The following is a 1,002,736-nucleotide window of genomic DNA, read 5'->3' as shown; positions in this document are numbered from 1 at the left end:
TTCTCGACAGCACTGTATTAACTTGACGAGTAATCTCCAATCTCAACTATGGGCACGGCACCTACTTGGCTAAATTCTTTTTGTTTCAGAGACATTAATCAGCAATTTATTTTGATGTTATTCAGCTGTTAGCAAATCATATTAAAAACAGAAAATGCTGGAACCATTCAGCAGGCCAGGCAGAATCTGTGGAGAGAGAAACAGAGTTAACGTTTCAGGTCATTGACCCACTGAGTGTTTCTAGCATTTGGCGTTTTTATTTCAGATTTCCAGTATCCGCAGTATTTTGCTTTTGTTTTAGCACATAATTACATTGTTGCTTCTTATTGGGGCAAGTGATTTGTCATTGCTCATATCTGGTCAGAGACAGGCATTTCCACTGGCTCCAGGCCCTTTTATATAAAGTTGCAGTACTTGGGCAGAAAACTGCACAATTTAGAAATTTGTGGAATTTATTGTGGGGTGCCATATCCCACCAAATCACTTGCCCTAGTTATTATAATATTGATAAAATACATATATATATCAGCCCTGAAATAGTTTTACTAGAATTTGACAGATATAATTGGTAGCAAGGAAAAGTATTACAACCGTTTTAGTAAACCTTCCAGGAAACTAACAATGTATATTTTGTCAAAAGAAATTCCATCCAATTACCGTGCCTTACATTGTCCGTCATTTGTGCCAATTCATAGTCCTCATCTTTCAATGCATAGTATTACATAGAATTTTACAGCACAGTATCAGGCCATTTGGCCCAACTGGTTATGCCGGTGTTTTTGCTCCGCACGAGCCTCCTCCCACCCTACTTCTTCTAACCTTATTAACATATCCTTCGAGTACTTTCTCCCTCATGTATTTATCTAGCTTCCCCTTAAATGCGATTCACCTCAACCACTCCATGTGGAAGCAAGTTCCACACTCTCACTACTCTCCAATACAAATGGGATTTTAAGGATATGTAAAAATGTATCTGTTTATGAAGGCTTGCTTTAAATGTTCTCATCTGAAGGTAGATTTTGCAAGGCGAGGGGAGGCTCCAGATGCAGAGTCTCACTCAGCAGAAGGCGAGGTCAGTGTGCCCGATTTTCCTGTGATTGATTACTGGAAAATCAGAAGGAGCCCGAAGCTGGCCCTGAACTTCATTACCGCTTCTTCAATCCGCACTTCTGTTGAGTGCTGGGAGAGGAGCCTCTTAAAATATACCCTCACGTGTTTCAGTAATTTCAACTACATGTGGAGTCATCACTGCAAAGTTTTTCTGAAGAGAGTTAACAAGATTTTATCTACTGGTTTCAGGTTTGGTCTTTCATTCCTGACAACTGGTAAATAGTATTACAGGCTAATTTTGTGACAAACATTTGTGTAATTGCAATTAAGCTTTGATTGTAACCAGAGTGATTAATGGAAGCAGCCAATTGCATTTCACCAGGAGGTAAAAATGAACATAAATGATCAGGTTCTTTCAAAATATTTTTACATCAATCTTTTCACTGCTAAATTACTACTTGCCAAATAATATTGCTGAGGATGAGGGTTTTCTCCCTGTATAAACACGATATGCAGTGCCGTGATTTACATCATAAACATATTATGGAGCATCTGCGAGGCTTTACTGTAACAAAGTTATTATTTAAATGGTGATGGCTTGTGAAGTGTCGATGCACAGAGGGACCTGGGTGTCCTTGTACACCAGTCATTGAAAGCAAACATGCAGGTACAGCAAGCAGTTAGGAAGGCAAATGGTATGTTGGCCTTCATTGCAAGAGGATTTGAGCACAGGAGCAAGGATATCTTACTAGTTATATAGGGCCTTGGTGAGACCGCACCTGGAGTATTGTGTGCAGTTTTGGTCTCCTTACCTAAGAAAGGATATACTTGCCATAGAGGGAGTGCAGCGAAGGTTCATCAGACTGATTCCTGGGATGGCAGGACTGTCGTATGAGGAGAGATTGGGTTGACTAGGCCTGTATTCACTAGAGTTTAGAATAATGAGAGGGAATCTCATTGAAATGTACAAAATTCTGACTGGGTTGGATAGACTGGATGCGGGGAGGATGTTTCCCCTGGCAGGGAAGTCTAGAACAGGGAGTCACAGTCTCAGGATAGGGGGTAGGAAATCTAGGACCGAAATGAGGAGAAATATTTTCACTCAGTAGATGGTGAACCTGTGGAATTCTCTACCACAGATGGCTGTGGAGGCCAATTCACTGAATATATTTAAGAGGGAGATGGATAGATTTCTGGAAACAAAAGGCATCAAGGGATATGGGGAAAAAGCGGGAATATGGTGTTGAGATAGAGGATCAGCCATGATCATATTGAATGGCGGTGTAGATTCGAAGGGCCGAATGGCCTACTACTGCTCCTATTTTCTATGTTTCTATGTTATACAGAACATTTCTAGGCCGTTCTTCAATCCTCATTTAATAATACAGATTTCTAAAACACTCCCGATCTTGGAGAAAGGCAATACAAATCTCAGTTATGATCTTTAGCGCTAACAACCCGAAAAGCCAGTGTGTGTGGTTGTGGAATATAAATGTAGTGCAGAAATGTATTTGGTAATGTAATGTTTATCTAGCAATAGTGTTATTAACCTCTTCCAGAAAAACATAACATTTTACTATGAGCCATTTTTACTTTCAGCTGCGAGTCTGTTAACAATAAGCATTAATTACGGGCTATGTCTGTTAATAGAAATCAGAGACAAATTCTTAGGCTGTGATGCATCGCAATAAAACTAGATCTTGGGTATGAAGGCAATGAACAAGTAAATTTCTATGTTTTGAATGGCTCAGCTTTCTGTTCCACATTGCCAGAAATGCCACAGGCTAATATTGAAAGAATGTGCCATCACCAGTGCCATAGTTCCTAGGTGTCAGGGTACAGTGCATTGGGATCTGGAAATATGCCTGCTAAGCTGTGGCTAATTTCCTCATTTTCTTTTTTTTACATTAATGCTAACATCTGTAGTATTATGAAGCAAACATGCATTACATGGCGTCAAGGAGACTGTAGAGGCAATCTTAGACTTCTGCTTGAAAGGGACATAAAAAATGGGTGAAGCATTGAGAGACCTGAATCGTTTTTAGGTTCATGACCTCATTCAAATGCCACCAGCGAGCTGCATTCAGGCTATTGCTAAATCTGCCAGGCCCCTTTTTTAGGTGGTGGTGATGGCCGCCTGAAATATTTGATAATTCTTTAAGACTAGTCAGACTGCACTAGCTGTGACCATTTTTTCCGGATCTACAGTGGCCTGACCAACAGTCCTTAAAGGGATTACTGGAGGCCACCGAAGAAACCGAGAATTACCCCAGAGGCCATTGTCAATGAGGCAAATTTGGAGCGCAGAAAATCAGCGAGCTGCTCCTAGAGGCAGTGGCAGCTTCCAGCAATTATTAAATTGAGGTTCCAGACCCAATTTCTGTTGAGCTTCGGGGCTCCCGGTTTGGCTGCATGCTGTCAGTTATGATTTCAAAAACAGGCCATAATTAATTTCTAGCCCAATGGTTTAAAAATTCATTCACCCAGTAATCTCTTTTGCATATACCTTAAACAACAACTATTTGCTTTCATATCCATATATGTCCTGTGCTGAAACTTAACAATAATATTCATACTTCACAGTGTTCTTTAAATTGTGCAGCTTTTTCAGGGCTTTCCATCAGATCCTCTCAGTAGTTGACGCCATGTTGACGTTATGTATGACATCCTGCCAGTTGTTGCCTTCTTTGCATACTTGAGGGCCATTCTCCTCTATATAAATGCGCTCATGTTTCTCCACAACTGAGCTTATTTGTTGGTTGGTAAAGTTGAATATTTTCAAACTTCACTGAACCATTTTTCGTCAAAATTCATAAAATTATTTTGTTTAAGTAGTTTGTTAGCTGCCCGACAAGCAGGTGCATTGTGACCGGCTACTATTCATTTGTGCTTACTTATGAAATTACATACATGAAATGCCCAGCAGAAAACTATGTCTTAGAAAGGAAAATAGACAGTTCTCATTTTACTTTTCCCAGACAAAATTTGAACCCTAGCAAATTTATGCAATAAAATGTTATTAATTCTCAATTCTGTAGTTATACCCAGGTATGTGTTTTGCTTTTGTAAATTATTTTAATTTTGACGCAGTGTGATTTCTTGTGTTTCCATATGTAAACTGTCTGCTAAAGGCTTAAGATGACTGATGAAGCTATACACTTCTGCTCTGCGTGACCTTGGTTCTCTTAGAGTTTGAATATTCTTTAAAGGAATAATTTTATGAATTTGCATCCCTGGCGCAGAGTTGGGAACACATATAGGGACTTCGAAAATGGATGGAACACTTGTAGGGCCTGCTGATCTTCATCCCCAAATTCCTCACATGATCTTGGCAACCGAAGCTGTGTCTGGAGTACAAATTCATAAAAGCACCGTAATATGCCAGCTCATTTCACGTAAAAATGTGTGGAATATGAATCACCTCACATAGAATAAAAGACTAGTGAATTACGACAGGTATCTATTTACATGACCAGAGCTGCATTATAAACTCTACAGCACAAATGCTCCTCTTGCTATAGATAGGTTAAATTGTAATAAAGGTTCTGATGAATGAGCCTAAATTTACTGAACTAGTGTCATAAGTTAAAAGAATGATTACAGAGGCTGAATTTACTTGGACCGGTAATGTGATTGAAAAATCATGAGTAGTGCATGCCAGAATTTCTGATACAACCCTCCAGTGGGAGCGGGGGGGGGGGGAGGCTTACCGCTAGAATTATCCTTTTAGTATTAGCACCTGTAGGAATCACAAATACTCAGTTTCTAGGTGATCGCAGCTTTTGAGTGACTGGCTTCTTTTCAGTACAATTCTCTTGGGATTTTAGCAGGATGCATAAAATACTATCAACACAGATAGCAAATTTTACATTAGTACAGTTTGAATTTCATATGCCTCAGTGAATACATTGACTATATCCTGGAGTTCAGCCTCTGAATGTGCACATACGCAGGCGTCATCCGCATACTGCAGCTCAACGAGAGGTTGGGGTGATCTTGGACCTGGCCTGGAGGCGGCTTCGGTTAAACAGCTTCCCACTGGTTCTGTAGTTTAGTTCCACTCCAGCAGGGAGCTTGTTGATTGTGAGGTGGAGCATGGCAGCGAGGAAGATTGAGAAGAGGGTTGGATAGAAGGCACCGCAAGTCACTGAAGATATATCACCAACGATGTCTCCACAAGATCCTGCAAATCCCTGGGAGGACAGGTGCATCAACATTAGTGTCCTCGACCAGGCTAGCATCCCCAGTATTGAAGCACTGACCACACTTGATCAGCTTCACTGGGCAGGCCACATAGTACGCATGCCAGATACGAGACTCCCTAAGCAAATGCTTTAGGTGGAGCTCCTTCATGGTAAACGAGTCAAAGGAGGACAGCGGAAACGTTATAAGGACACCCTCAAAGCCTCCATGGTAAAGTGCGACATCACCACTGACACCTGGCAGACGGCCCGAGGTGGAGAAAGTCCATCTGGGAGGGCGTTGAGCTCTTCGAGTCTCAACGCAAAGAGCATGAAGAGGCCAAGCACAGGCAGCAGAAGGAGCGCGCGGCAAACCAGTCTCCCACCTGTAACAGGTTCTGTGGCTCTCGTATCGGACTGTTCAGCCATCAAAGAACTCACTTTGGGAGTGGAAGCAAGTCTTCCTCGATTCCGAGGGACTGCCTATGATGATGATGACAGTTTGAATATAGAGTACTTACCCTACAGCCTGAACCTGCATCATTGAAACGCAGTGGGGCCCAGATTCCTTGGACCTTTTAGGTGCAATAATCCTATATTCGGGACAGGTGAGGCGGAACTTGACTACACTGGGTTTCTGCCCATCACAATTTCTGATATGTTTTGAGGCAAGTGCATGCAGATGCAAGCATGACATCATATGATGTCCTTCCCAAGTTTGCAGCTCCCCAGCACCCATGCTTCCCTGGTGTCCAGTTTTGCTGGAGCAGCAAAGACATTTACATTTTAAGTGTTTGAGGTTTCTCTGTTGTCATTATCACTCTGCAGTATGAATACAGACTTCTCAAAAGAAAAAAAGGCCAATTTGCTTCTTATAAATTTCCTTGAGCTGGAACCATTGTGGGTCTGCAGCCAGACCCCCTGCAAATTTCCTGAGGTGGGAGTCCCAGTTGAGCCATTAATGGTGTGTGCGCTTGCTCGATGTCTGCAAATGCCTTTGACTCCAGAAAGTGGGATGGGTTCAGGGACATAGCTAATGGATGGCAGATATTCTGCACCTCCCAAGGACATTTGGCCCCAGTATTGTTTATTTCGAAAACGGCAAATGCAAATTTGTGCAGAATTATCCCTCCCTCTCAGAGAATGTTTTTCTTTTGAAACCAGTGCTTGCACTTCAAGAAGTACTATTACGATTAAGTCAGAGTTTTTGATTTAAATTTTTGCATCCACTGGATAAAGGTATTTGCCAGGGTGCCACTGAGCCAAACAGATCAGGAGGAATCCAACAACATTTATGGGGGCTGCGAAGTTTGCTGGTCTTGATTGTCCTTTACATTCGAGTTAGGCAGAGGGAATCCTGCGACTTGTTACTATCCAGTGAACTCTGGAAAGTGCACATATGAACACATAGGGTGTGAACAAGATTGTGACCAACTTTTCTGCCCCACAATCAGATTGCCAGCCAATACTTGAGTTTAGGTGCCCACGTATAGACTGCCACTTCTTTATCACACCACAGGGCACTCACAGGACTTTACTACATCATATGCCAGCACTGTCAATAAAACAGAGTGGGGGGGATAGTTTAAAATTAAAATAATTGAAGTTAATCTTTATGAGAAAACTGAGGCATGAAAGAGAGAATGTGAATTTAATCTGAGATACTGCCTACCACCTCAGAGCTTAATTCATTTCTCATATTCTCCAGCCCTGATTTAGCCTGGTACTTAGGAATGGAATGGAATTTTATATGTCAAATCTCATTTCTTTCTTGCTGTGACTAAATATCATGTATTTAAGACCCTTTATTATAGTCTTAAACTATGCTGATGACACATGTATGTCAACTCAGAGGTTATGCTAACGCAGCTTCACTGTGATGTAAATACTGCATCTGTTTTATCTGTAGGAATAGCCAAATTCTGGACTGTAACCTTACTGATTTTTGTTTTTAAATAAATTAAGTGACAATAACAGACATCTTGTATAAACCAAGCTTGTAAATGATACACGATTATTTCTGCACCTTAGTGTTTTGTTACTTTTATCTGTAAGCTGTTAATGTTTTTGTGTATTATTAGTCAAAATCATACGAGTTTCTTAATGCAATACAAAAATACATTGTATATTAAAATAAAGTGAATTAAAAATAAATTTGGATTCTTGTGATTCCCTCCCCCCCCCCCGCACACACACAATGAGAATCCTTACTAATGAGGACTGTTGGATGTGATGTGCACAACTAAGTTTGTTTCAAGCATGCCCACACATTATGTCATGCTCACAGACTCCGACAGCTACTGATTGACACTGCTGATGATTTTAGGTTTGTTCTTGTAAGAGAAAAATTTGGCATTAGGGGTACCAGCGAGACAAGGGTTAAAGTGCTGGTTCCTGCACTGACCCATAAGGAGGTAAATGGCCTTTCTTCTCTGGCCTTGTACATTCCAACACCAAGGCTCCAGAAGGTACTGTTATGGGTTGGGATACCAGATAGTATTCCAACAAGAAATGTCAATATGAGAGAACCTAAGCTGACCGCTGATAAGGCCTTGAGAAGAGGCCCGAGATAGACTTCATGGCACCAAAGGAAATGTATAAAAAATTCTAACCTAATGATACCATTCTGGGTACGGTCTAAGATGGTCACGAGATCATGGCCTGTCAATCAGAGCTCATGACCTGTCAATCCGAAGTAGTACCAATAAGGTAGTCCAATTAGAGAAGTAGCACTGATAAGGTAGTCCAATTAGAAATCTAGGGAGGTCTTGCCTGGGAACAGAGGGGTTTTTGAAATGTATAAAAGTTGTATGATTGTGCTGTTCGGGGAGCATCTCCACTCAGGCGGCTGTGATGAGAAGTGTTCCCGGACGTTTGTAATAAAAGATCGTTACCATCCGTCTCTGTCTGCTAACTTTGAGAATTGCTACATGGGCTGGGGTGAGCGTCGACCCTCTATATTAGTGGGCCCGCTCGTGAGAAAAGAAGCCTTCCCTCTTTCCCCTCAACCGTTCTGGATAAGAAATCTACTGTGGCTTTTAACTGGAAACAAAATGCACCAAATTTTCAGTAATTTTTACAATAATTTCTCAGTGTTAAAATCACAAAATACATCTTTTTCACCTTATTAAAATATAAAATCCTCGTGTTGCCCTTAAGCCACGCATTGACAGGCAGGCACGCATCCACACTCTGAATATTCCGTCCTCAGGTGCTCCATATATTTCGCTGGTTGGATCATCTCACAGTACAGCAGCTGGCAGAGTGCTTCTTCTCCCACCGAGACTTGATATTCAGGCTCAAAGGTTAACTGATGTACAATACTGCCACTCCTAATATAACACGATACAAAAAGAGGTTGATTTCTTAGCTAAGAGACATTTTCAAATCAATGTTGCTGGAACTTTGGGGGTGAAATTGCCTTGAGCCCCGATTGGGGGCGGTAAACCTCTGAGACCGGAACTTTTAGTGCCCTGTGCAGAAGTCCCGCCCCAGCCGCAGAATTGCCCTCACAGCCTCTCAAAGGAAGCGGATGCTCTGTGTAGCGCTGATGTGCTTCAACGCCCCACCTCTTCGATTAAAGGGGAGGGCCGCTGCGCACTCTGCCAAGGTCTCTGATGGCCTCTACTAAGCCACCAGGGCAGCCAACGACCGGGTCTGCAGCACGGCACCCAAGACGGAGTGCTGGGCTGCATGATGGCGAACCGGACCATGCGAAGGTCGCCATCGTTGAGCAGACCCGAGAGTCAGCCGACAAAAAAAGTTGCCGGTCTGGGGTACTCACTGGTTGAAATGGTTAATCCTCCCCTTTAAGGAGCGCCCTGAAGCTGGCGTTGACATCCACTCATGCCATCCTCTAAGCTGGCGGGGCAATTTTCCTCACGCCAGTCCAGGCCGCTAACCATGGGGCGCAGTGCTGCCGTGGCAGTTTCCCGGGTGGAAGTGGTGCCCACCTCTCCCGAGTGAAAAGTGTCTACGTAGCGCCTGATATTAATGCAATTGAATATCAGGCGCTTCCTATAGCGGGTGGCAAATCTGATACCGCCTGTTTTGCGCCACCGCCAAAGACAAATTTCTAGCCCTGAAACTTATGAACTTCACTGTCCATCTATTGAAACAAGACGTACACCAAGACTAGAATGCCTAATTGGTACATCATTTGAGAATAGACTCTTTTGTTTTACAGAAACCATGGTCAAGTGCACCTGATAGCCTAGAAATGGCCATTCTTTTCTCAAAAGCTTTTTGTCCTCGACAAAACTAACAATCATCTCAAGAGTACTGCATTTAGATATATGTTAGCCTCTGAATTTTTGAGATTGCCAGCTGAAAGTTTTAATGATGCAAAAGGTAAGTCTTTGAAGGGGTTCATACTTCCAGGTTTTATGTCATAATTTTAACACCTCAGTTCTATATACAACTATACATAATCCACAAATTATAAAGAATTCAGCAAAATAATGCCATAAGATACATTTTATTTTACAGGTTGTAGTGGAGTGTTTAAAATAAACACTCATCTCAGGTCTGGGTTCGAAGATTCAAGTAGTCTTTATTTTGCATTGGTGGGGAGCTTGCCTGTTGGTTGTCTGCAGCCAGGCCTCTCCAATGATTCAAAGTTCCAAGCAACCTTTTACACACTTAATGATGCATGTCAGCCTCGTGCACGCCCCCCCCCCCCATGTCGTTTAATTGGCCCAAAGCCCGCGTGCACAATTGTTGATTAACTATTTCCATTTTGCATCACACAATGATTCACCTAAGTCTCATATCAAATGGAGTTTTTCCAACGTGTCACTTTTGACCCCTTGCCCTGTTTAACTGCCCCTCTGTGCCTCCTGTGTTTCAACAGTTTGGCTATTTGAAATTATCCTTAGGTTACACAGCTTGTAACATTTAATCTTTCCGACATGTTATTTCGCTTTAAACGCCTTTAGAAAGTTGACCACTATAAAAGCCTATTTCAACTCATTTTCGTTCCAAGATCCATTCTTAACCTTTTAATTATAACAGAGCTCGGAAGCCCCACTTCCGTCCCCCTTTTTGATACTTGGCTACCCAGCCCAAGATTACCAACCTAATTCTATTTCATCCTGTGTCCCCTGCTCCGTTCTGTGGTGATTAGCCACGCGGTTTGGAGGACTCGGGACATGACCTACATCTCAAAGTATTTCAGGGTACTCAGCTAACAACTTTCGCTGTTCGATAATTAAAGCTTTTGCTTTCCTTCTCCATTGCCTCTTTTTGCATGCCACGCATAACCCCATTCCCCATCCGACAGCTAGCCCTAACTGTATGACCACCAATACGAGAGGCTATATTAGTCCACGGATGGATATTAACATTCATTCCCCAATTCCATATATGTTCCCACCATTGAGTGTCCTTCAGGGTTTCTTCAATGTCCATTTGAATGCTGTACGGAATCTTCCAAAATTTCCTGATAATGACGTATGCTTTTCTCGGTGTCCTTTTTCAATTGCATCAAATGTTCTTTGAGACGGGGAATGAATTGCCAACTCGGTATGTCATATTGTTCCAGTTCATCATCCCAGCTCAGGTTGTTTAAAGTGCTGTCCACTCTTTGTGGGAATAGCTTTCGATGGCCTTGTTTGACCACAGTTTTAGGCATAAAACAGAAATAAGGCTGTGGGATCGCACATATGACATTACCATGCTTGTATTCATTTTCCTTGTTATATATGCAGTACGCCCCATCATCATGGGCTGCAACATCAGTCCCACCCTGACTAAGGGGACTGATTTCCAACGTGCGATTAACCGTGCGTGAACCCACACACTATACGTTGCCCTCCTTCTACGGGGTGTGAGCACACTATCACAACCAAATATTGCGTGCAGCCGTCGATGTACACCCCTTGGAATGGGCCACTTAGTTTCACCGCATGGGGGGGCATACCATGGAACAAAACCCAGGATTGACCTTATATCTTGCCGACATTCTGTACAGTCCACAGAGTTTCGGCCTCCACGCCCTCTATCTGTGGGATAGCTAGGACCATACCTATCACTTTCACTTCTCTGGTAATACAATTACTTGGGGACAAGAACACTTGTGTTGTCTTGTGAACATCGCAGAGGGTAGTACCGTCCTTAGTCCATTTAGATAACTGCTCATTACTTATCCAATCGGGTATTTTTCCCTGTTTCATCTGATTTACATTGTATTGGATATTCCCTAGTAACCACATGCCATACATTGCACATACTAGTTATTTATGCATTTCTTGAGTTAAAGTATGTAGTCGTGCTCTAATCTTATTGATAGTCTGGGCATGAGGCTCTAGGATCTCCTCGACATGCAGCATTTGTCTGGCGACCTCGTCTTCTATTTCTGACAACTGAGAAGTCAGACCGGTTCCCCTTAGTACGAGGGTTCTTAAGCATTGGGCTAAGTCTTGGATCTCTTGGTCTATACTGGCTATGTCAAATGTGTTATGTAAGTAATAACTCGATAGACTGAATACTGTAAACTAACACAGTTACAAACCTGGCTCTGCTTTCTTAGGGCCCAAAGTGATTACATGATGGCTTGCCTTTTATACCTGGGGTGCACACACATGCATACAGCCCAATGACCTCCGACAGTGGCGCCACCTGGTGCTAGTAACCCCAAGCATACATACATGACAATATCCCCCTTTAAAATATTAGTAACGGTCTTTTTACAAATTGAGACGGTCCGGGGCTTTCCGCTCCCGAGTTGATCGTCCCAGTTCAACTGCAGCCTTCGGTGAACGTTCTGAGTCTGTTATGACTGGGGGCTGGGTAGCCGATCTGATGGGAGTGGCAATGACCATGTCAGGGATTGAAAGTCCAGATTCATTGATGACAGCGGAGTCCTCTGATGACTGAGGGTAGGTTGGTTGGTCACTGATTGTGACTTCCTCAGACTGTTCCGGTTCATCCGTGTGCTGCAGCTTTATCTGATCAACATGTTTCCTGCATGTTTGCCCATTCTTGAGCTTGACAATAAACACTCTGTTACTCTCCTTGGCCGTAATAGTACCGGCAATCCACTTGGGATCTTGACCATAATTTAGTACATACACAGGATCTTTAACAGAAATGTCGCGTGACACAGCAGCACGATCATGATACCACTGCTGACTTTGACGTCTGTATTCAACATGATCGTTCAAGTCAGGTGGACAAGAGAGAGCTTAGTCTTGAGACCTCTCTTCATCAATAGTTCAAAAGGGGGAGATCCAGTAAGGATGTGAGGTCTCGTACTGTAACTAAGCAATATGCATGACAAGCGAGTCTGCAGTGAACCTTGAGTTACACGTTTCATACTCTGATGGTTTGGACAGCACGCTCTGCTTGACCATTAGATGCGGGTTTGAATGGTGCTGACCACACATGAACTCTTGAAACTCCACATTAGTGAAGCAAGGTCCGTTGTCGCTTACAACGATGTCGGGCAGACCATGAGTGGCAAACATGACACAAAGGCTCTCAATGGTAGCTGTGGATGTACTGGATGACATGATTATACACTCTATCCACTTGGAATATGCATCCACCACAACTAAAAACATCTTTCCCAGGAAGGGACCTGCAAAGTCGATGTGGATCCTGGACTATGGTTTAGATGGCCACGACCACAGATTCAGCAGCGATTCCGCTGATGCTTTACTTAGCTGCATGCAAGTGTTACACTGATGCACACATGATTCCAGATCAGAGTCAATTCCAGGCCACCATACATGAGACCTGACAATGGCTTTAATCATGACAATACCGGGATGAATGCTATGTAAATCATGTACAAATTTCTCTCTGTCTTTCTTAAGCATAACAACACGATTACACCACAGTAAACAATCTGACTGAATGGATAGTTCGTCTTTGCGACGGTTGTAAGGTTTGGTCCCATCACCTTTTTGCTTGGGGATGGCAGACCAATCACCACTAAGGACACAACGTTTCACAACCGATAATATCAGGTCCTGGCTGGTCCAGGTCTTAACTTGTTGAGCCGTGACAGGAGTTCCTTCACTTTCAAAAGCATCTATAACTAACAGTAGGTCTGCAGGTTGTGACATCTCCACCTCCGATGTGGGCAACAGCAGATGGCTCAGTGCATTGGCACAATTCTCGGTGCCAGGTCTATGGCGAATGACAATCATAGGCAGATAATGTCAGTGCCACCTCTGGATGCGGGACGATACATTGGTATTGATTTCATTGTTTACGGAAAACAAAGGTACGAGTGGCTTGTAATCTGTTTCCAGTTCAAACCAAAGACCAAACAGGTACTAATGCATCTTTTTAACACCATTCACACAGGCTAATGCTTCTTTTTCTACCATGCTATAGGCTCTTTCCACCTTTGACAAACTTTTAGAAGTATATGCAACAGGTTGTAATTTACCCGACTCATGGCACCGGAGCACACAACCAACTCCATATTACAAAACATCATAGGCCAATACTAGACACTTACGCGGATCATAATATACCAGCAGTTTGTTAGAGCAAAGCAGATTAGTAGCTTTCTCAAAAGCTCTATCTTGAGACGTACCCTAAACCCAGTTGTCGCCTTTTCTTAGCAGCATGTGCAGTGGCTCTAATGAAGTGCTCAATCTAGGTAGGAAATTACCGAAGTAGTTGAGTAGACCAAGGAATGAATACAGCTCTGTCACATTCTGAGGCTTGGGTGCATTTTTGATGGCCTTGGTTTTCGAGTCCATAGGCCTGCTGCCATCAGCAGCAATTTTCCTCCCTAGGAATTTGATTTCCGGTGCCATGAAGACGCACTTCGAACATTTCAGTCCGAGTCCCACTTTGTCCAGAACTCAACGGTTCTAGGGATGGATTTCAGTAGACTCTCCATGTTCCTCTGAAATATGGCTGCAGCCGAGCGAATTCCGAAAGGACACCTGTTGTAGATAAGCAGTCCTTTGTGAGTATTGATGTATGTAAGTTTCTTCAACGTAACGACCAGCTCCTGTGTCATGTAGGCCGACGCCGTCAGATCCAGTTTAGTGAATGACTTCACTTCCCCCCCCACCACTAGCATTGCAAACAGGTCATCAGCCTTCGGTAACGGGTATTGATCGTGTTTCGAAACTCGGTTGATCATAACCTTGTAGTCTCCACAAATCCTGACAGTGCCATCACTCTTCAACACAGGAATAATGGGGCTGGCCCATTTGTTAAATTCGACCAGTGATATGACCCCTTCAAGCTGGAGTCTGTCCACTTCTCCCTCATCATGTACGGAACCACCCGAGCTTTATGATGGACGGGTCTTGCATCCGAGTCCACGTGGATCTGCATCTTGGTACCCGTGAATTGCTGATGCCTGGTTCAAACAGCGAGGGGAACTTGCTCTGCACTTGAGCACATGGAATATCATCCTCCGACGACACTTTGATATTGTTCCAATTCCATTTAGAAACATAGAAACATAGAAAATAGGTGCAGGAGCAGGCCATTCAGCCCTTCTAGCCTGCACCGCCATTCAATGAGTTCATGGCTGAACATGAAACTTCAGTACCCCCTTCCTGCTTTCTCGCCATAACCCTTGATCCCCCGAGTAGTAAGGACTTCATCTAACTCCCTTTTGAATATATTTAGTGAATTGGCCTCAACTACTTTCTGTGGTAGAGAATTCCACAGGTTCACCACTCTCTGGGTGAAGAAGTTTCTCCTCATCTCGGTCCTAAATGGCTTACCCCTTATCCTCAGACTGTGACCCCTGGTTCTGGACTTCCCCAACATTGGGAACATTCTTTCTGCATCTAACCTGTCTAAACCCGTCAGAATTTTAAACGTTTCTATGAGGTCCCCTCTCATTCTTCTGAACTCCAGTGAATACAAGCCCAATTGATCCAATCTTTCTTGATAGGTCAGTCCCGCCATCCCGGGAATCAGTCTGGTGAACCTTCGCTGCACTCCCTCAATAGCAAGAATGTCCTTCCTCAAGTTAGGAGACCAAAACTGTACACAATACTCCAGGTGTGGCCTCACCAAGGCCCTGTACAACTGTAGCAACACCTCCCTGCCCCTGTATTCAAATCCCCTCGCTATGAAGGCCAACATGCCATTTGCTTTCTTAACCGCCTGCTGTACCTGCATGCCAACCTTCAATGACTGATGTACCATGACACCCAGGTCTCGTTGCACCTTCCCTTTTCCTAATCTGTCACCATTCAGATAATAGTCTGTCTCTCTGTTTTTACCACCAAAGTGGATAACCTCACATTTATCCACATTATACTTCATCTGCCATGCATTTGCCCACTCACCTAACCTATCCAAGTCACTCTGCAGCCTAATAGCATCCTCCTCGCAGCTCACACTGCCACCCAACTTAGTATCATCCGCAAATTTGGAGATACTGCATTTAATCCCCTCGTCTAAATCATTAATGTACAATGTAAACAGCTGGGGCCCCAGCACAGAACCTTGCGGCACTCCACTAGTCACTGCCTGCCATTCTGAAAAGTACCCGTTTACTCCTACTCTTTGCTTCCTGTCTGACAACCAGTTCTCAATCCACGTCAGCACACTACCCCCAATCCCATGTGCTTTAACTTTGCACATTAATCTCTTGTGTGGGACCTTGTCGAAAGCCTTCTGAAAGTCCAAATATACCACATCAACTGGTTCTCCTTTGTCCACTTTACTGGAAACATCCTCAAAAAATTCCAGAAGATTTGTCAAGCATGATTTCCCTTTCACAAATCCATGCTGACTTGGACCTATCATGTCACCATTTTCCAGATGCACTGCTATGACATCCTTAATAATTGATTCCATCATTTTACCCACTACTGAGGTCAGGCTGACCGGTCTATAATTCCCTGTTTTCTCTCTCCCTCCTTTTTTAAAAAGTGGGGTTACATTGGCTACCCTCCACTCCATAGGAACTGATCCAGAGTCAATGGAATGTTGGAAAATGACTGTCAATGCATCCGCTATTTCCAAGGCCACCTCCTTAAGTACTCTAGGATGCAGGCCATCAGGCCCTGGGGATTTATCTGCCTTCAATCCCATCAATTTCCCCAACACAATTTCCCGACTAATAAAGATTTCCCTCAGTTCCTCTTCCTTACTAGACCCTCTGACCCCTTTTATATCCGGAAGGTTGTTTGTATCCTCCTTAGTGAATACCGAACCAAAGTACTTGTTCAATTGATCCGCCATTTCTTTGTTCCCCGTTATGACTTCCCCTGATTCTGACTGCAGGGGACCTACGTTTGTCTTCACCAACCTTTTTCTCTTTACATACCTATAGAAACTTTTGCAATCCGCCTTAATGTTCCCTGCAAGCTTCTTCTCGTACTCCATTTTCCCTGTCCTAATCAAACCCTTTGTCCTCCTCTGCTGAGTTCTAAATTTCTCCCAGTCCCCAGGTTCGCTGCTATTTCTGGCCAATTTGTATGCCACTTCCTTGGCTTTAATACTATCCCTGATTTCCCTAGATAGCCACGGTTGAGCCACCTTCCCCTTTTTATTTTTACGCCAGACAGGAATGTACAATTGTTGTACTTCATCCATGCGGTCTCTAAATGTCTGCCATTGCCCATCCACAGTCAACCCCCTAAGTATCATTCGCCAATCTATCCTAGCCAATTCTCGCCTCATACCTTCAAAGTTACCCTTCTTTAAGTTCTGGACCATGGTCTCTGAATTTACTGTTTCATTCTCCATCCTAATGCAGAATTCCACCATATTATGGTCACTCTTCCCCAAGGGGCCTCGCACAATGAGATTGCTAATTAATCCTCTCTCATTACACAACACCCAGTCTAAGATGGCCTCCCCCCTAGTTGGTTCCTCAACATATTGGTCTAGAAAACCATCCCTTATGCACTCCAGGAAATCCTCCTCCACCGTATTGCTTCCAGTTTGGCTAGCCCAATCTATGTGCATATTAAAGTCACCCATTATAACTGCTACACCTTTATTGCATGCACCCCTAATTTCCTGTTTGATGCCCTCCCCAACATCCCTATTACTGTTTGGAGGTCTGTACACAACTCCTACTAACGTTTTTTGCCCTTTGGTGTTCTGCAGCTCTACCCATATAGATTCCACATCATCCAAGCTAATGTCTTTCCTAACTATTGCATTAATCTCCTCTTTAACCAGCAATGCTACCCCACCTCCTTTTCCTTTTATTCTATCCTTCCTGAATGTTGAATACCCCTGAATGTTGAGTTCCCAGCCCTGATCATCCTGGAGCCACGTCTCCGTAATCCCAATCACATCATATTTGTTAACATCTATTTGCACAATTAATTCATCCACCTTATTGCGGATACTCCTTGCATTAAGACACAAAGCCTTCAGGCTTGTTTTATTAACACCCTTTGTCCTTTTAGAATTTTGCTGTACAGTGGCCCTTTTTGTTCTTTGCCTTGGGTTTCTCTGCCCTACACTTTTCCTCATCTCCTTTCTGTCTTTTGCTTTTGGCTCCTTTTTGTTTCCCTCTGTCTCCCTGCATTGGTTCCCATCCCCCTGCCATATTAGTTTAAATCCTCCCCAACAGCACTAGCAAACACTCCCCCGAGGACATTGGTTCCAGTCCTGCCCAGGTGCAGACCGTCCGGTTTGTACTGGTCCCACCTCCCCCAGAACCGGTCCCAATGCCCCAGGAATTTGAATCCCTCCCTGCTGCACCACTGCTCAAGCCACGTATTCATCTGCGCTATCCTGCGATTCCTACTCTGACTATCACGTGGCACTGGTAGCAATCCCGAGATTACTACTTTTGAGGTCCTACTTTTTAATTTAGCTCCTAGCTCCTTAAATTCGTTTCGTAGGACCTCATCCCTTTTTTTGCCTATGTCGTTGGTACCAATGTGCACCACGACAACTGGCTGTTCTCCCTCCCATTTCAGAATGTCCTGCACCCGCTCCGAGACATCCTTGACCCTTGCACCAGGGAGGCAACATACCATCCTGGAGTCTCGGTTGCGGCCGCAGAAACGCCTATCTATTCCCCTCACAATTGAATCCCCTATCACTATCGCTCTCCCACTCTTTTTCTTGCCCTCCTGTGCAGCAGAGCCAGCCACGGTGCCATGAACTTGGCTGCTGCTGCCCTCCCCTGATGAGTCATTCCCCTCAACAGTACCCAAAGCGGTGTATCTGTTTTGCAGGGGGATGACCGCAGGGGACCCCTGCACTACCTTCCTTGCTCTACTCTTCCTGCTGGTCTTCCATTCCCTATCTGGCTGTGGACCCTTTCCCTGCGGTAAGACCAACTCACTACACGTGATACTCACGTCATTCTCAGCATCGTGGATGCTCCAGAGTGAATCCACCTTCAGCTCCAATTCCGTAACGCGGACCGTCAGGAGCTGGAGGCGGATACACTTCCCGCACACATAGTCGTCAGGGACACCGGAAGTGTCCCTGAGTTCCCACATGGTACAGGAGGAGCATAACACCCGACCGAGCTCTCCTGCCATGTCTTAACCCTTAGATACACTTAAACTGGTAATAACAATGTTAAAAGTTACTGACCAATATAAGAAGAAAAAGAAAAACTACTCACCAATCACCAGCCAATCACTTACCCCCTAGGCTGTGACGTCTGTGATTTTTTCCAGCCAATTCCTGCCGAACAGCGTTGGACCATTGCCTGGAACAATCCATAATGGTAAACCATGAACCGCACCATCATACGACACCTTGACTACTGCACTGCCAATCACTGTTATGAGTTCTTTAGTGTATGTATGCAACTTGGCATTGACTGGACTCAGCTTAGGCCTCACAGCCTTAGTATTCCACAGCTTGTCGAATGTCGTCTGGTTCATTATTGATTGACTCGTATCCGTGTCCAATTCCATCGGCACTGGCACACCGTTAAGTTTCACATGAATCATTATCAGTTCGGAATGAATACAGTCCATACACTTCCTCTTCTGGTATCTCGGGTTGCACATCCGGATCTGCGCTAGACTGGTCATCATCCTCCACGTGATGTGTCGCAGCACGCTTGCTCAGTTGCGGACACATGCGCTGGAGATGCCCCAGTCTCGAACAGCATTTACAAATGTACTGTTTAAACCAACACGGATGAGGTCGATGATTGTCCCCACAATGCCAACACGGTAAAATCGGATTCATTCCCATTGGCAGACTTTGGGCAGCAACAGGTTTCGCATACGTGGTCGAATAAGCCCTGCCATATGCAGCTCTGCCAAACGACGATACAATCTTGTTTACAGTACTTGCCGAGTTCCGATTTTTCAATGATATCTGCTTTAAGTTTTTGTCCGTCATCATGCATGTCTGGAAAATCGTGATGGCCTTGCTCAAATCCAGTGTCTCCGCCGCCAGTAGCTTACGCAGGATCACCTCATGGTTGATGCTGATTACAAAGAAGTCACACAACATGTCTCCCAATGCGTTTTGGAACTTACACGGACCAGCTAGATGTCTTAGGTCGACAACGAATTCCGACACATTCTGGCCCTCAGAACGAACGTGCGAGTAGAATCGATATCATGAGATGATGATGCCTTCTTCTGATTTGAGATGGTCACGTACCAGAGCACACAATTCCTCATAGTCCTTGTCCGTTGGACTTGCAGGTGAGAGAAGATTCTTTATAAGTCCATAGATTTTCAGACCGCAAACTGTGAGGAAGACCGCCCTGCGCCTAACTGCGTCAGTGGGTTTCTCCATTTTGTTTGCCATGAAGTACTAGTCCAGGCGAGCTACAAAATCTGCCCAATCCTCTCCCTTCACGAATCTCTCCAGAATTCCAATTGTGCTCATTTTTGCATGCGAAGGTTCATAAGTTATCTCGTCGCCAAATGTTACGTATGTAATAACGCGATAGACTAAATACTGTAAACTAAACAGTTACAAACCTGGCTCTGCTTTATTAGGGCCCAAAGTGATTACATTACATGATGGCTTGCCTTTTATATCTGGGCCGCACACACGTGCGCACAGCCCAATGATCTCCGACAGTGGCGCCACCTGGTGGCTAGTAACCCCAAGCATACATACATGACGAAATGTGTTGACGGTTGCCATCCCTACTGCATACCCTGCTCCTGCCATCTGTAGTACTCCCCTCCTTTTCCTGTTCAACTGCCCTTGGGGCCCCTGTAATTGTTTCTCCAACAAATGTTCCCATAAACTCATGGTGTGTCTATCACATTGCTAAGGTAAAGTTATCCCGCTAATATTGAGGACAATTTTAACACTTCATCACCAGGCCTCCCTGAGCTCCTTCTGTTACTTCAGGACAAGGCAGAAGAGCTGGTGGGACTGGTCCCTGTCCTCTTTTTATCCGGTACTTTCCATTTCTTTGCTCACATACACCGCTATCATCATACACATCCCGGCGTTGCCGTCGAGGCATCAAGTCAAGGCATTTAAAGGTCACCGTATCTACTCGTAGTGGTGTCTTATTTTGGACGAGCCGAGGTGCGTAGCCTCCATCAAAATATCAATAGACATATCCTGTGGAATCCCATTTTAGTACCACCCTGAATCCTATATTCCCCGCCTCCACTGGTGGTTGGAATAGAATCTCTGTTCTATCTTCAAAGCTTTCTCCGTCCACGCATCGCACTTGGAGGTCAATCCCGTCATTCACTTACAGGTGCCCATCATGGTCACGCCCCTCCAGATGGCTTGGCATATAATATAGGGACCTATCCCTGCTGGTGAGAGTGAGGGTTGAGAGAATTATCCATTGGGTAATTGCCATATCAATTAACCTGTCGATTAAAGCATACTCTGGTCATCACCAGTTGTTATTATTTCTTCTTATCCTATCTAACCCTTTCTAACAGTCCTGCTGTGATGGATCAGTGATCCAGCAGACCCATATCCTGCTGTCATCCATGACTATATCTGCCAGTGCTCCATGGGTACCTCTGAAACAAAATAGTTAAGACAACATCTAATCATCTATCTACGTTTTGATTTAACTTCGATTATCTCCTCGGCCTTATACAATTTTAATTGGGTCCAGTGTTTCCTTCTATCCTTACCTTTCCTGTCCACACAGGCACATGTATCACTGGTCAGGATTACCTCATATGGTCCGGTCCATCTGGGGGCGAAACCCGCTCGCCCAGGTCCTACATGAATGAACACTCGTTCGTCCACCCCTGGTACAGATCCTACTGGTCCCTTACTCTGAGCTTCCGGGTCCTTCATAGTCTGCTGTTCCTTCACCTCCCAAGGCCAGAAGTAATAAGTCTCGTAACTGCTCATCTGAGAGTCGCACATAGTTTCGAATGCGATCCCTTATTGGACCTAATCCTCACTACCGGTAGATACTCATTCCGGTAGATGCATGTCCCGTCCAGTCATTTCCCCACGTCCTTTGGCGGCTGCTGCAATCATAGTAACTGGTTCCTTGCCTGCAACTTCTTAGGCAGCCTCATCTGCTAACTTATTGCCTCATACTGGGCATCTTCTACTTTCCTGTGGGCTTTTATCTTTGTCACTAGTGCTTCCGCGGGTACCTGGGCAGCTTCTACTAATCGTCTAACAATATTTTCGTATTTTATGTGACCTCCTCCCGAGGTTACATACCCCCTCCTACTCCATGCTGTCATATAGTCATGGGTACTACTACAATCGTGTACCGGCTATTGGTATAAATATTAACCCTTTTTCCCTTAGCTAATTTTAATGCCTCGGTGAGGGCCACCAATTCTGCAACTTGTGCTGATAAGATTCCCTCCAATCCTTCTTTTGCTACAATTTTTCTGTCTTGATTAACTACAGCCAAACCTGTATGGGGTTGTCCATTTATATAACTGCGTAATCCATCTACATATAAGATTTGGTCTGGGTTCTTCATGAGTTCATCTAACATGTTTCCCTGTATGTCCTCATCTATTGTCAGTTGACATTCATAAGAACATAAGAAATAGGAATAGGAGTAGGCCATACGGCCCCTCGAGCCTGCTCCACCAGTCAATAAGATCATGGCTGATCTGATCATGGACTCAGTTCCACTTCCCCGCCCGCTCCCCATTACCCCTTATCTTTTAAGAAACTGCCTATTTCTGCCTTAAATTTATTCAATGTCCCAGCTTCCACAGCTCTCTGAGGCAGTGAATTCCAGAGATTTACAACCTTCTGAAAGAAGAAATTTCTCCTCATCTCAGTTTTAAATGAGCAACCCCTTATTCTAAGATCGTACCCTCTAGTTCTAGTCTCCCCCATCAGTGGAAACATCCTCTCTGCATCCACCTTGTCCAGCCCCCTCATAATCTTATACGTTTCGATAAGATCACCTCTCATTCTTCTGAATTCCAATGAGTGGAGGCCCAACCTACTCAACCTTGCCTCATAAGTCAACCCCCTCATCCCCAGAATCAATCTAGTGAACCTTCTCTGAACTGCCTCCATAGCAAGTATATCCTTTCCTAAATATGGAAACCAAAACTGCATGCAGTATTCCAGGTGTGCCCTCACCAATACCCTGTATAGCTGTAGTAATACTTCTCTGCTTTTATACTCCATCCCCTTTGCAATAAAGGCCAAGTTTCCATTGGCCTTCCTGATCACTTGCTGTACCTGCATACTATCCTTTTGAGTTTCATGCACAAGTATCCCCAGGTCCCGCTGTACTGCGGCACTTTGCAATCTTTCTTCATTTAAATAATAACTTGCTCTTTGATTTTTTCTGCCAAAGTGCATGACCTCACACTTTCCAACATTATACTCCATCTGCCAAATTTTTGCCCACTCACTTAGCCTGTCTATGTCCTTTTACAGATTTTTTGTGTTCTCCTCACACATTGCTTTTCCTCCCATCTTTGTATCGTCAGCAAACTTGCCTACGTTACACTCAGCCAAGTGTACTTCTCCCTTGGATAGTATACCATCTATTGGATTCACTTGGCCATCCCTCACTATCTGTACTGACCAGTCTTTAGGTATGAGGACCGTTTCCCACGCAGTTCTTCGGCTGTCTGAAACGGACCGTAATTTACCAGTATTCAATAACTCCACTAAAATGTGTTGCGTGTGTAGCACTATCTGTCTGGACATTACCACTGGTTCACAAACCCTGACTGCCCAGGCTGCACAGTCTAATGCAGCCACACACCGAGCCATTCCACTGACCACTGGTATTTGTTGCGTGGAGTAATATGCTATTGGTCCTATATTTCCCCCATGCTCCTGTGCCACCACCGCATTATAGAAGTTGCCTTCTAAGCTGCAATGTACGTGGAAAGGTCGGGTTATATTTGGGCGTCCCAAGGCCAGTGCTGATACTAAAGCAGATTTTAGTTCGGTATGTGCTATATCTTGCTCCGTTCCCCATTCTATTTTATCTGTGGAGGCCTTCCCTCCCTTCACCAGCTTTTGGATGGGTTCTGCAATGGTTGTGAAATGGGGTATAAAGTTCCGGCAATAATTAAACAGTCCGAGTACTTTTCGCACTCCCCTCACCATAAGTGGTTTTGACATGCTATTTATGGCTGCCTTTCGGTCCTCAGGTAGGGCTTTGGAACCTTGACTTCATGTCCTAAATATCGCACCTGGGTGAGTCCTATCTGAGATTTCTTGGGGTTCACTTTAAAACCAGCTTGTTCCAAAGCCTGTAGGATACTGCACCAGGGTGCTTCCATACTGTGCCAAATCTACGTCTTCCAGTGCCTGACTCATTACCCGGTGAAATATATTGGGACTGTTGTGGAATCCCTGTGGGACTCTTGTCCAGGTGCCAGGTGTATTGCCAATCCCCCACCGCATAGGCGAATTTATTCTGGGACTCACATGCCAGGGGGATTGACCAGAACCCATTGGCTATACCTAGGACCGTAAAGATACTGTGTTCGGGTTTCAAGCTGTTGAATATGGTTGACGGGCTGGCTACTATGGGATGTTCTCTCGGGGTTATTTAGAGCCGTATAATCGATAGCCAAACGGTATGATCCGACCGGCTCTGGACCGGCCATAGCAGGGAATTGGTAGTGGAAGTGGCTTCTCTCAACACACCCTGTTCTACCAACTCTTGTACTATCTCCTGCACCGCCATCCTTGCTTCAGGTTTTATAGGATGCGTTTTACCTGTCTTCATTTCTGTTTTTTACCCACCCACACTCCGTTAACAGCTTTGCACAGTATTCACCATTTCTCCTCTTTAGTCCAGTCTCTCCCCAAGGGTTTCACACTTCCTAGTTTTGTTGCATACGGAGCTAGAACCTTATTTCTCCCACCCTTTGCTTTCATCCACTGGAGTTGACCCATATCAACTGTCTATTCCTTGGGTCAATTAGTATGTTTAATTAATTCAGAATATCTACTCCTAAAATAGTTCCCTCCGAGTTTTTGCATACCCATAGCTGAACTGGTAATATTCCTTCTACCTCTAATAGCTGTGTTTCACTTTTATATGCTCTTTTTGGTTTCATCCCACTCCTTGGATAATTATGGAGTGGTTGGTAAGGGGGAGGTTTACATTAGTTATTGATACTGACGCCCCTGTATCTACTAACATATCACAGTCTGTCCCCTAACAGCGCGGTTATGTACATGCAGGGGGCCCTGTCCCTTTCCGGGGGCCGATGCTACCTACGCTTTTGTCTGTGCCAGGGACTTTATGATCTCAATCAGCTGGTCTCTAATCATGTTGTCCATATTGGACACTTGCTCATTTGGGGGTAGGCTTCGCTGTCCTGTGGGTCCCTGCCCCTCGCTACCTCCTCCCTTTGCCCAACAATCCCCGGCCTCATGTCCGGGCTTGTCGCAATTCTAACATTGTCTTGCTATCTTCCTTGAGGCTCTACACTCATTACGTCGGTGTCCGGGTTTGTAACAAACTTTGAGTTTCCTGTCCGCCCCCACTGCCCCTAATTCTTCTGCAGCGGCCACCTTTATTTTCTGTTGGTTGTCCAGTTCGGTTGTCCATCGTACCAGGTCATCATACATTTGCATTGTGACCAGTGGGTGCTGCTCAATTCATCTTTGTACATCTTTTGAAAAACTAGATTGTCCCCGTTAAGTTGTGGTATGCCTGAATGGGCCAGAAAACTGGTATATTTTCGTTCTCCATATTCATACGATGTTTCTCCTTTATTTTGTGTGACCCCCATTTATTATTCCCCAGTTTACGGGTACTACTCCCATGACCCGTGTAACATCAGCTTTAAACAGATCGTACTCCGCCGCTTGTTGGGCAGCTTGGGTGCCACTTCGGCTCACCACGTCCTGTCCCTGAAATTTTGGGCCAGTCATTGCCACATATCTTCACTCATTTTTGCTCTGACTAACCCTCCCACATCACGATGATGAAAACTATGACATATTCGCATTTCCCTCATTTTTTGCCAAAACGCCTCGTTACTTTGTCTGGGTTTTAAATCTGGCAGTATCTGTAGTAGTTTTCATTTGTCACCCGGGGAGAATGACACAAATAGTTTGGACCTGGTCTGCTATTGCTGTGAGAACTACTGCCTGTCCCTGGGCCGGGACTGCGGGAACTCCTTGTATGAACTCTATCTAAATGGGGGCCGCTGGCAGTTGTTTCTCAAAGAGGGGTGATCCGACCCACGATGTCTTAATTGTATTCAGCTGCCTTTCTGCCCAAGAGCCCCCAGTCTATATCGTCATCCTTTTCGTGTGTTCTGACGGGTGCTGTCGCCATCACATCTACTGTCGGTTTATTGCTATTTCTGCGCTTTTCAGTCAATAGTCTAGTCCATCTCCTTAATTCATAATACGCGCGAATGACTAAAATGAGGGCTTTCTCCTCTTTTTTTCCCAATTCCCACCATTTTCTTTGTTCAACGGGTGGGTCGTCTGGTTTCCAATTTTGTTTAATCATTATTTTAATTAATTTTTGATTTTTGTCTTCTAGGTACCGTGCCAGAGACCCCTCTGGTCACCACTCGAGTATCTCACTTCCCATGGCTATTGGTTGTCAACGGTACATTGCTTACTTACTCGCCCTGAATGAGACCAATACTTGCAACATATTGGTTGTCAATGGTACGTCCCTTACTTACTCCTCACGAGTGAGATCGTCACTTGCAACCTTTATCAATTATCAATTGCAATGTTACACAGACACACTTCTATGTAACCAATCGTAATTGTTTCACCTGGGATCTTCCACTGGCTACTTGAAGTCTCGGCCAGACCTGCAGGTTCGGATCTCACAGGCAGCTGACACCAGACAGATTTCTGCCCTTGTCCTAACTGTGTATGGTAATTAAAACGTACTCACGCCTTTGATAGGGCTTCCATCTGCTGGTGTCCACTGTCCGTTTGAGATCCTGCCAACTACGCCAATTGTAGTGGAGTATTTAAAATAAACACTCAACACCAGGTCTGGGTTTGAAGATTCAAGTAGTCTTTATTTTGCACCAGTGGGGAGCTTGCATGCTGGTTGTCTGTAGCCAGGCTTCTCCAATGATACAAAATTCCAAGCAACCTTTTATACACTTAATGATGCATATCAGCCTCGTGCATGGTCTACCCATGCCGTTAAATTGGCCCAAAGCCCACGTGTACAATTGTTGATTAACTAATTCCCTTTCGCGTTACACAATCATTCGCCTAAGTCTCATACCAAATCGAGTTTTTCCAATGTGTCACTTTTGACCCCTTGTCCTGTTTCACTGCTCCTCTGGGCCTCCTGTGGTTCAACAATTTGGCTATTTGTAATTGTCCTCAGGGTACACAGCTTGTAGCAATTAATCATTCCAACATGTTATTTCCCTTTAAACACCTTTAGAAAGTTGACCACTACAAAGCCTATTTCAGCTCATTTTAGTTCCGAGATCCATTCTTAACCCTTCAATTATAACAGAGCTTGGAAGCCCCATTTCATGGGGTCTTATTGTAGCATCTATTTTCTAGATTTTGCAAATTTCCATCCAGCTGCAATGCATTTCCTCTCTTTCGTCTCTTAATCAGCAAACCAAACAGAACTGTCCCGGTGTCACTTTATGTGCTGATACACTGATTGTTAAGTTTCTCTATGCTCTATGATTAATAATTGATATTTACAAACTAATCAAATAACACACCACACAAACACAGTCTTGCATCAAAAACAGATTTCTTCAGGTATAATTTCTTGAAGACTATGAGCATCTCAGATCATAGTGTTCATGCAATGGTGTAAATATTCAATGTTGCTTTAAAATGTAATAAATAAATACACCTTTGAACTAAAACCTTGCAAGTAGCTGTAGCAACATTGAATATATTTACCATTGTATGAACACTATGATCATAGATTTCAAGAAATTAACTGAAGATTATTACCTTCTGATTGCTTACCTCTGACTTCCGATATCAAAAGTGCTCAAACAACTAAATCTCAAAGTGTATATTTATTTTATTGTCGAACATCGAGTGTTATCTGCACACTTATGGGTCAATTATGTAACCCTCAAAGGAATATTTTAGTCACATGAATCATCAACCAATATGTGTACAATGCAGTAATAGGTCTTTTGGTTTCTGTATTAAATGTTATTAAAAGGAAAACCACAATACATTATACAATACTATGAAATACAGTAAGGAACCAACCTAGAGTGCAGTTTGGATCCATGTGTTTATTAAACAAAATTTCAAGTGCATTCACATTCACATAAAGGCATACCTTGGAATGCGATCGAATACACAGCACATTACTTAGCTCGACAGCTTGTAAAAATTAATTCTGCACAGTGCATTAATCAAAATATAAAGATTGAAAAGATCCCGTTAAACAAAATAAGTATCGCATTCAGGCATTTACGTGCACATAACCTCTGTGCACTGAAATTAGACAGACACAAACAATTAAAAGATGACTGATTACACTGTTCAATCAGATTGTGTTAACAATTATAAGTAGCATCTCCAAACAAATAAATATACAGAGTTCATCTTTTTGTTGCAACAAGTAGGTCTAGCAGTCTACAAACATTACTATAACTACCAAAAATAATTGTGACCTGGGAAATTATATACAAAAGCAATGTACAAATACTCAAGTTTACCAATTGTACAATTCATGTGGGCATATCTGTGTTGTGTGCAGTATCACCACTCGTACTGCAGAGTGCATATGAACAGGTTTTCTTGACCTACAGGTAACCAAAATGTCTTCAGTTAACTGCCTCTCCCGGCACCAACAGTGAGGCAGAGCTCTTATTTAATAATGAAAAAGGCATTCCTTCTGTTTGAAATCCAATGGCGACTTAGCCATGTTTATAGAGACCACCCAGTGTGCATGAGTTTATGTGTTTATCAATAAAAGTGTTTTTAAATTTTTTTAATATAATTAACTTTTTAAATTAAAACCTTGGGGTCGAAATTTGGTACCGCCATTTTTGAGATGTTGTCACTGCATGAGAGAAATTTTTAACGCCTCACATCAGACGCGGTCCTCAAACGTGAAATTTAGTGTTGACATCTAAAGAATTGATAGCAGTGTAAAATCATGGCATTGCACACTTACCTGGAGGCGTTATGCTGCGCTAAGTGGGCTGTTAAGCGTGGGTTCAACATCCGGAATTAAGGCATCATTTGGAGCTGCGCCACAGACATAGTGGCACCACCTGGATTCCATTGAGGCGTTAATTGAGCGCCTCAACGCCTCGTGGGTATATTGGCTTCCTACGCGCTCAGACAGTGAGCCTGGCAGACCTTGCAGCAACTCGTCAGTGTGCCTACCGGTTTACGGACGCCGCAATGGATGCACTCCTTGATGCCCTGGAGAGGCATTGGCAAGTGCTGAGGACAGAGGCTGGGAGGAGACCCCAACTCCAAACATACAGAAGGCATTTGGAGGGAAATAGGAGAATGAGTGCCTGCGAGTGACACGGTGCCAAGGACAGCGATGCAATGTCGAAAAAAGTGGAACGACTTGATACGGATAATGAGGGTGACTATCTTTAATTTCAAACTTCAACATGCTATGCTCTGACCTCAATGTGCACTCTCTGCTCAATGTAGTGTTTCCGAATCCATGCTCTAAGTGGGTGAGGCCACAGTCAAGGTTCCCATTTGCAGCCTCTCCCACTGCAAGGGCCTACATGTGCTGTTAACCTTGCTACTCGGTTCTGCAGAGCCACCCTTCATTTTGTTTACTCCTCAGTCTTCATATGTGTGTCCAAGATGGTAGGCTTCCCATTATTGTTAGGTCCTGTCACCCTAATTCAAGCATTGCCACAGCAAGTTGACGTCGCAATTGGTAGTTACATCAAGCTGTAAAGACTGTCATAGAGTAAAATGTACTAAACATCGAGCTGTGAAGACTCTCCTAGAGTAGCATGTACTAAAGTATGAAAGGCACTTGGGACACACTGATAGAAGGACTCTAACTCTGACTTTATGTTAAATGTTACAGGCAAAGCTCGCCCACAACCGACGGGAGCAAATGCAGATTGGTGGAGAGGAGCCAGACCTCCAAGTACTCACTTCGTTGGAGGAACAGATAGCTGCCCCGATGGGCGTGCAAGTTGATGCGATGGCGGTGGGTGCGGCCAACCCTCCTCAGGACAGTGATGGTATGTTGAGTTCCTTTGCAGCGACCTGCAGGACACTTGGTCCTCACACCATCAAAGTGCAGCTACTTCCATGAGACTGGCTTTCACAAATGTCTTTCCTGCTCCTGACCCCCTCCCCTGCAGGTAACCGCTGTTTTGTGTTTGTGCTTTCAGATGACCAGCCAGGTCCACCGGGGCCTTCTCGGGAGCCTTCCACGGGTCCAGATGGTGACGACAACCAAGAGGATGCGGAGGAGCAGGAGGATGATACCTCCTTCGACCTCATGCAAAAGACTGCGCAGTGTGAGAATGGGGCCAGCAGCACTGCTGACCAAGGGGTGTTGGGGGAGGCGGAGGTGGATGATGCTCCGGGACCCAGTGGCCTCCAGCAATGCCACGGGGGAGGGGTAGTCCGAGGGCCAGCTCCCTGGAAGGTGAGTGCACACCTGAGTGATGCTCAGCAGCACTCTGACAGTGAGCCCAACCTAGAGGTTGTCGCAAGACAATCCCTGCAATTGTACAATGATCTGCTGGGTGCACTAGCAAGGATGCAGAGTCTTGATGCACTAGCTGTAAGGATGGAGGAGTCCGCCTCAACTGTTGCTCATGCCTCTTGGCAGCCCATCGAGCCCATCCTTGCAAACAGTGACCTTGGGGTCCCAGACATGGTGGTATGGGTTATGGCTGACGTTGCCGTAGCCATTGTGCACCAGGTCAATGCTATTGTAGGTCTCCATACTCAAATGTCATCAGTGCATTGTGTCCTAAGTCAGCTCTCTGGTGTACTGCAGTCACAGACACTCTTGATGCAGAGGCAAAAAGATTCAATGGATGCACTGACCATTGCCATCCGGTCTGGGGCCCCATCAGTTGGACGGGGACCTAACCTGCAGATGATGCTGCTCTGCCCCGGGGGCCAATTGGACCATGATGTCCTTTCTCAGGACAACATCATTCCGCCTTCGCAACTGCCGCTCTCCGCATCCCATCCGAGTGCTTCCAGCCATGCTGAGGTTATGCAGTCCGCAGCCGGATCTTCCAGGGCCCGAGCTGGTCAGGGTCAACCTGCTAGGCCATCATATGTGGCTGTGTGTCCAAGTCAGCAATCGACTACCAGCTTTGCTAAAGGCCCTGAGACCCCATTGCGGAGGAGCATTGGCGTGGTAGGGGGGAGAAGGGAAGGGGTGGTAAAGCCCTCTTTAAGACAAAGATCTTTGGGAAAGTGGATATGTTGACCTTGTGCAGATATGGGGCCAGAGCGCCCCTCAATGCCCGATTGCCCGCCCAGAAAAACCGCTAACGTTTTGCAAGTAACGCTGGTGAGAATTACCATAATTAAGTTAAAAATAATTGCCCGGTGAGAAAATGAATCTTGCACCAGTATTCTCGGCAGTTAAAGGCAAAACTAAGTGAAACGGGCGGTTCTTAAAATGTTTTTAAAAATTTACTCTGAGGCTGCAGTTGGGCCTAGGGAGGGGGGTAAACTTTTAAGATAAATTTTCACAAAAAAAAGTTACAAAACATTCCCAAGAGTTTTAAAGCTAATTGCTGTTTTATAATTAAAAACAAATAAAGAACCTTTAACTTACCTTTCTTTGCAGAGTACTCACCTACCACCTTGTTTAAGCAGCTTTTACAGAGCGGTTCCCTTGGCGATATGGATGGGCTTCCATTGAGGCCAAACTTACGCCGTGGCGATTTTCTCGGCGGTGCACGTCGCTGATTTGCTCCCGGCGGGCGTTTGGAGATTTGGACGGTACCATTCAAAAAGTAAGGGTGAAACTTTCGCCGGGTGGTTTCTCTCCCAAAAACAGCTATATCGCTGAGAAAAATGCTGAAAATTAAGGTGAAAGTCTAGCCCATGAGCTTTTAAAATTAGTTGCGCTTGTATGACGCACAAAACACTTGATAGTCAACAGAGATGGCTAGGTTCTTGCAATGTGAGGTCATGTAAATTATTGCACTTGGATGAATGATGCCACAATTGTTTGGTACTCACCAGAGATGACTACCTTGTTACAAAATGAACTGATAGGTCAATAGGTCCATTTGGATGTCTGAGAATGTTTGAAGGGGTTTTGTGAGTATATTGATGTGTTGGGGATGAAGTTGCTGTTTCGTGCTTGTTTTCAGCACACATTATTTGTGTTTGCAATAAAGCAAGTTTGGATTGTTCACATGATGAAGGACTGATTATTTAAGACAGAGGGCTGCAGGATGTGTAGCGATGTGTTGAGTTGATGTCCACGTGTATAGGCTGGCCATTCAGCACGTCAAGACTCATTCATTGGAATCGATGAGCGATGAGTCTCTGACGAGCAGCCCTTCCAGCCGCAGCAGTGTCATGCTGCCTCCTCCTTGGCTGAGGCTCCTCGTCCCCCTCCTGAGGTGGATCATCCAATTCTGGTGGTAATGGCTGGCCCTTCATAATGGCCAGGTTGTGCAGCATGCAGCAGACAACGATCATGGAGACTCTATCAGGTGAGTACTGCAATGCCAGACTGGCCAATGGAGCGGAAACGCTGCTTCAGAACCCCGATAGTTTGCTCGATAATGGCCTGGGTTGTGGTATGGCTGGTGTTGTAGTGCTGCTCGGCGGGGATTGCAGAGGGCTGTTATCAGCCAGGGGGGCATACCATATCCTTTGTCGCCCAGGAGCCAGCCACAGCCTTCTTGCGTTGGCTTGAAGAGTCATGGCACAGTGATCTCCCACAGGATGAAGGCATCGTGGCAGCTGCCAGGATAGCGGGCGTTGACAGCAAGGATCATCTGCCTGTGATCACAGACCAGCTGAACGTTGAGGGAGTGGAAACCCTTGCAATTCTGAAAGATCGCTCCATTGTGGGGCGGGACCCTCAGTGCCACATGCGTACATCAATGGCTCCTTGAACTCTGGGGAAGCCCGCTATCCTGGCAAAGCCATGGTCTGCACTCATCCTTGTCTTCCCTTGACATGCTGAACTTGATGTAGCATAGAAGTTCAGTGCCACTGGCACTTTCACTGCCACTGACAGTGAGGTCCTAGTGCTGACGTCAGCTGCCAGGTATGTCCGCAGAAGGTTGCAAAGGTCCGTGACCATCTCCTTGTGGAACCTCAGCCTTCTTATGCACTGCTCCTCGGACATTTCAAGAGTGATGCGCACGATAAACTCTGTGTGTGCGGCCTCCTGCCCCGGTGCCTGGGTCCTATGGGGAGGATTCACATTTGCCATAAGCTGTCTCTGCAACCGCCGCACTGTCCCCATCACAGGTCACAGTGAAATTGAGAGTTCAAAGTTATCCGAAATGGCAGCCAATGTGTCCCAGATACTAGTAGTCAATCTGATGAGGCAACAACAGTGCGACGCCAACACCCTACTCTCTGTGCGAGCATCAAATGCAGCACTGACCGAGATCTCTGAGCCCCGGCTGCAACTCTGTTTAAATAACGCCCCCGATTAGTTTCTCCGCCTTGTGCAGTCCAACTTTTTCAGCATCATGGATGCCAGCTGTTAAGTGAGGCGACAAAAGTGAATGTGGCAAGAAGGATGCCAAGAAGCTGTTGCATGCATACTAATGTCATGATTTCCATGGTGTTAGCCGGTGGTACGTTACGTTTTTAAAAAATTACAGCCGAATTTCGTGTCAGGCGTGAACAGCCCTAAGTGCCACTCCCAGTCGCCTAACTCCCAATTAACACACAACACCGGCATTATCAGCATGCGTTAGCAACCGAATTTCGATCCCCTAATAATTTGAATTACATAAAAGCGCCCTTTCAAAAAGTACTATAGAAAGAGCTATAATTGTCAATTTGAAAATAAAACGCACTGTATGCATTTGGTATCTGGTAAATTGGAGTGCGGTTGCAAGTACATATGGTTATAAAAAGATAAGACACTGAATTGTTCAGATACCATCAGAGGCAGCACATTAGCCTAGTAGTAAGGGCATCAATCCCAAGTTGTGTCAAATAACTACTTACTGTCACACAACCTGGAACTCTGTGCTGGTTGTTACAGAACCCCACATAATTGATGTTGCGACAGTACTGGGTTCCTGGGTGCAGTGGTTTTTTTTTTAAAGCTTAATTGAGAATGTTTTACATTAGTACACCATATAGAATAAGCTTTGTTGACCTGTACATTTTTATATCCTATTAGATTTCCATGGCTACCATCCTCTCTCGTCAGGAGGGCAATGGCAGTCTGGGTTGTACCACTCCTTGACAGCTCTTGCTGCCAGACTGTGATTGGCTAATAGAGAGTACACTTGTGCAGAGTGTAATTGGACCCACTGCTTTCCTTTTTCTCCTTGCATACCAAGGTATAGAGCTCGCTACCATCAACAGAGCTCGGGAAACTCCCCAACTGAATGGAATCAAGTTCTAATTACAGCACAGGTTGTGCCTAGGGACCTGGGGGTGGGTGATCGTCCTCTGAGTCTCTCCTGCTCAGCCACCCATTTACACACGTAAACAGGGATTTCATTGAAGTTTTGGTGACGGAGCGGGAGAGGCTTCTCGGATGTTTAACCCCAGGCCTTTTCAATGAGAGTTTCACTTTGCTACCTTTATTGCTGATGATTAGGATCAACATGGCACCAATTCCTGAGGTTCTGAAAGGGCCTGGTGGGAATAGGTTTCCAAAGGCTGGGCTGCTGGGTGAAGCACCTGGTAGAGGAGAGCAATCCAACAGAGCCTTATCAACCAATCACAGAGTCAGCCACATTAATGGTCACTATGAAGAAGTCCATGGCTTGCAACTACTGACCCTCCCAGCTGAAAGAGGTGACAGGGGGACAAGAGGCCTTGTAGGGACAGCAGAAATTGAGGAGAAAATCATGCAAGGCCAAGACTAAGTCAAAGATGGCCTAAAACTGATACAGCAGAGCTTTTTGTTCCAAAATGATCACAAAATAATTTTGCCAGAATAATATCTGACTTACTCTCAGCTATACATTCGGAAGACATGTCTCTGATTCATTCATTCTCAGGAACAACTTTATCAACAATGGTTTACCAGTCCTGAAGTGTGTAGCTCCTCACTGATGTCAGTTCAGTCTCCATTATATAGAATTTTACAGAACAGAAACAGGACATTCGGCCCAGCATGTCTATACCGGTGTTTATGCTCTACACGAGCTTCCTCCCACCTTATTTCAACTCACCCTATCAACATACCATTATGGCACTTGACAGTGCTGTGATAAGTGAATGATTTGTATGGCATAGGATGTAGCAATGGCCATTACAAACAGCATCAACTAGAAACAGTAGATCAAATGGGATCTTCAGTACAGCAATGAGACCAGAATACTAGTGACAGCGATTTGGTATCAGATTGTACTGATCCCATGAGAGAGAGAGGGCGGGGGGGGGGGGGAAGAGATAGGAATACAGGAACAATTACAATTTAACTCAAACACAGGTGGTTAGGTTAACCATGTTAACACAAGGGAAGTTACCAGTGACTTGTACTTCTATCACAGCTATAGGGAATTTTACCATAATATTAATCGAATTTCCAAGTACAACAACCATATTCGAAAAGAATGAACAATAATTTTCACTTGTTTCAGTTAACTGATCTTCAGTCAGCAGAGGTCACAAAAAGAATGCAAAGAAACAATGGTTAGCGCACCTAGAGCCACTGTGCAGTGAAAAGGTAACAGAGGATCGCACTGCCTCCCTCGCACTGCCAGCCACTTCAGCCCAAATAAACATGAACAACCACTATGTTTATATAGTGGTGCCGATTGTACCATTAACAGGCATGTGCATAAATATGATAGTGATGACGGTGCTTAGCGAAGCCATCACCATGTCAGACTCTTCATTGTCAATTTTCTGACTTTAGAAGCAGTTAATTTAACGCCACATGAATCGGTCTGTGCACTGGAAAATGACTGTTGCCCTCAGAGTACAATGCACAAATACTAACAGCCGCAATCTGCAGAAGGTGAACATGCCTTTGGATTACACATGTAATGTATAAAATATATGAGAATATATACTCTGCCTTAAGTGTTAAAACAATGTAACATTCCTCAGGGGACCCCTTCAACCCTTATGTTAGATTTTAATACTATTGTTCTCAGTAACAGTTAGCATTTGTACATTGCATTCCGTTTGCATTTTTGAAAAGTGGCAATCTGAAAAACGTTGCAACAAAATGTTAATACAACTAATAATGGAGGAAGCCCAGTAACTGTGCCACTGATGATTCTCAGTCTCAGCATAGGAAAATTAGGAACAGGAGAAGGCCATTCAACCCAGTGAGCCTGCTCCGCCATTCAATTAGATCGTGGTTGATTGGTACCTCAACTCCATGTTCCCACCTTTGCTCCAGATCACTTGGTACCCTTACCCAACAAAAAGCTATCAATCTCAGTAACTGAAAGTTCCAATTGTCTTGTAGGGGAGAGAATGCCAGATTTCCACTAGCCTTTGTGTGAAAAAGTGCTTCCTAATTTTGCTCCTAAATGGCCTAACTCCAATTGTGTCGCCTTGTTCTGGATGAACCCATCAGCAGAAATAGTTTCTCTGTATCTACACTATTCAATCCTTTCAACATTTTAAATACTTCGCTCAGTTTTAAATACTGCGATCGAATCATCCTCAAACAAGGGTTCCATCCAAAATGTTAATTCCTCCTAATTTCAGAAGCAGGTTAAGTTTTTTTTTAATTTCTGGCATTTGTGGATTTCCTTTTTTCTCAGCTATAAACAAACTTTGATGATGAACTGAAAAAGAACTCTGCACTGGCTAACATCTCGGAAAGGATGGAGTGGACAAAGTCTGGGGACATTTGTAAAGTGGAAACATACAGCACAGAAAGATACCATTCTGTCCATCGGGCCTGTGCCAACTCTTTGAAAAAGAAATCCAACTTGTCCCAGTCACCTGCTCTTTCCCCATAGCCATACAATGTTTTCCTTTTCAAGTATATATTAGTTACTATTGAATCTACTTTCACCGCCCTTTCAGGCAGTGCATTCCAGATTATAACTCGCTGCGTAAAACAAATTTTCATCTCCCCTCTGGTTCTTTTGCCATTTACCTTAAAAAAAATGTGTTCAGGATGTGTGCATCGCAGGAAAAGCCAGCATTTATTGCCTATCCCTAATTGCCTTTGAGAAGGTGGTAGTGAACCGCCTTCTTGAACTGCTGCAGTCTGCGTGCTGAAGGTACTCCCATAGTGCCGTTAGGGAGGTAATTCCAGGATTTTGACGCAGCGACGATGAAGGAATGGCGTATATTTCCAAGTCAGGATGGTTTGTGACTTGGAGGGGAACTTGCAGGTGATGGTGTTCCCATGCACCTGCTGCCCTTGTCCTTCTAGGTGGTAGAGTTCGCGGGTTTGGGAGGTGCTGCTGAAGAAGCCTTGGCGAGTTGCTGCAGTACATCTTGTAGATGGTACGCACTGCAGCCACAGTGCACCGGTGGTGGAGGGAGTGAATGTTTAAGGTGGTGGATGGGGTGCCAATCAAGCGGGCTGCTTTGTCCTGGATGGTGTTGAGCTTCTTGAATGCTGTTGGAGCTGCACTCATTCAGGCAAGTGGAGAGTATTCCATCATATTCCTAATTTGTGCCTTGTAGATGGTGGAAAGGCTTGGTGGGAGGGAAGGAGGTGAGACACTCACCGCAGAATACCCAGCTGGTTCAGTTAAGTTTCTGGTCAATGGTGACCCCCAGGATGTTGATGGTGGGAGATTTGGCGATGGAAATGCCGTTGAATGTCAAGGGGAGCTGGTTAGACTCTCGCTTGTTGGAGATGGTCATTGCCTGGCACTTGTGTTGCGGTAATGTTATTTGCCACTTATCAGCCCAAGCCTGAATGTCGTCCAGGTCTTGCTGCATGCAGGGATGGACTGCTTCATTATCTGAGGAGTTGTGAATGGAACTGAACACTGTGCAATCATCAGCAAACATCCCCACTTCTGACCTTATGATGGAGAGAAGGTCATTGATGAAGCAGCTGAAGATGGTTGGGTCTATAACACTGCCCTGAGGAACTCTTGCAGCGATGTCCTGGGGCTGAGATGATTGAACTCCAACAATTACAATCACCTTCCTTTGTGCTAGGTATGACTCCAGCCAGTGCAGAATTTTCCCCTGACTCTCTGTGTCATCTGATTACCGACCCTCTTGCCAGTGGAAATAGTTCCTCCCTATCTACCCTATTAAAACCCTTCTTAATTTTGAATACCGCTATTAAATTTCCCCTGAATCTTCTCTGCTCTAAAGGGAAACAACCCCACCTTCTCCAGTCTCTCTACATAATTGAAGTCCCTCATCCCTGGTACTATCCTAGTAAATCTCCTCTGTACCCTCTCCAATGCATTGACATTCTTCCTAAAGTGTGGTGGCCAGAACTGAATATAATACTCCCAGCTGAGGCCTAACTACTTGGAGTAACTGAGTTGGTTTAGTTCCATTAGGAGATAAATCACAGAAAATTGTCAGTTCAACTCAACAAACGGGTTTCCAATTTTGACGCACAAAATTTACAACTGTTGCTTTAAATTGAATCTGCACATAGGTACTTTTACTCTGTCTCTGAAGGATGAGAAAATGGCAATTAATTTATAGCCTGTACAGTTTCTCATTAGACTATCAGCTAAAATGGATGGTCAAATCATGTAATTAGCTTGCCAGTAGGATCACAGGCACAAGAGAATATCAAAACGTTACATTATACTTTAAGAAAGAATAAGTCCCAAATATTAGAAATTAATTGGAGAAACAGAATGAAAATTCATGAAAAATGACACCAGGATAGGAATGCCATAGGAATGAGCTGGAACACGGGGTAATTTATTGTTTTCCCTGCCATGGGAGGGGTCACCTGGCGGAGTAATCCCCCATCCTTTACAGAACCTGGTCAATTTTCATCCCATTGATTGGCAGGTTCTAGAACATGTGCTGAAGACAAAAATGTACTCTTGTATGTTTAATCAAACTAGATCATTTGACAACCAAAGTGGGGGTTGACAACTTATTTATCGTTTTACAGATGTGAAAAAATTCACTTATTGGAATGGAAATAATGTGACTGTCTATATGGGAAAGTAGCAAATGATGTGCAATGCAATTTTCTTTTCTCAAACAGGATGCAAGAAGGGAAAGAGAGAGCTTCACATAATAACATATTGAAGGCAGCTTGTTCCCCTTCCCAGTCGAGCTCATTTATAGAAGATGCTGTGTTTGGCATGGCAGAGATAGCTTCAGGGTTCCGTACTGTGATGCCACTCTCTCTGTAAGGGTGCTTCTAATACACTGATGCTTGATTGAAGACTTAGTAACTATTGGAGGCAAGATTACCCACAGTCCCATCACCACAATGGAGTTTGTCTCATTGCCTCACTTCCCCCCCCATCCCCAGGAACAACAAAATAAAATGGAGGTGAGTCTTAACATTTCATCCAGAGCAAACATCAGCTACTCAAGTAATTGTGCGTTTCCCGGGAGTTTATGCTGAGAACCACAGCGGAGTGACCACCTGTATCAAAGAATAAAAGACAAAAAACAAACACTGATTATGATTTGTGCATTTTTGTATACTGATTTCCACAGATGTCCAGCGTCTCTATACTTCGGTATCAATAGAAGACAATGGCCAGCAAATAGGTCTTGCGTGAAGTAGGCCATGCATCTGCAAACACGCACCTGAAGATGAAGGCCCGATGCAGCTCGCCAGCCCACAGGTAAGTCCTGGGAGAAGGGAGGTGAACGTGAAGTGGGGTTGGGCGAGGTGGGGGGTGCGCAGGCAGGCAGTGGACTACAGTAACGCTGGAGTCAGGGAGATCACTCCTGCTCCTCTTGGCTCCACATTAGGGTAAGTTAAAAAAAAAAATCAAACTTTCTAATTCTTCGGGGGCCTACAGTGATCCCTCTAAGGACTGCCATAGGCACGGAAAAGTGTAAGTGAAGCATGCATGACACATGCTCAGCCCAATTTTCTTCTGAATTTGGCATCGGGCTTCCTAAACCGGCCCCATGAAAATCAAGGCCTTAACGTCTATTTTAGGCAGCGCCCTGCACATTCAGAAGTCATTGACAGTCAGTTTGGCAGCCAGTGCACTTGCGAGGGGGGAGGATCATTCGTAGGAGATTGCGCCAGGAAATTGGTTCTCTTAACTCCCATTTTTTGCCCAGAAATTAGGTGCGATGATTAAAGTGCCCAATCAGTTTTCAGAGCCTCAACCTGAATTTGGAAACTCTGTAATCTTCCCTGCTTCACTGATCATAGCAGATGGATAATGTAGCCCGGAGTAGGAGTCAGACTTTTGGCTTCTGACTTCAGTGTGTTTAACCTATTTTCCAAGGTGCCCAGTTTTAAGTCTATTGCCTGTACTATAAAGTCAGACGTGAAGCCTTTTGTCATACAGTGCTAGACTGCAATATTTTTGTACAGTGCCAAAACACACCGATTCTGTACACGGCACTATCTCAATGCAACATTGGAATGTACCAGTTGGACCTCCCTTATGCGGGATTCCCTTATCCGGCACCACCCCGCATGATTCTGGTGGCTGGGGGCACATGCACAGAACACGGCCGACCTCCACCCCGATGTTGAGGCCCCGCCGACACTCAGATTGCCGGGGGCTGCGCCGCCACTCGGCCGCCAAACTCGGCCCGCCGACACTCGGCTCGCCGGGAGCCGCACCGACACTCGGCTCGCCGGGAGCCGCACCGACACTCGGCTCGCCGACATTCGGCTCGCCGGGAGCCGCACCGACACTCGGCTCGCCGGGAGCCGCACCGACACTCGGCTCGCCGGGAGCAGCACCGACACGCGGCTCGTCGGGAGCCGCACCGACACTCGGCTCGCCGACACTCGGCTCGCCAGGAGCCGCACCGACACTCGGCTCGCCGGGAGCCGCACCGACACTCGGCTCGCCGGGAGCAGCACCGACACGCGGCTCGTCGGGAGCCGCACCGACACTCGGCTCGCCGACACTCGGCTCGCCAGGAGCCGCACCGACACTCGGCTCGCCAGGAGCAGCACCGACACTCGGCTCGCCGGGAGCCGCACCGACACTCGGCTCGCCGGGAGCCACACCGACACTCGGCTCGCCAGGAGCAGCACCGACACGCGGCTCGCCAGGAGCCGCACCGACACTCGGCTCGCCAGGAGCCGCACCGACACTCGGCTCGCCGACACTTGGCTCGCCGGGAGCCGCACCGACACTCGGCTCGCCGACACTCGGCTTGCCGGGAGCCGCACCGACACTCGGCTCGCCGACACCCGCACCGACACTCGGCTCGCCAGGAGCCGCACCGACACTCGGCTCGCCAGGAGCCGCACCGACACTCGGCTCGCCAGGAGCCGCACCGACACTCGGCTCGCCAGGAGCCGCACCGACACTCGGCTCGCCGACACTCGGCTCGCCAGGAGCCACACCGACACTCGGCTCGCCAGGAGCCGCACCGACACTCGGCTCGCCAGGAGCCGCACCGACACTCGGCTCGCCGACACTCGGCTCGCCAGGAGCCGCACAGACACTCGGCTCGCCGGGAGCCGCACTGACACTCGGCTCGCCAGGAGCCGCACCGACACTCGGCTCGCCAGGAGCCGCACCGACACTCGGCTCGCCAGGAGCCGCACCGACACTCGGCTCGCCGACACTCAGCTCGCCAGGAGCCGCACCGACACTCGGCTCGCCGACACTCGGCTCGCCAGGAGCCGCACCGACACTCGGCTCGCCGGGAGCCGCACTGACACTCGGCTGGCTGACACTCAGCTCGCCAGGAGCCGCACCGACACTCGGCTCGCCAGGAGCCGCACCGACACTCGGCTCGCCGACACTCGGCTCGCCAGGAGCCGCACCGACACTCGGCTCGCCGACACTCGGCTCGCCGGGAGCCGCACCGACACTCGGCTCGCCGACACTCGGCTCGCCAGGAGCCGCACCGACACTCGGCTCGCCGGGAGCCGCACCGACACTCGGCTCGCTGACACTCAGCTCGCCAGGAGCCGCACCGACACTCAGCTCGCCAGGAGCCGCACCGACACTCGGTCTGCTGGGACCACACTGACACTCGGCCCGCCGAGGGCCCGCCGACACTTCGCGGCCTGCTAACCCTAACCTCCTCCCCCCCTCCCTGACCTTGGGCCGCCTTCCCCCCCATCCCCTTCGGGCTGACCTCCCTTTATCCGGCAAAATCCCTTATTCGGCACAGGCCCAGGTCCCGAGGTTAGCAGATAAGGGAGGTTCAACCTCTACGTCTGTATTAGCTTAGTAATGCTGTCCGGAAAAATACAAAACAGTATTACTTTTTCTACCCATTTATCAGGTTAGCTGGAAGTCAGAAAATATTAGCGCAAAGAAGGTTTTGCATACAGCAATGCTACTAGCACTTGTGCACAAAATTAATTTTGGTGAGAAACATCAGTTGCAATTGGAGTATATTTTAATTTGAGGCAAAATAAATTTTGAATATAGCAAAATGCATTTGAAAGTGAAAACTTTCCGATTTACTGTATTTTTTTTTAAAAAGTCAGCAACGGTCTTCTTATTGCCATTTGGAACAATTCAAAATAATCAAGCTAAAGATTATTGAAGGCAAAATCGTGTTTCGAACCCAGCTGGCAATATGCATTGAGAATGGGCACAAAAGGTATCATTTAAGTTAAGAAATGGGTAAAATAGCAACATCATCAATGAGTGGTTAGCAGTTACGCTTGAGTTTAAAAAAATAATTGTGCAGTTCAGTATAATCTAATAAATTTCCCTAACTACTCACAGATAGTGACGCCAAATTTCACCTGGTGTTAACGGGGCGGTAACAGTCTCAAAATGGGGTCAGTAAATTTACTATCCCGGTGATGCCACCATTTTCAAAGGGTACTTTCAGTTGGTAGGCCTTTTGATTATGCAAATTGAGGTTCTGTTACATATCATCATCATCATAGGCAGTCCCTCGGAGTCGAGGATGACTTGCTTCCACTCTAAAAGTGAGTTCTCAGGTGACTGAGGAGTTCAATGCCAGACCTACAGTCTCTGTCACAGGTGGGACAGACAATGGTTGAAGGAAATGGTGGTTGGGGAGCCTGGGTTGATGCATGCTCTTCCGCTGTCTACGCTTGGTTTCTGCTTGTTCTCAGCGACGGGACTTGAAGTGCTCAGCGCCCTCCCGGATGCTCTTCCTCCATTTTTGGCGGTCATGGGCCAGGGATTCCCAGGAGCCAGAGGGGATGTTAGACTTTGTCAAGGAGGCTTTGAGAGTGTCCTTGAAGCGTTTACTCTGCCCACCTGTGGCTCACTTGCTTGCCGTGTTGAAGCTCCGAGTAGAGCACTTGCTTCGGGAGTCTCGTGTCGGGCATGCGGACGATGTGGCCCACCAACGGAGCTGATCGAGCGTGGTCAATGCTTCGACGCTGGGGATGTTGGCCTGAGCGAGAACACTGACGTTGGTGCGTCTATCCTGCCAATGGAATTTCAGGATCTTACGGAAACAGCGCTGGTGGTCCTTCTCCAGCGTTTTGAGGTGTCTGCTGTATATAGTCCACGACCCTGACTGCACTTGTTAGGGACACGTGGGCAGAGTATGTGCCATATCCTGGTGTTGAGCGGCCTAGCCAACAGTCCGTAAAGGAACCGCTGCTGTCTGATCCACAAACAGCCTTGAAAAGAGTCAGGGGGAGTACACCACAAAAATACTGCTGGTCACTGCCAGCCCAAAATTACTTAAAAAATAAACAAATAGAAATATTGTTAGGACTCAGCTGGAGTATTGTATTCACTTCTGGGCACTACCCTTTCGGAAGGAAGTCAAGGTGTTGGAGAGGGTACAGTAGAGACTTACTAGAATGGTACCCAGGATGAGGGACTTCAGCTATGGAGCGAATGGAAAAGCTGGGGCTGTTCTCTTTCGAGCAGAGAAGGATAAGAGGAGATTTGATACAGGTGTTCAAAATTATGAATGGTTTTGATAGAGTAAATAAGGAGAAACAGTTTCTAGTGGTAGAAGGGTCAGTAACCAGAAGACACAGTTTTAAGATGATTTAACAGAACCAGAGGCGACATGAGGAAAAACTTTTTTACACAGTGAGTTGTCGTGATCTGGAATGCACTGCCTGAAAGGGTGGTAGAAGCAGATTCAATAGTAACTTTCAAAAGAGAAGTGGATAATTACTTGAAGATAAAAAATGACAGGGCTATGGGGAAAGAGCAGGGGAGTGGGACTAATTGAATAGCTCCACCAAAGAGCTGGCACAGGCACGATGGGCCGAATAGCCTCCTTCTGTGTTGTATCATTCTATGATTTTAATTACGCAAGTTCGATTCCAAATATCATTGTTTAAGTAAGGAAAGAAACTGAAAAAACAGGCTACCTCTTCCGTTACCTAGCGTCTGGGAGTCCAAATCATCATCAATATACTCTTCCCCTTGTATGATGTTCTGTGTGTCTTCACTGTGATTGACAGGGCTGGTCATTTCCTGCTCCTTCTCATTATGCATCTGAGCATAAACATTCCGCCCAGGTATCTTCCTGCAACACAAAGGGAGAATATACCTACTGTCAGTGTATAAGATCCCCATGGCTACAGTTTTGTTTTGTTTAAAATAGAATTATAAGGGCTAATGTTTTGATTTTGTACTCCCAGAGGGGAACCTCACACATTGGGAGCTCATATTGTAATTGGGGTATGCTGCTCATGATTTTCCTACTATTTAAATGAAAGGTAGGAAAATCATGCGAAATGCAGTTTTGGAAGTTACTCCTATAGAGTAATGTTAGGTACTAAGGGAGCGAAATTGGCCTCTTTTGTGCCTCCCGTTAGCGTCTCTGGGGGGGGCGATAACGGTGCGCTACCAGCTCTGTGACCGGGCGCAGCGAGAGTACCGACACCCGCAAACTTGCCGTGGAGGTTTGCAGCGGCAGTAACCCCTTGTGCCACGATCTCGTGACATCATCGGGCTACGCAACACCCCGGATCAGTACCCTGCAGCATCACTGGGCATCAACACTGGCAGCTGCAGGAGGCGTTGGAAGGGAGGCCGTTGCTTGGGGAGAAGTATTGAAAGGTAATGCCACTTGGGTTAGTTTTGAGCCCTTAGGTAATTTTTTTGGTTTTGCCGCGATTGATCAGCCTTGCACTCTGTTAAGAGTGATTAGGGCTGATCGTCACGAATTGCCTGCAGCAATGGCCCTTCCCTTTAAGGGAGGGAAGGAACCTCCAATCCCAACAGCGCCCCACTGGCCATGGCGGATCGCGAGCCCTTGGCTGGTTCCAACCCGCTCCACAAAACGACTTTATGTCAATAGAATATATTAAGCCCGCCTTGCGTGCTTCCTGGCCCAATTAAATGGTGCGGGTCTGGTGATGTCATCAATGACGTGTTTTCAGCCGGGATATTTAAAGAAGTCATTGCATTTGAAGGTTCATCTAGGAAAGTGCAGTCTCTGTACTGTATAATTTCACTGCTGTCCAGACCAGCAGAGATGACCGCACCGAGCACCCAGGTTCTTTGTTGACTCCCGCAATATGCTTGTGGAGGGAGTCAGAGCATGAAGGGAGGTCCTCTTCCCTTCTGATGGCTGGAAAAGAACTTCCCAGCAGACCTCGACAGCCTGGCTCCAAATAGCAGAGGAGGTAAACAGCAGGGATGTGTTCAGGAGGACCTGGGTGCAGTGATGCAAATGTTTCAATGATCTTGTTAAATCGGAAAGGTGAGTCTAAAACCACACTCACCTTCATCCTGCTGTGCCTCTCATTACACCCCCATCACTCTGCCTTCCCAACCCAGTCCTCCACATCATCTTTCTTTCATCCTTACTCACACCAACATTCCTTGCACGTCTACCCATCCCTCTCTCTCTATCTACATTATCACATCCCCATCTTACGACCACCCCTCATCCTAGTGCAATCATGCCAACTAACAACACACAAGGTCACTTGGAATTGCCACCCTACTCCATCATAGTGACTCTCTAAAGATCTAACTCATCCATTCCTTACACTCATTCCATCATTCTAATTCAACCTTCTCTTCTTTCCCTCCTTGCAGGAAAAGAGAGCCCACAATAAGAGGGAGAAAGAGAGAACTGGCAGTGGAACCCCATCAATGGTTATCCTCACAACAGCAGAGAAGTCTGCATTAAAGCTGTCGGGAATCGCCAAGCAGCTGGAGGTGGGAGATGGAGAGAGGGGGACATCTCAGCAACAGAATTACATATCATACAGCGACATTGCATACATTAGTCATTCATATGGGGACTGATGTCAGCAGCCAATGAATGGTCATCATGTGCATAATTGTATGTGTACTCATTCTTTACATGGCATATCTAAATCATCTCTTTACTGTCACACAGGTCTATCAAGAGCCTTCCCCCATTGTCCAGGAGCAAGAGGAAGCCGACTCCTCAGAGGAGCTTCCAGCCTCTGAGATCGCAGCAGCACCAGACCAGCACCAACGCAGAGTAGTGTTGCCACCTGGTGTATCACAAATCACAACCAAGCAAGAGTAGAGGGTGGAGACAGGGACAGTAGTGGAAATTCCTCGTTAGAGGCACAGGACTCTCCATCTCTGCTCAGCTGCATGCAGACACTGAGCCTCGGGGGCCATCGAGAAAAAGTTGATCCTGGAGTTGCAGGAAGAAGTGCAGGGGGCTCGGACAAGTTCTGCGAACGCGATGTCTGCAAATGTTCAGAGAATGAGCACCACCATCTCGCAGACGATGGTGGCTGTAGGCTCCTACATGGAAAGGATGGCCACCTGCATGGAGCAGCTAATGCACCATTCACATGAGCACATGGTCTCTCTGGAGAATAGATGGCTATCTATGGAGACTAGATGGCAGAAGCTCATAGACCTCCTCTCTAAGAGGAATGTCAGTATAGACGTGGATCCTCATGGCCCCGCTGATGTGCAGCAAGATGCTCTCCAGCTCCTTGCTAGCAGGGATGTGCGGGTGGCCCATGAAAAGGATAATAGTGAGAGGGGACATGGAAGTGGGGGCTCTTCTCAAAATGCTCACATTTCTCTCCCATTGCCACCCCCTCAGTAAGAGCCACAGATGCCTCCCCAGACAGCGATGGCCAAGTTGGTCCCTGCACAGGCGTAGGAGGAGCAGACTTTGGTGGGGCCATCACAGGCTCAAAAACCCAGAGGACGTTTGCCAAAAGTGTCTAAGCCGTCGCACCGAGGTGTGCATATCTGCGTTGGTGCTGGTCTGGTGATGCTGCGATCTCAGAGGCTGGAAGCTCCTCTGAGGAGTCGGCTTCCTCTACCTTTGCTGAAGGCACAGGGGTAGCATCACATAGAATCACGCAGAAGAGAAAGCTGCCACACAAGTAGATTCACAAGAGTAGCCACTTGGGTGTTTTATTCAATGTTAATGTGAAGTTTCAGTTAATGTCATGTGAACCATGAAGCTATTTATTTTCAAAACTTTCTGATATTGGACAAATTTGTATGCATATTTGAAAGTGGCTTAGTGAGTTGGAGTTTTAGGGTCAGACATAACGTTACCTCCAGCAATGGTGGTGACTGTGAAAGGAATGGATTGGTCATTGTAGGGATGCTTTCTGGTGTGGCTGAGGGGTGTTGCCAACCTGGCGAAGCATGTGGCTGCCATATGGGTGTACTACATAAAGTTAAGTAAATCTGGCCAACCCTGGCCTCCCAGGCAGCAATGAGCTTGAGTGCTGTAGCCATCTGCACTGCTGGTTCCTCCAGCTCCTGCTCCCCCTCGTTTTCCAGATGATGCTCTTCCCCCCTCCTTCTCTGAAGAGGATGTGCACTCCTCATGCAGTGCTAATCTTCGCACAGTGCAGCAGACCATGCAATTCTGGAGACCTTGGCTGGAGCATACTTGAAGGGCTGTCAAGGCATCTGGAGTGCATTTGAGCACGCCTATTGTCTGCTCTATGACACATCTGGTGGCTTTCATCCAATCTCTGCTCGGTCTCAGTACTTGCCCTCCTCAGTCTTCAGTGGATAGCCCTTATCTCCAAGCAGCCAGCCAGAAAGTCTCTTTAGAGGTGCGAAGAGCTGAGGGACTCTGGACTGTCGAAGGACAAAACAATCATGGCAGTTGTCAGGGAATCTGACACACATGCATGATGATCTTCCTATGGTTGCAGACCTAGTGCACATTGAGGGAGTGGAAGCAGTTATGGGGTGCCCTGATGGCCACATGTGCAGTTGATGATGCCCTGCACCCGTGGGAAGCCAGCCAACGTGACAATGCCGAGCGCCAATTCAGTAACACTGGTGTCATCAGTGACCAAGTTGATATAATTGGCAGACTTATCAAACTTGGCATCAGTGACCTTTGTGATGGATTTGTGGGCAGCTGACTGCGAGATGCCGCAAATGTCTGCTGTAGCACCCTGGTAAGAGGCTGAAGTGAACAAGTTAAAGGTGAGGTGCTGATGATTTTGACAGCCTACAGTAAAGGATATCCACCCGCTCCTCTGAGCTACAGATTTTGCTCCAGCAATGTGCAAATGTCTGCGACAACCTGAAACGAGAGCCTGAATCTCCTTTGGCACCGCTGCTCAGTCATGTTGAGGAAGCTCATCCTCTGCCTTTATATCCCGTGTTGGGGGTATTGCTTCCGGCACGGTGCAGCCCTGCGCTGATGCCCTGCGCTGCCCTCTGTCCTGTGCAGCTTCAGGGCATTGAGGAGAAGGTTGGTGGTGTTGTTGTTGGTGCTGCTGATGTTGGGGCTCATCATAGTCTAATTCTGAGGACCAAGGTGAGACAGTATAAACGCCACCCACACTGATGGAATAGAAGGCAGGGCAAGTAAAGGTGACAGAAGCAATCTGTCAATGGTGAGAGGGTTCTTCCAATAAGGTGAGACTGGATGGAAACTTTGCTGGAAAGACTTTCAGCCTGTAGAAAGCTCAATCTGTGCTGGGAATGCAGTCAGCAGCAGCTTCTACCTGAGGTCGGAGGGCAAGCATCGCGAGAGCTGACCGGGTGCGGCGCTACAAAAGGCGGCAGTAGATCGGGAGGAGCGAGCTGCAGCAGCAGCAGGATTAAGGGACAAAAAGTAAAAAGAATCAAAATCAAAGTGTGACATCACAGCCAAACAGGTAAGTGATTGGCTGGTGGATTTATGAGTATTTTTCTTTTCTTTTTTTAAAAAAAAACTTTGGGCATTGGTGTAAGTTAGGAGCTGCAATTAAATAGATAAGTGATCTTTATTATCTAAGGAAAACAAATTCATTAAATCAGCTGTTTGCTGAGTAGTTTGCTGATTGTGTTTTGCTACGGTTTAGAGTTTAGTTCTACTTGATTGTTCCGAGTCTAAGCAGAAGGATGGCAGGGCAGCTCAGTCCCGTGGATTGCGCATCCTGTGGCATGTGGGAAATCCTGGAAGCTTCGCGCAACCAGGACGACCATGTGTGCAGGAGGTGTCTCCAGCTGCACCAACTCGAGCTGTGTTTTGGAGTTTGAGTGGTGGCTGGAGTCACTGCGCTGCATCCACGTGACTGAGAGCAACGTGGATAGCACGTTTCTAGAGGCAGTCACCCCGCAGCTTAAGAGTGTGCAGGTAGAGAGGGAGTGGGTGACCGTCGGACAGAAGAGGAGGACTAGGCTGGTAGTGCAGGAGTCCCCTGAGTCCATCTCGCTCTCCAATCGGTACTCTGTTCTGAGTACCGGTGAGGGCAATGGTGGCTTTGGGGAGTGCAGCCAGACCCAAGTCCACGGCACCACGGGTGGCTCAGCTGCACAGGGAGGGAGGAAGAAGAATGGAAGAGCAATAGTGGTAGGGGATTCAATAGTCAGGAGAGCAGACAGGCGTTTCTGTGGCCGCAGACATGACTCCAGGATGGTATGTTGCCTCCCTGGTGCCAGGGTCAAGGATGTCACCGAGCGGCTGCAGGGCATTCTGGGGGGAGAGGTTGAACAGCCAGAGGTCGTGGTCCATATCGGGATCAATGACATAGGTAGAAAGAGGGATGAGGTCCTGCAGACAGAGTTTAGAGAGCTAGGAGAGAGATTAAAAAGCAGGGTCTCAAAGGTAGTAATCTCGGATTACTCCCGGTGCCACGAGCTAGTGAGTATAGAAACAGCAGGAAAGAGCAGATGAATGCGTGGCTGGAGAGATGGTGTAGGAGGGAGGGCTTTAGATTCCTGAGGCATTAGGGGGGAAGTGGGACCTGTACAAGCCGGATTGCACCTCAACAGAGCCTGGATCAATATCCTCACGAGAACTAGTGCTTTTGGGAGGGTTTAAACCAGCTTGGCAGAGGGATGGGAAGCTGAGAACAGATTCAGTAGGGAGGGGAGTAAAGCTGGAATTAGAAAGTAAAAATAAAAAAAGTGGGTTTGAAGGAGAGAGGAAACAAGCAGGAAAAAAGGGTAAAAAAACAAATTTAAAGGCTCTTTGTCTAAATGCACGTAGCATTCATAACAAAATGGATGAGCTGACGGCACAAATAGATACAAATGGGTATGATTTGATAGCCATTACAGAGATGTGGTTGCAAGGTGACCAGGACTGGGAACTAAATATTCAGGGATATTTGACAATCCGGTAAGGAAAGGAAAGGAAAGGAAAAGGAGGTGGGGTAGCTCTGTTGATAAATGATGGAATCACGGCAATAGTGAGAAACGATATTGGCTCAAATCATCAGGATGTTGAAACAGTTTGGGTGAAGATATGGAATAATAAGGGGAAAAAGTCACTGGTGGGCCTAGTCTACAGGCCCCCTAACAGTAGCAACTCTGTTGGTCGGAGTATAAACCAAGAAATAGTGGGGGCATGTAAAAAGGGAACAGCAAGAATCATGGGGGATTTTAACATCCATATTGATTGGACAAATCAAATTGGTCAGGGTAGCCTTGAGGAAGAATTCATAAGTGCATAAGGGACGGGTTCCTTGAGCAGTATGTAACAGAACCAGCCAGGGGGCAGGCTATCTTAGATCTGGCTCTGTGTAATGACACAGGATTAATAAACAATCTCCTCGTAAAGGATCTCCTTAGAATGAGTGATCATAGCATGGTTGAATTTCAAATTCAGATGGAGGGCGAGAAAGCTGGATCTCAAACAGCGTACTAAGCTTAAATAAAGGAAACTACAAAGGTATGAGGGCAGAGTTGGCTAAAGTGGACTGGGAAATTAGATTGAAGTGTAGGACGGTTGATGAACAGTGGTGTACATTTAAGGAGCTATTTCACAACTTTCAAGAAAAATATATTGCAGTGAGGAGGAAAGGGTGTAAAAGAAAATATAGCCATCTGTGGCGAAATAAAGGACGGTATCCAATTAAAAACAAGGGCATACAATGTGGCCAAAACTAGTGGGAGGACAGAAGATTGGGAAGCTTTTAAAAGCCAGCAAAGAATGACTAAAAAATGATTAAGAAAGGGAAGATAGACTATGAAAGTAAACTAGCACGAAATATAAAAACAGATAGCAAGAGTTTCTACAGGTATATAAAAAGGAAAAGAGTGGCTAAAGTAAATATTGGTCCCTTAGAGGATGAGACTGGGGCATTAGTGATGGGGAACATGGAGATGGCAGAATCTCTGAACAAATATTTTGTATCAATCTTTACGGTAGAGGACACTAAAAATATCTCAACAGTGGATAGTCAAGGGGCTATAGGGGGGAAGGAACTTAACACAATCACAATCACTAAGCAGGTGGTACTCAGTAAGATAATGAGACTTAAGGTGGATAATCCCCTGGACCTGATGGCTTGCATCCTAGGGTCTTAAGAGAAGTAGTGGCAGGGATAGTGGATGTATTGGTTGTAATTTACCAAAATTCCCTAGATTCTGGGAAGTCCCAGCAGATTGGAAAACTGAAAATGTAACGCCCCTATTTAAAAAAGGAGGCAGACACAAAGCAGGAAACTATAGACCAGATAGCCTAACATCTGTGGTTGGGAAAAGGTTGGAGTCCATTATTAAAGAAGCAGGAGCAGGACATTTCGAAGAGCATAATTCAGTCAGGCAGAGTCAGCATGGATTTATGAAGGGGAAGTCGTGTTCAACAAATTGGCTGGAATTCTTTGAGGATGTAAGGAACAGGGTGGTAAAGGGGAACTCGTGGATGTGGTGCATTTGGACTTACAGAAGGCATTTGACAAGGTGCCACATAAAAGTTTACTGCACAATATAAAAGTTGACGGGGTTGGGAGTAATATATTATCATGGACAGAGGATTGGCTAACTAACAGAAAACAGAGAGTCGGGATAAATGGTTTATTCTCAGATTGGCAATCGGTGCCGGGACCCCAACTTTTTACAATCTATATTAACAACTTGGATGAAGGGACCGAGTGTAACGTAACCAAGTTTGCTGACAATATAAAGATGGGAGGAAAAGCAATGTGTGAGGAGGACACAAAAAACCTGCAAAAGGACATAGACAGGCTAAGTGATTGGGCAAAAATTTGGCAGATGGAGTATAATGTTGTAAAGTGTGAGGTTATGCACTTTGGCAGAAAAAATTGAAGAGAAAATTATTATTTAATGGAGAAAAATTGCCAAGTGCCGCAGTACAGTGGGACCTGGGGGTCCTGGTGCATGGAACATAAAATGCCAGTACAGCAAGTGATCAGGAAGGCTGGCCTTTATTGCAAAGGGGATGGAGTATAAAAGCAGGGAAGTCTTGCTACAGTTATACAGATATTGGTGAGGCCACACCTGGAATACTGCGTACAGTTTTGGTTTCCATATTTAAGAAAGGATATACTTGCTTTGGAGGCAGTTCAGAAGTTCATTAGGTTGATTCTGGAGATGAGGGGGGGTTAACTTATGAGGAAAGGTTGAGTAAGTTGGGCCTCTACTCATTGAAATTCAGAAGAATGAGAGGTGATCTTATCGAAACGTATAAGATTATGAGGGGGCTTGACAAGATGGATGCAGAGAAGATGTTTCCACTAATTGGGGAGACTAGAACTCGGAGGCATAATCTTAGAATAAGGGGCGGCCCATTTAAAACTGAGATGAGGAGGAATTTCTTCTTTCAGCGGGTTGTAAATCTGTGGAACTCACTGTCTCAGAGAGCTGTGGAAGCTGGGGCATTGAATAAATTTAAGACAGAAATAGACAGTTTCTTAACTGATAAGGGGATAAGGGGTTATGGGGAGCAGGCAAGGAAGTGAAGCTGAGTCCATGATCAGATCAGCCATGACCTTATTGAATGGCGGAGCAGGCTCGAGGGGCCTTATGGCCTACTCCTGTTCCTATTTCTTATGTTCTTATGTTAGTTTAAGGAGGTGTTGATGTATAAACAAATGTTTAGTAATGCAAGGTTAAATATAAATTATTAGAATTAGAGATATACACATCTAGAGAAAATTTGTCATTGTTTAACATCACAGAAACATTGCTGTGAGCGGAAAATGGAGAAGTGAATACTTCATAAAGACGGACCTGTTAAACTGAATGAAGATGTAGCCTCACTGGGAAGGGATAGCATAACATGGATATAACAGCAGAAGGGAAATAGTAGAAGTGCTACAGACAGAAATGATAAATGTTAAAGACAACAATGTATCCTAATAACTGGGAACTGCTCTCAGCCACCATCTCTAAGTGAACAAACTGATAGAAAGCAATTTAACAATGTACAAGAGGCTGCATGGAATCATGTGAATTTCAATATCCCAGAGATAAGACTGGATATAGAGGGAAAAAATAATTTGTTTCAAGACTGCTTCAAGGATTTACCCATTTCCACCTGTGTAGTCTTGTCATATCTTTGGCGCATTTTAGGCTCAGCAGACTGGCAGAAAGATGAGAAAGGAATTACATTCTGATGCTAAGTAGCTTGGGATAGAGTTTCTGCTTGGGCGCAATCGTTGAACTGGCCACAAATGGTGCTAGTTTGCAGAAGTAATTTGTTTTGCTCAAGTTTCTACTCAAAACTCATTTGCATATCGCCAAACATAATGGGCCCAAGTTTCCACATGATTCGCGCCTGATTTTTAGGAGCAACTGGTGGAGAACGGACTATTTTAGAAATCGCAATTCTCCACATTTTTTTTTCTGCAGTTCTAGTCAGGTAGAACAGTTCTAGTTTAGAACAGAATTTTTTCTTCAAAAGGGAGCGTGTCCGGCCACTGACGCCTGATTTGAAAGTTTCCACAGTGAAAATGTACTCCAAACTAAAGTAGAATGGCGCCAGTGAAGATTTTTGTAGAACTGAAAAAACCTGTTCTACATTAAAAAAATCAGGCGCAGGTTACAAATTAGGCGCCCAGAACGAGGTGGGGGGGAAGGGAACTCATTAAATTTGACAATAAATCATTATTTATACTTCTACAAATATTATATAAATAAATCCAACCTGAATAAACATTTATAAGCCAAGAAAAGATTAAATAAACCATCTTCCTACCTGTGTGAAAGTGCTTCAGCCAGGGAGAATTCTGCAGCTGTTCGTGCCGCTGAGGGAGGGAGAGAGAGAGAGGGGAGGGAGAGAGAGAGAGGGGAGGGAGGGAGAGAGGGGAGAGAGAGGGAGGGGAGGGGGGTCGGGGGGCGGGTGCGGGTGTCGGGTCGGGGGGGGGGGGGGGGGAGCGGGCCTCGGGTCCGGGCGGGGGAGAGGGGGGGGGGAGAGCGGGTCTCGAGTCTCTGTCGGGGCGGGGGGGAGCGGGTCTCGGGTGTCGGGGTGGGGGAGAGCGGGTGTCAGGTCGGGGGAGCGGGTGTCGGGTCTTGGTTGGGGCGGGGGGGGAGCGGGTGTCGGGTCGGGTCTGGTCGGCGGGGGGGGGGGGGGGGGAGGGGGGAGCGAGTGTCGGATCTGGTCGGGCAGGGAGCAGGAGCTGGCCGTGGGAGGAGCCTCATTCACGCAGCCCCAGTGAGGCCATTGGGCCAGGGCTAGGGGCTGCGTGCTTCGGGCCCCTCCCACACAGTTCGGCGCCTGGAGCTACTGCCGACTGTAGCACGCATGTGCAGAGGTCCCGGCACTGTTTTCAGCACAGGGACCTGGCTCCGCCCCCCCAAAGCTCGTGCCGGCTGCGCCGAGTGCCACAGGACCTGTAAGTCGGTGGAGACTACCGAGGATTTTTTTAGGCGCCGTTTTAGGCGCGAAAACGGGCGCCCAGCTCGGAGGGGCACCCGTTTTTTTTCTTGTGGAAACTTGGGCCCAATGGGAGGAAAATTGCGGTCGGAGGCTTCCTTCGTACGAATGCCTCCGACCCGAAAAAAATCTATGAAAATACCTGGTGGTCCCGGAGGAACGTAGGATTCCGGTCGGAGGCCTAGATTCGCTGCGCAGCGCATAGGAAGATGTCTTTCAGGACATGCTTGAGTCACGTGGGCCTGGACCACCAATCACTATGCAGTATACTCATTGATAAAAATGGGAACTTCGTTTGTACGAGTTCCCATTACTATCAATGAGAATAACCCCCTAAAACACCGAAACACAGCTTAAATAAAATACCTCACATATTTAAAAATAATTGAAATCAAATGTAATTAAATGTTTTTTTTTTAAATGGCCGTGCTCTTGCTTTGGCAGATGGGAGGAAGATGGAAATCAGGCATCTCTGATAACATTTAAAGGCTTGCAGCTCTTAAAGGGGAGGTGTCCTATGACTGCAAGCAATATCAAACGCTTTATGAGTGCAAAAAGTGTCAAAAGATCTGCAGAACCAAGGGCCTCCAGGTTTTCAGATGCAGCATTAGAAGCCCTTGTCGAGAAGGTTGGCAGGAAGAGGGGGGTGCTGTTGCCCCGGGAGGCAGAAGACTCTTTAGACAAGTTCTGTGGAAACATTGGGAAGAGATGGCTGAAGAGATCAATGTCAGGAGCATTTCCCCAAGGATGGAGGTGCAATGTTGTAAGAAGTTTACTGATCTCAGCAGTGTTGTCAAGATAAGACTCTTGGGACTGGATTTTCAGCTCATTTGCGCCTCTGTTAGCGGTAAATGGTGTTTCTAAGCATAACGCCGGGCGTGCAACTTTTAGCACCCGACTGGTCAATTCAGTTCATGGTTTGTGGCGGTGCAAAAACTGACCACCCTGTCCTCCAGTTTCACTGAGATCATGACGTCCATCATTGTGCAACTCTCCACTTGTGCTCTGGTTGCAAAATTCGGCCCCAACACCTCATTAAACGCTTGCTCCAGGAATTGTCTGAAAAACCAGGCATTCCAAAGGTGCAGCAGGCGGTATTGGCAGCGTATTTAAATAGAGGGATGAGGATCCTACATCGCAGGTCACATTGACTGCAACGGGTAGGCGCAGTACACTGCGTGAAGCTCCGGCTAGCAAACGGCAGTTTTATCTGCCATTACAATGTCCTTACAAGGTCAGTGAGAGAATTTAATGGGGGCATTACAAGTTCATCAACGTATCATGCTCCATGCTATTGCCAAGCTAGAAGAAGGGCTGCTGGCCATGTCAGCCCACGGATGAGAAGAGGTCGAAGACATCTGGGGAGGAGGGCAAATCCCTCCACAGGTTTACAGACACCAACTCTCATACCTCCATCTCTCTGATGAGCAATGTGTGAGAAGGCTGCGCTTCCGAAAGGAAGTGATGACAGAAATATGTCATCTCCTTCAGGCAAACCAATGCCTGGACCGCTCTGGAGGCAGCCTTCAATACTCCCCTCAACAGGTATCCGAATTCATTATAGTGTGCTGCATGATGCATAACTTGGCCATCATGAGGGGCCAGGCATTGCAAGTGGGGATTGCAGGCCCACCCCAGGGGGAGGATGATGAAGAGGAGCCTGGCGAGGCCCCCATTGGATAGCCACACCATCCACGGGGGAGTTGGCGGGAGATGCTGCCAGACCAAGAGTCGCATGTCGCCAGCTCATAATGGACCAGTTCTCCGAAATGGAGAAAACTGAGGGATGGACCTAACACTGGACATGCTATAGAAACATAGAAAATAGGTGCAGGAGTATGCCATTCGGCTCTTCGAGCCTGCACCACCATTCAATATGATCATAGCTGATCATTTTTGCAACTTTAGTACCCCATTCCTGCTTTCTCTCCTTACCCCTTGATCCCTTTAGCCTCAAGGGCCACATCTAACTCCCTTTTGAATATATCTAACGAACTGGCCTCAACAATTTTCTGTGGTAGAGAATTCCACAGGTTCACAATTCTCTGAGTGAAGACGTTTCTCCTCATCTCGGTCCTAAATGGCTTACCCCTTATCCTTAGACTGTGACCCCTGGTTCTGGACTTCCCCAACATCAGGAACATTCTTCCTGCATCTAACCTGTCCAAACCCGTCAGCATTTTATGTGTTTCTACTTTGGTTGTCCACTTTGGTGGCAAAAGCAGGAAGGCAGAATATTCTTCTAAATTCCAGTGAATATAAGCCTAGTCGATCCAGTCTTTCTTCATATGTCAGTCCTGCCATCCCGGAAATCAGTCTGGTGAACCTTCGCTGTGCTCCCTCAATAGCAAGAATGTCCTTCCTCAGATTAGGAGAACAAAACTGTACACAATATTCAAGGTGTGGCCTCACCAAGGCCCTGTACAACTGTAGTAAGACCTCCCTGCTCCTATACTCAAATCCTCTCGCTATGAAGGCCAGAATGCCATTTGCTTTCTTCACCGCTTGCTGTACCTGCATGCCTACCTTCAGTGACTGATGTACCATGACACCCAGGTCCCGTTGCACTTCCCCTTTTTCTAATCTGTCACCATTCAGATAATATTCTGCCTTCCCGTTTTTGCCACCAAAGTGGATAACCTCACATTTATCCACATTATACTGCATCTGCCATGCATTTGCCCACTCACTTAACCTATCTAAGTCACCCTGCAGCCTCTTGGCATCCTCCTCACAGCTCACACTGCCACCCAGCTTAGTGTCATCTGCAAACTTGGAAATATTACATTCAATTCCTTCGTCTAAATCATTAATGTATATTGTAAATAGCTGGGGTCCCAGCACTGAACCATGCGGCACCCCACTAGTCACTGCCTGCCATTCTGAAAAGGACCCATTTATTCCTACTCTTTGCTTCCTGTCTGCCAACCAGTTCTCTATCCACGTTAATACATTACCCCTAATAACATGTGCCTTAATTTTGCACACTAATCTCTTGTGTGGAACCTTGTCAAAAGCCTTTTGAAAGTCCAAATGCACCACATCCACTGGTACTCCCTTATCCACTCTACTAGTTACATCCTCAAAAATCTCGAATATTTTTCAAGCATAATTTCCCTTTCGTAAATCCATGCTGACTTGGTCTGATCCTGTCACTGCTTTCCAAATGCGCTGGTATTACATCTTTAATAATTGATTCCAGCATTTTTCCCACCAGCGACGTCAGGCTAACCGGTCTATAATTCCCTGTTTTCTCTCTCCCTCCTTTTTTAAAAGGTGGGGTTACAATAGCTACCCTCCAATCCATAGGAACTGAACCAGAGTCCATGGAATGTTGGAAAATGGCCACTAAAGCATCTACTATTTCTAGGGTCACATCTGTAAGTACTCTGGGATGCAGTAATCTGGGCTGTAGACTATCAGGCCCTGGGGATTTATCAGCCTTCAGCCCCTTCAATTTCCCTAACACCATTTCCTGACTAATAAGGATTTCCCTCAGTACCCCCTTCTCGCTAGACCCTCGGTCCCCTAGTATTTTCAGGAGGTTAATTGTGTCTTCCTTAGTGAAGACAGAACCAAAGTATTTGTTCAATTGGTCTGCCATTTCTTTGTTCCTCATTATGAATTCCCCTGATTCTGACTGCAAGAGACCTACGTTTGTCTTCTCTAATCTTTTTCTCTTCACATATCTGCAGAAGCTTTTGCAGTCAGCTTTTATGTTCCCTGCAAGCTTACTCTCATTCTCTATTTTCCCCCTCCTAATTAAACCTTTATTCCTCCTCTGCTGAATTCTAAATTTCTCCCAGTCCTTAGGTTTGCTGCTTTTTCTGGCCAATTTATATGACTCTTCCTTGGATTTAACACTTTTCTTAATTTACCTTGTTAGACACGGTTGAGCCACCTTTTTTATTCCTACACACAGGGATGTACAATTGTTGTAGTTTATCCATGTGATATTTAAATGTCTGCCATTGCCAATCCACCGTCAACCCTTCAAGTATCATTCTCTGTCTATCCTAGCCAATTCACGTCTCATACCGTCAAAGTTTCCTTTCATAGAAACATAGAAAATAGGTGCAGGAGTAGGCCATTCGTTCCTTCTAGCCTGCACCGCCATTCAATGAGTTCATGGCTGAACATGCAACTTCAGTACCCCATTCCTGCTTTCTCACCATACCCCTTGATCCCCCTAGTAGTAAGGGCTTCATCTAACTCCTTTTTGAATATATTTAGTGAATTGGCCTTAACAACTTTCTGTGGTAGAGAATTCCACAGGTTCACCACTCTCTGGGTGAAGAAATTCCTCCTCATCTCGGTCCTAAATGGCTTACCCCTTATCCTTAAACTGTGTCCCCTGGTTCTGGACTTCCCCAACATTGGGAACATTCTTCCTGCATCTAACCTGTCTAACCCCGTCAGAATTTTAAACGTTTCTATGAGGTCCCCTCTCATTCTTCTGAACTCCAGTGAATACAAGTCCAGTTGATCCAGTCTTTCTTGATAGGTCAGTCCCGCCATCCCGGGAATCAGTCTGGTGAACCTTCGCTGCACTCCCTCAATAGCAAGAATGTCCTTCCTCAGGTTAGGAGACCAAAATTATTCAGGACCCTAGTCTTTGAATTAACTATGTCACTCTCCATCTTAATGAAGATTTCCACCATATTATGGTCACTCTTCTCCAAGGGGCCCCGCACGACCAGATTGCTAATTAATCCTCTCTCGTTACACAAGACCCAGTCTGGGATGGCCTGCTCCCTAGTTGGTTTCTCGACATATTGGTCTAGAAAACCATCCCTTATACGCTCCAGAAAATCCTCCTCCATAGTATTGCTACCAGTTTGGTTAGCCCAATCAATATGCAAATTAAAGTCACCCCTGATAACTGCTGTACCCTTATTGCACGTGTCCCTAATTTCCTGTTTGACGCCATCCCGAACCTCCCTGCTACTGTTTGGTGGTTTGTACACAACTCCCACTAACGTTTTCTGCCCTGTGATGTTTTGCAGCTCTACCCATATAGGGCCCAAGTTTCAAGCCACGCCTAGAACGGCGCAGTCCCGACATGGACGCGTTTTTCGCGCCACAAAGTGCGCCTAAAAAAACCCTCCAGATTCTCCAGCTCCCTGCAGGTCCTCTGGCCCTCGGCGCAGTGCAGCAGGAGCTGTAGGGTGGCGGAGCCAGGTCCCTGCGCTGAAAACAGTGCCAGGACCTCTGCACATGCGCTACAGTGGGCACGCAAGTGCAGTAGCTCCAGGCGCCCAAAACTGTGTGGGAGGGGCCGAAGCACGCAGCCCCTAGCCCTGGCCGAAAGGCCTCACTGGGGCTGCGTGAATAAGGCTCCTCCCACGGCCAGCTCCTGCTTCCTCCCGACCCGACTCGACTCCCGCTTCCTGCCTCCGGACCGGATCCGACACCTACCTGACTCCCGCTTCCCCCCCCCCCACCCCCGCCCGCCCCCGGACCGGACCCAACACTGACCTGACTCCCGCTTCATCCCCTGCCCCCCGCCGCCCCCGGACCGGACCGGACCCGACCCGACTTCCGCTCCCCCCCCCCGGACCGGACCCGACACCGACCTGACTCCTGCTTCCCCCGCCCCCCCCTGCCCCCGCCTCCGGACCGGACCCGACACCGACCCCGACCCGACTCCCGCTCCCCCCGCCCCCGGACTGGATCCGACCTGACCTCCCTCCCCCCGACCTGACCTCCCTCTCCCTCCCTCCCCCCGAACCGAACCGACCTCCCTCCCACCACCCCCCCCCCGACCCGCGCTCCCCCCGACCCGACCCAACGCCACCTACCTGTAAATCTGGTGCTGGGGACAGGCCCTGCCCGAAGTCTCGGGCCCGGCCCGTTCAGCCTTCCTCCCCCTTCTCCTTTCCCCTCCAATCTCCTTCCCCCTCCCCATCTCCTTCCTTCCCCTCATCTCCTTTCCCCCCTTCTTCCCCCCTCCCCCCTTCTCCCCCCTCTCCCTTCTCCCCATCCCTCCCTTCTCCCCATCCCTCCCCCTTCTCCCCCATCCCTCCCTCTGCTCCCCCCCTCTCTCCCTCTACCAACCTCCTCCCCCTCCCCTCGCTGTCAGAAACACAGACACTGACAGACAGAGAATGAGAGACACACACAGACAGACAGAGAGATAAAGACACTGACAGAGACACACTGGGGGGGGGCATCCCAGCACGCTGTTGGAGGGCTCCCGGTGCTGCAGTCGGTAAGTCGAAAATGTTTTATTTATTGATTTAAAAAAAACATTATTTCTTATTAATTTTTTTGGATTGATTTATTGGTTGATTTATTGATGTATTTATCATTTATTATTGATGATGGCTCTTTATTTGTAAAACTGAAGTGTTTAATGTTTGTAAACTTCCCTTTAAACCCCCCCCCCTCCACCATTCCCTACGCCTGATTTTCTAAAGTGTAGACAAGATTTTTTCGAGCGTACAAAAATCTTCACTTACTCCATTCTAAGTTAGTTTGGAGTAAGTTTTCGCTGACGAAACTTTGAAAACAGGCGTAAGTGGCCGGACACGCCCCCTTTTGAAAAAAAAATTCTGTTCCAAAGTGAAACTGTTCTAACTGACTAGAACTGGAGCAAACTAAATGACGAGAATTCCGATTTCCAAGATACTCCGTTCTACACCAGTTGCTCCTAAAAATCAGGAGCAAATCATATGCAAACTTGGGGCCATAGATTCCACATCATCTACGCTAATGTCCTTCCTTACTATTGCGTTAATCTCCTCTTTAACCAGTAATGCTATCCCACCTCCTTTTACTTCCTTCCTGAATATTGAATATCCCTGGATATTGAGTTCCCAGCCTTGGTTACCTTGGAGCCATGTCTCCATAATCCCAATTACATCATATCCGTTAACTGCTATCTGCCCAATCAATTCATCCACCTTAGTACGAATGATCCTCGCATTGAGACTCAGAGCCTTCAGGCTTTTTTTTTTAACACTCTTTGTCCTTTTAGAATTATGTTGTAATGTGGCCCTTTTTGATTTTTGCCCTTGATTTCTCTGCCCTCCACTCTTGCTTTTCTCCTTCCTACCTTTTGCCTCTGCCCACTTTTTACTTCCCTCTGCCTCCCTGCATAGATTCTCATCCCCCTGTCTTTTTAGTTTAAACCCTCCCCAACAGCACTCGCAAACACTCTGCCGAGGACATTGGTTCCGGTCCTGCCCAGGTGTAGACTGTCCGGTTTGTACTGGTCCCACCTCCCCCAGAACTGGTTCCAATGTCCCAGGAATTTGAATCCCTTCCCCTTGCACCATTCCTCAAGCCACGTATTCATCTGAGCTATCATGCAATCCCTACTCTGACCAGCACGTGGCACTGGTAGCAATCCTGAGATTACTACCTTTGAGGTCCTACTTTTTAATTGAACTCCTAGCTCCCTAAATTCAGCTTGTAGGACCTCATTCTGTTTTTTTTTAAACCTATATTGTTGGTACCTCCATGTACCACGACAGCTGGCTGTTCACCCTCCCCCTCCAGAATGTGCTGCAGCTGCTCCGAGACATCCTTGACCTTTGCACCAGGGAGGCAACATACCATCCTGGAGTCTCGTTTATGGCCGCAGAAACGCCTATCTATTCCCCTTACAATAGAATCCCTTATCACTATAGCTCACCCACTCTTTTTCCTGCCCTCCTGTGCAGCAGAGCCACCCCTGCTGCCATGGACTTGGCTGCTGCTGCCTTCCCCTGATGAGTCATCTCCCCCAACAGTACCCAAAACAGTGTATCTATTTTGGAGGAAGATGACCGCAGAGGACCCCTGCACTACCTTCCCTCCACTGCTCTGCCTGATGGTCACCCGTTCCCTATCTGGCTGTGTAATCTTTACCTGCGGTGTGACCAACTCACTAAACGTGCTATTCACGACATCCTCAGCATTGCGGATGCTCCAGAGTGAATCCATGCGCAGCTCCAGTGCCGCAATGCGGTCTGTCAGGAGCTTCAGCTGGATGCACTTCCCGCACACATAGTCGCCAGGGACGATTTCCTACATAGCACAGGAGCAGCATGACACGGGTCTGGGCTCTCCTGCCATGGCTTACCCCGTAAATTGATAACAACGTCAAAGGTTTCTTACTGATCAGAAAAGAAAAAGAAAAAGATTAAATATTCACCAATCCACTTGGCAATCACTTACCCTCTTGGCTGTGACATCAGACTTCGATTTCGTTTTACCTTCTGCCCCTGCAACTACCTCCGACTGCTGGGCCCCCTTTTATGGGCATCGCTGCTCCCGACCTCCTTCGCTCCTCCGACTCCCGCGCTTTTTAAACGGCCCGTTCCTCCGACTCTCCGATCCTCACTGAAGTGAATTCCTCGCCTACCTCCGGCTTTCCTGCTCCTTGGACTCCTGGCCTCCCGAACTTCCGCTCTCGGACTCTCGAAGCCCCCCGAGCTCTCGGAACAGCCCGAACTCTCGGAGCACCCCGAACTCTCATGGCATGGAGCATGGAGGAGTCCAGTTGCAACTTGTGTCAAGTCTTCGTGAAGGGCAATGAGACCATGCAGGCAACCAAGGAGCGAGTGGTCAGCTCCATGAACACTGCTGTGGGGCCCACAATGGTGAAGTCTCTGATGGCAGCTCTGATAACATCCATGACAGCTCACATTTTTGGCAGAGAAACTCAGACTGTTGCCATATTGACTATGGGGTTCAGGGACTTCCAGAGCATATCAGTCTTGCACTAGTTCTCGTGCAGAGCAGTGCTGCCCCAATAGTGTGGCATTGGCTCCATGGGAGAGACACCTGCTGTCCTCTGCATTATTCCCTGCCCATCATTGCAAACGAGTTGAACGTGGTGTCCCTTTCTGTTGTGAAGCCTGCAAAGTGTACAATGCCAGCTGCTTTCTTGTCCTACTTCACCGAATCCATGGGGAAGGAGATGTAGTTGCTCTTCTTGGAGTAGAGAGCATCTGTCATTTCCCTTATGCAGCAGTGGACAGCGAACTGGGAGTTGTTGCTGTTGTCACTTGTTGCAGCCTGAAAGGAGCCTGTGGCATAAAAGTTAAGGGCCACGATGACCTTGATAGCCACAGGCAGTGCCCTGGTTTGGGCTCCAATTCGAACTGCAACAGGAGATAGGAGAAATATTCCCTGAAGACCCGTGCTGGGCAAGTCCTCCTGCGTGGTGCCCTCCTTTTCTGCCAGATGCTCCTGCTCTCTCTGTGTCTCTCTCTCTCTCTCAAAACTTCTTTGGTGCTGCCACTTCCGACAGCCCCTAAAGTAGACTCAACAGAGATTCCAGGAAGAAAATAATATGGTTGCAAGGCAAATACCACTCCTGCAACTCCTAAATGTTGCTGGCAGAACTCAGAATATAGTTGTCCAACATAGAAAATTGGCAAAATTTGCTCTAGAAGTTCACCAGCAGCTTATCAGGTCAAACTATTGACTGACCTGAATGGAGGTGATGATCTCTTTAAATAGTACTTCTACTGGTTCTTTTCCAAATGTTACTACTATGATTTGCTGGGCAAGTTGAGGGAACATCGATTCAGACGTTGAAGCACACCATTTCTACAGTAGTGTTGGATCCTCATTTACATGTTACAGTATTTACATATTGATTGGGATAACCAAACTGGTTGCAATGCGGTGGAGGAGGATTTCCTGGAGTGTATACGGGATGGTTTTCTAGACCAATATGTCAAGGACCCAACCAGGGAGCTGGCCATTCTGGACTGGGTGATGTGTAATGAGAAGAGACTAATTAGCAATCTTGTTGTGCGAGACCTCTTGGGGAAGAGTGACCATAACATGGTAGAATTCTTTATTAGGATGGAGAGTGACACAATTAATTCAGAAACTAGGGTCCTGAACTTAAGGAAAGTAACTTTAATGGTTTGAGGCGTGAATTGGCTAGAATAGACTGGCAAATAATACTTAAAGAGTTGACGGTGGATAAGCAATGGCAAACATTTAATGATCACATGGATGAACTTCAGCAATTGTACATCCCTGCCTGGAGTAAAATTAAACGGGGAAGGTGGCTCAACCGTGGCTAAGAAGGGAAATTAAGGATAGTGTTAAATACAAGGAAGAGGCATATAAATTGGCCAGAAAAAGCAGCAAACCTGAGGACTGAGAGAAATTTAGAATTCAGCAAAGGAGGACAAAGGGTTGAATTAAGAGGGGAAAAATAGTGTACGAGAAGATGCTTGCCGGGAACATAAAACTGACTGCAAAAACTTCTATAGATATGTGAAGAGAAAAAGATTAGTGAAGACAAACGTAGGTCCCTTGCAGTATCGGATTCAAGTGAATTTATAATGGGGAACAAAGAAATGGCAGACCAATTGAACAAATACTTTGGTTCTGTCTTCACTAAGGAAGACACAATAACCTTCCGGAAGTACAAGGGGACCGAGGGTCTAGTGAGAAGGAGGAACTGAAGGATATCCTTATTAGGCGGGAAATTGTGTTCGGCAAATTGATGGGATTGAAGGCCGATAAATCCCCGGGGCCTGATAGTCTGTATCCCAGAGTACTTAAGGAAAAGGCCCTAGAAATAGTGGATGCATTGGTGATCATTTTCCAACAGTCTATCGACTCGGGATCAGTTCCCATGGACTGGAGGGTAGCTAATGTAACACCACTTTTTAAAAAGGGAGGGAGAGAGAAAGCGGGTAATTATCGACCGGTTAGTCTGACATCAGTGGTGGGGAAAATGTTGGAATCAATTATTAAGTATGAAATAGCAGTGCATTTGTAAAACAGTGACAGGATTGGTCCAAGTCAGCATGGATTTATGAAGGGGAAATCATGCTTGACAAATCTTCTGGAATTTTTTGAGGATGTAACTAGTAGAGTGGACAAGGGAGAACCAGTGGAGAACCAGTGGATGTGGTATATTTGGAAAGGCTTCTGACAAGGTGCCACACAAGAGATTGGTGTGCAAATTCAAAGCACATGGTATTGGGGGTAATATACTGTCGTGGATAGAGAACTGGTTGGCAGACAGGAAGCAGAGAGTCGGGATAAACGGGTCCTTTTCAGAATGGCAGGCAGTGACTAGAGGAGTGCTGCAGGGCTCACTGCTGGGACCCCAACTCTTTACAATATACATCAATGATTTGGATGAAGGAATTGAGTGTAATATCTCCAAGTTTGAAAATGACACTAAACTGGGTGGTGGTGTGAGCTGTGAGGGGGATGCTGAGGCTACAGGGTGACTTGGACAGGTTAGGTGAGTGGGCAAATGCATTGCAAATGCAGTATAATGTAGATAAGTGTGAGGTTATCCACTTTGGGGGCAAAAACGCGAAGACAGAATATTATCTGAATGGTGGCAGATTAGAAAAAGGGGAGGTGCAACGAGACCTGGGTGTCATGGTTCATCAGTCATTGAAAGTTGGCATACAGGTATAGCAGGCGGTAAAGAAGGCAAATGGTATATTGGCCTTCATAGCTAGGGGATTTGAGTATAGGAGCAGGGAGGTCTTACTGCAGTTGTGCAGGGCCTTGGTGAGGCCTCACCTGGAATATTGTGTTAGTTTTGCTCTCCTAATCTGAGGAACTACGTTCTTGCTATTGGGGGAGTGCAGCGAAGTTTCACCAGACTGATTCCCAGGATGGCTGGAATGACATATGAGGAGAGACTGGATCAACTGGGCCTTTATACATTGGAGATTACAAGGATGAGAGGGGATCTTATAGAAACATACAAGATTCTGACAGAACGGGACAGGTTAGATGCGGGTAGATTGTTCCCGATGTTGGGGAAGTCCAGAACCAGGGGACACAGTCTTAGGATAAGGGGTAAGCCATTTAGGACTGAGATGAGGAGAAACTGCTTCACTCAGAGAGTTGTTGATGCCAGTTCATTGGATACATTCAAGAGGGAGTTAGATATGGCCCTTACGGCTAAGGGGATCAAGGGGTATGGAAACATAGAAACATAGAAAATAGGTGCAGGAGTAGGCCGTTCGGCCCTTTGAGCCTGCACTGCCATTCAATGAGTTCATGGCTGAACATGCAACTTCAGAACCCCAATCCTGCTTTCTCGCCATACCCCTTTTCCTAATCTGTCACCATTCAGATAATAGTCTGTCTCTCTGTTTTTACCATCAAAGTGGATAACCTCACATTTATCCACATTATACTTCATCTGCCATGCTTTTGCCCATTCACCTAACCTATCCAAGTCACTCTGCAGCCTCACAGCATCCTCCTCACAGCTCACACTGCCACCCAACTTAGTGTCATCCGCAAATTTGGAGATACTACATTTAATCCCCTCGTCGAAACCATTAATGTACAATGTAAACAGCTGGGGCCCCAGCACAGAACCTTGCGGCACCCCACTAGTCACTGCCTGCCATTCTGAAAAGTACCCATTTATTCCTACTCTTTGCTTCCTGTCTGCCAACCAGTTCACAATCCACGTCAGCACACTACCCCCAATCTCATGTGCTTTAACTTTGCACATTAATCTCTTGTGTGGGACCTTGTCGAAAGCCTTCTGAAAGTCCAAATATACCACATCAATTGGTTCCGCCTTGTCCACTCTACTGGAAACATCCTCAAAAAATTCCAGAAGATTTGTCAAGCATGATTTCCCTTTCACAAATCCATGCTGACTTGGACCTATCATGTCACCTCTTTCCAAATGCGCTGCTATGACATCCTTAATAATTGATTCCATCATTTTACCCACTACCGATGTCAGGCTGACCGTTCTATAATTCCCTGTTTTCTCTCTCCCTCCTTTTTTAAAAAGTGGGGTTACATTGGCTACCCTCCACTCCTTAGGAACTGATCCAGAGTCTATGGAATGTTGGAAAATGACTGTCAATGCATCCGCTATTTCCAAGGCCACCTCCTTAAGTACTCTGGGATGCAGTCCATCAGGTCATGGGGATTTATCGGCCTTCAATCCCATCAATTTACCCAACACAATTTCCCGACTAATAAGGATTTCCCTCAGTTCCTCCTTCTTACTAGACCCTCTGACCCCTTTTATATCCGGAAGGTTGTTTGTGTCCTTCCTAGTGAATACCGAACCAAAGTACTTGTTCAATTGGTCTGTCATTTCTTTGTTCCCCGTTATGACTTCCCCTGATTCTGACTGCAGGGGACCTACGTTTATCTTTACTAACCTTTTTCTCTTTACATATCTATAGAAGCTTTTGCAGTCCGTCTTAATGTTCCCTGCAAGCTTCCTCTCGTACTCTATTTTCCCTGCCCTAATCAAACCCTTTGTCCTCCTCTGCTGAGTTCTAAATTTCTCCAAGTCCCCGGGTTCGCTGCTATTTCTGGCCAATTTGTATGCCACTTCCTTGGCTTTAATACTATCCCTGTTTTCCCTTGCTAGCCACGGTTGAGCCACCTTACCTTTTTCATTTTTATGCCAGACAGGAATGTACAATTGTTGTAGTTCATCCATGCGGTCTCTAAATATCTGCCATTGCCCATCCACTGTCAACTCCTTAAGTATCATTCGCCAATCTATCCTAGCCAATTCACGCCTCATACCTTCAAAGTTACCCTTCTTTAAGTTCTGGACCATGGTCTCTGAATTAACTGTTTCATTCTCCGTCCTAACGTAGAATTCCACCATATTATGGTCACTCTTCCCCAAGGGGCCTCGCACAACGAGTTTGCTAATTAATCCTCTCTCATTACACAACACCCAGTCTAAGATGGCCTCCCCCCTAGTTGGTTCCTCGACATATTGGTCTAGAAAACCATCCCTTATGCACTCCAGGAAATCCTCCTCCACCGTATTGCTTCCAGTTTGGTTAGCACAATCTATATGCATATTAAAGTCATCCATGATAACTGCTGCACCTTTATTGCATGCACCCCTAATTTCCTGTTTGAATCCCTCCCCAACATCACTACTACTGTTTGGAGGTCTGTACACAACTCCCACTAACGTTTTTTGCCCTTTGGTGTTCTGCAGCTCTACCCATATAGATTCCACATCATCCAAGCTAATGTCCTTCCTAACTATTGCATTAATCTCTTCTTTAACCAGCAATGCTTTCCACCTCCTTTTCCTTTTATTCTATCCTTCCTGAATGTTGAATACCCTTGGATGTTGAGTTCCCAGCTCTGATCATCCTGGAGCCACGTCTCTGTAATCCCAATCACATCATATGTGTTAACATCTATTTGCACAGTTAATTCATCCACCTTATTACGAATACTCCTTGCATTAAGACAAAAAGCCTTCAGGCTTTTTTTTTAAACACCCTTTGTCCTTTTAGAATTATGATGTAGTGTGGCCCTTTTTCTTTCTTGCCTTTGTTTGATTGGCCTTCCACTATTGCTTTGGAGAGAAAGCAGGAAAAGGGTACTGAGGGAATGACCAGCCATGATCTTATTGAATGGTGGTGCAGGCTTGAAGGGCTGAATGGCCTACTCCTGCACCTATTTTCTATGTTTCTATGTTACAGTGATCTCGGTGCATGTTTCTGGCAGGCACCCTGATGACTATGGGATGCCGACTCAATATGGCATTTCCGGTATGGATTTTTTATATACTTCCACCAACGATGCCTCCACAAGATTCTGCAAATCCCCTGGGAGGACAGACGCAGCAACGTCAGTGTTCTCGATCAGGCCAACATCCCCAGCATCGAAGCACTGACCACACTCAACCAGCTCCGTTCGGCGGGCCACATTGTCCGTATGCTGCACACAAGACTCCCAAAGCAAGCGCTCTACTCGGAACTCCTACACGGCAAATGAGCTCCAGCTGGGCAGAGGAAACATTTCAAGGACACCCTCAAAGCCTCCTTGATAAAGTGCAACATCCCCACTGACACCTGGGAGTCCCTGGCCAAAGACCGCCCTAAGTGGAGGAAGAGCATCTGGGAGGGCACTGAGCACCTCGAGCTTTGTTGCCGAGAGCATGCAGAAAACAAGCGCAGGCAGCGGAAGGAGCGTGCTGCAAACCAGACTCCTCACCCACCCTTTCCTCCAACAACTTCTGTCCCATCTGCGACAGAGACTGCAATTCCCAAATCGGACTGTACAGTCTCCTGAGAACTCACTTTTGGAGTGGAAGCAAGTCTTCCTTGATTTTGAGGGACTGCGTATGATGATGAGTATGGATTGATTGCAAACACGTCGCATGCCATATTGGACAAATAGCCACAAGTCCACGCCCAAAAATCTGGCACCTGGCAATTGAATTTCTAGCCCTTTGTTTCCTTTGTTTCTCCTTCATTTCATTCACAGCATTTTGCTCATTTGGGAAGGTAAGGTGGTAAATTGGACAATGTCAATGACGCTCCCTGATTACCTGCCAGGAGGCATGCTTGACTAGTGCCTACTTGGACCACTACCCTCACAGTCCTCTGGTCGGCCTGGTCATAACAGGAAAACTGCAACCTCACCCAGCAAAGACTTTTTCTAGCAATTTGGCCACCTGAGGAAAAGGCTTCTTTTGATTGGTTAGGGATGTAGATGCTCGACCAAGCTTCAACACGCTTCGGTTTCAGATCCTCCTCATAAAGCACTTACCTCTTGAACTTGTGCAAGATGAAAACTCCAACGACGAGCAGACAGATCACAAACATAACCACGACAATCAACACACCTTTCCCTCCAATGCTTTTCTGGGAAACTGAAGAAGAAAATGTTGACACGATATTGAGATCAAAAGCAGAGAGTATTTTAACAACCCAATATCAAAGTACAACACAGATTTTCAGTCCTCCAGGATGCCTCTTTGCTGAAAAAAGCATATTATTGCTTTATCTCCATATACAAAAGTAGGAACTTAATAAAAGGATTTCTCTACTTTTGCAAAAAAAACTTGCACTGACAATAACAAATTAAATGGGCTTTTCAAAAAGGGGATGAAACTAAATACAATATAAATTGATGGTAATTGGTGTTTAATATTTATTCTCCGCACAGTAACAGTCTATTGTAATTTTCTATATCCTAATTCAATTCACATAAGCACACAATAACAATGGGCCCCAAATTTGCACAGATATGAATGGAACACTCCTGGTGGAATGCCATCAGGACTGTAGTTTAAAGCCCACCAATTAGGCCCGGATACAATGGCATCCAACCTCACTGTTAAGTTTCCAGAGGGAGGGCTTGTTTGGGGCAGAACCAAAGTTCACCCAAAAGTAGCTCATCAGATCACAGTGGGTATGGCTGGGGAATGGATTCCTAGGGTGAGAATTGCCTCAGTCCGATGGTTGGTATGTGCAGATGAATGAGGCATATCAGCAGATGAAGTGGGGCACACTTGGGATTCCAGATTATTTTTTAAATTTTACTTTTTAGGCCCTTTACAAAGAGGGGCGAGGGCCACCTATAGAAAGCTTTGTGCTGGTGTCAGTGGTGCCATCCCAAAGTGGATTTGTCGCGCCGCATTTCCCGAGCCTCCCTGCTATGCCGAATGCCCTAGATGTGGCCACTGTGGCGTGGGCACCTACAACTGCAATACAAATGAGGGATCCTCTTCCTGACCCCGGCCGGTATGATGGGATCAGCAGCTGAGAATACCAGTCCTTATGCCAAGATGACAGACCTGTGGATTTTCGATGCCAACATTTCCGATGTTTTGCAGAAAACAGGAACAGACATCAACATAGTGTCAAAGGCATCTTTATTGATGAACAAGTCAAATGTGAACATTATAACGTAGCTTGTTTTTGATACTATTCAGTGGCAGATGACCAAACATTTGTTCAAAGAGGTAGGTTTTCCATACTATTCAGCCCTATTTTATAGTGATTTATATTGGGGGCTTACCCGCTCTATAATCAGCCAGTGTAACAGTCACTTCCACCCCTGGTTTCAGGGAAATTTTTACTTGGTTTTCTGTCAGAGCTTCTATTAAGGATTCAATTCCCTGGGGAAAAAACAGAGAAACAAGCTGTCAGCTGATAGTGCTGAATAAATTAACGCAGAGCTCAAGCTCCAAAAACCCTGTAAACACCTCCATTCTCAACAGCAGCAGTTCTACCTAGAATTCACTGTGATTTTCACTTACATTGTTGAGCTAATTTGGTGACAATTACCTTAGATACACGAGGGATGTGTGAAGCAGCTCAATTTGAGGCTCATTGCGGTCCGTCGAATTTGCCAAAACCCATGAAATATTGGATTAAATCAAACGTTTTACTTCTTCCCATCCCCATATTATCTACTCCCATTATCAATAATCTCCACTATTTAGTAAAGTGTTCATGACTCATTCGAACATAACACTTCAGGCTATCTAATCCTATGCCAAAGACTGCAATGCCTTGTTGATCGCACACACAGCTATTGGTCTCCTACTTAAGAATAAAACAAGCTGTTTTACTACTTGAACTATTTTCTAGTGCCATAGAAAAATATATTCACTTGTTAAAAATGGAAACTGTTTCACTAGCATAAGAATTGATGGCCTCAACAACAACTTGTTTTTATATAGTGTCTTTAACATCGTAAAACTTCCCAAGGTGCTTCACAGGAGTGTTATAAGATAATACAAATAAATTTGACACTGAGCCACATATGAAGAAATTACGGCAGATGACCAAACGTTTGGTCAAAGAGGTAGGTTTTAAGGAGCGTCTTAAAGGAGGAAAGAGAGGTAGAGAGGCGGAGAGGTTTAGGGAGGGAATTCCAGAGCTTAGGGCCAGGCAGCTGGAAGCACGGCCACCAATAGTTGAGCGATTATAATCAGGGATACTCAAGATGGCAGAATTTGGGGAGCACAGTTATCTCGGGGGGTTGTGAGGCTGAACGAGATTAGAGAGATAAGGAGGGGTGAGGCCAGGGAGGGATTTGTAAACAAGGATGAGAATTTTGAAATCGAGGCGTTGCTTAACCAGGAGCCAATGTAGATCAGTGAGCACGGGGGTGATGGGTGAGCGGGACTTGGAGCGAGTTAGGATACGGGCTGCTGAGTTTTGCATGACCTCAATTTTACATAGGGTAGAATGTGGGAGGCCAGCCAGGAGTACATTGGAGTAGTCTAGTCTAGAGGTAACAAAGGCATGGATGAGGGTTTCAGCAGCAGATGAGCTGAGGCAGGGGCGGAGATGGGCAATGTTACAGTTATGTCACAGATATGTGGCCAGAAGCTCATTTCAGGGTCAAATTTGACACCTAGGTTGTGAACAGTCTAGTTCAGCCTCAGACAGATGCTAGGGAGAGGGATGGAGTCAGTGGTTAGGGAACACAGTTTGTGACGGGGACCAAAGACAATGGCTTCGGTCTTCCCAATATTTAATTGGAGAAAATTTCTGCTCAACCAGTACTGGATGTTGGACAAGCAGTCTGAGAATTTAGAGACCAAGGAGGGATTGAGAGAAGTGGTGATGAGGTAGAGCTGGGTATCGTCAGCGTACATGTGGAAACTGATGCGGTGTTTCTGGATGATGTCGACAAGGGGCAGCATATAGATAAGAAATAGGAGGAGGCCAAGGATAGATCTTTTGGGGACACCAGAGGCAACGATGCGGGAGTGGGAACAGAAGCTATTGCAGGTGATTTTCTGGCTGCGATTAAATAAATAAGAATGGAACTAGGTGAGTGCAGTCCCACCCAGCTGGACGATGGTTGCGAGGTGTTGGAGGAGGATGGAGTGGTCAACCATGTCAAAGGCTGCAGACAGTCGAGAAGAACGTGGAGGGATAGTTTACCTTTGTCATAGTCACAAAGGATGTCATTTGTGACTTTGATGAGAGCTGTTTTGGTACTGTGGCAGGGGCGTAAACCAGATTGAAGAGATTCAAACATGGAGTTCTGGGAAAGATGGGCATGAATTTTGGAGGCGACAACACGTTCAAGCACTTTGGAGAGGAAAGGGAGGTTGGAGATGGGGCGGTAGCTCGCAAGCAAAGTGGGGTCAAGGGTTTTTTGAGAGGGGTAATGACGGCAGATTTGAAGGAGAAGGGTACAGTACCTGAGTAGAGAATGCTGTTAACAATGTCGGCTAACATGGGAGCCAGAAAAGGAAGTTGGGTGGTCAGCAGTTTAGTAGAAATAGGGTCAAGTGAGCAGGAAGTGGGTCTCGTGGACAAGATGAGCTTGGAGAGGTAAAAAGGGGAGATCAGAGAGAAACTGGAGAAAGATGAGAGTTCAGGGCTAGGGCAGGGGGGAGCCTCAGAGGAAGTTTGGCCGATGGGCTAGGGGAAGGAAGATTGCTGCCTCCCAAGAGATGCTGCTTCAGACATATTTTGATCTTGATCTTGGCATTTTTCTAGTGGAAGTTTCAATTCCAGACAATGCCTCCAGACAGCCCTCTGATCTCCTGTCTCCACCAACATAAAAGATACTGCAGACTTCTGCCTTATTACTCCATTTGACTACAATAACAACTGGGATTTATGTAGCGCCTTCGGCGTAGAATTATAATCCGACAAAAAATGGACATTGAGCCAAAGAAGGGCTTTTGAGGAGGATGACCAAAAACTCGGTTGAAGAGGTGGGTTTTAAGGAGGGTCTTATTGGAGGAAAGGGAACTGGGGAGGCAGAGGGGTTTAGGGACCTAAATGCAGGAATGCTGGATCTGTGGATGTTTTGAATTGAACATTTAATGTTGCAAAAAAAGTTTTTAAAAAAATGCATTCATTCACAGGATGTGGTTATCGCTGGTGAAGCCAGTTTTTATTGCTCATTCCTAATTGCCCTTGAGAAGATAGTGGTGAGCTATCTTTTGAACCACTGTGTGGTGAAGGTACTCCCACAGTGCTGTTAGGGAGGGAATTCCAGGATTTTGACCCAGTGGCTATGAAGGAACGGCGATATATTTCCAAGTTAGGATGGTGTGTGACTTGGAGTTGGTGGTGTTCCCAAGCTCTCCTTGTACTTCTAGGTGGTAGAGGACGTGGGCTTGGGAGGTGTGTCGAAGAAGCTTTGGAAAGCTGCTGCAGTGCATCTTGTAGATGCTACATATTGCAGTCATGGTGCCAGTGAAGGAGGGAATGAATGTTGAAGGTGGTAGATGGTAGCCAATCAAGCGGGTTGCTTTGTCCAGGATGGTGTTGAGTATCTTGAGTGTAGTCGGAGCTGCACTCATCAAGGCACACTCAGGCACACTCCGGACTTGTCCCTTGCAGATGGTGAAAAGGCTTTGGGGAGTCAGGAGCAATGTTCACTCTTATTGGGTCCAAGTTTCCACATGATTTGCGCCTGATTTTTTAGGAGCAACTGGTGGAGAACAGACTATCTTAGAAATCGCAATTCTCCACATTTTTTTTTTCTGCAGTTCTAGTCAGGTAGAACAGTTCCACTTTGGAACAGAATTTTTTCTTCAAAAGGGGGCGTGTCAGGCCACTGACACCTGATTTGAAAGTTTCCACAGTGAAAACGTACTCCAAACTAACTTAGAATGGAGCAAGTGAAGATTTTTGTAGAACTGAAAAAACCTGTTCTACACATTAAAAAATCAGGCGCAGGTTACAAATTAGGCATCCAGAACGAGGGGGGGGGGGGAAGTCATTAAATTCTACAATAAATCCTTACTTATACTTATACAAATATTATACAAATAAATCCAACCTGAATAAACATTTATAAGCCAAGAAAAGATTTAATAAACCATCTTCCTACCTGTGCGAAAGTGCTTCAGCCAGGGAGAATGCTGCAGCAAGCCTCACAAAACGAGGCAGCCATTCCCGAACGCGGGGGGGTGGGAAGAAAGCCGTTCCAGACAGCCGGCGGGCGGATGGGAGGGGACCGACCGGACGCGGGGGTGGGGGAAGGGAGAAAGCCTTTCCATACGGCGGGAGGGAGGGAGGGAGGGAACCGACCGCACCGGGGGGGCGGGGGGGGTAGGAAGCCGTTCCAGACGGCGGGAGGGAGGGAGGGAGGAAGGGAACCGACCGCCGACCGAACGCGGGGGGGCGGGGGGGGTAGGAAGCCGTTCCAGACGGCGGGAGGGAGGGAGGGAACCGACCGCTGACCGAACGCGGGGGGGGGGGGGGGAAGGAAGCCGTTCTAGATGGCGGGCGGGAGGGAGGGAAGGAGACAGAAGGCTGCAGGAAGCCTCAGAAATTGAGGAGCCATTTCCCGACGGCAAAAGGGGGAGGTCGTCGGGAAACGGCTGCCTCAACTTTCTGAGGCTTCCTGCAGCCTTCTCGGTGCTGATGTGCTGATGGCAATGTGCTGTTATTAAAAAATGTTCAAAAACTAAACAGCTACAAAGAACTACAAAAATGGCCGAATGCCAATGTTTCCTTCACACTGAGCGTGCGCGAACACTCCAACGCGCACGCGCAGCGTTGCCGGCAGGAAAAAAACTAATTTAAATAGTACCCGCCCCCTCCCACTTACAAAATCGGCGCGAGTGTAGGCTCCGCCCCCCCTGGGCGCCGCGCCAAACAGACAAGGAGCTGCAGGGCGCTCCAGAATCGCGCGTTTTTTTTCCGGCGCCGTTTTAGGCGCGAAAAACGGGCGCCCAGCTCGGAGGGGCGCCCGTTTTTTATCGTGTGGAAACTTGGGCCCATTGTTTGGGGGTGTGTGGTCCCTTTAAGTGCCTGTGCAGCGCATTCAAATTCTTGCGCGTGCGTGGTTTCTCCCATAGGAAAGCCGGTGAACGGCCTGCCTGGGACCTCCAGACCGTTGCATGGCTGTGCAGCTTAGTGGGAATGTTGGTCAAAGGTGAGTCATTCGCCGCAGGACACCCAGCTTCTGACCTGATCTTGTAGCCACAATATTTATGTGGCTGGTCCAGTTAAGTGGCTGGTCAATGGTGACCTCCAGGATGTTGATGGTGGGGGATTTGGCGATGGTAATGCCATTGAATAACCAGAGGCAGTGGTTAGACTCTCTCTTGTTGGAGATGGTCATTGCCTGGCACTTGTATGGCGCAAATGTTACTTGCCACTTATCAGCTCAAGCCTGAATGTGGTCCAGATCTTGCTGCAAGTGGGCATGTACTGCTTCGTTATCTGAGGAGTTGCGAATGGAACTGAACACTGTGCAATCATCAGCGAACATCCCAATTTCTGACCTTAATCTGGAGGGAAGGTAACTGAAAGTGGTTGGGCCTAGAACACTGCCCCGAGGAACTCCTGCAATGATGTCCTAGAGCTGAGATGATTGACCTTCAACAACCACAACCATCTTATTTTGTGCCAGCCAGTGGAGCGTGTTCCCCTGATTCCCATTTACTTCAATTTACTAGGGCTCCTTGATGCCACACTCGGTCAAATGCTGCCTTGATGTTAAGCGCAATCACTCTCACCTCACCTCTGGAATTCAGCTCTTTTGTCCATTTTTGGACCAAGGCTGTAATGAGGTCTGGAGCCAAGTGGTCTTGGCGGACCCAAACTGAGCATCAGTGAGCAGGTTATTGGTGTCTAAGTGCCTCTTCATAGCACTATTGACAACACCTTCAATCACTTTACTGATGATTGCGAGTTGGCTGATGTAGTGATAATTGGCTAGATTGAATTTGTCGTGCTTTTTGTTGACAAGACATACCTGTGTAATTTCCCACATTGTCGGGTAGATGCCAGTGTTGCAGCTGTACTGGAACAGCTTGGCTAGAGACACACCTAGTTCTGGAACACAAGTCTTCAGCACTACAACCGGAATGCTTCGGAGCCCATAGCATTTGCTGTATCCAGTGCGCTCAGCCGTTTCTTGATATCAGGTGAAGTGAATCGAATTGGCTGAAGAGTGGCATCTTCAGATGGATCATCCACTTGAGATAGATCCTGTACTCACATGCTGGGCTCCGCCATCGTTGATGATGAGGACGTTCATGGTGTCGCTTCCTCCCGTTAGTTATTTAATTGTCCACCACCATTCAGGATGTTGCAGGAATGCAGAGCTTTGATCTGACCCGCTGGTTGTGGAATCACTTTTCTCTATCCGCAGCTATCTTTTGTGCTGCTTACGCTACTGAGTATGTAGTCGTGTATTGTAGCTTCACCAGGTTGGCACCTCATTTTCAGGTATGCCTGGTGCTCTTCCTGGCATGTTTTCCTACACTCCTCATTGAATCAAGGTTGGTCCCCAAGCTTGATGGTTATGGTACAGTGAGGGATATGCCAGGCCATGTGGTTATAAATTGTGGTGAAATACAATTCTGCTGCTGCTGATGACCCACCACACCTCATGGATGCCCAGTTTTGAGCTTCTATATCTGTTCTTAATCTATCCCATTTAGCATGGTGGTAGTGCCACACAACACAATGTGTAAGTCCTCAGTAAGAAGATGGGACTTCGTCTCCACAAGGACTGGGCAGTGGTCACTGCTACCAATACTGTCATGGACAGATGGACCAACCTGATCCCGCCACACAGCACTGCCCCCTGGTCATCAAAATCCACGTCGTGGCCTTGGACAACGTGGACCATTTTCCATACCTCCGGAGCCTACTATCAGCAAGGGCAGACATCGATGACGAGGTCCAACACCGCCTCTAGTTTGCCAGCGCAGCATTCGATCGCCTGAGGAAGAGTGTTTGAAGACCAGGAACTCAAATCTGGCACCAAGCTTATGGTCGACAGGGTAGTAGTGATACCCGCCCTCCTATAGGGCTCAGAGACGTGGACCATATACAGCAGACATCTCAAAGCGCTGGAGAAGTACCACCAACATTGCCTCCGCAAGATCCTGCAAATCCACTGGGAGGATAGATGCACCAACGTCAGTGTTCTCGCTCAGGCCAACATCCACAGCATCGAAGCACTGACCACACTCAACCAGCTCCGCTGGGCAAGACACGAGACTCCCAAAGCAAGCACTCTACTCGGAACTCCTACACGGCAAGCGAGCCCCAGATGGGCAGAGGAAACTTTTCAAGGACATCCTCAAAGCCTCCTTGATAAAATGCAACATCCCCACCGGTACCTGGGAATCCCTGTCCCAAGACCGTCCAAAATGGAGGAAGAGCATCTGTGAGGGCACTGAACACTTCGAGTCTCGTCACCGAGAGCATGCAGAAATCAAGCGCAGACAGCAGAAGGAGCATGCAGCAAACCAGTCCCACCCACCCTTTCCTTCAACCACTATCTGTCCCACTTGTGATAGAGACTGTAATTCCCGCATTTGTCTGTACAGCCACCTGAGAAGTCACTTGTAGAATGGAAACAAGTCTTCCTCAATTTCGAGGTACTGCCTATGATGATGATGGACAGATGCATCTGCGACAAGTAGATTGGTGAGGACGAGATCAAGTAGCTGTTTCCCTTGTGTTGGTTCTGTCACCACCTGCTGCAAGCCCAACCTTCAGGATTTGGCCACCTCGGTCAGTAGTGGTGCGACCTAGCCACTGCCATGGTGGGATTTGAGCTCACATCGATGGATTGTTAGTCCAGGTCTCTGAGATTACTAGTCCAGTAACATAACCACTATGCTACCATGCACCCAGTGCTAAAAACTAGTGCCATTCTAGACTTGTTTGCTTGGTGAAATAAAATCACCCGTTTGTATTTTCCTATATGTGGAATACACTTAAATAACCACGAATTATGCATGGATTTTCTGAAGCCTTTTCAACCTGTAAACTCTGACTGTTAATAACTGCATTTAGACAATGTCAGTTGACAGAATCCAGTAAACAATATCTCCCATATTTAACATTTACATTAGAAGTCAATTATAAATGTCATTATAATTATCGAAGTATATTATAATTATAGGAGATCAGTATAGTATGCATGCACTTCACATCATTCGTACTAATGCTTATTGAAATTCCTGTACACGTTTACAGTACAGTTAAGATACTTATCGGAATTTTAAACTTACACAATAGGACAACTCATACTACAAGAACAAATACACCACGGATCAAGATGCACATAAACATGAACACCAATATGCGTCTCATCAGAAAATATGCACATCTACATGGGGACAATGTTTACATTGTCTCGCCACCATCACCCCTCCATGCCTAACCCTGCAATCTCCTCCAGCCCTAGATCCCAGGATGCAGCCTCCACCCTTTGAACTTTGGTGTACTGAATGTTCCCTCTCACTCTGCTCCGTCATTGGTGTCAGAACCTTCAGACATCACAGCCCTGCACTCCGTGACGGAGCAGCGGTGAAAGATTGTGGCGGAGTTGCGGTGAATGTTTGTGGCGAGGGAGCAACGAGGGATTGTGGCGGAGGTGCGGCAAATGAGCATATAGGGCCCAGATGAGCCGAGGGCCCAGGGGCAGCACGGGGCAGCCCACACTGCAGGTCTCCAGTTGTCCTGGTTAATCCTTGTCACTGATAAAGGCCGAGCTCTGTCAAGCCCGTGTGGTGGCTGATGTGCAACAGTCACCACATGTTAAAAAAATTCACACACAGGCATCTTCCACTGCTTCAATTGGAGTTCAGGATTGGAATATCGGGTCCTTCATTGAAACATCTGTGAACCCATGTGGAAGCAAGTCATCCTCGCTCGAGGGGCTGCCTATGATGATGAAGATGATGCACTCTGGAATATCTGACTTAGTTATTGACATTTGATTTGCTTTGCTACTACCATACGAAAAATCAAAGGCCCCAAATTTCCACACGCGGCGAAAAAGGTGCACCTCAGAGCTGGGCGCCTGTTTATCGCGCCGAAAACGGCGCCGGAAAAAAAGTGCGGTATTCTCGAGCTCCTTGGAGCTCGATGTCTGCTTGGCGCGGCGCACAGGGGGCGGAGTCTACCACTCGGCCGATTTTGTAAGTCGGAGGGGGCAGGTACAATTGAAATGAGGCTTCTTGGTGCCGGCAACCCTGCGTGTGCGCGTTGGAGCGTTCGCGCAGTCTGAAGTAAACATTGGCACTCGGCCATTTTTAAAAGTGCTGCAGAAAAAGTGAAGATTTGTTTCTTGGACCCCTGCAAAGGCTTGTATTTTAATTTTCTTGATATTTCTGTGTGTGAGGGAGTGCTTTTAGCAGCACTACTGAATAAATCATCTGCTGAAATCAGTGAGTTCAGCTTTTCACTGCTAAACTTGCAGAACCGGTGCCTGCAAATTAAGGACTGTGTGTTTGGAGAAATAAGAGTGCCAATTCAACTTTGCAAAGGATCAAACCATTGCATAATATGTGGTGTTGACAATGCAGCACTCATTCTGCAAAGTTAAATATAAAACTGTCTATGTGGCTGCCTCTCCCTGTCCAAATGGCCTCAGTCCCCCTCACAGCTCGAAGGCTGCTGCTGTATCTTTGGCTGCCGGCCAGCCACTGACGCCGCTGCAATCCCATGGCCGAATGGCCTCAAGTCCGTCCGGGTGCTGCATCTTCGTGGGGAATGAAGGCCTGCCTCAAGCACCGCAGCTCAGCTCGAAGGCTGCTTGCTGCCTGCCGCTGCCGTCGAGACACTGACGCCACACCGCTGCCTGAAAGGCCTGCCTGAAGCACTTTCACACAGGTAGGATCATGGTTTATTTAATCTTTTCTTTGCTTATAAATTTTTATTCAGGTTGGATTTATTTGTATAATATTTGTATAAGTATAACTAAGGATTGATTGTAGAATTTAATGACTTCCCTTCCCCCCCCTACCTCGTTCCCGACGCCTAATTTGTAACCTGCGTCTGATTTTTTAAAGTGTAGACAAGGTTTTTTCCAAGCGTACAAAAATCTTCACTTGCTCCATTCTAAGTTAGTTTGGAGTACGTTTTCACTGTGGAAACTTTCAAATCAGACGTCAGTGGCCGGACACGCCCCCTTTTGAAAAAAAAATTCTGTTCCAAAGTGAAACTGTTCTACCTGACTAGAACTGCAGAAAACTAAATGTGGAGAATTCCGATTTCTAAGATACTCCGTTCTCCACCAGTTGCTCCTAAAAATCAGGAGCAAATCATGTGGAAACTTGGGGCCATAGAATGGTTACAGCACAGAAGGAGGCCATTTGGCCGTCGAGTTCGTGCCGGCTCTCCGCAAGAGCTCTTCAACTAGTCCCACTGTCCCGCCCTTTCCTAATAGCCCTGCAATTTTTTTTCCTTCAGGTACTTATCCAATTCGCTTTTGAAAGCCACAATTGAATCTGCCATCATTACCTTTTCAGGCAGTGCATTCCAGATCCTAAAATTCCATTCGTTGCATAAAAATATTTTTACTCATGTCACCTTTGCTTCTTCTGCCAATCACCCTAAATCTGTGTCCTCTGGTTCTCGACCCTTCCGTCAATGGAAACAATTTCTCTCTATCTACTCTGTCTAGACTGCACATGATTTTGAACTCCTCTATCAAATCTCCTCTCAACCTTCTCTGCTCTAAGGAGAACAACACCAGCTTCTCTAGTCCATCCACGTAACTAAAGTCCCTCATCCCTGGAACCATTCTTGTAAATCTTTATTGCACATTCTCCAAGGCCTTCACATCCTTCCTAATGTGCGGTGCCCAGAATTGGACACGATACTCCAGATGAGTCCGAACCAGTGTTTTATAAAGGTTCATCATAACTTCCTTGCTTTTGTATTCTATGCATCTATTTATGAAGCCCAGGACCCCATATGCCTTTTAACTGCTTTCTCACTCTGCCCTGCCACTTTCAACGATTTGTGCAATATACACTCTCAGGTCTCTCTGTTTATGCATCTCCTTTAGAATTGTACCCTTCAGTTTACATTGTCTCTCCTCGTTCTTCCGACCAAAATTTATCACTTCGCACTTTTCTGCATTAAATTCATCTGCCACATGTCCGCCCATTCCACCAGCCTGTCTGTTTTTTTTTCGTTCTGGGATGTGGGCATCACTGGCATTTATTGCCCATCCCTAATTGCCCTTGAGAAGGTGGTGGTGAGCCACCTTCTTGAACCGCTGCCTGCCTTGTGGTGAAGGTACTCCCACAGTGCTGTTAGGGAGAGAGTTTCAGGACCCAGCGATGATGAAAGAATGACAATATAGTTCTAAGTCAGGATGGTGGATAACTTGGAGGGGAACTTGGAGGTGACAGTGTTCCCATGCACCTGTTGCCCTTCTCCTGCTAGGTGGTAGAGGTCGCTGGTTTGGGAGGTGCTGCTGAAGAAGCCTTGGTGAGTTGCTGCAGTGCATCTTATAGATGGTACACACAGCAGACACACTGCAATGGTAGCAGAGGGAGTGAATGTTAAAGGTTGTGGATGGGGTGCCAATTAAGCGGGCTGCTTTGTCCTGGATGGTGTTGGGCTTCTTGAGTGTTGTTGGAGCTTAAACACTGTGCTATCATCAGCGAACCTCCCCACTTCTGACATTATGATGAGGGAAGGTCATTGATGAAGCAGCTGAAGATGGTTGGGCCTAGGACACTGCCCTGAGGAACTCCTGCAGCGATGTCCTGGGGCTGGGATGATTGACCTCCAACAACCACAACCATCTTCCTTTGTGCTAGGTATGACTCCAGCCTGTGGAGACTTTTCCCCCTGGTTCCCATTGATTTCAATTTTACTAAGGCTCCTTGATGCCATACTCGGTCAAATGCCGTGATGTAAAGGGCAGTCACTCTCTCCTCACCTCTGGAATTCAGCTCTATTGTGCATGTTTGGACCAAGGCTGTAATGAGGTCTGGAGCCAAGTGGTCCTGGTGGAACGCAAACTGAGCATTGGTGAGCATGTTATTGTTGAGTAAGTGCCGTTTGATAGCACTGACAATGACACCTTTCATCACTTTGCTGACGATTGAGAGTAGACTGATGGGACAGTAATTGGCCAGATTGGATTTGTCCTTCTTTTTGTTGACAGGATATACCTGGGCAGTTTTCCGCATTGTCGGATAGATGCATGTGTTGTAGCTGTACTGGAACAGCTTGGCTAGAGGCGCGGCCAGCATGACAGCCGGGATGTTGTCAAGGCCCATAGCCATTACTGTATCCAGTGCTGTTTCTTGATATCACGTGGAGTGAATCGAATTGGCAGACGTCTGGCTTCTATGATGGTGGAGACCTCAGGAGGAGGCCGATATGGATCATCCACTCGGCACTTCTGGCTGAAGATGGTTGCAAATGCTTCAGCCTTGTCTTTTGCACTTGCATGCTGGGCTCTGCCATTATTAAGGATGGGGATATTCATGGAGTCTCCTTCTCCAGTTAGTAGTTAGAGCTACTTATGGCTAAAGGGATCAAGGGGTATGAAGAGAAAGCAGGAAAGGGGTACTGAGGTGAATGATCAGCCATGATCTTATTGAATAATGGTGCAGGCTCGAAGGGCCGAATGGCCTACTCCATCACCTATTTTCTATGTTTCTATGTTTAGTCATCCACTTCATTGCGAGAGGGATGGAATACAAAAGCAGGGAGGTCCTGCTGCAAATGTACTGGGTATTGGTGAGGCCGCACCTGGTGTACTGCGTGCAGTTTTGGTCACCTTGCTTAAGGAAGGATATACTAGCTTTGAAGGGGGTACAGAGACGATTCACTAGGCTGATTCCGGAGATGAGGGGGTTATCTTATGATGAGAGATTGAGTAGACTGGGTCTTTACTCGTTGGAGTTCAGAAGGATGAGGGGTGATCTTATAGAAACATTTAAAATAATGAAAGGGATAGACAAGATAGAGGCAGAGAGGTTGTTTCCACTGGTCGGGGAGACTAGAACTAGGGGGCACAGCCTCAAAATATGGGGGACTCAATTTAAAACCGAGTTGAAAAGGAATTTCTTCTTCCAGAGGGTTGTGGATCTGTGGAACTCTCTGCCCAGGGAAGCAGTTGAGGCTAGCTCATTGAATGTATTCAAATCACAGATAGATAGATTTTTAACCAATAAGGGGATTAAGGGTTATGGGGAGTGGGCGGGTAAGTGGAGCTGAGTCCACGGCCAGATCAGCCATGATCTTGTTGAGTGGCGGAGCAGGCTCGAGGGGCTAGATGGCCTACTCCTGTTCCTAATTCTTATGTTCTTATGTTCACCACTATTCACGACTGGATGTGGCAGGATTGGAGAGCTTTGATCTGATCCATTGATTGTGGGATCGCATAGTTCTGTTTATAGCATGCTGCTCCCGCTGTTGAGTATACATGTAGTCCTGTGTTCCAACCTCCCCAGGTTAGTACCTCATTGTTAGGTACGTCTGATGCTGCTCCTGGCATGCTGTTCTGCACTCTTCCTTGAACTAGGGTTGGTCCCCTGGCTTGATGGTAATGGTAGAGTGATGGATATGCCGTGCCATGAAGTTACAGATTGTGGTGGAATACAATTCTGCTGCGGCTGATGGCCCACAGTGCCTCATGGATGCCCAATTTTGAACTACTAGACTAGATCTGTTTTTGAATCTATCCCATTTAGCACGGTGGTAATGCCACACAACATGAGGGAGGGTGTCTTCAGTGTGAGGGTGGGACTTTGTCTGCACTAGGACTGTGCGGTAATCACGGCTACCAATGCTGTCATGGACAGATGCATCTGCAACAGGTAGATTGGTGAGGACGAGATCAAATAGGTTTTTCCCTCATGCTGGTTCTCTCACCACCTGCTGCACGCCCAGACAAGCAGTTATGTCCTTCAGAACTCGGCCAGCTCGATCAGTAATGGTGCTACCGAGCCACTGTTGGTGATAGGCATTGAGGTCCCCCACCTAGAATACATTCTGCGCCCTTGCTACTCTTCTGGTTCCACCAGGTGGTGTTCAATGTGGAGGAGTACTGATTAATCAGCTGAGGTAGGGCTGTAGGTGGTAATCAGCAGGAGGTTCCCTTGCCCATGCTTGGCCTGATGCCATGAGACTACATGGGGTCCATAGTCAATATTGAGGACTCCCAGAGCCACACCCTCCCAACTGTATAACACTGTGTTACCACCTCTGGTGAGTCTGTCCTGCTGGTGGGACAGAACATACCCAGAGATGGTTATGGAGGAATCTTGGACATTGGCAGAAAGGTATGATACTGTGAGTATGACTGTCACGCTGTTGCTTGATTAGTCTGTGGGACAGCTTTCCCAATTTTGGTACAAGTCCCCAGATGTTAGCGAGGAGGACTTTGCAGGGTCAGCTGGGTTGGGTGTGCCATTGTCGTCTCCAAAGCCGGTGCTGAGGCCGAGATCCGGTTTTATTCTTATTATTGTTACTTGTAGTAGTTTGTTACAACTGAGTGGCTTGCTAGACCATTTCAGAGGGCTGTTCAGAGTCAGCAATATTGCTGTGAGTCTGGAGTCAGACCTGGTAAGGACAGCAGATTTCCTAAAGGACATTAGTGAACCAGATAGGTTTTTATGACAATCCGGTAGTTTCATGGTCACCATTACTGACACTAGTTTCTTATTCCAGATTTAGTTAATTAACTGAATTTAAATTCCACAGCTGCCGTGGTGGGATTTGAACTCACATCTCTGGATTATTAGTCCAGGCCGCTGGATTACTTGTCCCGTAACTTAACCACTATGCTACCATTCTATCACTACCCTCCTCACTGTTCACTATACTTCTGTTTTATTTCAACTTCAAATTGTAAAATTGTGCCCTGTACTCCCAAGTCTAAGTCATTATATATCAAGAAAAGCAACAGTCCTGGAACCGACCCCTGCGGAACACCACTGTATACCTTCCTCCAGTCCGAAAAACAACCGTTCACCACTAATTGTCAATTAGCCAGTTTTGTATCCGTACTGCCATACTCCCTTTTATTCCATGAGCTTCAACTTTGCTGGCAAGCCTATTATGTGGCACTTTATCAAAAACCTTTTGGAAGTCCATGTACACCACATCAACTGCATTGCCCTCATCAACCCTCTCTGTTACCACATCAAAAAACTCAATCAAGTTAATTAAGCATGATTTGCCTTTAACAAATCCGTGCTGGCTTTCCTTAATTAATCCATACTTGTTCAAGTGACTGTTCATTTTGTCCCGGATTGTCGTTTCTAAAAGCTTCCCCACTACCGAAGATAAACTGACTGGCCTGTAGTTGCGGGGATTAGCCTTACACCCTTTCTTGACCTCTCCAGGACATGCTCTCTCTTCAGCACTGTAATATTGTCCTTAATCAATACTGCCACCCCACATCCTGATGCCCATCCCCCTGCCAAATTAGTTTAAACCATCCCGAACAGCACTTGCAACCACTCCCCCCCCCTCCCCTCCCCCCACCCCCCACCCCCCGCCCCCCCCACCTGCATCCACCCACGAGGACATTGGTCCCAGCTCTGTTGAGGTGCAACCCATCCGGCTTGTACAGGTTCCACCTCCCCAGAACTTGTCCCAATATCCCAGGAATCTAAAGCCCTCCCTCCTGCACCATCTGCTCTACCCTCCTATTTTTATACTCACTCGCTCGTGGCACCGAGAATAATCCGGAGATTACTACCTTTGAGGTCCTGCTTTTTAATCTCTTTCCTAGCTCCCTAAAATCTGCTTGCAGGACCTCATCCCTCGTTTTACTTTTGTCGTTGATACCGATATGGACCACCACCTTTGGCTGTTCACCCTCCCCCTTCAAAATGTTCTGTATCTGCTCCAGGGAGGCAACATACCATCCTGGAATAGCATCTTCCTAAACCTCACCAGCATGCTACATCTCTCCCCACTTTTAAAAGCTTTCTCAAAACCTATCTCTTCAACCATGACTACAGTCATCTCTCCAAACCCTTTGCTTAACTCCAATGAAGGCTTATACCTGAAGTGTTAACTTTTTTCCTTTCTCCACAGATGCTGCCTGACCTGCTGCAGATTTCCAGAATTTTCTGTTTTATTTCAGATTTCCAGCTTCTACAGTATTTAGCTTTTATTTGTCTTTCTCTTAACTCCACCCTCCATTTGTCCCTCCACCCCCATCCTTTCTAAAAATGCTTTGGGACATTTTGCTATGTTAAAGGCATGATGCAAACCTAAGTTGATGTTGTCTTAACGTACAACTCATGATCTGACCAATTTTATAGGTTAAGTTGTTTCCATATAGCTGAGTTGCCTTTATATTACTGACTTTCCCATAAAGGTTCAAATTTGGTACCTTGTCACTGGTTGTGCTTCTTTTCCTCTTTGGTTTCTCTGCAGCTGGAAGCAGGTACAGCTCTGCTGTGGTGGGCAGGCCCACTCTTACCACTGTCAACAGTAATTCCTCAGGTATGCCTGTTGTCTGCAAAGACAATGATTACTACATTAGGCTAAATATTTCAAAGTATTTCACTGAGATTTTTCTGAATGCTAATTAGAACATTTTCAAGTTGATGAAAGGGGTGGGTGTTACCTCCGAGTCTGTGGCCAAAAGAAAGATCATTAATGAAATAGCTTTTAAAAATAGCTACACAACTTGAATATTCTCCTAAGGGTGTGGATTCTCACACGAGGTTTGAGAGATCGTGCACAGCAGTTTCATCTCAGGAGCAGCAGTATCAGATAGGAGCCAGGAGTGCTACTGAGGGGATAAGGGTGCCAGTGTGAATTGGGGAGGGGGGAGAAAGGTCCGAGTGTGTACTGGGGAGGGGGGGAGAAAGGTCCCAGTGTGTACTGGGAGGGGGGAGAAAGGTCCGAGTGTGTACTGGGGAGGGGGGGAGAAAGGTCCCAGTGTGTACTGGGAGGGGGGAGAAAGGTCCCAGTGTGTACTGGGGAGGGGGGAGAAAGATGTCAGTGTGAATTAGAGGGTGGAGAGGAGAAAGGTGCCAGAGCAATCTGAAAAAAGTGGAGGGAGAAGGTATCACTTTGAGCTGAGATGGACATAATGTTTATATAGCTGACTCTCAACCAGGAAAAAGGTTCAGGGTCAAAGCAGAATCTTACCACTTCCGGAGGAGGACATTTCAGGCCACAATGTGAAGTTTGCAATGATATCGAGTTGTAAAGGAAACACAATTGAATGAAACACCATCTCAGTTCAAGCACTCAAAAGGAAATTCCGAATCATCATAGAGTATTGTAATGTGAGTTTTGAACAGGTAAAAAATGAGAATAGATCTTGAAACAGGAAAATTTGAAAGGTTATGGGAAGAGGGCAAGGAAATGGGATGAAGTAAATAACTCTTTCAAACAGCAGCACAGGTACAATGACCAGATAACCCCGTGCTGTAAACTTCTATGATTCTGTGACCTGGATGAACTGCATAGGCTGGAAGGCCTATTCTTATTCCTACATTGTTACATTCGCAGCCATAGTAGCCAATAAGTAAAATAGTCAATGCACTGTGAGTACTCATAGTGACAGGTGAAAATGGGCTCAAAACATGCACAATTTCGAGGCAGATATTTAACTGTTTAAATGGGCACTTAATCCTGGAAAAGCAGTCACAAAATAGCACTGTGAGATAATCTAGCATCTGATATATTGTGGTAAATTTTCAACTTGCCACCTGAGTATCAAATTGCTGGATCAGCATCCTGTTATAGAAACTGCTGGGGTTTTAATTTCCATTTTTATTTCCTGGTGAGTAAGTTGAAAATCTACCTCACAATCTTCAAGCTGGTATACAGCTTTGATTAATACCACGATAGAGTTGTTCTCAAGTATGCGATTTAGGGTAGGGTCGGTGTTAATTAGAAAATACCTCAGCTAAAATCCTCGATATAACCTGTCCAATATCTCCTCTCCATTCTGGCACATTGGGATTGTAACGGTCGATGTTCTGAGAAAATTCAAGAGGTAGGACTTCCAACTGATCTGAAACAGAAATGCATTTGTATTAGAATTGTAGTAAAGGCTGATGCCACATTTGTTTAAAGGCTGCTGTCTGATTGAAAACGATTTTGGCAAACTTTTCATTTGGTGAAGAATCAAAGAGCCATTTTGCTATGATGACATCATGCTCAAGTGGTACAATGATTCATATCAACACATATTTACATCACTTCAGGGCCAATTCTCAAAATGCACACTCCAAGCTTTTCTCACCCGCCTGTATATCAGGAATTTGTGTCTGCGCTCCCCATAGTTTCCCATCCAGTGATGCTGGGACCGTGCATTCAGAAAGATAACCCTTTGGTTTTTTGGTTTATTTGCAAACACCCAACATTGTTGCTCCTTCGAAATGCAAAATAAACTAGTTGTGGAGTAATCACCTTAAATATATGTTTACTGGGACACAACTTGTGCAAAACATAAAAACAGATAGTAAAAGCTTTTACCGATATATAAAACGGAAAAGAGTGACTAAAGTAAAGGTTAGTCCCTTAGAAGATGAGAAGGGGGATTTAATAATGGGAAATGTGGAAATGGCTGAGACCTTAAACAATTATTTTGCTTCGATCTTCACAGTGGAAGACACAAAAACCATGCCAACAATTGCTGGTCACGGGAATATGGGAAGGGAGGACCTTGAGATGATCACTATCACTAGGGGGGTAGTGCTGGACAGGCTAATGGGACTCAAGGTAGACAAGTCCCCTGGTCCTGATGAAATGCATCCCAGGGTATTAAAAGAGATGGCGGAAGTTATAGCAGATGCATTCGTTACAATCTACCAAAATTCTCTGGACTCTGGGGAGGTACCAGCGGATTGGAAAGCAGCTAATGTAACGCCTCTGTTTAAAAAATGGGGCTGACAAAAGGCAGGTAACTATAGGCCGGTTAGTTTAACATCTGTAGTGGGGAAAATGCTTGAAGCTATCATTAAGCAAGAAATAGCGGGACATCTAGATAGGGATAGTGCAATCAAGCAGACGCAACATGGATTCATGAAGGGGAAATCATGTTTAACTAATTTACTGGAATTCTTTGAGGATATAACGAGCATGGTGGATAGAGGTGTACTGATGGATGTGGTGTATTTAGATTTCCAAAAGGCATTCGATAAGGTGCCACACAAAAGGTTACTGCTGAAGATAAAGGTACGCGGAGTCAGAGGAAATGTATTAGCATGGATAGAGAATTGGCTGGCTAACAGAAAGCAGAGAGTCGGGATAAATGGGTCCTTTTCGGGTTGGAAATCGGTGGTTAGTGGTGTGCCACAGGGATTGGTGCTGGGACCACAACTGTTTACAATATACATAGATGACCTGGAAGAGGGGACAGAGTGTAGTGTAACAAAATTTGCAGATGACACAAAGATTAGTGGGAAAGCGGGTTGTGTAGAAGACACAGAGAGGCTGCAAAGAGATTTAGATAGGTTAAGCGAATGGGCTAAGGTTTGGCAGATGGAATGTCGGAAAATGTGAGGTCATCCGCCTTGGAAAAAAAAACATTAAAAGGGAATATTATTTGAATGGGGAGAAATTATAACATGCTGCTGTGCAGAGGGACCTGGGGGTCCTTGTGCATGAATCTCAAAAAGTTAGTTTGCAGGTGCAGCAGGTAATCAGGAAGGCGAATGGAATGTTGGCCTTCATTGCGAGAGGGATGGAGTACAAAAGCAGGGATGTCCTGCTGCAACTGTACAGGGTATTGGTGAGGCCACACCTGGAGTACTGCGTGCAGTTTTGGTCACCTTACTTAAGGAAGGATACACTAGCTTTGGAGGGGGTACAGAGACAATTCACTAGGCTGATTCCGGAGATGAGGGGGTTACCTTATGATGATAGATTGAGTAGGCTGGGTCTTTACTCGTTGGAGTTCAGAAGGATGAGGGGTGATCTTATCGAAACATTTAAAATAATCAAAGGAATAGACAAGATAGAGGCAGAGAGGTTGTTTCCACTGGTCGGGGAGACTAGAACGAGGGGGCACAGCCTCAAAATACGGGGGAGCCAATTTAAAACCGAGTTGAGAAGGAATTTCTTCTCCCAGAGGGTTGTGAATCTGTGGTATTCTCTGCCCAGGGAAGCAGTTGAGGCTAGCTCATTGAATGTATTCAAGTCACAGATCGATTTTTAACCAATAAGGGAATTAAGGGTTATGGGGAGTGGGCGGGTAAGTGGAGCTGAGTCCACGGCCAGATCGGCCATGATCTTGTTGAGTGGCGGAGCAGACTACTCCTGTTCCTAATTCTTATGTTCAAAATTCTAATTATGAATTTATTACATAAAATTTTAGTAGCAATTATCTGCATGGCGAATAGGATAATTATTCTACTGACAATACAGGATACATGTATTGATCCACAGGGAGCCATGCTCAAAAGGAGTGCAAGTTGGGAGTAGGCCTACAACGCTGCAATGCCGATTCTCACACTTTGAGTGCAGTTCCCCATTGGGACTCAGGGTCAGGAAATTTATGAACTAACGTGAACACATTTTTGAAATGGTTGAAATCAGCTTCCACAGCTCTTAATTCTTCCCTTTTAAAAAAGAGGCCCAAACTGACTCAAGAAGTATTACTTAGTGCAAATAGTAGCTAGGGGAAATTCCCCTCTGCAGTCCTGCATGAAATTAGGCAGGATCATGGCAGAATATGAAGGAAAATTTGGGAGCTGAGGCTTACCACCACTTCACCAGTCCAACTGGGATGTCCCTCTCTCTCTCCTCCCACCCCACCCACCCGGGACTACCATTGGCTGCTCTATCCCCACCTGTCACATGCAAATTGCAGAGGGGGAGGACCGGGCCAGGTTCCTGGAGTATTTCCCTCCTGTCCAATCCATCTACTGCCACCTCCTGGGGTCGCTATGTGCAAGATAGTGGTAGGCTCCGGATCGCAGCAGTAACTGCCTTGAAGTCTCCCTATGGAGAAGAAAGCTTTGTAGACCTCCTCTCCCTCCAGACAGCCTCAAACACTTACGTGCTCAAGGCCCCCCATCTGAACTGCAGCCTTCAGTGGGGCAGCGAGTCCGATCTTCAGGTTCTCATGCTGGGATATTCCACCCCAACACTGGTGGGATCTCTGTTGATGGTGGGAATCCTACCAGGAACCCACTCTACACAGTGAATGACCTCTGGTCCAAGAAAATTTGTCAGGTTTGGGGTCATCAGGTGGAGTGGATGGATGTCCAGCCTTGGCAGAACTCCGTCCAGAGGAGAATCCAGGCAGCTATAATCTAACTGATCCCTTTACACTATACCTTGCAAATCCCTGAAGCAGCCAGGCAATGACAAGGCCTACCTACATGTGTCACCTGATGAACGGATAGGTATTATACATTATTACAAAAGATTTTCACTCAAAGGTTTACCAATCATTCACTGTAATATATCATGTAAACAACTGGTCATACACAGATACAGTCAACACATTAAAAAAAAAACACTGGATTTCTTACCAAATATCCTCACCACCTTTGAGTCCTGAACCATGGAACTACCGCACGAGGCCTGCACTGTGACTTTAATCTGACCGTTCTCTCTAAAGCTGGTTATGAGACTGTTTTCCAGGGTAAGATGAGGCTGCAGAGAATGGTGCAAAAACATGGAAAATATTATCTTTTTATTGTTTCAAATAGTACTTCATAATTTATCAGCAGGATATGTATGAGTTGACACCCACCTCAAGGTTGTCCCCCAGCCACCACTGAAAGACTGTGAGGTTGGAGTTGCTGGGCTGCACTAATGCTGTCAGATTCACTTGCTGGTTCCTGCGAATGACTGGTAGTGCCTCTAGATGCACGACCTGCAGAGGAGCTGAGGAAACCAAGAACAATTGTGTCAGAAAATCATATGTACATAATGCTGCCCAACCAATCAGCCGCTGTACAAGATTTTACTTTAAAAAGTATTAACTCAATAATTTACACGCGTTGCTAACTCATTACATTTCACCTTAAATTTCTGAGTATTGCATTACTTTTTGAACTTTCAAACTGTGCATATCACAAAATACAAAACACAAAAATGACATTCTGAAAATTTTGCACAGGGAATGATTTTGGGCGTATTTTGGGAAATGTAACACTTTCCCATGTTGTGCATCGAGTACTCCTGACCAGTGTTCCTCCTAATTTGTTTTTGTACTGAATGGGCCATAAACTCCATTAAGTGCGACCTTTATGTCCGTGGGCAAATTTTACAACAACAACTCTGACAACAACATTTTACAACAACAACAATAACTTTTACAACAACAACTTTTACAACAACAACCACTTAAAAGCATAAATACAATAATGCCATATTGCCATGCCACCATCTCAAATCACTATTTACTACACTACCAAGTTTTGTATCACCCGCAAACTTGAAAATTGTACTTCCTACACCCAAGTCCAGGTCATTTATATATAACAAGAAAAGCAATGGTCCTAATACCAACCCCTGGGGGATCCCACTGCATACTTCTCTCCAGTAAGAAAAACATTCACTCAGCATTACTCTCTGCCTCCTATCCCGTAGCCAGTTATGTACCCAAGTTACCACTGTCCCTTTAATACCATGTGCTTCTATTTTCCAGTAAGTTTGCTATATGGTACTTCATCAAATGCCTTTTGAAAGTCCAAATGTACATCTACTACACTACCTTCATCCATCCTCTCTGTTACTTCATCAAAGAACTCAATCAGGTTTGTGAGACACAATTTGTCTTTAACAAATCCGTGCTGGCTGTCTCTTATTAATCCACCTGAATGACAGGAGCAGGTTCAACATCTCATCCTAAAAACAAATAGACTGGATATTGTCGGTGGAAGGAAAAAGCTTGATGAACCAAATTACTTAGTCTGGTAAATGTTCTTATTATTACACCAGACATTAGGAATAACTTTGTATCCAACATTTGTTTTGAAGGTAGTGAGAAACTAAAGCTGAAAGTAACGTGCACTCAGTGCAAAGATAAACCCGTACCAGACTCTATCTCACGCCTTTAATACCCTCAATTATCTCTTAGGTTATGCCAACACTTTTTCATTGAAGTGCACCCAAAGCCGCTTTCCATGAGAGCAAATGCCCTTGTAGAATTGCGGCCTGATTTAAGATTAAAAAGTTCTTCCATCTGCCTCCTGCCTGAGAACATAAGAAATAGGAGCAGGAGTAGATTATTTGACTTCTTGAGCCTGCTCCGCCATTCAATAAGATCATGGCTGATATGATCATGGACCCAGCTCCACTTCCCTGCCCGCTCCCCAAAACCCTTTATTCCCTTATCACTCAAAAGTCTGTCTATCTCCGCCTTAAATATTTTCAATGACCCAGCCTCCACAGCTCTCTGGGGCAGAGAATTCCATAGATTTACAACCCTCTAAGAGAAGACATTTCTCCTCATTTCAATTTTAAATGGGCACCCCCATATTCTAAGACTATGTCCCCTAGTTTTAGTTTTCCCTATGAGTGGAAATATCCTCTCTGCATCCACCTTGTTGAGCCCCCTCATTATTTTATACGTTTCAATACGATCACCTCTCATTCTTCTGAACTCCAATGAGTATAGGCCCAACCTACTCAACCTATCCTCATAAGTCAACCCCCTCATCTCCGGAATCAGCCTAATGAACCTTCTCTGAACAGCCTCCAATGCAAGTATATCCTTCCTTGAATATGGAGACCAAAACTGTACGCAGTACTCCAGGTGTGGCCTCACCCATACCCTGTACAATTGTAGCAGGACTTCTTTGCTTTTATACTCTATCCCCCTTGCAATAAAGGTCAACATTCCATTTACCTTCCTGATTACTTGCTGTATCTGCGTACTAATGTTTTGTGTTTCATGCACAAGGACCCTCAGGTCTCCCTACTGCAGCACTTTGCAATTTTTCTCCATTTAAATTATAATTTGCTTTTCTATTATTTCTGCCAAAGTGGATAACCTCATATTTTCCCACATTATAGTCAATTTGCCAAATTTTGACCACTCACTTAGCCTTGGTATTGTTCAGCTTTAATCAGTCACTCAACATTCACATCAACATTTCCAGTTCAGGACTTTGGGTTACACATCCACAGCTGACCTTTGCTTGCAGTACAGCGCATGAATTGAAACGTGAAACAAAAAAATATTGCCTTAAGAGGTTCACCAAGATACTCGGGGGCTGAAATTGCCTCTTAAGGCCTCATAACATCGGAAAGCGGAGTGCAATGGCCACCGACTTTTCGTGTAATGGCCGCCATTATCAAAATTCTGTTCCCGTGTTATCGCTGCGGTGCCCCGCTCTCCCCCCGTGGCCCCCCCCCCCAACCACTCTGCTGCTGCCGATTGGTGCTAAGTGCGTCATCACAGTGCGCACCACCAATCTACCCCCCCACCCCCCGCCCCAGCCCCCCCAAACCGCCCCTGACAGCGAAAATCCGCCGTGAAAATCTTCGGTCCGTCCGGCGATGCCAAAAAAAGCTTTTTCGCGTCAGTCCAGTGAGGCCGAGGCCTTCTGCAATGGCAACGTGGCTCCCCTTAAAGGGACGGGACTACTGCCACAGTCGGCATGCTTTTTTTTGTCGGTCGACTGCCATGTAGACCCAACAATTATGTCCCCGGGTTTGGTTGGGCCGCCAACAGGCAGCCTGACACTCCCTCTTGGATGCCAGGCCACTGGCCCAGTTGAAACCTTCCCTGGTGGCTCAGTGGACCGGAGTTTAAAGATTGCGCAGGCTCTCCCCTTTAAGTGAAGGGCAGAGCCGTGGTGATGATGTCATCATGGTGGCCACTCCGCACCGCCCCCAACTTCCGCCCCTCTAGTGGTGTCACCACCGCATATCCACCCACATTAAGTGCGATCTTCTGGATCCGAGTGAAAAAAAAACAAAGAGCGGAATTTCACTCAACAGGGTATCTCAACCACCGTGGTGGTAAATCCATAGAATAGGGCGCGTGCGCCCCATTTCGGGCATGGGGGTGTGGGGGGTGGTGGCAAATTCGGCTCCTCGCTATCTAGAGATCGGGATAAAAACATTTTTTTTTAAGTTAACCTAAAAATAAATATATTGCAACTCAACCCCGGTACCCAGAGATACTCCCTCACGCCAAGGTTGTGCAGCGACCCAGCCCAGGCCTGGTCGGTGCAGCATAACACTGTGTGAATTAAGATGATGCGGGTTCTAACGTTCAGGCTTTCAAAACTTTACCATGTAAATGCCTTGGCAACAGTTTCCATAAGCAGACTGCATCTCTTATGGCTGCGGGGCCTTTTGCGTCGAGTGCATTGCATTGCAGTGCGAGTCGAGAGTCCGGAGGGCAGCAGCTGGAAGTCCAGTTATCATGGGTGTGAGTGGCGAGGGGAGCAGCCCAGCCAGAGGCCTGTAGGAGCCCGAGCAGCCCAGCATGGTAAGGAGGAGGCCTGCACCAGGTCACGGGCCCACCTGTTGGCAGCTCACTTCCGGTTAACCGCACTCCACATTAGGGGTGAGCAATGTAATATCACAGTTTCAGTATTGCAAATGTTTAGCTGTGCTGTATAGTATTTTGTCTTTGCTTCTGGTCCTGTAAAGTATGAAGCAATCTGAACAGTAGGTCGGAACGGGGGGAGGGATGGTTGGAGCGGGGCGGGGGGAGGGGAGGTCGGAGTGCGGGTGTCGGAGTGGAGCGGGGGGGAGGGAGGGGAGGGGGGAGCTGAGGGAGAGCCGAGTGGGGGGAGCGGAGGTTGGAGCGTGGGGAGGGGTGGTCGGAGCGGGGGAAGGGGAGGTCGGAGCGGGAAGGTGGGAGCGGGGGGAGGTCAAAGCGGGGGGGGGAGGGGGGAGGAGCAGGGGGAGGTCGGAGCGGGGGCGGGGGGGAGGTCGGAGCGAGGGTGGGGGGAGGAGGTCGGAGCGGGGGCGGGGGGAGGTCGGGAACGGGGGCGGGGGAGGTCGGAGCAGGGGGAGGTCGGAGCGGGGGCAGGGCGAGGTTGGAGCGGGGGTGGGGGGGAGGTTGGAGTGAGGGGGGGGGGGGGCGGGAGGTTGGAACAGAGGCGGGGGAGGTCGGGAGCGGGGGCGGGGGGAGGTCGGAGCAGGGGGAGGTCGGAGCAGGGTGAGGTCGGAGCGAGGGGGGGGGGGGGAGGAGCAGGGGGAGGTCGGAGCGAGGGCGGGGGGAGGTCGGAGCGGGGGTGGGGGGAGGTCGGAGCTGGGGGGGGGAGGAGGTCGGAGCGGGGGCGGGGGGAGGTCGGGAGCGGGGGCAGAGGGAGGTCAGAGCGGGAGATCGGAGCGGGGGGTGGGGCAGTCGGAGTGGGGGGAGGAACGGGGGTCGGAGCAGGGGGAGGGAAGGTCAGAGCAGGGGCGGGGGGAGGTCGGAGCCGGGGGGGGGGGGGGGGGGGGGAGGTCGGAGCAGGGGGAGGTCGGAGCGGGGGCTGGGGGAGGTCGGAGCGGGGGGGCGGGAGGTCAGAGCAGGGGCGGGGGGAGGTCAGGAGTGGGGGCAGGGGGAGGTCGGAGCAGGGGGAGGTCGGAGCGGGGGCTGGGGGAGGTCGGAGCGAGGGGGGGGGCGGGAGGTTGGAGCAGGGGCGGGGGAGGGCGGGAGCGGGGGGAGGTCGGAGCAGGGGGAGGTCGGAGCGGGGGGGGGGGGTTGGTCGGAGCAGGGGGAGGTCGGAGCGGGGGCTGGAGGAGGTCGGAGCGAGGGAGGGGGGGCGGGAGGTCGGAGCAGGGGCAGGGGAGGTCGGGAGCGGGGGGAGGTCGGAGCGGGGGCAGGGCGAGGTCAGAGCGGGGGCAGAGGGAGGTCAGAGCGGGGGCAGAGGGAGGTCAGAGCGGGGGCAGGGGGAGGTCAGAGCGGGGGCAGGGGGAGGTCAGAGCAAGGGCAGGGGGAGGTCGGAGCGGGGGGCGGTCGGGAGTGGCAGCGGGGGGAGGTCGGAGCAGGGGGAGGTCGGAGCGGGGAGAAATGAGGTCCGAGCGGAACGAGGGGAGGTCGGTGGTTCCGAGTCAGGGTTCGGCGGCCAGGAAAAACCTACGTTGAAGACCTGCAAAAAAGGTCAGTTAAAGTTTTTATTTTTAAATTCTATTTCAGTGGTTAATTAGGTTTAAAAAAATGTCCAGATTCAGGAACATTTTCTGGATTCCGGACGACTCTGCCATGGATCGGCCCGGTGTCTGGATTCCAGAACATTGCGAATTTCGGAACTCCAGATTTCGGACTCTCAATCTGTATAGCCAAATACACTCATCTGGGGTTTTCTTATTTTAGTTTCCTCTGAAGTATTATGACAGATGTCAAAAATTGGTGCATGTTTTCACAAACAATATGGACATTGCCATGTATATACAGCAAAATATACTTTCTAATCCTGAACTTGGTTTCTACTCCTGAAGGTGTAAGATTGCAAATTCAGGAGTGAATGGGCTTGACTGCTTTTTTCTGTTAAAATGCACAGGCTCTTTAAAACCATTCTACAACATGCGAACATGCTGATGACCTCGGATATGTGGGGAAATTATCACGATTCGTACAAATATCCATCTCTAACCTTTTTTGTGAAAAATTGTCAACAAGCATTTTATGAGATGTAACAGTGCTCTTAGTATACTTTTGGGCTGCACCAACTTACAGTTAACCTGAATGTAAACCATTGCTTCGTCAGACCCAGCACTGTTTTCTGCTTTCACAGAGACACGGTATATTCCTGGTTTCTCATATCTGTGTTGAATAGGTTCATCCATCAGCGTGAGGTTGACATAAATGGCCTTAAAACCATCTCCAAGATCCACCTGATATTTTGTGTTTAATGTATCACCCTAACAACAAAACAGAAACAGCGTTACAACAAATGAGCATAAAGCATTGTTGATTAAAAAGAGATTTACTATATATTTTACGAGTCAGGCAGGCCTGATCATTCATAAGTTCCCAAGTCCCAGTTAAATTAAGTAGTTGGATCTTACTTGTTTACTGTAAGCATACTGCACTCCATGTTCCATTAAGTACATCTACCTGGACTCTCCTGATGGTTTAATGAAAAAAGGCACATCCTGATGCAGCACAAAGGCAAGCGACTGGAAGCTTCAGTTACTGATCTCTCGAGTTGGCTGATTTTAGCTGGACGTTACAATTTGCCGCAGCCAAAGGTGCTTGTTCCACGAAAACTATTCATTGATCCCCCTCCCCCCGAAAACTGTGCAAATGCGGGACGTCAAGCAACAACAGAATTGGGTTCAGTTGTGAGGCTGTCCACAGATGAATCACCTGCTCTCTAGGCTTGCAAATGAAGAATGGTCACATGAGGCAAGATATCAGGGCGATATCGATGCCTGCTGAACGGAATCCTAGCAAAAATTAGCATCTTCAGGACAGCAGGAAAAAACTTTGAGAAAAAACAGGTTTATCTGCTCATGGCACAGCTATTGTTTTATACTGATGGTTTCTGGACTATTTATCAAGGAGAATCTGTGTGGAAACAAGAAATGTTTTGAAGTGATGTCACTGGCAGGTAATGAGCTGTGTTTCTGCTATTTAATTTGTTGGCTGTATTCCTAGTTAGACGGAAAACAGCATCAGACATGATGCTCCGACTGCAGAAAGGTCTATTGTATAATATCCACTGTATAATACAGTGAAATCTGTGCAATTCAAATTCTCGCAAGCCCTGCAAACCCAACTGCCCTACAGGGTTTCTTGGTAAAGATAAAACTGACAATAATTTGTAAATGGAATTATAACCCTCCTGCATACAAAGTACATATGATGACACTGCAAAGGGTTATGTTTGAGATGATTTACATCATACAAATAACAGCTGTGTCATTACTGACACCACATACAGATGTGAGTGTAATACAAATCATACCAATATTTTCCCATTAAATTTTCTATTTTTGGTTGGTTTTGAAAACATAGTTGATGTACTTATTCTGCTTTTTCTCTGTGGCTTTTGTGCTCATGAAGTTGATGGTTATTAATCTGAGGGAAGGGAACACTTTCACACTTTTAGTGCACAATAAGCATCGAGCATTTACAGGTTAGATCTGGGTAAAACTCACTTTACTCCAACAAGGTGTCTTAGTGCCATGCCCAGAAGAGCTTTCAGAATACCCCAATGTGAATTTTATCACAACTGCTAACAATTTAGTCCCAATTGTGGACCTTTGTTTTGGGAATATACCCACTAGGAACTGGCCTGATTTTGCTCCAAATTTATTTCCTACCAGATCCTTAGGGGAAGAAATTGTCTTCCTTTGCGCCTCCCATTAGCACTTCCTGGGGGCGATAACAGGGTACTACCGGCTCTGTGACTGTGCACGGCAAGAGTACAGATGCCCGCGAACTAGCCTTGCAGGTTCGCGGTGGCAGTAACCCCTTGCGCCACGATCTCCTGCACCCCAGAAATCGTGACGTCATCTTGTGCGCAGCACCCCGGTACCGCCCCGGATGCAAACTTCGGTTCCGCCCCCTGTAGCATCACCGGCACCAACACTGGCAGCTGAAGGAGGCGGTATTTAAAAGGATTGTTGGTGAGATAGGGGAAAAGCTTTTATTTGTTAAGAGTGTTTGGGGCTGCTCGTCACGGATCGCAGGTGTCGTCGGCGAGCAGGGGATTGGATTTCTTGCAGAGCCTACAGCAATAGCCCTTCCCTTTAAGGGCGGGAAGGACCCTCCAATCCTGACAGCGCTGCATGGGACATTGTGCTGCGCTCTGCTGCTACCGCCCCTCTTGCCTGGTTTAGTGCTCCAAGGGAAGTGGGAGCGCTTGATTTAGTGCTCCACTTCCTTCCTGGATGGTTAAACTGAGGGTTTGCGTCTGCTAGAATTGGGTAGCGCACGGCGATACTTTTGCGCTCCCGCAAACAGGGCGCTGCGCAATTTCTAGCCCCTAGAGTTTAGACTATTATTTCATCAGTTTGGATTGGATTCAAAACCTAACTGTGGCGCTGAATGGCCATCATGGAAACCCACTTCATCGTTAGATCCTGTCTCCCTACTTGAGTATTAAGAGAAGGACCATATTAGTGAAATGCTGCTTTAAAATGCTTTACACCCAATATTGTCATTTGTGCAAAGACATCAAGGAGTGTGGATCAGATTGATTGCCACAGGGATCTAATACATGCATAGAGTTAGGCTCGGTGGAAATTATTTTATTTGATTTCTTGTTGACATAGTCTTGATAAGTTTTCGTTTAAAATGTATTGATTCCGACTTTGCAGGCCTGATATCTAAGTTTAATACACTTGTTCTGAATTGCCACTAAATTCATTTACACAACTCTAATTTCCCTGCTTTGAAGTAATCAGACAGTCACAGTCCCACTCTTTGAAGTACTTACTGGATTATAATCACCAGCTGATGAATAGACTGCCCCAATCTGATAGGTTAAATTGCTTGCTGTAAATTTATCATTAAAGGATTATTTTTTCCAATCAGGTTTAAATACTTGACACTCACATCCAACCACTGGCATTATAGGATTTTTTTTCACAGAGACAACATCCAAATATGGAAAGTCATTGCTGATCGGAAATCCAGAGTGAAACGGATGTGCTGTGCTTCAATGATGCCAAATTCTCACATGAAGTGCTAATCACTTTCGGATCATTTTCAGCTGTATACAGTGACAAAGCAAACTAACCATCCAGTGCTAAAATCTTTAGCTCATTCTGGGGTTATTAATAGAATGTTGTGATCATCATAAAATATATATATTTACTGACAGCGACAATCAAAGGTGGCAGCTGTGATCTTATTAACACATGCAATTGATTTTATTCCTGTAATTTACGTCAGAGCTACAGCTGATGCGAAAGGCACTCTGTAATTGATTCGATTTGCTGGCACAAATTGGAAATTTACAATTCCATATGAATATTAATGCACTCAGTCCCACACATATCTGCCAGGATTGCAATGCTGGATTTTGTTTGAATTTTCAGAGGAAAATGGCTACAACAAGCACCAGTTATTGAAAAGTCGAGTGCTCCCCCCATCCCTCCAATTGGGAAAGTTTTTCTCAAACAAAGTTTCATTTCCAGGCTACTGAGTTAGCTGATCTCTGCCAAAGTAACATTAGGGGTACTGTACTTGGCCTCAGTGTTCCTGGGCAAAAGAGGGGGGTGGGGGAGGAATTCAACTCGGGTTCCCAGTCCTAATCCTAACAATTGTTGCCGGAAAGTTAACACGTATGGATATCAGGCGCTTCTGTGATATCCATACAGCTCAATAGTTTACCAACACTCATTGTCTAGTCTCACACACTAAAAGTGAGAGAGGAGCCAGAGGGCTGTCAGCGCCCATGGAATCATGAGTCAAGTGTCTTCAAAAAACAAAGGAAGAAAACTGGAGGCGTGGAGGGCGAGAACAAAAAGCAGGAAATGGATTGGAAGTCAATATTTTATGGGCTGTTTTTGCATTTGCTATGTTAAGGAAATAAATGATTTTCTGAGACTTTATACTTGTATTGCAATTTACTTGCCCACCCCGCCCCCCCGACCCGATTACCATCATCATCATCATAGGTAGTCCCTCGGGATCAAGGAAGACTTGCTTCCACTCTTAGCATGAGTTCTTAGGTGGCTGAACAATCCAATATGAGAACCTCAGTTTCTGTCACAGGTGGGACAGATAGTCGTTGAGGAAAAGAGTGGGCAGGGAGCCTGGTTTGCCGCATGCTCCTTCCGCTGCCTGCGCTTAATTTCTGCATGCTCTCGGCGACGATACTCGAGCTCAGCGCCCTCCCAAATGCACTTCCTCCACTTAAGGCGGTCTATGGCCAAGGACTCCCAGGTGTCAGTGGGGATGTCGCACTTTATCAGGGAGGCTTTGAGGGTGTCCTTGTAACGTTTTCTCTGCCCACCTTTGGCTCGTTTGCAGTGGACGAGTTCCGAGTAGAGCGCTTGCTTTGGGAGTCTCGTGCCTGGCATGCGAACTATGTGGTCTGACCAGTGGAGCTGATCAAGGGTGGTCAGTGCTTCAGTGTTGGGGATGTTGGCCTGGACGAGGACACTAATGTTTGTGCGACTGTCCTCCCAGGGGATTTGCAGGATCTTGCGGAGACATCGCTGATGGTATTTCTCCAACGACTTGAGGTCTCTACTGTACATGGTCCACGTCTCTGAGCCATACAGGAGGGCGGGTATTACTACGGCCCTGTAGAATATGAGCTTGGTGACAGTTTTGAGGGACTGATCTTCAAACACTCTTTTCCTCAGGCGGCCGAAGGCTGCACTGGCGCATTGGAGGCGGTGTTGGATCTCGTCATCAATGCCTACTCTTGTTGATAGGAGGCTCCCGAGATAGGGGAAGTGGTCCACATTGTCCAGGGCCATGCCGTGGATCTTGATGTTTGGGGGGCAGTGCTGTGCGGCGAGGACAGGCTGGTGTAGGACCTTTGTCTTACTAACACTTATATACTCACAGGTATATATTACATATATATTTTGTAGTACAGTCTGTAATTTTCTTCACAATGAGGAGCTAGTCACTGTGATTTAGAAGGATGCCAAGCAGAAGTTAGAAAAGTTGACCAAAGGTGTAGAAAAAAAATGTTTAGTAGAGGGAACCTAATTAATCAAAGGGGACCTAATACAGTAAAGTTAAAAACCAAAAGCAAGGCTGTGAGAAAAAATACTTGCTACGAACACAGGGAAAATGATAAAATTAGAACTCTCAGGAAGATAGATCATCTTATCACAGTATAAACTAGACAGTTGGGAAAAATACACTCCAAGGCTAGGTCACATGGGGCGGTAAGAGATTACAGAAAACAAAAGACGATTGAAAAACATCTCAACTGGTTGAAAGTGGTTAGGCCAAGAGAAGAAGAGTTCATAGGAATGATGTGGTACATAACTTATCAGATAAAAGGCACACAGGGGAGGTAACGAAGCTTGCTGTCAATATAATTGTATTAACCAATTAATATAATAGTTAGGCGAAGATTTTGTGACGCGGCAGGGAAACAACAAATGGAAAACCTCCGCGCGGAACTTCATGATTTTGTATGTATTTTGACTGTATAAAAACAGTAACCCTACGATTGTTCGAAGAGAACAGTTGGTTTGGATCACCGAGTTATTGAACTCGTGTAGAAGCTGTCGCTCCCTCGATCAAGTACTTAATAAACAATTCTTTTCTCCAATACTCAAGACATGTGTTAAGTATCTTTGTAATACAGGTTGAGCGTCCGAAATCTGGAAACCTTGGGACCGAGGCCATTCCGGATTCTGGGTATTTCCGGATTTTGGAACGTCTTTGCCTGGATCAAGGTAGGTGGGGTCTGGCAGCCGAGGTAAAGGGGAGAGGGGGGAGAACGAGGGCCAGGGGGAGAAGGGGGGAACAGGGCTGGGGTGAGGTCGGGCCGCTGAGTGCAGGGCGGGTGAACTCTGCGGTGAAGTCAGGCCGGAGGTCGGGCCACCGAGGGCCGGGACGAGGTCAGCCCGCCGAGGGCCAGAGTGAGGTCAGGTTGCCGAGGGCTGGGGCGGGCAAAGTCATGGCAAAGTCAGGGCGGGCGAAATCGGGCCAGGGGTTGGGCCACTGAGGGCCGGGGTGAGGTCGGGCCGCTGAGGGCCAGAGCGAAGTAGGGGCGGGGCGAGGTCGGGCCGCCGAGGGCCAGAGTGAGGTCGGGCCGGGGCGTGGTCGGGCCACTGAAGGTTGGGGCGAGGTCGGGCCGCCGCGAGCCGGGGGAGGTCAAGCCGCTGAGGTCTAGAGCGATGTCGGGCCAGGGCGAGATCGGGCCACTGAGGGCCGGGGCAAGGTTGGGGCGGGTGAAGTCGGGCCGCCGAGGCGGGAGGAGTCCGGATTTCTGAACATTTTTCGGTTTCCAGATGACCCCACCACGGATCGGCTCGGTGTCCGGATTCTGGAACATTTCAAATTTTGGAACTCCGGATTTCAGACGCTCAACTTGTACTCCACATCAAAAGGTGTGCCAAAGAGGTAGGTTTTGAGGAGGTTTATTATGGTGGAGAAGGTATGGCAAGACAGAGTGAATGAGGAAGAGAGTTCCAGAGAATCAGGCAGTGATGGTTAAAGGCTCTTCCACCAATGATGAGAAGATGGGGCAATGCTCAGTGGATTGGTGTCAGAGGACTGGATGATGTGAGCTGAAACAGAGAGCTGGAAAAGAATGCTGAGGTAGGGTGAAGAAACATCATGAAGGGATTTACAAATGAGGTCTCAGATTTTGAAATTAATTCATTGGAGCATGGGGAAACCAATGGCGGTAACCAGACAGGGGCCTCGTATGGGACAGAATCTGGACCAGTTGGAATTTGTGTAAGATGGAGCTCAGCAAGCGAGTGAGGAGAGTGCTGGAGAAGCTAAGCCTGAAGGTGAGAAAGACATGGATGAGGGTTTCATTAGAGATGGGAGAAAAGCAGCCAGCTGATGTTACAAAAGTGGAAACAGACAATTTTTGAGATTGGTAAGGAAGAGGTTTAAAGCTCAGCTCAGCTCAGGGTTAAACAGGTACACCCGAGTCCTAGTAATTACGTACCAAACATCTGGTTATCTCCATATTTTTCAATTAAATAATTTTTTCAAAAATTGTGAAGAAGTTGTTCATGAACAACTAGCAACAAAATGTATTCAAAAATGATACAAAATATATGTGCTCCACATTAACTATGATTCAGTCCTTGAGAGACAACCATGTTCTACAGTACAAAGAGATGTGTATTGCAGTGAATGGCCAAAAACACTACATACAATCATCTTTAAAAAGACAAGAGCTGGAGTTTTATATCAAGGGTGGCGCATGCACAGTAACTGAACTGCCAGGACTTGTTACTCTTGGATCAGAATCTTCATAAACTACATTTTTATAAGTATTATTTTAATGTTGTTTTAGCCTCAGTCCATTTACAGCTAGTTAGTCTGAATTTTTTTAAAGCAAAATTACATAATTTAAGCTCCCTAATGGCTTGCTGGGTAAATGTACTGGAAGGTGTGGCATTGTGCGATGCTATAAGAAGGTTCTTGGGTCAATCTCGGTTCTGTGATGAACTAGCCAATCTCAGTGAGGGTAGTGGCTGTCAAGGGACAATAGGACTGGTGATGACTATGGTACCTCCATCACTGAATAGTCTTCTGACAGTGAATGTCTTGTCTCACACACACAGAATAAACAACTCGGTGAGATGCTTGAGGGCCACTGCCTGTTGAAGTGTATCCCAGCACAAAGCACTGCATTCAGCAGGGGTGGGGCCACAATTGCAAGGAAAATATTTTTTAAGGGGTAAGTTGCTTGCGTTGTACAAATGGCTGGCATATATTACATCACCGCAGGTCGGGGCTATAAATAGAGCTGGAGCGCCGGGCCCTGGAACATCGTGGGCGAAGGTGTGGCGAATGAGGGTACGGAGCCCAGAAGAGCAGAGGGCCCAGGGACAGTACGGGCCTGCTCACACTGCGCACGAGATCCGTGCAGCAGAGCAGGTCTCCAGTCGTCCTGGTTCAACCCTTGCCACTGGATAAAGGCCCAGCTCTGTCGAGCCTGTGTGGTGGCTGATGTGCAACGGTCACCACATGTTAAAAAAATCCACACACAGGCATCTTCCACCTCCTCAATTGGCGTTCAGGACTGGAACATCATGTCCTTCATTGAAACATCTCTGAACTCTCGTGGAAGCAAGTCATCCTCGTTCGAGGGACCGCCTATGATGATGATGATATATGCTTCAATGTAAATATTACATGAGCTAAGCTTTCAAAATGGAAATTATCACAGAACATTTGCATTAACCCTGGATCAGGAATAAGAATGCAATTGTTATGGCTGGACCAGAAATTGCACACACAGGGGCCCAAGTTTCCACATGATTTGCGCCTGATTTTTAGGAGCAATTGGTGGAGAATGGACTATCTTAGAAATCGCAATTCTCCACATTTTTTTTTCTGCAGTTCTAGTCAGGTAGAACAGTTCTACTATGGAACAGAATTTTTTCTTCAAAAGGGGGCGTGTCCGGCCACTGACGCCTGATTTGAAAGTTTCCACAGTGAAAACGTACTCCAAACTAAAGTAGAATGGAGCAAGTGAAGATTTTTGTAGAACTGAAAAAACCTGTTCTACACATTAAAAAATCAGGCGCAGGTTACAAATTAGGCGTAGGGAACGAGGGGAGGGGGAAGGGAAGTCATTAAATTCTACAATAAATCCTTATTTATACTTATACAAATAAATCCAACCTGAATAAACATTTATAAGCAAAGAAAAGATTAAATAAACCATCTTCCTACCTGTGTGAAAGTGCTTCAGCCAGCCTCACAAGTTCGCTCGTTCGTTCCCGAGGACAGGGGGGGGGAGGAGGAAGCCGTTCCCGACGGCGGGAGGGAGGGAGTGCGGGCCCGCCCACCCGAACGCAGCGGGGGGGCGGGGGGAAGACATTCCCGACGGCGGGAGAGAGGGAGTGCGGGCCCGCCCACCCGAACGCAGCGGGGGGGGGGGGGGGGGAGAGGAAGACGTTCCCGACGGCGGGAGAGAGGGAGTGCGGGCCCGCCCACCCGAACGCAGCGGGGGGGCGGGGGGAAGACATTCCCGACGGCGGGAGAGAGGGAGTGCGGGCCCGCCCACCCGAACGCAGCGGGGGGGGGGGGGGGGGAGAGGAAGACGTTCCCGACGGCGGGAGAGAGGGAGTGCGGGCCCGCCCACCCGAACGCAGCGGGGGGGCGGGGGGAAGACATTCCCGACGGCGGGAGAGAGGGAGTGCGGGCCCGCCCACCCGAACGCAGCGGGGGGGGGGGGGGGGGAGGAAGACATTCCCGACGGCAGGAGGGAGGGAGTGCGGGCCCGCCCACCCGAACGCAGCGGGGGGGGGGGGGGGGGGGGGGGGGGGGGGAGGAAGACATTCCCGACGGCAGGAGGGAGGGAGTGCGGGCCTACCCGCCCGAACGCAGCGGGGGGGGGGGGGGGGGAGGAAGACATTCCCGACGGCAGGAGGGAGGGAGTGCGGGCCTACCCGCCCGAACGCAGCGGGGGGGGGGGGGGGGGGGGGGGGGGAGGAAGACGTTCCAAATGGCGGGAGGGAGGGAGTGCTGGCCCGCCCGAGCGCAGCAGGGGCGGGGGGGGGGAAGCCGTTCCAGACGGTGGGCGGGAAGGAGACAGTGAGAAGGCTGCAGGAAGCCTCAGTGCTGATGTGCTGATGGCAATGTGCTTTTATTAAAAAATGTTCAAAAATTAAACAGCTACAAAGAACTACAAAAATGGCCGAGTGCCAATGTTTCCTTCACACTGCGCGTGCGCAAACGCTCCAACGCGCACGCGCAGGGTTGCCGGCAGGAAAAAAACTAATTTAAATAGTACCCACCCCCTACCACTTACAAAATCGGCGCGAGTGTAGGCTCCGCCCCCCTGGGCGCCGCGCCAAACAGACAAGGAGCTGCAGGGCTCTCCAGAATCGCGAGTTTTTTTTCCGGCGCCGTTTTAGGCGCGAAAAACGGGCGCCCAGCTCGGAGGGGCGCACGTTTTTTATCGTGTGGAAACTTGGGCTCACAATGTGGCCACCTGGATGTGACCTGATACATTATCATTCTATGCTCAATCAGCAAAGTACTGATCTGAAGCTAAGTATACTCTTAAGTCAGTGTATAAGTAAGGAGTCAATTAAATAATGATTGGTGATGTGTCTCTGCTGTGCAATCATGGAGGCAGGTTTTTTTTAATGATTGTTCTATCAGCTTTCTCCGTCAATCTTTCCTCCATTAGCTCCCTCTCTCTTGAAGGTACTGACTCCTCACCAGGGTACAGTTCCATGGGCAACAGCTGCAGTTCCAGCACATAGAAACATAGAAAATAGGTGCAGGAGTAGACCACTCGGCCCTTCGAGCCTGCATCACCATTCAATATGATCATGGCTGATCATGCACTTCAGTACCCCATTCCTGCTTTCTCTCCATATCCCTTCATCCCTTTAGCCGTGAGGGCCACATCTAACTCCCTTTTGAATATATCTAACAAATTGGCCCCAACAACTTTCTGTGGTAGAAAATTCCACATGCCCACAACTCTGAGTGAAGAAGTTTCTCCTCATCTCGGTCCTAAATGGCTTACCACTTATCCTGAGACTGTGACCCCTGGTTCTGGACTTCCCCAGCATCGGGAACATTCTTCCTGCATCTAACTTGTCCAATCCCGTCAGAATTTTATATGTTTCTATGAGAACCCCTCTCTTTCTTCTAAATTCCATTGAATACAAGTCTAGTCGATCCAGTCTTTCTTCATATGTCAGTCCTGTCATCCCGGGAATCAGTCTGGTGAACCTTCGCTGCACTCCCTCAATAGCAAGAATGTCCTTCCTCAGATTAGGAGACCAAAACTGTAAGTATTCAAGGTGTGGCCTTACCAAGGCCCTGTACAACTGCAGTAAGACCTCCCTGCTCCTATACTCGAATCCTCTCGCTATGAAGGCCAACATGCCATTTGCCTTCTTCATTGCCTGCTGCACCTGTATGCCAACCTTCAATGACTGATGTACCATGACACCCAGGTCTCGTTGCACCTCCCCCTTTACCAATCTGTCACCATTCAGATAATATTCTGCCTTCCTGTTTTTACCACCAAAGTGGATAACCTCACATTTATCCACATTATACCGCATCTGCCATGTATTTACCCACTCACCTAACCTGTCCAAGTCACCCTGCAGCCTCTTAGCATCCTCCTCACAGCTCATACTGCCACCCAGCTTAGTGTCATCTGCAAACTTGGAGATATTACATTCAATTCCTTCGTCTAAATCATTAATGTATATTGTAAATAGCTGGGGTCCCAGCACTGAACCTTGCGGTACCCCACTAGTCACTGCCTGCCATTCTGAAAAGGACCCATTTATTCCTACTCTCTGCTTCCTGTCTGCCAACCAGTTCTCTATCCACTTTAGTACATTACACCCAATACCATGTGCTTTAATTTTGCACACTAATCTCTTATGTGGGACCTTGTCAAAAGCCTTTTGAAAGTCTAAGTACCTTGTTCGAGTAGCCATTATTCACGTGTGAGCTTGCCAGTGAGTTTCAGCAAGCTAATTGACTGTAGATCCCAATCCTGTCCTCACCCGATCGCACATATTAACTGCACTTCCAGCAGAAATTGCTGAATAATGATCAGGAATAGAAGCTCTGGCCAATTCTTTCTCTCCTAACTCAGGGAAGCTGAGGCGCCTTTCAACACCACAGTTGCGATTGGCTAACTCGGGACAAACTGGGAATTAGATCTGGGACTATATGGATCAGCTACTCACTGGATGAACTCAATGTGGGCCCATAGCCAGAATTGCTCAGGATTTATGACCATCACTGTCATGACAGCAACAGTTCTTTTAGATGATGGGGTGGGAGAAATCACCTTACCCACTCACAATAAAATAAACTGTGTGAATTATATCACAGTAACATCACAGTATTTACCACAGTTAGGACAAAATTACAAGCATGGAGGATTAGTACTCTCCATTGTCCCTGTTTATGTTTCAGACAATTTAGAGCAAAGAAAATAGATGTGACTTACTTGACCTACCAGTAGGAAAGGCTGTACGTGTGTGTGTGTGTGTGTGTGTGTATGTATATGAGTTGGCATAAAAACAGAGCAACAACTATGGATGTCTTGACAGTTTCACCCTGCTGGTTGCTGAGAACAGAGAACTATCGAAGAAATGATACTGGCCAAGTGACATATTTCCCATGGCCTAGTACATGCTCTGGTGAGATGTGGAGATGAAGAATTATCGACAAACAGTAGTTTGATAGAATCTGATAGGTTCCTATTACCTGACTCTGCGATACCAAGAATGTAACATCATCACCAGGGTTGACTGCTAGCCTTTCTCCTTTTGAGTCTATACGCAGTCCTTTAGGAGCCATTAACGGGCATCGATACTGCATGGAGCCTTGTCGTTTGTCTGTACCGCCCTTACAAACATTCAGTGCCACCTTCCTGTAACTGTTCAACACAGACAGAGCTTTAGCATCCAGACCAGCTTATACAGATACACATATCTTATATAGTATATGTACAGAGAGAGGAAGAGAGGGGAAATATTTCATGGCACACTGCAGATTCTACGCAATATGTTTAGGTTTCTATCTTTTTCCCTTCTGCCATCAGTGTTGTGTGGAAATTATTCTGAGATGTTTCCCAGTCTGGAGAGAAAAACACTCATCAAAATGACTCTAAAATTGCAGCACTGGAAGGCTGCAAGATTACCAATTTCACAACCAGTCACAAGACTCTGAATGAAAACAAGTGTCAGCAGGCTTATCAACACCTCATAGTCACATTTTTATTGCAGAAACACCTCAGAAAGAAGCACTTCTGTCATATCCTTGGTTCCTGTGCCACGGAGTCTATCCGCTTTATAATTCAAACCAGACCAGAGCATCAGAACAACAGATAAACAGCTCCACAAATACAAGACCCAAGGTGAAGGTAATCAACATTGCCTGCCAAAGTGTTTGCTGTCACGGCACTGCTGCCTCCAGAGGAACCAGCAAAAATTTCCTTATTAGGAAGTGGGTGCCTCCAGAGTCAAGTATTTGAAATAGCTTTTGTGCTCTTTGCTGTTTTAGAACCACTGTAACTTTCATTACTAATATAAAGACAGAAACATAAGCTGATGGCCACTTCTTAGCCTTACACACTCTGTTTCCTTATAGTGTTGCTGCTGAATTGGGACAGATTAGTGCAGTGCTACAGTTCACATAGGATGTTCACCAGATATTAGCTAAACACACCACCAAGGTAATGGGCAAGAGGGACCGACCAGCAGCCCCTCCACTTGACCCTCTTGAAGACCCAGAATGCAGAGCCAAGCAAACTATGGAGAAAAGCAGAAAACTCAAGTTTTGACATTTGAGGTCTTAGGTGAAAGGGGAACACCTTGCGGAACTGTAGAATGCAACAGCATTGAAATAGACCGTTCACTCATCACATCTGCTCTGGTGTTTTACTCCATGTGCGTCACCTTGTCTAATCCCTCTCTTGTGCTCGGCTCCATACCCTTTTAATATTCATCTTTTTCAGATAACTATGTAATACTCTTTTAAAGAATTCATGGTCTCTGCTTCAATAATGGTTTGTGGCAGAAAATTCCACATTCTAACCACCATCTGCGTGAATCATTTTTTTTTACCTCCCTTTAATTCCTTTTGTGATTTGTGTCTGCCCTTCTGTTACCATCTCACAAACCAGTGGAAACTATCTATCATTTTTCACCTTTTTCACCCTTTGTAATCTTGAAGACCTTTATTTAATTGCATAATAACTACTGAAAGTTCTAACTTCTCAAGTCTTACTTATAATTGCAACCCTTCATCACTGGTAAAATCTGCTTGCACCTTTTCCATTGCTTTTATATCGTTCCCAAATTGGTGTGCCCATAACTGTACATCATGCGTGTACTGCGTTTTCTAGAAGTGCAACATTATTTCATTGTATTTTATGTCTCTCAATACACAACCAAGAATTCCATTTTCCATTTCTGTGGCCCTCATTAACTCCTGTTTCCCCAAGTGCTTTGTAATTGAATGTAATTCATGCTGAAACACATGCACAGCGTATAATTTATCCTGAGTTCTCTACTGGCATCCAGGCCCCGAATTTAACTCGGGGTGGGAATCGGGCAGGTGGGTACCGAGGCAAACCACCCAGAGCTCAGCAGCGTGAGGCCCAGGGCATTTTAATTCCCAGGCCTCACCTGTTCGCCTCCAGATAGTTTTCCATCCAAAAACTGTCAGGAAGCGGAAACTGGTGGGCAGCAGCACAATGTTTGACACCAGGGTATCCCTCCATGATCTGAAGGAATAGTCCCCATAAATCAGGCAAGTCAATTGGCAGGAGGAGGGAGCACGGACTTGGGGAGGTCTAAACTATTCTGTGGGGCCCAGAGGAGCACACCTGTTCCTCCAGGCCACACAAAAAAAATTTGAAAACGTAAAAAAAGATTTACCTATTTGGGTCTCTTCTGGCACCAACTCCTCTTCCCACTAGGTGGACCTGGCAGGAAAGCCACAACTGCTTCCCTGCTCAGGCCCACAGTTATCAGAACCAGATTGACATATTTAGAGAAGCTTGCCCCGTGACCTGCTCATAAGAGCAGCTTAAAATTGTAGCCTGCGCAATCAATGTGGAACATTGGTGTCAGCTGTGCCTCGGTGGGTAGCACACTCGCCTTTGATTCAGAAGGTTCTGGGTTCCAGACCCGCTCCAGGGACTCAGAGGTGATCTTGTTGAAGCATACAAGATACTGAGGGGGCTCGACAAGGTAGATGCAGAGAGGATGTTTCCACTTGTGGGGGAATCTAGAACTAGAGGTCATAATTTAAGAATAAGGGGTTGCCCATTTAGAAGTGAGATGAGCAGGAATTTCTTCTCTCAGAGGGTTGTAAATCTGTGGAATTCTCTGCCCCAGTGAGCTGTGGAAGCTGGGTCACTGAATATAGTTAAGGCGGAGATAGACAGATTTTGGAGCGATAAGGGAGTAAAAGGTTACAGGATAAAAACAGAAAATGCTGGCAATCTGAGCAGGTCAGGCAGCATCTGTGGAGAGGAAGCAGAGTTAACGTTTCGGGTCGATGACCCTTCATCAGGGTTATGGAGAGCGGCAGGGGAGTGGAGCTGAGTCCATAATCAGATCAGCCATGATCTTATTAAATGGTGGAACAGACTCAAGGGGCCAAATGGCTTACTGCTGCTCCTATTTCTAATGTTTTCTTATGAGTCACACGGATGATTTTAACCGTTGTCCGTCTGTTTTCTGCTGAGTGGGCAAGGATAAAATAGCCCCTTATGTTTTCGTCCATTTGAATAGTCAGCTCTTTTTAGTCAACAGAAAGTAGACAGTAGAGAAGATGAGAAGCAACAATCTATGAGATACCGGTACTTTGAAGTTTCATCATTTTTGTCAATATATACTAAATATAGAACATGCACTGGCAGCTTATCACTTTACTTCGAGTGCTGCACAATGGAAATCTTGGCATGGTACCAGCTCAATATTGCAGTGTAACAATATTACTTGTACCACTGAAAAGGACACCACTGCTCCCAACAAGAAGAAAATTGTAATCCAAATGTAATTCATTTTTATCTAATTTTATTTGAAGCAATGGTGTCCTATTAGTGTGATATATTTTCAATTTTATTAATTTGCACTTCTGTCACAGAGCATTGTACAGCATCCTGACTGGTAGAAGCAAGGGTCATAGTCACAGAATAAGGGGTCGGTCATTTAGGATTGAGATGAGGAGAAATTTCTTCACTCAATCTTTGGTGGTGAATCTTTGGAATTCTTTACCCCAGAGGACTGTGGATGCTCAGTCATTGAGTATATTCAAGACAGAGATCAATAGATTTTTGAATATTAAGGGAATCAAGGGATATGGGGATAGTGCAGGAAAGTGGAATTGAGGTAGAAGATCAGCCATGATCTTATTGAATGGCGGAGCAGGCTCAAGGGCCAAATGGCCTACTCCTGCTCCTAATTCTGATGTTGTTAATGTTATGTATTTAATCCTTGAGAACCTGTATTACACCACCACCAGAGGGCCTACCTGTTGGAGTCCCAAGGGATCCCAGCATCCTTTGGGAGCACTGTATATAAGCAGGACAGCCACGAGGTACCTGCACTCTGGAGTCTAATTAAAGGAGCTAAGGTCACACTTACTCATTGCTTACAGTACTCAGTTTCATCCTTTATTATGAGCGTAACAATTGGCGACAAGATAATGAACAACCGCGTGAAAATCCAAAGAACAGTTGGTATCCTGGAGAAGTTCTCAGAAGGGGACAATTGGGAGGCCTTCGTGGAGAGACTCGACCAATACTTCATGGCCAACGAGCTGGAAGGGGACGAGAACATTGTTAAACGAAGGGCGATCCTCCTTACCGTCTGTGGGGCAACAACCTATGGCCACATGAAGAATCCTATGGCTCCAGTAAAATGGCCACATGAAGAATCCTATGGCTCCAGTAAAACCAACAACCAAATCCTATGAAGAATTGTGTACGCTGGTCAGGAAGCATCTAAATCCTAAGGAATGCGTTTTGATGGCGAGGTATCGGTTCTACATGTGTCAACGGTCGGAGGGCCAGGAAGTGGCGAGCTACGTCGCCAAACTAAGGCGCCTCGCAGGACATTGCGAATTTGATGGATACCTAGAACACATGCTGAGAGACTTTTTTGTGCTTGGCATTGGCCATGAGGTAATCCTTCGCAAACTATTGACAGTTGAAACACCGAATTATGGCAAAGCCATAACGATAGCTCAGACATTTATGTCCACCAGCGATAACACCAAACAAATTTCACAGCATAAAGTGGTTTCGATCAGTACTGTGCACAAAGTAACGTCGTTTTCGAGCAGAAATATATATGGCAGAACGTACACGCCGGTTGCTGCACGACCTCAGATGACCCAGGGTCCGCCATCAATCGTTAATGCGAGGCAGTTAACACCTTGTTGGCGTTGTGGAAGTGATCATCGGGCCCATCAATGCCGCTTCAAACACAATGCATGCAAAGGCTGCAGAACAATGGGACACCTCCAGCGAATGTGCAGGCGAGCTGCAAACCCTGCGAACCACCACATTGCAGAGGAAGATTGATCCACGGTGGATCAGGCTGAACTAGATACTCAAACCGAGGAGGCAGAAGTGTACGGGGTACATATCTTCACCACGAAATTTCCACCAATAATGTTAAAAGTTGAATTTGAACGGAATTCCAGTATCTATGGAACTGGACACGGGTGCGAGTCAGTCCATAATGAGCAAAAAGGCCTTCAACAGGCTGTGGTGCAACAAGGCACACAGGCCCAAGCTCAGCCCCATTCACACCAAACTAAGAACTTACACCAAAGAACTGATCCCTGTAATTGGCAGTGCAGAAGTCAAAGTCTCTTATGATGGAACAGTGCACGAACTCTCACTATGGATCGTGCCAGGGGATGGCCCCACACTGTTCGGCAGAAGCTGGCTGGGAAAAATCCGCTGGAACAGGGAGGACATCAGAGCGCTTTCGTCCATCGATGATGCCTCGTGTGCCCAGGTTCTGAGAAGATTTCCATCGTTATACGAGCCAGGCATTAGAAGTTTCTCGGAGGCGAGAGTGCAGATCCATTTGGTTTACGGTGCATGACCCATCCACCACAAGGCACAGGCGGTACCGTGTATGATGTGAGAGAAAGTGGAAATTGAGTTGGACAGGCTACAGCGAGAAGGCACCATCGCACCAGTGGAATTCAATGAGTGAGCCAGTCCGATTGTCCAAGTACTTAAAGGTGACGGCACGGTCAGAATTTGTGGGGAATATAAATTACGATTAACGGTTTTTCGCTACAGGACCAATATCAGCTACCCAAGGCAGATGACCTATTTGCGATCCTGGCTGGAGGAAAGACATTCACCAAGCTGGACTTGACCTCGGCCTACATGACGCAGGAGCTGGAGGAATCTTCGAAAGGTCTCACCTGCATCAACACGCACAAAGGTCTGTTCATCTATAACAGATGCTTGTTCAGGATTTGGTCGGCCGCAGCAATTTTCCAACGGAACATGGAGAGCCTGCTAAAGTAGTTTGTGCGCCCCGTAGTTTTCCAGGACGACATACTGGTTATAGGTCGGGACACCATCGAACACTTGCAGAATCTGGAAGAGGTTCTAAGTTGGCTATACCGCATGGGACTCAGGTTGAAACACTCGAAGTGTGTTTTCCTGGCGCCAGAGGTCGAGTTCTTGGGAAGAAGAATCGCAGCAGACGGCATCAGACCCACTGACACCAAGACGGAGGCCATCAAGAACGTGCCGAGATCACAGAACGTGACGGAGCTGAGGTCGTTCCTGGAACTCCTCAACTATTTTGGTAATTTCCTACCCGGGTTAAGCACCTTGCTAGAACCCCTACATGTGCTACTGCGCAAGGGAGATGACTGGGTATGGGGGAATTCACAAGAGGTTGCCTTTGAGAAAGCCAGAAATCTGTTACGTTCAAACAAACTGCTTGTTCTGTATAACCCATGTAAAGGATTAGTGCTAGCTTGCGATGTGTCGTCATACGTGGTCGGGTGTGTGTTTCAACAGGCTAACGAATCGAGGATTTTGCATCCGGTCGTTTATGCATCCAGGAGTCTGTCTAAGGCCGAAAGGGCCTACACAGCATGATTGAAAAAGAAGCTTGGCCTGTTACAACCCGCCAGATCAGGACCTGGACCACCCAGGATCCTTTACTGTTTCTGGTAAAAAAAAACTGTCCTCCATGGGAGCTGGTCCAGCATCCCAGCGGAAATGCAGGAGGCGATTAAGCCGTTCCACAGGCGCAAAGACAAAATATTCTTGCAGGCGGACTGTCTTTTGTGGGGTAATCGCGTGGTCTTGCCCAAGAAAGGTGGAGAAAAATTCATTCGTGACCTACACAGCATCCACCCAGGCATTGTAATGATGTATGCCATAGCCAGATCCCATAGGCACAAGTTTCCCCAGGAGTTGCTCCGTTTTTTTTGGAGCAACTAGAGTTTTTTTGGAGTAACTTAAAAATCGCAATTCTCCCTATTTAAGTTGCTCCAGTGTAAGTGAGTTAGTTAGGCTTTTTTTAAGTTCACTTGTTTTTTCAAAAGAGGGCGTTACCAGCCATTTACACCTGGTTTGGCCATTTAAGCAAGTTTAGCCAGCTAAAACTTACTCCAAACTAAGTTAGGCTAAAGTGAACACTTTTGCAGGTTCTGAAAAACCCTGTGGTAAATGCAGAGATCAGCGCAGGTAGCCTCCAAATGACAGAGTTATGGGCCCAAATTTGGCCAGTACAGATTTCTGGTGCACTCACCCAGAGGTACGCCGCTTTTGTAGAATTCCAAGTCCGCCAAAAACCTTCAGACCATGTTTGGCCGCTTCCCATCCTCTCCTCTATGGTGGTGTAGCGTGGCAACTGGATTCTGAGGCGAAGCCAGGTCCCGGCGCTGAAAACAGTGCCGGGACCTCTGCACATGCGCGCTAGAGTGTGTGCGCATACGCAGTAGCTCCTAGCCTCCAGAATCTGAGAGTGTGTGATGCAGGCTGTGTGGGAGGGGCCGACGCTCGCCGTCCCTATCCCGGGCCGAGTGGCCTGCCGCACAGGCTGGCCGCTGCCTTCCCTCGCTGAGGGCTACAAGAAACAGGTTTGTGGGAGAAGAGTTTTGATGGCGGGGAGAGGGGAAGAGTTTTAATGAGGGTTTGGGAGGAGGGGGGGGAGGGAAGGGGAAGAGTTTTGATCCGGCGGGGCAGACGGGGGGTGGGGGGGGAGAGTTTTGATCCGGCGGGTGGGAGGAGAAAAGAATCTTCAAAGATTTTCCAGTACTTTAATATCTAGCTATCTTTACTAAAAATATACTCAGTTTAATCAGGCTGATAGCACCTACACCCTGTCCAGTTTCACTGCTTGGGATTTTAAAAAAAAACTAGCATTCCTATTATAACACTGCCATTTGGAGTCTATCTGCGCTGATCTCTTCACTCACCTCAGGGTTTTTCAGAACGTACAAAAGTGGCCACTTACTCTGGCCTAACTTAGTTTGGAGTAAGTTTTAACTGGCTAAACTTGCTTAAATGGCCAAAACAGGTGTAAGTGACTGGTAATGCCCCCTTTTGAAAAAAAAAACTGAACTAAAAAAAACCCTAACTAACTTACTCACTGGAGCACCTTCAATGGGGAGAATTGCGATTTTTAAGTTACTCCAAAAAAATCAAGTTGCTCCAAAAAAAACAAAGCAATTCCTGGGGAAACTTGGGCCCCATGTGTGGTGGCCCGGCATCGACTCAGATTTAGAGTCATGCGTGCGCCAGTGCAACACTTGCTCTCAACTGAGCAATGCACCCAGAGAGGCAACGCTAAGTTTGTGGTCGTGGCCCTCCAAACCGTGGTCTAGGATCCACGTTGACTATGTGGGCCCATTTCTAGGCAAAATGTTCTTGGTTGTCGTGGATGCTTATTCAAAATGGATTGAATGTGTAATAATGTCTGTAAGCACATCCACCGCCACCATCGAAAGCCTACAAGCCATGTTTGCCACACACACCTGCCTGATTTCCTAGTCAGCGACAATGGCCTGTGTTTCACCAGTGCTGAATTCAAGGAATTCATGACCCGTAATGGGATCAAGCATTTCACATCTGCCCCATTCAAGCCCGCATCCAATGGCCAGGCAGAACAGGCAGTTCAGACCATCAAGCAAAGCTTGAAACGTGTGTCGGAAGGTTCCCTGCAGACCCGACTGTCCCGAGTTCTGCTCAGCTACCACACCAGACCCAATTCGCTCACCGGGGTTCCCCCAGCCGAGCTGCTCATGAAAAGGGCGCTCAAAACCAGGCTCTCTCTTGTCCACCCTGATCTCCATGATCACGTTGAGGGCAGGCGGCATCAACAAAGTATGTATCATGATCGCGCAAATTTGTCACGCGATATTGAGGTCAATGATCCTGTGTTTGTACTCACTTATGGACATGATCCCAAATGGCTCGCTGGCACGGTCATAGCCAAAGAAGGGAGTAGGGTGTTTCAGGTCAAACTGGCCAATGGACTAACGTGCAGAAAGCATTTGGACCAAATCAAATTGCAGTTCACTAACAGCTACGAACAACCTGAAGAGGACACCTCCAACTTCGACCCTCTAACACACACACAAGTGGCAACCGACATCATGGTTGCCCATGAAGCAGAACTCACCATCCCCAGCAGCCCAGTGAAGAACTAACCAACTCACCCATACCTGCATTTGTACTGAGACAATCGACAAGGGAACGAAAAGCCCCAGATCATCTCGCCCTGTAAATAAGTGTACTATTGACTTTACTAGGGAGTGATGTTATGTATTTAACCCTTGGCAACCTGTATCACACCACCACCAGAGGACCTACCTGTTGGGAGTCCCAAGGGATCCCAGCATCCCTTGGGAGCACTGTATATAAGCAGGCCACCCACGCGGTACCTGCACTCTGGAGTCTAATTAAAGGAGCTAAGGTCACACTTACTCATTGTTTACAGTACTCAGTTTCATCCTTTATTATGAGCGTAACAGTTAACACCCACAATTAAAACGTGGATACAATAATGTGTGGGTACATTTTCACCTTCACCTTCTAGCGAAATGTACTGTCTGCCCATTGTTAAACCTGCCCAATTTTCATCAAATTGATTCATAAGGAATGAAAATTAGGCGCGTTCTACAATGGGTGAATGATCAGCTCTGCCAGATTGTGTCAGCCGTGGCTCAGTGGTAGCTCTCTCGGCTCTGCATCAGGTGGTTATAAGTTCAAGTCGCACTCCAGAGACTTGGGCACATAATCCAGACCGACACTAGTACTGAGGGAGTGCCGCACTGTTGGAGCGGCCACCTTTCAGATAAGACGTTAAACTGAGGCCCCATCTGCCCCCTCAGGCAGACACACAGATCCCTTGACACTATTTCAAAGAAGAACAGGGGAATTCTCCTCAACCAACATCACTAAAACAGTACATCTGGTCATTATCACATTGCTGTTTGTGGAACCTTGATGTGCGCAAATTGGCTGCCGCATTTCCTACATTACAACAGTGATTACATTTCAGAAGTACTTCATTCGTTGTAAAGAGCTTTGGGACATCCTGAATTCTTTACTGTCCAGGTAGTGAAGATTACATTTTATACCATGAGGTTCCCAATAAAAGGTGGCCCTTCATCTCAATGCATCTATGTATGTACCTCATTGACATGGAGAAGAGAGACAAGGAGGAGGGGACTGCTGTTCATGGTCCAAAAAAAATTCCTAGCATCAGAAGAATGCAGTTATGAACATGTCCCATGACAAGGTACACACACACCAATGAAAGGATGGGGAGAAAGGGGCAGAGGTTATGAAGCATCAGCTCTCACAATAAGCTTATTTTCTTTCCTGACATGTGAAGTACCTACCCAGAGCTTCTGGTGTACGTCTGTCCCGATTTACAGTCCTCAGAAGGTGAATCCGCATTGTACCAAAATGCTGGGACACATTTGCCATTAGCTTGCTGTTCAAATCCATAGTCACTGCAAAAATACAACAATGATCAATTGAAGACTAAACAGATAAAAGTATTCAAGCAACACAGGGGTAGATTTTCAACTTGCCATCTGTGTGTAAAACTGCAGATCAGACACCCGTTAGAGAAAGCACCCAATTTTAATTTCCAATTATTTCTATAACAGGAGACTGAACTGTGCCAGGTTCACATCTGGAAGGCAAGTTGAAAATCTACCCTACAGATTCTAAACAACTTGCACATTAAGGAACTCGACTAAGCTGGGTTATATATAGACGGGTTGAAATTCCTCATTAAGGCTCCAAATTGTTGTAAACAGGTCTTTGAATGACATCCATGGTATTCTCCTTGACAGTGTTGCTCATCCATTTGAAATGGGAGCAGCACGATGTGGATAGCCAGGCCTGTGGGAATAGGCTTCTTAAATGTGAGTATCACTTTTTAATTTTTAATTGGCACATTTGTTTTTACTGAGTATATTATCACACATGGATTATTACTGCTTTATTACATTTTGTTGCTGTTTAAGTCAGAGATTTTTCATTAAAGGCATTAATATTAAGATTTTATATATATTAGACCATGGGCAGAGTCTCAAAGAAATGCTTTTCCATAGTCCCTTCTGTGGAAGTACTTCATATTCACACCAATATTAGTTTAGGGAACACTTATCACAAACATCAATGTTCCCATCTTCAAAGTGAACATTTTTCAAAAATATTCTTTAGAAAATAAGCAGAAATCTTGTCAAAACCCAGAGTGATGACGTAATTGTGAGTTACTTAAGTGACCAATCACAATTGCTATACTTGTCAGTACAGCAAAATCAGCCAATCACGATCTCTGTACTAGATCGATTAGAGTCAGTGATTGCATGCACCGAAACAATGGCGTGCTGCATGCACGCAGTTGCGGGAGCCAAAGGCAACATAATTTATTTTTTGGACTCTAGCTGGATTACATTTTTCATGAGTGTTCATCAGTGAAAAGTTACTGGAACTAGAGAAGCTAAAATTGCAGAGAATGCCATCGAAAGTTTAGATCTGGAGCTGGTTATTGCACCAGAAAGACTCGCAACAATCCCACATTCGATTGGATGTCATCGGCAGTGCTACATGCGTTTCACTGATAAATCCAAGATCGACAGAGCCAAGAAGAAGAAAGGGAAAATCAGAACTACGAACATGAGTACATTCATATATTTATTTGTATATTATCAATACTGATCAAGTTATAGAACAGACGGCAAAGCACAACTCCAAGACAAAGGGAGGTTTGACAGGATTTACTCTCAACAAGACAGCTGTACAAAGGTGGACCTAGTCACAGCATGAGAGGGCTGCTAGAAGCAGAGAATGTCATAAGAACATAAGAAATAGGAACAGGAGTAGGCCATACGGCCCCTCAAGCCTGCTCCGCCGTTCAATAAGATCATGGCTGATCTGATCATGGACTCAGTTCCACTTCCCCGCCCGCTCTCCATAACCCCTTATCGTTTAAGAAACTGTCTATTTCTGTCTTAAATTTATTCACTGTCCCAGCTTCCACAGCTCTCTGAGGCAGCGAATTCCACAGATTCACAACCCTCAGAGAAGAAATTTCTCCTCATCTCTGTTTTAAATGGGCGGCCCCTTATTCTAAGATCATGCCCTCTTGTTCTAGTCTCCCCCATCTGTGGAAACATCCTCTCTGCATCCACCTTGTCAAGCCCCCTCATAATCTTATACATTTCGATAAGATCGCCTCTCATTCTTCTGAACTCCAATGAGTAGAAGCCCAACCTACCCAACCTTTTCTCATAAGTCAATCCCCTCATCCCCAGAATCAACCTAATGAACCTTCTCTGAATTGCCTCCAAAGCAAGTATATCCTTTCATAAATATGGAAACCAAAACTGCACGTAGTATTCCAGGTGTGGCCTCACCAAAACCTTGTATAGCTGTAGCAAGACTTCCCTGCTTTTATACTCCATCCTCTTTGCAATAAGGCCCAAGATACCCTTGGCCTTCCTGATCACTTGCTGTACCTGTATACTATCCTTTTGTTTTTAATGCACAAGTACCCCCAGGTGCCGCTGTACTGCGGCACTTTACAATCTTTCTCCATTTAAATAATAACTTGCTCTTTGATTTTTTTCTGCCAAAGTGCATGACCTCACACTTTCCAACATTATACTCCATCTGACAAATTTTTGTCCACTCACTTAGCCTGTCTATGTCCTTTTGCAGATTTTTTGTGTCCTCCTCACACATTGCTTTTCCTCCCATCTTTGTATCATCAGCAAACTTGGCTACGTTACACTCAGTCCCTTCTTCCAAGTCGTTAATACAGATTGTAAATAGTTGGAGTTCCAGCACTGATTCCTGCGGCTCCCCACTGGTTACTATCAAGAGATAACTGGTCATATAACGTTAACAAGATCTCGCACTGACTTGGACAAGACAAGAAGGGAGCATGATGAAAAGGATGTGAGGAATGTCATGGACACCATTCAGGATATGGTTAATCCTTTTGACCCTTCCTTGGAGACAGATCAGTTGTATCATATTACATTAGGCCAAGTTGCATCAACACCTGTAGTCAAAGACCTTTCAGTTGCCGAGGAAAAAGGAGAGCAAGCGTTTGTTACTTTTTGTCAGAAGTGACTACAAAACTAAGATGTCAGCTTTCATGATCCTGTCAAGATGATGAAACTGAAGACTTTCAAGGACTCAAAAAAATCTACCTTAATGAAAGTAAAGGGTAGAGAGGTTGCTCTGAAAGCAGATCGGAACTTATTTGCCAGACTAATAGTTGTTGGAACAGTGAGAAAAGTGGACATCGATGAGATGCTGGTTCATACGTTAGGACCATTGCCCTTGCTTCTAGCTAATCATGATGGATCCCTCATAAAGACAAACAAAGCCAAACTCTTGCACTTTCTCGAGGGGTCAGTCAACCCACTCCTTACCAAGTGATCCCAAATGGTTCAACATGGGTGTGGGATGCTATGGCATTGATTTAAGTCATGAAACCACAATCAACATTTGGACAGTTTGCTGACCACGTATAGAAAGTTTTTACGAGACAAGCAAAGATGGATAAGTCCAGAGTGATTCACTTTGTTCCAGACAGATACAAGACCAACAGCCTCAAAAGTGGTGAAAGGGGACAGAGGTCAGTTGGAGGAACGCATATCACCAAAATCTTCTCTCCTGACCAGAAAGTTCCAAAGCAGTGGACAAAATTTCTGTCTTGCAGTGACAACAAGGAAAATCTTCTCCAGTTCCTCTATGAAAGATGGTGCAAAGGAGATTATTGATGAATTAACACTCTTTGGAGGACATGGAAGTGAGTGTCATGCTATAAGTCAGAATGACAGCAAAACAGATCTGGAGGTGGTACCAATCCCAGCACTGTTCTCCAATCAGGAAGAACTCCTGCTTCATAGTGCATTTACTGTCAGTTCCAGTGAGAATGTCATCATAAACAGTCCTGCAACTGATGTCTTTGTACTGTGCTTGGTGTTCTGCAAGGACATTGATGACAAGCTCTACTTTCGCACAGGAAGAGGAAACAACACGTGTACAATAGATGTTCATTGCATCTTTGATCACTTTGGGAAAGATGTATGTGCTGCTCTCGTAGGGCTTCACTGTTATTCAGGGTGTGATTCAATGAGTGCTCTGTATGGAATGGGGAAGGTGAAATCAGCAAAAGCCCTGATCACCAGCAAAAAGCACTGTTCGACATTTGAGAAGTTAAGGACCTCGTTTGCTGTTTCACAATCCCATTGTGAATAACTAGAGGCATACACTTGCGAGCTTTACGGGCAGAGTGGATTTCAGAGATGTGAACCAGGCCAGATGTCAAATGTTCAAGACCGGAAGTTTTGCAGAGAAGTGCTTGCCACCAAATAAAGATTCACTGTACACGCATATACAGCGTGTCAATTACCAGTCTGCAATTCACAAGCGATGTCTTGAGAACATGTCGGAAATCCCATCTCCAAAGGACCATGGGTGGAAACTTGAAGATGACGTACTTGTCAGAAGACGAGATGACACTTCCTCCTGCACCAGCAAGTGTAATGGAGCTTGCAAATTGCTCATGCAAAAAGACCCAGTGTGCACAAGGAAGGTGCTCTTCTCTTCTCAACAATGCTACCTTGCATCGACATGTGCTCGTGTGTAGGTTGTGAGAATGTTGCATCTTTGCCTGAGTCTTCTAGGGCTGAGGAAACAGATACCCTCGATTCTGATGATGATTCATAGATGCATTCCTTTTCAGCCTCTAACTTTTTTTCAGATTTACTTGTTTTTTCAATACTTCTAGTTAAAAAAATATATCAATACTATTACTTTTATTATAATTATAATTATAATGGTTGACAAATGAGTGCGGGTATCCATCTGAAATGTCAATGTGTGCATGAAATAAATGGTAGATTTCTTTCTTAGCAACGGATATGAAAATAAAACTTAAGATTTATGTTTAACTGCACCGTATGATGCGTCCAGTCCTCAGAGATACTTCTTTTTACCAATTCTTACACTATCCATGCGTAAAATGAGAACTAGTTGGCAGACAGAAAGCAGAGGGTCGGGATAAGCGGGTCCTTTTCAGAATGGCAGGCAGTGACTAGTGGAGTGCCGCAGGGTTCAGTGCTGGGACCCCAGCTCTTTACAATATACATTAATGATTTAGATAAAGGAATTGAGTGTAATATCTCCAAGTTTGCAGATGACACTAAACTGGATGGCGGTGTGAGCTGTGAGGAGGATGCTACGAGGCTGCAGGGTGACTTGGACATGTTAGGTGAGTGGGCAAATGCATGGCAGATACAGTATAATGTGGATAAATGTGAGGTTATCCACTTTGGGGGCAAAAACACGAAGGCAGAATATTATCTGAATGGCGACAGATTAGGAAAAGGGGAGATGCAACGAGACCTGGGTGTCTTGGTTCATCAGTCATTGAAAGTTGGCATGGAGGGACAGCAGGCGGTGAAGGAGACAAATGGTACCTACGTTGGCCTTCATAGCTAGGGGATTTGAGTATAGGAGCAGGGAGGTCTTACTGCAGTTGTACAGGGCCTTCGTGAGACTTCACCTGGAATATTGTGTACAGTTTTGGTCTCTTAATCTGAGGAAAGACATTCTTGCTATTGAGGGAGTGCAGTGAAGGTTCACCAGACTGTTTCCAGGGATGGCTGAACTGATATGAGGAGAGACTGGATCAACTGGGCCTTTATACACTGGAGTTTAGAAGGATGAGAGGGGATCTCATAGAGACATGCAAGATTCTGACAGGACTGGTTAGATGCGGGAAGAATGTTCCCGATGTTGGGGAAGTCCAGAACCAGGTGATAGTCTTAGGATAAGGGATAAGCCATTTAGGACTGAGATGAGGAGAAACTTCTTCACTCAGAGAACTGTTAACCTGTGGAATTCCCTGCCACAGAGAGTTGTTGATGCCAGTTTGTTGGATATATTCAAGAGGAAGTTACGATATGGCCCTTATGGCTAAAGGGATCAAGGGGTATGGAGAGAAGCAGGAAAGGAGTACTGAGGTGAATGATCAGCCATGATCTTATTGAATGGTGGTGCAAGCTCGAAGGGCCGAATAGCCTACTCCTGCACCTATTTTCTATGTTGCTATATTTCTATGTTAGCACTAGCACTGATTATGTCACTGTTGCTAGGTAAAAAAGTCCATAGCAACCATCTTTATGTCATTCTTTGTTTTTGGCCATTTCTCGGTAACACTCAATTTTCAGACTTGGAAACATTTGGTTTTTTGCTTCAGATACATATGTTTAATATATTTAGCATGGTTCTAAGTACTTCCCACACAGAGACTACAGAACTAAAAATCTAGGCAAGAAAACAGGTTTCGGCCCACGGTCTATATATTATTGTGTTGGATACGCTGTGTGGGTGATGCATACTAGTGCACACCTACACTGACGGAACAATTGGGACACAATCACTATATGTTTATCTGGTGATAATACACTGCTGATTAGCAGTTAACATGGGGTTGATATAATAACATGGGGTTGAAACTATTATGTACAGAATGCTTTACTTTGCAAAGGCCTTGAAGCTCCACTAAGTCAACAAAGCTTGCTATATTGTATCATCATCATAGGCAGTCCCTTGGAATCGAGGAAGATTTGCTTCCACTCTTAGAATGAAGTCCTTAGGTGGCTGAATAGTCCAATACGAGAGCTATAGACCCTACCACAGGTGGGACAGACAGTCGTTGAGGGTAAGGGAGGGTGGGACAAGTTTGTTGCACATTCTTTCCGCTGCCTGCGCTTGTTTTCTGCATGCACTCGGCGATGAGAATCAAGAAGCTCAGCGCCCTCCCGAATGCACTTCCTCCACTTCGGGCGGTCTTTGGCCAGGTGTCGGTGGGGATGTTGCACTTTATCAGGGAGGCTTTGAGGGTGTCCTTGTAACATTTCCTCTGTACACCTTTGGCTCATTTGCCATGAAGGTGTTCTGAGTAGAGCGCTTGCTTTGGGAGTCTCGTGTCTGGCATGTGGACAATGTGGCCTGCCCACCAGAGCTGATCAAGTGTGTTCAGTGCTTCAATGCTGGGGATGTTGGCCTGGTCGAGGACACTAATGTTGATGCATCTGTCCTCCCAGGGGATTTGTAGGATCTTGCGGAGGCATCGTTGGTGGTATTTCTCCAGCGACTTGGCCATGTCTCTGAGCCATACAGGAGGGCGGGTATTACTGCAACCCTGTAGACCATGAGCTTGGTGGCGCACTGGAGGCAGTGTTGAATCTCATCATCAATGTCTGCTCTTGTTGACAAGAGGCTCCCATGAGCTTGGTGGCGCACTGGAGGCAGTGTTGAATCTCCTCATCAATGTCTGCTTTTGTTGACAGGAGGCTCCCAAGGTATGGGAAACGGTCCACGCTGTCCAGGGCCGCGCCGTGGATCTTGATGACTGGGGGGCAATGCTATGCGGCAAGGACAGGCTGGTGGAGGACCTTTGTCTTACGAATGTTTAGCGTAAGGCCCATGCTTTCGTACGCCTCAATAAATACGTCAACAATGTCCAGGAGTTCAGCCTCAATGTGCGCAGACACAGGCGTCGTCCGTGTACTGTAGCTCAACGATAGAGGTTGGGGTGGTCTTGGACCTGGCCTGGAGACGGCGAAGGTTGAACAGCTTCCCACTGGTTCTGTAGTTTAGTTCCAGTCCAGCGGGGAGCTTGTTGACTGTGAGGTTGAGCATGGTAGCGAGAAAGAGTGAGAAGAGGGTTGGGGCGATGATGCAGCCCTGTTTGACCCCGGTCCGGACGTGGATTGGGTCTGTGATGGATCCGTTGGTAAGGATCACGGCCTGCATTTCGTCGTGGAGCAGGCGGAGGATGTTGACGAACTTTTGGGTGCATCCGAAACGGAGGAGGACGCTCCTTAGACCATTGTGGTTGACAGTGTCAAAGGCCTTTGTAAGGTCGAAGGCAGCCATGTATAAGGGCTGGTGTTGCTCCCTGCAGTTGTCGCGCTGCAAAGATTATGTTCGTTGTGCCCCGCAGGGAACGAAATCCACACTGTGACTCCGGGAGGAGCTCCTCGGCCACAGGGAGAAGACGGTTGATGAGGACTCTAGTGACAACTTTCCCAGTGGCTGATAGCAGGGAGATTCCTCTGTAGTTGACTTGTCCCCTTTTTTAAAGATGTTCACGATCACTGCATCTCCGAGATCTCCCGGCATGCTCTCCTCCCTCCAGATGAGGGAGATAAGGTCATATATCCGCGCCAACAGTGCCTCTCCGCCATACTTTAGTGCCTCAGCAGGGATTCCATCCGTTCCCGTAGCCTTGTTGTTCTTGAGCTGTATATTGTATACATGCTCTGTAACTCCACGAAAAAAGTACTGTCCTTGATTACACACAATTTGAAGCACATTGCAAGACAGTCATCATCATCATAGGCAGTCCCTTGGAGTCGAGGAAGACTTGCTTGCACTTCTAAAATGAGTTCTTTGGTGGCTGAACAGTCCAACATGAGAGCCACAGACCCTGTCACAGGTGGGACAGATATTCGTTGGAGGAAGTGGTGGGGGTGGCACTGATTTACCACACAGTTCTTCCGCTGTCTGCGTCTGACCTCTCCACGCCTCGCAGCGTTGAGATTCAAAGAGCTCAACGCCCTCCCGGATGCACTTTCTCCACCTAGGGTGGTCTTCAGCCAAGGTCTCCCAGTTGTCAGCGGTGATGTTGCACTTCACCAGGGAGGCTTTGAGGGTGTCCTTATAATGTTTCCACTGCCCATCTTTGGCTCGTTTGCCATGAAGGAGCTCTGCATAGAGCAATTGCTTGGGGTGTCTCTTGTCTGGCATGCGAACTAAGTGGCCTGCCCAGCGAAGCTGATCGAGTGTGGTTAGTGCTTTAATGCCGGGGATGTTAGCCTGGGCGAGGCCACACAAGATAGTAACACACTGAGGAATTGACAGGATGTCACTCAACACAAATATTCAATTTAGCAAAGTCAGGGTAGGTTTTACAAATTAGCGCTCTCAACGCATAAGATAATGCTCCCAACACCCAAATTCCTGTTGCATGAGACTCTGCACCAGGACATTTATTGTTACCTCAACACTAAGCTAGATTAGTGGCTTCAAATGCACCTCAGTCTGTGTGTTAATCTATTTAATATTTACAAATCGTTTTCTGTTTTAATTCTATTGCTGGTTGTGTCAGATAGCAGACAGTGAAATTTAGTAGGTTCTGGGATTAACGCACATGATTTGACAAGCAGTGCTTTTGGGATTTATTTAATCGAATGATAGAGGAATATAGTTGTTCCTATATGTTATAACTGAGGGCTAAACAACATAAACCCTACTCCCCTAATCACTTTTTCAGTAAATACATGAGCCACTGTAGGATGAGCTTCATATAACAAAAAGTTAAATGGTTCAAGTTTTGATCTGTGCTAAGTTAGCTCATCTCAGCCACGACAGGATTTGGGGCACTGTAAATGGGTTAAGGGAGAAGGAGTAAAAAATAATCAATCAGAGGCCCTGCTCCCTAACTACATGCAGTAACCCTCTGGAAAGTGTAGGCGCAGGATGCTGGCTGAGAACTGGATCAAACATGGGAAGCACCCATCAAACCGTACCACAACATAAATCAGAACCTTCATAAAGGAAGGGAAGAAATTTGGAGGAAAATCCACACAATAAATTATGACAAAAAGTAAAATACTGCAGATACTGGAAGTCTGAAAATAAAAAATTGAAAAAGCTGGAAATACTCAGCAGGTCAGGCAGCATCTGTGGAAAAACAGTAGTCTGTGTTTCAGGCCTTTGGCCTTTCCTCAAGACTAGAAATCGTTAGCTTGTGTTCGTCACATCTTTATATTAACGTATCTCACACAGGATGATATTCACATAGAAAGCATGAACCAAATAGGGCAAGCATTGCAATAATTTTGAATTATTTAAACTCTCATCATATATCGAGCAATTTCTAATCGTGTTATTTGTAATTCTAACGTATTGTACAAACCCCTGGTTAAACTGTCAAAGGAACAGGTAATTACCACTCAAAATCAAGCTCTGTGCACTGGCAAGGTTTCGATGTAAGAGCCGATGTGAAGTTCTTTCCTTTAATACACCATGAGGATATTTTCCGCTTGCGGAATTGTCTCTCCTCTCCCATGATGCAATGCTCATCCTAAACAAAAACATATTGATGATCAGTATTACAGATTGGTACATTACAGAATCATATAATGATACAGCACATAAGGAGGCCATTTGGCCCATCATGCCTGTACCGGATCTTTGGTAGGACTATCTAATTAGTCCCACTCCCCTGCTCTTCCCCATAGCCCTGTACATTTATTCCCTTCAAGTAGTTATCCAATTGTCTTTTGAAAGTTACTATTGAATTTGCTTCCACCACTCTTTCAGGCAGTGCATTCCAGATTACAACAACTCACTGCTGGATTGAGAAAATCACACAGAATATACACCAAAACAATGAGATAAAATGGTGCCTAATGAAATGGGACTTCAGGTAAACTATGGCCTTGCCTATAATAATGTGCCATATTGACCTGGATTTTGCTCCTGGGGAAGGGGTGGAGATTTTCCTGTGCACTTTGCATCGTGAAATCATGAACCTGTGTATAAAGAATGTATGGATTTGACACACACAGCACACAAAGGGAATCTTTCCTCTTGATGGTAACTCAAACAATGTGTCTTCTTCTTCTTAGGCAATCCCCTGGAGTTAAGCATGATTTGTTTCCACACTAAAATGAGTTCTAAGATGAATAATGAGTCCTATGCGGGATCTACAGTCTCTGTCACAGGTGTGGCAGGTAGTGGTTGAAGGGACAGGTAGGTGGGGTGCTTGGTTTCTTGTACTATCCTTCCAGTGTTTGTACTTGGCTTCCACATGCTCCTGACAGAGAAACTCAAAGTGTTTGACGCCTTCACGGATGCTTCTCCTCCACTTTGACCGGTCTTGGGCCAGGAATTCCCAAAACTCGATGGGGATGTTACATTTTTTCAAGGAGGCATTGAGGGCATCGGTGAAGCGTTTTCTCTGCCCTCCTGGGGTTCGCTGGCCGTGGTGGAGCTCGGAGTAGAGTGCTTGCTTCAGGAGTTTTATATCAGGCATGCGGACAATATGGCCTGTCCATTGGAGCTGATGGAGCGTGATCAATGGTTCGATGCTGGGGATGTTGGCCTGAGAGAGAACTCTGACGTTGGTACTCCTATCCTGCCAATGGAATTGCAGGATTTTGCAGAGGCAGGGTTGGTGGTACTTCTTCAGTGCTTTGAGGTGCACACTGTATGTTGTTCATGTCTCTGAAGCATATAGGAGGGCGTGTATCACTACTGCTTGGTAGACCATGAGCTTGGTGCCGGGTTTGAGATCTTGTTTTTTTTTCCTCAAACGACCAAAGGCTGCACTGGTGCACTGAAGGCAGTGTTGGATTTCATCATCGGTGTCTGTCCTCGCTGACAGAAGGCTCGCAAGGTATAGAAAGTGGTCCATGCTGTCCAAGGTCTTATCATGGATCTTGATGCACAAATAGATACAAATGGGTATGATGTGATAACCATTACAGTGACGTGGTTGCAAGGTGACCAGGACTTGCAACCAATATTCAGGGGTATTTGACAATTCGGAATGACAGACAGAAAGGAAATGGAGGTGGGGTAGCACTGTTAATAAAGGATGAGATCAGTGCATTAGTGAGAAATGATATTTGCTCAGAAGATCAAGCTGTTAAATCAGTTTGGGTGAAGATAAGGAATAATAAGGGGAAAAAGTCATTGGTGAGCATAGTCTATAGGTCTCCTAACAGTAGCTATAATGTTGGATGGAGTATAAATCAAGAAATAATGGAGGCTTGTAATAAAGGAACGGCAATAATCATGGACAATTTTAACTTTCATATTGATTGGACAAAGCCAGGGTAGCCTTGAGAAAGAGTTCATAGAGTGTATCTGAGATAGTTTCCTCGAACAGTATGTTGCAGAATCAACCAGGGAGCAGGCTATCTTAGAACTGGTACTGTGTAATGAGACAGGATTAATAAATGATCTCGTAGGAAAGGACCATCTAGGAATGAGTGACCATACTATGGTTGAATTTCAAATTCAGTTGGAGGGTGAGAAAATTAGTTCTCAAACCAGTGTCCTAAGCTTAAATAGAAGAGATTACAAAGGTATGAGGGCAGAATTGGTTAAAATAGACTGTGAAAATAGATTAAAGTATGGGACAGCTGATGAGCAGTGGCAGACATTTAAGGAGATATTTCATAACTCGCAACAAAAATATATCCAATGACAAGGAAAGACTAAGAGAAGGGATAACCATCCGTGGCTAACTAAGGAAATAAGGGATGGTATCAAATTGAAAACAAGGGTCTATGCACTTGCCCAAGACTAGTGGGAGGCCAGAGGATTGGGAAACCTTTAAAAGCCAGCAAGGAACAACTAAAAAAATGATAAAGAGAGGGCAGATAGATTATGAAAGTAAACTAGCACGAAATATAAAAACAGATAATAAGAGTTTCTACAGGTACATAAAAAGGAAAAGACTGGCTAAAGTAAATGTTGGTCCCCTAGAGGATGAGACTGGGGAATTAATAATAGAGAACAGGGAAACGGCAGAGACATTGAACAAATATTTTGTATCGGTCTTCACAGGTTGAAGACACTAAAAACATCCCAATGGTGGATAATCAAGGGGCTATAGGGAGGGAGGAACTGAATACAACCACTATCACTAATGAAGTAGTACTCGGTAAAATAATGGGACTAAAGATGGACAAGTCCACTAGACCTGATGGCTTACATCCCAGGGTCTTAAAAGAAGTGACTGCAGAGATAGTGGATGTGTTGGTTGTAATCTACCAAAATTCCCTGGATTCTGGGGCAGTCCCAGTGGATTGGAAAACCGCAAATGTAACGCCCCTATTTAAAAAAGGAGGCAGACAAAAAGCAGGAAACTATAGATCAGTTAGCCTAACATCTGTTGTTGGGAAAATACTGGAGTCCATTATTGAGGAAGCAGTAGCGGGACATTTGGAAAAGCATAATTAAATCAAGCAGAGTCAGCATGGTTTTATGAAAGGGAAATCATGAATGACAAATTTTCTGGAGTTTTTTGAGGATGTAATGAGCAGGGTGGATAACGGGGAACCAGTGGATTTGGTGTATTTGGCTTTCCAGAACGCATTCGATAAGGTGCCACATAAAAGGTTACTGCAAAAGATAAAAGTTCACGGGGTTGGAGGTAATATATTAGCATGGATAGAAGATTGGCTAACTATTGGTTAACTAACAGAAAACAGAGAGTCGGGATAAATGGGGAAGTTTCCAGTTGGCAAACAGTGACTAGTAGGGTGCTGCAGGGATCGGTGCTGGGTCCTCAACTATTTACAATATATATCAATGACTTGGATGAAGGGACTGAGTGTAATGTAGCCAATGATGATACAAAGATGGTAAGGAAAGAAAATTGTGAGGAAGACACAAAAATTCTGCAAAGGGATATAGACAGGCTAAGTGAATGGGCAAAAATTTGGCAGATGGAGTATAATGTGGGAAAATGTGAGGTTATCCACTTTGACAGAAAAAGTAGAAAAGAAAATTGTAATTTAAATGGAGAAAAATTTCAAAATGCTGCAGTACAGAGAGACCTGGGGGTCCTTGTGCATGAAACACAAAAAGTTAGTATGCAGGTACAGCAAGTAATCAGGAAGGCAAATGGAATGTTGGCCTTTATTGCAAGGGGGATACCGTATAAAAGCAGAGAAGTCCTACTACAACTGTACAGGGTATTGGTGAGGCTACAACTAGAGTACTGCAGACAGTTTTGGTCTCCATATTTAAGGAGGGATATACTTGCATTGGAGGCTGTTCAGAGAAGGTTCACTCGGTTGATTCCGGAGATGAGGGGCTTGACTTATGAAGATTGGTTGAATAGGTTTGGGCCTATACTCATTGGAGTTCAGAAGAATGAGAGGTGATCTTTTCGCAGCATAATGAGAGGGCTTGACAAGGTGGATGCAGAGAGGATATTTCCACTCATAGGGGACATAGTCTAATAAGAGGCCGCCCATTTAAAATTGAGATGGAGGAATTTATTCTCTCAGAGGGTTGTAAATCTATGGAATTCTCTGCCCCAGAGAGTGATGGAGGCTGGGTCATTGAATATATTTAAGGTGGAGACAGACAGATTTTCGAGCGATCAGGGAATAAAGGGTTATGGGGAGCGGGCAGGGAAGTGGAGCTGAGTCCATGATCAGATCAGCCATGATCTTATTAAATGGCGGAGCAGGCTCGAGATGCCAGGTGGCCTACCCCTGCTCCTATTTCTTATGTTCTTTCCTTTGTTTGATAATCAGGGGACAGTACGGTGCGGTAGGGGAAAGTTGGTAGAGAACCTTTGTCTTACGGATGTTTAATGTAAAGCCCAGACCCTCGTACGCTTCAGTGAAGGTGTCAACGATGGATTGGCCTCCGAGTGTGCACAAACGCAAGCGTCGCCTGCGTACTGTAATTCAATGACAGAGGCTGGAACAACCTTGGTTCTGGACTGGAGGCGACAGAGATTGAACAATTTCCCATTCGTCCTGTAGATTGGGAATATGTATCTGAATATTGCCAATATGTATCCCTCAACATCACTGTAAACAGATGATCTGGGTCATTATCAAATTGCTGTTTGTGGGAGCTTGTTGTGCACAAATTGGCTGCCGTGTTTCCCACATTGCATCAGTGACAATACTTTAACAAAAAGAAGTACTGTAAAGTGCTTTGGGACGCCCTGAGGCCATGAAAGGTGCTATAGAAATGCAAGTTCTTTCTTTCTTTCTAGATTAGCTTGTTAAAGGTGAGATGAAGCACTGCAGCGAGGAAGATTGAGAAGAGCGTTGGTAAGATGACACAACCTTGCTTGACCCTGGTCTGCACTTGCATTGCCTCTGTGGTTGATCACGGCTTGCATGTCATCGTGAAGCAGGCAGAGAATGGTGCTAAATTTTTTGAGAACAGTTGAATTTGAGGAAGACACTCCATAATCCCTCTTGGTTGACAGAGTCAAAAGGCCTTTGTGAGGTCAAAGGCAGCCATGTATAGAGGTTGGTGCTGCTTCCTTAATTTTTCTTGAATTTGTCGAGCGGTGAAAATCATGTCTGTTGTGCTTCTTAGTGGGCAGAATCCGCATTGCGACTCTGGGAGGAGCTCTTCAGCCACTGGGAGGAGACGATTGAGGAGGATTCTTGCGATAGTTTTCCCTGTGGGCGACAGCAGGGAAACTCCTCTGTAATTACCGCAATCGGATAGTCTCCTTTCTTAAAGATGGTCACGATTACGGCATCTCCTGGCATGCTCTCCTCCTTCCAGATAAGAGAGATGAGGTCATGGATTCGCGCCAAGAGTACTTCTCCGCCATCCTTTATTATTTTGACGGGGATTCCATCTGCTCCGGAAGCCTTGTTGCTTTTCAGCTGTTGGATGGCCTTTTCAATCTCATGCCGGGCTGGGATTGTGCCGAGATAGTGGCAGGAATTTTTTGTGTACCATTGTATCTGTAGTTCAATGCTACTTAACGGTTTCCCCCTAACCCCACCTCTATGCCAGGATTAGGGAGTCACATAAAGGCTCAGGCTAGGGATTTGGACAGGGTGCAACAAAACTCAGCAGATTTAAGGAGCAACTGTGCCAAACATTCCAGTCATAGCTTATATCATCAGAACCTATTAACATTACAAGGAGCTTCTAGCAATGTATAGAGCTGAAACTGAGGCCTGTTTTGAAGGCACTTGAAAGCTAAAGCAACCTTCTGAAGTTAGACTCCTGTGAGCATGCTGGAGAGCAATGGTTTGCAATTACAGGATTTGTAGGAATACATTTTTAATAGTGATATTACCTTTATTTAATTTTATATAATTTACAGGGCAGGTTTCTCTGGGTAATGTGCTACTCCAAGCTTGATGCTGATAATTGTTCTTATTGTAATGCTGCGTGTCTGATCTAACGGAGATGAGAGTCCGTAGACTGTTTTGCATGGGACTGAAGAAAATAAACGACTGCTGGCAGAATGTGTAGCACACTAGTGTCTGGCAGTGCAAGTGTGAGGAGGAAAGCAATGGTTACAGCTTTTCTCTACATGTGGCTATACCCGTCAGTCCTGCTTAGTCAGAAGTAGCATCAGCACAAACATTTTATCAATCATTGACTACTTTTGAATCAGTCAAGTCTAGCTTTTTTTTTTAAACTGGGCTTTACAAAAATTGCTATAATAAAAACAAGACTCTTAAAAAAAAAAAAATCTGGGTTTGAGGTTACGCTTTGGCGCAATCGGCAATCCGGGCGCAAATTGTGCTCAAAATTGCGGCAGTTTTCAGAAGTTTTTTTTGCTCAAGTTGCCGCTCAAACTGATTTGTATATCAGTGAATGTAAACTCTTCCATGAACCAGCACAATCGGGCAATGTTTTAGAGCGCAATTAAAAAAAATAGTTCTGCATTAAAAAAATATTCCATGATGCATACGAATGCTGAAAATCGGTTTGTTACAAATAATAAGCATTTTTAGTCAGAGTGCCTAGTTCACCACTTATGTGACCTGATTTTAAATAACAGAAAATTACTTTTAAAAAAAACATTCAGAAATATTTCCTAGTTACATTGATGTACACTAGTCAGTTCCTTAGTAAGTTTTTAAAATGTATTTAAAAGCTTTTAAAAGTTGCCTATTGGTGTCCTGGCGCCCCCCCCCCCCGCAAAAGCTTAATTTTAAGAGGCTCCTCGAAGGCCTGCAAGCGGGCGCAGTTATTGGACACACGCATTGGTGATTAATTCAGGGTCGTGGCCAGTTTGTCGGGTGGGCCGGCTTCCAGCATGATATGTTTTAAACCAGTGCAAAAAGATTGCGGAAACATGATGTAATTCATCTCTTGCGCTTTTCTGGCCGACTTTGTGCAAAATTGGAAATATAAAAAATAAAGTTTATTTTTCATTAGCTTCATGATATGGAGGCATTAATTATTTAGATGATTACAATGGTTAATGATATTCATCAGCACACAGTAAATCTCAGAACTCAAACTACCATCCCACCACGTGCCACACCCACATCTAGTTGTGAACCTTAATGACTAACAGAAAAGTTTCTTAGATTATCGTTTCCAGTTAATTATTAGGTTATTCAGTACATTTTATATATTAATTTAGATTAAATATATAGGGGATAATTTTGACTTTGTGCAATAGTATAAAACAGGCAATAGTGATTCAGCCACACGTCATACATCTCTCCCGATTCTCATTGCCTTCAATGGAAATGAAGATCAAGAGAAATGTATAATGGGGAACTGATTCAAAATCACCCATTTTACACTATTGCCCAAAATCAAACTTACCCCTATAGAGGCTGTAATTCCATGGGCCGCACTCCCAGTATTTACAATGGGTTACACAGTTGGTACCTTCTAGAACTGGACCACTGGAGTTACATGAAACCAGGATTCAATGTTTCCTGTGGAGCTTGCAGCCATTCTGATAAAGATTCAGCTAAGTTATTGTAGGAGTCCATCAAAATGACTGAAGAATTTCAGTCCCATAGTTTAATGTATTCCTTGATGTTTGTCTATGTTTTATCCCTCCTATCATGGTCCCAGCCACAAGGATATGCAGACGACCTGTTATCAAGACTCTGTCAATGCCACTCAGCTGCCACAAGAAAGTAGATCACCTCGGCTCATAAAGGTAGGACTAACCACAATTGCTTAGTATAAACCTGACACTTAGCGCCTTGTAGCATGCTGCATTGATACTCCAAACTATCCATGTCCATTGTAATGTCTCTTATTCTGCCTATGGGGATATTGCAGCTTTTCTATTTGTTTAACACACGTTTAAGTATGAGCACGTTTAGTTTTGGGAGGGCATGCCTCAAAGGGACTAAAGTTTATCTATTTCTACCCAGCGTAAACCCACTGTTCTAGGACAGGGTCATGAGCAGATGGACTCACTCTACACGATAAAAATGAGAAAACTGCAAATATTAGAAATCTGAAATAAAACAAAAAATGCAGTAATTACACAGCCAGCCAGTCAGAATCTGTAACGGGAAAAGAGGAGTTCTGATATTTTCAGGTGTGTCCAGCATCAATTATGTATTTCCAGTATTTTTGTTTTTGTTATTTCACTACAGTACCTGGTTCATCAGGTCCCATGAGTCGTAGTCATCAGGCAGACACTGTCTGCGGAAGGACGGCCTGAAGTCCACTTTCACCAGTTCCCAGTCTGAGCGGAAGCTGATGTGACCAAAGATCCTGGAAACAGAAATAGCCGCCAGACATTTCAAACAGTTTACAAAAGAATAACTGTACAAAGTGGTGGACTCTTTGTCTTTCTGTAAAACTGGTTTTAAAAAGTGAGTGACTGGGCATCCAGCAATCCATATTTTCACACTACTGTGTTATGCTTTGAAATAAAAATAGAAGCATTTTGTTTACCAACACAACAGTTAACACATTGTGTGATAGACTTTCAAAGAAAAACGATGCAAATTCACAAAGCTGCTCAAGACATACAATGGTGCTGTAAACTGCCTTTTATGTCAATCCAATCTCTATAATCTGGTTTTAATACTGAAATGTTTTCAGTTGCAACAAACTTGCAATATCTTCCACCCTGAAGTGTGTGGGGAGGGGGAAGGTAAGGAAAACATCTGTCTATTTTCAAGCCACGGAAAGGCTGCAGAGTAACAACATTTCTGCTAAAAGCGTTTGTCCCAATTACATTTTTATTCATTCATTGTGATTTTTTTTTGTCACATTTTGTTTTGTAGAACTGGCAGGTGATTTTCTTAAGTGTACTGGAGTTGGACAAAAAAGATGTGGGAGAGGGTCTTGAGGGAGAACATAAGAACATAAGAAAAAGGAGCAGGAGTAGGCCATTTGGCCCCTTGAGCCTGCTCCGCCATTTAATAAGATCATGGCTGATATGATCATGGACTCAGCTCCACTTCCCTGCCTGCCCCCATAACCCCTTATTCCCTTATCGCTCAAAAATCTGTCTTTCTCTGCCTTAAATATATTCAATGACCCAACCTCCACAGCTCTCTGGGGCAGAGAATTCAATAGATTTACAACCCTCTGAGAGAAGAAATTCTTCCTCATTTCAGTTTTAAATGGGCAGCCCCTTATTCGGAAACTATGCCCCCTAGTTTTAGTTTCCCCTATGAGTGGAAATATCATCTCTGCATCCACCTTGTTGAGCCCCCTCATTATCTTGTATGTTTCAATAAGATCACCTCTCATTCTTCTCAACTCCAATGAGTATAGGCCCAACCTACTCAACCTATCTTCATAAGTCAACCCCCTCATCTCCAGAGTCAACCTAGTAAACCTTCTCTGAACAGTCTCCAATGCAAGTATATCCTTCCTTAAATACGGAGACCAAAACTGTACTCAGGTGTAGCCTCACCAATACCCTGTACAGTTGTAGCAGGACTTCTCTGCTTTTATACTTTATCCCCCTTGCAATAAAGGCCAACATTCCATTTGCCTTCCTAATTAATTGCAGTACCTGCATACTAACTTTTTGTGTTTCATGCACAAGGACCCCCAGGTCTCTCTGTACTGCAGCACTTCGCAATTTTTCTCCATTTAAATTAAAATTTGCTTTTCTATTTTTTCTGCCAAAGTGGATAACCTCACATTTTCCCACATTATACCCCATCTGCCAAACACTTAGCCTGTCTATATCCCTTTGCAGATTTTTTGTGTCCTCCTCCTCATAATTTGCTCTCCCACCCATCATCAGCAAACTTGGCTACATTACACTCGGTCCGTTCATCCAAGTCATTAATATAGATTGTAAATAGTTGCGGCCGCAGCCCCGATCCCTGCGGCACCCCACTAGTTACTGTTTGCCATCTGGAAAATAACCCATTTATCCCGACTCTCTATTTTCTGTTAGTTAGCCAATCCTCTATCCATGCTAATATATTACCCCCAACCCTGTGAACTTTTATCTTGTACAGTAACCTCTTATATGGCACCTTATCGAATGCCTTCTGGAAATCCAAATACACCACATCCACTGGTTCCTCTTTAACCACCCTGCTTGTTACATCCTCAAAGAACTCGAGCAAATTTGTCAAACATGATTTCCGTTTCATAAAAGCACGTTGACTCTGCTTGATTGAATCATGTTTTTCCAAATACCCTGCTGCTGCTTTCTTAATAATGGACTCCAGTATTTTCCCACGACAGATGTTAGGCTAACAGGTCTATGGTTTCCTGCTTTCTATCTGCCTCTTTTTTTCAATAGGGATGTTACATTTGCGGACTGGAGACAAGTCGGGGCTTTTCCATGCCATTGACATTTCACAGTACATCTCCTCCATATACTGTGGGTAACATTAACATGGAGAATGTGAGCATTCTGTAGCATTCTCAATATTGGCATGCTTTTTTTGAACTACATTAACGTTCCCTCTCACCTGCAACTCATCTGAAAACCGTTTTCAATAACATTGCAAGCTGCCCTTGCAATTTGACTTTTTGAAGGACTTTTGCAAATCGCCAAGCTCTTTCAGTTCAGATACTAATATCACCCGAGTGCACTTTTTCTAGATTCCACTTGGGGGAGGTAAAAACCCACAGGATACTATTACCTAAGTATGAGGCTCTGACATGACCGTCCGAGAATATTGATTGATGAAACAGATAATGAAACTTGTCCAAGCAGCGCACAGACGCTGTCTACATGCCGGGTGAGATAAATCTGCTAAACTAACATTTTCAATCTCACCCAGTCCTCCATGATTTCATATTAGTGAGGAACAGCCTCTATTTTCAGTTCAACTAATCCAATTGCAATCACAATCCCAGTCCGTTGTAGGAGTGAAAACTTGCTCCACCCAAGCGTGTCCTTCTTTTATGCTCGGTTCAACTGCAGACTACTTTGCTAAATGGAGAATTCCTCAATTTTATCAATACTCCAAGCCTGAATCGAAGCCTGCATCGTTCAAGCCCAACTGAACTAATTTGGATTTGCCGTGGGCTTGTGCTTCTCACTGTAATGGATGTTTCACTGGAGAAACTTTCAGGTTAAGGCTGATGAAAGTCCAGATTTGGATACACATTACAGTAGTGACTAGTCTTTATTCTTTATAAACAGAATGACAAAATAACTGTTAGCAATTTAGTTTTAACTATTACATGTGCTCCAATATCAAATACCCTTTCTAGGTTGTATACTTTCACATTATTTATTAGTTAACAGCGAGTTTCTTTTTCTCTTGAGTTTATGATAATGTACTTAACAAGGGCAATCCCACTGTGTGACTAACTATCAGCTGGTGACTGACTACAGCATGGATTGTCCCACTTCCCTTTTTCTCCATGCTGATGGAGACTTAGCTGAGAATGAGACAAACCTACATTTGCCACTCAATGACAAATCGCGCGAACACCCAAAAGTTCTGTGCCCCTGGGTTGTTTGTGGATTATTTAACCATCCATAAATATTAGTAATCCTGCTTTTACGTAGTGGGTCCTCTTATTTGAATCTCAATTTTGTTATAGCTATTGTAGTACAAATATCAGTACAGGTTACTCTGCTTAACAGCAAATATGCTTCAATTACAGATTTCCCCCCATTTGTTTTAAATCAACGAAAATCATGCTAGGAGTATGAGTTCTGTAATTGCCAATGTCTTGTGGTTAAATACACCAAGCATTATGTTGGAAACATGTACACTGAGGAGAGCTTAAATTCAATCGCTAGTCTCTGTTAACATAGCTGATTTCAACTGGAATTATATTAGGTGCATTATCTGTGGTCTCAGCATCTGTGGGCTGGAGGGGGAGGAGAGAGAATTAGCCAGAGCACCCAATGCTAACTGATCCCTGCTGAGAGGTGTATGAATTGGGCTCATGATAGGCAGAGCGTTTGGCTCAAGTAGACAAGATAGCATCAACTGTCTAGGCTCACACATGAAGAAAAGGACGGAAAGACAGAAAGAAAGACGGAAGGAAAGAAGCAAAGACAAAAAGACTTATATATAGCACCTTTCACACCCTCAGGACGTCCCAAAGTGCTTTACAGCCAACAAAGTATTTTTTGACGTGTAGTCACTGTTGTAATGTAGGGAAACGTGGCAGTCAATTTGCGTACTGCAAGCTCTCATGAACAGCAATGCGATAATGACCAGATAATCTGTTTTAGTGATGTTGATTGAAGGATAAATATTGGCCAGGACACCGGGGAGAACTCCACCGCTTGTCTTCGAAATAGCACCATGGGATCTTTTACATCCACCTGAGAGATTGGACAGGGCCTCGGTTTAATGTCTCATCCAAAAGATGGCACCTCCGACAATGCAGCACTCCCTCAATACTGCACTGGAATGTCAGCCTAGATTTTTGTGCTCAAGTTTCAAGGTCACCTGGCATTTCTGGAACTCTACCCCAGTCAAAGTCAGCACCTTCAAGAAAGGAGGGGCAAAACCTGGAAGCAAGAAATAATTAATTAATTAATTTGTTGCTGGAATGAGGGTGTCGCCAGCATTTATTGCCCATCCCTAATTTCCCTTGAGAAGGTGGTGGCGAGCCTCCTTCTTGAACTGCTGCCGTCCATGTGGTCCTGGCTGAACCCAAACTGAGCATCGGTGAGTAGGTTATTAGTGAACAAGTGCCTCTTGATATCACTGTCGATGACACCTTCCATCACTTTGCTGATGATTGAGAGTAGATTGAATTGTAATTGGCCGAATTGGATTTGTCCTGCTTTTTGTGGACATGACATACCTGGGCAGTTTTCCACATTGTTGGGTAGATGTCAGTGTTGTAGCTGTACAGGAACAGCTTGGCTAGAGGAACGGCTCGTTCTGGAGCACAATTTATTTCTCGTATAAGAAAGATTTTTACTTTGGCTGCAGTGCACTTTATTCCGCTCTAGTCCTGATAGTAAGCCCAATGTGGAAACCATCCATATACTAAAGGCAATTTTGATTTTTGTTAAGTTTACTGTGCCATGCTTTGTTGGCCAGGATTCTCATGCTTTTTTTCTATCCTACACCTTTTCCTTCTTCCTCCCAGGCCGCCGCTGCTGTCACATGACATTGGCTTCACAATGATGCTGCCTCTTCATTTTTCTCCTGCATTCAAGTTGCTCTGAAGCTGCTACGTGTATCAGATGTTCCAGAACTGACGTGGGAAATCCTCCTTTCATCTTCCCTCATGATGAGCCTGTTATTGGTAACTTGGTGTGTTAAATGAGTTGCGGGTTTGCGCCTACAATTAATATTTAACACACTAAGTTACAAATCTGTGGCAGTGCGTTGGTCTCCATGCAACCTGCCACTTTGCTGGCTGCTTCTTTTTTTAATCTATTCCTATCTTTTATTTTTTTGAAGAATAATATATAAATCTAAAAAGGTTATCTCCAAGCTACATGGCATATCTATGAGCCATTTTCCTCTCCGAATTAAATGGTCTGCATTATGGTCCTGATTTTTTTTTAAACCGAGCTATATTTCTCCGCCATAGAGAAGACTCTTATTCTGACCTCATTTCCCATTTCTATTCCACCAGAAATCATCTCTGACCTGTGAACTGCAACCTCTACAGCAGCAAGGGCTGCATCAAGTTGCTCCAGGGAGATTAAAAACAAGCAGATGTATCAACAAAGGGTTAAGGAACCATTTCCCATGTGACAACAGTGACTACACTCCAAAAGTACTTCACTGGCTGTAAAGCACTTTGAGAAGTCCGTTGGTCGTGAAAGGCGCTATATAAATGCAAGTCTTTCTTTCTTTTTATTACTTATTAAAAAGATAAGGATTAAGTATACAAGTTCAAGGAAATATTCCAGAGTGGAAATTCAAATTGAACTTAAAAGCCGTAACTAGTTATACTGACAATTCTGCGAAGTCCTCCTCATATATATGCTCCCCTTTCCTCTGAAAAAATATTGGGCCTGAATTTGTGGTCGGAGGCTTTCCGCGGGCGAATGCCTCCGAACCGCAAGAAAAGTACGAACCTACCTGATGGTGCCGGAGGTTCGTAGACTCACGCTCCTGGGCCTCGATGTGCACACATGCGTAAAGGCCCACGTATCCCAGGGGTGCATGCGGTTCACAAGCGCCCCTGGGATCATGTGGGCAAGGCCAACCAATTAGAAAGGGGATCTCATTATGCTTACCTGGATTTCATTTACCTATGGAATCCCCATAAGCTTAATAGGAACCACCTAAAAACACAAATTTCACACAACTTAAATCATTACATGTTCAAAATTAATTAAAATACAACTAAATTAAACATTTAATACAAAAATGTAGTGTTTGGAAAAATAAATTTAAACATTTTAAGGGGCTAAAAATAACCTATAACTAATCTTAAAGTTTTTTTTATCTTTAAATAATTAAAAACATTATTTTAATATTTATTTAAACTCTTACGCTGGTAAAAGAAGGCTCTATGCCAGCTTTTACCAGGCGTAAGACTTTCACGGGCATTCGATGGGCAAATATCCCAACTCTCCTCCAGCAAATGTCCATTTCCTGGAGATGCGGAGGATCTTATCGCAAGTTCCGGGTTTTCGCACATGCGGTAGCGCATGCGGAAACCTGCAATTTGCAGGGCACTTATGGCCACGTGCGCATCGCATGCTTGGTCATAGGCCCCAGAAAATCCAGGCCATTGTATGCGAAAGGGCTGATGACAGCAGTATAACTTTTTGAGCAGCAAGGAAACAATTAAATGAATGAGGGATTACACGTGTTCATCACCGGCACGTGTAAATTTTGTTTAGTTAAACTTAAATCTCCATTTAGAATAATCTGTCAGTGTGTAGAGATTCATTCTTTTTCATTGTTGAACCATTTGGAGATCATATCAAAATATGACCTGACTCAAATTAACACATGAGGCCATTCTGTCTGCCCGCTTTCCCATCTGTCTGTTAAAACCTGAAGTGATCTCCTCAAAGGTCTGAAAATAAACATTTTGAATACGCCTGTTGTTTAATGTTAAAAAAGGGCCCCGTTTTGAAACTTTCAGAGGGGATCGATTTTCAGGTAATTTCCGAGCCGGTTTTCGCTGGGGTTTGACTCTCCACTGCGAAAAATGGGGCGGTGAGCTCTTTTGCATCTGGGCGCGATCCTCGGGTCGGTTTTTGTGGCAACGCTTAGGAGCACTGCCAGGGAAAGCTGCGCCAAGTGTGTAACGGCTCTCATTGCCACACCAGCAGAAGTTTCGACAATCATTCCGACCCTTATGTCCCAAAACATAGCATGCAGCCCTGCCAGTGGCGGTGAGGTCGATAAACTGCAAAAAAGGTAAGTTCCAGTGTTTATTTTTTTTATATTTTTGCAGTGATTTATTTTGTAAGGGTGTTGGCAATGTTTTTTGATTGTTTTTGTGAATTTTGCAGGAGGGGTTCCCCTCCCAAGGTCTCTCTCAGCGCGCTCCCAGCCCCGCACTTTAGTTGGCGAGGTTCCTGTTTTTACACCGCAAAAGTAGTACAGGGACTCCCTTGGCACAGGGCACAAATGACAAAAGTTGCTCCACAAAGCGTAAATGTTAATCGGGCAGTAAATTTCCCGCCTCGAAAACGTAAAAGCCAAAAATCCAGCTCTAGGACTCAAAATGATCGCCAATAATATCTGTAGATCACAGTGATTTTTCAGGACACTTTACCAATCTAAATCTTAGGATGTTTTAAAAAATTTACTTATATATATAAGATTTAGATTGGTAAAGTGTTCTGAAAAAAATATATATCTATATGATTCAGTGTTATTCTAACAAACTAAAAAGCTATGAGATATTATTTTCAGAATAAGACCACTCCAAAAATGAAGCACAACTGAGTGGAATTAATAATTTCAAAGTATTAAAAAAAAACTTCACAGATGTATTTTTGAATATAGCCGTGGGGCATAGTTCTATAAATAGCTTTTGCAGTCAGAAAGAAAAGCCCCGATTTTAACACCTGAGGGGGCTGAGGTGGGCGCCCTGACCTCGGCAGCATGAGGCTTGGGCAATTTTTACATCCAGGCCTCATCTACATGTGTCTGGTCAATCTCCCACCTCAAACTGGTGGGAAGGTTTCCCTCTCCCTGGACAATGTCTGAGGCTGAACCAGACCATTCACAACCTTGACATTCTATTTGATCCTGAGCTGAGCTTTGACCCCATATCCTCTCCATCACCAAGACTGCCTAACTTCACCTCGAAAACATTGCCTGTCTCTACCCCTGCCTCAGATTACCTGCTGCTGAAACCAACATCCGTGCCTTTGTTACCTTTAGACTTAACTATTCCTTTCACCTTCCATCCTCTTGTAAACTTGAGCTCATCCAGAACTCTGCTGTCCGTATCCCAACTCGCAGAGTCCCGTTCACCCATCACCCCATTGTTCGTTGACCAGTTTTAAAATTATCAGCAGAGCATGTTAAAATTGTAGTCTGCGGCTTGGGAACAGTGCGGGATGTTGCCAGGCGAGTCCCACAGGTGATTGTTAACTGCCCTCTCACCCAGTGTCTGCTGTGTGGACAGGGTTAAAATTACCTCTTACGTGTGCTCCTGGCCAGAAACACACGAGAGAAATACAGGTGCTAATTGAGTTTACATTTGCTCCAATTCATGATTTAAAAAAAATGCAATATGACAGACATCTTACTACGGTTTTGTATTTTGTAAATACAGGTTGCTTTTTTTTCCCCCAAGTATGTTATTCTCCTGTGAAAGCCCTCTGTTTCCTCCCTCTCCTCGTTTTTGTCCCTGGGCTATGCACCTCTTCCATTGGAGATGGTGAAGAAGGTTCAAAGACTTCCTGATGGGGACCTGGTATCAAACTCCCTCCTTCTGTGCTGAGGTGCTGGCTTCTGCATATAGTGACTACATTCAGGAACTCAATGCCATTGATGACTGTACCTATGTCTCACCCCCACTCCATACAGCCACATGTAGGTTCTTCAACACATTGTGGCATGGAATGCAGGTTGTTCAGGAGCAGTCTCTTTGCACTTGGTTACCTAGACATTAGTTCCATGCTCGCATTAAACCCAATTTTGGCTGCTAAATTACATAAACTATTGATTCTTGACAACACGACATGAGCTCTGTACCTTGATGGACATTATGTATGTTAGCAATACACGTTAAGACAGAATGCACACTCTCACACAGGAACAGTCAAGACTCTGAAATGGGTGAGGGGGGGGGTGGGGGAATTATAACTTTTTCTTCACCAACTAAAGATTATTGCAATATCTGCTCTCCTCCCCCCAACCCTCAGTGGAAAAGTTTTCCCATTCATAAGACAAATTTTCTTCAAAGACTATACAAATGATCCTGAAAACTGTAATGTGTCACAAATAAACTTAGGCCCACGAACTAGCAGCACAACACAGACGTCAGCACAACCCGTGACCACTCAAGATCTTCAACCAATCTCACAAGAAAATAAGCTCAAAAAGCACCATCGCACTTCAAAATGTGATGTCTGGCAATTAACACACTGTAATTATAAAACTAAAAAGGGTAATTATCAGCCCCAGGGCTTCACACACAACTGAAGTATGCAAAGAGCGCACCTTGTGTAGATCAGACGACAGGCTACAGGATATTTTATCCACATCCCTACAGATGGCAGCATATGTGCAGTTTAATTTTAAAAAGAAATGGATGAGATTCGATTCAATTGGATGTTTGAACACAATGCTGACAAACAGGCAGAGAATCCAATACCAGAGATAACACAAGACATGAGTATTCAGAGATAACTGCACGGGCCAGGTCCTGCCGGACTGAGGCCGTGCAAGGTCTCGTCCTGCCACAGTCCAACCTCGAATCATTTTGACAACGATTTTAATGGAAGCCTTTCAGCCAGTCAATCTTTCACTCTGCTTAGGTCGGGCATAGCATCTTCCTTTGAAGATTACGGTTATCATTTACCTGAAACACACTGTTTATTGTTCTTTTTTTTAAAAAACAAAAATCCTTTTTGAAAACCAGAAAGGCTCATTGTGATGGTGCATTTTGCTGATGGCAGTATTTTAAGCTTTACTATCTGCTGGTTCAAGATTTGTGACTGACCGAGAAAATGCACTGTAACAGTACGTAGACCAGATAGAATAGCTTATGTAAAGGTTAGTTTATAGTAGTAGTAAGGGTTAAATAGAATTCAATCAGTCTCCAGACACAGAGATACAGGGACCAGCAGTTAGGTGTGAGATGATGAGAGCGTGGAACATTAATTATTGGACTAGTGCCAGTATGTGGAGAACCAGGAGGGAGTATCAAAGAAGAATAGGGCTCTCTGTAATAAATAACGAAGCGAGATAAGGAAGTGAAGGTCATCAAAGATAGATGCAGTCACTCAGGGTTGCAGAATGTCTGCAAATAAACAAACTGGTCCCAATATTAATGTGAGGGTGGCTTCTGAGCGGGGGAGGGGGGGGGGGCGTGGGAACGGAGTGTGGAATTGTGTGGGCGAAGTGCGGAAGTCAAGTCAGGGCGACAGATTCTCCAATTTCAGCTTGATTGAGGCAATAAATTTTGACTTCCAAGTTTCGCGTCTCCAAGCTATGCAGCGGGCATAATCACAACACTATTTAAAGGGACAATGTAGAAATGGAGTTTGGAGGAGGCAGAAGGTGTTCAGAATGGATGCACAGTGAGCAAGAGCAGAATCCAGATTTAATGATGCATCCCTGGAATTACTGCTGGATGCAGTCAGGAGCAGGAGGGACATCCATTTCTCTGTGGCCTTCACCAGAAGGAATGGTTGGAGGTGGCTGAGGAGGTAAGCAGCAGGAGCATTGTGCCCCAATCTTGGATGTAATGAAGGAAGCGGTTTAATGACCTAACCAGATCAACAAAGATGAGTACATTTGCTGATTCACCTTAATCCTGTGTTTTAAGACCCTACTTTCACTCTCACTTGCCAAGAGTACTCCATCACATCACTCCTCACACCCATTCAACTTTCAGCAGCACCCAGCCTTCACCTTCTATGCACTTCATCATTTCCCCATTTATCCATCCACCTTTGCCACTCACCCCAATCTTTATGCAATATGATGCATCTGTCTCATAGTCACCCTCACCAAATGTACTGCATCCATCGGGCGAATACGTGACCTTCAGTCACTCACAGGTCTGTCTCAATGCATAATCCTCTTCAAGCTCTGCTCAGCTGGACACAGATGCTATTGTTGGGAAGGAGAATGCTAGAGGTGCATCAGCAACTTAGCCAGGTACTGACAGATGGCCACACACACTCTCCACAATAGCAGGGCAGATGGAGGAGTCCAGCTCGATCACTAGTGGACTGATGGCACAGGGAATTACGAGAATGTCTGCCATGGAGAGATTGGTCACCTCCATGGAGCTTTAAGCACAACTCTCAAACAAGTCGATGCAAGCCTTTAGCATGGCCGTGCAGACTTTGGATACCAACAATTCTGCTGCCTTAGACAGGATTACAGATATCTCATCCGTGACCTTACAATATGTCACTGATCTTCACCAAGTTGTAGGAGTGATTTGGTCTTGGCCCAGGATAGGGATGATGGCGAAAGGGGATAGGAGAGTGGGAACTCCACTCAAATAGCTTCCGCTTTTCACCCATTGCGCCCCCCTCACCCAGGACCTGACATCCAGACACATCTCCCGATGGCCTAGTCTGCCCCTGCATAAGAGCAGGTGGAACAGTCTTTGGTGGGGCCCTCAGGGGCTCCAAAACCCAGAGGGCATAGACCAAAAACATCTTAGCAGTCAGGGCAGGGATCTAAGCAGCCTTCCTCTATCACTGCTGAAGTCACATGGGATACACCACGTAGAAGCAGTAGCAAGCGTAAGAAAAAGCTATTGTAATTCAGCAAGGCACATGGGTGTTTGACAAAATGCTATATTGTTAAGTTTCCTTTTCTTATAACATATAACATTTATTGCTTGGCACCACTTCCACGTCTTGCCCATTATTGCCTCCCAAGTGTCATCTCGCCTTGCAGTAGTTTCATGATGAATGTCAATACATGACAGAACCCATTGGGCGACTGTACAATCGCTGGATGCGTGGTTGAAAGAATTTGGTGCAAAGGGAGTGGCGGGGTTTGGGTGCTTGGGTTGCCGATGGTGGTGGGAGCGGGCCAGAGGATTTCATTTGTGATGTTTTCCTGTGTGAGCCAACATTAAGCTGAACCTTTGTTAGGGCATCCCTGGCAGCAATGTATGGAGCTGGTCTGGTTATGGGTGCCCCATCTTCATCTTCCTCCACCTCCTTCAAGTTCTCCCCATCCGAAGATGAATGATGAGCCACTTCGTCTTCCACCATCTACAATCCTCTCTGCTTGCAATATTGTGCAGGTCGCAGACCACCACTATTATCCTGGGCACCCGGGCTGACGAGTACTGAAGGGCGCCTCCAGACCTATCTAGGCACTTGCAGCACATCTTCAACATGCCGATGGCTTGCTCAATGACACACATGATGGTCATGTGGCTCTCATTGTAGCGCTCCTGCACCTCATTGGTGGGGTTCCTCACACGTGTCATGAGCCAAGTTTGAAGGAGGCATACCTTGCCTCCTGCGAGCCAGCTCTGAATTCTGTTTCCTGGAACAAAAAGGTCTGGAATGTTGGACTGCTGCATTATGAAAGCAACATGATAGCTCTCAGGGAATCTGGCACATACCTGCATGAACCTCTTTTTGTGGTTGCAAACCAGCTGTGCATTGATAGAATAATATCCCTTGCGGTTGATGAAAACTCCTGGTTGCTGTGGTGGTGCTCGGATTGTCACGTGTGCAATCAATGGCACCCCATACCTGTGGGAAACCAGCCAGAAAAGCGAAACAGAGTGCCCACTTATTTTGGCTATTGTCATCACAGGGGAAGTTTGTATAACTCCCAATCCTGGCTAATAATCCATCCGTCACCTGCCTTATGCATTTATGTGTAGCGGACTACAAAACCCTCGATTGGTCTTCGGTAGCACCCTGGAAGGAACCCGAGGCAAAAAGAATTGAGGGTGGTGTTGACTTTCACAGCTATTGGTAATGAGTGGCCGTCAGTTCCAGCAGAGAACAGGTCTTCTTCTAGAAGGTTTTAGATGGCTGTGAGTTCCTGAAATCACAACCTCAGCCTGCGGGAGCACTGCTCTTCCAAGAGGTCAAGGAAGCTGAGCATCTGTCTGTACAGCGTGTTATGCGGGTAATGCCTCCTGTGACCTCGGCCCCTCTCCAGAGCACCTCCCTCCTGTGCCCTTCCTGATCCCACCACAGCATGTCGTTGTTGCCATAGATGGTTATGTTCTTCCTCTTCAGATGTACTGTCAAAAATATTGTCAAGGTGGCCCCCATCCTGCTGGTGTCTGTTTGAAAGTCTGCAAAGTTCTCCCATCTCTGTACGGTGACAAGAACTCTCTGCTAAACATCTGCCAGCGAGAACTGACAAAGCAGCTGTAAGAACTAAGCAGTTCATTAGTTTGGGCTATCTGAAGCTGATATACCCCTATGAAGTGCAGCTGTAAATCGCCTCCTTTTTGCTGGCCAGCCTAGGAAACCCGTGCTGAAGACGTTAAATGTAAAGGTCAGTGAAATTCAATTTAAACAGACCTAATTAACATCTCATAAGGACATTAATTGCTGTGATAATTACTCGCCCACCTGCACTAATTAAAGTCCCAAATACAGAGAGCAGGTTATTCGCACACGTCCAAACACGCCTCCGTTAAACCTGGAAGTGGGCACGTTAGTACCGGGTTGCGGTCGCAATCCAAAAGTCAATTATTTTAACTGCCCATCCGCCCCCCAACCCACCCATTCTTGGGGGTTAATAGTCCCCCCATAGTAACACTAATGAGCATGTGTGTATAGGGGGAAGAAATCCATGCGTATGCTGACGCATTGACTTATTAGCAATGCACTAACCACACATACTACAAACGCAAAATGAGTGTTTATATTAATAAAAATTATCAGATGTCTCTCTCTATTTCTTGAGCCCACATGCCTATGCCTATATCATAAGGGAAGGATAGTGAGTATTCTAAACCCAACATGTATCAGTTTAAAACACAGAACTGCCCTGTTTATGAGCTCTCGATATCTCTCGAATACTTCATGAAATGGCCATGGTTCACACATTTCATGAATTTTCAAAGGATTAAGAAAAACAATTTTTTTATCAGCAGACTAAACAGAAACTAGAGGAAATTAGTTTTAGAAAATTATCACAACTGCAATATTGCATGAAAAGTTTGTATACCACTGAACTGTGCCTTGTGTTTTTTAAAATGAAATGCAATTACAATTTTTCAGTACCGAATCCAAAAGGCACTACATGCATTGTGACTGATGCTCAACATATCAGCAACAAGTGTTCCAGTTTAACAATCATTTACTATCAGTGTACATTGTTACAATCTACCATCACTATTCTCCCTGTAATGGAACAGAGCTAAGTTTGTCTCTCACACAGTTTAAGCAATGGAGCACATCAGCACACAGTATAGTGACAAATTACATTCACACCTTCAGTTGAATAATTGAAAAACTAACTTCTTACCCCAAAGGAGAAATTTTCAGGTCAGACTGCAAAACATCCATATCAGTATTAGCTTTGGAAACATAACAAGTGTCATCTATTGATATACTCACGTCATAACTAGTGTTTCGTCCCCTGGTTCACTCAGTAGCCCATCTACAAAGACAGAAGTGCTGGTGAAATTGTGCGTTGTCCAAGTATGTCCTTCATCTACACTGAACCTAGGCAGAAAACCAACAGAAAGCATTTCATCCATTCAGTTCACACTTAGGAAAGTAATATTACCAACTGCAATGCTTCACATGATCTCATAATATTTTCCAATACGTAGGCTACAATTAAAAGTCTATTCTTGCAGGTATAAAAATATTCTATGATGTTAGACTTGAAGGTATATTCAGTTCATGTTTTAAATCACTTAGTGAATAAGGGCTCAATTTTCCCCAATGCTGTTTTTTGGCGTAATGCAAGAGTTACGCCCGTTTTTTTTGGCCCCGACTACTCCAAAAAAAATAACTTGCAAGTTTCCCCATTCTATTTTTGAAAGTGGCGCCGAACAGCCTGTCCTTTAGCTTCAGGGGGTGGAGCCTAATGTCTGCGCCAAAAAACCGATGCTCCCCCTTCTACGCGGGAAAAAAAAGGACTACTGGCGAAGTCAATAGATGCCACACCCACTCATATCCAACCAATAATATATGATAGATGATTGATAAAAGTGTTCTCTAAATAATGATGGCCTCATGAGAATCATTGCAATGCAGAATTTGGTCATGGTCAGGAAATGTGATGTCTGTGATGATTTTGATTGCAGTGGTGCTTTTGTTGTGCAAATCCTGTAAGAAGCATTGGAATCACCTTGTGACCCTAGCACCTCCTTCTCCTCTAATAGCCTCATTTATGTTTTGTAGCTCAGCCGGCAGCACGGCCCCATGCAACATCACCAAGCCCAGAAGGTGGGGGTGCGGGGCCGGACTCGTCGGACGATCGTGCAGCTGGTGCTGAGGAGCTCTGATTGTCGCCCGTGGACCTGCAGGGTGCCTTCTCCATGGAAACAGTGCCGACTTTGAGGAGCGTGCATTGCCAAGCTCCATAATGCATTCAACACCGATTGCATCTAGTGCTCCTGCGGCCATGCCCTCCTCCACCGTGGAGGGAGCGGGCCCAAGCACCTTGCCGCAGGGCACCCGAGGTGTCTCCATGACGGCGCTGAGGTTGGTTCGATGCAGAAGGTCTGTTCCATGAGCAGCAGATCTGAGCGGGGACATGGCACACTTGTCCAGGAGGAGTGTTGAGATAGGTCAGCAGATCTTCCAGACAATGGGGGCCATATCCCAACAGCTGGCCAGTATGTCTGCCACCATGACCGAGTACGTGCCATGGATGGCGGAGGTCCTGGAGGTGATAGCCAGGAACACTGGAGGCAGAGGGCTCCCAGTGGTCCCGGAGCATGGCACTGCATCCCAAGGTGCCGCACCCCCATTGCCAATAACACGAGAGTTAGGAGGAAGATCTTGCTTCTGGCTCGGAGCATGTTCCCGGCTCGGAGCATGTTCCCACCTCGGGACCTCCTCTCCCATATCCGGCCAACCAGCAGTTCTGCCTTCACCCCCCCCCCCCCCCCCACAATGAAGCAGTGCCTAAGGAGCTCCTCGGCAAGGTGGCTTGGAGTAAGGAGGGGAAGGGAAAGGGGTAGAGGTGGGGAGGAGAAGCAGGGTGGGGGGGAAGGAAAGTGAGGTGCATGGCTGCAGGAGTTGTATTGGTCACAGTATTTTTATGTTGTGGTTGCTATTTTGTTGGGAGGTTTGTGGGGTGGGGGGTACCTTGTTTTTTTGCATTTGTGTTCTTTGATTATGAAGTTTTGTTTGAAATGTGAACACTTTTAAGAATGATATAAATGTCATCAATTTGTTGTGGGCTGGGATGGGGTGGGGTGTTTTTTTTACAGTTCTAATTATGATTTTATATAAATGTTCTCATTAAATGTTTTTTATTTCACATAACCTTGTTGTGCATTGTCTCAGATAAGATCGCTTCTCCCTGTAAGTGTGTGGGGTGTAAGTTCTTGTCCTCCTCCTCAGTGTGCCACCTCTTTGACTGGGTACATAATACTCTTGAATATACCTTCTGCCATCTCTAGTCTGCAGCATGTGCGTAGTCATCAAGACAGGCTGAGAAATTATAGGACCCATTACAATCACAATCAGTATTATACCTATTGTTCACAAACAATAAATTTACCTACTAAAACACCTAAAATAGATTCAAATAGTCCACAGTATGATGAGATGTTTGTTCAGATGTTCAAATCACCTTAAAAGAACTGCACAGTACATCAAAACTCTTCAGAACTTGAAGTAGCCTTTTATATGAACCGACCTCCGATTTACAACATGGCGTCCATACCGCAGGGTTTAGTTCAGGTGAGAGCAACTTTTTCTCAGAGGGTTTTTCGGCAAGTGATATGTTCGGCGATATGTGGCCGAGGTGCTGAAAGTAACACTCGGCGATATTATGGGTGTTAGTTTCGCCCATTCTGATCTTTACGGCAAAAAAAAGTGGGCGGGCGGTATTATTAATTTTCGCCGTTAACTATGTGCCGAAAGTAAAGATGGGCGATAAGTGAGCAATACATGGGCGTTAGTTTCCATTTTGTTGCTAAATGGGCAATATCTGGGCGTTAAAATGGACGTTAAATGGGCGGTATCGATGCAAAAAAAGTGGAAAGTCTAGGCCCAAATGTTAAGCATCTGGTCCATTAAAACCCATAGATCTCTTTGAACTTCACCCATAGCAACTCAACACTATTAATGGAGCATTTATGTCACCCATTTTTTCTTTCAATGCTTTTACCCTTGTCTATATTAAATTTAATCTGCAATTGTTCCATCCACTTTCTAGTTCCCAAGCTGCTTGTTCAGATTTAACTGTCCCCCAATTTTAGTATCTCAGTGAATTTTACTATTTTGCATTGAGCTTCTGAATCAAAGTTATTAACGTAAATTAGAAACAATAAAAGTCCCAATGTTGAGGACTCCACTCAATACTTCATCCCTGACATAAATTCTCTAAAAAGTAATTGCTGCTTCTTACCCTTAAGCCAGTGAATTTCTTATCCATTCCCATTTTATCTTGGATCCCCACTGCTTTAAACTTGTGTATGGAATGTTGTCAAAATGCTTTCTGGAAGTCAAGCAACACCCAATATTGTTGTAAGAATAATTGGTCTGCAGTTGCTTGGGTCTGTTTTGCTATCCTTTTTGAAATAGGCAATACGTTAGTCTGTTTTCAATTAGAATTGCCTTAGCATATACTGAATCTTAATGGTCTGATTTTAAGTCAGGCCATCTCTGAAATCATATAAAATTCTTAAGTAATTTGTTTAGAAGAGCTGTGTTTAAGAAATCAGTGACTGTGTTATTGATATTGAAATCGCCACTGTGACTCAAATTTACAATTCCTTACTTTAGTATCTTCAGAGGGATGGAGGTGTCCTTGATAGCAACAATAACACCACCATGGTCAAGGTACAGAATGTGATGCTCTTCCTCAAACACCTGAAGGAAATAACAAAAATGAATCAGTCAGAGTATTAGGATCCTTATTGAGCCTTATGCAGTTTACATTCCTAACTCTGAAAACAAAACCGTCTTCAATAAAATTGGAATTTAATCCATGGAGACAAAAATGAACTGCAGGGCTGATGCAACTCGAAATAAAATAAACTCTTATTTTTTAAATTGGTCTGTGCACCTAGGGTTAAATGGAAATATATTTCCTCACCCTTCAAAACTGTTTTATTAATATTCCTTTTTATTCGGTCCACCTCACCATGCTCCATTCTCCAACCGGGTCAGTGGGCATGTGACTGACTTTGTTAATGCAATTTTGCAACTGCCCATCATGAAGTTCCGGAAAGTGGCCCAGTTTCAATCATCCTCCAATTTTCCCTCTCTCATTGTTTTCTATGGTGAAGTACTTTGTTTGGAACAGATGGACTGCCAGAGCTGATGAGCTCACTGTGCTTGGGGAATTGTGATCATGCAACTATTCCGTGACACAGGTCATTAGTTTACCAACATGCTGCACAACCAAGCCACCATGAATTAAGAGCTAATTATTGTCTGAAAGGAAAAGCAAAATATACAGCTGACTGAAAGTAATGGTGTGTCTATAGGAAACTGAGAAAATTACATCAGTTTATCTCCTATTTACAATGGAATGACAGCAATTACTCCTGACAACTGAAGATTACATACAAAACACATCTTAAAACCACTTACATTCTGTATTTTTAATTGTTTTTTATTCCTTTCATTGTTGGAGAACTTCAAGAAAATGAATCAAAAAGCAAATGATTGAATCGTATTTGTAATTGTCATCGTGAATGTAAAATATAAGTTAAATTAGCATTTTCAGCATGAAGTAAAATCTTTTATCAGTTCTCTGCTTTATGTTAATAGCAGCCATTTTATGATGGTCACCTTGTGATTTAATTTATCTTAAAATCACTGATCTAGGTCAAACAAGAATCTGAATTTCGTCGAATCACACAAAGGCTGTTTGACATTCTTTTGTCTCCACTCTTGTCCCAAAGCCTGCACCCATTTGCACACACAATGAAAATCTGACAGTTCATCTGCACCAATCCGCCACGCACATTGGGAAATAGAAAAAAAGTTAAAAGATCGATTTCATGGTCCATAGTTTTGATTTTTCTCTTTTTTCACTTCACAGTAATGGGAGGTATAATATCTGTCAGTGGGAAGCAATCAGAAAAGGATTTTAAAAAAGCAGTTGGAATTTTCTCCTAAAATAAAAATGACTCCAAAAGCTCATGGCTACTGGAAGCAACAACAGACAGAGAAGACAAAGCAGCCGAACATGGAGGCACCGCGAGTTGGTTTAAGGGTTTTGTACATATTTTCTCAGTGCTCGTTAACAGCATTTTTTTCTTCTTCCCATCATTGAGTGTAGTAGGCGTCTTGTCGAATTGAAAACAGAGAGGAGTTCTATTCATGCGGGGTGCCACTACTGGGGCATTCATCAACGAATGAGTGCCCACCCTTAAAATTAGCCCCCTACGGGCAATTTTTAAAAAGGAGCAGCAATTGTTCTTCCTAATATGCGAATTAGCCTCGTGTTCTTTCATACTAATATGGTTGTCAGTGGCTAATGCCTAGCTGGTAGCTTCCCAAGCCAATTATATGAGTGTTAGCTATAACTTCCAAACATGGATGAAGATTTTATGATAAACATACTTTGAATGAAAAACACAAATGCAAGAATATTGAATATAAAGGAAAACAATAATTTTACACGCTTTATTGAAGCTACAGATTGGTTTGAATTATGAAACACTCTTTACACAGTGAGAACCAAAAGTCCGAATGACAGTCACAAAAAAACATTAGCATAAAGTGGTCAATGTATCAATGGCAAAAGCAGAACAGTTTAAGCCGCAGCACAAAATGCTAGGTTTAGTTTACTCGCCTGCCTCCATGTATTGCCACAGTCGGAGGTTATGTACATATCGTCCTTGTACTCAACCAGCTGGGCACCTAGGTTTCCTAAGAGACAAGAAGTCATTCTTTTATATTATATAAAGACAAAAACAGTGTTAAGCAGATGTGTACATATTGCTATTACAAGCATGCAAATGGACAGAGGGATTATTTTCAGCATCCTTTCCCACCAGCTGGAGCAACGTGCATTTTAGTGAAATCATTGTGAAAGAATGCTCACATTTTATTCATCTTCTCAGCAGTGAAATGTAATGAAATGTAAAAGGAAGAAATGTAAAATTAGAGAATTAAAGAGTGTTCTGATTTTGAGAAACTGCTGTAGATGGGGAATGGGTGGATTTGACACATCTCGGATCAGAGTTTAAATCCATCCCACATTGATGGAATGAAAGTCTCTGTCTGTTGGCTGTAAGGGTCTTATATAAAATGAGCATCGATAGCCTCAAACCAGTTGCCGGTGGGCAAGAGCTTACAGCATAAACATGTCCCTAACAAGGCACTACATTGGCAATTTCACTCAGAGAAGCCACAGGATGGCTGGTGTGGGCAACTGAACAAATGTCACAATGGTGCACTAGTGCTCTTTTGAAGTTGGACAAGGCACATTATTGGGGCAGAGTGGAGGAAGCTTGACTTCAGATATAACTGTGCTGTACATGACTGGACAGTTCTAAAACTGGGGTGAATGAAAGAGATAAATTTCCTGGGGGCTTCTCCCGACCTATCGCCGTACCTTCAATAGAAACCCCATTTACAGGGTTTCTGCCAAATTCAGATTGAAGTTAAAGTAGTGGAGCAGATGAAGCCCAAAGGAAATTCACCACTGAACTGTCCATAAATTCAAACAACTGTATTGAAACTGCTATTGAAAGCAGCTAATTTTATAAAACAAGCACTGTTAATGAATATACACTTTTTCCTTTATTAATAATATGGTCACATTTTTTTCTTGACAGATTCAAGATAAGTATCTAAACTTCGGAACCAAAATGCACAAATACTGCACAATGTTGATTGGACAGTTAAGTGCTGTGGAAATTGCTTCACGATTACGACCAATGCACTAAAAAAGGATATTTGTTACTTGCCGCATTTTTTTAAATCACTTGCCAACTTTACCGTTATTGTATATTGCTGAATAACAAAAGAATATTTCCATCAGAAGTCTGAGGGGCCAAAATTGCTCCCGTTCCTTTTCGCCCGGGGGCAGGCGACAGTCGTGCTTCAATCGAAATTGGGCGAAATTTTGCAGGTGACTTGCTAGTAGCACCGTGCCCCGTGCCAACTCGCTGGGGAATTTGCTCCATGGGTCGCGAGGCTGGTGCAGGCCGATGTCAGCACCAGCTTCACGGGGAGCTAACATACGCCTGGAGCGCTCCTTAAAAGGGATAATGCTCTGTCTCGTTTGAGGGGCGCAAAATCCAATTGTACGCCGGGGGCGGGACTTCCTTCCTGGGCGGTAAAAGTCCTGGGCCCAAAGGTTACTGCCCCCAAATGGGGCGCGGAGCAATTTCGGCCCCCAATCATTTGCACACCTTCATGGGAACAGAGAGTTACTCTCAAGGAGTAGAATAATACGCCAGATTTAGCTGGAGTGGGGTTTTAAAATCTCCTAAAGCAATTCACAACTTGAAGGATTGAGAATTCACACACATAATTGTTGACTTTATGGGGAAGAGAGGTTGATTGGCAGTCAATAATAATAATAATGTTGTTAAAAGGGTACTTATGCTGTTAATTGCATAACTTAACTTTCTATGGCGAGTTTAATGCGAGTGGCAGAAACTTCATGAAAATCACGGGGAGGTTAAGCACGAGATGCTGTTTTCACGATGCTAATGGCAGAAAGGCAAACATCAGATAGAAAACTGGTGATTTGCAATTCATGGGGTATCTCTTCCTTGCTACAAGTTGCTGCCCAATTTGCACATTGATAACAGCGTATATCATTCAGACGTTGTTATCTTTTCAGCAAAATCTGGCCCAATATCAATGTAACTCTACTCTCGTGCCATGGCTACACCTATACAGCTACATCCTTGATTGTTTATGCACTCCACTATGATGTCCAGATTCTTGAGTAAGTTGTCATGAGATTGGTCCTTGACAAACAGCAAGACTGGTCATAACACCCAGAACTTGAGTCAGATTATGAGCCAAGATATGTGTGGCCAGGTCAACATGCCTTCGGTCCATGCTTTTTGAAGATGGATGCCCAAATCTGTCAGGAAAGAATTGGTCACCATGGTGAAACACAATCAATTGCACTTGCCTCTTGAGACCAACATTTCAAGGCAATAGCTGCCTCTTGGTTGATCTTGACTTCTTGGCAGAATAGAAAGTATGAAAGCACTGATCATTAGGCAAGAAGAAGCAGTAATACTCACTACCATGGGTATTACTTGTGTTGACAAACTCCAGATCAAGATACCTAAATCTTGTTGAGGGGAAGCAGTCAAGTTACACAGGCCAGCAGTTATCAGACTATGCCAACTGCTAGACAGGGACTCAAATAGAGTATATCATAGGCATGCTGAAGAAAAGATTCCACTGCTTGAATAGAATCATAGAATGATACAGCACAGAAGGAAGCCATTCGGCCCATCAGGCCTGTGCCAGATCATTGAAAGAGCTATCCAATTAGTCTCACTCCACTGCTCTCTCCCGGAGCCCTGCAAATTTTTCCTTTTCAAGTATATAACCAATTCTATGTTGAATGTTACGATTGAATCTGTTTTCACCAACTTTTCAGGCATTCCAGATTACAACAAGTCGCATCGTAAAAAAATGTTTCCTCATTCGAGTCTGGTTCTTTTGTCAATCACTTTAAATCAGTGTCCTCTGCCATGTGTCTGCCCATTTCACCAGTCTGTCTATGTCCTCCTGATGTCTGTTACTATCCTCCTCATTTCTGAGTTTTGTGTCATCTGCAAGATTTGAAATTCTGGCCTATATACCCAAGTCCAGGTCATTAATATATATCAGAAAGAATAGCGGGCCTAATACCAACCCCTGGGGAACACCAATGTATAAACAATATCAAATGCACTACCCACATCAACACTCTCAGTTACTTTATCAAAAGGATTTGATCAAGTTAGTCAAAAATGATTTGCCTTCAATAAATCCATGCTTACTTTAATTTATTAGCCCATACTTATCCAATTGCCAATTAATTTTGTCCCAGATGATTATTTCTAAAAGTTTCCCCACCACTGGCATTCGGCTGATCAGCCTGTAATTGTCGGGTTTTCCCTCGCCCCTTTTTTTAAACAGGGTGTAACATCTGCAATCCTCCCGTCCTCTGGCACCACTCCCATATCGAAGGAGGATTGGAAGATTATGGCCAGAGCCTTCGCCCTCAGCGACCGAGTGATTTTTCTACTTCGAGGACTGCCAACTTTTTAAGTACCTCCTCTTTATTTTTATCCTATCCAATATAACTACTATCTCCCCCTTTACTGGTACATTGTCAGGATTCTCTTCACTAATGAAGATAGATACAAAGTATTCATTTAGTACCTTAGCCCTCTGCCTCCACAAGAATATCTCCTTTTTGGTCCTTAATCAACCCCATCCTTCCTTTGACTGTCTTTTTACTATTTATATGCTTATAAAAGACCTTTGGGCACTCTTTAGCCTCTAATCTCTTCTCATAGTCTCTCTTTGCCCCACTTATTCCCTTTTTTAGATCTCCCCTGTACTTTTTATATTCAGCTTGGTTCTCGACTGTATTATGATCCACACAATTGTCATAAGCCTACTTTTTCTGCCTCTATATCTTTTGTTATCCAGGAAGTTATGCTTTGGATGCCCCTCCTTTTACCCTCATGAGAATGTATGTATTCGGTACCTGAACCACCTCCTCTTTGAAGGCCTCCCATTGTTTAATTATTGTATTGCCGACCAATTTTTGATTCCAATCCATCTGGCCCAGATCCCTTTTCAACTCACTGAGGTTGGGCCTCCTCCAGTTAAGTTATTTTACACTTGATTGTTCCTTGTCCATTTCATATCTATTCTAAACCTGATGTTTTTATGATCACTCTTCCCCAAATGCTCCCCCATAGGTCTGATAGAGTTCTATTGTACAACACGAAGAAAGTATCCTAAGATAGTGGCATTCTACAGAATAAGGCTCTCAGAACATAAGTCATCAAACAGTAGGTTGAAGACGAAGCCAAGGAAAACCCTGAAGAGGATGCTGAGAATGGGTCCAAGGCTGCAGAATTCCCAGTTCCACAAGAGCTGCAGGAAGGACAACAAATCCAACAATATATAATCGACAACACGTTCATTTCAAATTCAGTCACCCTGCACAAGTATTGATGAATAACAATGTTTCATGAATTGGCACAGCAAACCTACGTACACCATTACGGCTATTTGATCCCAGCCAACATGCATGTGTATCCATTCATTGCTTGCTAAAGAGATTTGGCCCCGGACAAATTAATTCTCTGCACAAAGTCAGAATTCCATTACAGTCAATTATTTCCAGTCAGTACTTTTTTTTTACCCCAGTGTTTCCCCTTTGTGAAGGAAGTGAGGTGGCTGGCTGCTGAACAGCACTGAAGGGCCGAAATTCACCTGTTGTGTGCCTCGGAGGTGCTGATGGGGCGCAAAAGTGTTTTTGCACCGGGGGGGGGAGGGGGGGGAAGAGATGCGACCGGATCCTGCAAAATTGCGCAGGAGTTAGCGGAGGCACAAATCCATTCATTACATTAATTGGCCAGCACCCTGTGAAGCTACCATGGGTGATTCCCGTGCCTGCCTTGTGGGTTGCGAACCGGATCATGGGGCAAAATTTAAAGGGGGGCAAAATTTAAAGGGGAGGTGCGCGGCGCTGTGTGATGCCATTTTGTTTTTTCCTGACTCTGGTCGGGCCACTCTCGATCATTGTTGCGGGGTCCTGGCCACAATTGTGCAGCCCGGCACTCCGATTTGGTGCTGGGCTGTGGCCTCGGCTCCCCCTAGCACCAGTGGAGGTCATCAAAGGGCCTGCAAAGCTCGCAGCTTCTCTCCCCATTAACGGAAGGGGAGGGGCGTTGAAACGCGTCGGTGCTACGCGGAGAGGTTACATAGCACACCGCGATGCACTCGGGTAGCGCCTTCGATCCTGCCCCGAAAGGAAGTGGAGCGCGTGACATTGCGCTCCACTTTCTGTGAGGGGCGGTAACCCGAATTTCGCTTCTGGGGTACAGAGGTTACCACCCCTAACTGGGGTGATAGCCAATTTTAACCCCTGAGTATTTCCTGGATGAAGTTGATTCTTTACTAACCCACTATTGATCAAAGGATGGCCCTTCAACTGCTGGCACCACATCAGATACTATGGTGGCTGTCTGGATGTGCTCCTTCCTGACCGCACTGTCCACTGAGGTCTGTTTCATATGGTTAACCCTGTCCTGCAATCAAATAGTAATCTCTCAAATCACATAGCTTCTCATTGTATTTCTTTTTCTCCATTTATATCTGCAGGAATTCTTGCTTTCTGTTAATTGAATGAGTTGGGTGGCATAGATGTTTAATTGCCTGGAGAGAGCTTTAGGGCTTGAGATCATATTCTGCAATTCTATTTGTTTTCTAATGCAAACTGAAACCAAATGCGGTAATGTATGCACAGTTACTAATTCTCTGCTTTTGCAGTGGGCAATCAGCTTTTCCAACACCTTGTTGTGCTGTTTGCATGGAGACCTGGAATAAAAGTTCCGAATTGGGGAAAAGCCAATTTTGCTAAGTTAAGGAGTGATATGGCCATAGTGGACTGGAAACAGCTACTTGTGGGTAAATCGGTGTCGGAACAGTGGGAGGCATTCAAGGAGGAGATCCGAAAGGTTCAGGCCAAACATGTGCCCTTAAAGAAAAAAGCTGGGAAAAATAATTCTAGAGCCCCTGGATGTCCAGGGACTTACAGGGGAGGATAAAGAAAAAAAGGGACGCTTATGCCACATATCAACGACTAAATACTTTAGAATTTTTAGAGGAATATAGAAAGATAAGAGTAAAATTAAAAAGGATATTAGGAATGTTAAGAGAGAGCATGAGAAATTCTTGGGCAGTAATCTTAAGGAAAACCTAAGATGTTCTATAAATATATTAAGATTAAGAGGGTAACTAAGGAAAGGGTAGGGCCTATTAGAGACGCAAGTTTCGGCTCGAGTTGCTCCTATTTTTTTGGAGTAACTAGTTTAGAATGGAGTATCTTAGAAATTGCAATTCTTGGCATTTAGTTTGCTCCAGTTCTAGTGAGTTAGAATAGTTTTGTTTTACAACAGTTTTTTTTCAAAAGGGGGCGTTACCAGACACTTACGCCTATTTTGCAAGTTTAGGCAGCGAAAACTTACTCCAAACTAACTTAGAATGGAGTAAGTGTAGATTTTTGTACACTCAGAAAAACCTTGCCTACATTTTATAAAAAAGGCGCAGGGAACGAGAGATGGGGGGGGGGGGGGAAGGGAAGTTAGAGTGAAGTCAGGGGATTTTACAAGCCATTAAACACTTCACTTTTACAAATAAAGAGCCATCATGATTAATAAATGATAAATAAATCAAGAAATCAACCAATAAATCAATCAATAAATCAATCAAAAAAAATTTTAAAATTAAAAAAATAATTAAAAAATCAATAAATAAAAAATTTAAAGTTTCTACTCACCTACTGCAGCACCGGGAGCCCTCCAACAGCCTGCTGGGACGGAGCCCCCCAGGAGATGTCGGGCGGGTGGCCCCCGCCGCCGCTGAGGACTGCCCGCCCCCAGCAGACGACGGACCGCCAACCAGGACTTCGGGCGGGCCCTTCGGCCGATGCTGAGGACTTTGGGTGGGGCCAGCCACCAGCGAGATGCCGGGCGGGCGGGCCCTGTCGCCGACGAGGAGTTCAGGTGGGGCCTGCCCCCAGGAGATGCCGGGCGGACCACCGTGGTAAGTACTGTCAGGTCACTCAGCCCGGGATAGGGCCGATGTCCCTTCGGCCAGGGATAGGGTCGTCGCTTGGAGACAGGACATGCTGGGAGGGCCAGGAGCTACTGTGCACGTGCGCAGCTGCCGGCCCTGTTTTTGGCGCAGGGCTGCAGCTCTGCCCCCAGCAGCTCCTGCTGTGCTGCGCCGAGCTGGAAATGGCCCTACAGATATCGGAGAATCGCGAGGTAAGTATTTGGCGCTTTTTCAGTTCTACAAATTAGGCGGGCCTCGCCGATGTGCGCCGTTCTAGCGGAGGTCCGAAACTTGAGCCCCATGAGGGTAATCTTTGTGATGAGGCGGAAGATGTTGGTAGGGTTCTTAACGAATACTTTACATCTGTTTTCACAAAAGAAAGAAGTAATGCAGAAACTGCTATAGAGGAGGAATGTGATATTCTGGGTGAAATAAATATAGTGAGAGATGAAGTATTAATGGGTTTAGCTGCTTTGAAAGGCCCGGATGAAATGCATCCCAGGTTGTTGAGCAGAAGTCTTGACCATCATTTTCCAGTGCACTTTGGATATGGGCATGGGGCCGGAGGATTGGAGGACTGCTAATGTAGTACTCTTGTTTAAGAAAGGGAAAAGGGATAGGCCGAGTAATTACAGGCCTGTCACCCTAACGTCAGTGGTGGGAAAATTATTGGAAAAAATCCTGAAAGACAGGATAAATCTGCATTTGGATAGGCAAGGATTAATGAGGGACAGTCAGCACAGATTTGTTAAAGATCGTGTTTGACTAACCTGATTGAATTTTTTGAGGAGGTAACCAAGAGGGTCGATGAGGGTAGTGCGTACGCTGTAGTATATATGGACTTTAGCAAGGCTTTTGATAAGGTCCCGCATGGTAGACTGGTCATGAAGGTTAAAGCCCATGGGATCCAGGGCAAAGTTGGCTTGGAGGTAGGAAGCAAAGGGTAATGATTGATGGATGTTTTTGTGACTGGAAGGATGTTTCCAGTGGGGTTCCGCAGGCTCAGTACTGGGTCCCTTGCTTTTTGTGGTATATATCAACGATTTAGATTTGAATATAGGAAGTATAATTAAGAAGTTTGCAGACGACACCTGGCTGTGTGGTTGATAATGAAGAGGAAAGTCATGGGCTGCAGGAAGATATCAATCTACTGGTCAGGTGGGCAGAGCAGTGGCAAATGGAATTTAATTCAGAGAAGTGTGAGGTGATGCACTTTGGGAGGACTAATAAGGAAAGGGTATACACATTAAGTGGTAGGCCACTTAATAGTGTAGATGAACAAAGGGACCTTGGAGTGCTTGTCCACAGATCCCTGAAAGTAGCAGGCCAGGTGGATAAGGTGGTTAAGATGGCATACAGAATGCTTGCCTTTATTGGCCAAGGTATAGAATATAAGAGCAGGGAGATTATGCTTAAATTGTATAATACTTTGGTTAGGCCACAGCTGGAGTACTGCGTGCAGTTCTGGTCACCGTATTATAGGAAGGACGTGATTGCACTAGAGAGGATGCAGAGGAGATTTACTAGGATGTTGCCTGGAATGGAGAATCTTAGTTATGAGGACAGATTGGTAGGCTGGGTTTGTTCTCTTTGGAACAGAGGAGGTTGCGAGGAGACCTCATCGAGGTGTACAAAATATTGAGGGGCCTGGACATAGTGGATAGTAAGGGTCTATTTCCATTGGTGGAGGGGGCTATTACGAGGGGGCATAGTTTTATGGTGGTAGGTGGAAGGTTTAGAGGGGATTTGAGGGGGGGCTTCTTTATGCAGAGGGTTGTGGGAATCTTGAACTCGCTGCCTGGAAGAGTGGTGGATGCAGAAACTCTCACCACTTTTAAGAGATGGTTGGATGGGCACTTGAAGTGTCGTAACCTGCAGGGTTACTGACCTAGAGCTGGTAATCGGGATTAGACTAGATGACCTTTCGTTGGTCGGCGCAGATATAATGGTCAGTACTGCAGGGAATAGAATATGGCCAGGGTGATCTCCTGGACGAGTTTCCATCGCCTGGATGGGTCGGAGAGGAATTTTCCCAGATTTTTTCTCCCTAAATTGGCCTGGGTTTTTCATCTGGTTTTTGCCTCTCCCAGGAGATCACATGGCTCCAGCTGGGGTGGAGTGTAGATGTTTTAGTATAAGGGGTGTTGCAGCAGTGTGGGGCAGACTGGTTGGGCTGGGTGCTCTTTGCCTTTCCGTTATTGTTCATGGGTTTGTACGTAACCTTTAGGGCTGCTGACGAAGGGCCGTGCGGCTCTTTGTCGTCTGGCACAGACACGATGGGCTGAGATGGCCTCCTTCTGCGCTGTAAATTTCGATGTTTCTATGTTTCTAAAGACAGCAGTACCATGAGAAGATGCCAGACAAAACATTGTTTTCTTCACATGGGGAATACATTGTCCCTCTTTGCCAAAGGCGTCTTCAATCATTTTACCAGCACTTTTTTTTTACCTAAGAGAGGCATGGATTGCATATGACAGTACTGGTTGAATATGGTGCTGATGAACTTTCCCTGGTTTTGGTGAAAACAGTGAGAACTGCTGCTGATGACGGCAGGAAAAGAACTCCCAGAAAGAGGCTTAAATATACAGCAGGAGTGGGGAAGACAAGGCCCCAGCAATAACACAAAAAAATAAGAACATAAGAAATAGGAGCAGGATAGGCCATTTGACCCCTCGAGCCTGCTTCACCATTCAATAAGATCATGGCTGATCTGATCTTGGCCTCAACACCACTTCCTTGCCCGCTCCCCATAACCCTTGACTCCCTTATCGTTCATAAATCTGTCTATCTGCAACTTAAATATATTCAATGACCCAGCCTCCACAGTTCTCTGGCATAGAGAATTCCAAAGATTCACGACCCTCAGAGAAGAAATTCCTCCTCATCTCCATTTTAAATGGATGACCCCTTATTTTGGGCCCAAGTTTCGGCCTCAGTTGCTCCTGATTTTTTGGAGCAACTGGTGTAGAACGGAGTATCTTAGAAATTCAAATTTTCGGCATTTAGTTTGCTCCAGTTCTAGTCAGTTAGAACAGTTTCACTTTGGAACAGAATTTTTTTTTCAAAAGGGGGCGTGTCCGGCCACTTACGCCTGTTTTCAAAGTTTCGGCAGTGAAAACTTACTCCAAACTAACTTAGAATGGAGTAAGTGAAGATTTTTGTACGCTTGAAAAAACCTTGTCTACACTTTAGAAAATCAGGCGCAGGTTACAAATCAGGCGTAGGGAATGGGGGGGTTTAAAGGGAAGTTTACAAACATTAAACACTTCAATTTTACAAAAAGAGTCATCATCAATAATAAATTATAAATACATCAATAAATCAACCAATAAATCAATCAAAAAAATTAATAAAAAATAAGTTTAAAAAAATCAATAAATAAAACATTTTCTACTTACTGACTGCAGCACCAGGAATCCTCCAATAGCGTGCTGGGATGCCCCCCCCCCGCCCCCGTGTGTCTCCTTTAGTGTCTCTATCTCTCTGTCTGCCTGTGTGTGTCTCTCTCACTCTCTGTCTGTCAGTGTCTGTGTTTCTGACAGCGAGAGGTGGAGGGGAGGGGGAGGATGGGGAGGGGGGGTGGAGGGGAGGAGGAGTGGGGGAGAGGGGGTGTGGTGGGGGAAGAGGGGGTGGGGATGGGGGGTGAGAAGGGAGGGAGGGGAGGGGGGTGAGAAGGGAGGGAGGGGAGGGGGGTGAGAAGGGAGGGAGGGGAGGGGGGTGAGAAGGGAGGGAGGGGAGGGGGGTGAGAAGGGAGGGAGGGGAGGGGGGTGAGAAGGGAGGGAGGGGAGGGGGGTGAGAAGGGAGGGAGGGGAGGTGGGTGAGAAAGGGGGGGGGAAGGAGAGGTAGGAGGAGGGAGGGGGGAGGAGGGAGGGGAGGAGGAGGGAGGGGAGGGGGGAGGAGAGGTAGGAGGAGGGAGGGGAGGGGAGGGGGGGAGAGAAGGGAGGGAGGGGAAGGGAGAGGGGGAGAGAAGGGAGGGCGGGGGGGGAGAGAAGGGGGGAGAGAAGGGAGGGAGGGGAAGGGGGGAGAGAAGGGGGGAAGAGAGAGAGAGAGAAGGGAGAGAGAGAGAGAGAGAGAGAGAGAGAAAGAAAGGAGAGGGAGGCTGAACGGGCCGGGCCCAGCCGGCCCCAAGACTTCGAGCTTAGACTTACCGGATTGACAGGTAGGTGGCGTCGGGTCCGCGGTCTGGGGGGGGTCGGGAGCGCGGGTCGGGGCGGAGGGGACGGGGGTCGGTCGGTCGGGGGGGGGGGGGGGGGGGGGCGGCGGAGATCGGTCGGGTGGGGGGGCGGAGACCGGTCGGGGGGTGGGGGGGGCGGAGATCGGTCGTGAGCGGAGGTCGGTCGGGGAGGGGGGAGAAGGTCGGGAGCGGGGGAAGCGGATGTCGTGTCGGGGGGGGGCGCGGAGAGCGGGAGTCAAGTCGGGTCGGGTCCGGTCCAGAGGAAGTAGGAGCTGGGCGAGGGAGGCAGCCTTATACACGCAGCCCCAGTGAGGCCATTCGGCCAGGACTAGGGGCTGCGTGCTTCGGGCCCCTCCCACACAGTTTTGGGCGCCTGGAGCTACTGCACATGCGCGCCAACTGTAGCGCGCATGTGCAGAGGTCCTGGCACTGTTTCCAGCGCAGGGACCTGGCTCTGCCCCCTTCAGCTCATGCTGCGCTGCGCTGAGCTGCAAACGACCAGCAGGGAGCCGGAGAATCTGTAAGTTTTTTTTAGGCGCACTTTGTGGCGCGAAAAACGGGCGTCCAGGTCGGGGCTGCGCCGTTCTAGGCGCGGCCCGAAACTTGGGCCCTTTGAAACTATGCTCCCTAATTCTAGATTCCCCCACGAGGGGAAACAAGCTCTCCGCATCTACCCTGTCAAGCCCTCTCATAATCTTATACGTTTCAATAAAATCACCTCTCATTCTTCTAAACTCTAATGAGTAGAGGCTCACCTGCTCAACCTTTCTTCATAAGACAACACCTTCATCTCAGGAATCAACCTAGGGAACCTTCTCTGAACAGCCTCCAATGCATGTATATCCCTCCTTAAATAAGGAGACCAAAACTGTATGCAGTACTCCAAATGTAGTCTTACCAATAGTGATAGCAAGACTTCTCTACTTTTGTACTCCAAACCGCTTGCAATAAAGGCCAACATTCCATTTGCTTTCCTAATTAATTGCTGTACCTGCATGCTAACTTTGTGTTTCATGTACAAGAACCCCCAGATCCCTCTGTACTGCAGCAATTTAAGAACATAAGAACATAAGAATTAGAACAGGAGTAGGCCATACGGCCCTCGAGCCTGCTCCGCCATTCAATATGATCATGGACTCAGCTCCACTTCCCTGCCCGCTCCCCATAATCCCTTATCACCTTAATGTTTAAGAAACTGTCTATTTCTGTCTTAAATGTATTCAATGTCCCAGCTTCTACAGCTCACTGAGGCAGAGAATTCCACAGATTTACAACCCTCTGAGAGAAGAAATTTCTCCTCATCTCAGTTTTAAATGGGTGGCCCCTTATTCTAAGTTCGATTCTCCCCCATCAGTGGAAACATCCTCTCTGCATCCACCTTGTCAAGCCCCCTCATAATTGTTCTGTATGGAGAAAGAGTCAGATTGAATACTGTGAGCTCAAAGTAACGTGTGACCGTAGTCTTTTATTGCAGGTCTCCAGAGTGCCTCTCCAACCTGTGAAGCCTCCTTACATATCTGTGCTCCCAAGGGATTATGGGATCCCTTGGGAACCCAGGGATTGAGCCTTCTGGTGGCTGTACAGAGTAAATACAAGTCCACATATATAACAATAATCTTGTACGTTTCGATAAGATCACCTCTCATTCTTCTGAATTCCAATGAATAGAGACCCAACCTACTCAACCTTTCCTCAAAAGTCAAACCCTTCATCTCTGGAATCAACCTAGTGATCCTTCCCTGAACTGCCTCCAAAGCAAGTATATCCTTTCATAAATATGGAAACCAAAACTGTACGCAGTATTCCAGGTGTGGCCTCACCAATACCCTGTATAGCTGTAATAAAACTTCCCTGCTTTTATACTCCATCCCCTTTGCAATAAAGGCCAAGATTCCATTGGCCTTCCTGATCACTTGCTGTACCTGCATACTATCCTTTTGTGTTACATGCACAAGTACACCCAGATCCCGCTGTCCTGCAGCACTTTGTAAACTTTCTGCATTTAAATAATAAACTATTCTTTGATTTTTTTCTGCCAAAGTGCATGACCTCACACTTTTCAACATTATACTCCATCTGCCAAAATTTTGCCCACTCACTTAGCCTGTCTATGTCCTTTTGCAGATTTTGTGTGTCCTCCTCACACATTGCTTTTCCTCCCATCTTTGTATCGTCAGCAAACTTGGCTACGTTACACTCAGTCCCTTCTTCCAAGTCGTTAATATAGATTGTAAATAGTTGGGGTCCCAGCACTGATCCCTGCGGCACCCCACTAGTTACTGGTCACCAACCAGAGAATGAACCATTTATCCCAACTCTCTGTTTTCTGTTAGTTAGCCAATCCTCTATCCATGCTAATATATTACCCCCAACCCCGTGAACTTTTATCTTGTGCAGTAACCTTTTATGTGGCACCTTGTCAAATGCCTTCTGGAAGTCCAAATACACCACATCCACTGGTTCCCCTTTATCCACCCTGTTCGTTACATTCTCGAAGAACTCCAGCAAATTTGTCAAACATGACTTCCCCTTCATAAATCCATGCTGATTCTGCCTGACCAAATTTTGCTTTTCCAAATGTCCTGCAACTGCTTCTTTAATAATGGACTCCAACATTTTCCCAACCACAGATGTTAGACTAACTGGTCGACAGTTTCCTGCTTTTTGTCTGCCTCCTTTTTTAAATAGGGGCGTTACATTTGCAGTTGTCCAATCTGCTGGGATCTCCCCAGAATTCAGGGAATTTTGGTAAATTACAACCAAAGCATCCACGATCCCTGCCGCTACTTCTCTTAAGACCCTAGGATGCAAGCCATCAGGTCCAGGGGATTTATCTGCCTTTAGTCCCATTATCTTACTGAGTACCACCTCCTTTGTGATTGTGATTGTGTTAAGTTGCTCCCCCCCCATAGCCCCTTGACTATCCACTGTTGGGACATTTACTGTCCTCTACCGTAAAGACTGATACAAAATATTTGTTCAGAGTTTCTGCCATCTCCATGTTCCCCATTACTAATTCCCCGGTCTCTTCCTTTAAGGGACCAACATTTACTTTAGCCACTCTTGCTTTTTATATACCTATAGAAACTCTTGCTATCTCTTTTTATATTTTGTGCTAGTTTACTTTCATAGTCTATCTTCCCGTTCTTAATCATTTTTTGAATCATTCTATGCTGGCTTTTAAAGCTACCCAGTCTTCTGTCCTCCCACTAGTTTTGGCCACTTTGTATGCCCTCGTTTTTAATTGAATACCGTCCTTTATTTCTTTAGTTAGCCACGGATGGCTCTCTTTTCTCTTATACCTTTTCCTCCTCACTGGAGTATATTTTTCTTGAGTTGTGAAATATCTCCTTAAATGTACACCATTGTTCATCAACCCTCCTAACACTTTAATCTATTTTCCCAGTCCACTTTAGTCTCCTTTATTGAAGCTTAGTACGCTGGTTAGAGATCCAACTTTCTCACCCTCCATCTGAATTTGAAATTCAATCATAATATGATCACTCATTCCAAGGGGATCCTTTACTAGGAGATTGTTTATTAATCCTGTCTCATTACACAGGACCAGATCTAAGATAGCCTACCCCCTGGTTGGTTCTGTTACATACTGCTCAAGGAACCCGTCCCTTATGCACTCTATGAACTCCTCCTCGAGGCTACCCAGACCAATTTGATTTGTCCAATCAATATGGAGGTTAAAATCACCCGATTAATACTGTTCCCTTTTTACAAGCCCCCACTATTTCCTGGTTTATGCTCTGACCAACAGAGTTGCTACTGTTAGGGGGCTTATAGACTACACCCACCAGTGACTTTTCCCCCTTATTATTCCTTATCTCCACCCAAACTTTTTCAACATCCTGATCATTTGAGCCAATATAATTTCTCATTATTGCAGTGATTCCATCCTTTATCAATAGAGCTATCCCACCTCCTTTTCCTTTTTGTCTGTCCTTCCGGATTGTCAAATACCCCTGAATATTTAGTTCCCAGTCCTGGTCACCTTGCAACCACGTCTCTGTAATGGCTATCAGATCATACCCATTTGTCTCAATTTGTGCCGTCAGCTCATCTATTTTGTTACAAATGCTATGTGCATTTAGACAAAGTGCCTTTAAATTTGTTTTTTTTACCCTTTTTCCTGCTTGATTCCTCTCTCCTTCAAACTCACTTTCTTTATTTTTGCTTTCTAATTCCAGCTTTACTCCCCTCCCTACTGAATCTATTTTCAGGTTCCCATCCCCTTGCCAAGCTAGTTTAAACCCTCCCCAACAGTACTAGCAGCTCCCCTCACCCGCCTCATGAGGATATTATTCCCAGCTCTGTGGAGGTGCAAACTGTCTGGCTTGTACAAAGTCCCACTTCCCCCAGAAGTGGTCCCAATGCCTCAGGAAGCTAAAGTTCTACCGCCTGCACCATCTTTCCAGCCATGTATTCATCTGCTCTATCCTCCTATTTCTGTACTCACTAGCTCGTGGCACTGGGAGTAATCCGGAGATTACTATCTTTGAGGTCCTGCTTTTTAATGTCTCTCCTAGCTCCCTAAATTCTGCCTGCAGGACCTCATCCCTCTTTCTATCTATGTCGTTGGTACCGATGTGGGCCACGACCACTGGCTGTTCACCCTCTCCATTTAAATAATAATTTGTTTTTTTATTTTTCCTACCAAAGTGGATAACCTCACATTTTCACAAATTATATGCCATCTGCCAAATTTTTGCCCACTCACTTAGCCTATCTACATCCCTTTGCAGATTCTTTGTGTCCTCTTCACAACTTGCTTTCTCACCTATCTTTGTATCATCAGCAAATTTGGCTACATTACACTCGGTCCCTTCATCCATGTCATTAATATAGATTGTAAATAGTTGAGGCCTCTGCACTGATACCTGTGGCACCCCAATAGTTACAGTTTGCCAACCTGAAATTGACCCATTTATCCCAACTCTGTTTTCTGTAAGTTAGCCAATCCTCTATCCATGCTAATATATTACCCCAGCCCTGTGAGCTCTTAACTTGTGCAGTACCCTTTTATGTGGCACTTTATCGAATGCCTTCTGGAAATCCAAATAGGCTACATCTACTAGTTCCCCTTTATCCACCCTGCTCATTACATCCTCAAAGAATTCTAACATAGACAGGCTAAGTGAGTGGGCCAAAATTTGGCAGATGGAGTATAATGTTCGAAAGTGTGAGGTCATGCACTTTGACAAAAAAAATCAAAGAGCAAGTTATTATTTAAATGGAGAAAGATTGCAAAGTGCTGCAGTACAGTACAAAAGGATAGTATGCAGGTACAGCAAGTGATCAGGAAGGCCAATGGTATCTTGGCCTTTATTGCAAAAGGGATGGAGTATAAAAGCAGGGATGTCTTGCTACAGCTATATAAGGTATTGGTGAGGCCACACCTGGAATACTGCATGCAGTTTTGGTTTCCATATTTACGAAAGGATATACTTGCTTTGGAGGCAGTTCAGAGAAGGTTCACTAGGTTGATTCCGGGGATGAGAGGGTTGACTTATGAGGAAAGATTGAGTAGGTTGGGCCTCTATTCATTGGAATTCAGAAGAACGAAAAGTGATCTTATCAAAACGTATAAGATTATGAGGGGGTTTGACAAGGTGGATGCAGAGAGGATGTTTCCACTGATGGGGAGTCTAGAACTAGAGGGCATGATCTTAGAATAAGAGGCCGCCCATTTAAAACTGAGATGACGAGAAATTTCTTCTTTCAGAGGGTTGTAAATCTGTAGAATTCTCTGCCTCAGAGAGCTGTGGAAGCTGGGACATTGAATAAATTTAAGACAGAAATAGACAGTTTCTTAAACGATAAGGGGATAAGGGGACCGGGCAGGGAAGTGGAGCTGAGTCCATGATCAGATCAGCCATGATCTTATTGAATGGCGGAGCAGACTCGAGGGACCATATGGCCTACTCCTGTTCCTATTTCTTATGTTCTTATGTAAATTTGTTAAACATGATTTCTCTTTCATAAAACCATGCTGACTCTGCTTGTCTGTAATAAGATTTTCTAAATGTCCTGCTACTACTTCCTTAATAATGGACTCCAGCATTTTCCCAATGACAGATGTTAGGCTAACTGGTCTATAGTGTCCTGCTTTCTCTCCCTCCTTTCTTAAATAGGGACGTTACATTTGCGGTTTTCCAATTCGCCGGGACCTCTCCAGAATCCAGGGAATTTTGGTAGATTACAACCAATGCATCCACTATCTCTGCAGCGACTTCTTTTAAGACCCTAGGATGCAGGCCATCAGGTCCAGGGGACGTGTCCCATTAGTTTGCCTAGTACTTTTTTTCTAGTGATAATGATTGTTTAAAGCTTCTCCCTCCCAATAGCCCCTTGATGATCTATTATTGGGATGCTTTTAGTGTCTTCTACCATGAAGACCGATACAAAATATTTGTTCAATGTCTCTGCCATTTCCCTATTTCCCATTATTAATTCCCCAGTCTCATCCTCTAAGGGACCAATGTTTACTTTAGCTACACTCTTCTTTTTTATATACCTGTAGAAGCTCTTACTGTCTGTTTTTATATTTCTTGCTAGTTTACTCTCAATCTATCGTCACTCTATTTTTTTTTAGTCGTCCTTTGCTGGTTTCGAAACATTTTCAAATCCTGTGGCCTACCACTAATCTTCGCAACATTGTATGCCTTTGTTTTCAATTTGATACCATCCTTAACCTCCTTAGTTAACCACAGATGGCTCATCCTTCTCTTGGAGTGTTTCTTTCTCACTGGAATATATCTTTGAAATATCTCTTTAAATGTCTGGCAGTGCTTATCTACCGTCCTACCCTTTAATCTATGTTCCCAGTCCATTTTAGCCAACTCTGTCTTCATACCTTTGTATTTGCCTTTATTTAAGTTCAGGACACTAGTTTGAGACCCAAGTTTCTCATCCTCAAAGTGAATTTGAAATTCTAACATGCTATGATCACTCTTCCCTCGAGGATCCTTTACTATGAGATTGTTAATTAATCCCATCTCATTACACATTACCAGTTCTAAAATAACCTGCTCCCTGGTTGGTTCTGCAACGTATTGTTCTAAGAAATTATCCCGAATATACTCAATGAACTCTTCCTCAAGGCTACCTTTGCCACTTTGATTTGTCCAATCTATATGAAGATTAAACTCTCCCATGATTATTGCAGTACCTTTCTTACAAGCCTCCATTATTTCTTGATTTATACTCTGTCCTGCAGTGTTGCTGCTGTTAGGAAGCCTATAGGCTACTTCCACCAGTGACTTCTTTCCCTTATTATTTCTTATCTCCACCCAAACTGATTTTACATCTTGATCTTCTGAGCCACTATCATTTCTCACTATTGCACTGATCTCATCCTTTATTAACAGAGTTACCCCACCTCCTTTTTCTTTCTGCCTATCCTCTGAAATGTTAAATACCACTGATTATTCAGTTCCCAGTCTTGGTCACCTTGAAACCATGTCTCTGTAATGGCTATCAGATCATAACCATTTATTTGTATTTGTGCCATGAACTTGTCTATCTTGTTACAAATTCTGTGTACATTCAGATAAAGAGCTTTTAATTTTATCTTTTTACCATTTTTCCTTACTCTGATCCCACCGTCTGATGCCCTCTTACTTTTATATGCTTTGTCCATTCTTGTCACACTCTGGTTATCATTACCCCTATTGCTACCCTGCACTATTGCATTCTCCTTTCTCTTTGACTTTTTACATTTCCGCTCATGTGAATCCTTCCCCTACTATTTAGTAAAATATTTGAAGGGACAGTTCTGCTGTGGGTGACCCCTGTTTGGATGACCTCCTACACATGTGTATGTGAATCCGTTCAAGTTTTAAATCCATATTCCAAAAGACATTTTTTTCAAAAACAAAGAGATTGGACTTTTTATTAAATATAACTTATCCAAATAATCAGTTTTACCTGCTCCCATTATAAGTCCTGGTGCAGAATCTTTGGTGTGAACGGTGCCTGATACATATGGGTTGTCAGCCCAGCGCAGGTGCAGGTGAACAGAGCAGTCAGGCTACAGAAAAGACAAGCAATGTCATACTTTAGGGCCATTTGATAATTTCCATTTAATTCATTACTTTGTAAGAAACATATTCCTTTATCTATATTTCTCAAATGCTGAGCTAGTTTCCAATTGACACAACACAAACCAAGAAACAATAAGGATTGAGATGACATAACCTGTAAGGTTTTCTAATTAAGGCTAACATAATTCCGAGCATGTTTTAAACTTCTGGAGTACTGCAATCAGTTTGGGGAATTGCACCCCAGGAAGGATATGTTGGCCTTGGAGGGGGTGCAGAGCAGATTCACCAGAATGGTACCGGGGCTTAAATTATGAGGACAGGCTTATTAACTTGAGTAGTGAAGATTGAGGGGTGATCTGATCTTAGTGTTTAAAATGTTAAAAGGAATTGATATGGGAGGTAGAGAAATTATTTCCTCTGATGCGGGAATCAAGAATAAGTAGACATAAACTTAAACTTAGAGCTAGGCCATTTAGGAGGGAAATCAGGAAGGACTTTTTCACACAATTGGCACTAAAATCTGGAATTCTCTCCCCCAAAAGGCTGTAGATGCTAGGATAATTGGAGCTATCAAGGGATATGGAGCTAAGGTGGATACATGGACTTGAGGTACAAATCAGCCATGATCTAGTTGAATGTCGATAGGCCGAATGGCCTCCTTCTGTCCTGTGCTGTTCTATGATTTTATGTTCTGGTGTAAGATTTAGTTCTCAGTTCAATAGCAACAGCTTTAAAAACACCAGAGGTATCACTGGACCAATGACACATGCATTTGGTGTACAGGAAAACAGATTCATTCTTCTTTTCTGAAAGTTACTCGAAGACAACCACAACACAAATAAAAAGTCCATAATATACACTGTGCACTATCAAAACACCAGTTAAATTAACTTTGTATCGCAAAACACCCAAACCATCTGCTGTTTCTGAGACCTGCAATACAATCAGTAAGGTATCTCGACTGCTGACATTTAGTAATATGGCTTAGTATGCAGTATGTTGCAAGGACAGATACATGAATGAAGTAGTGTTCTCTTGTAAAGGTGTTTTTGTGTGAGTTACACAAAGGTAGTGAGAATGCATACATTTTTTTTTACCAGAAAATCCTTAGTTGGATTATTAACACCAAAATGGTGTGTTATTCATATGAAAATAATGCACTCAAGGAAAATACGACTGTGGCGCTGAAAGAAAAATTCAATGACCATGGAACATTCTGTTTTCTGGAACTGAAATATCCATACCAAAGAGCTCATTTGGTTAACAGAGTATTTGAGGAGTTTATTAGTTTTCTCAATCAGATTGCTACGTGAGACGCCTTGCTTCCTTAGGCGTGTTTTTTAAAAATTCATTCACGGGATTTGGGCGTTGCTGGAAAGCCCAGCATTTATGGCCCATCCTTAATTGCCCTTGAAAAAGGAGGTGGTGAGCCATCTTCTTGAGCTGCTGCAAACCGTGTGGTGAAGGTATTCCCACAGTGCTATTAGAGAGGGAGTTCCAGGATTTTGATCCAGCGACGATGAAGGAACGACAATATATTTCCAAGTCAGGATGGAGTGTGACTTGCTGGTGATGGTGTTCCCATGTGCCTGCTGCCCTTGTCCTCATTGATCTGAAAAGTTAACATTGTTTCTGTCTTCACAGATGCTGCCTGACCTGCTGAGTATTTCCAGTATTTTCTGTTTTTTATTACAGATTTCCAGCATCCAGAGTATTTTCCTTTTGTATTAGTATTCATTCACAATCCTGACTTGTGCCTTGGAGATGATGGAAAGTCTTTATGGAGTCAGGAGGTGAGAGACTCACCATAGAATACAAAGCCTCTGACCTGCTCTTGTAGCCACAGTATTTATGTGGCTGTTCCTGTTAAGTGTCTGGTGAATGGTGATGGCGAGAATGTTGATGGTGGGGGATTTGGTGATGCTAATGCCATTGAATGTCAAGGGGCGGTGGTTAGAATCTCTCTTGTTGGAGATGGTCATTGCCTGACATTTGTGTGGTGCGAATGTTACTTGCCACTTATCAGCCCAAGCCTGAATGTTGTCAAGGTCTTGCTGATTGCGGGTATGGATTGCTTCATTATCTGAGGAGATGCAAAAGGAACTGAACACTGTGCAGTCATCAGTGAACATCCCCACTTCTGACCTTATGATGGAAGGAAGGTCATTGATGAAGCAGCTGAAGATGGTTGGGCCTAGGACGCTACCCTCAGGAACTCCTGCTGCGGTGTCCTGGGGCTGAGATGATTGGCCTCCAACCAACACAACCATCTTCCCAAGTGCTAGATACAACTCTAGCCAGTGGAGAGTTTTCCCCCTGATTCCCATTGACTTCAATTTTACTACAGGCCCTTGATGCCACAATCGGTCAAATGCTGCCTTGATGTCAAAGGCAGTCACTCTTACCTCACCTCTGGAATTCAGCTCTTTTGTCCATGTTTGGACCAAGGCTATAATGAGGTCTGGAGCCGAGTGGTCCTGGTAGAACCCAAACTGAGCATTGTGAGCAGGTTTTTGGTAAGTAAGTGCAGCTTAATAGCACTGTCGACGACACCTTCTATCACTGTGATGTTGATTGAAAGTAGACTGATGGGGCGATAATTGGCCGGAGTGAATTTATCCTGTTTTTTGTGGACAGGCCATACCAGGGCAATTTTCCACTTTGTCGGGTAGATGACAGTGTTGTAACTCCGTTGGGCAGGCCACATTGTTCACATGCCCGACACGAGACTCCCTAAGCAAGCGCTCTACTCAGAACTCCTGCACGGCAAGCGAGCCTCAGGTGGGCAGAGGAAACGTTTCAAGGACACCCTCAAAGCCTCCTTGATAAAGTGCAACATCTACACTGGGACCTGGGAATCCCTGGCCCAAAATGGAGAAAGAGCAACCGGGAGGGCACTGAGCACCTCGAGTCTCGTTGCTGAGAGCATGCAGAAATCAAGCACAGACAGCGGAAGGAACATGCGGCAAACCAAGCTCCCCACCCACCCTTTCCTTCAACCACTCTCTACCTCACCTGAGTCAGAGACTGTAATTCCCACATTGGACTGTACAGCCACCTGAGAACTCACTTTTAGAGTGGAAGCAAGTCTTCCTCGATTTCGAGGGACTGCCTATATGATGATGAGCTGCACTAGAACAGCTTGGCTAGAGGTGCAGCTTGTTCAGGAGCACAAGTCTTCAGCACGACAGCTGCGATGTTGTTGGGGCCCATAGCCTTTGCTGTATCCAGTGCGCTCAGCCATTTCTTGATATCACATAGAGTGAAGGTCGGCTTCTGTGATGGTGGGGGCCTCAGGAGGAGCCCGAGATGGATCATATATAAAATAGATTTAAAATGAATAACTGATCTAGTATTAATTGCCATTTGCAGAAGAGTGTTCCAAACTTCTAACACCCTGTGTGTGTAGAAGTATTTCCTAATTTCAGGTCTGATTTTTAGACTGTACATCCTAGTCCTAGATTCTCCAACCAACAGAAATAGTTTCTCTCTATCTACCCTATCTATTCCCCTTAATATCTTGGAAACTTCGTCCAAATCACTCCTTAACCTTTATAATTCCAGGGAATACAACCCTAGTTTGTGTAGTCGCTCCTTGTAATTTAACCCCTGGAGTCTGGGTATCATTCTGATAAATCTACGCTGCACTCCCTCCAATGTCAATATATCCTTCCTAAGGTGTAGTGCTTAGAACTGCTCACACTACTCCAGGTATGATCTAACCAGGGTTTTTTTTTTACAGCTGCAGCATTACTTCTTCCCCCTTGTATTCTAGTCCTCCAACTATAAAGGCCAGCATTCCATTAGCCTTTTTGCTTATTTTCTGTACCTGTTCATGACATTTTAATGATCTATGTATCTGGACCCCCAAGTCTCGTTGGATCTCCACTGCTTCTGGCTTTTCACCATTTAGAAAGTACCCTGTTTTATCCTTTTTAGGTCCTATGTGGATGACCTCTCATTCACCTACACTGAAATCCATTTGTCACACTTTTGCCCGTTCACTTAGTCTATCAATATATTTTTGTAATTTTATGTTTTCATCTACACTGCTACAATGTCGCCTAGCTTTATAGAATTATAGAAAAATTACATGGAAACATAGAAACATAGAAAATAGATGCAGGAGTAGGCCATTCGGCCCTTCGAGCCTGCACCGCCATTCAATGAGTTCATGGCTGAACATGCAACCTCAGTACCCCATTCCTGCTTTCTCGCAATACCCCTTGATCCCCCTAGTAGTAAGGACTACATCTAACTCCTTTTTGAATATATTTAGTGAATTGGCCTCAACAACTTTCTGTGGTAGAGAATTCCACTGGTTCACCACTCTTTGGGTGAAGAAGTTTCTCCTCATCTCGGTCCTAAATGGCTTACCCCTTATCCTTAGACTGTGACCCCTGGTTCTGGACTTCCCCAACATTGGGAACATTCTTCCTGCATCTAACCTGTCTAAACCCGTCAGAATTTTAAATGTTTCTATGAGATCCCCTCTCATTCTTCTGAACTCCAGTGAATACAAGCCCAGTCTTTCTTGATATGTCAGTTCCGCCATCCCGGGAATCAGTCTGGTGAACCTTCGCTGCACTCCCTCAATAGCAAGAATGTCCTTCCTCAAGTTGGGAGACCAAAACTGTACACAATATTCCACCAAGGCTCTGTACAACTGTAGCAACACCTCCCTGCCCCTGTACTCAAATCCCCTCGCTATGAAGGCCAACATGCCATTTGCTTTCTTAACCACCTGCTGTACCTGCATGCCAACCTTCAATGACTGATGTACCATGACACCCAGGTCTCGTTGCACCTCCCCTTTTCCTAATCTGTCACCATTCAGATAATAGTCTGTCTCTCTGTTTTTACCACCAAAGTGGATAACCTCACATTTATCCACATTATACTTCATCTGCCATGCATTTGCCCACTTACCTAACCTATCCAAGTCACTCTGCAGCCTCACAGCATCCTCCTCACAGCTCACACTGCCACCCAACTTAGTGTCATCCGCAAATTTGGAGATACTACATTTAATCCCCTCGTCCAAATCATTAATGTACAATGTAAACAGCTGGGGCCCAGCACAGAACCTTGTGGTACCCCACTAGTCACTGCCTGCCATTCTGAAAAGTACCCATTTATTCCTACTCTTTGTTTCCTGTCTAACAACCAATTACGACACAGGAGGAGGCCATTCAGCCCATCATGTCCTTTCGTGTCCTCGGCAAATCTGGATATGTGGCTTTCTATCGCATCACATAAGTTATTAATAAATACAATGAATAGTTGAGGCCCCAACACAGAATCCCTGCGCGACACCACTACTCACATCCTGCCAATTCAAGTACCTGCCCAGCATCCCTAGTCTCTGTCTCCTGCCGCTCAGCCAATTTCCTAACCAGGTCAATAATTTGCCTTCAATTCCATGAGCTTCAACCTACGTTACCAGTCTCTTTTGACTGTCCCAGCATCCACGTCCCAACATCTACATATCTTGGTGCACAGCCACATATAGCAACGGTCCATGTGAGGAGGGAGGGAACTAACAGTGACCAATTCAAACTTCAGTAGGTACACCTTCCATCAGTGAATGGGAAAGGCATCAAAAATACAAATTTGGGACCCATTCACCCACTTTATGCTTTATGAAAGAAAAATAAAACTTAAGAATATTTTGAAATAAAGCGCTTTTAAAAATGTGCTCCTTTGGGGTATCTGTGAGCATCAAGATGTGGCAAGGCAGCACTGGAGAATTAATAATGGTTTTCACTTTAAACTCAGTGCCAACATCAAGCTGTTTGAGACCAGGTGAAGCTTGAATCAGACATAATTCAGAGGGCTTTCTGCATCACCCTGGCAACGGGCCTAAGCCTCAACTTCAGATCACTCCCTATTTCACCAAGGGGACTCCTTCATCTCCTATAATGTATAAGTCCAATTGCAAATAATCTTAAAATTAAAAAAACACAAAAATGCCATTTGTCTATTTGTGCAGCATTTGCACTATGAAATTTAAAATAATTTACAACCTGATTTGTGATTCCTTGGGCAGAAAGCCCAATTCAAAACATAATGAATAAAGAGAGTAATAAATTTGGGAGCATATCTATTATTGATGAATAAAGCACTTCAAAATTGTAATTATACCTTTAACATGTCAGTTTTCAAAATAAGTCCTGACATCTAATATCAATAAATGTGCAACTCCCCATTAATTATTACTTACACTTAACACCCACAGACTTCTAGCTCTACTCAAAACAACTGGAGCTCCAAATAGATCTTAAATTTCTCAGAAAAATAAATAAAACAAAAAAAAGCACAAATAGGGCAAGACTTTCCACTATGATTGCTATTGCCCCAAAATGGGCAATATTTCTGGCCTTAGTGCTTATTTTATTTTTCAGGATCGCTGGAATATCGGCCATTTTTAAAACTGCTAGTTTCGCCTTTTTAATTTGGGCGATAGCCTTAGCGATGTATTCAGTTGCGCAAGGCTGGAGTCCATAGCATGGACGTTCTGTGCATGCGCATTTTTTTTCCAGCAAAGAACTTTTCCCGCAATTCGGGAGGTCAGTGGTCATATGCACATGCTCAGAAGAGAAGGGAAGGGGAGGGAGAGAGAGGAGGAAGGTTTTGTAGGAAGTTGATTTTTGAAGAAGTGCTCAAGATGTCGCAGGAAGATTTGGGAGATAGAATACAGGAGATTTCAGGGAAAATGAGGGCGAAAGCCTTTTCAGATGAGGCTAATGAGGCCTTAGTTAACGAGGTGGAGAATTGGTGGGGCCAATTAACCCAGAGTGGGCGTGGAAAACCTCCACCCCGGATTTATTAAAAAATATGGGGCGATATCGCCGCCCTCATATCATCGGTGGCCCACAATAGGTGTGAGGCAGATCAGTGCCACAAGTGATGGAACAGTCTTGTTGCATCAGCAAGAGTAAGTATGAAATTATTACATTTAAAATTGTAATGATGCACTGACTCATTAATTAGAATGTAAATCTGCCAGATTGTAATTAAGCTGGGTAATCTTGGGTAGCTTCCCTGCTAAGATTTGGACTGGGGTCAGAACCTGCGCCCTTTAAGTCTAATTTTGCTGAGATGCCTTAAATTTAATCAACAGTATTCATTATTATTTAAAAGCTTTGATCAAAATTGTTGCCAAAGAAACGACTGGAAACAGACAGACCACAAACATTCGTCATTTCTACCACTTTAGTTTAGGAGGAGAATTATTAAATTATATCTCTGCTTGTGTGCTGTGAGCAACTCTTTGGCACCGTCTCCTTTTTGGTTACGTTGATGGATGGGGCACAACTGAGCACTGAGGGGTCCGGTCAGCTTTACCCAGACTGTGTGAGTCTCTCCGACTGCTGTCAGTCGCACAGTGACCCAGCCTGGCTCACTGTCTGCCCTGGGACACTTTGGAACATTAGCTCCGGCCACATGGAGGTCTCCGAGCACAGCCCATGGACACAGCGCCCCTTCCCATTACAGTCCTGTCATTGCCGAGCTCACCAGTGGTCCTGATTTCCCCCCAAGGGACCTCCATCGATTCAAATAAACCGCCTACCTCCCCCCTCAGGCGCCGAATGGCACGGCCCGTGGATGGGGCCTTTCCTGGAGATTGTATGCGAGATGTTTGGTGTCAAGCATTAGTTCTTAAACACGATCTTATTAAATATTTTCTCTGAACGTAGATGTTATAACCATGCATCCATTGTGGATACAAATCATATTAGCATATAACATTAACGATGAATAGCATATGTATGACTAATTGTGGATTACAATATGTTATGTTTCCGTAATAGTACCTAGTCAATTAGCTTATGCCATGCTCTTGTCACATTTGCAGAAGAAGATATCCAAGAATCATGCAGAGCAGAGGCAGACTGGAGGAGGGCCTGCTGAGCTGCACCTTCGAACCGATCTCGAGGAACGTTCCGCAGTCTTAATGGGCAGGCATAATCGTTCTGCCACCCGTGTTGTTGCGGCACAGGAGTAATGTGTAAAGCAGTGGTAAACCAGCGGTAATTTAATGGCATTTAATTTAATATATGAATGATGTAATGTTATGCATGTAGTTTCTGTACTCTTATGTTAATCATATGTAACCTGTCATTCACATTTATTGCAGTAGCATTGCTCCTCGTACATATGCCTGTGCAGCGCAAGCATTCTCATGTCTCCCCTTCTCTTCTACTAACCTCAATTATATTTTCCAGCTCCCCACATGCAACGGGAGGCCCCTGCACCAACACCGGTACCGCTGCAGGTTGCGCTTACCATGGGTGACGAACAGTAAACCGAGGAGAAGAACAATGATTCTGAGCCTGAAGTGCCATCTGTGGTACGTGCGACGATGTCATCCTCAACGGATGAAGTAGCAGGGCCATGCGGCTTGCAGCAGGGCGCTCAATCATCCAGTGCCCACGCCGACCCCTGGGAGGTTGATTTGGCGAGGTAGGCACGCGCTGCGACGGGCAGATGTCAATGAGGACATGGTGTCACTATCAAGGGCGAGAGTCGACATAGGTCGAGAGCTCGTCCAGGCGCTTGGTGGGTTGACCGGCAACATTGCCACACTATCTTCCAGAATAACAGAGGGCATGGGGCAGATAGCTGCAGCAATAGGGCGAACGACCGACTCTGTTGATGCCTTGCGGCACGTGATAGTTCGGGATACGGCACTGCACCCCAAGGTGCCGTACCACCAATGACAGATGCAAGACAGGAGGAAGAACTTCCTTCTGACTCGGAAGAAGTTTCTTTGCAAACGTCATCTCCTCGATCCACTGAGGTCATTCTGCCGAAGTCACAGCACCCCCCCCCCCCCCCCAACCCCCTCCCCCTCACTGCACAGCAGCAGCCCTCGAGGTGCTCTGCTGCAGGATGTCTTGGTCCCGTTACTCGGGAAACTAAAGGGGATTACAACAAGGAGGGGGGGTCAAGGTACAGGAGGAAAGCGTGGCCGCAGATGGGGGGGGGTGGGGGGTTGGGAGGGCTGTATATTATTGTTTTGTTGTTATTATAAAAAAATTGTTGGGATGGTGGGAGGCTGTTCTTGTTATATTGTTGTGTTAAAAATGTTGCTCATTTTGCGGTGGTTATATGTTTTTTTTAAACTTTAAAAGTAGCTGTTAAATTATTAAAAATGTTTATTTAAGTTTACAATTGTTGTGAAATGTCTTCTAATAACATAAGGTAAAACATCAATACAATGGTTGGAAGCAATGGCCATAGCCAGGCCAGGCAAGGATGAAACGTAACGCAACTAACTGTCACCAACATAACTTCACACAAAGCGGTCATTTGTGAGTTGCTGACGCAAGAGTTTTGCAGCTGCATAACTACCAAGGGGCTTTTCCAGTGGTGTGAGGGGGCATGGGGGCATGGGTTCATCGCCAGTCCGATTGTCTTCCCAGAGGTCCTCGTCCTCCTCCTCGTCCTCCTCTTCCACCTCCCCTCTCTCCTGAGGTGGACAGGCAGTCCCAGCTGGCAATTGTTATCCTCTCCTCATAGCTAGATTATGCAACATGCAGCACACCACAATGAACTCAGCGACCTGCCCAGGGTGGTATTGTAGGTTGCCTCCTGAGTGGTCCAGGTATTCAGAACTCCAATAGTCTTTGACGATATTGCATATAGCTATATGGTTTCGTTGTAGCGCTTCTCGGCTTCTGTCTGCAGGGGGGTCATGAGCCAGCTGGCAAGGCCATATCCTTTATCCCCCAGCATCCAACCGTGACCTTGTGGCTGGCTCTTACAGGTCAGAGACAGTGCTCTCATGCAAGATGTGCGCATCATGGATGTTCCCTGGAAAATTTGGATTTACTGCCATGATTATTTGCTTGTGGTCGACAACGAGCTGCACATTCAGGGAGTGGAATCCCTTTCGGTTCTGAAACACCTCTGCATCCTGTAAAGGTGCTCGCAGGGCAATGTGCGTACAGTCTATTGCTCCCTGCACCTTGGGGTAGTTTGCTATTCTCGAGAAACCCAAAGCCCTCCCTGGTCATAGGAAAGTTTATAAAGTCCATCCTGCATGCATAAAGTGTTTCAGTCACCTGTCGAATGCAGCAATGTGTGGCATGCTGAGAGATACTGCAAATGTTGCCAGCTGAGGCCTGAAAAGGAGCCCGATACATAGAAGGAAAGTGCCGCAGTAACCTTAACCTCAACGGGGAGTGCGGTCCTGATAGTGCTGGTAGGCTGCAGATCTCCCTTAATTAGCTGGCATATCTCACTGATAACCTCCTTTCGGAATCACAGCCTACTAATGCACATGTTATTGGACAAATTCAGGTATGATCGCTTATCCCTGTAAATGCGTTGGGTGTAACGTCGCCTCCTCCTCAGCAGTCTGCCACCTCTTTGATTGGGCACATATTGCTTTTCAATATACCTTTCCCATCTCTATTCTGCAGCTTGTGATTAGTCACCAATACTGGTTGAGAAATTATAGGCCCCATCATTATAAATGTCCTTAATCTCTCTTCTTAATTTATCCTCAACAAATATAAATGTGATCAGATGATTGGCAAGCTACAAAAACGTCCTTAGAATCACTCACAACTTGCTTCTCCTGTCAACCACTTCAAGCAGCCTTTTATTAAAGATCCTCCGAGTTACAAAATGGCATCCATACTGTCGAGTTAAGGTCAGGTGAGTGCAGTTTTTCTTGAGTGTCTTTTTGGGCCAGCGATCATTTGGGCGAATTATGCGCGAAATGCCAAAAGTAGCGCTCGGCGATAATCCGGGTGATAATTGGGCACTAGTTTCCATTATAAATAGTATTCTCAGCCTTGCACGAGGATGACAAAAATTTTTTTTTTTTAAATAGGCCGGGTGGTGCTGTTCATTCCGGTATGCCAAAAGTTGCGCAAGCGATAAATGGGCGATAATCGGGTGCTAGTTTCCATTTTTCAGTCAATATGGGCGATAGCATGAATATCAGCGTTTAGATGGGTGCTAAATGGGTGAAGATATGCCGAAAGTCTAGACCATAGACTTACACAAAAAACCTATCTGCTTCAATGGACAGGCAAATCAGTATAATGTTTGGCTAATCTGCTATTGCTTGTTTTGCACCCCCGCAAACTTTAACTCAGTTAGTTATAGACTTTCATGCAGTTCAAGAGGAGAAGAACATCATACAATGCCCAAAGGTGATGAGAAGTAACTGGCTATGTTTTGCCTGCTTTGTGCAAGAAGCAATATTAAGTGATCCTGATTACTTGCAGCAAAGTTGTAGACATGCCTTGTGGAAAGCTGTCTCAGCTTCCATTGGGATATATAATCAAATACTGTTTCTTGGATACTGTGGATTAGACCAACCCTGCTATATTCTCCTGGTCTCACCTTCATTTCATATACATGGTAAGCACCCGGCCTTGATTGGCAAACTCCCAGTTGGAGGCCCAAAGACGGGATGGGTAGAATATCCAGCAAATTAGCAGCTCTGTAGGAGATGCAGCTGATATGAAGGAACATGGCCACTTAAAGGTAAGTGATGTTAAGTTGGATCAACAATTTCTGACCTGTCCAAAGACCACATGAGGCAAAAGAAATGGTTCTGAAACTGATCAATTGCAAAACAAATTCTGAGGCAGGAAAAGCAGTCTGTGGGCAAGTGAGGAATCGTGAAGTACTCAAACCCCTTCCCTTAATTACCTGTAAGAAAATTCAATAAAGATATCCTCGGTGGTCTTCCCAAGGGATTCAAGTGAAGTGGAGGTGCTGCTGAATGAAATGGGAGCGAGAAGGGTAGCTCTGTTTGGCATTCAAGAGCACATAACTAAAAGGACAGTATAAATACAACAGAAGAACATAAGAAATAGGAACAGATGTAGGCCATACGGCTCCTCGAGCCTGCTCCGCCATTCAGTAAGATCATGGCTGATCTGATCATGGACACAGGTCCACTTCCCAGCCCACTCCTCATAACCCCTTATCCCCTTATCGTTTAAGAAACTGTCTATTTCTGTCTTAAATTTATTCGATGTCCCAGCTTCCACAGCTCGCTGAGGCAGTGAATTCCACAGATTTACAACCCTCAAAGAAGAAATTTCTCCTCATCTCAGTTTTAAATGGGCAGCCCCTTATTCTAAGATCATGCCTTCTAGTTCTAGTCTCCCCCATCAGTGGAAACATCCTCTCTGCATCCAACTTGTCAAGCCCCCTCATAATCTTACATGTTTCGATAAGATCACTTCTCATTCTTTTGAATTTCAATTAGTAGAGGCCCAACCTACTCAACCTTTCCTCATAAGTCAACCCCATCATCCCCGGAATCAACCTAGTGAACCTTCTCTGAACTGCCTCCAAAGCAAGTATGTCCCTTCGTAAATATGGAAACCAAAACTGCACGCAGTATTCCAGGTGTGGCCTCACCAATACCCTGTATAGCTGTAGCAAGACTTCCCTGCTTTTATACTCCATCCTCTTTGCAATAAAGGCCAAGATTCCATTGGCCTTCCTGATCACTTGCTGTACCTGCATACTATCTGTTATGTATGTAACCTTGTATATACCTTGCACAGCCACCAGAGGGCTCAACCTGTGGAGTCCCAAGGGATCCCAAAATCCCTTGGGAGCACAGGTACTTAAGGAGGCCTCACAGGCTGGAGAAAGACTTTGGAGACCTGCAATAAAAGACTAAGATCACACTTTACTTTGAGCTTATAGTATCCAGTCAGACTCTTTTTTCATATCCCTTTAGAAACATAGAAAATAGATGCAGGAATAGGCCATTCGGCCCTTCAAGCCTGCACCGCCATTCAATGATCATGGCTGATCATTCCCTCAGTACCCCTTTCCTGCTTTCTCTCCATACCCCTTGATCCCCTTAGCCGTAAGGGCCATATCTAACTCCCTCTTGAATATATCCAATGAACTGGCATCAACAACTCTCTGCGGCAGGGAATTCCACAAGTTAACAACTCTCTGAGTGAAGAAGTTTCTCCTCATCTCAGTCCTAAAAGGCCTACCCCTTATTCTAAGACTATGTCCCCAACATCGGGAACATTATTCCCGCATCTAACCTGTCCAGTTCCGTCAGAATCTTATATGTTTCTACGAGATCCCCTCTCATCCTTCTAAACTCCAGTGAATAAAGGCCCAGTTGATCCAGTCTCTCCTCATATGAAAGTCCAGCCATCCCGGGAATCAGTCTGGTGAACCTTTGCTGCACTCACTCAATAGCAAGAATGTCCTTCCTCAGATTAGGAGACCAAAACTGTACACAATATTCCAGGTGAGGCCTTACGAAGGCCCTGTAAAACTGCAGTAAGATCTCCCTGCTCCTATACTCAAATCTCCTAGCTATGAAGGCCAACATACCATTTGCCGCCTTCATCGCCTGCTGTACCTGCATGCCCACTTTCAGTGACTGATGAACCATGACACCCAGGTCTCGTTGCACCTCGCCTTTTCCTAATCTGCCGCTTTCCAGATAATATTCTGCCTTCGTATTTTTGCCCCCAAAATGGATAACCTCACATTTATCCACATTATACTGCATCTGCTATGAATTTGCCCATTTTTTTTGTGTTTCATGCACAAGTATCCCAAATCCCGCTGTACTGCGGCACTTTGCAATCTTTCTCCATTTAAATAATAACTTGCTCTTTGATTTTTTTTTGCCAAAGAGCATGACCTCACACTTTACAATATTATACTCCATCTGCCAAATTTTTGCCCACTCACTTAGCCTATCTAAGTCCTTTTGCAGATTTTTTTGTGTCCTCCTCACACATTGCTTTTCCTCCCATCTTTGTATTGTCAGCAAACTTGGCTACATTACACTCAGTCCCTTCTTCCAAGTCGTTAATATAGGTTGTAAATAGTTGGGGTCCCAGCACTGATCCCTGCGGCACCCCACTAGTTACTGATTGCCAACCAGAGAATGAACCATTTATCCCGACTCTCTGTTTTCTGTTAGTTAGCAAATCCTCTATCCTGCTAATATATTACCACCAACCCCGTGAACTTTTATCTTGTGCAGTAACCTTTTATGCGGCACCTTGTCAAATACCTTCTGGAATTCCAAATACATCACATCCACTGGTTCCCCTTTATCCACCCTGTTCGTAACATCCTCAAAGAACTCCAGCAAATTTGTCAAACATGACTTCGCCTTCATAAATCCATGCTGACTCTGCCTAACCGAATTTTGCTTTTCCAAATGTCCTGCTACTGCTTCTTTAATAATGGACTCCAACATTTTCCTAACCACAGATGTTAGGCTAACTGGTCTATGGTTTCCTGCTTTTTGTCTGCCTTCTTTTTTAAATAGGGGTGTTTTGCCAACGGCTGGGACCTCTCCAGAATCCAGGGAACTTTGGTAAACTACAACCAATGCATCCACAATCCCTACTGCTATTTCTCTTAAGACCCTAGGATGCAAGCCATCAGGTCCAGGGGATTTATCTGCCTTTAGTCCCATTATCTTACTGAGTACCACCTCCTTAGTGATTGTGATTGTGTTAAGTTCCTCCCCCCTATAGCCCCTTGACTATCCACTGTTGGAATATTGTTAGTGTCCTCTACCGTAAAGACTGATACAAAATATTTGTTCAGAGTTTCTGCCATCTCCATGTTCCCTATTACTAATTCCCCAGTCTCGTCCTCTAAGGGACCAACATTTACTTTAGCCACTCTTTTCCTTTTTATATACCTATAAAACTCTTGCTATCTGTTTTTATATTTTGTGCTAGTTTACTTTCATAGTCTATCTTCCCTTTGTTAATCATTTTTTTAGTCATTCTTTGCTGGCTTTTAAAAGCTTCCCAATCTTCTGTCCTCCCACTAGTTTTGGCCGCTTTGTATGCCCTTATTTTTAATTGGATACCGTTCTTTATTTCTTTAGGTCACCACGGATGGCTATCATTTCTCTTACACCCTTTCCTCCTCACTGGAATATATTTTTCTTGAGAGTTGTGAAATATCTCCTTAAATTTACACCACTGTTCATCAACCGTCCTACACTTTAATCTATTTTCCCAGTCCACTTTAGCCAACTCTGCCCTCATACCTCCATAAAAGTACGCTTTTATAAAAATGAATTATTTTTGTTTGAGACATTGGGAAACATTTTTCAAATGTTTTCAAATCCCTTCATGTCCTTGCCCTTCCCGATCTCTGTAATCTTCTCCAACCCCACAACCCCCGAGAGATCTGTGCTCCTCTAATTCTGCCCTCGAGTATCCCTGATTATAAATCGCTCAACCATTGGTGGCCGTGCCTTCTGTTGTCTACGTCCTAAGCTCTGGAATTCTCTGCCTAAAACTCTCAGTATTTCTTTCCTCCTTTAAGATGCTCTTTAAAACCCATCTCTTTGACCAAGCTTCTGGTCACCTGCCCTAATTTCTACTTAATTGGCTCGGAGTCAATTTTTCTTTGTCTTATAATACTCCTGTGAAATTCCTTGGAACGTTTTACTACATTAAATAAATAAACTCCCACACATGAACATCAAACACAGTGGGGCATATTTTCCTCTCTTACACTTGAGGGTTAAATAATCAGCTGGGCGAAGCCTTGGAGGAAAATTCAGTGGAGGAAGATCGCCTGATTTTTTTGTCCATCAATCTTATGCAACTCCCAATTGCAATAATTTAATTACAGGCCAGCAACTCTTTGCTAATCAAATAAAAATTCAGCAAGCTTTTATAAACAGAGTCCACATTTGAACCACTTTTCATGGCAGTCCTAAATATATGTGGTGCCTAGTGGAGTTTTTAAAATAACTGTTCACAATTAAACTAATCTTTAACAACTTTAGAGTCTCAACATGCGGCAAGAACATTACTAATAATAATCAAGCAAGTCCTCTTAAATGTCAAATTATGAATGCAACAATATTTTTTATAGATATTGCATTTATAATTTGAAAAAAGATAACAGCAGCTACTCATTATCTGCTTCAATAAAGTCTTCACAACACGTTGAACCTGATCTGACTTATTTTGAGAAATACGCATTCACCTACCAGAAGCATCACCTTTGAATTGAATGAGTTTCATCAGCAAACCCAAGAAGCCCTCGTCACTCCAAGTAAGCAACTGTTTGCACAACTGAGTCAGAATGGTTGCCATTCATATCGCTGTAACAATAGTCAGACTTGGTGTTATGTATGTAAACATTATAACTGTGTAAGGCTTGCCACTAGAGGGCACACCTGTTGGAGGCCCAAGGGTCACCTGCATACCTCATGCAAGCGAGTATAAAAGGTTGTCAGCCATGCTGCTTTGGCACTCTGGAGTTTTATTAAAGAGACTAAGGTCACATCAGTTTAAGCTCACAGTACACAGTCTTGTGGAGTTATTCCAAACATAAAAATTGGCAACGAGTAACAGATCATGAACTTTCACGCAGTTATGGCTGCCATTGGTATTCTTGAGCAATTTGTAGAGGGTGATGATTGGGAAGCCTTCGTTGAACGTCTCGATCAGTACTTCGTGGCCAATGAGCTGGATGCGGATGATAAAGCGATCAAGAGCATGGCGATTCTACTCACCATTTGTGGGTCTACAACATACGGCCTCATCAAGCATCTGCTAGCACCGAGGAAACCAACGGAAAAGACATATACAGAGTTGTGCACGCTGGTTCGGGAACACCTCAAGCCGAAGGAGAGCATCATAATGGCCAAGTATAGCTTCTAGACGCACCATCGCTCTGAGGGCCAGGACGTGGCGAGCTATGTCGCCGACCTAAGACGCCTTGTGGATCGTTGCGATTTTGCTGGATATTTGGGGGAAATGCTGCGGGACTTTTTCGTGCTTGGAATCGGCCAAAAGGTCATTCTTCGCAAGCTGCTGTCTGCCGAATCGCCAGAGCTGAACAAGGCCATCACGATAGCCCAGGCTTTCATCACCACGAACGATAATACTAAACTGGTATCTTCTCAGCATCGAAGCTCACCGGCAAGTACTGTGCATAAAATAACACCGTTAACAGGCAAAACTGTACATGGCAGGGACTACACGTCTGCAGCTGACTCAGACCTAGGATGACTCAGAGTCTGCCGTAGGGCGTGAATGCAAATCCATTAACACCATGTTGGCGCTGCGGGGGTAATCATAGAGCCCATCAATGTCTACTCAAGCACTACGTGTGCAAAGGCTGCGAAACAATGGGGCACCTCCAGCGAATGTGCAAACGTGCTGTGACTTACCACGTGGAAGAGTCGGCAGAAGATGGTCGATCTGAAGTGGATCACGCAGAACGAGTAAGAGAGGCAACTCAACCCAAGGCCGAGGAAAAAGTGTATGGGGTACATACCTTCACCACCAAGAGCCCTCCTATAATGCTGAAAGTCAAATTAAATGGCATTCCAGTTGTAGTCGGACACGGAGGCAAGTCAGTCAATTATGAGCCAGAAGGCTTTTGAGAAACTGTGGGGCAACAAGGCACAAAGGCCCAAACTGAGCCCAGTTTATACAAAGCTGCGCACTTACACCAAAGACCTCATACCAGTCATTGGCAGTGCAGCAGTGAAGGTATCGTACGATGGAGCTGTGCATGATTTATCACTGGATTGTACCAGGCGATGGCCCAACGCTGTTCGGCAGAAGCAGGCTAGGAAAGATTCGATGGAACTGGGCTGATATCAAAGCACTATCTTTGGTGGATGACGCCTCGTATGCTCATGTGCTGAGCAACTTTCCGTCGCTATTTTAATCAGGCACCGGCAACTTCACAGGCGCCAAGGTGCAGATCCATCTAGTCCCTGATGCATGGCCTGTTCATCACAGGCTCGAGCGGTTCCATATATGATGAGGGAGAAAGTCAAGATAGAATTGGATAGACTTCAATGAGAGGAAATCATATCGCCAGTTGAGTTCAACAAGTGGGCCAGCACAATTGTTCCGGTGTTGAAAAGTGATGGCACAGTCAGAATCTGCGGCGACTACAAGGTAACGATCAACCGAGTCTCGTTACGAGACCAGTATCCACTACCCAAGGCGGATGACCTGTTCGCAATGTTAGCAGGGGGGGGGAAGTCATTCACCAAATTGGATCTAACCTCCGCTTACATGACACAGGAGCTGGCGAAATCTTTGAAAAGATTGACGCGCATCAACCACAAATGCCCTTTTGGGATTCGCTCGGCTGCTGCCATTTTCCAGAAGAACATGGAGAGTCTGCTGAAATCGGTTCCGCGTACCGTTGTGTTTCACGACGACATCCTGATCACCGGTCGTGACACCATCGAACACCTGCACAATCTGGAAGAGGTTCTAAGTCGACTTGACAAAGTGGGACTCAGGCTGAAATGCTCCGCGTGTTTTCCTGGCGCCAGAGGTCGAATTTTTGGGGAGAAAGATTGCGGCAGACGGCATCAGACCCACGGACTCAAAGATGAAGGCCATCAAGAATGCACCCAGATCACAGAGTGTGACGGAGCTGCGTTCGTTCCTGGGACTTCTCAACTATTTTGGTAACTTTCTACCCAGGTTGAGCACTTTGCTGGAACCATTGCACATGTTGCTACGTAAGGGTGACGACTGGGTTTGGGGTAAATCTCAAGAGACAGCCTTTGAGAAGGCCAGAAACCTGCTATGTTCCAACAAATTAGTTGTATTGTATGACCCGTGTAAATGTTTAGTGCTAGCTTGTGATACATCTTCGTACAGGGTCAGATGTGTGTTACAGCAAACCAATGTATCAGGCAAACTGCAACCGGTTGCATATGCGTCTAGAAGTTTACCTAAGGCTGAAAGAGTCTACAGTATGGTCGAGAAAGAGGCATTTACGGGGTTAAGAAAATGCACCAATACTTATTTGAACTCCGGTTCAAGCTTGAAACCGACCGCAAACTGCTCATTTCGCTGTTTTCAGAAAGCAAAAGTATAAACACCAATGCTTCGTCCCGCATACAAAGATGGGCACTAACATTGTCCTCTTAGGAGTATGTTATCCGCCATAGGCCAGGCATGGAGAACTGTGCTGATGCCCTCAGTCAGCTACCATTGCCCATCACCCAGGGTGGAAATGGCACAACCCGCAGACTTACTTCTGGTCATGGATGTTTTTGAGAGCAAGGTGTCACCCGTCACGGCTCGCCAGATCAGGACCTGGACTAGCCAGGGCCCTGTGCTATCACTAGTAAAAAGTTGCGTCCTCAATGGGAGCTGGTCGGCTGTTCCCGGGGAAATGCAAGATGAAATTAAGCCATTTCACCGATGTAAAGATGAAATGTCCATCCAGTCGGATTGTCTCTTATGGGGTAATCGCGTGGTTTTGCTAAAAAGAGACAGGGAAATGTTTATACGCTACCTACACAATACCTACCCAGGCATAGTCATCATGAAGGCTATTGCCAGGTCGCATGCTTGGTGGCCCAGCATTGACTCGGATTTGGAGTCACGTGTACACCAATGTAACACTTGCTCACAGTTGAGTAATGCACCAAGGGAGGCTGTACTGAGTCTGTGGTCATGGCCCCCCAAACCGTGGTCCAGGATCCACGCAGATTTTACTGGCCCCCTTCTAGAAAAGATGTTCTTAGTGGTGGTGGACGCTTACTCTAAATGGATTGAATGTGTAATCATGTCATCCTGCACGTCCACTGCCACCATTGAAAGCCTCCGGGCCATGTTCGCCACCCATGGCTTGCCCGATGTCCTTGTCAGTGACAATGGACCATATTTCACCAGCTCCGAATTTAACGATGTTATGATCCACAATGGCATTAAGCATTTCAGTCCCGTTTAAGCCCGCATCCAACGGTCAAGCGGAATGGGCACTCCAAACTATCAAGCAGAGTTTGAAACACGTGACGGACGGCTCTCTGCAGACCCGTTTATCTCGAGTTCTGCTCAGCTACCGAACGCGACCCCACTCACTTATCGGGGTTCGCCCGGCGGAATATTGTTCATGAAGAGAGCATTCAAAACCAGGCTCTCCTTAGTCCACCCAGATCTTAATGATCATGTGGAAACCCAGCGTCACCGGCAAAACATGTATCACGATCGCACGGCTGTCTCGCGTGATATTGATGTAAACGATCCTGTGTTTGTCCTTAATTACGGTCATGGTCCCAAATGGGTTGCTGGCACTGTCTTGGCCAAGGAGGAGAATAGAGTGTTTATTGTCAAACTATGTAATGGACAATCGTGCAGAAAACATTTGGATCAGACCAAACTGTGATTCACTGACAACCAGGAACAACTTGAAGAGGACATCATCATCATCGATCCACCAACACACACCCAACCAGCAATTAATCTCGCCGTCAATCAAGAGGATGAACCCACCATGCCCAACAGTCCGGTCAGACCAGCTGCGCTGCAGTGCAACAATGACTCGACCAACTCACCCATTCCACGGTTTGAACTCAAGCGTTCAACCAGGGAGCGAAGGGCCCCGGACCGCCTCAACTTATAAATAACTTGTATCAAAGACTTTGGGGGGGGGGGGGCGGTGCGGGGGGAGTGATGTTATGTATGTAAACATTATAACTGTGTAAGACTTGCCACCAGAGGGCACACCTGTTGGGAAGCCCAAGGGTCACCTGCACACCCCATGCAAGCGAGTATAAAAGGTTGTCTGCCATGCTGCTTTGGCACTCTGGAGTTTTATTAAAGAGACTAAGGTCACATCAGTTTAAGCTCACAGTACTCAGTTTTGTGAAGTTATTCTAAACATAACACTTGGAAGGGGTCATTTTGTATTTGTGAGTTTGAGTAGTGGCTGCACGATCAGCTCAAAGCCAGCATCGGGAGGCCCAAAGCATTTTCACATTATTCAAATATTGCTGGCAAGCTGCAGGTGCCAAGTGGGCAGTCTGTAGCAGCTCACTGGCTGTGAGAATATGAAATCAATGGGCTGTCATATTGAGCCAGCTGGCAGGTTGAGCCTGAAGGGGAGCTGATTTCAAGGGTGTCGAGCACTGGGGTGAGGAGGAGCATTCCTACGCCATGAAGATTGCCCTATACAAATTTCTGAGCCTTTTTCTGAATGGCCACCAACGGTTCCTTTAAGTTCCAATTGTTAGGCCACTGAATGCCTGACACAAATGGGCAGAGTATGCGCATGCTGCATCAATGGTTTGGGTGCTACCCCTCCCCAAATTTTGAACTGCAAGCCGACCAATTTTCAGGTGAAAATCACCCGAGAGTCTCAACATGAATTATTCTACAATCTAGGACTGTCATTTTTCATATTTAAACAATCTTATGCCTGTTTTAGGCAGACGGGTTGCTCGCGTATTTATAGGTTCTGCCTGAATATTGCATCAGGCAGGCCGTGGTCATCAACTTTCAATTGCTGGCCACCCATTTTCACGCACCTGAAATTCTGCAATTCTGCTTGACCCATTCTTTCCCAGGACATCAAAACTGATATTCCATACCTCCTTCAGTCTTTCCTTCCTATGACATTCTACAGCAGGTAAATTTCAGAAATTCTGCTCCAAGCTCAGAGAGTCTTGTTCAATATAAATGCAGATCAGAGGTCTGCGTGAGATCAGTGCATCTGATTTTTGCCGATTTCAATTTCCCAGTCAGTTGGATCAGAAAATTGTAACCAGTACAATTCAGAGACACTGAAAATTCAACCTCAGGTTTTTAACACGAAGCAGTGTCCTGCACCATAGGCATTGGCCCTTTGTCTAGAATTCTCAATAAAAGAAAATTCCAGAACCCCATTCTGTTTGCCAAGCCTGGGGCTCCAGGAACCTCTCAGTGCCACTTGTATGTCTCAATATGTTGCTCAAATCAGCTCTGTGAGGAACAACAACAAAATCTAAATAACAGCTGCACAATTATAGTGTTTCACACAGTACTGAGAATGAAGTAAATTATTTACAACTGGACATATTTTGGTATTGTCTCCACTATAATCTCTGGCTTGAAGACAATTCTGACCAATGTCCTTTTCTCCCCTTAATTTGCCTCCAGTACCTTACCAAGATAGTCATATGTGATCCTGGATAGTGAGTGTTAACAGATTATTGATTAAAAGGCAAGAGGGCCCAGCCAAGCTAAGCCCAGTTCTGTCTTCATGGGACATCAACACACAAACATTTTTCAGCAGGGGTCACTGGACTCAATCAGCAGTGGAACTTCGGCTGAGATCTCCCCTCTCCTGACCAGTCAGACAGAGACCAATTGTAATGCCCCCATCACTGCCCTTGTTGACATCAGCTCACTCAGTACAGAAACTGTACATGTACTTCTCAGTACAATTGTGGATTTACCAACCACCAACAACTTACATTTATCTAGGTTCTTTAACAGAGAAACATCCCAAAAAATTCTGAGGAAAAATCAAAAAAAGATACTAAAGCTAAGAATATATTAAAACCAAATTATGTATTAAGAGCGGTGACCAAAGAGGTGGGTTTTAAAGAGCGGGATGTGGAAGGGTTTAGGGAGGGAATTCTAATGTGTGGCGCCTATGCAGCTGAAGGCACATCTGCCAATAGTGGGGTGAAGGGAAGGGTGAATGTGCAGGAAGCAAGAGTCAGAGGAAGGAAGAGTTTGGGTTTTGTTGGGCTGGAGAAGGTCACGGAGAGGAAGAGTTTTAAACGAGGATAAGAGTTTAAAATTGGGCAACCGAAAGCCAATGTAAGTCAGCGAGGAAAGCAATGACAGGTGTGAGACTCCTTGTGTGAGATAGAATACAAGCAGAATATTTTGGATGAGCTGAAATTTACAGAGAATGGAGGATGGGAGGGTAGCCAGAAAAACATTGGTACAGTTGAGTCTGAAAGTGACAAAAGCATGGATGAGGGTTTCTGCAGTTGATGAACTTAGGTGGAGAATGTGATGTTGGTGGACCTTGTGATGGAAGGTGTATAAGATCAGAACCTCAGCTGAGCCCAAGATAGCAGCCAGGGAATGCAGTCGAACTTTTAGCAAGGGTCCGAAGTTTAAGACCATGGCTTCGGACTTACCAATGCTTAACTGGAGGAAATTATGCCTCATCCAAGACCTCAAGCAGTCTGACAATATAGAATCAGTGGAAGGCAGTGTAGCGGTAGAGCTGGATGGCATCAATGTACATGTGGAAGCTGATCCACATCTACAGATGATGTCACTCAGGGCAGCATGTAGAGGAGGAGCCAAAGATAGATCCTTGGGGAACTCCGGAAGTGAGAGTGGAAGGAGAAGCCATTTCTCGAGATGCTCTGGCTGTGATTTGATAGGTAGCAATGGAACCAAGCAAGGGCAGTTCCACCGAGCTGTACAACAAGCAAGAAACATTGGAGGAAGATGGTGTGGTCGACTATGTCAAATGCTGCAGAGAGGTCGAGAAGAACAAAAAGGGACAATGCACCACAGTCACAGAGAATACCGCTTGTAACTTTGATTGAGGCCATTCTGGTGCTGGAGAGGGGTGAAAACCTGATCGGAGAGATTCTAACAGGAAATTGTGGGTGATTTTTGAGGTATGCATTAAAGGATTTTAGAGAGGATATGGAGATTGAAGATGGGGACTACAGTTTGCAAAGACAGAGGGGCGAAGTGTGGGCTTTTTAGGGAATTTTGAATGGGAGGGAGACAGTACCTACAGAAAGGGAAACATTTACAGTGTCAGTGAGCATGGGGGCTAGGAAGGGAAGTTGGCTATCAGTTTAGTTGGAATGGGTTCAAGGGAGCAGAAGGTGGATCTCATGGACGAGATGAGCTCAGAGAGGGCATGAGGGGAAATAGAAGTGAAACTAGAGAGAGCAGGGCTTCAGATCTATAAGCCTGACCTCAAAAACTCTACTGTTCAATATATATTTTCAGTTTTTGTTTGGATAAAAAATGAATAACAAGACATGGATATATCAAGAGTTTTAATTATATGGATAGTTTTGACAATATGTGAAGATGAGTGCTGTAATTGTTATGGTCAAACCCTTGATCTACTCTATACAGGAATTTTAAAATTATGCAAGTAGTACTGACATACTCATGGATATTAAACTGATGGGAAACAATTTACATTTTCTCTCAACGCAATGACACGCTAGTGGAATCTTAAACTGCAGTTATTCTTTAGATTAGCAGCATATTGAGGAGACACGCAAGAGAGCATAATTTGTGATTGCATAACATGAATTTAGCCATAATCCTGATTGTGCTCTATTGTAATCCAACTTATAATATTTTGAAATAAAATTTTACAAAATCTATCCATGATAGTGGTGTACATTTAAGGAGATATTTCACAACTCTCAAGAAAAATATATTGCAGTGAGGAGGAAAGGTGTAAGAGAAAAGACAGCCATCCGTGGCTAACTAAAGAAATAAAGGATGGTATCCAATTAAAAACAAGGGCATACAAAGTGGCCAAAACTAGTGGGAGGACAGAAGACTTGAAGCTTTTAAAAGCCAGCAAAGAACGACTAAAAAAAAATGATTAAGAAAGGGAAGATAGACGATGAAAGTAAACTAGCGCAAAATATAAAAACAGATAGCAAGAGTTTTTATAGGTATATAAAAAGGAAAAGCGTGGCTAAAGTAAATGTTGGTCCCTTAGAGGATGAGATCGGGGAACTAGTAATGGGGAACATGGAGATGGCAGAAACTCTGAACAAATATCTTGTATCAGTCTTTACAGTAGAGGACACTAACAATATTCCGACAATGGATAGTATAGGGGCTATAGGGGGGGCGGGGGGAGGAACTTAACACAATTACAATCACTAAGGAGGTGGTACTCAGTAAGATAATGGGACTAAAGGCAGATAAATCCCCTGGACCTGATGGATTGCATTCTAGGGTGTTAAGAGAAGTAGTGGCAGGGATTGTGGATGCATTGGTTGTAAGCTACCAAAATTCCCTGGATTCTGGGGAGGTCCGAGCAGACTGGAAAACTGCAAATGTAACACCCCTATTTAAAAAAGGAGGCAGTCAAAAAGCAGGAAATTTTAGACCAGTTAGTCTAACATCTGTGATTGGGAAAATGTTGGAGTCCATTATTAAAGAAGCAGTAGCAGGACATTTGGGAAAGCAAAATTCGGTCAGGCAGAGACAGCATGGATTTATGAAGGGAAAGTCATGTTTAACAAATTTGCTGGAGTTCTTCGAGGATGTAACGAACAGAGTGGATAAAGGGGAACCAGTGGATGTGGTGTATTTGGACTTCCAGAAGGCATTTGACAAGGTGCCACATAAAAGGTTATTATTTAAATGGAGAAAGATTGCAAAGTGCCGCAGTACAGCGGGACCTGGGGGTACTTGTGCATGAAACACAAAAGGATAGTATGCAGGTACAGCAAGTGATCAGGAAGGTCAATGGTATCTTGGCCTTTATTGCAAAGAGGATGGAGTATAAAAGCAGGGAAGTCTTGCTACAGCTATATTGGTGAGGCCACACTTGGAATACTGCGTGCAGTTTTTGTTTTCATATTTACGAAAGGATATACTTGCTTTGGAGGCAGTTCAGAGAAGGTTCACTAGGTTGATTCCGGAGATGAGGGGGTTGACTTATGAGGAAAGGTTGAGTAGGTTGGGCCTCTACTCACTGGAATTCAGAAGAATGAGAGGTGATCTTATCGAAACGTATATGAGGGGGCATGACAAGGTGGATGCAGAGAGGATGTTTCCACCAATGGGGGAACACTAGAACTAGAGGACATGATCTTAGAATAAGGGGCCGCCAATTTAAAACAGAGATGAGGAGAAATTTCTTCTCTCAGAGGATTGTAAATCTGTGGAATTCGCTGCCTCAGAGAACTGTGGAAGTTGGGATAGTGCATAAATTTAAGACAGAAATAGACAGTTTCTTAAACGATAAGGGGATAAGGGGTTATGGAGAGTGGGCGGGGACGTGGAGCTGAGTCCATGATCAGATCAGCCAAGATTTTATTGAATAGCAGTGCAGGCTCAAGGGGCCGTATTGTCTACTCCTGTTCCTATTTCTTATGTCCTTATGATACATAAGCGGCTAAAATAGATTCAGAAGCTAAAGGGTTAAAATGCACAATTTTTAAATCCAATCAATTTACTTAATTCTTTCTTCTTCACAAACAACCAGTTCTGATTTTGCATACTTGAACAGTAAATGGTAGGTACGTTTTATGCCAGTAAATATTTTTTTATAATAATAGAGTACAGCTGGACAAAACAAAAATGCAATTTAAATGAAAATAATTACAGAAAAGTAGCTTTGGGCCTAATTCTAAAAATGTTTTTTTTTTATTATTCATTTTCAGGATGTGGGTGTTTCTGAAAAGGCCAGCATTTATTGCCAAGCCCTAAATGGGCCTTCTTCTTGAACCGCAGAACGGTTTGATACACCTGAGTAGCTTGATAGGCCATTTCAGAGGGCAGTTAAGAGTCAACCACATTGGTGTGGAACTGGAGTCAGATATAGGCCGGTAAGTTTCCTTCCCTAAACACGCCATACTTTACATTTAAAAAACACAGGAATATCTGAACACAGCGCAACCTTCCTAGGAAGACACTCACCAGATTACAGTTTGTTGGTTTGCCATTCATGTCAGTGGCAGGCGGCGTCAATAATTGCCAATCACGACCCTTGTTGTAGGTGATGTAGGTCTTCACTTTACCATTCACTTTTTTATTAGCCAAGAAAACCCCTTTAACACCCTGCACCTTTAAGGCAAAAAAAAAGGAGGCGGGAAAGGAAAAAGAAAAAAAAGTTAAGTAACCGCAGGCATTAAAAAATTATCTGTTTTCCAACTTTGTGCTGAATTTGAATAATTGGCTTAAAATTTCCTCAAAGCCAAAATTTCTGATTCGTTAAGATACAGTCAGGATAATCAAACCAGCTTTTCAATTCTGTCCAAAACTGCTGATACCTCAAACAAAGCCAGATATCTCATTAAGAAATTGGATTGAGCAGACTGAGTTGTGAAAATCTATTACGAGGTGATGGATGAAAGATATACACATATCAGGCACTATTGCAGTGTAATTTGTCCCTGCATTTGGTAATAGACCTTTCAGTAACAGATTGCTTTGCTAATTGCAATATACGGCGTCATTCATCCAAGCAGGAAAACACAATCCAAAAATAAAAATTTGGTTTCCTTGGTTATTTCAAATGCTTCATTAATCTTTCAGGGCATTATATATGCATAAATATAATATTTGTATTATATATTTTATATAAATATATTTATTTGTTTATATACATACACATGCAAACATATATACATTACACACAGCAATATCATTGCTCTTTTTTTAAAAGAAAGCAATGAATTGCGGTCCCAGATCTTTATCTTTCATTTTAATTCCACTTTAATCCTTCTGCACCACAAGCCATTCGTTTGACAAGAGACCTGCCAGGTGGCATACTCAGGGGCCAACTCCAATGTTGCTCTATTTCCAGATGCAGGGAGGCGTGCAAGACTGTTTTGGATTGCTTCGCTCTCGCACTTTCCCTTTCCCTCCCCCCCACCCCATTTAAGAGAGCCTCTGTGTCCTTTCACCCTTGCCAAGACCATGATCACATCAAGTGGGGAGTCACATCCACAGACACACACCCTACCATGCAAGGTGCTCCTGGAATGCCTTGGTTCTGGGCGTTAACTGTTATTTTTCAGATTGAGTTGTTTTCCTCCTTTTAGTACAGAGTGGGCTGCAGACTTCTTCACTATCAATACCACTCTACAATTTGCCAGTAGGAGACATACTTCAAATGGAGCAAACTGCAAAACTCAGTCGTGTCCTTTTCACAAAAGAGTCAGGTAACCGTGGAAGTGAGCAATTAATACTTCAACATTCTGGATAAGTGCTGTACCACTTGCCTAGTCAGACAAGCTTTCATCCTACTTCCGTGTGATTAACATTGTGACAAAAGAAACAGTGTCTGCAAATGTGGATCATAAAAAATGTGTAGAGAGTTTGAAAATTGAAAAGGACGTTTCATTATTCAGGGCATCTTTCATACAGCAATTCAGCAGTTTCAGTGCTCGAGCACGAGGCCCTCAACTAGAAGAGACTGGAGTCTCAGACCAGCCCTGCCTGAAGTAGGGGGTACTGACATACTTCCACTCACACCCGTGTCTCCCTCTTCAATTGGGAAGGTAGGAAAGACTGGCCCACTGATGTACCTCTGCCCTCTGTCAATCCCACCGCAAGAAGAGTATGATTGCCTGAGTCTATCTAACCCCTGACAGAAAGTGTGAGTATGAACACCAAGTGAGGACAGGGTCTAACCTTGGCCCCCTGCTATTTCTCATCTACATGCTGCCCCTCGACGACATCATCTGAAAACACATCAGATTCCACATGTAGGCTGATGACACACAGCTCTACCTCACCACCTCGACTGACCCTTCAACTGCCTCTGATTTGTCACATCGCTTGTCCGACATTCAGGTTTGGATGAATTAAATATTGGGAAGACCAAAATCATTGTCTTTGGTCCCTGCCACAAACTCCTAGCCACCTACTCAATCCCTCTGCCTGGCAACCGTCTGAGGCTGAACTAGACCTTTCACAACCTTGGTGTCCTATTTGACAGTGAGCTGAGATTCCGACCCCGTATCCATGCCATCACCAAGCCGCCTATTTCCACCTCCATAACAATACTCGACTCTGCCCCTGCCTCAACTCATCTGCTGCTGAAACCCTCATCCGTATCTTTGTTACTTCTAGACTCGACGATTCCAATGCTCGCCTGCTTGGTTTTCCATTTTTCTCCCTCTAAAATTGAGCTCATCAAAAACTCTGCTGCAGGTATCCTAACTTTCACCAAATCCCGTTTACTCATCACGCCATGCTTGCTGACCTACATTGGCTTCTGGTTCACCTCCACCCAATTTTTTAATTCTTGTCCTTGTTTTCAAATCCCTCTATTGCCTCACCCCACCCTATATGATTAACCTCCCCCAGCCCTACAACCCTATCAGATCTCTGTGCTCCTCCAATTCCAGCATCTTGCGCATCCCTAATTTTCTTCATTTCACCATTGGCGACCATGCCTTCAGCTGCCTAGGCCCCAAGTTCTGGAATTCCTTCCCTCAACCTCTCCAGCTCTTGCGCCACCTTTAAAAGGTGTTCCTTAAAACCTACCTCTTTCACCAAGCTTTTGGTCATCTGTCCTAATGTCTCCTTATGTGGCTAGGTGTCAAATTTTGTTTGATAGCACTCTTGTGAAGAACCTTGGGATGGTTCACTATATAAAAAGGAGCTATATAAATGGAAGTTGTTTTTGAATCCCTGAAACATTTTAAATACCTTGATTAGATCACCCTTCATTAAAACAGTGACTACACTCCAAAAGTACTTCATTGGCTGTAAAGCGCATTGAGACGTCCAGTGGTCGTGAAAGGCGCTATATAAAAGCAAATCTTTCTTTTTCTAAACTCAAGGAAATATAAACATGGAAACATAGAAACATAGAAAATAGATGCAGGAGTAGGCCATTCGGCCCTTCGAGCCTGCACTGCCATTCAATGATCATGGCTGATCATTCCCTCAGTACCCCTTTCCTGCTTTCTCTCCATACCCCTTGATCCCCTTAGCCATAAGGGCCATATCTAATTCCCTCTTGAATATATCCAATGAACTGGCATCAACAACTCTCTGCGGCAGGCAATTCTATAGGTTAACAACTCTCTGAGTGAAAAAGTTTCTCCTCATCTCAGTCCTAAATGGCCTACCCCTTATTCTAAGACTATGTCCCCTGGTTCTGGACTTCCCCAACATTGGGAACATTCTTCCCGCATCTAACCTGTCCAGTCCCGTCAGAATCTTATACGTTTCTATGAGATCCCCTCTCATCCTTCTAAACTCCAGTGAATAAAGGCCCAGTTGATCCAGTCTCTCCTCATATGACAGTCCAGCCATCCCGGGAATCAGTCTGATGAACCTTCGCTGCACTCACTCAATAGCAAGAACGTCCTTCCTCAGATTAGGAGACCAAAACTGTACACAATATTCCAGGTGAGGCCTCACTAAGGCCCTGTACAACTGCAGTAAGACCTCCCTGCTCCTATACTCAAATCCCCTAGCTATGAAGGCCAACATACCATTTGCCTTCTTCACCGCCTGCTGTCCCTGCATGCCCACTTTCAGTGACTGATGAACCATGACACCCAGGTCTCGTTGCACCTCCCCTTTTCCTAATCTGCCGCCATTCAGATAATATTCTGCCTTTGTGTTTTTGCCCCCAAAATGGATAATCTCACATTTATCCACATTATACTGCAACTGCCATGCATTAGCCCACTCACCTAACCTGTCCAAGTCACCCTGCAGCCTCTTAGCGTCCTCCTCACAGCTCACACCGCCACCCAGTTTAGTGTCATCTGCAAACTTGGAGATATTACACTCAATTTCTTCATCTATAAATTGTTAATGTATATTGTAAAGAGCTGGGGTCCCAGCACTGAGCTCTGTGGCTCTCCACTAGTCACTGCCTGCCATTCTGAAAAGGACCTGTTTATCCCGACTCTCTGCTTCCTGTCTGCCAACCAGTTCTCGATCCATGTGTACATTACCCCCAATACCATGCACTTTGATTTTGCACACCAATCTTTTGTGTGGGACCTTGTCAAAAGAATTTTGAAAGTCCAAATAACCACATCCACTGGTTCTCCCTTGTCCATTCTGCTAGTTACATCCTCAAAAAAATCCAGAAGATTCATCAAGCATGCATAAATCCATGCTGACTTGGTCTGATCCTGTCCAAATGCGCTGCTATTTCATCCTTAATGATTGATTCCAACATTTTCCCCCCTACTGATGTCAGGCTAACCGATCTATAATTGTCCATTTTCTCTCTCCCTCCTTTTTTAAAAAGTGGTGTTACATTAGCTACCCTCCAGTCCACAGGAACTAATCCAGAATTGATAGTCTGTTGAATAATGATCACCAATGCATCCACTATTTCTAGGGCCACTTCCTTAAGTACCCTGGGATGCAGACTATCAGGCTTCGGGGATTTATCGGCCTTCAATCCCATCAATTTCCCTAACACAATTTCCTGCCTAATATGGATATCCTTCAGTTCCTCCTTCTCACTAGACCCACTGTCCTCTAGTACATTCGGAAGGTTATTTGTGTCTTCCTTCGTGAAGACAGAACCGAAGTATTTGTTCAATTGGTCTGCCATTTCTTTGTTCTCCATTATAAATTCACCTGAATCCGACTGCAAGGGACCTACGTTTGTCTTCACGAAGAAAAGTTCATGTAACCTATCATCATAATTTATCCCTTTGAGACCTGGTTTCATTCTGGTGAAACAATGCTGTAACCCTCTGAGGTCAAGGAATCTTTCCTGAGGTTCAGTGCCCAAAATTAAACGCAATACTCCAAAGTGGATGACCTCACACTTTCTCACATTGACCTTCATCTACCTTAGTTTTTCCCACTTACTTAGTCTGTATCTGTCGCTTTGTATAGATCACATCATCAGTGGATACCATTGTCAGTTTGAGAACATTATTGCCCCAAAACGTATTTGTTCAGATCACCCTCTTTCCTAGATTTGCGGTTGAGCAGTGCCTAGATGAAGGAGCACGCGATAAAGCTTAAGTTGTGCTTACACCATAATCGCCCTTCAGATCATACGATATGAGGAGGCCCAGCAGCAAACTGAAGAGGTGGCCCCAAGGTAAATTAAAAATCTTTCTGGAAATTCATATAATCATAATCGCAGACAAGATTTTGCCTATTTATTATCTACATGATGCAAATATTATGATAAAAGTTCTTGGTTAGACTCGAACATAAATGGTGATCCCACTGCTTTCAAATTATTCATAGAGCTCCCCTATGCAAAGCACTAATTTGTCAAACACTTCCCAGTGTACCCTCCATCCTCTATTAATCTGTAAACTGCACAGTTATAACCGTGACATAAAAATAATAAAATGTTTTCTTTCCAGCTCTTTCTCTGCTACATATTGCATATATTAATAATTCAGAGTGGGAAGATATATCACAATGGACAGCTAAAGATAAAGAGGAACATGATTGGATAGTTTGCATCAGCACTTTGTGCACAATGCTCAGTGGGAGTGGAGGAATGTTTAATCCAATCTTTATATTGACCCGGCTGCCAGCACCTCTAAATTGAGAATCCATATTTGTAGTTTACTCATACCCACTTGAGGGGTTCAGATGACAGCATAAACTAACAGTTTACTACCATTTTCTGAGTCGAAAGAATAGATTCAAAGTTTGAAATGACTGCAGGGTATGTGCTTCTAATAATATAGGCTGTAAAGCTTAAGGGGTGGTTTCACTTCATTTTGTGCGAGCAACACCTGTGAATGCTTTCGATGATAGTTAGTATCATCTGGTTCATTGACACAGGAAGACATTGGATTCCACGACGCCACTGAATATACACAGTATCTTTCAATCAGTGGTATTGCATCCCTACAAGTGTGAGCTAATGCAGTTGGGGAGGACTAAGGGAATACACAATAAATGGTAGGACGCTGAGAAGTGTAGAGGAACAGAAGGACCTTAGAGTGCATGTACACAGATCCCTGAAGGTAACAGGCCAGGTAGATAAGGTGGTTAAGAAGGCATACGGAGTACTTGCCTTTATTAGCCGAGGCATAGAATACAAGAGCAGGGAGGTTATGCTTGAACTGTATGAAACACTAGTTAGGCCACAACGAGAGTATTGCGTGCAGTTCTGCTCACCACATTACAGGAAAGATGATATTGCATTAGAGAGGGTACAGAGGAGATTTATGAGGATGTTGCCTGGACTGGAAAACTTTAGCTATGAGTAAAGATTGGATAGGCTGGGGTTGTTTCCTTTGGAACAGAGGAGGCTGAGGGGAGATGTATAAAATTATGAGGGGCCTGGATAGAGTGGATAGGAAGGACCTATTTCCCTTAGCAGAGGGATCAACAGCCAGGGGGCATAGATTTAAAGAAATTGGTATGAGGTTTAGAGGGAATTTGAGGGGAAATTCTTTCACCCAGAGGGTGGAAGGGGTCTAGAACTCACTGCCTGAAAGGGTGGTAGAGCCAGAAACCCTCATATAGCATTTAAAAAGTACTTGGATATGCACTTGAAGTGCCCTAACCTACAAGGCTACGGGCCAAGAGCTGGAAAGTAGGATTAGACGGGATAGCTCCCTGTTGGCCGGCAGGGACACGATGGGCCAAATGGCCTCCTTCCGTGCTGTAAATTTCTATGATTGTATGATTCTATGCTGAAGTACTGAAGCAGAATTTACCTCATGAATATCTATTACAACATTTTCTTCTGGTTGTTTGGTACTTCTGACATCCTCTAGAGTGAGAGTGAAGTAGACGCCCTTCGGGTCTGACAAGTAGAGGTTATAGGTGTCCGTCTGATGCCACTCCTCGACAGCCACAAACACTTGATTTTCATCCGTACTGATGAGTTGCATGTCCTAGAGGATAAAAAGATGATGACTTTGTGCCACATATATCAGAAAATATTACACACACCTGTTCGAAACATAGAAACATAGAAAATAGGTGCAGGAGTAGGCCATTCAGCCCTTCGAGCCTGCACCGCCATTCAATGAGTTCATGACTGAACATTCAACTTCAGTACCCCATTCCTGCTTTCTCGCCATACCCCTTGATCCCCCTAGTAGTAAGGACTACATCTAACTCCTTTTTGAATATATTTAGTGAATTGGCCTCAACAACTTTCTGTGGTAGAGAATTCCACAGGTTCACCACTCTCTGGGTGAAGAAGTTTCTCCTCATCTCGGTCCTAAATGGCTTACCCCTTATCCTTAGACTGTGACCCCTGGTTCTGGACTTCCTCAACATTGGGAACATTCTTCCTGCATCTAACCTGTCTAAACCCATCAGAATTTTAAACGTTTCTATGAGATCCCCTCTCATTCTTCTGAACTCCAGTGAATACAAGCCCAGTTGATCCAGTCTTTCTTGATATGTCAGTCCCGCCATCCCGGGAATCAGTCTGGTGAACCTTCGCTGCACTCCCTCAATAGCAAGAATGTCCTTCCTCAAGTTAGGAGACCAAAACTGTACACAATACTCCAGGTGTGGCCTCACCAAGGTCCTGTACAACTGTAGTAACACCTCCCTGCCCCTGTACTCAAATCTCCTCGCTATGAAGGCCAACATGCCATTTGCTTTCTTAACCGCCTGCTGTACCTGCATGCCAACTTTCAATGACAGATGTACCATGACACCCAGGTCTCGTTGCACCTCCCCTTTTCCTAATCTGTCAATGATTCAGTCTGGCTCAATGTTTTACTCAGGACCTGGTTATGCATAGTTGACCCTTTTATGGTCAGTTGGCTCAACTGGTAGTATGCCTCCCTTTGGCCAAAAGGTTGTGGGTTCAAGCCTTGCCTGGGGCACTGAAAATTTTATTTTAGTCCATTTTGAAGGGACAGTGACCTTCAGACGAGATTTTAAATACATTTCTTGTCTGCTAATACTCAATAGTGTGACAATGAATGGGGGTAAATCCTGATATTCTTATCAATATTTTCCCTATGAATGTCCTCTCAATAATTTGCTTCTCCCCTGCTTCCCCCAAAAAAGCCCAATACAAGTAAGACTGCAATCTCTTTGGCCGCTGTTAAACACTTTCCAATAAAAACAGAGAGGTGTTCATTTCTTTTGAGCTGCATTACAGACACTTTCACTATGTTTAACATTTTGTTCCAAAAGGGTAATGTTTTCTAATTGGTGCAGTGATACAAATATTGGCTGCATTAGTGTAAACATACTCTCAAACCCAGCACAGGCTGAGGTGCCATTTTTCCTTGCTCTGGTAATGTTTGGAGGCTACCATTTTCCCAGTTTGGGGAGAGGTGGAAAGAACATAATCATGATAGGAGCACATTGGACCTTTTTATGTTGCATTCCTAGACTTTTTTTAAGGACTAATATTAGTGAAACCCAAAAGCTTCAAAATTGAATTGAACATAAAACCTCTATGAACTCTGTCCATGCTGTCACAACTTACAACTCAGAAATAATTGGTATAGATTTTTAATCTTGCTCAATTTTCTGGGCTTGACTAACATAATATTGCTTTAAATCAGAAAACCATCACGGTTAAAATTATTTCACTTTACAGCTGGTTCTTGTGCCAACAAAACGATTTTTATTGATTTATAATGTTGCTAAACATGCATTCTGACAACTGTCACCTCATAAATTAACAGCAGTTGCCAATAACTCTGGTACTACACATTTCATTTTTTAGAAAGCTAGAAAACAGTGCTCACTAATAAAATGTCCCATTTTATTTAGGATATAGTTAAAAAAATTCCCACAAATATAAAATAATTTTACAAAAGAAGTCTTACTTTACTGTGTTTATACAAATGATGTGGCAATAATAAAAGGCTGCCCATTACACACTCCACTGGATTTTCTTATCCGTGGATCTGAACTGCCAGTTTTTCGCCCGTGCCCAAAGTGAAAATTACCCTCAATGTCTTAACATAAATACATTTCAGGAGAAGCGAGATAAGTACTTGAGGGAGAATGGAATAGAAGATTATGCTAATAGTGTTACATGAAGTAGGGTGGGGGCAGCTTTTGTGGGGTTCCATTTTCTGGACTGTTGGAAGATGCGTGGTTAAAGGTTACTGTCACAGTCTGTGCTAAGAAACAATGATGGAGTTAAGCAAAGTGTTTTTTTTAATACATTCTTGAGACATGGGTGTCACTAGCAAGACTAGCATTTATTGCCCATCACTAGTTGACATTGAGAAGGTGCTGGATCAAGGTGGTGAAGCGTCTTCCTGAACTGCTCCTCTCTGTGTGGTGAAGGTACTCCCACAATGGTATTAAGTAGGAGTTCCAGGACTTTGACTCAGCAACGATGAAGGAACAGTGATATACGTCCAAGTCAGAATGGTGTGTAAATTGGAGGAGAACTTTGAGGTGCTGGTGTTCACGTGCACCTGCTGCCCTTGTCCACCTAGGTCGTAGATGTCTAGGGTTTGGGAGGGTCTGTTGAAGAAGTCTTAGCAAGTTGCTGCAGTGCATCCTGTAGATCATACACAGTGCAATCACAGTGGATCCAGAGGACTGCGTTTTCCGGGATGGTGTTGTGCTACATGAGTGTTGTTGCAGCTGCACCCATCCAGGCAAGTGCAGAGTAGAGACCAGAAGCAGCGGGAGCAGAGCGAGAGTGGAGCGAGATAAAGAGTGCGATAGCAAAGCAGGCCCGAGACCAGAAGCAGTGGGAGCAACTCAAATACAAGCAGAATTTCAAAGAGTGACGGCGGAGGAAAAAAGCACCTAAAGTGATGTCGGCACAAGGGAAGAAGTTGATTCGTGAGCAGGTGATGTGTTTTTTTTTAAAGAGGCATTTAAAAATGATTTTTCCAGTGTTTTAGTACTGAATACAACTTAGTGTGTAGAAAAAAAAAAGAAAGTAGATAATATAGATAAATAATCTACACTAAGATATAGCGGGTTGTGTGTCTGGACTCAGTATGTGGGAGCTTGAAACCGAGAAAAACAGGTAAAAACAGGGGCTGGGGAGCCGCGAGAATCGGCGGGCGACGAGTGGGGAGAATCAGCGGGCGATGAGAAGCGACAGCATTTACATTACTCCACTGCCATCGACTCCTGATGCATAGGTCCTGTGCAGTCAAACTGATCACTAAATATAAAGTTCCCGGGGACCAGCAGAGAGGTCGGGACACGGGATCAGCAGCGAGGTCGGGACACGGGACCAGCAGCGAGGTCGGGACACGGGACCAGCAGCGAGGTCGGGACACGGGACCAGCAGCGAGGTCGGGACACGGGACCAGCAGCGAGGTCGGGACACGGGACCAGCAGCGAGGTCGGGACACGGGACCAGCAGCGAGGTCGGGACACGGGACCAGCGACCAAAGCGAGGGCAGCTGTAGAGAGAACAGGAAAAGTGCAGCAGAGCCTGCAAATAGAGAGCAGCGAGCTGGAGTCGGGGGGCCCGGAGTACGGTGGCAGTATCTTATGGACAAACCCACAAGCTCCTACACCATGGGCCCTGAAAACTAGAGAGAGAGGACCTGAGGGAGGGAGGGGGTCAGTGGGATTATGTGTAGGTGTGTGTGTGCTAGACCCATGCAGCAGAGCCTGGTCTACAATCATCTTGGGTCCCCTTGCCATTGGACCAAGACCGTGCTCTGTCAAGTTCGTGTGGTAGCCGGTGGGCAATGGCCACCCCATGTTAAAAGAATTCAGGCACAGGCAAAATGAAGTTCAGGACCTGGAATGTCAGCACCCTCATGGACAATCCCAACAGTGACAGGCCTGAACGTCGCACTGCTTTCGTTGCCCGAGAACTGAGACGCTTCAACATTGATGTCGCTGTCCTGCACGAGACACGCTGGGCAGGAGAAGGACAGCTCAAGGGTGCCACACCTTCTTCTGGAAATGCAAACCAGAAGTAAAATGCCCCCTCCATGGGGTAGGCTTCGCCATAAAAAATAAGCTAGTCTGGCATCTTAGAGACTCCCCTTGCGGAATAAACAAATGCCTCATGTCCCTCCGGCTCACCCTAACCTGGAACCAGTATACTATGGTCATCAGTGCATACGCCCCAACCCTGGAAGCTACAGACGAGACCAAAGAGGAATTCTACTCCGGCCTTGAATAATCTCTGTCCCGAGTTCCAACATGCGACAAGCTGATCCTCCTTGGCGACTTTAATGCCAGAGTTAGAAAGGACACAGATCTATGGATAGGCATGATTGGTAAGGAAGGGGTAGGGAAAGCCAACTCCAATGGCATTCTCCTCCTGACAAAATGCTTAGAACACGATCTTGTCATAATCAACACTTGGCTTTGTCAGATAGACAAGTATAAGGCCTCATGGCACCACCCTCGTTCCAGGCACTGCCATCTGATAGACGACGTCATTGTCTGAGCGAGGGACCGCAAGAATGTCTGTATCACCCGCGCCATGATAGGAGCTGACAACTACTGGACTGAACACTACCTAATCTGCTCTGTTATCTCCACCAACATTGCCTCGAAATGCCGGTGGCAACAGAAACACTGCCACAAAAAAATCAACGCTGAAGCGCTCAAAAACCCTATTCAGCCAATGCTGCACAGCCAGCCTGACGGCTCCCAATGAACCGGTACCGCGGAGTGCCCATAGTGCCTGGTCTGCCCTCAAGTCCACCATAATTAGCACCTATGAAAAGAACCTTGGTTACTCTACCAGAAAAAGGAGGCAGACAAAAAGCAGGAAACAATAGACCAGTTAGCCTAACATCTGTCGTTGGGAAAATGCTGGAGTCCATTATTAAGGAAGCAGTCGCGGGACATTTGGAAAAGCATGATTCAATCAAGCAGAGTCAGCATGGTTTTATGTAAGGGAAATCATGTTTGACAAATTTTCTGGAGTTCTTTGTGGATGTAACGAGCAGGGTGGATAAGGGGAACTAGTGGATGTGGTGTATTTGGATTTTCAGAAGGCGTTCGGTAAGGTGCCACATAAGAGGTTACTGCACAAGATAAAAGTTCACGGCGTTGGGGGTAATATATTAGCAAGGATAGAGGATTGACTAGCTAACAGAAAACAGAGAGTCGGGATAAATGGATTATTTTCTGGTTGACAAACAGTAACTAGTGGGGTGCCACAGGGATCGGTGCTGGATCCTCAAATATTTACAATCTATATTAATGACTTGGATGAAGGGACCGAGTGTAATGTAGCCAAGTTTGCTGATGCTACAAAGATGGGTGGGAAAGCAAATTTTGAGGAGGACACAAATAATCTGCAAAGAGATATAGACAGGTTAAGTGAGTGAGCAAAAATGTGGCAGATGTAGTATAATGCGGGATAATGTGAGATTATCCACTTTGGCAGAAATAACAGAAAAGCAAATTATAATATAAATGTTGAAAAGTTGCAAAGTGCTGCAGTACAGAGGGACCTCGGGGTCCTTGTGCATGAAAGGCTCGGGAGGTGCGTGGAGGAGCAGCCTATAAAAGGCCCAACGTCGCTGAGGCTAGGGAGTTCGTGAGAGGCTCGGGAGGTGCAGCTGCAGCTGGGTGAGAAGGCAAAATAGAAGCAGAAAGAAATCGAAAGATGACGTTACAGCCAAGGGGGTAAGTGATTGGCTGGTGATTGGTGAGTAGTTTTTCTTTTTCTTTTCTATATCAGTAAGTAATCTTTAGCATTGTTGTTGCCAATTTATGTTTATCTAGGGGTTAAGTCATGGCAGGAGAGCTCGGACACGTGTTATGCTCCTCCTATACTATGTGGGAAGTCAGGGACGCTTCCGGTGTCCCTGACGACTACGTGTGCGGGAAGTGTGTCCGCCTCCAGCTCCTGACGGACCGCATTGTGGAACTGGAGCTGCGGGTGGATTCACTCTGGAGCATGCACGATGCTGAGAATGAAGTGAATAGCACGTTTCGTGAGTTCGTCTTACCGCAGGTAAAGGGTCCCAGATAGGGAATGGAAGACCAACAGGAAGAGCAGTGCAAGGAAGATAGTGCAGGGATCCCCTGCGGTCATCCCACTGCAAAACAGGTACACCGCTTTGAGTACTGTTAAGGGGGATGACACATCAAGGGAGAGGAGCAGCACCGTGGGCGGCTCTGCTGCACAGGAGGGCAGGAAAAAGAGTGGGAGAGCGATAGTGATAGGGGATTCTATTGTAAGGGGAATAGATAGGCGTTTCTGCGGCTGCAACCGAGACTCCAGGATGGTATGTTGCCTCCCTGGTGCAAGGGTCAAGGATGTCTTGGAGCGGGTGCAGGACATTCTGAAAAGGGAGGGTGAACGGCCAGTTGTCGTGGTACATATAGGTACCAACGATATAGGTAAAAAACTGGATGAGGTCCTATGTGATGAATTTAAGGAGCTAGGAGTTAAATTAAAAAGTAGGACCTCAAAGGTAGTAATCTCAGGATTGCTACCAGTGCCATGTGCTAGTCAGAGTAGGAAGCACAGGATAGCTCAGAGCAGTGGTGCAGAAGGGAGGGATTCAAATTCCTGGGGCATTGGAACCGGTTCTGGGGGAGGTGGGACCAGTACAAACCGGACGGTCTGCACCTGGGCAGGACCGGAATCAATGTCCTAGGGGGAGTGTTTGCTAGTGCTGTTAGGGAGGAGTTAAACTAATATGGCAGGGGGATGGGAACCAATGCTGGGAGACAGAGGGAAACAAAATGGAGTCAGAAGCAAAAGATAGAAAGGAGAATAGTAAAAGTGGAGGGCAGAGAAACCCAAGGCAAAAAACAAAAAGGGCCACTGTACAGCAAAATTCTAAAGAGGCAAAGTGTCTTAGAAAGACAAGCATGAAGGCTCTGTGACTCAATGCGAGGAGTATTCGGAATAAAGTGGACGAATTAATTCCGCAGATAGCAGTTAACGGGTATGATGTCATTGGCATCATGGAGACATAGCTCCAGGGTGACCAAGGCTAGCAACTCAACATCCAAGGGTATTCAGCATTTAGGAAGGAAAGACAGAAAGGAAAAGGAGGTAGGGTGGCTTTGCTGGTTAAAGAGGAAATTAATGCAATAGTAAGGAGGGACATTAGCCTGGATGATGTGGAATCAGTATGGGTAGAGCTGCGGAACATCAAAGGGCAGAAAACGCTAGTGGGACTTGTGTACAGACCACCAAACAGTAGTAGTGAGGTTGGGGACAGCATCAAACAAGAAATAAGGGATGTGTGCAATCATGGGCGACTTTAATCTACATATTGATTGGGCGAACCAAACTGGTAGCAATGTGGTGGAGGAGGATTTCCTGGAGTGTATTGGGGATGGTTTTCTAGACCAATATGTCGAGGAACCAACTAGAGAGCTAGCCATCCTAGACTGGGTGATGTGTAATGAGAAGGGACTAATTAGCAATCTTGTTGTGTGAGGCCCAATGAGGAAGAGTGACCATAATATGGTATAATTCTTTATTAAGATGGAGAGTGACACAGTTAATTCGGAAACTAGGGTCCTGAACTTAAGGAAAGGTAACTTCAACGGTATGAGGCGTGAATTGGCTAGAATAGACTGGCAAAGGATACTTAAAGGGTTGACGGTGGATAAGCAATGGCAAACATTTAAAGATGACATGGATGAACTTCAGCAATTGTACATGCCGGGCTGGAGTAAAAATAAAACGGGGAAGGTGGCTCAACCGTGGCTAACAAGGGAAATTAAGGATAGTGTTAAAGCCAAGGAAGAGGCATATAATTTGGCTAGAAAAAGCAACAAACCTGAGGACTGGGAGAAATTTGAATTCAACAGAGGAAGACTAAGGGTTTAATTAAGAGGGGGAAAATAGAGTACGAGAGGAAGCTTGCAGGGAACATAAAAACTGACTGCAAAAGCTTTTATAAATATGTGAAGAGAAAAAGATTAGTGAAGACAAACATAGGTCCCTTGCAGTTGATTCAGGTGAATTTATAATGGGGAATAAAGAAATGGCAGACCAATTGAACAAATAGTTTGGTTCTGTCTTCACAAAGGAAAACACAAATAACCTTCCAATTGTACTAGGGGACAGCAGGTCTTGTGAGAAGGAGGTATTGAAGGATATCCTTGTTAGGCGGGAAATTGTGTTAGGGAAATTGATGGGATTGAAGGCCGATAAATCCCCGGGGCCTGATAGTCTGCATCCCAGAGTACTTAAGGAAGTAGCCCTAGAAATAGTGGATGCATTGGTGATCATTTTCCAACAGTCTATCGACTCTGGAGCAGTTCCTATGGACTGGAGGGTAGCTAATGTAACACCACTTTTTAAAAAAGGAAGGAGAGAGAAAATGGGTAATTATAGACCGGTTAGCCTGACATCAGTAGTGGGGAAAATGTTGGAATCAATCATTAAGGATGAAATAGCAGCACATTTGGAAAGCAGTGACAGGATTGGACCAAGTCAGCATGGATTTATGAAAGGGAAATCATGCTTGACGACTTTTCTGGAATTTTTTAAGGATGTAACTAGCAGAGGGGACAAGGGAGAACCAGTGGATGTGGTGTATTTGGACTTTCAAAAGGCTTTTGACAAAGTCCCACACAAGAGATTGGTGTGCAAAATCAAAGCGCATGGTATTGGAGGTAATGTACTGACGTGGATAGAGAGCTGGTTGGCAGACAGGAAGCAGAGAGTCGGGATAAACGGGTACTTTTTAGAATGGCAGGCAGTGACTAGTGGAGTGCCGCAGGGCTCAGTGTTGGGACCCCAGCTATTTACAATATACATTAACGATTTAGATGAAGGAATTGAGTGTAATATCTCCAAGTTTGCGGATGACACTAAACTGGGTGGCGGTGTGAGCTGTGAGGAGGACGCTAAGAGGCTGCAGGATGACTTGGACAGGTTAGGTGAGTGGGCTAATGCATGGCAGTTGCAGTATAATGTGGATAAATGTGAGGTTATCCATTTTGGGGGCAAAAACACAAAGGCAGAATATTATCTGGATGGCGACAGATTAGGAAAAGGGGAGGTGCAACAAGACCTGGTTGTCATGGTTCATCAGTCATTGAAAGTGGGCATGCAGGTACAACAGGCAGTGAAGAAGGCAAATGGTATGTTGGCCTTCATAGCTAGGGGATTTAAGTATAGGAGCAGTGAGGTCTTACTGCAGTTGTACAGGGCCTTAGTGAGGCCTCACCTGGAATATTGTGTACAGTTTTGGTCTCTTAATCTGAGGAAAGACGTTCTTGCTATTGAGGGAGTGCAGCGAAGGTTCACCAAACTGATTCCAGGAATGGGCTGGACTGTCATAAAGGAGAGACTGGATCAACTGGGCCTTAATTCACTGGAGTTTAGAAGGATGAGACTCTCATAGAAACGTATAAGATTCTGATGTGACTGGACAGGTTAGATGCGGGAAGAATGTTCCCAATGTTGGGGAAGTCCAGAACCAGGGGACATAGTCTTAGGATAAGGGGTAGGCCATTTAGGACTGAGATGAGGACAAACTTCTTCACTCAGAGAGTTGTTAACCTGTGGAATTCTCTACCGTAGAGAGTTGTTGATGCCAGTTCATTGGATATATTCAAGAGGGAGTTAGATATGGCCCTTACGGATAAGGGGATCAAGGGGTATGGAGAGAAAGTAGGAAAGGGGTACTGAGGGAATGATCAGCCATGATCTTATTGAATGGCGGTGCAGGCTCGAAGATAGGTTGAGTAGGTTGGGGCTATACAAATTGGAGTTCAGAAGAATGAGAGGTGATCATATTGAAACATTTAAGATAATGAGGGAGCTTGACAAGGTGGATCCAGAGAGGATATTTCCACTCATAGGGGAAACTAAAACTAGGGTACTTGGGGCTAGATTTTACACTTTTGTGCAGATCGCCCAAAAATGGGCGTTATTTCCGGCGTGGGCGGTAAAAATGGGTTTCAGATCACCGGCTTCTCAGCCATTCTCAAAGCACCTAGTCTCCATTTGTAAAATTCGGCGTTGCCGCGAGCGTTATGAAATGGGGGTTAACATTAAATCTCTCTGACCTTCTGCTGTAAAGTGCCACTGTCCTTAGCAATGGCATGGCAGTGCTCGATTCCCGCGATTCAGGAGGTCAAGGGTCATCATGACATGCGCAGAAGAGGTGACAGAGGGAGAAGGAGCTGAGAGGGACTGACGGCGTGTGTGAGTGTGGTGTGGCTGCTTTGGTAGGAAGGAGGGAGAGTTTAGAGCTTTAGAGCAAATAGGGAAACAAAAATGAGCTGTTACCAGTCACATATTTGCCCGACTTTGGCCTATAATGGAGGGAGAGGAGGAGGCGGCATCACAGCATGTTGTGGAGACTGACGCTGGTGAGAGCAATGAGCTGGAAGAGGAGCACATTGGAGGGCGCAAAAGAGCGAGGAGGTTCTTGGACGAGGGTAATGCCTCCCTCCTGCAGGAGGTCGAGTTAGGATGGGGTGGTTTGACACAGGGAGGGGGTGGGAAGCCCACCCCAAAGACCGACCAGAAGATATGGACCGAGATAGCAGAGGTGGTCTCGTCGGCGACCAACGAGGTGTGTGAGTGCAACCAATGCCACAAACGATGGAATGAATTTTTTTACATGTACTTATGTATTTATATCATTTGATTTGTAACAGTCATGAGTGACTATCAGCAGATGTGAAGTCTTCAGTTAATTTAGAGACTAGGGTCCTGAACTTAAAGAAAGGTAACTTTGATGGTATGAGATGTGAATTGGCTAGGATAGACTGGCGAATGATACTTAAAAGGTTGACGGTGGAGAGGCAATGGCAGACATTTAAAGATCACATGGATGAACTTCAACAATTGTTCATCTCTGTCTGGCGTAAAAATAAAACGGGGAAGGTGGCTCAACTGTGGCTAACAAGGGAAATTAGGGATAGTATTAAATCCAAGGAGGAGGCATATAAATTGGCCAGAAAAAGCAGCAAACCTGAGGACTGGGAGAAATTTAGAATTCAGCAAGGGAGGACAAAGAATTTAATTATGAGGGGGAAAATAGAGTATGAGAGTAAGCTTGCAGGAAACATAAAAACTGACTGCAAAAGCTTCTATAGATGTGTGAAGAGAAAAAGATTACTGAATTACTGTCAGAATCAGGTGAATTTATAATGAGGAACAAAGAAATGGCAGACCAATTGAACAAATACTTTGGTTCTGTCTTCACTAAGGAAGACACAAATAACCTTCCGGAAATACTAATGGACCGAGGGTCTAGCGAGAAGGAGGAACTGAAAGAAATCCTTATTAGTCAGGAAATTGTTTTCGGGAAATTGATGGGATTGAAGGCCGATAAATCCCCAGGGCCTGATAGTCTGCATCCCAGAGTACTTAAGGAAGTGGCCCGAGAAATAGTGGATGCATTGGCGGTCACTTTCCAACATTCTATAGACTCTGGATCAGTTCCTATGGACTGGAAGGTAGTTACATTGGAGGATGTAACTAGCAGAGTGGACAAGGGAGAACCAGTGGATGTGGTGTATTTGGACTTTCAAAAGGCTTTTGACAAGGTCCCACACAAGAGATTAGTGTGCAAAATTAAAGCACATGGTATTGGGGATAATGTATTGGCGTGGATAGAGAACTGATTGGCAGACAGGAAGCAAAGAGTAAGAATAAACAGGTCCTTTTCAGAATGACAGGCAGTGACTAGTGGGGTACCACAAGATTCAGTGCTGGGACCCCAGCTAATTACAATATACATTAATGATTTAGACGAAGGAACTGAATATACTATCTCCAAGTTTGCAGACGACACTAAGCTGGGTGGCAGTGTGAGCTGTGAGGAGGATGCCAAAAGGCTGCAGGGTGACTTCGACAGATTAAGTGAGTGGGCAAATGCATGACAGATGCAGTATAATGTAGATAAATGTAAGGTTATCCACTTTAGTGGCAAAAACACAAAGGCAGAAAATTATCTGAATGGTGACAGATTAAGAAAAGGGGAGGTGCAACGATACCTGGGTGTCATGGTACTTCAGTCATTGAAAGTTGGCATGCAGGTACAGCAGGCGGTGAAGAAGGCAAAGGGCATCTTGGCCTTCATAGCGAGAGGATTTGAGTATAGGAGCAGGGAGGTCTTACTGCAGTTGTACAGGGTTTGGTGAGACCATACCTTGAATATTATGTGCAGTTTTGGTCTCCTCATCTGAGGAAGGACATTATTGCTATTGAGTGAGTGCAGCGAAGGTTCACCAGACTGATTCACTTGATGGCAGGACTGACGTATGAAGAAAGACTGGATTGACTAGGCTTATATTCACTGGAATTTAGAAGAATGAGAGAGGATCTCATAGAAACATAAAATTCTGACAGGATTAGACAGGTTAGATGCAGGAAGAATGTTCCCGATGTTGGGGAAGTCCAGAACCAGGGGTCACAGTCTAAGGATAAGGGGTAAGCCATTTAGGACCGAGATGAGGAGAAACTTCTTCACTCAGAATTGTGAAGCTGTGGAATTCTCTACCACAGAAAGTTGTTGAAGCCAGTTAATTAGATATATTCAAAAGGGAGTTAGATATGGCCGTTATGACTCAAGGGATCAAGGGGTATGGAGGGAAAGCAGGAATGGAGTACTGAAGTTGCATGATCAGCCATGATCATCTTGAATGGTGATGCAGGCTCGAAGGGCCGAATGGCCTACTCCTTCACCTATTTTCGATGTTTCTGTCTTTCAGTTTTACCGGGAATGTTGTAGTCAAAGCCTGCGATCACGGTGTACATTTTTAGGTAAAGAATGATAACTATCATAAAAGTCATGCTTACATCTGTTGGTTGTGTGTTGTATCAGCCTCTGTGAAAGTACCAAGCAATGAGATCATGCAATGATCTCATGCCATGTCGTCCTGCCATCTTTTGCAGAAGAGGCTATCGATGATGAGGTCCAGGCAGAGGCGAACGGGGGGCCACCAGTCTCCAGCGACATCACTGAGATGGAGGAGCGGGTGCTTGCACTCGTGGGGAAGCACACCCGGACAGCCACGGAAGCATCTGCAGACCCTGAGGTGATGCCACGTGAGTAAAGCTTACACCAGTGCATGATCTAAAGTCAATAGATGCCACACCAACTCATATCCGAACAATCATATATGATCGATGATTTCGAAAATTGTCCTAGAAATAATGCTGGCCTAATGAAACTCATTGCAATGCAAATGTGTTGATGGTCTTGAAATGTGAAGTCTGTGATGATTTTGATAGCGGTGATGCTTTTGTTGTGCATATGCTGTGTGCAGCACTGGACTCACCTTCTCACCCTAGCACCACCTTCTCCTCTAATAACCTCATTTGTATTTTGCAGCTCAGCCAGCAGCGCAGCCCCAGGCAAGACCACAGAGGCCAGAAGGTGGGAGCACGGGGCCCGACTCGCCAGACGATCCTACATCTGGTGCTGAGCAGCTCCGATTCTCACCCGTCAATCCACTGGGTCTGTTCTCTACGGATGTGAGCGCGGACTTCAAGGAACCTGCATCGCCACGCTCCAAAGCCATTCCACCCCAAGGCCATCTAGTGCTTCTCCGGTCATTCCCACCTCCACTCTAGAGGTACCGGCCCCAAGCACCTCACCACAGGGCACCCCATTTGTCCCCAAGACGGCGCCAACACTGCGGAGGTTTCATGGACACGGAAGGTCTGGTCCACAAGCGCCACATGACAGCTGAGAGATGGTACACTTGACCAGGAGGACTGTAGACATTGGTGACCAGCTCATCGAAGCATTGGGGGACATATCCCAACAGCTGGCCACCATGACCTGAGTACGTTCCGCGGATGGCGGAGGCCCTGGATTAGATAGCCAGAAACACTGCTGGCACAAGCCTCCCAGTGGTCCTAGAGCGGGGCACTCCACCTATCGGTTCCGCACCACCACTGCGAACAACAGATGAGAGGCAGGACCAAGATCCTGCTTCTGCATCAGAGAATGTTCCCCCCTCGGCACCCCACGCTCCCGTACCCGTTCAACCACCGCCTCTGCCTTCATCCACCCCCCGCAATGAGGCACAGCCCGAGGAGCTACTCAGCCAGGAGCCGTGGAGCGAGGAGGGGAAGGGGTAGAGGTGGGGAGAAGAAGGGGAGGGGGGAAGGAAATTGAGGTGCATGCCCACAGGTGATAGTTGTGTTATATCTCCATCTGGGTGTATGCAATTTGTTGTAATGTATGGGCGAGGGGACCGCCCTCCTGCTTTGCATTTGTATTCTATGTTGCTGGACATTTGATTGATGTCAATGGTGGAAAAAGTGGGGTGTGGGCGGTGGTTGGGTGTTTTTGCCCGTGATACTTATGATTTCAGAACAATGTTGGTATAAAACATTTTTTATTGAACATAACCTTATTACGCATTATCTTAGATAGCTGGACCGTTACACACTGGCGATTCCTTAACATGAAAGGGTTAAATAAAACAACTTCAATCAACATAAACTTTAACTGGCACTATTGATGTCTGAACTGCACACACACAGCAGTCTTGCAGCTATGTAGCCACGACGGGCCCTTTCTGCGGTCTAGGGCAGGGTGTGGACATGGTTGCATAGCCAGCCTGATTGTCTGGCCCGAGGTCAGCGTCCAGCCCCTCGTCCTCCTCTTCCGCTCTCTCCTGAGGTGGAGCATCAGTCCCTTCTGGCAATTCTTGGCCCCTCCTGATAGCCAAGTTGTGCAGCATGGAGCACACGACCACGAATTTATCGACTTGCTCAGGGTTGTATTGTAGCTCCCCTCCTGAGTGGTTCGGACATCTGAAGCGTTGCTTAAGCACAGTTGTTGTTTTATGGACCACATTGCATGTGTCTCTGTGGCTCTGGTTGTATTGCTTCTCGGCCGCGGTTTGGGTGTAATGCAGGGGGGTCAGCAGCCAGGTGGCTAGGCCATATGGACAGAGAGTGGAGAGCACCAGCTCCAACTGTCACAGGAGAGAGAGTGGAGAGCACCAGTTCAAACTGTCACAGGAGCATCCAGTCGTGCCCCGGTAACTGCCCCCAAAGGAAGTGGAGTGTGGGAAATTGCACTCCGCTTCCATTGAGGGGTGGTAAGCCAATTCTGCGGTGGGAGCAGGACTTCCACGCTGGGGGCTAAAATTCCTGGCCCCAGAAGGTTACCGCCCCCAAGATGGGAGCCTGTGCGGGGAGGCAGAGGGAAGTGGTGGAGGTGGGGAGCGGAGAAACCCAGGGCGGGGGACGGGAGGGGCCACATTGCAGTGGAGGTCTGGGGGGGGGGGGCGAAGTGTGTTGGAGGGGCGGGCCTGGGGGCTCTGTGCCTTGGTGCGGGGAGTGTTCAGAGTGGGGTGGACGGGTTGACTGCGCAGATGGTGGTTGGTGGATGTGGTGTGGTTGGCGTTGCGCGGGCGTGGCTCCGGGGTGGCCGGGGCTGGGGGCTCAACATCCGGGGGTGTTCGGCATTTGGGAAGGATTCTGACGGGAAGGGGTGGGTTGGGTGAGGGGGGAGTGTTCCCGGTGTTGGGTGGGTCCAGAGCCGGGGGTGGGGGGGGGGGCAGGGGCATGGTCTTGGGATGGGGGGTGGGCTGTTTGGGGCTGGGATGGGGAGAGACTTCTTCACTCGGGAAGTTGTTGGCCTGTGGGGTTCCCTGCCGCGGAGAGTTGTTGATGCCAGTTCAATGGATGTGTTCGGGAGGGAGTTGGATGTGGTCCTTGCGGCTGGGGGGGTCAGGAGGTGTGGATGGGGATTGGGCGGGGGGGGGGTGGCGGGAGGTGGCTGCTGGGGTGGGTGATTAGCCATGATTTTGTTGAATGGCGGTGCAGGCTCGAAGGGCCGAATGGCCTACTCCTGCACCTATTTTCTATGTTTTTATGTTTCTATATCGGTTGTCACCAAGCATCCAGCATTGTCCTTGTGGCTGGCTCTTAAACCTGTCAGAGACAGCGCTCTCACGCAGAATGTGAGCCTCATCGAAGCTGACTGGACATTTGGCATTCGCTGCCATTATGATCTGGTTGTTGTCGACAACTAGTTGGACCTTCAGGGAGTGAAATCCTTTTTTGTTATGAAAAAGCTCCGGGTCCTGAGAAGGTGGCCGCATGGCGATGTGAGTGCACTGGATTGCTCTCGGCACCCTGGGGAACGTAGCAATGCGATAAAATGCTCCAGCCCTGTCAGTCTGAGCCTCCATGGTCATGGGGAAGCTGATAAAGTCCATCCTTCGCGCGTACAAGGCCTCCGTGACCTGTCTAATGCAGCGATGGGTGGCATGGTGAGACAGAGGGGAAATCTCGACCGTGGGGGCCCGAAAGTAACTGGGTGCATAGAAAGACAGTGCCGCGGTGACCTTGACCTCGACCGACACTGATGTCCTGATGGCAGGCTGCATATCTGGCCTGATGAGCTCACATATTTCATTGATCACCACCTTGTGGAAGCACAGTCTCCAAAGGCAGGTGTGGTCGGACACGTCGAGGCAAGATCTCTTTTCCCTGTACGTGCGGTGTTTGTATGGTCTGGCCCTCCTCCTCATTCTTGCACATCTTAAATTGGGCACATAATGATGTGAATCACACATTGAGCCATCTGCTCTCTGCAGCATCTGCGTATTAATCAATGCAGGCTGAGAAATGGTTGGCCCCATTGCAATGAAAGTATAATAGCGATTGATCAGTAAACCCCCAATAGTCCAGAGTCTGAAAATATGTCTGTAGAGATGGTGACTTCACCTGAGAAGAACTCCAGAGTCAATCCAAACTCCCCCGAAGTTGAAGCAGCCTTTTGAATGAAGCGACCTGCCATTTTAAAAATGGCAGCTACACCGCTGGCTTTAGTTCAGAACAGTTCCACTTTTTCTGGGTGTTTTTTTGGGCGAGCGATATTGTGGGCAATGTGTGTATAAGAACATAAGAATTAGGCACAGGAGTAGGCCATCTAGCCCCTCGAGCCTGCTCCGCCATTCAAAAAGATCATGGCTGATCTGGCTGTAGACTCAGCTCCGCTTACCCACCCTCTCCCCATAACCCTTAATTCCCTTATTGGTTAAAAATCTATCGATCTGTGACTTGAATACATTCAATGAGCTAGACTCAACTGCTTCCTTGGGCAGAGAATTCCACAGATTCACAACCCTCTGAGAGAAGAAATTCCTTCTCAACTCGGTTTTAAATTGGCGCCCCCGTATTTTGAGGCTGTGCCCCCGAGTTCTAGCCTCCCCTACCAGTGGAAACAACCTCTCTGCCTCAATCCTGCCTATCCCTTTCATTATTTTAAATGTTTCTATAAGATTACCCCTCATCCTTCTGAACTCCAACGAGTAAAGACCCAGTCTACTCAATCTATCATCATAAGGTAACCCCCTCATCTCCGGAATCAGCCTAGTGAATCATCTCTGTACCCCCTCCAAAGCCAGTATATCCTTCCTTAAGTAAGGTGACCAAAACTGCACGCAGTACTCCAGGTGCAGCCTAACCAATACCCTATACAGTTGCAGCAGGACCTCCCTGCTTTTGTACTCCATCCCTCTCGCAATGAAGGCCAACATTCCATTCACCTTCCTGATTACCTGCTGCACCTGCAAACTAACTTTTTGGGATTCATGCACAAGGACCCCCAGGACCCTCTGCATCTCAGCATGTTGTAATTTCTCCCCATTCAAATAATATTCCATTTTACTGTTTTTTTTCCCAAGGTGGATGACCTCACACTTTCTGACATTGTATTCCATCTGCCAAACCTTCGCCCATTCGCTTAACCTGTCTAAATCTCTTTGCAGCCTCTCTGTGTCCTCTACACAACCCGCTTTCCCACTAATCTTTGTGTCATCTGCAAATTTTGTTACACTACACTCTGTCCCCTCTTCCAGGTCATCTATGTATATTGTAAACAGTTGTGGTCCCAACACCGATCCCTGTGGCACACCACTAACCACCGATTTCCAATCCAAAAAGGACCCATTTATTCCGACGCTCTGCTTTCTGTTAGCCAGCCAATTCTCCATCCATGCTAATACATTTCCTCTGATTCCGCGTAGCTCTATCTTCTGCAGTAACCTTTTGTGTGGCACCTTATCAAATGCCTTTTGGAAATCTAAATACACATCCATCGGTACACCTCTATCCACCATGCTCGTTATATCCTCAAAGAATTCTAGTAAATTAGTTAAACATGATTTCCCCTTCATGAATCCATGCTGCGTCTGCTTGATTGCACTATTCCTATCTAGATGTCCCGCTATTTCTTCCTTAATGATAGTTTCAAGTATTTTCCCCACTACAGATGTTAAACTAACCGGCCTATAGTTACCTGCCTTTTGTCTGCCCCCTTTTTTAAACAGAGGCATTACATTAGCTACTTTCCAATCCGCTGGTACCTCCCCAGAGTCCAGAGAATTTTGGTACATTATAACGAATGCATCTGCTATAACTTCCGCCATCTCTTTTAATACCCCGGGATGCATTTCATCAGGACTAGGGGACTTGTCTACCTGGAGGTGGTGAAAGTGACGGTGGGCGATCTCCTGAGCGTTAGTTTCGCAAAATGTGCTCTTTATGACAAAAAAAATGGGTGGGCGGTATTATTGAATCTCGGTGTTAATTCCGTGCGGAAATTAACGCTGGGCGATATGATTTCGCCCATTCTGATGATTCCACCCAAAACAAAGGATGATGTCATCAAGAATTATCCGAAGGTGTTCTACGAAATGGGCAGTCCGATCCAAGGCTTCAAGGCAAGTGTCAGGGTACAGAAGGATGCTCGATCAGTTTACTGCAAGCCACAGCCCGTACCACATACACTCAAGGAGAAATTTGAGCAAGAACTCAAAAGACTAGAGACTGAGAACATTATTTCTAAGATAGATCGATGTAATTGGGCTACACTCATTGTTGTTGTACCTAAGTCCGATGGTAAAATAAGATTGTGTGATGATTATAAAGTAACCATAAACCAAGTAATCTCCCCAATATATTGTCAAATGTAGAAGATTTGTTCACAACACTGACAGGTGGTCAGATCTTCTCAAAGTTGGATCTTACGAATGCCTACTTACAGCTTGAACTAGATGAGGAGTCCAAGTCATGCTTGGCTATAAATACTCATCTAGGCCTATATCAATTTAATAGGCTACCATTTGGAATGTCTTCCACCCCTGCCATATTCCAAGGGGTGATGAACCAGATTTTGCAAGGTAGTGAAGGAGTAGTATGTTATTTAGATGACATACTAATTTCAGCACCAAATAGGCAAATTCATAATAACATATTGAATGAAGTCCTCAAACAGCTAGAGAAGCACAGAGTACGAGTGTCTGCTCGCAAGTGTGAATTATTTCAAAACTCCATGGAGTACTTAGGGTACAGAGTAGACAAAGATGGTTTACATCCAACCAAGGGAAAGCTGGATGCAATCAGAAATGCACCCACTCCCAAAAATGTCACTGAACTTCGTTCATTTTTGCGTCTTTTGAACTATTATGGGAAGTTCCTACCAAATTTGGCTACAGTATTACATCCACTGAATGAACTATTGAAAAAACAGGTCCATTGGAAGTGGTCAGAAAAATGCGATACAGCATTCAAGGAGTGTAAAAGCAAATTGGTAGAGAGCACCATGCTAGTTCACTATGACGTAGTTAAGGAGATCAAGCTAGCATGTGATGCCTCTCTGTATGGAGTTGGGGCAGTGATCGCTCATGTACTACATAGTGGGGAGGAGTGACCAATTGCTTTTGCTTCATGCACTCTCAGTGCCAGTGAGTGTAATTATGCGCAAATGGAAAGAGAAGCTTTGGCATTAATTTTTGGGGTCAAGAAGTTCCACAAATACTTGTACAGGTTCGACCTCACGAATCCGGCAACGTCGGGACTGAGGCCAAGCCAGTTTTCGGGTTTTTCCGGACTTCGGAACGTGTCCAACGCGCACGCGCAGGGTTGCCGGCACGAAAAAAACTCATTTAAATTGTACCCGCCCCCTCCTACTTACAAAATCGGCGCGAGTGGTAGGCTTCGCCCCCTGTGCGCCGCGCCAAGCAGACATCGAGCTGCAAAGTCCGGAAACGCCCGAGCCCAGGTTTGGATATTTCCGGATTTCAGAACGTCAGAAGCGCAAACCGAGTTCGGAAATGCCCAAGCCCATGTTGCAATATTTCCGGTTTTTGGACGTCATCTTGTAATTCTTCTCCTCACAGGCCTTGTAGTCCTCGCTTCTTCGCAACGCATGGTAAGCCTTCCTCTCATTTTTGCAACGCAGTACGCCTGTACTCTGTAACTGTACTTAATGTGAGCTTCCCGGCCTGTATCTTTTGCTACCATCCTTTGCGCCTGAAAAAAAATGCGCTATTCTCGAGCGCTTTGCAGCTCAATGTCTGCATGGCGCGGCGCACAGGGGGCGGAGCCTACCACTCGCGCCGATTTTGTAAGTAGGAGGGGGCGGGTACAATTTAAATAAGTTTTTTTCGTGCTGGCAACCCTGCGCGTGCGTGTTGGAGCGTTCGCGCACGCGCAGTGTGAAGGAAACATTGGCACTCGGCCATTTTAAAAAGTGCTGCAGAAAAAGTGAAAATTTGTTTATTGAACCCTTGCAAAGGCTTGTATTTTAATTTTCTTGATATTTCTGTGTGTGAGGGTGAGGGAGTGCATTATGTAATTAAAGATAGACTGTGATAAACGGGACACATGCACTTGTTTGAGACTATTCAAATTCTTTGTAGCTGTTCAATATTTAACATTTTTTAATAAAACCACATTGCCCTTCCATGATCAGAACTGAGGCTTCTTGCAGCTTTCTCCCCCTGCCGTCCATCGGGCCCGTCGGGAACGGCTGCCTGAACTTCTGAGGCTTCCTGCAGCCTTCTCCCTCCCTCCCCCTGCCGTCGGTCGGTCCCGACGGCAAACCGCTGCCTGAAAGGCCTGCCTGAAGCACTTTCACACAGGTAGGAACATGGTTTATTTAATCTTTTCTTTGCTTATAAATTTTTATTCAGGTTGGATTTATTTGTATAATACTTGTATAAGTATAACTAAGGATTTATTGTAGAATTTAATGACTTCCCTTCCCCCCCCCCCCTACCTCGTTCCCGACGCCTAATTTGTAACCTGCGCCTGATTTTTTAATGTGTAGACAAGGTTTTTTCAAGCCTACAAAAATCTTCACTAGCTCCATTCTAAGTTAGTTTGGAGTATGTTTTCACTGTGGAAACTTTCAAATCAGGCATCAGTGGCCGGACATGACCCCTTTTGAAAAAAAAATTCTGTTCAAAAGTGAAACTGTTCTACCTGACTAGAACTGCAGAAAACTTAAATGTGGAGAATTCCGATTTCTAAGATACTCCGTTCTCCACCAGTTGCTCCTAAAAATCAGGAGCAAATCATGTGGAAACTTGGGGCCTGTAGGTCTTGGGCCTTCTGTTGCGACCTCTTTTGAAAGATATTTAATATTGTTGATTGTTTAAATAATTTGGGCTTTTCTTTCACTAACCTTTCCCGAATTCTGTAGACCTGCAGTATTTCTTCTTCACTTATGAAGCTTCATTGCCCTAAGGCGTAAATTAATTCTTGACAAAGATTGTTTGCTTTGTCAATTGGCACTTTTTCAACTTGATCACAGGCATCATCATCCTCACTGCTTTCATCCTTTTCTTCTGGATGCAAAACCTACTGCATGACTCCTTCATCTGTCACTGCATGCACAATGGGAGCATCGTTGTCTATGTCCATGACTTCTGCGACATCGTCCTCAATCAATTCCTGCGCTGCTTCGCAAGTCAGCCCTCCTGCATAATCTAAAAGTTGAGCAATCATTGCTTTCTCCTTGGACACACAAAAGCCGAGAAAGTCCTGAGGAGCATCATCAGCATCATCGTCAGCAAACATAGTTGATGGCCAGATGTTATGCTGAGCATTGACCAAGGTGTCTGCAGTTACCAAGTTCCATGCATCCGCAGCTGCCCATATGGCGTCCTTGATAGAGAAAGCTTCTGAGGATGCTTTTATTCCCATGCTTGTGTTCACAGCATTAAGCAAACTCTTCATAAATATGTTTTTGTAGAGACACTTCATCGATTTCAAAATTCCTTGGTCTATTGGCTGTATCAGTGATGTAACGTTTGGCGTTAAGTAGATTCCATGGACATTATCCTTTACCAGAAGCTCAGCATCAGGATGTGCTGAGCAATTGTCTAACAGCAAGTATAGTTTGCAGTTTTCCTCAAGGCCAGCTTCTGTGCAATGAGCATGCGCCTGAGGAACAAAATTCTTCTCAAACCAGTTCAGAAAGATTACGCTGGTTACCCATGCTTTCTTATTGGCATAATAATGCACTGGCAATACTCTCAAACCCTTGAAACATCTTGGACGCAGGCTTCTCCCAATGACTATAAGATTACACATGTGTCCCAGCCGCATTTGCAGCAGCAAGCACAGTCAACCTATCCTTTACACCTGCTGGCTGCGTTTCTTCTGCTGCTGCTAATGTCTTTCGCGGTACGTAGCGCCAAAACAGTGCTGTCACGTCGGCATTGTACATTTGCTCAGGTGAAATGTTTTCATCAGCAATTAGTTTGATGTACTCATCAATATAATTTTCAGCTGCCTCATGATGTGCTGAGGTTTTCTCTCCACATACCTTCAGTTGCCTGATGCCATGACACCTTTTAAATTTGGCTAGCCAACCAGAAGAGTACACGCATGGAGTTTCAATCCCCAGTTGTGCATGGAATATTTTAGCTTGTTGCACCACCATTGGGCCAGACAAAGGATCCTTTTCCCTTTGCCTCTGTCGCCACCATTCCATCACTGCTCGATCCAAATCATCATATTTCGGCTTATGCATACTTTTTCTCTTACTCATTTCCTTATGAACATCACTTTCCACATAAAACCTCATGAGCTGTTCTTTCTGTTTTCTAATATCATAGATGGTGGAGAGTCCAACACCATACTCCTCACTCAATCTTCTCACTGAAACACCTCTATCTAATCTCTGGAGTAACTCAACTTTCTTGACAATTGAAAGTGAACTATGCTTCCTCTTTTCTTTATCTGAACCCATTGGGATACAGGTACCTGTATCTGTTGGCCATTTTGACATGTTTGCAATGACAACACAAATTCACAATCTTTACCTGTGCAGATCTTTAATCGGGAAAAACACCACAGCAATGGAGTCAGGTTGGGTGGGGTCTGATCATGGGGTGTCGGTGGGTCAGCTGGGGTAGCCCTATAATGTTTAATGCCACTAATTTTTCTTTTTAAATGCTGAATTTAAAACTGCATGGACAGTACAGATGCAGGTAGTATTTTTTATTACAGGTACATGTACAGGTGTGCAAACTTAAAATCACAGTGAGGTCAGGTCAGCTCGGGTGAGGTCGGGTCAACTCCACTTGGAGTGATGGGGCGTAGCGATCCGATCGCGCAATTGCTGCTTTGTGGAGCTGCAGTGTGCTGTGCAGTTGGTTCTGGCCGGGGACTTGCGCGCAGGCAGTAGGGGACTTGCGCGCAGGCGGGAGGGGACTTGCGCATGGGAGCATGGTTAATTCTGGCTGAAGGGTCTGTGTGCTGGGCAGAGTTGATTCTGGCCGAAGAGTCTGTGTGCTGTGCAATTGGTTCTGGCCAAAGGGTCTGTGTGCTGTGCAGTTGGTCTGGCCGGGGACTTGCGTGTGGGCGGGAGGGGACCTGTGCTCGGGAGCTTGGTTGATTCTGGCCGAAGGGTCTGTGTGCTGTGCAATTGATTCTGGCTGAAGGGTCTGTGTGCTGTGCAGAGCAGAGTTGATTCTGATCGAAGGGTCTGTGTGCTTTGCAAAATTTCTACGGACCCAGGAGCTGTGGTGCGGTGACTGAAGACCTGGCCTGGAACAGGTAGGATTGGCGTTTTTATTCTTGCAATGTTATTAACTGTACAGTAGCTGGATTTCATTTTTTGACTTTTCACTAGACCCGGCTGGCGGTGGAAACGGTTTGGCAGGGTGTCCGGATTCCAGAACATTTTACGGATTCCGGACGAACCTGCCACCAATCTGTCCAGAGTCCGCATTCCGTAACATTCTGGATTCCGGAACTCCGGATTTTGGAGGTCAAACCTGTATGGTCATAAGTTTATCATCATTATGGACCATAAGCCCCTGACAGTAATCCTCCATCCAAAGTCCCCAGTTCCAACATTAGCTGCAGCCCGAATGCAGAGATAGGCTTTGATTTTGTGACCATATACATATGATATTGAATACAAACGATCAGCTGATCACAGTAATGCTGATACTATGTCTAGATTGCCTTCCCTATCACAAGTTACACCCGATAGGGAAGAAGTGTTCTATTTTTCATACAACTCTTTTTGTTGGAAACAAAAATAAAACAGTTAAATCAAGTGCCCCAAACACTTATCACTGCCCTTTTTATATATTTTTTTGTATTTTTTTTGGTGATTTTTTTGTGGGTTTTTTGGGGCACTAAAACCGTAAATTTACAAGTGCCCCCTTCTATTTTTCATACATTGATGAACTGCCAGTCACAGCTGAAGAGATTGGCAGAGGAACCAAACGTGACCCAGTTATGACAAAGATGTCTGATTATATTGCAAATGGCTGACCAAACCAGGTAAAGACATTCATCCATTCTTCATTTGTAAGAATGAATTATCAGTCGATAAAGATTGTATAATGTGGGGTGCAAGAGTGGTATACCAAATAAATTCAGGTCCAAATTATTAGGAGACCTCCATGACCAGCACCTGGGAAGGTGCTTGACCAAGAGTTTTGCACGCAGTTACTTTGATAGAGGTAGAGTAAAGGAGAGAGAGTTCAACTGGAAATCAAGGGCATCCCTTGGGGGAAAACCTTCCTCAGGATCAACCTCGAATGAGTTTAAATTCAACACCATGTTTGGAAGGTTCTGTTTGAGAGTGAAGGTAGCCTCTTCAAAACAGAAAACAAGTGGTTAAGCTCGATTTGTAAAATAAGTCCATATCTTTTGTTATGTATAACCATGCAAGTTATATGATTATGTTGTTATAATTACTTCTTCATTAAGGAGGGAGAAGTGTAATATATATAGCGCCACCTGTGGACTACCGTAGCACTGCAGCCAGTGCTGTGCACAAATAAAGAGGGAACAGGTCACCTGACTAGAGTTTCGAAGTGTTCTGTCATCTTAAGGCTTGTGTGTGTTTGTGAGTTGTACTGAAGATATAACAATGTTCAAGAACCAACAAGGGGCCATGACATATTAAACTTAGTAATGAGAAATGAGCCAGATTTAGTTAACAGCCTAACTGTGCGTGAACATGTATTCAATAGTGATCATAACATGATCAAGTTCAACATAGTGTTTGAAAGGGAGAAACGCGAAACAGCTACTAATATTCTAGATTTAGGTAAGGCCAACTTCAACAGGATGAGACTGGACAGTTCTGTTAATGGGTAAAATAACAGATCAGTGGGAGATGTTCAAAAAATAATTTAACGTGATACAGAACCAGTTTTTACCTCTGAGGGACCATGGATGACTAATGAGCTAAGGGGCAGCATAAAACTAAAAGAAAAAGCATACAAAAATACAAAAAAAAGCACAGATCCTGGTGAATGGGAAAGATACAAAGAACAGCAAAGGCTGATAAAACAGAGCTACAAAAAGGGAGTAGGAAAATAAGCTTGCAAGGGATTTCAAAATCAACCGCAAGAATTTTTACAATTATACTTGGAAAGAGAGGGTGGTCAGGAGCAATGTTGGCCCCTTGTAAGCTGATATCAGTGACATTGTAATGATAATGAGGAGAAGGTGGACATATTGAATGATTACTTAGTACCAGTATTTGCAGTAGAGGAAGAGGACAGCATGCTGGAAATCCCAAGGAAGGTAATAGTGAATCAGGGACAGGGACTCAATAAAATGAACATAAGCAAAATAGCAGTAATGAAGAAAATAATGGTATAAAAGAGTGGCAAATCCCCAGGACCAGATGGTTTCCATCCAGGGTTTTAAAGGAAGTAGGTGAGCACATTGCAGATGCCCCAACTATAATCTTCCAAAGTTCTCTCGATTCAGGAACCGTCCCTTTAGATTGGAAAACTGTGCATGTCACTCCACTATTTAAGAATGGGATGAGAGAGAAACTAGGGAATTATAGACCAGTTAGCCTAACATCTGTTGTTGGGAAATTACTTAGAGTCTATAATTAAGGATAGGGTGACTGAACACCTGAAAATTTTCAGTTGAGCAGAGAGTCAGCATGGATTTGCAAAAGGTAGGTCATGTCTGACAAACCAGATTACATTTTTTGAAGAATGTGATTAAGGCAGTGCACTGGGGAATGTCTATGGATGTTATTTATTTGGACTTCCAGAAGGCATTTGATAAAGTTCCTCATAAGCGACTGTTAACTAAGGTTGAAACCCATTGAATTGAAGGCAAATTATTGACCTGGTTAGGAAGTTCATTGATCATCAGGAGAGAGAGAGTAGGGATAATGGGCAGGTATTCTAATTGGCAGGATGTGACTAATGGTGTCTCACAAAAATCTGTATTGTGGCCTCAACTATTCATAATATGTATGAACAGCTCAGATTATGGCATAGAAAGCCACATATCCAAATTTGCTGATGACACAAAGAACAACAATGTAGATAAAAGCATAAAATTACAAAGGGATATTGATAAAATAAATGAATGGGCAAAACTGTGTCAAATGGATTTCAATGTAGGCATTTTTGACCTAAAAAGAATAGAGCAGAGTACTTTCTAAATGGTGAAAAGCTAAAAACAGTGGAGGTCCAAAGAGACTTGGGGGTCCAGGTACATAGATCATTAAAATGTCATGGACAGGTACAGAAAATAATTAAAAAGGCTAATGGAATGCAAGCTTTTATATCTTGAGGACTAGAATACAAGGGAGTAGAAATTGTGCTGCAGCTATACAAAGCTCTGTTTAGACCACAGTTGGAGTACTATGAGCAGTTCAGAAGGATATATTGGCCTTGGAGGGAGTGCAGCGTAGGTTTACCAAGATAGGAGGGATTACACAAATTAGAGTTTTATTCCCTAGTTTAAAAAGTTAAAGGGTGATTTGATTGAAGTTTTCAAGATATTAAGGGGAACATAGAGTAGCTAGAGATAAACTATTTCTGCTGGTTAAGGATTCTAGGACTAGGGTGCATAGTCTAAAAATTAGAGCCAGATCTTTTAGGAGTGAAATTCGGAAGCACTTCTACACACAAAGGGTGTTAGAACTTTGGAACTCTGTTCCACAAACAGCAACTGATGCTAGATCAATTGTTAATTTAAATCTGAGATTGATAGATTTTTACTAATCAAATGTATTAAGGGATATGGGCCAAAAGCGGGTATATGAAGTTAGGTCACAGACTCGCCATGACCTCATTGAATGGCAGAAATGGCTCGAGGGGCTAAATGACCTACTTTTGTTCCTATTCCATCACACTACTGGCTTATGCCTTGTAGATGGTGGAAAGGCTTTGGGGAGTCAGGAGATGAGCTACTCAACGCAGAATACCCAGCCTCTGACCAGCCATTCATGTGGCTGCTTCAGTTGAGTTTCTGGTCAATGGTGACCCCCAGGATGCTGATGGTGGGAATTTGGCGATGGTAATGTCGTTGAATGTCAAAGGAAGGCAACTAGATTCTCTCTTGTTGGAGATGGTCATTGCCTGACACTTTTGTGGCACGAATGTTACTTTCAATTTATCAGCCCAAGCCTGCATGTTGTCCAGGTCAAGCTGCATGCAGCCATGCACTGCCTCATTAACTGAGGAAATCCTGATGGATCTGAGCATGGTGAAATCATCAGCAAACAGCCTCTGATCCCCATTAACTTCAATTTTACCAGGGCTGCTTGTTGCCACACTCAGTCAAATGCTATGTCAAAGGCAGTCACTCTCACCTCACCTTTGGAATTCAGCTCTTTTGACCATGTTTGTACCAAGGCTGCAAGAAGATCTGAAATCAACTGGTCCTTACAGACCCTAAAGTAAGCATCATTGAACAGGTAATTGGTGAGTAAATGCCGCTTGATAGCACTGTCGACAACTCCTTCCATCACTTTGCTGATGATTGCAAATTGGCTGATAGGGCAATAATTGGCTGGGTTGGATCAGTCCTGCTTCTTCTGGACAGAACATACCTGGGCAGTTTTCAACGTTGTCAGGTAGATACGAGTGTTGTAGGTGTACTGTTACAGCTTGGATAGAAGCATGGCTAGTTCTGGAGCATAGGACATCAGCAATATAGCCAAGATCTGGTCAGGATCCATAGCCTTTGCTATATCCAGTGCACTCAGTCGTTTCTTAATATCACGTGAAGTGAATCGAATTGGCAGAAGACTGGCTTCTGTGAAATTGGGGACCTCTGGTGGAGGCGGAGATGGATTTTCCACTTGGCACTTCTGGCTGAAGATGATTGTAATCGCTTCAGCCTTGTCTTTTACACTCACGTGCTGGGCTCCCCCATCGTTGAGGATGGGAATGTTCCTTGTCCCGTTAGTTTCTTAATTGTTCAGCACTATTCACGACTGAATGTGGCAGGACTGCAGACCTTTGATCTGATCCATTGGTTGCAGGATTGCTGTTTAGCATACATGCAGTCCTGTGTTGGCACTTCATTTCCGATACGCCTGGTGCTGCACCTGGCATTCTTTCTCTATACTCCTCATTGATCCAGTGTTTGTCTCCTTTCTTGATGGCAATGAGAGTTCATGGGGTATGGAGTCTGTTGAGGATTCCCAGGGCCATTTGAGGTTTAGTTGCCATTTAACATTTCTGAACTACTTGCAAGAATGTTTTTTTTTGGTGACTGTTCCTGTTTTTAAAAATAACTTGTTTTCCCTATTGTCAAATAGGTATCCCAGAGTACTGACTATCTACATTCCAGAGGACTGTTCAATCCTGCCACTGGACCTCTACTAATGCCACTATGAAACTGACTGCATCTTAAAATCCAATATTCTTCAACAGAAAGTAAAACAGATTGGTGTAAAATGGGTGGCCAATCAAAGCAGTCAGTTTCCCATTGGGTGTGCTAGGTTAAAATGACCCCTCCATCCCACAGTTGGTGGTTGTAAGATTCAAATACTCTTTGCTCCCTGAAACTGTGGTGATTGCTAATATAATTTATATAATTGCCAAGAGTTTTCTGCTTCCAACTATCAGCCGCAGAGGGCTTCAGCCAATGATCCTGTCCCCTATTCAAAAGTACTCAGAAACAGCTGTCAATCAAAGTCCCTATCCCACGCTGGGGCCTATGCTTTGATCAGTGACCAGGTGACTTGCAAGTATCCTTATACAAAATTATCAGACAACTGCTTCTCTTATCAATATAGCTATTCACCAATATTGAATGATGGGAAATCTCTGACAATAGTAAACATGTTTAGGATTCAATGGGGTAGATCTTGACTTTGCGTGACAATTTAAAATGGGTGATAGTGAATCATCAGCCTGTTTTACATCTCTCCCAATTTCTATTTCCATTGAAGGAAATAAAAATAAAAATCAAGAAAAATATTAAATGGGTAGCCATCTCGCTATTACCCATTTTATACTATTGCACAAAGTCAATGCAGTTGTGAAAGGCTGATTAAGCAATTTGCACCGTAGACCATCATTGTATGCGCCATAGATAAGTCCACCCTTGTGAAGTCATTTCCCAGGTAACTTGTCTGTTTTGAGTTGTTGGTTTGCTGGTGACAAGATGGTTGTTCACCCCTTATAGACAGTTTATAACAGTACAAACTATAGGGTACAAATTGGTTATCGTTGTTCCTCTTTCTCCGCCAAGGTCACCTGAACAAAAAAAGAGGCAGGCAGCCTAAATTGCAAATCACCAGTCTGGGAGCTGCCTGCGGAGCCACAACAAGGGTCGGCAGCTTGCCCATATTATTTAGATAAGGCCCGAGGCCCAATTAAGAGCAGGCTTGAATAGCCTGCTGACCAAGCTCACACATCAAGAGTTACCAGAGGGTGGCCTGCACCCAAAGAACTGCATCCTGGCAAGAGTCAGGAATGGAGAGAACCAAATGGGAAGAAAATAAAAGTTAAAACACCTCTCACAGGTTGCAATATAAAAAAACCATCACAGCACATTTCAAGATGGCTCGGAGATATCTGTAATCCTGGGTGGATCATTTCAAAATGGGATAGAACAGAGGCTATTCATCCCATCAAAGCACAGTCCCACATTCTGAATCTGACCTAGGATGTGGAATGTACCTAAAAGACTTGATTCATCAATGCTCTCCAAAATCAAAAACATTTACTAATCACTGATACAGTAAACAAATGGCAATTTCTCATTCTTAAATGAAGTATTTGTATCTTTATTTTAAAGTGTTGGGACTGCTTCCTTAAAATGTACTCCTTGACCAGAATAGTGATAGTTTTCTTACACAATAGGTTGACGTCAGGTTAAACTTAATACAACATTATGCAGATCTCTTTTTAATAAAAAAACAAATATAAAATCGAAGTGGTGCGCACTTTGTTGAAGTAGAATGCCTCACAAATGTATCTTCAACGGTACGCTGCAGAATCCGGGTGTGTAGAATTTATCCAATACTATTTGCCATTGGCCCTTCCAGCTAAGTGTGGCTGATGTGCCGTTACAATTCTACTTGCCCAAGCCGGTGGTTTGCCTGATTGGCTCTTAATGCAAGAGAAGCTATTCAAGCTTCGAATGGTTTTTGTCTCTCTGTCAGCGACCAAAGGGAAACAGTGATTGATGATCATACGCGATGTGTGGCAGTCAGTGCCGCCCTATTAAAGCTTAGCTATCACACTAACATTTCAAACAAATATATCCATCAATTTGTGATTTAATCTGCAAGCTCATTTCAGAACTTGGTCAATTTACAATGGAAGGAAATTCTGATCAGTACTGTGACAGTGATTTACTGCCTGTCTAAAAAACCTTTAATCGTTCAAAACACTAAGTAAGCTACTGTGCAAAAATTGCTTTTTAACGGGTTTGAGGGTCCACTGATAAAATTTCTGTTCTAACTACAACGGTTGCCTTCTTTTAAAGACTGTTGTTTGAAGTTTTCTTAATATGGATTTTAGATCACTTTCTCGTGACTCAAATGTCTTAAAGAGCTCTGAATCATTTTGATACTTCCTATTAGAGAGTTAAAAGGCAGTCTCCAGACTGATAAATGATTGTTTATTATTTAAAAGCAAATGCTTATATATTTTTTTGATTTTTAGTAGCTTTCTTTGATTAGACTCCACCATTAACTAATTGCAATTGAAATCCAATGCAGCTCAAAAGCAGTATTTGGGATATTGTGCACCCCATAACTCGGAGAGAGAGGACCACAATTATATCTAGGATTTCATTAATGATGTAATACAACTTTAATTTTACTTTCACACCCAAATTTTCTCTCCTCCTATCCTATAAATGGTAATGCATTGCCTGGAGATGATGACTCAACTATTTTAGTTGTGCACTTTAAGCAAATGCCCCCTGCAAGGGGGGGGTCACACTCCAAAATACATTGTTTTTCCAGTGCCCCTTTTTTTGGGGAGGGGGGGGGGCTTTAGGGCACTAAAAACAGAAAATATACAAGTGCCCCCTGGCTAAAAGGGGGGGGGGGCGGGGGGAGAGATGATGACTCATGCTGGGGTTCAATGCCACAGGTGATAACAACGTTCGAGATCACCATTCTTCATAAGTCTAGACAGTGAGTGTCAACACATTATTTGAGTGTGGAGAGCAATACAGCTGAGCTCAAACTTGTCTTTGTTCAATGTCCCCATACATACACATACACATACAGCCAGTTGGGGTTACAAGAAGATTTCACAAAGCTCGGGGTGAGGAATTACCTTTTTGCTTCTCAAAGTTCATTCACATCTAATTGCCTTTTAGTTAACCCCTATGTTTTACCTTGCTTGATACATTTTTGGAATACTCTATCACTCTGAATAGGAGGTACCCAACATGAAAATATGAACTTAAGCCTTCAAAGAGAGAAAAATGTGTGCATGGGGAAAAAGCATTTATTTTTAAAGCTGTGCTTATATCAAAAACATTGTTGGAACAAATAAAATTCGAACAAAGATGTTTAAAATCTACTGCGAGAAGCATTCATTACACCTTGTGCACATGAACTCCCTTCAGCAGAGGCAAGCAGGCCGTGTCAAGTGATCTCCTATCTGTTCAGATTCTTGTGATGCCAAGTGAAAAGGTAATTGAAACATTTCACTTCAATCAGACTTGAGGTGTGCAACACTGTAAATGCCAATGAAAGGCAACACCATTTTGACTGGCAGTGACATCAATGCTTGATTGACAAATTAAAGAGCAGCTTTTTCTTCAGCAAACAATAGTCATTGCTCTGCACTGTTTTCATTTTTTTTATCCCAATTTTTGTCAGAGTTTTAATACTGGTTTTCTCTTTGAATCGTTCATCTATCCCAGTTGAAGAGACCAGATGGGCAGCCCCCTTGTTCAAATCTTCACTAGTTTAGTTTTTTTTTAAATGGTAAATTAATTCACTGAAATAAAAATAGAAAATGCTGATCAGGCAGCATCTGCGGAGAGAGAAACACTCAGTCCACAGATGCTGCCTGACCTGCTGAGTGTTCCCAGCATTCCTTTGTCCCCGCTTTCCAGCCTCCAGTGTTTTCATTTTGTTATAGAAATGAATTCACTGTCCTGGCTAAATGAGCTTCTTCAACCTGCCTCAACTACAACTCTTTGGGGGGGGGAACAAAATAAACATTAAATCAAGTGCCCCCCCCCGATCTGGGGGACACTCCAGACACTTTTAACTGCCCTCTTTTTTTATATATTTTGGTTTTTTGGGTTTTTTTGTGGGGGTTTTTCTGTGATTTCTTTTGGGGCATTCAAATTATATATTTTACAAGTGCCCCCTATAAAAGGGGAGGGGTACACTAAAAACCCAGCAATTAAAACAAATTAAACTTTAAAACATGTAAAATCAAATTAAAATTTGGTTGCCGGGGGTGATAATGTACTCCAGTCCCTTCAGTGCCCACCTCTCGCAGAAGGCCGCGAGCGTACCGGTGGACACCGCGTGCTCCATCTCTAAGGACACCCTGGCCCGGATGTAAGCACGGAAGAGCGGCAGGCAGTCAGGCTGAACGACCCCCTCGACCGCCCGCTGCCTGGACCGGCTGATGGCACCCTTGGCTGTGCCCAGGAGCAGTCCTACAAGGAGGCCCTCGGACCTACCCGCTCCCCTCCTGCCTCAACTACAACTCATTAACACCTTTGCTAACACCATCAAGATAACTGTTTCACCTGTTGGCATCAATGATCACCGGGATAAAATCTCTAAAAGTTCAGAATAATACACTTAATGAAAGGCAATAAATCTAGCCATGTGTGTCAATGGAGTAACTGGAAATCTTTCCAGAATAAAAAAAGATTGGCACAGGAGAGATTGGCTACATTTAAAGCAAGCAGGACATTGAGCCAATAATAGAAAATCATTTAAAGCAAATAGGTGGTAGGGAGTGCAAAGAAGACACAGGGGCCGGAATTTTCTGTACCTGATGGGTCAGATACAGGCGGTCAGCGTGGCGGATCGCAATCCTGCCCCTCATTCCAATTCCCTCCTGAGATCGACTTTGTATTAATTGTTACACTCATAATAAATGGTTAGACTGAGTACTGTGTGACCTTAGCTCCTTTATTGCAATTCCAGAGTGCAAGTACCTCGTGGGTAGCCTGCTTATATACTGTGCTCCCAAGGGATGCTGGGATCCCTTGGGACTCCAACAGGTGGGCCCTCTGGTGGTCAGGTGTGATGCAGGTTACAAAGGGTTAAATACGTAACATTAATGGTGCCTATTAAGGCAGCCCTGTGCATTACCTGGCCCAATTAAATGGTGCAGGTCTATGATGTCACTGATGATGCGTTTTCAGCCGGGATATTTAAAGGGGCCATGGCCACATTGCATTTGAAGGTTGATCTGGGAGTGTGCAGTCACTACACAAGTGTGGCTGCACAGAGGCAGATGGCTGCACCCAGGTTCTCAGATGACTCCCTCCATATGCTTGTGGAGGGAGTGAGAGAACACAGGGAGGTCCTCTTCTCTTTGGATGGGCGGAAGAGACCTCCCCAGTAGACCAAAGGAGCCTGGCCCCAAATAGCAGAGGAGGACAACAGCAGGGATATGTTCAGGAGGTCCTGGTTGCAGTGCCGGAAAAGCTTCATGAGCTCATTAGATCAAGAAAGGTAAGTATAAAGTCACACTCAACTTCATCCTGCTGTGCCTCTCATTACACCCACATCATTATTCACACCAGCATAGCCACCCATCCCTCTCTATCTACATTATCACATCCCCATCTGACAAACCACCCCACACTCACCCTCATCCTAATGCAATCATACCAACTAACAGCATACAAGGAGGCCATTTGGCATTGGCACCCCACTCCATCAAAGTCGCTCTCTAAAAATGTTACTCATCCATCCATAATGCTCATTCCATCACTTTTAACATAGTTCTCTTCTTTCTCTCCTTACAGGAGAAGAGAGCCCACAATAAGAGGGAGAGAGAGAGAATCGGAGATGGCCCTCCATCATTGGCTACCTTAACTGCAACAGAGGTGTTCGCCCTGGAAGTATCAGGAGTTGCAGAGCAGCTGGAGGTGGTAGACAGAGAGGTTGGGACATCTCAGCAACCTGGTGACAGAATTACGTCTCATACAACCACATGGCATACAACAGTCACTCATATGGGGACTGATGTCAGCAGCGAGTGAATGTTCATCATGTGCATAACTGTATCATTACCCATTCTTGATATGGCATTTCTAAATAATTTCTTTACTCTCCCACATGTCCATCAAGAACCCAACCTAACCCCAATCTGTCCATGAAGAAGAGGAAGACTACTCCTCAGAGGAACCTCCAGCCTCTGAGGCTACACCATCACCAGGCATAAGCGTACCCAGCCCACCTCGGTGGGTCCTACGTGAAATAAAGCAGTGTTGTCACCTTGTGTGTCACAAGTCACAAGTGAGTAAGAGGAGATGGTGGAGACAGGGACAACAGTGGAGATTTCTCGCCAAAGGGCGCAGGACGCTCCCAGTTCTGCTCAGCTGCATGCAGACACTGAGCCTTGGGGGCCATGCAGAAATAGGGTGTTCCTGGAGGTGCAGGAAAAAGTGCAGGAGGCTCTGACAGGTTTTGTGACTGCGATGTCTTCAAATGTGCAGAGAATGGAGGAGTCCATCTCCAACATGAACCCCACTGTTTGGCAAGCGATGAACGAGTGTATGCTTTTCCATGGAAAGGATGGCCACCTATATGGAGCAGCTAATGCACCACTCACATGAGCATGTGCTATCAATGGAGAATAAAAGGCAGACGCTCAAACACCTCCTCTGCAGGAGGGATGTCAATATAGACTTGGGTCCTCATGGACCTACTGCTGTGCAACAAAGTGCTCTCCAGCTTCTTGCTAGTAGCGAAGTGCAGGTGGCCCATGAGAGGGATGACGGTGAGAGGGGACATGGAAGTGGGGGCTCCTCTCAAAGTGTTCATACTTCTCCCCCATTGCCTCCCCCTCAGTCAGAGCCCCAGATGCCTCCTGGGATCGCAATGGCCAAGTCTGCCCCTGCACAGCCGCAGGAGGAGCAGTCTTTGGCAGGACCTCCATAGGCTCCAAAACCCAGAGGCCGTCTGCCAAAAGTGTCTATGCAGACACAGCAGGGAAGTGAGCAGGCTGCCTCTACCTCTGCTGAAGCCACAGGGGTAGCGCTTCATAGAAGCACACGTAAGAGAAAGATGAAACACAAGTAGATGCACAAGAGGAAGCACTTGGGTGTTTTAACAACTGTTTGTGTGACGTTTACATTAATCTGATGTCATAGATAAAAATGATTATTTTCACCACTTTCACACATGGCCAATTCTGTCTGCAACTTTGGAAGTGGCTTAGTGAGTTGGAGTGACTGGTGAGATATAACGTTACCTCCAGCAATGGTGTTCAGTGTGTAAGGAATGGCTTGGTCATTGTAAGGATGCTTTATGGTGTTGCTGTGGGGTGTTGGGAGCATGGCATAGTATATGATAGCCATATGAACGTAATGCCTGATAAGTAAATCTGGCTATGATGAGGACAGCCCTGGACTCCCGGGGGCAGTGTGCTCGGGTGCTGATGGGATCTGGACCACAGGCTCCGGCTACTCCTGCTCCTTCTCCTCATCTTCCATTTGATGCTTCTCTTCCTCCTCTGAAGAGGCTGTGCACTCAGAGCCTTGCTCCTCATTCAGCACTAATCCTCGCTGCTGCGCTGGGCCATAATTTGCTGCCTCTCCGGGTAAGTATGATGTGCACACGTGCCCGAAGAGGCCCCACAAGTTCCGGGGGTAGGCGTGCGAAGTGCATGCACTGGGCTGCACATCTAGGCCTTGAAGCCGAAGTGTTCATTCCTCTGGGACCACCAGCTACTTTTGCAGATTTTTATGCGGTCGAAGGCATCCGACCGCAATCTCTGGGCCGCTATGTTGTGCAAGACGCAGCAGATCATGCAATTCTGAAGGCCCTGGCTGGTGTGTACTGAAGAGCTCCTCCAGATCTGTCAAGGCATCTGAAGCGTATTTTCAGCATGCCTATTGTCTGCTCTATGACACATCTGGTGGAAATGTGGCTTTCATTAGAAATCTCCTCGGCCTCAGTACTTGGCCTCCTCAAGGGTGTCATGAGCCACGTCTTCAATGGATAGCCCTGGTCTCTAAGCAGTCAGTCAGAAAGGCTGTTTGGAGGAGTGAAGAGCATAGGGAGGGTGGGCTGGCGCAGGACGAGTCATTGCAGCTGCCAGGAAATTTGGCGCACACATGCATGATGATCTTCCTATGGTTGGAGACGAGCTACACATTGAGGGAGTGGAAGCCCTTGTGGTTGACAAAGACTCCTGGGTGATGATGGGGTGCCTTGATCACTACATGTACAGCCGATGACCCCCTGCACCCGTGGGAAGCCAGCCAGACCGGCAAAGCCGAAGCTCCCGATCAGTAACATCAGCTTCATCAGTGGTAAAGTTGATGTATTTGGCTGACTTGTCAAACAGAGCATTGGTGACCTGTGTGATGCATCTGTGGGTGGCCGACTGTGAGATACTGCAAATGCCTGCTGCACGTCCCTGAGGAGCCTGAGGCGAAGAAGTTGAGGGCGCTGGTGACTTTGACAGCCACTGGTAAGGTTTGTCCAGCTACTCCTCTGGGCTGCAGGTTTTGCTCCAGCAATCTGAAAATGTCTACGACGACCTGGCATGATAGCCTGAGCCTCCTTTGGCACTGTTGCTCAGTCACGTTGAGGAAGCTCATCCACTGCCTGCATACCCTGTGTTCAGGGTATTGCCTCTGGTGTGGTGCAGCCCTGTGCTGATGCCCTCTGTCTTCTGCAGCATCAGGTGGTTGAGGAGTCGGTTGGTGGTGGTGTTCTTGGTGCCGCAGGTGTTGAGGCTCCTCATGGTCCGATTCTCAGGACCACGGTCAGACAGTATAAACTGAACCCATGCTTATGTAATAGATTGCGGGTCAAGTAGAGATGAGAGAAGTAAGCTGTCAATGGTGTGATAGGTTGTACCAATGAAGTGACTGTGGATCCCAACTTTGCTGAAAAGAACACCTCTAGAAAGCTAAATCTGTGCTGACAAAGCACTGAGCAACAACATCTGCTTTAGGAAAATGACGGGGTGTCAGGTGGGATTATTTATTGTACTTTCCACGCTGTGCAGTAATGAGCTGGATCAATGGCCACTGAACTTCCACCTCAGGTTGACAGACGTGGTTCCCAAGCTGCGTGATTCCCGCAGTCATCCAGGGAAATTTGAAAGGTCGGGTTATAAGTACAAGTACCTAATAATGAATCTAAATTAGATCGGCTGCCTCTGCCGTTCGGGTCGCTGCAGAACTGGCAAACGTGCCCGAGGGAAAGCCAGTGGGGAGCGGAATGGTGGCGGGTTACTGACCTGCTCCAATTTATTTCAAATTTTTCTCCCGAGCCACCTCCAATCTCGCCTGCACGGACGCCAGAAAATTGCGGCCAGGATCTCAGATAAGACAGATCATAGGACACAAGGGGCTGAATTTTCTGCTTTTGTGATTTCGGGGCGGTAATGGCGGTGGGGTGGTCCTGATACTGCCTGGAAAAAGTTTGCAACCTAATCTGCAAAATTCGGCAAAAAATGAGGTTCCATGATCAGGGCGCATAATCAGGCATTACACAAGGAAGTTTTTGTGCCCCAAGCCGAAAATTGCAGCGTTAAAATAGTTCAGTTGCATTAAGTAACTTCATTCTTGTTTAGTGTCCTGCAACATAACGTTGTGTATTGTATGGTTTTACTTTGGTGGGGTTGTTTTGGGACTTCGTTGCAGTAACATTTATGATTCATCATTTGTCATTGGTGTCTTGTGCATCATTCCAACGTTCACCGGAGATGTGCCTTTTATGGGGGCACATAGTGTGTCCAGTATTAGCTCCATCCCTCTTACGAGCTGGCAGCGTACAACTCTTGGTCCGGCAGCATCTCCATGCTTCCTCCCCCATGGATGGTGTGGCTAGCCAATGGGGGCCTTGCCAGGCTTCTCTTCATCGTTCTCCTCCTCCTCCTGAGGTGGGCATGTAATTCCCACTGGCAATGCCTGGCCCCTCATGATATACAAATTGTCATCATCATAGGCAGTCCCTCCGAATTGAGGAAGACTTGCTTCCATTTTTAAAATGAGTCCTTAGGTGGTTGAACAGTCTCCGTCACAGGTGGGACAGATAGTCGATGAGGGTAAGGGAGGGTGGGACAAATTTGCCGCATGCTCTTTCCGCTGCCTGGGCTTGATTTCTGCATGCTCTCGACGATGAGACTCAAGGTGCTTAGCATCCTCCCGGATGCTCTTCCTCCACTTAGGGCGGTCTTTGGCCAGGGACTTCCAGGTGTGGGTGGGGATGTCACACTTTATCAGGGATGCTTTGAGGCTGTCCTTGTAATGTTTTCTCTGCCCACCTGGAGCTCGTTTGCCGTGAAGGAGTTCCGAGTAGAGCTCTTGCTTTTGGAGTCTCGTGTCTGGCATGTGGACAACGTGGCTGCCCAGCGGAGCTGATCAAGTATGGTCAGTGCTTCAATGCTGGGGATGTTGGCCTGGTCAAGGACACTAATGTTGGTGCATCTGTCCTCCCAGGGGATTTGTAGGATTTTGCGGAGGCATCGTTGGTGATATTTCTCCAGCGACTTGGTCTCTACTGTACATGGTCCATGTCTCTGAACCATACAGGAGGGCGGGTATTACTACAGCCCTGTAGTCCATGAGCTTGGTGGCGCACTGGAGGCAGTGTTGAATCTCATCATCAATGTCTGCTCTTGTTGAGAAGAGGCTCGTGAGGTATGAGAAATGATCCACGTTGTCCAGGGTCGAGCCATGGATTTTGATGACTGGGGGGCAGTGCTGTGTGGCGAGGACAGGCTGGTGGAGGACCTTTGTCTTACGAATGTTTAGCGTAAGGCTCATACTTTCGTAAAAACCTCAGTAAATACGTGTACAAGTTGTGCACACCACAATGAATTCAGATACCTGTTGAGGGGATTATTGAAGTCTGCCTCCAGAGCAGTCCAACCATCGGGCTGCCTGTAAGAGATGGCATATCTCTGTCAGCACTTCCTTTCGGAAGCGCAGCTTTCTCACACACTGTTCATCAGAGAGCTGGAGGTATGAGCGTTGGTGCCTGTAAACCCGTGGGGGGGGGGCGGCGGTGGTGGGGATAAGCCCTCCTCCCCAGACGTCTTGACCTCTCCTCATCCGTGGGCTGACATGGCCAAGAGCCCTTCTTCTAACTTGACGCCGCCTGGCAATAGCATGGAGCATGATATGCTGGCAAACTAGTAATGCCCCCATTAAATTTTCTCACTCACCTTGTAAGGGCACTTTAATGGCAGATAAAAGTGCTATTTGCAAGTCGGAGCTTCATGCAGTGTGATGTGCACTACAATTGCAGTCAATGTGACCTATGATGTAGAATCCTCATCCCTCCATTTAAAAATGCCGCCAATACTGCCTGCTGCACCCTGGGAATGTCAGGTTTTTCAGATGTTCCCTGGGGCCGGCATTAAATGAGGTGTTAGACCCGAATTTTGCATCCGGGTTGCACGACAATTGACGTCATGATCTCAGTGAAACTAGAGGGCGGTGCGGTAAGTTTTTGCGACGCCGCAAACTATGACTGAATTTGCCGGCCAGGTGATAAAAGCTGGACACCTGGTGTTGTGCCGAGAAATACCATTTATTACCCCTCCGGCACGCAAACAGAGGTGCAACGAGCCGAAAATCCAGCCCATGGTATTCAACAGGTAGATATGAACACAGATACCCAGACTGTGAAATGCGAAACAGAGCAAATCTATAACAAGAGTTATCCACACGAATACTAGAAGCATTCGAAATAATTTTCCAGGACTGGAAGCTGTTGTACCAGTAGGAAATAATGAAGTGGTGGGAATATCAGAAATGTGGCTTAATCCAGAGTTTGGAAATCAATGCATTATTCAGGGGTATGAAATGTTCAAAAATGAGAGTACACGTGGAAATCAGGTACAAGTGGGAGGTAAAAGATGTTGTTCCTGTGGGAGATGGAGAGGTACGAAATAACCTACTCTGGTCAGACACCTTGGGGCCAAAATTGCTCCTTTCATTAAGGTCTGTTACCACCGCAAATCGTCAGCCATGCTGCGGAGTGGAGTGGCCGCAGCTTTTGGTTGAGTGGCCGCTGATAGCCCAATTGCCCTCCCGAGTTTTCCCAGTGGTGCCCCGATCCCCCCCTTACTGCTTGCTCCTCTGCTGCTAATCAGTGTTAAGCGCATCACCACCGAGCGCACCACTGATCTAACCCCCCAACAGCCCGCCCGGCAGTGCCAAAACAACCTTTTCCCCAGTGGTCCAGTGAGGCTGTGGCCTTCTGCAATGGTCGTGCGGCTTTCCTTAAAGGGGAGGGCTCACTGCCGCTGCCGCCATGATTTTTAAAAAATCGGCCGATTGCCAGGTCGGCCCGACAATTATGCCCCCTCTTGGGTGCCAGGTGCCACTGACCTGGCTGAAACCCTCCGTAGTGGCCCAGTGGACCGAAGTTTAAAAAGCATGGAGGCTCTCCACTTTAAGTGAAGGGGAGAGCCGTTGGTGGTGTGGGGCCGCGATGACTTCATCGCGCCGGTGAATACGCATTGGCCCCAACTTCCGTCTTTCAGTTGTTGTCAATGGCGTGTTTTTGCTCCTCAGGCGTAGTCACCACCCCCCATTATGACCGTCTTCCGGATGAAAACAAAAGAAAAACAAAGAGCGGAATTTCCCAAAAGAGTCGACCTGAACCACAGGGTGCGTGCGTCCCATTTTAGGTCAGGGGCAATTTGTACCCTCTTTAATGCAAAAGATTTCAAGCCAACACTTGGTGTGGTATAGACCACCAGGTCAGAATAAGGAGAAAAATTTGCTCTGTGCAGGAATAGGAAGGATATGTGAAAACAAGAAAGTTATTTTAATGGGAATCTTCAATCAACCCAATCTAGATTAGGAAGAGCCAAGTGGTTTACAGTCAGAATCGAAAGATGTATCACATGACTGCTTCTTGACCTAATATGTCAAGGAATTCGAGAGAGGCAATGATCATCTTGATCTGGTATTTGTTAATGATCCATAAATTGCACAGGAAATAAAAGTCACAGCAGCAATGAGGCACAGCGACCAAAAAGTTTCTCACAATTTGGAAATCAGAAATACATAAGACCAGGAACTGAGTATATAACTTTAAACAGGCTAAATTCAATGAAATCAGGACAGTTAAAACAAATAAATTTGGGGAAGTTGTTCAACAACACTTCAGGACAAGGCAAGTGTAACAGCTTTACAGAGGGATAGTTAGAAATTGACATGTGTTGCAACCGTTTTTTGGGCTAAAAATGGAGGCGAAGCAGATCAATTTAGCAGTCGCCCAATCTGTGCAAACATTGGTCCCATTGCTGAACTCGAGGCCCATTATTTAGAGGTCCTGGACAAACGCCTAAAATGGGCATTTGGCCCCTTATATTTGTTAATGAGGGGCCTCAGACCCTTTAAGGACTCCTTTACAAAATTAATTATCAAAATCATAATATGATTAGGCAAAGTCAACATGGATTTATTAATCTGTTAAGAGTTTTTAGAGGTTGTAACGAGCAGGTAGATAAGGGAGAACCAGTGGATGTGGTGTACTTGTACTTTCAAAAAGCATTAGATAAAGTGCCTTACAAGAAGTTATTACACAAAATTAACAAAATGTAACTGTGCCAGCTTAAGAAACTTCTTGCTATATTAATCACTCGTTTAATCACTGAACAGCCAAAAATGAATTTGTATCTTCTTTTCCATTAATTTTTTTTTCTTTTCTCACCTCCAAATTTCTCGTATGCCAGGCATCAATTCCCTGGCCACCATTCAAAACATTCCTACTGCAACACTATTTCTAGTTATATGCACTGACTCGGTACTGCTGGTTGAGGATGCACAACAGTGAGTCCACATCAGGCTTCTTATTCTTTACACTGTTGCAAATGGGTGACTATTAAACAGCAACATACACAATGAATAACTAGAAATCATTTGTGGCATTGCTCATGGAGATTCAGACAATAATTTTTTTTTTATAACGCTAGGGGTGTTATCAAAAAGATATGACAGACGAACGTTTTACAGGAAGGAAGTATGCTCTAAACGCAAGACTTTCAAAATATAATTGTAGACATGTGCAATGAATATTGCAATTTTCATAAAGAGCTGGATCTCCATAAAGCGGTTACCTTCGGTAGGGCGTATTTGGGTAATTTCATCTGAACAAACTCGCCTCGCCGGTAAGACACATAATACTTTGTCCGATTTCCAGAGGTTGACTGAAAAAAAAAGTTCAAGAACACCAACATCAGAATAATTAATATTGAAAGGGAGAAATGAATACAAATGTAAAGATTTATAAATTATTTGATTGGCCACTGAAGAATGAAAACAATAAATGTGAACTTTTAAACAAGCCTAGATCATTGCTAATTTTTACAATTTGAATTTATTTCTCTCTTGCTTTGGTTCTTGCCCTATTTACTTGCATAATTTCACCTCACTTGTTCGGATTCTCTGGCCAAGGGGATGGATAGAGAACTTGAACCCAGCCTTGACAGTGTCACTCAGTAACCATCCAGTAACCAGGATCCTGACACTAGTCGAAGGTTAGTCTACCCTTCGATTTTACTTCATTCTCTGTGGGGAATCTTCTATTCTCTGCTGATGATGCCTGATCCCTAACCCTGTGAATACATGACTATGGGGTATCTCAGAAAGAAACCAGATTATAGCAGAGTGTATTGTTTTGGTGATTTCTAATGAAATTTAACTGACCAGACCAGACCTGATTCTCAAACAGCCAAATATCTATTTATGGAGAAAATTTGGCAAAGCTGTAAATCCTCATGCAGCATTTATTTACACAGCACATTAAAATAGTAACTAAAAGTCATTCTTAATCAAATATCATGTAGCAACTCTCAAATGGAAGGAAGACTTGTATTTATATAGTGCCAGCGGCAATTGGAGAGGTCCATAAAAGGGCGCGGCCATTGGGGAGTGGCCACAGGAGCAGCCAGCGGGAGTTCGAGGAGCTAGCTGGTGCAGGTGCAGGGGCAGAAGGTAAACAAAGAAGTAAAAAAAGAAATCCAAGTGTGACGTCACAGCCAAGCGGATAAGTGATTGGCTGGTGGATTGGTGAGTTTATTTGATCTTTTTCTCTTTTCTTATCAGTAGGAAAACTTTGGCATTGTTACTAAATTAAGTTAATCTAAGGGTTAATTCATGGCAGGAGAACCCAGACCGGTGTCATGCTCCTCCTGTGCTATATGGGAAGTCAGGGACACTACCAGTGTCCCTGACTACTATGTGTGCAGGAAGTGTGTCCAGCTGCAGCTCCTGACAGACCGCATTGCGGCACTGGAGCTGCGCATTGACTCACTCTGAACATCCGCTGAGGATGTCGTGAATAGCACGTTTAGTGAGTTGGTCACACTGCAGGTAAAGGTTACTCAGGCAGATAGGGAATGGGTGATCATGAGGCAGAGCAGTGGAAGGAAGGTAGTGCAAGGGTCCCCCCTGCGGTCATCTCCCTCCAAAACAGATATACGGTTTTGGGTACTGTTGGGGGAGATGACTCATCAGGGGAAGGCAACAGCAGCCAAGTTCATTGCACCATGGGTGGCTCTGCTGCACAGGAGGACAGGAAAAAAAGTGGGAGAGCGATAGAGATAGGGGATTCTAATGCAAGGAGAACAGACAGGCGATTCTGCGGCCGCAAACGAGACTCCAGGATGGTATGTTGCCTCCCTGGTGCAAGGGTCAAGGATGTCTCAGAGCGGCTGCAATGCATTCTGGAGGGGGAGGGGGAACAGCCAGCTGTCGTGGTGCATATAGGTACCAACGATATAGGTAAAAAACGGGATGAGGTCCTACAAGATGAATTTAGGGAGTTAGGAGTTAAATTTTAAAATAGGACCTCAAAGGTAGTAATCTCAGGATTGCTACCAGTGCCACGTGCTCGTCAGAGTAGGAATTACAGGATAGTTCAGATGAATACGTGGCTTGAGGAATGGTGCAAGGAGGAGGGATTCAAATTCCTGGGGCATTGGAACCGGTTCTAGGGGAGGTGGGACCAGTACAAACCGGAAGGTCTACACCTGGGCAGGACCTGAACCTATGTCCTAGACGGAGTGTTTGCTAGTGCTGTTGGGGAGAGGTTAAACTAATATGGCAGGTGGATGGGAGCCTATGCAAGGAGGCAGAGGGAAATAAAAAAAGGGGGCAGAAGCAAAAGGTAGGAAGGAGAAAAACAAGAGTAGAGGGCAGAAAAATCAAGGGCAAAAATCACAAAGAGCCACATTACAACATAATTCTAAAAGGACAAAGAGTGTTAAAAAAAACAAGCCTGAAGGCTCTGAGTCTCAATGTGAGGAGCATTCGTAATAAGGTGGACGAATTAACTGCGCAGATAGCTGTTAGCGGGTATGATGTAATTGGGATTACAGAGATATGGCTCCAGGGTAACCAAGGCTGGGAACTCAACATCCAGGGGTAGTCAATATTCAAGAAGGATAGACAGGAAGAAAAAGGAGGTGGGGTAGCGTTAATGGTTAAAGAAGAGGTTAACGCAATAGTAAGGAAGGACATTAGCTTGGATGATGTGGAATCTATATGGGTAGAGCTGCAAAGGGCAGAAAACGTTAGTAGGAGTTGTGTACAGATCATCAAACAGTAGTAGCGAGCTTGGGGATGGCATCAAACAGGAAATTAGGGACGCGTGCAATAAGGGTACAGCAGTTATCATGGTTTGATTGGGCTAACCAAACTGGTACCAATAGTGTGAAGGAGGATTTCCTGGAGTATATAAGGGATGGTTTTCTAGACCAATATGTCGAGGAACCAACTCGAGATCAGGCCGTCCTAGACTGGATCTTGTGTAATGAGAGAGGATTAATTAGCAATCTGGTCATGCGTGGCCCCTTGGGGAAGATTGACCATAATATGGGAGAATGCTTCATTAAGATGGAGAGCGACACAGTTAATTCAGAGACGAGGGTCCTGAACTTAAAGAAAAGAAACTTCGATGGTATGAGGCGTGATTTGGCTAGGATAGACTGGCGAATGATACTTAAAGGGTTGACGGTGGATAAGCAATGGCAGACATTTAAAGATCATATGGATGAATTACAACTATTGTACATCCCTGTCTGGCATAAAAATAAAACAGGAAAGGTGGCTCAATTGTGGCTAACGAGGGAAATTAGGAATAGTATTAAATCCAAGGAAGAGGCATATAAATTGGCCTGAAAAAGCAGCAAACCTGAGGACTGGGAGAAATTTAGAATTCAGCAGAGGACGACTAAGGGTTTAATTAGGAGGAGGAAAATAGAGTAAGCTTGCAGGGAACATAAAAACTGACTGCAAAAGCTTCTATAGATATTTGAAGAGAAAAAGATTAGTGAAGACTAATGTAGGTCCCTTGCAGTCTGAATCAGGTGAATTCATAATGGGGAACAAGGAAATGGCAGAACAGTTAAACAAGTACTTTGGTTCTGTCTTCACTAAGGAAGACACGAATAAGCTCCCGAAAATACTAGGGGACCGAGGGTCTAGCGAGAAGGAGGAACTGAGGGACATCCTTATTAGCCAGGAAATGGTGTTAGGGAAACTGATGGGACTGAAGGCCGATAAATCCCCAGGGCCTGATAGTCTACATCCAGAGAACTTAAGGAAGTGGCCCTAGAAATAGTAGATGCATTGGTGGTCATTTTCCAAAACTCCATGGACTCTGTATCAGTACCTATGGATTGGAGGGTCACTAATGTAACCCCACTTTTTAAAAAAGGAGGGAGAGAGAAAACAGGAACATGTAGTAGCGAGCTTGGGGATGGCTTAGCGAGCCTGACATCGGTGGTGGGGAAAATGCTGGAATCAATTATTAAAGATGTAATAGCAGCGCATTTGGAAAGCATTGACAGGATCGGTCCAAGTCAGCATGGATTTATGAAAGGAAAATCATGCTCGACAAATCTTCTAGACTTTTTTGAGGATGTAACTAGTAGAGTGGATAAGGGAGAACCAGTGGATGTGGTGTATTTTGACAAGGTCCCATACAAGAGACTGTGTGCAAAATTAAGGCAAATGGTATTAGGGGTAATGTATTGACGTGGATAGAGAACTGGTTGGCAGACAGGAAGCAAAGAGTGGGAATAAACGGGTCTTTTTCAGAATGGCAGGCAGTGACTTGCGGGATACCGCAAGGTTCAGTGCTGGGACCCCAGCTATTTACAATATACATTCATGATTTGGACAAAGGAATTGAATGTAATATCTCCAAGTTTGCAGATGACACTAAGCTGGGTGGCAGTGTGAGCTGTGAGGAGAATACCAAGAGGCTGCAGGGTGTCTTGAACAGGTTAGGTAAATGGGCAAATGCATGGCAAATGCAGTATAATATGGATAAATGTGAGGTTATCCACTTTGGTGGCAAAAACAGGAAGGCAGCTTATTATCTGAATGGTAACAGATTAGTAAAAGGGGAGGTGCAACGAGACCTGGGTGTCATGATACATCAGTCACTGAAGGTAGGTATGCAGGTACAACAGGCGGTGAAGAAAGCAAATGGCATGCTGGCCGTCATAGCGAGAGTATTTGAGTATAGGAGCAGGGAGGTCTTACTACAGTTGTACAGGGCCTTGGTGAGACCACACCTTGAGTATTATGTGCAGTTATGGTCTCCTAATCTGAAGAAGGACGTGCTTGCTGTTGAGGGAGTGCAGTGAAGGTTCACCAGACTGATTCCTGTGATGGCAGGACTGACATATGAAGAAAGAGTGGATCGGCTAGGCTTATACTCACTGGAATTTAGAAGAATGAGAGGGGATCTCATAGAAACATATAAAATTCTGACGGGATTGGACAGGTTAGATGCAGTAAGAATGTTCCCAATGTTGGGGAAGTCCAGAACCAGGGGTTACAGTCTAAGGATAAGGGGCAAGCCATATAGGACCGAGATGAGGAGAAACTTTATCTATCAGAGAGTTGTGAACCTGTCGAATTCTCTACCACAGAAAGTTGTTGAGTCCAGTTTGTTGGATATATTCAAGAGGGATTTAGATGTGACCCTTATGGCTATAGAGATCAGTGGGTCTGGAAAGAAGGTGGGAGTGGGGTACTGAAGTTGCATGATCAGCCATGATCATATTGAACGGCGGTGCAGGCTCGAAAGGCCGAATGGCCTGCTCCTGCACCTATTTTCTATGTTTCTCTATGCCTTTCACAACTACCGGATGTCTCAAAGCGCTTTACAGCCAATGGAATACTTTTGGAGTGTAGTCACTGTTGTAATGTGGGAAACGCAGCAGCCAATTTGCACACAGCAAGCTCCCACAAACAGCATTGTGATAATGACCAGATAATCTGTTTTCATGATGTTGATTGAGGGACAAATATTAGCCAGGACTCCAGGGATAACTCCCCTGCTCTTCTTCAAAATAGTGCCATGGGATTGTTTACGTCCACCTGCGAGAGCAGATGGAGCCTCGGTTTAATGTCTCATCCGAAAGATGGCATCTCCGACAGTGCAGCACTTCCTCAGCACTACACTGGAATATCAACCTAGATTCTTGTGCTCATGTTCCTGGAGTGGGACTTGATTCCACAACCTGCTGACTCAGATGAGAGCGCTACCCACTGAGCCACAGATGACACTGTAAAATGTAGGACAGCCCAGGTTTCATGGGGGACCCCTTCACAATACCATCATCATCACCCCGTCGAAACATTCCCACAAGAAAACTGGATAGTTTTCTCAGCAGTAGTAGTACAGCAGTTCTCGCTGGGTATGCAGGAACAGACCCCATAGTTGGGAACAGCATAATGGACTGTATTTTACGATGAGATTTTGAACTTTATTAAAGCTTTTAAAATGGGCTGACACTATAAAATGGTGGAAAAATGAGAAGATGGAAACACTTTTAAGCACCAGTGACCGCAAGTATATAATTCTGTCACAGAATGTGATGTGAGGTAAGGAGCAAGATACAGTAAAACAAATAAATGCATATATAACAGCTTATAAAGCAGAATTTGAAGCCCCAGAGGGTTGAATTGGGAAAAATAAATTACCAACAAAAAGGAACACTTTGCAAGATACATTTAGAAGTGTGGAAATTAAGTGGATACCTCAAAGAAGTAGAAGGTTAATATTACAACGTGGACTTAAGTGGTTAAGTAGTTTAAGTTAAAGTAGCATAAAAGAAAAATACAAATGAAGGGAACACAAAGGAGGAGAAACATAGACGACAAATATATGGAAATAAATTTAAAAAAATTAAAGTGAGAACTTGGAATAAAAGCAAAAATCCAAAAAATAAATTGCAAGCATTTGTAGAAGGAATAGAATGTGTATGTCTGGGTGTTTTAACTGCACTGGTGGTACCCAAACCGTTAGAGATCAAGGTGAGGTGAGAGTGACTACCCTCAACATCAAGACAGCATTTGACCGAGTGAAGCATCAAGAAGCCCGAGTAAAACTGAAGTCAATGAGAATCAGGGGAAAACCCTCCACTGACTGGAGTCCTACCTAGCACAAGGGAAGATGGTTGTGGTGGTTGCAGGTCAATCATCTCAGCCCCAGGTCATCACTGCAGGAGTTCCTTAGGGCCTAGGCCCAACAATCTTCAGCTGCTCCATCATAAGGTCAGAAGTGGGGATATTTGCTGATGACTGCACAGTGTTCAGTGCCATTTGCAACTCCTCAGATAATGAAGCAATCCATGCCCGCATACAGCAAGACCTGGATAACATTCAGGCTTGGGCTGATAAATGGCAAGTAACATTCATGCCACACAAATGCCAGGCAATGACCATCTCCAACAACAGAGAGTCTAGCCATCTCTCCATGACATTCAGTGGGGTTACCATTGATGAATCCTCAACCATCAATATCCTGGGGGTCACCATTGACTAGAAATTTAACTGGACCAGCCACATAAATACTATGGCTACAAGAGCAGGTCATAAGGTGGGTATCCTGCAACAATGTCTCTCCTCCTGACTCCCCAAAGCATTAAGCATCAAGTGAGATAAGACAGGTGTACTGGGGAAAGACATACACATAATGGAAATTGTAGCTTTTGTCGCATAAAAGGGTATTTTTAGTAACTGGAGATAAAATTGAGCAAAACAGAATAATAATGATTTAACAAGTGGTGGACTTGAATATTCATCAGGCAACATGCCTAAGTAGACTGAATCAAGAAATGTAAAGGAGTTAGAATAAATGACTGAGTCCTGAAAGACATAGCTGCCAGACTGGGCATGTGGCAGATGGTGAGAGAAGCAACATGAGAGAAAAACCGACTTGACCTCATCCTCACTAAACTACCTGGCACAGATGCATCTGTCCATGACACATTGGTAGCAGTGACCACCGCACAGTCCTTATGGAGAAGTTGTTCCATCTTTAAACTGAGGACACCCTCCATCGTGTTGTGTGGAACTACCACTGTGCTAAATAGGATAGATTCAGAACACATCTAGCAGCTCAAAACTGGGCATCCATGAGGTGCTGTGGGACACCAGCAGCAGCAGAATTGCATTCCACCACAATCTGTAACCTCATGGCCAGGCATATTCCTCACTCTACCATTACCATCAAGCCAGGGGACCAACCTTGGTTCCATGAGGAATGTAGAAGAGCATGCCAGGAGCAGCAGCAGGCTTACCTAAAGATGAAGTGGCAACCTGGTGGAGCCACAACACAGGACTACACACATGCAAAACAGCGGAAGCAGCATGCTATAGAAAGAGCTAAGTGATCCCACAACCAGCAGATGAGATCAAAGCTCTTCACTTTGGTAGGATGAATAGAAAAACAGAATATTTTTTAAATGATGAGAAACTATTAAATGTTGGAGTTCAGAGATTTAGGTGTCCTCGCATAGGAAACAAAGAAAGTTAGCATGCAGGTAGAGCAAGTAATTAGGAAGGCAAATGGCATCTTGGTCTTTATTGCAAAGGGTTTGGAGTACAAGAGTAAGGAAGTCTTACTACAATTGTACAGGGCCTTGGTGAGACCACACCTGGAGTACTGTGCACAGTGCAGTTCTCTTTATCTGATGAAGGACATACTTGTCTTAGAGGTGGTGAAATGGAAGTTCACTAGTTTGATCGCTGCAATGAGAGAGTTGTCCTATGTGGAGAGTTTGAGTAGAATGAACTTATACTCTCTGGAGTTTAGAAGAATGAGGTGTGATCTCATTGAAACATACAAGATTCTGAGGGGGATTGACAGGGGAGATGCTGAGAGATTGTTTCCTCTGGCTGGAGAGTCTAGAACAAGGGGGCATAGTCTCAGGAAAAGGGATCGGCCATTTATGACTGAGTTGATGAGGAATTTCTTCACCCGGCGGATTGTGAATCTTTGGAATTCTCTACCCCAAAGGGCTGTGGATGTGCGGTCGTTGAGCATATTCAAGGCTGACATAAATAGATTTTTGGACTCCAAGGGAATCAAGGGATATGGGGACTGGGCGGGAAAGTGGAGTTGAGGTCGAAGATCAGCCATGATCTTATTGAATAGCGGCCTACTTCTGCTTCTAATTCTTATGTTCTCATAGTCCTGCGACATCCAGTTGTGAATGGTAGTGGACAATTAAACAACTAATGAGAGGAGGAGGCTCCATGAACATACCCATCCTCAATGATGGCGGAGCGAGCACGCGAGTGCAAAAGACAAAGCTGAAGCGTTTGCAACCATCTTCAGCCAGAAATGCCGAGATGATGATCCATCTTGGCCTCCTCCCGAGGTTCCCACCATCACAGAAGCCCTATTCGATTCACTCCACATGATATCAAGAAACGCTGAGTGCACTAGATTCAGAAAAGGCTACGGGCCCCGACAACTTCCCGGCTGTCGTGCTGAAGACGTGCTCCAAAACTAGCCGCACCTCTAGCCAAGCTATTCCAGTACAGCTACAAGACTGGCATCTACCTGACAAAGTGGAAAATTGCCCAGGTATGTCCATTCCACAAAAAGGACAAATCCAATGCAGCTAATTAGCATCCCATCAGTCCACTCTCAATCATCAGCAAATTGATGGAAGGTGTCGTTGAAGAAATCAAGAGGCACTTACTCACCAATAACCTGCTCATCGTTGCTCAGATTGGGTTCAGCCAGGACCACTCGGCTCCACACCTCATTATAGCCTTGGTCCAAACATGGACAAAAGAGCTGAATTCCAGAGATGAGGTGAGAGTGACTGCCCTTGACATCAAGGCAGCATTTGACCAAATGTGGCATCAAGGAGCCTTAGTAAAATTGAAGTCAATGGGAATTAGGGGGAAAACTCTCCACTGGCTGGAGTCATACGTAGCTCAAAGGAAGATGGTTGCGGTTGTTGGAGGCCAATCATCACTGCAGCAGTTCCTCAGAACAGTGTCCTACACCCAACCATCTTCAGCTGCTTCATCAATGACCGTCCCTCTATCATAAGGTCAGAAATGGGATGTTCGCTGATGATTGCACAGTGTTCAGTTCCGTTTGCAAGTCCTCAGATAATAAACCTGTCCCGTGTCCACATGCAGCAAGACCTGGACAACATTAAGCTTAGACTAATAAGTGGCAAGTAAGATTTGCACCAGACAAGTGCCAGGCAATGACCTTCTTCAACAAGTGAAAGGCTAACCACCTCCCCATGATATTCAATGGGACTACCATCGTCAAATCCCCCACCATCAATATCCTGAGGGGTCATCATTGACCAGAAACTTAACTGGACCAGCCACATAAATACTGTGGTTACAAGAGCAGGTCAGAGGCTGGGTATTCTGTGGCGAGTGTCTCACCTCCTGACTCTCTAAAGCCTTTCCACCATCTACAAGGCACAAGTCAGGAGTGTCATGAAATACTCTCCAGCATTTATTTCCCATCCTTGATTGCCCTTGAGAAGGTGGTGGAATACTCTCCACTTGCCTGGATGAGTGCAGCTCCAACAACACTAAAGAAGCTCAACACCATCCAGGACAAATCAGCCTGCTTAATCACCATCCCACCCACCACTTTAATCATTTTTTCCCCTCCACCATGGTTGCAGTGTGTACCATCTACAAGATGCACTGTAGCAACTCGCCAAGGCTTCTTCGGCAGCACCTCCCAAACCCGCAACCTCTACCACCTAGAAGGACAAGGGCAACAGGCGCATGGGAACACCGCCTTGCCAGCGACGCCCACATCCCATGAACTAATTAAAAAAATTTAATTACAAGAGCAACGTCGAAAATCTGCAGTTCAGTAATGTTCGGAACTCCGGATCGATCGGTCGCAGGGTCGTTCAGAATCTGTAAAATGTTTACGGAATCCAGACCCACCGACCCTGCCGACCTCGGGGTCCCACGCTGCCCGACCTCGGGCCTCACCTCACTGTCCTTCGCCTCGCCCACCGCCGCTGCCCTTACCTTGGGGCCTCCTCGCCAGCCCACCCGAACAGCTCCTCCACGACGGGGCCTGCCCAAACACCTCCTCTTCGACGGGCCCGCCCGAACACCTCCTTCTTCGGCGGGGACCGCCCTAACAGCTCCTCGACGGCAGGGCCCTCCGAACAGCTCCTCGACGGCAGGGCCCACCCGAACACCTTCGCTTCGGCAGAGCCTGCCTGAACACCTCCTCGACGGCGGGGCCCCGCCAGACGACCTCATCGACTGGGCCGGTGGCCTGAACAGTTCCTCGGCAAGGAACCCCCGCGCCCTCCCCCGCCCGCTGCCCCCCAACCCCCATCCCTTTCTGATGTTCCGAAAACCGGAAATACCCGAATCTGGGCTCGGATGTTTGCGGATTCATGATGACAGAAAGACGATCGAAAGTTCGGAAAAGCCCGGAACCCGGAACGGCCTTGGTCCCGCGGGTTCCGGATTCTTGACACTGCACATGTAGTAGAAATTGGCTGAAGGTTGTAATGGCTCATGAAATAATCTTCCAATCTTTAAAAATGGTCAGAAGCAAGATCTTCAAAATTTATCGGCCTGCTAGGTTGATGTACCAAAAATATCAATCGAGTATAAAGGAACTATTTAAAGGAAAATGGGGCTGAAATTCGGTTATGCCCTGTTTGGAGGACTTCCTGCGCCCGGGACAGGAGTCCCACCCCGGCCGCAAAATTAGAGTTACCACTCCAGAGAGGAAATGGAGCGCAATGTCGGGCCCTCCATTTCCACTTCGGGGCTGTAAGCGCATGAATTTTCCAGTGCTACATGGGGCGCCGCACAGGGGAGGAGGGCACGCTGCGAGCTCTGCAGTGGGGCGAGGGACCACCACTATGTCACCGGGGAGTCGTGGCCGCAGCCCGGCACAGAGGCACAGGGCCGGGCTGCACCATCGCGAAACGGACCCTGCAAAATCATCAGCAAAAGGCCCGACCGGTAAGTCAACAATTAAAAAAAATGGCGGCACGCACCTCCCCATTGCTTTTCGCCCTGCGAGCGGAGTGCAGCCCAGTTCACAGCCCACGAGGCGGTAGCACCCTCCCCTGTCCCCACAGCTGCCAATCAATGTGAATTTCTCCCCCAATTAATTCTAAGCCAACATGGGTTTAGGAAATGTAGGTCATGGTTAATTAATCAATTTGAATTGAGGATGCAACAGAATATGTAGTAAATAGATACCTATATACATATATTTTTAAGCCGTGTAAAAGATTTGTGACTAAAATGAAAGCACTTTGAAAAAGGAACACGATCTGAATTGTATAAAGCATTGTCTAAACAAAGAACATGGATCAATGAGACAAGTTCGAACTCGACAATTGCGAGCAGCAGAGTACTCCAGGGATCAGTCCCGGAACCCGTTCTGTTCAGAATATCTATAAATGATCCAGATAAAGGTGTTAAAGATTAGTAAATAAATTAATGCCATGTGGAGAAGCTGAGTGTTTGAAGGAAAAGCATAAAAGAAGATCTCTGGAGACTTGAGATGAATAACAAATAGATTTTAATATAAAAAAAAGCATGACAAAATATTGCTGGATTTTTGCCATTTTTTTTTCGATCATTTACCACCGAAAATACCACCAGTGTTAAATTCATTAGTCATTTATTACTGGTGTTAATACCACCGATTTTATTTTTTTCCCGTTTTTATGACATCATTAAGTGTGCAACACGCAAGTACCACCGAGAATTACCACCAGAAGTGAATTCATCAATATCACCATTTTTACCACTGGCCTAAATTACTACCGAGAAAAGTGCAGTCTTATCTGATCGAATCCAGTGCTACGGACGCCATTTTAAAAACGGAGCTGCAGTCCATTCCACATGAGAGAAGGCCGGATTTTACACAGACATCATGATGTGAGTTCAGAGTTAGATTTTAAGGTTATTTGAGGCTTTTAGTGCATTTGAGTAAATTGGAGGACATTTTAAGGATATTTAAGAAATTTGGAGGACATTTGCAGGACATTTAAAGGAATAGGACCCAAAATATCTCTGCCAATATTGCTGACTACCGATATGATGCAGAATAGAGCTGGAAGAAGGTTTATTCAAGAGCATGTCCCCACAGTGTCCCATGTCCTTACAATGTCCACACAGTGTCCCATGTCCCCACAGTGTCCCGTGTCCCCATCCCCCAAGGGATGCCGTGGACACCGCTGGGCCGGGCCGGGCCAGCTGGCCGAAGGAACCAAGTCAGCAAGGGTGCAGAGGAGCGGCCACCCAGGCAGGTGGGCTTCATAAACACCTGGTGTAGGTGCTGGGGGCGAGGGGGGGGGGGAGATTGGGGAAACTTGGGGGAGAGCACGCCGCCCCGGCCTCAGAGGGAGCACCGGAGGTGGCGGGGAGAGGAGGAGCAGGCGGCCCAAGGTAAGACCATATCGGGGAGAGGGGCGGGCGGATACTGATGACACATGTGCAAAAATACCCCCATTTTACTTTCACATTGCACGTTGAAAAATAATAAAATACAGTTAGCCCTACCACCAGTTTTATTTGATGAAAATAGCGTCTTTTGAGTGAGAGTGGTATTTCGGTGATTAAAAAAAACTTTATTTTTAAATAGCACCGAAATACCACCGGAAAACCAATGGTAGGGCTAAATGATGAAAATAACATTTTTGAAAATGCATATCATTGTGGTGAGAAAGGTGTTATGTATTTAACCCCTTGCAACCTGTATTACACTACCACCAGAGGGCCTACCTGTTGGAGTCCCAAGGGATCTCTTGGGAGCACGGTATATAAGCAGGCCACCCATGAGGTACCTGCACTCTGGAATCTTATGAAAGGAGCTAAGGTTACACTTGCTCATTGTACACTGTAATGTCTGTAAGCTTGTAATGTTTGTAGCTCCAGACTGTGGATGTGGACGTATTGTGTACTGCAAGTGCAGGATTAATAATAAACAGAGCCAGGCAGATTTCCGGAGACTTCCGAGAGAGCTGCCTGCCATGTTAGGAGCTGTGTGTGCTTGTCCTCTGTAAATATATCACATTTGGCGACTGAGATGGGATTTTCGGATGATTTAAAGCTTAAATTTTGTTGGTGAAGGATTCAGCCAGCCGACAGAGAGACTTTGGAAGCTTTTGTCTTTGGAAAAAAGCTACAAAATCCGAGATAAAATATAGCACATGGTGTGAACAGCTAGAGATTAAAATGGCAACACCCGCAGGTGTACTGGGACATTTGGGGGAATATAGACACGACCGGGAACGTTTTAAAGCATATGTGGATTGGCTAGAAATGTATTTCATTGCAAATAACATAATCGAAGTTCCAGACAATTCAGTCCAAAACCGGGCTGTGTTGGAACGTAAAAGAGCGATCTTCTTATCGGAGGCAGGTCCGGCATTATACGAGACCCTTGTAAATCTGCTTGTGCCTGACGAGCCAAAGGACACAACGCTTAAAGAGATTTTAATGAAGCTGGAGCAGAACTATAACCCCAAACCGATAGAAACTGCTGAAAGCTATCATTTCGGGATTCGGAATCAAAAGGCTGATGGAAGTATCAGTGATTACATCCTAGCATTAAAAAAGCTATCGATGCACTGTAATTTTGGAACTTTTCAAAAACGAGCATTACGGGATTGTTTTGTTTGTGGGGTGAAAAATGATGTGATCAGAAGGAAGTTATTGACGACGGATGACTTGACTTTTGAGATTGCTTGTCAGACAGCGAGGTCGATGAGCAAAGCCAAACAATATTCCCGAGAATTAAATAATGATTATGGTCATCAGTCAACCGAGGTAAATCACCTGCAGGTTCAAGGTAAAAGATGGGCATGGCCTAAAGTCTCAGAAACTGGAAATTCTAACAGTGCATCGAAGTTGTGCTATAGGTGCCTGGGACAACACATTGCTCAAAGTTGTCCATACGTGAAGGCAGAGTGTTTCTTCTGCAGAAAGACGGCATCTTGCGAAGGCATGCCAACTGAAGGGTAAATCAGCTTTCAAAGCTATGAGTCCAGCGTTCAAAGCTATGAGCAGAAATCCAAAGAGACTACGTAGCTTGGAAGAACAACAACAGGACGAGGGGATGTTAGAGTTACACGTCATCAGGAGCACGAGGTTAATGGATAGCGATTCGGAAAGCATCAAAATCCACATAGTTGTTGCAGGATTCAAGATACCAATGGAAATTGACACGGGTGCATCCATGAGTGTAGTACCGGAGTCACTACACCGCGACAAATTGCATGATTTCCAACTGGAGAAATCCAAGATAGAGCTGCGAGGCTACTCGGGAGAGAAAATTCCTGTGGTAGGTCGTATCACCGTACCGTTGAAATATAAAGATCAATTTCAGAACTTGCCTCTAATAGTAGTGAAAGGAGACAACTCTGCCTTACTAGGAAGAAATTGGTTGAGCTCACTGAAGCTAGATTGGAGTAAGATTTTCTGTGTAGAAGCGAGATTTTCATCAACGGATGAGGTTATCAAGAAGTATCCGAAGGTGTTCTGTGAAACGGGCATTCCGATCCAAGGCTTCAAGGCGAGTGTCAGGGTACAGAACGACGCTAGATCGGTTTACTACAAGCCACGTTCCGTACCATATGCACTCAAGGAGAAAGTTGAGCAAGAACACAAAAGACTAGAGATTGAGAACATTATTTCTAAGATAGATCGATGTAATTGAGCTACACCCATTATTGTACCTAGGTCCGATGGTAAGGTAAGATTGTGTTGTGATTATAAAGTAACCGTAAACCAGGTTCTAGAGGGTAATGTCCCCAATACATTTCCGAATATAGAAGATTTGTTCACAACACTGACAGGTATGCAGATCTTCTCAAAACTGGATCTTACGAATGCCTACTTACAGCTTGAACTAGATGAGGAGTCCAAGTCATGTTTGACTATAAATACTCATCTAGGCCTATATCAATTTAATAGGCTACCGTTTGGAGTGTCTTCCACCCCTGCCATATTCCAAGGGGTGACAAACCAGATTTTGCAAGGTATTGAAGGGGTAGTATGTTATTTGGATGACATACTAATTTCAGCACCAAATAGGCAAATTCATAATAACATATTGAATGAAGTCCTCAAACGACTAGAGAAGCACAGAGTACAAGTGTCTGCTTGTAAGTGTGAGTTATTTAAAAACTCAGTGGAGTACTTAGGGTACAGAGTAGACAAAGATGATTTGCATCCAACCATGGAAAAATTAGATGCAATTAGAAATGCATCCACTCCCAGGAACGTCACTGAACTTCATTCATTTTTGCGTCTTTTGAACTATTATGGGAAGTTCCTACCAAATTTGGCTACAGTATTACATCCACTGAATGAACTATTGAAAAAACAGGTCCATTGGAAGTAGTCAAAAGAATGCGAGACAGCATTCAAGGAGTGTAAAAGCAAATTGGTAGAGAGCACCATGTTGATTCACTATGACATATCTAAGGAGATTAAGCTAGCATGTGATGCCTCTCCATATGGAGCTGGGGCAGTAATCTCTCATGTATTAAGTAGTGGGGAGGAGAGACCAATTGCTTTTGCTTCACGCACTCTCAGTGCCAGTGAGAGTAATTATGCGCAAATTGAAATGGAAGCTTTGGCATTAATTTTTGGGGTCAAGAAGTTTCACAAATACTTGTATGGTCGTAAGTTTATCATCGTTACTGACCATAAGCCCCAAATAGCAATCCTCCATCCAAAGTCCCCAGTTCCAACATTAGCTGCAGCCCGAATGCAGGATGGGCTTTGATTTTGTCAGCATAAACATATGATATTGAATACAGACGATCAGCTGATCACAGTAATGCTGATGCAATGTCTAGATTGCCTTCCCCATCACAAGTTACACCCGATAGGGAAAAAGTGTTTTATTTTTCATACATTGATGAACTGCCAGTCACAGCTGAAGAGATTGGTAGAGCAACCAAACGTGACCCAGTGATGTCAAAAGTGTATGAGTATATTGCAATTGGATGGCCAAACCAGGTAACAGACAAAGATACACATCCATTCTTCATTCGTAGGAATTAATTATCAGTCAATAAAGATTGTATCATGTGGGGTGCAAGAGTTATACCAAATAAATTCAGGTCCAAATTTGTAGGAGACCTCCATGACCAGCACCTGGGAATGTGCTTGACCAAGAGTTTTGCATGCAGTTAGTTATGGTGGCCAGGTCTTGATAAAGATATAGAGTACATTGTGAGCCAGTGTACGACATGTCAATCGGTAAGCAAGCAACCACCAGCAGTATCATTACAGCCATTGAAATGGCCTCCCAGGATGTGGCAAAGGCTACATATTGATTTTGCTGAGTTAGAAGGACAACAATTGTTCACTGTGATTGATAGCCATTCGAAGTGGGTTAAGGTGTTTCCAATGTGGAAAATAACAACAAGTAAAACATTGGACATTTTACAAAAATTATTTTCTTCATTTGGCCTCCCAGAAGAAATTGTTTCGGATAATGGACCACAATTTAATTCAGAAGAATTTGCACAATTCACAAGCAAAAATGGTGTGAAACATACCAAGGTTCCATCGAATGGTGCAGCAGAGCGCACTGTACAAATTGTAAAACTTGCCCTCATAAAACAAATGTTAGATCCAAATCCAAGGAAATGACAGTTGTCATTGGATCACAAATTGGCTAACTTTTTGATTACATATCGAAATACTCCTCATACAACTACTGGTAGAACACCAGCAGAGTTGTTTCTCAAACGACAGCCTCGAACCAGATTCTCATTGTTAAAACCAAATTTGGCACCATCCGTAGAAGAGACACAATTAAGACGGAAAGAGAATCATGATAGAGGTAGAGTAAAAGAGAGAAGTGTGAAATTAAACCAGAAGGTGAGAGTGAAGAACCATCACCATAAATGGTTAAAGTGGTTACCAGGAAGAGTGGTGAAGATATGTGGTCCTTGCACATATTTGGTAAAGATGTTTGATAATGGACAGGTTAGGTTTGTTCATATTGATCATATTTTACCGACAGGCATGGAAGGAGTTGAAGGTGGGAATGATTCAATTATTTCTGACTCATCAGATAGTTTTGATATACCAGTAGCAAATCCTAAATCCAATGAATTGGAAACAAATCCAGGAGAGAATCAGAATGAAAATCTGAGTCCGAGTCAGGGAAACAAAGAGCCTGAAGTTAGAGTGACTTCAAATGAAAATCAAGGAAATTCCGTGGAGGAAAACATTCCTCAGGATGAGCCTCGAATGAGTTTAGATTCGAGACCATGTTTGGAAGGTTCTTTTGGAGAGCGAAGGTATCCACTTCGAAACAGAAAACAAGTGGTTACAATAAATTTGTAAATAAGGAAATAAAAATAAGTTTATATCCTGTGTTATGTATAAACATGAAAGTTATGTATGATGTTTGCTATGATGGCTTCTTCATTAAGGAGGGAGAAGTGTAATGTCTGTAAGCTTGTAATATTTGTAGCTCCACACTGTGGATGTGGACGTATTGTGTACTGCAAATGCAGGGTTAATAATAAACAGAGCCAGGCAGATTTCCGGCGACTTCCGAGAGAGTTGCCTGCCATGTTAGGAGCTGTGTGTGCTTGTGCTCTGTGAATATATCACATACACAGTACGCAGTTTCATCCTTTATTATGAACCCATCAAAAGGAAAAAAAGATTTGTGTGTAATAATTGATCAAACTTTGAAAGTGTTATTTTAATGCAGGGAAGCATTGTTAATAAAGTCAATGTTGAGCTGTAATATAGATCTGTATAATATAAAACATCAGTGAGATTACACATAGAATACTACGCTATGTTGTAGTCACTACTTAATAAATTAATATACAGAGGCAGTGGATAGGAATAAACATCGAAACATAGAAAATAGGTGCAGGAGTAGGCCGTTCGGCCCTTCGAGCCTGCACCGCCATTCAATAAGATCATGGCTGATCATTCCCTCAGTACCCCTTTCCTGCTTTCTCTCCATACCTCTTGATCCGTTTAGCCGTAAGGGCCATATCTAACTCCCTCTTGAATATATCCAATGAATTGGCATCAACAACACTCTGCGGCAGGGAATTCCACACATTAACAACTCTCTGAGTGAAGAAGTTTCTCCTCATCTCAGACCTAAATGGCCTACCCCTTATCCTTAGACTGTGTCTCCTGGTTCTGGACTTCCCCAACATCGGGAACAATCTTCCCGCATCTAACCTGTCCAGTCCCATCAGAATCTTATATGTTTCTATGAGATCCCCTCTCATCCTTCTAAACTCTAGTGTATAAAGGCCCAGTTGATCCAGTCTCTCCTCATACGTCAGCCCAGCCATCCCGGGAATCAGTCTGGTGAACCTTTGCTGCACTCCCTCAATAGCAAGAACGTCCTTCCTCAGATTAGGAGATCAAAACTGAACACAATACTCCATGTGAGGCCTCGCCAAGGCCCTGTTCAACTGCAGTAAGACCTCACTGCTCAAGTCCCCTAGCTATGAAGGCCAACATACCATTTGCCGCCTTCACCGCCTGTTGTACCTGCATGCCAACTTTCAATGACTGACGAACCATGACACCCAGGTCTCGTTGCACCTCTCCTTTTGCTAGTCTGCCGCCATTCAGATAATATTGTGCCCTCGTGTTAATGCCCACAAAGTGGATAACCTCACATTTATCCATATTATCTTGCATCTGCCATGCATTTGCCCACTCACCTAACCTGTCCAAATAACCCTGTAGCCTCCTAGCAACCTCCTCACAGCTCACACCACCACCCAGTTTAGTGTCATCTGCAAACGTGGAGATACTACACTCAATTCCTTCATCTAAATCATTAATGTATATAGTAAAGAGCTGGGGTCCCAGCACTGAGCCCTGTGGCACTCCACTAGTCACTGCCTGCCATTCTGAAAAGAACCCATTTGTCCCAACTCTCTGCTTCCTGTCTGCCAACCAGTTCTCTATCCACGTCAGTACATTACCCCCAATACCATGTGCTTTGATTTTGAACACCAATCTCTTGTGTGGGACCTTGTCAAAAGCCCTTTGAAAGTCCAAATACACCACATCCACTGGTTCTCCCTTGTTCACTCGACCAGTTACATCCTCAAAAAATTCCAGAAGATTTGTCAAGCAGGATTTCCCTTTCATAAATCCATGTTGACTTTGTCTGATCCGCTTTCCAAATGCGCTGCTATTTCATCCTTAATAATTGATTCCAACATTTTCTCCACTACTGATGTCAGGCTAACCGGCCTACAATTACCCGTTTTCTCTCTCCCTTCCTTTTTTAAAAGTGGTGTTACATTAGCTACCCTCAGTCCATACGAACTGATCCAGAGTCGATAGACTGTTTGAAAATGATCACCAATGCATCCACTTATTTCTAGGGCCACTTCCTTAAGTACTCTGGGATGGAAACTATCAGGCCCGGGGATTTATCGGCCTTCAATCCCATCAATTTCCCCAACACAATTTCCCGTCTAATATGGATATCCTTCAGTTCCTCCTTCTCACTAGACCCTCGGTCCCCTAGTACTTCCGGAAGGTTATTTGTGTTTTCCTTCGTGAAGACAGAACCAAAGTATTTGTTCAATTGGTCTGCCATTTCTTTGTTCCTCATTATAAATTCACCTGACTCCGACTGTAAGGGACCTACGTTTGTCTTCACTAATCTTTTTCTCTTTACATATCTATAGAAGCTTTTGCAGTCAGTTTTTATGTTCCGGCAAGCTTCCTCTCGTACTCTATTTCCCCCCTCTTAATTAAACCCTTTGTCCTCCTCTGCTGAATTCTAAATTTCTCCCAGTCCTGCTTTTTCTAGCCAATTTATATGCCTCTTCCTTGGATTTAATACTATCCTTAATTTCCCTTGTTAGCCACGGTTGAGCCACCTTCCCCGTTTTATTTTTATTCCAGACAGGGATGTACAATTGCTGAAGTTCATCCATGTGATCGGTAAATGTTTGCCATTGCCTATCCACCGTCAACCCTTTAGTTATCATTTGCCAGTCTATTCTAGACAATTCACGCCTCAAACCATCGAAGTTACCTTTCTTTAAGTTCAGCACCCTCATTTCTGAATTAACTGTGTCACTCTCCATCTTAATAAAGAAATTTACCATATTATGGTCACTCTTCCCCAAGGGGCCTCGCACAACAAGAGTGCTAATTAGTTCTTTCTCATTACACATCACCCAGTCTAGGATTGGCAGCTCTCCAGTTGGTTCCTCGACATATTGGTCTGGAAAACCATCCCTAATACACACCAGGAAATCCTCCTCCACCGCATTGCTACCAGTTTGGTGAGCCCAATCAATATGTAGATTAAAGTCACCCATGATAACTGCTGTACCTTTATTGCACGCATCCCTTATTTCTTGTTTGATGCTGTCCCCAACCTCACTACTACTGTTTGGTGGTCTGTGCACAACTCCCACTAGCGTTTTCTGCCCTTTGGTATTCCGTAGCTCCAACCATACCGATTCCATATCATCCAAACTAGTGTCCCTCCTTACTATTGCATTAACTTCCCCTTCAACCAGCAACGCCATCCCGCCTCCTTTTCCTTTCTGTCTTTCCTTCCTAAATGTTGAATACCCTTGGATGTTGAGTTCCCAGCCTTGGTCACCCTGGAGCCATGTCTCCATGATGCCAATTACATCATATCCGTTAACTGCTATCTGCGCAGTTAATTCATCCACCTTATTCCGAATATTCCTCGCACTGAGGCACAGAGCCTTCAGGCTTGTCTTTTTAACACACTTTCCCCTTTAGAATTTTGCTGTAATGTGGCCCTTTTTGGTTTTTGCCTTGGGTTTCTCTGCCCTCCACTTTTACTATTCTCCTTTCTATCTTTTGCTTCTGCCTCCATTTTATTTTCCTGTCTCCCTGCAGAGGTTCCCATCCCCCTGCCATATTAGTTTAACTCCTCCTCAACAGCACTAGCAAACACTCCCCCTAGAACAATAAGACAGCAACAAAGACTACTGCAGGTTTCAAGTTTATTATTGTTATATTTATTATTCTTATCCACTATTCCATTTAAGACTGGGATGAGGAGGAATTTCTTCACTCAGGGGGTTGTGAATCTTTGGAATTCTCTCCCCTTAAGGGCTGTGGATGCCTCTTCACTGCAGCTGCGCAGCGTGGGCAGTCGCCTCAGGGGATGGAGCCTGCGTTCTGCGCTGCGAAATGTGCCGGGACGTCTGCACATGCACAGTGGAGAATAGTGATGGCTGTGCATGCGTGGTAGTGCTGCGAGTTGACAATCAGCCATTTGCAAGTTGATGTTATTGTAAACGGGGTTTCCACTGCACTTTCGGTGAAGTTACAGGTGCGGAGCGGGAGCAGCTCCAAGGTAAGGTAACTCCTGCCTTACAGCACTTTATAAAAGTATTTTTCTTGAAGTTTCCTCTCACTTACCAAAAAAAACTAACAACTGGTCACCAGTGTAATCTCTCTTTAATTTAACTTGCAAGACAAATCAATGAAGTGGGTTTAAGTGCTTCCTATTTTTACTTCCAATGTGCATTCGTCCCCATTGAACTTTATTTGCCACAATGAGCCCAACTACAAACACCATCAAGCTTTCTTTGTAAGGTCCTAGCTGCCTCCTCATAGCCCACAGCCCCGTTAGTTTGGTGTCATCTTTGAATTTAATTACCTTGGACTGAGACTGCAATTTTACATCTACTAGGAACAGGGAAGGCCTGAACCCCCAATCACCCACCCTATTCCCTGCCCTATTTCAACCTTGCTTCCTTTTGTATCCCGATTCCGGCCTCCCGGTGCATCCTCCCACTCCTAGCCCAGGCCGAGTGGCCTCCCGCATCAGTCCGCTGCCTTCCCGGGCCAAGTGCAGAAAGATAAATTGCAGTTTGATGCTGAAAGTTGGACTTTAATTTTTTATTTCTTCTTATTTTAATTGTGCGAAGGAAGGATGGTTTTGCAAGTCTGTTCCCTAAGGCTTGGTTGGTTCAGGTCCAGGTCCACTCCGCTTCCCGCTCCTATCCCAGACCGAATGGCCTCCGATGTACTTACCTGTGCCAATTTCTTTAACTCTCCGCAAGGGTTTTCTCAAGTGGCCATATACGCTGGCCTAAGTAGAAATGGAGTAACTATTAGCTGACCAAAGTTGCCTAAATGGCCAGAACTGACGTAGGTGGCTGGTAACGCCTCCTTTTGAGAAAAAAAACTAATCTAAAAAAAAATAACTAAGTGAGTTACGCTGGTGTAAATTTATTGGGGAAACTGGGGATTTTTAAGTTAGGCCAGAAAAAGCAGCCTACTCCAAAAAAAACGGGGCAACTCATGGGGAAAATTGAGCCCTTTGTATCACTGTTATATAATGTATTTCTGAAGATCACTTCCTCATGTAAGATGTTGGAGCACGCAACGCCAAAAATAATTTTAATTTCTGTGTGTAAATTTAATTGTAGGTGCCCAGCAGGAGGCTGGGATGAGCCAAACCAGAGCAATGAGGCAGCTTGCTGGTTGGGGAGGTCGTGAATTCACTGACTCTTATGTGGAACCAGCTGGCAGTTGGAACCTGTGGCGGAGCAGCAGGGTTGGGGGCGGGGGGGGCGGGCGAGGGGAGATAGGCAATCCCATGAAGGGCCACGCCTTGGCTGGCCATCAGTGATCTCTTTGACAACTGCTAGTCAAGCTACTCAATGCTGGAACAAATGGACAGAGTGTCGGCAATGCATGCTCTGCCCATTTGTACATCAAGATTATGATTGGGTTCCTATATATGTCATAGGACCCCAATTTGTGTAATACCATCTGAAATAGGCGGGAGTTCCAGTTGCCTTTCTCAGGTGTCAAGTCCCCACCAGAGTGCCAGTGTAATCGGGGGGAGGGTAGTGACCCTATGCCATTTTCAGGCTGCCACCAACCCCCCTGCCACCCCCACCCCACCTCCATATTCAGAGAATGCACACAATCCCCTGTAAGGAAAAGGCCTCTGTAAAAGCATAGGGAGTCTTGTGTGCACTGAAGGCACAGAAGTGCCCCTTTCATGTGGTCATGTCTTAGGGCTTGTGCAGAGGAATGTGTAACAAAGAGTGTGTAAGATTACAATGTGACGTGAATCAGGGCCTCTGACCCATTCTGCACAATGTACATTCCTGGAAGGGAAGAATAAAAGGCTAAAGGAGAACATAAATGTCAGGTGTGGGGTGTAACTGCAAAAACATTTGGCTTTTTAATTGTGAATTCTTTTGTTTGACGGATTTTATTGAAAACTGGTATTTGAAGAGCTCCGCCCTGGAACCTGGTCAGGGAAACATCGAGCTGACACACATTGCTGATCTCAGCAAAGGCAATCTCAGCAGAGTGCATCTGCTGCACAGCCCTGATCTGTGAGGAGTTGGCATGTTTCCAGAACAATACACATATGTTTATTTGTTTTAACTCTGTCCCTACCAAGACAAGGAACCCACCTAAAGCTGAAAAGGAGGGAGAGAGAAAACAGGGAATTATAGACCGGTCAGCCTGACATCGGTAGTGGGTAAAATGATGGAATCAATTATTAAGGATGTCATAGCAGTGCATTTGGAAAGAGGTGACATGATAGGTCCAAGTCAGCATGGATTTGTGAAAGGGAAATCATGCTTGACAAATCTTCTGGAATTTTTTGAGGATGTTTCCAGTAGAGTGGATAAGGGAGAACCAGTTGATGTGGTATATTTGGACTTTCAGAAGGCGTTCGACAAGGTCCCACACAAGAGATTGATGTGCAAAGTTAGAGCACATGGGATTGGGGGTAGTGTACTGACATGGATTGAGAACTGGTTGTCAGACAGGAAGCAAAGAGTAGGAGTAAATGGGTACTTTTCAGAATGGCAGGCAGTGACTAGTAGGGTACCGCAAGGTTCTGTGCTGGGGCCCCAGCTGTTTACACTGTACATTAATGATTTAGATGAGGGGATTAAATGTAGTATCTCCAAATTTGCGGATGATACTAAGTTGGGTGGCAGTGTGAGCTGCGAGGAGGATGCTGTGAGGCTGCAGAGCGACTTGGTGAGTGGGCAAATGCATGGCAGATGAAGTATAATGTGGATAAATGTGAGGTTATCCACTTTGGTGGTAAAAACAGAGAGACAGACTATTATCTGAATGGTGACAGATTAGGAAAAGGGGAGGTGCAAAGAGACCTGGGTGTCATGGTACATCAGTCATTGAAGGTTGGCATGCAGGTGCAGCAGGCGGTTAAGAAAGCAAATGGCATGTTGGCCTTCATAGCAAGGGGATTTGAGTACAGGGGCAGGGAGGTGTTGCTACAGTTGTACAGGGCATTGGTGAGGCCACACCTGGAGTATTGTGTACAGTTTTGGTCTCCTAACCTGAGGAAGGACATTCTTGCTGTTGAGGGAGTGCAGCGAAGGTTCACCAGACTGATTCCCGGGATGGCGGGACTGACCTATCAAGAAAGACTGGATCAACTGGGCTTGTATTCACTGGAGTTCAGAAGAATGAGAGGGGACCTCATAGAAACATTTAAAATTCTGACGGGGTTAGACAGGTTAGATGCAGGAAGAATGTTCCCAATGTTGGGGAAGTCCAGAACCAGAGGTCACAGTCTAAGGATAAGGGGTAAGCCATTTAGGACCGAGATGCGGAGGAACTTCTTCACCCAGAGAGTGGTGAACCTGTGGAATTCTCTACCACAGAAAGTTGTTGAGGCCAATTATATTCAAAAAGGAGTTAGATGAGGTCCTTACTACTAGGGGGATCAAGGGGTATGGCGAGAAAGCAGGAATGGGGTACTGAAGTTGAATGTTCAGCCATGAACTCATTGAATGGCGGTGCAGGCTAGAAGGGCCGAATGGCCTACTCCTGCACCTATTTTCTATGTTTCTATGTTTCTATGAACGCTTTAACTTCATGGCACTTAAATTTTACTTCAGCTACAAGTTAAGGGCTTCAGTCCAAACTCTTGTAATTGCTGCACTGCTGCATATCCGTCTCCTTTATAATGAACTCTATATATTAATAAGGCACGGGTAATTTATTATTACGTGAATTAATTACCTGAATGAAAATGTAGTCATCATTGACAAGCAGCGAATCCTGATCTATGTTTCCAGAAAATGGAGCTTTTAGCACTTTTTCAGTGCAGTTTGCAATTTGGCAGGTGATATAAAGAAAGCCTGTAAAAATAAAAATGTAAAATAACACTCAATACTTCTTAAATGAATAAATAATCAACTGCAGAAAAGAGCCTGCTTACTACTTTCAAACTTTAAAATCTGCTGTGTGAGGCACTGCAAAGAACACAATATTTCAATTCTATTTCAAAGCCCATGGCTCAGATTACCTCAAAGATGTACTGCTAGCTGACTGGTTTTATTTTGAACATTATATTTATTTCTACATTTCTGGAAAACAGAGGGGTGACCTTGTACTCAGACAATGAGAACGATTCTGATTGATCACAGGTGACACTGTTGGTGGATTTTCTTTTCTTGCCGAAAACAGAGATTCAATAACCATTTCTAAATGGAAACATTTCAGTGAAAGCAATCCCATCAATAGGTGAAAAAGGGGAATGCATTTCATAGTTTGCTGTGTTATCATGTTAGCAAGCCTAATGTCCCATACACACCATTATAGAATCCTTCCTTCACAAATAAAGGGATCACTGCTTAACGGATGACAGCACAGCCTCAAAATACCTATGGTTAATGGATATTGTAGATTAATGACAGAGAAATAGTTGTGCAATATTTCATCGGCATTGCACTGTGTACCCCAAAAGAGAAGTTGTCAGCAGGCAGATTTGCTGACTGAATCTTGAAAGGTGTATTTTTGATGCAGAGTTCTAGCCTGCGTAAACTCCTAAACACCTAGCCTGCATAAACACCTAACATCAAGGTCCAGGTCAGTGATTGGAGCGTGGGCAGATACAACAGGAGCGGCGAGGTCGGGGCGAAGGAGCGGCGAGAGACTGTGGATGGACATGATCGGGACCCAGGAGAGGCGTGAGTTCAGGGCCAGGGGCCCAGGGGCAGCACGGACCAGCCCAAACTGCAATATGTGTGCGCACTAGGTCCGTGCAGCAGAGCAACTAGCTCTGTCAAGCCTGTGTGGTGGTTGGTGTGCAACGGCCACCGCACGTTAAAAAAATCCACGCACAGGCATCTTCCACCCTTCAGGATATAGCTCAGGACCTGCATCATCATCCCCGGCAACCAAATTTTAATTTGATTTAAATGTCGAAAATTTAATTTGTTTAAGTTGTCGGTTTTAGTGCCCCCCCCCCGCGCCTTTTAGCCAGGGGCACTTGTATAATTTGTGTTTCTAATGCCCTCAAAAAACCCCACAAAAAACAAGGGGGCACTTTAAAAGTTTTTGGAGTGTCCCCCCCCACCCCTTTAATCAGGGGGCACTTGATTAAAGTATACAACTAAAATAGTTGTAGCTCAGGACCTGAAATTTTAGGTCCTTTATCGGAACACTTGTGAACTTATCCTTTTTTGGCGTGGAAGAAAGTCATCCTCGGTTCGAGGGACTGCCTATGATGATGATGAAACACCTAACCATCTTGCAAAGCGAGGTTCTGCATTAATCATTCCCACTTGCCCAGGCTGATAATATTTGGTCTACATCTACACAAAATAACTTGCTTATGGCAATTATCCTAAAAAGCATCACTTGGCTTTTTTTGATAATTACAACTACAACAATATTCATCACATATGTAACCATTAATTACCAAATCCATTATTTTTCAGAAGCTGTAGTTAATAAAAATGCTAATAGTCAAATCAAAATAACTGCTAACCATAATTACCTCAAAAAGATGTTTTAACCTCAATGTAAGTTGGGTTATTTTAATTACCATGCGAGGCCACATTCCTCAATAACCAGTGCAGCTCACAGCAGCCTCCCGTGTGCAGAAAGTACCGTAGCTGATTTGTTTTAAAGCAAAGAAGTGCTTCAAACTTGACCTTACCGGTGTTAAATAACAGTTCACCAGTCAAGTATCCAAACACTAAATTATGCCTTTAGAAACTAATCCAATGCCTCCTTTATAGAATAGAATGACTTCTGGTAGGATAATGTAATAGAATGACCAATGCTGGTGGACTCCAATCCACCAGTCGCAACACAAAAAAACAACTGCACTAGATGCAATTTTGGGCACGTTCAATTGTTTAAAAGTTGTAAATCTTAACTTTCATTTTGGCCATGGAGGTTCCATGACTGTTGGGAAAAGTGTACACAGGTCAGCAAACCAGAAATGACGTTTGCTTATCTGCAGAAAAGAGGTTGCTTATCTGCAGTTACAGTGAGAAGCTGGTGTGTGCACAGAAGGGCTTAATGACAGGAGAAAAACATAATTTTAAAATGAATGGGGGAGGGGGAAATAATTATAAAAATACAGGAGTAAACAACAACAACTTGCATTTATATAGCGCCTTTAACTTAGTGAAACGTCCCAAGGCGCATCACAGGAATATTATGCGATAAAAATTTGACATCGAGCTGCTTATGTAGAATTAGCAAACTAGGAATGATGTTGCTGGCGTGGGTTGAGCACACAGCTAATGGTAACCAATATTGCCAAAGGAAGCCATTTATATTTGCGGCTAATGACACTGTTGCCTCCATTAGAGCTCAGGAAAAGCACCCACTGAGCTGGTTCTTCGATTGTCTGGAGGCAGCAACACATGACAGCACTGGAGCTGAAAATAGGCTGTCGTCAGTGGCAGTGCTGTAATATACATGGGGTTTAAGTTTTTTAAGCTAATTCTACATATGCAGCTCGGTGTCAAATTTTTATCGCATAATATTCCTGTGATGCGCCTTGGGACGTTTCACTAAGTTAAAGGTGCTATATAAATGCAAGTTGTTGTTGTTTACTCCTGTATTTTTATAATTATTTCCCACTCCCCCATTCATTTTAAAATTATGTTTTTCTCCTGTCATTAAGCCCTTCTGTGCACACACCAGCTTCTCACTGTAATTGCAGATAAGCAACCTCTTTATGAGGTACTGCTTTTTGTCCTTGAACAGGCTTGTAGAAAGTATGGGAATAGTCCTGGTTAATTTTGCCTCTGACTTTCGTTTCCTTCTTCTGTCGGCCTATACTCTGCACTATTCAGGAGGCATGGCTGAGATCAGAAACCCACTGTGTGGGGCAATTGTAAAGTAAAGATGATGAACCTGTATCCTACTTGTATTCAATGAAACCGTTCCAGAAACCTAAATTTTACAAAATATAGTGCTGAATATTGTACAATCAAATACAGGTTTTGAAATTGAGCTGTTTGAACATTAGCATACAAACACATGATGATTTAACAGTTCCATTAAAATAGCAGGGAACAGAATTGTGTATAAATACATTAAGCTAATATTCGAATGCTAATATTTGTGCTGTGTGATTTCAAGCCCATGCCCCACAATGCTCTTCAATCCAATAGAGTTTCTCAAGGAAAAACAGGTGCGGTATATAATAGCAGCCAATCTGCTACTGCCCATTTTGCACTCCCTCAAAAGTTGAATTTTAATAGATCAGTGATTCAGCTGAAGCACATAATTATAGCACATCACTTGTCGTTGTAACTATCATGTATATCTAGCATTGTACGCAGCATATCACTAGCAGAGTGTACAGGGTACAAGCAGATCACTGATATATGCAGGATATCATTTGCCAATCTTTACCTCCACTGTTGTCCTGAATTTCCATGTGAACCAAATCAGGGTCACCATCAACTCCTGTCACAGACCTGGAACAAGAAATAACCGTTAATGTTTCTTCCCTATTCTAATGAGGGATCCAAGCTCGTAAAACAGATTCTATATATCCTATTTTCTTCCCCTGCTCTCACTGTCTATCTAAATGGTTTTAAAGTAAACAAAACGCATTTTAAATAACTTTAAAATGAAATATGAAAATTTGGAAACATCTGCTCAGCTGGTGGAATTATCGATGTGATGTTTGGTAAGAAATCTAATTTACTTCTAAACCTCAATCTGTCTCCTTTAACTTCGGGACTTCGCAGCTGTATAATTGATATTCATTTTATACCCAGCAGTTTATTTCCTTATGTAGTAGTACTGTTTTAACTCAGGGAGCTGAAAATTCAGTCTGATCATATAACATTTGCAGATATTTTGCTAGGCTAAGTGGGAAAATATGTCATATGAGTTTTATAGTTAACAGTGAGCTTTAACTCAATTATGATATTGGAAAGAAATCTTTTTTTTTTTTAAAAAGGAAAGGATAAATGCTATCTTAACATATTAAGACCAATACATTCAATAGTTATTAGTCTAGCAGCTACTCACAGTGAAAGACTATGGACTAGAATTTACACTCATTGACTACGAACAGCCTGAAAATGACTAAGTGATGTTATCATTTGTATGCTCAATATGTTTGTATCGAATTCCTCTACAGTATTTTAATGGAAGCATTCCTGTTTATTTTAAACTGGTTAACACCTTTTTGTAAAAATATCTCAAGATATATTAAATAATTTATGATTGCATTTGCTTTTCAACTTTTCTAATATTGCTGTATTACTTTGGCAAATATCAGCCCTTTCAGACAGCTGGAGGCCACTGAGTTTTTTTCAAAATGAATAAAAAATTGGAATTTCAGTGTATTGCGTAGAACAAATTTCTTTCTTTCATCTTATGGAACAGTGACATTTTTACGCATCATTAGTGGAGATCGTGCATATTTTTACATTTGAAAAATATTGTTTAGCTGGTAGATGTTGTCTGTCACAACATACTTCAGTTATTTATAAACATTTGTGGTATGTATGAAACTTATATATTATTAACTGAACATCAGATGGCCTCCTGTAAGCATATTGTAGCAATTACACTCCCAAGATCGCTCTTGTATTATCTTGTTATTCTTTGACAAAATATTCTAGAAATAAAAGCAGCTCGTTATTACGACATCAATTTAAATGCTTATCCAGACATAACAATCTGGTTAAAAAAAATGATAGAAGTCAGATTTTTGCTGGATGATCTCCCCTGTATGGTAGGTTCCCAATTTTAGTGGGGCTACCAAGCAGACACAGTAGGTTTCCTTGTACTGTAGACATGGGAGAGAAAATTATAAAGTGAGAGTTAACTCATATTACATGTGTCAGAGATGGGCGCCAAAAATTGCCAATAGTCACAAATTTAGTGGAACAGTATCACAGTCATTCTCAATAGCTGGAAAGTATGCAAGCTAATAACAATGGAAATTCACTCAAAATATTTGTCTGAACTTCATTCCATTCACTCAGAGAGTTGTTAACCTGAGTTATTAACTTGTGGACTTCCCTGCCGCAGAGAGTTGTTGATGCCAGTTCATTGGATATATTCAAGAGGGAGTTAGATATGGCCCTTACGGCTAAGGGGATCAAGGGGTATGGAGAGAAAGCAGGAAAGGGGTACTGAGGGAATTGATCAGCCATGATCTTATTGAATGGCGGTGCAGGCTCGAAGGGCCGAATGGCCTACTCCTGCACCTATTTTCTATGTTTCTATGTTCATCGCTTGATCTGTCTGAGTGTCTATTTTTCTGCTGAGTCCTTCCTTAACTATCTACCTGTCCCTCTCCTGAAACTCGCCTGATCTATTTTCTGGTCATTCAGTTCTGGATGATCTTCATTCCTGTTCCTCGCTAATCTGTCCAGCAGACTGTCATTCCTGAGTCTTCCCTGCCTACCCTTCTGCCTCCCATGTCAGATTTTGAAATTTATGGGACTGGGATTAAATGAAAAGTCTATTTTCAATCTTAGGCAATTGCCCACGGGTTCTCAGCAAAAATGGGAAATGGTATATGTTATGTATGTACACATTACTAGTATGTAAGGCTTGCCACCAGAGGGCGCACCTGTTGGAGACCCAAGGGTCACCTGCACACCCCGGGCAAGCAGGTATAAAAGGCAGTCTACCACGCTGCTTCCTCACTCTGAAGTTACACTAAAGAGACCAAGGTCACAACAGTTTGAGCTTACAGCATATAGTCTTGTGGCGTTATTCTGAACATAACAATTGGCGACGAGTAACAGATCATGAACTTTCACGCAGTTATGGCTGCTGTTGGTATTCTTGAGAGATTTGTTGAGGGTGATGATTGGGAAGCCTTCGTTGAGCATCTTGACCAGTACTTTGTGGCCAACAAGCTGGATATGGAAGAGACCTTGGTCAAGCGCAGGGAGATTCTCCTCACAGTTTGTGGGTCCACGATAGATGGCCTCATCAAAAATCTGCTAGCATCGACGAAACCAATGGAGAAGACATATGCAGAGTTGTGCACGCTGGTTCAGGAACACCTCAAGCCGAAGGAGAGCATCTTAATGGCCACGTATCGTTTTACACGCACCATCGCTCCAAGGGCCGGAACGTGGTGAGCTATGTCGTCGACCCAAGACGCATTGCAGGACCGTGCGTATTTGCTGGATTTTAGGGGGAAATGTTGCTTGACGTTTTCGTGCTTGGAATCGGCCACGAGGTCATTCTTCGCAAACTGCTGTCTGCCGAATCCCTAGATCTGAGCAAGGCCACCACGATAGCCCAGGTTTTCATGTCCACGAACGATAACACTAAACAGATATCTTTGCAGCATCGAAGCTCACTGACAAGTACTGTGCATAAAATAACGCCTTCAGCAGGCAGAACTGTACATGGCAGGGCCTACACGCCTGCAGAGGCCAGATCCACGATAACTCAAATTCCGCTGTGGGGCGTGAATGCAAATCCATTCACACCATGTTGGCGTCGCGGGGGTAATCATCGGGCCCATCAATGTCGATTCAAGCACTACGTGTGCAAAGGCTGCGGAACAATGGTGCACCTCCAGCGAATGTGCAAACATGCTGCGACTCACCACGTCGCAGAGTCAGCAGAAGATCCGACGCGGATCATGCAGAACAAGTAAGAGAGGCAACTCAACCCGAGGCTGAAGAGGAAGTGTATGGGGTACACACCTTCACCACCAAAAGCCTTCCGATAATGTTGAAAGTCAAATTAAACGGCATTTCAGTTTCCATGGAATTGGACACGGGGGCGGGTCAGTCAATTATGAGCCAGAAGGCTTTTGAGAAACTGTGGGGCAACAGGGCACAAAGGACAAAACTAAGCCCGATTCACACCAAGCTGCGCACACACCAAAGAGCTCATACCAGTCTTTGGCAGTGCGACAGTGAAGGTATTGTACGATGGAACTGTGCATGATTTATCACTATGGATTGTACCAAGCTGTTCGGCAGAAGCTGGCTAGGAAAGATCCGATGGAACTGGGATGACATCAAAGCACTGGCTTCGGTGGATGATGCCTCATGCGCCCAAGAGCTAAACAAATTCCCGTCGTTATTTGAGCCAGGCATCGCATCATCACAGGCGCCAAAGTGCAGATCCATCTAGTCCCTGATGCACGACCCATTCATCACAAGGAACGAGCGGTTCCATATATGATGCGAGAAAAAGTCGAGATCGAGCTGGACAGACTTCAACGAGAGGGGATCATATCGCCAGTCAAGTTCAACGAGTGGGCCAGTCCAATTGTTCCGGTGTTGAAAAGCGATGGGACGGTCAGAATCTGCAGGGACTACAAGGTAACGATCAACCGAGTCTCATTACAGGACCAGTACCCACTACCCAAAGCGGATGACCTGTTCGCAACGCTAGCAGTGGGGAAGTCGTTCACCAAGCTGGATCTAACGACTGCTTACATGACACAGGAGCTGGCTGAACCTTCAAAAAAATTGACATGCATCAACACGCACAAAGGACTGCTCATATACCACAGATGCCCTTTTGGGATTCGCTCGGTTGCGGCTATCTTCAACAGGAACATGGAGATCCTGCTGAAATCGGTTCCGTACACCATGGTGTTTCAAGACAACATCCTGATCACGGGTCGCAACACCACCGAACACTTGCACAACCTGGAAGAGGTTCTAAAGCGACTGGACAGAGTGGGACTCAGGCTGAAATGCTCCAAATGCGTTTTCCTGGTGCCAGAGGTCGAAGTTCTGGGGAGAAAGATTGCGGCGGACGACATCAGACCCACGGACTCCAAGATGGAGGCCATCAAGAATGCACCCAGACCACAGAATGTGACGGAGCTGCGTTCATTCCTAGGACTCCTCAACTATTTTAGCAACTTTCTACCAGGGTTGAGCACTTTACTGGAACCCTTGTATTTATTGCTATGCAAGGGTGAGAACTGGGTTTGGGGTAAATCTCAAGAGACAGCTTTTAATAAGGCCAGAACCCTGCTATGTTCTAATAAGTTACTTGTATTGTATGACCTGTGTAAACGCTTAGTACTAGCTTGTGATGCATCTTCGTACGGGGTCGGTTGTGTGTTACAGCAAGCCAATGTGTCAGGCAAACTGCAACCGGTTGCATATGCGTCCAGAAGTTTATCTAAGGCTGAAAGAGCCTACAGTATGGTTGAGAAAGAAGCATTAGCATGCGTATACGGGGTTAAGAAAATGCATCAATACCTATTCAGACTCCAGTTCGAGCTCGAAACCGACCACAAACCGCTCATTTCGCTGTTCTCAGAAAGCAAAGGTATTAACACCGATGCTTCGTCCCGCATCCAAAGATGGGCACTAACATTATCTGCGTGTGACAATGTTATCCGCCACAGACCAGGCACTGAGAACTGTGCTGATGCCCTCAGTCAGCTACCATTGCCCACCACCGGGTGGAAATGGCGCAACCCGCAGACTTGCTTCTTGTAATAGATGCTTTTGAGAGTGAGGGGTCACCTGTCACGGCTCGCCAGATCAGGACTTAGACTAGCCAGGACCCTGTGCTATAACTAGTAAAAAGCAGGGTCCTTAATGGGAGCTGGTTGGCGGTTCCTGGGGAAATGCAAGACGAAATTAAGCCGTTTTACCGACGCAAGGATGAAATGTCCATTCATTCGAATTGTCTCCTTTGGGGGAATTGTGTAGTTTGCCAAAAAAAGGCAGGGAAACATTTGTACGCGACCTGCACAGTGCGCACCCAGGCATAGTCATGATGTAGGCTATCGCCAGGTCGCACATTTGGTGGCCCGGCATTGACTCGGAATTGGAGTCATGCGTACACTAATGTAACACTTGTTCACAGTTGATCAATGCACCAAGGAAGGCCTCACTGAGTTTGTGGTCAGGGCCCTTCAAACCGTGGTCAAGGGTCCACATAGATTTCGCTGGTTCCTTTCGAGGAAAGATGTTCCTACTAGCAGTGGACGCTTACTCCAAATGGATTGAATGGATAATAATATCATGTACGTCCACTGCCACCATTGAAAGCCTCTGGGCAATGTTCGCCACTCATGGTTTGTCCAACGTCTTTGTTCATGACAATGGATCAATGGACCAAAAAGTAGGAAGGAGAAAAGCAAGAGTGGAGGGCCGAGAAATCAAGGGCAAAAATCAAAAAGGGCCACATTACAACATAATTCTAAAAGGACAAAGAGTGCTAAAAAAACAAGCCTGAAGGCTCGGAGTCTCAATACGAGGAGCAATCGTAATAAGGTGGATGAATTGACTGCGCAGATAGCTGTTAACGGATATGATGTAATTGGGATTATGGAGACATGGCTCCAAGGTAACCAAGACTGGTAACTCAACATCCAGGGGTATTCAATATTCAGGAAGGACAGACAGGAAGAAAAAGGAGGTCGGGTAGCTTTACTGGTGAAAGAGGAGATTAACGCAATAGTGAGGAAGGACATTAGCTTGGGTATGGAATCTATATGAGTGGAGCTGCGAAACACCAAAGGGCAGAAAATGTTAGTGGGAGTTGTGTATAGACCACCAAACAGTAGTAGGGAGGTTGGGGATGAAATCAAACAAGAAATTAGGGGCGCGTTCAATAAGGGTACAGCAGTTATCATGGGTGAAGCATAGAAACATAGAAAATAGGTGCAGGAGGAGGCCATTCGGCCCTTCGAGCCCACACCACCATTCAATAAGATCATGGTTGATCATTCACCTCAGTACCCCTTTCCTGCTTTCTCTCCATACCCCTTGATCCCTTTAGCCGTAAGGGCCATATCTAACTCCCTCTTGAATATATCCAATGAACTGGCATCAACAACTCTCTGCGGTAGGGAATTCTACAGGTTAACAGCGCTCTGAGCGAAGAGCTTTTTCCTCATCTCAGTCCTAAATGGCTTACCCCTCATCCTTAGACTATGTCCCCTGGTTCTGGACTTCCCCAACATCAGGAACATTCTTCCTGCATCTAACCTGTCCAGTCCCATCAGAATTTGATATGTTTCTATGAGATCCCCTCTCATCCTTCTAAACTCCAGTGAATACAGGCCCAGTCGATCCAGTTTCTCCTTATATGTCCTGCCATCCCGGGAATCAGTCTGGTGAATCTTCGCCGAACTCTCTCAATAGCAAGAACGTCCTTCCTCAGATTAGGAGACTAAAATTGAACACAATATTCCAGGTGAGGCCTCACTAAGGCCCTGTACAACTGCAGTAAGATCTCCCTGCTCCTATACGCAAATCCCCTAGCTATGAAGGCCAACATACCATTTGCCTTCTTCACCGGCTGCTATACCTGCATGCCAACTTTCAATGACTCATGTACCATGACACCCAGGTCTCGTTGCACCTCCCCTTTTCCTAATCTGCCGCCATTCAGGTAATATTCTGCCCTCGTGTTTTTGTCCCCAAAGTGGATAACCTCACATTTATCCACATTATACTGCATCTGCCACTCGTTTGCCCACTCACCTAACCTGTCCAAGTCACCCTGCAGCCTCTTAGCATCCTCCTTACGGCTCACACCGCCACCCAGCTTAGTGTCATCTGCAAACTTGGAGATATTACACTCAATTCCCTCATCCAAATCATTAATGTATATTGTAAATAGCTGGGGTCCCAGCACTGACTGAGCCCTGCAGCACCCCACTAGTCACTGCCTGCCATTCTGAAAAGAACACGTTTATCCCGACTCTCTGCTTCCTGTCTGCCAACCAGTTCTCTATCCAACTCAGAACATTACCCCCAATACCATGTGCTTTAATTTTGCACACCAATCTCTTGTGTGGGACCTTGTCAAAAGCCCTTTGAAAGTCCAAATACACCACATCCACCAGTTCTCCCTTGTCCACTCTACCAGTTACATCCTCAAAGAATTCTACAAGATTTGTCAAGCAGGATTTCCCTTTCATAAATCCATGCTGACTTGGACCGAACCCGTCACTGCTTTTCAAATGTGCTGCTATTTCATCTTTAATAATTGATTCCAACATGTTCCCCACAACTGATGTCAGGCTAACTGGTCTATAATTACCCGCCTTCTCTCCCCCTCCCTTCTTAAAAAGTGGTGTTACATTAGCTACCCTCCAGTCCATAGGAACCGATCCAGAATCGATAGACTGTTGGAAAATGATCACCAATGCATCTACTATTTCTAGGGCTATTTCCTTAAATACTCAAGAATGCAGACTATCAGGCCCCGGTGATTTATCCCATCAATTTCAATCCCATCAATTTGCCGAACACAATTTCCCGCCTAATAAGGATTTCTTTCGGTTCCTCCTTCTCACTAGACCCTCGGTTCCTTAGTATTTCCGGAAGGTTATTTGTGTCAGCCTTCGTGAAGAAAGAACCAAAGTATCTGTTTAACTGGTCCACCATTTCTTTGTTCCCCATTATAAATTCACCTGATTCTGACTGCAAGGAACCTACATTTGACTTCACTAATCTTTTTCTCTTCGCATATCTATAGAAGCTTTTGCAGTCAATTTTTATGTTCCCAGCAAGCTTCCTCTCGTATTCTATTTTCCCTGTCCGAATCAAACCCTTTGTCCTCCAAGCTGAGTTCTAAATTTCTCCCAGTCCACAGGTTTGCTACTATTTTTGGCCAATTTGTATGCCACTTCCTTGGCTTTAATACTATCCCTGATTTCCCTTGATAGCCACGGTTGAGCCATCTTCCCTTTTTTATTTTTACGCCAGACAGGGATGTACAATTGTTGTAGTTCATCCATGCGGTCTCTAAATGTCTGCCATTACCCATCCACTGTCAACCCCTTAAGTATCATTCGCCAATCTATCCTAGCCAATTCACGCCTCATACCTTCAAAGTTACCCTTCTTTAAGTTCTGCACCATGGTCTCTGAATTAACTGTTTCATTCTCCATCCTAACGTAGAATTCCACCATATTATTGTCACTCTTCCCCAAGGGGCCTCGCACAACGAGACTGCTAATTAATCCTCTCTCATTATACATCACCCAATCTAGGATGGCCAGCTCCCTGGTTGGTTCCTCGACATATTGGTCTAGAAAACCATCCCTAATACACTCCAGGAAATCCTCCTCCACCGCATTGCTACCAGTTTGGTTAGCCCAACCAATATGTAGATTAAAGTCACCCATGATAACTGCTGTATCTTTATTGCATGCATCCCTTATTTCTTGTTTGATAACATAAGATAACATAAGAATTAGGAACAGGAGTCGGCCATCTAGCCCCTCGAGCCTGCTCATGGCTGATCTGGCTGTGGACTCAGCTCCACTTACCCGCCCGCTCCCCGTAACCCTCAATTCCCTTATTGGTTAAAAATCTATCTATCTGTGACTTGAATACATTCAATGAGCTAGCCTCAACTGCTTCCTTGGGCAGAGAATTCCACAGATTCACAACCCTCTGGGAGAAGAAATTCCTTCTCAACTCCGTTTGAAATTGGCTCCCCCGTATTTTGAGGCTGTGCCCCCTAGTTCTAGTCTCCCCGACCAGTAGAAACAACCTCTCTGCCTCTATCTTGTCTATCCCTTTCATTATTTTAAATGTTTCTATAAGATCACCCCTCATCCTTCTGAACTCCAACGAGTAAAGACCTAGTCTACTCAATCTATCATCATAAGGTAACCCCCTCATCTCCGGAATCAGCCTAGTGAATCGTCTCTGTACCCCCTCCAAAGCTAGTATATCCTTCCTTAAGTAAGGTGACCAAAACTGCATGCAGTACTCCAGGTGCGGCCTCACCAATACCCTATACAGTTGCAGCAGGACCTCCCTGCTTTTGTACTCCATCCCTCTCGCAATGAAGGTCAACATTCCATTCGCCTTTCTGATTACCTGCTGCACCTGCAAACTAACCTTTTGGGATTTTTGCACAAGGACCCCCAGGTCCCTTTGCACCACAGCATGTTGTAATTTCTCCCCATTCAAATAATATTCCCTATTACTGTTTTTTTTTCCCAAGGTGGATGACCTCACACTTTCTGACATTGTATTCCATCTGCCAAACCTTAGCCCATTCGCTTAACCTGTCTAAATCTCTTTGCAGCCTCTCTGTGTCATCTACACAACCCGCTTTCCCACTAATCTTTGTGTCATCTGCAAATTTTGTTACACTACACTCTGTCCCTTCTTCCAGGTCATCTATGTATATTGTAAACAGTTGTGGTCCCAGCACCGATCCCTGTGGCACACCACTAACCACCGATTTCCAAACCGAAAAGGACCCATTAATCCCGACTCTCTGCTTTCTGTTAGCCAGCCAATTCTCTATCCATGCTAATACATTTCCTCTGACTCCGCGTACCTTTATCTTCTGCAGTAACCTTTTGTGTGGCACCTTATCGAATGCCTTTTGGAAATCTAAATACACCACATCCATCGGTACACCTCTAACCACCATGCTCGTTATATCCTCAAAGAATTCCAGTAAATTAGTTAAACATGATTTCCCCTTCATGAATCCATGTTGCGTCTGCTTGATTGCACTATTCCTGTCTCGATGTCCCGCTATTTCTTCCTTAATGATAGTTTCAAGCATTTTCCCCACTACAGATGTTAAACTAACCAGCCTATAGTTACCTGCCTTTTGTCTGCCCCCCTTTTTAAACAGAGGCTTTACATTAGCTGCTTTCCAATCCGATGGTACCTCCCCAGAGTCCAGAGAATTTTGGTAGATTATAACGAATGCATCTGCTATAACTTCCGCCATCTCTTTTAATACCCTGGGATGCATTTCATCAGGACCAGGGGACTTGTCTACCTTGAGTCCCATTAGCCTGTCCAGCACTACCTCCCTAGTGATAGTGATTATCTCAAGGTCCTACCTTCCCACATTCCTGTGACCAGCAATTTTTGGCATGGTTTTTGTGTCTTCCACTGTGAAGACCGAAGCAAAATAATTGTTTAAGGTCTCAGCCATTTCCACATTTCCCATTATTAAATCCCCCTTCTCATCTTCTAAGGGACCAACATTTACTTTAGTCACTTTTTTCCGTTTTATATATCTGTAAAAGCTTTTACTATCTGTTTTTATGTTTTGCGCAAGTTTACTTTCGTAATCTATGCTCGTTATATCCTCATAGAATTCCAGTAAATTAGTTAAACATGACTTCCCCTTCATGAATCCATGTTGCGTCTGCTTGATTGCACTATTCCTATCTAGATGTCCCGCTATTTCTTCCTTAATGATAGTTTCAAGCATTTTCCCCACTACAGATGTTAAACTAACTGGCCTATAGTTACCTGCCTTTTGTCTGCCCCCTTTTTTAAACAGAGGCGTTAGATTAGCTGCTTTCCAATCCGCTGGTACCTCCCCAGAGTCCAGAGAATTTTGGTAGATTACAACGAATGCATCTGCTATAACTTCCGCCATCTCTTTTAATACCCTGGCATGCATTTCATCAGGACCAGGGGACTTGTCTACCTTGAGTCCCTTTCTTTGCTATCTTGATGCTGTCCCCAACCTTACTACTACCGTTTGGTGGTCTGTACACAACTCCCACTAGCGTTTTCTACCCTTTGGTATTCCGCAGCTCCACCCATACCGATTCCACAGCATCCAAGCTAATGTCCTTCCTTATTATTGCATTAATTTCCTCTTTAACCAGCAATGTCACCCAGCCTCCTTTTCCTTTTTGTCTATCCTTCTGAAATATTGAATACCCCTGGATGTTGAGTTCCCAGCCTTGGTCACCCTGGAGTCATGCCTCCGTGATGCCAATTACATCATACCTGTTAACTGCTATCTGCACAGTTAATTCGTCCACCTTATTACAAATACTCCTCACACTGAGGCACAGAGCCTTCAGGCTTGTCTTTTTAACACACTTTGCCCCTTTAGAATTTTGCTGTTACGTGGCCCTTTTTGCCTTGGGTTTCTCTGCCCTCCACTTTTACTTTTCTTCTTTCTATCTTTTGCTTCTGCCCCCATTCTACTTCCCTCTGTCTCCCTGCATAGGTTCCCATCCCCCTGCTGTATTAGTTTAACTCCTCCCCAACACTCCCCCTAGGACATTGGTTCCGGTCCTGCCCAGGTGCAGACCGTCCAGTTTGTACTGGTCCCACCTCCCCCAGAACCGGTTCCAATGTCCCAGGCATTTGAATCCTTCCCTGCTGCATCACTCCTCAAGCCACATATTCATCTGAGCTATCCTACGATTCCTACTCTGCCTAGCACGTGGCACTGGTAGCAATCCTGAGATTACTACTTTTGAGGTCCTACTTTTTAATTTAGCTCCTAGCTCCCTAAATTCGTCTTGTAGGACCTCATCCCTTTTTTGTAAATCTATACCGTTGGTACCTATATGCACCGCAATAACTGGCTGTTCACCCTCCCTTTTCAGAATGCCCTGCACCCGCTCCGAGACCCCCTTGACCCTTGCACCAGGGAGGCAACATACCATCCTGGAGTCTCGGTTGCGGCCGCAGAAACGTCTATCTATTCCCCTTACAATTGAATCCCCTATCACTATAGCTCTCCCACTCTTTTTCCTGCCCTCCTGTGCAGCATAGCCATCCACGGTGCCATGAACTTGGCTGCTGCTGCCATCCCCTGGTGAGTCATCCACCTCAACACTACCCAAAGTGGTGTATCTGTTTTGCAGGGGGATGACCGCAGGGGACCCCTGCACTACCTTCCTTGCACTGCTCTTCCTGTTGGTTTCCCAACCCCTATCTGACTGTGTACCCTTTTCCTGCGGTAAGACCAACTCACTAAACGTGCTGTTCACGTCATTCTCAGCATCGTGCATGCTCCAGAGTGAATCCATCCCGCAGCTCGAAGCGCCACAATGTGGTTCATCAGGAGCTGCAGCCGGATACACTTTCCGCACACGTAGTCGTCAGGGACACTGGAAGCGTCCCTGGCTTCCCACATAGTACAGGAGGAGCATAACACGTGTCCGAGCTCTCCAGCCATGACTTAACACTTAGATAAACTTAAATTGGCAACAACAATGCTCAATGTTACTTAATGATATAGAAAAGAAAAAGAAAAACTACTCACCAATCACCAGCCAAACTCTTACCCCCTTGGCTGTGATGTCACCTTTCGATTTCTTTCTACTTCTTTTTTGCCTCCCTGCTGCAGTTGCAGCGGTTGGCCTCTTGTAGGCCTCAGCGACGTCCCGCTCTGCCTCCCGACACGACACTGCTGCTCCCCGGACTGACGGGCCTCTTGTAGGCCTCAGCGACGTCCCGCTCTGCCTCCCGACATGACGATGCTGCTCCCCAGACGGGCCTCTTGTCGGCCTCAGCGACGTCCCACTCTGCCTCCTGACACGACGCTGCTGCTCCCCGGACTGACGGGCCTCTTGTAGGCCTCAGCGACCTCCCGCTCCGCCTCCTGACATGACGATGCTGCTCCCCAGACAGACGGGCCTCTTGTCGGCCTCAGCGACCTCCCTTTCCACCTCCCAACACGACGCTGCTGCTCCCCAGACAGACGAGCCTCTTGTAGGCCTCAGCGACCTCCCGCTCCACCTCCCGACACACGCTTCAGCAAGCAGCAATTAACTAACCAGTTTGGCACTGATCACCACAATCCTCCTTTTAAATAGTACTAACACTGTAATTCAGGTAAAAAGCAGCATGTTTTAAAAAATTATTTCTATTTCATTGTGGTGAAACACAGCCACTGTTTATTTTAAGTTTTACTTAAACTAGAAGGCAGGCAGCTGGAAAATCTAATAATATGGTTAATATGGAAGCCCTACTGAATTTAATGGCAATGCCTCATTTGAATTTTCTTTCTCTGTTTCCTGGCTGGCGACCAACCAGATCAAGAGATCCTGGATCGGAGGGTGGGGGGCAAGATTGTGGATCTGGTGGAGAGATCGTGGGTCCGTGGCAAGATTGTGGGTCCGTGGCGAGATTGTGGGTCGGGGGAGAGATCGTGGGTCGGGGGAGAGATCGTGGGCCGGGGGAGAGATCGTGGGCCGGGGGAGAGATCCTGGGTTGGGGCAGAGATCCTGGATCGGTGTATGGGCGGGGGGATGATCGTGGGAGAGATCGTGAGTTGGGGGATCGTGGGTCAGTGGGGACAGGGGGGAGGGGTCGGAATCGTGGATGGGGGTGGGATAATCGTGGGTCGGGGGAGATCATGGGTTGTGGGGAAATCATGGGGGAGATTGTGGGTTTGGGAGAGATTGTAGGACGACAAACAGAAACAGGTGGATTGAGGAGAGAGGTTCCTCATGCTGGATTTGGCCTAACACCTCCGCCAGCTCAGGATCTGTTCCAAGACCATCATTCTGCCTCAATGTCCATCTGTTCTGTTCCGGGACTGTACTTTGTTCTCATCTGTCATGGGTTCTATGTCTAATATGTCTTAATCGCGTGCTGTATCTGATTATGCTTAAAATTGCCGCTCCGTAAGAAAACGCCTTACAACTCCTAAGACCCTTTGGGTAATCTGTCTGTGACCTGTGATCCAACTCTTACGGGGCGGGGGGGTGGGGGGTCGGGGTGGATTCTCGGTCATCATCATAGGCAATCCCTCGAAATCGAGGAAGACTTGCTTCCACTCTAAAAATGAGTTCTTAGTTGACTGAACAGTCCAATATGGGAATTACAGTCTCTGTCACAGGTGGGACTGACAGTCGTTGAAGGAAAGGGTGGGTGGGACTGGTTTGCCATACGCTCCTTCCGCTGCTTGTGCTTATTTTCTGCATGCTCTCGGCGACAAGATTCGAGGCGCTCAGCTCTCTCCCGGATGCACTTCCTCCACTTAGGGCGGTCTTTGGCCAGGGACTCCCAGGTGTCAGTGGGGATGTTGCATTTTATCAAGGAGGCTTTGCGGATGTCCTTGAAACGTTTCCTCTGCCCACCTGGGGTTCGCTTGCTCTGTAGGAGTTCCGAGTAGAGCGCTTGCTTTGGGAGTCTTGTGTCAGGCATGTGGACAATGTGGCCTGCCCAACGGAGTTGGTCGAGTGTGGTCAGTGCTTCGATGCTGGGGTTGTTGGCCTGATCGAGGACACTAACGTTGGTGCGTCTGTCCATCCAAGGGATTTGCAGGATCTTGCAGAGACATCGTTGGTGGTATTTCTCCAACGATTTGAAGTGTCTACTGTGTATGGTCCACGTCGCTGAGCCATACAGGAGGGCGGTTATCACTGCAGTCCTGTAGCCCGGTAGCTGCAGTGTGGCGGCCACAGCCTCGGGGATCACTCCTTGTGGTCCGGGAACAGGAGTGCTTCCTCCCAGTCCCCCAAACTCCCCTATCAGCTGTCGGTCCCTCCCCGGGACTGGAGTTCAGAACCCCCGGGGATCGGAACTCAGCCACGGGGTCGGGGATCGGACAGGGAGCCCACCCATTACGTTACATGCACACTGTGGAGTTAAAACCTTTATCTCCGGGTGGGCCGGAAATGAGAAAATCTAGACCACAATGTTTAAACCCAAAGTTTGGCATTTGATCAGATGGGAGGGTAAAAACACATTGGTAGTGGTATAAATTTTCTGTTTGAGCTACTGACAGTGGCTATTGTTTGTGCTGAAGCTCCAATGTGTTTGAAAGTTTACTTCTGGTCATTGATCCTGAGAGTACCTAGGTTCTCTCACATAATGGCTAAAGAAAGGATGTTCTGTATTTCAAGCTGTGTTATAAAGCAAAACTCAAACAAAGGATGCAATCCTGTAACACGTCTTATTTTACAGTATTCAGTGTTGGGATCAACCCCATGGAGCACAATGAGCTACTTACTGCAACATGCCATGTAAGTTAGTGCTTTTTTTTTAACAATTCAAATAAGTAAAGAACGCAGGTTCTGACAGAAGTTGTAATTTTCATACCTGCAGAATTGACTCCCTCTTAGACAAGCCTACAGCTTCCCTCTGTGCCTCTCTTGACATCCTACGAAGGGTCCATCGAGGCACTCATCGCTGCCTCCTTACGAGCAGCAACCCCAACTGTCCCCTCCTACTCTCTCGCCGATCATCTCGCCCAGTGCGCCCGCTGGGGGCTAATCTTGCCAACCTCCTCCCCGTCCAACTCACCCTCCCCCCGCCCCCAACCCCAGCACTGACCCTGTGGACGCAGGCAGTGGGGCAGCCATCACCGATCCTCTCCACTTTTCCCTCCGTTCACTTGCGAACAAGGCCCTTCCCATCCATGAACTTATCGTGGATGATGGCATCGACATCATGGCTCTGACGGAAACCTGGTTGAAGGGCGATGACACCTTACCCTTAAAATGAAGCCTCCCCGGCTGGATTTACCTTGCAGCGCTTGCCCCGCTCAGACCACTATGGTGGCGGTATGGCTCTCATCACCAAATCACTCCTTGGTCTGTCCCCCTTCTCCTCCGGTACTTTTTTCCTTCTTTGAGCATCTCACCCTATTCCACCCGTCACTTAAAATTCTCGTTCTCTACCGCCTACCCAAACACCATAAAAAATTTATTAGCGATATTTCTTCACTATTCTCCTCCCTCTGCCTCTGCATCGAACGACTTCTCATCTCGGTGATTTCAACCTCCATCTAAATTCATCATGTTGTCTCTCCACTGAGTTCACTAGCCTCCTGTCTTCCCTTAATCGCTCCCTCCATGTAAACTCTCCAACCCATATTCACGGCCACCCCTTTGAACATGCCATCTCTCATGGCCTCGCTACTCCCATCGTGGCAATCACAGATAAGGCCATCTCTGACCACTTCCTCATATCGCTCTCCACCCATATACCCCTTCCATCACCCACTCCCCCTGCCCAACCTCCCGCCCCGTTACCTCCTTCTGTGTCTGCCCCTGGAAAAAAACTCGCGTCTCTCTGACAATTGCATTGATGAACTTCAAACTGTAAGCCTTTGTCCCTCCATTCACCATGTCATTTCTGCAGCTACCGATCTGCTCAATCACATCCTCACCACCACCTTTGATGCCCTGGTCCCTGTTAAAACAATTACTCTCTCTCACCCTGGCCATTTCCCCTGCTACAACCCTGATCTTCGCTCCCTTAATTCCAAGGGATGCAGACTTGAATGGATATGGCGGACAACTGTTTTAGCCATTCACCGCCAGATCTGACTGGATCACATAAAGCATTATCGAGTCCTGCTCTCATCTGCTAAAATCGCTCATTATTCCAGAATCATTCTAGAATGTAAAGATTCTCCACTGCAAACCGCCTTTTTAAACCCCTCTCCCCAGTCTCCACCCTCACCTCCGACAATAAATGTGAGGAGCTCATGGACTTCTTTGTCTCCAAGATTGAGACCATCCGTTTGGCTGCCTCTGCCTCTTCCCTACCGTCCTCTAGCCCACCGGGCCGAACTTCCTCTAACAATCCCCCCTGCCTTAGCCCTGACCTCACATCTTTCTCCTGCTTCTCTCCGATCTCCCCTCATGGCCTTTCTGAGCTCATCCTGTCTATGAGACCCACTTCCTGCTCCCTTGATCCTATTCCCACTAAACTGCTGAACACCCAACATCCTTTTCTGGCTGCCATGTTAGATGACGTTGTTAACAGTTCTCTCTCCTCCGGTACTGTACCCATCTCCCTTAAATCTGCCGTTATCACCTTTCTCCTCAAAAAAAACAATCCTCGACCCCTCCGTCCTTTCAAATTACCATCCGATCTCCAACCTCCCTTTCCTTTTTAAAGTCCTTGAATGTGTTGTCACCTCCCAAATCCACGCCCATCTTTCCCACAATTCCTTGTTCGAATCCCTCCAATCCGGATTCCGTGCCTGCCACAGTACTGAAACGGCTCTCATCAAAGTCACAAATGACATCCTTTGTGACTGCGACAAAGGCAAACTTTCCCTCCTCATCCTTCTTGACTTGTCAGCAGTCTTTGATGTGGTTGAGCACTCTATCGTTCTCCAACGCCTCTCCACTGTTATCCAGCTGGGTGGGACTGCACTTGCCTGGGTCCATTCTTACCTATCTAATCGTAGTCAGAGAATCACCTGCAATGGCTTGTCTTCCCACCCCTGCATCGTTACTTCTGGTGTCCTCCAAGGATTTATCTTTGATCCCCTCCTATTTCTGATCTACATGTTGCCCCTTGGCGACATCATCCGAAAACACAGCGTCACTTTCCACATATACGCTGATGACATCCAGCTCTACCTCAATACCACTTTTCTCGACCCCTCCATGCATGGTCTCTAAATTATCAGACTGCTTGTCCGACATCTAATTCTGGATGAGCAGAAATTTTCTCCAATTGAATATTGGGAAGACGGAAGCCATTGTTTTCGGTCCCCGCCACAAACTCCGTTCCCTAGTCACTGACTCCATTCTTCTTCCCAACTTCTGTCTGAGGCTGAAGCAGGCTGTTTGCAACCTTGGTGTTACATTTGACTCTGAAATGAACTGGCGCACCGATGATTTTTTTTAGTGGCACTTACCGCTGGGATCCTTAATGTGGTTGGAAGAGCCATTTTCAGGACTTTGAAATATTTTCAAAGTCCCAGAGGAAATGAGTCATAATGGGGGCAGGCCATAAGACTGAAAGCCAGGCTGACTGGCTGAATATAGGTTGGACAGAAAATCTGCCACTGTCAATCAGCGGTGGAGTAGTGGTGATTTCACAGCATGTGTGCGTCACCACGCTCTCTCCCCTCCATTAAAGGGGAGAGATTCTGTAATTTTTAATCTTCGGACACTAAGCCACCAGGGAAGGTTTTAGCATGGCCAGTAGCCAGGCACCCAAGAGGGGGTGCCAGGCTGCCTGTTGACGGCCCAGCCGAACCCAGGGGCACTATTTTGCCGGCCAATCGGGAAGTCGGCCGGCAAAAATGTTTACATGGCGGCCGCGGCAGTGGGCCCTCCCCTTTAAGGGCCGCCATGCTGCCGGGCCGCACTCATTCTTCAGAGGGTACACTGACAGAAAAACCTGTCATAGAATCATAGAACTCGGGGACAATGATCAGCGGGGGATCGACGAGTTCAGCTGAATTTAGGGAGGTAAGTATTTTTCTTTTATTAAAATCGGTGGTGCACTAACTGATGACTCACTTTAGGCAGTCATCAGAACCAGGCGGGATCGGGTCCAGGCCGAAAAATCCCCGACCTGAATTTAGGTTGCGTCGGCCAGTTGACCGCAAACGGGCAGTAAACCCTGAATTTTGGCCCCACTGTCTGCGCTACTTAAAGGGACACACACATCCTTTAGGTAAGTATGTATTTAAGCTTTTGGACGAGATTTTTTCTTTTTTATTGAAGTACTTGCTTGGTGCTCACAGAAGGAAGAGGAAGACACAGAAGAGGTAGAAGCAGAAGAAGAGGAAACAGAAATAAGGATGCACCCCAGACACCCCCTTTCCAGCCGGGATATCTGGGATGGAATCATTCACCTGTGATACCAGTGACTACAACCCCAATTTCCCTTTCATCATTTGTCCTACACCTTACCTTCCCTCTGTTACTGACCATCACAGCGTCCTCTTGGCCACAATGCTGAAATAAAAGCCACCACAAAGCAAACTTTCTAATCTAACTTTATCCATATATGCATCCTAAATGACATCAAGAAATATACTAATTAATCTTGTACTTTAGTGACTGTCATGTGTGTGTCTTTTCCTATCCTACTGATGTCACTCAAAGCTAGACCCCGGGTGCCCCTTCCCTGGCTTGCTGTGCCATTTGTGTTAGTGCTGAAGCACCTTTACCATTTTTTTCAGATGCGGAAGGTTTAAGAGCTGAGGACTGCCTTTTGGGAATTATTTTTAATGTTTATTTTTTTTCTGATGGCAGTTGAGCTCTAAGGGTGAAAAACTGCTTTTTTTTAAAAAAAATGATTTTTATTTGTTTCATTTTACATAAGAACATAAGAACATAAGAAATAGGAGCAGGAGTAGGCCATACGGCCCCTCGAGCCTGCTCCGCCATTTATTATGATCATGGCTGATCCAATCATGGATTCAGCTCCACTTTCCTGCTCACTCCCGATAACTCCTTATTCCCTTATCGGTTAATAAACTATCTATCTCTGTCTTAAATTTATTTAATGACCCAGCTTCCACAGCTCTCCGAGGCAGCGAATTCCACAGATTTATAACCCTCAGAGAAAAAAAATTCTCCTCATCTCAGTTTTAAATGGGCAGCCCCTTATTCTAAGATTATGCCCCCGAGTTCTAGTCTCCCCCATTAGTGGAAACATTCTCTCTGCATCCACCTTGTCAAGCCCCCTCATAATCTTATACGTTTCGATAAGATCACCTCTCAATCTTCTGAATTCCAATGGGTAGAGACCCAACCTACTCAACTTTTCCTCATAAGTCAACCCCCTCATCTCCGGAATCAACCGAGTGAACCTTCTTTGAACTGCCTCTAAAGCAAGTATATCCTTTCGTAAATATGGAAACCAAAATTGCAGACAGTATTTTCCAGGTGTGGCCTCACCAATACCCTGTATAACTGTAGCAAGACTTCCCTGCTTTTATACTCCATCCCCTTTGCAATAAAGGCCAAGATTCCATTGGCCTTCCTGATCACTTGCTGTACCTACATACTAACCTTTTTTGTTTCATGCACAAGTACCCACAGGTCCTGCTGTACTGCAGCACTTTGCAATCTTTCTTCATTTAAATAATAACTTGCTCTTTGATTTTTTTTCTACAAAAGTGCATGACCTCACACTTACCAACATTATACTCCATCTGCCACATTTTTGCCCACTCACTTAGCCTGTCTATGTCCTTTTGCAGATTTTTTGTGTCCTCCTCACACATTGCTTTTCCTCCCATCTTTATATCGTTAGCAAATTTGGCTACATTACACTCGGTCCCTTTTTCCAAGTCGTTAATCTAGATTGTAAATAGTTGGGGTCTTAGCACTGATCCCTGCGGCACCCCACTAGTTACTGATTGCCAACCCGAGAATGAACCATTTATCCCGACTCTCTGTTTTCCGTTCGTTAGCCAATCCTCTATCCATGCTAATATATTACCCCCAACCCCGTGAAATTCTATCGTGTGCAGTAATCTTTTATTTGGCAACTTGTCAAATGCATTCTGGAAGTCCAAATACACCGCATCCACTGGTTCCCCTTTATCCATCCTCTTTGTTACATCCTCAAAGAACTCCAGCAAATTTTTCAAACATGACTTTCCCTTCATAAATCCATGCTGACTCTGCCTGACCGAATTATGCTTTTCCAAATGTCCTGCTACTGCTTCTTTAATAATGGACTCCAACATTTTCCCAACCACAGATGTTAGGCCAACTGGTTATAGTTTCCTGCTTTTGTCTGCCTCCTTTTAGAAGGTAATTCCCCTTTAAGGGACTGACATTGCTTTCGAAAATGACAGTCTTGCATTAAGTGAAGGCTGCTCTTGCTCCACAGACACTACGACCACACTACATTGGACCACCTGCTGTGAATAGCGCCCGAAAACCAGCCTTACACCAAAATACCAGTGCTGCCTGTGTGATTAATTTGGGTAGCGGCCCACGATGGCACTGGCAGGTTTTCAGCGCACTCAAATATTTAACCCAAGGGGTATCTACTGAAGACGTGGCTGATGAAACCCTTGAGCAGGCGAAGCAATGAGGACGAAGAGCACTATAATCAAAGCCAAATGTAGACAAGATGTGTAATAGAGCAAGCAATCAGGATGCTGAAGATGCACTTCAGATGCCTGTACAGATCTGAAGAAGCCCTTCAATACACACCAGCCAGGGTCTCCAGCATGATCGTCGAATGTGATCCACACAACATAGCGCAGTAGCAAGGATTGGAGCAGTAGGAGGAGCAAGGCACAGAGCACAGAGCCTCTTCGGAGGAGGAGGAACTTGATGTGGACATGGCACCAGCAGCAGTTCACACTGCTGCCCGGGATGGCCTCATAATGGCAATTTAATTTGGTTGCACCAGTGCACCCATCCGGCACTCTGATGCTGAATCCACTTTCCCTCTCCCACTCCGCTGCAAACCGCAAAGCAGGCCAAACCATTGCTTTCACAGACACCCATAGCTCACAGTTAATTCATTACAAGTCTCAAGGCCACTTACCAGGCAAAAATGGGCAAGATGGGAAAGTGGTGCAAAGAAATAGTTTTATGTTCCTCAAAATTTAAACATAAACTTCACAGTGTAACTTTGCTCAACATACCCTTGTGAAACTAGAATTCTTTCACCTTCCTCTTCCTACCACTTCTACATCATGCAACCCCTGTGGCTTCAGCAGAGGTCGAGGGAGGCTGCTCACTTCCATGCTCTGACTGCTCAGATGCTCTTGGCTGACGTCCTTTGGGTTCTGGAGTTCATGAGAGCCCCGCCAAAGACGGCTCCTCCTGCCCCTGTGTAGGGGCAAACTCGGCTATCAACACACAAGTAGCAAGTGGGGCAGTGACTGATGGGAGGGGTGGGGGCAACGGGTGAGAAGTGAAAGCGCTTTGAGCAGATTCCCCACTTCTATGTCGTCTGTCACCATGATACCTCTCATGGCCCACCCGCACTGCCCTGCTAACAATGAGCTGGAGAGCACTTTGCTACACATCAGTGGGGCAATGAATGGCCAAGTTTGATCCATCCTAGTTAAGGTGGCACTCAGAGTGTGCAAGCTGTTGGTTAGGGTAAGCATGAATTCGTTTGACCATCGTGTTTGATGCTCCATGCGGGTGGCCACCCTTTCCATGATGAACACATCATAGCCATGGCCTGCAACATCATGCCAGTCATGCTTGAGATGGACTCCTCCATTCTCTCTGCAAGCGAGCACATCACGGCTGGAAATCCTGCCAGAATCTCATACATTTTTTGCTGCTCCTCCAGAATCATTCTCTTTGTCGATGGCCTCCGAGGTTCAGCATGTGCGTTCAGCTGAGCAGAGCTTGGAGCGTCCTGCACCCTCCGACAAGGAGTCTCCACTGCTGTCCCTGTCTGCACCATCTGCTCTTGCTTGCGTGTGATGTGTGAGACACCAGGAGACACCACTGCTCTCTCACTTGATGGTCGCACTGACGTGTCTGTATCTGAGCTGGTGCTTGGTGTGCATGTGTTCTGTAATGGTGCACCCTCAGAGTTAGCAACCTCCTCTGAGGAGCCTTCTTCCTCCTCTGGTTCCACTGGCTGTTGGACACTTGATGGGCCTGTAGGAGAATAAATACATGAATTAGAACCATCATGGTAAGAATGTTTTAAGTGAAAATTATGCACATCATCATCTGTCATTGTCTGCTGACATCAAGTCAACATGCTGTATGCAAATGGCTGTGTGATATTTAATTCTGTAACCAGGTAGCTGGGAGCTCCCCATCTCCCACCACCATCAATGCCATCACTCTACTTAGCTCCAGTGCCTCCGCCTCTGCAGCAGTCAGCGTGGCGATGACTGGAGGACCACCTCTGGTTCTCTGCCTCTCCCTGGAGTTCTGTACTCTTTTCTCTTGCAAGGAAGGAAACAAGAGACCTTTGAGTGATAGTCATGGAATGAGTGGAATGGATGGATGGGCAACATCTGTAGAGGGTGACTATGAGTGAGAGGTGTGACATTGCATTAAGATGAGGGTGAGTGTCAGTGGTGGATGGTCAGATGGGGATGTGAGGAAGTGCATAGACAGAGAGGGATGGGTGGATCTGCAAGGTACATTGGTATGAGGCGTGAGGTGCAGGAGTAGGCTTGGGAGTGAGGGGATGGGGTTGAGGTAACACGTACATCAGGATGTAGTTGAATGTGGCATTGTACTCACCTTTCCTGACCTCATGAGGTAATTAAATCTCTTCCTGCATTGAATCTATGACCGTGCCACCACATCTGCTGCTCACCTCCGCCGCAAAATCCAGCCATGCCGTCTTTGTCAGTGAGATTGGCTTCTTCCTCGCGTCAACAGGGAATAAAACCTTCCTGTGGGCCCTAACACATTGCAGCAGGAGGTCCAGAGAGGCATCACTGAAGCGAGGGTCTTCTTTTGTATGTTGCAATTCCATTTCTTGTCTCCAAGCAATCTTTCTGCCACCTCTACAAACCTTCAACTCTCATCTTTGCAGTGTTGCTTTAAATACCTCAGCTGAATTGGACACATGCATGACGACATTGCGCCCCCTTGCATTAATTGGTCAGGAAACCCAGAAGTCAGATGCAAATGTAGTGGCTTCGGTAAAAAACCACTGACAAACGGGCTGCTGAAACTTCCTAGTTCCAGAGCTCCCCTGCTGCCAGCACGCCCGGCAGTGAAAATTCCAACCTGGAATTCATCTCCACTACAAGATTACAATTACACTGTTACGTTTGCATTGACAAAAAGCAGTTTCAGATGCCCATTGACATAAAAGAGGTAATATGACTATGGAAACACAAAAGCAAAATACTGTGGATGCTGGAATCTAAAATAAAAATAGAAAATGCTGTAAATCTCAGCGGGTCAGTGGAGAGAAAAACAGAACTGGCGAATGTTCAAAAAGACTATGGGGCCAGATTAACTCTCAAGGGCACTATAATTGTAATGTATGAGAAAGAGTCAGACTGAACACTGTGAGCTCAAAGTAAAGTAAAGTAGTCTTTTATTGCAGGTCTCCAGAGTGCCTCTCCAACCCGTGAAACCTTCTTAAATACTTGTGCTCCCGAGGGATTATGGGATCCCCTGGGACTCCAGGGGATAAGCCCTCTGGTGGCTGTACAGAGTAAATACATAATCAAGAAGTGTGAGAATCTATTCAGAAGGTCATTTTGTCACTGGATGCAGGATAACTCAAAACTCGCGTGAAGTCAGGTTTAAAAATGAATCCAGTGATTCAATGGATCTCCTGGACACTATTAAGCTCAGAAAGAAATGTTGCCCACAGCTCTCTCCCAGTTTTTTTTAAAGCCACCAGGAAAACATGCAAAAATATATGTGCATAGCTCTCCCACAGTGGACAGAGTGCAAGTCATAGCCTGCACCATAACTCCAGTCTTGCCAACAGATACAGCAAGCTCTGTAAAACTGCAGTCATACATAACAAAGTATGGAAATGGTAGACGACCATTCAACCCATCAAGTCTAGTACTTCCACAGATGGTGGACCTCACTACCCTAGAGTCATGGACTCCATTCCATCCATTTAATCTCCTGAGGAAATATTATACATAAATGCTCCCTGATCCCAGGAAGATATTCAAGCAAAAGACGAGAATATTTATCCATTCCTAGCCTACTGTCCATCTCCCTGCTCCTCCCCACGTCCAACAGTCTGGTTGTATTTGAATGCAGGTCCCAGAAGATGAAAGTATAGCTACAATACCACCAAGTGTCCCAAAAAAATAGTTTTACTGTATCCAATCTACGGGCCTGAACTTGGTCAAAGCTAAGGCCTGTCCAAATGCCACCCAAAGGACTGTCGAGAGACCTACCGGTCTTGGTAGGGAGAGTACTCAAAAAGATCTGCAAAGACCGCCTGGCGGCAAAAAAACAACTTATGTCCTGAATGTGGACGGCAGCGAGCAGGAGCTCCCAATCTTGGCGGCAAATGCATTCCTCACCAAAGTGCCGCCGAGGATTGAGTCGGGCCCAGGAAGGGTGGGGGGGGGGGGGGGAACACATAAAAATAAAAATTTACACACAAAAAAAACCACTGCAAACCCTTCAGGGAACCCCATCCAACTGAATCGCTATAAAAAAAATTAATTAAAGAAGTTTACTAACCTTTTTTTTGCAGGCCTTCATATTTACTGTTGGGGTTAGACCTGCTTCCATGCAGCGGTCCTTCCCCCTGCTGTCGCCGACTCCCACCTGGAGGAATCTGGCAGCTCGGTGGGCAGGAGGACACTTATGCGCCTTGCGCGCTAGCGGCCGTCAGCAGGCAGTTCCCAGTGGTCCTCCCCTCCCGTCAGTGGGAGGCCTAGAGGAAACTGGCACCAAGGGGAGATCGCCCAAAAAACTCGGCGGCAGTCGGCAGTGAGTGCACCAAGTTCAGGGCCTAAGTATCAGCAGTGGTTTGCGGGTTTTTACCCTAGATATCTTCTCAGGGGCAGCTTCACTGGTCACTCCTGTAACTGGACCTCATGTTCCAATATGAAATGGAGTGAACTTTTTTTCTGCCCATTATCTAGGTAAATAATCACATAACCCAGGGATCATTACAGAACCCTTACTCTGTAAAACAGCTACTGGAATGCATCACATGCTGCCAAATGAATTCTTCTCTCTTTACGGACGATGACTAGATTAGTGCAGTTACCGAATTGAGACACAAGTTATGAACCAACAAATGATTTTAATTGCATGAAATAAATTAATGAACAGTACACAGTTTTCACAATGAGATATATTTTCTCTGCATTCCTCAATATGTAAAGTAACAAAGACGCAACTTGCTATCTCTCTGAATACAGCCATTAACCATACAACTTCAGACCAGTCTGATTTCACTTGTCAAGCTGACAGAGAACTTAAAACCCCCAGCCTTACAGCTGGTGACTGTAACTTACAAACATGCCGAATGCCTGTCTCTGAGAACTGCCATTTTAAGTCTGTCAGATGAAATCTCTATTAAGTTGTCAATCACAGAGGTCTCCAGCCAATCAAGGAACCTTCCCTTCTTTCAAAGGATTCAGAAACAGCTTTTACCACTCCCGGGATAAGGATCTGCCTTTTGATATGTGACCAAGAGACCTCCACAAGTCTGATAGACTATGTGCCCCACTGTGCGGCTTTAATAGAAGAACACCTCAACCAGCAGCTGTCACAACAGTACTCCTGTGGGACAATAGTGCTATCCCTAGCAATACCACATGATGTCAGGAATTGTAAATAATAATGCCCACCCTTGGGTTCATCGTTTAATTAACACTACACACCCACTATTGCACGGGCCAAAATGAACCTGCACTTTTGAGGAAAATCAGGCAAACAATCTCCAACTGATGGATCCCTTTTAAAAGGAATACTATTAATTCCTTACATAGTTTTAATTCTAGTATTACAAGAATGCACGGTACAAAATTCAGCACAGGCAAAAATCTATTTTGTCTCAACCACCTAAAGCTTCTCAAAATTAGTTTCACTGTTTCTGATCTAAGATTTAGCCGTTTCCATTTTATTCATTCATACTTAGCTTTGTAAATGTGTGGCTAGAGCTGTAATCTACATTTCTGTGGAGTACTGAAGCTCCTCAAATTTGAGAAAATCCTGAAATTTGCATGTATGTTTCTTAAATATCTGCATCAAATGCTTCAGTGCAAATCAGTACACTTCACAAAGCTTCGGAAATGTTGCTGTAAAATGCACTTCAAGCTGAGGATGAAGTGGTGCAGGTAATGCTGCTAACTACATCATTCACAGCTGATCCAAGCAAAGGCACATTAGCTGCAACTCCCCCCCCCCATCCACCACCATCATACAATGAAACAAGAGGAGAATTTCAAACAAAGGATGCTGAAATTGGAGGTTTGTTCGTGCTGTTGGGGCAGGTTTGAAGTAGCTTGGCAGGAGGTGGAAATTCAGAAGGGAGAGAAGCAAAGCTGGAAATGGAAGGCAGCAAATTAGTAAGTGAGTTTTGGAAGGCAGAGGAAACAATGGCGAGAAAATAGACAACAAAGGGGTTTGGCATTGCTTAATGGCATATATTTCAATGCAAGGAGTAAATAAGCAGATGAGTTGTGGGCACAGATTGACATATGGAAGTATATTATCATAGCTATTACTGAAATATGGCTGAAAGAAGGGCAGGAATGCCAGCTCAACATTCTTGGCTACAGGGTTTTCAGATGGATAGAGGGGGGGATGAAAAAGGAGGGGGGGCACGCAATATTGGTTAAATAAACCATTACAGCTGGGAGGAGGGATGATGTTAGAAGGATCATCAAATAAGGTCATATGGGTTGAACTGAAGAACAAAAAAGGGGATATCAGACTGCTGGGAGTGTACTTTAGACCCACAAACAATCAAACAGAGATAGAAGGGGGGATTGGAGTGAGAGAGAGGGGGGAGCGGAGGGAGGGTAGGGGGTGAATCGGAGGGAGAGCGAGGGGGAGAGGGGGGGATCGGAGGGAGAGGTGGGGAAAGAGAGGGGAGAAAGGGTGGAGAGACGGGGGGGGAGAGAGGGGGGGAGAGAGGGAAGAGAGAGGGGGACGAGAGAGAGGGGGACGAGAGAGAGAGGAGAGTGAGAGGTGGGATCAGAGGGAGTGAGAGGAGAGGGAGAGGGAGGGGGAGGGGGAGGGGGGATGGGAGGGGAAAAGAGGGGATCGGAGGAAGAGTGAGTGGGGAGCGGGGAGAAAGAGAGAATTGGAGGGAGGGGAGAGACGGAATCGGAGGAAGAGAGAGGGGGAATCGGGGTGGGGGTGATGAGAGTGGAAATCAGAGGTGGGGAGGGGGGAATAGAGAGGTCAAGAACTCAGTCGGGCGGGGAGAGGGTAAGAAGCACAGAGAGCACAGTGGGGATGGTGGATGAAAGTGTTCCAGGTCTAAAGGGGGGGGGGGGGGCGGCGGGGCTTTGAGATCGAGAACATGATCCAGATGATAAGGCTGGATGAAATCCGGAAGTCACGACACTTGCGATTCACTTCATAACCAATAAATCTGTTAACAATCCGTGACCCACACACAATGCCCCATCTATGGTTTTGGGGGGAGGAGGTCAGGAACTTGTTAGGGGGAGAAGATCATGAATCCATGGGGGAGAAGATCATGAATCCATGGGGGAGGAACTTGAGAGAAGGTCAGGAACTTGGGCCGTGTGGGGTAGAGGTGGGAAGGTCAGAACCGTGGGCGGAGGAGGTCAGGCACTTGGGCAGGGGAGACGGCGAGGAATCTGGGTGGGGGTGAGTAGGTCAGGAACTTGAGCAGGGGGCGGGAAGTAGATCTGGGTGGGCAGGGGAGGTCGTCAGGAACTTGTTTGGAGGCATGGGAGAAGGTCTTCAACCTGCGAGGATGAGCCCTGTCCCAAGCGAGCTCTGTTCTGTCTGGAGTAGGCAGTCAGAATGTCTCGAATTACACTTTGCAAAGTAACTGACTACGAAGGCAGGGAAGATCTAATTACACATTCCAGAGAAACTCCAAAGAGACCAATCAGCAATCAGGACCAATCAGAGCTTTAAGTGTTGCCAATGAACACATTCATTTGTTAAGGGAAGGTCGTGTCTTGACCAACTTGTTTGAACTTTTTGAGGAGGTAACAAGGACGGTCGATGAGGGTAGCGCATTTGATATAGTCTACATGGATTTTAGCAAGGCTTTTGATAAGGTCCTACACAGCATACTGGCCAGAAAAGTAAAAGCTCATGGGATCCAAATGAAAGTGGCAATTTGGTCCATAATTTGCTCAGTGGCAGGAAGCAAAGGGTAAGCTAGGGGATTTGAGTATAGGAGCAGGGAGGTCTTACTGCAGTTATATAGGGCCTTGATGAGGCCTCACCTGGAATATTGTGTTCAGTTTTGGTCTCCTAATTTGAGGAAGGGCGTTCTTGCTATTGAGGGAGTGCAGCAAAGGTTCACCAGCCTGATTCCCGGGATGACAGGACTGACATATGACAAGAGACTGGATCGACTGGGCCTGTATTCACTGGAGTTTAGAAGGGTGAGAGGGAATCTCATAGAAACATACAAAATTCTGACGGGACTAGACAGGTTAGATGCAGGAAGAATGTTCCCAATGTTGGGGAAGTCCAGAACCAGACGACACAGTCTAAGGATAAGGGGTAAGCCATTTAGGACTGAGATGAGGAGAAACTTCTTCACTCAGAGAGTTGTTAACCTGTGGAATTCCCTGCCGCAGAGAATTGTTGATGCCAGTTCATTGGATGTATTCAAGAGGGAGTTAGATATGGCCCTTACGGCTAAAGGGATCAAGGGGTATGGAGAGAAAGCAGGAAAGGGGTACTGATGTGAATGATCAGCCATGATCTTATTGAATGGTGGTGCAGGCTCAAAGGGCTGAATGGCCTACTCCTGCACCTATTTTCTATGTTTCTATGCACCTGAAGTACTGTAACCTATGAGGCCAATAACCAGGGGGCATAGATTTAAAGTGGTTGGTAGAAGGATTAGAGGGGAATTGAGGACAACTTTTTTCATACAGAGGGCGATGGAGTCTGGAACTCATGGCCTGAAAGGGTGGTAGAGGCAGAAACCCTCATCACATTTAAAAACGAGTTGGATATGCACCTGAAGTGCTGTAACCTATAAGGTTATGGACCAAGCTGGAAAGTGGGATTGGCTGGATAGCTCTTTACTGGCCGTCACAAACACAATGGGCTGAATGGCCTCCTTCTGTAGAGTAAATTTCTATGATGCTATGAAATATAATTTATATAATAAACACACTCTGGTGTTCTCCCAATCGGCTGCTGTAATTTGGACAGCAACTTGACAAAAACTCTGTTGATATGTCTATCTGGGGTTTCAGCCAATCTTCTAACATATATATATATATACTGAAGTTACAATGGCCGATTAGGAGAATCCAAAAGGAAATTCCCAACCATAGTTTCTAAATGATCACTTTCCCAAACATAAACTCCCAGAGAAAAAAACGAATCCCATCAGACAAATACATTCAACTTCATTCCAAAATAGATGCTGACATCCATTACTGTTCAATAATCCAGTTCATTCTGGCTTTATATGCCAGCACCTCTCAGTCCATTGAAGGTAGCAAAGCATATATTCAGCTTTCGGCTATTTATTTTTTGAATAAAACTTCTCAAAGTAAGTGGGCCCTTACAGTATTGCTGTGAGCAGAATTTGTACTTTACAATGAATTTGTAAGAATACCTAACAAACGTAACAAAGAACCGGCTCCTTTCTGAATTTAACTGCAAATTCAACATCTACATATCGAGCTGTAGTAGTAGGGGACTTCACCTACCCTAATATAGGGCTCAATTTTCCACAAAGCATTTTTTTGGTGTACTTGAAGACTTACGTCCGATTTTTTGGGGCCCAAGTACGTCAAGAAAAAAGTGTTGTAAGTTGCCCCGTTGCATCTCTTCATTTTGGCGTGGCCTACTCTCGCTCTCTCTCACTCTGACTTAAAAAATTCATAACTAACTGAGTTACGCTGGTGTAAATTGATTGGGGAAGTTGGGGATTATTAATTTAGGCCAGAAAAAGGAACCTGCTCCAAAAAAAAACGGTGCAAATACTGGGGAAAATTGAGCCCATAGACTGGAGGAAAAGTGTAAAGGGCAAGGAAGATGAAGAATTCCTAAAATGTGTACAGAAGAACTTCTTTAATCAGTGTGTTTCTAGCTCATCGAGGAAGGAAGCAGTGCTGGATCTAGTTCTGGAGAATGAAGTAGAGCAAGTGGAATGTGTTTCAGTGGGAGATCATCTGGGTAATACTGATCATAATATAATCAGGCTTAAAGTAGTTATGGAAAGGCACAAAGAGAAATCAAAGGGAGAAGTGTACCAAGTACCAATTTCAGTGATTCTAGCATTTGCGGTTTTCCAATCAGCTGGGACCTCCTCCATCCCCACGATCCAGAATCCAGGGAATTTTGGTAGATTACAACCAATGCATCCACTATCTCTGTAGCCACTTCTTTTAAGACCCTAGGATGCAGGCCATCAGGTCCAGGGGACTTGTCCACCTTTAGTCCCATTAGTTTGCCTAGTTCTTTTTCTCTAGTGATAGTGATTGTTTTAAGTTCCCCCCTCCCTATAGCCCCTTGATTATCTATTATTATTGGGACATTTTTAGTGTTTTCTACCATGAAGACCAATACAAAATATTTGTTCAAAGTCTCTGCCATTTTCCTGTTTCCCATTATTAATTCCCCAGTCTCATCCTCTAAGAGACCAATGTTTACTTTAGCTACTCTCTTTCTTTTTATATATCTGTAGAAGCTCTTACTGTCTGTTTTCATATATTTCTTGCTAGTTTACGCTCATAATCTATCTTCTCTCTATTATCTTTTTTAGTCGTCCTTTGCTGGTTTCTCAAAATTTCCCAATCCTCTGGCCTATCACTAATCTTCGCAACATTGTATGCCGTTGTTTTCAATTTGATACCATCCTTAACCAACCTGACATCAGCAGAATCTGTAAATTTAGTAACAATGACATGCAGCTATATTATTACACATCTCAGGCACCTTCATAAGGGTGCCAAAAAAGGGAGCAGTATTTCTTCAGGGGTCCAGGATATTAGTTAGCCCTCATGTGGATCACACTTGTGGCCCGCCGTTGGCTGGTATATCTCTTTTCACCGAACATATCTCCCGCTGCCTGGCAAATCCCAGACCAGGCTGAGGAAACTCCTGCCCTGGGAGTCCCCTCCACACAGTAACATCTCCCCCCCCACCCCCCGGCATGTAAGGGACCATATTTGGGGTAGACCCCAAACAAGCGGAGTGGAAACAGTGGATGCAGGGTCTTATCCAGAGTCTGGTCTACTTCATTGTCCTTCTGCCGCACTCTTGCACAAATTACTGCGGGAGTGCGCTGAAAAATGCATGGATTTTCGGAGCCATGGGGGGAATTTTAACCCCCAAAAATGGGTGGGCTGGGGTCGGGTGAGATGTTAAAAAGTTCAAAATCTGAGTCCTTACCCTAACCCACCCATTTCCAATTTTAACAGAGGGGGAATGGGGGCGAGCAACCAATCTGCTCGCAGAAGACAAGTTGGCAATTTAAATATTATAATGAGGCTAGGCACCTTACATTAAGGGTTTCCCAGGCCTCAGAGGGCAAACCCAGTGGCTAAAGGAAGGCGTGGACTGCTGGATCCAGGAGGTAAGTGCCTTTCCGCTTACCTGCTGAATCCAGCTTAGCTGCTTCACCCACCCCCTGCGATCAGACACCTCCCCCAACCCATCCGATCTCCCCCTAGGCCTCCGACCGCCCCCGCCCCCCAACAAGGCCTCCAATCTCCCTTGTGGCTTCAGGATTCCTGATCAACCCAGCCTCCAACCTCCACCATATTCCCCCAACTCACAACTCCCGATCTTCCTCCCCCTGCTCCGACCTCCCTGAACTCCCCCGGCTCAGCACTCCTGATCCTCCCATCCCCACCTCCACTTTGCCTACGCTCTCGCAGTCCGGCCTCCCCCAGTTCAGGACTTCCCGAGGTTCTGACAAGGTTATCGACCTAAAATGTTAAATGTGTTTCTCTCTCCACAGATGTTGCCTGACTTGCTGAATATTTCCACCATTTTCTGTTATTATTTCAGATTTCTAGCGGTATTTGGCTTTTCTGTAACTGAATCATGTGATTTAAGCAAAAGTGCTTTTGTACCACTTACTTTGAAGTTCAATGATACCAAGTTCTATTTCAGCTTCACGAAGCAACCGATGCCTTATCTATTACAATAATATACATGGAAATAAAAGCTCAAGGATTCAAGAACAAAGACACACAGATTGCTTCCATCAGAGTGTCCAGATACACAGAATAAGGTGCTATGTTTCAGGATATTCAATGTCCTCACACAAAGACATAGGAAATTGTATCTTTAGTTAAAAAATGTGATTCTCACCAATAAAATCGCTCCTTTGTCACTCGTTCCTGCAGTAACTTCCATTTTTTTCCAAGATCAATAGAAAAATATAGCTGCAAAAATGAAAAACAGATTTATTTTATCAGGCTTTCAATAACACAACTGCATAACGATACATGCTGGTACTGTACATCGCACATTGATAACTGAAACCAATACATCCTTTCATACTGAGAACTCCTCTTTGTTCTCATGTGTTATCTTTCGGCTGGAGTCTTTAATCCACTTGCATGCTCTGTACACAGACCCTTCCAATGAGCGGCAGTGAGGCTTCTTTATCACACAGGGATGAGGGGATGGTGCTATCACTAGTCGAATATGTTGGGTATTCCACAATGTCATTGGCAAAGTTCAACTCAGATCGGTGAATAGCCCACATGGTGGAAAATTAGGGCCGATTCTGTGATCCTGAATACATAGGGAGTGCACAGTGGGAAATCACAGCTGTACACCCACTATTTTTCATGATGCACACCCTATGAACATCGTTCCTCTCTGCAAGCGTGGCACTGGGGAATCGTCTTGAACGGTGTTCATTGAATTATCATTTCCAGCCCTTCTATTTAAGTGCAAACATGATATGTCCTGGATGCCATATTTTTATCCTCTGATTTGCATCTCGGAATTTAGGACGTGTTTATTTGTACTGCATAAATGGCCAACATGCTCCACCCTTTGTTTCTGATTGGTCTCCTTGGAGGATAAGCCACACCCTGAAGTTTCAGAGGAATGTGTAATTGGAACCGCCCATCCTATGGTCTCACTGACTTTGCAAATTTGTAATGCGATCCACTTTTACTTTCTGAAGCGACAGAGGATAGAGCTCCCCAGAAGACAGCAAGGGCCAGCCAAAATGCCTTACCCCAGTCCAAGTATTTGACTCCCCCAGCCAAAGAGTATAGGAGCAGGGAGGTCTTACAGGGCCTTGGTGAGGCCACATCTTGAGTATTGTGTGCAGTTTTGGTCTCCTAATCTGAGGAAGGACATTCTTGCTATTGAGGAAGTGCAGCGAAGGTTCACCAGACTGATTCCCGGGATGGCAGGACTGACATATGAAAAGAGACTGGATCGACTAGGCTTATATTCACTGGAATTTAGAAGAATGAGAAGGGATCTCATAGAAACATATAAAATTATGACAGGACTGGACAGGTTAGATGCAGGAAGAATGTTCCCGATGTTGGGGAAGTCGAGAACCAGGGGTCGCAGTCTAAGGATAAGGGGTAAGCCATATAGGACAGAGATGAGGAGAAACTTTTTCACCCAGAGAGTGGTGAACCTGTGGAATTTTCTACCTCAGAAGGTTGTTGAGGCCAGTTCGTTGGATATATTCAACAGGGAGTTAGATGTGGCCCTTATGGCTAAAGAGATCAAGGGGTATGGAGAGAAGGCGGGACTGGGGTACTGAAGTTGCATGATCAGCCATGATCATATTGAATGGTAATGCAGGCTTGAAGGGCCAAATGGCCTGCTCCTGCACCTATTTTCTATGTTTCTATGTTACCCTAGTCCAAGTACATCCCACCCCCAGCCAAAGTGGCTTACCCCAGTCCAAGTGCATCCTTCCCCCCTCTCCCCGCCACCATAGATGGGGCATTGTGTACGGATTGTTAATAGGTTTATTGGGTATGAAGTGAATAGTGACAGTGTCGTGACTTCTGGATATCATCCACTCCAACGATGTCCCTTGTAGGAACGTGATCTGTCTTCCCTGAGTTTCCTCTCTCCCCTTCGACCCCCCCATCCCCCTCCACCCATGTCTCTATCTCCCCCCAGCCTCTCTCTCTCCCTTCCCCAGCTTCTCCCTCACTCTCCCCCAGCCTCTCTTGCTCGCCCATCCTCTCTCCCTCCCCATCCTCTCTACCTCCCTCCTCGAGCCTCTCTCTCTCTCTCCCTCCCCCAGCCTCGCACTCTCCTTCCCCCAGCCCCCAGACTCTCTTTCTACCACTCCCCCCAGGCCCACCGTCATCAGGCTCCATCCCCCCCACCCTCGGCCGCCATCGTGCCCAGGTTGGCCGGGTGGGAGAGAGTCGGAGCCTCAGGTCCTGCTTCTCGGCGCCACCTGCATGGAATGATTCGGCTGGGAGGGGGTCCGAAGCTTTACAGAGGTGCAGCTTGTCACCTGTCGGTCAAAAAAGTGAAGTATGGGCAATGGGGGGGTGGAGGGCGGGGGGGAGGGGTTAAAAAGATGCCTGTCTGTCCAAAAAATGCAGTACAAATAGTTACATCATGGAATTTAACCCTTCAAATACCACAATTGGATTTTGGCACTGAGTCTCCAGTGTGTGCTTCAGATTAGATTTACTTGGAGGCCCTGTCCATTGATTGACATATAAATGTGTCAAATACCTTTACAACAACAGGTTTTTTTTTAAAGTTACTCCCCTCTCAATAATGGGCATGGTAAGGTAATGTCTCCGATGTCTCGGAGCGGCTGCAGCGCATTCTGGAGAGGGAGGGTGAACAGTTAGTTGTCGTGGTACATATAGGTACCAACGATATAGGTAAAAGACGGAATGAGGTCCTACAAGCTGAGTTTAGGGAGCTAGGAGTTAAATTACAAAGTAGGACCTCAAAGGTAGTAATCTCAGGATTGCTACCAGTGCCACGTGCTAGTCAGAGTAGGAATGGCAGGATATCTAAGATGAATATGTGGCTTGAGGAGTGGTGCAGGAGGGAGGGATTCAAATTCCTGGGACATTGGAACTGGTTCTGGGGGAGGTGGGACCAGTACACACCGGACGGTCTGCACCTGGGCAGGACCGGAGCCAAAGTCCTAAGTGGTGTATTTGCTAGTGCTGTTGGAGAGGGGTTAAACTAATATGGCAGGGGGATGGGAACCTGTGCAGGGAGACAGAGGTAAGTAGAATGGGGGCCGAAGCAAAAGATAGAAAGAAGAAAAGTAAAAGTGGAGGGCAGAGACACCTAAGGCAAAAATCAAAAAGGGCCATATTACAGCAAAATTCTAAAGGGACAAAGTGTGTTAAAAAGACAAGCCTGAAGGCTCTGGGCCTCAATGCGAGGAATATTCTTAATAAGGTGGACAAAGTAACTGCGCAGGCAGCTATTAACGAATATGATATAATTGGGATTACGGAGACATGGCTCCAGGGTGACCAAGGCTGGGAACTCAACATCCAGGGGTATTCAACACTTAGGAAGGATAGACAGAAAGGAAAAGGAGGTGGGGTAGCGTTGCTGGTTAAAGAGGAAATTAACGCAATCATAAGGAAGGCTATTAGCTTGGATGATGTAGAATCTGTATGGGTAGAGCTGCGAAATACCAAAGGGCAGAAACGCTAGTGGGAGTAGTGTATAGACCACCAAACAGTAATAGTGAGGTTGGGGACAGCATCAAACAAAATATTAGGGATGCGTGCAATAAAGGTACAGCAGTAATCATAGGTGACTTTAATCTATATATAGATTGAGCGAACCAAATTGGTAGCAATACGGTGGAGGAGGATTTCCTGGAGTGTATTAGGGATGGTTTTCTGGACCAATATGTCGAGGAACCAACTAGAGGGCTGGCTATCCTAGATTGTGTGATGTGTAATGAGAAAGGACTAATTAGCAATCTTGTTGTGCGAGGCCCCTTGGGGAAGAGTGACCATAATATGGTAGAATTCTTTATTAAGATGGAAAGTGACACAGTTAATTCAGAGACTAGGGTCCTGAACTTAAGGAAAGGTAACTTCGATGGTATGAGACGTGAATTGGCTAGATTAGATTGGCGAATGATACTTAAAGGGTTGATGGTGGATAGGCAATGGCAGACATTTAAAGATCACATGGATGAACTTCAACAATTGTACATCTCTGTCTGGAGTAAAAATAAAACGGGGCAGGTGGCTCAATCGTGGCTAAGAAGGGAAATTAAGGATAGTGTTAAATCCCAGGAAGAGGCATATAAATTGGCCAGAAAAAGCAGCAAACCTGAGGACTGGAAGAAATTTAGAATTCAGCAGAGGAGGACAAAGGGTGGGGGAAATAGAGTATGAGAGGAAGCTTGCCGGGAACATAAAAACTGACTGCAAAAGCTTCTATTGATATGTGAAGAGAAAAAGATTAGTGAAGACAAACATAGGTCCCTTGCAGTCAGAATCAGGTGAATTTATAATGGGGAACAAAGAAATGGCAGACCAATTGAATAAATACTCTGGTTCTGTCTTCTCGAAGGAAGACACAAATAACCTTCCTGAAATACAAGGGGACCAAAGGTCTAGCGAGAAGGAGGAAATCCTTATTAGTCAGGAAATTGTGTTGGGGAAATTGATGGGACTGATGGCCGATAAATCCCAGGGCCTGATAGTCAGCATGCCAGAGTACTTAAGGAAGTGGCCCTAGAAATAATGGATGCATTGGTGATCATTTTCCAACAGTCTATCGACTCTGGATCAGTTTCTATGGACTGGAGGGTAGCTAATGTAACACCACTTTTTAAAAAAGGAGGGAGAGAGAAAACAGGGAATTATAGACCAGTTAGCCTGACATCAGTAGTGGGGGAAATTTTGGAATCAATTATTAAAGATGAAATAGCAGTGCATTTGGAAAGCAGTGACAGGATCGGTCCAAGTCAGCATGGATTTATGAAAGGGAAATCATGCTTGACAAATCTTCTAGAATTTTTTGAGAATGTAACTGGTAGAGTGGACAAGGGAGAACCAGTAGATGTGGAGTATTTGGACTTTCAAAAGGCTTTTGACAAGGTCCCACACAAGAGATTAGTGTGCAAAATTAAAGCACATGGTATTGGGGGTAATGTATTGACGTGGATGATGAACTGTTTGGCAGACAGGAAGCAGAGAGTAGGGATAAACAGGTCCTACTCAGGATAGCAGGCAGTGACTAGTGGGGTGCCGCAGGGCTCAGTGCTGGGACCCCAGTTATTTACAATATACATCAATGATTTAGATGAAGGAATTGAGTGTAATATCTCCAAGTTTGCAGATGACACTAAGCTGGGTGGCGGTGTGAGCTGTGAGGAGGCTGCAGGGTGACTTGGACAGGTTAGGTGAGTGGGCAAATGCATGGCAGATGCAGTATAATGTGGATAAATATGAGGTTATCCACTTTGGGGGCAAAAACATGAAGGCAGATTATCTGAATGACGCCAGATTAGGAAAGGGGGAGGTGCAACGAGAGCTGGGTATTATGGTACATCAGTCATTGAAAGTTGGCATGCAGATACAGCATGCGGTGAAGAAGGCAAATGGCATGTTAGCCTTCATAGCTAGGGGATTGTAGTATAGAGCAAGGGAGGTCTTAATGCAGTTGTACAGGGCCTTGATGCAGCCTCACCTGGAATATTGTGCTCAGTTTTGTTTTCCTAGTCTGTGGAAGGACATGCTTGCTATTGAGTGAGTGCAGCGAAGGTTCACTAGACTGATTCCCGGGATGGTGGGACTGACAAATGAGGAGAGACTGGATCAACTGGGCCTGTATTCACTGGAGTTTAGAAGAATGAGAGGAGATCTCATAGAAACATATAAAATTCTGACGGGATTGGACAGGTTAGATGCAGGAAGAATGTTCCCGATGTTGGGGAAGTCCAGAACCAGGGGTCACAGTCTAAGGATAAGGGGTAAGCCATTTAGAGCCGAGATGAGGAGAAACTTCTTCACTCAGAGAGTCGTTAACCTCTGGAATTCTCGACCGCAGAGTTGTTGATGCCACTTTGTTAGATATATTCAAGAGGGAGTTAGATATGGCCCTTATGGCTAAAGGGATCAAGGGGTAAGAAGAGAAAGTTGAAAGGGGTACGGAGGTGAATGATCAGCCATGATCTTATTGAATGGTGGTGCAGGCTCGAAGGGCCAAATGGCCAACTTCTGCACCTATCTTCTATGTTTCTATGTAAGGAAAAGAAACAAGTTTTAAACATTTTCCTCCTTTTTTTTTAAATTGGAAAAACAAGTTAGGAATGATACGATAAGTTAAAAAAAATGTAGGCCAGATGGGAAAGACAAAAGAAAGGAAGAAACAGGCAAGCAGTCTCGGAATAAGAGGTTGGCCATTTAAGACTGAGATGAGAGATTGTGAATTTTCAAAATTCTCTACCCCAGAGGAATGTTCAGTCATTGAGTAAATTCAAAACAGGATCGATAGATATTTGGATACTAACAGAACCAAGGGATATGGCGACAGTGTGGGCATGTGGAGTTGAGTTGAATGACAGAGCAGGCTCGATGAGTTGAGTGGCCTACTCCTGCTTCTATTTCTTATGATCCCCGCGCTGGAGAACACTCAGTTTCCAGGACAGTAAAGAGGAAAAAGATGCAGTGACCCATTGGGGTCTTTGCCAGTCAGGCAAAACGGGCTCACAGCGAATCAGCAGCCCATTTCATACACGCCCAATTTCCATTGATGTCAATGTGTGTGTGCACATGTTTCTGTAAGGGAAGCGCGTGATCAGGCTCAGCTGGGATGATCCCATCAATCAGCCTAACATTCTCACTCGACTCACATGAAGAATAGCTGCCTGGATATAGCACTGGAGGACAGTTGGAGCCTGAGCAACTGATTCTGACTGTGCAATAGTCAGAAAAGTCCAAAAAAATTGGCTGTGTGAAAAAAATATTTGGAGTGAAAACAGACTCTTGCATTCAGAAAGTGGCACAAATACATGTGTATGACACTGCCGTATGACTCTTTATGAACAATGACTACCTAAATCTATCTCAGACACACACACAGCAATAGGCACAACTATTTTTTGATCCATTTTGCACACTTCAGCACCTGCATTTGTACCCTGATTTTAACTTTTACTGGGGACTAATTGCATGGTCACAGCACCCAGGTAAGTTGCCAGGAAGGGTTTTTGGGAGGGCCTCGTGATTGGGGTGGGTGGTGGGGTGGGGGCCAGCACAGGGAGGCCAAAACTTTCCTTGTGGGTCCAGGAGAAACAACTCAAGGAAAGTTAAAAAAAAATGTTTGAAAGACTTACATGTTTGGGTCTCTTCTCGCCCCGGCTCATTGTCCCACTAGATTGACCTGGCAGGAAAGTAACAATGGTTTTCCCACTCAGGCCGATGGTTAAAACAGCTGTCAAGCCTCGATGATGTCAGCAGAGCCCGATCTGCATATTTAAAGAGGGATTCTGCCAGATTCCAGCGGGTGCCATACCCGCTCGCTCAAAAGAGCAAGTTAAAATAGATGACTGCAGAAGGAGAGCGGGTCATTGGCAGATAAGTCCTCCAATCCTTTTTATTTGCTCAGACAGGGTATGCCTTATGGTACCTTATATAAATTTATATACCTGTAGCTACTACCCCCAAAACATAATGGCCTGGAATTGGCGATGATCACTGCTGACCTCAAAGAAAGATAACGATCTCTGTGACATGAATTTCAGCTCTCCTGACCTTAGATTGAATCTGGTGCCAAATCAAGCGAATCTCCAGTGTACAGCAACAATGATGTCATCAAACAAGCTAAGCAGCCAACCATATTGAAGAATTTATTCATAAAATGCACCGGTTATAATTTACTTTTTATAAATTTTACAGAGAGTGAAATAAACATTGGGACATAAAAACAAGATTAAGGTAGAAGCTGAAATATCAAATAATCTTAAAATTATTATTATATGAAAAGCCACGTAATTCTTATCATATTAATAGAAAACTGTGACATTTCACAAATCTAAAATTAGTTTTTCAAGACCAGAACCAGGTGTTCAACAATTATTACGCCATTAAAAACCCAACTACACCTCTTTCAACAAGGCTTAACTTTTTTCTGGGGGTGGAGGAGCAGGGTGCTAACAGTGATATTCAAGCATCACAGGGAGTTTTCATCAGGAACTATGGGCCCAAGTTTGCCCAGGAATTGCTCCGTTTGTTTGGAGGAACTAGATTTTTTTGGAGTACCTTAAAAATCGCAATTCTGCCCATTTAATTTGCCCCAGTGTAAGTGAGTTAGTTAGGATTTTTTTTAGTTTCTTTTTTTTTTCAAAAGGGGGCATTACCAGCCACTTACGCCTGTTTTGGTCATTTAAGCAAGTTTAGCCAGCTAAAAGTTACTCCAAACTAACTTAGGCCAGCGTATGTGGCCACTTGTGGCTGCACAGAAAAACCTTGCGGTGAGTTAAGAAATCAGCACAGGTAGCCAGAGATGCGGGGGGCGTGCGGGGGGCAGGGAAGTGAGAGGACCTTGCAAAGCACTAAACACCTTCACAACAACATTAAAGAAGCATAAGTACATTTAAAGCACCAAGCACTAAACAAAGCAGTACATTTAAAGCACCAAGCACTGACCAAAGCACAAAAATAAGCATTCAATAACAAATAAAAAATACAAGGAAGCTGAGAGGACCTGCACCTAGCACCAAGAATCAAACAAGAATTTAGGACCACATAATCAATCAATAAATAAATAAACAAATAAAAAATAGAAGTCCTACCTTCAGCAAAGCTTTACTGCAGAAAAACACTAGCAGCTGGGTACTGTTGCACAGGGTCTATACCGTCTCCTGCCCAGTTGCCGGCCAAATGGACAGTCCGGCTGGTGGGTAGAAGGGACCACCAGCAGCAGGAGACTGCAGCCTGGGGCCCTAGTCGGCGATTAGAAAGGCTGGGGGCATGCCGTCGATTGGGAGACCTGGCCCGGGGGTGGGGGGAAGCTGTGGGGAGGCAGGGAGGCTTGTGAGCGGGTGGGGTGGGGTGGGGTGGGGTGGGGGGGCTGGGGCCTCGACATCCGTGGCCATGCCGGGTTCTTTGACCGATTTTGGCCTCTGACGCACCTCCCCTGCCTGTCGGGTGGGTAGGCCTGCAACTCCAGGTCACAGCTGGCGTCCGCTATCGGGAGGGAAGCTGACATTGGGAAGGGTGGGGGGTGGCATGTCCGATCGTGGGGGGAGTCAGCTGATTACGGGGGTCGGATCACGGGTGGTTTACAGGTAAGGTGGCCATAGAAAGCCCCACGCCAGTCTCTGCCCTACTCCACTCCAGCACCATGGTGTCGCTGGCATCTTCCTATTAATTCGTTTACACCCGCTAATACAAGACAATCAACTAATCTTAACAACATGCCTCTGCCTGGGAGCCTTAACTACTCTATCTACTGCCGCATGTGTACTCACCCAAAACGACATTTTAAAAAATCGTTGCATTCTCAACATCAAGCCAACTGGTCCTAATAATAGTTACAATTGGACTAAATCAGGACCAACTTGTGTTTCTTCATATTTGCGCCCACGCTTTCTTTAAGGCAAAAATACTTTTTCTTTGCTCGGGCTCAATTATCCACAGCTTAAGTGACGAACAAGACATTCGAAAAATGGGTGAATTACATAAACCCCTGCCATTTACCTCATCCTCTTTAACCATCGGAAGCCTGGCCCGGGCATGCCTTTCCTGTCTTGATTTTTTTTCAAAAGACTCCATTATTGAGTCTATAAACACGTCCCACTTAAACGCCTGAGCCCTGATCTTAACCCTTATTGCAACCGTGTGGCTGGATAAGGCAGCTGGCCGGCGATGAGGGAGCCCATTCAGCCAGGGCTAGGCGTGCTTCGGGCCCCTTCCACATAGCCTGCTGAGCACACGCAGAGATTGTGGGGCGAGGAGCGACTGCACATGCGCGCGCACTCTAGCATGCATGTGCAGAGGTCCTGGCACTATTTTCAGCGCCAGGACCTAGCTCCGCCCCCCCACTGTCTGTGCTGCGCCACGCCATGGGCCTGCGATGTTCCAGCAGCGGGGAGAATATCGAGGTACGTTTTCGGCGCGGTTTGAGGTGCGGCGTTTTAACCGGGGGGGTGGGGGGAAACTTGGGTCCTATGATCGGAATTGATTGCCGGCACTGGGAAGATCCACAGTGCAATCTGTGGAGGAGCAGGGAAGGACTGACAGCAAATTCTGGATTTCTGCATCTTTCTGCACATGCGCTGACTCCAGAAGTTGCTGCCACTTTCAGAGATGTAATGATGGCGAATGCTGACAGCTTTCTCTTTATAAGTGGCTCAACAAGAGTGCATCCAATGCCACTTTTAAAGTCTGCTACCTCACAAATCCACCCCCAGTGATCGCTGGGAGCAGGGAGAGAGTTGGAGAATTCCACTAGATTAGTAATAGGAAACCCATAGGTTTTCAATAATGCACACGATGACAACCTTTGTTCAATAAACAGAGCATAGGTTCAAAATAATATTGCTGTTGTGAAAGGAGGAATGTGCAGTGACATGACAGTGTCATCACATCTCACTGGCATCTGCTGTTGAGAAAATATGGGGCTGGATTTTCGGTTCATTGCCACCTCTGTTTTTGCCCCAGATGGGCGGTAATTGTGGAAGAAAGCATTTCCGGGTGGGAGGCCAGCTTCCAGCGCCCCACCGGGACTTTTGGTGCCGGGTTTGTGGGAGCGCGGAGCATTACCGCCGAGGAGAGGCGAGCCAGTGTGCAATGTTGCGACACCGGCTCGAAATTTGAAGCTCGCCCGAACTGTAGTGTGCCCTAGTGGGACCGCCTGCGAAAGGTGGCAGTCCGAGCAGGACTGGCTGCAGTGATGGAAGGAATGGCTACCTGTGGTAAGTATGATTGTTTTTTATTTTTGCGATTCATGTGGATATGGTGTAGTAAAGTATTGGGAATGTTTTTGGTGCTTTTTTTCCAGAATTTTTTTTCCCACAGAAGCCTCTCTTAGTGAGCTCCGAGGCCGGCTGTTTACCTCGGGATTTTCAGTTGCGCAGTCGGCCTTGCACCCTAAAAGATGTGGAATGCCTCTCTTAGCGCTCTGCTCCACACTCGGGACCCAGCTGGTGAATTTTGCGGCTGGAGACCATTTCCCAACGCTAAATTTATCGCTCCGTCTGGATTAACGCCACAACAGAGGAGTGACTGAATTTCCAACCCCAATGATGTTTGCTTACAGCTGAAAAAGAAATTAAAGTAAATGTATGAGACTTTGCTGCAAAAGGCACCTATGGTACCTACTGCTCCAGAAACCTTCACAAGTGGCAATCATTAAGCAGAATTTGCAAAAAAGGCTTTTCACAGTGCTGGAACTAAGCTATAACTTCGTAACATAGGATACAATAGCCCCTCTGAGACAGATGCAAGTGCAGCAAGAGTGTATACAAATAAAGGTTCCAGGCAGAGGTGGAATGCACACAATACTGTAGTTCCTTCTGGTTGTGTGTTGCAGTATAAAAGTTTAATTTGTCCGTTTTTTCCCAGTCCGAGCACCCCCCCCTCCCCCGCCCCCACAGCCCATGTAATTCGGCACTGTACTTTCAGCTCCGGGGGTGAGAGTTAGAGTTAGCAACTCTTGCTGAACACATTCCTGGAGGTTTCATCACATGACCTTTTGCCTCCTTCCATGCAGCTCCCCGCACTTCCATGATTCTTGGACTGTCAAACAGCCTTTTACCCCATCTCCAATATTTTATAACTGATAAACAAAAATGTTCAAAGAAAATGGAGAAAAAAAAAACACACAATGTTTATTAATTCTTGCAGCAGTGTCCTGGAGATTAATCTTTAATTCCTGGAGATTCCAGGACCATCCTGGAGAGTTGGCAACCCTAGTAAGAGTTTGCGCTGCTTTTGTACTGGAACAGAAATTATTAATTGTATGGCCGCACTTACCCAACCCTCCTTGCTGTAAACAAGCAATTTATCTTCTTCTTTTGGGTGAAAAACCAATGTCTCCACAGAGAAGAAAATCTGCTGTTTTTGAAAGTTGGCTCCCTCGTCTGTGCTCACGAAGAGGCTCTGTTCACGATCATTCATCGATGAACTGACAAGGATTATCTTAAATAGAATAAACAGAAAATTGATTATTTTTTTGTGAATTAATAAAAATTGCGTCTTCAGTAAAGAGATAATTTTTCAACTTTGCACCATCAGTGGTGAGCCTCAGCATTCATTGGCAGTGCATATTGGAAATTGGGTATGCACTGTGCATGATTTTCCAAATGTTACTGTAAGCAAATAATTTGCAACAGACATCTGAATTTCAACTATGTGCTACCAGAGGGCAAGGCTCCATGCTGGGATCACAATGAATGAAAAACTGTCTTATGTAACACAACACATAAGAATGTTATAACAAGGTGTATTCTGTGTAGTTGAGGGCATTGTGGATTAAGAGAATATTAAGAGGCAAGGGATGTTTAAAAAAAAAACAAGTTGCATTTATATAGCACCTTTAACATAGTAAACATCCCAAAGCGCTTCACTGGATTATCAAATAAAATTTGACACCGAATGACATTAGGAGATATTAGGACAGGTGACCAAAAGCTTGGTCAAAGAGGTAGGTTTTAAGGAGTATCATAAAGGAGGAGAGAGAGGTAGAGAGGTATAGGGAGAGAATTCCAGAGCTTCGGGCCTTGGCAGCTGAAGGCAGGCCACCAATAGTGGAGCAAAGAAAATCGGGGATACTCAAGAGGTTCAGAGTTGGAGGAACGCAGAGATCACGGAAGATGGTGGGGCTGAAGGAGGTTACAGAAATAGGGAGGGGCGAGGCCATGAAAGATTTGAAAACAAGAATGAGAATTTAAAATGGAAGCGTTGCTGCACTGGAAGCCAATGTAGGTCTGCAAACATAGTGCTGATGTGTGAATGGGACTTGGTGCAAGTTAGGATTTGGGCAGCAGAGTTTTAGATGAGCTCAAGATTGGGAGACTGGCCAGGAGAGCATTGGAATAGTCGAATATAGAGGTAACAACGATAGCACTATATTGAGTTAATAATGAGGTAGGGTTTAAGTTTTGATTTAAGTTTATGACCTCACTTATCTCTTTCTTGGGTCCACTTGAGTCAAGAAATATTCAGGATAAGAGAATGGGCAGTTGACTTGTTCTTAGACTTTCATCAATGCAATTCCGAAACCAGCTGTTAAGAGAGAGATCAGAGTTGGCCTGAGTAACTCTCTCTCTTTCTCTCACACCCTGGGGCTGGAATCTTACCAGCCCTGTGAGTGTGGGTTTGGAGGCAGGCCCATTTTCAAAATGGCCCTGATTGACAGCGGATCGGGATCCCGCTCTAAACCCGCCTCCATGTGAGTTTCTGACCTGTCAGGAATGCATGCGGATCGCAGACCCAACAGCAAGCGCGGACAGGTTAACTAAGATCGTTAAAAGGTAGTTGAATGCTCGTTAAGAGGCTTAAAAGCAGGCACAATTTTATCAACCTTTTGACAGTTTGCCATCCCACGGAGAACACACCAGGTAAGTGCAGTCGGCTTCTCAGTGACTCTCCATCACTTTGACTACTGACAGCTGCAGAAGTGGTATAAAAGTTACCATTTCACAGCTGTTCATTTTCCAATGTCAGAAGCTGACGCGTTCAGGATTTGGAAGAGACTTTTAAACTTTATACAATTTGGATGTGTTTGCAGTGAACTCTCTATTCACAGTCACCTCCTTGAAGCAACCTCTCTCACCATTGACAGATCGCTTCTGTCATCTCAAACTCACCTGCCATCTATTCCAGCAGCATTAGTGCCCTTGAAAAAATCTAACCTTGGTCCTCAGAATCCCACCACGATCAGCCCCAACACCAGCATCACCAACAGCAAGACCGACCTTCTCCGCAATCACCTGGTGCTACACAGGACATAGGGCATCAGTACCTGCCCACATTGCTACCCGGGAGGCCAGTGATGGCCTCACCATGGCCACATTTACTTCACTTCACGCCGTACACCCTGACTGCCACATGAAGTGCCAGATTGGCACCACCCCACACCAGCTCCATAAGCATCCCTGCAATGCCCAAGCCATTCCTTTCACAATCATCACCATCGTGGGGGGTATGCTTATGTCTCACCATTCACTACAACTCATTGAACCACTTCCAAAGCTGCCCACAAATCTGTCCAAGAACACAAGTGCTGAAAATAAAGATTTCAATGTTTGACAACACAACAACATAAACTTCACATCAACATTGGCTAAAGGACCCAATTGCTCACACTTGTGTGTTGTTAGTTGGTTAGACTGGACAATGATGAGAGTGAGTGTGAGGGGTGACTAGTGAGATGGGAATGTGATAATGTAGGTAGAGAGAGAGGGATAGGTGGAGGTGCAAGGTAAGTTGGTGTGAGTAAGGATGTACAGGAGTAGCTTAGGGAAGGCAGAGTGATGGGGATGTGATGAGTGGCACAGCAGGATGAGGTTGAGTATGGCTTTGCAGTAACGTTTCGTGATCTACTGAGATCATTGAAAGGTTTGCGCCACTGCAGCAGCTCCTCCTGATGACATCCCTGCTTGTGCCCTCCTGTGCAATGTGCAACCAGGCTACGTGGGTGTCCTGGGGAGGTCCCTTCCATGGAATTTTCAGGTAATTTTATTTACTGCAGATTGCTCCAAGTGAAAAAATGAAAATGGCAAAGAGCTAGTATAGACATGATAACATCAGATGATTTCTTCCTAGTCTCCATTTTCCAATATCAGGGGAATAATTAAAAAAAAAACGAAATCAAATCTAAATTTGGGATGATCTGAATATATCGCAAGCCACTTTATTTTCTACAGAAGTTCTGCAGCACAGATGTTACTGAAATGAATGTCCTTCCATCTGTGCTGCAATGCCTTATGTATCTCTCTTTATTAACTAGTGTGAGACCATTTCGTTGATACTCCACCTGTATAATTTACAATTAAACAAACAGCTTGGACAGGATTCTGAAGTGTTAGTTCATGTTATTAAAAACACTCGATGTAGCCTGCACACTGAAAAAACGTTAAGTTGGCTGCTGTATTAATCTTATTGCCAAATCACTCATCTGAGACAATGCCCTTTAAACAAAAGCAAATAGAATTTGCTCTGTAAAAGCACAAGTATCCACATGGAATACTAATTCTACAAATCTACCCAGCAATTTATTGGGCATTAAGTCATGAATTGTGAAAAGTGCAATTTGCCACCAAGCTCAGTGGAATGTCTTTCACATATGAAGTCTGCACAAATCCATCAGTTCACTTACAGCAGTCTCTCTGAGGGCTTCAGTCTGTACAAAATATGAAGACTGCAAATAGTCTAGAATGTGGTTAGAAATGTAATTAATCTGAAATTAATACATTTTGGCACCTCCAGCACTCCAAACACCTATAAATTACAGGCTGTTTTGTTTAACTCTCATTGAAAGGGATTAACATCTCACTTAATATTCACAATGGTCAATAATGGTCCAAACAGAATTTACTGTCAATGGTTACAGCGGGTACCATGAATTCTTACCGAGAGTTTCCACATGGGTTCTACTTGTTACTATAATGTGACCCAGGCGAGAAGATGAGATGGCCTGTGAACTTCTTCAAAGATAACGATGCTCATCAGTATCAAAGGCGGTCCCTCGAACGAGGATACTTATTTCCACGAGTTCACAGGTGCTCCAGTCCTGAACTCCAATTGAGGGAGTGGAAGATGCCTGTGCGTGAATTTTTTTAACGTGTGGTGACCGTTGCACACCACACAGGCTTGACAGAGCTAGGCCTTTATCCACGGGCAAGGGTAAACCAAGACGACTGGAGACCTGCTCTGCTGCATGGACCTAGTGCGCACACATATCGCAGTGTGGGCTGGCCCATGCTGCCTCTGGGCCCTTGGTTCTTCTGGGCCCTGTACCCTCATCTGTCGCACCTCCACCACGATCTCTCACCGCTCCTCTGCCATAAACATTCACCGCATCAGAGCAGGCCATCGGAGCAGGCCGGGGAGTGGAAGGAGCAGCGTGGAGGCCTGGCCCAGCAGTCTGAGCGGCCCCCGGCCTGTGAGCACCATCGGAGCAGGCCGGAGAGTGGAAGGAGTAGCGTGACGGCATACCACTCCAGGGAGCAGCACATGTTGCAGCAGGAGAGCAACAGCAGTACTCGTCATCAAGTCCCAGGTCGGCGATTGGAGCGTGGGCAGGAACAGCAGGAGCGGCGAAGTTGGGGCGATGGAGTGGCGAGAGATTGTAGTGGGATGTGATCGGGGCCTAGGAGAGGCGTGAGTTCGGGGACCAGAAGTGGCGAGGGCTCAGGGGCAGCACGGGCCTGCCCACACTGTGATATCTGTGCGCACTAGGTCCGTACAGCAGAGCTGATCTCCAGTCGTCTTGGTTAATCCTTGCCACTGGACCAAGACCTAGCTCTGTCACGCCTGTGTGGTGGCTGGTGTGCAACGGCCACCACACGTTAAAAAAAATCCAGGCTCAGGCATCTTCCACACTTCAAGATTTAGTTTGGGCCTGGAATTTTAGGTCCTTCATTGAAACACCTGTGAACTTTTTAACGTGGAAGCAAGTCATCCTCGATTCGAGGGACTGCCTGTGATGATGATCTCGCCACAAACACGTGCCGCTCATCCGCCCCGACTTTCCCACTCCTCTGTACCTGGGTCCTGCCGATGTTCCTGCCCACGTTCCAAAATGGCGACCAGGGTTTTGATGACGCCACCCAGTCGCCCATCTCAAAAACGTCGCACACTTGGAGCAGCTCGCGCTGGAGGTTGAAGTGGTATGCTGCTCCAGCTCTTTTATAGCCCGACCTGTGGAGCTGTTCTCTCGCAGGTCGGGGGGCCATGATGCTACACCATAACTGACAGCGGAGGGGAGGTGTCATTCAAGCAGGTTGGAACAGCCAGTCTTTCCTTCTCCCTGACTTGATTACTCGCAGGTTGACTAACAGACAAGCAAATACACTGACCAAAGTAAGCATCCAGCAACCTGACGTAAAACCTCTCACTTTCAGCACACACTGTTGAGACTTTGCACTTGTTTCAAATATACACAATGTAATGAACACATAGCAATATATGATTATTTCCAGTGCTGATGGGAGCAGGCCAAATATGTTCAGCACAGGCTTGAGTCCATACCCACCATCATTCAGAAATCAGCCTGGGAATCGCATACCAATTTTTGACAGGGAATGTAATACAGATCGATTCTCGATGAAACAGTTATGTTTAACCACAGGGAAGTCGACAGAGACTACCCAAAGGCAGGGCATTAGTAAACTACGACCACAAAAACTAACTTTTTTCCCCATGGCAGGATATTAAAGTTACAGCATTACAAGTTTACAAAGGCAGTTTCCATTATAAATGTGGACAAAGGAATTTATAATGGCAAAAATGGGCAGGAACCGCATCCATGCGCACAACTTTTAATATATGATAGCTATTGATATAAAGGCAAGCATTTCTCCAGTTTCAATCACTCTGAACTTATCTTGGATGTTAAATTTATACTTGAGTTATTCATTTGACAGCAGAATGTACACCTGGAAAAAACTCTGATTGCTACCATGAAAACTAAATCAGTTATTTCTTGATGGTAAGTTCTATTCATTAATTTGAAGCTTTCCCATGCAAACACACTGTGAATATTCTAACAATGAAGCAATACAAACGGTGATCAGCAAATTAGCCCCAGTTGTATAGATACAGGTGTGAGATACTGACTGACATTCTAAATATCTTAATTTCAACAAAAGGGACTGAAGCAAACTAGTACTATAAGAACAAACTTAGCATGCCCGACAACAAAAATAAAGCACACCAAAAAGTTTCCTCAAAGGAAATAAAAACATTAGCAACCCCCAAAGGAGTCTTTGCTTTTGGTGCCAGTTGCAGCTTGTACGATAAGTTTTGTGAGAGTATATACTGGAAATTGGATTCAGATAGCCAATGTTAATTATTATAGAGCTAGGAAAGAAAATGGATCACTGATTGAGACCATGCATCGGAAGTCATCCTGATACGAACCTCCAATCAGATCACACCGTAAAAGTAGAACATGAAAGATTGGAAAAGAATAATTTAAAAACCGTTTGGCCAAATCAAGCTTTACACATTCCCACATGATCTACAGTCACTATTCCAGTGTTCCAGGAAATCTTTATTTTCACAACATCAACTGAAAAGAAGCAGAACAGGTAAGAGTTTAAAGGGGAACGTCAATCTGGGGCAGTGTAGAGAGTATATGATTTTGGCTTGAGTCTTGGGATTGGCAGGGTGATGTAAATCCTTGTTCAGATGAGCAGCAGCTAGCAGGTTCATTTGCAAGATACATACATTGCCTGAGTGTGCGCTTTGTCAGTCAGGAGACCAGAGCTGCCCTTGGACACCATCCCCCGGTCAACCAGGATACTTCCTCTCAGGTAGCAGTTAAATTAAATGATCCCTTCCCCATCTTTTTAATGAGTGTTTTTCACTGAAGATAAAACTGGTATCAAAATGGTCAAAAATCCTCTGGAGTAGCTGATCACTTTTGCTAAATAAATATACAAAGCATTTAACATTTGTTGTTACTTATCTCACTACAATCAAGTTCCTTGTTTGGGCCTTTAATCCTCGTGTGCACACATGCACAGTAACAAAAGATGCAAACTGTTTTTTGTAAAAATAAAATTTTACACATCAATGCACGGATTGAAAATCATAGGATTTGCTGCAAAATTTAATCAACTGCAAGGATTTCAACTACAGTTCCTGACCCAGAAACCCAGATCCCTATTAAAAGGTCTGATAAAGCCTTAGGACAGCCATACCTTAGTATACGCCATTAATTCTCCCTTATTCTGGAATGTTTACTTTATGCAAACATTTATACAACAACTTGCTTGCATTTATATGGTGCCTCTAATGTAGAAAAACACCCCAAAGCACTTCACAGAGCCAATGTCAAAAAATGTGAGGTTATCCACTTTGGGGGCAAAAACACGAAGGCAGAATATTATCTGAATGGTGGCAGATTAGGAAAAGGGGAGGTGCAGCGAGACCTGGGTGTCATGGTTCATCAATCATTGAAGGTTGGCATACAGGTACAGCAGGCGGTGAAGAAGTTAAATGGTATGTTGGCCTTCATAGCAAGGGAATTTGAGTATCGGAGCAGGGAAGTCTTACTGCAGCTGTACAGGGCCTTCGTGAATATTGTGTTCAGTTTTGGTCTTCTAATCTGAGGAAGAACATTCTTGCTATTGAGGGAGTGCAGCAAAGGTTCACTAGACTGATTCCAGGGATGGCTGGACTCACATATGAGGAGAGACTAGATCAACTGTGCCTTTATACACTGGAGTTTAGAAGAATGAGAGGGGATCTCATAGAAACATATAAGATTCTGACTGGACTGGACAGGTTAGATGCGGGAAGAATGTTTCCGATGTTGGGGAAGTCCAGAACCAGGGGACATAGTCTTAGGATAAGGGGCAGGCCATTTAGGACTGAGATGAGAAGAAACTTCTTCACTCAGAGTGTTGTGGAATTCCCTGCCGCAGAGAGTTGTTGATGCTAGTTCATTGGATATAATCAAGAGGGAGTTAGATATGGCCCTTGCGGCTAAAGGGATCAAGGGGTATGGAGAGAAAGCAGGAAAGGGATACTGAAAGAATGATCAGCCATGATCTTATTGAATGGTGGTGCAGGCTCGAAGGGTCGGATAACCTACTCCTGCACCTATTTTCTATGTTTCTATGTTTCAATGTAATCAAAAGTTATTTATCTTCTGTAGACCTGCTCAACTTGTCCAATGTGTGAAGCACATGTGAATTCTTTGTTATGGTCATCTCTAGTGCTACTGTTGACAGTTTTGCATTTCAAGTTGTCCACCCTGTGGTGGGGAATTGAAGTCCATCTTGATTGGTGTATTGCAAGTATTTCCCAGTTGTTTGTGTAAATCCCACACAGTTCCAGCTTGTTGTTCAATACGTCCTTAAAACACTTCGGTCCCGATAGGGTCAGGAGGGGTGGTTAAGAGAGTCATATCGGTCGGATAACCCGGAGGTCCGATCGAATTTAATGTAATGACCTCATTTTAATTTTTTCCCTCCATTTCCAAGCCTGCAGCCAGCCAGGTTTAGATCTTTTCTGTCCCTAATCATCTCCACCCTACCATTGACTATACTTTTACTATTTATATGTTGATAAAAGACATTTAGGTTCCCTTTTATGTTAGCTGCTAATCTATTATCTTATTCCCTTTTTCTGTCCTTTCTGTATTCAGCTTAGTTCTCTACTGTATTATGAACCTTACATTTGACATAAACCTCTTTTTTCTATTTCATTTTAATCTCTATGGGCTGGATTTTCGTTATGTTGCCTCCTCTGTTCGCACCCCGGAGGCACGGTAATGGCGGAGGAAATGCATTGCTGTGCTGTTAGTTGCCATTTTCTTTTGTCACAGAAGTCGCTCCGAGGCAAGCTCCTTAGCAGCGGATTTTCAGTTGCTCAGCCGGCCTTGCGCCCTAAAAGAGGTGTGTAACGCCTCCCTTAGCACTCCGCCCCACACTCGGGGCCCAGCTGGTGAATTTTGCTGACTGAGGCGCAAACTTTTCTTGGGCGCTATAATTACCGCCCCGCCATGATTAACACCACAAAATGATTTCAACTGAAAATCCAGCCCATCTTTAGTCATCCAGGGAGCTCTTGCTTTGGATGCTCTGCCTTTCCCCCTTGTGGGAAAATGTCTATTCTGTACCCAAACCATCTCCTCCTTGAAGGTCAAACATTGTTCAATTACTGTTTTGACTACTAATTTTTGATTTCAATTCACCTGGGCAAGATCCATTTTTAATACTGAAATTGGCCAGCCTCCAGTTGTATTTTTATGTTTGATTGTTCCTTGTCCTTTTCCATAACTATTCTAAGCCTAACGATATTATGATCACAATTCCCCAAAAGCCACCTCCCCCCCACCCCCCCCACTGCACTTAAACAAGCTTCACTTGCCCACTTCATTCCCTAGAACTAGATCCATGATTTATTATACTGAAAGAGCACTGACCATAGAAGAATTTGTCGGAAGCCATTGCATTCAACGGTACATCAGTTGTTGGAGAATGGTACTTTGTCATGAGAAGGAGTCTATATGAAAGCTTGTGGGGCATGAGCGTTCTATAAAGGGTTCACAACTTTGCTGTGGGAAGGAAAAAACCTTGTCTACTTTATACAGTACTTAGAAGCTGCAACTGGATGAAATGAAGGCAGATAGAGGTCACAGCAAATCACCAGTTGGCATTAGAAGCAAGTTGGTACAAATCCATGCGACAGCCATTTTAAGCTGAGAGATATTTTCTAATGTTTCAAGTTTTGCTTCCATGAGTCCTTGTTTACAGTGTTTGGAGAAAACTGACCAGCTTTCTAGTTGCAGATAGGAGTTTGTGTTCAGGGCTGTCATAATCCCTTCCCGCACTGGATACGGAGCTGCTATTGAAGGGGCTGACTTGGTGACAAAGGCTCTCCAACTGAGGACAAAGAATTCAATCTCCCCCACCCACCCACTTGCCCACACACGCACAAAAAACAGAAAGCCTCATTTTAAGCAATTCAACCTTTTGTGCATTTCTTTCAGAGTATTCTTGATCGCCATTCATGTTTTACTTCTGAAATATGCAGAGATTCACTTGAAAAAATTATGCATGTTTGAGAAAAACATACACATTCTAATGGATTATTGGTTACACAAGGCAGGTCATTCAAATGGATTCAGATTGTTGTAGTGAAGCTAAGGCAAAGCCCAGAAATGAACCCAGTAGGAATCAATAATCCGCAGCAATGTGCTGTAGTTTCATTGTGGCTGTAACAGTGACAGTTCCCTCTTGTACCAACAGAAAACTACTTGCATTCACTGTAGTCACTGAATAGAACATCTGATCATGAGCAAGATAGAAAGGAGATTCGTCTTGAAATACAATTTTAAAGTAGAATCATAGAATGGTTACGGCACAGAAGGAGGCCATTCGGCATGCTGGCTCTCTGCAAGAACACTTCAGCTAATCCCACTCCCCCGCACTTTCCCGTAGCCCTGCAATTTTTTGTCTTTCAGGTACTTATCCAATTCCCTTTTGAAAGTCACGATTGAATCTGCCTCCACCATCCTTTCAGGCGATCACTCGCTGTGTAAAAAAGTTTTTCCTCATGGTGCCTTTAGTTCTTTTGCCAATCACCTTGAATCTGTGTCTTCTGGTTCTCGATCCTTCCACCAATGGGAACAGTTTCTCTATCTACTCTATCTATACCCCTCATGAGTTTTAATACCTCGATTAAATCTCCTCTCAACCTTCTCTGCTCTAAGGAGAACAATCCCAGCTTCTCCAGTCAATTCAAGTAACTGAAGTCCCTCATCCTTGGAATCATTCTCGTAAATCTTTTCTGCACCCTCTTTAAGTCCTTCACATCTTTCCTAAAGTGCAATGCCCAAAATTGGACATAATACTCCAGTTGAGGCTGAACCAGTATTTTATAAAGGTTCATCATAACTTCCTTGATTTTGTACTCTATGCCTCTATTTATGCAGCCTAGGATCCCGCATGCTTTTTTAAATTGCTTTCTCAACCTACCCTGCCACCTTCAACAATTTGTGCATATATACCCCCAGGTCTCTCTGTTCATGCGCCCCCTTTAGGATTGTACCCTTTAGTTTATATTGCCTCTCCTCGTTCTTCCTACCAAAATGTATCACGTCACACTTTTCTGCATTAAATTTCATCTGCCACGTGTCTGCCCATTCCACCAGTCTGTCTATGTCTTCTTGAAGTCTATCGCTATCCTCCTCACTGTTCACTATACTTGTAAGTTTTGTGTCATCTACAAATTTTGAAATTGCATCCTGTACTCCCACATCCAAGTCATTATCATATACAAGTATCAAGAAAAGCAGTGGTCCTAGTACCGACCCCTGGGGAACACTACTGTGTACCTTCCTCCAGTCTGAAACATACCCATTCGCCACTATTCCCTGTTTCCTGTCACTTAACCAATTTCATATCCATGCTGCCACTGTCCCTTTTATTCCATGGGCTTCCACTTTGCTGGCAAGCCTATCATGTGGCACTTTATCAAACGCCTTTTAGAAGTCCATAGACACCACATCAACTGCATTGCCCTCATCAACTCTTTCTGTTACCTCATCAAAAAACTCAATCAAGTTAGTTAAACGCAACTTGCCTTTAACAAATTCATTAATCCACACTTGTCAAAGTGACTGTTAACTTTGTCCCTGATTATCATTTCTAAATGCTTCCCCACTATCGAGGTTAAACTAACTGGCCTGTAGTTGCTGGGTTTATCCTTGCACCCTTTTTTGAACAATGGTGTAACATTTGCAATTCTCCAGTCCTCTGGCACCACCCCCGTATCCAAGGAGAATTGCAAGATTATGGTGAGTATCTCCACGATTTCCTCCTTAACCTCCCTCAGCATCCTAGGATGCATCCCATCCGGTCCTGGTAACTTATCAACTTTTAGTACAGCTATCCTTTCTAGTACCTCCTCTTTATCAATTTTTATCCATTACCTCCTTTTTCACTATGACTTTGGCAACATCTCCTTCCTTGGTGAAGTCAGATGCAAAGTACTCATTTAGTACCTCAGCCATGTCCTCTGCCTCCATGCATAGATCTCCTTTTTGCTCCCTAATCAGCCCTACCCCTCCTCTTATTACCCGTTTATTATTTATATGCCTATAGAAGACTTTTGAATTCCCTTTTAATTTAGCTGCCAGTCTATTCTCATATTCACTCTTTGCCCCTCTTATTTTCTTTTTCACTTCCCCTCTTCATTTTTTATATTCAGCCTGATTCTCACTTATTCTCAACCTGATATCTATCATACACCCTCTATTTTTGCTTCTTCATACTCTCTATTTCTTTCGTTATCCAGGGAGCTCTGGCTTTAGTTGCCCTACCTTTCCCCCTCGTGGGAATATAACTCAACTGTACCCAAACTATCTCCTCTTTAAAGACAGCCCATTGTTCGATTCCAGTTTTGCCTGCCAATCTTTAGTTCCAATTTACCTGGGCCAGATCAGTTCTCAACCCATTGAAATTTGCCTTCCTCCAACTAAGTATTTCTACTCTAGATTGCGCCCTGTTCTTTTCCATATGCTTGTGTTCTTTATGAGAGCACTGTTTTTAAATGGTTATTATTCTTTAATAATTAAGGAATTTGCTTCTTTCCACTCTTTCACTGGTCAGCTGGAGTGATAGACATGACCATGAGCCTATTACATTGTACCATCCTCTGCCCGGGACAAAGTCCCAGACTACAGATAGGGTGAAAGACTGTTACAGCCTCTTGCCCAGCTTAAATGCCTCCACAATGGCTCGATTCCATTGAAATTGGATTTCCTTCTAATTAAATTGCTCAATTTTAATTTGACATCAGTGGGAGAAAGCCAGAATAAACAATCCTACCCACAAGTATACCAAACCAACGCTTACAACGCCCTGGTTGGCTGCTGATGGAAGGATGGGGTTTCCTCCCATTAGGAGCCAACTCTGGCTGCAGTCAAAAGCAGTTCCATGGTACCCGGGAAGCAGGACCAGTTGCACGGTTATCATCTGCATGACTGAGGGGAGCTGATACTCATTAGTCTGTTTTTTTTGCCTCAGCTTGTAATTTAGATCAAATGAGGGGGTGGTGATTTGCTTCAGTTAAAAGTGGTGGCATCAGAGCCCAAAAGCTTACCACACTTTTCTTAAGTGCTTCCGTCTGTTTCTAATAAAGGAAAAGTCAATAATTATTGGGTTGCTTGTCAATGTGCAGTGCAGGCAAACTGATAGCAAACTATTTAGTGACATGACATGAACAGCTGTGTCCCTGGTAAATGTTAATACTAGCCCGTAATGACAGAGAAACTCTACTGAAGTTCAGATTTGCGTCGGTTAAACTAAGTTTTTAGTGAATCCATTTCTGATATCAACTGGTATTCAGAGCGGTCAACCACAGGGGATTTTAAAAGTAGCATTGATGATCAAAAAGGGTGGCTGAGATTCCTGTTCTAATTTTGGATATAAGGAGTCATTTTGGAAATTTTCAGTTCCTGGCCTGAGCCTCGCCCGTTGTGAATGCAAATACCCCGTGGAAGTGCATTTATTTTTCAGAGTGGCAGACATTAAATTAGGTTGAATTTTTAAACTAAGGTGGGTGATTGTCGCTCTAATTGCTGGTAGGACATAGGGACATTATTGCTGTTCCACCGAGGACAGAACTCCAGCCATGCCGGATCTGAGAAAAAGACCTTGGTGTGGATCTGGTCAGACATCTGTCACTTTCAGTCCTGTCAGGTGACTATAAGATGGAGGATTTGCAGACAGCTCACCCACCACCTGAAGAACAGCTGGCCTCCTTCAGTAATTTTCTACATGTTGTCATGGGGTTGGTAATCAGAACCTTCGTTTACTGATGTTGGGTGTGGGGAAAAAAAACTTGCATTTATATAGCACCTTTCACAACTTCAGTATGTCCCAAAGCACTTTACAGCCAATGAAGTACTTTTGAAGTCTAGACATTGTTGTAATGTAGGAAACACAGCATCAAGGTTCCACAGCAATAAGGTTCCACGAACAGCAATGAGATAATGACAAGATAATCTGACTTTTAGTGAAGTTGGTTGAGCACTCCCTCAGTGCTGCACTGAAGTGTCAGTTTAGATTTTGTGCTCAGGTCTCTGGGCTGGGACTTGAATTGACACCTTTCTGACTCAAAGGCAAGAGTGCTACAAACTGAGCCACAGCTGAAAGTGATAGAACTACTGTCCTTAAGACTGGCAACAACACCTGCCTGTTTATCAAAATGAAAATCTGGTAAAGTTGCTTTGCATATCTGGTAATATTCATTTTGAATTCAGGTACAACTACCTTCTTCACACAGAAGCAGCTAATCCATTTTGATTTGTTGGGAATTGGCAGCTGTCCTTAAATCACAGTGACCATGTGCAAAGTTTCCAGCTGTACACTTGCTGCAAAATAAAGTCACGCACGCTATCAGAGGGGTGCCATTGGCTGAGGATATTGGGAATCCGTGGGCAGGATCCCCATGATTTTTCCACCCATTAAAGTTAACGGGAAGTCGTGGGCAGGTTGCCTGCGATTTCCCATTATATGTGTGCTTAGCACGACTGGCTCCCCACTGCCTCTATCCGGTTTTAATCTTGTTGCACAGTGTGTACTCTAAGCATGGAGTCAAACTGAATTGGGCTGCATGTCCCAGAATGCACTGCAGCAGCTGGGCTGTTTCCTTGTTGCAAGATATTGATTAGGAGTCTATAAATAGTCATCTTTGTAATGGATGAGCTCTCGCAATTTAATACATGACATGAACCTTAAGAATTTTAAACTTCACTTCCGTAAAGAGGAAAATGCATAAAGGAAGCTCCCCAACAGATCAGTGCAGCAGTACTCAATCTTTTCCAGTTCAGCTTCATCATCTCAAGTGTTTTCAGGTCATGCCCCAACAAGTGGTCTTGTAGCTCTGGCACACATCGAGCTAAGAATATAATTGTGTGCGTAAGTGTGTGTATGTGTGTGTTTGTTTTTTCTCATTCACTTAGTTGCTCTTTCTTTTTGCTTTTGTGCTTCTCTTTTCCGTCACTTTTTCCCTCTCTCCCTGCCCATTGACACCTTTTCTCTCTTGCCTTCACTCCAGGATTTAATCTAACCTGACACTTCAATGCAGTACTCAGACAGTGCTCCATTGTCGCTGGTGCAGTCTTTCAGATGAGATGTTAATCTGAGGTCTTCTCTGCCTGTTGGGTAGAGGCAAAAGATGACACAGCATTTTTTCCAAGGAAGAGGAGGGCGTTCTCCTGGTGTCCAGCCCAACAGTCATCCTTTAACCAACACCACCAAAGAATAGATTCGCTGGTCATTTATCTCATTTGCTGTGTGCAAGTTGTCCCCCATGTTTGCTTATAATAACAGTGACTACATTGCAAAAAAACAACTCATTGATTGGCAGTGAAGCCCTTTGGGGTGTCTGGATTATGAGGGAGGGAGAATGGGAGCAAGTAAGGAAAGGTGGAAGGAAGGAAGGAAGGTTCTGCATTATATAGTATAATATGGTCCTTATAAAACAACACATCATCTGATTTACCGCGAGCAACGTGACAGGAGATTAGCTAGTAATACATTAAAATGAGTGCAATTGCTTACGTAGACATCTCACCCACAGGTCACACTTTGTTACAGAGAAAAGCAATCTTAATATGCTGTGTGCATCTCAGCTGGAGCCTGAAATTATAGGGAACTCCAGGAATGTGTCACTCAATCACGACAATTACAGATGAGGATGGCCATTAAGCCTATCTTAATTCATCCATTTAGAGAACTCCTAATGTCCCCCCATTGTGGCAACCAATTGTTTCTTAAATGATTCCAGGCTTTTTATCGCTACTGCTCTATTGAGCACTCTTTGTATGAAGAAAAAATTCCTGATATCAGTCCTAAATTTATCTTTTTACTAGTTTGCACCTGTGTCTCAGTTCTACTTCCTCAGGTTTAATTTCAAGTAATAATCCATCCAACTTTTTCTACACCATTAACAATCTTATATACCGCTGAAAAGCCCCAGTCTATCCAGTCTTTCCTCATAACTTAGACTTCCGACACTGGCAATCAGCTTCTTGGCTCTGTGTTAGCTATGATTCAGTTGGCAGCACTCTCACCTCTGAGTCTGAAGGTTGTGAGTCCCACTCCAGAGACTTGAGCACAAAATCTAGACTGACACTCCAGTGCAGTACTGAGGGAGTGCTGCACTGTCGGAGGTGTCGACTTTCTGGTGTTAAACCGAGCCCAGTCTGCCCTCTGAGTAGAACAAAAAATCTGCCCTCTCAAGTGGGCGTAAAAATATCATGGCACTATTTGAAGAACAGCAGGGGAGTTATCTCCGGTGTCCTGGCCAATATTTATCCCTCAACCACCATCACTAAAACAGATTATCTGGTCATTGTCTCATTGCTGTTTGTGGAACCTTGCGGTATCCAAATTGGCTGCCGTGTTTCTTATATTACAACAGTGACATTTTGCTTTTGTATTAGCTGTAAAGCGCTTTGGGATATCCAGAGGTCATGAAAAGTGCTATTTTAATATAAGACTTTCTTTCTCCTCTCTGCATTGCCTCTAGTGCTGAAATGTCTCTCTTGGTAACTAGAGCTGGGTGCAGTATTCAAGGTGAGATCTGACCAGAACATTGCACAACTTGATCATTACCTCTTCTGACTTATTACCTACTGTTTTAGCTCGGTAGTTCAACATCCGTTTAGCTTTGCTAATTGGTGCTCTGCATTGGTTAGACATATTTAGCATCAAGTCAACTAAGCCTCCTCGGTCGCTTTCAGTTTCTTCCTTAGATATTTCAACTCCATTCATATCAATATTTGCAAGGTGGACCTGGGGTGTATCAATATTTGCAGAAGTTCTGGAGTCTATCAGCATTTGCAAGGGGTCCCAGAAAGAGAAAGCTTTTAAATATATCTGAGGAAGTTATCCTTGTAATAATAATATATGATAAGATTTGCTGCTGAGATCAAACTACATGGCCAGGAGACTAATGGAAGAGTCATTGATAACATTTAAAGGGATTCGGACCAATTAAATGGATGGGCTAAGGAATCGATGACAAGTTGTAATGTGAATAAATCTAAGTTTATATGCAAATTGGAACTGGAATCAAGGTTTTAGATTTTCATCTTTTAAAAAGCACTGGATAAATATTTGGTGAGTAATTATGATTGAAGGTTCAAAGAATAAGCACTGATAAAGATGACCAAATGTTGTGTGGAACATCATGATTCTTGAGCTGCTGGAACCGTGGAAGTGTCATACCGAGGGAGGCAAACAGTCAAAGAACAACAGTGTAGGATGTAGGATCAAGTGAAATGTTCTGGAGTTGTTCCCATTTTTCTTTTCTGGGAGGCAGGGGAAAAACTTTGCAGAATATTTCCTACACAGACTAAATACAATTGATTGTATATGGTGTGTGGCAGGAGTGAGCTCGATAGATCAAGGAGTCTTTTTCCTTTCTATGCTTTGTTAAATTCATAACAACATAAGAAATAGGAGCAGGAGTAGGCCATACTGCCCCTCGAGCCTGCTCCACCATTCAATAAGATCATGGCTGATCTGATCATGGACTCAGCTTCACTTCCCCGCCGCTCCCCATAACCCCTTATCGCTTAAAAAACTGTCTATTTCTGTCTTAAATTTATTCAATGTCCCCGCTTCCACAGCTCTCTGAGGCAGTGAATTCCACAGATTTACAACACTCCGAGAGAAGAAATTTCTCCTCGTCTCTGTTTTAAATGGGCAGCCCCTTATATGACCTTTCTTTTTGTTCAACTTTTATCAGTAAATTGAACAGCCACGGATTTTCCCCACTTTATCATTTTGATTGAGTTACAATTGCATGCTAACAAACTATAATTCAAAGCAGAAAATAATTGCTGTATGCACACTCATTCCCACCTGCTGTGCAAATGGACTTTATATAGAGCCGTGTGTGAACTGTAGGACTTCCTGTCTCAAAATAATAAAATTCCCCAAAAATATATTTTCCAGTCATCAGCAGAAACGCAGTCTGGGTAGCTCTGCCAAAGACTTTTGCTTAGGAGATGGGCAATAAATGCTGCCCTTGCCAGCGACGCCATGTACAAATTTTTTTTAAAGATTGAATGAATTAAATGAAATACTTAATGGAACAAATGGTGCAAGGTCTGAAAGGAACAGGCTTGATGGGCCAAATGGCCTTTTCTCATTCTGTATATTTTATGTTCCAATGGGCAGATGACCCACCATGTAGGAAAGTGGTTTGATTTTTTGTTTACTGCTTATTGGTTATTTGCTAAGATGGTGTGTAACATGGATGAAAACACCGGACTTCAGCACTATCAACATCATCATAGGCGGTCCCTCGTATCGAGGATGACTTCCTTCCACGCCAAAAAGGGATGAGGTCATAGGTGTTTCAATGAAGGACCTAATATCACAGGTCCCGAACTAGATGTTGATGGGTGGAAGATGCCTGTGCATGGATTTTTTTAACGTGTGGTGGCCGTTGCACACCAGCCACCACACGGGCTTGACAGAGCTAGGTCTTGGTCCAGTGGCAAGGATTAACCAAGACGACTGGAGACCAGCTCTGCTGCACAGACCTAGTGCACTCACATATTGCAGTGTGGGCTGGCCTGCACTGCCCCTGGGGCCTTCATCTCTTCTGGGCCCGAACTCACGGTTCTCCTGAGCCCCGATCACTCGCCGCTCCTGCGCCCCAACTTTGCCACTCCTGCTGTATCTACCCACGCTCCAATCAGCAACCTGGACCTTGGTGACGTCCAATCCTGTCGCCCTCTTCACAGCCGTCGCTCTCCTGCACGTGCTGTACCTTGAAGTGGCTCCTTTGAAGGCCCCGACCTGCTGATGGTCCTTTCAGGTCAGGACCGCTGCACCGAATCTATACCCACTGGTTGTTGACCCCTCTGCTAAGGGAAATAGGTCCTTGCTATCCACTCTATCTAGGCATACTGAAGAGTTGGTGGTGCCCATGGGTTAGTACCTCAGCAACAGTCAGTGCTTCAGGAACGAGTGAGAAAAGGGGACAAAATTGGGGGAAAAGAGAGCTTTCTTTCAGAAAATAAGATATATTCAAAAGCTAAAAACACAGCAAAGCATTCATGCTTTCATTTGAAATGCTTCGTTTGGAATCTGGAAGTTTACCTTTGTCAGCTTTGGGCTACGTATTGCTGATTTTGGGCCGTAAATTGCAGCCTCTCTGGGTGCGTACGATGTACACACGCACCCGAAGAGGCCCTGCTAGTTCCGGGTTTAGCGCAAACGCATGCGCCAAACCCGGCACTTCCGATCTGTCAAAATGCCTTTTGACAAATCCAACATATCCCAGGAAAAGAACCTTCGCAGGCATAGATTTAGGTTATTTACCCAACTCTTGGCCAGCGAATGTCCTTAAAATTCTTACGCTTGGTAAAAGCAGTTGTAATGCCTGCTTTTACCAGTGTAAGAGTTTTAAAAGATAAAAAAATTTAATTTTATCATGAATTTTTATGTTAAAAACCCTGTCCATTGAGGCAAGTTTATTTTTAACCACATTGAAACATTTTTAAAACATTTTGAAAACGTTTTTTTTCCTAAAGCATTTAATTGAATGGAAACACCAGTTACATGGTTTGGGGAGGGGAGCTGTCACCGTGGCCAGATTAACCGCTCCATGCCAACTGAAAAGATGAAAGCAAGCCCACCAATAACAAGCAGCTCCAACAGGGCACGACATCACAAAGGGGGAGCAACATCCAGCCATGTTCTGGAGGGAGAGCAGAGGCGAGTCTGGGGAATCTCGCTGTGCGAGTCAATATTCTCAACAATCACTCTGAGGAAGTCAGAGTATCACTGGTCAAAAACTCTAGAAATTGCGCCAAGGTGTGTTGTCTCTGATAAATTCATGCCAGAACTCCAAACTTTAGTGAAAGAGAAACACTGCAAAGTTTCACTCCGAATGGTGGAAGATGTTTGTGAAGTAAATATACACGTAAAGTGCATATACCTGTATTGTATGTCGGTCGCCTGAGGAAAGAGTGTTTGAAAACCAGGCCCTCAAAACTGTCACCAAGCTCATGGTCTACAGGGCTTCAGTAATACCCGCTCTCCTGTATGGCTCAGAAACATGAACCATGTACAGTAGACACCTCAAGTCGCTGGAGAAATACCACCAACAATGTCTCAGCAAGATCCTACAAGTCCCCTGGGAGGACAGACGTAGCAACGTTAGTATCCTCATCCAGGTCAACATCCCCAGCATTGAAGCACTGACCGCACTTGATCAGCTCCGCTGGGCAGGCCACATAGTTCACATGGCAGACACGAGACTCCCAAAGCAAGCGCTCTACTCGGAACTCCTTCATGGCAAACGAGCCAAAGGTGGGCAGCGGAAATGTTACAAGGACACCCTCAAAGCCTCCCTGATAAAGTGCAACATCCCCACTGACACCTGGGAGTCCCTGGCCAAAGACCACCCTAAGTGGAGGAAGCGCTGAGCACCTCGAGTCTCATCATCAAGAGCATGCAGAAATCAAGCGCAGGCAGCGGAAAAAGCGTGCGGCAAATCTGTCCCATCCACGACTATCTGTCCTACCTGTGACAGAGACTGTGGTTCTCATATTGGACTGTACAGCCACCTAAGAACTCATGCTAAGAGTGGAAGCAAGTCTTCCTCGATCCGAGGGACTGCCTATGATGATGATGATGTAAGAGGGTAGATATTCACCTCCACAAACTGGGTGCACCTACCGCTTTTTGCCGGTCATTACCGCCGCAATGGTTACGGCGGTCATTGGATCGAAATTCAGCATTTTTGCTGAAAAAATGGAGCGGAATGCTATTGGTTGGCGGGAATCAATTTGCAGCGATGTGGTTGCTGAGTGGTGTTTGGATCGCGAAATTCACCTACTGCTGATTTGCTGCTATCGAGCCAGCTGCTCCCTGGCCTTCTAAAGCAGGGAAAGCATTTGAGGGGAGGCTATGGCTAATGCACCAGTAGCAAGGAGGGCCAGCAGATTTTCCAACGTTGAACTGGAGGCCCTCTCATGGAGGCTGTCGAAGGGAAGGAGAAGAGTCCTGCATCCCGATACAGGCAGTCCAACTCGCGAAGTGTTCATGAATGCCTGGAGAGAGATCACTGAGGAGGTCTCGGGGACCTCCATTCATGACTGAACCGCCACCCAATGCCACATCATCATCTTAGGCAGTCCCTCGGAATCGAGGAAGACTTGCTTTCACTCCTAAAGTGAGTTCTTTGGTGGCTGAACAGTCCAATACGAGAGCCACAGACCCTGTTACAAGTGGGACAGGCATTCGTCGAGGGAAGGGGTGGGTGGGACTGGTTTGCCGCATGCTCCTTCCGCTGCCTGCGCTTGACCTCTTCATGCTCTCGGCGTTGAGACTCGAAGAGTTCAATGTCCTCTCGGATGCACTTTCTCCACCTCGGGCGGTCTTCGGGCAGGGTCTCCCAGGTGTCAGTGATGATGTCGCACTTTACCAGGGAGGCTTTGAGGATGTCCTTGTAACGTTTCCGCTGTCCACCTTTGGCTCATTTGCCATGAAGGAGTTCCGCATCGACCATAATGCCACTAAAGGCTGAACGACATCATTCGCCTGATGAAAGGGAATACATATTCGCCCAACTCCCGACCTTCCATCTGCAAGCCTTTACTTCATCTTCTATTATTGCCCACCATTACTATGTAGTCACTGAAGCAGCATTTGATTGTTGAGGCCTGCATATATGTGTGTGTTCTCACAATGGAGGCTCCCTTTCATGTCACAGTTACATGTCAGGGACACAAAGTCGTGCACTCATTGCTGAAGCCTCATGACACCGCTACTCAGTAAGCCACCTTTGTTTTGCAGGTAAAGGTTATTCACAACTGAGTGGAATAACAGAGGACTGGTGGTGGCGAGGCCGATATACAGCAGCTCACTCCACTGGAAAAAAGGGTCCAGACACTAGCGGGCCCACATGTTGCCTTCTCTGTGGCCGCCGGTCGTGCCGATCCCGCTGGGGGCAGCATCGGTAAGTGAAGGCCTTCCTTTAATGCCATCTACCGTGCAGTGCTTATGATAGTGTGTACGTTGCAGGCTGCCTGCGTCAATGCCCCACCTCCCCCTCACGGCAGCCCTTGTGCCATTTATGCTTGCAGATGAGAGCCCGAGTGTGAGCCAAGGCCAGGGACATAGCGGTGATGACAGCGGTGATGCGAGTGGGATGGCCAGCCAGGATGACAGCCTTGAGGGCACTGGGAGCCGAGGCCAGGGAGAGGCTCGTGATGAAATTGAGAGGCCAAGCCAGGAAGACAGCCTTGAGGGCAGTGGCAGCAGTGGCCATGAGGAGGCTGATGATATTGCGAGCCAAAGCCTGGTGAGAGCCAAGGGGTCAGTGGCAGCCATGGTCATGCCGACACCCTAGAAGCCATTGGGAGCGTGAGCCTGGATCACACCCTGGAGGCCACTCCATATGTTGGCACGATGTCCGATAAAGTGGAGGAAGAGGGGGACACTGCTGGCAGCATTGCATCACTGCTTCCTACAGTCACAGGCGCCAGCTCAGATACTGGGAGTATGCGGTCCGATCAGTTAGAGATAGCAGAGGGGTCTGCACTGAGTGTTGCTCTTGAGCCTAGCGGGTTGCATCATGGTGAGGTGCTAAGGGAACCTCTGGTGCTATCTATCCAGGGGGGGGGCGCGAGTGCGCACGCGAGTTCTTCTGAAGAGGACTCAGCTGAGCTCCTCGATGTTGGGGCTTATGAAAGAAAGGTGGAGGCCATGAATTCCAGATGTTGGGGGCAGTGGCAAGGATGCCGGAGAGGCTGTCGGAAGTGGTGAGGTGTTTGGAGGAGTCCGCCTCCCGCATTGTGGACAGCTCTGCACACATCATGGTGCCCATCATGTCAGTGTGCAGGCAATGGTGTACTCCCAGAGTGATCATGCGGATCCAGCTGTGATGCCGCGACTCATTGCGGATGTGGCAGCTGCCATTACTGCATAAGCGCAAGGGAACCAGCATATCAGTGCTGCTTTGGAGAGGATGGCCGCAGCCCTGGAAGCTCAGAATTCTCTCATGCACTCTAGGCAACAGGCCACGGAGCGTCTTACTGCTGTCCTCTCTGGTGGTTTCGAGACTGTGTCTGCTCTCATGCAGTCTCAGCTGGATGCCACGCGAGACCTGAGTGTTGCTATCACGGCTGGGTCCTCCACGGTCCACGGGGGACCGTCCGGTGTCATGCCACACCACCGACCTGTGCTCCCTCAGATTGGAGGTGATGGTGATGGTGATGTGCTGCTCCCAGGGAGAGGCGCAGGCTCCTCGGATCAGGATGATAATGATGTGCTCTCTCAGGATCACACCATTCCTGACCACACACCTGTCACTCCGCTATTGCCAAGAAGCATGGCCTCACCCAAGCCAAAGCTAACTGAACACACCGAGGAGAATGCTGACCAGTCTGCAGCCGGCACTTCCAGGGCCAGAGCTGGTCGAGGTGTCCTAAGGACATCTGTAGCTTCTAGACCTGAAAGACAGCAGCCTTCCCAGGTCCATGTGGCAGCAACAGAGGAGACACTGCAGCATAGTACCAGAAAAGGCTTGCGTAAGAGGGGTTATAAGGAGATGCACAAGGGTGAGAAATGATTATGTGTATGTTTTTTGCACCTTTCGTTATTCTGTAATAAACCTTTATTTTGTGCTCCCATATCTGTGCAGGTATATCATTTCACTGTGGGCAACGATGTATGAAAGCGCTCATTGGGTTGGCCATGGAAATGCAAAGATGAAAGGTGGACTGGCTATTAACTCATCAGAAACGAGCAGCAATGAGACGGGTCTGCATTTCCCTTACAGGGTTTGGATGGCGACGATGCCTCCTGGGTGGCCGTCGACCTGCATCCTGGTCTTCCTCCTCCTGCGCCTCCTCCTCCTCAGGTGCTACTGCTGGTTCATCCTCCAACAGCTGGCCCTTCATGATTGCCAGGTTGTGAAGCATGCAGCAGACAACCACAAATAGGGAGACCCACTGAGGCAAGTACTGCAACACTCCACCAGAGCGGTCCAGGCAACGGAACCATAATGCACCTGGCGGCTGAATGAGATTCATTGTAGGCTTGCTGCGCAGCAGTCCTGGGGTTGCGAAGGAGATTCAGCAGCCAAGTGCACAGTGGGTAGCCCTTTTACCAAGCAGCCAGCCGCAATTTTGGTTTGGCCCAGAAAACACAGCGGGCGCACCGGTCTGGTGCAGGATGAAGGCATCGTGGCTGCTGCCAGGATACCGGGCATCAACTGCCATAATCTTGCGGTGGTGGTCGTACACCAGCTGGACGTGGAGGGAATGGAATCCCTTTTGGTTGATGAACATCTTCGCATTATTTTGTGGCGCCCTCAATGCGACGTGGGTGCAGTCTATCGTGCCCTGAACTCTGGGGAAGCCCGCAATGCACAAAAATCCGGTCTGCTGCTCTATCTACTGCTCCCTGCTCATCGGGAAAGAAATGTATTCGCCCCTTCTCTTATAGAGAGTATCTGTAACTTGGCGGATGAAGCGATGGCGGAGAACTGAGAAATGTTCGATATGTCTGCAGTGGCAGATTGGAAAGAGCCAGTGGCATAGAAATTTAGTGCTATGGTCACATTAGCTGTGATGCTCAGAGCTGTCCTCAGATTTGGCCGCTGGACATTGCACAGTTCCCTGACGATGTCCTTCCTGAATCTAAGCCTGCGGAGACATTGGTCATCCATAAGTTCAAAGAAGGAAAACTGCTGCCTGTAGACCCTTGCACGATAGGGCTTTCTTCCCCCAATTTCCTATGGCAGCTGGCTCATTGCCTTCTCCCTGATCCTGTTCGTGCTCTCGGTCTCTGCAGCCTGCTGCAGGCAGGCATCTGCCTCCTGTGCATCCTGCTTTCTTTCTATCCCGCCCACTATCTGGTGCGGGGGCGTCAGCGTACCTGACCCTCCTCCTCACGCCAGGTCCTTCCTGGGCAACCTCTCTGCATTGAGGTCTGTCACCATTTGCAGACCCTTCTCGATGTTGGGCATCCATGACTGCTGCCTCCCTTGCCCACTGCCGAGGACACCGACAGGCGGCCAGTTGACTTTTAAAATTTAATTTAGCTTCCAGGGCGAAGAGGCTACGGGGCGCAGTCTGATGACGTCTTTAACAACACTACTGCAGGAGTGGAGCGGAAGTCAGGGGAGGGAGCGGGGCGGATCTCCACACCTCTGCAAAAACCTCCGAGGAGAATTTTGCAAGTGGCGGCTATTCGACCACAAATCGGCGACCACACGACACTGCCATGTGGCCACCACTTTCTGGCGGTAACAGGCCTTATCGGGAGCCTGAATTTCGGCCCCAAGGTGTTTCCCATTAAAATTATTGCATGTGGCTAAAACGGTGTCACTGTAGCCACGTCTGTACATAGTCAATGATTTCTATTGGACAACACTGATGATGGGGACAATGGTATACTAGAAAATGTAGAAAGCTCTTCAGACTAGTTGTTGACAGAATCTAGTAGTCTCAAGATTGAATCTCATGACTGCATGGGTCAAGTGCCTCATCTGCAATATACCAATTTCCTTGGCCCTTCTCCTGCTCCACTGCTATAACTTCAGTAGAAACTCGGAACGTCGCCGTTGGAATGAAGGTCCCAAGGGCGGGGGGGGAGGCTTGTGCGTGAGGGCGAAGAGTGAAGGTAAGGTCCAAACCTGTGGTTGGAGCTGGTCGGAGGCTCACTGATAATGAGATTGCCAGGGATCGGTTGGAGCAGTTGAGTCGGCCAGTGGGGAGCGAGAAGCGAGAGTCCAGTTGGAGGGACTTGGCAGCAGGGAGGACGATCTGGAAGGTAAGTCGTGGTTGGGGGATGGGCAGTGGGCCCTTATACATAGTTTTTAGGGGTAGGAAAATACTTTGGGGGGTCGAATTACCCCCACTGTTAGGGCCGGGGGGGGGGGGGCATGGGCTTAAACGGTGGGGGAGGGGGTATGGAGATTGAAGAAGAGAGAGGTGAAGGATGGCAGCAGATGGCCAGAGGAAGGTTTGTTCGGGGAGAGCTCCCTGAGGAGCTGCTATCGCATCCGCCATCTTGGACAAGGCACTAAAGTATGGCAGAGAGGCACTATTGGCGTGAATGCATGGCCTCATCTCTCTCATCTGGAAGGAGGAGAACATGCCGGGAGATCTGAGAGATGCCGTAATCACGACCACCTTTAAAAAAGGGGACAAGTCTGACTGCGGCAACTACAGAGGAATCTCCCTGTGGTCAGCCACTAGGAAAGTCATCGCAAGAATCCTGCTCAACCATCTTCTCCGTGTGGCTAAGAAGCTCCTCCCAGGGTCAGAGTGTGGATTCTGTCCACTAAGAGGTACAATGGACATGATCTTCACAGCGCGACAACTGCAAGAGAAATGCAGGGAACAACACCAACCCTTGTACATGGTCTTCTTTGATCTCATAAAGGCCTTTGGCACTGTTAACCGCAAGGGACTATGGAGCGTCCTCCTCCGTTTTGGCTGCCCCCAAACATTTGTTGCCATCCTCCGCCTGCTCCAAGACAACATGCAACCCGTGATCCTGACCAACGGATCCACCACAGACCCAATCCACGTCCGGACCGGGGACAAGCAGGGCTGCGTCATCGCGCCAACCCTCTTCTCGATCTTCCTCGCTGCAAAGCTCCATCTCACGCGCAACAAGCTCCCCGCTGGAGTGGAACTAAACGATAGAACCAGTGGGAATCTGTTCAATCTTCGGCGCCACCAGTCTAGATCCAATGTCGTCCCATCCTCTGTCATCGAACTACAGTACGTGGATGATGCTTGCATCTGTGCACGTTCAAAGGCTGAACTCCAAACCATCGTCAACATCTTCATTGAGGGGTACGAAAGCATGGGCCTTACATTAAGCATCCGTAAGACAAAGGTCCTCCACCAGCCTTAGCCCGCCACACAACACTGCACCCCAGTCATCAAAATCCACAGCACGGCCTTGGACAATGTGGACCACTTTCCATACCTCAGGAGCCTACTATCAGCAAGGGCAGACATCGACGACGAGGTCCAACACCGCCTCCAGTGCACCAGCCCAGCCTTTGGTCGCCTGAGGAAGTGTGTTCAAAGATCAGGCCCTCAAAACTGGCACCAAGCTTATGGTCTACAGGGTTGTAGTGATACCCGCCTCCTGTATGGCTCAGAGACATGGACCATATACAGTAGACACCTCAAATCTCTGGAGAAATACCACTAATGATGTCTTCACAAGATCCTACAAATCCCCTGGGAGGATAGACGCACCAATATCAGTGTTATCGATCAGGCCAACATCCCCAGCATCGAAGCACTAACCACACTTGACCAGCTCCGTTGGGCAGGCCACATTGTCCGCATGCCTGACACAAGACTCCCAAAGCAAGCGGCTATTCGGAACTCCTACATGGCAGGCGCTTCCCAGGTGGGCAGAGGAAACGTTTCAAGGACACCCTCAAAGCTTCCTTGATAAAGTGTAACATCCGCACTGACACCTGGGAATCCCTGGCCAAAGACCGCCCTAAGTGGAGGAAGAGCATCCGGGAGGGTGCTGAGCACGTCATGTCTCATCGCCGAGAGCATGCAGAAAACAAGCGCAGACAGCGAAAGGAGCATGCAGAAAGCCAGACTCCCCACCCACCCTTTCCTTCAACGACTGTCTGTCCCACCTGTGACAGAGACTGTAATTCCCATATTGGACTCTACTGTTACCTGAGAACTCACTTTTAGAGTGGAAGCAAGTCTTCCTCGATTTTGAGGGGCTGCCAATGATGATAATGAGAAACTCGGAGAGGCACCAAGATAAATTGACAAGTCAAATTTCACCCACCTTGACTTTGATGCTGCATTCATTCTGCCCCGGTCCTTGTTTCACTCCCTTCAGTCTCCATTTGAATGCGATCAAACAATCTCCAATGTAAGTAGCCCAGATTACTTTGGAGCATTCGGATGGGTAGTGAAACAGATTAAAAGGGACTGACCAGATCCCACTAAGACTGGTGACACAGGACAGTGAAGCAGTAGAGAAATGACACTGAAACATCCAAGTGCAAAGTCGCTGTTATGTCTTGGATAAAAAGTCAGACTAGATACTGCAAGCTCAAAGTAAGTGTGACCGTAGTCCTTTATACAGATCTCAGAGTGCCTCTCCAGCCTGTGAGGCCTCCTTATATACAGGTGCTCCCAAGGGATTGTGGGATCCCTTGGGACTCCAGGGGATAAGCCCTCTGGTGGTTAGACATGGTAATTACAGGTTTACATACATAACAGTCGCCATGACACAAAATCTATAGATCCTCATTTCTATTTTGCTCGGCGTTTGCTTCTCCTTCAGCCTGCTCGCACCTAAACAGATGCATGTTTTTTAAAGTGAGACAAGGCCTCTTGATTTCGATCTCGGGCTGGAGCAGGCTACTAAGCTGACTGAACACTGCATAATTGAAGCAGATCTCAGAAGTCATCACCTATCTACCGACAGTGGGGTGTTAATGGTATGCTACACTCAAGCTGCTATTCCTTCATGTTCAACCAGTACAGGCTGTCATACGCGCAGTAATCAGCACCTGCAAAGAAACTCTTGGTTACTCTACCAGAAAACATCAAGACTGGTGCGATGAGAACGACCAGGAGATGCAGGAGCTAATAAATCATAAACACAAGGCATTCTTGAATTGGAAACAGTATCACAACTTGAGAGAAAGAAAACAGATCTACAGGCAACCGGAGGCCGAGCTCCAACAAAAAACTTGTGACCTAAAGAATAGATGGTGGGTGCAAAGAGCGCAGGAGATCCAGCAACTAGCCGACAACCATGACGTGCGCGGATTTTTTAGCGCCGTCAAGATACTCTACGGCCCAAGCACGCAAGGTCTTACCCAATTGAGGGCTAGGAACGGAGAGGTACTCATCAGGGACAGAGAGAAAGTCAGTGCTCACTGGAAGGAGCACTTCAAAGATCTCCTTAACCAAGACTCTGTCTCTGATGTGAGCGTCCTCGACTCCATCCCGCAGCATGTTACCCGCTACCATCTCAGCACAACACCAGCCCAGCATGAGGTTGAAAAGGCCATCAGCAGCTAAAAAACAACAAGGCCTCAGGAGCAGATGGAATCCCCACCGAAGTACTAATGCATGGCGGAGAACTACTCTTGGAGCGAATCCGTGACCTCATCACTCTTATCTGGAAGGAGGAGAGCATGCCGGGGAATCTCAGATGCCGTAATCGTGACCATCTTCAAGAAAGGTGACAAGACTGATTGCGGTAATTACAGAGGAGTCTCCCTGCTGTCTGCCGCAAGGAAAATCATCGCAAGAATCCTCCTCAATCGTCTCCTCCAAGTGGCTGAAGAGCTACTCCCAGAATCGCAATGCGGATTCCACCCACTTAAAAGGCACAATGGACATGATTTTCACTGCGCGACAAATCCACAAAAAATGTAGGTAGCAGCATCAACCTCTGTACATGTCCTTCTTTGACCTCAAAAAGGCCTTCGACTCTGTCAACCATAAGAGATTATGGAGTGTCCTGCTCAAATTCGGCTGTCCTCAAAAATTTGTCACCATCCTCTGCCTGCTTCACGATGACATGCAAGCCCTGATCCTGACCAAGGGATCTACCACAGACCAAATACAAGTGCAGACCAGGGTCAAACAAGGCTGTATCATTGCACCAATGCTCTTCTCAATCTTTCTCACTGCAATACTTCACCTCACCTTTAACAAGCTCCCTGCTGGAGTGGAGCTAATCTACAGGACGAACGGGAAATTGTTCAACTTCCATCACCTCGAGTCGAGTACTGGGGTTGTCCCAACCTCTGTCATTGAATTACAGTATGCAGATGACGCTTGCATTTGCACACATCCAAACCATCGTTAACACCATCACTGAACCATATGAGAGTCTGAGCCTTACATTAAACATCCGTAAGGAAAAGGTTTTCTATCAACCTGCCCCTGCCTCACAGTATTGACCCCCCGATCATCAAGATCCATGACAAGACCTTGGACAGCGTGGATCACTTTCTATACCTTGGGAGCCTTCAGTCAGCGAGGGCAGACTTCGATGACAAAACCCAACACTGCCTTCAGTGTGTCAGTGCAGCCTTCGGTCACCTGAGGAAAAGAGTGTTTAAAGACCAACATCTCAAACCCGGCACCAAGCTCATGGTCAACAGAGCAGTAGTGATTCCCACCCTCCTTTATGCTTCAGAGACATGGACAATGTACAGTAGGCACCTCAAAGCACTGGAGAAATACCATCAACGCTGCCTCCACAAAATCCTGAAAATCCATTGGCAGGATAGGCGTACCGAGGTCAGTGTTCTCTCTCAGACCAACATCCCCAGCATCGAGGCATTGACCACGCTCAATCAGCTCCGATGGGTGGGCCTCGTAGTCCGCATGCCTGATACAAGACTCCCGAAACAGGCACTCTACTCCGAGCTCCATCACGGCAAACGAATCACAGGAGGGCAGAGAAAACGCTTCAAGGACACCCTCAAAGCCTTCTTAAAAAAATGTAACATCCCCACTGACTCTTGGGAATCCCTGGCCCATGGCCACTCAAAGTGGAGAAGCAGCATTCGGGAAGGTGCCGAACACTTTGAGTCTTTTCGTCGGGAGCACGTGGAAGTCAAGCACAAACAGCGGATGGAGCGTACGACAAACCAAACACCCCACCCACCCGTCTCTTCAACCACCACCTGCCCCAACTGTGACAGAATCTGCAGATCCTGCATTGGACTCATCAGCCACCTTAGAACTCATGCTAGTGTGGAAGCAAGTCATCCTCGACTCCAAGGGACTGCTTAAGGAGAACAATCACATATGAAAAACCTTTGGTAACCGAAGATCTCGAAACATAATTCTCAAGCATGGTTGATTTTTTGAGACTAAGATAAGTACGGTAATTGCAATGTAATTAATTTAGCAGTATCGTTCATTTTTAACACTTCTATTTTTGTTTTTATTTCCACATCTTCTTTATATCTACCCACATGTCTGCCAATGATGCTCTGGAATTGGCTGCTAGGAGGTAAGATGAGATCAGCCTGGGGGGGAATGTGACTCATCAACCAATTTTTCTCTTGCTCCCCATGTGGATGCTCCTCGCCTCCAATGTCACCTTCCCCCAACAGCCGGCTCAGATTGGTAACTCACCCTGTGACGAATAATGTATGCATTCCTGCATATTATCACTGCATAGTACAACTCACTAGCACATCATTGAGCGACCAGTGCAGATATTTTTTTAAAGCAAAACACAAGCCAATTTGGACCCGAATGATGTCCCACAAACTCCAGTCTTTACGGTATTTGGATTTTCTTCTTAATGCATGAATCATGCTCAGCAGATCTGTTCACAGAGCTCCATCAATGCATTTCTAATACTAATTATTGGACAGTCTGTGGATTCTGAAGCAGACTCTCACATGGTCCGTGGTTTCTGAAACCATTGTGGCAGATCTGTGGGCTCTGGTTAGCATTATTCTCCTTCCAATTTTCCTGCTCCCTTTCCGGAGAAGCACCTGCACCTGCCCTATAATTGACAGCTCCCAACAGAGATAAATCTGGTATCAGAGATAAGTCTGTGAGGGATTCAATCCAGTGTGCTGCCTCACAGTCACCTCATTATTAATCTTTACCTCCTATATAAACAGAAGTAAAAAAAATGCACAACATTGAAAAACACTGCAGCAGAACTCATTGGCAGCTGTTTTGCAGTTTTTTACAGACATTGGGCCATAATTTGCTGTAGGAGTGAATCTAACGGCATCTGTTGTTATTTAGACTTGCTCTTGCCATTTACTCCCGATGATATTTTGTACCTCAAGTTGTTGAAAGTGCAAGTTAATAATGTTGCAACGAGAGAAACCAGGCATCTGGGATCTGTATGGACAGGGCAATCAACTGTGTATCTCCTTAACCAATTGGTGTCAAGGGCTGTGAAATAAACAGGGCAAAGACCGAGAAGGAAGAGTAAATTAGAGTGGGTGAATTTAATGCCAAATCCGGTATAGAAAGATAAAGAAAGAAAGAGAAAAAAAGAGACAGAAACAAAAAGTAATAAAGAAATGTTTTCATTTTAAATTTCACTTATTTAAAGTATCTAACAATATCCGAATGTTGCCTCCCTGGTGCCAGGATAAAGTATATCACTGAACGGGTGCAGGACATTTTGAGGGGAAGGGGAACAGCCATAAGTTGTGGTCCATGTTGAACTAATGACATAGGTAGAAAAAGGGTTGAGGTCCTACAGGCAGAGTTTCAGGAACTAGGAAAAAGATTAAAGAGCAGAACCTCTGGATTACATGCTAGTGAGTACAGCAACAGAGAAATAGCACAGGTGAATGCGGGGCTGGAGAAGTGGTGCAGAAAGAAAGACTTGCAGGACATCCCAAACCGCTTTACAGCCAATGAAGTAATTTTGAAATATAGTCACTGTTGTAATGTAGCAAACACGGCAGACAATTTGCTCTCAGTAAGCTCCTACATACAGCAATGTGATCATGAGCAGATAAACTGTTTTTAGTAAAGTTGATTTAGGGATAAATATTGGACAGGATATTGGGGATAACTCCCCTGCTCTTCTTCGTATTAGTACCATGAGTTTTTTACATCCACCCGAGAGACAGAGCCTCGGTTTAATGTTTCATCCAAAAGACGACACCTCTGACTGTGCAATCTTCCCTCAGTAATGCACTGGAGTGTCAGCTTAGATTTTTGGGCTCAAGTCTCTGGAGTGGGACTTGAACCCACAACATTCTGACGCAGAGGCGAGAGTGCTACCAACTGAGCCACAGCTGACACTTCAGATTCTTGGGGCTTTGGGACCAGTTCTAAGGTAGGAGCAACCTGTACAAGTCGGACGGGGTCTGGGACCGGGGTGGGTGGCAGTACTGATCAAGGATAATATTACAGTTCTTTATTGGGACAATATACCAGAGGGTTCAAAGACTGGATCTATTTGGTTAGAGTTAAGGAACAGAAAAAGAGCCATTACATTGCTAGGTGTTTGCTATAGACCCCCAACTAGAAAAAGATAATGGAGCAAATATGTCGGCAAATGTTGGAGAAATGTAAAAAGAATAGAGCAGTATTAGTGGAGGAGTTCAATGACCCCATTATAGATTGGGGAAAAACAGAGTAAAGGACAAGGAGGGTGAAGCAGTGCTGGATCTAGTTCTGGGGAATGAAATAGGACAAGTAGAGTGTATTTCAGTGGGAGATCATCTGGGTAATACTGATCGTAATATAATTAGGTTTAAAGTAGTTATGGAAAAGGACAAAAAAAATCCAAGGTGAAAATGCCCAACTGAAGAAGAAAGCCAATTTCAGTGATTTGAGGAGGGATCTGGCAAAGGTGGACTGGAAACAAAGATTGTCCAGGAAAACAGTAAATGAGCAATAGCAGGCCCTCTGCGGGGAAATAGTTCAGGTACATACCAAGCATATTCCCATGAGGAAAGATGGGGCATCTAAAGCTAGAGATCCTTGGATGACAAAGTAAATAGAGATTAAAGTAAAATAGAAATGGAGGTTTATGGCAAAAATCAGATACAGAATATCGTCAAAAACCAAGTAGAATACAGAGTTTTCGGGTAATTAAAAAAGAATATAATGAGGGCAAAGGGAGAGTATGAGAAATGCGTATCATAAAAAGGAACCCCCAAATCTTTTATAAACATATTAAAAAAGTAAAAGGATATGTAATGTATGTATGCCTGGGTTTACCTGCCACCAGGGGGAGCGACCGTCTAAGATCATTGGGCCACAGACACACATGTGCAGCCCTTGTATATAAAGAAAGCCTCCATGTTTAATCCTCACTTTGAGAGCTAATAAAGTAGAGTCAGGTCGCACCTGATTGAGTTCACGGTACTAAGCCTATTCAGTTATTGCAATTGCAACATTTGGCGACGAGGCACAATACGAACTTTCATGCACACAAAAAAATGAGCACCGTTGGAATCCGGGAGCAATTCGTGGAGGGAGAAGAATAGGAGGATTTTACAGATCGCCTCGACCAGTACTTCATGACCAACAAGATGGACGAAGACGGTTTGTGGTCCAAAAATTTATGGCCTCATAAGGAATCTGCTCTCACCTGCGTGAGGAATTGTGTGCTCTGATTCGGGACCATCTCAAACCTAAAGAAGGCATCATTATCTCGAGATAATCGCTTTTACAAGCATGTTTGTTCTGAGGGCCAGGACGTGGCGGAATTTGTTGCCAACCTGAGACGTCTCGCTGGGCCGTGTACGTTTGGAACCACATTGGAAGACATGCTGCGCGACCTCTTTGTAATAGGCATAAACCACAAGGTGATCCTGCGAAAGCTGCTGGCTGTGGAGACGCTGGATCTGAGCAGGGCCATCACGATCGCCCAGCTTGCCTGGCCACGGTCGAAGGTACAATGCAGATATCCTCACAGAGTTGGAACTCCACGGCAAGTACTGTGCACCAGATTATGTTGTTGGTTGGCACAGCCAGTTTGCGAAACCTGTAGCTGTTCGAAATCCACTATTGGGCACGAATCCGATTTCACTCTGTTGGCGTTGTGGGGGCAATCATCGGCCTCATCAGTGCCATTTCAGACAGTATATTTGTAGAGGCTGTGCGAAAATGGGGCACCTTCAGCGGATGTGTCCGCAATTCAGCAAGCGTTCTGCGACACACCACATGGACGATGATGACCGATCCGGAGCAGATCCGGCAATGCAACCCGAGATACCTGAGGAGGGTGTATAGTGTCCATTCGTTCCTGACAAAGAACCAACTGATAATGATTGAAGTAAAACCGAACAGTGTGCCGGTATCTATGAAATTAGACACGGGTGCGAGTCAGGTCAATTATGAGCCAGAGGACTTTCGAAAAGCTGTGGGACACCAAGGACGTGAAACCCAAGCTGAGTCCAGTAAATGCAAAATTGCGTACCTACACCAAAGAGCTCATACCAGTGATTGGCAGTGGTGTCAAGGTGTCGTACAATGGGGCGGTTCATGATCTATCGCTGTGGATCGTTCCAGACATGGGTCTAACGCTGTTCGGCAGGAGTAGGCTCGAAAAAATAAAGTGGAACTGGAACGATATTAAAGCTTTGTCATCGGTGGATGACGCTTCGTGTGCTCAAGTGCTGAGCAAATTTCCCTCGCTGTTTGAACCGGGCATCGGCACTTTCACGGGAGCCAAGGTGCAGATGCACCTGGACTAGGATGCAAGACCCATCCATCACAAACCCTGGGCAGTCCCGCACATGATGAGGTAATTGAACTGAACAGACTCCAACGTGAAGGGGTCATTTCACCGGTCAAATTTAACGAATGGGCTAGTCCCATTGTTCCTGTGCTAAAGAGAGATGGCACTGTCAGGATTTGGGAGGCTACAAGGTTATGGGTAACCGAGTTTCGAAACAGGATCAGTTCCTCGTTACTAAAGGCTGTTTGCAACGCTAGCCGGGGGAAAGTCGTTCACCAAATTGGATCTGACCTCGGCCTATATGACAATGGAGCTTGCCGAATCGTCGAAGAAACTTACGTGCATCAATACGCGTAAAGGGCTGTTCATTTACAACAGGTGTCCTTTCGGAATTCGCTCAGCTGCAGCCATATTTCAGAGAAGCATGGAGAGTTTACTGAAGTCTGTCCCTAGAACCGTGGTGTTCCAAGGTGACATTCTGGTCACAGGTCGTGACACTGCCGAACATCTGCACAACCTGGAAGAGGTTCTACGTCGTCTGGACAAAGTGGGGCTCAGGCTGAAATGTTCAAAGTGCGTCTTTATGGCACTGGAAGTCGAATTCTGGGAAGGAAGATTGCTGCAGACGGCATCAGGCCTACGGACTCGAAAACAGAGGCCAGCAAAAATGCACCCAGACCGCAGAATGTGACGGAGCTGCGTTCGTTCCTTGGTCTTCTCAACTACGTCGGTAATTTCTTAATCAAATTGAGCACATTATTTGAGCCACTGCACATGCTGCTCAGAAAAGGCGACAACTGGGTTTGGAGTGTATCTCAAGACAGGGCCTTAGAGAAGGCTAGAAATCTGCTTTGTTCCAACAAATTCCTCGTACATTATGACCCATGCAAGCGTTTAGTATTGACCTGTGACGCTTCATCACATGGGGTTGGTTGCGTGCTCCAACAATCCAATGAGTCGGGCAAACTACAACCCGTTGCGTACGCATCAAGAAGCATGTCTAAAGCAGAAAGAGCCTATAGCATGGTAGAGAAAGAAGCTTTAGCCTGCGTATATGGGGTTAAAAAGATGCACCAGTATCTGTTTGGGCTTCGTTTTGAGCTTGAAACCGATAACTTGCCACTCATATCTTTGTTTTCAGAGCATATCAACGCGTCGTCCCGCATCCAGAGGTGGGTGCTGACATTATCTGCCTAGGATTATGTCATTCGCCATAGACCTGGCACTGGGAATTGTGCCGATGCATTGAGCCGTTTACCGTTGTCCACACTGGAGGTGGAAACGCCACAGCCCGCAGACTGACTGTTGGTCATGGATGCCTTTTGAGAGTGAAGCGTCGCCTGTCGCTGCTCAACAAGTTAGGACCTGGACCAGCCAGGATCCGATCTTATTGGTTGTAAAACGTTGTGTCCTTAGTGGTGATTGGTTGGCCATTTCCAGGGAAGTGTGTGATGAGACCAAACCTTACAACCATCGCAAAGATGAACTATCCATTCAATCTGATTGTTTGCTATGGGGTAATCGTGTTGTTGTGCCCAAGAAAGGCAGGGAGAGATTTGTACGGGATCTACACAGTACTCATTCCGGTATTGTGATGATGACAGCCATTGCCAGGTCTCAAGTTTGGTGGTCTGGCATTGACTCTGATTTGGAGTCATGTGTGCATCAGTGTAACACTTGCATGCAGTTAAGCAATGCACCAGTGGAATCTCCACCAAGTCTGTGGTCGTGGCCATCCAAACCATGGTCGAGGATCCACATCGACTATGCGGGGCCTTTCCTGGGCAAAATGTTTTTGGTGGTGGTGGATGCGTATTCCAAATGGATAGAATGTGTAATCATGCCATCCAGCACACAGCCACCATTGAGCTTTCATGTCATGTTCGCCACTCATGGTCTGCCCAACATCGTTGTGAGCGACAACGGATCGTGCTTCACGAGTTTATGAGACTCAATGGTATCAAGCACGTAAGGTCAGCACCATTCAAACCTGCATCCAATGGTCAAGCGGAGCGGGCTGTCCAAACCATCAAGCAGAGCCTGAAACGCGTAACTCACGGTTCTTTGCAGACTCGCTTGTCACACATACAGCTTAGTTACAGGACAAGACCCCACACGCTTACCGGGGTCCCCCCTGCTGAACTGTTGATGAAGATCGGTCTCAAGACCAGGCTCTCGCTTGTCCACACTGATCTTAACGATCACGTCGAAAACAGATGTCAACATCAGCAGTGGTATCATGATCACACTGCATGTCACGCGACATCTCTATTGATGATCCTGTGTATGTGCTACATTATGGTCAAGGCCCCAAGTGGGTCACTGGCACTGTTACGGCCAAGGAAGGTAACAGGGTGCTTATTGTCAGGCTCACTAATGGGCAAACATGCAGGAGGCACATTGATCAGACAAAATTACGGCACGCAGACGAACCGGAACAGCTTGAAGAAGACACCATCAATGACCAACCGATTCATATTCAGCCATCAGAAGACCTTGCTGTTGTCAATGAATCTGGACCTTCAATCCCCAACATGTACACTGCCACTCCCATTAGATCGGCTACCCAGTCTCAAGTCATGAATGACTCAGAGAGCTCACCCAGATCTGGAATTGAACTGAGACGATCAATTGGGGAGCGGAAAGTCCCCAATTTGTAAATAGGACTGATATCAAGATCTTGGGGGGGAATGATGTAATGTATGTATGCCTGGGTTTACCTGCCACCATGGGGAGCGACCGTCGGAGGTCATTGGGCCACAGACACACACGTGCAATCCTTGTATATAAAGAAAGCTCCATGTTTAATCCTCACTTTGAGAGCTAATAAAGTAGAGTCAGGTCGCACCTGATTGAGTCCACAGTACTAAGCCTATTGAGCTATTGCATACGCAACAGGAAAGTTAAAGAAAAGGTGGGGCCGATTAGGTACAAAAAAGGGAATCTTCTTATGGAGGCAGAGGGTATGACTGAGGTACTGAATAAGTACTTTGCACCTGTCTTCTCAAAAAGAGAATGAAGTTAATTTCACAGCAGAAGAGGATGGAGTATAAATATTAGATAGGGTAAAATAGATAGAAAGGAGGTACTAAAATATATTGACATCACTCAAAGCTGACAAGTCACCTGGCCCATATCGGATGCATCCTAGGTTGCTGAAGAAAGCTGGAGTAGAGATTGCAGAAACTCTGACCACAATGTTTCATTTCTCCTTGGATATGGAAATGGTGGCAGAGGACTGGAGGTTGCAAATATTACACCCTTGTTCATAAAAGGGAAGAGGAGATAAACCTGGTAACTGCAAATCAATCAGTCCAACATCGGGGAACAAATGAATTCTCACTTGGAAAAACATGGGTTAATAAGGGACAGTCAGCATGGATTTGTTAAAGGCAAATCATGTCTGATTAACCTGATTTCAGTTATTTGATGAAGTAACAGAGATGGTTGATGAAGGTAGTGCAGTAGATGCTATATATTTGGACTTTCAAAAGGCATTTGATAAAGTACCTTATAACAGACTTATTCGGAAAATAGAAGCATATGGTATTAAAGGGACGATGGGAACTTGGGGTACACAATTGGTTAAGGCATTAGGAGGCAAAGAGTAGTGGTGATCGGATGTTTTTCTGATTGGAGAGAAGTTTGCAGTGGGGTCCCCCAGGGGTCTGTATTAGGACCATTGTTTTTCTTGTTATATATAAATAATTTGGATTTGAGTATAGGAAGTACAATTTCGAAGTTTGCAGATGATATGAAACTTGGAAATGTAGTAAATAGTGAGCAAGATATAATAGCAGACTTCAGGAGGACATAGCCAGACTGGTGAAATGGGCAGACACATGGCAGTTGCAATTTAATGCAGATAAGCATGAAGAGATACACTTTGGGAGGAACAACATGGAGAGGCAATATAACCTAAATGATATTTTGAAGGGGTGCAAGAGCAGAGGGACTTGGGGTGCATATTCACAAATCTTTGAAAGTGGCAGGGCAAATTGATAAACATAGAAATATAGAAAATAGGTGCAGGAGTAGGCCATTCGGCCCTTCGAAGGAGGTTAAAAAAGCATATGGGATACTTGGCTTTGTAAATAGGGGCATTGAATACCAAAACAAAGAAGTGATGCTAAATCTTTACATATCACTGGTTATGCCTCAGATGGAGTATTGTGTACAATTCTGCGCACCACATTTTAGGAAGGCCTTGGAAAAGGTACTGAGGTGGTTTACCAGAATGATACCAAGAACTTCAGTTGTATGGAGAGATTTGGAGAAGTTTAGAAAGGGGAGACTGAATAGAGGTATTCAAAATTATGAGGGGCTTTGATAGAGCAAGTAGGGAAAAACTATTTCCTCTGATAGGTGGGTAAGTAACCTGATGTCATAGATTTAAAATATTTGGCAAAAGAACTAGAGGGGAAATATCACACAGATCTAGAACACACTATCTGAAATGGAGGTGGAAACAGATTCCATTGGAACTTATAAAATGAATTGGACATGTACTTGAAGTGAACTAATTTGCAGGATTATGGGGGAAAAGATGGGGTGTGGGACTAAATTGGACAGTTTTTTCAAAGATGGGCCAAATAGCCTCCTTCTATGCTGTAAGATTCTATGATTGTAACAATTAAAACCTGAAGGAATGAGTCTCCACTCTTGTAGTAGTTATTTTTTGGTCCCAGAGAGGTGCAATGGCAGTAATGAACAATTAGCACATCGTTAAAAGAAACTCTGACAGCTAATCCAAGTTTTATTGCGTAGACTTTAAATGGCCCCAAAACAGCCTCTTTGCGTCACTTCAGACCAGCACTAACTTTCTGTGGTGAGTTTAGTTTGTATCTACCGTGCAAGTACAGCAACTTCATGGCACTCAATGCATTTCAAAGGTGAGACAGACAGCGAGATGCCGCTTTCGCAAAGCTAATAATCACGGAGTGTTGTAACTCAGACAACAACTTTTGGATTTCCATGTTTCTGCCCTCGCCTGTAGTTGCTGTAGTATTTGCATATGAATATAGTGCCTGTCGTTACTTTGACAGCAAATTATGGGCCATTATTATCCATTCAGAGAGAGTTCCCTCCATAAACCTCTCCGCCTCTCTAACTTCTCCTCTTTTAAGTCACTCCTCAAAACCTACCTCTTTGACCATGCTTTTGATCACCTTTCCCAATATCTTCTTATGGGGCTCGTTGTCAAATTTTGTCTGATAACATTCCTGATATGTTTTTATTGCAATAAAGGCTCCATATAAAAATGCAAGCTGTTGATGTTGATTTGGTCTGAAACAGTCAATCCCCAAAATCTCTGAGTAAGCAGCAGCATTATCTTCCAAGAAAATATGTGGAACAGCAAATGAAATGTCCACCGGAAAAAAAACAATTAGTCTATAGTTTTTGCGGTATGGGGTCAAGTGATACAAACTAGGTCGTTGTTTTGCAATGTCATCTGCACTGTGTATATACGTCTGCCAATGTATGTATATGATCTGAATTGGAAAGTTTGCCTTGCACTCTACCATGCTTCTTTAAGACGAATTCAGGGAGTCCCTCGGATGCACGCTCAAAGCATCGATGCCCGAGTTCTGCTTTGTGACCGACAGGAATGCAGAGGCGAAGAGCAGAGGTCAGTCATGTGAGTATACAAACTGTCTGCTCCTAAAATTGCTCTCTGCTGGAAAAGATTAAATCATTTGAAAGCAGATGTCGCAAATGATTATTTATTAATTGTAATTAGAACAGCTGCATGGTAGAACAGAGCACTTATTTGGTATTATCTCTAAGGATGTAATCTTGATTAAGGACTAAAAATAAAATTCACCAGGGCCGACTCACAGACCAAATTGTATAAATTCAGTCTGATACAGACCCCTACTTAATTAGGCCAACTAGCTCTAAACATTGGTCAGGGGCTTTGTGTGTGGAACAGTGATCCTCAAGCAGGAGGGTGACAGACCACTGATTTTCCATACACAACATTGAGCCAGAAATTCCAGACATTTCTCTTGCTTTCTGTTACTAGAAAGTGAGGGAAAGCAACAAATGGTCATGGATTGGTGCTGTTGTAGCATCCATAGCACTGGAGAAAACAATCTATTAAAACTTTTACCACATTATGAATATTCGGATACCCGTACATCCAAATAGAAAGACTTGCATTCATATAGCGCCTTTCACGGCCACTGCATGTCCCAAAGCAAATGATGTACTTTTGGAGTGTGGTCACCATTGTAATGCATGAAAAGCAGCAGCCAATTTGTGTACAGCAAGCTCCCACAAACAGTAACGTGATGATGACTAGATAATCTGTTTCAGTGAGGTTGATTGAGGGATAAATATTGGCCAGGTCACCGGGGGAGAAACATTGGGTCATAATTTGCGGCCCCTACGGGCACACATACCGCCTTTTGACAGATCACACGCATCCCTGGGAAAAAGGTCTCCGCGGGCGAAGAGTTGAGCTATTTGCCCAACGAATGCCCGTGAAATTCTTACGCCTGGTAAAAGTAGGTATAAGACCTGCTTTTACCAGCGTAAGGGCTGGATTTTCGTCATTTTATTTTAATCATTTACCACCCAATTATCACTCATTTACCACCGGTGGTAAATTCATCACAGATTACCATCGATTTCATAATTTAGCACTGAAATACCATCGGTGTTAAATTCATCAGTGATTTGCCACCGGTGGTAAAAAATACCACCGATCTTATTTTTTTTCCATTTTTATGACATCATTAAGTGTGCAACACCGAAATACCACTGAAAATTACCACCAGAGGTGAATTCATCAATACCACCATTTTTACCAATGGCCTAAATTACCACCGAGAAAAGTGCAGTCTTATCTGATCTTATCTGATCGAATACAGTACTACAGACGTCATTTTAAAAGAACAGAGCTGTAGTCTATTCCAAATGAGAGAGGGCCGAATTTTACACAGACATCATTATGTGAGTTCTTCATGTATGTAACCTTCATGTAACTGTAACCTTCATAACAACACTGCATACTGTATAAACCTAAGAAATGCGCACCTTGACCACAGGGGGTGAACTTGTGGGAGACACTCCTCACCTGGTCATCCAAGTATATAAAGGGAGGTCCCACACAGGGTCAGCACTTCTTGGTCCTGTGAATAAAGGTTCAGGTCACAGAGTGACTTTGTCTGCAGAATGTGCCTCGTGTGAAATTCTAGCAGTGTGTCAGGACATACATTTGGCGACGAGAAATGGGAATCAACGACTCATGAGAATGGCCACCAGTAGCACAGAGGAACGGTACTGTGTTGGTGAGGACTGGGACGATTTCGTTGAGAGGCTCCAGCAGAGCTTTGTCACGAAGGACTGGCTTGGAGATGCAGCGGCTGACAAGCGAAGGGCGCATCTACTGACCAGCTGTGGACCTAAGACGTACGTGCTGATGAAAGACCTGCTCGCACCCGAGAAGCCAGTGGACAAAACCTTTGAAGAGCTCAGCAAACTGATCGGTGAGCACCTCAAACTGGCGAGCAGTATACACATGGCCCGACACCGATTCTATACGCACCGACGTCGGGAAGGACAGAGCATACCGGACTTCATTGCGGACCTTCAGCGCTTGGCCAGCCTCTGTAAGTTCACAGACGCAAGCAGGGGGGAGATGATAAGGGATTTCTTTATTGAGGGCATTGGTCATGACAGAATTTTCAGAAAGCTAATTGAGACCCAGGTCTTGACCTTGGAAGCGGCGGTGTTGATGGCTCAGACCTTCATGGCGGGGGAGGAGGAAACCAAGATAATATACGCGCGCAACGCTGCTTCCAACGTGGCGATGGATCAGGGAGTTAACATTGTAAACGCGACTCAGAACCCCACAGGCAGGCAAGGGCAATTTGACACCAACCAGGCAGTAACAGATTCTAGAGTGGGTCCTCAACAGAGACAATGGCAGGTCGAATGACATTTACGCCATCACGGTGCACAATGCGTCCCGGGATGGGGCCATTGACACCCATTAACAGAGTGCTCAAGAGTAATCAAAGTGACAATCAGAGAGGAATGTCTGGTAACAGCCCTTTTGTTCACAATGATCTCAGCTCGTGCTGGAGGTGCAGGGGCAGACATGCTGCAAAAACCTGTAGGTTTCAACAATTTATCTGTAGAAATTGTAACTTCAGTGGACATTTAGCCAGAATGTGCAGGAAGCCCACAGCGAGGCTAATTTACGAGGCAGATGAACCAGAAGAGGGGTCTGCAAGGCAGGTTGATGCTTGGGACAAAGCAATGGATGCTGAAGTTCAGCGGGTTCATGTGGCAAACTTCCACAGCTCATATACCAAAACGCCACCTATGATGATTAAAGTCCTATTAAAAGCATGGAGCTGGACACAGGGGCCAGCCAGTCACGTATGAGTGTCCAACAATTCGAAAAACTATGGCCACTCAGAGCTAGCAGACCCAAACGAGAACGCATTGACACGCAACTACGGACGTACACCAAAGAGATCATCCCAGTGCTAGGCAGTGCAATGTTGGTGGTCACACATAATGGATCAGAGAACCGGCTGTCACTCTGGATTGTCCCAGGAAATGGTCCCGCGCTTTTGGGGGGGAGCTGGCTAGCCGAGATGAACTGGAAATGGAGGGATGTGCACGCCATTTCATCTGTGGAGTGAAGTTCATGCTCACAGGTCCTACAGAAATTTGAGTCACTATTTCAACCTGGTGTCGGGACTTTCAAAGGTACCAAAGTAGTGATAGGCATCACCCCGGACGCCAGACCAGTGCACCATAAGGCCAGAGCTGTGTCGTATGTGATGCGGGAGAAAATTGAGAGTGAGTTGGACAGGTTGCTAAGAGAGGGCATAATTTCGCCCATTGAATTCAGCGACTGGGTAAGCCCCATCGTCCTTGTCCTAAAAATGGATGGCTCGGTCAGGATCTGTGGCGACTACAAGGCCAATACCCGCTTCCGAGAGCGGAGGATCTCTTTGCCACGCTGGCAGGCGGCAAGCTGTTCACCAAGTTGGACCTCACTTCAGCCTACATGACCCAGGAACTGGCCGACTAATCCAAGTTACTGACCACCATCACCATGCACAAGGGGCTGTTTGTCTACAACAGGTGTCATAGAAACATAGAAACATAGAAAATAGGTGCAGGAGTAGGCCATTCGGCCCTTCTAGCCTGCACCGCCATTCAATGAGTTCATGGCTGAACATTCAACTTCAGTACCCCATTCCTGCTTTCTCGCCATACCCCTTGATCCCCCTAGTAGTAAGGACCTCATCTAACTCCGTTTGGCATTCGATCAGCGGCCGCTATCTTTCAAAGGAACATGGAAAGCCTGCTCAAATCCAACTCTGGTACAATCGTATTTCAGGACGACATCCTTATCACAGGTAGAGACACCGAGGAACACCTCCACAACCTAGAGGAGGTGCTACGCTGACTGGACTGGGTAGGCCTGCGACTAAAGAAGTCCAAGTGTGTGTTTTTGGTCCCAGAGGTCGAGTTTCTGGGCAGGAGGGTTGCCGCAGACGGGATCCGGCCTACTGAATCCAAAACGGAGGCGATTCGTCGTGCGCCCATGCCCGGCAACACATCGGAGTTGCGTTCATTTCTGGGACTCTTAAACTATTCCAGGAACTTTCTGCCGAACTTAAGCACATTGTTTGAGCCACTATACGTAAGGCTCCTGCGTAAGGGTTGCGATTGCTTTTGAGGGGACTGTCAGGAACGGGCTTTCAATCGGGTGCGGAACCTGCTTTGTTTTAATAAGCTGTTGGCTTTGTACAACCCCTGAAAGAAATTGATTTTGACATGTGATGCATCATCCTATGGGGGTTGGGTGCATGTTGCAGCAGAGTAATGATGAGGGCCAACTCCAACCTGTGGCTTATGCCTCCAGGTCGCTCTCCCAAGCAGAACCGGGATATGGGATGGTTGAAAAAGGAAGTACTCGCATGTGTCTATGCACCAGTACCTTTTTGGCAGAAGGTTCGAGTTAGAAACGGACCACAAGCCGTTAACATCCCTGTTGTCAGACAGCAAAGCTGTCAATGCCAATGCGTCAGCTCGCATACAGCGATGGGCTCTCACGCTGGCTGCGTATGACTACACCATACGGCACCAGCCAGGCACCGAAAATTGCGCTGAAGCGCTCAGCAGGCTTCCACTGGCCACCACTGAGGGGGCAGCGGAGCAAAGTGCTGAGATGGTCATGGCCGTTGAAGCCTTTGACAGCGCAGGCTCCCCCATCACAGCCCGCCAGATAAAAATCTGGACCAACAGAGATCCCCTCCTATCCTTGATTAAGAAATGTGTCCTGACTGGGGATTGGGCGCCCGCACATGGAACATGCCCCGAGGAGGTCAGACCGTTTCACAGACGGATGGATGAGCTCTCCATCCAAGCCGACTGCCTGTTATGGGGCAGCCGGGTAGTCATGCCCCAGAAGGGAAGGGAAGCATGCTTCAGGGAACTCCACAGCGAGCACCCAGGCATCGTGCTAATGAAGGCCATTGCCCGGTCACATGTATGGTGGCCGGGAATTGACTCAGACCTGGAACACTGTTCGCAGGTGCACGACCTGTGCCCAGCTGGGCAATGCCCCCAGGGAGGCCCCACTCAGCCCATGGCCCTGGCCCACCAGGCCATGGTCACGTATTCACGTAGACTATGCGGACCCATTCATGGGGAAAATGTTCCTCATTGTTGTTGATGCGTACTTGAAATGGATCGAGTGCATCATTTTGAATTTGTGCACGACATCCACCACTGTGGAGAGTCTGCGGCGGTCTTTGCGACCCACGGCTTGCCAGTCATCCTGGTTAGCGACAACGGCCCGTGTTTCACTAGCTATGAATTCCGGGAGTTCATGTTGGGTAATGGCATCAAACATGTCAGGACAGCACCGTTCAAGCTGGCTTCCAATGGCCAGGTGGAACGTGCGGTCCAAATCATAAAACAGGGCATGATCCGGATTCAAGGACCCTCCCTTCAATGCCGCCTATCGCGCCTCCTGCTGGCCTATAGGTCCCGACCGCATTCACTCACGGGAGTCCCGCCCGCGGAACTACTCATGAAATGTACACTTAAAACTCGGCTGTCCTTATTCATCCTGTCCTGTCAGACATTATTGAGGGCAAGCGCCTGTCCCAAAATGAGTGCCATGACCGTAACTCAAAGGGGAGATTTATAGAAATCGATGACCCTGTATTTGTTCTTAATCATGCTTTGGGGCCCTAGTGGCTTGAGGGTACTGTAATTGGCAAAGAGGGAAATAGGGTCATCGTGGTCAGACTTAACAATGGACAGATATGCCGCAAGCATCTGGACCAAGTAAAAAAAAGGTTCAGCATGGACACTGAGGAACCTGAGGAAGATCATGAGATGTTGACCACACCACTGCCAGTGAACAAGCAACAAGAACATTTAGCAGCATGCACAGTCCCTGCAACCAGCCCGGACAAGCCGGAATCACCACAGGTGACAGAGACGCATGCCAAGGCTCAACAACCAGAGCCCCAACTGCAGCGCTCCACGAGAGAGCGTTGACCCTGAAAGACTTAATCTCTGACCCCATAAGACGTTGGGGGGGGGGGGGGGGGGGGGGGAGGTGATGTCATGTATGTAACCTTCATGCAACTGTAACCTTCATAACAACACTACATACTGTATACACCTAAGAAAATGCACACCTTGACCACAGGGGGTGAACTTGTGGGAGACACTCCTCACCTGGTCATCCAGGTATATAAAGGGAGGTCCCACGCAGGATCAGCACTTCTTGGTCCTGTGAATAAAAGTTCAGATCACAGAGTGACCTTGTCTGCAGAATGTGCCTTGTGTGAATTTATAGTAGTGTGTAAGGACATTACAAGTTCAGAGTTCGATTTTAAAGTTATTTGAGGCTTTTAGTGGATTATTTGAGTAAATTGGAGGCCATTTTAAGAAATTTGGAGGACATTTGAGGACATTTTGAGAATATTTGCAGGACATTTAAAGGAACTAGGCCTAAAATATCTCTGCCAATATTGCTGACTACTTATATAATGCAGAATAGAGCTGGAAGAAGGTTTATTCAAGAGCATGTCCCCACAGTATCCCCATGTCCCCACAGTGTCTCATGTCCTCATTCCCCTAAGGGATGCCGTGGACGCTGCTAGAGAGATTGGGGAAACTTGGGGGAGAGCACGACGCCCCGGCCTCGGAGGGAGCATCTGAGGTAGCGGGGAGAGGAGGAGCAGGCGGCCCAAGGTAAGGCCATGTCGAGGCGAGGAGGACGCATGCTCAAAAATACCTCCCATTTTACTTTCAGTGTTGCACGTTGCAAAATAAGAATGAAATACAGTTAGCCCTACCACCGGTTTTATTTGGTGAAAATAGCGTCTTTTGAGTGAGAGTGGTATTTCGGTGGTAAAACAAAACTTTATTTTTTAAATTGCACCGAAATACCACCGGAAAACCAATGGTAGGGCTAAATGATGAAAATCCAGCTCTAAGAGTTTAAAAAAACATAAAATTAAAATGTTATCAATCATTTATACATTAAAAACACTGTGCAATTAGGCAAGTTTATTTTTAGCCCTGTTAAAACTTTTTTTTTAAATGTTTTAATTACACTTGTTTTAAATGTTTAATTACATGCCATTTCAATTCATTTTAAATGTGTAATGTTCTATACATACAGAATCCACATAAACATGAATGGGGATTCCCTTCTTTGATTGGTCCGGCCAGTCCACGTGATCCCAGGGGTGCTTGCGAACTGTATGCACCCCTGGAATATGTGGACCTTTATGCAGGCCTACGCCTAGAGGCCCAGGAGCGCAAGTCTCTGTATATCTCCAGGCAGAAGGTAAGTATGTAGATTTTTTGATGGTCGGAGGCATCCACCTGTGTAGAGCCTCTGACTGCAAATTCAGCCCCAATATATTAATACCATTTCGCCACTTGCTGCTCTTAGCTGTATCTATGTTTCTGGCATGAGTGATGCCTCAGGTTTTTGGCGTGTGACTGAATGTATCACATTTAGGATATGTTAGCAGCTTTGGAGGTCAAACCCAGAACTGTGTCAAACTGTCATCCTCATTACACCACGACAAATAGAAAGCCCCATATGCTTAAACCCCACAACAGTCAATTTTAAAGATATACTGATGATAGAATAATTACTGTCTATCTCACAGTTTCTTTACAGCTGTGTCTCTTACTCTGCAATTTTTCTACTTTTTAAATCGGCTCTAATTGGCCCATTTGCACACCCAGGGATGGCATTTTTCTATCGTAAGAACCATGTCGTCGTCGTCCTCCTTTTCGCCAATTTTCGTGACAAAATATAGAGCCTTCCCAATACTAAGAATACAACTAGTAAGATGACATTTTAGCTACCCTATGGCACCAGCATAACCTAACTCAAGTGATCAGTTAATTCTAGCTAACTTTCAGACTTATTGCTGCCGCTGAGTCAGAAGATTGTGGTTTCAAGTTCCACTCCACAAAAGCTAGGCTGACACTCCAATGCAGCACTATCAAAGTGCCGTCTTCTGGATGAGACGTTAAACCGAGGCCCCGTCTGCCCTTTCAGAGGAACGTTAAAGATCCCAGGGCACTATTTCGAAAAAGAACAGGGCAGTTCTCTCAGTGTCCTGGTCAATATTTATCCCTCAACCAAGATCACTTAAAAAAAAAAGATTATCGGTCATTATTGCATTGCTGTTTATGGGAGCTTGCTGTGCACAAATTGACTGCCGTATTTCCTACATTTCAGCAGTGAATACTTCATTGGCTGTAAAGCGCTTTGGGATGTCCTCAAATTCTGCCCTCTTGAGCATCCCTGATTATAATTGCTCAACCATTGATGGTTGTGCCTTCAGCTGCTTGGGCCCTAAGCTCTGGAACTCCCTCCCTAAACCTCTTTGGCTTTCTACCTCTCTTTCCTCCGAGAAGACGCTCCTTCAAACCTACCTCTTTGACTAAGCTTTTGGTCATCTGCCATAATTTCTTCTTATGTGGCTCAGTGTCAAATTTATTTGTTTTGTCTTATAACACTCCTGTGAAGTGCCTTGGGACATTTTACTACTTTAAAGGCGGTATATAAATACAAGTTGTTGTTGTTGTCGTCTGGAGGTCATGAAAGGCACTATATAAATGCAAGTCTTTCTTTCTTTCTCGAAGCTGCTGTGGTAAAATGCATGGCAATGTTTCAGTTTACATCTTTAGTATTCAATTTCTTTTACAAGGGCACAGATCGGTTCAGTCCTTGAACAGTCAGTAGCAGCCAACGTCAGAACCTTTGTTAGCCACATGAGGAGAGTTAATGACATACAAAAAAGGTGGCAAAAGACCGCTGGCGCAGCCATGCTCATCCTATCCATTAGATGGGTGCCATCTTATGCACCACCCTCCCCGACTGCTGGAAATGCTAACTCCTGGAGCAGGCAGTTCCTTGTCGTGGCTACATTGCTACGAGGAGATATCAAGCAGAGAAAGAGTTATTATTCTTAATTTATTTCCTGAAACATTGTGATTAATGCTGGGGTACGGAGAAACTGGCACCAGCAGCCCTCCGGGACTTGTCTAAACTGTCATTAATTAGCCAGAAGCCTAGACAGTGAGTGTTGCCCGGCTATTTATTATCATTGGAGGGCACCACGACCCAAAGCTTACTTAACATCCACACACACGTTTACGCATGTATTTACCAGTAGCAGCTACTGGTTAGCAATCAGAAGCAGGACCGCTGGCTGCTTTTATTTGCTTCCCAAGCCCAGGCTCGCCGAGGCCAATTATAGCACCCCAACTGCGACCTCCGCTAACTACAGACTGAGAAAGATTAATTATTTCTCTTCCTTCTAATAAAAATGAGGTCACCAGAAGTCAAAGAGCTTTAAAAAGAGTGGATCTTTGATGCAAATAACTGTATGCTCAGGATCAGAGGTGATGAAAGATGGCAGCTTGTGATTATGAATGACTCATCTTGTCAATCAGCAAACCTTAGGGGGGTTTCTCCAGACAATACAGCCGATAATTAGCTAGCTCCTTCCAAAGCAATGTTTTCCATTAACAGCTTTCAGCTACTGGATCAAGATGAGCACTGCTGTGCAAGGTGCATATCAATCTCACAAAAAACATGTTCTAAAAAATGATTTATCCATGCCAGACTGCCACTTCCTCGGTCATTCTTATGCATCTACTTTCAGTTAGCAGCAGGACAAGAGGAGCCTGTTTCTGATTGCTGCAGCAAACTTGAAATTATAGAAAAGTAACTTTGTATATCACATCGAAGAATGGCAGTGTAGATATGGAGAGTGATACCAGGGTCAGCTTACCGTTTATTCAACAACCCAGGGGGACTTTCAATTATGTTATCTCAGTTAAGATGATGAGGTGAAGACCAATGCTCCCCCTAATTTACTTTTTTACGGCCCATTTAGTTTTGCACACACGCAAAACTTAACATTGGAAAAGCCAGTCCCAGGTTGCGACTAACGGCTGCGCAGCTTACAGGGAACCTTTGTGAAGACCTTCCCCAACAGTTGCCCAGTCTTTGCCAGTGAGCTCTCGATTATTTTACCGCGTCAGTTGTGGCTCAATGGGTAGCACTCTTGTCTCTGTGTCAGAAGATTGTGAGTTCAAGTCGCACTCCAGAGACTTGAGCACAAAAATATAGGCTGACACTCCAGTGCATTACTGAGGGAGTGCTGCACTGTCAGAGGTGCTGCCTTTCAGGTGAGTCGTTAAACCGAGGCCCCGCCTGCTCTCTCAGTTGGACGTAAAAGATGCCATGGCACTATTTCATAAAAGAGCAGGGCAGTTGTCTCAGTGTCCTGGTCAATATTTATCCCGCAGCCAACACCATTAAAAAACACTATCTTGCCATTATTGCATTGCAGTTTGTGGGAGCTTGCTGTGCGCAATTGGCTGTCGGGTTTCCTACATTAAAACAGTGACTACATTTCAATTACTTCATTGGCTGTGAAATGCTTTGGGACTTCCTGAGGCCATGAAAAGCTCTACATGAATTTATGTCTTTCCTTTTTACCAATATGGGAGGTCCTTTGAGTAGTGAAGATTATTGAACATTTTCTAAATACACATACACCTCCTGCCACAGACCATCTGCAAGACTGATCTTGAATAAATTTGTAAAATTTAGTACACTGGTCTTTTCCAAAATAAAAACTATACTGAACATTTTAAAGTTCTCAGCATATCTTAAAGATTGGAGGGAAATGGAATCAGGTCATTTATGAAAATGAAATGAAAGCAAGCTGTTTCCAAGTTTCAATACTTTATTGACATGTTCTGCACTAAGATGACTTGCTCTATACTAATCTGATTAGAAACTAATTTTGTGTCCTTCCTAACCAAGTGTGCATGACAGGATTCAATGTGATTTTGTTTTTTAAGGAGAAAATTTATTCCAGCCCACAATGGGTTTCAAGTGAATCTGATTGGATCTGGTTCTGTGTAGCTTCAAGACAACACATGTGCACAACAGCTTGTTGCAGTTTATGTATAAATACCAAAGAAAACCCTCCATCAGAACGTAGATATATATATACATACTGCAACATAATGAGAAGTGGAGGAATACATTAGGGTTATTTTGAACAATATATTAATACCATCTCATGCATGTATGAAGCTGCTTCTATAAATTTTAACTTGTTAAAGTCATTGCCATGGATATATTGGCTTCAGCAATTTGTGCTTTTAATCAACTTATTGTGAAAAATTGCATGTATGCCTGGATGAGTGCAGCTCCAACAACACTCAAGAAGCTCGACACCATCCAGGACAGAGCAGCCCAATTGATTGGCACCCCATCCACCACCTTAAACATTCATTCCCTCCACCATTGGTGCACCGTGACTGCAGTGTATACCATCTACAAGATGCACTGCAGCAATTCACCAAGGCTTCTTCAGCAGCACCTCCCAAACCCGCGATTTATACCACTTAGAAAGACAAGGGCAGCAGGTGCATGGGAGCACCATCACCTGCAAGTTCCCCTCCAAGTTACACACCATTCCGGCTTAGAAACATAGGGCCCAAGTTTCCACAAGAAAAAAAACGGGCGCCCCTCCGAGCTGGGCGCCCGTTTTTCGCGCCTAAAACGGCGCCTAAAAAAATCCTCGGTATTCTGCACCTACTTACAGGTCCTCTGGCCCTCGGCGCAACCAGCATGAGCTGTGGGGGGGCGGAGCCAGGTCCCTGCGCTGAAAACAGTGCCGGGACCTCTGCACATGCACGCTACAGTCGGCACGCAAGTGCAGTAGCTCCAGGCGCCGAACTGTGTGGGAGGGGCCCGAAGCACGCAGCCCCTAGCCCTGGCCCAATGGCCTCACTGGGGCTCCTCCCACGGCCAGCTCCTGCTCCCCGCCTGACCAGACCCGACACTCGCTCCCCCCCCCCGCCGACCCGACCCGACCCGACACCCGCTCCCCCCCCCCGGCCCGACACCCGCTCCCACCCCCCCCCGTCCCGACCCGAGACCCGCTCCCCCCCCTAACCCGAGACCCGCTCCCCCCCCCCGCCCCGAGACCCGATCCCCGCCGAGACCCGCTCCCCCCCACCGACTGACCCGACCCGCGCTCCTGTTCCCCGACCCGACGCCCCCCCCTCTCTCCCTCCCCCTCCCCCTCCCGCTCTCTCTCCCTCCCTCCCTCCCTCCCCCTCCCCCTCCCTCCCTCTCCCTCTCCCTCCCTTCCCCCCTTCCTCTCTCCCTCCCTCCCCTCTCTCTCCCTCCCCCCCTCTCTCTCCCTCCCTCCCCTCTCTCTCTCTCCCTCCCTCCCCTCTCTCTCTCTCCCTCCCTCCCCTCTCTCTCTCTCCCTCCCTCTCTCTCTCCCCCTCCCGCTCAGCAGCACGAACGGCTGCAGAATTCTCCCTGGCTGAAGCATTTTCACACAGGTAGGAAGATGGTTTATTTAATCTTTTCTTGGCTTATAAATGTTTATTCAGGTTGGATTTATTTGTATAATATTTGTAGAAGTATAAATAAGGATTTATTGTAGAATTTAATGAGTTCCCTTCCCCCCCACCTCGTTCTGGACTCCTAATTTGTAACCTGCGCCTGATTTTTTAATGTGTAGAACAGGTTTTTTCAGTTCTACAAAAATCTTCACTGGCTCCATTCTACTTTAGTTTGGAGTACATTTTCACTGTGGAAACTTTCAAATCAGGCGTCAGTGGTCGGACACGCCCTCTTTTGAAGAAAAAATTCTGTTCTAAACCAGAACTGTTCTACCTGACTAGAACTGCAGAAAAAAAAATGTGGAGAATTGCGATTTCTAAAATAGTCCGTTCTCCATCAGTTGCTCCTAAAAATCAGGCGCGAATCATGTGGAAACTTGGGCCCATAGAAACATAGAAAATAGGTGCAGGAGTAGGCCATCCGGCCCTTCGAGCCTGCACCGCCATTCAATAAGATCATGGCTGATCATTCCCTCAGCACCCCTTTCCTGCTTTCTCTCCATACCCCTTGATCCCTTTAGCCATAAGGGCCATATCTAACTCCCTCTTGAATATATCCAATGAACTGGCATCAACAACTCTCTGGGGTAGAGAATTCCACAGGTTCACAACTCTCTGAGTGAAGAAGTTTCTTCTCATCTCAATCCTAAATGGCCTACCTCTTATCCTAAGACTGTGTCCCCTGGTTCTGGACTTCCCCATCATCGGGAACATTCTTCCCGCATCTAATCTGTCCAGTCACATCAGAATCTTGTAAGTTTCTATGAGATCCCCTCTCATCCTTCTAAACTCCAGTGTATAAAGGCCCAGTTGATCCAGTCTCTCCTCATATGTTAGTCCAGCCATCCCGGAAATCAGTCTGGTGAACCTTCGCTGCACTCCCTCAATAGCAAGAACATCCTTCCTCAGATTAGGAGACCAAAACTGAACACAATATTCCAGGTGAGGCCTTACCAAGGCCCTGTACAACTGCAGTAAGACCTCCTTGCTCCTATACTCAAATGCCTTCTTCACCGCCTGCTGTACCTGCATGCCAACTTTCAATGACTGATGAACCATGACAACCAGGGTCTCGTTGCATCTCCCCCTTTCCTAATCTGCCGCCATTCAGATAATATTCTGCATTCCTGTTTTTGCCCCCAAAGTGGATAACCTCACATTTATCCATATTATACTGTATCTGCCATGCATTTGCCCACTCACCTAACCTGTCCAAGTCACCCTGCAGCCTCTTAGCATCCTCCTCACAGCTCACACCGCCACCCAGTTTAGTGTCATCTGCAAGCTTGGAGATATTACACTCAATTCCTTCATCTAAATCATTAATGTATATTGTAAAGAGCTGGGGATCCAGCACTGAGCCCTGCGGCACTCCACTAGCCACTGCCAGCCATTCTGAAAAGGACCCATTTATCCTGACTTGGAAATATATCGCCATTCCTTCATCGTCACTAGGTCAAAATCCTGGAACTCCTTCCTGGACAGCATTGTACTTTCACCTCAAGGACTGCAGCGGTTAAAGAAAGTGGCTCACCACCACCTTCTCAAGGGCAATTAGGGATGGGCAATAAATGCTGGCTATGTTAATGTCGATGATGGTTCGGATTAGGCGGTGGTCCATCCAGCAGTCGTCAGCTCATGTCATTGCGCAGGTGATGCGCACATCTTTGCGATCCCTGGCTCGGACGATGACATAGTCGAACAGGTGTTGCCACGATGCCTTGTATTTTTCCCTCTGGCGGAACAGGGTGTTGGCGATGAGATGTTCATGTTCTAGACATAGGGTATCGCTGGAGTAGGCTTTCCCTACCTCCTCTCTGCCAATCATGCTTCCCCAGAGGGCTGTGTCTGTGGCGTTGAAGTCACCTAGAAGGATCAATTTGTCGCCCGCGGAGACACAGGACAGGGATGTTTCGAGCTTGGAATAACAACCCTCTTTGGTATCATCCGTTGCAGCGAGTGTTGGGGCGTATGCACTGATGACTGTGGCGCATTGGTTCCAGGATAGTGTAAGTCGAAGAGTCATGAGGCGTTCGTTAACCTCGCAGGGGGAATCTTTGAGGCGGTCGACTAGCTCATTTTTGATGGCAAAGCCGACTCCATGAAGGCAGCGTTCTTCCTCTGGTTTTCCTTTCCAGAAAATGTGTAACCTCCACCTTGTTCCTTGAGCTGGCCTTCCCCTGCCCGCCGGGTCTCGCTTAGGGCGGCGACATCTATGTCAAAGCGTCTAAGTTCCCGGGCAACTATGGCGGTGCGGCGTTCCGGCCTGTCGCTGTTGGAGTTGTCCATGAGGGTCCTGACATTCCAGGTCCCAAACTTCATGTTAATGAAGTGGAAGATGCCTGTGCGTGAGTTCTTTTAATGTGGGGTGGCCGTTGCACACTGCAACCACACGGGCTTAGCTGAGCAAGGTCTTGGTCCAGTGGCAAGGGGGTCCAAGACAACTGGAGACCAGGCACTGCTGTATGAGCCTAATTGTCTACGGCGAGATGTTGGCCGCAAGCTCGGCGCCGAGTCGCGCCCTTGACGGTAGGTTTCCCGAGGCTTGGTTGGGGGCAGGCATTAGGAAGGACAGTTGTCCACTGGAGTTCCAAGAGATGTTTTAAAAGTTTCTTGCAAAGTTAAAAAAAAAAGTTTTCCAAAGTTATTTAAAAGTTTCTCCAGAGATTTGAAAAAATTTCTCCACGTTGTTTAAAAGTTTTCCCAAATTGTTTAAAAAGTTTCTCAAGTTGATTAGAAATTTAAAAGTCGATTAAAAGTTGATTAAAAGTTTAAAATATAAGTCAGTAGTAGGTTACTCACTTGGCACTGCTCCATGGACGCTGCCAGCCCTCTGCAGCTGCACAAAGCCCTGCCCAGACCACATCTGAAGCACTGCGGGGAAGTAGAGGCTCAATCATCACCGAAGGGGGCCCGGACGCCGACGAGGAGAGGCCTGGATGCCGCCGGGGGCCCGGACGTCTCCGGGGACCTGGGCGCAAGCTGGGTGTGTTGAGCAGTAGTTTCAGGTAGTTTCTTATGTTGTCCTGGGCTGGCCCCGGAGTCCCTTCGGCCGATTAAATACCGGTCATGGAGTCCCTTCGGCCAACTCGAAGACGGGCTTGGCAGCGACACTAGAGTCCCGACCCGACAGAGCCTCTATTAATGCTTCAGCGGCCGTGGCTCAGAAGCGGCATGCGTAATGGCAACCTTCCTGCTCCTCCATTTCCCGGTCTCCACATACCATGGTTAGACCACGAAGGCTGCACTGGCGCACTGGAGGCCGTGGAGTCAATGGCGGAGCCAGAATGCTAATATATTACCCCTAACCCCGTGAACTTTTATCTTGTGCAGTAACCTTTTATGTGGTACCTTATCGAATGCCTTCTGGAAATCCAAATACACCACATCCACTGGTTCCCCCTTATCCACCCTGTTCGTTACATCCTCTACATCCTCAAAGAACTCCAGCAAATTTGTCAAACATGATTTCCCTTTCATAAAACCATGCTGACTGTGCTTGATTGAATTATGCTTTTCCAAATGTCCTGCTACTGCTTCTTTAATAATGGACTTCAGCATTTTCCCAACGACAGATGTTAAGCTAACCGGTCTATAGTTTCTAGTTTTCTGTCTGCCTCACCGGTCTATAGTTTTCTGTTTTCTGTCTGCCTCCTTTTTTTAAGTAGGGGCGTTACATTTGCGGTTTTCCAATCCGCTAGGACCTCCCCAGAATCCAGGGAATTTTGGTAGATTACAACCAATGCATCCACTTATCTCTGCAGCCACTTCTTTTAGGACCCTAGGATGTAAGCCATCAGGTCCAGGGGACTTGTCTGCCTTTAGTCCCATTATTTTACCGATAGTGATAGTGATTGTATTAAGTTCCTCCCTCCCTATAGCCCCTTGATTATCCACTATTGGGATGTTTTTAGTGTCTTCTACCATGAAGACCAATACAAAATTTTTTGTTCAAAATCTCTACCATTTCCCTGTTCGCTATTATTAATTCCCTAGTCTCATCCTCCAGGGGACCAACATTTACTTTAGCCATTCTTTTCCTTTAGCCATTCTTTTCCTTTTTATGTACCTATAGAAACTTTTACTATCTGTTTTTATATTTCGTGCTAGTTTACTTTCATAATCTATCTTCCCTCTCTATTATTTTTTAGTCATTCTTTGCTGGCTTTTAAAAGCTTCCCAATCCTCTGGTCTTGGTCACATTGTATGCCTTTGTTTTCAATTTGATACCATCCCTTATTTCCTTAGTTAGCCACGGATGGTTATCACTTCTCTTACAGTCTTTCTTTCTCATTGGGATATATTTTTGTTGTTGTGTTTTGTTGTAATTTTCATGTATGTCAAAAATTGCACCTGTTTATGGATACAATTTAAGTTTTAATAACTGCTTATTGATTTTTGAGAAAATATTCATTTTTATGTAGTTAGGGTGTCTGCCAGAGAATATTTCAATTTTTTTTTAAATAGGCTTCTAGAAAATTCTAGTTCAGATCTCAAATCCTGTATTGATGCGACGCACACTTTCTGAGGCTTGACTGTAGTATATGTGGTTCTCCCCTGGAGCATTTTGTTAAAAGTAAGGCATTCATGGAACAACAGTGGGACTGAGTTAAGAAGCAAAGTGGTATATAGAGTGAAATCAAGTTTAATTTGCTGTGTATGCAGGTCTAGAACAGAAATTGCTCAAATGAGTGGATCAAATCAGAATTCATCACCATGAAAAAAGATGATCTGAGAGTGTAAAATGTAAGAAAAGACAAGATTGAGAAAAAGGAATTCAACCCAATGAATATTAACCTTTATTATAGCATGGGATAGCCAACATTTTGATGCTGAAGAGCGAGTAAAGATGATGTTGATAAACAGTTTTGATTTTATATATAGTAATATGCTCACTGCATTCTCATTTTGAAACCTAGCCTATTAGTAGTGTGTCTTTTAACAGGCTTTATAATCAACTATTTAATTGCAATCTGGATTGTATGCTGTGCATGTCCACAGATCCCTGAAGGTAGCATGCCAGATTGATAACGTGGTTAAGAAAGCATACGAATACTTGCCTTTATTAGCCGAGGCATAGAATACAAGAGCAGGGAGGTTATGCTTGAACTGTATAAAACACTAGTTAGGCCACAGCTACAGTACTGCGTGCAGTTCTAGTCACCACATTACAGGAAAGATGTGATTACACTAGAGAGGGTACAGAGAAGATTTACAAGGATGTTGCCTGGACTGGAGAATTTTAGCTGTGAGGAACGATTGGATAGGCTGGGGTTGTTTTCTTTGGAACAGGGGAGGCTGAAGGGAGACCTTATTAAGATGTATAACATTATGAGGGGCCTAGATAGAGTGGATAAGAAGGACCTATTTTCCTTGGCAGAGGAGTCAACAACCAGGGGGCATAGATTTAAAGAAAATTGGTAGGAGGTTTAGAGGGGATTTGAGGGGAAATTTCTTCACCCAGAGGGTGGTGGGGGTCTGAAACACATTGCCTGAAAGGGTGGTAGAGGCAGAAACCCTCACCAAATTTAAAGAGTACTTGGATGTGCACTTGAAGTGCCGTAACATACAGGGCTATGGACCAAGGGCTAGAATTTCCACATTTAAGAATAGTCACATTTTTGGCGTTATTTGCGAATAACGTCCATTTTTTTAATGCGGAAATAATGCCAAAAAAATAAGGCTTAAGTTTCATCTAAAGTTTTAAAATTTTGGCGTAGCGTTAAATACCACCGTTTTTTAGGATGGAGATAACATTTTTTGCGTTAAAAATAACGCCTGTTCTGCACATGCACAAAAAAAATCAGAAAGAGATGAACACTTTTCATATTGTCATTAACATCTGGATTGGTTCAATTCTTCCTCTGTAGTTGGACAGTTAAAAAGGCAGTGCTATCCGAAAGGGCTTATCTGTACATTGCAATCTTTAAATAATATTCAACTCTTTTAAAAAAAAAATCTGCATTAATTTTAAATTTTCCCATTTTGAATAGGCTGATTGATTTGCATTATCAACTTAGTCATTTGCGGAGGCCCTCGCTATTTTATAGTTGGGGTGGGAGGTGAATTGAATCGCGAGTGGTTTTGCAGAGTCTAGCCTTTGAAGATGTATCTTTATTAAGAGTGACCCAAGGCCGGTGCGTCTTCTCTTTAACTTCCCTCGCGGTGTTTGAGTCTTTTCGCTGTTGCCACGCGGCCCACGGAGAACTTTTCTTTGAACAACTTTTCACACAAAACCCGTATCAACACCCAACCTGCAAAGCGCCGTTTATTGGTATCTGGTGCCGATCTATACTGACTTTCTGAAGTCACAGTTGTACCTGTTCTTTTTGGAACAGCCCCGTGTTTGAAAAGAGGAACATCGCTGTTTCAAAATTGTGGACAACTAAAAATAGTTTCCAATAAAATAAAGTTAATATTTTCTTCAAAGTGGCAATTAAAAAAATACCAGGGTAATTCGGAGTGTGAGCACGCAAGTTCGCTTTAGCGGGTCCACTGTAAACAAACCAGTATTTAGTGCCTTGTTCGCTGTTGAAGAGAACTTTTTAAAAAATTCAACAGTAGCCCATGCTTTGTTGAAGTTAATATTTCGGGTAAAATAATAGCCAGAAACAGGTTGTTCTAGTGTTTAACAATAATGAGGGGAAATATGTTTCCTAAGATGGTGCCGTTAACGCCAATTTCAATCGGACTCGACCAGGTAAGGCAAACTTTTTCAAATCGGTATTTATCACTGTCCTTAAAAATGTCCTTATTGGGGAATCTCTCAAAAACGGCGTTATCATTAGTTTTGATGCCGAGTGACGTCACAAAAACGGTTCTAAAAAAAAAATCGGCCCTTATTTTTTTAACAACGGCGTTACACCACTGGCAAAACTAGCAAAATGTCCTGAAATTTATTTTAGTGCCACAAAATGGAGTTAAATCGATCGTTATGGTGGCAAATTTCTAGTGCCAAGAGCTGGAAAGTGGGATTAGGCTGGTTAGCTCTTTGCTAGTCGGCGCGGACACGATGGGCTGAAAAGGTCTCCTTCCGTGCTGTAAATTTCTATGATTCTGTGATTCTATGCTAACCTAGAAAACTAGAAAAAGGTGACTAGCAATTTCAAAAACCTGACACAGCCCCAATAAAAACAGTCCTGAATGGAAGTCTACAACGTGTGAAAACAAGTAATTACACAAAGTGCAGTGGACAGGTAATGGAAGCTGCAGATATACTCGGTATATCATCCTGAAACGTTAACTCTGTTTCTCCACAGATGTTGCCTGACCTGCTGAGTATTTCCAGCAGTTTCTGTTTTTACTGCAGATATATTCAATAGGGTAAATTAAATCCCATGCTCCCAGCGAGAAGCCGACTCAAAGGGAGTGTGGGCCAGAGAGCTGGCATTTACAGTATTGCATGCTTAACTCTGACCGTCTTCCATTTGAGTACAGCTTCCAACTGGGAACGTGGGATTGGTTAATTTATCCTCATTGTCCTTCACTCATAATGAAGGGAAAAATATTTGTGAATGAAAGCCTGAAGGGGGATACAAGTGCTGAAGCACAAGATTTATTTTCTCGGTGAAATCTGGGGGCATGCACCTCCCCAAAATCTTGATGTTTGACACTTTATTTGGTGCATTTTCCAGTATTATGGAATCTGTAATAACATTCGGTATTGCATTTGTCATATGATAAGTAAGGAATGTTTTGCTCAATGTAATTGAAAACTACTTCTATTTGCCATTCGTAATGAATTCTTTTCTTTCTAGCTTAATCTTCCTTCACATAGTAGCATTAGATAATATCTTTTTATAAGAATTTTTTTTTTAATTGATTAATAGCAAATAGGAATTTGAAATTATCTCCCTCATCAACTCAGATTGGTATTCATCTGGGTCCAGGGGCCATGACATGAATGTTTAGAATATTTGCATTAAAATTGCTCATTCTGGTTAATTTTAAACAATTATATTTTTCACAACTGATCAGCTTTTAATTCAAAAAACTTGTGGGCTATCAACAGGAGAATCTGACTGCCACTGTCCCAGAAACTGCCGCTGTCCCACTCTCCCACCTCCAAATCCTTCCTCCCAAATTCACAGAATTATATGCAGTTCACAGAGATAATGAATGACCTTTAACTCACATGTAGGTCAGAGATTCTGGGATTGATTTTCAATGATAGTGAATTATCAGGCTGGGGCTGGGTGAAGCAAACTCACTGCCCACCTGATGGTACTAGCAAAATGCCCAAACCATTACTCCCTCCACCACCGGCGCACTGTGTCTGCAATGTGTCATCATCATCATAGGCAGTCCCTCGAAATCGAGGCAGACTTGCTTCCACTCTAAAAATGAGTTCTTAGGTGACTGAACAGTCCAATACAGGAATTACAGTCCCTGTCACAGGTGGAACAGATAGTCATTGAGGGAAGGGGTGGGTGGGACTGGTTTGCCGCATGCTCTTTCCGCTGCCTGCGCTTGGTTTCTGCATGCTCTCGGCGATGAGACTCAAGGTGCTCAGCGCCCTCCCGGATGCATTTCCTCCACTTAGGACGGTCGTTGGCAAGGGTCAGGCACGTGAACAATGTGGCCCGCCCAACGGAGCTGGTCGAGTGTAGTCAGTGCTTTGATGCTGGGGATGTTGGCCTGGTCGAGGACGCTAACGTTGGTGCATCTGTCCTCCCAGGGGATTTGCAGGATCTTGCGGAGACATCGCTGGTGGTATTTCTCCAGCGATTTGAGTTGTCTAATGTATATGGTCCATGTCTCTGAGCCGTACAGGAGGACGGGTATCACTACAGCCCTGTAGACCATGAGCTTGGTGGCAGATTTGAGGGCCTGATCTTCAAACACTCTTTTCCTCAGGCGGCCGAAGTGTGTACCACGTATAAGAATCACTGCAGCAGTGATGGACCACCATCATCTGCAAGTTCTCCTACAAGTTACACACAATCCTGATTTGGAAATATATCGCTGTTCCTTCATCATCGCTGGGTCAAAATTCTGGAACTCCCTCCCTAACAGCACTGTGGAAATACCTTCACCACAGTTAGACGTGGATATCGTTCTTCTAATCTCACCCCTGTCCGGACTGCCCACAATGTCTGGGCTCTCCTCTACTTGGTTCTGGTGTTCGGTCACCTGTGGTGGAGTAAACTCTATGTCATGTTCTTCCTCTGCTTCTTCTCTGGGGTTGCTGAACATCCTTTTAGTTTGATCCACGTGTTTGTGGCAGATTTGTCAATTGGTAAGTTTAACTACCAAATTCCTGTTCTCCTCTTTGGCAATCACAGTGCCTGCAAGCCATTTGGGCCCTGCAGCATATTTAAGGACAAAAACAGGGTAATTGACATCAATACATCGTGCCCTCGCATTCCTGTCATGGTGACTGATGCCTTCTCTCAACAATTTCTTTCATAGTGAGGTGTATACGGGATAACCTGGTTTTGAGTGTCCTTTTCATTAGCAGCTCTGCGGGTGGAACCACTGTGAGCGAGTGTGGTCGGGATCTAGTGGCCAACAGGAGGCGTGATAAGCGGCTTTGTAGGGAACCCCCTTGGATTCTGAGCATCCGCTGTTTGATTATCTGCACTGCTCGTTCCGACTGGCCGTTTGAGGCCGGATTGAACGGTATCATTCTGACATGGTTGATTCCATTGCCTGCCATGAAGTCCTGGAATTCAGTGCTTGTGAAGCACGGGCCATTGTCGCTGACCAATACATCCAGTCGACCCTGGGCGGCGAACATTGCCCATAGACTTTCTACCATGGCAGAGGATGTGCTTGAATTTAAAATGGCACACTCAATCCATTTGGAGTAGGCGTCTACGACAACCAAAAACATTTTTCCCATGAAAGGACCTGCGTAGTCCACATGGATGCGTGACCATGGCTTGGCGGGCCAGGACCAGGGGCTAAGGGGAGCTTCCCTGGGCGCATTGCCCAGCTGGGCACACGTGCTGCACCTGCTAACACAAAGTTCCAGGTCTGCATCTATCCCTGGCCACCAAACGTATGACCTGGCAATTGCCTTCATCATGACAATGCCCGGGTGCTCATTGTGAAGTTCTGTGATAAACACCTCTCTGCCCATCTGGGGCATGACTACTCGGTTTCCCCACAGTAGGCAACCGGCCTGAATCGAGAGTTCATCCTTGCACCTATGAAACGGTTTAAACTCCTCAGGGCATGCCCCGTACGTGGCTGCCCAGTACCCATTCAGTACACATTTCTTAACTAAAGACAGTAGCGGGTCTTTATTTGTCCAGACTTTAATCTGACGGGCTGTCACAGGTGAGCCTTCGCTTTCGAAAGCTTCAACAGCCATGACCATCTCAGCATCATGCTCAGTTGCCCCCTCAGTGGTGGCTAGTGGGAGCCTGCTGAGTGCACCGGCGCAGTTTTCAGTGCCCGGTCTGTGCTGAATTGTGGAGTCATAGGCGGCTAACGTGAGTGCCCATTTCTGTATGCGGGCCGATGCATTCGCATTTATGGACTTGCTGTTGGCCAAAAGGGACGTTAGGGGTTTGTGATCTGTCTCCAGCTCAAATTTCCTACTAAACAGGTACTGGTGCATTTTTTTTTACTGCATATACACATGCTAGCACTTCCTTTTCTACCATCCCATAGCCCCTTTCTGCCTGGGACAGACTTCTGGAGGCATAAGCTACCGGCTGTAACTGACCATTGGCATTCACATGCTGTAACATACACCCGACCCCATAGGACGATGCATCGCACGTTAAAACAAGTTTCTTACATGGGTCATATAAAGTTAACAGTTTGTTGGAGCATAACAAATTGCGTGCTCTATCAAAAGCCCTTTCCTGGTTGTCCCCCCAGACTCATTCGCGATCTTTGCGTAGGAGCACGTGTAGCGGCTCTAACAGCGTGCTCAATTTGGGAAGAAAGTTACCAAAATAGTTCAGGAGCCCCAGGAACGAACGCAGCTCCATTGTGTTACGGGGTCTGGGTGCTCTCTGGATCGCTTCCGTTTTGGGCGCAGTAGGGCTGATCCCGTCTGCTGCAACCCTCATCCCCAGGAATTCCACCTCTGGAGCTAGGAAGATGCACTTCGCCTTTTTCAGTCGCAGTCCTACCTGGTCCAGTCTGCATAGCACCTCCTCCAGGTTGTGGAGGTGTTCTTCAGTATCGCGACCCGTGATGAGGATGTCGTCTTGAAAAACCACCGTCCTTGGAATCGACTTGCGGAGGCTTTCCATGTTTCGCTGAAAGATCGCGGCGGCCGAATGAATCCCGAGCGGACATCTGTTATACTCAAACAACTCCTTGTGTGTCGTGATGGTGGTCAGCTTCTTCGACTCACTCGCCAGCTCCTGGGTCATGTAAGCTGAGGTCAGGTCCAATTTTGAAAAAAGTTTGCCACCAGATAGCATCGCAAAGAGGTCCTCCGCTCTCGGTAGTGGGTACTGGTCTTGGAGTGACACCCGATTGATGGTGGCCTTGTAATCGCCACATATCCTGACCGACCCATCCGCCGTGAGCACCGACACGATCGGGCTCGCCCAGTCACTGAATTCGACTGGCAAGGTGATGCTTTCCCTCAGCAGGTGATCCAATTCGCATTCTATCTTTTCCCGCATCACCTACCGAACTGCTCTGGCCTTGTGGTGTACTGGCCTGGCGTCCGGGTTTATGTGAATTAATACCTCGACCCCCATGAAAGTGCCAATGCTGGGTTGAAATAATGAGTCAAATTTGTCCAGGACCTGTGAGCATGATACTCACTCCACAGAAGAAATTGCATTGACATCGCCCCATTTCCAATTCATGACAGCAAGCCAACTCCTCCCCAGTAGTGCGGGACCATCCCCCGGGACAATCCAGAGTGGCAATCTGTTCTCCGAATCATGTGGGTCATGGCTACCATGGCGCTGCCTAGCACCGGAATGATCTCCTTTGTATATGTCAGTAGCTGTGCGTCAAGCGGCAATAATTTTGGTCTCCTGGCCTTGGACACCCACAACCTTTAGAACTGTTTGATGGTAATCAGGTACTGGCTGGCCCCCATGTCTAGCTCCATTAATACTGGGATGCCATTGAGGAGCACTTTCATCATTATCGGTGGCGTCCTGGTATATGAACTGTATATGTGCTCCACATGAACTCGCTGAACTTCAGCATCCAGCAATTTCCCCCAGTATTCATTTGGCCTCGTAGGGCTTACATCGGACCCGTCCTCCTCGTACATCAACCTGGCTGCAGGCTTCCTGCACCTACGCGCCAAGTGACTGCTGACGTTGCAGTTTCTGCAGGTATATTGCTGATACCTGCAAGCTCTGGCTGGGTGTTTGCCTCCACATCTCCAGCATGAGCTGGAGGCCCTGTTGTTGGAAACAAAAGGTGCATTACCAGTCGATCATCTCTGACTGTCTCTGTAACTGTCCTTAAGCGCACCATTATCAGATGTTGATGGCCCCATTACTGGCCGTATTGTCCATTGTGATGGTATGAATCGCCGTTCAGCTAGCCATTGTCTCAGTTGAATTGTCCCCTTTGGGTTCGACTACATGCTGGGGCATGTCCGATTGCTCTTGTCTGCCTAGAGAACTGTGTGCCGCGTTAACAATGTTGACTCTCTGGTCGTTTGCCGCATTTGAGCCAAGATTTTTGTCATACATCATTCTGGTCGCTTCCTCCCCTGAGATAAATGTCTGGGCTATCAGAGCCGCCGCTTCCAAGGTCAAGTCTTTGGTCTCAATCAGTTTCCTGAAAACCCCAGCGCGCCCAATGCCCTCAATAAAAAAGTCGTGCAGCATCTCCGCTCTGCATGCATCTGGGAACTTACATAGGCTCGCCAGTCGCCGGAGATCTTCCACGAAGTCTGGAACGCTTTGCCCTTCTCGCCACAGGTGCGTGTAAAACCGATGTCTCGCCATGTGCATGCTGCTCGCCGGTTTAAGGTGTTCCCCGATCAACTTACTGAGCTCTTCGAACGTCTTGTCTGCCGGCTTCTCTGGCGCTAGAAGGTCCTTCATCAGGGAATACGTTATGGATCCACAAGCCGTCAGGAGATGAGCCCTGCGTTTGTTGGCTGAATTATGTCCAACCATTCCTTAATGACAAAACTTTGCTGTAGTCTCTCAATAAAGTCGTCCCAATCATCACCAACACAGTACCTCTCTTCTGTTATGCTAGTGGCCATGCTCGCATGGTTTAAATCCCAGTTTCTCGTCGCCAATGATGTGTCCTTACTATACAGTATAAATGCACACGAGGCCCATACTTGAGAGAAGGTCACTCTGTGACAAGTTATCTTTATTACCAAGACCTCATGTGATGAAGGTGGGTGGAGCTTCCCCTTTTATACCTGAAAGTCCAGGTTAGGGAGTGTCTTCCACAAGTTCACCCCCTTGTGGTCAATGTTCTCAAGGTGTACAACTTAGGTCAGCTTATACATGGGTTACAATGAGTTGAATACATGACAGTTTCCTCATAAGTCAACCCCCTCATCCCCAGAATCAACCTAGTGAACCTTCTCTGAACTGCCTCCAAAGCAAGTATATCCTTTTGTAAATATGGAAACCAAAACTGCACGCAGTATTCCAGGTGTAGCCTCACCAATACCTTTTATATAGCTGTAACAAGACTTCCCTGCTTTTATACTCCATCCCCTTTGCAATAAAGGCCAAGATACCATTGGCTTTCCTGGTCACTTGCTGTACCTGCATTCTATCCTTTTGTGTTTCATGCACAAGTACCCCAGGTCCCGCTGTACTATGGCACTTGGCAATCGTTCTCCATTTAAATAATAACTTGCTCTTTGATTTTTTTTCTGCCGAAGTGCATGACCTTACACTTTCCAACATTATACTCCATCTGCCAAATTTTTGCCCACTCACTTCGTCTGTCTATGTCATTTTGCAGATTTTTTGTGCCCTCCTCACACATTGCTTTTCCTCCCATCTTTGTATCATCAGCAAACTTGGCTACGTTACACTCAGTCCCTTCTTCCAAGTCATTAATATAGATTGTAAATAGTTGGGGTCCCAGCACTGATCCTTGCGGCACCCCATTAGTTACTGGTTGCCAACCAGAGAATGAACCATTTATCCCGACTCTCTGTTCTCTGTTAGTTAGCCAATCCTCTATCCATGCTAATATATTACCCCCAACCCCATGAATTTTTATCTTGTGCAGTAACCTTTTATGTGGCACCTTGTCAAATGCCTTCTGGAAGTCCAAATACATCATATCCACTGGTTCATACTGGCCCAACAGAATATTCAGTATACAGATGACATCTGTCTCTTGGCAAAAGCTGACAAAGAGGGAAGAAGCTGAATACTAAGATGAGATAATAGCAGTGGACAGAATACAATCGTTCATCATTACAATGGTGACGACACTTCAAAAGTACTTCACTGGCTGTAAAGTGCTTTGGGACGTCCTGAGGTTGTGAAAGGCGCTATATAAATGCAAGTCTTTCTTTTTTTTTAACCTTATTAGAAAATTGAGTAGATGAGCCTATTTAGAAACCTAGAATTGCAAGGTGGTAAACATAGCACAGGCTTATTGAAAAGCTTGCATGACAAGCAATTAGAAGGTGAAGCTGATGTTACTTGGAAAGGATAACTGGATTGTAACTGGAGATTTGCAATGTATTTAACCTTCACAATGATATGGAAATACTAATTAATCATTTATGGCTGTGTTATTAAATAAAATGCAGGGCTTGCTTGTGTGATACTAAATACTGTTGTGAAATGTTGTTCATGCTCTTTAAAGGTAACTCAGCAGGAATAATGTCGGCTTAATGTACCAGCATTAAGCTGCTGTGGAATGAGGACATAACATTGATCTTAACTTACCTCACAATCAAATTGTGGCTGTAAATGTGACCTTAAACATGACTGAGTCCAACAATATCTCTGAAAAGTGTTGTGCATCAGGTAAAACCAGGCCTTTTTAAGCAAAGTGAATTCCTGTGCGAAAAGGAACTCTGGCGGAACTACTTGGTGTGGTGCTGCCGCCAGCCTCATTAGGCGCGTGCAGTGTGTGTTTCACCGGGATCGTGCCACAATTCAAATATGATCCAATATCTAGATAAACATATACCTTGGAGTTCAATTTTGGGCAAGTATCTTACTATTTATTTACAATGGTTTCTGACACTGATGCTCCTTATTTCAAAGCAACAGCTCTTAATGCCAAACAATCAAGAGATTAGAGACTGAGTGAAGCTATTAGTCTACGGAGGGTTTTTACAAATATCTGCAGCTCAGAATGACTGTCTAATTGTAGAAGAAAAGCAATGAACCGCAGAGTTTGTATTCTAAAAGACCTTCAAGAAAATTAAACATTTGGAAGTGGATTTCTAAATACAGCTGGCAGAGAATACAAATCTGCATGCCATTTCTGTAATTATTGTATCCCCAGATACTGCTCATGTCAGATATTCACACAATTTAGCATGAATGCTGTGGTGTTATTATTAACCTGTCTCTTGAGGATGAATCCCAATACAGTCTTAAATTAGCTGAATATGAATCAAGAGCAGCTGATGCAATAGTGTTTCAAAAACAATTCTGATGTGGTATTACTAGGATTGTGAGGTTGCTTTGGTTCATTGGCCTAGAAATTGGATTGTGCGCTACCAGTTTTATAGACATAAAATGGTCCCAATAAGTTGGGTGGCATGCAAATGCTCACTCTGCACTGCCCACCATATTTATTAGGGTTCCTCTGTAAGTGCCAGGGCATGCGCCTTAAACAGCGTCTTTGCATGTGCAAATCGGGGGCCTAATCTTTGTTTCAGGCTCCTTTTGCAAAAATTTAAGTGTGAATGGCCACAGCAAGCATTGCGCATGCTGTGGTCAGTTTATTCAGGTGCTTCGCAACCAAACCAGGCACCCTTAAAGGGACCGCTGGAGGCTGCCACTCATAATGTAAGTTTTACATTATTTGCTTACCTTATTGTGGAGCCAGGAGGAGCTGATCCTGGCTGATACCTGCAGCTCACTGGTAATAAACAAATAAAGCTGGCGGAACTACTTGGTGTGGTGCTGCCGCCAGCCTCATTAGGCGCGTGCAGTGTGTGTTTCACCGGGATCGTGCCACAATTCAAATATGATCCAATTTAATGAGTCCACAGAATGTAATTGATTGGAAAGGATTGAGAACCTGAATATATTACTGTTGTCAAAAGGCACATGGACAAACACCAGGGCAGTGAATACAGTCCCATACCAGCCATGTAGGGGACACAAGCTGACTTTTACATTGCAAGTTGCTAGTTCATTGCTTTTAAGCAAGAAAACATACTCTGATAGAAAATGCTATACATAAATGATTCCTCCTGTTTATACTGCCATACTTAGAAAAAGTTGACAAAGCTAAAAGGACAGGTTCCTGCCCTAAGGAACCAACCAGTTAAATTTTCCTATCAGTATAAATGGGGGAGGAGGGAATGGGTTCATGGTGGTAATGGCATTTAGGCCTTCTGATTCATTGGCAATCTATGTGGACAGGTTTGTGGCCTTGTCATCTTGTACATGTATGTTCAGTCACCAATTGTCTTGTGATGGGCATTACTATGTGGTTTGTTAGAGCTACTTGCAATGAGGTGAGATGTAGTTCTCTGGTGGTAGTCAATATATCTGGACCTTATCCATACTCCTTAGCTTATTTGAAACTAATTCAATGCTTGATCCTATGGTGAGAACAATGGGCATAAACTATTAGCATTTTGTCCTAGTTCCATTATATATACAGAACCCTGGTGGACTGTTTCTACACTCAGGTAAAATGTTGATGTTTTTTATTTGTTCCAGGATGTGGTTTCCGCTGGCAAAGCCAGCATTTTTTGCCCATCCTTAATTGTCCTTCAGAAGGTGGTGGAATATTCTCCATTTGCCTGGATGAGTGCAGCTCAAGAAGCTCAATACTATCCAGGACAAAGCAGCCTGCTTGATTGGCACCCGATCCACCACCTTCAACATTCACACCCTCCACCACCGGCATACCATGGCTGCAGTGTGTACCATCTACAAGATGTACTGCAGTAACTCGCCAAGGCTTCTTCGGCAGCAACTCCCAAACCCACGACCTCTACCAGGTGAGCAGCCTTCTTAAACTGCTGCAGTCCTTGTGGTGAAGGTACTCCCTAAGTGCTGTTAGGGAGGGAGTTCCAGGATTTTGACCCAGCGACAATGAAGGAACGGCAATATATTTCCAAGTCAGGATGGTGTGTAACTTGCAGGTAATGGTGCTCCCATGCGCCTACTGCCCTTGTCCTTCTAGGTGGTAGAGGTAGCGGGTTTGGGAGATGCTGCCGAAGAAGCCTTGGTGAGTTGCTGCAGTACATTTTGTAGATGGTACACAATGCAGCTGGAGGTGGAAGGAGTGAATGTCGAAGGTGGTGGATAGGGTGCCAATCAAGCGGGCTGGATGGTGTTGAGCTTCTTGAGTGTTGGAGCTGCACTCGTTCAGGGCCTAGTTGCCTTCAATGGAATGTGAGCTCTAAGTAGTACCCTTCGGTGAGATGGTGAGAGATCCGAGGCGTGGAAAGTGAGGGCGAGAGATCTGAGGCAATGCTTCCTTTTCCCAGGCTTGAGCCCCTGATGGAGGGCAGCCATTGGGATGGCCAGAGGTTCACTTTGTGGAAGGAGGAGAGGTCAGAGTGGCCACAGCCATTGTGCACGCCAGGGGCTCCAAGGTTGAGTGGGAACAGCGGCCAGAGGGAGGCCAGAACGTCGCTGGAGGAAGGAAGGTCCAAACGTCGCCGGAGGGAAGAAGGCACGATCGTCGCTGGAGGGAGGAAGGCCCGAACAGCACCAGAGGGATGGAGGCCCGAATGTCACTGGAGGGATGGAGGCCCGAACATTGCCGGAGGGAGGAAGGCCCGAACGTCGCTGGAGGGAGGAAGGCCCGAACGTCGCCGGAGAGATGGAGCACATTCAGAGACCAAACTCCAAGCCATCGTCAACATCTTCACCGAAGTGTCTGAAATCATGGGCCTTACACTAAACATCCGTAAGACAAAGGTCCTCCACCAACCTCTCCCCGCCTCACAGCACTGGCACCCGGTCATCAAAATCCACGCTGCGGTCTTGGACAATGTGACCCAGTATTTCCATACCTCGGGAGCCTATTATCAGCAAGGGCAGACATCGATGACAAGGTTCAACACCGCCTCCAGTGTGCCACTGCAGCCTTCGGTCACCTGAGGAAGAGAGTGTTTGAAGACCAGGACCTCAAATCTGGCAGCAAGCTTATGGTCTACAGGGCAGTGGTGATACCCGCCCTCCTATATGGCTCACAGACATGGACTATATACAGTAGACACCGCAAAAGCACTGGAGAAGTACCACCAGCGCTGCCTTTGCAAGATCCTGCAAATTCACTGGGAGGATAGACGCACCAACATCAGTGTTCTCGATCAGGCCAACAGCCCCAGCATCGAAGCAGTGACCACATTCGACCAGCTCCATTGGGCGGGCCACATCGTCCACATGCCCGACACGAGACTCACAAAGCAAGTGCTCTACTCGAAACTCCTACACAGCAAGCGAGCCCAGGTGGGTAGAGGAAACATTTCAAGAACATCCTCAAAGCCTCCTTGATAAAGTGCAACATCTCCACCAGCACCTGGGAGTCCCTGGCCCAAGACCGCCTTAAGTGGAGGAAGAGCATCCGGGAGTCCCGTCGCCAAAACCAAATGCAGACAGTGGAAGGAGCATGCGTCAAACTAGACTCCCCACCCACCCTTTCCTTCAATCATTGTCTGTCCCACCGGTGACAGACACTGTAATTCCCGTATTGGACTGTACAGTCACCTGAGAACTCACTTTTAGAGTGGAAGCAAGTTTTCCTCGATTGCGAGAGACTGCCTATGTTGGTGATGACTCATCTGGGCAAGTAGAGAGTATTCCATCACACTCCTGACTTGTGCCTTGCAGATGGAGGAAAGGCTTTGGGGAGTCAGGAGGTGAGATACTCGCCGCAGAATACCCAGCCTCTGACCTGCTCTTGTAGCCACAGTATTTACATGGCTGGTCCAGTTAAGTTTCTGGTGAATGGTGAACCCCAGGATGTGATGTTGGGGGATTCGGCCATGGTAATGCTGTTGAATATCAAGGGAAGGTGGTTAAACTCTCGTTTGTTGGAGATGGTTATTGCCTGGCACTTGTGTGGCGTGAATGTTACTTGCCACTCATCAGCCCAAACCTGAAAGTAATAGTACTACCGAGCCATTCTTGGTATTGAACATTGAAGTCCCCCACCCAGAGTATATTCTGTGCCCTTGCTACTCTCAGTGCTTCTTCCAAGTGGTGTTCAACATGGAAGAGTACTGATTCATCAGCTGAGAGAGGGTGGTAGGTGGTAATCAACAGGAGGTTTCCTTGCCCATGCTTGACCTGAAGCCATGAGACTTCATGGGGTCCGAAGTCAATGTTGAGGGCCATTCCCGCCTGAATGTATACCACTGTGCTGTCACCTCGGGTAGGTCACCTGCCAGTGGGACAGGACATACCCAGGAGTCTGGGACATTGGTTGAAAGTTATGATTCTGTGAATCTGACTATGTCAGGCTGTTACTTGACTAGTCTATGGGACAGCTCTCCCAATTTTGGCACAAGTCCCCAGATGTTAGTGAGGAGGACTTTGCAGGGCCAACTGGGCTGGGTGTGCCGTTGTCACGTTCGAAGCCAGTGCTGAGGTCGATGCCGGGTACTCTGGATTAGATTTGGGCTAGCAGTTATCAAACTTTGGAGCCTTCAAAGTAGTCTGAATAAATTCTTCCAACACAGCTATTATCAAGTACCTTAAGAGAGGAGCCGGTGGAATGTCTAAAAATGAGTCCAACTTGTGCTGCTTTGCAGCCAGTTCAATTGCAGTATGTGCAGTGATCTGTCTTCTTAGTTGGAGTCTGTGGTGCTGGATGGGACAGAGAAAATGCTTCTTCCTTAGTTTAACAGCAAGGTGGCTGGCACATCGTGAGCTGTCTTACATAGTTCCTTCCATCATGTTAAAGGCAGGTGTCTTCCATTTAGATAAACAAGGAAATTTGTAGGCTTGGGCCCACAGCTAGGTATGCGTTTATGCATAGGGTTCACTGCCTGCCTTGACTGGTTTACAGAAGACCAAGCGACTACAGCTTAAGTTTCAACTGGTGGAACCACTGGTCAATGAGGTAGGCTGAGTATCCATGCTGTGTTCAGGAGGAAGGTGGTGATGCACTTATGCACCTTTGTTCGCCCATCACCACTGTCCTTGCTGACTTACACTGGACCCTGGTCTCCCATGTCTCAAATTTAAAATTCTGATCCTCATGTTTAAATCCCTTCATAGTCTCACTCCTCTCTATTTCTCTGACCTCCACCAGCCCTACCAACCCCTACCCCCTCTACAAGAATGCTGATTTCTTTGTGGTTTGGTCTGGAGAATGTTAAGGATGGCAATAGGCTACCTCGTATTAAGACATCTGGTTGACCAAAAAGAATTATGCTGCTATATATGCACATGTATCTGATGGGTATAAGTCCTTTCATTTTTTATATATGTACGTATATAGGTTCAAGGAACACTTTGTCAACACATTACAGAATGCTGTGCTACCGAGGGATCTAGGTGTCCTCGTACATGAACACAAAAAGTTAGCATACAGGTACAGCAAGTAATTAGGAAGGCAAATGGAATGTTGGCCTTTATTGAAAGGGGGTGGAGTATAAAAATAGGGAAGTCTTGCTACAACTGTACAGGGCGTCGGTGAGACCACATCTTGAGTTCTACATACAATTTTGGTTTCCTTATTTAAGGAGGGATATACTTGCATTAGAAGCAGTTCAGAGAAGGTTCACTAGGTTGATTCCTGGGATGAAGGGATTGTCTTATGAGGAAAGGTTGAGCAGGCTGGGCCTATATTAGAGTATAGAAGAATGAGAGGTGATCTTATTGAAACATGTAAGATTCTGATGGGGTTTGACAGGGTAAATGCTGAGAGGATGTTTCCCCTTGTAGGGGCATCTAGAACTAGGGGGAATAGTTTCAGACTAAGGGGTCTGTAATATAGCTTCACCTAGTGGACTACTGTGGTAATGCAACCACTGCTGTAAATGCAATAAAGTTCCAGATTGGAGCCATCTTGAGTGTGTGTGGCTTTAGTGATGTCGTAAAGAATATATTGGCGATGCAGGATGGGATAATTGGATTCCCTAGCTGAAATTGTTGTTGGTGGATGATCCAGCCAAACAACAGAGTGACTTGGAGAGGTTCTTTGTTTTGTAAACAGCTAAAAATCCAAGGTAAATTACAAGCACACTTGGCTGAACTCAAGAGTGCAGGTGGCCGTGCCTATGAGAATAATAGAGCGCTTGTGTGAGCTCCATCGTGACCGAGAGACTTTTGGAGCATATGTGGATAGGCTAGAAATGATTTTCACCGCAAATAGTATCGTCAAAGTCTCTGTGATGAAAACCGTAACCGAGTGGTGTTAGAAAGAAAACGGACTATTTTATTGACTGAAGCAGGCCCCGAGGTGTATGAAACACTGAAAAATGTGCTTGTTCCCATCAAGCCAAAGGACAGATCACTGACAGATATTAACAGCACTGCAGTCCTGAGCCCCTGGAAATTGCTGAAAGTTATCGTTTCGGAACACGAGATCGATTTATTAATGAGAGTGTCAGTGAGTACATTGTAGCTTTAAAAAAGTTATCCATTCACTGTCATTTCGGAAACTTTCAGGACCGAGCATTGCATGACCGCTTTGTTTGTGGGATGAAAAATGAAGCAATCAGAAGAAAGTTGTTGACAACCCTTAACTTGACTTTTGATTTAGCTTGTCAGACAGCTATGTCAATGGAAATGGCCTCCCAGGGTGTGGCAAAGGTTACATATAGATTTTGCAGAGCTAAAAGGACAGCAATTGTTCATTGTGATTGATAGCCATTCAAAGTGGGTAAAGGTGGTTCCGATGTGGAAAATAACAAGTAAAACAATAGACAATTTGTGTAGATTGTTTTCTTCATATGGCCTCCCAGAAGAAATTGGGCCTGAAATTCAGTACCGCTGGAAAGCTGGTGCTCCCCTCACCTTTTTGTGGCCATTAGCGCTGAAATTTTTGAGTGGCTGGGCAACCCCATACTCAGCTCCAAAAGTGAACTACTGGGTTCCAGCGCTAATGAACCCTTCCAAAGTGAATTTTTCAGCGGTGTGGCTGTGTTAATTTGAGCATTATCACCAATGAGAAATTCAGCATGCAGGTAAGGGTTTCTAATGAGCCAGCTGCTCCCTGGCCTTTTTAAAAGCCAGGGTTTGCACAAGGCCCTGAGGGAGGAAGGACGTTGGAAGGATGGCTGGTGCAAGAGGTGCAAGGAAAGCCAACAGGTTCACTGATATGGAACTGGAGACACTGATGGACAGTGTACAAGACAGAAGCAGAATACTGGTTCCTGACATGGGGAGACCAGGCAGACAGACAATGCATAATGCATGGAGGGAGATTGTAGGGGAGGTGTCAAGCACCTCCATACATATGTGAGGCCGCACCCTCCCAGAGGCCTCACACTGGCTCGACCTCCAGCAGCTGTCCCCTCATGATGACCAGGTTGTGCAGCGTGCAGCAGACCACGACGATTATGGAGACCCATTGAGCAGAGTACTGCAAGCTGCCACCAGAGTGGTCCAGGCACCGGAATCTCTGCTTAAGGATGCCTATGCATCATCATCATCATAGGCAGTCCCTCGGAATCAAGGAAGACTTGCTTCCACTCCTGAAGTGAGTTCTTTGGTGGCTGAACAGTTCAATACAAGAGCCACAGACCCTGTCACAGGTGGGACAGACATTCGTCGAGGGAAGGGGTAGGTGGGACTGGTTTGCCACACGCCCCCTCTGCTATCTGCGCTTGACCTCTTCACGCTCTCGGCATTGAGATTCGAAGAGCTCAACGCCCTCCCGGATGTACTTTCTCCACCTAGTACAGTCTTTGGCCAGGGCACTGCTCAATGATGCACCTGGTGACACAATGAGCATCATTGTATGCATGCTCTGGCGCAGTCCTGGCAGAGGTGTGAGCAGACAAGTGGACAGGGAATATCCCTTTTCCCCAAGCAGCCAACCGCAATCCTGATTCGGGCCAGTGAAGACAGTGGGCACAATGGTCTGGCGTAGAATGAACGAATCATGGCTGCTACCTCCCTTGCCCACTGCCTGTCTGCACGGTGCTGATGGCGACACTTTCTCCTGCTTGCTGCCCTGCTCCTGACCAGGTGTACCAGGTGTCGCCCTCCCAACACTGCTCCCATCATCAGGGTGAACCCTGCCAAGCAGGTCTCTGCAGCTCACAGTACTTCACTGAAGAGTCAGACCTGAAAGTTGTACAAAAGTACAGGGGTATGTGCAAACCTCTGAGCAGCACTCAGCAGGTTTAATGGAGCCAAAACAATTAATAAAATTATATGAAAAGATAAATACTGTGGATGCTGGAAAATGAAATAAAAACATAAATAATTAATAAAACTGTATCAAAAGATAAATACTGCGGATGCATGCTGGAAAATGTAATAAAAACACTAAAAATTAATAAAACTAAGGGCCCTAGTGGTATCGCGATCAAGCACTGCATCGAAAACCTCACGGGGACACTGCCAGGAAAAGTCCTACCTTTTCCTCGGTGAATTTTGTTGTGGTAGTCCCTTTCTAGCGGCAGAGCTCACCGCTGGAAACCTTCCTTTACAGCAGCTTTACTGTGCCATTTCCGGCGGAAGTGAGCACCATTGAAATCCTCCCCGAGCTGATTATGGCTCGGAAGGGGAAAGTACCCGACCGCGGCAGCCGATCGATTTTTTTCAATCAACTGCCCAAACTCTGCGGTAGCCGTCCCTTCGGGGACGGTGAATTTTGGGGCCCATTGTATCTGATAATGGGACACAATTTTGTTCAGAAGAATTTGCACAGTTCATGAGCAGAAACAGTGTGAAACATACCAAAAGTTCCACTGTAATACCCTGTTTCAAATGGTGCAGCAGAGCACACAGTGCAATTGTAAAATGTGCCCTCATCAAACAAATGATGGATCCAAATCCAAAGAAACAACAGTTGTCACTGGATCACAAACTAGCAAATTTTCTTATTACTTATCGTAATACTCCTCATACAACTACTGGTAGAACACCAACAGAGTTGTTTCTCAAATGACAGCCACGAACCAGGTTCTTGTTGCTAAAGCCAAACTTGCCACAGTCAGTAGGAGAGAAACAATTAAGACAGAAAGGGAATCATGATAGAGGTAGAGTAAGAGAGAGAAGTGTGAAATTGAATCAGAAGGTGAGAGTGAAGAACCATCACCATAAATGGTTAAAGTGGTTACCAGGAAGAGTAGTGAAGATATGTGGCTCTCGCACATATTTGGTCAAGATGTTTGATCGTGGACAGGTTAGGTTTGTTCATATTGATCATATTTTACCTACAGATGTGGAACTAGTTGAAAGTTGTAATGATTCAATTATTTCTGATGAGTCCGATAGTTTTGTTACAAATAGAGTACCAGTAGCAAATCCTATATCAGATGTACTAGAAACAAGTCCAAGAGAAGGTCAGAATTTAAGTCTGAGTCTAAGTCAGGCAGACAAACAGTCTGAAGTTGTAGAGAGTCCAAATGTAGATCAACGGTTACTCTTGGAGGAAAACTCTCCTCAGGCTCAGCCTAGAATGAGTCTAAGTTCGACACCAAGTTTGAGAAGTTCTGTTAGAGAGTGAAGTTATCCTCTTCGAAACAGAAAACCAGTGGTTAAGTTTGATTTGTAAATATGGCAAAATCGTTTGATATGTATAACCATGATATGTATGATGTATGATGATTATTTTGTTATAATTACTTCTTCATTAAGGAGGGAGAAGTGTAATATAGCTCCACCTAGTGGACTACTGCTCCACCTAGTGGACTACTGTGGTACTGCTGAAACTGCTGTTTATACAATAAAGAAAGTTCCAAATTGGAGCCTGTGTGCTTTAGTGATGTTGTAAAGAATATATTACAGGGTCGGCCATTTAAGACGGAGATGAGGAGTATTTTCTTCTCTCAGAAGGTCATGAATCTTTGGAATTCTCTACCCGAGAGCTTTGGAAGCTGAATATATTCAAGGCTGAGATCGACAGATTCCTGAACTATAGGGGAGTCAAGGGTTGTGGGGAACAGGCAGGAAAGTAGAGTTGAGGCCAAGATCAGATCAGCCATGATCTTATTGAATGGCGGAGCAGGCTTGAGGGGCCAAATGGCTTACTCCTGTTCCTATTTCTTATGTTCTTATGTTATGCATGGCAACCAGTAACTACATGTTAGAGACAGTTTACAGTGCATTAGGATTCAAAGTGCTTCAGCCTGAATAACAAAAGAATGAAGTGAATGATTTGGACATTTCCATTTCATAAAGTCTCTAAATCTGCGGTCTTTCCATACAAGATTATCAACTGACTGTATTGCTAATTTGGTAACATTGTACAAGATTTTGGAGCAGTTTTCTTGTGTCCACTGGAAACTAGTTTGAGGTTTGTCTAAACTAATTTTGCTAAAGAGCCTCAGCAGCAATCAGGCAGAGGAAACTCTCATGCCATCTGTCTGCCTGAATTCAGCTGCACATCCCAGAGGAGAACAAACAAAAACAAAACAAAGAAATATCTTCCAGACTCATTTATATTTAATGATCCTGCCCGGCTTTTTTCTGCCACATGCCGTAGAAAAAAAAGGATGCTGATGTATTTTACGTAGGTGACATCAAAAGCTATGAATAAAAGAAGTTCATTAAATAATTTTCACATCAACTTGGAACAAAATGCTGGACAATTCATTAATTAAGTGTTCGGGTTTTGCTTTGGATTGCAATTGTTCAGCTATTTAGTGAATACATAAATTCCAGGTGCTTTCGGAGATAAACATTAGATGCTTGAACTGCTGGCATTCGACTCTAAGACAGAACTAACATGCTGATAACTTTATCAGCAGGGTTTACAGTTAATCAGCATTCAGACTATAGTTTGTGTTTAAAAGTGCCTTTTCATCTATACACACGCTAGCAGAGGTTACAGAATTTTGCCCATAATTAATTGAAAATTGTTTACTGATCTTTTAAAAAATGAATAATATTACAACTATTTATTCGTTAATACGAACATCCCTGCACATTGATGAGACGGTGCACACCGACAGCCACTCCCAGAGCTGACAGTCACTGTCAGTATTAAAAATGGCAGATTATATAGCAGTTACCCTGGAGTGAATGCAAGCCAGTGAATTAGGTGGGGGATTCAGGTGGCAATTACAAACATCACTCTCGTGACTTACAACATCAGGGCCCTTCATTAGATTATTGATATAATCATTTTCAAGTACAGGTTGGACGTCCCTTATCCGGGGCTCCCTCCTCCGGCATGACTCCAACGGCTGGGGGCGCATGCGCAGAACGTGGCCGACCTCCACCCGGACTTTGGAACCGCGCCGACACTCAGCCCGCCAAGGGCCCGCCAACACTTCCTTCGCAGTTTATCTAAAAGTCCTTGTGTGATATTTCCACAGAGCACAGCACACACAGCTCCTAACATGGCAGGCAGCTCTGTCGGAAGCCTCCGGAATAGCCTGGTTCTGTTTATTATTAACTCTGCAATTGCAGTACACAATACGTCCACATCCACAGTGTGGCGCTACAAATATTACAAGCTTACAGACATTACACCTTGGGCTGGATTTTCCACAATTGGCTTCCTCTGTTTTTTACCCCAGAGGCAGCGGTGAGCTCTTCTAGGCGGGCGGCCAGCTTCCAATGCCCCGCCGGGGTTTTCGGGACTGGTATTGGCAGGGCACAGAACATTACTGCCCGGAAGAGGTGAGTTGGGTGCAACATCCTGAGGTGTGACACTGGCTCGATTTTTGACTCCTGCCTGACCCGTAGCGCTGCATAGAACACCCTGCTGGAAACGCCTGTGAAAATGGATGTTCCAAGCTGTAGCGGCTGCAGTGAGGTAAGTAATGTCGACCTCAGGTAAGTCTGATTGTTTTTTCTTTGCGATTTATGTTGTGGTGCTGTGAGCCATGTATTGGGAATGTTCTTGTTTTTTTTTTCAGGTTTTCTTTTTCTCCCCAGGCCTCACTTAGAGCAGTCCCAGGCCAGCTGTTTAGCTCGGGATGTTTGCAAGATCAGCCGGCCTAGCGCCCTAAGAGAGGTGTGCAACACCTCCTTTACTGCTCTGCCCCACACTCAGGGGCCAGCTGCCCAATTTTGCTGACTGAGGCGCAAACTTTTTCCAGGTGGTATCAGGACCGCCCCGCTGTCATTAACAACCCAAAATCCTAAAAGCCGAAAATGTAAAATCAGGAAAAGAATCATAGGACAATATTACAAACTGAAGGAACCATAAACTGAACCCAATGCAAGGACTAGCTGATTCGTACTTAAGATTCATCAACATAGGGAATAGAAAGCTTTCAAAGTGACCGCACTGAACCATTCAGGAGTAAACTGGACCCATTGATGATTCAGTAAAAAGAAAAGGAAAATCAGACTTTTAAAAAAATATCCAGATCAATGTGTAGAGGAAAAGGATCGGAAAGTTTGAGTTAATTTGGATGTAGTAAATAAACTCATTTCACGTCTATATTATGTTTTTCACAGCGTAACGCTTTGGTGTCCTAGATTTCCCATCCTCTCCTTACCTACAAAAGCTGAAAAGACCAACCTGTGAAAAAAATTGCCCTCATGATTCATATCAGTAAGATACTACGTTTACTTAATGTTGCTAATCACAAAAGAATTTGCGATTCTTTTAGCAAAGAACAGAACATTGTGGTAACACTACAAAAGCCATACTTTACTGATGCCCATTAGATGGCAAAAGGAATAACTTTATTTTCACTCATCACGCAGGTACTGGAAAAACTGTATTATTGGACATTGCTGCTTTCAATGTTCCAAATCCTTCATAATTGAAAGCCTCAATCCGCCCCAGCAACATGACAATGCCCCTTCAAATCTGCTCAATCCATTTATACTGAAAGAATATTTTAAAACCACCTCCATTTTCTCAATCAAACGCATCTGGATTTTATTTTTATCTATTCAAAATATCCGGACGTTTTAGCTGAGGACAGTCTAATAAGAAGTAGGAGCAAGAGGAGGCCATACAGCCCTATTAGCCTTCTCCGCCATTCAATAATCATTCACTATCCCCATATCCTTTGATTCACTTAGTATCCAAATATCTATCAATTTCTGTCTTAAATATACTCAATGACTAAGCAGCCACAGCCCTCTGGGTAGAGAATTCCAAAGATTCACAACCCTTTAAGTGAAGACGTTTCTCCTCATCTCTGTTCTAAATTGCCAACCCCTTATTCTGAGGCTGTGACCCCTGGTTCTAAACTCGCCAGACAGAGAAAACAACCTCCCAGCATCTACCCTGTCAAGCCCCTTAAGAATTTTATATGTTTCAATGAGATCACCTCTCATTCTTCAAAACGACAGAGAAAATAGGCCTAGTCTCCTCAATCTCTCCTCATAGGATAATCTCCGCATCCCAGGAATAAGTCTAGTGAACTGTCGTTGCACTCCCTCAAAGGCAAGTATGTCCTTCCTTAGGTAAGGAGGCCAAAATTGTGCACAGTACTCCAGGTGTAGTCTCACCATGGCCCAATACAACTGTAGCAAGACTTCTTTGCACTATACTCTAATCCCTTTGTAATAAAGGTTAACATGCAATTTGCTTTCCTAATTGCTTGCTGTACCTGCATGTTAACTTGCTGTCATTCATGTACAAGGACATCCAGGTCCCTCTGAATACAGGTTGAGCTTCCGAAATCTGGAATGTTCCGAAACCCACACTCCCCCGCCTTGGCCGGCGAACCTTAGGCAGACCGACCTTCCCCCGACTCGGCCCCCTGACCTCCTGCCGCCTCGGCTGCCTGACCTACCCCCCCACCTTGGCCCCCCCGCCTCCGCTGCCCAACCTCCGGCCACCCGACCCCCCCCCCCTTACCTTGGCTGCCCGACACCCCCCTCCTTACCTCGGCCGCCCTCCCCCTCCCTACTTTGGCAAAGACATTCTGAAATCCAGAAATACCCAGAATCCGGAATGGCCTCGGTCCCGAGTTTTCCGAATTTCAGACGTCACACCTGTACCAACATTTCCCAGTCTCCCACCATTTAAAAAAATCTTCTGCTTCTCTGTTTTTCTTAACAAAGTGGATACTTCACACTTCTACTCATTATATTCCATCTGCAACGTTCTTGCCCAATCACTTAACCTGTCTAAATCCTTTTGCAGCCTCCTTGCGTAGTCCTCACAGCTTACTTTCCCACCTAACTGTGTATTATCAGAAACGTTGGATACATTACACTTAGTCCCTTCATCTAAGTTATTGATATAGATTGTAAATAGCTGTGGCCCAATCACTGACCCTTGCCGTTCCCCACTAGTTACAGCCCACCAACCTGAAAATGACCCATTTATTCCTACTCTGTTTTCTGTCCGTTAACCAAACTTCAATCCATGCTGATATATTATTCCCAATCTCAAGAGCTCTAATTTTGTGTAATATGCTCTTGTGTGGCACCTTATCAAATGCTTTTTGAAAATCCAAATACACTGCACCCCCAATAATAGATTCTAGCATCTTCCCTGCTACTGATGTCAGGCTAACTGGCCTATAATTCCCTGTTTTCTCTCTTACTCCTTTCCAGAATAACGGGGTTACATTTGCTTGATCTCATCAAAATCAATCTGCCACTACATTTATTAAGACAATTCAATTTCAGAGTACAATACTAATGCAGCTCTTATGGAATATAATTTATTTTAACTGCATTAAAATGTTTTTTTAAATGCTTTTACTGTGTGTTTCTAGCCACAGACTTACATTTCGCTCCCCCCCACCCCACCTGCGAAGCTATCTCTGTCTAAATTTTAGTTTTGTATATGGAGAGACATCTGGCCTCTTGTCAGGACCAAGGTGTCACCCATGGCTCAATGGTAGCACTATCATCTGTGTCAGAAGGTTGTGGGATCCAGCTCACCCAGAGCTTTGAGGACCAATTCTAGGCTGATACCTCAGTGCAGTACTGAGGGAATGCTGCACTGTTGGAGGTGCCATCTTTCGGATGATCCACTGAAGCAAGGCCCCACCTGCCCTCTCAGGTGGGTGTAAATGATCCCATGGCACTATTTGAGGCTAATATTTATCCCTCAACTAACATCATCTGGTCATTATCACATTGGTATTTGTGGGACCTTGCTGTGCGTAAATTGGCTGCCGTGTTTCCTACATTAATGACTACACTTCAAAAGTACTTCATTGGTTGAAAAGCACTTTGAGACGTCATGAGGTTGTGAAATGCGCTGTATAAATGCAGCTTTCTTTTTCTTTTTTCTATCCATAATGATGTAGTTGAGCCAGAAAATCAGTGAAGCGTGGGCAGCTCTGTTGCACTGCTGAACAGTGTTACAACATGGTGCTGTTCCAACTTTAATGATAGTTATATCATGTAAACTGCTCCATACATTAACACTTGGAATCTGAAGAACAGCCTGCACTCCAGAGTTTCTACACAGAATAGGAATACAACAGAACGTTGTACTTCTCCTCTTCAACCAGCACTGACTGACCTGGTTGGGTCGAATGACCTGTTTCTGTGCTGTAAATTCTACATAACCCATTCCTTTTCAAGTCAGGGATCAAGAACTACATGACAGAAGTCAGCAATTATTTTTATGCAGCTGAATGATTGGCTTTGTCCCATGTCTCAAAGGTGAAAAAATACAAAGCAAATTCCATTCCCTGGTCGCATTTTTCTTTGTGTACCAGCTGTAGTCTTTAATGAGTGTGCACGGCTTCAGAAAATGGGAGGTTGAAATCAGACGGGTGCATAGCCTTTCTTGCACTCTATGAAGTGGTAACCAGGTTACAATCTCCTCTGGGAATTTTCACATCGGATCTATTTGAACCTTTGGCTAAATGTCTTCCAGAATCTGCATCTAAACTTTCCATACAGTATCACATATTCCTTTGACTGAATGCTCAGGAGTTTATATTTCACATGTCAGAAAGAGTTTTTGAAAACATCTTCATGCCTCACCACAGCAAGCCATTTAGTAAAATCAGTTCAGTAGTTCTCAAGGAACAAAGAGGATTGCTCCAAGTATTGGTGGTTGGTTCCTCAGCATGAGGCACTTTTTCATTTTTACAGATGACAGTAAACAGAATGAAAGATATGGAATATCTGGGAGCGAGTTAGAGAGACGGAACCCAATTAATAGCATGCAGACATATGCGATCTGAAACTTGAGATGAGCTTATTGCTTTGAAATTCTCTCCATGGTGTCTAGCATTCTTGGGTATAAACAGTTTGTGACTACTTGGCTTTTTAGAAAAATAGGCAGATACATGGTTTTCGGGAAAGCAAATTATACAGGTCGTTAGTACACTGATAAGATGTGGCAATAGTAGTGGCACACATGCTTTCTTTCCTCCATGATGGTTACCCGCAAGCTAACTTTACAATTCTACCAGTAACACTGCTAATTTAAAACGTCCAGCATTTGAGCATGGCAGCATTAGTTTGTTGTTGTGCGTCTGCAATTGATATCTGTTCCACAGACAGTGCGGGTGATTGTGCGACAGAAGCAATAAACTCACTGTCGTAGCTTCACTCCAAATAGCATAAAGGAGACAACTGCCCTGGTTAGACAAACTACTGAATAAAATTATAATCTAATCATTAATGGCTAATCATGCTGTGAATGCAGATTCATAAAAATCTGCCCTAAAATGTATTTCAGATCTTTGGGTTATTTTTGACTTGTTTTTAAACCCCTACATGGACTTGTTCCCCCCCCCCCCCCCCCTATTTCCGTAACCTCCTCCAGCTCTACAAACCTCCAAGAACTCTGCATTCCTCTGGCCTCTTGTCCATAGCCCACTTTCTTCAACACCATTAGCAAACAGAGTGTACTAACGCCCAGAGGAGCTGACAAAAGGAGCTAATTTACATAGGCCATGCCCCCAGTTTTTTTATTAATGCTGCAGCTGCTTTAGAGATCACTACAAGGCTTTGAAAGGTGAGATTTTTCAATAAATTTTTAATCTTTTAGAATAGTTTAAAGATTGTCTAATTTATTTTAAACAGCTTAACAGTTTTAAACACTTTAAAAGTTAATTAAAGCAATATAAAGACTGTTAAAAAGTGAAATGGCAAGAATATCATACGCAGACATATTTCTCCCTCACAGATAGATGCTGTACACATAGGAGGAAAGAAGGAAATACTTGTAGAACTCATTTTTAAAGTTGGTATGGCCTAACATACACATATTCCTACTAACCCCTTCCTTCCCTCCCTCCCTCCCTCAGGTCCTCTCTCCCTGTTTTTCAGCTTGCATCTTTGTCCATATACTTGACACTGTACCCTGGGCCTCCTGGCTCCAGCTACAGCCACTCATGCTTTGGTGGTTGGTTACCACAATGAATGGTTATCAATGAATTAAAGCACAGGAGTGTCTTTTAATTAAGTTTATTGTCTAAACTGACCATTGCTTTAATTTTGGGGAGAGGCACCAGTAAATGGGGAGATAGGGGAGGGACACCAGTAAATGGGGCCAACTTTTGGGTGAAAGAAGGTCAGAATTTTTTCTAGGGTTAAAAATAGAAATAAGGAGCTACCCCTGATGGCTAAGTTGGTAGATGCTGGGCCACGCAGACTAGGAAGATCAGAGAATGATACCTGGTCTATGTTAAGTTAGCTGAGGCCACCAGCAAGCTTGAGACACCAGACCAATATACTAGAAACCATTACAGCAAGCTCGAGACACTAGACCAGTATACTACAAACCATTACAGCAAGCACGAGACACCAGACCAGTATACTACAAACCATTACAGCAAGCTCGAGACACCAGACCAGTATACTACAAACCATTACAGCAAGCTCGAGACACCAGACCAGTATACTACAAGCCATTACAGCAAGCTCGAGATACCAGACCAGTTTACTACAAACCATTGCAACCAGCTCGAGACACCAGACCAGTATACTACAAACCATTACAGCAAGCTCTAGACACCCGACCATTAAACTGCAAACCATTACAGCAATCTCGAGACACCAGACCAGTATACCACAAAGCAGAGCGGCACAGGAGGAAAAAGGGCGATGGCAGAGACTGGGATCGGTGGCAGTCCGAGGAGCCAGCTGATGCAGAGGCAGAAGGTAAACAAAGAAGTAAAAAGAAATCGAAAAGATGTCACAGCCAAGCGGGTAAGCGATTGGTTGGTGGATTGGTGAGTATTTAATCTTTTTCTTTTTCTTTTTATTGCCTTATCAGTAGGTAACCTGTGGCATTGTTGCCAAATTAAGTTAATTTAAGGGTTAAGTCATGGCAGGAGAGCCCAGATCCATGTTATTCTCCTCCTGTGCTATGTGGGAAATCAGGGACGCATTACGGCACTGGAGCTGTGCATGGACTCACTCTGGAGCAGCTGCGATGCTGAGGATGACGTGAATAGCACGTTCAGTGAGTTGGTCACACCGCAGGTAAAGGTTACTCAGGCAGATAGGGAATGGGTGATCATGAGGCAGAGCAGTGGAAGGAAGGTAGTGCAGGGGTCCCCTGTGTCATCTCCCTCCAAAACAGATATACTGTTTTGGGTACTGTTGAGGGAGATGACTCATCAGGGGAAGGCAGCAGCAGCCAAGTTCATGGGACCATGGGTGGCTCTGCTGCACAGGAGGGCAGGAAAAAGAGTGGGAGAGCTATAGTGATAGGGGATTCTATTGTAAGGGGAATAGATAAGCGTTTCTGCGGCTGCAATCGAGACTCCAGGATGGTATGTTGCTTCCCTGGTGCAAGGGTTAAGGATGTCTCGGAGCAGCTGCAGGGCATTTTTTGAGGGGGAGGGTGAACAGCCAGTTGTCGTGGTGCATATAGGTACCAACGATATAGGTAAAAAAACGGGATAAGGTCCTACAAACTGAATTTAGGGAGCTAGGAATTAAGTTAAAAAGTAGGACCTCAAAGGTAGTAATCTCAGGATTGCTACCAGTGCCCTGTGCCAGTCAGAGTAAAAATAGCAGGATAGTTAAGATGAATATGTGGCTTGAGGAATGATGCAAGAGGGAGGGATTCAAATTCCTGGGACATTGGAACCGGTTCTGGGGGAGGTGGGACCAGTACAAACCGGACGGTCTGCACCTGGGCAGGACCGGAACCAATGTCTTAGGGGGAGTGTTGTTAGTGTTGTTGGGGAGGGGTTAAACTAATATGGCCGGGGGATGGGAACCTATGCAGGGAGACAGAGGAAAGTAGAATGGGGGCAGAAGCAAAAGATAGAAAAAAGAAAAGTAGAAGTGGAGGGCAGAGAAACCCAAGGCAAAAAGCAAAAAGGGCCATATTACAGCAACATTTTAAAGGGGCAAAGGGTGTTAAATTGACAAGCCTGAAGGCTCTGTGCCTCAATGCGAGGAACATTTGTAATAAGGTGGATGAATTAACTGCGCATTTAGCTGTTAACGGATATGATGTAATTGGGATTACGGAGACATGACTCCAGGGTGACCAAGGCTGGGAACTCAACATCCAGAGGTATTCAATATTCAGGAAAGATAGACAGAAAGGAAAAGGAAGTGGGGTAGCGTTGCTGGTTAAAGAGGAGATTAACGCAATAGCAAGGAAGGACATTAGCTTGGATGATGTGGAATCTGTATGGGTAGAGCTGCAGGATACCAAAGGGCAGAAAATGCTAGTGGGAGTTGTGTACAGACCATCAAACAGTGGTACTGAGGTTGGGGATGGCATCAAACAGGAAATTAGGGATGCTTACAATAAAGGTACAGCAGTTATCCTGGGTGACTTTAATCTACGTATAGATTGGGCTAACCAAACTGGTAGCAATACGGTGAAGGAGGATTTCCTGGCGTGTATAAGGGATGGTTGTCCAGACCAATATGTTGAGGAACCAACTAGAGAGCAGGTCATCCAAGACTGGGTCTTGTGTAATGAGAAAGGATTAATTGGCCATCTTGTGCAAGGCCCCTTGGGGAAGATTGACCATAATATGGTAGAATTCTTCATTAAGATAGAGAGTGACACAGTTAATTCAGAGACTAGGTTCCTGAACTTAAAGAAAGGTAACTTCGTTGGTAAGAGACGTGAATTGGCTAGGATAGACTGGCGAATGATACTTAAAGGGTTGACGGTGGATAAGCAATAACAGACATTTAAAGATCACATGGATGAACTACAACAATTGTACATCCCTGTCTGGCGTAAAATAAAATGGGGAAGGTGGCTCAACCGTTGCTAACAAGGGAAATTAGGCATAGTGTTAAATCCAAGGAAGAGTCATATAAATTGGCCAGAGAAAGCAGCAAACCTGAGGACTAGGAGAAATTTAGAATTCAGCAGAGGAAGATGGGGAAAATTGAGTATGAGAGTAAGCTTGCAGGGAACATAAAAACTGACTGCAAAAGCTTCTATAGATATGTGAAGAGAAAACGATTAGTGAAGACAAATGTAGGTCACTTGCAGTCAGAATCAGGTGAATTTATAATGGGGAACAAAGAAATGGCAGACCAACTGAACAAATACATTGGTTCTGTCTTCACTAAAGAAGACATAAATAACCTTCCGGAAATACTGCGGGACGGAGGGTCTAGCGAGAAGGAAATCCTTATTAGTCAGGAAATTGTGTTAGGGAACTTGATGGGATTGAAGGCCGATAAATCCCCAGGGCCTGATTGGCTGCATCCCAGAGTACTTAAGGAAGTGGCCCTAGAAATAGTGGACACATTGGTGGTCATTTTCCAACATTCTAGTCTCTGGATCAGTTCCAATTGATCTCATAAAGATCTCATAGAAACATATAAAATTCTGACGGGATTGGACAGGTTAGATGCAGGAAGAATATTCCCGATGTTGGGGAAGTCCAGAAGCAGAGGTCACTGTCTAAGGATAAAGGGTAAGCCATTTAGGACCGAGATGAGGAGAAACTTCTTCACTCAGAGAGTTGTGAACCTGTGGAATTCTCTACCACAGAAAGTTGTTGAGGCCAGTTCATTTGATATATTCAAAAGGGAGTTAGATGTGCCATTATGGCTAAAGGGATCAAGGGGTATGGTGAGAAAGCAGGAATGGGGTACTGAAGTTGCATGATCAGCCATGATCATATTGAATGGTGGTGCAGTCTCGAAGGGCCGAATGGCCTACTCCTGCACCTATTTTCTATATTTCTAAACCATTACAGCAAGCTCGAGACATCAGACCAGTATACTACAAACCATTACAGAAAGCAGCAGCTACTTTTACGATTGAACATTCAACACGCAGTCTTCAAAGCAGCTATAAAAGACAATCTCAAACAATCCTTCTATCTGCAGTGCTGATGTCAGGCTTTAAAAAGTAAAATTCCCGTAATGTATACTAATTACCTGGTTCCTCCAGCACCTCTGCACACAGAATGCAGACTGTATGCCTGCTTGATCTTGCGCAGATCTTTTGTGCCCTAATCCTGGGCAGAAGATCTCAAATTTTGCACGATAACTCAGTTCTCTAGCACATGAGGAAGACCTGTCAACCCCCAGCTTGACAGGTCGGAAAAGCCGGTTTTCAGCGCATGCGCATTGTGCGCTGAAAACCGGCTTTTCCAATGCCTTCCCAGGTCCATAGAAACTTCGTACGGGCCCGGGACATCGGATTTTTTATCTCATTATATTATTATTTTCATTTCAAAGTCGGAGAAAGACAGCGCTCCGCTCATGTTTAATGAGACAAGTAACTGTAATTTCCTGCCACCCAAATAAAAAATATTTGCTAATTGGATTTGAAATTAGTGACAAGTATGAAATAACCAAACTGCTTGTAGCATTGGGCGATAAAACTATTTGTCACACCAGCTGCCGTTTAAAATGAAACTTACTAGCGGGTGAGTTCTGCCTGTTTTTGGGTGGGAATGGGGCAATGGCAGTCTGAAAATCACGGCAATGTATTTACAGCCCAGCCTGCTGTGAATTTTGAAGCGGGCCATGGAATAGGTGAGCAGCGCTCTTGCCCGAATCAGGTGGATGCCAACTTATTGCTATAGCAGGGTAGTGAACGGCGTCCGTCATTAGTTAGACTTGCCCTTGCGCATTTAATTTCCATGAGATCTTGCACTGGCAATTGCTGTTAGTGGGAGATGGAAATGGTGTGGCGCCCTCTACAGGCCATCTGCAATCTGTGTAAACAGGGAAAGCAACTGTGTATCTCCTTAACCAATCAGACTGAACAATTGTGAAATGAACAGCGTAGTGTCTAAACAAGGAAGTGTAAGTTAGGATAGTGAATTCAATGTCAAATCAGGTACAGAGAGGGAAAGAAAGATTGAAAGAAAGACTTGCATTTATAAAGCGTCTTTCACAACCTCAGGACATCCCAAAGCACTTTAGAGCCAATTAAATACTTTTGAAGTGTAGTCACTGTTGTAATGTAGGAAACGGGCAGCCAATTTGCTCACAGCAAGCTCCCACAAGTCCCATTTAATGCTTCACCTTTGGTTCAGCTCTGCAGAAGAGCCGCCCAATTTCTCTCAAATTATTGAGCTAATTATCAGCGTTGCCAACTTGCTAATATTATTGTATCGAGCCCCACCCATGGGAGTGTCATGGTGCCGCTACAACAGTCTGCCGATTTGAGCTGAGCGCTACTAATGCATTATTACTGATGCAGTGCACCTTCCCCAGCCATACAAAAGACTCCATCCCCAGGATTGGGGACAGGGTGTGCAGCTTGAGGATCGATTGGACAGGGGTCCCCTCCGCCATATTTATGTCAACAAAGCAGACACCAAGGAGTGTCGGGGCCAATGTTTTTATATTGCTTCAAATCTAATTAAATTTAACTTGGGAAGTGGTAATCAAATTTATAATAGATGCATGTCCGTAGGACACATACAGCTAGCATTTTGGCATCAGGTACTAATTGACAATCTCACTCAGAGAGGACAACAGGATGGCTGAGCTGCAACAATGGGAAAATTCACACCACTACAGCAAGAAATTGCTTGAGATTGGATTTAAATTATATTGATGGAGAGCTGTAAAAGATAAGTTTTAATCTGCATCCGACGCATGCCAAACCTGAGCGGGGAATGCTTGACACTCACACTATAAGGATGCGGGTGCATGTGGGTATTTGGGTACACACTCACGTGAATTTCACCCATTAAAATTTGTGGGTAAAAAATCGTGAAGGGTGTGTGTCAAAATTCCTGATATAGGTTCCAGGCTGGGAGCGTGTGAAAAATTCTCAACCCCGTCATCTTGCAGCAAAGCTTTTTTTGCTTTGAGAGATAACTGTCTGAAAATAAAATTTGGATTCCTGTCCAAGTCTTATGTCTATTTGATTTGAAGGTTAAATATATTAAAATCACAGCTGCATTGAAATACATTCATATTCAGTACAATATGTTATTTCAATAGAGATAAAGAACATTACTCATACTGCTAAAATTATTCAAAAACTGAATATTTATATATATTTAATCTCTTTATTGAAATGTTTTGGGGAAATTCATGAAACTCAGCTGTGATGACTTTGTTGAACTATTCTAATTAATCACCTTTATTATAAATTTTACCCGATTATACATCACCATTTAATTTGAGGGAGTTTATATCTACTTAATGGGGCATTTTCTCGTAGATTAGTTCATGGAACAGTCTGCTCCACTGGCCACTTTGTACCAGATGCTGTATGTTGAGTCGTGCAAATGTTGGAAAATGTATTGTTGTTCTTTACATGTATAAAATTGGTAGTGGCCTACAAGGTCGGCAATGACATGATTTCGGCCATTCACTCACTGTCCACAGATCTGCTCAATAGTCCTGGTCGAACCTCTTGTAAGACCTTTTGCCAGACGACACTGGCCCTAGAAATTTTTGTGACTTTGCAATTTGTCATTGCTTAAAATGTTTTAAGTCTGCAGCAATAATGAGGTTCCTTCTGTCCCTATTGGCAGTGATGTTGGAGACTTTGTTTGCACAACAGAGAAGGCATGCTGCACATTTCATTTACTGACTAACTGGTTTCTCTCACATACAACATTCTCTATCATTCTGTCTGATCTAAGGATCTGCAAAAATTGCATTTGTACATTCTTTTGTGTATGTTTTTTTCACCTTCCAAGTTATTCCCCATCTCTCCTACAAGCACTGGCGTTTGCTAAGGTACAGTTCCATGGGTCAAAGCAGCCCTCTAGTACATAAGCGAGAGCTGAGACAGCGTGAGTCAGTAGGCTATTCAAACATAAAGGCATAAAGGCATCATAGGCAAGCCTGATCCTGTCCTCACCTGAATTCCACACTCGCACACTCTCCTGAAGGGATCACTGCATAGTGATCAGGAGTAGGAGTCGTGCCTGATTTCCCCCCTCTCCCCAGCTCAGATTTTCTCCCCTTTGCTAAATATCTCATGCAGTTAAGAAAGGGGCGAGCTAGGCAACCAGTTTCCAGGCCACCAACTTGTTTTCAAGGCGACCACTACTCTTGTCCAGCTATCAGAAGGCATGTAAGAACTGCATTAAAGAAACTTAATTTAATGTTCCCTCTCTTCTCCTGGAATTATCAATAAACAGGATGACAATAATAGACGAGACAAAAAAAAGTTAAAAATGTCTTTAATGTTGATTTGGAAACAGGATTGTAGTGTCAAGTAACTGCATTTGAAAATATAATCATCTTTAAACTGTAGCCTCAACAACCTACCATGGTTATCTTCTTACAAATGCACTTGCTATGGAAGCACGGTTGTTAAAAAAAAATCCTGTCACTGTCAGCCAGACCCGTTTCAAGAAAATTAATCCCATTGTTCACAGTAAATAACAATGACATTTTATTGACTGTTTTTAGTGACGCTGTTAAAGAAAATAAATAGGGAAAATTAAGAGCTAGGTTTTCAATGTACTTGTACAGCATACACATTATCCACCAGTGAATCTTCTATTATACAAAAGAATTTATCAAGGAAATGTTTTCAATATCATTCTAAAAATGTAAATAAGTTCTGGATTCAAAATGTACAAAATTCAGGATACGTCATTCGCTTCTGTGAAATATTCTTTAGTTCAACTTGTAATTTTTCTCTCTTTTTAAAAACTTCTTGTGAATTTTTCTGCTCAACAAGGACAAGAGTTATTTTTGCTGGGGAATGGAATACTCCTTTATGGGCATTAACAAGCACTCCCAGATGGGGTACAGCGAACTTAGTTACAACAACAACAACTTGTATTTATATAGCATCTTTAACGTAATAAAACATCCCATGGCGCTTCGCAGGAGTGTTATAAGACAAAACAATAAATTTGACACGGAGCCACGTAAGAAGAAATTATGGCAGATGACCAAAAGCTTGGTTAAAGAGGTAGTTTTTAATGAGCGTCTTAAAGGAGGAAAGAGAGGGAGAGAGGCGGAGAGGTTTAGGGAGGGAGTTCTAGAGCTTAGGGCCCAGGCAGCTGAAGGCACGACCACCAATGGTTGAGCAATTATAATCAGAGATGCTCAAAAGGGCCGAATTTAAGGAGCGCAGATATCTAGGTGGGTTGTGAGGCAGAAATTACATAGATAGGGAGGGGCGAGGCCATGGAGGGATTTGTAAATAAGGATGAGAATTTTGAAATTGAGGTGTTGCTTAACTGGGAGCCAATGTAGATCAGCGAGCACAGGGGAGATGGGTGAGCGGGACTTGGTGCAAGTTAGGACATGGGCTGCCGAGTTTTGGATGACCTCAAGTTTACGTAGGGTAGAATGTGGGAGGCCAGCTAGGAGTGTGTTGGAGTAGTCAAGTCTAGAGGTAACAAAGGCATGGATGTGGGTTTCAGCAACAGATGAGCTGAGGCAAGGGCAGGGACAGGCAATGTTATGGAGGTGGAAATAGGCGGTTTTAGTTATGCTACGGATATGTGGCCGGAAGCTCATTTCAGGGTCAAATATGACACCTAGGTTGCGAAGAGTGTGGTTCAGCCTCAGACAGATGTTAGGGAGAGGGACAGAGTCAGGCTAGGCTAGGGAATGCATTTTGAGGTGGGGACCAAAGACAATGGCTTTGGTCTTCCCAATATTTAGTTGGTTCATATTTCTGCTCATCCGGTACTGGATGTCAGACAAGCAGTCTGACAATTTAGAGACCATGGAGGGGTCGAGAGAAGTGGTGGTGAGGTAGAGTTGGATGTCGTCAGCATACATGTGGAAACTGACGCCATGTTTTTGGATGATGTCGCCAAGGGGCAGCATATAAATGAGAAATAGGAGATAGAAATAGAAACAGATAAAGTTGCCTCTACTCTGGCCCAAAGACATGCCCTAGCTCCAATCTCGGAACATTCTCTATGACACCTAGGTGAGTTCTCCATTTCTCATACTAGCCATCCTCTGGCATCCATTAATTAGATTCATAAAGTTAAGTACAGAAAAGGAAGACCAATCAGCCCATCCACCTTATCCTGGCATGGAAACCTTCAATCACATCATCCTCCTGTCTCTGAAATGCAAATTTAGAATTATAGTAATTAAAGCACAGATGAAGGCCATTTGGCCCATCGAGCCTGTGCTGGTATTCGCTCCTAATAGAAGCATCTATTCCAATCCCATTTCTCTCCCCTTTCCCTGTGTCAGTTTATATTCTTCCTAATGGAAATATAATCAGTGACATCAAATGCCGAATGAGGGTCTGTTTTGAGCTCCAAGCCCATGTTCACTAACTTTCTGAATTCATTTCATACATAATCCTTACAGGCCGCAGAGAGATTTGAAACCAGGTTTGGCTGCCATTTTTAAAGGGCACTCACTATTCTTAGGAATAGTGTTTGCTAATTTTTTATTCATTTGATTGCAAGCACATAAGAAAATGCCAGAACTTACAATTAAATGCACCATTAGATCGGTTGTATGGGTCTTCACTGTGTGGAAATAGCATATAGTTGCTCAGAGTTTTTTTTCCTTCCACCAAAGAAAAAAAAGGCTTGCCAAGTACAATACATCACAATAATACCTCACACAATGGTTTGATAAATTCACCTAGCAAACAGATGAGCCAGTCGGTGGAATAGGTGCTATAATTGATTTAGTGGCTAGGGTTAGGAAGGGAAATAATTGTCCAGTGTGCCCAGTCCTGATCACTGCATGAGTGTGGATGTTTAACAATAATAGAATCAAACTCATTGTGATGTTGTTCCATGGTCAAACAACCTATCGACACTCATTCAAAAATTATTTCCAGTGAGGGCATTTTGGAACTGTACCCCAATAAAGAGTTAATGATTTCAGTAGAAGGGGTGGGAGGAGAAAATTAGTTAAAAAAAATACTAAAGGCAGGAGTCCGTTGAAAAACATGACAGTGAACAGATTTAGTTATGTCGTATTCATCCAGTTTAGATCTAAAAGGAGAACAGCTCTGGCCTAAATTAACGAGTTACATACCATCACATTTATATTACAGGTTTGGCTTCCTGTGCAGTGAATCTACCCCATTTACACTGGTGATAGATCTCATCGGAAAACTTTGCAAGAATAGTCTCCCAACACAGGGTCACACTTGCCAGGTGCACCGACCAGAGAATCCGGCACAAGGTCGGTGTATCCAATTGGTGCTGCTCCCAATTTCCTAGTCTTTAAAATGAAGGGCTGAATCATTGCAATTGCCACAAGTCGGACTTGCTGCCCTCTGCAGCTGCTTCTCTAACTCATGTTCCCATTGAATGAGGCTCCATGCTGGGAGCCCCAGCTCACAAAATCTATACTGTGAGCAATGGTGCCAACAAACAAAACAGACTGCTTCCATCCAATTTCAAATGTGAGCTGCAGGCTGGCGACAAGAAGATAGCCACTGAGACATGGCCACACGTCTTTGGAGCTTGCATCCCTGAACTCACTGTTATGCCTTTTCTGATGAACCAACCATTCTTTTTGACGTGCACTAATTTTAATAAAAGAACTTAATTGGGAAAAAGGAACAAAGAAAACATACAACACAAAATGATAATACTGCTGCACATGTCCACAGGATACTCCAGTCCCTGTGGTGCCCACCAGTCGCAGAAGGCCTTGAGTGTACCAGTGGACACCGAGTGCTCCTTCCCTGGGGGCACCCGGACATGGACAAGGCCCGGAAGAGACACAGGCATCCAGAGTGACCTCCGGGCCACATTAGTGAAGTCAGTGGCAGGAGATTATTAGCAGAGATCATGATCAAAGGTGGCAACAGCACTATCATTCTAAGTTACTGTTGACCCGGGTAGCCGTCTAACTTTCACAAACCCTGGAAGTTTGGTTTGAAGTGACAGAAACACTGGCAATACAACGCATACAATGATGGCTAGTCCTCTTCGTACCCAGTTCGCCCGTGCTTGTGATACTAGGTTTTTGTTTCACTACACTAAATCGTGGAATTAAAAAGACAAATTCTCTCATGTCATTGTCTCAAATTTACAACGTGTCATTCTAGGTTTGGAAGATCATTCCTCCCACCACCCACCCCATCCCTCTAAAATACATATACACATAATTAAAGTGTGTGTGTCGACCCAAAACGCAGGGGGCTCCTGCATTGTCAGAGGCTGTGTCAAGTTAATCTGGCAACCTTACATGGGCAGAGATGAAAAGCATGGAGGTGGAAGGGAACAATAGGTACAGATGAGACAGACGAGAAGCTTATGCTTATCACATGAATGTTTTCAGGAAGTTGCAATATATGGATATGGACTTTGATCTGGATTTCACTTTGATGCACTGTAGACAATGGCAGAAGAGAAGATATCCCAACAGCAGCTGTAGGGATATAATACACGAGCTAACACAAGTCAATTCACAACACGTCCAGCACTCTGGTTCCTATTAAGTTGACACAATAATAACCTGATCTTGCAGGCCAGAAGATAAGAGATGTGATTCTGTATGCACATATGTTTGAATAAACTAAGCCAAGTCCCATTACTCAAGGATGGTTCTTATTATGCAAATGAGACACCTGCAGACAGTGTAATTAAAATATTGATGAAATTATTCGTACTGTCACACGATTACAAACATATTGGATTAGTCGCTTCTTAAAAAACCTATCTCAGGGTGATCTGTACTTCATTTGCAAAAACAGCTGTAATGAACTTTTCCGCTCATGCATGATGGTTGTCCTGGCAACTGATCAAGGACACGCATGTTTTCCTTAGTCACCAATGCAGCAAAAAAAAATGAGAGAGGATCTTGTGGAAAGCCACCAGCAACTACACAACCACAAAATACTCATGACCGTACGGCTTGTGTCTATTGAAGATAAGTCAAAACAATTAGCTAGAATAAGAATGACCCAAGCCATGAAAATATCAACCACAAGAAGGCCCATTCCTGTCACTTTCATTTCTTCTTTTTAGCTGTTTGGATTAATAGAGTTGAGAGTAGTTAGTGGCTAATGATGCAGAAAACGATGTGGTGATTTCCGTCCCAGATTATACAACATGTTATTGCTGGGCACTATAAACAAATTAGACACCAACATAGTATTTACAAGTAAGGGACATTTCCTCGTCAATTTTCATTTAAAATAATCCTATTTAATATATACTCTCTATAGGATTCGTGGCCGCCACAAGAGTTGCCGGTGTCACTGCGGTTAACGGTCGCGAAAAACAAACCCCAGCGTTACCTTACCATGTAACACCTTCCTGATGGCATTAGTGCCGACATAAGAGTCGAAGTTCCCATCCAGGAGCAGCGTTATAGCTTCCAACATCGTCTGGAAGCGAAGCAATAGAGTTCTCCAGGCATTGTGGAAAATTAAAAAAGCAATTGCTTCCAAATAAAAAAATAAACCAAAATGAAAAAAAATGCAGTATTCAGCCCTTACTGCCTGTTTTTTTTAAGTTAACATTAAAAAGACCCAAATGGGAGTCTTCAGCTCTTACAGCTGCATTCCCTTCTGAACTTCAATAAATGGGAAAAGTGCTTCAGCATTAACACAAATAGCTCAGCAAGCCTGGGAAAGGGCACCCAGGGTCTCGCACGCAGCACTCCAGCTTTGTGCAGAGAATCAACATTGCAAGAGAGATCCTCTACCCACAGGGGCCAGGAGGCTCTCCAGAAAGAATGATGTGGGACCACATCACCGAGGCCGTCACTGCCACCAGTGTCGTCCCCATCACGACCTGGTTCCAATGCAGCAGCAGTAGCAGGAGCACGAGGAGGAGGACCACTGCCATTTGATTTCACACTCCTCAAGGTTGACCAGCAAGGCCATTTGCAGTGCATCCATTGAAAGTCAGCAGCCTTCCACCAGCCCTGCGCCAGCCACTGGGGTAGCACTGCGTGACATCAGTAGGATAGGCAAAGACAGACAAAGACAGTCACTAAGAGAATGCATAAAAAAAGAAAGACTTGGGTTTATATAGCGCCTTTCATGACCACGGGACGTCTCAAAGCACTTTACAGCCAATGAAGTACTTTTGGAGTGTAGTCACTGTTGTAATATAGGAAATGAGTAAGGAAAAGGGTGATGAGTTGATTTCTTGATGTCATATTGAATGGATAGATGTATAAAGTTGGATTGGAAAGTTTGCTTTGTGGTGGCTTTTATTTCAGTATTGTGGCCTAGCAGATGCTGTGATCATCAGTAACAGAGGGAAGGTAAGCTTAAACAAACAATGCATGTGTGACTTGCTTTATGCATCTGTGAACAGCCAATGGCTAATATTAGTGATTTCTACAGTACCAACCTAGAATGACCTAATAACATAAAAGTTCAAGGTCAGTTGAACTATAAAGATACTAGCAGCGTGGCGGACTGTGGTGGAGGTGGGCTATAGGTCTGTGGCACAACTAGAGGCAGAAACATCCTGGTCTGTATATGTTGATGTTGGGGTACCAGCGGGTGGATGCCACATTATTGTCTGGCCAACCTCGCTTCTCTTCCCATTCTCTTCCAAAAACAAGATAGAGGAGAATTCCCAATCAGAAATGCATTGTGCCTTGTGTGCAATAGGTGGAGGGAACAGCAGACCCCACAACAAAAAGATGCACAGGGGACTGAATAAGCAGCTGTCAACAGCAAAAACATTTCTGTACTTCCTTAGCAAGTGTCTGCTGGGTTCTTTACATCAACTTCTGCCTTTTCTTTGGCACCGAGCAACCCTGGATGCCCATTTTATATGGGTCCCCAGCGGATTTCCCTCCAATCCATCCTTTCCCTATGCAACCATAGGAAATATGGTAGTAGGAGCTAGGAAGCAGCAATAATAGCCCTGAGGTGCTCTCATGGAGGAAGAGAATATACTGTTGAGGGCCCAGGTTCAGCCGAGGACTTCAGTGGTACATGGATTCAGATCTTTGGTGCTTCTGCATCCTCACTGCACCACCTTTGGGATTATGCTCTTTGCACTGGTGGGCTCACTCATAGAAATGCAAATCCCGTGGGATGTTGGGGTGGATATGGAGGGATGTGTGGAAGTCCTGTCCTGCCAATACTGCACTCCGTAGAGGAGAATCACATCCATGAAATCAGCATGTTTATTGTCACCTTATTTGAATGCACCCACCCATTTTAGGGCACATGCTATTGTTAGAAACGACTGGAAAATGGGTCAACGTGGTTGGGGATCTGGAATAATGGGTCATTTCCCACCTCCACCTAAGTAACACAAAAATTCCAGCCTTGTGCATCAGCAATAAAAACAGAAAATGCTGGAAATCTCAGCAGACCAGGCAGCATCTGTGGAGAGAAACAAAGTTAATGTTTCGGGTCGATGACCCTTCATCAGAACTGGAAAAGTTTGCGAAGTAACAGATTCTTAAGGAAGTACAGGGGCACTGAAAGGGGGAGGGGAGGAAAGAATAAAAGGGAAGGTCTGGAGTGATTTAAGAGACAAAAAGGATGATGGGCAAAAATGAGATGGTAATGGCACAAGTTGGGAAACAAAAGATGAGTCTAGATTGGGTGTGAATGGTGGTATTATCACCAGCTGCCATGGGAGCAGGGTGTTTAGCAGTCAAAGGCATCACTACTGACCCGAACCTGTTCTCACCAGACTTGCATGTTTCCAGCAGGGCTTGTAGATTTTTATCCTCCCCAAATCAAGTGGCATTGAGACCAATTATTGCACCTACAATCTCTCATAGCTTAACTTGACTAACTCAACAAATGAGGGACCTTCCTGCTTTGTACAACTTAGTGCACTTACCAACTGGAGCCTTAGGACAACCATCACCACTGATCTTAAGAGAATGAAGAACCAGGCATAGAAACAAGCCATAACATGATCAGATAAAAACTGTGCTCCATGTTTCAACAAATGATCCTGCTGCAAAACCATTTGAAGTGGTAGCAGAGAATGCCAACCGAGAAAGAAGCTAGCTTTTAAAGTTTAACTTAACTTCCTCAGCAAATGTTTTGAATAACATGCTGAGGGATTTAGAAGTGCATCTCACACATCAAGTTCTTACAATAACGCTTGTGTTCACATAAAATAAAAAAGTAGAAGATGCTGGGAATTCACAGCATGTCAGTCAGCTCGACAATTGATGCTTTTGGTGTGTAACCCTTCATCAGAGAATGTCAACAGAAAAGTAAATTTAGAGCACATATATAGGGCTAGAGTTTCCTCATTATTTACATGCTTAACACCCACTTAATATCCATTTTACCTCTGAAATGATGTATAACGCCCAGATATCGCCCAGTTAGCCACAAAATGGAAACTGACGGCATTTTCCGGAAACTTATCGCCGAGTGTTACTTTCCCCATGTGCGTAACACCGGGAAAAAGTAATACTGCCCGCCCACTTTTTTTGGGTGGAATCATCAGAATGGGCAAAATCAACGGCCATAATATCGCCCAGCGTTACTTTCCGCACAGAATTAACGCCGAGATGCAATAATACCGCCCACCCACTTTTTTTAGTCGTAAAGATCACATTTGCCGAAACTAGCGGCCATGAGATCGGCCAGCGTCACTTTTACCACCCCGCACACATATCGGCCACAATATCGCTCACCCAAAAAAACACCCAGAAAAAGTGGAACTAACTTGAACTAATCACAGCGTTATGGACGCCATGTTCTACATTACATGTCACATCCTTTAAAAGGCTGCTGTACTTCAAACTCGGGGAGTTCGGATGTACTTTGGTGGTCGTTGGAGTTGATAAGTACAAATCTGTACAAATATCTTGACCGTACTGCGACCGATTGGAATTGAATAGGAGGTTGAATATGGGGTTGACTTATGAGGAAAGGTTGAGTAGGTTGGGCCTCTACTCATTGGAATTCAGAAGAATGAGAGTTGATTTTATCGAAACGTATAAGATTATGAGGAGGCTTGACAAAGTGAATGCAGAGAGGATGTTTCCACTGATGGGGGAGACTAGAACTAGAAGGCATGATCTTAGAAAAAGGGGCCACTCATTTAAAATTGAGATGAGGAGAAATTTCTTCTCTGAGGGTTGTGGATCTGTGGAATTCACTGCCTCAGAGAGCTGTGGAAGCTGGGACATTGAATAAAATTAAGGCAGAAATAGACCGTTTCTTAAACGATAAGGGAATAACGGGTTATGGAGAGTGGGCAGGGACGTGGACCTGAGTCCATGATCGGATCAGCCATGATCGTACTGAATGGCAGAGCAGGCTCGTGGGGCTGTATGGCCTACTCCTGCTCCTATTTCTTATGTTCTTATGTTTTATATAATAGGTGTCTATGTCGGGACATTCACTGTTTGTAACCAATCAGTGGAAAACAGAGAGCTAGTGCACTGGACCCTGTCCTTTCTCACCATCTCTTGATGACCAATTACATGCTGCAGACTCGAGATGGCCGAAGGTACACTCCACAGGATTATGTGCCCAATGTAAGACGTGCCAGACTGATGAGAAGGACCAGACGTTACACTCCCGCAAGTACAGGGAGAAGCAGTCTTATCTCGACTTGCGGAGACTGATAACAAAGTGGCTATCACTGAGGTATGCCAGCTCATAAGGGGAGACCTGCAGCCTGCCAGCACCATCAGTACTGCACTGTCCATCGAGGTCAAAGTCACCGCGGCACTGTCATTCTATGCGTCGGGTTCTATTCAGGCCTCAGCTGGCGACATCTGCGGTCTGTCTCGGCATGCCACACATTGCTACTTTAGAAGCCCTGTACGCACACAGGAGGAACTTGATCAGCTTCCCTATGACCAGGGAGGCACAGACTGAGAGGGCTCTAGGATTCTCCAGAATTGCAAACTTCCCCAAGGTGCAGGGAGCAATAGACTGTATGCACATCGCGATGTGGACACCTTTTCAGGATGCAGAGGTTTTCAGGAACTGCAAGGGATTCCACTCCCTGAATGTCCAACTCGTTGTTGACCACCAGCAAATTATAATGGCAGTGAATGCTAAATTTCCGAGCAGCATCCATGATGCTCACATCCTGCGTGAGAGTGCTGTATCTGTCTTGTTTTACAATCAGCCACAAGATCAATGCTGGATGCTTGATGACAAAGAATATGGCCTCGCCACCTGGCTGATGACCCACCTGCGTGACATCCACACTGAAGCCGAGAGGCGATACAACGAGAGCCACAGAGCCACTTGCAGTATCGAAGAGAAAACCATTGGAGTGCTTAAGTAGCACTTTAGATGCCTGGACTGCTCAGGAGGCGAGCTCCAATACCACCCTGAGCAGGTAGCCCAATTCGTGGTGGTGCGCTCCAAGCTGCACAACTTGGCTATCAGGAGCGGACAGGAATTGCCTGATGAGTCTAACAGTTCACCTCACCAGAGAGAGGAAGAGGAGGACAAGGAGGCGGCCGCTGACATTGGCCCAGACAATCAGGTTGATGATGAAGCCATGCCCTCGCCCCCCCTGTAGACCGTATGAAAGGGCCTGTGGTGGTATGATAACTGTAAGAGCCTTACGTCAGGAGCTCATCAATGAGCACTTTGCCTGAAAGAACGTTGGTGGTATTTACAAATCTGACACACTGCTGGGTGTTCAGGTCATACATCAATGGTGGGCATCACCTTGGTGACAGTTAAAGTTTAAGTTGATTGAAGTTAAGTGTAATTATTCCTTTTGATGTTAAGGAATCACCAGCATGTAACAGTGCAGCTATCTGAGCCAATGCGCAACAAGGTTTTGTTAAATAAAAAACATTTACACTGAACAGTTGTCTGAAATGATAAGTATTTCTGTAAAAACCAACTCTTCTCCCCCCCGCCACCCATTCCCCACCTCCACCCACCCCCCACCCCGCTTCTTCTCCCCACCTCTACCCCTTTCCCTTCTCACTCCAAGCCATCTGGCTGAGGAGCTCATCAGGTGATGCTTCATTGCTTCATTGCCGGGGAGGGATGATGGCGGACCCGCTGCTTGGATGGATATGGAAGAGGACGGTCCTGAGGTGGGAACGTGCTCTGAGCCAGAAGCAAGATGTTGCTCCTGGCTCTCATGTGTGGTTGGCAATGGGGATACGGCACCTTGGGGTGCAGTGCCACGCTCCGGGACCACTGGGAGTCCTCTGCCACCAGTATTCCTGGCTACCAGCTCCAGGGACTCCACCATCCCTTCCATGTTATATATTATTTGTTGGTGAAAAACTCGGTGCCAACTATGTTCTTGGTGCTTAGTAGGCTTTTTGCTGCTGGCGAATCTCCCTCGTGCCTCCCACAACAGCTAAACAAGCACACACCACAGTCACACATGCCTTCAGTCCCTCTCAGCTCCCTCTCTCTCTCTGTCTCCTCTTCTGCACATGTCATGATGACCCTTGACCTCCTGAATCACGGGAATCGAGCATTGCCATGCCGTTGCTAAGGGCGGTGACACTTTACGGCGGAAGGTCAGCGAGATTTAACACTACCACCCATTTCATATCGTTCGCGGTAACGCCCAATTTCAAAAATGGAGACTAGGTGCTTTGAGAAGCCGGTGGTCTGAAAACCTATTTTTACCGCCCACGCCGGAAATAACGCCCATTTTTGGCGATAAGCACAAAAGTGTAAAAGCTAGCCCATAAGGTTTCGCAAAAAGTGAGAGAAAAACATCATCAGGGCAAATGGCCGGGGTGAGGACAGTTACCCAAATAAGAGTTCTGTACAAGAATGCACATAATGTAAGAAATAAAACAGATAAGTTAAATGAGCACAAATTCAGCTTAAAGGGTATGATGTAGTAGCTATTACCTAGCATGTTTGAGAGCTAAATATTCCAGGCTATATTGAAACTTGAGAAAGGAGGAAGAGTAGCTATATTAATAAAAGCCACAATTACAGCCAGTAGAAACAAAGGATTTTAGTAAGTACGATTAGACAGTGGTAACACTATGGGTAGAGTTGAGGTACAGTAAAGGATGCAAGACTCTTGTAGAATTAGCCTCATCATCAGATCGTCATTTCATAGGCCGTCCCGCGGAATCGAGGAAGACTTGCTTCCACTCTTAAACATGAGTTCTTAGGTGGCTGTACAGTCCAATACGAGAACCACAGTCTCTGTCACAGGTGGGACAGATAGTCGTTGAGGGAAGGGGTGGGTGGGTGGGACTGGTTTGCCGCATGCTCTTTCTGCTGCCTGCGCTTGATTTCTGCATGCTCTCGACGACAAGACTCGAGGTGCTCAGCGCCCTCCCGGATGCACTTCCTCCACTTAGGGCGGTCTTTGGCCAGGGACTCGATGGGGATGTTGCACTTTATCAGGGAGGCTTTGAGGGGGGTGTCCTTGTAACATTTCCGCTGCCCACCTTTGGCTCGTTTGCCGTGAAGGAGTTCCGAGTAGAGCGTTTACTTTGGGAGTCTCGTGTCTGGCATGCGAACGATGTGGTCTGCCCAGCGGAGCCGATCAAGTGTGGTCAGTGCTTCAATGCTGGGGATGTTGGCCTGGTCGAGGACGCTAACGTTGGTGCATCTGTCCTCCCAGGGAATTTGTAGGATCTTGCGGAGATATCGTTAGTGGTATTTTTCCAGCGACTTGAGGTGTCTACTGTACATGGTCCATGTTTATGAGCCATACAGGAGGGTGGGTAGACCATGACCTGTAGACCATGAGCTTGGTGGCAGTTTTGAGGGCCTGGTCTTCAAACACTCTTTTTCTCAGGCAGCCGAAGGCTACACTGGCGCACTGGAGGTGGTATTGGATCTTGTCGTCAATGCCTGCTCTTGTTGACAGGAGGCTCCTGAGATAAGGGAAGTGGTCCACGTTGTCCAGGGCCGCGCCGTGGATCTTGATGACTGGGGGGCAGTACTGTGCGGCGAGGATGATTAGTCTACATAGCTCCTGACAGTAGTGATGTAGTAGGAGAACATATAAATACAGAGAGCAGGGAAGGATGTAGCAGAAATAATGTAATTAAAATGGGAGATTTTAAATTTTAGAAAGACTGAAAGAAGCAGAGCAGTTCAAGTAGCAAGCTGTGGGATGTATTCAAAGAAGCTTTTGATGGAGTTTGAGCTCATCTCACCAAGGTCGTGCGTGCACTGCCAGGTTCAGCCTAAATGAGCACTCAGGGAATTAGGGCTAGAATGCAGTGCCTTTGGCAGGAGCTGAACAAGACAGTTTTGGTCTTGCCAATGTTAAGTCAGAAGAAGTTCTGACTCCTCCACAAATTGATGTTGGATAAGTAATGATGTTAGACAAGGTTGGGGTTAATTTCCACAATGATCACTTGTCCACCATTACTTTGGAAGAAAGGCCATGGAAAACCCCCCAAAAATGGCATAATTGCCCTTTGTCAGTCCCGGCAGCCATGGAGCTGGGTGGACAGGGGTTCCACGCCACCACATTTCTGAAAGTGGAGTTGAAAACTCAGGAATTTCAGGCCTTATGATTCTAAGTATGCACATCATCAATTAAGATGGTAGGTAACATCATCAGACTGCTGGACTGCACAGGGAAAACAACAGAGTCATGGCAGGAGACTCTTGGAACCTCCTATGGAATTTCATCCACCTTGGGCTAGCTATTTAATCCATGATGATTATCTGTCTGTACAGTGATGATCAAATTGTTATTGAGAAAATGGATGAGCTAGCTCTCCTGAGGACATCCTCCCCATGCACCTCTTGGATGAACAAGGATTTGACTGCATTTGTTTACCAGAATCCCATGGAGATACTCTATCATGCTATCAATAGCATTTTACAATCCATTACATTTACTATGCAAGCTCAGGAAGAGAGCATTACTCATTTTTTTTTAACTCAGACAAAACAAATGTCCTACATTCTCATATTAATGTTTCAACCCATCTAGACCTACAACTGACACTGGTTACGGACCCAGGAGAGTGAATTTCTTCAGGACTTCTACTGCTCTGCCACTATGCTAATGTGAATAACTAGGGCAGTGGACAGGGCTTTAAACTAATGAAAAGGGGTGTGAGGATTCAGGAAAGAGTAAATTTTAAAGCAGCAAAAGAAATGTCAAGGCTCTAGAGCAGAGCAGAGTTTTGGGTAAAAATAAGCAGAGTGGGCCAGGAAGGGATAGAGAGAGCAACAAAGGTAATAGGGCATTACTGACTAAAGTGACATAGGGAAAAATAGCAAAAAACCAAAGCTAAAGGCACTATATCTGAAAGCGCGAAGCATTCACAACAAAATAGATGAATTACTAGCGGAGATAGAAATTAATAGGTGGAGCTAAGAAACAGCAAGGGGCAGAAAACATTGGTGGGAGTTGTTAATAAGCCCCCAAACAGTAGTGGTAATGTAAGGCACAGTATACATCAGGAAATTAGAGGTACATGTAACAAAGGTAATACAGTAATCATGGGGAACTTTAATCTACATATAGACTGGGCAAACCAAATTTGCAATAATAGTGTGGAGGACGAATTCATGGAATGTATACAAGATGGTTTTCTAGATCAGTATTTTGAGGAACCAATTAGAGAACAGGCTATTTTAGATGTAGTATTGTGCAATGAGAAATGGTTCATTAATAACCTTGTAGTAAAGGGCCATTTAGGGAAGAGTGACCATAATATGATAGAATTTTACATTAAGTTTGAAAGTGATTTAGTTAACTCTGAAACTAGGGTCTTAAAACTAAACAAAGGAAACTACGTAGGTATGAGGGGAGAGTTGGCTAAGGTGGATTGGGAAACTACATTAAAACGTATGACAGTAAACAAGCAATGGCTAGTATTTAAAGAATATATAATTTACAACAAACATACATTCCTTTAAGGCATAAAAACCCCGTAAGAAAAGTGATCCAACAGTGGCTAACAAGAGAAGTTAAAGATAGTATTAGATCAAAGGAAGAGGCTTATAATGTTGCCAAAAAGAGCAGTAAGCCTGAGGATTGGGAGGATTTTAGAATTCAGCAAATGAGGACCAAGAAATTGATAAAGGGAAAATAGAATGAGAGTAAACTAACGAGAGAATAAAAACAGACTATAAAAGCTTCTATAGGTATGTAAAAAGGAAAAGATAATTGAAAGTAAATGTGGGTCCCCTACAGGCTGAAACAGGAGAAATTATAATGGAGAATAAGGAAATGGCAGAGAAATTAAACAAATACTTTGTGACTCTGTCTTCACGGAAGAAGATACGAAAAACCTCCCGGAAATAGTGGAGTATCAGGGGTCTAGCAAGAATGAGGAATTGAAAGAGTCAACACGGAGTTATGAAAGGGAAATCATATTTGACAAATCTGTTAAGAGTTTTTTGAGATTGTAACTAGCAGAATAGATAAGGGGGGACCAGTGGATGTGATGTATTTGGAATTTCAGAAGGCATTCGATAAGGTGAGGGCTCATGGGATTGTGGGTAATACACCAGCATGGATTGAGGATTTGTTTACGGACAGAAAACAGAGAGTAGGAATAAACGGGTAATTTTCAAGCAGGCTATAACTAGTGGGGTGCCACAAGGATCAGTGCTTGGGCTTCAGCTATTCACAATCTATATCAATGATTTGGATGAGGGGACAAAATTTAATATATCCAAGTTTGCTGATGATACAAAGCTAGGTGGGAATGTAAGTTGTGAGGAGGGTGCAAAGAGACTTCAAGGAGATATAGACAGGCTAAGTGAGTGCGCAAGAACAGGGCAAATGGAAAATAATGTGGAGAAATGTAAAGTTATCCACTTTAGTAGGAAAAGTAGAAAAGCAGACTATCGTTTAAATGGTGAGAGATTGGGAAGTGTTGGTGTTCAGAAGGACCTAGGTGTCCTTGTACACGAATCATTGAAAGTTAGCATGTAGGTACAGCAAGTAATTAAAAAAGAAAATGGTATGTTGGCCTTTATTACATGAGGATTTGAGTGAGAGCAAATATGTTTTACTGCAATTATATAGAGATCTGGTGAGACCGCACCTGGAGTATTGTGTAAAGTTTTGTTCTCCTTACCCAAGGAAGGATATACTAGCCATTGAGGGAGTGCAACAAAGGTTCACCAGACTGATTCCTGGGATGGGGGATTATTCTACGAGGAGAAATTGAATAGATCTATATTCTCTAGAGTTTAGAAGAATGAAAGGTGATTTGATTGAAACTTATACAATTCTTACATGGCTTGACAAGGTAGATGCAGGGAGGATGTTTCCTCTGGCTGAGGAGTCAAGAACCAGGGGTCACAGTCTCAGAAGTCAGCCATTTAGGACTGAGATGAGGAGAAAATTCTTCACTCCGAGGGTAGTGAATCTTTGGAATTCTCCACCCCAGAGGGCTGTGCAGGCTCAGGGCTAGAACCTCCACTGTTTTTGCCTGCTTAACGCCCACTTAACGCCTATTTTACTGCCAAAATGGAGTATAACGACCATATATCGCCTATTTTGGCACAAAATGGAAAATGGCAGGGATTTTTTGGAAACTTATCGCCGAGCGTTACTTTCCCCATGTGCTTAACGCCGAGAAACAATATTACTGCCCGCCCACTTTTTGGGGGCGCAATCAGCAGGATGGGCGATTTCGACGCCCGTAATATCGCCCAGCGTTACTTTCCGCACGGAATTAACGCCGAGATTCAATATTAACGTCTGCCGACTGTTTTTTGCTGTAAAAAGCATAATTACCCAAACTAGCTGCCATGGAGGTCGCCCATCGTCAATTTCACCACCTCGCACACATATCGCCCACAATATCGCTCACTCAAAAAACCGCCGATAAAAAGTGGATCTAACTGGGATGAATCACAGCATTATGGACGCCATGTTGTAGATCACATGTCGCGTCCTTTAAAAGGCTGCTGTGCTTCAACCTCGGTGGAGTTCGGATGTACTCTGCAGATCGTTGGAGTTGATGTGAACATCTCTAAAAACATCTTGACCACACTGTGACCGACTGGAATTGAAGAGTTTGTTCGTCAGGGCATTCCTTGTGTGTGTGTAATCGGTGGAAAACAGAGAACTACTGTCCTTTCTCGCCCTCTCTTGATGACTAAATACATGCAGCAGACTCGACTTCGCTGAAGGAACGCTGTACTGCATTATGTGCCCAATGTACAAAGTGACAGACAGATGAGGAGGACCAGACGTTACACCCCCTGCAAGTACAAGGAGAAGCATTCTTTTCTCGATTTGCCTGACACCATCTGCGATCAGAGATTGCACTTCCACAAAGAGGTTATCACTGAGGTATGCCAGCTGATAAGAGCAGATCTGCAGTCTGAAGAGCAGATCTGCAGCACCATCAGAACTGCACTGTCCGTCGAGGTCAAAGTCACCACGGCACTGTCATTCTCTGCCTCGGGTACTTTTCAGGCCACAGCTGGCTACATTTGCAGACTTTCTCAGCATGCCACACATCGCTGCATTAGAGAGGTCACTGAAGCCCCGTATGCATGCAGGAGGGACTTGATCAGCTTCCCCATGACCAGGGAGGCACAGAGTGAGAGGGCTCTAGGTTTCTCCAGAATTGCAAACTTCCCCAAGGTGCAGGGAGCAATAGACTGTATGCACATCGCGATGCGGGCACTTTTTCAGGAAGCTGAGGTTTTCAGCAACCGCAAGGGATTCTACTCCCTGAATGTCCAACTCGTTGTTCACCACCAACAAATTATACTAGCTGTGAATGTTCAATTTCCGGCAGCATCCATGATGCACACATCCTGCATGAGAGCACTGTATCTGACTTGTTTAACAATGAGCCACAAGGTCAATGCTGGATGCTTGGGGGATAAAGGATATGGCCTCGCCACCTGGCTGATGACCCCCTGAGTGACACCCACACCGAGGCCGAGAGGCGATACAATGAGAGCCACAGAGCAACTCGCAATATCGTTGAGAAAACCACTGGAGTGCTGAAGCAGTGCTTCAGATGCCTGGACCACTCAAGAGGCGAGCTCTAATACCACCCTGAGCAGGTAGCTCAATTCGTGGTGGTCTGCTCCATGCTACATAACTTGGCTATCAGGAGGGGACAAGAATTGCCTGATGAGCCTGACAGTCCACAGTATGAGAGAGAGGAAGAGGAGGATGAGGATGCGGCGCTGACATGAAGCCATGCCCTCGTCCCCCTGTAGACTGCATGAAAGGGCCCTCGGTGGCATGATAGCTTCACGAGCCTTACGTCAGGAACTCATCAATGCTCGCTTTGCCTGAAAGAATGTTGGTGTTATTTACAAGGCTGACACACTGCTGGGTGTGCAGGTCATACATCAATGGTGGGCATCACCTTGGTGACAATTAAAGTTTAAGTTGATTGAAGTTAAGTGTGATTATACTCTTTGATGTTAAGGAATCCCCAGCGTGTAATGGTGCAGCTATCTGAGCCAATGTGCTGCAAGATTTTGTTAAATAAAAAACATTGAAACCGAATATTAGTCTGAAATCATCAGTATTTCTGTACAAACCAACCCTCCCCCCTCCTCCTGACTCCAAGCCGCCTGGCCGAGGAGGTCCTCAGACGATGCTTCATTGGGGGGCGGGGGGTGACGGCCAAAGCGCTGCTTGGACGGATCTGGGAGAGGACGGTCCCGAGGTGGGAGTGTGCTCCGAGCCAGAAACAAGATGTTGCTCCTGGCTCTCATGTGTGGTTGGTAATGGGGCTGTGTCACCTTGTGGTGCAGTGCTGCACTCCGAGACCACTGGGAGCCCTCTGCCACCAGTGTTTCTAGCTACCAGCTCGAGGGCCTCCTCCAGCCTTCCATTTTATAGGTTATTTGTTGGACAAAAACTCGGTGCCAACTATGTTCTTGGTGCTTAGTGGGCTTTTTGCTGCTGGTGAATCTCCGTCATTCCTCCCACAACAGCCAAGCAAACACACACCACAGCCACACACGCTTTCAATCCCTCTGAGCTCCCTCTCTCTCTGCCTCCTCTTCTGCGCATGTCATGGTGACCCTTGACCTCCAGAATCGCGGGAATCGAATGTTGCCATGCCGTTGCTAAGGACGGCCACACTTTACGGCTGAAGGTCAGAAACATTTAACACTACCGCCCATTTGATATCGCTCGCGGTAACGCCCATTTTCAAAAATGTAAACTAGATGTTTTGAGAATGGGCGAGAAGCCAGCAATCTGAAAACCCTTTTTTACTGCCCACGCCAGAAATAACGCCCATTTTTGGGTGATAAGCTCAAAAGTGGAGGTTCTAGCCCCCAGTCTTTGAGTATATTCAAGACATAGAGCGATAGATTTTTGGATATTAAGGGAATCATAGGATATGGGGATAGTGCCGTAAAGTAAAGTTGAGGTAGAAGATCAGCCATGATCTCACTGAATGGCAGAGCAGGCTCAAGGGGCCGAATGGCCTACTCCTGCTCCTAATTCTTATGTTCTTACGTTCTTATACTATCGCTGAAGTTCCGACAGCAGAGTCCTGAGGATATTCACCCACTCTCTGTCTCCAAAGAGCATCAGAGCAGCTCATTGCAGTGGATGGACTGGAAGAATGTGGGAGAACACATACTGAAACTATCTCACTATAATGCCCAGGCAGTAAAGACCAAAAGCTACTCCATGATTATTTTTTATCTTTATGGTGATTTGTTTTACTGCCACCTCTCTTCTAACTGTGCGGGTCTTGAAGAAGTTCTCTTTCTCTCTCAGTTCTGATGAAGGCCTTTACCCAAAAACTTAACCGACCTTTCTCATTTAGATGCTGACTGACTTCCTGTGCATTGCCAGTATTTTCTGTTCCCAAATGAGGTAGTGAGCTCTTCTTCCGTCAACTATTTTTTCAGCAACCCATTCAGGTTAACCATTGCTCTAAGAAGTGCTTGAGTAGCAGTTTTGCAATGTAAAATCTCCCCTTTTCTTTAGTGCAGCATAAATCTAGGTTGACACTCAGTGCAGTACTGAGGGAATGCTGCACTGTTGGAGGTGCCGTCTTTCAGGTGAGATGTTAAACCGAACCCTGTCTGCCCTCTCAGGTGGATGTGAAAGATTCCATGGCACTATTTTGGAGAACAGCAGGATAGTTCTCCCCAATGTCCTGGTTAATATTTATCCTTCAACCAACATCACTAAAACAGATTATCTGGTGATGATCACATTGTTGCTTGTGAGATCTTGCTGTGCGTAAATTGGCTGCTGCATTTCCTACATTACAACAGTGACTACCCTTCAAAAGTACTTCATTGGTTGTGAAGCACTTTGAGACATCCTGAGGGTGTGAAAAGTGTTATACAATGCACATCTTTTTTTTCTAATAAAGCCAGATGTGATATATACATTGTTCACATTCTGTTATGTCCAGGCAGATTGTTTATCTGAGGGAGAAAAAAACTGAAATGAGAAACCATTGTTTTCTCCCAAATTAAACATGAAGGCCACATCCCAGCCAGGATGTGCCTGTCTGGGGCCTCCACTGCTGACCGTGCCAAAGTTTGTTGGATCAATGAGAGGTCCCTTTACTTGAATGTCAATGACAAGCACCCACCCAAGATGTTGTGCAACCTGCATTAAATTGTCCCTTTCCCAGAATAAGCTGTAGTTGCTGTGCGGCAACAATTCTCAGTGTGATTGTATGTATGAACGTCTGTAACTTCAGGACTCCAGAAAAAAAAGTGATTAATTACTTCACAGAGCTACAGTACTAGATCTTCAGAAGCAAAAGGTTTCAGAATGACTAAAGACTTTGATGTAAGATGCAACCACAGTATATATGATACATTGATTCAATCCCATAGCCCTATTTGTAACAATTAGGTAATTGCACTGAAATGCATTGTGGTTGCACAAAGCAAAGCTTCGGGTGTCTCTGGGTTGGAGCAATCATTATTCAAACATGTTATTTCACAGCTAGGAGGAAACATGTCAGTCAACTAAAGCACTATTGTGTAGATATGTGACTTCCTGCCCAGCCACAGGTTTAACTAAAAGCAGTAGTACTGTGCAATTCAATGACTGTGACCAAAGTAGTACTCTAAAGAGATGGGAGGATCTAGTGTATGGTTCTCACACACTGAATTTCCAAGTATCGCCCAGTGATAGAAGGAAATGAGACAGCTCAAATGAGGAGAGCTTTACCAACATCACATTGCATGGATTTGAATGAGTTCAAACAAGTTCAGTCACTGATGCTTTGAAAATGTGTGGGCTCTGCTCCATGTGGCAGCTTTATAAATAGAATCTATGGGAACAAATTTAGACACGTTTACTGCAGCAACTACCCTAGTGGCATAGCCCTTTAGTAAAAGATGTCTGAATTAGCTCACAGCGGTGAAAAATGCATTCAGTCAATACCATTGCAAAATCTCAACTTTGAAATGAGTTGCCCTACCGTACAATACACTGTTTATAGGATAACTGGCCTGTGGGATAATGCCTCATTCTTCAGTAACTAATCTTATGAACATTAATAACACAAAAACTCTCATGAGCCTTTCCTTGCTAAAATGTTCAATTTCAATTAATTCTTTCCCATCCATATGTAGCATACTTTGAATATTAATGTGGCTGGGGCTGCAGAATGTAAACTGCAGCCTATTTTTTAATCTTTTAATTATAATATATTAATACATTTTGAAATCCCAGCCATAGTAACATCAGATTGGTTTTAGACATGGACAGTGAGAACAAATTATAACCACATGCCATGGTCACATAAAGTCTCTTCTGAGTGTAAATTTTTTGAGGAGCACAAAAGTAAGATTTTATTAATACTGCTGTAGTACTGGCCCCAGTAAACATTGCTCTCTTCGTCCTTCTAAATTCTGCCCTACACTCCTCCCCTTCTCTGCATCCTCACAGCTTCATCACAGTTTCCTATTTCAATCCATTCTTTTTGAAGAACTCAAAATATTGGAGCTCCTTATCACCCTCAGGCTTCATTTCCTCCAAACTTGCCCAATCTTGAGTTTCCTTCTTCTCTTCTTAGGCAGTTCCTCATAACGAGGATGACTTGCTTCCACACCAAAAACGGATGAGATTACAGATGTTTCAATGAAGGATATTCCAGCCCCAAACTACATGTTGAAGGGTGGAAGATGCCTGTGCGTGGATTTTTTTAACATGTGGTGGCCGTTGCACACCAGCCACCACATGGGCTTGAGAGCTAGGTCTTGGTCCAGTGGCAAGGATTAACCAAGACAACTGGAGACCAGCTCTGCTGCACGGACCTATCGCAGTGTGGGCTGGCCCGTGCTGTCCCTGGGCCCTCGCCCCTTCTAACCACTACCTGACTTACCTAATCTTCTGTTATGTTCTCTTCAACCTTTGTGGTAACCTTACTATAGACCTTCGCCCTTCAAATAGGTTCCTCAGTAAAAAAATAAGATTAAGGTGGTCCAATTGCTATTAATCCATATAGTATTTGAGCAAAATTTGGGATTGTTCCAAATTTCTTTGCACTGGGGACCATATGTGATGTATGAGACAAAGATTAGCTTTTGCAGTATGACATTTAGGTTGCACCAATGAATAGGTAGTGGCTAAAGAACCTTCAAATGTGAACTCCATTTTACAGTGACATCTGTGGGTAAGCTCCGATTGCAAAACCTCATTGAAGCATCACTAGGACCATAGACTCGAGTTAAAAAAAGAGTCACCAACAGTGCGGTTTCTTCATTTTAACCTGCTAAATACTACAAGTTCATTATTGTGTTAATGCTTAGGTGATTCCAAATATCTATTTATTTAAAACTTGGTTACACCCACAGGCTTCACCATCAGACACATTTTCGATGGAGTTTATGTAAAAGAAAACCTTGACATACTGGACATATTTCCATTTGTGCACGGTTTCTTGTGGCTTCTCAATACATCTAATGAAACGCGGTGGTTGTTACTGTAGCACGAAAAGGGAGTCTATTCTTTGAGGGTTTTCTGCTTTCCACCAGTGGTTTATGAGGACAGGATGCATCCAACTCCCTTGTACATTAAGAAAGTATCAGATATCCCATCATTATCAGTTTAATGTAACATAGGTGTCATCCGTGGCTCAGGGGTAGCATTCTTGCCTCTCAGTCAGTGATTGGGGGTTCAAGCCCCACTCCAGAGACTTGAGCAATAATTTAGGCTGACACTGAGGGAGTGCTGCACTGTTGGAGATGTGATCGTTCCGAAGAAATGTTAAACTAACCCCTGTCCGCCTTCTCAGGTGGATTGAAAAGATCTATGGTACTATTTGAAGAAGTATTCCTGGTGTCCTGGTCAACATTTATCTCTCAATCAACATCGCTAAAACAGATTTAGGGGCTGATTTTCAGCACCTCACCGCCCGCTGCCGCCCACTCCTGCTGACATTCCTCCTGAAGATCCGTCCAGTGTCACTTTCGGGGTGGCCTGGAGCGGGCGGGAGGGGAGAGCTGTGGGAACTGTCCGCTGATATCAACAGACGACCAAGTGGCGCAACGGACCTGCCGCTCACCGAGCTCCCAGATTCCTGTGGGCGGGAGTCGGCAGCAGAACAGGGGTGGACCGCTGGCTGGAGGCTGGTCTGTCCCCGACGGTACGTATGAAGAACCTGAAAAAAAGATAAGTGAACTTTTGAATACTTTTTTTCAACAGCGACTTACCTGGATGTGGTCCCCTGAAGGTCTTCGGATACTTTTTTATCTTTTGCTATTGTTTTTTTTTCATGTCTTCGACCCTCCGTGGGCCCGACTCCATCCTCGGCGGCACTTGGGCGGCAAGCGCCTCTGCCGCCGAGAATGCGACCTCCCACCCGCTGCCGCCCAGATTGGCGGCGTACGTCTTCCATTTGTCACCCGCCGATCTTCAAGGGGCCTTCTTCCTGAATATCCCGCCCAAAGTACCGTCCGATACCTTGCAGCCATCAGCTGAAAATCAGCCCCTGTGAAGTTATTTAACTCATTGTTTTTTGTGGAACCTTGCTGTGCACAAATTGGCTGCTGTGTTTTCCTACATTACGACAATAACTATATTTGGCTGTTATGCACTTAGATACACGTTGAGGCTGTGAAAGGTGCTACATACATTTTTAATTTATAGATGTGACTTCTACTAAATCGAAGATTGAAATTCATCTAATTGCTGATCCGCAACTGGCAGATCTGTCATTTGGAATAACTCCATCTGGCAGGACAGCACAAGCACTGGCACAGTCTGTTCAGTACTGTGGATATAGCCCAAGACCCAACAACAGCTTGACATTTGATCTGTTCTTCGTTAAAGTCCCAACTCAGAGAAACAATGGTGTTCTTTCTTACCCTCTCAGGAGCATGCCAACTTTTAGCTTCTCCGGAACAGGGCAATGGGAGCAAGAAGGAGGTGCACAGTGCTACCTAACACATAATGAAGAACAAATGGAAGATGAGCAACTCAAACAATCAGAGGGACAAAAGGGTCAATGCGGATTGAACACTATTCATAATAAAGAGCTGTCCATTCAAATACCAGTTTGAGTGCTTGCACACTTGAAATAGCATAATAGCCTCCGGCTGGTTGAGCCAGGGTCTAAAAACAAGCAGTATTTAACTTACTCACTATAAAATGTAACATGATACAATTGTGAACTCCCACTGGCAGAATCTGTACACCTCAAGTTTGAGCATCTCTGCCCATTGAACATTTTTATTGCATCTCAGTACTGAGGAGTTTTCACTCTACTTACTGTACAACAAAGGTCAGAGAAACACTTCACTCTGAATTACTTACTGAGAGATCACGCTCACTTTTTTATTTTTGACATGAGGAAAGATTATATGGTTTGACAATAAATTCAGAATTGTGGATTTGTTTTTCCTGTAAGTGCAGTAGGGCCATTTCCGCTTATTGCTGCACTATATTTAGTATTAAAAGGTACTTCAAAAAACGATGAGTGACCAGATAGTCCACACTTGCAATAATAATAGTTTTCTTTAATAATGGACCAAACAGATTACATTTAAGAATGTAGTGACAGGGCATTGTGCAGTCCCATTAGAAACCTATCCTGCAGACAGGGGATGTGGCATAGCTCAATTGCCAAAATCCCTATACTGAGGTGGTGATGGAGGAAGCTTTCCAGAAACAATTCATGGGGGAGGGGAAAGGTGGGATCATTTTCTGATTCTGCACTGCCGCCCACACCAGGGAACTGTGTGTGTATGCTGCCCATGACTGTACCATCCAATGCCCACACTTTCCAGAACGGCATGATTAGCGGGCAAGGCTCCTCAAACTCACTAAATTGGCCCTACTACATGCATCTCGCTTAGAACACTAGGGTTATAATTTTCATTTGAGGAATGATGTTAAAGGATAGAATGTCATAATGTCCAGCAATGCATTGTGGTCGCACAAAGCAAAGCTTCGGTTAGCTCTGGGTTGCAATGCACTGCAATAATAACTTCAATTTATCTGGAGCGTATTTGGTATTGAACAGATTCTGCCCTTTGACTATACATAGCAGCTTGCGCCATCAGCATTTATTCAGCAAAAAATCATCTTCATCATCAACAACAACAACAACCATCAATGTGCATTTATAGAGCACCTTTAACGTAGGAAAACGTCCCAAGCACTTCACAGTGGCATAATCAGATAAAATGGACACCGAGCCAAAGAAGGAGATAATAGAAGGCGCACCAAAAGCTTAGTCAATGAGGTGTGTTTTAAGGAGGATCTTAAAGAAGGATAAGGAGATGGAGTTTAAGGAGGGAAATCCAGAGCACTGCATGGAATAACTAGCTTAAAGCATCAACTAAATGATGCCATTTTAGCAGAACCAGAGTGTACACTTGGGAACCTGGCACCCGACTGATCACAGTACTTGTTTACCAACAAAATGGTACAGAGGGGTGTCCCAGGCTGGTCTATCACTCATTCACACCCACCTCCTGACCTAGCTGCTAGGTAGCAATATTAGCAATGTAGCAATGTTCCCATGTCAGGACAAGGGGAAGAAATGTGGGCATTGTCCATCTTGCCCAATCACAGTGGCATTGTCAACTGTCAAAGGAAAGTGCACAGCATGGATCACACACGCCTTCAAGCTGAAAATGACCACCTGAGAAAGGGTGCAAACTGAAAAAACTAAGGGACGAAATATGAATAATGTTTGAGCTGAAATGGAATCAGCTAGTGAAGAGTGCCGATTATTTCTTCATTCTGAGTTACTCATTCTCTCCTTATGGCGCTCTCTTTCTTTGTACCAACTCACTTCCATTACAACCACATTGGTAACAATGGACTCACTATTATATTCCCTCTATACAACTGCAGCACTTAACTTCTCCAGCTCACACACATTATACACAACCACCAATCAGGCTACTTATACATATTTCAACATACTTCAACCTGTACTTTGACAAAAGTGAAATTACATTTGGGTTAAAGTAAAGTTGATGTTCAACTCTATGGCCCCTATTTTCCCCAATGAAGATTTCTGGCATCCATTCACTTTTATACACGTTTTTCTCACCACCGTCAGCAGCAGGGAAAAAAACGCCAGTCTCCCTGAAATGAAAGCTATTTGTAGCACCACGCTATCCTTGCGCGAGTCCATTTGTGGGGGGCGGGGGACAGCACACAGTGTGTGCCAAAAATTCACTGCGCGTGCGCTTAAATAATTTTTTTTTATAAACACTCATGCCGATGCGTGCGCAGAAAAAAAAAAAAACTGTGCATGCATCGGCCAGGGATAGCAGTGGGTTGGGTTGGTTGCGTTGAAAAGTTTCACTCTGAAGTAAAAGGCTACCCTGTATGTTTTGTGAAGGAAGCCTTGCTGTGGTGATTTGCCTGCCATTAGAGAGAAGAGGCTACTCTACATTTTTGGTGATGTCCCTTGGAAATATCTTTGGCAATTTGGATGGAGTTGGAACTTCGAGGGAAGAGGCTGGTCGGGAAGATTTGTTTTAAATTTGCCTGCAGTTATTCTGCTGCTTTGGTTTTAAATTTATGCCACCAATGAATATTTTGTCATCAGCACTGTAGCAGTCCTCACATTCATGGAATGATTTAAACATTCTTCTAATGTATAATAATGTCATCTGAATTCCTCAATTAAACTGTAGACTTATTATTCATTCCCAACCATCATAAATTCAGAGCTTAACTATTCCGAATTAACAATAGGAAATCATTTTCTGACAATTATTAAATGCTTACTGTTGATACAAGACAGGATAGTTATCATGCATAAGGTTAACCTGGCTGAAATCCAACTGACTATACGTCATCATTCATTCAACTGAATACAATAGAGTTGACCAGCAACCTTTTATGATTCATATATTCACCACTATTTCACTGCATTATTATCTGAGCTATGGTATACATTGTGGTCAAAGTGAAAATCAACAATCTAGAACACAAAAAGTACCTCAATGTGATTATCAAGACACTACACAAGAATTGTGTCAGAGTTGTTCAGCTATATACCTATATGACTGTATAATCCCCCAATAGGCTTAAATTTTATTACCCCATTCACTATCAAATTATAGCAAAACAATCAACGCTGGCAATTTGAAAACGTCAACTTTCAAACATTATGCAGTTATTTTCTTTTAGTTCCCAAAACGTACTGCAATAGCAATAACTTCAATTTATCTGGAGAGTATTTGGCATTAAACAGATTCTACCCTTTGACTATACACATCAGCCTGCACCATCAGCATTTAATCAACAAAGGCTCCATTTATTATTTCCCCTTATACGTTCCTCTTTGACATATGACTGGCAGAACAAGCACAAGAAAGTGTGGAATGTCAGACTGCACATCACTCAAGCATCACACGAAACAAAAAGCTAAAGTACACTTGCCGGCAAATCAGGAGAGTTATTAAAACAGAGGTTGAAACCTTCTTATCTGATCTTTGCCACTATGTCTGTCGCGAGAATAAGTCTGGTTGTCACTCGAGCTAATGGCCTGTCATCGTCATAGTGTGTGTATTTCTCTTATAGTGCTTTAGTGGGCCAAAAATCGCAGTCTCTACGGGCGCATATGATGTGTGCACGTACCCGTAAAGGCCCGCAAGCTCCGGGTTTATGCGTGCAAAGTGCATGCGGCAAAATCTGGCACTTGCGATCTGTCAAAATTTTCTTTTGACAGTTCCAACTCATCCCCAGAAGGGCCTTCTTGGGCGGAGATTTAGGCTATTTGCCCAACTCTTGCCCAGCGAATGTCCTTCAAATTCTTACGTCTGGTAAAAGCAGCCGTAAGTCCTGCTTGTACCAGCATAAGAGTATTAATAGATAGAAAAAAATAAATGTTATTACTTATTATTATATTAAAAACCATGTCTATGAAGGCAAGTTTAGTTTTAAAACTATTAAAACATATTTTTTTAATTTCAATTTTTTTCCTCTAAAACATTTAATTTAATGCAATTTCTATTAATTTTTTAAAAGTGAAGTGTTTTTTTTAAATTTATGTTTATGTTTTGATTTTAGGGGTATTCTCATTGACAGTACTGGGAGCTTGGAGCTCCCATTACTATGAATGAGAATACTACATTGTGATTGGTGGTCCAAGCCCACGTGATCCCAGAATACGCATACGCTCCTGGAATATGTGGGCCCCTACGCTGGACGATGCAGCTAGGTCTCGGAGCGCAAGCCTACATTCCTCCAGGACCACCTGGTACTTTCGTTAAAAAAAATTTCAGACGGAGGCATCCGTCCCCGGGAGGCCTCCGGCCGCAATGTTTGGCCCAATATTGTAGAACTGCTTCAAGAAGCAAGTCTGTAATAGTCTCTCAGCAAAGGAGTGGGTGGGGGTAACTCCCAGTTCTGTGGAAATCGCCTGGTTTATTGTGGGGCTCAGATTCCACAGCAGGGATAACCAGCCGTGGATAACCAAGGAAATAAAGGAGAGTATCAAATTAAAAACCAATGCGTATAAGGTAGCCAAGGTTATTGGGAAACTAGAGGATTGGGAAAATTTTAAACGACAGCAAAGAATGACTAAGAAAGCAATAAAGAAAGGAAAGATAGATTACGAAAGTAAACTTGCGCAAAACATAAAAACAGATAGTAAAAGCTTTTACTGATATATAAAACAGAAGAGAGTGACTAAAGTTGCTCCCTTAGAAGATGAGAAGAGGGATTTAATAATGGGAAATGTGGAAATGGCTGAGATCTTAAACAATTATTCTGCTTCGGTCTTCACAGTGGAAGGCACAAAAACCATGCCAAAAATTGCTGGTCACGGGAATGTGGGAAGGGAGGACCTTGAGACAATCACTATCACTAGGGAGGTAGTGCTGGACAGGCTAATGGGACTCAAGGTAGACAAGTCCCCTGGTCCTGATGAAATGCATCCCTGGGTAATAAAAGAGATGGCGGAAGTTATAGCAGATGCATTCGTTATAATCTACCAAAATTCCCTGGACTCTGGGGAGGTATCAGCAGATTGGAAAGCAGCGAATGTAACGCCTCTGTTTAAAAAAGGGGGCAGACAAAAGGCAGGTAACTATAGGCCGGTTAGTTTAACATCTGTAATGGGGAAAATGCTTGAAGCTATCATTAAGGAAGAAATAGCGGGACATCTAGATAGGAACAGTGCAATCAAGTAGACACAACATGGATTCATGAAGGGGAAATCATGTTTAACTAATTTACTGGAATTCTTTGAGGATATAATGAGCATGGTGGATCGAGGTATACCGATGGATGTGGTGTATTTAGATTTCCAAAAGGCATTCGATAAGGTGCCACACAAAAGGTTACTGCAGAAGATAAAGGTACGCGGAGTCAGAGGAAATGTATTAGCATGGATAGAGAATTGGCTGGCGAACAGAAAGCAGAGAGTCGAGATAAATGGGTCCTTTTCGGGTTGGAAATCGGTGGTTAGTGGTGTGCCACAGGGATTGGTGCTGGGACCACAACTGTTTACAATATACATAGATGACCTAGAAGAGGGGACAGAGTGTAGTGTAACAAAATTTGCAGATGACACAAAGATTAGTGCGAAAGCGGGTTGTGTAGAGAACACAGAGAGGCTGCAAAGAGATTTAGATAGGTTAAGCGAATGGGCTAAGGTTTGGCAGATGGAATACAATGTCGGAAAATGTGAGGTCATCCACCTTGGGGAAAAAAAACAGTAAAAGGAAATATTATTTGAATAGCGAGAAATTACAACATGCTGCAGTGCAGAGGGACCTGGGGGTCCTTGTGCATGAAACTCTTTTTGGAGTTTATCTGCAAAACAAAAAACATTAAACCGTGCCACCCGACCTGGGTGACACACCAGACATTTACAAGGCCCTTTTTTTTTTTCTTTTTCTCCTTTTTTTGGTTTTTTTTTTGTGTTTTTCTTTTTTTTTTGGGCACTAAAATCACAATTTTTCCCCAGTGCCCCCTATAAAAGGGAAGGGGGACACTAAAAGCACCGGCAATTAAAACAAATTAAACTTTAAAACATAAAATCAAATTAAAATTTGGTTGCCGGGCGTGATGATGCACTCCAGTCCCTCCGGTGCCCAACTCTCGCGGAAGGCCGCGAGCGTCCTTGTGCATGAAACTCTTTTTGGAGTTTATCTGCAAAACAAAAAACATTAAACCGTGCCACCCGACCTGGGTGACACACCAGACATTTACAAGGCCCTTTTTTCCTTTTTTTTGTTTTTTTTTTGTGTTTTTCATTTTTTTGGGGGGTTTTTTTTGGGCGCTAAAATCAAATTTTTCCAGTGCCCCCTATAAAAGGGAAAGGGACACTAAAAGCACCGGCAATTAAAACAAATTAAACTTTAAAACGTAAAATCAAATTAAAATTTGGTTGCCGGGCGTGATGATGCACTCCAGTCCCTCCGGTGCCCACCTCTCGCGGAAGGCCGCGAGCGTACCGGTGGACACCGCGTGCTCCATCTCCAAGGACACCCTGGACCGGATGTAAGAGCGGAAGAGAGGCAGGCAGTCAGGTTGAACGACCCCCTCGACCGCCCGCTGCCTGGACCGGCTGATAGCACCCTTGGCCGTGCCCAGGAGCAGTCCTACGAGGAGGCCTTCGGACCTACCCGCTCCCCTCCGCACAGGGTGCCCAAAGATCAGGAGAGTGGGACTGAAGTGCAGCCAGAATTTCAGGAGCAGCCCCTTCAAATAATAAAACAGGGGCTGCAACCTTGTGCATTCCATAAAAACATGGAACACGGACTCTTCCAGACCGCAGAAATTGCAGGCGGCCTGGGAGTCCGTGAACCGGCTTAAAAATTTGTTGCACGGCACTGCTCCGTGCACCACCCTCCAGGCCAAGTCCCCGATGAATAGTGGGAGGACCCCTGCGTAGAGTGCCCTCCATCGGGGACCCCCGCCTCCTCCGGACGGCAAGATGGTACGCCATGGCGTGTCCGGACGGCCGGCGAGGATGGCAAAGTTGAGGGTGTGCAGGAGCAGCCCGTATAGGAAACCCCTCCGCGCGGAACTGAAAGGCACGGAGGGGATTTCCCCGAGGCGGCTCAAGTTGTGAGGCGCCGGCCCCCGAGGGAGGTTCCGGGGTTTGGCGCCGATGAGGAATTCCGTCCGGACGGGGGTCAGTTCGGACAGGATCTCCCCACGTGCTTGAGCCTCCTCGATGCACCTAACGGAGTCAGGGCCCAGAGCTGTTTTTAGCGACTCGATGGCATCGGCCGCGTGGCGGACGTTGGCAGAATTTAGGCGCCGCGCCAGCGTGTCTGGCGCCATCCAGCCCGCTCCTCCGCCATCGAGCAGATCCCTGACCCTGGTCACCTCACCAGCCACAGCCTCCTTGTGCATGAATCCCAAAAAGTTAGTTTGCAGGTGCAGCAGGTAATCAGGAAGGCGAATGGAATGTTGGCCTTCATTGCGAGAGGGATGGAGTACAAAAGCAGGGAGGTCCTGCTGCAACTGTACAGGGTATTGGTGAGGCCGCACCTGGAGTACTGTGTGCAGTTTTGGTCACCTTACTTAAGGAAGGATATATTAGCCTTGGAGGGGGTACAGAGATGATTCACTAGGCTGATTCTGGAGATGAGGGTGTTACCTTATGATGATAGATTGAGTAAACTGGGTCTTTACTCGTTGGAGTTCAGAAGGATGAGGGGTGATCTTACAGAAACATTTAAAATAATGAAAGGGATAGACAAGATAGAGGCAGAGAGGTTGTTTCCACTGGTCGGGTAGACTAGAACTAGGGGCACAGCCTCAAAATACGGGGGAGCCAATTTAAAACCGAGTTGAGAAGGAATTTCTTCTCCCAGAGGGTTGTGAATCTGTGGAATTCTCTGCCCAAGGAAGCATTTGAGGCTAGCTCATTGAATGCATACAAATCACAGATAGATAGATTTTTAACCAATAAGGGAATTAAGGGTTATGGGGAGCGGGCGGGTAAGTGGAACTGAGTCCATGGCCAGAGCAGCCATGATCTTTTTAAATGGTGGTGCATGCTCCAAGGGCCGAATAGCCTATTCCTGCACTTATTTTCTATGTTTCTAAGCCTCATCTCATCATAGATTCAGTTTCCAATAAACCTGCAGTTACTGTACGTCAAAGAATGTGCTATAAGTAGGTGACGTAATTTACTCCAACTGCAAATATCAGAGTAAACATTCTGGGGCCAAAATTCAGCGCACTTACCATTTTTTAAGTGTTTTCACCATCGGGTAGGATGAAGCCGACTCTTGATCGATATTCAGTTCTTTGTCTTTTTTTTTTAAAACGGCCAGGAAGTCGGTCATAATGGAGGCGCAAGTGCAATGGTAAGTGCTGGTGAGGGGTGGAAGTGGAGGCGGGATGGAATCCCTACCGCTGTCACTCAGCAGTGAAGCGGTGGTGACGTCATTGCGCGTCTACGTCACCCAGTATCTCCCCCTCTTAAAGGGGAGAGAATCGGCAATTATTGAGGATCGGCCACTGGGTCACCAGGGAGGGCTTCAGCCGGGCCAGTAAAAAAAATGGCGGCTCTGTCAGTGGGGCCCTTGCCTTTAATGGCCGCCGCACCGCCAGGGCTCACAGAGAGGATACAAGGTGCACCGACAGAGAAAGCTGTCGTGGGTACCGCTCGGCGGGCATTAGATTTTTCGGCCTGAATTTCGATGGAGGTGGGGGGTCCCGGTGGTGCATGCACGGATGACACATTTATGGCGGCTCCGCAGTGGCAGGGCGGAATTGGGGACCGCCAGAAAAACCCCCTGCTGAACTTGGCTGGCGGCAGCCATTCGACCAGAAATCAGCCGCTATTGGATTCCGCCGTCTGGTCGCCGCATTCTGGTGGTAACGGGCCTTATCGGAACCCTGAATTTTGGACCCTCTCACTTTGTGATCTTGTTGCAGACTAGAACTGTAAAGTCAATGATATTAACTGCTTTTATTTTGGTGCTTTTTTCATTTAGATCTCGGGAGACCAGCACCCCATGAGTTGGCACTCGGTGTTGACACTGCTAAATCCGCTCCTGTCGGCAGCATCATAGGTACAATTATTAATTGGATAAGGGGGTCCGTTTGAATAGTGTAAGTACCAGGAGATATCAATAAAAGGCACCACTCTAAAAACAGCTTTAGATAACGTTGCTATAAAGACCTAATGGTATTTGGTCCCACCTTGAAATTCATCATGCATCTGCCATCCAACTATAAGTGCAGGCAGATAAACTTCCCCAAGTGCTTGCTACCACCACATGGAGATGTATTGGTCAAACAGACTAATTTTCCAGCTTTCTTTGCCAGCTTATGACATGTGTGTTTGGGAAATCAGTTTTTGTCGAATTATGAAGAGAATCCTAAGCAACAACATGCCTTTAACATAGCAAAAAATCCCAAAGTGTTTCACGGACAGGGATGATTGGACACTGAGCAGCAGTTGGAAGAAAATTGAGGGGAGAATTCAGGATTGCAAAGATATTTTGGCTAAAAGTTCTGTCACCAATGGTACAGGGGAGGTTGCACATTAGCAGAGAGTTGGAAGAATGATGAGTGTGAGCTGGAACATAGAGATATAATAGAGTGAGGTCATGCATCAATTTTAAACAAAAATTAAGAGTTTGAAATCCATTCACTGAGAGACAGGAAGCCAGTGGAGATTGGCAAGAAAAAGAGTAATAGGTGACTGGAATTTAGCGAAGGACAAAATCCAGACATTAAAATATTGGCCCAGAATTTGCAGTCAGCAGCAAAGGTGTTCGCTGCTGGTCCCGAAGTACACGTCGCACAAGGATCTCACAATCTCTGTGTTGAAAAGTTTGGGTTTTACTACCTTCAATTCAAATCAATGGAAGTTAATGGGGATCCCCTTGTGCGAACTGCTGTGGCATCAACAGGCTGCAGAATCAGCAAATCAAAAGATAGAATTCTCACAGACAGCAAACAAGGAAGTGAGCAAGCCTTTAAAATTCTAACTTTTAAAAATTGTTAAGATTGTGGCTCTCACATGGCAAAAAGGCAAACCTGAAATAAAGATGGACAAGCTTTTGAAAATACACTTTTTTTTTAATTTTGAAAAGTTTCTTAAAAATGTTAATTTTTTATTAAAATGGACAAATTTCACACTGCACAAAACCAGGCCCTAAACATTTGTTTAGAAGTACTTATTATGGAAGAGCCGAAGTTTTTGCTTGTTTCCCTGAATTGGCTGATTACACAGATTGCCGGCTCTGTGGGTAGGGGCACAGCACAACCTGTTTCGGAGCTGTCAATGACAGATCGCAACTTCAGGATGTGCCAAATCCCAAAGCTGCGGTCAGTTGCAAAGGCAGAACAACGGTGAACGCTGCAAGTTCGCCGTCATCCCGAGCGCAAATTCCGGGCCATTGTTTCAAGTTCGTGTTTATGTTAGGCAGAGCACAAGATAGCCAGCAAGGAGAGTGTTGGATAAGTCAAGCCTGGAGAATATGATGGGGATGGGATGAAAGTTTCAATTGCTATGAGAGTGAGGCATGTCTCACCCACACTGGCATTTATACATCAACACACAGTGCCAGCAGCCTGTTACCCAGGAAACCAAGAAAATTTAACTTCATACCTAGCTAACTAACTGATTTGAGTGCTAAAATACTGCAGGGTGGTTGGGGGATGCTTGTAAGATATAAAGTATAAAGAAAATAGAAGAAATAGGTTCAGCATTATTGTAGTAGAGGCATAGGCATCAATCAAAATCACACAAAAATTAAAAAACAACAAATCATATACAACACATATGACAAAGCTCACTCTTTTATTTATTGGATCCAACATGCCCCTTATTACATAGCCTTTGATCGTTGGTGACAACTAATTAATTTTGTTGAAGGATTGCTCTATGTTTTCAGAAGGTGTCATATTGAGCTGTGCTGAGCTGTCACTGTATGGCATGTGCCTTTAGAGACCACGTCCCAGAGCTGCCTACCTGCGTTCTTGTATCTGTAAATGACATTCAAGCTTATAAATTACAAGCTACTCTGAAGTCATTACCTAGCTAATTTAATGAAATTCCTGCTTCCCTTCCAGATCCAATTTGTTTCTCAATTGTTACAACCCTATCTAATCTAAAATAAAATTAATAAATGTAAGGGAGACGAAAGAAAAATAACGTAAAAGGGATTTAGTGAGAATCAGTTCGGTTGGTAAAGATTAAAAGGAACAATGGCTATATGTAAATATCTAATGCCGGTCATGAAGCATTTTAAATGGCAATCGATGACAGAAACGTTGTCCAAGGGAATACTGCATGAAAATGACAATGTAGCAGCAACTCAGCTCTTTTTCAAGAGAAATCAGTCTCAGTGAGCAAAGCTTCACATCGAAGCCCAATGCAAGGAAATCCCAACCATGCAAAGAGACAGATGGCAAGGTGACTGAAATATCAGGGCTAAAATTGCAGTCAGAGGCTTCCTTCAGATGAACGCCTCCGATTCCGGTCAGAGGCTTTCTTTTGATGTGTAGCATACATGGAGATGATTTCCCCGTACGTGCAAAAAAGCTGGAGACACGTGAGCCTGGACCACCAATCACGCTGCAGTATTCTCATTGATAATAATGGGAACTCCATTTCTCCGAGTTCCCATTATTATCAATGAGAATAAACCCCTAAGACAAGAAACACAACATAATAAATAAATAAAACACCTCACATATTGAAAATGAATTGAAATTAAAGTTAATTAAATGTTTTAGAGAAAAAAATATTTTTTGAATTTTTTTTGTGTTTTATTACAGTTTAAAATAAACTTACCTTAATTCACAGAGATTTTAACCTAAAAATGTGTTTTTAAATTTAATTTTTATATGTTTTAAAACTCTTATGCCTGTTTTCACCAGAGGTAAGTGTATGAAGGACATTCGCTGGGTATGAGTTGGACAAATAGCCCAATCTCGACTGAGCAAATGTCCTGGCTGCTGGGATGCAGAGGGTCTGTCAGGAGAAATCTTGACAGATCGAAAAAGCTGGTTTTCGGCGCATGCGCATCGCGCCCTGAAAACTGGCTTTTGCGAGGCCTCGCCGGGTTCGTCCACACTTCATAGAGACCCGGCAAGGCCGGAATTTCAGCCCCAATATAAATCACTGCTCCTTTATCTCAGACACTGCTCCACATCTTCGCGTACAGTGAAGTTCCACCACATAAAAATTGGCCAGAAAAAGCAGCAAACCTGAGGACTGGGAGAAATTTAGAATTCAGCAGAGGAGAACAAAGGGTTTAATTAGGAGGGGGAAAATAGAGTATGAGAGTAAGCTTGCAGGGAACATAAAAACTGACTGCAAAAACTTCTATCGATATGTGAAGAGAAAACGATTAGTGAAGACTAGTGTGGGTCCCTTGCAGTCACAATCAAGTGAATTCATAATGGGGAACAAGGAAATGGCAGACCAATTGATAAATACTTTGGTTCTGTCTTCACTAAGGAAGACACGAATAACCTCCCGAAAATACTAGGGGAGCGAGTGTCTAGCGAGAAGGAGGAACTGAGGGAAATCCTTATTAGTCAGGAAATGGTGTTAGGGAAATTGAAAGGACTGAAGGCCGATAAAATCCCCAGGGCCTGATAGTCTGCATCCCAGAGTACTTCAGAAAGTGGCCCTAGAAATAGTAGATGCATTGGTGGTTTTTTTCCAACATTCCATGGACTCTGGTTCAGTTCCTATGGATTGGAGGGTAGCTAATGTAACTCCACTTTTTAAAAAAGGGGGAAGAGAGAAAACAGGGAATTATCGACCGGTTAGCCTGTCATCGGTGGTGGGGAAAATGTTGGAATCAATTATTAAAGATGTAATAGCAGCGCATTTGGAAAGCAGTAAAAGGATCGGTCCAAATCAGCATGGATTTATGAAAGGTAAATCATGCTTGACAAATCTTCGAGATTTTTTTGAGGTGTAACTAGTAGAGTGGATAAGGGCGAACCAGTGGATGTGGTGGCTGGCAGTGACTAGTGGGGTGTCGCAGGGTTCAGTGCTGGGATCCCAGCTATTTACAATATACATTAATGATTTAGACGAAGGAATTGAATGCAATATCTCCAAGTTTGCAGATGACACTAAGCTGGATGGCAGTGCGAGCTGCGAGGAGGATGCTAGGAGGCTGCAGGGGGAATTGGACAGGTTAGGTGAATGGGCAAATGCATGGCAGATGCAGTATAATGTGGATAATTGTGAGGTTATCCATTTTGGTGGCAAAAACAGGAAGCCAGAGTATTATCTGAATGGTGACAGATTAGTAAAAGTGGAGGTGCAACGAGACCTGAGTCTCATGATACATCAGTCATTGAATATAGGCATGCAGGTACATAAGAACATAAGAATTAGGAACAGGAGTAGGCCATCTAGCCCCTCGAGCCTGCTCCGCCATTCAACAAGATCATGGCTGATCTGGCTGTGGACTCAGCTCCACTTACCCGCCCGCTCCCCATAACCCTTAATTCCCTTATTGGTTAAAAATCTATCTATATGTGATTTGAATACATTCAATGAGCTAGCCTCAACTGCTTCCTTGGGCAGAGAATTCCACAGATTCACAACCCTCTGGGAGAAGAAATTCCTTCTCAACTCGGTTTTAAATTGGCTCTCCCGTATTTTGAGGCTGTGCCCCCTAGTTCTAGTCTCCCCGACCAGTGGAAACAACCTCTCTGCCTCTATCTTGTCTATCCCTTTCATTATTTTAAATGTTTCTATAAGATCACCCCTCATCCTTCTGAACTCCAACGAGTAAAGACCCAGTCTACTCAATCTATCATCATAAGGTAACCCCCTCATCTCCCGAATCAGCCTAGTGAATCGTCTTTGTACCCCCTCCAAGGCTAGTATATCCTTCCTTAAGTAAGGTGACCAGTACTCCAGCTGCGGCCTCACCAATACCCTGTACAGTTGCAGCAACACCTCCCTGCTTTTGTACTCCATTCTTTTCGCAATGAAGGCCAACATTCCATCCACCTTCCTGATTACCTGCTGCACCTGCAAACTAACTTTTTGGGATTCAAGCATAAGGACCCCCAGGTCCCTCTGCACCACAGCATGTTGTAATTTCTCCCCATTCAAATAATATTCTCTTTTATTGTTTTTTTTCCCCAAGGTGGATGACCTCATATTTTCCGACATTGTATTCCATCTGCCAAACCTTAGCCCATTCGCTTAACCTATCCAAATCTCTTTGCAGCCTCTCTGTGTCATCTACACAACCCGCTTTCCCACTCATCTTTGTGTCATCTGCAAATTTTGTTGCACTACACTCTGTCCCCTCTTCCAGGTCATCTATGTATATTGTAAACAGTTGTGGTCCCAGCACCGATCCCTGTTGCACACCACTAACCACCGTTTTCCAACCTGAGAAGGACCCATTTATCCCGACTCTCTGCTTTCTGTTAGCCAGCCAATTCTCGATCGATGCTAATACATTTCCTCTGACTCTGCGTACCTTTATCTTCTGCAGTAACCTTTTGTGTGACATCTCATCGAATGCCTTTTAGAAATCTAAATACGCCACATCCATCGGTACACCTCTATCCACCATGCTCGTTATATCCTCAAAGAATTCCAGTAAATTAGTTAAACATGATTTCCCCTTCATGAATCCATGTTGCGTCTGCTTGATTGCACTATTCCTATCTAGATGTCCCGCTATTTCTTCCTTAATGATAGCTTCAAGCATTTTCCCCACTACAGATGTTAAACTAACCGGCCTATAGTTACCTGCCTTTTGTCTGCCCCCTTTTTTAAACAGAGGCGTTACATTAGCTGCATTCCAATCCGCTGATACCTCCCCAGAGTCCAGAGAATTTTGGTAGATTATAACGAATGCATCTGCTATAACTTCCGCCATCTCTTTTAATACCCTGGGATACATTCCATCAGGACCAGGGGACTTGTCTACCTTGAGTCCCATTAGCCTGTCCAGCACTACCTCCGCTAGTGATAGTGATTATCTCAAGGTCCTCCCTTCCCACATTCCCGTGACCAGCAATTTTTGGCATGGTATAAGAACAGCAGGCAGTAAAGAAAGCAAATGGAATGCTGGCTTTCATAGCGAGAAGATTTGAGTATAGGAGCAGCGAGGTCTTACTGCAGTTGTACAGGGCCCTGGTGAGACAACACCTTGAGTATTGTGTGTAGTTTTGGTCTCCTAATCTGAGGAAGGACATTCTTGCTATTGAGGGAGTGCAGCAAAGATTCACCAGACTGATTTCCGGGATGGCAGGACTGACATGTGAAGAAAGACTGGATCGACTAGGCTTATATTCACTGGAATTTAGAAGCATGAGAGGGGATCTCATAGAAACATATAACATTCTGACGGGATTGGACAGGTTAGATGCAGGAAGAATGTTCCCGATGTTGGGGAAGTCCAGAACCAGGGGTCACACTCTAAGGATAAGGGGTAAACCATTTTGGACCGAGTTGAGGAGAAACTTCTTCACTCAGAGAATTGTGAACCTGTGGAATTCTCTACCACAGAAAGTTGTTGAGGCCAGTTCGTTAGATATATTCAAAAGGGAGTTAGATGTGGCCGTTATGGCTAAAGGGGATCAGGAGGTATGGAGAGAAAGCAGGAATGGGGTACTGAAATTGCATGATCAGCCATGATCATATTGAATGCCGGTGCAGGCTCGAAGGGCCGAATGGCCTAATCCTGCACCTTGTTTTCTATGTTTCTATGTAAGCTTTCAATAGTTAAGTCATAGAAAAAATATGTATTTTGGCCCACATGTTGCTATACTATAAAATGTAGAGAAGTGAACTGTCATATTGCTGTATTTTGTAAATCGTGTGCTTCTGTACACGCATGTGTATGTACATGCACATGTGTTGGAGGGAGGGGAACACCATTGCTTCTCCTTTGCACAGCTGTGGCCCCACTATAAATCTCTCAATTCAAAAACAAAATTATATTTTTTTTTATATTTTAGAGGTTCAAAACTTTGTAAAATGTTTTATAGCACAGCATGTCATTTTTTGGCCATTTTTCCACAGAAAGGATTTGGAAACTTATTTATTTAAGTATTGAGTTTTTTTTTAAGTGTTTGAAACAAAATGCATTTGCACAGATTTAAAAACAACGGCCACAGGCTGCAGGAATGTGCAGAATGAAATTTTAATCACATTTTTTGTCTTATAATACTCATGTGAAGCGCCTTGGGATGTTTTACTACGTTAAGGTGGCTATATAAATGTAAGTTGTTGTTGAATTTAAGTCAGACACTGATGATCAAGAACAATAGAAGAGTTGTTATCTCACCCTAGCGGTTCCCAACAAACATTCACACCGCAGGGAGATGGGATATCCTTTCCTGTTGAACTTTGCATGAAGCTATTTTCCAAAGAGAGGGGGCATAGTAGTTTCTAGCAGAGAAATCCACCTACCTTCATCTCACTAACAATTGGCATTAAACTCGTTTTGGCCTGGGAAATGAAAATGTCACAATGATAAACTGGAAGGTGCTCTTCTAAAATTGGGACCAAGACACATTGGGCGGAATTTTCCCGTTTCCGCTTGTGCAGGTTTGGGGACGGGTCGGCAGTAAAAATGTTGGAAATAGCGAGCACGTCGGGAACCTGCCATCATCCTGCCACCTCACGCATTTAAATCGGGCAGCTTTGAAGGCGCAACACGGACCCGATCGGCAGAGGCAGGCGACCTCATTCAAGTCATTGAGTGTTTGTTCAGATACCCTCAAGAGTGATTTTAACACCAGCTTCTAAGTTTTACAGCAAGAGCACTGGATTCACAGAAGTTGGGTACCTCATCTGTGAAGGAGAGATGGAAGATCAGTGGCCATAGTGAGTTTATTCGTTGACAGCTAAGGAAAGCATATAAATACTGCAACATTACCCCTCATGGAAAGGCTCTTGCTCACTCCATTTTGTCCACATATTTGGGTGTCTGCAGCTTGCAGGTCATTTTTGAAACCTTGGAAACCACGATTACTACCCAGTATCAGGACATTGAAGGATTGGCGCTCTGATCTCCACTTTACCTGCCATTTACTACATCAGCATGGATGCCGCTTATACTATCTCACCTTGGTCCTCAGAATCGAACCAAGATGAGCCCCAACGCCAACACCAGCCACGCTGGCAGCAGCAGCAGCCACAACACCAGCAGCAGCATTCTCCTCAACGACCTGTTGGTATAGAGGAGATATGAGGGGAAATTCCTTCACCCAGAGGGTGGTGGGGGTCTGGAACTCACTGCCAAAAACAAAATTATATTTTTTTTAATATTTTAGAGGTTCAAAACTTTGTAAAATGTTTTATAGCATAGCATGTCATTTTTTGGCCATTTTTCCACAGAAAGGATTTGGAAACTTATTTATTTAAGTATTGAGTTTTTTTTTTTAAGTGTTTGAAACAAAATGCATTTGCACAGGTTTAAAAACAACGGCCACAGGCTGCAGGAATGTGCAGAATGAAATTTTAATCACATTTTTTGTCTTATAATACTCATGTGAAGCGCCTTGGGATGTTTTACTACGTTAAGGTGGCTATATAAATGTAAGTTGTTGTTGAATTTAAGTCAGACACTGATGATCAAGAACAATAGAAGAGTTGTTATCTCACCCTAGCGGTTCCCAACAAACATTCACACCGCAGGGAGATGGGATATCCTTTCCTGTTGAACTTTGCATGAAGCTATTTTCCAAAGAGAGGGGGCATAGTAGTTTCTAGCAGAGAAATCCACCTACCTTCATCTCACTAACAATTGGCATTAAACTCGTTTTGGCCTGGGAAATGAAAATGTCACAATGATAAACTGGAAGGTGCTCTTCTAAAATTGGGACCAAGACACATTGGGCGGAATTTTCCCGTTTCCGCTTGTGCAGGTTTGGGGACGGGTCGGCAGTAAAAATGTTGGAAATAGCGAGCACGTCGGGAACCTGCCATCATCCTGCCACCTCACGCATTTAAATCGGGCAGCTTTGAAGGCGCAACACGGACCCGATCGGCAGAGGCAGGCGACCTCATTCAAGTCATTGAGTGTTTGTTCAGATACCCTCAAGAGTGATTTTAACACCAGGCAGAAACCCTCACCACCATTTAAAAGTACTTGGATGTGCACTTGAAGTGCCGTAACCTACAGGGCTATGGACCAAGAGCTGGAAAGTAGGATTAGGCTGGATAGCTCTTTGTTGGCCACGTGGACACGATGATCCGAAATGGCCTCCTTCCGTGCTGTAAATTTCTACGATGATATGAAATGCTTCTATGAGGTGTAACCCCTATGGCTTCAGCCAAGGTAGTTGCAGGCTGATCGCTTTCCTGCTGCTACTCGTCAGACACTTTTGTCGGACTTCCCCTGGGTTTTGGAGCCTGTGAGGGCTCCGCTAAAGTTTGCTCCTCCTGCGACTGCGCAGGGGCAGACTCGGCCTTCGGGATCCGAGGAAGCATGTGGGGCTCTGACTGAGGGAGAAGCAACAGGGGAGAAATGGGAGCACTTTGAGAAGAGCCCCCACTTCCATGTCCCGTCTCACCATCATCCTTTTCATGGGCCACCCACAATTCCTTGCTAGCGAGAAGGTGAGGAGCACCTTGCTGCACAGCAGTGGGGTGACGAAGGTTTTTTTCTTACCTTTGGTTCTTGTGCCAATTTTAAAATATACAGATGACACAAAACTTGGAAGTATAGTGAATAGTGAGGAGGGGAGTGATAGACTTCTGGAAGACATAGTCAGGCTGGTGAAATGGACGGACACATGGCAGGTGAAATTTAATGCAGAAATTTAAGGCAGAATGGAGAGACCTATAAAAGGCCCAGCGTCGTCCAGGAGCCAGCGGGGAGTTCGTGAGGCGGAGTGGCAGCGTGGGGAGGCCTATAAAAGGCCCAGCGTCGTCCAGGAGCCAGCGGGGAGTTCGTGAGGCGGAGCGGCAGCGTGGGGAGGCCTATAAAAGGCTAGCCGGTGCAGCTGCAGCAGGGAGAGAAGGCAAAAAAGTAGAAAGAAATCGAAGGGTGGCGTCACAGCCAAAGGGGCAAGTGATTGGCTGGTAATTGGTGAGTAGTTTTTCTTTTTCTTTTTCTTTATCAGTAAGTAACCTTCAGCATTGTTGTTGACAAATTAAGTTAATCTAAGGGTTAAGTTATGGCAGGAGAGCTTGGACACATGTTATGCTCCTGCTGTAGTACGTGGGAAGTCAGGAACGCATCCAGTGTCCCTGAAGACTACATGTGCGGGAAGTGTATCCGACTGCAGCACCTGACAGACTGCATTGCGGCACTGGAGCTGCGGGTGGATTTACTCCGGAGCATCCGCGATGCTGAGGATGTCGTCAATAGCACATTTAGTGACTGGTCACACCGCAGGTGAAGGGTACACAGCCACATAGGAGATGGGTGACCAACAGGAAGAGCAGTGGAAGGAAGTTAGTGCAGGGGTCCCCTGCGGTCATCCCCCTGCAAAACAGATACACCACTTTGGGTACTGTTGAGGGGGATGACTCATCAGGGGAGGGCAGCAGCAGTCAAGTTCATACCACCGTGGGTGGCTCTGCTGCACAGGAGGGCAGGAAAAAGAGTGGGAGAGCTATAGTGGTAGGGGATTCTATTGTAAGGGGAATAGACAGATGTTTCTGCGGCCGCAAAGGAGAATCCAGGATGGTATGTTGCCTCCCTGGTGTAAGGGTCAAGGATGTCTCGGAGCGGTTGCAGGACATTTCGAAGGGGGTGGGTGAACAACCAGTTGTCGTGGTGCATATAGGTACCAATGATATAGGTAAAAAAACGGGACGAGGTCCTACAAGACGAATTTAGGGAGCTAGGAGCTAAACTGAAAAGTAGGACCTCAAAAGTAGTAATCTCAGGATTGTTACCAGTGCTACGTGCTAGTCAGAGTAGGAATCGCAGGATAGCTCAGATGAATACGTGGCTTGAGGAGTGGTGCGGAAGGGAGGGATTCAAATTCCTGGGACATTGGAACCGGTTCTGGGGGAGGTGGGACCAATACAAACCGGATGGTGTGCACCTGGGCAGGACCGGAACCAATGTCCTAGGGGGAGTGTTTGCTAGTGCTGTTGGGGAGGGGTTAAACTAATATGGCAGCGGGATGGGAACCTATGCAAGAAGACAGAGGGAAGTAGAATGGGGGCAGAAGCAAAAGATAGAAAGAAGAAAAGTAAAAGTGGAGGGCATAGAAACCCAAGGCAAAAAGCAAAAAGGGCCACATTACAGCAAAATTCTAAAGGGGCAAAGTGTGTTAAAAAGACAAGCCTGAAGGCTCTGTGCCTCAATGCGAGGAGTATTCGTAATAAGGTGGACGAATTAACTGTGCAAATAGCAGTTAACGGATATGATGTAATTGGCATCATGGAGACATGGCTCCAGGGTGACCAAGGCTGGGAACTCAACATCCAAGGGTATTCAACATTCAGGAAGGATAGATAGAAAGGAAAAGGAGGTGGGGTGGCGTTGCTGGTTAAAGACGAAATTAACGCAATAGTAAGGAAGGACATTAGTTTGGATGATGTGGATTCGATATGGGTGGTGCTACGGAATACTAAAGGGCAGAAACCGCTAGTGGGAGTTGTATACAGACCACCAAACAGTAGTAGTGATGTTGGGGACAGCATCAAACAAGAAATTAAGGATGCATGCAATAAAGGTACAACAGTTATCATGGGTGACTTTAATCTACATATAGATTGGGCTAACCAAACTGGTAGCAATGTGGTGGAGAAGCATTTCCTGAAGTGTATTAGGGATTGTTTTCTCGACCAATATGTCAAGGAACCAACTAGAGGGTTGGCCATCCTAGACTGGGTGATGTATAATGAGAAAGGACTAATTAGCAATCTTGTTGTGCGAGGCCCCTTGGGGAAGAGTGACCATAATATGGTAGAATTCTTTATTAAGATGGAGAGTGACACAGTTAATTCAGAGGCTAGGGTCCTGGTGAATTGGCTAGGATAGACTGGCGAGTGATACTTAAAGGGTTGACGATGGAACGGCAATGGCCAACATTTAAAGATCACATGGATGAACTTTAACAATTGTACATCCCTGTCTGGAGTAAATATAAAATGGGGAAGGTGGCTCAACCGTGGCTAACAAGGGAAATTAAGGATAAGTGTTGAATCCAAGGAAGAGGCATATAAATTGGCCAGAAAAAGCAGCAAACCTGAGGACTGGGAGAATTTTATAATACAGCAGAGGAGGACAAATGGTTTAATTAGGAGGGGGAAAATAGAATATGAGAGGAAGCTTGCTGGGAACATAAAAACTGACTGTAAAAGGTTCTATAGCTATGTGAATAGAAAAAGATTACTAAAGACAAACGTAGGTCCCTTGCAGTCAGATTCCGGTGAATTTATAATGGGGAACAAAGAAATACCGGACCAGATAAACAAATACTTTGGTTCGGTCTTCACGAAGAAGACACAAATAACCTTCTGCACCTATTTTCTATGTTTCTGTTTTGTGGACTCTCTTTTCCTGCAAGGAGGGAAAGAAGAGAAATTTGAGTGAGAGTGATTGAATGAATGTCAGGAATGGATGGTTTACATCTGTAGAGGGTTACTATGAGGGAGCGGGGTGCCAATGCCAATGTGGCTTTGCACTCACCTTTCCTTAGCTCATCTGATCATTGAATCTCTTCCTGCACTGGATCCAGGTCCTCCTCACAACCTCCCTGCTGCTGACCTCCTCTGCTATTTCCAGCCAGGTCCTTTTGGTCTCTTGGGGAGGTCTCTTGCGCCCATCTGTCAGGAAGAGCACCTTTCTACATGTTCTTACTGCCTCAACGAGAATATACAGCGAGGCATCTGTAAAGTGGCATGCTGCCCTCTGCCTTTGGGTATTCATATTTTTCAATTTGCACAATAACGCCACTTTCCCAATGCTCCTTCCATACTCCTTTACCAACCTTCAAATGAGTTGTGTGCAAGGCTGCTTTAAATATGGGCACCGGCAATGAGTCATCGATGACATCATCAGACCCACACCCTTTAATTGGGCCGGGAAACGTGAATGGCTGGTTTAATTGGGGCCATTACGCTAAAGTCGCTCTAATCAAGACATTGCATTCCCGACCCGCTATGTGGCCTGCATGTATTTGACCTGACTCAGAAGTAAAAATTCCGACCATTGTTAGGGCAGAGTAAAGCGAGCATTAATACAAATTAGGACATGCTCTCTTTCCCCAGTCTTCTTGGTGATGTTTTACAAGTGGTCCATGCCAGAACAAATTACGACTTGACAATAATTTTCTTCTAGCAGGAATATGCATGGAAGTGCATTTGACTCTCAGCTTTAAGATGTAATTAGATGGATTTCTTGGGCATGATTTAAACTGTTCACAGACAACACTCACTTTGGTGTGACTAATTGCAATGTCTAATAATTGCTGCCCTGACCTTTGTTTTTCTTTTTTATCTTGCAGTCTTGACAGTATTAGTTTTATTTTTAGTACAAATGTGACTTCCTAATTAAAGCTTTCTTTGATCGTTGAGCCTTGACTGTATCCAAACCTTTTAGCCTCATTGTTGGCACTGACAATTATGCAAAAATGAGAACCCTTCATCAAAGCACTTCTTTTTCAATTTCTTTTTGCCTTTGAGGTTATTGAAATGATCTAAATCAGGACAATATCAGCCATGGAATGGTTAAATCAGAACTTACAAATTGACTGAGGAAGGTCAGAATGTGCTTTTCAGAAAGGAGATCAAAATGTTGCGTTTGATGGTTGGAGAGCAGCACTCAAATTTTAAAAATAATTTGGTGCCTACCAATTTGAGGGATGCCAATGGTGGAGATTGGAATTATTTATTGTTTGGACATCCTTGGTTAGTATCAAACATTCTCAAGTCAATTATTGCCTAAACCATATGCAACATTAATCTCTCTTAGTCTCGCCCCAATAATGTGCTTTAATCACAACCTCACAAAAGCACTAGCTTGCACTTCCCACATCAACCTTCCTTCTGGCCTTACTGAGTGAGATTTCCAATTAGTGCCAAATTATGATCAGTTATGTGCTGTGGACACATTTTCACAAGCAACTGAGTTCAAACTGTCCCAAACAAAGTTATAAGTGAGTTATGATCAATGGACCTAAAGCATGAGATCCACAGCTTTGCATCATGCATTCTGTTCGTACCATAATTTAGATGAATAATTCAAATTAAAGTGTTAAAAATGAAATGCAAGTATTTCAGTATTTTGAATGTGGATTATTCTGCTGTGCAGATTACACCATGGCTCCAATGATGTCACAGCAACATTTATAACCAAAAAGAATAGAACAGGGTACTTTCTAAATGGTGAAAAGCCAAAAAACAGTGGCGGTCCAAAGAGACTTGGGGGTCCACATACATAGATCATTAAAATGTCACAAACAGGTACAGAAAATAATAAAAAACGCTAATGGATGCTATATATCTAGATGACGAGAATACAAGGGGGTAGAAGTAATGCTGCAGTTATACAAAGCACTGGTTCGAACACACCTGGAGTACGGTGTGCAGTCTGGGCACCACACCTTAGGAAGGATATATTGGCCTTGGAGGGTGTGCAGAGTAGGTATACCAAAATGATTAATGATTTAGATGAAGGGATTGAATGTAATATCTCCAAGTTTGCAGATGACACTAAGCTGGGTGGCAGCGTGGGCTGTGAGGAGGACGCTAAGAGACTGCAGGGTGACTTAGACAGGTTACGTGAGTGGGCAAATGCATGGCAGATGCAGTATAATGTGGATAAATGTGAGGTAAAACAGGAAGGCAGAATATTATCTGAATTGTGACAGATTAGTAAAAGGGGAGGTGCAACGAGACCTGGCTGTCATGGTACATCAGTCGCTGAAAGTAGGCATGCAGGTACAGCGGGCAGTAAAGAAAGCAAATGGCATGTTGGCCTTCATAGCGAGAGGATTTGAGTAGAGGAGCAGGGAGGTTGCTGCAGTTGTACAGGGCCTTGGTGAGACCACACCTTGAGTATTGTGTGCAGTTTTGGTCTCCTAATCTGAGGAAGGACATGCTTGCTATTGAGAGAGTGCAGCGAAGGTTCACCAGACTAATTCCCGGGATGGTAGGACTGACATTTGAATAAAGACTGGATCGGCTAGGCTTATGCTCACTGGAATTTAGAAGAATGAGAGGGGATCTCATAGAAACATATAAGATTATGAAGGGACTGGACAGGTTAGGTGCAGGAAGAATGTTCCCTTGTTGGGGAAGTCCAGAACCAGGGGCCTAAGGATAAGGGGTAAGCCATATAGGGCCGAGATGAGAAACTTTTTCACCCAGAGAGTGGTGAACCTGTGGAATTCTCTACCACAGAAAGTTGTTGAGTCTAGTTCATTGGATATATTCAAGAGGGAGTTAGATGTGGCCCTTACGGCTAAGGGGATCAGGAGGTATGGAGAGAAGGCGGGAGTGGGGTACTGAAGTTGCATGATCAGCCATGATCATATTGAATGGCGGTGCAGGCTCGAAGGGTCGAATGGTCTGCTCCTGCACCTATTTTCTATGTTTCAAGGGTTACGTTATGAGCAGAGATGACACAAATTAGGGTTTTATTCCCTCGAATTTAGAGGGTTAAGGGGGGACCTGATCGAAGATATTAAGGGCAACAGATAGGTTAGGTAGAGAGAAACTATTTCCGCTGTTTGGAGATTCTAGGACTAGGGGGCATAGTCTTCAAATTAGAGCCAGACCTTTCAAGAGTGAAATTAGGAAACACTTCTACATAGAAAGGGTGGTAGAATTTTGGAACCCTCTTCCGCAAACGGCAATTAATGCTAGATCAATTGTTAATTTTAATTCTGTGATTGATAGCTTTCTGTTAACCAAAGGTATTAAGGGATTTGGGCCAACGGCGGGTATATGGAGTTAGGTCACAGATCAGCCATGATCTCATTGAATGGCAGAACAGGCTCGAGAGGCTCAATGGCCTACACCTGTTACTATGCTATCTACAACAACAACAACAACTTGTATTTTATACGTCTGTAATGTAGTGAAACATCCCAAGGCGCTTCACAGGGGTATCATGAGATAGACATTTGACACCAAGCCGCATAAATCAAAATTAACGCAGGTGACCTGGTCAAAGAGGTATGTTTTAAGGAGCGGCTTGAAGGAGAAAAGAGAGGTAGAGAGGCGGAGAGGTTAAGGCATGGAGTTCCAGAGCTTGCGACCGAGGCAACAGAAGGCACGGCCACCAATGGTTGAGCGATTATAATCAGGGATGCTCAAGAGGGCCGAATTAGAGGAGCGCAGACATCTCGGGGAGTGGGGCGGGGGGGTTGGAGGAGATTACAGAGATAGGGAGGGGCGAGGCCAAGGAGGGATTTAAAAATAAGGATGAGAATTTTGAAATTGAGGCGTTACTTAACTGGAAGCCAATGTAGGTCAGCGAGCACAGGGGTGATGGGTGAATGTGACTTGGTGCGAGTAAGGATATGGGCAGCCAAGGTTTGGATCAGCTCTAGTGTGGGAAGCCAGCCAAGAGTGCTTTGGAATACTCAAGTCTAGAGTTATCAAAGACATGGATGATGGCTTCAGCAGCGGATGAGCTGAGGCAAGGGCGGAGATGGGCGATGATACAGAGGTGGAAATAGGCGGTCTTAGTTATGCTGCGGATATGTGGTCGAAAGCTCATTTCAGGGTCAAATATGACACCAAGGTTGTGAACAGTGTGGTTCAGCCTCAGACAGGAGTTAGGGAGTGGGCTGGAGTCAGTGGCTAGGGAATGGAGTTTGTGGCGGGGAATGAAAACAATGGCTTCGGTCTTCTTAATATTCAATTGGAAAAAATTTCTGCTCATCCAGAATTGGATGTCAGACAAGCAGTCTGATAATTTAGAGACCATGGAGGGGTCGAGAGAAGTGGTAATGAGGTAGAGCTAGGTGTCATCAGCATACATGTGGAAACTGTTTTCAGATGTTGTCGCCAAAGGGCAACATGTAGATGAGAACTAGGAGGGGGCCAAGGATAGATGCTTGGGAGGCACCAGAGGTAACGATGCAGGGCACTGCTTTTTTTTTAATAACAAAATATGAAAGTATTCTGTGAAGGTATCATCGTAGAACAAGTGATATGACTGAGTGCAGCACTTTACAAAGGCAGATTGGGTTCTGATGAAAGGTCATCGGAAGAAAGGATGAAACGTTAACTCTGTTTCTCTCTCCACAGATGCTGCCTGACCTGTATTTCAGCATTTTCAGTTTTAATTTCAGATTGTCTAATAGTTAATTGATATTTATTAATATTTGAATTCCTAGAATGCTGTTGCTGCACTCACCTTTCCAGGACAAATGAATACTTGGTAGAAATGGAACATCTTTTAAGGGAGAATTGGATAAATATTTGAAACAGGGGAAAATACAGAGTTATGGGGGGGGGGGGAGGGAAAGCAAACAGGGGAAAATACAGAGTTATGGGGGGGGGGGGGGAGGGAAAGCAGGTCAGTGGGATTGGTTTTGAATTGCTCTACCAAAGAGCTAGCACAGACATGATGGACAATGTTCCCTCCAATTTTGTTTTTCGTGTGCGGGCCCTTTAAATATTCTGCGTGATATCTTCCAGCGGCAACAGCTTGTGAGCAGACTGCACAGGACCTTCCGATTGATGCGTGGTCGCACACCCTGTGCCTCTTAGAGGGAGCATTGATGATGACCGAATGGCCTCTTTCTGTGCTGCAAACTTCAATGGTTTTAACATGCGGTACTGCTTCAAGAAATGGAACCTTCCAGCCTAGAAGCAGAAAGCTGTTCTAACACTAATGGTATCTTCAAATAATACTTATTTGGGAGCAGTAAGTCCTCATTGCCACCAGGTTTATGATCTTCTCCTTACTCCAAGCACCAGTAGATCGTCCAGCCATGGCTTGTGGTACTGACTCTATTCTTGATTTTCTTTTTTCTCATATCAGATATGTTGAAAATTATCAGAAACTTGCTGCAAATTGCAATGGATGGCATGTATAATAGCTACCATGTATAATAGCTACATCAGAGTGATTATTTTCTGTATATAACAAACTACTGTCATGGCAATTATCTGTGGTTACTGCTCCATATGCTCATCAACTATGCTATGCAAGTCTATGTTTGATTTTGTCTCAGACAAAATCATAATAGACAATGGGGTGGATCTGGACTTCAATGGAAATAAAAATCAGGAGAGATGGAAACCGAGCTGTTGACTCACTATCACTCATTTTACACTATCACACAAAGTCAAGATCTACCCCACTATATATATATATGAAGTCAGCAACTGTTTTAGACAATTCGCCTTCAATAAAAGTGAAATATTAGATAGGACGAGTGAGAGGGAGCAAAAGGGGACATGGAGCTTAGCTGGAGCTGGACCGGCACAGGCAAGGGGCTTGGGGCGGGCTAGACAAGCAGACCGGCAAGCCCTTCGGCCAGGGCTAGGGGCGGGGAGCAGGACCAGCTTTAATAATTGGAGGTAAGTTACTGCAATATATTTTAATGTATTTTTAAATGATGCAATGTGTTTTTAAGTTGATGCAATATGTTTTAATGTGTTTTTAAGTTGATGCAATATGTTTTAATGTGTTGTGAGCTGGCTGTATGTTACACTTTGCAGCCTCAGCTCGCTTTGTGTCCCTGGTTACCGTGGGCAACCCAATCTTTTTGGTGCAGATCAAAGCTCCACCCCCAAAACTAAAGGACAGGTTGGGCCACGCCAAAATGAAGAAATCCAACGGGGAAACTTAGAACATTTTTTTTGCCATACTTGGGTCCCCCAAAAAACAGGCATAAATCTTCAAGTACACCAAAAAAAAGCTTTGGGGAAAATTGAGCCCCATATAAATCATTGATTCTCCTCACTGCTGGGACTTAATAGGTGCCGTAGCATCGCACCAGCCAATAGTTCACTCCGAAAAAGAGCCTGAAGAGCAGGCTGATGCTAATCTTTATTTCACAGCATATGGCTCTAGATTTCCTCTGAGGTTTTCAGCGAATTGGGGTATTATTGGGGCGGGGTACAGAAATTGTAGTTGATGTCGGAGAAAGCAGCATAATGCAATATGGCAGAATTCCTACCAGTTCTCCCTCTGGTGCATTCAGCATAGCGTACATTTGCTGAAGTGTTACCGAGTGTTGGAAGTTGGACCCAACAAATGGTCAATTTCTTTAAGGCTACTTTAAGGGTACCGGCCTTTCTGGAAAAAGAGCCATGATTTTTGAGAACTAATTCCTCTTCAACCAGATCTGCCAGTATACCTTCCCAACAATTGTCTAATTTTCTCTGCCACTAATTTCCTATCCCCCTATCTAGCAAGTGCCCCATCTGCGCTGCTCCTAGCCTGGAAGCCTGCCGATTTTATGGCAATCTCCTGACCCCAGGAATTTGCATGGGGTCAGAGGCACCCGGGGCCTGTGGACACAAATCCCACTCTGCCATGGTTACAGCAGCAGAGTGAGATCACAAATTGCTGGGGCCAACAGCTCTGTAGATAAATAATGGAGAGAGTTCTCCTCCGATAAATACCGGAGGGAGTTCTCCTCCGATAAATACCGGAGGGAGCTCTCCTCCGATAAATACTGGAGGGAGTTCTCCTCCGATAAATACTGGAGGGAGTTCTCCTCCGATAAATACTGGAGGGAGTTCTCCTCCGATAAATACTGGAGGGAGTTCTCCTCCGATAAATACTGGAGGGAGTTCTCCTGCGGAAAGGTTCCTCTATCCACTATTAGTCTGTGTTGCACCTGTGAATCACTCAATTGTCCTGAAATAAAAATCGGAAGAGATGTATAACAGGCGTCTGATCCGATATCGCCCATGTTACACTGTCGCCCAAGGTCAAAATGACACCCCTTGTGTGAAGACAGCATTTACTAATCACATCTTTGATGTCATTTCTTTTTTAGTTTAAAAAAAAGAATTAACAACAGATACCACATCCTGGCATGACTAGGTTTAGCTTTTATTTTACATGATGATACACGCAAAAAGATCATTTTTGTCAGCTTTGAGTGTAATCTTGGAATTAGAAAGCCAGTAAGTCTGTTGCCTGAGACATATTTTTACCCCAGCAAGGAGTACAACCTCTATACATAAGGAACTTCTCTATACATAGGGAAGTTCAAAAGTCATGCACTGATTAATGTCTTCCAAAATTCCACCATTTGCACACTAGCATTGGCAATACCTGTGGGGTTGATGACCGCCCCCACCCGCCCCCCCCCCCCCGACCCCAAACATTCTGAGGTAGGCCAATGCATCTTTGGGGACACCCTCCACTTTTCTCCCAGGAGCCTCTGTCAACTGTCTTTGGCCTCCAGGCTCAACATGTCATTATGTGCACTTCCCTGCCCAGCCTTTGGACTCACCATCATAGGCAGTCCCTCAGAATCGAGGAAGACTTGCTTCTACTCTTAATATGACTCCTTAGGTGACTGTGCAGTCCAATATGAGAACCACAGTTTCTGTCACAGATGGGGCAGACAATGGTTAAGGGAAGGGGTGGGTGGGACTGGTTTGCCGCACGCTCTTTCCACTGCCTGCGCTTGATTTCTGCATGCTCTTGGCGACAAGACTCGAGGTGCTCAGCGCCCTCCCGGATGCGCTTCCTCTACTTAGGGCTGTCTTTAGCCAGGGTCTCCCAGGTGTCAGTGGGGATGTTGCACTTTATCAGGGAGGCTTTGAGGGTATCCTTGTAACGTTTCCGCTGCCCACCTTTGGCTCATTTGCCGTGAAGGAGTTCTGAGTAGAGTGCTTGCTTTGGGAGTCTCGTGTCTGGCATGCGAACTATGTTGCCTGCCCAGCGGAGCTGATCAAGTGTGGTCAGTGCTTTGATGCTGAGGATGTTGGCTTGGTCGAGGACTAGGGTAAGTCGGCATTCCCCAGTTGCCTGCTCGGTTCCCTTTCCTGCCAAGTCGGCCAAATCTAGAGTCCTCATCCCCTCCACCACTCCCCCATACCCCCCCCTCCCCCACCCGTCGACTATCCCCGTTCGAACAAACCCTCCGCCTCTGCATACCAGAGCCAAGACTAATTTTCCTCTTTTAATCCCGTCTTGTGATTCAACAAGTTGCATTATCACCTTTAGCCCACTAGAGGGCCTTTGCCATCAGACATCATTGAAAATTAGTAGGCAGCATGAGTGAACAGCTGAATGAGATGAAATGGCATGTGCACTGGGTAATGTGAGGTAGACTGACCACACTGACATCCACATCTCATTGTCTGGTATCTGTCTATGATTAATGTTTAAGGTAAGTGCTGACCAAAGTAAAGCTGGGTGTTTTGATTTCCCAGCATAACTAGGAATATGAGACAGTGAGGCCAGATATGAAAGCTCATCAGACATACAATCTTTAAGAACAAAACTCAGCTTCATCCCTATGCAATTATCTTTTCTAGTGCAATGCTCCGGTTCTGACCACAATGGGTAAGTTTTCAAATTTTTAGAATTCAAGAACTCACGTATAAAATTCTATTCACTTCAAACTTTAAATATTGAGCCGACAGTGAGTTAATCCTGCCACTAATAAATCATTGGTGCGACCGCACCTAGAATACTCTGTACAGTTCTGGTCACCTCAGTACAGAAAGGATATTGCAGCTATTGAGAGGATGCAGAAGGGAGGAACCAGAGTGATTTAGGTGATGTGAGGGATTGGACGAAGAGGAGTGCTTATGTACATTGCTAATGTTCTCACTGGTTGTGATGTGCTGTGATTACTGTTTTTAGGATTCTAACAGGACGATATAACATAGACCATGAGAAGTGGTTTCACCATGTCCAGAACCAGAGGACATGGTCTGCACTTGAAGGGGAATAAATTCAAAACTAATCTGTGGAAACATTGTGGTAATTTTAACCCCCAAAAACGGATGGGTTTGGGTCAGGTGGGAAGTTAAAATGTTAACTTCTGAAATAGGAACTCAACCCACCCACTTCCGGTTTAGTGCGTAGGGAGTCATTGTATATATTTTGTGGTGTAAAAATGAGAAACTCGTGAACTAAAGTGCCGGGCCGTGTGTGCTCCAAGAGAGGCCTGGCGGGAGAAAAAACATGTTTTAAAAAAAGCCACAAAAACATTCTCAAAAACATTGCCCACACCACCACAACACAAATCGCAAAAAAAAAATTAACACTCGCACTTACCTTCGGAGTACTTTCCTCACCGCTGCCGGCATGACTGGACCGCACAGATTTCCCAGGTGGTCATTGCGGCGTATGTCTGGGCAGACGGGCCGGGGAAAAGTCAAAACTCCTGCCGGTGTCGCAACGAGAGGCATTGCACACTCGGTGCAGCTCTTCCCGACGGTGCTACTGAGCACCGCCGCAAAAATGGACCGGAGGATCACGAAGGAGCGCAGATCTGAACGCTGCCTTTCACGCCATTCCGGGGCAAAACCCGGAGCACAAAGGACCAGGAAATCCATCCCTGTGTGCCTTCATTTTTACATGGTTTCTATTTTTAACACATTTTTAACATATTTTGGCCATATTTCCCAGGCCTTAGGAAACTCGACAGATAATAGGAGGCGAGAAGGATCCCCGTAATAAGTGCCTTTACAGCATTGATTGTGGGCCAGAGGAAGCAGGAGTGTTTGTTCCAGGCCCAACAAGCAAACCTGTAAACTCCCCCTCCCCCTCCCCCCACCTCCACGTTCTTTCCCCAACATCCCCCCATCACTGACCACCCAGCATCAACCACCCCACAATCACTGAATAGCCTCCCCCACCACGATCACCAATACCCCTTGCAACCATCGACTCCCCCATCTCAGAACCCCCTCCAATCTCTCCCCAACAACCCCCCTCCCCCGATCTATGACACTTCCCCGACACCTCTGTCTCTGGCCCTACTCTGACCTCCCTACGATCTCTCCCCGACTACTTGCGATCTTTCATCCCTCCACGATCAGCCTCGACCATCTCAACCATGCTGTACCCACCTCCCAATCTCTAGCCCCAACAACTCGTAAAGCTACCAGCTCCTGGGCCATGGCATTTTCTGGAGTGTTCCCGGCCCGACAGACAGCTAAGCCCGTCATTCAGGCTGGCTTCCTGACAGGGAATCTGTTAAAAAAAAACTTCCATGACCCAAACATAACTTCTACATCCATGGTCTGAAAGCATGCCCCAGTAAATTTCAGTGAGTGAATGCTCAATCTATTGAACAGACTCCCTAGGAAGACAGTGGAAGGAGATAGTATTGATTCATTCAAATGCAAATTAGATAGATTTATTTCAGAAAATAATAATTTGCGATATAATGAGAATAATTTGAGATATAACACGTGGTGAGTGTAACATGCTTGGGAGGAACAGGTGACTTTAGACCTATGGTTCCCGAAGCTTTTTGCCATTGGAGTTTTCCTCACCTTATGTCTGGGTCTTTTATGGACTAACTGATAATGATGGATTGCTCTAATTAGCCAATTATCGTTGTATTATTCGACTACCAGGATGGTAGAAGACAAGCTAGATGGACCTTGGCCTTTCTTCGTCTAGTGATTCCTATGTTCAAGCACCTCAAAGTCAATAAAAAGAATGTATAACTTACCTCACATAGGTAGAAATAGGGAAGAGACCCAGCAGGCAGAGTTTATGGAGCTAGGAGATTAAAAAGCAAGACTTCAAAGATAGTAATCTCTGGATTACTCCCGGTGCCACGAGCTAGTGAGTATAGAAATAGGAGGATAGAGCAGATGAATGCGTGGCTGGAGAGATGGTGCAGGAGGGAAGGCTTTAGATTCCTGAGGCATTGGGACTGCTTCTGGGGGAAATGGGACCTGTATAAGCTGGATGGGTCGCACCTTAACAGAGCCAGGACCAATATCCTCATAGTGGGGGGGGGAGGGGGTTGCTCGTGCTGTTGGGGAGCGTTTAAGCTAGCTTGGCAAGGGGACGGGAACCTGAGAATAGATTCAGTAGGGTGGGAAGTAAAGCTGGAATTGGAAAGCAAAACCGTAGAAAGTAAATTAGGACAGAGAAAACAAGGGCTAGAAAGTAGTCAACAAGGAGGTCTGGATGTGCTAAATGGTATATACTTCAATGCAAGGAGTATAGCGAATAAGGCAGATGAGCTGAGAGAACAGGTGGACACTTGGGAGTATGATATTATAGCTATAACAGAGACATGGCTAAAAGAGGGGCAGGTATGGTAGCTCAACATTCCTGGTTACAGGATATGCAGACAGGATAGAGAGGGAGGTAAAAAGGGAGGGGGGTCACGGTATTGATTAAAGAAACTATTGCAGCTGTGAGGAGGGATAATATGTTAGAGGGATCATCAAACGAGGCCATATGGGTCGAACTGAAAAACAAAAAGGGGTGACCACACTGCTGGGCATGTACTATAGACCCCAAACAGTGAGAGGGAAATTGAAGAACAAATATGTAGGCAAATTTCTGAGAAGTGCAAAAACTATAGGGCAGTAATAGCAGGGGATTTCAACCATCCTAATATTAACTGGGACAAAATTAGTGTGAAGGGTATAGAGGGTGCAGAATTCCTAAAATGCACTCGAGAACTTTTTTAGCCAGTATGTAGCAAGCCCAACACGGGAGGAGGTGGTTCTGGATTTGGTTTTAGGGAATGAAGCTGGTAAGGTGGAAGAGGTATCAGTGGGAGAACAGTGGGAGACCACTTAGGTGCTAGTGACCATAATTCAGTTAGATTTAAGGTAGTTATGGAAAAGGACAAGGTTAGACCAGGAATAAAAGTTCTAAATTGGGGAAAAGCCAACTTTGCTAAGCCGGGAGGTGATTTAGCCATGGTGGACTGGAAACAGCTACTTGAAGGTAAATCTGTGTCAGAGCAGTGAGAGGCATTCAAGGAGGAGATCTGGAGGGTTCAGACCAAATATGTGCCATTAAAGAAAAAGTGTGGGACTAACAAATCTAGAGCCCCCTGGATGTCTAGGGACATACAGGGTAGAAGAAAGAAAAAAAGGGAAGCTTATGACAGATGCCGAGGGCTAAATACTGCAGAATCTCTGGAGGAGTATAGAAAGTCCAGGAGTGAAATTAAAAAGGATATTAGGAAAGCAAAGAGCATGAAAAATTCTTGGCAAGTAAAATCAATAAAAACCCAAAGATGTTTTATAAATATATTAAGAGCAAGAGGATAACTAAAGAAAGGATAAGGCCTAGTAGAAGAGACCATGAGGATAATCTGTGTGTGGAGGCGGAAGATGTGGGTATGGTTCTTAATGAATACTTTGCATCTGTTTTCACAAGAGAGGGGCAATGCAGACACTGCTATCGAGGAGGAGGAGTATGAAATATTAGATAAAATAAACATAGTGAGAGAGGAGGTATTAAGGGGTTTAACGGCTTTGAAAGGGGGTAAGCCCCCAGATCCGGATGAAATGTAGCCCAGGCTGTTAAGTGAAGCAAAAGAGTAAACAACAGAGGCTTTGACCATCATTTTCCAATCGTCTCTGGCTTCAGGTGTGGTGCCAGAGGACTGGAGGACTACTAATGTAGTACCTTTATTTAAGAAGGGAGAAAGGGATAGACCAAATAATTATAGGCCAATCAGCCTGACCTCAGTGGTGTAAAAATTATTGGAAAAAGTACTGAAGAACAGGATAAATCTTCATTTAGAAAGACACGGATTAATCAAGGACAGTCAGCACGGATTTGTTAAGGGAAGGTCATGTCTGACTAACTTGTTTGAATTTTTCGAGGAGGTAACCAGGAGGGTCAATGAGGGCAGTGCGTATGATGTAGTGTATATGGATTTTAGCAAAGCTTTTGATAAGGTCCCACATGGCAAACTTGTCACGAAAGTAAAAGCCCATGGATCCAGGGCAAAGTGGCAAGTTGGATCCAAAATTGGCTCAGAGGCAGGAAGCAAAGGGTAATGGTTAATGGGTGTTTTTGCGACTGGAAGGATGTTTCCAGTGGGGTTCCGCAGGGCTCAGTACTAGGTCCCTTGCTTTTTGTGGTATACATCAATGATCTGGACTTGAATATAGGGGGTATGATTAAGAAGTTTACAGACGACACTAAAATCGGCTGTGTGGTTGATAATGAAGAAAAAAGCTGCGGACTGCAGGGAGATATTAATCAACTGGTCAGGTGGGCAGAACAATGGCAAATAGAATTTAATCCAGAGAAGTGTGAGATAATGGACTTGGGGAGGGCTAACAAGGAAGGGAATACCACATTAAATGGTAGGACACTGAGAAATGTAGGGGAACAAAGGGACATTGGAGAGCATTTCCACAGATACCTAAAGGTAGCAGGCCAGGTAGATAAGTTGGTTAAAAAGGCATACGGAATGCTTGCCTTTATTAGCCGAGACATAAAATACAAGAGCAGGGTGGGGTTATGCTTGAACTGTATAAAACACTGGTTGGGCCACAGCTGGAGTACTGCGTACAATTCTGGTCACCGCCTTACAGCAAGGACATGATTGCACTGGAGAAGGTACAGAGGAGATTTATGAGTATGTTGCCGGGAGTGGAGAATCTTAGCTATGATGACAGATTGGATAGGCTGGGTTTGTTTTCCTTGGAACAGAGGAGGGGGGCTGAGGGGAGACCGCATTGAGGTGTATAAAATTATGAGGGGCCCAGATGGAGTAGATAGAAAAGGCCTATTTTTCTTAGCAGAGGGGTCAACAACCAGGGGGCATAAATTTAAAGTAATTGGTAGAAGTGTTTAGAGGGGATTTGAGGGGAAATATCTTCACACAGAGGGTTGTGGTGGTCTAAAACTCACTGAGGCAGAAACTCTCACCACATTTAAAAAGTACTTGGATGTGCACCTGAAGTGCTGTAACCTGCAGGGTTACGGACCTAGAACTGGAAAGTGGGATTAGACTGGATAGCCTCTTGTTGGCCGGCACGGACACGATGGGCCGAAATAGCCTCCTTCCATGCTGTAAACTTCTATGATTCTATGAAAGTATCCTGTAAAAAAATGTTAAGTAATAAAAGGAGCTGAACATTTTAGCTAGGATCTTCCTCTCTACCAGTAACGTCACTGGAGTTGTGATGGGGTGGGACAGCTGGCTGAGCTTAGTGCTGACTTCGTGAATTTCCTGGGAAGAGCCCAATTTATATATTTTTGGTGGATTCCCAGAGGGGGCCTCGCCTGTGCCGGAAGCCCGCCATCTGGAGCCTGAAAAACTGGCGCTAATGCAGAGACTCGGGTGAATGTCAGTTTGAAGGTGCCAGCAGGGCAGAAAAAGAAGTGATCAGCTTCTTCACGTACCCACGCGCCGTGTCTGTATGGGACAGCGAATTGTTTGCCCAGCAATAAGCTCTACCTGGTAGACAGTTTAATTTTTAAACAACTTCTGCTGGCCCCAGCAATGCCAGGTGGTTGTGATATACAGGTGTTGTTAGGGGCCAGCGCTGCTTTGGCAGTAACAATGGATAAATGTGATGTACAACATCACTCCATCATAGCCGTGTGATTTGATTATGTTCGCACATCAGTGGACTGGCAGGCACATCCAGCTCCTGTTCTAAGTTCCATTGCAAAATGCGACATAGGCAAAGGTAGATAGAGCTCCAGCCTAATCGAGCCACACCCATCCTAGTTCCTACCAGGATGCTGGTGAGATTTCAGAGAAAAATCTGACCATGTTAATTTATTTTAATAAATCAATTCTAATATGTTTGCTTTTTGTTTATTATTGCCTCAGCTGGTTAAAAATACAATATATATGTATACACACCATCCAAATACTGGCTGCAGTTCAAGCGACTGGTCTAAACGCGCACACAATGTCACTTCTGTAACCCTAGTGGCAATAGCCTAAAAAAATACAAGCAATATTTGTTTTAATTTATTAACCACGGATTTTTTTTTGAGAGCCATTTTCACCTCTGTAATTTGTCAACAGATGCTTGAACGTTATCTGTTGTTTTAAAACAACTCGCCTCTGAATTACTGGATTAGAAAATGAACTGCTGTAGGTCATCTATTAAATGGTAATTGGACAATGTGGACCATTTCCCATACCTCGGGAGCCTCTTATCAACAAAAGCAGACATCGAGGGCGAGATTAAACACCGTCCTCCAGTGCACCAGTGCAGCCTTCGGCTGCCTGAGGAAAAGAGTATTCGAAGACCAGGCCCTCAAATCTGCCACCAAGCTCATGGTCTACAGAGCTGTAATATCCGCCCTCCTGCATGGCTCAGAGACATGGAAAATGTATAGTAGACACCTCAAGTCGCTGGAGAAATACCATCAATGATGTCTCCGCAAGATCTTGCAAATCCCCTGGGAGAACAGACACACCAACATTAGCGTCCTCGACCACGCCAACAATCCCAGCATTGAAGCACTGACCACACTTGATCAGCTCCACTGGGTAGACCACACTGTTCGCATGCCAGACACGAGACTCCCAAAGCAAGCACTCTACTCGGAACTCCTTCACGGCAAACGGGCCAAAGGTGGGCAGAGGAAACGTTAGAAGGACACCCTCAAAGTATATACAGTACACCGGATGAGCCAAATACCTCAGGATCAATGGCATGCTCAAGTCTCCAGAGTGGACCTTGACACCATCCCCCCCCCTCCCCCTCGTCACCTCAATCCCAGAGTAAACCATTCCCTCCCCCCCCCCCCCCCCCCATGAAACTCCCTACCCAGTGAACTGCATCCCTTTGTGAAACCCACTAGTTTTAGTGAAAAGTAGATGCGAATATAAAGCAGTGCTCCGCATACAACAGAGTGGAAAATGAGAGGAAAAATAACAAAGGCAGTAATGTTAACCCAACGCACCTGGTGGGAAACTGACAGGGTCAGATCGTCCACCCATTTTACACCCCACCCAATGTTGCTTTCCATTGCTTTCTTGCAGCCGATCAGTTTTACACCGGGTGAGGTCAGTTAAAATGACTCCAATAACATCAAAAAACAAATATGCATTTATATAGAAACAATATTATGTATATTGTTGCTGGCTTATCCTTGGGGGGAGAGGGGGACTTTTGAAGTGACTATCAAAGAACTACCAGTTTAGAGCCACAGTATTTCCAAACCAAACATTTCCAGTCATTTTCACTGTTGCTCTACTAAACCAAACCTGAGATACTGAGGTAGAAATGTTAGGCTATTTAGTCACATTTCTAGACCTAAAATCACACCTCCCAAGGCTTGGAAAAAGATTAGAAGGTCACATCAGGTTTGGAACAAATTATAAACTTAATTTATTTTGCTTAGTTATTATCTCAACTGGCAGAATCATGTATAGAGAGTAGGGAAAGGGGGAAACAATAGGGGTAATTCCAAGATTTGCAGTGAGGGGTGTGGGGGAAAAGAAATGGGACATAACCAGTGGCCAGTGCCTATGTTGGGGCAACTGCTCCTTCTCTCTCCTAAGTTTCATGTCAGTTCCCATGGGGTCAAGTTTCGGCCTGAGTTGCTCCTATTTTTTTGGAGCAACTGGTTTAGAATGGAGTATCTTAGAAATTGTAATTCTCGGCATTTAGTTTGCTCCAGTTCGAGTCAGTTAGAACAGTTTCATTTTGGAACAGATATTTTTTTCAAAAGGGGGCGTGTCTGGCCACTTATGCCTGTTTTGAAAGTTTAGGCAGTGAAAACTTACTCCAAACTAACTTAGAATGGAGTAAGTGTAGATTTTTGTATGCTCAGAAAAACCTTGCCTACACATAAATCAGGCGTTGGTTACAAATCAGGCGTAGGGAATGCGGGGGCGGGGGGGGGGGGGGTAAGGGAAGTTTACAAACATGAAACACATCACTTTTACAAATAAAGAGCCATCATCAATAATAAATGATAAATAAATCAATAAATCAACCAATAAATCAATAAAAAAAATTTAAAATTTAAAAAATTTAAAAATCAATAAATAAAAAATTACATTTCTACTCACCGACTGCAGCACTGGGAGCCCTCCAACAGCGTGCTAGGATGGCCCCCCTCCCCCAAATGTGTCTCTCTCCGTCTCTGTCAGTGTCTCTCTCTCGCTCTGTCTGTCAGCGTTTATGTGTTTCTGACAACGAGGGGGGGTGGGGGAAGAGGGATGGGGAGGAGGAGGAGGAGGAGGAGGAGGAGGGAGGGGGGAGAGGAGAGGGATGGGGGGAGAGGAGAGGGATGGGGGGGAGAGAGGAGAGGGGGGGAGAGAGAGGGAGGGAAGAGGGAAGGAGGGGGGAGAGGGAGGGGGAGAGAGGAGAGGGAGGGGGGAGAGGGAGGGAGGGGGGAGAGGGAGGGGGGAGGGGGAGACGGAGGGGGGAGGGGGAGAGTGAGGGGGGAGAGGGGGAGGGAGGGGGAGAGGGAGGGAGGGAGGGGGGGGGAGAGGATAGGTGGTGGGGGGGGGGCGGAGAGGGAGGAGACTGAACGGGCCCGGCCAACGTGAAGAAGCTGGGTCGAAGACTTCGGGCAGGACCCGCCCCCAGCAAGATGCCGGGCGGGCGGGTTCCGCCAAAGGAAGAGGGAGCGGACCGGACTTGAAGGGGGGGGGGCGGGGGGAGCCAGAGCGGACCGGGAGCGGTAGCTGGGGAGGGGGCAGCGGCAGGCAGCGGAGCGCGAGCAGCGGAGCAGGAGCTGGCGGGGGGGGGGGGGGGCAGCAGAGTAGGAGCTGGCGGGGGGGGGGGAGGGGAGCGTCAGGCAGCGGAGCGGGAACTGGCGGGTGGGCGGGCGGCCGGGCAGCGGAGCGGGAGCTGGCGGGGGGGGTCAGCATGAGAGAGCCAGAGGGAGCGTGAGCTGAACAGGGGGGGGAAGCCACAGCCACAGCCACAGCCAGAGCCAGAGCAGGAGCTGGAGGAGGGATGTGCAGTCCGATCATCGCCGCCCCAGTGAGTCCATTCAGCCAGGGCTAGGGACGGCGTGCTTCGGGCCCCCCCCATACAGTTTCGGGCGCATGTTTCAGAAGTCCCGGTATTGTTTTCAGCGCAGGGACCTGGCTCCACCCCCCACAGCTTGTGCTGCGCCATGCCGAAGGCCTGGATCGACCTGAGGGAGTGGAGAATACCAAGGTAAGTTTTTGGCGCGGTGTTGAGCGTGGAAATCAGGCGTGGCTCGCGGTGCTGCGCCATTCTAGGCGCAGCCCGAAACTTAACCCCCATAAGTGGAGCTTGTCCCATATTATGTACAAATTTCTGGTCTGCCTTAGATAATCTCTCTCGTACAATGGTGCAGGGCTCTTCATGAATGGTTCAAGTGCCTTACATTTCGGAATGTGCCATCTTGCCCAATAGCTAATCACACAGTAGATTAACCCAGGGGTGTAACAACAGTACCACCTTGTGATCTGAACTAGATGTCATGTCTTTCACACTAGCCCTTTATGTGCACTTTTGAAATTATCTGGACTGAAAACGCGTTAGTGAGACAAGGCCAGATACAAATCATTAAGCTGTTTTATTTTGCACACATCAAGTGAGCATATAAAGTAACAGTTATATTCAAATCTCATCTTAATCCAACTAACTTCAGATTCCTCCTCAAAAATAAATAACAATGTAATAGACAATCCCTATTAGTGGTCATCCTTCTAGATTGACGAGGCTCAGAGCTGAAGAAGAGCAAACTTTCGCGGCTAAACCAGGCTCCCTCCCAAGATCAAACAGGACTGATGACCTCTTTGTGGGTCTTCTCTCTTCTTTCACAGGAAGTGGAAGGGCAGTGCCTCGGATTCTTTCCCTACTCAGTAATTCACCAGCAAACTTCACAACCAAACTGACTAACCCTGTGCCAAGAGGATATTCTGAGCAGACACAGCAGCCTCACATTAATAGGTGTGGAGGTGTATTAGACTATCTAAGATGAGATAGCACATAGTTTAATGTCCCCTGCCATTGCAGAAACCTCTTCAATGCTTGGCTCATTAATACCTCAAATCCCACTCTGACGCAGTGGCTGCGGCCCGCAACTTTTTAAACCTGTGTGAATTCACTTTGTTTTAAAACACACCACTTAAATGCAACTCCTTTTCCAAATCCTTCCTGCGGAAAAATGGTAAAGAAAATCGCAAAAGGTGACACTGCCCTTGTAGATGTTCCTGGAGGCCCAGCCGCGTCGAGTAGCTGCAGGAGGCCCAGCCGGGAGGCTCAAGTCGTGTTGAATCGCCTGACGTCTAGCTCATCGCACTTGATCAGCTCCGCTGGGCAGGCCACATTGTCCGCATGCCAGACACGAGACTCCCAAAGTAAACGCTCGACTCGGAACTCCTTCACGGCAAACGAGCCAAAGGTGGGCAGCGGAAACGTTACAAGGACACCTTCAAAGCCTCCCGATAAAGTGCAACATCCCCACTGACACCTGGGAGTCCCTGCCCAAAGACCGCCCTAAGTGGAGGAAGTGCATCCAGGAGGGCGCTGAGCTCCTCGAATCTCGTCGCCGAGAGCATGCAGAAATTGAGCGCAGGCAGCGGAAAGAGCGTGCAGCAAACCAGCCCCACCCACCCCTTCCCTGAACGACTATCTGTCCCACCTGTGAGAGAGACTGAGGTTCTCATATTGGACTGTACAGCCACCGAAGAACTCATGTTAAGAGTGCAAGCAAGTCTTCCTCGATTCCGAGGGACTGCCTATGATGATGATGAGATGTTCCAGAAGGTTAACTCTAACCCCATATGCAGCAATCTGTAAAGTTGATTAAAAATAGCTTCATGCTGCTCCCCCATTCTCACTTCAGAAATTACACTCAGATAAACGGACAAGAATAACGTATGTATTTACAAGTTAAGTAAAATCCATACAACAAATGGTACATGAGAAACGGAGCATGCAAATGCAAAACAAAAAAACCCTAATGGGTTGATGACCCTAAGTAAGCACCATTTATGTGTTTAAATGGGGTTTCTGCCAAAAGTTATGGTGGTAGAGGGAGAGAGCCTCAAGTAAATCCACCCGCCCCCACCCCGCACAATTGTCTTTTCAGTTGAGGAAAAACAAAGTCCTGGTTACTGATAAGGTGGCGTTGGTGATTTTGTATTCGCATCACATTTCAGAAACATCTCCAACAAACAGAGAGTTGAACTATTTAAAATCGGGCTATGAAATGAATGTACCTTCACATGAACATACATCAAACACAAAAAAATACAGTTATGTAATTGTGGTGCAGCCTGATTCACACAATAACAGCAGAAGTACAAAAAAATATCTGCAGCAATGTCTAGACAGTGGAATAACTGCTTCTATACATGAAAGACTGCTGCTGCTAATTCAATCTCAGAAACAACCCCAATTGATCTTTTAAATAAACAACGCTGTGTATTCTTTAATAAGGAAAGAATCCAAGCACTTTAAAATTGGTGATGGGGCTTCAAAACATCAGTGAACGTCCCCAATTGTGATCCGAACAATTCACACCTCTCCCTCCCACGGGCTGACAAGATCATGCTGCTACAGAAAGTACAAAAGACAAATCACAGCTTTTTGTTAAATATGCCACCCTGCCCTGAAACTAGCAAGAAAAATTATAAAATACTATTTTAAAGAATTCTCTCAATTTTTGAGGGTGACAATTCTAACAATTATCAAAGATGCAGGATCAGCAAAAGTTCTTCAAATTGCTTAAGCGTATAATTTAAGCAATATCTTGCCAGGAGGTGTCCATTACTGGTTAAAAAAGGCACTCTAATTTTGATAAACTTAAAGGTACAGGTGAATGGAATGCTGAAAAGCAACCCTTCAGAGCAGTTTGTAACCAGGCAATATGAATCCTACAATCAGCAACATAACTTCATTTCTGCTACCGATCAGAGCTGTGCGAAAGCTGCACCAAAAAGTAAAACACAAAAAATAACACATCACTGAAATTCACTTCCTGACAGTATGATGGGTATAAAACTGAGCTTTCAAGCAACAACAACTTGGCATTTGTAACATAACTTTAATGTAATAAAACCTCCCAAGGCATTTTACCCATGAAAAAAAGGATCAAGCAATAGTAGAATATGTTTTCATTTTAGAGGGCTTGACAGGGTAGATGCTGGGAGGCTGTTTTCTCTGGCGAAAGAGTCTAGAACTAGTTGTCATCGTCTCAGGATAAGGGGTCAGCCATTTAGGACTGAGATGAGGACAAATTTCTTCACTCAGAGAGTTGTGAATCTTTGGAATGATTTACTCCAGACAGCTGTGGATGCTCAGTCATCGATTATATTCAAGACTGAAAGCGATAGATTTTAAGGCACTAAAGGAATCAAGGGATATGGAATAGGACAAGAAAGTAGAGATGATCTAGAAGTTCAGCCATGATCTTATAGAAAGTGGAGCAGGCTCGATGGACCGTATGGCCTACTGCTGCTTCTATTTCTTTTGTTCTTAATTTGGAGAATTGAACAAATGCATGTTTGAAAGTTTTCGAGGAGACTTTCAAAATAAGATGAGAAGTGGCAAAGTATTGGATCTCGCTCTGCCACCAAGTGAGGAAACATCAGTAAGGGTGTAGGCTGCAGTCAAAGGATGTTAGGCCGTGCTCAATGATGCAAGACTGGAGGAGGTTGCAGTGGTAGGGTGGAACAAGGCCATGGAGAAATTTTTAGATAAGGATAAGGATTTTGAATTTGGTGTGTTGGAGGAAAGGAGGCCATTGGAGGTCAGTGAGGATAGGGGAGATGTGCAAGTGGGATTTAGGGAGGACTGGATGTAGCATTTTGGACAAGTTGTAGCTTGTGCATGTCATGTATGTATGCTTGGGGTTACAAGCCACCAGGTGGTGCGACGGTCGGAAGTCATTGGGCTGTACGCACGTGTGTGCAGCCCAGGTATAAGAGGCAAACTATCATGTAATGTAATCACTTTGAGCCCGAATAAAGCAAGGTTTGTACCTGTGTTAGTTTACAGTATTCAGTCTATCGAGTTATTACATTCATAACATTTGGCGACGAGGTAACTTAAGAACCTTCGCATGCAAAAGTGAGCACAATTTGAATTCTGGAGAGATTCATGGAGGGAGAAGACTGGACAGATTTTGTAGCTCACCTGGACCAGTACTTCGTTGCAAACAAAATGGAGGAACCCACTGACACAGTTAGGCGCAGGGTGGTCTTCCTCACGGTTTGCGGTCCAAAAATCTATGGACTCAAAGAATCTTCTCTCACCTGCAAGTCCAACGGACAAGGACTATGAGGAATTGTGTGCTCTGGAACATGACCATCTCAAACCAGAAGAAGGCATCATCATCTCATGCTATCGAATCTACACGCACGTTCGTTCTGAGGGCCAGGTTGTGTCAGAATTCTTTGCCGACCTAAGACGTCTAGCTGGACCGTGTAAGTTCGAAAACGAGTCGGGAGACATGCTGCGGGATATCTTTGTAATCGGCATCAACCACGAGGTGATCCTGCGTAAGCTACTGGTGGCGGAGACGCTGGATTTGAGCAAGGCCATCACGATTGCCCAGGCACGCATGACGACGGACAAACACTTAAAGCAGATATCATCGGAAAATCGGAACTCGGCAAGTACTGTCGTTTGGCAGAGCTGCATATGGCAGGGCCTACGCGACTACGTATGCGAAACCTGTGGCTACACAAAGTCCGCCCCTGGGAATGAATGGAATTTCACCGTGTTGGCGTTGTGGGGGCAATCATCGGCCTCATTAGTGTCGGTTTAAACAGTACATTTGTAAAGGCTGTTTGAGACGGGGGCATCTCCAGCGCATGTGTCCGCAACTGAGCAAGCGTGCTGCAACAAATAGGAACAAAGAAAATAGGTGCAGGAGTAGGCCATTCGGCCCTTCGAGCCGCACCACCATTCAATAAGATCATGGCTGATCATCACCTCAGTACCCTTCCCTGCTTTCTCTCCATACCTCTTGATCCCTTTAGCCATAAGGGCCACATCTAACTGCCTCTTGAATATATCCAATGAACTGGCAGCAACAACTCTCTGCGGCAGAGAATTCCACAGGTTCACAGCTCTCTGAGTGAAGAGGTTTCTCCTCATCTCGCTCCTAAATGGCTTACCCCTTATCCTTAAGACTGTGTCCCCTGGTTCTGGACTTCCCCAACATCAGGAACATTCTTCCTGCATCTAACCTGTCCAGTCCGGTCAGTATTTTATATGTTTCTATGAGATCCCCTCTCATTCTTCTAAACTCCAGTGAATACAGGCCCAGTCGATCCAGTCTCTCCTCATATGTCAGTCCTGCCATCCCGGGGTAAACCTTCGCTGCACTCCCTCAATAGCAAGAACGTCCTTCCTCAGATTAGGAGACCAAAACTGAACACAATATTCCAGGTGCGGCCTCACCAAGGCCCTTACAACTGCAATAAGACCTCCCTGCTCCTATACTAAAATCCTCTAGCTATGAAGGCCAACATGCAATTTGCCTTCTGCCTTCTTCACCGCCTGCTGTACCTGCATGCCAACTTTCAATGATTGATGTACCATGACACCCAGGTCTCATTGCACCTCCCCACGAATCTGCCGCCATTCAGGTAATATTCTGCCTTTTTGCCACCAAAGTGGAAAACCTCACATTTATCCACATTATACTGCATCTGCCATTCATTTGCCCACTCACCTAACCTGTCCAAGTCACCCTGCAGCCTCTTAGCATCCTCCTCAGAGCTCACATCGCCACCCAGCTTAGTGTCATCTGCAAACTTGGAGATATTACACTCAATTCCTTCATCTAAATCATTGATGTATATTGTAAATAGCTGGGGTCCCAGCACTGAGCCCTGCAGCACCCCACTAGTCACTGCCTGCCATTATGAAAAGGACCCATTTATCCCGACTCTCTGCTTCCTGTCTGCCAACCAGTTCTCTATCCACGTCAATACATTACCCCCAATACCATGTGCTTTAATTTTGCACACTAATCTCTTATGTGGGACCTTGTCAAAAGCCTTTTGAAAGTCCAAATACGCCACATCCACTGGTTCTTCCTTGTCCACTCTACTAGTTACATCCTCAAAAAATTCTAGAAGATTTGTCAAATATGATTTCCCTTTCATAAATCCATGCTGACTTGGACCGATCCTGTCAATGCTTTCCAAATGCGCTGTTATTTCAACTTTAATAATTGATTCCAACATTTTCCCCACCACTGATGTCAGGTTAACCGGCCTATAATTCCCTGTTGTCTCTCTCCCTCCTTTCTTAAAAAGTGGTGTTACATTAGGTACCCTACAGTCCATAGGAACTGATCCAGAATCGATAGACGGCTGGAAAATGACCACCAATGCATCCACTATTTCAAGGACCACTTCCTCAAGTACTCCGGGATGCAGATTATCAGGCCCTGGAGATTTGTCGGCCTTCAATCCCATCAATTTCCCGAACAATTTCCTGACTAATAAGGATTTCCTTCAGTTCCTCCTTCTCCCTAGACCCTCTGTCTCCTAGTATTTCCGTAAGGTTATTTGTGTCTTCCTTCGTGAAGACAGAACCAAAGTATTTGTTCAATTGGTCTGCCATTTCTTTGTTCCTCATTATAAATTCACCTGAGTCCAGTCAATGCGTACGTACACTAAAGAACTCATAACAGTGATTAGCAGTGCAGTAGTCAAGGTGTCGTATGATGGTGCAGTTTATGATTTACTGTTCTGGATTGTTAATTCGTCCACCTTATTACAAATATTCCTCACATTGAGGCACAGACCATCAGGCTTGTCTTTTTAACACACTTGGCCCCTTTAGAATTTTGCTGTAATGTGGCCCTTTTTGATTTTTGCCCTGGGTTTCTCTGCCCTCCACTTTTACTTTTCTTCTTTCTATCTTTTGCTTCTGCCCCCATTCTACTTCCCTCTGTCTCCTTGCATAGGTTCCCACCCCCCCCTGCCATATTAGTTTAACCCCTCCCCAACAGCACCAGCAAACACTCCCCCTAGGACATTGGTTCCAGTCCTGCCCAGGTGCAGACCGTCCGGTGTGTACTGGTCCCACCTCCCCCAGAACCGGCTCCAATGTCCCAAGAATTTGAATCCCTCCCTCTTGCACCATTCCTCAAGCCACATAATTATCTTAGCTATCCCGCAATTCCTATTCTGACTAGCACGTGGCACTGGTAGCAATCCTGAGATTACTACCTTTGAGGTCCCATTTTTAATTTAACTTGTAGGACCTCATCCCATTTTTTACCTGTATCATTGGAATCTATATGCACCACGACAACTGGTTGTTCACCCTCCCCCTCCAAAATGTTCTGGAGCCGCTCTGAGACATCCTTGACCCTTGCACCAGGGAGGCCACATACCATCCTGGAGTCTCGATTGCGGCCACAGAAACGTCTGTCTATTGCCCTTACAATAGAATCCCCTACCACTATAGCTCTTCCACTCTTCTTCCTGCCCTCCTGTGCAACAGAGCCACCCATGGTGCCATGAACTTGGTTGGTGATGCCCTCCCCTGATGAGTCATCCCCCCCAACAGCACCCAAGGCGGTGTATCTGTTTTGGAGGGGGATGACCGCAGGGGACCCCTGTACTACCTTCCTTCCACTGCTCTTCCTGATGGTCACCCATTCCCTATCTACCTGACTAACCTTTGGCTGCTGTGTGACCATCTCACTAAATGTGCTAGTCACGATATTCTCAGCATTGCGGATGCTCCAGAGTGAATCCATGTGCAGCTCCAGTGTCGCAATGCAGTCTTTCAGGTGCTACAGCAGGATACACTTCTTGCACATGTAGTCGTCAGGGACACTGGAAGCGTCCCTGAGTTCCCACATAGCACAGGATGAGCATGACATGGGGCTGGAGTCTCCTGCCATGACTTAACCCTTAAATTAACTTAATTTGGCAACAATGCCAAAGGTTACTGACTGATAAAGGAAAAGAAAAAGTTGAAAAACTTCTCACCAATCACCAGCCAATCACTTACCCCCTTGGCTGTGACGTCACCCTTAGATTTCTTTTTACTTCTTTTTTGCTTTCTCACCCTGCACCAGCTGGCTTCCTCGATCTCCCGCTGCTCCGACCGCTGGGCCTTTTATAGGCCTCCCCCGGATTCCCGCACCGCCTCCTCGACTGCTGCCGCTCCGATCTGCTGCTGGCCGTTATATACCACGTGGAGGATGATGACCAGTATAGTGTGGATCCGGATATGCAATCTGAGATACCAGAGGAGGAAGTATATGGACTGTATTCATTCCTAACAAAGAGCCAACCAATAATGATTAATGTGAAACTTAATGATGTGCCGGTACCGATGGAATTGGACACGTGTGCGAATCAATCAATAATGAGTCACGAACATTCGACAAGCTTTGGGATACTAAGGCTGTGAGGCCTAACCCGAGTCCAGTCAATGCGTACATACACTAAAGAACTCATAACAGTGATTAGCAGTGCAGTAGTCAAGGTGTCGTATGATGGTGCAGTTTATGATTTACTGTTCTGGATTGTTCCAGACAATGGTCCAACACTGTTCAGCAAGAATTGGCAGGAAAAAATCAAATGGAATTGGAATGATATCAAAGCATTGTCATCGGAGGATGATACTCCATGTGCTCAAGTGCTGAGCAAGTTCCCCTCGCTGTTTGAACCAGGCTCGGCAACTTCACAGGAGCCAAGGTGCAGATCCACGTGGACTCGGATGTAAGACCCATCCATCATAAAGTCTGGGCGCTTCTGTACATGATGAGGGAGAAGGTCGAAATCGAACTGGACAGACTCCAGCATGAAGAGGTCATATCACCGGTCGAATTTAATGAATGGGCCAGCCCCATTGTTCCTGTGTTGAAAAGTGATGGCACTGTCAGGATTTGTGGAGACTGCAAGGTTATGATCAATCGAGTTTCGAAACAGGATCAATACCCGTTATCGAAGGCTGATGACCTGTTTGCAACACTAGCCGGGGGGAAGTCGTTCACCAAACTGGATCTGACGTCGGCCTACATGATACAGGAGCTTGTTGAGACGTCGAAGAAACTTGTTTATCTACAACAGGTGTCGTTTGGAATTCGCTCGGCTGCAGCCATATTTCAGAGGAACATGGAGCGTCCACTGAAGTCCGTCCTTAGAACCGTCGTGTTCCAAGATGACATCCTGGTCACAGGTCGTGACACCGCTGAACATCTGAACAACCTGGAAGAGGTTCTACATCGTCTGGATAAAGTGGGACTCAGACTGAAACATTCGAAGTGCATCTTCATGGCACCGGAAGTCGTATTCCTGGGGAGGAAAATTGCTGCTGACGGCATTAGGCCTACGGACTCGAAAACCAAGGCCATCAAAAATGCACCCAAGCCTCAGTGACAGAGCTGCGTTTGTTCCTTGGTCTACTCAACTACTTCGGTAATTTCCTACCTAGATTGAGCACTTTATTAGTGCCACTGCACATGCTGCTAAGAAAAGGCGACAACTGGGTTTGGGGTGCGTCTCAAGATAGAGCTTTTGAGAAAACTACTAATCTGCTTTGCTCTAACAAGCTGCTGGTACATTATAATCCGTGCAAGCGTCTAGTATTGGCCTGTGATGCTTCGTCATATGAAGTTAGTTGCGTGCTCTAACAAGCTAATGAGTCGGGTAAATTACAACCTGTTGCGTATGCTTCTAAACATTTGTCAAAGGTGGAAAGAGCCTACAGCATAGTAGTAAAAGAAGCATTAGCCTGTGTATATGGGGTTAAAAAGATGCATCAGTACATGTTTGGTCTTCGGTTTGAACTGGAAACAGATCACAAGCCACTCATTTTATTGTTTTCGGAAAACAAAGTTATCAATACCAATGCATCGTCCCGTATCCAGAGGTGGGCGCTGACATTATCTGCCGATGATTATGTCATTCGCCATAGACCTGGCACCGAGAATTGTGCCGTTGCCACAACCTGCAGACCTAATGTTAGTTATGGATGCTTTTGAAAGTGAAGGAACCCCTGTCACGGCTCAACAAGTTAAGACCTGGACCAGCCAGGACCCGATATTATCGGTTGTGAAACGTTGTGTCCTTAGTGGTGATTGGTCTGCCATACCCCAGCAAATGGGTGATGAGACCAAACGTTACAACCGTTGCAAAGATGAACTATCCAATCAGTCGGATTGTTTACTGTGGGGTAATCGTGTTGTTATGTCTAAGAAAGGCAGAGAGAAATTTGTACATGATCTACATAGCACACATCCCGGCATTGTAATGATGAAAGCCATTGCCAGGTCTCATGTATGTTGGCCTGGAATTGACTCTGATCTGGAATCATGTGTGCATCAGTGCAACACGCATGCAGTTAAATAAAGCACCAGTGGAATCACCGCTGAGTCTGTGGTCATGGCCATCTAAACCATGGTCCAGGATCCACAGCAACTTTGCAGATCCCTTCCTGGGAATTATATTTTTAGTTGTGGTGGATGCATATTCCATGTGGATAGAGTGTATAATCATGTCATCCAGTACATCCACAGCTACCATTGAGAGCCTTCGTGTCATGTTTGCCACTCGTGGTTTGCCCGACATCGTTGTAAGCGACAACGGATCTAGCTTCACTAGTCTGGAGTTTCAAGAGTTCATGAAACTCAATGGTATCAAACATGTGAGGTCAGCAACATTCAAACCCGCATCTAATGGTCAAGCAGAGCGTGCTGTCCAAACCAGCAAGCAGAGTATGAAACGTGTAACTCAAGGTTCACTGCAAACTCGCTTGTCATGCATATTGCTTAGTTACAGGACAAGACCCTACACGCTTACCGGAGTCCCCCCTGCTGAACTATTGATGGAGAGGTCTCAAGACCAAGCTCTCGCTTGTCCACCTTGACTTGAACGATCATGTTGAATACAGACATCAAAGTCAGCAGTAGTATCATGATCACGCTGCTGTGTCACGCGACATTTCTGTTAACGATCCTGTGTATATACTAAATTATGGTCAAGGTCCCAAGTACTGTTACGGCCAAGAAGGGTAACAGAGTGTTTATCGTTAAGCTCGAGAATGGGCAAACATGTGGGAAACATGTTGTTCAGGTAAAGCTGTGGCACACGGATGAACCGGAACAGTCTGAGGAAGACACAATCAGTGACCAACCAACCTACCCTCAGTCATCAGAGGACTCCGCTGTCATCAATGAATCTGGACTTTCAATCCCTGACATGGTCATTGCCACTCCCATCAAGATCGGCTACCCAGCCCCCAATCATAACAGACTCAGAACGCTCGTCCAAGGCTGGAATTGAACTGAGACGATCAACTTGGGAGCGGAAAGCCCTGGACCGTCTCAATTTGTAAAAAGACTGTTACTAATATCTTAAAGGGGGATATTGTCATGTATGTATGCTTGGGGTTACTAGCCACCAGATGACGCGACTATCGAAGGTCATTGGGCTGTATGCATGTGTGTGTGCAGCCCATGTTTCAAAGGCAAGCCATCATGTAATGTAATCACGTTTGCCCTAATAAAGCAGAACCAGGTTTGTACCTGTGTTAGTTTACAGTATTCAGTCTATCGAGTTATTACATACATAACAGTGTACAAAAGAGGATTCAAGAAGCTAACTCTTGAGATAACATCAATATGAAAGCAGTGACTGGTCTAAAATCCATGAAAAACAAATCAGAACATTGCTTTTCGTATTTTTATTGTATCCTCTGTTCACCTCCACAGAAGCGATCTTTGTTAGTGTGGCATACTGTTAATATAACTTTAAACTATTTGAAAACTGTGGAGCTCTTTATTTGCCAGTTTTTAAAAAACATATTTCCTTATGAGTACAGGAGCCCAACTGGAATAATGAAGAAAGTGGCATGACTATCTTAGGATTTCTGGTCATACCAGTGTCTGTTTGAGCAGTCACTAACCTCTGGTACATTCTTAGTGAGGCCTAAAAAGGCTCATTATGAAGCTCTTGTTGTCCATCATTGCTCTTATAATAATTCCAAGTTACTTGCACACATAAAACTGTGTTGCCAACATGAAACTAAATTGTAGCAATTACTTTAAAGATTCTCAAATGCTTCCAAGATGTTTGAGTAAAATTAAAATATATAGTTCGATATAAAAGAGAGTAGTTAAGAAATACATGGGCCAGCAATATCAGCTGTTACTGTGGTGCCCACCAGTGACTGGATCAGTCTCATTGAACTGGCTGTGTGGAAAACTGACCAGATGCTGAGTTTAGTCAGACAGGCAAAAGGGTATGACAGAAGTAAAGTATTCAGCGAAGCGAGGGTTGGGAACTGTGGTGTTATGGAATTACAGAAGTGAATAAGGTCACAAAATGAGACATAGATAGGGAGAAACAGAGAGAGAATATACAAGAGATTTTTTTGCAATTATTGTTCATTATTTCACAATGCCATTACTTAGGAAACATTGGTTCCAGTTCCCTCCTGCCATTTTACTAAGCAACAATCAGTATAAACCTGAAAATCCCGGCCTAGAAATTGGTTTGCTGCCAGCCAAAATGTATGCAGACGTTATGGCCCTCCTAGTTACATGCGCAAAGGGCCGAACGTCAGTTTCAGGCACAGGCTCTGGACGCCTATTTTTTGGCCTTTACCAATATGGTGGGCTGAAATAAATCAGATGATTTGCTCATTTATCTTAGTGAATATAAAATAATACATTTTTATCCTACTCCCAAAAAGGATACTCCCTGAATTGTGCTATACCATGCCACTGGCTATTATTAATTTCAATGATTTCTTCAGTTCCAACAAAAAATGAAAGTTAATAGCTCACTTGAGCCACTGTAATATTTCCATGCTTTAGTTCAGGTTCTGGGAGACTGTTACATAGAATTACATTGGATATACAGCACAGAAATAGGCCATTCAGCCCAAACAGTCCATGCCGACATTTATGCTCCACTTGAGCCTCCTCCCATTTGCCCTTATCTAAATCTATCAGCATAACCCTCTATTCCCTTCAACCACTCCCTGTGGCTGCGAGTTCTACATTCTAGCTACTCTCTGAGTAAAGAAGTTTCTTCTGAATTCCCTACTTGATTTCTTGGTAACTATCTTATATTGGTGGCCTATGGTTTAGCTCTTCGACACGAGTGGAAACACTCTCTCTGTGTCTACTCTATCAAAGCATTTCATAATTTTAGAGACTTATATTAGGTCACCTCTTCCCTTTTCTCTTAGGTCTTCTCTTTTCAATAGAAAGTAGATCCAACCTGTTCATCCTTTCCTGATAGGTATGATCTCGCATTTCTGGTGCCATCTTTGTAAATCTTTTTTGCACCCTCTCCAGTGCCTCTTTATCCTATTTATGATATGGTGACCAGAATTGTACACAGCACCAAAGCTTGGTCTAACCAAGGTTCGATACCAGTTTAGCATAGATCCTAAAATTTTCAATTCTATCCCTCCAGAAATAAAACCTAGTGCTTGGATTGCTTTGTTTCTTGCCTTATTAACCTGTGTCGCTACTTTTAGTAATATGTGTATTTGCACTCCAAGATCCCTTTATTCCTCTACCCCATTTAGATTCTTATTTTCCAAGTAATAAGTGACCTCCTCATTTCTCTTACCAAAATACAATGCCTTACACTTAACTGTGTTGAAATTCATTTGCCAATGTTATTTGTTGCATTCCTCCTCAGTATTGACGACCCACCCCCACCCTCCCAATTTAGTGTCATCTGAAAATTTAGCAATTGTGTTTCTGATTCCAAATTTTAAATCGTTAATATAAATTGTGAACATTAGTCCCAGCACGGATCCTTGTGGGATCCCACTTTCCACCTTCCACTCTGCTGTCAACAGACTTCGTAGGCCTATATAAATAAAATCTGGGTCACCATCATCATTGGCAGTCCCTCGAAATCGAGGAAGACTTGCTTCCACTTTAAAAGTGAGTTCTTCGGTGACTGAACAGTCCAATACGAGAATTACAGTCTCTGTCACAGGTGACGCAGACAGTCGTTGAAGGAAAGGGTGGGTGAGACTGGTTTGCCGCACGCTCCTTACACTTGTTTTCTGCATGCTCTCGGCGATGAGACTCGAGGTGCTCAGCGCCCTCCCGGACGCACTTCCTCCACTTAGGGCGGTCTTTGGCCAGGGACTCCCAGGTGTCGGTGGGAATGTTTCATTTTATCAAGGCGGCTTTGAGAGTGTCCTTGAAATGTTTCCTCTGCCCACCTGGGGCTCGCTTGCCTCAATGAGTCTACTGTCAGTATGTGGTAATGTAAGTCCAAATTAAAACAGTGCTAATGTAAAAGCAGCTGCTTGGGACCCTAATTTGCAACACCCCCAGAATAAAAAGCACAAGTGTTTTTTTTCTTCCCTCTCTCCTGCCCCCACCTCCCCACACGCTCTCCTGTTAGGCGTCATATGAAATTATTTTGGGGCAGCTTCAACTTAGGTTCCAGTAGAAGCAAGTCCACAGCACAATATTACCCAATAGTCTACATTAAATAGTAATAACTGAACAAATTCACTCAGGGACTCCATAAAGACTTTTCATGAATAAAATAAAAATAAATGATACACCAGTGCAGTAGAGGTTCTCTCACGGCAAACGAGCTAAAGGTGGGCAGCGGAAATGTTACAAGGACAGCCTCATAGCCTCCCTGATAGAGTGCGACATCCCCACTGCACCTGGGAGTCTCTGGCCCAAGACTGCCCTAAGTGCAGGATGTGCATCCAAGAGGGCGCTGAGCACCTCGAGTCTCAACACCGAGAGCATGCAGAAATCAAGCACAGACAGTGGAAAGAGCGTGCGGCAAACCAGTCCCACCCACCCCTTCCACGACTATCTGTCCCACCTGTGACAGAGTCTGTGGCTCTCGTATTGGACTGTTTAGCCACCAAAGAACTCACTTCAGGAGTGGAAGCAAGTCTTCCTCAATGCCGAGGGACTACCTATGATGATGATGATGAGAGGTTTACATCATGGATAATAAAATATAACATTTGTTTCAGGATTTTTATGACTTTGTGACTGTGACAAAGGCAAACTATCCATCCTCGTCCTTCTCGACTTGTCTGCAATTTTTGACACGGTTGACCACTCTATCCTTCTCCAACGTCTCTCCACTGTCGTCCACCTGGGTGGGACTGCATATGCCTGGTTCGTAGCCAGCGAATCACCTGCAACGGCTTCTCTTCCTGTCCCCGCATCGTTACCTCTGGTGTCCCCCAAGGATCTATCCTCGACACCCCCCCTCCTATTTCTCATCTACATGTTGTCCCTTGGCGACATCATCCAAAAGCACGGTGTCAGTTTCCATGTGTACGCTAATGACACCCAGCTCTATCTCACTACCACTTCTCTCGAACCCACCGCAATCTCTAAATTGTCAGACTGCTTGTCCCAGATGAGCAGAAATGTTTTCCAATTGAATATAGGGAAGACCGAAGCCATTGTTTTCGGTCCTCGCCACAAAATCTGTTTCCCAACCACTGACTCCAACCCTCTCCCCAACTCCTGTTTGAGGCTGAACCACACTGTTCGCAACCTTGGTGTCATATTTGACCCTGAAATTAGCTTTCGACCACATATCCGCAGCATAACTAAGACCGCCTATTTCCACCTCTGTAACATCGCCCGTGCCTCAGCTCATCCACTGCTGAAGCCCTCATCCATGCCTTTGTTACCTCTAGACTTAACTATTCCAACGCACACCTGGCTGGCCTCCCACATTCTATCCTACGTAATCTAGAGGTGATCCAAAACTCGGTTGCCCAAGTCCTAACTCACACCAAGTCGCGCTCACCCATCACCACTGTGCTTGCTGGTTAGCTCCTGGTTAAGCAACACCTCAATTTCAAAATTCTCATCCTTGTTTTCAAATCCTTCCATGGCCTCGTCCTCCCTATCTCTTCTAGCCCCACAACCCCCTGAGATGTCTGCGCTCCTCGAATTCTGCCCTCAAGCATCCCTGATTATGATGATATAACCATTGGTGGCCATGCCTTCTGTTGCCTAGGCCCTATGCTCTGGAATTCCCTGCCTAAAGTTCTCTGCCTCTCTTTCCTCCTTCAAGATGCTCCTTAAAACCTACCTCATTGACCAAGCTTTGTTAACCTGCCCTAATTTCTCCTTATGCAGCTCGGTGTCAAATATTTATCTCATAATACTCCTGTGAATAGCCTTGAGATGTTTCACTAATTAAAGATACTATATAAGTACAGGTTGTTGTTGTTATTGTTGATTAAACTGACTTTGCAGCACATTTTATCATGCAAATCCTGTGTCCCACCTGCTCTGCTCCATTTTCTGTACTACATTTCAGTTGCGATGTGCAGTAAAAGGAGTAGAGGCAAAATGAATGTGCCATGTGATAAACACCTTTCACATACTCAGAACATCCCAGAGTGCTTAACAACCAACAAATTAGGGATATTGCTCTGTGTTCTAGAGCTCTCGCCAAAGTGGCTATTCTTTATATGTGAACCTAAATTGTGAGTGTTGCCATGCTAGTTACCCATAAGGGTTTTTAAATGGCTGAGTCAATCCTGTCATCATCTACCATTCACATACAGGGCTCAAAATTGGACCGCCCCTTTTTTCGGAGCACTCACCGGAGATGCGCCACTTTTCTGCGTTGAAAAGCGCTCTGAAAAAAATCAGTCCCCACTTTGGACACTGTCTGGCCGCTCCCAGGTCTTCGCGCGGCGTGGCTAGTCGGGTTGGGGGCGGAGCCAGCATCCTGCGCTGAAAACAGCGCCGGGACGTCTGCACATGCACGTTGGAGTGTGCGCGCATGCGCAGTAGCTCCTGCCCCCAGCCTCTCGGTGTGCGTGCTGCAGCGTAGGACCCAATCATTATCATCATCATCATCATCGTACCGGCTGCTGGTATGTCCTGCCCCATCCCAGGCCGAGTAGCCTACTGCACAGGTCGGTCCACTGCCTCCCCGGCTGAAGATAAGATAGGGTAGGACTTACTTACTTCTATTTTTTATTTGGATAGTTTGAAAAAATTATGTAAATATGTTTTGTCTCTTGTGAATAGTGGTGACCAGTTGTCTGGTGCTATTGTTAAAGAAGAACATAAGTGACGGAGGAACACAGAGAATATCTTATTTATTGAAGTAGACTTTGTTTAGATAATATGGGCTCAATTTTGGCCCAGTATAATCATTGCAAACAAATAGTTGTTTAAATTAGTTGTGAGATTAGGGCAATTTAATTCAACTATCTTTTACTTCTTTTATTTTTGTAGTTTAAGCGTCCATGAATGCTTCTGTTGTATAGTAAATTAACTTTGCGAAGTTTGGCATATGATGTCCTGTATAGCTGTTTGATCCTATTCACATTCTTTAGTCAAGTCATTAAGTTCTGCTGGCCTCTGATGTACCTACCTATGCTGATTTCTTAACTCTCCGCTGATTTCTTAACTCTCCGCAAGGGTTTTCACAAGCGGCCACATACGCTGGTCTGTTAGTTTGGAGTAACTATTAGCTGGCCAAAGTGGCCTAAATGGCCAAAACGGGTGTAGGTGACTGGTAACACCCCCTTTTGAAAAAAAAAACTAAACTAAAAAAATCTTAACTAACTCACTTACACTGGCGGAAATTGAATGTGCAAAATGTGGATTTTTAAGATACTCCAAAAAAATGGAGCAACTCCTAGCCAATTTTGAGTCCATGATCTTTCTAGTGTTAGCTTGACTCAGTTGGTGGCATTCTCGCCCATGACTCAGAAAATGGTAGGTTTAAGCCTCATTCCAGGTCTTGAGCACATAGCGGGTAAATTTCTGCAGGAGAACCCCAGCAGAAATTCACACCCATAATCTAGACTGACACTTCAGTGCAGCAATGAGGGAGTGCTGCATTGTTGAAGGTGCTGCCTTTTGGATGAGATGTTAAACTGAGGCTGTCTCTGCCTGTTCAGAAAGGCCCTGTTTTTGGAAGAACTGGTGTACTGAACAACATTCCTCCCTCAACCTAAGTGTTCATTCATTCATGTGCTGTTTGCGGGACTTTGCTATGGGCAAATTGCCTAACTATGTAACATCAGTGACTGCACTTCACAAGTAATTTGTTGGTTGTGACGTACTCCGGGATGTTCTGAGTATGTGACAGGTACATATTATGATGAGTTAGTTCCTTTTCTCTCTCCCAGCAGGAATCACCAAATAGCAATCAATCTGGCTGTTTTCTTTGCCTTAGCCTGAGGGGAGTATCAACAATAAGTAAAGCCCCCACCAATTGCTCCAGTGGAGATCAGCTAACTCAATAGGATCCTGGAGAGTCTCACTAAAATTTCATTAATTTTAAGGAGTTCCATGAATCGGGTGCCCTGATCTCCACACCCAAAGTCTCCAATTGCAACTCCAATTGAGTAAAATTCCATACCAAAAATTTACCCTTATGATATAACCTGAGACACCCGAATGGCTGTATTGCATATCATAAAGCTGTCAAGAGAGTCCTGCCAACAACATTTTAGTCATTTTACCAGACGTGCCTGCTGCACCCAGTGTGCTGAACAACAGTCCACTGACGAATGGAGCTCAGTCGTGCATAAATGATTTTAGATTTATGTTTTTAAACATAGCTAACCAATGGGTCAGGTGTCCACTAAGATCTAGGGAGGCTTTTTCCTCAGAGACAGGCAAATGGGTCAGCGCAGCCTACCCACCAGTCTGACCGCGTGGTGACCCTCGCATGTTTTTCTGGGGCGAGGGTCAACTATATGTGCAGGGCAGACTTCCAACAATATCTCCACTCTTCAGTTGGAGTCAATCATGGGGCACCAATATAGTAGATTAAATTGGCATGGCCAACTTTAAAAAGGGACAGGAGCCCCCTAAATGTCATACTCACAATTTAGAATTGGCACTGAATGTGCACAGCTGCCAAAAAAAAGAGATTGAGAGAGAAAGAATTGACCAGATTGCCTACACTGTAGCAAAAAAAAGTCATTCCTCCTGCCTCCCTACACCCCTACAGCCTCCTTCCTCCGGGCATTCCCTCCATCCACAGTGCAGAGGCCAGAACAATAAGAAATCAGCCACAATCGCTCTTTGCTATTTATATGTAGCAGGGTAGGCACTGGGTGGTTGGCTAACATCAATAACAGTGGGAAAATCTTGGTGGCAATTTTATGAGCGGGCACTGAATGGGAGACCTTCCTGCCCCATCTTCCTCAATTCTCTGCCCCATGACTGCACGTTTATCAAATGGTAATAGGGAGGAAAATCCGCATTTATGCTTTTTAACAAGTTAACACCGTGTGCTTTTAAGCTGCTTTTATATTGTGCTAAATAGCAGTTGTTTTTACCAGGTCTTCCACACTGCCAGTATTAACAAGTCCCAGCTTGTATACTTCCGGCTTGCAGCCGGCTATGTGAAACCCACATGTCAGAAGTTGCACTACTAGCATGGCTCCTTGTGCAATATAAAAGCAGTGTCAACCTACAGAAGAATTGAACTCCTTGCTTGCACTGCATGATGTGATGCCATTCCTCCCGAATTCTTTTATAAAATATAAGGGTACAAAATCAAAAAGCAGATTTTAAAACCCTGAAATGCTTTGAAATGGCCTTTTATGTTGGCAATTTTTTTTATCAAGCTTAAATCGTGAGCTTTAAAATGTATTGACAGCAAAATTCAGTCCATTGGTAGATGGATTCATTTAATTAGAAAATGATCCGAGTGGTAGGGGTAGCAAGACACAAGAAGACATGGAATGAAATAAGGGCATTTGGCTCACTGAGCGAGCCCATTCCAACAATCTACCATGTACCATTCGCACTACCGAACTGCTTTAATCTCCTGATGGAGGTTAATAATCATAGCCAAAACTTACAAGAAGATAAGAATTTTTGAAATGTATCCCTGACCTCAACAATAATTAGACAAAATTCCAAGGTATCAATCTAGCATTACAGTCTACATTATTTAACTCTGACCAATTGCATTCCACAGACAACATTTACAGCAGAACTGGAATAGTAGTGGTGTTTACTCACCCTCAACATTTGATCCCATTCCTAAAGGACAACACAGGGGTTGATTTTATGCCCGCTGAGCGCGTGTAGTTTGCTCTTATTCTGAAGTTTCTAGGGTTGATTTTTATGTGAAGCGTACATCAGGCAGACTGTGGGGCAGGGGATTAATCGTTCCACCCGCTGCAGTTGGCCAGAGGTCCGGGACATTTTCATGGCTGAGCTTCATTAACATATAATCTTCAAGCTGCCAATGTTAATCACGCTCTCAATAGGCCGCTCTCTGATTAGTATGGTGGAAAATCCGCTGGGACAGGCATTACTTACAGGCAGCTGCAGACCTTTAAAGGAGAGGTGCACTTTTCAATGGTGGTTAATATAAAGTAATTTTCTGAAGCAGCAGAGAATGTTACTTAATCCAGGGCCCCCAGATTCTCTATATTTTTATTGTAGTGTGGTACATCAGTGGTGAGAGGTGTGGAATGTGAAAGTGCTATTCGTGTCAACCAAATAATTTAATTTTAATAGACTGCAAATTGTGGAGGTGGAGCGCACAGGCAAACTCCCAATATATGCTTCTAGCAGTGGGAGGACAAACTCGTAAAATTACCTCTATGGAGCTCATTCTTTATTAGCAAGGATTTCTTTCGTCTAGGTCCTGCCAACTGAGGCTAAAACGAAGCTGTTTGCAATTAACGCTGACCAAATGCTCCACAATTGAGTAATAAAAAACAATGGCAAAAAGGGTTCAGAGTCAGCTCTTTAAAAAGGCTCCAATTCCCAGCGGTACAGGTGATCTTCTGTTGAAAGGTAACAAGATAATTACATTTGTGTAACCCAAGATACTTGAGGCTGACTTAATGTCTGCTTCTTTTGGGATTGAATAGCTCTATTCATAAAAGCACAACATCTTGAATAAATGAAATGGATTGGATGCACAGTATAATGCCAGATGTTGCTTCAGGCAGATCATGCTCCCAAGATTCTTTTCCAGTGGTACCGAAGACGTAGGAGAAGCAAGAGTTTCCCAGAGGCTCTTCTCTCATTATTCATCCTCTTTATTAAGTGGCTGATTACATTTAAAAGTGTGCCTGTTTTAATGCGATAATGGATGAATGTGAAGTTATCTTACCAAAATACGTACAGCCTGGATACGTACAGCTTATGTTCAGCAATCTCTTGAAATCCATAGTACATGTGGTCTGCAGTGCAAGAAAGCTCCTAGCGGTTGGTTATTTTGTAATCTGGAAGTACTGACAATGATGAGGATGTCGTATGAAGGTAGATTTTATGGGGCTGGAATTCATGCCCACCGGAAAGCTGGCGCACCTATCTTTTATTTAGCTGTTTTTACCGTCGGGTCCAACAAGGCGAACTCTTGATCCATTTTCAGCTCTTTGGCAATTTTTTGGGAGCGGACCGGAAGTTGGTCATAATGGGGGTGGAACTGCGGTGGTAAGTGCGAGTGAGGGGTGGAGCGGTGGTGACGTCAGTGCGTGTTTGTATCACCACGACTCTCCCCTTATTTAAAGGGGAGAGAAGCAGCGATTTTCCAGGTTTGGCCATTGGCCACCAGGGAGGGTTTCGGCCAGGCTGCCTGTTGGCAGCCTGGCCGAACCCGGGGTCATAATTGTCCAGCCGATCAGGAAGTCGGCTGGCAAAAGAAAACATGGTGGCCATGGCAGCATACCCTCCCCTTGAAGGGCTGCCCTGCTACCGTGGCTCACACACAAAAAACAAGGTGCACCGACAGAAAAAGCTGTCAGAGGCACCGCGCAGCAGCACGTGGATTTTTTTCGGTAAATTTCGCGCGGAATAGGATGCCGGTGCGGGAGAGCGGCAGTGATCGCGTTCATGATGCGCGTGGGGAACAGTGGGGCAGAAGTGGGGACCGCCCGAAAAATCCCCGAGGTGAATTTGGATCGTGGTGACTAATGGACTGCAACACAGCAGCCATTCGATTCCACCGCAAGGCCGCCGTTTTTTCGGTAATGGGCCTTATCCAGACCCTGAATTTCAGCCCCTATAAGTCCACACTGCTGGAATCGAACATCGAACCCTTGGAGTATGAATTCACAAAATCTACCTTTTGATCCCAAGTCAAGATCAACACCAGCAATTTTAAAATCTGAAATTGTTACCGTACTTCAGAAACCATGAGGTTGTTCAAAGAACAGCTGACTTGGGAATTGTGGAAATACAGGAAAATAACTACGTTTGCAATGTTGCCTATTTGCCCTTTGGACTTATGAGCCTTTCCAAGGACGCATTATTTTTCATTTCCACTTCTCTCTGTTGGCAGTTTATATACAACGAAATCTGGATAGAACCAGCAACTGCACAATTCATCAGGGCTAAAATTCCGTTCGGAGGCTTCCTTCGAACAAACACCTCTGACCTGAAAATTTTTTGCGTAAGTACCTGGTGGTTCCGGAGGCACATTGGATTCCTGTCGGAGGCCTTCCTTTCCCGCGCTTCGCAGCGCGTCCACATCGTGGAGATATGGACGGAGAAACTGGAGTCACGTGGGACTGGACAACCAATCACAGTACAGTATTCTCATTGATAAGAACATAAGAAATAGGAGCAGGAGTAGGCCATTTAGCCCCGCAAGCCTGCTCCACCATTCAATAAGATCATGGTTGATCTGATCATGGACTCAACTCCACTTCCTTGCCTGCTCCCCATAACCCTTTACTCCCTTATCGCTAAAAATCTGTCTATCTGCGCCTTAAATATATTCAATGACCCAGCCTCCACAGCTCTCTGGGGCAGAGAATTCCATAGATTTACAACCCTCTGAGAGAAGAAATTTCTCATCTCACTTTTAAATGGGCAACCCCTTATTCTTAAACTATGCCCCCTAGTTCGAGATTCCCCTTTGAAATATCCTCTCTGCATCCACCTTGTCGAACCCCCCTCATTCTTCTGAACTCCAAACTACTCAACCTATCTTCATAAGTCAATCCTCTCATCTCCGGAATCAACCTACTGAACAGCCTCCAATGCAAGTATATCCTTCCTTAAATACGGAGACCAAAACTATATGCAGTATTCCAGGTGTGGTCTCACTAATACCCTGTACAGTTGTAGCAGGACTTCCCTGCTTTTATACTCTAACACCTTGCAATAAAGGCCAACATTCCATTCCTGATTACTTGCTCTACCTGCATACTAACTTTTTGTGTTTCATGCATAAGAACCCCCAGGTCTCTCTGTACTGCAGCACTTTGCAATTTTTCTCCATTTAAATTATAATTTGATTTTCTGTTATTTCTGCCAAAGTGAATAACCTCACATTTTCCCACATTATACTCCATCTGCTAATTTTTTTCCACTCACTTAGCCTGACTATATCCCTTTGCAGATTTTTTGTGTCCTCCTCACAATTTGCTTTCCCACCCATCTTTGTATCATCAGCAAACTTGGCTACATTACACACTGTCCCTTCATCCAATCATTAATATAGATTGTAAATAGTTGAGGGCCCAGCACCGATCCCTGCGGCACTGCATTAGTCACTGATTGCCAACCGGAAAATGACCCATTTATCCCGATTCTCTAGTTAACAGAAAACAGTCAATCCTCCATCCATGCTAATATATTTCCGTATCTCCGAGTTCCGATTACTATCAATGAGAAAACACCCAAACACAACATAAAAAATAAAAAACACCTCACATATTTAAAATTAATTGAAACTAAAGTTAATTAAATGTTTTAGAAAAAATATATATTTTTGGATGTTTTTTAAAGTGTTTTAATAGAGCTTAAGATAAACTTACCTTAATGCACAGAGTTTCTAATATAAAATGTGTATTTAAATTTTATTTTTATATGTTTTAAAACTCTTACACTGGTAAAAGTAGGCTATACGCCTGCTTTTACCAGGCACTCAAGAGTTTGAAGGAAATTCGCTGGGCAAAAAGATGGGCAAATAGCCCAATCTCGCCCGCGCGAATGTCCTTCCTGCAGGGATGTGGAAGATCGACAGATTGGAAAAGCCGGTTTATGTCGCATACGCATTGCGCGCTGAAAATTGGGCTTTTGCAAGGTCTCGCCGAGTCCGTATGAGGGCTGGGATTTCAGGGCCATTATTTTTGTTGTATCACACCTTGAAGTTTCAGTTCCACCGATGGAATTTCTCCACACCTCCACTCACAGTCAAAAGGGAGAGAATGGGACTTTTCATTTTAATTCTGAGTATTGTCATTTGCGTTTTTAAAAATACAATTCTGTTATACAGCTTCCTCTTCAGCACATCGCCATTACACCTGTACTTCAATGTAGTTTGGATGCCTTCAGGCAACAGTCAGGAAGAGATTTCAATCAAATGGCTTTCACTGTGTCAATGCTGTTCGACTGGCCTGCACAATAATGGACAAATGAGACGACAGATTGTGACACACAATTTGATTGAAGGATAATATTGCTGTCGAGTCCTTCAATAAAGTTGCCTGCCCTCAGTTATGACCCAGTGCATGAATGCTACTGAGTTATTCTGATTCAAATACATACGTGTTTCCACTATTTGAAAAGCAAAGTTTTCTGTTCATATTTGGAGGCCGCAGAGGTGTGTGAAGCAGCACTGGCAGTCAGAGATACCTGTCTGAAACATCTCCTGTATTAATGATGCCTTCCTCTGTTTGGCTTTTCAAAACCTGTTGCATTAATTTGACAAGCTAACTGTTTCAGCTGCCACATTTGACTCTGTCGAGAGGTACTGTTAGAACCATAGAAATTTACATCACAGAAGGAGGTCATTTGACCCATCGTGTCCATGCCGGTTGACAGAGCTATCCAGCCTAATCCCACTTTCCAGCTCTTGGTCCATAGCCTTGAAGGTTACAGCACTTCAAGTGCACATCCAAGTACTTTTTAAATGCTATGCAGGTCTATGCCTCTGTCACCCTTTCAGGCAGTGAGTTCCAGACCCCCATCACCAATTGGGTGAAAACATTTCTCCTCAAATCCCCTCTAAACCTCTTTCCAATGACTTTAAATCTATGCCCCCCTGATTATTGATCCATCTGCTAAGGGAAATAGGTCCTTCATATCCACTCTATCGAGGCCCCTCATAATTGTATACACCTCAATTAGGTCTCCCCTCAGCCTCCTCTGTTCCAAAGAAAACAAACCCAGCCAATCCAATCTTTCCTAGTAGCTAAAATTCTCCAGTCCAGGCACAACCTCATAAATCTCCTCTGCACCCTCTCGAGTGCAATCACATCTTTCCTGTAATGTGGTGACCAGAACTACACACAGTACTCTATCTGTGGCCTAACTAGTGTTTTATACAGTTCAAGCATAACCTCCCTGCTCTTATATTCTATGCCTCGGCTAATAAAGGAAAGTATTCCGTATGTCTTCTTAACCACCTTATCTACTTGTCCTGCTATCTTCAGGGATCTGTGGACATGCACTCCAAGGTACCTTTGTTCCTCTACACTTCTCAGTGTCCTATTTATTGTGCATTCCCTCGCCTTGTTTGTCCTCCCTAAATGCATTACCTCACACTTCTCTGAATTGAATTCCATTTGTCACTGTTCTGTCCACCTGAGCAGTCCATTGATATACTCCTGCAGTCTACAGCTTTCTTCTTCATTATCAACCATACGGCCAATTTTAGTATCATCTGCAAACTTCTTAGTCATACTACAGGTACATTCAAGTCTAAATCATTGATATATATCACAAAAAGCAAGGGACCTAGTATTGAGCCCTGCAGAACCCCACTGGAAACATCCTTCCAGTCACAAAAACACCCATCAACCATTACCCTTTGCTTCCTGCCTCTGAGCCAATTTTGGATCCAACTTGCGACTTTACCTTGGATCCCTTGGGCTTTTACTTTAGTGACCAGTCTGCCATGTGGGACCTTGTCTAAAGCCTTGCTAAAATCCATATACACTACATCAAATGCACTACTCTCATCGACCCTCCTTGTTACCTCCTCAAAAAATTCAATCAAGTTAGTCAGACATGACCATCCCTTAACAAATCCATGCTGACTGTCCTTGATTAATCCGTGTCTTTCTAAATGAAGAATTTTTTCCAATAATTTTCTCACCACCGAGGTTAGATTGACCGGCCTGTAATTAAGTAGTTTCCTAACAGGCAGTTAGTAGTAGTGGTACCCCTCAACCAAAATCCTAGTGTACCCATAAGACCCACTAAGTAAAATAGCTGAATATTACTCAATTTATTTTTCTGTTCTATTTATTGACTCCCCTCTCTTCAGAGCCTCCATACAGCATGCTACCTCCCTAAGCAAAGAGGACAAGCAGACAATCTACTCTCAGGCTCCCTGTCAATCTTAACTGAGTACAATGTGGTGCATGAGAATGGTCACTTTTGATTTGTCCTTTGTCATCCCTTCACCCACCCACCTTCACAACAGAGAGCCATGTAGTCTCTGTACTGTATCTATTTCTGACGGTATAGTACAGATCAATGGAAGTTGCAGGCTTTACAGCCCGATTTTCATTTCAATGAAATGAAATCTGGACTGGTTCTCCGCCAGATTCCCCCCAGGCGGCGAAGATTAAGATTTAGCCTATGTGTACATATAATCTAAGAAAACCCTGCCCAGCTCTCACCGTGATACTCATGCCCTATCTTTTCTTGTCTCACAGGAAAAAGTAGTCCACAATGCCCAGAAACCTCAGGCCACAGGTGGTGCTCACTTCGATGATAGATCCCTGCCCCATCATGAGGAAGAAGCTTGGAGATACTGGGAAGCCAGGTAGCTGAACCTGATGGGGACTGAGACATAGGAGGGGCCAGTGAGTGAGTGACATCTGTAGAGTTGTCAGGACTCTCAGTTCCTCTTCCTGTTCTGCCTCCATCATAAGGACATATGTGTGAATGGCTGTAGTAACCCCCATGGTAAAGGCTGCGTGACAGAAGGTAGTGAAGAAAAAGATGTCCCTGCCTGAAACTGAAGAATACTTTCATTGCAGCACAGCCAAGAAGCGATGTATCTAATTGTTTCGTCAAAGCTCATACTTCAGACAAAGTTTGTGGACACTCAAAACCGGTGAACTCAACCACTTCCTATTTTACAAGAAACGCAGGCATTAATGACAGAATTTCTGGGACAGTAGTTTTGGCACTTGTTATCCAGTCATCTTAACAGATGTGCCACTTTGGGAGTGGGAGCATCTTCTGCTAGCACCCAGTTTATCAAAATTAGGGTCTATTTTAGAACGGATACAGTAGCTTCCTACACTAGAACAGTGGAATTGCAGGATCTTGCGGAGGCAGCGCTGGTGGTATTTCCCCAGCGCTTTGAGGTGTCTACTGTATTTGGTCCACATCTCTGAACCATTTAGGAGGGCAGGTATTACTACTGCCCTGTAGACCACAAGTAAGTGCCAGATTTGAGGTCCTGGTCTTCAAACACTCTCTTCCTCAGGCGATCGAAGGCTGCGCTGACACACTGGAGGTGGTGTTGGACTTCGTGGTCGATGTCTGCCCTTGCTGATAGTGGGCTCCCAAGTTATGGAAAGTGGTCCACATTGTCCGCAAGATCCTGAAAATCCACTGGAAGGATAGACGCACCAACATCAGGCCAACATCCCCAGCATCGAAGCACTGACCACATTCGACCAGCTCCGTTGGGCGGGCCACATCATCTGAATGCTCAACATGAGACTCCCAAAGCAAGCACTCTACTTGGAACTTCTACACGGCAAGCGAGCCCCAGGTGGGCAAAGGAAACATTTCAAGGACACCCTCACAGCCTCCTTGATTAAGTGCAACATCCCCACCGGCAGCTGGGAGTCCCTGCCCAAGACCGCCCTAAGTGGAGGAAGAGCATCCGGGAGGGCGCTGAGCACCTCAAATCTTGTCGCTGAGAGCATGCAGAAACCAAGCGCAGACAGCGGAAGGAGCGTGCGGCAAACCTGACTCCTCACCCACCCTTTCTTTCAATGACTGTCTGTCCTACTTGTGACAGAGACCGTAATTCCAGTATTGGACCATACAGTCACCTGAGAACTCACTTTTAGGGCCCAAGTTTCGGCCTCAGTTGCTCCTGATTTTTTGGAGCAACTGGTGTAGAACGGAGTATCTTAGAAATTCAAATTCACGGCATTTAGTTTGCTCCAGTTCTAGTCAGTTAGAACAGTTTCACTTTGGAACAGAATTTCTTTTTCAAAAGGGGGCGTGTCTGGCCACTTATGCCTGTTTTCAAAGTTTCGGCAGTGAAAACTTACTCCAAACTAACTTAGAATGGAGTAAGTGAAGATTTTTGTACGCTCGAAAAAACCTCGTCTACACTTTAGAAAATCAGGCGTAGGTTACAAATCAGGCGTAGGGCATGGGGGGGAGGGGTTTAAACGGAGTTGACAAACATTAAATACTTCAGTTTTACAAATAAAGAGCCATCATCAATAATAAATGATAAAAACATCAATAAATCAACCAAAAAAAATTAATAAGAAATAATTTTTTTTTTAAATCAATCAATAAAATAATTTTCGATTTACCGACTGCAGCACCGGGAGCCCTCCAACAGCGTGCTGGGATTCCCGCCCAGTGTGTCTCTGTCAGTGTCTCTATCTCTCTGTCTGTCTGTTTGTGTGTCTCTCACTCTCTGTCTGTCAGTGTCTGTGTTTCTGACAGCGAGGGGAGGGGGAGGAGGGGGGTAAAGGGAGAGAGGGGGTCAGGGGGAGGGGAGGGATGGGGAGAAGGGGGAGGGAAGGGGGAGAGGAGAAGGGGAAAGGGGGGAGAGGAGAAGGGGAAAGAGAAGGGGGGAGAGGAGAAGAGAAAGAGAAGGGGGAGAGAAGAAGGGGAAAGAGAAGGGGGTAGAGGAGAAGGGGAAAGAGAAGGGGGAGAGGAGAAGGGGAAAGAGAAGGGGGAGAGGAGAAGGGGAAAGAGAAGGGGGGAAGGAAAGGGGGAGGGGAAAGAAGAAGGGGGAAGAAGAAGGGGGGAAGGAGAAGGGGGGGAGGAGAAGGGGGGGAGGAGAAGGGGGGAAGGAATAGTGGGGGGAAAGGAGAAGGGGGGAATGGAGAAGTGGGGGGAAAGGAGAAGGTGGGAAAGGAGAAGGGGGAAGGGGGGGTGGAAAGGAGAAGGGGGGAAAGGAGAAGGGGGGAAAGGAGATGGGGGGGGAAAGGAGATGGGGGGGGAAAGGAGATGGGGGGGGAAAGGAGATGGGGGGGGAAAGGAGATGGGGGGGGAAGGAGAAGGGGGGGGGGGGGAGGCTGAACGGGCTAGGCCCGGCCGGGCCCAAGACTTTGGGCAGGGCCCGTCCCCAGCACCAGATTTACAGGTAGGTGGCGTTGGGTCGGGTCGGGTCCGGGGTTCGGGGTCGGGAGCGCGGGTCGGGTCGGGGGGAGCGCGGGTCAGGGTCGGGAGCACGGGTCGGGGTCAGGGGGGCGGAGGGAGGTCGGGTTGGTTTGGGTGGGGAGGGGTGGAGGGAGGGAGCGCGGGTCAGGTCAGGTCGGTTCGGTTCGTGTCGGGGGCAGGGGGAGGGAGGTCAGGTTGGGGTCGGGTCCAGTCCGGGTGGGGGGAGGTCGGGAGCGCAGGTCGGGTCGGGGGGGTGGTGGGAGCGAGGTCGGTACGATTTGGGTTGGGGGGGGGGGAGGGAAGGAGGGAGAGGGAGGTCAGGTCGGGATGAAGGGGGGAGCACATGGGTCGGGTCCAGTCTGGGGGGTCGGGTCCGGTCCGGTCCGGGGGCGGGGAGGGGGGGAAGCGGGAGTCGGGTCGGTGTCGGGGTCGGGTCCGGTCCGGGGGCGGGGGGGAGCAGGAGTCGAGCCGGGTCGGGAGGAAGCAGGAGCTGGGCGTGGGAGGCAGCCTTATGCACGCAGCCCCAGTGATGCCATTCGGTCAGGGCTAGGGGCTGCGTGCTTCGGGCCCCTCCCACACAGTTTTGGGCGCCTGGAGCTACTGCACATGCGCGCCCACTGTAACGCGCATGTGCAGAGGTCCCGGCACTGTTTTTAGCGCAGGGACCTAGCTCCGCCCCCTACAGCTCGTGCTGCACCGCGCCCGACTCCAGAGGACCAGCAGGGAGCCAGAGAATCTGTAAGTTTTTTTTAGGCGCACTTTGTGGCGCGAAAAACGGGCGTCCAGGACGGGGCTGCGCTGTTCTAGGCACGGCCCGAAACTTGGGCCCTTAGAGTGGAAGCAAGTCTTCCTCGATTTTGACACAAGAACAATCCCACATTCCTCCACCCCCCCACCCCGCCAAATATCGTGGAATTTCAAATCTATTCTTTTCACTCTATGTCAGCTGTCATGTGCACTTTATTCCTTGTCTGGCAGGGAAGTGACCGCAGTGTAGAGGTTGTACTGCTGCTACAGCCACGGACAGTGCAGCCTCAAAATCATTTGGCAATGTCTAAAGCTAAATTGAAATGTTATTTCTTGATTTTTCTTTTAATTTCACTGTTGTCAGAGTTTTACCTCCAGTTTCTTGCTCCCTCAATGTCATGCATCATTTCCTCACTAAGGTGAGCAGGTGACCTGTATGAAAAGCATTGATTTGACCTTCCTATATTGGGAAAAAGCATCTCTCCACTCAGCTTTACTGAAATGAACAACTTATCACATGGGATCTAAGATTGTGCTGTTAACAGTTCCTGAAGAAGTACCCTGTACCTTGAACGCCAATTTGGGTTTTGAATCAAAGCATTCTGTTCTGATGACAGCTTTGTTTTGCACCAACAGACTGCAAGTGGATTTGGTAAAACTTAAGACGCATTGCTTCTTAATGTTCAAAGAATAATGCAGATTCAGAAATGTGATTTTTGCATAAACCATCTATATCAGAAGGAACTCAAGGCAGCTGTTTCCTCCCCTCCCTTGGGTCATTTGATTGTCACATAATTAGTGTTTGATGACAACCTGGTGCAATGGACCATGAAATTATCTGAAAAAAAAGATGGAAATTTCTCAGGGAAGTTCATGCGTAAACTGTGTCGGAAATGGTTCCCAGATCAACAGTCATAGACAGCTAAAAAGGATAAAGTAGCAAAAGAAGGATCTGTTTCCTGTCTGGATTCGGCTGCATGTTTATTCCAGTGCAATTACAAGATGTTTTTCTGAAGACATTTTCTAATAAGTACAAAGCGTCTACACCCAAATTATTAACCTACCTTTTTTTCTTTACAGATGTTGGTGGACATGTGAGCTACTTTTATTTCCAATCAGTGCAAAGTGCTTGCTGCATTATTGGCTTAACAAGAAATTGCTGAATATTTAAGAATTGCTTCTGACTGTAGTAGGTAGTTTGAGGTCCAATTGAAGGTTAATGTTGAAGGGAACAAGTGCTCCAAACAGGGTGGAAAGAAATGTATTCACAATGGCAGATAATTACAGAAACAGAAGCACAGCTAATTTTAAACTCCATGCAAAGGCGCAAATCTCTAAGACCCTGTCCTAAAATACAAGTACCCAAGGCATGTCCACCAAATATATCTGTTTCTGCAACATTGGAGATCAGTCACTCTCTGCTTTCTTTTCAAATCATATTCTTCAAACACACACATTTTTCTTCTACCCACTTGACACAGAAAGATTTCTGACTCTTTTGGTTTGTGACATAACTGCATTTTGATTGATCTTCTTAAATGAATTCTATTCCTTTTAAAGATGTCAAATATTGACAAGTAAAATTTGTCTTTGTTGTTCGTTGTCATTCTAAGTTGAAGCACTTTTTTTTAAATAGTCACGAGGATTTTGTGGGAAATGAGATCATTTCTTGATTGAATCTCTCAAATATTTCAAAAGCATTGTCAACTTTTCAAGAGAGAGGAGGATTTTATCTTGGATAGAAATGAGGGGTCATTTTTACCTTCCATCATCTGGCGTTAACGGTAATAGCCTCAAAATGGGGTTGGTAGCCTTACTAAGAGCCTTCATTAAGACCAAGAGAGAGGCCGGACACATTTTAAAAGGGGCCAACTGCTGGCTGTCCCAAGCTGTTCCAGGTGATGGGCCTCTTTTAATATGCAAATGGCGAAGCTAGAACCCCTGGTTGGCATTTTAGGTTGGAACTGGTCAGAGCCTGCGCCATGTACACTTCAACCAGTTCCATGAGTGATGGAGCTGAAGAAGCCCAGCAAATGCAGATATAGAGTTATTTTTGTTGGGCCCAGAAAAAGAAGAGTGCTCCATTGGATCCCACAAAAATAATCTGGGCCGCTGCCTCCCCGGGGCCCCCATCCTCCACGATCATGACCCTCCCCTGCACTGACCTTCCTGGTAGCCAAGGCGGTCTGATAATGGCGGGCCTCAATCCGGTAAGCTGCATCGGGATGACCAGGATTAGCTGCTCAGCGGCCTGAAGTTTGCTGGCTCGAAGTTAATGAGGCCGGTGCCCCCAAATTGCAGCTATCTTTTAACTGCGGGCATGGGCAAACGGGTGGCACAGTCCACAGGTTGTTTCCCAAAGGTCCAAGGAGTGGGAACACGAGCCAATTTTTCTCCTCATCAGCTAACTCAATAGTAACCAGGGATTGAACCCAGAACTGAATTCTCTCTCTGAATTAATAAAGGGAAACTGACTAAGCCACTCTAACCCTCACCCTTGCATATTGGCCTGGACTTTCATAAGAGCTTGTCTTGTTAGCCACAAATTTGTTCTATGGTCATTTCTTTTTGCAAGAAACGACAATACTTTTAGTTTTAATGCTGAACCCAACATCACCAGTGTCAAGCCAGGCAAACATTTAAAGAAATATTCCAAAATTCTCAATGAATATACATTCCATTGAGAAATAAAAACTCCATGGGAAAAGTGATTCATCCATGGCTCACTAAAGAAGTTAAGGATAGCATTAGATTAAAAGAAGAGGCTTACTGTCATATATGTATACTCTGTACATACTATGCTGATACCACTAGAGGGTGCAACTATAGGAGGCCCAGGCAGCAGCTGTATAAAAGGCTGGTCACCACATTGCTGACTCACTCTGGGTTACAATAAAGAGACTAAGGTCACAGCAGTTCAAGCACAGCACTAGGCCTCGTGGAGTTATTCTACAGATTAGTAGAGACACATTAACTGGTGACACGAACAGATCACGGACTTACACGCAGAGATGGCTGCCGTTGGTAGTTTAGAAAAGTTTACAGAGGGTGAAGCCTTTACTCGGGTTTCACTGGCCAGATATCGCTTCTACACACACTGCCGCACCAAGGGCCAGGATTTAGTGGAATATGTTGCAGTCCTACGAAGGCTCGCGGAACCATGCGAATTTGGTGAACTCAACATTATGTTGCGGGACGTTTTCGCGACGGGACGGGACATGAAGTGGACCATCACCTTTAGCCAGGCATTCACGACCTCAACGTTGAGATTCTCCCAGAATCAAAACTCACTGGCAAGTACTGTGCCGAAAATAACTGTTGATCAAAGAATTAGTCGGACTCAGAGTCTGCCAAGGGGTGAAAATGTGAATCGGTTGACATGCTGGCATTGCGGCGGTTCAGACTATGTCGATTCAGACACTATGTGTGCAAAGGCTGCGGCAAAAGGGCCACCCACAGCGAACGTGCAGAAGAACTGCGACTCAAAACGTGGCAGAGAAGTCGGCAGGAGGTTTCCGATCCTGCAAGGATCATAAAGTACTAGAGGGGCGACTCAGCTCGAGGAAGCAGTGCACGGGGTGCACAACTTCACTACCAAAAGTCCCCCATGATGATGAAAGTCAAAACAAATGGCATTCCTGTTTCCATGGAGTTGGACACGGAGGGGAAGTCAGTCACTTATGAGCCAGAAGGCATTTGAGAGGCTGTGGGGCAACAAAGAACAAAACCCAAGCTGAGCCCGATTCAGACAAAGCTGCGCACTTCCACCAAGGAACTGATCCCAGTTATCGACAGTGCGAATGTAAAGGTATCCTATGACAGAGAGATACACGAATTATCACTGTGGGTTATACCAGGCGACGAGCCAATGCTACTTGGCAGAAGCTGGATGGGGAAGATTCGGTGGAACTGGGAAGACGTCAGAGCACTATCTTCAGTGGACGATGCTTCCTGTGCTCAAATGCTGAGCAAGTTCCCATCTCTATTTGAACCAGGCATCGGTAAATTCACAGGCGCCAAAGTGTAGATCCATTTGGTCCCCGAGGCACGGCCTGTTCATCACAAGGCTCGAACGGTCCCTTACATGATGAGGGAGAAAGTGAAGATCGAATTAGATGGACTTCAATGCAAGGGAATCATATCACCAGTCGAATTCAACGAGTGGGCCCGCCCGATTGTTCCGGTACTTAATAGCGATGGCACGATCAGAATCTGCAGCGACTACAAGGTAACGATCAACCGAGTTTCATTACAGGACCAGTACCCGCGACCCAAAGCCGATGATCTCTTTGCGACATTAACAGTGGGAAAGGCATTCACCAAGCTGGATCTAACCTCCGCTTACATGACCCAGGAGCTGGCTGAGTCGTCAAAATAATTAACGTGCATTAACACACACAAAAGACTGTTTTTGTATCACAGGTGCCCGCTCGGGATCCGCTCGGCTGCAGCCATCTTCCAAAGGAACAGGGAGAGTCTGTTGAAATCGTTGTATTTCAGGATGACCTCCTAATCACTGGTCGCGACACCACCGAACACCTACACAACCTGCAAGAGGTTTTAAGTCGACTAAATAGAGTCGGACTCCGGTTGAAACGATCTAAGTGTGTCTTCCTGGCGCCAGAGGTAGAATTCCTGGGGAGGAAGATTGCGGCAGACGGCATCAGGCCCGCGGACTCGAAGACAGAGGCCATCAAGAATGCACCCAGACCACGAAATGTAACGGAGCTGCGCTCGTTCCTGGGACTCCTCAACTATTTCGGTAACTTTCTGCCAGGGTTGAGCACCTTGCTCGAACCACTGCACAAGTTGCTACACAAGGGAGACGACTGGGTTTGTGGTCAAAATCAAGAGGCCACCTTCAAAAAGGCCAGAAACTTGCTTTGTTCGAACAAGTTGCTTGTATTGTATAACCCAAGAAAACGTTTAGTTTTAGCATGTGACGCATCGTTGTACGGTATCGAGTGTGTTTTACAGCAAGCAAATGTAGCGAGCAAACTCCAACCGGTTGCATATTCATCTAGAAGTCTATCCAAGGCTGAAAGAGCCGACAGTATGGTCAAGAAGGAGGCTTTGGCCTGTGTCTATGGGGTAAACAAAAATGCAGCAGTATTTGTTCGGACTCAGGTTCGAGTTAGAAACCGACCACAAGCCCCTAATCTCACTGTTTTCGGAAAGGCATAAACACCAATGTTTCATCGCGAATCCAAAGATGGGCACTAACACTGTCGGCCTACGATTATACGATCCGCCACAGGCCAGGCACGAAGAACTGCGCCGATGCCCTCAGCCGACTACTGTTGCCCACCACCGGGGTGGAAATGGCGCAGCACGCAGACCTGTGCCTGGTCACGGACGTTTTCGAAAGCGAAGGGTCACCCGAACGGCCCGCCAGATCAGGACATGGACCAACCAGGACTCCGTGTTATCTCTTGTAAAAAGCTGCATCCTCAATGGGGTCAGCGGTCCCAAGAGAAATGCAAGACGAGATACAGTCGTTTCACCGTCGTAAAGACGAAATGTCCATCCAATCGGATTGTCTCTTATGGGCAGGGCAACTTTCATATGCGACCTACACAGTGCCCACCCAGGCATAGTCATGATGAAAGCTATCGCCAGGTCTCACGTCTGGTATTGACTTGGACTTGGAGTCGTGCGTGCGCCAGTGTAATACTTGCTCACAATTGAGCAATGCCCCCAGGGAGGCTCCACTTAGTCTGTGGTCCTGGCTCTCAAAACCATGGTCCAGGATCCATGTAGATTATGCGGGTCCCTTTCTAGGAAAAATGTTCTTCGTTGTAGTGGACGCCTACTCTAAGTGGATTGAATGTGTAATAATGGCATCCAGCACGTCCAACGCCACCATTGAAAGCCTCAGGGCCATGTTCGCCACCCATGGCTTGCCAAACATTCTGGTCAGTGACAACGGTCCGTGTTTCACCAGCTCAGAATTCAATGGCATCAAGCATGTCAGGTCTGCCCCGTTCAAGCCCGCATCCAACGGCCAACCAGAGCGGGCAGTCCGAACCATAAAGCAGAGCTTGAAACGCGTCACAGAAGGCTCCTTACAAACCTGCCTATCCCGGGTGCTGATCAATTACAGGACATGACCCCACTCGCTTACCGGGGTCCCCCCTGCGGAGTTACTGATGAAATGTGCACGCAAAACCAGGCTCTCCTTAGTCCACCGTGACCTCAGGTGGAACGATCAACGTTATCGGCAAAACATGTATCATGATCATGCGACTGTATCACGCGACATCAATGTAAATGACCCGGTGTTTGTGCTGAATCATGGTCATGGCCCCAAATGAGTCGCTGGCACTGTTTTAGCCAAGGAGGGAAAGTGTGTTTTTTTTAGTCAAACTGCTTAACGGACAAACATGCAGAAAGCATTTGGACTAGACCAAATTGCGATTTACAGGCAACCACCGGGAGAGGACCTTACCTTCAGCGATCCACCTACACACACCCAATCAGCAACAGACCTAGCTGCCAACCACGAGGATGATCCCACCATCTCCAACAGTCCAGTCAGACCAACAGCGCTGCAAGACAGAAGTGGCCCGACTAATTCACCCATGCCAGAAGTGATACTCAGACGAACAAACAGGGAGCGCAGAGTTCCGGATCGCCTCAACCTGTAACTAACTCGCATCAAAGATTTTGGGGAGGGGGGGGGGGTGAATGTTGTCATATATGTATACAGGTACCACTAGAGGGTGCAACTGTGGGAGGCCCAGGCAGCAGCTGTATAAAAGGCTGGTCACCACATTACTGACTCACTCTGGGTTACAATAAAGAGACTAAGGTCACAGCAGCTCAAGCACAGCACTAGGCCTCGTGGAGTTATTCTACAGATAAGTAGAGACACATTACTTACAATGTTGCAAAGAATAATAGTAAGCCTGAGGATTGGGAGAGTTTCAGAAACAGCAAAGGATGACCAAAACAATGGCCTAGAAATCCCGGTCGAGGTCTTCCTGCGGGCGAATGACTGAAAAAGGGAAGAAAGATGCGCACTTACCTGTTCCTGCTGTGCCCACGAGAGATCCCAGTCCTGAGGCCTCCACTGACTGCGCGTCAGAGCGCGTGCATGTCAGGACGTCTGTAAGCTGGGGCTGCAATCACATGGCTCTCGGTAGCCAATCAAGGTACGGTATTTTCTCATTCATAATAATGGGAATTCCCTAAGTAGGAGTTCCCATTATGATGATTGAGAAACAGCCCCCCAAACACCAAAACACATAAAAAATAGAAAAAATACACTACATATTTAAGATTAATTTAAATTAAAGTTATTAATGTCATAAAAAATATATATTTTTCCAATTTAAAAAAAAATTTTTTTTATTATGGCTTAAAATAAATATACCGTGGTGGGCACGGTTTTTAACAAAATGTGTTTTTTAAATTTTATTTTATTATGTTTATCTATGTCTTAAAACTCTTACACTTGTAAAAGTAGGCTATGCACCTGCTTTTATCAGGGTCAAGAGTTTTCAGGACACGCCTTCCCGGGTCCACACACACTCAGTACGGACCAGGGGAGGCCGGAATTTTCAGGCCATTGATAAAAAGGGAGAAAATAGAATGAGAGTATACCAGCAAGGAATGTAAAGTAAGAGCTTCTACAAGTATGTAAAAAAGAAGAGAGTAGCAAAAGTAAGAGTTAGTCCCTTAGAGGCTGAGACAGGTGAAATTTCTGCGGGGGATCTCCCGATCTCCAATTGTAACTTTGGCGAGAGATTCACAGAATTCTTGGGGAATCAGCATCCCTGGCCTTTTTCAGCCATTTATGCTGCCCCTCTGGAGGATCTCTGGATGTTAGCAGGAGATTGTGAGAACGTCTGCAGACATTCAATGCCATTCATTCTAACTTACAAATATTATGATAAAACCAAGAAAGACCTGTTACTGTTTGTAAAATGAAAAGTGATTGAAATAGTCCAGAGCCTTAAATAATCAGAGAAATGAAGAAAGGAAGAGAAAGTGCTGACTTTAATCTGACACTTAGGGACAAATCGACTCAGATACACTTCAGTGAAGAACCACCATAAGAACCGTATCTGTAGAGTAATCTAAAGAGAGAAAGAAAAACCAAACGAACCATTGAACTGTTGAACAATTTGGACTTTGTTGCTATTATTCATCAGGGCTATTTAATCTCAAAGCTGCTCGTCAAATAGAATATTTTAGAAAATCTAACCAAGTGTTTCCTCCACATCATTACATTGATTGGAATCAAAATAAAATTGACTCTTAAAGAAATAAAAAAAACTATTTATAATTGACAATCACCATAGCCTCAAGCTCCATGTTATATTAGGAGATAGTTACAATCTTTCCTTTTATTCCAAACTACTATCATTACTATACTTGGTACTTTACTCTCTTTCCCCTTTGTCGGGGTCTCATTCAGCTGTGCAGTCCCTTTACATTCGCATAGCAAGTTTCCTCCATAGTTTCTATTCATAATACATATAAAACACTGAGTTCAAAAGAAGAGTGGCTACATAAATGTAATTAGTAGAAAAAAGATGGTTCGCTCAGATAGTGTTGTGTCGGTTAGTGGATCCCCAGAGGTTGGTATTAGGACCATTGCTTTTCTTGTATATATGAATGGCTTGGACTTATGCATAGGGAGTACAATTTTGAAATTTTCGAGTGATACAAAACTTGACAACATAGTACATAGTGAGCAGGATAGTAACAGACTTCAGGAAGATATATACAGACTGGTGAAATGGGCAGACACACGGCAAATGCAATTTAATGTGGATGAGTGTGAAGTGATGAACAACATTGAAAGGAGGTACAATCTAAATGGTAATATTTTGAGGGGGTTGCAAGAGCAGAGGGACCTGTGGGTGCATATTCACAAATCCTTGAAGGTGGCAGTATAAGTTGATAAGGCGGTTAAGAAAGTGTATGGGATACTTGGCTTTGCAAATAAGAACATTGAATACAAAAACAAGGAAGCCATAAACCTTTACAAATCACTGGTTAGGCTTCAGCTGGAGCACTGTGTACAATTCTGGGCAACACACTTTAGGAAGAGTCTTGGAGCAGATACAGAAGAGACTTACCAGGATGAAATCAGGGATGAGCGACTTCAGTTATGTGGAGCGATTGGAGAAGCTGATTAGAGCAGTGACGGTTAAGGGGAGACCTAATAGAGGTGTTCAAAATTATGAGGAGTTTTGATAAAAGGAAAAAAAAAGAAAGACTGGTATTTATATAGCCCCTTTCATGACCATCAGATGTCTCAGAGCGCCTTACAGCCAATGAAGTACTTTTGGAGTGTCGTCATTGTTGTAATGATAGAGCAAGTAAGAAGAAACTGTTTCCTCGAGCAAGTGGGTTGGTAACCAGAGGTCATAGATTTAAAATAATTGCCAAAAAAAACAGATGAAAAATGAGAGAAATTTGTAAGAGTTGGAACACATGACCTGAAAGGGTGGTGGAAGCAGATGGCATAGGAAATTTCAAAAGGCAATTGGACATGTATGTCAAGAGGACTAACTTACGGGGATATGGGGAAAAAGCTGGAGTATGGGACTAAATTGGACAGTTTTTTCAAAGAGCCGGCACAGACATGATGGTCTGTTTTGAATCTATGATTCAATGATAGCAGGAGCAGAAGGAGCGTGTGGAAAACCAGACTCCCCATCCACCCTTTCCTTCAACGACTGTCTGTCCCACCTGTGACAGAGACTGTAATTCCCGTATTGGACTGGACCTGAGAACTCACTTTTAGAGTGGAAGCAAGTCTTCTTCGATTTCAAGGGTCTACCTATGATGATGATGATGGATAGGGGTAAATTTTCACCTTTGCCGGCTGAGCAGTGGAGACAAATATTTACCCCATGGTGTCTGAACAATCAGCATCTGATGGTAATTTTAGGGAAGATGGACACATTCCCATTTCTCACTTTGCTTGAAGGTTTAATTGAAATAGTCTGTTCCAATTAGGATCAGCTGTTCAGTGCTGTTTATATGTATTTAAAATGCAAGCATTGTTCAGTGAGTCGTAGCAAATGCAGTTTTATAATAGGGTGTTTATGCCATGTAGGGAATAACATCAGGGCCACCAATTTACTGTGTATATAAGCCAAATATAATTTTTTTAAAGAAACACTATCCTGAGAGTTTTATGGGTGTTTTCAGGATTGTAGTCCATGAGTCGTCGATTATTGTGAAAACTAGACATGAATTTTTGTTTTCTACACAAACACAAACTCCCACACACATATATGAATATCTACATATGTGTGTGGGTTTGTGCGCAACATCACAGGAAAGTGACTATATGTACAAGTGACTGTAAATATATACACAGCGTCAAGACCAAATTTTTGTCTTCAGATGAAGTGGAGTTAGGCATCGGGGTACAAACTGGAGCAGGTCATGCAGACATTTAGTCCTTATTTTTAAATTTTCTGCCCATTCTTCCCTTCCCCTGTCCTTATATACCGGTAAGAGGCAGGACTGGCAGGCATTAAGTCCCGCAACACAAATCCCACCAAACCGACATTCAATGTGCAGTACACCTGCAAGATGCAGGCATGCTTGCCATACAAGAGGGGTAAATGGAGTCAACTATGTTGTTTCCCGATGTCAATCATTCTCAGAGTGACTGACTGCCATTAAAAAATTGCAATCTGCAGAACGTGTAGTTCTGGTGGGACACATTTGTTCTTCGTCCAGATTGTACAGCCATTCCTAACAACGCAGCAAGTTACCACTCCAAAATGCTGGGCCCCTCCCCCTGGTGGGCACCATAACTGTCACATAGAAAATAGGTGCAGGAGTAGGCCATTCGGCCCTTCGTACCTGCACCACCATTCAATATGATCATGGCTGATCATTTTTGTAACTTCAGTACCCAATTCCTGCTTTTTCTCCATACCCCTTGATCCCTTTAGCCGTAAGGACCATATCTAACTCCCTTTTGAATATATCTAACGAACTGGCCTCAACAATTTTCTGTAGTAGAGAATTCCACAGGTTCACAATTCTCTGAGTGAAGAAGTTTCTCCTCAACTCGGTCCTAAATGTCTTACCCCTTACCCTTAGATTGTGACCCCTGGTTCTGGACTTCCCCAACATCAGGAACATTCTTCCTGCTTCTAACCTGTCCAAACCCGTCAGAATTTTATATGTTTCTATGAGATCCCTTCTCATTCTTATAAATTCCAGTGAATATAAGCACAGTCGATCCAGTCTTTCTTCATATGTCAGTCCTGCCATCCCGGGAATCAGTCTGGTGAACCTATACTGCACTCCCTCAATAGCAAGAATGTCCTTCCTCAGATTAGGAGAACAAAACTGTACACTTAAGGAGGTGGCCTTGGAAATAGCGGATGCATTGACAGTCATTTTCCAACATTCCATTGACTCTGGATCAGTTCCTATCGAGTGGAGGGTAGCCAATGTAACCCCACTTTTTAAAAAAGGAGGGAGAGAGAAAGCAGGGAATTATAGACCGGTCAGCCTGACCTTAGTAGTGGGTAAAATGATGGAATCAATTATTAAGGATGCCATAGCAGCGCATTTGGAAAATGGTGACATGATAGGTCCAAGTCAGCATGGATTTGTGAAAGGGAGATCATGCTTGACAAATCTTCTGAAATTTTTTGAGGATGTTTCCAGTAAAGTGGACAAAGTAGAACCAGTTGATGTGGTATATTTGGACTTTCAGAAGGCTTTCGACAAGGTCCCACACAGGAGATTAATGTGCAAAGTTAAAGCACATGGGATTGGGGATAGTGTGCTGACGTGGATTGAGAACTGGTTGTCAGACAGGAAGCAAAGAGTAGGAGTAAATGGGTACTTTTCAGAATGGCAGGCAGTGACTAGTGGGGTACCGCAAGGTTCTGTGCTGGGGCCCCAGCTGTTTACATTGTACATTAATGATTTAGACGAGGGGATTAAATGTAGTATCTCCAAATTTGCGGATGACACTAAGTTGGGTGGCAGTGTGAGCTGCGAGGAGGATGCTATGAGGCTGCAGAGTGACTTGGATAGGTTAGGTGAGTGGGCAAATGCATGGCAGATGAAGTATAATGTGGATAAATGTGAGGTTATCCACTTTGCTGGTAAAAACAGAGAGACAGACTATTATCTGAATGGTGACAGATTAGGAAAAGGGAAGGTGCAACGAGACCTGGGTGTCATGGTACATCAGTCACTGAAGGTTGGCATGCAGGTACAGCAGGCGGTTAAGAAAGCAAATGACATGTTGGCCTTCATAGCGAGGGGATTTGAGTACAGGGGCAGGGAGGTGTTGCTACAGTTGTACAGGGCCTTGGTGAGGCCACACCTGGAGTATTGTGTACAGTTTTGGTCTCCTAACTTGAGGAAGGACATTCTTGCTATTGAGGGAGTGCAGCGAAGATTCACCGGACTGATTCCCTGGATGGCGGGACTGACCTATCAAGAAAGACTGGATCAACTGGGCTTGTATTCACTGGAGTTCAGAAGATTGAGAGGGGACCTCATAGAAACGTTTAAAATTCTGACGGGCAGGTTGGATGCAGGAAGAATGTTCCCAATGTTGGGGAAGTCCAGAACCAGGGGTCACAGTCTAAGAATAAGGCGTAAGCCATTTAGGACCGAGATGAGGAGAAACTTCTTCACCCAGAGAGTGGTGAACCTGTGGAATTCTCTACCACAGAAAGTAGTTGAGGTCAATTCACTAAATATATTCAAAAGGGAGTTAGATGAAGTCCTTACTACTCGGGGGATCAAGGGGTATGGCGAGAAAGCAGGAAGGGGGTTCTGAAGTTTCATGTTCAGCCATGAACTCATTGAATGGCTGTGCAGGCTAGAAGGGCTGAATGGCCTGCTCCTGCACCTATTTTCTATGTTTCTATGTTTCTACACAATATTCAAGGTGTGGCCTCACCAAGGCCCTGTACAACTGCAGTAAGACATCCCTGCTACTATACACAAATCCTCTCGCTATGAAGGCCAACATGCCATTTGCCTTCTTCACCGCCTGCTGTACCTGCATGCCAACTTTCAATGACTGATGTACCATGACACCCAGGACTCGTTGCATCTCCCCTTTTCCTAATCTGTCATCATTCAAATAATATTCTGCCTTCCTGTTTTTGCCACCAAAATGGACAACCTCACATTTATTTACATTATATTGCTTCTGCCATGCATTTGCCCACTCACCTAACCTGTCCAAGTCACTCTGCAGCCTCTTAGCAGCCTCCTCACAGCTCACACTACCAACCAGCTTAGTGTCATCTGCAAATTTGGGAGATATTACATTCAATTCCTTCGTCTAAATCATTAATGTATATTGTAAATAGCTGGGGTCCCAGCACTGGAACTTGCGGTACCCCACTAGTCACAGCCTGCCATTCTGAAAAGGACCTGTTTATTCCTACTCTTTGCTTCCTGTCAGCCAACCAGTTCTCTATCCACATCAATACATTACCCCCAATACCATGTGCTTTAATTTCGCACATAAATCTCTTGTGTGGGACCTTGTCAAAAGCCTTTTGAAAGTCCAAATACACCACATCCGCTGGTTCTCCCTTATCCACTCGACTAGTTACATCCTCAAAAAAGTCTAGAAGATATGTCAAGCATGATTTCCCTTTCATAAATCCATGCTGACTTGGACCGATACTGCTTTCCAAATGCGCTGCTATTACATCTTTAATAATTGATTCCAACATTTTCCCACTACCGATGTCAGGCTAACCGGTCTTATATTTCCCTGTTTTCTCTCTCCCTTTTTTTAAAAAAAGTGGGGTTACATTAGCTAACCTCCAATCCATAGGAACTGATCCAGCGTCTATAAAATGTTGGAAAATGACCACCAATGCATCCACTATTTCTAGGGCCACTTTCTTAAGTACTCTGGGATGCAGATTATCAGGTCCTGGGTATTTATCGGCCTTCAATGCCATCAATTTCCCTAACACAATTTCCTGACCGATAAGGATTTCCTTCAGTTCCTCCTTCTCGCCAGACCCTCGGTTCCCTAGTATTTCCGGAAGGTTATTTGTGTCTTCCTTAGTGAAGACAGAACCACAGTATTTGTTCAATTGGCCTGCCATTTCTTTGTTCCCCATTATAAATTCACCTGATTCTGACTGCAAGGGACCTACATTTGTCTTCACTAATCATTTTCTCTTCACTTATCTATAGAAGCTTTTGCAGTCAGTTGTTATGTTCCCTGCAAGCTTACTCTCATACTCTCTTTTCCCCCTCCTAATTAAACCCTTTGTCCTCCTCTGCTGAATTCTAAATTTCTCCCAGTCCTCAGGTTTGCTGCTTTTTCTAGCCAATTTATATGCCTCTTCCTTGGATTTATTAACACTATCCCTAATTTAACCTTGTTAGCCACAGTTGAGCCACCTTCCCCATTTTATTTTTACGCCAGACAGGGATGTACAATTGTTGAAGTTTATCCATGTGATCTTTAAATGTCTGCCATTGCCTATCCACCGTCAACCCTTTAAGTATTATTCGCCAGTCTATCCTAGCCAATTCATGTCTCATACCATCGAAGTTACCTTCCTTTTAAGTTCAGGACTCTAGTCTCTGAATTAACTGTGTCGCTCTCCATCTTAATGAAGAATTCTACCATATTATGGTCACTCTTCCGCAAGGGGCCTCGCACAACACCAGTTTAGGATGGCCAGCTCTCTAGTTGGTTCCTCGACATATTGGTCTAGAAAACCATCCCTTATATACTCCAGGAAATCCTCCTCCACTGTATTGCTACCAGTTTGGTTAGCCCAATCTACATGCAGATTAAAGTCACCCATGATAACTGCTGTACCTTTATTGCATGCATCCCTAATTTCCTGTTTGATGCTGTTCCCAACCTCACTACTACTGTTTGGTGGTCTGTACACAATTCCCACTGCCGTTTTCTGCCCTTTGGTGTTCCGCAGCTCTACCCACACAGATTCCACATCATCCAAGCTAATGTCCTTTCTTACTATTGTATTAATCGCCTCTTTAACCAGCAACGCTACCCCGCCTCCTTTTCCTTTCTGTCTATCCTTCATGAATATTGAATACCCTTGGTTGTAATGTGGCCCTTTTTGATTTTTGCCTTTGATTTCTCTGCCCTACACTTTTCCTTATCTCCTTTCTGCCGTTAGCTTCTGCCCCCATTTTACTTCCCTCTGTCTCCCTGCATAGATTCCCATCCCCCTGCCATATTACTTTAAACCCTCCCGAACAGCACTAGCAAACACTCCTCCTAGGACATTTGTTCCGGTTCTGCCCAGGTGCAGACCGTCTGGTTTGTACTGGTCCCACCTCCCCCAGAACCAGTTCCAATGTCCCAGGAATTTGAATCCCTCCCTCTTGCACCATTCCTCAAGCCACATATTCATCTTAACTATCCTGCTATTTTTACTCTGACTGGCACAGGGCACTGGTAGTAATCCTGAGATTACTACCTTTGAGGTCCTACTTTTTAATTTAACTCCTAGCTCCCTAAATTCAGCTTGTTGGACCTCGTCCCGTTTTTTTTTACCAATATCATTGGTACCTATATGCACCACGACAACTGGCTGTTCACCCTCTCCCTCCAAAATGCCCTGCGGCCGCTCCGAGACATCTTTGACCCTTGCACCAGGGGGGCAACATACCCATCCTGGAGTATCGATTGCGGCCGCAGAAGCGCCTATCTATTGCCCTTACAATAGAATCCCCTACCACTATAGCTCTCCCACTCTTTTTCCTGCCCTCCTGTGCAGCAGAGCCACCCATGGTGCCATGAACTTGGCTGCTGCTGCCTTCTGCTGATGAGTCATCTCCCCCAAAACAGGATATCTGTTTTGGAGGGAGATGACCGCAGGGGACCGCTGCACTACCTTCCTTCCACTGCTCTATCTGTTCGTCACCCATTCCGTATCTGCCTGTGTAACCTTTACCTGTGGTGTGACCAACTTACTAAACGTGCTATTCATGAGATCCTCAGCATCGCGGATTCTCCAGAGTGAGTACATGCGCAGCTCCAGTGCCGCAATGTGATCTGTCAGGAGCTGCAGCTGGACACACTTCCTGCACACATAGTAGTAAGGGACACTGGAAGCATCCCTGACTTCCCACATAGCACAGGAGGAGCATGACACGGGTCTGGGCTCTCCTGCCATGACTTAACCCTTAAATTAACAATTTGGCAACAATGTCAAAGGTTACCTACTGATAAGAACAGAAAAAGAAAACGAAAAAGATTAAATACTAACCAATCCACCAGCCAATCACTTACCCGCTTGGCTGTGACGTCACACTCCGATTTCTTATTACTTCTTTGTTTACTCTTGTCCCTGCACCAGCTAGCTCTTCTGACTGCCCGATCTCCTGGCCTTTTATAGGCCTCGATCCTCGACTTCCCGCTGCTCCCGACTGCTGCTCCAACTGCCCGAACTCCTGGCCTTTTATAGGCCTCGATCCTCGACCTCCTGCTGCTCCCGATTGCCGCTCCGACTGCCTGAACTCCTGACCTTTTATAGGCCTCGATCCTCGACCTCCCGCTGCTCCCACTGCCTGAACTCCTGGCCTTTTATAGGCCTCGATTCTCGACCTCCCGCTGCTCCCAACTGCCGCTGCGACTGCCCGAACTCCTGACCTTTTATAGGCCTCGATCCTCAACCTCCCGCTGCTCCCGACTGCCGCTTCGACTGCCCAAACTCCTGGCCTTTTATAGACCTGCTTCCTTAAAGCTACTAATAATGACCCTTTCACCTCTGACAGTGCAGCAGTCCACCAGCAATTCCAGGGCCCTGGCATTCAGTAGTACTAGTTTGAAAGAATGGGATTTGGTAGCGTTGGGAGTGGTCCTGGATGTTAGTAGCACTGGGTTATGGTCTTGAGTTTTGGCAACACATGGTGATGGTCCTTAGCTTTGACAGAGCTGTATGCGAGTTTGTGGAGTTTGGCAGCACTGCAGTGGGGATGCTGGGGTTTGGCAACATGAAGGGATCATTTCGTCGAGCATCATTATGGAGTGGGAACCTCAGGTTTGTGAGAATTTGGGGAGAGAAGCAGAATGTGGGTCTTGGGTGACTGGTGGATGCCTGTTGTCTGCCAAAAAGTGAGGGGAAGGGTTGGGCATTGGCCATGCAGCACAAGCAGTGTCTCAGGTCTGGTAGCGCTGGTTTGTAACTTTCTAACAGATCTCTTTTATGATTTATTTCTGGAAGTGCAGCTATTTGTGTGGGTGTCTCTCTGTGTCTCTCTCTCTTTGGATTTTTCACTCTATTTGCGCATCTCTCTCTTTCTGTGTTTCTCTCTCTGACTCACAGGTATCAGTAATTAGAATGTTTACATTTTCTAACTAGCACCAAAACACAGAAGATAATCAGATGATAATTAAATGCTTTGTTTGTTTTCAAAATTCAACTCATTTATTCTTTTTATGTAGCTCAAATCAAGATGAGGAAAGACACTCTATACATCTTTTCATTCTCAACGTAATGCTTTTTTGGAAGATTATAAGTTAAACACCAACCAAACCTATAACAAGTATGGAATCAGTAGTCTGTGATGTTCCCTTTCTCCCTCTCTCTCACGCATGCACACAGCCACAGCTATTAAAAAAAACTTAACATAAATTTTGCCTAAATAAAGCTTTTAAAATTTATCAAGCTTTTTTTCAAAAAATTATGAAAAACAACCAGATGGATTTTTCTAGAAACCAAGAGCCAAACACTCTATCCTTAGTTAGTTTAAATACTACTGTTGTACCTTGGGAACTTGTGCTGATCGGAAATATCAAGTGCTAGGCTTTTTGCTGGCTTCAATTAAAACTTTAATGAAGGTATTGAAAGACATAAAAAACAATTCCATGGACAAATTAATCATGTTATAGTGAAATATGTAATATTAAATAACTCTGCACATCTGTGCAAGACTCAACAATGCAGTTAATGTAAAAATAGATGTGCTGCATACCGATCAACATCTAAAATGACAATTTATGGAGGGGCTATCGGAATAAAGCAAAAAATGACAAAGGGATATATTTACATAATATTCCTTGTAAAACCACTGAAATTTACAAGAAAGAAAATATATCAGTCTGCAGTGGAGCACAATTATACTATCTCATAAAATAATCCAGATAAGTACTTTTGGAAATTAGAATGTGGGTTATCCAGGTTTGTCAATATTTGAAACAAGTTAGTAGTACTGAAGGCATGCTGTACATTGGAGGTGCTGTCTTTTGGTTGACATGTTAAATCAAGGCCCCATCTGCTCTCTCAGGTCATCATCATAGGCAGTCCCTCAAAATCGAGGAAGACTTGCTTCCACTCTCAAACGGAGTTCTCAGGTGGATGTACAGTCCAATGCGGGAATTACAGTCTCCGTCTCAGGTGGGGCAGACAGTGGTTAAAGGAAAGGGTGGGTGGGGAGCCTGATTTGCTGCATGATCCTTCCACTGTTTGCGCTTGATTTCTGCATGCTCTCGGCGACGAGACTCGAGGTGCTCATTGTCCTCCCTCAGGTGGACATAAAAGACCCCATGGACCTATTTGAAGAAGACGGGGAGAGATCTAGTGTTCTGGCCAACAGTTATCCCTCCCCTCACACCACCAGAAACAGATTATTTGGTTATTTATCTCATTGCTGTTTTGCAACTTTGAGGTGTGAAAATTGGCTACCACTTTTCCATATATTAGAACAGTGACTACACATCAACAAGTAAGTCATTGTCTATAACACGCTATGGGGCATCCTGAGGTCATGAAAGAAGCTATATAAACGAAAGTTCGTTCTTTCTTTCCTCGCAGGAATGTATTACTATTTGCAGGTGGTCTCCCATGTGAAGAAACTTGAAAACCACTGATGCAGATGCTGCATATGTTAAAAGAAAATTAACCACTAATTCCACAAAGTTGCATAAATGGCAATGCCTTGAAAAAGACAGTCACAGTTACATAATGTTTCACTTTTATTGATTTCTGACTGATTACTATTCTGTTAGAAAGAGGATACTGTATTTCTTGTCTTGCTGTTCAGTTCACATCACATAGAGGGAGCTAGTGAACTAGTTTGAGGTGTTGCTGCAGATGGTTGCTGGTTCTGCTTTTCATTGAAAGGACAGTGCAGTCAGCAATCGGCAAGTTGCTGCTGGTGCCTGTCGCAAAGCAAATTTAAACAATTGAAATATTGAAAAAATATCAAAGCCCAACATCTGAAGCACAAAAACTCACTATTAAGGCAGTAAGATCACTTTAATTAAAATGGAGGGGTCGAAATTGGCCACCATCCCACTTACCGTTTTTAGAAATTTTTCGGTGCCCCCAATCTTTTGGGGCGGAGATTCTGGTGAAATTCACACTTTGTTTTTTTTCGGTAGGAGCGGTGTTCTGGGCATCTGCCCTTGCAGCGGGTCAGCTGCCCCGACCTGTCATCAGCGCGTTGCTTATGATGTCGCTGAAGCGTCACAACGTCCCATCCTTTCAGTTAAAGGGGAGGGCTGCTGCAAACTCTGCAAAGTTTTTAGTTAGGTCCACTGGGCCACCGGGGGGGGGGGGGGGGGGGGAGTGGGGGTTTGGCCAGGCCAGTGGCTTGGCACCCAAGGAGAGGTGCCGAACCCGAGGGCATAATTGTCGGCCCGACCTGGCAGTCGGCCGACAATAAAAAATAATAAGGAGTCACCGGTAGCGTGACATCCCTTTAAGGGCGGACACATCGTCCAGCCACACATAGCTTCCCGCTGGGGAAAGCTGTCATTGGCAGTGCCGCTCCCACGGGGCAATTCCACACAGGGGTCGGAAAGGGGGTCACTGCCGGTCGGTAAGGGGTCGGTCCATCGCGGCGGGAAAACGGGCAGTGCGGAAACCCATTCCTGCTGCTTCCAGCAGAGGGCAATTTCAGAAGGGTCGAACCATCCGTCTGTCACCGGTTGGTAAGGCGGTAATGGAGTTTATAGAGGGGAGAAATTTCGGCCCCATAAAGTTTACAGCTTATTTTATGATAGTTACCGTCAATTTACTCCATGGCAGAGAATTACATGTCACAAGGTGAGAATTGCTTCAAATAAACACTGTTTTTCTTGTGCTTGCAATACATAATTGCCTGGAATTTCTGCATTTCTCATGATCTCTTGCTATCCTGAAAGATCGGTGGAAACCCTGGATAAACAGCTTAAATGGCTGTTTCTCCAGGGTTTCCATCACTTCCACTGAAGTTACAGTGAGTGAGTGAGTGGAAGATATATCCTTAACCTCGATCAGCTCATGTTTCCCATACTATGATATTCTATAGCCACTCACTCAACAGAAGGCCATTGAAAGACAATAGTTGGAATTCCCCATCGAAACAAACATGAACCTAAATGGATTAACAAATTAAACGTGAAATTAAGAGGAAAATACAACCTCTACAAATTCCACAGCAAGAATGGGTAATGGGTTCACTGGGGTGCATTTCAGATAATATGGAAACATGATAAAAGGATGGTCATTGGGGGAAAGAGGTAATATTGAAAAGATAGAACAGTAGAAACTAAACACAGCAGCAAAAAAATCTTTTGGTACTACTACAGAAAGAGAGCAATCAGAGAAGAAGGAAGATGCTAATGGATGGAAATGGGCTTGAAAGTGAGGGCGAACACAAAATAGTAAATATTCTAAATGATTATTTCTTCCACGTATTCACAAAGGAAGACATGAGTACCATACCCTCTCTACAGATACAGGAAACAACAGACCCATTAGTTTTACTTCCATTCTATGTAAAATAATGGAATTGATGTTCAGAAGTAAACTTATGGATTATCTGTACAATACTGAGCAGCAGTCAACATGGCTCTAGAAGGGATCCATCACTTCTTTGAGGAAGTGACACCCCAAGTGGACTGTGGAAATCCCTGTGATGTAGTATATCTAGGGCTAGAATCTGCACTTTTAAGCTTATCGCCCAGAAATGGGCGTTATTTCTGGCGTGGGCGTTAAAAAAGGGTTTTCAGATCGCCGGCTTCTCGCCCATTCTCAAAGCACCTAGTTTACATTTTTAAAAATGAGCATTACCGCGAATGATATCAAATGGGCGGTAGCGTGAAATTTTTCTGAGCTTCTGCCGTAAAGTGTGGCCGTCCTTAGCAACGGCATGGTAACGCTCGATTCCTGCGATTCTGGAGGTCAAGGGTCAGTCACCATGACATGCGCAGAAGAGGAGACAGAGAGAGGGAGCTCAGAGGCACTGAAAGCATGTGTGGCTGCGGTGTGTGCTTGTTTGGCTGTTGTGGGATGCACGAGGGAGATTCACCAGCAGCAAAAAGCCCATTAAGCACCAAGCATAGTTGGCACCGAGTTTTTGTCCAACAAATAATATATAACATGGAAGGGATGGAGGAGCCCCTGGAGCTGGTAGCCAGGAACACTGGTGGCAGAGGGCTCCCAGTGGTTCCGGATCGTCACACTGCACCCCAAGGTGCCGCACCCCCATTGTCAACCACATGAGAGCCAGGAGCAACATCTTGCTTATGGCTTGGAGCACGTTCCCACCTCGGGACCGTCCTCTCCCGTATCCGTTCAAGCAGCGCTTCGGCCGTCACCCCCCCCACCCCCCCCCCAATGGGAAGCATCGCTTGAGTACCTCCTTGGCCAGGCGACTTGGGAGTCAGGAGGGGAAGGGGTAGAGGTGGGGAGGGGAAGCCGGGGGGCGGAGGGGAGGAAGGGTTGGTTTGTACAGAAATACTGATGATTTCAGACTAATGTTCGGTTTAAATGTTTCTTATTTAACAAAACCTTGCAGCATATTGGCTCAGATAGCTGCACCATTACACACTGGTGATTCTTTAACATCAAAGGGTATAATCACACTTAACTTCAATCAACGTAAACTTTAACAGTCACCAAGGCGATGCCCACCATTGACGTATGACCTGCACACCCAGCAGTGTGTCAGCCATGGAAATAACACCAACGTTCTTTCAGGCAAAGCAATCATCGAAGAGCTCCATTGACATAAGGCTCTTGCAGCTACCATGCCACCTTGGGCCCTTTCATGTGGTCTACACGGGGGAACGGGGGCATGGTTTCAGCGTCAGCCTGATTGTCTGGGCCCGGTGTCAGCGTCCACCTCCTCATCTTCCTCTTCCACCCTCTGGTGACGTGGACTGTCAGAGTCCTCAGGCAATTCTTGTCCCCTCCTGATAGCCAAGTTGTGTAGCATGGAGCACAACACCACCACGAATTGAGCTACCTGCCCTGGGTGGTATTGGAGCTCGCCTCCAGAGTGGTCCAGGCATCTGAAGCACTGCTTCAGCATCCCAATGGTTTTCTCAACGATATTGCGAGTTGCTCTGTGGCTTTTGTTGTATCGCCTCTCAGTCTCGGTGTGGGTGTCACGCAGGGGGGGTCATCAGCCAGGTGGTGAGGCCATATCCTTTGTCCCCAAGCATCCAGCATTGACCTTGTGGCTCATTGTTAAACAAGTCAGAAACAGTGCTCTCACGCAGGATGTGAGCATCATGGATACTGCCCGGAAATTGAACATTCACTGCCAGTATAATTTGCTGGTGGTCGACAACCAGCTGGACATTCAGGGAGTGGAATCCCTTGCGGTTCCTGAAAACCTCAGCATCCTGAAAAGGTGCCCGCATCGCGATATGTATACAGTCTATTGCTTCCTGCACCTTGGGGAAGTTTACAATTCTGGAGAAACCTAGAGCCCTCTCACTCTGTGCCTCCCTTGTCATAGGGAAGCTGATCAAGTCCCTCCTACGTGTGTACAGGGCTTCAGTGACCTGTCTAATGCAGCGATGTGTGTCATGCTGAGAAAGTCCGCAAATGTCGCCAGCTGTGGCCTGAAAAGAACCCGAGGCACAGAACGACAGTGCCGCGGTGACTTTGACCTCGACGGACAGTGCAGTACTGATGGTGCTGGCAGGCTGCACAACTGCACTTATCAGCTGGCATATCTCACTGATAACCTCTTTGTGGAAAGGCAGTCTCTGAAGGCAGGTGGTGTCAGGCTAGTCGAGGTAAGAATGCTTCTCCTTGTACTTGCGGGGGGGTGTAACGTCTGGTCCTCCTCATCTGTCTGTCACTTCGTACATTGGGCACATAATACAGTGCAGCGTTCCTTCGGCGATGTCGCGTCTGCTGCATATATTTGGTCACCAAGAGAGGGTGAGAAAGGACAGGCCCCATTGCAGTAACTCTCTGTCTGCCACCGATTGCACACAAACAAGGAATATCCCGATGAACACACCTTTTCAATTCTGATTGGTCACATTGTGGTCAAGATGTTTTTAGAGATGTTCACATCAACTCCAACGATCTGCAGAGTACATCCTAACTCCACCGAGGTTGAAGCACAGCAGCCTTTTAAAGGATGTGACATGTGATCGACAACATGGCATCCATAACGCTGTGATTCATTCCGGATAGTTCCACTTTTTGTGGGCAGTTTTTTGAGCGAGTGATGTGTGCGAGGTGGTGAAATTGACGGTGGGTGATCTCCATGGCCGCTGGTTTGAGTAAATATGCTCTTTACAACAAAAAACAATCGCGGGCGTTAATATTGAATCTCGGCGTTAATTCCATGAGGAAAGTAACGCTGGGTGATAATATGGGCGTTGAATTAACCCATTCTACTGATTCCGCCCCAAAAAAGTGGGTAGGCGGTAATATTTTTTCTCGCCGTTAAGCTCATTGGGAAAATAATGCTCAGCAATAAGTCTCCTAAAAAAGCCCGTCAGTTTCCATTTTGTGTCAAAATGGGTGATACTTGGGCGTTATACGTAATTTCAGTGGTAAAATGGGCATTAAGTGGGCGTTAAGCAGGCAAAAAACATGGAGGTTCTAGCCCCTAGACTTCCAAAAGGCAAAAGGCTATTAAACTGAAAACTGTCGGGGTTATAGGAGTTGGGTTGAGGTTGGGGGGTGGGGGGTAAAGTGAGGTGCCCCGGTCTTGGTGTTGGGGCCAATGGCTTTTAATTTACATAAAGTGACTTGGATTCAGAAACTCAATGCAAAAGGCTCAAATTTACAGATGATAGCAAGCTAGAAGAGCTCATGGAATCAGATATGGCAGTTGGAAATTATGGAATGGATTGGACAAAAGATGTAAGTGAAAAATAATGTGGAGAAGTGTAAAGTACTGTACGTAGGAAGATAAAATAAATGACATACATACTCCATGTATGGTGTTGAAATAGCCAAGGAAGAAGCAGAAAGTGACCTAAGAGTCTTAGTAGACTCAACATTGAATATATCTAACCAATGTAGAGTATCAATCAATAGAATGTTGAAGTACAAGATCTTCCTGGGTGAAGGTGCAGGTGCAGTGTATTACACTGGGTGCAGTGAGTAACAGAAACTTCGGCAGGTGGGAGCACACATCTGTAAAGTAACCTACCTGATTTTCCTTTAATTTAAATTAAAGATAGGAAAATCAGGCAGTTTCCTTTATAGGATGGAGAACCATGACAATCACTTCTAACACATCGGCGGAATTTGTAACTAAACTGTACAGGGCTCTGGGTCAGACCACACTTTGAGGACTGTGTCCAGCTCTGCTTTCTGAGACACAAGAGAGACATTCTAGCACTGAAGGCAGTGCAGAGAAGAGCCACAAAGCTGATCACTAGTGTCAAAATGTTGAGCTAAGAGGAAAGGCTGGAGAGACTATGGGCTAGAACCTCCACTTTTGAGCTTATTGCCCAAAAATGGGCATTATTTCCGGCGTGGGCAGTAAAAAAGGGTTTTCAGATTGCCAGCTTCTCGCCTATTCTCAAAAGACCTAGTTTACATTTTTGAAAATGGGCATTACCATGAGCGATATCAAATGGGCAGTAGCGTTAAATTTTTTTGACCTTCTGACGTAAAGTGTGGCCGTCCTTAGCAACGGCATGGCAATGCTCGATTCCTGCAAATCTGGAGGTCAAGGGTCACTATGACATTCACAGAGAGAGAGAGGGAGCTCAGAATCAGGGGAAGTCATAACGGGGAACAAACGGGGAACAAAGAAATGGCGGACCAATTGAACAAGTACTTTGGTTCGGTATTCACTAAGGAGGACACAAACAACCTTCCGGATATAAAAGGGGTCAGAGGGTCGAGTAAGGAGGAGGAACTGAGGGAAATCCTTATTAGTCGGGAAATTGTGTTGGGGAAATTGATGGGATTGAAGGCCGATAAATCCCCAGGGCCTGATGGACTGCATCCCAGAGTACTTAAGGAGGTGGCCTTGGAAATAGCGGATGCATTGACAGTCATTTTCCAACATTCCATTGACTCTGGATCAGTTCCGATGGAGTGGAGGGTAGCCAATGTAACCCCACTTTTTAAAAAAGGAGGGAGAGAGAAAACAGGGAATTATAGACCGGTCAGCCTGACATCGGTAGTGGGTAAAATGATGGAATCAATTATTAAGGATGTCATAGCAGCGCATTTGGAAAGAGGTGACATGATAGGTCCAAGTCAGCATAGATTTGTGAAAGGGAAATCATGCTTGACAAATCTTCTGGAATTTTTTGAGGATGTTTCCAGTAGAGTGGACAAGGGAGAACCAGTTGATGTGGTATATTTGGACTTTCAGAAGGCTTTCGACAAGATCCCACACAAGAGATTAATGTGCAAAATTAAAGCACATAGGATTGGGGGTAGTGTGCTGACATGGATTGAGAACTGGTTGTCAGACAGGAAGCAAAGAGTAGGAGTAAATGGGTACTTTTCAGAATGGCAGGCAGTGACTAGTGGGGTACCGCAAGGTTCTGTGCTGGGGCCCCAGCTGTTTACACTGTACATTAATGATTTAGACGAGGGGATTAAATGTAGTATCTCCAAATATGCGGATGACACTAAGTTGGGTGGCAGTGTGAGCTGCGAGGAGGATGCTATAAGGCTGCAGAGCGACTTGGATAGGTTAGGTGAGTGGGCAAATGCATGGCAGATGAAGTATAATGTGGATAAATGTGAGGTTATCCACTTTGGTGGTAAAAACAGAGAGACAGACAATTATCTGAATGGTGACAGATTAGGAAAAGGGGAGGTGCCATGGTACATCAGTCATTGAAGGTTGGCATGCAGGTACAGCAGGCGGTTAAGAAAGCAAATGGAATGTTGGCCTTCATAGCGAGGGGATTTGAGTACAGGGGCAGGGAGGTGTTGCTACAGTTGTACGGGCCTTGGTGAGGCCACACCTGGAGTATTGTGTACAGTTTTGGTCTCCTAACCTGAGGAAGGACATTCTTGCTATTGAGGGAGTGCAGCGAAGGTTCACCAGACTGATTCCCGGGATGGCGGGACTGACCTATCAAGAAAGACTGGATCAACTGGGCTTGTATTCACTGGAGTTCAGAAGAATGAGAGGGGACCTCATAGAAATGTTTAAAATTCTGATGGGGTTAGACAGGTTAGATGCAGGAAGAATGTTCCCAATGTTGGGGAAGTCCAGAACCAAGGGACACAGTCTAAGGATAAGGGGTAAGCCATTTAGGACCGAGATGAGGAGAAACTTCTTCACCCAGAGAGTGGTGAACCTGTGGAATTCTCTACCACAGAAAGTTGTTGAGGCCAATTCACTAAATATATTCAAAAAGGAGTTAGATGAAGTCCTTACTACTAGGGGGATTAAGGGGTATGGCGAGAAAGCAGGAATGGGGTACTGAAGTTTCATGTTCAGCCATGAACTCATTGAATGGCGGTGCAGACTAGAAGGGCCGAATGGCCTACTCCTGCACCTATTTTCTATGTTTCTAACAAATGCCAGCCATACCACTGGCGTTCGTTCTGGTTAGTTGCACTTTTTGTGGGCGGTTTTTTGAGCGAGCGATATTGTGGGAGATATATGTGCGAGGTGGTGAAATTGAAGATGGGCGATCTGCATGGCCGCTAGTTTGGGTAAATATGCTCTTTATGACAAAAAACAATCGCTGGGCATTAATATTGAATCTCGGCGTTAATTCCGTTCGGAAAGTAATGCCGGGCAATATTATGGGAGTTGAATTCGCCTATTCTACTGATTCCGCCCCAAAAAAGTTGGCGGGCAGTTATATTTTTTCTCGGCGGTAAGCCCATTGGGAATATAACGCTCAGCAATAAGTCTCTTAAAAAAGCCCGTCAGTTTCCATTTTGTGCCAAAATGGGCACTATATGGGCATTATACGTCATTTCAGCGGTAAAATGGGTGTTAAGTGGGCGTTAAGCATGCAAAAAAAAGTGGAGATTCCAGCCCGAGGGCTTTTCAGTCTGAAAAGGAGCAGGCTGATAATTGATCCAATATTATTACTTAAAATTAAATTGCAAGAGTAGGATAAATGGGCACAAGTTCAAATTAATCAACGGCAAATTCAGGAACTGATGTCAGAAAACTCTTTTTCACACAATAGTGATCAACATCGAATGGCCATCCAGCAAGAATAGTGGACATGAAAACCTTGGAATCTTTTATGAAAAATTGGATGCTGAAATGGGGGAATTTAGGATTGCTCTGGATGTATAAATTATGAAGAGCCAAATGACCTTAATCATTCATAATAATTATGTGATCTTGTGTGACTGGGAGCAGGAATTAAGGCTAATTATTCTTCTTCCCTATTCTAGGGATATTGAGGCCAATTGTAGTGTCCCCACCAAAGCCCTGCCAAAGATTAGATCCTGGCCCCCATACAATGGCATTACTAAGATCTGAGGAATTGTGGGTGATAAGTACCACAACATATACAGCATATCAGTGCATGAAAGTACCACATCACAACGCTGACTTGTACACTTTGATTTCAGCCTAATTAAGACCTTTTACATTAATTTTAAAAATCGTTTATGGTGCTCATTAACATAATGGATTTAAGTTACGAAGAATGACAATGGTAGTGATACCATGAAGAAACAGGTAAGTCATGTAGGACAAGGTCAGATAAAGAGCAAAGGTTCCTTTATTCTGCCCCTCAGGCTCAGATTTAACCTCAGAAGTTCAACTGTGCTTCCCAGCCCAACCTAAGTGCAACAATTTGTTTTTTTCCATTACCAATTTACTGCCAAGTGGTAGCCAGTTTTGTGTTATGGGCTGAGTCCCTCAGAACTGGGTTAAGACTGCCCAAATTCATTTCATAAGCAGCCTTAGAACTATTCTCTCAGGTGAGGAAGGATATGTAACATGGGAATATCTATGCTCACTCGCAGTTAATAACTGCCAAAATAGTCAACAGTAGGTGATTACATTTTAATAATTGATTTTGCTTTAAGTGCAAAATAAATATAAAATTAAATAATAAAGTTACAAATTGGACAGTAGAACACATCTGAAATAGATTGTTTCCGAAGCACGCTTTCCAAGGTCATACTTTCAGCAAGTTCAATACTTATGAGAAGAACTAACGCTGACCATTTTATTCTAACAAAGAATGACAGAGAATTGAAGAATGGAACACAATGGCTTTTTGGTCTGCGGAATCTAAATGCTCCTGTAAACGCCAATTTGGATTTGTCTCATTTTCACAGGGCTTTAATTTGATGTGCTGTTGCAAATCTCTTTGGTCTAATTAACCTATTATCATTAGCTCAGCATCATAACTGTCAAAAGCTTAATTTGTACAAATGTTTCTGTACACTAGGTGATGAAAAGAAACTCATTTTCCGCAAGATGACCATGGTAAACTACACATTACACATTAGTGTGCTAAAATTAATTAACTGTACAGTATTACAGTTCTAAGTGTAAGACCTTTGGTTTATCCCAGATTATTGTCCAAATACTACAATAGATGAAATAGGTCCCACTTGCCACAGTTAAGCAGATGAACTGTACAGACAGCAAATACTGTAGTATGCTCAAATTCACAGCAATTTCTTTTGGGCGATTAAGTTTAATAATATACAGCCCACAGCACATTTTTAGACATTTAGGCAGAGAAATCTCTGAGTTGTCTGCTTAAGAAGTGTTGTGGATCTCACCAAGCCTGTCAAGTTTCACTCATTGTAGTGCAAAAATTGCTCCTGGAGCTATCTATTCCCACTGCCCTGTTTGTTCTAGACAGTTGAAATAATTAGCTCCAGGGCTGGATAAGGGGACCAACACAGATTTTTTTTGAAGTTTTTTTTTGCAGTCTTCGGGGATCCAAGACACATGCCTAGCTTGGATCCCATATGTGCCCCTCTAGAGATCAGTACTCTTCATCTTTCTCAGTGTACTGGTCTGCAGTCCTACAACGGGTCTCAATTGAACCAGGGAAGCAGGGACATCCAGCATGGGGAGCCTTTGCCTTCCACTTTGTCCTCAGAGCCACTGTCCTCCCCAACATCAACTGAACTTTTAAGAGCGGACTGTGGTTCAGTTCTTACAAAGCTGTCTGAAAAATCCCAGAAACTGCAGGAACCTGCTGCCACCGGGTCTCTACAGGTGTGTGCCAGGCTCCACCAGAGTTATGGTGTGAGTCCCGCAGAACTCCCCTGAGGAAATTCAGGGCCAATTTCCTTACTAGATTTGTAAGTGTGTTCACACCAGCTTTGCTTTGTGGCAAAATAATCTCATCAACGTGGTAAAATACTCAGGAGATGCACACCTTGTCCTTCATTATCATTTCATCAAGCTTTATTTTATCTTTGTGAAATAAATTATTGACATAAAGAGAAAAAGAATACTAAACCATCAAATAATATTTGCAGTGGGCAAGGTCCAATTCATTCTCAGTTTTTCAGCAAATGGCACGATAAAAAGAAAGGTGTGTAGAGTACGTATTTTACAAAAGTGTGAAAAATTGTATTTCAATTTACCATCAAAAAATATACTAACAATTCGTGAGAAAATGGTGTGTTTTTAATAAAATAATCTGCTTTTAACCTACAAGTTCAAATGTGTGGTGTTGTGTATTATCTAAGACTAGGGCTATGTAATATGGCAGTTGGAGAGTTGTCAGCAGGCTGCCATTAACTCAATAACATCATATTAGGTGCCAGCTTCATTAAAGGCAACTAAAGTGCAGTTATGAAGCAACTGCTTTCATTATACAATTCACTTTTCTATTCAGTTAATTGCAATTATTTTTCCTCATCCATTATTACTCCAAGACCCAGAACAATCTATGGGCACTTATTTAGGTGACCTGGCAACAAACTAAAACAGAGTATTTACTGTATCATTGTATCTACGGCAGCATTCATCATTCCCATTCATGTAATGAAATGTATGTCACTGTCAGTCCTTCACTACCATTATCCATCTGTAATTCTAAGCAGAAACACATATTATGTCAACCCAGGTGGTCAAAATAAGACACTGCAGAGCTATCTGCTCATGGCAGTAAAATAGGTGGGAAACCAGGGTAATTTTAGCCTAACCTGCCCAACGGGAAACTGACGGGATCGGGTCAAATGCTGTTTTTGCACCCTGCTCAGTTTCACTCTGCATGGACTTCAATGGAGAGTAAATCGGGCAGAATGTAAAACCACTGTCGGATCCGATCCTGTCATTTTCCCACGAGGTGCGTTAGGTTAAAATTACCTGCCTCCTTCCCCCAAGTCTTTAACTGAATGAGCAATGTACTAAAATCAAATATTTCACCACTGGGATTTACAGCAGTTCCACTATAATAAAATCATGTGAATAAAATCTCTTGCAGAAAAATTCATCTATGTTAGATGGTTTAATCAGTAACACAGATTGCGCCATACAGCACTGCAGAAATGAACAATTTTACATAGAAAGAAGACTTGCATTTATATAGAGGGAGGAAGGGAGGGAGGGAGGAAAAGAAAGAAGGAAAGGGAAGTAAAGGTAAGGTAGGACATTTGTCGAGCCTTTCACAACCTCAGGATGTTTCAAAGCGCTTTACACCCAATGAAGTACTTTTGAAGTGTAGCCACTGCTATAATTGGTGCAAGGATGGTAACTGAATATTCAGGGGTATTTGCCATTTCGTAAAGATAGGCAGAAAGGAAAAGGAGGTGGGGTAGCTCTGTTAATAAGTGATGAGATCAGTGCAGTAGTGAGAAATAATATTGGCTCAGAAGATTAAGCTGTAGAATCAGTTTGGGTGGAGATAAGAAATAATAAGGAAATAAGTCACTGATGGGTGTAGTCTATAGGCCCCCTAACAGTAGCTATACTGTAGGACAGAGTATAAATCAAGAAATAATGGAGACGTGCAAGAAAGGTACGGCAATAATCATGGGTGATTTTAATCTTCATATTGATTGGACAAATCAAATTGGCAAAGGTAGCCTTGAGGAAGAGTTCATAGAGTGTATGCGGGATGGTTTCTTGGAACAGTACGTTGTGGAATCATCCAGGGAGCAGACTATTTTAAATCTGGTAATGTGTAACAAGTCTGGATTAATTAATGATCTTGAGGTGAAGGATCCTCTAGGGAAGAATGATCATAGCATGGTAGAATTTCAAATTCAGTATTAGGGTGAGACAACTCGGTCTCAAATTAGTGTCCTGAACTTAACTAAAGGTAATTACAAAGATATGAAGGCAGAGTTGGGTAAAGTGGAATAGGAAAATGTATTAAAGGGGAAGACTATGGAAAAGCAGTGGAAAACATTTAACGAGATATTTCATAACTCTCAGCAAAGATATATTCCAGTGAGAAAGAAAGACTCTAAGAGAAGGATGAATCATCTATGGCTAACTAAGAAAGTTAAGGATGATATCAAATTGAAAACAAAGGCATACAATGTTGCAAAGAACAGTGGAAGGCCAGGGGATTGGAATTTTTTAAAGAAACCACTAAAGGACAACAAAAACATGATAGAGAGAAGATAGCTTATTAGAGTAAACTAGCAAGAAATATAAAAATGGACAGTAAGAGCTTCTACAGGTATACAAAAAGGAAGAGAGTAGCTAAAGTAAATGTTGGTCCCTTAGAGGATGAGACTGAGGGAAGTAGTAGCAGGAGATTTTGAGAATTATATTGCAGTCAAGCAGAGTCAGCATGCTTTTATGAAAGGGAAATCATGTTTGACAAATTTGCTTGAGTTGTTTGAGGATGTAACAAGCAGGGTGGATAAAGGGGAACCAGTAGATATCTGTATTTGGATTTCCAGAAAGCATTCGATAAGGTGCCACATAAAATGTTACTGCACAAGATAAGAGCTCACGGGGTTGGGGGGTAACATATTAGCATGGATAGAGGATTGGCTAAGTAACCGAAAATAGAGAGTCGAGATAAATTTTCAGGTTGGCATACTGTAACCTGGGGCCTTAACTATTTACAATCTATATTAATGACTTGGATGAAGGGACCGAGTGTAATGTAGCCAAATTTGCTGATGATACAAAGATAGGTGTGAAAGCAAGTTGTGAGGAGGACGCAAAGAATCTACAAAGGGATATAGATAGGCTAAGTGAGTGGGCATAAATTTGGCAGATGGAGTATAATATGGGAAAATGTGAGGTTATCCACTTTGGTAGGAAAAATAAAAAAACAAATTATTATTTAAATAGGGATTACAAAATGCTGCAGTAGAGAGGGATCTGGGGGTTCTTGTACATGAAACACAAAAAGTTAGCATGCTGTTACAGCAAGTAATTAGGAAGGCAAATGGAATGTTGGTCTTTATTGCAAGGGGGGTGGAATATAAAAGTAGAGAAGTCCTGCTACAACTGTACAGGGCGTTGATAAGACCACACCTGGATTACTGCATACAGTTTTGGTCTCTTTATTTAAGAAAGGATATACTTGCATTGGAGATAGTTCAGAGAAGGTTCACGAGGTTGATTCCTGAGATGAAGGGGTTGTCATATGAAGAAATGTTTACCAGGTTGGACCTATACTCATTGGAGTTTAGAAGACCGTGATGTTATAGAAACGTATAAAATTCTGAGGGAGCTCTATAGGGTAGATGCAGAGAGGATGTTTCCCTTCATGGGGTAATCTAGAACTAGGAGCATAGTTTAAGAATAAGGGGTCGCCCATTTAAAACAGAAATGAGGAGGAATTTCTTCTCTCAGAAGGTCGTGAATCTTTGGAATTCTCTACCCCAGAGAGCTGTGGAGGCTGGGTCATGAATATATCCAAGGTGGAGATAGACAGATTTTTGAATAATAAGGGAGTCGAGGGTTATGGGAAGCGGGCAGGGAAGTGGAGTTGGGGCCAGGATCAGATCAGCCATGATCTTATTGAATGGCTGAGCAGGCTTGAGGGTACAAATGGCATACTCCTGTTCCTATTTCTTATGTTGTTATGTAATGTACAGAAATACAGCATCCAGGGGCCAAGTTTCGGCCTGAGTTGCTCCTGATTTTTTGGAGCAACTGGTTTAGAAATTTGAATTCTCGGCATTTAGTTTGCTCCAGTTCTAGTCAGTTAGAACAGTTTCACTTTGGAACAGAATTTCTTTTTCAAAAGGGGGCGTGTCCGGCCACTTACGCCTGTTTTCAAAGTTTAGGCAGTGAAAACTTACTCCAAAAAACCTTGTCTACACTTTAGAAAATCAGGCGTAGGTTACAAATTAGGCGTAGGGGGGGGCTAGGGTTTAAAGGGAAGTTTACAAACATTAAACACTTCAGTTTTACAAATAAAGAGCCATCATCAATAATAAATGATAAATATATCAATAAATCAACCAATAAATCAATCAAAAAAAATTAATAAAAAATAAATGTTTTAAAAAAATCAATAAATAAAACATTTTCTACTTACCGACTAAAGCACCGGGAGTCCTCCAACAGCGTGCTGGGACGGCCCCCCCAGTGTGTCTCTGTCAGTGTCTCTATCTCTCTGTCTGTGTGTGTGTGTGTCTCTCACTCTCTGTCTGTCAGTGTCTGTGTTTCTGACAGCGAGAGGAGGGGGAGAAGGGGGGTGGGAGGGGGAGAAGGGGGGTGGGAGGGGGAGAAGTGGGGTGGGAGGGGGAGAGGGGGGTGGGAGGGGGAGAAGGGGGGAGGGAGGGGGAGGGGGAGAAGGGGGAGGGGGGAGGGGGAGAAGGGGGGTGGGGGGAGGGGGAGAAGGGGGAGGTGGAGGGGTGGGGGGTGAGGTGGAGGGGGGGAGGAGGGGGGTTGGGGAGGGGGCGGTGGAGGGGGGAGGGGTGGGGGGGAGGAGGAGGGGGGGTGGGGAGGGGAGGAGAAGGGGGGAGGAGGGGGGTAGGGGGAGGAGGGGAGGAGAAGGGGGAGAGGAGGAGAAGGGGGAGAAGAGGGGGAGGGGGGGAGAGGAAGGGGGAGGGGGGGAGAGGAAGGGGGAGGGGGGGAGAGGAGGAGAAGGGGGGAGAAGGGAGAGAGGATGGAGGGAGGGAGGGAGGGAGGGATGGAAGGGATGGAAGGGAGAGAAGGAAGAGAAGGAGGCTGAACGGCCGGGCCCAAGACTTCGGGCTGGATTCGTGGAGGTCGGGGGAGGGGGGAGAGTCGCGGAGGTCCGGGGGGGGGGGGGGGGAGTCACGGAGGTCGGGGGGGGGGGGGGTGGGAGAGTCACGGGGAGGGGGGAGGTGGTGGTGAAGAGAGAGAGTCGCGGGGGGGGGTCGCGGAGGTCGGGTCGGGGAGGGGGGGGCGCGGAGGTCGGGTCGGAGGGAAGGCGCGGAGGTCGGGTCGGGGGGGAGGGGCGGAGGTCAGGTCGCCGGGGGGGTGGGGGGGGGAGAGCCGGGGTCGAGTCGGGTCCGGTCGGGTGGGAGGAGCCTTATCCACGTAGCCCCAGTGAGGCCATTCGGCCAGGGGTAGGGGCTGCGTGCTTTGGGCCCCTCCTACAGTTTTGGGCGCCTGGAGCTACTGCACATGCGCGCCCACTGTAGCACTGAGGTCCCGGCACTGTTTTCAGCGCAGCTACCTGGCTCCGCCCTCTACAGCTCGTGCTGCGCCGCGCCCAGCTCCAGAGAGCCTGCAGGGAGCCGGAGAATCAGTAAGTATTTTTTAGGCGCACTTTGTGGCGCAAAAAACGGCGTCCAGGTCCGGGCTGCGCCGTTTTAGGCGCGGCCCGAAACTTGGGCCCATAATTTGCACACAGCAAGCTCCCACAAACAACAATGTGGTTATGACCAGATAATCTGTTTTAGTGATGTTGGTCAAGGGATAAATGTTGTCCAGGACATTGGAAGAACTGTATTTTTTCTCTCTCTTGGTTTCCCATGGCAGCTGGTAAATATCCTGCCATTCACACCCGATCTAAATTAATCATTTTCTAACTTCTATTATTACCATGTCAAGACGGCCCATCATCCCTTTTGTCTCTCTAATCTCGCCTGTCTTCCATGCTATCGCCGGCATTCCCTTTTGTTCTTTCCTCCCCTCCCCCTTTCAGTGCGCCTTAAGAATTTGTTCATTTCGAATATTCGGCAGTTCTGACAATAGGTCATCGACCCGAAACGTTAATTTGGTTTCTCTCCACAGATGCTGCCTGACCCGCTGAGATTTCCAGCATTTTCTGTTTTTATTACACTAGAAGAACTCCTCTGCTCTTCTTTGACTAATGCCAGGGGATCTTTTACATCTGCCTCGAGAGGGCAGACAGGGCCTCAGTTCAATGTCTCATCTGAAAGACAGTAGTAAAGTGTTAGGCTGAATGATGTGCTTGAGTCTCTATAGTGGGGCTTGAATCCACGATGATTGACTTAGAGACTACTAATGGGTGAAAGTAGATACCTTAGCAGGTGATAAAGCAGCATCCAAAATCAGTGACATTCTGTGAAACCCCACATCAACTTCCGGACATTTGCTCAGTCCGAACTCAGTCAAACTTTGTCACACATTATGGCCAGGAAAATGGCAGACCATTGATTCCAGTCTCTGTGCTGGGATGTGCCCGCCGGTGTCCTCCAGCATTGATACCAGCAAAGTTTGTGAAGTCAGAAGAAGGTCACCAAATTTAGATAATCCGAGCAGGTTGCAGCATCACCAAGGTGCATTGCAGATGCCCATCTGCCTAAGTAAACTAGAAATGTCAGTATTTGGTGCAGCATTTCTGGAGTACAGTTCCTAAACCTACAATACAACAGTGACTACACTTCAAAGGTACTTAATGGGTTGTAAAGCACTTTGATCTGTCCTGAGGTCATGAAAGGTGCTTTATATGCAAGTTATTTTGTTCTTTATCTGCCCCATTGTCAAGTAAATACTGCTGAGCACATAATCCAGCCTAACATTTCTGTAATGTCTGTGACGAGAAAATGCTGCTGTAATTTTTCAGATCTTTTGAGGTCCAGATCACGTCGTAGGCCTGAACCTTCAAGTGGGCCCCACATCTGTCTGTCGGTCGGCAGACCAACAAAGCTGTTCTCACTCATTATGTCGGCCGACTCCTCTTCCGCCAGGCCAGGGATGAGGAATCTCTCAGTCCACGAGTGTCCTCCTCTTGGCCATGCGCCCGCTTACACTGATGTCCTTCCTTCAGATCAGCAAAAGCTCTTACAGAAAATAGGGCAAGAGAAGCGTACTGATGGACCGGATTCCCAGCCTATCTGTTGCACTCTCGCCAGACATATAGTGGGAGTGCCCCATTTTTCCATACAAAAAGGAAGAAAAAATTCCATGTAACAAGAATGTACCGAACAATTGGCTGAGGATTGCTACCGTTAATTCAAATAAAACGATCAAGGTCTGCTCTTACACTTTTATGTCATCTGAACTCTTCAATTGACTTGAAATCAACCCCTACCCATTCAGTAGAGAAAAGGGGACTTGCAATTATATAGTGTCTTATCGTGCCCTGAGGGTTTCCCTCGGCACTTCACAACCAAAGAACTGCTTTCTGTAGTGTACTCACTGTGGCTTTGTTAATCTACTCTGACCCATTCAGTATTCTCACATTAGTCAACATAAGGAAAATTGGCTAAAAGTGACATTTGAAGTGCAAATTCATTTAAACATAAGGAGCCATGTTTATTTTTCAAGAGTGACATATATGAAAACGGGTCCTTATCTCAACCACTCTGAGTGATTATTGCTCCTAATAAGTAACACTGGGGAGATCTGTATCCATTATATGCACACTAAGGTACTGCAGGCCTTCAATACGTACAGGCATCTTCCACCCTTCAACATGTAGTTCGGGATCTGGAATATTAGGTCCTTTATTGAAACACCTGTGAACTCATCCCTTATTGGCGTGGAAGCAAGTCATCCTCGATACGAGGGACCGCCGAAGAAGAGACTAAACCTGAAAATTTGTCAATCTCACTTTATCTCACTTATTCAACCAAGGCAGCATGGCTAATTATAACTATCACAGAATTATCATTAGACTACACAGTAGAAAAAGTTGTAAAACACTACGCTGTGGTATAGTATATCTATCAAGGTGCCAGCCTTTAAGGGCTTGGAGACATTATAGTATATTGCACCCCAGATAGTCTTAAGAAATTATTTTAAGCAGTCTTCAGTACAAAACAACCAACTTCATCAGAAAACAACATTGTTCACATTGATCAACAATTGATGCAGCAGGAAAACTGTGAAAGGCTTCACACTTTCAGTATGAATCTGATTTTGCTAGAAAAACAGCACAAAGTTATGCAGTGGGTTGGAACATACATGGATCTGGGTTTGAATCAAGCCCAAATCAATGTGATAAATTTATCACTAATGTTATACTAGAAGATCTTCTCCAATTCAACATCACCATTCACTTCAATAAGTGGACCAGGTGTCCCTATGATCCAGAGCGCAACTTTTTCTGCCCAACAATTGCATGACCTGGGCGGCAAAGACTCAACCCACCCAAAACAAGGCAATTAGCACAGAAGGCATTAGGGCTCAGGTCAGGGAACCCCAAGGATGGGAGTTCACCACAGTCCTTGCCTCTCAAAGGCCTGACGGAGCCTTAAGAAGTCAGTACACCAGTTAAAACCAGGTGTACTGGCCACTCCATTGGTAATTATGGGGACCATTTGGGGGTCAAAGTCAGGAACATGGCTTGGACACCTGAAGAATCAGGTATTAATATTTTTTTTTTCAGCCCCCTTATAAAAGGGACCAATGGGGGCATTTTTCAGATCTGTCCCAAACATCCCTCCAGCCTTGCCAATCGGTGCCAGTTTGCAGCCTCATGTAGGCTGCCAGAAGGGCTGTGGATTTATGGCTTTTATATTTTCATTAAAAAAGGCAGAAAACAGATCCATGTAACAGGATCTGGTCATGACATATATTTTGGCCGTATAATTCTTTCCTTCCTGAGTAAACAATAAACACAATTAGCATTCTCTCGAAACATGGGATCACCTTCTCTAGCTGAACCTTTCAAAATTAAGCTGAGTCAAACTTTTCAAATAAATATATCCATTTTGCTCTTTGCTGTTAACCTCACAGATGACTCTGTGGGGCCAAAATTGCCCCTTTCTATAGGGCCTCTGGCCGTCTGTAAGCGGTGGCCATGGGTTGGTGCGAAATGGCCGCCGCGTTTCCACGGAGGGGCCGCCATTTTAGAAATTGCCTTTCGTCAGGTTTGGAGCGGTGCAGGGCACAAGCCGACCCTTTCCCTAAAATGCCCCTTTCCTGGAATTGCCCTGCAGGATTGGCTCCGTCGCCAGTCGATGCCCCTGACAGCTTTTGCTGGGTCGACAATTATGGCTGTGCGTTCGGCCGGGCTGTCAACAAGCAGCCTGGCATGCTCTCTTGGGTGCCAGGCTATTGGCCCGGCCGAAAACCTCCCTGGTGGCCCAGTGTTTGCCACTAAAGTGACCACAGAGTTTGCAGCGGCCCTTCCCTTTAACTGATGGGGAGGGACATTGTGACGCGCCAGCACAATGATGTCATCAGCTTTGCGCAACAGGAAACTGCCAGTGACTGGGCGGCACGTCCACCCTTAAAGGGGAGAGTGCATCGCCACGGCTGCCATTTTATTTTGATTGTCGGACGACTCTGCAGTCAGTCTGACAATGGCGGCCACGGGTTCGGCCAGGCCGACAACAGGCAGCCCAGCAACCCCTCTTGGGTGCCAGACCATAGACCCAGCCGAAACCCTCCCTGGTGGACCAGTGGGCGCCAAGTAGGCCTCGCAGCTTCCCTCCCCTTTAAGTGAAGGGGAGGGATGTTGCTAAGCGTCAGCATGGCGCTGATGACACCGCCCACCTTCCGCCCTGCTCCCAACTCACTTTCGCCCCTCTTCCGCCCCTCTGCCGCCCCAATGATTTTTGAGAAGAAATGAGGGCAATTTCCCTCTATTGCCCCCCTCATCGATTCGGACAGTAATTCACCAGATAATTCTAATTATCCGACCCAAACGGGGCGGAGAGCAATTTTGTCACCTCAGCCTTTAGCATTGTGTGTAGACAAGATAACTTTCACCACTATTGACCTGAGATGCTCATCAATGACTATGCCCATTTTAGCTCGTACAAGTAAGCAGAGTTGGTGCTATAATCTATAAGATTCAGCTGCCATCATTCAAAGCCCCGAAAAACCTTGGGTAACATTGATTTAATGCCTTATGTGCTGAAACTAGCAGTTCAGAAATATTTTAGTTAAAAAGTCCAACTGATACAATGCAAACAAAATTCAATTTGTCATACTGTGCAATCACAGCAGGTCTAACATTCACCCATTCACCTCCTCACAAGCTATTGCCCAGGGCTCCAAACACTCCTTCTATGGGAACCAGTAATTTACATGTACTTCATCCAATCTAGCATGCTGTATTTGCTACATACTGCAGTCTCCTTTTCACTGGGGATACCAAACGCAAATTAGTTGATCTTCTTGATAAACACCTCTGTTCTAGCCATTCCCATTCCTACTCTGACCTTGATGTGAATCTCTGTCCTACCACTCCAGGGGGCCAGTTGAATCAGCTCTAACTGGTCTATTTATACCATCCTTGTGCAGTAGGGTGACAACTTGGATATGGTGAAGGGCCAGCAAGCCTCGCACTTTGCCTCAGGGTCCTCCAAAATCATTTTCCGCACCAGAGTCCGCTCCGTCGAGCAGGATGAGACGTGTTAGCGTTTCTTCTTCCAAAAGGTACACAGGGGGAGCGCCATGATCAGCAGCCTAAAGGAAGAAGATGGTTCTGTGATGTCTTCACAGCCTGACATGCTGAGGATCAGCAATTCCTTCTATGCCGGGCTGTACGATGTCAAGCCCACAGACCGCGCGGCCTCCCTGTCCCTCCTGTCATCTATCTCAGAGGTCTTAGACGACAGCGAGCGGGAGAGTCTGGACCACCCGCTAACTCTGGACGAGATGACAAAGGCCGCCCGGTCCCTCGCGACAAGTAAAACTCCCGGAAGCGACGGCTTACCGGTCGAGTTGTATTCGGCTCTGTGGGACTGGATGGGCCCAGACCTGCTGGAAGTGTACGGGGGTATGCTTCTGGCCGGCAGTATGTCAGAATCAATGAGGAAAGGCATCATCACCCTCATCTACAAGCAGAAGGGGGAGAGGGAGGAAATCAAAAACTGGCGGCCCATTTCGCTGCTCAATGTGGACAACAAGATCCTGTCGAAGGTCATCGCAAACAGGGTCAAGTCTGCTCTGGAGCTGGTGATCCACCCGGACCAGACCTGCGCTGTCCCCAGCAGGAAGATCTCTGATAGCCTCGCGCTACTCGGGGATACAATTGCCTACGTGCGGGACAGGAGGGTGGATACCTGTTTAATCAGCCTGGACCAGGAGATTGACAGGATATCGCACACGTACCTGATGGACGTGCTCTCCAAGATGGGGTTTGGGGAGGGTATCCACAATTGGATCCAACTGCTCTACGCAGACATCAGTAGCACAATTCGAATCAACGGGTGGGAAACTGAAAGCTTTCCAATCAGGTCTGGAGTCAGGCAAGGCTGTCCCCTCTCCTCTGTCTTGTTTGTGTGCTGTATCGAGCCCTTTCGAGTCCATCAGGTAGGATGCGGGCATTGCGGGGGTGACAATCCCAGGCAGCAGAGGCGCTTAGGTCAAGACCTCCCTGTACATGGACGACGTCACCGTCTTTTGCTCGGATCCACAGTCGGTCCGTGGACTGCTCACAATCTGTGACCAGTTTGAACTGGCCTCGAGAGCGAAGGTAAATCGGAGCAAAAGCGAGGCCATGTTCTTTGGAAGCTGTTCCGACCAATCCTTTATTCCATTCACCGTGAAGTCAGATTACCTGAAGGTTTTGGGAATATGGTTCGGAGCGATCGGGGCGTGTGTCAAAAACTGGAAGGAGCGTATCGCTAAAGCGAAACATAAACTGGGATGGTGGAAGCTGCGCTCACTCTCCATTGCAGGAAAGAACCTGGTCATCAGGTGTGAGGTGCTCTCGCTGTTGTTATACGTGGTGCAGGTCTGGCCCATACCCCGCTCCTGTGCCGTGGTCGTCACCCGAGCCGTCTTCTACTTCGTCTGGAGATCGAAAATGGACCGTGTCCACAGAGACACGATGTACAAATCTCTGGACAAGGGGGGAAAGGACGTTCTGAACGTGGCCCTCATCCTGATGGCCACCTTTGTGTGCGGCTGCATCAAGCTGTGCATAGACCCTTCGTACGCAAACGGCAAGTGTCAGTACGTGCTGAGATTCTATCTGTCCCCGGTGTTGCGAAGGATTGGTCTGGTCAGGCTGCCACGGAACGCTTCGAGCAGTTGGACCATGCCTCAGCACCTATCCTTCGTGGAAAAGTTTTTCAAGAAAAACACTTTAGACCACAAGGTCATAAAGCAGTGGTCGGCACGCAAGGTCCTGGACGCCCTACAAAAGAAGGCGATGATGGAACCTGTCGGACGGTTCCCTGAGCAGACTGTCGAACGCGTTTGGCAGAATGTCTCATCGCCAGAACTTTCACACAAGCACCAAGACGTAGCCCTACCCGTCAGATCCTTCATGCACAGCCGAGGTTTCAGAGACATGGCACTCTGCCCCCGAGTTGGCTGTGGTGCGGACGAGACTGTCATCCATCTCCTTTGGGACTGCCCCTTTGCAAGGCAGGTCAGGAAGGAGATGCAGTGGTTGCTGTCGAGGTTCATCCCAAGCAGCTCCGTAACACAGGACTCTGTGCTCTATGGACTGTTCCCAGGGACACACGCCGAAACAGACATCATCTGCTGCTGGAGGGCCATCAACTCAGTGAAAGACGCACTTTGGTCTTGCTGAAATTTGCTGGTCTTCCAGAGCAAGGAGATATCCACGTCTGCGTGTTGCAGACTGGCGCAATCCAAGATCCAGGAGTACATGCTGAGGGACGCACTAAAAATTGCTGCAGTCGCCGCAAAGACAAAGGTGGGGAAGAGCCACAGTTTAAGGCCCTTCCGCCACGGCTGGAATAAGTATAAAACTCCCCTCGGGCTGTACTTGTAAACCTTTGCATACATAGAGCACCATGATCTGAAAACACCTTGCAGTGCCATGTGTAATACAAGTTCTGCAACAGTTTCGTAGTATATGTTGTTAAGAAATGTACCCTCATATAGTGCCACATGTAACGTAATTTGATGACTGTATTACAATGTATCCTGGATTGTACTGAATTGTACCCTGAAATGTAAAGCAAGCAAATGTATTGAACGGAACTGCCGTCAGCATCCAAATGTATTGTATGAAATTGCTGACCGCATCCAAATGTACTGAATTGCCTTCCAATGTATCGTGCTAATTTTTATATGAATAAAGTATATATTTTGAAAAAAAAGACAACTTGGATATTTATGTTTTTTGTCCCTTCAGTACCCTATGTTTGATTGGCTGCCTATATCATGCTGTCTGCTATAGTTCAGGCTTTCTTCCAGCACTTTCAACTTGTTATTCCCAGTGTAAAAAGCCACTTTCCATAAATAAATCTAATCTCCTATAATGTAAAACCTGTGCTTTATGTGCATCATGGGTGGGATAGCATGATAAGGGACAAAAGATAACACCCTTAACTACAGTACATTGGACCACAGACCATATTCTCCTGTCCCATCCAAAAGATGATGGAAGACACTGTCAGACATATACATTCAGACTAAAGCTGCTATTCAGATTTATTTGAAAGTACAGGTGCAGCGTCCAAAATCTGGAATTCCGGAATCCGGAATGTTTCGGAATCCAGACCCATTGGTGGTAGTGTCGTCCAGAATCCGTAAAATGTTCCGGTATCCGGACCTTGTCAACCTCGAGGTGCCACCGCTGACGATCTCGGATCTCACCTCGCCACAGCACCCCTAGCCGCTGCCCAACCTCAGGCCTCACTTCACCGCCCCTTGCTGCCCGACCTTGGGCCTCGCGTCACTGCCCAACCTCGAGCTTTGCCTCACTGCCCGACCTCGGGCCTCGCCTTACCGCCCGACCTCGGGCCTCGCCTCACCGCCCGACCTTGGGCCTCGCTTCACCGCCCCTTGCCGCCCGACCTCGGGCCTCGCCTCACCGCCCGACCTTGGGCCTCGTCGCACCACCCCTTGCCGCCGCCGCCTGATCTCGGGCCTCACCTCGCCGCCACTGCCTGACCTCGGGGCCTCCTCGCCAGCCCGAACAACTCCTCCGCGGCAGGGCCCCGCCTGAACACCTCCACGGCAGTGGGGCCCCGCCCGCCGACCTCATCGCCCGGCGACCCGAACAGCTCTTCGGCGAGCACCACCGCAGCCCCTTCCTTTCTGACATTCCAAAATCCGGAAATGCCTGAACCTGGGCTCGGGTGTTTCTGGATTCATGACGTCAAAAAGACGTTCCAAAGTCTGGCAAAATGCAAAATCTGGAATGGTCTCAGTCGCGAGGGTTCCGGATTCGAGACGCTGCACCTGTATAATGTTACACTGCAAGAAACCAGTACTACAATAAAACAAATTATACATAAGGCTAGACTTTGCATTATGATCGCTATCGCCCAAAAATGGGCGATATTTCCAGCCTTAGTGTTTTTTCAATTTATGAGGATCACTGGAGTATCTCCCATTTTAAAAACCGCTAGTTTCGCCTTTTTAATTTGAGCGATAGCCTTAGCGATGTGAAATGGGCCTTAGCGATGTATTCAGTCATGCAAGACTGGCGTCCATAGCAACGGCCGTTCTGCGTATGTGCGTTTTTTTTTCCAGGCAAAGAACTTTCCCCAAGGGGGTTGACAGAGAGAACAGGGGACTTGGTCCCGATCAATAACATAATAGAACCTTTCTTTTATTCTAGCCCTTGTTGCTTTATAAAATAACATTTATCAGCCAACTGAGGTGAACTCCATTTCCTTCCTCATGGGATGACATACCCTAGTTCTGCTTCTACTTGTATTGTGGACCAGAGGGGGAAAAAAGAATCCATGATTAATATTAACCCTGACATTACAGCACTGTACTTATATGTAACTTTTCTCAATTTATTCTCCCATCTCTATTATGGACCATGTGATTAGTGATCAATACTGGTTGAGAAATTACAGGCCGCATCACTATAAATCACTATAAATGCCCTTAATTTTTCCTCAACAAATACAAATGTGATTAGATGATTGTCAAGAATCAAAAAGGCCCTTAAAATCACTAACAAATTGTTTCTGCTGACAGTCTTTTACTACAGATCCTCCCCGTAGTGCCGAGTTATTGCAGCTTTTCTTCAGTGTATTTTGGGGCCGGCGATCATTTGGGCGAATTGTGGGCGAAATGCCGAAAGTAGAACTCAGCGATAATCTGGGCCATAATCAGGCGCAAGTTTCCATTATAAGCACTATTCTTGGCCCTTGCACGAGGATGATGTCATTTTTTTTTTTAAAGTAGACCGGGCGATGCAGCTCATTCATGTGTGCCACAAATTGGGCCAGCGATAAATGGGCTATAATCCGGCGCTAGTTTCCACTTTTCAGCAAATATGGGCGATGACCTGCATCTCAGCTCTTATATGAGTGCTAAATGAGCGATGATGTGCTGAAAGCCTAGCCCATATAGTGACTTTAACACATAAAAATATCCCAAGGCAATTTACAAAATTTGATGTTGAGCCAAAGAAGGAGATATTAGCTGGGCGATTGAAAGCTTGATCAAAGAGGTGGGTTTTTAGGAGAGTCTTAAAGGAGGGGGAAGATGCATGAGGCGGAGAGCTTTAGGGAGGGAATTCCAGAGCATAGGGCCTAGACAGCTGAAGACATGGCCACCAATGGAGGGGCAAAGGTATAATGGATGCACAAGAACTTAGCATAAGTTCACAAGGGGTTAAAATGCTCTTTTATAGAATACATTTCTTGCACATTTTGTTGTGTGATAGGCTTTTGCATGAAACAGCCTCAAGGACCTTCAGCAACGCTATATGTAGGCAACGTGATTCCTATGGTAGTCCATAGATCCAAGAGTAAATTCCAAACTCTATTTAATTCTAGTAATTTCAAAAAAATGTTACATAAAACACAAACATTCTCCCTATGTAACACATGACAAAACTCTGCTTGTCCTCTTGCTTTAAAGTACTATGTTGCCACATAGGCAGTTTTCTTAATCCTCTGTGTGTATTTCTTTTGTTGGTTTGCATCTATGTACAGTGTAAACTGATAGAAAAAAAGGAAAACGGATCCTCCTTATTATCTAAACAGGCTACTTTGAAAACAATTGTCCTATTAAATGGTTCTCATGGTTCCAAATGCTTATAAAGAGGAACTATGGGGTAAGGGTTGATACTGGAATTATAAGTCTTGTAAAATACAGTATAAAAGTCACAACTGCAACTTATACATCCTGTAGCTAAGCAATAAAACATTGCAGTTCACAGATTGTAAAAACATGTGTGAAGCACTGACTTTATACTGTACCAGATTGTCTTGTACTTACTACCACATAAGCAACTACGAGCTACATTTACTTCCGATAGTGCATCCTAGTAACACAGCTCACCTGTGGAGCCCAATGTTTATTAATTTCAGGAGTAGATGCACAATGCAAAATAGGCTCAAGACTATTGCCCGTAAGCCATGACAGTGTGGGAACCAGCATCAAAACAGTGATTAACAGTTATTAACGATGATGATATAATTGGGATTACGGAGACGTGGCTCCAGGGTGACCAAGGCTGGGAACTCAACATCCAGGGGTATTCAACATTGAGGAAGGATAGACAGAAATGAAAAGGAGGTGGGGTAGTGTTGCTGGTTAAAGAGGAAATTAACGCAATAGTAAGGAAGGACATTAGCTTGGATGATGTGGAATCTGTATGGGTAGAGCTGCGGAATACCAAAGGGCAGAAAACGCTCGTGGGAGTTATGTGCAGACCACCAAACAGTAGTAGTGAGGTTCGGGATGGCAGCAAACAGGAAATTGGGGATGCGTGCAATAAAGGTACAGCAGGTATCATGGGTGACTTTAATCTACATATAGATTGGGCTAACCAAACTGGTAGCAATACGGTGGAGGAGGATTTCCTGGAGTGTATTAGGGATGGTTTTCTAGACCAATATGTCGAGGAACCAACTAGAGAGCTGGCCATCCTAGACTGGGTGATGTGTAATGAGAGAGGACTAATTAGCAATCTTGTTGTGCGAGGCCCCCTGGGGAAGAGTGACCATAATTTGGTAGAATTCTTTATTAAGATAGAGAGTGACAGTGATAATTCAGAGACTAGGGTCCTGAACTTAAGGAAAGGTAACTTCGATGGTATGAGACATGAATTGGTCACGATACACTGGCAAATGATACTTAAAGGGTTGACAGTAGATAGGCAATGGCAGGCATTTATAGATTACATGGATGAACTTCAACAATTGTACATCCCTGTCTGGAGTAAAAATAAAATGGGGAAAGTTAACTCAACCGTGGCTAGCAAGGGAAATTAGGGATAGTGTTAAATCCAAGGAAGAGGCATATAAATTGGCCAGAAAAAGCAGCAAACCTGAGGACTGGAAGAAATTTAGAATTCAGCAGAGGAGAACAAAGGGTCTAATTAGGAGGGGGAAAATAGAAGATGAGAGGAAGCTTGCAGTGAACATAAAAACTGACTGCAAAAGCTTCTATAGATATGTGAAGAGAAAGAGATTAGTGAAGACCAACATAGGTCCTTTGCAGTCAGAATCAGGTGAATTTATAATGGGGAACAAAGAAATGGCAGACCAATTGAACAAATACTTTGGATCCGTCTTCACTAAGGAAGACACAAATAACCTTCTGGAAATACTAGGGGTTCGAGGGTCTAGCAAAAAGGAGGGACTGAAGGAAATCCTTATTAGTCAGGAAATTGTGTTAGGGAAATTGATGGGATTGAAGGCCGATAATTCCCCAGGCCTGATAGTCTGCATCCCAGAGTACTTAAGGAAGTGGCCCTAGAAATAATGGATGCATTGGTGATCATTTTCCAACATTCCATTGACTCTGGATTAGTTCCTATAGATTGGAGGGTAGCTAATGTAACTCCACTTTTTAAAAAAGGAGGGAGAGAGAAAACAGGGAATTATAGACCAGTCAGCCTGACATCGTTGGTGGAGAAAATGTTGGAATCAGTTATTAAAGATGAAATAGCAGCGCATTTGGAAAACAGTGACAGGATCGGTCCAAGTCAGCATGGATTTATGAAAGGAAATCATGCTTGATAAATCTTCTAGAATTTTTTGAGGATGTAACTAATAGAGTGGACAAGGGAGAACCAGCGGATGTGGTGTATTTGGACTTTCAAAAGGGTTTTGACAAGGTTCCATACAAGAGATTAGTCTGCAAAATTAAAGCAAATGGTATTGGGGGTAATGTATTGACGTGGATAGAGAATTGGTTGGTAGACAGGAAGCAGAGAGTCGGATAAACGGGTCCTTTTCAGAATGGCAGGCAGTGACCAGTGAGGTGCCGCAGGATTCAGTGCTGGGACCCCAGCAATTTACAATATACATTAATGATTTAGACGAAGGAATTGAATGTAATATCTCCAAGTTTGCAGATGACACTAAGCTGGGTGGCGGTGTAAGCTGTGAGGAGGATGCTAAGAGGCTGCAGGGTGACTTGGACAGGTTAGGTAAGTATACTGCATCTGCCATGCATTTGCTCAATGTGGATAAATGTGAGGTTATACACTTTGGTGGCAAAAACAGGAAGACAGAATATTATCTGAATGGTGACAGATTAGAAAAAGGGGAGGTGCAACGGGACCTGGGTTTCATGGTACATCAGTCATTGAAGTTTGGCATGCAGGTACAACAGGCGGTGATGGCGGCAAATGGCATGTTGGCCTTCACAGTTAGAGGATTTGAGTATAGGAGCAGGAAGGTCTTACTGTAATTGTACAGAGCCTTGGTGAGGCCACACCTGGAATATTGTGTTCAATTTTGGTCTCCTAATCTGAGGAAGGACGTTCTTGCTATTGAGGGAGTACAGTGAAGGTTCACCAGATTGATTCCCGGGATGGCAGGACTGACATACGAGGAGAGACTGGATCAACGAGCTTGTATCCACTGGAATTTAGAAGAATGAGAGGGGATCTCATAGAAACATATAAAATTCTGACGGGATTGGACAGGTTAGAGGCAGGAAGAATGTTCCCGTTGCTGGGGAGTTCCAGAACCAAAGGTCACAGTCTAAGAATAAGGAGTAAGCCATTTAGGACCGAGATGAGGAGAAACTTCTTCACTCAGAGAGTGGTTAACCTGTGGAATTCTCTACCGCAGAGTGTTGTTGAGGTCAGTTTGTTAGATATATTCAAAAGGGAGTTAGATATGGCCCTTACGACCAAAGGGATCAAGGGGAATGGAGAGAAAGCAGGAAAGGGGTACTGAGGTTGAATGATCAGCCATGATGTTATTGAATGGCGGTGCAGGGTCGAGGGGCCGAATGGCCTGCTCCTGCACCTATTTTCTATGTTTCAGTGTTTCAATACTGCTACTACAAGGCAAAACTATGCAAAATCTGATGAAGTGTTTAACTATTCTAACATCTGAATTATCTGAAATTCAAACATAACTTGATTGCGCTTATTTTAATATTTCACCTAATTTCAAACACGCTAATGCAATATCATGGCTTTTAACAGTCAAATATACAGTATCTCTTTTACACACACACAGGTATCTTTATAGAACTGTACCCCAGCATCAATCACTGCTTTTAGATGAGGACAAGAGAAAATTGAAATGCCTAGAGGGTGAAGACACTTCCTGACATAGTACTAAGTCCTGTAGACCAAGAATGTCCCATCTTCCATTCCCATTCTGTGCTGAGTTAGCTGATGTCAGCCGGGGTAGTACCTGGGTGACAATAATTGGCCTCAGAACACCTCAGCTAGAGAGGGGGGAATAATCTGCTCGGGTTACCATTCCTGATTGCTGTCCATTGAATCCTGAAAGAAAGAATGCATTTAAAGATTTTGGATGATGTTGGGATCAGGTTCACATACAATGCTTTGTGAATAGCACCCTGCCCTCAGAGCAGGTGCAGGACATTCTGAAAAGGGAGGGTGAACAGCCAGTTGTCGTGGTGCATATAGGTACCAACGATATAGGTAAAAAACAGGATGAGATCCTACAAGACGAATTTAAGGAGCTAAATGAAAAAGTAGGACCTCAAAAGTAGTAATCTCAGGATTGCTACCAGTTCGACATGCTAGTCAGAGTAGGAATCGCAGGATAGCTCAGATGAATACGTGGCTTGAGGAGTGGTGCAGAAGGGAGGGATTCAAATTCCTGGGACATTGGAACCAGTTTTGGGGGAGGTGGGACCAGTACAAACCGGACGGTCTGCACCTGGGCCGGACCGGAACCAATGTCCTAGGGGAAGTGTTTGCTAGTGCTGTTGGGGAGGAGTTAAACTAACATGGCAAGGGAATGGGAACCTATGCAGGGAGACAGAGGGAAGTAAAATGGGGCCAGAAGTGAAAGATAGAAAGAAAAAAAGGAAAAGTGGAGGGCAGAGAAGCCCAAGGCAAAAATCAAAAAGGGCCACATTACAGCAAAAGTCTAAAGGGACAAAGTGTGCTAAAGAAAGACAAGCCTGAAGGCTCTGTGTCTCAATGCGAGGAGCATTCGTAATAAGATGCACGAATTAACTGCGCAGGCAGCTATTAACGAATATGATATAATTGGCATTACGGAGACTTGGCTCCAGGGTGACCAAGGTTGGGAACTCAACATCCAGGGGTATTCAATATTCAGGAAGGATCGACAGAAAGGAAAAGGAAGTGGGGTAGCATTGTTGGTTAAAGAGGAAATTAACGCAATAGTAAGGAAGGACATTAGCTTGGATGATGTGGAGTCAGTATGGGTAGAGCTGCGGAATACCAAAGGGCAGAAAACGCTAGTGGGAGTTGTGTAGAGACCACCAAACAGTAGTAGTGAGGTTGGGGACAGTTAGGGATGTGTGCAATAAAGGTACAGCAGTTATCATGGGCAACTTTAATCTACATATAGATTGGGCTAACCAAACTGGTAGCAATGCGGTGGAGGAGGATTTCCTGGAGTGTATTAGGGATGGTTTTCTCGACCAATATGTCGAGGAACCAAGTAGAGGGCTGGCCATCCACGATTGGGTGATGTGTAATGAGAAAGGACTAATTAGCAATCTTGTTGTGCGAGGCCCTTTGGGAAAGGGTGACTATAATATGGTAGAATTCTTTATTAAGATGTAGAGTGACAGAGTTAATTCAGAGACTTAAGGAAAGGTAACTTTGATGATATGAGACGTGAATTGGCTAGGATAGACTGGCGAATGATACTTAAAGGGTTGATGGTGGATAGGCAATGGCAAACATTTAAAGATCACATGGATGAACTTCAACAATTGTACATCCCTGTCTGGAGTAAAAATAATCGGGGAAGGTGGCTCAACCATGGCTAACAAGGGAAATTAGGGATAGTGTTAAATCCCAGGAAGAGGCATATAAATTGGCCAGAAAAAGCAGCAAACCTGAGGACTGGGAGAAATTTAGAATTCAGCAGAGGAGGACAAAGGATTTAATTAAGAGAGGGAAAATAGAGTATGAGAGGATGTGTGCTGGGAACATAAAAATTGACTGGAAAAGCTTCTATAGATATGTGAAGAGAAAAAGATTAGTGAAGACAAACATAGGTCCTTTGCAGTCAGAATCAGGTGAATTTATAATGGGGAACAAAGAAATGGCAGACCAATTGAACAAATACTTTGCTTCAGTCTTCATGAAGGAAGACACAAATAACCTTCCGGAAATACGAGAGGACCGAGGGTCTAGCGAGAAGGAGGAACTGAAGGAAGTCCTTATTAGTCAGGAAATTGTGTTCGGGAAATTGATGGGATTGAAGGCCGATAAATCCCAGGGCCTGATAGTCTGCATCCCAGAGTACTTAAGGAAGTGGCCCTAGAAATAGTGGATGCATTGGTGATCATTTTCCAACAGTCTATCGACTCTGGATAAGTTCCTATGGACTCGAGGGTAGCTAATGTAACACCACTTTTTTTAAAAAGGAGGGTGAGTAAACAGGGAATTATAGACCAGTTAGCCTGACATCAGTAATGGGGAAAATGTTGGAATCAATTATTACAGATGAAATAACAGCGCATTTGGAAAGCAGTGACAAGATCGGTCCAAGTCAGCATGGATTTATGAAAGGGAAATCAAGCTTGACAAATCTTCTCGAATTTTTTGAGGATGTAACTAGTAGAGTGGACAAGGGAGAACTTTCAAAAGGCTTTTGACAAGTTCCCGCTTAAAGAGATTGGTGTGCAAAATTAAAGCACATGGTATTGGGGGTAATGTATTGACATGGATAGAGAACTCATTGGCAGACAGGAAGCAGAGAGTTGGGATAAATAGGTCCTTTTCAGAATGGCAGGCAGTGACTAGTGGGGTGCCGCAGGGCTCAGTGGTGGGACCCCAGCTATTTACAATATACATTAATGATTTAGATGAAGGAGTTGAGTGTAATATCTCCAAGTTTGCAGATGACACTAAACTGGGTGACGGTGTGAGCTGTGAGGAGGATGCTAAGAGACGACAGGATGACTTGGACAGGTTAGGTGAGTGGCCAAATGCATGGCAGATGCAGTATAATGTGGATAAATGTGAGGTTATCCACTTTGGGGGCAAAAACATGAAGACAGAATATTATCTGAATGGCGGCAGATTAGGAAAAGGGGAGGTGCAAGGAGACCTGGGTGTCATGATACATCAGTCATTAAAGGTTGGCATGCAGGTACAGCAGGCGGTGAAGAAGCCAAATCACATGTTGGCCTTCATAGCTTGGGGATGTGAGTATAGGAGCAGGGAGATCTTGCTGCAGTTGTACAGGGCCTTGGTGAGGCCTCACCTTGAATATTGTGTTCAGTTTTGGTCTCCTAATCTGAGGAAGGACTTTCTTGCTATTGAGGGAGTGCAGCGAAGGTTCACCAGACTGATTCCTGGGATGGCAGGCCTGACATATGAAGAACTATTGGATCGACTAGGCTTATATTCACTGGAATTTAGAAGAATGAGAGGGGATCTCATAGAAACATATAAAATTCTGACGGGACTGGACAGGTTAGATACAGGAAGAATGTTCCCGATGTTGGGGAAGTCCAGAACCAGGGCACACATTCTCAGGATAAGGGATAAGCCATTTAGGACCGAGATGAGGAGAAACTTCTTCACTCATAGAGAGTTGTTAACCTGTGGAATTCTCTACCGCGGAGAGTTGTTGAGGCCAGTTCGTTAGATATATTCAAGAGGGAGTGAGATATGGCCCTTACGGCTAAAGGGATCAAGGGGTATGGAGGGAAAGCAGGAAAGGGGTACTGAGGTTAATGATCAGTCATGATCTTACTGAATGGTAGTGCAGGCTCAAAGGGCCGAATGGCCTACTCCTGCACCTATTTATATGTTTCTATATTTCTAAACAGTGCCATAGGAGATGTGCTGACAATGTATTTGGAGGACCACCAATTTATGGTGGTGAAATATGTGATAATTTATTTTTATTGTGCAGCATTCTGGGATTTATAGTGGTGATTGATTTTGCCAACATGGATCATTTTGCCTTGATACTTGTAAATGAGTGATCTTAATTAATATTATATAATCCTGAACTAATGATTTAGGCCCTGAAAACCTAGGGGCTGGAGAGGACAAAGAGCAGATACATCGCTCACCAAGGGCCGGAGCCCACTGCCACCTTTTATTGTACAATTACAGAACAGGTCTCCGTGGCATTGTTTACAGTGAGTCACAGCATACATTAATGTGTGACATCTAAAGTGTGATAGGAAGTAAGTATGATGCTTACAGGAAATGCACACTGGATTCAAGACTTTTAATATATTACTCGTCAATCTACAATGATGTTCCATACAATAAGTTGGAGAATTTAGTCATTCTCCTACTTGTCTCAGATGCCATTGTACTACCGTTCCTACCTCTTCCCCTTTGAATTATCTGCTCAGCCCTGTGTCCTCCCCTCTCCCTTGCTCTCTATCATTCACCTCACCCTTATCCCTCCATTCATGCCCCAAGAGTGGATGCTGAGACCTTCTCATTCACAACCAGTTTCCCTCCTCCTCTTCCCATTTCTTTTTGCCACCTTCTTCCCTCCCTTCTACCTCTTCTCCCTCCCCTACAACCCACATCTCCCCCATTTCCTTCCTACCTTTCGTTCCTGTATTCCTCAAAGGTGCTTTGTTTGCTTTCAAAATTCAACTTGTATTTTTAAAGAAATCAAATGAGTATGAGGGAAGAAACTGCGCCCACCCTTCTCTTTATCCATGCTTCTCCCTCTCTCCCTGACCCCCATCTTAAAGGTGTTAGAAATTACAATTTCATTCTCACATGTCTAACCAATTGATTTTTTTCTATCAAAACACAGGTGGACATAATCAGTTGGTTTCAAAGCTCAACTAGTGTTGTTTAAAATGTGAAGTAACATTGAATGAGGAAACTCCCTCTTATCCTCAGTATCTCTCTCTCCCCCTCATTTTAGTATACTTTTTTAAAGTTAATAAAACACAAATCAAAACCTATTATACATGTGTCACCAGAATGCTATCATTTTTTCTCTCTTCCCTCTCTCTCACTCACAGGCACTAGTCTTTAAAAAAAAACACCACTCAATAATAAATCTAACTAAGTATTGCTTTTGAAATTTGCCCTCCTGTCTTTCAAAATTATTTGAAGAAAAGCTATTGAGCAGAAAGTGTCAAGAAAATCTTAAGAAAAATATCCCATCACTAGAGCTGACTGAACAGTGCAGATGTATTCTGGAAAACGAGATAAATTGCACATGTTCAGACTGCACAATCCAAGTTCAGCTCACTTAGTAACAACTCTGGGCAAAAATATCAAGTCCAACTGAAGTCTTTTGGGAAAGACCTTCAAGTAAAATAATAATTAAAGCATTAATAGACTCAAAACACAATTACATGGATAAATTTAATAATGCTATCATGAAATGCATATTTTAATGTTGTTTAAACCGTTATTTTGGACTTTAGAAATTTCAGTTACTTAAAAGCAAATGGCAGAGGAAAGAAATTCTGAAAATTTTTTGGCTCTGGCCATATTGCACAATCATATTGTGATATAGTTTCATGATAAAATAGCAACCATTGCATGTCATACCCATGACATATTTAACATTGAATACATCTATCACAGCACCACCTGCAAGAATAACGGGTACTTACAATGATTTTTCAATGAAATGCAAGTCCCATGTACCTACCAGACAGATCGATATGTAATAATAAATTCTGCGTTTGGCCATATAATGTACTATTTATAATACATGTACTAGATTTTGCATTGAAAGAAATGTAATCCTGACGATTATTTTTGTACTTTATGATAGATAGTTGAAGCTGCTTTGTGATAATCGTGTTGGTATTATGAAGTCATAACTGTGGAATTAAGATTTTTTGTATTCGTTACTTCACGACACAAGTGTGACAAAAAATAATGAATTTAAAAAACTGCTAAACTCAGCCTTTCATAAAATTCTGATGCTTCTTGTATCCTCATCAGAAGATCTGATTCAAGGCTGCTAAAAAAAAATCCAATGATTGAAAAGCGAGTCTTTTTGAGTTGGCTAATAAAGGCCTGATTTGGCCACTGTTGTGGATTTAATTTAAGAGTGTGATGATATGCACACATTCTATGCAGCAAATGTATTTTGTCATATTAACCAGAACCATGAGCACAGCAAGCCAACAGAACAAGTGGCACCAAGTGTCCTATGGAGCCAAACTTTGAGTAATGAAAGGAAAGACAACAGTACCAAACAGAAGCCAAGAGGTGCCTGTCAGTCCTTTTTCCAACTGACTGCATTCACTGAGTGAAAAGCAAAACATTTTTCTAACAAATGAACCACAGGCTTTCTCTCTCAGAAGGTCAGGCTTTCCGCATGATTTGCCTCAGTGAAAGTAAACGGATGTGGAGTTCAAATGTTCCAACACTTCAAGGTTTACTTCGTTAAAACAGAGCTCAAATTTGTGCACTGAAATCTGGCAAACTGCCAAACAATTAGCACTGAGTTGCCACTGAAAGAAAATTTGGACTGAGATGTACAGTTTAACTGGAGGTTGTACTGACATGCACGGTAATGGTCCCATGATCAATACACACCCCATAGAAATGAAGACCTCGATATTAACGGGGAGCCAGGGAGGGTGCGGGAGAGCCCGGTAGCGGGCGATTAACCTGGCAAGCCCAGGGATGTGGTGGTCCTGCCCACCTTAACAGCAGGGCCTCATTTAAATAAAAGTATGCAGAGTGACAGCCAGGTCGACAGGTGGAAGCGGATATTTGGGGCAGGAAATCGCAGTTAGGGACAGAAAGGTTTCCTTGTGAGGGCCCTGCTCCACAAGGAAACCGGAAATAAAACTTTAAAATTTACCTCTGGGCCTCTTCTGGGGCAGCATCCAACTCCCGGCAGGTTTTGCCTGATGGGGAGCCAACAATGCCCCCCCTCCTCCCACCCCCCAACTCTGTGTGAAATCGGGCCCAGAAGACATCACAGAGCCGACCTGCATATTTAAAGTAAGATCTTGCTTCCTTCCTGCGGGTATCCTGCTGATCTGCTCAAACGAGCAGGTTAATATGGGAAGGAAGCGGGTTTGGAGGAGCTAAGTGATTGGCCTTATTTTAACTCCCCCCTCCCCCACCAGGTTTCCCCGAAGGAAGGCCAGTTTAAACGAGGACTGAAATCTCAGGCATTTGTTTTGAATACTTTGTAAACAGCCTGATGAAAACATCAGACTCGAATGTTTCGCTCTGCTGCTGGCATAAAATAGTTACCACCTGTCCCTGAAGACATCAGCTCGTTATTTTAACAATCAACATTTTAGCTTGCTTAACAGCAGGTGGGTGAAAGAATTTGTTTAAAGAAAATCTAGCCCATGATTAATTTGAAAGCACAATGACACAGTCCTGCTTCACAGTTAATATAGTACTGAAACGTTCCAACTAAAGTGGTTCAAAAAAGTAAAATAGGCAATTGGTAATAAGAACTATTATAGGGCTAGAAATTCACCATCCTGTCGTTATTTGATAAATAATGTCATTTTTGTGAAGAAATAATAAAAACGTCCCCAATTTTTAACGGGGTAAATTTGGCCAAAAAATACACCTGTCGTTAAAAAATGGCTTTGCTGGAGGAATCGTGTTGGATACCGCCGTCCTCTCTAACTTTATCACAACACCGATATCGCCAAAAATACAGGGGAGTAAACACTAAAAAAAATGTGCAAAAATAAAAAAAATCAGAAAATATTCACAATAACCTTAAGAAATGAATCACTGAAAATATTTTTTTTTAAACTTCAACTTACCTTTTTTGTGGGTCTTCTTACCGTCGTTTTTTTCGGCTGCAACGCCTGCTTTTTCCGTGTGTTGTTTTTTGACCCGAGTACGGGTTCGCCGAATGGCCAAATTTAGGCGTTGCTATTTTTAAACATATGGCGATCTGGAAAATGGCATTATTTTGAAAATGCCATTCTTAAACTTTGGGGAATTTTGTGAAGACTATTTTAAGGACAAAAAAGCAGTATTAACACGAAAAAAAGGCGTTAAAACCTGCGTTCAGCTGGCTAATTTCTAGCCCAAGATCCCTTTTTCAACTGTTATTAAAGGGTAAAGTTGGGAGAAGGATAAAATGACCCTTATCCACTCCGATAACATATTTGGCCAACAAGTGAACAGATATTACCACTCGTTGGGCACACGGTACAAAAAGGGGTTAGCTTGAAACAATTTTGTTCCTCCGCAAAAAACACGTATCACAAACACAGCAAGAATTCAGCTTGAGCTTATTCCAAGATCACCCTGATTTGGCAAAAATGTATAAATTGCCTTTGGCTATGAATAGTTGAAAGCCAATTTGTGCTTTATATATCTGACCACACAGGGCAAAGCCAAAGCGACTGACAAATATAATATATCAAATGTAACCACCTGCATTTCAAGATGTCAGGACTATCACATTATCCTGCATTAGCAGATCACTGGGTACATCAGTTCATTAAAAACTGAATGAGTCTCATTTAATTTTAAACAATTATTAAATTCAGTTCATTTTCTTCATTTTTTTGGCTTTAACCACTTTTTAACCTGCGTTTTTCTATGAAGAACCACTGAAAAATAATTGCTAGCCGTGTTGCACAATGGGAGAGTCGAACAATGTTAGAGTGTCATTCTGGCATGTTGGTCGCTGTTCTAAAATGCCTTAAGCACATATCACTGCACCAAAAAAACAAGAGGTCAGAGATGGCAGGCACTCCTGACACTTATTACAGTATATGATAATTAGAAGAGTTTCAGGCCTGCAAGAACTAAGTGGTATAATCTCCAAATCAGAAAGTTATTGATCCAGCTAGTGGTGTGACTGCTTTGCCACATTAATGAGAGCAGGGAGGAGAAGAGTCGGTATTAAATGGTGTGCTTTCCATTGTAATGGGGAATACAACCCTTTCAGGAGTGGAGTACAATACCTAGAAAATATCTGTCCCACTTGTATGATCTTATGTCGCACATTCATAATAGCTGCCAACTTAAAACTACATCCTGTCACATGTTTCAAAGAGTGTTACAGTTCTTTTAAATTGAAAATGGGCTGAAGTTATAATAAGGCTATGAAAGAGTATTTTAATTTTAACAAAAGGCAACAGCATAAATTTCCCTTGATATTCACAGGATGGGTGGAAACAGAGCTTTGCCAGATCCTGTCAATTCTTCGAACATCAGGCCTACTTACACACTTCTAGTCAGTGTGAACACTGCCTCTCATTGATCACATTGTTTTGGGGAGGTGGGGGGGGCGGTGGCTTACCTAACACTGTTGAACAGATTTGTAGGCCAACAGCAGCAATTTGAAGGGGAGAGCATTTTTAGGGGCTGAAATTTCTGGACAATTAGGAACAAGGAGCAGCAGGTGAACAGAGAACCACTGTTTTCTAATGGCTCTGTATAGCTGTTGCTGGGGGAAGATGGTCTTGTTTGGTACCCAAGAGCACCATTCACATATTCAAGCTGCACAGTGCCTGGGAGGAGGTAGCACTGAATGTCAATGCAATCTTAACCACTCAAAGGACGTGGCTACTATGCAAAAAAATGTTCACAGACCTTACCAGATCAGCTAAGATACGATTACCCACCATTACCTTACATTAAACAGCTGGACAAAGTCTGTATGCCACAAAGTGCTCCTCACACCATCATACATCCATTGAATGCATACCGTGCTAGCCCATTTTACGGCAGGGTGCAGTTTGCAGTAGCAACATGCACCTGTAACTCTTCCCATAATCACACTCAAAGGGCTTCACAACAAAAATACTTGCATCTGAATCTTGCAACAACATGCAAGGAGATGTAATCAGACCCATGGCGGGCTGTAGAATGGTCACTTAGTACCATGTATTTATGACACTTCTAACACCTCAGCTGTGTTTCTCTGCTTGCAGGTGAAGACACTGCATAACCAAAGACAGCAGGCAACTGTCTGGAGAAGGTTCACAGAAAATTACACTCTTGATGCAATTGAAGATCATTGGGCGAATGAGGGAGAGCAATGGCAGCGACTTTGACCCGATTCAGGGCAAGCAATATCTTTCCAATGTTCTTCCTTTTTAACCTAACTCATGCACTCAGTCACTGGCCAGCAGGTTTGCATCAAGCACAATGTCATGTGACACAGTCTATTTTCATACAATCAGGAGGAGTTTCATGCAGGCAGTATTCTAATATATGTTCCTGTTCACTTTCTACAGTTGTTCCACAGGAAGCAGTACCAGGTCCCAGTGCCTTCCAAGAAAACAGCAGTTCACAGCACCATGCACCACTCACTCTTGCTCCAAGTAACAGCGCAGATATATTCACTTTGGGGGATTTAGATAAACAGGTATAAGTTGCTTTAGGCCCATTTGCGGACCCAAAATGGATGACACACTAAAAGCCGGAGGCACCAGGCTCACAGAAATTGCGGCATTTTAATAATTGCTGCAATTTAATCATTGCGGCAAGCTGCAGGCCTCTGAGAGACAACCTAGAGGTTATAGAAACATAGAAAATAGGTGCAGGAGTAGGCCATTCAGCCCTTCGAGACTGCACCACCATTCAATATGATCATGGTTGATCATGCAACTTCAGTACCCCATTCCTGCTTTCTCTCCATACCCCTTGATCACTTTAGCTGTAAGGGCCACATCTAACTCCATTTTGAATATATCTAACGAACTGGCCTCAACAACTTTGTAGTAGAGAATTCCACAGGTTCACAATTCTCTGAGTGAAGAAGTTTCTCCTCATCTTGGTCCTAACTGGCTTACCCCTTATCCTTAGACTGTGACTCCAGGTTCTGGGCTTCCCCAACATTGGGAACATTCTTCCTGCATCTAACCTGTCCAATCCCGTCAGAATTTTGTATGTTTCTATGAGATCCCCTCTCATTCTTCTAAATTCCAGTGAATGTAAGCCTAGTCGATCCAGTCTTTCTTCATACATCAGACCTGCCATCCTGGGAATCAGTGGGGTGAATCTTCGCTGCACTCCCTCAATAGCAAGAATGTCTTTACTCAGATTAGGAGAACAAAACTGTACACAATATTCAAGGTGTGGCCTCAACAAGGCCTTGTACAACTGCAATAAGACCTCCCTGCTCCTATACTCAAATCCTCTCACTATGAAGGCCAACATGTCATTTGCCTTCTTCACCACCATTTACCTGCATGCCAACTTTCAATGACTGATGTACCATGACACCCAGGTCTCGTTGTGCCTCCCCTTTTCCTAATCTGTCATCATTCAGATAATATTCGGCCTTCCTGGTTTTGCCACCAAAGTGGATAACCTCACATTTATCTACATTATACTGCATCTGCCATGCATTTTCACACTCACCTAACTTGTCCAAGTCACCCTGTAGCCTCTTAGCATCCTCCTCACAGCTCACACTGCCACCCAGCTTTGTGTCATCTGCAAACTTGGAGATATTACATTCAATTCCTTTGTCTAACTCATTAATGTATATTGTAAATAGCTGGGGTCCCAGCACTGAACCTTGCGGTACCCAACTAGTCACTGCCTGCCATTCTGAAAAGAACCCATTTATTCCTACTCTTTGCTTTCTGTCTGCCAACAGTTCTCTATCCACGTCAATACATTACCCCCAATACCATGTACTTTAATTTTGCACACTAATCTCTTGTCAAAGCCTTTTGAAAGTCCAAATACACCACATCCACTGGTTCTCCCTTGTCCACTCTACTAGTTACATCCTCAAAAAAGTCTAGAAGATTTGTCAAGCATGATTTCCTTTTCATAAGTCCATGCTGACTTGGACCGATCCTGTCACTGCTTTCCAAACGCGTTACCATTACATCTTTAATAATTGACTCCAACATTTTCCCCACCACCGATGTCAGGCTAACTGGTCTATAATTCCGTGTTTTCTCTCTCCCTCCTTTTTTAAAAAGTGGGGTTACATTAGCTACCCTCCAATCCATAGGAACTGATCTAGAGTCCATAAAATGTTGGAAAATGACCACCAATGCATCCACTATTTCTAGGGCCACTTCCTTAAGTACTCTGGGATGCAGACTATTAGGCCCTGGGGATTTATCGGCCTTCAGTCCCATCAATTTCCCAAACACAATTTCCTGACTAATAAGGATTTCCTTCAGTTCCTCCTTCTCGCTAGACCCTTGGTCCCCTAGTATTTCCGGAAGGTTATTTGTGTCTTCTTTAATAAGGACAACCAAGGTATTTGTTCAATTGGTCTGCCATTTCTTTGTTCCCCATTATAAATTCACCTGATTCTGACTGCAAGGGACCTACATTTGTCTTCACTAATCTTTTTCTCCACATATCTATAGAAGCTTTTGCAGTCAGTTTTTATGTTCCCTGCAAGCTTACTCTCATACTCTATTTACCCCCTCCTAATTAAACCCTCTGCTGAATTCTAAATTTCTCCCAGAAATAGTCTTTCCACCATCTACAAGGCACAAGTCAAACATAGAAATCTACAGTGCAGAAGGAGTCCATTTCGACCCATCATGTCCGCGCCGGCCGACAAAAAGCCACACGGAACTCGGTCAGCAGATTATGTATGAGCATGTTATGCAAGATTAACAGTTGGAAGATATAAACCATGCACTATCAACTTTTTCAAAACAGTTTTCTTGGGATGCTGTCATAGAAGGTTTTAGAAGAAAGAAATGGGATCTATAATTTTTCAATTAGTGCAGTTTTTACTTTATTCATTCATGCAATGTGGGCATCAAAGCTAGCATTTATTGCCCATCACTAATTGCCCGTGAGAAGGTGGCGGTGAGCCGCCTTCTTGTACCACTGCAGTCTGTGCAGTGAAGGTACTCCAATATTGCTGTTAAGGCAGGAGTTACAGGAATTTGACCCAGTGACAATGAAGAAACGGTGATATATATCCAAGTCAGGATGGTGTGTGATTTCAAAGAGAACGTGCAGGTGGTGGTGTTCCCATGCACCTGCTGCCCTTGTCCTTCTAGGTGGTAGAGGTCGTGGGTTTGGGAGGTGCTGTTGAAGAAGCCTTGGCAAGTTGCTGCAGTGCATCTTGTACATGGTACACACTGCAGCTACAGTGCACCTGTGGTGGAGGGAGTGAATGTTTAAGGTGGTGAATGGGGTGCCAATCAAGCAGGCTGCTTTGTCCTGTTATCGAGCTTCTTGCGTGTTATTGGAGCTGCACTCATCCAGGCAAGTGGAGAGTATTCCATCACTCTCCTGACTTGTGCCTTGTAGATGGTGGAAAGGCTTTAAGGAGTCAGGAAGTGAGTCACTCGCTGCAGAATACCCAGCCTCTGACCTGCTCTTGTACTCACAGTATTTATGAGGCTGGTCCAGTTAAGCTTCTGGTCAATGATGACTCCCAGGTTGTTGATAGTGGGGGTTTGGCAATGGTAGTCCTGTTGGATGTTTGATCCCATGGGAATGCCATGTTGGAGCAAACCACAAAATATCTAAGCCAAAACACTTGCCCCATAGCTACAAACGTACCTCATAAAAAAGTTCAGACAAAATAAACAGAACAAAAATGTCATTTAAATTGCTGATTCAATTTTCAGCAATTCAAAATCACTGCTATTCCTTTAAATGCTGATTTGCTGCCAGTGCACAATGGCCCTCCCTGCAGTACTTGCTTTAAAACTGTATTGTGCAGTGCATTTCTGGTAAGAATCACAGGAAATTGTGTGTGTACACCAATTGACATAAAATTACCATTCTATTCAACTCAATACTTTGTCCATCTGCATTACGCTTCCCATTTTGCTTGAAAGTGTGTGCGCAATGCATTATGGGCAGAGACTCAATAACTGAATTCTCCACCCAATTGCCTGACCTCCCATTGGCAACAGTTGGATATGTCCGCAAAGTCCCAGGGTTATTATTTAAGCATCGCAAGTGATATTTTCTCAATTTAGGAATTTTTTTGTTTGCTCTCCATTCTAATATTCATTCCCCCTTTAAACATGGCACAATAGGACAACCTGCTGTTACTAACACTCACTCTTCAGATGAGTTGAAATAGGAGAAATTCCACATAGTCCAAAAGATAGGAATATGGTTCATTATTATATACATGAATTGGCAGAGTGGTACAGTTTGTTGGTGACCCATCATATCTATCATAGAAAAGTAGGATATGTGCTTACACTTTTTGAAGTTCCCTGCTGATTTCTCTCAGTTTTCCCACTCTGTGAGGAAGTGCCTACTTTCCATTTGTCATCTCCCGGTCTAAAACAGCTGAAACTGGGAACTCACCTTGTGTAGAATCACAAGAAAGAATCCATATGCTACTACTTCAAACTACAGTCGTAAGCTGGGTCTCCAACACACAGCACCACTGCATTGCCAAGATACCATGACTCTTAAATTCCTCATGGGTTCTGGATGTCTCCTGGTATAATTCCACCCAGGGAAATGGCAGAGACCCAGTTGCGTCAGATCTCTGCCATTTCCAAGATTTTCCACACTCACTTCTAAGGGGTGGAATGTCCATCCATTCCTTCCAAGGAAAATGCCAGGTCAGAGATGAAGCCAGGGGCACAGCTCCACAGAAAGGATGCAGTGTTGCAATTGCAGCCAGCACACTAGTGCGAGGAGGTGTACCAACCTGCACAAGGGTGCAAGTGGGCCCCATCAGTGGGGTGCAGAGTCTAGACCTGGACCTCTGAAATGTAAACTTTTTTTTTTCCAAAAGAATTTCCTGGATCAGCCCCACATTATGGAACAGTGCCAGTGTTGGGGAGGGGACTGGGCAACCTCCAACCCCCTCCCCTACAAGGGCTGGGTGAACAGTCAAGTTTGCACTAGCACGGAGTAGACAGGTAGACCTTTGTCCCACCGACCCTGCAAACTCCAGCAAGGTCAGAGCTAGAGGGTACCGCCAGATACAATCCTGGTGTAACCATCGGGACTGCACCCTGAACAAATTTGGCGTGCATCTGCTCATTATGTTGCCAAGTTGATAGTCCTTGTTAGATAAATAAATTATTTTCATATATCTGACCTGGTACAACAGCAGAGTGTAAGTAAGGACAACAGGAGCAAGAAAAGAGGGCTCACAAAATTAACTGTGATGATTGGTGGGAACACATAAACTGTGCTGAGATATCAACAGGCTGCACATTTTACGTAGCTTAATGTGCAATAAGGTAATTCTAGATTCAAGGTATAAGGCACAGAGAGCTAAGTGACAATTCTGTCTGGGTGAATGTTCCACAGGCAGCTGAAGTACTATGAGCCCTCACCCAACAGTACTCTCGATGGACTTTTAGAATCGATACAGAATATTGAGCCACAGCTGTATTGTCTTGTGTTACTGGCATAAACAAGCATGTCTGGAATAAATGCCGGTAACTCTTACTGTGCTGTACCAGTCCTCATTTTGTAGAGCAGCGGCATCCAACCTTTTGGAATGGTGGGATAAATCAGTGTGTTGGGTCTGATTAAATTGCTCTTGGATCGGGCAGAATAATAATTAAACATTCCCAGTGTCCTATCTATTTTGTATTTCTTGGAATCGAAGGATCATGCCATTTTCAGGATCATGCCATTTCCACATTCTTTCTCTTTTTCTTCTCCTTCAGTTCTATCTTCACTTCTTCACTTCTCTGTCCCTCTCTTCTCTACTTTATCTCTCTCCCTTGTTTACCTCCCTCCTCTGTCCCACTTCCATTTCTGTTTCTCTATCTCTATTGCTTTACTTCTTTTCACTTTTCCGTTTACTCTCTTCTGTTTTTACCTCTTTCCCACCCATCCACCAGCGCCTGCAACTGAGGGTGGGTTGAAGCACCAGCGCTGGGATTCAGGTTAGCAGCAAGAGATAGCACCAATGGTGGCCACTATGTCCAGGGTTGGAGGGAAAGGATGCTCAAGATGCTGAGGGGGAATTGGACCATCTTTTGTTAGCTGGCTTACTGCAGTCTGCCGTGCAAGCTCATGAGGTTCAGCAGCCTGTGGGAATGTTTTTAAGAGGTGAGTTGGATTGCGCCAAAATAAGCAGGCTATGCTCCAGCTGGAATGCTTCCTTCCAATTTGGCAAAAAGCCCATAGAGCAAGGTGAAAAGCATGAATGAAAAGTGATCAGCTCTGGAAAGACCTGCTGGCAGACATAGTCAGTCTGGCAGCGGTAAATACACCAAACAGGACTCTCAGCTGTTTCAGGCGGGGGAGTTATTTTGGAGCAGTTTTTTTAAAATCAGGAGTTGCTCCTCAGACTGTTGTAGAGAATTGACAGCTCAATTTTGGTCTGATAGTGTGGTGGAAGTGCTTCAGGTGCTGGGGCTTGAAGGCTAAAGCCTATTTCGCAATGAGCTCTGTGCACCCCAATGCAAGCAGGCAGAACCTTGTGCACCAGGAGACTGTACACTTACAATACACAATGCTCATCCAGCCCCCAGAATTTAATTAAATTAGGGGTCCACTGTACAATACGGCTGAAATGCCTGAGCAGTCAACGGACACTATTGGGGAGGCCCATCTTTGTCCTTGGCAGCCGTCTCCTTGCCATACAGTCAGCCTTACAAGGGCACCCACCATTGCCCTGACCTCCAAAAAAGCCAATTCTTCAATAGGGACTTTGGGTTTCAACGCATTAGAAAAATGGCACTAGGGTACGGGCAGACAGGAGCCCTTCCATTGCTGCTAGTGTTCCACATTCCTCCCCCCAACTCCTGTGTCACTTTCCTGTGCCAAGAGTACTACTTAAATATTATCGTGCAAGGTCAGCTCACTTCAGCTCAGGTGCAACCAGTGTACAATGTGTTGCACGGGGCCCCTTCACCTCTCTGCAAATGGCACAGATAATACTCAATCGGGCTCCTAGTCTATGTAGCTTTAATCTGTCCTGAGCCCGAGCTGAGCCAAACACTGCTTGAACATTGCATCAATGGGTGGATGATTGTTGAATACTGATATTGTTAATAGATATAAGCAGTTTATTGAAGATTGCTGCTGTAGTGCCAATTTTCCAGCCAACTTCAACAATCGGATTCTAGCATATCTGAACTGGGATTACCAGACCAGAGATGAATGTTTGTAACCAAAGAGTTTGCAACCTTAATAGAGGTGGCTGGGCTACGTCATAGGCACTATATAAATCCAAGTCTTTCTTTCTTTCTTTGGTCCACCTTCCTTAACAGGGCAATTGACTTGGTTTCAGCACTGAAAGGAACCCGCCATTTTTCTTTGCACTACCCATGCTATCTAACTGTAGTGGGTCAGTCACAGTTTATCTTTCAGATTGCGATTTAACAATTTTGTCCAGAGTGGTGTTGCCAGCAGAGAGAACAGTATCACTTTTGTTGCCATCCACCATATGTGTGTTCTTTTTCTTGCTTTATTCTTCATTCTTACAAAACCTGCAACAATCTATCCCTACCATCTTACCCCTTATGTCAGTCATGTAGTCTGTTCACTCTTCCTTCCCTCTTTTGGTTTCTACACACCACATACCTTCACTGAACAGGCCGCGTTGACCATATGAGAGTAGCTTGCAGTTCTAGGGTTCTACTCTGCACCTCCACACAATGACTGAGATCAGGAAATTACTGATGAACAAAGCTGTGAGAATGAGAGTGACATTGGATATACTTATTGGAGTTTATTGACACCTAATCATCAATCATATTATGTGCTGTGTCTAGTCTGTGATTACTGGACATCGTTAAGTAGAATTATTGATATGGTACATTATCATCAGTTTGATACAGCAGACATTAAAAGCAATGTATTTCACTAAATTGAAAGTGAGAATATTCAAAGTGCATACTGACCTGTCATACACTAAAGCTGATTAATTATGACACTCACATCAGTAGTAGTATAGTATTAGGCAGTCCCTTGTGTCAAGGATAACCCGTTTCCATACCAAAAAAAGATGAGTTCACAGGTGTTTCAATGATGCCTGTGTGTGAATTCTTTTAACGTGGAGTGGCTGTTGCACATCAGCTACCAGACGGGCTTGATTGAGCAAGGCCTTGGTCCAGTGGCAAGGGTTAACCAAGCTCTGCTGCGCCATCCCTGGGCCCCGACCACACTGTTGATATATGCCGCACCGCTCCTGGGTCATGACCCTGCCGCTCCTCAACTCCGACACCGCCGCTCCTGGGCCACGAACTCTCGCCTCTTCTGGGCCTCGAACTCTCACCTCTCCTGGGCCCTGAACTCCCGCCTCACCTTGGCCCTGAACTCTCGCCTCTCCTGGGAGTCGAACTCTCGCCTCACCTCAGCCCTGACCTTGTCGTTCCTCTGCTGCTCTCCACCTTTCCTCCTGCACCTGGGTCTCGACCCCGCCGATGGTCCCACCCACGCTCCAATCGGCAACCTGGATTTTGGTGACGCCAATTCAGTCGCTCTCCTCGAAGCCGTCGCACTCTTGGACTAGCTCACGTTGCTTCCTGCAGTGGCTGGCTCCTCCTTATATCCCCGACCTGCCAAGGTGGTATTCCCTTGTCGATCAGGGGGCGCTGCTCCGATTCCACACTCACATTACCTTCTAATTGAAAGACACAATATTCCTATTAAACAACATGCCTGTCTATTTTTTTCTCCCAATTCCTTCCCTCTTCTCAGGAAGGCACTGACTCACGCAGTTCCATAGGTCCCAGTAGTTCTCCAGTAGCTTGTCCTCATGTGTGAACCTAGGCAGTATCGATCCTGACAGTTCAACTTCAGCACCATGTACCCTCAATCCCACCCACCCCCACCAACACCCCCTAGTCCCCTCCCTGCTCCCCCCCTTCCCCCACCCCCACCCCCACTGCCAACTCCCCAGCCATCTTGGCTGAAATCAGATAACTTTGTATAATTCGGAGATCAATCCCAGGCTTTCTTAAATAATACAGTGGGATATTGCACTCGCATTGATCTCACATTTATCTACTGAGCTAGTTCTTCGGTAGATTAATGAATTTTGAGAAAATTGTTTTGCAAACCCAAGACTAAATTGAACAAATATGCTTCACTGAAGTCGTTCATCAGTCTAATCACCTGTTTTTATAGTTCTATATCATGCCTCATGGACTGTGCTTTGGAGCATTATGGCATAAAAGTTATAAATGGCACTATTCTCACACAAACATTTAACATGCTCATATCAAGTTCCTTTATGTCATTTTAACATCTGTGTTGAGGTTAATGCCTACATTAAAGTAGCACAGAGAGGAATTTGATAGGAAATCATTATATGATTGCACAAGAATAGTGCTGATTGGAACTTCTACCCTTGTGTATATGGATTGTAATTTCAAAGAAATCGTCTTCTGATCTTCTTAACTAATATCAACATCAGACTCTACCCAAACTACTTCAGGCTGTATTGAGCTAACATGTACAGTTTTGCTTCTGCTTACTCCGGAGTATTGTTTAGTTCCCATATTACTCCCACATTCTAGCTATGCGTGTAAACAATCTCAGATTTGATTATCCACAAGTCGCGAGTCAAGGTTTCTTGAACTTATGTGACACATGTTATTTCTAGAAATTCAATTGTGGATTTTCAGAACATAAGCTATAGGTAGTAACAATTGCAGTCACTAATACTTCAGGTAGGATGTCATCACAAATCAACTACAAGGAACTAGCAGGCTCCAACGACTCTTTCCACAGAAGTGAATCAAAATTAATTCAACCACTTCCACAACTTAAATTGGGATATTGTAACATGTACATTTATAACAAATGTATGGAAATGGTTCAGAGGTGCAAGTCTCATTTTGGGTTTCAGATATAATTATGAACTATTGGAGCTTTATTCTAGTAGGTTCAACCTCCCTTATCCAGAACCCTCAGGACCTGGCCTGTTCTGGATAAGGGATTTTTCTGGATGATGGGTGGTCACATTAAATTGGATGGTACAGGTACTGAGCAATGGGATATCGGGGCTGGAATGCAGCAGAGACATCATGGAGGGGGGAGGGGGGGTAGTGGATCGCGGGGTCAGGCCAGAAATTGCAGGAGTCGGCAGCGAGGAAGGACTTCAATTTGTTCATGTCGGAGTTCTGTGTATGCATTACCTGGTGGCCGGGAATGGTTTTGGACCAGGGGTGGCTCAGGATAAGGGAGTTCTGGATAAGGGAGGTTCAACCTGTGTCGCTTACTGTGTCACCTGAACCTTGCAATAAGATTAAGAATGTAAGAATTTTCAAGAATAGGAAAAAGGCAATTAGGGTCAAAAGTATAATCCTTTTTGATTAATCTCAAACTCACTTCCCTCCCTTCTCACCTTATTCGGCTTTAAGAGCTGCAGACTGCCTTGAAGAGGAGCACCAGCAATGCGAACTTCGGCCACTTGCTGGGCACAAGCCAGTCAGCAGCATGTTCCACGCTAGGCTGTGCACTCCTATCATGTTGATTAGCAGTCGGCACCAAATTGATGTGCTGTCTGCACTTTCTGAACGGGCCAGAGCATATCTCACATCACGGTGCCCTCGCCTGCTTTTTAGCGGTATCAAATCTCACCCCCACAGTTACTTAAGATGGGGTTTGACCAACATCTTACATGCATGACCTGGTAATCACTTCCAGACATGTACTGCTCTCTGCATAACACAAACTATAGATATAGAATATCTGTTTTCAACGACTGGATATTTTACTGATATCTTTAATATCTTTCAATGCATGTTTCAGATTTCAATTTATCTCACAAGTCCATAAGGGACCAAAAAAACAGCACCTCAAGAACTAGAGCAGAAAGATGAATTATTTACCTGAATTTCTGCTAAAAGCCTTTTTAACCAGTACTGTCAAGGAGAAAGGAAGTTATTTTTATCAACCAACATGAGGTGGCAGATTATAGAAGAGGAAGAAATCCACAGATTCTCACACTTCTAACAAATGACTAAAGGATAACACCAACATATATGAAACAACTAGCTAATCTTATAAATAACAACAGATGGAAGGGAACTAATTTCAGACCAGTAGCCAGGGATTTAGAGGACAACCCTAAACATTAATTCTGGACCAGGATATCTTAAATCTGTCAATTATATTGCATTTCAACCAGGCAATTGCTTCTCACTATATATTAGTCTTGTGTATATGATTCTAAATTTTTGCCCCTGTGAGCGGGCCCAGGGGTTTGCTGCTGTGATTGGCGGGGGAACAATAGGTCAGCATATGAGGAATATGAGGTGCGACGAATGTTTATGACGGGGGAGCAGCGAGAGACCGTGGCAGAGGTGCAACAGATGAGGGTACGGGGCCCAGAAGTGCCGAGGGCCCGGAGGCAGCACGGGCCAACCCACACTGTGATATGTGTGCGCACTAGATCCGTGCAGCAGAGCAGATCTCCAGTCGTCCTGGGTAATCCTTGCCACTGGACCAAGACCTAGCTCTGTCAAGCCCGTGTGGTGGCTGATGTGCAACAGTCACCACATGTTAAAAAAATCCACGCACCGGCATCTTCCATCCCTTCAATTGGAGTTCAGGACTGGAACATTAGGTCCTTCATTGAAACATCTGTGAACCCATGTGGAAGCAAGTCATCCTCGTTTGAGGGACCGCCTATGATGATGATGGTATTTGATTGCTCTCTGAGACTCTATGGAGCCTCTCCCTAATATCCAGAGTCTCTGTGGAGCCGCTCCCGAATATCCAGAGTCTCTGCGGAGCCTCTCCCTAATATCCAGAGTCTCTGTGGAGTCTCTCCCTAATATCCATGGTCTCTTCCTCCTGTCCGTTAGTCTTTGCTGACTCTCTCCCTGCGGGTCATGAATAAATCTCTAGTTGAAATTGGTTAATGTCATAGACATAACCTGTTCAAACTTTTTTCTTGTCTCATTGGTGCCAGATATGTGAAGCTGAGGCAGTTCCATGAATTCAATCTTTAAAATTTGTTTAGAATGCTTCAAGTGAATTGACACCACCCAATCTCATTCAATATATGTTCCTTACAGGCAGCGGAGATAAGGGCCTTTTATACCAACAGTCTACGCTAGATTCAAAACCAGGTCTGAGAGATGAAAGGTTCCCTTAACTGATCCTTTCAACATATGTCTATCTTAAACCTTATTATGCAATATTCTGTGCCCATTTTCATTTGAACGATCCAAAATGTATTGTATTGAAAATTGTGCAGGTACCCTGATGTTTCCAATGAGTACTCCAGTTGTGCAAAGTGCTAAGCTAGGAGCATTAATTTATAAAATATACTACTATATTTCTGTTCCCAATAACAGCAAATCTAAGAGGAAAATATTCCCCTTGGGAGATGCAAACATTAGTGGATGAAAATGAATGTCACCTTGTCTTTAGAATTCTTCCTAACCACTCATTTTTAGGACAAGCACAAACTGTTTCACTGTCGTCAGGAATCAGCTAAGAACATAGTGCTGTCAGGGGCAGCAGCAAGTAAATATAATTTACTGGCAGGGTTGTCAGGGAGAGGTTGTTTTGGTGTACTCATGAAATATTAAAGAGGATTTTAGCTGTTTAAATAATAAAGGAGAAGGATGAAGGGATACAAAGTTGTAACAAACTCTGCCTGCGGTATTAGCTTAGAAAGATGATTATTAAACATCAATAACAGTTGCTGTCAGCTGTACATAGAAGCCAACACACATGGGTATTATCGGATCTCAATACATTCCCTTGTTAATGTAGACATAAGCAACAAGAAATGTAAAAAGGCCATTTGGTCTCCATAATCTAGTAAAATCATGCACTCTACCTAATATTCTGAGGAGCCAGATATCTGTGAAGGCCACTTCCTGGCATAAGTGCCAGGAGCCTCCATTACTGACCCGAGTGGACTTTCTGGGTCGGAGGGCTTCTCCTTTGCACACCAATGGCAGACGTCTGTTCCATTAGAGGAGTATCTGAGGTGTCCAACCCCATCAAAGGAAGCTGCAAACTGTGATTCTCTGCACCCCACCACCCCCAAGAAAGAAAAGAGATCTGTTTCCTTGGCTCCCTTAGTAAGGGGACTGAATTGCCTAAAACAATGTCTCCTCTTCAGGAGTCCAGGCCTTGATGCCCAGGTGGACTCCATTTGCACCATTCATTAAGTTGGTATGCCTGGCCTCACCCAATGTGCCATCTGCCAATGATCCATCGACTACTGAGAGGCACAGGAAGCAGGAACTCCCGGCATTGGAAGTCTTCATCCCTCCTATACCAGTGGCATTATTTGGGCTGGGCAGATTTTCCGTACCTTACACAGGTTGTAAGCATGTCCCAGCTTAAATTACGATCATTGTGCCACACTCTCATCAATATAATGGTGGGAGCGTGCCAGAAAGGCTATGGATTTTCCTCCCACAAATATTCTGAGATGTGAACAAGCACGCATAAATCTCCAAGACGAGAAAAGCTCTGTGAATTTTTCCCCTGCTCCCAAGATAATCGAGTAAAATTTCAGGATGTTAATCTACTGCCCAACTATACTATTCAAGCCTCTCCAATTCTATTTCACCACCATCAAAATCATTCACTGCTGCATAGTATTTGATCATCTGTATCTATCCTGTGGCTGAACAATTAGCCAGCTTGCCTTTAAAAGAAATTCTCAAAACAGCATAATCCACCTTCGCTTGAAGTCTATTTCACATAGCTCTCTGTGTGATGGATCTTGAAAAGCAGAACAAGCTCTAGCATAAGTCAGTGACAGCTTCACTTGTGCAGTGTGGTCAGTGAAGGCAAATCTCCTCAGACATGGCCAAGTCGGTAATTCAGCTTCTGAAAACCTTCTGAGACAATTTGAATGGTCGTCAGATGCAAGCGCAGCTGCCTTTCTTCCCTTTGTCTGAACTCTGCTTCCTGTTTCAAATCGATAAAAGCAAATGGAAGGCCCAATGGAAGTCTAAGCGGTGTGGTTTCAACTAAGATTTACAGCTGCTGTTCACAACAGTGCCATTGCTACAGGTTTGCAAAAGGAGTCCGATGTTGCCAAAATTCAAGCAACCAAAGAAAGTCATGCAAAACCAATGCAGAAACAGCAGTACGAAAAGTCGAGCAATGAACTAAATTGCCATCAATCAATCAGTCCCGGCTATCTGGATCTAAGTTCTTGAGCAATCTGCACAAAAGTTCAGAAACAGCCATTTTTATATGGGCATACAATGCATAACAGCAAAAAGGCAAGAATATCTGTGGAATTTTATGATGGTACCTCTAACATTGTCCGACTCCACTCCTTCCTCAGCTCATCTGCTACTTAAACCTTCATCCATGCTTTTGTTATCTCTAAACTTGACTATTCCAACACACACCTGACCAGCCTCCAATCTTCCGCCCTCCATAAACTTGTTATCCAAAAGTCTGCTGCCTGTGTCCTAACTCGCACCAAGTCCCAGTCACCCATCACCAATGTTTCCTTTAATCTGCGTGACCACGCAACACTCCTGAGGTCCCATGCAGCCGGAAAGCCGGCTTTCAAATTGAAAAAAACGCACATGCACCGACTTTTGAATGGGCTGTGCCATCCGTTAAAGGGACCACGGGGCACAAAAGAAAGTTATGGGAAATATTGTCCATCACCCCTGTGTTCGCTGACCTTCATTGGCTCCCGGTTAAGCAATGCTTCGATGTTAAAACTCTCATCCTCATTTTCAAATCCCTCTAAGCTCACACCCCTCCCTACCTCGAATCTCCTCCAGCCTGACAACTCCCCTCCCCAAAATATCTGCGCTCCTCAAATTCTGGCCTCTTGAGCAACCCCGATTTTAATCATTCCACCATTGGTGGCCGTGCCTTCAGCTGCCACGGTTCTAAGCTCTGGAATTCTCCCCCTAAACCTCTTCGCCTCTCTTTCCTCCTTTAACATGCTCCATAAAACCTACCTCTTTGACCAAGCTTTTTGTCATCTGCCCTAATATCTCCTTATGTGGCTCGTTGTCAAGTTTTGTTCGATAACGCTTCTGTGACATGCCTTAGGACAGTGTATTACGTTAAAGGCACTATATAAATACAAGTTGTTGTTGTTGTTTAATTCATTTGTTGTAAATTCAGGGTACTATCAAGACCCATGAATGCTTTAAAGTTTTAATGTCGGGAAATTCGCAGCACAGCGAAAATGGCAACCGGGCCTACTTGCCCAATTCCACAATGCACTTTCTTAAGAAGCCCACCGTCAAGGAATTAGCCCTAAGTTTATTGTTGAAATTATAGCAGTAAACCCACCAAAATATTATAAATCCAAACTTACATTCTTTTAAAATTAGGCTTGCAATAATAGTAATTGTGATGATGATAACAATGTTAGCAACCATAGTACTGTTTTTTAAAGTAATACTCCAAAATAGTTTTTGCACTAAAATCATCAAAACTGAAGTATTTCCAAGGACTCTTGCTGACATGCAACATTGCTGAGATCCAGTATAATGCTACATGTGGTTGTAAGGAGAATTGGAAGGAGAAAAGTGTGTTTGCGCATTATTTATTTATGTCATCTGAGGAAGTGATCTTGTCCACTATATGTGCTTTTCCTTGTTAATTCCACTCCTACTATTGTCACAAAGATAACATAACTGCTGGTCCATCTGTAAAAGGGAATTACTACAGGGAATTATAGACCAGTCAGCCTGACATCGGTAGTGGGTAAAATGATGGAATCAATTATTAAGGATGTCATAGCAGCGCATTTGGAAAGAGGTGGCATGATAGGTCCAAGTCAGCATGGATTTGTGAAAGGAAAATCATGCTTGACAAATCTTCTGGAATTTTTGAGGATGTTTCCAGTAGAGTGGACAAGGGAGAACCAGTTGATGTGGTGTATTTGGACTTTCAGAAGGCTTTCGACAAGGTCCCACACAAGAGATTAATGTGCAAAGTTAAAGCACATGGGATTGGGGGTAGTGTGCTGACGTGGATTGAGAACTGGTTGGCAAACAGGAAGCAAAGAGTAGTAGTAAATGGGTACTTTTCAGAATGGCAGGCAGTGACTAGTGGGGTACCGCAAGGTTCTGTGCTGGGGCCCCAGATGTTTACATTGTACATTAATGATTTAGACGAGGGGATTAAATGTAGTATCTCCAAATTTGCGGATGACACTAAGTTGGGTGGCAGGGTGAGCTGCGAGGAGGATGCTATGAGGTTGCAGAGTGACTTGGATAAGTTAGGTGAGTGGGCAAATGCATGGCAGATGAAGTATAATGTGGATAAATGTGAGGTTATCCACTTTGGTTGTAAAAACAGAGAAACAGACTATTATCTGAATGGTGACAGATTAAGAAAAGGGGAGGTGCAACGAGACCTGGGTGTCATGGTACATCAGTCATTGAAGGTTGGCATGCAGGTACAGCAGGCGGTTAAGAAAGCAAATGGCATGCTGGCCTTCATAGCAAGGGTATTTGAATACAGGGGCAGGGAGGTGTTACTACAGTTGTACAGGGTCTTGGTTAGGCCACACCTGGAGTATTGTGTACAGTTTTGGTCTCCCAACTTGAGGAAGGACATTCTTGCTATTGAGGGAGTGCAGCGAAGATTCACCAGACTGATTCCCGGGATGGCGGGAGTGACATATCTAGGAAGACTGGATCAACTGGGCTTGTATTCACTGGAGTTCAGAAGAATGAGAGGGGATCTCATAGAAACGTTTAAAATTCTGACGGGGTTAGACAGGTTAGATGCAGGAAGAATGTTCCCAATGTTGGGGAAGTCCAGAACCAGGGGACACAGTCTAAGGATAAGGGGTAAGCCATTTAGGACCGAGATGAGGAGAAACTTCTTCACCCAGAGAGTGGTGAACCTGTGGAATTCTCTACCACAGAAAGTTGTTGAGGCCAATTCACTAAATATATTCAAAAAGGAGTTAGATGTAGTCCTTACTACTAGGGTGATCAAGGGGTATGGCGAGAAAGCAGGAATGGGGTACTGAAGTTGCATGTTCAGCCATGAACTCATTGAATGGTGGTGCAGGCTTGAAGGGCCGAATGGCCTACTCCTGCACCTATTTTCTATGTTTCTATAAGGAAAAATCAACAAAATAATCGAAGAATGATAAAGAAATAATGGGCCTTAGGCTTCAACCATACCTTACAAATCATGACCAATTCACTCAAACATAGCTTTCAGTGTAGTTAAAGTTGTCAACTCTCTTAATGTTAGTGATGTAGAATTAAATGAAGTAATCAGAACAGACACTTTATTTTGGTATCTAAAATGGCAATACAAGCTTCAAATGACTTGGATTTCAAGTTGAAAAGATGATCATGAAGTGACTGATTGCCATCACAAATAATCCTGTCTGGATAGTTGAAGCAGAAAAAGCAGCAGCAAGGAAATCATATTCAACCTTAGTAGTTTTCTCACACTATTCTACTCCCTTGGGTTTTAAATAACTTCAGAGAAAAAGGGCAAGTGTTGCTGGAGCAGGGCATCGAATAGCAATTGCCATTAGTTAGACTTGCCATTGCTCGTTTATTTTTTGTCATTTTTTGTGTGACAAGTTGTTAAAAGTGAGAGCTGATAACGTCGCAGCGAGTGAAACAGGGCATCTGGGACCTGAGTGAACAGGAAAAGCAACTGTGCATCTCCTTAACCAATCAGATTGTAGAATTGTAAAATTAACAATGCAAGGACTGAGAAGGAAGTGTTGAGTGGGCGAATTCAATGTCAAATCAGGTACAGAAAGAGAAGGAAATAAAGATTGGATTAAAAAAGAGAAAAGAGACAGATATTCGTCGGGGAAAGGGGGTGGGATGGCACTGATTTACCACACACCCCTTCCGCTGCCTGTGCCTGACTTCCTCACGCTTGCAGCATTGAGATTCGAAGAGCTCAACGCCCTCCCGGATGCACTTTCTCCACCTAGGGCAGTCTTCGGCCAGGGTCTCCCAGGCGTCAGTGGTGATGTCGCACTTCATCAGGGAGGCTTTGAGGGTGTCCTTGTAATGTTTTCGCTACCCACCTTTGGCCCGTTTGCCATGAAAGAGCTCCGCATAGAGCAGAAGCTTAGGGAGCCTCGTGTCTGGCATGCGAACTAAGTGGCCTGCCCAGCGAAGCTGATCGAGTGTGGTTAGTGCTTCAATGCTGGGGATGTTAGCCTGGGCGAGGACACTGAAATATGCATCAGCACAATGCCGAGTGTCAAACAAATCTATCTTACTTTTGCCCTTACTGTGAACTGTAAGTATTTATGAGGTGAGCAGCACGACATATCAAGTGTAGAGTCTGCAGGAAAAAGCTGTCACTTTATTAACAGTATCTTCATGGCATCTTCTTGTGTACAGTACCATTCATTTCACATTGACTTGCATAAGATTTAAGTGAAAAGGCAAGAGGCAAGTGAATTGACAGTGGCCATGGTAAGTTCCCACCACAAATTACCCTGTGGTGTCCTCCTGGCATTAAAAGCCCCAGGAACTCTGAGGAGCTACACATTGGTGGGAGCCATTTTGCCTTTGGGCTCGAGAGCAGAAAAACATTTCCTATCCAGTGATGGTTCAAAGCGACTATAAAACTAAATTACTGTTTTCACATCAGGATACATTTGACAAATGCTGCCGCTGGCACAGAGCCTCACCTGTTGTGAAAGCACATTGTGAAATCATTGGCGCACTCTTTACGAATTTCTGGAGAAATGCTCCAGCAAGCAAATCTTTTGTGCCGGCAGTACATATTCATAAAATTAACCGGATCGCCTCAGTCACACAATCATCATCATAGGCAGTCCCTCGAAATCGATGAAAACTTGCTTCCATTCTATAAGTGAGTTCTCAGGTGACTGTAAAGTCCAATACGGGAATTACAGTCTCGGTCACAGGCGGGACAGACAGCGGTTGAAGGTAAGGATGGGTGGGGAGTCTGGTTTGCTGCACGCTCCTTCCACTGTCAGCGCTTGATTTCTGCATGCTCTCGGCGACGAGACTCGAGGTGCTCAGCGCCCTCCCGGATGCTCTTCCTCCACTTAGGGTAGTCTTGGGCCAGGGGATTCCCAGCTGCCGGTGGGGATGTTGTACTTTATCAAGGAGGCTTTGAGGGTGTCCTTCAAATGTTTCCTCTGCCCACCTGGGGCTCGCTTGCCGTGTCGGAGTTCCGAGTAGAGTGCTTGCTTTGGGAGTCTCGTGTCGGGCATTGTAGTGGTAGTAAAGGTTCCAATCTCTTACGCACAATATTATCATTGTGTAAAACACACAATCACATTAAACCAGGTTTTGTAAAGAAATTGTCTAGCCTTGAATTACAGCTGTTCGTGCAGCATTTCTGTGTATAAACACAGGAGAAAACAGAGAAAAAGAATTGAGACATTCCAGTTATTTGTGAATGTTCAGGTGAGACTGAAATACATTTCTATTAGTATTACACATTTGGAGAGCAGACTGCCAGATTCTCGATTGAATATCTTGTGTTTCACAAGCTGTGGAAACTTGAACATTTGACGACATGAGTCCATTCACAACACTCCGCCACTGACTATACAACACAAAACATATTTCCCTTTTGCATGCCCTTTCTTTCCTCCCTCCTCTTTTAAATTTGTTTTCCAGGCAATAGACACAGCAACTTACTCCAGCGCCTCGTCCAAAACTTATCTTTAATCAGCCATATGGGATGAGAGTAAGGACGATGAGGGGCTCTAATTGACTCAATTTTCCTAATCTCCTTTAGGAAAGCCCCTTATCTCTGCATTCAGTACTGTCTCACTCCCTCTAACCACACAACAGATACTATCTTATCAATTCATGCACAATTTCACGACAAATTCAATTTTCAAGATAAAAATGATCCCTCTACTCATCGCACTTTACAATGCTTTATTCACACAGCAAACAATAAAATGTTGGTGCTGTGGCAACAGTTCAGGATTGGGGCAGCAGTTAGTGACTGGGGCAACAGTTAGTGGCTGGGGTTGGGGCAACAATTGGTGACTGGGGTAACAGTTGGTGACTGGGGCTACAGTTAAGGGAAAAAAACAGAAAATGCAGCTCAAGCAGCATCTGTGGAGAAAGGAAAGTAGGGTTAATGTTCCAGGTTGATGATCTTTCATGAGAACAGCAACTGCAGTATTTTGCTTTCTGTTTTATTACTAAGGGAGTGATGCATTGTCAAATGTGTCATCTTTCAGACAAGATGTTCGAACTTTGCAGTGTTCAAAGAAGAGCATGGAGTTCCCACAATGACATGGACAACATTCATTATATTACATTCAACTAGCATTAGCAAAACAGACTGACCGGTATTACTTTTTGTGAGATCATGCTGTGTGCAATATGGTTGCTATATTTGCCTGCATAATAAAAGTGACAGCACTTCAAATTCATTCAATGAAAGTAAAATACTTTGAGGATATTTCGAGAGACATGATAAACTACTGTATAAATGCAAGTTCATTCTTTACGTTCACACCAAACTAAATTTTGTCCCATTTTCTGCCCGATAATACTAGAAAATAATGTTTGTAGTATACAATGACAGTATTAGTGCTATACCAATGGTATTAAGAAGCCTCAATAATTTTTTATTAAAATTAAACTTTGAAACAATTTATTGATTTTTTTAACCAGTAATTAAAAAATACATTACATTAGTATAGGTAGTACATTACCCGAGCAATATCCATTTTTTTTGGTTTCCAAACCTTAAAACAGTACCCTCTCACCATGCCCCCTTCCCCCTCCCCACACACCCCTGCCTTGGAGCTAATATCCAGCCCATTATTTTTTTTTGTTGTTTGCAGAAAACTGCGCCCTTTGAGGTCTTTTCTTCCTGGCATTCTGATGAAATTCAAGAGTACGGACATGAGAGATATTATAGGCTGCACAAAATGGCACCAACTAAAACTCTTGACAACTTCAGGGCCCAAACAGTTGTGTTGGTTTCAGTGATGCAGTACAGACCATCCAAATCCCAGGTATCAATGCCAGCAAGCTGCAAAACAACTGTCAGGTGAAACACTGCAAGAGGGCCATTACCTCAGCGATTTTTTTTCACTGAAGTATTCCAACAGTTTCCAGTCATTTCTTCCTTCATACTACTAAATTTGGTTTACTGCAGTCCTAGTATAAGACTGGTAAATTACCCATGGATAGCAGCAATTGAAACACCATTCCAGGTTGTTAAGAGAAGCAAGGGAGGAAATAGCAGAAGCTCTGACCATCATTTTCCAAACCTCTCTGGCTACAGGCGTGGTGTCAGAAGATTGCTAACGTTGTTCAAAAAGGTAAAAAGGGATAGACCTGAATTTTTTGAGTAGCTAACAAGTCGGGTCAACATGGGTAATGCGTTTGATGCAGTCTACATGGATTGTACCAAGAATTTTGACATGGTCCCACATGGCAGATTGGTCAGAAAAATGAAAGCCCATGCCATCCAAGGGAAAGTGGCAAGTTGGATCCAAAATTGGCTCAGTGGCAGGAAGCAAAGGGTAATGGTCGATGGGTGTTTTTGTGACTGGAAGGGTGTTTCCAGTGGGGTTTCCACAGGGTTCATTCAGTACTAGGTCCCTTGCTTTTTGTAGCATATATCAATGATTTAGACTTCAATGTAGGGGGCATGATTAAAAAGTTTGCAGATGATACAAAAATTGGCTGTGTGGTTGAAAGTGAGGAAGACAACTGTAGACTGCAGCAAGATATCAATGGACTGGTCAGGTGGACAGAAAAGAGGCAAATGGAATTCAATCTGTAGAAGTGTGAGGTAATGCATTTGGGGAGGGCTAACAAGACAAGGGAATACACAATAAATTATAGGATACTGAGAAGTGTAGAGGAACGGAGAGACCTTAGAATGCAGGTCCACAGATCCTTGAAGGAGCAGGACAGGTTGAAAAGGTGGTTAAGAAGGCATATGGAATGCTTGCCTTTATTAGTCAAGGCACAGAATGCAACAGCAGGGAGGTTATGCTTGAACTATATAAATAATTTTCAACAGATCCTAAACAAAGTGTACATTATAAAGTCATTTTAAAGAATTAACCTTTATTTTAAAAGGATATATTTTATAGGTGGATTCCAGTTCCTGTTTGGTGCCCAGTCATCTGATCCTTCTACATTCCAGTCTGACTCTTGTTTAATGGAGAGGAACCCAACTCCTCGAGGTCTTGGTGCTTTGCAGGATTCTGTTTATAGTAAGCTACCTCCCTCATTGATGGAGGGAAATCATAGAATCATGGAATCCTATAGCACTAACACAGGCTATTCGATCCATCGTGCACGTACCGGCTATTTAAGAAATACCCAGTTAGTCCCACTCCCTGATCTTTCCCCATAGCCCTGCAAGTGATTCCTTTTCAAGTATTTATCCAATTCCCTTTTGAAAATTATTATTGAATCTGCTTCCATCACCCTTTTGGGCAGTGTGTTCCAGATCACGACAAATGATTGGCAGTCTACACTTACGTGCCTTTGTCTGCATGCCCACTACTCATACAAGCAGAATAAATAGAATTTGGTGATTAATGAAAAGATGGTGGGAAGCACAGAGGGAAACAGAAAAACAAACGAATAAAGCAAAGGGGATTTCAAAGCCATAGTTTCCTTTGAAAACAGCCTGATGAGTGAGCGAGAGAGGGAGCAGCATTTAATGATATTTACCACAAGAACTGAGCTGTATTCATGCAGCTGACTTCTACCTTCACATATTTTCAACAGAAGACAGAGCACTACCATCAAACTGGGTCAAGCTGGCCTTGGAAATGTCACTTGGCTCAGAAAACAAGGGAAGCACTTAATTAGTAATAAGAGGAATGCTACAAAGAGCAAATATCAACATACAAAAATGTGACCAATGTCGTCGGTCCTCACCATCAGGTTCACAACAGCTCAGTATTCATTTTCTCCCCGGAGGATTCTTGGTGCTTTTACTCTAACAAGACACCAATTCTCATACAGTTAAAGCACTGAATCAAGTTGACGAAAAGGGTCACAAAAGGGAATTTTTTTTGTCAGGCCAGGAAATGCCGCAACCTCGGAAGTCTCTAACCGGGATGCAAACAAAGAAGATGGGAGTGTCAGGAAATTAAAATGAGGTAGAAGAAAGCTTCCTTGTCTGAAAATGAACATTGAAAAAAATCTTAACTCCATGCACTCGCCAGCTTTGAGATTGCTAATCTGTTGTTAACGCTTTCGAATGAGAAAAGAAACATTTCAAATCTGTTGAAAAGTATATCCTGAACAGCACAGACTCATTGCTGTGCGTTAAGCTTGCACATGCAGCTTCTACTGGTTTCTATACTTAGAAAATTACAATTAACAGCGCTTCAGATCACTGCTGTCCTCTACCATACGCTCTCCCAGACCCCCCACCCCTCGGCCCCACCCACCCCTTCCATCAGCACTAACACTTGGTGCCATCAATAATTACACATCACTGAATGGGTTTGCCACTGGCAGCACCACAGCAGAAACCGCAAAGCAGAAACTGGGGGTAGAAATTCATCTTGAGCAGCAGTGCAACACGGGTGCTATTACCAACATAGGAACAGGAGTAGGCCATTCAGCCCCTCAAGTCTGTTACACCATTCGATAAGATCATGGCTGATCTGTGACCTAACTCCATATACCTGCCTTGGTTCCATATCTCTTAATACTTTCGGTTAACAAAAATCTATCAATCTCAGGTTTAAAATTAACAATTGATCTAGCGTCAACTGTCGTTTGCGGTAGAGTTCTAAACTTGTACCATCCTTTGCGTGTAGAAATGTTTCCTAACTTCATTCCTGAAAGGCCTGGCTCTAACATTTTAGGATAAGTCCTCTAGTCCTAGACGGCCCCAACTAGTGGAAATAATTTCCCTCTGCCTACTCTATTAATTCACCTTAATATCTTGAAAACTTTGATCAAATCATCTCTTAACCTTCTAAATTCCACAGAATACAACCATATTTTGTGTAAGCTCTCCTTGCTACACAGTTAAAAGGGTAATTGTCCAATTTTGCGCTTTTAGCGGAAGTGTATAGTGGAAATCTGAGCTGTGCTGCACACAATTTTCCTACTTTTTTTAAAAAATTAGTAAGAAAGGCAAATGCAGTGCACAGCCATATTTCTGATGTCTATTGTCAGTTGGCAAGACTCCCCACCAGAAACAAGTCGTCAGAAAGTGACCCACTAAATGTCGTATCTAGACTCAATACGCAGCTGGCTTCTTGATACAGAGCACATGGTCGGAACAGGCTTATCACAATTGGGAAAGGTTTGTGCGCTCTCTGCAGTCGGCTAAACCTGGAAGCTGTGTTGTGATCGTGACGCATGATCCAAGGCAGCTGTTATTGTTTATGGTATATTCACAACTTATTTTAAATGTGATTTTATAAAAGCTACTGCATCCTGGTATCCAAACCCATTGAATATAGCTCCAGACTCAATTTATTATGAGGACAGAATTTCCATTGCCTGCACTTTGAATATAGTTTATATCTAAAATTATTATTTTTTCTTTATTGCATTTGTTTCAAAATTAGTTTTGAAAAATTAGGCAATCTAGAAACTCCCTCGTCTCTGGAATGGGGCTTGAAACCACAATGTGCTGACTCAGAGGCAAGAGTGCTACCATTGAGCCAAGACTAACGTCATATAAGTAGTCAAACTATTAAACGTGGATAATGAGCATAGGACTAGAACACACATGTACAAAACTCACAAACTCAAGCAAGGTTAGAGATTAGGAAAAAAATATTTCCCCCACAGAATAGTGGGGAACGGAGTTCCTGAGAAGGTAGTTGATTTGAAGTCAATTGATGGGTTTAAAAGGTACCTGAATCAATGTGTGTTGAGAAGAGAGATTAACAGTCAGAGATATTAATTGTGCTACCTGATTTTTTTCAAGATGGTAGAAAATAGAATAGAATAAACATACATGAAATGGTTTTGAAATGCCGCTGAAGGGACTTTCCTTGCTCCAAGCTTTGTTCTGTTCTTATATATGGCAGACCATTGTAATAAGGGTTTGCTCTTCCACTAATAACATAAGATGTTATTATTCAAGTTTAGTCCCATAATTATTCTTACTAATTGTAAACCTCTCACTCAGGAATTTGTCAAGCCTCCTTGGACCTCCATCTTGACATTGCAAAAGTGTTAGGTTTTATGTATACAAAGAAGCCATCGGCACTACTAAATCAGAGTGGACCACTATCAGAATGTACCGAGAAGGAAAGCCAAAGATGGAAAAACATCATTCGGCCCACTGAAGTTCATGCTCTCCTATGTTAACATTAACTCTCCCATCATGACTGGTATTGAGTAACTGACAAGGTTTTTGTACAATTCATGTGCTTCATGCAGTCAATGGAACCTGCAGTCTTATGATACACAATCTAAGGCAGCTGTTCATACTGGCGAGGGAAGTCTCTGATTGAGGCAAAACCACTCATCTGCAGGGAGCGAAGAAGAGGTAGGTTTCTAACTTACCGTTCCGATGCAAAATTGGACTTGTGGATTGGCCACTCGTTATTGAAACTGCTCAATTGTAAATTTCCTTTGAAATCAATGGACGGTTTCTATAACGGGCGGTCGATGCACAAAACTTGTTTAATGCCCGAATGGCAAGTTGGAAATGTATCCCGGAGAATCGTCACAAGGCCCAAGAGGTGAAATAAGGTGAGGTGAAATATATACTATAAAAATATTGATAGTGTAAAATCTCACATGCGAGTGAAACTCCCATTAAAAACAATAAGGGTGAAATTTCTCCAACAAAAAAAATACGAGAATGCCTGTTTTTCGGTATGATTAACAAACGACTAACAAAATTGTGGAAACTCAAGTTTTAAATTGTGCGACTTCTGAGAATCTAATTTTGTCAATTGATTGTTCATTTTGAGAAAAGAAGACGTTCTTTGTTTAAAAGAGGAATCTTATCCCAATAGGACACATGTCCACGCCAGTGTCCCCTCCCCCACTCCAAGAGCCAGTTTCCAGTCCTGCTGGTGGAGGAGACACAAAACAAAGACAAGCATTTTTCCATTGAGAGGGAGAGAAAGAAGAGCAGCTGAATCCACCTGCCCCACACTAATGTGTTGTCAAGAGGTTACACAGCAGCAACATCAGGCTCTCAGCTGAATGTCGCGCATGCTGTGGGAAGAGATAAAGATAACTCAACTCCAGCCCCCAAAAATCATGGAATTCAGCTGGTAGAAGCTAGGTAATGTGTCCGAGCTCAGGTAATTTAGAAGTCCACCCACCAGCATCTCGAACAGGAACACCTGACAGAACCTATTCATCTCGTGGATAGAACCATCGTCCAGCCATTTTGCTGTTATAGAGTTCCTCACTGATAGTTAAATCTGCTCAAAGTGACCCTTGTGTAAACGGACAGCAACAGTTTCCATACAGAAAAGATTGTTGAGTCACACTGGGAACACATTACAAATTAAATAAGGTGACATTGACCAAATATTTTTTATTGGTGAGGGTATCAACTCTCTCAGTTTTCTCCCAGTCCTTCTGGTCCCTGCAGGCCACACCTGTATGAACAAGATAAGCAATGCATTTGTTCCTAAGCCTCTGTCAATGCCACTCACAAGCTGACAGCTAGGACGTATGTGGCAATGACCCAGGGAAGACTCTCCCTCCAATCTTCTCTCCCCTCTAGGGAACCACTTAGCCCCTGCTTGAAGTGACCCTGGAGCATCTTTTTGAAACAAACACATTGGTCCGGACTTTGTGGTCAGCGATGAAGTGATGGTGCTCACCGCTGACCTCAAAGATCTAATAATCTCTGTGGTGTCGATTTCACCTTTCCCTATGTTAGTTTTATTCTAGCGCCAACTCGAGGGGATCTCCAGTGTCCATCAAGTGATATCATCAAGCAGGCTAAGCAGCTAATCACATTGAAGAATTCTCAGACAGCAAATTAGGAAGTAAAATGCACTGATTATCCTTCACTTTTTATAAATTTTAAAGAAAGCAAAATAAAGATTGGGACATAACATGGGATTAAGAAAGAGTCTGAAATATCATCAACAAATTTTTTTAAAATTATATTAAAATAAGGAATTTTTATTATAATGGAAAGATTTTACATTCCACAAATATAAAGTAAGTTTTTCTGGGCGAGAGGTTGTTCAACAGTAGTTAGGACTTAGTACACAGTTTAAAACCTGTTAAACCTCATTCAAAACTTTTTCGGAGGGTTTAACAATGATATTATAGCGTAAAGGAGGAAATTCACATCAGTTAAAGTGATTTCTAAAGATTCCCGCCTGTGGGGACTTCCATAGCGTACCCTGTGGAGGAGCAAGGGATCACGAATAGCGACTTCTAGATTTCCGCGTATAACTGCACATGCGCGGACGCCAGAAGTTGCTGTCAGCTTCACAGAGCAACGACAGTAAATGCTGACAGTTTCACCGTCATTACATTAATACGTTCAACAGCTCTGTGCTTGTCGAGGAACGCCAAACCTCCCATCAGCAGGAGATTGTTCCGGTGGAGGTTGTTGTGTCCTGGGGCCATTTTTTATCATGGTTGCCCTCCAACTCTCCTCCAACTCTACGTTCCTCAAACTCCGGCACCTCGTGCACCACCCCACTCCCTTCGCTCCACCATCGGTGGCCGTGCCTTCAGTTATCTGGGCCCTAAGCTCTGGAATTCCCTCCCCAAAATCTCTTTACCACTCCACGTCTTTCTCCTTTTTAAGACGTGGCTTTAACAACCTACCATTACCACCGCAAAATCTAACCCAACATGGGTAAGAAAAAGGAGGCACAATCCAAGCTGCTGTTGCAAGGTTAAGAGAATCAGAGACAGATTGCAGTTCAGATGAAGTCTTGAAATCACACACTCCCAGTCCGGCACATGGACAGCTCACAATCTCAATCTGTTTTGGAGGATCAACAACAACAACTTATAGTTATATCCCGCCTTTAACATAATAAAACGTCCAAAGGCAATTCACAGGAATGTTATCAAAAGAAAAAAAAAATTTGACATCGAGCCATATAAGGATTTGTTAAGGCAGATGATCAAAAGCTTGGTAAAAGAGGACCCAGAGGGGGGCGGGGGGGGGGGGGGGGCAGGGGGAGAGTAAAATTGAAGTGGTCACCTTTGGCCATTCTCACGTATATTCTAATGGATGGTTACAGAACAGGACTGGCGATTAGCCCAACTGTTCACTCTCTCCAATGAGGAATGGTGCCTGCTGCAGGGAGACCATGGCATGAAACTCCTATCTTTATTACTTTTAGTGGAAAAAGTCTCTGAGTTTAATATGGTCTTCTCCGCTTAACATGCACATGGACTTTTCCACTAAATGTATTAAAGACAGGAATTTCACCCTCACCCGCACCCGAGGGAGAAAAGATAATTACATGATGAGGAAGGATGAAATAGAATACCCGTGCACACAGTCGCAGTAATAGAAGTTTTTAATGTGAGGGTTTCATGGGATTTGAAAGTCTGTATTAGCTCTCACAGCTTCATCTCAGGTCCAATCACCAGTGAGGTAAAAAGTTTACATCTCCTTCTTCATTCTTGGCATGATTTTTAATTCAAGTATATCTAAATTATATTTTATATAACTAGGATTTTTGCTACTTTGGTTAAGTTGCCTGACAATCCCAGCAAATGTAGTGAGTCAGATCTTTTTAGTTAACTTACAATTAAACATCTACAAGGACAACGTGATCAAAAATTCAAGCTCGGCAGATGCTTCCATATTCCTTATTCTATGAGCCATCTGATCAATATTACACAGAATAGAAGTGCCTGGTTTTATCCTTTGACCACTACGACTATGGTGACTATCTGAGATTGATTGATCGACTGATTTAATTTAGAACAGCAATGTTACTATGCAATGACAGACATGAGGGTTATGTGCATATTGCTGTGAAGGAGTTAAACCGCGGATCAATTTACCAGCATTACACTACAGAGACAGGAAACCCAGGATTGAAAACCAGATCAAGATATCATACACAGAAAATGCTGGAAACACTCAACAGGTCAGGCAGCTTCGTGGACAGAACAATTAAGATGTTTCAGGTATGGACTCTTGAGCAAGGACTATGTTGAAATGTCTTGTCTGTTCTCTCCACAGGTGCTGTCTGGCCTGCTGAGTGTTGCCAGCATTTTCTGTTTCAGATTTCCAGCATCCACAGTATTTTACTTATTGTTCAGATATTAGTCTATTTGTCACTGTTTTAAGTTTAAATTCCTCTGCAAAATTTAAATTCTTACAAATATATCATTTTAAAAAATTATTCCATCAATTTTTCCCACTAAATTATTGTCTCCATTCTCTTTCAGTATGAAAATAGCGATGTCTGAAGTCTGTTAAATTGACATTTTCAGAAATGTCAGTTTTTTTCTGCAGAGTTTGGTCAATTGAGCCAACTGAGCATCTTTACAACAAAATGGAATCAATCTGTGATTGCCTTCAGGCTTACGTAGAAAAATAATTCTAAACAAAACTGCTTATTTATTAAAATGCAACTTTGTATAGGGCTGAAGAGGGACTAGAAATGGCAAGTGCCTACTACCCTTAAGGATTTTGTGACAAGGAAGGAATTTGCGGGGTGTTTTTAATAAATGTTTGCGGTGTGATTCCATGATCTCGTGCTCCCAGTCAGGAGCTGTGTTTGTGGTGTGTGCAGGTCGGAGACATGACGACAACATTGTAGCCCTGATTCTCTGACTTGTGCTCCCTGTGCCTTCTACAGTGTCAATTAGCAATAAAATAGCTACGAGCATGGAAACTCAAATGATGAAACAGGTTGAGCGTCCAAAATTCGGAGTTCCAGAATCCGGAATATTCCGGAATCCGGACCGATTGATGGCAGGGTCGTCTGGAATGCGCAAAATGTTCCAGAATCCGGACCCACTGACCCTGCCGACCTCGGGGCCCTGTCGCTGCCCGACCTCGGGCCTCACCTTGCTGCCGCTGACCTTACCCCACCGCTGCTCACCTCGCCCCGCTCGCCGCCGCTGCCCTTACCTCGGAGCCTCCTCACCGGCCCGCCCCAACACCTCCACCTCGGGGGGCCCACCCTGAACACCTCCACCTCGGGGGGCCCACCCCGAACACCTCCACCTCGGGGGGCCCACCCCGAACACCTCCACCTCGGGGGGCCCACCCCGAACACCTCCACCTCGAGGGGCCCACCCTGAACACCTCCACCTCGGGGGGCCCACCCCGAACACCTCCTTGGTGGCGGGGCCTGCCCCAACATCTCCACCTTGGCGGGGCCCACCCTGAACACCTCCACCTCGGGGGGCCCACCCCGAACACCTCCTTGGTGGCGGCCCCCGCCCCAACCTCCACCTTGGCGGGGCCCGCCCTGAACACCTCCACCTCGGGGGGCCCACCCCGAACACCTCCTTGGTGGTGGCGCCCGCCCCAACACCTCCACCTTGGCGGGGCCCGCCCTGAACACCTCCACCTCGGGGGGCCCACCCCGAACACCTCCTTGGTGGCGGCGCCCGCCCCAACACCTCCACCTCGGGGGGCCCACCCCGAACACCTCCTTGGTGGCGGCGCCCGCCCCAACACCTCCACCTCGGGGGGCCCACCCCGAACACCTCCTTGGTGGCGGCGCCCGCCCCAACACCTCCACCTCAGGGGGCCCGCCCTGAACACCTCCACCTCGGGGGGCCCACCCCGAACACCTCCACCTCGGGGGGCCCACCCCGAACACCTCCTTGGTGGCGGCGCCCGCCCCAACACCTCCACCTCGGGGGGCCCACCCCGAACACCTCCACCTCGGGGGGCCCACCCCGAACACCTCCACCTCGGGGGGCCCACCCCGAACACCTCCTTGGTGGCGGCGCCCGCCTGAACACCTCCACCTTGGCAGGGCCCACCCGAACAGCTCCACATCGGCGGGGCCAGCCTGAACACCCTTCTTCTCGGCGGGACCCACCCAAACAACTCCTTGGCGGCTGGGCCCTGCCCGATGACCTCCTGGACGGGGCTGGCGACCCGAACAGCTCCTCGGAGAGAAACCCTTCCTTTCTGACGTTCCGAAATCCAGAAATACCCGAACCTGAGCTCGGGTCTTCCCGGATTTTGGACGTCAGAAACACGTTCCGAAATCCGGAAAAATACAAAAACCGGCTTGACCCGGTCCCAAGGTTGACAGATTCGGGACGCTCAACTATAATACAATTACTGCCCTTTTAAATGTATTGCATCGTACAATGCAATTAAAAGGATTTTTTGTGTAATAACAGAATTGCTTAATTTAACAAAAATGCATAACCTTAAAGCATAATGAGGCCCTTTAGTTTGATCTGTAATGGAAAAGGGTTTGTAGGGCAGGAGGAAATTACAGAGATAGGGAGAGGTAAGACCATGAATATTTTTGATTTGTGATTTCTGCAGTAGCCACTAAGTTATAAATCTGACATACAATACACCGTGCATCTAATCACCTCCTGCAACCCTCTCTCAACATCCAACCCTGGCATTTTTCCATGCTGCTCAGCTTTTACTGGCTAGTGTTCTTTGACTCTGCTGCCATAGAATTTTGGGGTTAAATTTTGCAACGAGCACTACAATTGCAGAGCTTCATATGACAGGAGTGCATATCAGGAATATGGGTATGGCGTTTAGCATGCCTAATTTGTGGCCTATATAATTATCCATCCATTAAAATTAATGAATATGAAATTGATGGTGGTCTGCAATTCGGGTATGTTGGTCTCGTGCTTGGATTCCCATCTTGCACCACAAGCACGTGAAGCTTCCCACTGACCATGCTCATTTGTAAACTTTACCTCTTAGTTATTCATACAGGTTTCTGAAGATTTACTAGTTCCTTCAGTTAATCCATGTGGACTTTTGTTACTTATTTGAATACACGGCATGGAATGTACTACGTAAATTAAATGATTCAGTGATTTAATGTAGAAGTAGGTAAATCCAGAACATTGCTTCAAATTATACTGTGACAGAATGACACTGATGTAAGGCAAATTGAGGACTGCTGTCACACAAAGAGTAATCAGCATGTAGAATGGACTTCCAAATAGGGTAAGTGGATGCCCTTGTGAACTGATTCCATCTTCATTGTTTTTAAGCATTGCACTCTCAGGATAACATAGCGTGGGCATGTGGGGTGTCCACCACATTCTTCCTCTTTTGAAAGGTGGAAAATACCATGCTGTCAGATCAATGCACACATTATAAAACAAATAGTCGTATTTACATGTTGAATTAGACAGAGAAGCAGTTGATATCACAATTAGGCAGTTCTTGTTAATCCTGGGCATTCTGTCCCATTCACAGCACTCAATCTGCTTATGAAAACTGCCTTTCTGCTGGAAGTGAAAGATGAAAGTATTGGGAAAAAGCCTGAACCATAACTGGGGTGATAAGTACTCTCTAGATGGATGAGCTGAATGGCTTTCCTTATCCATATCTATCTTGAGATTTTGCATTCTAGTTGTTTCTGCTTCATTCATATACTATGCTTTTACAGGAGTGGGCAGCAATAAGCTAAGTTAAGAATCCATTAGCGGTTAATAACGTTTCATAGTTGACAAGCCATTTGAGAATGTGAGAAACTCAGTTCAACAGTATTTCAATGCCTTTGAAAACTAGGGAAGGGTTTGCACCAAAGGAACAAATGCTGCTCTGTAATTATTTTACAGGAAGCTCCTGAAAAGATTTTTAAACTATTTTATGCAGACAGTGGTATAGAATTTGGAGATAGTTGGAAAGCTAGAAAGGAGAAGCAATCCTCAGGTAAAGGATGGAAATCTCCTGATTGTGGTATTCTCTTCAAACCCCACATGAAGCTACCTAAAGCAGCTGGTGCAGTTGAGTTCAGATTGTCTGAACAAACTTAAATACTGCTCTTTTGTTACTCATTGCTGTGTCACAGCAGTTCAGACCCCACCATGGATAATAATGAACAGTCAGGCCTTCAATTTTTCTTAAATGTATCAAAAGGGATGAAGGTTTCAAATAGCATGAAAAGCCTTGAGTAATTAATGAGATTTATGTACCCGTTCACATAATACCAGCAGGAGTTTGTTTTACAATGAAGCATAGCCAAGTGTCTCTATCTTATCTATAATTTACGATTAGTCGCAACAGACTAATATAGAAGTATATTGATACATTATCTTGTAAATGTCTGTTGAGACAGTACAGGTTGAACCTCTCTAATCCGGCACCCTCGGGACCTGGCCTGTGCCGGACAAGAGAATTTGCCGATCCCAGACTTACTGGGTACTGCTGACCTAGGGCTGGCTGCTTCTCATCTCCCCGCCACCTCCGGTGCTCTAAAACCGCTGCAGATGTGGCGAATGCAATCAACGGGCCAATCTAAATTATATTAAAATAATCCAGTAACTGGAGCTGAGTCCATGATCGGATCAGCCATGATCGTATTAAATGGCGGAGCAGGCTCGAGGGGCCGTATGGCCTACTTCTGCTCCTATTTCTTATGGTCTTATGTCCTTATGTTAGGACACAAAGCGGGTCGTGACTCCAGGCCGGACCAGGAAGGTTGCTGGACCAAAGAGGTTCAACCTGTACCACCAAAATACTTTGCTCTGATGCACTTGCACAACAATCTACTCCTTCTTCCATTATGTTCCATCTTGTCTTTCTTATATCAATTGGTGCATAAATGTTATTAAAAGCACTCCCGTTTATGGGGCTCAATTTTCCCCAAAGCTTTTTTTTGGCGTACTTGAAGAGGTACACACGATTTTCTGGGGCCAAGTACGCAAAAAAAAATGCTCTAAGTTTCCCTGTTGGATTTCTTCATTTTGGCGCAGCCTAACCTGTCCTTTAGTTTTGGGGTTGGAGCCTTGATCTGCGCCAAAAAGATCGGGTTGCCATGGTAACCAGGGACACAATGCGAGTTGAGGCTGGAAAGTGAAACATACAGCCAACTCGCAACACACTATCACACATTGCAACAACTTACAAACACATTAAAATATATTGCAGCAATCCCCCACCCCCGTTTATCTCTTCCCCCGCCCTCCCCCTTCTCTCCCCCTCTCTCTTACCTTTCCTGCTGCTGCTGTCCGGACAGCTGCTGCACTTACCTGCATCGATTTCCTTATCTGCGCCGATTTCTTTATCTCTCCAGAAGGGTTTTCTGCAGAGGCCAGATATGCTGGCCTAAGAAGAAATGGAGTAACTCTCAGCTGGCCAAACTTGCCCACATGGCCAGAATTGGCGCGGGTGGCAGGTTACACCCACTTTGGCTGAAAAACAAAGGTACCTAAAAAAATCGTAACTAACTGCTGCAAATTGATTGGGGAAATGTGGTTTTTTAAACTTAGGTCAAAAAAAGCAGCCTGCTCCAAAAAAAGCGGCGCAAACCACTGGGGAAAATTGAGCCCCATATGACCTTTTTCTGTGAATTATATGAGGGATATTAATGCCAGGCAATGGAACACTATCCATTTCGGACACACTCGAGGTATATTTTACAAATTTGCACTTCTGGCATTGAGTTCCACCCACTGGGAGCACATAGCAGGAATTCAGGTCCATGCTCCCACTAATTTTCTATCCATATTTTAACTTCTAAATTTAAGATTAATTTGTGGTAATAAATGAAAGAACACACAAAAGATACTTGTGCACATATTGGTTTACACAGAAGGCTTCTTTAGCTTCCCACCACCTTCTCAGGGCGACTAAGGATGAGGAAAAAAGGCAGACTTCCAGGTGTCGCCCACGTTCCGAGAACAAATGGTACAAATTGATGTGAATCCCATTGAAATGCAGCTTCGTATCCCTTGTGCATGATTTTATTGTAAGGAAAAGGCTGCACATCTGTTCTTGCAGCCCCCAAAAAAATGTTGTTCTCAAAGACAGTGGAGCCGAAATTCAGGCTCTCAGAAAGACCCTTACTGCCCATTTGTGGTGGTCATGCGTCAGAATCCCGTGGCTGCCGCTTTGTGGACAACTGGCCGACCCGATCCAAATACAGATCGGGGATTTTTCGGCCCGGACCCAATTCCGCCCTGATGCTGAAGACCGCCCAAGCACATCATCAAGCTGCCGCTTCTCCTTACCCGAGAAATGCACCAACCGAAATTCAGGTCGAAAAATCATAGCCCTGCCGCGCGGTGCCCCCAACAGCTTTTTCTGTGTTATGTGTTATGTGTGCGGCCCGGCAGTGCGACAGCCCTTCAAGGGGAGGGCCCACTGCCTCAGTCGCCATATATTTATCTTTACCAGCCGACTTCCCAATCGGCTGGCAAGATACTGCCAACGGGTTCGGCCGGGCCACCAACGGGCAGCCTAGCACTCGCTCTTGTGTGCCAGGCCACTGACCCGGCCGAAACCCTCCCTGGTGGCCCAGTGGCCGAAGATTTGAAATGCCCGATTCACTCCCCTTTAACGAAGGGGAGAGAGCGTGGTGACGCACACGCGCTGTGACGTCACCACCGCTCCACCGCTGATTGACAGCGGCGGAGTCCTGGTCCCGACCCAAATTCAGCCCCTCAGCCTGTCGAGTTCCCGCCCCCACTATGACCGACTTCCATTGGCACTTTGAAAAAATGTAAAAGTCCTGAAAATCGATCATCCGGCTGCATTATGGATCCCTGCGGTAAAAACAGAAAAAAAACTCATAGGTGCGCCAGCTTTCTTGCACCATTGAATTCCAGCCCCCTTGAAGTGACAGGAGTGAGACTTTTTGCAACGAATATTTTTGCCATTTTGTGAGTATATATATCAAATTTCCACACTGCCTCTTGTGCAAGCAGACAATTTTATTTAAAATTTTGGTGCTATGCTTATCTTTACTAGCACTTTCACGTTGTCGGTACTCTCTGTGCCCTCTGCCCCACATCATACACTAACCAACAGGGTGGGTGACTTGCAGTGTCCCTTCAGTCACAGCAAGGATACAGACAGAGGGCCAGCCCTCTCACTGGTCGGGTACACAAAGTAATGATAAAAATACACACAGGCAGCCAGTTAGAGAGCAAGTTCTGTGGAACAAGCTTGGATTAGTGAGGGAAAATTTGCTCATGTTAAATTCAGGATTCAGGATGACCTGGAAGGTTCTGAAAGGCTGACCAGAAAAATCTCAGCAAACTCACTAGTGGGGTAATGTGACGCATTTTTATGATTTTTTTTTTCTTTTCGAGGCGAGTTCAATGGTAAGTTTAATCAAGGTGAGATTAGATTACATCTGTTACTCTGCATCTTCACTTGCTGTTTGCAAAATAAAGCAGCTTAATGATTTGTATATGGCCTCCAATTAACTGTGCAAATAGATGTTAACAAATATGATGTGATTGGAATTACGGAGACGTGGCTCCAGGATGATCAGGGCTGGGAACTCAACATCCAGGGGTATTCAACATTCAGGAAGGATAGAATAAAAGGAAAAGGATGTGGGGTAGCATTGCTGGTTAAAGAGGAGATTAATGTAATAGTTAGGAAGGATATTAGCTTGGATGATGTGGAATCTATATGGGTAGAGCTGCAGAACACCAAAGGGCAAAAAACGTTAGTGGGAGTTGTGTACAGATCTCCAAACAGTAGTAGTGATGTTGGGGAGGGTATCAAACAGGAAATTAGGGGTGCATGCAATAAAGGTGCAGCAGTTATAATGGGTGACTTTAATATGCACATAGATTGGGCGAGCCAAACTGGAAGCAATACGGTGGAGGAGGATTTCCTGGAGTGCATAAGGGATGGTTTTCTAGACCAATATGTCGAGGAACCAACTAGGGGGGAGGCCATCTTAGACTGGGTGTTGTGTAATGAGAGAGGATTAATTAGCAATCTCATTGTGCGAGGCCCCTTGGGGAAGAGTGACCATAATATGGTGGAATTCTGCATTAGGATGGAGAATGAAACAGTTAATTCAGAGACCATGGTCCAGAACTTAAAGAAGGGTAACTTTGAAGGTATGAGGCGTGAATTGGCTAGGATAGATTGGCGAATGATACTTAAGGGGTTGACTGTGGATGGGCAATGGCAGACATTTAGGGACCGCATGGATGAACTACAACAATTGTACATTCCTGTCTGGCGTAAAAATAAAAAAGGGAAGGTGGCTCAACCGTGGCTATCAAAGGAAATCAGGGATAGTATTAAAGCCAAGGAAGTGGCATACAAATTGGCCAGAAATAGCAGCGAACCCGGGAACTGGGAGAAATTTAGAACTCAGCAGAGGAGGACAAAGGGTTTGATTAGGGCAGGGAAAATGGAGTACGAGAAGAAGCTTGCAGGGAACATTAAGGCGGATTGCAAAAGTTTCTATAGGTATGTAAAGAGAAAAAGGTTAGTAAAGACAAACGTAGGTCCCCTGCAGTCAGAATCAGGGGAAGTCATAACTGGGAACAAAGAAATGGCAGACCAATTGAACAAGTACTTTGGTTTGGTATTCACTAAGGAGGACACCAACAACCTTCCGGATATAAAAGGGGTCAGAGGATCTAGTAAGGAGGAGGAACTGAGGGAAATCTTTATTAGTCGGGAAATTGTGTTGGGGAAATTGATGGGATTGAAGGCCGATAAATCCCCAGAGCCTGATGGACTGCATCCCAGAGTACTTAAGGAGGTGGCCTTGGAAATAGTGGATGCATTGACAGTCATTTTCCAACATTCCATTGACTCTGGATCAGTTCCGATCAAGTGGAGGGTAGCCAATGTAACCCCACTTTTTAAAAAAGGAGGGAGAGAGAAAACAGGGAATTATAGACCGGTCAGCCTGACCTCAGTAGTGGGTAAAATGATGGAATCAATTATTAAAGATGTCATAGCAGTGCATTTGGAAAATGGTGACATGATAGGTCCAAGTCAGCATGGATTTGTGAAAGGGAAATCATGCTTGACAAACCTTCTGGAATTTTGAGAGGATGTTTCCAGTAAAGTGGACAAGGGAGAACCAGTTGATGTGGTATATTTGGACTTTCAGAAGGCTTTCGACAAGGTCCCACACAAGAGATTAATGTGCAAAGTTAAAGCACATGGGATTGGGGGTAGTTTGCTGACGTGGATTGAGAACTGGTTGTCAGACAGGAAACAAAGAGTAGGAGTAAATGGGTACTTTTCAGAATGGCAGGCAGTGACTAATGGGGTACCGCAAGGTTCTGTGCTGGGGCCCCAGATGTTTACATTGTACATTAATGATTTAGACGAGGGGATTAAATGTAGTATCTCCAAATTTGCGGATGACACTAAGTTGGGTGGCAGTGTGAGCTGTGAGGAGGATGCTATGAGGCTGCAGAGTGACTTGGATAGGTTAGGTGAGTGGGCAAATGCATGGCAGATGAAGTATAATGTGGATAAATGTGAGGTTATCCACTTTGGTGGTAAAAACAGAGAGACAGACTATTATCTGAATGGTGACAGATTAGGAAAAGGGGAGGTGCAACGAGACCTGGGTGTCATGGTACATCAGTCATTGAAGGTTGGCATGCAGGTACAGCAGGCGGTTAAGAAAGCAAATGGCATGTTGGCCTTCATAGCGAGGGGATTTGAGTACAGGGGCAAGGAGGTGTTGCTACAGTTGTACAGGGCCTTGGTGAGGCCACACCTGGAGTATTGTATACAATTTTGGTCTCCTAACTTGAGGAAGGACATTCTTGCTATTGAGGGAGTACAGCGAAGATTCACCAGACTGATTCCCGGGATGGCAGGACTGACATATCAAGAAAGACTGGATCAACTGGGCTTGTATTCACTGGAGTTCAGAAGAATGAGAGGGGACCTCATAGAAACGTTTAAAATTCTGACGGGGTTAGACAGGTTAGATGCAGGAAGAATGTTCCCAATGTTGGGGAAGTCCAGAACCAGAGGTCACAGTCTAAGGATAAGGGGTAAGCCATTTAGGACCGAGATGAAGAGAAACTTCTTCACCCAGAGAGTGGTGAACCTGTGGAACTCTCTACCACAGAAAGTAGTTGAGGCCAATTCACTAAATATATTCAAAAGGGAGTTAGATGAAGTCCTTACTACTCGGGGGATCAAGGGGTATGGCGAGAAAGCAGGAAGGGGGTACTGAAGTGCATGTTCAGCCATGAACTCATTGAATGGCGGTGCAGGCTAGAAGGGCTGAATGGCCTACTCCTGCACCTATTTTCTATGTTTCTATGTTTCCTCTCAGTAAGTGTTTCTCATACCGCCTTTGAAAAGATTGGAGAAGTACTCAAGGATACATGAGGAAGACACAATATTTTGAGTTCGGATCACAAGCAGGCCCTATTAATACAGCCCTGGGTTACGCTATTGTATAGTTAGATATTGGGAAGTACAGGCACATTCCTGAACGTATGATCCTCCAACCGCTCATGGGAATGACCAGCACTGCTGTAACCGAGAGACGATCTAATGCACATCATAAACTTGTAACACCATGGACCATCTATGCCTGTAATTATTCTTATAATTTTTATTCCTGTTTATAACCAGTTCCTTTTGCTAGGAGTCTATTACACATCAGCTATTATTCTGTAGGGGAAATAAAATTGTACTTCCAGGCTTATCACTGGTAAATGAGGAAGGGGGAAGAGCAGCTCTTCATAAAGCCTGCAATTTTGGAAAGAGCTGATTCAGCAGAAAGTAAATACCTTCTTAAATAAGATATCACGGTACCCATGTGCTCCATACTAAATAATCTTAACGCTGATTTCCACATACTGAAGCCCCACAGTAATTGAGGAGGCAGGGAGGTAGGAGTCTGCCTCAGTTACAAACACAATTTGATCATGTGTACCTGTACAGATGTCCAGAGATGATGCAGTGTCACAACATCAACGGGTCCTTTTCAGAATGGCAGGCAGTGACTAGTGGAGTGCCGCAGAGCTCAGTGCTGGGACCCCAGCTATTTACAATATATATTAATGATTTGGATGAAGGAATAGAGTGTAATATCTCCAAGTTTGCAGATGACACTAAACTGGGTGGCGGTGTGAGCTGTGAGGAGGATGCTAAGAGGCTGCAGGGTGATTTGGACAGGTTAGGCGAGTGGGCAAATACATGGCATATGCAGTATAATGTGGATAAATGTGAGGTTATCCACTTTGGGGGCAAAAACACGAAGGCAGAATATTATCTAAATGGCGGCAGATTAGGAAAAGGGGGGGTGCAGCGAGACCTGGGTGTCATGGTTCATCAGTCATTGAAGGTTGGCATGCAGGTACAGCAGGCGGTGAAGAAGGCAAATGGTATGTTGGCCTTCAGAGCAAGAGGATTTGATTATAGGAGCAAGGAAGTCTTACTGCAGTTGTACAGGGCCTGGGTGAGGCCCCCTGGAATATTGTGTTCAGTTTTAGTCTCCTTATCTGAGGAAGGATGTTCTTGCTATTGAGGGAGTGCAGCGAAGGTTCACCAGACTGATTTCCGGGATGGCAGGACTGACATATGAAGAGAGACTGGATCGACTGGGCCTGTATTCACTGGAATTTAGAAGGATGAGATGGGATCTCATCGAAACATATAAAATTCTGATGGGACTGGACAGGTTAGATGCAGGAAGAATGTTCCTGATGTTGGGGAAGTCCAGAACCAGGGGACACAGTCTAAGGATAAGGGGTAAGCCATTTAGGACTGAGATGAGGAGAAACTTCTTCACTCAGAGAGTTGTTAACCTGTGGAATTCCCTACCGCAGAGAGTTGTTGATGCCAATTCATTGGATATATTCAAGAGGGAGTTAGATATGGCCCTTGCGGCTAAAGGGATCAAGGGGTATGGAGAGAAAGCAGGAACGGAGTACTGAAGGAATGATCAGCCATGATCTTATTGAATGGCGGTGCAGGCTCGAAGGGCCGGATGGCCTACTCCTGCACCTATTTTCTGTGTTTCGATGTTTCTATGTCATGCACACGATCAATCCAATATAATTCATCATTTTAAGCAAAGCTTTCAAATCCCAGGACTAGGCGGGGGATGGGGTTAGCGGGGGTGGGGTGGGGGGGGTGGAGGAGAGTGGACACAAGATACAGGGTGCACTGCCAGGCGCAGTGTAACTAGCCCATGATGAAAAGGCGTCTGGGAAAATGTATTTAGTCAGGGTAATCGAGGCTGCTCTGGACAATTAATTATCACCCAGCTCAGCCTGTCAGCGTATCAGCACCACTGTGGAAAACAATCACTGCTTGTTCCATGGCACCAAGCTGGTTATTTGTCTGAACTGAGAATATTCAAAACAATAGCAGCCTTGCTGGCAGTCAGCAGAGCCCAGTACAAGTAATCTGGGAATTATGACCCAAAGAATCATTTATCTTCAACGTCAGTTTGTCAGCTAATGACAACACAGAGAACCATCACAGCTTCAATGCTCTTTCACTACTGAAATTGATTGGGCAAATTAAAAATCAACACAGTGCCTCCAGACCCTGAACAGTATACACAGTGCTCCTTATAATTATCAATCTTCACACTGCCATCAGCAACAAGCTATTCATTTTTTTTTAAAACAAGCTATTTTTGAGAATCCGGTGAAAAGATTTTATGAATTGCAGCTGATGATTTAAGAATATCTAGGAATTTATGTATTTAAAGATTTACAGTTATTTATTCACAGACTGAAAAATTGCAAAAGAAATGTTTTGCTCCTAAATGTTTGGTAAATCTAGCTACTGCGAACCCAAGCGTAGCAGAGTGTTGTCCAATGCATTAGGCATGTGGCTAATTGGGAATCCAGATGTAGCTAACTGCATCTCTGATTACTAAATAAAAAATGGGTAATGAGGTAGATTTTGACCTTGTGAAACAGTATAAACTGAGTGCTAGCGAGTCAGCGTCCTGTTTTACATCTCTTCGTGACTTCAATGGAAATAAAAATCGGGAGAGATATAACATGGGCTGCCAATTCACTATCACTCGTTTTACACGATCACACAAGTCAAAATCTATCCCATAGACACGAGCTTTGGGCATGTGATCTCGATATTCATATTTGCACAGTGAATGCATCTGTACATTATCATTTTTGTGTATTTGTTGATAAAATCGCGAGAAGAAAAGCAGAGTGTGCAAGAGTTTTTTGATTGTTGCGAGTCCTTTACTTCCATGGATGGTGATAGATATTTGTTAAGTAAATATAGACATCATGTACATTTACCTGTATTGTGTGTAAGGCATTTTCTATTAAAATGAATGCACATGGCTGAAACCGTGTCATCATAGCCACACCCGTGGCTGCTCAGAGATTTCTATTGGACAGCCCTGGCGTAGCACACTGTTAATGGGTTTCCAAATTTAGTCCTAACCTGCTATACATCTGAAGGCTGCACCCACTACCTGCTCTTGTTAACTTTTGTGTTTTTCCAAGAAATGTGTAGACTGTCGCAGTGGCATTATCACAACGATTGCTATCAGGCTTCCATATTTTTGAAATTATTGAAAATCATCTGACAGTTTCTTTCATTCCTTGTTAAAATGTTACTTCCCCTACAATTGCTCACTCCCACATGGACATTATTTTCTGGCTGAAACAGTGTGTAGGCAACCTGCTCTCAACTTTATGCTGCTGCATAAGTGATTGCTTAGGAGAGGTGTATAAGTCATCTGGTAACCTCTTTCTCCTTCCTGTGGAGAGAAGCCTGTCCTGAATGTTCTGTGCCTCCCCTGTCCAAAAGCACAGCCGATACTAGGGCATCACTCTGGGAAATATCACGGGCCCATGATTCCATGAGCTCTTTTAACTTAATAAAACAGGTAGGAATATTTCATAGAAATAACATTAATTTTCTTTGGACACTTGAAGTTGGTCAGAGCTGACTTGCAGCTTTGAACATTCTTGAGTAACATGGATTGACTCACTCGTGAAAGTGAAACCATCTTGAATAAATTACCTCACAGTCCCCTCTTGCTGCAGTTTTAAATCTCATCATTAAGCAGGTAGAGCGCACGTTGGGGCAAAGCGCTGGAATGCAGGATTGTGTCCAACATTCACCAAGTAACAGATCTCAGTCGTATCACCAAAGGCAGGATAGGAAAATCTGAAGAAGAGCTCACAGTGGGCTGCTGCCATTCTTCTTCTGGTGACTTATTAGAGGCAGCATTGGCAGAGTACTGTGACAGGTCACCTTCCTGCCCTCTCGGCCAGGGATGCAACATCTATTGCAGCTTTATAAAGCAGTGGACGTATATAGTCGACGTATTTACTGAGGCGTACGAAAGCATGGGCCTTATGCTAAACATCAGTAAGACAACATGGACCACTTCCCTTATCTCGGGAGCCTCCTATCAACAAGTGACGACAAGATCCAACACCGCCTCCAGTGCAGCAGTGCAGCCTTCGGCCGCCTGAGGAAAAAAGTATTTGTTATTGGTTAAAAATCTATCTATCTTTGACTTGAAAACATTTAATGAGCTAGCCTCAACTGCTTCCTTGGGCAGAGAATTCCACAGATTCACAACCCTCTGGGAGAAGAAATTCTTTCTCAATTCGGTTTTAAATTGGCTCCTCCGTATTTTGAGGCTGTGCCCCCTAGTTCTAGTCTCCCCTACCAGTGGAAACAACCTCTCTGCCTCTATCTTGTCTATCCCTTTCATGATTTTAAATGTTTCTAGAAGATCACCCCTCAAGTCACTGGAGAAATACCACCAACGATGTCTCCGCAAGATCCTACAAATCCCCTGGGAGGACAGACGTACCAACTTCTTGTCCAGGCCAACATCCCCAGCATTGAAGCACTGATCACAGTTGATCAGCTCCGCTGGGCAGGCCACATCGTTCGCATGCCAGACACGAGACTCCCAAAGCAAGCGCTCTACTCGGACTCCTTCACGGCAAAGGAGCCAAAGGTGGGCAGTGGAAACGTTACAAGGACACCCTCAAAGCCTCCCCGATAAAGTGCGACATCCCCACTGACACCTGGGTGTCCCTGGACAAAGACCGGCCTAAGTGGGGGAAGTGCATCCGGGAGGGCACTGAGCACCTCGAGTCTCGTTGTCGAGAGCATGTAGAAATCAAGCGCAGGCAGTGGAAAGAGTGTGCGGCAAACCAGTCCCACCCACCCCTTCCCTCAACGACTATTTGTCCCACCTGTGACAGCAACTGTGGTTCTCATATTGGATTGTACAGCCACCTAAGAACTCGTTAAGAGTGGAAGCAAGTCTTCCTCGATTCTGAGGGACTGCCTATGATGATGATGATGATACAGCAGTGGAACTGTGAGCCTGAGCAAGTTGTGTAGGAATATTAATGTTATCAGTAATAACATGTAATGTGAATAATATTGATTTACCTAGTTTTGTAGACAGTTTACTAATGGTCATACTTAACATATAACCTTTGTCTTGCAATGTATTCATTTATACACCAAAAGCAGATTGCTACAATATTTAAAACATTAATTAGGACAGGCAGGGCTCAAAGTTCAGTATATTTTAATAGATGCATTATTCCTGACTAGACTGAGAAAGTACCAATTGCTTCAGGGTTTCAGAACTAGTCAATGAACTTGAGATGTAGGTCACTCATACAGCTTGTGATCATTGCTATTTTTAGAATTTATAACCAAGTTCTATTCAGGGATTACCAAGCAACCACACTAAGGGCCCAAGTTTCCACATGATTTGCGCCTGATTTTTAGGAGCAACTGGTGGAGAACGGACTATCTTAGAAATCGCAATTCTCCACATTTTTTTTTCTGCAGTTCTAGTCAGGTAGAACAGTTCTACTTTGGAACAGAATTTTTTCTTCAAAAGGGGCGTGTCCGGCCACTGACGCCCGATTTGAAAGTTTCCACAGTGAAAACGTACTCCAAACTAAAGTAGAATGGAGCAAGTGAAGATTTTTGTAGAACTGAAAAAACCTGTTCTACACATTAAAAAATCAGGCGCAGGTTACAAATTAGGCGTCCAGAACAAGGTGGGGGGGGGAGGGAAGTCATTAAATTCTATAATAAATCTTTATTTATACTTATACAAATATTATACAAATAAATCCAACCTGAATAAACATTTATAATCAAAGAAAAGATTAAATAAACCATCTTCCTACCTGTGTGAAAGTGCTTCAGGCAGGCCTTTCGGGACCGAAGGCTGAACGGGTCGGCCCGAGACTTCGGGCAGGGCACGTCCCCAGCACCAGATTTACAGGTAGGTGGCGTTGGGTCGGGTCGGGTCGGGGAGGTTCGGTTCGGGTCGGGGGGAGGGAGAAAGAGGGGGGGAGGGGGAGAGAGGGGAGGGGGGGGGAGAGAGAGAGAGTGGGGGGGAGAGAGAGAGAGAGAGAGAGAGAGGGTGGGGGGGAGAGAGAGAGAGAGAGAGGGGGGGGGAGAGAGAGAGAGAGAGGGGGGGGGAAAAGAGGTCAGGTCGGATCCAGTCCGGGAGCGGGAGTCGGGTCGGGTCGGGTCCAGTGGGGGGGGGGTCGGGTCGGGGGGCGGGAGCGGGAACAGGTGCGCGGGTCAGGTCGGGTCCAGTCGGGGGGGCGGAGAGCAGGAACAGGAGCGCGGGTCGGGTCGGGTCCAGTCGGGGGGGCGGGAACAGGAGCACGGGTCGGGTCGGGTCCAGTTGGGGGGGCGGGGAGCGGGAACAGGAGCGCGGGTCGGGTCGGGTCCAGTCGGGGGGTCGGGTCCAGTCGGGGGAGCGGGGAGCGGGAACAGGAGCGCGGGTCGGGTCGGGTCGGGTCCAGTCGGGGAGGCGGGGAGCAGGAACAGGAGCGCGGGTCGGGTCGGGTTGGGTCCAGTCGGGGAGGCGGGGAGCAGGAACAGGAGCGCGGGTCGGGTCGCGTCCAGTCGGGGAGACGGGGAGCGGGAACAGGAGCGTGGGTCGGGTCGGGTCGGGTCCAGTCGGGGAGGCGGGGAGCGGGAACAGGAGCTCGGGTCGGGTCGGGTCCAGTCGGGGAGGCGGGGAGCGGGAACAGGAGCGCGGGTCGGGTCGGGTCGGGTCCAGTCGGGGGGCGGGAGCGGGAACAGGAGCGCGGGTCGGGTCGGGTCCAGTCGGGGAGGCGGGGAGCGGGAACAGGAGCGCGGGTCGGGTCGGGTCCAGTCGGGGAGGCGGGGAGCGGGAACAGGAGCGCGGGTCGGGTCGGGTCCAGTCGGGGGGGCGGGGAGCAGGAACAGGAGCGCGGGTCGGGTCGGGTCCAGTCGGGGAGTGGGAACAGGAGCGCGGGTCGGGTCGGGGCCAGTCGGGGGGGCGGGGAGCAGGAACAGGAGCGCGGGTCGGGTCGGGTCGGGTCCAGTCGGGGGGGCGGGGAGCGGGAACAGGAGCGCGGGTCGGGTCGGGTCCAGTCGGGGGGGGGGGGGGGGGGGGTGGGAGAGCGGGTGTCGGGTCTGGTCCGAAGGCGGCGGGGAGCGGGTGTCGGGTCTGGTCGGGGGGGGGGGGGAGCAGGAGCTGGCCGTGGAAGGAGCCTTATTCACGCAGCCCCAGTGAGACCATTCGGCCAGGGCTAGATGCTGCGTGCTTCGGACCCCTCCCACACAGTTCGGCGCCTGGAGCTACTGCACATGCGTGCCCACTATAGCGCGCATGTGCAGAGGTCCCGGCACTGTTTTCAGCGGAAGGACCTGGCTCCGCCCCCGTACAGCTCGTGCTGGCTGCGCCGAGGGCCAGAGGACCTGCAGGGAGGTGGAGAATACCGAGGATTTTTTTAGGCGCACTTTGTGGCGCGAAAAACGGGCGTCCAGGTCGGGACTGCGCCGTTCTTGGCGCGTGTGGAAACTTGGGCCCATAGTGCTTACTTGGTAGAGATCGGAGAAGAGAAGGGTCCAATGGATTAAGATAAATGGTAGGATCAGTCCTGAATGGTGAGCTTCTGATATTAGCCATACTATCATAGGAAGATGCTGATGGGACCCAGGCCCCTGCTTAATTGAGTGAAGTAGGGAAAAAAATCATGGCAAGGCACCCTGTCCTGGTCTCCTGTGCCTCTTCTTGGCTGGTTACAGAACTTTAGCAGATGTGTGAGCGCAGGAGAAAATGAGAATAGAATAAAGAAATAGTCCCGCAATAGTTCAGTTGGTAAAGCATCTTGTAATTGATAATACAGACAAAAAAGTTCCAGGTTCAATTTGCAGCCTGTGCTGAGTTAGCTGACTACAGCTAGGGAGCCACAGAGGCACTATAGTTGAGGAGGGGAAAATCAGCCAAGGTTTCTGGTACTGGTACTGACCACTATTAAATAGCACCTCCTGGAGAAAGCTGCACTTCTGTGGTGAGGATAGTTCTGGCTGAAATATGAAGCTCTGACAGTCTGCTGATTGTCCAGCTCATGCATAAAGAATGGTCACTTAGGTACTGGAGGGTGATCAGCATCTTTAGAACCCCTGCAGAACTAAATGCCTTCGAGAGAGGAGCAGAGAAAAAGAAAGTGAGAAAAGTGCCAGAAAAAAAAGTTGAAGGAAAAAACACACAAGGGATATATCGTGTGATTCTTCCTTTCTATTCTCAGTAATGTCACAAACCATTCCCTCCAACTGAGAATGTAACGAGGTCCAACAAAAAATATGAAATATTGATATCACAAATTGAATTGATCATGTATGTTGATCAGATGGAAATAGTTTCATCTATAGGAATTTTAAAAATAAATTCTATTTATTTTTACAGCTTTCGGTTTCTTATTGATGAGTAACAGGAACACAATGCCAATGTATTTTTTAAAAAGAATAATGTATACGGTCTAAAAAGACACATTTTTTAAATATCTTAATCTGGGATTTAAAAAATCCTCCTCTCTCTAACTTGTTCCTACTGAGTGCAAATCTTCTGTTTGAAAAAGAACTGTTCCCAATTGAGCACAAAGATGGCTGGTATGACAAATGAAAATGTCACACTGGTGTGATAAATGGGTGCACCTTTGAAGTCGGATTAATGCAGAATATTGAAGAGTTTAAGTGTTATCCTGCATCACATTATTAAGGGATCGAGAGCAAGTGAGGAATCCATTTTGTATTAAGCCCCAAGGCTAAAATGCCTACAGAACTTTGATGACAGTGGCAGTCTTCACAAAGGCCGTAAATAGCCTGATCAAGGTTAAACAACATATTGATTACAGTTAATTCTGAACTTTCTCACAAATTAATGCATGCTTAGAGACAAACATATCCATATTAGAGCCATAATTGGGTACATTTTAGGCTTTGCTTAAAACTTAAACACCAGCAGCTTCTGTTAGCCTCTGGAACCACGGATGACAGATGATAAGATAGCCTGGAACTTCTTGATAAAGACTGGTATGGGCTGATGTAGAGTGTATAACAGTGATGGAATGTATGTGAATATTATAGTTAGAAAGATTAACAAAGGACGAGAGTGAGAAGATGAAACAAAAGGAGAAGATCTAGAAAGTAGAGCTAAACGACTGTAACATAGATCTTCGACAATGCAACACTCCTTCAGTTCTGCACTGTGTCAGTCTAGATTATATGCTCAGTTCCTGTAGTGGAGCTTGTAACTCTCAACCTTCTGACTCTTTACTTGCACAATGGTCATCGACATACTATCAGTTACCTCAAGGGATTAAGATCATCTGTGAAACAGCCAACATCTGGCACTGTATCTCATTGTACCTCAAGTCCAATACTGCCAGCCAATCTCCTGACCGAGCCATTTGAATTAGTTCTGGTAGCATTAACTTTTTGAACTTTTCCTTCAAGGATAGAATTCAGGACACTTTGATCCAATATAAGGTCAAATCTTTCCAAACTTTCAGAAAAGTAAGTAACATGTACAAAGTAACAGGATCAAACCCAAAGATTTCTGGGTGGAAGTTAAGACAAGTTTGGCTGAAACCCCAAATAAGCCTTGTAGTAGGATTCTACTGACTTTTGATGAAGTTATGGCGGGTGATCAGGAAATTCTTGGTGATAGTAACTAAAGTAAGTCTTCTCCATATGTTTGCAATGTTGCTAATACATAATGGGCCTGAAACTCGGGTCGGAGGCTTCCTTCAGACGAATGCCTCCGATCCAAGAATTTTTTTCCAAAAGTACCTGGTGGTCCCGGAGGCGACTGTAAGTGTGGTGGGAGGCGGAGTCACGTGTGACTGGACAACCAATCACGGTACAGTATTCTCATTGCTAGCAATGAGAACTCCGTATCTCCAAGTTCTTATTGCTATCAATGAGAAAAAAAAACACATTAAACACAACGTTAAAAACATTTTTAAAATCATCTCACATAATTAAAATTAATTGAAATTAAAATTAATTAAACATTTTAGAAAAAAAAATTACCTTAGTGGACAGGGTTTTTAAACATAAAAACGTGTATTTTATTTATATGTTTTAAAACTCTTTCGCTGGTGCAAGAGTTTTAAGGACATTCGCTGGGCAAGAGATGGGCAAATATCCCAATCTCGCCCGCGCGAATGTTCTGGCTGCGGGGATGCATTCGATCTGTCGAACCAAAACTTGATAGGTCGGAAAATCCGGTTTTCAGCGCATGCACATTGCACGTTGAAAACCGGCTTTTGCGGGGCCTCGCTGGGTCCATACGTATTCCATACGGACCCGGCAAGGCTGGTATTTTAGCCCCAATGACTAGAGGAAATCTTCCATTCAGGTGTCATGTCGTTCCCCTCAGCACACAGAGGAATGTACAAAACTAAAGATTCCTTATGTAACTAATAATTCATCATATACATTGTAAATATAATACCTATTTGTAGAAAGGAGATTGGACGTCATTCCATAAGTGCTTTTCCCTGAAGTCTGGTTAGTGCTTAGTGCAGATTTAGCAAACAGCGAGAGATGAAAGAATCAAACTCATCCTCATTGTCAGAAGGCATGGGTATTTTTTGTTCTGCACATCTTCTGGTCCTGAAAGCTAATACAAACTGTTTTACACTCTGCCATCTTGCATTCCCCCATGTCTGTCTTTAGTTTTAGATCCGACATGTGGTCAGCATTGACAAATCTCTGCCTAGTCCACTGCCTGTTCTGGGAACTGCCGTTTTCCTTTAAAGCTGTGCTCGGGTGTAAAGCTTAACTCTAATATACAGTCATATTCTCAGCCATTGAAATCATCCACACAAATAACTACAGTCATCTCAGCTCATAAGCAGTCCATTAACTGCAACAGAGAATGTTTTCTTACTGACTGGAAAACTGCAAACACAGCCAGTAAATCTATACAAATGCAATTCTGTGGCTCATGCCTATTAAATCAGTCATCAAGAACTTTAAAATCAATCTTTTTTTTTTTAAGTGTAGCCACAGGAGAAAAAGATTTAGGGCCCGAAATTGGCAAAAGCTAAGTTCCACCCAAAGGACCGCTGAGAACTGACGGTACTTTGAGCAGAGGTTTCATGGAAAAATCTTGGAAAGATCACCTGCCGGCAAAAATGGGACTTACATGCCGATTCTGGGTGGTAATGGGCAGTAGCTCCCATTCTCGGCGGCAAATGCAATCCTTGGCAAAGTACCGCTGAGCATTGAGTCTGCCCAGGGAGGGGGAAACTGATAAAATAAAACATTTTCAATACATAAATAAAATACCCTAGAAATCCTTCAAGGGACCCCATCCACCTGAATCCCTGCAAAATAAAAGTGGACTATCCTTTTTTTGCAGGTTTTCATACTTACCGTTGAGGTTAGACCTGCCTCCACGCGGCGGCCTTTTCTCCTGCTGCAGCGGACCAAACTGGCAGCTCAGCGGGCGGGAGGACTCTTCTGCACGTTGCACGCCAGCGGACGTCAGCAGACAGTACCCAGCGGTCTTCCCTCCTTGCCGGCTCGGAGGGGAGACTGCCCAGAAACCAGGGAGACCGCCCAGAAAACTCAGCAGCAACAGACGGTAAGTCCACCAATTTCAGGCCCTTAATCTCGTAAAGAAATGTTTGCACAAATAGGAAGGACATCACTCCCTCTGACCCATGAGCATTGGCAGGGTCAGCGGCAGAGGTCCCAGGCAGGTGTATTGGAGCATGTGCCCCGGGGATTTTCAGCCTCAATGTTTCCCTGTGATAGCATCATGGGCCGGATTTTCAGTAGGTTTGCGACCGTGTTTTTGCCACGATTTGACCCTTCGCAGCAAAAACCCGGTCGCAAAGCCCAGGCGGGATCCTCGGGTACCTGTTTGCGACGGCGCTTTCAAGTACTGCCGGTGAGAGGTGCGTCAACGTGTAATGATGCGGATTGTGTTACTATCGTGCTTTTAGCACTCTCCGGAGCCATATGCCGTGCCCAGAATACCCACAGGTCAAACCTGTCGGTGCAGCCCTGCCAGCACCAATAAGTATGAAAACCTGCAAAAAAAGTAAGTTAAAGTTTTTATTTTTTAATTATTTTTCAGCAATTTACCAGCTAAGGGTTTTGTGAACACTTTTGGAATGTTTTTTTGCAATTTTTTTCCCCCCATCCCAAGGCCTCTATCGCAGCGCAAACGACCACAGACGAAAGTGTCGAAACTCGCGTTTTGCGCCGTGAATAATCGTGCAACGCCTTCTTTACCAAGACTTAAAGGCTAAAAATGGTCGCGCAACATAAACGTTAATTTTCACATATCGCTACCATTTCCGCCAAAAAACGTGAAAGCTGAAAATTCGGTCACGTCTTTTGCCATTCCCCAAATCTCTCTCTTATCAAAATCTTATCAATGAGCCATTCCCAATGTCTCAACTCTTTTACCACTTTTTCTCTGTGTTCACACTATTTCTATTTTATTTCCAGGTGTCTCTCCAGTCTGGCGGGAAGCTGCTAGTGGCTGGGCGGCGTATCTGCCCTTAAAGGGGAGGGTGCACTGCCGCGGCCGCCATTTTATTTAAGAGTCAGCCGACTCCGAAGTTGGCCCGACAGTGGCGGCCATGGGTTCGGCCGGGCTGCCAAGAAGCACCCCTATCTTGGGTACTGGCCAAAACCCTCCCTGGTGGCGCAGAGGGCCCAACTAAATTTTGTGCAGAGCTCACAGTTTAACTGAAGGGGAAGGACGTTGTGATGTGCTGCCACCCACCTTTCACCCCGCTCCCGACCGACTTCTGCCCCTCAGCCACCCCAACAAGAAATGTTTTTAAAGTCCCCAATTTCACTCCACTCTCCACCCCAATCGATGGGGCGGAGAATACTCATTTAATTCGGAAAGTGCGCCCCGTTTGGGGCGGAGGGCAATTTTGGCCCCATGATGTCATCTCAAAGTATACATAGAGGAAACTGAGTTTGAAAACATGGCTACGAAATCTGGACAATGGGGATTTAGATCTTGAATGTCATTCGATTTTGAAACCTCTCAAAGAAATAATGCAGATATTTATTTTTGCCATCTATTAACGAGAGGCAACACTTCGGAAAATTTCAGATCTCCATCTTCAGTGTATTCAATACAGGCAGAAGGGTTGCTGAGGGAACATTTGTTTCTTGGTATATGATGGGGAAATGACTACTTTCAGAAAATATTTAACACACTCTTTGATGCCCACATCAGCAACTAAAGTAACAGTGAAAACTCAATCGTTTACCTCACCTTCTGAGCAATGCCACCAAGAGGAATCACTTCATTAAGGTATAATAAACTGTTTGCTCCTGGGTCTACTTGTAGACGGAATGTCATTTGCAGACAAATCCTATCTACAGTAGTTCCCTCAACACTTAACAATATTTTATTTTCTCATTTGACATGACGAGATGTTGTGAGCTTTCTACCAATTTTAAATACTGCCCAAAGCTATACAGATAAGAATAATAGCATTTTATAAAAAAAACAGAATTTAGGGGATGTTCTTGTCCTGTTTGTGAGAGAAGACAGCACATACATAAAAGCCAGTTATGAAAATATTGTATATGCATCATGTACCCCGAGGGGCAACTTAAGAGCTTTGGTTACCGATTTTCCAGAAGCTGACATAGAGCAATGATAGAAAATACAGTACAACTAATTATTTTGCACCAATCTGCAAGATCAATGCAGCCATATGGTTAAGATGCCTTCCCACTGCCACATCCCTTCAGAGAAATAGAGCTACAATTTGTACTGTACGCCTTGTCAACAAGATGTCTTTTTTTGAATGAATGAATGTCTGAAATGGTGCTCTGCTGATTCACAAATGCAATTTAACAATATTCAAAATGCAGTTATTCATGATGTTCAGACTGAGACCTCAAAGCTGGGTCAAGTTGTCTTAAAGAACAAAAAAAATGTGGGGTTTATTTTTATAGAGCTGGTTTTTGTTTTGCTCTTCAAATTTTACACTGAAATTTAACCCTTCCATACAGGAATTGGAGTAGCAATTCTTTCAATACAGTCACACAAAGAATCTTATTACCTGTACCAGTTTTCTACTAATTACACAAGCTGGAACACACCACGGGAACCTGTGCAGGGTTGTCAAAGTTTCTGTATTAATGTTTTTAATGGTTTTAATGTTACCCTGTCAGTGGATCTCAATACAAAAGCCAGGTTTTGTGAATTTTAAAATAGATGCGTTGCTAAGTTTCTTATTATACCCGATTTTCTGTGTTACACAGTTATAAAACGAAAGAGAAACATTCTGACAAGGTACAAGGTCTGAGCTGGGTGTTGTCATGTCGACCAATGAGTAAATAAAAAGCTGAGGAATAGATACTGACATGCCTCTTGCAACATCATGAGCTTTCTGGTGATAGATTTCCATGTTACACCATGCAGAGTGCTTGCAAAGCATGGCAGTGACATCTAACAGCAACAAAACAAGCCACTTGCTCGGGATATCTGAAAAGCTGCATTGAATTATAGAATGATCGTGCTTGCTCTCTGCAAGAGCACTTCAGCTAGTCCCACTGCCCCACCCTTTCCCCGTAGCTCTGCAATTTTTTTCCTTCAGCTACTTATCCAATTCCCTATTGAAAGGCACAATTGAATCTGCCTCCACCACCCCCTCAGGCAGTGCATTCCAAATCATAACCAGTCACTGCATAAAAAAGTTTTCCTCATGTCGCCTTTGGTTCTTCTGCCAATCACCTTAAATCTGTGTCCTCTGGTTCTCGACCTTTCCACCAAGGAACAGTTTCTCTCTATCTACTCTGTCTAGACCCCTCATGATTTTGAACACCTCTAAGGAGAACAACCCCAGCTTCTCCAGTCTATCCACGTAACTGAAGTCCCTCATCCCTGGAACCATTCTTCTCTGCACCCTCTCTAAGGCCTTCACATCCTTCCTAAAGCATGGTGCCCAGAATTGGACACAATACTACAGTTGAGTCTGAACCAGTGTTTTATAAAAGTTCATCATAACTTCCTTACTTTTGTACTCTAAGCCTCTATTTATGAAGCCCAGTATCCTGTATGCATTTTTAACCATTTTCTCAACCTGCCCTGCCACCTTCAGCGATTTGTGCAAATATACCCCCAGGTCTCTCTGTTCATGCACTCACTTTAGAATTGTACCCTTTTGGTTTATATTGCCTGTCCTCGTTCTTCCGACCAAAACTTATCACTTTGCATTTTCTGCATTAAGTTTAATCTGCCATGTGTCTGTCCACTTCAGCCTTTCTATGTCATCTTGAAGTCTATCACTATCCTCCTCACTGTTCACTATACTTCCAAGTTTTGTGTCATATGCAAATTTTGAAATTGTACCCTGTACGTCCAAGTCTATTTCATTAATATACATCAAGAAAAGCAGTGGTCCTAATACTGACCCCTGGAGAACACCACTATGTACCTTCCTCCAGCCTGAAAAGCAACCGTTCACCACTACTCTCTGTTTCCTGTCACATCGATAATTTTGTATCCGTGCTGCCACTGTCCCTTTTATCCCATGGGCTCCAATTTTCCTGCAAGCCTATTATGAGGCACTTTATCAATAGGCTTTTGGACGTCCATGTACACCGCATTGCCCTCATCAATCCTCTCTGTTACCTCATCAAAAAACTCAATCAATTTAGTTAAACACAATTTGCCTTTAATAAATCTGTGCTAGCTTTCCTTAATTAATCCACACTTATCCAAGTGACTGTTAAATTTGTTCCAGATTATCATTTCTAAAAAGCTTCCCCACTACCGAGGTTAAACTGACTGGCCTGTAGTTGCCTGGTTTATCCTTACAGCATTTTTTGAACAAGTGTGTAACATTTACAATTCTCCATTATCTGGCATCGGGTGCGTCGAGGAGGCGGCCGAAAAAGTCCGGGGAGTCGGAGGTGTTATGTATTCAACTGTCATTGTAACCCATGTATAAGCTGACCTAAGTTGTACACCTTGCAAACACTGACCACAGGGGGCGAACTTGTGGGAGACACTCCTAACCTGGACTTTCCGGTATACAAGGAGAAGCTCCACCCACCGTCTGCCTCTTGAGGTCTTGGTAATGAAGGTAACTGGTCACTGAGTGACCTTCTCTCAAGTATGGGCCTCGTGTGCATTTATACTGTATACTAAGGACATATTAGGAGGCAGCGGGTGCGTTGAGGAGGTGGCCTATAAAAGTCCGGGGAGTCGGAGTGGGAGGCAGCGGGACTTCGAGCGGGTGCGAAGAGGAGGTGGCCTATAAAAGTCCGGGGAGTTGGAGGCAGCGGGACTTCGAGCGGGTGCGAAGAGGAGGTGGCCTATAAAAGTCCGGGGAGTTGGAGGCAGCGGGACTTCAAGTGGGTGCGTCGAGGAGGTGGCCTATAAAAGTCCGGGGAGTTGGAGGCAGCGGGACTTCAAGTGGGTGCGTCGAGGAGGTGGCCTATAAAAGTCCGGGGAGTTGGAGGCAGCGGGACTTCAAGTGGGTGCGAAGAGGAGGTGGCCTATAAAAGTCCGGGGAGTTGGAGGCAGCGGGACTTCAAGTGGGTGCGTCGAGGAGGTGGCCTATAAAAGTCCGGGGAGTCAGAGGCCAGCTGGTGCTGATGCAGCAGGGAGGCAAAAAAGTAGAAAGAAATCGAAAGGTGACGTCACAGCCAAGGGGGTAAGTGATTGGTAAGTAGTTTTTCTTTTTCTTTTCTAGATCAGTAAGTAACCTTTAGCATTGTTGTTGCCAAATTAAGTTAATCTAAGGGTTAAGTCATGGCCAGCTCGGACAAGTGTTATGCTCCTCCTGTACTATGTGGGAAGTCAGGGACGCTTCCGGTGTCCCTGACAACGACGTGTGCGGGAAGTGTATCCGCCTCCAGCTCCTGATGGACCGCATTGCGGCACTGGAGCTGCGGGTGGATTCACTCTGGAGCATCCACGATGCTGAGAATGACGTGAATAGTACGTTTATGAGTTGGTCTTACCGCAGGTAAAGTGTACACAGCCAGATAGGGGGTGGGTGACCAACAGGAAGAGCACTGGAAGGAAGGTAGTGCAGGGGTCCCCTGCGGTCATCTCCCTGCAAAACACATACACCGCTTTGGGTACTGTTGAGGGGGATGACTCATCGGTGGAGGGCAGCAGCAGCCAAGTTCATGGCACTGTGGCTGGCTCTGCTGCACAGGAGGGCAGGAAAAAGAGTGGGAGAGCTATAGTGATAGGGGATTCGATTGTAAGGGGAATAGATAGGTGTTTCTGCGGCCGCAACCGAGACTCCAGGATGGTATGTTACCTCCCTGGTGCAAGAGTCAAGGATGTCTCAGAGCGGGTGCAGGACATTCTGAAAAGGGAGGGTGAACAGTCAGTTGTTGTGGTGCATATAGGTACCAACGATATAGGTAAAAAACGGGATGAGGTCCTACGAGACGAATTTAGGAAGCTAGAGCTAAATTAAAAAGTAGGACTTCAAAAGTAGTAATCTCAGGATTGCTACCAGTGCCACGTGCTAATCAGAGTAGAAATCGCAGGATAGCTCAGATGAATACGTGGCTTGAGGAGTGGTGCAGGAGGGAGGGATTCAAATTCCTGGGACATTGGAACCGGTTCTGGGGGAGGTGGGACCAGTACAAACCGGATGGTGTGCACCTGGGCAGGACCGGAACCAATGTCCTCGGGGGAGTGTTTGCTAGTGCTGTTGGGGAGGAGTTAAACTAACATTGCAAGGGAATGGGAACCTATGCAGGGAGACAGAGGGAAATAAAAAGGAGGCAGAAGCAAAAGATAGAAAGGAGAATAGTAAAAGTGGAGGGCAGAGAAACCCAAGGCAAAAAACAAAAACAAAAAGGGCCACATTACAGCAAAATTCTCAAGGGGCAAAGTGTGTTAAAAAGAAAAGCCTGAAGACTCTGTGCCTCAATGCGAGGAGTATTCGGAATAAGGTGGACGAATTAACTGCGCAGATAGCAGTTAACGGATATGATGTAATTGGCATCACGGAGACATGGCTCCAGGATGACCAAGGCTGGGAACTCAACATCCAGGGGCATTCAACATTTAGGAAGTATAGACAGAGAGGAAAAGGAGGCGGGGTGGCGCTGCTGGTTAAAGAGGAAATTAATGCAACAGTAAGGAGGGACATTAGCCTGGATGATGTGGAATCGGTATGGGTGGAGCTGCGGAATACCAAAGGGCAAAAAACGCGAGTAGGAGTTGTGTACAGATCACCAAACATTAGTCGTGAGGTTGGGGACAGCATCAAACAAGAAATTAGGGATGTGTGCAAAAAAAGGTACAGCAGTTATCTACATATTGATTGGGCTAACCAAACTGGTAGCAATGCGGTGGAGGAGGATTTCCTGGAGTATATTAGGGATGATTTTCTAGACCAATATGTCAAGGAACCAACTAGAGAGCTGGCCATCCTAGACTGGGTGATGTGTAATGAGAAGGGGCTAATTAGCAATCTTGTTGTGCGAGGCCCCTTGAGGAAGAGTGACCATAATATGGTAGAATTCTTTATTAAGATGGAGAGTGACACAGTTAATTCGGAAACTAGGGTCCTGAACTTAAGGAAAGGTAACTTCGACGGTATGAGGCGTAAATTGGCTAGAATAGACTGGCAAAGGATACTTAAAGGGTTGACGGTGGATAAGCAATGGAAAACCTTTAAAGATCACATGGATGAACTTCAGCAATTGTACATCCCTGTCTAGAGTAAAAATAAAATGGGGAAGGTGGCTCAACCATGGCTAACAAGGGAAATTAAGGATAGTGTTAAAACCAAGGAAGAGGCATATAAATTGGCTAGAAAAAGCAACAAACCTGAGGACTGGGAGAAATTTTGAATTCAACAGAGGAGGACTAAGGGTTTAATTAAGAGGGGGAAAATAGAGTACGAGAGGAAGCTTGCAGGGAACATGAAAACTGACTGCAAAAGCTTCTATAAGTATGTGAAGAGAAAAAGATTAGTGAAGACAAATGTAGATCCCTTGCAGTCGGATTCAGGTGAATTTATAATGGGGAACAAAGAAATCGCAGACCAATTGAACAAATAATGTGGTTCTGTCTTCACTAAGGAAGACACAAATAACCTTCCGGAAATACTAGGGGACCGAGGGTCTAGCGAGAAGGAGGAACTGAAGGAAATCCTTATTAGTCAGGAAACTGTGTTAGGGAAATTGATGGGATTGAAGGCCGATAAATCCCCATGGCCTGATGGTCTGCATCCCAGAGTACTTAAGGAAGAGGCCCGAGAAATAGTGGATGCATTGGTGATCATTTTCCAACAGTCTATCGACTCGGATCAGTTCCTATGTAACACCACTTTTTAAAAAAGGAGGGAGAGAGAAAACGGGGAATTATAGACTGGTTAGCCTGACATCAGTAGTGGGGAAAATGTTGTATTCAATCATTAAGGATGAAATAGCAGCGCATTTGGAAAGCAGTGACAGGATCGGTCCAAGTCAGCATGGATTTATTAAAGGGAAATCATGCTTGACAAATCTTTTGGAATTTTTTGAGGATGTAATTAGCAGAGTGGACAAGGGAGAACCAGTGGATGTGGTGTATTTGGACTTTCAAAAGGCTTTTGACAAGGTCCTGCACAAGAGAATGGTGTGCAAAATCAAAGCACATGGTATTGGGGGTAATGTACTGATGTGGATAGAGAACTGGTTGGCAGACAGGAAGCAGAGAGTCGGGATAAACTGGTCCTTTTCAGAATGGCAGGGAGTGACTAGTGGAGTACAGCAGGGCTCAGTGCTGGGACCCCAGCTATTTACAATCTACATTAACGATTTAGATGAAGGAATTGAGTGTAATATCTCCAAATTTGCAGATGACACTAAACTGGGTGGCGGTGAGAGCTGTGAGGAGGACGCTAAGAGGCTGCAGGGTGACTTGGACAGGTTAGGTGAGTGGGCAAATGCATGGTAGATGCAGTATAATGTGGATAAGTGTGAGGTTATCCATTTTGGGGGCAAAATTACGAAGGCAGAATATTATCTGAATGGCGGCAGATTAGGAAAAGGGAAGGTGCAACGAGACCTGGGTGTCATGGTTCATCAGTCATTGAAAGTTGGCATGCAGGTACAGCAGGCGGTGAAGGCGGCAAATGGTATGTTGGCCTTCATAGCTAGAGGATTTGATTATAGGAGCAGGGAGATCTTACTGCAGTTGTACAGGGCCTTTGTGAGGCCTCACCTGGAATATTGTGTTCAGTTTTGGTCTCCTTAGCTGAGGAAGGACGTTCTTGCTATTGAGGGAGTGCAGCGAAGGTTCACCAGACTGATTTCAGGGATGGCTGGACTGACATATGAGGAGAGACTGGATCAACTGGGCCTGTATTCACTGGAGTTTAAAAGGATGTGAGGGGATCTCATAGGAACGTATAAGATTCTGACGGGACTGGACAGGTTAGATGCGGGAAGAATGTTCCCGACGTTGGGGAAGTCCAGAACCAAGGGACATAGTCTTAGGATAAGGGGTAGGCCATTTAGGACTGAGATGAGGAGAAACTTCTTCACTCAGAGTTGTTAACCTGTGGAATTCCCTGCCGCAGAGAATTGTTGATGCTAGTTCATTGGATATATTCAAAGGGAGTTAGATATGGCCCTTACGGCTAATGAGATCAAGGGTATGGAGAGAAAGCAGGAAAGAGGTACTGAGGGAATGTTCAGCCAGGATCTTATTGAATGGCAGTACAGGCTCAAAGGGCCGAATGGCCTACTCATGCACCTATTTTCTATGTTTCTATCCAAGGAGAATTGGAAGATTATAGCCAGAACCTCTGCAATTTCCACTTTTACTTTCTTCAGCATCCGCGGATGAATTCCAGCCGGTCCTGGAGACTTATCTACTTTAAGTACAGACAGCCTTTCTAGAAGCAGTTACAGCTTTGGAGAAAAATAAAGGACAAAACGGTTTTCAAAATGGCCACCACCACCCCACCCCCACGCCCCCTCCCGCCTCCATTTTCACACTTTAGTTTACTCGTACCTTTTTCTTGTTTGCAGGGCAAATGTAGAAATTGGTGATTATGTTGTTGGTGCCTGACTGTAGGTTTAGTTTTACATAGGTGGTTCCATAATCCGATGATCTGCCAACAAAACACAGGAAGCAATTAACAGTGATATTATTGTATGTGGACTTGTAAAACCTCTGCTACTGCAAATAAAGACATTGCCTGGAATGGGAATTTTACACAGTGAATGACCTTACTTCACCCCAGTTCAGCCAAGAACTAATGAATTATAGATCTGCAAAGACAAGGGAGATGGACCTGATTTTCTACCAGGGTGCTTACAAGTACTACTTACAAAATTAGCAATAACAACTTGCACCTCTAATATAGAAAATTGTTCCAAGGCGTTACACAAAGACGTGAGGAAAACAGACTGAGCCAAAGAAGGCGATATTAGGAGGGGCTTGGTCAAATGTGTGGGATTTAAGGAGGGTCTTAAAAGAGGCAAGGTAGCTGGAGAGGCAGGGAATGTAGGGAGGAAATTCCAAAGCATTGGGCCGAGACGTCTGAAAACATGGCCACTAATAGGGGTGACGGTGCACAGGAGGTCAGAGTCAGGGGAATGGAGCGGTCGGAGGGGAGGAGTTGTAAGGCTGGAAGAGGTTACAGAGATAGGGAGCGCCAAGGCCATTGAGGGATTTAAACACAAGGATGAGAATTTTAAATTTGAGTCATTGAGGTATCAATTTAATTAAGTGAGGACAGAGGGATGGATGAGACTTGATGTGGGACAGTATTTGGGCAACAGAGCTTCAGGTGAGCTGAAGTTTGCAGGGTAGAGGATAGGAGTCCAGCCATGAGAGCATTGGAGTAATTGATTCTGGAGGTGACAAATACACAAATGAATGGTAGATGGGCTGAGGTATCGGCCTTACGGAGGTGGAAGTTGCCAGTCTTTTTTGATGGAGAGATTAAGGGCTCGAAAACTCAGCTCCAAGTCAACAGGACGATGAGGGTGCGAACAGTCTGGTTCTGAGACAAAGGCTGGGAGTGGAATGCAGTTGGCAGTGAGGGTACAGAGTTTGTGGCAGGGGCTGAAGGAAATGGCTTATCGTCTTCCCAATGTTTAGCTGGAGAAAATTACCCTTCATCCAAGAATGGATGTGTGACAGCACATAGGCAGTGGATGGGTCAAGGGGTCAAGAGTTTTGTCCCTTTAATGTAACAGTTTTGGGAATTCCTGACATCAGTATTTCTTCTATCCAAGACCTTATTGAAGTGCTTGCAAATTAAATTGAAAAAGCATTGCTGAAATGAAAGAATTAACTTTTTTTTATATGGTGTTTTTCCTATCATCAAGAAGTCCCAAGGTAATTCACCGCCACTGGGAATAATTCTGACGAACAAGGTAGATAAATTTGCAAAAATGTCCATACTTTTCATTAACATTTCAATATATAATGCTCTATTGTAACCGCAACTTTCTGGCACTGTACAGGTACAAGGAAGGTTACAGGATGTTATATTCTGGGCCACAATAAACTCAAATCACAACTACTCGACTGCTGAACAAAAAGAGACATTTTGTGTGAAAAGCAAACTGTACAATGACCCAGATTTTTTTGGGAGCGGGGCATCTCGCGGCGAGCCCCGTTAGTTACACTTTTTTTCTCACCCTTCAGCTTGAAAAACCTTTGCCCTGCAAATTTCTGGAAGTGGGAGCTGATAACGTGACATGGTGAACAATGGGGCCAACAATCTATCTTCAATGAGATTTAAGGATTGAGAAAGAAACAGGAACAATGGAGAAGGAAATAGGGTGAATTAAAATCAATCAGTTACAGAAAGAGAAATAAAGACAGGACAAGAAAGATTGGATTAAGGTGGAGAAAAACAAGAAACAGAAAGGAAAAAATAATAATTTAAAAATTTAAAATAATCTCTAATAACAATTTACCACCTGTAGGAGTGAGATTGCACAGTTTAAATTATTGCCTTTCTGGGCCAGAGAGGTTGACTTGTATTGCACGAACATAACTCTCCTAATTAAAAAAGACTGACATTGTTCAGTAGCATCCCTAACTTTCTATGATGAGTTTATTGGGCAATCAATGCGCAAATGCAGCAACTTGATGAAACTCACAGGGAGGTTGAGGGTGAGCTGCCGTTTTCACGAAGCTAACAGTGGATTGTAGCAATTCACAATTTATGGGCTTCTCTTTGTTGTTGAACGATTTATATGTAAATAATGGCGAGTGTTATTAAACTCGCCATTATCGTGACAGCAAAATCTGCACCATTATATTACAGAACATTCCAAGAAGCTCACTCCTACTGTGTAACCTCCTGAAAAACTGGGACAAAGTGAAACTAAACACTGTTGTCAATAGCACCAATCTGACTGTAATCACATCGAGTTCCCAGGCAAAACTTAAGCCGCTTTTCTGGTGCTGGTATTTCAGTTTGGTTCCAGCAGGAATATCTCTAAGTTGGCTCCTGGTATTCAAGCTACTTATTATACCTGGCTCAGTTATTCTGGCAGCAGACTGATAAACTTTTTTTCATGGATATACAAGTCTGATGTTGGGCTCAGGGAGCCGAATTTAGCACTGTAAATACCGGATACAGTTTTTCCAGAATCTGAATTTAAAATCATGCCAGTTTAGAAACCATTTTAAACAGCCTGAGAAGTGTAGAATCATAGAAATTTACAGCATGGAAGGAGGCCATTTCGGCCCATCGTGTCCACGCCGGCTGACGAAGAGCTAGCCCGCTGAATCCCACTTTCCAGCTCTTGGTCCATAGCCCTGTAGGTTACGGTACTTTAAGTGCACATCCAGGTATTTTTAAAATGTGGTGAGGGTTTCTGCTCTACCACCCTTTCAGACAGTGAGTTCCAGACCCCCACCACCCTCTGGGTGAAGACAGTTCCCTCATATCTCCTCTAAACCTCCTCCCAATTACTTTAAATCTATGCCTCCTGGTTGTTGACCCCTCTGCCAAGGGAAACAGGTCCTTCCTATCCACTCTATCTTGGCCCCTCATAGTTTTATATACCTCAATCAGGTCCCCCCTTAGTATCCTCTATTCTAAAGAAAACAGACACAGCATCTCCAATCTTTTCTCATAACCAAAATTCTCCAGTCCAGGCAACATTCTTGTAAATCTCTGCACCCTTTCCAGTGCAATCACATCTTTCCTGTAATGTGGTGTCCAGAACTACACACAGTACTCCGGCTGCGGCCTAACTAGTGTTTTATACAGTTCAAGCATAACCTCCTTGTTCTTGTATTCCATGCCTCAACTAATAAAGGCAAATATTTCATATGCCTTCTTAACCACCTTATCTACCTGGCCTGCAACCTTCAGGGATCTGTGGATCTGCACTCCAAGGTCCCTTTGTTCCTCTGCACTTTTCAGTGTCATACCATTTAATGTGTATTCCCTTGCCTTGTTAGACCCTCCCCCCAAATGCATTACCTCACACTCATCTGGATTAAATTCCATTTGCCACTGTTCTGCCCACCTGATCAGTACATTGATATCTTCCTGCAGTCCGCAGCTTTCTCCTTCATTATCAACCACACAGCCTATTTTAGTGTCATCAGCACTTAATCATACCCCCAACATTTAAGTCCAAGTCATTGATATATACCACCAAAAGCAAAGGACCCAGCACTGAGCCCTGCGGAACCCCACTGGATACAGCCTTCCAGTCAAAAAACACCTATCAACCATTACCTTTTGCTTCCTGTCTCCGAGCAAATTTTGGATCCAACTTGCCACTTTGCCCTGGATCCCATGGACTATTACTTTTATGAATAGTCTGCCATGTGGGACCTTATCAAAAGCATTGCTAAAATCCATATACACTACATCATACACACTCCCCTCATCAACCTTCCTGGTTACCGCCTCGAAAAATTCCATCAAGTTAGTCAGACACCAAATGGTGAAAGCTTTGGAAATGTCGATGTACAAAAGGACCTGGGTGTCCTTGTACACCAGTCATTGAAAGCAAACATGCAGGTGCAGCAAGCAGTTAGGAAGGCAAATGGTATGTTGGCCTTTATTGCAAGAGGATTTAAGTACAGGAGCAAGGATGTCTTACTACAGTTTTACAGGGCCTTGGTGAGACTACACCTGGAGTATTGTGTGCAGTTTTGGTCTCCTTACCCAAGAAAGAATATACTTGCCATTGAGGGAGTGCAGCGAAGGTTCACCAGACTGATTCCTGGAATGGTAGGACTGTCTTACAGGGCGAGATTGGGTCGACTAGAGTTTAGAAGAATGTATTCACTAGAGTTTAGAAGAATGAGAGGGGATCTCATTGAAACGTATAAAATTCTGATGGGGTTGGACATACTGGATGTGGGGAGGATGCTTCCCCTGGCTGGGAAATCTAGAACATGAGGTCACAGTCTCACGATACGGGGTAGGAAATTTAAGACTGAGATGAGGAGAAATTTCTTCACTCAGAGGGTGGTGAACCTGTGGAATTCTCTACCACAGAAGGCTGTGGAGAGCAAGTCACTGAATATATTTAAGAAAGCAATAGATAGATTTCTAGACACAAAAGGCATCAAGGCATATGGGGAGAAAGCGGGAATATGCGGTTGAGATAGAGGATCAGCCATGATCATATTGAATGGCGGTGCAGGCTCGAAGGGCCAAATGGCCTACTACTGCTCCTATTTTCTATGTTTCTATGGCCCCAAGTTTCCACACGCGGCGAAAAAGGCGCACCTCAGAGCTGGGCGCCTGTTTCTCGCGCCGAAAACGGCGCCGGAAAAAAAGTGCGGTATTCTCGAGCTCCTTGGAGGTCGATGTCTGCTTGGCGCGGCGCACAGGGGGCGGGGCCTGCCACTCGCGCCAATTTTGTAAGTAGGAGGGGGCGGGTACAATTGAAATGAGGCTTCTTGGTGCCGGCAACCCTGTGCATGCGCGTTGGAGCGTTCGCGCAGTCTGAAGTAAACATTGGCACTCGGCCATTTTTAAAAGTGCTGCAGAAAAAGTGAAGATTTGTTTCTTGGACCCCTGCAAAGGCTTGTGTTTTAATTTTCTTGATATTTCTGTGTGTGAGGGAGTGCTTTTAGCAGCACTGCTGAATAAATCACCTGCTGAAATCAGTGAGTTCAGCTTTTCACTGCTAAACTTGCAGAACCGGTGCCTGCAAATTAAGGACTGTGTGTTTGGAGAAATAAAAGTGCCAATTCAACTTTGCAATGGATCAACTTCCACCAAGAACAAAGAATTTCTTGCATGCGGAAGCAAACCATTGCATATGTGGTGCACCCATTCTGCAAATTTAAATATAAAGATGTCGATGTGGCTGCCTCTCCCTGTCCAAATGGCCTCAGTCAGTCCCCCTCACAACTCGAAGGCTGCTGCTGTTCTTTCTTCGGCTCCCGACCAGCCACTGACGCCGCTGCAATCCCATGGCCGAATGGCCTCACGTTCGCTCCTGATTCTTCGGCTGCCTTCGAGCCACTGACGCCACCCCATAAGCATGGCCGAACGGCCTAAAGAATTTTAAATCTGCAGCTGCTTGTTCCTGTGTTCATTCTTCGGCTCCTGGCCAGCCACTGACGCCGCTGCAATCACATGGCCGAATGGCCTCAAGTTCGTCCGGGTGCTGCACCTTCACGGGGAATGAAGGCCTGCCTCAAGCACCGCAGCTCAGCTCGAAGGCTGCTTGCTGCCGCTGCCGTTGAGACACTGACGCCACACCGCTGCCTGAAAGGCCTGCCTGAAGCACTTTCACACAGGTAGGAACATGGTTTATTTAATCTTTTCTTTGCTTATAAATTTTTATTCAGGTTGGATTTATTTGTATAACATTTGTATAAGTATAACTAAGGATTGATTGTAGAATTTAATGACTTCCCTTCACCCCCCCTCCCCCACCTCGTTCCCGATGCCTAATTTGTAACCTGCGCCTGATTTTTTAAAGTGTAGACAAGGTTTTTTCAAGCGTACAAAAATCTTCACTTACTCCATTCTAAGTTAGTTTGGAGTACGTTTTCACTGTGGAAACTTTGAAATCAGGCGTCAGTGGCCGGACATGCTCCCTTTTGAAAAAGAAATTCTGTTCCAAAGTGAAACTGTTCTACCTGACTAGAACTGCAGAAAACTAAATGTGGAGAATTCCGATTTCAAAGATACTCCGTTCTACACCAGTTGCTCCTAAAAATCAGGAGCAAATCATGTGGAAACTTGGGACCCAAGTTTCTATGACACGACCTTCCCGTGGCAAATCCATGCTGACTGTCCTTGATTAATCCATGTCTTTCCAAATGAAGATTTATCCTGTCCCTCAGGATTTTTTCCAATGATTTTCCCACCACCAACTGACTGGCCTGTAATTACTTGGTCTATCCCTTTCTCTCTTTTTTTAAATAAAGGTACAACATTAGCAGTCCTCCAGTACTCTGACATCACACCTGTAGCCAGAGAGGATTGGAAAATGATGGTCAGAACCTCTGCTATTTCTTCTTTTGCTTCTCTTAACAGCCTGGGATACATTTCATCTGGGCCTGGGGATTTACCCACTTGTTCTGTGTTACCTTACAGCACAGGTCAAGATTACAACTGATGCCTACTGACAGCGTGCAAATTTCCCACAGGTTCTTGTGCTTTCCAGATTCATAGGGGGGAATTTAACCTAAAAAAAACGGGTGACTTGGGGTTGTGTGGGAAGTTAAAGTGTCAAAAATCTGAATCCCGACCTTAATTCGCCCACTTCCAGTTTTAATCCGCTGCCTGGCGGCGTGTTATCTATTTAAATATTATAATGAGGTTGAGAGCCTCTGCCTTAACCTGCATTTTGAATTTAACTTTAGCTGATTGAGTTTTGCTCACCTCATGAAACCCACCACTACAGCAAGGCGGGGATTGCTGGATCCAAGGGGTAAGCGTCTTTACATTTACCTTCTGCATCCAGGGTCCCTGCCTAACCCACCCCCGCGATCGGATACCACCGATGAGGCCCCTGATCCCCTTCCATGAGACCCAGCCCCTGGAGCTAGTCCCGCCCCCCCGATCCTTCTCAGGCCCTCCTCCCCCCTTCATCCTGCCGTGCTGGTCCCAGCCAACAATCTTCAGCACTCCCCCACCCCCTCCCTCCCCGAACCCGTGCTCCTCCGGCTACTCCCTGGTCTCCAATCCTCTTGCAACTCGTCCCACCCCTCTGCTCCACTAGCCACTTCCCAGCCCCCGATCCTCTTCTGACCACTACCCCCCGACCGCTCCTAAGCCCCGATTTTGTGATCCACGCCACCCCAACTTCTCTTCCCAAGCCCGACGTGATCCCTCCCTCCCTCCTCTCTAGTCTCTAGTCTCCTAGGAGCAGTAGTAGGCCTCCTCCTAGTGCCATGGGCTTCTCAATCAGAGGCTTCCCAGGCAGATCAGGGCCTACCATTAAATTCGTCGGGGCCTGCGGGAAACTTATTCTCCCAGGTCCCCACTGCTTTGGAGCCTCCCTGCTCCCAACCCACCTTCCCCATTAAATTTCAGCCCATAGTTACAAATAATAATTAGCAATGGAAACAACCTGCGTATGATATTTTTCACAACCTCAATGAGGCAGTGACATATACATTCTGTAATTTATTTATTTCTACGACGTACAGGATGCTTTGAATTATCTGACCTTGAATTAAGCAAAAACATTGCTTAATTCAACTTTGGGATGGAGAATGAAACAGTTAATTCAGAGACCATGGTCCAGAACTTAAAGAAGGGTAACTTTGAAGGTATGAGGCGTGAATTGGCTGGGATGGATTGGCAAATGATACTTAAGGGGTTGACTGTGGATGGGCAATGGCAGACATTTAGAGACCGCATGGATGAACTACAACAATTGTACATTCCTGTCTGGCATAAAAATAAAAAAGGGAAGGTGGCTCAACCGTGGCTATCAAGGGAAATCAAGGATAGTATTAAAGCCAAGGAAGTGGCATACAAATTGGCCAGAAATAGCAGCGAACCTGGGGACTGGGAGAAATTTAGAACTCAGCAGAGGAGGACAAAGGGTTTGATTAGGGCAGGGAAAATGGAGTATGAGAAGAAGCTTGCAGGGAACATTAAGACGGATTGCAAAAGTTTCTATAGATATGTAAAGAGAAAAAGGTTAGTAAAGACAAACGTAGGTCCCCTGCAGTCAGAATCAGGGGAAGTCATAACGGGGAACAAAGAAATGGCGGACCAATTGAACAAGTACTTTGGTTCGGTATTCACGAAGGAGGACACGAACAACCTTCCGGTTATAAAAGGGGTCGGGGGGTCTAGTAAGGAGGAGGAACTGAGGGAAATCCTTATTAGCCGGGAAATTGTGTTGGGGAAATTGATGAGATTGAAGGCCGATAAATCCCCAGGGCCTGATGGACTGCATCCCAGAGTACTTAAGGAGGTGGCCTTGGAAATAGTGGATGCGTTGACAGTCATTTTCCAACATTCCATTGACTCCGGATCAGTTCCTATGGAGTGGAGGGTAGCCAATGTAACCCCACTTTTTAAAAAAGGAGGGAGAGAGAAAACAGGGAATTATAGACCGGTCAGCCTGACATCGGTAGTGGGTAAAATGATGGAATCAATTATTAAGGATGTCATAGCAGTGCATTTGGAAAGAGGTGACATGATAGGTCCAAGTCAGCATGGATTTGTGAAAGGGAAATCATGCTTGACAAATCTTCTGGAATTTTTTGAGGATGTTTCCAGTAGAGTGGATAAGGGAGAACCAGTTGATGTGGTATATTTGGACTTTCAGAAGGCGTTCGACAAGGTCCCACACAAGAGATTGATGTGCAAAGTTAGAGCACATGGGATTGGGGGTAGTGTACTGACATGGATTGAGAACTGGTTGTCAGACAGGAAGCAAAGAGTAGGAGTAAATGGGTACTTTTCAGAATGGCAGGCAGTGACTAGTGGGGTACCGCAAGGTTCTGTGCTGGGGCCCCAGCTGTTTACACTGTACATTAATGATTTAGATGAGGGGATTAAATGTAGTATCTCCAAATTTGCGGATGACACTAAGTTGGGTGGCAGTGTGAGCTGCGAGGAGGATGCTGTGAGTCTGCAGAGCAACTTGGATAAGTTAGGTGAGTGGGCAAATGCATGGCAGATGAAGTATAATGTGGATAAATGTGAGGTTATCCACTTTGGTGGTAAAAACAGAGAGACAGACTATTATCTGAATGGTGACAGATTAGGAAAAGGGGAGGTGCAAAGAGACCTGGGTGTCATGGTACATCAGTCATTGAAGGTTGGCATGCAGGTGCAGCAGGCGGTTAAGAAAGCAAATGGCATGTTGGCCTTCATAGCAAGGGGATTTGAGTACAGGGGCAGGGAGGTGTTGCTACAGTTGTACAGGGCATTGGTGAGGCCACACCTGGAGTATTGTGTACAGTTTTGGTCTCCTAACCTGAGGAAGGACATTCTTGCTATTGAGGGAGTGCAGCGAAGGTTCACCAGACTGATTCCCGGGATGGCGGGACAGACCTATCAAGAAAGACTGGATCAACTGGGCTTGTATTCACTGGAGTTCAGAAGAATGAGAGGGGACCTCATAGAAACGTTTAAAATTCTGACGGGGTTAGACAGGTTAGATGCAGGAAGAATGTTCCTAATGTTGGGGAAGTCCAGAACCAGAGGTCACAGTCTAAGGATAAGGGGTAAGCCATTTAGGACCGAGATGCGGAGGAACTTCTTCACCCAGAGAGTGGTGAACCTGTGGAATTCTCTACCACAGAAAGTTGTTGAGGCCAATTCACTAAATATATTCAAAAAGGAGTTAGATGAGGTCCTTACTACTAGGGGGATCAAGGGGTATGGCGAGAAAGCAGGAATGGGGTACTGAAGTTGAATGTTCAGCCATGAACTCATTGAATGGCGGTGCAGGCTAGAAGGGCCGAATGGCCTACTCCTGCACCTATTTTCTATGTTTCTATAAAACAATTTTACATATCAGGTAGTGACTTAAGATCAGCTAGAATCTCTATTACCCAAATTAATGGTTTAATACCCAAGAAAATCACATAACTGAGAATATATCTTACAGATGTCAAAATTCATGAAGCAAAATTGACTGCAAAGTACTTCAGCTATTGAGATTATTTCAGAGAATGGAACCTTTCCTTCTGCCTCCATAGGGACACAGGAATGTACAGGATTGGTAAATAAACAATTCATCTGAATTCACCTTCCTTTTCATTCTCGAGACCAAGCTCAACAATTCTCAGGTTCAACTCGCTGATACCCTTCAGAATCTTGAATACCTCAATTCATCCCTGTTCAGTCTTCTCGAGGCCGAAATTGCCCTCAGCGAGAAATTGGGGAGGGGACTTCGATTTAAGCGGAAATTTACCGCCCGGTGGGAGTCGGAGGGAAAAGCTGGAAAATTCGGCTCTTTACCTCTGACACTGCCTCCCAGCGCTTTGGGGGTTGGAGGTTGTATCGGGTCGGGAGTGGGGTCGTGACGCGTTGCGCTGATGTGTTGCAACGTCCCTCCCCTTCACTTAAAGGGAAGGGACGCTGCGAGGCTTATTGAGGCCTTAGTGGAGCCAACTGGGCCACCAGGGAGAGTTTCAGCCGGGCCCGCACCGCCATTGTCAGGCCGACTCAGGAGTCATCCGACAATTAAAACAAAAGGGCGGTCACGGTGATGCACCCTCCCCTTTAAGGGTAGCCGCTGGCAGCTTCCCATCGTGTGAAGCTGTTGGGGGCACCGATCAGCGGTGGCCGTGCCCCCCCGGGGCAATTTTCCTCTTGGGGCGGAAAAGCGGTTGGAGCGCCAGCCAGGCAAAAACACAGGGTGCGGTGGAAACCTGTTTCTGCCCCACCCGGCTTGGAGGCAATTGTGGATGGGTCGTGTCCGACGGGGTTCTGTGCTCTCTTGTTAACGTGACATCAGGAAAAGCCCTCTAGATATTGAGGTATTTGATCTTAGGGGTCAATGCAGAGTCCACTTTATTTTTAGTATAATTATATGAGTATCTTCAGCAAAATCTCAAAAATTTGCTAACAGTACAAAAGTAGGAGGCTTGTTCAACCGTGAGTGTAATGTAGACAGTTTAGTGGAATGGGCAGTTTGGTGGCAGATGCAATTTAATGTTGATAAGTGCGAGATAATCCATTTGGGATGGAAAACAAGGAATGGAAGTTATTATGAATTCGGGACTGCAATAGATTTCTTCCCAGGTTCAGTGGCATCAGTCACTTCTAGAAGTAGTCTAAGCAATTTGTTTTTGTGGGAGATTGCCCTTTATTTACTTGTACAATAAGACCCAGTGGATGTAACAATAGAACTTTCTTGTGACCTTGTTGTGTGCGCAATAACTGTTAGACTGAGTACTGTTTAACTCCAAGAGGTATAACCTTGGCTCTGCTTTATTAAGGCCCAAAGTGCCTAATATCCAAAATGGCTGACCTTTTATACTTGGGCTGCACACCAGTGCGCGCAGCCCAATGGCCTCCAACAGTGACGCCATCTAGTGGCTAGTGATCCCGAAAGTACATACATAACAATACCGCCCTCTGAGATATTAACACAGTCTTTTACCAATTGAGATGGTCCGGTGTTTTACGCTCCTGGGTTGACCGTCTCAGTTCAACTCCAGCCTTGGGTGAGTGTTCAGAGTCTGTTGTGACTGGTGGCTGGGTGGCTGGCCTGGTGGGAGTGGCAATGGCCAGGTCAGGGATTGAAAGTCCATTTTCATTGAACATGTCAGTGATTGAAAGTCCCGATTCACTGATGACCACTGAGTCCTCTGATGACTGGGGATAGGTTGGTTGGTCGTCGATTGTCTCTTCCTCCGACTGTTCCGGTTCGTCTGTGTGCCACAGCTTTGTCTGATCCATATGTTTCTTGCATGTTTGCCCATTTTTGAGCTTAACAATAAATATTCTGTTGCCTTCCTTGGCCATGACAGTACCAGCGATCCACTTGGGACCCTGACCATAATTCAGAACATATACAGGATCATTTACAAAAATATCGTGAGACACAGCTGCGCGATCGTGATACCCTTGCTGACTTTGTCTTCTATATTCAATATTCAAGTCAGGGTATACAAGAGATAGCTTGGTCTTAAGACCTCTCTTCAACATTAGTTCAGCAGGCGAAACTCCGGTAAGCGTGTGTGGTCTTGTCCTGTAACTAAACAGTATGCATGACAGGTGGGTCTGCAGTTACCCTTGGGTTACTCGCTTCACATTCAGCTTTATGATTTGGACAGCACGTTCTGCTTGCCCATTGGATGTAGGTTTGAATGGGTGCTGACCTTACATGTTTGATACCATTGAGTTTCATGAACTCTTGAAACTCCTGACTGGTGAAGCATGATCCATTGTCGCTAACAACGATGTCAGACAGATCATGTGTCACGAACATGACACTGAGATTCTCACTGGTAGCTGTGGATGTGCTGGATGACATGATTATACACTCTATCCACTTTGAATATGCATCCACCACATCTAAAAACATCTTCCCCAGGAAGGGACCTGCAAAGTCGATGTGGATCCTGGACCATGGCTTGGACGCCATGACCGCAGACTCAGCGGCGATTCCGCTGGTGCTTTGCTGAGCTGAATGCAAGTGTTGCACTGATGCACACATGATTCCAGCTCAGAGTCAATTCCCTGCCACCATACATGAGACCTGCCGATGGCTTTCATCATGACAATGCCGGGATGTGTGCTAGGTGGCTCACGTACAAATTTCTCTCTCCCTTTCTTGGGCATAACAACACGATTGCTCCACAGTATACAATCCGACTGAATAGACAGTTCGTCTTTGCAACGAATGTAAAGTTTGGTCTCCTCACACATTTGCTTGGTTATGGCAGACCAATCACCTTTGAGGATGCAACTCTTCACCACCGATAAAATCGACTCCTGGCTGGTTCAGGTCTTAACTTGTTGAGCCGTGACAGGGGTTCCTTCACTCTCAAAAGCATCCATAACTAACAATCGGTCCGCCGGTTGTGGCGTTTCCACCTTCATATAGGCAACGGCAGATGGCTCAAAGCATCGGCACAATTCTCAGTGCCAGGTCTATGGCGAATGACATAATCATAAGCGGATAATGTCAGTGCCCACCTCTGGATGCGGGATGAAGCATTGGTATTGATACCTTTGTTTTCAGAGAACAGTGAAATGAGCAGCTTGTGATCTGTCTCCAGTTCAAACCGAAGACCAAACAGGTGCTGATGCATCTTTTTAACCCCATACACACAAGCTAGTGCTTCTTTCTCTACCATGCTGTAGGCTCTTTCCGCTTTCGACAAACTTTTTGAAGCATGCGCGACTGGTTGAAGTTTACCCGACTCATTAGCTTGTTGGAGTACACAAACAATTCCATATGACGAAGCATCACAGGCCAATACTAAATGTTTACTTGGGTCATAATGTACCAGCAGCTTGTTAGAGCAAAGCAGATTAGTGGCTTTCTCAAAAGCTCTGTCTTGAGATGCACCCCACACCCAGTTGTCGCCTTTTCTTAGCAGCATGTGCAGTGGTCCTAATAAGGTGCTCAATTTAAGTAGGAAGTTATCGAAGTAGTTGAGTAGACTCAGGAACGAACGCAGCTCCATCACATTCTGCGGCTTGGGCGCATTCTTGATGGCCTTGGTTTTCGCGTCCGTGGGCCTGATGCCGTCAGCAGCAATTTTGCTCCCCAGGAATTCGACTTCTGGTGCCATGAAGACACTTTGAGCGTTTCAGTCCGAGTCCCACTTTGTCCAGACAATGTAGAACCTCTTCCAGGTTGTTCAGATGTTCCTCGGAGCCACGACCTGTGATCAGGATATCATCTTGGAACATGACGGTTCTGGGAACGGACTTCAGTAGACTCTCCATGTTCCTCTGAAATATTGCTGCAGCCGAGCAAATTCCGAAAGGGCACCTGTGATAAATAAACAGTCCTTTATGCGTGTTAATGCGTGCAAGTCTCTTTGACATCTCGACCAGTTCCTGTGTCATGTAGGCCGACGTCAAGTCCAGTTTGGTGAACGACTTCCCCCCGGCTAGAGTTGCAAACAAGTCATCAGCCTTCGGTAACAGGTACTGATCTTGTTTTGAAACCCTGTTGATCGTAGCCTTGTAGTCTCCACAGATTCTGACTGTGCCATCACTTTTCAGCACAGGAACAATGGGACTGGCCCATTCATTAAATTAAACCAGTGATATGATCCCTTCTCGCTGGAGTCTGTCCAGTTCGATTTCGACCTTCTCCCTCATCATATACGGAACTGTCTGAGCTTTATGATGGATGGGTCTTGCATCCGAGTCCACATGGATCTGGACCTTGGCTCCAGTAAAGTTGCCGATGACTGGTTCAAATAGCGAAGGGAATTTGCTCAGTACTTGGGCACATGTATCTTCCTCTGACGACAATGCCTTGATGTCGTTCCAGTCGCATCTTATTTTTTCAAGCTAGTTCCTGCCGAACAGCGTTGCGCCATTGCCTGGGACAATCCACAGCGGTAATTCATGAACCGCACCGTCATACGACACTTTAATTGTGGCACTGCCAATCACCGTTATGAATTCTTTGGTGTATGTGCTCAACTTGGCATTGACTGGGCTCAGCCTGGGCCTCACAGCCTTAGTATCCCACAGCTTGTCGAATGCCCTCTGGCTCATTATCGATTGACTCGCCCCTGTGTCCAGTTTCATCGATATCGGCACCCCATTAAATTTCACATTGATCATTATCAGTTTGCTCTTAGTTAGGAATGAGTACAGTCCATACACTTCCTCCTCTGGTATCTCGGATTGCGTATCCAGATCCGCGCTAGTCTGACCACCATCCTCCACATGGTGTGTTGCAGCACGCTTACTCAGCTGCGGACACTTGCGCTGGAGATACCCCACTCTCAGACAGCCTTTGCAACTATATTGCTTAAATCGGCACTGCTGGTGCCGGTGATTTTCTCCACAACGCCAACATGGAGAAATCGGATGCATTCCCACTGGCGGACTTTGGGCAGTCACAGGTTTCGCGTACGCAGTTGGGTAGGCCCAGCCATGTGCCGCTCTGCCGAATGCCGAATCAATCATATTTACAGTACTTGCCGAGTTTCGATTTTTCACTGATATCTGCTTTATACTTCTATCCGTCGTCATGCATGACTGAGCGATCGTGATGGCCCTGTTCAAGTCCACCGCCAGTAGTTTACGCAGGATTACCTCATGGTTGATGCCGATTACAAAAGAAGTCCCGCATCATGTCTGCCAACACAGCCCCGAACTTACACGGTCCCGCTAGACATCTCGGGTCGGCAACGAATTCCGCCGCATTCTGGCCCTCTGAGCGAACATGCGTATAAAATCTGTATCTCGAGATGATGGTGCCTTCCATCTGGCTTAAGGTAGTCCTGTACCAGTGTACACAATTCTTCATACGTCTTCTCTGTTGGACTGACAGGCAGGAGTAGATTCTTTATCAGACCATAAGTTTTTGGACCGCAAACTGAGAGGAACACCGCCCGGCGCCAATCTGCGTCGCCGACCTCCTCCATTTTGTTGGTCGCGAAGAACTGGCTCAAACGGCTCACAAAGTCTGCCCAATCTTCTCCTTCCACAAATCGCTCCAACAATCCAATTGTGCTCATTTTTGAATGCAAAGGTTCTTGTTGCCTCATCACCAAATGTTGTGTATGCAATAACCGTTAGACTGAGTACTGTTTAACTCCAAGAGGTATAACCTTGGCTCTGCTTTATTAAGGCCCAAAGTGTCTAATATACAAAATGGCTGGCCTTTTAAACTTGGGCTGCACACCAGTGCGTGCAGCCCAATGGCGTCCAACAGTGATGCCATCTAGAGGCTTGTGATCCCAAAAGTGCATACATGACAGACCTGAACCAATATCCATGCCTTTTACACGTATATTTCTTCAGTCCCTCCGAAGTTAAAAGTAGATGAGGTAAGGCCTGGTATGAATCATTAAGCTGCTTTATCAACAAGAGCATTAGTTATGATCAGATTCACGTAGCTGAATCGATATAACTTACCTCTGTGCAGTAACATAAAATTAATGAACACGCTATCTCACTTCAAGGGATCATTTTCATTACTTAAAAAAATCTTTTGACTTTTTGAGCCTGCCTTTCCTGAGGCCTTTCTGCCTCAGCAAACTTTCCACTGCAAAAGCTAGGCTGCCTTATCGGTGTCAATCTCTTTACTTATCCCCACTTCACAGACAGACTGAGATTAAAGGGCTTTCTACCTCAGTGGATGACAGGAGTTAACCATCTTTTCTCTGGCTGGCCTCTTTTTAAAAAAAAACGTAGCAGATTTTGCGGCTTCCCGTTTGTTGGCAATGATGGGAAATGACTTACTTCCCTGTTCCTGCTGATGCTGTGTTCAATGTTACTGTAGTGTATGTAGGCACCTTTAGTAATGACTCCATGAGGCAGGGTATGGTGCTTAAACTCAGCAGGCCTGCAGTCTTTTATTAGCAGCTCCTGAGTGCTGACAACAAGCTGTGTGTTCCTTTTTATACTGGGTTACCTGCCGTGTGCAGGCAACCCCTGGGTCTCCAGCAACAGCACCCTCTAGTGTACCGGTAAGGTGTGTACAGTACAAGGGTACATTCAATGTTGCATACAGTGTTACAGACATCACACAGTAAACAGGCATGCATACACAACAGTTACCTTCCTCAGGGCCTGTCACAGGGCAGCCGGAGCATGAACAGTACCAGAGTCAGGCAGAAGCAGCATTAATATGCAAGTCTGGGTCCTATGACGTACTTATGGTCTTGATTGCCATTTTAGGATTTAAATGATCGGAGCGTGCGGTGTGCACTCTCCGCACAGTTTTAGCTGGCGGTCCAGCCGAAGATGAGTCCAGATAGTAAGTTTTTAATTATTTTTGTGGGGCTGCGAGGAGCAGGACTGTGCCACAAAAATAATCAGGGCCACTGCCACACTGGATTCCCCCTCCAGACTGACCGTTTTCCAATATTGTAGAAGCCTAGACCTTGCGGACTGAGCCGGGGCACACGTTTTCCTCCCGCAGCCCGACGGTTGTATGTTAATGGACCAGACCTCCCGCCAACACTATTTAGCACGCTCTACCAGCTGGCTGCCTGAACACTGTATGGGAGGGTATATCTACCCCCATACTGCTTTTAATAATCCAATATTAAAAGCAACTATTTCCCCAAATCATTTCTGTTAAACTCAATATTTCCTGAACTGTATACACTCAATGGAAAAACGTTGAAGGTGTGATGAACAGCAAGATCTAGGATTTCAAATCCATAACTCCCTGAAAATGCACATCAACGATTTAGATGAAGGAATTGAGTATAATATCTCTTAGTTTGTGGATGACACTAAGCAGGGTGGCGGTGTGAGCTGTGAGGAGAATGCTAAGCGGCTGCAGGGTGACTTGGACAGGTTAGGTGAGTGGGCAAATGCATGGCAGATGCAGTATAATGTGGATAAATGTGAGGTTATCCATTTTGGGGGCAAAAACAGGAAGGCAGAATAATATCTGGATGGCGGCAGATTAGGAAAAGGGGAGGTGCAACGAGACCTGGGTGTCGTGGTTCATCAGTCACTAAAAGTGGGCATGCAGGTACAGCAGGCGGTGAAGAAGGCAAGTAATATGTTGGCCTTCATAGCTAGGGAATTTGAGTATAGGAGCAGGGAGGTCTTACTGCAGTTGTACAGGGCCTTAGTGAGGCCTCACCTGGAATATTGTGTTCAGTTTTGGTCTCCTAACCTGAGGAAGGACATTCTTGCTATTGAGGGAGTGCAGCGAAGGTTCACCAGACTGATTCCAGGGATGGCTGGACTGTCATATGAGGAGAGACTGGATCAACTGGGCCTTTATACACTGAAGTTTAGAAGGATGAGAGGGGATCTCATAGAAACGTATAAGATTATGACAGGACTGGACAGGTTAGATGCGGGAAGAATGTTCCAGATGTTGGGGAAGTCCAGAACCAGGGGACACAGTCTTAGGATAAGGGGTAGGCCATTTAGGACTGAGATGAGGAGAAACTTCTTCACTCAGTGAGTTGCTAACCTGTGGAATTCCCTATCGCAGAGAGTTGTTGATGCCAGTTCATTGGATATATTCAAGAGGGAGTTAGATATGGCCCTTATGGCTAAGGGGATCAAGGGGTATGGAGAGAAAGCAGGAAAGGGGTACTGAGGGAATGATCAGCCATGATCTTATTGAATGGTGGTGTAGGCTCGAAGGGCCAAATGGCCTACTCCTGCACCTATTTTCTATGTTTCTATGCTGGTAGATTAAGCCACAAAAATGACCACCTGATTTGGGGTTTTATAAATCGGGGCACAGAGTCGAAGAGTAATTCCTCACATAGTAAGTGCTCAGTCCTGCCAGACGGGAAGATGCAGAATGGAGGTCCTGGTGGAAAGGGAAGAAAAAAAACTGATACAAGGTTCTGCTAAGGGAGTATAAGCAACTTGGGACTAAATTAAAAAGCAGAACCACAAAGGTAATAATCTCTGGATTACTACCTGTGCCACGAGCAAATTTGCATAGGGTAAATAAGAGAGATGAATACGTGGCTCAAAGATTGGTGTGGGAGAAATCGGTTTCGATTCATGGGGCACTGGCACCAGTACTGGGGAAAGAGAAAGCTGTTCCGTTGAGATGGGCTTCACATGAGTCATGTGAGGACCAGTGTCCTGGCTAATCGAATAACTAGAGCTGTAGAGAGGGCTTTAAACTCTTTAAACTAAATAGCGTGGGGTGGGGGGGGGGGGAGCAGCGGGGGGAGAGAAGGTTCAGGTGAATGGAAATTTAAAAAGTCAAAGAGAAAGGAGCAGGGTAGCGATAGGGGCATGGATAACTGCAGAGTAACAGGAAGGAACAGAGCGTATAAACATAAGAGTGCATCCGAAAGTACAGTCAGAGTAGGGAAAAATGGTAAAAAGACAAAATTAAAAGCTCTTTATCTGAATGCACGCAACATTCATAACAAAATAGATGAGTTGATGGCACAAATACAAATAAATGGTTATGATCTGATAGCCATTACAGAGACATGGTTTCAAGATGACCAAGGCTAGGAACTGAATATTCAAGGGTATTTGACATTTCAGAAGGATGGGCAGAAAGGAAAAGGAGGTGGGGTAGCTCTGTTAATAAAGGATGAGATCAGTGCAGTCGTGAGAAATGATATTGGCTCAGAAGATCAAGATATGGAATCAGTTTGAGTGGTGATAAGAAATAATAAGGGAAAGAAATCACTGGTGGGAGCAGTCTATAGGCACCCTAACAGTAGCTATACTGTAGGACAGAGTATAAATCAAGAAATAATGGAGGCTTGTAAGAAAGGTACTGCAATAATCACAGGCAATTTTAATCTTCATATAGATTGGACAAATCAAATTGGCAAAGGTATCCTTGTGGACGAGTTCACAGAGTGTATTCGGGATGGTTTCTTTGAACAATATGTTGTGGAACCAACCAGGGAGCAGACTATTTTAGATCTGGTAATGTGTAATGAGGTAGGATTAATTAATGATCTTATAGGAAAGGATCCTCTAGGAAAGAGTGATCATAGTATGTTAGAATTTCAAATTCAGTTTGAGGGTAAGAAACTTGGGTATCAAACTAGTGTCCTGAACTTAAAGGCAATTACAAAGGTATGAAGAAGGAGTTGGATAAAGTGGACTGGGAAAATAGATTGAAGGGTAAGACGGTAGAAAAGCAGTGGCAGACATTTATGGAGAGATTTCATAACTCTCAGCAAAGATATATTCCAGTATATATTCCAGATATATATTTGAGAAAGAAAGACTCTTAAGAGAAAGATGAACCATCCATGGTTAACTAATGAGGTTAAGGATGGTATCAAATTGAAGACAAAGGCATACAATGTTGCGAAGATTAGTGGTAGGTCAGAGGATTGGGAAATTTTTTGAAACCAACAAATGATGACTAAAAAAATAATAAAGAGAATATAAGAGAGTAAAGTAGCAAGAAATATAAAAAGACAATAAGAGCTTCAACAAGTATATAAAAAGGAAAAGAGTAGCTAAAGTAATCGCTGGTCCCTTAGAGGATGAGACTGGGGAATTAATAATGGGAAACTGTGAAATGGTAGAGAATTTGAACAAATATTTTGTACGGTCTTCACAGTAGAAGACACTAAAAGTATCCCAATAATAATAGATAATCGAGGGGCTATAGGGAGGGGGGGAACTTAAAACAATCACTAACACTGGAGAAAAAGTACTAGACAAACTAATGGGACTAAAGGTGGACAAGTCCCCTGGACCTGATGGCCTGCATCCTAGGGTCTTAAAAGAAGTGGCTGCAGAGATAGTGGATGCATTGGTTATAATCTACCAAAATTCCCTGGATTCTGGAGAGGTCCCAGCAAATTGGAAAGCCACAAACGTAACATCCCTATTCAAGAATGGAGGGAGACAGAAAGCAGGAAACTATAGACCAGTTAGCCTAACATCTGTCATTGGGAAAATGCTGGAGTCATTATTAAGGAAGCAGTAGCAGGACATTTGGAAAAGCAAAATATAGTCAAGGAGAGTCAGCATGGTTTTATGAAAGGGAAATCATGTTTGACAAATTTGCTGGAGTTCTTTGAGGATGTAATGAGCAGGGTAGATCACAGGGAACCAATGGATGTGGTGTATTTGGATTTCCAGATTGCATTCAATAAGGTGCCACATAAAAGGTTACTGCACAAGATAAAAGTTCACGGAGTTGGGGGTAATATATTAGCATGGATAGAGGATTGGCTAACTAACAGAAAACAGAGAGTCGGGATAAATGGGTCATTTTCCGGTTGGCAAACAGTAACTAGTGGGGTGCCACAGGGATCGGTGCTGGGGCCTCAACTTTTTACAATTTATATTAATGACTTGGATGAAGGGACCGAGTGTAATGTAGCCAAGTTTGCTGATGATACAAAGATGGATGGGAAAGCAAATTGTGAGGCGGACACAAAAAATCTGCAAAGAAATATGGATAGGCTAAGTGAGCAAGCAAAAATTTGACAAATGGAGTATAATGTGGGAAAATGTGAGGTTATCCACTTTGGCAGAAAATATAGAAAAGCAAATTATAAGTTAAATGGAGAAAAATTGCAAAGTGCTGCAGTACAGAGGGACCTGGGGGTCCTTGTGCATGAAACACAAAAAGTGAGTATGCAGGTACAGCAAGGAATCAGGAAGGCAAATGGAATGTTGGCCTTTATTGCAACGGGAATGGAATATAAAAGCATAGAAGTCTTGCTGCAAATGTACAGGGTAATGGTGAGGCCACATGTAGAGTACTGCGTACAGTTTTGGTCTCTGTATTTAAGAAAGGATATACTTACATTGAAGGCTGTTCAGCGAAGGTTCACGAGGTTGATTCCGGAGATGAGGGCATTGATTTATGAAGATAGGTTGAGTAGGTTGGGCCAATACTCATTGGAGTTCAGAAGAATGAGAGGTGATCGCATCGAAACATATAAGATACTGAGGTGGCTCGACAAGGTAGATGCAGAGAGGGTACTTCCACTTAGAGGAAACTAAAACTAGGGGACATAGTCTCAGAGTAAGCGGCCACCCATTTAAAATTGAGATGAGGTGGAATTTCTTCTCTGAGGGTTGTAAATCTATGGAATTCTCTGCCCTAGAGAGCTGTGGAGGCTGGGTCATTGAATATATTTAAGGCGGAGATAGACAGATTTTTGAGTGGTAAGGGACTGAAGAGTTATGGGGAGCGGGCAGGGAAGTGGAGCTGAGTCCTAGATCAGATCAGCCATAATCTTATTAAATGGCGAGCAGGCTCGAGGGGCCAAATGGCCTACTCCTGCTCCAAATTCTTATGTTCTTATGTAGTAGCAGGACATTTAGAAAATCGTAATACAAGCGAGCAGAGTCAGCATGGTTTTATGAAACGGAAATCATGTTTGACAAATTTGTTAGAGTTCTTTGAGGATCTAACGAGCAGAGTGGATAAAGGAGAACCAGTAGCTATAGTGTATTTGGATTTCTAGAAGAAATTCAATAAAGTGCCACATAAAAGGTTACTGCACAAGATAAGAGCTCACGGGGGTTAGGGGTACTATATTAGCATGGATAGAGGATTGGTTAATTAACTAAGAGGGAGGGAAGTCCTGCTACAAATGTACAGGGTATTGGTGAGACTATACCTAGAGTATTGCGTACAGTTTTGGTCTCCTTATTTAAGGAGGAATATACTTGCATTGGAGGCAGTTCAGAGAAGGTTCACTACTAGGTTGATTCCTGGGATGAGGGGGTTGACTTATGAAGGTTGAGTATATTGGGCTTATAATCATTGGGGTTTAGAAGAATGAAAAATAATCTTATTGAAACATACAAGATACTGAGGGGGCTCGACAAGGTAGATGCAGAGAGGATGTTTCCACTCATGGGGGAATCTAGAACTAGGGGGCATTATTTAAGATTAAGGGATCGCCGATTTAGAACGGAGATGAGGAAGAATTTCTTCTCTCAGAATCGTAAATCTGTGGAATTCTCTGCCTCAGAGAGCTGTGCCGGTGTGGCCATTGAATATATTTAAGGTGGAGATAGACAGATTTTTGAGTGGTAAGGGACTGAAGAGTTATGGGGAGCGGGCAGGGAAGTGGAGCTGAGTCCTAGATCAGATCAGCCATAATCTTATTAAATGGCGAGCAGGCTCGAGGGGCCAAATGGCCTACTCCTGCTCCAAATTCTTATGTTCTTATGTAGTAGCAGGACATTTAGAAAATCGTAATACAAGCGAGCAGAGTCAGCATGGTTTTATGAAACGGAAATCATGTTTGACAAATTTGTTAGAGTTCTTTGAGGATCTAACGAGCAGAGTGGATAAAGGAGAACCAGTAGCTATAGTGTATTTGGATTTCTAGAAGAAATTCAATAAAGTGCCACATAAAAGGTTACTGCACAAGATAAGAGCTCACGGGGGTTAGGGGTACTATATTAGCATGGATAGAGGATTCGCTAACTAACAGAAAACAGATGGTGTATAATGTGGGAAAATGTGAGGTTATCCACTTTGGTAGGAAGAATAAAAAAAGCAAATTATTATTTAAATGGAGATTACAAAATGCTGCGGTACCAAGGGATCTGGGGGTACTTATACATGAAACACAAAAAGTTAGCATGCTGTTACAGCAAGTAATTAGAAAGTCAAATGGAATCTTGACCTTTATTGCAAAGGGGATAGAGAATAAAAAAGTAGGGATGTCTTGTTTACACATGGGCATTGGTGAGACCACACCTGTAGTGCTGCGTACAGATTTGGTCACCTTATTTAAGGAAGGATATACTTGCATTGGAAGCAGCTCAGAGGTTCACTAGGTTGATTCCTGAGATGAAGGGGTTGTCTTATGAAGAAAGGTTGAGCCGACACTCATTGGAGTTTAGAAGAATGAGAGGTGATCTTATTGAAATGTATAAGATTGAGGGGACTGGACAGGATAGATGCAGAGAGGATGTTTTCCCTCATGGGGGAACCATACTAGGGGACATAGTTTCAGGATAAGATGTTGCACATTTAAAACTTCTTCTCAGAGGGTCGTGAACCTTTGGAATTCTCTATCTATTGAGGCTGGGTCAATGAATATATTGAAGATGGAGATACAAATTTTTGAATGATAGGAGAGTCAAGGGTTATGGGGATCGGGCAGGAAAACGGAGTTAAGGGCAAGATCAGATCAACCATGATCTTATTGAATGGCGGAGCAGGCTCGAGGGGTCAAATGGCCTACTCTTGCTCCTATTTCTTATGTTTGCCAAGGCCATTCACTGCCAGTAGCTTAGGGCAAGTTGCTTGCTTGCTCTCTTAATGTGGGTGGGGGAAGCTGGGGGAGGGCTGCACAAAGTGTGGGGGTGGAGGGGGAGAATGATACCCAAAATGAAATTTTAAAAATGTTTAATTCCTAGCAAGAAAGATACATCTAGTTTGCTTTTCATTGCTTTCAATGTAATTCTACTTCTTATATTATTCATAAACACTGGAGCTCGCAAAACAATGAATATAATCACCAAATAAAAAATAGAATTTGTTTGAAACAAAAATCCCATTCGAGCATACATTTACGTTCCATATTGTGTGTTTACTTGAAGTACTGTACAGGTGTTCTGTATAACAGAGCTGATAAGGAAACTCTGAACTGGTGTGCTTGGCAAGAAATCATGTAACAGCTGTTAGGCTGTGATAAAAAAATTGTTGCCGAGCCACTAAGTAAAACATTCATTTAAATTTGAGGTGCTAATTTGCCTTTAGTTGCAAATATCCAGTTGAATCTCAGAATGTGGTCAAGCCTAAAGAGTAACATCCATCGGGATGGTGTGAACAGCTGATGCCAGCTTCTGAAAATTACAGCAGAAATGAAAGCCTCAATGCTTGGTAACTAAATTCAATGGGGGGGTCGTTTTAACTTTGGGCAATAGCGAATCAGAAGCCGGTTTTACATCTTTCCCAATTTTCCTTTCCATGGAAGTCAATGGATGTATAACAGGCGGCTGATCCGATATCATCCATATGCAAAAGGACTCTATTGTGTGGCAACAGAGCTGGTTGCTTTTCAATTCACACAACTCTTGGCTATATTTTTAAATGCATTCTGGATTTTTTTGTTTGCTGTTTTGTTATTGCTTTGTTTCTTCTAATCTGTGTTTCATTCCCACCCTGAATTCTGTTCCATCTCTCATCTGCTTCAGGTGGGGAAGAGATTTTACCTGCCAGTGGGTTTCCGGTACTTTGGTTTCATTAGATTCCCAAATGAGATAGAATGAGGCCATGCTGATTTTGACCACCACACTGCTAGCCAACTTTCTGTTTGATACCACTTACTTCCACCTCCATGACATCGCCCATCTCGGCCCCTGCTTCAGCCCGTCTGCTGCTGAAAATCTCTTCCATGCTTTTGCTACCTCCAGCCTTGACTATTCCAATGCTTTCCTGGCCGGCCTCCGATCTTCCACCCTCCATAAATTTAACTCATCCAAAATTCTGCTGCCCATGTCCTATCTCGCACCAAGTTCCACTCACCCATCACCCCTGTGCTTGCTGATCTACATTGGCTCCCAAGTTAAGTAACGCCTTGTTTTTAAAATTCTCATCCTTGTTTTCAAATCCCTCCATGGCCTCGCCCCTCCCTATCTCTGTAACCTCCTTCAGTCCCACAACCCTCTGAGTTGTCTGCACTCCTCAATTCTGGCCTCTTGCGCATCCCCAATTTTAATTGCCACACCATTGGTGGTTGTGCCTTCAGCCATCTAGGCCCTATGCTCTGGAATTCCCTCCCCAAACCTCTTCGCATCCCACCTCTCTCTCCTCCTTTAAAATGCTGCTTAAAATATACTTCTTTGAACAAGCATTTGGTCACCTGTCCTAATGTCTCCTTCTTTGGCTCAATGTCAATTTTTGTCTGATTACACTCCTGTGAAGCACCTTGGAACATTTTTACTATGTTAAAGGCACTGTATAAATGCAAGTTGTTGTTGTTGGAATGGCTTATAGTCAGTGCAAGTATGCCTGATGGGACCTGTCATACCAACTGACCAACGTGATAGCAGTCTCACCTGGCAGGTCGCATCGTGGCCTGGACCGCCAAAGACTTGCCCAGCCTTTTTTTTTAAATGATTGTAAAGCAATCTCCTTAGTACATGTGCCATGAGTGCACCTACATATTTCTTCCAGGTGAGCCTCATCATCCAAAGTAGACAGAATTGGCCTCAAGTTCTCCTAGTCTCCTGCCATAGCTTTGGTGGATACCCCCAGAGAGATAGTGTAAACAACCTTTTTCAGCCATTTCTACCATTTATTTAAGAGTTCTGCTGGTCTCCCACCAAAGTTACAGCAGGAGGCCGGGAAAACTGCAGCATTTCAGGGCCAATTACTCTAAGTGGCAATGATTACCAGCATGCAAGTTTCTATCCATGATTCTCCACTTTTCAGTCTTCGCCAGGTTGAGAAAATAAAATCATAAGTCACCTTGAATTCCTCTCAGGCAAGTCCTAGCCGTCAGTTACACTGCAGAATATGGGAGACGAGGGAAGTGATGCATGGTTGCAAGGAGAGGGGGATAGCAGGTATGAGAGAGAATTATATATCATTAGCTCTGTAACCCTCAGAGATCTCTGCACTCCTCCAATTCTGGCCTCTTGAGCATCCCTGATTATAATCGCTCAACTATTGGTGGCAGTGCCTTCAGCTGCCTAGGCTTTAAGCTCTGGAATTCCCTCCTAAACCTCTCCGCCTCTCCTCCTTTAAGACTCTCCTTAAAACATAACTCTTTTAGCAAGCTTTTGGTCATCTGTCCTAATATCTCCTTATATGGCTTGGTATCAAATTTTGATTGATAATGCTCCTGTGAAGCGCCTGGAGATGTTTTACTAAGTTAAAGGCACTATATAAATGCAAGTTGTTGTTGTTGCTGTAGTTGCAAAACATTAGAAACTTTTATTTTTCAAACACATGTTCTATCAACGAATCCCACAATTAAGCTCAAATTTTAATCCGGCCTACACAACATCAAGAGGGAACGTGGGTAGTTAAAATAGCGATCGGAGGGGGGGGGGGGGTGGGGCGTGTTGCGCCATGTTCCTGCGCGCCACTACCCCCCAATGTTACTTGCCAAAAAGTAGAAACTGGAGGTCCACCCGCCCCAGGCAGGTGGGCCTACTTTACACGCAAAAATCGCAGCCCACCAATGACATTGGTGCTGCAACACAAGTTTTTTTTACTTCAAATCACGGGAGGATCATACATTGGTAAAGCTACCAGGGAAACCTGGAGGGAATATAATATTTTGCTTATCGATTAAAAGCATTAGTGGCATGAAGCATTATTGTGTTAACATATTGAGCAATGATCGATGAGCAATGAGGAAAAATTAATGTTGCCATAAAAGAGCTATTTGTATAATGAAGACATTTTCTAATTTAGTTGAAATCAGATTGACCAAGGTACAAATACTAAAATTGATCTTTTGTGAACAGCCTATCGAAGTCCTGATCTAAACATTCATTTCTTTCGCAAAGTATTGACAAGTTTGGATAGAAATAAATTGTAACGGCAACAAAGATCAGGCCAACATTCATATGCTGACTATTGAAATGAGCGGATTAATAAAATGTATTAAATTATAATTAATTAATGTTGCAATGTTCAAGTCACATAGGCAGGGGAAAGTGTAATTTTAAGGACCAATTGCACTACACTGGGAAATGGGAGTTAAGGATATGTTTCCAGCGAGGCACTTCTTGTAAATGATTTCCCCGATCTGCATTGACAGGAGTGGTGAGTGATTGAGCAGAAAGTGATTAGGAGAGAAAGAATCATTAAAAATGAGGGAGACCAGAAGAGAGACATAGAAAGAGAGATATTAAAAGGGAGATGTGAAAATAGGAAAACAGAGATATAAGAGTGAGAGATAGATAACGAGATAAAAAGAGAAAGAGTAAAAGAGAAAAAACACAGGAAACCTTGCAAATTCAAGCACATTGTAAAACTGAATGCACTTTAGTGAACTATTAATTGTAGAAAGGCAGACATGAAACCCCTATTAGATTAGATTAGTTTCAGTTTTCAAACAAGGAGCAATATAATTGGAAAAGTCACTGCTATTATAAAATGGCCATTTAAATTATTGGCACAGGATATCTTATGACTTATAACATTTAAAGAGGTGACCATCAGTCTTCACTGATATTATGAACGAGTTTAGTTTCATTATAGAGGGTTTTGAGGCTGTGGAGATCAATTACAACCACCTCTCCTTTCTTTTCCCATCTCCAGTCCCATGTTGAGGTTCCTAACTCATTGTGGTCATACACTTGTGATCTATTCCACATAATTCCTCGGGAAACTCCTTGCCACTATCGAATTCCATGTCACTGTTACGGAGGCTGCTGACAGTTTCAATGACAAGGTGGTCTCCATTATACTGAGGACCATTCCCTTGGGTCCCCGGCGCGCCCGGCTCCCATGTGGACTACTGCTCCCACCCGCCGGCCATGATGTCACTCCCCCCCTGATTTTGGGCAGGAGACAGATCTGAACTATTTAAATGAGGCCCCAGAGTTAAAGTGGGCCAGACATCACGCCAAGGAGTCCATGTGAGGTGCTCCTTCTCCTGCCGCCTGCCCCGAACATGCCACAGTTTAAAATTGGAACTTTAGTTAGGGAGAGGTGCATTAAGTATTCTCATCACTCGCTCCTTCCTGTTCACAGATGCTAGGTATTCCCACTGCTCCCTGATCAATACTGTATCTGTGTTTTGCAAGTAGCACAACACAAATTCACTGAGCACTAACTGGAGGCTGCTGACAATATTATTTTGATGCAGAGCAACAGCATCAAAATTCCAAGCACAGTGAAGATGAATCAGTGGATATGTTCAGCCATTTTCTTCTCAACAATTAGTGGCAATCTGATGAAGAAGAGTTATTTGTCTATTATATCCCTCTACAATGAAAACGAACTACAAATCGTGCCAGATTACAGCAAAACAAGCAATGAAAATAGAACTGGGTGGTTTCAAGAGAGTTTTGTTTTCTCCCTGCCTATCAATGTTATTCAGGTTCAATATAATTCAGAAATAAAACGCAAAGAATTTCATTGTATCAAGTAGGATATCCTATAAACCTAAAGTAATTGGCCACGTTAAACTACACTCATCAAAAATGTACCAGTGTTAGTGCCTAAAGTTTTTGGGCTGGATTTTTGGTCTTCTGCCGCCCCTGTTGTGCCCCGTACTGAAAAGGCGAGCCGGTGCACAATGCGCCTGGTTGAGACACCGGCTCGATTTTTGGCTGCCACCCAATCTGTTGCGCTCCATAGAGCGCCCTGCTACGGCCGCCTGTGAAAGCTGGCGGACCGAGCTGTAACCACGCTGAGGTAAGTAATGTCGACCTCAGGTAAGTGAAATTGTTTTTTTTTGCAATTTATGTTGTGATGACATGAGTTATTTATTGGGAATGTTTTTGGTGGGTTTTTTTCAGGTTTATTTCCCCCCCCCCCCCCCCGCCCCAAGCCTCTCTTAGAGTGCTCCGAGGCCGGCTGTTTAGCTTGTGATTTTCGCTTGCTCAGCTGGCCGAGCGCCCGAAGAGGAGTGTGCAATACCTTCCTTAGTGCTCCGCCCCACACTCAGGGCCCAACTGATGAATTTTGCTGACTGAGGCGCAAACTGTTCCCGGGCACAAAATTTACTGCCTCACCGCCATTACTGCCCTGAAATGAGCAGAACCGAAAATCCAGCTCATAGTCTTGACAATTCCTACCTCTCTCCATTTAATTCTCTCTGTGTGCTATTTTGAAGCCCCCCATTCACACATTTGCCTAAGTTCTTGTCTATACTATTTTGACATAGATGTTCATCCAAAGGTGAATGTGAGCTTACATGTGTCCCCTCCGAAAGCTCATTCTGTTGGCAATTTAAATCCAGCATTCTTTACATAATTTTCATACTTTGTGGGGAATCATCACAGCTGGACATTGCTCCGTGATCTCAGCGGAAATGGCTGGAAAATGGGACAGCGAAGCCAATCGTCATCTCACCGCCCCAAACCTGACTTCCCTCCCCACCACCAACCCCCCCAACACCCCCGCATTACCCTCGAGAACATCCTTGTCTGCCTCATCTTTGCCTGCTGCATATTTATATACTGGTGAAGTGGGGCCAAGATCATTTCCCTCACTTCTGCCCCAGTTACAGCCACACCCAGGGGCCACATAGTGGAAGGTGGCGATTTTCCTCGGGTAGTAGCGAGAAGGCTTTAAATAGAGGAATAAGGTCCAGTAGAGACCTCCTTTACCCTTCATTTCTGCCCCAAAGCCTCACCTACTTGGGTCTCAGTCACGGTCGAGATCTAAAAGAGAAATATGCCATTTTGTCTTCAGGGTGCTTCTTTCCCTTTATGGTCTCCTGCCGTCACTTGTGGTCCACCTTGCTGCGGCATTAACTTCAGTGGAGTAAAGAAAATTGGGCGGAGTGCAAAATGAGCTGCAATACGCTATCACCCATTTTGCGCTGCTGTCGTAGACCACTTTCACTCCCCACCCCAGACTCAAACCTTGGCCAGTTAGAGTTAGCTGATCACAGCAGTAATGATGATGGCAGTGCTGCAATCGAAGATACTTTGCGGTATCTTCTGAGATTGTTCTGTCATGACCCTGAGGTAGGGAAGAGAAAAATCAGCCAGGTTTCTTGCTTGTGATGGCTGTGCAGTGATTCCCCACAGTTAAATAGTTGCTGTCAAGTCTCACAGATGAAGAATGCTTACTCGTTCGAGATATCGGAGGGCTGCCAGTAGCAAACATCACCACCAGAGACAATTGGAGCGGGAACAAAAGACGAAAACAAATTGTTCACATAAACACATTTCATCTGAGCAGTCAGTGTATAGACATAAAATCGACTAAATAGCTATTAGTTTTGTGGATATACTTATCTAAAAGAATCATTATTGCAGACCGAACAGATACAGTTTCCGATTTACCTGAACAGCTCTTTTGACATCCATTGGGTAAGGTGGCAGCAGCAATTCTATGAAAACACTTAAAGTATTTGATCAAGTCAGGAATGATGTTCAGTTGTTACAGTAATGGGTTTTTTCTACCATAAATCAGTGACCAGGTTAGAAAAGGTCTAGAGAGCATTTGATGGAACAAAAATAATGTTTCTATTGGGGATCAGGAGGTGAATCTTATCAATGAAAATTGTAGTCGAGTCCCGATGTCGTCACCAGGTCACGTTAAGGATCCCGCCATCTTTGGGTGGTTGTCCTTGGCGCTTGCTCAGGAGAGCCGGTGAAAATCGCAGCAGTTTGGCTCTCAGTGGCCGCAGAATGGGTAAGCGACCGGGTGATTTTAACTGCCCAATTGGTTAAAACTGCCCCCTGCATTCTCAGAATCATAAAATTATACAGCACTTTGTGCCTGTGCTGACTCTTTGGTAGAGCTATGCAATTACATAAGAACATAAGAACATAAGAATTAGGAACAGGAGTAGGCCATCTAGCCCCTCGAGCCTGCTCCGCCATTCAACAAGATCATGGCTGATCTGGCCGTGGACTCAGCTCCACTTACCCGCCCGCTCCCCGTAACCCTTAATTCCCTTATTGGTTAAAAATCTATCTATCTGTGACTTGAATACATTCAATGAGCTAGCCTCAACTGCTTCCCTGGGCAGAGAATTCCACAGATTCACAACCCTCTGGGAGAAGAAATTCCTTCTCAACTCGGTTTTAAATTGGCTCCCCCGTATTTTGAGGCTGTGTCCCCTAGTTCTAGTCTCCCCGACCAGTGGAAACAACCTCTCTGCCTCTATCTTGTCTATCCCTTTCATTATTTTAAATGTTTCTATAAGATCACCCCTCATCCTTCTGAACTCCAACGAGTAAAGACCCAGTCTACTCAATCTATCATCATAAGGTAACCCCCTCATCTCTGGAATCAGCCTAGTGAATCGTCTCTGTACCCCCTCCAAAGCCAGTATTACCTTCCTTAAGTAAGGTGACCAAAACTGCACGCAGTACTCCAGGTGCGGCCTCACCAATACCCTATACAGTTGCAGCAGGACCTCCCTGCTTTTGTACTCCATCCCTCTCGCAATGAAGGCCAACATTCCATTCGCCTTCCTGATTACCTGCTGCACTTGCAAACTAACTTCATGCACAAGGACCCCCAGGTCCCTCTGCACCGCAGCTTGTTGTAATTTCTCCCCATTCAAATAATATTCCCTTTTACTGTTTTTTTTTCCAAGGTGGATGACCTCACACTTTCCGACATTGTATTCCATCTGCCAAACCTTAGCCCATTCGCTTAACCTATCTAAATCTCTTTGCAGCCTCTCTGTGTCCTCTACACAACCCGCTTTCCCACTAATCTTTGTGTCATCTGCAAATTTTGTTACACTACACTCTGTCCCTTTTCCAGGTCATCTGTGTATATTGTAAACAGTTGTGGTCCCAGCACCGATCCCTGTGGCACACCACTAACCACCGATTTCCAACCCAAAAAGGACCCATTTATCCCGACTCTCTGCTTTCTGTTAGCCAGCCAATTCTCTTTCCATGCTAATACATTTCCTCTGACTCCGCGAACCTTTATCTTCTGCAGTAACCTTTTGTGTGGTACCTTATCGAATGCCTTTTGGAAATCTAAATACACCACATCCATCGGTACACCTCTATCCACCATGATCGTTATATCCTCAAATAATTCCAGTAAATTAGTTAAACATGATTTCCCCTTCATGAATCCATGTTGCGTCTGCTTGATTGCACTATTCCTATCTAGTTGTCCAGCTATTTCTTCCTTAATGATAGTTTCAAGCATTTTCCCCACTACAGATGTTAAACTAACCGGCCTATAGTTACCTGCCTTTTGTCTGCCCCCTTTTTTAAACAGAGGCGTTACATTAGCTGCTTTCCAATCCGCTGGTACCTCCCCAGAGTCCAGAGAATTTTGGTCGATTATAACTAATGCAACTAACTAGTCCCACTACCCTGCTCTTTCCCCATAGCCCTGCAAATTATTCCATTTCAAGTATTTATCCAAGTACCTCTTGAAATTTATTATTGAATCTGCTCCACCATCGTTTCAGGCAGTACATTCCAGATCATAACAACTCGCTGCGTGAGCTGGGTTTATTTAATGTGCTGGCTACATGGTTCCTTCACACTGTGGGGTCGATAATGACTTTGGTCAACCAACCAGCATAGCACGCTGATCGGTTGGTGTGACAAAGAGGCGACCGTGATTTTGAGGCACTGGCCTCATTTGCACTAGGCCGATGAGCTACAGAGCACCAAAATGGGTGGCAGCGGCCAAGATATTTTTGTGGGACCCGATGAAGTATTCCTGCTTTATCGCCCAAGGAAATGGTCGGAGTGTGTATGTGTAGGCTCCGACCATTTCCAACCTAAAATGGCAATCAGGATCCTAGGAAGCGTACTTTGACAGCATCTGGCAGCTCCACAATCTCTATCACTAAGAAGGACAAGAACAGCAGCTTCATGGTAACAAGATCATCTCCACGTTCCCTCCAGGTTACACGCTCTCCTGGCTTGCAAGTATATCAGTTTTCAGTGTCAATGGATCAAAATCCTGGAATTCCCTCCCTAAAACCAGTATGAGAGCACCATCAAGGACTACAGTGGTTTAAGAAAAAGGTCCAATTCCATCATCTCAGATCCTAAGAACAACACAGCCCACTTCCACTTCTACCTCACATCTCCACCACTGAAAATTCATGCTTTTGCCACCTCTAGCCTGGACAATTCCAGTGTCCTTTTTGCTGGCTACCCATCCTTCATCCACCATAAAACCTAACATGCCCAAAACACAGCCACCCCTAACCTATCCCATACTATGTCCCACTCAATAATCACCTTATCCACACTGGTCCACATTGGCCCTTTGTTTCCACAACGTATTTAATTTAAACTCCTTTGGCCTATTATGCATTTCCCTCTTTCTTCGCTCTACCGTCAGTGGCAGAGCCTTCAGCAGCCTCGGCGCCTCTCTCTGGAATTTCCTCCTTAAACCACTCCTCTCCCCACTTCTCTTTCCACCTTCAAAAACATTCTCAAAACCAAGCTATCAAACCCCCTACTAATCTTTCCCCCCACACCTCAGCATTAGTTTTTCCTATCTATTTCCACTAATGAAGCAGCTTAGGATAAAGCTGCTATATAAATACAAGCTGTTGTTATATAATGCTCCAGTCCTTACAAAACAGCATATGTCCCAACTTGACATGAGTAACGCCATGAGTGATATTTCAGTATTAAATGAAGACACTAGTAATGTTACAGACAACAGCCACATTATAGAAACATAAATGTCTGAAGCAATTGTTTTGAGTTGCTTGGCCAGTGTGTCATGGAAAAGATCACCCCACCCCAAAAGAGCAAAAACCAAGTTGGTTCAAAATCAGATAGGCTTCCTGTTCTTGGATCCAAGGACTCACGGTGTAAATTGCACATATGTGGATGTCAGGTGAGAACAGAGCGATCACCCCTCTCTCATGGTTGAACAGTTTGCTAACACTCACCATCTAGATGAATGGTCAACTTGGATAATATCTAGGAGGACAGTCAGTGCCCTTACATTTGTGCCCAGCATAAGTCAGCACCTTCAGGTGGGGAGGAAAGAGGGCAAAGAAAAATACACCAGCTCCTTGCCTGAATTGGGCAAAAATACACATAGTGAGAAACTTAGGAACCGAAATTGGTCGCAGTCCCACCCACAGCCGCCAAGGTTCTGCCCGAAAATGTTGTTTTTCTGAAGATTCCTCCCGTACCACCCATCTGCCATCCAGGTGCTGCCCGCCAGGAGATTCCTAGCGGAGGTTCCGCTGGTGCAACTTCCTTCTGCCCACAACATGCTGGAGCCTCGAAAAATGGGATTTTCCTCGGGCAACATCAACTAAGATCGTGCTGCTACCCGCCAAAAGGACCGCTGGCAAAAAGCTGATCTGAACTGGCTGTGAGTCCGGCGGCAGGAAGAATCGCTCAGGGTGCCGCAGCGCTGCACAACCCGGGTATTGTCCACATGTTTCAGCATTATCAGATGCACAGAGATAGTTATTTGATCGACCATAACCCGCACAGAAAGAGTTGCGGTATGTAAATGAAAATTACTCTGTTGAAAGAAAGGTGTGGTAAAGGAAGCGGCAATGAGTAGCGAAAGATGGTAAAGGCGCAATGGAGAAGCTCTACAAGATTTTTTACACCATTGCAGGCGGAACAGATTTACTCACAGATTACGCACAGATGGGCTGAGCTTATGTCAAAGTAAAAATGCGAAAATGAGAAGATGCAATGCTCTGGCAGGTCGCTGCATGTGATAGTGATAAAAGCATGGCATGAGGTATAGAAGACGGAAAAAGACATATAATGGTCTGCAATGTCACTGAAGAACATGGCATATCAGCGGTGGGACTCTGTGATGTTTGACATAAGAATAAGTGGACTGAAGTGCAAGCTTTAGTATGTGCCCTGTAAGTAGTTCAACTGACTCCCACTGAAAGGAAGCCTTCCTGAAATGGTGGCGCTTATTTGTCGTGTCGAGATGGCCTGTTGGCAGGACCCATTATACCGTAGAATCATATGTGGAGGCCAAGATATTCCTCATACATCAGAACACCTGAGGAAGAGCTGTGTTTTTCTCAGAATGCACCACACATTATGTAAAAATTAGACACTGACCAAGAGTCGGTGAACAATGTGACTGTATTGATTAGTGCTGCATTCCAAGAGTGACTGAATATGCAAAAACTCTAATGCAAGAAATGTACATTTCTCCCCTGGGCCAGTCAAGGGACATTGACAACAAACCATAGAAACATAGAAAATAGGTGCAGGAGTAGGCCATTTGGCCCTTCGAGCCTGCACCGCCATTCAATAAGATCATGACTGATTATTCTTTCAGTACCCCTTTCCTGCTTTTTCTCCATACCCCTTGATCCCCTTAGCCGTAAGGGCCATATCTAACTCCCTCTTAAATATATCCAATGAACTGGCATCAACAACTCTCTGCGGCAGGGAATTCCACAGGTTAACAACTCTCTGAGTGAAGAAGTTTCTCCTCATTTCAGTCCTAAATGGCCTACCCCTTAACCTTTTCAAAAGCCTTTTCAAAGTCCAAATACACCACATCCACTCATTCTCCCTTGTCCACTCTGCTAGTTACATCCTCAAAAAATTTCAGAAGATTCGTCAAGCATGATTTCCTTTTCACAAATCCATGCTGACTTGGTCTGATACTGTCACTGCTTTCCAAATGCGCTGTTATTTCATCCTTAATGATTGATTCCAACATTTTCCCCACTACTGATGTCAGGCTAACCGATCTATAATTACCCGTTTTCTCTCTCCCTCCTTTTTTAAAAAGTGGTGTTACATTAGCTACCCTCCAGTCCATAGGAACTGATCCAGAGTCAATAGACTGTTGGAAAATGATCACCAATACATCCACTATTTCTAGGGCCACTTCCTTAAGTACTCTGGGATGCAGACTATCAGGCCCCGGGGATTTATCGGCCTTCAATCCCATCAATTTCCCTAACACAACTACCCGCCTAATAAGGATATCCTTCAGTTCCTCCTTCTCACTAAACCCACTGTCCCCTAGTACATTCGGAAGGTTATTTGTGTCTTCCTTCGTGGAGACAGAACCGAAGTATTGGTTCAATTGATCTGCCATTTCTTTGTTCCCCATTATAAATTCACCTGAATCCGACAGCAAGGGACCTACGTTTGTCTTCACTAATCTTTTTCTCTTCACATATTTTTAGAAGCTTTTGCAGTCAGTTGTTATGTTCTCTGCTAGCTTCCTCTCGTACTCTATTTTCCCCCTCTTAATTAAACCCTTAGTCCTCCTCTGTTGAATTCTAAATTTCTCCTAGTCCTCAGGTTTGTTGCTTTTTTTAGCCAATTTATATGCCTCTTCCTTGGCTTTAACACTATCCTTAATTTCCCTTGTTAGCCATGGTTGAGCCACCTTCCCCGTTTTATTTTTACTCCAGACAGAGATGTACAATTGCTGAAGTTCATCCATGTGATCTTTAAATGTTTGTCATTGCGAAGTTACCTCTCCTTAAGTTCAGGACCCGAGTTTCCGAATTAACTTTGTCACTCTCCATCTTAATAAGGAATTCTACCATATTATGGTCACTCTTCCCCAAGGGGCCTCGCACAACAAGGTTGCTATTTAGTCCATTCTCATTACACATCATCCAGTCTAGGATGGCCAGCTCTCTGGTTGGTCCCTCGACATATTGGTCTCGAAAACCATCCCTAATACACTCCAGGAAATCCTCCTCCACCGCATTGCTACCAGTTAGATTAGTCCAATCAATATGTAGATTAAAGTCACCCATGATTACTGCTGTAGCTTTATTGCACACCTCCCATGTGAAACAAGTGACAGAGTTTAATGAAGATTAAAGAACATATCCACCACTGAGACCCAACCCTCTACCCACTACCACCACCTCTGTTCCCCCTCCTTCGATGTGACGCCCATCGTCCTCTTCCTTGCTCTGCTTTCAGCACGGCATGCCGCACCCCTGCCCTTCACTGCCTTTGGTGCAGCAGGTTGTGCAGAAGGGCAGCCAGATCTCTACAGACGTGTTCGTCTTGGCAAGAAGGTAGGGGGCATGATTGAAGGTGCCGGCATCTCTGGCTCCTCGGGATCTATGTTTCTCAAAGGTGTGGGGTCGGGGTCTTGCACGACCTGGCCAGAAGCCATCGCTTGCCTCAGCGCCTCAACAGAATCGGTATTGCGCTCCACCGCACTAATGAGCTGGTCCATGCTGGCAGTATGGTGCTGAGCAAAAGTTGCGATGCTGGCAGCTATCCCAGCCATGGTCTGCAGCAGATCGTGATCTAGGTCGACGTTCATCCTCAACAGCTTGACCATCTCTTCAATAGCTGCGTGCTGTCCTGCATCCTCAGGTGCTTGTTGTTTCTTCGTGGGTGCATGCTGCTTGGTTGATTTTCCGCCATGGCCTCTGTGCCTCCCAGCACTTGTTTCTGGTTCATCCAAGTCGGTTCCCATGATTTCGGACCCTGACACTAATATTGTCCGGACAGGTGGCACATAGGAGGCTGGTGTCCTCATCTTCCAGATCTTCGACCTCCAGTGGCTCAAACACTGGCACTTCTCCCTCCTCTCTCTCCTGGTCTTCCTGACTCTGGGTGGCGGAGGTGAGTGCGGTGGGGAGTGAAGGAAGGAGCTGGTGTGTTGGGCTGGTGACAACATCGGGATGGGAGATGTTGGGGGTCACACGCATCCTAATTGTGTGCCAGAGGTGGATGGTGTGCATTGCTCGGTGCTGTCCGAATCACTATCTGCAAGTGGAGGACAACAATTCAGTCTATAGCTGGGGGGTGGGGTTGGTCAAGCTGACATGTGAGCTGTCACATCTCACAATGTGACATCAAGGAGTTCCATTTCTACGTGGGCACACCAATAATGCCGCTGACAAACTGTGCGCTAAAAGGTATTTGACTTAACCTTTCATGACATGAGCGTCAAGCACACCGGAGATTAGTATAACCTTACCATGCTCTAGCATGGGATCTGCATCACCCTTTGTGGTGGCACGGCGGTTGTCACCCACCAATGCCAAGGCACGCTCCCCCAGGCTGCTCAACTCTATGACATCTGCTGGGCCCCCTCCCGTGGCACTCAGGCTCGATGCCTTGGATGTCTTTTTCCTCTGCATAAGGAAACGTTGCAGCCTTTACCCCTTTTGCTCATGAGGCACACACACACACACACACACACAGACACATCTGGCACATAAAATTTTAGAGATATATGGGAATGGTCCAATAAACGTTTACTCAATCTTGCAGAAGCCACCTCATCGTTCCAACGTTCTCCACACTGATCTCCATCCCGCACAATGTTGCCCAATGAAGACACGGTCTCACCAATGTCCCTCCAAATGAGTCTGTATTGGGGTGGTGGAGGTTTGCCATGACCATCCCAGGTGTGGTCTTTATACCTGCGCTCCACCTCTGATACAAGCTCCTGCAGCTCGTCATCAGTAAACCAGCGAGCTCTGGGCTTGGCTTTAACAGTCTTCTTGGAAGCTTTTTATCCACTCATTTTTCATTTCCTTGATGGATGGCTGATGATTACTTTTTATCTGTATCTTTCCAAAACTCACCCCTCGCCAACTGGCAGGTGCAAGGGAATGCTCAGCATTTATGACCAAGTGCAGGTGCCCCAGCAGCCCCGATCGCGGCAAAATTGACGTCATCTGACAAAGAAAACTACAGAAAAAACATCCCCAAGACTCGCGCATGCGCGGTGCATGGCCCCCGAAGTTTTATGACTCAAGAGGCCTGCACCTATCGTCACTGCTGCCACCGCCCGCTCCCGCCGCCGGCTCCTGCTGACTCCCACTGCCACCGACACAACCACAGCGAAACTCACTCCCAACTGGCCCCAGCGGCAGCGGGCGGCAAAAAGGTAGGATCCGCCCGGGGACTGCCGAGAAATGGGCAGGCCTTAGAGGACACCAAGTTCGGGCCCTTAGAAATTTAAAATAAAATGGGATGAAAGGAGGTGAAACATACTGGAACCATTGGTTGTGATCTTCTAAAATTACCTAGATTTTAGAATGGTCCCAGCAGATTGGAAGGTAGCAAAAATATAACCCCACTATTCCAAAAAGGTGGGAGAGAAAACAGGGAGCTACAGGGCTGTTAGTCTGATATTAGTTGTTGGGAAAATGCTGGAATCCATTATTAAAGATGTGATAACAGGGCATTTAGAAAATCATAACATGATTAGGCAAAGTCAACTTGGTTTTATGAAAGGGAAATCGTGTTTAGCAAATTTATTAGAATTTTTTGAGGATGTAACTAGCAGGGTAGATAAAGGGGAACCAGTGGATGTAGTGCTTTTGGATTTCCAAAAGGCATTCAAAAAGGTGCCACATAAAAGGTTATTTTGCAAGATTAGGTCTCATGGGGTTGGGAATAATATATTAGCATGGATAGAGGTTTGGTTAACGGACAGAAAATAGAGTACAGGGATAAACAGGTCATTTTCAGGTTGGCAGGTTATAACTAGTGGGATGCCACAAGCTATCAGTGCTTGGGCCTCAGCTATTTACAATCTATATTAATGTATCCAAGTTTGCTGATGATACAAAGCTGGGTGGGAACGTAAGCTGTGAGGAGGACACAAAGAGCCTGCAAAGGGATATAGACAGGTTAAGTTAGCGGCCAATAGGGTGTCAGATGGAGTATAATGTGGGTAATTGTGCGATTATTCACTTCGGTAGGAAGAATAGAAAAACAGAATATATTTAAAATGATTTGAAACTATTAAATGTTGGTGTTCAGAGAGATTTTGGTCCTTGTACAGAAAACACAGAGTAAGCATGCAGGTACAGCAAGCAATTAGGAAGGAAAATAGCATGTTGGCTTTTATTGCAAGGGAGTTGGAGTACAAGAGTAGGAAAGTCTTGCTACAATTGTACAGGGCTTTGGTGAGGCCACACCTGGAGTACTGTGCACAGTTTTGGTCTCCTTATCTGAGGAAGGATATACTTGTCTTCGAGGTGTTGCGGTGAAGGTTCACTAGACTGATTCCTGGCATGAGAGGGTTGTCCTATGAGGAGAGATTGAATAGATTGGACCTATATGGAGTTTAGAAAAATGAGAGGTGATCTCATTGAAACATACAAGATTCTGAGGGGGATTGACAGCTTGATGCTGAGAGGTTGTTGCCCTGGCTGGAGGGTCTAGAACTAGGGGGCATAGTCTCATGATAAGGAGTTGGCTATTTAAGATTGATATGAGGAGGAATTTCTTCACTCAGAGGGTTGTGAATCTTTAGAATTCTCTGTCCCAAATGGTTCTGAATGCTCAGTTTATGAATCTATTCAAGGTTAAGATTGATAGATTTTTGGCTTTAAGGAATCAAGGGATATGTGGATCGGGCAGGGAAGTGGAGTTGAGGGAGAAGATCAGCCATGATCTTATTGAATGGCCTACTCCTGCTCCTAATTCTTGTGTTCTTCCCCTGGTGTAGGATGCAGCGAGGACGGCAAGCTGGGAGATGTTAGCGATGTCTCCTGTTGCAGACTGGAAGGATGCGCTGGTGAAGAAATGGAGGGGGATGGTGACCTTGAGTGCCACTGGAAGAGCCGTGTTCGCCCTACTCTCAGGCTGCAGGTCTGGTTGAAAGAAGTGGCAGAGTTCTGTGACCATCTCCTTGCTGATGCGGAACCTCCTTATACACTGCTCCTCGCTTAAGTGGCTGTAAGAGAAGTGCTTTCCGAGACCCGAGATGGGTAAGGCCTCCTGTTGAAAGCCCCCCTGACCCTCCCATTCCTCCTCCTCCCTCTGCGCGCATCTTCTCCTCTTGTTTTCTGCCTCCACTCCCTCTCCCGAAGATACTCGAGCGCGAAGGGAATGCAAGTAGAGTCCCCATAACTGTAAGCAAATGTTGTGAGCAGAAACTTTTGAATAAGAATGAAGGCGTTCTCCACTTGCACCAACACTCCGTTACCGTGGGAACTTGAAAGAAGTTTAGAAAGCTGCAAGAGTTGCAGAAAATTCCACAGAGCCAGTCAAACTGAACAAACATGTCAGTTGCAAGTTGTTGCTGATGATCCCTTTAAATACCACTGCTGGAGGCTCCTTCCTGCTTGTGAACGTTTGGTCAGCTGATTGTAATTAACGCAGGCCAGTAAGTTGAGCGGCGCACTGCAAAATGGCAAATCGGGCTTCAGGTGAGTGTTGCACATTCATGACATTATGATCTGCATAATCTTCATATCCCTAGCGAGCATGGACATCGGCAGCCAAAAGGCGGTCACCACAGGACCCGCCAACAGAAGTGAGGCGGACGCCTTTTTTTGCCTTAAAGCCAGCGCTAACATCACTAATTTCTAGGCTGTTATGTTTTACCCAATTATTTATGAACAACAACTGACTGCAAGCCTGACTTAACATTATTGTTTCCAATTGTAACTGTGGCTGATGATGCTTCTCAACAACCCCAAAAGTCAGCTAAGCATCAATATAATCAGGTACATAAACCTGCAAAATCTGCAGTGTAGTAGACCTTTGGCCTTCTGCACCAAAATATTTATGTACTTGGAGTGCCAGTCCTTGTCTGTCTTTCACTGGACAAGGAGTCAGGTACAAGCAGATCAATGATTTGTGGAGGCAGCGTTTAAAACAAGGGGAGTGTGGAACAGCGGGAAGACCTGTCAATATTTATAGCAAAGACCCAGGGAGGTAGCAGTGGGAAGTAGGCTGAAGGGGACAAATGTGGTGCAAGAGCCACAGGCCACAAAGAAGCAGGGAAAAACATAGGCACTGAGGAGCTTTTTTAAAATGACAGCGCCCAACTCCGACCAGCCCTTGTCCGACCACGCTCTCGCTCAGATAGAAGTGGGGCCAGCATTTCGCAAAAGCAGTGATTTTTGCAGAAGGGGCTGAAACAATGGAAAGGCCTGAAGAGCAATATATATATTGTTTTTTTGAAGTTCCATGACAAAATTCTGCTGTTGTCTCTCACTTGAGAGAAATAAGGCTTAATTTTTTTTTTCACATCCTTTACCATAACAGTGGCAGCTGCAGAATCTGTGACACATTCTAAAAACCTGTCTCCCACCTCTGAGAGACAGCACATAGGTACTTCAAATTACTGCTCACCATTTTAACAGTTTCAATATTTAGCTGACACCACAGGAAACTGTTTCCTAGCTACTTAAACAGTGCTGGTTCACAAATTAAAACAGTAGCCTTACAGTACATGTCAATCTATCAGAGCCACACTTGGCAATGACGATTAATAGGTTTTAAATGGTACCATGCAGTGCCTCCCAGTGCAAACACATTCCTACGGTAAACTATTGCACCCTGCTTCTTCTCCATGTGCACTTGCAGAAGCACTTAAAATTAGTAATGCATTACTAAGCATAGCTGTATTTTTTTTATTTGTTCACGGGAATTGGGCATCACTGGCAAGGCCAGCATTTATTGCCCATCCCTAATTGCCCTTGTGAAATGGGTGGTGAGCCGCCTTCTTGAACCATTGAAGTTAATGTGGTGAAGGTCTCCCACAGTGCTGTTAGGGGGGGAGTTTCAGAAATTTGACCCAGCGACAATGAAGGAACGGCGATATATTTCCAAGTCAGGATGGTGTGTGACTTGGAGGGGAACTTGGAAGTGGTGGTGTTCCCATGCACCTGCTGCCCTTGTCCTAGGTGGTAGAGGTCACGGGTTTGGGAAGTTTTGTTGAAGAAGCCTTGGCAGGTTGCTGCTGTGCATCTTGAAGATGGTAAACACTGCAGCCACGGCATGCCGTTGATGGAGGTGGTGAATCTTTAATGTGGCGAATGAAGTGTGAATCAAGCGGGCTGCTTTGTCCCGGATGGTGTCGAGCTTCTTGAGTGTTGTTGGAGCTGCACTCATCCAGGCAAGTGGAGAGTATTCCATCACTTTCCTGACTTGTGCTTTGTAAATGGTGGAAAGGCTTTGAGGGGTCAGGAAATGAGTCACTCGCTACAGAATACCCAGCTTCTGACCTGCTCTTGTAGCCACAGTATTTATGTGGCTAGTCCAGTTATTATTCTACTAGCAGAGACCGGCAAAATATTTGCAGTCAAATTAGTATCTTTGTTGCAACAGTAGTTGTTTAAACTGTCATCTTCTTCGTCTATAGAATAAACGCTGATGTCCTCCCTCCCCCTCTGTCTCTCTCTCACTTCCTCCCTCCTCGTCTCTCTCACTCTCCTCCCACCCACCTTCTCCCTCCCTCCCAACCTTCCTCCCCCTCCCTCTCTCGCCGCTCCCTCCATGCGCTTCTCTCGGTTGCGCAACAAAGCCCAGGGAGGTCCCCCCCCTCCCACTGTGACTGTATCATTGGCCCCGACACCACCTCATTGGAGCAGACCCAGCATCAATCAAACCGTTAAAATTCGCGCCATCACTCCCCACTCTGATTGGTTGCGAGGCCGGGTGGGCCCTGAATGCCCATTGGTCGGTGACGCAGGACAGACAAAAACTGACTATTATTATTATAGATTGATGTAGCACTTGAGGTGCCATTACCAGCTTACAGTTTTAATTGCACGGCACACCTACCACTACCTTCGTGCACATGCAATGAATTTTTACCCCAAACTGGCTGCTCTCAGATCTGTCTCAAATGAGTAAAAAAATGATAAACAGGCATGACTGAAAATGGTGCCTCTCTTTTTAAAACTTAGAATTTTGTGACAATTCAGCAAAATGCAATCCCACTTTGTCATTTTATATTCATCTCTTTCAATATTTTTTTTCCCCTTCATAAATTAATCGAGTATCTGTGCTGTTTGAATGCACACCAGGTCATCATATGTTTTTGAGGCGATTTGTCTCTGTGACAGAGCAATAGCTGCAGCAAACACGTCACTGGTTTTCAGGGTCTTAACTGTAAATCAATCTGGTAAATGAAGACATTTCTCAAGCAGACATGAAGATAGTTCCCTACAAACATACAGCTAATCTAGAGGCTGATGAGAAGTAGTCACTCGGAGAATGTTTAAGACATTCCCACAATGGCTTAGTGGGTAAATACACCACCCAAAATTTGTTCCGCAGTCTGTGCTGAGTTAGTTGATTTCAGCTAGAGCTTTATAGAGGTGTTAAAATTAGACAAAATGCCCTTGGGTTCTGACAGAGGTGGCAGCCAGGATTGCCACCCTTGATTGCTGTCCATTGACTCCTGCTGGAAATGAGGAGGTGGTCAGTCGTAAAATACCCTACTGGAAGAAAAGCAGGGGAGTTATCCCCGTGTCCTGGACAATATTTATCCCTCAACCAACATCACCAAAACAGATTATGTGGTCATTATCGCATTGCTGTTTGTGGGACCTTGCTGATCGCAAATTGGCTGCCGTGTTTCCTACATTCCAACAGCGACTACACTTCAAATGTACTTCACTGGCTGTAACATGTTTTGAGACATCCTGAGGTCATGCAAGGTGCTATATAAATGTAAGGTCATTCATTATAATTGGCTGTGATGCCCTAAATGGTTAAATAGTTGGCCAACACTCACTGTCTAGAGTTGTACATGAAGAAGGGATGAGATACCAAGGGTGCTGTATGGAGGGAAGAAAATTGGAGGAGTGGGACATTTAAGGCAGCATGTATACATCTGGTATAGTTCCCAACATGTATATTTTTCCCCTCTATTAACGAAGCCTGTGTATAGTGAAAATTAAGGGTTATTGCAGTTGCAAGTGGTATTCACAGATGGACAAGCAGCAAAACAGTATAAATCACTGTATATTTTCCCTATCTACTCCACTTTGCCTCTGGTACTTTGGGGAAAGGTGGAAGAGACAAAAAATAGCAAGGGAACTTATGTCTAAAACTTGTGAAATTGATCTAACAGAAAGGTTAAGAGGTGGTAATTCTAATTACATGTAAAATTAACTTGTATTTTACAAATTTGTTAACAGCTTAGGGATACAATAAAGCTCTTGGGCGAGACGTCAAAGATCCACAACAAACACAGCTTGTTCCGTGTAGCCCCAGGCTGACATGTAAAATCCTGTAATTCCAGCTCATGAACCTCCATTTGACCTTTACATATGAAAACATAGTTTAGACGCTTCAGATGCAGATTGTGGCTAGTTCTTCCTGTTCCTTTCCACACCACAGGATATGTTGTATCATCCCATCGTAATCCTGGTCTAAGCACATAGTTTCTTGTCCAATAGGTTATGCATTAAATGGGATTTGCCTGCACGTGACCTTGGTTGTGCATCAGCACCCTTCTCTATAATGTGTATAGGTCAATAATCCATTTTATGCTTGAAAAGATATCCTGAGGCAGAAGCCTGACAACTGCACTTACGCAGTTGAATCTGAAAGCCACATTTTTATGACAAGGAGTTCAAAGCTTTCTCTGCAAAGAAAATATATATTTTTTTTAAAAAGTTGCTCCAGGGTCATGCAGGAACTGTTTAAAAAAAAGAAAAATGTACACTTTAAATTGCTCTCTTAAATGTACTTTAGCCGACCGTGTAAGAGGCAGAAGAAATTTGCACATGTGAAAACCCAATTTTCTGTGTGTGATGCTAAGGTTACCAACACTGGTTAGACCTATTCCCATGACCTCCTTTCTCCAACCACCTCACCCAGTAAAACAGCATTTTCCCCTATCTCCATACATTTTTATAACTAATAAATAAAAGCATTCCAAGAAAAGCCTAAGAAGTTTTGTAATGCCCCTGTGATTTTTCTCCAGGGTTGCTTGCAACAGTACCCAGGAGACTCCAGGGCAATCCTGGAGGGTTGGTGACCCGATGCAATGCTGATACATTGTTTCACTCGCACAATGGGGTAATGGAGCCCACAGTGATCAAGACAGCCACGTGTCAGGCACCAAGAGGTTATTAAAGCACTGGTGATTCTTACCAGTTTGGCTCAATCATCCAGAAAACAGAAACCTAACTACAAAGTGAATAATATCACGTCTGCCACACAGGCCATCAATACACCTCTAGGTTTTTCCAGTTAGATTGTTGAAGTACCAACCATTTTAATTTTACCAAAATCACAAGTTAATTTTTCGACAGGCCGCATCGTTGCACTTCTGGTCAATTTTGCTGAGCCATGCACGACTCCCTGCTGGAGCGGTTCAGTGGGCCACCTAACACTCAGCAGCCCTGGTTGGAAATATTCTGTTATGTATGCAATAACTCAATAGACTGAATAATGTAAACTCACTCCGGTGCAAACCTGGCTCAACTTTATTCAGGCCCAAAGTGCCCATATTACATGGTGGCTTGCTTTATAAACCTGGCCCGCACACACTTGCATACAGCCCAATGACCTCCGACAGTGGCACCCCCTGGTGGCTAGTAACCTCAAGCATACATACATGACATAGTCCTGGAGGTTTCACCACATGCTCTCCTGCCTCCAACTGCCCCGCCATTGGCAATCCTACTACTAAGCCCCTTCTAATGTCGCTCTGCAATAATCACGGAGTATGGGAGAGTAGTCTGGTCTCACCCAGTCCTCCACTTCACCTCAGAGACTCCCCCTGCGGGATTAGCGAACGTCTCATGACTCTCCGACTCATCCTATCCCGGAATCAGTGTGCTACAGTCATCAGTGCGTACGCCCCAACATTCGATGCAACAGATGAGACCAAAGAGGGTTTTTACTCAACCTCGAAAAATCCCTGTCCCGCGCCCCTACGGACGACAAATTGATCCTCCTCGGCGACTTCAACGCCAGGGGCGGCATGGACACAGTCCTCTGGGGAGGTGTGATCGGCAGAGAGGGGGTAGGGAAAACCAATTCTAGCGGTACCCTGCTCCTGACAAAATGCCTGGAGCACGACCTTATCATCACTAACACCTTGTTCCACCAGAGGGGCAAGTACAAGGCATCGTGGCAGCACCCTCGCTCCAAACACTGGCACCTGCCCGACAATGTCATAGTTCGAGCTAGGGATCGCAAAGATGTACGCATCACCCACGCCATGACTGCTGGACAGACCACCGCCTAATCCATTCCATCATCAACATCAACATAGCCCCAAAGCGGCGACGGCAGCAGAAGCAGTGCCGCAAAAAAATCAATGCTGGGGCACTCAAAGACCCAGCTAAGAGAGCCCTATACAGTCAGTGCCTCACTGCTAACCTGGCGACTCTTGATGACTCCGAGATGCAGAATGCCAACAGCGCTCGAGGCCACCATAACCAGTGCCTGTGAAGAGACGCTCGGTCACTCAACCAGGAAACACCAGGACTGGTTTGATGAGAGTAACCAGGAGATCCAAGAGCTAATAAATCGCAAGCGCAGGGCATTTCTGAACCTAAAACAACAAACCAACTCGGGAGCAGCAAAGCAATATTACAGACGGCTTAAGGCCGAGGTCCAACAAAAAACCCGCGACCGAAAGAATAGATGCTGGGTGGAGAAAGCACTGGAGATTCAGCAGCTGGCCGACAGCCATGATGTGCGAGGATTCTTCACCGTAGTCAAGGCCACCTACGGCCCAATCACCCAAGGCCCCACCCCACTGCTGGCCAAGAACGGGGAGACATTCATCAAGGACACTGAGGCAGTCAGGACCGCTGGAAGGAGCACTTCGAAGATCTCCTTAACCGAGACTCTGTCTCTGACGAGTGTCCTCAACTCCATTCCGCAACATGCTACCCGCCACCATCTCAGCAAAACCCCAGCCCTGCATGAGGTAGAAAAGGCCATCTGCCAGCTCAACAACAAGGCAACGGGAGCAGATGGAATCCCCGCTGAGGCACTAAAGTACAGCGAGAGGCACTATTGGCACGAATGCATGACCTCATCTCTCTCATCTGGAAGGAGGAGAGTATGTCGGGAGATCTCAGAGATGCAGTGATCGTGACCATCTTTAAAAAAGGGGACAAATCCGACTGCGGCAACTACAGAAGAATCTCCCTGCTATCAGCCACTGGGAAAGTCGTTGCTAGAATCCTCCTCAACCGTCTTTTCCCTGTGGCTGAGGAGTTACTCCCGGAGTCACAGTGCGATTTCATCCACTACGGGGTACAACGGACATGATTTTTACGGCGTGGCAGCTACAAGAAAAATGCAGGGAACAGCACCAACCCTTCTACATGGTCTTCTTTGACCTTACAAAGGCATTTGACACCGTCAACCCCTAGGGACTATGGAGCGTCCTCCTCCGTTTCGGCTGCCCCCAAAGTTTGTCACCATCCTCTGCCTGCTCCACGACGACATGCAAGCCATGATCCTGACTAACGGATCCATCACAGACCCAATCCACGTCCGGACTGGGGTCAAGCAGGGCAGCGTCATTGCGCCAACCCTCTTCTCGATCTTCCTCGCTGCAATGCTTCACCTCACACTCAACAAGCTCCCTGTTGGAGTGGAACTAAACTACAGAACCAGTGGGAACCTGTTCAACCTTCGTTGTCTCCAGGCCAGATCCAAGACTGTCCCAAGCTCTGTAGTCGAACTACAGTACGCAGACGACGCTTGCATCTGTGCACATTCAGAGACTGAACTCCAAGTCATAGTCAACATGTTCACAGAGACGTACGAAAGCATGGGCCTTACACTAAACATCCGTAAGACAAAGGTCCTCCACCAAACTGACCCCACCACACAGCACTGCCCCCCCCAAATCATCAAGATCCACGGCACGGCCCTGGACAAAGTGGACCACTTTCCATACCTTGGGAGCCTATTATCAGCAAGGGCAGACATCGAAGACGAGGTTCAACACCGCCTCCAGTGCGCCAACGCAGCCTTGGCCGCCTGAGGAAAACAGTGTTTGAAGATCAGGCCCTCAAATCTGGCACCAAGCTTATGTGATACCCGCCCTCCTGTATGGCTCAGAGACATGGACCATGTATAGTAGACACCTCAAATCGCTGGAGAAATACCACCAATGGTGTCTCCGCTGGATCCTGCAAATCACCTGGGAGGAAGACGCATCAACGTTAGCGTCCTCAATCAGGCCAACATCTCCAGCATCGAAGCCCTGACCACACTCGACCAGCTCCGCTGGGCAGGCCACATTGTTCGCATGCCTGACACAAGACTCCCAAAGTGCTCTACTCGGAACTCCTATACGGAAAGCGAGCCCAAGGTGGGCAGAGGAAATACATAGAAACATAGAAAATAGGTGCAGGAGTAGGCCATTCGGCCCTTCTAGCCTGCACCGCCATTCAATGAGTTCATGGCTGAACATGCAACTTCAGTACCCCATTCCTGCTTTCTCGCCATACCCCTTGATCCCCCTAGTAGTAAGGACTTCATCTAACTCCTTTTTGAATATATTTAGTGAATTGGCCTCAACAACTTTCTGTGGTAGAGAATTCCACAGGTTCACCACTCTCTGGGTGAAGAAGTTTCTCCTCATCTCGGAAATATTTCAAGGACACCCTCAAAGCCTCAACATCCCCACCGACACCTGGGAGTCCCTCGCCAAAGACCGCCGTAAGTGGAGGGAGAGCATCCGGGAGAGAGCTGAGCACCTCGAGTCTCGTCGCCGAGAGCGTGCAGAGAACAATCGCAGGCAGCGGAAGGAGCGTGCGGCAAACCAGTCCCACCCATCCTTTCTTTCAACAACTGTCTGTCCCACCTGTGACAGAGACTGTAATTCCCGTATGGGACTGTTCAGTCACCTGAGAACTCACATTTAGAGTGGAAGCAAGTCTTCCTCGATTCCGAGGGATTGCCTATGATGATGAAGGCAAGTATGTCTTTCCTTAGGTAAGGAGACCAGAACTGCACTCAGTACTCCAGGTGTGGCCTCACCAATGCCCCGTATAATTGTAATTAGACTTCTTTACTCTTATACTCTAATCCCTTTGTAACAAAAGTTAACATGCCATTTGCTTTCCTAATTGCTTGCTGCACCTGCATGCTAACTTTCTATGATTCATGTACAAGGACCCCTCCCCTTTTATAGGGGGCACGGGAAAAATTTGATTTTAGCGCCCCAAAAAAAAAAACCAAAAACCAAAAAAAAAAAGGGGCCTTGAAAATGTCTGCTGTGTCACCCAGGTCGGGTGGCATGGTTTTAATGTTTTATGTTTTTGCAGGTTAACTCAAAAGAGTTTCATGTACAAGGACATCCAGGTCCCTCTGAATGCAAATATTTCCTCCACTAACTGTGCTTAAGATTTGCTCCAACTCATCCACCCACCCCACCGCCCCACCAAAAAAAAGCAAAAGATTCAAAAATGCTTGCATTATTAAATGTTTTGTGACTCTGTTGAAAAGCACTTCACACAATGTATTAATCTGATGTGCACTGACTGTTGTTATATAGATAAATTTAGTGCTCATTCTTCACCAGTAGAAACAGCAATAGTGTGGATACCAAGTATGTTATTATTAGGACACAGCTATTTGCACTACAAAATGCTCGGATTGGCTCCCATGATCATATGCCCTGATTGCTGATATCCTCCAAGGGAACCAAAGACACACCCAGAAATTTCTCTGGAATGTGTAACTGGAACCGCTCAGCCGAAGTTCTGAATGACTTTGCAAAGTGCAATTCGAGCCATTCTACTTCAGACCCCAGACAGGATAGAGCTCCCCCATCCCAGCACAAGTTCCTGACAACTCCAGCCCAAGTTCCTTACCCACCCAGCATACGTTCCTGACACACTCAGCCCAAATTCATGCCCCACAGCCCAAGTTCCTTAAGCCATCCCCCCCGCCCAGCCCAAGTTCCTTAAGCCCTCCCAGCCCAAGTTCCTTACCGCCACCATCGTACCCCCCCCCTCCCCAGCCCAAGTTCCTGACACCCTCAGCCCAGCCCAAGTTCCTGCACCATCCCAGCCCAAGTTCCGGACCTTACCCCCCCCCACCCCGAAATAGATGGGGCATTGTGTGTGGGTCACGGATTGGTAACAGGTTTATTGGGTATGAAGTGAATAGTGACTGTCGTGACTTCCGGATTTCATCCACTCCAATGATGTCCCACATGCACCGAGCTTCCCGAGAAATCGGGTGTGGGTGGAAAGGGGGTTAGAAGCAAGTGATCCGTCTTCCCCGAGTTCCCTCTCTCCCCTCCAACTCCCCTCTCTCTCCCCCCCAGCCTTTCTCCCTCCTCCCCCTAGTTCCTCTCCCCCCGCCCCCCTCCCCCATAGTCTCTCCACGCCGCCCTCCCCAATCTCTCTCTCTCTCCGCATCCAGTTTCTCTCTCACTCTCTCCCCCAGTCTCTCTCTCTTCCCACCACCGCCCCCGTCAGTCTTTCTCTCCCTCTGCCTCCAGTCTCCCTCTCTCTCTCACTCCCCTCCATCTCTCTTTTCCCCCCTCCCCCAGTCTCTGAGTGTAACGTAGCCAAGTTTGCTGACGATACAAAGATGGGAGGAAAAGCAATATGTGAGGAGGATACAAAAAATCTGCAAAAGGACATAGAAAGACTAAGTGAGTGGGAAAAAATTTGGCAGATGGAGTATAATGTTGGATAGTGTGAGGTCATGCACTTTGGCAGAAAAAAAATCAAAGAACAAGTTATTATTTAAATGGAGAAAGATTGCAAAGTGCCGCAGTACAGCGGGACCTGAGGGTACTTGTGCATGAAACACACAAGGATAGTATGCAGGTACAGCAAGTGATCAGGAAAGGTCAATGGTATCTTAGCCTTTATTGCAAAGGGGATGGAGTATAAAAGCAGGGAAGTCTTGCTACAGCTATATAAGGTATTGGTGACGCCACATCTGGAATACTGCGTGTAGTTTTGGTTTCCATATTTATGAAAGGATATACTTGCTTTGGAGGCAGTTCAGAGAAAGTTCACTTGGTTGATTCCGGGGATGAGGGGGTTGACTTATGAGGAAAGGTTGAGTAGGTTGGGCCTCTACTCATTGGAATTCAGAAGAATGAGGTGTGATCTTATCGAAACGTATCAGATTTTGAGGGGGCTTGACAAGGTGGATGCAGTGAGGATGTTTCCACTGATGGGGGAAACTAGAACTAGAGGGCATGATCTTAGAATAAGGGGCTGCTCATTTAAAACAGAGATGAGGGGAAATTCGTGAAATTCGCTGCCTCAGAGAGCTGTGAAAGCTGGGACAGTGAATAAATTTAAGACAGAATAAACAGTTTCTTAAACGATAAGGGGATAAGGGATTATGGGGAGCGGGTGGGGAAGTGGAGCTGAGTCCATGATCAGATCAGCCATGATCTTACTGAATGGTGGAGCAGGCTCGAGGGGCCATATGGCCTACTGCTATTCCTATTTCTTATGTTCTTATGTTCTATCTCTCCCATCTCTCTTCTCTTATGTATAGAAGAACTCCACAAAGCTGAGTGCTGTGAGCTAAACCTAGTCTTCTTTATTACAACTCCAGAGTGCCTAAACAACATGGCAGCCAAGCTTTTATACTGGCCCTGCATGTGTGCAGGTGACTATTAGGACTCCAATAGTTGCGCCCTCTGGTGGCAAGTATTATATAGTTACATAAATAACATCACGCCCCCGCCCCCCAAAGTCTTCAGTACAAGTTATTTACAAGTTGAGGCGATCCGAAGCCCTTTGCTCCCTGGTTGATCGTCTTAAGTTCAAACCCTGGCGTGTGTAAGTTGGCCGGACCATTGCTGCACTGCACCACGTCTGGTCTGACCGGACTGTCAGGAACGGTGGGTTCATCCACGTGATTGATAGCGAGGTCAAATGCTGGTTGGTTGTGTGTTGGTGGATCGTCGATGGTGATGTCCTCTTCAAGTCGTCCCTGGTTGTCTGTAATTCGCAATGTGGTCTGATCTAAATGCTTTCTACATGTTTGGCCATTTACCAGTTTGATTATAAACACCTTATTCCCTTCCTTGGCCAAAACAGTGCCAGCATCCCACTTGGGATCATGACCATAATTCAGGACAAACACAGGGTCGTTAACATCAATGTCACGTAAAACAGCCGTGTGATCGTGGTGCATGTTCTGCCGATGTTGCTGTGTTTCCATGTGATCATTAAGATCTGGGTGGACTAGGGACAGCTTGGTTTTGAGGGCTCTCTTCATTAACAATTCTGCCGGGGGAACCCCGGTGAGTGAGTGGGATCGCGTCCGGTAACTGAGCAGAATGCGAGACAAGCAGGTCTGCAGGAAGCCGTCCGTCACGCATTTTATGCTCTGCTTGATTGTTGGACCGCCCCTTCTGCTTGTTAGACATGGGCTTAAACGGAGCAGACCTGACATGCTTGATGTCATTGCGGACATAAACTCATTGAATTCCGAGCTGGTGAAACACGATCCATTGTCGCTGTCAATGGTGGCTGTGGATGTGCTGGATGACATGATTATGCATTCAATCCATTTGGAGTAAGCGTCCACAACTACTAAAAACATCTTTCCTCGAAAGAGACCAGCAAAATCTACGTAGATCCTGGACCACGGTTTGGAGGGCCATGACCACAGACTTAGTGGAGCTTCCCTTGGTGAATTGCTCAGTTGCGAGCAAGTGTTGCACTGATGCACGCATGACTCCAAGTCCGAGTCAATGCCAGGCCACCAAACATGCGACCTGGCAACTGCCTTAATCATGACAATGCCTGGGTGGGTACTGTGTAGGTCGCGTATAAATGTTTCCCTGCCTTTATTTGGCAAAACCACACAATTACCCCATAAGAGACAATCCGACTGGATGGACATTTCATCTTTGCGTCAGTGAAATGGCTTAATTTCATCTTGCATTTCCCCGGGAATGGCCAAACAGTTCCCACTTAGGATGCAACTCTTTACTAATGATAGCACAGGATCCTGGCTGGTCCAGGTCCTGATCTGGTGAGCTGTGACGGGTGATCCCTCGCTCTCAAAAGCATCCATGACCAGTAGCAAGTCTGCGGGTTGCGCCATTTCAACCCCAGTGGTGGGCAGAAACATAAAAACATAGAAAATAGGTGCAGGAGTAGACCATTCGGCCCTTCGAGCCTGCAACGCCATTCAATAAGATCAGCTCCATCACATTCTGTGGTCTGGATGCATTCTTGATGGCCTCTGTCTTTGAGTCCGTTGGCCTGATGCCATCTGCTACAATCTTCCTCCCCAAAAATTGAACTTCTGGCACCAGGAAAACACACTTGGAGCGTTTCAGCCTGAGTCCCACTCTGTCTCGGCGACTTCAAACCTCTTTCAGGTTGTGTAGATGTTCGATAGTGTCACGACCTGTGATCAGGATGTCGTCTTGAAACACAACGGTGCGCAGAACAGATTTCAGCAAACTCTCCAGTTTCTCTGGAAAATGGCTGCAGCCGAGCGAATCCCGAAAGGGCACCTGTGGTATATAAACAGTCCTTTGTGTGTTGATGCACGTCAGCCTTTTCGAAGATTCAGCCAGCTCCTGTGTCATGTAGGCGGAGGTTAGGTCCAGCTTGGTGAACGACATCCCCCCCGCTAACATTGCGAATAGGTCATCTGCCTTGGGCAGTGGGTACTGGTCCTGTAGTGAGACTCGATTAATCGTTATCTTGTAGTCCCCGCAGATTCTGACTGTGCCATTGCTTTTCAACACCGGACCAATTGGACTGGCCCACTCGTTGAACTCGACTGGTGATATCATTCCTTCATGTTGGAATCTGTCCAATTCAATCTCGACTCTCTCCCTCATCATGTACAGAACCGCCCGAGCCTTGTGATGGACGGGCCGTGCATTGGGGCCTAGATGGATCTGTACCTTGATGCCTGTGAAGTTGCCGATGCCTGGTTCAAATAGCGAGGGAAACTTGTTCAGCACTTGAGCACACGAGGCGGCATCCACTGAAGATAGTGCTTTCATGTCGTTCCAATTCCATCTAATCTTTTCTAGCCAGCTTCTGACGAGCAGCACTGGACCATTGCCTGGAACAATCCACAATGATAGGTCATGCACAGCTCCATCATACGATACCTTCACTGCCGCACTTCCAATGACTGCTATGAGCTCCTTGGTGTAGGTACGCAGCTTTTCATTAATCGGGCTCAGTTTGGGTCTTTGTGCTTTATTGTTCCACAGTCTCTCGAAAGCCTTCTGGCTCATTATTGACTGACTCGCGCCTGTGCCCAACTCCAGAGATACTGGAACTCCATTTAATTTGACTTTCAGCATTATAAGAGGGCTCTTGGTGGTGAAGGTATGTACCCCATACACTTCTTCCTCAGGTTGAGTTGCCTGTGCTGCGTGATCCGCGCCGGATCGATCATCCTCTGCCACGTGGTGTGTCGCAGCACGTTTGCACATTCGCTGGAGGTGCTCAATCGCTGCGCAGCCTTTGCACACGTGGTGTTTGAATCGACATTGATGGGCCCGATGATTACCCCCGCAGCGCCAACACGGTACTAATGGATTCACCTTCACCCCCGATGGCGGACTCTGAGTCATCACAGGTCTTTGCAGCCACAGACGTATAGGCCCTGCCATATGCAGTTCGGCCTGCTAACGACGTCGTTGTATGTACAGTACTTGCCAGTGAGCTTCGATGAGAAGATATGTTTGGTGTTATCGTCCGTGGCCATGCATGCCTGGGCGATCGCGATGGCTCTGCTCAGTTCTAGGGTTTCGGCAGCCAGCAGCTTTCGAAGAATGACCTCGTGGCTGATGCCCAGCACAAAAAAGTCTCGCAGCATTTGCCCCAACGCAGCTCCAAAATTGCAAGATCCCGCGAGGCGTCTCAGGTCGGCGACATAATCCGCCACATCCTGGCCCCCGGAGCGATGGTGCGTGTAAAAACAATATCTGGCCATGAGGATACTCTCCTTCGGCTTGAGGTGGTCCTGAACCAGCGTGCACAACTCTGTATATTCCTTCTCCGTTGGTTTTGTCAGTGTGAGCAGATTCTTGATGAGACCGTATATTTTAGGCCCACAGATGGCGAGGAGAACCGCCTTGCGCTTGGCCGCGTTGGTGTCTCATTCCAGCTCATTGGCCACAAAGTACTGGTCGAGACGCTCGACGAAGGCTTCCCAATCATCATCCTCTATGAATCTCTCTCATATTCCAACGACAACTATGGTTGTGTGAAGGTTCATATTCTGTTACTCGTCGCTAATTGTTGTGTATAGAAGAACTCCATGAGGCTGAGTACTGTGAGCTAAACTTAGTTGACCTTAATCTTCTTTATTACAACTCCAGAGTGCCTAAACAACATGGCTGCCAACCTTTTATTCTGGCCCTGCACGTGTGTGCCGGTGACCATTAGGACTCCAACAGTCACGCCCTCTGCTGGCAAGTCATACATAGTTACATACATAACACCCCCTCTCCCAGTCTCCCCCTCTCCACCCCATAGTCTCTCTCTCCCCCCTTCCCAGTCTCTCACTCCCCCTCCGGTCTCTCTCTCTCTATCCCCACCCCCAGTCTCTCACTCTCTCCCCTCCAGTCTCTCTCTCTCTGCCCCCGTCCCTCTCTCTCCCCCCCATCTCTCAGACTCCCCACCTCCCAGTCTCTCTCTCCCTTCCCCCCCATCTCTCGCTCACTCCCTCGCCCGTCTCTCTCTCTCCCCCCCCCAGTCTCTCTCTCTCGCTCTCTCCCCCCGCCCCGCAAATCTCTCTCTCCCCGCTTTAGTCTCTCTCCCCCTCCAGTTTCTCTCTCCTCCTCTCCTCCTCCCCCGCCACCACAGTCTCTCTCTCGCCACTCCCGCAGTCTCTCTTCTCTCTCTCTCTGTCTTTCACTCACTCTGCCGCACCCCCCCAGTCAGTCTCTCTCTTCCCCCCCCAGTCTCTCGCTCTCTTCTCCCCCCCCCCCACCACCCCCACCACAGTCTCTCTCTCTCTCACCCCAGTCTCTCTTCCTTCCCACAGTCTCTCTCTTTCTCTCCCCAGTCTCTCTCCCTTCCCCTCCAGTGTCTCTCTATCTATCTCACTCTTCCCCTCCCAGTCAGTTTCTCTCTCCCCCCCCCCCACCCATCTCTCTCTCTCATCCCGCGCAGACTCTCTCTCACTCCCCCTCCAGTCTCTCTCTACTCCCCCAGTCTCTCTTTCTCTCCCCGTCCAGTCTTTCTCTCTCTCCGCCCCCCCAGTCTCTCTCTCTTCCTCCCCCCTCAGCCCCAGTCGCTCTCATTCCCCCTCCAGTCTCTCTCTCTCTCTCTCTCTCCGTACCCCCCCTCCCCCAGTCTTACTCTCCCCCCCATCCGTCTCTCTCTCTCTCCCTCCCCATCTCTCTTGCACTCCCCCTCCAGTCTCTCTCTCCCCCACAATCTCTCTTTCTCTCCCCGCCAACTCTCTCTCTCTCTCTCCGCCCCCCCAATCTCATTCTCTTCACCCCCCCCCCCACCCCTACAGTCACACTCTCTCTCTCCCCCTCCAGTCTCTCTTCCCCGCATTCCCCCCCTTCCAGTCTCTCTCTCTCCCCCTCCAGTTTCACTCTCACTCCCCCTCCAGTCTCTCCCTCTCATTCTCTCCCCCGGCCCCCCCGCCCCAGTCGCTCTCTCTCCCCGGCAGTCACTCTCTCTCTCTCTCTCTTTCCCCCCCCCAGTCTCTCTCCCTCTACTCCCAGCCTTTCTCTCCCCCCACCCCTGTCTCTCTCTCTCTCCCTCCCTCCCCATCTCTCTCGCACTCCCCTCCAGTCTTGCTCTCCCCCCCGTCTCTCTCTCTCTCCCTCCCCATCTCTCTCGCACTCCCCCTCCTGTCTCTTTCTCTCCCTCACAGTCTCTCTTTGTCTCCACGCCAACTCTCTCTCTCTCCGCCCCCCTAGTCTCTCTCTCTTCCTCCCCACCCCCACCCCCCACAGTCTCTCTCTCCCCCTCCAGTCTCAATCTCACTTCCCCCCAACCCCCAGTCTCTCTCTCTCTCCCCCTCTCCCCCGCCTCAGTCACTCTCTCTCCCCACGCAGTCTCTCTCTCTCTCTTTCCCCCCCACATTCTCTCTCCCCCCCGTCTCTCGCACTCCCCCTCTCACCACCAACTCTCTCTCTCTCTCTCCGTCCCCCCCAGTCTCTCTTTCTTACTCCTCCCCCCGCCCCAGTCTCTCTTCCTTCCTCCATCCCCCATTATCTCCCCCACCCCCCAGTCTCTCTCTCTTCCCCCCCCTCCAATCTCTCTCTCTTCCCCCCCCTCAGTGTCTCACTTTCTCCCCCCCCCAGTCTCTCTCTCTCTCTTCCCACTCCCCCCCCCACCCCCACCAATCCTCCCGGTCAGACTCTATCACCCCCCACCCCCCCAAGTCTCTCTGTCTTCCCCTCCTCCCACAGACTTTCTCTCTCTCTCCCTGCCCAGTCTCTCTCTCGCTCCCCCGCCCACTCTCTCTTGCTCTCTCTCTCTCTCCCCCTCTAGTTTCTCTTTCTCCTCCCCCCCCCTCCACAATCCCTCTCTCTCCCTCTAGTCTCTCTCTCTCTCCACCCTGCCCCCAGTCTCTATCGCTCCCCTCCCCAGTGTCTCTCTCTTTCTCTCACCCCCCCGCCCCCCCGTAAGTCTCTCTCTCCCACCTCCCCCAATCTCTCTCTTTCTTCCCCCCCAGTCTCTCTCTCTTCCCCCCACCTCCCGGTCAGCCTCTCTCTCCCCCCCAGTCTCTCTGTCTTCCCCTCCCCCATAGTCTCTCTCTTTCTCCCCCCCCCCAGTCGCTCTCTCTCTCTCTCTTCTCCCCCCTCCAGGTCAGCCTCTCTCTCTTCCCCCCCCCTCCAGGTCAGCCTCTCTCTCCCCCCAAATCTCTCTGTCTTCCCTTCCCCCCACAGTCTCTTTCTCTCTCTCCCTGCCCAGTCTCTCTCTCTCTCCCACCCCACCCCCCCATTTCTCTTTCCCCACCCCTCCCCCCCCCAGAGTCCCTCTCTCTCCACCCCGCCCCCAGTCTCTAACTCTCCCCTCCCCAGTCTCTCTCTCACCACCCCCCCATAAGTCTCTCTCTCCCCCCCAGTCTCTCTCTCCCCCACCATAGTCTCCCTCCCACACCCCCAACCCCAGTTAGTCTCTCTCTCCCCCCCATTAGCTCCAATGTTTTCTCTCCCACAGAAGGCTGCGAAAATTTTCCAAATAATCCAAAAGCTAGAAGCAGTTCCAACCGGCTGTCTCTCTGTCATGCGCCCCTTCCGACTTCCTCGTACACCGCACTGCGCATGCGAATCGAGGGCCCATGCTCAAAACGGGGCCGGAGTCCAATGCGCGCGTGCGCAAAAGGGCACAGAAAAACATAGTGCAAATAGTCACTCTGTTATTATTATTAGGTGGTGTTAATTGAATTAGGAATGATGCCAAAACATTAGGAGAGCTCCCTGCTCTTTCACAATTAGTGTCATGAGATCCTTTATGTCCACCTGAGGTAGGCATTCGTTTTAACAAATCATCTGAAAGATGGCACCTCTAACAGTGCAGCACCACATCAGTACTACACTGCACTGTCAGCCTGTGTGATGTATGCCAGTTCAGAAGTTTGGCTTGAACCCCTAAACTTCTGACTCAGAGGTGAGAGTGCCAGAAACTAAGCTGTAAAAACAGGAGCAGTTGGAAAATTCCATCAATATTACATGAAATCACTAGACAAAAGTCTCAACTCTTGAGAATTAAAACAAAATGAATTGCAGACAAGTCTCTGGTAGCATGTAGGTTAAGACGCTCACTTCACAAGCCAATCCATCAAATGCACTTGTAAGTTGTTTATTTAAAAGGGGAAGGACTTTGCTGCATTATACCCTGCACATACTTTCCAGCACCATCATCAGCAGAATCCATACTTCAGAGCAATTAGACTAACTCACTAAAAAAAGTTATCGAGTACATGCATCCATAATTCATCCATAACTCTCCACACAACCACGTCACAAACACCATTTATTGTTGAATTATGGGATAGGCCATCCAAAAACTGAAGCTCAGTTATTTTGTGCTTAGGATTTGCTCCAACTCATCCCCCCAACCCCCCCCGCCACCCACCCCCCAAAAAAAGTTTAGCAACTGTAATGTACCGGTTTCACAGTTCCAGTCTAGGATAGTCAGAAGTGGACAGAGATAATTGTATAGTACAAAACTTTTGGCAACTTCATTTTGGATAAATGCAAAGCTGTTTCAGGTCTGAAAATGTAGTGCAATTAAATAGAATTTTAAAAAATATCAGAGGGGGTGAAGTTATAGCAGTTATGTAATTGAAGAGGGTAGGGAGAGAGTAACAATGATGTCAAAATCTTGACGATGTCAGCTGCATGTTCTCCCTGGAGAAAGTTTCATTTCATCGGACAACTACAGAGTAATCGAGCGTACTCGGTTTAACATCTCCTCCAAAGGATGTCACCTCTGACAAGGCAGCACTGCATCACTACTACCGTATAGAATCAGTTCAGAAACAGAATGGGGGAAAAAATTCTCTTTCAACAAGAAACAGGAAAATATCTGTTCTTTCCCTGACAAATTAACATAGAAACATAGAAAATAGGTGCAGGAGTAAGCCATTCGGCCCTTTGAGTCTGCACCACCATTCAATATGATCATGGCTATTCATTTTTGCAACTTTCGTATCCCATCCCTGCTTTCTCTCCATACTGTGATATATTCACAGAGCACAAGCACACACAGCTCCTAACATGGCAGGCAGCTCTCTCTCTCGGAAGCCTCCGGAAATCTGCCTGGTTCTGTTTAATGATTAACTCTGCAAGTGCAGTACACAATATGTCCACATCCACAGTGTGGAGCTACAAACATTACAAGCTGACAGACATTACACTTCTCCCTCCTTAATGAAGAAGTTATTATAACAAACATCATACATAACTTTCATGTTTATACATAACACAGGCTATAAACTTTTTTTTTTCATATTTACAAATTTAACTTTAGCACTTGTTTTCTGTTTCGAAGAGGATACCTTCGCTCTCGAACAGAACCTTCCAAACATGGTGTCGAATCTAAACTCATTCGAGGCTCATCCTGAGGAACGTTTTCCTCCATGGAATTTCCTTGATTTTCATTTGAACTCACTCTAACTTCAGGCTCTTTGTTTTCCTGACTCGGACTCAGACTTTCATTCTGATTCTCTCCTGGATTTGTTTCCAGTACATTGGATTTAGGATTTGCTACTGGTGTATCAAAACTATCTGATGAGTCAGAAATAATTGAATCATTCCCACCTTCAACTCCTTCCATGTCTGTAGGTAAAATATGATCAATATGGACAAACCTAACCTGCCCATTATCAAACATCTTTACCAAATATGTGTGAGGACCACATATCTTCACCACTCTTTCTGGTAACCACTTTAACCATTTATGATGATGGTTCTTCACTCTGATCTTCCGGTTTAATTTCACACTTCTCTCTTTTACTCTACCTCTATCATGATTCTCTTTCTGTCTTAATTGTGTCTCTTCTACGGACTGTGCCAAATTTGGCTTTAACAACGAGAATCTGGTTCGTAGCTGTTGTTTGAGAAACAACTCTGCTGGTGTTCTACCAGTAGTTAAATGAGGAGTATTTCGATATGTAATCAAAATATTAGCTAATCTGTGATCCAATGACAACTGTCATTTCCTTGGATTTGGATCTAACATTTGTTTTATGAGGGCACATTTTATAATTTGCACAGTGCGCTCTGCTGCACCATTCAAACCAGGATGGTATGGTGGAACCTTGGTATGTTTCACACCATTTTTGCTCATGAATTGTGCAAATTCTTCTGAACGAAATTGTGGTCCATTATCCAAAACAATTTCTTCAGGGAGGCCAAATGAAGAAAATAATTTTCGTAAAATGTCCAATGTTTTACTTCTTGTTATTTTCCACATTGGAACCACCTCAACCCATTTCGAATGGCTATCAATCACAATAAACAATTGTTGTCCTTCCAACTCAGCAAAATCAATATGTAGCCTTTACCACACCCTGAGAGGCCATTGCCATGGCTGTAATGGTACTGGTGGTGGTTGCTTGCTTACCAATTGACATGTCGTACACTGACTCACGATGTACTCTCTATCTTTATCAAGACCTGGCCACCATAAATAACTGCGTGCAAAACTCTTGGTCAAGCACATTCCCAGGTGCTGGTCATGGAGGTCTCCTAATAATTTGGACTTGAATTTATTTGGTATAACCAATCTTGCACCCCACATGATACAATCTTTATCGACTGATAATTCATTCCTACGAATGAAGAATGGATGTGTATCTATATCTGTTACCTGGTTTGGCCATCCATTTGCAATATACTCCTACACCTTTGACATCACTGGGTCACGTTTAGTTGATCTACCAATCTCTTCAGCTGTGACTGGCAGTTCATCAATGTATGAAAAATAAAACACTTTTTCCCTATCGGGTATAACTTGTGATGGGGAAGGCAATCTAGACATTGTATCAGCATTACTGTGATCAGCTGATCGTCTGTATTCAATATCATATGTATATGCTGACAAAATCAAAGCCTATCTCTGCATTCGGGCTGCAGCTAATGTTGGAACTGGGGACTTTGGATGGAGGATTGCTGTTCGGGGCTTATGGTCCGTAATGATGGTAAACTTACGACCATACAAGTATTTGTAAAACTTCTTGACCCCAAAAATTAATGCCAAAGCTTCCCTTTCAATTTGCGCATAATTCCTCTCACTGGCACTGAGAGTGCGTGAAGCAAAAGCAATTGGTCTCTCCTCCCCACTACGCAATACATGAGTGATTACTGCCCCAACTCCATACGGAGAGGCATCACATGCTAGCTTAATCTCCTTAGATATGTCATAGTGAACTAACATGGTGCTCTCTACCAATTTGCTTTTACACTCCTTGAATGCTGTATCGCATTCTTTTGACCACTTCCAATGGACCTGTTTTTCAATAGTTTATTTAGTGGATGTAATACTGTAGCAAAAGTTTGTAGGAACTTCCCATAATAGTTCAAAAGACCCAAGAATGAATGAAGTTCAGTGACATTCCTGGGAGTGGGTGCATTTCTGATCGTATCCAATTTTTCCATGGTTGGATATAAACCATCTTTGTCTACTCTGTACCCTAAGTACTCCACTGAGTTTTTAAATAACTCACACTTATAAGCAGACACTCGTACTCTGTGCTTCTCTAGTTGTTTGAGGACTTCATTCAATGTTATTATGAATTTGCCTATTTGGTGCTGAAATTGGTATGTCATCCAAATAACATACTACCTCTTCAATACCTTGCAAAATCTGGTTCATCACCCCTTGGAATATAGCAGGGGCAGAAGACACTCCAAATGGTAGCCTATTAAATTGGTATAGGCCTAGATGAGTATTTATGGTCAAACATGACTTGGACTCCTCATCTAGTTCAAGTTTTAAGTAGGCATTCGTAACATCCAGTTTTGAGAAGATCTGACCACCTGTCAGTGTTGTGAACAAATCTTCTATATTCGGCAATGTATTGGGGACATTACCCTCTCGAACCTGGTTTACGGTTACTTTATAATCACCACACAATCTTACCTTACCTTCGGACTTAGGTACAACAACAATGGGTGTAGTCCAATTACATCGATTTATCTTACAAATAATGTTCTCAGTCTCTAGTCTTTTGAGTTCTTGCTCAACTTTCTCCTTGAGTGCATATGGTATGGAACGTGGCTTGTATTAAACCGATCTAGCGTCCTTCTGTACCCTGACACTCGCCTTGAAGCCTTGGATCGGACTGCCCGTTTTGCAGAACATCTTCGGATACTTCTTGATAACCTCATCCGTTGATGAAAATCTCGCTTCCACACAGAAAATCTTACTCCAATCCAGCTTCAGTGAGCTCAACCAATTTCTCCCTAGTAAGGCAGACTTGTCTCCTTTCACTACTATTAGAGGCAAGTTCTGAAATTGATCTTTATATTTCACCGGTACGGTGATAGGGCCTACCACAGGAATTTTCTCTCCCGAGTAGCCTCGCAGCTCTATCTTGGATTTCTCCTGTTGAAAATCCCGCAATTTGTCGCGATATAGTGACTCTGGCACTACACTCACGGATGCACACGCGTCAATTTCCATTGGTATCTTGAATCCCGCAACATCTATGTGGATTTTGATGCTTCCCGTTAACCTCGTGCTCCCGATGACGTGTAACTCTAACATCTCCTCATCCTGTTGTTGTTCTTCCATGCTATATAGTCTCTTGGGATTTCTACTCATAACTTTGAACGCTTTAAAAATTGGTTTACCCTTCAGTCGGCATGCCTTCGCAAGATGCCCAGTCTTTCTGCAGAAGAAACACTCTGCCTTCACGTATGGACAACTTTGAGCAATGTGTTGTCCCAGGCATCTATAGCACGACTTCGACGCTCTGTTAGAATTTCCAGTTTCGGAGACTTTGGACCCCCATCATCTTTTACTTTGAACCTGCAGGTGATTTACCTCGGTTGGTTGACGACCGTAATTATTATTTAATTCTCGGGAATATTGTTCGGCCATGCCCATCGACCTCGCTGTCTGACAAGCAATCTCAAAAGTCAAGTCATCTGTCGTCAATAACTTCCTTCTGATCGCATCATTTTTCACCCCACAAACAAAACGATCCCGTAATGCTCGTTTTTGAAAGTTTCTACAATTACAGTGCATCGATAGCTTTTTTAATGCTACGATGTAATCAGTGGTACTTTCATCAGACTTTTAATTCCTAATCCCGAAACGATAGCTTTCAGCAATTTCTAACGGTTTGGGGTTATAGTGCTGCTCCAAGCGTTGTGTCCTTTGGATCGTCAGGCACAAGCAGATTTACAAGAGTGTCATATAATGCCGGACCTGCCTCCGATAAGAAGATCGCTCTCTTACGTTCCAACACAGCCCGGTTCTGGACTGCATTGTCTGGAACTTCGATTATGTAATTTGCAATTAAATACATTTCTAGCCAATCCACATACGCTTTAAAACGTTCCCGGTCGTGTCTATATTCCCCCCAAATGTCCCAATACACCTGCGGGTGCTGCCATTTTAATCTCTAGCTGATCACACCGTGTGCTGTATTTTACCTGGGATTTTGTAGCTTTTTTCCAAAGACAGAAACTTCCAAAGTCTCTCTGTCGGCTGGCTGAATCTTTCACCAACCATTTTTAAGCTTTAAATCATCCGAAAAATCCCATCTCAATCGCCAAATGTGATATATTCACGGAGCACAAGCACACACAGCTCCTAACATGGCAGGCAGCTCTCTCGGAAGCCTCCGGAAATCTGCCTGGGCTGTTTATTATTAATCCTGCACTTGCAGTACACAATACGTCCACATCCACAGTGTGAAGCTACAAACATTACAAGCTTACAGACATTACATATACCTCTTGATCCCTTTAGTCGTAAGGGCCACATCTAACTCCCTTTTGAATATATCTAACGGACTGGCCTCAACAACTTTCTGTGGTAGAGAATACCACAGGTTCACAATTCTCTGAGTGAAGAAGTTTCTCCTCATCTCGGTCCTAAATGGCTTACCCCTTATCCTTCGACTTCCCCAAAATCGGGAACATTCTTCCTGCATCTAACTTGTCCAATCCAGTCAGAATTTTATACGTTTCTATGAGATCCCCTCTCATTCTTCTAAATTCCAGTGAATATAAGCCTAGTCGATCCAGTCTTTTTTCATATGTCAGTCCTGCCATCTTGGGAATCAGCCTGGTGAACCTTCGCTGCACTCCCTCAATAGCAAGAATGTTCTTCCTCAGATTAGGAGACCAAAACTGTGCACAATATTCAAGGTGTGGCCTCACCAAGGCCCTGTACAACTGCAGTAAGACCTCCCTGCTCCTATACTTGTTCACAAAGTTATATTCTCCAAAATCACACATTCCAAAGCCACATGCTTCTGTGACTTTAGCGGGTTAGCAATATAAAGTGCCTGAATTTCCGTGGGTGTTGTATCCATCTTCTGCCTTAACTTCAGCAGGAGATTGGTGGAACCCCCTCAAAGAAACAATGTCAATTTCCCACAAAAATTACGGCAGAAGATTAGGAGAAACTCCATGGAAATTCATGGTCAAAGTTAATCATTGTACTGCAGATTAGCTACTTCTTTATATACTGTACCAGAATTAAATGTGTGTGCTGCATTACAGTTTAACTACCGAGATGTACTGTAGCACAGTTCAACTGCAATATTATTTATCAATTAACTAAGCTGAAGTACAGACTATAAAACACAGTACATCATAGAAAGTAATATTACATTTTAGTGCAGTGCAAAAATTAAACTGTGCACAATATGGGAGACAGATGGTATATTAAAAAACAGAAAATATGAGATATAACTAAAGTAAGCCACTATTTTTCAAATTCATTCCCTCATAACTCATTTTCTGCCCCTACCGTAACTTGGCCCCTAACCCCAGAAGGAATGCATCTAACTTAAATACTGAAGGGATGAAAGTAGATATTGAACTGTGATTTATGTTTTTGTATGTATGAATACTTGTTGGACTAAATCTACTGAACTGCATCATCCCACCATTGGACCTCGGACTTTAACTTTAGACTCTTTCAAATCATCTCTTCCTTATCCTGTTTGCAATGAGAATTCCTTCTGTGTTTTCACGTGCACACTTTGGCTGCTGCTCCAAACCCAAGCCCGTTATTTCTACAAAACATTCTTTTTCCTTGGTCCTCCAAGCTCTCTCTCCTATCTTCCCCACTTCCTGCCACTCAGTCATGTCGCCTTGCATTTTTCCCCACTTGGGTATTTTATGCCACCCGATCCCTATTCCAACCTACAGTATTACTGTTCTACCTTGCTACTCTCCTGACGCCATCCCACACTTGAAACCCCCTTGGAAAAGCCTACAGCTATCCTCTGTGCCTCTCTTGGCATCCTCCGAAGGGCCCATCAAGGCATTTCTCACTGCCTCCTTCCGAGCAGTAAGTTCCCCATCCTCTCTCATTGACCTTCCCACCCAGTGCTCCTGCTTGGGGGTAATCTCGCCAACCTCCTTCCCATCCTGCTCACTTCGAGTTTGCCATCTCAAGCGCCAGCTGTGGCTCAGTTGGTCGCACTCTTGCCTCTGAGTCAGAAGCTTGTGGGTACAAGTCTCATTTCAGAGACCTGTGAACAGAAATCTAGACTGACACACCAGTGCAGCACTGAGGGAGTGCTGCACTGTCGGAGGTGCTGGCTTTCGGATGAGACATTAAACCGAGGCCTTAGCTGCGTTCTCAAGTCGATGTAAAAGATCCTATGTTACTATTTCGAAGAAGTGCAGGTGAGTTCTTCCCGGTGTCTTGTCAAATATTTATCCCTCAATCAACATCACTAAAAAGCAGATTATCTGATCATTTTCACATTGCTGTTTATTGGAGCATTGGATGCCGCGTTTCCTACATTACAACAATGACAACAATTCAAAAGTACTTCAGTGGCTGTAAATCGCTTTGGGACGTCCTGAAGTCATGAAAGGCACTATATAAATGCAAGTCTTTTTGTCTTTCTTTGTACTCACATGGTCTTGATTACAAAGAAAGACTTGGATTTATAAAGCGCCTTTCACGACCACTGGATGTCTCAAAGCGCGTTACAGCCAATGAAGTTCTTTTGGAGTGTAATTACTGTTGTAATATAGGAAACACATCAGCCAATTTGTGCACAGCAAACTCCCACAAGCAGCAATGTGATAATGACCAGATAATCTGTTTTTGTTAGGTTGATACAAATAAAGCCATTTCTGACTATTTCCTTGTATCCCTTCTGTGTCCACCCTTGGAATAATCTCTCCTCAAAGTCACTTATCGTACTTTCAAACTCCCAACTGGAGCCTTTGGCCTTCCATCACCAGGATATTTCTGCAGCTATTGATCTGCTCTTCCACTCCCTCACAAGGAAATCTGTTACTCTCCCATCTCTGGCCATACCCCCTGGTACGGCCCCCATCTTTGCTTCCTCTGGTCCAAGCAGCACAGACTTAAGTTTATATCGCGTACAACACATTTAAACATCCATCATCAGAACTAGATGGAACACATCAAGCACTATCGGGACTCACTTTCCTCTGTCAAAACCACCCACTACTCCAGGATCAACCAGGAAAGCAAAGAAACCTTATTTTCTCCACTATCAACTGTCTCCTTAAACCCTCATTTCTAACAACAAATGTGAGGAGCTCATGGGCTTCTGGTCACTAAGATTGAGACTATCCTCTCAACTGCATCTTTTGCTACACCCACTTCCCAACAAGCTAAACATACCTGCAGGCTCCCCCTGCCTTAGCATTGATCCCACATCCTCTCCTATCTCCCCTCATGCGTCTTCTGAGCTCACCTTATTCATGTGACCCACTTTTGGCTCTTCCGACCCCATTCCCACTAGACTGATGACCATCCCACTTCCCTTCCTGACCCATATGGTAGCTGACATTCCCTCTGCTCAAGTACCGTCTCCATTTTAAAATCACCATCACCAGCCCCTCCTCAAAGAAACTACCCTGGTCCGCTTTGGTCTTGCAAACTACCACCTCATCTCTAAAATCCCTTTCCTCTCCAACACCTTGAGCTTGCTGTCATCTCCCAAATCCAAGCCCATTTTTCCCACAACTCAATGCTTGAATCTGTCCGATCATGTTTCCGCTCCTGCCACTGCACCTAAACGGTCCCAATCAAAGGCACTAATGACATCTTCTGTGATTGTGACCTCCTTGACCTCTCTGCAACCTTTGACACACCATTCTCCTCCAAGCCTCTGCTCTGTTGTCCAGCACAGTGGGATTTCCCTCACTTGCTTCCACTATTATCTATCAAATTGTGGACAGAACATCTCCATCAATGGCCTCTCTTCCCACCCCCACAACATTACCTTTCGTGTCCCCAAAATCTATCCTTGGCACCATCCATCTCCTCAACTATATGCTTTCCCTTGGCAACATCATCTGGAGACATGGGATCAGCTTCCACATATATGCTGATGTCCACCAGCTCTCTCGATCCCTCCATCGCCACTGTACTGTCAGACTGCTTATTCGACACCTAATCTTTGATGAGTCACAATTTGTTCCAGTTATTCATTGCAAAGACCAAAGCCATAATTTAGTCTCTGCCACAATCTCTGTACCCTTGCTACTGACCCCACCTCCATCTCCATCACTTAGGTTGAACCAGACTGTTCACGCCTTGGCATTCTCTTTGACCCCAAGCTGAGCCTGTGACCCCATATCCTCTCCATCACAAAGACCACCCACTTCCACTTCCCTAACACCATTTGCCTCCGCCCCTGACTCAGCACATCTACTGCTAAAACTCTGATCCGTACCGTGTCATTTGCAGACTCCACTATTCAAATGCTCTCCTGGCCAGCCTTCCATCCTGCACCCTCCGTAAACTTAGCTCATCTAAAACTCTGCTGCCACAATCCTATCCCGCACCAAGTCCTGCTCACCCATTATTCCTGTCCTTGCTGACCTACATTGGCCCCCAGTCCTTCAGTGCCTTCAATTTAAAATTTCCATCTTTGCGTTTAAATACCTTCATGGCCCCACGCCTTTCTATTTCTGTAACCTCCTCCAGCCCTAAAACGCCCTCAGAACTCTCCGTTCTTTGAACTCCGTCACTCCCTTTGCCCCGTCACTATTGGCTGTGCCTTCAGCGGCATAGGGCCAATCATCTGGCATTCCCTGCTTAACTCCATCCGACTCTCCTCCTTTAAGATCCTTCTTAAAATCTATGGCCTAGAAATTCGACTGCGACATGAAAGTTGCCGGTGTCACTGCAGTCTCGGGTTAACGGCCGCTGAAAATGGTTGCGCCGATAGGAGAGAAAAATTTGCGCTGGGGACTAAAGAGTAGTAGCCCAGTGGAAAACTGATAGTGTAACACCCTCCTGGTGGCATCAATCCAGGCATCAGTCTCGAATGTGGCATCCAGAAGCGGCGTTGCATTTACAAATAATCTCTGGAAGCGATGCTGTGATTTTGCTAGGCATTGTGGGATATTAAAAGGGCAATGAATTGTTGTTTGCTTAAATGGGCAATGCCTACTGAACTGATGAAAATAAAAACGAAGTAAAAAAATTCAATTTTCAGCTCTTACCTCTACTGCATTTAAAAAAAATAACATTTGAAAAAACATTCCCAAATGGGAGTCTTCAGCTCTGAAAGCTGAATTCCCTTTCACACCTCATAAAACTAGAAAAGTGCTCCAGCCCAACTCAAAAGGCTTAGCAAGGCAGGGAAGGGGCGCCTCAGACCACTGGTCAAGGTCAGTGAATCCATCTTCAAAAGCCGTCTCCTACCAACTGCTTCACTAGCCACACACATTTCTCCAGGCACGATTGCCCCCTCTCCCCAATCACTCACCTACCAACAATCTGTACCAATCACAAGGCACACCTCCCATTCCTAGCTTCACCTCACCCCCTCGGAGGAAACGGTGTTGGCCATTCTTGGCAGGGGTATGGCTGGGCCCTGGTCCAGTGGCGGGGCTGAAAGGATACAAGATGCTGATATCCTCATATGTTATCCTCCTTTTTCCAGGCAGCTCTTGTTTTCCAGCCCTCCCCTCATCACAACTCTACCCTTGTGCCTTCCTCATTTCATAAACCCAAGAAATGCAGTCTGCCGAGCCAGTGGTTGACCAAGAAGAGGGAGAGGAGAGTGAAGAAGGAGAAGAAGGCAAAGGAGAAGAAACACCGTCACTTGACTTGACATACCCAGCCACCAGCTCAAGGTCATTCTGCAAGTCCATTTGCAGTGTCCCCCACTGAAATTCAGCCTTCTATTCAGCCATGCTGCAGCCACTGGGGTAGCACTGCATGACATCACTAGGATAGGCAAAGGCACACACAAGACAGTCACTAAGGGAAAGCATAAGGGTGATGAGTTGGTTTCTTGATGTCATATTGGATGGATAGATGTATAAAGTTGAGTTAGAAAGTTTACTTTGTGGTGGTGTTTATTTCAGCATTGTGACCAAGAGGACGCTGTGATGGTCAGTAACAGAGGGAAGGTAAGGTGTGGGACTAATGTTGAAAGGGGAATTGGGGTTGTGTTCATTGGTACCGCAGGTGAATGATTCCATCTCAGATATCCCGTTCAGAAAGGGGCTGTCTGGGTTGCATCCTTCCTTCTGCTTCCTCCTCTTCTGCGTCTTCCTCTTCTGCATCTGCCACTTTTGTGTCTTCCTCTTCCCTCTGCAATAAATCTCAAATAAAAGCAGAAAATGCTGGAAATGCAGGTCAGGCAGTGTCTCAATGTGAAACTTCAATTCTGTTTCTCTCTTGACGGATGTTGCCTGATCTGCTGAGTATTTGCAGCATTTTCTGTCTTCTCAGAGGCCTTCTTTTACCCTTAAGGGAACAGTAGCATAGTGATATGTTACTGGACTAGTGATCCAGAGGCCTGGATTAATAATCAAGAGGCATGTTCAAATACCACCATAGCAGCTGTGGAATTTAAAATCAGTTAATTAAATAAATCTGGAATAAAAACCCATCTCCCCTTGAGGGAAGGAAATCCGCCGTCCTTATCTGGTCTGGCCTCTTTGTGACTCCAGACCCACAGCAATGTGGTTGATTCTTAACTGCCCCTCTAAATTAGCCTAACAAGCCACTCAGTTATAACAAACTGCTACCAGAAACAATAATAATAAAAAAACTGGACAGACCACACGGCTCCAGACCTCATTACAGCTTTATCCTAAACATGGACTACAGTGCTGAATCCAGAGTTGAGATGAGGTGAGGTGAGAATGACTGCCCTTGACATCAAGGCAGCATTTTACCGAGTGTGGCATCAAGGAGCCCTAGTAAAATTGAAGTCAATGGGAAGCAGGGGAAAAACTCTCCACTGACTGGAGTCATACCTAGCACAAAGGAAGATGGTAGTGGTTGTTGGAGGCCAATTATTTCAACCCCAGGACATCGTTGCAGGAGTTCCTCAGGATAGTGTCCTAGGCCCAACCATCTTCAACTGCTTCATCAATGACCTTCCCTCCATCACAAGGACAGAAGTGGTAATGCTCGCTGATGACTGCACAGTGTTCAGTTCCATCTGCAACTCCTCAGATAATGAAGCAGTCCATGTCCACATGAAGCAAGACCTGGACAACATTCAGGCTTGGGCTGATAAGTGGAAGGTAACAAGTGCCAGGCAATGACTATCTCCAACAAGAGAGCATCTAACCACCACCTTTTGATATTCAACGGCATTACCATCACCTAATCCCCTACCATCAACATCCTGGGGGGCAGTCACTATTGACCAGAAACTTAACTGGACCAGCCACATAAATACTGTGGCTACATGAGCAGGTCAGAAGCTGGGTATTCTGCAGCAAGTATCTCACCTCCTGACTCCCCAAAGTCTTTCCATCATCTACAAGGCATAAGTCAGGAGTGTGATGGAATACTCTCCACTTGCCTGGATATGTGCAGCTCCAACAACACTCAAAAAGCTTGACACCATCCAGGACAAAGCAGCCTGCTTGATTGGCATCCCCATCCACAACCTCAAACATTCACTCCCCCCACCACCGGCGCATCGTGGCTGCAGTGTATACCATTTATAAAATACACTGCAGCAACTCACCAAGGCTTCTTTGACAGCACCTCCTAAACCCGTGACCTCTACCACCTAGAAGGACAAGGGCAGTAGGTGCATGGGAACACCATCATCTCCAAGTTCTCCTCCAAATCACACACCATCCTGACTTGGAAATATATCGCCGTTCCTTCAAAGTCACTGGGCCAAAATCCTGGAACTCCAGGCGGACTGCAGCGGTTCAAGGGCAATTAGGGATGGGCAATAAATGCTGGCCTTGCCAGCAATGCCCACATCCCATGAACGAATATTTTTTTTAAATCCGAGGCATTGCAATTGTCCTGCAGCACTCCCTGTACACTTCAAAAAAACTTTAAGCATATATTGCAGCAAGCCACTACTTCAATAAAATCGAAAAAAAATCCAGTCCAAAAGCTTAAATGCAAACTTACCTAAAGATGTGTGTGTCCCTTTAAGAGGTGGTGACAACGCCTCTGTGAGTCAGCTGAACGCTGTTTTTTTGTGCCGAACGAAGGACTCAGTGCTGAGGCCCAAGTTCGCCGTGGTAACATTAAGTTGGCGCTGCATGCCGACGGACATCACCTCTCCCTAGTTTAAATTTCCATGGTCATCGCTCCTACCGACAGCGCTGCTGGACCTTGTAAAATGATAACTGCCGCAGGACCCGTCACCAGCTGGTGAGAGAGTGGCGGCCGCCTTCTTTTCACTAAATTTGGATGGTAACGGGTGGCGTAAAGCACCTGAATTTTTAGCCTTTTGGCCTACTTTGGTCCTTCTTTGGCTCGCTATCTTTTTTTGTCTGATTACGCCCCTGAAGAGATGTTTTTTCTACGTTAATGGCATTATGTAAATACAAGCTCTTATTGTTGCTGCCAGAATGCAGCTAACACATCTGTAATAGCAAATGTCAATTCAATCGCAACTGCAAAAATGTCACTATAATGTTTCAAAAAGCTGAACAATTAGGCTACAGCAAGGCCTGATTCTCTCTGTCTTACTGCTTCTCTGTCTTCGTCTTTTTTCTTTCTCTGGCAGTAACTTTCCAGAGAGTATGGCCGAAGTGCCCGAAGGCTCTGCCATCACTGGTGAAATGTTGAAAGAGGAATAACTATTCAAAGGGAGTAGACAGGAGCGGTCATGCCAATTTTCTTTCAATGTAACACAATTCAGGAATGGAGCCCACGTACCCATTTCTAGCCAGGACAATGAATTACTGAGGGTGTTAGACTATGGCTGTGGTAGGTCTGGGCCAATTTTCAGTTTGGAAGTTAAGTATTGCAAGCAGACCATAGATCTCATAGGATTATCAAATCTAACATCCATTTTGAATGATGAACTCAATACAAGTTGTGACACCTGAGCTTTTCAGTCCTTACAACCCTTCACGAAAGAAAATAAACATCTTTGTTGGTCATTTTTTATTGTACGTGGCAGCTGGAGTTAACCAATCACTGTGAATGATGGAGATTATGTATGAGGGTATGGTCCACTAACCCAGTCAGACAAATTCAGACTGGTTCTTGACAAACTCCTAGTTCTTGAATGTCATGAAGTCACTTCAGTCTCAATCTACAGTGAGGTATATTGATTGTGATTTCACATCACTGTGTTACCGGTATTTAGAATAGGTCAGTAGTCTCTGGGGACACGATGTCGTGCCACTGAGAGTACACAAACTTATTTCTTCATCTAGTCTCAGACTAAAATCTCCAGAGTGTGTGCAATAGATTTGGTCAATCACAGTTAAGCCTTTGATGGATAGGAACTACAACTTAAAATTGAAAGTAAAAAAAGACAGTACTTCAGAGATAGAAGTGGTGCTCAACCAGAAATGTTAAAATGGTTAGTATAATCCTTGCTGTCGACATTCCAAAATTTTACTTAATTTATGTTGTGTACAATAGGTGCAGTCTTCAATTCTGCTCGTAAGATGTATTATTGAAATTACCAGTAATCCTTCTGTGGCATTATTCACAATGACTTGGAGGCTGCATGTCTCATATCAACAGGGACATATTGCCATGCAATGAACAATGTATTTCTATAAATATATTATGTACCTGATAACACACACAAATGAAGACTTAGTCTTGTCAGCTCGGTGTAGAAAAATCATAAACCCAGTTCTAAAGAACACATTTCCCATTTTACTACATCTAGCTCACAAAAAAACCTTCCATCACAAGTTATATAAATTAATCTCTCACTGCATGGGCCATGGACAAAAAAAAAAATCTCTCTTCCTGCAACTGATTTTCTGATTATTTCCCACTCAATTTCCTTTTGTGTGTGTCTCTCTATCTTTCTTTGTTTTCTACTCTCTAGAGAGAGAGAGCTCCCATGACTGAGTCAGAAAACTGACGTTCAAACCTCATATAAGGACTTCAGCAAACAATCAAGGTTGACATTTCAGTGCAGTGCAGAGGGAGTCCCATCCTTTGGAGATGTTGAACCAATGCATGCTGGTTCAGGCGAATGTTAAAGATCCCATAGCACTATTCAGAAAAGAGCAGGATTCCACCTAATGCCCTTGCCAACATTCCACCCTCAACTAACGCAAATGAAAACAGATTAACTGGTCATTCATCTCATTAATGTGACATGTTGTACAAAAAATGGCTGACATATAGCCAATGTAACAACAGTTACCAAACTTCACAATAGTATATTGTAGGTGAAATTTTTTGAGATGTTTGTGAAAAACATTTCTCTCACACACTTTACTCACTGTGGTGTCTGCATCTCTCTGTTGGTGTCAAGGGAGAGGGAGAGGAAGAGGAGTGGGAGAGTGATGGCTAGTGGTTGTTCCATCTAAAAATAACAACATATTCCACGTGTGCCCCAATGGAAGGCTCAAAGAGACAGTTTGGGAACATCTACGTTTAATATGGCTGTCCTCACCAGTCTCCTAAATTAATAGAAACCTTGAGATAAAAAGGTTTTTAGGAGCTGGTGACCACTTGGCAAGGTAGTGGAGGACTATAAGTGACAGTGCAACTGTATCCTGGAAATTCTCAATGGGGCTGATTTTAACATAGAAACATAGAAAATAGGTGCAGGAGTAGGCCATTTGGCCCTTCGAGCCTGCACCACCATTCAATAAGATCATGGCTGATCTTTCACCTCTGTGCCCCTTCCTGCTTTCTCTCCATACTCCTTGATCCCTTTAGCCATAAGGGCCACATCTAGCTCCCTCTTGAATATATCCAACAAACTGGCATCAACAACTCTCTGCGATAGGGAACTCCACAGGTTAACAACTCTCTGAGTGAAGAAGTTTCTCCTCATTTAGGTCCTAAATGGCTTACCCCTTATCCTTAGACTGTGACCCCTGGTTCTGGACTTCCCCAACATCAGGAACATTCTTCCCGCATCTAACCTGTCCAGTCCCGTCAGAATTTTATATGTTTCTATGAGATCCCCTCTCATCCTTCTAAACTCCAGTGAATAAAGGCCCAGTCGATCCAGTCTCTCCTCATATTTCAGACCAGCCATCCCGGAAATCAGTCTAGTGAACCTTTGCGGCACTCCTTCAATAGCAAGAAAGTCCTTCCTCAGATTAGGAGACCAAAACTGAACACAATATTCCAGGTGAGGCCTCACCAAGGCCCTTACAACTGCAGTAAGACTTCCCTGCTCCTATATTCAAATCCCCTAGCAATGAAGGCCAACATAACATTTGCCTTCTTCATCGCCTGCTGTACCTGCATGCCAACTTTCAATGACTGATGTACTATGACACCCAGGTCTCGTTGCACCTCCCCTTTTCCAAATCTGCCGCTATTCAGATAATATTCTGCCTTCGTGTTTTTGCCCTTAAAGTGGATAACCTCACATTTATCCACATTATACTGCATCTGCCATGCATTTACCCTCTCACCTAATCTGTCCAAGTCATCCTGCAGCCTCTTAGCTTCCTCCTCGCAGCTCACAACGCCACCTAGTTTAGTGTCATCTGCAAACTTGGAGATATTACACTCAATTCCTTCATCTAAATCAGTAATGTATATTGTAAATAGCTGGGGTCCCAGCACTGAGCCCTGCAGCACCCCACTAGTCACTGCCTACCATTCTGAAAAGGGCCCGTTTATCCCGACTCTCTGCTTCCTGTCTGCCAACCAGTTCTCTATCCACGTCAGTACATTACCCCCAATACCATGTGCTTTAATTTTGCACACCAATCCCTTGTGTGGGACCTTGTCAAAAGCCTTTTGAAAGTCCTAATAAACCACATCCACTGTTTCTCCCTTGTCCACTCTACTAGTTACATCCTCAAAAAATTCCAGAAGATTTGTCAAGCATGATTTCCCTTTCATAAATCCATGCTGACTTGAACCGATCCTATCACTGCTTTCCAAATGCGCTATTATTTCATCTTTAATAATTGATTGCACCATTTTCCCCACTACTGATGTCAGGCTAACCGGTCTATAATTCCCCGTTTTCTCTCTCCCTCCTTTTTTAAAAAGTGGGGTTACATTAGCTACTCTCAGTCCATAGGAACCGATCCAGAGTCGATAGACTGTTGGAAAATGATCATCAATGCATCCACTATTTCTAGGGTCACTTCCTTAAGTACTCTGGGATGCAGACTATCAGGCCCTGGGGATTTATCGGCCTTCAATCCCATCAATTTCTCTAACATAATTTCCTACCTAATAAGGATATCCTTCAGTTCCTCCTTCTCACTAGTACTTCCGGAAGGTAATTTGTGTCTTCTTTCATGAAGACAGAAGCAAAGTATTTGTTCAACTGGTTTGCCATTTCTTTGTTCCCCATTATCAATTCACCTGAATCTGACTGCAACCTTGCTATTGCCTCGTTTACACCTAAAAACTGGATGGAAGCGGAACCAAACTCAAATATCAAACTGAATGGCTGACTTGCTGCTAGAGGTCCACCGTTCCGATCTTCAGTAGTTAGCTCCTGCTAGAAACAGGTAGGAGCCTCATTAGTAAAGACAACTCCGAGTTAAATAACGTCGTCGGGATCCCAATTTAATTTTCACCTCTAACCGTGTTGCAACCAGAAGTTCCTCAACCTGCCCACAAACTTTGGGAAGTGCAAGTCGGGAGGTGGGCATTTCCTTTGGTATTTAAAGGGATCCTTAGCTACATTCAGGGAAAGCTGGAAGCCAGTCTGACACTGATGCTTATGGCAGTTGTTTACATGGTCTGAGCAGTAAATGCTTCCAATATTTCATCTCCATTCTGCTGTAGGTACTGCAAACTTGACCTGACTTCTCTAATTCACTCCTGGAGCTTTTATCTCTCCACTTTACGGTGCTGCTACAGGCGTATCAACATCGGTTGTCCCTCGAGACTTCTCACCCTCCCAACTGCTGAGCAGACTATAAGGAACGCTGTTACTGCTGGCAGTTTGCTACGCAGTGTAAGGGCTCAATTTTGGCCAGGAGTTGCTCTGTTTTTTTTTGGAATAACCTGCTTTTTCTGGCGTAACTTAAAAATCCCCAGGTTCCCCAATCAATTTGCACCAGCGTAACTCATAGTTATGTTTTTTTTGGATTTGTTTTTTTTTCTCAAAAGGGGCGTTACCAGCCACCTACGCCAGTTCTGCCCAATTAGGCAACTTTGGTCAGCTAATAGTTACTCCATTTCTACTTAGGCTCGCGTATGTGGCCACTTGAGAAAACCCTTGCGGAGAGTTAAAGAAATCGGTGCAGGTAAGTCCATCGGAGGCCATTCAGCCAAAGATAGGGGCGGGAAGCAGAGAGGACCTGCACCTAAACCAACCAAGCCTTACCCGTAGCAATGTTTGCAAACAAAAAGTACTAACAATTTAATAAGAAATAAAAAATTGAAGTCTTACCTTCATCTTCAAACTCGGCCCGGGAAGATAGCGAGCCGGTGCGGGAGGCTACTCGGCCTGGGCTAGGGGTGGGACAACACACTGGGAGGCCACTCAGCCAGGGCTAGGGGCGGGCAGGAGAACTGATAGAAATCACCGGCAGGCAGGAGTACCATCAGTTCTCCTGCCCGCCCCTAGCCCAACAAAGGAGGCAGAATAAATGCAGATACATTTACCTAAAGGAGCCCAGCAACAGAGGGAGGAAGAACATCGCCATGCTCTGAAACTGACAGAGATATCTACATCAATTGGAACTGTTGTTGCAGACTCGCAGCGCTACTGCTCATGCGCGGACATCACCAGGGACTCCACTGCGTATCTGCAGACGTCCCGGCACATTTTCCAGCGCAGAACGCAGGCTCCACCCCCGACTCGACTGGTCACGCTGCACGACTGCAGTGAAGAGGCCAGACAGCGGCCAAAGTGGCAACATTTTTTTTCGGCGCATCTCGGAACATAGATAAGAGGCGCAACTCTGGTAAGTGCCGAAAAACGGGCTCGGCCAAAATGAGGCCTGACCATAAAAATTGAGCAGGTGGCAGAAGCAGATGCCCCACACACGAGTCACGACCGATATACCATCCACACTAAAACTGACCAGAATATCTTTAGGGGGGAGGAGAACAAGAGGGAAAAAAATACATGAATTTTGACCAGTTTTTGACTAAACTAAACTCAGTACAGATTAGTAAATGAAGGTTTCTCGACCGAAAGGGTCATTGCTTCAACAGATGAGAAAAAAAATTTAAATAGAGAATTAAATAAACAGCACTTCAGATGAAACAAAATGTTATGGAACCTGAAAATGTGCTGGAAAGTGCTTGGCAGCCAGGAGTTGAAAATATAATTCCCAGTTATTGGTGAATTGGGAGGGGCTGTATTGAAAAGAATGCCAGCTAATCAAGAATAATGGGAAAGTTATTTGGTTGGAGTTAAAGATTAAATTAGACAAGTGAAATCAGCAGGAATCAGGTACCAATAGTGGCTAAAAAATGTTAGCACATTTTCCATGTTGCTAGAAAATGTCTCGACCTTTTGTCTAAGCTTGGTGTTAAACTGAAGAAAGTCATGCATTTATATAGCTCCTATCACGACCACTGGATGTCTCAAAGCGTTTTACAGCCAGTGAAGTACTTTCTTTAAAAAAGCGTAGGCACTGTTGTAATGTCTTCAATTCTAGTCCGGCCCGCTCGTTTTTGGACAATAATTACAGATTTTATTTTACTGAATATCAAATGGGATTTTCTCAAAAATATCCAGTTTTCAGACAATTTCGATTTTCGGACAGCCAGATTTGAGACACTGTACCTGCATATATAACATTCACTCCACTACCTTCATCAACCCTCTCTGTTACTGAATCAAAGAACTCAATCCGGTTAGTTCGACACAGTTTGCCTTTAATAAATCCGTGCTGCCTGTTCCATATTAACCCATGCTTTTCCAAGTGAGAATTAATTTTGTCTTTGACAGTGGTCTCTAGCAGTTTTCCCATCACTGATCTTAGACTGACTGGCCTGCAGTTACCAGGTTTAGCCCTCGCTCCTTTTTTTAAACGGGTCTAACATTTGCAACCTTCAGTCCTCTGGCACCACTCCCATATCCAAGCAGAATTGAAAGATTGTGTTTAGAGCTTCTGCTATCACCAACACAGCTTCCCTCAGCAATCTCGGATGCATCCGATCTGGACCGGGTGACTTCTTAACTTTGATTGATGCCAATCTAGTTAGCACCTCCTTTCTACCTATTTTTATTCTATCTACTATCTCTACTCCCCCTCCTCTACTGCAACATTAACTTCATCTTCTTCTTTTGTGAAGACTCATTCAATAGCTCAGTCATGGCCTCTGCCTCCACAAGAAGATTTCCTTTTTTGTCCCAAATCGGCCCCACCATCCCTTTAACTACCCTCTTTTACTTTTTATGTTTATACAAGATTTATGAGTTCCCTTTTATGTTACCCACTAATCTTTTCTCATACAGTCTCTTTGCCTTTCTTATATCCTTTTTCAATTTCCCCTAAGCACTCTCTGTATTTTGCCTGGTTTTCGACTGTATTCTGTACCTGACATTTGTCATACAAGTACATGACAAATCAGAGACAGTGGAGGAGTCAAGAGACAAGGTGGCGAGGTCGAGAGGGGTGTTGTCAGCATACGTGAGGAACCTGATGTGTTTTGGGGTAATTTCACAGGGGCAGCATGTGGATGAGAAATAGGAGGGAGCTAAAGATAGATCCTGAGGGATTCCAGAGGTAATGGTGTGGGAGCAGGAAGAGAAGCCATTGCAGGAGATTCTCTTGCTACGACTGAACAGATAGGAATGGAACACAGCAAGGGCAGTCTTCATCCAACTGGACAACAGAGGAGAGATGTTGGAAAATGATGGTGCGGTTACAGGCTGAAAATAGGTTGAGGAGGGATAGTTTACCACAATCACAGTCATCATCATCATCATCATAGGCAGTCCCTCGGAATCGAGGAAGACTTACTTCCACTCCTGAAGTGAGTTCTTTGGTGGCTGAACAGTCCAACACGAGAGTCACAGGTGGGACAGATAGTCATTGAGGGAAGGGGTGGGTGGGACTGGTTTGCCGCATGCTCTTTCCGCTGCCTACACATGATTTCTGCACGCTTTCGGCGTTGAGACTCGAAGTGCTCAGCGCCCTCCCGGGTGCACTTTCTCCATTTAGGGCGGTCTTTGGCTAGGGTCAGTGGAGATGTCGCACTTTATCAGGGAGGCTTTGAGGGTGTCCTCGTAACGTATCCACTGCCCACCTTTGGCTCGTTTGCCATGAAGGAGTTCCGCACAGAGCACTTGCTTTGGAAGTCTCGTGTCTGGCATGTGAACTATGTGGCCTGCCCAGCGGAGCTGATTGAGTGGGTCAGTGCTTCAATGCTGGGGATGTTAGCCTGGATGAGGACGCTGATGTTGGTGTGCCTGTCCTCCCAGGGGATTTGTAGGATCTTGCGGAGACATCGTTGGTGATATATCTCCAGCGACTTGAGGTGTCTACTGTACATGGTCCATGCCTCTGAGCCATACAGGAGGGCGGGTATTACTACAGCCCTGTAGATCATGAGCTTGGTGGTAGATTTGAGGGCCTGGTTTACGAACACTCTTTTCCTCAGGCGGCCGAAGGCTGCACTGGTGCACTGGAGGTGGTGTTGAATTACAGTCACATAGGATGTAATTTGTGACTTTAATAGGGGCCTGTTTTGGTACTGTGGCAGGGAAAGATACCTGATTGGAGATGTTCAAACAGGAGTCGTGGGAAAGTTGGGCACAGATTCGGGAGGCGACAACATGTTCAAGGATTTTGGAGAGGAAAGGAAAATTGGAGACGGGGTGGCAGTTTGCAAGAACAGAGGAGTCAAGGATGGTTTTATTGAGGAGCGGGGTGATGATGGCAGATTTGCAATGGAGGGGGACAGTACCTCAGGAGAGAAAAGTGTTTACAATATCAACTAACATGGGGCCCAGGAAGAGAAGTTGTGTCGTCAGAAGCTTGGTGGGAATAGGGTTGAGGGAGCAAGAGGTAGGTCTCGTGGACAGGATGAGCTAGAAGAGCATGTGGGAACAGGAAGAGAAGACATTACTTGACATTATCCAGCTACGAATGGATAGATAGGAATGGAACAAGGCAAGGGCATTCACATCCAGCTGGCCAACAGAGAAGAGGCATTGGAGGAGGATCGTGTGGTCAAAGGCTGCAGACAGGTTGAGAAGGATGAGGAGGGATAGTTTATCAGTCACAGTTTCATGTAATTTGACAAGAAGTTTGATTGTTTATAAGTTAAAATGTTTGTGAAAAAGGAACTAGAGGGTACAGTGGATTATCATACTGATGGAATCAGAATTTGAAACTTGTCCAGACTGGTGTCAATAGGACACACGTACATCAGACAGTATATACTCCGGGCAATAATGCTCACTCATGTATTCTCTTAGAACTATAACAGTGTCTGAGTGTCAGTAAAAACTGCCTCAAGTTAAAGATAATAGTTTGGTGTCTAAGTTATTTAATTCCACTCGGATGTTTCCAGTAGAGTGGACAAGGGAGAACCAGTTGATGTGGTATATTTGGACTTTCAGAAGGCTTTCGACAAGGTCCCACACAAGAGATTAATGTGCAAAGTTAAAGCACATGGGATTGGGGGTAGTGTGTCGACATGGATTGAGAACTGGTTGTCAGACAGGAAGCAAAGAGTAGGAGTAAATGGGTACTTTTCAGAATGGCAGGCGGTGACTAGTAGGGTACCGCAAGGTTCTGTGCTGGGGCACCAGCTGTTTACATTGTACATTAATGATTTGGACGAGGGGATTAAATGTAGTATCTCCAAATTTGCGGATGACACTAAGTTGGGTGGCAGTGTGAGCTGTGAGGAGGATGCTATGAGGCTGCAGAGCGACTTGGATAGGTTAGGTGAGTGGGCAAATGCATGGCAGATGAAGTATAATGTGGATAAATGTGAGGTTGTTCACTTTGGTGGTAAAAACAGAGAGACAGACGATTATCTGAATGGTGACAGATTAAGAAAAGGGGAGGTGCAACGAGACCTGGGTGTCATGGTACATCAGTCATTGAAGGTTGGCATGCAGGTACAGCAGGCAGTTAAGAAAGCAAATGGCATGTTGGCCTTCGTAGCGAGGGGATTGGAGTACAGGGGCAGGGAGGTGTTGCTACAGTTGTACAGGGCCTTGGTGAGGCCACACCTGGAGTATTGTGTACAGTTTTGGTCTCCTAACCTGAGGAAGGACATTCTTGCTATTGAGGGAATGCAGCGAAGGTTCACCAGACTGATTCCCAGAATGGCGAGACTGATCTATCAAGAAAGACTGGATCAACTGGGCTTGTATTCACTGGAGTTCAGAAGAATGAGAGGGGACCTCATAGAAACGTTTAAAATTCTGATGGGTTCAGACAGGTTAGATGCAGGAAGAATGTTCCCAATGTTGGGGAAGTCCAGAACCAGGGGTCACAGTCTAAGGATAAGGGGTAAGCCATTTAGGACCGAGATGAGGAGAAACTTCTTCACCCAGAGAGTGGTGAACCTGTGGAATTTTCTACCACAGAAAGTAGTTGAGGCCAATTCACTAAATATATTCAAAAAGGAGTTAGATGTAGTTATTACTACTAGGAGGAATCAAGGGGTATGGCGAGAAAGCAGGAATGAGGTACTGAAGTTGCATGTTCAGCCATGAACTCATTGAATGGCGGTGCAGGCTAGAAGGGCCGAATGGCCTACTCCTGCACCTATTTTCTATGTTCCTATCTATGTTACTATATTAACTACAAACTGGTCCCTAGCACCGGCTTGAATCATAGTGCCAAAATCATTCAATATTAAAGACTCAAGATGATGAATTTTGGGATGTCAATAGAGGTTACTGATAGTTTGACACCTCTGTGTGATGCCGACAGCTGTACTCTTAACAGGCACAAAGCAGAGGCTGGATGTTGTTGGTGCATTTGTGTTATCAGACATCGGGACAAAGTGACCAGCATTTCAGCATTGAGAAGGAGTGACTAGAATACAGTAACAGTGCATGCCCTGGTAAGAAGACTGTGATAGGCAGGGGATATGTGCCTATGGCTGAAGATCAGTCCCCTTGGAAGGAAATGGGTCCTAACTGGGAAAAGACCTTGTAACAAAAACAACAGTTGAGATGATGGGGACTGGTATGGGAGAGTGCGAAGGGCAATGTTGGAGCTGACAAAGGGGACGATAAGATAGCAATGGTCAGGTTATGATGGCTGACTTGCCTTTAAAATAATCAAAAAACGTAAAATGCAAGTACACAATATTATGGCCCTGAAATTCCGATGTCCCGGGTCCGTTACAAGTTCCTACGGGCTCAGGAAGGCATCGGAAAAGCCGGTTTCCAGCGCGCAATGTGCACGTGCTGGAAACCGACATTTCCGATCTGTCAAGTTTTTGGTCTTGACAGATGGCCACATCTCGGGAGCGAGGACACTTGCAGGGTAAGATTTCCGATATTTACGAATATCTTGCCTGCAAATGTCCTTTAAAATCCTGCACCTGAAAAATCAGGTGTATAGCAAGTGGTTAAAAATATACATACAAATAAAAAAAAAAATTACAAAAACACTTTTTATGTTTAAAAACCCTCCCCACTACGGTAAGTTTATTTTAAGTGTTAATAAAAAAAAAATTTTTAAATCAGAAAACTTTTTTTTTATAACAACTTTAATTTAAATACATGTTAATTGTGTACTTTATTTTCTATTTTTTATTGGTTTTTAAGTGTTTGGGGGGGAGAGGGGGGGTTCCCATTCATAGCAATAGGAGTTTCCGGAACTCCTATTGCTATGAATGAGAAACTATACTGTAACTGATTGGCTGCTGTCACTAGATCTCGGTCTGCGCACGTCCCCACGTGCACGAGCTGTACGCGCAGTGACCTCTGGACCTCAGGCTCGGTAGTTCGGACAGTCACAGCAGCAGCAGGTAAGTGCGTATCTTTTTGCTTTTTTTTGGTAATTTCCCCGCGTGAAGAGGTCGAACAGAATTTCAGGGCCAATATGAATTTAGTAAGACTTAAACAGCATGCTGTATTAACAATTTGGTTGTATGTGTTTTCTTATTAAAGATATTCTCAGCACATTCTTCTTTGATAAAATCGAATGCTCTTATAATACAGTATAGGCATCAATACTTCCATACCCAAGGGCTGAGAAGGGTTTGATCGTAAGCCAGGTCTAATGATGTAATTGCGCCAAGCCTGCAAGAGCTGTCTGTCTACGGTTTGAATTTCTCAGAACACAAGGTCTGATTTCCATTGTAAGCGATGTGCCTGGTCTTTGAAGTTTTTCAGCTCCACTGAATAAGCATTTGAATTCCTTCCTCAGAGCCCTTGTTTACAACACCAGGGTTCCAGTTTCACTCAGGCCCAGTCTTGTGTAAGGATCAATAAGACCAATATTTTTGGCAGTAATGAATATCACATGTGTTTGGCAAAGTGATGAAACACTTGTCTGATTGTGTAAGAGTGCTTCTTTGCTAATTGAAACATTTAAAACAAGCCATGAAAAGCAAATGTACATATGCTTATAAAAAGTCAGGAATGTCACCGAGAAAGCATTCCAAAAAAGGGCCTTTTCAGAGGCAAAGGATAGATACGTTTATTTAAAAGATGGATACAAGAAAGATTTTTAATCTACACAACATTTATTACTTTTCAGAAACCAGTAATGGGTCAAAATACAGTGTTCTCTTCCCCACTTTGCAGGATAAATGGCATGTTTTATTTTGAACATATTTCTTCAACCAAAAGCAGCTGACTAATATAGAATTGATTTTATTTCTGGCAGAATTATGTACCCATATTATTTGTTGTTTGAAAAAATGGCATTTGGGGGAACTGGGCAGGTTCCTGGTTGGAACCCTTATGAAAGTCTCCCCTGTCACCAACAGCCACTGAAACTCTCTCCACTACCGCCGCACAGTGGCTGCAGTGTGTACCATCTACAAGATACACTGCAGCAACTCACCAATGTTTCTTCAACAGCACCTCCCAAACACGCCTAGAAGGACAAGGGCAGCAGGCGCATGGAAACACTACCACCTCCACGTTCCCCTCCAAGTCACACACCATCCTGACTTGGAAGTATATCGCCGTTCCTTCATCGTCGCTGGGTCAAACTCCTGGAACTCCTTACCTAACAGCACTGTGGGAGTACCATCACCACAAGGACTGAAGCAGTTCAAGGCGGCGGCTCACCACCACCTTCTCGAGGGCAATTAGTGATAGTTAATAAATGCTGGCCTTACCAGTGATGCCCATATCACATGAATTAATAAAAAAAATGTAATTGAAATTAGTTTTAACTCATCTCAGTCCAGTTCCCCATGGACAGAAGACCTCAGCACACAACTGCTCGAGATTTCTGCATGACATGCACTCTTCTGCATTCTCACTCTGCCACACCACACTACACGAGGGAGTAGAGTTTACAAATTAGCACTGATGGTGTAGAGCTTTGCTCAATGGGACTGTGAAGCTCAGCATTGGGAGTATTCAGAAAATCTATCCCCAGATCAAATCAGGCTTGACCACACACCAGTCCAACCCTTCGCACAATTAAACCATATCAGACCAAATACAACCCCGTCGTACATTCTTTTTACTTTTTGGGAGAGGGACGGGGTGAGTCTATATTATCTCCCCATCGATTGTTTACTCTCATTTACCTACATCTGCTGGAGGGCAAAAACCAATGTCACACCTGCTGTCAATGCTGTTTCATGACTGACAGATTTCAGCTATGATTTCAAGCAGAGCAAACTAGATTAAATCAGTCTCACAATATCTACTCTCGAATCGACATCCAACTGTGTTGTGCTCCACCTAGCAGTACAGCTGAGAATTACTGCTCTGCCACTGCTCTTCAGCAACCACTCCCAAACACAAGGGGGAATTTTAACCCCAAAAAACAGGGGCCGGGTGGGAGATTAATGAGTTGAAAATCTGAATCCCAACCCCAACTCGCCTCCAGCTTGCCCACTTCTAGTTTTAAACTGAGGCAGAAAGTAGGGGGGCAGGCGGCCAATCAGCTCCCAGGAGGTGGTTTGGTCATTTAAATATTATAATGAGGCTTTGTGCTTTGTGCCTCATGGTGATCCAGCATTTTAAATTTAATTGTGGCGATCGGGTTTTACAGGCCTCAGGGAACCTGCCAGCTAAAGGGAGGCGAGGGCTGCTGGATCCAGGAGGTAAGTGCCTTTCCGCTTACCTGCTAGATCCAGCATTCCTGCCTCGCTACCCTCCGCCCTCCGCCACCCCCCCCCCCCCACCCGCCACCATGATTGGACATAACCCCCACCCTTCCGATCTCCTCCTGAACTCCCCCACTCTCCCACCCCTTAGGCTTCCAATCTCCGATCCCCCCCTCAAGCCCGCTATTACAAAGTGTGTCAGTCTTTATTGAATTCTGAAAGGCTTCGTATAATAAAATACTTGCATTCATACAGTGCCATGGAAATGTCTCAAAGTGCTGCACACAATGGGGCCGAAATTCAGGATCCGGATAAGGCCCATTACCACCGTTTTGCAGCGGCCATATCGAGTGACGCTGCGTTGCAGTCGATTGACCGCCATGACCCAAATTCACCTCGGGGATTTTTCGACCTGTCCCCACTTCTGCCCCGCTGCTGCTGACCGCCGCAAGCACGGCATCAAAGCGCGCACTGCCGCTGTCCCGTACCTACATCGCAATCCGCCCGAAATTTACCTCTAAAAATCCACGAGCCGCTGCACGGTGCCCGCGACAGCCTTGTTTTGTGTGTGTGCGCGGCGCGGCAGCATGGCGGCCCTTCAAGGGGAGGGCACACTGCCGTGGCCACTTCTCGATCGGCCGGCCAATTATTGCCTCAGGTTCGACAGGGCTGCTAACAGGCAGCCTGGTACCCCCTCTTGTGTGCCAGGCTGCTGGCCCGGCCGAAACCCTCCCCGGTGGCCCAGTGGCAAATGCTGTAGATTCACCGATTCTCTCCCCTTTAAATGAGGGGAGAGATGTGGCGACGCACACGCGCACTGACATCACCACCGCTCTGCCACGAAGTGACAGCGTTGGAGACTCGGTCCCGCCTCTCACCAGCACTTACCGCAACACTTCCGCCCCCATTATGACCGGCTTCCGGTCTGATGTAAAAAAAAATTCAAATTGGAGAAAATCGATCGGAAGCCCGCCTCATCGCATCCGGCGGTACAAACAGGTAAAAAAAATCGTAGGTGCGCCAGATTTCTAGTGGGCCTGAATTTCGGCCCCAATAAATTACATGGGAAATCATGGGGCCCATTCACTGGACCATTATATGTAACTACAAAGAAGCATTTGATAGAATGGAATTTTCCTACCTCTAAAATCTCAACCAATTTTTAGGCTGGCTGCTGTTGTTTACAGGGACCTATTGGGAACATAAAGCTACAATGATGTTTCCCAGTCTCAATCACAACTATCCCACCGAACTATGTGGCCAAGTGATAATCATTCGAGAGACTGACAGTATCCATTCAAAGAGGTCTGGTCTTATTAAATGGATGAGTTCAGGAAGGACAAATGGATTTTAATGTTGATATAAATTTTCGGCCATGAATAATGGAAGATAACATGAAACCTGAATACAATAATAATAATAACTTGTATTTATATAGCGCCTTTAACGTAGTAAAACGTCCCAAGGCGCTTCAGAGCAGTATTACAAGACAAAACAGATAAATTTGACACCGAGCTACAAAAGAAGAAATTAAGGCAGATGATCAAAAGCATCTTAAAAGAGAAAAGAGAGGTAGAGAGGCGGAGAAGTTTAGGGAGGGAGTTCCAGAGCTTAGGGTCCAAACAGCTGAAGGCATGGCCACCAATGATTGAGCACTTAAAATGAGGGATGTTCAAGAGGGCAGAATTTGAGGAATGCAGACATCTTGTGGGGTTGTAAGGCTGAAAATGATTAGAGATAGAGAGGGGCAAGGCCACAGAGTGATTAGTAAACAAGATTCAGAATTTTGAAACCGAGGCGTTGTTTAACAACAAAGATGAGATGTCCATTAGCAAAGGTGGAAAAGTAAAATGAGTTAGGTTTGATTAGTAATCATTCAATGAAAATGTAATCAATGTGAAGACTAATCATGTATCTAAACATGTATCTGAAAGGATTTTAACCTTGCATAAAACATTGGTAAAACCACATGTTGAAAACGTGCAACTTGTATGCTTGGGCACCTCGACAGAGCATTCACTGTATATTAAAGCCCCTTTTTGCGGTGCATATAACTTTGAATTGAAGTCAACGGCAAAGTTATTTTGTAAAACTTCCACCTTGTGTACTGTGTATTGCAGCCACTAAATTCCGCCTGCGCATATTATTTTACACTAAATTCCACCTATACATTATGGTCAAGGTCTGAACAGCAGAGTGGAGTTGGAATCCGAGTGCTAGAACCGACTCAGGGACTGAGTATGATCTTATTCAAAATACAGACATTAACTAAACATTTTGGAAATGAAATTGACCCCCTCCTAAAGGCCCATTACTGAGTGGATAGGGGACCGGTGGATGGGTTGGCCCTGGGCCAGGAGTAGCAGGAAAGGGTTTCTGCACCGCCCATGCTGCCGCCCCATTGGGCACGCACCGACCCCTTTCCGCCCCACACGGGAAATTGCACCACAGGAGCGGAGCAGCTGCCGGCCGGTGCCACTGACAGGATTCCTCTGCGGGAAGCTGTGTGTGCGTGGGCGGTGCATCCACCCTTAAAGGGGAGGGCACACTGTCGAGGACGCCATTTTATTTTACTTGTCGGCCGACTCCAAGGTCGGCCCGGCAATGGTGGTCACGGGTTCGGCCAGCTCACCAACAGGCAGCCCGGCACCCCCTCTTGGGTGCTAGGCCACCGGCACGGCTGAACCCTCGCTGTTGGCCCAGTGGGCCAAACTAAACTCAATGCAGAGTTTGCAGTGGCCCTCCCCTTTCACTGAAGGAGAGGGATGATGTGAGACGCAGCAAGTCAAGTTAATGACAAGGAGCGATGGCCGACCCGATCCAAGGGCCTCCTGCACCGCAGCCGCCCTGACCCCCAAATAAATCTTTGGGGTGGAGAAAAATCTTCAAATACGGTGAGTTTGCCGACTCTTAGTCAGGGGGCAATTTCGGCCCCTTTGTTTAGATTTTCCATTATACGCTACCTAAAGTTTGAATGGCAATCTAGAGACCAAAGATATAACAAAGTGCAGCATGCAATAAGTGTGGTAAACTTTTGTATTAGGATTCTGCATAGAGCAACCAGTCTCGTGATTGATGTGATCAGACAGTTTGCACTGTTTTATGTGCAACCTACTTTTAAAAGGACATGGAGACAACTGGCCGGTAATTTCCTTGGAGCTGCTTCCACTCCACCACAGTAACTTCTTCACTGCAACGCCAAGAGAATTCCAGGTCATAAAAAAGGGTTCCATAAAGAGAAACAAGAAATCCACTGAAATAAACTCTTGTATTCATAAGGGAAAAGATTGAAAAGACATGATCCAGCTTTATGAAATGCCAACAAGAACAGATAGTACACAGATCCAAATAGGTAGCTTAAGTTCCAATGTAAGCACAGAACTAGAGTATAAAATGAACAAGCCTCCAGGAAGATGAGATTAGAAACAATTGGGCTCAATTTTCCCCAGTGCCGTTTTTTGGCGTATTGCCAGAGTTACGCCCGTTTTTTTGGGGCTCCAACTACTCCAAAAAAAATAGCAAGTTTCCTTGTTCTATTTTTTGAAATTGGCGCTGCGCAGCCTGTCCTGTAGCTTCAGGAGGTGAAGCCTAATGTCTACTCCGAAAAAACGATGCCCCCCTCCTTCTGCGCATGCGCAAAAAAAAAAAGACTTTATTGACGTGATTACTATGGCCGCGCATGACCAGTACAGCTCCCGGTCTGTATTTGGCCATTTTTAAAGAGCCAGTTCTTTGTGAGAACTTTAATTCTCATTGGAAAAATCGGAGCTCAATACAAGATGTAACGCAGCTCAAAGACCAAGAATTTCTTACAGGATGAAGTGGAGGCACTGGTTACTGTAATTGAGGCCAGATGGCATGAGCTGAACACCAGCAGAGGTCACATAAAAGCTTCACCAAAACGCTGGAACCAACTTGTAGAAGATTACTGTGCAATGATGACCCCGAGGTCTGGAGGCCAGTGCAAAAAGAAGTGGCAGGACCTTGGTCAAGAAGTTAGTGTAAGTAATATTTTAATTTATTCAATGCAATTGCAATTGTAAATGTGACCATCTGTATGTCCCACCCAGCAGAAAGACACCCTCTCTAAAAAGTTATGTTTTCATCTTTGCAGAGGAAGGTGGCACACAACAAACGGGAAAGAACTCGAACAGGAGGAGGCCCGGCAAATCTGCACCCTGACACCCTTGGAAGAGGGTGTCGCAGTTTTGATGGGTCCTGACTGGAGGAAAGCAACTACCACTGCAAAAGCTGGGCCCACACTCAAGGGAGAGGGTAAGATCTGAAAACACCCCAGTCTGGCTTTGCTAAGTTTGAAGTTCATGGGGATGTTCCCGTCAGCTACGCTTCGGTTGATACAGTGTGCTATCATTCATCATGGTCCTTCAAATCAGCCTGCTGCCTGCGCTGTGTGAGCCTACTCATGCCACCCACCCTGCCCCCCCTCCTCTGCTGCTAACCATTTGTCTGATCTGTTATATTTTGCAGAACTTGAGACCAACCCTGACGATGCAGAAGAAGATTCAGATGCGGGCGATCCTGAAGAGGAGAACATCTTCCAATCCAACCCTCCAGACCAAGAGCATGGGGGTGAGGGGGAGGGGATGGATGAATCCCCCATTGTTGCACTCACACTGGAGGAGGTTCAGGTTGTGCCCATTGAAGTGCCAGTCCCTTCCCTGAGTGGTATGAGTGTTGGTGGGATATTCCATGGTTTCCCGCCGTCTGAGGCTGGGGATTCCAGTGGGGTGCAGCGAGGCACACCCAGGGCCCCACTGTCCGAGGCTGCAGTTCTCAGTGGGATGCAGCGAGGCATGCCCAGGGTGTCGAGGGGGAAGGAGAGTTCGACAGCACTCTCCTGAGGTGCAGGATCTAACAGATGTGGTTCAGATGATGGCAATGAATGCAGAGAGCACTGACCTTACACAATTATTCCTGGACACCATCAATGGGGTGGGTAATGAGGTATCGGGACTGTCGAGAGAAGTAACAACACTCTCACAAGAAATGGGAACACTGACTGGGAACATGAGGGAGGGAATGTCGGAGTTAGCTGCTGCAATAAGGGAACACGCCCAGACCCTGTGCCCATTGACAGAATTAACTGCCACTTCCACTCCAATCCCCAGAGGAGGTTCTGAAGAGGCCCAAGCCAGGCCCTTCACATTACTGCCTGCCCCCCCCCCCCCCCGCCCTCCTCCCAACAAGAAGGGCGCATTACCCAAGATGTTCAAAAGAATAAGCTTGGTACCAACCGCCTGTGGGCAGGGGCGGAGTCACCAAGACCAAGCGCAGCAGGTGGTCTTAGAATAAGGTGGAGGAGAGATGGATGCAGCCTTTCTTCGCTGCAGTTGTTGATGTTATTATTATTATTGTTGTTACTGTTGTAACTGTTCTCAAATTAAAAGTTTTTTGTAAGTTATGTAAATTTACAAGTTTAAAAGTTTGTAAATGATCTTAAAGTTTTTACGTGATCTTAAAGTTTGGCAGTGATCTTAATTGAAAACTTTAATGTTTGATACAAGAATATTTTTATTAAAGTTAAGTACAAACAAATGTTTGTTAAACTTTTGAATAAAATATATTTTAAATTATATCTGAATCATTTCCATCATTTGTTCCATTAACACAACACAACATTACGGAATAGATCCAAACAGTAAACATGGTCCATGTGAAATAGCTGTCACTGAGCCTTCAGGCAGCAAAGCATTCATAGATGAGCTGATGACATAAGGCTCAAGCAATCGTTAAAGGGGCACGATGGCCTGCCTTCCTCCGCCGTCGTGCTCTGGATTCAGGTAGTTGCATGGCATTCCTCATCCTCGTCCACCTCCTCCTCTTTCTCACCATCTGCATCTTCTTCATCATCATCAGCCACTACCAGCTGCTGCTACCTCATGATGTCTAAGTTATACAGCATGCAGCACAAAACAGTGAACTGACCGACAATCTCAGGGGAGTATTGCAAGTAGCCTCTGGAATAGTCCAATCATCGGAAATGTTGTTTCAAGATGCCAATGGTCCTCTCTATTATTATTATGCTGCGCGTCACAATGTGCGACATGTTGTATTCCTGGTCAACTTCCGTCCGGGTTATGCGTAGGGGCGTCAAGAACCAAGTGGCAAGGCTGTAACCTCTGTCTCCCATTACCCAGCTCTGCCCTTCTGGCTGCTGTTGAAACATGCCAGATATAATGCTCTCGCATAGGATGAACGCATCATGGGTACTCCCAGGGTATCTTGCATCCACTGACATGATGCGATGCATGTCGTCACACACAAGCTGCACATTAATGGAGTGGAAGCCTTTTCTGTTCCTGTACATCTTGGAATCCGCCAAAGGTGCTCACACGGCGATGTGGGTACAATAAATGCAGCTCTGTACCTTTGGAAGCCAGCAATCCTGGAGAAGTCCACAGCCCTTTCACGCATTGCCTGGGCAGTCATAGGGAACACTATGTAGTCATTCCTCCGGGCATATGGTGCAGCAGTCAGCTGCCAAATGCAGATAGGTGTTGCATGTTGCGAAATGGAGCACACATCCCCAGTTGTGGCCTGGAATGATCCAGATGCATAGAATGAAAGTGCAGCTGTAACCTTCACTTCAACTGACAAAACAGTCCTCCTGATGCTTCTAGGTTGCAGGTCTGCTTTTACTAACTTACAGATCTCAGTTACAACATTTTGCAGAAACGCAGCCTTCTGACACAGTCTGCGCAGCCTTCTGACTCATGTGCAGGTATGAACACCTGTCTCGATATACCCGACGTGGGTAAGTCCTCCTGCCCATCACCCTTCGTACTCTGAGGTTCCTCATGCGATGACGTTGAATCAATTGTCTCCTCCACAGCACCATCATGCAGAAGGTTTGCATGAGGTATGGCATGTCAGTATTGCCCCCATGATTAAATTATACCTTTGCAAGAAGCTCAAAATGGCAGGCAGGTTCTTTGTTCTCTCTCCTCAAGGTCGATGCCCTAGTGTGGACCACACCCAGGTCTGAGCAGACGCAATGATTGGGAACCGCCCCCGGGCTTCATTTGATGCATAGTGTAAGGCTTCTCATGCCTTCCATTCGCCTTCCACAGCCCCCCACGCCCCCACCTCGCTGGGCTTCTTTTCACGCCGAGCCCCCAGCCCCTGTGTCAGGGCGAGGGACCGATTCTGCTGGCCGATGCTCCAACCCTCGAGCCCGGTTTGGAGATGTTCAATGGTTGCGTGTCAGTTTTTAAAAATTAAAACTAAACAATTCCATTAAACTTCCTGTCATGTATCTTACATTATTATATATAACTGTATCCTAACATGCTATACATGACTGTAATAAGATATGAGCTGTAACTACCAGCATTCCTTACCACCAGGGATGCACTTGCAAGAGACAGGTATATAAGGACAGGTCTCAGGCAAGTGCAACATTCCAGAGCTGTGAAATAAAGGTGCAGGTCCAGAGTGACTTTGACTTCACTACATGCCTCGTGTGAATCTGTACTGAGGGGACAGGACTTTACAGTGGCGACGAGTTACGGGATTACAGAATCCACAGAATGGCGAACAACGGATCAGATGAAAAGTACAATGCGGGAGACAATTGGGAGGACTTTATAGAAAGGCTCCAGAAAAGCTTTGTAACCAAAGACTAGTTAGGCGACGATAAGGCAGACAAGAGAAGAGCCCATCTCTTGACCAGCTGTGGCTCGAAAACATACACTTTAATGAAGGATCTGTTGGCACCCGAGAAACCAGCAAGCAAGTCGTTTGAAGAATTGAGCACACTGGTAAGAAACCACCTGAAGCCAGCGAGCAGCCTACACATAGCCAGACACAGGTTCTACAACTACAGACGCTCTGTGGGCCAGAGCATACACGACTTCGTGGCGGAACTTCGGAGGTTGGCTAGTTTATGTGAGTTCTCCGATGAACTGAGGAGAGAAATGCTGAGAGACTTGTTCATTGAAGGAATCAGCCACGCAGGCATATTCCGAAAGCTCATAGAGACCAAGAACCTGACCTTAGAGGCAGCAGCACTGGTTGCACAGGCATTCTTGGTAGGGGAAGAAGAAACGAGGTTGATTTACAATGCAGGTACGACAACTAACAAAATATCAGAACAAGAAGTTCACAGCACGAAACAAGCTGCTAACCCCACACACAGACAAAACCGGGAGAACAGGCTCTCGACAGCAGGCAGAAGCCATCAAGGGCCACAGGAACGGCCGTTCACACCTCATCAACCCACAATGCGAGCAATCAACTACAAACTGAGAGAAACTCAAGAGAGATCAGCCAGACGCAGCTCATTCTTTGGGAACACTTTGAACAATGGAACAGGTCTGTGCTGGAGGTATGGGGGTGGGCACTCAGCAAGGGGATGTCGATTTCAGCAGGTTGTTTGCAGAAATTGTGAATATACAGGGCATTTGGCCCGCATGTGCAAAAAAACGGCAGCTCGGCTGGTATACTAATTGGATGGGTCGGAAAGCGGACCAGAAGATGGTGGGGACAGTACCTGGGACACACAGCAGGTCAACACGATCAATGGCCGCTGTTCCTACAACAGGACGCCTCCTATAATGATGAGGGTCCTACTCAACGGGATATCTGTCAACATGGAGCTGGATACGGGAGCGAATTCAATCTCTCATGGGCGCTCAACAATTTGAACAACTGTGGCCGCATAAAGGAGACAGACCAAAACTCACAAGGGTCGACACCACACTAAGGACCTATACCAAAGAAATCATACCAGTCCTCGGCAGCGCCATGCTCTCTGTCACACTCAAAGGGACAGTGAACCGACTTCCCCTGTGGATTGTCCCCGGAGATCCCCCAGCACTGCTGGGGAGAAGCTGGCTGGCAAAACTAAACTGGAAATGGGATGATGTCCATGCCATGTCATTAGAGGAACAGACCTCCTGCTCAACAGTTATAAAGCGATTTGAACATCTCTTTCAGCCAGGTGTGGGCACTTTCAAAAGGGCCAAAGTCAAAATCTACATCACACAGGATGCTAGACCGGTCCATCACAAGGCCAGAGCTGTACCCTATGTGATGAGGGAAAAGATTGAACATGAACTAGACAGGCTTCTGCGGGAAGGCATTATATCACCTGTGGAATTTAGTGACTGGGCAAGTCCCATCGTCCCAGTCATGAAGCCTGATGGATCCGTACGAATCTGTGGGGACTACAAATCTACCATAAACAGAGTCTCCCGACAGGACCAGTACCCACTGCCCAGAGCGGAGGATTTATTTGCCACATTGGCTGGAGGTAAACTTTTCTCAAAATTAGACCTCACATCTGCGTATATGACGCAAGAATTGACCGAGGAATCCAAGCTACTCACCACCATCAACACACATCGAGGCCTTTTCATGTACAATCGATGCCCATTCGGCATCAGGTTGGCAGCTGCCATATTTCAGTGCAACATTGAGAGTCTGCTCAAGTCCATCCCGGGGACAGTTGTATTTCAAGACAACATACTTATCACGGGCAGGGACACCGACTCCCATCTCCGTAATTTGGAGGAAGTACTAAAGCGGTTGGATCGGGTAGGCCTACGAGTCAAGAAATCCAAGTGCCTGTTTCTCGCACCCGAGGTTGAACTTTTGGGCAGAAGGATTGCCGCTGATGGAATCCGCCCAGAGTCCAAAACAGAAGCAATTCGCCTGGCACCCGGAATGTCTCAGAACTGCGCGCCTTTCTCGGGCTACTCAATTACTTTGGAAACTTTATGCAGAACTTAAGCACGCTGCTGGAGCCTCTCCATGTGCTACTCAGGAAGGGGTGCGATTGGTTTTGGGGGGGATGCCCAGGAACGCGCCTTCAATAAGGCACGCAACCTTCTGTGTTCCAACAGTGTTTTGACTTTCTTTGACCCAGGTAAAAAGCTAGTTCTCACATGTGATGCGTCAGCGTATGGGGTCGGGTGCGTTTTGCAACATGTCAATGGTGCGGGTAAATTACAACCCATAGCTTATGCCTCCAGGTCACTTTCGCGGGCGGAACGCGGGTACGGAAAGGTAGAGAAGAGGCACTTGCGTGCGTGTACGGTGTCAAAAAGATGTACCAATACCTTTTCGGGGCCAAGTTCGTGTTAGAAACTGACCACAAGCCCCTCACGTCCCTCCTATCCGAGAGCAAGGCAATAAACGGCAACGCCTCGGCGCGAATTCAATGGTGGGCACTCATGCTGGCGTCCTACGACTACACAATAAGGCACAGACAACTGTGCCGACGCGCTCAGCAGGCTACCCCTGGCGACCACGGAAGGGTCTGACGAACAGGTCTGTGAGATAGTCATGGCAATCAATGCCTTTGAGTCCACAGGTTCGCCCATGACAGCTCGCCAAATCAGAGCCTGGACGGCCAGCAACCCCACGTTATCCTTAGTAAAAAGATGTGTCCTAACCGGTGACTGGGCAGAGGCTCGCGATGCCTGCCCCGAGGAATTAAAACTCTTTCACAGACGCATGCATGAGCTATCACTACAAGCAGACTGCCTGATGTGGGGCAGCCGAGTAGTCATGCCTCTGCGAGGCAGAGAGGCATTTGTCCGGGAGCTCCACCGCGAGCACCCGGGTATCGTTCTCATGAAGGCCATAGCCAGATCCCACGTCTGGTGGCCTGGTATTGACGCGGACTTGGAGCTCTGCGTCCGCAGGTGCACCATTTGTGCCCAACTCAGCAATGCCCCCAGGGAGGCTCCACTGAGCCCCTGGCCCTGGCCTACCAAACCATGGTCGCGGGTGCACGTAGACTATGCGGGCCCATTCATGGGCAAAATGTTCCTCGTAGTTGTAGATGCATTTTCAAAGTGGATCGAATGCACCATTTTAAACTCGAGCACAACCTCCACCACTGTGGAGAGCCTCGCAACCATGTTTGCAACGCACGGAATCACTGACATATTGATCAGTGACAATGGTCCGTGCTTCACCAGCGCAGAATTCCAAGACTTTATAATTGACCACGGCATAAATCACTTCAAGACGGCACCGTTCAAGCCGGCCTCCAACAGCCAGTCGGAGAGAGCAGTGCAAATCATTAAACAAGGCATGCTTAAAATCCAAGGTCCCACGCTGCAGGGTCGCCTGTCGTGACTGCTGCTGGCATACAGACCTCGTCCGCACTCACTGACTGGGATCCCCCCCGCGCAACTGTTGATGAAAAGGACTTTAAAAACAAGGCTCTAATTAATCCTTCCAGACATGCACGAAATCGTTGAGGCAAAGCGCCGTAAGCTGACTGAGTACCATGTCAGAAATTCGAGGGGGAGATGGAATGAGATAGGGGACAATGTGTATGCACTAAACTATGGCAGGGGTCCCAATGGCTTGCAGGGACGGTAACGGGCAAGGAAGGAAACAGGCTACTGGTAGTACAAATGGACAATCTCAAAAACCTGCCAGAGGCATGTAGACCAAGTCAAAAGCAGATTTACCAACAACACTGCGGAACCAGAGGCAGACTACAATGTGGAACTCGCACCACACCTGGTGGACAGACAGAGGGAACAACCTGAGGAAAGGGCAATCCCAACAGACAGCCCAGGCGAGTCAACAACAATCACACCAATCGAAACAGACAGCCCAGGCGAGATACCAGCAACCACACCCAAAGAAAAACAGACACCAAGGCAAACAACTGAACCACAACTCAGACGCTCCACGCGAGAGCGTAAACCACCTGAGAGACTGAACCTATAAAGACAAAAGACCTTGGGGGAGGGTGATGACATGTATCTTAAGTTATTATATATAACTGTATCCTAACATGCTATACATGACTGTAATAAGATATGACCTGTAACCACCAGCATACCTTACCACCAGGGGTGCACTTGCAAGAGACAGGTATATAAGGACAGGTCTCAGGCAAGTGCAGCATTCCAGAGCTGTGAAATAAAGGTGCAGGTCCAGAGTGACCTTGACTTCACTACATGCCTTGTGTGAATCTGTACTGAGGGGACAGGACTTTACACTTCCATTTCCTGCATTTTACGTTTTAAAAATTGAAACTTGATTATGCATGTTTATGTGTTCTTGACGCCCTCCAAAACTTGGCCTAAAAACAATGGCATCTTTTTTAATGTGCGCTGGTTTTCCTGAAGAGCCCAGAAGGTTTTTCGGGAGTGATCACATATGCCGTCCTAGGAGAAATGCAAATTGGACAAACTTGCATAATTGTGAAAAACTTGCATAATTGTGAAAAACTGGCGCTGACATCAGGTTACGCCCCTATGATGCAAAAAAAATTAACCTAAAAAAATCGTACCTCACTGAGTTACGCTGGCGCACAATCTTTGGGGAAAGTTGGATTTTTAAATTTGGGCCCAAAAAAGTGCATGCGCCAAAAAAACGCTGCAAATCACTGGGGAAAATTGAGCCCAATAGTAGGTCAGATCTGGAATAGTCTCCCAGCTAAGACAATTAATGCCAGGCTGATTAATCCCTTTAAAAGAGCTGGATTTAGGAAGCCATTGATGAAGATAATCAGTTGCAATGTGTAATATGGTGGTTTTTAAATTGCCAAAACCATTGAAATTTCATGCCACGTCAAGCAACTATTCAAGGAAGATTCATTTAGAATATTGGATTGATATTCCCAAATGTTGCTTGATTTACTTTTTTGGGGAGAATGAGGGCAGGGGCAGGGAGAAACTCTGCAGATCATTTCCTCGGGGAATTAAACAGATTGGGTGGAGTCGGTGCCAGGGTAAATTGTACAGCTTCAGTGACAGGACTGGACTTGATCAGACAAACAGCCTTTTCTGATCCTGTGCTTTATTGTTTAATTTTTGGCCCCCTTTTATATTGGTGCATTTTATCTATGTTTGGAGTGATGTAATTATCATATTAAACCCAAAGCTCAAGGAACGTTTAACCAAAATCAGGAAAATGCCCACTGAACAGCCTAACAACATTTTTGAGAATAAGGCTTAGTTATCAGGTTGTTAATAACAGAGAAAAACAGACATTTTCCTGTCTTTGGTTGAAATAGAGTTGTACTCCAAAAAGTTCATTGGGAGACGTGTATAATTTATGATTTTAAATTCTAAACTTTAGAATTAGACAGAAAATATAGTTAACAATAAGTGGCAGATTGCCAACTGACTTTCTATCAGTTGAAGTAATGGTCAATGAGATCATGAATCTCTATTGCTAATGCAGGGGCAAAGCTCCCCGGAACACATTACTGGAGTTCATCTACAACCAGAACACAGATCCATTGTACTTTTCCTAAATAGCAAGGTTATGCAGTGTATAGCATACTGAAAATAACTTGCTAAACTTGTGATTCATACTACAATGCACTTAGATTACTGTTTTAGCAAAGTGCATTTGTTGGCCTGATTGTGCTTAAGTATGATTGGCACACGAGAGTCCAGCAAATGGATTGTGAGCCAAACCAAGCCCATGGATCTCCAGAAGACAGACAGTTATCCCATAAAAGGTGCATGAAGCACAAATTGATTCTGGTTATTTCACCATAACAATGAGAATCATTTTCTGGACATTACACTTTCCCCCTTTGTTAAAGAAATGAGCCATTCCTGTTAATTAACTTCATCAGATTGACTGACAGTGTTCGTATGCATAAAAGAATTTTCATTTTATATAGCGCCTTTCGTGACCTCAGGACATCCCAAAGCCCTTTACAGCCAATTGAGAACTTTTAAAGGGTAGTCACTGTTGGACAGTGTCAGCTGTGGCTCAGTGGGTGGCACATTCGCCTGAGTCAGAAGGTTGGTGGCTTCAAGTCCCATTCCAGAGACTTGAGCATAAAATCTAGGCTGACACTCCAGTGCAGTGCTGAGGGAATGCTGCACTGTTGGAGGTACCGCACTCCCTCAATACTGCAGTGAAGTGTCAGCATAGATTATGTGCTCAACTATCTGGAGTGTGGTTTGAACCCACAACTTTCTGACGATGAGGCGAAGATGCTACCACTGAGCCAAGGATGACACCTTCATTACAATCCTCTGGCCTTGAAAAGCCTACAATGTAATTGTCACGTTTGTAACCTTCACATAACTGTAACCTTTATGTAACAACACTGTACACTGTATACACCTGAGAAATGCACACCTTGACCACAGGGGGTGAACTTGTGGGAGACACTCCTCACCTGGTCATCCAGGTATATAAAGGGAGGTCCCACGCAGGGTCAGCACTTCTTGGTCCTGTGAATAAAGGTACAGGTCACAGAGTGACCTTGTCTCCAGTATGTGCCTCATGTTGATTTGCTGTAGTGTGTAAGGACACAACATTTGGCGACAAGAAACGGGAATCAATGACTCAAGTGAATGGCCACCGGTAGCACGGAGGAACGGTACTGTGTTGGTGAGGACTGGGACGATTTCATTGCGAGGCTCCAGCTGAGCTTTGTCACGAAGGACTGGCTGGGAGTGGCAGCGGCTGACAAGCGAAGGGCACATCTACTGACCAGCTGTGGACCCAAGATGTACGCGCTGATGAAAGACCTGCTCGCAGCCGAGAAGCCGGTGGACAAGACCTTCGAGCAGCTCAGCAAACTGATCGGTAAGCACCTCAAACTGACGAGTAGTATACACATGGCCCGATACCGATTCTATATGCACCGACGTCAGGAAGGACAGAGCATACCAGACTTTGTTGCAGACCTTCGGCGCTTGGCCAGCCTCTGTAAGTTCACAGAAGCCTGCAGGGGGGAGATGTTACGGGATTTCTTCATTGAGGGCTTTGGTCATGCCGAGATTTTTAGGAAGCTAATTGAGACCAAGGACTTGACCTTGGAAGCAGCAGCCTTGATGGCTCAAACCTTCATGGCGGGGGAGGAGGAAACCAAGATCATATACGCGCGCAACTCTGCTCCAAACGTGGCGATGGAGCAGGGAGTTAACATGGTAAACGCAACTCAGAACCCTGCAGGCAGGCAAGGGCAATTCAACACCGACCAGGCAGTAACAGACTCTAGGGTGGGTCCTCAACAGAGACAATGGCAGGTTGAACGGACATTTACACCATCACAAGGGACAATACGTCCCGGGATGGGACCATTGACACCCACAAACAGAGTGCTCAAGAGTAATCAAAGAGACAATCAGAGAGGAATGCCTGGTAACAGCTCTTTTGTTCACAACAATCTCAGCTCATGCTGGAGGTGCGGGGGCAAACATGCTGCGAAGACCTGCCGATTTTAACCATTCATCTGCAGAAATTGTAACTTGAGTGGACATTTAGCCAGGATGTGCAGGAAGCCTGCAGCGAGGCTGGTTTACGAAGTGGATGAACCACAAGAGGGGTCTGCAAGGCAGGGGTATGCCTGGGACACAGCAATGGATGCTGAAGTTCAACAACCACAGCAAACATCCACAGCTCATACACAAAGACGCCACCTATGATGATGAGAGTACTGTTAAACGGCATCCCGGTACACATGGAGCTGGACACAGGAGCCAGCCAGTCACTTATGGGTGTCCAACAATTTGAGAATCTGTGGCCACTCAGAGATAGCAGACCCAAACTAGAACGCATTGACACGCAACTACGGACGTACACCAAAGAGATCATCCCAGTGCTAGGCAGTGCCATTTTGGTGGTCACACATAATGGATCTCAGAACTGGCTGCCACTCTGGATTGTCCCGGGAAATGGTCCCGCGCTTTTGGAGAGGAGCTGGCTAGCCGAGATGATCTGGAAATGGGGGGGATGTACACGCCATTTCATCTGTGGAGCGAAGTTCATGCTCACAGGTCCTACAAAAATTTGAGTCATTATTTCAACCTGGCGTCGGGACTTTCAAAGGCACCAAAGTAAGGATATGCATCACGCCGGATGCCACACTAGTGCACCACAAAGCCAGAGCTGTGCCGTATGTGATGCGGGAGAAAATTGAGAGTAAGTTGGACAGGTTGCTAAGAGAGGGCATAATTTCGCCCGTTAAATTCAGCGACTGGGCAAGCCCCATCGACCCTGTTCTAAAAACGGATATCTCGGTCAGGATCTGTGGCGACTACAAGGCCACCATCAACCGAGTGTCCCTTCAGGACCAATACCCGCTTCCGAGAGCGGAGGATCTTTTTGCTACGCTGGCAGGCGGCAAGCTGTTCACCAAGTTGGACCTCACTTCGGCCGACATGACCCAGGAACTGGCTGAAGAATCCAAGCTACTGACCACCATCACTACGTACAAGGGCTATTTGTCTGCACAGGTGTCGGTTTGGCATTCGTTCAGCAGCCGCTATCTTTCAGAGGAACATGGAAAGCCTGCTCAAATCCATCCCCGGAACAATCATATTTCAGGACGACATCCTTATCACGGGTCGAGACACCGAGGAACACCTCCACAACCTGGAGGAGGTGCTATGCCGACTGGACCGGGTAGGTCTGCGACTAAAGAAGTCCAAGTGTGTGTTTTTGGCCCAGAGGCCGAGCTTTTGGGCAAGAGGGTTGCCGCAGACAGGATCCAGCCCACTGAAAATAAAACGGAGGCGATTTGTTGCGCGCCCAGGCCCGGCAACACATCAGAGTTGCGTTCATTTCTGGGACTATTGAACTATTTTGGGAACTTTCTACCGAACTTAAGTACATTGCTGGAGCCGCTACACGTGCTCCTGCGTAAGGGTTGCGATTGGTTTTGGGGGGACTGTCAGGAACGGGCTTTCAATCGGGCGCGGAACCTGCTTTGTTCTAATAAGTTATTGACCCTATACGACCCCTGTAAGAAATTGGTTTTGACATGAAACCACATCCTATGGGGATGGGTGCGTGTTGCAGCACAGTAATGATGAGGGTCAACTCCAACCTGTGGCTTATGCCTCCAGGTCGCTCTCCCAAGCAGAAAGGGGGTATGGGATGGTTGAAAAGGAAGCACTTGCGTGTGTCTACGGGGTGAAAAAGATGCACCAGTACCTTTTTGGCAGAAGCTTCGAGTTAGAAACGGACCACAAGCCGTTAACATCCCTGTTGTCCGACAGAAAAGCTGTCAATGCCAATGAGTCAGCTCACATACAGCGATGGGCTCTCACGGTCATTAATCCTGGTTTACTTTTAACTTGTGTTGCCACAGCTATAATGGGTTTAAAATGTAAACGTTAAAAGTTGATGCAGGGTGTTTCTTAATAACTGGTTAAGTTACAGTTTTTAGTTCATTTTCCAGTGGGTTAAACCCACATTGGAAAATATGTTGTGGCAGTAATATAACTCACCCTCACAACTTTATGTTCAGTGCTATTTTCTAATTGGTACTAGCTGGGTGCTAAAAAATACTGACAGCACAAAGTTTGCACCTTGCATTGTAAGAGAGTAAAAACAACTTAACATGTATTGGAAAATACTTCAACAAGAATTGTAGGATGTTAAAAATGTTAAGAGAAGGCTATAGTGACAGAGGACTAAGGTAGACATTACAGCCCTTGGGCTGTTTAACAATCTGTAAATAAATCTTATAAAGCTACAAAACTCTTCAACCCATTGTAAGAAACTGTAAAATGACCACAGTCTTAAGCGGCAAAATGTTACCTGGCTTTAAGCATAACTATTTGTGCATTCCTGAGATTTTTTGGTAATGTATGAGTCAGTATTTCACAAATATATAGAAATTAATAAAGAAAGCAACAGTTTCTGAATTCACTGAAGTCCTCCTAGATCATGTTGAGGTTGCTCCTGTATAAATAAGAACTTGTGTCTTTCATAACCTTAGGAGGTCCCAAAGCTATTTACAGCCAATGAAGTATTACAGAAATGTAGTCACTGTTAAAATGTAGCAAACACGGCAGCTAATTTATGCGTAGCGAAGTTCCACAAATCAGCAAGAAAATAAATGACCAGATAATGTATTTTTAGTGATGTTGGTTGAGGGATAAATACTGGCCAGGACACTGGGAGAACTTTCTGCTCTTCTCTGAGTAGTGCTACGACGGGATATTTTATATCCATGTGAGGGGACAGACAGGGCCTCGGTATAACATCTCACCTGGAAGATGGCATCTCTAACAGTGCAGCACTCCCTCAGCACTGTACTGGAGTGCCAGCCTAGAATATGTGCTAAAATCTCTGGATTGAGGCTGAGACCCACAACGTTGTGACTCCGACGCGAGAGAGCAACACTGGGCCAAGGCTAACACCTTGTACAATTCTGTTGTACTGTATTTTTCCAAAGTTCTTAATTATTTTCCTGTATAAACTATCAAGTAAAATAAATGAAAATTATGGAAACAAAAAAACTATAATGATATTTAGCGAAATAGTAAAAAGAATGTGTTAAGTTTGTCCTAAAAGCACAATCAACTCCAGAAATGAACTTGCAATATTTTAGATTGAGAAACACTTTTATCTGGCATCCAAAGAGATGCATCACCATGCCTTTACACTCTCAAAAAAACACTACTGAGAAACTGACACAAGGAGAGATTCCATTTTCCTAAGATCAAATGGACACTCTCTCCCTGTAGGAACACACCCAACTTTCCTAAGCTCTGTAAACCTAAACACAGATCACCAGGAGCCGAGAACACAGGAATCCCACAAGTGTGTACAACTGGTGCTGGAATTTGTTATTGGATGCATTGGTTGTAATCTACCAAAATTCCCTGGATTCTGGGGAGGTCCCAGCAGATTGGAAAACCACAAATGTAACGCCCCTATTTAAAAAAGGAGGCAGACAGAAAGCAGGAAAGCAGGAAACTATAAATGGGTCCTTTTCGGGTTGGAAATCGGTGGTTAGTGGTGTGCCACAGGGATCGGTGCTGGGACCACAACTGTTTACAATATACATAGATGACCTGGAAGAGGGGACAGAGTGTAGTGTAACAAAATTTGCAGATGACACAAAGATTAGTGGGAAAGCGGGTTGTGTAGAGTACACAGAGAGGCTGCAAAGAGATTTAGATAGGTTAATCGAATGGGCTGAGGTTTGGCAGATGGAATACAATGTCGGAAAATGTGAGGTCATCCACCTTGGAAAAAAAAACAGTAAAAGGGAATATTATTTGAATGGGGAGAAATTACAACATGCTGCGGTGCAGAGGGACCTGGGGGTCCTTGTGCATGAATTCCAAAAAGTTAGTTTGCAGGTGCAGCAGGTAATCAGGAAGGCGAATGGAATGTTGACCTTCATTGGGAGAGGAATGGAGTACAAAAGCAGGGAGGTCCTGCTGCAACTGTACAGGGTATTGGTGAGGCCGCACCTGGAGTACTGCGTGCAGTTTTGGTCACCTTACTTAAGGAAGGATATACTAGCTTAGGAGGGGGTACAGAGACAATTCACTTGGCTGATTCCGGAGATGAGGGGGTTACCTTATGATGATAGATTGAGTAGACTGGATCTTTACTCGTTGGAGTTCAGAAGGATGAGGGGTGATCTTATAGACACATTTCAAATAATGAAAGGGGTAGACAAGATAGAGGCAGAGAGGTTGTTTCCACTGGTCGGGGAGACTAGAACTAGGGGACACAGCCTCAAAATACGGGGGAGCCAATTTAAAACCGAGTTAAGAAGGAATTTCTTCTCCCAGAGGGTTGTGAATCTGTGGAATTCTCTGCCCAAGGAAGCAGTTGAGGCTAGCTCATTGAATGTATTCAAATCACAGATAGATAGATTTTTAACCAGTAAGGGAATTAAGGGCTACGGGGAGTGGGCGGGTAAGTGGAGCTGAGTCCACAGCCAGATCAGCCATGATCTTGTTGAATGGCAGAGCAGGCTCGAGGGGCTAGATGGCCTACTCCTGTTCCTAATTCTTATGTTCTTATGTAGATCAGTTAACCTAATATCTGTCATTGGGAAAATGATAGAGTCCATTATTAAGGAAACAGTAGCAAGACATTTGGAAATGTATAATTCAATCAAGCAGAGCCAGCGTGGTTTTATGAAAGGGAAATCATGTTTGACAAATTTGCTGGAGTTCTTTGAGGATGTTGCGAGCAAGGTGGTAAAGGGAAACCAGTGGATGTGATGTATTTGGATTTCCAGAAGGCATTGGATAACGTGCCACATAAAAGGTTACTGCACAAGATAAAAGTTCATGGGGTTGGCGGTAATATATTAGCATGGATAGAGGATTGTCTAACTAACACAAAATAGAGTCATAAATGGATAAATGGGTCATATTCCGGTTGGCAATCAGTAACTAATGGGATGCCGCAGGGATCAGTGCTGGGCCTCAATTATTTACAATCTATGTTAATGACTTGGATGAAGGGACTGAGTGTAATGTAGCGAAGTTTGCTGATGATACAAAGATGGGTGGAAAAGCAAATTGTGAGAAGAACACAAAAAATCTGCAAAAGGAATATAAACAGGCTATGTGAGTGGGCAAAAAATTGGCAGATGAAGTATAATGTGGGAAAATGTGAGGTTATCCCCTTTGGCAGAAAAAATAGAAAAAACAATTTATAATTTAAATAGAGAATAATTGCAAGGTGTTGCAGTACAGAGGGACCTGGGGGTCCTTATGAAATGAAACACTAAAAGTTAGTATGCAGGTACAGCAAGTAAACAGAAAGGCAAATGGAATGTTGGCCTTTATTGCAAGGGGGATGGAGTATAAAAGCAGAGAAGTACTGCTACAACTGTACAGGGTATTGGTGAGGCCACACCTAGAGTACTGCGTACAGTTTTGGGCTCTGTATTTAAGGAAGGATATATTTGCATTGGAGGCTGTTCAGAGAAGGTTCACTAGGTTGATTCCGGAGATGAGGGGATTGACTTATGAAGATAGGTTAAGTAGGTTGGGCCTATACTCATTGGAGTTCAGAAGAATGAGAGGTGATCTTATCGAAACATATAAGATAATGAGAGGGCTCGACAAGGTGGATGCAGAGAGGATATTTCCACATAGGGGAAACTAAAACTAAGGGGGGTCATTGATTATATTTAAGGCGGAGATAGACAGATTTTTGAGTGATAAAGGAATGAAGGGTTATGGGGAGTAGGCAGGGAAATGGAGCTGAGTCCATGATCAGATCAGCCATTATTTTATTAAATAGCGGAGCAGGCCCGAGGGGCCAAATGGCCTACTCCTGCTCCTATTTCTTATGTTCTTATGTTCTTAGCTGTTAAAACTACACAACTTACCAGCACAAATCGATGGTCAGCTTCCTGCTGTTTGTCCAGTTAGGAACACCCTAACTGTTATGATATTGGATTGAAGGATTATCTGGAACAGGATGGGAGCAATGGCAATGGTCACACACAAGCTAGACATTGCAGAGCAGAACCCCTTCATATTCATCCAGTTGGCACTCCTCTGCAGAGGAGCACAAATGTCAATCACTCCCTTGGAAAACCCAGCCATGTAGAAAAAGCCTAGTGCTTGTGTAGGCTGATCTCTGGGTTCCATAGACGAGGTGATGTCGTCACCGGCTATGTCAAGCAATACATTTGTCAATTGTTAAACAGACTGATTCACTGCAAACTGGCTAATGTTGACTATGTCTCCCATGACCCCCAGAACTGTCCTAGGCCGCATGTGGGTTAGTGCCAGACACCTGAGGTACAAGCACACTTGTACTTTCTCCCTCTGCAGAAATTCATCTTCCTCTTCCAAATCCAATACAGCCCAATGCAAGCCCAAATAAACACCCAAGTTGATCACTGATCACTGTGCTTTGAGCTGCACAGGGGAGGGAGCTGAGGGAGGGGTTGGAATTGGTACCAGAAAGAATGCTCCTGTTTGAGATGTTTGAAATGTACTTACATTTTGGAAAACCAGCAGCAGACAACAGAAGAAAAATAGATGCACAGAGTTCTGGTTGCCCAGTCAAAATGCAACCGTCACTGTGATGGACTGAGACACTTTCTGACATCTCAGAGACACTGTACTGTGTCTTACCATTTCCTGCCACTGGGTGGTGCCCTTTCGGATTAGGGACAGAGGGAGGCCAAACAGAGTGAAGGAGCAGCATGGAGATGGTCATCCATTTTACTGTTAGTTAGGAATAAGACCTCTGTTAATGTGATCCCTCCAGAACCACAGTTAAGTAAGTAATCTGAGGACTGGGAGAAATTTAGAATTCAGCAGAGGAAGATAAAGGGTTTATTTAGGAGAGGAAAAATAGAGTATGAGAGAAAGCTTGCAGGGAACATAAAAATTGACTGCAAAAGCTTTTATAGATATGGGAAAAGAAAAAGATTAGTGAAGAAAAATGTAGGTCCCTTGCAGTCAGAATCAGGTGAATTTATAATGAGCAACAAAGAAATGGCAGACCAATTGAACAAATATTTTGGTTCTGTCTTCACTAAGGAAGACAGAAATAACCTTCCGGAAATACTAGGGGACCGAGGGTCTAGCGAGAAGGAGGAACTGAAGGAAATCCTTATTAGTCAGGAAATTGTGTTTGGGAAATTGATGGGATTGAAGGCCGATTAAACCCCCAGGGCTTGATAGTCTGCATTCCAGCGTACTTAAGGAAGTGGTCCTAGAAATAGTGGATGCATTAGTGGTCATTTGCTAACATTCTATAGACTCTGGATCAGTTCCTATGGATTGGAGGATAGCTAATGTAATCCCACTTTTTAAAAAAGGAGGGAGAGAGAAAACAGGTAATTATAGACCGGTTAGCCTGACATCGGCAGTGGGGAAAATGTTAGAATCAATTATTAAAGATATAATAGCAACGCATTTGGAAAGCAGTGACAGGATCGGTCCAAGTCAGCATGGATTTATGAAAGGGAAATCATGCTTGACAAATCGTCTAGAATTTTTTGAGGATGTAACTAGTTGGGTGGACAAGGGAGAACCAGTGGATGTGGTGTATTTGGACTGTCAAAAGGTTTTTGACAAGGTCCCCCACAAGAGACTAGTGTTCAAAATTAAAGCACATGGTATTGGGGGTAATGTATTGATGTGGATAGAGAACTGGTTGGCAGACAGGAAGCAAAGAGTAGGAATAAACGGGGCCTTTTCAGAATGGCAGGCAGTGACTAGTGGGGTTCAGCCAGGTTCAGTGCTGGGACCTCAGCTATTTACAATATACCTTAATGATTTAGATGAAGGAATTGAATGTAATATTTCCAAGTTTGCAGATGACACTAAGCGGGGTGGCAGTGTGAGCTGTGAGGAGGATGCTAAGAGGCTGCAGGGTGACTTAGACAGGTTAGGTGAATGGGCAAATGCATGGCAGATGCAGTATAATGTAGATAAATGTGAGATTATTCACTTTGGTGGCAAAAACAGGAAGGCAGAATATTATCTGAATGGTGACAGATTAGGAAAAGGGGAGGTGCAACGAGACCTGGGTGTCATGGTACATCAATCATTGAAAGTTGGCATGCAGGTACAGCAGGCGGTGAAGGCGGAAAATGGCATGTTGGCCTTCATAGCGAGAGGATTTGAGTACAGGAGCAGGGAGGTCTTATTGCAGTTGTACAGGGCCTTGGTGAGGGCACACCTTGAATATTGTGTGCAGTTTTGGTCTCCTAATCTGAGGAAGGACATTCTTGCTATTGAGGGAGTGCAGCGAAGGTTCACCAGACTGATTCCCGGGATGGCAGGACTGACATATGAAGAAAGAGTGGATCGACTAGGCTTATATTCACTGGAATTTAGAAGACTGAGAGGGGATTTCATAGAAACATATAAAATTCTGACTGGATTGGACAGGTTAGATGCAGGAAGAATGTTCCCGATATTGGGGATGTCTAGAACCAGGGGTCACAGTCGAAAGATAAGGGGTAAGCCATTTAGGACCGAGGTAAGGAGAAACTTCTTCACTCAGAGAATTGTGAACCTGTGGAATTATCTCCCACAGAAAGTTGTTGAGGCCAGTTCGTTAGATATATTCAAAAGGGAGTTAGAGGGCTAAAGGGATCAAGTGATATGGAGAGAAAGCAGGAATGGGGTACTGAAGTTGCATGATCAGCCATGATCATATTGAATGGTGGTGCAGGCTCGAAGGGCGTATTCCTGTACCTATTTTCTATGTTTCTATTATGTTTCTCTTTATTGCTGCTTTATCCAATTATTCTGGGATTATTGTATGTACTGCAAGAAATCTAGAGTGTGTTTCTTGTTTATATTTTTATATTTTTACAGTTGCATGCACATATTAAAGGATTTGGATTCTGAAGCTCTGATCTTTAGCCATATTTCTTGATGTTGCAGTTGATGCTACTGATGAAGTTATAGCTATCGCTTGCCTCAAGCTGCATTCTTACAGCAGCCTGTACAGTCATCAATGTAGCTACCTGACTAAGTAGTGGAACTCTGGAACATACAGCTTACAGGCATCCCAGCACTCATTTTATACAAGTGCTTAACAAATTAGGAGTTTCGCTTGAAAATGGCACGGGTATTTTGTCGTGGGACCAATTACAATATATTAGCATTTTTTTGTAGGCACTAATGAAGATAGCACATCCTGGTCGTAATGGGGCTTCACATGCTGCTGGAAAGGAACACTCCCAAAGGAATTGGCTTTTTATCTCCTCTTACTGTCTGGGTTCATTTTTGTATATTTCTCATTTTTCTTTTACTTTTCCTCAGCTAAACCCTATTCTGAGGTTGTGAGAGCGTGACCTTCTGTAGGCCTCTGCCAACACTTGCCACAATAATAATAAAACAAGTGACAACAGACAAGAATGACCCACCCAATAATTTTGTTTTCCTCTTTTCCTGTGAATAGATACTACCAATGATGGCGCAGTTGAGATCAGGACACGGTAATGTGGGGTTCAGGGGATAAGAAGTAAAAACTTGCATTATACCAGCCTGTACCAGCAAATGCATGACACCACCACACACCAATGTTTGTTGTTTTAATCTTTGTTAATAAAGTCACCAGAGGCGATTTTAACCCTCCCCACCTGGCTGAATAGCAGGAGGGTGGGCAGTAAAATTGCCGAGGATTATGCCTTGAAGCCGCCTGGATACCGCAGGCCACAATTTTTGTGCAGGTTTGGGAGAACACTTCTTAGCATTCGCGGTTCGTGCCTGTATATTTATGTACTTTTCACTTCACGAGTCTGCTCTGGTGGTTTAAGAGGCAAAACTTTTACAAAAAAGTTTGTGGTTCTTGAAGGTTTTCACTAGTCGAGAAAGTGTTAAAATTTGAATGCCCGTCGGCTAAAAACTTGGCCTAGAAGACAACACTGCCATCGCAGCATCAGCAACTCCACAGTGGTGTGGAGCATTGAAGTGCATCTATTGCAACGATCTGTTAAAAAGCTGGTAACTTTAATAAATATTCCTCTATTAGCACACAGTCATTTTAATAATCCAAGGCGGGAGGAAACAAAACAATTAAAGTTTAGATTAGTGAAAAAGTTTTTTCACAATTAAAATTAAATCCTTAATTTAACCTAGGATCCATACATATGCTTTTGAATATAATCATTCACAATATGAGAAAACAAACGATGGACAATGGAAGACTAGCAGAATTCCAGCAAGTGTTCGGTCAAAAAGAACAGCAGAGAGCCTGCAAAAATTGGAACCTAAAGCTTGTCAAATGATAGAGGAAATGTAGAAAGAGTTGGTCTAGAAGAGTTGAAGTAAAGGATTGTAGGGAAGAGCTATGAAGATTTTTTTTAATGGTAGTAGAAAATAGTGAGGTCTGTGTGTGTTAGGTATACGATATTGAAAATACCAAATAGCAGGGTAAGAGGGAATCAGTGCTGGGGCATCAACTATTTACAATCTATATTAATGACTTGGATGAAGGGACAGAGTGTAATGTAGCCAAAGTTGCTGATGATACAAAGATAGGAGAGAAAGCAAGTTGTGAGGAGGACGCAAAGAATCTACAAAGGGATACAGATAGGCTAAATGACTGGACAAAAATTTGGCAGACGGAATATAATGTGGGAAAATGTGAGGTTATTGACTTCGGTAGGAAAAATAAAAAAGCAAATCATTATTTAAATGGGGAGAGATTACAAAATGGTGTTGTACAGAGTGATCTGAGGATCCTTGTACATGAAACACAAAAAGTTAGCATGCAGGTATAGCAAGTAATTTTGAAGGCAATTGGAATGTTGGCCTTTATTGCAAGGGGGATGGAATATAAAAGTAGGGTAGACCTGCTCCAACTGTACAGGGCATTGATAAGACTACATCTGGAGTACTGCTTACAGTTTTGGTCTCTTTATTTAAGGAGGGATATACTTGCATTGGAGGCTGTTCAGAGAAGGTTCACAAGGTTGATTCTGGAGATGAAGGGGTTGTCATAAAAAGAAAGGTTGAGCAGGTTGGGCCGAAACTCATTGGAGTTTAGAAGAATGAGAGGTGATCTTATTGAAATGTATAAGATTATGAGGGGGCTTGACAGGGTACATGCAGAGAGGATGTTTCCACTGATGGGGGAATCTAAAACTCGGACGCATAGTTTCAGAATAAAGGGTCGCCCATTTAAAATGGAAATGAGGAGGAATTTCTTCTCTCGGAGGGTCGTGACTCTTTGGAATTCTCTACCTCAGAGAGCTGTGGAGGCTGAGTCATTGAATGTATTTAAGGTAGAGAGAGACTGATTTTTGAATGATAAGGGAGTCAAGGGTTATGGGGAGCGGATGGGGAAGTGGCGTTGAGGCCAGGATCAGATCAGCCATGATTTTATTGAATGGTGGAGCAGGCTCGAGGGGCCAAATGGCCTACTCCTACTCCTATTTCTTATGTTCTTATAACAGCTAAAATAGATTGATTGGGGGAACTATTTATTAACACCTCACTATAGGACAAATGGATACCTTCAAAGACATACACAAGAACACACAGGTCGAATACTTCATTAAATTAGCGAGGATAAAGTCAGAAATATGGCCCGAAATGAATCGAGACAGCTGATCGTAAAATAAGAAAAAAAACGGAGCTTTGAAAAGGTTGATTGGGAAGAATACAGGACACTTCAGAAGTGGGTCAGAAGATGATCAGATGAGTGTAGTGGTAAATGGAAATGAGTATGGTTGCACATAAGAGCAAAGATTTCTTCCAGTAGCATTAATCAAGAGGATAGTCAGGGAGGAAATGAGAATCTAAAAGATGCCAAAGAGGAAATATTTAACATGTATGCAATAAGTATTTTCTTGAAATAGTTACAATGTCACGTGATTAAATGTCATGTGATCAAACCTCCAGCAATACCAGAGTTGGCAACCTTATCGGAGTTCGATACCATCATCGGGCCCCAACTACAATTTTAACAGGTGGGAGCAGAATAAGGGCCGAGTTGGAAACAGTTATAATTTTCCTGCTGTAATAGAGCTCCCCCTAGTGGACTACTGATGTAATGCAACTACTGATGTAAATACAATAAAAAGGTCATGTGGCAAAGTCACATGATGACAGTTTTGTGTGTGTGCTTCTGTTCGTGATGTCGTAAGGATATTACACCCGCCAGGCTGAACCTGGTCAGAAGAGGATTGGGACATGGAGAGGCCCCCCCACCCCCATGCCCTCCTTCCCACGAGACTCTGCCAGAACCCCCTTCCTCACAGCTACCTGCATGCTGGCGGGTTGCCATGGGCTGCCCGATTTCTTTGCTAGGTGGCAGCCACTTCCCACCGAGACAGATTGAAAATGGCTGACCTATGAGCCAGGCAAAGATGCACATGCAACAGGTTGCAAAAAATTCCTGCATTTCATCACTTGTCAAAACTCTTTTATAATTGCAAGTCTTTTACCAGAGCAAAAGTTTAATACAGGTCTGAAGATAATGCTGGCAGAAATACACATGCAGCTTTTCACTGCTTGATTATTTCATCGTACAAGAAACCAATGAATCATAGCATGAATACTTGAGCTCCCAAGTGTCCAAAAACAATCAACTTGTTAAATCTTAGGCAGATTAAAACAGTCGAATTCTCATTCTAGTATACTCTTGTGGGAACTTGTCTTAAAATGGAAGGAATTTTAAAAATGTTTCTAATTCCTTCAAATAAAACTGAGAAGTTACAAAAACCATATCACGCCATGAAATGTTCCTCTTTCAAAAGGTTCAAGGATATTTAGAAAGAAAAAAAGCTGGATTTTGTTTTCTCAGTATCAACACAAAACCATAATTTATTCTAATTTATGGCTTGATCAGCACAAATATTGTTGCTGTAATATTTTGGAACCAAACAAATCCCAACATTCCAGCTCATATTTATTGAGTGATTTCAACATAGTGCGATGTCGGGGAGAAGATGGACATGTAGAATGGTGTGTTTCATCATATCATAGAATGGTTACAGCACAGAAGGAGGCCATCCCGGCTCTCTGCAAGAGGACTTCAGCTAGTCCCACCCCCCTGTCCTTTCTCTGTAGCCCTGAAAATTTTATTTCCTTCAGGTACTTATCCAATTCCCTTTTGAAAGCCATGATTAAATCTGCCTCCACCACCCTTTCAGGCAGTGAATTCCGGATTGTAACCACTCGCTGCGTGAAAAGATTTTTCCTCATGCTGCCTTTGGTTCTTTTGCCAATTACCTTAAATCTGTGTCCCCTGGTTTTCGACACTTCTGCCAATGGGAACAGTTTCTCTCTATCTACTCTGTCTAGACACCTCATGCAGCTTAATAAGAACAAGAAAAGAAAATTGAGAGGTGCACTGACTGTAATGGCATTGGTAAAAGAGGGAAAGTCAAGAAAGATGTTGCAGGCTACTGCTGAGAGAGGGAGTGCAACCCATACAAAGTTTTTCCTTACATCCAGAAGTGCAAGAGAAGTATTAGAAGAGCTTCCACAAATACAACAACCCAGCTGATTTCTTGAGCTTTACATGGAGTTACAAGTTGGTAAGAGGAAAAGAAGTGTTTGTCACACAAGCTTCTTGGAAACAACTTCAACTGTAGAGTTCAGAGGAGACAGTGAGGACAAGAATGTCAATGCATAAAGGACTAAGGGTGCCACCATAAAAATTTAGAAGCAGCAGCTACTGCTGTGAGAGACATGAAATAACTGTGGAGCATAAATTCCTCGGGGTAGCAGAGGATGCATCTTGGATGGATTGCCCTAGAGAAAGCTAGGAAATTGGCTTCACTGGGCTTCCACCCTAGTTCTGCTCCCTTAATTTTCAATGGATCGAGGCGATTGCTCCATCTTACTTCCTTACTTCCAGCAGAGACTTTGTGGGCATTCCCGGGCTACCCCAGGAATTCCACCCAATAAGCCACCTGTCCAGCAGGACCCATGCAACGCAAGAGCTGCCGTAGGTCTCACACTGGGCAACAAAGGTGGTCAATCCCAGCGGGATGGACTACCTTTCAAACAATGGTCCTTTGCTCCCTTAGGAGCATTCAAAAAGATTATGTGCCCTTTTTTACTTTGGTCCTTTCCTTGTTGATCTTGATGGTTACATTGGGGTAGGTGGTTCTGTTATGCCGCTACAGGCCCAGGCTGCCGGACCCAACTGTGGGAATGACACCACATCCACATATGAACTAGGCCAGCAACCTGAAGAGTCAGCAGCCAGAGGTCCAGATCTGTAGAACTTCTGGTGGCAGCAGCCTCTGTGTCTGAAGAATTGGTAGAAACAAGATTTACACTGCCCAAGTGATGAGTGTTGAGGAGATTTAGATGAGGCCTAACCAAGGTCTTATACAAGGATAACATAGTGCTTTTTGTTTGAAATTTAATCGTCCTAACAATACATCTTAATACGCTATTTACTTTTGCCTCACAGCACTCGTCATGAATCTTTAGAGATTCATATCGAGAACAGCTATGTCCTTTTCCAAGTTGACAGCCTGTATTTCAGAACCCTACGTGATATGAGACTCCAGGACAATCCTTTAATGGGCTATGCAGTCCATTCAAAATTTCGGGCACGTGCGGTTTTTCTGTTTAAAAGCCGATGAGCCAGCTGGGAGGGAGCTCCAGAGTGCTGCGTAGCCGCACGATCACACAGCTTACAGGAAACATTGGCAGAGAGCACGTATTGGGAATTATGATATTCTATGTAGAGGACACAGAGAGGCTGCAAAGAGATTTGGATAGGTTAAGCGAATGGGCTAAGGTTTGGCAGATGGAATACAATGTCGGAAAGTGTGAGGTCATCCACCTTGGGGAAAAAAAAACAGTAAAAGGGAATATTATTTGAATGGGGAGAAATTACAACATGCTGCGGTGCAGAGGGACCTGGGGGTCCTTGTGCATGAATCCCAAAAAGTTAGTTTGCAGGTGCAGCAGGTAATCAGGAAGGCGAATGGAATGTTGGCCTTCATTGCGAGAGGGATGGAGTACAAAAGCAGGGAGGTCCTGCTGCAACTGTATAGGGTATTGGTAAGGCCGCACCTGGAGTACTGCGTGCAGTTTTGGTCACCTTACTTAAGGAAGGATATACTGGCTTTGGAGGGGGTACAGAGACGAGTCACTAGGCTGATTCCGGAGATGAGGGGGTTACCTTATGATGATAGATTGAGTAGACTGGGTCTTTACTCGTTGGAGTTCAGAAGGATGAGGGGTGATCTTATAGAAACATTTAAAATCATGAAAGGGATAGACAAGATAGAGGCAGAGAGATTGTTTCCACTGGTAGGGGAAGCTAGAACTAGGGGGCACAGCCTCAAAATACGGGGGAGCCAATTTAAAACCGAGTTGAGAAGGAATTTCTTCTCCCAGAGGGTTGTGAATCTGTGGAATTCTCTGCCCAAGGAAGCAGTTGAGGCTAGCTCATTGAATGTATTCAAGTCACAGATAGATAGATTTTTAACCAATAAGGGAATTAAGGGTTACGGGGAGCGGGCGTGTAAGTGGAGCTGAGTCCATGGCCAGGTCAGCCATGATCTTATTGAATGGCGGAGCAGGTTCGAGGGGCTAGATGGCCTACTCCTGTTCCTAATTCTTATGTTCTTATATTCACCCTCATGATTTTCTGTCCTGTTGCAGTATTTCATGCAGTTCTGTAAGAACGATATTAAAACTATGGAAAGGATAGATCAGAACTTCAGTAGAAACTACGAGAAACAAAAGTTTATAGTTATGAAGAAAAGTTTGATTTTTAATAAAACTGGAACTGGGAGAATCTAAGTAAGAGTAAATAGTAAAAGATTGTTTGCATTTGTTGGTGAATGTAACAAGGTAGAATCTCAGGGAAAGTTATATATTTTTTCCAAACTGAATAACTATTATAACGTGGAATTCTTTAACACCGTGATTTCTGAGACAGAAATTATAACATCATTCAAAAGGGAGCTGGATAAGTATTGGAAAAGGAAGATTATAGAAGGATACTGGGAAGGGATTAGATTTGATAGCTCCAGCATTGAGCAATGGGTCAAATGGCCTCCTTTTGTGTTGTAATTTCCATGATTTTATGACTTCAGTGTACATAACCACCATCAACTTCCTCAGATTTTCTGCTCCTGTACCTCAGGACAGGGTTTCCATTGCACCTCTGACAAGGTTACAGTGCCAGAAAGTCTGAGGAAATTGAGGGTGAATATTTTCCTTTCTTTTCGTAGCACACTGTTTCTTTAAATTCTTTATGTATACTATTTTAGACCAGTATAAAAAAGTTTTTTTTTTTTAAATTGCACCCAAAGGAATTTTATATTAAATTCCAACAGGTCAATGAAGGGAAAATGCAAGTTAATATCACGATGGGCAAACCCCTTTCCCACAATCATACATTTCCAAATAAAGCTTTCCAATGATCCAAAAAAAAGAACGATATCTGGCCAAAATGTTCCTATATTTAAGAAAAAGAATAGAGTACTGCACACTGTGTAAACCAATACACCGCTCATAAAGTACACCTGCCTTTGCAAGAAACAGCACTTAAAGGTTCATGGGGTTGGGAGTAATATATTAGCATGAATAGAGGATTGGCTAACTAACAGAAAACAGAGAGTCGGGATAAACGAGTCATTTTCCGGTTGGCAAACAGTAACCAGTGGGGTGCTGCAGGAATCGGTGCTGGGGCCTCAACTATTTACAATCTATATTAAAGACCTGGATGAAGGGACCAAGTGTAATGTAGCCAAGTTTGCTGATGATACAAAAATGGGTGGGAAAGCAAATTGTGAGGACACAAAAAATCTGCAAAGGGATATAATCATCATCATAGGTGATCCCTCGAACAAGGATGACTTGCTTCCATACCAAAAGGAATGAGTTCATAGATGTTTCAATGGAGGACCCGATATTCCAGTCCTGAACTCCAGAGGTGGAAGATGCCTGTGCGTGGATTTTTTTAATGTGTGGTGACCGTTGTACATCAGCCACCATACGGGCTCGACAGAGCTAGGCCTTTATCCAGTGGCAAGGACAAACCAGGACGACTGGAGACCTGCTCTGCTGCACGAACCTAGTGCGCACACATATCGCAGTGTGGGCTGGCCAAGTAGTCTAAGTGAGTGGGCAAACATTTGGCAGATGGAGTATAATGTGGGAAAATGTGACATTATCCACATTGGCAGAAAAAATAGAAAAGCAAATTATAATTGTGCATGAAACACAAAAAGTTCGTATGCAGGTACAGCAAGTAATCAGGAAGACAAATGGAATGTTGGCCTTTATTGCAAGGGGAGCATAAACGCAGCAAAGTCCTGCTACAACTGTACAGGGTATTGGTGAGGCCACACCTTGAGTAGTGCGTACAGTTTTGGTCTCCGTATTTAAGGAAGGATATATTTCCATTGGAGGCTGTTCAGAGAAGGTTCACTAGGTTGATTCCGGAGATGAGGGGGTTGATTTATGAAGCTAGGTTGAGTAGGTTGGAGTTCAGAAGAATGAGAGGTGATCTTATCGAAACATATAACAGGCTCGACAAGGTGGATGCAGAGAGGATATTTCCACTCATAAGGGTAACTAAAACTAGGGAGCAAAGTCTCAGAATAAACGGTCGCCCATTTAAAACGGAGATGAGGAGGAATTTCTTCTCTCAGTGGGTTGTAAATCTGTGGAATTCTTTGCCCCAGAGAGTTGTGGAGGCTGGGTCATTGAATATATTCAAAGCAGAGATAGACAGATTTTTGAGCAATAAGGGAATAAATGGTTATGGGGAGTGGGCAGGGAAGTGGGGCTGAGTCCATGATCAGATCAGCATCTTATTAAATGGCAGAGCAGGCTCGAGGGATCAAATGGCCTACTCCTGTTCCTATTTCTTATGTTCTTATGTAAGATACTACCTACAATTCACTTTTACAGTCCAATACATTTCCCTATCTTACAACAGTGCCCACACTTCAAAAGTACTTTATTGCCTGTAAAGCACTATGGAACATTCCGAGTCTGGAAAAGGGCCTATATAAATGTAAGTTCTTCCGTTCTAAATACAGTCTCCTGGGATTATATGCCAGCTGAGACAGACTTCCTTTTGAGACACTATTATAATTTATTGGTCTTAACAATGCTGTTGGACAGGGGTTAAACTAATATGGCAGGGGGATGGGAACTTATGCAGGGAGACAGAGGGAAGTAAAATGGGGGCAGACGCAAAAGATAGAAAGAAGAAAAGTAAAAGTGGAGGGCAGAGAAACCCAAGGCAAAAATCAAAAAGGGTCACATTACAGCAAAATTCTAAAGGGATAAAGTGTGTTAAAAAGACAAGCCTGAATGCTCTGTGCCTCAAAGGGAGCAGTATTCGTAATAAGGTGGACAAATTAAATGCGCAGGCAGCTGTTAACGAATATGATATAATTGGCATTACGGAGACATGGCTTCAGGGTGACCAAGGTTGGGAACTCAACATCCAGGGGTATTCAACATTCAGGAAGGATAGACAGAAAGGAAAAGGAGGTGGGGTAGCGTTGCTGGTTAAAGAGGAAATTAACGCAATAGTAAGGAAAGATATTAGCTTGGATGATGTGGAATCTGTATAGGTAGTGCTGCAGAATACCAAAGGACAGCAAACGCTAGTGGGAGTTGTGTACAGACCACCACACAGTAGTAGTGAAGTTGGGGACAGCATCAAACAAGAAATTAGTGATGCATGCAATAAAGGTACAGCAGTTATCATGAGCGACTTTAATCTACATATAGATTGGACAAACCAAACCGGTAGCAATACGGTGGAGGAGGATTTCCTGGAGTGTATTAGGGATGGTTTTCTAGACCAATATGGCGAGGAACCAACTAGAGGGCTGGCCATCCTAGACTGGGTGATGTGTAATGAGAAAGGACTAATTAGCAATCTTGTTGTGCGAGGACCCTTGAAGAAGAGTGATCAGAGTATGGTAGAATTCTTTATTAAGATGGAGAGTGACACAGTTAATTCAGAGACTAGGGTCCTGAACTTAAGGAAAGGTAACTTCGATGGTATGAGACGTGAATTGACGAGAATAGACCGGCAAATGATACTTAAAGGGTGGACGGTGGATAGGCAATGGCAGACATTTAAAGATCACATGGATGAACTTCAACAATTGTACATCCCTGTCTGGAGTAAAAATAAAATGGGAAAGGTGGCTCAACCGTGGCTAACAAGGGAAATTAGGGATAGTGTTAAATTGGCCAGAAAAAGCAGCAAACCTGAGGAGTGGGAGAAATTTAAAATTCAGCAGAGGAGGACAAAGGGTTTAATTCGGAGAGGGTAAATAGAGTCTGAGAGGAAGCTTGCCAGAAACAAAAACGGACTGCAAAAGCTTCTATAGATATGTGAAGAGAAAAAGATCAGTGTAGACAAAGGTAGGTTCCTTGCAGTCAGAATCAGGTGAATTTATAATGAGGAACAAAGAAATGGCAGACCAATTGAACAAATACTTTGGTTCTGTCTTCACGAAGGAAGAAGCAGCGGATGTGGTGTATTTGGACTTTCAAAAGGCTTTTTGACAAGGTCCCACACAAGAGATTGGTGTGCAAAATTAAAGCACATGGTATTGGGGGTAATGTATTGACGTGGATAGAGAATTGGTTGGCAGACAGGAAGCAGAGAGTCGGGATAAACGGGTCCTTTTCAGAATGGCAGGCAGTGACTAGTGGGGTGCCGCAGGGCTCAGTACTGGGACCCCAGCTAGTTACAATATACATCAATGATTTAGATGAAGGAATTGAGTGTAATAACTCCAAGTTTGCAGATGACACTAAGCAGGGTGGCGGTGTGAGCTATGAGGAGGATCCTAAGAGGCTGCAGGGTGACTTGGACAGGTTAGTTGAATGGGCAAATGCATGGCAGATGCAGTATAATGTGGATAAATGTGAGGTTATCCACTTTGGTGGCAAAAACAGGAAGGCAGAATATTATCTGAATGGCAACAGATTAGGAAAAGGGGAGGTGCAAAGAGACCTGGGTGTCATGGTACATCAGTCGTTGAAAGTTGGCATGCAGGTACAGCAGGCGGTGAAGGCGGCAAATGGCATGTTGGCCTTCATAGCTAGGGGATTTGAGTATAGGAGCAGGAAGGTCTTACTGCAGTTGTACAGAGCCTTGCTGAGGCCTCACCTGGAATATTGTGTTCAGTTTTGGTCACCTAATCTGAGGAAGGATGTTCTTGCTATTGAGGGAGTGCAGCGAAGGTTCACCAGACTGATTCCCAGGATGCCAGGACTGACATATGAGGAGAGACTGGATTGACTGGGCCTGTATTCACTGGAGTTTAGAAGAATGAGACGGGATCTCATAGAAACATATAAAATTCTGACAGGATTGGACAGGTTAGAGGCAGGAAGAATGTTCCCGACGTTGGGGAAGTCCAGAACCAGGGGTCACAATCTAAGGATAAGTGGTAAGCCATTTAGAACCGAGATGAGGAGAAACTTCTTCAGTCAGAGAGTTGTTAACCTGTGGAATTCCCTGCTGCAGAGAGTTGTTGATGCCAGTTTATTGGATATATTCAAAGGGAGATACATATGGCCCTTACGGCTAAAGGGATCAAGGGGTGTGGAGAGAAAGCAGGAAAGGGGTACTGATCTGAATGATCAGCCATGATCCTATTGAATGGTGGTGCAGGCTCGAAGGGCTGAATGGCCTACTCCTGCACCTATTTTCTGTGTTTCAATGGGGCCAAGTTTCAGCCTGAGTTGCTCCTGTTTTTTTGGAGCAACTGGTTTAGAATGGAGTATCTTAGAAATTGCAATTATCGGCATTTAATTTGCTCCAGTTCTAGTCAGTTAGAACAGTTTCAGTTTGGAACAGATATATTTTTTTCCAAAAGGGGGCGTGTCCGGCTATTTACGCCCATTTTGAAAGCTTAGGCAGTGAAAACACACTCCAAACTAACTTAGAATGGAGTAAGTGTAGATTTTTGTACGCTCAGAAAAACCTTGTCTACACTTTAGAAAATCAGGCGTAGGGAATGGGGGGGGGTGCTGGTTAAAGGGAAGTTTACAAACATTAAACACTTCAGTTTTACAAATAAAGAGCCATCATCAATAATAAATGATAAATACATCAATAAATCAACCAATAAATCAATCCAAAAAAATTAATAAAAAATAAAAAAAATTTAAAAATCAATAAATAAAACATTTTCTACTTACCGACTGCAGCACCGGGAGTCCTCCAAAAGCGTGCTGGGATGGCCCCCCTAGTGTGTCTCTGTCAGTGTCTCTATCTCTCTGTCTGTGTGTGTGTGTGTCTCTCACTCTCTGTCTGTCAGTGTCTGTGTTTCTGACAGCGAGGGGTGGGGGTTGGGGGGGAGAGGGGGAGGAAGGAGGAGGGGCTTAGGGGATGGGGGGTGGGAGGAGGGGAAGAGGAGGAGAGGGGAGGGGAGGGGAGGGGAGGGGAGGAGGAGAGGGGAGGGGAGGGGAGGGGGAGGAGGAGGGGGAGAGAGGGGAAGGAGAGAGGAGGGAGGGAGGCAAGGAGAGAGGAAGGGAAGAAGAGGGGAAGGAGAGAGGAGGGAGGGAGGCAAGGAGAGAGAAAGGGAAGGAGGAAGGAGAGGGGAGGGAGGGAAGGAGAGGAGAGGGGAGGGAGGGAGAGAAGGAGGCTGAACGGCCGGGCCGAAGACTTTGTGCTGTATTTACAGGTAGGTGGCATCGGGTCTCGGGTCCGGGGGGGGGGGGGGGGGGGAGTCGCAGAGGTCGGGGGGGGTCGTGGAGGGGTCGCAGATGTCGGGGGGGGGGGGGGGGAGATCGCGGCGATGAGTCGCAGAGATCGGGGGGGGGGAGGGAGGAGTTGCGGAGGGGGGAGGCGGGGGGAGAGTTGCGGAGGTCGGGGGGGGTCGCGGAGGTCGAGGGCGGAGTCGCGGAGGTCGGGGGAGGTCGCGGAGATGAGCCGCAGAGATCGGGGGGGGGAAAAAGAGTCGCGGAAGTCGGTGGGGGGAAAGAGTCGCGGAAGTCAGGGGGGGAGAGTCGCGGAGGTCGGGGGGGGGGCGAGTTGCGGAGGTTGGGGGGGGGGGGAGTCGCAGAGGTCGGGTCGCCGGGGGGGGGGGGGAGCGGAGGTCGGGTCGCTGCGGGGGGGGGGGGAAGCAGAGGTCGGGGGGGGGGGAAGAGCGGAGGTCGGATCGGGTCGGGGGACGGGAAGCGGAGGTCGGGTCGCCGGGGGGGGGAGTGGAGGTCAGGTCGCCAGGGGGAGCGGAGGTCGGGTCGCAGGGTGGGGGGGGAGAGCGAAGGTCGGAGGTCGAGTCGCCGGGGGGGGGGGGTTGGGGGAAGCGGAGGTCGGTTCGCGAGGGGGGGGGGGGAGGGGTAGCGGAGGTCGGGTCGCCGGCGGGGGGGGGGGGGGGGGAGCAAAGGTCGGGTCGCTGGGGGGGTAGGTGGGTGGGGGGGGAAGCGGAGGTCGGGTCGCCGGGACGGGGAGAGTGGGGGTCGGGTCGGGTCGGGGGAGCGGGAGTCAAGTCGGGTCGGGTGGGAGGTGAGCCTTATCCACGCAGCCCCAGTGAGGCCATTCGGCCAGGGCTAGGGGCTGCGTGCTTCGGGCCCCTCCCACGTAGCGCGCATGTGCAGAAGTCCCGGTACTGTTTTCAGCGCAGGGACCTGGCTCCGCCCCCTACAGCTCATGCTGCGCCGCGTCCAGCTCCAGGAGACCTGCATGGAGCCGGAGAATAGGTGAGTTTTTTTTAGGCGCACTTTGTGGCGCGAAAAACGGGCGTCCAGGTCCGGCGCAACCCGAAACTTGGGCCCTATGTTTCTACACATACATGTATACATTTTACTGTAAGCCAAACATAATCATGCTGAAATCACAAATGGTTCAAAGGTGTAAGAGACCTCAGAGTTAATGATCATGTTGTACTTTGGTCTTAGAACAATTGTAACAGTATTACATTTTCTATTTTCAGGTATCAGGGAATTATTTCATAAGAAACTTTTATTTGGATACATGTTTTCCACAATAAGCTAGAGAGGTACCATATTAAACACATATTCCTCATGTTAAATATAGATTTAAATTAATAAAATAAAGTTAATGCTTATTAATGTAATATTATGGCAAAATATACTGTAAGTAAGCTACAAGAGTATTGTATACTATTAATTCAAATATTTTTTTGCTCAAAGAAAATTCAAATTCTCCAGTCGCACAAGTTAAGCAATTTTATTAAAAACCATGGGAGGTTTTTTTTATGAATTGTTAGATCATTTGAATGAAACAACTGCAAGTTGAGAGTAGATTGTAGGACCCGAGGACACCAATTTAAAACTGATTTGAGGAAGAATGTCTTTACTCAATGGGTGCTAAGTGTTTGGAATAATCTGTCAGGTGGGTTAGTGGAAGCAATAAACTTTAAGGATGTTTAAAATACAGCTGAATGTAGATTTAGAGAGTCGGGACACCAGAGGGATCAGCTTTGATGAGACAACTGAACTTTTCTCATTCTTCTCTTTTCTTACATCTTACATAAAATTAAGCAAATGGTGGTCTTCCTACATACAGAGATAGGTTTTCAAATTGCTGCCTGGGTGTAAAAGTGAAATTAATAGAAATCAAAATTGGACATTTTCGATAATGGGCGGCCAATCTGCAACACCTGTTTATCGTCAGGGCGGCAAGTTGTAAGTTTATCCCACAGCCTCCCAGTGTCCTATTTTGAGCTTATGGAACAATGTCTGATTTCCAATTAACCAATAGTTCATTTTTTTTTTTTTTTTAAATTCATGTCCAATCGTTATCCAATCGTTACAATTCTTTGTCAAACGCCAGAGGTCACCCTGCACCAGTCAAGGATCACTCTGCGCCAATGCTCTTAGCCAAAAGGCCTAGAGCCACTGCACCGTTCCTGGAAGTACTGCAATACCAGGTTCGTGCCATGGAGGTGGATGGGTCAGGTCCCCCACACACCTCCGTGGAGGTGGATGGGTCACCAATCCCACCCACCTCCTGTTTACAAAAATGTAAGCATATACCTTCCTGACCAGGGAGAAACCACCCGGAAGTCATGGTGGCTGGTCAGGTTAGTTATGCAGATCTTAGCCAAAAGGCCGAATAGTTCATTGAAGGGATACTCATGAAAGCTGATAAGAATATTTGGGAGACTAAATTCAATCACCGTATTCTATGTAACGGAAATTTTCATTATATCCATTTGTAATTAGTCTCTTCAATACATCAACTCTTGTCCCACATACGTGGATCAGTAGTCATTGCAGTTTTCTTATCTTGATTTTCAGAGCATCATAGTATTTGAAAATGTTGTGAAATGAGGAAACACTGTTGCCAACACATTCATTAATGAATAACTGTTTTCCACCATAGTTGTAATGCATATGATACAGCAGATAGAGAAAAATTGTCTCTGTTTTCTATACTGCTGAATCATGGGCATTAAGCTAACAATACAAAATCAATAAATTAACAAAATAGTGATTATTTTGAATACAGTATTCCTGTTTTTTAAAATTTATACAGTGTTCCTGTTCTCCTGATTTCAAAGCTAGGCCTGATACTTAATTAAATGAGAACATGAATATGGAAGCCATTTCCCAATGTTTGTAACGAGGCCAATTATTGCCCGATCAGCCTCCTCTTGAACATGAATAAAGTGAGGGAAGGAGTCATCAATAGTGCCAACAAGCAACACCTATTCACTGATGCTTAGTTCAGGTTCTACCAGAACCATTCAGCTCCAGATCTCATCACATTTTGATTCAGACATGGATGCAAGAGCTGAATGGTAGAGGAGAAATGATAGTAGCTGCGCTCACCATCAAGGCATCATTCAACTGAGAAGGACACCAAGGAGCCCCAAGAAAAACTGAGGTCACTAATGGTCAAAGGGAAACCTTCTGTGGATGTGGTTGTAGAAGGCAGTCATCACAGCCCCAGAAAGTCACTAAAGTTAGTTCTCAGGTCAAGGTCGTCGGCCCAAACATCTTCAGCTGCTTCATCAATGACATTCCCTCTCTAATATCAAGAGTGGGCTTGGGTGTTGATGATTTCACAGTGTTCAGCTTCATTCACAACTTTTCAACAATGAAGAAATCCATGCCAGGCTACAGCAGAATCTGGATAATATCAGTCTTAGGCTGACAAATAGTAGGTAATATTTGCAACACATTATTATGAGCTTTTGATCATCTTGAACCAGAAGAAACTTAACCACCTCCCCTTGACGTTCAATGACATCATCACAGACGGGTCCTAAAGCATTAAGATCTTGAAGGTCACCAATGACCAGAAGCAGAATTAGACCAGCCACATCAACACCATGGCTACAAGAGGAGAATCATCAAATGAGGCCATGTGGGTTGAACTGAAGAACTAAAAAGGGGCAATCAGACTGCTGGGAGTGTACTATATACACCCAAACAGTCAGAGGGAGATAGAAGGGCAAATATGTAGGCAAATTTCTGAGAAGTGCAAAAACAATAGGGCAGTAATAGTATGGGATTTCACCTACCCTAATATTAACTGGGATAGAATTAGTGTTAAAAGTTCAGAGGGTGCAGAATTCTTAAAATAGATTCAGGAGAATTCGTTTTAGCCTGTATGTAGCAAGACCAAAAAGGGAGGGGACGGTTCTGGGCTTACTTTTAGGAAATGAAGCTGGGCAGGTGGAAGATGTATCAGTAGGAGAGCATTTGGTGGTAGTGATCATAATTCAGTTATGGAAAAGGACAAAGACAGACCAGGAGTAAAAGTTCTCAATTGGGGAAAGGCCAATTTTACTCAGCGAGATGTGATTTAGAAAAAGTGGACTGGAAACAACTACTTGAAGATAAATCAATGTCGGAGCAGTGCGAGGCAGTCAAGGAGGAGATAGTGAGTGTTCAGAGCAAGTATGTTCCCACAAAGAAAAAGGGTTGGATTCCTAAATCTAGAACCCCCTGGATGTCAAGGAGCAAAGAGGCTAGGATAAGAAACAAAAGGGAAGCTTTTGTCAGCTACCGAGAGCTCAATACTACAGAAAGCTGAGAGGAGTATAGAAACTGCAGATGTGAAATTAAAAAGGAAATTAGGAAAGCAAAGAAAGGGCATGACAAAGTATTGGCAAGTAAAATCAAGGAAAACCCAAATATGTTTTAGAAATACATAAAGAGCAAGTGGATAACTAAGGAAAGAGTAGGGCCTACTAGAGACCAAAAAGATAACCTGTGTGTGGAGGGGGGGACGTGGGTATGGTCCTTAATAAATATTTTGCGTCTGTTTTCACAAAAGAGAGGACAATCAGACATTGTAGTCAAGGAGGAAGAGTGTGAAATATTAGATGGCATAAACATAGTGAAAGAAGAAGTATTATGGGGTTTAGCATCTCTGAAAGTAGAAAAGTCACCAGGCCCAGATGAAATGTATCTCAGGCTGTTAAGAGGAAGCTAGGGAGGAAATAGCAGAGGCTCTGACCACCATTTTCTAATTCTCTCTGGCTACAGATGTGGTGCCAGAGGACTGGAGGACTGCTAACATTGTACGGTTGTTTAAAAAGGGAGAAAGGGAGATAGACTGAGTAATTACAGGCCAGTCAGCCTAACCTCGGTGGTGTGGAATTTATTGGAACAAATTCTGAGGGACAGGATAAATCTTCCTTTAGAAAAACATGGATTAATCAAGGACAGTTTGCATGGATTTGTTAAGGGAAGGTCATGTCCAACTTGATTTAATTTTTTGAGGAGGTGACAAGGGGGGTCGATGAGGGTAACACACTTGATGTAGTCTACATGGATTTTAGCAAGGGCTTTGATAAGGTTCCACATGGCAAGTGAGCCAAACCTGGCCCAAGATCACGCAAAATGGAGGAAGAGCATTTAGGAGGGCGTTGAGCACCTCGAGTCCCATCACTGATAGCATGCAGAAATCAAGTGCAGACAGCGGAAGGAGCTTGCGGCAAACCAGGCTCCCCACCCAACCTTTCCTTCAACCACTGTCTGCTACACCTGTGACAGAGACTGTAATTCCTGCATTGGACTGTACAGCCACCTGAGAACTCACTTTTAGAGTGGAAGCAAGTCTTCCTTGATTTCGAGGGACTGCCGATGATGATGATGATGACATGGCAAGTTGATCAGAAAAGTAAAAGCCCATGGGATTCAAGCGAAAGTGGCAAGTTGAATCCAGTGGCAGGAAGCAAAGGGTAATGGGTAACGGGTGCTGTTGTGACTGGAAGGCTATTTCCAATGGGGTTCTGCAGGGCTTAGCACTAGGGGAGGAGTTAAACTAATATGGCAGGGGGATGGGAACCAATGCAGGGAGACAGAGGGAAACAAAAAGGAGACAAAAGCAAAAGACAGAAAGGAGATGAGTAAAAGTGGAGGGCAGAGAAACCCAAGGCAAAAAACAAAAAGGGCCACTGAATATAAAGGGGCTGCAGGAGGGGTCAAAACTAAAAATCATGGTTTAAAAACTAGTATTAAAACACTCTACCTAAACGCACGCAGCATTTGAAATAAAGTAAATGAGTTGATGGCACAAATCATTACAAATGGGTATGATTTGGTGGCCATTACAGAAACGTGGTTGCAGGGTGGCCAAGACTGGAATTAAACATACAGGGGTATCTGACGATTCGGAAAGATAGACAAGAAGGGAAAGGAGGTGGGGTAGCTCTGTTAATAAAGGATGTTATCAGGGCAATTGTGAGAGACGATATTGGCTCTAATGAACAAAATGTTGAATCATTGTGGGTGGAGATTAGAGCTAGTAAGGGGAAAAAGTCACTGGTGGGTGTAGTTTATAGGCCCCCAAATAATAACTTCACGGTGGGGAGGGCAATAATCAAGGGAATAATGGAGGCATGTGAAAAAGAAACGGCAGTAATCATGGGGGATTTTAACCTACATATCGATTGGTCAAATCAAATCGCACGGTGTAGCCTGGAGGAGAAATTCATAGAATGCATACGGGATTGTTTCTTAGAACAGTATGTTACAGAACCTACAAGGGAGCAAGCTATCTTAGATCTGGTCCTGTGTAATGAGACAGGAAAAATAAATGATCTCCTAGTAAAAGATCCTCTCGGAATGAGTGATCACAGTATGGTTGAATTTGTAATACAGATTGAGGATGAGGAAGTAGCGTCTCAAACGAGCGTACTATGCTTAAACAAAGGGGGCTACAGTGGGATGAGGGCAGAGTTGGCTAAAGTAGACTGGAAACACAGACTAAACGGTGGCACAATTGAGGAACAGTGGAGGACTTTTAAGGAGCTCTTTCATAGTGCTCAACAAAAATATATTCCAGTGAAAAAGAAGGGCGGCAAGAGAAGGGATAACCAGCTGTGGATAACCAAGGAAATAAAGGAGAATATCAAATTAAAAACCAATGCGTATAAGGTGGCCAAGGTTAGTGGGAAACTAGAAGATTGGGAGAATTTTAAACAACAGCAAAGAATGACTAAGAAAGCAATAAAGAAAGGAAAGATAGATTACGAAGGTAAACTTGCACAAAACATAAAAACGGATAGTAAAAGCTTTTGCAGATATATAAAACGGAAAAGAGTGACTAAAGTAAATGTTGGTCCCTTAGAAAATGAGAAGGGGGATTTAATAATGGGAAATGTGGAAATGGCTGAGACCTTAAACAATTATTTTGCTTCGGTCTTCACAGTGGAAGACACAAAAACCATGCCAAAAATTGCTGGTCACAGGAATGTGGGAAGGGAGGACCTTGAGACAATCACTATCACTAGGGGGGTAGTGCTGGACAGGCTAATGCGACTCAAGGTAGACAAGTCCCCTGGTCCTGATGAAATGCATCCCGGGGTATTAAAAGAGATGGCGGAAGTTATAGCAGATGCATTCGTTATAATCTACCAAAAGTCTCTGGACTCTGGGGAGGTACCAGCGGATTGGAAAGCAGCTAATGTAACGCCTCTGTTTAAAAAAGGGGGCAGACAAAAGTCAGGTAACGATAGGCCGGTTAGTTTAACATCTGTAGTGGGGAAAATGCTTGAAGCTATCATTAAGGAAGAAATAGCGGGACATCTAGATAGGAATAGTGCAATCAAGCAGACGCAGCATGAAGGGGAAATCATGTTTAACTAATTTACTGGAATTCTTTGAGGATATAACGAGCATGGTGGATAGAGGTGTACCGATGGATGTGGTGTATTTAGATTTTCAAAAGGCATTTGATAAGGTGCCACACAAAAGGTACTGCAGAAGATAAGCGTACGCGGAGTCAGAGGAAATGTATTAGAATGTATAGTGAATTGGCTGGCGAACAGAAAGCAGAGAGTCGGGATAAATGGGTCCTTTTTGGGTTGGAAATCGGTGGTTAGTGGTGTGTCACAGGGATCGGTGCTGGGACCACAACTGTTTACAATATACATAGATGACCTGGAAGAAGGGACAGAGTGTAGTGTAACAAAATTTGCAGATGACACAAAGATCAGTGGGAAAGCGGGTTGTGTAGAGGACACAGAAAGGCTGCAAAGAGATTTAGATAGGTTAAGCGAATGGGCTAAGGTTTGGCAGATGGAATACAATGTCGGAAAGTGTGAGGTCATCCACCTTGGGAAAAAAAAACAGTAAAAGGGAATATTATTTGAATGGGGAGAAATTACAACATGCTGCGGTGCAGAGGGACCTGGGGGTCCTTGTGCATGAATCCCAAAAAGTTAGTTTGCAGGTGCAGCAGGTAATCAGGAAGGCGAATGGAATGTTGGCCTTCATTGCGAGAGGGATGGAGTACAAAAGCAGGGAGGTCCTGCTGCAACTGTATAGGGTATTGGTGAGGCCGCACCTGCAGTACTGCGTGCAGTTTTGTTCACCTTACTTAAGGAAGGATATACTAGCTTTGGAGGGGGTACAGTGATGATTCACGAGGCTGATTCCGGAGATGAGGGGGTTACCTTATGATAGATTGAGTAGACTGGGTCTTTACTCGTTGGAGTTCAGAAGGATGAGGGGTGATCTTATAGAAACATTTAAAATCATGAAAGGGATAGACAAGATAGAGACAGAGAGGTTGTTTCCACTGGTCGGGGAGACTAGAACTAGGTGGCACAGCCTCAAAATACGGGGGAGCCAATTTAAAACCGAGTTGAGAAGGAATTTCTTCTTCCAGAGGGTTGTGAATCTGTGGAATTCTCTGCCCAAGGAAGCAGTTGAGGCTAGCTCATTGAATGTATTCAAGTCACAGATAGATAGATTTTTAACCAATAAGGGAATTAAGGGTTACGGGGAGCGGGCGGGTAAGTGGAGCTGAGTCCACGGCCAGATCGGCCATGATCTTGTTGAATGGCGGAGCAGGCTCGAGGGGCTAGATGGCCTACTCGTGTTCCTAATTCTTATGTTCTTATGTTCTTATGTATGTCCCTTGCTTTTTGTGGTATATATCAATGGTTTCGACTTCAATGTAGGGGACAAGATTAAGAAGTTTTCAGGTGATACTAAAATTGGCCATGTGGTTGATAGTGAGGAAGATAGCTGCAGACTGTAAGAAGATATCAATGGACTGGTCAGATGGGCAGAAAAGTGGCAAATGGAATTCAATCTGGAAAGTGTGAGGTAATGTAATTGGGGAGGGCTAACATAGAAACATAGAAACATAGAAAATAGGTGCAGGAGTAGGCCATTCGGCCCTTCGAGCCTGCACCGCCATTCAATGAGTTCATGGCTGAACATTCAACTTCAGTACCCCATGCCTGCTTTCTTGCCATACCCCTTGATCCCCCTAGTAGTAAGGACCTCATCTAACTCCTTTTTGAATATATTTAGTGAATTGGCCTCAACAACTTTCTGTGGTAGAGAATTCCACAGGTTCACCACTCTCTGGGTGAAGAAGTTCCTCTGCATCTCGGTCCTAAATGGCTTACCCCTTATCCTTAGACTGTGACCTCTGGTTCTGGACTTCCCCAACATTGGCAACATTCTTCCTGCATCTAACCTGTCTAACCCTGTCAGAATTTTAAATGTTTCTATGAGGTCCCCTCTCATTCTTCTGAACTCCAGTGAATACAAGCCCAGTTGATCCAGTCTTTCTTGATAGGTCAGTCCCGCCATCCCGGGAAACAGTCTGGTGAACCTTCGCTGCACTCCCTCAATAGCAAGAATGTCCTTCCTCAGGTTAGGAGACCAAAACTGTACACAATACTCCAGGTGTGGCCTCACCAATGCTCTGTACAACTGTAGCAACACCTCCCTGCCCCTGTACTCAAATCCCCTTGCTATGAAGGCCAACATGCCATTTGCTTTCTTAACCGCCTGCTGCACCTGCATGCCAACCTTCAATGACTGATGTACCATGACACCCAGGTCTCTTTGCACCTCCCCTTTTCCTAATCTGTCACCATTCAGATAATAGTCTGTCTCTCTGTTTTTACCACCAAAGTGAATAACCTCACATTTATCCACATTATACTTCATCTGCCATGCATTTGCCCACTCACCTAACCTATCCAAGTCGCTCTGCAGCCTCACAGCATCCTCCTCGCAGCTCACACTGCCACCCAACTTAGTGTCATCCGCAAATTTGGAGATACTACATTTAATCCCCTCATCTAAATCATTAATATACAGTGTAAACAGCTGGGGCCCCAGCACAGAACCTTGCGGTACCCCACTCGTCACTGCCTGCCATTCTGAAAAGTACCCATTTACTCCTACTCTTTGCTTCCTGTCTGACAACCAGTTCTCAATCCATGTCAGTACACTACCCCCAATCCCATGTGCTCTAACTTTGCACATCAATCTCTTGTGTGGGACCTTGTCGAACGCCTTCTGAAAGTCCAAATATACCACATCAACTGGTTCTCCCTTGTCCACTTTACTGGAAACATCCTCAAAAAATTCCAGAAGATTTGTCAAGCATGATTTCCCCTTCACAAATCCATGCTGACTTGGACCTATTATGTCACCTCTTTCCAAATGCACTGCTATGACATCCTTAATAATTGATTCCATCATTTTACCCACTACCGATGTCAGGCTGACCGGTCTATAATTCCCTGTTTTCTCTCTCCCTCCTTTTTTAAAAAGTGGGGTTACATTGGCTACCCTCCACTCTATAGGAACTGATCCAGAGTCAATGGAATGTTGGAAAATGACTGTCAACGCATCCACTATTTCCAAGGCCACCTCCTTAAGTACTCTGGGATGCAGTCCATCAGGCCCTGTGGATTTATCGGCCTTTAATCCCATCAATTTCCCCACCACAATTTCCCGGCTAATAAGGATTTCCCTCAGTTCCTCCTCAAGGCAAGGCAATGCATAATAAATGGTTGGATACTGAGAAGGGTAGAGGAATAAAGGGACCTTGGAGTGCATGTTCACAGATCCCTGAAGATAGCAGGATAGATAGATAAGGTGGTTAAGAAGACACAAAGGATACCTTTTTTGATTATTAGCCGAACACAGAATACAAGAGCAGGGATGTTATGCTTGAACTGTATAAAACACGAGGTAGGCTACAGCTAGAGTACTGCGTGCAGTTCTGGTCACCACATTACAGGAAAGATGTGATTGCACTGAAGAGGGTACAGAGGAGGTTTACGAGTGCCAAGGCTGGAGAATTTAGCTATGAGGATAGATTGGACAGGCTGGGGTTGTATTCTCTGGAACAGAGGAGGCTGAGGTGAGATTTAACTGAGGTGTATAAAATCATGAGGGGCCTAGATAGAGTGCTTAGGAAGGACCGATTTCCCTTAGCAGAGAGGTCTATAACCAGGGGGCTTAGATTTAAAGTAATTGGTGGAAGGATTAGTGGGGAGTTGGAGATATTTTTTTACCCAGTGTGTGGTGGGGGTCTGGATCGCACTGCCTGAATGGGTGGCAAAGGCAGAAACCCTCATCACATTTAAAGAGTATTTGTACATGTACTTGAAGGGCTATGGACCAAGGGCTGGAAAGTGAGTTTAGGCTGGATAGCTCTTTGGCTGGCACGGACACGATGGGCCGAAAGGGCCTCCTCCTGTGCCGTAAATTTCTATGAGAGTAGATGCTGGCTACTCTGGCTTACCTCCAGACCTCTAAAAGCTTTTCCACTATCTACAAGACTCAAGTAAGGAGTGTAATGGAATACTCACCACTCGCCTCGATGGGTGCAGCTGCAACAATATCCAAGAAGCCCATTGTCTTCCGAGACACAGTAGTTCACTTTATTAGCATCTCTATACTGGGCTCATTATCAACCCCCTCCACCACCGGTACACTGTGGCTGCTGTACGTACAATCTAAAAGATGCACTACACAAATGCTCCAAGTTTACTTCAACATCACCTCCTCACCCATATTTATAACGGCGAGAAGAACAAGTGCAGCAATTTCATGGAAGCACCGTTAATCATGGTTTTCCTCAGTACCTTCATTGTTGCTGATTCAATTTTTGGGACTCCCTAACATTATGCATCATCATCGGCGTTCCTCGGAATCGAGGAAGACTTGCTTCCACTTTTAGAATGAGACCTTAGGTGGCTGAACAGTCGAATACGAGAGCCACAGTCCCGGTCACAGGTGGGACAGACAGCCGTTGAAGGTAAGGGAGGGTGGGACTAGTTTGCCTCATGTTCTTTCTGCTGCCTGCGCTTGTCTTCTGCATGCAGTCGGCGATGAGACTCGATGTGCTCAGTGCCCTCCCGGATGCACTTCCTCCATTTAGGGCGGTCTTTGGCCAGGGACTCCCAGATGTCGGTGGGGATGTTCCACTTTATCAGGGAAGCTTTGAGGGTAATGTTTCCTCTGTCCACCTTTGGCTCGTTTGCCATGAAGGAGTTCCGAGTAGAGCGCTTACTTTGGGAGTTTCGTGTCTGGCATGCGGACAATGTGGCCTGCCCAGCGGAGCTGATCAAGTGTGGTCAATGCTTCAATACTGGGGATGTTGGCCTGAATGAGGATACTGATGTTGGTGCGTCTGTCCTCCCAGGAGACTTGTAGGATCTTGTGGAGGTATCGTTGGTGGTATTTCGCAGCGACTTGAGGTGTCTACCACCATTATGAGTTCACTATCATCACAAGTGGTTCAAGAAGCAGGCCCACCACCACCTTCTCATGGCAACAAATGCGGCTTTGCCAACATCTCACACATCCCGAGAACAAATTAAAGCAAATGTAATCTAAGAAAATGCTATCCAGGTTCACAGTTGAAAAGTGGCCAGCTCCAGATGGGCAAGGTACCAGAAAGCCCTTGGTGCCCAGTGAACTGTACCCTGTTAACTACGGTAAGTCATCACCTTCAGGAGAGGAGAGGCAAGGTAAGGGGAGAAAATTGGAAAACACTGCCCTCCTAGATGGCAGCCCAGTTAAACTTTTCATGCAACAAGAATGTTTATTTACATATATATAATCTGGTTTAATACTGTGACAGATAACTGGCACAATCAATTCTGGAAATGTAGCACCGCTGTCATTATCTTTCAATCTGTAGCTATTAGATGAAAAGTTACAGCTGTACCTGTACTTTCAAACTTTCCATGGAAATTTTATTCTGGAAAAAAAAGGAAACATCTATTTTCTTTGAGATAAAAGGCTCTGGAAATGGTTACTTCACAGCTATAGAGCATATGCTGGTTACAGTGATGTAATCCTTTCCAGAGTTCACTGCATGAAGGAAGTGTAATATTGTCCCCTTGGTGGAAAATTACAGTGTCACAATTAGATTTTTCACTAACATCGAAACCAATCCTCAAGCGCACATCACAGTAAATCAGACTTGGAAATAAACCACTGCAACAATAATAGTTAATGCAGTGTTGCTCCATTTTAAAAAAAGATAGATAAGTAAAAAGCATCTTTTCAAAAAAGACAAAGGAAATCATCACCCAACCTTTGGTTACTTTTTGAAAACTTTCACAAAACCATAAATTCATAAAAGAAAAAGAAATTAACAATACATTGTATTTCGTACATAAGAACATAAGAAATAGGAGCAGGAGAGTAGGTCATATGGCCCCTCGAGCCTGCTCCGCCATTCAATAAGATCAAGGCTGAACTCCACTTTTCCGCCTGATCCTTGATTTCTTAGTGCCCAAAAATCTATCGATAGCAGCCTTGAATATACTCATCGACTGAGCATCCACAGCAGTCTGGGGTAGAGAATTCCAAAGATTCACAATCCTGATTGAACAAATTTCACCTCACCTCAGTTCTAAATGTCCGACCTCTTATCCTGAGACTATGACCCCTAGTTATGTTTTTATTTGTTCATGGGATGTGAGCTTCGCCAGCAAAACCAGCATTTATTGCCCACCCCTAATTGCCCTCGAGAAGGAGCCGCCGCCTTGAACCGCTACAGTCCTTGTGAAGGTACTCCCACGGTGCTGTTCGGGAGGAAATTCCAGGATTTTGACCCAGTGATGATGGAGGAATGGCGATATAATTCCAAATCAGGATGGTTTGTGACTTGGAGGAGAGCTTTGAAGCAGTGGTGTTCCCATGTGCCTGCTGCCCTTGTCCTTCTAGGTGGTAGAGAATACTGCGCCACAATATTTATGTAGCTGGTCATTAAGTTTCTGATCAATGGTTCCAGACTCTCCAGCCAGGGGAAAAAGCCTCTCCGCATCTATCCTGTCAAGCCATGCGATTCCCTCATTCTTCTAAATTCTAGAGAATATAGACTCATTCTATGAAATCTCTCCTCATAAAACAGCTCTCTCATCCCAGGAATCAATCAAGTGCACCTTCGATTCACCCCCTCTAAGGCAAGTATAACCTTCCTCAGGTAAGGTGACCAAAACTGTCGCAATATTCCAGTTGTGGTCTCACCAAAGCCCTATATAATTGTAGCAAGACTTCCTTACTCTTATACTATACTCACAGTGTTCAGTCTGACTCTTTCCCCATACATAACAGATTGTAAATAGCTGAGGCTGAAGCACTGATTCTTGCGGTACTCCACGAGTTGCACTTTGCCATCCCAAAATGATCCATTTATTCCTACTCTCTGTTTTCTATCTATTAACCAATCCTCAATCCATGCTAATATATTACCCCCAATCCCAGGAGCCATAATCTTGTGTAACAACCTCTTGTGTGACACCAAATCAAATGCCCGCTGAAAATCCAAATACACCACATGCACTGGTTTCCCCTTATCTACCTTGCTCGTTACCTACCCTCAAAAAATTCCAATAGATTTGTCAAACATGATTTCCCTTATATAAAACTGTGTTGATTCTGCCTAATCATAGTGATTTTCCAAGTACCCTGATATCACATCCTTAATAATAAATTCTAACATTTTCCCTACTACTGATGTCAGGCTAACTGACCTATAGTTCCGGTTTTCTCGCTCCCTTCTTTCTTGAAAAGTGGGGCCACATTTGCTACCTTCTAATCTACGGGGACTGTTCGAGAATCAAAGGAATTTTGGAAGATCAAAACCACTATCATACAGCCACCTCTTTTAAAACCATAGTATTATGTATGGAGAAAGAGTCAGACTGAACACTGTGAGCTCAACGTAAAGTGTGACCGTAGTCTTTTATTGCAGGTCTCCAGAGTGCCTCGCCAACCTGTGAGGCCTCCTTAAATACCTGTGCTCCCGAGAGATTATGGGATCCCTTGGGACTCCAGGGGATGAGCCCTTTGGTGGCTGTACAGAGTAAATACAAGTTTACATATATAACAACACTATCCCACAAAGTCAAGAGTGTAACTATTTACAATGTGACTCGATCTGGGGCCCTTCTTGCCCTGGTTGATTGTCTCGGTGTGAAAGCTGGTATTATTGAATCATTTGTTGGGCCCTCGCTGGGCTGCTGTGCAGCTGGCCTTGCTGGGCTGCCTGGTGTGTTGGGTCCTGCTGAGCTGCTGTGGATGATGGGTTCGGCTTCGTGGTCAACCGTGGTGCCAGTTGTCACTGGTGTGTATGTTGGGGGATCAAAAAAGGTAGGGTCCAAGGTGGGTTGCTCAGGATAGTCCGTGAATCTGAGTTTGATTTGGTACAAGTGTTTCCGGTGAATGAGTCATAGAAACATAGAAACATAGAAAATAGGTGCAGGAGTAGGCCATTCGGCCCTTCTAGCCTGCACCGCCATTCAATGAGTTCATGGCTGAACATGCAACTTCAGTACCCCATTCCTGCTTTCTCACCATACCTCTTGATTCCCCTAGTAGTAAGGACTTCATCTAACTCCTTTTTGAATATATTTAGTGAATTGGCCTCAACAACTTTCTGTGGTAGAGAATTCCACAGGTTCACCACTCTCTGGGTGAAGAAATTCCTCCTCATCTCGGTCCTAAATGGCTTCCCCCTTATCCTTAGACTGTGTCCCCTGGTTCTGGACTTCCCCAACATTGGGAACATTCTTCCTGCATCTAACCTGTCTAACCCCGTCAGAATTTTAAACGTTTCTATGAGGTCCCCTCTCATTCTTCTGAACTCCAGTGAATACAAGCCCAGTTGATCCAGTCTTTCTTGATAGGTCAGTCCCGCCATCCCGGGAATCAGTCTGGTGAACCTTCGCTGCACTCCCTCAATAGCAAGAATGTCCTTCCTCAGGTTAGGAGACCAAAACTGTACACAATACTCCAGGTGTGGCCTCACCAAGGCCCTGTACAATTGTAGCAACACCTCCCTGCCCTTGTACTCAAATCCCCTCGCTATGAAGGCCAACATGCCATTTGCTTTCTTAACCGCCTGCTGTACCTGCATGCCAACCTTCAATGACTGATGTACCATGACACCCAGGTCCATTTGAAAGTTTGACTCGAAACACCCTGCTCCCTTCTTTGGCCATGACAGTGCCGGGAATCCATTTGGGACCTTGTCCATAATTCAATACAAATACAGGATCATTTGATTTCAATCTCACGTGACACATTTGCGCTATCATTGTTGAAGCCGCCTGCTCTCTACCTGTTCATGTAGATCAGGGTGAACTAACGAGAGCCTTGTCATAAGTGCTCTTTTCATCAGCAGTTCAGCAGATGGGATCCCAGTGAGCGAGTGGGGTCTCGTGTGGTATCTAAGCAGGACTCGGGATAGGCGAGTGAGCCTTCAGTTACCCTCTTCAAGCCTTGCTTGATGGTTTGCACTGCTCTCTCTGCCTGACCATTGGACGCTGGTTTAAATGGGGCAGATGTGACATGTGTGTTCCCATTATGCGTCAAGAATTCTTTCAACTCAGCACTGGTAAAACATGGCCCTTTGTCGCTCACCAGGACATCGGGTAGACCGTGTGGCCAAGAACGGGCCTGCACAGTCGATGTGTACCCTAGACCACGGTTTGGAGGGCCAAGACCATAAACTTAGCGGCGTCTCCCTGGGTACATTGCTTAACTGCGAGCATGTATTACATCTGTGAATGCAGGACTCTAAGTCCGCATCGATACCGAGCCACCACACGTGGGATCTGGCTATCGCTTTCATCATTACGATGCCTGGGTGGGTACTGTGGAGGTCATTGATGAAGGTGTCTCTGCCCTTCTTGGGAAACACTACTTCATTTCCCCACAGAAGGCAGTCAGCCTGTATAGACATTTCATCTTTGCGCCGCTGGAACGGCTTTATCCCTTCCTGCATTTCCACTGGGACACTGGACCAGCTCCCGTGAAGCATACAGTTTTTGACGAGGGACAATAAGGGATCCTGGCTCGTCCAGGTTTTGATCTGCCGGGCAGTAACGGGTGATTGCACACTCTCAAATGCTTCCATAACCATGGCTAAATCTGCGGGTTGCGCCATTTCCACCCCCGTGGTGGGCAATGGCAGCCTACTGAGAGCATCGGCGCAGTTTTCTCTGCCTGGCCTGTGGAGAATGGCGTAATTGTATGCGGACAACGTGAGCGCCCATGTCTGGATGTGGGCCAATGCGTTGGTATTTATCCCTTTACTCTCGGAAAGCAGGGATATGAGTGGCTTATGGTCAGTTTCCAATTCGAGTTTTAGCCTAAACAGGTATTGATGCATTCTCTTTACCCCATAGACACACGCTAATGCTTCTTTCTCAATCATGCTGTAGGCTCTCCCAGCCTTAGACAAGACTCTTGGATGCATAAGCAACCGGTTGCAGTTTCCCGAAATCATTCGCTTGTTGCAATACACACCCGACGCCATATGACAACGCATCACATGGTAGTACCCAACGCTTACATGGATCATACAACACAAGCAATTTGTTTGAGCATAACAATTTTCTTGCTTTTACAAAGACATTTTCTTGGCTTTTGCCCCAAACCCATTCATCCCTTTTTCGTAGTTAGACATGCAGTAATTCTAACAATGTGCTGAGACCCGGTAAGAAGTTACCAAAGTAGTTCAGGAGTCCCAAAAAGGACCGCAGCTCTGTCACCATACTGATCCTACATCCTGATTTTCTGGGCTAAGATCCTTTCTCATTACTGCCTTTATCTCATTTTATCAGGACTACCCCACCTCTTTTTCCATTTTGCCTATCCTTTCTAAAAGTCAAGTGCCCTGGAATATTTACTTTCCAATGTTGATCACCCTACAACCATGTCTCAGTAATGGCTATTAGATCAAACCCATTTATCTCTATTTGTGCCATTAATTCATCTGTATTGTTCGGAATGCTTTGTGCATTCAGATTTTAATTTTAATTTTTACTATTTTTCCCTGATGTGGCCTTAGTTGCTAATGCCTTATTACTGTTGTTAAACTCTCTGTCCTTTGTTGACACAATTTGCTTGATCATACCCAAGTCACTACTCAGCTCTGCAGCCTTGACTTTTCTCTTCAGACTTATAAATTTACCCTTAGCTGAACCCTCCTTTCCCTTAATAGTTTAAAGCCCTATTTACAGCCCTAGTACAGGCTATTCTTCCACTCAGAACTGAAAAGGTGACTATTTTCCTGATAATTAGATCCAATGTGCAACCGCAACAGATGGGAAAACCCCATTAAACCTTCGTATTCCATAATAATTAAAAGAAACATGGTGATCATCGCATTTTTAAAGTTGCGGTGGAAATTGTACATGTGTATGTTTGAGAGAGACTGTGTGTGAGTATGAGAAGTTCAATGTGAAAACTAGCCAGATATCTTACATATAATAATCAGAGCTCTAGTGCAAAGGTAGCACTCAATGCAGTACAGGTTCGACCTTCTAAATCTGGAATGTTCCAAAATCCTGAGCTGTGGAGGGGTCGTCCGAAATCCGGAGCATGTTCCGAAATCCGGACATTTTTTAAACTGCACACATACTCTATCTTTTAAACGGCACAATACAGGTACTGCGTAGTCATCCGGAATCTGTTCCCCAAATCGGCCTTTGTTTTCAAACTACGCAAATACGGACCTGCGATCGCAATGCCTCATGACCCTGAACCATGAAGAGGCAGCTTAGAAAATACAGACTGCGATGGATAAAATATGCATCTCGGCAGATAATTGAACGCTAAAATTTAATACAGTAATGACAAATCTAAAATGCTGCACACAAGAAGAAAAAGTGACACCTATTCCATGTATGGTGTAAAAATAGTGAAGGATAAAACCAAAAGACATCCAGGAATGTTAGACTCAAAGCTCAGCGTGTTCAACCAATGCAGAACAGCTACACTCATTAAGCCGGACTATACTGCAAGAGATCGAAAATAAGTCAAAGTTAAATTTTATTACCTGAACAGGCTATCTCTTTAATTACAACGGCATCCAGCGGTATTACAGGGTTTAAGACATCCATTTATATGTGTAGGCTTCTCAGAAGTATCTCCGTTAAGGTGTAAGTACAGCGATAAATTGGAAAATACAGGCCCTGTGCAGCGTACACGAAACTCGGCCGGCTGAAGGGTTCTGAAATTTGGAAATACCCGAACCTCGGCCCAGGCGTTTCTGGATTCAGGATGTCGGAAATAGGTTCTGAAATCCGGAAATACCCGAACCTCGGCCCGGGCGTTTCCGGATTCAGGACGTCGGAAATAGGTTCCGAAATCCGGAAATACCCGAACCTCGGCCCGGGCGTTTCCGGATTCAGGACGTCGGAAATATGTTCTGAAATCCGGAAATACCCGAACCTCAGCCCGGGCGTTTCTGGATTCAGGACGTCGGAAATAGGTTCCGAAATCCGGAAATACCCGAACCTCGGCCTGGGCATTTCCAGATTCAGGACGTCGGAAATACGTTCCGAAATCCGGAAATACCCGAACCTCAGCCCGGGCGTTTCCGGATTCAGGACGTCGGAAATATGTTCTGAAATCCGGAAATACCCGAACCTCAGCCCGGGCGTTTCCGGATTCAGGACGTCGGAAATAGGTTCCGAAATCCGGAAATACCTGAACCTCGGCCCGGGCGTTTCCGGATTCAGGACGTCGGAAATATGTTCTGAAATCCGGAAATACCCGAACCTCAGCCCGGGCGTTTCTGGATTCAGGACGTCGGAAATAGGTTCCGAAATCCGGAAATACCTGAACCTCGGCCCGGGTGTTTCCGGATTCAGGACGTCGAAAATATGTTCTGAAATCGGGAAATACCCGAACCTCGGCCCGGGCGTTTCCAGATTCAGGCCGTCGGAAATAGGTTCCGAAATCCGGAAATACCCGAACCTTGGCCTGGGCGTTTCCAGATTCGGGACATCGGAAATACCCGAAATCCAGAACAGCCTCTGTCCCGAAGTTTTCAGATTTGGGAGGTCAAACCTGTACTATACCATAAGTCTATGCAGAGTTAGCTGATCAGTCATAGCAGTTGTGGCACTACATTTGGCCTTAGTATCAGCTTGTCTCAGTGGTAGCACTCTTCTCTCTTGGAATCAAGTCCCACCTCAGAACCTGAGCACATAAAATCGAGGCTGACACTTCGGTGCAGGACTGAGGGAATGCTACATTGTCGGACATGCCGTCTTTCGGATGCAACGTTAGACAGATAGACCTCAGTTTATCTGCTCGAGTGTATGCAAAGACACTTTTTCAAAGAAGAGCATGGAGTTCCCCCAATGTCCTGGACAACATTCCTCCTTAACCAACACATCAAAGCATATTAACTCGGAATTCAACTCATTCCTGTTTATAAGACCTTGCTCTGCACTTCAAGAGTAATTCATTGGCTATGAAGTACTTTGGGACATCCTGGGCACATGAAAGGCACATAATTTGAGTCTATTGTGTGTTTTTAATTTATTCATGGGATATGGGTGATGCTGGCAAGGCAGCATTTATTATCCATCCCTGGCGACATTGTAAACCATAAAGTGCGGACCTATTGTCGCACATAAGCCAGACCAGGCATGGGTAGCAAGTTCCCTTCTCCAAAGGACAACAATCCAGCAGCTTTCATGGTCATTTTCTGCTGCTAGCCCACAAATATCCACAATGATTGAATTAAATTTTACAACTTGTTAGGGTGGGATTGTGAGTTGATCATCCCTGGCTTCTACTGCAGCTCCATAACCACTAGGCTACCATACAACTGTTTTGGGTGACTGAACCGGAGGCCATTTGACTGCTCTGTGACCAGGGTGCAAGGGTTGGAGAAAACACTGCAACGTGGCCCCAGTTCACAGTTCAAATAATAGGCAGTGATTGACAGCAGGATCATAAGTACCTCCTTATTACCCTCTTTTCCAATCAATCTCCTGAACTAACAAGAAGCTTTTAAAATAACTTTTCAACACCACTGACTTGGTATGATTTGTTTTAAATACAATCATGAAAGTTCCTACAAATGTAAAATGTGTGACCTCTCCAGCCATATGCATCAGATTAGAGAGCTCTCCATTACTGACACACCAATCAATGGATGATTTAATTTGCTGGGCAGTGGTTGTGTTTGAAGTTTTAAAGAAAGAAAGAGCTTGCATTTATATATCGCCTTTCACGACCTCAGGCCGTTTCAAAGCGCTTTACAGCCAATTAAGTACGTTTTGAAATGTAATCAATATTTTAATGTAGGAAACATGGCATGCGCAAAGCAAAATCCCAGAAACAGCAATGTGATAATGACCAGATAATGTGTTTTAGTGATGTTTGTTGAGGGATAAGTATTGGCCAGGACACGAGGGAGAACTCCCCACTATTCTTTGAAATAGTGCCATGGGATCTTTTACACCCACTAGGCTGACACTTAAATAATAACATCCAGCTAATTGTATCCGAAGGTACTGAGTTTCTATTAAAGAGTGTGCAGTGTGGTCTGTACATTTTAGAATTCAGTTCACAGCCAGAACTGTGGCTTAGCTGTATGCTGAACATTTCTAGTCAGTTCTAGCGTAGATAAGAAAATATTTTTGTTGAGGTTTTTGTTTGTTTCAGTTGTCTAAAAGAATGTTGCCCTGGATGTCTGCTTAGTGCATTGGCGTAGATGGCCACAGATTAGTTAATAAATCCATGGTGCGGCCTTGGACAACGTCTCCACAAGATCCTGCAAATTCCCTGGAAGGACAGACGCACCAACATTAGTGTTCTCAATCAGGCCAACATCCCCAGCATCGAAGCACTGACCACACTCAACCAGCTCTGCTGGGCAGGCCACATTGTTCGCATGCCCGACACAAGACTCCCAAAGCAAGCGTTCTATTCGGAACTCCTACATGGCAAGCGAGCCCCAGGTGGGCAGAGGAAATGCTTGAAGGACACCCTCAAAGCCTCCCTGATAAAGTGCAACATCCTCATCGAAACCTGGGAGTCCCTGGCCAAAGACGCTCTAAGTGGAGGAAGTGCATCCGGGAGGGCGTTGAGCACCTCGAGTCTAGTCGCCGAGAGCATGCAGAAACCATGCACAGGCAGTAGAAGGAGCGTGCGGTAAACCAGACTCACCACCTACCCTTTACTCCAACGACTGTCTGTCCCACCTGTGACAAAGACTGTAATTCCTGAAGTCAGGTGGCTGATTGCAGTGCGGGCAGGCGCAGCAGGAGGGGCGAAGGAGCAGGAGTTTGTCGAAGGAAGTGACAGGGGCCCAGGAAAGGCGAGGGCCCAGGGGCAGCACGAGCCAGCCCACACTGCGATATGTGTGCGCGCTCGGTCCGTGCAGCAGAGCTGGTCTCCAGTCATCTTGGGTAATCCTTGCCACTGGAACAAGACCTAACTCTGTCAAGCCTGTATGGTGGCTGGTGTGCAACGGTCACCACATGTTAAAAAAAATCCAAGCACAGGCATCTTCCACCCTCCAAGATGTAGTTAGGGATCTGGAATATTAGGTCCTTCATTGAAACACCTGTGAATTCATTCCTTTTTAACGTGGAAGCAAGTCATCCTCACTTGGAGGGATTGCCTATGATGATGATGAATGTTCAGTTGGGATGAGGCATCAGAAGATTTCTGGATTCAGATTTCACTTTGGGCTCTCAGCTCTAATTTTCTGCATGCAGAACTACAGCTCTTTAAATAGAAACTGGAGCCCACCTAGCCCAATTAGCAGATTTAATGTTTATTTTGTTCACAACAAAAGAGTTGTAGCCTTCATTCCCCATGAGGGTATTTTACAAAAAATCCGGAACTGTTCGTTCAATCTGGCCAATTTTATAGCCCTTCACTGTTTCCGTGTCAGCTACAGTGACAGATGAGAGTGCCCCCCCCCCGCCCCACTGTACTTGTTAGCACACTCTCAGCACCACTTCCCCCATCATCTTATTCAGGCCCATCACAGATGATGCTAGTTTAGATTTGGTATTCAACACTCCACTAGTACTGATTACTACTGATTAGGAGCTGCGTCCGAGCCCAGCGGGGGGCTGAGATCTGGGCCCAGCGGGGGGCTGAGAGCCGAGCCCAGCAGGTGTGGAGGTCGAGCCCAGCAGGTGCGGAGGTCGATCCCAGCGGGCGGCTGAGAGCCGGTCCCAGCGGGGGGCTGAGATCTGGGTGCAGCGGGGGGCTGAGAGCCGAGCCCAGCAGGTGCAGAGGTCGATCCCAGTGGGTATCTGAGAGCCGAGCCCAGTGGGGGGGGTTGAGAGCCGAGCCCAGCGGGGGGCTGAGAGCCGGGCCCAGCAGGTGCAGAGGTCGATCCCAGTGGGTATCTGAGAGCCGTGCCCAGTGGGGGGGGTTGAGAGCCGAGCCCAGCGGGGGGTTGAGAGCCGAGCCCAGCGGGGGGCTGAGAGCCGAGCCCAGCGGGGGGCTGAGAGCCGGGCCCAGCGGGGGGCTGAGAGCCGGGCCCAGTGGGGGGGGTTGAGAGCCGAGCCCGGCGGGGGGGGTTGAGAGCCGAGCCCGGGGGGGGGGTTGAGAGCCGAGCCCAGTGGGGGGTCTGAGAGCTGAGCCCAGCGGGGAGCTGAGAGCCGGGCCCAGCGGGGGGCTGAGAGCCGGGCCCAGTGGGGGGGGGGGGTTGAGAGCCGAGCCCGGGGGGGGGGGGTTGAGAGCCGAGCCCAGTGGGGGGTCTGAGAGCTGAGCCCAGCGGGGAGCTGAGAGCCGAGCCCAGCGGGGAGCTGAGAGCCGAGCCCAGCGGGGGCTGAGAGCTGGGCCCAGTGGGGGGGGGTTGAGAGCCGAGCCCAGCGGGGGGCTGAGAGTCGAGCCCAGTGGGGAGGGTTGAGAGCCGAGGCACCAGTGGGGAGGGTTGAGAGCTGAGCCCAGCGGGGGGCTGAGAGCCGAGCCCAGTGGGGAGGGTTGAGAGCCGAGCCCAGCGGGGGGCTGAGAACCGAGCCCAGCGGGGGGGGGCTGAGAGCCGAGCCCAGCGGGGGGGGGCTGAGAGCCGAGCCCAGTGTGGGGGGCTGAGAGCCGAGCCCAGCGGGGGAGCTGAGAGCCGAGCCCAGTGGGGGGCTGAGAACCGAGCCCAGCGGGGGGGGGGGCTGAGAGCCGAGCCCAGTGGGGAGGGTTGAGAGCCGAGCCCAGCGGGGGGCTGAGAACCGAGCCCAGCGGGGGGGGGCTGAGAGCCGAGCCCAGTGGGGAGGGTTGAGAGCCGAGCCCAGCGGGGGGCTGAGAACCGAGCCCAGCGGGGGGGGGCTGAGAGCCGAGCCCAGCGGGGGGGGGCTGAGAGCCGAGCCCAGTGTGGGGGGCTGAGAGCCGAGCCCAGCGGGGGAGCTGAGAGCCGAGCCCAGCGGGGGGCTGAGAACCGAGCCCAGCGGGGGGGGGCTGAGAGCCGAGCCCAGTGGGGAGGGTTGAGAGCCGAGCCCAGCGGGGGGCTGAGAACCGAGCCCAGCGGGGGGGGGCTGAGAGCCGAGCCCAGCGGGGGGTTGAGAGCCGAGCCCAGCGGGGGGCTGAGAGCCGAGCCCAGCGGGGGGGCGGCGCAGCATTTAACAGCAGCAGGGCCGTGGCCCAGGGGAGGCGCAACAGAGCTTGGTCTCCAGTCGTCTTGGTCAAGCCCCACCACTGGTCCAAGACCTAGCTCTGTCAAGCCCGTGTAGTGGCAGGTGTGCAATGGTCACCACACGTAAAAAAATCCACGCTCAGGCATCTTCCAACCTTCAAGATGTAACTCATTGTAACACCTGTGAGCCCATCTTTTTTTGGTGTGAAGAGTGTCATCCTCATCACGAGGGACTGCCTAATAGTACTAGTAGTACTGATTAGTAACCTGGGAGCAGACAAACACTTGGACACCGAATTTCCACCAGACTGGCCTCATACCTCTGGCAGGAAGCTTGGAAATCAAAAATCAAAAAGGTATATCAGGTCTGTTCTGATTCGGATAAATCGGATCGCACCCAGGTTGGTGAACAATAGTAGAATATCACACGGTAATACATAAAACTGATTTGGAGGATGCTAATTTAAACCAGTTCTGCTTTCCGATCCGGATGTCTGTTTATAGTTCTTACAGAGAAAACAAACCAATAACAGCTAATGCAGAAAATTGGCACACCAGCTGCTCTCCAAGGCTTTGTGGAAATGCTCTTTGCATTTATAGTGAACATCATGTGTTAAGAAATCTGGTGCAGAATGTAATTATAATTTTGCTGATTAAATATTCATGATAAAACATCACGAGATCAATAAATAAACAAAAGCATTTGAATAATCAGCAATTAGATCAAAAACAAAAATATTTACACTGCCAATCATGCTGATATTAATAGTTGTATAAGGATGTCTTTTTAAAGACAAGAGGCCTGAAAATCCTCACGCCTCCGCTGCCAATAACATTCACTCCTGATCCTGCCAGAGTATCAGGGACGGGAAGGGTCATCTTAAACTAAATATTTTTGGCAGGCAACCATGGCAGTATTGGGCCAACTTGTGCACCCACTACAGGAGAGGAAGGACAGAAATTAAAGCACCAGCTGGCACCCCCTCTCTCCTCCCACCCCGCAACCCCATCCTGAAAAGTTCCTGAGACAGACTGTTTGTAAGAGGGGCGATGGTAAAAAATAGTTATGCTCACTTCCATGGTCTTTCAGCTCATGACCCCAGCCTGGAGAACTTGGTCGGCTCGACTTCCATCCCGACAGTGACCTGGACATCAAGTTCTTTCTAAGATTCAGATCGCTGAGGACAAAAGAGCTAGAAGTGCAGTGATTCCAGCAGGGGTAGCCACCGGGGGCCATGTTTGAGGAGAATGGGTGTTCCACCCACTCCAGGCCCCAACATAAGATTCTGCTGTTTCCTCTTCTGGGAAGAGAATGACATTTCCATATCCTGCCTGATTTTATTTCCCTGCCAGGCCTCTTCCGCTCTTTAAATCCACCCCCCATCCCCATTACATCCCAGGACGTGAGGAAATTCTGGGCCCAAATCACTGGGATTTAATTTAATTCCACTGGTTCTTCCACCCTCACTTCCAGTTTCTAGTTTGAGGAGTTCATGGATTGCTTCCTTTTTAAGACTGAGATCAGCTGCCTCTCCTACTTGCATCATTTTCTATCCCACGATGTTTCGAATCTTCAAATCCCAACCACCCAGCCCTGAACCATCACCACCTTTAGGATTCTCCCCATCTCCCCCACACTCTTTCCAAACTCAACTCTTCCACAGGACCTATCTCCTACTCTCTTAATCCATCTCCTCTTCACTCCCAATTATTCAACTCTCTTTCCTGGCCAACAGCTTTTCTTCTGGCATGGTCCTCCTTCCCTTAATGACCACCATTATAATCCCCTACTCAAAAGGTCCACCTTTACCTATCCATCCTCTCTAATGTTTGCCTCATCTCTAACCTCCATTTCATCTGTACGTTATCAATCATGCTGTTGCCTCCATGCTCCAAGACCAGCTCTCCTTCAAATCTGTGTTTCAATCCCTCCAGTTTGGTTATATTCATTTCATAATACCAAAGCAGCCTAGCCACTTCTGTGCCGTCAGACTGCCTGCTTAGTATCAAGTCTTGGAATGAGTCAAATCTTCCTTCAGGTGAACACTGTGGGTTCCATACCCACCATAAACTGTACTCCCTTGTCACTCATGTCATCTTCACTTAGGCTAAACAAAACCTTGCACAGCATAACTTTGCAATCCTGTTCGACCCTTAGCTGAGCTTCTTATCCATTATCTTCTGCACCACCAACTCAGCTTACTTCCACAACACTGTTCCTACCTCAGCTTCCCCCCCTACCACCACTAAAACACTGAACCGTGCTTCTCTCACATCCAGAATCAATTACTTCAACACCCCTCTTGCTGGCCTTCCACAAACTCCAACTTATCCAAAAAACAGCCAGTCTCCAGCTGTCCCGCACTAAGTCCCACTCGCCCTTGCATCTCCTTACCTCTGCAACCTCCTCCAGCCATACGTCCCCTCCCACAACCTTCAGTCCTCTGCCTTGAGCCTCCTGCATATCATCCCCACTGTCCCCACCCCCCAACCTTTTCCCACCAGTGACGGAACTTTCAGTCGCAGCCCCTACCCCGCTCCCTAAATCACTCCACCTCTCTACTTCTCTGTCCTCCTTTGAAAACCGTCTAAAAATTAACCTTTGTGAATTGTGACCCACCCTTCAATCCCCCCCCTCCGAACCTCTTTCCCATGGCTTGTCATCATTTCTTCTTCTCTTTCTTTCTTTGTAAAGCACCTTGGGAAGTCTTGTATGATAAAGCTGCTGTTTGAATTAATTACACAAAGATGAAATGCATGGCTTGCTTTAGTGTGAGAGATGGCCAATTTGACTTTCATTCTGTCTTAGAACATAAGAATTAGGAACAGGAGTAGGCCATCTAGCCCCTTGAGCCTGCTCCGCCATTCAACAAGATTATGGCTGATCTGGCCGTGGACTCAGCTCCACTTACCCGCCCGCTCCCCGTAACCCTTAATTCCCTTATTGGTTAAAAATCTATCTATCTGTGACTTGAATACATTCAATGAGCTAGCCTCAACTGCTTCCTTGGGCAGAGAATTCCACAGATTCACAACCCTCTGGAAGAAGAAATTCCTTCTCACATGAACTCAACCTGATTAAACATTTTTTAATTGGCTTTTCGGTTGTGGGTGGCGCAGACAAAGCCGCATTCCTGGCCAATCCCTACATACCCTGAGAAGGCGGCGGTGGGCCTTGTTTGAACCGCTGCAGTCTTAGTGGTGATGGTGCTTCCACCACGGTGTTCGGTCGAAAGTTCCAAAATTCTGACCCAGCGATGATAAACAAAAGGAGATATGTCGAACTCAGGATGGTGTGTGACTTGGGGGTGGGGCTTGGAGGGAATGGTGTTCCCACAATGTTGCTGCTCTTCTTTGTCTTGGTGGGAGAGGTCACAAGGGAGGGAGGTGCTATCAAAGTAACCTTGGTGGGTTGCTGCAATGCAGGGGTGATAGAGGAATGGATATTGAGAAAAGTGGCAAGGGCATTAATCAAACAAATCACTCTGTCCTGGATTGTGTTTAGATTTATAAGGGCTGTTGCAGTTTTCATCACACTCGCCCATTACCCCTGTCCACACTAATCTACACTGCCTCCCCATCACCCAACACATTGAATTTAAAATCCTAGCCCTAGGATCACACTCCTGCCTGAGCCTTGTAGACAGGAGAGGGACAATGAGGAGGTGAGCCACTCATCACATAGTACCCAGGCTCTGTTTTACTCAAATAATGACAGCGTTGATATGGTTGGTGTAGTTCAATGTCTGGTCAATGAGAACCCCAAGGATATGGAGATACGGTAGCATAGTGGTTATGTTACTGGACTAGTAATCCAGAGACCTGGACCAATGATCCAGAGACATGAGTTCAAATCCAACAACAGCTGGAGAATTTAAATTCAATAAATTAAAAAAAACATCGAGAATAGAAATCTAGTATTAGTAATGGTGACCATGGGCTAGAGTTTCCCTAGCCTGTTTTTCTGGCGCCCTCACTCAAGGTGCACCGTTTTAACGCGCTGAAAAAAGACATCAGTATTCTGGCCGCTCCCCAGCCTCTCTTCGGTTGTGGCGCAGCGTGGCCCAATGAATTGGGGGCGGAGCCAGGTCCCGGTGCTGAAAACAATGCCGGGACCTCTGCACATGCGCACCAGAGTCTGCGCGCATGTGCAGTAGCTCCTGGCAGGCGGTTTCTGTGAGTACGTGCTGCAGGCTGTGTGGGAGGGGCCCGAAGCACGCCGTCCCTAGCCCTGGCCGAATGGGCTCCCTCATCGGCGGCCCGCTACGTTCCCTAAGGTAGGACATATTTTTATTTGTTATTTACTGTTTGATTTTGGTGCTTTAGGTGCAGGGTTGCTTCTATTTTTTTTTTATTTGTTATTTATTGATTGCTTATTACTTTGGTCTTGGTGCTTTAGGGGCAGGGTTCCTTCTATTTTATTTGTTAATTAATTACTTATTACTTTTTGTGCTTTGTTTGGTGCTTGGTCGTGCTTTAAATGTAGTTACTTGTGCCGATTCCTTAACTCTTAAGGTTTTTCTGTGCGGACAGAAATGGCAACATACGCTGGCCTAAGTTAGTTTGGGGCAACTATTTGCTGGTCAAACACCTAAAACAGGGGTAAGTGGCTGGGAATGCCCCCTTTTGAAAAAAAAACTGAACTAAAAAAATAACCTAACGAACTCACTTACACTGGCGCAAATTAAATGGGCAGAATTGCAACTAAAAAGATAGTCCAGAAAAATCAAGTTGCTCCAAAAAAAAAAGGAGCAACTCCTGGGGAAACTTCAGCCCCATAAAACTACTGGATTGTCGTAAAATTCCATCTGGTTCACTCATGTCCTTCCTTTAGGGAAGGAAATCTGCTGCCCTTAACTGGTCTGGACAATATGTGACTCTAGTCCCACAACAATGTGGTTGACTGGTAACTGCCCTCTGAAATGGCCTAGCAAGTCATTCAGCTGTATTAGGCTGCTCACCACCACCTTCACGAGGGCAATTGGGGATGGGCAATAAATGCTGGCCTTGTCAGCGACACCCACATCCATGAACGAATAACAAAAAAAATGTTTATGTTGGGGTCACAGCTGTGCTTTCTCTCATTTAAGATGGTCCATATCTGGCAGTTAGAGATGTAAATGTTATTTGCCATTTGTCAACTTACATCAACTTCTTACTTGCTTGAGAGTTTGCCCTAAAGATCAATTGTCACACATCTCCATGCGTCACCATTTTAATATTTTTTCACACTTCTGCCAATCAAACTATTTACTGTCATAGACACTGTACCATCATCGTCATCATAGGCAGTCCCTTGAAGTAAAGATGACTTGCTTCCATGCCAAAAAGGGATGAGTTCACAGATGTTTCAATGAAGGACCTAATATTCCAGATCCCGAACTACATCGTGAAGGGTGGAAGATGCTGGTGCTTGGATTTTTTTTTTTTAAAAACGTGTGGTGGCCGTTGCACACCAGTCACCACACAGGCTTGACAGAACTAGGTCTTGGTCCAGTGGCAAGGATTACCCAAGACTAACTGGAGACCGGCTCTGCAGCACAGACCAAGCGCGCACACATATCGCAGTATGGGCTGGCCCATGCTGCCCCTGGGCCCTCGCCTCTTCTGGGCCCGAGATTCACGCCTCTCTTGGGCCCCGGTCACTTCCCTCTACGGACTCTTGCTGCTCCTTCACCTCTCCTGCTGTGCCTGCCCGCACTGCAATCAGCAATCTGGCTTCGTAGCCGTCGCCCTCCTGCAGCAGCACGTGCTGCTCCCTGCAGTGGTATGTCGCCGCACGCTGCTCCCTCCAATAGCCCCGGCCTGCTAATGGTCTTGCAGGCTGGGACTGCATCGATTTCCTGGCCGGTCCACTGCACGCTGCTCCCTCCAATGGCCTCGGCCACCATACCTTACTCAAGATCAACATAAAGTTCAGTGAACCCTTCCAGAAACACAGTGACAAATTTTAATGTAAAAATAAATACATATGTGATTTTATTATCTTTTAGAGGGTGAATTTCCTCTGGGCTTCTTTCGCTTTACCGCCGTTATAATGGGTGACTTTAATATGCACATAGATTGGGCTAGCCAAACTGGAAGCAATACGGTGGAGGAGGATTTCCTGGAGTGCATAAGGGATGGTTTTCTAGACCAATATGTTGAGGAACCAACTAGGGGGGAGGCCATCTTAGACTGGGTGTTGTGTAATGAGAGAGGATTAATTAGCAATCTCATTGTGCGAGGCCCCTTGGGGAAGAGTGACCATAATATGGTGGAATTCTGCATTAGGATGGAGAATGAAACAGTAATTTCAGAGACCATGGTCCAGAACTTAAAGAAGGGTAACTTTGAAGGTATGAGGCGTGAATTGGCTAGGATAGATTGGCGAAGGATACTTAGGGGGTTGACTGTGGATGGGCAATAGCAGACATTTAGAGACCGCATGGATGAATTACAACAATTGTACATTCCTGTCTGGCGTAAAAATAAAAAAGGGAAGGTGGCTATCTAGGGAAATCAGGGATAGTATTAAAGCCAAGGAAGTGGCATACAAATTGGCCAGAAATAGCAGCGAACCTGGGGACTGGGAGAAATTTAGAACTCAGCAGAGGAGGACAAAGGGTTTGATTAGGGCAGGGAAAATGGAGTACGAGAAGAAGCTTGCAGGGAACATTAAGGCGGATTGCAAAAGTTTCTATAGGTATGTAAAGAGAAAAAGGTTGGTGAAGACAAACGTAGGTCCCCTGCAGTCAGAATCAGGGGAAGTCATAACGGGGAACAAAGAAATGGCAGACCAATTGAACAAGTACTTTGGTTCGGTATTCACTAAGGAGGATACAAACAACCTTCCGGATATAAAAGGGGTCAGAGGGTCTAATAAGGAGGGGGAACTGAGGGAAATCTTTATTAGTCGGGAAATTGTGTTGGGGAAATTGATGGGATTGAAGGCCGATAAATCCCCAGGGCCTGATGGACTGCATCCTAGAGTACTTAAGGAGATGGCCTTGGAAATAGCGGATGCATTGACAGTCATTTTCCAACATTCCATTGACTCTGGATCAGTTCCTATGGAGTGGAGGGTAGCCAATGTAACCCCACTTTTTAAAAAAGGAGGGAGAGAGAAAACAGGGAATTATAGACCGGTCAGCCTGACCTCAGTAGTGGGTAAAATGATGGAATCAATTATTAAGGATGTCATAGCAGTGCATCTGGAAAATGGTGACATGATAGGTCCAAGTCAGCATGGATTTGTGAAAGGGAAATCATGCTTGACAAATCTTCTGGAATTTTTTGAGGATGTTTCCAGTAAAGTGGACAAAGGAGAACCAGTTGATGTGGTATATTTGGACTTTCAGAAGGCTTTCGACAAGGTCCCACACAAGAGATTAATGTGCAAAGTTAAAGCACATGGGATTGGGGGTAGTGTGCTGACGTGGATTGAGAACTGGTTGTCAGACAGGAAGCAAAGAGTAGGAGTAAACGGGTACTTTTCAGAATGGCAGGCAGTGACTAGTGGAGTGCCGCAAGGTTCTGTGCTGGGGCCCCAGCTGTTTACATTGTACATTAATGATTTAGACGAGGGGATTAAATGCAGTATCTCCAAATTTGCGGATGATACTAAGTTGGGTGGCAGTGTGAGCTGCGAGGAGGATGCTATTAGGCTGCAGAGTGACTTGGATAGGTTAGGTGAGTGGGCAAATGCATGGCAGATGAAGTATAATGTGGATAAATGTGAGGTTATCCACTTTGGTGGTAAAAACAGAGAGACAGGCTATTATCTGAATGGTGACAGATTAGGAAAAGGGAAGGTGCAACGAGACCTGGGTGTCATGGTACATCAGTCATTGAAGGTTAGCATGCAGGTACAGCAGGCGGTTAAGAAAGCAAATGGCATGTTGGCCTTCATAGCGAGGGGATTTGAATACAGGGGCAGGGAGGTGTTGCTACAGTTGTACAGGGCCTTGGTGAGGCCACACCTGGAGTATTGTGTACAGTTTTGGTCTCCTAACTTGAGGAAGGACATTCTTGCTATTGAGGGAGTGCAGCGAAGGTTCACCAGACTAATTCCCGGGATGGCGGGACTGACCTATCAAGAAAGATTGGATCAACTGGGCTTGTATTCACTGGAGTTCAGAAGAATGAGAGGGGACCTCATAGAAACGTTTAAAATTCTGACGGGTTTAGACAGGTTAGATGCAGAAAGAATGTTCCCAATGTTGGGGAAGTCCAGAACCAGGGGTCACAGTCTGAGGATAAGGGGTAAGCCATTTAGGACCGAGATGAGGAGAAACGTCTTCACCCAGAGAGTGGTGAACCTGTGGAATTCTCTACCACAGAAAGTAGTTGAGGCCAATTCACTAAATATATTCAAAAGGGAGTTAGATGAAGTCCTTACTACTCGGGGGATCAAGGGTTATGGCGAGAAAGCAGGAAGGGGGTACTGAAGTTTCATGTTCAGCCATGAACTTATTGAATGGCGGTGCAGGCTAGAAGGGCTGAATGGCCTGCTCCTGCACCTGTTTTCTATGTTTCTATGTTTCTAATGTCATTGGAAATACCTGTTTATGTGCGTAAATGGGGTTCCCACTGTAATTACACTGGCAGAGCGGGAGAAAAGAAAATTCTCCCCCTTGGTGTTTGCATTTCTCTCATCTAATAAACATAGGCCAAGTATACAAACTAGAATGATTCAAGGAGGAAAATAGCACATGCGAGAAAGGGACATCCAATTATATCAACGAAAATCTCTTAGTTGCATAACTCAAATAAAATGAAATTCTAAAATAAAAACAGAAAATGCTGGAAATACTCAGCAGGTCAGGCAGCATCTGTAGAGAAAGAAACAGAGTTTGTCAGAACTGGAAAAAGTTAGAGATTTAACAAGTTTTAAGCGAATGGAGAGGCAGGAAAAGGGGGAGAGGCAGGAAAAGGGGTAGAGGAGGAAAGAACAAACGGGAAGATCTGGGATAGGGTGGAAGGCAGGAAAGATTAAATTACAAAAGATATGATAATACCAAGCAAAAGGAGATGGTAATCGGGCAAGTAAAGAAACAAAAGATGGGTCTAGAAGAGATGTAACTGGGAATAGCAGAATCATCAACAGCTGGCCATGTGAAAAAATGGTTGCAGAAGTTATGATCGGAAAATGTTGAACTCGATGTTGTGTCCAGAAGGTTGTAAAGTGCCTAATCAAAAGATGAGGTGCTATACCTCGAGCTTCCATTGAGCTTCACTGGAACAATGCAAGAGGCTGAGGACAGAGTGGGAATGGAGCAGGTGACAGGCAACCAGAAACCCGGGGTCACGCTTGCGGAATGATCGGAGCTGTTCTGCAAAACAGTCACCCAATCTGCGTTTGTCTCCCCAATGTAGAGGAAACTGCATCGTGAGCAGCAAATACAGTATACTAAATTGCAAGAAGTATAAGTAAATTGCTGTTTCACCTGGAAGGAGTGTTTGGGACCTTGGACAGTGGGAAAGGAGGAGGTGAAAGGAGGTGAAAGGAGGAGGTAAAAGGGCAGGTGTTGCATCTTCTGCGCTTGCACAGGAAAGTGCGGTGAGGAGGGTGTCGCGGAGGGAGCAGTCCCTTCAGAATGCTGAAGAGGGAGGGGAGGGGAAGATATGTATGGTGGTGGGATCATGCTGGAGGTAGCGGAATGGCGGAGGATGATCCACTGAATGAGGAGGCTGGTGAGGTGAAAGACGAGGACAAGGGAAACCCTGTCATGATTCTGTGAGAGAGGGAAATGGGGTGAGAGCAGGAGTGCAGGAAATGAACAGACACAGTCAAGTGCCCTGTCAACCATGTTAGAGGGAATCCTCGGTTGAGGAAAAAGGAAGACACATTAAAAGCACTAGTATAGAAGGTGGCATCGTCAGAATAGATGCGACGGAGAAACTGGAAGAATGGAAGAGAGTTCTTACAGGAAGCGGGGTGGGAGGAAGTGTAATCCAGATAGCTGTGGGAGTCAGTGGGCTTATAGTGGATGTTGGTCGATAGCCTGTCCCCAGAGATGGAGAGAGAGAAGTGAAGGAGGGGAAAGGAAGAGTCGGAGATGGACCATGTGAAGGTGAGGGAAGGGTGGAAATTGGAAGCAAAGTGAATGAAATTTTCCAGTTTAGGGAAATGGCACTGATACAGTCATCAATGTACTGGAAAAAGAGGTGAGGGAGGGGACTTGCCGAGGACTGGAACAAAGAATATTCCACATATCGCATGAAAAGGCAGGCATAGCTAGGACCCATGTGGATTCTCATAGTAACGCCTTTTATTTGGAGGAAGTGAGTGGCCAAATGCGTTGTTCAATGTGAGAACAAATTCAGCCAGGTGGATGAGGACTGGTTAGGCTTCTGTTCCAGGAAGAAGCAGAGCTCCCACAGGCTATCCTGGTGGGGGATTGGACGTCCATGGTGAAAAAGAGATGGCTAGGGCCGGGAAACTGGAAACTGTTAAAGTGGCAGAGGACGTCGGAAGAGTCGTGAATGTAGGTGGGAAAAGACTGGACAAGGGGAGAAAAATAGAGTCGAGATAGGAAGAAATCAGTTCATGGGGCAAGAACAAGCTGAAATGATGAGTCTACAAGGGCAGTCCTGTTTGTGGATCTTGGGGAGGAGGTAGCAGCGAGCTGCGCAGGGTTGGGGAACTATGAAGTTGGCGGCTTTGGAGGGTAGATCTCCAGAGGAGATGAGGCCAGTTTAAAATTCTGGCCAGATAATACTCCTCCTTTTACTCTGGCTAATGTTCTCCCCTTGTTCTCAGTCTCTCTGTTCCATATACCATCTATAGTGGAAGATGCCTGTGCGTGAGTTCTGTTAACGTGGGGTGGCCATTGCACACTGGCTATCACACGGGCTTAGCTAAGCAAGGTCTTGGTCCAGTGGCAAGGGGGTCAAAGACGACTGGAGACCAGGCACTGCTGTATGAACCTAATTGCCTACTGCAATCTACAGTGACCAGGCAACTGGGCAACATTTTCTTAGGCTCCACATTTGCCATTCTGAAATTAAGGAGGTATGCAAAACTAGCTCAGGGTGACCCTTCCTCTGATTCACCCCATGGAAACCCTCCTGGCCGCCACACTTCATCTCTCCACAAGCACTGAGGCCATTGTCCCTTCACAGCACACTTGTAACCTATGTTGCTGCGAATCACACTGCAGATACTTGCAGACTTGCACAGCTCATATCTCCTGAAGCCGAAGGTCACTCATGGTCTGATCTTGTATTCGGCTGCTTACGATCTAACCTGTACTCGGCCCAGCAGACCCAATGCAACATTCAATGCAGCAGAGGGATGTAGAATTACTCTAATTCTGTTGAAAGGCTTGCTTTCAAATTTCACTATAAAAACAGGAATAGCTACAGCAATGACAAAATATTTAAGAGGGATGTACATGCTACTGAATTACCCGATAGTCCTAAAGTTATAAAGGGAGATAACTGAACACTTATTAGTGTCTCACAGATAGTTACTTGAACAAAGTTATGAGCTATCTGTGCCCCTGTAAATTTGCCCAACACAAATCTCCATCTCAGATAAGATATGAACATTTATCTGTAAAGAATTGCTTCATTGAAGTCTAAGGCTTGAGTGCTCCATGTATAAACTCCATTGGTACAGTTACAATTTTGGCTTTTGTATCTTAGATTATCCTTAGAGGTGAGTCCTGCTGTGTCTTCAACAGTGACTTACTAGTCTTAATAGCTGGTAAATGCTCAATAACATATTTAGGATAATGAACAGAAAAGCCTGTCTATTAACTGTTTTATGTTACTGGAATTATCCTATGCCTCTGCAGGATCTCTCTTCTGTCTTCAACGAGTGATGGTGCATCATATCAGACCTTGTTCGAGATTGAATTGATTAAATAAATTCATTAAAAATTAGCCGGCAAATATCTAACAACAATATATTTATATTTAGAGTAGGAATTCTATATTAATGATCTCCTCAAAAGAAAAATAATAAAAGCTTGTCATTTTTCTGGTAACCTGTTCTTTTATAGAAAACATTCATGTGCCCAGTTCTATTCTTGTATTCTTCCTAACTGGGGCTGCTTGCTCTTCTACTTACTCTTTGTGAAGATTTCAATCTGCATTCATAACTGAACCTATCATGGAGGCTGTATCAACATTAGTTCTCCCAATCGGCCAGCATAAATTCATCAGAAAATCTATGGACACCTCAGCGAAACAGCATAAAAGCCATTTACACCATTTTCCCGGGGATCTTCCACTGAAGTTACGGCAAATGATCCGAAGAACATCTTCCCTACCCCTGGAAATTCAACGCCCTATATAATTAAAATCTGTGCATTGATCACTCCCTAAAGTTTCTTCTCATGGAAACAGTAACAACAAATATCATATATGTATTGATATAGGGTAGGACAGTGCAGGTAGCTTTTTAAACTTGTGTTTTGTGCCTGAATTAAAGGGACAGCCATCAGACAGCACACCTCAGCTGTAGTATTGATGTTGCTCCTGCTCCCTCCACAGTGGGTTGAAAGGAATGCTTTCCTTCCCTGCTAATAGTGGGAATAAAATAAACTGGCCCTGAATTTCTGCAGAGGTTCTGTTGATCATCTGCTGAAGTTATCCCCACGGAAAATCAGTGTTATTGTCTCCACTCCACTAAATTGCATTTATGCATTATATTGTGGCACTAAAGATCTGGTCCATTATAGACTGGCTGAAAACTTTCTAACTGAGAGCCCTCAAACTCCTCTTTGCTTTGAAACACTGTAGCCCCTTTAGGCGGACCATGTTAATAAAAATCTTAGAATAGAATTATAGAATCCTGCAGCACAGAAAGAGGCCATTCAGTCCATCGTGCCTGTGCTGGCTTATTTGATTTCCACATAGCCCTGCAATATTTTTCCTTTTCAAGTATATATTCAATTGCCTTTTGAAAGTTACTATTGAATCTGCTTCCACCACCCTTTCAGGCAGTGTATTCCAGATCCTAACCACTCGCTGTGTTTAAAAAAAATCTCTCCTCCACTCTGGTTCTTTTGCCAATTACATTAAATCTGTGTCCTCTGGTTACCAATCCTCCTGCCAGTGTAAGCAGTTCTCTTTATTTACTCTTATCAAAGCCCTTCATAATTTTGAATACCTCTATTAAATCTCCACTCTTAACCTTCTTGGCTCTAAGGAGAACAATCCCAGCTTCACTGGTCTTTCCACATAACTCAAGAAAAGAACAAGTACATTTTTATCTAAGTGTATAATTGGCTATTAATCGACAGGTCATGCACCTGAAATAATTCACACATGTAATGTTTCATATAATAGATGCCCACAGAGTGTAGGGCCCCACAGTTCATTCAAACACTCTTAAGGTCCATTATCAGAAGCCACAAAGAGACATTTTAATATCTAATCGGTAACAGTGTGTTTTGAGAGCCTTTAATGGTCAGTGGTAAAATATCCCCCATATTTTGTTGACACAATGCCAATTATACTCCTTCCAAATGCAGACAAGAAGACAACAGCACTGATTGCCACTTGCCCAATGAGTAAACTGATTCAGTGTAAAACCAGTTTCCAGCAATCTTGGTTAAAAGTTCAAATTATACATCAAACTTAAAATCAAAAGCTTCAATTGGCTGTGGCTTCCACACAATACTTCAAGGCTTGTTACTTCCATAAAAATGTGCTTTTTTGTTTCCTTCGCCTCTGCTTCATGTAACAGCACATCTGGCTTTTGTTCCAATCACAGGTCACCGCAACGCTTCCCACAAAAACACTGAGCTTTCTGTTTCTGCTCTCCATTCACTCTACTGATTTAATCTTGTACTTCAATTTTACACACCACTTCAAACTGCAGACTACAGAAAGGATTTTTCACATGTTCATTTTCAGTTATTCATTGGAAATAGTGTATTAAATTTCAAGGCACAGAAATACTATTTTATTGCAATTTCTGGATCTTAAAGGCAAACTCACAGAAGAACCATAATTGGACAGGCATCATGGGGCAAAAACCCGTGGCCGTTCTGGTGATCTTCCACTGTAACTTCGGTGGGAGTTCGACAGACCGACTGGGAACTAGGAATTCTGGGTGCCGACCTTGTACCCATGTTTCTTGGATGGCTTTATGGGGGTGGAGCAAGTTTAGAAATACAAAATCTATAATTGGAGGTATTCATGGTTCAAGTGAACACAAAACATATATTTCACAATCTTCCTTTTTTACGTTTTACTGAAATCCTCATGGCAAAACATTATTAAGGAAGTGGTAACAGGGCATTTAGAAAATCATGAAATGATTAGGCAGAGTCAACGTGGTTATGTGAAAGGAAAATTGTGTTTGACAAATGTATTAAAGTTTTTGAGAACGTAACTAACAGGGTAGATAAAGAGGGGCCACTGGATGTTGTATATTTGGATTTTCAAAAGGCATTCGATAAGGTGCCACACGAAAGGTTATTACACAAGATAAGGGCTCATGGGATTGGGGGTAATATAGTAGCATGAATAGAGGATTGGTTAAATGACAGAAAACAGAGAGTAAGGATAAACAGGTAATTTTCTGGTTGGCAGGTTGTGACCAGTGGGGTGCCACGACGATCAGTGCTTGGGCCTCAGCTATTTACCAACTACATTTTTGACTTAGATGAAGGCACTGAAAGTAATGTATCCAAGTTTGCTGACAATACAAAGCTAGGTGGGAAAGTAAGCTGTGAGGAGGACAAAAATAGTCTGCAAAGGGATATAGACAGGTTAAAGTGAGTGGGCAAGGTGGCAGCAGATGGAGTATAATGTGGGGAAATGTGAGATTATTCAGAATATTTTTTTAAACAGTGAGAAACTATTAAATGTTGGTGTTCAGAGGGATTTTGGTGTCCTGGTGCACACAATACAGAAAGTTAACATGCAGGTACAGCAAGCAATTAAGAAGGTAAATGGTATGTTGGCCTTTATTGCAAGGGGTTTGGAGTACAAGAGTAAGGAAGTCTTGCTGCAATTGTACAGGGCTTTGATGAGACCACACCTGGAGTACTGTGTACAGTTGTGGTCTCCATACCTGCGGAAGGACATACTTGCCTTGGAGGAGGTGCAACAAAGGTTCACTAGATTGATTCCTGAGATGAGAGGAGATATCGAGCAGAATGGGTCTATTCTCTATGGAGTTTAGAAGAATGAGAGCTAATCTAATTGAAACATAAGATTCTGAGAGGGCTTGACAGGGTAAATGCTGACAGTCTGTTTCCCCTGGCTGGAGAGTCCAGAACTAGGGGACATATTCTCAGGATAAGGGGTCGGCCATTTAGGACAGAGATGACAAGAAATGTTTTCACTCAGAGGGTTGTGATTCTTTCAAATTATCTACCCCAGAGGGCTGTGGATGCTCACTTGAGTGTAGTCAAGGCTGTGATCGATAAATTTTTGGAGTCTAAGGATGGGATCAGGCGGGAAAGTGGAGTGGAGGTCGAAAATCAGCCATGATCTTTTTATAGGCAGAGAAGGCTCGAAGTGTGGTATGGCCGACTCCTGCTCCTATTTCTTATGTTCTAAAATTGAATCCATTACTTATCATTGTGAGTTTGGATGGCATCCATTCCAACATGGTAGGATGTTCAGTTGGTGCAAGTCTACTGGTGCTCAGGCCCATGGAAGACAGATGGACAATTAAACTGGTTCCATGAACAGTAAGTACCGAAGATCAGAACCCTGTTTCGAACAAACTCATGTCCGTGGTTTCCTGTGATTTGTGGATGGGTTTTTCTCTGGAAAAGATTCTCCACTGGAGGTATGTCGGGTGGGGTTTCTGAGAACCACTTCAAATCTGCTGCAGCTCTAACCTGTTTTCCTGGATCAGGGCTGATTAATTATGCAGGGTGGGCTTCTGCCACCAAGAAGGAGTTTTCTACTGCCAAAGCGGAAGATGAAGTTTTGCTGCAGATGGACACCAACTGCAGTGCCATGAAGAGAAGACGACTTAAATAAGGTGAAACACCTTGAAGACTTGTGAACATTTTTCAATGAAGGACCAAGACCTTTCAACAGATGACCGTTTTGGACCTTCGATGGAGGAGGAGATGGCCACCCTAAAGCTCTCCCTCTACTCAAGTAAATAGTGGGCCTTCTGCTGCTGCTCCAAAGCCGACGACCACCTCTCTCCTGGTGGTCCCTCAGTCGCCAGTAGCAACACCAAAAAGGGAAGTTGAATGGGTTACCAGCCTCATCTGCTTGCCATCATTTACATGCAGTTGGGCAGTTTAGGATTGGGTTGCCTATTTACCTGTTGTAGTGGAGGGAAGGAATTCGAGGTTGGCAGGGGTCTAGTCGGAAATGCAGGTGTAGACCCCACTGTCCAATTGTCCTTAATTTTCTGCCCAATTTCAACTAGTAAAGTAGAGGAATATCCAGCCCTTGAAGTTTTTAGGCTGTTATACTTCTTTCAACTTGAAGGATTAAGAACATAAGAAACATAAGAACTAGGAGCAGGAGTAGGCCATACCGCCCCTCGAGCCTGCTCCACCATTCAATAAAATCATGATCTGATCATGGACTCCGCTCCACTTCCCCGCCCGCTCCGCATAACCTCTTATTCCCTTGTCATTTAAGAAACTGTCTATTTCTGTCTTCAATTTATTCAGTGTCCCAGCATCCATAGCTCTCTGAGGCAGCGTATTCCACAGAGTTACAACCATCTGGGAGAAGAAATTTCTCCTCATCTCTGTTTTAAGGGCGGCCCCTTATTCTAAGATCGTGTCCTCTAGTTCTAGTCTCCCCGATCAGTGAAAACATCCTCTCTGCATCCACCTTGTCAAGCCCCCTCATAATCTTCTACATTTCGATAAGATCACCTCTCATTCTTCTTCCAATGAGTAGAGGCCCAACCTACTCAACCTTTCCTCATAAGTCAACCCCCTCATCCCTGGAATCAACCTAGTGAACCTTCTCTGAACTGCCTCCAAAGCAAGTATATCCTTTTGTAAATACCCCCAGGTCCTGTTATACTGCAGCACTTTGCAATCTTTCTCCATTTAAATAATAACTTGCCAAAGTGCATGACCTCACACTTTCCAACATGATACTCCATCTGCCAAATTTTTGCCCACTCACTTAGTCTGTTTATGTCCTTTTGCAGATTTTATGTGTCATTGCTTTTCCTCCCATCTTTGTATTGTCAGCAAACTTAGCTACGTTACACTCAGTCCTTTCTTCCAAGTCATTAATTAGTCAACCTCGTACTTATGATAGATATTATTCTGGCGCTCAAATTGGGCAGCTCTATGACTGTCTCAAATCAAATTTGATTTGCACTCAGGAGATCACAGTGCTGATTATTGTGGGCACCCTAGCGAGGGAAAAAAGCACTATCTTCCTGTGGAAGTTCACAAAGATATAGTAATACAGCCAAATGCATCACCAACAGTCACTGGAACAGATAGCCATCGCAGTAGACCAAAAGTAAATATTGCTCAACAGTACCAGCCTCTTTGTAAGGTTTACTGCAAAGGGATATAGACAGGCTAAGTGAGTGGGCAAAAATTTGGCAGATGGAATACAATGTGGGAAAATGTGAGGTTATCCAATTTGGCAGAAATAATAGAAAAGCAAATTATAATTTAAATATAAAAAAATTGCAAAGTGCTGCAGTACAGCGAGAGCTTGGGGTCCTTGCGCATGAAACACAAAAAGTTAGTATGCAGGAACAGCAAGTAATCAAAAAGGAAAATGGAATGTTGGCCTTTATTGCAAGGGGGATAGAGTATAAAAGCAAAGAAGTCCTGTTACAACTGTACAGGGGATTGGTGAGGCCACGCCTGGAGTACTGCATACAGTTTTGGTCTCTGTATTTAAGGAAGGATTTACTTGCATTGGAGGCTAGAGTGTGCATGCATCTGCAGTAGCTCCTCGCAGCCCGACGCTCTGCAGTTCAGCCGCCGTTCAGCCACCCCTCCCGTTCACCCGGCCTCCCTCCCGTTCACCTTCACCTTCACCACCACCCCCACTCCCTCCCTCCCGTTCACCCTCCCCCTCGTTCAGCCTCCCTCCCTCCCGTTCACCCTCCCCCCCCATCCTCCCTCTCGTTCAGCCTCCCTCCCTCCCATTCACCTTCACCCTCACCCTCACCCTCCCTCCCCATTTAGCCTCCCCCCCCCTTCACCCTCCACCCTCCACCCCCCTTCCCTTCACCCTCCACCCCCATTCCCTTCACCCTCCACTCCACCCCACTTCCGCCCTCCACCCCACTTTCGCCCTCCACCCCCCCACCCCACTTTCGCCCTCCACACCTCCTTCCCTTCCCCTCGACTCCCCCCCCCCTTGAGCCTCCCCCCTTCCCTTCTCTCCCCTCCACCCCTTCCCTTCTCTCCTCTCCCCTCCTTCCCTTCTCTCCTCTCCCCTCCTTCCCTTCTCTCCCCTTCACCCTTTCCCTTCTCCCCCGCCTCACCCTCTCTCCCCCCTTCCCTTCTCCCCCCGCCTCACCCTCTCTCCCCTCCTTCCCCCCCTTCTTCCCCCCTCCCCTCTTTCCCCCCTCTCCCTCTTCCCTCCCTCTCCTTCTTCCCCCCTCTCCCTCTCCTTCTTCCCCCCTCTCCTTCTTCCCCCCTCTCCCTCTCCTTCTTCCCCCTTTCCCTCCCCTTCTTCCCCCTCTCCCCACCTCTCCCTCCCCTTTTTCCCCACCTCTCCCTCCCCTTTTTCCCCCCTCTCCTTCTTCCCCCCCTCGCCCCACCTCTCCCTCCCCTTCTTCCCCACCTCCCTCTCCCCTTCTTCCCCCCTCTCTCCACCTCTCCCTCCCCTTCTTCCCCCCTCTCTCCACCTCTCCCTCCCCTTCTTCCCCCTCTCTCCACCTCTCCCTCCCCTTCTTCCCCCCTCTCTCCACCTCTCCCTCCCCTTCTTCCCCCCTCTCTCCACCTCTCCCTCCCCTTCTTCCCCCCTCTCTCCACCTCTCCCTCCCCTTCTTCCCCCCTCTCTCCACCTCTCCCTCCCCTTCTTCCCCCCTCTCCCACCTCTCCCTCCCCTTCTTCCCCCCTCTCCCCACCTCTCCCTCCCCTTCTTCCCACCTCTCCCTCCCCCTCTCCCCCCCTTCTTCCCCCCTCTCCCTCCCCTTCTTCCCACCTCTCCCTCCCTTCTTCCCCACTCTCCCCACCTCTCCCTCCCCTTCTTCCCCCTCGCCCCACCTCACCCCCACCTCTCCCCCCCTTCTTCCCCCCTCCCTCCCCTTCTTCCCCCTCTCTCTCCCTCCCCTTCCCCCTCTCCCTCGCCTTCTTCCCCCCACCTCTCCTCCCCCTCTCCCCCCCTTCTTCCCACCTCTCCCCCCTCCCCTTCTTCCCCCCTCTCCCCACCTCTCTCTCCCTCCCCTTCCCCTTCTTCCCCCCTCTCCCCCTTCTTCCCCCCTCTCCCCACCTCTCTCTCCCTCCCCTTCCCCTTCTTCCCCCCTCTCCCCCTTCTCCCCCTTCTCCCCACCTCTCCCTCCCCTTCTTCCCCCCTCTCCCACCTCCTCCCTCTCCTCCTCCCCCCCTCTCCCTCCCCTTCTTCCCCCCTCTCCCTCCCCACCTCTCCCTCCCCTTCTTCCCCCCTCTCCCTCTCCCTCCCCACCTCTCCCTCCCCTTCTTCCCCACCTCTCCCTCCCCTTCTTTCCCCCCTTCCCCACCTCTCCCTCCCCTTCTTCCCCCCTCTCCCTCCCCTTCTTCCCCCTCTCCCTCCCCTTCTTCCCCCCTCTCCCTCCCTTCTTCCCCCCCTCTCCCCACCTCTCCCTCCCCTTCTTCCCCCCTCTCCCTCCCTTCTTCCCCCCTCTCCCTCCCCTTCTTCCCCCTCTCCCCACCTCTCCCTCCCCTTCTTCCCCCCTCTCCCCTCCTCTCCCTCCCCCTCCCCTTCTTCCCCCCTCTCCCCACCTCTCCCTCCCCTTCTTCCCCCCCTCTCCCACCTCTCCCTCCCCTTCTTCCTCCACCTCTCCCTCCCCTTCTTCCTCCCCTTCTTCCCCCTCTCCCTCCCCTTCTTCCCCCTCTCCCTCCCCTTCTTCCCCTCTCCCTCCCCTTCCTTCCCCCCCTCTCCCTCCCCTCTTCCCCCCTTCTCCCTCCCCTTCTTCTCTCCCTCCCCTTCTTCCCCCCTCTCCCTCCCCTTCTTCCCCCTCTCCCTCCCCTTCTTCCCCCCTCTCCCCACCTCTCCCTCCCCTTCTTCCCCCTCTCCCTCCCCTTCTTCCCCCCTCTCCCTCCCCTTCTTCCCCCCTCTCCCCACCTCTCCCTCCCCTTCTTCCCCCTCTCCCTCCCTTCTTCCCCCCTCTCCCTCCCCTTCTTCCCCCCTCTCCCCACCTCCTTCCCCCTCTCCCCACCTCTCCCTCCCCTTCTTCCCCCCTCTCCCCACTTCTCCCTCCCCTTCTTCCCCCCTCTCCCCACTTCTCCCTCCCCTTCTTCCCCCCTCTCCCCACCTCTCCCTCCCCTTCTTCCCCCCTCTCCCTCCCCTTCTTCCCCCCTCTCCCTCCCCTTCTTCCCCCCCTCTCCCCACCTCTCCCTCCCCTTCTTCCCCCCTCTCCCCACCTCTCCCTCCCCTTCTTCCCCCCTCTCCCTCCCCTTCTTCCCCCCTCTCCCTCCCCTTCTTCCCCCTCTCCCTCCCTTCTTCCCCCCCTCTCCCCACCTCCTTCCCCCCCTCTCCCTCCCCTTCTTCCCCCCTCTCCCCACCTCTCCCTCCCCTTCTTCCCCCTCTCTCCCCTCCCCACCTCTCCCTCCCCTTCTTCCCCCCTCTCCCTCCCCTTCTTCCCCCCCCCTCCTCTTCTTTTCTTCCCCCCTCTCCTTCTTCCCCCCTCTTCCTCCTTTCTCCCCCCCGTTCTCTCCCCCTTCCCTTCTCTTCTTCCCCCCTCTCTTCTTCCCCCCCCCTCCCATGCTTGAGAGGAGGTCAGTCTGTCACCTGTCCTTTATTTCATAGCACTCAAGTGAAGGAAGTGGGTGGATCTTCCCCTTTTATATCTGAAGGTCTTGGTTAGGAGTGTCTCTCACAAGTTCACCACCTAGTGGTCAGTGTTCTCACGGTGTACAACTTAGGTCAGATTATACATGGTGGTTGAATACATGACACCTGTCATCAGCTAGGTCCCTTCCTTAAGCCAGACAGCTTTATTGCCTTGCTCGTGCGAGAAACAATTAGCTATGTACATATAATTGCACATCAAAAAAATGATAGCACTCTCACAACTAATTCCCTCAATCCTACTTGGCCACTGAGCTCGCAATTACAGCAAAGCCTCTGCATGAGCATTTGCTTAATAGTGAAAGATATTTGTTGTTTCAGAAAGTTCATCTTCCAGACTGACAGGTCCCATTTGCTCTAAGCACAAAAGTGTCAGCATTGCAATATTGCCCGAGATGTATTTGTCAGTGCCAACAGACCACTGCACTATCCGGGCCACTTGCCAGCTGGAACCTGAGAATGGGACGCAATCTCCACTAGCACTGGTTGCATAATGGCAAACCATAAGCACATTCCAGCAAGAGTTCAGCTAATATCACATTCATCTGCACTTGCATTTAGTAGTCCTTTTAATTCTGGACTCATGTCCCTGTTTACCAAGTTGAAAGTGAACCAGGACATCTGGGTCACAAACTGCTTGAATCCCTTATCTCATCAATCACGGTTTCATGTCTATCTGCATCAGTATTAAACACCTCAATCTTCACTTTTGGATTAATAGGTTGTGTTAATCTTCATTAAGTAGCAAAGACCCCATCCTGAATAAAAAAACCTTTGTGCTTTATTTCATGTAACATCATCAGGGGTAAGCCCACATTGAATAGGAAGTAGATTAAACAAGAACAAAAATGTTTCAGAAACCCGCTTCCCCACAGTAGATGAAGAAAACAAGCAATGCTATTCAAGCTTGGAAAAGCAAATTATTACATGTTTAAACCCATTTAGACTGATTACATTTCTCATATTTTCCGTAAGTACACGAAAAGGACAAGTTTTAATCACAAGTATGTTTACTAATATGCAACTTAACTGACCCAGTTTGGATTTTGATGACCCAGTTACAGTGCAGATTTTGTAATGAATCAATGAAAATCTGCAGCAATCGCAACACAATTCAACCTGACAGAAGTGGTATGAGACCACCCTACTAGCTACTACATATCTACAACCAGGCGATGAACTTTTAAAACTTTATATTAGCAAAAGGTACAATTGTCTCATTCGCTCTTTGCAAGCATTTAACATTTCACTGGAAATTGAAATGCTGCAGAACAAAGCTTTGCATATGCTCTGAAAACAAATGGTACGATATAAAAACTCACTACTGTAACATGCGAATATTAAATAGTGCTCCACCCAATACCTAACCGATACACAGTCGAAAATGTAGAAAAATCTTTCATTCCCCAAGGGTGACATTCCTTTTGGCAAGCGCAAAATGTCACCAAATAGAAGTTACTTTGGGTAATCATGTTCATTTGTTGAATTTTGTTAATGGAAGAACTAGTTAGGCCAGTAACTTTAAATAGTGATTTCATGCTAACCTCTCTTCTTTTACGAAATTTAATGTGAATCCCTTAAATATTTTTCTGGCACTGAAGATACACATAAAACAAGATTGGAATGACAAAGGCAAGTTGCACCATCATGGTGAGGAGGTTTGCATGAGGAAACATTTCCATTTTTGGCCACCCAATCTGAGCATTCAATAACCAGAAGCAAGGTTCAATGCAAAGTAAAATGTCCTTCTACTCTGCCCCAACAATGGGCTTTAAATTCAACCTAGAATGAACCTGTTCTACTGCACCGTGATGACAACTTTCACCTTCCCACACTAGTTACCGGCACTTGGAAATTCCACAAGGGCTCTCCAGTGAAAGTGGTGCAAGCGGCTAAAAACATTTGCTTCTCTGAAGTTACAGTGGAAGACATGGAGAGCACCTCATTCAAGTAGCTATTCTTTATGTATAAGGTTAGACAGTGAATGTTGGCAGGTTATTCCACCACATGAGGCATCACTTACGTACCCAATCTTGTCCTGAGCCAATGTCTACATACATATATATTTCCAGCGTGGGCACTGGATAGTAATCAGCAGCAAGTAACCAGATTATTTTTCCTTTCTTAAATTAGAGCATTGGTGTAATTTGCAATCATCATACTGACTAAGATCAACAGACTAGGGACTAATCTGGGACAGTGCCAATCTTATGCCTCAGAAACTCTCGTTCCTTAATACGCTGAACCAACAAGGGTCTCTATGCTTTGAAAGGAGTCAACAAGATGATGGGGTAAGATGATAAATGCCTGCACTAAGATGACATTTTTTCTAACTCCTGTGGTGATACTTAAAATAAAACAATATGGAAAGTGCAGCTCCACAAATTCCAGAGATACATCACAACTTCAAAAGAAACAAACACTGCTTAATGCAAAACTGCATTTGAAATCCATGAATGATCATTCAAGTAATGAAGCCCTTTTGACGCAACAATAAAAGCAATATGGTGGAGACAGCCATTTTTAATTTCATCTCAGCAATTCTATTTTCAGAAAGAAGTCCATACAACAAAAATATCAATATCGGTTTCTCCCTTGCAAAGCACTTTATTGAACAAGACAGGGATAAATTTACATTTTGTCAGCCGTCTCTAATACTGCACACTGGAATCTCGGAAATCCATCGGTGAAGAGGTCATTCAATCCTCAGCTGGAACTCCAGTCTCAGCCAATGAAGAAGAAAACTGGCAGAGTAATTAGTGGGAACAGGAAGATTAGATTGCGCATTTTTCTTACAAAACAACCTCCAAGTGAAAACAAAATTTCCCCCAATGATAATCATACCCTCCTGTTTTAATTATTTAATTCCCAGGGCTTGCTTTCAGGGCCAGGAGACTTACCATTCAGCCAGATAAAATGTAATTGCCATCATAAATTTATGTTCAGATACTACAAGTCAAAATGCTGTCAGAAGCCTTTATTACAAAATACAGAACAGTGAGTGACAAAAAAAGAATCCTTCTCCAGTGCTAAACAACTAGATGAAAGCAGTTTTGGTAGCTCTGAGTGGAATCCTTTCAATGAAGTGGAACTCATACATACCCAACTCATGGTTGGTTACATACTTCTCAACAATTAAAACCTTTTTCAGTTAGATGGCGCTGGGGGGAAAAAATTAAATCACAAGCGCATTTTATTTGAACTGAAAGGCAAGAGACAAGAATGCCACTGTAGACTTCAGAGGGTTCAGGAGAAGGTCAGACCCGCAGATGTTATCTTCGGAACAACAGATGCAATTGACTAGTGGCCTGCCACTCTACCAGAATGGGGCCTTGTCACCTCATGTTTGAATTAGGGCAAGCTTCAGATGGCCTGTCACCATTCCAAATTATCCACAGTAGTCCTGACAAAACAGTTATATCCCTACCGCATTGTAGCATAGCCCTCCAGAATCAAAACTTTTGGCATGTTACAAAAAGATGCACAATGAATGTCCAGCAACATGGTGGTTAAACACAAATTAGAGTAAGTCAGGAGCCATGATCAAGTAGCACTGTAACTTAGATAGAGAGGGTATATATCAGGCACTTGTGATGTACAAAAAATAACTCACTAAGTAAAAAAGAGTGCACAAGTTATGTCACCAACATCTTCAATGTATTATTTTTCACCCGATTTATGTTTTGTTTATGCTGATTGTTTTAAAAATAAAAACTGAAGTTTTTTTTGTAAACTCTTATCCTAGATCGGTGTCGGAAAAGATCTTATCACTGATGATGCAGGCAAGCAGAGATCAGTGATGCTGTCTGTGGCTCCCCAACCAGTTGTCTCACCTCAGAGCTCCATACAATAATTAACCCAGAATGGGCAGCACTCAGGAAAGATAAAGCAGTGGGTGGGGGGCAGATAGCAGAATGGAAGAGGAGAAATCATAGAATCATACAACACGGAAGGAGGCTATTCAACCCATCGTGCCTGTACTGGTTCTTTGAAAGAGTTATCCGATTAGTCCCACTCCCCTGCTCTTTCCCTATAGCCCTACAAATTTTTCCTTTACACGTATATAAATACTCGAAGGAGAAAAAATTTCAGGGATATGGGGAAAGAGTGGGGGACTGAGACTGACTGGATTGCTCTTCGAAAGAGCCAGTGCAGACCCGATGGGCCAAATGGCCTCCTTCTGTGCTGTACTAGTCTATGATTCGATGATATCCAAGGATATGGGAAAGGAATAAGCCAAGAAGGACAGAGAGCTGCTGGCAAAAAGTGAGTCCTAAGTGAGAAGTGAACAAAATAGTTTCAGCAGTGACATTAATGGGCCATAGAGCAATAGATAGAAACCATGGTCATAAACCACACATATGGTCCATATAAACTGAGTGACAGCATTACAATTATTAATTCTTAGTTGAAGACATTGCTACGCTTCAACTACATGGTAAATCTTGGATGTTGATGTCCACAATTGACACCAGTTTCTGGAAAAAGGAGGGACATAGAAATAAAAATGGTGCCTTACGTACACATTAGTAACATACCAAGGACTGATAACAGTAATCTCTTTCAGGGCAGTTATAAATTGTCCGCATGCCAGACACGAGACTCCCAAAACAAGCAGTCGACTCAGAACTGCTTCATGGCAAATGTGCCAAGGGTGGACTGAGGAAACGTTACAAGGACACTCTCAAAGCCTCCCTGATAAAATGTGGCATCCCCACTGACACCTGGGAGTCCCTGGCCAAAGACCGCCCCGAGTAGAGAAAGTGCATTCGGGAGGGCGCTGAGCGCCTTGAGTCTCATCACCGAGTGCATGCAGAAAACAAGCACAGGCAGCGGAAGGAACGCACGGCAAACTTGTCCCACCCTCTCTTACCCTCAACAACTGTTTGTCCCACCGTGGCAAGGACTGTGGCTCTCATATTGGACTGTTCAGCCACCTAAGGACTCATTCCAAGAGTGGAAGCAAGTCTTCCTCGATTCCGAGGGACTGCCTATGATGATGATGAGTTATAAAATACCCATGATTCTCCCTGATGAAAATGTTTCCTTGTGATTAGTCATGGGTATCCATTATTTTCTATGCAGCTGAAAGATTTATAATGAAGCTGGCTGTACTCTTCATCTAAAATACATACAATTATAACGTTATTACATCTAGGAGCACACGAATACTTCCCACATACACAATGAAATGACATGTGACTTAGAAAAATGAGCACCACCAGGTACTGAGATGTGGAGAATTACTGCCAGTAGATGTCATTTCTTTTACTAAACATACCAGCACTATCTCATGGCACAAAATAGGAACTGCACTTGACTGACTAAAAGTGTACAAATGTCATATGGTTAATTAGATTGGCACAACAGCTGATATTGCCAAACTCCGGTCATAGTTTAGCATTAGTCCAATAAAGTCACCATTAAAAGTGAATGTTTTCTGATATTCGTGTACTATTCACCAGTGCAGTGCATTGTAGCTTCAACTTTGTATGTCACAGAGCGGTACGAATGAGTATTTTCTTGCAGCTCCCCATACAATGGGGTAGATCTTGAATTTGGGCAATAGTGTAAAACGCGTGATGGAGAATCGACAGCTCGTTTTACATCTCTCCTGATTTTTATTTCCAATGGAAAGTTTTTGCGATTTCAGCTGACCCTTCCATTACTGTAAAATAAGATGTAAAATGGAATGCCGCTGCTATTGACCAAAGTCAAGATCTACTCCAAAGAGTTCTTTATATCAACTGTGTTGTCAACAGAGGTGCTGAGTGGAGGCCCAGTGCTCCTCAGAGGGCAAAGTGGAAAATCAGAAACACACTAGCCCAATCTTACACATTTTGTAGTGGCAGCTTACAGAGTGGCACTGGCAGAGATCCAGCACCAAGGGGCTGGTCTGCCTTCGTGGCTAGGAATAGAAGAAGGAGAAAAGGTCTCAAAATTAGTGATTTAAAAAAAAGATAAATGAGGTGGCAATAAAAAAAACTCTTTGTGCGCTTGCTATTCCATCCCACAAGATACAAGTGCAATAAAGGAGCCGATTGTGACAGAACAGGAATCATGTGATTCTTCAGTTCTTGTAGGCCCAGTTCACTGGTTGATAATGTGGTACCAGTGGAAAGCAGAATCTTTTAGATCATTGCAGTATTCTTCATTTCCTGGTGCATAACTGAGGCAGTAACGATTAAAATGGTAATGCAAATAACAGGAAAGGTCATGTGCAGGAGATCTTAAAACAATTTCTTCTTTTATATCCTGTGCTATTTTTATTGGAAAAATAAAAGGCAGTTCCATTTGTTAATCATCTTGCTCTGATATTCCATTAACAAATATTAAAAAAGCTTTAATTCATTCAGTGAAAGCCCTCCTCCATATTTACATATGTTCATGTGATTCCATTTGTTTCTTGTCAGTGTTTGTTCTCAGGAGGCACAACATTTTACTTTAATAAACTTTACCAGCAGTCTCACAATACATCAAAGAGATAAGTTGCTTATTGTAACAGACAACATCCACAGTCACTATCACAGGAACACCTTTCTGCATTCCCATTGCATGCAATTGCTTCAATGTAAATGCAATTCTGACCACCTACCATGTTTTCACAGTCTACCAGTTACTGTTTCTCTTGTTAACATTGGAGCAGGCTGGTCGAGCTGGTACTAGTACATTGTCCACGATTAAAATGGTAATGCAAGTAACCATTTGAGGGGTCCAGGACTGAACAGCCCACATGACAGTGTGTATTAAGTTTTTGTGATTTCAGCTGACCCTTGCATCACTGTGGTATTGAACATTTGTTAAGAGTTTCAATTTTCATTGAATCAATCCCATACTGGATGGCTCCTTCTTCACACAGCTGCCAACTGGTCCACCTATACCCCATTCAACTTTTTCTTCTTACACCGTGGCCAGGTCATAGTGGAGATGGTCACCTTTATTCACAGCAGATAACCGATTGCCAGTTCTTGTACAAGAGTTTACAATTTTAGTAAATCTATGTACCTGTGAAAATCTCCCCCACCACTCATAGGCAGTGTCAATAATGAGACAAAAATTCAGGCAACTTATACAGACAGGATAAACGAAGGTTCCTCTATTTCGACCCCCTTTATAACTCTCTCCCCTTCTCTCCTAAAGATACTAACTAATTGCTGGATTAGATTTCCATGACATACCCCCACCCTCCTCAGCACAATAGCTATTATTCATGTATGAGTCGAGATAGTGAAGTTCAGGAAAGTTAGAGGGAATCACAACCAAGCCCAATCCTATCCTCATTCAATAAAAGAAACAAAAAGCACCTTTCATGTCCTCAGGATGTCCCCAAAGCACTTTATAGTCCAAGAATTATTTTTGAAGTGTAGTCACTTCAACAGATGATTTGCACTCAGTGAGGTCCCACTACAGCAACAAGATAAATGGCCAATTAATCTATTTTGTTGGACAGGTAACTAGGAGAAATCCATTGCTGCTCTTCAAATGGAACAGGGAGACAGAGCTTCAATTCAGCATCTCATCCAAACCACGGCACATCCGACAATGCCGCACTCCCTTAGTAACACACTAAAGTGTCAGCATACACCATGTGCTCAAGTCTGGCAGCAGCGCATGTACCCACAACCTTCTGACTTATAGGCAAGAATGCTACCATGGAGCCAAGCTGACACTTTAAAACATGTTTGCACATGCATACTTTCCAACTGGGACCACTAGGTAGAGACAGAAGCAGCAACACTGGCTGCTTACTTTCTCTTCCTTATCCTCAGAACATTATAGTTGTAGTACTCACATCATGATCAGCTAACCCAGCACAGACAGAGATCAAACCTGGTATCTTCCTGATCTGTCTCAAAATGATACACCAGAGAATGCATTTTTGCACCGAGCCACGAAAGCAGCATCAGCAGGGTTTCATTACATGTACTAAAGTTTCTGAATTTTAGAATTATTAAATAAGGAAATTTCCTGCCAATTGTTACAAGAAACCAGATAAGTTTCATAATAGTGTTGGGTAGGGTGGAGAAAAAAAAAGATACTCAGAGAGGGAGAAAAGATGCAAGGCTGTATAAAAAGTTTTGGCTAAAACAAAACCAGAAAAGCAGTGAAAATGAAAATTGGTAAAAGGGCATAAAAATCTGAGGCATGAGGGGGGAACGATCCCTGCACCTGAATAGTGAGGGATGTTTGCATATGTAAATAGCCTAATGCCTATTTCAGGCATGGGCACAGCCTAACAATTTTTTGTCCTTTACTAAAATGGCGGGTAGCGTTATTCTACCTTGTAATGAACGCCTGCGGTATTGGAAACGTAAGGGCTCGTTTAGCACACAAAAAACCGGCGTTGCACGGCTAAATTTCTTGATCCACAACTGTTATCTCTTCCACCCCCGCTCCCCAAAACCAACATAAAGTATATTGCTGAACAGAATGACAAGTATGTCCAGCATTGTAAAGAGTGTCAGCGAATAGAATTTCTGATGTTCCATTTATGATATAGTACTGTTTACATTGGATGCGTTTGAGTCATTGCGCAGACTACCATTTGTACCAATTCATCTCATTTATACTTAGAAATGATGAATTAAATTTTAAAGCAACCACTTGTCAATGTTTTTGCCAATCTGGTTGTGACCTTCCCGACAGCAAAAGCTTGTTGGCCTGTACATTGGTCAGACTGCTTAGTGCCCCTACAGCCAGACCCAAGATACCAGACCCAGTGGCAAATGATGCTAGCAAGTGCCTTTTAGCATTCCTATGATTGGTACTTGCTACTGGAGGAGCCCAGTGAATCTTTGTTCGAGGAGTGTTGCACAGCCCCCAAAGCGCCAGCAATAAGTTTATAATGTTAGAGTTGTCTGCAATGGCAACTTTCAATTGGAATCGACCCTGTAGTTTGAAGAGATCATGAAGTTAATTATTTACATTCTGGTTGGCCAGTATTGTGCTGTTTCAGACTTTATGGCCCTTGTTATGTATGAATAAAGAGTCTGACTAGATACTGTGAGCTCAAAGTAAAGTGTGACCGTAGTCTTTTATTGCAGGTCTCCAGAGTGCCTCTCCAGCCTGTGAGGCTTCCTTAAGTAAAAGTGCTCCCAAGGGATTGTGGGATCCCTTAGGACTCCAGCGAATGAGCCTTCTGGTGGCTACACAAGGTATTTACAGGTTTACATAGAAACAACCATGATGTTGACTGGGGTGGGTTTGGTAAGTGGGGGAGGGGACAACGTTTCAGTTGGAAGTCCTGGTTTCCCTGAATGCTGTGGAGTTAAAATTACGACATTTCTTTTTTAAACAAGTTCCCACCCGACTGTCAGCCCAATTGACTGACTTAGCAGTGGGAGTACTCTGGTGCAGGCCGCAGCCGCAGGTAAGGAGTCTGCAGCGGCTAGCGGGAGCATGTGTGTGTGGGGGGTGTGTTCCATCCCAGGGAAGGAGGTAAGCTTGGAGCCGGGGGAAGCACTCCTTGCTTCGTGGCCCAAAAGCAGTGCTGTATATGGGCACTTAACTTTCCCCCAAAACTGTCTTCACTTCCATTGAGCTGCCAGGTTCCTCGAGGCCTGTGAAACCCAGCCGGCCAGGCTGAAATCTGTAAAGCAGGTTAAATGTGAGGCTCCCAGCCCAATTATAATATTTAAATGGCCAACCCACCTCCTGGTAGCAGGTTGGCTGCCTACCACTGTCCCTCCTCCGTTAAATCTGGAAGTGAGCGGGTTGGGGGTCAGGTCTGAGATTTTTGAAATTTTAACATCTGACCCAACCCCAACCCACCTGTTTTTGGGGGTTAAATTTGCCCCCTGTGTCAGATTTGAGAAGTTACCTTATATCAAATGCACTATGTAAAAGTCCAAGGGCTTTGTCACAGTGACTATCATGTAAAATGCACACTGGCCAGTAAAGCTGAAGTGAAGATCGGCGCATGGATGGGACATGGCACGCGTGGTGCATGCAGTGATCCCATGGTAGTTACAGGGAATGGAGTCAGTGCAGAGGGCGAGACGATGAATGAATTTCAATTAATGAGGGAATGAATCAGAGCCATTCAGGTCTCGCTACATGTCTGGCTGCATTGCGCGCTTGGTTTATTGCAAGTGTAATCAAGCAAATGTCAAAACTGTCCGCAACTTAGCAGCTTGCCGTTGGATGTCACACACACTGCAATACTACATCACACCCTTAGCAAGCTCCCTGCCAGAGTGGAGCTAAATTATAGAAGAGATGGGAATCTGTTCACCTCCACCACCTCCAGGTCAGATCCAAGGTCGTCCCATCCTCTGTCATTGAACTACAGTACGCAGACGACGCTTGCGTCTGCGCACACTCGGAGGCTGAAATCCAAGCCATCGACAACACCTTCATCGAGGAGTACGAGAGAATGTCTTATGGATGTTTAGCGTAAGGCCCAAAGGTCCTCCACCAACCTGATCCCGTCACACAGCACTGCCCCCCGATTATCAAAATCCACAACGAGGCCTTGAACAACGTGGACCATTTTCCATACTTCGGGAGCCTACTGTCAGCAAGAGCAGACATTGATGACGAGGTCCAACACCATCTTCAGTATGCCAGCGCAGCCTTCGGTCGCCTGAGGAAGAAAGTGTTTGAAGACCAGGACCTCAAATCTGGCACCAAGCTCATGGTCTACAGGGCAGTAGTGATACTCGCCCTCCTGTATGGCTCAGGACGTGGACGATATACGGCAGACACCTCAAAGCGCTGGAGAAATACCACCAACGTTGTCTCTGCAAAATCCTGCAAATCCATTGGCAGGACAGATGAACCCACATCAGTGTTCTCGCTCAGGCCAACATCCCAGCATCGAAGCACTGACCACGCTCGATCAGCTCCGTTGGGTGGGCCACATCGTCCGCATGCCCGACACGAGACTCCCGAAGCAAGTGCTCTACTCGGAGCTTCGTCATGGCAAGCAATCCCTAGGTGGCAGAGGAAACACTTCAAGGACACCCTCAAAGCCTCCTTGACAAAGTGCAACATCCTCACCGACTCCTGGGAATCCCTGGCCCACGGCCGCCCAAAGTGGAGGAAGATCATCCGGGAAGACACTGAGCACCTCGAGTCCCATCGCCGAGAACAAGCAGAAACCAAGTGTAGAAAGCGAAAGGAGTGTGCATCAACCCAGGCTCCCCACCCACCCTTTCCTTCAACCACTGTCTGCCCCACCAGTAACAGAGACTGTAAGTCATGCATTTGACTCCTGAGAACTCACTTTTAGAGTGGAAGCAAGTCATACTCGACTGGTGGAGGGGGGGGGGGGGGGGGCGGGGGGGTAGAAGAAAGAGAAAGAGAAAAAGAGAGAGAGGAGAAAGAGAAAAATAGAAACATAGAAAATAGGTGCAGGAGTAGGCCATTTGGCCCTTTGAGCCAGCACCACCATTCAATAAGATCATGGCTAATCATTCCCTCAGTACCCCTTTCATGCTTTCTCTCCAAACCCCTTGATCCCTTTAGCCAGAAGGGCCCTATCTAACTCCCTCTTGAATATATCAAACGAACTGGCATCAACAACACTCTGCGGCAGAGAATTCCACAGGTTAACAACTCTCTGAATGAAGAAATTTCTCCTCGTCTCAGTTCGAAATGGCTTACCCCTTATCCTTAGACTGTGTTCCCTGGTTCTGGACTTCCCCAACATCGGGAACATTCTTCCCACATCTAACCTGTCAAGTCCCGTCAGAATTTTATATGTTTTTAGGAGATCACCTCTCATCCTTCTAAACTCCAGTAAATACAGGCCCAGTCGATCCAGTCTCTCCTCATATGTCGGTCCTGCCATCCCGGGAATCAGTCTGGTGAACCTTCGCTGCACTCCCTCAATAGCAAGAACATCCTTCGTCAGATTAGCAGACCAAAACTGAACACAATATTCCAGGTGAGGCCTCACCAAGGCCCTGCACAACTGCAGTAAGACCTCCTTGTTCCTATACTCAAATCCCCTAGCTATGAAAGCCAACATACCATTTGCCTTCTTCACCGCCTGCTGTACCTGCATGCCAACTTTCAATGACTCATGTACCATGACATCCAAGTCTCGTTGCACTTCCCCTTTTCTTAATCTGCCGCCATTCAGATAATATTGTGCCTTCGTGTTTTTGCCACCAAAGTGGATAACCTCACATTTATCCATATTATACTGCATCTGCCCACTCACCTAACCTGTTCAAGTCACCCTGCAGCCTCTTAGCATCCTCGTCACAGCTCACACCGCCACCCAGTTTAATGTCATCTGCAATCTTGGAGATATTACACTGAATTCCTTCATCTAAATAATTAATGTATATTGTAAATAGTCCCACCACTGAGCTCTGCGGCACCCCACTAGTCACTGCCTGCCATTCTGAAAAGGACCCGTTTATCCCGACTCTCTGCTTCCTGACGCCAACCAGTTCTCTATCCACGTCACTACATTACCCCCAATACCATGTGCTTTAATTTTGCACACCAATCTCTTGTGTGGGACCTTGTCAAAAGCCTTTTGAAAGTCCAAATACACCACATCCACTGGTTCTCCCTTGTCCACTCTACTAGTTACATCCTCAAAAAATTCTAGATTTGTCAAGCATGATTTCTCTTTCATAATTCCATGCTGACTTGGACCGATCCTGTCATTGCTTTCCAAATGCGCTGCTATTTCATCTTTAATAATTGATTCCAACATTTTTCCCACTACTGATGTCAGGCTAACCGGTCTATAATTCCCCGTTTTCTCTCTCCCTTCTTTTTTAAAAGTGGTGTTACATTAGCTACCCTCCAGTCCATTGGAACTGATCCAGAGTCGATAATGATCACCAATGCATCCACTATTTCTCAGGCCACTTCCTTAAGTGTTCTGGGATGCAGACTATATCAGGCCCTGGGGATTTATCGGCCTTCAATCCCATCAATTTCCCTACTAATAAGGATTTCCTTCAGTTCCTTCTTCTCACTAGACCCTTGGTCCCCTAGTATTTCCAGAAGGTTATTTATGCCTTCCTTAGTGAGGACAGAACCAAAGTATTTGTTCACCTGGTCTGCCATTTCTTTGTTCCCCATTATAAATTCACCCGATTCTGACTGCAAGGGACCTACGTTTGTCTTCACTAATCTTTTTCTCTTCACATATCTATAGAAGCTTTTGCAGTCAGTTTTTATGTTCCCTGCAAACTTCCTCTCATACTATATTTTTCCCCTCCTAATTAAACCCTTTGTCCTCCTCTGTTGAATTCTAAATTTCTCCCAGTCCTCAGGTTTGCTGCTTTTTCTGTCCAATTTAAATGCCTCTTCCTTGGATTTAACACTATCCTTAATTTCCCTTGTTAGCCACGGTTGAGCCACCTTCCCCATTTTATTTTTACTCCAGACAGGGATGTACAATTGTTGAAGTTCATCCATGTGATCTTTAAATGTTTGCCTTTGCCTCTCCACCGTCAACCTTTTAAGTATCATTCGCCATTCTATTCTAGCCAATTCAAGTCTCATACCGTAGAAGTTACCTTTCCTTAAGTTCAGGACCCTAGTCTCTGAATTAACTGTGTCACTCTCCATCTTAATAAAGAATTCTACCATATTATGGTCACTCTTCCCCAAGGGGCCTTGCACAACAAGGTTGCTAATGAGAGAAGGGAGAAGGGAGAAGGGAGAAGGGAGAAGACCTGGGTTTGAATCCACTCGAGTGATGCAATGGGACTTTTCTCTCTCTGTTGCCAGTAAGGGTCCCAGATGAAATAAATCTGTGCAATCTCAACCAGGGGCTGTGAGCCCACAGCATCAAACTATACATCATGGAGTACAAAGAGTTACCAAGTCAGCAATCGGTGATTGAAGTGCATTAAATATTTCAGCTGCCCATACCAGTGATGCTGCAGTTTCCTTCAAAATTCAGAATGCCACTGTACATGTGCAGGTACATGTATGTAACGATACGTCATGTGTGCCCTCGTACACATGCAGTGGCCCTCTGTATGTCAGAGAAAATGGAGTATGCAGCTCCTTTTATTCACCACGCAAATTTAAATCTTGGATCGGTTTTAAGACACATCGTGACGTGAAATGCGTCAGTCTCTGCTGAATTGTGCTGGTTCCCCATGTTTTATTGGGGGTGGTCTAGATGCTTTAGGTTTGAAGATGTTAAACTCCAAACTTAATGCTGAATTTATATCAATACCAGTATGAAATTGGCACCACGTTTGAAATGGAACATCAGGGAAAGCCCCCAAGAATGGCTGGTGTGGCAAATGGAAAAAGTCACACTGGTCCAGTGGAATCAGCAATGAGCCAATGCCTTCAGCAGAGCAAGGGAGGGATTAAGTGGGGGGGGGGGGGCGGAGGGGAAATCAGCATAAGGGCAGGAAATCTAAATGGAACCTGCTCTTTGAGGGCTGGTTAAAGGAATATGGAGGAGAAATTGCTCTGGTCACTTTGAATGGAAACATTGTAAATACATTCAAAAAGATGTTTACAATGCCATTAAACACAACAACCACAGCAATTAATCTTCCATTATTGGAGCAGAGAGGAGGGAGCTTTACTTTGCTTTGCATTTGGCCATGCTACTCCTGATCTGGAAGCTCATATTGCCGGTGATCAATACAGAATTTGTTCAGTTTTTTAATACTAACATCCCTCACTTTATTCAGCTAAAATGTGAAAAAAACAAAAGCTCAGCTTTTAGGAAACACTTGAATACAATGTTTCCAGATTAGCTCCTTCAGTCGATCATCAGCTGGCACAGCCTGGGCATTTGACCAGCGAGCACTAAAATCAGATCCGAGAGCAGCTGGCTGCTGCTTTTAAGTGTATGCCAGGAGGGAGCTCAAGAAAAACACTGAGAGGGTCAGCACTGCTGTCGATAAACCCCTCCACAGGGACACAACCGCACTTCCACCTCCCATTAACAATTGTACAGTTCAGTGCAATTGAAGGAAACCAAGACTTCTGAATCTACATTGAGAGGAGCTGAAGAGCACTCCACCTTGTAGCTTGCTCAGCGCTATATGCACTAACACAGCAGCTGTTGTTTAATTGACTTTTTGTCTCTCCAAATTTCAAGTCCCCTTTCCTCCCACCTCCACCCCTCACTGCCACATGGCACTGACTCTGTGTTTCCATGGGCGACAGGCACTTTCTACTCCTTGTCCAGTGGCTACTATTCATGTGTCTACCTTGCCAGAGAGCGTTGGCAAGCTACCCAATCTTGTAAGACATCATGGCTGAGCCCTATTCTGTCTTCATCCAAAGGCCACACACAAATATTTTAGCAAAGGTTGCTGAAAAGAGATCAGGAATGGAAACACTGGCTGATTTCCCCTTTCCAATCCAGGGCACCGAGGCCAGTTGTAGAAGCCTTTTTTTCATTGCGGTAGATGAGATCAATCAGTTCAGCATGGTCTGCGGCTCAAATCTGGCACCTTCTTGGCTGCTGATGATGTAGGCTTTGCAGAAACTCCTGCACAATTTGCAATTTAAAAAAAAAATGTGCACTTATAAAAGTTTCAGCAACCAATTCTTGCAAAAATCATCGAGTGGTGGAGTCATTCCAAAAGCATCTTTTGTATACTCTTCTCACTGAAGTGCTTGTGCAATTCCCAACCGGTTTCAAGCTGAGCTCAAGCAAGGAATTTTAATACACCAGCTCCCCTTCAGCCCTGCAGAAACAAGTTCACTTCAGGTTCAGCATAACTATCGTAAGATCAAATGCAGAAGCGTGCATCTCTGAACAGGGTTATACAACTGCTGAAAACCAGACCGTGACTTGGGCATTAATGCAAGAAGTCCTTTGCCACTTGGCAGAAAGGCATGGGTGTGGCCCATTTGCCAGTTTCGTTGATAACCACCACCTGCTCCAACAGTTGTTCCAAGGTCACAAGGCACAGGGCTTCAACAAGAGAAAATCAGGACCAAGCATTTCTAATTGGGAGGCCTGAAGTTTCCACACAGTGGCTCTGCAATGTCACCACGCATTATCAAGGTGTGGAAGGAAGGAAGTTCAAACCCAATCTCCACTGAGTTGCTCTGGACTTTGTGCAGTGTGGACCAACAAGATGAAGAGAAAAATCAGAGGGATAGCTGACATGGAGCTGCTGATGTGCAACTCTTGACGGTTAAAAAGCAATATTGGGAGTAAGGCACTCATTGAAAAATAGAAGGAATTTATACCTTAACAAAGTTAAAATTCCAGTTAAGTGGGCTTTAAAATAGAAAAAGCAGATTAGACAAAATATAAATTGTATAGCACGGGGTGGGGTAAGTATATTCCTGAAAATAAAATCACTCAGGGACTTGACAAACAATGGGGAAGGAACATGCTACTGTGCATCCACTTATGCACAGGATCTCTACTCCGGAAGGATAAATTATCAGGGAATATCTTCAACTCCATCTGAATCATCACTCCACAGGAACCATACTACCAGTCAGCTGATAAGTGAGAGACAGGCCACTGCTTTCAAAAACAAATGATCTTTCATTGTTAAATGAATGGCTTCCTTTGAACGCAATCTGTTTAAGAGCCAACACAAACATGCACATACAAGAAGCAAAGATTTATTCCCACATTTCCTACAATTAAAGCAGCAAAGCTCTCCAATCTTTTTAATTCCTTTTCCATACCCAGCAGCAACAAGTGACTTGAACTTTACCAGCAAAACCTCAGACTTCTCTTGCCAGGTCCATAAAACAATTGCTCCCAAAAAGCCCTTCAAGCATTTTCGTGAATGATAAATTACATTCAATTAATTCAAGTTTTCTGATTATTTCCTATTTTCAACTGCGTGCAATTCACTTGGTTATATACACTACAAATACAGTCAGGGCCTAGATTCAAAGTGCTACATAGATAGGAATACTATATGTAACACAATCCCTGTCGGAGCAATGCCATTACATCAGTCATGAGTCAGCCAAGTCCTCAGAAACACAACAGCTGGAATGAATATACAAGATTCGACTTCATACTGAATTTCAGTCCAATCTTGATGCTTAAAATGTCAAATTCATGGATAAGATAAAAACTGTTTTAAATGACAAGCTTACTGTAGAGCACTTTTCCAAGTAGAGTTATTAATGTGGTGTTTTAGATCAATTAAGTTTAACTGTCATCTATTCCACTCTACTGCCTCAGTCTGTTTTGGTTAAGATAATCAAGCTATTCCTGCTATGATTTTTCTGGGCCCAGTTTTGTGTCAGAGAACTGAATCAAAGCCAGACTTCACTGGACGAGTGGGTTTGCCACAGAAACATCGAACAGGCTAAAGGTCTGGAGCAGGGGATGGGGAATACTAACAGTGAATCAGATGACAAATGATTTTGACATACTCAATTCCACTTCAGATTAAACTGCCCAGAATCAAATTGTGTTTGATAGGGGCCACGGAATGACAAGGATGACAAGGGTAATACAATGGTTTGCAAGCATCTGCAGGAAGATGGATTATGACTGTGGCATTGAACTAGAATTATTAGGAAGTAAACCTAAGTAAAAAAAGTGATATATTGTACTTGCACATGGTTACTTGAACACGAGAAGGCCCCCTGACGGTAGCAAGCAATCTGCAGCAATTACACTCCAGGGCCTTCTCTTATATTGCTTGTTATATCTAAAGAGGGAATGTTCCAGAGAGTCTGAAATGAAAGCAGCTATTACATTACCACACCACCCGAGTGCTTGTTGGACCCAACAAAAAGAAATTGAGCTCAGCTCTCTTCATGCCTCAGTGGTAAAATTAACAATTCATTACGGTTCTGAGCTATACAGAATCAGATTACGATTCTCGAGTCTGTGCTCAATTCTCTAATCTTAGTCAGGGCTGCAATTGGAGTGCTGCAGTTATCCTCAGTAGCCTAAGCTAGGAAGGAGAAAATCTACAAGGGCTCCCAATCCTGATGTGTGCATCCATGGACATTGAGGGATATCATGATCGGACACAACCAAGTTGCCCTTCATGGTTCAATAGCCTGCCAATACTCACTGTGTAAGTTCACACACAAATAACTTGTACTTATGCAAAGTACTGGAGAGGGGCTGGCAGGCATGAATCCAGCAAGAGTTAGGACCTCTAGGGAGGAGGAGAGGAGAGAAACCGAGTTTTGATGCATCCCGAGAGTCTGACTTGAAAGGACTTTCTTACACGACTCCGCACACAGAGGACTGCATATTGATTAAATCCTCTGCTTGTACAAGAAATAAACTTTCAAACGCACAGATAATTTGCCACCCTGACTATAACTAGCATACCATCTCTCAGCACTCTCATCTAATTGTGGAGATTGTGATCATGCAAACCCCAGCCATTCACATTTCTCTGGATCATTGCAACGCAGAAAGTTTTGCCTTCTAAAGCAATAGAAAACCCACTTTGTTACTGAGTTCAAGAGATGAACCACAGTAGATGTACGGAGCATACAAAGCCTCTCACCATAGCAGCACACGGAAAATAGAAGAAATACCCTAAAAGTTATTATATCATGCCCATTCACGACGTCAGGACATCCCAAAGCGCTTTGCACCCAATGAAGTACTTTTGAAGTGTAGTCACTGTTGCACTGGCTAAGTGTGTTCCTTGTGTGTGTATAGGAACTGCGTTGACTGCTCTAGGGCTGTATTTAATCATCATTGTAATTCTTCAGAAGCTACAGCTCAATCAATAAACATTAACTCTGAGGAATATTGAAAAATTTAAAAAGGATTGGGTGGTGCAGTGGGTTAGCATGCGGACCTTTCCTCCCCAAAAATGGGTTTAATTCCAGCTCATACCTGATAGGACAAAGGGCTCTGCGGACTGTAAATGTCCGAAATTAAATGACTGTAGCAAAAATGGGTATGGCAGCATAGTGGTCATGTTACTAGATTAGTAATCCTGAGACCTCACAGAGAATGTGGGCATTCTTTTACCTCCAGAAACAGCCGCGCCTGTTCAAAGTAATTCAGGCAGCACGCTAACTTCATGCTACCTGCTGATGAACTTGATTGTGGTGCTCAACCCAGCTGCTGACTGGCTGAATGCGCTGCTGAGAGCTCAGGTTCATACTAGCACCATTTAAAGCTAGCATGCATTTCTTAAAGGCAGTCTGCACCTCTTAAAGGGGAGGTGCATTCTACCTGTCGCAGCTGATTGAACTGGCTTGGGGAAGAGAGTCAGAGCAGCAAAAAAACAAATCAAATATGTCACAGTAGGGGAGAGAGCGTGTTCCAAGTTTCTCCGATGCAACACTGGAGGCTTGGTGCAGGAGGTTAACACGGGGAGAGAGGTCTTGTTTCTACAGGGGGCCAGGAGGCCCTCCAGGCAAATACGTAAAATGCAATGGGAGCAGATAGCTGCCGTGGTGAATGCCAGCAGTAGTGGCCCGAGGACCTGGACGCAGTGCAGGAAGAAGTTTAATGACCTCACACGAGTTTGTTCTCAAACATCTGAAGGACAACACACAATTGCTCCATCGTCCCCACCCTACCCCCTCATCTTCCACCCCGACCTTCCTGGCCCCATGGAGCCTTCCAACCAAGGCCTGGAAGTGGGTAGCTCTCTGAGATGCGGCAGCATGAAAACACGTGATACCAAGAAAGTAATCAAAGGTGGCTCTGTTTGAGAAAACTATCCCCGTTTCTGAAGTATGTAGAAACAAAGAAAGTGGAGCAGTTATCTTCCACATTTCACAAAGGTATTTGAACATGTTATCCACAGCCTTGTGATGTTTAATAAGGAATGTTATGCACTGGTTGAGCTCTTGGGATTTTCATATTTCAGTAATTCCATATTCCTGGAAGTGACTGGAACTTTGCTACTTTCTGAAACAAAATTTATGCTATCTTTTGTTATGCAATCAAAAGGATATGAATTTGCTCCTGCACCTCTCACACATACTGAGTTCGGTCTATTCATACAGGAAAGAAAGAGAGACCAAAGCCTAGGAATCAATCACAGAAACACAGACATTTACAGCACAGGTGGAGACCATTCGGCCCATTGTGTCCGTGCCGGCCGACAAAGAGGTATCCAGCCTAATCCCACTGAATGGATGTGTGCTATTAGCATACATTCAATGGAGGTGTAAACCTATTTAAAATAAAACAGGTTAATGTATCCATTAGAATAGCAGAGAAAATAATGTCACACAACCGTGTTGTGTTCATTTGCTAATATCTCACTTAGTAACTGTTACACTGTGCAGTAGCAGAGACCACAGGGCACATGAGCAGCCTGTCTTCTTGGCCTATGAAGGAAAAATAAATAATTGAATATATGCATGGGTGGAGGAAAACACAAGCACTTACCAGCCATCATCATCATCATCAAGGATACGAAAGTACTGTAAATTGAAGCTGACATGAAACTAGAGTTCAACAGACAAATTACAGAGTCAGAGTTAATGTTGAATGACTGCATGGGAACACTGTTATGACGACAAATGAGTGCCTGAAAGGTTCAATTTTACGATTTTATGCTGTCAGGTCAATATCCATATCTTTAGATGGTAGCTGTTTCAGGCGATGGGCCCCTTTTAATATGGAAATCGGGGTCATTGTAAATAGGACCCTGATTGGCACTTTAGGTAGGAGCTGCTTGGAGACTGCACAATGCACACTTTGACCAGTTCCATGGGCGATAGAGGAGAAGAGGTCTTCTGAAGGTAAGTCTTGAATTATTTTTATGGGCCCCCGTTTGGTACCCTGCAGCTTGCCCGGCGAATTTAAATGAGGCCCGAGCCTCAAAATCATGGGAGTCTCATCGCCACCAGAACAGACGACCGACTGAAAAATCAAAATCTATCACCAATTCCATGTTCAGGGAGTAACAATGGAAGTTACCCATTGTGGTGGGTCTTGAATCCTTTGGAAGCAGCAATGCAGCCCAAGTTTACTTTATTGCACATGCCATCAGAATCAAGGCTGGTGTCATCTGCAGTGTGGTAAACACTTTGAGAGCAACTGAAATCACAAGGTTTGGTGGACAAAGAAGGAACTCAGGGGCTTTGCCCTCCATTCCCACTTCACGCCTGCAATAAGGTCCCCATTTGTCTGCTTTTGAATCTGGTATTTACTGAGACATACAGATACTTCTGAAATGTAAACCAGGCGCTAAAAGTGTGACCTTTAAAACTGAAGTCTGTTTTTCTACTAATTTCCATGTCTTATGACGCAGAGCCGTTAGTTAGCACCATTTTTAAAACATTTCCATCAGCAGCAAAACAAACATCTAAATGCAGCTCCAATCCCACCCACTGCGCCAGCTTTATCCTCCCCCTGCTCCAGCTTTGTGAAAATGTAGCAATTCTGGACATTTGAAGAAAGATTGAGCAGGTTGGGTCTATACTCATTGGAGTTTAGAAGAATGAGAGGTGATCTATTGAAACATATAAGATTCTGAGAGGACTTGACAGGGGAGATGCAGAGAGGATGTTGCCCCTCGTGGGGAACAAAACTAGGGGGGCATAGTTTCAGAATACGGGGTCGCCCATTTAAAACGGAGACCAGGAGAAATTTCTTCTCTCAGAGGATCGTGAATCTTTGGAATTCTCTACCCCAGAGAGCTTTGATTGTTGGGTCACTGAAGATGTTTAAGGTGGAGTTAGACAGATTTTTTGAACTACAGGGGAGTCAAGGGTTATGGGCAGGAAAGTGGAGCTGAGGCCAAGATCAGATCAGCCATGATATTATTTAATAGTGGAGCAGGCTCGAGGGGCCAAATGGCCTACTCCTGCCTTCATGTGGCAAGTCAATCTGTGCCACGCTGCAAAGAATAAAATAAATGCCCAGCGAGTTTCCCCCAAACCAGATTCTAGAAACTTTTTATTTGGAGATTAACCAACATGTTCACATACATAGAATTTTTACATTTGGAAATGGATTCAAGACAGCACACAGGAGCTGCACTGCAAAATTGGCTGTAAATGTGTTCACCTCTTCAATTTGCTGAGAGTTAAATAGTACTCGGTAAATTCAGTGTGGTACATTTTCTGCTTCACTACCTGGAATGAAAATCAGGCAGGTCCTACAATATGTGGCTGATTTACCCCTTATTCTTCTCAGGCAGTCCCTTGGAGTCGAGGATGACTTGCCTGATGGTCCAGGTCCCAAACTTCATCTTAAAGTGTGGCAGATTCCTGTGCATGAATTCTTTTAATGGAGAGTGGCCGTTGCACACCAGCTACCATACGGGCCTGACAGAGCAAGGTCTTGGTCCTGTGGCAAGGAGATCCAAGATGACTGGAGACCAGGCTTTGCTATATGGGTCTAGTTCATACACACACACATACTCCTACTGTCCTCCTTCCCACAGGACCTCTCTCCTTGGGATTCATGGGGCACAGTGTAGTCCCCATGACATCTTGCTGTTGGCCCGTGCTTGTCCTTCCCTGGGCCACTCCTTGGCCTCGACCTCGCCGCTCTTAGGCTTCCGACCTCTGCACTGGGTCCTGACCGCCGACGCTCTCACTGGGCTCGACCTCGCTCCACGACACCCCGCCAATCCACTCCCTGGATTCCGGTGACATCAATGTTGTCACCTTCTTCGCTTTTGTCGGCCGCTCAGTACGGCTCGCACATCCCCCCCGTGGTGGCTGGCTCCTCCTTTATCCCCACAGCCGATACTGTGTTCCCCCCCAAGTCGGGTCGGGTCGGATTTACCCCATGTTCCCTTTCAAGAACAATGTGGTTCATTTTGACTTTGATTTTAAAAGATCCGGCACAGGTAAGGTGGGTCATATGGCCTTCTATTGTGCTATAAGATTCTGTAATTCCATGTATAAACATAGAAAATAGATGAAGGAGTAGGCCATTCAGCCCTTTGAGCCTGCACCACCATTCAATATGATCATGGCTGATCATGCAACTTCAGTACCCCACTCCTGCCTCTCTCCATACCCCTTGATCCCTTTAGCCATAAGGGCCACATCTAACTCCCTTTTGAATATATCCAATGAACTGGACTCAACAACTTTCTGTGGTAGAGAATTCCAGAGGTTCACAATTCTCTGGGTGAAAAAGATTCTCCTCATCTCGGTCCTATATGGCTTACCCTTTATCCTTAGACTGTGACCCCTGGTTCTGGACTTCCCCAACATCGGGAACATTCTTCCTACATCTAATCTGTCCAATCCCGTCAGAATTTTATATGCTTCTATGAGATCCCCTCTCATTTTTCTAAATTCCAGTGAATATAAGCCTAGTCGATCCAGTTTTTCTTCATATGTCAGTCCTGCCATCCCAGGAATCAGTCTGGTGAACCTTCGCTGCACTCTCTCAATAGCAAGAATGTCCTTCCTCAGATTAGGAGACCAAAACTGCACACAATACTCAAGGTGTGGTCTCACCAAGGCTTTGTACAACTGTAGCAAGACCTCCCTACTCCTTTACTCAAATCCTCTCGCTATGAAGGCCAACATGCCATTTGCTTTCTTAACTGCCTGCTGTACCTACATGCCAACCTTCAACGACTGATGTACCATGACAACCAGGTCTCGTTGCACCTCCCATTTTACTAATCTGCCACCATTGAGCTAATAATCTGCCTTCCTGTTTTTGCCACCAAAGTGGATAACCTCACATTTATCCACATTATACTGCATCTGCCATGCATTTGCCCACTCACCTAATCTGTCCAGGTCACCCTGCAGCCTCATAGCATCCTCCTCACAGCTCACACTGCCACCCAACTTAGTGTCATCCGCAAATTTGGAGATACTACATTTAATCCCCTCGTCTAAATCATAGGAACTGATCCAGAGTTTATGGAATATTGGAAAATGACTGTCAATGCATCTGCTATTTCCAAGGCCACCTCCTTAAGTACTCTGGGATGCAGTCCATTGGGCCCTGGGGATTTATTGGCCTGCAATCCCATCAATTTCCCCAACACAATTTCCCGATTAATAAGGACTTTCCTCAGTTCCTCCTCCTTACTAGACCCTCTGACCCTTTTTATATCCGGAAGGTTGTTTGTGTCCTCCTTAGTGAATACCGAACCAAAGTCAATTGGTCTGCCATTTCTTTGTTCCCCGTTATGACTTCCCCTGATTCTGACTGCAGGGGACCTACGTTTGTCTTTACTAACCTTTTTCTCTTTACATATTTCTAGAAGCTTTTACAGTCCGTCTTAATGTTCCCTGCAAGCTTCACATCACAGATTGCATCACATGCAGACTTCTCAGGATACAAACATGGGGCAAAACTTTCAATGAGTTGCTGTGATCTGGAACGCACTGCATGAAAGGGCGGTGGAACAGATTCAATAGTAACTTTCAAAGGGAATTGGATAAATACTTGAAAAGGAAACATTTGCAGGGCTCTGGGGAAAGAGCTGGGGACTGGGACTAATTGGATCGATCGTTCAAACAGCCGGCACAGGCACGATCGGCCGAATGGTCTCCTTCTTGCTGTAAGAATCTATGAACTGCAGCGGGGGCACAAATGTGCGCTATCGGATTGGCAGCCCATGATAAACCATGCTAACATCAATGGAACCGCAAATCAGGCAGGGTGTATAACAGGAGACCGATCCATGAGCCCCTATGTTACATCCCCTCCCTCTGATGCTGAAAGTTCCGTGGTTTGTTTCTGATTAACATCCCATCCTCAACTCTTACATGCTTCTGAGCACAAAATCACGTCACTGACTTGTATATCATTAGGGGACATGCTCCAGTGAAAACTACCTCTTTTGGTAGGACATGAACATTCTGGAAACAGCAGGGCTGTCTTGTTAGCTTTACCACCCTGCCACTAAAGTTGGGGCTGCTGTCAATGTCAATGCATTTACCCCACAGCATGGCTGCTGCTGACAGTCCAAACCAACTCCAGCAGCAGCACCATAAGGTAAAGAAGGCAGCATTGCTCATTCCATTCGGTCTGGGATGCTCTTCTCTTTTAGGCAGTCCCTCGTGCCGAGGATGACTTGCTTCCACACCAAAAAGGGATGAGATCACAGGTATTTCGATGAAGGACCCGATATTCCAGTCCCAAACTTCATGTTGAAGGGTGGAAGATGCCTGTGCGTGGATTTTTTTAACGTGTGGTTGCCGTTGCACACCAGCCACCACACGGGCTTGACAGAGCTAGGTCTTGTTCCAGTGGCAAGGATTAACCAAGACAGCTGGAGACCAACTCTGCTGCATGGACCTAGTGCGCATACATATTGCAGTGTGGGCTGGCCCGTGCTGGGCCCCGATCACGTTGCTCCATGATCACTTGCCGCTCCTGCTGTACCTGCCCACGCTCCAAACACCGACCTGGACCTTGGTGACGTCCAATCCAGTCGCCCTCTTCACTGCCATCACCCTCTTGCACCAGCTCGTGCTGCTCCCTGAAGTGGTATGCCGCTACGCTGTCCAGGGGCCGCTCGCCTTTTATGGCCCCGATCTACCGCTGGTGTTTCCTCGCAGGTCGGAGCCACCACACCAAGATCGTCCGAGATGCACCCCAGAGACGAGGTACAAGACTTGCCTCTGAAGGCAGAGGTAATCATTGTTTCTCTGACTGAGGAGCAGACTGTGTGGCACAGTCTTCTTGTGCAGACTCACGAAGCAATTTTTAACTCGCTGGCCTATATGTGTTTGCCCCGAACTGCTGAAATAGGTACGACTGCCAGGAACATAGAGGCTGCCCTGACTACAGCGTCAGCGCAGTGATACGAACAAGGTGCTTTAAGGGTGGCTTTTATCCTGTGTCGCCAGATACCATGTGTCATAATTTTATTCTGGCTATGACTGAACTCTCTACCTGTGAAGCGGTTTTCACATTGCTGGCCTATAAGGAACTTCCTACAAAATTGGCAAAGGCCCACCCCCAGAAACTTTCATTCACAAAAAAACTTGCGAATGTTTCACTTGCATCAATGTTGCCTAAGGCAATGCTCTTGCTAAGTTGCGCAGCCACGTGGCAGTCTGGAGGTCCCACGCTGCTCACCGGCTATACAATGGAAATAACCCCACATGCACAAAAAATTGAATGTGCCACACAGCCAGTTAAAGGGCTCAGATACCAAAAAAAAAATCACAGGGAACCTTGGCCTCAGGTGCTGTGTGCACAATGCAACTCAAAAGCACCGACAGCCTCAATGCACTGCAGAACCACTTCTCGTGGACAACAATCTAGAAAATAATAAATAGACAATTGGTTTCTTATTGAGCCTCAATACCGATGAACACTGCTTGGTAATTGTGCTAGTTTCTGTTGTGCTGAATCAGTGCTGTTTATGTCATGGAGCGGATTTGACAGCAACCACAAACTGCCTGTGTGCGAACACAGTTAACAAAAATATCACTTTTATGACTTTGCCAATATTGCCACAAACTTTCCCAATTTCGGGGGGAGGATTCCACAGGCTAAAAGCCCACCTGCAGCCACGCTCCAATATGACAGGAACAGAGCTATGTGCCACAAGTGCCCGTTGTTTAAAATCAGGACCACTGACAGTTTCAGTTGGAGATCGCCAGTGAAAACCCAGGTCTCAAGTGTTTGCCCCGAACCCTGGCAGAAAAAGCATTAGGTTATTTATAATGCAGATAGGCATTAGCCATGGCTCAGTTGGTAGCACTCTCATCTCTGAGTCAGAAGGTTGTAGATTCAAATCCCACTCCAGAGATTTGAGCACAAAGTCAGTCCAATACTGAGGGAGTGCTGCACTGTTGGAGGTGCCGTCTTTCAGATGAGACGTTAAACCGAGGCCATGTCTACTCTCTTCCCTGCTTTTCTTCAAATATTGTCATGGGACTTAAAATATACGATGGCAGTATTTAAAGAAAAGCAGGGGAGTTCTCCATTGTCCTGGCCAATATTTTTCTCTCAACCAGCATCACTAAAGCAGATTATTTGGTCATCATCACATTGATGTTTGAGGGACCATAATGTGTGCAAATTATCTGCGACTTTTTCTACATTCCAAAGTACTTCATTGGCTGTAAATGCTTTGGGATGCTCATAAAAGACGCTATATAAATGCAAATCTTTCTTTTTAATTGTCATTCATGAGATTTTTACCATGGGAGGAAACCAGGTCGTATAAAGGAGGCATATAATTGAAGTGTCTGGAAGTCGCCCCCTTATGTATCAGAATTGCTGAGTGATGAAATGTTCATTCCTGTGCCTGACAGTTTTATTGAAATCCAGTCAGAGAAAGAATAGAAGCAGGGAGTCAGTTTCCACAGAGCACTAAAAGCAGCATTAATTCCCTTGTAACCCTGTTTACTGTGCGTTAAGCTCAGTGCATCAAGAAAAAACTTCTGTCAACAATTACAGACAACAACAACTTGTATTTATATAGTGGCTTTAACATAGTGGAGATAAAAAAAATTGACAGAGATGAATCATAAGACTTCAGTGACCTGATCAGCCGGTTTACAAGTTGAAAGGGGATTCCAATACAATATTGTTTTTGCAAAGTCCTATACCAAATGCGCAAAATTGTTATTACTCAATCTTCAGCTTCAAATCCTATAATCCCTTGTGTGATTTGTTGCGAGAGCCAACAAAAAAAAAAGAGAAATCCAATTATTCAATATTAAGGCAACAGAGTAACAGATTCTGAGCCACGCTCCTGTCCATCTGTTCTCATTATCATTCCTGTACTGATATCCTCCTCATTCTGAAAGCTGCACACGTATATTATGGCTGGCATTTATACACAAAATAAACAAAAGGTGGCTCACCTCCACAGAGAACTTTCCAGAACCTTCCCCATATCTGAATGGAACAATTTGGTGAGAATCAGGATCACCTGCAAAGCACATTAGAAATGCATAGTGAGTACAGTGTATATTAAATGAAAGCAGAGCACATTCCTAATTTATACCAATATTCATGAAATCAATCCAAAGAAATCTGGAATGCTAACAATATTAGATTTAACAGTGCAAAATGTGGCATTCAGATGGCACAAAGGACAAATTTGTCACACGGTGTGGTGCGATGTAATGTTAAGCCAGACAGGCAAAGATGGCCACAGGGTCGAAGGTTTCCACTCCTCATTGCTAGTCAGTGACCTCCGTTGAAACAATGTATATGGGCATCAAGTAAGGACAAAGTTGAGCTTGGCTCTGCTGACTACCTTACTCAGTAACTACCTTACCCATGGTTCAGTAAGCTGCTCATCCCAAAATCATTAAATGCGATAGCACAGAAATAGGCCAGTCAGCCCACCAAGTCTGCACCACATGAACAAGCTAATCCAATCCTAATCTCCTGCTCACTCTCCATACCAATTAATATCTCTCATTTTCAATCAACTATCTAATCTCCTTGTAACAGAATTTATTAGCTCTGCTTCAACAACGGTTTGCAGCAGAGAACTCCACATTCTAGTCACCATCTGTGTGCTTTTAAATTTCATTGGTGGGCACTCACACCACAAGAAGAAATAGGAGCAGGAGTAGGCCATTTGGCCCCTCGAGCCTGCTCCACCATTTAATAAGATCATGGTTGATCTGATCTTGGGCTCAGCTCCACTTCCCTGCCCGCCCCCCATAACCTTTCACTCCCTTAGCGTTCAAAAACCTGTCTATCTTCACCTTAAGTATATTCAATGACCCAGCCTCCACAGCTCTCTGGGGCAGAGAATTCCACAGATTTACAACCCTCAGAAGAAATTCCTCCTCATCTCAGTTCTAAATGGGCGGCCCCTTATTCTGAGACTATGCCCCCTAGTTTTAGATTCCCGCACAAGTAGAAACATCCTCTCTGCACCATGTCGAACCCCCTCAGTATCTTGTATGTTTCGATAAGATCACCTCTCATTCTTGTAAACTTTAATGAGTATAGGCCCAACCTATCTTCATAAGTCAACCCCTCATCTCCGGAATCAATCTAATGAACCTCCTCTGAACTGCCTCCAATACAACTATATCCCTCCTTAAATAAGGAGACCAAAACTGTACAGTTGTAGCAGGACTTCTCTGCTTTTATACTCTATCCCCCTTGCAATAAAGGCCAACATTCCATTTGCCTTCCTGATTACTTGCTGTACCTGCATACTAACTTTTTGTGTTTCATGAACAAGGGCCCCCAGGTTCCTCTGTACTGCAGCATTTTGTAATCTCTCTCCATTTAAATAATAATTTGCTTTTTTATTTTCCCTGCCAAAGTGGATAACCTCACACTTTCCCACATTATACTCCATCTGACAAATGTTTGCCCACTCACTTACCCTGTCTATATCCCTTTGCAGATGCTTTGTGTCCTCCTCACAACTTGCTTACCCACCCATCTTTGTATTATCAGCAAACTTGGCTACATTACACTCGGTCCCTTCATCCAAGTCATTAATATAGATTGTAAATAGTTGGGGCCCCAGCACCGATCCCTGTGGCATCCCACTAGTTACCGTTTGCCAACCAGAAAATGACCCATACATCCCGACTATCTGTTTTCTGTTAGTTAGCCAATCCTCTATCCATGCTAAAATATTACCCCCAACCCCGTGAACTTTTATCTTGTGCAGTAACCTTTTATGTGGCACCTTATCGAATGCCTTCTGGAAATCCAAATACACCACATCTACTGATTCTCCCCTTATCCACCCTGCTCATTATCCTCAAAGAACTCCAGCAAATTTGTCAAACATGATTTCTCTTTCATAAAACCATGCTGACTCTGCTTGACTGCATTATGATTTTCCGAATGTCCATATGGGCACATCTTGCACACCTGGTTCTGATGCTGTTCTTTTTCTAACAAAACGCTTCATTTTTTTTTTTAAAACAGCATTGTACATTTAGTAATACACCACACCACAGCACCCAATACAACCTTTAATATATGTATATTTCCCATCCCTAAATCTGACATTCAAACCTCAGAAGAGTATTGGTAATGTGTTGCAGAACACTCAAATTGGCTCTGGTCCAGAAGCGGCCATGAACAAGCTGCTCCACTAGGACAGTACAAAAGCCGCCCCTCTGTAGCCCCAGAATACTAATGGAGGAAAGATATCCATGGGTTTCTCATTATTCTTTGTGTGAGACATTCCTGCAGTTGAGGTGTATGTTAAGGACCCCAGGGTACTGCCCAAGGAATAGCAAGGGGTCATGCAGTTATCCTGGCCAACGTTCCTCCCTCAACCAATACTAGCCAAAACAGATGAATGGACATCCCATTGCTGTTTGTGGGAAAAACTGCTCTGTTTACCTCACATAACAACAATGAATGCACTTCAAAATGTGAAGTTCATGAGGATGCTCTGTAAATGTGGGTCTTTCGTTCATCACCTCATCCCAAATAACCATTATTCATATGTGAACTTAACAGTTGGCAGGCTGTTTGACCACAGGGGGCGGCGGGGGGGGGGGGGTTGCATCACATGAGCCCAATCCCCGTCTCACTTGCCATCCATAACTGTGCATTTCAAACAGGGTGTCTGGATAGCAAGCTTGAGCACTGAGCCTAATAGTAGTAACCCTGCCACCATCCAGCTGAGATCAGGATCAACTGGGGGTCAGCTTCAGAACCTTGCTGCTCTGTAAAGCTCAGCCCCTTCATTGGATTAACTCTCAGTCACCAGGAGAGCTCATTATCAAGATTTATTTTTTTCAAAAATCATTTGTAACAGCAGATGCAGTTGGCAAAGCCATAATGACAGTGGCATCGACGCCATCATGCACCTGCCTGTACACAAACGTGACAGAGACTTTACCATGGTGACAAAGCCCTTTTCAAGTTTAAAGCATAAAAGCAGATTTATTTCAGTAATACCACACTGAAGGAGGATTAACAGAGCCAATGTTAAGTCATTAGACTCCACCCCCATCGTGCTACAGTAAAGCCAGAATTAATATTGATTTTACTTCATTCAATGAATACTGTGGATAAACAGGCTGACCAGGCCAACATCGAAGCACTGACCACACTTGATCAACTCCGCTGGGCAGGCCACATTGTTCGCATGCCAGACACGAGACTCCCAAAGCAAGCGCTCTACTCGGAACTCCTTCACGGCAAACGAGCCAAAGGTGGGCAGAGGAAACGTTATAAGGACACCCTCAAAGCCTCCCTGATAAAGTGCAACATCCCCACTGACATCTGGGAATCCCTGGCCAAGAGCGCCCTAAGTGGAGGAAGTGCATCCGAGAGGGCGCTGAGCACCTCGAGTCTCATCGCCGAGAGCATGCAGAAATCAAACGCAGGCAGCGGAAAGAGTGTGCAGCAAACCAGTGCCACCCACCCCTTCCCTCAACGACTGTCTGTCCCACCTGTGACAGGTGGGACAGACCTGTGGTTCTCGTATTGGACTGTTCAGTCACTTAAGGACTCATTTTTAGAGTGGAAGCAAGCCTTCCTCGATTCCGAGGTACTGCCTATGATGATGAGGATAAGCATCCTGTCACTCTCTCGATGAACTTGTCCAGTAGTTACAGGACACATATGCTGTATAAAACAGTGGCCTGGCTTGTTTACTGCCACTTTTCCACAGACACTCAATTTTTGTTATCCTCAGACATGTCAATGAGTGGGAAAGGGAAGGGGAAAATGTGCCATAGATTCACTTAAGCACCAGTTTTATACCTGGCACTGGTTTGAGACTGTGTCAGGAATGGAGGGTGGCATGTGTGGAACGATAACTGCCAAATTGGGAGAGGGGGAAAAAAACCATTTAAACAGGTGTTATCACCGTATTAAGGTTTTTCAAGCAGGCTAAGCAGACTGCGCTATGCCCCTATTTATAAGCAAGAAAAAGTATCTTTATATGACAATTGAAAATATTACCCATTGGGCGGAACGTTCAACTTCGACGGGGGTATAAAACGGGCAGTAACAATCGGCCACCCGCTATACACCCCGCCCGATTGTGCTTTCCATTGACTTCAATTTGGACCAGGAAGGTGCTAGGTTTGATCATTGCTCTGTACTAAGCTAGCTGCAAATAACTTCAGTTGCCCGAAGTTAGGGAAGAGACAATCAGCCAAGGTTCCTGATCGCTGTCAGGCGATTCTTGCAGCAAAGTGTGCATGCGAATCTGGTGAGGACAGATCGGACTCAACTAAGATATCCACATGTTCGAATAGGCCAGTTTCTTGGGTCATACAAGACCACCACTTGGGCACATTACTGGATGGCAGCCTGCACCCATAGATTATATCCCAGCACCAGAAAAAGTGAGTAAAAAAAAAATAAATAAATAATTTAAATGAAGTAAAAGGCACGCTGATTTTGGAAGTCTTTTGAGTGTTTGAAAGGGTTAATGAATACTGGAGGAATGAAGGACTGTCTGTCATAATACCTAGCTCAACCACACATGGCTGCTGACATGCTGTGATAGGGTTTGGATTTTCTTCCCCATTTATCCATCGCTATTACAGAATATAAAAGAAGGAAAACCATTTTGATTAGCAACTTGGATTTAAACCGCTGTCGCATATGAACTATCTCTTGCACAAAAGTTGGCAAGACTGTGTTAGCATTACGCATCTTTTCAAAACTGAAGAATACTATTAGACAGAAGTTTGCAAACACTGTACGCATTTTAATTTGTCAGAGTGAATAGCAGCTGTTGCTAAGCATTTGTTAAATCGTTTAGCAATTATCTCTTATACTGTGTGACATTCTGTCCATCTCTACACTACTTATTTCAATCCTCATCATAGCCATTATCATGATATACAGTCACTAAGTCAAGATTAAAGGGAGACACAGATGGTCTGATGGCGCAGGCTGGGAGATCTGGATATCTTTTCTCTTTTACAATTATATATATTATTTTCAAATACAAGCACTGTTTTCCAGGACAGCCTGAGTAGGAGGCACAGATAGGACATGTTTTGTTGCTCTAGTGTTGCATATGACTGTGATCCATCCCAGTCATGTTCCCCTCCCAGCATCAGTGGATTGGATGCACACCTTACATGATCTCTACTGGCTTCATTACACCTATGCTGTCCTCCATCTATCGCACACAATCTTCCTTCTTATCCATACTTTTCTGCCACCCTAATCATGCACACCTCTATTTGTCACAAAGTTATCCCAACTGCAGTAGAGCAGACTTTTTTTTTTAAATAAAAGGTACCTGTAGTTCAACATCGATCTAAGTATTACCATTCATCTCGGGTCTCTGCATCTTTTGCTCTGTATGGGTGCAAACTAGCTTTTCTATATCTCCCCTTATTTTCTGGACACTAGTTAGTTTTCATATGGATTTATAAGCTAACCTTCCTACGTTTATGTAATATATAGTTCCACCTAGTGGACTGCTGCTTCACTTAGTGGACTACTGTGGTAATGCAGCCACTGCTGTAAATACAATAAAGACATCAGGTGACAGGCCACCTGACAAGTTCGTGTGTAATGGAGCCATCTTGTAAAAGTGTGTGTTTGTGAGGTTGTAAAGAATATATCGCATTGGCAATGAAGAATAGGATTCCTGGATAACCTAGGTGAAATTTGTTTGGTGGATGATTCCAGCCAAAGAGAGAGATTCTTTGTTTGCAGAACAGCTAAAAATCCAAGGTAAATTACAAACACACTTGGCTGAACTGAACTTGGCCGCGCCTATGGGAATAATAGGGCGCTTTGGGGAGTTTCAACTCGACAGAGACACATTCGGAGCGTATGTGGAGCAGCTAGAAATGTTTTTCACCATGAATAGTACCATCGAAGTTCCCAATGTTGAAAACCGTAACCGGCTGGTGTTGAAAAGAAAACGAGCTATTTTCTTGACTGAAGCAGGCTCCGAGCTGTATGAAACTCTGAAAAATGTGCTTGTTCCCATCAAGCCAAAGGACACGCCACTGCAGCAGATTCTAAGGAAGTTAGATCAGCACTACAGCCCTGAGCGTATGGAAATTGCTGAAAGTTATTGTTTTGGAATACGAGATCAGTTAATTGACGAAAGTATCAGTGAGTACATTGTAGCATTAAAGAAGCTATCTATTTACTGTCATTTCGGAAACTTTCAGGACCGAGCATTGCATGACCACTTCCTTTGTGGGATGAAAAATTATGCGATCAGAAGAAAGTTGTTGACAACTCCTAACTTGACTTTTGATTCAGCTTGTCAGACTGCTATGTCGATGGACATGGTCGACCAGTATTCCCGAGAATTTCGTATCATTTTCAGACAACCGAGGTGAATCGCCCGCAGGTTAAAAGTAAAAGGCAGTTGAGCCCCAAGGTCTCAGCAACTGGCAATGATAACAGAGCATTGAAGTCATGCTATTAGTGTCTGGGACAATACATTGCCTTCATATATGGGCAACTTTGAGCAGAGTGTTTCTTCTGCATGAAAACTGGGCATCTTGCAAATGCATACCGACTGAAGAGTAAATCAACTTTCAAGGCAATAAGTAGAAATCCCCAGAGACAACATTGCATGGAAGAAAAGCAACAGGATGAGGAGGTACACGTCATCAGGAGCACGAGGGTATCTAACAGCAATTCAAAAAGTATCATAAAAGTAGATGTTGCAGGAACCAAGATACCCATGGAAATTGACACATGCATCCGTGAGCGTAGTACCTGAATCACTATATCTCAACAAATTGTGAGATTTCCCATTGGAGAAGTCAAAGATATAGCTGCGAGGCTACTCGGGAGAGCAAATTCCTGTGGTACGTCGTATCACTGTACCGATGAAATACAAGGATCAATTTCAGAGCTTGCCTCTCTTAGTAGTGGCAGGAGACAAGCCTGCCTTACTTGGAAGAAATTGGTTGGGTTTACTGAAGCTGGATTGGAGTGAGATTTTTTGTGTTGAAACGAGATTTGCATCGAAGGATGATGTAATCAAGAAGTATTGAAAGGTGTTCTGCGAAACAGGCAGTCCGATCCAGGGTTTCAAGGCGAGTGTCAGTCAGGAAGGAAGCTAGACCAGTCTACTGCAAGTCACGTCCCGTACCATATGCACTCAAGGAGAGAGTTGAGCGAGAACTCCAAAGACTAGAGACTTATAATATTATCTCCAAGAAAGATCTATGTAATTTGGCTGCACCCATTGTTGTTGTAACTCAGTCAGATGGTAAGATACGGTTGTGTGGTGATTACATAGAAACATAGAAAATAGGTGCAGGAGTAGGCCATTTGGCCCTTCGAGTCTGCACCACCATTCAATATGATCATGGCTGATCATGCAACTTCAGTACCCCATTCCTGCTTTCTCTCCATACCCCTTGATCCCTTTAGCCGTAAGGGCCACATCTAACTCCCTTTTGAATATATCTAACGAACTGGCATCAACAACTTTCTGTGGTAGAGAATTCCACAGGTTCACAATTTGCTGAATGAAGAAGTTTCTCTTCATCTCAGTCCTAAATGGCTTACCCCTTATCCTTAGACTGTGACCGCTGGTTCTGGACTTCCCCAACATCGCGAACATTCTTCCTGCATCTAACCTGTCCAATCCCGTCAGAATTTTATATGTTTCTATGAGATCCCCTCTCATTCTTCTAAATTCCAGTGAATAGTCGATCGAGTCTTTCTTCATATGTCAGTCCTACCATCCCGGGAATCAGTCTGGTGAGCCTTCGCTGCACTCCCTCAATCGCAAGAATGTCTTTCCTCAGATTAGGAGACTAAAACTGCACACAATACTCAAGGTGAGGTCTCACCAAGGCCCTGTACAACTGCAGTAAGATCTTACTGCTCCTATACTCAAATCTCCATGCTATGAAGGCCAGCATGCCATTTGATTTCTTTACTGTCTGCTGTACCTACAATGACTGATGTACCATGACACCCAGGTCTCGTTGCATCTCCCCTTTTACTAATCTGCCACCTTTCAGATAATATTCTCGTCATGTTTGTAACCTTCACATAACTGTAACCTTTATATAACACTGTGCACTGTATACACCTGAGTAATACACACCTTGACCACAGGGGGTGAACTTGTGGGAGACACGCCTCACCTGGTCATCCAGGTATATAAAGGGAGGTCCCACGCAGGGTCAGCACTTCTTGATCCTGGGAATAAAGGTTCAGGTCACGTAGTGACTTTGTCTGCAGTACATGCCTCATGTGATTCTATAGTAAGGTGTAAGGACACTACATTTGGCGATGAGAAACAGGAATCAACGACCCAGAGGATGACCACTGGTAGCACAGAGGAACGGTACTGTGTTGGTGAGGACTGGGACGACTTCGTTGAGAGGCTCCAGCAGAGCTTTGTCACGAAGGACTGGCTGGGAGAGGAAGCGGCTGGCAAACGGAGGTCGCATCTACTGACCAGCTGTGGATCCAAGACGTATGCGCTGATGAAAGACCTGCTCGCACCTCAAACCGGCAAGCAGTATAAACATGGCCCGGCACCGACGTCGGGAGGGACAAAGCATATCGGACTTCGTTGCGGACCCTAGGCGTTTGGCCAGCCTCTAAGTTCACAGACGCCTGCAGGGGGGAGATGTTAAGGGATTTCTTCATTGAGGGCATTGGTCATGCCGAGATTTTCAGGAAGCTTATTGAGACCAAGGACTTGACTTTGGAAAGGGCAACGCTGATAGCTCAGACCTTCATGGCAGGGGAAGAGGAGACCAAGTTAATTTACGCGCGCAGCCCCGGTTCCAACGTGGCGATGGACCATGGAGTTAACATTGTAAACGCGACACAGAACCCCGCAGGCAGGCAAGGGCAATTCGACACCACCCAGGCAGCAACAGGCTCTCGGGTGGGCCAACAACAGAGACAATGGCAGGGGGATCGGCAATTCACGCCATCACAAGGGACAATGCGTCCCGGGATGGGAACATTGACACTCAGCAACAGAGTGCTCAGGAGTAATCAAAGAGACAATCAGAGAGGAATGCCTGTTAACAGTTCCTTTGTTCACAACAATCTCAACTCATGCTGGAGGTGCGGTGGCAGACATGCTGGGAAAACCTGTAGGTTTCAACAATTTAACTGTAGAAACTGTAACTTCAGTGGACATCTGGCCAGAATGTGCAGAAAGCCTGTAGCGAGGCTAGTTTACGAGGCAGAGGAACCAGACGAGGGGTCTGATGCTTGGGGCAAAGCTATGGAAGCTGAAGTCCAGCGGGTTCCTGTGGCAGACGTCCGCAGCTCGTGCACCAAAACACCACCTATGATGATGAAAGTTCTATTAAATGACATTCCGGTACGCATGGAACTGGACACAGGAGCCAGCCAGTCACTTATGAGTGCCCAACAATTTGAAAAACTATGGCCACTCAAAGCTAACAGGCCCAAACTGGAACGCATTGACACGCAGCTATGGACATACACCAGAGATCATCCCAGTACTAGGCAGTGCAAACTTGGTGGTCACACACAATGAATCGGAGAACCGGCTGCCACTCTGGATTGTCCCGGGGAATGGTCCCGCGCTCTTGGGGAGGAGCTGGCTAGCTGAGATGAACTGAAAATGGGGGGGATGTGCACGCCATTTCATCTGTGGAGCAAAGCTCATGCTCACAGGTCCTACAGAAATTCGAGCCACTTTTTCAACCAGGTGTTGGGACCTTTAAGGGCACCAAAGTAGTGATATGCATCACCCCGGACGCCAGACCAGTGCACCACAAAGCCAGAGCCGTGCTGTATGTGATGCGTGAGAGAATTGAGAGTGAGTTGGACAGGCTGCTAAGAGATGGCATAATTTCGCCTGTTGAATTCAGTGACTGGGCAAGCCCTATCGTTTCTGTCCTTAAAGCAGATGGCTCGGTCAGGATTTGTGGCGACTACAAGGCCAGCACCATCAACTGAGTGTCACTAAAGGACCAATACCCGCTTCCGAGAGCGGAGGATCTTTTTGCCACGCTGGCAGGTGGCAAGCTGTTCACCAAGTTGGACCTCACTTCAGCCTACATGACTCAGGAACTGTCTGAAGAATCCAAGCTTCTGACCACAATCACTACGCACAAGGGGCTATTCGTTTACAACAGGTGTCCGTTTGGCATTCGTTCAGCAGCCGCTATCTTCCAGAGGAACATGGAAAGCTTGCTTAAATCCATTCTTGGGACAATCGTATTCCAAGATGACATCCTTATCACGGGTCGAGACACCGAGGAACACCTCCACAACCTGGAGGAGGTGCTACGCCAACTGGACCGGGTAGGCTTGCGACTAAAGAAGTTCAAGTATGTGTTTTTGGCCCCAGAGGTCGAGTTTTTGGGCAGGAGGGTTGAAGCAGACGGGATCCGGCCTACCGAATTCAAAACGGAGGTGATCCGTCGTGCACCCAGGCACAGCAACACATCGGAGTTGCGGACATTTCTGGGACTATTGAACTATTTCGGGAACTTTCTACCAAACTTGAGCACATTGTTGAGCCGCTGCACGTGCTCCTGCGTAAGGGTTGCGATTGGTTTTGGGGGGACTGTCAAGAACGGGCTTTCAATGGGGCGCGGAATCTGCTTTGTTCTAACAAGCTGTTGACCTTGTACAACCCCTGTAAGAAACTGGTTTTAACGTGTGATGCATCATCCTATGGGGTTGGGTGCGTGTTGCAGCAGAGTAATGATGAGGGCCAACTTCAACCTGTGGCTTATGCCTCCAGGTCGCTCTCCCAGGCAGAACGGGGATATGGGATGATTGAAAAGGAAGCACTCGCATGTGTCTATGGGGTGAAAAAGATGCACCGGTACCTTTTCGGCAGAAGATTCGAGTTAGAAGCGGACCACAAACCATTAACATCCCTGTTGTCCGGCAGCAAGGCTGTCAATGCCAATGCGTCAGCTCGCATACAGCGGTGGGCCATCACGCTGGCTGCGTATGACTACACCATACAGCAGCGGCCAGGCACCGAAAATTGCGTTGATGCGCTCAGCAGGCTCCCACAGGCGACCACCGAGGGGGCGTCGGAACAAAGCGCGGAGATGGTCATGGCCGTTCAGGCTTTCGACACTGCAGGCTCCCCCATCACAGCCCGCCAGATCAAAATCTGGACCAACAGAGATCCCCTCCTATCCCTGATAAAGAAATGTGTCTTGACTGGGGATTGGACGTCCGCACACGGAGCGTGTCCCGAGCAGGTCAGGCCGTTTCACAGACGGATGGACGAGCTCTCCATCCAAGCCGACTGCCTGCTATGGGGCAGCCGGGTAGTCATGCCCCAGAAAGGAAGGGAACATTCATCAGGGAACTCCACAGTGAGCACCCAGGCATTGTGCTAATGAAGGCCATTGCCTAGTCACATGTATGGTGGCCGGGAATTGACTCAGACCTGGAACACTGGGTTCGCAGGTGCACGACATGTTCTCAGCTGGGAAATACCCCCAAGGAGGCCCCACTTAGCCCGTGGCCCTGGCCCACCAGGCCATGGTCACTTATTCACGCAGACTACGCGAGCCCGTTCATGGGAAAAATGTTCCTGATTGTTGTCGATGTATATTCGAAATGGATCGAGTGCATCATATTGAATTTGTGCACGATATCCACCACTGTGGAAAGTCTGCATATGGTATTTGCGACCCACGGCTTGCCGGACATCCTGGTTAGCGATAATGGCCCGTGTTTCACTAGCTATGAATTCCAGGAGTTTATATCGGGTAATGGTATCAAACACGTCAGGACAGCACCATTCAAGCCTGCTTCCAATGGCTAAGCGGAACATGCGGTTCAAATCATAAAACAGGGCATGCTCCGGATTCAAGGACACTCCCTTCAGTACCGCCTATCGCACCTCCTGCTGGCCTATAGGTCCCACCCACATTCACTCACGGGAGTCCCGCCCGCGGAACTACTCATGAAATGCATTCTTAAAATGCGGCTGTCCCTCATTCACCCAGACCTGTCAGACATTGTTGAGGGCAAGCGCCAATCCAAAATTGAGTGCCATGATCGCAACTCAGTGGGGAGATGCATAGAAATTGATGACCCTGTATTTGTTCTCAATCATGCTTTGGGGGTACTGTAATTGGCAAATTGGGGAATAGGGTCATAGTGGTCAGACTTAACAATGGGCAGATATGCCACAAACATCTGGACCAAGTAAAGAAAAGGTTCAGCATGGACACTGAGGAAGATCGAGATGTCACCCACACCACTGCCAGTGAACGAGCAACAAGGACATTCACCAGCATGCACAGACCCTGCGGCCACCCCGGAATCACCTCAGGCGACAGAGACGCATGCCAAGGCCCAACCACCAGAGCCCCAACTGCGGCACTGCACGAGAGAGCACCCAGCTTAGTGTCATCTGCAAACTTGGAGATATTACATTCAATTCCTTTGTCCTAATAATTAATGTATATTGTAAATAGCTGGGGTCCCAGCACTCAACCCTGTGGCACCCCACTAGTCACTGCCTGCCATTCTGAAAAGGGCCCGTTTATTCCCACTCTTTGCTTCCTGTCTGCCAACCATTTCTCTATCCACGTCAATACATTACCCCAATACCATGTACCTTAATTTTACACACTAATCTCTTGTGTGGGACCTTGTCAAAAGCCTCTTGAAAGTCCAAATACACCACATCCACTGGTTCTCCCTTATCCATTCTACTAGTTACATCCTCAAAAATTTCTAGAAGATTTGTCAAGCATGATTCCCTTTTATAAATTCATGCTGACTTGGACCAATCCTGTCACCGCTTTCCAAATGCGCTGCTATTACATCTTTAATAATTGATTCCAGCATTTTCCCCACCACCAATGTCAGGCTAACTGGTTTATTATTACCTGTTTTCTCTCTCCCTCCTTTTTTAAAAAGTGGGGTTACATTAGCTACCTTCCAATCCATAGGATCTGAACCAGAGTCCATGGAATGTTGGAAAATGACCACCAATGCATCTACTATTTCTAGGGTCACTTCCTTAAGTACTCTGGGATACAGGCTATCAGGCCCTGGGGATTTATCGGCCTTCAGTCCCTTCAATTTCCCCAACACCATTTCCTGACTAATAAGGATTTCACTCAGTTCCCCCTTCGCGCTAGACCAAGTTCTAGAGGGTAATCTCCCCAATACATTGCCAAAGTTAGAAGATTTGTTCACAACGCTGACAGGTGGTCAGATCTTCTCAAAGTTGGATCTTACAAATGCCTACTTACAACTGGAGCTAGATGGAGTCCACGTCCTGCTTCACTATAAATACTCATCTAGGCCTATATCAATTTAATAGGCTGCCATTTGGAGTGTCTTCTGCCCCTGCCATATTCCAAGAGGTGATGAACCAGATTTTGCAAGCTATTGAAGGGGTCGTATGTTACTTACATCACATACTCATTTCAGCATCAAACAGGCAAATCCATAATAACATTTTGAATGAAGTGCTCAAACAGCTAGAGAAGCACAGAGTACGAGTGACTGCTCACAAGTGTGAGTTATTTCAAAACTCAGTGGAATACTTAGGGCACAGAGAAGACAATGATGGTTTACATCCAACCAAGGGAAACCTGGATGCAATTAGAAATGCACCCACTCCCAAGAATGTCACTGAACTTCGATCATTTTTTGGTCTTTTGAACACTTATGGGAAGTTCCTTCCAAATTTGGCTACAATGTTACATCCACTGAATGAGCGGTTGAAAAAACAGGTCCAGTGAAAGTGGTTACCAGGAAGAGTAGTGAAAATATGTGCTCCTCACACATATTTGGTCAAGATGTTTGATCATGGACAGGTTAAGTTTGTTCACATTGATAATATTTTACCGACAGATATAAAAGGATTTGAAAGTTGGAATGATTTGATTATTTCTGACTCATCAGATAGTCCTCTTACAAGTATAGTACCAGTAGCATATCCTACATCAAATGTACTAGAATCAAGTCCAAGAGAAAGTCAGAGTTTAAATCTGAGTCCGAGTCACGCAAACAAACAGTCTGAAGTTGTAGAGAGTTCAAATGTAAATTAAAGGTATCCCTTGGAGGAAAACTTTCCTCAGGATCAGCCTCGAATGAGTCTAAGTTCGACACCATGTTTGGGAAGGTCTGTTCGAGAACAAAGGTATCCTCTTCGAAACAGAAAACCAGTGGTTAAGTTTGATTTGTAAATATGGCAAAATAAGTCCACATCTTTTGTTATGTATAACCATGCAAGTTATGTATGATGATTACTTCTTCATTAAGGAGGGAGATGTGTAATATATAGTTCCAACGAGTGGACTACTGCTCCACCTAGTCATCATCATCATACACAGTCCCTCAAAATCGTGGAAGACTTGCTTCCACTCTAAAAGTGAGTTCTCAGGTGACTGAACAGTCCAATACGGGAATAATAGTCTCTGTCACAGATGGGACAGACAGTCGTTGGAGGAAAGGGTGGGTGGGGAGTCTGGTTTGCCACACGTTCCTTCCGCTGCCTACAATTGTTTTCTGCATGCTCTCAGCGACGAGACATGACTCAAGGTGCTCAGCGCCCTCCCGGATGCTCTTCTTCCACTTGGGGCGGTCTTTGGCCAGGAACTCCCAGGTGTCGGTGGGGATGTTGCATTTTATCAAGAAGACTGAGGGTATCCTTGAAACATTTCCTCTGCCCATCTGGGGCTCGCTTGCCTTGTAGGAGTTCAGAGTAGTGTGCTTGCTTTGGGAGTCTTGTGTTGGGCATGCGAACTATGTGGCCCGCCCAATGGAGCTGGTCGAGTGTGGTCAGTGCTTCGATGTTGGGGATGTGGGCTGATCGAGAACACTGACGATGGTGCTTCTGTCCTCCCAGGGGAATTGCAGGATCTTGTGGAGACATCGTTGGTGGTTTTTCTCCAGCGATTTGAGGTGTCTACTGAATATGGTCCACATCTCCGAGCCATACAGGAGGGCTTGTTCACTACAGCCCTGTAGACCATAAGCCTGGTGCCAAATTTGAGGGCCTGATCTTCGAACACTCTCTTCCTCAGGCAGCCGAAGGCTGCGCTGGTGCACTGGAGGCGGTGTTGAACCTCGTCGTCGATGTCTGCCCTTGCTGATAACAGGCTCCCGAGGTATGGAAAGTGGTCCACGTTGTCCAGGGCTGCGCCGTGGATCTTGATGACTGGGGGGCAGTGCTGTGTGGCGGGATCAGGTTGGTGGAGGACCTTTGTCTTACGGATGTTTAGTGTAAGGCCTATGCTTTCGTACGCCTCGGTGAAGAAGCTGACGATGACTTGGAGTTCAGCCTCTGAGTGTGCACAGACGCAAGCATCGTCCGCATACTGTAGTTCTACGACAGAGGCTGGGACGGTCTTGGATCTGGCCTGGAGGCGACGAAGGTTGAACAGGTTCCCACTGGTTCTGTAGTTTAGTTCCACTCCAGCGGGGAGCTTGTTGAGCGTGAGGTGGAGCATTGCAGCAAGGAAGATCGAGAAGAGGGTTGGTGTGAAAATGTAGCCCTGCCTGACCCCGGTCCGGACGCTGATTGGGTCTGTGGCGGATCCGTTGGTCAGGATCACGGCTTGCATGTCGTCGTGGAGCAGGCAGATGATGGCGACAAACTTTTAGGGGCAGCCAAGACGGAGGTGGACGCTCCATAGTCCCTCGTGTTTAACAGTGTCAAAAGCATTTATAAGGTCAAAGAAGGCCTTGTACAAGGGTTGGTGTTGTTCCCTGCACTTCTCTTGCAGTTGTCGCGCCGTAAGATCATGTCCGTTGTACTCTGTAGTGGACGGAATCCACATTGTGACTCCGGAGGAACTCCTCAGTCACAGCGCGAACATTACTGTGGTAATGCAGCCATTGCTGTAAATACAATAAAGACATCAGGTGACAGGTCATCTGACAAGTTCCTGTGTTGAAGCCATCTTGTGTTTGTGATGTCGTAAAGAATATATCACAGTTTATATTTTTAACACTGGACTATCCAGTGTAGCTTCACAGGAGGCTAATTTCCATGCTATTACAATGAACCATTTTGCAACTAAAAATAATAATATTCTTGCTGTAGATCCAGCTAGGAACTTTCAATCTTTTTTTAGCATAACCTAACTAGCATATAATACACCCTGCAAAGTATATCTAATCTCAGGATTTTTCCACAGTGGGGCCCAAATGGATTTAGTTAGATTTCTACACTTATCCCAGACATCTACTTGTTCAATTAATGATTTACATCTGATCATAAAAAGGTTAACTTCAAGGGGGAAATTTCTGTCTGCTGCAGTAAACCAGTGATGGGCAGGGCATGTTTGGCAGGCCCTGGAGGCAACAACAGGGAACCGGTACGATTACTGTGGTCAGTCCTCATTATCATGCTGTCAGCATCAAACATGCTCCCAATAGTCAGCTTGCTGACCTGGTGGAGTTGGGAAATCAGGCATAAAAACTCTGTCCAAAAATCGGAATGGACATCAAAGCAGCAGCAAGTTGACAGCCACTTCATTATGGTTCTTCCACTGCCTCCTCTGGAGCCAAATAGGGCCGTAGCAAAACACAAGTCACCAATCTCCCCACCCACCCCAGATCCAAGTTCAACCAGACAAGGCAACCAGCCAACAATCCATATAGTTGTAGGTCTGGCAACCCTATCCCACATTTTTTTTACAATCTTTGTGATATATCCAGTTTTATTTGAGGGAGCAGCAATTACAGGAAATTTAGCAATATGCATCTAATTTTCCTACACCAGTTGAGCAAAAAATTCAAGCATCATAAATGCAGTTAAATTAGACAACTTATTTATTTTTAAGGTTTCAATTTTTCCTGCCAGGAATAGGAACAAAGCTAAGCACCATTTCACATTTTGCCTAACTTAGATGTGATTCAAACTATTTATACAGGAAGGGGAGTCACCACAATCCCTAAGTGGGCCTCTAGTGGGCCTTTCGAAGCACATGACTCTACATTCATGTTCAACCCTGGCTATTCAGTAAGGCTCCTGACTTGTGCTGATTAGTGGCAGAAGTTATCTCAAAGCCCTGCATTAATCTGAGAAATAGAGTGTTCAGTATTTGGGATTTGTAAAGAACATCAAGATGTTGCTAGCACGCAGTCATTTTTTTTATCCTTTGTCTCTTTGATGTGGTGTCTGGCCATATCATAAGAAAAATCAAGGAACAAGATAAAGCCACTCAGCCCATTAAAGCTCATCATTGTGTTTAAAATGATAAAATTATTCGATTGGGTAGATACATTGGACTCAAAATTGGCCCACCCGTTTTTTCGGGGCACTCACGGGAGATGCGACAACGTTCTGTGTTGAAAACTGCTCTGAAAAAAAAAAAAAAAAATCGCTTCCCACTTTGGACGCTGTCCGGCCTCTCCTTGGTCATCGCACAGCGTGGCCAGTGGAGCGGAGGGCAGAGCCAGCGTCCTGCGCTGAAAACAGTGCCGGGACATCTGCGCATGCACACTGGAGTCGAGTCACGATGTCTGCGCATGCGCAGTAGCACAGAACTTTCGCAATCGGCCATCTTTAAAGGGATATGAAGCTACTTGATTTTTGGTGCCAGAAGGAGTGCTGTGGAAGAAATCAGCTGCTGGAATCAAGAAGCAGCGAGTACTCTGTTTTAATAGTGCTGCATGCCTGCAAAAATTCCAGAGAAGTGTTGTATATCTGAACATCATTGCTGCATGCAAAATAAGGACTCTCGTGTTTGGAAAAATCACTGTGTCTTAGAGCGTTGGAAAAGTGCTGAGATTGTCAATTCAACACCGTGCACCAAGAACGAAGAATGTCTTGCATGACGAAGTGGAGATACGAGTTAATGTCATTGAGAACATTGATGGCAGGAGCTGGATACTAGCAACAGAGGTCGCACAAATCTGCCACCCAAAGAAAATGAAGAAACGCTGGAACCAAGTTGCAGAAGATTGTACAGTGGTGAACACCCAGAGATCTGGAAGCCAGTGTAAAAAGAAATGGCAGGACCTTGGTCAAGTAGTTAGTGGAAGTAATATTTTCATTTATTCAATGCAATTGCATTTGTAAATATGACCAACTGTATATGTCTCACCCAGCAGAAAGACACCCTCGCTAAAAAGTTGCATTTTCATCTTTGCAGAAGAAACTGACCCACAACAAAAGGAAAAGAACTCGAACAGGAGGAGGCCCGCAAAATCTGCACCAACTGACACCCTTGGAAGAGAGGGTCGCTGCTTTGATGAGTCATACCGGGAGAAAAACAATCAATACTGCAGAAGCTGGACCCACACACAAGGGAGAGGGCAAGTCCTGAAAATTCATCGTGGCCCTTCAAATCAACCTGATGCCTGGCCTGCAATGTGTGAGCCTACTCATGCCACCCATCCTGCCCCCTTCTGTGCTGCGAACCATTTGACTGTTCTTTTTTGCAGAACCTGATGCCAATCGTGAAGATCCAGAAGATTATTCAGATGCGGACGAGCCTAAGCCTGCACACCAACATGGCAGGGGGAGGGGGGTGGGGAGAGTGGATAGAGATGGATGAAGGGGACAATATTGTACTGAATATGGATGAGGCCGCGTTAATGGAGTTGCCGTTGGCAAACCGTTCCATGAGTTCTGGTATGACATTCCTTGGTTTCAGCCCATCCATGATTAGTGGTTTAAGTTCTGATGTGACATCCCATGGTTTCACAGCGTCCGAGGTTGCGGGTCCCAGTAGTGGTGGAATGCAGCATGGAACACCCAGTGCCCCACCATTCGAGGTTGCGGGTCCCAGTGGTGGTGGAATGCAGCATGGAACACCCAGTGCCCCACCATTCGAGGTTGCGGGTCCCAGTGGTGGTGATTTGCAGCATGGAACACCCAGGGCCCCACCGTCCCATCCTGCGCCTCCCACTGGGGGGGTGCTGTGAGGCACCCAGGGTAAGGGTAAGGAGAAATCGATCACGTTCTCCTGAGATGCAGGATGCTACAGATGTGGTTCAGATCATGGCATTGAGTGCGGAGAGCATTGACCTTACCCGATCATTCGTGGACACCATCAGTGGGGTGGGTGATGAGGTAACGGGACTGTCGGGAGAAGTAACAGTAATCGCACGAGAAATGGGAACGATTTCCAGGAACATCAGTGAGGGAATAGTGTCCATGAGGGAGGGAATGTCAGAGGTAGTGGAAAGGATGGCACAGGCCATCAGGGAGGGCATGTGTGAGTTAGCTGCTGCACTAAGGGAACACACCAGGCCACGCCCACTGCAATCCCCACACCAGCTTCTGAAGAGACCCAAGCCGGGCCCTCCACATTAACACCTGACTCTCCCCCCCCCCATGAAGAAGTGCATATTCACCGAGATGGGGATGAGAGATGGGTGCAGCCTTTCTTTGCTGCTGTTGTTGTTGTTGTTGATGCTGTTACTGTTGTAACTGTTTTCAAATTGAAAGTTTTTTGTAAGTTATCTAAATTTACAACTTTATAAGAATTATTTTATTACACTAAAGTTAAGTACATTGTAAACTTTTGAATAAAATATGTTTTACATTAAAACTGAATCATATTCCATTAACACAACACAACATTTAGGAACAACGCCAGAGAATAAACATGTCCATGCAGAATAGTTGTCGCTGAGCCCTCAGGCATCAGTAAAGTGTTCACGGATGAGCTGCTGGCGCAAGGCTCGAGCAATAGTTAAAGGAGCACGATGGCCCGCCCTCCTCCGACGTCGTGCTCCGGCCTCAGGCACTTGCATGGTTTCCTCATCCTCATCATCATCTTCCTCCACCACCTCCTCTTCCTCCTGCTCATCACCTGCATCTTCCACATCATTATCATCAGCCACTCTCACCGCAGGTGGGTGTTCTTGTTCCATTATCAGCTGCTGCTGCCTCATGATGGCTAAGTTATACAGCATGCAGCACACAACAGTGAAGTGACTGACCATCTCAGGGGAATATTGCAAGTTGCCTCCGGAATGGTCCAAGCATCAGAAACGCTGTTTCAAGATGCCAATGGTCCTCTCTATGATGCTGCACATCACAATGTGCGACATGTTGCATTGATGGTCAGCTTCCGTCTGGGTTACGCGTAGGGGCATCATGAGCCAGGTGGCGAGGCTATACCCTTTGTCTCCCAGTAGCCAGCTCTGCCCTTCTGGTTGCTGCTGAAACATGGCAAATATAGCGCTGTCAAGGATGAACGCATCAGGGTATCTTGCATCGACTGACATGATGCGATGCATGTTGTCACACATGAGCTGCACATTAATGGAGTGGAAGCCTCTTCTATTTCTGAACAGCTCGGCATCCTCCACAGGTGCTCCAAAGGCGATGCGGGTACAATCAATGCAGCCCTGTACCTTTGGGAAGCCAGCAATCCTGCAGAAGCCCATCGTCCTGTCATGGATTGCTTGGGCGGTCATTGGGAACTTGAAGTGATTCCTCCGCGCACACAGTGCAGCTGTGACCTTTTGAATGGAGGCATGTATTCCATGTTGAGAGATGGCAGACACATCTCCAGTTGTAGCTTGAAACGATCCCGAGGCATAGAAGGAAAGTGCAACAGTAACCTTCACTTCAACAGACAAAGCAGTCCACCTGCCGCTTCTCGGCTGTAAGTCTGGTCTCAGCAACTCTCAGAGCTCACGGACAACTTCTCTGCAGAAATGCAGCCTTCTGACACAATCTGCATCACTCAGGTCCAGGTACGAACGCCTGACTCGAAATTGCCGAGGTGGGTAATGCATCCTGCCTAGTAGCCTACGGGCTCTGATGTTCCTGATGTGATGAGCTCTAATCAACTGTCTCCTACGTAGCACAATGATGCAGAACGCAAAAGGTGTGGCATTGATATTATTGCACCCATTTTTAAAGTTAAAGTTAAACTTTCAAAGGTCAAAGAAGGTGAAATGGCAGGAAAGCAGGCAGTACAGCACAGCACAGCAGAGGTTCGCAGTTCTGTCTGTGTGTCTCTCTCTCTCCCTCCAAGATCTTTTGTCCTATCCCCCTCCTCCCTTCAGTCATGTGACTTCTCTCTTCCTCCTCCTCCACCACCATCCCTCCCCCACCCCCAGACCCTACCCAGCCTGTTGCAGCCTGTCCGTGAGTTTGATTCCTGCAGCCAGACTGATGTCTGCGGGCAGTTTCCTGGCCGAGTGGTCTCCCGGTCGTCCCGCCCCTATCCCTGGCCGAGCGGTCTCCCGGTCGTACCGTCCCTATCCCTATCCCTATCCCTGGCCGAGTGGTCTCCTGGTCATCCCGCCCCTATCCCTGGCTGAGTGGTCTCCCGGTCATCCCGCCCCTATCCCTGGCCAAGTGGTCTCCCGGTCGTCCCGTCCCTATCCCTGGCCTGGTGTTCTCCCGGTCGTCCAGTCCCTATCCCTGGCCGGGTGGTCTCCCGGTCATCCTGTCCCTATCCCTGGCCGGGTGGTCTCCCGGTCGTCCCGCCCCTATCCCTGGCCGAGTGGTCTCCCGGTCGTCCCGCCCCTATCCCTGGCCGGGTGGTCTCCCGGTCGTCCCGCCCCTATCCCTGGCCGAGTGGTCTCCCGGTCGTCCCGTCCCTATCCCTGGCTGGGTGGTCTCCCGGTCGTCCCGTCCCTATCCCTGGCCGAGTGGTCTCCCGGTCGTCCCGCCCCTATCCCCGGCCGAGTGGCCTCCCGCAATGGCCGCCCCCCTACCTTCCCGGGCCGAGTTTTGAGATGAAGTAGGACTTAGTTTTATTTTTTTTCTTCTTGAATGTTTTTATGTCTTCTTGAATGCTTATTACTTGTTGTGCTTGGTTTAGTACTTTGTAAGTCTTGGTACAAGGTCCTTTCCCCTTCCCTCCCGCCCCTATCTCAGGCCGAATGGTCTCCGATATAACTACCTGCGCTGATTTCTTAACTCTCCGCAAGGGTTTTCACAAGCGGCCACATACACCGGCCGAAGTTAAGTTTGGAGTAACTATTAGCTGTCCAAAGTGACCTAAATGGCCAAAATGGGCGTAGGTGACTGGTAATGTCCCCTTTTGAAAATAAAACTAAGCTAAGAAATCCTAACGAACTCACTTACACTGGCACAAATTGACTGTGCAAAATAGGGATTTTTAAAATACTCCAGAAAAATCAAGTTGCTCCAAAAAAAAAGGAGCAACTCCTGGCTAATTTTGAGCCCAGAGAAACTATTTCCTCTTATGGGGGAATCTAGGCGAAGGGGGCAAAATCTTAACATTAGAATTAAGCCATTTTAGGAAGCACTTTCTTCATGCAAAAAGATAATAGAAATCTAGAACTCAATCAACAACAACTTGTATTTATATAGCGCCTTCAGTGTAGTAAAACGTCCCAAGATGCTTCACGGGAGCGTTATCAAACAAAATTTGGCAGAGCCATAGAAGGAGATATTATGGTAGGTGAAACAAACACTTGGTCAGAAGTAGGTTTTAAGGACTATCTTAAAGGAGGAAAGCAGTTTAGGGAGGGAATTCCAGAAATTAGGGCCTAGACAGCTGAAGGTACAGCCGCCACGGCTTCTGTGATGGAAATTGGGGTGCACAAGAGGTCAGAATTGGAGGTGATGCAGGTATCTCGGAGGGTTGTAGAGGTTGTGGATGCTGGGTCAATTGAAATTTTCAAGACTGAGATCCATAGATTTTCATTAGGTAAGGGTATTAAAGGATATAGAGCAAAGGTGGGTAAATGGATTTGAGGTACAGATTAGCCATGATGTAAATGAATGGCGGAACAAGCTCATGGGCTGGATAGCCTATACTTGTTCTTATGTTCTTCTATCCTACAACAAAAACTTGCAGTTATATAGGCCCCAACTTTCCACATGATTTGCTCCTAATTTTTAGGAGCAACTGGTGTAGAACAAAGTATCTTAATCGGAATTCTCGTCATTTAGTTTGCTCCAGTTCTAGTCAGTTAGAACAGTTTCACTTTGGAACAGAATTTTTTTTTCAAAAGGGGGCATGTCCGGCCACTTACACCTGTTTTCAAAGTTTCGTCAGTGAAAACTTACTCCAAACTAACTTAGAATGGAGTAAGTGAAGATTTTTGTACGCTCGAAAAAACCTTGTCTACACTTTAGAAAATCAGGCGTAGGTTACAAATCAGGTGTAGGGAATGGTGGGGGGGGGTTTAAAAGGGAAGTTTACAAACATTAAACACTTCAGTTTTACAAATAAAGAGCCATCATCAATAATAAATGATAAATACATCAATAAATCAACTAATAAATCAATCAAAAAAAATTAATAAGAAATCATTTTTTTTTTAAATCAATAAATAAAACATTTTCTACTTACTGACTGCAGCACCGGGAGCCCTCCAACAGCATGCTGGAATGCCACCCCCCAGTGTGTCTCCGTCAGTGTCTATCTCTCTGTCTGTCTGTGTGTGTCTCTCATTCTCTGTCTGTCAGTGTCTGTGTTTCTGACAGCGAGGGGAGGGGGAGGAGGGGGGTTTAGAGGAAGAGAGGTGGGGAGCAGAGGGGGAGAAGGGGGAGAGATGGGGGAGAAGGGGATAAAGGAGATGGGGCGGGGGTGGAAGGAGATGGGGCGGGGGTGGAAGGAGATGGGGGGGGGGGGAAGGAGATGGGGGGGGGGAAAGGAGATGGGGGGGGGGAAAGGAGATGGGGGGGGAGGAGATGGGGGGGGGGGGAAGGAGATGGGGGGGGGGGGGGAAGGAGATGGGGGGGGGGGGGGAAGGAGATGGGGGGGGGAAAGGAGATGGGGGGGAAGAGATGGGAAGGAGATGGGGGGGGGGAAGAGAGATGGGGGGGGGGAAGGAGATGGGGGGGGGGGGAAGGAGATGGGGGGGGGAAGGAGATGGGGGGGGGGGGAAGGAGATGGGGGGGGGAAAGGAGATGGGGGGGGGAAGGAGATGGGGGGGGGGAAGGAGATGGGGGGGGGGAAGGAGATGGGGGGGGGGGGAAGGAGATGGGGGGGGGGAAGGAGATGGGGGGGGGAAGGAGATGGGGGGGGGAAGGAGATGGGGGGGGGGAAGGAGATGGGGGGGGAAGGAGATGGGGGGGGGGAAGGAGATGGGGGGGGGAAGGAGATGGGGGGGGGGAAGGAGATGGGGGGGGAAGGAGATGGGGGGGGGGAAGGAGATGGGGGGGGGGGAAGGAGATGGGGGGGGGGAAGGAGATGGGGGGGGGAGGAAGATGGGGGGGGGGAGGAGAGGGGGGGGAGGAGAGGGGGGGGGGAGGAGAGGGGGGGGGAAGGAGAGGGGGGGGGAAGGAGAGGGGGGGGGGAAGGAGAGGGGGGGAGGGAAGGAGAGGGGGGGGGGAAGGAGAGGGGGGGGGAAGGAGAGGGGGGGGGGAAGGAGAGGGGGGGGGGAAGAGGGGGGGGGGAGAAAGAGATTGGGGGGGGGAGAAAGAGATTGGGGGGGGAGAAAGAGATTGGGGGGGGGAGAAAGAGATTGGGGGGGGAGAAAGAGATTGGGGGGGGGAGAAAGAGATTGGGGGGGGAGAAAGAGATTGGGGGGGGGAGAAAGAGATTGGGGGGGGAGAAAGAGATTGGGGGGGAGAAAGAGATTGGGGGGGGAGAAAGAGATTGGGGGGGGGGAGAAAGAGATTGGGGGGGGAAGAAAGAGATTGGGGGGGGAAGAAAGAGATTGGGGGGGGAAGAAAGAGATTGGGGGGGAAGAAAGAGATTGGGGGGGGGAAAGGAGGAGATTGGGGGGGAAGGAGATTGGGGGGGGGAAGGAGATTGGGGGGGAAGGGAGGCTGAACGGGCCGGGCCCGAGATTTCGGGCAGGGCCCGTCCCCAGCACCAGATTTACAGGTAGGTGGCGTTGGGTCGGGTCAGGGGGGGTGGTGGGAGGGAGGTCGGTTCAGTTCGGGTCGGGGGGAAGAGAGGGAGGAGGTCGGTCAGGTCGGGGGGAGGGAGGTCAGGTCGGATCCAGTCCGGGGGCAGGGGGGGGGGGAGCGGGAGTCGGGTCGGGTCCAGTCGGGAGGGGGAGAGCGGGAGTTGGGTCGGGTCCAGTCGGGGGGGGAGGGGTGGGAGCAGGAGTCGGGTCGGGTCCAGTCAGGGGAGGCGGGGGGAGCGGGAGTCGGGTCGGTGTCAGGGGCGGGGGGCGGGGGGGAAGCGGGAGTCAGGTCGGTGTCGGGTCCGGTCTGGAGGCGGGAAGCGGGAGTCGAGTCGGGTCGGCAGGAAGCAGGAGCTGGCCGTGGGAGGAGCCTTATTCACGCAGCCCTAGTGAGGTCATTCGGCCAGGGCTAGGGGCTGCGTGCTTCGGGCCCCTCCCACAAAGTTTTGGGCGCCTGGAGCTACTGAATATGCGTGCCCACTGTAGCGCGCATATGCAGAGGTCCCGGCACTGTTTTCAGCGCAGGGACCTCGCTCCGCCCCCTACAGCTCCTGCTGCGTTGCGCCGCGGGCCAGAGGACCTGCAGGGAGGTGTAGAATCTGGAGGGTTTTTTTAGGCGCACTTTGTGGCGTGAAAAACGGGCGTCCAGGTTGGGACTGCGCCGTTCTCGGCGCGGCTCGAAACTTGGGCCCATAGTACCTTTATCGCAGAAAAACCTCCCAAGATGTTTTACAGAATCTTCAGGAAAAACGGGTCAAAGAAAGAAAGAGTAGGATGGGTGAGCAAAAGCATGGTCCAAGTGGTGGATTATAAGAGGAGTCTTAAAAGACAATAGGGAGGTGGAGAGGAGAGGGGTTTAGGGAGGGAATTCCTTGCCAGCTGAAGGCGCATCGGTCAATGATGGTGTGAGGGAAGGGGGAGACGAACAAGTCAGAATCAGAGGAATGGAGAGTTTGAGGAAAGTTCCAGGACTGGAGAAGGTTACAGAGCTGGGGGTAATTTTCAGATTTGGCGGTGCAGAAAACGGTCAATAGTGGATCAACCGCTTCAAACAATATCAATGTAAAAAAAAAATCTGGCAAGGTCTATAGAATCATGAATGATACAGCACAGAAGGAGGCCATTCGGTCAATCATTCCAATGTCGGCTCTTTGAATTAGTCCCATTCCCCCTGTCCTTTCCCCATAGTCCTGCAAGTTTTTACCTTTCAAGTATTTACCCAGTTCCCTTTTGCAAGTTATTGGGTTGAAAATTGCAGCCTTGCCAGGTGCGTACAAAGTGCGCATACATGCGGCAAGCCCTCTCAAAAACTGGTTCTCAGCGCGCAATGCGCATGCACCGAGAACCGACTTTTCTGTTCTGTCAAAATTTCTTGAGACAGATTCTACGTATCCTCGCAGGAAGGACATCCGCACGGCAGAGACTGGGCTATTTGCCCAACTCCTGCCCAGCGAATGTTCCTTCAAATTTTAGCTTACTTTTACCAGTGTAACACTTTTAAAACATATAAAAATTAAAGTTAATCATTCATTTTTATATTAAAAACCCTGTCCATTAAGCCAAGTTTATTTTTAACCCTATTAAAACACATTAAAAAAAATAAAAAATTTCTAAAACATTTTAATTTCAATTAATTTTAAATATGTGAGGTGTTTTTTTATTTAATTATTGTTCTGTGTTTCTTGTTTTAGGGGGTTATTCTCATTGATAGTAATGGGAGCTCGTACAAACAGAGCTCCCATTTTTATCAATAAAAATACTAGATCGTGATTGGTGGTCCAGGCCCACGTGATTACAGCAGAAGCGTTCATATGTGGAAGACATCGTCCCATGCCTGTGACCGGAATCCTACGTTCCTTCGGGACCAATAGGTAGTTTCGTAGATTTTTTCTGGGTCAGAGGTGTTCGTACGAAAGAAGTCTCCGACCGCAATTTTTGGCCCATTATTGAAAGTGCTTCCAACACCTTTTCAGGTAGTGCATTCCAGATCATAACAACTCACTGCATAAAAAAAGTCTCCTCTTCTCCCCTCTGGTTCTTTCGTCAATTACCTTAAAGCTGTGTCCTCTGGTTACCAAACTTTTTGCCACTGGTTCTCCTTATTCACTCTATCAAAACCATTCATGATTTTGAACACCTCAATTCAATCTTTCCTTAACCTTCTCCGCTCTAAGGAGAACAAACCCAGCTTCCCTAATCTCACCACGTAACTATAGTCCTGCATCCCTGGTACCTTTCTAGTAAATCTCATCTGCACCTTGCACTAAGGGCTTGACATCCTTCCTAAAGTGTGGTGCCCAGAATTGGACACAATACTCCAAGCTGGGGCTGAACCAGTGATTTATAAAGGTTTAGCACAACTTCCTTGCTTTTACACTCTGTGCCAAGTTTCCTCAACTTGTCCTGGAATCTTCAAAGATTTGTGTACGTACACCCCCAGATCCCTCCGTTTCTGCACCCCATTTAAAATTGTACCATTTAGTTTATATTGTCTCTCCTCATTCTTCCTACCAAAATGCATCACTTCACACTTCTCTGCCTTAAACTGCATCTGCCATGTTTATGCCCATTTCATCAGTCTGTTTATGTCCTCCTGAAGTCTGTTTCTATCTGCTTTGTGTCATCTGTAAGCTTTGAAATGTACACTCAAGTCCAGGTCATCAATATATATCAAAAAGAGCAGTGGTCTGAATACCAATCCCTGAAGAAAACCACTATATATTTCCCTCCAGTCTGAAAAACAGTCGCTCACTATTACTCTCTGCTTTCTGTCTCTTTGCCAATTTTGCATCCACTCAAATTTTGTGCATGCGCAGTTTTTGTATTTAAAAGCAGGTGAGCGGCTGCACAGGAGATCCAGAGCACTGCACGGTTGCGCAGCTTAAAGAGAACATTGCACACTGTTACTGCCCATTTAATCCCATGGGCTTCAATTCCGCTAACAAGTCTATTATGGTACATTATCAAATGCCTTTTGACATTCCACATAAACATCAACTGCACTAACTTCATTAGCCCTCTGTTACTTCATCAAAGAACTCAATCAAGTTACGTCAAACATGATTTGCCTTTAACAAATCCATGCCAGCTCTGATTTATTAACCAATACTTTTTCAAGTGCCAATTAATTGTGATCCGGATTATTGTATCTAAAAGTTCCCCTACCACCGTTAGGCTGATTGGCCTGTATTTGCCAGATTTATCCCTCTCTCCGTTTTTTGAACAGGGTGTGACATTTGCAATCCACCAGTCCTCAGGAAGCTCTCCCATATCTAAGAAAAATTGGAAGATTGTGGCCAGAGCCTCCGTTATCTCCTTCCTTACTTCCCTCAACAATCAAAGATACATCCCATCCGGGTGACTGGATGACTTTTCTACTTTGAGCACTGCCAACCTTTTAAGTACATCCTCTTTATCTATTTTTACCCAAACCAATTTCTCTACTACATCCTCCTTTACTGTCACGTTACCAGCTTCCTTTTCTCTAGAGAAGACAGATGCAAAGTATAACAGGTAGCCAATCCACTATTGCCAGTTTTCCAGTACAATGAGGGACGGGTGAGGCCATTTAAGGGATTTTTGCACAAGGATGAAAATTTTAAACCTGAAGTGTTGAGGCACTGGGAACCAATCTAGGTCAGGAGGGGCAGGGTTGATGGATGAGCAGGACTTGCTGCAGGCTAAATTACAGGCAGCAGAGATTAAATTTATGGAGAGTGGAGGATGGGAGGCAAGTCATGAGAGCTCTAAATAGTTGAATATGGATGTGACAAAAGCATGGATGAGTGTTTCAGTTACAGACGGACTTAGGTAGGGGTGGAGAATGGTGATGTTATGGAAGTGGAAGTCGGCAGTCTATGTTGTGGAGTGTATATTAGTTTAGAGGCTCAACTCAGGTTGGAAATGTATACCGAGGTTGTGAACAATCTGTTCAGCCCGAGATTGTTGCCAAGCAGGGGTTGAGTTGGTGGCGAGAATACAGAGTTTGTGCTTGAAGACGACAGCTTTAATCTTCATGATGTTAAGCTGAAGTCAATTATGGTTTATCCAAGACCGGATGACAAGCAACTACCTCTTCCACTATAAGATCCAGCTGAATTTTAATCATCCCTAGAGCTGAATTTTCGGCTCATTTGCGCCTTGGTTAGTGCCCCGGCGACGTGTTAAATGCTGTTTTGGGGCATTTTGCCGGGCGTTCAAGATTTAGCACCTGGCCGGAAGATTTGGCTATTGGTTTGTGCCGGCACAAAAACTTACCACCCTCCGTTTTTAGCATGATGATGATGTTAATCGTCATGCAATGCTGCGCTAGCGCCACGGATGGCACTTTCGGCTTTAACACCTCATTTAATGCCCACCCCAGGAGGCGGTCCCAGGGTGCAGCAGGCGGTATTGGCAGCATTTTTAAATGAAGGGATGAGGATCCTACATCACAGGTCATATTGACTACAATGGTTGTGCACATAACGCTGCGTGAAGCTGCCATTAAAGTACCCTTAAAACTTCAGTGAGAGAATTTAATGGGGGTATTATTAGTTTGCCAGTGTATCTTGCTCCATGCTATTGCCAGGCAGTGTCAAGCTAGAAGAAAGGCTCTTGCCATGTTGGCCCACAGATGAGGAGAGGCTGAAGACATCCGGGGAGGAGGGCTTACCCCCCACGGATTTACAGGCACCAACGCTTATATCTCCAGCTCTCTGATGAGCAGTGTGTGAAAAGGCTGCGCTTCCCAAAGGAAGTGCTGACAGAGATATGCCATCTCTTACAGGCAGACCAATGCCTGGACCACTCTGGAGGCAGCCTTCAATACTCCTCTCAACAGGTATCCAAATTCATTGTGGTGTGCTGCATGTTGCACAGCTTGGCCATCATGAGGAGCCAGGCACTGACAGTGGGGATTGCAGACCCACCTCAGGAGGAGGAGGATGACCAAGTGGAGCCTGCCGAGGCCCCCATTGGATAGCCACACCATCCCCTGGGGAGGCAGTTTGGAGATGCAGTTGGACCAAGAGTTGCACGTCGCCAACTCATAATGGACCAGTTCTCCTAAATGGAGGAAACTGAGGGATGGAGTTAATACTGGATACGCTAGGTGCCCCCATAAAGGCACATCTCTCGTGAACATTGGAATGATGCACAAGACACCAATGGCAAATGATGAGTCATAAATTTTACTGCAACATAAGAACATAAGAATTAGGAACAGGAAAAGGCCATCTAGCCCCTCGAGCCTGCTCCGCCATTCAAAAAGATCATGGCTGATCTGGCCGTGGACTCAGCTCCATTTACCCAACAAAGTCACAAAAACTCCCCCACCAAAATACAATATACAAAGTTATATTGCAGGGCAGTAAACAACAATAAAACTTCTTTACTGCCGCAAGTTTCGGCTCGGGCGCACAAAGTCCGTTGTGTAATGCCTGACTTAACACCAATGCTCCTCCAAGTTAATTTTTCGCCGAAACTTGCAGTCAAAAGCACAAACTATTTTCAGCTGTTAACTTTAACACCCCGCCCCGATTAACACCCCAAAATCCAGCCCCTAATGTTTTTGCCTGACTGGCAGATGTTGATACCAGTTCCTAATACAATTTATATACATCTCCTCTGGTCCTACTTTCCTGTCTTACCTTTCACATTCTTTATACCTCAGTGAGGTGCCCCCTTAAACACTTTTTATCTGGTTTATAACACCTTGAGTTTCTCTCTTGCTTTCTCTTCACTCATCCTATGTACATTTGTTGCTCCGCTGCACTTGCTCTAATGCACGCGTAGACTTTTTTTTCCCTTGGTGTGGTGATCAAAATTGAACACCGTATTTCAAATATGGTCTGACCAGTGCATTGTAAAGTCTTAGCATAACCTCTGAAGTTTTGTCCTCTGCTGTTCTATCTCAGTACGCATTATTTTTTTTCAATTCCTTTCACTGCCTAGACATTGAGAGTGATGACTCCCAGAGTACTTTCTAAATCTCCTTGGGCTATGCATTCAATATTGCTTTATTATAAATGGCAAAGGAAACATCAGGAAACCTTGCCTTGCATCTCATCCTAGTGTAAGCAAGACTGAGATGATATCCTTTGAAGAAAATGACAAAAGGGAGCCCAGCATATTATTCAGATCCACTGACTAAAGTTGGAACCAAAACCAGACTTCTCCAGTATGAGCAACAGTCGTTCAATGTTTTGAAAGAATTTGAGAGCCAGTTAGCAATGCCAAACATGCTGACTTGCACAAAACATTGAGAGAGCAAGACTGCGATTTATTGCACACTGCACACATCCTAGTGTGCATTCAGATAGACGGCCGTGATTCAAAAGAAAAACGTGCAACCGTTCCAAATTACTAAAAGTTAACTATAGTCATGCAAAAGTATTTCCACAAGCAACACAGAGCAATATGTTAAAAAATATAAAGAGGTTAATTTTTAATGATCCCAAGACTGAAGCCATGTTATCCATTTGATATACAGTCTTCGCCGCTTATATTGGGTGTGTTGATGTTAATGTTAATGCGATTTGCCTGCTATATGCGGTGGTCGGTGTAACCAAAAAATTTAAAGGAGTATTTTACAGACATGGGGTTCAAGAAGCTGGCAAGCAGGGCATGCAGCAGTGTGGTAGGAGATTTGAAGGCTCCTGGGGTTGACTGAAGGCAGTGAGGTTGCAATTTCCAGCAGTCTCCCATAGGTGTTAACAGTGCCAATAGCTGATGGAGACTTCAGGTCGTTTCAATCAGCTGTTCGCACGGTTAACAACCACGGGAGGAAGTAGAGACTTTCAGACAGCTTCAATTATAGCTGATATATTTAATGTGAGATTGGGTCAGCCTTTGCTACAACGTATTGGTTCTATTTATGTCTCCGCAGTTCTGTTTATGTTGCAAAGTGAAATGTTGATTGGATGCAGCCATAAGAAAAAAACATCTTTTAAAATTTGTTAAGTATTGAACAGCAGGAAATAGCCAGTGTGCTTAACACATTTTAAGTGGCGTCTTTGTAATTACCTAAAAATCAGGCACTACACAGCCCAATTTAGCCCCCAACAATTCTCCGGGGTTGATCATAAAACTCCCCGGAGGGGGTTCTTCAGATTCCAGGTGTCAACATTTGAATTTTGTTGTAAATGCTAACACTGGCATGGATTAGGTTACTTGCTAGGTTTGTATTTGTTAGATTTCTTGTGGCTTTGGGTCTTGTTTATATAGGCAGAAACTTCCAGGCTCTACATTTTGAAACAAATCTAACTGTCATGTTACTTGATTACATTTATTGACAATACTACAGGTCTGGTCATTGCTCTCTCTGCTGTCTCAACCCACCTCTCAACCACCTTCTCTAACTTTTTCCAGTTCTGATGAAAGGTCATCGACCTGAAATGTTAACTGTTTCTCACTCCACAGATGCTGCCTGACCGACTGAGTGCTTCAAGCATTTTCTGTTTTTATTAAAATGGGAACAATAGCTTATGAAGGATTTTCACCGACAGCATGTCCTGTAAGATACTGATTCCCCAGTCACCACATAATACTGTTTGTGTGTTTAAACACTGACAAAAATATAGCTTGGAGAAAAAAAAAGAGAAACAAGGCAGTCCTTCATTAAAAAAAATTATCTGATGAGAGTAACATATAATTAAATAACAGGATGAATTTCAACAGCGAAACTAAATTGAAGAGAAGAGCAATAAATTACAATTAGATTGTAACAGCTCATGTGAAAACCAAGAATCTGAATCAGAGATCGTGTATGACTTGATCAAAACCTGAAATTCATACTTTAAAAGGGCCCAAACCGAGTTTTGTATAACAAATTAAATCTGCAATAAAAATGTTAAATGATGGGAATGCACAGCAGGACGATCAACACCTGGAAGAAAAAGCAGGTTAATATGTCGGGTTAGGGCGACTACCCATCCAGTTTTGGCACTGTTACTCCTGGGCTCTACATTAAGGCAAGTCTTTTTTTTTTAAACGGAACCTTTTTATTTACATATTAGCATATTCAAGGGACCTGCGCCTGGTTTAGGCTGACACCAGACACACCTCTACAGTGACCGAACCAAATAAATTAGCGTTGGATGAGTTTCCAACGCTGTTCAGACACGGGAGGTTGGCCTCCTAAACTGGACCTCTGGGTCCCCGTTTTCCGCACAGAAAACAGGCGCAATGAGATCCGACGTCACCTCCATTGTGTCACACTTCATTGCAGTACAAACAGGTTGCACAGTTAGAAGTTCCTCCCCAACGATGGACAGTAACCAGGCAGTTACACCCAGTCAACGAAAACATCTGAGAAACAAATCACGATGGTGGAGCAAACATCTGGTAAATTGAAAGCCTGCAGATCTAATTCTAAACTCTCCTCAGTCCAGAGAGATTCAGGTTATTTAGTTACCACAGTGGAAGGTCGCTAAATGTCAGATTCTGTCAGTCCAGAACTTATAACTGTTAATTTAACTATCAAGTTTCATATTAACTTAATTTTTTTTTTTTAAATGAGGAAATCTGAGAAATTGAACGGTGAGGTTTGTAGAACTAGTGCTAGAACAGCCATGAATGACACCCAATGAATGCCATGATATCTAAATACAGTAACCAATAACTAAGAAATGAGGCAATAAATATTCATATGAAACATAAGGATCTGCCCTAGATCTGTATGGTTTTTTCATTGGGAGTAATTTTCACATTCGGTTTTGCCGTAAATCGGGCAGGAGCAGATCGGCTGCCCATTATACACCCCACCCAATTTTCCTTTCCATTGACTTCACCAGGCAGCCGATCTGCTATTGCCCGTTTTCCACCAGCACCCAAATTTAAAATGGCACACATTATGTTTAAAAACGTGTGTTAAATTTCTCTGATTGGTTCAGTGAGTACATACACTGCCTGATATGTTATTCGGCCATGCAAACCAAATAGGCCCCCACAATCGGATCTTTGACCTGGGCAGAAGCATGGCAAAAAAAAAAAATCAGCCAGGATTCCTATTCCGATTGTGATCTAGCTGCCTTCCAGTGCCTTGTGAAAACATGTTAGTAAGCTATTCAACCGAGTCTGATTCTGTCCTCACCCAACACTGTCACATGCCTGACCAGCACCACATACTGGATAGAGGTTAGGAGCGAGACCCTTGCTGATGTTTCCTCAGCCTATCTGACGGGTATGTAGGCCAAATAACACCTTTACTGCTGCCCTGGACGAGATCAGCGAAACAGTCACAGACCAGGGATCAACCATGGAATGTTCATAGTCTATAAAGCTTGGCACCACACTAGGTAGGCATTGAATTGACCATCGGAGGAGTCAGAGGCTGGTTTTTAAAATTTAGACAATTATTCATCTCAGAGTGTGAAATTTGAACTTTTTTTTTGCAAATTGATTACTTTCAACCAAACAATAAGTGTTAATAGTCACATCTCCCCAATCAGTTATTCCACACATTGGATGTAAATGATGTGGCCAACGCAGAGGCACGAGGGTCAATGTTCATCTTCACAACCTGGATAGACCTCCCACCTATTATAGAACCCATTAGCTTTCTATTGATTTCAATGGAATGATAATCAGGTGGGTTCTTCAACGGGCGGGCAATCTGCTCCACCAGATTACCATCCAGGTGGTGAAGATGCAGCAGTTACCCCACGGTAAACAGACCTATCAGCATGAGGCAGAAAGCCAGTGAAAATGCAGCAATCGACTGGATGATTTTCTCACAATCTACTTTGTTAGCTTTCAACATTCAACTTCAAAAGGTTGAAACTCCTGCGAGTGATTAACTACACCACCTGCAGCATGGTGACTTTTACTTTTAAAAAATGGGGAGTTGTGGTCGAGTGGACTTCAGGAGAGAGCTCCTTCCATCTGTTGTTCTGAAAGCACTGTTGCAACTGATAACACAAAACGGATAACTTTGCACCAGTTACTAAACCGCCCATCATTTACACGGAAGTGCAACCTAAAACCCTCCTTTACATTACTGCCTGTGTTTATAGCATAAAATGTACTGCCTGCAAGAGTTTTCTGTCTGTGGTTTTCTTACTTCTTGTTAACTTGAAAAGTGGAAAACAACCCCAAACACTTCTGAGAAGTGGCTGGAGAAATCGTTCAAAAACGAGTTCAAATGCAACAAGAGAGGATACACAGACAAACAAATGTCACCACTGGGAGAATAAAAATCTTCACTTCAGCTTATTTCAGTCCAAGCTCCGCGTTATTGTTTTTGGCATCAGAAAACAATCATGTCAATTTGGAATAGTCACACACACGGTTTTATTGTTTCTCAATAGCAGTTGGACAGGTTCTGTGCAACAAAACAAATTAGCAGTGAGATGTAGAAAATATACTTAACAGACCAACAGAGGGACAGTTCTCAATAAACAGGAGTCCAGGTCTAAAAAAGAGCTCACTTATCACTTTAGTTTGATATTGATGTCGTTTTATTGCACAATTTATTTCCTGACATGAGACATGTACTGTGCTGTGAATGAGAGCTGTTGCTTTACAGTTTTCCAATAATAAATGATGTGAATTGTAAACATTAACGCTTTTCGTACTCTGAATATCTAAAACCAGTGGGCACTGTGTAGCGGTCACACAGATTTGAGCAACCTCCCACCTTTCTCGAAATTCCAATCTTCCTGAAGCAGTTTTATATTTTTAATCTATTTTCTTGGGGAACATTTATGCTCTTGGTACAGAGCTTCGCGCAATCGCCAGGAATTGGGGTGCAAAGTTCAACACGGCCTGCATGATTATACACCATGGAGTATGTGCTGACCTCCACGAGATTCCGTGAAGTGAAGCTCCGCGCTAGGAGCGATAACGAGTAAAATCTACTCCTATATCGGCACCATCATGGGCTCATCCGGGTGTCAACGTGCTGGTGTCAATGGCAACAAATGTATCCGTTTCAATAAACCTGGATCTGTTTATGTGAAATGCAAATCCGAGTTTATCCAAAGACACATAAATTATGCACAGATCTGATTATCAAATGTAGAAAACTCATTCTTTAACACCAACACAATCTTTGGTTCAATTTAGAATGAACTGAACGGATAACAAACAGCTGTGAAATATCCAACTACCCAAGTAGGATATTGAATTCAGTGGGTTGGGGACAGGGAGCCAGTGAAAGTCAGCGGGGGAGGTAAGTGAGCAGGTCATAGTGCCAGACAGAATGTGGGTGGCGGAATTTTAGTCAAGGTGAGTTTGGGTGTGGTGGATTTTGGGAGGCCAGCGAGGGGGGCATTGGAGAAGTCGTGAACATAGAAACATAGAAAATAGGAGCAGTAGTAGGCCATTCGGCCATTCGAGCATTCGAGCCTGCACCGCCATTCAATATGATCATGGCTGATCCTCTATCGCAACACCATATGCCCACTTTCTCCCCATACCCCTTGATGCCTTTTGTGTCTAAAAATCTATTTATCTCCTTCTTAAATATATTCAGTAGCTTGGTCTCCACAGCCTACTGTGGTAGAGAATTCCACAGGTTCACCACCCACTGAGTGAAGAAATTTCTCCTCATCTCAATCCTAAATTTCCTACCCTGTATCCGGAGACTGTGACCCCTTGTTCTAGACATCCCAGCCAGGGGAAACATCCTCCCCGCATCCAGTCTCGTCAGAATTTTATATATTTTAATGAGATCCCCTCTCATTCTTCTAAACTCTAGTGAATGCAGGCCTAGTCGACCCAATCTCTTCTCATATGACAGTCCTGCCATCCCAGGAATCAGTCTGGTGAACCTTCGCTGCACTCCCTCAATGGCAAGTATATCCTTTCTTAGGTAAGGAGACCAAAACTGCACACAATATTCCAGGTGCGGTCTCACCAAGGCCCTGTATAACTGTAGTAAGACATCTTTGCTCCTGTACTCAAATCCTCTTGCAATGAAGGCCAACATACCATTTGCCTTCCTAAATGCTTGCTGCACTTGCATGTTTGCTTTCAATGACTGGTGTACAGGTCCCTTTCATCGACATCTCCCAAGCTATCACAATTTAAATAATATTTTGTCCTTATGTTTTTCCTACCAAAGTGGAGAACTTCACATTTATCCACGTTATACTGCATCTGCCATGTGTTTGCCCTCTCACTGAACCTATCTAAATCGCCTTGCAGCGTCTTTGCATCCTCCTCACAACTCACAATCCCACCTAGTTTTGTGTCGTCAGCAAACTTGGAAATATTACATTTGGTTCCCTCATCCAAATCATTCATATATATTGTGAATAGCTGGGGCCTCAAGCACTGTGGTACCCCACTACTCACTGCCTGCCACCCCAAAAAAGACCCATTTATTCCTACTCTCTGTCTCCTGTCAGTTAACCAATTTTCAATCCATGCCAGTACATTACCCCAATCCTACGTGCTTTAATTTTACACGCTAACCACTTATGTGGGACTTTATCAAAGGCCTTCTGAAAATCCAAATACACTACATCCACTGGTTCTCCCTTATCTATTCGATCAATTACATCCTCAAAAAACTCCAGTAGGTTTGTCAAACATGATTTTCCTTTCATAAATCCATGTTGACTTTATCTAATCCCATTGATATTTTCTAAGTGCCCTGTTATCACATCCATTATAATAGACTCTAGCATTTTCCCTACTACAGATGCTCGGCTATAGTTTGGCTGTAGTTCCCCGTTTTCTCTCCCTCCTTTTTAAAATAGAGGGATTACATTTGCCACCCTCCAATCTGCAGGAACTGTTCCTTAATCTATAGAATTTTGGAAGATGACAACCAATGCATCCACTAGTTCCATGGCTATCTCTTTTAGTACTCCGGGATGCAGATTATCAGGCCCTGGGGATTTATCGGCCTTCAGTCCCATTAGTTTCTCCAGCACTATTTTCTTACTAATAATCATTTTCTTTAATTCCTCTTGCTCACTAGACCCTCAGTTCCCGAGCATTTCTGGGACGTTATTTGTGTCCTCTTCCATGAAGACAGGACCGAAGTATTTATTTAATTGTTCTGCCATTTCCTTGTTCCCCATTACAAATTCTCCCATTTCTGATTGTAAAGGACCTACATTTGTCTCCACTAATCTTTTTCTTTTTACGTACTTGTAGAAACTTTTGCAGTCGGTTTTTATGTTTTGCAAGTTTACTCTCATACTCTATTTTTCCCCTCTTAATCAATCTCTTGGTCTTTTTTTTGCTGAATTCTAAACTGTTCCCAATCCTCAGGCTTGCTACTTTTTCTGGCAGCTTTGTATAACTCCTCTTTGGATCTAATACTATCCTTAATTTCTTTTGTTAGCCATGGTTGGGCCACTTTTCCTTTTGTATTTTTGCACCAGGAAGGAATGTATAACTGTTGCAATTCATGCATTCATTCCTTAAATGTTAGCCATTGCCTATCCAACGTTATGCCTTTTAATGAATCTTCCCAATCTATCATAGCCAATTAATTCCTAATACCTTCGTAGTTTCCTTTGTTTAGAACCCTAGTTTCAGATTGGACTACTTCACTTTCCAGCTTAATAAAGAATTCAATTAGATTATGGTCACTCTTCCCTAAAGGACCCCGCACAACAAGACTATTAATTAACCCTTTCTCATTGCACAATACCCAATCTAGGATAGCCTGTTCCCTAGTATGCTCCTCAACGTGGAAGTGGACATGGTAAGGGTTTCAGAGTGGGAGGTAGAGATGGAGGTAGGTGGTGTTGCTGAAGTGGAAGTACGAAAGCTTAGTGATGGTTGGAATATGTGGTCTGATGCTCAGTTCAGGGTTAAATGGGACAGTCAGTGAACAACTGGGGAGGAGGATGAAATTGAGAGCGAGCATTTGATGTTTCAGGTGGAAGCCATCTAATCTGGCTTCAGTTTTCAAATGCCAAAATTCTAGTTTATTCTTGATGTTGGACATGTAATCTGGCAACACAGAGCTGGTGTGGGAATAAAGGATGGAGCTGAAGAGGTAGCATTATATATCGTCAACATATATATAGAATCTCACCCCATATATACATGTCTCCGAGAGGCAGCATGTAAACACGGGAAAGGAGCGGTAAGGAATACTCTTTACTCTGGAGATGACCATGTGGGCTGGGAGAGGAAACCACTGCTAGAGTTGTGCTGGATTTGTTGGGACAAGGAGGAGTGGAACCAGGTGGGGGAAGACTCTTGGAGGTGGACCACAGAGACACACTGGAGGAGGATGGAATGGTTGACTGTACTGATTGCCATGGTAAGGTCAAGGAGAACAAGGTGGTGTAATGTATGTTCCATAGTTACTGACAGATGATATCATTCGTGACTTTGACACAGCCGGTTGCAGTACTGTTGGCCGAACAGAAATCAGATTGAAGACGATGGCATGAACTGCGATAGCAAAGTTTGAATGGTTTAGATTTACCATCTAAACCATGAGATTAGATTGCAGCCAAAATTAATTCCGAGATTTCCTTTATTATTTATATTACATTATGGACAGTGAATTTTTCAGGTAAGATAGATTTATACAACAACTTGTATTAATATAGTGCCTTTAATGGAGTAAAATGTCCCAAGGCGCTTCATAGGAGTGCTGCAAGACAAAACAAATAAATTTGACACCGAACCACATAAGAAATTATGGCAGATGACCGCAAGCTTAGTCAAAGAGGTAGGTTTTAAGGAGTGTCTTAAAAGAGGAAAGAGGGGTAGAGATGTGGAGAGGTTTAGAGAGGGAGTGCCAGAGCTTGGGGCCTGGGTAGCTGAAGGCACAGTTGAGCAGTTATAATCAGGGATGCTCAAGAGGGCAGAATTTGAGGAGAGCAGACATCTTGAGATTTTGTGAGATTGAAGGTGATTACGGAGATAGAGAGTGGATGGATTTGTAAACAAGGATGAGAATTTCGAAATTGAGGTGTTGCTTAACCGGGAGCCAACGTAGGTGGGCGACCACAGGGGTGATAGGTGAGTGGGACTTGGTGCGAGTTAGGACATGGACTGCCAAGTTTTGGATAACTTCAAGTTTACGTAGGGTAGGATGTGGGTGGCCAGCAAGGAGTGCATTGGAGTAGTCAAGTCTAGGAGGTAGCAAAGGCATGGATGAGAGTTTCAGCAGCAAATGAGCTGAGGTAGGGGTGGAGATGGGCAATGTTATGGAGGTGGAAATAGGCGGTTTTCGTTCTGCTGCGGATATGTGGCCAGAAGTCATTTCAGGGTCAAATGTGACACCTAGGTTGCGAACAGTCTGGTTCAAACTCAGACAGATGCAGGGGAGAGGAATGGAGTTGGTGGCCAGGGAACGCAGTTTGTGGCGGGGACCAAAGACACTGGCTTATCCAGTAATGAATTAAAACAATCTGTTAATTGATGGTATATGATTTATTTGACAGGACTGGTTCTATTCCCTCAGTAGCAGCATCTAACATAGGACACCAAAAATAGAAGTTATAAGATGTAATATGTCAGGAATCTGTACACTATTACCATCTTATCTTTGGTAATGAATTTACAGAAAAATTACAAGGATCACCAACAGCAGCACAAAGTTGGAAAATTACCCTTTAGAAATCTTTCTAAACCCTTGATGGCTCCGGGATTAAATGCACTCACTGCCTGCTGTGGTATAGATCCAAGCAGATCCTGAGTCTGGTCCCTGTGCTTAGTTTGCCAATCTCAGCAAAGGTAATGGATATGGACACGATAATCCATCTTCATGTAACCTGACTTGGGAGGAAACAAATTAACCAGAATAGCTGGTCCTTGTCTTCATCATCATCATAGGCAGTCCCTCGTATCGAGGATGACTTGCTTCCACGCCAAAAAGGATGAGTTCACAGGTGTTTCAATGAAGGACTTAATATTCCAACTCCCGAACTACATGTTAAAGGGTGGAAGATGCCTGTGCGTGGATTTTTTAACGTGTAGTGGCCGTTGCACACCAGCTGCCACACGGGCTTGACAGAGCTAGGTCTTGGTTCAGTGGCAAGGATTAACCAAGACGATTGGAGACCAGCTCTGCTTCACAGACCTAGTGCACACACATATTGCAGTGTGGGCAGGCCCGTGCTGCCCCTGGGCCCATGCCTCTTCGGAGCCCCAAACTCACGCCTCTCCTCGTGATTGGGGCCCAGGAGACGTGAGTGAGTGGTCCTAGTAACTGTCCAGTCACTCCTGTGGGAAGTGGATCTGTATTAATGTCAGGTGAAGATAGGTTCAGGCTTGTCTGCTGATAAGACTCCTGACGCACGAATATTGATCACTTCAGCGAGGCACCAGAAGGCTGCCAAACCCCATGGGACCGTACCCCAGAATGAGTCAGCACTTTCCCAAGAGGTTAAAAATTTATCTGAAGCCACACGATCCTTCAACTCTTTTTGCATGGAAATTTTCAAAATTATGAATGGTTTTGAGAGTAAATAAGGAAAATCTGTTTCCCACTGGCAGGAGTATCGGTAACTAGAGGACACAGATTTAAGCTAATTGGCAAAAGAACCAGAGAGTTTTTTTTTACGCAGCAAGGAATGCACTGCCTGAAAGTTTGGTGGAAGCAGTTTCAATAATAACTTTCAAAAGGGAACCGGATGTATACTTTGAAAAGCAAAAATTGGCAGCTATGGGGAAACAGCAGGGGAATGGAACTATTTGGATAGATCTTTCAAAGAGCCGGCACAGACATGATGGGCCAAATAGCATCCTTCTGTGTTGCAAGATTCCAGGAGGTTAATTTTACACTTTTGTGCAGGTCACCCAAAAATGGGCGGTATTTCCAGCGTGGGTGGTAAAAATGGATTTTCAGATCACCAGCTTGTCGCCCATTCTCAAAGCCCCTAGTCTCCATTATTGAATTTGGGCGTTACCGCGAGCGATATGAAATGGGCGGTAGCGTTAAACCTCTCTGACATTCTGGCATAAAGTGTCACCATCCTTAGCAACGGCAAGGCAACGCTCGATTCCCGCGATTCAGGAGGTCAAGGGTCATCATGACATGCGCATAAGAGGAGACAGATAGAGGGGGAGTGGAGAGGGACTGAAGGCGTGCGTGGGTGTGGTGTGGCTGCGTTGGGAGGAAGGAGGGAGAGTTTAGAGCTTTGGAGTAAATAGGGAAACAAAAATTAGCTGTCAACAGCCAGATATTTGCCCAAATTTGGCCTATAATAGAGGGAGAGGAGGAGACGTCACAGCACGCTGTGGAAACTGACACTGGTGAGAGCAGTGAGCTGGGAGAGGAGCTCATTCGAGGGCGCAAAAGAGCAAGGAGGTTCTCGGACGAGGCAAATGCCTCCCTTCTGCAGGAAGTTGAGTTACGGTGGGGTGATTTGACCCAGGGAGGGCGTGGGAAGCCCACCCCAAAGGCCTACCTGAAGATATGGGCCAAGATAGCAGAGGTAGTCTCGTTGGCGACCAACGAGGTGAGTGAGGGCAACCAATGCCGCAAACGATGGAACGACCTTGTGGGATCCGCAAGAGTAAGTATTACATTTATTTACATCTACTTACGTATTTTTATAATTCGATTTGTAAGAGTCATGAGTGACTATCAGCAGATGAAAGGTCTTCCACTTTTACCGGGAATGTTGTAGTCAAAGCCTGCGGTCATGGTGCATGTCTTTAGGTAAAGAATGATAATTATCCTAATAATCATGATCACATTTGTTGGTTATGTGTTGTATCAGTCTCTGTGACAGTATCTAGCAATGATATCATGCAATGATCTCATGCCATGTCATCCTGTCACCTTTTACAGAAGAAGCTATTGACAATGAGGTCCATGCAGAGGCGAACGGGTGGGGGGGGGCCACCAGTCATCAGCGACATCACTGACATGGAGGAGCGGATGCTCACACTCATGGGGAAGCACCCTCGGACGGCCACGCAAGCATCTGCAGACCCTGAAGTGAAGCAACGCAAGTAAAATTTACACCATTGCGTGATGTAAAGTCAATACATGCCACACCCACTCATATCCGAACAATCATAAATGATAGATGATTTCTAAAATTGTCTTATCAATTTTCACATTCTGTTTTCATAAAGGAAAGGGGCAATGCAGATACTGCTATCAAGGAGGAGTGTGACATTCTGGATGAAATAAATATAGTGAGAGAGAAAGTATTAAGGGGTTTGGCAGCTTTGAAAGTAGATAAGGCCCCAGGCCTGGATGAAATGCATCCCAGGCTGTTGAGCGAAGTAAAAGAGGAAATAGTAGAAGCCCTGACCATCATTTTCCAGTCCTCTTTGGATCTGGGCATGGTGCCGGAGGATTGGAGGACTGCTAATGTAGTACTCTTGTTTAAGAAGGGAGAAAGGGACAGGCCGACTAATTACAGGCCTGCCAGCAAAACCTCAGTGGTGGGAAGATTATTGGAAAAAATCCTGAAAGACAGGATAAATCTGCATTTGGAAAGGCAAGGATTAATTAGGGACAGTCAGCACAGATTTGTTAAGGGAAGATCGTGTTTGACTAACCTGATTGAGTTTTTTGAGGAGGTAACCAAGAGGATCGATGAGGGTAGTGCGTACAATGTAGTATGTATGGACTTTAGCAAGGCTTTTGATAAGGTCCTAACATGGTAGATTGGTCATGAAGGTTAAAGCCCATGGGATACAGAGCAAAGTGGCAAGTTGGATCCAAAATTGGCTTGGAAGTAGGAAGCAAAGGGTAATGATTGATTGATTGATTGATGTTTTTGTGACTGGAAGGATGTTTCCATTGGGGTTACTCAGGGCTCAGTACTGGGTCCCTTGCTTTTTGTGGTATATATCAACAGATATAGATTTAGATTTGAATATAGGGAGTATGATTAATTAATTTGCAGATGACACTAAAATTGGCGGTGCGGTTGATAATGAAGAGGAAAGTCATGGGCTACAGGAGGATATCAATCTACCGGTCAGGCGGGCAGAGCAGTGGCAAATGGAATTTAATTCAGAGAAGTGTGAGGTGACGCACTTTGGGAGGGCTAATAAGTAAAGGGTATACACATTAAGCGGTAGGCCACTTAGAAGTGTAGATGAACAAAGGGACCTTGGAGTGCTTGTCCACAGATCCCTGACAGTAGCAGGCCAGGTGGATAAAGTGGTTAAGAAGGCATACTGAATGCTTACCTTTATTGGCCGAGGCATAGAATATAAGAGCAGGGAGGTTATGTTTAAAATTGTATAATATTTTGGTTAGGCCACAGCTGGAGTACTGCGTGCAGTTCTGGTCACCGCATTATAGGAAGGACGTGATTGCACTAGAGAAGGTGCAGAGCAGATTTACTAGGAGGCTGCCTAGAGTGGAGAATCTTAGTTATGAGGACAGATTGGATAGGCTGAGTTTGTTTTCATTGGGACAGAGGAGGTTAAGAGGAGACCTCATTGAGGTGTACAAAATACTGAGGGGTCTGGACACAGTGGATAGTAAGGGCCTATTTTTGGAGGAGTCTATTACGAGGGGGCATAGTTTTAAGGTGGTTGGTGGAAGGTTTAGAGGGATTTGATGGGGGGCTTCTTTATGCAGAGGGTTGTGGGGATCTGGAACTCGTTGCCTGGAAGAGTGGTGGATGCAGAAACCCTCACCACTTTTAAGAGATGGTTGGATGGGCACTTAAAGTGCAATAACCTGCAGGGTTACGGACCTGGAGCTGGTAATTGGGATATCTTTTGTAGGACTGCGCAGATTTAATGATAATTACTACAGGGAATAGAATACGGCCAGCGTGATCGCCTGGACTAATTTTGATCGCTTGGATTGGGTCGGAGAGGAATTTTCTCAGATTTTTTCTCCCTAAATTGGCATGGGTTTTTAATCTGATTTTTGCCTCTCCCAGGAGATCACATGGCTCCAGTTGGGGTGGAGAGTAGAATGTTTCAGTAGAAGGGGTGTTGCAGTTGTATGAGGTGGACTGGTTGGGCTGGGTGCTCTTTGCCTTTCGGTCATTGTTCATAGATTTATATGTAACCTTTAGGGCTGCTGACCAAGGGCCGTACGGCTTTGTCGGCTGGCGCAAACACGATGGGCCAAAATAGCCTCCTTCTGCGCTGTAAATTTCTATGTTTCTATATTTCTAAATAATGCTGGCCTGATGAAAATCATTGCAATGCACAATATGTTCTTGGCCATGAAATGTGATGTGTGAGATGATCTTGATAGTGGTGGTGCTTTTGTCGTGCATATGCTATGTGTAGCGCTGGAATCATCTTCTGACCCTAGCACCCCCTTCTCCTCTAATAACCTCATTTGTGTTTTGCAGCTCAGCCAGCAGCATGGCCCCAGGCAAGACCACAGAGGCAAGAAGGTGGGGACGCGGGGCCAGACTTGCCAGACGATCCTACATCTGGTGCTGAGGAGCTCTGATTCTCGCCCGTCAATCTGCTGGGTCTGTTCTCGATGGATGGAGTGCGGACTTCGAGCAACCTGCATCACCAGAAGCCATTCTACCCAATCTAGTGCCCCACCGGTCATTCCCGCCTCCACTCTGGAGGTACCAGCCCTAAGCACCTCGCCACAGGGCACCCCATTTGTCCCCAGGATGGCGCCGACCCCGTGGAGGTTTCGTGGACGCGGCAAGTCTGGTCCACAAATGCGACGAGAGCAGAGAGATGGTACAGTTGTCCAGGAGGACTGTACACATTGGTGACCAGATCCTCGATGCATTGGGGAACATATCCCGACAGCTGGCCACCATGACTGAGTACGTTCCGTGGATAGCGGAGGCCCTGGAGACGATAGCCAAGAACACTGCTGGCACAGGCCTCCCAGTGGTCCCCGAGCAAGGCACTCCAACTCTAGGTTCCGCACCATCACAGCGAATGACACGAGAGGCAGGATCAAGATCCTGCTTCTGGATTAGAGAATGTTCCCCCCCTTGGCAATCTCCGCTCCTGCACTCGTCTAGCCACTGCCTTTGCCTTCTCCCTCCGAATGAGGCACCGCCTGAGGAGCTCCTCGGCCAGGTGGCGTGGAGCGAGGAGGGGAAGGAGTAGAGATGGGGATTAGAAGGGGAAAGGAAAGTGAGGTGCATGTCCGCAGTGATGGTTGTGTTATACCTCCATCTCGGTATATGCAATTTGTCGTAATGTATGGGGGGAGATGGCCACCCTCCTCCTTTTCATTTGGATTCTGTGTTGCTGGATATTGATGTCAATGGTGGAAAAAGTGGGGTGTGGGCAAGATGGGGTGTTTTTGCCGTGATACTTATGATTTCAGAGCAATGTTGGTATAAAAAAATTATTGAACATAACTTGGTTGTGCATTGTCTCAGATAGCTGGACCGTTAAACACTGGTGATTCCTTAACATGAAAAGAGTTAAATAAAACAACTTCAATCAACGTAAACTTTAACTGGCACCAAGGTGATGGCCACCATTGATGTCTGAGCTGCACACACACAGCAGTGTGTCAGCGTTATCACTCACAGCAACCTTCTTTCAGGCAAATCATTCAGATATCAGCTCCTGACGTAAGAGTCTTGCAGCTATGTAGCCACTACGAGCCCTTTCCTGCGATCTGGAGGGAGGCATGGGCATGGTTGCATAGCCAGCCTGATCGTCTGGCCCTAGGTCAGCCTGATCGTCTGGCCCTAGGTCAGCATCCAGCCCCTCATCCTCCTCTTCCTCTCTCTCCTGAGGTGGAGCATCAGTCCCTTCTGGCAATTCTTGTCCCCTCCTGATAGCCAGATTGTGCAGCATGGAGCACATGACCACGAATTGAGCTACTTGCTCGGGGTTGTATTGTAGCTCCCCTCCAGAGTGGTCCAGGCATCTGAAGCACTGCTTAAGCACAGTTATTGTTTTCTGGACCACATTGTGTGTGTCTCTGTGGCTCTGGTTGTATTGCTTCTCGGCCTCGGTGTGGGTGTCATGCAGGGGAGTCATCAGCCACGTGGCTCGGCCATATCGGTTGTCACCAAGTATCCAGCATTGTCCTTGTGGCTGACTCTTAAACATGTCGGAGACAGCGCTCTCACACAGGATGTGTGTCTCATCGAAGCTGCCCGGACATTTGGCATTCACTGCCCATTATTATCTGGTTGGGTCAACAACTAGTTGGATCTTCGGGGAGCGAAATCCTTTTCCGTTACGAAAAAGCTCTGGGTCCCGAGAAGGTGCCCGCATGGCAATGTGAGTGCACTGTATTGATCCCTGCACCCTGGGGAATTTAGCAATGCAGTAGAATGCTCCAGCCCTGTCAGTCTGAACCTCCGTGGTCATGGGGAAGTTGATGAATCCATCCTTCACGCGGACAGGGACTGTCTAATGCAGCGATGGGTGGCATGGTAAGACAGAGGGGAAATCTCGACCACGGAGGCCCGAAAGGAACCGGATGCGTAGAGAGTGCCGCGGTGACCTTGACCTCGACCGACACTGATGGCAGGCTGCATATGTGACCCGATGAGCTTGCCTATTTCAGTGATCACTACCTTGTGGAAGTGCAGTCTCCGAAGGCAGGTATGCTCGGACACGTCGAGGCAAGACCTCTTCTCCCTGTAAGTGCGGGTTGTGTATGGTCTGGATCTCCTCCTCATTCTGGCACATCTTAAATTGAGCACATAATGATGTGCATCAGACATTGAGCCATTTGCACTCTGCAGCATCTGCATATTAATCGATGCAGGCTGAGAAATTGCTGGCCCCATTGCAATGAAAGTATAATAGCGATTGATCAGAAGCAATAATTTCCTCACTAAAATACACCTACAGTAAACCCCCAATAGTCCAGAGTCGTAAAATATGTCTGTTGAGATGGTTACTTCACCTGAGGAGAACTCCAGAGTCAATCCAAACTCCCACGAAGTTGAAGCAGCCTTTTGAATGAAGCGACCTGCGATTTAAAAAAAATGGCACCCACACCACTGTGATTCGTTCAGAACAGTTCCACTTTTTCTGAGCGGTGTTTTGGGCGAGATGTGTGCGAGATGGTGAAAGTGACGCTGGGCGATCTCCTGGGCGTTAGTTTCGACAAATGTGATCTTTACAACAAAAAAAAAAGTGGCCGGTCGGTATTATTGAATCTCGGCGTTAATTACATGTGGAAACTAATGCTGGGTGATATTATGGGCATTGATTTTGCCCATTCTGATGATTCCGCCCCAAAAAAGTGGGTGGGCGGTATTATTTTTTCCCAGGGTTACACACAGGGGGAAAGTAAAGTTCGGCGATAAGTGTCTGAAAAATGGGCGTCAATTTCCATTTTGTGGCTAAATGGGTGTTATACGTCACTTCAGCAGTAAAATGGGCATTAAGTGGGCATTATGCAGGCAAAAAAAGTGCAAAATCTAGCCCCAGGAACCTTTATCAGAACCTAAAATGAGAGTACATCTTTTCTCTTTTCAGACTTGCTGTGTAGTTCTTACATTTTCTGTATTTATGTTTGATTTCCAACATTTACGGTTATTCTTTTTATTCTGAACATCTTTGTTTCATCCTACTTCTATTCTGCTCTTAAAACAACCAAATATCAATTTTTTGCCCTGCAGATAGCAACAATTTTCTGTTATAAAATTTGTCCAATCAGTGGAAATTGACCCGCAATTTATTGTTCTGCACTGTTTTTGAAAATCTTTTTCCAACATCCCCATTTTACGATCTACAAATCCCTTAGGCCTCACAACAAATTGACCCAGAAACTTAATAGAAGCACATGTTCCAGCTCCTGATCAATCTTGAACCAAAATGTTCCTGTGTACTGTTAAAAACAGCATATAGTTTAAAAGTAGGGAAATATTGCAAGTGTGACGATGTTTTATGAAATAATGGCCCTGAAATTCTGGCCTCCCCGATCCATCCGGAGTGTGTAAGCACCTGGAAAGGCATCGCAAAAGCCAGTATTCGGCGCGCGATGCACATGCGCCAAAAAACAGCTTTTCCGATGTGTCAAGTTCTGGCTTGACAGATCGCACGCATCTCGGCAGCAAGGACATTCGCATGGGCAAGGTTGCGTTATTTGCCCATCTCTTGCCCAGTGAATGTCCTTAAAACATAGCCTACTTTTACCAGTGTAAGAGTTTTAAAACATATAAAAACCATAAAAATAAAATTTAAAAATACATTGTTAAAACCCCTGCCCACTAAGGTAAGTTTATTTTAAACCCCAATTACAAACCTTTTTTTTTTAAAAATTGGAATATATTTTTTTCTAAGACATTTATTAACTTTAATTTCAATTAATTTTAATTATGTGAGGTGTGTTTTTTATTTTTTATGCTGTGTTTAGTGTGTTTGTTTTTTTCCCCCTCATTAATAGCACTGAGAACTCGTAGATATGGAGTTCTCATTGCTATTAAATGAGAATACTGTACCTGATTGGTTGTGCAGTCACACGTGACTGCACTTTCTGCGTTGGAACCTCAAGGACAGGAACACTCTCCACTGCTCAGGAAGAGAAAGCCTCCCCACTGGAATCGCAGGTGCCTTTGGGAACACCAGGTAATTTCGTTAAAATTCTCGGGTCGCAGGCGTTCGTCCAAAAGAAGCCTCCGACTGGAATTTCAGGGGCAATAAATCAATGCTGTTTGTATCATTGCTACTCATCATTTACGATTAACTTAAACTGAAAACAGTACTGTCTTGCCAGACCATGCGTAGCCCATTACTCCTGTACTGATGCACTCACATCTGCTGAGAGAGAGCTTCTCTGAACCAGCATATCAATCCCTTTTTAAAATGTTATTTGGAGCCTTCTTATTATGCTCTAAACAATAAAAAAAAATTTAAAAATGTTAGCATTGGCTTAATTTAGAAATGAACATCTATTTAACAAGATGAAAAGGGATTGCTCGATTGCACAGCACATTTTAAGTAGGGTTGTCCTTTACATAAGAATGCGGCATTATCCGAGACTGCTGCTACTGTACATAGTCCGTTTACATAGTTTACAGGTTTACCTTATCTGTGAGGTATATTTTCCATCGTTTGCTAATGTTACCAAGAAGCAACAGCGTGAATGTAAAGAGAGTTTCCATTGGCAAATACCTCAAAGGCTGCATTCTACAAGTACAGGGTAGTAGCAATCGATGTCAGGGAGGAAAATCTTTCAACCTGCTGTACTTCTCAGGCACCAACATTACAGAAAGACAACGGTGTTTATTCATGAAAGGACTATACCTGTGCAGCTAATGTAGCTGAACACACCAAGTCCATCTCTGAGTAAACAACAACCACCATTCTGACAAAGAGTTATTGACCTGAAAATGTGGGCTAGAACTTCCACCTTTGAGCTTAGCACCCAAAAATGGGCATTATTTCTGGCATGGGAGTTAAAAAAGGTTTTTCAGATCGTGGGCTTCTCGCCCATTTTCAAAACACCTAGTTTATATTTTTGAAAATGGGCATTACCGTGAGCAATATCAAATGAGCGGTAGCGTTAAATTTTTCTGACCTTCTGCCGTAAAGTGTGGCCGTCCTTAGCAATGGCATGGCAACATTCCATTCCCACGATTCCAGAAGTCAAGGGTCACCATGACATGCGGAGAAGAGGAGACAGAGAGAGAGAAGGAGCTCAGTGGGACTGAAAGCGTATGTGGCTGTGGTGTGTACTTGTTTGGCTATTGTAGGAGGAACGGCGGAGATTAACCAGCAGCAAAAAGCCCACTAAGCACCAAGAACATAGTTGGCACCGAGTTTTTGTCCAACAAATAACATAAAAATGAAGGGATGGAGGAGGCCCTGAAGTTGGTAACCAAGAACACTGGTGGCAGAGGGCTCTCAGTGGTCCCGGAGCGCCGCACTGCACCCAAAGGTGACGCACCCCCATTGCCAACTACTGTAAATAACACTAACGTTCTTTCAGGCAAAGTGATCATTGATGAGCTCCTGATGCAAGGCTCTTACAGCTATCATACCACCATGGGCCCTTTCATACGGTCTACAGGGGGGGGCGGGTGCATGGCTTCAGCGTCCGCCTCCTCGTCCTCTCTCTAGTGAGGTGGACTGCCAGGCTCATCAGGCAATTCTTGTCCCCTCCTGATAGCCAAGTTGTGTAGCATGGAGCAGACCACCACGAATTGAGCTACCTGCTCAGGGTGGTATTGGAGCTCGCCTCCAGAGTGGTCCAGAAATCTGAAGCGCTGCTTCAGCACTCCAATGGTTTTCTCAACGATATTGCGAGTTGCTCTGTGGCTCTCATTGTATCGCCTCTCGGCCTCGGTGTGGGCGTCACGCACGGGGGTCACCAGCCAGATGGTGAGGCCATATCCTTTGTCCCCAAGCATCCAGCATTGACCTTGTGGCTCATTGTTAAACAAGTCAGATACAGTGCTCTCACGCAGGATGTGCACATCATGGATGTTGCCCGGAAATTGAGCATTCACAGCCAGTATGATTTGCTGGTGGTCAACAACCAGCTGGACATTCAGGGAGTAGAATCCCTTGCAGTTCCTGAAAACCTCAGCATCGTGAACAGGTGCCCGCATCGCGATGTGCATACAGTCTATTGCTCCCTGCACCTTGGGGAAGTTTGCAATTCTGGAGAAACCGCGAGCCCTCTCACACTATGCCTCCCTGGTCATAGGGAAGCTGATCAAGTCCCTCCTGCGTGCGTACAGGGCTTCAGTGATCTAATGCAGCGATGTGTGGCATGCTGAGAAAGTCCACAAATGTCGCCAGCTGTGGCCTGAAAAGAACCCGAGGCATAGAACGATAGTGCCGCGGTGACTTTGACCTCGATGGACAGTGCTCTTCTGATGGTGCTGGCAGGTTGCAGATCTGCTCTTATCAGCTGGCATACCTCAGTGATAACCTCTTTGTGGAAGCGCAATCTTCGAAGGCAGGTGGTGTCAGGCAAGTCGATGCAAGAATGCTTCTCCTTGTACTTGCGGGGGGGGTGTAACGTCTGGTCCTCCTCATCTGTCTCTCATTTTGTTCATTGGGCACATAATATAGTGCAGTGTTCCTTCGGCGATGTTGAGTCTGCTGCATGTATTTGGTCACCAAGAGAGTGTGAGAAAGGACAGGCCCCATTGCAGCAGTTCTCTGTTTTCCATCAATTGCACGCAAACAAGGAACGCTCTGACAAGCACACCTCTTCAATTCCAATCGGTCACAATGTGATCAAGATGTTTTTAGAGCTGTTCACATCAACTCCAACGACCTGCAAAGTACATCCGAACTCCGCCGAAGTTGAAGCACAGCAGCCTTTTAAAGGACGCAACATGTGATCTACAACATGGCATCCATAACGCTGTGATTCGTTCCGGTTCATTCCACTTTTTGTGGCCGGTTTTTTGAGCGAGCGATATTGTGGACAAAATGTGTGCGAGGTGGTTAAATTGACGGTGGGCGATCTCCATGGCTGCAAGTTTGGGTAAATATGCTCTTTAAGACAAAAAACAGTCGGCAGGCGTTAATATTGAATCTCGGTGTTAATTCCGTGCGGAAAGTAACGCTGGGCGATGTTATGGGCGTTCAAGTCATCCATCCTGCTGATTCCGCCCCCAAAAAAGTGGGCGGGCTGTAATATTTTTTTCGGCTTTAAGCACATGGGAAAAGTAACGCTCGGCGATAACTTTCCGGAAAATGTCCGCCAGTTTCAATTTTGTGCCAAAATGGGCGATATATGGGCGTTATACATCATTTCAGCTGTAAAACTGGCGTTAAGTGGGCGTTAAGCAGGCAAAGAAAATGGAGGTTCTTGCCCATAAACTCTCTTTCGCTCCGCAGATGCTGCCTGACCCGCTGAGATTTCCAGCATTTTACGTTTTTATTAACCTCCATCCCATCTTTGATGCTATAATTACAAGTTTGTATTGAATGTGTCAAACTGCAACAGAAACCTTAGCCTCTTCAATTTTTTTTTCTATGGCACAATAATTTGGTTTCAGGTTTTGCACAAGAGGAGTCTGAAAGGGAAGGATTCCAGTAGATTGTAATAACCTGGTACAGTCCCTGTAATGAGAATGGGAGCTAATTAAGTTGTCAGAGACACTCGATCTGAAACAACAGGCGCTTTTTTTCCCCCTATCAACTCAAGTCGTTCCTACATGTGAACAATAGGGCTGCCACTACAGTTGCACTGCTCGACTGTCAACACCAGGGATGCCTTCAGCATGCATGTGAAGCAAAGATAAAAAAGAAAATGTGACTAAAATAAAAACGACAAATGTACAGTGGGTCAGTTACCATCTGAAATGACATCCGTTGTGACTGTGACAAAGGTAAACTATCCCTCCTCATCCTGTCAACAGCCTTTGACACAGTTGATCACCCCATCCTCCAACGTCATCCAATGGGTGGGACTGCACTTGCCTGGTGCCATTCTTATCGATCCCTAATTATAACCAGAGAATCACCTGTAATGATTTCTCTTCCCGCTCCTGTACCGTTACCTTTGGTGTCTCACTTGGCCTCCTCCTATTTTTCATCTACATGCTGCCCCTTGGCGACATCATCCGAAAATACAGTTTCCACATGTACGCCAACGCCACCCAGCTCTACCTCAACACCACCTCTCTCGACCCCTCTTTAAATTGTCAGATTGCTTGTCCAACATTCGGTTCTGGATGAGTAGAAATTTCCTCCAACTAAATATTGGTAAGACCAAAGCCATTGTCTTCAGTCCCCGTCACAAACTGTGTTCCCTAGCCACTGACTCCATCCCTTTCCCTGGCAAATGTCTGAGGCTGAACCAGACTGTTCATAATCTTGGTGTCATATTACACCTCAAAATGAGCTTCCGACCACATACCTTTGCCATGACTATGACTGCCTATTTCCACATCCGGGACATCACACAAGCTGCCCCTGCCTCAGCTCATCTGCTGCTGCAACCCTTATCCATGCCTTTGTTATGTTTATGTTATGAGAGAGGCGGGAGTCGAGAGAGGCAGCGGCCTATAAAAGGCTCAGCAGTCCGGGGAGCGTCGAGAGAGGCGGGAGTCCAGAGAGGCAGCGGCCTATAAAAGGCTCAGCAGTCCGGGGAGCGTCGAGAGAGGCAGGAGTCGAGAGAGGCAGCGGCCTATAAAAGGCTCAGCAGTCCGGGGAGCGTCGAGAGAGGCGGGAGTCGAGAGAGGCAGCGGCCTATAAAAGGCTCAGCAGTCCGGGGAGCGTCGAGAAAGGCGGGAGTCCAGAGAGGCAGCGGCCTATAAAAGGTTCAGCAGTCCGGGGAGCGTCGAGAGAGGCGGGAGTCGAGAGAGGCAGCGGCCTATAAAAGGCTCAGCAGTCCGGGGAGCGTCGAGAGAGGCGGGAGTCGAGAGAGGCAGCGGCCTATAAAAGGCTCAGCAGTCCGGGGAGCGTCGAGAAAGGCGGGAGTCCAGAGAGGCAGCGGCCTATAAAAGGCTCAGCAGTCCGGGGAGCGTCGAGAAAGGCAGGAGTCGAGAGAGGCAGCGGCCTATAAAAGGCTCAGCAGTCCGGGGAGAGAGGCGTACCGGTGCAGCTCCAGCTGAGAGAAGTCAAAAAAGTAGAAAGAAATCAAAAGGTGACGTCACAGCCAACGTGGTAAGTGATTGGCTGCTGATTGGTGAGTAGTTTTTCTTTTTCTTTATTAGTCAGTAACTTTTAACATTGTTGTCAGCAATTTAAGTGTATCTAAGGGTTAAGTCATGGCAGGACAGCTCGGTCATGTGATATGCTCCTCCTGTACCATGTGGGAACACGGGGACAACACCAGTGTCCCTGACAACTACATGTGCGGGAAGTGTGTCCACCTCCGGCTACTGACGGTCCGCGTTGCGGAGTTGGAGCTGAAGGTGGATTCACTCTGGAGCATCCACGATGCTGAGAATGACGTGAGTATCACGTGTAGCGAGTTGGTCTTACCGCAGGAGAAGGGTCCACAGCCAGCGAGGGAATGGAAGACCAGCAGGAAGAGTAGTGCAAGGAAGGTAGTGCAGGGGTCCCCTGTGGTCATCCCACTGCAAAACAGATACACTGCTTTGAGTGCTGTTGAGGGGGATGACTCATCAGGAGTGGGCAGCAGCAGCCAAGTTCATGGCACCGTGGCTGGCTCTGTTGCACAGGAAGGCAGGAAAAAGAGTGGGCGAGCGATAGTGATAGGGGATTCAATTGTAAGGGGAATAGATAGGCGTTTCTGCGGCCGCAACCGAGACTCCAGGATGGTATGTTGCCTCCCTGGTGCAAGGGTCAAGGATGTCTCGGAGCGGGTGCAGGACATTCTAAAAAGGGAGGGAGAACAGCCAGTTGTCGTGGTGCACGTTGGTACCAATGACATAGGTAAAAAAAGGGATGAGTTCCTACGAAATGAATTTAAGGAGCTAGGAGCTAAATTAAAAAGTAGGACCTCAAAAGTAGTAATCTCGGGATTGCTACCAGTGCCACGTGCTAGTCAGAGTAGGAATCGCAGGATAGCTCAGATGAATACGTGGCTTGAGCAATGGTGCAGCAGGGAGGGATTCAAATTCCTGGGGCATTGGAACCAGTTCTGGGGGAGGTGGGACCAGTACAATCCGGACGGTCTGCACCTGGGCAGAATCGGAACAAATGTCCTCGGGGGAGTGTTTGCTAGTGCTGTTGGGGAGGAGTTAAACTAATATGGCAGGGGGATGGGAACCAATGCAGGGAGATAGAGGGAAACAAAAAGGAGGCAAAAACAAAAGACAGAAAGGAGATGAGGAAAAGTGGAGGGCAGAGAAACCCAAGGCAAAGAACAAAAAGGGCCATTGTACAGCAAAATTCTAAAAGGACAGAGGGTGTTAAAAAAAACAAGCCTAAAGGCTTTGTGTCTTAATGCAAGGAGTATCCGCAATAAGGTGGATGAATTAACTGTGCAAATAGATGTTAACAAATATGATGTGATTGGGATTACGGAGACGTGGCTCCAGGATGAGCAGGGCTGGGAACTCAACATCCAGGGGTATTCAACATTCAGGAAGGATAGAATAAAAGGAAAAGGAGGTGGGGTAGCATTGCTGGTTAAGGAGGAGATTAAGGCAATAGTTAGGAAGGACATTAGCTTGGATGATGTGGAATCTATATGGGTAGAGCTGCAGAACACCAAAGGGCAAAAAACGTTAGTGGGAGTTGTGTACAGACCTCCAAACAGTAGTAGTGATGTTGGGGAGGGCATCAAACAGGAAATTAGGGGTGCGTGCAATAAAGGTGCAGCAGTTATAATGGGTGACTTTAATATGCACATAGATTGGGCTAACCAAACTGGAAGCAATACGGTGGAGGAGGATTTTCTGAAGTGCATAAGGGATGGTTTTTTAGACCAATATGTCGAGGAACCAACTAGGGGGGAGGCCATCTTAGACTGGGTGTTATGTAATGAGAAAGGATTAATTAGCAATCTAGTTGTGCGAGGCCCCTTGGGGAAGAGTGACCATAATATGGTGGAATTCTGCATTAGGATGGAGAATGAAACAGTTAATTCAGAGACCATGGTCCAGAACTTAAAGAAGGCTAACTTTGAAGGTATGAGGCGTGAATTGGCTGAGATGGATTGGCGAATGATACTTAAGGGGTTGACTGTGGATGGGCAATGGCAGACATTTAGAGACCGCATGGATGAACTACAACAATTGTACATTCCTGTCTGGCATAGAAATAAAAAAGGGAAGGTGGCTCAACCGTGGCTATCAAGGGAAATCAGGGATAGTATTAAAGCCAAGGAAGTGGCATACAAATTGGCCAGAAATAGCAGCGAACCTGGGGACTGGGAGAAATTTAGAACTCAGCAGAGGAGGACAAAGGGTTTGATTAGGGCAGGGAAAATGGAGTATGAGAAGAAGCTTGCAGGGAACATTAAGACGGATTGCAAAAGTTTCTATAGATATGTAAAGAGAAAAAGGTTAGTAAAGACAAACGTAGGTCCCCTGCAGTCAGAATCAGGGGAAGTCATAACGGGGAACAAAGAAATGGCGGACCAATTGAACAAGTACTTTGGTTCGGTATTCACGAAGGAGGACACGAACAACCTTCCGGTTATAAAAGGGGTCGGGGGGTCTAGTAAGGAGGAGGAACTGAGGGAAATCCTTATTAGCCGGGAAATTGTGTTGGGGAAATTGATGGGATTGAAGGCCGATAAATCCCCAGGGCCTGATGGACTGCATCCCAGAGTACTTAAGGAGGTGGCCTTGGAAATAGTGGATGCGTTGACAGTCATTTTCCAACATTCCATTGACTCTGGATCAGTTCCTATGGAGTGGAGGGTAGCCAATGTAACCCCACTTTTTAAAAAAGGAGGGAGAGAGAAAACAGGGAATTATAGACCGGTCAGCCTGACATCGGTAGTGGGTAAAATGATGGAATCAATTATTAAGGATGTCATAGCAGTGCATTTGGAAAGAGGTGACATGATAGGTCCAAGTCAGCATGGATTTGTGAAAGGGAAATCATGCTTGACAAATCTTCTGGAATTTTTTGAGGATGTTTCCAGTAGAGTGGATAAGGGAGAACCAGTTGATGTGGTATATTTGGACTTTCAGAAGGCGTTCGACAAGGTCCCACACAAGAGATTGATGTGCAAAGTTAGAGCACATGGGATTGGGGGTAGTGTACTGACATGGATTGAGAACTGGTTGTCAGACAGGAAGCAAAGAGTAGGAGTAAATGGGTACTTTTCAGAATGGCAGGCAGTGACTAGTGGGGTACCGCAAGGTTCTGTGCTGGGGCCCCAGCTGTTTACACTGTACATTAATGATTTAGATGAGGGGATTAAATGTAGTATCTCCAAATTTGCGGATGACACTAAGTTGGGTGGCAGTGTGAGCTGCGAGGAGGATGCTGTGAGGCTGCAGAGCGACTTGGATAGGTTAGGTGAGTGGGCAAATGCATGGCAGATGAAGTATAATGTGGATAAATGTGAGGTTATCCACTTTGGTGGTAAAAACAGAGAGACAGACTATTATCTGAATGGTGACAGATTAGGAAAAGGGGAGGTGCAAAGAGACCTGGGTGTCATGGTACATCAGTCATTGAAGGTTGGCATGCAGGTGCAGCAGGCGGTTAAGAAAGCAAATGGCATGTTGGCCTTCATAGCAAGGGGATTTGAGTACAGGGGCAGGGAGGTGTTGCTACAGTTGTACAGGGCATTGGTGAGGCCACACCTGGAGTATTGTGTACAGTTTTGGTCTCCTAACCTGAGGAAGGACATTCTTGCTATTGAGGGAGTGCAGCGAAGGTTCACCAGACTGATTCCCGGGATGGCGGGACTGACCTATCAAGAAAGACTGGATCAACTGGGCTTGTATTCACTGGAGTTCAGAAGAATGAGAGGGGACCTCATAGAAACATATAAAATTCTGACGGGGTTAGACAGGTTAGATGCAGGAAGAATGTTCCCAATGTTGGGGAAGTCCAGAACCAGGGGTCACAGTCTAAGGATAAGGGGTAAGCCATTTAGGACCGAGATGCGGAGGAACTTCTTCACCCAGAGAGTGGTGAACCTGTGGAATTCTCTACCACAGAAAGTTGTTGAGGCCAATTCACTAAATATATTCAAAAAGGAGTTAGATGAGGTCCTTACTGCTAGGGGGATCAAGGGGTATGGCGAGAAAGCAGGAATGGGGTACTGAAGTTGAATGTTCAGCCATGAACTCATTGAATGGCGGTGCAGGCTAGAAGGGCCGAATGGCCTACTCCTGCACCTATTTTCTATGTTTCTATGTTTCTATGACATCATCCGAAAATACAGTTTCCACATGTACGCCAACGCCACCCAGCTCTACCTCAACACCACCTCTCTCGACCCCTCTTTAAATTGTCAGATTGCTTGTCCAACATTCGGTTCTGGATGAGTAGAAATTTCCTCCAACTAAATATTGGTAAGACCAAAGCCATTGTCTTCAGTCCCCGTCACAAACTGTGTTCCCTAGCCACTGACTCCATCCCTTTCCCTGGCAAATGTCTGAGGCTGAACCAGACTGTTCATAATCTTGGTGTCATATTACACCTCAAAATGAGCTTCCGACCACATACCTTTGCCATGACTATGACTGCCTATTTCCACATCCGGGACATCACACAAGCTGCCCCTGCCTCAGCTCATCTGCTGCTGCAACCCTTATCCATGCCTTTGTTATGTTTAGACTTGACTATTCCAATGCAGTCCTGGCTAGCCTCCCACTTTCTAACCTCTGTAAACTTGGGGTCATCCAAAACTCTGCTACCCGTATCCTAACTTGCACCGTCCCGCTCGCCCATCACCCTTGTGCTTGCTAACCTACACTGGCTCCTGGTTAAGCAACGCCTCAATTTAAAAATCCTTATCCTTGCTTTCAAATTCCTCCCTGGCCTCACTAACTCTGTAATCTCCTCCAGCCCCACAAACATAGAAACATAGAAACTAGGTGCAGGAGTAGGCCATTCGGCCCTTCTAGCCTGCACCGCCATTCAATGAGTTCATGGCTGAACATGCAACTTCAGTACCCCATTCCTGCTTTCTCACCATACCCCTTGATTCCCCTAGTAGTAAGGACTTCATCTAACTCCTTTTTGAATATATATATAAACCCCCAAGATTATTTGCAATCCTCTAATTCTAGCCTCTTGGGCATCCTTGATTTTAATCACTCCACCATTGGTGGCTGTGCCTTCAGCTGCCAAAGCCCTAACGCCTGAAATTCCCTCTCTAAACCTCTCTACTTCGCTTTCCTCATATAAGACGCTCCTTTAAACCAACCTCCATCTGCCCTAATATCTCCTTGTGCCTCGTTGTCAAATGTTGTTTTATAACGCTCCTGTGAAGTACCTTGGGACATTTTACTATGTTAAAAGTGTTATATAAATACAAGTTGCTGTTGAAAGAGCGAGGTTAACACTTAAGCCGTACTAACTAACGATCTCATCCGAGGTGTTAATCTGATTTTCTTTTTAAGAGTGCCCTTACACTACTGCCAATAATTTCCGTAGAGTTTCCCCTGATCTCCTCCTAGAATAGCGACAGAAAATCTGTTCCAGTGAGCAACAACTCCTTGCAAAGAAATACTTTCTGGCATCTAACCTATTCTTTGCCCAAGGATTTTAAATTGCATCCTATCCACCTCAAATAACCTATCTAACCAAACTAAATCCAATCCCTTTATCATTTTAAAAACCTATGGGGCTAATTTTCATCTCGCTACTGCCTCACTTATATCTAAAAAAAAGGCAGTGGCAGTAGCAGTACCAAAAGGCTTGAGGTACACCCATTCTGGATTTCACACAGACCTCAATTTAGGTGGCCAGAGCTCCCATTGGAAATATGAGGGGATCTCATTAATGTATGCAAATCGGGGTCAAATGATGCCGTTATGACCCCAATGCCATTTTCGTCTCGACTCACGTTGTTACTGCCAGTTCCACAACCTGGCCACTGACGATTAAAGGGATCTTCAACTGCTCTCAGTTAAAACACTGCAAAGGTTTGGGAGACATTTTACTTGCATTAGAGAGTATTATTTTACGACCTGTAGCAGCTGTATAATTTTCTGAAATCTTAAAAGACTTTCTGGTAACACATATATTTTTCTCCGTGGGAGTCCTGGCAATTCCATTCTGGCCAGTACACGAGGAGGAAGGAGGAACAACAACAACTGGAGGAAGGAGTAAATAGCTGCAACTTCAGGTAGACCAAACAGAAGGAGGAGGTGTACTTGCAGGAATCCTTACCCACACAACAGAGTGTACAGGACAATATTCCTGCAGTTTTATGAGAAGCAGTGCATAAAGAGGCTGTGCTTCTCTCCAAAGGCTATTACAGAGTTGTGTCACCTCCTACAACTGACCGCCATGGTTAACACAGCTTTGCCTTTTGCACCCAAGGTCACTGCTGCCCTCAACTTCTTTGCCTCTGCTCCTTCCAGTCTTCCACAAGGGATATCAGCAACATCAATATTAGCCTGCAGTTCATTCTTGGATTAACAGTCACATTCAACATCTGTCCCAGTCCTTCCACCCTGAAATAAACTGCAATTGCCCAAAGACAAACATTGATCTTCATGTCAACTAGCATTGCAGGGTCACCAGCTATCATAGGAATACTTTCTGCACACCAAAATTTCAAAATCATTTTATTTACTTATCCAAATGCCAAGAAACTAATTGTCACGCTGGTGTGAGCCCACAGTGCCTTTAATAAGGTCTTGCATCCCTATTTAAATACTTTTAGAAGGTGCTCCCCAGTGATTTCAGCATGGGTGGTGGAAGATTCAGTGAAGGCTCTCGAGATGCTCATGGTCGATGATTTCTCTGAGCTCTAGCCTGGTTGCAGACTGCAGCAACGCAACAACTGCCAAGGTAGTCTGATTCAGTTGGCATTTTGGCACCAGAGTTGACAGTGGTTGAGGGTCCAGATGTGATGTCAACCTGAGAGAGGGCAGCAACTTCCATTTCCATTGCATGACTGGTCATACTACCGGGCTACGGTTCAGCACTCCCCTTCATCTGAGGGAGAGCGGACTATAGGGCCCAATCCATTCGGTCTCCCAGCCTGTCCAGACGATGGTGGATCTAGAGCCTACATAGCGCTAGTATGAACATCTCTAAGAGATGCTACTAATGATACCATAGACTCTTACAAAGGTGGGGGTTGGGAGCTGATGCAGCCTCCACTGAGGTGACCACGCATCTCCATTGTTGACTGCAAGGTGTCGATATCATCCGCTAGAACCCTACACATGTAGTGGACTCCTCCACGCTCTGATAAGCTGTGGAAGCTCCCTGGCAGGTGTGGGACAGTGAGATTTTGCAGTGAAATTTTAATAACCAGACAAGTCTGCTTTGTATTATGTACAGGCCAGCCTAAGACAAAGGTGATTAGATTCTGAATTAAAATATCATGTAAACCACAGAATTTATAAACTGAAGCTGATCCCTGTGGCACCAGCTGCTTAATTAGCCTTTTGGTGGTCACAATTCTCTGATAAACATACAAGGGCGTTAGAAACATCTCGATTCTAAGTGCTGTCCGACAGTGTGCAGAGAGTACTCCTGTGATAGCTGGTGTTTGACTGTCCCAGTCTATCAGTTCTCCCAGATTCACAGGGATAGAGCAGAGGTATCATGGGCTATCTCCTGCACCTGATAGCTAGGTGTCATCAGTGACAGACTGACATTTCCTGAATGTTTTGTTTACATCCATTTTTTTAAATTCGTTCTGGGATATGGGCGTTGCTGACAAAGCCAGCATTTATTGCTTGGCCCGGCCCGGCCCAAACAGGCATCCTGATGCAGTTCACCAGATTCAGGCCAGCACAATATCGGGCAAGTTGCAGCGGCTCAGATATGCCTCAATACCCCCAACTCCCCCTTTCTCGACCCTCCCATTTTCAACCGTCAGGTACCCATTTTTCAGGCAAGAAATGGGCAGACGGCAGTTGAAAATCACCCCCAACAATTCTGTTTCTAGAGAGTTTAGCCAATTTACAGGAGTTTGGTTTATCCAAATTATCAGGAGCCTCTCTCTCACTAGCGTGGCAACCTTTTGGGTGAGGTTTCTGCAGTTGAAGGTGAATATGCAACTACCTGCCTTTTTTAATATAGAGTTCCACCTAAAACATGAACCTATTGTTTCCTTTCAGGTGGTGACTCACCCGCTGTGCATTTCCAGCGTTTCGACAAAGACATCGCCGCCCTAAGCAAGACCCAGTGGGCAGGGGAAGGCCAGCTCAAGGAACAAGGTGGTGGTTACATCTTCTTCTGGAAAGGTAAACTAGAAGAAGAACGCTGCCTCCATGGGGTAGGCTTCGCCATAAAAAATTCGCTAGTTGGCCGTCTCAGAAACTCCCCTTGCGGACTAACGGAACGCCTTTTGGCCTTCAGCTCACCCTAGCCCGGAACCAATGCGCTACAGTCATCAGTGCATACTGGAAGCTACAGAAGAAACCAAAGAGGAATTCTACTCCAGCCTTGAACAATCCCTGTTCCGAGTCCCAACGGGCGACACACTGATCCTCCTTGGCGACTTCAATGCCACAGTTGGAAAGGACACAGACCTCTGGGGAGGTGTGATCGGCAGAGAGTGGGTAGAGAAAACGAACTCCAACGATACCCTCCTCCTGACAAAATGCTTAGAACATGGCCTTCTCATAACCAGCACCTTGTTCCATCAGAGAGACAAGTACAAGGCTTCACGGCAACACCCTCAGAGACACCGTAATCATGACTATCTTCAAGAAAGGGGACACGTCCGATTGCGCTAATTACAGAGGAGTTTCCCTGCTGACTGCCACAAGGAAAGTCATTGCAAGAATCCTCCTCAATCACCTTCGCCCTGTGGCTGAAGAACTCCTCCCAGAGACGCAATGCGGATTCCACCCACTAAGTGGCATAATGGACATGATCTTCACCGCGCGTCAAATACAAGAGAAATGCAGGGACCACCACCAACCTCTCCACATTGCCTTCTTTGAACTCACAAAGGCCTTTTACACGGTCAACCATGAGGAATTATGGAGCGTCCTCTTCAAGTTCGGCTGCCCTCAAAAGTTAGTCACCATCCTCCGCCTGCTGCACGACGACATGCAAGCCGTGATCCTGACCAACGGATCCACCACAGACCCAATTCACTTACGGACCGGGGTCAAGCAAGACTGTGTCATTGCACTAACGCTCTTCCCGATCTTCCTTGCTGCAATGCACCACCTCACCCTCAGCAAGCTCCCCGCTGAGTGGAGCTAATCTACAGAATAAATATTAAACTGTTCAACCTCCATCGCCTGCAGTCCAGATCCAAGGTCGTCTCATCCTCAGTCATTGAATTACGGTATGCAGATGACATTTGCGTCTGCGCACATTTGGAGGCTGAACTCCAAAACGTCATCAACACCTTCACAGAAGCGTATGAGAGCATGGGCCTTACACTAGACGTCCATACGACAAAGGTCCTCTACCCGCCACACAGTGCTGCCCCCCGATTATCAAAATCCACGCCGAAGCGTTGCACAACATGGAGCATTTTTCATACCTCGGGAGCCTACTGTCAACAAGAGCAGAGGTCGAGGACAAGGTCCAACACCGTCTTCAGTGTGCCAGTGCAGCCTGAGGAAGAGAGTGTTTGAAGACCAGGACCTCAAGCCTGGCACTAAGCTCATGGTCTACAGAGCAGTAGTTATACCCGCCCTCCTATATGCTTCAGAGATATGGACTATGTACAGCAGGCACTTCAAAGCACTGGAAAATTACCACCAAATGCTGCCACTGCAAGATCCTGCAAATCCATTGGCAGGATAGGCGCACCAATGTCAGTGTTTTCACTCAGGTCAACATCCCCAACAGCGAAGCATTGACCACACTCTATCTGCTCCGATGGACGGGCCACATTATCCGCATGCCCAAAAGGAGACTCCCAAAACAAGCGCTCTACTCGGAGCTCCGACACGGCAAGCAAGCCCCAGGTGGACAGAGGAAATGCTTCAAGGACACTCTCAAACACACCTTGAAAAAGAGCAACATCCCCACCGACACCTGGAAATTCCTGGCCCAAGACCGCTCAAAGTGGAGGAGAAGCATCCAGGAAGGTACCGAACACCTCGAGTCTCTTCACCGGTAGCAAGCAGAGTCCAAGCGCAAACAGTGGAAGGAAATCTCGACAACCCAAATACCCCACCCACCCATTCCTTCAACCAGTCTGACCCACCTGTGACAGAGACTGTAGGTCCCGCATCAGACTCATCAGTCACCTGAGAACTCATTTTTAGTGTGGAGGCAAGTCATCCTCGACTCCAAGGGTCAAGAATGTCACCAAGCGGCTGCAGGGCATTCTGGGGGGAGAGGGTGAACAGCCAGAGGTCGTGGTCCATATCGGGACCAATGACATAGGTAGAAAGATGAATGAGGTCCTGCAGGCAGGGTTTAAGGAGCTAGGAGAAAAATTGAAAAGCAGGACCTCAAAGATAGTAATCTCTGGATTACCCCCAGTGCCACAAGCTAGTGAGTACAGAAATAGGAGGATAGAGCAGATGAATGCGTGGCTGGAGAGATGGTGCAGGCGGGAGGGCTTTAGTTTCCTGAGGCACTTCTGGGGGAGGTGGGACCTGTGCAAGCCGGGACGGGTTGCACCTCAATATCCTCGTGGGGAGGTTTGCTAGTGTTGTTGGGGAGGGTTTAAATTAGCTTGGCAGGGGGATGGGAACCTGAAATTTGATTTAGTAGGGGGAGGGGAGTAAAGCTGGAATTAGAAAGCTAAAATAAAGAAAGTGAGTTTAAAGGACAGAGGAAACAAGCAGGGAAAAAGGATAAAAAAACAAATTTAAAGGCTTTTTGTCTAAATGCACGTAATATACAAAACAAAATAGATGAGTTCACGGCACAAATAGATACAAATGGGTATGATCTGATAGTCATTACAGAGAGTAGTTACAAGATGACCAGGTCTGGGAACTAAATATTCAGGGGTACTTGACAATCCAGAAGGATAGACAGAAAGGAAAAGGAGGTGGGGTAGCTCTGTTGATAAAGGATCAGGATGTTGAAACAGTTTGGGTGGAGATAAGGAATAATAAGGCGAAAAAGTCACTGGTGGATGTAGTCTATAGGCCACCTAACAGTAGCAACTCTGTTGGTCGGAGTATAAACTAGGAAATAGTGGGGGCTTGTAAAAAGGGAACAGCAATAAACATGGGTAATTTTAACCTCCACATTGATTGGAGAAATCAAATTGGTCAGGGAAGCCTTGAGGAAGAGTTCATAGATTGCATAAGGGACAGGTTCCTTGAGCAGTATGTAACGAAACCAACCGGGGTGCAGGCTATCTTATATCTGGTCCTGTGTAATGAGACAGGATTAATAAACAATCTCCTAGTAAAGGATCCCCTCGGAATGAGTGATCAGAGCATGATTGAATTTCAAATTCAGATGGAGGGTGAGAAAGTTGGATCTTAAACCAGTGTAGTAAGCTTAAATAAAGGAGACAACAAAGGTATGAGGGCAGAGTTGGCTAAAGTGGACTGGGAAAATAGATTCAAAGTGTAGGACGGTTGATGAACAGTGGCGTACATTTAAGGAGATACTTCACAACTCTCAAGAAAAATGTATTCCAGTGAGGAGGAAGGGGCGTAAAAAAGATAGCCATCTGTGGCAAACTAAAGAAATAAAGGACGGTATCCAATTAAAAAACAAGCGCATACAAAGTGGCCAAAACTAGTGGGAGGACAGAAGATTGGGAAGCTTTTAAAAGGCAGCAAAAAATGACTAAAAATATGATTAAGAAAGGGAAGATAGACTATGAATGTAAAGTGCTTGAAATATAAAAGCAGACAGCAAGAGTTTCTATAGGTTTATAAATTGGAAAAAAAAAGAGTGGCTAAAGTAAATGTTGGTCCCTTCGAGGACGAGACTGGTGAATTAGTGATGGGGAACATGGAGATGGCAGAAACTCTACAAATATTTTGTATCAGTCTTTACGGTAAAGGACACTGACAATATCGCAACAGTGGATAGTCAAGGGGTTATGGGGAGGGGAGGAACTTAACACAATCACTAAGGAGGTGGTACTCAGTAAGATAATGGGACTAAAGGTGGATAAATCCCCTGGACCTGATGGCTTCAGAGAAATAGCGGCAGAGATAGTGAATGCATTAGTTGTAATTTACCAAAATTCCCTGGATTCTGGGGAGTCACAGCAGATTGGAAAATTGCAAATGTAACTTCCCTATTTAAAAAAGGAGGCAGACAAAAAGTAGGAAACTATAGACCAGTTAGCCTAACAGCTGTGGTTGGGGAAATGTTGGCGTCCATTATTAAAGAAGCAGTAACAGGACATTTGGAAAAACATAATTCAGTCAGGCAGAGTCAGCATGGATTTATGAAACGTTTGACAAATTTTCTGGAATTCTTTGCAGATGTAACGAACAGGGTGGATAAAGGGGAACCAGTGGATGTGGTGTATTTGGACTTCCAGAAGGCATTTGACAAGGTGCCACATAAAAGGTTACTGCACAAGATAAAAGTTCACGGGGTTGGGGGCAATATATTAGCATGGATAGAGGATTGGCTAACTAACAAAAAACAGAGAATCAGGATAAATGGTTCATTCTCTGGTTGGCAACCAGTAACTAGTGGGGTGCTGCAGGGATCAGTGCTGGGACCCCAACTATTTACAATCTATATTAATGACTTGGCAGAAGGGACAGAGTGTAACGTAGCCAAGTTTGCTGAAAATACAAAAATGGGACAAAAAGAAATGTGTAAGGAGGGCACAAAAAATCTGCAAAAGGACAGACAGGCTAAGTGAGTGAGCAAAAATTTGGCAGATGTAGTATAATGTTGGAAAGTGGGAGGTTAAGCATTTTGGCAGAAAAAAAAAATCGAAGAGCAAGTTATTATTTAAATGGAGAAAAATTGCAAAGTGCTGCAGTATAGTGGGACCTGGGTGTCCTGATGCATGAAATACAAAAGATTAGTATGCAGGTACAGCAAGTGATCAGGAAGGCCAATGAAATCTTGGCCTTTATTGCAAAGGGGATGGAGTATAAAAGCAGGGAAGTCTTGCTGCAGTTATACAGGGTATTGGTGAGGCCACACCTGGAATACTGCGTAGAGTTTTGGTTTCCATATTTACGAAAGGATATACTTGCTTTGGAGGCAGTTCAGTTTACTAGGTTGATTCCGGAGATGAGAGGGTTGACTTATGAGCAAATGTTGAGTAGGTTGGACCTCCACTCATTGGAATTCAGAAGAATGAGAGGTGATCTTATTGAAATGTATAAGATTATGAGGGGGCTTGGCAAGGTGGATGCAGAGAGGGCAAACTAGAACTAGGGGCCATAATCTTAGAATAAGGGGCTGCCCATTTAAAACTGAGATGAGGAGAAATTTCTTCTCAGAGGATTGTAAATCTGTGGCATTCGCTGCCTCAGAGAGCTGTGGAAGCTGGGTCATTGAATAAATTAAAGACAGAGATAGACAGTTTCTTAACCGATAAGGGAAAAAGGGGTTATGGGGAGCAGGCAGGGAAGTGGACCCGAGTCCATGATCGAATCAGCCATGATCGTACTAAATGCTGGAGCAGGCTTGAGGGGCAGTATGGCCTACTCCTGCTCCTGCTCCTATTTCTTATGTTCTTATGACTGCCTAAGAAGGAGGAGGAAAAGGAAGGATCTCCAGCACTTTCCATTTTTATTTGGTGTTCCAAGCATGAATACTCAAAGCCTTCCCACTCTCCCCCTCTCATACTGGTGAGGAAGTAGTAGTTACTTCCACTGGAGCTTCACCAATAATTCTGAAACAAATATTTAAAGCAAAAACACTCATGCATAAGATCTTGTATGCTTTGAAAGGGGTGCCGGCCATTAAAAGGAGGCACCAATCTCTTGAGGATGGTAAATAATTATAGCTAAAATCTCTCCCCAACTTCTGAAGAAAATCAAGTAAAAATTGCGGCATGCAAATCTCACATTGAAATCTGCACCATTCAACTGAATTGGTTTTCTTCCATAGATGCCATGGCTCCAACAGATGCGTGTTCTTTGGAAGTTGAAACATGAATTTAATCATAAGAGTACATGCAAACTTACCAGTGGGCAAGGCAGAGGTTTCTCACAGCTATGCTCCAACAGCGCACATTGAGTATTTGACAGCTTCAGTCTGCATGTCAAAGTTTGCACCAGTGATCTTCCCAAAACAGAGTCCCACAAGTTCATATACGCTGATGACATTGCCTTGACCACGCAAAACATCAATCTGTCCATCACCGAGGAGACCCTGACCAGTAATTTACAGAGGATGGAGGCCTACTTTTGCCGATGGCAACTTTGGCCAAGCTTGCAGAAAAGACCATCACCTCGACATTCCACCTCAACACCCATCAAGCAAACTAGATTTTGAAAGTCTCATTTTGCAGCACAGAGATAAACCATGCCAAAAAAAAACACCTATTTAGGAGTCACGCTAGATCACACCAGGTCATATAGACAACATCTCCAGAATCTTAAGAAGAAACTAAACAATAGGGTCAACTTGATCCAGAAACTCACCGGATCCACATGGGGAGCAGATACTCAAACCCTCCGTACAGCAGCACTTGCCCTCGTGTACTCCACAGCAGAGTATTGCTCTCCGGCATGGCTACCAAGTTTGCATGTCATATTTCATTGATGTCCAGCTGAATTCAACTATGAGAATTATCACCGGTACGCTTTTATTGACACCAACACCTTGGCTGCCCGTGCTTGCAAACATCGCACCACCACAAATATTCAGTCTTCAAAGAATACAACCGCTACACCAGCAAAGACATGCTGATCCAGACCGACTTGAACAACTACCACCAACCTGTCTCAAATCTAGGTGGCCATTTTGTACCGTCGCCGAAGCCCTTCAGCGATCTCCCCTCGGCCTTGATGACCGATGGCAAAATGCTTGGAAGAACTGTGACATACAGAATGGATTCCTTATAGAGGACCCCACAGTACAACCTGAAGGATCAAACCTTCCTCGTAAACAGTGGACAATCATCAACCACCTCAGAACTGGTCATGGTAGATGGTGCACCTTCTCCATAGAGATTAAAGCACCCCCATCATGTGACTGTGGAGTTCCTAATCAGACCCCGGAGCATATCATTGAGCACTGCCCTCAGAGGAAATTCACAGGCAGCTTACAAGATAGCCACACACTTTACACTGAAAGCTTTGGCCTGGATATCGGACTTAGATATTGACGTTTGATTAGCTTTGCTACTACCATATGAAAGAAGAAGTCGCCTGCATTTGAACTTTCTGAAGGACTGTTCTGTATGATATTAGTAATTACTATATTTATATGAAATCTTTTTGCCTGCTATTTGATCGGTCATCTCTGAATCATACCAATTCTAATGTTAGATTGATATGCTACAATTTAAAAAAATTTAACTCCTTCTCGTTCAGTTATTAAAACAGCTGAGTTACTTCATACTAACACATTCATTATTCATATCGCATAGCACAATTTAAACCCAGAATAGATGCATTTAAGGGCATTCTAGATAAACACACGAGGGAGCAAGGAAGAGAAGGATATGCTGATAGGGGTGGGAGGAGGCTCGTGTGGAGCATAACCACCGGCATGGACTAATTGGGACAAATGGCCTATTTTTGTGCTGTAAATTCTATGTACACAATCTGGAATAGCGTCCCACAGGCAGAAGCACGTGTCAGCTTCAACACTGATATTCCATACAGACATTTGGTATTGATAGAGAATGTTGAAGTGCATCTGCTGCAGCTCTTGTATTGATTCCTAGGATAAATATGGAGATACGGCTTAAGCACTAGTCCCAAATTCAATTCTAATAATTGGCCCATATTTAGCACCTTACTCCAGCAAAAGTAGTTTGCTGAGCAGCCCCAATAAGGAAATACCATAAAAAAAATCCACTGGATACATGTCCATATGACAGCCAAACACTTCAACATTTAATTTATGTTTCATGTTAAAATAACTGACCTTTTGATATAATGAGGGAGTTTTGAATCAGCAATACATTTGAGAGCAAAAAAAGGCCCTTAGCCAGTTGTATCAGCTGATATAAAACCGTGAGTTGCCCAAATGTAACATAAGGCAACAACTGCCACAGAAAATGATAGAAAGCTAATTGGCTTTGATCAGACTAACAGGAGAAAGCCAGGAGTTTTCAGAAAATGTGTGTTGTCCTGTTTTTTGAATTAAGGTGGCACAGTCTATATCACTATATCATCAGATTATTATCATAGGCAGTTCCTCAAATCGAGGAAGACTTGCTTCCACTCTAAAAGTGAGTTCTCAGGTGACTGTACAGTCCAATACAGGAGTTACAGTCTCTGTCACAGGTGGGACAGACAGTCGTTAAAGGAAAGGGTGGGTGGGGAGTCTGGTTTACCACACGCTCCTTCTGCTGTCTTTTAATGAAGCAGTGGCTGGCATACTACATAGCAAACAATCAATATAGCCAGAGAAGAGACCCGTTTAAATTGCTTCAGATGTGGCAAACTAAAGAAATAAAGGACGGTATCCAATTAAAAACAAGGGCATAGAAAGTGGCCAAAACTAGTGGGCGGACAGAAGACTGGGAAGCTTTTAAAAGCCAGCAAAGAACTACTAAAAAAATGATTAAGAAAGGGAAGATGGACTATGAAAGTAAACTAGCATGAAATATAAAAGCAGATAGCAAGAGTTGAGAGGTATATAAAAAGGAAAAGGGTGGCTAAATTAAATGTTGGTCCCTTAGAGGACGAGACCAGGGAATTAGTAATGGGGAACATGGAGATGGCAGAAACTCTGAACAAATATTTTGTATCAGACTTTACGGTAGAGGACACTGACAATATTCCGACAGTGGATAGTCAAGGGGCTAAGGGGGGGAGGAACTTAACACAAGCACAATCACTAAGGAAGTGGTACTCAGTAAGATAATGGGACTAAAGGCGGATAAATCCCCTGAACATGATGGCTTGCATCCTAGGGTCTTAAGAGAAATAGCAGCAGGGATTGTGGATGCATTGGTTGTAATTTACCAAAATTCCCTGGATTCTGGGAAGGTCCCAGCAGATTGGAAAACTGCAAATGTAACATCTCTATTTAAAAAAGGAGGCAGACAAAAATCAGGAAACTATAGACCAGTTAGCCTAACATCTCTGGTTGGGAAAATGTTGGAGTCCATTATTAAAGTAGTAGTAGCAGGACATTTGGAAAAGTAAAATTCGGTCAGGTAGAGTCAGCATGTTCTTATGAAGGAGAAGTCATGTTTGAAAAATTTGCTGGATTTCTTCGAGGATGTAATGAACAGGGTGGATAAAGGGGAAGCAGTGGATGTGGTGTATTTGGACTTCCAGAAGACATTTGGCAAGGTTACTGCACAAGATAAAAGTTCACGGGTTTGGGAGTAATTTATTAGCATGGATAGAGGATTGGCTAACTAACAGAAAACAGAGAGTCGGGATAAATGGTTCATTCTCTGTTTGGCAACCAGTAACTAGTGGGGTGCCGCAGGGATCAGTGCTGGGACCCCAACTATTTACAATCTATATTAACGACTTTGAAGAAGGGACTGAGTGTAACGTAAGCCAAGTTTGCTGACGATACAAAGATGGGAGGAAAAGCAATGTGTGAGGAGGACACAAAAAATCTGCAAAAAGACAGACAGGCTAAGTGAGTGGGAAAAAATTTGGCAGATGGAGTATAATGTTGGAAAGTGTGAGGTCATGCACTTTGACAGAAAAAAAATCAAAAAGCAAGTTATTATTTAAATGGAGAAAGATTGCAAAGTGCCGCAGTACAGCAGGACCTGGGGGTACTTGTGCATGAAACACAAAAGGATAATATGCAGGTACAGCAAGTGATCAGGAAGGTTAATGGTATCTTGGCCTTTATTGCAAAGAGGATAGAGTATAAAAGCAGGGAAGTCTTGCTACAGCTATATAAAAGGTACTGGTGAGGCTACACCTGGAATACTGTGTGCAGTTTTGGTTTCCATATTTACGAAAGGATATACTTGCTTTGGAGGCAGTTCAGAGAAGATTCACTAGGTTGATTCCGGGGATGAGGGGGGTTGACTTATGAGGAAAGGTTGAGTCGGTTAGGGCCTCTATATTGGAATTCAGAAGATCAAGAGGTGATCTTATCGAAACGTACAAGATTATGAGGGGCTTGACAAAGTGAATGCAGAGAGGATGTTTCGCCTGATGGGAGAGACTAGAACTAGAGGGCACAATCTTAGAATAAAGGGCCGCCCATTTAAAACAGAGATGAGGAGAAATTTCTTCTCTCAGATGGTTGTAAAGCTGTGGAATTCACTGCCTCAGAGAGCTGTGGAAGCTGGGACATTGAATAAATTTAAGACAGAAATAGACAGTTTCTGAAGCGATAAGGGAATAAGGGGTTATGGAGAGCGAGCGGGGAAGTGGAGCTGAGTCCATGATCAGATCAGCCATGATCTTATTGAATGGCAGAGCAGGCTCGAGGGGCCATATGGCCTACTCCTGTTCCTATTTCTTATGTTCTTATGTGAAGAGATTTAATTTATTACTGTTCTATTTCATTAATCAGTTAGTTTATTCTTACACTGATGAGTTCAGAGAATTTGATTGACTATTAATCAAAATGTGAAGTGCAGCTTACAAGGGTAATCACTTCACGAAGTTATCACTGTTTCTGGGTAGATTTAAAGTGAAGAAAACACAACTTTGTTTCCTTCTGGACAGCTATATTTTGTACCTTTCTCATATCTTCCAGTCCACCCGACTTGATCCCTACAAGTCTAATCCATGGACATATATCTCCTGTGGTCAAAGTGAAGGGATGGGACAGTTGGGGCTGGGCAAAATTTTGTTCACGAAGTCAGCTACAGATGCTGGTTTTCTGGTAATGCATCAGCAGCTCCTCATTTTTAGTTTCATATAACTTAAAACTAGCAGCTCTCAGTGTAAGAAGAACACTGATGAGTTATCGATTTCCTTATATATCATTATCAAAGGCATTTCTGAGCCTGCAACTCATCTATGAAGCAATGTCCCTTTAAAAACATCCCAATAATGGTGTCTCCTTTTGAGCTCTGGCAATGTAGCCTAGCAGTATACGATAACAGTTAAAGACACAAAGGTCTGGAATTTTAAACCTAAACATGGCATTTCTTTCATTTCTATCACTGTTCACGGAACTCACATGCAAACATTGCTGATATCACTTACAATTGTGTAGTATATCTTGTACCAAATATAAAAGCCTAGAATCCCAATGTGCACAACATTCTTTACAAATTAGAAGATTAACAGCTGTGATGGTGTGGTGTGAATTCCCAATAGAAAGAATTTCCAAAAGGATTTCCAAATGCAAACAAATCTGAAGAGGCGAATTCAGATTGATCTAACTTGGTCCATCAGTGTGATCAACTGAGGCAACGACAGCTTCATTTATTTTTGCTCTTCAACCCCACAGTACATTTTGTGAACAACAGGATGAGGGGTGAGCGACAAGAAATGAGGGGACCTGCTACTCCTGTGTGGTCCAGCTGCTGGGAAGTGTGGAAAATTGATCTGTGTTAATTGATCCCATCAATTTCCCCTCAGCTCCAAAAGGAAAAGCTGCAGTCTTATGCTTAGCATTTCCTTCAACATAATAATTGAAACTCGAAGCTCACAGGGTAATTTTAAACTTTGGGTAATAGTGTAAAATGGCTTATATAAAATTGGCCACCCATTATACACTACTCCCATTCATTTCAAAGGCCCTTCTTGTAATTTCTTTGTGTTCTCACTTTATACTTTTATACGCCAGAGCCATTATTGATTTATTTTGACTTGAGCACCCTTTGTTGTCACCAGAGCTTTTAAGAATAGAAACATAGAAAATAGGTGCAGGAGTAGGCCATTGAGCCCTTCAAGCCTGCACCACCATTCAATGAGTTCATGGCTGAACATGCAACTTCAGTACCCCATTCCTGCTTTCTCGCCATACCCCTTGATCCCCCTAGTAATAAGGACTACATCTAACTCCTTTTTGAATATATTTAGTGAATTGGCCTCAACAACATTCTGTGGTAGAGAATTCCACAGGTTCACCACTCTCTGGGTGATGAAGTTTCTCCTAATCTCAGTCCTAAATGGCTTACCCCTTATCCTTAGACTGTGACCCCTGGTTCTGGACTTCCCCAACATTGGGAACATTCTTCCTGCATCTAATCTGTCTAAACACATCAGAATTTTAAACGTTTCTATGAGATCCCCTCTCATTCTTCTGAACTCCAGTGAATACAAGCCCAGTTCATCCAGTCTTTCTTGATATGTCAGTCCCGCCATCCCGGGAATGAGTCTGGTGAACCTTCGCTGCACTCCATCAATAGCAAGAATGTCCTTCCTCAAGTTAGGAGACCAAAACTGTACACAATACTCCAGGTGTGGCCTCACCAAGGCCCTGTACAACTGTAGTAACACCTCCCTGCCCCTGTACTCAAATCCCCTCGCTATGAAGGCCAACATGCCATTTGCTTTCTTAACCACCTGCTGTACCTGCATGCCAACCTTCAATGACTGATGTACCATGACACCCAGGTCTCGTTGCACCTCCCCTTTTCCTAATCTGTCACCATTCAGATAATAGTCTGTCTCTCTGTTTTTACAACCAAAGTGGATAACCTCATATTTATCCACATTATACTTCATCTACCATGCATTTGCCCACTCACCTAACCTATCCAAGTCACTCTGCAGCCTCACAGCATCCTCCTCGCAGCTCACACTGCCACCCAACTTAGTGTCATCCGCAAATTTGGAAATACTACATTTAATCCCCTCGTTTAAATCATTAATGTACAATGTAAACAGCTGGGGCCCCAGCACAGAACCTTGCGGTATCCCACTAGTCACTGCCTGCCATTCTGAAAAGTACCCATTTACTCCTACTCTTTGCTTCCTGTCTGCCAACCAGTTCTCAATCCACGTCAGCACACTACCCCCAATCCCATGTGCTTTAACTTTGCACATTAATCTCTTGTGTGGAACCTTGTCGAAAGCCTTCTGAAAGTCCAAATACACCACATCAACTGGTTCCCCCCTGTCCACTCTACTGGAAACATTCTCAAAAAATTCCAGAAGATTTGTCAAGCATGATTTCCCTTTCACAAATCCATGCTGACTTGGACCTATCATGTCACCTCTTTCCAAATGCGCTATGACGACATCCTTAATAATTGATTCCATCATTTTACCCACTACCGATGTCAGGCTGACCGGTCTATAATTCCCTGTTTTCTCTCTCCCTCCTTTTTTAAAAAGTGGGGTTACACATTGGATCAGTTCCTATGGAGTGGAGGGTAGCCAGAGTCTATGGAATGTTGGAAAATCACTGTCAATGCATCCGCTATTTCCAAGGCCACCTCCTTAAGTACTTTGGGATGCAGACCATCAAGCCCTGGAGATTTAGCGGCCTTCAATCTCATCAATTTCCCCAACACAATTTCCCGACGAATAAGGATTTCCCTCAGTTCCTCCATCTTACTACACCCTCTGACCCCTTTTATATCCGGAAGGTTGTTTGTGTCCTCCTTAGTGAATACTGAACCAAAGTACTTGTTCAATTGGTCTGCCATTTCTTTGTTCCCAGTTATGACTTCCCCTGATTCTGACTGCAGGGGACCTACATTTGTCTTTACTAACCTTTTTCTCTTTACATATCTATAGAAGGTTTTGTCGTCCATTTTAATGTTCCCTGCAAGCTTCTTCTCGTACTCCATTTTCCCTGCCCTAATCAAACCCTTTGTCCTCCTCTGCTGAGTTCTAAATTTCTCCCAGTCCCCGGGTTCGCTGCTATTTCTGGCCAATTTGTATGCCACTTCCTTGGCTTTAATACTATCCCTGATCTCCCTTGATAGCCACGGTTGAGCCACCTTCCCTTTTTTATTTTTACGCCAGACAGGGATGTACAATTGTAGTTCATCCATGCGGTCTCTAAATATCTGCCATTGCCCATCCACTGTCAACCCATTAAGTATCATTTGCCAATCTATCCTAGCCAATTCACGCCTCATACCTTCAAAGTTACCCTTCTTTCAGTTCTGGACCATCTTCTCTGAATTAACTGCTTCATTCTCTATCCTAATGTAGAATTCCTCCATATTATGGTCACTCTTCCCCAAGGGGCCTCGCACAACGAGATTGCTAATTAATCCTCTCTCATTACACAACACCCAGTTTAAGATAGCCTCGCCCAGAGTTGGTTCCTTGACATATTGGTCTAGAAAACCATCCCTTATGCACTCCAGGAAATCCTCCTCCACCGTATTGTTTCCAGTTTGGTTAGCCCAATCTATATGCATATTAAAGTCATCCATGATAACTGCTGCACCTTTATTGCATGCACCCCTAATTTCCTGTTTGATGCCCTCCCCAACATCACTACTACTGTTTGGAGGTACACAACTCCCACTAGCGTTTTCTGCCATTTGGTATTCCGTAGCTCCACCCATACCGATTCCACATCATCCAAGCTAATGTCTTTCCTTACAATTGCATTAATTTCCTCTTTAACCAGGAACGCCACCCCGCCTCCTTTTCCTTTCTGTCTATCCTTCCTAAATGCTGAATACCCTTGGATGTTGAGTTCCCAGCCTTGGTCACCCTGGAGCCATGTCTCCATGATGCCAACCACATCGTATCCGTTAACTGCTATCTGCACAGTTAATTCGTCCACCTTATTCCGAATACTCCTCGCATTGAGGCACAGAGCCTTCAGGCTTGTCTTTTTAATGCACGTAGACCCTTTAGAATTTTGCTGCAGAGTGGCCCTTTTTGTTTTTTGCCTTGGATTTCTCTGCCTTCCACTTTTACTCATCTCCTTTTTGTCTTTTGCTTCTGTCTCCATTTTGTTTCCCTCTGTCACCCTGCATTGGTTCCCATTCCCCTGCCATATTAGTTTAACTCCTCCCCAACAGCACTAGCAAACACTCCTCCTCGGACATTGGTTCTGGTCCTGCCTAGGTGCAGACCGTCCGGTTTGTACTGGTCCCACCTCTCCCAGAACCGGCTCCAATACCCCAGGAATTTGAATCCCTCCCTGCTGCACCACTGCTCAAGCCACGTATTCATCTGAGCTATCCTGCGATTCCTACTCTGACTAGCACGTGGCACTGGTAGCAATCCCGAGATTACTACTTTTGAGGTCCTACTTTTTAATTTAGCTCCTTAAATTCGTCTCGTAGGACCTCATCCCGTTTTTTACCTATATCGTTGGTACCAATGTGCAGAACGACAACTGGCTGTTCACCCTCCCTTTTCAGAATGTCCTGCACCCGCTCCGAGACACCCTTGACCCTTGCACCAGGGAGGCAACATACCATCTTGAAGTCTCTGTTGCGGCCGCAGAAACGCCTATCTATTCCCCTTATAATTGAATCCCCTATCACTATCGCTCTCCCACTTTTTCCTGCCCTCCGCAGCAGAGCCAGCCACGGTGCCATGAACTTGGCTGCTGCTGCCCTCCCCTGATGAGTCATCCCCCTCAACAGTTTCAGAAATAGGAGCAGGAGTAGGCCTTATAAGCTCCTTGAACCTACTCTGCCGTTCTAGAAGATCATGGAGGAACTTTTAAATCCAATCCACTTCCCCGCCCTATCCACATATCCCTTGATTCCTTGAGTGCCCAAAATATCCATCTATCTCAGTCTTAAATATACTCATCGACTGAGCATCCACAGCCATCTGGGGTAGAGAATTCCAAAGATTCACAACCCTCTGAGTGAAGAAATTTCTCCTCATCTCAGTCCTAAATGGCTGACGTCTTATCCTGAGACTATGCCCCCCTAGTCTAGCCTCTCCAGCCAGGGGAAACAGCCTCTCTCAACATCTACCCTGTGAAGCTCTCTCAGAATTCTATATATTTCAATGAGATCACCTCTCATTTTTCTAAACTCAAGAGTATAGGCCCATTCCACCCAATCTCTCATCAGAAAGCCCTCTCAGGAATCAATCTGGTGAACCTGGCAAGTATATCCTTCCTTAGGTAAGGAGACCAAAACTGTGCATAGTACTCGAGGTGAGGTCTCACTAAAGCCTTATATAATTGCAGCAAAACTTCCTGGAAGCCAAATTCAATAAGGCCCAAAAGCAGGCATGGGATAGCGATGCATGATCTGCCCGCACCAATGAAAGGGATGCAGGCAGATTAAATTTGTGCTGCCTGCTCATTATGATTGAAGCGCTGAGCCCAGCACTAAACGTGCTGCTGGTTGGCTCAGTGCTCAGCAGGAGGCCCAATATTGTGGGAAGTGTGATCTGTATTTAAAGGTTGCCTGCAGAGTGAAACACTGTCTTTACTTCTTAAAGGGGAGGTGCTTTGAGAAAGAAGCATCTCATTCTAACTAGCTAAGCAGAGGGGAAGTTAATTTAATTGTGAAGATACTCACACGTTTGTAGAGCTGTTGCATTGTGAGTGGCCTAGCCAGTCATGTGATATTCACAAAACTCAATAAAACCCCAGTCAGTTGAGTCTAGGTCATCCACGATGAGATATACAGTTGTGAGCCTCGTGGATGAACTGCTAATGTGTGGTGTGATTGTTAAACCTCTGCTAATAAACCAACTAGTTCTTAAGAATTCATAGTAACATGTTGCTATTAAGCAAAGAACCCATGAAGCAAATACATTACAGTTAGCAATGTCACAACAGGGCAGATAAAGTGCACCTCGGTTCTCAACGCAACACTGCAGGGGGTCGATAGGAGACAGATCCTTTACACGCAGTACCTGCTGTACGAAGGCAATGGGAGCAGATGGCTGAAGCGGTCAGTGCCACTAGTCTTTCCCCAGGACCAGGATCCAATGCTGCAAGAGGTTTTATTGGCCTAACACAAGTGGTCAAGGTCAGTGAATGCATCTTCAAATGCTGTATCCCATCAACTGCACTACTAGCCTCACACACTACTCATTGCATCACACCCCCATCACTCACCTACCAACAATCTCTATCAATCACGACTCATACCTCATATTCATAGCTTCACCTCACCTTCACACACTTATCACGCAAGCCTCACATCCACCATCATCATAAGCAGTCTCTCAGACTGAGGATGACTTGCTTCCACTCTAAGGTAAGTTTTCAGGTGACTGAGGAGTCCAATGCGGGACCTACAATCTCTGTCACAAGTGGGACAGACAGTGGTTGAAGGAAAGGGTGGGTGTGGAGCCTGGATTGATGCACGCTCCTTCCGCTGTCTACACTTGGTTTCTGCTTGCTCTCGGCGATGGGACAAGAGGTGCTCAGCGCCATTCCGGATGCTCTTGCTCCACTTTGGGTGGTCGTGGGCCAGGGATTCCCAGGTGTCAGTGGGGATGTTGCACTTTATCAAGGAGGGTTTGAGGGTGTCCTTAAAGCGTTTCCTCTGCCCACCTGGGGCTCACCTGCCGTGTTGAAGCTCCGCGTAGAGCGCTTGTTTGGGAGTCTCGTGTCGGGTATGCGGACGATGTGGCCTGCCCAACGGAGCTGATCGAGCTTTTGTCCTGCCAATGGATTTGCAGGATCTTGCGGAGGCAGCGTTGTTGGTACTTCTTCAGCGTTTTACATTTTACATCTTCCACACAATGACAGCTATTGAATCATGACAGGCACATCACCCAAACACAATGCACCACACTCACTGACAAACTTCCCTTTCTCTTGTAGGCCAAACTGGTGCATAACAGGCACCAGCAGGAGCTAACAAATGAGGGCAAACACAACTGCAGAATCTGACCCAGCTGGAGGAGATGGTGCTATAGAAAATTGGAGGGGCCATGGCGATCGGCGAGGCTGAAAGTATCGATGATGGCATACTCATACCTAATCCTATTTCTCATGTCCCACTTCCCTCTCATCCCACAATCTCCTCTTATTTACAAGCTGCTGATGTAAGCATACACATCTTGTTTTCCTCCCCTTCTCTCAGCACAACCTTGTGCCTTTCTCCTTTCAGATGCCCTAGAACTGCCACCAGCCGAGCCTGGTCAGGAAGCAGTAGAGGAGGAGAGTGATAGAGAAGAAAAGAGGCACCGTCACTTGATCTGACACTCCCAGGCACCAGCTCAAAAAATGTCACTGTATGAAACTTAGAGGGTAGTGTAGAGGTGGGATCTGCACATGGTGAGTCACGAGTAGGCTAAAGCCAGGATAGGGGGAAAGCGTGGCACAAGTGCCAGCTCCCTAGAGGGCGAGGGCACACATGGGTTTTGTTGGAGAGAATCTGAAGACATCAATGCAGCACCTTCAGAACAAGGGTGATGGGCATGCACACAGAAATGCTTAGGCCTGCCAGAGAGCCTTTTGTCACTGTCAAGGAGCATGGAGGAGTCTGGCGACAACCTTGCACGGGGCTTTGTGTAGAGCTTTTAGCCTATGATTTCCAGGATAGAAGTGATGGGCAACTCCATAACAACACTAATGTACCTAACCATGATGCAGGGTCTGATGAGCAATATCTCAGCTTCCATTGCAGAACAAGCAGAACTGACCCAACGTCAGAGTGCTGCAGTGGAAGCTCATACTTCTGCCATGCAAGCTCAGACTGCTGCCACCATGACTGGGTTTGAGCGTGGAAAGGGGCTTGTAGGGTGTTACAGCAGCCCTCCAATCTGTCCTCCAACAGATGGCTAGGAATGCCCAGGCGCTGCCCCGGGGAGGTAGCTCTGTGGAGCACGAACCTCATGTCCTCTCACAGGATGACAGCATTCATACTTCCACCAGTGCCACTCTGCTAATGCCATGACAGTTGCCTATCAGCCAGCCAGCCCAGACTACTGCCTCCCATGCTGAGGTGGTGCAGTCTACAGCCGGCTCTTCCATGCCCAGTGCTGCTCGAAGTCATCTGCAAGACTATCGGCAGTGTCCCCCACAGAAAGTCAGCAGCCTTCCACCAGCTGTGCTGCAGCCACTGGGGTAGCATTTCATAGAAGCACTAGAATAGGCAAATGCACATGAAAGACAAACACTAAAGGAATGCACAAGAGTGACTAGTTGACTTTGTAATGTAATATTGGAATTAATCATTTATAAATTATGTTTGAAATGCTTGTCTTATGATGGCTTTCATTTCACATTGTGGCCAAGAGGACGCTGTGAAGTTCCGTGACAGAGGGATGGTAAGATGTTTAAGTGGTGAGCAACAGGGATCTGAGGTTTCATTCAGGGGAACCGGAGTCACAGACAACCCATCCGGAACGGGGATTTGCAGGTTGCCTCCTCCTCCTCCTGAGCTGGTCGTGGAACCCATGGTGGCAAGGGCTGTGCCTCATGATGGTCAAGTTGTGGATGATGCAGCAGACCACCATGAATTGGGACACCCGCCCCGGCGATTTCAAGAGGGCTCCTCATGAGCGGTGAAGGCAGCAGAACCGTTGCTTGAGCACCCTGATGGTCTGCTTGATGAGATTCCTTGTAACAGCATAGCTATCATTATATGATTGCTGGCCACGAATGGTGGGGTTGTGGAGGGAGTCATCAATGCCGTGTAGAGTGGATAGCTCTTATGGCCAAGCAGCTACCCTCAGGTTTGACATGGTGGCTCGAAGATTATTGGCACACCAAACTGGCGCAGGGTGAAGGCATCATGACTGCTGCTAGGATACCGGGCATTCATCATCAAGATGTGCTGGGTGTGGTCACACACCAATTGCACATTAAGTGAGTAGTATATTGTGGTTACGTAATATCTCAGCATTGATGTGTGGCGCCCACAAAGCCATGAGTGTACAGTCAATGGCGCACTACACCACGGGGAAACCAGATATCCTGGCGAAGCCACGTGCACGCTCTTCCTGGCTCTCTCCATTGAGAGAGAAGACATTGGGCTAGACTTTCCAGAGAGCCCCTCAATGCCCGATTGCCCGGCCAGAAAAATGCTAACGTTTTGCAAGTAACGCTGGCAAAAATTTCCATTATTAAGTTAAAAATAATCGCCTGGCGAGAAAATGGATTATTCTCGACAGTTAAAGGGGAAATTAAGTGAAACGGGCAGTTCTTAAAACATTTTTTTTAATTTAGTCTGAGGCTGTGGTTGGGCCTCAGACTTAAAAAAAAAAAAATTTCACAAAAAAAGTTGAAAAACATTCCCAAGACACTTTTACACCTAATCGTCATTTTATAATTAAAAATATATAAATAAAGAACCTTAACTTACCTTTCTTGCAAAGTACTGACCTACTGCCCTGTTTAAGCAGCTTTCACAGGGCGGTTCCCTTGGCGATCTGGACAAGCTTCTGTTGAGGCCAAACTTACGCCCTGCCGATTTTCTCGGCGGTGTAAGTCGGCAGATTGGTCCCGGTGGGCATTTTGAAATTTGGGCTGTACCATTAAAAAACTAAGGGGGAAACTTTCACCGGATGGTTTCTCTAGCAAAAACAGTAGTACCACTGAGAAAATTGCCGAAAACCCGCCAAAAATGATGGTGACAGTTTAGCCCAATGTGGATGGTGGAAAGGCTTTGGGGAATCAGGAGGTGAAACACTCATTGTGGAATACCCAGCCTTTGACCTGCTCTTGTAGACACAATATTTATGTGGCTGGTCTGGTTAAGTTTCTGCTCAATGGTGACCCCCTCCCCAGGATGTCGATGGTGGGGGATTTGACGATGGTAATACCATTGAATGTCATGGGGGGGGGGGTGGTTAGACTCTTTCCTGTTGGAGATGGCGGGAACGTTTCTTGCCACTCATTAGCCCAAGTCTGAATGTTGTCCAGGTCTTGCTATATGTGGGCACGGACTGCTTCATTATCTGAGGAGTTGCGAATAAAACGGAGTACTGTGCAATCATCAGCAAACATCCCCACTTCTGACCTTATGATGGAGGGAAGGTCATTGATGAAGCAGCTGAAGATAGTTGGGCCCAGGACACTGTCCTGAGGAACTCCTGCAGTGATGTCCTGGGGCTGAGATAATTGGCCTCTAACAATCACAACCATTTTCCTTTGTGCTAGGCATGAATCCAGCCAGTGGAGAATTTTACCCTGATTCCCAAAGAGTTTTATATTTACTGTACTGTGCGGCTGCCTTGCAACTCAAAATAGGGTGCGGCAAAACTTGTCCCTGTAGCAGTTAGATATATAATTACAATTGGTACACAGAAGCAACTACTGCGTTTCTCCAACCAAATCGGTGTGTAACAAATTTCCAACTCCTCATTTGTGGTAGTGCAATCCACGAGTACAACCAAACACACCGCTCTCTTCCAGAACACTAGATTTTTGGTTGTCGGCGAAAACGGTAGTTTTACCCCAAAATTACCATTTTCGCTGCACTTCCATTTTTAGGCCTAAATTTCGGCCTTTACGTCCATCGGTAAAGTCGGCATTGTACGAGCATCTGTGGCGCGAGTTTCGGCATCTTTCGTCCGAGGCTGGTAGCGCTGCGAGAGGCCTTGGGCGGGTGGGGGGGGGGGGGGGGGGGGAATTGCAAAATGCATTCAAAAAACATTCACAAAACCCTGACCTACTAAATCGCTGAAAAATAATAAAAAAATAAAAACTTTAACTTACCTTTTTTGCAGGTCTTCATACTTGCTGGCAGGGCTGCACCGACAGGTTTGCCTGTCGATATTCTGGGAGTGGCGAAGAGTGTCGAAAGTACGACATAACGCAATCCGTGGCGTTGCACGTCGGCGCACCCCTCCCCAGCAGTACGTGGAAGAGCCGCGGCAAGGTGCCCGAAGATCCCGCCGACTGGGTTTTCGCCGCGGAGGGTCAAGTCGCAGCGAAAACCCAGTCGCAAAGTCGGCAAAAATCTAGCCCCTAGAATGTAATGTGGCAATGTTCAGAGTCCTGCAGCAACACACACATTCAGAGTGCTGGCAGTTCTGTGCAGCAGTGCAGACTGTTGAAACCAAATGCAGCAGGGGTTAAATTGGGCAGTGTAATGCCTGTTTTCCAAGCCTAAAGCCCCAAAATGGCAGGAAGCGTGCACATATTGGAAGAGTGCCGCCTGCCATATTGGGTAAGAGATGTCCTTTACCCATACTGGAAGCAAGCTTTAGGCACCTTGCACATGAAAATAAGAGGCCTAACGCCTGCTTTAGGTTCTTGCTGCAACACTAATTTGCCCTGAAGCAGCAAGCGCTGACTTGAAGCACTGACCTCTCCAGCCTCCTTCCACAGCACCGTCTTTTACTATAGGGAGGTCCGAGGCCCAATTACCCTGTGCACAGTGGGGAGGATGCAAAAATAGGCCTCTCGAATTTCTTCCCCAGCATCTCTAAATTAAAGTACTGAAGTGTGAATTTTGCCCAAGTATTAATGTAATAGCAGATCATTCAAACTGACAATTTTGGAGAATGTTTTAGTCATCGGGGTGAAGGATGTCAGTGCTGGGAATGGAACAATTATCCAAGTTGGAACTATAAGCAGACTTTCTCTGCACCAACAAGCTACTTTACTCACACTTCAAAAAATACTCCCTGTTACAATGTATTTTTTGCTTTGAGCAAACCCATTCCAATGAATTTGGATCATTTGCAATTGTCTGATTTTTTTTTTTTAAAGTCACTTAAAGACTAATGATATTAATATTTAGTCAAAACATCAGTCACTGAGTATGTGATATTTATTCCTCTAAAGGTGCACCCATTAGGAAAAGCCATTTTCTTTGTTGGCAAATAAGCAGCAGTGCTCTGGAGAAACCCACTGACAGCCAACAAACCCTGTTGACAAAACAAACACCTCTTTTCATTCACACATTAACTTCTAACAACAAAGGAATATCAATGAATGTGTTAAGATAGAACTAAAGTATGATGATGAAGAACCCAGCATTACTGTTGCTTTGTTTTTCATTCTATTATTTTTTAAATTCTCCACCCCCTTCCCTGACCAATAAGGCTGACAAGCAACAGGGCATTCCCTACCCAAAAGGACAGAGGCAGTGTACTCCCAAACAGCAGAGAGGCAACATAACATAAGAATTAGGTGCAAGAGTAGACCATACGGCCCTTGAACCTGCTCCACTATTCAATAAGATCATGGCTGATCTTCAACCTCAACTCCACTTTCCTGCCTGATCTTCATATCCCTTGATTTCCCTAGAGTCCAAAAATCTATATCTCAGTCTTGAATATACTCAATGATTCAGCATTCAGAGCTCTTTAGGGTAGAGAATTCCAAAGATTCACAACCCTTAGAGTGAAGAAATTCTACCTCATCTCAGTCTTAAATGGCTTATCCTAAGACTATGCGCCCCCCCAGTTCAAGACTCTCCAGTCAGGGGAAACGAGCTCTCAGCATCTACCCTGTCAATCCCCCTCAGAATCTTATGGGGCCGAAATTGTCGCTCTCCTTATGGCCTATTACCACCGCAAATCGGCGGCCACGTTGGAATGGCCGCTGATAGCCCAGTTGCTCTCCCGAGTTTTTTCGGTGGTGCCTCAATCCCCCCCCTACTGCTCCACTGTTGCCAATCCATTTTAAGCGTGTCATCACCATGCACACCGTCGATCTAGTCCCCCGACAGCGACATTCCCCTCCGAAAATCTTCGGCCCGCCCAGCGGTGCCAAAAAATTTTTTTTTTATCCCGGTGGTCCAGTGAGGCTGTGGCCTTCTGCAATGTTGGCACGGCTTCCCTTAAAGAGGAAGATGCACTCCCGCTGCCGCCATGTTTTTTTTTGTCGGCCCGACAACATAAGAACATAAGAATTAGGAACAGGAGTAGGCCATCTAGCACTTCGAGCCTACTCCGCCATTCAAAAAGATCATGGCTGATCTGGCCGTGGACTCAGCTCCAATTACCCGCCCTCTCCCCGTAACTCTTAATTCCCTTATTGGTCAAAAATCTATCTATCTGTGACTTGAATACATTCAATGAGCTAGCCTCAACTGTTTCCTTGGGCAGAGAATTCCACAGATTCACAACCCTCTGGGAGAAGAAATTCCTTCTCAACTCGGTTTTAAATTGGCTCCCCCGTATTTTGAGGCTGTGCCCCCTAGTTCTAGTCGTCTCTGCACCCCCTCCAAAGCCAGTATATCCTTCCTTAAGTAAGGTGAACAAAACTGCACGCAGTACTCCAGGTGCAGCCTTACCAATACCCAAACAGTTGCAGCAGGACCTCCCTGCTTTTGTACTCCATCCCTCTCACAATGAAGGCCAACATTCCATTCGCCTTCCTGATTACCTGCTGCAGTTGCAAACTAACTTTTTGGGATTCTTGCACAAGGACCCCCAGGTCCTTCTGCACCTCAGCATGTTGTAATTTCTCCCCATTCAAATAATATTCCCTTTTACTGTTTTTTTTCCCCCAAGGTGGATGACCTCACACTTTCCGACATTGTATTCCATCTGCCAAACCTTAGCCCATTCGTTTAACCTATCCAAATATCTTTGCAGCCTCTCTGTGCCCTCTCCACAACCCGTTTTCCCACTAATCTTTGGGTCATCTGCAAATTTTGTTACACTACACTCTGTCCCCTCTTCCAGGTCATCTATGTATATTGTAAACAGTTGTGGTCCCAGCACCGATCCCTGTGGCACACCACTAACCACCGATTTCCAACCCAAAAAGAACCCATTTATCCCGGCTCTCTGCTTTCTGTTCGCCAGCCAATTCTCTATCCATGCTAATACATTTCCTCTGACTCCGCGTACCTTTATCTTCTGCAGTAGTGTGTGGCACCTTACCGAATGCCTTTTGGAAATCTAAATACACCACATCCATCGGTACACCTCTATTCACCATGCTCGTTATATCCTCAAACAATTCCAGTAAATTAGTTAAACATGATTTCCCCTTCATGAATCCATGCTGTGTCTACTTGATTGCACTATTCCTATCTAGATGTCCCGCTATTTCTTCCTTAATGATAGTTTCAAGCATTTTCTCCACTACCGGCCTATAGTTACCTGCCTTTTGTCTGCCCCCTTTTTTTAAACAGAGGCGTTACATTAGCTGCTTTCCAATCCGCTGGTACCTCCCTAGAGTCGAGAGAATTTTGGTAGATTATAACGAATGCATCTGCTATAACTTCCGCCATCTCTTTTAATACCCTGGGATGCATTTCATCAGGACCAGGGGACTTGTCTACCTTGAGTCCCATTAGCCTGTCCAGCACTACCCCCTAGTGATAGTGATTGTCTCAAGGTCCTCCCTTCCCACATTCCTGTGACCAGCAATTTTTAGCATGGTTTTTGTGTCTTCCACTGTGAAGACCGAAGCAAAATAATTATTTAAGGTCTCAGCCATTTCCACATTTCCCATTATTCAATCCCCCTTCTCATCATCTAAGGGACCAACATTTACTTTAGTCACTCTTTTCCGTTTTATATATCTGTAAAAGCTTTTACTATCTGTTTTTATGTTTTGCGCAAGTTTACCTTTGTAATCTATCTTTCCTTTCTTTATTGCTTTTTTAGTCATTCTTTGCTGTTGTTTAAAATTTTCCCAATCCTCTTGTTTCCCACTAACCTTGGCCACCTTATACGCATTGGTCTTTGATTTGATACTCTCCTTTATTTCCTTGGTTATCCACGGCTGGTTATCCCTTCTCTTACTGCCCTTCTTTTTCATTTTTGTTGCGCACTATGAAAGAGCTCCTTAAAAGTCCTCCACTGTTCCTCAATTGTGCCACTGTTTAGTCTGTGTTTCCAGTCTACTTTCGACAACTCTGCCCTCATCCCACTGTAATCCCCTTTGTTTAAGCATAGTACGCTCGTTTCTGACACAACTTCCTCACCCTCAATCTGTATTACAAATTCAACCATACTGTGATCACTCATTCCGAGAGGATCTTTTACTCGGAGATCGTTTATTTTTCCTGTCTCATTACACAGGACCAGATCTAAGATAGCTTGCTCCCTTGTAGGTTCTGTTACATACTGTTCTAAGAAACAATCCTGTATGCATTCTATGAATTCCTCCTCCAGGCTACCCCGTGCAATTTGAGTTGACCAATCGATATGCAGGTTAAAATCCCCCATGACTACTGCCATTCCTTTTTCACATACCTCCATTATTCCCTTGATTATTGCCCGCCCCATGAAGTTATTATTTGGGGGCCTATAAACTACGCCCACTAGCGACTTTTTCCCCTTACTATCTCTAATCTCCACCCACAATGATTCAACATTTTGTTCATTAGAGCCAATATCGTCTCTCACAAGTGCCCTGATATCATCCTTTATTAACAGAGCTACTCCACCTCCTTTCCCTTCTTGTCTATCTTTCCGAATTGTCAGATACCCCTGTATGTTTAATTCCTAGTCTTGGCCACCCTGCAACCATGTTTCTGTAATGGCCACCAAATCATACCCATTTGTAATGATTTGTGCCGTCAACTCATTTACTTTATTTCGAATGCTGCGTGCATTTAGGTAGAGTGTTTTAATCCTAGTTTTTAAACCATGATTTTTAGTTTTGACCCCTCCTGCAGCCCCTTTATATTCAGTGGCCCTTTTTGTTTTTTGCCTTGGGTTTCTCTGCCCTCCACTTTTACTCATCTCCTTTCTGTCTTTTGCTTTTGTCTCCTTTTTGTTTCCCTCTGTCTCCCTGCATTGGTTCCCATCCCCCTGCCATATTAGTTTAACTCCTCCCCAACAGCACTCGCAAACACTCCCCCAAGGACATTGGTTCCGGTCCTGCCCAGGTGCAGACCGTCCGGTCTGTACTGGTCCCACCTCCCCCAGAACCTGTTCCAATGCCCCAGGAATTTGAATCCCTCCCTGCTGCACCACTGCTCAAGCCACGTATTCATCTGAGCTATCCTGCGATTCCTACTCTGACTAGCACGTGGCACTGGTAGCAATCCAGAGATTACTACTTTTGAGGTCCTACTTTCTAATTACGCCCCCTGGTTCGGCTGGGCCGCCAACTGGCAGCCTGGCACCCTCTTCTGGGTGCCAGGCCGCTGGCCTGGCCAAAACCCTCCCTGGTAGCCCAGTGACCCAAAGTTAAAAATCCCCTTTAAGTGAAGGGGAGAGCCGTGGCGACATTGTGATGATGTCATTAGGGCGGTGACTCCCCTCTGCATCCAACCTCCGCCTCTCAGGTGTTGTCACTGTCACCATTTTGATTTAGTTCCGGATGCATGGAAAAAAAACAACAAAGAGCCGACTGTTGCACAAGAGTCAACCTGAACCACAGCTGCGGTAAAAACCATGGAAACGAAACGGGAGCGTTCTGTTTCGGGCGGGGGACAATTTCTACCCCTATTTGTTTCAATGAGATCACTTCTCATTCTTAGAAACTCCAGCGAGTATAGGTCCATTCTACTCAATCTCCCCTCATAGGACAACCCTCTCATCCCAGGCACCAATCTAGTGAACCTTTGTTGCACCGCCTCCCAGGTAAGTAGATCCTTCCTCAGATAAGGAGACCAAAACTGTGCACGGTACGCTAGGTGTGGTCTCACCAAACCCCTGTACAATTTGCAAAACTTCCTCACTCTTGTACTCCAAACCCCTTACAATAAAGGCCAACATGCAACATGCCTTCGTTATTGCATGCTGTGCCTGCATGCTAACTTTGTGTTTCCTGTACAAGGACACCTAAATCTCTCTGAACACCAACAATTAATAGTTTGTCACCATTTTAAAAATATTTTGCTTTTCTATTTTTCCTATCAAAGTGAATAACTTCATATTTCCCCACATTATACCCCATCTGCCACCTTATTGCCCACTTACTTAACCTGTCTATATCCCTTTGCAGGCTCTTTGTGTCCTCCTCACAGCTTATGTTCCCACCTAGCTTTGTATAGTCAGTAAACTTGGATACATAACACTTGGTCCCTTCATCTAAGTCATTAATATAAATTGTAAATAGCTGAGGCCCAAGCACTGATCCTTGTGCCGCCCCACTAGTTACAGCCTGCCAACCTGAAAATGGCAACCTATTCCCACACCATTTTTCAAACAACTTGCCACTCAGAGGCCAGAGAGGTGATTCACTCTCAAGCGAATTATTATCCTTCAGTTATGATGGCAGGCGGGCAAGCGCAATCTCAGGCATCATTTCATTCCCTGGTTTACAGAACTGACAAGACTATCTACTCCTAAACTATACACTACCTCCAAGTGAAGGAGTGAGACTGCTGACTGACTGACTCCCCATTTACCAACCAAGAGGGCAGAGGGACAATTTGTTACCAACCTGTGGAAGTGCCATTCTTGATCAGATGTAAGGAGATGCGTGGGAACACTTTAGCGTAACTTGCAGTGTTATTTTCTCTCTCTTCTTCTGAAAAATGCTTCATGAACATTCAACATGCTGAAAGGTTTGTTGTGTGGGGAATTGCAGTCCCAATGAGTGGCACAGTGTGTTGCTGATAGTCATAAAGAATGTGTCTTAATTCCTACTGTTTTGGGGAGAATCTTAAAATGATAAAATCATTCCATTTTGATATTTGCTTGGAAATGCTTTATCATCCCTGTAAAGCAGTAAACACGGAGTGCTTCGATAGTCTTGGTGCAAATCCTGATAACAAAAGAAAACTACTGTAACAAGGTTTAATTGTCACACCTCTTCTTTGTCAATCATGACACTTGAAGAGTAAAGTTTAATGGCATTTAATGAACGCAGTAGTTATCTTTTATCCAGAAAAAAGTCAAGTAAAAAAGGTTATTTGATTGAAGTCAAAAACAACAATTTGAAAGGCATTTGCTGGAGAATATAAGACAACAAATTGCCACAGAAAGCAACTGGCCTAAAGTGCTTGAAGTCAAAAGCACTGTATAGGAGCTTGAAGCACAAAACCAGTCAACCGTTTTGTCTGATTGAATATGCCCCTAAAATCTGTCTGGCTGGTTACTTATGCAGAAGAAACACAGCTAGCTATATAATTAGATGCTGAGCAAAGAAAATGCTGATGTTAGCTGTTGGGAAAGGACTCCAACTTTTCTTGGGTCTACATATACAGCTGAAAACAATGATAAATCCAGCAATTGCTTTCCAAGAAACCTTACTTTTGCATCAGCATTATGCTCGGATCAGGACTTCTCAATACCGAATAGAAAAAGATAGCTGAATTTTCAAAGATAAGTCCCGCTCGATGGAAGCACGGATAAAAGTCTGGAGGTCTGCGCACCCAATTTATGATGCTGATAATTTTTCTTTTAATGACATGAAAATCAGGCATGCTACAAACAGACGCGCTGACCTTGACTGTCTGATCTGTGGTCCTGATGAACGAGGCTCTGTTTGACCAGCTGGGTTGAGATTGAACTCAAGTTTTGGGCAAATTGTCAGGAAGGGGACCGAGCTGTGAACTAGGGAATGTCGACTTACCTAGTCCAAAAGCTGGGACAGGAACCGCACACTTACAGGTCGAATCTGGAGTCCAAAGACAGGTGACAAAGGCTCATGTGAGCAAAATGGAGGTGGTCCCAATAAAATGCATTGGCCAACCTCAAAATGAATAGGGAAGAGGTCATGATCCTCCCTGACTCCCCACTGATGTCAGGAGTGGAACCTCTGAAAATTTGTGTTTCTCGAATCTTTCTATGGTGTGCTAATGTTATCATTTCGAGGAATAGTATTTCCTATATGTCAGCCAGTTGTGCAAATGATCATTTCAATTTACAAGAATTCAGTTGTTATTGCTTGATTACATGTTTGTATTTTACCAATTATAGAGGTTCCCTTATTTTTGACGAAGCTCAATGAGTATGCATTGCATTCAAAAGAAACTTTCATCTATGTGTGCATTTCCCTATTCCAGATAACTTAGCAGGTAAACACACTCCATGGTGTACTACTAGGTAGACTGACCAAAAGATAGCGACCTCAATCCCTGGTCTGTGCTTACTTAATAAACCAATCTTAGCCAAGCTGTGATGGAGTTCAAGCATGCCTCTGGGCTGGGGTAAAAAAAGGTCAACCAGGGTTCTCATTCCAGGACACTGGCTTTTGACCCTTGCTATGGTAGGTATGTGTATTGACAGGATCAGGAGCAACTATGGTGCCCCAAACAGGTCAAATAACCTGCCAATAGATAGCATAGATTCGCAAGTGAGCACTGGCTACATGAATGAGACAACAACAGAAAACCCACGGAACTGTACTTCAACTTTCTCCATACATTTGGGAGTAGATAGCCTGTCAGTTCTTTAAACTAGGGAATTAAGTGCTGCCTGAGAATGAGCTGCCTGCCGATCATCTTGACCGAAGGATTAAATATATTTTGAGAGCAAGTTACCATATGGGAGTGTCTGCCTCGCTCCTTTTTGGTAGGGAATACCCTGTAGCTTGTCAGCCCTTTTGGTCAGGAAGGGGGTGAACATTTTTTTGTAACGTAAAGTAGAATGAAAAACAAAGCAACAACAATGTTGAGTTCATAAGGGAGGACAAGGTGGAGAAACTAGAAAAAGTATATATCGTACTGTGCCTGGGCACCAAGTCAAGTCTTTAATCAAGACAATAGTACAAAGATGAAGTTCTGAGCAGAACAGCTGACATGCAGCAAGTGATCTTCTAGAATATTCTTAAGAAAGACTCCAGTATACTTTTTGTAATAATCTGGCATAAATCCAAGGCCTTACTGCAAACTCCTTTGGATTATTATGGGGCACTCCTATTTTGTCCACTGACATCCTGCATAAATAATATTAAAATAACATGACTAATTCTCAGAGGCTGAAACACACTGGCTCCTTTATTGCACAAATCAGTTATCTTCAAACAAATGGCTTTCGTTTTCCATTGAGGTTGCAGTCAGACTTTAAATTTACAAAAATATGCTGCACACTTTACCAGTAAATAGATGTACCATGAATGTGCAAATTATCCCACAAATGATGGGGATTGAGCGGGATTGTCAATCCTCTCAGAGATTGTTGAATACACTGTTTATTCCACAAATGAGGTAACGCACAGAACTACGAGCAATGCAGTTGTACGTTGTAAAGATCTGCTTCACAAGTGGAGCAGCGCTGTTTTCCAAAAACCTCCTCTGGAATATTTCGGTTAAACATTGATATTGCGGCCCTGACACAGCTCCTGGGGCACTGAATCATAGAATGGTTACAGCACAGAAAGCAGCCATGCAACCCATGGAGCCCATGCCAGCTCTCTTAAGAGCACCTCAGCTGGTCCCACTCCCCGCCCTTTTCCCGTAGCCCTGCAATTTTTTTCCTTCAGGTACTTATCCAACTCCCTTTTGAAAGCCACGATTGAATCTGGCTGCACTACCCTTTCAGGCAGTGCATTAGGTGTCGTGACTGACTGACTGACTAGGTGTAGTCTACAGACCATCTAATAGTGGAAGGGAGATGGAGGAAGAAATATCCAGACAAATTAGGGAAATGAGTAAAAAAACATAGAATAATAATCATGGGGGATTTCAACTGCCCTGATAATAATTGGATAGGAGAGACTGGATAAAGGGAATAAGGGTTTCTACAATGTGCACAGGACTCCTTTCTAAACCAATATGTAAAAAGCTCAACAAGGGAAGATTTGCTACTGGATCTAGTAATGGGGAATGAACCAGAGCAGATAATAGAAGTAAAAGTAGGGGAACATTTAGGGAATAATGACCAGAATATAATATGCTTTAAGATGATAATTGAGAAGGATATAATTATCATGAAAACCAGGGTAATAGATTGGAGAAAAGCTGATTTTGAAGTGCTGAGAATAGAACTTGGGAAAATAAAATGGGCAATATTGGCCAAAAAAAATGATGTAGAGCAATGGGAAACATTTAAAATGGTGTTCAACAGAGTGCAGGAATAATATATTCTGCTCAAATGAAAGAACAAACTAAACACGAATGAGACTCCATGGATGAATAAAGCCAGAAGGGAACAATTGATGGCAAGGAAAGAGGCGTCCATTAAGCACATAGATGGCAGGGGATGCATGATAAGGGAGAATACAAAATGATTAGGAGATAAGTCAAGAAAACAATTAGGAAGGCAAAGAGGAACTATGAAATTAAACTATCAAGGAACATAAAACAAAATAGTAAAATATTTTACAGGCACATCAATTAACAAAAGGTTGGGATGGGAATAGGGCCATTAAGGGTAATATCACAGGTAACGAGAGAGATGCAAAAATATTAAATAATTATTTAGCTTCAGTATTTACCAGGGAGATAGAACAGGTGGACATGACATTGGATGATGAGATTAGTAATGATATAAGTGCATTTAAAATAAGAGGAGATATATTAAATAAACGAATCAAACTCAAAGAGGATAAAACCTCTGGTCTGGATGGATTGGATCCACGCGTTTTAAAAGAATCTAGGAAAGAGATAGCAGAGGCCTTGCTACATATTTAATAACTCGTTAGAAAAAGGTGGTGTCAGAGGACTGGCGGATAGCTAACATTTCAGAAGGGGGATAGATCATGTGCAGGGAATTATCGACCAGTTAGCTTAACATCAGTGGTAGGGAATAAGATAGAATCCCTACTAAAGGAGAAAATAGATCCAGAAATCAAAAATATAACGAATAGTCAACATGGATTTCAAAAGGGAAAGTCTTGCTTGACCAAGCTCATTGATTTTTTTTGAAGAGGTAACAGAGAGAGTAGACAATGATAATGCAGTAGATGTAATTTATCTAGCTTTTCAAAAGACCTTCGATAAGGTACCCCATAATAGACTGAGGAACAAGATCAGAGAATGCCGAGTCAGGGGAGAAGTAGCAGAATGGGTAGCTAGCTGGCTTCAAGACTGAAAAAAGAGAGTAGGGGTAAAAGGTAGCGATTCACAGTGGCAGAATGTGGGCAGTGGTGTTCCACAAGGATCAGTGCTGGGACCACTGTTGTTCACAATTTACATCAACTATTTGGACTTTGGAATCAAAAACACAATTTCTAAATTTGTGGATGACACAAATAGTCAATACTGAGGAGGACTGCAACAAATTACAGGAGGATGCTAATAAACTTGCAGAATGGGCATATCATTGACAAATGAAGTTTAACACAAATAAATGTGAGGCACTACATTTGGTAGGAAGAACAAGGAGGTCACATTACTTGGAGGGTGCAAATCTAGGTGGGGTTGAAGAACAAAGGGATCCATCTCGAAGTGCAAATATACAAATCACCAAAAGTTGCGACACAGCTTAGCAAGGCCATAAAAAAAGCAACCAAGCACTAGAGCTTATTTCTAGAGGGACAGAATTGAAAAATAGGGAAGTTATGCTAAACCTGTATCAAACCTTGGTTAGATCACACTTGGAGTACTGCATACAGTTCTGGTCGCCATATTATAAAAAGGACATAGAGGCACTGGAGAGGGTGCAGAGAAGATTTACAAGGACGATACCAGAAGGGTATACATATCAGGGAAGGATGAACAGGCTGGGTCTCTTTTCTCTTGAAAAAAGGCTGAGGGGTTACCTAATAGAGGTCTTTAAAATTATGAAAGGTTTTGATAGAGCAGATACAGAGAGAATGTTTCTACTTGTGGGGAAGAGCATAACTAGAGGACATCAATATAAGAAAGTCACCAAGATGTCCAATAGGCAAATTCAGAAGAAAATTGTTTACCCAAATAGTGGTGAGAATATGGAACTCGCTACCACAGGGAGTGGTTGAAATGAATAGTGTAGATGCATTTAAGGGGAGGCTAGACAAGCATATGAGGGAGAAGGGAATAGAGGGTTATGCTGATAGATTTAGATGAGGAAAGACAGGAGGAGGCTCGAGTGGAGCACAAACGCCGGCATGGAGTGATTGGGCTGAATGGCCTGTTTCTGTGCCTTATATCCCATGTAATCCTATGCATTCCAGATCCCAACCACTCACTGAGCAAACATTTTTTTTCTTATGTCACCTTTGGCTCTTTTGCCAATCACATTAAATCTGTGTCTTCTGGTATTCAACCTTTCCACCAATGGGAACAGTTTCTCTCTATCTACTCTGTCTAGACCCCTCATGATTTTGACCTCCATCAAATCTCCTCTCAACCTTCTCTGCTCTAAGGAGAACAACCCCAGCGTCTCCAGTCTATCCACGTAACTGAAGTCCCTCACCCTGGAACTATTCTTGTAAATCGGTCAGATTAGTTCATTTACATAATTTGATGATGTCACTAACTTGTAGCGCACAAGGCGGGAGGAAGAGACTGTGTAGGTCAGGTGGCTGGAATGCCCGGTGACAGCAGCCAATGCAGGCTGCTGACACCGGATGGTGTGCTGCACTTTTTTGGCCAACTGAACCAATTCAAGCACAATGTTCCCTTTGTTTGCTCATTGAAGGCCATAGAAACAACAGGAAAGAAAGAAAAATGGCATGATTGTAAGCCAAGGACTGCCCTGGAGGCAAACGGTTTTATTTTATGCTGCTGGCCGCCCCTTCAAGTGGTTACTGTGCAGCACATTATGGGGAGGACCCAAAACTTACATAATTTTGGGATCTTAAATGAGCCTTTTGCATAGTTCATGCCCAGACACCCTACATGTCATGTGTGGGCCAAAGCATTGGGTTGTATCAGGCACAGAGACTTCTTCAAGCCTCTGTGATCAATCATAAGGGGAGTTATCACCTGATGTAGATTAACACAAATATTGAAAACATTGCATTATTGGGCCTTATATGTGTATACTGTTCGTGAGGTATTGTTAAAAATTAAAATAAATTTGAGCTGTGACTGGAGTTTTGATCTGGCATGATGTTTTTTGTCACATGCTACAAAGAGTGTATATATAGCACCATTCCTCAAAAGTGGAACAGCAACGTTAACATAGAACTGCATTGCAAAGCACTTTTCAATCCAACATACTGCTCCTCACATACAGGAAGCTCTCACATACAGGAAGCTCTCACATACAGGAAGCTCTCATACACCCCGTTATTGGCAGCCATACAAAAAGTGGATTACAGCAAAGTGAATGTTAAACAAATGGAGGTAATTTTAACCTAACTTGATGGACGGGAAACCCATGGGATTGGGTGGAACACAGGTTTTACACCCTGCCCAATAGTACTGCATTGATTTCAATGGAAAGTAAAATTGGGCAGTGTATAAAACCAGCGTTGCACCCCATCCTGTCAGTTTCCCAATGGGTGGGATAGTTTAAAATTTCCCCCAATAGCCGCAAAATTCCTCACTTCATCATCCCACTGGAGTTTGCGGGGTCAGTGGGAGGGCACCTCATTACAATGAGGCAGGTGGGTACAAGTATCTTTGGCGCCCACCTGACCCAATGGAAATTGCAGCAGGCATGCCACCGATACACTCAGCACAAAGGTTGCATTTGAATTCTTATGGAGTCCAGGTCATATGTGGCCTAGTGGAGGCCAGTAAGCCTTAACTCACTGGGAGTACTGGTTGCCACACTAACAGCGGGTCCCGACTGATCGAAGGAACCTCTTAGCTTGGGCAGTCCCCAACCCTGCCCACCATCAGATGGATGTTCTGACCTTTAAAAGTCAAATTTAAACTCCAAGATATGTTATAGACCTGGCGCAACTGGGTCTCCATCATTTCTTTATTAGTGAGAAACTTAAACAATGCAAGAGACCGCAAATTATGATGTAGCTAACTGCTATAATGTATTCTCACAAAAAAGACTTGAGGCCTTGGAGGGGCTGCAGTGCAGATGCACTAGATTGATACCAGTCCGAAAAGGGATAAATTATGAGGAAAGCTTGCACAGACTAGGCTTGTATTCCTTTGAGTATAGAAGATTAAGAGAAGATTAAGAGTTTTTCAGAGCACAGAGTGGTCTGCAGAATGGACAAAGAGTAGTTTATTTGGGAATTTGGAAAGAGTGAGAATTTCCGGTAAGTAGAAACTGTAAAAAGTTAAATTTAGATTAACACTTTAATTTAAACCTAGAACTTTAAAAACTGTAGTTAACATAAGTTGCCTGCCCATGGCAGTTAACTGTCAGTCAGCTATGTGTTAGTCTTGAAGAGTGGTTTATTTGGGAATTTGGAAAGAGTGGGAATTCGGGGAAGAGGGTAAGGAGTTGCAGTTTTTTGCCCACGCTATTTGTAGTGCTTTGTGTTACAGGTAGATATTTAATTTCATTACCCATTACTTAATCCAGATCAATTAAGTCATCAAGGAACTAAACTGTAAACTATGTTACTGTAATACAAATTTAATTAAATAGAACCAGGTCATATAGGGATGGCAGTGCAGGTAGTGTGCCACAACTGCAGCATGTAGGAGCTTGTGGAGAGCATCATGATCCCGGACAACCACATTTGCAGTAAGTGCCTGCAGCTTGAGGAACTTCAGCCAGAGTTTGAGTCTGGAGTGAGGTGCAGACATTGTGGGCCATCAGGGAGAGGGAGAGTTACTTGGACACTTTGTTCCAGTCGGCAGTCACACCCCTTAGGTTAGGTGGTGGTGCAGGTCTGGTTAGTGGTCAGTGACAGGAGGGTGTGACTGCAACTCAAGCAGGTAAGGGAACCCCAGGTGCAGTGCTGGAGAAGCCTCGGTCTTTGCCCTTATCCAACAGGTATGAGGGAAAAGCCTGCATGTTGGATGAGCAGGCTGACCATGGCACCAATGTGCACGAGGCCATTCAAGTGGGGGGAGTGTGAAAGGGATTGTAGTTGTGGTAGGGGACACAGTATAGTCCGAGGGACAGATACGACCAGATCAGACCGGGAGTTTCGAAGGTTTCCGTAGCCTGCCTAGGAGCCTGCCCGGTGCCAGTGTTAAAGACATCTCCTCACGGCTGGAGAAGAACTCAACTGGGATGAGGAGGATCCAGATGTTGTGGTCCATATATGAACCAACGACATAAGTAGAACTAGGAATGAGGTTCTGCTGAAAGAGTTTGAGGAGTTGGAGTCCAAATTAATAAGCAGAACCTCAAAGGTAATAATCTCTGTATTGTTACCCAAGCCATATGCTAATTGGTATAGGGAGAAGCAGATTAGAAAGTTAAATGCGGGCTCAAAGAGTGGTGTGGGGGGCAGGGGTTTTGCTTCATGGGGCACTGGCATCAGCACTGGAGAAAGAGGGAGCTGTTCCATTGGGAGGGGCTCCACTTGAACCGGGCTGGAACCAGTGTCCTGGCAAATCGAATAACTAGGGCAGTAGACAGGGCTTTAAACTAATGAAAGGTGGGAGGATTCAGGAAAGAGTCCATTTAAAAACAGCATGAGAAATGTCAAGGGTCTAGAGCAGAGCAGAGTTTTGGGTAAAAATAAGCAAAGTGGGTCTGGAAGGGACAGAGAGTAACAAAATAGGGCATTGCTGACTAAGGTCTCAGCAGGGAAAAATAGAAAAAACTCAAAGCTAAAGGCACTATATCTGAATGAGTGAAGCATTCACAACAAAATAGATGAATTAATAGCGCAGATAGAAATTAATAGGTTTGATGTAATAGCCATTTGAAGACGTGGTTGCAAAGTGACCATGGTTGGGAACTAAATATTCCAGGATACTTAACTTTTAGAAGAGATAGGCAAAATGGAAAAGGAGGAGGGATAAAGGATGGGATTAAAAACACTGGAGAGAAAGGATCTTAGCTTGGAAAAATCAAGAAGTAGAATCAGTTTGGGTGGAGCTAAGAAACAGCATGGGGCAGAAAACATTGGTGAGAGTTGTTTATAGGCCCCAAACAGTAGTGCTAATAATGTCAGGCACAATATAAATCATGAAATTAGAGGTGCATGTAACAAGGGTAATACAGTAATCATGGGGCACTTTAATCTACATATAGACTGAGAAAACCAAATATGCAGTAATAGTGTGGAGGACAAATTCATGGAATGTATACAAGATGGTTTTCTAAATTAGTATGTTGACGAACCAACTAGAGAACAGGCTATTTTAGATCGAGTATCGTGCAATGAGAAAGGGATGTAATAAAGTGGCCCTTGGGGAAGGGAAGAGTGATTATAATATGATAGAATTTTACATTAAATTTGAAAGTGTTATACTTAAATCCGAAACTAGTGTCTTAAATCTAAACAAAGGAAACTACGTAGTTATGAGGGGCGAGTTGGCTAAGGTAGATTGGGAAACTACATTCAAACGTATGACGGTAGACAAGCAATGGCTAGCATTTAAAGAATTAATACATAATTTACAACAAACATACATTCTTTTAAGCCACAAAAACCCCACAGGAAAAGTGGTCCAACCGTGGCGAACAAGAGAAGTTATAGTATAAGATCAAAGGAAGAAGCTTATAATGTTTCCAAAAAGAGCAGTAAGCCTGAGGATTGGAGGATTTTAGAATTCAGCAAAGGAGGACCAAGAAATTGATAAAGGGAAAATAGAATACGAGAGTAAACTAGCTAGACATAAAAACAGACTGTAAAAGCTTCTATAGGTATGTAGAAAGGAAAAAGATTAGCAAAAATAAATGTGTGTCCCCTACAGGCTGAGACAGGACAAATTATAATGGGAAATAAGGAAATGGCAGACAAATTAAACAAATACTTTGTGTCTGTCTTCACAGAAGAAGAAGACGCGATAAATCTCCCGGAAATAGTATAGTACACCAAGGGTCTAGTGAGAATGAGGAATTGAAAGAAATTAGTATTAGTAAAAAAATTGTACCGGAGAAATTAAATGGGACTGAAAGCTGATAAATCCCCTGGATCTGATGGCCTATATCCTACGGTTTTGAAAGAGATGCCTATAGGAGATAGTGGATGTATTGGTTGTCATCTTCCAAAATTCCATAGATTCTAGAACGGTTCCCGCAGATTGGAAGGTAGTTAATGTAACCCCTGCTATTTAAGAAAGGAGGGAAGAGAGAAAACAGGGAACTACAGTCTGACATCAGTGGTAGGGAAAATGCTCGAATCTATTATTAAGGACGTGGTAACAGGGCACTGAGAAAATAAGAATATTGGGCAGAGTCAACATGAATTTATAAAAGGGAAATCATGTTTGACAAATCTGTTACAGTTTTTTGAGGTTGTAACTAGCAAAATAGATAAGGGGGCGACCAGCTGTATTTGGTTTTTCAGAAGGCATTCAATAAGGCGCCACACAAGAGCTTACTGAACAAAATTAGGGCTCATGAGATTGGGGGTAATATATTATTATGGATTGAGGATTGGTTAACGGACAGAAAACAAAGAGTCGGAATAAACGGGTCATTTTCAGGTTGGTAGGCTATAACTAGTGGGGTGCCGCAAGGATCGGTGCTTGGGCCCCAGCTATTCACAATCTATATCAATGATTTGGATGAGGGGACAAAATGTAATATATATCCAAGTTTGCTGATGATACAAAGCTAGTTGGGAATGTAACTTGTGAGGAGGATGCAACGAGACTTCAAGGGGATATAGGCAGGTTAAGTGAGTGCGCAAGAACAGGGCAAATAGAATATAATGTGGAGAAATGTAAAGTTATTCACTTTGGTAGGAAAAATAGAAAAGCAATGGTAAGAGATTGGGAAATGTGGGTGTTCAGAGGGACCTGGGTGTCCTTGGACAAGGATCACTGAAAGTTAGTTAACATGCAGATACAACAAACAATTAAGGAAGCAAATGGTATGTTGGCCTTTATTACAAGAGGATTTGAGCATAAGAGTAAAGACGTCTTATTGCAATTATATAGGACCCTAGTGAGACTGCACCTGGAGTATTGTGTACAGTTTTGGTTTCCTTACCTAAGGAAGGATAAGAACATAACATAAGAAATAGCAGGAGTAGGCCATACGGCCCCGGGAGCCTGCTCCGCCATTCAATAAGATCATGGTTGATCTGATCATGGACTCAGCTCCACTTCCCTGCCTGCTCCCCATAACCCCTTATCTCTATCATTTAAGAAACTGTCTATTTTTGTCTTAAATTTATTCAATGGGTCAGCTTCCACAGCTCTCTGAGGCAGCAAATTACACAGATTTACAAATCCTCAGAAGAAATTTCTCCTCATCTCAGTTTAAAATGGATGACCCCTTATTCGAAGATCATGCCCTCGAGTTCGAGTCTCCCCCATCAGTGGAAACATCCTCTCTGCATCCACCTTGTCAAGCCCCCTCATAATCTTATACGTTTCGATAAGATCACCTCTCAATCTTCTGAATTCCAATAAGAGACGAGACCCAACCTACTCAACCTTCTCTGAACTGCCTCCAAAGCAAGTATAGCCTTTCGTAAATATGGAAACCAAAACTGCATGCAGTATTCCAGGTGTGGCCTCACCAATACCTTATATAGCTGTAGCAAGACTTTGCTGCTTTTATACTCCATCCCCTTTTCAATAAAGGCCAAGATTCCATTGGCCTTCCTGATAACTTGCTGTACCTGCATACTATCCTTTTGTTTTTCATGCCCAACTACCCCCAGGTCCCGTTGTACTTGCAGCATTTTGCAATCTTTCTCCATTTAAATAATAACTTGCTCTTTGATTTTTCTGCCAACCTTACACTTTCCAACATTATACTCCATCTGCCAAATTTTTGCCCACTCACTTAGTTTGTCGATGTCCTTTTGCAGATTTTGTGTGTCCTCCTCACAAATTGCTTTTTCTCCCATCTTTGTATCCTCAGCAAACTTGGCTACGTTACACTCAGTCCCTTCTTCCAAGTCGTTAATATAGATTGTAAATAGTTGCCATACTTGCCATTGAGAGTGTGCAACGAAGGTTCACCAGACTGATTCCTGGGATGGGCAGATTGTCCTAGGAGGAGAGATTGAATAGACTAGCCCTATATTCTGTAGTGTTCAGAAAAATAAGAGGAGATCTCATTGAAACATACAAAATTCTTATAGGGCATGACAGGCTAGATGCAGGGAGGATGTTTCCACTGGCTGAGGAGTCTAGAACCAGGGGTCACAGTCTCAGAATAAGGAGTCGGCCATTTAGGACTGAGATGAGAAGAAACTTCTTCACTCAAGAGGGTGGTGAATCTTTGGAATTCTCTACTCAAAGGAGGCTCAGTCTTTGAGTTTATTCAGCCAGAGATTGATAGATTTTTGGATATTAAGGGAATCAAGGGATATGGGGATATTGCAGGAAAGTGGAGTTGAGGTAAAAGATCAGTCATGATCTCACTGAATAGTGCAACAGGCTCGAGGGGCCAAATGGCCTACTGCTGCTCCTAATTCTTATGTTCTTATGATATAATTGAGGTGTTTAAGATGATTAATGGAATTGATAGGGGGGAGAGAGTGAGAGAAACTATTTCCTCTGGTGGGGGAATCCAGAACAAAGGGGCACTGCCTTAAAATTAGAGTTCAGGGATGATGTCAGGAAGCATTTCTTCACATAAAGGGTAGTGGAACTCAAACTCAAAAAGCTATTGAGGCTAGGTGAATTGAACATTTTTAGACCGAGATGGATAGATTTTTGTTAGGCAAGATTATTAAGGATTACCAAACCAAGGCAGATAGACAGAATTAAGATACAGATCAGCCATGATCTAATTGAATGGCAGAACAGGCTTGAGGGGCTAACTGGCCTACTCCTATTCTTATCAGCAAAACTCAAGGATAACAAAGGAACGAGCACAGACAGGTACCAATTTTACAACAGTGCACTCCCAGGAAGGAAATCTGCAGTTGAATCCCCAGGATCCATGTGCACATTGCCCCATGTTGTTTGGAATCTCTTCCAGCATCACTCATGGCAATCAAATGCCAGAGAACAAAACAGAAATTGCTACAAATCGACCCTCCAAAATTGGAGGTATTTCAAGTGGTATTTGCACTGCAAGTTCAGTCTTGGTACAAAGCAATTTCTACTTCACACCAACACTGGATTTCCTAAGTTCATACTGCTGGCAGAGAGCTAATAGCAGGAAATTGTGGTTGTGCTGCTCACAACTTTCTGTCCATTATGTTTAATGCAAAGAAAATCATGGACAACATGCTCACAATTTCTCAATGGGCAAGGCCAACAGGTGAGGCTCTCCACCAGCAGCATGAGCTCATAAAATTATCCCTATCGTGTAAATCCGGAATCAGGGCAAAGTGGAGTGAGATTGGATCTCACACCATATAGAGTGTAAAGCCAGTACATTATCAAATCTACTGTACAAAGTGCTTCAAACACCTAGGCACTTTTAAAACTTCTCTTTCCTCAAGTTAAATGTTTAGAGAAGAGGGTGCCGAAATTGCCCCTTTCTATAAAGAGTAAGGACTCAGCGCTCGGTCAGCGCAGAGAGGCCGACATTTTTTAAATTGCACTCCATTATTTTGGAGCGGTGTACCAGACTGCTCCGGCCGTCTACCCGCCCCATCGGGCACGCGCTGACCCTCTACCAACCAGCGGCGACTCCCTTTCTGGCCCGCGTGGGAAATTGCCCCGCGGGAGCTGATAGGGGCACCGAGTGGCGGCCAGACAGCTTTCCCCAGCGGGAAGCTTCTTGTGGCTGGGCGGCGTGTCCGCCCTTAAAAAGGGGTGGGCACACCGCCGCAGCCGCCATTTTATTTTCATTATCGGCCGACTCCGAAGTCTTGGGTACCGGGCCACTGGCCCGGCCAAAACCCTTCCTGGTGGCCCAGCGGGTGTCACTAAAGTGGCTGTGGAGTTCGCAGTGGCCCTTCTCTTTAACTGAAGGGGAGGAACGATGTGACATGGCGATGACGTCTCGGAGTGGCAGCCAACCCTACAGAACGGCACTTCCGCCCGCACCCACCAGGACAATCGCCCCGCAGCAAAAATATATATAAAGAGCTAAATATCGCCGGATTCTCCTCCCAATGCATTGTGGCAGAGAAAACACTTTAAAAAGATGGTAATTGCGCCCCGTTTCGGGCAGAGGACAATTTCAGGCCCCAGGGATCTCCACTCCCCATTTTCTAATATTTCTGATTGTTCGGAGAGAGCTCAGGCCTCGCATGTACCAGGACATGCACAGCACTATCTTTCCAAACAGGACAGTTGAAGTTGAAGTAAGGCACGAGCAAGCAATACAAATCAGATTTTGCCTTGCTGGAACCCACTGAAGTTATCGGTATCAGGCAGTGAGCTGCAGTGTAAATGGATGCTCAGACAATATACATATTCTGATTCTGTGCTGGTGGGTACAAGACCAACATCATGTACAACCTGTTAATAGACCTGTGGTCAAACCATCACCATTACAGCCAAGTGCTAAATTGCCCCCTATCTGCAAGATCCCCTTCTCATCCCACCTCATTCTGTGGGACTTCTGCTGTTGCCACTCATTTATCTTTAACAACATAGCTTCAAGTTGTTTCAACATGGAGACTTACACAGCATGCACTAAAAATAAAAGATTCCTGCAGAGGAGCCAGCTGTTGAATGGCAGCATGAATATATCAATTCCAAATCAATTAAATATTCAGCACAGACTGGGCTATTGGGTCTCAGAATACATTTTGACATTGCAGTCGGATCATCCCATCTCAAATGGACAGTGTGTGAAAAAGCAACGCCTTTGTCCTGCATCAAATAGGGATAATTTCCCAATTACCTGTAACACGGTTTGGAAATAACACATTCGGATGAAAGCTGACTTTCCTTGACCAAGTTCAAGATGGAAGTCTGGTGACTAATTGGCTACAGGACCAGGCCAGGCCATTTGATCTGTAAATTAGTCAAGATACAGAGGAGGTAATTTTCAACTTCATTTCTGGGCGGTAAAGTGTTGGAGCAGGTCACCTGCCTGTTGTAGAACCTAGCTGATTTTAATCCCACCACATTACTGCCCAAGAGCTGAAGCTTGAAATTACCCCCAGAAAGTTTGGCCAGAATTTTCACCTAAAAAAAAAAAGCGGGTGGGTTTGGAACGTGGGGATAGTTAAATTGTTAAAAATGGGAATCCTGACCTGATCCCGCCTCCAACCTGCCCACTTCCGGTTTTGACGGAGGCGAGATGAGGGCGGGTGAACAACAGAGGAGCGATAGGTCAATTTAAATATTCATCATCATCATAGACCATCCCTCGAAATCGAGGAAGACTTGCTTCCACTCTAAAAGTGAGTTCTCTGGTGACTGAACAGTCCAATACGGGAATACAGTCTCTGTTGCAGGTGGGACAAACTGTTATATATGTGAACTTGTATTTACTCTGTACAGCCATCAGAGGGCTCATCCCCTGGAGTCCCAAGGGATCCCATAATCCCTTGGGAGCACAGGTATTTAAGGAGGCCTCACAGGTTGGGGAGGCACTCTGGAGACCTGCAATAAAAAACTAAGGTCACACTTTACTTTGAGCTCAGTGTTCAGTCTGACTTTCTCCATAAGTAACAACTGGCGACGAGATACAGATAGCGAACCCAAAGATGCAGAGAACAGTGGGCATCCTGGAGAAATTCTCGGAGGGAAATGATTGGGAAACTTTTGTGGAGCGACTCGACCAATACTTTGTAGCCAAAGAGCTAGATGGGGAAGAGAGCACTGCCAAAGGGCGATCCTTCTCACCAACGTATGGCCTCCTGAAAAATCTGCTCACCCCAGCGAAACCCACGGAGAAATCGTACAATGATTTGTGCACACTGGTCCGAGAGCATTTGAACCCGAAGGAAAGTGTTCTGATGGCGAGGTACTGGTTCTACACCTACAAAAGATCTGAAGGCCAGGAAGTGGCGAGTTATGTCGCCAAGTTAAAACGCCTTGTAGGACATTACGAATTTGAAGGATATTTGGAGCACATGCTCAGAGACTCTTTCGTACTTGGCACTGGTCACGAAACCATACTTCGCAAACTTTTGACGGTAGAGACCCCAATCTTGAGTAAGGCCATAGCGATAGCCCAGGCATTCACCAGTGACAATACGAAGCAAATCTCTCAGCACGCAAGCGCTGCTACAAGTACTGTGAACAAAGTGATGTTGTTTTCGAATCGTAACGTATAGGGCAGGTCACACATACCTGCAGCTGCACATGTCTCAGAGTCCACCATCAAGGGTGATGAATGCAAGGCCATTAACACCTTGTTGGTGCTTCGGGGGTGATCATCATTTCCATTCATGCCAATTCAAAGGGTACGTTTGCAAGGACCGTGGAACAATGGGACACCTCCAACGAGTGTGCAGGCGAGCTGCAAATCTTGTTAAACCTGCAAACCACCATGTTGCATAGGAGGATCACGACGAACCAGAGCCTCAGACCAAGGAGGCAGAGGTACATGGGGTGCACACATGCACCACAAATTGTCCCCCAATAATGCTGAATGTTGAACTAAATGGACTCTGTCAATGGAGCTGGACACTGGCGCGAGCCAGTCCATCATGGGCAAAAAGATTTTTGAAAGATTGTGGTGCAACAAGGCCTCAAGACCAGGCTTAACTCCAGTTTGCATGAAACTAAGAAATTACACAAAAGAACTGATTCCCATAATCAGCAGTGCTACCGTAAAGGTCTCCTACGATGGAGCGATGCACAAGCTACCACTCTGGGTAGTACCGGGCGATGGTCTCACGCTGCTTGGCAGGAGTTGGCTGGGAAAGATATGCTGGAACTGGGACGACGTCCAAGAGCTATCGCCCACTGATGACACTTCGTGTGCCCAGATCTTTAAACAAATTTCCTTCGCTGTTCGAACCAGGCATTGAGAAATTCCAAGGAGCAAAAGTGCAGATCCACCTAATTCCGGGGACACGACCCATCCATCACAAGGCGAGAGCAGTACCGTACATGAGAGAAAGGGTAGAGATCGAGCTAGACCAGCTGCAAAGAGAGGGCATCATTTCAGCGATCGAGTTCAACGAGTGGGCCAGTCCGATCGTTCCTGTCCTCAAGGGAGACGGCACCGTCAGAATCTATTCCAAAGTAACTATCAATCGTTTCTGCCTGCAGGACCAATACCCACTACTAAAGGCTGATGACCTTTTTGCAACGCTGGCGGGAGGAAAGACGTTCACAAAACTGGATCTGACTTCAGCCTACATGACCCAGGAAGTGGAGGAATCATCGAAGGCACTCACCAGCATCAACACGCACAAAGGTCTTTTTGTTTATAACAGATGCCCGTTTGGAATCTGATCGGGGGCGGCGATATTCCAGAGAAACATGGAAAGCTTACTGAAGTCGGTCCCGCACACCGTGGTCTTCCAGGATGACATCTTGGTCACAGGTCGGAACATAGTCGAGCATCTGCAGCACCTGGAGGAGCTTCTTAGTCGACTCAACTGCATGGGGCTCAAGTTAAAATGTTCGAAGTGTGTTTTCCTGGCGCCTGAAGTGGAGTTGTTGGGAAGAAGGTTTGCGGCGGACACATCAGGCCCACCAACACGAAGACAGAGGCAATCGAGAATGCACTGAGGCCACAGAACATGACAGAGCTGCGGTCGTTTCTGGGACTCCTGAACTACTTTGGTAACTTCTTACCGGGTCTTAGTAAAACATGCAGTCGTTCTAACAGGGTGCTATGAAAAGGGGACGAATGGGTTTGGGGCAAAAGCCAAGAAAATGCCTTTGTAAAAGCGAGAAAATTGTTATGCTCAAACAAATTGCTTGTGTTGTATGATCCATGTAAGCGTTTAGTACTAGCATGTGATGTGTCGTCATATGGCGTCGGGTGTGTATTGCAACAAGCTAATGATTCTGGGAAACTGCAACCGCTTGCTTATGCATCCAGGAGTCTGTCTAAGGCTGAGAGAGCCTACAGCATGATTGAGAAAGAAGCGTTAGCGTGTGTCTATGGGGTAAAGAAAAAGCATCAATACCTGTTTGGGCTAAAATTCCAATTGGAAGCAGACCATAAGCCACTTATATCCCTGTTCTCCGAGAGTAAAGGGATAAATACCAACGTGTCGGCCCGCAGCCAGAGATGGGCACTCACATTGTCCGCATGCATCTATGCCATCTGCCACAGGCCAGGCACAGAAAACTGCACCGATGCTCTCAGTAGGATGCCATTGCCCACCACAGGGGTGGAAATGGCGCAGCCCGCAGATCTAGCCATGGTTATGGAAGCATTTGACAGTGAGCAAATCACCCATCACTTCTCAGCAGATCAAAACCTGGGCAAGCCAGGACCGTTTATTATCTCTAGTCAAAAGCTATGTGCTTCACGGGAGCTGGTCCAGTGTCCCAGTGGAAATTCAGGAAGAGATTAAGCCATTCCAGCGGCGCAAAGATGAAATGTCTATACAAGCAGACTGCCTTCTGTGGGGCAATCAAGTAGTGGTCCCCAAAAAGGGCAGAGAGACCTTCATCAATGACCTCCACAGTACCCACCCAGGCATCTTAATGATGAAAGTGATAGCCAGATCCCATGTGTGGTGGCTCGGTATTGATGCAGACTTAGAGTCCTGCGATTACAGATGTAATACATGCTCGCAGTTAAGCAATGTACCCAGGGAGGCGCCGCTAAGTTTATGGTCTTGGCCCTCCAAACCGTGGTCTAGGGTACATTTCGACTATGCAGGCCCGTTCTTGGGTAAAATGTTCCTTGTGGTTGTAGATGCATATTCCAAGTGAATTGAATGAGAGATAATGTCGGCTAGCACGTCCGCTGCCACGACTGAAAGCCTGCGGGCCATGTTTGCCACTCACGGCTTACCCGATGTCCTGGTGAGCGACAACGGGCCATGTTTTACCAGTGCTGAGTTCAAAGAATTCATGACCCGTAACGGGATCAAACATGTCACATCTGCCCCATTTAAACCAGCGTCCAATGGTCAGGCAGAGAGAACAGTGCAAACCATCAAGCAAGGCTTGAAGAGGGTAACTGAAGGCTCACTGCAGACTCGCCTATCCCAAGTCCTACTTAGATACCACACGAGACCCCACTCGCTCACTGGGATTCCACCTGCTGAACTGCTCATGAAAAGAGCACTTAAGACAAGGCTCTCGTTAGTTTACCCTGATCGACATGAACAGGTAGGGAGCAGGCGGCTTCAACAAAGTACATACCATGGTAGTGCAAATGTGTCATGTGAGATTGAAATCAATGATCCTGTATTTGTATTGAATTATGGACAAGGTCCCAAGTGGCTTCCCGGCACTGTCGTGGCCAAAGAGGGGAGCAGGGTGTTTCGGGTCAAACTTTCAAATGGAGTCATTCACCGGCAACACTTGGACCAAATCAAACTCAGATTCACGGACTATCCTGAGCAACCTACCTTGGACCCTACTTTTTTTGATCCCCCAACATACACACCAGTGGCAACCAACACCACAGTTGACCACGAAGCAGAACCCATCATCCACAGCAACCCAACAGACCAGGTAGCCCAGCAACCCAGCGAGGGCCCAACAAATGATTCAACAACACCAGCTTTCACACCGAGACGATCAACCAGAGCAAGGGCCCCAGATTGACTCACATTGTAACTATTTACATTATTGACTTTGGGGGGGCAGAGGGAGGGAAAGAATGTTATTATATATGTAAACTTGGATATACCTTGCACAGCCACCAGAGGGCTCATCCCCTGGAATCCCAAGGGATTTAAGGAGGCCTCACAGGTTAGAGAGGCATTCTGGAGACCTGCAATAAAAGACTAAGGTCACATTTTACTTTGAGCTCAGTGTTCAGTCTGACTCTTTCTCCCTACATAACAGAAGACAGTCGTTCAAGGAAAGGGTGGGTGGGGAGTCTGGTTTCCTGCACGCTCCTTCCGCTGCTTGCGCTCGTTTTCTGCATGCTCTCGGCGAGGAGACTCAATGTGCTCAGCGCCCTCCCAGATGCTCTTCCTCCACTTAGGGTGGTCAGTGACCAGGGACTCCCAGGTGTCAGTGGGGATGCTGCACTTTATCAAGGAGGCTTTGAACGTGTCCCTGAAACATTTCCTCTGCCCACCTGGGGCTCACTTGCCGTGTAGGAGTTCGGAGTCGAGCGCTTACTTTGGGAGTCGCATGTCGGGCATGCGAACAATGTGGCCCGCCCAATGGAGCTGGTCGAGTGTGGACAGTGCTTCGATGCTAAAGATGTTGGCCTGATCGAGAACACTGACGTTGGTGAGTCTGTCCTCCCAGGGGATTTGGAAGATCTTGCGGAGGCATCGCTGGTGGTATTTCTCCAGTGATTTCGTAGATTTATGGTCCACGTTTCTGAGCCATACAGGAGACAGCCCTGTAGATCATAAGCTTGGTGCCAGATTTGAGGGCCTGGTCTTCGAACACTCTCTTCCCTCAGGCAGCCGGAGGCTGCGCTGGTGCACTGGTGGCGGTGTTGAACCTCGACGTCGATGTTGCCCTTGCTGATAATAGGCTCCGAGGTATGGAAAGTGGTCCACGTTGTCCAGAGCTGCACCATGGATCTTGATGACCAGGGGGCAGTGCTGTGTGGCGGGGTCAGGTTGGTGGAGGACATTTGTCTTACGGATGTTTAGTGTAAGGCCCATGCTTTCGTACGCCTCAGTGAAGATGTTGACTATGATTTGGTGTTGAGTCTCTGAATGTGCACAGACGCAAGCGTCGTCCGTGCACCGTAGTTCGATGACAGAGGTTGGGACGGTCTTGGTTCTGGTCTGGAGACGACGAAGGTTGAACAGGTTCCCACTGGTTCTGTAGTTTAGTTCCACTCCAGTGGGGAGCTTGTTGAGTGTGAGGTGGAGCATTGCAGCGAGGAAGTTCGAGAAGAGGGTTGGTGCGATGACGCAGCCCTGCTTGACCCCGGTCCGGACATTGTTGGCTTTGTGGTGGATCAGTTGGTCAGGATCACCGCTTGCATGTCGTGGAGCAGGCGGAGGATGGCGACAAACTTTTACTGGCAGCCGAAATGGAGGAGGACGCTCCATAATTAACAGTGTCAAAGGCCTTTGAAGGTCAAAGGCGGCCATGTAAAAAGGTTGGTGCTTTTCCCTGCATTTCTCTTGCATTTGTTGCGCAATAAAGATCATGTCTGTTGTATCCTATAGTGGATGGAATCCGGGAGGAGCTCCTCAGTCACAGGGAGAAGGCAGCCGAGGAGGATTATAGCGATAACTTTCCCAGTGGCTGACAACAGGGAGATTCCTCTGTAGTTGCCGCAGTCCAATTTACCCCCTTTTTTTAAAAGATGGTCACGATTATTGCATCTCTCAGATCTCCCAGCATGCTCGACTCCTTGCAGAAGAGAGATGAGGTCATGCATTCGTGCCAATAGTGCCTCTCCGCCATACTTTAGTGTCTCAGCGGGGATTCCATCCACTCCCGATGCCTTGTTGTTCTTGAGCTGATCGATGGCCTTTTCCACCATGCAAGGCTGGGGTTTTGCTGAGAGGGTGGCGGGTAGCATGTTGCAGGATAGAGTCGAGGACACCCGTGTCAAAGGCAGAGTTTCAATTAAGGAGATCTTCGAAGTGCTCATTCCAGCAGGCCCTGACTGCCTCGGTGTCCTTGATGAGTGTCTCCCCGTTCTTGGACAGCATTGGGGCGGGCCCTTGGGTGCTTGGGCCATCCGTGGACTTGACTGCGGTGAAGAATCCTCACACTTCATGGCTGTCGGCCAGCTGCTTAATATCCTGTGCTTTCTCCATCCACCATCTATTCTTTAGGTCACGAGTTTTTTGTTGGACCTCGGCCGTAAGCCGTCTGTAAAGCTGCTTTGCTGCTCCAGAGTTGGATTGTTGTTTTTATTGTGTGTGTAGTGTACTTATGAATGACTCCATGAGGCAATGTGTTGTACTCAAACTGTAGTGACCTTGGTCCTTTACTCGTAACTCCAGAGTGAGGCAGCTGCATGGTGGCTCCCCTTTTATTCAGCCTCTGCCACCAGGGCAGGAAACCCCGGTCTCCACCAGTTGCACCCTCTAGTGGTGCCAGCATTAATATACACAGTGCATCAGGTAAACAAGTCTCCATCTTATGCAACTATACAGTGGGTACATGGAGAGTACATCTATAGTCTGCATATATAACAGTTTTAGGTTCAGAAATGCCCTGCTCATTCTCATCAAACCAGTCCTGATGTTTCCTAGTTGAGTGACCGAGCGTCTCTTCGCAGGCACTGGTTATGGTGGCCTGGAGGGCAGATCAAGTGCTGTGGGCACTCTGCGTCTCAGGGTCATCAAGAGTCGCCAGGTTAGCCATGAGGCGCTGACTGTACAAGGCTCTCTTAGCTGGGTCTTTGAATATCCTGGTGCTGATTTTTCTGCGGCACTACTTCTGTTGCCATCGTCGCTCTGGGACGATATTGATGTTGATGATGGATTGGATTAGGCGGTGGCTCCTGTCATGGTGCAGGTGATGCACACATCCTTGTGATTCCCTTGCTTGAACGACGACGTAGTCGAGCAGGTGCCAATGTTTGGAGCGAAGATGTTGCCACGACTCCTCTAACGGAACAAGGTGTTGGTGATGACAAGGTCGTGTTCTAGGCATTTTGTCAGGAGCAGGGTACCGCTGGAGTTGGTTTTCCCTACCCCCTCTCTGCTGATCACGCCTCCCCAGAGGTCTGTGTCTTTACCGACTCTGGCATTGAAGTCGCCGAGGAGGATCAGTTTGTTGACGGTAGGGATACGATACAGGAATTGTTCGAGGCTGGAGTAAAATCCCTCTTTGGCCTCATCTGTTGTGGCGAGTGTTGGGGCGTACGGGCTGATGACTGTGGCGCACTGGTTCTGGGCTAGGGTGAGTCGGAGAGTCACGAGACATTTATAATCCCGCATGGGGAGTCTCTGAGGCGGTCGACCAGCTCGTTCTTGGTGGCGAAACAGACTCCGTGGAGGCGACGTTCTTCCTCTGGTTTGCCTTTCCAGATAAAAGTGTAACCTCCACCTTGTTCTTTGAGCTGGCCTTCCCCTGCCTGCTGTGTCTCGCTTAGGGTGGCGATGTTGACATCAAAGCATCTAAGTTCTCGGTCAATGATGACCGTGCGGCGTTCTGGTCTATCGCTGTTGGAGTTGTCCATGAGGATCCTGACATTCCAGGTCCCAAACTTCATTTTGAAGAGTGAAAGATGCCTGTGCGCGAGTTCTTTTAATGTGGGGTGGCCGTTGCACTGGATCCAGGGTCCCTACCTAACCCACCCAGTGTGATTGGAGCCCTCCTCACCAGGCCTCCGAGCGCCTCTTCAGGCCTCCAATCCCCACCATGTGACCTCCTCCCCTGCAACACCCCTCCCCCCCGATGATGCGGAGGCTGGCCCCAATCTTCTCTTGCCCCCACCGATTTCCAGCCCTGTTTCCCCCTCGCCCTTACCCCCCACCCCGATCCCTGGCCGACATCAATCCCCAGCCGACGCGCCACTCCCCCCGCCATGATCCCCCACCTGGCCCATGCCGATCCCCAATGCCCCCCACCTCCCCCCTCCCCCCGCCAGATCCCTGATCCCCAGCCGATCCTCAAACCCCTCCTGATCCTCCAGCCCCCCCCAATTTCCTGACCATGCCAATTCCCCGACCTCCTCTCCGCCCCTCCCTCTCCCCCCCCACCCCCCTCCACCACCGATCCCCAACCAATGCCGACCCCGCGATCCCTCCCGTGGACCAACCCCTCGCATTTGAGGCCTATCCACCCGCAACGAGCCAGCCTCTCAATCTAGCTGGCCGTGGGTGGGAATCCGAGGCCTCACATTCAAATCAGGCCCTGCCATTAAAGTAGGTTTCCCGCCCACCTCAGAGGCCTTTTATTCTACTAATAGGACCGACACATAGATGTTTTTGCCCACTCTGCCATTTTTACTAAAAATGTAGTTATGTTTTGTGTATATTCTTTATCTACTTGAATTCCTATTAAGCTACTCTGCTTCGCCTTCTTCCATTCTCTAAATTCCTACTCTAGCCTAAGTCTTGGTCTGGAATTACAATTCTCATACTTGTTCCCACCTCATGCGGTTAGCAACTCACTCTATAATGATACAAAATTTGGAAGTGTAGTAAACATTGAGGAAAATAGTAATAGATTTCAACAGGACGAAGACAGGCTGGTGGAATGGGCGGACACGTGGCAGATGAAATTCAACGCAGAAAAGTGTCAGGTGATAGGTTTTGGTCGGAAGAGTGAGGAGACAATACATGCCAAATGGTATAATTTTAAATGGGGTACAAGAAGAGGGAGACCTGGGGGTGCTTGTGCACAAATCTTTGAAGGTGGTAGGACAGGTTAACAAAGCAGTTAAATCATCATATGGGATCCTGGGCTTTATAAATAGAGGCATAGTACAAAAACCTGGAAGTTATATAAAACCACATTAGTTCTGCCCCAGCTGGAGCCTTGTGTCTATTAGGATGGCGGTGAAGACTTTGGAGAGGGTACAGAAGAGATTTATTAGAATGGTTTCAGGGATGAAGTACTATAGTTATGTGGAGAGACTAGAGACGCTAGGGTTATTCTCCTTCGAGCAGAGAAGGCTAAGAAGAGATTTGATAGAGTTAATAGAAACTGTTTGCAATGGCTGAAGGTTTGATAACCAGAGGGCACAGATTTAAGGTGATTTCAAAAGAGCCGGCACAGACTCGATGATTGAATGGCCTCCTTTTTTGCTGTACGATTCTATGATAATAGAATTATACTTGGTCAAAGCATTAAAAGATATGAAAGACCTGGATAAGGCAGGAACAAGTGCTTGTCGTTCCATTCTATGCAGAATGCTGCATTCTATCCACTTATTGATGGATTGGTCACCAGATACAGAGTGTTTTTTGGATTGGGGTAAATATTGGAGATTTCTCTCATGCCTTGAACCATTATCACTTACGTAGTTGAACTGGAATAATATTGCTCAAAACTCTTGGACTGAGTAATATTTTCTGAAGATTGAGGACTAATTATAACTTTATTGTTTTCTGCATTTGTGTATATGGGAGGTGTGACAATGTGTGGTGCTCTACGTGATGGGCAAAACACACACCAGACACGAGTTTTACATTTACGAGTGTATTTCCTATAGCACTGCTCACAGTGATTGGACATTAAAATGGTGCAAGGTACTGTGGTTGAGGAAGGATCCAGGCAGCCGCTGAAAGGATTTAGAAGGAAGTTCGTGAGCAATGTGCCAGAGATAGTGAAAAGAGTGTTTTCTGATTGACACCTGAAAAGTTTAAACCAATTAGGGTTTTTTTTGTGCGATGGACAGTTTGCATCTGTGACTAACATATGCTGGATGCAACCCTTCATACGTCTATATATAGAGTGAGCAGAGCACAGTGAAAGAACAGGCAGGAAGCCACAGAGATCTTCATGCTCCATTGCCTCTTCTTATGCATCGTTCCTCAGAGAGATCTTGATATACCAACATACAAAAAAATGATGGACAGGTAAAGATTATCTGGTCCATTGAGCCTGTCCCACATAATTGCAATACCTTGTGTATCACAACATATACACTCCACCCCACCCGAAACTATATGATCTCCAGGGAGAGGCAAAAAAAATTAAAAACCCAGGCCAATTTGGGGGGGGAAAAAAATCTGGGAAATTCCTCCCCAACCCATCTAGGCAATCGAAACTAGTCCAGGAGACCACTCTGGCGATTAAATTACCTACCTTCTGCAAGAGGTAATCTCCGCCGCAGCCAGAAACAAATCCAGCTTTTGCTTGAAGGAATTCAGTGAGCCTGCATTCACCACATGAAAGGGCAGCTTGATCCAGAGGTCCACTATTCTCTGTGAAAAGAACCACCTCCTGACATCTAACCTAGATCTAGCTTTATACAACGTAAAATTGTGCCCCCTGGCCCTGCCTAACCTATTTAAATGAAATAAACTGTCAGCTGGAACACTATCTATTCCCTTCATTATCTTATAAACCTCAATCATATCCCCCCTAAGTCTAAGCTGCTCCAAGGTAAAGAGTCCCAACTCTTTTAACCTATCTTGATAATGAAGGTGCTCTAGACTTGGAATTAGTCTAGTGGCCCTCTTCTGTGCCCTTTTCAGAGCCTCAATATCACCCACCATGTGAGGGGACCAAAACTGGACACAGTATTTCAAGTGCAGCCTGACTAAATTCTTGTATAAGGACAAAACAGTACGCCTCGTCTTATACTCAATTGTCCTATGGATACACCCAAACACCCTATTTGCTCTAGTTATCGCACTAGAATGTCCACATCTCTCTCTATCATCTTTAATGCCTTTCCCTGGAGAGTGTATGAATGTTGAGCACTTTTCCTGCCCACATGCATAACACTGCACTTATCCAAGTTATACATCATTTTCCAGTCTCGAGTCCAGTCTCCCAACACATTAAATCTGCCTGAATTGGACGAGCCTCTTGTACAGTTCTAGCACGCGCACAGATCTTGGTATCATCAGCAAATTGTGCCACCAACCCCTGAATCCAGATTATTAATAAAAATAGAAAAAGCAACGGTCCCAACACTGATCCCTGCGGGACACCACTGGTGAACGGTCTCCAAACAGATCAAATCCATCTGTAGCTAGTCGGGAGCAGCAGTGGGAGCGGGCGGACCTGCGAGGGAAGCGGCAGCAGCGGAGCGCTGCAATAAAGCCCGAGGCTCGAGGCCCAGACCGAGCTAGTCGGGAGCAGCAGTGGGAGCGGGCGGACCTGCGAGGGAAGCGGCAGAAGCGGGGTCAAAAGTAAGAGAGAAGTAAAAATTAATTGGCTGGTTGAACGTGAGTAGTTTTCTTTTTCTTTATCTTTTTTCTTCTTCTTAGCAGTAAGAAACCTTATCATTGTTGCCAAATTAAGTAATCTAAGGGTTAAGTCATGGCAGGAGAGCCCAGAGCCATGCTATGCTCCTCCTGTGCTATATATGAGAACTCAGGGACGCTTCCAGTGTCCCTGACGACAACATGTGCAGGAAATGCATCCTGCTGCAGCTCCTGATAGACTGCATTGCAGCAGTGGAGCTGCGCATGATTCACTCTGGAGCATCCGCAATGCTGAGGATGTCGTGAATAGCACGTTTAGTGAGTTGGTCACACCGCAGGCAAAGGTTACACAGGCAGATAAGGAATGGGTGACCATCAGGAAGAGCAGTGGAAGAAAGGTACTGCAGGGGTCCCCTGCGGTCACCTCCCTCCAAAACAGATATACCGTATTGGGTACTGTTGGGGGAGATGATTCATCAGGGGAGGGCAGCAGCAGCCAAGTCCATGGCACCATGGGTGGCTCTGCTGCACAGGAGGACAGGAAAAAGAGTGGGAGAGCTATAATGATAGGGGATTCTATTGTAAGAGGAATAGACAGGCGTTTCTGCGGCCGCAATTGAGACTCCAGGATGGTATGTTGCCTCCCTGGTACAAGGGTCAAGGATGTCTCAGAGCAGCTGCAGCACATTTTGGAGGGTGAGGGTGAACAGCCACTGTCGTAGTACATATAGGTAAAAAATGGGATGAGGTCCTACAAGCTGAGTTTCGTGAGCTAGGAGTTAAATTAAAAAGAGCAGGACCTCAAAAGGTAGTAATCTCAGGATTGCTACCAGTGCCACGTGCTAGTCAGGATAGCTAAGATGAATACGTGGCTTGAGGAGTGGTGCAGCAGGGAGGGATTCAAATTCCTGGGACATTGGAACCGGTTCTAAGGGAGGTGGGACCAGTACAAACTGGACGGTCTGCACCTGGGCAGGACTAGAACCAATGTCTTCAATGGAGTGTTTGCTCGTGCTGTTGGGGAGGGGTTAAAGTAATATGGCAGGGGGATGGGAACCTGTGCAGGGAGACAGAGGAAAGTAAAATGGGGGCAGAAGCAAAAGATAGAAAGAAGAAAGCTTAAAGTGGAGGGCAGAGAAACCCAAGGCAAAAATCAAAAAGGGCCATATTACAGCAAAATTCTAAAAGGGACAAAGTGTGTTAAAAAGACAAGCCTGAAGGCTCTGTGCCTCAATGCGCGGAGTATTCACAATAAGGTGGACGAATTAACTGTGTAGGCAGCTATTAATGAATGAGATATAATTGGGATTACGGAGACATGGTTCCAGGGTGACCAAGGCTGGAAACTCAACATCCAGGGCTATTCAACATTCAGGAAGGATAGACAGAAAGGAAAAGGAGGTGGGGTAGCGTTGCTAGTTAAAGAGGAAATTAACGCAATAGTAAGGAAGGACATTAGCTTGGATGATGTGGAATCTGTATGGGTAGAGCTGCGGAATACCAAAGGGCAGAAAACGTTAGTGGGAGTTGTGTACAGACCACCACACAGTAGTAATGAGGTTGGGGACAGCATCAAACAAGAAATTAGGGATGCGTGCAATAAAAGGTACAGCAGTTATCATGGGCGACTTTAATCTACATATAGATTGGTAGCAATACGGTGGAGGAGGATTTCCTGGAGTGTATTAGGGATGGTTTTCTAGACCAATATGTCGAGGAACCAACTAGAGGGCTGGTCATCGTAGACTGGGTGATGTGTATTGAGAAAGGATTAATTAGCAATCTTGTTGTGCGAGGCCCCTTGGGGAAGAGTGACCATAATACGGTAGAATTCTTTATTAAGATGGAGAGTGACACAGTTAATTCAGAGACTAGGGTCCTGAACTTAAAGAAAGGTAACTTCGATGGTATGAGACGTGAATTGGCTAAAATAGATTGGCAAATGATACTTAAAGGGTTGACGGTGGATAGGCAATGGCAAACATTTAAAGATCACATGGATGAACTTCAACAATTGTACATTCCTGTCTGGAGTAAAAATAAAACGGGGAAGGTGGCTCAACTGTGGCTAACAAGGGAAATTAGGGATATTGTTAAATCCAAGGAAGAGACACATAAATTGGCCAGAAAAAGCAGCAAACCTGAGGACTGGGAGAAATTTAAAATTCAGCAGAGGAGGACAAAGGGTTTAATTAGGAGGGGGAAAATAGAATACGAGAGGAAGCTTGCTGGGAACATAAAAACTGACTGCAAAAGCTTCTGTGAAGAGAAAAAGATTGGTGAAGACAAATGTAGGTCCCTTGCAGTCAGATGCAGGTGAATTTATAATGGGGAACAAAGAAATGACAGACCAGTTGAACATATATTTTGGTTCTGTCTTCACGAAGAAAGACACATATAACCTTCCGGAAATATTAGGGGACTGAAGGTCTAGCGAGAGCACGGAACTGAAGGAAATCCTCATTAGTCAGGAAATTGCATTATGGAAATTGATGGGATTGAAGGCCGATAAATCCCCAGGGCCTGATAGTCTGCATCCCAGAGTATTAAGGAAGTGGCCCTTGAAATAGTGGATGCATTGGTGATCATTTTCCAACAGTCTATCAACTCTGGATCAGTTCCTATGGACTGGAGGGTAGCTAATATACCACTTTTTAAAAAAGGAGGGAGAGAGAAAACGGGGAATTATAGATCGGTTAGCCTGACATCAGTAGTGGGAAAAATGTTGGAAACAATTATTAAAGATGAAATAGTAGCGCATTTGGAAAGCAGTGACATGATCGGTCCAAATCAGCATGGATTTATGAAAGAGAACTCATGCCTGACAAATCTTCTAGAATTTTTTGAGGGTGTAACTAGCAGAGTGGATAAGGGAGAACCAGTGGATGTGGTGTATTTGGACTTTCAAAAGGCTTTTGACAAGGTCCCACACAAGAGATTTGTGTGCAAAATTAAAGCACATGGTATTGGGGGTAATGTATTGACGTGGATAGAGAACTGGTTGGCAGATAGGAAGCAAAGAGTAGGGATAAACAGCTTCTTCTCAGAATGGCAGGCAGTGACTCGTGGGGTACTGCAGGGCTCAGTGCTGGGACCCCAGCTAGTTACAATATACATCAATGATTTAGATGAAGGAATTGAGTGTAATATCTCCAAGTTTGCAGATGACACTAAGCTGGGTGGCGGTGTGAGCTGTGAGGAGGATGCAAAGAGGCTGCAGGATGACTTGGACAGGTTAGGTGAGTGGGCAAATGCATGACAGATGCAGTATAATGTGGATAAATGTGAGGTTATCCACTTTGGTGGCAAAAACACGAAGGCAGAATATTATCTAAATGGCGGCAGATTAGGAAGAGGAGGTGCAACGAGACCTGGGTGCCATGGTACATCAGTCATTGAAAGTTGGCATGCAGGCAGTGAAGGCGGCAAATGGCATGTTGGCCTTCATAGCTAGGGGATTTGAGTATAGGAGCAGGGAGGTCTTAATGCAGTTGTACAGGGCCTTGGTGAGGCCTTTCCTGGAATATTGTGTACAGTTTTGGTCTCCTAATCTGAGGAAGGACATTCTTCTATTGAGGGAGTGCAGCGAAGGTTCACCAGACTGATTCCCGGGATGGCAGGACTGACATATGAGGAGAGACTGGATCGACTGGGCCTGTATTCACTGGAGTTTAGAAGGATGAGAAGGGATCTCATAGAAACATATAAAATTCTGACGGGACTAGACAGATTAGATGCAGGAGGAATGTTCCCGACGTTGGGGAAGTCCAGAACCAGGGGTCACAGTCTAAGGATAAGGGGTAAGCCATTTAGGACCGAGATGAAGAGAAACTTCTTCACTCAGAGTTGTTAACCTGTGAAATTCTCTGCCGCAAAGAGTTGTTGATGCCAGTTCATTGGATATATTCAAGAGGGAGTTAGATATGGCCCTGAATGCTAAAGGGATCAAGGGGTATGGAGAGAAAGCAGGAAGGGGGTACTGAGGTGAATGATCAGCCATGATCTTATTGAATGGTGTTGCAGGCTCGAAGGGCCGAATGGCCTACTCCCGCACCTATTTTCTATGTTTCTTTGTTTGTAACTACTCGCTCCCTGCGTCCTGCCAGTCAGTGTTGAATCCAGCTCAATATATTTCCACTAATGCCAGCGGCTCCGATCTTAGAGAAGCCTCTTGTGCAGTACCTTGTCAAAACCTTTTTGGAAATCTAAGTAGACAATGTCTACTAGGCTTCCCTCATCTACCAACTTGGTAACTTTTTCAAAAAATACAATTAGATTTGTGAGACATGACCTTTTTATAAAGCCATGTTGGGTGTCCCTAATATGTACCTCCCTATCCAAGTATTCATATATTGCATCCCTTATGATTCTTTCAAGCATCTTACCTATTACTGATGTTAAACTGATGGGCCTATCGTTACCCGGGTCTGCCTTGGCACCTTTTTTAAAAATGGGGACGACATTAGCCTCCTGCCAATCTGTAGGAACCATTCCAGAGTGCAGTGAGCTATTAAAAATGCAGGCCAGGGGTTCGCACAGCACGTGTCCCATCTTCCGGAGGATCCTCGGTGGATATCAGCCGACCCTGCTGCTCTATCTATTTTTAAGATCTTAATTCTTTCTAAAATTATGCAAAATTTTCCGAGCCAATTCAGAAGCTTGTAAAGGGAGGCAAGCACTCCCTCGTGGCCGTAGACTGGGGACCAGAGCAAGAGATGGCATATAGAGATCTAAAAGAGGCTCTTATGCCTGCCCCAGCACTAGTGTTGCCCAATATGGAACTGCCATTTCACAAAAAATGTGATAATGAAGGGAGTTTCTACGGAGCTGTGGTCACGCAAAACCACGGCGATCGACAGAGACCTGTTGCCTACGACTGAACTCGGCAGTGGTCAGTAGCAGCTGGACTATCCAGGTGTGTAGCAGCTCTCAACTGTGCCACCTGGGCAGCGAAAGCAAGTGAACCCGTAGTTATGACAGGGGAGATAGTCCTCCATACCAAGCACACCCTGATGGAAATATTAAACACAGGAAAACTCCAAGCCGTCTCGAACGTCCGGAGAACAAAATGGGAAGCAGTCCTGTTGCCCTGGGACGAATCCTTCAAAATAGTAAGGGACACCAGCGAGAACGTGGCAGAAGTAATTTGAGTCACGGGGGAGCCACACAAGTGTCAAGCCTTGGAATAGGAGAATACACCGGGAAATATAAGCGAGACACCATTAGAAGACCCTGAGTGAACATTGTACGTGGACAGATCTCGAAAGTATATTGATGGAAAGCCCCAAACCGGGTGGGCAGTGGTAAACGAAAACTTGACAACCGTCCTAGATGGAGCAATAGACGGAGGATTATCTGCTCAAGTGGCCAAACATGAAGGCTGAATTAGGCTGTTATTAGACGCTGCTGGTAAGCCCGCCCAAATGGCGGTGTTCAAAGTAAAAACCCACCAGCAGGTGGTGGACAATACTCAGAAAGGAAACGAGGCTGCAGACGAGGCTGCTCGTGAGGCGGCAATATCCACCGAAGTTAAGGCAGAACACGTATTGCAGCCTGACTACAGAGGAGGACATTAACAAAGTAAAATTACATGCAGATGTTAGTAATAAAGAAAAACCAGAATAGAAAAAAATAGTTGGGGTGTCCGGGTTGGACTCCGTATGGAGAAAGGATGGGAAGGTATTAGCCCCCTCCTGCATAACCAGAAGTTCCACATCCCCTACCACCCCCAGAGTTCTGGGATGGTAGAACGTATGAATCGTACAATGAAAACAACCCTGGCCAAGGCCATCCAGGAAACCGGATGGCCTGGCCCGAGCTACTGCCTACCATACTAATGAGACAGCGGCTACACCTGATCGAACAACAGGTCTGAACACATGCGAGCTTATGAACGGCCAAGCCAGGAGATTGCCTGAGAGCGTAATCGCAGGCCCGCTACGGGACCGAATACGGAGATACGTAATGGAATGAAGTAAACAACTAAAGGGTATGAGGCAGGAAGTCAGGGAACAGCAGGCAGCCAGAGACCAGGATGAAGATTTAGAATCTCCGGCAGACATGCCATAGGTAGGGGAAAAGGTAATGGTTTTTTTTTTAAAAAAGGTAACGGCTTACCAGGCCGGACGGGATTTGCCCCGTGATGGTCAGACCCATATGAGGTGTTAAAAAGCGATACGTGCACATGTGTAGACATAAACGGTGTTGGCCGATGGAAACAACGGACACAATTTTTAAAAACCAACATGTAGTGGATAGCCCAAGGGCGTCCACCCTTTTCCTATTTATAGGATGGCCAGGCGATTCGTGATTCTGATAATGCTATGGACGATCCAGACAATGGATCAATACAATAAGGAAGACTCAGGGGACTCCAAATTCAGATGAATAAGCGTCGGGGATGGAATCCACATAACAGGGATCTTCCGTCTGGAAGGTGGTCCGGTGTTCGTCCTCCCACTGGGCAGCACCATCCGAGGTGCAAGGGGGTCCAACCGGAGATATTAGGAACCCCGTGATATCCAACCGAACGGCATGTCTAGGATGCGTCCTTGTTAGTGACGCCATATTGAAACCCATTCGCGATCGTAGCTGGTATTATGATCAATACAAGGAGGCCTATGAGGAGTCTTTTATAGAGGCATTGGAAAGATACTATGCCATAGATTCACATGTTAGTGACCACAAGCCTGACAACGTCACGGTATGAGTCAGGGCAGAACGAACGTTCCAGCCCAGATATTATTAATGCAATTGTAAGGATGGGCCATGCCCCTCGCCGGTTATATGGGTTAAATGGGCAGGTGAGTGGCCACCAACGATGGCACCGCCTGGCTTGTTTACCCCACTGAGACCGTTGGAATGCCCGAACCTTACAGCAGGACTTCCCAGTGGAATAGCCCTGCAAACGGAGGGAGTCCAACTGTATGATAATATAAATCATGAGATACTCCCTGTGATTGTCAACCTAACCAATCTAGACCTATCAGAGAAAGGAGACACCAAGGTGAGGGCACTGTATTCCCAAATGTTGAGGATAGTCTTCAAAGAAGCCACAGACGCCTCAGGGATATCCCGTTTCAGGGGCTGCACGGATTTCCACTGCCAGAAGCGGGATTGATTAACGATGCATTAACCGGGGTAAACACAGGAACCTCGTTGATAAATTCCCGAGACATACAAACTGTGAAGGAAAGGTCTGAGAGTCTCAGGGAAACCACGCGAATCCTGTTACAAAGACACACCCGATACACCCAGGCAGTAGCTTGGCTGGGCGAACAGGTGGTCACAGTTCCTAAAAGGGATCATGGTGATGGAAGGTCATGCGGACACCATTAAACGCCTGATTGACCTAGAATATGAGGAGGCGAGCAATGGGGCGAAGTGGGATACACGTTACGTCTATGGGTGGTAGGACAGATCCGCCATAACCTGGAACAAATCCAGGAAGGGAAAGTCTCCGACTGGATTAACTGCACCCACCTCTTCCACCTAGCACAGCATCCGGGCACCCTAGATGCAAGCACCCTGAAGGGGATGACCCGGGTGTACCCAGTCACGGGTGGGTGCGTGGACTCGCACTCATCTCTGGAAGGACATGGTCCTCACGATTCCAGTCATGGCAGGGAAAACCAGGCCATATCCACAGTACAAGGTGGAGAACATAGGGCTGATCAGGGGGAAGAACAACTTGCGGTATTACCCAATGGATCAATATGCGATCAAAAGAAACGGAACCATGAGAGGGGTCTCATTGACGGTTGCCGCAGGGTAGGTAACCTGAACATTTGCCCACATCCATTAGGACAAGGTAGTAAGGATGGATGCGGGTTCATCCAGACTGTTGGATGTGTACTGGAAATAAGCCTAGCGGAGCCCAAACCCACACACTCTGCCTAAGGGCAAATACTATGTGGCCACAAACCAGCAGACGTATGATTATGGTGAGCTAGAAAGTAAAATTACTAACCCCAACTTCTGCTTCACCCCCAGCCGACATGTAACCATAAGACGTGCACGAATGACCTACATTCATGCACGGAAAACGGTCACTGAATCTAACAGACGAAATAAGGGCAGATCTGGGGCTGTATGAGGAATACCTCGCCACACCCATACCCCATTTCTCAGAGGACCTGAAGGAGATAAAGGACTCTCTGAAGGAGAACATTAAACGATAGCACCTCCTAAAGCAGGAGTTGCGGGAACTAGGAAAGGAGATCGATCACGACATCCGCAAGGCCCCGTGGGCGAACAAGCCTGGAACTGGGGCTTAAATGTAAACATCCACCCTTGGATTTGCATCATTTCTCACATACTGGTAGCGCTATAATTAGTATTGGCATTATGTTGGCTTGTGCTGCTTGCTCGAAACGCAAGGACAAAAAGAAAACAGAGGCAATAGTTAAAGGACAGAATAAGCTGCTGAAACGTGTGCAGGACGAAGGAATTATTTAGCTTTACATGCATTAGGTATCCCTAACCTAGCAGCTGATCATCATAATCGGGGTGGGAGGCATAAGGCAAGTAACGTAGTAATAGTTGGTAGCCTTGGGCCGGGTAGCCAAGGACCAAAAGGGAGGACTGAAGTGGGACATTGCGTCCTTCAGGTATGAAGGGGTTAACAATGCAACTTGCACACTAGCAGCAGCTGCTGAGACAGCACATACACCAACTGCAGACACACTTTACCGAAAGTAAATCCCCTGAAATAACGTCTGAAGCGCGAGCATGGGATGATGCTTATTGTGAAAGGCGTAGTTTACTAGTTCTACGAAGCAAAAACAACTTTGAATGTCCAAACCATAAACTTTATGCGAACTTTGAACGGACGAACTACCGACCGAAAAAGGTTGAGTAACTGTATAAAAATGATGCTGACATGTTGTTCGGAGAGAGACTGGAGACGCCGGGGAGGCTCAAATGTGGAGACTCCTCTCCCAGAAACGAATTAATAAACAGCTTTTACTTTAAACCATCAGACTGTGTTGAGTGCCTCTGTCACGCTTCACATCAAATATGCTTATCCAAGTTAATGCTACTGATGAAAGTAGTATTATTAAATTCTAATATTCGAGCAGCATCTTCAAAAGGTGAATACTGATGCAAAGTACTCATTTAATATTTCCGCCATACTCGGTGAATTATTTGAAACTTACATAAGAAATAGGAGCAGGAGTAGGCCATACGGCCCCTTGAGCCTGCTCCGCCATTTAATACAATCATGGCTGATTCGATCATGGACTCAGCTCCACTTCCCGGTCCGCTCCCCATAACCCCTTATCGGTTAAGAAACTGTTTATCGCTGTCTTAAATTTATTCAATGTCCCAGCTTCCACAGCTCTCTGAGGCAACGAATTCCAGATTTACAACTGTCCAAGAGAAGAAATTCCCCCTCATCTCAGTTTTAAATGGGTGGCCCCTTATTCTAAGATTATGCCCCCTAGTTCTAGTCTCCCCTATCAGTGGAATCATCCTCTCTGCATCCACCTTGTCAAGCCCCCTCGTAATCTTATATAATCTTCTGAATTCCAATGAGTAGAGGCCCAACCTATTAAACCTTTCCTCATAAGTCAACCCCCTCATCTCCGGAATCAACCTTGTGAACCTTCTCTGAACTGCCTCCAAAGCAAGTATATTCTTTCATAAATATGGAGACCAAAACTGCATGCAGTATTCCAGGTGTGGCCTCACCAATACCCCATATAACTGTAGTAAGACTTCCCTGCTTTTATACTCCATCCCCTTTGCAATAAAGGCCAAGATTCCATTGGCCTTCCTGATCACTTGCTGTACCTGCATACTATCCTTTTGTGTCTCATGCACAAGTACCCCCAGGTCCCTCTGTACTTGAACACCCTTCAATGGCCCAATACAGTCTTTGATCGTTCTCTGACTCTTTACAAAACTAAAAAAGCTCTTCCCATTACTGCCACAGTTGTCTACAATCTTTTTTTCCATTAGCCTTTTTGATGATCTAATCGCAACATTTGTTTGCTTTAGTTGTTCTTTGTATTCAACCCTATTTGAGTGTTAAATTTCTTTAATTTATAGAAACATTTCTGTTCATATCTTATTTGTTTTTGTACACACCCAGTCAGCCACCTTGGCTTTTTGTTACCACATTTCCTTCTTTTGATTCCACATTTCCTTCTTTTGATTTTGGGTACATGTTTGTTTCCCACATTTTTAATCTTATTTTTAAAAACGTTCCATTTATATTCAATATCAGTCACATCACCACCAAGGAGGTTAGCCAATTCAGCCGTTCCAAATCATCTGCCATTTTGGAGAAGTTTGCTCTTTGTTGCAGGTTCTCAGTACCTTTGCAGGTTCTGAGTATCTTTAGTTCTACTAGCCAATTGGAACCATATAATATTGTGGTCACTGCTGCCCAGATGGAGGCCTGATATGAGGCTTAAACATCAGATCCAATCGATGATTTTCCCTCAGGAAACAGTCTTGTATATTTTCAATACATTTTTCAGCTGCACTTCTCACCACAACAGCAGGTAAACCATTGTGCCACTGAATGTCAGGAAAATTAAAATCATCCACCAAACAAAGGTGGCATTTTAAATTAAAAGCATCAGTGATCTGTTTCCATAATAACTCATCACTTTCAGGTATCTGACCCGGGGGCCTATAACAGTTACCGATAATTATTCCCTGCCCATGAGCTTAGTCCACTTGAACCCAGGTAGGTAACCGAGCCTGATGAGGCAATATCAAGTACCCTGCATCTCTCCAGCTGCTAAATTCTCTGATAAAAATAGCAACCCCACCTCCCCTTTGACCTACCCTATCCTTTCTGAAACCCTTGGAGCCCTTCAGGTGAATTTCTGTGCCATCAATGTCATCTAGCCATGTTTCAGAAATACACAATACGTCTAAATTCTCCAACACAGCATAGGATTGCAATTCTAACAATTTGCTTCCAACACTCCTTGCATTTACATAAACGTAATTAAAAAGGTCTCCCATCTAGTTTCTTCAAGTTATTCATTCTTGTTTGCTTCCTACCTGGTTCATCTTCATGCTTAGTATCTATGTAGCATCATGTGCAGTAAGCCTAACTTTGAACTGATCTGCACTATCCCCTTGCTGAGCTAGTTTAATATGACCTGTGCTGCCTGTTAATTCTATGAGGGGGAGCTAATACTTGGTGGGCTACATCCTCCTTGCATGATGCCTGATCCTCCTCAGCTCCATCCTTTGCTGCTCCTCCTCCAATGGATAGAATGGTATGCTCATAGGGAAAGCTATATTTATGCTCCAGAGATGTAACAGTGGAAGGGGTGGGAGTGGCTGAGGTAGGTGGGGGGTGGGGGTTCCAAACATTTTCTAGTGGGCTGACCCTGTAAAAGGCTGTCAAAATCAAGTGCAGGTCTTTGCAAGAAAATAAAAAATATAGCAGGTTCATAATAGCATTTTGCAGCTGCAGAAATCACTGTATAAAGTTTACAGACGCTTCAAACTCAAAAACTCCTCACGTCCGCCTTGACCAGGTGATCCTGGCAGCTACTGAATCTCAAACTAAGTTATCTAGAGTGCAAATCCAGGAAACTCTCAGCTGGTAAACCACTGCTCTGACAAATACAAATGAGGCCAGTGGTGACTGGGTGGGAAATTCGTGAGAAAGCTCGAACAACACAAGGAAACTTGGGGAAAGCATTTTATAGGTGGAAATTGGACAGAAATAATTTCCACCCAAATCTCCTCGCTGAAAAAGAGTAGTCGTGCCATTCCTGCGTGGTAAGTTTGCTGGAAACTGCAATCATTTTCAATAAGTGCTCCTCATAGTGGAGGAATTAAGATGGCAGCTGAAAATATGTTAATATAATATTTGAATCAATTTGATTGGTTCCCTTCTTTCATTAGTAGATTTCACTGACTGCTCATTCTTGATTATGCACTTTCATACATTACCAATTGTTCCTCATTGTACTCCCTTTCCTCATGTTAAATTTATATGTTCACTACCTCTTCAAGAAAAAAATTCCAACCACACTGCTACAAATCCTTGAAGTAAAAGAAGCCTTCAAAAGAGAACCGTGTTCCACCACACATGCATTAGCGCAACGGTCAGTGACCTTGATGCATGAACAGGAGGGGTCAGTAGCACAGCTCATCGGCACCCACTCCTCTGCACTTTCACCAACACAAAAGAGCCGAGGATTTTCGGTCCTTAGTTCTTTCAGTCTATATATTCCTGTGGTCTTTGTGATAATATCGCAATTCAAAGTGAACTTAGTAGCACTGCAACTCTAGTAGAATAGATTATTGCCAGTGTGGTATTCGTTAACTCCTCCAGTACATCACTCTGTTAGCATACAACATGGAAAGGTACAGCTTCTCAATCCGACCACTTTTTATAGGAAGAAGTGGTTATAGTGCAGGCAGCAATTAACGAACATGATATAATTGGCATTACAGAGACATGGCTCTAGGGGTATTCAACATTCAGGAAGGATAGACAGAAAGGAAAAGGAGGTGGGGGTAGCGTTGCTGGTTAAAGAGGAAATTAACGCAATAGTAAGGAAGGACATTAGCTTGGATGATGTGGAATCTGTATGGGTAGAGCTGCGAACACCAAAGGGCAGAAAACGCTAGTGGGAGTTGTGTACAGACCACCAAACAGTAGTAATGAGGTTGGGGACAGCATCAAACAAGAAATTAAGGATGCGTGCAATAAAGGTACAGCAGTTATCATGGGTGTCTTTCATCTACATATAGATTGGGCTAACCAAACTGGTAGCAATACAGTGGAGGAGGATTTCCTGGAGTGTTTAAGGGATGGTTTTCTCGACTAATTTGTCGAGGACCCAACTAGAGGGCTGGCCATCCTAGACTGGGTGATGTGTAATGAGAAAGGACTAATAAGCAATCTTGTTTTGCGAGGCTCCTTGGGGAAGAGTGACCAAAATATGGTGGAATTCTTTATTAAGATGGAGAGTAACACAGTTAATTCAGAGACTAGGGTCCTGAATGTAAGAAAAGCTAACTTCGATGGTATGAGATGTGAATTGGCTAGAATAGACTGGCGAATGATATTTAAAGGGTTGACAGTGGATAGGCAATGGCAAACATTTAAAGATCACATGGATGAACTTCAACAATTGTACATCCCTGTCTGGAGTAAAAATAAAATGGGGAAGGTGGCTCAACTATGGCAAACAAGGGAAATTAAAGAGAGTGTGTTAAATCCAAGGAAGAGGCATATAAATTGGCCAGAAAAAGCAACAAACTTGAGGACTGGGAGAAATTTAAAATTCAGCAGAGGAGGAGAAAGGATTTAATTGGGAGGGGAAAAATAGAGTATGAGAGGAAGCTTGCTGAGAACATAAACACTGACTGCAAAAGCTTTTATAAATAGGTGAAGAGAAAAAGATTAGTGAAGACAAACATAGGTTCCTTTGCAGTCAGAATCAGGTGAATTTATAATGGGGAACAAAGAAATGGCAGACCAGTTGAACAAATACATTGGTTCTGTCTTCACGAAGGAAGACACAAATAACTGTCTGGAAATACTGGGGGACCAAGGGTCTAGTGAGAAGGAGGAACTGAAGGAAATCCTTATTAGTCGGGAAACTGTGTTAAGAAATTGATGGGATTGAAGGCTGATAAATCCCCATGGCCTGATAAAACTCTGGGATGCAGACTAAGAAAGTGGCCCTAGAAATAGTGGATGCATTGGTGATCATTTGCCAACAGTCAATTAACTCTGGATCAGTTCCTATGGACTGGAGGGTAGCTAATGTAACACCACTTTTTAAAAAAAAAAAGGAGGGAGAAGAGAAACGGGGAATTATAGATCGGTTAGCCTGACATCAGTAGTGGGGAAAATGTTGGAAACAATTATTAAAGATAAAATAGCAGCGCATTTGGAAAGCAGTGACAGGATCGGTCCAAGTCAGCATGGATTTATGAAAGGGAAATCATGCTTGACAAATCTTCTACAATTTTTTGAGGATGTAACTTGTAGAGTGGACAAGGCGGAACCAGCGGATGTGGTGTATTTGGACTTTCAAAAGGCTTTTGACAAGGTCCCACACAAGAGATTGGTGTGCAAAATTAAAGCACATGGTATTGGGGGTAATGTACTGACATGGATAGAGAACTGGTTGGCAGACAGGAAGCAGAGAGTCGGGATAAACGGGTCCTTTTCAGAATGGCAGGCAGTGACTAGTGGGGTGCCGCAGGGCTCAGTGCTGGGACCCCAGCTATTTACAATATACAGCAATGATTTAAATGAAGGAATTGAGTGTAATATCTCCAAGTTTGCAGATGACACTAGCTGGGTGGCGGTGTGAGCTGTGAGGAGGATGCTTAAGAGGCTGCAGGGTGATTTGGACAGGTTAGGTGAGTGGGCAAATGCATGGCAGATGCAGCATAATGTGGATAAATGTGAAGTTATCCACTTTGGTGGCAAAAACACGAAGGTCGATTATCTGAATGGCGGCAGATTAGGAAAAGGGGAGGTGCAACGAGACCTGGGTGTCATGGTACAGCATGTGGTGAAGGCGGCAAATGGCATGTTGGCCTTCATAGCTAGGGGATTTGAGTACAGGAGCAGGGAGGTCTTACTACAGTTGTACAGAGCCTTGGTGAGGCCTCACCTGGAATAGTGTGCTCCGTTTTGGTCTCCTAATCTGAGGAAGGATGTTCTTGCTATTGAGGGAGTGCAGCGAAGGTTCACCAGACTGCTTCCAGGGATAGCAGGACTGACATATGAGGAGAGACTGGATCGACTGGGCCTGTTATTCACTGGAGTTTTGAAGGATGAGAGGGGATCTCATAGAAACATATAAAATTCTGATGGGACTGGACAGGTTAGATGCAGGAAGAATGTTCCAGATGTTGGGGAAGTCCAGAACCAGGGGACACAATCTAAGGATAACGGTAAGCCATTTAGGACTGAGATGAGGAGAAACTTCTTCACTCAGAGTTGTTAACCTGTGGAATTCTCTACCGCAGAGAGTTGTTGATGCCAATTCGTTGGATATATTCAAGAGGGAGTTAGATATGGCCCTTACGGCTAAAGGGATCAAGCGGTATGGATAGAAAGCATGATCTTATTGAATGGTGGTGCAGGCTCGAAGGGCCTAAGGGCCTACTCCTGCACCTATTTTCTATGTTTCTATACCACTGGAAACCCCAAAACTATAATAATCATAATCATCCAAATGTGGGTAGAAGGAAAGTTCTAAATCAAAGGAGGAAATAGTTTTGCAGTGTAGTCAGTGTTGTAATGTAGGAAACGCACCCACCAATTTGCACCCTGCAAAGACCCTCAGAGAACAATTAAATAAATCACCATTATCATCTGTTTTTGGTGTTGATTGAGGGACAAATGTAAACTAGGATACCAGGAGAAATCTCCTGCTCCTCTTCGAATAGTGCCAACGGCAGATTCAGAATACTTGTGGCTCTGGTCACCAAGAACATTTGGGGCCTCTCTGCAACCCCCTCCCCACCCATTCCCACACAGACAACCTACAGTGCGATGTCAATTACCTAGCAACTGGAGCCCTGGTTCAAATAAACTCTGCCCCTTTATTATTATGGACTTTGTTTTCTGTGGAGAGCATTTTCTTTATTGAAGATTCTTGTTACGTTTGTTTGCAACATTCCTCATATCTCAACAAATAACTGTTTTGTAACTTGTGAACTGCAACAGCAAGTGTCAGTATTTAGATTGTAATGCATCTGTAATTCTGCTTTGCCCCTTCTGACAGTATTTTTAAAGGCTAGAATATTTTACTCCAGCGGTCGCATGCAGTTTTTCAGCATTAAGATGAGTTTTACAGGAGACCCACGTACTTGCACAGTTAATCTGCCCCTGGCTGTTTCAGCAGTGGCTCAGTTGGTAGCACCCTTGCCTCTGAGTCAGAGTGTTGTGGATTCAAGTTCCACTCCAGACACGCAGCACTGAGGGAATGCTGCACTGTCGGAGGTGCCAGCTTTCGGATGAGACGTTAAAACTGCTCTCTCAGATGGATAGCCTAACATCTGTGGTTGGGAAAATGTTGGAGTCCATTATTAAAGAAGCAATAGGAGGACATTTGGAAAAGCAAAATTCGGTCAGGCAGAGTCAGCATGGATTTATGAAGGGGAAGTCATGTTTGACAAATTTGCTGGAGTTCTTTGAGGATATAACGGACAGGGTGGATAAAGGGGAACCAGTGGATGTGGTATATTTGGACTTCCAGAAGGCATTTGACAAGGTGCCACATAAAAGGTTACTGCACAAGATAAAAGTTCACGGGGTTGGGGGTAATAGATTAGCATGGATAGAGGATTGGCTAACTAACAGAAAACAGAGAGTGGGATATATGGTTCATTCTCTGGTTGACAACCAGTAACTAGTGGGGTGCCGCAGGGATCAGTGCTGGAGCCCCAACTATTTACAATCTATATTAACGACTTGGAAGGAACTGAGTGTAATGTAGCCAAGTTTGCTGACAATACAAAGATGGGAGGAAAAGCAATGTGTGAGGAGTATACAAAAAATCTGCAAAAGGACATAGACAGGCTAAGTGAGTGTACAAAAATTTGGCAGATGGAGTATAATGTTGGAAAGTGTGAGGTCATGCACTTTGGCAGAAAAAAATCCAAGAGCATGTTATTATTTAAATGGAGAAAGATTGCAAAGTGCCACAGTACAGCGGGACCTGGGAGTACTTGTGCATGGAACACAAAAGGATGGTATGCAGGTACAGCAAGTGATCAGGAAGGACAATGGTATCTTGGCCTTTATTGCAAAGGGGATGGAGTATAAAAGCAGCGAAGTCTTGCTACAGCTACATAAGGTATTGGCGAGGCCTCACCTGGAATACTGTGTGCAGTTTTGGTTTCCATATTTACGAAAGGATGCTTGCTTTGGAGGCAGTTCAGAGAAGGTTCACTAGGTTGATTCCGGGGATGAGGGGGTTGACTTATGAGGCAAGGTTGAGTCGGTTGGGCCTCTACTCATTGAAATTCAGAAGAATGAGAGGTGATCTTATTGAAACGTATAAGATTATGAGGGGGCTTGACAAGGTGGATGCAGAAAGGATGTTTCCACTGATGGGGGAGACTAGAACTAGAGGGCACGATCTTAGAATAAGGGGTTGCCCATTTAAAACAGAAATGAGGAGAAATTTCTTCTCAGAGGGTTGTAAATCTGTGGAATTCACTGCTCTGAGAGCTGTGGAAGCTGGGTCATTGAATAAATTTAAGACAGAGATAGACAGTTTCTTAAACAATAAGGGAATAAGGGGTTATGGGGAGCAGGCGGGGAAGTGGAGCTGAGTCCATGATCAGATCAGCCATGATCTTATTGAATGGCGGAGCAGGCTCGAGGGGCCATATGGCCTACTCCTGTTCCTATTTCTTATGTTCTTATAACTCATCCCACAATCGCATCGCGGATTCCGCCCACTAACGGGCACAATGGACATGATCTTTCCCACGCATCAAATTCAAGAGAAATGCAGGGAGCAGCACAAACCTCTGTACATGGCCGCCTTTGACCTCACAAAGGCCTTCGACACTGTTAACCGCAAGGCATTATGAAGTGTCCTCGTCAAATTCGGCTGCCCTCAAATGTTTGTCACCATCCTCCACCTGTTTCACAATGACATGCAAGCAGTGATCCTGACCAACGGATCCACCACAGACCCAATTCACGTATAGATTGGGCTCAAGCAAGGCTGTGTCATTGCACTAACGTTCTTCTCGATCTTCCTTGCTGCAATGCTCCAGCTCATCCTCAATTAGCTCCCCGCTGGAGTGGAGCTAATCTACGGAACAAACGGGAAATTGTTAAGGTCTGTCGCCTCCAGTCCAGATCTAAGGTCGTCCCATCCTCTGTCATTGAATTACAGTATGCAGATGACGCTTGCATTTTTGCACACTCGGAGGCTGAACTCCAAATCATCGTCAACATCTTCACAGAAACATACGAAAGTATGGGCCTTACACTAATCATCAATAAGACAAAGGTCCTCTACCAACCTGCCCCCACCACACAGTACTGCCCCCCAATTATCAAAATCTATGACAAGGCCTTGGACAAAATGGACCATTTAGGGCAAACGTCAATGACGAAGTCCAACACCGCCTCCAGTGTGCCAGTGCAGCCTTCGGCCACCTGAGGAAGAGAGTGTTTGAAAACCAGGACCTCAAACCCGGCATCAAGCTCATGGTCTACCCGCACTCCTATATGCTTCAGAGACATGGACTGTGCAGCAGGCACCTCACCAGCGCTGCCTCTGCAAGATCCTGCAAATCCATTGGGAGGACAGAAGCACCAACATCAGCATCCTTGCTCAGGCCAACATCGCCAGCATCGAAGCTTTGACCATGCTCGATCAACTCTGCTGGACGGGCCACATTGTCCGCATGCCCGATACGAGAACCCCAAAAGAAGCACTCTACTCAGAACTCCTTACGGCAAGTGAATCCCAGGTGGACAGAGGAAACGCTTCAAGGACACCCTCAAAGCCTCCTTGAAAATGTGCAAAATCCCCACTGGCACCTGTGAATCCCTGGCCCAAGACCGCTCAAAGTGGAGGAGAAGTATCTGGAAAGGCGCCGAACACAGAATCTCTTCGCTGGGAGCAAGTGGAAGCCAAGCACAAACAGCGGAAGGAGTGCACTACAACCCAAGCAACCCACCCACCCGTCCCTTCAACCATTGTCCGCCTCATCTGTGACAGAGACTGTAGGTCCCGCATTGGACTCATCAGTCACCTGAGAACTCATTAGTGTGGGAGCAAGTCATCCTCGACTTCGAGGGACTGCCGAAAGAGAACATAACGGACACATTTTGGAATGAGCACAAAAATGTAACCACAAAGAAAAGAAAAAATACTGGGCCTGAAATTTCGGCCTCACCGAGTCTGTACGGAGTGTATATGGACCTGGGGAAGCATCGCAAAAGCCGATTTTCGGCACGCAATACGCATGCGCGGAAAACCAGCTTTTCCGATCTGTCAAGTTCTGGCTTGATGGCAGCAAGGACATTCGTATGGGCAAGATTGGGGTATTTGCCTATCTCTTGCCCAACGAATGTCCTTAAATCTCTTACGCCTGGTAAAAGCAGGCGCATAGCCTACTTTTACCAGCGTAAGAGTTTTAAACTGTAATATATCAGAAAAATATATATTTTTTTCCAAACACATTAACTTTAATTTAAATTATGTGAGGTGTGTTTTTTATTTTTTATGTCGTGTTTAGTGTGTTTGGGCTTTTTTCTCATTAATAGCAATGAGAGCTCATAGATATGGAGTTCTCATTGCTATTAATGAGAATACTGTACCTGATTGGTTGCGCAGTCACACGTGACGACACCTTCTGTGTCCGAACGTCGAGGACGGGAACGCGCTCCGATGCATGGGAAGAGAAGGCATCCCCATCGGAAGCGCAAGGGCCTCCGGGACCACCAGGTAAACTCGTAAAAAATTCTCGGGTCGGAGGCGTTCGTCCGAAAGAAGCCTCTGACTGGAATTTCAGGCCCACTGTTAATTGTGCTAGAAAGAAAAGAATGTGAATGTGATCCAGAAAAGGCAATCTCAAGCACAGCATTCCTGAGCATTACATGCTTCTGTCAAGTTATTTAAGTAGGACATCCACAGGTGGGTTAGGGCAAGAGGAGCTTTTCCAGCAGCTGTTCCCTCCTTTATCTGCTGGGTAAGGTTACAGTCCAGACAGCAGCTAATGTTAATTCACTCTCTGCAGTAACAAAGGCTCTCATACCACTTACTCCACAGCACATGCCAAAATGCTGCTTGGGCTGGTTTTGGTCTTTTTCAGGTGAGTAAGCTTATTGCCAATTCCTTTTTCCAGAAGCTCTCAAATTTCTACTGATACAAATGTAGCTATAAAGCAAATGTCCTTTAAGGTGTAACAAAGTGTTTGACTTAGAGTAATAAATTGGTCAACAACCACATTCAATCTTGCTCCCAAGAGTGGCACATTTATCACTGGATTTTAAACTGACCAGGTTTTTGAATGGACTCACTGACCAGAAACTTAAGAGACTTGACCTCAGTGTCTCTGGGTCAGTGAAGGGAAAATTAACTGAGCTCATACTCCTGATCGCTGTGCAGACATTCCAACTGGAGGTGCGTGTATGTAAAAGTCAGGTGGGGATAGAATAAGGTTGCGTGAGTGTGTGAGTGTGAGTGTGAGTGTGAGTGTGAGTGTGAGTGTGAGTGTGAGTGTGAGTGTGAGTGTGAGTGTGAGTGTGAGTGTGAGTGTGAGTGAGTGTGAGTGAGAGCTGGGGAAATGGTGGGAACAACAACTTGTATTTATATAGCGCCTTTAATGTAGTAAAACGTCCCAAGGTGCTCGAAGTGATAGAAGTCAAAAATTTGACACCGAGCCACATAAGAAATTAGGGCAGATGACCAAAAACTTGGTCAAAGGGGTAGATTTTAAGGAGCACCTTAAAAGGAGCAAAGAGAGGTAGAGAGGTGGAGAGGTTTAAGGAGAGAGTTAGAGAGCTGAGGGCCGAGGCAGCTCAAGGCACGGCCACCAATGGTTGAGCAATTATAAATCAGGGATGCTCAAGAGGGCAGAAATAGAGGAGCGCAGATATCGCTGGGGCGTTGTGGGGCTGGGGATTACAGAGATAAGGAGGGGCGTGGAGGGACGTGAGAACAAAGATGAGAATTTTGAAATCAAGGCATTGCTTAACTGGGACCCAATGTAAATCAGCGAGCACAGGGGTTTTGGGCGAATGGGACTTGATGAGGACACTGGCAGCCGAGTTTGGGATGACCTCAAGTTTATGTAGGGTAGAATGTGGAAGGCCAGCCAGTAGTGCATTGGAACAGTCAATTCTAGGAGGTAACAAAGGTATAGATGAGGGTTTCAGCAGCAGATGAGCTGAGGCAGGAGCAGAAACGGGCGATGTTAGGCAGGTGGTCTTTGTTATGCCGGAAACCGAAAAAGATCCTGTATGGTCAGTCAAAATTGTTTACAATTATACTGTGAATGCACCTTTAAGAAAATACGTAGAACTGCCTTTGGCATGTCTGATTCAAGACCATCAGATCTAGTTTAGATTGATCCATAGTAGGCTTTTCAAGATATTAACCTGGTTCAACCTGTAATACCTACTGATAGCCTGCTGATTTATTCTCAAAGCTAGTTTAATCCAAATTTGTTCAGTTATCCACCCGTTTTAAAAATCATTGTCCATAAAATAAAGAATTCAGGCAAATTATGTATGTGCACAATTTACAGACTTTGTGATAAATTTGTTTATCAAAACTATACACCTCCCCATGATTTACATAAAACATATACAATTAAAGCAAAATTGTTCGACTCTGTGGCTCAAGACCGATAAGATTCCCCTCATTTCATTCACAAGCTCTTTATTCCCCATTGCCCTAAAGAATGTGATCAAATATTCAGCATCCACCCTCAAAATCTTACTAATTAAAATTGGCCGATCTTGGGTACCAAGTTGACATTAAATCTTACAATGACCACTTATCAGTAGGAAACCTTTGGCATTGTTCCCAAATTGTTAATTTAAGGGTTAAGTCATGGCAGGAGAGCCCAGATCTGTGCTCCTCCTGTGCTATGTGGGAAATCAGGGACTCATCCAGCGTCCCTGACTATGTGTGCGGGAAGTGTATCCAGCTGCAGCTCCTGTCAGACCGCATGATGGCACTGGAGCTGCGCATGGATTCACTCTGGAGCATCCACGATGCTGAGGATGTCGTGAATAGCATGGTTAGTGAGTTGGTCACACCGCAGGTAAAGGTTACAAAGGCAGATAGGGGATGGGTGATCTTCAGGCAGAGCAGGAGTAGGAAGGTAGTGCAGGAGTCCCCTGCGATCATCTCCCTCCAAAACAGATATACTGCTTTGGATACTGCTGGGGGAGATAGCAGCAGCCAAGTTCATGGCACCATGGGTGGCTCTGCTGCACAGGAGGGCAGGAAAAAGAGTGGGAGAGCTATAGTGGTAGGGAATTCTATTGTAAGGGGAATAGATAGGCTTTTTTGCAGCCACAATCGAGACTCCAGGATAGTAAGTTGTCTCTCTGGTGCAAGGGTCAAGGATGTCTCATAGCAGCTGCAGGGCATTCTGGAGGGGGAGGGTTAACAGCCAGTTGTCATGGTGCATATAGGTAAAAAATGTGATGAGGTCCTACAAGCTGAATTTAGGGAGCTAGGAGTTAAATTAAAAAGTAGGACCTCAAAGGTAGTAATCTCAGGATTGCTACCAGTGCCACGTGCTCATCAGAGTAGAAATAGTAGAATAGTTAAGATGAACACGTGGCTTGAGGAATTGTGCAAGAGGGAGGGATGCAAATTTCTGGGATATTGGAACCGGTTCTGAGGGAGGTAGGACCAGTACAAACTGGATGGTCTGTACCTGGGCAGGACTGGAACCGATGTCCTCGGGGGAGTGTTTGCTAGTGCTGTTGGGGAGGGGTTAAACTAATATGGCAGGGGGATGGGAATCTATGCAGGGAGGCAGAAGGAATAAAATGGGGGCAGAAGCAAAAGGTAGAAAGGAGATAAAGGAAAAGTGGAGGGCAGAGAAATCAAAGGCAAAAATCAAAAAGGGCCACATTACAACATAATTCTAAAAGGAGAAAGAGTGTTTAAAAAACAAGCCTGAAGGCTGTGTCTCAATGCGAGGAGCATTCGTAATAAGGTGGATGAATTAACTGCGCAGATAGCTGTTAACTGATCTGATGTAATTGGGATTATGGAGACATGGCTCCAGGGTGATCAAGGCTGGGAACTCAACATCCAGGGGTATTCAATATTCAGGAAGGATAGACAGAAAGGAAAAAGGAGTTGGGGTAGTATTGCTGGTTAAAGAGATTAATGCAATAGTAAGGAAGGACATTAGCTTGGATGATGTGGAATCTGTGGGCTCAAGTTTCGGCCTGAGTTGCTCCTATTTTTTTTTAAGAATGGAGCATCTTAGAAATTGCAATTCTAGGCATTTAGTTTGCTCCAGTTCTGGTGAGTTAGAATAGTTTCATTTTAGAACGGATTTTTTTTTTCCCCAAAAGGGGGCGTGTGCAGCCACTTACACCTGTTTTGCAAGTCTCAGCAGCGAAAACTTACTCCATTCTAAGTTAGTTTGGAGTAAGTGTAGATTTTTGTATGCTCAGAAAAACCTTGCCTACACTTATAAATCAGGCATAGGGAACGAAAGATGGGGTGGGGGAGAAGTTTACAAACATTACACACTTCACTTTTACAAATAAAGATCCATCATCAATAATAATCGATAAATAATCAATAAATCAATCAAAAAATATTTTTAAAAAACAAATCAATCAATAAAAAATTATTTCTGCTCACCTATTGCAGTACCGGGAGCCCTCTAACAGCGTGCTGGGACGTCCCCCGCCAGTGTCTCTCGCTCGGGAGAGGAGGATGAGGACAAGGACGAGGACGAGGAGCTGAATGGGCCGGGCGGGCCCTGCTGACGACAGGGAGGGGTGAGGGAGGCAGCTGAACGGGAGGGAAGCCTGAGTCCCGATGTTCTCCCTGTGAGCTCATTCGGCCAGGGCTAGGGTCGGGCGCCCTGCCACGCATCCTCGGGAGCTTGGCGCTACTGCACATGCACGCACACTCTAGTGCGCATGTGTCGAGGTCCCGGCACGGTGGTCAGTGCCGGGAACTGGCTCCGCCCCCGACCCCTTGTGCTGCGCCACGCCGCGCACGAAGACGTCCTGAGGAGACCAGAGAATCCCAAGGTAAGTTTTCGGCACCCTTTTCCTTCCAGAAAGTCGGCGCACCCGATCGAGATGCACAGTTTTTCCAGAGGGCGGAAACTTGGGCCCAGTATGGGTAGAGCTGCGGAACTCCAAAGGGCAGAAAACGCTAGTGGGAGTGGTGTACGGACTACTAAACAGAAGTAGTGAGGTTGGGGATGGCATCAAACAGGAAATTAGGGATGCGTGCAATAAAAGGTACAGCAGTTATCATGGGTGACTTTAATCGACATATAGATTGGGCTAACCAAACTGGTTGCAATACGGAAGAGGAGGATTTCCTGTAGTGTATAAGGGATGGTTTTCTAGACCAATATATCGAGGAACCAACTGGAGAGCTGGCCATCCTAGACTGGGTGTTGTGTAATGAGAAAGGACTAATTAGCAATCTTGTTGTGCGAGGAGGCCCCTTGGGGAAGAGTGACCATAATATGGTAGAATTCTTCATTAAGATGGAGAATGACACAGTTAATTCAGAGACTAGGGTCCTGAACTTAAAGAAAGGTAACTTTGATGGTATGAGACGTGAATTGGCTAGAATAGACTGGCGAGTGATACTTCAAGGGTTGACAGTGGATAGGCAATGGCAGACATTTAAAGATCAAATGGATGAACTTCAACAATTGTACATCCCTGTCTGGCATAAAAATAAAACGGGATGATGGCTCAACTGTGGCTAACAAGGGAAATTAGGGATAATGTTAAATCCACAGAAGAGGCAGAAAAATTGGCCAGAAAAAGCAACAAACCTGAGGACTGGGAGAAATTTAGAATTCAGCAGAGGAGGAAAAAGTGTTCAATTAGAAGGGGGAAAATAGAGTAGGAATGTAAGCTTGCAGGGAACATAAAACTGACTGCAAAAGCTTCTATAGATATGTGAAGAGAAAAAGATTAGTGAAGACAAAAGTAGGTCCCTTGCAGTTAGAATCAGGTGAATTTATAATTGGGGAACAAAGAAATGGCAGACCAATTGAACAAATACTTTGGCTCTGTCTTCACTAAGGAAGACACAAACAACCTTCCAGAAATACTTGGGGACCGAGGATCTAGCGAGAAGGAGGAACTGAAGAAAATTTTTATTCGTCAGGAAATTGTGTTCAGGAAATTGTTGGGATTGAAGGCCGATAATTCCCCGGGGCCTGATAGTCTGCATCCCAGAGTACTTGGCTCTAGAAAGAGTGGATGTATTGGTGGTCATTTTCCAACATTCTATAGACATTGCATCAGCTCCTATGGATTGGAGGGTAGCTAATGTCACCCCACTTTTTAAAAAAGGGAGAGAAAACAGGGAATTATAGACCGGTTAGCCTGACATCAATAGTGGAGAAAATGTTGGAATCAATTATTAAAGATGTAATAGCTGCGCATTTGGAAAGCAGTGACAGGATCATTCCAAGTCAGCATGGATTTATGAAAGGTAAATCATGCTTGACAAATCTTCTGGAATTTTGTGAGGATGTAACTAGTAGAGTGGGGACAAGGGAGAACCAGTGGATGTGGTGTATTTGGACTTTCAAAAGGCTTTTGACAGGGTCCCACACAAGAGATTCATGTGCAAAATTAAAGCACATGGTATTGGGGGTAATGTTTGATGTGGATAGAGAACTGGTTGGCAGACAGGAAGCTGGTTGGCAGACGGGTCATTTTCAGAATGGCAGGCAGTGACGAGTGGGGTGCCGCAGGGTTCAGTGCTGGGACCCCAGCTATTTACAATATACATTAATGATTTGGACGAAGGAATTGAATGTAATATCTCCAAGTTTGCAGATGACACTAAGCTGGGTGGCAGTGTGAGCTGTGAGGAGGATGCTAAGAGGCTGCAGGGTGACTTGGACCGGTTATGTGAGTGGGCAAATGCATGGCAGATGCAGTATAATGTAGATAAATGTGAGGTTATCCACTTTGGTGGCAAAAACATAAAGGCAGAATATTATCTGAATGGTGACAGATTAGGAAAAGGGGAGGTGCAACAAGACCTGGGTGCCATGGTACATCAGTCATTGAAAATTGGCATGCAGGTACAGCAGGTGGTGAAGGCGGCAAATGGCATGTTGGCCTGGATAGTGAGAGGATTTGAATATAGGAGCAGGGAGCTCTTACTGCAGTTGTACAGGGCCTTGGTGAGGCCACACCTTGAATATTGTGTACAGTTTTGGTCTTATAATCTGAGGAAGGACATTCTTGCAATTGAGGGAGTGCAGCGAAGGTTCACCAGACTGATTCCTGGGATGGCAGGACTGACATATAAAGAAAGACTGAATCGACTAGGCTTATATTCACTGGAATTTAGAAGAATGAGAGGGGATCTCATAGAAACATATAAAATTCTGACTGGATTGGACAGGTTAGATGCAGGAAGAATGTTCCCGATGTTGGGGAAATCCAGAACCAGGGGTCACAGCCTAAGGATAAGGGGTAAGCCATTTAGAACCGAGATGAGGTGAAACTTCTTCACTCAGAAAATTGTGACCCTGTGGAATTCTCTACCACAGAAAGTTGTTGAGGCCAGTTCGTGGCCCTTACGGCTAATGGGATCAAGGGGTATGGAGAGAAAGCAGGAATGGGGTACTTAAGTTGCACGATCAGCCATGATCATATTGAATGGTGGTGCAGGCTCGAAGGACCGAATGGCCGACTCCTGCACCTATTTTCTATGTTTCTAAAAAGGATTCAAATAGCACCATGGCCAGAGACAATTCTTAGGTGTGGCCTGCTCTAAATAAATTCATTCTCTTGTGAACAGTCTGTGAATTACTAAAATGATCATTTTTGGCCGGGTTTTAGTGGAAAAATAGTTTCTGCACAAGGGTGAAGTCGGTGCGACTGTATCCGTTTCGTGACTGCCTCTCCCAACGAAGGGAAAGTCTGGTCTGGAATGATTAACAATACATGACTGCAGCTTTAATGGTCAGATGGTTGTGTTCATGAATTACTAATAATACTCTCCTCTAAACTGAGCACTATAAGCAGCTTAAAGCAGAATCTATTCAGTACAACAACTGTCGTTGTAAAGCACATTAACATGTTAAATGAAAAGCATGCAAAATATACTGAATGAAGGGACATACCACACTTCTACTCCAGAGGTGCTTCAAGTATTTGACAAAACTATAATGCTGTTGCTTTCAACAACTATTAGAAGATTTTTAAAAATTATTTTATTTTGCCTTTTGCCCCACGTCCAGGCCCTCCACTATCAAGCTTCAATTGAGGGGATGCAGTTAAATCTGGTTTTCTGACTTTAGGGAATCGAAAAAAGTTTTAAGCAACTGTGCTGACACCAATGGCAACAATTGAGAAAGGGGTCATTTTTCATTTTTATCACCCCGGCATAGAATGTCGTCTGCCGGAAGCACATATCGGGAATTTGGGGCATGTGTCATCTCCACCCCACATCATTTTCCATTGAGAACGGACTAAAAATTGAGAGCAACATGCCCAACTTCCCAACTGTGCTGGGAGTGTGAAATGCAAAACTTACTTCAAAAGATCTTATTGTACTTTATGAAATTGTGAAATACAACTATTCATTTGATAATATGTACAACTTGCATTTACATAGCAACTTTAAAGTAGTAAAATGTCCCCAAAACGCTTCAAAGGAACGTTATCAAACAAAATCTGACACCGAGCCACATTGGGAGATATTAGGACAGATGGGGTCAAAGAGGTTGGTTTTAAGGAGCATCTCAAAGGAGGAAAGAGAGAGTGGTAGAGAGGCGCAGAGGTTTAGGGAGGGAATTCCAGAGCTTTGAGCCTAGGCAGCCAAATGGTGGAGTGATTAAAATTGGGGATGGGAAAAAGGCCAGAATTGGAGGAGCGCAGAAATCTCTAAGGGTTGCAGGGCTGAAGGATGTTAAAGATAGGGAGGGTGGGTGAGGCCATGGGGGAATTTGCAAACAAGGATGAGAATTTTTAAAAATGAAAGCATTGCCAGACCTGAAGCCTATGTTGGTCGGCGAGCACAGGGGTGATGGATAAATGGGACTTGGTGCAAGCTAGGATACAGGCAGCAGAGTTTTGAATAACCTCAAGTTTATGTAGGGTGGAAGATGGGAGGCCGGCAAGGAGAGCATTGAAATAGTCAAGTTTAGAGGTAACAAAGGCATGGATGAGGGTTTGAGCAGATCAGCTGAGGGAGGGGTGGAGTTGGGTGATGTTACGGAGGTGGAAATAGACGGTGTTGGAGTGGATATGTGGTCGGCAGTTTATCTGGAGGTCAAATATGATACCAAGGTTGCGAATAGTCTGGTTCAGCCTCAGACAGTTGCCAGGGAGAGGGATGGAGTCAGTGGCTAGGGGACAGAGTTTGTGGCAGGGACCGAAGACAATGGCTTAGGTCTTCCAGATATTTAGTTGGAGGATTTTTCTGCTCATCCAGTCCAGTACAAGCAATGTGACAAATCAGAGGCAGGGAAGGGTCGAGTGAGGTGGTGGTGAGCTAGAGCTGGGTATCCTCAGCTACTGTTATACAACTTCTGTTGTATCCCCTATGGCACAGTGACTAAATGCGCCACACTGTGCAGTGCAGAGCAATACATACAGAGAAGGTCCCAAGTTTGATTCTTGCTCTGTGCGGATTTAGCTGAGCTCAGCTGAGTTGGCAGTGCAGTGCTACAGTTGGTCTGGATGTCCACGTGGTAGAAAGGGGAAAAGTGACCATGGACCCTATTCACTGATTGCTAGCCAGTAGCCACTGTTGGAAGTGAAAATGTGTGAATGCTTCATGATGACATGAACATGGACCAGGTGAATGACACACTGACACTCATTACAACAGTGACTCCAATTCAAAAAGTAGTACATTAACTGTAAAGCGCTTTGGGACGTCAGTGGTCGTGAAAGGCACTATATAAATTCAAGTCTTTCTTTGTTCACTCACTGTCCAAGTTGCATCATGAAAAACAAATCTGTCCTCCCACCTGAAGAGAGAGAAGGCAATGAAGGAGAATTGGAGGGATAAAAAAGAAATCAGCACCTTCTCCTACAAAAGCACATGGTTCCATCAAACCAAGAATATCTGATTTTAATGTATTACATTACCTACTAAAAAGATTTTACACTGATGATTAAGAGATGCAATGAAACCAACCCACTGTTCCACATCATAATCCACTTTTTACATATTGAAATCTGGCAATCAAAAACCTCAGACTCAATTCAGAATCTTTAGTTTCTTTTCAACATATCTATCCACATTCCAACACACAAACGCACACATACAATTTCATAATCTACCTTTGTGCTCCATCTCTTCATGAGAAAGATGGGACCAGAAGTGCAGACCATTCCATAAGCCCCATTAGTATTGCTCTGCACTGGTCAGTGGGAGTTATGCTTTTCGGGGCAAGGGATACAACCCCTTCCCTCTAATGCTCCAACTTCTGTTGTAGTCCAGCTTACCCACTAAATGTGATTATGCATCAAAATCCAGAGTATTAACAGGGAGATAGAGGGTAAACTTAACAGATCTCCTATTGTTAACTTGAACCAAACGAGTACAGACAGAATAAGCTAATGGGATATCCAACCAGGAAGCCTTAACAGATGACAGGAATCGTGGTGCTCCTTACAAATTCACTAGGCTCAGCCTCAAAATCTAAAGTTGAAGGAAAAAAGGTTATGCGAATGTTTCGATTGCAATACCATTTATAAATGCTGATGGTCAATTTTAAGCATTAAATAATAGTCACATACCTGTTGCAATGCAAATTGTGCTGATTAAAGAGCGCGCAGAAATCAAGCGCAGGCAGCGGAAAGAGCGTGCGGCAAACCAGTCCCACCCTCCCTTTCCCTCAATGACTATCTGTCCCACCTGTGACAAGGACTGTGGTTCTCATACTGGACTGTTCAGCCACCTAAGGACTCATTTTAAGAGCAGAAGCAAGTCTTCCTCGATTCTGAGAGACTGCCTATGATGATGGGTAACTCCACGGATAAGCTAGGTATATACCAAAAGGTTTCTTTGCTGAGCTGATTTTTCCTTCAAACTTTACTCTTTGGATGTACTTCATTTACAGAGCTCCTCCACAGAGCATGTCCTTCGGGAGCTTGTGGAGCCAAGATTATGGATTGATAATTGGCAGAGAAAGCTCCTCCAGCGTTTCGGATCACAGAACCAGTTTCATAATGCTAATTGATGCCAAAGCTTTGCGGGTTTTGGCTCAAGTCATCATCAACCACAGACTGTCACAGGTGGGACAGATAGTCGTTGAGGGAAAGGGTGGGTGGGACAGATTTGCCGCATGCTCTTTCCGCTGCCTGCGTTTGATTTCTGCATGCTTTCGGCGACTCGAGATGCTCAGCGCCCTCCCGGATGCACTTCTGCCACTGAGGGCGGTCTTTGGCCAGGAATTCCCAGGTGTCAGTGGGGATGTCGCACTTTATCAGCGAGGCTTTGAGGGTGTCCTTGTAACGCTTCCGCTGCCCACTTTGGCTCGTTTGCCGTGATGGAGTTCTGAGTAGAGCACTTGCTCTGGGAGTCTTGTGTCTGGCATGCGAACTATGTGGCTTGCCCAGTGGAGCTGATCAAATGTGATCAGTGCTTCGATGCTGGGGATGTTGGCCTGGTCAAGGACGCTAATGTTGGTGCTTCTGTCCTTTATGTGCTGAGTGTCTGCTGCACAAAATGTGTTAGCTGACAGTAAAAATGAATTTCTTTTGCATGAGAAACAAAAAAAATTGGAAGAAGGAGGAATTTTGGGGGAAAGCCACTTCAGGAGATGATAGCATCAGCTTCCCTTTATGTAATGTTAGCAATGGTGTTGATAGCTGATACAATAAAAATGCCTTCTTCCATGCATTTAAGACCTTCCATTATAAAGTACTATGTTATGAACCCTAAGCTTAATAACGATTCACTACTCAGTGCCAATGCTAAGCCTGCATTGCTAAATGTTAAATATTCTTCAAAAGTGCTATTATCTGAACAGGCTACACCTTGTCAGCACAACTAATGAGAGAACTGTATTAATAGGTTTAATTGAAATATTTAGTTTAATAATGAGATCCAATTTACTGGGTCATGTAACTATCTGAATATGTGAACTGACAGTTCAGAGCGATACAGTTAAGTGATATGTTCCAACTGGAGTAGATCCAGACATTTTGTCCATCTTATCCTGGGACAACACAGCTAAACCAACACTTTACTTGGAAATTAGGCAAGAAAGACAGGAATAGAACATTTCAAAAATTTGCACCATAGAGTTTTAAGAGTATCCCTGCTACCCAGAAAGGAAATTAAATCTATTTTGAGCATTCAAGCAATCTGTACTCCATTGGCCATGTTATTTGGCAAACTGATATTATTGATATGATACAAGAAACAATTTAAAAAACAAGCAGAAAACATCACTCCATTTAATGGATATAAAATCAACATGTTCAGATTTAGTGATTTCTTATTTAAATCAGAAAAACAAAACTAAAGATGATACTCTTTGAAATGTACAATGTTAGTTGCTGAACTCATCGCAGTCAAGGCCACCTACGGTCCAAACACCCAAGGCCCCACCCCACTGCTGGCCAAGAACGGGGAAACACTTATCAAGGACACAGAGGCAGTCAAGGCCGCTGGAAGGAGCACTTCGAAGATCTCCTCAATCAAGACTCTGCCTTTGACCAGAGTGTTCTCGACTCCATCCCACAGCATGCTACCCGCCACCACCTCAGTAAAACCCCAACAGTCCACTAGATCGAAAAAGCCATAAGACAGCTTAAGAACAACAAGGCTACGGGAGCGGATGGAATCCCTGCTGAGGCACTGTTGGCGCGAATACATGACCTCATCTCTCTCATCTGGAGGGAGGAGAGCATGCCGGAAGATCTCAGAGATGCAGTGATCGTGACCATCTTTAAAAAAGAGGACAAGTCCAACTGCGGCAACCACAGAGGAATCTCCCTGTTATCAGCCACTGGGAAAGTCGTCACTAGAGTCCTCCTCAACTGTCTTCTCCCCGTGGCTGAGGAGCTCCTCCCGGAGTCACAGTGCGGATTTCGTCTCCTACGGGGCACAACGGACATGATTTTTGCAGCGCGACAGTTACAGGAAAAATACAGGGAACAGCACGAGCCCTCATATATGGCTTTCTTCGACCTTACAAAGGCCTTTGACACTGTTAGGGTCTATGGAGCGTCCTCCTCCGTTTCGGATGCCCCCAAAAGTTCATCACCATCCTCCGCCTGCTCCACGACGGCATGCAGACCGTGATTCTTACCAACGGATCCACTACAGATCCAATCCACGTCCGGACCGGGGTCAAACAGGGCTGCGTCATTGCCCCAACCCTCTTCTCAATCTTCTTCACTGCCATGCTCCACCTCACACTCAACAAGCTCCCCGCTGGAGTGGAACTAAACTACAGAACCAGTGGGAACTTCTTCAACCTTCGATGTCTCCAGGCCAGGTCCAAGACCATCCCAACCTCTGTCGTCGAGCTACAGTATGCAGATGAGGCCTGTGTCTGTGCACATATAGAGGCTGAACTCCAGGCATAGTCGACGTACTTACTGAGGTTTATGAAAGCATGGGCCGTACGCTAAACATCCGTAAGACAAAGGTCCTCCACCAGCCTGCCCTCGCCGTCATCAAGATCCACGGCGCGGTCCTGGATAACGTGGACCATTTCCCATACCTCGGGAGCCTCTTAACAAGAGCAGACATTGACGACGAGATTCAACATCACCTCCAGTGCGCCAGTGCAGCTTTCGGCCGCCTGAGGAAAAAAATGTTTGAAGATCAGGCCCTCAAAACTGCCACCAAGCTCATGGTCTACAGGGCTGCAGTAATACCCGCCCTCCTGTATGGCTCAGAGACTTGGACCATGTACAGTAGACACCTCAAATCGCTGGAGAAATACCACCGACGCCTCCACAAAATCCTACAAATCTCCTGGGAGGACAGACGCACCAACATTAGCGTCGTCAACCAGGCCAACATCCCCAGCACTGAAGCACTGACCACACTTGATCAGCTCCACTGGGCAGGCCACATCGTTCGCATGCCAGACACGAGACGCCCAAAGCAGGTGCTCTACTTGGAACTTCTTCACGGCAAATGAGCCAAGGTGGGCAGAGGAAGCATTACAGGGACACCCTCAAAGCCTCCCTGAAAAAGTACAACATCCCCACTGACATCTGGGAGTCCCTGGCCAAAGATCGCCCTAAGTGGAGGAAGTGCATCCGGGAGAGCGCTGAGCACCTCGAGTCTCATTGCCGAGAGCAAGCAGAAATCAAGCGCAGGCAGCGGAAAGAGAGTGCGGCAAACCTGTCCCACCCTCCCTTTCCCTCAACGACTATCTGTCCCACCTGTGACATGGACTGTGGCTCTCGTATTGGACTGTTCAGCCACCTAAGGATTCATTTTTAAGAGTGGAGGCAAGTCTTCCTCGATTCCGAGGGACTGCCTATGATGACGATGACAATGTTAGTGTAATTTCCCAGGAATGTTATTGCACTATGTACATAGAGTGCAGTCCTACAATTGATCAGTCACAAGTTGGTTCTCCCAACACTCCAGGGTACATGTAACATGCATTACAATTATTTACAATAATAGGGCAACTTCACAACCTTTACACTTGCTAGGCTCTAGTGGATGGTGCTTAATGAGAGAACTGACCCGGTTTGATGAACAATTACCATTTATAGAGTTGAGAATGGGACCCATAAATTTACTGCCTAAAGCTGCAATACCATACAAAGACATTTGACAGTTTAATGAAAGTTAAGTTACTGACTGAAACCTGAGCCAATTCTGAAATGGTTTTATTTTTCAAGGAGAAATCAAGATTTGCAAAATGTCCTGATATCCATCCCGCAGCATAAATCCCTGTTCTGTTACCTGCTGGCACTGATGGTGCACAACAAAAGTCAATGCTATTTGTAAGCACTGTGTATGAAAATACAGATTGCACCTCAAAAAAATCCCAAATAAATCAGGTTTGAAATATAATGTTTGCTAAGTAACCAAGTTCAATAAAACATAAGTTCTCCTGCTGACCCAATGGGTAGCGATCTGGTGTAATATTAAGCTTATATAGACCAGAATATTGCAAATTCAATTCCCAGACTGTGCTGAGTTAGCTGATGTCAGATAGTGCAGGAGTTAGGGGGCTATAATTGGACTCTTGCACTCAGAGGAGAAACAATGTCATGGTTCCTGCTCCTATATCACTTTCCAGTGACCCCTGTATGCTTGTTGGGTGAGGACAAGATCATGTTGAGCTATGATTGCCCTATCATGGTCAAATAGCCTGCAAGCTTGTACTATCTAGGCTCACATTGGCATGGGAGTTGGCAAATATCATGTACCTCTCTCATCAGCCAGTATGGAGCAGTACTGACAGGCTGGGAATGGATCAGCTGGGAAATGATGGAATGAATGGCTTGAGAAAATCATTTCCAAAAAGCAACGGGAAAAACTATTTAAACAATACAATTGAACCTGGAATTCCAAATCTCCCACTTTAACTTCGGCGGAAGACCAGCAGAAACCCCAAAGGAGCAGCAATTTCTCCGGGGGTTCCTGTTGATCTTCCACTGAAGTCACGGTGGGAGATTGGAAAAACCATCACGGAAATTCTACCCCTCTATTTGTAAAACGTTAGAGCATAATGAACTGCAAAAAGATAAAGGGGCTTGAAATTCCATGGACATTCAACCAGTCTCCTGCTGTAACTCCTGTTGGGAGACTGGAGGATCCAATGCTCCCTCGAAGATGGGAAAGGTCCCACAGAGGCCGCTCACTGGCTTTACCACGCAAAGGCAGAAATTTAAAGGGACCGCGCACTAAAAAAAACAACACGCAGCATACAGGGAACATTGGGTGGAGCCCCTGTGGAATGTCAGCCCCAAGGTTTTCAAAATAATACAATACATTTGAGCACAAAGGCAACTAGACTTTTCATGAAAGGTCAGCAATCTGAAACGTTAACTCTCTTTTACTCTCTCCACAGATGCTGCCTGGCCTACTGAGTGTTCCCAGCATTTTCTGTCTGTATTTCAGAATACATTCTAGCATCAGCAAAACTGTGGGGTATAATTTTTTACAGGGATTCCCTGATCTTCTGCCGTAACTTTGACACAGTTGGCGAAAACCTCGGGTAATGGCATAAAGATCCGTTTACATCGTTTCTCTGGGGTTTCTGCCAATCATCCACCGAAGTTACAGTAGGAGATCGGATGAACTTCCATGGAAATTCCAAGCCTGTATGTTTAAATGGATCAATTGTCTCACTGTCATCAGAAACGATAGATTGCATTCAGGCAGTATAAATGTACATCCACCACACATTACACACAGTATTCAGTTACCTGAGTTAGTACAGAGGCTTTCTTGTTGAAGGAATCAGAGGACAATACTATCAAAAGTGATGCTATAGGATATGTTACTTTTATTTTTCTGCTTCCCCTATTTTTGTCTGTTTCCTCCTTCTTTTGGATGACTCCTTGGCATGCACTGTTCCTCAGGCAATGGGGTTACTGTCACACTTTTGTATTTTTTTGGCCCTTTTTTCCCCCGCCCACAGAAAGGGTTTGGAAAAAGTTACTTTTAAAGGCTGGGTTTTTAAGAGCACAGTACATTCACACACGTTTTTACAAAAGACACTGAAATGGAAGATGGTTAAAATGCTAATGGACTATGTTTTTATGTTGATTCCCCACAGACTGCAATAATGAGCAAATTGTTAGTCTCGTCAATCGATAAACCCGTGTGTTGGGAAGTTTCTGAACCTGGGGACTTAGAAGGGGTGTTGTAGCAGATCGTCCCTTTCTGGCTGTGAATACAGTGTGATGGAAACAAAGACCCAGGCAGTCAGTTAGGTCTTCTAACAGAAAGCTCGACGGGCAAGCTTTGACCAGGCTCAGAACCTTAGCATGTAGGATGAAAGTTATTGAAGATCATTTTCAATTTCAGCACCTGGGCGAAAATCAACGAAATTAAAATTGGGCAGGTTCTATAAAGGGTGAACAATCGACTCTGCCAAGTTACCGCCCAAGCAACAAAGTTGAAAATTACCCCCATTTTGTTTAAGTCAAGCAAAATGACCCACTGATATGAGGAGTCATAGCATGTTCATTATTTTGGTACTGAATTACAAGAAAACACATGATTTATTATGGTATTATTATGGAAAGACAAATTTAACTGATCAAATTAATTTAGTTCAATCATAACTGTTGTTCTCTACGTTCACTCGCCGTGAACTAATGCAGCTTGACGATTCATATTGGACCTCGTCTTACTAGGTATTTTCCCAGATTGTTCCCAAGGGGTTTGGAAAGGCATGTGGAGACATGAGCAAAAGGGGGTTCTATTGTAACACCACTGAGTTATGCTATCAAATAGTTAGATATTGGACAGTACATAACCCAAAACAGAAGACACTCAGAATGCTTATGGGAGTGAGTAACACCACAGCACCCAAGAGAGTATCTAAGACAAGTGCCCAAAAATGTATCGGTTCTGTAGGCAAATTCCTTCCAAGCCCCTCTCTAAAAGGACACTACATGGGGTGCCTCATCCAACAATTTTTCCTCCCTCACCATAGGAAAGTGTTTGCCCTCCATCAACATCAGCTCTGAGCAGTCCAACTGAGATTGGGACCAGTTGTTTAAGCAACAGTAGAAACATTAGCAATCCTCCAATGCACAGCACACGCAAAATCCATCCTGCAGTACGATCTTTTAAAATGAATGTATTTTATTTTCTAATGAAGGGACATCATAGGGCTGAAATTCAGCTCCTGACTAAGGCCAGTTACCGTCCATTTGCGGAGGCCATGCAGTGGAGTCAAGCGGCCGCCGATTTCTGGTCGAATGGTCGCCGCAAGCTAAATTCAGTTCCGGGGGGGGTTCTGGCAATCCCCACTTCCACCCCGCCTCTGCCGACCGGCTGTGCATGAGTCATCAGTGCGCACACCGCTGGGAACCCCCCACTCCCATGAAATTTAGCGAGCAAAATCTTATTGCCGTCGAGTGATTCCCTCAACAGCTTTTCCTATCGGTGCACCCTGTATGCTCTCTGCCCTGGCTGCACAGCGGCCATTAAAGGCAAGGGCCCAATGCCACGGCCACCATTTTATTTTTTTTGCTGGCCGACTTCCATGTCAGCCGGACTATTGTGCCCCCAGGTTCGGCCTGGCCGCCAACAGGCAGCCTGGCACCCCCTCTTAGGTGCCAGGCTGCTGACCCAGCCAAAACCCTCCCTGGTGGTCCAGTGTTCGATTGCGACGGATGGCCGATTCTCTCCCCTTTAACGCGCTGACTAACAGTGGCGGAGAATCCGTCCCGCCTTCACTTTCGCCCCAACCAGCACTTACCGCCGCACTTCTGCCCACTTTATGACCGACTTCCTGGCCGATTGAGAAAAAAAAGACAAAAAGCTGAATTTCGTGAAAGAGGGGACCTCTTCCGAAATGGCGGTAAAAATACGGTCGGGGCGCCAGCTTTCAGGCGGGCTGAATTTCAGCCTCTATATTTTTAAACCAGCAAGCATACGAAGGTTTGAGAAGCTACTAACACTACCACTGAATTGCCAGACTGGAGGTTGTATCATGTGTTTGCTTGTAACTCAATACCGCCTACTAAAATTTGAATATATTTTGTCTGTCCTTGGTCAGATCACTATCTAGGTTGCCTCACGATAATGAATTTCTGTGCTCATGGAGAGTGGGATGTCAGTCGTATTTCTAGCTGTCTGCTGCTAGATGTGGAATAAATCTTCCTCTATTCTACTGCAATAATGTGACTCAACACAAATCTTTACAAAGCACACCTAATGTGCCAGTGTGGATCTTTCCATTTCCCACACCGGCCAATCCTAATTGAGATTGCTAATTTTATGAAAACTTGTACCAAATTGTTACTGTGAGCCTGATCCTGCTAGGACGTCTGCTGAGACCAGCAAACTCTTTTCATTTAGGATCCTTACGCCCAGCAGAAAGATAAAACATTGGTATGTGTACAGTAGTATAATGGTTGTTACTGGAGTAGTAATCCAGAGGCCTGGATTGATAATCCAGAGAAAACAAATTCAAATCCCATCATGGCAGTTTGAGAATTTAAATTCAGTTGAAAACAAAAATCAAAAAAATGGTAACAGGTGGTAACCATGAAGCTGTTCAATTGTCATAAAAACCCAATTGGTTCACAAATGTCCATTAGGAACGGAAACCTGTTCTGTGACTCCAGATCCACACCAAAGTAGTTGACACTCAACTCTGAAGTGTCCTAGAAAGCCACACAGTTACTTCACCTTCTCAAGGCAACTAGGGATGGCCAATAAATGCCAGCCTTGCCAGAAACATCCACATCCCGATAATTTTTTTTTTAAATGTGAAGACACTGCAGCATCAGACTAATGGCAGATTACACCACCATGGAGAGCAAGACAAAATGATTTTGTGTTGCCTTGTCTTTTGATCAGGATCGTTCTTCCTTCCTACACAAACCATAAGGTGGGAATTGGCAGCAGAAGATCTTCTGGTATGCCAACAGATAGGTCCTCTTCAGGTACAGTTACACCTCACCATGAGTACTCAGGAAGATTAAGAAGAGTTGCTCTTATTTGTCTTCTGCTGATTATAATTTATCTTTTAGCAGGACTAGTTTGAAATGCAGAGGTCTCACCTCCTGACTCCCCAAAGGCTTTCCACCATCTGCAAGGCACAAGTCAGGAATATTATAGAATACTCGACACTTGCCTGGATAAGTGCAGCTCCAACAACACGACACCATCCAGGACAAAGCAGCCACTTGATTGGCAACCTATCCACCACCTTAAACATCCACTCACTCCACCACCAGTACACCGTGGCTGCAGTGTGTACCATCTGCAAGATGCATTGCAGCAACTTGCCAAGGCTGCTTCGGTAGCACCTCCAAAACCCGCGACCTCTACCACCTTGAAGGACAAGGGCATCATCATAGGCAGTCCCTCGAAATCGAGGAAGACTTGCTTCCACTCTAAAAGTGAGTTCTTAGGTGACTGAACAGTCCAAGATGGGAACCACAGTCTCTGTCGCAGATGGGACAGTCATTGAAGGAAAGGGTGGGTGGGACTGGTTTGCCGCACGCTCCTTCCGCTGCCTGCGCCTGTTTTGTGCAGGCTCTTGGCGATGAGACTCGAGGTGCTCAGCGCCCTCCCGGATGCACCTCCTCCACCTAGGGTGGTGTTTGGTCAGAGACTCCCAGGATGTTGCGTTTTATAAAGGAGGCTTTGAGGGTGTCCTTAAAATGTTTCCTCTGTCCACCTTGGGCTCGTTTGCCGTGTAGAAGTTCCGAGTAGAGCGCTTGCTTTGGGAGTCTTGTGTCAGGCATGCGAACAATGTGGCCTGCCCAATGGAGCTGGTCAACTGTGGTCAGTGCTTCGATACTGGCCTGATCGAGGACACCAATGTTGGTTTGTCTGTCCTCCCAGGGGATTTTGCTCCCAAGGGCAGCAAGCACATGGGAACACCACCACCTCCAAGTTCTCCTCCAAGTCACACACCATCCTGGTTTAACAACATATCACCGTTCCTTCCTCGTCACTGGGTCAAAATCCTGGAACTCCCTCCCTAACAACACTGTGGGAGTACCATCACCACAAGAACTGCAGCAGTTCAAGGCGGCGGCTCACCATCATCGTCTCAAGGGCAATTAGGGATGGGCAATAAATGCTGGCCTGACTAGCGATGCCCACATCCAGTGAACAATTTTTTTTTTAATAATTGATTCAAATTCAACTAACAATATCTGACAACATGGAACCCCAAATAGGAACCCTACTAACCAAAGAAAATGACAGGAGTACATTGGCCTGAATTTTCTTGGGGCTGTTCCTGCTCTGCCACCATAACTTCACCTCCTTACACACGGTAAAGAGGTTTCCATCATGCTTTCAGCAAAGTTGCAGGGGCAGCTCCAATGGAATAATATTATACCTGCACCGGAAAAATATTGCGTGAATGGATAAACCTGTTATTTGTGTTTCCAAATACTTTTGTTGAAGAGTCACTGGTTTAAAAGTTTATTTTATAATCCATTAATAGAATGGGTTGTATAACATGGTTTCAATACTGTGTTACAATGGTGCTCAACACAGCACCATTTACTCCATTGATACCCTATTATTATGCATAAAGCTAGGGCTTGCTTTTCTTTTACTAAAAAATTGGTGATTTTGAAAGCTATAGAATTTGTGTGTTATCAAAGCGCTTCATATCAGCACTGCCAATATTGTGGGATTAAATATGAGAAATAGAAAATAAAAGGATCAATTGTATAACTATTGCTGCAGATGGCTTATTAACAAATTCAGTCATTTAATTCTGCACCACACCAACCAATTTCAAACCAGTATGGTGTCCTGGAAGCAGATACCTGCATATTTTCACATTTGAAAGTTTGTGCGTGATGCTTGAGGCTAGGACCTCACGTGGAGGTGAAAATAAATGAAAAATGAACAACAAAGACTGAATTCTTCTGCATTGCAAACCGATAGTTCAATCAGTACAATACAAATACCTCAACACCAGTGATAGCTAAGGAGATACATTGCACGACATGCCCCCGAGGTCCTGTAAGGTTTGTCTAGCAACTTGTAGCTCATTTATCATCTGAAGAAAATAGCATTGTGGTTCAAGTACTCATGAGTACTTGAACCAAATCTCACTCACCCATCACCCCTGTCCTTGCTCCCAATCCCACAATGATTGAAATTTAAAAATCTCACCCTCACATTTAAATCCCTTCATGGCCTTTACTTTCTCTGTCTCTATAGCTTTCCACGACCCTACAACTACCGGGAGAGCTCTGCATTCCTCCGACTTGGATTTCTTGTGCATTCTCTCTCCTCCTTCCTCTCCCCCCCCCCCCCCCCCCCCCCCCGCCCCCCTGGCACGCTTTGCAATTACCTCCCTAAAACTCTCCACCTTTTTACCTCCTTTAAGACCATTTTTAAAGCCCACCACATTGATCAAGCTTTCAGTGACCATCCCAATATCTCCTTCTTTAGATAATGCCCATTTGTGATTTTTTTCTTTGTGAAGCTCCTTGGGAAATTTTTCTACGTTAAAGGAGCTACATAAATGGAGTCATTGCTGTTTCTACATCGGAGTTTTATTTCTATCCACATGCACTGAGCCATCTCTGAAATATAAACCATGAAGTGCTGTATCTTCATCCAAAATAACTCCACATCTTCCTGCAAACCACACTGCTTCCTCTAAAACACTGGTACTCAAAACATAGCTCTGGGGCTTTGCGTGACCCATCTTCTGCCTCATTTATGGTTTGTTAGGAGCCCCGCTGGTCGATTTGACTTATTCATCTCATTTAACAGTCCTCCAGCTCTCAGATGTTGCAAGAGCTGGGATTCAGGAGAGAGAAAAATCAGTATTTTAAAAAATTTAAATAAAGAGAGAGGATTTCAAAAGAAAGCACGCGGAGCTGGTTTATAGTGGGTCTTCGAGAGTGGCCTTCAGTAATAAACTGGTCAGACTGTAGCTCTCAGCATTCGGTTAATGAGTACTCCTCTTTTAACATTTCAGCTTCACGGTTTTGCACATGTCAAAAAGGGATTGATAGCATGTGCAGTACATTAAGAATTTTACACTCGTAAGGAAAATTAACCACAGAGAGGGGAAGAGAGGCAGAATAAAAATCCAAATCGCAATGGACAACTGGCTGAGGAAGGTATCTATGAAGAATAACCACTCCACTTGGCATATTTACATTAGTGTCTGTACTAAGCAGCTTTTAAAATGTTGCGTCCTAGAAGTCAAAGGAGAGTACATGAAACTGTACTGCGAGAAAGAATTCTAGCAATAATTTTCATGAATAAATTAAATCCATGGCCAAATAATTGCAAACAGTATGACTGTCTGAAGAGCAGCGACTTTTCACAAAATAATGCGAGCTGATGTTACTCTCCTGTAAAGAATATCAGCCGCATTCACACGATTATTTCCCAGAGGCCACAAGCACAGGTTATACAGAGTGCACCTACCTGCCTGAACACTCATTAAAAATATTCATAACATTTCGTATTTTTAGTGAAGATTGAAAGGATTCACTACTTATCAATCTCTAACTGTTCTGAATCACCCTGTGTCTGTAACAACATTGAATAATTTCATACTGCAAAAATAATGAAAAACATAGGTGAGGCAAAAATACCGTATTTATTTTGTTGCTTTCAGTTACTTCTAAAATAAAGAGTAACATTAGACCAGTGCTATATCAGAAGTGGGAACAACAGTTAAGAGTTGCCAAAAATGCAACAGCAATCAAGTTAATGGCCCGGAATTTGCGGTTGTAATGACAATGGCCTGGATTTTACGGTGCTTCCGACAATGTACGCATAGCGAACGCTGTTGGAAGTCTTCAGAATGGCCCCGCAAGTTCCGGGTTTCTGCACGCACTGCGCATCTGTCATGTTTCATTTGGACAGATCCACCACTGCAAAATCACTTTCGCTGGTAGAGTTGGGCTATTTGCCCAACTACTGACAGGTGGATGCCCACGAAACCCTTACGCCTGGTAAAAGCAGGAGTAAGGCCTCCTTTTACCAACATAAGGGTTAAAATAAATGTTTAAATATTTAAAAACATGATTTAAACATACACATTATTTTAGGTCAATTTTGGCTCGTGTTAAAATGCTTACATTTATTTTTCAAAAAATTACATATTTATTCTAAATGCTTAATTAAAGGGTCATTTATTATTTATTTAAGTGGTGTGAAATGTTATTTATTGGGGATTTCTATTATCCTTGTGGGGATTCTGGAAGAGTCCGAAGCTTGGGAGACACCAGGCAAATGTGTATTTTTTTTGGTTCAGAGGCAAGCCTCCGACCACAATTCCCAGGCTAATGAAATTGTCAGCTTCCTTCTGTGTTTTGGCTGCCCCCAAACATTTGTCACCATCCTCCACCTGCTCCACGACGACATGCAAGCTCTGATCCTGACCAAAGGATCCACCACAGACCCAATGACATCCGGACCGGAGTCAAGCAGGACTGCGTCATTGCACCAACGCTCTTCTCGATCTTCCTTCCTGCAATGCTCCATCTCACTCACAACAAGCTCCGCACTGGAGTGGAACTAAACTATAGAACCAATGGGAATCTGTTCAACCTTCGTCGCCTCCAGGCTAGATCCAAGATCGTCCCATCCTCTGTCATCGAACTACAGTACGTGGACGACGCTTGCGTCTGCACACATTCAGAAGCCGAACTACAAACCATCATCAACATCTTCACCGAGATGTACGAAAGCATGGGCCTTACACTAAGCATCCGTAAGACAAAGGTGACCCCACCACACAGCACTGCCCCCCCAGTCATCAAAATCCACGGCGCGGCTTTGGACAACGTGAACCATTTTTTCATACCTCGGGAGCCTACTATCAGCAAGGGCAGACATCAATGATGAGGTCCAACACGGCCTCCAAGTGTGCCAGCGCATCCTTTGGTCGCCTGAGGAAGAAAGTGTTTGAAGACCAGGACCTCAAATCAGGCACCAAGCTTATGGTCTACAGGGCAGTAGTGATACCCGCCCTCCTATATGGCTCAGAGACATGGACTATGTACAGTAGACACCTCAAATCGCTGGAGAAATACCACCAACGTTGTCTCTGCAAGATCCTGCAAATCCCCTGGGAGGACAGACGCACCAACGTCAGTGTTCTTGCTCAGGCCAACATCCCAGCATCGAAGCACTGACCACACTCGACCAGCTCCGTTGGGCGGGCCACATCATCCGCATGCTCGACATGAGACTCCCTAAGCAAGCACTCTACTCTGAATTCCCACACGGCAAGCAAGCTCCAGGTGGGCAGAGGAAACATTTCAATGAAACCCTCAAAGCCTCCTTGATAAAGTGCAACATTCTCACCGGCACCTGGGAATACCTGGCCCAAGACCAGCCAAAGTGGAGGAAGAGCATCTGGGAGGGCGTTGAGCACCTCGAGTCTCGTCGCCGAGAGCAAACAAAAATCAAGTGCAGACAGCGGAAGGAATGAGCGGCAAACCAGATTCCCCACCCACCCTTTCCTCCAGTGACTGTCTGCCCCACCTGTTATAGAGACTGTAATTCCTGCATTGGACTATACAGTCACCCGAGAACTCACTTTTAGAGTGGAAGCAAGTCTTCCTCGATTTCGAGACACTGCCTATGATGATGGTGAAATGGAAATCGTACAAATCACTTGAAATGATGTAAATTTCCACTTTTTAACTCTATAATCTCGCTGCAAAAATCCACCAAAAAGTTAAGACTTATTGAACACATGTCAGCTGTGGCTCAGTGGGTAGCATTCTCACTTCTGAGTCAGAAGGTCTTGGGTTCAAGTCAGAAGTTTGTGGGATCAAGCCCCACTCCAGTGCAGTGCTGAGAGAGTGTTGCACTGTCGGAGATGCCGTCTTTCATAAGAGACGTTAAACCGAGGCCCCGTCAACTCTCTCAAGTGGACGTAAAAGATCCCATGGCACAATTTCGACAAAGAGCAGGGGAGTTATCCCCGGTGCCTTGGCCAATATTTATTCCTCAATCAACATAACAAAAACAGATTATCTGGTCATTAACACATTGCTGTTTGTGGGAGCTTGCTGTGCACAAATTGGCAGGCACGTTTCCCACGTTACAACAGTGACTACACTTCAAAAAGTACTTAATTGGCTGTAGTCTTTCTTTCTTTTGAATACTGGGGCTTTTAACTGCGTACCAAGTCATAATTACTCCTGAACAACCTCTCTGAACCTGAAAAACTAATTTTATAGTTGTGGAATGTCAAATTTCTCCATGATGATATATAGATTTTTAAATTATACAATATATAAATTCCTATAGATTTTTAAAATAATAAAAAAATATTTATTTTAAAGTTCATGATATTTGAGATTCTACTTTAATCCCATGTGTATGTCGCAATCTTTATTTCACTCTGTAAAATTATTAAAAAGTGAAGGATAATCAGTGCTTTTTACTTCCTGGTTTGCTGTCTGAGAATTCTTCAATGTGATTGGCTGCTTAGACTGCTTGATGACATCACTGTTGCAGGACACCAGAGATACCCTGCACATGGAGTCAGAATAAAATTAATGTTGGGAAAGGTGAAATCCATGGCACAGAGATTGCTAGATCTTTATGGCCAGTTTTCTTCGAGGTCAGCGGCACCATCACTTCACTGCTGGCCTCAAAATCGGGCCAATATTTATGGTTGCACTGGTGGTCATTCTGTTTGGTTTACATTTGGCATGTAGCAGGAGAATGCTGTTGTGGTATCTGCTAGGAACTGCAGCCATATATAATTATCATAGTTAAAAAGAATAGGAATAGAGGGGGGGAGAAAGGGGAAGGACTATGAGAGGAGTGGGAGGGAGGTATTCACTGGAGTTCAGAAGAATGAGAGGGGACCTCATAGAAACATATAAAATTCTGACGGGGTTAGACAGGTTAGATGCAGTAAGAATGTTCCCAATGTTGGGGAAGTCCAGAACCAGGGGTCACAGTCTAAGGATAAGGGGTAAGCCATTTAGGACCGAGATGCGGAGGAACTTCTTCACCCAGAGAGTGGTGAACCTGTGGAATTCTCTACCACAGAAAGTTGTTGAGGCCAATTCACTAAATATATTCAAAAAGGAGTTAGATGAGGTCCTTACTGCTAGGGGGATCAAGGGGTATGGCGAGAAAGCAGGAATGGGGTACTGAAGTTGAATGTTCAGCCATGAACTCATTGAATGGCGGTGCAGGCTAGAAGGGCCGAATGGCCTACTCCTGCACCTATTTTCTATGTTTCTATGTTTCTATGAGAGATAGGTACACAAATGCTCACATGATGTAAATGGGACCTACAGCAAGATCTGAGGAGACAGGACTTCTCATGGAGTTAAATTAGAAATGCATTCATGATTAAAATTATAGACAGCAGCAGAGACAAAGAGACAGGCACAAGTCATTGTGGACTAGCATGAGTTCAGCTATTTTTCAAAATGTAATGTACATTAAATAGCCGGAAAACCACACACATTATGCCCCCGAATTTCCAATGTTCACTTCTGGCAGGCAAGGCTCCCTGCCAATAGCAAAATGTCAGAAGATTACACCCGAGCTGTTTTCTTGCTGACAAAGGAGGGAAAACAGGAGCCTGACAAAAGTTTAAAAGATCGTGAGCCTGAAATCCCATGGGAGTTCTACAGGTATCCTGCCGGAGTTAATGTGGGAGACCAGTAGAATCCCCACAGAATTGTGCTGGTTTTTTTTTTTAGGTACCAGCACCAATGACATCCCTTCTTAGTGTCTAAGATCACATTCATCCAATGGTTCAGTTGGTAGCTTCACAGCTCAGTGTGAAACTGAGCCATAAAGACCAGGAGAGTCTCAGGTTTGATTGCCAGTTTGCATTGAGTTAGCTGATGTTAAACAGGATGGCAGTACAATTGCTTTAGCACACCAGGCTCGGGAGAGGCAAAAATCAACACGGTTCTCACTCCAGATCACTAAGAGTGACTAGCTTTTAGAAAGCGGATACATGTGGATACGGACTAAGGAGAGAATTGGACTCAACCCCCTTCTCTATCGTGGAATAGCCTGTCATATTCATTATTCATGTCTATGCTCATACATGAAGAATAGCCAATTAGATGAGGTACCAGAGGATCACTGTGGTGGGGGGATGACAAGACAAATGGATAGAGCAATTAAGATCAACACACTCTACACACAGGAAATGATGATAGCCTTGCAGTCCACTATCATACTGGATGAATGTGGCATACTGAAGGATTCGATAAGATACCACATAAAAGTTTGTTATCCTAGGTAAGGGCGTTTGGGGTTGTGCGTAATATAGTAATATGGATAGGGGATTGGTTAATAGACAGAAAACAGAGAGTAGGAATAAATGGGTCATTTTCAGGTTGGCAGGCTGTAACTAGTGGAGTGCCGCAAGGATCAGTGCTTGCGCCTCAACTATTTACAATTTATAATGGGCCAGAAATTGCGGTCGGAGGCTTCCCGTGGGCGGATGCCTCCGACCTAAAAAATTTCTGCGAAAGTACCTGGTGGGCCCAGAGGAGCATGGGATTCCGTTGGGGAGGCCTTCTCTTCCCGCACTGCGAAGTGTGCTCCCGTCCTCCAGGTTCCCACGCAGAAGGTGCAGTCACGTGTGACTGCTCGGCCAATCAGGTAAAGTATTCCACAGCTTTCTCATTAATAGCAATGAGAACTTCATAGCGACGAGTTTTTCTTGCTATTAATGAAAACAACACACCAGACACCATAATAAAAAATAAACACACCTCGCATAATTAAAATTAATTGAAATTAAAGTTAATAAATACCTTAGAAAAAAATATATATTTTTCCAATTTTTAAAAAAGGTTTATAGTCAGGGTTAAAAGTAAACTTACCTTACTGGGCAGGGTTTTTAAACAATAAAATGTGTTTTTTAAATTTAATTTTATTATATTTTTGTATATTTTTAAAACAGTTATGCCTTTAAAAGTAGGCTATGCGCCTGCTTTTATCAGGCGCAAGAATTTTGAGGACATTTGCTGGGCAAGATATGGGTAAATCCTGCAATCTTGCCCTTGCAAATGTCCTTGCTCCCGATATGCATTGGATCCGTCAAGCTCCAGCTTGACAGATCAGAAAAAACGGTTTTCAGCGCATGCGCATTGTGCACTGAAAATTGGTTTTTGAGATACCTTCCCGGGTCTGTAGACACTCAGTACGGACCTAGGGAGGCCAGAATTTCCAGGCACTTAGATGAAGAGACCAAGTGTAATGTATCCAAGTAAGCTGTGATGGGACCACAAAGAGCCTGCAAAGGGATACTGATAGGTTAAGTGAGAGGGCATTAAGATGGAATATAATATGGGGAAATATGAGGTTATTCACTTAGGAAGAATAAAAAAATCTGAATATTTTTTAAATGGTGAGAAATATTAAATGTTGGTGTTCAGATAGCTTTAGGTGTCCTTGTACAGGAAACACAAAGTTAGCATGCAGGCACAGCAATCAATTAGGAAGGTAAATGGCATGTTAGCCTTTATGGCAAGGGGGCTGGAGTACAAGAGTAAGGAAATCTTGCTACAATTGTATAGGGCTTTGGTGAGACCACACCTGGAGTGCTGTGCACAGTTTTGTTCTCTTCATCTGAGGAAGAATATACTTGCCTGGGAGGTGGTGCAACGAAGGTTCACTAGATTGACTCCTAGGATGAGAGGCTTGTGCAATGAGGAGAAATTGAGTCTCTATTCTCTGGAGTTCAGAAGAATGGAGAGGCGATCTCATTGAAACATATAAAATTCTGAGGGCGATTGACAGAATAGATGCCGAGAGCTTGTTTCCCCTGGCTGGAGAGTCTAGAACTAGGAGACATTTGGCTCAATTTTCCCCAAGCCCGTTTTCTGGCGTATTGCCAGAGTTATGCCCGTTTTTCCTAGGCCAGCAATAAGTTGCCAAAGTTTCCCTGATGTGTAATTCGACTTTGGCTCCGCGCAGCATGCCCAGTCGCCTCGGGGGGTGGAGCCTGCTGTCTGCGCCAAAAAATGCTGTACCTTCTGCGCATGCGCAGAAAAAAATTTACGTTTCTGACGTCGCTGCAATGGACGCGCATGCGCAGTACAACTCCGAGCTGGCAATCGGCCATTTTTAAAGAACCAGTTGTGTGTGCGAGAACGTGGGGTGCTGTTTAAGAGCATTGGAAAAATCACAACTGCAGCAATACAAGATGCAACCAAGAATTTCTTACAAGAAGAAGTGGAGGCACTAGTTATTGTGATTGAGAAGAGATGGCAGGAGCTGGACACCAGCAGAGGTCACATAAAAGTTCCACCCAATGAAGAAACACTGGAATCAAGTTGCAGAAGATTACTGCGCAGTGGTGACCATCATGAGATCTGGAGGCCAGTGTAAAAAGAAGTGGGAGGACCTTGGTCAAGTAGTGCAAGTAATATTTTCATTTATTCAATGGAATTACAATTGTAAATGTGATCATCTGTATGTCCCACCCAGCAAAATGACACCCACTTTAAAAAGTTATGTTTTCATCTTTGCAGAGGAAGGTGGCACATAATAAAAAGGGAAAGAACTCGAACAGGAGGAGGCCCGGCAAATCTGCAGCCACTGACACCCTTGGAGGAGAGGGTCGCTGCTTTGATGGGTCTTACCTATAGAGAAAAGCAATCACCGCTGAACAAGCTGGACCCACACTCGAGGGAGCGGGTAAGTCCTGCAAATTCATCGTGGTCCTTCAAATCAGCCTTGTGCCTGGCCTGCGATGTGTGAGCCTACTCATTTCACCCACCCTGTCCCCTCCTCTGCTGCTAACCATTTGACTGTTCCGTTATATTTTGCAGAACTTGAGGCCAACCCTGACAATGAAGAAGATTCAGACGAGCCCGAAGAGGAGAACATCTTCCAATCCAACCTTCCAGACCAAGAACATGGGGTTGAGGGGGAGGGGGAGGGATGGAGCTCCCACTGTTGTACTGACTTTGGAGGAGGTGCCGCTCATTGCGGTAATAGCCCCTTCTGTGACAAGTGGTTTGAGTGTTGGTGGGACATTCCATGGTTTCCCACCTTCCGAGGTTGCAGGTCCCAGCGGTGGTGGGGTGCTGCCAGATACATCCAGGGCCCCACCGTCCCAGGCTGCGGGTCCCAGCGGTGTGGTGCAGCGAGGCACACCTAGGGCCCCACCTTCCGAGGTTGCAGGTCCCAGTGGTGGTGGGGTGCAGCGAGGCACACCCATGGGGAACAGGGGAAGGAGAGCTCGACCGTACTCTCCTGAGGTGCAGGATCTAACAGATGTAGTTCAGAATATGTCTGAGTGCGGAGAGCATTGACCTTACCCGATCACTCCCGGATGCCATCAGTGGGGTGAGTGATGAGGTAGCGGGACTGTCGGGAGAAGTAACAGCAATGACACGAGAAATGGGAACGATGTCCGGGACTATCAGTGAGGGAATAGTGGCCATGGGGGAGGGAATGTCAGAGGTAGTGCAAACTACATCACTGACCATGAGGGAGGGAATGTTGCAGGTAGTTCAGACATTTTTGCTGAACATGAGCAAGGGAATGTTGTAGGTCATTGAGACACTGTCAGGGCACATGAGGGACAGCATGTTGGAGTTAGCTGCTGCAATAAGGGAACACGCCCAGACCCCGCGCCCATTGACAGAATCAACTGTCACTCCCACTCCAATCCCCAGACCAGCCTCTGAAGAGCCCAAAGCCGGACCCCCCAACTTGCTGACTGCTGCCGCTCCCCCCACCCTGCCCCCTGCCAACCCAACCGGTGCGCAGTACCAGAAATCTTAGAAAGAGTAAGCTTGGTTCCAAGCCCAGAAACACCGCCACTGCCTGTGGTGGAGAGTTGAAGACCAAGCGCAGTGGGCAGCCTTAGAATAAGGTGGAAGAGAGATGGGTGGATGCAGCCTTTCTTTGCTGCTGTTGTTGTTATTATTATTGTTGTTACTGTTCTTAAATTAAAAGTTTTTTGTAAGTTATGTAAATTTAAAAGTTTAAAAGTTTGTAAGTGATCTTAAAGTAAAAGTTTGATGCAAGAATAATTTTATTAAAGTTAAGTACAAAAGAACTGTTTGTTAAACTTTTGAATAAAATATATTTTACATTAAAACCGAATCATGTTCCATTAACCTAACACAACACAACATTACGGAACAGCTCCAAACAGTAAACATGGTCCATGTGGAATTGTTGTCGCTGAGCCCTCAGGCATCAATAAAGTGTTCACGGATGAGCTCCTGGCGCAAGACTCGAGCAATCGTTAAAGGGGCACGATGGCCCGCCTCTTCCGCCGTCGTGCTCCAGCCTCAGGCACTTGCATGGTTTCCTCATCCTCGTCGTCCTCCTCCTGCTCGTCATCTACATCTTCCATATCGTTATCATCAGCTACTCGCACCGGAGGTGGGTCTTACACTACCAGGTGCTGCCGCCTCATGATGACTAAGTTATGTAGCATGCAGCCCACAACAGTGAACTGACCGACAATCTCAGGGGAGTACAGTAGCCTCCGGAATGGTCCAGGCATCAGAAACACTGTTTCAAGATGCCAATGGTCCTCTCTATGATGCTGTGCGTCACAATGTGCGACATGTTGTATTCACGGTCAGCTTCCGTCTGGGTTATGCGTAGGGGCATCGTGAGCCAGGTGGCAAGTCTCCCAGTGGCCAGCTCTGCCCTTCTGGCTGCTGCTACTGAAACATGGCAGATATAACACTGTCGCGTAGGATAAACGCATCATGGGTGCTTCCAAGATATCTTGCATCGACTGACATGATATGACGCATGTCATCATACACAAGCTGTACATTAATGGAGTGGGAGCCTTTTCTGTTCCTGTACATCTCGGAATCCTCCAAAAAGGTGCTCACAAGGCGATGTGGGTACAATCAATGCAGCCCTGCACCTTTGGGAAGCCAGCAATCCTGGAGAAGCCCACAGCCCTGTCAGGGATTGCTTGGATGGTCATGGGGAACTTTATGAAGTCATTCTTCCATGTAAACTGTGTTGCCGTGACCTGGCGAATGCAGCCATGTGTTGAATGTTGAGAGATGGCACGCACATCCCCAGTTGTAGCTTGAAATGAGCTAGAGGCATAGAATGAAAGTGCAGCTGTAACCTTCACTTCAACTGACAAAGCAGTCGTTCTGTTGCTTCGAGGTTGCAGGTCTGCTTTGACCAACTTACAGATTTCACTTACAACTTCTTTGCGGAAACGCAACCTTCTGACACAGTCTGCATCACTCAGGTGGAGGTACGAATGCCCGATATACCCGAGGTGGATAAAGCCTCCTGCCCAGCACCCTACAGGCTCTGATGTTCCTAATGCGATGACATCAAATCAATTGCCTCCTACGTAGCACCATGATGCAGAAGGCTTGCACAAGGTATGGCATCGTCAGTATTGCCCCCATACTTAAATTTAACCTTTGAAAGAATCTCAAAATGGCAGAAAAGCAGGCTGGACAGGTTCACAGTTCTCTCTCTCCCAAGGTCTGTATGGATGGACCACACTCAAGGTCTTGTGACGTCTCCTCTCTGCCACCACCCCCCCACCCCCCCGCCCCCCTGCTGCTGCTTTTAGCTAATTGCAGTCTTGTGACTTCTCCTCCTCCTCCCACCCCACTCATTGCAGGCTTCAGAAGCCTTCTGATCAGCACCTCGTTTCCCGGCCTCAGTGCAGAAGGCTTCCAATCAACACCTCGCTCTCCGGGCTCAAGTCTTCCGATTGGCGTCTCTCTCTGTCCCAATTCTGCCGGCCAAAGCTATGACCCTCCAGCCCTGCTTCAAGACATTTGGTGGTGGCATGTGAGTGACTAAAAATAGAGAAAACTTCAGAAATCTAACAAATTTACATTTACTACATTGACAGGTTAAAAAAAGTTTAACTTTATTATTGATTGTGACTCCCTCCAAAATCTTCGACTTAAAAACAATGGCATCTTTCAGCGCCGATTTCTCAATGGTGCGCTAGTTTTCTGAAGTGCCCAGAAGGTTTTTCGGGAGTGGCCAGCTACGCCGACCTAGGAGGAAAGAAATGGTGGCCAAACTGCAAAAAATTATAAAAACTGGCGCAGACATGAGGGCACCCCCACCCCATGAGGTCAAAAAAAACTGGCCTAGAAAAATTGTTACTTAGCCATATACGCCAGCACAGATCGAGAAACTTGGAAAAAAATAAAGACGCCAAAAAAAGGCGCGTGCCAAAAAAACAGCACAAATGACCGGGGAAAACTGAACCCATAGTCTTAGAATAAGGGGTTGGCCATTTAAGACCGAGGTGAGGAGCAATTTCTTCACTCAGAGGGTTGTGAATCTTTGGAATTCTCGACCCCAAAAGGCAGTGGATGCTGAATCATTGTGTCTATTCAAGGCTGATACGATAGATTTTTGGATTCTTGGGGAATCAAAGGATATGGAGATCGAGCAGGAAAGTGGAGTTGAAGTCAAAGATTAGCCATGACCTTATTGAAGGCTCAAGGGGCCGTATGGCCTACCCCTGTTCCTAATTCTTATGTTCTTATGTGGACATTGGCTTATTTAGTTCGCAATCAGGAATTTCTCTTTTCCAACAAAACACATTAAAAATGACCAAAAGGATAATGGTTACAAGTTTGGGTCTGCGGTAAATAATTTCTCATGTCTGCTTGTACTATTGTGACCTAAACCAGATAGTCACATCTTTTGCATATGTGCTTTTTCAATCTCGACACGGCCAGACCAAGCAAACATTTGGTAAGATGAGCCCAGAAACAAATCATTAAGCTGGTTTATTACTAGTACGATGAACATCAAGAACAGGCATTATAGCCAGACTCACTTAATTAAATCCATACAACTTACCTTCACACAAAATAAAAAGTACACGCCACCTTAGTCCTCATCTGTGGATCATTTTGACTTAAACAAAACTTCTACTGGCCAGCATTTCTAATCTCTTTTGCTGAGGCAAAGTCCTCACAGCTTTCTTGTTTCAAAAAGTCTCTCTCACACCCTCTACCTTTTTAAATCGCACTCTGTTCACAGTCAGACTTCCCAACATAATGGTTATGAGGTGTTTTTCAATTACCTACACAAGCTAACAATTTTTTTTAGTCTCTGGATTGGAAAAAACCTTCCATTTAGCATATTAACCGTCTTTCATCTAGGTGTCTTTTCTTTAGACTTGTGATGATGCATTTTCGTTAAACAAAATTAAAAGCAACTTGTTTTTCCAAATTCTCTATAGACAAATGTATAGCATGCTGAAATATGACAATACAACAAAAATTCCTCAAATTTTGAGGCTAGAAAGTTTTCTCTACAAAAATTGCATACCACTTAGCATTCACTGATATCAGGTGTTATAACCTGCACCCAAAATGACAGTGGAGAGCAGTGTGACTGGTCAATATTGGAGTGCTAAACATCAGTTAAGTAAACTGGCCACTTCCAGAAAATGTCAACAACTTTGGGAGGAAGGTAGTGGGCACTTGGTGGAGGAAATGCCATCAAAAAGCAGTGGAGCTAATCCTTGAATTAGCCAATGGCATCTGCAACCTGCAAACTATAATACAGCTGCTGTACATAACAAATCAATGAAAGATCAACCACAGATAGTCTGGAACACAAATATCTGGGTTCAAGTCCCTGCCTTAGCTGTGAAGAGTCACAGTTTTCACAGGAGCTCCAACAATAGTTGCTGGCTTTCTATCCCCCAATTCTTATTGGCTAGAGGCATCAGCCCACATAGTACCAACCCATACAGGTCCCTGGTTTGATTCCTGTTCTGTGCTGAGTTAGCTGCACTCAGCCAGGGTACTTTGTGGGGGCTGCTAATAATTGGCTCTGCTCTGCTGAGTTAGGGAAAAGAAAAATTAGCCAGTGTGCCCACTCTTGATCATTATTCAGTGGCACCTATTGGAAAGTGTGGGTGTGAGGATGCAGGGTGAGAGCAAGACCAGACTCAGCTGTGAAGCAACTCACCCCCGCCCAAGAGCACATAGCCTGCAGTCCCACATGGGGTGGGGGACAGAGATACCAGGGCGGCACTGCCCTTGGAACTCGTCAGAGTCACCACCTTCTGGACAGGAGAGGAAAAACTGGGGGGGAAAGAATTCTGCACGAAACAGCCGTCCTGGACTGCATGCATTGTGTCCAATTGTTGTGCTTCCGTGTTATTGGAGAGCATTTCCAACCTGTAGCAATCTGAGCAGACCAAGCAGTATTCAGAGTAAACTGCATGTGCCACAAGAGAACTCTGCGTTCAGTGTCACCAGCGTTGCTCACGCTGCCACTCCTTTTTCAGGTGAATAATGAAGAGGGTGCTGCCTGAATCTGTCAGCAAGCTGTGCACGTGTGCGCTGGACCCGAGCGCGGCCCGTCCCGGGCCCGCCGGAGCACATCCCGAGTCCGGGAGAACTCCGCTCGGGAGTGAAGGGCACCTGAAGAGTTGACGATTTAAGGTACGGCCGCTGATATCAAAGCAGATACATGCCGCCCGATGGAGCGGCGGGCGTGCAGTGAAAAGGTTTTTTTTTAAGCTGCAAACTTAAGCCGTGGCGCGCAGCGGGCTCAGTCGGACAGCCCGAACATATGCAATATAAAAAAAACTATTCTTCCAAACATTTCTCCTTCAACCACCCCACCACAGCGGCCGCTCTCTCCCCACCCCGCCCCGAGTTGGCGATAGATTCGCTAGACTGTGAAGTGAAGTTTGTGGCGCGGAGCCACGCTGGGTGCCGGTGCTCGGGCACATTTAGGGTTACTATTGCTGCAACCGATCTCCCCGAGAGTTACACTGTGTCCCGTTAAAGCCGAGCCCCGGCCTGGGAATGTCAAATGGTAGCGAACCGTGACGGGAACCAGTGTCCAACGATACATTTTTACAATTCACAGCAATACAATGTGGCTGTTCGCAATCGCGGTGAAAGTGGCCAAGCTTTTTTATAATATATATATATATATATTGGTGTTGTTGCTGCTGCCCAGCTGGTGACTTACGCTGCTGTTCTCGCCCGTCCAGTGCACCATCGCCTGGTTGTGGGAAGCGTCTCCTCGCAGGATGAAGGAGGTGCTGAGCAGAGCCGGCTCCTGCGGGTTCGGGGACCTCCTCGCCCGAGCTCCTCGGTCCAGCCCGCCACGCTCCGGCGCGGCTCGGCCCAGCCCGTGCAGTTGTCTCCCGAGCCCGGCGTCTGCCGTCCGCTCAAAGCGCAGCGAGATCCCGGCCAGAGCCGAAGGGAGAAGGACCAGCCCGAAGGAAATGCAAAGCCACAGGTATCTGGAAAGAGAGCTCGGTGTCCAGGGAGCCGAGCCCTTGTGCACCGCGGCTGCCATGATCATGTGGCTGTGGTGATTGCAAGCCGGCTAGTGACCAGGGCTGATTTAATGTGTGCGGATGATCCAAACCCCGAGACACATCCACAGTCTCACGCACAGAGAGAGAGAGAGAGAGAGAGAAAAAGAGGGTGGAACAGCAGCTCACTTAATGCTCACTGAGCTTTTTCCTCTTTGCTCATTCAGTCTCATGCAGGCAGCCAGCCAAAGAGCACCATCTGCTGGAGGTAAACACAGTCCAGTCTACAGTCCTCTCTGAGGAACCATTCAGACCACCTGTGCAGACAGCACGGAGACTTGCTGCTGCCCTCTGTGGCAATGAGGGTTTGCCAACCCTCCAAGATTATCCTGGATTCTCCAAGAATTGAAGAGAAATCTCTTGGACACTTCTGTGAGCAATCTGGCAGAAAAATCATAGGAAAAAAATTGTGTCTTTTTTTTCAATTTGTTTGAACATTTCTTAGTTTAAAATATATTGGAGATGGGAAATGACTGTTTGACTGGGCGGGGCTGTTGGAGGCAGGAGTTCATGTGATGAGACTTCCAAGAATAAGTCCAGCCAGAGTTGGCAACTGTTGAGAGAGTTCAAAGTACTACATTTTCTGCCACCCTGTGACAGAAATAAATAGTTTCAGGTAAGTAGTAAGGACAGGTCACAAAGCACATTTGTGCTCCAACACACTGTTAGAGATAGAAACATGCAGATTTCTGACATTCTCCCGTGTGTACACCTGATCTTGGTCATTTGCTCTTATCTCCTGCCACTGCCAGGCAGTAATTCTCCACAGTAAGGAACAATTGTCAGCCTAGTCACACTAGGCCTCTCTTGTGCATCTTCTAGGGGCATTGGCAGGTGCCTGGTTACTTGGTAGTCCTTGTCAAGGTTGAATGTTGTGATTTATTCCTCACTAATTATTTTCCCCCTTCTCATCTCCTGACAGTATTGACTCCTTGCTGGGGTCCAGTGCCACAAGGGTCATTCATCGTCCGGTACCTCAGGCAAGCAGCCATTCTTCACATGTCACATTTGACAGTATTAGCAGACCATCTGATTTAAGGGGACATTACAGCTGAGCCCAATTGTTTGCTTTTCTGGTTCCTACATACCTCAACTTACAGCAGTGGTCACTGAAAAGTGTTCTGGAGTGAGAACC

General features: G+C 45.3%; 1 protein-coding gene across 3 annotated transcripts; it reads right to left on the bottom strand.

Annotated features, from left to right (window-relative positions):
- Positions 1-38,106: 38,106 nt before the first annotated feature.
- Positions 38,107-1,001,645, bottom strand: sorcs2 (sortilin-related VPS10 domain containing receptor 2). 3 transcript variants are annotated; one of them, XM_070871372.1, is made up of 27 exons: positions 1,001,250-1,001,645; positions 828,735-828,802; positions 632,046-632,145; positions 327,272-327,436; positions 315,660-315,733; positions 282,746-282,810; positions 279,104-279,222; positions 253,882-253,971; positions 210,960-211,139; positions 204,250-204,396; positions 177,717-177,819; positions 158,637-158,713; positions 156,609-156,700; positions 153,260-153,367; positions 138,789-138,906; positions 130,641-130,774; positions 120,984-121,097; positions 110,838-111,009; positions 98,695-98,881; positions 92,820-92,953; positions 92,596-92,719; positions 89,014-89,126; positions 87,486-87,611; positions 71,445-71,544; positions 70,191-70,293; positions 44,023-44,180; positions 38,107-39,180 (listed from the first exon to the last, which is right to left on the bottom strand). In XM_070871372.1, exons 1-27 carry the CDS (start codon positions 1,001,586-1,001,588, stop codon positions 39,116-39,118), a joined length of 3,375 nt encoding a protein of 1,124 aa, XP_070727473.1. In that variant the 5' UTR covers positions 1,001,589-1,001,645; the 3' UTR covers positions 38,107-39,115. The 3 variants fall into 3 exon arrangements, with proteins under 3 accessions (XP_070727473.1, XP_070727475.1, XP_070727476.1); XM_070871374.1 differs by having other exon boundaries at positions 44,035-44,180; XM_070871375.1 differs by lacking the exon at positions 1,001,250-1,001,645 and adding an exon at positions 978,261-978,332.
- Positions 1,001,646-1,002,736: the final 1,091 nt, after the last annotated feature.

This window comes from Pristiophorus japonicus, chromosome 2, assembly GCF_044704955.1.
Source record: "Pristiophorus japonicus isolate sPriJap1 chromosome 2, sPriJap1.hap1, whole genome shotgun sequence".
NCBI lineage: Eukaryota > Metazoa > Chordata > Chondrichthyes > Pristiophoridae > Pristiophorus > Pristiophorus japonicus.
The sequence above is the reverse complement of the archived record's forward strand: the minus strand, read 5'-3'. Positions and strand labels throughout refer to the sequence as shown.

Bases quoted from the DNA above. Each gene is read 5' to 3' on its own strand.
- sorcs2 (XM_070871372.1), bottom strand. From the start codon at position 1,001,588: ATGATCATGGCAGCCGCGGTGCACAAGGGCTCGGCTCCCTGGACACCG. The intron at 327,437-632,045 runs GTACGAGTAAAC...ATTCTATTTAAG, and splicing joins GCCCTGCAAACAAGAAAAAG to ATAATCCTTGTCAGTTCATC. The intron at 44,181-70,190 runs GTAAGTGCTTTA...TTTGTGTTGCAG, and splicing joins ATCTTGCACAAGTTCAAGAG to GAAGATACCTGGGCGGAATG.